The sequence below is a fragment of the Colletotrichum jinshuiense genome, chromosome 1 (assembly GCF_051148585.1).
Source record: "Colletotrichum jinshuiense chromosome 1, complete sequence".
NCBI lineage: Eukaryota > Fungi > Ascomycota > Sordariomycetes > Glomerellales > Glomerellaceae > Colletotrichum > Colletotrichum jinshuiense.
This window is the reverse complement of record NC_139302.1, coordinates 4,892,509-5,976,421: the sequence shown is the minus strand read 5'-3', so window position 1 is coordinate 5,976,421 and position 1,083,913 is coordinate 4,892,509. Positions and strand designations below refer to the sequence as shown.

The following is a 1,083,913-nucleotide window of genomic DNA, read 5'->3' as shown; positions in this document are numbered from 1 at the left end:
GGCATGTACAATGATTGCGGGAGCGTCGCACCTCTGAGATGGTTGTCGAAGCCTGCCCTTTGCTCGCCCGGATACGATTGAGATTGAGTAGAGGGTACGGTGGCCGGGGCGGGTAGGTTCTGCAGGGCGGGATCTATCGGCGCCGCGAAGTCGTAGCTCGCCTCAGGCTTGACGCTGGGCGTGGTCGAGGTCAGGGCTGGGTCGAGAGGGGCGTGGGCGGATGTGACGGGCGGGTTGTATGAGCTGGGCAGGACTGCCGGCTGGTTGCCGTACGGATTGGACGAGGCGACCGGCACGGGCACCGGGGGAGCGGCGGGGGTCGAGGGCACGGTAGGAACCGTAGGCGGGACCGATGAAGGCACGGACGGAACGGTCGGGGTTGGCACCCGCTGGGCGTTCGGGGCGGGCTGGATGGCGGACGGTCCTGGCTGCTGCTTGAAAATGGGATCGTATCCCAAGCACTCGCGCTTGGACTTTTTGCAGTTGTTGCAACTGGGATGAGCCTCGTCACACTAAGAGAGAGGAGCAAAGGTGGTTAGAATCGACGGCTTTAGAGACTTGAGAGAGAAAAAAGAGAACAAAAAGCTCGGCGGCAGTGGCCCCTGGGAACACAGAATGAGGATGAAGCGAGGCCTCGAGATTGGGAGCGCGTGCAGATGAGTTGTGTCGTTGGCCAGGACTGGCGCGGATGAGCTGAGTTGGGGAATGATGAGGTAAGGTGAAGAGCGATGTCGCGCGAGGCTAGGCTAACCGGAGTCGAGGGGCTGACGTTGGAAGTTGGAGGTGCGAAGCGAGGCGAGGCGAGGCCAGGCGAGGCGTTCAGTGGGTGGGTGGCGGCGGCCTTGGGCTTGGGCTTGGGCCTGGACAGGCGGGCGGGCGGTCGGTAGGCTCTGCAGGAACGGAAGATTGCTCCTCCCTGCGGGCGCGGGCGCAATCCCGGAACGTGGTTCATGGCATGGCTCCCGTCCTCGCTTCGCAGTAGCTCCAGATCAAGCGACATCAAGCGACCGTTTTTTTGCGAAACCACGACTCGGTTCGCTTATCGTAAAGTTTGTTTCTTTCTCTTCCTCGCATTCTCTCTTTTCTCCATTGGCGTTCCTTTGGTAGGAGACCAGCGAAAAAAAAATTCCCCAATTGCCTGCCTCGAGGCCGCCCAAATTCATTGCGGGCAAAAGGAAAACAACAAGAAAAGGAAAAAGGGAAAAGAAAAGAAAAAATGCCACGAAAATTATTACTAACCTTGATTCGACGCTTGCGACACGTCAGACAACCCGTCTTTGTGCGGCGCTTGATCTCCTAGAGAAGGGTAAAATCCAAACGTCAGCTTTTATCCATACGAGTCCCTACTGCCGCAGCAATCTGCCGACCCCCCACCTTCCATCATATCGCCCAACGTACCTTCTTGGGGCCGCCGGGGCCGCGCATCAACCGAGGATCGTGCCCATGAGGGATTGGGTATCTCAGGTGGTTCAAGTCCTGCGTCATATACGGGTTGGTCTGCACGCCCGGTGGTAGGTAGTATGGCATGCCCTGGTTGGGGGGCATCTGCATCTGCATGGGCATGGCTTGAGGAGGCGGCGCGCCCTGAGGGTAGTGATGGTCGAGACTCTTCATGCTCGGGAGAGAAGGAATGGGCGCGCCAGGACTGGCTCTGTAGGGATCGGCCTGAGGCTGGTTCTGCTGAGGGTGATAGGCATATTGGTTCTGCGGCACGGTGCCGGGCGAGTTGAAGTTGTTCGGGCTCGGGTAGCCTCTCGGTGGCCCTGGCTGCTGGTGGGACATGGCGGGAGAAGATGACGCCCTCGCGTCGCCGTTCGGCTGGGGAGGAAGAGCGGGAGCGGCGACGGGAGCTACCGCAGCAGGCGCGGTCGCGGGGCCTGTCGCGGGCACCGGGGCGGTGGCGGGAGCGGTTGCTGACGCGTTCGCAGTCGCGATGGACGACGTCTCGGCGGAGGGAGTCGGGGTCGGGGTCAAGGTCAAGGTCGGGGTCGCAGAGGGGTGAGGAGGAGGAGGAGATGTCGAAGAGGTCGGGGGAAGGACGGAATTAGTAGAGGTTGTCGATGTAGCGGCGACGTCGTTGACATCAGGCACAGGCACAGGCACAGGCGCAGGTACTGGCACGCTGGAGGTGCTGGCACTCGTGCTTGTGCTGATGCTTGTGCTGTCTTCTTGAGCCATTTCGATTTTAATTAGAAATTTTTATGGAGCCACGATTGGACTTGTGAGTTCGACCAGGGGAAGAGGCGTGGATGGATGCGTGGATGCGCGACACCCTGGGCGCAGACTGAGCGAGAGCTGTGCCTCGTGTGGTCCCTGTTCGGGGAGCGGCGCGACTCGAGAGATTTTTTTTTCTTTCGTCTGCTTTGGCTCGCCTGCTGCTACTGCTGCTGCTGCTGCTGCTGCTGGCCTGGGGGAGGAGCGGGAGGGGGTGCGGAGGAGCAGCAGCAGGAGGAGGAAGGGTACGCGTAGGGGCCAGTGGGTGTGGGCGAAGGACAAGGTCGACGTTGGGAGGAGGAGGGGGGCGCGCTTTCGGGGGCCAGCGTCGTCGAGCAGCGGCGCGCGGGAGGATGTCGTCGGAGCAAAGAGAAGGAGCGATTGTATGTGGTAAGTGCACCCCTGCGCTGTGCTGTATGCACGATGTGCAAATCCAGTGTGCAAGCAAAGCAACTGGCCTGGTGCTTGGGTGGCAGTCACACCTACGGTCCAGTGGGAGGGACGTCGGGTGGTGCTGTCGGCCGAGAAAGACTGCACTAAGGGACGGAGCGCGGCTGCGCCAGGAGGAGAAGGAGCCTTGCACAATTTTTCGCGACGGACGGGTAGAGACGAGAGAGAGAGAGAGTCCCGTCCCTTCGACCAGCACCACCACCAACAGGCCGTTTCCAGTTTCCACGCGTGTGCGCGCAGGGCGTAGGGGCCAGGGGCTGGTCGGGGTGGTGTATCCGTACCGGAGTGCACTCCCTCTTAGCCTGCTGCTGGCTACCCTACCAAGTGAGGTGAGGTGAGGGTACGTACGGATGGGACTCTGCGTGTCTGTAGCGCACACTCACGACCCTACCTGCCTGCTCGCTCCGTTAAAAGGTGTGGTATTGGTCAGGGTGGGCGGCGTATTGGTGCGAGTGGATCTATCTGAAGAAGGCGGCAGAAGGGGCTGCTGGAGTTAGGGACGAGGCACAGGCACAGGCGCAAGCATGGCATGCCCATGGGTGCGTTTGACTGGGGATGGGTGGGCAAGGTGAAGTGGATGCTTGGGAATTAGGAAAGTAAAGGCGAGGCGAGGGGGAGAGCGCAGTTGACGGGCCGGCGTGGAATGGAGTCGGCTTCGATTTGGCTTGGCCCGGGTTGGGTTGCTCCCCTTTGTCGGTTTGCTGCCCTGTTCAGTGTTTGCTGGCCGGTATCCAGGCCGGTGGAGAGGGTGTTTGGGAGACGACGGGTCAGGGTTGACCGATTGTGTCGGGGTTTGCAGGGGAGCGTTCGAGATCGAGTGCTTCACTGGTTGTGAGCCGACGGAAGAAGTGGGCGGAAGGGAGTGGGAGGAGGAGGAGGAGAAAAAAAAAAAAGGAAAAAAAGAAAAAAAAAAGGATAAGGTGTGTGTTAGTGGACGGGCCGAGCTCAAGGTGAAGTACGGTGAGCGGGGGAAGGTTTGTCGGTCAGCCACAAGGTAAGTCAAGGTAAGCTCGAGGTGTGTGGTCAAGTTCGATGCATGCGATGCAGGCACGGGAAGAGCAAGTCAAATCGATAGAGTAAATTAGTTACAAAACAGTAAAATAACACACAGAAACGACGACGCGCGCAAACAAGCCGGTCCCTAATTGTGAGAAAGGTACCGCCCTTTCCAGCCTCTCTTTATTTTTCTGGTTTTCTTTTTTTTTCATTATCATTATTATCTTTTATTATTTTATGCTGAGGAAACAAGGCAGCAGCAGAGCGGGCCCAAGTCACTGGCCCAAATGAGACAGTGATTGGCCTAGCTGCACTCCGCAAAGATACGTACCCGGGAGGAGGGACGGATAAGCTAGGCCTCGGAAGGCCAATTTTCAACAATGACAGCGTCCTCTTTGGGTCCTTTGCACCACTAGGGGATTTTAGCTTGGTGGAATTCGTCCCGACCTTTCCACTGAAGCGAGCCGCCAGCACCCCCCCCTGCGCGGCGGCGTCGGGGTGGTACGGTACCTCACCTCTCACGTCGCCTCGCCTCGCCTCAGGACGCAGGGCGTAGCACGCGCGCACACGCCTCTAGCTTGCTTTGGGAGAGGAAGGCATAACGTCGAGAGATGGAGCATTCGACGGCATCTCCCATATTCGTCCCCCCGTTGACAGCTTGACACAATTCTAACCCGACGTCTCTTCATAACCTCTAACCTGCCGAGACGCCATCGAATAGGCAACTACTCATTCTGTGACTCCGAAGAGGGTCTTCCCAACTCCTGCTGACTGAAGGCCCCTCGCTGGCTCGCCCCTCTCTCTCCCCTCCCCTCCCCCGTCCTGGCTCTGTTCTGTGGCTGGAAGACGCAGCAGAGAGAACATCGAACCATTTCCCCCCCTCCTCCTTCAAACACCCCGGTCCAATCAATCCCCAGCGGGCATTCTTGGGGTGGACGGGTTTGGTACATGCTGCACACGGGTTTTTATACAGTGCCGAGCGACATAAGGTGGGACAACGCGTCGACTTAGACAAGGTCAGTCAGTCAGTCGCCTTGTCTACCTTCCAATTCGTTGCATAGGCCCGAGGCGATGCCGTTGACTGACGATGATGACGATGCAGACTTGCGAGATGCAGCTCTCGAATTGCTTGCTGCATCTGGCATTAATATCCTTCTTAAGAGAGGGCCAAAAGATTGCACTGCGGGCTTCTTTGTCGTGCTCGTTCGCGGTACCAAAGGGGGACTCACCGTGGCACCTGCGTGAGGCTCCGAGGTACTCGAGTCCAAAGTCCCACTCCCTCCCCTCCTAGCCCCGTCTCATGCCTGCGTTACGTAACCCGGTACTGATCCTGCATGTCCCACCGCGAGGTCTGGCCGCGTCTCCTCGGCGTACTGCAGCTCCGTCAAATTTCACCTCCTGGCCTTGTCGCGCCCCGATGCAGCAAATCGCCAGCTCGTACCAGCCCAGCCCTCTTTGCATGAAGGTGCAATTCCACCAAAGCCACACTCGCAGCAGATCATTGAGGCGCTATCTTGACTTTGACCTCATCTTTGCGTCTTCGGTCCCTGGGCATTCTTATCGTCCATCTACAGACCGGCCGCATCATCGTCGTCAGCAATCGTCCACTGCTGCTGCATCTATCTGCATCCATCTGCATCCTATCCTCGGCCCTCACCACACCACACCCATCGTCATCTCCCACCACCGCCTCCCTCCCGGGCTCCAACCAACAACGACGCCTCCTCAAATTTGCCCTACTTACTTTCTCCCCTGCCCTGTCGTATCTCGTCGTGTCCTACCTTGCCTTGTCCTGCTCGCTCTGCCTGTGACAAGCCCCTCGTCGTCCATCCTCTCTTCTTTGCCCCCTTTCTGCTCGCTCTCGTTCGTCCCCGTCCCCTTTATTCCCCTCACTTGCCCATGCTCCAAGTATAGTTCCCGAGGCATGGTGAGCCATGTCCGTGCCGACAGCCCATTCGGGAGAGCTGCACATGGCCAATATATCCAGACGGCCAGGGGCATGTTTTTTTATTGCATCTTATTTTTTATTTTATTTCCAGGTTGCTCTGTGCATCACGGAATGGCTGGCACTTGATTGAGGCCGGCATAGGTAGTCTGTCGCTATAGCTCAATACCTGGCACGCCCGTCGGCCAGCAGCATGCTACTTTCGGAGGCCCAAAGTTGACGCCCTCCGTTCATCGTATTGCTCCGAGCACATGTGGCGGTACCAATACATACAAAGTAGTGCTACGTCGCAAGCATGGCATGTTCCGCCTCCAGCATGACTATGACTATCTATCTCTGAGTATCCCGCCCCGTAAAGATTATCCGTCAATCGATTCCCGCCATTCCCGTCATTCCCTTCTCCTCGCACATCATGTCAGTCATCCAGCATCGTCTGAGTCTGAACGACAACGAACCAAGGTGGCTTTTCAGACGGGTTGTTTCGGTATGCAGTGCATGTCGTTGCCGCAAACAACAGCTCTTCAATCCCGCCCTGCCTCCCTCCCTCCTCTCCGCCGCCCAGCATCACCCATGCTCGCATCCACACGACCACCATCTCCTTTCAGCCTCCTTCTCGTACCCAATAAGTGCCCTTTCCCAGGCTCATCTCCAATCGTCTGTGCTTCTTCATGCATTGTCCCAGGGTCTGCAGATTTATTGAACCCTCGCCCCCCCAAAAGCTTCCCTTTTGCGAACACCAAGCAAAACGCAATGCTTCGTCAATCTCATTTGCAATCTCTGGCCTTGCTCCGGCGTTGCGCAAATGTCATCAAATATCCCGGGCTTTAGTCCCCACGGTCACATTCTTAGCACAGCCGGCCGGCATCAATGCCTGCCTTGCACCATGTCGCCTCGCTTCGTCAATCGCCGACGTTGCAACAGCGTTATTGCGCCTCTTGATTTCCCCGCAAACCGGGACCTTCTACACACTTTCCTTTGATGGTATAGTGCAGACAGAGCGCAGCGCAGAGTTCGCCACTGCGAAGCGAGCCGGGTGATGTCCCGGACACGTCGGCCGCCGCCCGCCCTTGTAGCGCCCCGAGCCACGCCGGCCCTCCCACTGTCTCTTCTAAAAAAGGGCTTCGTGACACCCGACCCTCGTGCCTGAAGATCATTTCCGCGTTCACCTGATCCTGCGCTGGACATGGCTTTATCTTCCGCCCACCCACCCCGCTGCCCCTTGGCCAATATATGCTTGCTGAAGTCAGCCAAGGCCTTCAGTGGCAATGGGCCCCCAGAGCGGCATCAGGGGCTTCTCTCCTCTTTCCACCTGTGGTTTGATGCAGATCGCTCCTTTTCCCTTGCCAATCGGTGAGGACGATGTGGCTTCTTCCTGATGTACATTGAGTGCATGCCGGGCTTTTTGGCTGAACAGAACCCGGCCTCTGGGCCCCTCGCTTCGAAGCATGTCATCCTCTGAGATGGCCTTTTACCGATGCATAGCAGTGTACATGGAGTGGGCTGTTCGTGGTCTCAAATACAATACGGCCAGTTCTTTCGAGTGGAAGAGCCGCAGCTCATTCAACCGCAGCAGAGTCCCTGATTGCCTCGAATTTCCAACTTTGCAAGGCGGGCCATGCGTGCGCCAGCTTCTCTCAATATCAATCAATACAACACGACGCACACCGGCCAGAGGGAACTTGGAAAAATGTGTATCATGCTGTGGTAATCTATGCCGCGCGGGCTCTGACTGGAGAGCCGCAGCTAATCAAGCCTCGCCGTTTTGCCAACCACCTTAGCTCCAGTTGTCGTAATCCGGGAGGTTCTCCTCGTAGTACACCTCCTCGACGCTGCGGAAGCCCACCTCGGGGGCGTCATACGGCCACGGCTCCCCGTTCCCGCTGGCGAAGAGAGCGAACATGGAGCCCTCAAAGTTGGGGTATCCGGGGTTGGAGCCCATCTGCTTGGAGTTGAACTCCTTGAGCCAGGTGGGCGAGCTGGCGTTGCCGCGCGAGTATCCGAGAGAGTACTTTAGCGGCGTGGCGCGGATGTGCAGCGTCAGGTCCGCGGGGACCGTCGACTCGGCCAGGGGGTACTCGGTCGACTGGGGGAGTGTCTGTCAGTATTCGCATCACTGCCTGGGTGGGGAGAGGAGAATGCTTACGTTCGGCCGCGTGGTCGGGCCGGTGGACGTCGGCAGGAGGTCGACATACAAGCACAAACCGCCCGAGTTCCAGCACCCTCTGACGCCAATGTCCTGGTGGTTGACCTCGCTGAGGTACGAGGAGATGCCCACGGACTGCCTCGGCCCCAGCCCGGCCGACGTCGACAGCAGCGTCGCCGAGAATGTCATGTTCAGCGACGTCTGTTTGTGGAGCACCGCCGCGGCGGTGTCGCGGTCGCCGAGCGTGAAGACGTTGGGGTTGAAGACGATGCCCGAGCTGTTGGCGAAGACGCGCTTCCCGGGCCCGCCGGCCGCGGAGGACCTCAGCCGGAAGTTGTCCGTGTACGGCGTGCGCACCTGGTACCAGCTAACCCCCAGCTCCGGGCCGGAGAAGTCGTCGACCCACCGCGGCTTCGGGAGCTGCTGGTCCGGCCCGTCGACGGTCTGGCTCAGCAGCAGGGGCTCCCCGCCGTTCATCGTCGGCCAGCCGTCCGCCCAGTCCACCTTGACCAGGAACGTCTCGCGGCCGAGCGGGGACGCGCCCTTGACGTTGCGCCGCGCGAGGAGCGAGGCGTACCACTCCCCGCCGGGCGTGTCGGTGAAGGTCGCGTGGCCGGTGGACTGGACCGTGAGCCCCGGGTCGGCGCCGTTGTAGATCAGGGGGTTGTTCGGCGCCGCCTCCCACGGGCCCTCGGGGGACTTTGAGCGGCCCACCGTCGCGCGGTGGCCCGTGCTCGTGCCGCCCTCGGCCAGCACGAGGTAGTACCAGTCCCCGCGCCTGAACATCTTCGGCCCCTCCGGCCGCGAGCTGGGGAGCTGCGGGAGCGTCCCGTTCCACAGGCTGCGGTAGGGCCCGACGCACTTGCCGCTCCGCAGGTCGATCTGGCACTGCGATATGCCCCAGAGGCGGTCGTAGTTGTTGTTCGGCCCCATGAGATTCAGGTAGGCCTTTCCGGAGGCCTCGTCGTGGAAGATGTCCGGGTCGATGCCGTAGGGTTCGGCCCAGGTGAGGCCGGACCAGGTCACGAGGTCCGGCGACGAGATGTACCAGATCCGCGGCCAGGAGCGGGAGTTCGGGTCGGAGCCCCAGCGGGTCATGGACGTGATGTAGAAGAGGCCGTCGGCGTACGAGAAGGAGGGCGCCCACACGCCCTCGCCGGCGGAGACGCCGTAGAGGGGGAGGACCTCGGGGGTCTTGAGGGCGTGGGACACGAGCTCCCAGTTGGCGAGGTCCTTGGACTTGTAGATCGGGATCCCCGGGAAGTAGGTGAAGGAGGAGACGGCCATGTAGTAGGTGTCCTCGACGCGGAGGATGGCCGGGTCGGGGTTCCATCTGCGGGGATCCTGTTAGCCGAGCGTCCGGGCCCAGTTACACGGGGGCGCGGGGGTTCATGGCATGGACTTGCCCTGGGAGGACCGGGTTCTTGATGGCCGAGACGCCAGCCGCCAGGAGCAGCGCGGCGCTCGCGAGGAATTTCATCGTTCAAAGTGAGAAAGGTTCCGGCGATACGTGTGCCTAGTCTGCGGCCTCTGAACTTGCAACGAGACGGAACCTGACGCTGCTAAATCCCATTCTTATATGAGTCCCGCCAGACAAATGATGACTTTGTCCATGGCTGTACACAGCCCACCAACCCCGGCGGCCCAGTTCCCGGCCCCTCGGGCGCCCGCCGGACGAACCACCGACGCGCGGGGGAGGGCGGGGGGGATTGACGCGGGGTTCGCGCAGCGGGGGAAGGGCCGGGTAAATGCCAGATCGCACAGATTCCCGTCCTGCGTGCAGCAATGGGCAAAATGCCTCGCCGGGTCACGTCATTGGCGCCGTATTGATAGGCGGAAATGGTTTGCGCCGCTGCGGTTTCCTTCCCCCTCCCCCGCGGATATGCCTCTTGGCGGACGATGGCCAAGCTTTTCTTGTCCCGGTGGTTCAGCAACAATCTTCGCTTTAACTACCGACGAGGACGTTCGTCCGGGAGATGGGCCATGATGCGAGCGAATCATCAACTGGCCCCCGTGTCCAGCGTCGTATTGCGGCCAGGGCAACGAACGTGGTAAGCAGCTCGTCGTCCCGGCTCGCAGCAGTCGCTTTTCGTTGTCAATTACATGGTTGACAAAAAAAGCTCTAGCGTTTTGCAACACGTGAAATGACTAGTAATATACCTTTGAGAATGGAAAGAGTCCGTTAGGGATGGCCTTCCATGATTTATGGCCACGTCTAAAAGTACTGCTCTGACGAGGGTTGAAATAGGACACTCAAACAAACTCCCAAAGCTTAAACACTGTCGATTATTGTATCAGACCTATAGATTGTCGTCGGAGGCCGCCCGCCTCCGGCACTCAAGTTGTTGTCTCGGAGTGAGGCTGAACCGGGCTTGACCCGGATTTGACGGTCTTACACGGCCATGCAGTGCGCCGCGTGCCAGGCGAAACAACTCGAGCGAACGATAAAGCTCCAACAAATTTCGAACCCCAGCTGTGAGCGTGGTCAATGTCTCTTCAAGTATGACATGAACGAGTTTCAAGCTGTTATTCGGGCTCATGAATAAGTAGACTTGGAACCCGTGAGTACACCTAACAATTACCTGACCATGACCTTGCGAACTTCTGGCAACGTATTAATCATACCATTAGACCGGACAAGACAAGATCTCCGCTTGGAATAAAAAAAAACGGTTATTTTCTACTTCAGAGTTTTTATTTTTTTATTTTTTCCAAATACAAAACAGGAAATCAGCTTTACTTTTATCCTGAAAGAGCATTCTGCTCGATTCTTGAAGGGAAAGCACGGCAACCGTTGGGCAACATTCAATTCTGCTTTCCGTAAAAGCCAAAAAATATTGACTATGACCGTGGCAGGGCTCGAACCTGCGACCTTCTCGGGATCAAGAGCACATACTTGTGAACGAGAAATCATAATCCACTAGAACACACAGCCGGGGTGAGATATTTGTTGCTGGCCATTTTGGGCTTAAGGTGTCGGCTGCGCGTTGGGTGGATAGCAGCAGGCCTGCCTCTGTGCCTGACAGAGCCAAATTGGGAATACGGAGTAGTATCTGCAAAATCGAAACCCGCTGGTTATCTCAACTTTCTCGATATGCCACGAGTGAGTTGCATGCACAACTCTGGAGTTGTATCAAGGGATTGACAAGCAGTTGTTTGTTCCATGTGCATTAGGACTTACTTCCTGCAGTCAACCATCATACTAATAATCAAACCCCTGGGCATATTTACCAATATGCTTTTCCATTGAAGTCTTGTACATTAATAGCTAGGTTTCTGGGGAGTTTGATGGCTTGGCAATTAGTTGTCTTGCAAGTTTTAAGACGAAGTGTAGAAAGCCCAGGATGTTGCAATCATGCCACCCTCCAACCGCAAGACTCCAAGCTAAACGAGCTAGGCTGGATGCACCGCGCCAATAGTTACATGCAACTCAGCCGCAGTTATGACGAGCGTCCTCAATATATCGATGCGTGCGCCCCCGAACCAAAGTGAACTTGTGCATTGCAAACACCTTGAAGGAAAGATACGCAAAATTTCAGTCGAGCCGGGTCAAGTTCAAGAAACGAAATCTAACGGCGCGGTACATCGCCGCAGGCCAAAGTCAAAATAATGGATTATGGCAGCTTAAAGATACAAGGGCGACAAATCCGGCTCATCACTATAAAGCCGTTGGGCCCGAATGAGCCCGAATCCGCACCCGTTCATTGCACGATAGAGACGGCGACACTCCCGCCAGAGCCGGAAGATTGGGACCTGAGTTTGCTCCCAGCCAACTATGTCAGTTTTGACGACGAAGTGACGAATGCGCCGGACGAGCCATACGGCGGCTCATTTAGGCGAGATGTCGCACTCATTGAGGGCACATTCACGGAAGAGTCAACTCCCGGATATGATGATGAAACAGAAGGAGCGAAGAGCCTCGATGAAAACAATGATGGAATGCCAACGCCCGAATACGAAATCATTCTCCCTCTTAACGATATACTGGGCATGATATCTTTCGAAGACCAGCTGATCATGGTCAGAAATGGAGAGTTGAACGACAGGATGCGCCTCACCAGACCTCTCGATGATATAATCAACTTTGAGGGTAAGCTGGATACTAAAGATCTGAACCCATTCTTCCGCCCGCCACAGCCGAGAAGCAGAAGGCGGCCAATGGACCCCCAAACCTATGTCGCCATGTCCTACTCCTGGGGCCCAGAGCAGCCGACGGCATCCATCTTTTTGAACGGCATCGAAATAAAAGCCCGGGCCAACCTTGAAGAAGGTCTACGCCGCTTCAGGACAATGGATTACTTCAAGAGAGGCGGCAAGATCTGGATAGACGCTCTGTGCATCAACCAAGCGGACGACGCCGAAAAGTCCAGCCAGATACCATTGATGGGTTCGATCTACAAGCTTGCGGGCAACGTCATTGTATGGCTCGGCCCCGAGGCGGACGAGAGCTCCAAAGCCATCGATGAACTCCAAATGCTGGGCGCGCTCTACCGCACCGAGTACATCGAGGCCTTTGATAGCAGCGACCCCTTCACGGCGACCGCGTGGAGGCAGATGGCGCAGGTCCGTCTGCGAAGCAGCTTCTTCAAGCTCAAAAACATGTACGCCCAGCTCGGCTACGACACGAGCGACGAGTACTTCCGCCTGTACAAGTTCTTCGACCGCCCGTACTGGCGCCGCCTCTGGATCATCCAGGAGCTGTGCATGGGGCGGGCGGGGATGCCCGTTGTCTGCGGTCCTCGCGTCACGCAGTGGCGGTACATCCGCGACGGGATCTTCATCCACACTGCTTTCCTGGACGCCTTGCAGGAGGAGCTGCCCGAAATAGTGTCGCGTTTTACACAGGAGCCGATGAAGAATGAGTTTTCCATGCTGCACGTCGCTCAGATAGCACAGCTGGAGATATACGGCCACAGAAAACGCCTTCCCGAGATCGACACCAGCTGGTTGCCGGTCTCTTCAACTTTCGGGTACGGCCACGGCCCTCTTCACGGGTCGGCTGTGCGGAGAGCACTCATCTTGGCCTCGCAGGCGCAGTGCTTCCACCTGCACGACTGCGTCTACGGGCTGCTCAGTCTCCCCGGAATCCCGGACCTCGGCATCACGGTGGACTATAGCAAGCACATTACCACCGTTCTCACCGAGTTTGCATTGGCTTGCATCACAAAAGGAAAGAGCCTCGAACTGTTCTCTCTGATAGACGGAATCGGAATGCCATTAATGGGTTTCCAAAGGGGCGGGCATGCTCTAAACCCCTTGCCGTCATGGGTTCCATATCTTTCAAGAACACCGGAACAACGGGTTGGGGTGATTGAAGGGGACTGGCATGCAAGTGGTAATAAGCAGGGATTTGTCTTTGAAGGTTACGACCTGCAGCCAAAACTCAGAGAGAGCAATGTGCTCATATGCTATGGTTTCATAGCCGAGATCGTGGACGGAGTTGGTGCAATATCGAGAGCAGACATAGACACGCGGATTAATTATGCCCCAGGGTTCCAGACGGGAGTAGTCCAGCCAACCGGAGGGTACACCTCCAGCTCTGAACATGGCCCCGAGGCGGATTTGGACTATGAAGACGACGAATCGCCTAGGTGCCGTGCAGCTCGGGTTGCGGCAGACGACCCTCGGGTTTATTGGGTTCTGACTTGCGGTGCTGATGTCCAGGGGACCAAGCAGTCTTTCGAGTGCCTTTATGAAGCATTTCCAGGTACAGTCGCCTAGTTTTAGAGTACTCCCTTGGTTCGAGGTAACAAAAGACTAACAAAGAATGGGAAATCGCAGAGGGAGAGCCACGCCCCGACTCGCCCTTCTCAAGGAACTGGCACTTCTTGAACTCCAGCGCTGACCTCCTCATCAAGAACCGCCCTCTTTCATCGTACTTTAGACCTTTTGCCCCGGAAAAGTCGGATCCTCACAGAGACAAGACCACGCGGGCCGCCCGCCAGGCGATGGAGACGCGCACGAGGAACCGCCGCCTCATCGTCACGAACTCGGGCCTTTTGGGGCTGGCGCCCGCTCTCGTCCAGCCGGGCGACGCCGTGATGGTGCTGCTCGGGCACGGGAGACCGGTCGTCGCCAGGAGGCTGAAAGACAAGTACGGAGAAGACACGCCTCTGTGGCAGCTGATTGGCGAGGCGTTTGTCAACGGCATGATGGAGTGGGAGATGATGGACCGCGACATCATGTCCGGGCCCAAGAAGCTCAAGCAGATCGCCTTCATCTGAATAATTTGACGGAGGTTGCTTGCGGCTTAGAGGGTAATGCCATTGTCTTTCTTTTCTTTTCCTATTTTGCCCCTTGTATAGACATCTCCAGACTAGTTTTTGTTTCAGTTTTCACGTTTTATGTCAACCCGTCGAAAGCCAATTTGCCCATTTTGGCTTTAACTATGATGTAGTTCCCATGGATCAAAAGAGCAGGCTCTTCATCTAACTTTTAGGTCTATTTATATGAGTGGCAATGATAAGGGATGGCAAACAGCGCCGGCACTTGATTGTCCACTTAATAGAAAGGATAGACATGATGCAATATACTTGCTGTACGAAAAAAAATTATGAGCAAGAGAAGACTGATAAAAGGATAAGGATTACTTCAAGTTGTAAAGCAGAGCCCCCCCACTGCGGCGCTTAGTTGGTAAATATAATGGCCCAAAGACATGTGCTAGACTTTTCTCGCAAATCCCAATCCCTCTCCGCAATCAATTTCAATCTTTCTGAATACCGTATTCAATACTAAAGAATAGAACGCATAAAAAAACAAAGGACGAGTTGTAGTGTTAAAATGCTCAACGGGACATCCGACGTAGAGAACTTTGTACATGGCGCAGCCGTGACTTTCCCCAAGAACGCCTCGGTATGCGTATTTCCACTTGCAAATCCCATCATAAATCGTTCTTCTTATCGCAATGTAACGTCCGAGAGGGTATAATTGGCTCTTGCTCCCAATTGGTGGTGGCAATGCCCTGGTTCTAGCTTCATGCAGGTTCGGCAAGGCGCACCAGGGTGGCTGTCAGCTCCCACGCCTCCCGAGCCCTCCCGCATCATGTCACCGCGACACCCTCACTTCAGCTGGACTGCAACTGATAAGCCGAAAGTTATGAATTCTTTCATTCCCGGAAAACGAACGCTCGTCCGACTGCAAACTTTCCCCTCGATATGAAGAGGCGTTAGTGTTATCAGCTTTGCCTAGCTCACCCTCACTAATGATTCTCCTCAACTTGCTTTGCCTCTTCCTCCTCTCAACTTACGTCGCAGCCGACGGCCCGTCTCCCACAACCGGCTGGGTCGCGGAGCCCAACGGCCGAGGCACCTTCGGCTTGGTATGCTCCTGCGTCCTGACGCTGACAATATGCGTCTGGACGGCGCTCCACCTCAACGTCCCGGCGGCGCGATCCACCTTCTGGAGCCGGGCGCTAGAGCGGACAAAGTGGATCCTTTACGGCATTTTCGCGCCGGAGCTTGTCGTCGCGACGGCGGCGGCGCAGTACATCGTTGCGCGGTGGCTGAAGAGGGAGATTGAGAAGGACGCGGTGTATCGAAAGGACAGCGGGAATGAGAAGCCTGGAGGGGGCATAGGGAATGGGGGCTATTCGAGCCACACATGGGACATGACGCAGTCCCTCTACGCCGTCATGGGCGGCTTCGTTGTCGATCTACCGTCTGCTGGCGAAGAGGGCGCAGTAAAGAGGGTTACGATTACGCCGGAGGGCATCAGGATTCTATCTTTCATCGGGAGACTGCCGCAGATCCACGAGTCGCAGATTCAAGATAAGAGCAAGGCGGACTGGATGGCCAAGTCACTTGTTTGCATCCAGGCCGGGTGGATGGTCGCCCAAGTCATCGGCCGCCTCATAAAGCATCTTCCGGTGTCGCTACTTGAGATAAACACCTGCGGACACGTCGCTTGCGCCGTTTTGCTCTATCTCCTCTGGTGGAGTAAACCCCTAGATGTCCTGGATCCCACCGTGTTGGACGGGGGCAACGAAGACGCCCTCTCGCTCATGGCGCTTTGTTCGTCGATCAGCGCGGCCAACGGTGTGACTGACATTCGATGCTTCAAGTACATGCCTGTGGCAGAAGAAGGCATGGGAGATAAGATTAAACGGCGAGAGAACGAGGCGAAGGTTCTCGTCACGACTCACCTGTCCATCGGCTCGCCCGGTACCAAAGACCCATCCAGGTTCCTCGGATTTGACGTGAGCGACCTCCGTCCCCATACCTTACCAGTGGCCATTGATGCAAGCGCCCAAGGAGTGACCCGCAGTGCATACGATTATCACATCGACCCGTCCAAGCCCATGGTGGCACCGGAGTGTCTTCAACAATACTTTGCGCCTCCGTATGACCAGTTTACTTTGCGCCACAGTACCATCTACTGCCGGCGAATCTTCACCGATGTCCAGCAGAGTCACAAAACCCACGTACCTGTCCACCCAACGCGCCTCGCGCAGGCCTCGAAAGCGGCAGATGCTCTCTGGGCCCAGTGCGTTGCCCGTCCGACGTATGCCCTGTATTACTTCACCAATGTGCCAGCCATCGGCGTCTTCCTCGGCGAGACGGACTACATCGTGCCCCACATCGTCAACTTCCCCTCCATGTCGAACCTGGGCCTCGGCCAGGTCAACATCCACCGGGACGCCCTGCGCTCGGTGTTGGCGCTGACGGCGGCGGCGTACGGCGGACTCCACCTGTCAGGCTGGGTCGACCATTTCCCGACACCGATTGAGCGGACAATGTGGCTGGTTGCGTCGCTCATCATCGCGTGCTCGGGGGTGGCGCTGTGGGTATTCTTCCTCGCCCGGCAGATTTGGCCGCAGTTTGATGTGTTCGTGTCGGGCGCGGCGCCTGGCACTCGGCTGACGGGTGCGGCTTTCCAGAAACCCTGGATGAAGAGGTCAAAGTCGTTGGTCCTCTGCTCCATTCTGGTGGTCTTTGCTGTGGCAAGGGTGTTCTTGGTTGTCGAGGCATTTGTCAGTCTCCGTGAAGCCCCTGCGGCGTTGTATCAGACCCCAGAATGGTCCGACTTCTTTCCACATTTTTGATGGCTTGTGCTCGAGGTACGAGACTATAAAGCGGCACATGGGATTTCTTGGGGAAGTGCATATGTTATTAAATATTCCGAATTATTTTATTGTATGTAGTAGAGACAGAGGGCCTGTGTAGGCCTGTGGTGGGAACCACGTCGTGGGAAACAAAAGCCTGACTGTAACGTTTGGGTATCTTCTAAAGCCAAGGCGTGTCTCCGAATAACATAGGAAAGTAATTAAATAATTAGAGAAGCATTAAATATAGTATGTGATGCATTGTTAGCAGTGTTCTTGAACCTCCAACCGTCGATTAGTCGAGCGACTTTAAAATGGCCCTTCTGCTTAGCAAGACCTGCAGGAGTGCCCTGGCGATAAGCTCCTTTGGTCCTGTAGTCTTCAAGCGTCTCATATACGGCACTTGCATGCACCAGTCTCGCACCTCGTTGCAGCAATAGCTTCACCGTGGCAAAGTGACCATGTACCGCCGCATAATGAAGCGGCGTTGCGCCGTGATGATCGCGCTCGTGAATGTCCAGACCAAGATCGATAAGATACTTCATAATAGCGGGCTGGGCGGTACTGAGAAATAAGAGATTTGCACCCGATACTGACCGGGCTCTCACGTAAGCGCCAGCAGTTATGAGAAGACGGATGGTGGCAAGATGACCTGCCTTTGCAGCAGCAAAGAGCGGCGTGAAGCCAGGCCATGCTCGAGTATCAAGGTCGACGCCGGTCTTGATCATCGTCGCAAGAACGTCGTTCTGTCCGTAATGAGCTGCAAGATGCAACGGCGTCATGTTGGCGTTTCGGTTCAAGGGGGTAGTAAGATCTGCACCTCCCCGAATCAAGGCCATTGCAATGCGTGTGTTGCCGGCCTTGAGCGCTTGGCAGATGATCCTCTCCGCCCGGGGCGCAGAGTAGTCGACGTCCGCCCCGACCTCGATCAAGAATTGGGCTGCCTCGAAGCATCCCAGGTGCATCGCGATCGTGAGCGGGGTCTCGCCGTGTTCGGACGTGGGGTCGATCGGCGACCCGGCCTTGAACAGCAGCTGCAGCACTTCGACTTGGTTTTTATGAGCTGCCATGTGGATGGGTAGGTAGCCGTCGCTGCCGAAGGCGTCCTGACTGGCTCCCCGAGAAAGCAAAAGCTTCATGGTCTCCAAGTCCCCAGCGGCGGCGGCGGCGAGCAGCGGGAGATTGCCCTTTGAGCTGGGTAGGTTAATGTTGGCACCGCCCTCAATCAGAACCTTGGCAATGGCGGGGCAAGCAGTAGCAATCGCAAATGTCAAGGCGGTATGCTCGTTGACCCGTCGATCGAGGTAAGCGCCGTGATCAGATAGGAACTCGGTCAGAGAGCTGCTCCTCATGGAGATGGCGATATGGAGCGCCGTTCTTCCATTCTGCAGACGAGCCTCCAAATCTGCACCGTATTCCAGCAATTTCTCGATCGAGTTAAATCTGTAATTTTGAACGGCCGCTATCAGCGGTGTCCGGCTACCCAAGTCCCTACGGTCGACGTCACCGCCGGCATGTATAAGCACAGCCAAGGCGTCGTCCTCCCTGGATGACATGGCGGCATGGTGGACTGCAGAGCATCCCATACTGTCGACGGCATTGACAAACGCGCCCAGGTCGCACAAGAGTGATATGAACTTGTCAGAGAAGCCATACTTGACGGCACTAATCAGTATTGTGTCGCCCTGGTCACCTCTATCCTCCAAGTCTGCCCCGGCAATGGCAAGAAAAGTCGCAATGGATGGGATTTGGCGGTTGAGAGCTCGACGCAGAGGCGAAAGCTTGGAGCCGAAGCGAGGTGCGCTCGGGTCGATCCGCTGCAAAAGAAGCTTCACCACAGCGGCCTCGTCTCCACGATCAATGGCGTCGTGCAACTCTTTCGTCGTTCGCATGCTTTGCTTGTAAAGAGTGCCCGGCAGTGGTCTCAGTCTTTTCATGGCCGAGTGGAGGCCGGACAGGTCACAAATCGAGGAGACATCCGGCCGGGGTCGCGGGCCAATTGTTGACAAGCGCAGTCGGCTGCCTTTGTTCAGTATCGCGGGGCTTATGGCATAGTCCCACGAGACCAAACGGGACGAGTGCATAAAGGTGGAGTGGTTCTTGGATGTGACGTGCTCGCTATATTCGTGAGCATGGCGCATCCTAGGGACATGTTCTTACTCACCTTGGAACACAGTTGAGGAGAAAGGCTAGAGATTGGCGGGTAGTCTTGAGATTATGCAAAGTTTGCTTGAGAGAATCTTCGTTCCAAATAATGATGAGTTGGCCTTTGGACACATCGGAGGCGCTGTCGCTTGCCGCAGGGTTGATCCGTGTGCTGGTGAGGTCAAGCGAAGACAGGTTCTTCCAAATGGTGTCCAAGGCGTCATAGCAGGATTCATCCAGCACAACAGGATCGAAGACGAGGGTTTCTGGGATCGTCTCACGAAGATACCTGAATCGGTGAAGGACGTCAGTCACGGCGCGACATTCTTTGGCGAGGGCAGCCAGGGTGACAGGCGCCGTGTTGAGGCAGTTGGCCATGCGGCCGTATCGTTCGGCAAGAAGCTGCGACGTCCGTATCAAGTGGGCCAGGCCGGCGCCGGGCAGACATCCCGGGGAGTCCATGGGCGGTCACATCAACAAGGCGGATGCATGGGTGCAAAATGCCATCAAGACTGAGAGAGGGACTTGGTCGAGGTCGAGAGGAAGGCCCGTCTTTTAGGTTGGTCAGAGCGAGGAAAGATGGAGAAAGCGGCCGCGGGGCCAGGGAGCCAAATACGGAAGCGGCCCATTCCATCCATGAACCAGGACGAAACGGCGACTCCCGATGCGGCAGTAGGGGCGGTACTAGGCAGGGTAGACTATTGAGATGAATTTGGCGAGATGAACCGCAGGCGAACCCAGCAACCTGGATACCCGCCAAGGCATTGTGGCTACACATGTGCAGGATTCTGATGCCATTGTCCACAACGCTTACGCATGTACTCGGTAGTATCCAGGCCATCGATTGAGGTCGTTGACGAAAAGGAGAGGCGAACGAGGCTTCGAGAGGCAAACCTGGGCATTGGGGTCAACCGGGAAGGGATTATTGGTTGCTTGCGCTCCTCTGGAAGTGGAACAGGACTGAATCTTCATATTGGTACGGATAGGGGTGTGAGATATGAAGGGGAACGCAGACGAGGGGGATGGATACGGATAGAGCATCCTCGAGCGCGGGCCGCAGGGGTCTTGAAGAGATCCGAGGGTAGCATAAGTCAAGCCAAGCCACGCGGTAGACGCTTGTCAAACGCGACTCGACGAGTCTAGGGCACAAACCGCGGGGGGTGGAGGAATGACATTTGCTTATGGCTTCGGAACTATCGACAGGCTGACAGGACGCTAAGACAACTGGTTGCGTTGTTCGAGGGAGACTGGAATCTGGCCAAAGCGGCCACACGTGGAAGAGCAGGAAAATGAAAGACAGCAGATTGGAGAATGTGTCGATCGATCCCTGGAATTCGTTGTGAAGCTTTGACCAGCGGCATCTTGGGTCGAGGGAGGGGAGCACAGAAGCAGAGCAAAAGCACAGGCACCGGCAGGCGGCGCGGGCACAGACCAGTAGTTCTTTACCGAGGATCTTCCGGACGGAACCCCACCAAGCTTTCATAAGCGAGTTATGATTGGCAGGCTGTCTGGTACCAGTCGGAGCTCTTCCATCAGCCCACCAGCGCCCAGTCCAGGCACTCCATGTCCCGAGCTCCCCCAGCCTACACTATGGTACAGCTGCCGTCGACGTAATCGAGTGCGTGCTCCATAACCATCATCATAATCATCATCGTCATCCGAGATTCGTTCTCCATCTCCACGACTTCGCTGTACCTTGAAACAAAAGCTGGCGCAGCGTCTATAACCGAAAACTCTACCCGATCCCGAGAAACACTGTTCAACGTGGCGGGCGTAATTTGGAAGAAAGAGGCGTCTTCCGTGGCGGCCGGCGCAAAATCCGCAAACCCTTCGTCAGCCGACATCATGACCCAACCGCCGCCCCAACCACATCTTACACCGCAGTTCTGCTTCTCGACAGGAGCCTTGAAAGGTGAGTTCCTCCGGCACACCCGAGACTCTGGAAGTCGACAGAGGTCTAACGCAAACTGCCCAGACTTTCTTAGACTCTCGCGTGCGAGTATCGACGACTCGATAGCCCAGAACCTCAATGCTCTCGTGACACCCGCCCGGGCCGGCTTCGACCCTACATCGACTTCACAGCGGACGCCCCGGGCTTTCCCACGACAGATTGACGCCCAAGCCTGCCAGAACTTCAAGGACCAAGCGTTGTTCCCGACATGGCATGCGCGAGCGGAGGTGCTGCATTATTGCGGAGTTGTCGCAGCCAGCAGCGATCCAGATGACCCAGAGGCCCTGCTGCGGCAAATAGAGGATGCTAAGGACAAGGAGCGGGTGGTTGACGAGCGTCTGGATCCATACTCGGGGAGATTCTTCCCTCGGGAGCCACGGACGGAAAAGCTGGCCATGCTGATCCGACAGGAGAAGGGCGTCGAGAACATCGTGCGTACGCGAACCTGGGATATGGTCAAGCAGAGATGCGGCGAGTCTGTGGATACGTGGGAAGAGGCCCTAGAGGGGTGGAGGCAGAGGGCGCCGGTGCCAAAGGGGGGTGACCGGTAAAGAAACCAACATTAGAGGGTGCACAATGGGGTTTAGACGTTGTTGTATACCAGTATATAGTGTACCAATTCTGTACTATCAGGGCAAACGATTAATGATGGACTCCCAAACATTGTAAAACACGCCCCTCAAACTTGCTACTTGCATCCCCTCTTGTCCTTTGTGGTTGTTGTCCGAGTTGGCGCGGAGCAATACTTATTCTGTAGCACCGGCTTTATGGGAGGAGCCCTGTATTGTAGGCGTCGTTGATTAGAAGTGACTCCAATGGGTGAGGCTACAGACTGCCGCCGGCATGGTAGCCATGGTGGGCTGCAGGAAGTATTTGCCCAGCAGCGGTTGCGGGTGGGACGTGCGCACATATGCGATGCGGTGAATGGAAACGGACGAGTGTCGGGGTTTGCCCCACCATTAGCCTGCCGTGCCGTTAGACGTGGACGCCCGTAGACTCTGGCTATGGAGGGTGGGTTGGTGCTCTGAGCCCGCATTGGCGGTCACTGAAGCCAGAGCCCACACAAGTGAACGCTGTCCGCCCACGCCCACGGCCCACGCCCAGCCTTGGAACATCTGTGTGGCCGAACCCTTCTCCAACTTCATTTGCGTCGACTCGAACTGCAGCTCCGATTGTGGACTCGCACCCGACAGCTTCAACATCCCACCTCAACCCCGCCAAGGCACGAGATTCGGTCCCCGACACAGCCGACTCCTGTTCTTCGCATCTCATCGTCCGCTCCATCTTTTTCTTTTACGACAGCTGTTCGGTCACGCGACTGCAGCTACCCCTCCTTCGCCCCCCCGAGGACCCCTCCAAAGAGTCCTCCGGACCAACCTTCCGAAGAGTTTGCATCCGGCGACTCCAAACTCCCTTGGCCTCGTCCGACTAGACTCGGATCCCTCGACGACCGCATTTGTCTCCATTGTAATCCCGGCGATTCAATCTCCGGCCCAACACCGACCCGATGCCGCAACCTCTCAATTCGAAAGAGGCTTCCCTCTTTCGAGCCGTCATCCGCGCCTATGAGGACAAGCAGTACAAGCGCGGCCTCAAGTCCGCCGATCTCATTCTCAAGAAGAACCCCAAGCATGGCGACACAATGGCCATGAAGGCCCTCATCATGAATGCGCAGGGCAAGACCGAGGAGGCTTTCGTGCTGGGCAAGGAGGCTCTGACGGTGGACATGAAGTCGCACATTTGCTGGCACGTCTACGGCCTGCTTTACCGCGCCAACAAGAACTTTGAGGAGGCCATCAAGGCCTACAAGTTCGCCCTGAAGCTTGAGCCCGAGTCTACCCAGATCCAGCGCGATCTGGCTATCCTCCAAGTGCAGATGCGCGATTATGCCGGTTATATCCAGAGCCGCACCGCCATGCTGCAGGCGCGCCCCCAGCTGCGCCAGAGCTGGACCGCCCTGGCCATCGCCCACCACCTGGCAGGTGACCTGCCCGCCGCCGAGAACGTTCTCACCACCTACGAGGGCACTATGAAGGCCACGCCCTCCCGGGGCGACTACGAGAACTCGGAAGCCGTCATGTACAAGAACACCATTATCGCGGAGCAGGGCGACTACCAAAGAGCCCTCGAGCATCTCGAGTCCGCAGCCAAGCACAACCTCGACAGGCTGGAGTTCTTGGAGCTGCGCGCCAAGTATCTGTCCAAGCTGGGCAAGAAGGAGGAGGCCATCGCCGCATGGGAGGCTCTCGTTGAGCGAAACGCCGACCGCCCTGCCTACTTCGAAGGACTCGAGAGCGCCCACGCCTTTACCGAGAACGATCAGGATGCCAGGAAACAGATCTACGAGGCCTACTCAAAGAAGTTCCCGCGTTCAGATGCCCCTCGCCGCCAGCCCCTGAACTTCCTGTCTGGTAAGTCTGCTTAACACCCGAACACCCGCGTATGGTCACTAACATCTCTCGCAGGCGATGATTTCCGCAGCGCGGCGAAGGAATACCTGACGCTCATGTTCAACAAGGGTGTCCCGTCGACATTCGCCAACCTGAAGCACCTCTACTCCGACTCGTCCAAGAAGGAGGTTTTGGAGGCTCTCACTCAGGAGTACATCAAGTCGCAGGCGTCCAGCTCGGAATCGGCCAACGGCGATCGCTCAAAGGGAGAGGCTGCTGCGCTCTACTTCCTCGCTCAACATTACAACTACCACCTGAGTCGCGACTTGACCAAGGCCCACGAGCTTATCGACAAGGCCATCGAAAAGGTTCCCGACAGCGTTGACTTCCACATGACCAAGGCCAGGATATTTAAGCACCAGGGCGACCTCCAGAAGGCTTCTGAGGCCATGGACAAAGCTCGATCTCTTGACACCAGGGATCGCTACATTAACACCAAGGCGGCCAAGTATCAGCTGCGTAACAACGAGAACGAGAAGGCGTTGAAGACCATGGGTCTCTTCACCAGGGCAGACACTGTCGGTGGCCCCCTTGCGGATCTCCTGGACATGCAGTGCGTCTGGTTCCTGACCGAGGATGGCGAGGCCTCCGCCAGACAGGGCGACGACGCCTTGGCATTGAAGCGGTTCCACACCGTCCACAGCATCTTTGACGTTTGGCAAGAGGACCAATTCGACTTCCACAGCTTCTCCCTGAGGAAGGGCCAGATTCGGGCTTACGTTGATATGGTCCGGTGGGAGGACCACCTTCGCGACCACCCCTTCTACTCAAGAGCTGCATTGGACGCTGTCGCCATCTATCTTAAGAGAGCTGACCGCCCGTCAGCAAACGGCGTCAACGGCACCAACGGCGACGATGCTTCCGAGAGAAAGAAGGCCGCCAAGAAGGCCAAGAAGGAGCAGCAACGTCTGGAGCGGGAGGCGGCCGACCGCGCGGCGAAGCAAGACCCCAACAAGGGCAAGCCCAGCGAAGAGCCCAAGAAGAAGGATGACGACCCTCTCGGCGTGAAGCTCCTGGATGCCGAGCCCCTGAGCGCCGCGATGCGATTTGTCGTTCCTCTCTTGCAATTCAGCCCCAATGACATCCAGGCTCAGTTTGCTGGCTTCGATGTCTACCTGCGCAGGAGTAGGTTTTACCCCGATTTACACTAACTATCTTCAAAAATCAAACTGCTAACAATATCCACAGAAAAGTACGTTCTTGCGCTGCGTTGCCTCAACGCTGCCCGCGCACTTGATGAGTCTCACCCGGGAGTCCACGAGCGTGTTGTCGAGTTTGCTCACGTCGTCAGACCCGCCCTTGAGAGCCTGCCGGCGAAGGTCCAGGAGCTCATCAAGTCGGAGTTTACACCCCCCGCTGGCGACCTGAAGAAGTACAACGAGGATTTCTTGGCGAACAACAAGTCCAAGCCGTCTCACATCGTTGCCGCCCTCAAGACGCGAAGAGTGCTCGGCGAGGATAGTTCCAAGGCCGAGAGCGATCTCGCCAACGTAGTCAAGGCGCCCGACGCCACTTTCGAGCTTGCCACCGAGGTCTACGACGTTCTGAAGGCGTGGAGAAGCAGCGAGGCCGAGACTCTGAAGAAGGCGGCGCACGAGCGGTGGCCAGAGGTTACCATCTTCGCCTAAAAGGGCAGATGTGTACCTTTGTACACCGGCATCTAGGGATATGGCACCGGCTTAAGCCGGTATGAGCTGGATGACGGGGTCAGTGTTGCGATTTGTGCAGTCCGAATACCCGAGTAGCGGAAGCGTTTCCAGACGGTCATGGGCGGATATCTTTCCTCGGTAAGCGGGAAGCCAAGGCTGGGAAAAGGTCGGGGCGTAGGCATTTGCTCTGCAGCATGTGCCGACACAAGGATATGGTGCATCAAAAGTTGTGATAGAAATGGGCTACAAAAAGCTTTGAGACTCCAGATCCCGTCGAAGCTGCCCCGTATGCTGGGCGCCTTGGGTCGGATGCGCACCAATGGCCGTGATATCCATCCCGTCCTTCCAATCCCGGTGAAACCCCCCTTTCGTGCCTTGTTTTGCCTTTAAATCCACACATGTCTCCCTCATTAATTGAATCCGTTGGTAACGTCGACGAATGCCTTCCACTGTTTCCAGGCCTCGCCGCTCTTGACAGCCCAGCGCGCCCTGCGCACGCCCTCCTTCCATCGTCCTCCACCGGGTCCCCTTTCCGTAATGACCTGGCCATCATCACCGGGACCCATGTTGCTCGACTCCGCCTCGCAGATACCCGATGCCACAAACAGTGTGGCTGTGTTCATCAAGACGAACTCGAGGATGGGGTCGTCGTCTGCCATTTCACCTTCCAATATTCTTCTCAGAATCTCGGCGTTCTCGGCGGGCTCCTTACCCGGCGAGACAGTGTTCAGGGGGTGTGTCTTGAGGCCGAAGTCACTGGGCTGCACCTTGAAGTGATCGGTCACAATCTCCCCGTCGGCGGCCTCGGTGAGTCTCCACACCAGCGTCGGCCCCGCGCAGCTCACCTCGTCCAACTCCTCCTCGCCGCAGATGATCATGGCCTTCTTGGAGCCGCCGATCTTCAGCGCCTCCAGGAACACAGGGCCAAGCTCCTTTCTCGCGACGCCGATGACGCGGGCCTCGAGGATGTCCTCGACGGGATTCGCCAGGGGGCCCAAGAGGTTGAAGATTGTCCTCCAGGGCAGCTCCTTGCGGATGGGCGCGACGTAGCGCATGCCGGGGTGGAAGACGGGCGCGAAGAGGAAACCGTAGTTGGTGGCCGAGTACACCCGCGAGATGGTGGCCGGGGACACGGCCATGAGCACGGGCGGGCGGGGCAGCATGTTGTTCACGAGGTCGGCGGAGCCGGATTTTGAGGTGCTCGCGCGGTTGCCGTGCTTGGCGACGAGAAGGAGCGAGCTGGCGAGGATGCTGGCCGTGGTGCTGATGTTGAACGTGTTGTGCGAGTCGCCGCCCGTGCCGACGATGTCGCACAGCCCGCCGGCGTAGCCGCCGGCCGCCAGCCCTTTGCTCTGCACAACCCTTGACAGGTCGGCGAAGTCGACCTTTGCGGCGGCCTGGCGCATGACGTAGGCCGAACGGGCCATGACATCGGCGCGGCGGTCGAGGTTGGTGAAGTGCAGAGAGATAAGGAGGGAGGCGGCCTGGGCGTCGGAAACCTGGTGAGTGAAGAAGTGGGAGATGGCGTCGGCGATCTCATCGGGGGTCACGTTGAGACCGGCGTCCGGGACGGGCCACATCTTCTTGAGGAGGGGCTTGATGTCGATGAGCGGGAGGGCGGCATCGGACCCCGCGACCGGAGGTTGAGAGGCCATTGCGGGCGGGGTTTTGTGTGGTTTGCGCGAGGGATTGGATTGGTGAGTCGAGATGAGATGGCGGTCGGAATGGCTTCAGACGGGATCGATTGACCGGTAAATAACGGAGGGACACCAAACCCTAGTCACTTGAGCAGTCAATGAAGGAGCTGTTGTGAGTCAAAGGGCCATATGAGCAGCGAGATTGTGTGTGAGAGAGTCCGATATGTGGTCGGTACGTGGTTGTTGCGGCCCACAGCTGATTGGTCAATTATTGCCCGATTAAGACGGCACGGGGCGGCCTGATTGGCTACGAGGCGGTGGGACAGGTGTCGTCCCCATTTGCCGTCGCTGCTTAGGGAATCTCCGCTCCCGCAATTGGGCCCATTGGGGAGACCGGCAATGGAAGCCGCCGAATGCCACTCAGCTATCCGTAATGTCTATATGTATATGGACACGCGTGGACACACGAACACAATTGAAGGCTCCCACGTTGAGCTAGCCGTCTTTCTTTACGCATGTAACGGCAGTGTCCAGATACGTATCTTTTCCAACGCGTACCTCGAACGTTAAACCGCTGACGCTGACGTCTCCGGTATGCTTCTATCGCCCTCGTTGGGTTTTTCGATGCTTGCGGTATGAAGAGCCCGACGGCGCTCGCTCATCGTCTGAAGACAAAGACAAGCCCGAGCCCCAACGGGCGAACGCCTTTTTACAGTTTTACATGTATGCCCGGAAAGGTATGACATCAGGTATGCATTTTTACGGCAGCCAAGCAGCGTCAGGCCGGTCATCGCGCGATTCGCCTGGTTAGTGTCCCTATCGTCATTGCCATCCAGTGCCTGACAGGCTTGCCCACACCACAACCTGTATTGGTGGTCGGACAAATCACCATCTCGGCCAGACATATCGCATTGTTGGCTTCCAATCCCCCCCCGCAGCCACCCCCGAGATAAGGTGTTTGCCCCGTACCTGAACGGGGCTGTCGCCTCACCTACCCGTCTCACCTCAACTCACATGCGTACCTTGCTCTGTTGGAAGTCTGCGCCTTTTCGTCAGAAACAGTCTGCAACTTACACCAGACGTCTGGCGACGAGCCCACCCCCGCCCGGGTTGATGGTCGCGGCAGTTCTGGCCGGTCTCATTGTGTTGACCCCAAGCTGCATCGCCACGTCGGGGGCTTCCATCGCAGCTGTGCAGCAGCTCCACGGCCCAGTGGCCCCGGCCCTGTGCAACCGCCCGGGGCCCGCGGGCCACCGCATTAAGGGACGGGTTGGGTCTGCTGCAGCCTGCATCCGTGTCTGTGTCCGGCTTATCACAGCTCTGGTATCCATGCCCCATCCCTCCCTTAGCGAGGTACATGACCCCCGCATCACGCCCAGGCTGAATGGCCATGTACCTCTCTATCCGTTCCTGAGGTCAATCTCCGATTTATCCGTGCCATGGTGGGTGACCCGTGCCACCCTTCCCGGCTCCTGCAGCGCCGACCAGTCCATTCTTGCGCTGGCATGACCCAGGTGCTCACACTCGTCCGCGATGGGCCTCGGGCCCTGCTCTTTCTAACCTCTCGAACTATTCCTATCCTGCTGCTGCTCCTGCGCCGTTACTCATCAGGTTTGGTCTGCCGGCTCAACAGCGCCTGCTTTTGTTTCTCTCCGTGCCTGAAGGGTGACTGCAAAGGCAGCACCAGCAGGATCAGCTGCAGCACCGAGCAAGGGCCTCCCATACTCGACAACTGACAATAATGTCTTGTCGCGGCTCGTGTTAGCATTGATTCTTACCCCTTCTTCCGCTCAAGGTCTCTGCTAGTCTTAACAGCTATTTCCCCCCGTGTCTGCCCACTTGTCCCATCATTTTCAACCATCCAACTTAGATAAACACGAATTTATTCTTCTGGGGCCCGAACATCGTTCCCACTGCGTCAAGAGACCCGTTCCGGACCCAACGTGGCATGTGAACTACGATCCCTGGAGCCTCCGCGATATTCTTTCACGATGGCGACCGTCGCTAGCCCGAACTCCGCGGCCCCCGCCGTGCCCGAGTCCATTTCCGAGTCGTCGCAGTCCTATGGCAAGCCCGCGTCGCGAAATGGCCTGCCCGACACTATCAAGATCGATGGCAACAAGTCTCTGACCCTGACCCCGGCGAATCTACTTCTGAATGGTGGGTTTCGCTCACCGAGCTCAACTTTGTGCGGTGCGCTCGCGTAGCTAACCCCTCCAAGACCCGACAGCAAAGCAAGCCAACCGAACTTGCGGTTTCGCAGGGTTTGGCGCATCAGGTCAGTCGTCATGACCCTCATGACACTTTCTTCGTCTTGCTAACGACAGCCGGGAAAACAGCTCCAGCAACGCATACCATCCCTTTCTACGACGTCCTCTGGGCCGAGCAGACTGACAGCATCCTTACGATTGACTACGCAAACCACGTCGCCAAACACCGGGTACAGGCCGCGACGTTGACCTTCACCGTCAACGACGCTGATAGCACAGACGTGAGGGCATGGATCGAGACGCTCTTGACGAAAGCATACGGGCCAGCAAAACGATGCAAGAGAGCCAAAGTGCTGGTGAACCCGCACGCCGGACCAGGGGGCGCCGAGAAGAAGTGGCAGGTCGACTGCGAGCCACTGTTCAAGGCGGCGCGCATGCCCATGGATATGATCCTGACGACTTACTCAGGTCAAGCGGTTGAGGTAGCGGAAGAGATCGACGTGGACGCTTTCGACACCATTGTTATCTGCTCGGGCGATGGCTTGGCCTATGAAGTCTTCAACGGTCTGGGAAAGCGTCCCGACGCCATGCGAGCGCTGCAGAACATCGCAGTCTCGCATATTCCCTGCGGCTCCGGCAATGCGATGAGCTGCAATCTCAACGGCACGTACCGGCCGTCGCTTGCTGCTCTCGCCATCATCAAGGGGGTTGAGATACCGCTGGATCTGATCAGCATCACGCAGGGAGATCAACGGACACTAAGCTTCTTGAGTCAGGCACTTGGTATCGTGGCCGAGAGTGACCTGGCCACCGAACACTTGCGATGGATGGGAGGCGCACGATTCACCTGGGGATTCCTAGTGAGGATATTTGAGAAGAAGTGCTATCCGTGCGACCTTGCCGTCAAGGTGGAGATCGACGATAAGCACGGCGTCAAGGAGCATTACAAGCGACAAGCGAACAAGACATTGGCGGAAAATATGGGCACTCTGGAAGCTCCTGGCTCGAACCAAGCCGCCGGCCCGCAAGGCCTGCCACCTTTGAGGTTCGGCACCATCAAGGACGACCTTCCGGAAGGCTGGGAGTTGATTCCTCACCATAAGATGGTCAACTTTTATTGTGGAAATGTGAGTTTACGTGTGTTGCCAGTTTTGACGAAACCATTGCTGACAATCCCTAGATGGGATACATGGCTGCCGATACCAACTTCTTCGCCGCAGCATGCGCCAACGATGGCCTCATGGATCTCGTCTGCATTGACGGAGACGTGTCGGTCACCTCTCAGCTTAGCATGCTCCTGTCCTTGGACAATGGCAAGTTCTTTGACAATCCTCTCGTGTCGTACCGCAAAATCTCGGCCTACCGTATCATCCCCCGCAACCAAGATGACGGTTACATCAGCATCGACGGAGAAAAGGTGCCTTTTGAGCCGTTTCAGGCCGAGATCCACCAAGGTCTTGGCAGGGTCATCTCGAAGCGCGGCACATATGAGGCCCCTGGTCCCTTGGGCTGGGACAAAGTTACCATCGGGGCAACATGATCCGGGTCTAGATGGGCCATCGCCTGCAACGGCACTGGATAGCATGCAGCTTGAGAGAGGCGGAAAGCGAGGCATGGGAGGGAAGTGTTTTCTTCAAAAGTCGAGATACCCAGATAGACCAAGATGGGAAGAACGGGACCGCCGCCAAGCTGAGATACAGGTCTGGCCGGCAAAACCAGAGCCATTGGTTATCAATGTATACTATAGAATAGCGTTGCGTACATAATACTTGCTTCTCTTTTTGGTTCCCGCCACCGCCCAAGAGTTCCCTGAAAGTTTGTAAAGTGATGCCTCCCGTTTTGAAACCAAAAAAACGCCGTTTTCACCGCCCGATGCAAAGACACAAGGATTTTTCGCCTTCCTCATTTGTCGTCGATGCCACCCCATTCGTCGTCCTCATCGTCCTCGTCCTCGTCCATGTCATCCGCCTCCTCTTCGACAGCCTTGCTCTCGATCCACGGCAACCTATCGTCCTCGACGGCCTCGGCGGCCTTGGCGCGGACGGTCTTGATGGGCGACCTCTTGAGCGGGTCGACCAGCTCGCTGACCTTCTTCGCGAACGCCACGGCCTTGTCGTCGTCCTCCTTCAACATCTCGAGCCTGTCGAGCTCGTCGACCCAGAGGTCGACGCCGTGAAGCCTGATGCCGATGGGGACCTTGCGCAGGTCGCCCTCGAGCTCGAAGGGCCACTCGGCGAGCACGGCGAGCAGCGGGGCGGCGCGCGACTCGGCGTACTTGCCGTCCTTGACCCACTGCAGGCCCGAGGCGAAGGTCCGCCTGACGAGGAGCAGGAACTTCTCCATGCGGAGGACGTCGATGTCGGTCCACTGCCGGGACAGGGTCTCCCAGAAGGCGGACAGCCAGGTGGGCACGTCCTTGTTGCGGAGGCACGCCGTCAGGCCGGCGAGCTCGGCGGCGAGGTTCTGCTGCGGGATGGGTCGGTCGCACATCCACATTGCGTAGAAGAGGCCCTTCCAGAGCTTGAGGGCGTCGAGGTGGGTGAGGGAGCGGTGCGAGCCGAGGAAGGTTTGGAGGGAGGTCAGGGACTGCGTGCGGAGCTTGCGGTCTGTACGGGTAGAGCGTCTCGCCCCGGTCAGTTCAAATGTCCTAGGAGGTTCGCGCGAAAGCTCCGGGGAGGGCGGTTTGCGCGCCTCCCCCGGCTTTGCGACGGGTTGCTGATCTGGGGGGACGAACCGCTGGAGGCCAGGTTTTTTATGAAGGGCATGTTCTGTTCTTGGGACGCCATCGTGAGGGGGTATCGAGCATATCCTGCTCAATTCGGGACTGGGAGGGGCGTCTCTTTTTTCGGTGATGGGTTTTGCGCGGGCGACGCTTGGGGAATAATGTCTTTCGAGGGCCGCTCGCAGAGTGGGATGCCCGAAAATAAAATTGTTGATACACCGAGAAAACTGCCCCGCTGATCCTCGGTGTGCAAGTGCCCGGGGTAGCCCAATCGGGACACCGCCTAAGTGGATCGGTCCACCATCTGGGCTTTGAGCTGCAGGGGTCTCTGTGGCTCAGTAGATTTCCGGGCTTCGGTGGCTGTGGCTGGGGCAGGTGCGCCGTGTCTGTCCCGGGGCCTCCACTCTGGCTCCACCCAGTCGGGGCCGGCTGAAGCGTTGGCACGATCAAGCGAACATCGAGAAATGGTTTCTTGGGCACATACGAGCATTTATCAGCCCGTATAGTGCATAGAAATATGGCACGATGTATGTCAACGCCAACGGGCTGGCGTGGAAGTAGGAGGTGATGCGCTGCAGTGCTGATCCCATGTAAGCATCAGAAGTGCGAGCTTACGAACAGGCAGGATGCCCGTGACCCTCGTGATGTGACGAAATATTCAAGGATTTGTGTAAAGGTCTCCAAAATCGGCAGTCGATAATCATTAACTCTGCTTCCAAATCCTGCGGTGGATCCTCGTCTCCAACGGCGTTGGAGCTGGAGGGCAGGCTGATCGCGCTGGGAGCTGCTGTATGTGCCCGGACTCAGGTCGAGCCGAACTACGCGAATTTATGACTTTGGTATGGCTGGGGTCGACCTGAGCTTCATCAATAGTGAATGGATCGCTGGCGCAGAACGGGGGCCCCGAGTAATGGCTGTAAGGGACCTCCTTCGAGTTGGCTTGCAAGTAGCAAGGTAACAACAAGGATAGCCCATCCCGACACCCAAAAAATTAGATTTCCAGTCTCCTCTGTAGAGAAATCGATGACGAGTGAAGCCCATGTCAACATTGACATTCTAGAGTCAGAATTATCTTTCGGTCTAATCACATCTCTGCGTTGGATTTCGAGGGAATGGGACAAGCGACGTCAAGCTGTTTGTGTTTGTGGGAATATTCCAGGTGTAGGCATCTGAGCATGTTGAAGAACCGATGGCAAGTTGTCAAAAGGGCATAATACCCACCTGTCTGTTTGTCTATCTATCCTCAATGAAAAGCAGCCGCCTGATTCCACCCAGCGCTCCTGGTGATACGTCCTGTGCCCTTGGCCAGTGGCTCAATCACCAGACGACTTGGCCTCTGAGAAGAAGGTATCGTGACTGTGGCACTCAAGTCAAATAGCAGCCGCTTTCCTTGATCTCAGCCTTGGCTTCTGTAGCCTACTGGCTCTTGGCGACATGATCCTCCTTGTTACCCTTGGAGGCGCCCTGCTCCCGCTTGAGGTGCAAGATATCAGTGTTGAGAGCAGTGATCTCCGACATGAGGGCGGTGATCTGGGACAGCTGAGCACTGCAGACCGTCTCGAGAGCGTCAACCTTGGCCTTCTCGGCCGCAAGGATCTTCTCGAAGGTGATGAGATTGTCCTGGTGCTGTCGCTGAAGAGCGGACAAGAAAGCGGCGCGCTCCTTGTTGTTGTCCTTCTTGATGAGGACGTAGCCTTCCTCAAGCTGTGCGTGTTTGTCTCGCGTTAGCTCGGCCTTGAGTGATGAGACGGGCACAAATGAGGTGTGAAGGCGGACTTACATTGTCCTCCTTGGAGTCAGCGTGAACGGTCTTCTTGTTCACCATCTTGGCCATTGTGACAAGCTTGCGATGATTGTCTGTCTGGGCGTGCGTGTGAGTAAGCATGTCGAGTTTTGGAAGCGATGGAGACAATGCCTAGCTGAACAAGGAACGACATCGCGTGAACATACCTCAGATGGATGGATGGCAGGAGAGCCAACGGCAGATGGAACTGGTCGAGGTAGAAAAGCAAGAGTAGAAAGTGATCGCTGGTTGTGCGTACTGTTCGGAGTAGTCCCTTGCGATTGAGGCGAAGTCGGATAATGGAGTGGGTTGTTTGCAGAGAAGTTGGTTGTATGGAAAGGAAGCCCTGTGGGTGAGAGAGATAAGTCGGGATTGTTTACTTATATATGTCCCGCTTCTTGGAGGTGAAGTCCGGCTTGGCCCAGATGGAAGGAGCAGCTGCTCATTCAATTCATTCACCGGCGTCAACCCAGAGGCACCTGCTCCTACTCCTACTGTCTGTTAATCGACTTCACCAACGTCAATTTCTCTCACCGCCCACTGATTTTATTTTCATCTTTCCTTTCTTCACTTTCCACGAGCTCTGCAAAGTTTTTAGTGCCCTGTCTTGTCTATTCCAAGCGGCCCGGCATAATTCAACATCTCTCTTTCCTTCTACTTTATCCATACCTCCCATTCCCCAATACCGGGCCCACCTCTACCTTTACCTTTACCTCTCTTCATCCTTGAGATTCTCACACCAACCTCATCTCCTACAAACCACAAGAACCACAACCCGGAGACGCGCCCAACAGGCCTATACCTCTCTTCTATTTTCTTTCCTTCGCCTCATCATCAACATTGCCTTCGAACCGCTGTTTCCCCCACACTTCATCCAGTCTTTGGATCTTACCATGTCGGCCATCATCTCGCATCTGCTCCCACATTCTCCTCCTCCTGCTCCTGCCCCTTTCACATCTTTTCTTCAAACCTGCCACCTTGCCCTGCTTCTTTCAATTACTACAGACTTCACTCACGTGACGGTCGTTGCAAAAAAGATTCCTTGCTGCTCTTCGTGGCCCTTGAGCCCCCCGTCCCCACTTTCTTCTCACACTCACCCTGACTCTCATCCGCCAACCCGCCTTCCTTCCAACTTTCCCTTCTCATATTACAACTTGCTTCCCATCTTCCCATCTTCCCATCTTCCCATCTTCTTACCATCCCATCCTTCCATCCTTCCATCTTCATCTCATCATTACCCCACAAGTCGATCTCAATAATCGTCTCAACCTCGACGCTCTAATGCGCAAGCCCTCATCACTATAAGGTTTTCATTCGGGCTCATCTGCTGACACGGGATCTAACAGACCCCTTCACGTTAGAGTCGATGCTCGGATCCCAGACAGCCAGAGACATTGGCATGCCAGCTTGATCTTTCCAAACCAGACAACCGAGGTAAGCACCACAATCATTTCATTTGTGTCCCAGCCTCGTCTTTTCGTGTCTCTTCCGCCTGCCTGTCTACCGATGCTGGGCCTTAAGCGGTCAGGAATTCGTTCTTGGTGAGATGTCGAGAGCCCGGAATTTGCTGGGGCATGAGTTGATTGCCAGGGCCATTTGGATCGGCCAGCCGCCCTACTTTGGGTTGGGGCGTCACCCTCCAGCTGCCGGTTCCGCCTTTGGCCTTCGGCGGTACGGTCTCAACCACCTCGGACTTCATTTATGAACGTCCCGGGATGGCCCAGCTGGGTTTTTGCTGCCACGAGTCGCATCTGCTGGGCAGCGGGTCAACGTGCCTCGAGGTCACCCTACACTCTCGTTTCCGGGTATGCCCGTGTCTAAGGCGGTGCCCCCTTTCAGACATATCACGCGAGGTTCGCCTCTGTGTGTTCTTGGAGCCACTGTCAGTCTTCTTCCTAACCAGTTGGAGTCTGGTAGCCCTTCTTAGCCAGTTGGGTGTTCCTCCCTGAACGTCAAGAAGTGCCACCCTTTGTGAGGATGAATTGTGGCAGCAGCAAAGATGCAGGGTTTACCAATGAAGAGACACAACAGAGAATGACGAGTGTGGCTTACCAGTAAGGGTTTCCTTGCTGACTGGGTGAAGATACAGGATGAGCCTCTTGAAGGCAGCAGCACACAGGCGACGCATGACAGCCTCTATAATTACTTGGTAAGGATCAAGGATCTCGTCATATACTTGATGTTGACGCCAACTTATTTTTGCAGGAACCAAGCAAAATTAAACGTCACTCATGAGCCCCGCGTGGCTCTCGACTCTAGAAGATGGGCATCTGCCAACGCAGTTTGAACTGGTTTACCACTCAACCGTGAGCTGAGGCATCGTAAATTCAGTGAACGCGAAAGCTTGCTCTTGGAAAGTGGCGTTAACATCCGTCTGCGAGACCTGAGACGGCTCCCCAAGAACTTCAGAAGGCTCGTGGGGTTGGGATTATTTTCAAGCTCAGGCGTGGATGGTTTAGTATGATAGTTGGTATAAATTGCGTAATAGGTATCTGTTTGAAGCTTCTGAGAATCAATTCGCACTTAGATGTTGCTGATAGAGACTCCAATGCCCTTCGTAAGCTGGCCGTCAAGACCCAAGACCACGACCATGATGTCTTACATCTTTTTTTCACTTGAAGCATCCGCTCCAGAATCGCTCTCGCGATCCCACACCGCGGCCTCCAATGTAGGATATACTAGATCTGCGTCCTCTTCCCTCCACTCTTCCAAGTCGACCAAGTTCCACTTCGCCCTCAAGAACCGACCGCGGACCTTGTCCGACATGCCTACCATGCGAAGCTGCACACTCTTGCCAGAATGCAGCCGAATCTCATCCTTTAGCTCCTTCAACGTCATAATACCTGTCGTATCGATGAACGGAACCATCGTAAAGTCCCACACGACGACAGCAAGTGGCGTCTCTGTGAGTCGGATCTGCCTCTGCGCCCTCAACCTCTCTAGCCTCTTCTCCGACGCAACACTCCAGTGACGCTCCCGGTCGTCTTGGCTTAAACTGCTCTCCACGCGTGGGTACACGAGTTTGATGGCTGTGAGTGTTGCCGTCTTGGCGCGTTCCGCATTAGGGAAGAAGATGGCGTCGTTGAAGTCGACGACGATGGTGTCGCCCGGGACGGAGATTCCTGCGTTCTCGGTACGGTTCTCAGTACCCTGGCGTCCGCCACTGCTATACATGCGGCCGATGGGCTGCGGAATAGAGTGAGTGATATCATTGGTGCTGGAGTGGATGACGGGCTTCACGAATGTAGAGCGCAGCATTGTCCAGGCGATGCTCCATCCCACCTGAGAATAAAGTTAGCTCACAAGAATTGTTTCATAGAAGGTGGAAAACAAACCGCGGCGCCAATGCCGATCTCAGCAGAGACAAATATGGTAACCCAGAAAGAGACCATCGAGGCAACAAAGTCGGGGAACGAGATGCGCCAAAAACGGTAGAAGAGGGACAAAGGACCAAAGAGATGGACAACGGCCATGATCTGTAAGCAGTAATGGGTCAGAATGTCTTCTTTTAAGATCCTGAGCAGGAAATCTTACAATGATAGCTGACAGCGTGGCAGACGGAAGCCAGTAAAGGGCCGGGGACAAGACATAGAGTGTCAGAAGAATGAATGCAGCAGTGAACAAGCCAGTCAATGGACTCTTGACGCCGCACTCGGAAGCAACCGCAGTTCGAGACATGGCACCACCGACGGGCATTGTGCTGAAGAAGCTGTTGACAATGTTGACAACACCCAAATAGTTGAACTCTTGGCTTTGGTCGATCTGGTAGTTATTTTTCCTTCCGAAGGCCTTGCCAACCGCCAGGTGCTCCAACGTACTGGCAACAAGGGGGGCAATGGCTCTCGTCGCAACCTTCTGGACTAGGTTGGGGGCGGGCACAATCGGTTTGGTAATGCCATGGGTGCTGACCTGACTGACTTTCCAGGCGTAGTCAGACTTGTCGCGGCTGTGGTTGACCAGATAGCTGATCAGAGTGAAAATGATCAGGACAATGACGGCTCTGGAGTTGGCGAGGAGCTTGATGGCGAAGTGTTTCTTGCCCCATTTCTTGCCGACCTTTTCGAGAGCGATAAGAATGACCAGAGTTCCGATTCCAATGCCACAGGTTGGACCGTCCCACTTAGGCAAACGGCGGAGGACATCGCCGATGACGTTGAAGACGCCGGATGGTACATTTGTCAGACCGACGAGAGACCCAACCTGGCCGAATGCGATGACGAGCGCGGCGGCGGAGATGAAGCCGGTGAGGACTGGGAACGAGACATAGTCGAGGATGAAACCCAAGCCGAAGAGACCGATGACCAGCGAGTAGACTCCCACCATCAGGGCAACTGTTGAGGCGATCGCCGAGATGTCGAAGCCTTCCTCGCTCAAGTCGTGCACGATCTCGGCTGTCAGGAGACCCAAGATGGAAGTCGGTCCCGTCGAGAGATCTAAAGGCCAGGCATGAAATATCAGAGAACGGCTCTTCACAGAAAATGTCTCTTGGAGCTGAAAACTGACCTTTTGAAGTCCCCATGAAGACCGCAAACGCTGCTGGTAGCCAACTAGAGTATAGACCGTTGGCAATGGGGATAGTTGCAATCTTTGCATACGCCAGAGACTGCGGGATGAGCATGACGCCCACCGTAAGGCCGGCGATGAAATCTGTGATGAGCCATTTGGGTGAGTAGCGAGGTAGCCACTGAACGATGGGGACCTTCTCGAGGAGGTAGACTCCAGCGGCGGACGGAAGTTTAGGCGCCCCTAAGACGACAAAGTCGCGAGCCTGAGCAAGGCTGTTGTCCGTCGCAATCTCGTCTCTCAACTTTTCAATCTTGCCAGTGATTTTCACCATCTTGAAGGCAATGATCGAAGTGCCGTGGTTTGAAAGAACTGAAAGAAATGTGTCTGTATCCTTCTGCGGTTGATGGATGAAAACGGTCGGGCTCGTTGTTGGTTTCAGCAGTTGAGACGATTATAGTCTTGTCGGAACTTGGGGGCTCAGGTCAAAGTCAGCATCTCATCCGACCTCGATTCCTGTTTTTGCATTTAAACTTTTCTAGAGATAACAACAGTCCAGTCAGCTCCGCTGACAGATGCGTTCTTTATGCTTGATGCATCACATCCGATCCGCGCATTGCAGCTACCGCTTGCGCAAAGCCTCCCGCTACCAACACGAGCCACATGGGAACGCAACCTAAACCTTGAAGCAGGCGGAAAATGGTACATGACGGCTAGAAGGGAAGGAGAGGTGTGAGCCAAGAACACCACAGCAACAGCACAGCGTTGTACAACCCAAGTTGAGCAAGGAACTGCCGTACCCCCCTTCGGTCGACACTCGGTATCCCCTCACATACCGACAAGGCCGGGTCTAATGCAGTTCACTATTCAGTCACGTAGAATTGCGTTGTTCACATTGGTGGGAGTATGAGCAGGCTTGCGTTGCGTCGAGGAACCCCTCGCGCGGAATCGCGCCCGCGAACATCAGCTAGCCTGGGCAAGGTAAACAAGTGCTGCAACTCCAACTACTCCAATAAAGAACGTCAAAAGACACCAGCAGCTGTCATCTGGCCCCTGAACAGGGTGCATACGCCCGCCCAACTCAAACACAAACTGTGCCATTCTGAGAAGGCCGGAGGAGGACCTCGGGAAGCAATGCATGGCGTGGCAACAGACGGCGCAGATCACAAGGTGCCAGGGTTGGGGGATGATTCGACAATGACTGGACGGGCAGTGACCGGATGAGTTGGAGTACGAAACACACACATAACGGTCACTACAATTACTACGCAGCGCTGGGCACGGAGGCCAGATTTGGAGTCACGTCAGCTGAGACCAAGTCCGCACGCTCCTATTCGCCGTTGCTCAAGGCAAGGAAACCTTGATCATTGCCTCTCTTCTTTACGAGCACTATCATAAATTAACTCTCAGTGGTCGCACTCTTCTATTCTTGGCGCACCAGAGCCTCATAGCCAAGTCGAATGCCAAGTATGTTCACTTAGCCTTTCGTGGCTTTGTGCTTCACTTAAGCAGTACACTGTCTTGGCCGTTGCAAGTCAGTTGATACGAACTTAGTAATACGTCTCATCAGGTACAAAACTAGTCACCTTGAGAGGCACGTAGAGAAGAATGATGTGACTATAGGACTGGTAACGTGGTAGTCTGTTTGCCCCGGTCAAGAAGAAAAAAAAAGAAAGTCCATTAGTGCCCCCCATTCGCCTTGGGCTGCATGCACATTGGCTGAGTGCGCAAGGTAATCTTGGCGGCAGCATTTTGAATTTCCTGATCCGGATTGGCGGGAAGAGATAACAGGCTCGACGATCCAAAGCACAGAACACTTGGCTTTCTCTTGTCCTCTCCTGCCCCCATGCATGGAACCCTTCGTCTGTAAATGCACCGACTTTTGGGAGGTTTGATACGGGTATCCATGACGAAGCAAACGGACCCTCATCTCGGTCAACAGATTAGGACTTTTCGCCTCTCCCAAAGCGGAAGCATGTTTTTGGCCTATCTGTGCTGTCTCTCTACCTGCCTACGTGTACGTTAGCTCGACGCAAGCTGAATCCCACATCGGTCAATTCCCTCCCGGCTAGACACTAGACCAAGACGCGGGGTACATACCCGTCCAATAGCGCTCCCGTCGCACACATCGGCTTTAGCAGGGCCATCTCAGGATAAACGAACGCCATGACGAGGCGCGATGTCGTTTGCCGAAGTGGGAGTCTCCACCGGCTGCACACCCTTCCCACAACCCCTGTAAGTAGACTTCGGTACGGCGGGACAAGCTTTTGGTTTCCCCGGCTGAGGTCGTATGCCAAGACCGCGAATCAGGTGCCGTGTTCCGGTGTCTTGTGTGGTCTTGTATGACCGGGACATGTAAGAAGTCCGGCCTGGACCGGGTTTAGGCCACTGTATGCCAGGACTAGCCTGTATGGGAAGACCGGCCCGATGCGAGTGGAGGAAGGGAATCGGCGGGCGGCAAGTGGGTTGTGGGCCTTGGGCTACAAGAGCCGTGAGCCTCGACATCTGTAACGGCCCTAACCACGCCTACATAGTACATGTCTTCGATCAAGATGCTGCAGTGACACCGCCGAGGGTGGACTGGATCCATGCTCGCTGGTTGATGCCAGGTGATGTGTGCCTACCAGCCTGTTTCGTACTAACGAATCAGCTTACGTTGCAGTTTTGAAGGAATGCATCCCATTTCGCCAGGGGGATTGCCTTCAACCCATCCTCTTCATTCCTCCCTCGCATATACCCCTCTTCCTCTCCAACTTCCAATAATAGGAATGGGTGTCATCAACTGCAGGCTTCCACCCATTCAGAATCCCCCGCGCTAGTTGCCGCCACGGAAAAGGATCGAAAAAGATTGGACGAGACGGTCGGCCTTGTCAGCTATGCACCTCGATTATGACCGCTGAAACAAACTATTGGTCCAGATTGATGGTGTCTTTGTCGTGCGGGGTTCGACCTTGCGCTCACCGTCGCCCTCGTTCGTGCTCGACTATCAGTCACCACCTTCTCAATGCATTGAACCCCGTTTTCCGTTTCGCTTTGACTTCTTGCCGCTGTTCGTACCCTGTGATAAGCCTAAAGCGGGAGAGGGGTAGATGGTTCTTACGGCGAGAGGCTGGCCGTGGGACGCGGGGGCTTGAACCAGGACGTCAACCTATTACAGTCATGGACAACCACACCACGAGCCCTGATCACGAACACGGCCCCTCTTCCTTAGATCTGCTCGATGCAAGGTAGGTACTTTCGCTCCGGGCGTCTTTCGGAGACCTGTCGGCAACAAAATTTGGAAGATCAATAATCTGTTCTTGGGGGAGAAAGAGGAGTGTCTACGCATACTGCTTCTAGTTCGAGAAGTGAAGGGGGCGATCTATGCGTGGCTTACTGAATGGTGATACAGAATCTAGACTTAGCAGCGGGACGTGAGTAATCCGTAGAGTTTAGACGAAAGTCAGACCCTGCCACACGGGTACCCCGCATCACCCAGTTTCCTATACTGAATGATTACCTAGACTCCGTAGGCGACGCAGCCACAAATCCACAGTCGGGGAAGCGCGGCAGAGAAGAGCTCACAATTTAGGTCATATCCAGCAATAACCTGAGAAGAACTCATATATATCATGATATTGTTGCTCAGAATGATTTAATAGTAAATTCGCTGATCAAAACTCCATGTATATAGTTGCGTAGACTTATTAAATGAACTTTGCTGTAAATGTTTCATCGTCAACAATGAAACAAGACGTGAGAAACACAGCCACTACATCGCCTTCGATACCAATTTAGTCAAGCCGTGTCTGTCGAGATCCCTCCCTTCAAAGTTCTTCGTTTTCGGTCTGAATATCCTTGACAGCATCTGGCTTGGTAATCTCGTCCTTCTCTGCACTGCGGACCTTCTCCCAGAAAACCTCGCCAGCCTCAGGATCGTCGGCGAAAAGGTGATCCACGACCAGCTTCTTGGGCGTCTCTCCCATCCACTGAAATAGTGAAAAGTCTCTGAATTCATCGGCGCGGAAGATTTCGAGCATTTCGACGGGTTCGTCGCCAATGTTCTCCACGAAGTGGCCCATGTTCTTCGGGACAATACCGACATCTCCGGGGACGTAGTCGAAGGTCCTGGCATTTCCTTCGGAGGCAAAGATTGTAACTCTAGCACGCCCCTTGATGAAGAAGGACCACTCGTCAGCGTTAGGGTGCCAGTGCATTTCTCGGAGGGCGCCGGGCTCAATGATGGCGTGTGCTGCGGCGATAGTCTTCGAAATGGGGAAGTTCTTGGAATCCGTAATCCGAACCTCACCACCAGATGTCTTCTTCGGTTCCTGGTCAAGCATTTTGTGCGTGAACTGGTGCTTGGACTTCTTCACGCCTTTCCCGTCGGGTGCCTCGTGGCCAATGGAGCCAGGTGTGGTTCCTTGGAAGATGTATTTTTCTCCTTCGGGGATATGAGCGAAGATTTCGGGGGCGAGGTTGAAGTTCTTGGCAATCACAGACTTTGGCGTATGGGCTATGTCGGTCAGCAATTATCACAAAGATGTATGGAGGGTGGCATACCAAGCCAGTCCGTGAGGATAAAGGTCGATTCCTCGGAGAACCGTCCGTCATCGAAGATCAACAGAAACTCGGTTCCATTCTCGCCAAGGCCCTGGAGGGAGTGAGGCACGCCCGACGGGAAATACCTGTATGTCCTTCTTCAGTACGGTTCGTGGAATATCAACGAGGGGGAAAGCTGTATGGAACATACCACAAGTCGCCTTTGCCGATGTCATCTACAAAGTTTCCTCCCTCGTAGTCAATGGCCGTGACACGAACGCTTCCGTCAAGGACGTAGGCCCATTCGGCTTCCTTGTGCCAATGGAGCTCGCGAATCACGCCCTCGTCTAGGCGCATGTTGACACCAGCCAACTCGACACTCGTAGGTAATTCGCGAATAGTGGTCTGCCTAGTCCATCCTCCTTCCTGATCATTGCCAGTTAGCATTTTCTCATCAATTGCGGTATGCAAAACGCGCAGACGTAGCCATCATACCTCAATACGGATATGAGAATCGGCAAAGCTCCAGCGCATGTTGGCCAGGTTGCCATGGTCTGTACTCGGAGGCCGAACAAGGTCAGGGTTTTGCCTTGAACGAGCTTCATTCCATGGTCCGAGGACAGATGCTCCGAGTCCGTTGCGCCAAGGCAACGGATCAAGCTTGTCCCCTACGGAGTCAACGGGTCCGTCGTATTTGTCCTTGTGACCTGGAGTGTATGGAGATGAAGTGGCACGATACTTCGTGGGTAGACCGTGTCCATCCAGGAGACGCTGGCGAGGGCTATCTTGGACAGGAATGGCGAGGGTCGGGGCCAGGAAGCTCAAGACAGCTCCGGAAAGGAGCAGACCGGCGGCGAATTGGCCGTCTCCAACGGGTGGGAGATGCATGATGGCTGCAGAAAGTGTACAAGGTAATAGTTTTTTGGAGGAAGAAAGATCCAATTGTCTGTGCCTTAAGCTAAGAGAATGAACAGGTCGTGCTGGCTTTTATACCAATGCCGGTTTGGCCAAGACGCGAAGATCCTCGGTACGATGCTGAGGAAATTTGAGAGCTCAACGCTCAGAAAGAACTCCGATTGACCAATTGCCGAACGTCTCAGCCCCTGGTAAGGCGCCTCAAACGGAGGGACAGCTATCAGAGGCCATACAGGTCGCTAGACAAGTATTGACACCGAGTGAAGGCCGAAGCTTCTCCGCATCATGGTGAGCTCAACCGAGCAGTTGAAGCTGCGGGGTACGCTGTAATCTGCACCGGTCTTACTCCTTATCCCAAGCTCCAACCCCTGTAGGCGGTAAATGATTGGATCATGGCGATGTGCCGTCGACCCAGGCCGGCCTTTCGCTAGGATAAGAAAGCCACCAGGCTTGTTACCTGACTTTCCTTGTGTCGGACGATTCTGAGGGGGATGCAGCTGTGAAAATTACAGAAAGAACAGGCTGCCTGCAAGAAGTGGATGACGCGGCTGACCAGGGACACGCATCTACATCCTGTCCATGCTATTCACGTGCCTGTCTACGAAGGCAATCGAACAAGCTGTTTTTGAAAACATTAAATGTTTCCCCAAGTGAGCTGGATGGCGACACATTTCGCTTTGCAACCAAGAGTTGCGGAAAATTACTTCAGCAACAACTGGTTGGAGATTGGGGATTTTTCAACATCGTTGTCGCTTTCAATAAATAATCACAATATGGCTATCATTTGGATTTATTATCTGGAACCTTGAGTTTGTTCTCTTAGTTTTGCGAACGAACCCCGGCGGCTTCACCTGGGTACGTGTCGATCTTCAAGGCTCAAGAAACAAACATTCGAATTGCTTGCGCGTCCTTGTTACGTTACGGTTTAGTAATTGGGTTTCATAGCCTAGATCGATTCAAAATGATCCATCTAAGCTTGAGCTTAAATTTTTTTTAAAATGGGTTGCAATTTCGAGGGGTCGGAGAGTTCTTATAATTTGGGTAGCAGCTTGATTAAAGATCAAAATTTAGTTGATAGATCGGGTGTAGCATATTTGAAGTTGGCTGAAGCTCGATATACGACTTAGTTGGAGCCATTTACATCACTACGTGGACTACATACCCAGAAATTCTAGGGATACAGTCATTGACCCAAGACTCATCGTCCAATCCGTGCCCGCTGGCCTCCATTGTTTATATAAAGAATTATAAAGGGGCGTTGAGGAAGCTTCCCAATCTCTAGGACGTTGTTATAGCTGGGCTGCCAACAAACAGACCGACTCTAACGATTCCCCTAGGTGTTTTCATCAAGCTGCTCCGAACAGCAGAATCTCTAGTCCCAATTATGACCAGGCTACGGTACGCACATTTGCAGCGGACGATAATGATCACCACAGTGATTTGCTTCAGCAATGAAACAATGACTCTAAATGAGCTACTGACGTTGTGAGCAAAGAAATTCAGGTCAAGATAAAACAGTCAGTTGGTAATGGTTATTTGCAGAATCAAGAAAGTACTAAGCAAAATTCTGCTTGAGTGGAACTAAATTTGACGTTCTGTACGGCATCGTGTTATATGAGTAGTTTCATCTTGATGGCCTTTTCATACTACAAAGACTGTTGAATTAGATATTGTATCGACATATAGTACACATGTCCAATAAGCCATTCTTTGGCTTTAAGTAATATTGTGCTAATAATTCCCACCCCTTATACTATTACATTACAAAAGTTTACAAATAAGCAAGGAGACCAAGAGCGAAAACGGCCATGATACCGGCAGGGCCCTGTACAGCGGCACCGTTCACGGTAACAGGAACCTGGCCGGTTGCTGTAGTGGCGGTGCTGTTGCCTGCCGCGGGGATGCTGGTAGTAGACGTCGTGCGGGTGCTGGTAGTAGCCGCCGTGGTGTTTCGGGTGCTGAAAGATGATGGTATAGTCGTCACTGAAGAGGTTCTGGTTGATGTAGCTGGGGTAGCTGAGGAAATAGAAGATGAAAGAAGAGCCGAGGTGACAACGGAGGTGGCAGTTGAAGTTGAAAGGACATTGGAGCTAATAGTGACGCCGAAAGTTGACACTATGACAACATTACCGCCGGTTGCCGCAAGGGCGTTGCAAATTTTCGCAGCAGCGGGGAAAACCTGGTCTTTAGGAATTGGTCAGAATCTTGGTCTATGATTTCAAATTGTGCGTTCAGTGATGTACTTACTGGCGACGGCAGCTTCACCACAATTGTCACGAAAACACGGAGTAGCGGCAGTAATGATGTTTTGAAAAGTGTCAAGAGCGCAAAAACAGGTAAGGTTGTTAAGCGCGCACTTGCCATTGCTTGTGATGGCGCTGGATAAACAATTCTGGGAGCATGGAGGGAGGTCGGCGAACGACTGGGCGGCGGCGAGGCCGGCGAAAGCAGCGAGGGTGACAGTAAACTTCATCATGAATGATTTGAAGATTGCCGAGAGACTCGAGTGACAACGGATCAATAGTCAAGTGGTAAAGCAAATTGAACGACAACGAAGGTATTGTCAAGGCCGTGCGTAGCGATAGTGGTGATGGGTTGGCGACTAAAAGGACGGATTGATGAGCAAAACGTAGATAGAGTTGCCGCTCATATACTTTCAAGGTCCTCGGTTTGGTGTGACCAAGTACAAATGTGCAGAGTTATATTTGACGAGCTGTACAGCTTCGTAGCGCAGCTTTGTAGTGCAGCTTTAATAGCCTCAGCTAGAACCGAGCTGTTTCCGTATCCATACCAGCCTCTGGAATGTAGTCCCGTTTGCATCTAAACATGCTCCCATATCCGTATATGAGACATGTGCGCCCAATCAGAAATAACAACCCATATTCTTCAGCCCGGGGATTCTGTAAATCTAGCTAGCCCGGTGTTTGATTTGCCGGTCTAACCAGATTCATTAGCTCCTTGGACGCCGAGCGCGTCCACTAAGCAGATTTAGGACCACGTCATCATGATTCTAAGAGGTTCATGCTCCGATGTGGCAGACCTGGTCGGGGTGGGATAAGGTCGAGATAGCTGCCGAGACAAGTATCATGAAACCACGTCATCAATTATCACTGCCAGCCCAGCAATGGGCAAATAGAAGACAAGTCTTAAAAAGTGGCTTGTACCTCGTCGCGTAGGTTTCTTAGAAGCCGTTTTTTGTATTATCTACGGGAAGTAAGATTCTGCTGCGAAAGCTGCTAGCCATTGGAATAAGTGAGACATAAAGCCTAGCATCTAGCGTTTTAGTACTGCTGGGCCCGGGAAATGGAACCAAGCTGAAATTTCGAATCTGCCTAGCTAATCTGATAATCTATCAAATGAGGCTGAAATTCTGCAGCAGGGTCGAAGATTTTGATCCACCACCAAATGCTGCTTTTCAGTGACCTATTGGAGTTGGATTCACACGAGGTGTGGCACCGGCCAATGGATCGTATACATCGCTGATGAACTGGATTGAACCTAGTGCATCTGAGGGACGCATGGGCATTTGTTGTCAATAGCAAGTCAAGTCTCTGGCATCAAACGAAACGACATGTCACTTTCCAGCTGACAACGGTATGGCATATGGCGCCAGAAAGATCCTTAAACGACAGTAGCAAGTACAATATGAGCTGATGCTATCTATATCAGAGATAATAACTACATGGCACAAAAAGTCTACATGATGCATGTGTTCCGCGCCCTTGAGGGCACCCCATCTTCCAAAGTCCGTCCATGCAACCCGTTATGTGTCCAGACCGTTTCCTTCCCTTCCCTTCCCTTCCCATCCCATTCCACCAAGACAAAGGAAATGTGTATCAATGAAAGAAAAAACCCAATGCTGAACGATTTACGCAAGCTTAAGAGTCAGAAGAAAAGTGCAAAAAACAAAAGAAACGCTACCATTGTAATCCAATCACAGTCGATCCTTCGCTAAAAACCTAGTAAGTATCCATCGCTAGTTCCATGCCCATGTCCCAAGTCATTAATGGCTTGAAATATCAATCGCTCTTTTCGCCTTCGGAGTGAGAGTGCTGGGAGGAGGACCTCTTCATTCGCAGGTCGCATCGTCGCATAATTTGACTGAGAGTAACGGTTAGTTCCAAACATATCCAAGACGAAAGAATCAACTAATAAGACAAACTTACATTCCGCCCCGTTCATTCGGGTTACGCACCACCACCAACTGCTCCTTTTTTTTGTCGTTTTCTTTCGTTTTCTTTGTCGATTGCCTTGCATGTGACGAGTCCCTCGAGCGCGATTGCAAGGAAGGTGTGGACAAACGACCACGCAGCTGACTGATCTGGTCCTTCAAGCTGTTGACCTCAGCGACAGACGCGTCGTATGATGCACGAAGGCCGTCAAGTTGAGCATTGACGAGGCCCAACTGTGACGTCAAAGTTGCGTTCTCTTGCCGCAGCTGCGGCGCCTGGCCGGCTTCGGGCTCTAGCGTTGCAACACGGGCAGTCAGGTCGTCCCTCTCTGCAGTAAGGAAGCCGAGCTTGACCGTCTCAGACTGAAGTTGGTCGTTGCGCACCACAAGTTCAGCGATACGTTGGCGCAGCTCCTCCACGAAGGCGGGCTCGGAGGGTGCGGTTGACTTGGCGGACACTGATTCAGCCTTCTCGGTTACGGCAGCATCTTCGACTGCTACCGTCTCGGGCTCGGGAGCTGCTTTGGAGACCTGTGAAGGGGCAGCTGACTTGATACTAGTGGCGTCATCCTTGATTTCTTCAGCTGGCGGTGCCTCTTCAACCACAGGTGCAGCAGGTACTTCCTCCACTGGGGGTGCTGGTGGAGCCTCTTCAGGTGCTGGAATAACATCGTCATCGCCCTTGACGGTGTCTGCATCGCTCTCGTCCGAAGATCCGATGACAGAGGGGGCAGCCGACCCGGTGGCGGAACCAGCCACGGAGCCAATGAGTGACTCTGCACGTCGGAGCTCGCTGGTGACTGACTCGTTCTCGTCCTTGAGTGAGGAGTTCTCTGAGCGAAGGCTGTTGCGCTCCTCTGCAAGCATGAGAATTTGGGAGCTCTTCTCGTCTTGGTCCTTGAGCAAATCCCGAATATGCGACTGGAGGGTCGAGTTCTTTTCCTTCAGGCCCTCTGCGCGAGTTTTAAGCTTGTCGTACTTGGCTTTGACTCCCTCAAGGCCCTTCACTTGTGTCTCAAGCTCTCCCTTGCTGAGTTCGAGCTCGCCTTTGGCGACCTCAAGTGTCTCGAACCTGCTCTGTATGTCGGTGTTAGTGGCCTCGAGCTGGGTCAAGCGAACTTGAACCTCCTGCTTCTCGACCTCGATGGCGTTATAGCGGTCCTCGATGCCCTTCTTTTCGGTCTCGAGCTTCTCAATATCGGCCTCCAGACCCTTCTTCTCAGATTCGAGAGCGCTGAAGCTAGTCTGGGCAGCCTTCTTTTCAGTCTCCAGCTTCTCGATGTTTGCCTCAAGTCCCTTTTTCTGCTGGTCAAGGTCGTCGATGCGTGCTTGCAGATTCTTGTTGGCCTCGGCCAAGGCACCATTCTCCTTGTTGAGTTCATCGACCTGAGGCTTGTACTTGTCGACATCCATGCGCAAGAGGTTGCGTTCGGCGGTGATGTCTCCAATCTCGGTCCCCTTGCGGATAAGTTCTGTGTCGAGTCCGGTGACGCGGAGCTGGAGGCTCTCCTTCGTCAGCTCGAGTGCGGCAATTCTCTCGATGAGTGCCCGCTCAGTCTCCTTTGTGACATAATAAGCGTCGCCGACGTTTCTCTCCAAGTCGTAGCACCTGGTTTCGAGGTTCTTTCTGATCTTCTCCTGTTCTGCGATGTCCTTCTCGAGAAGGGCGTGCTTGGATGAGACTTCGGTCTTGGCGTCTCTTTCCAAAACGATTTGCTGTTCCAGATCGTTGGACTTGGCTTCTAGTTGTGTCTTGATGCCTTTAAGCTGGTCACGTTCTTGTTCCAGATCTTTGGACTTGGCTTCTAGTTGTTTCTTGATGCCCTTGAGCTGGTCACGTTCCTGTTCGACATCTTCGAGCTTCTTCTCGTGCTCGCTGAGGGTGCTCTTCGCATCGTTGAGCAGACGGGTCTGTCTATCCAAGTCGCGAGCAATCTTGTCCTTCAGGCTCTTCTCCTCCCGGCGCTGCTTGTCCGTCTTCTCCTTGTCAGCTGAAAGATTAGAGAGCCTCTCCAGGGCATCCTCCAGCCTTTTGTCCGTGTCGGATTGTTTGCCGAGGAGACTCTGTGCCTCCTCCTTCATCCGTGAGATCTCTTTGAGAAGACCATCTTCGACCCTGTCACGTTCGCGAAGCTCCTGGGATGTGACGTGTTGGACCACTGGAGGGGCAGGGGCTACGGGGGCCACTTCAATATGGACGATTCTCTTTGGGGCGACAATGTCAACGCGGGTGCCCTTGAGTTTGGCGGGCTTGGCCGGGGTGACAGGTGCGGTGGTAGTCTTCACGACTTTCTTTTCAACAGTGAATGGCCTCGTGCGGACTGTCGGGGCGTAGTTGTCAGACTTGTTTGGGAAGGGGTCAGCGTCTTCTGAGGCGACACTGGTTGCGGTGGTGATGGTGGAGCGAGAGTCGAAGCTGTACCTCGACTCAGCATCCGAGTCATTGGTATCATCGGCTGATGGATAGGTAGGTTCTGGGTTGGATCGCCTCCATGGCCGGCCGAGCTCAGGGCGAGAAGATCGGAAGCGGAGAGCAGGGGGCTTGAACATCAAAGGCGGCTTTCCGCTGCTGTTCCTGCGTCTCCAGCCTCCAGATGAGCTGCCACTAAGGTCGGACCTGTTGTCTGCCGAGTTGTCCATGGGAGCAAGCGAAATGTCGGAAACGTTGGCGTTGGACATGTCGAGTGTCTCCAGAGGAGTGCTGTCCGGAATGGAGACAGAGGGCCGCCTCAGTCTGAAGCGACCGCGGCCCTTGACGGGCATAGGGTCACGGGTTGGAGCCATGAAGCCGTTGGTCTGGTGATGATATGGGTTCGCTTGAGAGCAAATGCTCTAGTGGATGATGTTAATTTTTTTTGGTATGGAATTTCTTAAGTTATGTGCCAAGCTGGACGTCTGATCTGGGGCTGGTGAACTTTGCGAGTGACATTGAGTGTGTATGGGTAAGTTGATGAGGGGTAATATTGCATATCGGTTCTGCTCAGATCTACTATCAAGAATGATGAGATCGATAGGGAAGTCTGGATGTAGAGGCAAGTTGGTTTTGTTCAAAATATCCAGAGTGTAGTGTTGTGGGAGGGAAGAGTGGGAGAAAGAAGCGGAGGGTGATCGACGTGCAACAACAGCCCAACCGGCAGAAACAATAATTGACACTGCCCGCCTTCGTCCGTGGCCGCCCCAGCGCGCTTACCCCCGTCCAATAGGGCACATACATCAAGCAAGTTCGGGCGACCCCTCGAGCGTCGAGACACGGGAGAGTCGAGCCAGTCGAGCCAGCGTCAGGGATGAGGCGTGGCACCAGGGCGGGCCCAAATGACCTCCACGGACCCTCATCCTAGACCGTTTGGCGGAAGCCCAGCTTACATCCGGAACACAAAGTAGCGTCAAGTATTGCGAACGCAACCTCGTCATTCCGTCGCCTTTCGGGCAAGGGGGGCCAGGGTTGGCTGAGCCATGCCGCTGTCAGGAGGAGCGCACCATGTTTTCCATGGTCCATTGCCCTTGTCCAGAAGCCGCCCCATGAAATGTTGGGCCCCCCGTCTGGGCTCCATTCTCGCATCCCGCCTGCCGGGGCCTAAAATGCGGGAGGCTAGGGTGGCGACAGGACAGGCTTGGGCAAATGGGCATGTGCTACGAGGACGAATGGACACAAGAATACCACCGCGTAATATCACAAGTGGCGAAAGAACATGTGTAACTCTCCTGTTGCTGGACGGATTTCATTCTCTGTCGCAGCTGCTTAGTCCTTTCCTGCGCTTCGCTGTATTTTACTGCGTATTTCCCCCTCACTGGAATAGCCCCATTGTCAGCGGTTGTCTAAACTCTGCTTTAGCTTGCTCTGCTGAGGGCCTAACATGCTTGAAGCCCTATTTTACAGGGGTTGAACGGGCCACCGGGGGAAAAGGAAAACGAATCAGACGGGCTACTGTAAGTTGAGATGAGTCAGGTATGTATTTTAAAGACATGGGCCTTCCAACCAGTCGATTTGGCAAGGCCAACGGGCGGGAACAAATTTGACAAGTCTCTGTGTATTTTTCTTCCCCTTGTTTGTGCGCATGGCGCTGTGGGTTGGGCATCGCTGGCTTTGCTTTGCTTGGGCTAAATTGAGACAGTTGGGACGAAATGGACAAGGGATTGCACTAGGAAACCGCACGTTCCCGGAGACGGCCGGGGTCCAGACTTGGACGTGGTGTTGTTTGATTGGTCCGCCTTGCGGGCCGAGCCATGTCGTTGAAGCCGGACCCCGGCCGGTCTGTCGTTGGCTTTGCCTTGGTCATTCCTACTAACGGCACGAAGGGGAAATGGTTGGGAATTAGGACATTTTCAGATGGCTTTGTGCGCCGAATCGGCGACATTCAGTCACTCACGACTGTCTGTATTATGTACTAACCAGCACCGGTGGTGCTGTTGGGTAATTCCACGTTGGCCTGACAGTGTCCTGATGATGTCTGACTTCCGGAGGTCAGAGGGGCAGGTGACCATGGACAGCGACAATCTCGTGCCGCTTTAGAACATTGGGGGCCGGAGTCCCATGAGCGGTACTTCATTGATCTCCATTTTTCTTGGAGTAGCGACGGGCATTGTCCAGAGAGACGTGGACCTCACCAGGCGATGTTTACAGGGAGAGGTTGGAACCCTTGGGGGAGAGCACATGGGACCTCCAGATTCTTGGTGGAGTCCCGTCGCTGTTCGCGCATACTCCGTGTATCCTGGATAATAGCGGAGAAGGTGAACTCCCCTCTTTGAGACAAACGACATCCATGTACACAACATATCAACGAACAGCCCCAGCTTTCATCCATTTGCCGTCTATAACCTCATCTTCGACTCCTTGCACAACTGACCTCCGTTTGGTCCCGGATCCAGAAGGTACAGCCGAGAAGTTTGGAGGGCTAGATCTCAAAAGGGGGTGGCACAGGTGCTAAAAGGAGAGTTCTGCATCAACAAGAATTGAGCCTCACATACGTCAACCATGAAATTACCATAAGCAAGAAGCTGCAGGTCCTTTCTCACCTGAGACTAGGAAGAAATGTTTACTGCGGCTAGCGTGGCTAGGAGGCGGCCGGGAGGAAGTGCAGGTCTGCAGCGTCCTGTTGTAACCCGTCAATCCAAGCGAGGCTGTCGAGCGGTGGTTGCTGTGTGACAAGCCGCTGGCTGCATGCATATGCTTGGTGACGTACCCGCAAAGCGCCCCCTTTACTTTTTCCCACATTAATTCCTCGATGAATCGATCTCTGCCCACATGCTGCGACTCAAGTTTTGGTCGATGTCGTGTTGATATGGTTCAAACACCTCAACTCAAATTACTTTTAGTTATGAACTTAAGGTTATGTTCACGTTCGATCATTGATAGGATCATAACCGTGCGCTGAATTTGTTTACTGATCAATTACTGATGCCAGCTTTTTCTTTACTGATCAATTATTAGTTCGAGAGTCATGCAACCTCTCGTACAGTGGGTGCAATGACTAGATACGTGCCACGTTTCCTGTGATGACTCCCGCATTCAGTGTTTACTTCTTTTTAGACGACTATGGAGACAGCGGCAACAAATCAAGAGAAATAATTCACCGAATAACGCCTAGGCTGACCCGCACGAAGCAGCCCTGTAAGCATCCAATGCCATTGTCGCGACTATTGCGGTTCCCTGCGTGCGTGTTCAGCATGAACGTCGTTGGAAACTCAGCCAATGCATCCCCCGCTGCTTGCGGGGTTCTCCTGTCCCCAAATAGGCGAAAGGAAATCAGTCTACTTGGTAATTGTGATACTAACCGCAACGGTGCGCTCCGGGTAGACTTTTCCGTACCATTGCGGGTGGCTTCTGTAGGATAACCAGCAGTTGGCCAACTCTGTTAGTTATGCTGATACCGACCAGGTCTCCAAGAAACTAGCGGGTTAGCATGTAACCAGTCTCATCGTTCTGCCTAGAAAGAAAGCCATGAGGTACAAGGGCCAACAAGTGAAGCAGACAGGTAACAGGCCTAGAGCTTGGCAATTTTATGTATTAGACTGGCCGCACTACGCATCAAAAACCTGACAAAATATCACTCGGTGCTTAGATTGTTGCGCATAGCAACAATGCAATATAAAAAGTGGAACACTGCCGCAAGTAGAATAAGTGAGGAGACAGATAGATTCCACGGCACGCTTTCGTTTCGAAAACAGTCCCATGAGTCTACATGTGTGGCCAAGGCATGTACGATCACAGGCTAAAACTTCATGACTGATCTGTGAGTCGTTAAATGAATGGTCCTCTGCCGATCTTGATGCTCTTCATAATGAATGTGTGAGCATAGACGAGGCAAGTCAAAAAGCGCCGCAAGTATAACCTGCATTTTGCAGCTCAGGTTGGATAATCACCCCTGAAAACTTCAAAACTTGTTGACACGTATTGTATCGATGGCTGAGACGGAAATCATTGCCATCGAAGTCAAGAGAGGCCCTAAGGATACGAATAGTGGCCTCCTTGATAAGAGGGCGACCAATTATGTCTGCCAGGCCACTTCGAATGCTATTAGGCCACCAATAAAAGCTTCCGAATGCCAACGGCGGGCGTTCCGCGTCACAAGATATTATGATTAGTTATGCAGGACGTTTGTACATGTAGCTTCAGCTGATAAGGTGTGTTCCGAGTGAATGTAACCCATCAACCCCTTTCACGCATTTTGTACATTCAGACGTAACACCAGACTGACTTGGTACCAGACTCTTAAAGTTTCCGATGCTTGCAAAGTTACTGAAGTATGCAAGGAGGTGTTTCAAAACCTTCTAGAAGGCTTGCTAGCCACGTGCAACAACAGCTCGGGCTTACTCGGACTAACTCCGCCGATGGTGCCATTGATCCCAGATACAAACCCCAAGAAGGTTTGTGATTCAAAAGCTAAAGACACCGTGGGTTAGATAGCTATATCAGTATGTGAAGGATGAGCATGTCAGTCAACAATGAGTCAAGCCTCATCAAGGCAGGATCTACATGGGTCAACCATGGGGCTTCCTCGCGATATTTTTCGGTGTTTGAAATAACAGCCCATGTTACGCGGAACGAATTATTCAAGACCATTTCAGAACACTTTCACCCATCTGAAGTATGTTTGTCTGCTTCCGAAATTTCTCACACTCGCCGTAGATTGATTCCGCCTGATGCAAATTCCAACTCGGCTGGACTAGCCTGCAGCCACTTTCACTGGCTTATTGCAGTAGACTTTTCCAAACCTCATCTAATATGCTTCCTCTTTGCATAGGTTCGAAGTGTCAAATGAGGACGCTCACTTGGACAAGGTTACAAGAGCTGGCTGCACCCCCGCGAACAACGTTTCGGCGTGGCAATAAGCTTTCCCCCCCGGAAAGGGATGGTGGCATTGTTCCTTGTGGGCTGGGTCATGTTGTTCTTGGCTTTGAAGTCAAGCCTCATGGTATTGATAACTTAATACGGCTAGATATATACCAAAGTCATTCTGCTGCTGCACATAGTAATCTCAACCCGAAGAAACCGAAAATTTCCATTACCACAAACCCTGGGTCCACCCAAGACTCACACTCAAGACAAGAAAATATTCACACTCAGTATCTGTCCTCTCGTCTTTTAATGATTATGGTTTGCTCTGTACCGCTCCGAACCAGACGATCACCACATTTCCTGGCATCTAATGCGAGATGTCCACCCCAGAGGGGGCCGCCCCCCCGCCTGAAGGGGTGGTACCAGACCTGCAAAACCCCAAGGACGTTTTGCATACTATTAATCTCGTCTCACAAATCCTTTCAATTGTATCGGTCAGCGCATTCATGATTTTACGCTTATACACCAAAATTTTCGTCGCACCCCCATTCCATCGGGATGATTGTAAGCTCCATTGCTTCGGGCTCTTTATACATCAGCAGGACACTGACTTATGCTAGGGACGGCCGTAATTGCATGGGTAAGCTCACAACCCGCAAACTGAGCGGCAAGACACTCATAAACGAGTAGATACTTTCTCTTGCCTACAGCGCTACGGCACTCGTAAGTCAGTGATTACCTGTGACCAAGGCCGCTTCTTATATTGATTCTTTCTTCACAAGTGCACCATTACGGCGGGGGTTTCCACGTCTACGAAATCTCAAAGGAGGACCTGGTCGGTTTCAAGAAGGTAAGTGGTTGATCTCCAGACAATGAATGCATGACCACCTCTGGCTGACTTCCCCGTTGGGTCTATATGCCGACAGCATAGTGTATGGTCCTAACTCTTATTTTACGAAGCTTTCTATTCTTCTCATTGTAACCAAAGTCTTCAGGTTACATAGGAGAACTGTGTTGGGTACACATTTGGTCATGATCCTCATGACCGGATATTACCTGCCTGTTCTTTTTCTCAAAGCATTAGTATGTCGACCAATTGCGGGGTTTTGGGACCCAACAGTAGACGCGGCATGTTTCAACCAAAGGGCGATATTCGTGGCCGACACCGCCGTCAGTGCTTTCACCGACATGGCCGTCCTGTGCCTGCCCATTCCTGTGGCGATGACGCTCAGGATGTCGTGGGCGAGGCGCTTCAGAGTTGTCGTCATGCTCAGCGCTGGGGGCCTCGCCACGGCTGCAAGCATCATCCGCCTGGTTTTAGTAGTGCGGCTGCAAGAGTCTAATGATGAGCCGGTGGATTTCATCCGCTTTAATCTTCTCGGGTATGTGACCCAGCTTGTAGCCCCTGCCACTGACCATCGCCGACAGGACTGACCGTGCTCCCAGCACAGCAGAAGTGAGCATAGGCATGATTTGCGCATGCCTGCCCGCAGTAAATATTCTTGTCTTGCGCACGTTCGACTCCTCGCAAGAATCAAGTGGCAACACCCTTAGACGCGGGGGTGTCTTTGCTCCTATTGAGCTCAAATTTCTTTCGGGGAGTAGGCTGCGGACACAGAACTTGACAGCAGTCCCGAACGAGCCTGCGGTTGTGCAAACTCAGGGGCAAGCAACCCAAGAGGGGGTAGACTGCATATTTCCTATTGAACGACTTGGCCGAGTCCCCTCAAGTACACAAAGGGGCGCAGAGGGAACGAGCATGCAAGATGAGTGGTACTCGGAGTTGACTGCCTCGCCTTTCCAAGCACCAGATAGCCCAGAATGGGCTCGAAAGGGTGTCGATGAATAGCTTAATACATTGAAACATAGTTAATAATTATCCACAAGCCTAATAGCCAAGTCCCGACGCGAGGAATTACTTTTCTTTTTACTCATGTTTCTGCACCGACAACGACTCTTAAATTGGTACACGGAACTATATCTGAAGCATTTCCAAAATCTTACACTGGTGGTGACTTCTCTGAGGGTAGGGTGTTAATTTGGAGTTGATTAGACGAACTCCCCGCATCGCACTTGGGCCAGGTGCACAGTCATCTGGGATTCTTCCCGTCCACCCGTCAGGCTACTAAGGTTCGAGATCTTTGAGTTGTTCAATCAATCCATTCTTTTTGCCATTCAAGCTCTGTGAGCCCACCAATCGATTGCCTCGCTTTTATCTGCCCAATCAATTGTCAGTACACTTTTTCGGTGAATCAGGCTTCTTCCGCCAGCACTTGCACCAATGAGGTGCAGAATTTCTTGGCTCACATGCACCTGACCAAGAGAAATGGCGAGGGCGTCTAGGGTGGCTGAGTGCAGCGCGTGTGACCATGTTTCTTTCAGCTGAGTGACTACATAATCCGATGGACAACGCGAGCAAAGGAAAAGGGCCGGAATCTATCGCTCCATGTAATGACACAACAATGAAACCTCACAAGGATGGGTCTTTGGCCAAAGGGGAAGATCAGTCATTCGAAGTCTTTTTCAGCGACACTTCATCGGCAAACTACAAGCTAGGCCGACTTCTTAGACATGAAAACCACTCTGACATATTCTCACTGCAGCCGCTGCAGGTCCCAGACCCCAACCCGACCAATTTCGAACTCGAGGCTCGGCGATATGTCCTCGACGGCAGCGACGGAATGCCCCTCGAGGTGCGAGAGTATCATCTGATAAACATGGAGGGCTTGGCAAGTCGGCGGCTACGAACGTCACTGCCCGAAAACGATCACGTCGCTATCATTGTATATACCGCAGACCAACCCAAGGTTGATCCGCTGGAGTCTTGGAGGGATGGTTCCATGTTCAACTCGTCTCTGGATCCTGAGGATGGCCAAAAGGACTTCATATCGTTTGCTCAATACCAGAGTGGCAGGGGCCTCCAGACGACGGACGTAGATCTGGAAGCCGCACCGGACGTTGAGGAACGAACGGGGATGACAAATCGCGTCGCACACTTGTTGAGGTCCTGGTTCACGCCGAGGCGGGTACTTTCTGGGTTTAGGAATTTCCTCTCATTCGCCGTTGTGTTCCTGTTGGTTGAGTACCTGGCCGGTATACTCTTTTCCAGATAAGAAGGCAAATATTGGATGCCTTTTATTCTTCCTAGCCTCACATAACACCTCTGAACAGCTATCATGTCCTTGCTACTGAACGGTTTAATACACATTCATACCGCCCTGTTTGGAGAATCCACCAATGAAAACGGATGTGGGATCAAAATTGGCAGTTGGCAAAAATATTTTGGATTCCCAGGTGACTACGACGGGTTCGCGCGGACGATAAGGTTGTGATGACGGTATGAACCATTGAAGGACGGCAGTCGGCCGATTGCTTTTTCATGCCAGTAAAACACCGAACTGTAAAGACTGGCTGAAACGGAGGCCGAAGTAAGTATGTTTCGCTATTAAGGCCTGGCTGGTGACGGCCCCGTGCGGCCATTGGCTAAACACCAATAACTTTCTCGGGACGGACTTTGGGAATATACCGCATACTCCCGTCGGTGTATACAACGGATACCGGACTATTTTCATAGTCTTGAATTGTATACCGACCTGCCTACATGGCTCCGTCTCAGGGCAATTGCAGATGTCAACGTGCTGGTGTACCCGACCTTGGCCGATTGTTGTCACTTTCACAGGCTCGATAGAAAACTCGTCAATTTAGATACATAAGAGACTACAATAAATTCAACATCTAGACATTCTAAGGGTATTTAGTCATAATGAATCGTGCTTAGAGACATCATAGGCAGGCAATACAATCATCCATAACACATTTTCCATAGTTATTCATCTCCAATAAAACCGACAATCTACTCGTCGTCACTCTCGGAGCTGGAGTCGTCGTCTTCCTCTTCCTCGTCGTCATCTAGTGAAATGTTAGCGACCAGGGGGCATCACCAACAGGTTTGCGAGGGGTTGCGCTTACCATCGGCCGGGGTCTTGTTCTCGACAACGTTGGCGGACCGGACGCGGACCTGCTTGTAGTGGACGGGGTCGCTCTTCAGGTCCTCGCCCTGGACGGCGGCGCCGCCGTCCTGCACGTACTCCTTCAGGTCGGCGAAGAGCTCCTCGCCGAAGGCGCCCGACTTCTTGGCCCTGGTGATGAGCTGGCCGACGACGCTGGAGGCCATCTTGGCCGGGGTGTTGAGGATCTTCTCGATGACCTCGCGGTGGCCGAAGCCGCACTTGGCGTGGGGGTCCTCGACGGGGGCGCCCTCGGTCGTGCTCTCCCTGAAGCGCAGGCCGGGGGTCTGGTAGCGGCGGATGCGCACCTCGTTGTAGGCCCTGGCGAGGTCGACGGCGCTGACCTTGACCTTGGCGGACTCGGGGGGCGGCCAGAGCTTGGACTTTGTCAGGCCCATGATGGCGGACCCGAGGAGCAGCTGCTCGCAGTCCTCGGCGGTGCCGTCGTCGGTGCCGGCGTGGCAGTAGCTGACCTCCTCGCCGGGGTAGCACGAGGGGTTCAGGAGGCGGTGGACGGGGTTGCTGACGGCCTTGATGATCCTCTCGACGGCGTCGGCGCGGGTGGCGGCCAGCATGCCGATGACCTCGTCGGAGACGGGCTGGCTCTTCCAGGGGCGGCCGGCCGAGTCGAGGAGGGTGCCGTCGGCGCCGACGCGCGACTTGTACGCGGCCTTGGCCAGCACGCGGCTGAACCAGCGGGCCTCGCCGAAGACCCAGCTGAGCACGAGGGTCTTGTCCTCGTCGTTGCGGGCGCCGGCCATGAGCACGTGGCGGTTCAGGGCGACGACCCAGTCCTTCATGAAGGGGACCATGAGGTGGGTGGCGGCGTACTTGTCCGAGGCCAGGGCGATGTCGTACAGGTCGCCGACGTTGGGCATGGTGGGGAGCTCGTGGAACTTGAAGTGGGCGATGGAGAAGAGCACGTCGAGGCCGCCGGCCGTGTCGGCGGGGGAGTGCAGCTCGACGACGCCCGAGGTGTTGTCGGCCAGCAGGGCCTTCCAGACGCGGGACGCCGAGGTGAGGGCCGCGGCGCGGACCGAGTAGACGGTGGTGGCGCCGCTGGCCTCGCGGACCTTGACGTGGAGGTCGGCATCCTCGTGGTACGAGACCTTCCTGTCGGCCTCGGGGGTCGCGGGGCGGGCCGGGAGGATGGCGACGCGGGTGGCGAGCTGGGCGCCCTGGGGCTCCTTGGCCTCGGCCTCGTTCTTCTCCTCGTCCTCCTCGTCTTCCGAAGAGGACTCGTCGGCGTCATCGTCCTCGGCCGTCTGAGCAGTCTCGGCCACGGAGGCGGCCTTGGCCTTGGCCGGTTCAGCGGCGACAGGGTCGGCAGGGGCCGCGGGGGCGGCCGGGGCCTCCTCCTTCTCCTCGGGGACGGAGGTGGGCTTGACCTCCTTCTCGGCAACAAAGGGCTGCTCCTTGGTGACGATGAAGGACTTTTCCCGGCCGGGCATGGCGGTCATGGGCCGCTGGGGCTCGGCGTCGCCGTTGGCCGACTGGGCCAGGGACGGGATGCTGCGGGACGAGTCGGAGCGCTTGAAGAAGCCATCCTTGACGGGGCCGAAGGTGGGAGTGGGCGGGGTTGATACGGCGTTCTCGTTGGTGGCCTTGGTGGTAGGGGCTCTGTTTCTCGTGTTAGACTCTGATATCTTGGGCCACGGCTGGTAACACTGCAACTATAACAATTTGGGCCTGCCCAGGCTCAGGCTGAAGGAGCCGAGGCAGTAGTACGGCAAAGGCATGGAAAGAGGGGGCATGGCAAAAGAAGGCTACCGAAGGGAAGACAGTCTGGCAGGCACCGAGGGCGGCCGTGGAGGCAACAGTCTTTTAGGATGTCGCAATATTGGAGTGATGGAGCGCCCTCCTTGAGAGCCCTCTGATGTGGCATTGTCCTCGGACCAGTAGGAACACTGGCCGAATGAATCGGGCGCGTCGCCCTCGGGTGGTGTTGGCGGACTACGAACACCCGTGTAAGAGAGGGGAGCTGATTGGGAGGCGGGCTGTTTGGGCTGGGCTGGGTTGGGTGTCGATGTTTGGGATCGCGGCACAGACACGTCAAACATGCAAGCTCGACAGACTTGTCCGGCTTGAGACGGTCGGCCGTTGGGAGCATGCACCTCTTGGTGGGGATCTTCAGAGGCGCGGGGCCCGCTATGCAGCCGGCCACCCCCGTCGAAGCGGGTCCAGGGTCCAGTATAAAACCAGGGGAAGCGAGCACATGCTAGCAAGGGGGGAGAGGAAACAAGACGAAGAGCGGTGAAGCAGGACCATGGTGGCCGGGACAACTCGAGAAGACGCAGAGTAAACAAAACAAAATCAAAACAAGACATACCTCTTGAACCGGTTGTTGAGGAAGAGGAAGCCGCTTCCGGATTTGCGGCGCTCGGGGTCGGGGCCGGAGGGAGTCCTCCGGTGAGAGTCGAATATCGCTGGAGACATTGTGGTTTTTCTTTGGGGAGTGGGAAGAGGGGGAAGGGGGGGGTATCAAAGGCCGTAATTTCGGATAACAGGAAACAAGGAAACTCTAAAACAAAAGTGAAATCGCGACGCCCAACGAAAAAGCAACTGCCCTGACGGAAAAGCAGTTATGCAGGGTCTCGGATGCGTGGCCTAACAGAGATGAGGGAACAGAGGGAAGAGATGGCAGATGGAAACGCAAGACTCGACGGCTCATCTATATGTAGTCGTCGGTACAGCCCGAGGAGCCGGATCCACCGTCCGTCCGTCCTAAAGACAAACCACACTAATCAATATTGCCGTCCGTGAACCCCTCGAGACCAACGTCGCTGGAGTCGCCGAGGATACGGCCCACCGAAGTGGCTGGCCAACTACCTGAACCCATGATTAAACGAGATATGGAAGGTCGAGATTGGGCAGCAAATCGAGCACAACCACCCGGTGCCGCCCTCCTCACCGCTGGCCGTTGGTTTTTTTTTTTTTCCTCGCCTCCGACGCGTCCAGGGCTCCTTGGAAACATTGGAAGATTTTCTCGAGGACCCTGGCCAGATATCGACCCTTGCCAGATATCACCTCGTCTCTCCCCCCCCCGGGACCTCGGAACACCTGCAGATTTTCTTTACAGATCCACCCAGTGACATTTTAGCGCTTTTCGCGTTGAACGTTCGCCTTGCTGTGCACCATCCTACACCATCATGCGAGCAGGGGGGACGCGGTCACATTTGGCGATCGCCTCCACCGCCTGTTGCATTCGCGCCTTGGCTGCATGAAACATTGACGGCGACTGGGTTGCTACCGCTCTTTCCTCTCGAACCTCACTCACGGCGCCTTTCCGGTCTTGGACCATTGCTTTGGGTTCTTCACGGCCGGCGACACATAATCTGCCCAGAATCGACGAGCTCGGGGGTCTGGATGCCGAACGGCCGGCTTGTTTATCTCTTGTGCCCAACGATCCCACCGTCGCAGCGTCGATCAAAGGACGAAACTCCCGTGTCGCCGGCGCAAGGAAGAGAGAGAGAGAGAGAGAGAGAGCTGCCCGCAGGAGAGGTGTTTCCAAGGTCGCCGCTTGCACCGTGTAACGAAACGACGAACGCAACGGCAGAATCTGTCAAATGGCGATAGTTCGCATGAGGTTCGATCATCTCGAGGACATGTCCGTGCGATCGATGCGGTGTGTAGGTGGGGAGGGGGCCGGTCAGTCACTAGTCTCTTCCTGCTGGCTTATCCTGATAGTGTAGTTTTGCACATCTGCCCGTACCTGGCTAGCTAGCTAGTTAGTTAGTTAGTTAGTTTGCTCCGGGTATAAAGACGTTCACAACACATTGATAATGCACATGCACCGCTCATTTGTACATCGGATCTTTGTATGTATGTAACTTTGTGCAAGTCATAATTATCAACACATCTATAAAAAAAAAAAACTAGTCGTCACTTGTTGTGCGACGTGCCAACCCAAAAACTCCTGGCAATGCCTCATAACCCAATCACTTCAAGAACCCACAGTTGTCGCGAAACTCAAAAGAGGAAAAAAAAATTTACTGTCCGACAATGACACCGGGCGACAGCTCCAGCCCAATGGGCAGGCCCTTGATGAACTTTTGCGTGAATGGCGTGCCGGCGCGTTGCGCAATGGCCTCCTCGATATCCTTGTACATGTCGTAACTGCCAGATTGATTGTTAGCGCATGCCCGCCGGATCACTTGCTCAGGGACAGGGGGATAAACTTACGCGTTCATCTCCTCAATGGTGAGCTTGGCCTTCTCGTCGGCCACCTTGTAGGTGGTCGTGTTGGTGTTGTTGGAGAAACCTGGACGGTCAAGTCAGCACGACGGACCGTTTTTTCGCGGCTGCCGGAAGGCGGGAAAGGGAACTCACCAATACGCTCGTTGATGTTGTAGGCAGCCTTGGCCGCCGCGGACTGGACGCGCGTGGCTCTGGGCAGGCGGACGGTGTTGTAGACCTCGAGGGTCTCGGACACGTCGCCGCTGAAGTACTTGGGGTGGAAGAGGATTCCGAGGGCGGCGGCGTCCTCGATGGCCATGCAGGCGCCTTGGCTCTGGTGAGGCATCATCTGAGAGAGAGGTCCAATTAGCCGCAGTCCAGTGAAGGGTGGGAGGAAGGGGGGGAGCCATGACATACAGGGTGTCCCGCATCGCCCAGCAGGCAAACCATGTTCTTGTTAACGTAAGGGTAAGGGTCGCTGCACCAGAAAGTTAGCCACCGAAACCGAGAGCCAATTAGTGATGGTCCGTGACAACGTACTGCATCCACAAGCGCCAAGGCTGGATGTCCTTGCCAATGGCAAGATGAGCGCGGACCTGCTCGTCCAGCTGGGGGAAGGGCGCCAGCAGCTCCTCGACGGGCCGGTCGTCGACGCCCCAGGCCTGGTTCACGTAGTCGCCCATCTCCCTGGGGAAGAAGCAGTAGTAGGACAGCAGCTTGCCGCCGTTGCACGGCGAGAGGACGATCTTGTCCCACTTGCCCTCCTGGCCGCCCCAGTACTCGAGGGCGGCGTCCTGCGAGTAGTCGACGAGGCCGGCCTTGACGGCGTCCTCGGTGAGGACGTTGGCGTGGAGGCAGCTGGAGTCGGCCGGGCGCTTCTCGGGCTTGACGCCGATCAGGCCCCGCACCACGCTGCCGATGCCGTCGGCGCCGATGACGAGGTCGTGGGTGGCGGTGAAGCCGTTCTCGAACTCGACCTTTCCGGAGGCGAGATCAATGTTTTTGCACTGCAGACGGGAGTTAGCCGATATTCCTTTTTTATCCTTTTTTTTCTTCTGTTTTCTTTCTTTCTCTCTTTTTCCGTTTCCTTGTCCTTATCCAAGGAAATCCGAGCACCGTTGGAGACCGTGTCTTACCTTGTGGTTGACAAACAACTTGGCGGGGATACCCTCGCCCTCCTCCTGCATGGCCGTGTCCTTGAGCATGGCGTGCATGTACTGGCGGTGGAACATGTTGTAGACGAAGCCCCAGCGCTTCTCGTAGTCGTCCAGGCTGTAGACGCTGACGGGCTCGCCTGTCTTCCAGTCGCGGTTGATGAGGCTCTTGAGGACGACGGGGTCGCCCTTTGCGACGTCGACGCCCCACTCGTGCAGCCAGCGGGTGCCGTTGGCGGCGCAGGAGACGGACGCGCCGACCTCGCCGGCGAAGTCGTTGCGCTCGTAGATGGAGACCTTGTGGCCGGCGCGGCGCAGGGCGATCGCGACGCTCATGCCGCCGATGCCGCCGCCGACGACGGCGACGTCGAGTTGCCTCCAACCTGCAGCTGGCATGGAACCCATGGTGAAGTGTGTGATTTGTGATGGACGGAAAAGAAGTGGTGATATCAGCAAGTTCAAATGATTGGGGACAGGCCGAGCTGAGTAGCTGTGTGAATGCTGCTGATCTGATGACCTATAAGATGTGAATGCAAGAAGGGAACCGATATTGACGAAGACTGACGTCCCTATGTATACTAATAATCAAACGGCCGGCATCATCATCTACAAGTCAGATCCAGCATCACCACACCCTCTTGTCCCATCTTTCGCCCCATCCCGCGCGCCCGGCTTTTCGCGGTGTCGTCGATAACAGATCAGTTCCGCCGCGCGAAAAGCCTCAACCCGCCGTTTGTGCGGGTGCGGGTGCGGGAGCGAGTGCACTAACCGCCCGCCGCCGTCTATCGATAAGCCCACCCCGGCCTTCCCTCCCCAACGCGACAGCGCGGGTCGAGGTGGCCCACTGAGCCCGACCAATGGCCGGGGGCCTGGTTATCAACCGGCGCCCTGGAGCTGGGTCTCAGCATGCCCCATCCGAGATCCTATCTCTGAAAGTGTTCGGCCCGCAACCAGCTGGTGCAATTACCGCAATCATTTGGGAGCGCGCACCCCCTTTCCGTGCTTCCGTCTCACAGTGCACCCGAACAGTGCTCGCTATCGACGATGATATTGGCGTTGGTTGCCGGCTATCAATCGCCCGATCCTGAGATCGACGGTGGTCAGCGGGCTCCCTTGCAATGCAAAGCCGTCAAAAAGCGACGTACGTCTGGGGGGACTGCACCTGGGCGCAAGGATACACACACTGCGAACGAATCACACAGCCGGCCAACGACCGCATAGTTACGTTGCAGAGCCGGCCGGCCAGCAGCCAACCACGTAAAGGAACGGAGCCCGGTTCCGGCACCCTGCGAAACAACCGGAACCTTATTTGGAGGTGGCCAGAGGGGGGGCCGGGATCGCGAGGGTGTCGGCGGATGCCTCGACCCGACGAGGGCGGGTGTTTGAGCGACCACACCTCAATTCTCAATGGGGAACAATACCAGTGTTCCCAGATCCGCCACCGGGCATGTGTAGTAGAGTCTTTAAAAACGACCTTTCTCCCCCCTTTCCCCTGTTTTTTTCTGATTTTAATTTTTGCAATTTGATTTCTTTTCGACCGGCGAACATAAGTAGCAAAATGAACTTGCTCTGAAGCTGCCGGTGCTAATATGACAACCACTAGCGGGTTCATAAAAAAAATTCACAATGACCGCATACCGTAGGACACTAGGCCTACTAGGCTTACCAACCTCAAACGGAACTGGCACGTTAATTAGCTAACAAAGACGCCGACGCGTTGGCCTAGTCATCGCCGTTGCAACTAACACCCAGACTATCGAATTCAGGCACGTGTACCAAGATTTGGAAAAGTTGGAAGCGGTGCTGCAATGTCGATCAGTATCAAGCCGAAGGAATCGGAACAGGCTCGAGCCTTTAAAGTCGACACCGCGTGACGTGCTGCGACACACCGTATCCCATGCCTGCTTTGCAGCGTCGCAAGGAAGCTTGAATGAATCGATGTCATCAGTGTGCACTTACATCAGCCTCCACGCTACGGCCCTCGCCGCAAGCGCGAAAAGAAATGATGTCACTGACGTACACTACCATCCATTGGCAGGTCACTTGTAGTTTACAAGATATAAAAATCGACTAGTTGTGGTAGGACAAAATGAACATAGATCTTCGGATGCACCTAGAAGCAGCTCCCGCCGCCCGCCACTATGCTCTGATGGAATGGTATATGCTGCAGGCCACGTCATTCATCCCGTAACCTTTCATAAAGGATAGGCAGTACCATCTCTTAGCCGTTCTGATATAACTTTATCAAGTAGCCTGACCTTTTAGTATTATCTAGCATTGTGAAGAAGAAGAAGGCAGCAAGTACACTTAATGAGCACCCTACGAGATAAAGCATCTGGCCTTTTTTCCGACAACAACAGACCCCGCGTTTTGGTGGTAGTCAAGTTAGCAAGGTCGACCAATCACCCAGCATAAGAGACAACACCTCATTTCATTCAACATTCAACATGCAAAAATCTGTACCAGGTTGAAGTCATAAGTCTTTCATTTCATAATTCGAATGCTAGTCTGGGCCTACTCTTGATGCCGCTTAATTGCCAGTGAGACCCTCTCCAGTTATAACCCCCCCAATGCAAAATCATTAAACGCCTTAACCATGCTACTGTTCCCATACAAGTATCCACGAGGTTGGGTCTTATCCCTGGCCGAACTGAGGAGTGTTGAGGGACATGGCCATCAACAGGCCTCCAATCAGACCCGCGCAGGGCAGGGTGACGAGCCAGCCCGAGAAGATGAAGGCGACCTGGCGCCAGTTGACGGCGCGGACGTCAAAGTTCATCAGGGCGACGCCGATGACCGCGCCGGTCAGGCACTGCGTGGTGCTGACGGGGAGGCCCAGGCGGCTGGCCAGGAGGACGGTGATGGCGGCGCCGAGCTCCATGGCGAAGCCGCGGGTCGGGCTCAGCTGCGTGAGCTTGTTGCCCATGGCCTTGATGATGTGGTGGCCCATGAACCAGAAGCCCGCGCCGAGGAGGAAGCCGGCCACGACCAGGATCCAGATGGGCGTCTCGCCGTTCTCGCTGATCTCGCCCGTCATGTAGACCTGGTACGCGGCGATCCAGGGGCCGACGGCGTTGGCGACGTCGTTGGAGCCGTGCGCGATGGACATCATCATGGCGCTGGCCACCTGCGCGTAGGTCCACAGGTGCTCGACGCGGTTGTCGTACTTCTTGGCCTTGCCGTGCACCGCCGCGAGCTGCGAGGAGGCGTGCGTGACGCAGTCGCGCGTGACGCCCTGGAGGAAGAAGTACTTGACGAAGCTCCAGATGCGCTTGGGGTTGTGGATGGGCAGGTGGGCCGTGGGCGCGAGGAAGCGCTCCTCGGGCTCGGGCTTGCGCTGGTAGCGCTGGACGACGCCGCCGGGCTGGGGGACCTTCTTGCCGCGCTCGACGTCCTCCAGCGAGAGGGGTGCGGGGGAGGGGCTGTCGCCGTCGGCCGTCTTCTCGCCGTTGTCCTTGCCGCCCTCGGCCTTCGCGGCCGTCTTCTCGACGTCGGCGTCGTTGGCGTCGGCCGAGTCGTCGTGGGCGCTCGCGTAGTAGTCGATGACGATCTCGTTGCCCTCGGCGGGCATGTAGATGGGCGGGTTCTCCATGTACAGGAGGGGGCCGAGGAAGATGTGGCGGAGGCGGATGCGGGCGTCCTCCTTGACGAGCCTGCGGTGGACGTAGGGCACGAAGAAGATGTAGGCGAGGAGGAGGGCGCCGAAGAAGACGCCGAAGACGATGCCGCAGGCGGTGCCGGCACCGAGCTCCTCGAGGGACGGGGCGCCGGGCGCCTCGACGGTGATGAAGAGGGCGAGGACGGCGGCGGTGAAGGCCAGGTAGAAGGGGATGGCCTTCATGGCCTTCTCGAACGAGTTCTCGCGCTCCAGGACGGTGAACTTGAGACTCCCGAACAGAACGGCGCCGAACACGGCCGCGATGCAGGGGGCGACGCCCCAGGACGCCGCGATCTGGGAGACGCTGCCGTCCTTCCACGACCAGGAAACCTGGGCCTGGGCGGCGATGCCGACACCGACGAGCGCGCCGACGATGGTCTGCGTCGTGGAGACGGGGTAGCCCATCTTGGTGGCGGCGAGCAGCCAGAAGGCGCTGGCGAACTCGGCGCATCCCATGGCAAGGATCAGGGTGGAGGGGGTCTGGCGGAAGCGGTCGAGGTCGATGATGTCGTTCTTGATGGTGCCCGTGACGCGGGCGCCGAGGACGACGGCACCGAAGAACTCGGTGAGCATGGAGAGGAAGCCGACCTGGGGCATGGTCAAGGTCCGGGCGGCCACCGAAGTGGCATAGGAGTTGGCCACATCGTTGGCGCCGTTTCCGAAGGAGCTGCCGCAGAAGGCGATGCTGATTACCGCGATGATCCAGTCATACTGCGTGAGGACGGCCATGGCGACGACTGACTTGTCAGACGACGGCCGTTTTTGGGGGGGAAAGGTAATGAAGTGGGAGGAGACGAAGTTTCACCGGCAAGCTGAAGAAGCTTCGGCGCAGGCGGGCGTAAGGTGGAAAGGCTTGTCGAGTCTCTTTCCCTCACAGGTTGCTCGAAAGACCCGGAGCGCCACGATCTTTATACAGAGCAGCGTGTCAATGGTTATTAAGACGAACATCCACACTTGCCCTGCCCGCCCCGCGGGTTTCTCCATGCTCTCCAGCTCGAATGGCAAGCCCTTCAGGGTTCATGTTTCCGCCGTCCTGGGCGCTTTCGCCTCAGCTTGCGCCGGGGTGGTTGAAAAAAAAAACTCAACGGCAGCGTTCCGTGCGGTTCTGGCAGTCCTGGCTTCGTCCGTCTGGCGTGTCTCGGCCCATCGCGGTGGATGACTTTGACGGATGCCCAGTCTGCGCCGAGCTCTGCACTCATCCACACCGCGAGCTGAGATTGGTGAGGTGGGTGCCACTCAAAGACTTGGCCTTCTTGGCTTTCAAGGTACCGAAGCACTGATCCGTCGAGCAATTCAGCCAGTCACAGTCGTTCGTGGGAGCACGTTGTCGTCTCAATACGCTCTCGATGCTCCAGTGAAGCCTGTTCCTCCGTGTCCCTCTGCTCAACTCGTCGTGATGTCGCCAAGGAAAGCGATCTGACGCTAGACTGCGAGAAAAATCGCTGTCGCGTGCCCTCTTGCTTCTCTGAGAGCACGGTGGCAATCGACTGGGCAGGAGAGCACGCGAGCTTTTCCCTCTTCCATCAGACGCACCCAGTCCTCCCCTCGGCTCTCCCCCCCTCACTGACGAAACCCCCGAGGTCCAAACCTGGCTGAAGCTTGGGCGGTTTGCCTCATTTGGTGACCGAGGGCGCCGCCAAGGCTTTACTGTTGAGTTGCCCCCGACTCTAAGCTTTTTCTGCTTGGCGACCACCCCACGAGTCACGCGAAAATGGTCCGTACAGAATTTTTTTTCACTGAACTTGTGCGCCCAGCCAAGACCGCGCTCCGGGGGTTAGCGAGTCTACACAAAACGAACGTGAAGCTGCTGATCTGCCTCCCTCGACGACTTGAGGGGGACGTGAGAATGGCTCTCCGTGCCGCTGTGGCGATCGGCGGAAGACAGCGAGCACTGTCCGGTTTGCAAGCCCCGGTGGCTTCGGAGTGGCGGGCGCCAGGCCGTTTCGAGTGCTATAGAGGTCCTCAGCCACATGCGCGTCTGCTTGCCGCATGATTGGCTTTCTCTCTCTCTCCTTTTATGTTTTATTTATTTATTTATTTATTTTTCATTATTTTTAAACTGACCGCGTCAACTCTCTCAAGGTGGTGGACGTGGACGTAATCATTGTCGCATCACGTTCGAGAAGCCGCCCTACCATGCCGTGGAAGCGTACGAAGAAAAATGCAACAAGCTGGGCGCCTCTTGTTTACACGACAGCAAGTTTCCACCCTGCTGATAGCTAGCTAAGCTCTAGGCTGGTCTGGCATCCTGGGCAGGGGACTGGAAGTGGCCGTAGCTCTGGCGCACCCGCGGCGACGCAGCTCTTCGGGACTTGTTGAGTGCAACTCGCGTCGCCAAGAGCACCAGTTCGGCGAGGTTACCGCGATTCTGGAGACCCTGTTCCATCGATGAATGATTGCCGGGCATATTTTCCAATGCTGAATAGAGATCACCGCGGGTTTGTAGGTGGCTCAGACGGCCTTTCGTAATGCAGACGCGAAATCGATAACGCGTGCGGAGCTTCCAAGACCTGGCGCCAGCTGGCGCCCGCCAAGACCTTGAGGAGAAGGGGGGGACAGGCCGCGATCAACAGCGGAATCTTGCTGATGCATTGGATGACAGGAAACGCCCCCTCTGTTCGCGGGGATGATTTCCGTGCTTTTCTTTCTTCTCTACCGTAGCTACTTGGCGTTGTTTGGAAGTCGAAGGATGAACGAAAACTAGACCCCGTTACTAAAAATAAGCGGCTTGTATACCGAGTCCTCGACGATCAGCGTGCTGCTTCAAAGGGTCGACGCCAAGATCATCAACTCTTCTCGGCGTGATGCAGCTTGATCAAAATCTGGCCATTTGTTTGTCATTGCACTTTATCCTAGTCAACCATATTTGAGGGGACGTTGGAACCAGTCTCGAGGGCTATGCAATGTCGCAGTATCCCGTCAACCCATTTATTTCTCCGTGTCATGAGGAGGTGCCAAGCCCGGCAACGAATCTTCAAAAGTACCATGCAACTTCCAATCTGAATGTATCATTGCAAATAGTGCAATGAATGGTAGCTATTGCTGCAAGGGTATGCCTACATATCAGCAATATTTATGCTGCGCCACGTACGGAAACTCTGGGCGGCTGTTGTTGACAGTGCATATACGGATATATACGAGTAATATCTGCAACAGATGCAATGGCCAGGAGGCTTACCCCAGTCGCCTGGGTCCCTGACTGTCTACAATCCTCTGGGCTTGTTTCATGAGCTTATTTAAAGGACTTAAACTTTCCGTCCCGCACCTCTTGGCACACGGCTTTGCCCGCTCAGTAAGAGTTGTCTCTGGTCTCTGACCAGGAGAGAATTGCCAACTGCCGAGTCAATCCGTGTCCAATGTCGGGATTGTGCGCATATCTCCAAAGTCCTATTCGCATCGACTCTTGTGATGAGTCAGTCGTAGCGCATAGGCTTTTCAAGCTTTCCATCCAAACATCTTGGAAGTCTAAACTCGAATAATGTAGCCGATAAATATGGTACCAGATGTCCTCTGGAAACACTGATCAGGTACTCATCTGGTAGGTGTCAACTAATATTTTGTCACCCATTTCAATGTTCGATTGAATCATAAAAAGAATTATTTTTTAAATCTCTGTGTCTGTCTCAAGATTTTATGATCCCACAGCAGTTACGACTTCAACCTTCTCGATCGATCAAAGATAGAGAATAACCAGTGCTCACTTTACACTCCAAACCCAGGAAAGGCACTTGGCGGGTATCTTGACAACATGCGACAGGTTACCATTCCCGGAAATATCGCAAAAAAAAAAAAAAAAAAAAAAAAAAAAAAACCAACAGACAATCTAACAAACAATCCAACAAACTCCCCGCATGCCAACAGCCCGTGTAGGTAGGCTCCGGCTCAGTTGCGCCTCTCACCTGCCAGCTTCTCCCTTCGACCAGAACTTCTTGTCCACCTTGTCGTCTGCGGCAGGTTGCGCGCTGTCGTGCTTCTTCTCAAAGTCCCTGTTGTGCTCGTCCACCTCGCGCTGCTGCTCCTCGGTGAGCTTTTCTCCAGCCACGCTGGCGTTAGAGATCTTGGGTTGCGGTGGGTTGGTTTTCCTGGCGTCGGCAATATCCCTAATATCTGTCGATTCTAATCCGGGCTTCTCGCTCAGAAAGCGACGCCCTGTGGCAATCGTCGTTGTGCGTAGGGCGAATGGCAATGAACGGGCTTGCCGTGAGACAGAGGGTACGACCCTTTGATGAATAGCTGCGTAGGCCATGATGTATGTGTGTGTGTGTGTGTGTGTGTGTTGGATCTCGATTACAGTCAGCCGAGAAACGTAAATGAATTGGTTGACAACAGCAATTTGATCTCGAGGTTCTATTGAAAAGGAAAATCACGAAGTTTTGTTTCCTGGGCTGATGATAGTGATAAAGGAAGTCGATGTGCATGATGTCATACAGCCACTCGAGCTTGGAGCGGGCGCATGCAGCAGTGATCGCCGCTTGTGCGATTGCGCTGGGTAGGATCAGGATGCTTACGACACATGACGACCAAACTCGTCAGACACATCCGCTTGTCTCAATCAGTACAGAAAGAAAATGTGTAAGAAACACAGAGCGTCCATAAAGGTACTAGGCAGAGTTCAAGTATTTCTTGCCAAGGAAAAAAACAAAGCCCAATGCGATGTGTTCCAAAAAGGTAAGAACCGGGAGGATTTCATAAATTAATACGCAGTTCATTGTCATTTGAAGACCATGAATATTTCCATTTACATGAAGTCACTTTTATTATTGGCGATGACTTGTAGGGACTATTAAGTACAGTGATGACTTATATTGATCAGTTTGAGTTGAGCGAGAGTCAATCCGAATTTGCTTCGTTGTTTCTGTAAACACTGCCTATAAACAAAGCGGTCTTGCGTGTCCACCCCGTAGTCGCGTGGTATCTATATTTACGGACTGCTCTGTTTCGCAAGGGAAATCGACTTTTGACCTAGACCTGGCTAGTCTCGCGAATAGTACTGGGGACCTGCTTTCCTGCATCCGAATTGCTGCCTTCAGAAGAGGTTCGCACACCCTTTTCCTGGACTAGACCGCCTTCAGAAGACGGCTCGATGAGACGTCCGGCTGCATCGTGAGTAGTATCCCACTCATCAACCTCCTCATTAGGAACCTTTCGAAGTCGGTTACTTTGTGCGCCGTCATCCAAACTAATGAGCTCTTGCCGCAGCTTGTATCCCTTCCACTTGGGGAGGAGGAATGCCCACAGCCAGTAGTAGACTGCGCAAGTGAGAAGGCTATAACAAGTTAGTCAATGTGCAATTCAGTGCTCGAGAGAAGAGGTTACTCACATTCCGATACCCGTGACGGCGTATGTCGCATACCAGAAACTAACGTCGCCGGCGTACTGTCCACCTGCTGGGGGGTACCATGGCATAATGAGAAGGTACAGCTGGATGCAAATGTTAAAGATAATAACGACATGCCATGCTCTGAACTCTGGCTCGGGAAGGTTCGCCTTCTTTCGGCGCCAGCGAACGACGTAAACACCAACTGCCATTGCCAGGTTGAAGGCAGCGGCAGGGAACACTCCGAGGTCATTGACTGTTCGAATATCAGCATTGCAAGTACAACCTTGATCACTGGAACAGCTAAACTTACCGAAGGTGAAAGCATCTCCAGCCGGGACTGCTAGAATCATCAGAGCAGTCAGGGACCAAATAACAAAATATGGTCCAAGGGGGGTTCCGAATGGCTTTGTTGAAACCCAGAATTCGGTGAAAGGCAGAACACCCTGTCGACCACACTCTCTGATTCGTCGGGACAGCCCGATAATGACGGCAATCATGTTGCCGAAAGATGCCAAGGCGATGAGGAAGTTGAGGCCCCGAACAGCACCGCTGTTACCGAAGACGCGGGTGAAGAACAGACTGGCGACGGTGAGGCCCGAGTTTTCAAAATCTTCTTTGGGGACTATAACGGAGAACACTGTCAGTCGAAAGGTCTAAATTGAACAGAACTTCAGGCTTTAATTACCGGCAGCGAAGAAAGCGACATTGGCAAACATGTACAAGATATACACGGTAGTCAAAGCGGTAGTAGCGTAGATTTTGAGAGATCGAACAGGGTTCTGTTGAAATATTCGTTAGTCTGAATCTTGATGGCCAATTTGAGTAGCCTTAATACATACCTTGACCTCGTTGGCAACATTGAAAGCATTGTTGTAGCCTCCGTAAGAGAAAATGATGCGGTACAAGGCAGTGGTCATGCCATACGCGCTGGCCGTCGAGCTACCGGACCATGCATCTTTGAAATTGGCTGTTGGGTTCTCGACTTTGGTGCCACCACCCAGGACGACAAAGCCGGTGATGATGACGAAGAGCAATGTGCAAATCTTGACAATGCCAACACCGTTGGAGAACCAGTATGCGTACTTTGTGTTGAATACCAGTGCTGCATTTGGTTAGGTGACAATAATTTCCCATCATATTAAGAGTAGACTTACTTAAGGTAGCCAGACTGTAGCAAGCCAGAGCAGTGCCCTTGATTTGCCAATCCGTACCCTCATGCCCAGAGATGGCAATCAAGTAGTTGGCCATGACTACAAGGCTGGGTTAGCATCTCCTCATCGAGTCAGATTCGGTCGAGATATCAACTTGCCTGTAGCATTGGCACTTCCGAAAGAGAGAATAACACTTTGGACCGCAAAGGTTGTAGGGAAAAGCCACATGGGCCGGGGGTAGGCCTGTTCAAGGAAGACGACCTCTGAACCCGATCGACTTGGGAAGTATGCGGTAAACTCGAGGTAGACGGCTCCGGATGCGAGACATAACTAATTGAGCCATAGTCAATCCTCAATGCTCTGATGCATTTGCGATTTCGCTAGCTTGATTGTAGAGAAACGTACCATATAGCCAAGAGTCCAGTAGACAAAACTAACGCCAACAGAGCCGGTGCCCGCCAAGATGGATGCAGCTTGATAATGTCAGCATCACTGCTGTCACTGTTAATCAGATAGACAGACGTACGTGTAGAGTATATACCGGCGCCAATCATCATAGTGATGTTCAGCAAGGTAATCGTGAATGGCCCAACGGAGTACCCCAATGGGGAATTGTTCTCAACTGGCGCGCCGGAGGCATCTTGATAGGTCGGCGGCGCATCGTTGCCTCCCTTCTCGCCAATGTACTGAACGCCGCCACTGAAGGTCTGCTCCCGCTGTCCTTGCACCACCGTGCTTGGCGCGCTAGCGCGATCTCCAAAGGGTCGTCGCCAAGCCATCGCAACGACTACCGAGGCGCAGAAACAACCAAATCGGCAACCAAATAGGGCTGAAAAGGGTGCCTTGCAAAATATGACTTAAAGGGGTATGTGCCGGGCTTGCCTGTCGTTGTCAAGGATAGTGCATGGTATGCGATCGAGGAAGGTGCTCAGAACTGCGTTCGCGTGGACTATTTAAACAATGCACCGTTTTCCTTCTTTTCAATTTTTCCCGTGCATTTCTCCCCCATTCAAACAGGCCTAGATCCATAATACATTTTCTGAGCTACGTACAATTCTAGCTGAAGATCCAGTTACTCTTTGTTAACGGGCCGTTGTTGATTTCAACATCGGAGGGGCGAATGACACAACCGCTCCCGATGTGGGGGACTCTGGACAGGGTTCGGCGATGACAACAGACATCGCCAGCATGGCGAATTTTCCCTGTTCGACCAGTAGACATGGAATCTCGCGTTTCGATACGAAAATCTAAACCTTTTATAACAAGCGTACTGGTACGGTGATATGCAGGGCAATATGACAGCAAGAGGCTCAATGTTCCATTTTAGACAAACATTTCCTATACCGATTTACTCGCGACAAAAAAGTCACCTGTGGTTGTCGATATGCCATGTATTTCCACTACTCTGCCGAAGATTTCCCAGAAAGCTCCAAAAAGGTAAGACGATACGTAAAAGCAAGTTCGTGGTGATGGCGCAATCCCACAATGGGCTCCATAACGGGACTTCCGGACTGGAGCCGCGGTTGCGTGCTGTAGTGCTTGATCTTTCAGTCGCTATTTAGAGCGGATATAAAGCCGATACAGCGAAAATCCTCATGCACATTAAAGACTTAGTGTCCACCGTCAGTTAGCATCCTCCAGGGTGCGCTGCAGCATTAGTAATGGATGCGATGGCAAGGGGTTGCAGCGGCCGACATCGACAGTCCTAGAGTATGAAGGCCCAGAACTCGCCGAGACTAGGATGTGCGCGAATAAAGTTGTCAAATCAAGCCTGAAAATAGGAGAACTTGTTGGAGCGATGCAGTCGTTACGTACTTCAAATTAGAACAAGTGTTCGGGTTCTGTCTTCTGCACCATAATGCCCGCGAATCACCCAGCAGAGGCGAGTTTGGTTCGGAGCCAACGATTGCGCAATATGCGAGCAAACTTTTTTCTTCCGCTTTCGGTGTACTGTTCCATCTTATCAGTTATATACAGTCTTGAGAGCAATGCCTAAGAAACTTCTGAGAAGCTGCGATTCGGCAGCGAACTATCACTCCTCGCATCCACGCTTGCCGTCCCTCGGCAGCATGCTTATCCACAAAAAGTAATATATCACCCCAATCTCGCAGCTATTCTACAACGGGCCGCCCCGTTTTCTTTGGCATTCCACTCAAAGACCCAAATCGTGGATAGCAACCACGTGCGGAGTCCACAGCCCCAATGGTTGGCACGATAGGGTATGGAGTCTGCGTGAAGGCAAAGCTAGCAATAGCTTTGTGGAGTTCTCAACTGCAGCTGATGGGCAGTTTAAACTTGGCCGATTGTATGGCATAACTAATCAAACTGAGATCCTGACCCTAAAAATCCCTTATCCTCTCTGATTTATTTGCACGGCACTTTTTGAGGTATCGGATGTCAATGAAAGCGAGAACATCCTTCCAAGCCACTCATTTCCGATACTAAATTTGTCTGCCAGGAGACCCTTAAGCTTTGGGGAGTGTGACGGCAAGATTGTTTGGTGAGGGCCCTCCTTTGTCAGCACTCAACCCACGAACTGCAGCATGCGTGTGAGAATAAAGTGGACATTACTAGTTTTCCCACAAGAAATTTGATGGCAATGGAATGATTGAGTCCCAAATACTTCTTAAACAGGCTTTGAAACAAAACCATTATACCCCACGGAAGTCCTTGAGAGTCGAATTTGGGAATTGAAGTCGCCCAGGAAAGCGGCCTTTGAGCTTTAAGGAGAGGTTAACAATTTTCTTTTCGAAGAATTTAAATCTAGATATGAATAAGATTTACTTGGCTAGTCCAATCAAACTCTCGCAATGAGTTCTTCTCCCACTCGCTCAATAGACTTGAAACGGTGTGAATTGGACTGTATCTTGTGAAAGTGCTCATTGCTGTTAGGCCCATTCGCGTTTATTCAGAGCGGATTTATCTACATCCAGATGGAATTTATCGATTGACTTGAGAATCGAGGTAGTTCCATTCGGTGCAATTTTGATAGTGACATTAGCCCGCGCTTCTCGAATGGCGAGGAAGCCAACTACAGTTGACACAATGGAGCTAGCTGTAGGTTGCGGAACTGAACATTTGCTCCATATGGGTTACTTCAAGTGCCCACAAAAATTTCGATTGCCAAGGGGCCTCGTCAATTTGATGGCGTCTTAAGAGCTCTTGGGGGAGCCTTTCGAATTCAATATGTTTCTTGAAGTCATTACTATGTCTGGGTGTTCGGAACCTGGGTCCGGTGTCCCCACCAAAGGCAATATACTGCGCCGTGACAATTTCCTTGCCGTCAAGAAGGCGTAGAATAGGATGCCTGGTGGTGTCAAAGTCGAGCATGCCGGTAGGTAGCTCGACCTCGGTTATCAAATAGATGTCCGTGTGGCTGGTCACACACTCGCAACCACTCATTTAAGAAAGCGAGCCGGAAGTCTCTGTCTGCTTCTGGCAGTTAAGAATATCCCACCTGAACATGCGAAGGGGCTGAAGCACGGTCACCATTGTGTTCAACGAGAAATCGTACTTTTGGAAGAAATATTAAGCCAGTACATGGTCGCTTACTGGGGTTGAAATGAATAGAGAGAACGGTTGCGCCATCTGGAACGATCCTAAAGGCTGATTTAACCCGTAGACAACTGAACTCATCGGTGTTGTTGAAGCCTGTCTTTCTTGCGACCTGATATAATAGACCGCACAGAGAACAATAAGCCGGCCATTTCTTGAGATCACTTATCTATTCAACCATTTTGAAGCCCGATCTCCAGATGTCAAACTTAGCGCACCTGCAGCACAATTGGGAGAACAGCTTTGGGATCGATGTTGGGTCTCGAGGTACGATATGGAAAAACTGTTGGGTGAAACATTGTCACTACTTGATTCCTACAAGCCTTTCATATTATCAGTCTGTTAACACCGAAAACTTAGTCATGAGCGATGTGCAATAAAAATCTAAGTCACGGACTACCAAAAGGTCGGCAACATCAATTATCGGGGCTCATTGATGTCTGCTCACCATCCAGGAAGAAAGCTACTGAACTCCAATAATTACAAAGGCGACCATTTGTAACTACATGATAGAAAATCAATATTGAGATTGTATATGTGCCGCTAGTGCCGGATTCTCCTGTGATTCATTATGGCGTTGCAACGGTTTCGATGGTTATACTTTGACCCTATGAGCTGCAAACGATATGCCCGGTGTTTCTATTGGCCAGGAACCAGCAAAGCCGTGCTCCGTTTCCTTCCTAAAAGAGGAGCCTGGATGCTGATCCGGCTTGGCAAGCCTGCGCCTAAGTCCCCCCTGTAGACACGTGTGGCTGATGTGCGAGCGGCCTCCAGCCCAGGCGGGATTCAACCCCACAGAACCTCGTTGTGCTGTCAAAGTTGCAACAGAGGACGCTCGGAGTGACGTGGTTGCCTTCGCAGCGGCCAACACCGAGCTCTTGATGGTGGGAGAGGCTACTGTCGGGTTGACCAGCCTCATTATGATGTGTATTTCCAACGGAGACACAGATCCGCCAAGGACTGGAAATTGTCACTGAGTGTAGAAGATGATAAGAGTTGAAAACTGATGCAATGGGAAAGGGAAGAGGTAGAGTACGACGGATATAGAGGAATGGCACAAGCGTAGCAATCCGAGCATATCAAGGACGGACTCGAAAGGGTATGGACACGAAAGGGTAAGCCATAAAAATAAAGCTTAAATTCTTGATACTACACTGATAATAATTGAGGTAGGCAGGTGTAAATGATATGCCTAGCTATTTGCCTTTGAAATGCTTGCCCTCTGTTAGATAAACGCCGCTTAATGTACCGCCCGGTCTCACTGAGTAAAACTCCATGTTTACATTGCTTCCTTTGAAAAATTCATGTTTTGCTTCCTGCAAAAGACTTTCAGCTCGAGTCCGTCTCGATGTCTGTCTTGACGCCACCAGCCTGCTCCTTGTGAGTAGCCTCACTCTTGGCATCTGTGCGGAACTGCACCTCCTCTTCTCTGAGCTGAGCCATCAGCGTGTCATGCGCCCTCCAAACTGGCTTGATCTCGAACAGCCTGTCGACCTTTTCAAGCGGAACACCGCTGGTCTCGGGGATGAGGAAGAAGGCGAAGAAGAAGGCAAGGAGTGACAATGACGCAAAGAAGAAGTAGACGCCGTATCCCATGGCTGCAAACATTTGCTCCGTGAATCGGGAAACAAGGAAGTTGAACAGCCAGTTGCTAGCTGTCGTCGCGCCACCGGCAAGGGAGCGGAAGTTCGGGTCGAAGAATTCCTGAAAGACAAAAGTATTAGGACTTGTTTCTTAGATATCGATTTAAGGCGGAGCAAAGACTTACAGAGTTGATAACCCAAGGAGTGCCGTTCCATGTCGGGGTGTAGACCGCCGTCCAGAGATAAAAGAAGACAATGGCTGCGTAGCCACTGCCAGTCAAGTGATCCTGGGGGTTCTTGGTCGGCTCGACAATGCAGACATACGAGCCGATGACCCACATGCAGATCGAACCAGTGACCGCACCAATGAGCAAGAGCTTTCTTCTTCCAAGCTGATCGACAAGGAAGAGCAGCCACACGAAGGTCATGATGGCCTTGACGACACCGAAAATACCAGTCATCAGGTTCACTGTGTTCGAGTCGATTCCGATACTCTGCACAAGCAACCGTTATTAGTAACTTCATATTAGTTGAAGGTTGGTATAACTTACCGAGAAGATGGTGGGAGAGTAGTAGTTGATAGCGTTAATGCCTGAACCATTCTGCCAGAAGAACAACATGCAGCCCAGGAACAACCGCCACTGCAACTGGGGGCGAGCAGCCAAAGCCTGGAAAGGTTGCCAGAATCCGATTCCGACGGTGGCCTTTTGTTCCTCGTAAATCTTATCAATGGCGGCGATCTCCTCTTGGATATAGATATCGTTGGGCTCCAGTTGACGAATCCAGCACAGGTTTTCCATGGCTTCCTTGCGGTAGTCCTTGAGGAAAAGCCAACGGGGTGACTCCCGGATCCAGATCGAGCCAAGCAGGAGGAGACCTGAGGGGATCAATTGAACGGCGAAGGGGATCATCCATTGCGTGCGGCCTGGGGGCACATGTGCTTCGACACCATACTGGGGATTGCGTCAGCAAAGTGAGCAGAATAACGAGCATTAGCATGTTATGTGCACTACTTACGTTGATCCAGAAACCAACCATGCCACCAATCTGCCAGCCGAGTTCGTACAGACCAACAAGACGACCGCGAATAGCCGGTGGCGATAGTTCGGAAATGTAGATAGGGATGATGTTCTGGTGTCCCGCGAGTCAGCAACTTGCGCTAGCCACGGGAGGACAGGGTACAAGGCGTCCGGGAGACGCCTTGGCGGAATTGGAGACGAGCGACTCACAGATGCAACGCCAGTTCCCAAACCAGAAAAAACACGCCCAGCATAGAGAATGCCAAGGCCAAGACTTCCGTTAGAGCCGCATGTTAGGCCGGCTCCCAGGGAAAACGTGGTGGCACCGATCGCCAAGCACCACTTCCGCCCGATGAAGTAACTGAGGCAATACGTGAGCAGCGCGCCGAAAAAGGCGCCAGCGACGAAGAGAGAGACGATGTTTTCGCTGATGAGGTTCCGTTCCGCAGTCGACAACTTGTTCAGGTCGAATTCTTCCTTGAACGAGCCAAGTGCGATGGTTGTTCCGATGAAAGCACTCGTGTAACCAATCATGCAAGATCCGCAAGACGCGATGCACGCCAGTGCGTATATGCGCCAGTTGTAGACCGACGGTGGCGTCGGCCGCTCTTCGACGACTGTGAGAATACCCATGGCCGGTGGTGTGGCGGCTTGCTGGTATGGCGGATGGTAAAACTCTAGCAAAAAGCGAGTGCCGGTTGAGTCAAAAGTCGGGGAGGGTGAAAGGGGGAAGAAAAATGTGAAAAAGTAAAGGTCGCCGTTGTCGCTAAAAGTATTTGGCCATCTCCATAATCTGAATCTTCAGTGCCCCATAGTCTGGAGTCAGCATTCTGGGGCTTGCAAGTGGAGGACTGGAGAACGACTGCAGGCATATCGGTGTCGTTGGCAATGCCAGATGTGATCGTCTAAACCATGCCGGCAATAAAGATGCGGCTCTTCGTCATCTCCGTCAACGTCTAGCCATTCAAGGCCCGTCGCCCTGAAAAAACCTCAGGGCCCACAAATGGCCCGATGGGGCCGAAACGCTTCTCGGGGATGCGTTTTCCCCCGTGGGAGCGTCCGCTTCATGGTTTTCCCCATGGAGATAAGAGACACTCAACCCGGGGCGGCGAATCGGGGTCAATGCATATCTCAGACGAAGGCCCATTCTTCTCCATCCTGGCATCGAGGGTTGTGGGTTGCCAGAGCACGATTAGCTGGAGTTTATGCGTCCTACGGTTTGCTCCCACACGGGCTCCGGTCACGGCCCACACCGGCCAAAGCACATTCGCTGGGGGTGATAAACATTCACCCGGTCGCGCCCAAGCGCCACAGAAATCCGAAGCGCTACCTTCTTCCGACTTGATATATTGGTACGTGCAAGTCTGAATGTTCTCCCCAGACCCAACGCACCTGACTTGGCCGTTCGTCATTGTTGGGTAAATCCACAACGTGCCCCAGAAACATGATCCGAGAGGTGAGGTCTAAGAAGGCAGAGGTAGCACTCAAAGTCCGAGAGAGGCATATTTTTGCCGACATACGACGCAAGCCAACCACTGTCAATGATATGGAGAACTCGGCAGGTCTATTTCCACATTCTGACACAATCCCTGAGGTGGCGTCGGCGTTGAGGCCGTTGCCTCCCATTACCATTCTCTTCTTCTGTCCAGGTTACTGATCTGGAAGGCCATAATATGGAAAGAAGTAAATCCCGTTTCCCCGTGTCCGTACTGAGGGGCGGAACTAGTCAAGTGCCCCCGAAACCGGCACCAGAGACCTCTGGACGACTCTTTCCCCTACTCTCCGTCATCAACCCGAAGGGCTTTGACGGAAAATGATTGCCAGGCCGCTGCTGGCGTGCTGATCCCTTTGAGGGTGGGCAATGCTACGTTGGCATTTTCCCGCGTTTTGTTGTAATCCAACAACTGTTTACCCAACCGCCCACCTGTTTACTCATGGGTTCCATCCATCTATCGTTTATCCTTTCGTCTTCTTGGCAAAATCACGCTTGCAGTTCCTCCAAATCTTAAACTTGGTAAGGATTGTCGAAGGTCACCGTGTAGAATGATCAAGATTGATGGACCCGGGTTCCACGACCTAACTAGTCATCAGTATCGACCATGCTAATGTGGGCAATGGCGTGATTTGATTGCCTCCAAAAAGTTGTAGCCAGTTTCTCCAAAACCCAGGCCAAATTTTGGATCGTCAAACAATGCAAAAGAGATTGAGGTCCCTATGGCAATATATGGGTTCAAGTGAAGTTTTGGAGAAAGATCCAAGCCATAATCAACGGAGATAACTCGGGCGGGGGGGGGGCAATTAAAATTATGCAGCATCTCTCTTCTTTCATCATGAAATCCGAAGATCCAGAGGAGTTACAGGAGTCAAAGAACTGGATCTTTGAAGTAGTTTCTGCATAGAAAACACCACAAAAACATAGAAACTTGATCACAAGCTATGGAAACAGCGATGAAGCTATGTTCCAGAGAATCGGGTGTTACCGACTTCACCTCGGCATTTTATCCCCAGCATGAATCAGTTATCTCCAGACAGACATACAAAATCAAAAAGACAACGAAGGCGAGTAAAACCATGGAGAATCTTGCATGTCAGAAGTGATCGCTAGACTTAGCGCAAGCAGGCTCTCGAGATTAGCTGCTATGTGCGTAGAATGGCAAGGCTATCGAAGGGATCACCTTCGTCCCCGTTACGTTGGAAGAATCCCAAGAGCGTGGAAATAGGGGTCTCAGGCGCGCCCATATGGTATTGCAAAAACTTCTAGACAAGTGACAAGGGGGTTTTTTGCCCCTGGCAATCGGCACCAGACATGGCTGTGCCTCGTATACCCGCCCCATCCGCGTCTCTTTGCCTCGCGACCGTCAGAAACCGAAATACTCCACCTGGACCGGATTATATGAGATCCGCGCGAGCCATTTGTTAAAAGGAGCCAGATCTTTGTGGGGTTGGACATGTACCTCTATGGTGAGTGCAGATTAGAAGAAAAAAAAGGAAAACGTAATCAATATTATCAACCAGCCCATGCGTCTCATTAATATCACATCAACATGAGAGAGGACGATTTCCCATGCATTTTAACTTGGCGTTAATTCACAAGGCGATACAATAAGCACCTTTCCACAACTTTTAGACGCCGGAACATTCTGGACCCGGCTCGGGAAAATACATCGTCATATCGCTGAAATTGAACTAGTAATAAGTGTGAAAGAACGTCACTCTTGGAATTATTGTTTACTTAATATAATGCAACGCCAACTATTGCAGGCTTCCAAATGTCTCGGTAGTAATACATTTCTAGCCCTGTCGGTGTTATGGAGGCTTATCTTCGAATGCAGTCAAGTCTGCTATCGAGAGCTTCTCTGTCTTTCATAAATTCGCATGTAATTGTCAATGAGGCGATTGATGTAGAACGAGAGAAACCACGCAGTGCAGCAACATCCCAGATTAATTTCAAGTCTCCCGGAATTCCTTTTGAAGAAAAGCGACTTGAGATGCATTTATATTCAATACACCCGGTAGTAAAACTCGGTGTGCAGTCAAGCGGGCTGACGTCATTTTTGCCAAGACCTGATTTACGTATCCGTGTTTTAGTGCGCTCTCCAACTCCCAAACCGTTTGTGCCTGGACTTTTTATTGGGTTAAAATTGCTGGGCAATAAATTTAATGTCCTAGACTGCCCTTGGCAAAAACGGCGTTAGGCCGCAACCGATGGGATATAATTGCAATAGGGCAGGTTATCGACTTGGCATCAGCATGGGCTGAGGGGAGAGATACGTCTGAACTCCAATGCGTTGCGTCAGGTACAGCACTATGCGGCAACAACAACAACACCCCCCCCCCCCCCCCCCAGTTTTCAGTATTGCAAGAAATATACAGATTCTATATGTTTGGCACCGAACTATGGAATGATGGTACAATTAGTGCCGGAAAGAGTTCATATTTCTACTTAAGCTGGGCTTTCAGCCTAAATCGAAAATTCAAGATGCATTGCTGTTGGATTACCCAGCCAGAATACGGGTAGGCGGTCAGCCCGCGGGAAAGCGGCGGCAGTCGTGCCCGGAGATTCTACCTCCGGGCCGCCAACGGCGATATCTTCACAACTGCTGCTTCCGCTGGTTGCCTCTCTTTTCTTCCTTCAACACACATCTACAACCAACAGAATACAGTACCAGTTTCGCTCTTCGTTCCATTTACCACCCGTACGGGTATCCTGTGATACCAACAATTGCACTATGGAGCAAAATACTAGGATGGGATCAAAGTTTAACATAAAAGTCCCAATACTGAGTAAGAGGCGGCGGCTCGGCAGTTGAGAGAAAGTTGAGGCAGATAGGAAGGGCAGTTCTAACTTGATACATATTGATTCTGTCTGACAGGAAGACCTTGGGTAGACATATTGTGACGTCACGATGTTTTGGAAAGTGCGCTCAGTGGTTCAAAGCTTATTTTCTTTGCGACCTCCATCGCTTATCCGCGTATTGCTCGTATTGACTTTTTATTTATTTTTTAAAACCGCGCGAAACTCTTGATTAGTTCGATTTCGGAAAGCGTGGCGATCACACCATCGAAGTGAAAGAATTACCAGTAGTTGTCATTCATCACGAGGTTCTAAGAGTGTTCCGGGAATACGCGCAGTATACATTGCGCATCACAACATGAGAAGATGTGAAGTCAATTTGAGCCGACGGCCCGTTTCCAACCTCCGTGCGACTTGCTAGGCGGGTCCATCACATTGATACGTCCGGTGCGGCTCAGTAATCAAATATGCTACCTCGGTACAAGTAGACACTCTGGTTTTAAGTGAACTCAATAAACTGAATGGTTCAGTAATAGCCCGCTACAACTTAAGGCAACTCGTTGCCAAGAAACCTTAATGTCCCAAATTGGCCCGTTCCCGACTTAACTCTTGTTGGCAACGAGGATATCCACTTCCATGATGCGGGAATCATCGCGCTACGTTGTGATGGCCGTCGTCCGTATCGGTCGAAAATGGCACACCGCTTACGAATTACAACATGATCCGTGTATCAAATAGGATTGCCGGAGGGTTGACTTCTAAGGCTAGGAAAGGGTTTATTGTAGTCATTTATCTTATAAATTCGCAAGAAAGCAGGACTGTAGGAAAGCAGAACTAGATACAAAGCCCCGCGTCTGTCTGGTTCCATCCTCGGTTGAATCAGAAGCTACGTATGAACGAAAAGACCAACGAAAAGACCAACTAAAAGACAATGTCTTCTACAACAAACTTTTCGATCGAGAGAACCGCGGTCGTTCTTATAGATCCTTACAATGACTTCCTTCACCCAGAAGGCAAGATGTATCCTATGATGGAGGAATCACTCAAAGCCACCGACACCATCCGTCATCTCAAGGACCTTGTGGCCGCGGCTCGTACCCACCATATTCCAGTCTTCTACGCGCTACATCAACAATGGAGAGAGGGTATCTTCGATGGCTGGCAACACGTGAACCCGGCAGCTGCGAAGGCCAGGGGGATTTTCCAGGAAGGTGGTTGGGGAGTCAACATCTTCGAAGGCTTGGAGCCGGACGTGGATGGAAATAAAGACGTCATTGTCAGCAAACACTGGAACAGCAGGTAATGTCTACACCATTCGCCGGATGTATGTCAAGTGGCGCAAGTACTTACCTGGTCGTTTCTTTTTGTAGTGCATTCGCCAACACCGACCTAGACTACCAACTCCGACAGCGTGGATTCACTCATTTGGTTATAGCAGGCCTGACTGCTAACACATGTTACGAGAGCACTGCAAGGTATGCTCGAGAACTGTGAGTTTATCCATCAGCCGAAGAAGTTAATCATACATGTGCCGACTAACGAATCCTACAGCGGCTATCATCTTACTCTGTTGTGAGCACTCTAGACCCCATGGCCATCAAATTGCGATGACGAAGTAAAATTGTTGTTGTTAACACTTAGCTTAGGACTGACTCGACGGCGGGCTTTTCGACAGCAGCGAAAGATGCGGCAACTAACCTCATCTGGCCACTCATTGCCGAGCGTGTAATGACCGTCGGGCAATACATTTCGTCGATAAATCAGGGCTAAGATAGAGCAATGAGGAGAATTCAGGACATCTGTTATTAATCTTGAGTTTGTTATGAAAGTCTATATCATAAATACCGTGTTCTCGGTGCCATGGTACACACTTGACCTAATCTCCATTCAATCCGTATTTGTCAATTGGTCCGTCTAGTTCAACATCGAAAGTGTATAGCCATGGAAAATGATTAATCCTTTGCTGTATTTCTTAGCCTATCTTTAGAACCCAACGAGTGGTAAGAAAGAGGTTGAGATAAGACCTTGGTGTGAATGGCGGACCTGAAAACACATGTGGGGGCCCGTATGCCCACGCCCAGGTTCACGTCAAGCGTGAACACAACCACCACCATCACCACGCTGACACACCTTCATTGGCACAGCCTCACACCTTTTCACCGAATTCGTCACCGAACTCGTCTGTTATCATTTTCGCAAACCTGTCTGCCTGGGCAGACTCAGTTCCGGCTAATCTGCTGCATGGGTACTGATAAAAAGCCAACGTCGCTTGACTATTCGGGCGCCAACGCCGATGGTGCAATTCCGCTGCTGTGCCTCCTGCGCCTCACCCTCTCTATTCAGGCTAGTCGTTGCTATCCTTTTCACTGAAAGCTCCTGCTTATCTGCAAGAACTTTCCCTATTCTTCTGGTCAAACTTTGAAAGACGAACGAAGATTAAATTCAAATACTTCCCCCAGAATTGTACTTCAACCTAATCTGCCGCGGTTTGAACAAACAGGCAGATTAATTCTTACAACAGAAAGCTATTCTCTTTTCGTGTCAACACACTAGTTGGCCAGATAATTCAGTAACCAGAAACTCCGGTTCCGGCGGCTGAGGACACATCAACCACATCATGGCTCGACTCACTCTTGGATACGGCCTAACAGGCTTCTTGGTAGCCTGCATTTTAGTTCTGTCATTCTACAACAGCCATAGCATCTCATCGGCGGTATGTAGAGCCACTGAAATTTCAAACGTACTGTTGCAGAAATATAACATGCTGACCTCGATATAGATCAACCAATTCCCGAATGGCGCGATGGCTTCTGAAGCTGAAGAGCGACAAATTTCACTTAATCAGAACAACCCTTCGCTACCAGAGAATATATACAACTCCATTAACAACAAAATCCACGTCTCTGTGCCACTTGCAAAGTTTTCAATCAAGAAGCGTTCTGGGTCTCTGCCACAAGACGATGGCTCAGTGCAGGAACAGGCCATTTCCTCTCCCGATGGGCGCTCTGGGTACAATCGTCGTGAGGTAGAAGATGGACGCTCTGGTTACAACACTGTGGGTGATGAGCGTGGTAACGAGCGCAGGGAAGAAGAAGACGGAGATTCCGGGCCCGACAGTGTTACCGATGGTCGTTCTGGGTACAACCGTGCGGTCTGAAGACATGCGTAGGTGGACGACCGCAGTTTGCGTTGGTCCACTTGGACGGATATTGCGTCAATTAGGGAGATGGAGCTCATGCAAAGATGAGAATACTTTCATCCAAGAACTTCATGTACTTAGGGAAGCCAAATCAATGTTTGATAGATTTTGCAAGTCGTGATACTCATTGTTGAAATACAGGAGAACAATCTGCAAAAGTCTTCGACAGAAATATTCTGTACATTGACTCGGCTTTTTGAAACATAACTTCGCACAATCTACACAAGCTAGAGTTAAGAGAAAGAACCAAGACACCATGGTACAAGAGCATGGCGACATCAATCAAGTGAATGAATTCCAACTTCATCCGCAAGCGAATAATTACAATGGGAATCCCGTTTCTCCCAGCACATGCGTTAGATTGGGCACCATCATGAAACGCTCAGCAAGCCGGATATCCAGATGTGCGTGCCGCAAGCCTGCAGTTAGCCGCTGGCACACCTCGAATCAGCGTAGCGGTTGTCTGTTGGTCCACGCTGCAGCCAATGCTCATGCACTATGCAGGGTTTGATGCATGATCTATCACCCTGTTGGAAGCTACCTGCATGGCCTAGATTGAAGATTCGAAATTTGGACCCAGGCGGTTCAGATTCAAACGGGAACAAGCCCAACTGCCAAGAACACGATATCACAAGTCAAGTGGTAATTTCCAAAGAGAATGTCGTTCGAGTGTCTAGTCGCTTCTGGTTAGAAGAAGTGGGAGTGCCAACCATCACACACCATCATTCAAGGGTTAAGCCAGCCCCAGCAACACACTGCGCCATACAGGATATCTTTATCACTCCAAAAAAAGAAAAAGCGGTGGCGCATAATGCAGCCAGGAGTGAAATTGGTCCCCTGCTGTCCCAAGGCGACATGGCGGATGTGGAGGTTGACTGTCTGTGGTTCATTCCATTCGTGGACAATACCCACACCTGTGCATGAGTCTAACTGCTAGAACGCTTGGGCTTGCAAGGTCAAGCCCTGCTAGATACTGCGGGTTGTCTATCACTATCGGTTCCATCGATAGAGCGGGTGAAGAAAACGAATGGGCCAAAAAGAGTACCATTATTCAGAGATATGAAAGCTCCAAACAGGGTGCCATACCTCCAGCCTGCAAATGGTTTAAACATGGTTGTTAGAGATAATGACTCAATGGTAGGCGTTGTCGATGTCTATTAAGAAATTCGCACATCACCACCTGTTCAGTGATAACTTTAAAGCATCACGCAAATTTTGATACATCTAGACAAACGGACCGAACCATCGTTTTCAATGGCCACAACCGCCGTGTCAGATTGACGACCTACACAAAACTTAGGGAATCTATCAGGTAGCACATCATATTCACGCATCGAGTCTTGCATGCAATGATGCAATAATATTGGAATTTCGGCGTGATACACAGATTCGTGATTGAAAGTGGAATCGTTGCTAACTAATTTTGGCATAATGCTTGAAATTATTTTTTAAATCATTAGATAATAAAGCTTAAGAACTCTATGTTACAAAACTCAATTGTTAAGGGAAAGCCTCGTACCGCTTTCCAACCGTAGTCCCATTGCCAACAGAAGCATCGGTGTAAATCGACAGGATGTCTGTGCTGTTGCTGTACTCCACACCACACTTCTCAGAGAAACCGGAAAACTTATCCAGTCTCTGCTGCAGGTATTCACTGAATGCACCTCTTGAGCAGGTTGTTCCAGGGCCATCCGCACAACCTGGCAACGGTTGCGGTGCGCTGTTCACCAGCGCTCTGTAGTAATCCCCATCCTCGTACCCGTAACTTCCAGTGCAATTCAGTCGCTCAATGGCTATGTTTCCAAGGAACGGCAGGATACTGGAACTTCTCCATGCTCTTCGATAGTTGATTCGGTCGAGGGGCATTGTGTCGTTGATCTGTGCCTCACTTCCACCAAACTCTGAGTTGTTGAAGAGGCCCATCGCTACCACGACCATTGGCGGTAGCTCGCGGTGCGTGAAGCTCACGTAGATGTCCTCATCACCCGGCTTCTCGTCCAGCAGGAGGTTCGCAGTCGCGTTGAGCCAGGGCAAGCCAACATATCCTGAAGCCTCAGAGCCGTACCCGACGTTGTAGTGGTACCTGATGTCCTCCGTGTATTCCCAGCTCAGCCAATCGTCGGGAGTGAAGAGCTCGAGATTGCAGAAGGGCGACCTCCCGCGAATCACAGTCTCGTAACCACAGAGCTGCTGCATTCCGAAAATGTCGTTGACGGTGAAGTTGAAGTCCGGTGCCAGATCGTTGAAGCGAGCGACTATGGGCTTCGTGTACTTTTCCTGGAAAACAGCCGACTGTTCGCTGCCAGCAGATGAGGAGTAGGCCGGGCAGGCTTTGTACGGCGTCAGGCTGTCAGCACCCGACTCCTTCGATTCGTAGATGCTGAGGACGTTCATGGTGTCATCTTCGGTTTCAAGCCCGCGGACGAGCGACTGCGCGGACTTGTAGGTTCTCTCTGCGGAAGACGTCCAGACTTTCTTGGGTAGTCTCAGATTAGGGTATCTGAACTGGAGGTCGACTCCAAGGCGAGTTGATTCCAACCTTCCGACCCGAGTCAAAATCGAAACCTCTGCATCGGAGATGGGAGCGTCCCATTCAGCCAAAAAGTTCAAGTAGGGGGTCTTGCTCCATTCAATGCCGGTGTTGTTCTCAAGCTTTTCGAGGAACGGTTCGATGTATTCCTCGAAATCGAAATCGTTTGCGTAAATAGCTGCATGGCGGACTAGGTAGGCTGATCGCTCTGCTGTGCAGCCCTGGGGGACATCTGGAGAAGATTGGGGGTCTTGAGGCTCAAAATAAGGGGCGATGCCGCCAAGATGCTCCAACGGGTTGAAGCTGTAGGTCGAGTACAAAGCAGATGCCGAGGAATGGGCAACAAAGGGCAGAATGCTGAGGAGCCTGCAGCTGAGGTTTTGTTGGCGAGCCATGATGCCGAGTTGCACACACTGCAATTTCGAGTAAGGTCGTGCTGGTTCAGAGAAAAAATCAACTGAATTCCAGAGAACTACCGAAAAAAATATACGTCTCGCCGTGTTTACTTTTGGGTCACGCTTTTCCTTAGTGAGATCATTGAGGACGCGAAAAGTGGCTAGTCGCCCAGTTAATTTCCAGGGCCTAGTGTGTTGACGTCAGGAGCCAACGTCGTTGACTGGCGCGATGAATTGGCATTGTGGAGCGATGATGCTCGTTGTTTCCCCACATTCAACCGTTAAACCAGCTTGGATTATGCCTGGGCGACTTCTACGTCATGAAAGGTGGAAAAGGATCGTCTGCGACCCGTTGCGGCTCTGCCGTTGGTGGCCACACAATTGCAAAGATCGGTGCCGCTAATGATTGGCGGTTGCCTCCGAGATGAGCCGCTGGATGCCGGCAGTGCTTAGGGGCTTCAGGGAGCCACGTGGGACAGCGAGTCGACGCGAGGGCAACCGTCACCTTTGGTTGTGGCGGACGTTGATCTGGCTTGTATTGACGAGTGTGTTAGCGCATGTGAAGGATAAAATAAAAAGGAGGGGGAAAGGAATGAGAAATGGCGCGCGCGGCGCCGGGCCCTGTTTCTGCCTCAATACCGAGACCGAGAGGCACTAGCCGGCTCAGCTAGTCGAATGAACATACACAAAAGGCCCCATTTGACACGATGGAAGCTCCGATGAACGAATTAGTGAATGATCAAATGCATAAACAAAATGCGAAATTCAGACTGGACCTTATGACCTGGGAGGGCCTGTTTCACGTTCGTCTCTAAACATTCGAGCCAAGTCCGTGTCAAAATAGAGTTGTTGATGATGAGATGACAGGCTTTATGCAGATCACAAAATCTGAACTCGGAAGGCATAAAATGCGCCTTTTCCCTCAGGAAAAGTGTTGATGGCGATAGCAGATACCATCTCAACTGTTCTACTTGCGCAACGACAACCTCCCCAGGACTCTCATAACGAACCATTCAGTTCTGCCATGGGTCATAAGATTCCATTCTGAGAGCTTTTTTAGGTACAGGGCGATTCAGGTTACAGTGGATTCTCTCTGGCAATCCCACTATGATTTCTCCGTTTCTAAGGAGTGGAATCTTTACGTTCTCGGGCAGTTGCACCGCGCAAGCGCGAGGGTACACCTTGGTGATAAGGGAGAGCCACGTCTACTTGCGACCTAGGTTCTTACTAGAGCAGTTAGCTTTCATGCTACCCGTGCCTACGAACACCTTTTGGCCAACTGTAAAGATTGGCGATGTCTCCCACCTTTCATTGGCGTTGGCCTCTGAGCAACGGATCGAGGCTTCCATCTCGATAGGTTTATTTCTCCTCTCTTTACGGCACAGATACACACTAGTCTGAATCATGTATGTGAGTCAGCTTACGTTGTAAACCAAAATGTTTTATGGTTACTCACATAGCAAGGCTAAGATATTCGAGCCTCTATTTTTATTATACCCCAGTCCTGAAATATTCTTGATTGATATAATGAGGTCGTTGTCAGTGACGTTCTGGCAGAGCATTAGGTAGTTTGAGTAAGTATAATCCAAGCCTAATCTTAACAAACGAACGAACGATAAAAGGAGTTTCAACCCCAAACAACACGACCCTCCCAAACCACTCGACCGTAACCTCCCGGAGCTGCACGCCGACGACATACCTGTTTTACAGCGTGCGGGCGTACCTGCTGGGGCGGGCTGAGGTAGAACGCAACCCCGGGCACGCTTCACCAATAAGCAGCAGAGCGCCGTACATACATTGACTGGGGCCCTTAAGAATGGGGACGCAACAGCAGAAATCTCCGGCCGGCGCGGTGGCGGCCGGCAGGCTAACAGCGGAAGGGAGACAGTGCCGGCATGTCACACGGCTACGCCAGCGACGACAACAGTAGCGACTCACACGTCACAGACGCTAGCAGCAACGGCGACTCCAGCGGTCACTATAGCCAGCTCCCTGCGGGGGAAGACCCAGTCGGCCTCTACGCCCTAGGCCGGACGTCAGTCACGCGGCCCGGATATGAGCGAGCGCTAGACGAACGGGTTTACCGGCTCTTCGTCACCTCCATGAAGCAGAAGGCGGCAGTCGTCATGTTGGCCGGCCCGCTGCTGCACCTCATCGGCCCGGCCGGTATTTAAAGCCCCACGCTACGTGGCCGAGGAAACGGCATAGACGGCGATGACTGCCGCCCAAAGCCATAGGGGGTACATGCCACCGGTCGAGTTAGGTGTCCGAGTTCACACTGCAGCTCGCCGGCATTATCTTGCCGGTGTGGGGATTGCTGGCGCCGGAACACTTCTTTCAAGGCTAGATCAACGGCGAGTCAGATAGAACCGTTAGTGCTCGGGGCAAGCGCATACACGGCTCGACGCAGCAATTACCAGACAGCTTCGTAGAGGTGTGAAACGTACTTTAATTTATTTGTGTTCAACTTTATAACCACCTTACCCCTGTACTCTGCCTTTTTTAGGTTCAAAGTGCCTTGCATTGCAATTGTTCGACTTTGCAGCGTACGTCCTACAGTAATTCTAACAACTGACTCGTAAGGCCACGTACATGTAGTCATGACCTCCCCCAAGCAAGCAGCGCTTTGATTTGTTGATGACTTGACTTCACCACAAACAATTGATTCAATTCATTCAGACGTTTTCGGCAGCTGTATTTCACATGATGGACTCGGAATTTCTCAAAAGGGCGACAGAGGTGTTGGAGGCCGCTGGGCCGGTTCTTCGTAGGGCATTTGAACAAGCAGTGCAATGGGTCACAGCAAACAAAGCCCAAACAACCTGGGGGGCAGTAGCAGCCGCGCTGCTCTTCCTCAACATGAAGAGATTCCCACTCATATGGCACGTAAGTCGTCGTTTAAATTGGAATCATAAGCAATATTTTGAACATATACTTACCCGAAACTACTACAGGCGCGTGTATTTCGCAAGATTTGGTGGCCAAAGAAGCACTACTTCGGGTCTACACCAGGTTCGATCTTCCGGCCTGTAGTCACCCGTTCGTATGTCTCCTTCCTAGAGACAGACTACAATCTGCACAAGTCAAACAGCACCTACTTCTCTGATCTGGACGTTGCAAGGACCGATCTCCTTGCTGCTCTCCGGGCGGAGGCCATCCGCGGCGGGCTGTACAAGGAGTACAAGAACGGCGTTATGGTCCTGCTCGCTGGCACGTCTTGCACGTTCAAAAAGGAAATCAAACCGGGCGCAGCTTTCGATATGCATAGCAGGATCCTCACCTGGGATCAAAAGTGGCTGTACGTTGTGACCCATTTCGTGGAGAAGCGAAAGGACGCCGAGTCGTTCAACTATCAGCCATGGTCCAAGCCGGTAGACGGCAAGCCCACTCCGGGATCCCCGATTGTGTTCGCAACAGCGATATCCAAATGTGTGGTCAAGGCCGGTCGCCTTACAGTCCCCCCTGAGAAGTTTTTCAGGGCAGCAGGAGTTCTGCCTGACACAGCTCCAGAAGCCTCGGGAGCCTCAAAAGCGGATGGTGAGGGTGTGGCCGATGGCATCAAGGAGAACGGGGACGATCCGACTCGACTCGAGGGGTGGACGTGGGCCAAGGTCGAGGAAGAGCGTGTACGAGCGTTGCAGATGGCCAGCGGCTTGTCGAATGGACTAGACGCGGCGCATGAGGATTTCCATGCTTTGGGATGAAGAGCTTGCATCGAGGAGAGCACCAAGTGTCTGATAGATGTGGCCTTACATATAGACACCAGAATGATTCACGTGCTGCTGCTTGCTGAGGCAAGGGGCTGGCTTATTGCTTACTGCAGCGGCGCGGCGTTGGCCCTAAATCGCTCACGTGCTTCTGTTTCTCCCCGCCCTGATCCTACCAATCCACTTACACGGAGCGGACGTTTCGGGATGCTCTGGACCAAACTTCTCCCTTTTTCCTTTCGTTCCCTCAAAGCACAGAGTCTTGGCATATCTTTTACTTCGAATTCCAAGTTTCGCAGCCTTACAAGTCCTGGATACTAGATCCCTACCCACCATGTCTAACACCGTCTACGTGATCACCGGCACCAACAAAGGCATCGGCCTCGGCCTCGTCAAGGCTTTACTAGCACGACCATCCATTACCGTTGTTGCTTCGGTCCGCAATGATGATGCTGCCGCTTCGCTCAAGGCAAGCATTGCGGACCTGCCCAAGGGCGATGATAGCAAGCTTCACGTGATGCTCCTCGACTTCTCCAAGGCCCCGTCCCCAGCCACCGTTCGCGAGGCATTCACTGCTGCAACTTCCGGCACCATCGATCATATCGACATTCTCATCAGTAACGCTGCTGCGCCTTTCCCCATGACGCCAACTTTCACAGTCACCCCTGAAGACCTCCGAAACGCATTCGAGATCAATACAATCGCGCCCTTGATGGTATTCCAAGGTCTCTGGCCCCTGATGGACAACCGCGAGGAAGCAGGAGTTCCCGTCAAGTTTATCGGCATCACGTCATCGGTCGGATCGATCGGGTCCCAGGAGCCCGTTCCGGGCGGGGCCTACGGCCCGAGCAAAGCTGCGTTGAACTGGCTTACGAAATCGTTGCATCTGCAGCACAAGAATCTGGTCAGCGTCGCCGTTCACCCAGGGTGGGTCCAGACTTACATGGGAAATTACGCTGCGAAGGAGTGGAATTACGATGCCGGCCCCCCTGACACAGTCGAGAGCTCTGTCAAAGGCGTTCTCCAAGTGATTGACGAAGCGAGCCGAGAAACCACATCGGGGAAGTTTGTGACCCAGACGGGGCAGGTTATACCCTGGTAAAGCCCCACGTAGGTTTGCCATCTGTTCAGACATAAGTTCTTATTCTTTCCCCTTGTTTTTGACCGGTTAGGAAGGGGTCTCTTCGATAAATCTACTACCTACCTGGAATCATTCATCCAAACCTACCACGTTGCCACCTTCAAGAATCCAACACGACAGCGGGCGCACTTGCATTGTTAATGCCGCCAAATTTCAAGGCCGAATTATATGATATGGAAGAGCTGTTTTCGTCGTTATTTTCGATTATTATTTGATTCTTTCTATTGGAATGGGGCGGGGTTCAACCCGCGCGGCCCAGCGGACATGTAGACAGCAGGGCCACTTTACCCCTGACTGCATCACCATCCTGTCTTTTCCTTAGTCATCAGCATGTACTTAGGTCTGATCAGAGCGGATTGAGCCTGATCAGATGGAGCCAGGCATCACCATATCAACAATCCTTTCTTTACGTACTCTGGAGATCTTTTACCAATTCACCTGTGCGTGCGTGCGACCGTAGCGGAGGTGACCACTAAACAATAAGGCAAACACTCGACCCTCCCAGTGCGGCCCAGAAAGTGCGATTGTCTGTTCAGAATAGGCATGATCAGGCCTATATCTAACAAACAATTAACACTTCTGTTGCTCTGCAGACGGGAAGTCACTCTATGGTAGGCGGAACCTAGGGTGCGTGGGAGTCGCTTGGTGTGTTGTGGTGTTTTGCATCCATCTATCCCCACTATTCCACTTCACTATCCACTGAAACAAGACTGCACTTTCTGTCAATTTTCCTAGCCAAGTGTTGTTTTTTCTAGCCTTAAGAAGCTTGGGATACAAAAGAAATTCGCAATCGTGCCTTAAACTAGAGATGAGCGCGTACTGTGTGGATTCAAGCCACCAACAGAACTTGTGGCAAACCAACCGCATTCTCTCGGGCGAGAATACCCACCGCACTCGACCGCTGTCTTTGCAGCCCTTTGTGCCCACTCATTTTCTCCATTCACATGTGAAGAAATGATTTTCAATCTTGTGGTTGGTTGCAATGTCACACCACCTTGAATGCTGTCTGCGACTACTGAATCCCTGAATACGGAGTAGATGCCGGCTCAATCCCCCGCCGCTGCTCGCTATCAAATACCTCCACACTACCGCAGCTTCCCCGAGGGAGTCAGGGGCTCCGGTTAGCCAGCTCTGCTAGCGGCGGGTCTTTCCAGGGATACCCGATGTCGATGCAACATCAAACGGCCCCGTCGAGACAACGGTCGTTGGGAGACCATCCATGTCCTTCCGGAGTCCACTACCCCGATATTCTGCAGCTAGCAGCTTGATCAGGCATAATGTTCGCTGTTGGAAGTTTGGCAGTATTTGAACTGCAGCTCTCTGACGAGGGAGGGAGTACAAAAAGATTCTGTCCAAGGATGTGTTCCCTATTACACATCCCAAATCAATAATCTCGCGATGGCCATCTTGAGTGTTGGTGGCTTCTTTATTCTCTCCGCGGCCTACGTCGTCGCGCGGGTGCTGTATCAAATCGTTTATTATCGCTTCTTCCATCCCCTGGCAAAATTCCCTGGCCCGTTCTGGGGTTCAGTCACTCGGCTGTGGATCACCTACCACAATGTGAAGGAGGATGAGTGCCAGGTGGCTCAAGAGCTGCACAAGAAACATGGTAAGCGCAGCCTGTCATTGAACAGCAGACGATTCCGGAACGACTCCAGAATTCTGTCGTGGGAAGGATGTTCTGAACTTTAGCTGATGGGAACTGCCCAGGCCCTGTCATCCGCATTACGCCGACAATGCTGCTGGTGAGCGATGCGACCAAGTTGCCGGAGATCTACCAGCGCAATGCCAACAAGTCGCAACACTACATCACTGGTAGCTTCGGGAAAACAGAGTCACTGTTCAATATGCAAGATCACGTTGTTCACTCCCGCTTCCGGAAGATTGCCGCCGCTCCTTATTCGTTCTCGAACATCCGGAAGATGGAACCTTTGCTGGACAACCACATTGAGCGCTGGATAGCCAAGATGGATGAATTTGCCCGTACTGGACAGAAAGTGGATTTCGCGCCCTGGGCTGTTTATCTGGTGTACGACATTGTCTCCGAAGTGGGTTTCGGCCAACCGTTTGGATTTATCGAACAGGGCAAAGATGTCGAAGGGCTTATCCAAGGATTCCACGACGGGCTTGTGCCTTTTGGTATCCTTGCTCGCTGTTATCCTTTCACAAACTGGATCAAAAGCACATTCCTGGGGAAGTATTTGGTGGCCTCCCCTGAGCAAGACTCCGGGATTGGAACTCTCATGCGGTTCCGAGACAGACTCATTGCTCAACGGTTCAAAGATATCGAGAAAGGGACGACCAATGGACGCATTGATTTGCTGCAGACGTGAGTCTTGCTTTCGAGATCGTTGCAAAATGTGGGACATGAAATTCTGACAGCCTCAAAGTTTTATAGAAGCCCGAGACGAGGAAGGAAAGCCACTTGACTTGGACTACATCAAAGCCGAAATCCTTTTGGTGCTTCTTGCCGGCGCTGACACCACAGGCACGGCGTTCCAGGCGTTTATGATGCATGTCATGGCACACCCTGATGTCTATGAGCGTCTGATGGCAGAGATTGATGAGCAGACTCGGGCAGGGAACCTGTCTGATATGCCTCAGTATGCCGAGGTTCAAAAGCACTGCCCCTACTACATCGCCTGCATCCGCGAAACCATGCGTTTGAATCCATCAGCACCCAACATCTTTCCTCGTCTTGCCGGAAAAGGCGGTATGGAGCTGTTTGGCCAGCATGTTCCCGAAGGTGCGGAGGTCACTTGCAACCCATGGCTTGTGCATCGTGACGAGAACATCTATGGGCCGGATGCTGGCGAGTTTCGACCTGAAAGATGGCTGGAAAGCGAGGCAAAGACAAAGGAAATGTTGAAGTACAACATGGGATTTGGATACGGTGCACGGGTTTGCTTGGGCCGAGACCTTGCAATGATGGAGCTTTCCAAGGGTCCTCTTCAGTTCTTGCGGACATTCAAACCGGAAATTTTGAACAAGGAACAGCCCGGTCGCTACTTGGTGAAAGGTGGCGTCAGTTTCTTCGAGGACATGTGGGTCAGTCTTGAGAGACGGCCCAAGGCGATTTGAGGTCTGCAGAGTGCATCACACAGAGGAAACGAAGAGGTCAACATTACGGCTACGAATTGTTGGCGATTTTTTAACTCCGTCTCAGATACCTTTCCCTGTTTTTCCATACACTTCCCACCCGATAACGTCAGTGAATATTAATTCAGCTCGGTTTGGATGTACTCAAAATCCTATCAATAGATCATTGTTAATCACTGCCGCGCATACTGAGAAGGATATGTTACTTACCGCAGCGTTCAAAGTGGGAAGCCTGGTGCCAGTACTATAGATCGCAAAGTGCGTTCCAACAAAGTTCTGCCAACCTTCCACGTAAGACTGCAACCAACGATTCTCGACACTCGCAAGCCATCGTGGCGTTTTGCACCCAGTCGAATAGCCCAGCCGATACCCTACATCCTTCGCCTCAATGAAGAGTTTCACTGGTCCACCCTTGGCAACTTCGTCGTCCTCAACGAAGGTGGTGTTTAGAGTCGCATCTGGGCCAGTCCTTGTGTGGGTAACTATGCACCGCTTGCCAGTGTCGTTAGAAAAGGCGATGGCAATCTCATTGTGATAGTGAATGCTGAGGTAAACACTGACACCAGCCTCCTGCCTCCACGAGTCGGGACTGAACGCACTGACTTCGGTGCTGAATGTGGTATTGATGTCGACTTGTTTGCGAAGTAATGCAGCCGGTGTTTCTCTGTCGTTTAGCGTGTAAACGTTGCCTCGGATACTAAGTTTGCCCGGACTGGACTCGAAGTTTTTGAAATCCTTGTATGGTGTCCGCAGGTAGTAGTAAGACTTGTCCACAAGGCCGCCATCGAAGTTGTCACGCCATACTTCGGGTCGCTCCAGGTCGTACAGAACGCCTGGCATGTACTCGGTAATGGGCTCATTGTTGTTGAAAATTGGCCACCCATTCTCGTCCCACGTTACGGGACATATAAACGTTTCGCGACCAAGCTGGGGCAGTCCGGTACTGTTTCTGGGGTTCTGGGGCCGGATTGCAAGAAACACTGCCCACCAATTTCCTTCAGCATCGTCGACGATGTCGGCATGGCCAGTTGCAAGCACTGGAAGTGAAAGGTCTTCGCCGTTCCACAAAACAGGGTTGTGCGGGTTACCGTCCCAAGGCCCGTCCAAGCTCTTGGAGCGATACACGTTTGCCTTGTGATTAGCCTCAGTTCCCGAGTCCGCTGTTACCATGTAGTATGTTCCGTTCAGCTTATACAGATGACTTCCCTCGGTCTACGTTTGTTAGTCACGATACTACTACAGTGACAGTCAAATATGGAAGATTGAACCATTCAATCTTGAAGACTTACAAGAGGGTACCCAAGCTCGGGTGGAACAGTTGTGGTGTGAAGTAGTCGGGAGTTACTTAACGAGTCTCCCGTCTTGATGTCAATTTCCGTGATCCAGTTGGCAAAATTGCCGTTCTCGACAAACTCTGAAAAGGTGGATGTAAGATAAACCTTGCCGTCATCGTCAAAAAAGAGATCGGGGTCAAATCCCCACTGGTCGACGTAGGTGGGTTCACTCCAACCACTTTCGTCGAAGATGTCAGTGTTGGTGACGTAAAATGATCGAGGCACTCTGGTGACCTGGCCACGAATGAATGTCAGCACATGTAGAATGCATGATGCTTTTGGGGCCACAGACGTTGTCAGGAGGACTGATCAAATCGAAAACTGTGTCTATGAGATAAAAGACACCCTCATGATGTCTCAGTGTCGGCGCAAAAATGCCACCACTTGGTGCAGTGCCACGTAGATTGAGCTGAGATGGCCGAGCAAGAGCGTGCCCGATGTTCTCCCACTTTACACTAGATTGGGTCAGCTACACCGCCGCTATGACTAGTACAACCAATTGTGTGATGGTACTAACAGGTCCGTCGAGTGGTAGATGGGTACACCGGGAAAGTATTCAAATGTGCTCGTTGCAAGGAAGAAATCACTCCCGACTCTGATGATCGTCGGATCCGGGTTAAATCCTGGGATGATGGGATTTATGAGACCGCTTGCAACTCCTACCACACTTGTAAGCTACCGAGATTCACTCTCGTGAAAAGCGCTTACTGGTGAGTAGGCCAATGGCCGAGGCCAGACCCATTCGCAAGGTGAATTTCATCTTTGTTAGAAGCAAATCAAGTGAACGAGGTAATTAGTGTTCCTCTCTTGAGGTAACACAGAAGATCTCGTACTTCATAATGGATATATTATATTCTGCATGGTAACTATGCAATGACGTTTGTGGTGCAACCCCTCACGGCTAAATGCAAGGGCTCATTTACCCCGGATCATGGGTTACATCTAAGCTTAAAGCGGACCGACTTGGATTAGGTGGCTCCATTCGGGCTTCGCGACGATGGTTGCCGAGGCAAACCGACTTGCTTACCGCTGCCGCCAGATTGGTTCCCTAGCTAGTCCGTGGAACTCGTAAACATCGTATTCAAGCTCGGCATTTTCTCGTTCATTATCTTGGTCTTGCCAAGTTTGGATTTGCAGGCTGCATTGTGTAGTGGTTCCGCCTCAAACGCACGCCGAATCCAATGTTTTGTCTCCATCGGTTTCGAAAAGTCACGAACCCAGGAAGGGAGACCAGGAAAGGAACTGCTGTTGAATCCTTGGCCCAGTAAACAAACCGGATCTTATGTAAAGCAGACTAGGTTTTCTTAGAACACTCCGATTGGAGTTACGGCATCCCACATCGAGACCAGTATTTCCCTCTGACCTTCCCAAGGTTCCCTTCCGTGGGATACTTGGAAGTTATCAACCAGCAGGAGGTCTCCCTCTTCGAGAACCAAGCTGATCTCCTCTTTGTCAATGACGTCAATCAGCTTGTCAAGTAGCCTGCGCGGAATCGGGGTCTCATCCCCATAGACGCAGGGAGGATCTGGGCACGATGTTAGTAATCTCCAACGGAAAATTAGATGACATTGACATACAACTCATTCCATCACGGCCGATATGCGGTGGATCAAGAGCACCAATATCCCGCGTGATTCCGTGTCGTCCCACCAGCCCGTTGAACCATACAGGTCTACCGCTTGATGGCAATCTTCGGAGACCTAATATTCTGAATCAACGTCGGTTCTTGGGGTTAAATATGAGACGCGCCTTGATTTCACGGAGCTTACCAGGAATATGTTGCGTCAACTCAAGACTTCCATCCTCGTTCCATTTAAAGTCTGAAGTAAGTTTGCGGACCTGCTTCTCGACTTTTTGTCTCGTCGTCGCCTCGTCGTCGCCAGGTAAGAGCTCTTGTCCAAAACTGTGCTCGCCGGCCCAGTTGAACTGGTTGACCTTGGCTTCATTTCCAGGGGCACGGAAGATCATCTTCATACCCAAGCCTCGCTTATGGATCTCTTCCACAAGCTCCGGAATCTCGGCTTGAACTTTTTCGAAGACGTTGGCGCTGTTCGCAATGGGAGTTGCGCCACCTGCAACAACGAAACGTCAACAATTCTTTCTTTCCTCTGTTCTTCGGCTTCCATGCTAACCTTTAGGTGCCTTCTTAACGCAATAGAAGTGAATGTTTGACGGGAAACGAGTATATCTAGAGTACTGAGTTTATGCATGAGCTATACATACACAACACATTTTTGCCGCAGTACTCATACCTCATTATGCTGATAAAAACGAGTACTGGGAGAGCCTTCGTTAGCCGTCCAGACGTTATCTGCAAGCGGCGTCCTCTTTCCAGCCAATCCAATTTGCACGTGACGATGCGAGCCTCGACCCTCCTCTGCCGCAGCTACCAGCTTCGAGAAGGTATCCGCAGATGGATGACCAACTCCTCGAACCAGCACGGCCCCGTGTCGATCTAGTAGCTCCTTGAGCTTCCCTGACTCTCCCAAAGTACGAAGAGCGGCGACTGAATCGGCTACTGGCGGGTCATCGCTGGTCGTCTCTGTCTGCTTCACCTGTAATCCGTAGGGTAGGGCGTTGCCGAAATACTCCCTGGCGCCGGGAACCTCAAAAGTCGTGAATTCTACTGCCATGGTTGCTCTGCGTATGGATCTATGCACCATCAAGCAAGGGCTTATGCTTAACAGTTGGCGTTAATGGATGTGCTGCATTTATCAATGTACGCAATCATTCCGGTCCGTAGTCGGACGCACCCCGGATCTATCTTCATCCAATATGGGCTGCCTGCAGGTGTCGCCCAATGGCTTGGGAAGAATAGATGGCGAATTCTGGATGCAAAGCACGACATCATCGGAATCCTCCCGACCCTAACAACATTTGCGTGTTGCAAGCAAAAGTGCCGCCTGAAATGGCTAGGCGTTCGGTACTCGTCCCCGAATATTTACCATAGTTCCAAATGCACGGAGCACCCCCGAATCAATTATCTTGCAACAGTGAGCGACTCCGGCATTTCGAGTCGTCTGCTGCGTGTTTGGTGCTGAAGGTGTTGGTTGTTACGACATCTTGGCTCCAGTATGGCGTGCTTAGCCCCCTTGCTCCGCGGACTTACCCGCTAGCTAAGACTTTTTGAAATAACGGATACAACTGCTGACAATGGTTTGAGAGTCGATGTTATAAGTTTGCTGGTATGTTTTTAATAAGCTTTCGCTCTGGTCTTTGGATCGCGTGTGCCTTTGATATTTTGCATCCGAGTCCAATCTGGTTCAGAAGCTGAAAATGGCAACCAGACAAGACAGCATCGAAGGTAAGAAACAGAATGCACCCCTGCCCACCGAATAGCCCAGCCTAACGCATTTTACACAGCTGCACCGGCAACTCGTTCTCTGAGCGATGGCGCCGAGGATTCCGACAAGGATGTCAAGCTTGGCGTTATCGAGGTCAACGTTCTGCAGGAGCGGACCATTGGCCTTTTCGGTGCTGTGTCGTTGATTGTCAACAAGATCATTGGCGCAGGGTATGTACAGAATGCCCAATACAAGGGAACGTCTTACTAATTTATGCAGCATCTTTTCAACTCCGAGCACCATCTTCAAGCTCTCGGGCAGTGTCGGCATGGCACTGATGTGCTGGGTCATTGGTGCAATCATCTCAACATGCGGCATCTTTGTCATGCTGGAGTTTGGAAGTGCGATTCCTAGGTCGGGAGGCATCAAGAACTATCTCGAACGGTCATTCAGCCCTCGGTTGATGCAGACATGCATTTACGTTTTCTACTGCGTATTCCTCCGTGAGTGCCATGTCCCGCCCAGCCGGGTCTCCTCCCCATCGACAAACTCACTAACACCAAAACCAAAACCCAGAGGTCTCCGCTAGCAACGCCATTACGTTCTCATCATATATTCTCGTTGCAGCCGGCGTTGATTCCACCACCTGGAAGCTCCGCGGGGTGGCTATTGCCGGAGCCGTCTTCTCGGTTGGAATCCACACCGTGGCCCCTCGCGTTGGCAGGGGCATTCAAGACATCCTCTCCGCGGTGAAGCTATTTACACTTCTCTTCATCGTCTGTTGCGGTTTTGCTGCCTTGTCGGGACATCTGAGAATTGAGAGTCCGAACAACTTCTCAAATTCTTTCGAGGGCACGTCCAGCAGTGGATACAACATTGGCACTGCTATCCTTAACGTAATCTTTTCGTTCCAGGGATACGACAACGTCAATGCCGTAAGTACCACTCAGCAATTAGTGGGCTACATTTTGCTGATCAGACAACTCGACAGGTCTTGTCCGAAGTTCGCAATCCCCAGAGAACTTTAAGAATCGCTCTGCCGCTTTCGATGAGCGTCATCGCTGTTCTGTATCTGTTGGCAAATGTTGCATATGTAAGCGAGGCCTGCCATTGACACCCGTCATTAGAAGACTTTCAACTAACATGATCTGAAAAGTTCGCCGCCGTGCCCAAGGAAGCCTTCATTGCTGCCAAGGTCACTGTCGCCGCAACCTTGTTCGAGAACATCTTCGGTCCGTCTGCAGGAGCCAAGGCTCTCCCGGCGTTGGTAGCCCTCTCGGCACTCGGACATCTCCTGGGAGTTGCTTTCACGATTCGTGAGTTTCCACCGGCGCGCAACCCATCCTTGGTTGCAGTGTATGATGTGACCCCTTTACTAACACATATTGCTAGCCCGCCTTCTGCAAGAGCTTGCAAAAGACGGAGTTCTCCCCTTCTCCAACCTGTTCATGGAGAACAGGCCATTTCGCACGCCCATTTACGCACTGATACTCCATCTTGGTGTCACGATTCTCTTCATTTGCGCCCCGCCCGCCGGAGACGCCTTCAGCTTCGTCGTCAGCCTGTCCAGCTACCCGACTACGGTTCTGCTGACGGCAATCACTATTGGACTGGTCAAGTTGCGCCTCACCGATGGTGCGAACTTCCAGTCACCACTTCGTGCTCCTTGGGTCCTGATCGGGATCTATCTCGCAGCAAACATAGTGAGTCCCCTTGAAATCAAATTAGCGTTCATCAACACTAACACTTCCGGGCAGTTCCTGATCATCATGCCGTTCGTGCGGCCGCCGAACGGAAAAGGAAGCACCTCGTTGCCGTATTGGCTCTCGTCCGTCGTCGCTCTGGGCATCCTGTCACTAGGCATCATTTACTACGCCCTACGGTTTGTGATTGTACCGAGGCTTTTCGGATACAAGCATCATGAGATCCAACAAGAGCTCAGTGATGGATCCAAGGTTACAAGATTCCAGAGAATCAAGAGATGAACTCAGGTCACCAGCTTCATTGCCCATTAGACTATAGTTATCGACTAAATAAAAAGAAATGCATCATGTACGGACAATCTAAACTCCGCCAACTCGTTCAAATTTATGCGACTGACATGCTTCTCTAATTGGAAATATGCATGTGTCCTTCTGGGTGGGGTGCGCGCAGGCCCATGGTTGTGAAATGTCAGCCTCTCAAGATTGAAACTCAAACGGCCAATACGAAGAGGGAGGAGGGTCAGAGAGAAAACCCCTGAAGATCAAGCTTGGGTGGGGCCATTTGGCATTTCATGTGAAATCATCGCCAGGGTGCATCGGACCCTGAAGTGTGCAAGCGCGTAGTGGGCTTGGCTTTGCTGTGCGAGACTGTGGGAGAGCGTGCATCTTGAAGCCATCGTCATGGACACCAGCTTGCCGTTGCTCTGAAGCTGAAGTGCTGCGGACAGCTCAGGTCGTAAGTTGTGACGTCGTGAACACGGCCCCTTCTTGGCACAAGGTTCAGGTTGGCAGTGGTTGGTGGAGACTCGCGCTTGAAAATGCGTTGAGCTGATTGACGGAATTCTGGTTGGATGACATCGCTGCGCCAGGGGGAGGGGTCTCGTCTCCCAACTCTGTTTTACCCGGGCGACGGATTTTTGGTGAGAGAAACGCGTTGAGTCCTAAAAGGCGGTAGCGCGGATGGGGGGGGCACGATCAATCAAGCTAAGCGCCAGTGAGGTGCAGGGTCCTGGGGGAAATTGAAAGCAGATAGGACGAAAATCCCAGGGAGCCAGAAATGACATCAACGAGGGTTTTCGGCTATGTGACGAAGCTTCGGGACGAAGTTTGGGTGGAGTCTGCTGTTTGCGCGGGTGTAATCGGCATTTGCATGGTCTGCGACTCCACGATGACAATTTACCGCTTCGTGAATGGGGACGATAACGACTCGATATCCAGCGGAATGGAGACTGAACTGGAAAATCTCGAAAAGCCTGAGCGTCAAGAGAAGCATGTCGGCGAACAAACCCGAGGCTACTTGCCGACTGGTCTAGATGTCATAGTCACACCAGCAACAGTTTAGCATGGAGTGACAGAAACGGGGCCCTCCGCTGGCCGTAGCCCATTCTGCTCACAGTCAATGCTTCTTGTCTCGACTCGCCACACAAGAACCCGACTTGGAGAGATGCCGACACAGGTTCCGATGTGCCAGATCAGCAAGGCCACAACAAATCTGGGGGGGCTGTGTTTGGAGTGTCAAGGATCATCAGATAGACAGAGATGTGTGTGAGAGATGCACAAACAGGGGGCTACTCCCTCAACCACCCCCAGCCCGTTCACCACCATCCCACTCTCCGTAGCCCAGCAGGGCCTCCGTGGTCTCATTCGACCCTTCGTGAGAGACTCAGACTCGTCAGTGCCTGCAATGCAATGCGAGACAAGCAAAAGGACTCCAGCGAGGACTCCAGCAAAATCCAGTTGTACTCCCCCGAGTCCCCAGCGGCGTCACGTTACCACACCCGGGCTATGCCGATTACACCCCGCATATCGGTCGACATCACCCCACAATCGACACTCTGGAACGATGGCGGCGCCATGCCCAATTGGGGCCGCTGCTGAGCGTGGTGCCATGCTGGTGTCACACGAGATTGGCCGCACATCCCGCTTTGCCCCCTGCGGAGATGCCTTGCACCGCTGAGCGCTCATCTGAAGCTGGCTGTGCCATGCTTGGCTCTTTGGGGTTGGGGTCCGGGTCTCAGACAGACGGAGGGCGAAGGCGAGACGGCGTTATATGAATACATTGCTGGCTGCTGCCACCCTCCTCGCTGCGCATGCTTTTAGCCCGAGAGAGCTCAATCCCTTGCGTTTCAACCCACACGAACCAGAGATACAAATACCTATTGCAACCCCTACTTGCCACCCACAATTTTCACCCACGAAGAACACGCGATGTTTAGACAAGCTTCGAGGAACTTTTCCACCAACGCTCGCATGCCTCCGAGCTACATCCTGCAGACCCCCCGCCGACTCGCAATGAGATGGTACGTCTTATCTCCGAGCCGACCAAGCCCCCCTCGGCCCTCCGAGTCTGGGGTAGCCATCTGGAGTAAACGAGCTGGAACTGACGGAATTGGAAACACAGGCTCCCGCCCACAGCAGCAGTCGTCGCCGTCGGCTACGGCTTGAACGCATACCGAGAGAGCATGGTTCAACGTCGCCTAGCCTCTGCTGAGGCAGAGAAGAGGGCAATTGAAGACCGTAAGAGACAGGCATCACTCATGGACGCCTACGGCGACCGGTCGAGTCTCGAGGCCCTCGAGAAGGCGATGCAGGTCTACGAGGCACAGAACCAGGTCTAAACGGCCACTTTACGCCATCGACATCATCAAACCACGGTACACACGGCACATCACCATCAAAGAATGCATTGGGCACAACGGCATCGGCAACGGCGTTTATAATTGATTATGGGCCATCTTTAGGCGGGGAATCAAATTGGGGGGGAATCGTACGGATGCGCTAGGTGCGCTAAGTTGAAGCTGCGCGGATTCACAGTTTTCATCGAAAGGGATGCAGGACGACGGCGTTATGGCGAAGACGATGTCAGGCACGCATCGTTATGAGCAGGTGCAAACATTAGCTTATTGAGTACATGTATACCATACTCGAAACAACACAAATTCATTTGTTACACACATTCTAGTCCGCCAACACGGCCGAGTTCACCTCAGCTGTCTCCTAGTGCCTCCCTGATCACTTGACGGCACAACATGCTATGTGCACTGTGTGGCCTTACCCCGGTACCCCGCACGCGTCTCGTGATGCACGGGGTGTTCGGTGGCGTTCACAACGTTTGGAACTGTTTAATTCGGGTACCCCTTCCGCCACGCCGGCCATCTCCCTTGATTCGCCGGATCCAGCAGCGATGTACTGGTGCCTGCGGCTGGAAAATCAGGCGCAGACACGAAATACGAGCATACCGACTCGAGATACGCAATCAGCCTCATGACGATGTCGCTCACAGCTCATTCAATCTCAATAATTGAGCATCGTCCCTCGGGCTGACAGGAAAGCATGGACGCGGCAATGCTCACATTCTTGGGAGCGCCTGATTTCCCAGCCGTGAAGAGCTCCGTATCGCGACTACTCTCCGACATGGGCGGCGCCTCATCGCGGTGAGTCTAAGACCGTGGCCTAGAGCAACCGGCGAAACTGACGCATGAAAGTCCGCCGCCGCCGCCGCGCGTCGCAAAGACACTGCCATCAACAACTGTATGGGTTCAGCACCTCCCTCCAATCATATCCGAGGCGACCCGCCAGGCGATTCTGGCCACGACACTGTTGCGCAATCGCTACTTGGCTGGGGACGAAACAGGCTCTGGCCCCCAGGAGGTGGCGTCGCTGGTCAACCGACTCGACGCCCTGATCGAAGAGGCCCAGGAGGCGGCCAATATCCGCGACTTCACTGTTCTCGTTGTCGAGAAGACGATACTGTGCTTGGTGACCGATTACAGTTCGCCTTCAAAGCAGTTGCTAGAACTCGCCCGCGCAGTCAATCCTTTCCTCAATCGCCAAACAGCCGACGACGATGAACCCGGGCCAAGCTCCGTTTCGGCGGCAGAAGGCAATGTTCCCGCGCCATTTAGACAGTCTGATTTATCGTTCATTGACGATCCTGAAAAAGATCTCCTGGTTTTGTTGTACTACTGTGGCATGGTCAACCTGAAGGGCGCTCCGGACGAGGCTGTGGCCCAGCTATCGAAAATGGCCGAGAAGCACGGTAACATCAAGGATCTAGACCTTCGGAAAGAGTCGCTTTCAGAGACAGAGGTAGATTTTACCTGATCCCCCATTAATTGTGAATGGTTGTGCTAACAAATAAGGTCTACATCCACTGGGTCCTCCTCTACCTGACTGCCAATCTTTCAGCCGCTGTCCCTCCCGAAACGTTTTCCCCCAGTTCCATATCCAAGCTTAAGTTTGAAAAGAGCATTCAAATGAGCCGTCTCCTGACCGTCTGTGAGATATTGCTGACAGACGCAAGGAGCGACCAGGTCTGTTTTCTGTTAATGTTTTTGCGGCGGTGCATCGCAAACCAGGAGAAGACGTGGTGGCGGTCAAGGACAAAGCAGCTGTTGAAGGGTATCAAAAAGACCCGCACAGGAAGATTGCAATGGCATGTCGATTTCGCTGATAATAACATTTCGCGCCTCAAGGGTATTGAGGAACACGGCGAAGAGCCATGGTCCAGGCGAGGTTCGCTCATGATTGATCGAGGGAATTATGAGATGAGCAAGATGAAAGGAGACTGAGTGGCTTGGCGACATCCTTTAAAACCAGGCTAGCATTTTCGTGAATATCGTGCTCCTGTCAGCTGCAGTATACTCTTCATATGGTGGCCCTGAGTTCTCGCCAGCTATGCATGTGGGAGCTCCGTGCACTGGATGGATTGACGGCGGCATCCAAACTTTGACGATGACCAACCTAGTCGAAAGGGGCACGGTCTGAAATTAAGCATAGACTATAATTATACTGTAGCACAAACTGGTTCAATTTCCAGACCCGTCCCATGATTGAAATTGCATCCATAGTATGGGTCGGCGACGTTCGCTCACCTCCGGGAGGAGCGAGTGGGCCGCCGGAAGAGGTGGGTCCACAGGTCCGAAGACATGGGCCGGTCTCCGGAGTAAGACGCTTATTGCGAAGCGAGTCTGACATAACCAAGCACGAAGCGATACCTGGAAACCTCGGTGTGACGCCTACTATCGATATGTAGCACTACCACTGTGTTACTCGGGTACAGCCGTATCACCATCATCCCACCCATCCATCTGGTTTCCTCTCCCCCATAATTCCACCGATCCTATCCTCTCTGCCCGCCCCCTATCCTACTCCCGCTCTCCCATTTTTCCTCACATCATCCTGGCAGAATTGGTGTGCAACATCACCTGGAATAGGTCTTGCCATACGCATTGCGCAGCGGGTATGCATCAACATACAGCCAGCCAGCCACGGCTTAGCTAAGGTAATCCAAATACGAGCTATAGGAGACATACTTGAAGTTCTTTTTAGGCAGGGAATATGGATGGAGATGCCATTAGCTTACATTCGTTTTCATATATAGCTCATTTCGCCAACAACTTAATCCATACTAGTTACATGTCTTTCAGTTCAACACCTTATGTCGCATATCAGCTGCACTGGAAATATCGAATGTTGAGTTTAAGTGGCTTAGAGGCTTCACAGGCAACAGTGGCGTAAAGCGTTGCGAGAAGACATGACAAGTTGACCATCACCACAACCATTTCCAAGGTATTCACACGGCCAATAGCACAGGAAAAAGAGGAGGCTGAATTGAAGGAGCGTTCTAGTTTTACCAACTACTCTCAACATCTAACCAACTGACTATATCATTGTGTGCTCAAAACAAGTATGGCGAGGGCTGGTAAAGGCGGACTTCAGCTCCGGTTGTTGGTCCAAAGGGTTGCGAGTCGCCTTCGCACTCTGTCCCGGCATCGGGCAGCGTGCCGTTCTGGAAGTATGACTTGATGTATTGGCTGGTGCACTTCGAGGGCGCTGCCAGTGTGGTGTGCTGCGTTGTATATGTGTTAGTCATGGCTAGGTTTGTAGGTCACACGGAAAGAGGTCGTTAGATAATACTTACGCCGTACGAGTTCTGGACCAAGATTGTTGAGCCAGGGAAGCCGGCAGAATTGTTCCGTGCGCTGATGAGAGGCGTGATGTTGTCGGCCTTGTTGGCGATGAACAGTATGGGGTGGCTGGTTTTGCCCTCAAACGGTCCTGGGATTGAGTAAGTACATTTATTTACATATTTCCTTCGGTCGAAGTAGGTGCCTACCATCAAACCGCCAACGTGGGCGCGTGATGCGCTGGTTACACGTCATCTGGTATGGAACACTGAGCACTCCAGTAGCAGGACTGAGCTTGAGGATGTCGTCTGCCTCGTGCTGTACCTCCTCGAGTGTCAAGTTGTGTACTGCAGGGTGGTCGGCACACATTATGACCGGGAACGCATCCGCTGTGCCTTCGATGATGCCAGGGGGTGGCTCAAGCGGTGACACCGGCTGCGGTAGGCAGATCGGTGCAGGAGAAGGCTTGCTTGGGCTGTAGTGCTCATAGTAAGGGCGCCCGTCTTGTTTCTCGAGAGCTGCAAGAATCTTGGCAAAATTTTCGAATTGGTACTGCGGCTGGTACAGCGCCGAGGAAAGAAGGCGCATGACCTTGGAGTAGGTCACCAGCATCGGGGCTTCGGGGCCGTTCTCATCGTCTGCCGAAACAATGACGGGGTGCTTCTTCAGCGTGGAAAGTAGCTGCCTGAGTCTCTTCTCAATGGCCTCCGGTGTCGAAGAATAGAACGCGCACTTCTCAGGGCCGGCTTGGTGGCAAAACTCGTAAAAGGCAAAGAGAACCTTGTCCGTGTCGCGAAGGTAGTTGGTATGCGCCGAGTTGAACCATTCTCTGTAGTCCACGTTGCCGTCGCTGACCAAGCGCTCGACTTTGTCGGGATACATGGATGCGAACACCCCGCCGAGAATTGTGCCGTAGCTAAAGCCCCAGTACTTGAGCTTGTCGTAGCCCGTCTGATACACGATTTCGAGCATATCTCTGGCAGCTGAGGACGTGCCGATGTGCTCCAGGATCCCGGAAGGCTTCATGGCCTTTTCGCATGCTTGCGAGTACGCGGCCGCCCTAGCGAAGAGCTCCCCTAGCATACCTTCGTGGGAGTCGATGAGTCCCGGATCCTGGAGGTTCCAGCTCTGGCCTTGTTGCGGAGAGGACCAGCACTCTAGTCGCGGGATGGATGCACCGACTGCCCGAGACGTGTAAGTCGGCTGTGCCCTCGAAACCATTGCTAGTCTGTAACTTACCACCTCGTGGGTCAAAACTGATGATATCCTGTCCTACATTAGCGTTTCTACTGCTCTAGATTTCCAATCCGCCTCCAGGAACATCTCAACTTACATGGTTCTCACCAACGATATCTTGCAGCATCTTTCCGTGATGCTTCAAAGACCAGACCCCGGATCCGCCTGGTCCCTGATCTCATATGTCAGGAATTACGGGCTGAAGCATCTGGGCAATACCGCTTACACCGGGATTAAAAATAACAGGACCCCTGTAGTCTGACTTGTCCGTGGCACGGATCCTGGCGATCGCAAGCACAACTCGCCGGTCATCAGTCGGTTGTTGCCAGTCCATAGGAACCTAACTAGTCAGCCAGGCTAATTTGCGGGGGTAGTTTCCTTGTGCACTAACATCTAGTCTGGCACAGTCGAACTCCCCATCCTCGAAGCAGCTATGCCACTTCAGGGTGCGACTTGGCTTGATCTGTGAGGGATGTCAGCATGTTGAACAAAACTCCGCCAAGAATGACTTCGCGTACGCTTGACCAGCCCCATTCCGCAGGGAGTTGCTCTTCGGGAACATATCTGTGACCATGTGAAGAAGACCACTGGGCGGGAATGAAGTTGCCCCTGATAAGCGCCGTCAGTGCAAGCACCGATAGTGCTGCAGCCGTGGCAGCAGCTTTGCCCTTGGGCCTCGGTCGGCTGACATCTGTCGGCGCCGGAAGCGCCGGCGAGGCCTTGCTGTCCATATCGGGCTATTAAAATGGAGTGCAGGATGATGTTTCCAGGCCCTCATCCAAGACGAAGAAGGGAGAGAGGAGAGAACGTTGAGCGACTGGGACAAGCCGCATTTCACAATAGCTGAGCTCTGCTGGGGGGGGACCCTTATTTCCGATTGCCGACTGAGTGGCTAGAGGTCAGTCTGAGACAGCTGCACCACACTGGCTAGTTTAGGGTTAGTGCATCCTTCGAGCCTTGGCTTTAGCCCAACTTGCATAAGCCCCTCGGGAGATAAGGTAAGAGGAGCGCTGGAATCCTGGTGCTGGCGCATTATCTTTTCCATCTGATTATCAGGAATGTTGTGGGAGCAGAGAGTTTGGGGCGCGCATGCTCTTGTGTCAGTTCCCGTGCATCTCATTGACTGCTTGCTTTCGCCAACCTAAGCCTTGATGGGTTCAATCTCGACGGGATAAAAAGCTTGTTGAGGATTTATCGGACATCCGGCAAGCAAGGAGCTGCCACCGGACCGTATCGAACCCAGAATAACGGGCCGGTCTTCCCATCAGTGGGATTAGCCCCACCGGCTGGTTTTCTGTCGGTCAGCATCGCGGCCGAGCCGAGTGGATTCCTCCGAAGTTACGGACTGTGGAGCGGGGTTTTTCTTTTTTTTCAGGGCCCATCCCGTCTTCTCGGGCCCTTATCGTAAGCTATCAAGATAGAGTGCCTATCAACACCTTCATCGAGCCATGCCCCGAGACGTCCAGTGCACTCAAAATTCTAGGCGCGTTACCCCAGTAGAATGCATGCTGAGAGGCATGGTAACTGATCCTATAGCATCCAGTCGGCCTGCAGATAGCAACGGCTAATGAAAGCTATCAGCGCAGGCTATCAGATGACCATGAAGATCCAGGAGGATGACAATGTCCGCATTTTGATAGGTTCATCCCCCTCACCTAACCCCGCGTGAGTCCAAAAAGGGCGGGAGATAACAGCCGCTGAACGTCTTGGTCTGGACGGCCATTGCTCCTGTCGTCGGTTCTTCCTGTGCCGATCGATCCCTGCGACCAGCGGCATCTGTGCTCCTCGAGTAATACAATCAGACTTTGCACATGGGAGCAGATATCGTCTCAAGAGTTAACTTTAGCCAAGACGTCGCAACGTATTCGGACAGGCATGATTCAGGATGAGTTAAAGGCAGCTACATCCGCCCCTCAAACATGTTTCAACGAACGCCTCGTGCATCTCAGCACGCCAGTGACGAACGCTCTAGTCTTCTGACGACGACCGAAGACACGAGAGGCACGATGGGATTTATCACATCGCTGAAGGGTCGCCTTCACTCGGAGGCTTCCCCGGCCAATCGCACAGGCGACGATAACATAGTGGCTTCGGGAGCTCCCAATGATCTGGAATTGGGCGGCGAAAATGATCATCCTCTTGATGACAATGACGACGTCAAAAAAATCAGCAGTGTCGAGCCAGTTGATTCTGGTGTCGACACAATCGAAGCGGCACAAACCCTTTGGGGAAAGAAGGGAAGATGGCTTATCATCGTTGGGTAGGTGGATGTAAATGTCATCGAAACGATCAAGAACAGTTGGGACTAACAGCCGTAAATAGTCTTTCCCTAGTCATGATTGTCTAGTGAGTAGCTGTTCTTCATTTCCTTTCTCGGGCTATGTTCGTAGTGCGTATAACTGACTGTCGGTACAGCGAGATTGACAACACCACCGTCTACATCTATAGCAACTATGCGACGTCGTCTTTCACGGCTTTGTCGAAGTTGGCAACCCTGGGTACTGCCACTGGAATTGTTTTCGCCGTCATCAAACCTCCTATCGCTAAGCTATCAAACATCATTGGGCGAGGGGAGACATATGTCATGGCCATATCATTCTACGTCTTGGGTTATATTCTTATGGCGTCGTCGACAACTTTCAATGCATACGCTGCGGGAGCAATCTGCTATGTCGTTGGTCAATCCGGTACCAATATCATGAACAACATTGTCATCGCCGACATTACTACAGCGCGTTGGCGTGGCTTCGCACTCAGCTTCTCATTCTTTCCGTTCCTCATCACGCCATGGGCTGCTGCATTTATAGTGGACGACGTTGTCAAACCCGGTGGGATTGGCTGGCGTTGGGGTATTGGAATGTTTGCCATTCTGATGCCCATTGGAGCATCTTTCATCATCGCGACGTTGTTATATTATCAGAGGAAAGCCAAGAGAATGGGCCTTTCCCCCACACAGAAGACAACTCTGTACAGCTTCTGCTCTCAGATTGACCTGGGTGGCTCGGCTCTTCTCTGCGCAGGCTTTGCCATGGTTCTGATCCCCATGACTTTGGCCGCCGGGAGTCCTAGCGCTTGGCGAACACCCTACATTATTGCCCTCATCGTGGTCGGCCTCATTCTCCTAATCGCGTTGCCTTTCTACGAGAAATTCGCAGCCAGAAATCCGATCATGCCAACTCGCTACTTCCGCAACCGCACCATTGTTCTCTGTCTCTTCCTGGTCGCGACCGACTCAATCGGCTTCTCTTGCACACACACCTACCTCTATTCGTGGTCAACGATCGCCCGCGGCTTCGCTGCCCGAGAAGCTACGTTCTTTCAATACACCAACGGCGTGATGCAGTGCGTCATGGGTATCATAGCTGGACTTGCAATGGCATACACACGTCGGTACAAGTGGCTGCTTATTGTTGGAGCCGTCCTCCGTCTGATCGGCTATGGTATCATGCTTCGCCTACGTGGTGCTGATAACTCTGTTGCGGAGCTCTTCATCGTGCAGATGATCCAGGGTTTGGGATCCGGAATCATGCAGTTGTCTATTGTTGTGCCTGCACAGATTGTCGTGCCGCACCGCGAAATGCCCCAGATCACAGCGCTCGTCATCTGCGTCTCGATCATCGGAGGCAGCATTGGTGGCTGCATCGCCGGTGGTATCTACACAAACACATTCAAGGCAACTCTGTACCGATATCTTGGACCGGGCGCATCACCGGAGCTTGTGGACTCTTTGTTCGATTCGATCGTTGGAACAGCCCCTGCCTGGGGTACTCCGGAGAGAAATGCTATTAATCATGCTGTAAGTCGCACAGTTTTCGAGAAAACACAACTCAGCCCCACGAATAATAAGCTTACCTCGCGCTTGCAGTTTACCGATGTCATGAAATACATGGTGTACACTGCTGTAGGAGCTTCGGCTCCTGGTGTTATTCTGGCTTGGTTCGTGCCTGACTTTGAGTTGCCGTAAGTACTCCCACAATAATGCTGGTCATCTTGACTCCTACAAATTGCTAACTTGCCAAAGTGACCGCAATAACATGGTTGAGGAATAAAGTAGCCTGTCTGGGTTGCAAATAGAGTTCCAATAGCATCTTCAAGATAATGAGCCTGGCGAATGCTTGCATCATAGATCATGTGATATTTCAGCAAACGCTTGAATTGGCAGAGGCCTTGACAGCTATCATTACAATTATATATACAAATATTAACTCATTTTGGAGTTGGCCATGCCTTTGGCGATGCCCCTGCGCTTACTAGCCAATCAGTGCTTCAATGACGTCGTCGTACCTGTTGGCCCCTAAGTGGTGATACAACAACATTCAACATGTTGACTGACAATACTTCAAGGATGGGCTTTTCTTGGTTTCATTTGTATTTAACTAAATCAAATTTTGGTTTTGACTTCTACTAATAATCCGCATATGCGCTAATTCATGAAAACAGGAGTCGAATGAGCCGACTTAAACTTATACCCAAACCTCCCTGCCAAGACGTATAATGGTATTCAGGGAGATCCGCTTGATTAAACCGCCATTTTGGTTTGCCCTCGATAAGCCGGTTCGCAGCGATGACAAGGCCCGGCATAAACGCTTTGAGAACAATTCGCTGAAGTATGGGATTGGTCTCGAATCGGTCATTCAGTATACGAACCATTTCCTGCATATCTTGGAAAGCGGTTAATGATGGCGAGGTCAGCGAAGTTTCACCGTGCTGATTTAGCCAAAGCTCGACTACGGCAAGGTTTGGAAATGACTTTTGCAGGGCATTGGGTACCTTCTGCAATGTTCTTCGAGCATTACTCGGCGGAATAAGAGCCGTCCATTGCAGAGGGAAAGCAATGCAAACATGGCCTATCAGCGACGCGTTTTTGCTGCCGATAGCTCGAGCAAAGCTGCGAATGGTGTAAACCTGATCAGGCAAATCCACCCAGTAACTTCGATGCATATCGTGAAGCTCTTGTAGCATGAAACAGTTTTTCGAGTAAAGAATGAAGCTAGCTTCGCAATATGTCTTCTTGCTGACAGCCAGTATTGCAAGGTCAATACTTGGAGGGAAAACTTGGGCAAATGTCCGGCCGTATGTTGGTGGCCATGGAGTGCAGTTAGGTGTGTAGATGACAATAGGCTCTGAGAAGATTAAAAGGTGCTCGTAAATGGCGTTGCGAATCTCTCCAGGAAATGGCAAGGCAAATCCTGGTGATGTTTCCTGGTGGCCGGGTCCATGATTCAGTCCAGCCACGCAGGACAACGTATCTTTGAAAGTTCGAAACATTTTGCTTGCTATCACGAACAACATGTTTTTGTCTCCATGGCAGTAATAAGGGTGAAGCTGAAGCATTCTCCGTAACCTAGATCCAGTCTTTGGGACCATGGGAGTAGCTTCGGTATTTGGGGGGGTGACATTAGCTTCTGCAATTGGGTAAATACAACGAAACCAACCATGGTACTGCCAAAGGAACAGCTAGAAGTTATGCCGAAAGGTTTTATAGGCTTCTGGTCCTTGTAGATAAAATATCTTGTTTTCTCCCGTCGTCATTCGCAATGGCAATGCCCTTCTTTTGTAATATGCTCTTCTCCCTTGTGGTCTGAGCAATGCCCCTTTAACTTGTCCAGCCTGCCTATGCACGTGGCGACCAATGTTCTTTGAGAGCCTTTTTGACACCAAACCTCTGGCTAAGAACCACCCAAGACCCGATATTGACCAACCTTCTAAATGCATTGGGGTTGGCGTCGTCACCAAATCCCTTTTCGAGCCAACCCTTCGCATCTCCCCAATCTATGAAGCCCAAATTCTCCACCGATTCCTTCGTGATCAGCTCCGTGAACTTCTGATGCAAAGGACCCCCTCGGGGCCACTTTACTGGAGCTGAGTACGGATGCTTTCGTCTTTCATAGAGCTCTTGTGTGATGAAAGGTTTTCCAGCTTCCTTGAGAATCCACTTCTCACTGAGAGCCTGGCGGGCCGAACTGAGATTCTTCCACCACATACTTGACCCAGTTCCATCTGTCTCGCCTTCTACCTGGTTGTATGCAATCTTGAGGCTTGGTGGCAGATTGTTGATATATTCAGCCAGATGATGATCCAGGAAGGGTGGCCGAGCTTCAATACTGTGCGCCATCTCAGAGCGGTCGCCTAGACACGTCAGGATCATGTTTGCAAGTGGCCCTCTAGTATAGACGTAGAGGTTCGAATGCAGAGCATGCCACTTCTCCTGTATATTCTTACGAACTTCAGGAGACATAGTGGTCGCAACGATTTCTCTCATGTCCGGCCCCTTGTAGGCCTCCTGGACCCAAGACGCGAACAAATCACGGCTTGGCTGCCACTTGAGCGCATTATCCGCCGTTCCAACTTGTAAAGAATCGTCGGGCTTCTTCTCCCACTCATGATCAAACATCCCAACCGTCTTGAACATGTTCTTGATGTCCTCGGCCATCTCCTTTTGCATGCCTTCCCGGACCCTGTCGTCTTTTGCCAGAGCAGAGTCTGGCCATGCATAGTCCGGTTCCAGAAGAAAATCTGGCAGCAGGAATGGATATCCCGCAAAGTGCTCATCGGCACCTTCCCCAGTAAGAACCACTGGCACGCCATGCTGCCGAGGCAGTTGGGATAGACAGAACTTGCCCACGGAGTTGAGGTCGAAATGGTGATGTTCAGTGTGATAAACACAATCGGCAAAGTTCTTTGCCAGTTCTTCTTCGTTCATGTCTTTCTTGAGAATCTGGACGCCGAGCCAGTCTGCTGTACGCTCGGCAATGTCTATAGATATGGTAAGCTATCAGTCATTCTAGGCGAGACATTCAATCTCATTTCAACTGAAACACTTACCGGCCTCGTTGAATCCCGACTTGGCGGGAAATTGAATGCTAAAGCAGGAAATGCGTTTGGTGGCATCTTGATTGCCCATCATGACGCCTTCTTCCCGGACAAGTTTTGTCACAATGCCTGCAATAACGGAGGAGTCAATACCTCCGGATAGATAAATCCCCACGGGAACATCAGCACGAAGCCGAAGCCTCACTGCTTCAACCAGTCGTTCCCTCACTTCCAGAATAATCTTGTCCAAGCTCCGCGTCTCTATCTCTCGCTAGCTTCTGTTAGCATGTAACCTTGGTTCGGTGCTTTCCGTGTGCCATCCCATACCTTGTCTTTGTACTGCGGATCCCAATATTGATGGTTCTTGATTTCGCCGGTTCTAGAAATCTCCATCCACGTGCCCGGGTTCAGCTTCGAAACGCCATTGAACACAGTATTATCCGCTTGAAGAGAAGCTCCACTGATCAGGCCGGGGACGTTCCATTCAGGCTCCCAGCCTAAGGGTAGGAACCCCTTTACTTCGGAGGTCAAAAGCAACCGCTTTTCGACACCTTCACCAGTCATGGTCCAATACATCGGCTTGATACCAAAACGGTCACGTGCTATGATGACCCGGCCATCATTCTCATCAAAAATGACGAATGCGAATTCCCCCCGGAGGTGCTCGAAGAATCCAGGAGCCCCATAGATTTTGTAGAGTGCAATCAAGACTTCACTATCGCAATGCCCCTTGAACTTGTAGCCATGGTCCTGAATGCATTGCTCTCGAATAGCATCGTGATTATAAATCTCTCCGTTGACCACAGCGTGGATCTTTCCGTCGTCGCTGTGCATGGGCTGTACTCCATCAGGAGTTAGATCATTGATAGCGAGACGACGATGGCCCAGCCCTATAAGTAACAATGTCAGAGTAGAGTTTCAATGAGTCTGCATCCACATACCTATGTTTCCATCTTCACTAATCCATATGCCTTCGGCGTCTGGACCACGATGAGCAATAGTTGCAAGACTTTCTCTCAACTTCTTGTGCAAACTATCATGTTGCCTCGAACCGTTGTGGGTTTGGCCGTTGGCGTTAGGGTTCCCATTTGCCCCATTGGCAGAGTTGCTTCGTCGGAGTGTGATAACGGCCGTAATTCCACACATGATGCTACTATACAATCGAATCGGCGCAGATAATGAGATAAGAAAAGAAGAAAATTGATGAGTCTCGACTGTAGTTACTTCCAGTATGATAACCGGAACGAACGGCAGCCGCGGTGCGGCACCATGTCATAGAGTTTGGCGCCAATACACTGGACGAGGGCCACACACATCAAAGCGCGGAAACATTGCCCGAGAACAGCGGAGGGCGAGGTACCCGTTGAGAGTCAATCAACCCACAAGACATCATGCGTGCAAATACCCCGACCAATTCTGCGGCAAATGTAACCTTCTTTTTTCTCATCGCAACCGTATGTTACACTTTCTTGGCTAATGACGCATTCAGGAAGGCGGAAAGAGTCGAGGCGAGACGGATCAGTATTGCGCTTACGTACCAGCTCAGCCTCTCATCGGCCAGAAAAGGAACCCGATATTTTCAACCTGGGCCATTCTAAACATGGTCCATGAACTTTATTGAGCTCAAGGATCCGGCCTTGATGCAATCAACCCAGAGTGTTGAGTCTTCCCAAGCATTCGCTTAAGCCAACTGACTCGATTTCGGTGGAGGTGGGCATTAGTCCTCAGCGGGGTATAAGCTTAAACTTCACAGGGATATGCCCCCAAGCTCTGGTTTACTGTGTCATCTGTGACAGTTAGCAAGATCCCGCACCCAGATTTCTATCGACATAAGGCAACATTTTCATTTATCCGCCAGACTCTGAAATCCTTCGATATCGTTATAGTTGAAATGAAACAAGGCGAACTGGCGGACTGCACGTTAACTGTCCGATGACTGGTAAATCCGCGGCGAGCAGGCGGCTGCTGAGTGACAAGCCTAATTTGGTCATTCGAGGCCGCAAAGACCCTAGCGTGTCGCATAAATTCAAGAGGCGCCATCCTACGCTTGGTGGGCTGTCATCAGCAGCTATTACGACGGCGGTGAAACTTGAGAGAGTCAAACAAGCGTTGTCTCCTGTATATAGTAAACTAGTACTAACTAAATCCATGGGGCAACCGCAACTCTATTATATTGCAGCCCCGCCGCAGCTGTTCTCCCCGCCATTCTAGGCTATTTTGGCCTCGCCTTTGTGATCCGATTGACCGCTTCGGTCTGTTACCTTGGTAGCTGGTGGCCAAGCCTGCGACTTTTCCGCTCTGGTAAGTGGTCCATATCTGTCCCAATAATCACTTACAAGGGTCTGTAACAGCGTCAAGCTGCAGGAAAATGATCCATTTTCATCAGGATGTAAGATTCGTCAAGATCCTACGGAGTAAAGTCACGGCCACGTGTCTGCGTTTTCACAAACAAAGCATTGGGAAAGTCAGCCCTGTGCTAGTGAAGTTCTTGAAGACTCGGGAAACTAACTGTACGGCATTTACATCACTCGGTGCATCTCATCTTATTTTCTGATTCGGTAAACATATATCAATTTCGTCGTGAACTAGTTTTCAATAAATTCGAGTTCTTCTTAGCGGGTTCAAGTTGCATTCACGGCTAAAAGAACGAAAAGCATGTTCTTCGTTATCTACTTAAGACAACACCGGGGTTATTAAGCCTCCGGGTGGAGCCGCACCTTGACTCCATTGTTCAGAGTCAGGGACAAGGTAAGTTGTTCACGCCAGTCAGACGGATCCATGTTTTCAATCCCAGAGAAGGCATGCAGCAACCTTGCAATCGTATAGGACGACTCGGTTAGAGCGAATTTCTGACCGGGGCACACACGAGGGCCACCATTGAAGGGCAGGTATTCCCAGCCAGGTCTGAGAGTCTCCCAGCGCTCTGGGATGAACTCTTCCGCATCAGGGCCAAACAGCTCTGGACGCCGGTGCATGACGAAGGTACTGTAGGTGACAACGTTGTTCTTAGCAACGAACAGAGGTGAGCGTCCGTCGGGACCTCCCCCTACCGGGATTACGCAGTCCTTGTTGGCCATACGGCTGTTGGTGGCGATGGGAGGGAAAAGACGAAGAGCTTATTGAGTGTTAGCTGGAACGCAGAAAGTAAAAATCCAAGGGTTTGGAATAAACTTACTCTCCTGTAGCACATAGCGAAGGTATGTCATCTGCATAACAGCATCGTAGGTTAAAGGCTCCGTGTAGTGCTCAAGCACATCCGCTCTGAGTTTCTTCCACACTTCAGGGTTCCGGGCTAGCAAGAAGAATGCGAATGCAAGAAGTCCTGCAGTTGTATCTCTGGCCGCGAGCAACATGTTGACAATCTGGTCGCGTAGCATGATCGGGTTCTCTGTGTCCTTGGCTAGCTCGTTGAGGAAGATGTACTTCGAGCGTGTGTATTCGTCCTTCTTCTCCGTGGGGTACATCTTCTCACGCTGGCGAAACTCGAGTGCCTGCTTAACAAACTTGTCTGCGTATGCGTGCACGATGCCGCATGACTCTCTGAATTTAGCGTCCCGATGGGCAAACATAAGATTGCCTAGCCGAAGCCTTAGAATGGTTCCTTGCTGAGCGTAGTCAAGCGCGTGGTGGAAAGTGTGCGCAGAGTCGGAAGCGTGATCTGACATCAAGCCAACAGATTCTCCAAAAAGATACTCGCTGTTGGAATCAAGCACCTAAGGGTCGGGATTAGAATAAAACACCCAAACTGAAAACTGGCGTCGACACTAAGGGAAGGAAACGAACCATGCGGAAAAATAGTTGCTGCAAGTCAACTGTATAGTTCTCTCGCGCAATAAGCTGGATAAGCTGATCCACGTGCGTCTCAAATATGCTGAAGTCTGTCACTTGTGCTCTGATAAAGCTAGGTCGAATCAAAGCTCTCTGATGAGCCCAGATCTCGTTATCTGTGGTGAAAATGCCTCTGCCGAGAAGAGGGGACGCGCTTTTCCGACGCAAAGGACCCATTCCAAAGTCATCAAACTGAGTAGAAAGTACAGTCTGAATCAACCTGGGGTCACAAGTGTTGATCGTAGTTCTCAGATAAGTGTTGGTAGTGAAGGTCCGCCCTTGTTCCTCGTGGCGCTTCTTCAGCAAAGCAAGAAACCCAAACTTCTTGGCAGCAGCCAAGTTCTGAAGGACAACATCTGTGCCAAAGAAGGGGTCTTTCTGGGGTAGCTTTTTGGGTGGAAGAGCTCCATATTCTTTTCTCATACGACGTCGGAGAATTTGCGTTCTTACAATGACATAGAGAGAGTAAATGACCGTTGCGAGAGACGCAACCAGGGTCAGAATAGGGACCAACATATTTGAAGAGACACGGCGTCAATAAGGTTAAATTTTGTCGTGTGTATGTCAGTGATGACTTGGTCTGATTTTTCTCGTAATTTTTTATTTGCCGGAGACTCATATGGAAGGGCGAGAGGAGCTTTATACTTGGAAGCTCCTCGCCAGTTCATCTATATTGATGCATACAAGGAAACTTCTACTAGGGTATTTAACACCGAATTCATCGTCCATTGTTCCGGAAGGGTTATTCCGCCTTACCGCTGGCTTTTCCGAGGGTTGAATTCAAGCCCGCAGCCCTGGAACTCACATGACGTGTCAAGAACCTGGTTCTGCTGAGAGGATATTGATACCTGGATGTTACCACTGACCCAGACTCGTCCCGGATGTGACAGCCAAGCTGTGTAAACCTGGGATAGCACAAGGGTTAGTGGCCATCATTCTGTTAGATGTCTTACTGATTGTCTCAATCATACGATGCTCTGGTCGGGGTTTTCAGCGGGGAGTTCGCACTGGTGGGCTTCTCCCCCCCCTGAGACTCAAAAGAATCTGTACCTTGGCAGATCATACTGTAACTCCACTGGATGCGTGATTTCCAAAAGGGCAGGAGGGCGACAATCGCCTGGGCCGTTCGCATGACAGGCCGTCCCGGCGAACTCTAAACTGTGGGTCAACACGGGCAGTGCGTTGATCCCGGTGTGGTGCTGGCCGAGGCGTCGGGCCTGACATGAACGTACCAGGCCAAAATGCGTTGAAACACACCGCAACCATGGTGACCCAATTTCATAAATACCTTTTTCACCTGTATTCTCAACAACCTGCCATCTGTTCTTGTTTTTTTTCACAGCTCACTCTTCAGTCCTTTGATACATCAGTTCCCAGATCCTGCCGATATACTCGCTGTCGGAGCTACCTTATTCAAGATATCAAAATTTCTCATCATGTCCACCCCCATTAAAAATGTCGCCCTTGCAGGTGTAAGTCACCTGAGCCTCTTACGGCAAACGGATATATAAAGAGTTTGGAGCTGACGGGCCCTTTAAGGCAAACGGCTTCTTGGGACGAGTCCTGCTTGATGTCCTGCTGAAGTCAGAGCTTTTTCAGATCACCGTCCTCACTCGCGAGGGGTCTAGCCACAAATTCCCCGCAAGTGTTACAGTAAAGTACGTTGACTACGAGTCAGTACCTAGTCTAGAGGCTGCTCTCAGCGGGCAGGATGCTCTTGTGTCAGCCATAGCGTTTGAGGCCATCCATATTCAGAAAAACGTGGTCGACGCAGCTTTCAATGCGGGTGTGAGGAGAATGATTCCCTCCGAGTATGGCAATGATACCAAGAACCCCAAACTTGCTGCCATACCCATCTACCAGCCCAAAATTGCCATTCGGAAGTATCTTGACGAAAAGGTGGCTGAGAAACCCTCTTTCTCGTACACCATCATCATGAACGTCTCATTCTTGGCGCCCGGTTACGCCCTTGATTTTCTTGTGGATGTCAAGGGCAAGAAAGCCCACATCAAGGATGGCGGGGACGTTAAGTTCAATGCTACCACCCTGCCGCACATTGGACAAGCAGTAATTGGGATTTTCACTCATCTTGACGAGACGGCAAACCGCCCAGTCAAGATAAGCAGCGTCGAGACGACGCAGAACGAGATTGTTGAGATTTCTAAGAGCATTGACCCGACTGGGGAGTGGGAAATCAAGCACTCAAAGACGGAGGACCTCGAAAGGATCGCCCATGAAAGATGGAATAAGGGTGACCACAGCGAGGAGGTGGTAGAGATGTTCATCAACCGTGCCTTTATTGGCACAGAGGCTGGATACTTCCCCGAAACTGATAATAGCCTACTTGGCATTGAGCCGATAGGGAGAGAAGGGCTGGAGCAAATCATTCGGACGGCCATCAAAGGCTAATTTCGGATCCGTATGATGTTGGGTAGTTTGTGATCTTGCATGCATTATCACGAGGCTATCATAAAATAAACCTGTACATAATGGTCAGTGAAGTAATTAAGGTGATTCACGGACTCATGTAGTCATGGCACGCCACTGGGATACGCGACTTTTATTTCTTTTCTCTCGCAAAACATCGACGGAACTATCAAAAGACCAGAGCTAGCTACTAAGAATAACTCGAAGTTGGGTACGGTGCAACAACTAAACTCAGACTCTCGAATACACTGCCAGTTGTTGCTAAAGTTCCGCGGGCCAACCTCGGCCTTCAACCCACATATTTGCGTTTTCTCCGGTTTTTTTGAGTTCGCCATGCTGATCAGGAGTATTTAGAGATCTACACCAATTAATAAGTCCGAAAGCTTCCGTGGGCACCGTACTCTACACCGATTGGGTCGGCGGTTATGATATTGTCGATCCTGCCACGCAACGCCGCATTTATTCACGACAAATCAAAGAGGAGCAGGGCGGGAACTTGCAAGAAGTTGGCGAAGAGGAGAAGTGAAAGAAAAAGAACCCTTTCCACGTAACCTCGACCTGATGATACTTTGGATTAGTAACTTGCATGTTAAAATGTAGAATTATGCGTGCTTGTTCAGCCCTGTTTAACCATAGTCAAAGGCACGTTGAACTTTTGGGTTTGTCTCCACTTGGGTATACCCAGTATTGACGTTTTCAATTTCTTCATGTTAGAAACACTTTGTCACAAGTCATCATGCGAAGTTTTTAGAAAATGACCACGGTGATCAAGACACTTCATTCGAGGATATCCATCAATAAAACACAGCTGATCATCTAGACTCTTTTTCTGGGCAGAGGTTAATAGTAAGTCTGCAAGCATTGATAGCTTGGTGTTATATTCCCTCCGAGCAAACCTTCCCATAATTTACCCGATATCACTTTAGTATGGCAAACGCGGCAAAAAGAGCGGTCTTCCTACGGATTGGTAGTTCTTAGAAACTGGAAGATTGAACCAAGAAATTAAATTTGAGGTCGAGGATTGGCAGAGTTTTGGCGAGGACTGTTGGAATCACAGTATACCTGTGCAGATAGAAGCTCGTTAAATATCACTGTAGTGTATTCGGAAGCTTGGAAATCGGTGTGTAGACGACAAAGTAGGAAATTTGGCAGCAACAGCAGCAGTAGTGAAGATATTGCCGTTGGCAGCCCGAGGAGGTGTTGTTGGGATCACAGGTTACCCGTACGGGTGATAATCGAACATAATCAAAGGATCAAACTGGTACTGTATTCTTCTGTTGTCTTGTGTGTAGAAGAGTAGGTAGGTTGGCAGCAGCAGCAGTAGTGAAGATATCACTATTGCCAGCCCGGAGGTTGGATCTCCGGGTTCCGTTGCCGCGGCCGTTGCCGCGGCCGGCTGCTGCTGCTGGCCAACTCCCTGTATTCTGGCTGAGTAATCCAACAGGTGTAATCTCCGGGTTCCGCTACTGCAACCGCCTGCCCGTATTTTGGATAAGTAATCCAACAAGAACAGTACATGTATAACTGATCATAGGGTTGGTTACATTACACAACGCCAGAGACCACAAACAGATCAAGATACATGCTAGATTTTAGTTGCAGTCTTTCTGGAGATTTGTTGCTAAACTAATAAAAAAATTATCTCGTCGTTCTGATTTATGGTATTAATTATGTGAGTTATCCATAAGCAACAAGCCCATTGGGCATCGACCCTTGTCGTTCTCCTTCCCTTAAACTCCTTGTTTAGTTATATATAAAGCCATTGCTTCCTCCGATAAAGACTTTTCTATCCGTAATTCGAAACCCTTAATCCGATTCGATCAATCTAGATCAGCTTTCTACCGGTGGTCGGTGTACCTGCTGCCGTCGCCCCTTGGGAAGCACTTGCCTCTGAGTATGGAGGAGGCATCTCTGTCCTTCCCGCTTCCGGCCGGCCTTGTCTGGATGAGGTGTTGGCCCGGCTCGGACTCACAGGTGTAGGTGGCGCGCTTCCCGCCATCAGTTTTGCAGGTGCCTGAGCACCACGTTCGGTCAACATTTGGGCGAATTCCTGATTCCCCAACAACCGTGCCAGCGTCAAAGGCTTGACTTGTCCCATCTTGTTCACATCTGCCCCAAATTGGAGCAGCACCTGTACTAGAGCGTGATTGTTCGTCTGGAGAGCCTCGATCAGCGGTGTTCTGCCCTTGCTATCGGTCCCATTTGCGTCAGCGCCGTGTGTCAGCAGCAGTTTGACATCTTCGACCCTGGCACGATCAAGGCAATAAAGAAGGAATGTGTCGTCTTTGATCTTTTTGTTGGGGTCGCCACCGTGCGTCAAGAATGTTCGAAGTATTTCGGTGTTGCCTAGTGTTATGACTAGAGTCATGATGGATTCTCCCCAGTTATCTACCTGGTTGGGGTTGGCTCCTCGGGCAAGAAGTGCCCGAATGAGCTCAACTTTGATTTCATCTTCCATGTCCTTATTTTGCAGAATAGCCCATAGTATTCCCTTGCCCAGTAGGCCGGTGGCGTTGGGGTCGGCACCTCGAGCAAGCAGGATCTTGACAAGTTCGTACTTCTTTTTGTGCAACGCTGAGCTTATCATCGTGGTTCCAGTGAGATCCATAACGTTCGGGTCCGCACCATGCTCCAGGAGGAATGTGACGATGTCCATCCGATTCTGAGTTAGGGCCATGTGCAAGGCGGGTTGGCCAGTGATGTCGCGAGCATTCATGTCAGCGCCGAACTCCTGCAGAAGCTTTATATGCGGAAGACTGCCGTTTTGAATAGCATGGATGAAAATGGTCCGGCCACTGAGAGCACTCATGTTGGCCTCGCATCCGCGACTCAGAAATAGCTTGATGATATCCAGTTGGTTGCTGTTCGCGACCTCGATAAAGTAGTATTGTCCGGACCATGACCGCTCCTTCAAGTCCGCGCCATTGTTGATGAGAAACTCGGCAATCGGAACGAATCCACACTCGGCCGCGTGGAATAGAGGTGGCTTTTTCTTGCCGCTAAAGGAGTCCTTGGCCGAGCGATCGGCGCCGGATTGGATGAGGAACTGAACAGCTTCGATCTGGTTGGCGCGAATCGCAGATATAAGTGGCGTATACCCTTCTTCGTTCTGGCCGTTGATGTTGACTGCCTGAGACGCGAAGCCCTTGAGCTGTCCCACGTCGCCGCTCTTGGCAGCCTGGCACATGGCAATGACCATGGGCTCTGGCTTGGCTCGTAAGCCAGCTGTCATTGCTTTAAAGGAGTTAGAGATTGACGAGAAGAATTGGCCAGAGGCCTTGTTTTTCCCCTTATTGGCCTTGTCTGCAGGGTAGTCTGGGGGCGGCATATCTGTCTGACCATCATCGGTTTCCCCTGCAGTTGCGGCACTATCTGTAACCGACTGACCAGATTCTTCTGGGTTCCGAAGTATTTCACTGCGTGTAAGGACGATTTGCGATGTTTCTACTGCTGTTTCCAGCGTCCGGTGTCCGTCGGGGGCCGAGAGTCTTGCATCTTGCTGAGCGACGGTATGCCTTTATCAACGCTTCAGTATTGATCGCCGCATCGAGCGATTCGGTTCTGGGACTCACATCTGAGCAACTTGAATGAATTGCGTGGAAAGGCGCATGTTTGCCATATAATAGTTCTCGTATTGCAAGATCACATCAGGGTTAAGGGCGACGACATTTCCTGGGTCGAGTCTCCGAATCTGCTTGTCTACGACGGCGGCAGCGTCTGCACATGGCTGGATGGAGATGGCCAGAGCATTGCGCAGACCCGGCGACATGGCCGACGCGCCATCAAGGGACTTTCGAAGCTGGTCTATGGTCTCCCTAAACTGGTCGATTTTTGCTGACAATGAGATCAGGTGCTGTGCTGCAGTACATCCTGGATCAATGGCCTTGAGGAGATTGTCGAGCTCGGCCGATGTCGAGACAGCTCGGTGGGAGGTGTCATTACAACCAGAGGTCACCGCGGCGGAGGAGAAGCCTGCCATTCTCATGCTGCGCGTGTTGCTTGATCGAAGGTCCAAGTCTGCTAGTGCTCTGGCTATATCTGCGCTATACTCATACCCTTGGCACTGAATCTGGTCGCTGGAGCCGATTTATGGTTAAATCGGTGGGTAAGGGACTCCCTGGCACAGCCGGCAACCGGTTGCGAGATGGAATGATGATGCTGACAGGAGAAGGCCGATTCTGATTGGAGACACTGCCATCATTTTAGGCAGGGCGGCAGAAGACCTGCGCCGCCTTCCTCGGTGCTCAGCCGCAGGAGTTGGCCGACCCAATCAACCCCGGAAGATTCGCTAGCGTTGGTAAGACGCGCGTTCAGTACACGACACCCGCAGTTTGTGGCTAGGTAAGGCTGACAAGAGGCCTCTTCGTAAACAGAAACGGACTGATCTGCTGGGCTAAGCGGGCATTCGGGTAGCCCATATGCCTACAGTGGGTACTCGGAGGGTGGGAGCGCAAAGACACGCGAATGACGAAGCTAACAACGCCGTAGGGCTGGCTGCCTCATTCAACTCTCGACACTTGGCTATTTGGTGTACCAGATGCCATCCTCCTCGTGATGAGCTTACTCTTTGACCCGACGTGTCGTGTCTGTGTCCTGAGTCTCGACTTGTTCGAGTAACAATTATCGAGTAGATGGCGCAAGCTTTTCCAACGTGCAGGATCTTTCGGTTCTTTCAGCATTGCGACGCCTTTCTCATCAATAAACCAACTCAAGCGAATAGTTGGCACCCGGCATATCAGATACGATGCAGGCCAGAAATCAAGGCCTAGGAACAAGAATCGAGAACAATGTGGACTGCTCATTCGCATTGTTAGTACGTTTCTACTGCCGTCTCGCCAAGCACACGAGAGAGTCTCTGTGGCTCAGTTGGAAGAGCGTTGGTCTCATATTACGTAATTGATATGACTCTGCTTCAAGCACGAGATATCCAAAGGTCGCAAGTTCGAGCCTTGCCAGGGACATTCCTTTTGCTTCATTCATCAACGCCCCAATTTCTTACTTTTTGTTCCGGGGAGGAGGAGCTGGTCACTCACATGCCTGGAGCATCTTCCTTGTCACTCACTTGGATCAGTGAGCAATGGTGCGTGATGACATTGATTGAAATACGACCCGCTTGAGGGGTGCTATATCAGATGGCTTGCCGATCTTAAGTGAAATTTGAAGTCTTATGCATCATGTCGGCAGCGATGCCTGTAGTCTACATGTGGATAGTATTACAAAAAGGTTTAAAAAAGAAAACATCATTATGCTGAAGAGCTATCTCGCCAAGGCATTCCCATCTAGCCCAGCTTCTTATCCTCGTTGACCCATTCTGACGATGGTCCCGAGTACCGTGGCGGCGGTAATTCTACTTGTGACACTTGCAATGCATCATCAATCTGCCTTGGCATTCCGTGATGTGTGGGTGCCGGTTGTATTGGCTGTGCTGACATTGCTTGTGGCGTTGACTGTATTGATCGTGAGGGCGGCTGCATTGCTGGTTGGGCATGGCCAATTGGCGTCGAGTCTGCCTCGACGGCCATGGTCTCGTCTCCGGCCAGCTCGAAGACCGGTGCGTATGCGTTATTCGTCGGATGAGAAGGATGAGGAGCGGGAACAGCTGCCGGGACAGCTTGCGCGTTCCAAGTTCCGCGATGTGACGACGGTGACCCTCCTCCTGATGACCCGGGAGGATATTGAGAAACGGGCGAAACCCCCCACGTCCCAGTCGGCCCGTCCGCATTGGCCACAGGCGACGGCCAAGTTCCTCCGTGCTGGCCATACGGACTTGCAGCGTTATTTTGCCAATGTTGGGGGCTTTGCTGGCCTTGCTGCTGGTGTTGTTGGTTCCACTGGGCGGTGCCCGCCGCCATTTGCATCGTGTGTGCCGTGCCTGGCCTTAGATCGTTCGCTCCGTTGTATGCTGTCGTCGCTTGTCCCTGAGGCGGAGATGCTGACATTGTTGTTAGGCTCGTGGCGCTAGACAATGCCGCAAACTTCCCACCTGTTCCGACTTGTCCTGCTCGTTCCTTGCGCTGCTTTCGTCGTCGGTAGCAAAGGAATGCAAGCACGCCAGCCAGCACGGCGACTCCTCCAACAACACCGGCCGCAAGAGCCGTCTTGCTTGATCCACCACCTTCGTCGGGATTCGAGCTCTGGTCCTCCTCGCCGGTGCTCCCCTGCTTCCCACTACTCGTTCCGGTCGGTATAGACGCAATTCCCTGCGTTACTGTTACTGTCACCCCACCTGGTGCTACACTCTTGTATGTCGTCATTGATTGGGAAGTTGACGCTGCGCTCGGCGGCATCGTGGTGGATGTGGAAAACGTTGTTGTGCTGCTGTGAGAAGATGTCGACTTGGTGTCATCGTCATCTTCGGGGTCAAGAAATTGGGCTTGTGAGACGCCCAATGGCGTTTGCGAGTCGGTGCAAGAGGTCAAAAGCATCTCATATACGTCGTCGAGCTCGTCCTTGGCCGTCTTCTCAACACACGACGCGGTCGCCAACACAAAGTTTCCTCCATTTCCGCAAAGACAGGTGTTCATTTCCTTTACCGTGTTGCCGGTGCAGCCGGACGCGGCGGCCGCCGTGTCGAGGCATGACCGCGCCGCTTGGGGGTAGGCAGAGAAATCATTGGTAAAGGCGGCGTTGGAAACGGATGCGAGATATGAGATGAGGAGCGATGAGGGCGGGATGATTCGCTTCCGATGTCTCGACGGCATTCTCAACGGTCGTCGGTCGACGCTCGATCGCGTCGGAAAAGCTTTGTTGGTTTTCTCTAGCAGGACGACGCCTTGGCCAATTCTCTTCTCAACATCGGGATTCCTCGAATTCGGTCGAACACGTTCAAGGCGTATAACGGGCGCGGGATGGAGTTTCAGGGGCGGTCAATTTTGGGACGAGGAAGAGTTTTAGGTAGTTGTGGAGGAGGGGACGGGGAGCTACAGTGACTAGAAAATAACCAAGTTCGGGCGGTTGGTCATGGCACGGTTCACCTGGTATAGATAACATGCTTGGACTCCAGTTCCCCCCCAACTATCCCAGGACCCAAAGGGGACAGGACCCGGAGACTCGGCCACTGCGGGATTAGGGGCACTTTTGGCCCAGTAGCCGGAGGGAGCAACCTGGCTCATCCGCAGCACCGTTGACGTCTGTCGTGATCAGTCTTCCGTGGCTTGGAGCCAGGGGAAACTCGAGAAAGTGTGGGGGCTGCATGCGCCCCGAGTCCCGGTTGAAACTATCATCCTGGTCAATATACGAGTCAGGCACCAAGAGGAGATTGGTTGTTCGTCCAGGGGCAGAGCTGTGAGTGGTTCCACTTGCCGGTTATTAAAGTTTGATTTTACTTCATGCACTGGCTGCTGATCGTCTTGCTTATATGAAGAGTATGCCGGTGTGCCATGTTCATAACTTGGTCGTGAAAAGCGAGCGAGCCCTTATCCAAGCTCACGGCTATCAAACCTGCCGAAACAACCACAGGAGCCCTTGTTGCGATCCCGGGACGTTAAGCCCTGGAGAAGCTGGCAGCCAAGAAATCTCCCACAACCCGAAACTCCCGACGGGGGTCCCACGGTCTTGCCGGCACCCACGGATTCCACCGACGGAGCGGTGGTGCCGACCAGATACGAGCATCCCCTGACTTTAGACCATCGTTCCCCAGATCTTTATCATGATGCCACCTGCTCGTTCTCACTCACAATTGCTTATCAAGGTGCATGTTGTTGCTTAATAGGGCCATTTACGAGTGCTTGGAGCCGGCAAGCACGCTTTGAACACTACAAAAGCCGTGTAAAGCTGTCCACGGGTCCGGTCTTCCAAGTACTCGCCACACTCTTATTGGCACCGCCAACGCCGCCGCCGTGAAACGTAAGCTTTTTGCCCAGGCAGAAAACAATCAACGAACCGTGCTTCGGCCCACACCAAGCAAAACTGTCAGGTGGGGTCTTCCCTGGAGTCGAGATTGTGCCCTAAACGTCCGTATGGAGCCAAACACAAGTCTTTTGTTGAAAGTCCTGCGAACAAAAAATGAAATTGACCAGCCTGGGGGTCGAACCCAGAATCTCCTGATAACGTATTTGATCGTAGTCAGACGCCTTGCCATTGGGCCAACCGGCCATTGTCCGTTTGGACTTGGTGATGAGTTGAGCACAGGTGCCACAACGGTTCTGAAGATGCTAGGGGGATTTCGGCGTATTGTCGTCCGAACACCTGCATCAGTTGAACGAACCTAAAGTAGGGTTCAACACAGACCAAAACTCTAATACTTCGTCCAGGCTTTGCCTCTGTGAAGACTAGCATCATCCCTATCGCTAACTTAGTCAACAACTCTTCCGCTACAAACGATACTGTTGATTGCTCACCCCTGGTTTCAGACTGAAGGTAGTTACCTGGTCAGTAATTGAGTAGTCTCATATTGAGTGTTCCAAACCCACAACTATGTTAACAAACATTCTTCCGCAAGGTTAGTTATCACTTGGGGCATGCAATTACGATAAAAGTTGCAACAGCGCGATGCTCTCATTATTGGTGTTCCTTTCTTCTTTTCCCATCATAATGAGACAAAATCTTTCTCTGGATAGACAGGGTCTGGAGCTCGTGGTGGCTATAATCCAGGCACGTCGATGATGATTTATAGTCTACTAGACGGCTAATAGAGAATGTTGTTTATGAAAGTGGTTCAGGGTCTAGATGGTTTGAGTTACTTTTCGGGTCGGATCTCAGTAACGCTCATCTTCATTCGCCATTCACACTATGAGAAAACATTCGTATGTGACAGAGTACTCAAAGTGGATTCTATTCCAGGCTAAACCCGAGCCATCAAGTATCTTCGTTGCACTGTGTCTCGTCTCAAAATCATGCCAGTGTTATAAAATAGGATTTTCACGCAACCAGCCTTTCTTTTGCTCAGCCCAACCAATAGCTTGCTAACCATACATTTGAGAAAATAGCGCTTCAAGCCATATATATGAGAGAGTTTGGCTATGTGTAGCTTGCACACGCTACCTTTCCGTCAATTGCTCTCAACTCGTCCACTTGGGCACCGACATCACATCGTACCCACATGAAGCCAGGCTGGGCCAAACAACTTGAGTAATCTTGTTTGCGCTGCCGTGGCGATGTTCAACTATGCATGGGTGCTCTTTTCAAGGACAAAAGAACGATTTTGAAGCAAGAAGCCAAGCCTTGCTGTGTCTTCGGTATTCAATCAATTGGCGACCGCTTCAGTATGTCATTCGTATAGGCCTAGTCTCCATGACTGAAACACAAATCTTCTACAAGTGTTAAATCCAGGGCTATTATCAGTAGAGAGAACAAGAGCTTGGCAACCATTCGACCCTTAAATCTGACTGGCGGATTCTGGTTTGCCACACACAAAGTCCATGGGTTTCCGCATTTTGGTTGCTGGGTTTCGTTTTGACGCTTGTAAGGAGCTTGTGGAGAGCCGCAGTAAGACTTCGCGAGACATGAATGGGGATTATGACCATCAGAGGTCAATCTACTTTAGTACCACCTGAAGTCTCTGTAGCATCCCAGTGCTTACATCCATGGAGAAACTCCGCAGCCGTTACTCTGCCGATTAGCTAAGGAGCCAATCGTTGTTCATACAATGAGACGTCAACTGCCAAGCACTGTCTCAGTTTACAACGTGACAATGTGACAACGTTGAAAATCAACGCCTCCCCCCGGGGAAACTAAGCTGTTGCTCTTTCGTAACCTCGTTGAATCCCCGGGTAAAACTGCAAATCTCTACTATCCTACCGTGCAAAACTCCTCTAGTTGACTTTTGAGGTATGTGGAACATGTTCCGACTCCATAGCCGATGTGGTAATTGGTTGGTTGTACGCCAAAGATACGACCAAGGACCTCCAGCGTACGGGTACCGGTAATCCGTTCGAACAACCAGAAGCCACGCCAAGAGGGCTCTATTTACCTCAACGGCGAACGTTGAGCTAAGGGGGACGCCTGCCGAGGGCCAGGGTATGTCCATGACGTGACTGCAGCGGGGAGTATCGGCGCATGCGGTCGTCGTTGGTGGGGGGTGCGTCGGACCGTCGCGGCAAGTACACACACTAATTGGACAAAAAGGACATAATTGAGCGGTTGTACCGGGGTATTCCCGAGGGTAAATTGTCCGATTACCCCTCAGAGCAGAGTCCCCACTGGGTGCAGAAATGGCTAAAGCACGGAACGTGAGATCAATCCGCGTCAAGCTCATCGCGAATGCCAGGTGCTTTCGGGCCAAGCGGACCTTGGTCTTGTCTCTCCGAGTCTACATTGCAACCCAATTGTTTACAATTGAATCATCCAAGATGCCACCGGGACGACCCCGGTTCGACCTGGAACCCTTCAAGGACGAAATCGTCGCGGCGTTCAATCGGCGCGAGACGGTCGAGAGCATGGTCAAGTCGCTCGCCGCCAAAGGAGTCGAGGTAAACAGCAAAACATTCCAGCGCAGGCTGAGGGAATGGGGGCTCCACCGGTACCAAAAGACGCCAAAGAGACAAGCCGGGCGGCCAAGCACCCTAAGCTCAGCACCCGTTGCGCGACCGGCCCTGCAGCCTATCACGCAGGAGATCCCCGACTCTGTACGTTTTGTTCCCTTTCCCGATGGGGTAATTGTAAGAGTTGAAGAACACCAAGTGGGCTGAGTCGGGGAGCCACAATATAGTCCGGTGGGTTTTGCCTACTTGGGATGGGGTTCTTTTTGTCCATTTCGCTGCTGGAGGGAGCATATTAAAGCCGCCGTCGCGCCCGCGGGACCGACGAGACTGACTGACTGGAACTTCAGTTGCAAGACGACCTCTCATCATCCAGTAACTCGGTCGCCGGATTCTCACCAGAGACGCCCAGAACCGACGCAGACTTTCACTCGTACACCATAAGAGCATCCGCGCCCAGCAGCCCGCCGCCGCCAAACATGTCTCAGAAGGTCTGGACCCGCCGCAACCCCGCAGGCTTCGGCCTGGAGAAGTCTCTCGAGGCCGTCCGCAACCCCGGCGCCGCGCCTGTGCCGATTCCCATCCCGACATCCGATGTGAGTACAACCCCGAGGTCGTTCTGACCGGATCTTCACGACGGACCCTGACGACGCATTGCAGGTCGAGGCTCTCAAGCAGGACGGCGATTCCTTCACCCTGGAGTCCTTCACGGCAGAGGACGCCTGGGAACTCGGCCACCTTCTGCACGCACGCCTCCTCCCCTTCGCCCTCGTCAACCAGAAGCCCACCGTGGTCTCAATCGCGCTCGCAAACAGCCAGCAGATCCTCTTCCAGACGGCCGTCGGCCCCGGCACCCTCCCCGACAATGAGACGTGGGTGCAGCGCAAGCGCAACAGCGTGCTCCGATGGGGCAGCAGCACATGGCTCCTGCACAACAAGTTTGGGGGCGACGAGGTGCGCTTCGCGACGCTTTTCGGTATGAGCGCGGAGCAGGCGGGCAAGTACGCCATCCACGGCGGCGGCGTGCCCATCCGCGTCAAGGGCGTCGAGGGTGTGGTTGCCATTGTGGTTGTTAGCGGGCTTAAGCAGGATCAGGACCACGGTGTGATTGTGGATGTCATCAAGGCCAACTGGCAATGAGTTTTGGGGGATACCCAGCTGCCAGGGGGGCTATGACGGTCACTGACAGCCAAGTACACAATTTAATGAACGATATGAACTCCAGCAATACCTTCCTCCAGTGACGTTCGGAAAGGGCATGCCCCGGTCGGCATAAAGTCGAGGAGCCAACATCTAATGCAGGTGGATCGTTCCTGTGGGTATGACAAAAGCGAGTAACAACGGTCTTGTCTGAGAGGACTTGACGACGAAAATCACTACCTTGACGTCTAAAAACCGGACACCACGGGGACCGGGAATCGAGCGAAGCGGGCAGCGATCATCGCGGGGGACCCGATGCTCTGGCTGCACCCTCGGACCACCGATGCCGGGGAGCGCCAGGCGAGCCGGAGCCAGGCGAGCTAGATGAATCGGGTAATTATTGACCGGCGGAATGGTTTGCCGCTTGCGGAGGGAGCACCCAACGGCTTCCAAGGTCGCTAACGCGAGCGCGAGCTGTCAGAGATGGGGGGCCGAGAAGTGGAGGTGTGTGCCTTGCAGCAATGTGCAAAGCACAAACAGTCGACCTCCTGTCGATGCAGTCTCACCAGACAGGTCGCATGCAGTGCTCCTTCAAATCTGGCCCCAAAGTGGGCTATGGCCTGAGATCACGCTGCGAGGGCCCCCTCCTAGCCTCGAGGGATGTGAGTGGTGCGCCGAGCCGGGCAAAGGCGGAAGAATGGAAATATTGGACGGCGGCCTGGCAAAGGGCCAGGACGGGATGGAATAATTCAACGGAGATTGTCTCCAGTTTCTCCGCTAGCTAGCCCGCCTCGGCGAGGTTGACCAGTCGCCGGTTTAGGTTTCCGACGGCATGGCTCAAGCGATTTGCGATTCTGCATCGCAGAATATAGCAATTCTTGACGACGTGGCCGCGGGTTTCCGTGCTCCTCTCCGCACTCGTCCAGGACCCGATATGAACGATCTCAAATCATGCTGGGCCATGTATCACCGGCCTGTCTACGGAGGATTTGCCCTAGAAGCGAAAGAGTGGCTTGATGCCCATCCTAATGTCACAGCCGGAGTTGCTACTCCTTTTCACATGGACGTCCGCCTCTAGCGGCCGCTTGGCCCATGGATCGGATCACCACCCCCCGGTCCTGCACCCCTGCAATAGCTTCATGCGGAGAACTGGGGAACCTCGACCAGGACGCCCGTAAGCCATGCTTAAGTCTGTTTTCCCCGCCTTTCACCCATCTCCAAATATGCCTTGGATGGCTCTGCCAAAACTAGACAAGGGCCTAGATGCCCATTGTCGCTTCTGTCAGGAACAAGAGTCGGCTAATGGCCGGTGGGAAGCCGGCAATCCTAGTGGACGGCTGGGCGACTAGGCGACTTCAATGATGCAGGCTCACCTGCACGAGGGTGTTCGAAGAGGGCAGAGTTGCATCCACGAGAGCGCCCAGATCTCTGTATGCGCGGTTCCTGGCCCGTTGTACCGTGAGACACAACGTGACGAAGAATGGCTCAATGGCCCTCTTGCCTCCGCCTACCCGCCACTACCCGTTTCTAGTTTAACTTTTGTGGCGGTAGCCTCAGTCTGCCGAACCCTTGCTATCAGTCACTGCACAATACTAGAATAGTCGGACTGGGCCTCGGAGCATGAGCTTCCATCAGTCACAACGGGAACTAGCTAGCATGGGCGGCGGATGAAAGCCTCGTCCCTGGATAGAATTCTGACCCAAGCTCCTCCCCTGAGAGACTCATGATGTGGGAAGCGGAAGAGGGCCAGTCTCGACCAGCCTCAGCTAGGGCTATCTGCGAGGATATATGGCCGGGCTGATCCTCTCACGATTTCGGAATGACCGCCTCTGTCCTTGCCTTCTGAGGTGCCATTGTCATTGTCTCTCCTTTCCCTGGCGTTTCCGAACTCTCACAAGGACATTTACCACCGGCCCGTCGCCATGGCACCTACCGTTTCCCGCCTGGGTCTCGCCACCCTCCTTATCGGTCTGGCATCTGCTCAGCGACAGATCGGACCGGCTGAGAACCACCCGGCGCTCAAAACATGGCGATGTACCAAGGCAGGTGGCTGCACCGAGGTGAACAACTTCATCGTCCTCGACTCTCTTGCGCATAACGTCTACCAAGAGGCCAACGGCGCTAGCTGTGGCTCCTGGGGTAACCCACCCAACGCGACAGCATGCCCGACCAAGGAAGCCTGCGCCGAAAACTGCGTCCAGGAAGGACTCAACGACTACAGCCGCGTCGGCGTCACGACGGACGGCGCCGCCATGACAATGTACCAGCTCAAGGACGGATTCCAGGTGTCCCCGCGCGTGTACCTGCTCGACCCGGCCAAGGAGAAGTACGAGATGATGCACTTGACGGGCCAGGAGTTCACTTTTGACGTCGACGTGACGAGGCTGCCGTGTGGTATGAACAGCGCGCTCTATCTTTCCGAGATGGAGGCAGACGGCGGGAAGAGCGCGCTGAACCAGGGCGGCGCTACCCACGGAACGGGCTACTGTGATGCGCAGTGTTACACAACACCGTTCATCAATGGCGAAGTAAGTTGAGCGGAAGCCATTCTTGAGTTGACAATTGCGTTCTTCCCTCTGACATATATCTGTCCGTCACATAGGGAAACATTGAAGGTTACGGAAGTTGCTGTAATGAGATGGTAAGTCTTGAGCCTGCCCATGCCAATTGCTACGGGAAAAGTACTGACACGTTTCCTCACAGGACATCTGGGAAGCCAACTCCCGCGCTGTGCATGTGGCACCGCACCCTTGCAACCAGACGGGTGTGTACCTCTGCGAGGGGGAGGATTGCGCCTTCGAGGGCGTCTGCGACAAGAACGGCTGTGCATGGAACCCGTACCGTGTCAACCAGCCGGACTACTATGGCCGTGGACCCGAGTTCAAGGTCGACACAACGCGCCCCTTCACCGTCATCACGCAGTTCCCGGCCAACGAGGCGGGCGTGCTGACCGAGATCCATCGTCTGTATATACAGGACGGGCGGCTGATCCGCAGCGAGGTCGTCAACAACCCGGACCTGCCGCAGGTCAATTACCTCAACGACGAGTTCTGTGCGGCCACTGGCTCGCGGCGGTTCATGGACCTCGGCGCACACCAGGAAATGGGCGAGTCGTTTGACCGCGGCATGGTGCTTGCGTTCAGCATCTGGTGGGACGAGGGCGGCTTCATGCGCTGGCTCGACGGCGCGCCGGATGCGGGACCGTGCAACGAGACGGAGGGCGATCCCAAGGTTATTCGGACCATCGAGCCAAACCCTGTCGTGACGTTTAGCAACATCAAATGGGGTGAGCTCGGCTCGACGTTCAAGCCTCAGTGCAAGAACAAGCCCAGGCACTAGCTCAGTCGTACAATATCGTAGGATATGTAATAAAAGCCATTGCTGAACACTTTAACAAGCCTTGAAGTAAAAAGTGCCAAATTTAGCTAAAATCCCTTTTTAAACTTCTCTCGTGGTCACCCATGACTGAGGCTTTGGCGAGGAGGAGCAGAAAGCCGACGAAGGTTAGATGCGGAAGATGAGTACGGCCCCACTTACACCGGGCTGAGTCAGCAGGGTCTTTGCCATGGACGCGTCGCGTAAAGTGGCCAGTCAACTATTCCTTCCATGGTTCGGTTGCCCCGCGGTTCTCGGTCCGCACATGAGCATGCTACAAACGCCTGTTGGCAAACACCTCTGTGTCTTCGGGATGCATCCTGACCTCTGTGATTTCCCCAGAAGAAGCCGACAACATGGAGGCGGCAACCGAGCGACATTTTTTCCACCACGGCACGAATGAGCTCCATAGTACAAAAGGGTCGGCGAGGGTAGGAAACACTGGACCTCCAGCGCTTCTCTGTGCCCAATTCTGAGTATGGGCACTCTAGCTAACAAATTAATTACATAGGCGCTTGAGAAAGAAAAAGACAGCTGCCACTGGTGTCAGATTCGACGACTCCCGAACTACAAGAAATACCCGATCACGATCGTCAACGAGGAGGATGACGAGGTGATACCCTCCACCTTCCGGTTCCTGCAGGAGTCAAAGCTTGGCACCGGTGTCCAAGCCGCCGAGGATAGCTTTCGCAGCGGCTGTGAGTGCCAAGATGAAGAGGAGTGCCAATACCGCGGCTGTCTCTGCCTGCAGGAGCAGGAGGACGACTCCGATGACGAAGGGCAGGCGAGGAAGAAGGTGTACATGTACCACATGCACGGCGCAAAGGCAGGACTACTACGGTCCAAGTTCCTGAAATCCAAGCGTCCGATTTACGAATGCCACGAAGGTTGCGCCTGTACAGACAGTTGCCCCAACCGCGTGGTGGAGGGAGGACGGAAAATCCCTCTCCAGATCTTCCGGACATCGACGACAGGATGGGGTGGGTTCTCTGGCGATGTGCGTGGTGCGAGCAGAGATATGCTGACGGCTGGATGGCAGGAGTACGCTCGCTGGTCGATATCAAAAAGGGCCAGTTCGTGGACAAGTACATTGGGGAAATCATCACACCGCAAGAGGCCCAGCGCCGGCGGAACGCCTCCAGCATTGCGCAGCGCAAAGACGTGTATCTCTTCGCGCTGGACAAGTTCACCGACCAGGAATCCCCCGATATGCGACTTCGGGGTCCGCCGCTGGAGATCGATGGCGAATTCATGTCGGGCCCGACTCGGTTCATCAACCACTCGTGTGACCCGAACCTACGTATTTTTGCGCGCGTGGGGGATCATGCCGACAAACACATCCATGACATCGCCATGTTTGCGTTGAGGGACATACCGCGAGGGGAGCAACTCACGTTCGACTATGTCGACGGTGTAGCGGAACAAGACGACGATGCCAAGGATAAGAGCAAACAGGGAGACATGGTCAAGTGTCTCTGCGGCAGCAAGAACTGCCGTAAGTTTCTCTGGTGATTACCAAGGATGACTTGGCGCCTGTGCAACTGAGCCAGTCTCCGGCTCTCACCCATTGCGCCGCCCATTGCATCGGTTCAATGACATCATACTCGGTGGCTGAGAAGTCTTGGGCACGCGGAATGTGGTATTGAAGACGTTTTTCACGTCATTGGCCCTCTCTGGTGGGCGGTTCAAGACTGACATGAAATACTGGGCCCAGATGGATACAGACAAGGGGGCGGCCGGTAATAAAAGACTGGATCATGTGCCGAAACGGCATGATACGGAGGCTCCGCGGGTCAATGGAGCCACAAGTTGGGTCTTCAGGGATGGCCGGTGCGTCCGGTTCGTCTGAAGAAGACGGGCGTCCCGGGGCGGAGAGGATGGATGTCCTGGGTTGGGACTCGACTTAATCAACGGCGAAACCCACGAGCTTTTCGCGACGAAGCAGAGCATTCTCATGCACACCAAATAAGCACATTGGGTGCTCCGATTGGCGGGCCGGGCCCAATCTCTACACTAGAAGGAGATTCAGATCACGTCAAGTAAAAATAGCCCCTCCATGTGATATGGTTGAGGTAACGGAAACCCGGCATGGGCGCCTCAATTGGAGCGAAATGTGTGATACGAGATGTCCCCTGACTGGACCCCGTCCTCTGGGATCGGCAGCATACGAAGGGTGTGTCAATTGGGATGCAGATGCCTGAGACGTAGGCGTTATGGCGCTTTTGTTCGCCCTGAAGAAGTACATTTCTCCTGATGTACTCCGTAATGTTGGCGTAATTCTTGATGTGAGAGAGACATTGAGGGCGCTGCCAGAGTTCAACCTTGCGTCAGGCGCACCGAGATCCCTGGCCACTGTCGACAGCAATAGAGGGGTTCTCCCGCATGAAGCGAGTGGACTAGGCCGAAGAATGCTGGGGAGGTCCCTGTGTTGGGCTGGTCTGATGGGCCACGCCAAGGCACTTGTGACCTACAGCGCCAGGACATCGGGGAAAAAAAATTGACAATGGAAGAAAAAGACAAAAAAAAAATCAAAAAAGGTCGGGATCTGGGACCTTTGTCTAGGCTCGGCAGTTCTTATTGTCTCGATCTGTCATGCTTAGCGCGCCGCCTGATGAAAGGAGGGACCACGTGCGAACTGAACGGACTCGGAGGCCTGGAGCCTCAACACGGGGGTTGCGCCGCACGCAGGAGACATGGAATGAAGCCGTAGAAGAAGTGAGCAGCGGGGGAGGGGGGCCGAGGGGACAAAAAAGTTGAGGTCCAGGCCGCTAGTTGCTCTGTACTTCGTAGAGCTCTCCCCGTCTGTGTCGGTCCGTTTCTTATCTCATTCGGCGCTCCCAAGCGAAAACAAGCAAACTTGGGTGTCTCACACTCGCACTAGCACGCCCCTGCTTGCCGAGATCCTCTTCCGGGGAACTGCAACTGCAACCACTGAACAGAAGATTGCTGGATTCCATCCCGCGTTGCACTGGCGAGGCCGGCCGGAAGTCACTACTTTCGTCAACAACAGCCCACCGAGTCCCGGTCGTCATCTCTCGTCTCTCGTCGCTTCTCGTCCCTTTCCCCCCCTCCCGACTTTTCTCTTTGCCTCTTTCTTTGCCTTACGTTGGGGCTGCCGTTCGCTCAACGCTTTCTTCGCCGTCGCATCCATCTCCCCTTCCAATCGCTACTCTCCGAATACGTACCCTTGCCGTCGCTCTCTCTCCACGTTCTTGTCCGGTACCAACACACCAACGCATCAAACATCGACAGCCGCTGCAGTCGTCTCCAACCAACCAGCGACGATCAGCCAGCCCATCACGTCCCAGTGGGCAAGGGTCCAGACCTCCAACGACCATCGCCCAATTTCGCCTCTCCTCTTTCGTCCTGTCTTCTTTCTCCTCATTCTGAACAACCGGCGCCTTTCTGCAGCGTCACATTACCTCTGCCGTTCTTCTTCGATCTAGCGACAATATATTCGTCAAGCCTCGATCACTATCCCGATTGCGCAGCATCGAGATACTCTGGGCGATGGCACGCGACATCTCTACTTGCTAGACCACCGATCCCCGCGCAACCAATACTTCCTTCCCCTCTTCCTCCTGCTCTGGGGCGCCTGTTAAAATGGTATTTTACTTCCGTTTCCTTTGCTCGCACTATTCCCAACCGGAAAAGGCCCTGGGTGTGCCAAGCGCACTGCCATAACTGCATCTTGTCCGACCACTTGCCGTCGCATGCCCTCACACTAGCGCCCAGACTGACAATCCTTCCCGCAGGGCTGCTGTCTCTCCCGTTCGGAGGGCTCGAACGCCCCCTACTCGGGACCGACCAACACGGGCTCCGCGAGAGCCATCAACCCCGCGACCACCTCGGGCTCCCCCGATGATTCCACCGCCGAGATAACACAGACCTCCGGACGCCGTCGCCGCCACCACCATGACATGCCCCTCGACAAGCACATCAACAAGCCCCTCCGCCGCCACGTCTGGAACTCTAAGGGCCGCGCCTGGACCCGCACCGCCCTCAACCGTGAACGAACCGAGTTCTTCGACACCCGCGTCACCGGACGCCCCGAGGTCTGGCAGTCGCTGCGTGCCGCCCTAGAGATCCTCTGGGACCCCGTAGGCCAGGGCGCTGCCGAGGACGGCACGAACGGGCTTGCCACTGCGCAGGGTATTCTCGATGCCGCCGAGATCACCCTTCCTACGGGCGATCTTGCGCAGGGCGCGTATGACCAGCTGGGCAACTACTACCCCTTGGCGGAGTGGCTCGTCGCTGAGCCGACCAACATTGTCGAGGACGACGTCACGATAGACGGTGCGGACGAGGCCCTCTCCACGAGAGATCTTAAGGATGACTTGGCGGGGGGAGAGGAGACCACGGAAGAGCTCGACGAGGACGACAGCGTGCGCCGGAGAGAGGAGAAGGGCAAGGCCGTTGTCGACACCCGAGACCAGCTCTCTGTGCTGGCTCGTCTGAGCGAGACCTCGCGTGACGTCACGGTCAGCTTTGCCGAGCCCGACAGCGTTAGAGTCGTTGCTCGAAAGATCCAAGAGGAATCCGGGGTAAGTCGAGAAACTCCTTTCCCTTTTAGTTGACCTCGACTGACTGACAATTCTCTGTAGCTTGCCTCAACAAAGAAGGTCCGAATTGCCTACATGGGCAAGATTCTTAAGGAGAACCTCTCCCTCACCGAGCAGGGTTGGAAGGAGGGCCATGTAGTCAACGCCCTTGTCTTCGACCGATAGCATCACCGAGGACAGTCACCGATGAGATGGCACGCGCCCTGGTTGTTTGAAAAGCTGAGGGTTGTTGGGGACCGCCTTGCCCTCCACTCACACCCTCTGTGACCGGTGCATCCAAGGACAATAACCACATGGCGCATGTTCACACACGCCATGGGCCATTGCTCAAACGCACCTGAGCAGCGGAACGGCGCCCATTAGCCAGGTCTACACGGACTCGGACAAACGCCTTGCCCTCGTTCCGCGGACCTCAAGCATATATCACAAGCAGCCACACCCCTTCGTCCCAACGGAATCCCCTGTTCGGATCCGACTCAGTACATCAGCAACCCCTTTTCATAAGTCTATTTTTCAGTCTGGATAATACCCCCTTTCACTGCGATCCGGAACTTTCTGCTTTTTTTTGGCGTTCAGGAGGATGGAAATCCATTGTCGAGCAAAAGAACTTAGCCAGCCATTGGAGGCGTCCGTCTGTTACGAGCACATTGTTTTTCATTTTGATTCGCTCCTGTTTCTTTCCTTTCCAAGTTTTACACCCCCTTTTCCCTTAAATGTTAATAGCGCCTCCCCAAGCACCCTCTGGTGACGAATTTGTCGCCCGTGGAACGGGAACATCCTCGGACCATGCGCGCATATAGCGAGCGTCAACATCGCTTGAGAACCATCACTGCAAACGAGATACCAACCCAGTAATAATTCAATCGAAAAGATGACAGTATTCATTCGTCCGGCTATCTGTGCTATTGCAAGAGTGATTACACTATGATGGAAAAATCATGACGGGAAACGCCCGAGTACAACTAACAACTGCGCATTTCCTCTCCGCCCACCGCCTACCACCTATTCCTCCTCTGCTCCCTGGACTCCGCCCGCTACTTTCTATTTCCATGTCATCGGCCTCCCTATTCGCCCCGAAGACTATTCTGATGGCAAGATCGAGAGCAGGGAATGAAAACACTGGCAGCTGAGGCGGGGGTGCTCAAGGGAAAGACTGTCAGGAAGAGCTGGCTGCCATGCACGCGACGCCGGCCTTGGCGTTGTTGTTCATCTGTGTGCCGCAACTTCACTCACGGCCCAGGCCCGTTTCCTGGCAGCTGCACCCCCCGTCCTGGTATCCGACCGAGCTAGGGCGACGACGACGACTACGTGTATACGTGACCAACTGCGCCTGCAACGTGGAACATGAATAACATCTCATTTCTACCTACTCATGACGCCTGACCGGGCTGCACTTTTTACTCTAACCACAAAAAGAGGGGGGAAAGCCAAGGGGAGGGGGTGAAAACATAGACAAGACTTTTCCCCCCGTTCGTTTCCATTTACGCTGTCAGCCACGCCAGCCTGCCAGTCGTCCCATCCCCGCATCGTTTGTTTCTCTCGCTCTCTCGCTCTCACACACTCTCTCTTTTTCAGTGGCATCACGACACCTTCATTACACCCACGGACGTAGCCTCAAGCAGCCGGGGCGACACTGCAGTCTCGATATATAGCACCTACATCCACTCCCTCAACAACCCTTACGCGGACGAGCCAATCTTGTTGAGACCCTTGAGGGATCCCAGACTCAGCGCCAGGCCTTGCGATCTGCTTCTTATTCTGACGAAGCCCGTGATGGGACCGTCCTCGCCCTCTTGCTCGATGCTCAAGTTGGCCAGAGCATCCTCGCCTGTGGTTACGTTAGTTAGCACATCCTCACACATTCGTGTGCAATCGAGGGATCGACGGGAACTTACCGAAAACACTGCGGGCGTACAAGTTGGCGCTCAAGAATTGGCAGTCGCCCTTCATGCTGGCTTCGGGGGTCAGGCAGTTCATGTTGGTCGCCGCCATCAGCTGCTCCAGGAAGTCGCGGAGCGACTTGGCCTTGGAGTTGATGTTGACCTTGTTCTCCCACTCGAACTCGGTCCACATGGTACGGAACTGCGTCTCGGTGCACGTCGCCGGCTGGATGTAGTCCATGATGTCGACGTGCAGGTCGTTGAGGATGACGACGTTGGTGTCCGTCGAGTGAGCACCGTCGTAGACGACGTTGCCGAAGATGACGCCGGTATCCGTGGAAGAGACCTTGATGGTGCACTGGACGTTGTGGAAGTCGTGAGGGCCCAGGTTTTGCGTTGTGGGCCGCTCAACGACCTTGAGGTCGCCCAGGGTAGCGAACTCGACGGAGAGGTTCTGCAGCGTCTCCATGGTCTGGTTGACCAACAGCACGTCCAACACGATATCGAACTGGTGCACCTTGACGTAAGCCTCGGCGTAGACGGGATCGGAGAAACCGGTAAGCTGGACAACACGGCTAAGCTTGGAAGAGAGATCCTCGGCGGTGGCCTCTCCGCCTGTCGCCCGCTCCAAGTCAACTTCGATCTCATCCAGGCCGTCGCCTGCGTTCTTCTTGGAGAGTTGGCGGATCTGAACGACATCGTCGACCTGGATTGCCGTCTTCGCCTTCTCAACCGCCTCCTTCGCTGCCTTCTTCTTCTCCTCGGCCTGGACCATGGCTCTGAACGCCTTGCGGGTATCATCGAGGTAGACGGTCTCGAGCTCCTTGTTCTGGGCGAACTCGGCCAGCGACCGCACGCAGGACATGATTCGGTCCACCGAGTCCTCGTCAATGGGAGCCTTGACGAACTGTGACTGACCAACGCGGATGATGGAGATCATGATGAGCATGGCCTCACCACGCAGGGCGTTGGTGCGTGCTGACTCGGCAGAGATGTCGGCATGGCGCATGACCAGCTTGACCAAAGTAGCGGAGAGGACGGTTGCGAGGTAGTAGTCACCATCGAGAATGAGCTGGCGCAAAGGCGGCTTCTGGGCGGCCTTGACAGCCTCCAGCTTGGCAGCGACAGAAGACTGGCTGGTAAGTGCCGTCTCGGTAGCGTAGGTTCCGTCAGCAAGCACCTTGCGAGAGCCCGTCGGCGCGGCAGGCTTGGAGTGGCCGTTGACCTGCTCCTTGTTCTCCTCCTCGCCGTCGCCATCAAGAAGTCGTTGTTCCGAAGCAAGAATCGGGATCTCGCCCAAGCTTGCGCGAATGCTCTTCCACGCATCCCTGATGTCACGCTCCTCGAGGGAATATTCTCCTATGATCCACATAATGCCCCTGTACACCTTTCCGGCACGCACCTCGCTGAGGGTGGCAACCAGTCTCTGAACGATCGGCTTGCGCAGCTTGGGGAACTTCTCCACCACCTCCTTCACGAAGTTGATGACATCGACCGCGGAGGTGTTGTTGAAGTCGGCAATGAAGTCCATGAGCAGATCAACGACGCTGGCGGCGACCTCGGAGAACTTGATGGCGCACTGGTGGATGGTGTGAATGAGCAGTTGGCGGTACTCGGTGTTCTTCTCGTACTCCTGGTCCACCGTCTTGGACAGCTCCTTCTTGAGCAGCAGAACGACTTCCTCGACGTTCTTGCTCGACACCATCTCAAGGGCGATCTCCAGGGCCTTGCGTCGGACGTCGATATCGGGGCTAGACAGAACCCGAAGGATCTCCATGACCAATTCATCCAGAATACCCTCGTTCTTCTTCCGCAGCTGGTCTACCCGATCAAGCACAATGAGCTTGACGTTGTTGTCGGCCTCCTTGATGCTGAGCTCGATAAACTTGGCGGCCGCGGCCTTGACAGCGACGGGGTTGTTGGTGAGAGCGGTTAATGACGAGGCGGCTTCGTAGACAACGGTCGAAGTGCTGGCTTCGAGGAGGTCGAAAATGAGTCTGAGATACCGCGCCTGCTTCACGTCAGATATATGCGCCTCTGCCACCAATCTTTAGTAGTCCCTACCTTGTTCTGGGAGTTCTGGACAGCATCCTTGCGAATAAACTCGAGCTCGACGAGCTGCAGCAGCTCCTCTGCGTTCGGGATGCCCTCGAACACCGTGCTCAGGTAGAGCAGGGCCTTCTCGTGGTCGATGGAGGCCAGCGCCGCGAAGGCGTTGCGCTTGCATGTCGGGTCGTTCTCGGATTCGAGGAATGTGCTGATGAGGTCGGAGGCATCGGGAATCAGGGAGGCGGAGTGTGTGTAAATGGAGGAAACAGCGAAGACGGCGTTCTTGCGCACGTAGGCGTGGCGGTGCTCGAGGCATTGTCTCGCGGAGGACAGGAGAGGCTCGATGAGCTCGGGTTCTCTAAGCTTGCAGAGGAAACGAAGGGTGTTTCCCCGAATGTACTCGTTGGGGTGCTGCAGATCGTTTCTGATGCCGTTGCTGTGAGGCCAGAGTGTCAGCAGGGGTGCAGCTGCAAAAGGGAAGGCCAGCCACGAACCAGACCAAAATCATTTCCTGCTTCAGCTTGCCATTGGAGTCGAGCTTCGGGCAGATCTCGTAGTAAAAGTACAAAAGCTTCTTGAGGGCCTTGTGCTTCGAGGGCATGACGAATCGGATGATGTGCATGAGCAGGTTGGGCATTGGGTCGCCGTTGAGCATGATCGTGAGAATGCGCTTCATGGTCTCGACCTTGCTCTCGTCGGTGCCCTTCTCCAGCTGCGTGCGCAGGTCGGAGAGGGAAGGGACGTCGGCGGCATTGTCCTGGTGCACCAAGCTGTACGCATTTTCCAGAAAAGAGGCCATGATGGCGGTGGTGTGGTGTTGCTGGCAAGGTGCCGGCGCGGTGAGGTAGAGGACGTGTTCAAGGGGGGATTCGGGGGGCTCGAGTGGGATGTATCGAAGCTGGGCGGTGGGGATTGGACGGTCTAGGGATGGGGAATACGTGTTAGCTCAGGGAAGCTGTCCGTTGGTACAAGCCATGGGCTCAGGGGCGGCAATGGGGAGCAGACGCACTCTAGGCCATCCGTTTAGACTGTCCTCTTCCACAGGAGTCCTCCTTAAGCATGCGTGGCCAGCTGTTTGAAGTAATCCGTTCCCGATATACGGCTCGCAGCTGGTCTCTCTATCTGGCCCTTCGTGAATATCTGTCCATGGCGCCGAACAGGTGTCACTAAGCGAAGGGCCCACGTGATTTGGTGGACCCTGGAGCTCGGAACGGATTAAAGCCGCCGGACAGTTCTGGCCGGAGCCTCCCTCGAGGAAGCTCTCCAATTGGCTGAAGCTTGGGCCGCCTGGAATATCGGACCCCGCCAGGGCTGAGGCACCGCGGCCGGGACGGGGGCAATCCCGCTTTTCTTGCATTCCCATCTCCAGCCTTGCAGCTCGAGGACAACAGCCGCGACAAGACACCGACATTGAACTCTGTCGCCCAAACTTGTCACGATGGCGACTCCCAACGACCAATTCTACCTCCGATACTAGTATGCATGTCTTCTTGGCCCCTCCCTGAGAGCCATGGCTGACTGGAAATAGCTCCGGTCACTCTGGACGCTTCGGACACGAGTTTCTGGGTAACACCGAACCCCCCACCCACCTACCTCATCCCTCGAATAGCCTTCTGACATTGACGGCCCCGCAGAGTTTGACTTCCGCGTTGTTGGCGATGGACGGAGCGCAGTTGCACGCTACGCGAACAACTCCAACTACCGAAATGACAGTCTGATTCGCAAAGAGAGTACGGAAGACACGTTTTCGCGCCGCGACCGGGCATAGGCTAACTCGTACATCTAGTGTGCGTCAGCGCTCTCGTTGTCGACGAAATCAGACGCATCATCAAGGCTAGCGAGATCCTTAAGTGCGTTGTTCCATCAAGGTCAGGACCGATGACAGCCCCGCTGACAACCCGTGAAGGGAAGACGACTCGAAATGGCCGCAGAAGAACAAGGACGGACGCCAAGAACTCGAGATCCGGTTGGGCAATGATCATATTTCCTTCGAGGTGGGTGACGGACTGCTCTGTTGTCGGTTCTCGGGAAACTCGGCTGACATGTTTCGAAACAGACGGCCAAGATCGGCTCGCTGGTCGATGTGACGGAGTCCGCCGACCCCGAGGGACTGCGAGTGTTTTACTACCTGGTGCAGGACCTGAAGGCGCTGGTGTTCAGCCTGATCGCCCTGCACTTCAAGATCAAGCCCATCTAAACGACGAATCATTGCGCCGTGGCATGGCGGCAACGAAATGGAGATACCCGGGACAACTGGCCAGTGGTTCCACGAGAAGGGGCCACGAGACGAACGTGACGAAAAAAGCCGCTTGCATGTGACCGGCGGAACGAAAATTTTCTAGAAGAATGCATGATGCGGCAAGTCGGACGCATGAAGGAGTTCTTGGGCCCTCAGCTCGGACGACGAGTTGCGCGAACGGACGGACAGGCAGGCGGGCACTCGATCGGTTCCCCTTTGATCGTCCCTTACATAAGTTACCCAAGGTAGACTTAGACGGACCTGCGTGGTGCCCTCTGGCTATGCAATCCGGAGAAAAAGAATTTAACGAGACACGTATTTTTTCCCACGCTTCTTGATGCACGCATACGCGCCGTGTCACGCCCGTCAAATCCGGGGGGTATTAACCCGATGGATGGGGATGGAAGGCGTCGGTCGTTCCGGGAGGACGAGCAGGACCATTTTGTGAACGGATATGCGGACCGCTGTCAGAAGGGGTCGGCCAAGCAAGCAAGCAGGCAAGCAGCCAATCTTTTTGGGACGCCGCCGGGGTGCACTTGGTTCGAGGGCCGGGCTGTCACGGTTCGCAGGCAACGTCAACGGGGCTCGAGTCAGTCTTGGAACGGCACATTGGCACTAGGCGGGTCGGGTTGCAAGGAAGAGCCGCGCAGGGCTGAGACCAACGGCGGCTTGCAAGTAGCGGGCGCGAGTGAGATGGAGGGGGGGGGGAAGGGGGGGAGTTGAGGCGCGACGGGAAGCTGGTGCCCGGCGTTCGGATCGCGCCAGAAGATGACATGAAAGAACGGGGCACTCGATCTCGGCTGCGCGCGGGCGCGGGCGAGAAAAGGGAACTTTGAGAGTCCCGATTCAGATGCTGCCGAGTCCGGGTACAATTGGCATCTGCTTGATACATGCCCAGGAATAAAATAAAGATAGAATCATGCTTGCCGTGTAAGGCGCGTTTGTGGCTCGTTTGGGTTCCCGTGTTGGGGAGCACCAGAACGTGACGGAATTGGTTCTGTCATCCGGAAAATATATGAATTGAGAAAGAAAAAACAAGGATAGGCAAAGAAGGCCGATTTACTACCGGTACGTCGAATTGACATGAGAGGTCACAGACGGCAAGGTGAGCGAGGTGGGGGGGATGATGCAGCATCCACGCCATGCGAGGTTAATAAGCTCACGGACGGTCGCAGGTCGCTGCTTGATCGAGATTGGGATACATGGATTGCGTCAAGTTGAGGGGGAGGGGGGGAGGGAAAGAGCGAGTAATTTAGGGACGAATTGGCTGTGTGAGGCAAGTGGCCTTACATGTGTCAAAGGTGCACCACGCTGCCGCTTTAGAAAGTTGAGGCTGAGGCTCAGACCGCAAGTGGCCGTCGTCGTCGTGGGCCGCCGTCGTGGGTGGTCGGGGGCGCTCTAGGAGAGGTCGCCTCACCTCTCGACTGGGCGCGTTCCAGAGTGAAAGAAGCAGCGACCGAAACGCAAAAGAACAAAAAGGGAGGGCGAGGCGCCCGGGTAAATTAAGGCTGGAATTAGAGGTGCAGATTCTTCAGCGCGTCAGTGCTTGGACTTTGGGCTCTTGTCTGAGGACCGCCTGCAGGAAAAAGGGAGGGAAAAAGGGTAGGGAGGGAAGATGTGGCTGCAAGAGCACAGAGTTTGGCCCCAGTCTGTGCCACTGGGAAAAGGCCAAGTGCGGGATAAGCTCAGCGGCGCCCTGCCCGAAGCCCCCGTTCTGCACCATGTCTGATGATGGCTGGCTGGGGGTGGCGGAGGCTGGCAACACTCCGCAAACCCGATGGGAGGCCCTGGCACGCAGACAAACTGTCCCCTTCTAACGAATGCTGCACGCTGGGGGTGATGCTGAAGCCACTGGCGACGGCAGCAGCAACAACCAGGACGCCAGAGGACCAGAGCGTAGGCGACCTCTCGGCACAACAGCCTGGGAGCCCTCCGTCACGAGTGCGTCTCGGCGGTGTGGGGGATTCCAGCGTCTGCTCCAGGAGGGTACGTGTACTAAGGGTGTAAGGGTGTTTGTTGCTTGTGCGGTTATATGTGTATATGTATGTATGCATGCATGCATGCACACATCAGGAACAGCGGTGAGCAAGTTAAATGGGTGAGTGAGTGAACTAAATAAGGGAGCAACAGAGAGAGGAGACAGGAGACAGGTTGAGTGTGAGGTCAAGATGAGAGAGAGAAAGAAAGAGAGAGATAGCGGGGTGGGCGAATCGGACGACGTAGAGGGCACGCAGAACCCCCATCCCAAGCTTCGCAAGGAAAATTATATGAAAATACAGGGAGAAATTAGCGAGTGAGGCGGAGAGAGAGAAAAAAAAAAAAAGGCGTCGTCCATTCGTGTCGTGTGCCCGCTGCTGCGCTCCCCTCGGCCAGCCAGCCCACAAGTGATGTGTCTCTGTGTCTAGCGCTTGCGGCCCAGCAGTTTGTCCACTTTACCAACCCGCTAAAGGGGGAAAAGAGGCAAGGCGCAATCCGGCCAGGCTGTCCGCTAGGGAGTTAGCGCAGCCCACCCCTCCGCCAACGCGCGTGGGACGCCAGAAGCGACAGCGACAGCGATGGCGACAACCAACACAAGGGGGAGGCGGGCTTGACAGCGCAGAAACGCACAGGCCGGGGAGACCCTTCCAACGTGGCTAGCGGTAACGAGGCGCACCCACGTCCCCTCCAAATTGCGAGCAGAAGGCGGGGGGCATGGGCGTCATCGGCTGCCATGCATTGACGGAGGACTGAAATGGGAGGCCAAGTGAGTACACACTGACTGCACTGCGCTGCGCTGCATTGCACTGCACTGCTGCACTGCACCTCCTCCGCAATTACCATGGTAGGTATTAGCTGGCTGGCAGTGTGCCCAGCGCCAGCCAGCTAATATGTGTCTGCGATGCGCATGCCTACCAACCTGCTGCGTCTCTACCTGCACAGCTACATTAGCTACAATACACAGTAGGTACACTACCTACCTCATACCTACCTACCTAGGTACATACCTGCCTGGTGGCGCTGCATTTCCCTTGTCCCGTCTTCGTCTTCGCGCGCGTAGAGGTACAGTACATTCTCGTCTGTGTCTCTCCATCGCAAGTACCGTCCCGCAGCAGTAGCTGTGTTCAGTCGTTTTGCATTCACCTGCAGCCACCTATCCGTCGCTCCGCAGAGACCCAAGACAACACGCGCAACACACAGAGACAGTCGGCTAGTACCTTGCGTATAGGTATAGTGTAGACACAGACAGACTCCCAGCCAAGGCCATGGACAAACAGATAATTAGATGGAGAGATGGGTAAGTAGAGACAAACCGAGGCATCCCATCTCTCTCCATCTCTGCACCTCTGCATCTCTGCATCTCTGCAACCTTCCTCGTGCTTTCACAACCGCCCACCGTATCTTGTATACTTCTTCTGCCTTTTGCTTTGCTTTGGCCAACCCAGCTTCCCCGGCCACTTTCATGGGCGCAACTGCAAACTCCAAATCACTCCCCCCGGTCATAATAACTCAGTTCCATCCTGCACCGTCCCAAATCTCAAATCCTAATCCCTTCCCTTACAACGCTTACCCCTCTCCCCCCCACTGTCTCTCGTCCCAGTCAGTCCTCCTGGGTGCCCCCCATTCCGGCCCCCGTTCCCAAGAAAAAGGTACATTCGGCTCTGTATTCCTTTCCCCCAATCCCAATCCCCATCGTCACGCACCCCCCAGTCCCCGTCCCATTTCCCGTTCCTTGGTCGCTCTCTGCATCCGAGGTGCCTCTGGTTGCTACTGCCCATTGCTGCTCTCCTGCCGCTGCTCCTGCGCGCAACCCTCCCATTTATCGCACCGCAGTCTGCCTCTGCACGACTTCGCCTCCGTCACATCAGTCATCCATCCATCCATCCGTTGCTCCCATTCCTAGCATTTGATATTCCCCCTCCGCCCAAAAGCTTTCGCCATTTGCGAAGAGCTTCCCTTGGGCTTGGCTGAACATCTACCATCTACAACATCAACCTCGCTGGGTCCCGCTGTTATCCCGCGCAATATAGGGTAGTATTGTCCCGACCAATACCCTTCTCCATCACCCGACCGCTACATCTCGGTTCCCAGCCTGTGATTCTATTTGGGCGCTAGGTCACCGATACACCCCAACTGGCCTGAATCACCTCTCGCATCCCCTCGACCGAATTTTGTCTCGTAGCCCACGAGTACGCTGCGAATCAACTTAACTGGCCCCGACATCGCCAGTCACTGCCTCACCATATCTCGACCAACGCCTGTTGCCCCCGAAGGATCCTCTCGGCCCCCCCTGCTGTCAACATTGCGGAGCCCTTCCCCCTGCTGGCGGTAAAGCCGCAGCCGTTCCCCGTCGACGCGACCGACCCCATCGCCCGACATCGACATCCACCGCTGCCTTTCACGACACACGACCTCAACTTCTTCCGCCCAACATGCCGACGCCATCCTCCAATCCTCCTCCCGACCCACATTCGCCCCGATCGCACAGCTTCTCGACATGTCCTGAAGACAGTAGTTCAAGACCACCACAACGCAGCTGGCGCCCGCCGACCGACGCAAACCAGGGCTCTGCCGTCATGGACGCCCACCACGATCGCATGGACGAGGACGCATCCCCCGCCCCCGTCAGCGCCCCAATGTCGCCGGCCGAGGGCATGAGCACCGAGGTTACCATCGACGACGAGCCCACATCCGCCGTGTCTTCCTCTCGATCCACCACAATGTCGCCGAGACCGCTGTCGGGCGACACCGCCCAGTCGTCGCCGGCGGCCGATAGGGAATCGTTCAAGCATACGGAATCCGACGAGGAGGGCCACTCGGCCGGTGACAGGCTGAGATCGTCACGACTCGACGGCATGCGGCGGCATGATCCCCGGCTATCGCCCACGTCAGTACACGACGACGGCAAGGGCATGGAGGTCGACCCTGAAGATGTGTGGGAAGAGGAGCTCATGGCTCCGTCCATGGGCTCAGATTTCTCCAACATGCGAGTATGTGCCCCCAGCAATACAGGACCCCCCCTTCGGTGACTAACAGTGAAACTTGCGATAGATTATACCCGCAACGGCATCGTCCTTTTTGCGCCCAGGAAGCAAGTTCCACGGAACGCAACAATCTGAGCGACAGGTTTATGAAGTGCAGGTCGAGATCAAGCATGTCGACCTGAGGGAGTCCTTCCTGTGCGGATACCTGCGAATTCAAGGTGCGACCGGCTAGCCTTCCCGCCCATTGTGTAACCGTTGCTAAACTCTGTATAGGCCTCACCGAAGACCACCCCACATTGACGACATACTTTGAGGGCGAGATCATTGGCACCAAGTACAGCTTCATCACAGACCATGAGGGCTGGGGCGCCACCGACAAAATCGACCTAAACCACTGGGCCAAGTTCAACGCCTTCCGCCCGTTCCAGAAGCAGGCGCGCAAGGGCCCCGTTGTGATCCGTGACGTTGCGCAACGAGAGAACATCTTCATGCGGTGGAAAGAACACTTCCTCGTCCCCGATCACCGGGTGCGCACCATTTCCGGTGCGAGTTTTGAAGGCTTCTACTACATCTGCTTCAACCAGGTCAAGGGTGAAGTGAGTGGAATCTACTTCCACTCCAAAAGCGAAAAGTTTGTGCCGACGATACCCCGAGCCGCCCGGCTTATTTTTTTTTCTTTTTCTTTTTCATGCTAACAGGCGTCACCAGGTTTCAGCAGCTCGAGCTCAAGCACGTGGAGGATAGGGGCTGCTTCAGCGCCATGGAATTCAGATGAGATCCGACCGCACTCGGGAAGGAAACGACCTCGGAGGGACGAGGCACGAGCGCAACGGGCAACGTATCCGGAGCGCAGGAGTATTTTCTACTTGGACGCATTCAATTTCGCAAATGATATCAAATGACGATGCCTTGGGACGCCTTGGGTACAGTAGGAGGATAATTCAAGGCCAGCGACAAGGAGATCATGACCGGCACAGATACACACACACACACACACGCACAGTATTATTTTCACCAGGAAAGGGCTAGGCATCATCAAAGAGGGACGGGGTATTTGCTGTACATGGAGCTTTTTTCTTCTTTTTTTTGGTATCAGGCTTCTTCTTTTTCAAACTTTGTGAAGTAGCCCCGTCGAAAGGGGTTCAGCTCATCTGCTGTTGTCCCCGCGTGGATTGTGCGCTTGTAGGCGGCCAACTTTTCCGGGTCGACTTGGCCGTCGGGAATGCGCCGGTATGTGATGAGCCTTCTGGACCCTGTGATACGGGTAAGCTTGGTGTGCGTGTGGGGGGGGAGATTTTTGATAGGGGCTAGGCAGCTGTTTTATGAGAAACTCACATTTGTTGAACGGTTGAACGCACACGACGACGACCTCGAGCCGCGGGTGATGGGGCGTGGGGATCTCCTGGTCCTCGTCGTTGGCCGTGGGCATCCAGAAGGAGAGCCGGCCCCCGTCGACGAGCGTGTCCGAGGCGAACTCGAGGATGTCCTGGAGCATGGCGAGGAAGCTGTAGGGCTTCTTGGGCGCGATGAAGTCTGTCGATCTACACCGGCGAGTGTTTTGTCAGCATGCACGTGGACCCCGGCTTACGCTTCAGAGGAGGCAGGGGGAAGAGGAAGGGTTCAAAAGTTTGAAAAGGGGGAACATTTGACGGCCAACTCACTTGTAACGCTGCTTCCCGGCCTCAACCACCCACGGCGTCTTTTCCGGGTCCCGGCACCCCAGCACACGGAGGCCCTCCCTGACGCCGTACGGCGGGTCGCAGACGATGCCGTCGAGCCACCTGCTCCTGCGGACGGGGGTGTTCGTCAGGTCGGCGGTCCAGAACTCGCCGACGAGGTCCTGCAGGGCGTACTGGGCAAAGTTGCCCTTGACGCTCTTCTTGGCGCCGTCGCCGCGGATGCTGCGGCCGTCAATGTCGCTCCCGAAGCCGAGGGCGCCGAAGTGGGCGCAGGCGATGGGGAAGGAGCCGGTGCCGACGAAGGGGTCGTAGAAGAGCTTGCCGGGGCCGGCGTGGGCGAGGTTGGCGGTGACGAGGGCCAGCTCCGAGTCCATGGAGGTGGTGCTGATGTAGCCGCGCTTCTTGAGGTCGTAACGCAGCGAGAGGTGACGGGCGCCGGTGCCGAGGAAGCGGCCCAGGAGGACCCGCTTCGGGCTCGGGCCGTTGAGGTTCCAGTCCTCGAAGATTGTGAGCTCGAGCTCCGGCGTCTTTAGGTCGATGGCGCCGCCGAGGGGCAGGTAGCGGAACGAGTTGATGGCGGCAACGAACTCCTGGTGGGGGCGGGAGGCCTGGTACCTATCGAGGGAGAACTTGAAGGAGGAGGATGCGTGGGCGGACCAGTCGAAGTGGCTGGAGGGAGAGGGGGAGTCCAGGGTGGCCTTTATCGAGGCGTGCAGGAGGTCGTAGGAGGGCGCCGAGCCGATGAGTTGGTGGATCGACTGGGTCAGGAGGGAGCGGGCGATGAGGCGCGGGGCGTCAGAGGTGGAGGGGAGGGTGATGATGCAGAAGGGGTCCTGGACGCGGTTGTGTGTGTTAGTTGGCAGAATATCTTTTTTAATTCTTCTTTTATTGTTGTGACTCGGAACTGGATATTATAAACTTGGTGTTGCTGGACTGGCTATGGGCAAGTTTGAGGCCCTGGGAAGAAAGCCCGTTGAGTGTGGTTATGAGAGTGAGACGAGCGGCATCGGTGCCGATCTTGGCTTTCTTCTTGAGATTCCCGGAGCGCAAACGACACGGGGGTAGTAGACGACGGTTAAAGAATAACAATACAATTTTTGTTGCCATATGCAGATTTGGAGAAGAATATCATGAAAACAAGGGGTGGGAGTGTAGCTGTCGATGAGGCTCACTTGAGCCTCTCATGAGAAACACACAAGACATCAAGCAGGGTGGTGGGTGGCGGGACTCACATCAAGGCTGTAATCGATAACCTTCATATCGATCCTCTCGAGGTCGGCGAGAGCCTGAAGCTCCGGGAGCCGAAAGGACTCGTGCGCCTGCGAGAAGCGGACGAGAAACTCCATCACGAAAACGTCGTTGCCGCTGCCGCCGTCCGCTGTCGTTGTCGTTGCCGTCGTTGACTGGGCCGTATAACAGACCTGGGTGAGGAGGGGCAACTGGTAGCTGGGGGCCAAAAAATAAAAAAAAAATTCCTGGCGAGCGCGGGGTGAAAAAAGTGCCCCTCGTTCGCGACCTCGTGTGACTGTTCGACTTTGTTAGCGCTTTGCGCTTTGGAAATGTGCACAAAAATGGGGGATAATCAGGACTCACGCGGATCAAGTCAACAGTCTGGCAACGAAATAACTTGCAGCGCCTTGACAGCCTTTTAGTGATGCTGTTGGAAGGCGGGGGGGAGAAATCGACTTTCTCTCTCTGTAAATCTCTCCAGGCGCCGCTGACTCGTCGGGCAGGTGTGGGTTTGGCGACTGCCAAAGATGGACTCCTCGTGTGTGTGTGTGAGCCGTCTTCGGGATGCGCACACGCCCGGACCGTGAATTCGGACCTGCCGCCTGCCGTCCAGGGTCGCGTTGAAGCCGCTGGGTGGAGTCGGCAGTTCATCAGCCGACGCCTGGCGTGCTACTAACCGCTAGGTGCAATTCTCGATTTTGACATACGCTTAAGCTCTCTCTCATCCAAGACCTCGTGGACCAGACCCTTGAAAGAAGGGGGGAAAAACAAAAAAAAGAGGTACTTCAAACAACAAAACAGTTAGACAGAAGAAAAGGGGTAATCATTGTTTTCTCATCAGCCAACATGCTGTCGTTTCCGACACCCAGCGTCTACCACACGCCGAAATGCTTCGTCACATACGGCACCATGGCCCACGTTGAGCCCAAGCAGCTGCCCACCAAGGGGAAGCCGTGGGCGCCCATCCTGGGCCAGGGATTCAACCACAAGGTTTGATTTTACAAACCCTCTAAAGACTAGAGAATCCAACTGACGAGCGCAAAAGGTCGAACTTGTCCTCCCCCAGGAATGCTACGAGCTGGTGCACCAAAGGCTGGTCCAGGAGCTCGCGGCTCCGACCTTCTGCCGGGTTATCATGACGCTCGGCCAGGTGTTGGACGGCGCCTTCTTCAACGAGTACATCAAGACAGGTTAGAAAGTTTACATGCGGTACCTTCGACGAAAGCTGACACGGCCAGGCAACATCCTCATGCTCTCCGAGGGCAGGACAACCGTCGACAACGTCTACTCACTCCGCGAGGGTCTGCTCACCATGTACCTCGACAAAGAGTCGTATGAGCGCGCTGGCTTGGTTGGAAAGCCTCATGGCGTCAAGGGCAAGAGGGGGACAAAGCCGAGATGGGGTAAGTACGCTCATGTTTTATTATCTTGGCTCATGATGAGACTGACACTCTCCAGTCGTGAGCTACCAACTGCGGGATCCATCCATGCTTCACGGCAAAAAAGGTTTCGACAGACTCGTCTACGCATGTAAAAATGTTCTCAACACGCCCGTGACGTGGTTATTTTGCAACGCGACGACTACTGGTAAGTCTTTACTGTGCTTCTCCTATCGACTACTCTGACGTCGTCCAGCACCCACGCCGGATCCCCTGGATCAGTACTTCCCAACCAAATACACGTGCGATCCAGCTCTCGCGGCCGACTTGCCGGTCCAATCGGCACCGCTGACAATCCCGACCGAAATCTTCCAGAGCGGTGACAGATCCGGCCTCGAGGAGTTTGCGACCGAGACGTACGAGTGGCTGTCCCTGATTCGTCTGCAGAGTCCCCGCGTCGAAGCAGGAGACAGCATCGACCCGTACCTGTCTCGCTACCAGATCCCCGGAGATGCGGATACGCCATCACAATCAAAGGTCTGCAAGATTACGTGGCAGGGATTCTTCACCTCTGCCTGGGTGCGCGGCGTCCTCATCAACGCCCTTGATGCCCTGCCATCGCGGACCTGGTTCTCGCTGAGCGCGACATCCTTCTCCAAGGGCATGACCGGCGACAGCACCGAGGTTGCTTTCTTTAGACCCCTCGAGTCACCCAACCATTATCTCTTTTGGGAAATCAAAGGCGACGATTAACGAGCTTAACCCTGCTTCTGACGCACACTGCGCTCCTCACCCAGGTCCTGGCCAAGGATGGCGTCCTCGATGAGGCGACGCAGCTCGGCCTGGCCCTCGTCGGTGTGGAAATCCTCCCTCTCGGCCAGCTCCTCTATCCGGCGCTTGAACTCAGGGTCGACCTCCTCGGGTATCTCATCATCCTGGTCCATGGTGCCGACCGTCACGGCGAGACCTTCGGGGACGGGCGGCAACTCGGCGGCGGTGGTGGCCGCCTTTTGCGACTCGAGACCGTTGAGATACTCGGCGACTTCGGGGTAGTCGGCCTCGCCCTCAATCTTTTGGCTGGCCGTGATGCCGTCGGCGCCCTTGGCATTGATGTCGGCGCCAAGCTCCTCAACGAGACACTTCGCGGCGTCGACGGTCTCGACGACGAACAGGGCCGTCTCGTCATCTTCATCCCTCAGGTCGACATTGACGTTGAACTCGCGGACAAGGGCACGGAGGAGGTCGAGGTGGTTGTAGCTCGCAGCGGCGTGGACCAGGGAGTAGCCATGCTCGTCCTGGCTGGAGGCGATGGTGGGGTTCTCGCGGAGGAGGGTGAGCAGAGCCGCAGGGTTGTCGGCAGCCAGGAGGTACGGGTTGGAAGCCATCGTTGGGACTTTGGTATTCGAATGAACAAGGGGGCTAGATATCTCGTATTGGTTCGATTTGTGGACGGATCGTATAAGATTTGAGGCCAAATTTTAGCGTGGCGCAGCCGTGTGTTTACTCTCGAAATTGTCAGTGGGCGATGCCAGCGGGAATTTTTCTGCCACTGCGGGGAGCTCCCGGTGTGACGCACAACCCCTCCAAACCCACCTCACCGCCTACCCTGGACGGCGGCGGATTTCCTCAGCTCCTAGTGGGTTGGGAGGCCCTTTGGAACCCTGGGCTGTGCCCCTCAGTGCCCCCAAGCCCGCAGACAACGCCACTTTCCGAGGCTCATCCAGCCCTCCAGATCTGGAAAGCGCAAGGCACCAAACCTGCAGTTATCTAATCTCACCCAAGCAGGAAGGCAGCACAAACCACCACGCCATTTCCCCTGGTTTAGCCCCCCCGGTGTGACTGCTCTTTTTTGAGGACTCTCTTTCTCTCCCAAAGTTAAGCCACACCTAGTTAACTGAGGCCGCTTCAAATAAGCTGGAGCTTCATCTCTCTCAACGGGACCAGTGAAGTGACTCACCTCCCTGCTTGTGCGGTCTGTTCGTTCCCTTCTCAAGTTGGGCTCAGTCCTTTTTTCTTCCTACAAAAACTAAAGAACCTCCGTCTCACCTCACTCTCTCCTCGGGTCAGAATTCAAGTGAGATATATCATCACCACACATACAGTCTTTAAGACAGGGACAGACAGACAAGACCATCTCTTATTGTCTTTATGTTCATTGCCCGCAGGGCTCTTTTCTTCGCTTCTAGACCACCCCCCCTCACTTTTACAAAACCCTTTTCCACAAACATGGCGACGATTGCCGCCACTACGGCCCAGGCCGAGTTGCCCAAGGTGCCACATGTCCCCCAGGATGTACAGGAGGTTTCCACCATGGTGCACGCGCTAGACCGCGCTGGAAGGTTCAGCAAGGCCAAGAGCAGCGGGTTCGCGTGCAAGAAGACGACCTTCAAGGTCAAGGGCTCCCAGGACGGTATCGCCGTGGACTCCTGGAAGATGCAGGAATGGGATTACAAGAAGCAGGGGTTGCCCACATACGCCCGAGGCCTCTTCACAACAAAAAACCGCCACAATGAGCCCGAGATTGTGGTGCGCGGCTACGACAAGTTCTTCAACGTCGGCGAGGTCCAAGAGACTAAGTGGGAGAACATCCTCAAGCAGACAAAGGGGCCCTACGAACTCACCCTCAAGGAGAACGGCTGCATCATCTTCATTTCCGGCCTGGAGGATGGTACGTTGCTGGTCTGCAGCAAGCACTCGACGGGAGAGCGGACCGACGCCGACCTCAGCCACGCCATTGCCGGAGAGCGCATGATCGAGAAGCAGCTCGCCGCCCTGGGTAAGACAAAGGAGGATCTAGCCCGGGAACTGCGGGATCGCAATGCCACCGCCGTGGCCGAGCTCTGCGACGACTCCTTTGAGGAGCACATCCTCGAGTATGGCCCGGACAAGGCCGGCCTGTACATCCACGGCATCAACCTGAACCTGCCTGATTTCGTGACATATCCCAGCGCCCTGGTCCAGAGCTTCGGCGAGACATGGGGCTTCAAGCAGGTGGGCCTGATTATCATGGAGGACGTCAACGAAGTCAAGGCTTTCCTGGAGGAGGCGGCAGAGACCGGCGCGCACGGCGGCCGTGACGTTGAAGGCTTCGTCATTCGCTGCAAGGAAAGCCACAGCCCCGACTCGGTCCCCTACCGCGACTGGTTCTTCAAGTACAAGTTTGAGGAGCCCTACCTCATGTACCGCCAGTGGCGGGAGTGCACCAAGGCCATGATTGTCGGCAAGCCGCCTAGGTACAAGAAGCACGTCAAGATCACCGAAGAGTACCTCCTATACGCCCGCAGGCGCCTCCAGGCCGACAAGAGCCTCGGAAAGCTCTACCAGCAGAACCACGGCATCATCGGCCTCCGTAACGACTTCCTCGCCTTCAAGAACATGAAGGGCTCCGACGCCGCTAACCTCGAGCTCCTGGAGCCGTCCAATGTGGACAGCGACGTCTCCGGGGACGTCATTCTGGTGCCCATCGCGACCATCGGCTGCGGAAAGACGACCATCGCTGTGGCCCTGACGCACCTCTTCCAGTGGGGTCACGTCCAGAACGACAACATCTCGGGCAAGGGACGACCCCCCCGGTTCACCAAGGCCGTGCTCGATCTCCTCAAGGAGCACCCCGTGGTCTTCGCCGACCGTAACAACGCCCAGAAGCACGAGCGGAAGCAGATCCTCACCGACGTCAAGGTGCAGCACCGTTCGGCCCGCCTCGTCGCCCTCCACTTCCACCACGACGACGCCAACGTTGACGAGGTCCGACGCATTACCCAGGAGAGAGTGCTCGCCCGTGGCGACAACCACCAGACGATCCACGCGGCGACCGATGCCGAGAAATTCCTCGGCGTCATGGAGGGCTTCGTCAGCAGGTTCGAGCCCATCTCCGCCTTCTCGCCCCCCGACGACGGGTTCGACAACGTCATCCAGCTCGACCCCACGGCCGGCAGTCGCGAGAACCTCGAAAAGGTCATCACGGAGCTCCACAAGATGTACCCCAACCTCGTCACCGAGGTGCCCCCGGCCGAGCGCCTCGACCAGGCCATCCAGTCGGCTTTCATTGAGTACAAGCCCGAGTTCAAGCACAACATCCCCGACCGCGGCCCCCGCAAGGACAGGCAGAACCAGGCCCAGCAGCCCGCCAAGAAGAAGAAGAAGCCCCTCGAGTACATGTCCGTCGAAGTTCCTGCGCAGGAGATACGCGGCGTTCTGGACGGGGCCTTCAACAAGACGGATGCGTCCGTCTCCAGGTTCTACAAGCAGCTCTGCCAGACCCGGCGCGTGCAGCCCAAGTTCCACGTCACTCTGATGCACCGCGCCAGCTCCAAGGAGCACCCGGAGCTGTGGTCGAGATACACCGCCCTCCATGCCGAGGCCGAGAAGGAGGCCGGGACCCAGGACCCGGCCAGCGCCAAACCGCTCGGAGAGTGCAGCGTCGAGCTGGAGCGGGTGAGTATCCCATCCCGAGCACCACCGCACACATGACAACCAGCTAAACTAACCCCCCTTTTAGGTGGTCTTTGACGACCGCGTCATGGCCATCGTCGTGCGCCTGATCGACGAGACGGGCCAGTGGACGTGCGTGAACGACATTGCGCACATCACAGTGGGCACCCGCGACGAGAATGTCAAGCCCAAGGAGAGCAACGACCTGCTGGCGCGGTGGTTGGACAAGGGAACCGGCGAGGAGACGGGCATCAGCGATGTCGTGTTCGACCCCAAGCCCAGCCTGCAGGGATCCGTCAGGGGCGTCCTTTCGAGATGAGAATAAGAGGATCCAGCCTTCTGGAGGGGGCGAGGCGAAAGCACGAGGCCAGCTGCGATTCGTTTGTTCGTTGGGGTTGTGGTTGAGGTTGAAAAAAAGGGGGGAGAGGGTGAGATTCAGAGGAAATGCATGGGATATCCTAGAGTAACGATGCCATGAGATGAGACCCAAAATAACTTAACTAGCGCAGATGGCCCTCCATCTGAGGTGGCATGCGGGTTATTATATTGAAATTAAAAGTTGAGTTTTGAGCACAGAACCCAGGGGAAGGATTTCCGTCAGGATTCATGGGCCGGCAGTGGCGGATCACCCTTCCGTAAAGAACCGACTAAGCGGCCGAGTGTCGTTGGCGCCTTGTATGGAGAAGCTGTTATTTTTGGACCAAACCATAACACGTATTTCCATTGCCAACGCTCAGTCGAGAATTTGTAATATCGATACCATACTTATAACTTCACATGAGAAACTAATACTCATTAGGTCTAAACTTGTTCACGTCTTCAAACGATGCACAAAGGAAATCATTCACCAGTTGGGTGGCAACAACAAGAGCACTAAATCAGTATGAATATCTCATGATTCTCATTCATAGTCGAATAGTGTACAGTCGTGGCCCAAAATAGCAGAAAGGGCAACCGAAACTTCTGATGCCGGCACTACCCCCTGGGTCATGAAGGTAAATCACCTCCAACCAATGCCAATTACAAATGCAAAGTTGTCGTTAAAGCAAGCGGAAAACCCAAATTTTGTCATCCGTCATAAGTCGATAGCTTATACAAAGCCACCTTCACAATCCTCGCCATCGTGCGAGATAGGTATTAGCTGGAAGCGTGAGTGTGGGTATTTACAACTCCTGCTTCTTGGCCTCCTCGGCCTTCTGCTTCGTCTGAGCAGCCTTCTTCTGGGCCGCATCGGCACCAAGACCAACCTGGTTAGCAACCCAGTTCCAGGTGCCCTTAGCATTCTCTGCGATCTTAGCGAAGAGAGTTTCGGAAGGGGTCGAAGTACCGTACTTGAAGTACGTGTACTGCTTGCGAGCGTAGGCACGCAGCTCGTCGACGGTGGAACCCTGGGGCACGGGGACGCCGTAGCTGTCAAGGTAGGACTTGAGCTCACTCTCGCTCCAAGTATCAAAGGCACTGGACTTGGCAGAGTCGGTGGCTTGAGACAGATAGCTGGTCACTGAAGCGTACGATGAGCCACCGGCGGAGGAGGCAGAGCTGTAGGCAGACTGAGCAGCGCTAAAGAGCTCATCGCGGGTGGCATCCTTCTTCTCGGCAGCCTTCTTGGCAGCAGCGTCACTGCTAGAAGAGAGATACTTCTTGAGGTTCTCGGTGGTGTAGTCATCAAAGGTCCAGGCACTCCAGCCGCTAGCAGCCTTATGCTGGTGCTTACGGACAAGGGCGCGGAGCTCATCAGTCTTGGATCCCTGAGGGACCGGGACGCCACGAGAGTCAAGGTAGCCCTTGAGACGGCTCTCAGACCAAGTACCAACAGCCGCGTTGAAGGCGTCCGAAGCGGCGTTGGAGACACTGTCGGTAGCCTGGGCAGCAGCCTGGTTGACGTTGGAGGTGGCAGCACCGAAGGCGCTGGCAGCCTTGCCGGAGACGTTGTCATTGAGGAAGTCGGCGCGGTGCTTGCGGATCAGAGCCTTGAGCTCGTTGGTCTTGGTACCTTGGGGAACTGCTTGAAATTAGCGATAGTCTTTGGGTTTAAAGAGACTAAACTCACCAGGAATTCCATTCTTGTCGGCGAACTCTTTGAGCTGGGAGTCACTCCAAGCATCGATGACCATGTCGGTCAAGGTGGCGTAGGCCTTTTGGGCGCTGGCGGATGCACTGGCAGCCTGCTCTTGGGCCTTGAGGGAGGCGAGGCGAGAGTTACGACGAACAGATGCGATCAGCTTGTCACGCTGGAAGACGGTTAGCACAGTTTCCAAAACAAAAGCGTCGGGGTTCCTTACGCCAGTGACCTGGGGGGCGGGGAAGCCGTGGGTGTCAAGCCATTCCTTGAGATCGGACTCTGCATGTCATTAGTCGCTGTAATAATGGGTAGGCAGCAGATTGTGAACATACCGGACCAGGTCTCGTACAGCCAATTGCCAGGGTAGGAGGCGGTCTCGCCAGCCTTCTGGGCAACAGTCTCGTAGCTGGCGCGAGCCTTTTGGAGGATGCTATCACGAGTGCGGGGTTGGGGAACTAAAGATGTCAGCGGGAAAAGCTCAGAAGCTTGGGCAGTGTGGAAGTACCAGGAATTCCGTGCTTGTCGCAGAAGGCCTTGAGCTGGCTATCAGTCCAGCTATCCAAGATCCAATCCTTGACGTTGAGATAGGCATTCTGAGCCTGGTCACCCGTCTCGTACCAAGAGCTCTGAACTTGGGAGACCAAAGACTCCTTGTTTGCCTTGGCGGCGCCCTCGGTCTCATGTCCCTTGGCCTTCAGGTACTTCTGAAGACGGTCGGTATCCCACGAGTTGTAGGGAGAGACGACATAGTCGTTCCAGTTGTTCTCAATGAGTTTCTCGAGATCCTTGCGGTCGGCGGGGGTAGGGTAGGGGACATCATGGTCGGAGAGCCAACGCTCAAGCTCCGTCTCGTGCCACTTGTTGTAGGCTACGGGGAAGATGCGGTCAGTACACGGTTTAACATAAGCTCCAAAGGGTGATGTCATACCGGCCTTGGAGAACCAAGTGTTCGCGATGGCGCCCTGGGCGGCCAAAGCCGTCAGGACGGCGGGGAAGAAACGCATGGTGGTGGTTTGTAGTCAGTCTTCCAATGGAGAGCCAGGAAGGGGGTATCACGAAAACAAAGGCTAGGAAGAGCTGAGTAGAAGAAAACCACGTTGTTGATGTGAGGAGAAGGAGGCAGAAGGGGAGGTTTTTGGGGACGAGGTTACCAAGGGGGCAGGCAGGTGGGTTTTGTTGTGTTGGCGCCTTGACGACCAGGTGCGGGACAAAAAGAGGGTTGAGGACAGGGAGAAGCGGTTGCCCAAGGATGATCCAACTCACGTCAGGAATCCATCACGTCACTGGGAGTGTGCGTTTGTGGGAAATTGTGGCTGCATTTGATGTATCTGGCAGCTGGCCTTGGTTGTTCGCACGTAAGGTAGGTACATGCGTACTTTGCCTCTTGCCTCTTGCCTGGTCTGCTCAGACTTACCTACCACGTACGTACCTACAATAACTAACCTGCACAAAATACCGGCCAGTTGTACCTTCCCAACTTGTCGAAGCTCAGGGCGGGTGGGAGGTAGGAAGGTGCTTGGGTGCTTGGTTCTCTGTCCTCTACCCTGGGGGTGACGAGGTGCTCCCTCATCAGATCGCACCTAGAGCTACTTTGTCCTCCTCCCGCTTTACCATCTGTGGCCGGCGGCACTAGCAGCAGAGACATACATAAAAATCACTACTACAAAAGGCGGCTAGGGGGGGGCAGGCAACCGTAGCTGGCTGGGGCAACTATGGCAAAGCTTTGCGGCTGGTCACGTCAATTCAATGCAATGACACGGGCCAGGGTAGGCCATATGCTGCGATGATCTGCTGAAAAGGCGATGCGGAAGCTCAAGACGCAGCCATTCACAGAGCTCCAACGAGCTCATTTCTTCCGTGCATGACGTAGCTTCCCCCTGTCAGTGGGCGACTTTGTTACCGACGCGGCAGGTTGCGGTACGTACCCGGCCACGACGTGCATAGTGCTGAATATTAAGGTTGCAGGTCAGTTTTGAGCCTGGGCGGTGAAACTATGGCTAGATGAGAAATATGGGGGAGACAGAAGAGCAGTTTATGCTATCAGACGTTTGATGGTTAAATTGTTTGGGTAGAGCGAGGGGGACGATAATACAAATCACACACCGGCCAAATAGCTTCAGAACTCTCAAATAATGGGTAAAGCTCTTTCCCCCGCCAGCTTCAGCACCGTCCATCACAGACAGACGGTACCACCACCCCTCCTTCCCTTCCGTGGTTCGTGCGTCATTCTTAGCTCGCGGGAAGCTGCGAGAGCTCTGTCTCACTGTGGCGCCAGGACCAAATGCTCCGGTGATGTCATTCTGATCTAACTCGTCCATTTGAAGAGGAAAAAAATCAGCCACTCTCCGCACCGCCACCGGCCCGCCATCGCGATCCTTGGCCTGGCTTTTTGATGGGACGGATGGGGCCGGGATTGTGGGGTAAGGTACACCTGTGGATTGCTGCCAGCTGCCCGGTCAGTGCACTTTCCAGACCTCAGACTCACATGCTTTCACCGAGACGGCCCAGTACAGTCCTCACCCCCCAGGCATGGCCCCAGCCCAAGCCGAAAGGGGTCCAGACCAGTCCATCATTCGTCATTAACCAACCCCAGCTCCTTGCAAGCCGGCCAAGATGATCGTTTCTCAGGAGCAGTTGAGCGACGGGGCCAAGGATCAGGCCAGCCAGAGAGCAAAGGTGGACTGGAACCGGGTGCTGTTTCCAGGCTGCTTCTAATGCATACTCTCCTGTGCTGTGTTCTTTAGAAAACTCGGAATAAGGGGGCCAAGGAAAGACGATAGGCGTACCACTCGGTTCTGTCTTGTAAACCATACTTCCCAGAAGCATGCGCTATACCGCAATGCCGGACGGCGCGGCATGACTGATATCGATGCTGGCATAGAGCCACACGTGTACGTGTTTCGTCATAAGAGCCGAATGGTCCGTTTTCCAAAAGTTTAAGTCGCGATTAGAGTCCCTGACACGGCATGTGGTTCTGCTTATAGCTCGGACTAGGCGGCGACGCCACGAACCACCTTTGCATGCCATTGCATAACATGAACCCATCAAGAACTCCGGGCTGCATTTTAAGAAAGCTTTGTTCCAACTAGATTAGGTTTTGTACAAGCCGCGATACAGCCCAGATCCCAGCCCCTTCCCGCCGTTGTGACTCCAAACCGCTCCGCTCCTGGACCGCACTCGTTCCATACAAAAATGTGCCAAATGTTGCCCGCATAATCGAATAAAGTGTACATTTTACATCCTCAAAATCACTACGGCCTCGAAGCCGGACCCCGAAGCCGGGCCCCGAGCTGGAACCCGACGTCTTCCCAACGGCTCTGAACGGCCAATCCCACATTGACAAGCAAGCTCTTAGTCAACAACGCCGGTGGGGGTGTTGCAGAGGATGCCCTGGTCAAGCTGTATCATTCTTCCGTTAGCAAACCCGTCGTGATACATATATACGCAAGGAATGGGAAGGCTTACAATGGGCAAGACGCAGCATCGCGCACGCTGTCCAATGGCGGAGCAGATGGAGCTGAACTCGTCGGGCGTGGTAGGCGGCTCGGGAGGGTTGCCGCAGTCGAGGTCCGCGACGCCGAGGACGTCCGTCGCGCAGCACTGCGAGGTGGCGTAGAGCCCGGAGCAAGGGACGTAGACGGCCTGGCGCTCCTCGAGGGGGGCCGAGAGAGCGACGCCGGCGAAGAGGGCGGCGATGACGATGGAGTACTGCATCTTGATGACTTGTACGGGAGGGAGGTTAAGTTGTTGAGTTGTCGGTTGTTGGAATAGTGATGGAGTGTGAAAGATGATGGTGAAGCTTGAAAGACTGATGCTCTGTTGTTGTTGGTAATGATGAGCTGATGAGGAGGGGAATAGGAGAGCAGAGTATCGGCGCTGAGATGCGCCCCTTATATAGATGTCCAGACTCAGCAGACTCGTCCTAGAAAGCGACGTTGTCTTGGTCGTCGTCACAGGCCTCCCGTGTCCATGACGATGTTCTTGCCAGCCCGGCGGCCTCGCTTGCCTCGAGAACAATACGCCCTCTCGCGACGCCTCACATCCACCTTTATCCCCTCCACAAAAATCCTTGGTCAGGGTGACATCGTGATAGAACCGGGCGGCCTAGATGTGACCAGATATACCCCCCCGCAACCGTGGAGTGACGAGGGCAGCTTTGTCGATCTCGTGTTCAACGGGCCTCGATAACCTGAGGAGCTCAGGGGTCAGCCGCGCCCAGTCCCAAGCCATCCCACCCATGCCGTCACGTAGAAACTTGAAATATTCTAATCGGAATCGGTACCTGAATCTACAATGCCACTTCCCATGGTTGCCACACAAAACAGCTCGTACCGGCTCGAGGCCGCTTAGCCGCGAGGCTGGCAAGCAAACAACCGACTTCTTCGGCATCATAGGCCATCGTCGCCCACACACCAACGAAGAAAGGGGGGAGCCAGTGTTAGCGTCCGGACAGAGGTGAGCGAGATGAATTCATAGGAGGAATGCTGATGGCAGGTCGTCGACTAGATACCGCCGGACAGGGATGGATAGACAAACAACCCCCCGGCCTTGGTGAGGAAGGATCGACACCGTCGTCAACATAGCCTTGGGGGCAATGTGAGGTGGGAGGGTCGGGGTGACCGAACTCAGGCACAAACTAGCATTCCCCTCACACCACCCATCATGATTCGAGGTTAGAATTGTCCGAACACTAGTCTGACACTGAGCCAATGCAGACCTGCGCGTTGCGTGGGCGTGTATTGTCAATGGGTCTGAACTCCTCCAGACAACGGGGCACGATCAGGAAAGCCACCGCCTGTCTTGGCTTTCCCCTCCACGCAGATTTCCTCAAAGCCAATGTCTCATGAAAAGGGCCGCCTGAGCTGATCACCAGCAACATCAGCCGGCCCGCTGTGCGACGCGACGCAGGCCCTCCTGACGACATCCTATCGGACAAGTCCTGGTCCTCGGACAGATCATGACAGGTGACAAGATATCGGTACCAGTTCTCGACGCTGTTTGGTCGAGAGGGCATGAGGGGGCGCAAATTGGGCTGACGACAGTGGCAGAAGCCCTATGCGATGTCAACCTCTCGTTCTCTACGGCCCGGCAAGACAAGACAAGCCATGACAAGCCATGACAAGCCGTGACAAGAGGCGCCCAGCCCTTCCACTATCCATCTCCGTTCCAGAACAGAAAAGAACAGCAATGCACTGGCCCAATCTAGGCATGGCTGTAAAATTCGGCCGACCCGGCCGTACCATACACTCAGTCGACCAAACCCAGAAACGGACTCCCTACCCCCTGCTCTCCCAGCTTCAGGTTTGGAGACGGGAGGGGAAACTCGCAATACGTCAGGCACCGCGCCGTCCTCGTTCCAAAAGTGGCCAAGTTCGGGCCATTCCCAGAACTCGGTACCAGAGCTCTCTCAGAATCCCATCGCCGGTTCCCCGCCAGAACAGGATTTTTGGGGGGGTAGGCAGAAATCGAACACTCGGAAGAGAAACAACCCTGGGAGGCACATGAATAAGCGAGCTACGCATTCACATTGCCCAACACCGATCGTCGCCCGCATCCTGGGGTTGCAGTGGCAAAATGGCATCGGGTATTTTCCATGTGCCTCAATCAGCCAGGGGGGAGGGCCCGGGGGGTGGAAAGGAAAGGGAACTCTTGGCTTGGGTCAAAACGTGCGCGCGACGACTCTCTGGTTGTCCTGCGTCTCGACGCCGCAGCCGAGTTGCCGTCATGGCAGAGCAAGCCCCCCAGGACTGACTTCGGGGTGACAATGATGCAGTCTTGACCTGTCACACGCAGATAAACCGGGGACGTAAAAAAAAAAACCCCCCAGGCCCCAGCCAAACAGTCATGAACCAAACAAAACAGCCAATTCGAGCAGAAAGACACACATCCAAACCCGCCTCGACAAGTCGTTGGTCCGCGGCTACGGAGGCGACGGCGCAGGAGGAAAGCGGGGGTATATGTGCCGTTCCCCTGCATCTTAAATGCCGGCAGCCCATTCATTCCCCCCCCTCCCCGTTCCTAGTAGAGGTCTGCCCTCCATGACAGGTCTTCTGGAAGGGCTGACAAGGAAACGAGGCGTCATACCCAGTGTCTTTTCGTTAAACCCTGGCCATTGGGGGAGGAAACTCGGTGACAACCGAGCTGGCCGACGATCCCCTCTTCGTGTCCAACGGCATTGAAGTTGTGGCTGGGCGGCCCTTTCGAAGAAGATCGGCGACGCCACGATGCGGGCTTGCTCTGCTTGCACTGCTGCACTGTCCCTTGGACAGCTGGCGATGATTTGCCCATCACCGCCGTTTACGTGTTTAGCATACGCGGTTGCTAAGAATAGAAGTAAAGAAAACGATGGCGACGATTCTTTTGACCATCGGCGGCCCTTCCGTGTAAGACGCGGGGAGGGGATGTTGAGAATAGGAATTAGATGACATGCAGTAGACGCGATTGGAACGTTCATCTCTTTCTCAGCTGCGTTGCGAGGACATGCATGATTATGACGATCTGCTCGGGGAAATTAGCCACGGCATATCTCCAGCCACTCGCTGCCGTGAAGTCGGAAAGTAGGACGGGCGGGGGTCAGATGGGGCCGGCCGCGAATGGGCCGCCGCCAGTGTACTCGAGATAGATCGGGGGCCGAGATGTCTCGACTGTAGGGGCTTTAACGTCGCATCTGCATGAGAACCACGTGAGGACCAGCCGCAGAAGGGGGGAGAATTTTTTTAATTTAAAAAAAGGAAGGGGGAAAAAAAAGGTAAGCTTCTTACTCTGCTTAAGGGTGGCCGCCGCAATCGCGTCATCGCTTGCCCTGGCCTGTGTGGTCCGAACTCTCGGTAACGGTAGGTAACGTCAATATGTCAGCCTCAACTTGCTGCCATCAACATGAGACTTTGACACTCGAAAAGGAAAAAAGGGATTCCCGTCCCATGCTGAGCGAGCCTGCATACGACATTTCTGGACATGAATGTGCATATCGAGGCAGGACAACACTCGCCCCCCCGCTACAGGTCGCCCGATGTCATCCGCAGGCCGTCTTTCATCAACGTCCCTTCACAGCAATTCCTCGTCACCGATTTACCAATCGTCTCGACACCCAAGAGGAAGCCATGAGAGTAAGCCGAGCAGGAGAGAAAGCCACACACGAGGCGCTAGTGGGCATGACTTCCACGTTGAGGCCCCTTGTCCTTGGAATCGCCTCGAAGCGACCCCAAAACAAGCAGGGATCAACCGTCCGAATCAAGGTTCCACGGTTCCAATTATCAAAGGTCACATCCTAAGCGCCGCCATTTGATACTTCAGGAACGGCCGGGGAGCCAAAAGGTTATACAACGCCACATAATATAGTGTGTACAGCTCAGAGTGACGCCCGGCCCCTTGGCCGCCATCATCCTCTTTCCCTTATCATTAAGGCGTGTTAGTTGCCGTTCATCCAAAGTTGGAGTTTTACACAGGCTGTACATCGGGACGGGGATGAATGGTAGGTACGTAACGGCTCGATTTCTGCCTCTTGGGATGCATTTGTGCAAACCCTGCGAGTGTTAGTTAGATCGGTCTACTCTGGCTTCCCACATATGATCGTCTTCAGCTCGGCAAGGTCTCATCTGCTGCAGCGCGGAATGCCGGCATCCTAAGAGAGTGCCTGACAGCTCGCCGATCGCCTCGTTAAATTGAGGTACTAAACGTGCGTGTCGTTTTCACCTTGCGCCTCAAGCGCTGATCTTTGAAATCTGTTATCATCTTCAGAGGCACCTTACCATCCGCTTGCGCAACATATGGAGAGAATGAAGCCTGTTTGTTTGCCTTCATGCAAGTTGCCACTTGGCAGGAGGCCTCGCTTCTGCATCCAGACATGGAAATCACAACTTGCACCCGGGAAGAGTTGATATGCATCACACATCGAGGTCGTTTGTTAGGATCTCGCCAACCCCGCCTTCCATTCCTATAGGGCCGCTTGAATGTCCGTGGTAATCGTACAATGTTGTCTATCGCATTCGAGTCCTCTATGCATTCCCATTCCCGCCAGAAGCAATAACCCCGGATACCCAGCGGCATCACCCGACACCTGAATGGATTAAGCGTAGAAGTTGACCGTCTGGAATGAGTCAGCACATGTAAACACCAAAGACTGGCAGGCGTAGCACTTACGTCCTTCTTCTTCGCCTGCACTTCGGCAATGGCGTCAACGTAGTGCTCGTGGCTAATCTTGTTCTTGCCCATCCGCAGCGCAATCATACCAGCCTCCACGCAGACGGCCTTGAGCATGGCACCACCAAACTCGTCCGTACTGCGGGCCAACTCACCCCAGTTGACGGCGGGGTCGACCTTCATCTTGCGAGAGTGGATCTTGAGAATCTGGGCTCGGGCCTCCTCGTTTGGCAGGGGGAACTCGATCTTTCGGTCGAGACGACCTGAACGGAGCAGGGCGGGATCCAACACATCAACTCTGTTCGTGGCGGCCAACACCTTGATGCGGTCGTCCGAGGCAAAACCGTCAAGCTGGTTCAGAAGCTCAAGCATAGTTCGCTGCACTTCTCTGTCACCGCTCTTCTCGCTGTCGAAACGCTTCGTGCCGACGGCGTCCAACTCGTCGATAAAGATGATCGCGGGGGCCTTTTCCTTGGCGAGAGCGAAGCAGTCACGCACAAGCTTGGCACCGTCACCTATGAACATCTGCACCAGCTGGGGACCAGCAAGCTTGAGGAAGGTGGCGTCGGTTTGTGCTGCACAGGCTCGAGCCAGAAGCGTCTTTCCGGTTCCTGGTGGGCCGTACATCAGAGCACCTGTGGATGGTCAGTACCTCGCTCTGGCAAATCATCATACAAAAACATACCCTTCGGCGCCTTGATGCCAATCTTCTTGAAACGCTCCGCCTCCTTCATGGGCCAGACAATGGCCTCGACCAGCTCCTCGATCTGCTTGTCCAGACCACCAACATCTGTGTACTTCTCCGTCGGCTTCTCATCAACCTCCATGGCCTTGACTCTGCTGTCATATTCGGCGGGAAGAGTGTCCAGGATGAGGTACGAGTCCTTGTTGACACCGATGAGGTCGCCAGGCTTCAGAGTCGTGGGGTCGACCAAACCGATCAGTGGGAGGAAGATGGTTTGTCTCGTAGATGTCTTGATGACTGCGGACTTGCCCACGCGGGTAGCGTCCAGATCGATGTTGGCACCCTCCTCCAACGATTCGGCAGTGGGGTCAAGGTCGAGAAGTTCGACGACGTTGCCGACAAGGTAGGGTAATTGCCTGGCAGGTGGAGCAGTCAGTCACTCATTTCGTCATCACTGGCCGGATGGAGGGGCATACCGGTTGTTCGCGATCTTGTCGAGGTTCTCCTTGATCTTCTCCCCCATAGTGGCCTTCTCGTGCGTCAGCCGTTGCAGCTCGCTGCGCATGATTCTGGAGTCGTTCTCGAGGAGCCGTTTGCGGGTTTGGATGTCCTGGGTGCTGAGGTTCAGAATCTCGTCGTCGAGGACGTCCTCCTCCTCCTCCGCATCCTTCATGTCGGCGTCGGCATCGCCGGACGACTTCTTGTTGCCCTTGTCCTTGTCGCCCTCGTCTCTCTTGTCGTTCTTGTCCTGACGATCGAGGTCGTCGAGCTCTTCAAGGGTCGACATGGTGGCGGGGTGTGAGACTGGAGGGTATTAAAGGGAAATAATCGACAAGGATACAATTCGTCGTTTCTTTCGTCAATGTGTGGGGGCGGGATGGCGATGGTATGGGTGGGTGCCGGTTTTCGTCGTGGGTTGTGATGAAGCGGAAAGGGACAGCTTCGGAGCTGCGTAGACGAGGTACGGGTAGTGAGGCTCGAGCTGGACCTCAAGGCAAGCAACAGTCGCGCGTAATCAGCCTGGTGGTGCCCTGTGCGCCCGGTGGGTGGCCAGGCCGGGAGAGCGCTAGGAGGAAAGTCCGACCGGATCCGGCTACAGTGCCGATCTCCGAGATGGACAGCCCGCCACACTGTGCCCTAATACTGCGAGCAGCGAACCACGGGGAAACCAGTCACTCATGAGCCGGTTGTTTCGCCGTCTTTCAGCGGTTCTGATGGGATTCTGATAACTCAATTAAGCCGTTCTGCACAAGGCTGCGAAACGAAGCTTCTACAATCGTTTCTCTGTCATTTCTACCAAAGACAACCTGGCCTATCTAACGAGACAGAAGACAATAGCCAGACCAGAGATGCCTCTCATTTCTCGGACCGATTAAAAGGGTATATGATGTGCACCACAATCATTAAGCCATGCACGCCTCTGTCATCTTACAGCATAACGCTCGAGCCTCTCATCATCAAATCATTCATCGTCGAGAATCCGGCTGGCTACCGATCCAATAATCGGAACCTCGAATCTGTATTCTGTCAGTGGGCGCCCCTAGCAACGGGTCCATTCCTAGCCCAACATACCTGTCCAGTGTGTCTGCGTCTTGGTATGCCTTTAGCGCCAACCAGATAATCACAAACACGTCCCCGATGAAGAAGAACCAGCTCAAGAACCTGGACCACGAAAGGAACACCAAGTGGAAGATCATGACGGCTGTGAAAAGCAGTGCCGACTGCCATGCATGAAACCTGCCTCTGTGTCAGCGGTCTGGGCCATTCATACTAGGCAATGCGGGGGATCGTGGGAGACATTGTCTGGAACAGCGCCGTCTTGCCGACGCCCGGAGCCCGCGCGTTTCCCAACGTCCCTCAGTGATGCAACTCCTACGTACCTCACATAGTCACTGTTTCGCTCCCCAATTAACAGCAGTATCGCGCCCAGTGGCGGAAGAGCCAAGTATGCCAAAGCAGCCTCGTAGTCCAGCCTAATGCCCAGGCTCGTGTCGAACTCGCTCACGCCCTCCCGGTGCGCATCCGCCGTGGGATAGGACCCGGGCAGATTCGGTTGCCATCCACGCTGGGGTTGCGGGTGCTGCAGAGGCGGCGGCGACGGTTGGCCGTACGGCGAAAACGGTCTTCGGATGTCGTTCGAGGCGCGGGGTGAGCCGAGGGGAGGGGAGAGAACTCGTTCGCGCTCGGGCGGGGAGGACTGGTAGGGAGCAAAGTCCATGGCGGCGATGGAGTCCCTCTGGACAGTTTCGTGTCGTTCGGCAAGTTGGTGCTGGGTAAAACGGAATGAGTGTCGCGAGTTCGACGGATCGTGACAGCTTGGTTAATTGTGCTACCGATACAAATGGTGAGCTTCTCGGGGGAGAAGAGGTGTTGAGTCGAGGCCGAAGGACAAATGGAGGTACGTCAGCTGGTCGTTGACAGCTCAGAAACGCGCAAGCAATGGCATCGCCCGGGTACTGCGTAAAAGGTACCGCAGGAACAGCGCCTGGGGCGCCCCAAGCTTGATTAGGGGTCTTTTTCCGGACCGACGGCGCGTTCATGCAGGTCACCCGCAGCGCTCACGTTAGTGGCTCCCGCCCCGCATTTCGCCGGCGCAGCCAGGTCTGGGGGCCACCCTTCAGCAGTAACACCTTCGCTCCGAGTTGGCTACACAGTTACGGATGGCCCAGTTGCCCATTGGTTTACATAATATGGTATGGTAGGTCAGAAAGTGTAGTCTTACTCTTGAACCGGAAGCTCTCTCATGTTCGATCTTCAGCAACACGTACCCGATCGATCGCCTACTATGTAGGGGAACGCTCTGAACTGGTACCGCTTGAGTGTCACAATTAGAGTTGACGAGGTTCATCCTTGTCGAACGCTTCGACAAATCTGTCCCGCTTTCCCTCAGAGAAATTATGCTCACGTATCGAGACCAACTTGTGGGAATCCTTACAGCCCGCGCATCCCCCGGGGTGACAACTTGTGCCGACTGCAAGCTGTTTGTGAGGTTTTGGTTACCATGACGCTCCTCAGTCTTAAACCTAGGGATGAGCTGTGAAGAGGAAGGAAACGTGACCATAAGCAACTTCTCAGGCCAGGTAGAGCAAACGGACCAAGGCAACAGTCTGGAAATAGATGCCGCACGTCCAACATCGTCGGCCGTGGGTCAAGTAAGTCTAGATGGCAGTCACCTCAACGGCTCTTCAACCCGTATACATGCCTTGAATAAATAAGCTCTATAGTAGAGATCCGTATCCCGTGATAATACAGACTTGTACAGCACTATCATACACCTCCGCCATTCTTTACTCGCTCTTCTTCTCCCCCTCGGGCCCCTTTGCCTCGTCCTCAAGCTGCGTCTTGCGTCCCTCCAACGCCAACCACAAGCTCTTGCTTCCGCCCTCGAGAGCGGTGGTAAGACCCAGACCGGCGCTCTGGAGCAGATGCACGAGCTGCGCCCGGAGTCCGTCAAGGCCGCCTTCGATGCCACCAACCCACTTGACGCCCTCGACGTCAAACACATCGCCCTCGATTCGTCCGCCGACGAGCAGCAGCTTCTGCAGCGCGCTCTGGCACAGCGGCTCGTAGTAGCCCGGGTTCTTCTTTCGCGTGGGCGCCGGGAAGTTGGGCGGGCTCGGCGCCAGGACCTTGAGGGCGGCGGCGAGGTGCGCCGGCGACACGGCGGGGAAGACCAGCGCGGCCGTCGGGCCGCAGAGGAGCGGCGAGATCTGGGCGTAGGCCGAGTCGGCGGGGGCCTCGAAGTTCTTCATGGCCTCGTACGCGGCCATGCTCAGGTCGTGGACCAGGGGGCCCTTGGTGCCCGTCTGCGTGCCGGCGGCGGCCTTGGCGACCTCGGGGTCGTAGAACTCGGCCAGCTTCAGCGCGACGTTGAACATGCGCGTGCGCAGGACCTGGAGGTTCACGTCGCGGTCGGCGACCTTGGAGCCCTCGGGCGTGGCGGCGGCTAGCGCGGCATTGAGCTCGCGGCGGACGGCGGACCACTCGTCGGCTGTGAGGTTGCTGTGCTGGAAGAAGAGGATCAGGGGCGTCGTGCGCAGGAGGGAGGTGTAGGTTCGGATGAGCTGGGACTTGCGCGTCTCGGAGGGGCGAGCGGAGGGGGGCTTCGTCGCGGGGACGTAGTCGGCCGGCAGGCGGAGGGCCGAGTGGCTCGAGGCGGCAGCGGGCGCTGCGAGGTACGTGGTCGAGGTGCTAAAGTATCGTGTGATGGGAGTGGAGGGGATCGCCAGCCTGCGCAAGGCGCGCGCGGCCTGTTGTGGTAACCGAGGTGGCATTCTAAGGCATGTTGTCAGCTACATCGCACTCGAAGATGAGTGATCTGGGGGGCCCATACTTGTCTACTGAGCAGGAGATGTCTGTCCTGCGGCGTGATGGGGTGCACCTGACGATGGAAAAAGTTGATGGAGCTCCCAAGCTTCAATTGCCCATCGGACAAATTTCATGTGGCCCGTGCACGCCCATCATGGCGGTCGAGTCTGATTGGCCAATCACACAAGAGCATTTGATGATCCTCCAGGCTCAGAGCAAAGACATGAATGGCATTTCGTCTCTCATAACGCATCGAGGGTATCTTACAATGTCACACCAATCCTAGTACCAAGCCAATCTCAACCAATGTACGGGGCCATCGCACCCGAAATCCCGCCCATGTCCAACGTGTTCGCGAGCTCGGCCATAAGCCATAAATGATACCCTATTCATCCCACTCCATTGACGTGGTGAGTGGGTGCATTCATAGCAGTCTACAAAAGTGACCAGCAAGCAAGCCCGCCCCAATCGTACTTCACTTCTTACCGTCTAAAAGGCTCGACTGTATCTCCTTGATGAACTCACGCGCGCTGGGGGTAGTTATGAACGCGCCGACCGCCACAAAGGCCTTGGCGTCTTCCTTCGTCATGTACCTCACGACGTCGAATGCGCTCAAAGGCACCATGAAGTTGCAGAACCGCTCCGGTGTCACGGGTCCTATCTGCAACAAGTTGCCAAAAATCTGGTCACACTTCCGGTAGAACCTGTCGATGTCCTCCTTGGCTATGCCGCTGTGCGTGAGCCAGGCTTTCTCCATTGCGCGGTATTCCTCCTGCGTGTGGGTCGCGCAGATGTTGTGATGCCTCGCCATCTGAGGACTGAGGAGCTTGACCGAGTTGAAGGGGTGCTTCTGGCCATACTTCTTGACGCGGTCGACCCAGAGGGCGACGAGACGAAGGGTCTCCGAGCCAGGGGACAGTATCTGGTTCTGCTCGCTCAGTTTGTTTTTGACGACGACGTCGTAGGTCCGCCGATCCATCCAGATGTTCTTGTATAGCTCGCATTCGTCTGCATCGTTGGTAACTCCGATGGCGAACTCATGAGAGTATGGGTTGGGATTATGAACGAGGTAGAGTCGGTGCACATCCTGGTCGCGGATCTTCTTCGCATTATCCTCGAAGATGGAATTCGTTAGCGCTAGGACAAGGCGGGCATTTGCGTTCCATTTGTCTTCCTTTAGCTTCGCCACCTGCCATAAGCCCTGGAGCCTGGGCAGGTGCTTTGCGAAGTACTCTTTCATGCCCTTGACCCAGGCGAATGCCACTAAGTCACGGCAGGTAATGAGGCCCTCCTGACCGCGAGGGGACCAGTGGGGCGGCATGTCTCGGAGAACACGGGAGGAGACGCAGGATGCATGACGGGTCTTTATGAACACGTCAAATGGAAGGATGCGCTCCTCGAAGCCGAACTTCTCGCCGAGGAGATCGATTATGAAGATGTCGTCGGGCTTCGAACCCTTGAGACGGCAGTTGAGTACGGGATGCGGCCAGAACATGGGGTCTTTGCCCTTTGCCACTTGGATGCGAAAGCCTTCGCGGTAGATGTCGCTTGAAAGCACAGCGATACTTTTGGCGTTGCGGATGAAGACTTTTGTCTCGATAATCATGTCGCAGTGGGCTGCCAATGTTAGCTGTTGGGGAACGGTACCGGTACCGGGGATAATCCAAGAGACTTACGGCCAATGATCTGGTCGATGATGTGCTGAAGATGATAATACAGGTTATCGCCGCTGTCCCAAGCCAAAATTTTGCGAGACTCGGCCTTCGGTTTCTTCTTCGGGAGCGTGTTGTTGCCAGCAGGGAAGACTGGCTGACCGACCCAGTGTCCAGCATCATACGCCGCAGGGGAGACAGCAGAGCGTGGAACGCCAGTACGGTCGATTTTATTCATCCAGGGGCCCTTGAGCTCAACATCCACCGATTCGGCAGCAAATCCAGAGTAGGTTTCCTTCATATACTTGATCGCAACCTCTTTGAGGATGAATACGGCGCGAAAGAAGTGCTTGCGGCGCTGGCAGTCGTAGAAATGCTTTGTCCAGTCCGCTTTTCGGCACTCCTCGGAGCAGTACACGCGCCGGAGGTGATGGAACCAGCTGACGTAGCAACCCGTGCAATAGAGCAACTTTCTGTTGGGAGAGTCACGGTCCTTGCCGCGTTGGAGGCCGCAGTGGGTGCACTTGTTGCAACCGAGCGCGTCCTCCACGTTGCTGCCGCAAACCTGATCCCGCCGGCCCTTGATATCGGCGTCGGAGTCCCGTTTGCCGCGGTGAGCCCAGCGAGCGTACCTGAGCCAGGCATGCTTATTAATGTAAGCCTCACCGGGGCAAGGGGCAGATCCATCAGTTACTGTGCACTCGTGGCCAGGAGTGGTAGTGCGGGCGTTAGGATCGATGGGGACGAGCTGAGATATGGCGAGCTGGCCGAGAAGCTGGGTAAACGAGCAGCGGATCGAGAGGTCGGATCGCTCCCAGAGAGAGAAGGCGAAGCGAGTCATCCACCAGTAGTCGTGGGCGTGGGCATCGTCCGTCTTGGAAAGGATGTCCTCGAGTGAGGAGTTGGCATAAGGCCAGAGGGCGAGGACGATGCGGCGGTCATGAGCGGCGGCGCTTTCTGGGTCCTTGAAGCCCCAGTCATCCTCCTCAGGAGTAGGAAGAGCCGCGAAGAGTCGATCGACGGGATTACCGGGCATGCGATCGTAACGGTCGGCACGATCGAGATAAGACGGCAGACCATCTTGGAAGAGGAAATAGTCGAGCTCGCGGAGGCCTTTTCGACAGTCATCTGTCAACTTGTTGGGGTCTCCCTTTCGCTTGGATGAGGATTAGCGACAAGCCAGATGAGATAAGGGCCAAGAAAGAGGATCAATACCGAGTAGCCAGACACATTGAGAAGGCTCAAGAGGTGTTTTCGATCGGTTGAAGGGAAGAAGGAACGCTTCGGGGATGCATATAGACCCTGAGCGGCCATGTCGGCGTCTCTCAAGCGACACTCGAGATCGGATTCGGCGATGAAGAAGAAGGCAAACAAGGCAAAGAGATAAGTAAAAGGGCGAAGGAAGGCGCGAGCGGCGCGAAGAATCGCGGGGAAGATGACAGTGGCTTTGTTGATGAGGAAAATGCCAGGACAAAAAAGGATCAGTCCGATGGGCTGGGTGCTGGTGGTTTGTGGTGGAGAGGAGGAAGGTGGCTGATCCTCTTCACCCAGGTCTGAGGTGTGGGTAGGTGACTGAAGTGAATTTGGATCCATTGTGAGTTTGGTTTGCTTTTGTTCTGCTGATTGCTGATGAATAGCCAGTTGCACCCCTTGTGTGGGTGGTGAGAAATTACAGACAACTTCTGAACCTCATTTCTTTGTGGATTGGAGGAAGATAGAAGTAGAAGTCAAGATGAGGTTAGATATATATCACTGCACCGGAAATTTTATTGTTTTGAGCGTCGCGTGGGATCCCAAGTCAAGAGAGGACATCCGGAACTCTAGGCAAGTGAGACGTGACGCCGGTAACCGCAAGTGAATAGACTGCCTAGTGAACAAAACAGTTCGGGGAAATTCCCGAGATATTTCAGCGCATATATGTATCTAAGCACGCTACAAAAATAGTTTGCCTGATTCACTTATCTTGTGGTAGTACTCGAAAGATGGACGAAGAAGACGGGAGGCAAAGAGTCTGCCTGCCACAAACACAAAAGCCGGCGCCTTTTGGCGTACCAGCATCCCAGGTACACGATAGAACATGCCACTTCTCAAGGACAGTCACAAAATGAACCCAAGTGCCGGGTGGAGGAATCCATATAAACCTCACATCCCGAGTAGCTAACAAACGTCAATAAAAATGAAGCCCTGTCTAGTAAAGTTTGGCCAATTCCGTTCAGAAGCATATCACGCTGAAACAAAGAACCCAGCTGTGTCCCATATAATTCGACGCATCTCGTTTTTGCAGGTCAGTGTTCCCTAAGTTCATCTACGCCCGGAGCTCTCGGCTGACTGGGCCACCAATGTGCGTGGCAGCGTCCAACACCCTCGTAGACATGGGCATCAGGCCGGCTGTGTTCCTCTCCACCATGAGCAGCAGACCATTTCTTGGCTTCCATTTCAGAGACTTCGAGGTCAAGAAGGATGGAGATTCTACAGTCCGTCCAAGGTCGGTGTCGGTCAAACCATAACATCCAGGCTCTATTTTGAGCCCTGGGGGGCATTTCCTTCCATACCATATACCCCTGGATGTAAGCTTGATGATAGGTGCTGAGAATGACCTCGGCCACCTTGATGACATTGGCTGGGCTCCAACTCCAAGGGTAGCTCTCCTCGGCTTGTCTTCGTCTCCAAGCCTCCGCGCGCATCAAGAACCGAAGAATCAGCTCTGAGGGTTGAAGGAATTGCCAGTCATAATCATGAAATCTCATCTCAAAGTGAAGCTGTTGCTGGTCTCGCAACCCAATGACATTGTTAATTCTCGTCAACTCCTCAAATTTCCTAGAAGCAGTATGTAAGTCGTACTCAGAACATAAACTCCCTCTCAGAGCTTCTTTCTCGCCAATGAAAAGATGCAGACAGTCGCTCAGGGCTCGCATTATTGGGGGGGAGGTGGCGAACGAAACAAACGTGTGGGGTTCGAAATCTCCATGCCTCCGGCGTGTGTCGAGAGAAGTATCCTTTGTCCAAGTGACGGATTTGAAGGCTTCTAGGAGCTGCTTCAACAAATCGCAGTCTCTACCGATGTCGGTGGCCACCAGAATCTTCCGAGTCTCCAAGTCGGGGCTTGCGGTAGCATATCGGCAAGCATCACTCTGACATTCGGGAAAACCACACCAACGCCAACAAGGGTCAGGAACCTTGCCACCCTGTGCCTCGATATTACGGTTCCGATATTTCGCTTGAACTTTCCATCTGCGAATCATGTATTGGTAGTTCTTCTCACCATGTTTGTTATATCCTAGGCTTGGGACTTGGGACCTCTGTATGCCTGCTCCAGGAAGATTGCCGGTTACTTGGTTGACGACCGAGGGAGAGGAGGCAATGAGGGTGGATTGGATTTTCCGGAATCCTGAAGCACCAATGATGTGTACTTTCTCACCGTCCCCCAAATACTTTCTCTTCCCGTCGCTGAAGTCTTCGGCCAGGAAACGCTCTAGAGCACTTAGGACGGGTTCCTGTGGTGGGGGGGCTACAGAGCTGGACTTTTTGGTACTTTGCTCTGATCGTGTGTTGGTATAGTTGCTCTTCGTTGAGGGTGAATCAGGAATATGCTCTCCGTCGTGTGATATCTTTGATGAGCCACGGGAGCAAGCTGTAGAGGCATCCGGTTGTGATTCGATGTCGAATGAGGCCTCCGAATCCTCAATGATTGACCAATTTCCGGAATCAGGAGAAACCGGTTCGTTTACAGGGGGGATTAGGTGGTCATGGTGATTTCTTTCATCAGAAACTTGGGAAAGATAGGAGGAAACATGTTCGTCATCATCAAGTCTCATGATTCGCGAAGTAGTCATCCAGCAAGAAGCGCGCCGTATATGTGGGATGTGTTGCCGTCGGCACTTGGAAAGTGAGAAGACGAACGACAGATGGAGGTGAAAATTGGTTCATGGGCGCATTGCACGTGGGAATATAAGCTGCCGTTCCTTTACGAGTCTTTGAAACAGAGACTTTGAGTTTTCTTTTAGCTACCTGCAATGTTTAGATCCTTTCAAAAGCACAGATGCGTATATTCTTTGTATTGGAACATATAGGAATAAGTCTCAGGCTCAGAACTTAAAAACATGACGGAGAGCTGATGGAATTCTTTTAAAAAGCTTTGCCACGAACAAAGCACATTGTGCTAAACAATCAAGCTTGTGGGTCAAGAACCAAGTAACACTTATATGTCAAAATATGACAGTATTGAGAAAGTAGCATTGTTCCATAGATTTCACAGGCAAAAATATGTGACGGCAGAACTTTGAATTCAAAGCGAAGGAAACTGATACAAATCATGGTAAAAAGAACATGCACAAAGACAGCACCAGCCGTTTACAAGCGGGTCTCTTTAGACCACAAAACCTGACAGACCGTCAGATGAGCTTTGATGCGTCTAATCAAGGTCCGCATCGACAATTTTAATCCAACCATCATTTTCATCTCCAGTTTGGCCATCGCTCAATTCCCTAGCATTATCTGACACAGAACCTTGGTTTTTGGAAGGTACGTGGCCATCAGAGGCAATATTGGGGGGTTTCCGAATGACCTCCTGAGTCAAGTTTTCCACATGACGGCCCCGAGCTTCATATTCAGCAATCAGCTGCTTTACACGGCCATTTTCCTTTGGTACAGTGTGTTGAACAGGCAACTTACCATCTGCAAAACGAGCGTGGACATCCGAGGAGCCAAAAGTGGCATTGCGGGCAGGCCCAGGGTCAGCAGGCTTCGACTTCGGCTTCGACTTAGGCTTCGACTTCTTTCCCGAAGAAGGAGAAAAGTTGGGTGGGGCGTCGGACGGCTTGTTATCTTCTAGCTGTTGAAAGACATGTTCAGCGAACGCAGTAGCTGCAGAGCAGCGTTTTCCATGGGTGGCCATCTTGGAGATGTCGTTGAGGGTATTTGGGATCGTAGAAGAGCCACAAGGAACTAAATCAGCCGCGTGAAGTTTTGATACAACAGGCTAGGAAATATTAAGGGAAGGAGTTTGTTTGTTGTCGGTATTTCAACAGCCTCTGACTTTGAGATCATGAGTGCATATATATAAAAGTTCCAAAATCCCTGAACAGTGATGGTTGATCCGCCTCAGTACCTCTGTCTGGGTTGCATTAACTGGCACGAACCTTTTGTGTTTAATAGCAGTGCTGTTTGAGCGTAACCTATTACTACTAGTACATTGGTTCTGAGGTTTCAGAGAGGAAGAAAAATTGATGTTGTCATATTTTTGTTGACTACAGGTCGATTCTGTTTATCGAAGATGGTAGTACATCGTCTTCGTTTTCACCGTCTGCCCACTGATAATCGTCACCTTCTTCACCACGACCAGCCAATGATTCCGTCTCAGAAACTCGCAAATCCTCAAGCGACCGTCTCTCATCCCAATTCCCGGAAGTTCTAGTCAACTGCCATTTCTTGTATATCAAAAAACTAGCAGCACCAGACATTAAGACATTCGTCCACGACAGAAAGAGAAATGGTCGCCCCAAACTAGCATTCATACTCTGCCCCCCTGGAAACTCTTTCTCAACTGTATTCAGGTAATTAATAAATTCCCTCGAGCACCAAAGGTCATAGGCAGCCGGAACCAAGAAGAATACGAAAGCTTTCGAGTAAGCCCAAAGACGCATGCGGTCCCAGGCGTGCTCGTTGAGAGCTTCGATTTCTTCGTTTGTTCCTTTCGGTTGGGCGCAAAACATCCTCTGCCACTGCCAACGGCAAGAACACTTCATGCGATGAGGTGAATTCTTGATGCAGAACTCGCCCCACAAGGCAGCCAGACCATAGAACAAAGAGAGCATGTACCACATGAAGCGTCCCCAGCCAATTTTGAGTATATATCTCGTCGCATAGGTAGCCCGGAGGGCATCAAAGAAGTAGTTACTACACTTCTCATGTCCAATTTTGCCGTCGAATGGTATGCAATCATATATGGAAGTAGGCATCTTCATATCCTGGGCAGCTTGGCGCATATATGCGACAGGGTCGAACGATCGGCGCGGCCCGACGTAGGAGACGCCACCAAGGTGGACGTACCACCCGTTTTGGATGTGCGCAGGACAGGAGGGACACTCCCAGCCAAACGCGTTGGGAAACCAGTAGAAGTTGAACATCATAACTGGTCCATCAGTGCCATGGAGGCTCTCAAGTGGGATACCACGATACTATGGGATGCTTTGTCAGTCGTGCGACAGCTAACAGAAAAAGAAGGTCGGTAAGGGGTTGACCTACCGACACCATTGATAGATCGGTCATGGCAACACCGAGAGTCGTTGGGCTATGCCGGTTTGGGAATAGGAATGTACCCGGAAGCATAAGGAATGTCGTGATTACAATTGGCAGAATTACGAGCCATCTGCTGGCTAGGAGTAACAGCCTAGCTGATGTCGCCGGTCGTCGTAGCCAGCGGCCTGCCATGGCGATGTAGGCAGATTGGATAGACAGATCTGAGTAGATGATTTCGGAAAAGGGCATAAATTTGTTCATTCACATGGAGGTATGTGATTCAATGATGCCTAGTTCTAAGGGCCCCCGCGCTGATAATATCATGAGGTGTGGCGTCAAGAGAATGAGCCCCTAGTTCCACCCAGCCACCACAAGTCTTCGGCGCTAATGCATCTGCCCTGAAGCGCACCGGCTCATCGGTTTAGGGGGGGCTGAACAGTGCAAGCCATCGTCGTTGGGCGTATTTCGAAAGGCTGGGAGCTTGTTGTGGGTAGATGAAACTAAGAACAAGGCAGAAAAGAGCGATAGTAATATTATGCTGAAAACCTGAATAAACCTAAATATACATAGATGTTGAAAACATGTTTTAAAACTGCCTTACAAGTCAATGGCGCTGCTAGGGCGAGCCAGATTTGCCCTCCAATGATGCTTATTGATTGGGTCCTTTTGGTATATGTTGACCTCAAAAAATCTGTTATGTTGGTCGCATCTGAAATTCTTGTAGCTGAAATTCATAGTGTTAGGTAAATGTCCAGTTTTATATCGTGACCTTGGAAAAGGAAAGACATTGCATACGAATTAAGCTTTTGGAAGTTTTCTTGAATAAGATATTCCTCAGATACTTCCACACAAAGCTCCTGATGACCAGAGAGACAAACAAAATACCGTTTGCTTTCCAAAGGTCCGAAGTTGACTTGGCGTACAAGCTGAACAGCATAAGCGAGGACCCAGCCATTCGTCTCGTCGATGGAATGACTAGTCTGTGAAGCTGCTTTTGTGGACTCAGCCCAACGCATGAATGTAGAAAACTTCATTTCATGATCAAGTCGTTGAGACTTGTACGGCTTGATAGCCTCACAGCAGAAAAGGGCAGACATAATGTGACTATTCAAGTATTGTTGATGCAAGTATTGTTTGCTCCTTAAACCCCCAGTCTCTCATATTAGTATACTATTTATACTTGGCCAGATAATGGAAAAGCTATTATCGGTTCGGCTCCGAATATTGAGAAGCACGGAATGGAGGAATCCTGATTGGTATCATATATCAGATGAGGCCTACAACATATAGAGTTTAGAGGCACAGAATAATGATGCAAGACGACAGGTATTGAGTTGAAGCGTAACACCCCAAACATTAAACAACCAATCAGAAAAGGTGAGGGGTTTCGATTTACAAGGTTAATATAACGGCTATTTTGAGCTGCCGATGATATATAACTGGCTCGTCTTCTCAAATTCGTCGCTGTTCTTGATATCTTTCTCTCACGGCCGGCACATGTGGTGCTAAGCCACTCGCTCCTTTGAAAGGGTTTACCGCTGACCGTTTCACTCGTTCCGAAAGTTTGAGTTATTGGCCATTGGATCTTTGCTCTTGCCATTACATCTTCCAGCAGGCCTACCATTGCTTGTCTTTCATTTGGTAGTCCTTTTACATTTCTAGTTTAAACCCACAGGGCTCTACCGGTCAAGATTTTGATCATCACTTATCCTTCTTCGAGACTGTTGATCCCACGTGGGTAAAGACCGGAAGTGGCGGGCCTCTTAGTGACTATGACTGGAGTCTTAGGTCAATTTTACTTCCGCCTGCTGGCCAGGAGCATGGGGAGCAGATCGATAATGAGCCAAAATTTTCCGAACACGATGGGAATGATATCCCAAATCTGTCCTTACTACACCACGAAAAAGACCATGGGCATGTCAACCAGCAAGGTCCCGAACTGAACGCCACCACCGAGAGACCTGACGACACAAGGGCAGGTGCACTGCGATGCCCGAAATGCGGACGTGTTTACACAAAGCGATATCATTTGAAGTATGTTTCCTACGTTTCATGCATGATAGCGTTGTATTAATCCATAACTGCAGTCGGTGTGCTTTGAAACATTCCCAGCCATTCAGATGTGATATGGGCGACTGTACCGGGGCCTTTTATTTTCGAAAAGACCTCAGGCGTCACTATAGGTCCAAACATTCGGAGCTATTCCCGGGTGCATCGCGGTACTTTTGTCCATATGAAGGTTGCAAGTACTCCGAAGAAAGAGGTAACGGCTTCTCAAGGAAAGACAATTATGAGAGGCATGTTCGAAGTCAGCACCGTGGCCAGCAAGGGATGCTTAGTTAGCCAGCTTTTTTATGGGCATCTGTACATATTGCTCAATACAACTGCCATGCCATGCAACTTTCAATACCAATATGGAGTGTTTACTGCTCACACGCAACTAGTATTACAATCGAACACGGACGACAACCAAGTCCAAGCCGGAGGCACCAACAAAGTTCCAGGCCTCCAACTACCAGTTTTGCGGCCCAGCCCCCAATACCGGAGTCTTTGAACGCGGGATGGCTGTTTCAACGAGCTGTAAATGGTCAGCCTTATTTAAAAATATAAAAATAAAAACAAGCAAGGTCGGGAAACTCGTAAGGTTTTTTTGGGTTGTGGCTTACGCTAGTAACTGCACCACAGGATGTTAGTCGCGATTATTCGTTCCCTTTTGTCTTAGCCGTCAGCCTAGGCGCTCAGCTGCATCCAACCGACCCCATGTCACAAGCCTTCCAAGAAATTCGCGATAAAGAAATAGCGTGCGGCTGAGGAAGAGAGGGATTGCCGGGGAATTTGAAGCCGAAGTCGCACCTCTTGGAATGCTAGCTAGCCTTAATAATGTCTCTGTGCCCCCGCTCCATCAAGCTGTGTGTCGTCTGCTACTCTTAAACTTTCATTTCACCAACTACTGTCACTTATTCAGGAAGAAGGAGCCGCCAAGCAGGGCATTTTGAAGCGGCTGTCTCGCAATGGGCTACAGTGACACCTTGGAAATGGACCTCTGGGTCCCAGGGAACCTGACCTGGGAGCAGCTCAACTTCACGAACAACTGCACTGCATGGGGGCAATGGCTGGGTGCAATGCTCCAGCCGGACTCATGGGACCCTAAACATACCCGAGGCATGAGTGTTGAGTTATCAATGAATCTATTTTCTACAGCCATGCCCGATGGATACCGAACCACATTCGCTGAAGTGGCCAAGTGGTTTGCATACAACGTGTACCACACACCGTACCCCGAAGATTCACCTCAGCCAACATACTGGCTTTTCAGCTCTAATTTTAACGAAACTGTTGTCTACGGTCCAAAGGAAGTCTGCCAGGCAGAGTTCTGTAAAGCGGTAGGGTATACAGGGAACCAGGATCTTTGTGGAATCGGAGTAAGTGGTGTGTGGGATGATGACTAGAACTTAACAGTAAAAGCTAACAATGCGTAGGTTGTAGTCTCCTACTACCTGGAGGCAATTCTCGCGACGACATACCTCGTCGCCTTCACTATTCACCAAGTGCGCCGACACTTCAACAAGAACATCTACGAGAAACCTGGACCAAAGCAAAAACAAGGGACCGGGGGCCGCATTCTTGATTCGTTCCGTGGGTCCCTGGACATGTTCCTCAGCGGTGCTATGTTGATATCAGTGGCAATGTTGGGGGCCTCTGTTTACTCTAGCGCCACAAACGTCAAGGAAAGGTCGGAAACAAACCCTGATCTGCCATCGGCAGATGCGATTTACGAAATGGCTCTGGCTCTGATTGCGTCCAACTTCTCGGTATTCCCGGTCATGTTGCTTTATGCATTGGCTAAGCATGATGGCCATCGAAAGTGGCTGCATCGTTCAGTTCTCTTTCTTCTATGGGGACTCAGTGTTACTGTGGTGTACCTCGCGCCTCGTGCTGAGATCGACTACTCGCTACGCAAGAGTGGTCGCCAGAACTTTGATTGCGATCAGCGAGGTTCGCAGTACTGGCAATTCGTCAAGGCCACGCAATTCCTAATTATAGGGCTGCCAGTATTGTGGCTAATTTTGACTGTCTTCGTCACGACTGGATTCAAGCTTCCTGGAGTGGTTGAACAGCCTTGGGTAAAGAGATGGAGATCCATCTGGCGGCTTCTGGTCGCTTGGATCAATCTCTTAATTATGTGGGGAATTCTGGGTTACTTTACCCATTTCCGACAGAAGATCATCGATGCAGCTGGTGGCCTGGATAAGAATGACAAGTGGACGTTTGGGCAGGTCCTTGCTCTCGCAGCGTGGGTGCCGATTATAGCTGAGTTGTTCTACATCTTGATTTGTAAGTTGATTCTCCTTTTGAGAATACTCATTTCTTGAGTTTAGCTACTAACCATCTTTGTTAGTCGGATTAGAAGATGGCTTATCAGGCCACATGCCTGCTGATTACCAGGCGAAACATATAATCCCAACCGACCCCAATATGGGAGTTCCTCTTCTCGACACAGTCTACGACATGAAACATCCCTCAACCATGTCGATAGCGACAACTATATCTACTCCGGTGACTTCGGCCCAGGCCCAGCCATCAACAATGTGGCAGAACCCTGGGTATCAACCGATCCACATGCAACAACCTCATATTCAGCATCATCAGACATGGGATGGGTACTACAATACGGGATGGTAGCCATCTTGGTAATGACTCGAAATGTTAGGAATGATGAGACTAAGGATGTGAAACTTTTACTATTAGCATTGGGTTTGGACGGCGCTGACTCATTTTCGTGTATCATTGTGTGAACCCAAGCCTAATTCGAAGAAGCAAGAATTAGAGAACGAAGGATTCACCAAATCAAATCAACTGTTCAATTTTGCACATGGCATCCTCCGGAGTTGAAGACTTCATCTGTGGCGCATAAAGTAATTGGGCGGAATACCGATGCTACCAAAATACTCAAAATTGTCTAGCATCTCTGGAAAATGGAAAAGAAAGGGATGTTGATCCCTGTTGTTTATACCGAGTTAGGCCAAACAATAGCAGCCTACCACTTCCGCACGGGCCGTAACTGCGTCCGCAATTCAGAGACAAGACGGAGTTGTTCTTGAGCATCATGTTATTCAAGATCAATGGCGTCTAATGGCTTTGAATCGACCATATAAATCGGCCGTGGACAACAAAGGTGAATAGCAATAACCTGTAGTGTTTGGATGGCTATTCCAAAGTTTGTATTCAAGTTCTAGATGCAGAAATAAATGTACTACAGTGTTTGGCTAGAAACGTGTGCTGAAGATTGCAGCCCCCTTCCCCAGTGTATCCAACATTTCGTGCAAGTGTAAGAAGAAATGCGCGCCCATTTACCCTCTGTTTGTTGCACTGACACTCAATCTGCCTGCCGCTTTGAAAGCTGAGAGGTAGTTCTATCGTTGCGCTGACGTCGTAAGCTTGTATAATTATTTGCATGCTTATTCTCATTGCCCAGCCCTAATGCCGTGATGAACGCAAGCTGACTTGAAGAGCGAATTCATAAATCACTGGCCGAACGCTGGTGGTTCATATCGTCATGCCTCACCTACGCCAAGCATCTCAGCCTCTTGCCAATCATCCTGAATGCTCGAAATTCTACCTCGAACTCTATAGGATTCGGATTGCCTTGATCTGGCTCTTGAGAGTGAACATTTACAACCACGCAATTTTCCTTCCAAAGCGATAGAAGATCAGTATGGGTTTTTTTTTCATAGTTGCTACACTATGTCGGTCATCGCGACCTGTCCTTTCTGCGGGTGCGAGATCATTAAGCGGATTGGATTTGCCAAGCCCGAGCGTGCCGATCTGGTTTGTATCCGCACAGTGATTGACCAACACGAAGACGCGATGGCGGTTAAGGAGAATGGAGTGGACCTCCGCAGACGATTAGCGCACATGGTGAGGGTCGATTTGAAACTCGGCTGGTCGCTACGCAACCCGCAGGTCCAGTCCACTTCAATGTTATGTTATGTCTCGTATATCTTTTGCACCGATGGACTTCCGAAACCAGACTTGCTGTACGCGGGCCATTGATTTACGAATCCATCGCCTATTCCGTGCACCTATTACGCCAAACATTGCATTCTTGACGCCTGCTGCGGCTTCCATTGCCACAACTCATCAGCTGATATCTCTGTGAAGAACATCGGATATTACCTTCCAAGGTTGCCTGACGCCATACCCTCAGCCACTGTGCGGGGAAGGGGTCCAGGCGGTAAAAGGGTCTCGCCATCCCAGCTTGGAGAGCTCATCGTGGCGCTGTTGGGGGCCATGGGGCATTCATGGACTTTGTGGCAGGCATTGTTTGGCTCCATCTGCCTCCGTTCCACTCTGTTTGGCTCGCTCATACGCTTTCAGAACCTCAAAAGAAGCTACGTGGCAGGGGCCCGAGAGTGCCGAGACACGAACACCTGGATTGACAGACCAGAAGCCGTGCCGATATCCGGGGCTGTGCCTGAGCGGGTGGGCCATAAACCTTGACGCGGTGTTCCCGATTGGACCTAAATGAGGAAACGCGCGGACCGTCTGAGTCGAGACTTTCATAAGCCTCTCCCCACAATGGCGGCGGTGTAAGTATTGTTAGGTATCTTAAGCTTCGGTCGACCCATTATTGGAGGCTCAAAGAAGTTTATATAACTTTCATTTCCCCGCACATTCATGACGGGCTTCATAGCATCAGATCTAAGATATTACCTGCAAACACCAAACCGGAGTTACTTTCACATCGCTACATCATGAGCCACTACAACAACAACGGCGGCTACAACGGCGGCTACCAGCAGGGTGGTGGTTACCAGCAAGGTGGCTACCAACAACAGGGGGGTTACCAGCAGGGCGGTCCTGGCGAAGCCAACTCCTACTACTCACAAGGACGCCCTGAACCCCAGCACCAACAGTACTCCCAGCACGGAGAGCAGGGATATGGCCAGCCTCCTCAGCATCACCAACAAAACTTCTCGCCACCTCCCTATCAAAATCAGCAGGACAACTACAACCAGGGCTACCGCAATGACGGCCCGCCTGGATCTGGCGGCCCGGAAGGCGAAGACGGCGAACGTGGTCTAACGGGTGCATTGGCCGGCGGCGCTGCCGGCGCTTTCGGCGGCCACAAGGTTGGCGGCAACTTCGGCCACAGCAAGACTAGCACCTTCATCGGTGCTGTTGCAGGCGCTTTTGCAGGTCATAAGCTCCAGGATGGAGTGTCTGATTGGAAGGACAAGCGCGACGAGGAGAAGAAGAATGAGCACAAGAACGACCATGACCGGCCCCACGACCGGCCGGAGGAGCACCACGGTGGTCACCACGGCGGTCACCACGATGACAAGCCCCGAAGCGGCAACTATGCCGGCGGATTCACCGGCTCTGCACGTGATATCCGTCTTGACGCTCATGGAGAGTACAACCTCCACGCGTCATGCAGGCGGAGGGACGGCGAATGGCAGGATAGCGTCATCAGCCTGAATAGGATCCTTGAGAACGACCAAGGTAGCTTCCGTTGGTCTTCGGGTGGTGGTGGCGGCGGCGATAACACTGTCACTGTTCAGCAGGGTGACACCCTGCGGAACATCGCGGCGAGATTCAATGTTGGATTCGAGGAGATTGCCAGACACAACAACATCCCGAACCCCGACCAGATTTGGCCCGGACAGGTTCTTCAAGTTCCAGGCCGCGGAGGAAACTCTGGCGGTAACTTCGGCGCATCAGCCCGGGACGCTCGCCTGGTGCAGGGTGGTCAAATACTGGAGGCGGAGCTGTCTCGCAACGGACAATGGGTCAGGAGCTCGATCAACTTGGATGAGAGAATAGGAAACAACAACGGCACCTTGCACCTGGTTTGAAGGAAGCCGACAAAAATGGCGTAAACATGTAAAAGCGGATGAAATTGAATGCTAGCGACCGTCGAAATATATTCGACTATTTTAAGGTCATTTGGAACTGATGCAACTTTTTTATGGTGCGCTTATTCGATCAATACCCATTACTTTGAAGTGATGTTGTCAGAAAAGCGCCGTCATGATGCGCTCATAAACCCAACTATACTGTGAAAGACAAAATACGCATATCTTCAGAGATGCGATTTTATGCCTCCGGTGACAATCATTTTGATGGTCAGGTAATCCTCAAGACCATACTTGCTTCCTTCGCGACCGAAGCCAGACTGTTTTATGCCTCCAAATCTGGTTATGGTCAGCGTGCATTCCAAGTATTTGTAAACCAACGTAGGTATTATTACTCACGGTGCAGAAGCGTCTGATATCACGCCGGTGTTGATCGCAACCATACCAAACTCCAAGCTCTCCGACACACGATGAGACCTGCTTAAGTCGTTCGTGATAATGTAGGAGGCCAGTCCTACTTTCGACTGGTTTGCCCTCTCAATCACTTCCTCCTCCGTGGAGAACTTCGTCAAGGCTGCAAGCGGTCCGAAGATCTCCTCCTGTGTCACCTTCATCGTGTCGTCGACATCACCCAATATGGTGAGTTCGAAGAAATTCTTTCCCATCGAAGGAAGTCGGTCACCGCCCAGTAAAACTTTGGCGTTCTTGGTGACGGCATCTTTGATGTGCTCCTCCACCTTCCCAATACCGTTGGTCATGGGCCCATGGGTAACCGATGCGTCGGTCCCATGGCCGACGCGGAATTTCTTGACTTCCTCAATAAGCCTCTGGCTAAATTTCTCGTAGATTCCCTCTTGGACAAATATGCGGTTAGCGCACACGCAAGTCTGACCGGTTACTTTGAACTTGGAAACGAGGACGCTGGAAATGGCAATATCCAAGTCGGCGTCATCGAACACAATGAAGGGTGCGTTGCCCCCCAACTCTAGGCTCAACTTCTTCAATGTGCTGCTCGATTGCTGCATCAACAGCTTGCCAACCCGAGTCGAGCCCGTAAACGAAATCTTCTTTACTGTTTCCGACTCACACAGAGCAAGCCCTAGCTGCGGGGTGTTTTCCAAAGCCGTGACCACGTTGAAGACCCCCGGTGGCACTCCGGCGCGCTCACACAAAACAGCCAAGGCGTTGGAGGAGAAAGGCGTCAATCCATCTGATTTCATAACAACAGTGCAGCCGGCTGCAAGAGCTGCTGCAACTTTGCGGGCTCCCATTGCCAGAGGAAAGTTCCAGGGCACAATCAAGCCGCACACGCCAATCGGTTCCTTGACAACGCGGGTTCTGTAGGTAGCGTTGCTGTGAGGTATAACGTCTCCGTAGATTCGAGGGGCCTCCTCGCCGAACCATTCGAAAAAACTGGCTCCAAACAGAACCTCTCCCTCGGCGTCTCCCTTTGACTTGCCATTCTCGGCGGTGATGATTTTGCCAAGGTCTTCTTTATTCTCAACCAAGAGATTGAAGATTCGCCCGATGATGCGACCTCGCTGGCGGCCTGATGTTGCTTTCCATGCCGAGAAAGCTTTGGCTGCAGCCTCAATGGATTTATTCAGGTCGGTGATGTTGGACTCGGGACATGTTCCGATCAGTTCCTCCGAGGCCGGATTCAGCACCCGGAAGGAATTGTTTGATGCGGACAACACCCATTCTCCGTTGATGTATGATTTCTCGACAAAGAGACTGGGATCTTTCAAAGAAGATGCAAATGAAGACATGGCAGAAAGCTTAGTGAGTCCTGACATATGGAAGACAAATTTTGGCGGTAATCTTAGATGTGGTGTAGAGTGGCCGTTGTATTGGACTGCAATCTCACGTGTGCTTGACCCTGTGCATCTTTATCGTCTCAGTGGCACCGATAACGGTGCATTGCTACAGCCATCATCATTCCATTGACATAATAAATTGGCCCCGGAGGTTCAAGGGGTGCCATAGTTGGGTGGCATGCATGTCTCATTGTATGATAAGCTGGAAGCGGGGAAGTGGGAGATAAGAGTAGGGATGACCGGGGATCTATTCCGAAATTCGCTCCCGAGAATAAAACCCCGAAGCCATTCAGGGGCCGAAGTCGCTAGTCCCTTCTCCTATCAATCCAAATCACGAGTTATAGACTAGGCGCATGTTGAATCTCTCTTAATATGAAGTCGAACATTCCCAAACTTTCCTGGCCGAAGCGCTGTCGGGTTTGTTCATCCAACCAAGTCTGGAATAAGTTTTCCTTGTGAAAATCAGGCTGTTTCGTATTACAGGCGTAACCAAACATGGCACAATTTCTTTGCACAAATCGATACGTATCTGTGAGCTGTAATTTGAACCTGAGACCAATAACAATGGAAAACTTGAAGTCAGCACCTGCAGCCAAGCAGGAACCCCTCGACCTGACAAACAGCTCGCCTCATCAACATCTCTAATGCGCAGTATCTCAAACATAATTCCTTATCAGATGGTAGTAGGATTTTCAGATCGAGTGCTCAGAGCCGTTACTAACGGCGGGGTCTCCGAAGAATCATTGATGGCAAATGCGAATCAGACGTAGGACGATGCCCGGGCTCTGGTTGATACGCCCATCCCTGCAACTCCGGTTCAGGATCATATAGTCGCTCGCGCAAGAGTCCCATAGAACCCAACAGACGTACAACTTTCGCGCCCATGTAATGGAAGATTCGTCTAGTCCACCGTAACACAGGCCCGAAGTACTTGTTGGCCATCATCACGTAAATGAGCATAGCCACCGTGATGGAAGATGCCAAAACAACAAACGCCTTCGGCGAAGGCTGAAATATAATCGCCTGGCTGTCCATGCTGAACAGGGTGGCAGTCAAAGACAAGGGAAGAAAGAGCTAAAAGAACAAATTAGGTTAGTAAAGTATTGCAGTTTCTTTGAATGCTGACTCTTACAAATGCAATAAAAGTAAGTGTCTGAAGTGAGTTACTTGTAGGAACTTCTGGTAGGGGGGTGGCTCCTCGGATTTGCGCTGCAATCAGTTCTCGTTGGACCTACTGCCTGTCAGAGAGAGTATTGGAGTAAGTTAAAGAGGGAGTGTCTTACTAAATCGAAACTGTTTTTGCACGTATCATTCAAGTTGTTGATTGTTCGATGACAATCTCTTAGCCTGGAAACCGATCCTCTTATGTCGTCAATTACATGCGGCCGGTTTGCGGATGCCTGATCTGGGTGTGAATCATCGAAAAAAGCAGTAAGTTGATGCTTTTCGAATGAAGACCACGCATCCAGGATGTTCGAGACTGTTTGAACCAGGTGCGCCATGAGCCAAGTTGTAAGAGTCAGAGAAGTGGAGATTTTGCCGAACTCTGCATCCTGGTCTTGCTCGAAGTGCGAGATTATATTTCGAGATGATACCTGCATGGTGAGTTAGAGGAAGTTGAACAAACAGTCTATAGTGGGCCAATTTACCTGATCGAAGACTGCTTTCTCAAGCTGTGAGGTCATGTGGGTCCATTCTTCCGCGACTTGTTTGAAGCGAATGTTGAGAACAGCGAGAAAGTAATCTCGAGGTGACCATATGGATGTGTGAGCCTCGAGAGATCCGAGAACCAAGGGATCTAGAATTATTCCGTCCTTTGCATCTGATTCATAATCGATCAATGACATTGAATCATCGCGAGATCCGAAAAATGCGTCCTCAAAGAAATATGCGGTCCATCGCGTTTCATCAATGCCCACGACCGAACATGAAAATTGGGCTTCATGGAGGAAGTAATGAGCGGAGACCTCGTGGAGGGACCGGCGGGTGGTAGGTTTTTTGAGGTCAAAGTGCTTTGGAAAGAAGTCCTTGAGATTCAAAGATCGTCGTAAAGGTTTGCCTTCTGGGTTATGGCGATGGTCGCGAACCGGCTGATCATGCTTCCTCCATGTGAAGAACGGTAGATTGAATTCTAGGAGGAATGTTTTGCATGCTCTTGTCTACAGGTCCTTGTTAGGCAGTTATCCTAAAGAATTCAGGCTGTCGAAACTGACTGAGATTGAGACCCCAAACGAGGGCTTGAGTGCTATGTGTTTGTATAAAATGTCGCTCAAAGCTTTGGTTTCCGGCTCAGAACACGTTATGGCTAGAGCAAGCGCTGTCCACTCATCCAGGTCTGAAACATAACTAAAGAGCGAGAGTCAGAATGTAGCACATGCACTTCGTTACAATGTACTCACATTAAACGCTTGTCCGCATCAATCTTATTTACCTTCTGTGAGGTTGGTTCGTATCGCTAGAAGACTTAGTATTTTCAAAAACTAACAGGCCACACTGCTCACATTTCTCCTTAGTTCGGTAACTAGTTGACCTGCAGATAGTATACCTTGGAAAGGCCTAGCACGAAGGCTCTTGAACTCCCGTTGATCAAGCCAAATTGTGGGCTTTTGGTGTTGCTGTGACTCTAAAGCGTCGACTGTTGCATTGTGACAAAAGAGGCGGAGTTCACTGGATCGATGGAAAGATGTGCTGCTCATAGCTGTTGATCCGAGGAACGCGTCCCAGAAGTCATCGCTTGGAGTGTCTTGAAACTCCTGGAAAAAGGAACTGTTCAGCCAAAGTAGACTAACATCTCTTCTTGAAGTAAATATGTCTGGCCATTCACTCGAGTTTGATCTTCGAGGAATTGTAGCCGAGAATTCCTTGGACCAACTTGAAACACGACTCTCTGGTTCTTGTTTTTGGCTTTGCGAAAGAGATTGAAGTCCTGGTGTTAGTGTAGACTGGGGACTTGAGTGGTTGCTGAGTCGGGACTGAGAGCTACCGTACCGTCCTTCGGGTCTTGGCTTGTTGTTGTTGAATGATGCTAGCCTTGCAAGAAAGCCCCTGGAAAGAAGGTCTTGAAATATTTCCATGGCCGGAACTATATATGCAGTTCCTATGCCTGGGCACCCTCTCACCAAGTGCCCGTAAAAAGCACCAGTGACTTGATCAATGACTGTGGCCCCGCAATCTCCTTCAGCCACGGCGCCCTCGAGTTGTACGATCTGTAGCCTCTGAAAGGATTTGAGATCTTTTCTTCGAAATAGTGTCGTCCCAGGAAGAAGAGTGCCTCTCATTACACAACTGGAATCCGAAACAAGGAATATTGGCTTCTCTTGGGGTTCCCTTGCTGCCACTTTCAAAACACCGAGAAATTTCTGCCCAGCTTCGCGAGAGAGAATAACTCCATTGATAAGATCGGTAACGCCTGGAGGTTCCGTCACAATTAAGGAATAATCCAAACCAGGACAAGAACCTTCGCTTGCTTTGATGGATATCATTCCAATTTTGACAAGACTGGTGTCATTTGGTAAGGATTGAGATTTTGCTGATGGGATATGATGATATCTGCTTCCCAATGATGTACCAGGGGTATTGAAAGTATCAAAGTTGCCGACTGGTTTTGGCGGTGAGAACGTTGTGTATTCGTGCTCAGTGTCTGACCCGTCGATCGAGCTCTCATCTTCCCAAGCCCTTCCATTTGATTGCTCCAGTGATATGAAACTGGGTGATACGAGGCTAGGCTCGGGTGTGGCGCTTCCGTGGCTTAGAACATCAAGGTCAGTTTGGGAAGTTTCGTCTTCATCTCCGTCTTCGTCGTCAGCCCCGTCGATGGAGCATAAATCTGCATCGGAACTTGTATCCAGGCCTTCCTCGTCATCTTCTAAATGATCGGAACTAACATGTTCGGTAGTGAGCTGATAATATGTGTCTTCAATTTGAAGCAACACTCCTCCAGTTGCCCAGAGTGTCAAGTCGCTGTTGTCCCCGGGCCTGAAGAGGTGTCTTCCCATGATTGGTGATACGGATGAAGAAAATACGGCGTCGTTGGGGGTCTTGAATGATATGGCATCCAAATAATCCATTCCACCAGCAAAGGCCCTTGCTGAAAGAGGTTGCTCCAATGGCCGCGCAACTGAACCAATGTCAAACTGTGAATAGGTTTGCCGTATGTGGCTCCCGCGCAACGCGTCTTTTGCAAGGGCCCTGACGCCATTGTTCAGGCAGCAAACCATTATCACTGGACGTGAGACAAGCTGCGATTTACCGATCATGTAGACCCGGACATAAAGGTTGGCATGTTCGCATCCGATGTTACTCAACACAATAGTAACGCTGTGCTCTATTTCATTTTCAAACTTCTCCAGGACGAGACCGACTGCGAACCAGGCTTTTTCACCATGGCGTAAGGAATTCGTCGTTATTTCTGGACCACAGGATTCCTGAGGGTTTTCCCATCGTAGGCGTTTGAAGAGGGGCATCTTGCCGATTCAGGGACCGTTTGCCTGAGCCCAGTAACACTGCACTAGTGTTTGCAACTTCGCTCTAGCTAACGCTGTGGGGAAGCAAGAGTTATGGAAAGATGACAACTGTGGGATTGATAGAAAGAAAGACGAATAAAGTTGGGGGGAGCGGCAGTGGTTTGAACGGAAGCGCATTAGAAATCCCCAAGACAAATCACAGACTAACAAATTGGGCGCGGCCCATTACATTCATTTTTTGGGGTTGCACAATCGACCGGTTTTTTCAGTGAGGCAAACTAATGCGGCGATGTTATTCGCTCCCCTCCATGGAACTGCTGATGCAAGGCGATTTAGTGCAAGATGCCTGACGCCCGACTGGGGTCGTTGAGTACTGAATTGTAAAAAAGGCGTCGGCACTAACTACAGGATCAAAAATTCCATCACGGCATGTTGTTTTCCGGCTTACTCATGGCTAAGGAATATCAAATAAGCGCAATATGTATCCCACTGATAAGATGTCATGTTAAAGACTGAAGCAAGGTTGCGTACAGCATAGGAACATTTGCTGCGATCATCGCCTGTTGCAAGCGTGACCCGAGTATGATTGAGTTAACCCAAGCCGACACCAGAAATCTTGTCAGTATTACCTGGCAGCGACCCGTTATCGACCCATGTACAATCCAGCACGGGAGACTATTGACTGGCTCACCTTGTGGCCAAGCTGCCTATGAAGATTATTGCTACCAGCAGTGGAGCATTGCCGCTGGATACCAAAATGGACTTCATATGGCATTGAACACATCTCAGGAGCTCAAGGAATTCATTTTGTACCTTTCGGTGGCAGAATCAATGACGCGACACGAAATGTCTATGTATCTCGAGCAAAGTAACAACACAGAGTCAAGTGAGCGGACGCGCGACAACACGATCAACCTCGCTCTTCGAATTCTTCTGATGCTCAGATTTGGACCGGTTATGGGAGAAATGCTTCCCCGGCGTCACTTATCTTGGAAAGAAGGTTGTCTGAAAGACTTCATTCAGACCTATCTTGAGGAAGACGCCCCACTGGGAATTGAAGGAGTACGGCTTCCCAGAACATTCAATGCCTGGAGTCTGGTTGCAATTGGGGGCATTGCGATCGAGTTGACCGACAACCTAGCTGACCACCTTCTGTTAATTGAGGAAGAAAACAACATGAAAGTGTTAATTTTTCATCATGCATCCTTTCTTGAATGCCACCGAAGGTTCGTCAAACCGATAGAAAAAATACTTTGGTTGGAAGCCTGACATAACTGCTGATTAGTTCGATGTTCCCGGAAGGGTTTTTGGAAGAGACTCTTGAGACTTTGGCATTGATCTTTCCCGAGTCGGAGTTCGGAGGCTTTGGCCGCTTCAAGCGTCGACGGTGGTCATGGCTCCAGAATCTTCTTTCCAAACAACCATGCACCAGAATTGACTCAAGACTTGGTGCCTGTGGGACACTGCCAGCAGAGGCTCGACGGATAGAAAGATTTAAGTTCTGGAGAAACCGTCTAGTCGTTCTGAAGCAAGCATACGACGACGCAACTCCCCGGACCATTTCCCAGTGGTGGTACGATCGGCGAAACCGGGTTGTGTGGTGTACCTTCTGGCTCGCGATTCTTGTTTTGGTGTTGGGAGCGTTGGTAGGCATCGTTCAATGTGTACAAGGTGGACTGCAAGTATCCAAGGCGTGACGACTTATTGGTTGTGGAAGTTTATTTTGAACAACGAACATTTGACCTCAGCGTACGTTCTGAAAAGAAACTATTGGAAACAATTGCTTGAAGTAGGCAGATGAACAAAAGGCTTCCAGTTTTGACATGACGAATATGTTATCTTAAGTAGCTTACATGCTTAGAGGCCAGATGGATTGTTGAACATTTGGTGTGAACTCCTATTGAGTTGATTCCATGCTAGGGAAATGCACCATAGGCTAAAGAGTTTCTATGACAAGCAAATACGACCTCGCCACGTTTCCAAGTACTCTCACGCCCAAATAGGAGATGGAGATCGCAACTGGGAGTCATGGCTTGGATAACTTCTCATCCTGCGTCATCTAGTAAGTATGAGGGGTAAGGGTCACTCTGGGCCCGCCAAACTCTCTCTTTGAAAGACCCTGAATAGACCGCCAAGCATCAATTGTGCTCTCATTTCCTCCGTGCGGTGTTAGACTCTTGGTCTGGAACAATTCGACAGATCGAGGCTCAGAAGATGGTGAAAGCCAAGTCGCCGGACAGCTTCATGCACCCGCCTTGCCTCATAACAAACCCAAAATCCGACTGGTTCTGCAGCTAAAGAATCTACATCATCAAAAGAACAGACGTCGGCCAAGGCACCAAGCCCTATCGGTGCATCTGGCACACCACCTGCGGCACCAACATGCCGGCCCCCAAGAACGACCGTCCCAATTGGCCACACAACCACGAAGCTCGGCGGACCCGCACAGGCTGTCGAGAGTGGCGACAAAGTGCCGTAAGTACGGCAGCGCCAAATCTTTACGACTGCATTGTGGCTCAGCGTCGACCGAGCAGAAAGCTGCGGTGATAATTGGTATTCAATGCGCTGTGGCTTAGTGTGGAAGAGCCACAATCGGGTTATCGGGATGAACCTTGAATCTCATCGTAGGGTGCAGGTGCCGCTGGGCGACTTGTTCGCCGCTCACAGTGACGTTGGTCCAGATTCTGTGCGGAGCCGATTGCGCGGCCCCTCATGACATGAGCCAAGTTAGCTTTTCGTCGTAGTGCCGACCCAGGCGGTTGGCGTCTTAGCGCTCATCCGACAAAACGAAATGACGCACGTAGGGAGGGTCCTGAATTCTTATACTGTACCTGTCTGAGGATAAGTCTATATAAATCTAGAATGCTTCTCCCGTAGAAACCGCATAATATACCACTTCCAATCACAACCACCATTGCGAACACCATTCAAACAACACAATTAGACCGACCCTCAATTGAAAAGAGACCTCTCAGTACACTTAACCTTCAACCAACCTGACTAGAAAAACAAACAACCAACGAAAACCAAAATCTCTACCTCTACCACACAAGAATAACAGCAGGTCACCTACCACAAGACCTCAGACAAGAACGCCACACAGCACCTACAGAACAAAACATCACCCGATAAAACCTACACAATGTGCTTTGGCGGCTCCAGACGCAGAACTTATGCCGGCGGTGGCGGCATGATGGGCGGACCTCGTCCCGCTGTTGTCCAGACCCACCACCACCACGGCCACGGCGGCGGAATGATGGGTGGGCCCCGACCTTGCGGGCCCCGAGCCGGCTACGGTGGCGGCTTTGGAGGCGGCTTCGGAGGAGGACGCGGCTACGGTGGCGGTTGGGGCGGTCGTCGCAGGGGCCACTGCTAAATGCAGATGATTTTCATTTTACAAAGCTAGAGCGAAACGGACTGGACACGATTAAGATTTGTACCATATAGCGGGTGAAACGACACTGGTAGGTCGGGATTTTGTACCATCACGAGTAAACATGGGTGTTTTTTTTCATAGCCTACTTTATTCAGGAATTACAGACGACTTCTATGAAACATCGGTTTCTTCGGGACCAAAATTAACAAAAAGCACCTAAATTGTACACTTGCTCATGTTCTTCATGTTCGGTTAGATCACCCACCTGAAAGACAGCATTTTCAGTCTTGTTCCGTAAGAAGCGGAACTTAAAGTACCTTACGTCATAATCAAAGCATTTTCATCTCAACCTTTCCCGAAGCTTCCCTGTAGCTGCTGCCGCGTGAATGCCGGTGTTGCATGTGACCTTGCAGAGTAGGCCCTAATTATGATGATCTTAGGCAAACTGATGGTGCTGTAGCTTGCAATAACGGTCTCGCTTCAAGCTTGCAAAAGAGACCAAAGAATCGCCAGGAAGGCTCGTGATCGAAGCCGTCCGGGAGAGATGACGTGATAAAACCGTCCTTCTTGAGCCATGTCCCGCCAGTTGGACCATGTCGCCCGCCCAGTGGTCTACGTTGTAAACAATCAGTGACGAGGCGAGGCACCAAGAGTTCTCAGTTAAGTGGGCAACACGAGTGATTAGTATGACGTATACAAGTAGTTGTATCTATATGTGGTTGGCATTCTGTCAGCTCCATGTTGGTGTTAACAACGTATGGCGTTGATCTAAAGCTGCCACGAATTCGGAAAGGAGTACAGCGGTCATACACTGGATCTTGGCCTTGTTCCTGGAGATGCCTAAGCCGAAGACTATGTGTCCTAGAAATGCATCAGAAAGAATAACGACGGAGACTTTCAGTACCTATAAAGCACGCATCTAGAAACACGCAATTATCATCTGAGAAGCGAGGGCGTGGTTTAGTCGCCGGAAAATTGTTGAATGGGGAAGGTGCGGACACTTTGAACCAATTAAGAACATGAAAATTCCAAGTTACCCATATCCTGGAACAATTTCAAAAGTCTCTGCCAATAACTATCCGGCAGCGTTCTTGGTACGGAGAGTTAGTATTAATCCCCTAGTCCTTCATGACGCGCTCATTCAATCCACTACATTGCTGACGACCAGTGGCCTGAGGACTCGGGGGTCAGACGACGCCCGTCTAAGTGAAAATGCTAACTGATTGGGGCAATGGATTCGAATACTCTGACCTGAGTTGCCCGATGGAATCATCACGAGAAACTCGTTGGCAGTTGCCACAAGAGGCAGCTGGCGTCACTGGCCAGGCAAAGACAGAATTATTAAAGTGTATTAAGTAAAGCATTACCGGCTTGGTGTAGGCCATTTTCATTAGACTTTGATGAGGTGATTCCCAAATTTTCCCGTGCAATCCAACGCCAGTCCCGAACTCCATTCCAATTGTTGAAGTTCACCGCATCTCGGCCCTACATCCAGACGGACGCCAAAGCTGCATCATATGAGAATGCCCATGCGAGGAATCGTTCAGGCCAGTTTACCTCCAGGCAATTGCTGAGCCTCTCTGCATGCTGCCTGTTCTTGGCCGCGAGAGGATCGGAAATATTGGGCATGAAAGATCCAGAAATCATGAGCCGACCCGTCAGCAGTGTATCGGTACCGGGAACCCGGCTTGCGGGTAAAGTGGAGGATGTCCGAGGGCGGCACCTAGACCCGCCCCGAAGGGTTCTCCCCACCGTTGTCATATTTGGACCACTCCGAGCCCCATCTCTTCGCCACCCAGTCCAAGTCTCTGTCGTGGAGGTCCGCCGGCATGTACACCCACTTCTTGTCGTCCTTCAGCCAGGTGCGGTTGGGCAGGTACGCCTCGAGGAAGTAGTAGTTGTCGCGATGGAAGGGCATGTCCACTGTAGCCGGACCGCTTTTGTCCAGGAACTGGTCGCTGTTCAGCTCGGCTTCCGCCTTGGACATTTTGAAGTGAGGACGCTGGTTGCTCTTGTTCTCGCTCTGTCTCTTGATGGCAGCGCAGGTGTTTTTGAGATGCAGCTCCAAGAGGTGGGCGTACGCGAGCGGGGAGCGAAGGGCTCTGAGCACAATGGCGTATGTCTTTTCCAGGAGCTTTTCGTTCCATTCCGGCTTCTGCCCGCGGGGGATGATGGGTATGGGCTCCCCTCCGGTGAGGTTGGACTGCCAGTTGTTGAAATCGACGATGATGCAGAGGGCGTTCCAGCGCATGACACAAGTCAGGCAGGTGCAAGACTCAAAGGGGTTGGGCTGGGGAATGTGCTGGTACTTGCGGTGGATGCCGAGCATATCCATCCTTCTGCTGTTCTGCAAGACGTCATGCAGCTTGGGCTCGATTTGATCCAGGGTGACAGGCAGGCGGAAGCACTTCTCGAGGAGGGAGAATCTTTCAGAGATGATATGTCGTGATAAAAGCGTCTCGTTGTGCTGGACCAGCTGGTGCAGTGCCTGACAGGTTTGGGCGGTTTTGAAAATGTCGCTCGGCAGCATGTGGCTCACGATGCCGGCGAGGATCTCATTCGGCAAGTCGAGGATGTGAGTCGGTGGGCGAGATGAGGACTTGGCCGTCTTTTTCTGGAGCTTGCGCTTCATCCTCTCGGTTCGCTTGGATCGGATCTTGAGGCTTCCAGCAGCAGTAACACGGTCGCTGTCGATGACGGCTTTGGTCGCTTCACTGGGCCGGGGCGCGTCGCTGGTGCTCACCAAGACTCCGGCACTCGTGTAGTATGAGACGGTGCCATCGCTATTGATAACAGTCATCATGGTCTCTTCGTGAGTTGACGGTGCAATGCTTTGTGAGGCCAGGTTGTTGGGAGCCATTCTCGTTGAAGCTTTGTCGGTGGTGGGTGTGCTGGGTGCTGCGTCTCGGATCTGAAGGCCTTTGAGATCCTGTGAAAGAGTTTCGGGGCTCTCATTCACCGTCTTCATCTTTGCGGGCGTCTTTTATGAATTGAGCTCCCTGGATTCTTTCTACTCAGCTGGGTTGCGTCAGCCCGCGCTGACAAACAGTGAAGAAAAGTCGAAGTTGAGTTGAAAGATTGACGATGCCTACGCCACCCAGCGCCAAGTGCCCGGACGAGAGTGAGAGGGTGGGGAGGGGAGGAGGTGCGTCACGCCGAGCCCCACCCAATCAGCGCCCAAGTTGGGGCATTGAGCAGAGGATTTTAGTGGATCAGACAGGGGCGTTTCTCGCTTGAATCCTTAGCGTCTTTCTCCACCTCACCTCTATCCTCTCCTTCCTCCTCCATACCAACCACAACCGTACTTACACCTTCCTTTCTTTCTTCAAGTCGTAGTAAAGAACCAGCACGGAGAATTAGATTATTTTGGAACCAAGTTGATTTTTCCCCCTACTTACGTCATCAATATAATCATCTGCGGCCATCGAACCAACTTTGCACTTACGCAGATCCCCAACATGATGTCAATGCCGTCACATATCATATCAGTCCTCGATGCAGGGTGTTGGTATTCTTAAGAGGGAGCATTAGGAGCACTGAGAGCATTGAAACATTCAAGAGGCACGAGGGAACAAGTAAGAGCACCCAATATTGCAAAAGGAAAAAAATCGACGTTTGGATTGGGGCTGCTCATCTCATAGGACTGTCTCTGTCTTCCTGGGTCTTCTCTTTCCCAGGCCAGTCTGCATTATTGAGCGTCCCCATCCTTCAAATCCCAAGTAACCAGACCATATCATTAAACCGTTCCCAATGCCCTCCGTTCCCAATACCCTCCGTTCCCAATACCCTCCGTTCCCAATACCCTCCGTTCCCAATACTCCCTGGCACATTCTCCTCCGCCTCCGTGATAACCGAAGTCGGACAGTAGCGGCATCCAGCCAACCCAAAAACAAACCCAGTGGTATCTCGAAGTAAACAAATTCCAGCATCCCATACCCCATGTGTCCATCCCTCACCCCAAAGTCCCAGTATCCTTATTCCCCATCCCATGCCCCCTCCATGCCACCATTACTCCATCCACCCGCGGTTGTAGTTGCCGCAGGAAGTAGCTGGCTGGTTCGAACTCTTAGATGGAGCAAGGATCAACGCCATACCGCAACTCCCAGATGGGGGAGGTCTCAGCGCCGGGAGGGTACTCATTCTTGAGGGCCTGTCGAGCGGCCTCAGCCTGGGAGCGGAAGCTGGCAAAGCGAATCTCGAGGTGGCCCATCTCCTCGTTGAGAACGTGAGGAATGATCTCGTCGATGTCGTACGTGAAGCGGCGCGAGAACCAAGGCAGAAGGTACTTGGGGTGGACAAACGACGACTTTCCCTTGATGATGAGAACGCGGGACAGCTTGCCAGCAGTATCAATCTCTTTCGTCTTAATGCGGTTGAGGCAGGCTCGGGCCACCATGCCACCGACAATTAGACGCTGCGCCGGGTTGGAACAATAGGCGTAGAACTTCTGCGTCGAACTGACCTCAAAGAACGTCACCTTGGCTGCCGACAACAAGTGGCCCTTCTCGCGGCTGGGAGGGTTGATGACGCACGCGTAGATGCGGCCCATGCCGCGAATCTGGGCGAGGAGCATGTTGTGCGTGACGTTGGCCGGCAGGTTGATGATGAAGAGCGACGTGTTGAGGCTGTTCGGAATGTCGGCCGACCGGTTTCGAGGGATTGAAGCATCGCCCGCATAGTTCTGCGAGATCCCATACTGCTCCTTCAACTCCCGCTGTTGGTCAAAGTCGGGGTGCAGCATGGGCCGAGTCACCGCAGTCATGGGGCGGAAGTGCCCACTTGGAACGAAGAGGCGAGGGCCCTGGGCCTGCGATGTCGCCATGTTTGTGGAACTGGCAGGTGCGACACCTCTGCCAGCGCTGGACTGCCCAGCCGAGTTTGAACTGCCAACTGCGGGTTGGTGCTGAGGCATGGGCCGCCCAGTTCCGATGGGGGCAGGAAGCCCATTTCGAACGACATCACGACGCACCAGGTCGGCACCTGGGTGCGTCTTGAAGACGAGGTTGTATTGCTCGGCCGAGCCACTCTGAAGCCAAGCCTGGGCAGCAGAGAGCTGACCAGCACTGCCGGTCGTGAAACCGTCAGAGTTCGAACCGTCGTGGAGCGGGGCTTGGAACACGCCCACTGAGCTGCTGGCATTGCCCTGTGGGACTGAAGGGCCGCGGCGGGAGGCAAAGTTGCCTTGAGGAACGCCGCCTACAGAGACTCCAGGCGTGGTTGGAGCTCTGACCGGAATTTGAGCGTCACCAAGGCTCCGAGCGTGAGGCGGAACGAGCTCATTGGGAGCTGTAGCCTTCGACGTGTCGAAGTTCGAACCACCAGTGGCCCTCCCGGCCTTGTAGACAAGCCCGTTGAAAATTGTGTTGGAACCTTGAAAGTTGTTGGTGGAAGAAGAAGACTTGACGAAGGCGGAAGAAGAGGAGTAAGAATAAGTAGCCTCGACCTTGGGCTCCGTGGGGAAAGAGGGCGGAGTGGGCTCAGCCCTAGCCTCAGCAGTGGAAGAGGAAGGAGTCAAGTCAGGCTGGGCGGAGCCTGGGTTCAGGGCGGATCTTCCAGAGTCGGAATGGTCATAGATCTCGCTGGGCGCGTCGTTCCAGTCCGTGTACTCGGAAGGAGAAGGAGACGGTGCAGGGGGTGCCTGGCTACCATTTTCATCAAGCCTAAAGTCGCTTGGGGTGATGGTGAGGCCTTGCATCTCCTTGAAAAAGGCTTCCATATTTCCGTTGACAGGCCAAAGACATGTGCTGGCGCCGTTGTCCTGGTCCATCAGATGCTGCGAAGGCGTACGGTTGTGAGAAGTATCCTTGGGGCTGCCACTGGTAGAACCACGCTGGAAAGAGCTTCCAATGGTGGAACCGATGAGGGAAGAATCACCGAGGCGAGCGCCGTTATCGTTGTCAGAGGCAGGGCAAGGCTTGGGGGTGACAATATGAGATCGGTCAAAGGACCAAGCGCCGAGAGAAGAGCCCATCTTGGAGTCGTGACCAGCCATTGTGAACGATAGTTATCGTAACGAGGAAGATGAGGATGGTGAGGATCTGGTCGGCGGGTTACTGCCCTAGCGATTAGTTACTGTAAAACGCGTGCCTTCCCGCACAACACAAAGAACTTACTGTAGCCGAAGAGATGAAAGAAGCCTGTATTTTGGATAGCAGCTTTCAACGAAATGGGATCGCCGGGTTTCTGTTGCAAAGGAAGCAAAAGATGAAAGGTCTGTCAGATGAGAGTCAATCTTTTGTCCCGGGTGTGTGACTTCAGATGACAGGATGGAAAGAGTAAAGGCTGAAGGCTTGATGTGAGAAGGAGCACCTTGTTGTTGTTCTTGTTTGTGTATGAAATTGAATGGATAGAACAAGGGTTGAAGGTATGGTTGGTATGGGGAGAGAGGAAGAAGGATTGAAGTTGCAGACGCTCGAGTGATATTTATTTTTTGCTGAAGAGGAAGAGTTTGGGTAAGGTGGTAAGGCAGAAGAAGGGGGAGGTCGTTGACGGGGTCGTTGGGTCGTTCAACACGTGATGAAACCTCAGAAATATCCAGTGGACTTGGGAAGGTGGCTTGTAACTGAGGAAGGTGTAGAAATCAGACTTACCTGCGGTTTTGTTTGCGTACGCTTTCAAGTGCGAGTCGTGTAGAGGTGAAGTTGAACGAAATCGAAGTGATGACTGCCTGGATTCAGTTGAAAGGTAAGAGGAGGTTGGGAGGACTGCCGAAGAATACGGTTTCAGATGATATCAGGCACGGATCGCAGGTAATGGAGAGTTGAGGAAGAGACACGAGAAAAGGTGATGCTTGGTGGAAGATATGGGAGAGGTTGTAGGCTGCCAAAAGGTAAAAAGAAAAGTGGGTTGGCATGGGACGTCGTTGAGACCGAGCAAGTGAATTGAGGTTAATTGAGATGAGGTGAAGGTGGATAAGGTGAAGCGGGATGAGGTGAAGCGGGATGAGGTGAAGCGGGATGAGGTGAAGCTGGGTTAGGCGGGCAACGGGCAACGGGCAACCCAGTCAAACAAACAAAAATTGGAAGGATCAGGCTAGATTCCTTTCAAAAGAGGAAACTTCAGAGGAATAATCACACGGGAGGTGAACCCAGTCTGCCGATGGAATTGAGGAGATTCCGTTTACCTAGGCAGCTTGCATTTGATGAAGACGTATGAACCAGGAGCCCGCGGAACACACATGGCTTTCACAGGACTCAAAAAAGTCTAGCAAATCTCCATCATCAACTTATTAAATCCGTTCAAACTTTTGTTTCAAGGACACTTTGCTAGATGCAGGCTCAGCGTAATGTTGTTGGTAGTTAGGCTTCACAGAGAAGTGAGCAGCTGGGAATACAGAGAGCTGGAGCAGAACCCCCCGAGGTCGTGATGTTCATTGGTGGAGGCGGTGTCGTGGCACATAAAAACTCTGATATAATTCGGAAATTCACCCTCGCTTCCAATTTGAAGGGGGGCACTGGCCTGCTGATGACAGCCAAGTCAGACAAGCCATGGCTTGAGATTAAATGCATAGCCGAATGTAGAGTTGGCTGTAAGAAACAGGTCTAGTGTAGGCCTGCCAGCTGCATTGCAATTAGTGGAAAGGATGAGAATAAAAGTACAATGGAATGAGGTATCTTGACTTAAACGATTTGGAAACCTCCTTTGTGTGGGTTTTAAGGTAGATGTTTCCCGCAAGAAACAGACATACTTGCCTAACCCCTTTCATTGGTACGGATTCAGCATTCACCATCAAAGGGATTATCACGACGGCAGTCCACATCTTCAAAGGCAAGAAACAACAATACCAATGAATAATGGATGAAGTATATTGATGTTCAAACTAATTTGCAACTGGCACTGAGACGACGAAAAGGCGAGGCAGGTGTGAACATTATGAAGAAAAACCCAACGTCGGATGAAGCCAGATCGTGGAACTTGGTCCTTTCAAAAAGAAAAATTCGCTGCACTTGTGACAATGGAAGAACTGCTTGACATTCCATCAAAATTCGCAGTTTTGAACATAATTCTGGAGTTGCAACTTGCAGATGCCTATTTGTTTGTTTTGTCGACATGGCCTTCCTATTAAAGGTTTGCTCCATCCAGTACAAGCGCGCATATATGTGTGTAAGTTGATGTTTTCACCATAAAAGGCACTTTTCGGCCCCTCCAGACTATGAGACTTATACCTCAAGTCAATTTTGTATGTAATTATACTCTCCATAGCCTGCGAACCTGGAGCCATCAAAAAATGCCGCAAAAAAGACCTCATTCTCGTCACTATCGAAGCCCAGCTAGCCATAACCCTCAAAAGCCCGTCAAGACTCATCCGCTTTTGCTCTTTGGCGTTTGACGAGGATTCAAGTAATCTTCCAGTATACATTGTTCACAATGTGAATACTGACCCTTCCTCAGGTGATGCCAAAACATAGTCGTCGAGTGACTCCGTAGCCTTTTCTGTCGTGACATGTACGCGGAAGACAATGGAGTTATTCGGGATTTGAACTCAGTGTCATTATAATGTTATTATTGTCTGCTTGTGGCCCAGCACCAAAGCACTTGAAAGAGCTGAAAGATCATACGGAAAGAATACATAGGCAGCCCAGTGGATGACTGTCCTCTGCCGATGTTCAGTCTCTTGATCCACCCGGAAGCTGCCGGTCTGCACCCGGGTCTCTACCGGACCACGGGAGGCGGCTGCGGCTCTCCACCAAGCTGGCGCCCCTTGCTTTCTCCTACCTAAAATTAGGTTGTCGGGGATATAGAAAGTGCCCTGCATCCCAATTCATAACACGAAAACCTTGCGATCGGGTTTTGGGCAGTCGGTCGCTGATTGAGACATCGTCATCATTCGCACGAGATTGATAGATGTGTCATAATACGAGTTGGAAGGGAAGCATGGAAAATAAAAAATTCACGTTAGTCAATCTTTCGTCCTTGACGATTCCCTGTGCCTGAACAAGCTATTGGGCCGAGTTGGGCGCAAGTCTCAGACGGAATGCTCTTCCGGCACGCTAGTTTTTCAGGACCCTTGGCGGCTCCCTTGCTCTGAAGTTATCTCATCGGGTTGAAAATATGGTGCGAGATCGGTCATTTGTCTCAGGCAGAACCACCACCGCGGAATGGGGAAACGCTTGCGCAACTCGAGGCGAAGGTTTCCGATCTCCTACCAGGGATTACAAGCAACCTACCTGGGGTCCCATAAGAACATGCGGGGCATGGGCTCGAAAAGAAAGTGTCTACATCAGCTGTGAATGAGAAAATCACGGTCTGACCTCTTCACAACAATTGCCGTGTCTGTGCGATACACGCCCAGTAACCGAATGCGAAGTCTTCACGGATGCTCACAGAATTCCAGGCCAGAAGGGCGCTTCTGGCCTTCGATTCTTTCTTTTGAAGTGTGCCAGTCGACCAATGTCTTTGCGTCCACCGCCCCCGGTCACGCATCCAACTGCTTGTGCATGGGCCTACTCGGCATCACAACCCTACACAGGTCGAATGGAGAGACTCAGTGACATCTTGGGCTTCAAGGAGATAAGGGGCGCAGATCTGGGAAAACAAATCAACGTAAGGCGATGGTAATCTGACTCACACACCCCCTCAGCTTTTATGGCGACGCTGTGAGCGCCTCATTATGTATGAAACCTTGCATCATTGTCTGACCTTGCATTTGCCCATTGCTTGTTGGGGGACTCGGATCTCCTTATAATTGCTTTTCCCCATGCATGCTACGAGAGATTCTCCTGCTGATGGCCAGCCAGACTTCTGGGAATGCACCGGTTATTATTATGTAACTCTGATTTTGGCTGCCGCATCGGCTTTCGCTTAAGCAGGTTCTTTTCTCAACAAGGGGGGGAAGCCCGGATGACGACCAACTGCATTAGGCCTCCTCCCTCCCTTCTTCAATAACACGAGGGGGGGGGATTTCATGGAGTCGCCGTCAACCCAATGTCTCGATTTTAGGGTGCAGATGCAAAGAAGCTGATCTCCCTCCCAAGAAAACTCTGTCAGTCTGTTTACTCGCTCCTGGCCCCTCCCTACATTCGATCTACCGAGTGGGAACATCTCAGACATTGCCCGCCTTGATTATTGTTGTTTTTTCCGAGCAAAAATTTTCTTCGCGTCACAAAGGGACCCGAACGCACACTTTGTTCGCTTTCTGAATCTTACTTCGAGGCAAGTGGGCTCTACGGAGCTGCTGTCTGGTGGTCCAGCCGTAGTTACATTCTTGCCTGACTACCAGGGGTCTGAACGGATGCACTCACCTCATCCCCGAGTCACCGTGCTCCGGTCACCCGCAAGAGTGAATGAAGTCTTGCTTGCGACACCACAATTTCTCGGCGTAGGTGGAGGCTCTCTCGGTAAATTCCATGTCCAAACTTTTTTTTTTACGAGCAGCAATGCCCATTCCTACAGATCATTGCAATGCAAGGATGTGATCTCGCTGGTTTCACCCGCGGCGGCGGAACACCATCCGGAAGCCTCTCCCGAAGGCACCGCCATGGGCCACGGAAGCCACAAGGGCGGACTCGCAGTCGCCGACCATCCAGACTAGTGCTTCCGGGGGCGTTCCGCGTGTCTTGAGCCGGAAATCCCATCCCACTGGCTCGCACGTCTCCATCCGTCTAGACCAGGGGGGGCCTAGTTTGCACATCGAAAAAATAAATAAAGAATAAAAAAGAATCCAACACAAGCAAGCGCCGACAATTCTTGGTGATCTCCACTTCCAACTTCATCACAGCAACAAGTGACCGGGGCTTGATGGTGGTGGATCATGGGGTAGTCTTCTGCTCGAAGAAGACTGAGCAAACATTGCCGGGGTATGCACTCATGATCATGACTACAAAAGGGCGGGCTGCTCGCCCGAAATTGCAACGAGATCTCATCTCATCTGCCAGATCCAACATTCCAGGGACCATAGAGCAGCCAGTCACTACATTCTTCTTCATTTTACGGGGAAAAAAGTGATAAGATGGGTGCCTTTTCAGACGACAGAACTTCCTCTCCGCCTCCTCAGGTTTGTGAGGAGAAGGACATCGAAATCATCGTAACTCATAACATGGGCGACGACACCGACGATGAAAAGAGTGTCACCAGGTCGGCAGCAATGTCGACCAAGGACATGCACTCCGACGATGACTCCAGCAGCATCGACAGCTTTCCTAAGAAGTCAGTGATGTCCACGGCCCGGAGCATAGCTCTGGTCACAACAGTCAGTGGCGCAAGCTTCATGAACGTAAGTCAATGCTGTCCCGGGAAGTTTCAGCTTTCCAGCCTACGATACTCGAAGACAACCACGTTACTAACAATGATATGCAGACTCTTTCTGTCCAAGCCGTTGTCATCATCCTTCCCACCATCGGCCGGGATATCGGCATCCCGGAATCCCGCCTGCAATGGATCGTTTCTGCCTACTCTCTCACATTTGGCTGCTTCCTCCTTCTCTGGGGTCGCATCGCTGATATCTACGACAAGCGGATCATCTTCATCGCCGGCACCGCCTGGCTGGCTGTCATGACACTTGCCAACCCATTTGTTCCCAACGAAATTGCCTTCAACGTGTTCCGTGGTTTACAAGGCCTCGGCGCCGCTGCCAATGTACCAACTGCAATCGGTATTCTGGGCACAACTTTCCAACCAGGAAAGGCGAAGACCTACGCATTCGTTGCTTATGGAGCAGGAGTGCCTCTGGGAAGCGTTTTTGGCACCATCCTTTCGGGCTTCATTGCCCAATACGCCAACTGGAAATGGGTATTCGGAGTCATGGCAATGCTCGCCGGGCTTGTCGCCGTGGCTGGTGTCTTCTTCATTCCCCCAATGCCGGCAACCACGCACGAGAATGATGTTAGCAGCAAGAAGACTGTTGACTGGATCGGGGGAGGCTTGATCACAGTCGGCCTCCTCACGTTGATGCTGGCATTGACCGAAGGCAACGTCGTTGGCTGGCAGACCCCGTGGATTTCCGTGCTCATTGTCGTTTCCATCATCATTATCGCTGTCTTCTGGTTCTGGCAACGTCATCTCGAGTTCAAGACGGATCGCCAACCCCTTATGAAGACCTCCATCTTCCACAGCGGCAAGTTCTGCGCCGCGCTCGCCATCATGGCCCTCTTCTTCTCCTCTTTCAACAACTTCCTCATCTTCGCGACCTACTTTTACCAGGACTACCAGGCTCAGTCGATCCTTACAACAACGCTGTACTTCCTTCCAACGGGCATCGGTGGAATCCTGGTCGCCTGGGCAGCTGCCCTCCTCATCTCGCGCGTTCCGACTTATATCCTGCTCGTCTGCGGCAACGTCTCCGTTTCCATTGCGTGCTTGCTGTTTGCAACGCCAATCCCTACGAGCACGTCTTACTTCGCCTACGGGCTGCCCGCCATGGTCCTGTCGGTCATCGGCGCGGACATGGCATGGCCCACACTGATCTTGTTTGTGTCCAAGGCGTTGCCCCAGGAGGACCAAGCCCTTGGCGGCGCCCTTGTCAACTCTGTGGGGCAGGTTGGCCGATCCATCGGCCTGGCCATTGCCACGGCTGTCCAGACTGCTGTCATGGCCAACGCCAGGGGTACATCAGTCGAGGATGCGGGTCCGGTATTGGAGTGGGACCAGCCCTCATTAGACGGACTCCGGGCAGCGAACTGGATGAACTTCGCCCTGGGAATAACATCCCTTACAATTGTCGTTGTGTTTTTCCGCAGCTCAGAGATTGTCGGCAGGGCCGATTCGCCTCCGACAGATAATTCTGAGACCGAGGGAGCGGTCATGACCACGGAAATCATTGATGTCGAGAAGAAATAGATTCTTTCCTATGTTTAGAAATTACAAAAGTTTTGTGTTTTTTTCCCCTTGACAGCCATTCCCATGCGTCCACGTCGCCTTAACCTGAGCTTTTGATGTGGTGAAATCGCGGCAGCTGGTCAAGCCCCAGCGCCACAGCTGAATGCCGCGAGCGACGATCCCATTCTTGGAGAAGCACTCGCCACATTCCGAAGGCACTAATCAACAGACAAGCAAGAGACCCTCTTCGTGGTGGAGGGAAACCTCCTGACAGTTGTACCCAGAAAGTCTCGGCCGTACTTTGATTAGGAGTCGTGAAACTGGACCCCCTCGATCCGGGTCATTCCTACACTCGGCTTCCCGATTCAAGAAGTAATGAAATGGTTCCAACGCTATGCCCTGAACCCCTTGGCTCTGCGGGGCGGCAATGTTTGCCTTCAACTCGCAACCCCTGGCCCGAGTAATTACAACCTCCTCACCGGAGGCAAACATTCAACGCATGACCAACCCAACAACAATGAAGGTAGGTCGCAATCAATCACAATCGGCACGGGTTGCACAACAGACAATATTGGGAAAAAGGAAGCAATTCCGACTGCTTTTGGGCGGGTCCCCGTCTCTGCATATCGTCCTCCGGGTGTTCCCCGTGCCTCTCTCGCACAGAAATACCTCTGAACATCTGAGATCGTGCCATGAGTCCGGGGCCGGCCATCCATTTACGGTGGCGTTGCCCCCATAGTCAGAGAGTCCGCAGTGTTTTCACACCGCCAAGTTATTGGTAATTTGTAAAGCCAGATTGTGGCGGGCTATTCCACCGATGCTGGACGCACATGTCAGTTTGACGCTTCCTTTTCCTATCGTATTCTTGAAAGGCACGAGCTTTGTGGCTGTGAACACAACGATGGCCTGTTCTCCAACCAAGATCAGCACGGGGAAGTTTGATGGCGCTGATCGGGGGTGTGCTTCACACTCTAGCCGGATTCCAGTAAACGTCCCTGTTCCGTCTGAATAACAGACATTCGGAAGCCCCAAGACCAGCAACGACGCAGTCGATCTTCAGCCTTTGTATCAGGTGGGTCGAGTTGAAATGGTACAAATGGCGGGTACGGGTTTAAGAGCGTGTTGCCAATGTCGAACGGGCCCGTCATCACGTTACATATTGAGGCGCCGAGTGGAAGCTGGCCAGGAGGATCTAGGAGATTTTTCACTGGATGGAAAGCTGTATGAAGACAACAACTAGGGATGGATAGACTCATCAACGTGTAATGGCTGACGGTTAAAGAATGAGGGAAACGCAGCTTGCAACTCTCGTGGGTTTAAGCGGAAGGGCCAAGGTATCCATCTGCTGCCCTGAGGCACCTTTGTGGCTTGCCTGAAGTTCGGAGCTACACACAGTGTGTAATTCTGTGAGCATAGGCCAAAATTATGTACTCGAGGCGTCTTGCATTCCCGTTTGTTAGGTATTAGTAGAAGCCTAACGGGGTGCATTGATGTGCGATTTGGTCTCTTCAATGATGCGTCTGACACACGAGTCGGGCCCAGACTAGAGAACCCCAGGACTGCACAAGTGCTTGGGAGCAGATTGAGGATTCACGTACAAACACAAAATATTTGAAGGAATAATGCCGGGGAAAAGAACATAAAGTACAATGCGATGCCACTGACCCAATCCTGCTTGCGATTCATCAATTGAGAGTGAAATCCTACGGGCAGTCCCTGGGTTGTTTACAGATGGAAATTGAATTGATTAATACCAAAAAGGCAGTTTGGCATCGATACTGGAGCCCGGGTTCACCCCAATCTTGGTGCTATCGGAAAACACCCTACACAACGGCTGGTATCCAACGGCGCCATTTATGTCTTCCGGTAGGAGGCCAACACCGGATTCCGAAAGTCACTCTCCGGCCCCGAAAACCCACCCGGAGGACAAATTCGGCCAATGCGAGTTTTGGCCAACCCAATTAGGGTCCTGTTAGCACGGCGTGCCGTAAACGATCTAGTAAAACTGTGGCTGACAGGCCACTGACGAGCAGGATTGGCCTCCCAGGGCCCGCCCGGTAAGCACTAACCAGGGTTTAGGCGGCCGGTAATTGAATCCCCCATAATCCACCAAAGTTTCTGAATGAATGCGATTGCTGAATGACGTCTACTTATAAGCCTGAGCTCCCCTTCATTCTGGAAACTGCACAAATGTCAGCCAGCACGCCAAAGGCCTGCTGAGGGGGTTTGTCACTGATTACGATTAGCTCTGGCCTTCAGACACCATGATAACCATACCAGGACTCGAAGGCGGCGTTGTGCCCTCGACGGCACTGGCCGTCATCCCGGTGATTATTTTCATCGCCTACCTCATCGCTTTCCCAGTGTCAATGGATCCTCAAGAACCTCGCCTTGTTCGTCCGACGATCCCCTTCATCGGGCACATCGTAGGCCTTTTCCAACACTCGTGGCGATACCTCTACATGGTGCAGTAAGCGCCTCCCCGTCCCTTGTCACGAGGACTCCAAGTTCTAATTGCAATCCCGCCGCAACAGCGCAAAGAATCCAGCCCCAATCCTCACTCTACCCATGCTGAACGGCAAAGTCTATGTTGTCTCGGACCCGGACCTCACGCTGGTCGCGCTTCGCAACCGCTCCCTGAGTTTTGATCCCTTCCTGAGCGATATTATCCAGGGCATGACCAAAGCCACCCCGGAGACCATGAGCATCTATAACGACCCCGCGTTCTTTGGCGCGTGGATCAAGATCATTTACGGCGGAATGGCCGGACAGTCGCTCCTCCACCTCAACCTCTCGGCCCTGGGAAATATCGCCGACAGGATGAATGCCATCGACGGCCACGAAGTCCAGGTGGAGGACCTCTACCTGTGGAACCGCGAGCTGCTGACTCTCGCCAGCACGGACTCGCTCTACGGAAGCAAGAACCCGTTGAAAGCGGACAAAAGCCTTATTGACGCATACTGGTTAGTTCTAACAACCTTGCGAACATGAATACGAAAAAAGAAAAGAAACCCCTCTTCAGAGAGGATCCGAAGGGAGGGTATTTGGCAGATTTGACTTTTTTATAGGGACTTTGAGGCCAACGTTCACAAGCTGATGCCTGGAATCCTGCCGTCGCTAGTGGCACCCCGCGGCCACCGCGGCAAGAAACGCCTGCAGCAAGCTCTCACGGAATACTTTGACGCGCACCATGACGAGGGACTGGACGTGCCGCCCCTCGTCAGGGACCGCCGGAAGCTGTCAGCAAGCTTCAACATGACCTCGGCCGCCGCCGCCGGGATCGAGCTCATGTTCATCCACGGCGCCATCTCCAACACGTTTCCGACCTACTACTGGTTCTTCACCCGCGTCTTCAGCCAGCCCGCCCTCGTGGCGCGGCTCCGCGCCGAGGCGCAGGGCGTGCTGGAGGAGAAGGGGCGGGCCGCGGTGGGCGGCGAGGAGAAGAGGGTGGTGACGCTGCACTTTGAGAAGATTGAGGAAAGGTGCCCGCTGCTCATGTCCTGCTTCCGCGAGACGCACCGCCTCTCGGCCGAGGGCATCCTGGTCCGCAAGGTCCTGGCCGACACGACCATCTCGGACGGCAAGACGACCTACGCGCTGAAGAAGGACTGGCAGCTCCAGGCGCCGCAGAAGGTGCTGCAGACGAGCCCCGAGATATGGGGCGAGGACGCGGCGGAGTTCGTCGGCGACAGGTTCCTGAACATGGCCGAGGAGAAGGGGGAGGCCGTCGTGAACTTTGCCGCCCGCGGGTTCATAGCTTTCGGAGCGGGAAAGCACATTTGGTGAGTCTGCTTGATTATTACCCCGAGGCCTGTGTCTCTCGGACGGACCAGGACGCGTGGGGGTTGGGGAGAAAAGACTGAGCTAACGGGTGGGCAGTCCGGGTCGGTACTTTGCAAGCGGCGAGCTTCTGGGGTCGCTGGCGCTGTTGGTCGCCGGCTTCGACGTCATCAGCTCGGAGGGCGACACGATCCAGGTTCCGAAGGCATCGGGGATTCCGCTTACCGGCTCCATCGGAAAACCGGTAGCTGGGGATTGGAGCGAACCTTTCCGTCATATGTTCGCGAACAGGACTCGGACCTGGGCAGGCTTCTTCCACACATAGCGAAAGAAGTTTTCGTCAAAGCCTGGCAGTTCGCGTACATGTCAGCATCGATCCCCCCCGTCACGGATGCATTAGACAGCAACTAAAGCTTCCCCAAAGTTGCTGACATTTCCATCCTTCTGCTGCGGTGCGTCATCCGCAACTTCAGCCAATCGAGCACATAGATCCACAGTCATCGCAGGGAACATCCGGCAGACCCTGTTCAGAACGCAACGACGGCTCCAGGCTCCAAAGTAGGTGAACACTTGCTACAAGCCATCATTGATACCGTGGAGGCCATGCGAGCTGGCCTGAATTGTGAAACAGTGGAGAAATTAGAGTAATTGAAAATCCAAATCAAACAGAATGGGTATCTCGCGCAAAGAAAAAAATTAAGCCGCCCTTTCCAACCCAGCAACATCAATCTCCACGTCTTCATCGCCATCCCCATCCTCGTCCTCGCCCTCGTCCCTTGCCAGCTTCCTCAACCTCTCCCTGATAGCCGGGTCTTTCTCGAGCTCTTGCCAGAGCTCCAGCCGCCACTCGTCGGCGCAGACGTCGTTCTCCTTGCGAACCCACGGCCACCTCCACAGACCAGCCAAAATGAGAGATCGTTGAAAGGTGCGGAATATCGTTTCCATTAGAATGAGAAGAGTGACCATCACGATCAGTGTCAGCCACCACACCAGGTCCGGACCAAAAGTCTTCGCGAAGCCGTCTCGTACGGCGTAGGGCGATGGTGCACGGGTGTAAATGCCCGACAAGAAGCCGTTCCAGGCCCACCATCCCGAGAACGTGATGAAGAATGCCCCCATTACGATGGCTGATTTGTGGTGAGTCTCAAGTATGCTGCAACGCCGTTAGTCTTTCTTCTCAAAGTAGTTCGAGCAGGTGTCCACTCACAAGCACTTGTAGTTGATCCAGATGACGCCGAGGGTGAAGGCGAGATCGCCGACGGCAAAGAGACCCTGGTCACTCGAATGCGCGAACCAGACGTACCCTGCCCATACGCCCCAGTATGCCAACACGCCTTGGCACGCCGCCGAGAACATCCATCCAGCATATTTTGCAAGGTTCAAGCCCATGTTCCGTTGCCCATACATGTACAGCTCCGGAACCGCAAGCAAGGTGTCGGCGCTGAGATCCTGCTCCCAAATTCCCATGCAGATGACGCAGAGACTCGTGAAGAGGGTGTTGAAGACGGTCAAACTGGCCATCTCGTACAGCGACGTGCCCGTGTACCCGTTGTAGCGTTGATACAAGGCGGTCGGGAGATAGAAGAACATCTCCTTCCAGAACGTGCAGAGGATAAACTTGGCTGTTCTCACGTAGTTCCAACGCCCGTGCACCAACAGCAGCCGCTGGAGATACCGGAACTGAGCGATTGCATAATCCGCCACTCGCGCGGCCTGCAGGCCTTCTTTCCCGGAGATTCCGACGCCGACATGGCTCGCAGAGATCATTGCCAGGTCGTTTGCGCCGTCTCCAATGGCGAGGGTCAAACCGTGACCCATACGCCCCCTCGACTTCCGGAGCTGGGACCGGACGGTCTTGACCATGAGCGCCTTCTGCGCAGGCGAGGCCCGGCAGCAAATTACCGAGTCGACAAACGGCACGATCGCATAGAATTGGGTTGTCAACTCGGTGGACTTCTCGACAACGGCCAGGGTTTGCCCGTCGATGACGACGACGCTGTGGACTGAACCAGAATGCAAGTCCTCGGACAGCGCAACCATTTGGCCATGGAGGTCACCTTTCGTCACGTCGAGGGTGTAGAGATCAGAGACGGGCTGGCATATACGGGTCGAATGGGCAATGTTGATTGCCGTCTCACGCTTGTCGCCAGTCAACATCCAGATCTTAATATTGGCCCGTCGGAGCTTGTCAATCGTCTCAGGGACGCCTTCTTGGAGTTTGTCTTCGATCGCCGAGGCGCCGACGAGATTGAAAGACTGTTCGATTGTGTCTGCTGCAGCCTCGATCTTATCCTGGCGGTCGGTCAAGCTGGTTGCTGCGGCGTCGAAGGACTGTTTCCAAGTGGAGTAGTCGTTTTCAGAGATGAACTTCTGGGCAAAGAGGAGGGTGCGCAGGCCCTCGGATGCAAAGTCGTCAAGGTGTTTGAAGCACCTCGAAAAAATAGTCGAGTCGTCTGCGATGGTAGGATCGTCAAGGAAGGCAAACTTCTCGGGCGTGTTGTGCGGAAGGGTGGGCGAGGCAGGCGACGCTTCAAAAGATGTCGTGCGGATGTTTATAGAAGGCCGCAAAAGGTCGCCGGACTTGCGGAGCTTGGTTGCCTCGAAAGACTGGCTGCGGTCCATGTTAGGCCTTGCACTCGGGCCCGGCGCGTTCCGCTGAAGGCCGATGCTTCTCCGCAGAGATAAACTTGCACGACCGCCGATGCTGGTCCGCGGTTCGTGCTGTTCGCTCTTCCGCAGAAGTTCGTGTTCGAGATCGGCGCTCTTCCTCACGTCTTGGGCCTTTTGCAAAGCCAAGTTGGCCATCTTGAGCCTTGGGAGGATAACCGAGTCGGCACCTTTGCAGATGATGCAGATCCTTCCGTCTGGGTAGCGGACAAGGACGGACATTCTCTTCCGGTGGCTGCTAAACTCAATAACATCCAAGATTTCAAACGTCATATCCTTTTCGCTGCTGCCGCTGGAATCTGATGCGCATCGTAGTGTGATGTTTGAAGATGTGCGGGAAACGACTGTGTAGCCGAGCTCTTGGGCAGCTCGAACGATTGCTAACTCATCCGGCGAAGATGACTGGTACTCCACTTCTCCGTCACGGATCTCCGGGAGACACGTGTGGCACAAGGCCATGGCCAAGATGTAGTCTTTGGCCCTCCTTGCGAACAACGAGTGGGGCCTCAAAGCGATGAATTCCAACAGGTCTTTCGTGGTCACGTCCGGTTGAACGTGGTCTGGCCGACCCGTGGATCTCCACTGGGAGGACGATCTTCGAGCCGTAGATGGTGCGCGAGACAGGGCCATGGAGGGCCGTCCAAGGAACGTCGGGGACTGGACGTAGTCGTCTACGATTGCATCGCTCCTAATGTATTGGGTAGAGATCCGAGGGCCGGTTTTGACTTCGGACAGAGAGTCGACGGAGCTAAGTTTATCGCCGTCTAGGTCGACGTCGGGTTGGTGAAGCCAGGCAGTTCCGGCGATGCTCAGCTTGCGAAACTTCATTACGTTTTCCGTAAGAGTACCCGTCTTGTCGGTGAAAATATAGCCCACCTGGCCCAAGTTTTCGAGGATGGTGTTCGTGTTACATCGAGCTGGCGTGTTCGTCTCGGCATGGTACATCTCAATGTCGGAGTTGAGCATCAGCAACTGTCCGACCTTGACGATTTCCAGGCTGACGTAAAGGGCCAGCGGGATGACGTTGTTGAACTGAATAATGAATCCAATAATGATCTCGTGGAACTTGACTTCGGCGTCCTTGAGATACCAGCTTATTCGTTCCTGTGACCTTTGCCACATGAGGTACCCCATGGAGCAGCCAACGGAGAGGACGATTACATAAATTGCAAGGGTAATGACGATCTTGTTGGCAACAGTTTCCAGCGCCGGCTTCTTTGCCTTGGGGTGTTGGTTGGCATTCATGCGAATCTTGCATTCCTCTCCGGTATTGATGACGATGCCGATTGCGGATGCTGTATTTCTCAGGATGCTGCCGCGGTAAATGACTTCGGCCGAAGTCAGTGGCAATGACTTTCCGTTGACAGTCACCTTTCCATCGAATTTGTACAGGTCGGGGTTCGGATCTTCAACGACAAACTCGGCATCGCAGGTGGTTATTCCCTCGATCGTGTCGCAATCTGTTAACGCAGACGACACCTGTCTGCTCTTGAGGTTTGTTTCGCCGTCAAGGGCCATTGTCTCGATATACGCAAGACCATTCTCTCCGTCGGCGTGAAGCAACACGATATCCGCCGGAATTGGGTCGTCTCTCGACAACTTGATGACATCTCCAACTTCGATATCGCACCATTTCGTCGTCGTCCAACGGTCGTCATCAGGTGAGCTACAAGTGCTTGGGTGTGTTTGGTCCGCTGCAGGTAGGCCTCGGAGCCTGGACAGCCAGGTCTGGGAGCTAATCTTGCGATGTTTCGAGTGCTTGAGGACGCGTGCTGTTTCCGCATTCTCCACTTTGTCCAGCCTGTGTCGCTTAAAGTCATCGTATCCCTCCTTTGCGACTGTGACCAGGACAAAGAACAGCAGCGGCAGGATAGTGGTAAAATTGCCCGTGGTACTCAATCCAGGCACGGTTTGGGGCACACCGACGCAGAGAAAGTAAAAGTTGCCGATGCGGGAGAACTGGAAGAACAATTGCTTCGGGATGAAGTCATAAACGGTGTACCGAGACGTCCGGATGGCGTTGGACACATAAGGGTGGCCTCCTCGACGTTCGTCAGTCAGGGGCGCATCCTGATCAAGCTGCAAAGGAATACGGCGACCATTCGCGGATGGCGGCAGTGTTTTCCGGCCAAGAATGACTTCGGAGAAGACGCTCTTGCACCATGTCAGCGCATCGCGCCTCGGCGTGGCGTCGCGCCATCGTGCTTTGCTCGAGCTTTCGTCGGTGCTGTGCAGCGCATGGGCCGGCGGTGGCGCACCGGGTGGTGCCGTTTTTTCGTTCATCGTAACGGCATCAATCAAACGAGTGACAAATGCAAGAGTCTCGTCTTGCGGAACGGATCATTTCCTGCGGGAAAAAGAGTGGTCGCATGGGATCCTGCGGGTGTCGTAGGGCTGCAGCAGACTGAATTGCAGCGCTTCGATGGCCCTGATGCTTCAACGAGTCTGGACGGTCGGAAATCCAAGATGGACAATGTGCAGCGCCATTCTCATGTTTGCCCCAGAACAGCGTAGTTGACAGGAGAGGAATCGTGGGGAGAGGCAATGGAGAAAAAAGAGCGGGCATCGCGTTCGTCATCAACAATAACCTGCTGCATCCAGCGTGGTGGGCTGCCAAGAAATCTTTGCGAAATTACAGGTACGGACCGGAGAGAGCCAGCAGCGGTAATAAGCTGCGCCAGGGACATCAATCAGCAACGATGGCGCAGGCCAAAAAAAAACAGCGAGCAGCTTCCCCGTTGGTGCCGCTATCCCATGCTGCTCTCCCCACGTGGTGGGCACAGTAGCCGGGGGTGTCGCTGGTGACGGCTGGAGATTGCAGCGGCCTTGTCTGCCAATCATGGCCGGGTCGCGTAGCCACCATCAAGATCAGCTCCAGGGCTGGCGACTTGTGGCTCCCTGTTGACCGAAGTTGAGTGAAGAAGGGGTTCCCAAGGTTTTGGACAAGCTCGACGCTATCGTCTGCCAACTACCAACTGGCTTTGGCCAAATGCCTGCGAAAATCTTGCGCCACGTGTGTGAGTGTGTGTGCTCTCTGATATTATGAGCAAAGCTTAAAACCCTATGCTGCTCTCTCCCTGCACGACGAACTGCCACCAAGAAAGAAATGTACATCCGCCAGGATCAACTCCCTAATACTCGGTTTGTTCCGGAAACATTGCCAAAAGTGACGCTAGCCGCGATTGCTCTGGCTGTTTTGAGGCTTGGACTTGTCTGTCTCGAACTCGGAAGGGCGGAAGGGTTTGTTTGCATCTCCGCAACGGACAACAGATCCAAGTAAGGCAAGGCGGCTCCGTGTCGTGTTGGCCCGGGCTGGAACGTTCCCGTCGTGCCCTTGCTAGCAGGAATCAACCGAGCCGAGCCCTATGCTTCCGGACAATAGACGGACCCGAGGTAAAATCGGCACGGATGCCATCCGGTCTCCTAAGGTGCCCATCCTTGGAAGGCGCCTCAAGTCCCGAGCGCCTTGCGAGAGAGGTTCGGGCGAAAGCTGAGCAGGCAAGACCCCATGCCGCGACGTCGCAAGCTGGTGGAGAAGTCCATGGCCCAGCGTGACGATGAATGGTGGCCTCGGAATCAGCGACCGTCGGCGTGTGTCGTCGGCGCACCTGTTGCATTAATGGTGACATGACGCCATCGCTTGTTGTCTGCTATGTATGATGATAACCCTGATCAGAGGGAATGGGTTTGGATGGAGATGGCAAGCAAGAAGAACTGCCGACAAGCATGGATTTGAAGAGGGTGGTTTAGTGATGCGGTACAGGGATGTTGTCTGACTGCGATACGCAGAATGCCAAGTCACACAAGCCACCCATGGCACGACACCTCAGCCACCTTCCCACCTCGAGCCCACCAGCATGATCCCGTTTGGTTCAGCTTTAGCTGCCGGACAATCAATCAACCATTGTCACAAAGTAACTCAGAATGGGGCACAAGGTTCGGAAGATTTCTTTTATTTGCACATCGATCAACGGGTGTATAATGCCTGTCTTGCTCGCCCAGTCCAAATGAATCTCAAGGCTCTCTGGCTGTTCCGTCTCCGGAACTGCGCCAAGAACCACTGCGCTGTCCCAAAACACAAAAACACCCCAATATGTGCAACAGAAGAAAATTCGGATATCTCTTAATGCCTGCAGAGAGAAAATATAACAGAGAAAACTAGACTGCCGCCCTTGGACGTACCCCCACCGCGCCTATATGCAAATGCGCTGCGCTTACTTGCGCTGCGCGCCGGCAGCCGTAAGCTTCTGCGAAATAAAGTCGGCCATGTTGCCCGCCTGGTTTCCGTAAGACAGATGTGCCGGGAGGATGGTAAGGGTGCCCTTGCACACGGCATCGCCCTTGGCGCAGATGATCTTGGTCTTGTCCTTGGGGAAGTTGGGGATCTGGGCCTTGTCCTGGGTGTTCTGGGTGTCTCCGAACATGAAGGCAGCCACAATCTGGTCCTTCTGTCCCTGGGGAAGGTCCTCAACGGCGCGGTGGGTGACAGCCGCGCCCTGGCTGTAGCCGCCGACGACCAGCATGGAGTTGGGGCAGTCGGTGTTGGCCTTGCCGATGAGTCTCTTCATCTCCGCAATGCCCTTGGGGTCGGCGCCGCCAGGAAGGGTGTTCGTCGCCAGACCGGCAGCGTAGTCAACTCCCTCGACAGCCACGCTGTTGAAGTTGGCCTTGACGTTGTTGGCAGTTTGAGGACCGCAGATGGTGCCCATGTTACCGGTTTCGGTAGAGCCGCGAGCAAAAATCATGATGACGTCCTTGCAGCCGCCCTGAGTGAACTCCTTGGCAGTCGAACCGACGCGGCCACCGGCGCGAGCTTCGATGTCACGGACCTCGATGTCCTCGACGGGGTTCTCGGAGAGAGTAGGGAAGGCAACCGCGACGGACGCGAGAGCAATGACGTTGGAAAACTTCATGTTGACGGTAGAGAGTGCTTTGAAGCTGAAAGTGAAGGTATAGGCTCACGGAGCAGAGTGAGAAACAGAGTCGCAAAGAGTGAATGACTGCCGCCTGGGCTTGGATGATGCGAGCTGACTGGTGAGTTGGGAATCGATGTGCAGATGAGAATGAGATGCATGTTGTCAAACGGTCTTGCAGCCAGCCACCTTTATACAAAGTTTCTGCACGTCAACCGCGCCGTTGAGCTGGTGTTGAGATGACCACTAGAACAAACCTCGGCCACTGGCGTTTCCACATCAGGCTACATTCGTCCCAAGGATCCGACTATTCCAGCCAGTCGCATCTCTCAGAACGCTCTAGTCCACAAGAAACAATCCAGAGGTGTCCCTTGCTGTGTAAGACACATCTGGGGTCGACAGAAAGTCTCCTGAGGCGCAGACGAAAGTGGGATATCCCCATCGCAAGTCTGTCCGTTTTAGGAAACGCCACTTCCTTCCCAGTGAAGCACGGTCGCAGGTTTCTGGGGTGCGGCAGCCAAGCGGTCGGGTAGCCCACTCCACATCTCCAGATGGTTGATTTCCCCTGATATTTGCCCGAGCAGCATTGAACCTGGTCAAAGTCGTTTATCGGAGATTCAAGGCGGGATGATGATCCCATGGACCGAGGCATCGTTGTTACTCCTCTTCGGTAGCCTAATTCCGATAAGGTCGGCCAATCACATCTTGTCTAGTGGGGGAACCGGCGGTTGTTTCGTAGATATTGTTTGGAAGACAACGCAGAATCGACAAGGCTGGTGCCATGAGATTATCTTCAAAGGTTTTATCACCCCGGCCTCATGCAGACAACGACCTTGTTCCTAGCCGAGAGAACCGAGTTCGTTGGTCTAGACCAAGGGGATACGTGAACGTCTTTTGATGCTCTCTAGCAGCTGCCTTCACGAGAGAACAAGACCACAAAAATAGCCAGCAAGAGTACGGGGATATCGGAACACAAGAGCACAGAAGCACAGAATCACAGAGGCACTGAAGCCTGGCAATGTTGAGCTAGCTACCCAGACAAAGGAACTACCTTCGATGACGTTGTATTCAAAGCATCCAGCTGTCAGTGACCCTCCCAAACCATGACTTTGCCGCTAAACAATGATCGAAATTGGAGGGCAACCATCAGCCACGAGGTCCCCTGAAGGAACGACGGCGCTTGTCGATAAAAGTGTTGCTTGCGAATTTTGATGGCATCCATTGTGGACCATCAAGTTGGGTTGAACACGATACGTTCTAGAAGTTCCAACCTGAAACTTGGGATGACCAGATCGAAACGGAAAAATGTTCCCAAAGAATGCCCCTTAACAGGGATGAATCGTTGAGTTGTGGCCACCCAGTGAGCAATACTCCGGGTGTCATAGCCTCTTCCGGGCATGCAAGACTCATGTTCCCGTTCTGGGTCTGACATTTGGTGTGGTGGACTCCGGCGGCTTTGAAGAGCGAAATCAGGACCTCTTTCGGATAGGTAGGCGAAGGTTTTGCCGCCTGACACTTGTCAGAGGACCAAGCGCAAGTCAGAGAACGGGATACGGGACGCTAGAAGCACCGTGTCGGGCCCTCGGTTGGCAGGACAAGCAAGCGATGTGTGGGCTACGTTTATTACAGGTATGCCGACCGAACGGTGGACAAAAAGAAAGCAGCTGTTGATGTATTGGGTTCGCGTGTGTCAACGTCTTTGCTGCATACGAAAGATGGTTGAACATAGTTGAGCTGTCAGTTCCCGCCGTCAAAGCACACAGCAAAAGAAAAAAAACTAAAGAGATGAAGCCAAACCTCCCTTGCGCCGATCTGACAATCCGGTAATTCCGTTCGTCTCTAGAGGGCGGCGGCGGCAGATGGCAGAAATTCTCCCAAAGTCCGTAGTGTTGCATCCCTTCTCATGCATTACGAAATATACCTAATGAGTCGATGAGGGCGACGCGCTCGGATGAGCCGAGGTCGAAGGGATTAGACGAAAACGAGCTCTGCGAGTGCGGAAGGGAAGATGAGACAGAATGGAACGATTAGAGGGGAGCCGTGCGCCGCGCCACAATGGAATGACAAGAAAGAGTGGACCTCCGGACCCGGGAGGGGGGGTGCACCCCGAGGTGGATATTGACCGGCTCCGAATGGGTCACAAGTCAGTCACATGACAAAGGTATCACGTGCTGAGCCTTACTCGGGGAATGTTTCTCCCGGAGGGGGGAGTCGCTGCCATAAGTGACGTCGACAGGTCACACTCATGCAGGCCCTGGGACCCTGGATTCGGCAAAACTCTGGCCCAGGACTCAGCAGTCAAGGCCCAGCGCATCGCACCCCACGAATTGTGGGGATCCCTATCGCTGCACACCACACATTCTCAGCCTTCTCTCCGGCGTCACACGGCCAACCCATTGCCTTGCTGATCCCATCCATCCCCGTGATAGCTCAACCACACGCCTGTTGCCGACAACTTCTTCTCAGTTCTCATTCGTAGTCTGGATTACTCGTCACCCGCCCTCGAAATTTGCATATCGTCCAGCTTGGATTTCTTTGCTGCACGTCTTGATCAACCTACTGCGTCTGCATGGTCAGCGACCGATCCCCCTCCGCCCTTTGCTGAGCTCGAGCCTCGTCCCCCACAACCCGTCGCCTACTCCAACAGCTCGCCTTAGCTAGAGCCTTCAGCCTCTACCATTTTCTCTTCCAGAAGATCTGTGGTGTATGTCTCCTACAGATCCCACAGAGCGCTTCGAGGGCCTATTAGGCGACACCCAAAATGACACCGCCGCAACCACGGTGACGAAGCCCGAGCCCGCGGGGTCGAAGGCTGAAACGGAGCTGCCCACCCTGGGGAATCATGGCGAAGACAGCAAGCCGGTCCTGTCCGCAAAAGCGGCGGGCAAGCAACAGGCAACGGACGACCTGATTGATTTTGGCGACGATACCCCGGCGCCGACCACGGTCGCCCAAGCTCCTGCCGAGACGGATAGCAAGTCCACCCAAGAACCCAGTCAGACCGCTACTGCATATGCCTCGGAGGGCGTTCCGGAACCCATGACATCCTCGATTGCTACTCTGAAGCCCACAAGTCCCTTACCAGCTGAGACTGCCACCCAGTACCTCACAATAGAATCCATGACCTACGTCGATCCGACACCTCCCACCCCGAGAACGTCCCAGCCGCCCTCCCGAACTCCATCGAATGCTGCTAAGCGCCGACCTTCGTCCGACTCCTCTCCAACGAGGTCCGACGCAGGCTATGACGAGCGTCGATATGCTAGCGAAGACGAGCAGGAGGGTGGATCGAGATCCGAGATTCAAAGCATCATGGAGCAATTCACCGGCGATGGAGGAGGACCCGGAGCTGAAGAGGTCATGAGCCCAAGGCTAGGGATTGCGTCGCCGATGCTGAGCAGCCCGGGTATCCAGCACCCTCCGCGGAAATCCAGCCTGGAGCCTTTAGTTCCGTCACTGTCCCATCAGGTACAGGAGCTTCAGGGCCTGAGGATACACTCTGCATCTCCAGCCAGCATACTTTCCAGAGAAAGAGTACCCGACGACCAAGGTCCGCCTGTACCGCCAAAGGATGGCCCCCCTGCGACGCCAGGACGTTCTCACGACGACCGACAAATGAGCACCGATTCCCAAATGTCTCCTGGTTTGCCTATACATCGGCCGCCGCCACCTGAACCCGAGCCTGAGCCAGCACTACCGTTTGACTTCCATCGGTTTTTGGAACAGCTGCGGAACAAGAAAGCAGACCCTGTCGCCAGGTACCTGAAGTCTTTCCTATCAGAGTTTGGGAAGCGGCAGTGGATGGTGCATGAGCAAGTCAAGATCATCAGCGACTTCCTCGCTTTCATTGCCAACAAAATGGCACAATGCGAAGTATGGCGAGATGTTTCCGACGCGGAGTTTGACAATGCCCGGGAAGGCATGGAGAAGTTGGTCATGAATAGGCTCTACACACAGACATTCTCGCCAGCGATCCCACCTCCACAACCCATTCCTGGTGCGAAACCGAAGCGGAGAGGCGGTGAGCGGCCCATGGGACCCGGCAGACGAGGACAGCACCAAGAGGACGTAGAACGGGATGACATCCTGACGCAAAAGATCAATATCTACGCATGGCTCAGGGAGGAGCATCTTGATATACCGCCTGCCGAGGAAAGTGGAAGGCGGTTCCTTAAGCTCGCTCAACAAGGTCAGTGGTCGACGAGTTGTTGACAAACCTCCACATGTGCTGATTTGAAACAGAACTCCTCAAAATCAAGTCGTATCGAGCGCCGCGTGACAAAATTATTTGCGTCCTCAACTGCTGCAAAGTTATTTTTGGTAAGTCAGGTGTCTATTCGCAGCCAATTGGCAGACGTCAGGAGTTGACCAGCGATAGGGCTCCTTAAGCACTCTAAATCAGATTCATCGGCGGACTCTTTCATGCCCCTTTTAATCTACGTCGTTCTCCAAGCCAATCCAGAACACTTGGTTTCGAACGTACAGTACATACTTCGGTTCAGAAATCAAGAAAAGCTTGGCGGCGAGGCCGGTTACTACCTCTCATCGCTAGTGTGTCCCCATATTGCCGCAACGGCCGACCTCACACTGACCTATTATAGATGGGCGCTATCCAATTCATCGAGAACATGGATCGGACGACATTGACGATCACGGATGAAGAATTTGAGAAGAACGTTGAGGCAGCTGTGTCTGCAATAGCGGAAAAGCACCGCCTCGACTCACCGGCAGTGGTGCAGGAGCCAGCTTTTTCAGAAAAGTCTACCGCAGGTTTTCAGCAAGGAGACTCCTCCACGCGTCCTTCTTTGGATATTATGGGAGATTCATCGGTGCCGCGTCGGTCGACGTCGTCTAACGAAGGCGGTAAGGACTCAGATGACCAGGCTCCGATCACGGGCCTTCTCCGCTCAATCCAGAAACCTCTCAGCACAATCGGCCGCATGTTTTCAGATGAGCCCTCTCCTGCGCCTTCGTCTAGCGGTGGCTCAAGACCGCCAGGTCCTTCCGAACGATTGTCTCCGAGGCCAAGCACAGAACTACCATCAGAAGGGCACCACCCCAGCTCCCGTCAACATCTATCGGCAGAGGAGGCTGCAGCTAGACAGGCAAGTGCCGAAGTTGCGGAGGCCCAGCGACTGAGTCGAGCAGAGCACAACAACGTCGTTGATACTCTTTCGGGCATGTTTCCCGACCTCGATAGGGATATCATTTCGGATGTGGTATACCAGAAGCAGGGTAGGGTTGGACAGGCCGTAGACGCCTGCTTGGCCTTGTCCACTTGAGGGCACTGAATAGTAAAATCGATTCAAATTGCCCGCTAGCTTGGCGATCAAGTATACCCGCAGTAGTGGCCACCATCAGTTCTGACAATGATACCGCATCTGGTTTGTCTGACTGCAGGTATCAAAGTCTGGCTGGCGCAACTTGAATACCTACTTGTGCGAACTGTGTTTGACCAAGTCTGCGGAGCTTCATTACTCGCATTCAAGGTGGCAAAGAAAGCCGTAGCAGGGATGTGGAAAGCCAGAGAGAGGGGCCAGCGGTAAAGATTGCGTGAGGGGCTTTTTGAGTGTGGAACAAACGTGGCCCTGGTGTGCCAATGCTGTGCTCGGTAGGCCGAGCATCGAAGTAGCCCAGTTTATAGAGCTGGTCTCGACTATAATTGTCAGGATCCGCGGCATTCTGGGACATCGACTCAGAACATTGAATGCCAGCTTAAGACACTAGACTCATCTAGCAAGTAATAATATTGTTTTCTGGTTCCTCTTAAGGATGCGTCATGTTGGATCACCTATTACTACTTCAACAAATACAATGACACCCAAACAACTCTCGCAGACGGTTCTCACTGTGTGTCATGTTGAATATCGCATGGTGTAGATATAAGATCTAGATATCTCAGACAAGTTTACTATGACTGAAATGGTATGCTTGATGTGACTCCCAGTCTCGCGGATTGTCGTAAGATGTGCTATTTTTCTGCCGTTCTTTATTTCTAACCGCATCAGTTGCACTTTGGCTATAATTCTTTACGCTCTATTCTCAAAACATCTTCCAAGCCTTTGTTTTCCATGTGTCTATTGGTGTATCTAGTGCTGTCAAAAGTATGGGCTGTCATGTTGCAACAATACCGAGGACTGGTGTTACAATCCCTGAATAACGTCAACTCGCCAACATGCTTCGCCCTAGACACGGCAGTACACCTCTCGCTTTGTCGGCTTCTTGTCGCTGGTATCACCGGCGTCGCTCTACTAGGGCTACCGTCTCCGTGTCTCAGTACCGTCGGAAAACGCTTCCTCAGCCTTTTGCCCAATTCTCTAGCCATCTCCCAATTCAACTCTCCCGCAAGCCCCTTCCTGAGTGCACCTATAACGGCTTTGAGGATGGCTACCCTACTCTCAATCATAACTAAGTCCTTTGTTGTTTCAGTTGCCACCATGGAGATTTATGCCGGCTAACTCCCCGCTTTTCTCTCGATTGCCTCTCTCCATGGTGCACCTTCGCCACCGTTGCCCTTTCGAGGCCATCAGTGGCATGGGATGTCCGGTAACTATGCCGGGGGCAAATTTCAATGTTCATGAACTCTATTAAATTGACGGAAAACCCGAGCTGTTCACTGACAGGCTGTCAGTCATGCGATTTCACAATGCGAACCCGGAGGCGATGAAAAAGGTTGAACCTTGGACGATTAACGAGGTTCCTAAGTCCTCCGCAACGCATGAGATGGATATGTTTCACAGGAATGAGCTCTCGGCAAGCCCCGTGCATTGTTTATTTTGTCTTTGTAATTGATTACTTGATATATTTGCCTGAGCTGTCTGACACGTGCTTTACATCTTTTGAAACACCGAGCCAACATCGTGAGGCCAAGGCGTCAGTTCTGTTCGAGAAACACTCTTATCAACTCTCCTGTTTTTTTTGTTTTTTTTTCACTTATCTTTTTCAACTTCGGACCCGTCTCCGGGGGCAAATTTCCTTCGAAGACCGGCCTCAATGCACCGCCGAGCGCCTAGAAAAGGAAGACTCAACTTCTGTCATCCTTGCCATGTGGTACATTGAGGCAGCTGTGTGGTCGTTACCCGCTCCGGCGCCACTGCAGCAATTTTCAGGTGTCAGCTCGATAAAGTGCGCGTGGCTGCCGAGAAGCCCGACGCTTGTCTAGATCTTCTCCAAGCAAGCCTTTGACAACTTGCCTCTTCTCAACAGTGCCGAGGATGCCGTGCAGTTGAAATTCCACTCCAGTAATGTGGCAAGACTCCGAAGGAAGTCGAATCAAAGTTCCACCTCAAGAGAAAACAATACTCGGGCAGTCATAAAAGTCATTGGATTTTCACAAAAATGGTATTTCATACATAGTATTACTTTTGTTCATGGAAACACCAGTGGTGCTTAACGAGCACCACTGGCTCTAAAGCACAGCATAAATATCTCAATTGGCTCACAAAAGCTATCTCGGCGGCCTTGATGCATTTCTCAAGAATGATTCGCAAAGTATTGAATCTTATTCTAGGTCCCGGCGTGACATCGAATTCCGCCAATTCTTTCGGTCTGCTTCTGCCCACTCATAACATGAGCCGGGCTGAGCACCTCAATCTTCGCGATGGCTCTGATATACTCTTCGCGCTTGGCTTTGGCGCTTACTTCCATGGGAATTTGGTGCACCTGTCCGTAAACGATGTCGCCGCAAAGGGTGACACCAAGGTTGAACCGGGTAATTAGCGCTTCATAATTGTTAGTGTAAGTGTGATCACACCCAATGGTATCGAAGACGCAAAGGTCATCGAGCTCGAACTCAAGATCGCTGTTCTCATATAGCTATTAAGCTGTATTGAGCAGACTGTGTACCTGTCCGGGAAAGCCTGCTTCCCAAATTTAACCCTAGAATAGACTCTCATACTAAATTATGATAATAGTTGGAATGGTCTCTATGGTTGTTGGTAATGCAGATGCAAATACCCTTTCTAGTCTGTGAAATCGTCCCAACTGAATTAAAGGGCACTTGGTTTGTCTAGCAGTCATTAAAGATATTAACGCAAGTAGTTTATCTGGCCGAGTGGATGAGCGTGCAAGAGGTCGAGCTGCTGATTCATCGGAACATGGACAAATTGCATCACCTTTAGTCTTGCAGATACAAAGACTAAAGTCACCCACGAACCATACTCGATTTATTGTCTACCAGCTCCGGGAGGATGCGACATACACATGTTCATCTCATACGGTAGCTGTTGGAATCACAGGTTACCCGTACGGGAAGTAATCGAACGTAAACAAAAGGTCAAACTGGTGCTGTATTCTGGTGGTTGTATATCTGTATGTAGAAAGAAGTAGGTAGGTTGGCAGCAGCAGCAGTAGTGAAGATATCGCTGTTGGCAGCCCGGGGGTTGGATCTCCGGGTTCCGCTGCCGCGGCCGTTGCCACGGCTGGCTGCTGCTGCTGGCCGGCTCCCTGTCTTCTGGCTGAGTAATCCAACAGTAGCGATCTACCGCTCGAATATAATCAGAAGTTTCGACTACTTGCTGGATCAACAAAATATATTGAATACCAAAGAAAATACTCGTTGAGCAGCATGTAGTTTACCTAGTTTGATCATCGAACCACGTTCGATTGCTCAAGGTCATCTATTATATGTTTCACTTCTTTGACAGACACCATGTAGGCCTCAGGTTGCATTTATTCTCCACACACATGGGTTATGATATTAGTGTACATCACAAAGGAACCATCCACACAGCTCGAGTATATTCTGGCGGAGAAGATTGTGTTTATGACTCAGTGGGCAGGCATTACAGGGCTTCGATGATCAAGAGCTTGCGGACATCTTTGGTAGTTAAGCGGTCAGAACAGCGAGTCAAGAGCAACCAGCGACCTGTACAGGTAGACCGAGATGACACAACAGGAGTGGTCAATGACACAAAAACTAGCGCCGCACTCTCGACAAACGTGCAGAATCGTTCACAGCCCAATGAAGGCGCCATATGCGTGTGATTACAACCATCGAAGATAATATCGGGTACGCGTCTCCGGTATTGGTGCCGCATACTGGACAATACAGCGAAGGAATTCGCGAGTGGCACTATCCACACCCTTAACAATCTCCACCACTCGATGGGGAAAGCGACCTGAGGCCCCTATGCTATACGGATAGCTGGAATGGAACAATGAAGACTGCACTGCACGTAGAGTCTTGTAGATGACTCGCGTAAGTGAGGCACAGGAGTCACCCGGTTTCGTGAGAAAGGGAGGGGCTCCCTAGGTTTTTATGATAAGAGTGCACACCGCATGATGCAGGATAACACACCATCGCCGGATTGAGGCCTGGCGGGTTTGCAATGCCTCTGAAAAGCCGCGCAATTGGAACCGTAGTCAGTGGTGTCGGCCCTTGTCCGGGTCCCTGTCAAGGGGCCCGGGTCACCTAAGAGCCGGCCAGCAGTGGGGATCTCGGGCAAGGGAGTACGGAGGCCCCAGATGAGGTCACTGAGAGCCACTAAAGACTAACAAATTAACCTTAATGCTTAACTCAAACTTTGCTGCCCTCACTTCCAATTCCACCCACCTCACCCCTCGCCACAACTCCCTACTCCCACAACGGAATTTGCGAAACCTCGGAAACTTCCTAAGCCCCTTCTTTCGCCCAGCTGGACAGGCTTCCGAGTGAAATATGACCTGATTTTGTTTCGTAGCTCCACGGTGTTAGTGTCCTACAGCAGTGGCTCCTACAGGGGCTTTATCTTGGCGGGGGTTTCGGATGGCCCAAGAGGGCCAATTGGCCAGCCCCTCACACGCACTAGGAGCTTCTCCCCAGTCGGCTGGTCAATGCTCTAATGACCCCTGGAAGTTGGCGTTCGTCTGTTCCTCAGAAAGACTAATGGTAGCACTGGAGGCTGTTGACATGTGTCAGGTCAACCTTGTGTGGGCTTGGGGGTGCCTGCAGAGAAGAAAACAATTGGGGATAACTTCATGCACATGGTATTGAGGCTTCAAAGTTCGGCTTCAGTCGATAAGGCGAGCTTGATGCGAAAGCCGTCATTCCGCAGCTGCGAATAGTGCCATCACTGATACGCTCAACACTGCCTTATCACACCAGTTCACGGGCTGAGCACATCTTATCTAACAGAAATGATCCTCTCACCATCGCCATAACAACCGAGAGATCTAGCACAAGGCCCCAGTCATTGCGAAAATATGGGTTTCAAGTTGCTGCTCAGCCTTCAGTCAGAATAACTCGACTTTCCCGACGGCTGGACTTGATTCCGGTCAAAGTCTTCTGATTCTAAGGGGTCGTCAATGGCTAAGCAGCCACCCCTGAAGATCCTAAGCAGCCAAGCCAAGCCTTGTGGCCATCCGTGCCCAGGTCTCTGTCGGCCTCACTTACCAGTTAGATTCAGCCCTGGCCAAACTCCCCTGCGAGAGCCGCAAACCCAAAACAGACAGTCCCTGATTTCCATCCCTCCCCACGGAACCATCCCATCACTTTTCAGATGGCAGCAAGACTTTAGATTCCATCTTGTCCCGGTATCAGCTATGCTGTAAGCTTGTTAGTGCGCCCGGTATCCTTCCATCAAATCCCACTCGCTGTATCCACCCGGGCCCTAGGAAGTCCAGGCCAGCACTGAACTTCGTGTCTCCTCTGACACTTACACCCATGAGTTTTGTCCAAGCACACCATCATTGTCGATACCTCGAAGCCTCCTTCACACCAAGCTCCGGCAATCCCATGCCTAGTCCAGGTCCTGGTCTGAAGCCGCCACCTTCCGCGCATCCGATCTGCCGTGCGCCGGGTGTTTGTGGCCGATTTCCATGGCACTGGCCCGTCAGCCAAGCCCAACATGAACCAGGTCCTTCGAATATAATGACTTCCCCCCTTCTCTTCTTGTTGTAGTGATCAGCAGGACTGTCACATCTTCCCTTCATCCGCGCGCCCTCTTCATTCGTTTCTCAGCAGCAGAGTGATTCAATCATCACTTGTTGTGTTTTGTTAATTTCGTTTCATTCATCTAGAGACCGGTATCTCGACTCAGTTCAGAGGCGAGCCTCATACGTTCCTTTATTCCTTATTTGTGTCTTTCATTCTTTTTCTGGTCCGAGAAAACCATACACACGCATACCTCGAACTCAACCTGCCCTTTATACTAGACGGTCACGATGGTCACGCGATACGGTATTATCTCATGGCTTGCCTTTGCAAGTTTTGCATCTGCAAACCCACCAGCACAGCCGGTTCAGCAATGTGAGCCCAAAACCGAGACTGTCGTACACACCGTTCATGTCCCTACGACAGTCCACGAGACAGTCCATGTCACGGTTCCCGGAGAAGCGAAGACAGTTCACGTCACGGTGCCCACGACGATACACGAAGTACAAACAGTCCATGTGACAGTTCCGACAACAGTTCATCAAACACAGACGGTCCACCAAACTGTTCATGTTACAGTACCGACCACGATAAAAGAGACGGTGCATGTTACTCTTCCACCACAAATTGTCAAGGAGACTGTTCATGTTACGGCGACGGTGACGAGCGAGCACATCAAGACCGAGAAAGTGGTCGAGACGAAGCCTGTTCACATTACAGTCACCCGGACCGAGGAGAAGAAGGTGGTTCACACTGCAGTGGTGACCCAGTCCGTTCCTGTGACTGTGGTCAAGACGGAGAAGCAGGAAGTGGTCCGCACTGTCGTCCACACGCAATCCGTCCCAGTGACTGTCATTGAGACGAAGAAGGAGATCCAAACGGTCGCGGTCACTCGGACGGAGACGAAGAAAGAGGTTGAGAAGGTCCCAGTGACCCAGATCCAGACGCAAACTCTCGTCCACACGGTGGCAGTGACAAAGGTTGAGACGCAGCACGTAGTGCAAACCCAGACAGTCGCAGTCACCAAGGTTGAGACGAAGAGGGAAGTCCAAACTGTCCCAGTTACGCACATCCAAACCCAGATTCAGACTCAGATCCACACCGTTCCCGTCACTCGCACCGAGATTAAGGAGCGGATTCAGACGGTGATCCATACGCAGTCAGTTCCGGTTACCCAGGTCGTCACACAGGAGCGCGTCGTCTCCGTTCCAGTGACGGTACCTGTGACGAAGATCCAAGAGAAGATTGTTACATCGGTACAGGACCGCCCGGTGACGGTACCTGTTCATGTCACAAAGGTGGAGGAGAGAATCGTCACGCAAACGCAAATCGTAACCTCGGTACATCAAGTACAGGTTCCAGTCCATGTCACTCAGGTGGTGACGAAGGAGCTGCCTGTGCATGTTACGCAAGTCGTGACCAAGGAGTTGCCTGTCACTCGCGAGGTCACCAAGATCTCCCACCAGCTTGTCACGACGACTCATATTCAACAGCAAATCATCACCCACGTGGTTACGGCCACGGCTATTCAGACACACAACCAGATTCAAACTGTTATCCAGACGAGCGTCAACCACGTTCGTGAGACGGTACACGTCACCTTGCCGCCGCAAGTTGTAAAGGAGACTGTACATGTTACACAGCCGCCTCAAGTCGTCAAAGAGACAGTCCATGTCACTCTGCCTCCGCAAATCGTCAAGGAGACAGTCCACGTCACCCAGCCTCCACAAGTCGTCAAGGAGACGGTTCACGTCACTCTGCCACCACAGATCGTTAAGGAGACGGTTCATGTTACCCAACCGCCTCAAGTCGTCAAGGAGACGGTGCATGTCACTCTGCCGCCGCAAATTGTCAAAGAGACAGTCCATGTTACTCAACCTCCACAGGTCATTCACCAGACTGTCCACGTAACCCAAACCGTCACTACAACTGTAGCTGCTCCGGCTCTTGTCCATGAATCCTCTCCTCCCCCGGTAGCACATCCGTCTGCGGCACCCGCTCCACCGCCAGCTCACGAGGCAGCTCCACCCATGCACACGACCTCCATTGCGGCGCCTATGATGTCGCATCAGCCTCCCCCTCCCGAACATACTCCTCCTCCGGCAGCCCATACTCAACCAGCTGTACCGCCTACCCATGAGGTGACAGCTTCGGCAATGCCCCCTGCTCATCAAGCACCGCCGGCAGAGGCTGCACCTGTACATACACCGGTGGCAGAGGCACCAGCAGAGGCTGCGCCAGTTCATCCACCAATGGAAGCACCAGCTGAGCCAGCCGCACCGCCCGCACATTCTCCAATGATGAGATTCATGCCGCGGAAGTAATCAGAGTAAATAGCGAGGAGTATAAGTGTAGGAAGTGAGGATCGGAGGCTTATAGAATGCCCTAGGGAACAGGGGATGGAAATACTGTGCGCGTATAACTTTCTTATATGTAATATAAATACTAGATGGTAGCTATGACGCTGGACGAAGTTTGATACCCTGTCAGCTGACCTTCAATGGACAAATTAATACCTCTCATGAATCTGAACCTGCTCGCCAATGAAGGCAGTGTGCATTTGTCCATCGTTCAAGAAAATCATTGTGTAAGAGGAAGTGAGACGCCCCGGACTTTTCCAGTCAATGCTCCTGGGTTCTCTTACCTTTATTTGGTATATCCTATTTTCACGGGGTTCCTAAAAAGACAGATGCTGCTCCCACGGCCTGTATTTTACACGAGGCACTCGGTGGCAGTGCAAAACATAGTAATAAATTTACCAATGAGCGCTCAGGCGATATGATCCCTAAGACTGGATGGAATGATTAAAGTTCATTGTTTTGAATCGTGACATTCATTACAGGGTATTCGTGCAGGTATTTGTACATGCAGCAGACTAATAATGACATGGTGTCAAAGCCTGATTGCCATGGACGTCTTACAGCAGATAAGCCGCAAGCATCGATAAGCCGGCCAACGACATCAGCGTTCCCGGCACGGCACCAGCGGCTCCGGAACCCGGTACGGCCGAAGGCGTGGGTGTAGCCGAGGGTGAAGTTCCGTTGTCGACGCTCTTAGACGCATTAAACTGAGAGACAATAAACTCGACGGCGTCGTCGGTGTAGTTGACAAAGTATGAGCCGTGGACACTGGTGTTGTTACCAGCATCGCAGTAGATGTCGCCAGTGTCGCAGTACGACTCGATCTTGGAGGCGTACGGCTCACAAGCAGTGACGTTGTCGCGGGAGAAGATCTAGAAAAAAGTATCCACAGAATCAGTGGTTGTTCAGACGAAAAAAAAAAATTCATCAAAAAGAAAAAATCTGCTTGATTCGGCGCTCGGGGCTCTGAAAACTTACGCCGTCGCGAGTGCTGGTGCCCTTGTTCCAGGACGCACTGGCGTTGTGTGTCGGATCTCCGAAAAGAATCACGGCGACGACTGTGGATTGGTCAGCGCTCGGAAGAAGTAGACGGAGGCGACAAAATAATTACCACTTTGGTCCACAACGGACGAGGAAATGGGAGCTGTCGCGTTGAACTCCAAGTCCAGTGCCTCGCCTTCGTCTTCGTCGACGCTGCCGCACAGGGTATCGCCTGCAACGTGCGCGCCCTGTGTTCATGCATGTCAGCCGGGAAGCAAAAAACCAAATGCCAAAACCATCGTCCCATCGCAGTGCCCCTTGCTCTTTGGACGGTCATCCCAAGGCTTGGTAATGTGGCGTTTCCTGCAGGTGCATGCCTGACATTGCATTGCGTCACGGTGAGCTTACCTGCGAATATCCCAACAATGCAACCTTCGAGTTCGGGCATCGCGAGTTGTATTGAGTCAACGCAAGCTTCATGGCCTCAGTGCCGGCAACGACGGAGGTGGAATAGTTGTCGAAGGTCGCAGGGTAGTCGATCGGCGCAATCTGTGATCCCGGCAGAGCGGCAACGACGCCATTGGCGACGCTGCCGATCCGACCAGACCCGGGGGCTTCATTACTTCCACGCGCCACGATGAGGTGCACGCCGGTAGCGCAGGTGCTCGTCGAGTTCTGCGCCGCGGCGGAGGCAGCGAGAAGGCCGGCGACGGCGGCGGTGCTGGTCTTGGCTCTCATTTTCCTTTAGAGTATGACAGAATCTAGCCAAGCAGTCGTAATGGGATCGGATCGAGCAGGGGACTTGGAATCGTGGGGAGGAGAGAAACGATAGCCAAGTCCGAGGGAGGCGCGAGGTATTTATCACGCCGGAGTGTGCATGACGTCGCAGACTCACCGAGCCCATTTGGCCAAGAGCCTAAAAGGATATGACCATCGACGGCGGATGAGACTGTTGAACTGGTCCACCTCGACAAAACACTCCCAGGTGCCGAGGCTTCCAGTCGCAACAAGTTCGGGGCAATAATATTGGGAACTGGGGAAACTAGGTGTTGTGATCGCCAGGGGTCATCCCAGACACCTCCGATGACGAATCAGACGAAGTCCGGACTCACCAAACGCCCATTGACATTGAATACACATGTTCGATTGATGTCGACTACATAAAAGACAGGGGCATGGCCGACGAGAGCTGCCGCGCGGGGTTAGCACTTCGCCGTTGAACACGGGGGTGTGGTCGAGGGTGGCCGAAAATGGGGGAGCTAAGGATTCAGAAGGGTTCAAAACCCCATCAGCTTCGGTGTTGGATCCAAATGCAGCATCGCCTCGATCGCCCAAGTCCCTTTGGCGCGTATTCTCCTGTTTTTGCCTCCACCATTGGACCCGCTTAGGTCCGGGTTACCCGGGCGAGGTTGGTGTGAGGTTGGATATTTGCGGGCTTGGGACGTGCGGGGGAGGAGATCTTGCTGCATGAGGCCGCTTTTGTCCGGGTTCTTAGTTGGGGGAGACTCAGGATTCGATGAAGCGAGATTGATTTTTGGGGCGTAGCAATGCTGTCTGTGTCAATCATTTAAACTCAAAATACAGAGTACTGATTTCAATGGATGCAAGCCGCAAGTAAGAAGAATTTGCAGAACATACTGCAATTGTCAGCTAATATTAGTTTATAAGAGGCTCGGTTCAGCCATTGTCGAACAGACACGAAAGAAGACGAAGGAAAAGAAAAAGGGCGGGGGCTTCATCGCTGTTGAGACCTTCTTACACACCTAGAAGAATCTGCTATCGACCAACAATTCTACTCTGACTCTGTTCATCATCACCACCATCCTCTTGTCCTTCATCTTCGCTATCCTCGCTGTCTTCTGTAACCCAGCTGTCGGGCCCGTCCTCGCTTTCGTCATCTTTCCAATAATCTGTTCCGTAAACTTCCTGACCTCGACTGAAAGGGCACATTCTTAACCGACAACAGTCGGCTGTGTATGACCAAGGTGAAGTGTCCATATCTTCTTTCAACAGCTCAATGTTTTCTTCCACAGACTCAATCGCAGCCTCCCACATCTTCTCTCGAATCTGCAGATCCACAGTTCGATATGTTTCCACCTGTTGCACTCGCCTGTTCTTCTTTTTGAGTTCGACAAGGGAAGATAGCACTTCTCGACTGTTTTTTGTATCATGGACGTATAAATAACGTAGAACACTCTCCACAGTGTTAATCTCGCTCATCAGACTCCTGTTTCTGATGCCGATGTACAAATCGACAAAGGCATCAGCATCAACTTTAGTCGGCCGTCTGTCAGATCCAATCATCCAACTCTTTTCGTGCAGACAAGATATAAAACTGTCCCAAGGTGTGAGGCCAGCACTGGTTCGATGCACGTCGATGCCAGAGATGTGATAGCGCTCAAGACTCCGGAGCATTGGGGCAAATGCTCTTTTTGCTGCCACAACTAAAGTACCCCAATCGAACATATTTGAGTGGCCCAAACGACGTCCAGCATCGACGATACAATCCACAGCTATGATATCATTGCTGAAAATGGCACAGTCAACCAGCTGTTTCTCCCATGTTGGGTTGCTGAGCTCAGCCCCTTTCTCGACAAGTAGTTGTAGTTTTTGTTCCAATAGCGCTCTGGGGTGTTTGGAGCCGCATAATACATGCGCGGGTGTTTGGTCATACCCTGACAAGACAGATACCTTTGCTCCTGCTTGAATAAGAGCCCTCATAGTGTTGACTGATTCCAAGTCAGGTGAATACGCGCAGCAATGCAAAGCTGTTTCTCCATAATCGTTGACAGCATTGACGTCGCATCGTAAAGATGAACCCAACAAGGCCAAAACCGCTGGAGTGTTGCTGCCGTAGGAAGCAATCATTAGAGCTGTTTCGTTTTCGAGATTTCTTTGATTAACATCGGCTCCTTTGGATATGAGCTTTTCGACGATAGCAGCGTCGCCATTTTTGGCAGCTAGAACCAAGGGTGAATCGCCAAAACAATCGTAGTGGTCAACGGCCCATTCTTGATCTCTTAGTACCTTGTCGAGTTCTGTACTATCACCCGTTGCAATGGCCTTGTGGAGGTCGGTAATACACCCGTCAAAGACACAGACATCTTCGCTAAGGTAAGCTATCTTTTTCAGCAAGTGAGCCTCCCAGTCATGCATCTCGGTATACTCTGCCAGCTTGCGTCGTACTACGAGTAAAGTTGTCCTATGGTAGCACTGTTAACCTGGATAAATTCCCAAGTGTCCTTTGCAAATCATGTCACTAACTCACCTCGAGCATGCTTTCCGAAGAATTGAGTCATGCCATATGTTCATGAAGAATGCTAAGACATTTAGTCTGTCTTCCTTAAGGCAAACCTAGCGCAAATGTTAACGCGACGTAAGAATATGAAATTGCATGTTTTCTTTCATCATAGGTATTGTTGGATGTGGAAGTGGCATACTTCTAGTAGACTGGATTGTCCATTTGTTCCACGGATTATGTCGTCTGGATACGCAGGACCATGCATTTCAAGCGATGCCTCCATTTCTGGTTTGTCTGGCAAACTTCCGCTGACATAATATAAGGTAGTAAAGTGTGCTTGTCGAAGCGGCCTCAATGAAACACTGATTCCAGAGAACAAATCCATAGAGGCTTGAAATACAATGACTTTGGGGGAAAGCCATTTTGGGAATGAGTAAACTAATGTCCCCGAATGACTTCTTTGTTTTTTTACTGTGGACTGATGATATGGGCACCAATGAGGCCTATGTATGCCGTCTTGGTAGGAAGGAATGATATTAGAAGAAAATCCCGTGTTCTGCCTGCTGTTTGAAAAGCCTCGATGGCATTGGCAACGATGGTTTCGCGGGGATAGGTCTTTATAAGACAGCGGCTCGGTCAGTAGCCCATGCCCAGTTGTTAACGCCGGGGGTGTGCTTCTGCTGTTGGCTTCAAGGCTTTCCTTCTGGACGTTTTCCATTTTTAAGTGCAAGGGCTTGGGCTTGTTAGGATGGGCTAGATACCCTCGGGTAGAGTTGCTGGCTTGAACCGGGAGCATCCGGGTAGGAATCTGCTGGGTTGCAGTTTGGTGCGATATAAACTGCTCTGCTGTCAAAAGTGTTGTTCGTTCAATATGTAGCAAGACTTTCGCGTGTGTTCTGTAATAAAATTAATACGACAAGGGAACGACTTTGAGTTTTTTCATGACAGAAAAGTACGAACTGTGCCATTCTCCAGGTCATAATTTGAAGAGCAGTTTGAAGATTTGCTCTTGCATTGGAAGTCTTTGCCTGCAGTTGTGAAATCTGGCCTTGTATGAAGAGCCATTTCGCTTTCTTTGGTTTGTCTTTCTTCTCCTTTTTGTCGTCTTTTGTGCATTCTTTCTGAAGGCTCTCCAGGTCATCAACCAAGGATTTCAGCTGTCTTAGGGTTCTGCTAAATAGAGGTGTTTCCAAATCAACATGATCAGCAATATTGCCGGCAAGCTTGGCTTCTTCGATAATATCCAAGAGAATATCGATCTGTCGCAGAGACATTAATATTCTGTATTTTGACGGTCTGGGCAAGAATAAAAGGCGCGAAAGCTTTAGAATCCTTCACGTACTTCGGTTTTTAAGGCCTCATACTCTTTCGAAATCTCGGGAATTGCTTTGAGAAGGTTGAAGACATGTCTCCCGGCAGTTAGTGCTTGCCCGATGGCAATAAAGCTTGCAGCGGCTCCAATTATCTCCATCTTTTCAATGCGGTGTCGAGATTGAGAATTCTGGGCTCAGCCTGAAAAGACGACAGAAGCGACGCATGTAGATGCAAAGGGGAAGTTGAAAGGTCAGTTTGAAATTCCGGGACTGGAGAACCCTCCAGAAGCCCCCACTCCCCTCATGGCTGACTGGTTCGCCTGAATGCGTTGCTAATGCATGTTGGCAAGACCTGTACCAATCAAAGATCTAGGCGTGGCTGAGTGTGGTCAGCCTGCGGGTGCCAATCTCTGCCGACACAACTGCGCAAGCCACCGGGGAAGGCAGTGCAGGACGAGTATTCGTCCCTACCATCCCAACCCTCTAACAGACGAACATCCCAGCCGCGCGAAATCCGAACATGGAGTCTCATCTTGTCCTTTACGCCACCACTTGTATAATATGAGGGAATGCATAACTTACAATTGACAAATGTCTGATTCACACGACAGAGAGTTGCCTTCCGGCGATAGTTCTAATGTACTTCTCGGACGGGGGATCCCTTAACTTACAGTAGTCAGTGCAACTCTCTAGTCATTCGTAGACATCGGGCGATTTTTATGATTGGCGTATGTGAAATATCTGCTATTCGGGTTGCTGTCACTCTTAAAGCATAGGTGCTGGCCAAGAAAGCGCTTGTTCACGCTATTGGGGAGGTGGCCATGGAGTCTGATGCCTGTGAATTCTGTAAAGAAAAACATAGCGGCAAGTGAAAAATGACCACACAGAGGCTGGATCGAGTTGGAGTTCTCGAATCTACATAGTATAGAAATTTCCACGTTTGCATTGAGTTCGTTCAACCTCGTGACCTGCAACTTCGTGCTGGACGTGATCTCCTATCAACAATCAGTAGACCAGGCCTGGTCTTTCCAGTCTGCTCAGCCCTGCATATATATGTATGACAGATTGATCAGTCCACATGAAGTGCAGCAGTCAGTCAGCCAGCGACCCCGCTAAGGCACATGAGCATCTCGTTACGCTTCCAACAGATCGACCAGCCTGCCAGCTTGACCAGCCAGGCAGGCACCTTCCGTCTGATTCAGCCCTCAATCGCCTAATGATACCTTTCTATTATTTCATCTGTCATTTTATGTACCGTACCGAAGCGCAACCATGAAATTGATTCATATATCCACGTTGAAGCTAGAACAATTTTGGGGGCCCCGCCACCATACGCGATGCTGTCACACACCTCGGAGCATGACGAGGTGAAACTGCAGGACCTCGAACTGCCTGACCTAGGATAAATGGAGGGTTGGATGAAGATTGAAGGATTCTGAAAAACCATCAACCATTTTCTTAAAGAGCCCGTTCAGTATGCCTGGGTCGACACTTGCTGCATCGACAAAACGAGCAGCGCAGAGCTTGAAGCCATCAACTCCATGTTTCGGTACTCAAGAGGTAGTGTGCTGCTTTGTGTATCTATCAGACGTCGTCTGCTTTAATCAGGGAACTGTCGATGACAGGTGTGAAACCTCCAAGTGATTCACCCAAGGATGGACGCTGCAAGAACTACTTACGCCACAGGATGTGCTCTTTTTAAACAACGAATGGCAATACGTCGAAAACAAGTTAAATATTTCTATGAGGATTTCAAATAAAACAAACATCGACCCTGGCACTTTGATCATTGGAGACTGGCCAAACGCTAGTATCGCTCGGAGAATGTCTTGGGCCGCCACGAGACAGACAACGAGACCGGAAGATCTTGCATACTGCTTGTTCGGTATTTTCGATGTCCACATGCCGATGCTGTATGTCGAAGGTACGAGGTCATTTATAAGACTTCAAGAAGAAAAATTTAAGGAGTCGAGCGACTTTTCTATATTCGCTTGGAATGATTCAGAGGTTGACGAAAAGGTTGCACAAATCGGCGTTCTGGCCACTCACCCTTCATTTTTCAAAGACAACGGGAACATCGAATCGTACCCAAATTCTGGAGACTTGACAATTACAAATCATGGTATCTAATGCAATGTTCGTTCCTCTGTCTGATGGGGTAGCTCAGAGAACATCAGCATGCCATGTACCAAACGTCAAGATCTCATGAGCAAGGAATCATACCAGTCAGGACCTACCCGTCATCAAAATGGACCATAGGCCAAGAAATAAAGTCAATGACACTAACAGTGTCAGCGACTGGATATGGCTGGGTTAAAACCACTATCGTCTTTTAGCCTCGTGTGCCCTTGAAGATGTTTGCGGTTGCTTTGGCACTCAATCAAGAGCTGGAAACTGGAAGCGTTGAGTTGACCGGGGGGTCGGAGGAGAAAATGCCAACTACGCTGGAAGGCTTTTTCGACCCGTGGTTCAATCTTATGGAGGCCAGCAGCTCATGTGTTGCCACACTAGCCAACGGCATTACTGTAAGGCTAGACTGAAGCATAATTCATGGCATTGGCATGTCTATTGTTATCATAAGTCAAAGGGCAAGGCCGGAGTTCACGTATGACCAAAGTTCCAAACAACAACATTTGAGAGTTTTCAATAGCAGGTAACCACGAGGCGTGGACCTGGATACGATATGCTTTTTATTTCATTTAATGTAAATTGATTTTTTTCCTGACTGTGGTAGTACGAATCAAGTTAGGAAAACTTCATGCGATGCATTCAAAGGCACTACAAAGGAAACAAATTTTCGGAGATTGAAATTTTCCCGAAATTCTCACAAATCAAGATGCGTATGCAGAGAATAGGCACACTTAATGAATGACAAATAAATAACAGAATACTAACAGTGTTCCAACGCGTGGATCATATAATACCAGGGTACTCACCAAAGATATTTACACAACTTAAATTGCGGCAGAGTTGGCACATAATCACATCAAATCTTTCACCGAATGGAACTAACCAACAACTTTGCATTTACGATGATTATGTGAATACCCGTTATTATTCTAAATTACTTACTATCAACTGTGTTCTTGCTGACGACGCCCCTGGCAAATTCTCCAAATGTGATATGCTGATCAGAGTCAACCTCTTCCCCGAGATTTGGTTGTGTGAAAACTGCCAGCGTATTTCTCGCGACCTTCCCATTACTCATAGATGGTCTGACGCCTCGCACAAAATGCGGGACAGCCTTAAACTTTCCCTTTGTTATTCTCTCGAGCGCCTCGCCCGTTTGGAATGCAATGCAATCCCTAGGAATCTTTACTTGGACTGTCTCTCCTGTTCGAGAGCGAATGTAAAGTCCAGCCAGTGGGTCGGGGCTTCCTGACATCTCCTCTAGTGACGGCAGGCTGGAAAGGGATTCCGCATTGGAAACTAATGTCGATGTTTGGTGTTCGTCAACAAACATAGCGGAGGTCAAGGCTGTCAGGACAGAGTGATCCAAATGCACACCGCACCAATCATCCTCGTTTTCTGTGGAATCTTCCTGTGACTGGGGATAGTAGTGGAGCAACCTGGCCTTCGTGGTGTTGCTGGTGCTGACGACATGTTCGACATAACCCTTTGTGTAGCCCTCAATTTCTTTCTCGGCGTACTGGTCACACGCTCGTGCAACTAAGACGGCGGTATCAATCAAAAGACGACAAAGGCTTTCAAGGCTGGTTTTAAATCCGGGCAGAACTTTGCCTTCGGGCCAGATGTTGGCTGACAGGTATTCAGGGAAATTCTCTTCAGAAAATTCGGGCGTCGGCTTAGCACAGTCCAGTGAGGGGTCGGTGTAGAAAGCGCAGTTGGCGTAGAATGACCCTTTGAAGGTGTCTACCTGTCCATCTTTAAGCTGCTCTTTGCCCAAGGACCATCCAGTCAGGTATTTCGCTGCTGGGTTTTCAATCTTGGCTGAAGGAAAACGCGTCAGTACAGTGTAACAGTGATGACAAGATTCACAACATCATACCAAGTTCATTCTGGGGCAGGTTTCCGAGATAGGAGGCATAAGACAGTGCTTGGCGCCGAAGGAGAGGGAATTCTGATGGAACGTCCTTGACAACCAAGATTCCAAGAGAATCTGGGCCAAAAGCTTCAACAAGTCTTTCGAAAGGTACACTTCCTGGAGAAAAAGTCAATTAACGCAATTATCTTGACGGGAATTCATGTCATACCGGATTGTAAGTCTGCCAGCGACACTACAACCGGCTGGGCAACAGAAACAGTAGGAGCACTCATAGTGAAAGTATTATAAGATCAGCAAGTAAAGTTCGTTGTTTCTCTTGTAGGAGAACCCGGGGAATAAATGAGGTGTGATGATGTGCTACACAATCGTGTTCGGCCTTACCCTTTTTTATATGCTCGGTTGGTTTGATAGCTATCAGACTAGACACGTTAGTATTCCCGTCCTGCAAAAGTCCATGATGTGTTATGGGCTCAATAATCCTATTGGATAGTTATTACGAGTGCATGAGATTTGGGGTGGGCAAGTGGAGAGTGTCAGAACAAGTGATGGACCCTCGCTAGGGAGGGCCCGTCAAATAACATCAATACGAGCCGATTGGCTATTCTTTACGAGACCAATCGGAGGGCGTCCCCTAAGTCCATAATTGTGATTGGTTTGTATTTACGACTAGTTGTTTGATCTTTCAACACCACGTACAGCTCTAGATTCATCGAGTATTTTACCTGATCATTTCAAAGGGTTGCATTGCTTCGCTTTCAGAGCCGTATCAGATTCAAACTCAGAATTTCTTCTAGCTCATATAAAAAATAAGGCTGTCTGATCCTACGAATCTTCTACAATCACTGGCCCCAACACATGTTCTTTGTTGCACCCGCCCGCCTTGCATATTTTTAGCCGCATATTGGAGGTTGGACGTAGCTTCGTGAGGACGGGCTTGCCGTCATGACCTGGTGATAATCTTTGGTAGACTTTGTGCACCCGCCCCGTCTCCTGTACGGCCACATCCCTCAGCCAAAACCATCTTGACTCCGGAGGCACGAACCCAGTCGCATCCCGACCTGTCTCTTCAAGCAGTAGGGCCCCCAAAACACCGTCCATCGTTGCCACTACGTCCCAGGCAACCATTGATGACGGAATCTCCTGCAAGGCTTGGAGTGCAGTCATTCGAATGTCGTGATTCCTGCAGGCGCGGACAACTGTACATAGCGGTAGGATAAGACCTTGCCCCAGTAGGACGGAGGTTGGGCGGGGATGCGAAACGCAATCGCGGTAAAGACTAACGCATTGGGTGGTGAGATCCCTGAGCTCGATTTCAAATGCATCATAAGCTACCTCGGTTGGATCGAGACAGCAGGTAAGTGTTATGTGGAGAAGAAGCCAGTGGATTTGTGCGATTCGCAAGCCCTTTTTTGTCGCGTGGTCGACTTTAGGACTTTGAGCATAATATTGAATTATCGACCTCCATTTTTGCAAGTGCGTCAGAAATGTTTGCTGATGCAGCGTGAGACGCCGGAGGGTGTCGAGAGAGATGCCTTCTGCTGCAGCATCTGTAGTGTTGCCGATAAAACTGATGGCAAATGTGAAGAACCTGCCCCAGGAAATGAAGAACTTCGAGATAGGTTCGGATCCAGGATTATGGAACTCGGACTCGAGGTTGATTTTGAGCGGGTGCAAATACCTGCGCCGCGGTTGAAGAGACTGCGAGGCATGGCTCATGGCAGCTATACAAGGCAGCACGTGCTCCATGTCGTCGAATTCGGTGTCCCTGGAGTTGCCATGATCACTGTTGGCCTTGCCCTCGAACATGGTGATGAAGTCTTTCAACACACCGAGGCATGAGTTGAGTAGTTGTTCGGCTATCCTTACTTCTCCCTGAACCAGTTCAAATATCACTAGCAGCAGAGTCGTGACGACAACTGTCTGTGGTGATGAAGCCGCCATTGAACCAATGCGTTCTCTTAAAGATGTTACTGCTTTAACATGATGCCGTAAAGCGACCTCGCGATGTTCTGTCACGAACGGACGATCTGACACGGGTAGCAACGGTCTTTTCCGAGGCGACCCAGACTTCACATCGTGAGATGTGGAGCGCATGAGCGCTCCAACGGCAAGGATCGAATGGTGAATACAGTCATCTTGTAGGCCCTCGCCGACGATCAGCTGTGACCAGGTGGGACTCGTGTAATAACCTGCCAGGTTGGTGGAGACCTGGTGGCGGAAGTAGTCGAAGTAGATACCGTCTTTGTTAAAGATCTTGGGTAAACTCGATATAGATCGGGGGGCTTGAGACAGTAAGACAAGTTGGGAGTTGCATGAATCAGGGTTGGGTAATGTTGACCGAGGGGCGATTGGTTGAGGAGCGGTGCGCCGGACGGGGGGTTGATTCTGGCGTCTTTTGCGGCGGTCGATGCGCTCCACGTAGCCTTCACACAGGACCCCAACCTTCTCACAGCGGAAACATGCGGGCTTCCGCTCGTCGCACTTGACATGACGAGACTTGCAGGTGGCACAGCCGGTGCGAGCCTTCGGTCCACCGGCTCGTCGTCTCTTGATGTCCTCAGTGGGCGAGGCTCCGTCGCTGCGGCTGAGGGTATCTTCGGGAGAGGCCTCTAAGGGCTTAGGCAAGATCCAGGGACCGATGTTAGAGGCCGGGTCTGGCCCGAGATGCTCCATTGTTTTCAGCTCGGTAGGATTAGTTGGCCACGCGACAAGTGGTGCGATTCTTGCTCATGAGTGAAAAGTTCGAGAAGCAGAGAAGCCCGGGAAGATTGGTTTGGGGGATAAATGCACGGTGATTCGGAAAACAATCGTCTCCACCAAACCCCCCCGGATTGCGGGGTTCATGCATGACAATGGATGCAATGTTATTCGCGCATTTCCTTATCAGAAGCTCATGTGAATGGACAGTTTTCTGCTCGTAATTGATGAGCCAATCAGAGAATGCAGGTTGAGGCTTGTAGCTCTTGGCGTATATCAAGACTGATAAGTCGTGAATCCAAACTCCCCAGCCTGGCCGGCGGACAATACGCTGCTAGTGACACATTGTGTTGCATAGAAATCTAGAATATGTTGTATTTTCGATTATGTGATCAATTGTTCTGCTATTTCTCAGACCATTCTGCGAAGACTTGGTAGTGCAGCTCGAGGGTTTAGGGTTAAAGGCTGCGTGAACGTCTGGATACAGCGGGTGTATTCATGATAAGTCAAAATCAATGCCGTAGATAAAACATTCAAGCCCAGTGGAAATTTTATATTTTTCATAGCTTTTCTACACACCTTTCTCTTACTATGACCATGAGATGATTGGTTTCACAACATCACCGCGCTTCATTGCTTCCACTGCTAACCCAAAGTCTGCATGATCGAAAACTTTGATGAGTTTCTCAACAGGGAATTTGCCATCTCTCCACCACTGAACCATCTGAGGAATGTACTTTTCGGTGTTGACGTGGCCCTGGACAGCCCCGAAGTATTGTTTTCCGCTGACCATGAAAGTTTGCATATGGATCGATAGGTGAGCGTCCGGCATTCCCGTTCCAACTTGGATGATCTTGCCCATGTATCTCGTCCCTTGAATCTGAGCATCCAGAAGAGGCGGATGCGCACTGGTGTCGATGCCGATAGTCGACCCAAGACCTTCCGTCGCCTCCTTAATTTTCTCTGTAACTTGAGACATATCAAGCCCGGTTGTGTTGATGACATGCGTAGCTCCAAGCGATTTCGCAAGTTCAAGCCGAGACTCAACTCTGTCAATTCCAACAATGGTTTTACATCCTTGGTTCTTTGCAGCTATCACAGCAGCCAACCCTACGCCTCCCATTCCCGCAATGGTGACACAGTCTTCCGGTCCGGCCTTCGCAACGTTGATGACGGTTCCGCTGCCAGTTTGAAGCCCACAACCAAGTGGTGCTAGCACTCTCAAGTCATCGCGGCTGAGACCGAGGCCCGCGGCATTGACAACAGACTTGTCGCTGACAACCGTGTGGCGTGCTAAGCTGGATTGTCCGAAAAAGCGCCCGCCGATCCTGTCGGAGAACACAGGCTCGCCCATGAAATTGATTTCGAAGAAGTTGGTGCAGTGAGATGGCGGGCCTGTCTTGCATACGTGACATGTTCCGCAGTATGAAAAAGACAAAAAGACGGCGTCGCCAGGTTGGACTTTTGTCACTCCACTTCCAACTTGAACTACGTAGCCAGAGCCTGTGAAAAATTGGTCAGCATTTGGGGATTAAATCATTTGACTCCGTCTTTTGGGTCTTAAATTCTGTATATCAAGAAGTTCTAACCTTCATGTCCAAGCACTCGGGGATAATACACCCCGGGAACGCCCTTATCGGCAGGAGTGTTGCCGCAGTGCAGATCAGTATGGCAAATGCCAGACGCGACAATCTCAACGAGAACTTCGTCGGAACGAAGATCTCGAAGAGTAACGGGCTCAATAGCCCATTTTCCCTCTGAAAAGGGGCCCCTGGCGACAATTGCCTCCGACTTGAACGACATTTGGTGTATGCCGGGATGTTTTTGACGACAGTACGAGGATGATCAGGGGACAGCTGGGTAGTCAAGAGGTAGGTTCCTACAGGGTTGGATATCAGGGTAAATCCGAGTTACAATATAAGAAGATCCAGATTCAATGTTTGATGGGTTTCGGGTCGATGAATGAATGAAGAATGACCAGGGGAAGTTGGAGGTGCGGGGTTAGATCGTGATGATAAGTGGTACGGATACATCCACGTGTGTAGTCCAACTGCTTATTTAGGTAATCCCAGCAGCTAATAAATTTGATAAGGCAAAATACCAAACCAATCATAGCCATATACGATCAAATAGGAAACGCATTTCCTCTAGCACCATAAATGAGACGATATTTTAGTCGATCTTTCAATCGAGAGTGCGGGGTAGATAGAGAGACGGGCGGAGGAGGCCGAAAACCAAGCAATTCTCCAATGTAGGGAAAGATCTGTGGCCAAGTAATGAATCAGGAGTCATCAAACAGGCATATTGCATCTTTCTTTCTACAACTACACCTTTGAATTATATTTTTGTCGAGTCACTCGTATCATATCCGCCCTACTAAGATATTTAGATTTGTTCTGTGCGTCTCAAGATCTGCTACCGAAATCACGGGGCCCGAGCGGTTCCAATTCAATATGCGTTTGAGTGCTTATTGTATTGTAAAGTTTTTCTTTTGGATTCCCTTGCTAGATTTTAATTTCCCAAATAAATGTATAAAGTATCCAAATCTAGCACCTCGCTCAGAAGAATGATCAAACGCCTACGATATTTAGCGTCATTGAGTAAGAGTATCCATAAGTTACAACTGGCTGTGGTTAGAAACAGAAGAAGCCGCTCTGCATATACGGCGGCGTACCAAGCTGGTGTCCGTATAACAGAGACATACTAACGGAATCACGGAGATTATCCTAGAATACTACCACACTGGCAATGATATTATTTCTAGGAGTTTTCCTTTGAATGCAGTATTCAAGATACGTTTAACTGATGACGTTATAGTCTTTGGAGGCAATCATATGCAATTCAAAAGGCAACAGCCATTAGCTGTATCCTCATTATAAAATTATCTTTCAGTCTGGCTCCTGAGTTGCTATTAACATTCGACACTACTAAGTAGGCATTTATAAGCTGCACTGGGAAATCTTTATTCTCCCAACTCAGGTTCATAGCTCCAGGCACTTAAGGACTACAGAGACACTCACATTTTTCTTTTTTGTTGAAGGGTTGTGAGTTCCTATCATCTCCAAATCCACTCATATTCACCAAGATACATGGTATTGGCCTGAATTGGTACCAAAGATTGAATGGCAGACCGGCATCAGCCTGAACTTTGAGACATCTCGGTGAACAGGGGCCATAAAATTTTTTTGGAAAACTGAATTTTCTGCTGTGGAGGTATGGAGACATTTGTCGTCACAGAAAATAAGCTATAGAAGCGTTCTCCTCACGCCATGCCAACTTGCCAGTTTCCAGGGTACATATATATGGTTCCTATCGGTTGGAGATTGCACTAGTAACTTCCATCTATATGACTATTAATACTACCATTAACCATAAATCGCTTGAATTTGATTCAAATGATGCGTTAAGATTAGCTATAGGACGCTTTGGCAACCTCCGAGATTTTACAAACGAACAATGTGCACTTGTATATTTTCAGTCATTGTTCTATTATTTTAATTATTGACAAATTCAATAATGAGTGAAAGACTAGACGCCATCTTTTACAGCCTTGCAGCCTGACATAACACAAAACGACAACTCCGAGAAAAGTAAGGGAATATTTTTACACCCGCCAGTCGAAATCTTTTGAAAAGAAAAGCCTATTAGGTTTCATGTCAACGGATTGAAAACTAGACTTAACAACTGGTTATTGTAAACATAGATTGGAACTGCGGTCTTTACGTAGGAGCTATCTATTGGACTTGTTGTGATAATCTCTGTATTGTGCTTGAACATTGCTAACTTTTCTTTGGATTGCTTTTTAATGACTTGTGTGGCGTGAAGCTGACCCAGTATCTAGCACATAAATTGAGCGTCTATATCTAGGTTAGATCTAATTCAATTGGAGTCAATCTTTGTTCATTAATCTGATCTACTCTTGTTTCTACTCAACTCTCAAAGAAAGGATCTGCTCTTACAACATCATTAAAGCAAGAGCTACTATCGATGAGGAAAATATGTGACTTAGCGACTGTCCTTGAAAGCGAACGATGCGATCGAGTTGAACTGATTTCATAACATCCTAAGCCAAACCTACATAACAGGGAGGCCCTCAAATGTTGTAGGAGCTGTTTATTTTTATTTTTTATGGGCGCTACATTAAGCCGGCAGTGTGGCTGGCGATTACCACCTATCTTGATCAAAACACACTATTGTAAAAGCGGCATACAGTTCTCGTTACTTGCTGTCAATGAGTATCCGCAATAGCAAGAATTCTCTTATTGGAAGTCATCCGATAGATTCAGAAGTGATGCGCAACACTAGTGACGCAATTGTACCCGGTAGATTGCCCCCAATCCTAATGGCCATTTGCCGACCAAAAGCATTCCAGGCAAACGTATCAATCAATTAATCCGCCTCCCATGGTCCGTACCTCTTGGAGGCTGGCGTGGCCAATGCTGGTTCCAAACACCAAGTCTTATTTGCACAATTTTTTTTCCCTTCAGCCGACCCTCCCTCCCTGCAGGCTTGTGTCAATAGGGAAAGTTGGCTGGAGTAATCGACACCGCTAATTAGCGGTCGAAAGAGTTCTTTTCCACTTTTGCGCCTGCCTCAATGATTTAAAACGGCCCGTCTCAGCGTATCGTCCCGACTTGACATCATCGTCTCACACTAGTGAGGCAGCGCAGTTACATTAGTTCTAGGTTCCAGCCGCGCTGACTGGCGTCTTGGCGGATAACGGCACTTAGCGTCATCCATTAGCGGGGGTTCCTTGTGGCATGTATCATTCAATCTCGGATTAGCGAGGCCAACTCCACTGGGGAATCTGAATATTGTTGTTTTCCATCGTCAAAGGGGCCATAATATTAGGCAGAACCGCACTGTTGCCTGTCTAGTCCCGGTTTGCGGCGACGAAAGATCCTTTCGCTTGCGGCATAGGGTTGCTTCCCATCAATGACGGTTGGAATAAATTCACCCCAGATTCATTTCAGGGGCAAAGTGCTATAAATCTTTGCTAAGGCCAGTTTGTTGATTCAATTTGATCTTCATCCAATCGATAACCTCTGGAGGCCGCCGAAGCTCTGACACCGATTTAACTCAGCTCAGCCACACAAAATGTCGTCCCTTACTAAGCTCATCGCCGCAGCCCTGACCTTGGCGATGTCGCCTCTGGTTGCTGCTAGCCCAAACGTAACGGCACAGCTGCTATCAGGAGGCTGCGCCGTGTACCCGGACTACGACGCCTCAGCCGGTCAAGCGGGGCCGTGGTCCATTCTGGCTCAGGGTACCGGCGGGTTGATCGATAACCACGGCCTCACTGCCATCTACTCGCGCGGCTCGACTGGCATCCGATGGGGATATGTGAGTTCGACGCCGGATGTAACCACCCGATTGGCCATTTAATTAACCCAAAACCTTCGTCTTCAGATGGCTGTGCTTGACAAAGCCGGCGTGGCGCAGATTCCTCTCCAATGTGTCGACGGGCAGGGCATTCAAGGCAGGGTGCCTACCGGCGTTTCGGGTTACACCTGGCAGAATCTTGTGGCTGCGGAAACCCCGTATGATGCGCTCATGATGTATGAAGTCGACGGAACCGCGATCCAACCGTACTCGCATTACACAACCAACGGTACAAAACTGGACGGCATATTCCTGGGCTCCGAAGGGTACACAACCTGGGGATTCAGGAAGGAAACCGATGCCGAGCAAGGAACATTTTGGGAGGCGAGAGTGCTGGGCGCCAACAGCAATGACCCTGCGACCGGTGAACCGCTTTTTGAAGGGGAAATTACTGGCTTCCTGAAGGTATACGGCTCATAGGCTGTCGGCTTGGCTCGCCAATAGGAAGTTTCACCGGACCATAAACCGATCATCCGACGTATTGCTGACCCAATTGGGACAACCAAACACACCAAGCTTCAATGTCGGTGGTCTTTAGTTCTCAAATAGCAATTGTTTCTGTTTCCCTGGCGTTGTCGTGTTTCCCGCTTTGACCACGGGTGAGAGTCAGGACACACCACGTATAGATAGTTGTGAAACATCTCAATATCCGTACTTTTGCCGCATGTGACATGAAGTTAACCGAGTACTTCATTCAAAAAAGAAAGAAGAAGTATGCTGAACGGCCTTCTGCCTTTAATTGTGTGTATGCGAGATCTAACCATTGCATTCCAACCGGGCAAAGGACTGCGTTCAATCTTCCTAAACTTTCAAGGCACATCGTTGCAACTAAGCAGCTAAACGACGTCGCGGCCTACGTCGCACACCTCGTTTAGCATTTCCATGACGATCATACATGCAAATACGAACCCGAAAGGACTCGTCCGTTCATTCGCTCATTTGCTCGTTTGCACACGATGCTCATTCGATGAACCTTGGCTCGGACTTTTATTCAACCCGCCCCCCCGCGTTTGTTGCACCCGAATGACCCCGCCGTAGCACTAATGCACCTTAACCGGGCCTAATCTTCTTCGTCCCGTTGATCGACGCAGGGAGCAAGAGGCGAGTATGCCACCCTCCTCTTCCTCCTCTGATAGCTAGGCGGTTCCACCCGGTTTCGCATCTCGCGGCCGAGTTTCGCAACCTGTTAGCTACTCAATCTAGCCATACCAGTCCGGGCTGTGGCATTCGTCATAGTGTGGGGCCTGCATGGCAACCGGGTGGCCATGTGAGCTGCTCAGGGTTTGCTGTTATGCTACAGCCATGGGACGAAGAGGGTAGCATGGGTACTATATTACATTACTGGACCCCAACTTTGTCTGGAGTCTAATCTTTTGTTTTACCATACCATCATTGTAATCTATCAACCGCTCAAGATGTCGATGTCAATGCTTCCGAATATGAACGCCACAGCTAGCGCTGCGGTAGACAGCACCCTCGTGGTCGAGATGGCCAATCGATGGCCCGTGGCAGCGACCGCCCTTATTGCCTGTGTAGCTGCGTTCCTATTGCAGACTGTCTTCAAAATCGACCCATTCGCAGACATACCAATGGTTGGAACAGAATACGGAGGGTCCGAAAGCCGTAGGAAGAAATTCATGAATGGAGAGGCAAGAAATCTTTACCTGAACGGATACAGGAGGGTAAGTTTTATGGGCCAGGAGGATATCAGTATTGAGTTGACTGAATTCGAGTATAGTTTAAAGAGAGGGCCTTCCGAATCACCACGGCGAGGAGTAAGGTCCACGACCATGCGAACGACGAGGTCCCTGTACTGATTTGACTGCAGAATCGCCGAACATTGTCGTCGCTCCTAAGTTCATGAATGAGTTGAAAAGACTTCCAGATGATGTGCTAAGCTTCAACAAGGCAATTGAGGAGGTCAGTTAAGGTGCCGCATTTTCTGATTATTGGCTCTCTAGACTGACAAGTCACCATAGTCTATGCACGCAAAGTATACCGGTGTTGACACAAATATCGATTTACTACCCCATACAGTTAAGACCGCATTGACACCAGCTCTTGGTACGTCTCTGTGTTTTCTTTTCTACTCCTGGTTCTCTACTTACGCAGCTAAACAGTACGACTCAACCCCGTCATCGCAGAGGAAGTCGTCGAGGCCCTCCGCTCGGAGCTTCCTCAATCAGGTACCTGGACAGAGGTCAAGATCATGGAAAAGATGATGCGCGTCATCGCCATGGCGTCGGGTCGTGTCTTCATTGGCCCTGAACTTTGTCGAAGCGAAAAATACCTCGATGCCTCGATCAACTACACCATCGATCTGATGAAAGCTGTTCGCGCTGTTGCAGATATCACACCATGGATGCGACCCTTCTTAGCAGCAAGGAAACCAGAAGTGAGAAGAGTGAGCCAGCGGCTAGACGAGGCGGACAGATTCCTGAGACCGGTTGTTACAGCGAGACGAGAGGCAGCAAAGAACCCCGACTACCAGACTCCTGATGATATGTTGCAGTGGATTATGGAGGCGCAGACCAAATTCGGACAGAAGGATGATAAGGAGCTTGCCCGGTATCAACTCGGCATCAGTTTCGCTGCTATTCACACCACCACTGTCACTACAACCAACGCGTAAGCATCTGAAACGAACATCTATATTGACAATGTTACACGAGTGAGACTAACTAAAGCTTCAAGGCTCTACACACTGGCTGCGATGCCTGAACTGGTCCCTATACTGCGTGAAGATGTCCAGTTGGCGCTAGCAGACAGCAACGGCGTCTTCACTAGCAGTGCAATGCAAAATATGAAGAAACTAGACAGCTTCCTTAAAGAAACCATGAGATATTACGCTCTTGGACCCAGTACTTTCCCCATTCCCTTTCGCCTCGCATTAGCTAATATCTTCCACAGCATCTTTCCAGCGAAAGGTCCTCAAGACCTTCACCCTTTCCAACGGCCAGATTATCCCTGAAGGGTCTGTCATTGAGCTTCCTGTTATCGGCATCAACAGCGACGACGAGATATTTCCGGACGCTGATAAGTTCGACGCCTTGCGATTTTACAAGCTCCGCCAGGAGAAAACCAAGCAGGAGACGGGTGCCAAACAAGCCGAGGTAGTCGCCAACGCCCAATTCGTCAGCGTCGGGCAGTCAAGCCTGACCTTCGGATATGGTCGTCATGCATGCCCAGGCCGATTCTTTGCTGTCAACGAGATTAAAATGATCATGGCTACGACTTTGGCCAATTATGACATCAAGAATGTAGGAGACAGCAAGGAACGATACAAGAACTTGGAGTTTGGAGCGATAGTAAGTCTTATTGTTGGACATATGAGTTTAAGAAGACATGTTTCGCTGATTCCAACTTCTAGACCCAACCCGACCCCGAAAGGTTGATCCAGATGAAGAAGCTATAAGTAAAAACAGAGATCTAGGTTTGAAGAGTACTATTTAGGATGGTCCGTCTGCAAAACATAGCAGATTGCACTGATGGGTGTTTAATGCATGATGGTGCATTGAAACGTTCCTAAAGAACGACGAATACCATGTATATCCGCTTCTGCAGGTGAATTCCAACATGAAGTTAATCCATCCACATATTGAAATACATAATCAAAGAACTTTCCGCTGGGCCTTTTTTCACGCGCCCCGTTACTTGCAATTGTCCTACAGGCGTGGCTGACACTGCTGCTGATGCGCAACTTTTTATCAACGTACTTTAAGCACAGTCAAATAAATCCCCAAGTTGATGCGGAACGCCACATTCAAAAAGAATAATCAGATTGCTTTGAGTCTAAGAAATTTCAAACAGGCCACACTTGGCGTGGCTCGCTAAATGCATTTTATCGCTTCTCCATGCCCAGATCCAATAGTATGCTTATAGTATGCTCAATTCCCCGATTCCCAGAAACAAACAAAAGAAAAGATCGCCTACCAAAGGCATAATTTTCATGGTCTAGTACTCAGTTCGCTGGTTCGTAGGCCCAGTCTCTCCAGTCTCCACTTGGCCTTGTTTCTGCCGGGAGCTCTGTTGTTCTATTTTCACCCGCGAAAGTCCCTTTGAGCACCAGCTCCTTGGTACGGTTCGTAAGGGCCGTTATGATACTGTTGTTGCTGATACTTCTGTTGGTTCTGGTTCTGATACTGTCCGCTCTCCATGAGGTATCCCTCATTCAGCACTTCTGAGCTGGTAACTGGCTTCAGGCCAGTCGCTTGTGAGTTAATGACTCGGCTTGGGTGGAACCAGTTGAATAGCAGTGCCGTAATACCCATCAAAAGAGCATCGAAGATATAGATGTACATCTCTTTCGTTTGGAGTTCTCCTTCCTTGCCACCGACGTATTCGGCAACTCGGAATAAAGAACGAACCATGATCAACAAGCTGGTGGCGTACAAGACCCAGAGAAGGCCTTTCCAGGGTGTTTGAATGGTGTGAGATGTTGCTGTTGGGCGGCGAGAGTGGCGAATGTGGAAGACAAGGGTTACAATCATGAAGAAGCCGAAAAACAAGATTTGGATGCAGAGGCCGCCGATAATTATGTTCTCGCCCTTCTTAACGGAGTCACTGTCCTTGGCTGTCGCAAGCATTCCGCCACCTAGTTCAACCAATGCGTCAGAACATGCTTGAAATCACCAGCAGGAAGGGAATAAAGATGGGTGTCTTACCTCCACTTTGGGCAAAAAAAGACAAGACATCACCCAGAACAAAAACTTTGGTCAGACGCTTTGGCCTGATCATTGAATACTCTCCAGCATCAAGGAGGTTGATCAAGCGGCCAAGAACCATGTAGATCGATGCGGCAAACAGTGCCGGGCCAAGAAGTAGGAGGATCGACTGGATGATGTAAGGGTTCTTCGTATAGTCGGGTGATTCTGACGCAGACATTGCTCGACCGACATATCCAACCGCTTCGACTGTAATTAAATCGTTAGTCGAGACAAAGCAACTAATTTCCATTGGAAAACTTACAAAGACACCCAATCACAAATGGAATAAAATACCATGTCCGGCGTCGACATAATTGGAATATGTGCAGTAAGCCGGAAACTCCAAACACAACGATAAACACGGTTGCCGCCACCATAGACGGTTCATAGTGATAGAAAGTGAATCCGCTCGATGCGCCTCCGGTGGTTGTGCTGTTATCCGCCATTTTTGCAGTACCGATGATGTGTTGCTCCTTGGGGCAACACTTTCTGATTCCGGATAAAGTTGGACAACAACTGTTGGCTTAATTAAAGCAGTAGGTCTTCCCGAAAAGAAGGGGTACAAAAAAAAACCGGTTGCTGAATCGTGCAAAAAAGAGTGTGTTCGGGTAATAAAATCGCTTGATATTGAGTCTACCGCCATCCCAATCAGTCCAAGAGCCGCGATATAAGTAACACTCTTCCATCTTCAACTCTCCCCTTTTTTAACCCCTTCATGTTTGCATACGCGTTGTTGGAGTGCAAAATAGTAACAACACGAAACGCCCCTTGCGCTAGGCAGACTTATGGATGGCATTTGCAGATTTTGAGATTGTACGCGGAGTCGCGATAGGGCTGAGCCACCTTATTCGGCATTTTTCATACGCGTATACGCAAGATGCAGCCGTTAGTTGGCGCCAAGCCAGTGTGGCTACCGACAGTGCTAGCAGGGATGTCTTAGTCGGCGAAGTCCAGCCGCCCTTACGCGTGAAAAGCTTGCTTGTGCTAGTACCCAGTAAATTTAGACCCCTGAGTTGGTCTTGTTTGAGGTGGTTCAATACGCGTATTGATTCCTCGGATTGCACCCCTGCTATCCGCGCATTCGGAGCGCCCATCCACGGTCTGATTAATATTCCTCCATCGTGAATATCGAAGCATTGACGGGTTACTTTGCGTGGGAACAGGCTACCCTGGCAACACGCGCATCCCGGATCGATTCAAGACGTCAGAATCCTTGGGGTTTTCTCGATAATAACGGAGAAAAACCGAACCCGCGGAGTTCTGAATAGACCAGGCCTGTCACGTATACATGGGCTTTGTTTTGGCATGCCGTGGCGTGGTTCAAAGTGCCGGCGCCTCGATAATCTAGCCACCTTATCGCTCCCGTTCGAGGTTCACCCCACCCGAGTCAGGTACGAGACAGGCTTTGATTGAGGCTGAGGAGGGGTACGCGAGTATTTTTGTTCTAGAATGATGTAACAGGGCGGCAAGCGGGTATTTCTTAAAATCTTTAAACCGCCATGTGTGCAAATCCTAGGCCCCTCTCTCTTTACGACTTCAGCTTTTGAATTTGCCGTTGTCCTAGAAATTCTGCACGATTTGGTGACCATTGTCTTTAGATCAACTCGACCTCGTTTAATTAACTCGGTACCGGATTCGACCAATTTACGCGACACCCAGCCTCTCAAGAGGTCGGCGTATAACAATATCATCAAGATGTCGAAGCGCGACACAATTCGAATGGTCGAAGAAGATGCCGTCCCCCAAGACTTTCTCCCACCCTACGAAGCAGCGATAAATGAAGGGTTAAGGCAGCACAGTGATAGCGTCAGAAGTAACCTCCCCCCCCCAAATTGTATAGCCATAAAGCACCCACTCTAACCAAGCAAACTTCAACAGACGATGGCAGAGTTGACGTAAATCTCGATTCTCGCCTGGCGACAACACTCGCCCGCTTTATCCCCGACTTCAAGGACCCCGCGCAACTTGCACAAGAAGCAGCGGCCCAGGGCCCTCCACCGGAATACTTCGAGGCAGCAGAGCGCTTTGCAGAACGGAAGGCTTTTCCCGTGAAGCTGAATATCGTGATCCAAGTCGTCGGAAGCCGTGGAGATGTCCAGCCCTTCATCGCCCTTGGCAACGAGCTGCAAACTTACGGCCACCGAGTGCGCCTAGCCACACATGACGTCTTCGACGACTTCGTGCGAAAATCGAATCTTGAGTTCTACCCCATCGGCGGCGACCCTTCCGAGTTGATGGCCTACATGGTCAAGAACCCGGGCCTGATTCCCAGTCTGAAGAGTTTGAAGGGCGGTGATATCCAAAAGAAGCGCAAGATGGTCAAGGAAATGCTTGAGGGATGCTGGAGATCTTGTGTCGAGCCCGACACACTAACGGGAACACCTTTCGTGGCGGATGCCATTATTGCAAATCCGCCGAGTTTTGCCCATGTCCATTGCGCTCAGGCCCTTGGGGTACCACTTCACCTCATGTTTACCATGCCTTGGAGCAGTACAAGAGCCTTTCCGCACCCGCTGGCAAACCTCAAGTTTGGTGACAACGGGGTTGTTGACCAGATGACGGCGAACTTCGTGTCATACAGTATTGTCGAGTGGTTAACATGGCAAGGGTACGAAAGTTGCAATAATCACTTGACGATGTTCTCACTGACAGGTATGAACAGATTGGGAGATGTAATCAACGAATGGCGCAGGACGATTGATCTCGAAGAGGTGCCATTCTCCGAAGGTCCAGTCCTTGCAGAGACACAGAAAATTCCCTTCACATACTGTTGGTCCCCAGCACTGGTTCCCAAGCCCATTGACTGGCCCGCCTACATTGGTAAGAACAAATCGATACTTGCAGAATGACTGAAACTGATCGTTGGTTGCAGATGTATGCGGATTCTTCTTCCGCGAACCACCTCAATACACACCACCACCGGACCTGGCGAACTTCTTGAAGAACGGGCCAACTCCGATCTACATTGGCTTTGGAAGTATCGTCATCGATAATCCAGAGGAAATGACCAGAACACTGGTCGAAGCTGTGCGCGCTACTGGCGTTCGAGCTATCATATCGAAGGGATGGAGTAACTTGGGAGGCATCGATTCGGACGACGTATTGTTTCTCGGCGACTGCCCACATGAGTGGCTCTTTGCTAATGTTGCGGCGGTCTTTCATCATGGCGGCGCAGGCACAACGGCATGCGGGCTGTTAAATGGACGGCCGACAACTATTGTGCCGTTCTTTGGAGAGTAAGTGATCCAAAGGCACGAAAGGTTGTATTCGAAGACTAATTCATTTATAGCCAACCTTTTTGGGGAGATATGGTTGCCATCGCAGGCGCAGGACCGAAGCCGATTCCACACAAACAACTTAACGTTCAGAACCTTAGCGATGCCATCCGCTTTTGTTTGACACCAGAGGCGTCAGCAGCAGCTGGAGAGCTTGCGGCCAAAATGAAGACAGAGAACGGTGTAGCCACAGCAGCCAAGTCATTCCACGCCAACTTGCCTCTCGAAATACTCCAATGCGACATTCTGCCTGATGAGCCGGCATCATGGGAGTTCAAGAGGGGCAAGAAACATTTGAAGCTATCCAAGAAAGCCGCGGGCATTCTTGTTGATCGTCTCAAGATTAGTCAAAAGAATATGTCATTGTTAGTCTGCAGCATAAACCCCGACTATTTGAGTTTTTGGCTGACAAGAAGATCCCTTCAGGCACGAGTCGAGAACATACATCATTGAGAACCGCCGCTGGGACCCGGTTACCGGCACAGCGTCAACCTTGATGAGTACGGGAATAGGCCTAGTCAAGGGTGCTACCGACATTGTCGTCAAGCCTGTCCAGGTGTACAACAAGCGCTCGAAACTCAAATCGGCCGAGATGGAAGATGCCCTCAGAAACAGCAGCGACATGCAAACGACACCTCGGTCGCTCAGCCTAGCACCGCCGCAGACCGACGCCATCGAACGACCACGAAGTGCTGGCAGGGGCTGTGGGAGTACGACTGGCGCGGTTTTTAAGGCCTCAGCTTCCGGCGTTGGCAGCTTCTTCAGATCGTATGGCAAATTCTATGTCGATGTGCCGTTGGCAGTTACGGACGGCTTCCGCGCGGTACCGAAGCTTTATGGCGAGAAGGTTCCAGATCGTGCTCCAATCACTGATTGGAAGTCCGGTGCAATGGTCGGCGGAAAGAATTTCGTTACTGGTATGGGAGAGGGACTCTCCGATCTCTTTGTCCAGCCTTACAAGGGCGGTCGTGATGGAGGGGCGGCTGGTGCAGCGTTGGGTGTAGGAAAGGGTATGCTTGGCATGGCATCTAAGACTGTTTCTGGTAAGCCTTTTTCAAGACAACTATTACATCTGACAGATTAACCAACTAACGTACTTATTGCAGCCGCGGTAGGAATTGTCGCATACCCCGGCCAGGGTATTTACCAAAGTATCCGGACAGCGGTGAAATCCAAGACGCGACACAGTATTGCCAATGCTCGACGGGCTGAGGGCGAGTACCTAGCTCGTAATAGCCCGGTTGATATACAGCTGGTGCTGCAACGGTTTGATGAGATTAGCCGTGTCAGTGCCGACTCAGGCAAGAACAGTGTTGGAGACAGATTTGATTTCGGAAGAGAGCAAAAGTATTAAGATACCCCAGGGAGAAGCAAGTATAGACCAATTGTTACTGTTTGACGTAGGAAATTTGATTTCACGGCGTTTCAGCAGCAGTGGATTTGACCTTTTGTAGAGCAAGACTGAACCATATATGAAATAGAATCCTTTACAAACAAGTAGATGGAACCAATCCTCATGCAGACCTAAAGCAAGACCGTCTAACTATTGCCCCACAAGTCTAATACGTCAGGAAATGTGAAAATTCCACGGTGGAACGAACGGAAGATGAATCACTTTCTTTAGGACAACAAGGAAAGCCATGATATAGTTTAAATCATGGCTATACGATCACCAAGTGCAAACTGTAGCACTAACACAGGACTACATCCATAGATGTCCACCTTGTGGGATAGAACCAAGTCACTTGCGCCGATGGTTTAGTGGTAAAATTCTCCGTTGCCATCAAGCAGCGTCGGGGAGCCGGGGGTTCGATTCCCCCTCGGCGCATCAACTTTTGCTCTATAACAAGAGTTGAGTCTTTTTCAACACAATTAATTCATTTAAGATATAAGGGGATGTTTGCATGAATTCGAGTGTCGCTTTTACTTCTGTTACGCTACATAAGCGACTTTGAAGACCCAGCCGAGTTGCTCCTCGTCAATCAGCGCGTCTTCCACACGGATCTTCAACTCAAGCTTTTCTCCGGAGCTGGTGGATTGCCATCTGAGCTCCTCGCCGCCTTTAACGTTGACCAGACTGACGATGTCACCCTCCAGAATGGGAATTGGAGCCTTGATACCAACCCACCCGTCAACGACAGCGGGCTTCTCCAAAAACACGATGTAAAACGCCTCGTCTGTCTGGGTGAATCTCAAATCCGGACCACCTACAATCTCACTTTGCACGAACCAATACGTCGTATTGAAAATAGCTTCCCCATGGCCCTTGATCCACTTACCGGCTTCACGCAAGTTGTCCATCTCAGCCTGCACGATGGTTCCGTCCGCTCTCGGGCCGATATCCAGCAAGAAATTGCCGTTTTTGGACACCATGTCGACGAGTGAATACACAATGGTGCTGGCGTTCATGTACTCCTCCGGTTTCGTGGCCCGGTTATACCCATAACTGTAAGGGTCCATACCGCGGTTGCTCTCCCACTTGCGCCGCTGCGCCGATGCGAAGGTTTGATACTCAGGCGTGTCGAAGTCAGCCGCCTCGGGTATGCCGCAGCGGGAGTTGATGGCGACCTGACGGCCTTGGGCGCGAGCCTTGTTCCACCACTCTGCTGCGAAGCCCGCTGTGCCGTTGGCAGCGCCGCAGTCGCACCACATTATGTCAGTTCCATAGTCGTAGGCCAGGGCCTCCATCTGAGGGACCATAAGGTCTGCTATGAAGTCATTCACGGGAACGTGACCGGTGTAAGGTTCGGGCTCCCCTGTGTATGGGTTCAAGGCCAGAGTACCAGGCCAGGACACGGCTGACGGTGTTGGGAACTGTACAAAGCCGTAGGGGCCGAAGTCAGGGTTGAACCACTCAGGCAACGAGAAGTATGTGCCACGCTTCAGGGATGGCTGGTATAGTTCTGCTGCGTCAAAAAGTTCCTTCAGCAGGTCACGCTTCGGGCCGTAATGAATGGAAGAGCGGTTGGATGTGTCACCCGCGTCAAATAGGGCAAACCCGTCGTGGTGTTTGGTCGTGATGACGAAATACTTGGCGCCCGCATCAGCGAAGAGGTCAACCCATTCCTTTGCATCAAAGCTTGAGGCGTTAAACTCTGGGAATGTATCGTCGTACGCCCAGTCAGGGCCGTAAGTGTCAAGACGGTAGCCGTAAAAGTTGGAACGGTCACCTTCTGGGTGGTGCGTCGAATACCACCAGAACCACTCTGCATAGCTCTCGTATGGAGTCGAATTGCCCCAGCCAGCGACTGAATAGGGACCCCAGTGAATAAAGATACCAAATTTGGCCTCGTCGAACCATTCAGGACTCTCGTGTTTGGACAGACTTTCAACGTCCGCGGTCCACTCGGTCAGGCCTATCTCAACGGCTTCCACTGTCGTTACTGTCCGCTTGTATCCTGCCTCTCCGTCAATTTCTACAGTGACGGGGGCAGGACCATTCGAGAACCCATCGACGCCAACCGTAACAATCTTTTGATCACCAGGACACAATCGCTTCAGATGTCCCGGGAATACAGTTCGGAAGCCGTCTCCTGAAATGGTCACGTTGAGACCACTGCCAGCTACACATTTTGAACCAGCATTATTGACTGTGACCTCGACCACCTGAGTTCCGTTTTCAACCCATTTTTGTGTCGGCCGCACTGACTGGACGCCCACAGCTGGTCCCTGTTGCCACAAAGAGATGGCAAAGATATGAAGTCGACCTTCAGTCGCGTTATTCTTGTCCGGTAGTGTGATTGAGCTGAGCTTCTTGCCGGGAGGCAACGCCGTGGTACGTTCGAAAATGTGCGAGCTGTTGAAATCAGAGCCATTGGAGGTAAAACGGCTGGGGAAGATGATCTCTCCACGATTGATGGTCAAGAAGCTGAACCAATTTAGAGTGCGTAGCTCGTACTCAAAGGTCGTGTTGTCAGAGTACGTGAAGGACACATTTCCGCTGACCGTAGCGCCTTCGACATCTCCTGCGATGAGGAAGGAGGCCGAAAAGTAGGTGCTGGCGTTTTGAGGAACAATGAGTGTTTGGCCGGTGCAGATTAGGTTGTCGGGCTCCGAGGGGCCGGTGTAGCCAGGGAAGTTGTACTGAATGCCCGTATCGGTCGAGGTAAACTTGGGGCCTACAACGGGTACAGGATAGGACTGGTTAAGGACGTCAAATGATGCTTCTCCAGGTCGAGTGCCGAAAGCTTTGTTATTGAATTTAGGCGTCAAGTCGAGAGGCACAGACTTCTACGCGGTGTTAACAGCGTTCACCAATCGGCTTCGTCCAGACAACTACTTACTCCATGAGAAGACGAATTAAACACCGTCCCAAGCGCGAAACCACTAAAGGCTAGGACCGAGATTATTTCAAGTCCCTTCATATTTGAATTCCCTGCCTCCAGTTTTGTGTTCTGCCGAGGTATATGTGCAGCAATGCGATGCATCGCTATCCGAGGAGGCCAGCCATTCTTAACTCCTGGCTACAGTTCAGTAGTGGGGAATGATGGCGATCAAAACTCTTCAAGGCCTATCCCTTCAGTTCATTCAACACGTCGCTAATGCCAACCCCGAATGGAACGGTAACATTTCCCGACACAATGTCCACTATTCATGTTACCATCGACATTTCGGGAACTTAAGAAGTTGGGGTTGCTGCGTAGTGAGGGGTACCACTGATAAGACTGGTGGACGTTGGAGATAGCACAGCTGCTCCGGACGTCATAGCGACAGGGGTTTATATCCAGGATATGCATAGTAATGGAGCACTTTTCCAAGGGACGTTATCGCATTTGATTAGTAGAAGACTCCGAGGCCGGTCTTCTTCATACTTTGGCTTTCCCTCCGTTAGTCAAGCCATTAACGCAAAAGTCGGGGGTGTCGCTTCTATTCTTTCTCTTGGGCCCCTATCTTCCATTATCACCACTAAAGTGTTGAAACAGAAAAACAGAACGGGGAGAGATTGAAGAAAGCTGCAGAGGAATGAGTGAGAAATAATGTTCACGAATCAACATATTAGGACTACTAAGGGATAATATAAACACAAGGAAATAGAGAGAGACAAAACGGCATTAGGGGGATACCGGTAGTAAATGAAGCATGATTGATAAATATAGGGATGCGGCCAATGCCGTAGATATGGATGTTAGGGTCTTTGATGCCATCTATCCGTGCCATTGCCCAATAGAACTAGCTTTACAGCCGTATCACATAAAGTCACTACAATTCGTACTTGTTTGTAGAGGAGTTAGCGGCTTGTATCACCGACGTCTTGTTACGAGTTTAGTATCTAGGTATGATAACCATGGCATAGGTACAGATAGCAATGTAACCCAGATCGTCGTCAACCTGCACCATCCCTATGAGGCATATATGCTTCGCCTTGGCCGTTTTCCAATTATAAATGCTTCGGACTCTAGCCGTTCTGCACTCATAGTCATTATCTTGGGTCGTCCTTTATACAGTTTGAGAGACAAGTGTATCTACGTACCAGAATGGAGTGTCATAACTCTAAGCCGTGATAAGAGATTTCAACCCCGTCGCCACGTTCAAATCTGAGACCCGAAGGCCATTTGTCTATGCTAAGGATTAGTTTTGTTTTACCGTGATACTAGCATCATGTGATATTCTTCATCGCCGACCAGTGCAAGCTTCAGTCTCACCATGTTCGCCTTTTTCTGATGAGCTGACCGCACAGTCGGTGCACCACAATATGAAACAGGTGGCCATTTCTTGGGACGAGTATTTGGAAAACATTTCATCAGATGTTGCCAGACCGACCTAGGCTGGCTGGGAATTTTTACTGCTAAAAAGCTGGCGATATTGCAAAGCAACATCATGTTGACATTTTTGCTGGGTTAGGTATATGTACCCTATTTTTATTCGTCCAGAGTGCCGGGGACATTATCTTGTACATGATGGGAATTTTTGGGTCTATTCTTCTAGTGTAAAACTACATAAGATTTGCCGCATTTGTTGAATAAGAATTTCCAAATTCTTGAAAAAAAAAAAAAAGCCGCTGTCCTTGCCAGCAAATGAAACCATGCTGATCAAGTGTAGATTAACGATCAAGCATGGAAATTTCACCAACATAGTTTTCCTATTGAGTATTTCTAAACCCTCAAAGCCGTCTGAGCTTGCCCTGCAGGCGCCCGACCGAGGGTACTAAGATGAAAAGAATACATGTACATATCGAATATTATTCGCATGCTAACTCGATGCCCTTAGAAATGCTCCTACAGGTGTCGCCGCCGTACCGGGAACGATCTCGGCCTCCTAACTTCAGCCCTCTTCACCTCGGGCTTCTGTTGCGCGACAAAATTGGTCATCATCTCCCAGGTAGCCATTACGCCGCCGCTGCGTTTCATGTCGGCCATGGCCATGAGATCCGACATCTTCATCTCAAAGCCTCCCATGGGGGCGGCTGGCGGCGCCGCCGCCTCTTGTCTACGTGCAGGTTTGCCATTGGGGGTAGTGAGACTGGCAGGTGCAATTCCGGGCTGGCCACCGGTGATACCACCTTGTTGAGCTGCAGGTTCTACGAGGCCACCACCGCCTTGTTGCTGTTGCGGCGCGGGCTGAGGCGGAGCACCGACGGGGCTTCCACCGACCATCATGGTAAGAATAAATTCGCCGTCGATTTGGTTGACTGGAACAGCGATGCGAGCATTCTCTCTATCCAAGAGGACTTGAGCGTTGATAGGGGTAAACGTCTGTGCAAGAAGAAGCTGGGTGGCCGCGGGAATCGGAGGGCTGTTGTTGTTGTTATTGTTATTGTTATTGTTGTTATTGTTGTTGTTATTGTTGTTGTTGTTGTTGTTGTTCTGGTTGTTATTGTTGTTGTTGTTATTCTGGTTATTATTGTTCTGATTGTTGTTACCATTGTTCTGGTTGTTCCCATTTCCTGTATTGTTGTTGTTGTTGTTCTCCTGACGCTTCAAGCCGGGAGCCTGGAGGCCGCCGGTGGCACCACCAGGGTTCTGGAGAACGGGACGCTGCGCAATGCCAAGAGTGATGGAAGACTGAGGTGCAGCTCCTGCACGCATAGCCATGGCCATGAGACGGTCAACATTGACTGTTGTTTCAGGTTCTAGTCAGTGCCAAATCTCCCCCAAGGGACAAAGCTTAGCACAGAAACTTACGTGGCATCTGCACAACGGCAGTCATCGAGTTGAGGCTGGGTACGACACCTGCCAGATTGCTGGTGACAAGGTATCGGTAGTTGTCTGCCAATGTGTCAGTATTGTCACTTTTGCAAGCGTGGAATCGGTAGCGTCACTCACTGATGGACATGACTCCATTAGTGACCATGTCGGCGCTGATACCATTGACAACATCCGTGCGGATGCTCATCGGCTGGCTAGCCCGGATCGACATTCTGAACCCGTCCTGAAATTCAGCCTCTTGGATACCAGATCCAGCGATGTTGACGGGCTGACCGAAGGGAGTCAGAGAAACGCCAAGTTCGCTGGTCTGACGGCCAACTGCGACGTATTCGCCATCAATCTGGTTCAGCTTTACCATGCGGACAGTCGCATCGGTGATGTTAACGCTTTTGGAGCCCTCCATGATGATCCATGCCTGGCGATCCTTGGACAGCATAGCAACGTAGGTGTTGTCGGCGGTCACACCGGCCTGCTGCAGCATGTTCTGGTCGATCGGCAGCTCGATCTGAGCGCCCACAAGATCTGTGGCGCCATTGGTCTGGATGGTAAAAGAGTTGCGCGAAAGCTGAACGAAGGGCTGTCCCGTTGAGCCAACGACATGGCTTGCCGGTAAGGGGTTCGGGTTCTGGTTTACGATGACCTGACGTTGCGTTTGAGAAAATGTCTCAATCTTTGAGTTGTCGGGGAACAGAAGGCTGTTGAGTTGCATCTAATGATACTGTGTTAGCCCAGGCTAGAGAAGTAGAAGACCATCGCCATCCTTTGTGGAGAGGATGAAGGAAGCAAAAACTTACGTCCCCATTCAGGTTGATAACCTGGTTGAATTGAACATTTTGGCTCTGTTGAGCAGCGACAAAGCCAACAGCAAGAAAAGAGAGGGAAATCTTCATGGGCGTCATTATAATTAACGAGGGTCAACCACCGGGGCTGTGAACAAACGAAATAAATGGAGGGTGACTAGGGAAGGAAGGAGAGACACCGTTACTAAACCCACGGGTCCTAGGGGGAAGTTGTTTGTATAGCGGCACGAACAACTCAAGGGATCATTAGCATTTAGACGGGGATCAAGTAAGCTTATTGCACTCGGAAGTGATGCGGCTGGGTCTTGGATATATGACAAAGGCAGGCTGAGAAATACTGCTACCGTGCCACAGTGCGGGCGGCCGGCTTGGAATCGGGTGGTCGGACGCCTACCAGGGCTGAGCCGTTGAGGAGCTCAATCCTCCAATCGCAAGCGTTGTTTGACGTCGGCAGTGCCAGAGAAGTCGCTGCAGATACCGCTCTCATCCTGTTCCGGCCGCACAATCTGTTGATGCTGATGCGCCTCGGCAGAAAGTAGGTGCAAAGGGGCTTCGGGCTTAATCATCGGACCATGCACTTCCGACAGCGATGCCTGGTGTACCTGGTCTAGTCGCATATTTTCTCGAGCGGTTACACTAACTAGGAAATTCCTCGTCCGGTCATGAGTGGGGGAAGACAAGTAAAGAGGAATAAGGCAAATCTCTTCAGTTTCGCTTGGTGTGAGACGAGTTTCGTCGTTTCGAGCCCGGTCGCGTGGGGTTTCATCAGACGAGCCCGGGCGGGCAAAAAGACAAGCAATGACTATACCTGAGCACACAGTCGCTTGGGGCCCAACCGTGAGAGCATACTTGAGGAGGCGAAGATCATAATGGTGGCGGATCCCTGGTTCCCGCCGCTCCGTTTTGATCTTCTTTGCCAAGTCCAAGTGGGGAGGATTTTTGTTTCGTCGGGATGTGCAGCTTGGAATGAATCTTGGCAAATGCTTGACCCGAGTCTCCGTCGGTGGCTGCGTTCGACTCCCACTTACTACATCTGCTATAGCCTCTTCGCCCACACTCCTGCCTCTGACTCTCTCCACGCCTTACCATGCAGTACCCTTTGCTCCACCCACATCATACCCTTTGGCCGTCGCTATGTCATTTTTTTTCTTCTGTGATTTCCAATCGTCATAACCACCTTTGTAGCATGAGAATATTGGTGTTTGAACCCCTCATTTTTGCTGGGCGTTAGACTGCACAGTTACAAGCTGGCGGGTCGTCAGTGCGATTACATGTGCCTGCATTGCTGGTGATTATCCTTTGCGGGGGATGTTCACTTGGACAACATGCGCGGTTGGCGTTGTCTTCCACGTTTCTATGCGTCCCTTGCTCCACGTTTCTGCCACCTTCTGGAAGCATCACATTTTGTAGAAACATTGTGGCTGGTTCAGATAAGATGATGCAATTTTGACAGCTTTGACTCGCCATCGAGTATTCTCGGTAAGCCGAACCAGAGGATCATATGGGCTGCCACAAAAACATCTGTACTTTACGAAAACAGGTGACGCCCATCTTCATTTCTTCCTTCCTATCCGTCTTTAGTCCCAAGTCAAGGCCTGGTTGATGGTGTTGACTCGGTCAATCTGTCCTCACTTGCCCGCCACTACCCAGTGTGGTCCTTTGCTTCTTCCCTCAACTGACCAACACACGCCCCTTCAGCCCACACGGGAAAAATCTCCGACTTAGCGTTTGTATGCAGAGCAGCTGCGAAGTCCCTTGCTGACTCGATCTGAGGCTCAACCTACTTGATCCCTGCTTGCTCACATGACACCAGATTCCCACACAAACCCCAGCTTGGCCCGAGTTCCTATGCCACTTTGACCTCTTGTCTGCACGATGCCGTCTCTTCTCCCATCCTTTCCCATTGGTCCTCTGTCTTTTATTAGATTCGTCATATCTAACAGTGGTGCGTCGCTTCAACAGCCTCCCCTGCTTTCGACGCCTTGGCATTGCAACAAATAACTCTTGGCCGCGACATCTGGAGTGCTTCGAACGCATCCATCACGACTCCCCAAGCGCTGGTGCACCTGGTCTCCAAACAGTCCCTAACCCTTGTCATATTTCAGGCGAATGTCTTTTCATCCAACAAGCTGCCACATTGTTGCAAGTTGGACCACATTCTGCCACTTCTGGTCATTCGATATAAGTGCTTCCAACTTCCTGTTCATCTACCCTCGCTTCCGGGCCGGTGAACTCTTTCCGATCTTAGTCGCGTCCTCTTTCCCTCGTCTCACCTAATCGACTTTCTCTTTTTGTCAGCAAATGGTCGGACGCCTTTGGAAGGCCCACCAGTCAATCACTCTCCTTTAGGACACCCGCCTAATTATTCGTCACATACCTCTTTCGTATCACCATCCTTTGTGTGTGTTGTTTCTTGTTTTGTCCACTCAAGCTAGCCTTCAGGACCAACTACATCAACAACACCGCCATAATGCAGTATTACTTCGTTCTTTTGTTCCTTTTCTCCTATCTGGCTGCCGTTGGCTTTGCGCTGCCAGCTGCCAGCCTGGCGCGAGGCCATTCGGCGGGGGCGAACTCACGATTCCTCGCGCGAGGCGTCAGACGTCTTGGTTCCCGGGCTCCTCAGAACGGCAATGATGCGGGCCAGGACCAGAACGGCGCCAGCCAGGGCCAGAACAACAATACCGCCAATGGCCGTAACGGCGTCAGCGACGCCCAGGTCATGAACGCCGTCATGTCCTGGATGAACGACACAGCCAAAGTCACCAAGTTCCTTAACTCCGCCACGTCATTCAGTGGCGCCGAGTTCACCAGGCAAGCCACGATCGCACTCAATGCCGAAATCGACGAGCTTAACCACAAGATGGTTCTCGACACTGCGCTCAGCGACACGGGCATGGTGACTCAAGCCAACCAAGTTCTTGATACCCAGGGCACCTTCCAGCAGGTCGTTGATACTCTTCAATCCATGGTCACCAACGGCCCCGATACCGCACAAAAGGATGTCAACACCATCAACGCGAACCGTTGTGTCAATGTGCTTCCCAACATTGATATGTACTTCGCTGCTGCTGGAGTCCCGCAGGCTCAGGCCGTTCGCCCTACCGGATGCTTGGAGGTTGATGGTGCAAACGTCACGCCCGCGGTACCGCCAATTGCAAACAACGGTGGCGCTGCAGCTCCCGCAGCGACTCCGCCACCAAACGCCAACAATAGCAACAACGGCAACCAGAATAACGGCAACCAAAACCAGAACAACGGCAATCGGAACCAGAACCAGGGTAACAACAACAACAATGCCAACAACAACAATGCCAACAACAGCAATGCTAACAACAACAATAACGGCAATAACAACAATGGCAATCGGAACCAGAACCAAGGTAACAACAACAATGCCAACAACAACCAAGGCAACAACCAGAACAACAACCAGGGTAACCGAAATAATGCCAATGGTAATAACCAGAACAACAACGCCAATGGTAACAACCAGAACAACAACCAGGGCAACCGTAACAACGGCAATGGCAACAACCAGAACAACAATCAGGGCAACCGCAACAACGGCAATGGTAACAACCAGAATAACGGCAATAGCAACAACCAGAACAACAATCCGGGCAACCAGAATAATGTCAGCACTGCCAGTGGACTGCGGCCTGCTACAGTTGGTTCCTCTAGTGCCAACTCCAACAACAACCAGGGCCAGAGGAAGCCTCAGCAGCAATCACAGCAAGCTCAAAGCCAGGGAGGCTCTTCTCTACAGCCCGCTAAGCTGGGATCATCAACCCCCACAAACAACTAAGGCGAGCAGCATACCGAAACAAGTCTCCTTCCACGAGACAAGGGCGACCAGGTGCAAACATCAGAACCCAACAAGCGGTTTCTTTCGCCGCGGTGTTTGGCCGGAGAACTTTGGCACAAATTCTAACTCCTGTAACCAGTATGATTTGGTGGCAAAAAGCCTAAGGCAACCCGTGTGGTAGGCCTTCCAGGGCCGCTGATAGTGGCATGGGTCTCCTTGTGTGCACGTTGAGATGTCTTGTCTCGCTAGTCTGCAGATGGGGGTGTGTAGCAGGGAAGGGTTCCTCGGTGCTTGTTGCTTATTGGAATTAGTTCGAAGGCCTGGTAAAACGTTGGTCGAAAAAAATCTATTCCCTGTAACATATCATCTCATTTTTTCTCTTACAAAACTTCTCCTTAATCATGTTATTATTCAATCATCATCATGTAGTATGAACGAGTCACAAACCTGAATATAATTGGACAATCTGAATGGATCCGTGCTCGAAACTGACTTAACACTTGGTCTATCCCTGAATGTTTGGAATATCATAAAACGAAACGCCAGATTCTTCCCCATGCTCTTCTTGAGAATCAGGGATCCTGCATGTCGCACGGTTGAGCCGCTTGGGTCGCTCGGCCGATTCCGCAGTCTCATTTGCAGATCATCTCCATGCCGTGCTCCGAGAGTTGCGATTGGTCCCCTCGTCTTAACCAGGTTCTCTTCCATAGTTTCGGGACGAGGGGCAAGAACCATGTTCATTCCAGGATCTAGAGGAATCTTGGAGGGCTGAATGTTTTTGCCGGTGTCTTGGTTGTCCCTGGTTCGATCTTTGAGTTTGTGCCGCCTGACTATCGTTCGAGCCCCTCTCGTGCACGAGGTCAGGACCCATCGCCATGCCGTTTTCTCGGCAAGCAGCAGGACCCTTTCTAGTATCCACCCATCAGCATCGCATTTCTCGGAACCTAGTCCGGATTTTCCCATCGGTGAATCCCGACTTTAGTCACATCTATTTCAATGATTGGCTGCTTGCCTTTGTCTAGTTGAGCCGTTCAAGCCTGTCCCTGTCTCACTTCTCTCGGATGGCGGAATCGGGTCAGTTGGACAGCTCGAGGATGAGACAATGTACCAGCTAACGCATAATTCGGCGCCAACAGAAACTGGAATTCGTCGGTTTGCCCGTCGGGTTTGGTTCCTCCATTTCGTGATGCCAATTTCTCTCTTCTCACGCCAGTATTCCTCTTCCACGTGATCTTTCTGACTTGTCCTCGATGATATCTGGAGCCAGAACCGTGCACTTTCATGTAGTATTCACGCAACTGTGGATGTTCGGCTTCTCGGGTACGCTAAAGAACCCAGACGGCGATCATGTTCTTCTTCGTTTCGATGATCTGCCACACTTTATGGAGCAAGTCCCAATGATCAGAAGCATTGGTAATCTTATGCTATAACACCCGAAGCATATGTTGGCTATGCTCTTAATCTTTTTCTAAGATCTAGGGGCAGATGATCCCCCCCTAAATCGGCATTGCCTGTATTTACCAGGGAAACGAGGTATCGGTTTCGGGAAAGTTGCAACTCCGAAGTGGCTCGACATATCTATACCACCAAGCACCAAGATTGTATCATGATAACACGTCACGGTCTTGGCATTTCAGCATCACTACAGCAATTGCATGATATCGACGTTAACTCTACAAGCATTGGCATTGCAACGCTAGATGCATCACCATCGGCAACTCATCAAGTCCGAGCATTGATCTACTGCTTCGAAAAACGCATGATACCGTACTATTCAAGATTATGCATTTGTGGCTCCTATGGGGTGTGGGATCCCAGACAAGCAAGTAATTATCAAATAAAAACATTTACAAGACAGACATGATGCTACGAATACTGGACTGGTTGAAATTGTCCTGCGATTTTCTTCAAGCCTCGCCTCTGCACGTCTATTGGCACAGCACCGGTGACATATTTACCAATTTTGTTATAAGCCATTCATTTTCCTAGCATTAGGCTTATTCAACTATAGTAATGACAGATTGGTATTATTGGACATTTTCTCAGGCTAGCTGTGCCGACTGAAACCAGCGGAGACGGTTAAGAGGAATAATGTTGCCACGAGTAACTTGGATATAAAGGAATCATTCTGGAGATCACTATATTTAATCCATGTTAAATGTAGGCTTAGAGGTATAGTCGGTTGCCATATCCCCAAGTAAAGAGTTTCGTATAGACATGCCCCTCTTCATCTGTCATATTTCGATGTTAGGCTGTCCTAACCGGAATATAAGATTTTCAACTTTATGGCAGACCTTTGGCCTTTTAGTTTGAAATGGATTGCACTGAAATCTTCTTTAATCTTACATTAGGATTTGAGATATACCATCGACTGCTAGTGCTAGTGCAATAAAAGGTGTCTCCAAGGTGAATAACTCGCACCGAAATACTTGCATGATTTAGTGAATAGCAACACTCAGACAAGAAACTGGCTGTTCCCCAACCAGGCATCAATGATGCGAAGAATATGTCTGATCTCTAACAACATGATAACTTTTTGGGACTTTAGTGCCACTTAATTCGTCAGAAGCTCTCTGGCTTAATCCACCAGAGATTGTTGCATTTGGACGTTATTATTAGCTGATAAATATTCTGCACCGTAGACACGACGAGTCGTTTACAATTAAGTCGCGGCGCTGTTTCTATGCTTTTCCCCGTATACATTGTATCAGTATTAAAGCGTGACTGAAACATAAAGCAGACACTCAGAAGAATTCTTATAAAAGCTTTCCTACTCATACGCCCTAGATTGCTTACGGAATGATTGCCCAATGTCACAAACACGATACCAAAGAGTACACCGAAGTTTGAAAGGTCACATAGTACTCTGTCGTTAAAAGATTTTGACATTTGAAGAAAGCAGGATTATATAAGATAGTAAGGTTGTAAATGATGACATCTCACGGTCATTGCTCTCCCATCATCCCGTCATCCCGGATTGACGGCACCATTGGTCAAAGCCTCTGACCAATCAGAACGCAGAATTATGTCTTCATTTCTGGTTTAGGGCTAGCGAGATGGATCAAATGGAACAATAGAATCGGCGAAAATGGAAAACCCCCAATCATGTTGCCCCTGAAACTCGTATTCGAACTCTTATTTTGCCTAGAGAGTGCCGTCTGGCCTCAATTCCTGTCGGCTCAACGAAATTTAAATCCCAAAGTCTATGAAGCGATTAAATTATAATATCGCAAACCTTGATTCATCCAGCTGCATCCTTGTTCCAACATGCTGGCCATAGGCAAGCCTCATTATATCCCCGGCCAGCCTCAGAAGACAAGGCCTGTGCCTACGAAGTCAACCAGCCCCCAATCGCGGACTGAGTTCAAGACTTGGTATGTGACGCAGTGCTATTGTGTCTGTGCACATCAAATTTTGAGCTGACCGTTTAATAGCACGTACGACCCATCAGTGTCATGTCCAATTGATGCATATGCGTATGCTCACCGCTGTTAGATGCCATCCCGACGAGGGTTCAAGTCTTCAAATATGCGCAAAGGCCCGACGGAGACTCGACAGGGAGGTGAAATGGGTTGCCTTTGGCCGAAAGCGTCTTGAACTTCAGTCGCAACAACTTCAATCCTCGATGAAGTTACCACCATTGATTGACTGGGACATTTCTGGAACTCCCATTGAAAGGTGCATGTTCCATCACGTTCGCCAAAGCACCGTCACAGGCTTTGGAAACGTAGCGCTGATAACAAAGTTGTGGCGCAACTACATCATCCCACTTGGATACTACTCGGACTCAGTCAAGCATGCATTGGTCGCCTTTGGAATTTCTCACAAAGCGTTCCTCAATGAAAACCCAAACGATGATATGATGATAAATCCCCAAAAGTATAAGGATCTAGCAATGCAGCAGTATATGAAAGCTGTTCGACATACTATACGAGACTTGGATAATCCTTCCTCCACAACCATTCGAACTTCACTCGTCTGCTGCCTAGTCTTTGTTTGTTTCGAAATCATGAAAGGAGGTTATGATAAAGCTATGCAACATTTGAAAGCCGGATCTAATATTCTTGTCTCAATCAGCGATGCAGCAAAGAGGGTTGAAACCGAGGGGTGTCATAAGCTATCGGCCTCGCAAATGTGTCTCGCTGATACTGCTAGCAGGTACTTTGACCAGCTAAGTGACATCGCCGAGATGTTTTCTTGCATCGGCATTGATGCAGCCTTTTTAATGGAAGACGAAGTCATCCCCGAACTAGATTTCTTCCTACTGCCTTCGGCCAACAATGATGGTTCTCGGCCATTCTCGAGTGTAACGGAGGCTCGCTACGAGATGCATTACATTGACAAGCTTTTTGGATCAACTATGGCTTTCAATTTTCGAGGGAGTTCACCAGGTGCTTCAATGTCGTTGTCAAGCCCACCCGAAGAGACGACACCCACAGAGGAAGAACGACTTGGAGACTGGGTCCAGGCGCGTCAACGTTTTGAGACCTGGAGCACCAGACTGGATTCATACATCAAAGGATTACATTCTAACCCTTCTGCCTCGAAGGACGAGATGGAAGAGGCGCAGGTCCTATCATTTATCCAAAAACATTGGTCGATGCTCATCAAGCAAAGCGAACTCTCCGAATCCGATTCTCTTGACCCCCGTGTTTTCCAGGAACTTCTTAAACATGCTGAGGCCTTGTACTCGGAAAAGAATGCCTCACGTCAAAACCCGCCACTATTCGCCATTGCGGCCGACACGATCCCGCCTCTGGTTTATATCGCCGCCTTCTCCGAGCAACCTGATTTGCAACAAAGAGCGATCGCTCTGCTTCACTCCATCCGAAGGAAAGAGGGGATCTGGGATAGCCGTGAGATTGCCGGTGTTCTCGAGTCGATCGTCGCGGTTCGAGAGAGTAGCAATTGGGACAAAGAGTACGAGAAGAACTCACTTCCTGGTCTGGCGGAAAAGTTGATGTCTCTACGTTTACATCAGGGTAGCAGTCCCCTCCCCTTAGCTACATTAGTAGACAGAGGAAGTTTTTAAAGAGTGCCTGTAGGCGCCGCCGCCTTTAGCCCTACTCATGAATGTTCTAAGATCACCATAGAATACCGTTCAAGTTCAATTCGGTTGCCTATTCAATCGCCCATGCTTATTTTGATAGGTGCGTCAATCGGCCTGGAGCTTAAGACAAAATCAATGCCACCTCCGGCTGACCGGCAAACCTTGTTGGAGCAAATGTGTCCCCTCATAGTAACAAAGGCTCTAGATAACGAGCTCAAAGTATGTTTCCGTCTCGCAATTTAGGGCGAGATAGGGTGATCATGATATGAGCTACTAGCTATCATAACCCCTGCTTATCTTTTGCGTCTCCCCGCGCCGATCCAACGTCACCCGGATGCCCCGCCGGTCATCAACGGGCAGATTCTTGGTTGATACGTGATATTGATTCTTCCTCGGCATTTTGAATGCCCCAACCTTTTCTCCACTCGGATACCGGTTAATACTGAATTCACCATACGCTACCACCTACAGATTTAAAGGGATGTAACGTCGCCATTCGGGGATGTAATTTTCCTTCGTTCTGCATGTTCCCCTCAGTAGCACCAATTCAACTTTCCAATTGGGGTAATCTCGATGTCAATCTTTTGAGATGCATGTCACCTCTGTCCCGATAGCGTGGTGGAAGTGGAGGACACTCCGTTCACTCCATGAATTCAAAGCAACAATCCAATTGCACTGGAAGCTAGAGCATCCCCGCCCATATAAGTCTGATCGCTTGTGATGAGAATTGTTTGTCCAATGCCAGTTGTTTGCAACATATCCTGGAGTGGCACCCCTCCAAGATGATGCTGTGTAACCTAATCAGGCCTGTTGCGGCATTGGCCTCATTGGTTCAGTTCGCAAATGGCCAGGCCGTTCGCTTCAATAACCCCGAAGGCGTAGACATCTGGTGCGGCAAAGCCTATCGTTCAACGTAGGTTGCCTTATCTCGCCGAATTTACCTTTACCAATCTCATTGTAAATTTACAGGGACTCATCTTTCGATCCTGGCGGATGGTTCCCCGAGCCCGCTGTTTCAGATGTCCCGCTTCTGAGACTCAAGGTGCGGCCTCGACTCAGCATTTACCTTGAGACCGATGCGACTGCGAGTCTCCTCATCGACGCTGCCATCTCGAATCAGGTTGGATCGCCGCTGCCCACGGGGTTTGGGAACAATTACTCAGTTGCGTCTCTGAAGCCATTGACTGTTGAAATTCTTCATGGAGACGATGTGCTCGCAAGCGAAAAGATTACTCTCGGCTCGCGAGACAACGAGGTGCCACTCTCTTTAGACACGTTATCTCCGCGCATGGAAGCGTACAACATCTCCATTCGCACGAAACTGGACTCGAAGCACATCTATGAGGACTGGACCGACTTCTCGTACTTGCCCTACCCGGAAGACTACGGCAGCGTGGCCCGCATCGATAATCTCTACGGGGGGTTACTATCACAGCGAGGTTCAGATGCACCGTGGGATCTGGTCTTCGCCTACACTTACTACAGTACAACCTCCCTCTCTGCTTGCCTGGGAGATGCCGCTAACTGATGATCAGCACAATGGACTCTTTACTGGAACGATAGCGTTGACACATTAAACGAATTCGCCGCCATGGGCTACAATGTAATTCACATCGTACCTACGGGAAGCCTCGGTGACATCCCCTTCCCCTGGGATGAGTTCGAGCCCTACCTTCAGCGTGCCGACGAACTGGGCCTTTACCTCCGCTACGACGTCCTCTGGACCTGGCCCAATCTCACAAACATGATCGACCAAGTCACGCGCCTGCGAACCCACCCGTCTATTTTGCTCTGGTATCAAAGCGATGAAGCCGACGGCAAAGCAAACCCAGCCAACTCGACCGGCATCGCTTACGAGCAGATCAAGGCAATTGACCCGTACCACCCCGTCTCCCTAGCCCTTAACTGTTGGGATTTCTACTATGCCGAGTACGCCGCGGGCGCCGACATCATCATGAGCGATGTGTATCCGGTCGGCATCAACGCAACCTTCTCTACCGTCTACGACACGGTCTGCAACGCGACGTACGGATGCTGCGGGTGCGACGACTGCGCGGGGAACTTCGAGGACATCTCGACGCGGCTGGACGAGTTCTACCGTCGCGACGAGATCTTGGGGTGGCAGAAGACACAGTGGTTCGCGCCGCAGGCGTTCGGGAACGAAACGTTTTGGACTCGGTACCCAACAGCGGACGAGGAGGTCGTGATGACGGTGCTGTCGGTGAATCACGGCGCAAAGGGCATCGTCATGTGGAACTACCCCGCCACGCCCGAGTTGGAGACTCTCACGAGTGGGCTGTCAGGTGTCTTTACGGATGCGACTGCGGTGGGATTTCTGCTGGGGACGGAGAGAACGCAAGATCTTGTCGTCGAGGGAGCGAAACGGATTGACGCGGCGGTGTGGGTCGACGAGACGAAGGGGCAGGCTATGATCAGTGTTGTGAACCTCAATTACGATGGATTCCAGGGAGAGATCAGAGTTGTATTGCCGGATGGAGTTCAGGTCGGCAAAATTGTCGAGGCTATTTGGGGAGAAGTTGAGTGGGAGTCAGGAGGCGACGGCTTGGTTGCCACGGCAGGGTTGCTCGGGTTGCAAACCTCCATCATTATTGTCGAGTTATCGTGATTGAAGTTGTCAGAAAATGCGACGCGAGGCGTTTCTTCCGGGTGTTGCAGGTCTCGGGTCGGAATAGAAGAGTTGTCGCATCGCGATCGGTTTACCGCAGCCAGACTATGTGTTGAAGCCACGAAATCATCAGACTTGCGACAAATGAACAATGCGTACTGATGCTGAAGGAGCCCAGACGCTTATTAAAAGTACCTCCCGCAATACTCCCGCCGCCACCGCGGGTTGCGAGGATAGAGCCGTCTTGGCTTCCGCGGAAATCGTATTTAAGCGAGATCTATACGCGCATAGACGGCCGTACATGCCCGTACCGGGCCTCGGACCCGCGCATTTAATGGATCAACTAATCGGAACGGCCGCGGTACGGATATTCAAGCACAAAACACTAGCACCCTCAGCCACGGCGGAGAGCATGGCTTTGATTCCATTTGAACTTGAACAGGCATCACGACAGGTCCGGCGCGGCCTAGCCGCGCCCACCTGCCGCATGCCCAGGGAGATCGCCCCGGGCAGTTAGTCTGCAAAATGACTTCCAAGCGAGTCTTGAATTGTTCGGGCATTGTTCGGGCATTCATCCGTAGTAGGCCCGCTGTCATAAGAGGGAACCATCCCACATCCTATTTGTCACCCCGATACGTCGTCACATCGACTTCGACCAGGAAAGACAATCTGACGTTACCCATCATGCGCCTTGGGTCAACGTTGGCCAGTATCCTTTGCGCTGGAGCAGCTGCGCACGCAAACTATGCAGAGGAACAAGCTCGCTTAGGAAGTCACATTGAGGTCGAGGGCTTGGAGTTGCCGGACTGGCAGGCTGGCATCCCGCCTCCTCCCGAGCCGGAACCCATCACCGTCACGGAACTCCCTCTACCTCCCGTCACGGCAAACACGGGAGTCGGAGGATGCAGCACAAAGATCAATCCTCGCGGGACAGGGTGCATTGGACAGTCCCCGGCTCTTCAGAACGGAAACTTCCTCCCTGATGACCACCACGTTTTGGCGACGGTGACCTTCGCCGGCGCCCCCGCTTCTCCAGACCCGGCCAGCATATACAGCGGCCCCCAGTTGATCATCGTCAAGGTTGACGGCACTACTTTCCCAAATGGCGATGCGTGGAAGTGCATCACCTGTGGCGTTCCTCAAGAGAACCAGATCGGCCGCAGCGAACTACTCGATTATCCCCAATCGTTTGGTGACGGCAAACGAGTGCTCGCCGGTCCCCATATCATCGAGTGCTCTACCAAGCTTAGCAGCGATTCTTGCACTCCGGATCAAGTTCACATTTACCCTATTCGCTGGAATACGGCCGCCGATGGGTCAGGGCCGGGCGGCCGTATTCGAGAGCTGCGTATTCACCCTGATTACGAGCACCTTGGATTCAACTCCTTCACCATTAGTGCCGGTAAGATCAGCCAATACACATACATTGGAAGGTTGTCTTTCAATCCATTACCTGCTGCCGGCGAGCCACTTGCTCCCCGCTATGACCTGAACAACGTCAACGTTCTTTTCAACACGAATAACCCGCAGCCGATCGAGATTGACCCTGAGGACAACAGCCAGCTCCGGATCAACTACGACGCCATCACCGTTGGCGAGCTTCGCGGCTTCAGCGGTACTGGTAAAGAGGTCACTTATATTGGCTACCCGTCCGAGTCATCTAACATTGATGTTTTCGCCGCCGATCTCACCACCGGAAAGGTTCGACGGCTGACGGCACATCCCGAATACACGGATCCTGTCGACGTATCGCCAGACGATCAATGGACGGTCGCGATGGACACCCGCAGCACAGGCAGGCAGATGTTCATGGCCGGTTTGCGAGGTATTCCACCCCTGACAGACTTGATCAGCGTTAGCGCCGCCGCTTCGACAAGGAACAATGGCATGCGACGCTTCTTCCAGCCCTGGCTTATCGACCGCCACGGTGACCGGGATTCGTACTTCGGACAGCAGATCAACGCGGAAGGAAGCGGAGTACCCGGCAGCGGAGCCGTCAACGACCCGGAATGGAACGGCCGCGCTGATCCGAAATGGTCGAACGACGGCACGCGCATCGTGTACTACCAGGCACTGACCAGGTCTCCCGAGTGCGGCGGGAAGAATCCTTTGCCATGCTACCCATCTACCGCACCGGGAGGTCGCGTTGAGCGCATGATGCTCGCCCATCTTACGAGTCGGAAGCCGCTTGTGCTGCCCCCTGTCCAACCCCTCTCGGACACCATTCCCTGGGCAACACCCTACACGCCTGGGAGCCAGGTCTCGGCGAGGCCGTTCCCGACAAGCGGGAATTTCACCCTCAAGGGAAAGTTTGGCGGCTGGGCGAACGTTGTCATAACCCCAAATAGCAAGGGTGATTTGCCGGGAATGGTCGCTGTGGAGTATCACGACTTCTCCGACGACGGTGTCAATGTTCTCAGAGGGGCCGAGAAGATCGCCGGGATGAATCCTCACCCGACATTGGAGCAGATCACATGGTTCTCTGACCTTGTTCAAACAGGGCCAAACAACGGCACCAAGAAATCCAGCCCCGACGGCTTTCATCTTTCCATCGATATCATGACGAATATATTCCAGGCTAACGGGACGTTAATAACGACGGTTAATGGCAAAGAATGGCTCCAACCAGCGAATGGGACTTAGGCAGGGTAGGATGGCCAGGTGGAGGTTGGGTACAGATGAAGACGAGGACGATGATGTTTGTTTTTTGTTTAGAATTTCCACAATAGATGATGCAATCGAGATGTACCATGTCTGGTAATCTGCAACCAATTGTGCGCAGACATTGGTCTGTGCAGCCACGCATTGCGCTGAGTCTGTCGCCCCTTGACGACAGCGATGACCTTGCAGAGGGGCTGTAGAGTTTGACTGACTGATGGCGTCGGAGCTCGGGCATGGCGCAAGTCCGAACGTAAGTTTTTTGCGCCTCATGAGGTGTCGACAGCTGCCAAGCGACATCCATCTCCTTTCCATTCTTGCGGGACGAAAGCTGCTGCAGATGAGATGAAACATCTTCAGACCGAAGACGCCTTGGGTTGCACGGGATGTATTGTCGCGAGCATTGTCTAGAGGTGACCAGCCCCCTGGCGAAGGGGCTTCACATATGTTTCTCTTTGAAGTCAAACAGTTGGGCTGTAGATGTGGTCGGAAACGGGGTATTTTATCCAGGCATTCTCCAGTTCGTGATGACCGTGGGACTGGACAGGGATCAATATGGGGCCGCGGCGGGATCTAGCATATACCATGTCATCTAATCTGATCTGGCATGCTGACATAAGAATTTGCACACATGACACATCACGTGAGCGACCACCGGTGCCCCTCGATACCTTGAGGAAAGAACCGACAATCGTCTTCAGGAATGGCCGGGGGGACAAGGAAATCGCAGCCAAGGAGTTGCGCATCCCGCGCTGGAACGCTATCGTCTACTATCTGCTGTCGACATTGCGTATACGAGAATAATTGATCCGAATTGAACAGTTTTGCTATCATGAGCTCAATACCAATTGGCCGATAATTCCCCACATTCAACGTCTCTCAAGTCCGTGTTCCAAGGGAAACTTGGCGATCTTGCGCGATCCAATATACCGGCGCACCCTCCGGTCTGGGACGTGTTTTGACCCTGCGCAACAATGGCCAAGAAGAAGAACAAGCAGACAACGGCCGATGAGCTGGCCGAGGGCGTTACCAGTGGGGGCGCATCGCAAGCCTCGTCCAATGGGTCATCCAAGGACTCGACATCCAAGAAGCCGGCGAGCGCGGTCGCCGACACAGTTCCTGCGCTCATAATATGTCGCAATAAGTCCGTACTCTTGCCTGGGTCACTCCTTAGTTACCCGTCGTTGCGCAGGTCCCGCGTCGTCGGCGTGAACTAGGGGTGGGATTGCTGTCGCTCCTGCGTTCCGACTACACTTGACTAACAAAGATTGAGCGACAGGCATTGGCGCTTCATCTCCTCCTTCCATGGCCCATGGCTGCAGATGCCCATCGAGATCCTCGAAACCATTGCGAACATCAACTACAATACCCCCCGACCGCGACCGATAGACCCCGCCGTCTTCTTCGATTTGCTCAAGATCCGGCGACTGGTAGACGAAGCCACGAACCTGGCCGTCCGGGCAGCCAGCGATATCGCCTCGCCGACACTGACGAGTGTTCATGGCGGGCTCAACGGACACATGTCGTCTTTAGGTTTCGGGGTAGGGAATGGTCACGGTACAAAACTGAGTAGGGAGCGCAAATTCCGCATGAGAGAGCAGGCGAGCCAGAAGCTCTCCCGCGCATATCGCCTGGACGAGATCGCCTGCAGCGTCGCCACCATGCAAGGTGCTTCGCCGCTTGAAGAGATTGGGTCGCTGGTGTTACAGCGCAGCAAGGACGATCCCGATGCAAAATACGTTCATTTCTTCCACGAAAAGATACCCTCACGGCAGCTGGCCGAATGTACCAGTCTGGAGCCTCTCGACGAAGTCATCTCGGCGCGTCCGACCGAGGGCGAGGCCCTGCGAACCAGGGCGACTGTGCGGATATTCAAGGATGACTTCGAAGGGGCGGCTCAGGACTTGAGCCTCGCGCTACAAGTGTTTCGCTTTCACCGGCCGCTGCACCAGGCGCCGTCGTCCCAGGAACTTCAGCTCGCGACCGGGTCGCGCAGAACCCAGGATGTGATCCTTACCGAAGAACAGCAGCCCGGCAGCTTGGAAACACAGCTGCTATTTCAGCGCGGCGGGGTGTACTTGACGCTCGCATGCCAGCATGTAGTGGACGGCCTGCCAGAGACTCCTGCAAACGGAGAGACTGCGCGGGCCAACGGCACAAACGGAGTGCTGCATGACGACAAGCAGGGGAACGGTGTCGCGCCCGAGCAGAGCCCTGAGGCCACGGCGGCGGAAAAGGAGGCAGCGCGAAGGCGGATGGAGAATCGGAAGCTGGTGAAAACCTACGCCAAACGAGCGCTGCGGGATTACATGGCCTACCTGTCGCAATTCGACTACACACCAGATCTGCCCCTGAAAGTAGCCAGGGAGTTTACTGAAAAGGTCAATCTTGCCGCGCACGGCATTCGTCACCCTCGGGTCCCAGACTCGGGAACCCCTCCGCCCTACAAGGTCTACGCCTTGTCCGACCTGTTTGCCGCGGTTCCTCCTGCAGATATCCCGCCGTATCCTTCACAGGAGGTGGTCCACTCTTCGGGCCCTGTGCAGCCCTCCAACTACGAAGCAATCACTTACCATCCATTATTGACGGATGCCCTTCATTCCCTGCTCCTCTGCCACTGCTTGGTGCAGACGTCTACCAAGGAGCTACTTCGCCATTCGCACATGGTGGCACGACTTGCCCGGCTTGCCGACGGATACCCGATATTCCAAGCCAGTAGGTCCCCGGCGAGGGCAGACTGGATCGAGGTCCTTCGCAGGGCGGAGAACTGGGTCCAGATGTCTTCGTCTTGGGAGCAGTTGTGTGCGCCTGCCCCTCTTCCGATCCTCGACGGGCCACTCGCCGAGCAGCAAAACAAATCCCATCCATCCCCCAAAGAAGCTGCCATCGCGGCCGCTGCAATCACCAGAGACACCAGCACGCTTCCCGACGTTGGAGAGAACGAGGAGCAGCGCAAGGAAAGGATCCGCCAACAGGCCATCATGGACTCGCTCGACGACGACAGGGTAGTCGACGAGGCCAGCCTCCGGGCGGCCATCACAGCCCGCCAGAAGCGTGCCGAGGATGACCACGAGTATCTCATGAGTTTGAAGACAAACTCAAACGGAAAGTCAGATCCCGGCGGAACAAACGGCCAGAACTCGCCTGCGCTGCGCCGGTGGAGTGTCGATGATGGAAGAGAGTATCCCATCCTTACGGAGCGGGCCGCCGCCATCGCGCGATGGATACTCGAGGCTCCGACTGTGAGCCTGGGGCCCGCAAAGCGCAAGAAGAAGGCCGGTCCCAAGAAGGACAAGGGTGCCAGGGGCGTGGGGGCAGTCGACGGCATGGCCAACCTGGCCATCAGCGAAGCTGGTAGGACGGTCGATGCGCCTGCCTAATGGTTATGAGGTCTATTCATTCAACCCTGGCCCGGATCGATCATGCCGCTTCAACGTGGAGTTATGTAGGAACATGGGAACATGTGTGCGTCTAAACGCACACGGCCTAGTCGGTCCGCAACGAATCAATGAATCAAACCTAATGGCAGATGATGCCATGCAAATCCAGTCAGTATCCTACATCAGTGACAACGCCAAGTAGACATGTATGAATATCACTCCGTCGATATGTATACAGGTAATATGACGAGTCGCCCGCCGCGGCCGGGGCCTTACAACCCAAGCAAGGTAGCCTAGAAGGTAAGTCGTTTTACCATTGGCCCTAACCCGAAAAGGAGGCCAAGACCCAGACGCGTGGGATGGGACTTTCAGAGGTGGTAGGAAAAGGATCGCGTGCGACCTCTTCGATTACACCAACCGCGTCGCCTGTCGCCGTCTACCAGCCAGGTTCCTGGCATGACAGGGCCTTTTCGTTGTCCTGATATCTATTAACGTTTAACTAACGATCCCTTTTGGAGCCGGGGACCCGAAGCTGAACTCATTAATAGGGAGTGAAATATCCGCATCATCGCCTCGCATGCCATGTTTACTGTTTACGCATAGCCTCCGGCCATTTCAGTTTGCAAATTCCAGTCAATGATTACGCGGGTGATAGGTGGACGAGCGCAGATGGGACGGGCTGATTGATAGCGCCCGCCGCCTCTGCGGACCATATCTACGAAGACGGACCAGGTGGCCAACCGAGCCTCCTCCGCAAAACAGATGCGTGCCCGAGGGTTCGGGGCCACGGAAAGAAGACTTTCCCAGGCCTTGGATAGCCCTCGTGTCCCGAGACGTACGGACGAAGCCGACCCAAGCGCAGCGAGGCGAGGGACCAGGCGTGTTTTCTACGAACTGTTGTGAGCAAGAGACCAGAATACCCGGGGTTGGGTCAGAGAATTCGGTGTCAAGACGATGGCATTTGGTACGGCCAGCTCGGAGTCCCGCATTCGATGACGCCCGCCGCGAGCTGAGCCTCCCCCATCTGTCGTCTTGCTCCCCTCACCATCATCGGGCTGTTGCCCCTAAGAACAGGTGGATGGTAGCCAAGGCTGCGTCAAAGCAGGGCTTGTATGAAGTGAGTGGAGGGAATACGTCTCCTTTGCCGCGTCTCTTGTGTAGGCACCGATCCTCCTCTTCCCCTGATTCATTCCATCGTGCCAGAACCCGCATTCAAGAAAATTCAGGAGGCTAAACGACTCGGAAGACCTGCCAGGGAGTGCCGTCCAGCCACGCCGCGCGGAGAATTCGCACGACGGTGAAGTGCTGCGTTCGTTTTGGGGGATACAGATGGGTCTGGCGGACGTTGAGCTCGACCCGTGGCCGGACGAACCGTAGAAAATCGTTCAACGCCGGGTCATGCCTCCGTCATGTTATGCGAGGGTATAAGTAGGCAAGCTGCAGCTGCCTACGCCGCCGTCGTGGTCTCGAGGTTCGGACGCGGGCCGCCACCTGCGTCGGTCTCGGGCGGGATGTCGACGGGAGGAGGATAAAGTCTTTGAAGGGGGCCCGCGCGGCCGAGCCTGACGATGCCACGGCCGCTCGTGCGAAAGGTGTCTGTCTTCCTGGCTTGTTAGTCTTCGACGTGGACGGGAGTAGCAGCGGCGTCAAGCTTTTGTCAATCAGGTTGACGCCACCCTCGGCTTCGAGATGTTTGTCCTGCTAAGGACCCAGACCGCCCTTGTTTTCTTCTTCTCCCCCCTATGACGGACGACACACATGATGCTCCTCCTGCTAACGAACAAGAGGCACTAGCGATTGTAAGAGCCGGCCTCTCACTGGAAGGAAGAATAGGTGAATCGCTCCGTGACACGAGACTCGGAGCCAAAGCGGACGGAGGCGTACGCGTGCGGCCAAGGGGCATCCACGGGGGCGGGAAGATGGGATGCTTGTTCAGCCCGTACATGTCCCTCCCAACGCCATTTTAGAAAGCCTTGTGTTCTGGCTTGGCAGACGGACGCCAAATATCCACCCCGACTACACACACACACAAACACACTCTTACACACCCACACACGACATGGCACCTCTCGTCTGGAGCTAGCGCATGGCGCCGGTGCCGAAGACCGAGGCCGAGGTTTTGGCCAAGCTGGGCCGGAATAACGATGGAGAAGAAGAAGAAAAGGTCGAGACCGTGGTGCCATCCCTCTGGTAAGCTAATAGGATCGCATAATGAAGCACACCGCGCGCGTCTCTCCTCCCACTCGAAGGGGTTCGGTTCCCCCCTTCCCTTCCCCTATCAGCCCCGTTTTCCGGCGTCATGCATCCGCGCAGGGCGCGCAGTCCTGCGTCAGCCACTAGCCCTCGAACAGATGGTGACAACATTGACCTGGCAGGGTTCGGGCAGGGGGGGGAGGGGAGGCGTTTACTCGACGCTCGCCGCTCCCTCCCGGACGGACTGGTAATAATATCTTTATTTTATTTTATTTTATTTTTTGCTCGGAAACACACACACACACACGCACATGGCTTCCTGTTTCCCTTTCCCCACAAAGCTTGCCAGGGAGACGAACGGATGAACGGACGCGCGACGGGATTCTAGCGCGGGGCGTGCACGCATCCTCCGCCACGAGCTGAACTCTCCTCGTCCTCGCCGCCGCTTTTCGCCGCCGCCGCCTTCGGGAAGACTGACGGGGATGGGATGGCGGCGCCCCTCCCCCCCCAATCCCCCGTCATCTGGAGCCGTCTGGGGAATGTTTATTTCTTCCATCAATCATGTTCGCGGGGAGAGCGGGCCCCGTCGTCGCGGTAGCTCCCTTTTTTTCTCTCATTCTAATTCCCTTTGATAGCCGTCAGGCTCTGGAGTTAGTCGGGAGGGCGCGGACAAACTCCAGGTCGTTCGGTGGTTCGACTTTTTTGCCCCATAGTACCTACGGGCGCGCGGGACTCTGGGGTCCGGGGGAAATGAGCCGGAGGGAGGGGACACTTTTGTATGGGGCACACATGATATGGGGTCAGGATGGCCGAGGTGCCGGGATGGGAGTTGATGTTTTTTTTGTGGTGTTTATACGGATTGAACACGGGCTGGCTTGCCGGGCGGCCGACGACGAGGAACAGGAGGAAGAGGCGACGTTGAAAAGCGCGGCGATCGGGCGATGACTTCAGGCTGAATTGCGCGCCACGTTTTCTACCAGACTGCTGGAACTCGGTGCCGTCCGCCAAGGCTCTTGGGAGACGGGCAATCTCGAGAGGCTTACTGACGGGGGGCAGCAGCGGCGGCAGCAGTAAGTCACAGGGCGGGAAAAGGATTGAAGAAGGGAGATGAGCAAAAAAAAAAGAGGTGTGAGATCGGGTCACCTGGGCTCTCTTGGCGACGTCGGGTGGCTTGCAGTGCCAACGCGGGATGTGAGCCGTGCTTGGCTTTCTGCCCATGCCACGTCGGTCTGATTTGCGCTCTCAGTAATCGCCGCCAGCCTTCTTGGCCTTCCTCTGAAGGGGGCGCCCCCCGAAAGCTTGGCCTGACATCCAAAGTATATCTTGCTGGGTTGCTTGGATATCATGAAAGCTTCCGAGTCGCAAATGACTAGAGTGGGAAGGGGTCCAAGATTGCCTGCGAGTCAGACAGAAGTAAACGGCTGGGGGGGTTCTGCTGGTTTTTTATATATGCATATAACTAACTCGCTGCGAGTGCAGAGAGACTACCGGCCCGTTTGTTGCAGGCTGGCCCCATCTGGTGGTCTGACATTGCAGCTCTCTATCTCTATCTCTCTCTGTTGCTCTCTCTCTTTCTCTCTCTGCATGATGGGAGCTGCGGGAATAATGGGGCCAGAGATAAACTCGAGCATGCTGCTGCCGGTGCCGGGATGTGACCAACTCATAAGTGTCATCGCACACACGGACGAGAGGACGGACGTTGGACAAGGGCAGAAATACAGGCGCGCGTCGTCAGCAACAGAGCAGGGTTCTTTGGACAAATCTTGCATGCGTCAACTGCATGCGCAGTAGGTGAAGCATCTTTTTTTTTTGTCCGGTTTTATTTTTTGTCATTTTTGTATACATCTCTTCCAAATAGAAGCCCCAGAATAAAATATAAAAAAAATACAAAAAAAAGAGTGTGACAACCTGAAGTTGGTCCCACGGAGAGGCGTGGCCAGAGACGGGAGTCGGCACCGGAGAGAGGGAGGTGGTAGTGTAGCGCAGTGCAATGCAGTGCAGTGCAGTGTAGAGGGGGGGCGGCGGCGGCGGCCACCTGCAGGGCCAAGGGCCATGATCGAACGCCGCCGACTTCACCGCAGAAGCGCACGGCTGACAGCTGCGCGATAAGGGATGGCAGGCTTCTCACCTCATTCTCTTAATACCACTTTCTCCCTTCTCCATCGCTCTGCAACTGTAACTGCAACTGCAACTGCGGTGCAGCTTGGCAGCATACGCTCCGCCGAGCCCAGAGCCAGAGTCAGAGCCAGCCTTGCGGCCGCACAACCACCAACCCCAGGTGCCAGAGCAGTGAGAGAGGGCGGAATGGATTGGAATGGAGACATGGGGGAGGGGTGTGTGCCGCGGTGGATGGGCTGGAGAGGAGGGTCTCTGCGAGAAAACAAGCGTTTGCCCAGGCCGGCCACCACGCGGTGTTGAGATTGTCTGGTTCGTCCGCCGCCGAACCAATCCACTCTGCACCCATCCCGACGACTTTCTACTCCGTACAGACCGCGCACTACGCCTGCTCTCTGCCAACCGGGGGGGGTGGTTTAGGAGGGAGCGGACCGAATGGGTGGGCGTGGCGAGCAGGCGAAATTTCCATTGGTGGAACATCAGCGACGGGGTTTCTCCGCCAGTTTAAACAAGCCCATCCTCGGGGAGACAAGAAAGGGCAGGGGGGGAGAGTTTGGGGGTTTTTTGGGGGTTGGGGGAAGGGGAGGGGTTCTGGGGAAACACGGCGGGCCACACGCGGCGCGGCGCCAAGAGATTTGTGCTGTCGCCGCATTTCTTGGTTCGTCGTCTTGGCTTAGTGTTCGCACTACACCATGCCCTCCTGTCCTCTCCCCCCCCTGGTCCCCTCGGCTCGTGTAATCCGTATATGGATGATGAATTCGATGAATGGATGGATGGACGGACAGATGGTTGGACGGATCGACGGGTGGAAGGGGGGATAGGTGTGGGCGTGAAGATATCGGGAATCGCCGCACGCACGGCCAATTTCGACGCCCATGCCATCCCATGCCATCCCATGCCTGTCCCATTGCCCCAACGGTGATAGCTTCAGCAGCAGCAGCAGAACCCGAACCTCAGGAACCAACTCACACTCGGCGCTTCTTTGCCGCCCAAAGAGAGAAAGAAATAAAAACACCGAAATCACAAAAAAACCTCCACACTCCACCTCCGCACGCCCCCCGGAACCAGCGCTAGTCCAGCTTTCAACAATTATGGGGAAGACGTCCCCCCTTGGCCATTATCTTTCGTCGCAAACCGGGGAATGAGGGGGAGACGATGGGGATGAGGGGATGGGGGAGGGATTTGGGGGAATTGGTCTTGCGGGGATCCGGCCGCTAGCTTTGATGAGACGGCCTGTCATCAAACCTTTAAAGACAAACCCATTTCGTCTCTCTCTTTCGACTCCCTCTCTCCGGTTCTTCACCTCTCTGCCGGAGTCGCCTTGTCCATCCTTCGCTTCTCCTTCTGGACGGTGCCCCCCCTAAGCTATACATCTTTTATTTTACTTCTCTAGCTTGTCTTCTCGCAGCGAGCTCGTCAAGATGGCTCCCACCGGCAAGCGCGTGTACAACTGGTACATCTCCCTGATGGCCGCCATGTGCATGGTGCTCTACGGGTACGATGCCTCCGTCTTCAACTCGCTCCAGGGCTCGACCAACTGGCTCAACTGGGTCGACGTCGATCTCAAGAAGGACACCCAGCTCATCGGCCTGGTAAACACGGCCTACACCATCGGTGCCATTGTCGCCGGTTTCTTCCTCGGTGGTCCCATTGTAAGTGTCCCTCGTCCTCCTCTTACTCCCCTTCTTACACCTCCTCGCCTCCGCTCTCATATGAGCGAGTGAGTGAGTGTATGGGAGAATGATGGAAACTACACAACGTCAAAGACCACAAACTGACAACTCGTTCCCCCGTCACAGGCCGACTACTGGGGCCGCCGCGCCGGCATGGCCCTCGGCTGCTTCGTCACAATCATCGCCACCCTCATGCAGACCTTCACCCCCCACCACAAGATCGGCGTCTTCATCGCCGGCCGCGTCGTCATCGGTCTCGGCCAGGGCATGGCCCTCACCGCCGGCCCCGTCTACATCGGCGAGGTCGCCCCCACCGAGATCCGCGGCCACATCATGGCCTGCTGGCAGATGTTCTACTCGGTCGGCTCCTTCATCGCCTACTGGATCAACTACGCCTGCTCCAAGCGCCGCGCCCAGCTCGGCGAGTGGGACTGGCGCATGGTCGTCATCTTCCAGATGCTCGTCCCCATCATCATCATCATCGCCCTGCCCTTCCAGCCCGAGAGCCCCCGCTGGTACATCCAGAAGAACGGTAACGTCGAGGGCGCCCGCGCCGCCCTCATGCGCATCCGCGACACCGAGCAGGAGGTCGAGGACGAGCTGCTCCAGATCCGCGAGGCCATCGAGTACGAGAAGGAGGCCATCAGCAGCAGCTACTCGGCCCTCTTCAAGGACCCCTCCATCCGCAAGCGCCTCTACCTCGCCTTCGCCCTCAACGTCGGCCAGCAGCTCACCGGCCAGGGCACCCTCAACTCCTACTCCACCGCCATCTACAAGAAGGTCTGGCCCTCCACCGACACCATCAACCTCATCAACGCCCTCAACGCCACCATGGGCATCCTCTTCACCCTCAACGCCATGTGGACCGCCGACCGCTTCGGCCGCCGCTGGCTCTTCCTCGTCGGCGCCGCCGGCATGTCCGTCTGCATGCTCATCGTCCCCATCATCGGCATGAAGACCCCGACCGCCGCCGACGGCACAAAGAGCGAGCCCGTCGGCATAGCCATCGTCTTTATGCTGTTCCTATGTATGTCCTTCCCCCCTTTTTCTCCCAGACCGCAAAACAAAAAAAAATTGGTTCCAAAAAGGCTAACCAAACCCCCTCACAGTCATCTTCTTCTACAAACCGACATGGGGCGCCACCACCTGGATGTGGACCGCCGAGATCTTCTCCGTCAACGTGCGCGCGCAGGCCGTCGGCATGTGCTCGCAGATGCAGAACGTCGCAAACACCATCTTCCAGCAGTTCTTCCCGACCTTCCTCGCCAACGAGGGGCTCAACTGCCTCTTCTTCTTCATGGCCATGAACATCGTCCTCGGCATCTTCGTCTACTTCCTCATCCCCGAGACCAAGCAGATCGCCCTCGAGGACATGGACGTGCTCTTCGGCGGCGCCAACCACGCCGAGAAGGGCGCCCAGATGCTCGGCGTCGGCGCCGGCGACCACGCCACCGCCACCTACGCCGAGACCAAGGACGGCGCCGAGATCCAGCAGTCCGAGCGGAAGAAGGAGGTCGTCTAGGAGGGCGCGCTCGGGTTTTGTGGAGAGAGAATAAGAGAGAGAGAGAGAGCGAGAGAGTAATGATTAATGTGTTTTGTGTTGTTATCGAGAACATCAAACCGGCCCTGAAAGAGGCCGGAGCTGGTCTCATTATACCCTAGCTTGCGGAATCAACAAACAACAAATCAGCACGTCGTTATTGATGTTTGACAAAAAGTGTCCAAGTCTGCCATCCTGCCCGCGAAATGTGAACAAATGACACCGGCTCAATCTGACTCTTCCATTGAAGAAAACCCGATGCCTTAATTTAAAAGTCATGACAATACCCCTTGATTCGGGAATTGTGGTAAATGCAATGCAATGCAAATCAAGACGAGACCTACGCCGGAGAATAACAGCACATGGCGACGTCAATACATACTGATATGAGCATGCCACCATTTGTCTTCGTGTCCAATAGTGAGCAAGTCCTGGTTGAAGATGCCCGGACACCGTATGTAGTATCAAACAGTAAGACATTGTTCCTCGGACGACATCGACAACAAGAACAATTCCAGCCTCCTGGCCTACTTTCTCGGCCATTCTGCGTCATGTTTTTTGCCCGCCCCAGAACCTGTCGTGTTGGTCCGCAAACCAAGCCCGACTAGTTCCATCTGCGGTGACCAACTCCTCGGCTTCTCCAGGCTCTTTCACTTCACGCTTGCGCCTCATTCTTTTCCCGGCCCGACAAGTTGGTTCCCTTCTTGGCCCCAAAAGCTCACCTCCTCCTCGTCTCGGGGGCTCTGGCTGATGTGTATATCTGGACTCCACTCGGCCGTTTTCTCGGGCCGGTGAGAGGAGTGTTCCCGGGGAGCCCCTTCTCTTCGTATCACGCGGGGGACATCGACAAGAGAGCCCCATTAGGACCTGGTATATGTACTTACGCCGTAACCTCTGGGATAACGGTTACCCTCTGGGACGATTCTCAACCCTTCCAAAGTTCAAAAGAGAGACTTCCCACTCGAAACTCAACCCCACCATCCTACAACGGCTGCCGCCGTAAAATCACGCGGGCCCCGAGCCCATCCACGCGGCTACCTGCTCCTTGTTTCCTGGCCCTGCTCTCTCCCGCTCGTCTTCGGGCTTTCCCGCTCCAAGAACCCCCTTTCCCCCAAGACAACGTTTGCTACATGCTTTTGACGCGGCCCCGTCACCTGCAAGCCCTCTCCCGCCCCCCCCGACAATCGCTACGTGCCGGGGTCCTCGCCCTCCTTCATCCCATCGAGAACGTTGTTCTCCTGTCCGTCAAATACGGGTCATCTCAATGTGCCAGAGTCACATCGAAGGGCGCTCGTTCCCATATGACATACACATAGACACACACCATGAAAAAGACCCAAAAGTCTTTCGCCCAAGTGACATGACGAAAGGCGTCATGTCCTGTTGCGCATTAGTTGGACAGGCAGGTTCTTGATCAGGCGCCAGCCTCCGCATCTACACTAGGCGCTAGCGCGGAAGAGGTCCAGACACATGGCAGCAAGGTCTACGTTCCTGGAACCGTTCATTGGAAATCATTATGAATACCTTCAACCACACCATGCGAAGGCGCATCGATGCGACTGCTGTCTGCAACCCAGCACTAGTCTCCCACCGCCCTGACTCCATGGTATATACATACACATACGCGCCAATACCCAAAGCAAATGCACCGGCCCTGCAAAAGGGACTTTGCGCTTCTTTCCAATGACCCAGTTGTTCCTGATTCGAAGATTCATGTGTGAAAACGCTACATCTGTTCGCTTTATGTTCGAGGCCAATTGCCCCCGGGACCACCGGCAACGCTCGTACCCATGTTGAGTAGCGCGTCGATATCACTCATGCCCTCGTTCTCCAAGACGTTCATCAGCTCAATCTGTTGCTGCTGGCTGAGACTGCCCTGTCGCTCCTGAGACCAGTTGAACGGCTGGCCACCACCGAACTGGTCGAGGCCTAGACCGGCGTTTTGTGCGTTGGCGTAGCCGTTGACTTGCAGTGCATCGCCAAAGAAGCTGTTGCTCAAGGAGCTGAAGACGTCGGGGTTGATGAAAGGCGGCGGCGGGTTGAACCAGTCAGTGACTGGATTGTAGTTGGGAAGTGGCCTTTGAGGACCGCCGGCATTTGATATCTGCGGGACGGCGAATGTCGGCCCTCGGCCTGGCGGCTGCTGCTGCTGCTGCCCGGGACCCGGCGGCGGGGGTGGCGACATGTTTGTGCTATGCGCCACCATGGTCGGCGTGCCGTGTTGGAGCACGAGGGGCGAGGAATGCGACATGGCCGGCGTTCCCATCGGCGGCGGCGAGATCGTCGAGCTTGCTGGCGTGCCGACAATAGAATGGCTGGCAGGGCCCAAGGATTCCGGAGGGGTGGGGAGCGCATTGTTGATGGTGCTGGGTGGGGATGAAGACGATGCATACCCAGGCGTGGTCGTCGCCGGCGGCGTGGAGTCATCAAGCGGCGAATCCGGGGGATATGCAGAAAAGCGGCGGCCCATGGAGTCATTTGAGGGATTGCCCCAGATAGAGTTGGATCGGAATGTAGGCTGAGGGGGGAAATTGGGGTCCCACTGGTACGTATTCATGGATTCAGGGGTCGCGTCAAACACGAAGCCGAACTGCGGCGGGTTGACCTTGAACGTCGGGCCGCCACCTGGCGCGGTCGAGGCTGATATCTCCGAGCCCTGGGGAGAGTTCCCGTCGAAGAGAGACGGCGGGGTGGTAAATGTGCTAGATGGTTGTAATATGGGGGTATCTCTTGCTTCGTAGCTCTGCAGGCACGCCTTGGCAAAGATGGAATACAGCTGCACAGCCTGGGCGGTTCCTGGCCAGCGCTCGGTGCACTGTTCCAGGATGTCGAGGGTCTGGTCGCTCAGCTCCTCGACTTCCTCTCGGGGGTGGGCTTGCCGGATTTCCGGGTAAGATACGGTCCACAGCAGCGTGTTGAGAGACATATAAAGGTTGAGGAGGAAGACCCATGTGATGTCGACAGCTGCCTTCTCCATCTGCTGTTTTGACAGGTTGATAATGTACGACGCGCCTTCGAAGCAGATGGTAGCAGCTCGCGGGGACGGTTTCGGTACTTGCGGTGACGGCCTATACAGGAAGATGCGCATCTGGTGATACCGCCCGGTGAACCTAGAAACATACGGTTAGCCCCGGGTTTCCGTGGAGTCACACATTTGTACTCACCATGGCCTGCACCAGGCCGGGTTCTGGGGCGACGAATCGATCCAGTTTTGGATATCCCTTTCCATTTTAGCGAACCAGGGGTGACTCTCGTCCCTGGGCTCGTCCCGCTTCTTCTCGTACAGCACTCTCCTGATCTCGGCTTGCTCCATGCGCATCTTGAAGAAGTGCAACGCAACCAGTTTCTTCTCGCTCGGAGGGCCCTGGCCAATGCCGTCTGCCTTGATGTACTCGTCGTCGACAGTCGCAAAGGGCTCAACATCCATCCGGTCATCTACCTTGGAAAACCCGTTCGGTCGTCCCATGCTGTGCGCCAGGCCCGCTTCCATGGACGTGATGATGTAGGCAAGGCGGCGGCGCATGTCGAGCGTCAAGGGATCCATCGAGTAGCCCGCGGATATGGTATTTTCGTCGGTAAGGCCCTCTGCCTGACAAATGCGAGTGGCCAAGCCTACCATGTAATATACCGCGGTCCTCGTTGGGGTCAGCAAGGAATACTGGCCGATGAGGGCCAGGCTCTGCAACGACTTCAAGTCCTTTGGCCGTGCCACCTGCTCAAAGTTCTCCATGGCAGCCAAATAATAGCTGTCTGCGAGACCAGCGTATTGTGGATCAAGCTTCTGCAGGCTGATGGCAAACACCATTCGGACAATCAGGTTCTTGTAGGGGTCCTGGTCCCCTGCGTATACGGCCTCGAGGTCTTCCAAGAACAGCTTCTCGTGAAGCGTGGGCCAGAACACTTGTGCTGTACGAAGGTCAGTCTACGAGTTGCAGGCCGGAAGGCCCGGGGGGGAGTACTTACATCTCTGGCAGAAGACATCGACGAGCTTGTTCGCAATGGGCCTCGTCGGTAGGGTCTGGGCGGGATGTGCGCTGATCATGGGGTAGCTCTTCTTCCTGTCTCTCGTCATGACAATGGACTGCATGCGTGTCATCCTCCTCGCGCGGACTTGAGGGATCAACTCGGATATCCGCTTCGAGTCGGTGAACAGCTTCGCGCCCTGGACCAATAGCCGGGTCATTGCGATGCCGCTGCTCGGTCCGAGGTAGCGGGGCGTCTCGTCGGTGTCGTTCAAGCGAACCAGGCCTCCGGGGCGCACCATGTCCTCGTCGATGTGGGAGAACTCGCTGTCGTCGTCGGTGTACTGGCGCAACTCGGCCTCGAGCTGGCGCACCTTCTCCTGCAGCTTGATAACATAGTTACGGTTGATCTTCTTTCCCTTTGTGGTGTCGAAGTATTCGCAAACCGAGCCTGCACGCTCGCAAGGCAGGCAACGGGGCAAGGTGGGATCGCATCTTGTTTTACGCTTTAAACGGAATGGGAGTTAGCCCTGGCCAAAGGAAGGCGCGGAACCACCGGACAGGGGAAAACAGGAGGCGGTAGGTTGGCGAGGGCAGGTTTCAACATACCTGGCGGCAGCGGCAGCAAGCCGTGAGAGTATGGGCAATGCGGTTGGAAGAGCCGTCACTCTCGGGATCCTCACGGCTGGAGGGAGGAGGAGCGCGTGGAGGGCCCGGGTAGAACTGCGGAGGAGCATTAGGGGGAGGGTGGTGATGGTACGGAGGGTTTCGCGGGATCATGTTGTTGCCCAGGCCATGGCGGAAGACTGCTGCGGCGTCCATGGGCCGGGTAGGAGACTGAGGGTATTCCCCAGTCTATGCCGAAGCAGGTCTTGACGAGCGGATCGGGCTCTCTCGTCTTCTCCGTCTGTCTCGGTGGTTCTCTTTTTTTTCTCTTTCGCTCTCTCCACCCTGAGGAAAGATGTGGCAAAGGACGGTAGTTCAAGATGGGCCAGGGGCCGAGGGGGGTTTACGAGACGGAGATGCAGGTGGGCGAGGGGATCGGTCGAGCGCAAAAGCGAGCAAGATATCTCATGATTCGGCAGACGGGGTTCGGTCGGGTGTCGAGGGTATCGCGAAGAGAGGGGCTGAGTCGTCGCGTGGACTCGACGTGGTGATTCTTTGGGACGTGCAAGAGGAGACGAAGAAACGAACAAGGTCCACAATGGAAGGCCCAAGTTGCGGGCAGTGTCCGCAATTCCGTGGCAGCTAATTACTGTGCGGTGGTGGTGTATACACTACTACATAGGTAGTGCTCCGTACGTAGTCAAGCCAGGCCAGTCAGTGGCTGTCAGGTTGTCGTGCTCAGCGGTGGATTCCAGAGAAAGGTAAAGCATGGAGCAAGGTACTTGGGGAACGGGTGCGAGGTACGGCAAAAGTGCAGGTACCTTTCCCCCCCGCTGCCCTACCCTTCCCTTCCAGGGCGGAAACTGGAGCGGGTGTGCCCAAACCCGCCGAGGACACAGCGTTCATTCGCCGTCCACGAAATCGGACAGGGTTACCAAGTGGCTGTAGGGGCGTTTCAGAACCATTGCGGTGGGGATATTAGCAGAGAGCGTTAAGACTGGACGACAAGGCAAGCACACATCACTCATCAGGTCGCAATGCAATGGAAGACGCCGCGGAACTCGTCACATTGGCAGTGGACGCGGCAGGTGGGCGGGAGAATGATCCATTCCGTTGGATACTGGAAATCTGGCAGACGACGTGCCCCCCTCCCCGCCCCAGACCCAGGCCAGGCCAGACAAGGCAGTGATAGCCACGGACATGGACAGCCCTACCTGGCCTGGCCCCTCAGAGGGGGCTTTATTTGGTCTGTGAAGTGTGCGAAGAGAGGCATAAAGAGCAGGGCGTACATGGCACATACAGAGAGAGATATCGAGAGTTGGAGAGAGAAATGGAGGCAGGGGTGGGGGAGAGAGACACACACACAAGAGAGATTATAGAGAGGCACCAGCACACACGGGCGGGCATGAAGATAGCACAATTGATGTTTGGGGCCGGGGCCATGGATTGGATGCAGCGCGTCGTCTTGACAAGACCAATCATTCTGCGGACAGTCCTTTTCTGCCCAGTCCTGCCCCTTCCTCGGTTATTCTTCTTTTTCTTCCTTGCTCCTGCCTCTTTCTCACTGTCTGGCCGGCTGGCTGGATAGAGATGGAGAGCTCCTTGCTGGATGTGGACTCAGGGACTGCCCTACACGTACATGCAGGAGCACGAAGTGGCAGGTCCCGCCCCACAATGTTCTTCCTTCCTTCAATATTCTTCCATTGCCATCTTCCCCAGGAATCCCATCCTTTGATTCGTTGCCAGACCCCACTCGTCGCCCCGCATACCCAAACAGTCAAACACCCACCCTGCTAGTCTGGGCTTTCCCTGGCAGGAAAGAAGACGAAGAAGAGGCAGAAGAATAAGACAGGCAGGCACGCTGTGACGGTGTGTGTGGGGGTGTAAGAGAGAGTCCTGAAGGAGAGAGACAATGAAAGAAAGGGGAGGGGCAGAGACGGAGACGGAGACAGAGGGTGGGAGAGAGGATGGGAGAGACGGTGGGAGAGATGCGTACAAAGTCTGAGTATGAGAGTAGGCAGATAGATAGACAGATAGCTAGACACACACAGACACACTGACTGACAGGAAGAGGGGGACGGTACATACACAGTATAGTTGATTAATCAAATGATAGGATGGCAGGCAGGTAGGCGGGATGGGTGATGGGTGGTGGTAGGCAGTGTGGGTAGGTAGGTACCGGTAATAGGACATGGAAAGAACGAGACATGCAGTTGCCATCCATCCTTCCCCAAAGTGCGCCTGCCAATTGCATCGCGTCCCTGACTCACCTCGTCCTCCGCCTTCCGTCTATCTACTATGTACATACCCGTACAATACTCTGTACTGACACTACGTACCATCCCCCGTCTGCTCTGCCCCCCGTCCATTATCAACTTCCTTATCCGTATCTGCTTTTGTGTGACCGGCCGGGCGGCTGGGGGGCCCGGCCACAGTTCGTTCCCCCATGTCCTTTTCAAAAAGAAGAACCGTCACATGGAATTAATGTGCTGACTGCCCATCCGAATGTAGGTACCGAAGGAAGCCATCACACCGCCCGTCGCCCCGTCGCCCTTCTCCCGTCCCAGTCGCAGTCCCAGACCAGACCAGACATTAGGTATGCGTCGTGCCTTGTGCGTGGCTACGCTTAGCGACCGGGACGTGAAAGCCTACTAGGACAATCGCCGTCCAAAAATACGATGAACCCCATTGCACCCACCAAACTCTGCCTCTCATGACGGATCCATGACTAAACGACGTCGACAACCCTCCCTCTCTCGCCGCCCCCCTCGTTCCCGGCCTGGCACATCTGGCAGCTGGCTGGGAGGCACACCGTCTCTTTGCCCGCCGCCCAGCCCCAACCAATACAAAGATGCCTACGCGGCTCTGTCCAAACTACCCCGCCCTAAACCTCGTTCTGAAGGTTTCCCGGCCCTGAGCAAGCCTTTTCTGGACCGACCCTTTGATCGATCCGTGCTAGCACGAACTGCCTCTCGCGCGTCGGTAATTGGCATGCATCTCGCCGACTCTTATTCCGCCCAACCTGCAATCCCGGAGCCAGCACCATTGCATTTTTCATTGTCATGGACGAATCCACCGGCAGGCGCTATTTTTAAGTCGCGACATATACATGTCTGATGATCATCGCGAGGGGAGGGATGTAGACGGAATAGCAAAAGCATTAAGAATACACTCGCCCCAGAAAACTGGCAAAACCACGCAGGAATGCACTAAACAGTGAGTCCGATTCAAATCTCGCCTTGTGGGACGCAAACAACAATGTGCCCTGCATTGGATGGCATTTTCCCTGGACCCTTTGAAAGTGGGGAAGGGGGAGGGGAGATGCCATGGCCACCTCTACCTACCTAGTCCTGTCCCGTCTCGAGTGGAATTCGCACCATCCATGACACCACCACCGCACTCGTGGGCCATGGCGCTGCACCAGCCGCCTGTCTCATTCGGACCTGCAGCAATCACTCAACCCAACCCTCCATGCGTGCGTGCGTGTGTCTACGCTTATCTGGGCCTGGCCCCATCCATTCATCTGGCCAGCTTCACCGGCAGTTTTTATTTTTATTTCTTTTATTGGTGCCAAGTCCATCACCAATGGCTTTCTCGCACATTTTGTAGAACGGACCAAGTCGACTTTACACTACACCTTGGCCTTGATAGTTACCGGTTTCTCGCCCCCGGCACCATGGCTGTATTGTATCGCCTCCAGGCAGGTCGCCAGCTCCATGCCTGCGTCTTTTCGTCTCGAGTCACCTGTGACCGCCATGCCCGATTCGGCGATTCGCACCTTGGCAAATAAAGACAAGACGTGACACTCGGCCATAGGGCATGGAGTCCGCTGTGGATTCGACACTGCTCGCTTGCTGTTCGTCGTCTCCCTTCCCAGTTGTGTTAGTGTATGTACACTGTCGGTGGATGGGGATTGAGCAAGCGGGCAAGGGATGCCGGGCAGTATGGTTTGGAAGACGGCAAAGGGCTGGAGACTGCGTTGACGGCATCGACGCCGGGATGCCGTGCATTGCGCAAGACGGACGGCAAGTCATCTGATGGCAAAAGAAACGTGGGGCCAACCAGAGAACTCGCGCCATTAGAAACGCCTCTCTCTCTCTGGCCCTACCTGTCACGGACTCACAGCCCTCGATAGCCACAACCTGAACGGTTTCGGTTTCGGCCAACGTCAACGTCAAGGCCACGGTCACTCACGGTTGACGTCGAGCCCCGGGTGGATGTATGGAAAGGCCGCAGGGAGGTCAGTCGGATTGGATGTGAGACGGATCCGAGTAGAACCTTATCACCACGACGAGCACCCGTCCCCCCTCCTCCTTCGTGCTGATTCCCATCCCCGTCCCCTTCTACGTGCTCCTGTTCGCGGCCAGCCCTTGCCTTCTATTTTTGTTCCAGAACATTACATCTGCCGGGCTTCAAATTGCGTCGCTGTGTCCTAAATCCCGGCCCAGATCGGGGGCGCCGAACGGCTACCATCTGCCAACAAACCCAAAGCTGCAGAAAACCCTGGTACCTTGGTGGCAGTGGCAGCCCACGGCACGGGGGGCCGACCGGATGGGCTTTATCTGGCAAAAGGCGAACAAGGGTCAGGGGAGGCTTGCAAGCTTCGTCAGGTAAACGGATCCCAGGCGGGGTAAGCGTCGATGAGCAGCAGTCGCGCAAGAGAGGGGGAGAAGAACAGTGTCGACTGTCCCGCCGATCCCCCAAGATTACGCCGCCGTTGGATGCGACCGGTACCAGTAACCGTCACCGCGGAAAGGCGAGTCCTGTACCGTCCCTTGCCTTGCCTAGAGGCCTTTGGTGCGCACACCCAGCAAGCAAGGGCAGGCCGGACGACGACTCGCGCACCGCCGCCGTGTCGCCTCGGCTTCTTGACCTTGACCTTGACCTTGTCTCGCTCGTGGCTGCGCTGCGTTCTGCTGCACTTCTGCACCGCAGATCAGTCCTTGCGCTTTGGGCATTCCGACAGCCGCAAACTTTTAGCCGCCTCTTGACCGTACGCATCATTGTTGCTGCCTACCTACTATCTACCCCTTTGAACCCCTCGCACTCAGCTGAAGCCTCGATTCTTGACTCTTCCGACAGCCGACGCGCGCCACCACCTGCTTCACGCGATACCGCGCTTAGCACGGCCTGCTGTTCTCTTACTCGCGCTGGCCCCTGCAGCGTATCCCAGAGCTTCCAGAGTTCCGACGACGATCCGGCCCTTTTGCCCAATTCTGACTGACCTCAACGACACAACATCCTTCTCACGCACACCCCCCGGCCATCCACAGGACCTGTTCAGCGTCTTTTAATCGCTCAGGAGCCGGACATTAGATAGACTTGGCCGGGCTTGCCCATCCGACCATCAACCCCTCAGCCTCCCAGCCTTCCAGCTCTTGCTCGCCCTCGTGAGTCTCGTGCGATTCGAGGTCGACCTTGGATCTGCTCGGTAGCGCGGCCTCGAGGCACGGCACCTCGTCCCCCGTCGCATTCAATCGCACCCGATGCCGCGGTCCAGTTTCTCAGATAATCCCCTGCTGCGGGTGTCGCGGCCTGTCTCGGCCTGCTCGCGATGTGAGTTTGTCATGGTCGCGGCTGACTGCTTCTATTTCATGCGAGGCTAATCTTGCCCCACAGGTCGAGCTGCAAAAGTCAAGGTATTTATCCTTCCCGGCTGCTCAGCCTTAATGGATCACGCGGGCTCTTGCTGATGCGGGCCTTGCCGCCTTAGTGTGATGGAAAGCTGCCTGCTTGCACTGCCTGTGAAAAGGCCGGCCGGGAGAATGAGTGCTCCAGCGCCAACGACCAGTTCGCAAGGGGCAAGGAGCGAAGGTGTGTTTGTCGAATCTCACAAACCCCCCCGCCTTGGGTCGAGCTAATGACGGTTCAGCTATGTTGCGGCTTTGGAGCTCCGAGTTGAAAAACTAGAGAAACGGCTGTCGTTTGCCAGGTCGCGCAAGGCATCAGTTAACCTACATGATGTCGACGAAGCGACGGCGGCCCCGGCCGACCGCAAAGATTCACTGGCCAACATCCGCGCCGCCATTCACCGCAAGGCCGCCCGTAAGAGGGAGGACTCTGACGTCAACGCCCTCGTGTCCGACTTTGGCTTCCTGTAAGGCTGTCCTTTGGTATGTGTACCGCTCATCGGCACTGACACCTGCCAGGTCTGTAAACGCAACGACTCGTGACTTCGAGCCATCGGTAAGCGGCATGACATTCGCTCGCCTAGTGTTGGCCGCCGCAAATAATGACGACGTGCCGGATCCGATGGAGGACGGTCTCCCGACAAGGGCAGAAGCCTTCGCCATCGTCCAGTATTACATGGCCAACATCTACTCACTCTTCCCTGCCTTCTCCGAGACCCATCTGCTCACGGTTCTTGATGACATCTATCAGCAAGATGAAAGAGTCAAGGACCGTCTCAAGGATGCCGACTTTTGGCTCCTTTACATGGTTCTCGCGATCGGATACATCGCTCAAAGCAGAGACAAGCAGGACGAGTACCACCGTCGCGGCCTTGACTTCGTCGCCCGCGCGTTGCCCTTCGCCGATAAGGCATTGATGCCAGGGTATCCGACGCAGATCCAGTCGCTCATCCTTTTCACGCAATATTCAATGCTTGACCCAGGCCATTTCGATAGCTGGTACCTGATTGGCTTTGCCAGCCGAGCTGTGGTTGATCTAGGATTTCATCAAGACCCGCCACTGCTTCAGGTCCCTGACAAGGCTGCTCTCGATCTCAGGAGGAGGATGTTCTACTGTGTCTACGCTCTTGACAGGCAAGTTCATGCGCAGAACCCATGTGCCGACCGTCGCCCACCTCGTTCTAACACATACCCTATAGGACAATCAGTATGATTCGCACTCGATCATTCTCATTCACGGACGACGCGATCAATGTCGCGTACCCCAGCAACTCTGGTTCGTCCTCGGGGCCAATCACTGGCCCCCAATCTGCAGATTCGGCTTTGCTATTGTTCCAGCTTCGTCATCTCCAGTCGGAGTGGTATCAAACCCTCTTCCAGGCAGACTCGGCGCCACTCCCCGACGCTGCCTCCTTCATCTGGCAGATGTGTCTAGAAATGCGAGAATGGCACGAGTCCTTGCCTGACAACCTCCCATCAGGCACCCGCGAGCTTTTCGAACTCGAGCTTAGATACAGCTACATTTACTGCCTTGCGCCTAGTGATCGGTCGCCTCACCTGACAGACTATTCACGAAAGCTGATCTTCGAGCACGCCATCGCATACGTGAACACGATCCACAGCGTTGCACACGGCTCCATGAACACGGCATTCTACACGTCCCTGGACGCTCTCAAAGTCTACTTTGTGGCAATGCAGTTCTTTACCGCCTTGAACGCCGCTCGCGAATTGCTCATCTCGGATACGAGGATTATTCCACCCATCACCCGTCCGGGCACAGCGCCGCCCCCACCCCTTCCGCACCGACCAGCCGGTAGCGAGGACAGCCTGGACAGGAGTATACGATGCCTACAGCAGGTGGTGGAGACGCTCGAAAGGTTCTCCCAGCGGTGGGACATTGCATCTCAGCTGAAGACCACGTTCGAAACGATTTCCTCCGAGGTGTTTTCTTGGCTTCAAGTGCGCCGGCAGATGAGAGAGCAGCAGCCACAGCAGTCACAGCAGCAGCATCACCAACAACATCAGCTCCAACACCATCAACAGCAGCAGCAGCAGCACCAACAACAACAACAACACCACCATCAACAACAGCAGCAACAGCAGCAGCAAAACCATTATCAGCAGCAGCAGCAGCAACAACTACAGCAGCAGCAGCAGCAAATGCATCCAGGGGTCTCGCCGCCACAGCCCCAACACTCATCCCACCCGCCTCACCCTCATCCCCAGGCTCTCATGACCCCTTCACCAATGCAGATGCAAGGTATGATGCAGCAACCAGGACAGCCAATGATGCAGTATAGATGGGTCGGCGACAGCACGGGGCAGATGATGCCGGGTGGCCCTCCCGGGCACGGCGTTCCGCCCAGGTGAGGCACATGGGAACTTGCCGCTGCAGTCCGGATGACGACATATAGATCAGCACCTCTCTATATTCTTAGCTCATGAGACCAATGCTACCCTCAAACATGTTAAATACCAACTCGTTGTCCATGCCAAGTGAGCTCCGTTAACCACTGAGCGAGTTTCAATATGCGAGCAGCCGGTCGATCCATTTCAGCCCCTTTACTTGAGGAGATGTATCCGGGTGACTATGGGTCGAAACGAGGCAGGAGAAGAAACGTCACAAGGGAACGAGAAGGTTTTAGCAAGCGAATGGTTTTGGTTTATGTACTGGTGATGCCCGCCGGCGCGAGAAGCACGCCGACGCTTTGTGAGGAAACAAGAAAAAGGAAACAAGATCTCGTAGAAGTATGTACATGAAAAGGGGGGGAGGAGAGTGGGAAAGGGAGTGAGTGGCTGTCACATGTTGTTCGTTTCTCGGGGAGGGAGGGAGGGGGGAAATGTGAGAAACAATGCAACAGAATGGCCCCCATTCATACCCATCCCCCTACCCTACCCCCCTCCTTTTATCCCTCTTTGCCCCCGGTCACAAATGCAATCTTTATTTCTCTCTCTCTTTCTCTCAGTGTGTGTGTGTATTTGTCACTGTCGTCATCGTCGTCGTCGTCGTCGTCGTCATCGCCTCACAGAGTCACGGCCTTGATCCTCGCCACCCAGGAGAGAGGCGCGCGCCGTGATTTAGAGACATTGGCTGTAGAAGGGGTTGATGACGGTGCAGGTGGTCCCGGCGACGCAGGTGGTGGGACCGGTGTAGACCTGGCCACCGCACTGGCCCCATTTCTGGACGACGCCGGTGCCCGTGGTTGGGGTGGAGGCGGGCGTCGAGGTGCGGACGGTGCTGGCGACGGTGCTCGTGCGGAGGGTGGTGGAGGAGCCGCCGGCGGGAGGGGGCGAGACGTTGCCGCTGGCAAAGGTGGAGTTGATGGGGCCGAACTTGATGTTGGAGAACTTGACGTTGGAGTTGGGCGCGTTGGCCTCGACGTCGGCGGGCACGCCCGAGGTGGTGGGGCAGGAGCCGCGCTCGGCGCCGGGGGTGCCGGGGGCGGCGGTGACGGGGTAGGTGGAGTCGAGCCAGAGCATGTTGGCGTAGTGGTCGTCCCACAGAGAGAGGACGAGGACCATGGGGGCGGCGACGGCCTTGCTCATCTGGGCGAAGCCGCCGCGCAGCTTGAAGATGTCGTCGTCGCCGAAGGCCAGCTTCTGCTTGTCGCAGAAGTCCTGCGTGAGCGAGTTGCCCGGGTTGCCGGTGACGGTGGACAGCGAGTTGGCAATGACGTTGTTGTTCTGGACGTAGAAGCGCTTGATCTCGGAGAGGACGCCGTTGGTCTGGATGAACTGCGTGACGACGCTGAGCTTCTGGGTCGTGTCGAGCGTGAAGCTGCCGCCGGGCCCGTAGAAGTTCTTGTTGCCCTGGCGGTAGCTGTTGAAGTCGCATCCGTCGGGGTCGCAGTCGCCGGCGTACCGGGTGGAAGAGTAGGTGCCTCCGCATTTGTCTCCCACGCAGGAGTGGTAGGCGTTGTCGCCGCACGGGTGGGGGGTGTAGGCCGTGGAGATCTTGTTGGCCTCTGCAGGATGGGTTAGCTAGTCAACCTCGCGATGAAGGATGGAAGGGCCGCAATGAGGCTTACCCCAGATGTCCATCTCGGCGCAGCAGGCGCCAAGGGTGCCGACACCACCGTTCTGGTCGTTGCTGGAGGGGTTCCAGCCGTCAACGTTGGCCTAGTAGTCATCGGTTAGCTTTTGTGTGTGCTTGTGGCTGATATGCGTCTCCTTCACTTACAACACCGTTGATGAACTTGACGTCACGAGGGCACTGCGAGTCGCAGTAACCGGTTCCGTATTTGGCACCGGCCTTGTTGGTGGAGAACTTGGAAAGTCCACCGTCGGCATCCATGGAGACGAAGTACAGAGCACCGTTCAAGCCGCAGCCAATGTTGGAGACATCGACGTCAAAGGTGAACTCGTTGTTGAGAAGAGTGAACATCTGGTACTTTGTGTCGCTCTCCATGAGGTAGACACGGCTGCCAATGTTCTTGCCGTAGGGGTGGGTCGTGACGAACTTGAGGTTCAGTTCGTTGCCGCTGGTGGTGATACCGTAGGTGTTCGGGTAGTCGGCTCCATCAACACAGCACTTGGTGGCGCACTGGGAGCCTTGGCCTTGAGCGCAGAAGGTATCGTTCCAGGTGTTTCCCGTGTAGCAGTTAGTCGAGTCCGCGACACTGTGAGTCCAGCGCCAGTTGGAGTCAAGAACAACAGAGCCGGCAACGTTGCTGCAAGAGCCACCAGCAGCGCACTTCTGCCAGGTGAGTGCGGGGTGGTTCTCGGCCTGGGAAGTGCAGACTTGCTGAGCGCGAGTGGCGGCCACAAGGGCCAGGAGGGCGGCGAACTTGGTCTGCATCGTGAACGATGGGGATGGGAATCGGTGGATGGTGGATGAGTAGAGAGTGAGAGAATGAGATGGTTGGGATGAGGATAAGAGAGAGAAAAGGGTTTCCTAACAACGAGGAACAATGAGCTTATATAGAGATATTTCACTCAAGACAACTCGCGATATCCACCTTGAGCGGTCGTCGAGGATCCCCTTTCATCGAGCTTGCCACTCCTCTCACAACCGTGGGTCTAGACAATCTCATGATCGCCTACCCATGACAGGAAGCAACGATCCGGCGACTTACGGCAACCGGGCCGCGAGACGATCTGGTTCCAGGGTTTTGCTGACCTGGCGGCTTCGAGCGGAATCCAGGTACACTTGGCGCCCCATTGAAGTTCTCAGGGGGATGGCGGGGGCGACATCGTGCGTAGCGTGAGAGAGGTGTGTGCGTCCACACATGCCCTGTGGAGTGCAAGCATGATGGTGTCGACACCCAGGAACTCGACCGTGGACACGATGCTTCGTCGTTGAGCCAAAGTTTGGTTGGTTGCCCGATTAGGGAATTGGAGAAGCTGCACCGCTCGAGTTGGAGAAGGGGGGATATCCGCAGGGGCGGGCTCGTCTCGCCCCCAGTCCCGAACGAGGTGCCACGCGATGCCACCTCCGGCCATGCGGCGGGTCACACCTCACGGCGGAGAAACTGGCGCGGCAGAGTCGAAAAAAAAATATATTGAGGTTGCCCGATGTGGACTTCTCCCCGGCTTTCCTCATTGGAGCACTTTCTAGCTCTGCGCCCAACGCGGAGGCCATGCGCCGAGTACTACCGCCTCAAAGCGTCCAGTCAGCCTGGGAATCACCTTCAAAGGGAAGACGAGTCGTGAGGTGGAGGACGATTCATCTCGCATGGGAAATAGTCAGCGTAACCTCGTGATCATGATGCTTCCCGAAGATCCCGCCACGCTCCTGGCCGGGCAGGCTGCCTCAGTGGCCCCTGAGGGCTTGCACACCATCATCGTAAGAACCACCAGCTCAGCTCGGGTCCTACAGTTCTTCGACTGATAGGAAACAGAGATACGCGAGTAATCATTTAGGAGTTGCTCCCCGCATTTTGCAAGGGTCTTCCGCCCAAATCTCATCGCATTTTGTGGCGGGAAGAGCTTCCCCCCGCACAAACGCCATTGGGCATCCGGCACTAACTGCCATAAGCCCATCCTGTTCCTTGCTTTTAGAAGACGCCATGATCTCTTCTTTCGGTACGCTAAGCAGAAAATTGTATCAAAGCAAATGCTTCAGATCAACTCGTTCCGACGACGTTGTCAAACTTCGATAAGCGACGCGGCTCTGATGCCAGCATACTGGGTCAACTTGGCTTCAACTTAGGTTATTAATTAATCAACACTTCAATCAACGTTTACCAGGCGTATGGGTTCAAGAACCACGTCAATAACAATTTGCACAAAGTTCGATGGTGACCCCGTCCAATCTGGCGACGGAAGCCGCACCCATAAGGGCCTGATCGGTTCGTTGCCAACGGCCAGTTGCCAATTGCCAAGGGACTTCCACCGCCAAGAATAGAGCCAGGCTAGGGGTATTCGTACCGCCAAATTCAGTGCTGTGGCAGCTTCTGACCGCCCGCCCGATCCGGCTGTTCGACGAAAGCAGCCTGTTGAATAGAGCTATCTCGTCAGCACGGAAAGATCAAAGGAAATAGGAAAGTATGGATAGACTGTCGTCTCCCACATCGTACAAACCTGATTTCTGACCCAAAATATTCAAATCAATATGGCCGATAATACTCTGTTTGTTGAAGACTCTACCCAGCCTGGTAGTGAGGGTGAAGAGGAGATTGTATGTGCTCCGGTTTCCTCTCGTACCACCAGCCCCGAAGAAGATATACCACCGAGCTCACAGTCGCCGCCGCCGCCGCCGCCGATTATACAGCGCCAGGGCACTCGAACCCCTGCCTCTAGAGGGTCTCAGACCCCTGGCCCTTCCACTGCTGGGTCAAGGGTGCCCTGGCCTCGAAAGGCACTTCGCCGATTCCTCCTGCTTTGCCGCGAGCAAGTAAACGACGGCGTGTTGGTGAATATGAGAGGTGGAGTGTTGAAAGAAGCAATGGGTAATATACTGCCGGCAATGAAGGAAATCCAACCTGGCCCACCGACGTATACGACGACAGCTCTGTGTAATAAGTACAGAGCCTTGCTCTGTGACTATCGGAAGGTCAAAACCCTGCTTCGATCTGGCGCTGGGTACAACAACGAGACTGGTATTATCACAACGTCAGAAGAGAGCTGGGAGGTTTTTATTGATAGGTATACTTACCTTCGAGCAATCAAACACAAGGGTTTCCCATATATCAACGAAATGGGAGAATTATGGCCAGACGAAGTATCAACAGGCGCCTATATTGTTGAGGCAAGCGAAGCAAATAATCCGCCAGTGGAAATCTCTGATGAAGAAGACGTTGGAGCTGCCGATAAACAACCTGTAGTTAGACGCCGAAAAAGACAACGTCAAGATCTCGACCCCGATTCGAACCCAACGCCTTCAGACTTACGATCAGGAGTTCCTTCTGATGCCAGCCCACAGCGGCGGAAGTTGACAAGGGCAGCAGAAGAGCGACTGGAAGCATTTACCTCACTTGGAGGTAGTATTGAACGTGGGTTAACGGGGTTAAGCAGCCTGGTTTCTGCAGTAATTATTCCTGCTGCTATTCCGGTTGTCGCTCCGCCTGCTGCTCCACGGGTTGGAGGATCTGACGATATTCTGGGCGCTGTTGACGACTTCCAACTGTTGTTTGGAGAGAAATTAGGTGACCGCGCAGTAGCAAAGATGGCCCGATTCTTTGCCCGAGGGCCACTTGACGCAGTTGCCTGGCTGGGAATTAAAACTGTAGGTGGAAAAGAGGAATTCCTACGTGAAGTTGGAATAATTGTTGAGCTATAGTTGGAAGGGTAGGTTGGAAGGTAGTTAGTTACTACAATAATTACTGGATTCCTCTGTATTATCACTTTCGCCAGCTTCTGTGGCAAGATATCTCTGCCGACCTTCCCACGCCCAAATTGCTGTATTGTGGCGTATTTCTCTTCCTTCCTTTCCACCAACAACTCGATCTGCCTGTATTGCTGCCTCCGCTAATATTTCCTTCTGCCGTACCGTCAGCGGCTCTTCTTCACCTAGGTAAGTGAAGTTGTGAAGAGCTGTAGCTGCGTATATAATTCTGATCTGACTAGAGTAGGAATATTCTGGCGGCGCTGCCCGCAGTATTTTCCACCTTCTCTTTACTCTACCAAACGCCTTCTCGACGGTAACGCGGTGACGCGAGTGGTATAGATTATACAGCTCTTTAGCAGTCTCTGGCGCACCTCCTTCTGCTGCTTCTTTTAGATGGTATCGTTCACCAGGAAACGGCGTTACAATCCCTCCACTACAGGCAAATCCAGCATCACCAAGGTAATACCTACCTTCTGGTATCTTGAACGTTCTGCTGACCGCTTGCTTCATTAGGGCTGCGTCGTTTACTGATCCCTCTGCGCCGGCAAGGATATATGTAAAAGTCCCATCGAATCGAACTGCTGCCAATACGTTCTGTGAAACAAAACCCTTCCGGTTGAAGAACCTCTTCTGCTGTCGAAGAGGAATATGGGCGGCAATAAGAGTGCCGTCAACTGCGCCGATACAACCAGTGAAGCAGCAATCCTTGGGCGATAATTCGATTGTTGGAGATACGTACGATTGCTCCGGCTGTTGTACAACTTCCTGGTGAAGTACAACCATCGCCCTAAGTACCTTATCGAATACAGCAGAGACAGTACTTTGAGATATCTGGAAGAGGTTGGCAGTATTCCGCTGGGTTTCTCCATGCCCAAGGATATACAGGAAGATCATAAGCTTCTGCTCAACGGTCTGGTTTCTGGTTGTATGGAGGTGATCTCCCTCCTTCAACCACTTCACCAGCCTATTGAATTCGGACTTCGTTAGGCGGAAAAGTTGAACGAATTGCGTATCAGCGCCGTCAAGAAGGTATTGAGCCCACAAAGCAGCGTGCTGTACTCCACCTGGATGGGTGGAATTAAGAGAGTCAGCGGAGAAGTCTTCCGCAATAGCTGCTACGCTGGCAGTAAGAATAAGGCTGGTGGCAGCAGCAGATATAGCCAGCAGCTGGGCTGCAAGTTGACGATATCTATCCATGGTGTTTTAACCTATTTCTGACTGGGTATACAGATTGACTGCTGGCTGTTGGCCGCTGGCCACTGGCCGCGTTCTTTCTGCTGCCAGAAAAGAGGGCAGAATCCTCACGATTAATGGAATCTTTGCCTATTGCGGCCTGTCTCAGCCACTGATTCAGAAAGGAACTTTGCATAACTCGAGCCCAGGAGAGGTCCTCGATTTTGGGTTAGGCTGACAGCTAAATCAGGGAAAGCGTCCCGGAAAAGAGTTTTCCGTTGTTTTTATGCATTGCTTATATCAGCTGGCAATTGGCAACTGGCCGTTGGCAACGAACCGATCAGGCCCTAATGCATGCGTTAAGAGCAGGGCGGCTAGGCCACCACGCCTTTTTTGGGTTGGTCACATTCAACTTTTGCAGCTGTGGCCTCGGGCTAGTGCTCAGTGCCGCAGTGTCCTTCAGTGCTCATCACTATGCGATGTGACTCTGTGATACCTCATTCCGGCATTGTGTTTTGCCGCAACCTGACAGGGACCGTTCTATTTACCCGTGATAACCAGAAATGTACAGTATCTGGGCAAACGGGGCTCGAGAAGCTTGGGCTCAGCCTCTAGTCGTGGCATGGTCCAGATCAATCCGGATTTGGCGGCGATCGGCAGAGAGGTCTTGACAACGCCAACGTCGTTGATGGAAGAACGAGGTCGTCTGACAGTCAGAATTCTTCAGTCTGGTTAGGCCATGTTAGCAAGCGATGTCAGGATGCGCCAGTGCGTAGAGGGGGCGAAGCCAGCTCAAGCGAGAGATCCGCCTCTGGAGCATGTGTTTCCGAATATCCTCAAGTACGATAGATCTGAGAGATCGTCACTGCGGGCGGCAAGATGGCTGCGACGAACAAAACGTTCGAAATTGAACAACGCTATCATTCACAAGCGTGCAGTCGGATCCAGGTCAGTCCGTGTTCCGAATTCGCCTCTACGTCGTCCCATGCGAAGATGAGATGGCCGCATCTTCAACGCCCTGCTTGCGCCACTTGCGGTAGCCAGTTCCGACCGCGAACATCTTCAAAGCTGACGACTCTGCCTTGCGGGGTTCTCCAAAGAGGACGGGCAACGGCTATCGATCCGGAGAAGCTTTGGCAAGCTTAGCTGACGGCTCCGGATCATGAGCCGACTGACTGTTCGGCAACGAGGGAACAAGAGCCGTCAGCGCTTCACGAGGCGCTATTTTGGGTACACAATATATATCGTGTGGTTGCATGCGTTTAGTAAATTGCCCTCGATCCCGGGCCCGTCTTCCTGGGGTCGCGTCGTCTCAGGCACGACCAGCCGACTGGCGATGAAGGGTTGATGCGGCTACTGCACCTGCACCATCATATCGAGGTCAGGAACCTGAAACCTTGCGGTCGTCGGCAGCAGCCGGCCGCAGCAACGCGCCAGCATTGAAATGAAGCCGGAAATGAACGGAATGCTGCCAACAGCGCCTGCGCGAGGACCGCGAGGAGTAGTGTGGGCAGCAATATCCTCGCGTTTCCTCGAATAGAAGGATGACGGGATGGAGCCAGCAACACCCGAAGGACGCGTTGGGTGGGCAATGATCTTATCGCGACGTGGACGAACTGATCCAACTCATCGAACGGACTCCGAACCGCCGCAGTTGTCGGCGCAGGAACGACAGACCAGAAATGACTCTCTTCCTCTTCCAGCGACGAAAAGCAAGCTTGGTATTGAACGCCCCGGGCGCAGCACAAATTGCGGATCGTAGCTCAATGGGTCGATGGACAGCCTCGGGCATCTCTGTCGGCTGGCTGACCGTCGGCTTCCAGATGCCTCCAACCTACGCGCCAGAGGACGCGGCCACGGTGGAGATGCTAGAGTCACTTGACTCTACGCATATTTCCGCCCTGAATTTTTGGGTACAGGCGCACAAGCGAGTGGCCATTCCCCGCCACACGTCCCGGGTCTGTGATGCACAATGACAGAGGCAGCCTCAACAGGTGCCGCCCGGAAATCCCAGCGGTCCTTGGCCAGCAGCGAAGTCGGTTAACGTTGGGCCAAAGACGAGGTTGCGAAGGCCCCCATCGAAAGGTTTACCCGGTGACATTCCCACTAGGGAAAAGCGTACGTCTGAAATGCGGAGGCTGTCGTCGAGGCTCCGTGATTTTCTCGTCCCGATTCGGGTTTGGCTCGCCACGACGTCGTACTGGCAGCCGGCGTGGCAGGGACAGGGCAGAATCAACTCAGACCGCGGATTTTGCTGTGAGTTTGGGAATCGGAAATGAGATTCGCGTAAACTCTGACGGAGGGCAGCTGGCGAGATGGGCCGGTGTCACATGTCGGGCATGGAAGGGGAAAAGAGGTGATGTTCGTGGGGTGTTGAGAACTAGATGCAGGACGACGGCTTGAGAGAGGACAGTGTGGGGGTGCTACATGTACGGAGAGATGCACACAGTGTGTACTGCTTGTTTTCCCTCTGGCACTTATCTCCTCCTCTACTGTGCCGCCCCTGGGTCGGCTATCGTCGTCTTTTGCCTCGAGGGGCGTTGCTTGGCATTGCTTGACATTGCTGCCCGAGAATACTCCCCAATGAGTTTTGATGGACTTCTACACATAGTCTACACTATTGCCTCCCCTTGCGAGGGAAAAGCCTCGACCCTAATTACCCCGAAAGCAACTGGAATATCGCGCAACACTGCTTACAGCCGGACTCCTTTGACTGCCCTTTTGGCCGAGGCCCAATTATCCCTAGTAAACGCCTGCCAGAACCGCCCTCCTCGCATCATGTACACAAAGAACCTGCCTACAGCTCAACAGTTCCCCCAAGATCATCTGATGCGTAGAGCCATAACGCACTCCCTGTGCTCTATTATCGCCGATGCCCATCAACAGGTCAGGATCATGCTGTTCTTATGCTGTTCTGATAACCGTGAGGTGCATATTCTTTGTTTGGCGAGGCAGCTTGCCGTCACGCTCGTAAAGCAACCCACAGTTCTGGCATAGCGACTATGGCAGTGCGTTAGTAAAAGAATGCCAGCTTGCTCAGGGACTTGTGACTCACTCTTGGTCCTGCAGGGCCGGGTCTCACTGCCCACACGCTCGAGCCCCAGAGAGCGCAGTGCCAACATCTCCAGGACATGCGTTCTTGGTCTGTGAGGCCGCTTCCTGCACCATATCCAGATCCCACATCGGGTGTTCCTCGTCCGCCAGGGGTTCCGGAACGGCCTAGGGGGCTCAGACTGCGGAATCGGCGCTTCTTCTTGGATCGCTCGCCTCTGCCCATGCGTTCCTCTTCCGGGGCCTCGACAACATTGCCAAAGCCGGAGAATGGCACACCACCCACCAAGCCAGTCGTTGAGCTGAAGCGGGCGGTTTCGCGGCGGAGTCGACGGATCTGCCGCTCTCGGTCTCCCTCCCGCTTCTCCATCTCCTCCTTGCTCAGGAACTCGACCTTGGGCTCCCAAGGGTCGGCGAGGTTCTCCGGGTCGTATCGCCATCCAGCATCCGCTCCAGCAGTAGCATCGTTAGGAAACTCGCGCAATCCGTTCCATCCCATAACGAGGCCACCCGCCTCGCAGGCTTCTTTCTTCAGTCGTAGGACTGCCTCGTATATGGCGTGTGTGACAGCAGGAACCCATTCGCCAGTCAGTCCAAGATCCTCACATGTCTGGCTGGCAAAGGCTTCCGGCATTCCTGGAGGGTGTAGCAGGGACCACTCGAACTTGTCCGTGTACAGTGTCGACTGGAGGTTGATGTTAAGAGTGACAATGCATCGGTAGGCGTCGTCATGGTCGTAATCGTCTGATCCGACGGGTACAGGAGTCGCATGCGCGGTGACATCTGGTGCTGAGGTTGCATCCCTTATTCTAGCCGGAGTCCCTGAGCCGCCATTCTGCATGGGGGTGTCGGAGCGGCTAATAGCGCGGGTTGCGGGTGTGGGAGAGTCGTCGCGGTTGAGCACTGAGTTCGGCTTGGTCGCATCGTTGTTGCCGGGTGCATTTTGCGACTGCGCATGGAACAGCGGGTGCAAAGCAACACCGGCATACTCCTCGAGCTGGGTGCGGATTTGTTTGGAGATTTCGAGCATCGTATTGTGACGATTGGGCAGGTCCAGATCTTGTACGTAGGTTTGCGCAAACTGCTCGGTGGTGATGACGGTCTCGTGCAAGTTCCAGAGGAAGGTGTCTCGCAGGCGGTAGGGCGGCGTCATCTCTTGCGCCCGATACTGCGGAAGGCTAGTGTCGACACTGTGAGGCGCCGACGGGAACGGGACCTGCGGCACAAAGGCCGGGATGTCGAGTTCGATGCGGATGGGGATCAGGGTCAATGGCAGATCGGCCTGTGCTGAGTTCTGTTGGTCGCTTCGGACCTGGCGTCCCTTGCCAAACCAGTCTCTCCAGATGCCCTGAACATCGACGGGCTCGTTCGTGTCCTTTCCAGCCTTGTCTGACAAATCAAGCCTGTTCGCAAGGTCTTCTCTTCTCAAGCTTCGCAATCCGGTCGGGCGGCGGCGGCTGTCGTCGTCGTCCTCGTCGATATCGTCGTAGCCATCTTCAGCGTAGTTGATGATGGTGGTCCCGCGCTTCGTTACTCGCGAGATAGGGCCCGTAGGAGCGCTGACCAGGACTGGTGTCAGGAGGGAGTTGGTGTAGTTTCGGATGCGCGGCGCATATGTGGACAGGAACGCCTGTGGCTTCTGTCGGGTGTCCATGGTGGGAGGCTAAGAGACCCAATGGGTCATCGCAGGTCGTCGCAAGGCGTTGATGGCGAGGTGGACACGTCGATGTAGACGAGATAACACAAGTCGGGGGGGTCGCTGCGCATGCGTGAGCGCGAATTGATGTCTCGTGTGTTGCTGGCGACAAATGTTTGGCGTGTGTCGCCAGATTCTTTGCTTGCGCGCCGATGAAACTACCGGTGAGCCTGGAAGGGGAACGCTGATTGCGAGATGTGGATCGCGTTGGAAATGCACTTGGGGGGAGAGCAGGCGCGTCAGAAAAATCAAGTCGGCGTTTTCCGACCCTTGCGCCAGGTCCAGCTCCAGAGGGGGCCTAGCGCGGGACAAGGTCTCCACTCTCTCACCGAACTCACCGACAACGCTACACCGAGCTCTCCGACATGGCAATGCTGAGACCACCTTGAAAAGCAACTACATGGTTTGTAGGTATTCCGGAAAAAAATTAAAAATTGGCCCCGATATTTGGATTCTTTAATTATGAAATATTTTGTTCATTTTGCCTTACGTGCCATGACTCTGCGGGCGCCATTTCATCTGACTTTCAACTGCGCAATATTGCCTGTCTTCATCAATCATGGGGAGAAAGTAAGCGTCGATATTTCGTCTATAGACTCACATTTGAGCATTTCCACTGAAATTTTGAAATCTAATTTTCTATTGCAGCCGGAAAATACTTTTAGACCATAAATGAACACCATCGCCATTATTGCTGCAGTCATACCATCTGTTTGTGCTTCCCCCCCCAATCATCATTCCTCTCCTCCGCAGACGGCAAGCTCGAAACAGCACTACAGAGAATGTATAGTATCTCTCAATAAACCCTCGTGCTAGTCTTTTTCATGATATTCATGATACTGAGTGTCGGCATTTGCTTGATTAGCCTGAATCTACCTAAATCACCGTACACCCCCACTCCTACCAGTATTCAGTCCTTATGTCCTTATGTGTAATGCTTGAAAAGGCTACCACGCACTTGCCCCCGGTGTGTCTTATGATTGGATTTCAGGCAAGCTAAGACAAAGACGCACCGCTGTGCTTGTAGTAGGGCTACAGCACTGTGGCCTTGACCTGCAGTGGAACGCGGCAAGCCACCCCACACAAGCTGCTCAAGAGACAAAGCCAACAATCTGCATCAATTAGTTGAAAAACGACTTTGCAATCGCGTGAAAATGTCATCAGGCGTTTCCTAGATCACATTTCACAAGAGTCAAAAAGTGTCAGATGTCTTCTAAACGTTAACTTTTAACATACTGGTCAAGAAACTGCTTACACAGTAGCTAGAGAGAAGCATGGCCAGCAATCACAGCACATCATGCTGAAGCTTCAATTGGTTCCTTCTTTTCAAATGACTTCGTGGGTGTGGCCACCTACATATGTTTGTGCGGGGTGTCTTTGTTGCTGTGATCAGAAACCCTCACAAGCTTGCTCCGGAATCTCGCTCCTGCCCACAGCCTGGATTCATCCAGGCAACGCATGGAATTGCTTATCACGTGGGTTTCGTGCTTCCAGGGCTCAATTTTCTTTGTAGGATCTAGGAACGTTCCTGCTGCCAGTCAAGCTAGCTGCTGGGTGACTTGAGTATCCTAGAGTGAAAACGAGGTCTTCCCTTGCCTTTGATGTGTTATCTTTCATTACAAAAATGCTTGCAATATAAAAATATTCAACGAAATATTTGTTCGTGATTCTGGGTTCTTTAGGTCCTTCTACTCGTTCACCTGGTTCTTATGGTGATGTTTGCACCAATATTCCTACTGACTCAAACGCTGCCTCGTTCAGAAACCGCAACTTGCCTGTGAATACCGGCCGCAGTAAGAGAAGATATATCCGATGATCGTGCCTGGTGCATGATATCGAACTGGAATAGACTTACAGTCACTGTCGGCAAGCCCATTGAAACATACCTTGTGGGTTTACCTGGCCTCGTTCTTGCCTTGATCTTGCCACCCAGATCTCTTTCCTACGTTATCCGCTTGAACTACAGCCTTCGCTCCGTTGACAGAAGGCACAGAGACTCTAGGTTCTTTCCTCTTCTCCTCGGCCAAATCACTCGCCTTCCACCCACAACCATAAATACACACATCCTCCCTCCCACCAACCTCGAGCCTTTCTTCGCATCTGCCAAAGTTCCCAAACACTCACAACTTGCACTTAAATCCAAGCTTCAGCTTTGTCGTTCTCTTTCGTCCCATTCACTGAAACCCCCCTATTCCATTCACTTCGTTCAAACGCTGCCGCAATGTTCTCCAAGGCAATCCTCACTGCTGTCGCTGTCGGTCTAGTTACTGTCGGTGTCATCAACGCCGCTCCTTTGACCAACGATGAGCTTCAAGCTCTGAAGCTCATCAATGACGCTCGCCTCGAGATGGCCATACCCGCCCTCATCTGGGATCCTAATCTTCAGGAGGATGCCAACATGTGGGCTGGCGATGTCGCCAACCATGGATTCCTCGAGCATGCTCCTGAATCTCAGCGCAATGGCGCTGATGAGCTGCTCAGCTTCTTCCACTCTGTCGACAAGACCAGCATTCAGCTGCGAAACCCCATCAGGGAGTCGGCCAAGATGTGGCTTGAGTCCAATGACTCTGAGTCAAACGTCAAAAACTCTTGGGAGAGCCTCAGCCTGACTGGTAAGTTGACATTGCTGGCAATACCATTGCTTTTGCTGATTATTGCCTCACAGAGCAGCTGCTTTCGGCCAAGGCCGCTCACATCGGATGTGCCAGCGTCCATGTCATCGACGGAAAGGGCGCTGCCAACCCGCAGAGCTTCTACACTGTCTGCCGTGTTCGCAGGGACATCCATTCGTATGTTTCTCACATCTTTTAACTTCCATCTCTTCTACGTCTTTGTCTTGTTTCTTGAGAAGCTAAAAGCTCCTATTCTACAGGCACCGGGATATTGCTCGCCGCCAGGATACCAGCCCTGGACCCTTCACAGGTGACATCACCTTCTTCAACCCTGCCCTTGGGGCCTGTGGTTGGACCGACAATGATAACTCGATGATTGTTGCGCTCTCGCACATCAAGATGGGCACTCAGTCCAACGGAAATCCCTTGTGCGGGCGCAAGGTTCGCATTGAGGCCGAGGGCAACTCTGTCGAGGTCACTGTCACCGACAAGTGCATGGGCTGCGCTGAAAATGACATCGATGTCAGTCCAGCTGTGTTCCAGCAACTTCTGGGTGATCTTGGCCGTGGTCGCGTTGGCGACATCACTTGGAGGCTCATCTAAGTTGCTCTTCCAATTTCGACTTAATTGTTGGGAGGGGTTTTTCACGTATTCCACGTTCAAGTATGATTTGAAGGTCCACTGACATGGGGATGGATCGGGTTTATGCACACTTGCTATTTGAGAGAGATTGACATGAAACATGGTTATGGGACGGACACTATTCCAAGGGGCATTGTACCAACATATCCAATAGTCTAGATATGAAATTCAATGATGCAAATTCCTCCACCAAATTGCTTCCTTTATCATAACATGTGGGTTGTGGTGGGTTCTGGGCAAGTCTCTTGCACTCTTACCTGATGTATTTTCATTGATTACTTTGCGCTGTAATTTTCGGCCGATTGTCATTGTTGAAATCCAGAATTTTTCAGCCAAGGCTGCCATTGACGCTTGCTGCTATGATCGGTGGGTTTAAAGAACGCCCTTGACCCGATCCAACATGTCCTCATCAATCTCTAGGAGTCTGACGATGTTCTCTTCGAACCAAGTGCGCATGAGCGTCGTTCTTGTATCCTCTGACACTTGCTCACCCCCAAAAACAGGCGGCTGCCACCTCGTGGGGTTCTCCGCGCCCTCACATGAGCCATCCGCAGCCAACGCTCTGTTTCTCTCCGCAACCTTGGCCCAGAATGGCAGGTGGCCTCCTAGACCGAAGGCATCCAAGAAACCAGCCAGGCGGTCATCCTCGTTGCGGTACGTCTCGAGGAGCCTGGAAACGACCCTGAAGAACTCGACCGGCCTCGTCGTCTCCGCCGTCTCGACGATCTTGAGCAGCAGCTTCGTCCAGTCCGTGATCAACTCCGGGTCCAGGGTCCCCTCGAGCAGCCTAAACTCGATCGTACCCTCGCACACCGCGTCGGAGTGCTCAGTCGAGAGGTTCCCGCGGACCGACATGAAGGAGACGCCGCCCTTCATGCCCCTCCTGGGCGCCAGCAGCGACCAGAGGGCCCAGTGGCTCTCGGCCGCCCAGATGCCGAAGAACTCGCGCTGGAGCCTCTCGGGGAGCCTGTCCATGGGGACGTGGGCCTCGATCTCGAGGGACAGCGCGACGTCCCCGCGCCGGAGGCCACTCTTGCCCACCCGGCGCAGGTCGAGGCAGGCGTTGTACTCGGGAAGGGTCTTGTCGGTGGCGAGGATGGAGCTTGTGCGGAGGGGCAGGGTGTACAGGCTGGTCTTGCGCGACGGGTGGACGAGGGTGTACAGGATCGGGTCGACAGCCCAGATGAGCGTGGCGATGCGCCGGAGGGCGCGGAGGGAGAAGCCGCACACGCTGCCGACGTGGACGTGGAGGCCGCAGGACAGGTCCAGCATCGGCCGCATGCCTCCACGCACGATCCTCAGCACGTCGACGACGCTGCCGAAATCCGTGGGGTGGTTGCGGAGGATGGGGCTCGAGACCTCGACGCCGACGTGGCCGCCGGAGTAGCCGAGCAGGCCGCCCGAGGACCTGGAGAGGCTGCAGTCCTGCTTGACGCACCAGGTTTGGTAGCGCGGGTCGACGTCTTCCACGAGGTGGAGGTGGTGGCCGTTGGACTCGGCTATCGCCAGGAGCGCGGAATTGGGGATCCCGAGGTTTTCGGTGCTCATCTTGTCGAAGAGGTCGTGGAGGGTGGCGCTGCAGTGGCCCGCGGAGTTGATGATCTTTGCAAGGTGGTCAGCGTTGCCGGAGTACGCCCGACTGCTTGCGTCCGATCCGGATTCAGGTTCATCGTCACTGAGGAGGTCTCTGAGGAGGTGTTGGAATTCACTATAATACTTCTGATTGGCCCCGTTGTTGGAGGAGGACTGGGGGTTATGGCGGTAGAACCAGCGAGGATCTGAGGGGTATGGATCATCGGTGCCTTCGTTGGCATAAGGGAGGAGAAACTCGAGTTCGATGCCAAAAGTGTAAGGGGACAAGTCTTTGGTGTCGTTGAGGTTGATGGCCGGTTTGCGGCGGCGATGGTTGTCGAGCTCTGGGACGAAGGGGTTGGTGCCAAGGGGTTGGTAGTATCTTGATTGAGAAGAAAGGTCAAGGTCGTCGAGGAGGTCGAAGATGCTGTATGGAAAGGGTGGACTCTTCAAAGCAGGGTCTGACGGAATGGGAAGCCTCAACAGCTCGCGGACGTGTTCTACCTTGTCCTCAGTCGCGTTCAGGCAGAAGAAGACGAGGCCGTGACATACCTTGATCCAGTTCTCAACGGCCCCAAAGTCGAGCGTCCCAGCATGCTGGGCAAATTGGATCGTACGGGCCCGGGGATCTTTGTCGAGGATTTTGGAAAAGTCGTAGGCTCCGGGAAGCACCCTCACGTTGCCCTCCCAATCCTTTGCGTGAACGCGGGTTTCGTCCACCAGCCACTCGAGGTCTTGCGCAAGCGAGACACAGAGGACAGCGAGCCGCGAAACCGCAGATTCGTGGCCGACGTCTGGGGGCTTGAGCATGCCCGTCCTGGTCGGGACCGGCGGACCATGGGTAAACACTGTCTCGGCGGGCTCGCAGCGCCACTCGGTGTCGGACAGGAAGACGTGCGGGAACGGGCTGAAGAGGCGGGAGAACTCGAGCCCTGGGGCGGTCATCGACCCGGGGCCGCAGTATTCCGCATGGAGCTGGTTGATGCGGGGGGATGCCTCCCAGAGGAAGGCGACGATCCTCCGGAGGTCGTGGAGGGTGTAGTCGCCGGTTTGCGGCTTGACTTCGACCCGCAGGCGGGGGACGTGATTCATACCGATGACGAGACCTTGGGTGGTTTTCAGCTTGTCGCAGACAGCTTCCAGTTTCGACATGTTCTCCTTGGTGAAGGACCACAGGGGCGTCTTCACGCGGACGGACCTCCATTTCCTGGTGTAGGACTTGTATTTCGGGATTTTCTTTTCGGGTAGCTCGACGACGTTTTGGTCTACATCGATACCCCAGACGCCGTCGTCCCCATAAAAGGGGTCATCGTAACACACGCCGCGTAGGCCCAGGTCGTGGAGGCGGCCTGCGATGAAGCGCAGAACATCACTGGTCCGGTCATTGCCAACGTTGCCGAAGCCTCCCCCTAGAGTATGGGCGGAGTTTGACCCAGGAGAAGAAGTTCCGGAACTTGTGCCACCAGCAATCTGGATCAGAAACTCGAGTTCGACACGAAAGACTAGCTTCCGGGAACCATCGGAGCTGCTATTGCCGTTGCGTCCGTCTGCGTATCCGGTCTCGGAATGTTCTGAGCTCCAGGTATGGCAGGATCCATGGGTTGCAAAATCCATATTTTGAGGGTTGCTTTTGTAAACGATATGTATTGACGAATCCTTGTTTATGCTGCCGTCTTGCTGTTGATGGAGAACCAACAACGGAGAAATATCCTAAGCTATATACAAATAGACCGAAATACAGCCTCAATCTTGCCATTATCCCCGTTGCCCATCAGTTTGGAGACAGTCCTGTTGTGGTTTCTTCGCCAGTCCCTCCGTCAAACACGCTGAAGAACATGCCCTGTAGTGGACAAACCGACCACAAAGCGGTTGTGTGAGAGGACAAAAGCTGAAGAACCAGGTGACAGCGTTGAGAGTCTAAAGGGTACGTACATGCACGGGAGTTTCAAAGGACGTGTAACTCTCTTTATGCAATTGGTTCTGGTATTTTGCATCTTGAGTCTATGCCTCTGGATGTTTGACAATGAAGTCCTTTGTAGAGCTTCTGATCAACCGTGTGTAATATATGGAGAATTTGAAGAATGGATGTTGCAATTGGATTTGGACGATCCTCTAAATTACATGAAACGTGACTTAGGAAAGCCGACTGGTTCTTCGGTCAACCTCTTGAAAAGACATAGGGGCTAGTGGGCACTCTTGCAATGGCGTGTCTACGGTGTCGCAACAACGTCACAAGGACGAGCAGGTTTCGTCAGATCTATGGATCCCAACTATCCTTCTTTGATGACGAGACCAGCATTCACACACAAAGACCCTCCAGAACTCTGTGCGGCCGGCCGGGTAACCGCTCTCGCAGAAGCAACAAATCACTAGGGGACATACGTAGAGTGCATCTTGGTCATTCTAGTCCATGATCGCTGGCTCCGTCACTTGCTTAGATGGGGCATCTAACTAAAGCATTGAGAGAAATGGTCCTTCATGTCATCATACTCATTGTAAATTTTGCTACATAGATCCCACATCTCTCGCCAAAGAGACTCTGGGAAGAACATGGGTTTCGTCTTCCCCACCCACAATGCAGCGACCCCAGAACTCCAAAAGTAAAACGCTCACAAGATTACCTCCCAAGCAGATGAAAGCAAAATCTGGCCCAATAGTGAAGAGGCCAGAAGATTACGTATATACATGTACAGGCACATTACACAGCAACCGCGTTCCGCTGCCGCAGGCTCTGCGACCTCAGGAACGAGATCTGGCCCCTACGAACTGTCGTCTCGCCACGCGGCGACCGTATTTCGTCCTTGTCGGCCGACATGGTCGACGATAGCTCTAGGGTGCTGTACGGATCGTGCGTGGAGACGGGCAGCTCGTCACGTCTCACCGACAGATAAAAGAAGTCCCACCAGAACGAATGCTCGAGCTCGCGCGGCTTGCCATCGGCGGTCCAGTACCGCTCCTCCGACAGCTCCCGTGACAGGTGCCTCCGGAAATAGCGGTCCTGGCTAACCCACCACGCGCGCCACGCGACTAGGATGCCGACAGTCAATGGAATGACGGTGGCCCAGTAGACCCAGAAGAGGTGGCTCAGTACAGGGATCGGGTCTTTACTGTTCGTCGAGGTGCCCGCCGCCGCCGCGCCGCCCGCGGCGTCATCTCCCGCCGCATCCTCGCCTGAGGCTTGCCAGTCAAACATGGACATGCCGAAGAGGGTGCCGAGGAACTCGCCAGGGAGGAAGACGGCGGTGATGACGGCAAGCGCTTTCATGGAGGAACTGTCTCGGGAGGAGGCGACAGCCATGCGGGCGTTAAGGACATTGTCCTCTTGGGCCATCTTACTGTAGATCTGATATGTATTAGTATGAGATTGCGCCGCGGGGTTGAGCCGTTCAACTTACGATATCGATCTGGGCGCGGCACCGGGCTTCAGACATGCGACGGTCAGTCTCCAAGCCCATGCACATCCTTTGCAGGCCTTCCAGATATTGCCGAATCTCATGCCAGTGGTTTCCGAGAGGGTCAGCCAAAGCATCAGGAGCGGGGGGCAGAGAACGCCGCTTTGTGCTTGCGGACGATCGCGAAGGCGGTCCCGTTGGAGGCTCGTCGGGCTGAACCTGTTGGTCCTGCTGATCTCGCTGGTCTGCATCGTTTTCCCTGACGTGGAAGTCGTCCAGGCGTATCTTGAGTTCCCCGGTCGTCATGCGCTCCGCCAACTCATCGCCGGCTTGCAGCATGAGCTTCACAACCCTTTCCATCCACCTTACGGTATCCAGCAGCTTGATGGATTCCTTCAGCACATCGTGCGCGCTCTTCATTAGATTCGCCATGCTCATCGGGCCCGCGATCTGCGGCGTTTTTTCGTTGTTGGTGCTAAAGGTCAATCGGCGCATCAGCTTCGACCTCCGCTCCCGCTCCATCTCAAAGGCCTCGAAGCCTGCGATGCTGCTGACCTCCCACTCGAGGCTTTTGACGTGGTTGATGTTCTCCATGACAGCCTCCTCGGTGCGCATGAACTGGACTTGAAGCAGAATGACGGGGGTGATGAATGGGTGGGCCCAATGCGCGCGACATGCCTCCAGACGCTGATCGTACTCGTCGAGGTTCTCCAGGCTGTGTTGTCTGGGGTGATAAGACTGGCGCACCAGCACTGAGGACGTGCGGCTGCGGACGTCGTAGGTCAGGGACATGAAGTCGTACGGCGTCCTCGGGTTCTTGGAGAAGGAGAGGATGAGGCCTTGCGAAGTTAGTATCTGCGCGACTGAGATGGCTGCCTTCAACTACTCACTCAACTTGGAGCGGTCGAGAGACCAGAAGCGAGATTCGTTGGTGACGCGGCGAGAGTACTGAAGGGTGGCCGGGTGCAAGTCCATTGCGTCCAGGTCTTCTGGGGTCATGGTGATGCCATCCTCTCTGCGGTCAAAGGACTTGTTGCGGCGGAAGCAAATTCTACAGCTGTTAGCGTTGATGATAGATAAGGCTGGAGTGTGGTGGTTTATACTCACACTCGGCGAACTCGTCCATCCAGCACCAGTTCCGGGTCGCGGACCGGGTCCTGCGAAAAGACGCCCTGAAAATGCGTCAGTACTTAATGTCACAGGCAAGCCTGAGAAAGGGGTCCTGTTCTCACGTTATGGTCGATCGAGTAGCCGCGGCGAAAAGCGAGATCAAGAGTCTGGTAGCCTGGCACTTCATCCTTGTGCATGAGCTGGAAGCTGACGTCCTGGTCCCCTTCCTCGTCCATCTTCATACCCGAGGGGATGCCATTGTCTTTCTTGAAGACGACATACTCGTCGTACTCGACCTTGGAGGCGGTCTTGCCGTCGGACAGCAGAATGTCATCGCGCAGGGCGAGGGTGTCGAAGCGGAACAGGTCGGACGAGTCGAGACCCTGGAAGCGGGCCATCAGGGCGTTTGCCGGGGAAGAGTGTCGCTGGTTGTTTGCGGGTCGCAGCTCAACATGACTCTCGTCGCCTTTGTCGAGTGGAAAGAAGCCAACGTCAGGTGGGATGAGTTGGCGAGAGGGCGAGGGAGAGAGGTGTGAGTGAAGGCGACGGCCGGTGAGGGTGAGATGAGGGCGGCGGCATCCCGGTCGTCTGGGACGTGGGAGCTGGGACCAGGCCAGTTTTTTTATTGCTGTGCATCGCTGTCGCTCGTTTGCGTTGCCGATCTTGGCTGTTGGCGGTGGTTGGGTCGGAAGGCATCCGCACCGCTCCAGTGGCCCAGGGTCCCCGAAAACGTGATATTGGTGGGCCTCATTGTTGAGTCCATTTCGGCAGAGGGGAGGGGAGAGAGGTTGCCAGGAGCAGCGCCATTGTTTGCGGGGGTGTGTGGTGGGTGTTTCGCCGCTGATGGGCGAGGCTACAGCACCCGGGGCGATCCTTCAACGGCTGCCATCGCTGTCTGCTTCCCGATCCAGTGGCATGTGGCAGGCCCCAGGCAGATGTGCCAGGCTGTTGCTCAGCCACTCTGACAGGCCAGGCGGCCTTATTCTGGGTCTTGGCGGACGCCCGGCGGGGCGCTGTCCGGGGGGTCACGCGGTGTGCCGCAACCAACCTGCCGATGTCTGTCTGTGAGTTCAAAGTATGTAATATTGTGTGTGACGGTAGTGGATGGAGAGGAAAGGTTCGCTGCAAAGAAAGCAAAGGAACCTTCCGGGCCGAGCGGGAGAGGAGCGAGGAATGAAGGAAACAGGAAAAATAGAAGGAAGGAGCATCCTGGGGGAATCGCACCATAACTGACGACTGCCTGCCTCATTGGAGAAGACCGTCCAATTCTTTCTCTTATTTTACCTTTTCATTTCTTCTTCTCTTTTCTGTGAACACAACACAACCCCGCCCGGGGCGTTCTGTTCGCGGCCCAATTGCGTCGGAATCTGGGTTAATTGAGTTGACATTGCTGCAGAGGAAAAAAACATGGGATGCCTGCTCGCCAGAGTTTGGTAGCCAAGACCGGGCCCAACCACCGAAAACTTATTCGACCCCGGGCACCCCTCCCTCTCTACCTGCAAAGTCATCGCCGGTTGTCTTCCTCACCGCCCGCCCCGGTCTCTGCCCGCTTCTCTTCCACTCTCACTGTCTCTTGTCCATCCTCGGGCGAGGGCACCTTCGGTTTCGCGACGTCGTCCTTGCGCAGCTTCGTTCCGCCGCTCCAGCCGATCCAGCGCTTCTCCCTTGGACCCTTGAGCATAGTGATGACCAACGACAACCCGATGAACCCGACTGAGGGGAGGAGCGTCAGCAAACTGCACTAATAACACACCGTTTCCAAGCCATATGGCGATAACATCGGTCGATTGACTTACTGGTTGCGCCTCCGCTGTACTTCCACCCGCCTTGCGCATACAGCCTGTTGCCCACCGCGGTGCCCGTCAGCTGCCCGCAAAACACGCACACCATGTACGCCGTGTTGACTCGGTTTCTCGCCTTGGAACTGATGGTGTAGATGGCCGTCCGGTTGGCCGTCTGCGCTGTCTGGATGCCAATGTCGATACATATCGCTTGGATCACGGGTCCGGCAACAGTGAACTCGCCCGTCAAGGCGCCAACCAAGCAGCCGATGAGAATGACGACCTGCCCCAGCACAGAAGACATGAACGGTACGTATCGGTCCATGATTAGCCGTCCATACACCGGCCCGCCGCAAATCGCCGCGATGCCGATGAGCGAAAACAGCCCAATCGTGATGGAAGGATACTCGTATGGCGGCGACGCCAAAAGGAACGTCAACGTTGTCCAAAATGAAGTGAAGATGGAGCTGATGAAAAAGCCAATGAGGCAAGCCTGCACGAGGATCGGCTGCGTGAACAACATGGTCACGATCGTCCAGAGTGCGCGGAAGTAGTTGAGACCGTCCGGATTCGTCGACGGATAGTCTGGCATGAAGAAGAAGAGAAGGATCAGGAGAAGGTACTGTGCGCCGAACGAGAACCAGTAGATGTTCCGCCATGATGTGTAGTTAGCCACGATACCCGAGAGCAGACGGGCTATGAGCATTCCCAGCATCAGCCCGGACGTGGTGATGGAGAGCGAGCTGGCTTTTCGGTTTGCTGGGGCCATGTCGGCCACGAGGGGCAGCATGAGCTGCGGTGTGACGGTCGTGGCGCCTACGATGAACGACAGAGCCAAGAACGCTGTGAAGGAGTTTGTCACGCAGAGACCCAGCCACTGATAATGGTCAGCCCACGACATCTGCAAGGCCTTGTCGGGAAACTTACAAGTGTCGCCGTCAGACAGATGAGGGCCAGGATGAACGGCCGCCGTCGGAGCATGTCACCCAGCGGACAGATCAGGAGCAGTCCCGCGGCATACCCAGCCTGCATCAGCGTCGCGACGGACGACGCCCTCTCGAAACTGACGTCGAACGTTTCCGCAATCCTGTTTAATACCGGCTGATTGTAGTAAAGGTTGGCTACGGTAAAGGTGGCGGCCTGTGTTTCTCAGCACAACCGCTCGTTTCTTGGTATCAGACTTCTGGAGACTTACCACCGCATACAGGAAGTTGTGGGCCAGGGTGAATTGAGGAGGGTTCTTCGGATCGTATCGAAGCTTTTTCGGCGTCCAGGTGAGGACCCTCACCACCGACCCGATAATCCCACCGCTTCCCTTGTCGTCTCCTCCCCGGTGCGTATCGTAATCCGAATCAGACGGTGACGGTGATGGGGATCTTGTCTCATTCCCCACCTCTATCCTCTTCTCGTCACCAAAACCATCCCGGGGAGAGTTCAGGGCTGAGACCTGCAGGCGGGAAGCCTCTTCCGCCACCTTATCCTCGCCGGGCCCGGCCGTTGCAGCCGCAGCCGCGGGCGCCACGCCCATATCCTTGTTGTCGTCCGTGTCACCTCTGCCATCGGCAGAGTTTCGCTTCCCCGACATATCTTGACCTTTCAAGTTTTCGAAAACACAAGACAAAGCCTCTTCTTGCCGCCTGTCCCAATTTTATTTTTCTTCCGGTGTGAAGTCTGCCGAACGTAAGGTGTCCAAAGATTTCTTCTGCGATTAATCCCGCTCTTAGCGTTTGCGCGGAAGTCCGTTGCGAGGCTAATCGGCTAGGGACAATGACTTTGTCGTCATTGGTGTGAGTTGGCTGCTGATAGGATGTGTGTGCCGAAATCTCGGCAATCGATCTTGCTTAACAAGAAAGGGAACTATACTCAAACAAAAGCAAACGCTCATGTTACAGCACCAAGTCTCGGCAAGAAAGTCGCATCAATGGGAGAGGTTTGGTGACCCAATTACTACTACGGTATTACTATTTTTTCTATGACGCGCGACTCATGGGGAGGGGACATTTCCGTACAATAGTAAGCGAATCTCCCACAAGCGGACGGTCCCGATGGGATTGTCGCGGAGATAAGATCCGCTTGAATGGCGCGAGACCAGGGCAGATTCGGTTTTGTCCTATCATTGCCTAGCAACCCTTTAACCGGCGCCGATTCGGCGTGGGGTGTGAGAAGAAAGGTAGAAACCGGGGAAGGTGAATCGTGGACCACCCCTGGTCCACTGCTCCGATATCCGGCCTCCGGACGGCCGTGGTCTAGCAACTCGCCGCGTAACTCGATAGTGGGCGTCCTAGTGGACAGGATCAAGAATCACCCGGTGTCCAAGGACGGTAACCACATTTTCCCCAGTATGGCCCGGACTCCGGGATTGTCGATGCATGCAGTGAGCCGAGCAACTTGATTCAACGTACTCGGCATGTTGAGCACGCCCTTTGGAACGGGCCTCGTGCCATGTAATCTCGCCCTGCCTGTGTTCTCCGGTAAGGAAACAAAACATAAGAAAATACAAGAGCTTCTCGGTTGATGACTTTTTGTCAAAGTCCTCATTCGTAGAAACCAGATAGCATGGCTGGAGATGGGAAACTTGCAGGAAGAAACATCTGGACTTCCGAAAGACCTGTGATGGACACAATGGCGAACCAAAACGGACGTCATCATGCCGAGTGCGAGGCCCTAATCATGTCAACATTTGCCGGCCTTCAGTTCTGCGGGTATGTAGATGCGGAAGCAAAAGCCCACATAACCATGTATGGCAGCATTCGCAGTGCCGAGATCCCAGCCGAACCTGGATGTTTGAATCAATCGGAGGCCCCGCGGCTTTGATTTGACGACGCCTCGGCGCTGTGCAGGCGATAGAGGCGGGCTGCGGATGGCTTCAACCCTACCGTAGATAGAGGCAATCGAGGCCCCAAATAAAGATACGTTATAAGCGCCAATATTCTCAATCCCAGAAAACAAACCACGATTCTTTTCGCCAGATAAAACGTTTCCCACGACTTCGAATACCCCCATGTTTGTCCTCCGCATACCATTGACAGCAGCGGCTCACAGAGAGGTGCGGGTTGGTAATGGCGGGGGAGGGGCATGTATTGGTGGGCGGAGACTTCTCCGCCCCCACCCTGATTGGCAAGGGTACTTGGATGACCAATTTGTCGCAGATGACATCAGCAAGCACGGTAGCTCAGGGGTAGAGCGCTGGGCTCATAACCCAGAGGTCCCTGGATCGAAACCAGGTCGTGCTAATTCTTTTGCGTTTTTTTGTCGATTCTTCCCCCATTCCGCAAACCTCAGTGCAATAATATCATTTAGTCTGATTCCATTTGCTGCGAAGGGGTAGGACATGATATTGTTTTTGCATTGAAGGATGTTTCGTTTGCTCGAATCAACCACATGACATCTTTCACGTAGATCCGCCGAGTCAGAAGACTATTCATCAGTGCGCAGATGAGGCTGCTGTGAATTGTCTACCTGCAGCGACGATAAGAGTGCAAAATACAAAGCGTGCCGTAACGTGTACGACGTGTATTCCATCCTCCAACTCTCGTCCAAGACCTGTCGCCTCAAGTATTCCTCTTCCCCTCGTTCAAGAGCGACGTATAAGATTCCCGGTTTCTTCATCGTCGGTTAATTGCAAATTACCCGCGCCTTGACCAGTCGAAGGCTCTGCTCATAGTGATCACCATCCGCAGTGCCAAGCTTGATGAGACTTGGAGAGATGCAAAAATTGACAATGCTGTGTTCGTCGAGAGGCTCCTTCTGCCAGACCTCAGCAGCCATGGAACCCGGCGAGTATCGCACAACTTTAGTGCTGGTCGTAGCCGTCGTCCACTTCGGATAGAAAATAGCTTTCGACTTCATAAAGATTGACTGCAGCTGCAAAGCATAGTCAAAAGCTTTGCCGAGTCCTTTGCTAAGCTTGGTCATAGCGACGTGGTGATGGAGATTGTTTTTGGGCAAAAACTTGGAGAATACCGCGAGCTCTTTGTCAATTGCCTTCTGCAACTCTGCCTTGTCGACCCCTATCATTTCATCAATCATTTTGGCACCTTCAGCTTTCCATCTGAAAAGGTCGGCGGGGTCCTGCTTCATCTTGTAGTTCATATCTGCAGTAGTGGAACTGTCAGCGACCTTTACAGTCTGATAATAGGTATCTCATTTGCATAAACAATCTTACCATCCAGCTTTGTCAAGACAATGGAGAAGCACTCCCCTGTTTTGCCAGCCCAGCTCTTACCAATGCTGCCGTCGGGACCCGAGCCAAAGATACGACAAACAAGCGCCAGCCAAATGTACTTCTCGACAATACTGGGTTGTATGTCATCATTTTGGAGAAGTCTAACCTGGCTAGGACTCATCCAGCGAAGCACGCAGGAAGGGTCGTTGCGGCTGTCTTCGAGGTCTTCTTCTGAGGGCCGGCCAGTTAGAACCGTGTTGACCATACCCTCGATGGTGTAAGCCATTTTCCCCCAGATGAGCAAAATCTCGTCGTCCGAGACCTTGCTGGAATTTGCAAATAACTGATTCTTCGCGGCGGCAACTTCTGCTGCAGCTAGCTGCGTGCTGAGCTCATCGATATGGTGTTTGAGCGCTCTGTTGTCACCCTGAAGCTTTTCAACCTGGATCTGATGATCCAACTCCTGTTTCACCATCTGAGACTCCAACTTCTCCGCTCGGAGTTTGCTAGCCCAGAGAGTTGTCGTCCGCTTACTGAGGTATTGGATCTTTCTCTCCAGTCTTGTTACCTTTCTTTTTTCTTTGAGTAACTTGGACCTGAGTTCCCGGTTTGCATTTGGGGGCGAAGAATAACTCTGATGAGATTGGTAGTATCCATGTGTCTCTCTTAGAGTCGTTCCTGAGGGACTTGAAAAGTCATTGCCTTCCTCGTTTGGCTCTTCAACCTTCAAAGGATACGAGAATAGACCTCCTTGACCTTCGACAAAGGACATCTCTTCCTGTTTTTCATGTTGAGCGTTGAATAGTTTTGCGTGATATGGGGGAAGCTCACCTGCTTATAATTGTTGCCCATTTTGACGATAAGTATGCCGTTTTGTGATGGACAGCGCGGAAAGAGTAGTGGAGGGTTGTTTTGGACGTGAAAAGAAGCAGCTTTGATGTGCGGTGGGAGGTTGTGGAAGAAATATTATATTGGCGGATGGAAGTTTGATATCTGCCTCACGCCTGTTCTTCTTCTGAAGTGAAGTTCTTCGGGAGGGAAGGTAGAACCAGGTTCCAGTTGGTATCTACCTCAACCGAACCCCAAATTTAGAGGTGATTTCACGCCGTTCAAACGAAGTAAGGAAAGAGCGAGGAGCTGTACCTTCTTTATGAGATTTTACCTACTTTCTTTCTAAACCAGCTTCATTATTCTATTCCGATCTTTTTCCAGGAGCTGAATCTCCCATATTCCTTAAACTACTTCCCCATCTACGCCACTTCGCTCACTCATCCTCTACCCGTATACTTAAATCACCTCATTGAGATGAGAGCCACGCCTTCCAGGAAATCAAGGTAGGCTGAAGAAACCTTACAAATACACACATTCTCGAATTCTTTCATTCTCTTCCATTTTTTTTCCTTCTCCATCCAGATACCTTCCATTTGGTCTCAAGTTTTCACTCTTACTCAATGTCCCCCACTCACTGACACTCATCCACTCTTTCACAAGACTACCGCTAACAACTCATCATGGTCATTTAGCTAAACGAATTCATAATGGCTGATCGCTGGACTGCAAGCTATGAAGTTGATACCATAATCATTGGCATCGATTTCGGAACCACGTGAGCATCATACCGATTAGCCCTTCGTAATACTGCCGTCTAACAAATCTCAAGGTTCTCTGGTGTCAGTTGGGCGTACTCCGGACAACCCGACGACATAGAGGTCATCAGCCGATGGGAATCTAAAATGGGTCTCTCCTCGGACAGAGACAAGGTCCCATCCGCCATAATCTACCAAAGCAAGAAGCGCGGCAACATCTCCTGGGGTTATGCTATTCCTCCCAGCGCCAATCAAAAACCAATGAAATGGTTCAAGCTCCTGCTTGTAGACGAGCCAGATCTTCCCAAACATGTGCGAGACTCCAAGCAGATTGCCACCGCTCGAAAGCTGGTGAAGGACGCCAACAAGGACCCAGTCGAGGTTATCAGCAGCTATCTTCGCCATCTCTGGAATCATTCTATTGAATGCATCACCACTTCCGCTGGCAAAGAGCTTGTGAAAAAGTGTCGGTTCCACGTTGTCATTACCTTGCCTACCATCTGGCCGGATTATGCCAAAGTTCGCATGCGCCGAGCTGCAGAGAATGCGGGTTTGCTACAGAAGCGTTCTGCTAGAGAAACCACTCTGGCTTTCATATCGGAGCCAGAAGCAGCTGCCTTGGCCACTATGCGAGACTTTTCTAAGAAGTCAACTGCCCGTGTACGAAATGAACCTTCCATTAGTTGACCCAGATTAAGTATGGGAGTTGCTAACATAGACAGGCCGGCGATCATCTTGTCGTTTGTGACGCAGGAGGTGGCACAGTAGATCTCATCAGCTACGAGGTCCTTAGTCTGAAGCCGTTTGTTGTCCGCGAAGCTGTAGAGGGTGACGGTGATCTTTGTGGCGGCGTTTTCCTCGACGAAGCGTTTGTCAAGCTCATCAAGAAAAAGGTGACACCTCAGGCTTGGGACAATATCCCCATGGAAGATGCCGCTAGACTGCTGAACTACGAATGGGAGAATTGCATCAAGCAGAGTTTTAATGCACAGGATGAGGACTGGCATATCAATCTTCCACCTGAGTGCCGTGCGCCTGGTTCGGCACCCCGCGGTGTGAAGCGCAAGAGAAACCTAGCCCTCGACCGCGAGGACTTGCTCTCAGTCTTTGATCCCACCATTGACAAGACCGTGGCGTTGGTGAGAAGGCAAATTGCTGCCGTGATGGTAAAGTCAGGGCGTAAGCCTAAGGTGAGATAAATACGCCCAATAATTATACTCATAGCAACTAACCCTTGGTTAAATAGCAAATCATTCTAGTTGGAGGATTTGGAAGATGCGTGTACCTTCGAAGTCGTCTTCAGGATGCTATTGGAACAGGAATAGAGATTATTCAGGGCCAAGGCACTAAGCCGTAAGTGTTTTTGTACGATGCGATATAGTTACGCTGACACAGAACCAGCTGGACTGCCATTTGCCGCGGCGCAGTCATTCATGGCCTTACCCAGCGCAATCTCGCACCCGATCTTGCAGTGGGTATCAAGTCAAGAATCTCCCGCATGAGTTACGGGACCAAGTTCTCGTCGGTCTTCGATCCCAAAATACACGACATCACGAACCGGTACTGGGACGATGAAGAGCAAGCCTGGAAAGCCAGCAATCAGATGGAATGGTTCCTTGAGAAGGTATGACTTTATCGCCTTGTTATATTGTAATCCCACTGATCATCACATTGACGTCTTTCGCTAGGGAACCGATGTCTCCACTGCGCACCCTGTGCGTAAGACATACTACCAGCTTTTTGAGTCGGCTATAGGCGACCTTTCCGAAGCGATATATTCAACCGCAGCATGGCCTGCTCCTGGGTCCGGAAGCAAAGATGTTCATCAGCTCTGTGCCATTACTTGGACGAAGGAAATAGACTTCGAGTCGTTGCCACGCTTCACAAATCCATTGGGCAAGGTCTACGCTAAACTGAACTTTGACATTGAGATGACATGCTCCGGGGGCAGCATCGACTTCACCGTCATTCATGACGGCAAGCAGGTAGGCGCGAAGAATGTCTGCGTGTCCTTCAAGTCAGAGTAGGATTACTAGGAGAGTTGAGACAAACAATCTTCTCGGGGGCTTGCATGCGGAGGAATGGCAATCAATGGCGAACTTGGCCTACCATGTAGGGCCTGGTCAAAGATGGATTGGCTCCTATCATAACCACATAGTTGCAGACACATGCACTGCGCCTAGCTAAGAAAAGGCTCCGACCTTTTCATATGGTCATAAATACAGAAATTGCTAAATGATGATGGCAAGGGGGTGGACGGTTCGCCCTCAAGTCGCACCGACGTCAAGAAACATAGTGGCGGTGACCAGGAGAGCAAGCACTCGGTTCATCCCGAGAGTCTGACAGTCAGCAAGCTATATCCAAAACGGGTGTATACAAGTATTGGCGTACACGGCAGAAATTTGGGATGCCAGAACCAATGACCGTAGTTCTGGGTCAGCATCGTGCAGCGTGTCTGCGCGCGGTTCAACGAAGCCGGCGCAATTCCGCAAGCTGATAAGTCGAGCCTCACGGCCCCGGTCCATTTCGGTCGGATGAACGGCAAACCCGAAAAGGTTGCATTTCGAAGGATTTCGAGATTATCAATGGAGGCCGGTCGTCGAGTTAGCACGTCTACGAGCTGCCTAACCTCGCGGCATGACAAAATCCTGCGCAAACGTGGCAGCCAGCTTCCCGGGTGGCGTTCAGGGTTAAATGACTCCTTTTTGCTTTTATACCACCCCATCCTCACCCCCCTCCGGAGCCGTCGGAGGATCTTGCACCTGTGGTTTTCGTGTGCTGTTTCCGCCTCCAAGCTTATCTCAGCCTCAACGGCCGCCATTGGACCACGATTGTTGGGCCGCGGGCGAGCAACGAATGCCTGATACGGCGTCAGAGAAAAACATTCGGTAGGGCTGCATCTGATACGCCAGACGACGCGAGAGCACGATGCAACGCGCTTTTGTGGCGTCCCCTGAACTGCAGCACGTCAGCTCTGCCCCCGAGACCTGGTGATGCTGATAGCCGACCACGTCGGAAGGCGACCAATCATAGCGGATGGAACTCGGACTGGTTGCGGTGCTTAGATGCCCATATCTTTTCCAAATAGGAAGTTTGGGTAGTGGTGGTATGCGATGCATCTCTCGTAAATCGGCGTTTGGGGGCGTTGCTTGGCACGGCGGCTCACTGCGCAGTGCCGGGACATGTTTTTGAGGAGGCAGCTTTCCTGGATCCAAGGCTCTCTGCCTCGTCTTATCTGCGCTCTTCTTTCACATAGGTGAGTGAGCACTTTCAACTGTAGCTCATAAGGTAGGAAAGCAGGCATTGCGAGTAAAGGCCCTGCGCCATTCTTACCCAGGCTGGACTGCGGAAGCAACGACCCGATGATCCCAGCGAAGGGATGGTATGATGAGCTGGAGCTGAGCTCCCAAAATCTGACACTGGGAAGCTTCTGCAGGTCGCCATGGGTGCATGCTGAGTCTTACGGTCCTATTGATGCTATTTGTCGGGGTGTAAGATTTGGGCTTATGGCTGGCTGCCGCGAAGGCCTCAAGGGGGCGAGCATATTACTGATGTATAAAGGCTCTTAGCCTTGCTGTACCATGAAGTTCCGGAGTCGTAGAAAGTCTCGAAAAGTGAAAATAAACTGGCTTGTTCTTCGCTTTCATACCACATTCGACATCCACCCAGAGCTGCCCTAGTTTGAGCAAACACGATGGCAGTCGAGACCAAGACCCAGCCCCAGACGGGCGGCCCCTTGGAGAAGGTTGAGCAGTCCGATAACGGTTCCACCAAGGGCCCCGTCTCTGGAGATAACACCGACACAGAACGAGGCAAGGACGCCACCTCGGAGCCGGTACGCAGCATCACCGGGTTCAAATGGTACATCGTCGTCTTTGCGATTCTCTCCTCGACCTTTCTATTCGCCCTCGACAACACCGTCGTCGCCGATGTGCAGCCGCAGATCGTCCTTCAGTTCAATTCCATCCGGGACATCGCATGGCTGGGTGTCGCCTTCATCATGGCCGCCACGGCGGTGAACCTCCTCTTCGGACAGCTGTACTCGCATTTCTTGCCCAAGTGGCTCTACATCGGCAGCGTCGTCATCTTTGAGGCCGGCAGTGCCCTCTGTGGGGCTGCGCCGAATATGAACAGCCTCATCGTCGGTCGTGCGCTTTGTGGCCTCGGTGGCATCGGGATGTATCTCGGGGTCATGGTCCTCATCGCCGCCACCACCACGATCCAGGAGAGGCCGATTTATCTCGCCTGTACCGGCTTGACTTGGGGCCTTGGCACTATTTTAGGCCCTGTAGTTGGAGGAGCCTTTGCAGATTCGAATGCGACGTGGCGGTAAGTTTGCGGCATCGATTTTGGGAACTTCATTAGCTGACATGGACCAGTTGGGCTTTTTACATCAACCTCCCTATCGGCGGCCTCGCGGCCCCAGTTTATCTGTTCCTGCTTCCGTCTCCGGACCCACAGCCCGGCGCGTCGTTTCTGGAACGCCTGGTCGAGATTGACTGGGTCGGCGCACCGCTGATGCTGGGAGCCATCATCAGCTTCACGATGGGCATTAGCTTCGGCGGCGTGCTGTACGAGTGGGACTCGGGCTCCGAGATCGCCCTCTTCGTCGTGGCGGGCGTGCTGTTCATCGTCTTCGGCATCCAGCAAGCATACTGCATTGGTACCACCAAGGAGCGGAGAGTCTTCCCGGTCGAGCTCATCACCGGCCGAAAGTACTACCGGACAGTAATCCTGATGTACTGCGTCACCGCCGCGGGCGGCTGTGCGATTTTCGTCCCGGTTTATTTCATCCCCATCTTCTTCCAGTTCTCGCGAGGCGACAGCGCCATTGACGCCGCCGTCCGCCTGCTGCCCTTCATCCTGGTCATGGTGGTCACCACCCTCGCTCAGGGCGCTATGCTATCGCACCCATCGGGCAAGTTCGGCCTATACATGCCCTGGTTCACCGCCGGCGGCATCATCACAGTCGTCGCCGCCACTCTCATGTACGTCGTCAAAACCGACACCAGCACTGCTTGGGTCTACGGGGCTTCGGCCATGCTAGGGGCCGGGGTCGGCACATTCACGCAAGCGGGCTTCTCCATCGCCCAGGCCAGCGTGCCCGAGTCCATGGCGGCCGTCGTGGCTTCGCTGCTGGCGCTGGCGCAGACGGGCGGTATCAACATTGCCCTGGCAGTCAGCAACGCCATATTCCTCAACAGGGCCGAGACCCGGCTGACAGAGATCCTCCCCGACACAGTCACGGAGGAGCAGATCCAGCTCGCCATTACCGGGCTGGGGGCAGACTTCGTCAAGACGCTGCCTCTGCAGCTGCAGCAGGATATCCTCGAAGCCATTGTCGAGGCTCTGAACCTTCCGTACATCTTGGTGATCACTGCCGGCTCCGTTGTGCTGATTTCTAGTCTTCTCATGAAGAGGGAACGCTTGTTCATGAAGGCCACTGGTGGCGGTGCTTGAATGTCTCGATGCGCGGCCTCGGAGACCAGGTAATTGAGAAGAGGGGTCGGGTCTGACAAAATCGCAATGACAAATCGTGGTGAACATTTTGGATGTTTTGGGTTATATGTGATATTAACGCAAATGCTTGTAGAGAAGTAATCAGAAAAAATGTACGACAGCTTGTCCACATACTCAAGTGAACCCTAACTGCCGGACCAAACAAATCGTGGCATGTCTCTTGGTGGGAATCAGACATCCTCCCGAGTGTGTCGTCGAGAATAAGACACAGAGCGTGAGTCAAGATGTCAACCAGTGCCAGATGTCAACCGTCCCATCAGGAGCCGTCATCCGGAGTCTCCTCGCGGGGGCGGGCCCCGCTGTCGCGCGGTGGGCCGGCACCTCATTTCTGAGGTCGACTTGCCTGTTGATACCTCGAATTATAGCGTCCCGGTCAGCGTTTTTACGTTGCCGGGCGATATGGTCTTGGCATTTGAAGAGCCCCTGAGAGCCAAAGGGAAAGAAGAGGAAGAAAAAATTCCACGCCAAGGCCAAGAAAAACCTTGTCAAAAGGACAAAGAACGACAGCGAGAAGATGGTGCATTGGGGTTGTAGCTGGCGGGTCCCTCTGGCGGTGGATTGTGCGCCGCCCCCCGGGCCGTGCGGAGGAACGGGGCCCATGCGTGTGTTATCTCAGCAGCGCAGAGGTCCCCCACTGGTCCAAAACAGCAGGCAGGGGAGGAATGCAGGCTCCATTGTTGCAGGACAGTTTCGGTCTAACCCGTTTCGGCCATCCCTTCGTCGGTCGGGGGACGTCCAAAAGTTGACACCTCTTCGGAATCTCTCAACACACCCGCACCGCAGACACTCTCTCATCGACCGGAGATCCGTCGCGACTCATCACGCCTCGAACTCCAGCATCAGCCCGCGCCGCAACTGCCCGGCTCATCAACCACGGTGCATGACAGCATGAGTTGGTGAGATACAAGGGACCCATCGCGCCTCGCTGTCCCATCACGGCCCGCCATGGCCCTCATCGGCCGCCTCCCTCCCGTGAGAGGCCAAGCCCGCGGCCTCTGGATCGCGGTCCTTCATCTCCTTCTCGCCGCCTCGGTATTCGCCTACAAGCCGTTGTCAGAAGCCGCGCTGCGAAACGTCAGCGTCTCCGAGGCCGACTTTGACATTCACAACGGCCCGCTGCTCGCCCCCATCCTCATCCCCCGGGTCCCCGGCACTCCCGGCCAGCTCAAGACCCAGCAGCACTTTGTCGACTTCTTCACCAAGTCGCTCCCCAAATGGTCCGTCCAGTGGCAGAACTCGACGGACAAGACGCCCGCCACCGGCAACGCCGACGTGCCCTTCCAGAATCTCATCATGCGCCGCGAGCCGCCCTGGACGAAGCCCGGCCAGGCCAACTACTTCACCCTCGTGGCCCACTACGACAGCAAGATTGAGCCCCAGGGCTTCATCGGCGCCACCGACAGCGCCGCGCCCTGCGCCATGCTGCTGCACGTCGCGAGGGCCCTCGACCCGCTCATGAGCCAGATGTACGACGAGATGGTCGCCCTCGGCGAGCTCGGGGGCACGGTCCCCATGGACATGGGTCTCCAGATCCTGCTCCTGGACGGCGAGGAAGCCTTCAAGTCCTGGACCGACACGGATTCGCTGTACGGCGCGAGGTGAGTCGAGCCCGTCGGATTGGGTGATGAAAGACCGCTGTTCATTTGCTAACTGTTTCACGCAGGTCACTGGCCGATGAGTGGGAGAGGACGTTCAACCCGGCCATGTCTCACTACAAGAACCCGCTGGAGCAGATCAGCGTCTTCGTCCTCCTCGACCTGCTGGGTTCCGCGAACCCCAGGGTCCCGTCGTACTTCCAGTCGACCCACTGGGCCTACAAGGCCATGGCCAACGTCGAGAAGCGCATGCGCGACCTCGGCGTCCTGGAAACCAAGCCCGCTAACCCGTTCCTCTACGACGTGAACAAGAGCCCGCAAATGTTTGGGCGCAGCGGTATTGGCGACGACCACGTCCCCTTCATGTCCAAGGGCGTCAACATCCTCCACATGATCCCGTCGCCCTTCCCCGACGTGTGGCACAGGATGGAGGACGACGGTGAGCATCTTGACATGCCCACGGTGAGGGACTGGACGAGGATTGTCACGGCGTTTTCCATGGAATGGCTTGATATGATGGAGGTACTGCCGGAGTAGGCGATCCAAAAGTAGCATATAAGAATTTCATCACTTATTCATTCAAAACTCGTCCGCCGCGCTCGACCGTGATTGAAACAGGCCCTGAGGCGGCGTTCACGCTTAGCACTCACGCTCTTAGAGCATGTCACAGAGCGCTTATTACTGTTGGTGTCGGCGAGGTGGCGCTGGCACAGCGCCATGTTCGACGGCCGCGGCGAAGCTGACAGGCGAGGGTAGAAACGGAGAACAAGACAGACGCGTTATGAGGATTGCTGATGACAATGGGCGGTTTAAAGGGCAGATCTCGCTACTTTTGCTGGCCATCCCATCGATGAAATTCCGAAAATCCGAGCCTTCTCAACTCACTGAAGCGTTTTGTCTATAAAATGCAGGAAGCACTCACCCTAATTATGCTACTACCTATGAAAGTGTGCTGCTAGTAAGCCGTCCCGGAAGCGCGCTACTCCACCCGGACGGGCGCGGCCATATTACAGTCAGAGAACCCTGAAACCGTCCCCCGCCCGGCCGGCGCCCGTATACGGGATCGAAGGATCATAATCCACCAGACAGGTCGTAGTCTAGATCTTCCTGTTGAGAGGCTCAGGGCTGGGCACACGCAGCCCTTGCCTAGTTCAATGGCATACAGCATGCCTTACGTTTAAAGGGATCAAACCACATTGTGTGCACCTCTGCCATGCTGCGCGAACCTATGAAGTCCTGCGAACTGCGTCGTCCCTGAGAATTTCGAACCCGACGACGGTCGTCCTGTAGTCGATCCTGGCTTCTCATCGGTCTTGCCCCTCTCAGCCCCACCATAAAGTGCGAACCACCCAGTTTATTGCGTCGAGGCTTAAGCCAGACAGGGATGACCCCTAGCGATTCCGTGTGCGCTGCGTTTCCGTAGCCGCCCGCTATCAGGTCTCCAAGCCTTGCACGCGCCGTCCTGCGCTGTTGGTTGTACGCTCGCCCTCTGACCACAGTGGGTTGGATGCAACGCGTTGGTAATAGCACCATTTGCCCACAGATCCCCGAGAGTAGTTGACTAAGCGGGAATAATCGACCACTCAGCGAACTCACTGAGCGCTGATCCGAGACTGGGCTGCGGAATATCCTCATGCATCGTAACTGCGCGGCCGATTTGACGTGCCCCGCCTCTGCCCCGCGGCGCTTACTTCGTACTATATATCCTGGTCCCCGCATCGTACGGTCCGGCAACCTTCTTCCCCGACACTGAACAACGGAACCCGTCAGTCTGATGGCTGAACCGGTAGGGTTGGCCTCGGGCCTTGTAGCGCTGTCGGTCTTCGCCTTCAAGTCCGGTAAAACACTCCATGACACGATTCAGAGTTTCCGCTCCCAACCGCACCAAGTCCGTGAGCTGTTGACGGAGCTTGCGGGCTTGACTTCGATTCTGCAAAGGCTCTCCGAAACGGGCGATCTCGGCCTTGATGTGGACCTTACCGCCCTCAGGCTCACGCTGGAGCAGTGCAGGCGGGCCTGCGACGACGTCAAAAAGGAGCTTCTATCGTGCTGTTCCCGGTCCGGCGTTGACCGCGCGAGTTTCCGCGACTGGCTCAAGCTCAAGTGCAGCAGCGGCGACGGCATCGAGGGCTTCCGGCAGCAGCTGATTGGATACAAATCCACTATAACCGTCGCTCTCAGCGTCGCAAACCTGTAAACATCTCGCTTCCTCGTTTTCGGCCGACTCTGCTGACCAACGGTGTGTTCTCCAGTCGCGCATCCGCTGCTGGTGCCGAAGAAATTAAGGCCTGTCGCGAGTCAATTGCGACCACGACCGTCGACTTGGAGATTCATCTAGAGGATATTCTGCAGAAGCTAGAAGTCCTGACGCAACGCACTGCTGCTGGTCCGAATCCAGATACTGCGGCTCATCACTACATGGAAGAAGAACGACGGAGAACCGAGAAGGCCCTCCAGTTCTGCACCCTGCTTTCCCAGCAAATCGAAAAGATCCAGGCAGATTACTTTGAGGACGGCCAGAGTCCCGGAAGCAACCAGGATTCAAGTTCAAACTCGGGGATGCTACTCAGCGAAGGTCTAGAGGGCTGTCTGCACCACATGCGCTTCACCTTGGCCAGTCTCGAGAAGCATCAGCGAAGAGTCAGCGAGCGTTTGGGCGCCGACCCTATGGCAGCGTCCGCAGAAGATCAGGCCTTGTTCGACAAGCTTCAGACTCAAGCCAAGACTTTACGGCGTTCCCTGGAGTTCGCCTCCGATGTTGATGCATTCCTGGAGACGCAAATCAGCAACATCGAAAATCACGCAGAAGGTGATGACACGATCCAGTTCATGGTATCGACGAACGGCAAGCCACTCAATGGAATAAATCGAGGCAAGGGTCGAGGAGTGAAGCAGGGTGGCGGAAACTGGAATGATGAATCACTTCAACAGGTGTCGCAAGACTTCAAAAGCATTGCCCTTCACCAGAACGGCTTCACGGAGCACGGCACCAGGCGTTCCGCGTCGGTGCCAGGCGATGACACTGCATCCGCCGTACCCGACTCACTGTTTGGTAGCCGCCACGGTCCGGGCTTCAAGCTTGCCAAGCACTCTCCATCATCCGCCCCTGCTGGTCCGGCCGGAGTCTGAGGAGCGCCGACACCATCCCCGCTGTCCACGCTGCCTGTACTGATTTACCCGAAGATGCTGGTGGCTGATGATTGGTGAAGTTTTGGCCATGAAATTGGACCATGCGGTTTCTGAGAGGGGCTGTTCACAACCCTGAGAGCAGCTGTTGACATATTTTCCCCGCGCTGAAGTAAAATGAGAAGGAATGATAAGAAATGTAAGGAGTAAATACTTATTATACAAATAGGTACTACTCTTAACTAGATAAATATCTTAATTACTTATATATCTATACAATGATAACAAAGATTGGTATACTACTAGGGGAATAAGAAAGAAGGTCCAAAATCATATTGTAGTTGTTAAATGACATCGACAATGGTACCACAAGAGCGCCTCTCACGTTCAGAAGTTCACTTTTAGTGCCAACCTCCAGGTCAAAACCAGACTTCTTTCCCACCTCCTATAGAAGACACCTAAATACAGTTACTAGCTAAGCCGTGTTTCTCCGCCAATTATCTATGCTGCCATCCCAAAATGGTTTTCCGAATATCAGAGAAGGTGTGCAACTTTCCATCACGTAAAATTGCAACGTCATTGGCGGTGGAATGCCGACTTCTCTCTCGCTACTTTTCCATACCAGCACCGCTTTACCTATAGTTCTCTTCGGAATGCCATCCCTAAATGCGATCCAGATAACCTCGTCATCGGTTTGAAGTTCAACCGCCAGGCCTAGATTGTTCGCCGCAACCATAGATATTATATTCCCATTTAGATTCTTTAAGACAATGGCCGTCGCATATGTTGTCTTGCCATCGTCAGATGTTACATATCCGCTGGTTGCATCTGTTTCCTTACTAGGATCGACTCTCAAAGTTTTGTTGCGAGCTGGAATCCAGTCCGAGGAGTTGTTATTTTGCGGGCGATTATTATTCACTCGGGGCAGTGAGGCATGGGATATTGTTTCCAGAGGGACCTGGGACTTCTGTTAGCGCCACAAATTTCAGCAAATGATTGCATAACGCATTTTGATTGTTTACATACCGCCATGGTCTCCAGGGATGATTCTGATGATGATGGGGACACTTTGGGAGTTCTGGGAACATCTCCAGTCTCCGCCATGCTTACTCCCAGTTGAAGAAGAGCCTCGAGTCCCTTGTTTGCCGAGGTTCTGGATGACATCGGCTGCACCACCGGATGCTGATATTGATGCGTCCGGTCCACTTGTGTCTCTAGTCTTTGTATAGTTCTCACCAGATCCCTGAGCAACTGTTTTAACAACTTACTATCAAGGCATTCGTCAGCGAATTGCAGTCAGTTGGGAGATTGGAGTTTATGTTTCTTACTTCTCTTTCTGTAGCTTTTTCTCCTGTTCTATTGCGTCTGGCAGCAGGTTCTTCCTTGTCAGGCTGCATGCTTCCAGATTAACGGCGGTAGCTACCATCTGAAAACAGTTCTGAAGAAGCTCCATTTGTGGAAACGGAACTAAAACCGAATCTTTGTACTGAAGCCATTTGATGAATCTGACAATGGTAAGCCTGCTCCTTGTCAAACTCCTTAGGCGTTCGATGGCATCAGATAAGTCACGTTTGACAAATTTCGCGTCCATCTCAAACTGCTCAAATATACGCATGCTCGACACGTACTTAAGAACAGGGGAGTCGCGGTGCTGGTCGCAGTGGTTGTCGAGGGCTAACTCAGCGGTGCCGATCGTACCCCAGAACATGGCAGCCTGGTTTGCACACCGTTGCAGTTGTTCTGTTGGGGAGCCGGAACACCTGGAGAACTGGCGTAATTCTTTTGCGAACTTTTGTCCATAGCCAACTAGTTGCCCAAGCGCGACGCAGCTCGCAATAACACCGACTATCTCTGCCATTTCGATACCAGACGTTGAACGGAGAGGACTTGGTGGAACCCAGAGTCCATCGAGGGTGCTGGGCCAGCGTCTCCTTCTATGCCATGCGTCGGGACACCATGCGGAGATCTAACATGGGCTTGGCCCATTACAAGTCATTCGACAAACCGATCATCTCTTTGCTGAATGCACTGTATCGAAGCAGGCTATGGAATCTCGAACCTATGAAGTTGGAACACAATGCATGCAAGGCTTTCATCATGCAGTGCAGCTGCAAGTATTTCGAGGGGAACCCTTCCTAGACTGAAGGCGGACTGGTGGGCAAACACCCCGGTTTGCATCGTCCAGTGGATGGTGCCAATTGGAAATATGAGCGACCATGCAATGTGCACGCAAGGCGCCCCGTGACGTTGTCCTCGCCACATACCTAGGAGCCTGAGCGAGCATAGCACTTACCGAGCTATCTGCAGGTATTCCCAGTCACACATGCTTGGACAACCAAACGAGGCTCTGCCCGCTCATGTTCCCCTCTTGTCTGCATGTTGCTGAGACTGTCTTTAAACGCCATTTACCAGCACAAAGTGGGAGGTTTTAGTGACCATGCAAGCAGAAGAGACCCCAACATTCATAAAACCTGCTGACCATTTCTCTCTCCACAATCCAAACACTTAATAAATTGTATGGAGAGGCCATAACCCAAATCACACCTATCCCACAAGAGCCTGCCTGCCTCGCGTGTTATGTTATATGGCCAGTATATGGAGGTGCGGCACTGTTTCTTTCGTCCATATTTCTGCATCGACAAACTTGTCTCACGGAATGAAGCATAAAATCAGAACGGGGGCTTCCGATATGCCAGCAATTCATTCTCCCTGAGGTCTTCCTCATTATTCGTCCAAATAGCACCCAGACCAGTTTACTCGCAGACTACGCCTTGTTTATTTATGGCCGATTGAAATTAATTGAGGTGCATAGGTATCAATTGACGCCACAGCGTATGGTACTCTCCCCCGCACAAAGACACCACTTTCGGTTATATCCCCGCTGCACTGCCCCTCCTGTTGCCTTGTCTCTTACATCTCCGCTGAGCAGTGTCCGGGCTCTTCATTGTATGCACTCAAGCTTGCACGACAACTTCCGCAGCATAATCACCCGTGTTAAGGCTGTGGTTCTCTGCGGCACTCCACATAGAGGAAGTGATGCTGCTGACTGGGGTTTGATTGCTGAAATAATAGTTGAAATGATGTGGATGGATTCGAACAAGCAGCTTCTCTGACTTGAGGGTCTACTCTCAGGTATTGGATATCATTCAGGACGACTTTATCAAGTTCCTTCACCTCACTTCAATCCATATCCATTCATCATTAGAAGGCCAGTCTTTGGCAGGGTTTAAAAAAAAAAAAAAAAAAAGGCAAGACATCTGAAATGGTTACTTGTCCCGTAAAACTTATTTTGCTGATGCATTTAGCTAATCAGGTTGTGGGCGATTTTTCTTCCAAGCTCGGCTGGGCATTGGAAACGCTTGAGACTATAGCTGCTGATCGCCGAGAGATGGTACGTAAACCCGGGGTGAAAGCTATATCGGAAGTGCTTGATGCCCTGGCACCTAGAGCGTGTTGTTATTGTTAGTGTCGACGAGGTAGCGACGGCATACCGCCACGTCCTCAAGGTCCTCCGGACGAAACTTCTGCGAGATATGGTTTGCAACGCTGTAGCTTACGTACCACACCGCGTCGGACGGCTGGGGCGAGACTGACGGGAACGAGAACCTGGACGGGATCGAGATAGAGAGATGCGCTGCAAGGATTTAATTGATGATGAGAGGCTGAAGAGCTAGTGTCAGGCTTGAACTACTTGCTGAAGAGGAAAATACTACGGTGATCGAGGACGGATAGTCGATGAATGAGAACCGCAATCTCTCAAAAGCAGCCACATTATAATGAGTAGCCGGACGGAGGTGGTGTACTTGGGTAACAGATAGTTTATTTTCCTCCAGCCATCCCCTGCATGATTCCTTCATTTTGTGACATTCCCGGGACTGTTCGAGAAAACCCGCTCTTCCTGGGCTCGTTCTGTAAATGTCCCAGATGCAACGTCTGCATCAGCGACACCTAAATCATTCTTCTGGCCCTTCGCCAAATCCATATTTGTAATTTCTTTATTCGTCCTCTCTAGCTCTCTTCCTTGACGGCTCGCCTCCTCCTGGTCCTGTCAAACTCTTCCACAAAATACCGGTCTTCTTAGCCTGGTTCCGCAAGCGTTCCAGATGCGTATCCTGCACAGGAATAGAAACGTCTCGAATGCGCTCTAGAATCTTTTCCTTGATTATGAGCAAATAATTGCAGTCTGAGTGCAATCCTTCGCGCTCCAAAGGGATGTTTTGGATCGAAGACGACAAGTTGGCGACACTTCCGAGATATGTGGATTTCGTCCTCTGCAAAAGATTTACTTTCTGTAGACCAATGCGTTCAACGTTTCGAATGAGCTGGCCGAGGGCCATGCTACAACAATCAATTGGTTTGAATTCAACCATTTGTGCTCCGTAGTAGAATGTTTGAGGTTGGGCCCGATTTGCGCGGCATCCCCGCCCTTCTAACATAATCCGAATGACATTATTGAATAGCGAGGTTATAAATTGAATAAGTTTCTGTCGGGCTTGAGCAATTCCGTCTGTAGAAATATTCTCAGTAGTTGACCATTGTAACACCGGGAATTGGATATTACCAAGAATGCCAAGGGGTTCCATGAATGCGGGTAGGTTGACAGGGGTTTTATTGCTGTCGAGGAGGTTCCCATCATCGTTGACAGATGACTCCAGCAGAAGAACCTTGGAAAGGTGCCGAAAGGACTCTTCATGTCCAAGCTCCCAGGCGATGCATATGGCAAACTGTATTCCTTCGAGAGAGGTACTGTCTTTATGGGGCTGGAACCAAGTTGCCGCCAACGGATGCAAAACTTGTGTCATGTCGAACTTCTCCGTCACAACGACCAGATGATACAGCTCTTCCAGCTTCAGCGCCTGCGGAATCTTCATGAAATGGCCGTGGACAATGCTGAGGACAAGGAATATAGGCGAGGCGCGGTCTTCTGGGAGCTCCACGGTCCAGGGGGCATCTGACTTGGGCTCCGACTCTGCAAACCCGCCGAACAGCATGGAGTTGAAGACGGGGGAGAAGCGGGCGATTGATCTCGAGCATACGAGAAACTCGTGGGCTTGGCCGTCTACTATCCCGCCCACTTTGAGAGTCAGGTCGCCCCTAGGGTCGAGATGGAAGGCTTTTCCACATGCGAGCGGCGACATCGTTGGCTTGAGGCATTCCCAAATCGTTTCATCGGGTTCTGCAGGGAGATCGGCCGCTGTGGCTGTTCCAGATTCCATGTTTTCGTCGATTAAGCTGATATGCGTGGTATCCGGATGTAAATAACACTGCGAATGGTGCGATAATTAGCTTGGTAGCTCATCAAAATGGGCCGGGCTGCTTGGCAGCCTTGAAGAAAATATGGCGAGATGAAGCAGATTCGCCCAGAACAGTGCCACAAAAGCAGGTAAAATATCCGGCTCACCTGCAACTTTTGATTCCGCAATGCTTTCTTTCGCAATAGTTCTCTCTGATGCCACAGGATGCTGCCTATTGTTCTGGGGAAGAAGCATCCGATGTTGTTTAAGAAAGGTGGAAGTTTTAGTTCCAGACGACCAGAGTGAATGAGGGAAACGGCGACGTTCTGATGCGGATACGACAATCCGCTGCTGCCCAAGGCATAACCTTCCCTAGTTGGGAGGCAGGTCCCTGGTGTAGGCAGCACTCCCCATTTCAAGGTGATTCCGATGCCAGCACGTTCCTTCCCTAGTTCGCTATCCTCAGTTTTCACCTCTCGTCGATGCAGACTTAACAATGAACTTTAAAACTCATTCTGGGTGCTCTTAATCATATTTAATTTGCCTAGGTCATAAGAAACTCACTGCACTTTCGCCTTTTGTCATTAGTGTCTGGTTCATGAATTACCATAAAGAATCATGGCCTTTACCTCAACGTAACTTCAGATACGAGCTCTTTGCAAGCGCTCTCTTCTCAGCCAATAATCTCCTTTCCTCGGCCGAGTACAGACCATCTCCCGTCTTTTCCCCCAATCTGCCCCTCGTGATGTAGTTCTCCTCAAGCCAGTCGGTATACCCCGCCTTCTTTGGATCCACGACACCCATGTTCACCCTGTTCCGCTCCACCTGCCACACCGTATCGAGACCAACCTCATCCATCTTCTCGCATGGGCCCTTTTCCGCATGAAAAAAATCGCGGAAGAGCATATCGATATCCTGAGGGGATGCCAGCCCTGCCTGCAGAACCCTCAACGTGTCCGACTTGACGGCAGACCAGATCCTGTTGAAGATGAACCCCACAGACTCGTGCGGGAGGGCGAGCGGGTTGAAACCGACGCTTTCCATCTGCTTCTTGAGGAAGGGCATGAGAGCCTGGTCCGTGACGCCGCAGGTCATTAGCTCGACGTACGTGTTACGAGGCGGGAGGTGGTAGTGCGTATTCAGCAGGCGCTCCGGGCGTGTGATGAGAGTCCGTAGAGCCGAAGTCGGCCAAGTCGAGCTATTGGACGCCAGGATGCAGTCTTCCGGGACCAGTGTATCGACCTTGCCGAGCATTTCGCGCTTAATTTCCGGGTCTTCAGGGAGCGCCTCGATGACCATCCAAGGATTTGCGCCACAGGACTCCTCCAGGAGGGTGCTTGTCGTAACACGGCCAGGGTGGGTCTCGCGCACTGCACAGACGGTTGTGAGGGCGTCTCCGACGTAGACACTTGCGGAAGACAGCACCTTTGGGTCGATGTCGTGGAGGACGACGGGACGGCCCGTCGAGGCCCACATTACGGCGAGACGGCGGCCGAGGACCCCTGCGCCAAGAACCACCACCGGTCGGGAAGTGGGGTCACTCGGCGGGATCCATTTCGGGGTGGCGGGCGGCGTCGGCTCAGGAGAACGACTTGAGAATTGGCGAGTTTGACGTTGAGATGAGGAAGAACTTGATGACCGGCATGGAGTTGTAAGTCGGGGTTTCGGGAGGGCGATTGTCGCTATCGGCAGGGGTTTGGCGGTTGCTGCGGTTCTTGTGATGCTTCGGCTTCTGATGACGCTTTGAGTGGGCTGAATGCGCCATATTTGTTGGCATGTTCTTCTGGAGGCCATTGTGGATACAAGGCTCATAAGCGTCCGTCCTGATTTCCAGAGAAAAATGATCTTTTTATGTGCATTTTACTATTGTTCCACGCTGGGCCGACGATGATGAAAGTATCGCATGATGGTGTGGTTTGGGCGGTGGCGTGATGTTGTCGGCCAACACTGAGCTGACCATAGCTGCCAAGTTCAGGTCTTTGCGATTGAAGTTCCAATGAAATCACGCGATTAGGTAGTTCCCCAGATCTCCCCGGAAAGGCAAGGTCAATTGCGTGGGTGTTGATGCCGCACTACCCACGAACCCCGCTTCATTCCGTCATTCACTGCGCCATCCCAGAATGTGTCGGGATACAAAGAAGACCTGGCGCGATTGGTGCATACAAAAGTCACCAAATAGAGGCAAGATTCTGTCGCGTTCGCGTTCAATAACATAATGGGAGAGGGAAGGCCTAGACAGTATATTGTCAGTCATGAAACTTCCGAGCTTTCATTTGTCTTACCTGTCTACCCAGGTAACCAAATGTGTCATTCAGAGGACAAGAATATGCCCAGTTTCTAACTGTTCGTATGCGATAGTTCTGAAAATGCCACGTCCTCAAGGTTCGCCATTTCGCGGAACCTTATGGAAGACCTCAGTCCCCAACCACAACCTGCCGGTGCTACATTCATTTGATCTAAGAACATTGCAAGGTGTTATCTAAACAATGCCCCTCAGAACGGTTTACTCTCGGCTCACGGTGACGGAGTATACGCCACAACGCCACAGTGGTCATCAGCCACAGACTCACTCAAAAGGGCGGGGTTGCAAGCAAATCTCTGCGCTTCATCGGAAATCTTGCGCTTTCTGTCCCTCTTTTTGGTCTCCCTCTGTTCAAATTGCTCTTGCATGTGGGAGTTTTCAGAGACACATAGGGTTGGTGAAAGTCTTGTGGACATTTGCCCGCCAAAACCTGTCTCATCTCAGCTCGGATCCCTCATCTTTGTCAACCACCCCCTGCAGTCGCAAGGCCCAAAACAGCCGTCGTACGAGCTTAACCTCTTACGGAAGGGACCCACTCATATGCGGCATGTGCTCCGCTGATCTAGTGCACAAATCCCTCATATACACAACATCATGTTGTCCTTTCAACAAGTTATCCGAATTGGTGTAATGGTTAACATTTGTCGCTCTCATTCGTGATTTCCGACAGGCTCGGGGTTCGATTCCCCGATTCGGAACTTCTTTTTTCCATCCCAGAGTATCTAGATTTTTTGTAGAATTGTTGGATGAGTTTCCATGATGATCCTGTGGTGTTGCGGTGCTGCATTTTGAGACGTGTGGCTCATGCCTTTTGTGTGGCTGTGGTGGATCTTTATTTGTGGCTTGTATAATATGTGGGGCATGTGCTTTTCTAACTTATTTCTGTCTGATAGCACCTGTGTTGAGAAAATGGTAGAAGGTTGAATGAAGTACAAGGTAGGGGTTGATGACACCAATCGACCAGTTGGTATTTACCACATAACACATATACAAGACGAAAGTCCTAAGATACCGAAGAATTTGTCTCATTGTCTATCCTTTTCTTCATCACTTGGGATGTTCCGGCTTGGTTCGTCTCCTCATCTGACTAAAGCAAAGACAACATACGATATTTCCTCCTCTCCCCCAATAAGACAACGGCAGCAAGGTCACTACGACGGACCGTTTCTTCTTGCGGCTTAATTTATTAATTTGAGTATTTCATCGAGTTTCGAAGAGTCGGTGAATGGTAAGTTATCTTGTTACCTCATGTCCTTTGGTTAGATCAATACACCGAACTTGGTCCAACATACACTGAGATTTTATTTGGCAGTTCAATATCTTGATCAATATTTACCGTCATCCTGTCTGTCCAATGAAATTTCAGTAAAACGAAATCTCTCTAGGGTTTTCATCGTATCATATGTCAACAGCCTTGCCGGTAGTTAGAGCTTTAACCTTGCCACCTCCACTCATCCCGAACTCAAGCAGTAGGACGTCACATGCCACACCGCCTCGTAGAAAGGCTCCCTCTTCGACAGATGAGTAATGAAATTCAGACGTATCTTCTCTAAATGGCATTATTTCGATATTGGAGGATCACGACATGCCCCGCCTAGCCAAGTTCGCATCGTTCGGCACCACCGGTGATTGAGTATGCAGGCTGTCAGCTAATTTCACTTGGGATTAGGGCACGATTTCAAGCCAGTTGAAAAGAAGGATCGTCTGATGTTCTGGTTTCTTCCCAATGCTCGGCCTTGCGTCAGTCATACGCAATCAGCCTGAGGACGACAGAAGTCGGCTTTGTCTCATATGCACTTTGCCGGCGGGCCACAAAATGTGCTCAGGTGAACGGCGACGGTAAACGGCGATGGCCACAAAATTTATTCTGGTGCAATTTCATATATACCCAGCGTGTTCTCTTTGCATTTCACGTTGGTTTATATTCTCTTTGAAGATCGGGTGATGGGCAAAACCTTGCCTGTTCTCTGGAGTCGTTTGGGATGGATTCATCATCTGAAATTCCACCTACACTAAGCTCCTTGGTGGCAATGTAATCGTTGACGATTTGAACCCCTCTCTTTCACGTAACAGATCTCGACATTCTAACGGCATGGCTAGCGGCCATCGATGCCCGCCAGGTTGAAGATATAATCATTTGGATAATACCAAGTCACCATCTTGTCTTAGGTTTTTATCAACCAATCCAGCTCGCGAGGATGGCACGGTTTCCACACCACTCTAGCGAAATCGATCAGCATCTGCCTATTTTTAAACTGCAATGCATGTGTTGGCGTCGACATACCTATGCAGGAAGACGGCACAGTACCTTAGATTGAAGGTCAAATTGTCACGTGATGTTTGTTATCTCCTTCTCCTTATAGACCGAGGTAAATAGTGTTTCCATTTTCCCCCTCTCCTTGGCATTTCCATCAATAACAAAATCATATTTCTTCGTAAGGCAGCAGCCAGCTAGCTGTTGCCAGTATCCATCGGCTTCCGTCTACCCACAATGGCTGTCCAGGACCAGGACGTGGAACGATTACTGGCTGATGAACGGTTTAGCCGAGTCTTCACGTATGCCGCGGATCCTGCTCAGGGGCGCCCCGAGGCTCTTCGCATTTCATACGCAGATTATGGGTACCGCAACACGGAGAATCCCCAAGCGGAAAAGGTCTTTCTTTTTTTTGGGCCTCTTCTGGGGTCTCGAATGATTTTCGTAGCCAAGGATGCTCTGGCCAAAGAATATGGAGTCCGTATCATCAACGCCGACCGACCGGGTTTTGGCGAAACACCTGATATAGAGGCAGAGGACAGGTTGGCTTTCTGGCGTAGTAAACATAACCATTTTGTTTTGTCTCACATCTTTATTTATGTTTTTTTCGCGGCTGACCGGCATAACCAGAGGCCATGTTCGCATTATTACAGCACCTACAGATCCGCCACGTGCATCTGGGCGCGCAAAGTGCCGGTACGGTATACGCCTTGGATTTCATATTCCATTATCCTGAAATACTATATCCGGATAATGCCTGTCTTGTAATTGGGGCTCCATGGATTCACCCTTCACATTCTCGAATCTGGCAAATGTCAGTAACGCACGCCCTTCCCAGGTCCCTGCTGGGACAGGTGGATAAGCTTGCTTCCTTATTCTCCGTTGTCTCCGCTCCCATATTGGAGACCAGTTTTGGGCTCACATCTGCCTTTGGGCGGTGGTTCGCTACTCAGCCAGCTGGAGAGGACGCTGCCGCTACCGCTGCCGCTACCGCTGCCAATCCGGCGGTAGCCTTTGCAGAGGCTTTGGATCCCAAATTGGCCGACTTTATCTTTGCCAACCCTATCAACGGCTTATCTAATGAGTCGATTCTGTTAATGCAGAAGACGGAGGGTGTATCCGGATGGGCGGACTGGGGAGATTACGACACCTTAGTGCCTCGTCTTAGGCGCGTTCTAGCCGAGAAAGATCGGTGCCTGGCTGTAGAGTGCTTTTTTAGCCAGATGGACAACATGATTGGCGACCCTGGCACAGTCGGCCCGGAGTGGTTTAAAAGCTGCTGGAGCCGAGACGGCATGGACGACGATGTCATCCAGTTCTCTTGCAGGGTCATCGACGGGGCAGATCATAACTCAATTTGGGCGACGGAGTGGGATGTGGCCCGCGACGTGTTTAATCGTATCCGAGGAACCGAGTCTTAATACCTAGGTAAGTAACAAGCTATATCACAGCCGCAGCTGCAACCACCAGCTGACCTAGTCTGCCCCAGTGCCAATTGGTAGTACGATTGTAGCGACTTCTTCAATAGGCGCATGATGGCTACTAAAGACTATGCGTATCGACCACAAGGGGTGTTAGATTCACTTGAAGCAGAGAGAAAAGCCAGCTTCTAAAGGGTTAATTATGGAACGATCCGGGTATCCTAATAAGGACTACGACCAATAGTTGAACGAGGTCCGCAACACAGGCAGTTAGATAGCTTCCCCCTTACTCTCTTCTTCTTTAGTATTATATCGGTAGAATTTTCGCTACCCCATGAATAGATACATGGACATAAACTGTCTGATTTTTCCTTATTTCGCCTTTCCAGAGTATTTAGATTTCTTGTAGAATTGTTGGGAGTGTTTCCATGATGCTCCTGTTGGTGTTGCGATGCTGCATTTTGAGACGTGTGGCCCATGCCGGTTGTTTTATCACGAACTCACAACATATACTACACGGCATCTGTGGAGGAAATCTCGTACCTAAAATAGCAGCCACTTGAATTCAACTTTAACTTATTCACTCCTGCTTCTCCTCTTTTCGCTGCAACCACTTCTGCGAACTGGAGTAGCCGTCTTAAAAGACGGACAAGACATTGGGATAACACTATGATATCAAAACTCAGTTTAGAATTGACATAAACGACATCATCATCATCATGAACAGATATTCATTGCTGTCAACTGATGGTAGTGGCATGGGGTGGTCAGTCTCACGGATGCTGGCGGTGCTATAGTGCTAGCTGGTTCAGGGCTTCAGTGGGTTCGGATTGCCCGTATGGTGGGGCTATCAGTTGTGGGCCACAAAATATCTGGACCCATGGTTTTCCCGAACAAATTCCGCCCGCCAGCTCCTCTCAGGTTGCGTCAGGTGCTTCCAGAGCAAGACTCATTCCCGTGAAGCGGCCTGTACTGTCGATATCCTACACCGTAACCAACGGTTCGTCCGCGCGTCTTATTGTCTTTCTTGACAAAGCCGCAACATTAGTAGCCCTCCAGCATCACTGCTGGAGAAGCGCATCGCGGGGTGTCGCGTGTCTCGCAATGTGTGGGATTCACGTGGTCGTCTCTCGCGACGGCTTCCAGTCGCTTCCCACGGATACTCGAACATGTCTCTGCAATCGCGGCCCGGATCATCTTGGAGAGGTACAGCGTCAGGTGAATCTCAATCCATCCGATGCAGAGCCTGTGGTCTTGAGCTTCACTTCGACAGTGCTGGCCTTGCGTGGTGACCATGTCACTCAGCAGCCATTCAACGACGCGTCCTCGGGGTCAGTTCTCTGCTGGAATGGCGAGGCTTGGAAGATTGCAGGCGCGCCCGTTCAAGGGAACGATGGCGAGGCCATATTTGCCTTGCTCCTGGCGGCTAGTGGCTGCAATACCGATGGTGAAGCTGTTTTGGATGTCCTGCGCAGTATCGTCGGCCCTTTCGCGTTTGTCTACTTTGACGCGGCTTCGTCCCGACTTTACTATGGCCGTGATCGCCTGGGAAGACGCTCATTGCTCCTCAATCAAGAGGAAGGCCTGAGGCTGTCCAGTATTGCTGAAAGAACATCGCCGGCATGGGCGGAGGTTTGGGCTGATGGCATTTACGTGCTGGATTTGCCTGCTTGGAGCAATGACCAGAGTTTATCCCCTGCACTACAGCCGTGGAAAAAAGATGAGGAGGAGACGGTGAGCAAAGTCTTTCCTTCGAGATCTCTCGCGTTTGTGCTACTTACTGCCATAGGTTCTCAATATTGCTGTCTTCAACACGGCGCTGCCACCCCCGCAAGCTTTACCGCTGTCAGCAACGTCGCGGTCGGTGCTGGCCATTCGGCAGCAGTTGACGGAATCGCTCAAGTTGCGTGTCTTGGACGTTCCTGCACCGCCGGCGCACGATTCAATCAATGACACGCGGGTCTCTGTCCTGTTCTCGGGCGGGCTGGATTGTACAGTGCTGGCGCGCATGGCAAGCGATCTGCTGCCGCCTGGTCAAGGCATTGACTTGATTAATGTGGCGTTTGAGAACCCTCGCCTTGCATCGAAGGCTGAAAACGCTACCGATGGCTTCAGTATTTATGAGGCGTGCCCGGACAGGATAACGGGCAGGAAGTCATTCGCCGAGCTGACGACCATATGCCCGACGCGCCCTTGGAGGTTCATTGCAGTATATTCTCTCACATAGCACCCAATGCATGCTCGTACTGACTTGAGACAGGTAGATATTCCGTACCAGGAAGTGCTTGCTCATCGGAGCCAGGTCATCTCCCTAATGTACCCCCACAATACCGAGATGGACCTATCAATCGCTTACGCCCTCTACTTCGCCGCCCGCGGCATCGGAATGTCCCAAAGTCACCCTTCTGATGATGCTTCTCACTACGCCACGCCAGCTCGAGTCCTGCTCTCGGGGCTTGGGGCCGATGAGCTCTTTGGCGGCTACGTGCGGCATGCCACCGCCTTCTCGAGGAGAGGCTATCCAGGTCTCCTAGATGAACTCAAGCTGGACGTTAGCCGGCTTGGGCAGCGGAACCTGGGGCGCGATGACAGAGCCATGGCTCACTGGGGCCGTGAGATTCGATTCCCTTATCTCGACGAGGAATTCGTCAAATGGGCTGTCGAATGTCCCGTCTGGGAGAAGTGCGATTTTGGCTTCTCGGAGGCAGAATTGGAGATTGAGCCCGGAAAAAGAGTCTTGAGACTCCTTGCTGAAGCACTAGGCATGAGTTCAGTTGCCCGAGAGAAGAAGAGAGCAGTAAGGAGCCTTTTTATTGCCAGCAAGACTGATAACCACCGCTGACCACTAAACAGATCCAGTTTGGCTCGAGGACTGCCAAGATGGAGAGCGGGAAAACGAAGGGGACGACGCTCATTGCCCCATGAGTTCGACTCGGGTTGCTAGTGCTTCCTGAGGCTGGCTATGATGATACACAGATACTTCCGAGTTGGCGGCCACCTGGACCCTGTTGCCAGCAACTGCGTGTTTCTGTTCTGCAGTAACCCTTTGCTTGCAGCATGCGTTTTGGTTACACATGCAAAGACCTCCAACAATGACGTCGTAAAGGCAAGTCTGAGCCAGAAGACAGTCGAATCGAAACAAATGTTTGATAGACAAAACCGAAATATCTCTCCCTCAGGAGCTTTCACTCACTCTTCAGTGCCAATCATTTACCCTCGCTAGCGCTTCAGCCGAACCATAAGGTCGGGATCTTCAATGCCATTTGTCACCATTCATTGGGATGGATCACTTGCGGCCCAACATCCAACGGCGATGGCATTGCTGTGAGACATTGGCCACTAACTAACGTGCCGCAGCACAGCGTTGCGGATCTTTTCCTCGGCTGTACCCATGGCGCCACTCAAGGAACCTGTTCCCTGTCTCTATGTTCCTTGCAGTAATAAACAAGCCCCATTTCCGGCTTTAGCTGCATCGGTTATTTACCGTATTCCTAAGGCCCCAGGATCACAATTGACCTCTCACGGCATTTCCAGTGGGGCGGCAATGGCTGTGTTGCACCATCCTTTGGCCCTGCTGCCTTGCGGACGAACCCACAACGGTTGAAATGTGATGGATCTGCTGTCTTCGACAGTTGTCATTGTTGCTGTTCTGACCTTGAAATTTTTGATTCTCCCACTCACCTCCAATGATAACAATACCAGAAACAAGGCGCCCTCACTTTGCTTCGACCCGAAGCTCATTTTCTTGCCGTGCTACTCAACATGGAACGCGACCAAGGGTCCCAGGCGTCAGCAAACCATGATGGACCGCCGCCATACAACACACGCTATTCCTCATGTCAGTCCCCAAGCCAACTTCAACATGATTTCGCCAGCAGAAATCAGTCACTGGAACTCTCTCGTGACGATATGAGACCGCTTATTCGACCGCATCACTCAGCAGAGGGGCCTCTTACGGCGCAAGAGTCTAGAGAACCCGCAATACCGCTGGCTTCGGCGTGCCTCGGAGCAACAGCTCCACACCACCGAGCCGCTAAGGCCGTGGCGGGCCATGTTTCCGGCGACTCAAACGCGACGTACGAACCACTTTCCGATAGAAACAGGCATTCGACCGATTCTTCTCGCTCTTCCGCCCTTTGGTCTGCCCCCGGGAGGGCAGACTCAAAGCCGGAGATGGCTCACCAAGAATCCGAGCTCGTCTGCACTAGCCGACAGTCTTGGAAAACCACATTCTTGGGGTGGTTACCAGAGCTTACATGGTGCCTCGTCAGCATCGCTTCCGTAGCTGCCCTTGCCGGGGTCTTGTGTCGGTTCGATGGCCAAAGACTTCCCGAATGGCCGCTCGGGCTGACGCTCAACACCCTGATCGCCTTCCTGGCAACTTTGGCACGAGCCGCCTTCGTGGTCCCGGTTTCCGAGGGTCTTTCGCAACTGAAGTGGCTGTGGTTCCGGAAGCCAAGGTCTTTGAAAGACTTTCAAGACTTTGACTCGGCCAGTCGGGGTCCGTGGGGGAGCATCCAGTTGCTGAAGACCACTAAGGGATGGTGAGTTGTTTTAGTTCTAGGCTGGCCGTTGCTTGTGCTGAGCATCTTTTCAGGTCTCCCACTCTCATTTCGACTATCGTTTTGATCACGGCGATATTCACTTCGACATTGACGCAGTCCGCTGTCACTTACCCAGTTCGCCTCGCGCGGGTTGATGGAACTGCCATCGTGTCTCGGTCGACTTCTTACTACTTCAATACTGCAAACCTCTACTCCGGAAGCATGTACCCTTTTATTTGTCCGTAGCGAGACTGTGCACTAACAGGGACTCACTCAGTGCGCCATAAGCATTACATCGACCAGTCCATCTTCGAGGCGATGAGCTACGACCACACCCAGGAATTCCCCCTCAGCCCAGCGCAGTGTTCCACAAGCGAGTGCCGTTGGCGGGCATACAGTTCATTGAGCGTATGTTCAAAGTTCTGGAACGTAACGGAATTTCTCAACGTCACCACTAAGCAGAAGGCGAAACCCCCGCTGGAGCGCTTAGTTTCGCTTCCCAACGGGGTCTCGGCGAACCTGAGCGGCTACTACCAGGGCCTGGTGAGCTTGAGCGGCATGGATGAAACCATAGCCTCCGACCTAGACTACGAGTCGTCGCTCTTCAACTTCACCGTGATCTACTCGTTGGACAGCGGCGCCCGGATCGGGGCGGCCGAGGCTGTGCTCTATTTCTGCGTCAAGACGTACAACCTGACGTTTGCCGGCAACCTGGAATCAAGAGAGCAGCTTAAAATCACGGTGGACCTTGAGGAGGGCTCGGTGGAGCTTCCCAGTGGCCAGGGCATCCGAGAATTGCCGGCACTCGGGGATCCCCTCGAACCCGGCACTAACTTCCCTTACGGCGGAACAGGGCTCGGGTCAATGCAGGAGAGCCTGATGTATACGCTGAATGGTTCTTACGCAGACCTGAGCGGCGACCAGACCGCCCTTGCTCTAGCACCCGCCCGGTACTGGGCTGCGCTGCAATATGGCGCCGATACGCTTGAGTCCCAAGGGCGTCCAAATGTTTCGGCGGAGGTCGTCATCAACGAGTCAATTGGGAACATTACAAATAACATCGCGAGGAGTCTGTCGAACAGGTAAGACCACCCCATATAATCTCCATCGCATCACCAATTTGTCTATCATCTTTGGTTCCTTCTGCCTTTCGCTTCTCGGAACACAATGACTAAACATAAGACGTGTAAGCAGAATCGCCCAAGACACCATGAATGTTACGGGGGAGGCTCTAGCATCTGAGACCTTTGTCCTGGTACGATGGCCATGGCTTGCCTTTATATCTTCCCAAGTCGCGCTCTCGATAGTTCTCTTGGCCCTAGCTATCATTAAGACTAAGGCGGCGGGGATCGGTGTGGTGAAGAGCTCTGCTCTGCCGGCCTTGGTGGCCATCGACTCGAAGGACAAGCAGGTTTTGGAGAAACGCCTTGCCTCGCAGGCGCACCAGGACGAAGTCGACGGCATGGCGAGAAGAGGACGCGGGATAGCCTGGAAGCTGAGCATGATGGATCGTGGCTGGGCCCTTCGTCCTTAGCAGATTGTTATGAATCCTCGCAAAAGTACTCAGCATGAGTTTAAATGAATTCGCGAGCCACGAATCTCGCCATAGAAGAGCATAGTGTCAAGAACTGGACCCGTCAAGAGATTGTGCAGCTTTTCTTGGGTCATTGGTGTTTGAGGGGCGCTGTTTTATCTGTTCGCCTGTTTGCAGAGAAAGACTCATCTCTGGTGACGCCTGTCCTTCAGGTTTTCTGTGCAATCTTTGGTTGCAAGCCCCTGCATCGTTGGGCAGCGTACATTGACTGGGGCCTTTGTATGTGTTAAGCTGGACTGTTTATTGTTTTCCTGGGCATCTTGCAACCCTAAGGACACAGAGTCTATGTGTTTTTGCATAACCTGAAGATCCCATCCTTAAAGACGCCATCGACAACATGAAGGAATCGCCACTGCCCCGATGTTCCTCAGTCCTTTTATTTCCCGGAAACCCTACCCGGAGAGCCTACACTGATGTATTGGGGGTCTGTGATGCTTTCCAAGATGGTTTCTAGCGTCAAGCCAGCTTGATCATAATTCCACGCCCCGAGATCTTGGTTCTCACTTCAATTGAGCGACGGTATCCAATCCAGGACGCCGATGACGGTAGCAAGAAGGTTGACGCTTAAACGTTACTAGCTCCCGCTGATAATAAGGACACGCAATCTTGGCTGGCTCTCGCCCACGCCAAAGACGCATGCGGCAGCATTGATTCGCCTGGTGCCTCCCCTACTTTCTTTGCAGCTTCGGCCAAACAGACAATCAAGACTAGAGTTAGAGGTGGCTTTATCTCGGAGGCGTCAACTGTCGCTATCGCCAACAATAGCCGCACTCGGGCCCCGTACTTATCATCTTGACGTTCTTCCACATCTCAAGGTTCAGCACTAGCGTGACATCTTGGCTTTCATATGATGGCCCAGTGTAGGTTTCGCCACGGTCGAGCTCCTTAGCCTAGGTGTTTTACCACACAACACCACGACAAGATTAGGTTAATAGCAATTATATTGATACATTTATAATCATAGCACAAGGAATACTGAGCCGACATATCTTGTTAGAAGGACGCACAAATAGGGAAGAAACTGGAAGGAGAATCATACGTAGGTATATTTTCCTAGCAGACGGGTGAGTGGTTGGTGACCAAAGACTTTTTTATTTTTTGGAAAACAAACAGGAACAGAAGGAGAGTTCAAAGTAAACGAAGTGCCAAGTTGGAGAGGGGGGTGATGGCCTTTTCGGAGAGACCTAAATGTGGAGCAAGAGTGCTTCTCGTGGAGACATCAGGTTAAAAGTGGAACAGCAATATATGTAGATGGATGATGAACTCGCCGACTTGTGATTCTTGGGGCCCGGTCGGCTTCTATGAAGAGCCCGTAAGGCCATCAGCTGAAGATACGCCGTAATACTTTCGGAAATGAGTATCGAGTGGTTTGCCGCAATGTTCTGGTTATAAAACGAACAAATCCTTCTCCCTCTTGTTGCTTTCCAAACTCCTCAGCATTCGCTTCTAACCGCTCTCGCCTTCATTCAACATCAATCCGCCCCTTTCCATCCCGTCGTCACCATTTCTCAGCTTCTACAGAATGCATTCTATCTTTCTCTTTGGGATGCTGTCTTCGGCATATGCCGCGGCCCTCCCGCACACGGCCTCGGAATCCCTCACTTATCGACAAGTAGCCGAGAACACCGCCGAGATTCGGTGGTATGTTACCCCAGGCAAGAAGACCAACGTCGTCCAGACGACCGAGGAGTTTTCATACGAATATGAAGTGTAAGTAGATCTGCCCTCGGTTTTCCGGCTCTGGACAATAGCTAATGCGGGCAATGCAAGTGTTCATGCACAAGACACTTTCCTAACTGCCAACGTTACGGAAGCTTTCCGCTCTTATTATCAAGTCTACACTTACCACGAAAATGCTCTTCGGGGCTGGAACGACTCTGCAGCCCCATTCGTGAGTCTGATTATCTTGACATGTGGGAAATGAGCCGAGTATTGATTTCTGTCTAGACCGTTGATACCCCTCTCCCTTCCAAGTACCACCCCATGGCTTTGACCAGGCACATCTGGGAAAGCATGGAGTCATTAAATGCGTCATTCGAATCCGCTGGTTACCAGAACCAGACGGCATCAGTAACTCATACCCACACTGGACTAACTGCCGCTCACAAGGCTGACCCATCACAGCACATTTTTTGTCGGCTGGACCAATACGGCAGCGTTCTCACGCCTCTTGCCAAACTCGCCTGGGATCCTGAACAAGTCTCTTTTGTAGACGTTGATCAAAAAACGAAGAACTCTTCCATGTACGTAGGCTTGATCCTTGGGGATAGCACCGCCGGCACTGCTCATGATGAGATCTACGAAACACTTGAGCTACGACGCGCATACGTTGAGTCTCGGCTTCATGCTGAACCGGAGTTGGCGAGTGGTCTCGTAAACTTTGTGCAGAGCGGGAAGTCTCTGCAGACAGGGTGAGTCGTGGTCATTGCCGTTGGAATTATCAAGAAAAATGGGCCGACTAACTCTGCAACGACAGTGTGACTGATGGAAAGGCTTTTATGGATTCACTCCAGGCCAATTCGCCTTTCACGAGTGCAACCTCCTTCTGGGAGCATGTCGCTCTTGAGGAATACTGGTTCGATTCCCCAGGGAGCGCCACGGCATTCTTCAACAGTCTCCCCAAGCTTCGTTCTCTGCTTTGGCAAGGTTCTTCGGGGTCTTACGTAGTAGCCGGTGAGCCTAGATTAATCTTTGAAAAGGATGCCAACAGACTCTGAGGATAGATGGAGCTTCTCCGAACATTGGGCAGTATGGTGCGCGAAATCTGTGGCGACCAGCTGTCGGGAATTGGCTCGCTTCTGGGCTATTCTCCCCTCCAGCCTGAACTCCATGCCACGATGGAAATACTATTATGGGCCGTTGTAATGGGAACATGTTAAATTACAACCCTGTCAATTGCTTTGGAAGCGAAAGGGAGAGCTGCTCAGATGTTCGAGTCCATAGAATCTGATTGTTCAGTGTGTCATTGTGGAATATGGCCCAAAGGATATTTGACAAGACACACTGCCTTTTACTCAAAAATTCAGTACAGCTCTCACCGTTGCAAAAATAAGGCGTTGAAGGCATGACAAAGACTTGGCTGTCGTCAACTTTCACAAGGGCGGTCCGAGCCTTACCCTGCATCCACATGTCTCGTTTTCTTCAACTTAACTTCACAGGACGAATTTGCAGCAATTCGAACCTTCCCAATCCAAAAAACGTTCTACGCCGGTATTTAAAGTTTGGACTTTTGCTATGCAGATCTGCATATCTGTATACACGCTGTAGGCGTCCACCTTTACATTTCACATCGTACCTGAGTCCGGCCCCACAACGCCGACCGGCAAGGTAGGCCCGTGGTTTCAGGAAGGCGCAGTTGCTTTTCTGCTGCCTCTTTAGAAAACCACCTAGACGGCAAGGAATTTCAGGATACCCGTCTTACCTTATCTATCCTGGGTCATTCTATCGATGATCATTTCTCCCCAGTGCATTGCTCGAAACGCCTCAGTCCCACAGCACTGCATCGTCCATGGCCAATGGCTTCGATGCCGACGTAGGTGCATCGTTTCCATGCATCACTTGTCCCATTACTGGCGTTTTGCAAAGCGGACTTCGGACCTCCCCACTTGGGCTGTCAGCTAAACCGCCGTCGACGGTGATTGAAGATTGGGAACCAGCCAACAGCACGCCCAAGGTTGTCCCAATTGCGATGGCTTTCGACGGCTGGTCTGCACGTGCACATTAGAGAAAGACATCCTCGTCCACGGAGCGGCTATCTACGAGCTTGATGAAAGCATCGGCGTCTGCAACTTCACCACTTGGCTCATTCTGCCGCACTCCGAGATTTAACTAAAGGCCGAGAGTGAGGGAAGTGACATGGGACTGGCATTGACAGCTTTCGGCAATAGCAAGCTGCCCATACAGACAAGATCATGACGTCGGGACCAACAAGGTCGCATAACGAGACCAAGAAGGGTCTGACGGACAGGTGCCAGCCAATAACAGAATCAATTACGGGTGCACTATGTTTGGATGAAATGGCTGTGTGGTTCGGCAATGCTGCGTCCTGCGTCCTGCGCGTCCGCATGAGTGGTGCGAGATGATTTCAGGCGAGCCAAAGTTGTCCTTGATCGATTGCGATAGCATACGCGCTATGATTTCGGAAACGGCTGGGCCCAGAAGTTGCCTTGGTGGGAAAGCAGAGCGACGTTTCGTTTCCGGGTCCCATGCTGTTGGGGATATGGGACGAGAAAGGCCTCCCTTGAAGGGCATATTCCGATGGCAAGGGCTACCCGTCCCGCATTGCTTGAAGGGTCTGTGGACAGAAAACGGCCCTGGATGCAAAGGAATAACATGCAACTTATAGGATTCCTGACGGCGCCGCGTGCCCACATTTGCGCCACTACATGGACTACATGGTCTCGTGCCAGACTGGTCAGATTGACAACGGACATTGTTGATAGCGAAGCGTTCCTGTTTCGGGCCGAAGCTGACTGGGATTGGATGGAATCCGGATGTCTCCAACGCTCTCGGGCGACAAGACATACATGGCCCTCAATGGTTCAGGCATTTTTGCATGGGGCATTGAGAATGCCAGTGTCGGACGGACTACGCTGAGGTTCATCCAGTCTGAGACTCGTCCGAGCCCCTCCCAGGACTGACTGGCCCTGGACAGTTCAGGACAGTTCAGGGCCCCTCGCCGCCCTTGCAACGACCCCACGAGGAACGATTGACGATGGGTGATGGGCGATGCGCTTGGCCCCTTCAGACAGACAGAGTTTGCCGGGCCCTGAATGGCTATTTTCGAATGGGGGTAGCCAGGGCAGTCCGGCGAGCGGCCCCGCTGAAGTGGCCTCTCTGGCTACCCGCGGCCCCTTGGAAACCTGGCTACTGCACGGGTGGGCGTCCAGTGCCGATGCAGGGGCGCATGGGTTCTGAGGACCTGGGTGGGTATGATCTGCACAGGGCAGTTGATGACGGGCAAGCTGCATTCGGAACCGGATGCTTTGTTGCACCAATCCAGCCCCCTCCAAAGCCAAGATATCTGCACCAGTACTCTCAAAATGACAGGTCCGTTCCGCAGCTGAATCCAGCCCGGTGTCTAGATCGCCTCTTCTTCTCTTCTTTTCCTCTCCTCGTCTGCTTCTTTGTTCAGCATCTCCTTGCACCGCGTATACGTCAGAGGATATATCTCGATCCCACTGCCAGTCTTCCGGCTCACCCCCTCCCTCCCTCCTCCTCCCTCTCTTTTCCTCGTCTTGCTGGTATCCCTGTCCATCGTTGTTGGTTACTGCTCGAGGGCAATCTTTTGATTCTCTGGTTAGTTTATTCTCGTTGGGTTGCGCTCATGAATGATTATCACCTGGACTGAAAACGGCCCCTCTTCTTCAGCTCCAGCCAGCTCCGGACATCTTCAGACGGAGCAGGTCAGCAAACCACCCCCACAGCATCCCGTCTGCGATCGGGCTGTTGCATTTGCTCTCGTTCCGCTGATCTCATCCCCGTTCCAAACCCCGACGTTTACCACATCTTAATATTACCTGCCTCATATTACTCTTCCCTCCCCGTCTGAGACACCCGCCGCATCGGTGCCACGTCTTATTTCAATTTTACTAGTGTCTTCTCATCCTTCTGGGTGGCTATTTTTTCTTTTTCTTCTTTTTACCCGGCTTCCCCAAGTTCACACAATAAAACGACGTTGGCATGTCTAGCTCTTCCGAAATGAAGATCTGACCAGACAACAACAATAATAACACGAGCCTACCACACAGAGAAGGAACATGCTGAAGGCCTTCCGCTCGACCCTCCGATCCTGCTCGCCCTCTCCCGCCGCACGTTGAACACATTTCGTCTCGCACCTCCCATTTCGGCATCCGGAGGGTGCTGAGGGATCATCGGTCACCGGGGGACAGGAACCCAAAAAAAACATACAAAAACACACACGCGCGCACAACGATGGAACGACCCCACCGTCCTCCGCCGCTCACGATCCTTCCCCCTCCCCGGACCCGGACCCGAGTCCGCCGCCCTCGCCGCCCCAACGCCCGACAGGCACGACAGTTCAAGCGATGGCTCCTGCGAGCCCAGATCGCGAATGACGTCGCCCACGTCGCCGCGTCATCCATCCTCCTGTGGATCATGTCGTGGTTTCTTTACAACGTGCCGTTCCCCCTCACATATCGCACAGGGTTCGTCATCCTCCTACTCCTCCCCTCTTCCTCACTCGCGCCGTGCATTAGCAGGCCGGGCTAACCAGACACACAGCCCAGCTGCCGTCGCGCTCCTCGCGATCCTCTCCATCGACATTCTTCTCGATGCCCGCTCAATAGTCCACGCCCACGACCCATGGCCCGGCTGGGCCCTCATCCTCCGCCTCATCATGGGCGTCTCCTTAATAGCAATCTTTTGGGTATATATCGCCATCGGCGACGTCTTCGCCCCCGGCTTCACGTACTGGGGCATGTCCGACAACCATGGCCGCGTGCTGGCCTACATGTTCCTGTGGGGCATCGGTCTCTGGAACTTATTGTTCGTGATACTCTGCCGGCATTGGCTCGGCAAGGAGGTCAAGCGGTACGGAACCCGCGCGAGGGGTATCGCAAGGGAGCGCAGGTCTCCCGGGGTGACGGCGCACCGGCTGGGCAGCGCGGGCGGGGAGGGGCCCAACAGGATCGTCGTCGTGGACGTCGAGGCCGCGCGGCCCACGACCGAAAACGAGCGCGGGAGCGGCGGCGGCGGTGGTGGCGGCGGCGGCGGCGGGAGGGTCGGGCTGCCTGTGAGGATGGGTGTGAGGAGGTTGAAGAACAACTTGAGCGTCAGCATCCACTCTGTGGCGAGCGGGACGAGGCCGGGGACCGGGACCGGCGTCGGTGCCTCCCCGCCGCCCCCGCCTGCCGTGATGAGGCCGGCGTGACGAGGGAGGGAGGAGGGCGTGGGACCATGCTGGAGGATAAAAGGCGAAAAGCAATGCCGTGGGGGGGGGTATCCACCAAAGCTAATGATAATCAAGAACAAAAAAGAAAAATTCATCCAACCAAACATCATATCCAACCAAACATCATGCCGGTGGCCGTCGTGACGGGGGAATCGACACCTCCGTCTGAAATTGTGACTTCGTCCGAATTCCCGCGTTGCATCGCAGAATACAGGGTCCAAATAGGGTCGCGAACCCCTTGTCAAACGCCGTCTGTTGCAGCACCCCCCTCGTCCTGATCTCCATGCCCCATGACGAGAATCCTGCGCCCCGGGGTTGGTGGGGGGCTATAGTAGCATTCAGGTTTTGTCATTTCAGATTCAACATGCACCGTATTCGTGTGCAACAAGGAGAAGGGGGGCGGAGGTTCTGATAGTTGCAGCCGAGCTGCGGGTATCAATTCTACAATCCCATCTCCGTCTCTGGGCACTTTTGCAACTCTACAATGTCTCGACATGGTCGGTTCCCGGGACTTCAAAACCATGTCTTCAGACGCTTCACCTCCTTCGACATGGAGTAAGAACCCTCATCGAAGCCAACGACAGCTTGCTTGCTTCGCTTTGTCGTCCGACCTTTCCTTTCCTTCGGAAGCTCAATGACAGCGCCATCGGCAGACTCTGCCGGGCCAGGCCCCATATCCAGAATCCGCCCGCTCGTATCTCCAGACACAGCAGCCTCCTACACCCTCTGTTTGAAAATAACCTTGACTTTCTTGCTACTGCGGCGAGCGCCCTCTGTCCCCGGCGCCCGGGATTCTTCGGGCTCCTATCCCTTGATCGGTTCCATGATCTGCCTACCTTGCTTATCGACCATGAAGTGACTAAACGCCTCCTCGTCATTGTCGTCAAAGAGGATCAAGTCCTCCTTTTCGGGCTTAAGGCGCGCGTAGAGGCCGTGGCCGGCCTTGGGCCACGATTCGGGCAGGACGTCATCGTCTTCGTCGTCGACTGTCTGGCCGGCGACTTCGGCGGGCGCGGTTTTGAGAATCTTGCGAACGCCGCCGGTCTTTGACCGCTTCTTTGACGGTCTGGGGGGTGCAGGGTTTTCCGCGGTGCCATTTTGACGGCGGTGGGTTTGCGAGCCCTGCTGCTTAATGGTTAGGTTTTCTCTATTGGGGAAGGTGTCGGGGCGTGGTTTACGCACGCTTCTTGGCTGTGCCCAGTCTGGTGAACTGAAGATGGGGAGGTCGGGATGCTTCTTTGAGACGGAGACGAGGATGTCTACAAGAAGGCCCGGTTGGATCTGCTCACTGAATGATAGGAGATTGACGAGGTCATTCTTTCTCAGCTGCGAAAAGTACTCCCTCTTCTGCCAATGACGTCAGTGATTGCCTTGCAAGCGGGTGATGTTGTCAAACGTACCGCGTTAGAACTCGCGTCCCCCGCCTCGAAACCCACGAGCTCTGGCTTGATGAAATCAGGCAGCATGGTGAGGCGTTTCTCGCGCCTCCTCTCTACATCAAGGTATTGCCTCTTCCACTCGGCTTGTTCGTTCTTTGCCTCGCGGTATTTGGCGAGTTCGCGCTGGTACTTGGCCTGTTCCTTCTCCTCCTCCACGCAGGTGTTGCACTTGAACTGCGAATGGTTGCGGGCGACCACCTCCGGGATCTCGGGCTCGTGGCAGATTTGGTGCCATGCCTCACCGCAGGCGCAGGGGATAATGAGGTTGGCGTCGGTCCAGGAGATGCGCTTGCATTTTGCGCACATTGGATGGCCGCTGCCGTCGTCCTTGACTCTCTTCCTCTTCACCGGTGGCCTGGGGATGGGCCGCGTGAGAATTTTCGGCTCGGGCGGGGATGGTAGATGGGCAAGTCTCCTCGGGCCTTCATCCTCTGTTGCGCGCTTCCTCTTGGCTCCAGCGGCGGCTGCGCTCGTCGGTGCGACCGCCGAGAGGGCCTTGGGTGAGGGCGTGGGCAAGGGCAGTGTGAGGGATGTATTGAACGACTCGACGAGTCTGCGCTTGACGTCGTCATAAGTGATTCTGGGCGTTGCAGGTGTTTGTGCTGTTAGCACGGTAGGTGCTGGCGATGACGGGGTGCTGCTGGTGCTCTTGTTGAGACGGCTCAGGACCATCTGCGTAGATGCGGAGAATTGCGGTTTGTAAGGCGGCCGCGTAGGGGTCGATGACTTTCCATTCCGGTTTGCTGCTGGTGCAGGGAGGGTTTTTGCCGGGTCGTGCGGCGGTTGGCTTGGGCCGACCTCGACTGGTGTTGTTTGCTCATCCTCAGTGACGGCTTGACCCTCACCCATTGCCGATGGCTTTACCTCCGTCTCATTTTTAACCCCGATCTCAGCCGGTCTGGCCTCAATTGACTTTTCATTGTCGATCGCCATCACATCAGGCAACAAAGGCTCGTACATGCCGAGGTAGCGGACGCAACGCCTGCCACGATGTGGGTGGAGATTGTAAGAGCTGTCGTGTTCGGCGATGGGACCCAGCACGCATATCCGAGTGGCGCCACGGAGCAGCAATTGGCGATCCGATTGCCGTTGCAACAGCAAAATTAAGCAATAATATCAGAAAAACGCTGCATTGGGGAAAATTACGTATTCTTTCCAGGAAACAAAAGTGTGATGTCAATTACAGTTGGCATCCACCAAGATACAGAAGTAAAACGGAGATGCATGTCAAAACGCGAAGTCGCGTGACTCTCACGTGCATCACACCGAGCTCACCCTGGACCCACCCACTACCTTCTCGGTCAGCCTCGGTGAGATGCGAATACTTGGGATGGGCTCAAATTGCAGCGAATTCTAGTGTCATTTAATTTAAACTCTATCCCGACTTCTGACGATTCTCTCTTGAGCGATTTAATGAGCTAGATCCCAGTAAATCATAAAAGTTTCCTAGCCTCGGGGCTCATCACGCGCATTAAACACTATCCAACGACCCCGTCGCTCTTTAGCGACTGGATGCGCTCCTCAGACAGCCCCAGATGCTCCTCCAGCACCTCATGCGTGTGCTGTCCCAGCGTCGGCGGCGCCGTCCGGATCGTGGGCTTGCTATCCGAGTACTTGACCGGCGTGTTAACCATCTTGATCGGCCCGCACTCGTCGTGTTCCATTTCTACCACCATGTTCCTTGCCTTTGTGTGCTCGTGGTTCAGCGTTCCCTGTACGTCATTAACGGCCGCGTACGGCATGCCTCTGCCCTCGAAGACCTTCAGCCACTCGCCCGTGGTCTTGGTCACGGTAATGTCCTCAATCAAGGCCTCGAGCTCGACCCTATTGGCGACTCTCTGGGCGTTGGTCTTGTACTTGGCATCTTCCTTCCACTCCGGCCGTTCCAGACCTTCGCACAGGATTCCGTACAGGCGGTCGTTTCCTCCGCCGAAGAGGATGTCCCCGTCCTTGGTCTTGAACGACTTGTACGGCACGATCGATGCTGCGGAAGTCAGTCTCCATCGGTCGAACCGCCAACGAGAGATTACTTACGATGCGCAGTGCCCCACCGCCCCGAGTCCTTCTTGCCGCTGATCAAGCAACTGCTGGCGATGTTGGCCAGCGTGGCCGTCTGGCAGTCACTCAGCGCCACATCAATGTGCTGACCCTTTCCGGTCCTAGCTCGCGCCAGCAGAGCAGCCATGATGCTGTTGCTCGTGTACAGCCCCGTCGTCAGGTCCGTCACCGCGACGCCGACCTTGACGGGCTCCCCGTCGCGGCTTCCAGTAATGTGCATGAGACCGAACTCGGCTTCAACCATGACATCGTAACCTGCGCGGTCCGAGTAGGGCCCCGTCTGGCCATAGCCCGTGATCGAGGCGTAGATGAGCCCCGGGTTGATGGCGCGCAGGGTATCGTAGTCCATCTTGTACTTCTTGAGCGTTCCCGGCAGGTAGTTCTCGACCAAGATGTCGCATTTGGCGACCAGCTTGTGGAGAATCTCGGTGCCATCTGGGTGCTGGAAGTTCAGTCCCAGGGATTTCTTGTTACGGTTCACCTAGACATAATCAGTCTGGCTCACACGTAGTTGGCTACTGATTGAACCTACCGCCAGGAAGTAAGCGGATTCGCCGGGACCTTCCTTGGATGAGCCGGCCTTGTAGGTCGCATACGGCGGCCCCCATGCTCGGGTATCATCACCTCGTACGGGATGCTCGACTTTGATCACTTCGGCTCTTCAATGATGTCAGTGAGGTGACCCAGTGTATAGAGAGTCATGAAACGCACCCAAGGTCTCCCAGAATCTGAGTACAATATGGCTTGCTCTCGTGTCAGCATCTCATCAAAGTCATCAAGGGTCATTGTCAGTAATTACCCCAGCTAACACTCTTGTCATATCCAACACACGATATCCATCAAGGGGCAGCTTGCTGCTCGGCACAGATGAGTACTGACGCCATGTCCTCGGGAAGCGGGAAGGTTGCGAGTATGGCCTCGCAAACTTCGATGCTATTCTGAACGGGATGCCCACTAAGATGTTCCCCATGGTCTAATTCGGGTGTTTGCGGCAGTTGTTTTGCGGAAAAGAAATGGTCTTGTAGACGCTGGGACAGACATCATCAAAGGAAGCGACCTGTTTCCCAGCTCCGACCCCGGCTTAGCTCCGGGCCGTTGGCGGGGGTCCCGTCGGGTAGGCCTCGGCATTATCCTGGTTCATGGGGAAATCTTATGTAATTGTGCACGGACCGGTAATAGCAAGGAACATAATTCTATGGGCCGTAGCTTGGTCGTCAGCCTACCCTCTGGTGTAAATAACCAAGTCCAAAAAATCATTATGAAACGCCATGTACCAACGAAATACACTGATCATTCCTCCATCTTGCTAAACCAGCGTTTCCAGTTCCCATAAATCTTTTTACTTCAACGAATATTCTTACATTTGATTCTAAAATTCGAAAGGACCTCGACGTCAGTGATAAACAGGCACACGCCAAGTTAGCTCCGTCGAAAAATGGAACTTGTAGAACAAGGACAAACGCCGGGTTTGGATCGGTTTTGGTCCTTGCAATCAATGTCTAGGGCCCTCAACTCCGAGAAAAGGGTTTTTGGGTGCAACTCTTGCATATCATGACGTCGCCTTAGCCAGACTGTACGTTTGCACCGCACCTCTCATGAGCGACGGTGGGCTCTAGGTGGCTGCCCGGGGACCTCGAGCGTTTGTCGGCGCTGGTTCTGTCCGCCTCCGGGACGATCTGTGGGCAATGATGGCGAGCCAGATCGCTGCTGTGAGGGGAACGAACATATGGGCTCCGAATTATATCGCCGCTTTGAAGCTGCTAGTTCATGCGTTGGCGATGTCGGAGACACCGGTGGTTCTTGCGACGTGGGCGATACAGCTCTTGGGGTCATCGAGCCCCCTTCGCTGCCCGAATGATATTCTTGCGACACTGGTGTGTGGGGTGGCTCAATTTCCCGGTAAGTACTGAATTGGTCGCTCGTTATCGCCAAATTGGGGTTGCGGATGTATTCTCCAGGAAGTTCGGGCCATCCTGTACGCCTGTCGTCGGGGGCGCCGAATGGATCTTCGGTAGTGGTACCGAACCACGTGCCAACTTTGACCAGGCCGCGAGATATCTTGCGTCTGTGTCCCGGATCATGGCCCTGAGTGCCTGCAGTGGTTGCCCCTGTGAGGGTAAACAAGCCATCCTCGATGTGTTCAGCTTGCCCATCTGTGCTTGAACGCATCATTTCGGGCTCCGGTCGCCGTATCTTCTCATCAATCTCTCTGCAGTGGTCACAGCCACAGATAGCCATGGGATTCTTTGGCGGTGACTCTTTCTTGTCATCCAATAGGTAGATGAGGAATGACCCAAACGCCGCCAAGCCAGTTGCAACAATGGTGCCCCATTGACCTAGGGTGGATCGACAAATATTAGTCTGCGGTCCGGCATACATCGGGAGTGAGCAACATACCAACACTTCCGAACGGTTCTGTGTGATATTCCATCTGTGGACTGAAGAAGTTGATCTCGCCAAGGATGAGGATGGCTAGCACAGCACCGCCAAATACAAAAATCTCAACTAATCTGAGAAACCCCCTGAATGTCCTATACAGATCAGTTGGTTTGCCAGACTCGGCTGCATTGGCATCTTTCGCCGATTCTGAGCCCGACGTGTGTTCATCTTGGGTTCCCGATCCTTGCCGCTTTATCCAGTCTGTGATAACAATCTTGTTTCGCATGGAGACGAGAGAAATGATGGCAGGGAGACAGCATGCTGCTGCAAGAAACATGGCATTTCCGAATCGGAGCTCGTCGGGCCTAGGGACCACAAATATCTCGCTTGCAGCCTTCCGTCTCAACGGGGAGAAGGGGCCCTCCTGTTGAGAACAAGTGAGGCCGCACAAGGCGTCTCCGCCATAAGGGAATTTTTTCGGGTTTGACGAGATGGGGTTGCCGAGGTTGTCGTGATAGCAGGCAATAGCGTTGGAGCGGTAAAACTCGACAGCTAGGCTCAAGAGGCCTCCATGAATGTCAGCGGTGGGTAACGAATAAGAAGTTGGACCATATGGCGATCGACGGCGAGGTGATTCTCTTACCAGCGAGGAGCAGGCCTGTCCATACATAGACAGTGTTCCGTCCTTTTTCTTTGAAGAAGGTCTCGGACTCCTTTACTGTTATGGGGACAGCCAGAATGCCTATCGAGCAGAACTGAAGTGCCCCATAAAGGTCCATGTCAATGGCACCTGTGAGTTGGAGCCGTCAGTCGGGTCTTCGTAGGATGTACCAATCTTGTCCATGGGCTCACCATCGACATGCAATGCTGCAAGTACAATGCCATGAATGGCAGCTACAGCTGGTACGAGCAAAGCAGCTGCTATGCAAACATTTCTTATCCACTCTTTTCTCCGAGCCGGTACACAAACTGCTAGAAGAATGTAGTATCTTGGAAACATATGCGTCAGCGTCTGGATCGGGTATGTGGGTACGAACAAGGCGCCGGCTACGATTCGGTTCCATTGCATTAGAGGGTGGAGAATGAAGATCATCACTTACAGGAGCCGTTGCCCGAGTCCGTACTGGCCTGATAGTGGCCATCCACAAAAGACCTCGATGCAGGAATCATCCGAAGCTGCGCAAGAGAATGGGGACTGGGCTGTGGCATTCCGACTGGTGATAACGTGCAACAAGGCGGCGGGAGAAGGCGGCGGCATGACGGTGGAGGGCTTCAGTCTCGCAAGACGTTGGCCTTGCGCGGTTCAAACCTTATATGGACCGCTTGGTGCAAGTTGAAGCTTCGCAATACCAACGCTGGGCCGTGACTAATCTATGGGATCGTCTTCAAGTGGTCTACCACCGAGGAGTTGTAATAGAGGTGGAGGTTGCCTCCCGCCCCTCCATCTGAAAAGCGTTCAACTCCTTACCTACCTGTCATCAATGTCCGGGTTATCACATCTTACAACAAGGTAAGGCTGGGAGGGGAAGGTGCTCGTGTGCTCACCTGCTCCTTCGGTGTGCCTCGGCGAGGCAGCATGACGTGGGGTAAAACATGGCCGAAAGAGCATTTTTGAGCGTCGGGGGAGGCACAGTGAACGATTTGTATCTTCAACTCGCTGTTCGCGAGAAATCATATAGGTGGGAAATAGCTGGGGCACCGCTGACGGTCCAACAATGGTCTGGCGGATGGAGTCCGTCATGTATCACCAAGAAAAGTACGCAGCATATGCAAAGGCTACACATGCATGCATTGGAATCTGTTTTTGGCCAGTAAGGGTTGCGATATGCATTTCATGTAGTAAGAGATCAATCAAATCGGTTTGTGCTGACAGGTAAGCGTTCAGACACACATATGAATGGGGCGAACGTTAGCTTAGCACTTCTGCCATGCTGCCACACCACCACACCACCGCCAAAAGTAAGCCCCGGGCTCCTTTCTCATTGGGGACTGTGGCCTCTCTCTCTGCCCTTATCGTCATCAGGGTTCCTCCTCCTACCCCACCATCGAAGTCGGCTTTCTGTTCCCCGCAATGGGGCTCCTCGACGTCGTGACATTCCTCTCTTGTCAATGACAACCGCACAAAGTTTGGGCCCGCGAGGGTTAGACAACTCAGCGATGCTCAATGGTCGCGAGGAGATCAACATCGAAACGAACCAGATAAAAGAGTGGAGGTCCATCGTCACATTGATTGTCTTCTTCCTGGCCAGTGAGTTGTGTCCTGCCCTGTCCTGTCCTGTACTCACGTCCCGCCGGCTACCCGTTTATCGCATCTAATCAATCGGGCGCACAGACATTGTCGTGCTCTTCCCCTTTCACATCACAGTATACGTTCCTGTGCGGCTGGCGCACGCCGTGTTGGATCTGTTGAGCACTTTGCGAGTGACGTCGCCCAGAGAAGATCGCCTTGGGGATGGCTTCCAGCCTGGCCATCAGCATGGCCCCGTCCCTCGCCGGGAGCGCTTCGTGACATTCAAGTTTCCCATGAACTCGGTCACAGCGCCATTGATCGCGGACCTCTTTCTGCTTGCTATATTGGCCATCGGTAGACAGGAAGTACACGATGGGACCATTGGTCAAAACGGCATCCATCCGCTCGACATCATGATCTTCTTCATCACGCTTGCATACATTGCCATTTCGATCGACGCCTCTGGGCTCATTCGCTACTTGGCCCTGCGCGTTCTGCAATGGGGAGGCAAGGTCGGCTACAAGCTGTTCTTTTACCTCTACGCCTTCTTCTTCTGCCTCGGTACCTTCATTGGCAACGACCCCATCATCCTCTCCGGCACGGCGTTCCTCGCCTACATGACTCGGATCTCGAACAATATCAAGTACCCCAGGGCCTGGATCTTTACTCAGTTTGCCATCGCGAACATTGCGTCGGCCATTCTCGTTTCTTCCAACCCGACCAATCTGGTGCTGGCCGGTGCCTTTGACATCAAATTCATCGAGTACACCGCTAACATGGTCGTCCCAGTCGTCATAACAGCCATCGTCCTCTTTCCTTTCCTGTTGTACATCATTTTCGCAGACAAGAAGCTCATCCCCGTCTCCATCGAGATGTACGAGCCCCCGGCAGAGGCCATGTCGTTCAAGCCCGTCAACCCAAACATCCCGAACCCAAGAGGGAACGCAACAAAGGCCGATAAAGCCCCAGACGACAGTCCACAGGCCCAACTGCTCTCCGCTATAGAGATCCTGAATCCATGGCTGGACCGAGGGGGCGCGGCTTTCGGCGCGGTCATCATGTCTGCGACCCTCGTTACCGTTTTAGCCCTCAACGCTGCAAGTGTAAAGACAAAGAAGGACGAGCACCTCCAGGTCTTCTGGGTCACCCTACCCGCTGCTTTCATCATGCTCTGCTGGGACCTCGGGTTCGGATGGTACCATCGAGAAGAGACGCGCAAGATTGCTCGGGAGGGACGTGATAAGACAGAGCGAGCCATCAGAGAAAGGGAAACACTGGGAGCTTCTTCGAGTCGTGCAGGGCCAGTGCCCACGGAATCTGGGACAGAAATGTTTCCGCTGCCACAGGCCTACCCGCCAGAAACCAGGCCACAGATTCATATTCAAGACACCGACGTTCTGGAAGACAAGACACACCTCGAAGTTGCAGAGGAGGATATCTCGCCCATGAGTCAAAATCCCATCACGAATGTCTTTGAGAGGGATGGAGATGGCGTGGCTCGATTCATGATAACTCCTGCGCTCCCGGTACCCGAGAGCAGCGGCACACTGACGGCGGAGCCAAGCCCTCAGCTCGTTTCGTCACAATCCACCGCCGTCGATAGAATAGACTCAAGCCGACCGCCAAGTGACGGGTCTAGTACGGAGAACAGAAGACGCGCGCTACCGCCCGCAGCCGCCAACCACGGCGAAAAGCGGGCGGCGTACGACGACGGAGTCAGGGATGTCGAGAAGTGTGTTGGCGACGAGATCTATGACCACAATGCAAGGCCTCACTCAAAAAGGGATCGGGCGACGCTGGTTTCGCTCTCTAAGGATGGCTACCGGTGGCTACAGGAGACGTTCCCGACCGTCATGGCCGTGATATCCCATTTGCCCTTCGCACTCGTGCCTTTTGCCTTTGCCATGTTCGTCCTGGTGCAGGCCCTGGTTACCAAGGGCTGGGTCCCGGTGTTCGCATACGGATGGGATCATTGGGTGGAAAAGACAGGCACGATCGGTGCCATCGGCGGCATGGGGTTGCTCTCTGTGATCCTTTGCAACGTAAGTTTTCTTCCTGCCCTGGCACGCGCGCACTGAGCATGCGGACCGCATCACGGAAATTGACTCTGTTTTGGGCTCCCCAGTTTGCAGGAACCAACATTGGCACCACGATCCTCCTGTCGCGCGTCATCCAGGCGTGGCAGCAGATCCACCGAGTCAACGGCATCGCCATCAGCGACCGCACGTTCTGGGCGACGGTTTATAGCATGGCCCTCGGGGTCAACTACGGCGCATTTAGCACGGCCTTTAGCGCCTCGCTGGCTGGCCTTTTGTGGCGGGACATCTTGGAGAGGAAGCACATCACCGTCACCAGGAGGGAGTTTGCGCGCGAGAACATGCCCATCATCGCCATCGCCATGACTGTCGGCTGCACGGTCCTTGTGGGGGAGATTTACATCATGAGGGAGGATACGCCGTATCGGTCGTAAAAAGGCCATCTGCTGGGGCCGTCATCGGTTGATACCCGACAGGTACATAAGCTCGGAAAACCAATAGAATGTTTATTTGTCAAGGAAAGAAAGGCCCGTCCTAATTTTTCGGTCTTGGCCGGCCGAGGCTTCGAGGTGTCCTGTGTTTGTATATCCAGGCTGAGCCATTGTTGTAATTAACACTACGATTACTGAGTGCCGCGATGCAGCTTGTGGCGCAGTTTGGCAGTGGCTCTCAGCGGCAATCAGTGGGTCAGGCCGTGGCCCAGGGCGCTGAACAGGGACCAGCATGTCGGCGGGCGCTTCCCCCCTTCCTCCCGGCCCTGTAGCAACCGCGCAGCCGTTTATCGACAGAAGCTTCGCCACGAATACTCGCATCTCGTGCAACTCAAAACTCCAAAACGGATCAATTAGCTTTTTTCCCAGAGACAATGACATGATGCATCATCCATCCCGCCCTCGAACTGCGGCAAGAAGAGCGGGCACACCAAGCACCAAGGCCAACACGCGCGGGCAGGGCAGGCCTATGGCGCGCAGCCGCCCTCTGCAGGGTGGCTGAGCGGGCGGGCACCCGCCCGCTGACTTACCGTGTGCATTGCAGATCTTAGGAACGACCGGAAGCATTTCTCCCCCTCTCAAATGCCCCTCCCCGTCAGCGCATTTCCATCTCCTCATTCAGGACCTTTTGGGAAAAGAAAAAACGTATACTATCATTTTCCCTCGGGGACGAAGCCCCTCCCGCCCCCCGCCGCTGTACCTCGGCGGTGCGAGACGCAAGGTTTGCCCGTCAGCGGCCCAAAGTGGTCCTGACAGACCCTCCAAAAAGACGAAAATGGCGGGCTTTCTCCAGCAAAGCCGGCTCGCCGGCTCAAATCATTACTGCGACGCGGTCGCAAGAGCGCTTATTTTCTTCAGAGGCATGGTATGCATGCCGCCATCTGGCGCTTGGCAGGGTTAGATAGAGGCAAGGGCTGGAGATATATCCGTACACAGCCGCGCTACCTCCCCATGTCGTCGTCGGGGGGAGGGGTTACCAAAGAACCGTCCCTTTTGGGTGAAGAGGAAGGGCGTATAGTGCCGATAGCACGCCGCGATAAGTGATCCAGTTCCGGGCCGCGGCGGAGGTCTCAGTCAGGATCGCCCGCCAGCGGGTAGGCACCAGTCAAAAAGAGCCCGTCGCTAATTAATTAGCTCGCGGGGTGTGGGCGAGTGTTGGTTGGCAAACCTGTTGTGTAAGCTGAACGAACGGTGGGCGGCCACCCCCAACTGCGGGGTGATGGAGGGGAACGAACCGGGGGTTAGAGAAGGGGAGGGTTCTTCGGTTCGATGAGAGACGGACGATCAGAGAAAGGATCAGTTTCTCTTCTGTAAGCACCACATGAGGCTGACTTGCATGAGCCCGTCTCGTGTTTTGCCGACGGGCGAGGCCGGTTGAAGGCGCCCGGATCTTGATTTGGTTCCTGGTTTTATTTTTATTTTTATTTTTTATTACTCACGTCTTCCAGGGGAGCAACCGAGCGGCCAGTTCGAAGGGACTAATTGAATCTGGAAACATCTAGACGCATGCTTGGGCAGAAGGTTCGGAGGGAGGGAGGACGAAATGACTCCGACGATGCCACGGACACACACCTCTGACCATCTGGGAGATTCGAGATGCACCCTTTGACGCCCTGCAAAGCGTCCTGTAGGATGCATAGTCTGCCAGGCAGGAAACAATGTTTCACACCCCGTTGGACGCTTCCAATTCATCATGGCTGGAAAAGGCCGTGTGCTATGCATGCCTGATTTTCGAACCACGCAATGCCCAATTTTTCCCTTCTTCTCTCTTCCTTTCGGCAGTAAAGCGGGCAAATGCTCGGCGATGCGACTAATGGGCAGAACCGAAGTGCCCCAAATCAACCGAAGCCAGTCGGCATGATCTCCCTCACCCCCCCACTCCCCCCCCCCGGCACGGCGCATTCCCTTCACAGCCCGGCGCACCCCAAGAGACACTGAGAGACAGATGCGGCACAGCGGCAATCCGAAGCCGGTTAAAGCTCTATTCAGTTCCCAAAAATAAGACGACGGGTCAGTAAATACCACCTCCTGCCGCCTGCGCGCCCGTCATACCCACTCACCCACGAGCGCGGCCGAGGATGGATACGGATGGAAGCGGCGGCGGGAGGAAGAGACGGTTGGGTTGGGTGAACTTTGTTTCCCTTCCCCTCCTCTCTTCAGAGCGCTCCTTAGGGGCATCTCGGACGCAAAATAAATTAATAAAAACAAGAGGAAAAACATGCAGGCCGTTGAAACGGCGCACGCACGCACAGGACAAGGGAGGTGCGTGAGGGCGAACAATGCGCTCTGGTTTGTTATGGAGAGGGGAATTCCCAAAAGCCTCGAGGTTGCGAGGGGGAGGGGGGGAAAAGCCATGGATTCTCAGCTCGAGCAAAATAGATCGATCGAGACCAACTGAGGCCGTCCTGTCTTTGAGCCGTTACTGGGGCAGTCCAAGCCATCTTGTCGCGATGCTTGATGATGATCCTTTGTGCAAGCAGCAAGAGGCAAGAGGCTAGCAGGGACGTTGAGCGAGGATGGAAGAGGGGGGTGCAGAAACAAAGACAAAGCAACCATGACACAAATTTTCCTCCCCCTCGTTGTGGTAGGGGGGATGGCCAGATCCGGACGCTGCAGATGGCAGACAGGCCGACTTTCCGTACCAAGACGTCGAGTTTGCATTCTTTGCATTCCTTGCTCAAGCTCAAGTTGGACCATCGTCGCCATGAATGCCACCTCCCTGCAGCAGCAGCAGGGTACAGGACGGGAAGATGGGGGGATGCGGGCTAGGGCCCCACCAGCTAACGAACGGGGCCGCATCGACCGGGGCCCAGCTCCGCCTCGCGGGTCCTTAGCTGATCACAGCATGGAGGGAAGCTTCTCAGCGTGTTCGTCCAGCAACGCCGAGCCCTGATAGGGCGTTAGGGTCTGTCCGATCAGTGCGGGTTAGTCGTCGAGCGTGGGCTAACCCGAGTGAGGCATTCTAGGACATCAACCTGCACGTGGGGTGGGTTCAGAGTCTAAGTTCGGCTTCAGGCCCTTGGCCGCCACTCAAGTGTAACCTTCTCGCGCAGCGCTCTGCAAGTGCAGGTCGACAGCCACAATCCCCAACGCAGCGCAGATCAACCGTCGCCCTCACAGGGCCGGGCCAGGCAGACAGCAGACGGGCGAGCACTTCCGCAACAGGGAACGGCAGGCGAAGTTCGTGTCGACGAGGACGAGACAGTAAGCATCGCCCTTTCTCCCGCAAACGTCGTTGTTGGCCTTGCCAGAGGGACCAAAGAGGCAGTCTATCCATCCGCCTCCCCTCCAGGCACCACCCTCGAACTCCCCGCGGCCGGCCGGGCGGATCGGTGCCCTGCGTTGCGGAACATGGGGGCGCAAAGCGAGGACGCAGCCAATAATAGCCGCCTCGACGGCGTGCGTGCAACGGATACCCATGGACGAGGGACCAAATGCGCGCCCGCCCTGCGGCTGCTATTCCCAAACGTCCCTCTTTTTCTTTTGTTTGATTCTCCATACCATGCTATGCCATGCCATGCCATGCCATGCCCACCACGCCTTCGATATGCACACTCCCAGCACAGTTGGGAGGCCAAGACGCGAAGGAAGCGGGCCAGGCCACTCTCTGCCTTGCAGTGCTTGCGCATTCTGCTCGTGCTCCTGCTTTGCCTGGCTTCCCCATGCAGCAATGAAACTCTGAAGCTCTCTCCTCGGCCGCTTGGGAGCCCGGCCACGTAATAAAGGCCTCTCTCGTCCCTCCTCCAAAATGGCATTCCACACACGGACTCTCAAGGCCAAGCACAGAACCACTCCGTTCGTCATTGACCAAGCTCGAGCAGACACCCACAACGACATGGTGATACTCTCGCTTGGGTGCAGTCGTCCGGAATCTCACTAAACCACCACCCCCCTCTCCACCCCACCCTACCCGTCCCACCTGGCAGCACCACCGGGGACCGGCGCCGGCACTACACTAACACGGCACCATCATCTCACCAAAGCTGCACACTCCTGTTACCCCGAACTCACGACCAGGCGGGCGGTCCACCACTTGTTCTAGCCTGCTGTCAACAAACAAATTTGGTCGGCGCACGTCAACATAAATACCATCAAGAAGAATGGCACCTGCCACCCCCAGCAGAATCGTCAGACGAGCAGCAGCATCAGCAGCATCAACAGCAGCAGCAACAATAACACAAACACAAACACCGGCGCCGACACCAGCAGATGCGAGCAACGACCTCGGCGGCACGCCCGGCAACAACGAACCCACCTCGGCGACTAACACCACGACCATCCTCATCATCATCATCGCCCTCTGCGGCTCAGCCATCATGTCGGCCGCCATCTTCTACATCTTTGACCGCAAGAAGAACGCCCAGTTCCGCGACGCCTGCAAGCGGGACCCGTACCTCACCCGCAAGGAGTTCGCGCGCCGGCGCAAGCTGAGCGCCCTCGAGCGCCTCGAGGAGGAGGAGCTGCAGCGCGCCATCATGATCCGCAAGTCGCTCGCCGGCCGCACGCCTTCGCGGAGCAACAGCTGCGAGGACTTCGACCCCGCCGCGCGGCGGCTCAGCAACATGCCCGAGCCGCCCCTCGAGCACGCCCAGTTCCTGCTGCAGCAGCACGACCAGGACGACCACCAGCGCCGCCACTCGCACGAGTGGTCGCCCGCCAGCCGCCGGACGAGGTCCATCTCGGAGGCCTCGTCGTCGGCCTCGTCTACGCGGCACCACTTCGCCGAACCCCATCCCGGCGTGGAGATCGAGGTCCCGCCGCCCCCGCAGTCGAGGACCCCGTCGCCGAGCCGGACGCCGCTGGTCAAGAAGCCCACGCCTCCACCCGCGCCGGCGGTATACGGCCCGCCAATGGAAGAGATCCCGCGGCTGATGGCGCGGCTTCCGAAGCCGTCAGATGTCCCTGTGCATTTTTCATGAAGAAAATGCCAGGCGGGGGGTTGTTTATAAGATCAAGAAAGCGCTCTTTTCTTCTCCTCTTTTTTCTTTTTTTACATATATACCGGAACGAACCAGATAACCCCGGGCTTTGGGGCTGGTTACGGCGGCGTGGCTGCTTTTTTTGGGCGGGGGCAGACAGGCCTGGAGCGTCCTGTCATGATGAATACCTTGTACCTACCTTCCTTACCATTCTTTCATTTGTATTGATACCCAAGACTAGAATATACCTCGAGAACTTTTTTCCACATACTTGCTAAGCATTGCAAACCGATTGCGTCATTCTTCGGTGACCGTCTCTTACCTTCCCGCCGTCTAGGAAAGAATGATGGGAGTCAGCTTCACCTTCCTCGGCGGGCTGGAACATTCGGTGGACCAAAGAAAAAACACTTGTGGTTCGGCGCCGGCTCTGCTGAGTCATCTCGCCGCCGCCCACCTCCGCTAGGCCGCCCCAACTCAGGCTCAACTCAAAGTCCTGCGTCCCCAATCCGAAACTCAGCTTCGACCTTTTCCCCCTACAACCCACTCCACGTCACTCGCTCGCCTCACGAAGATCGTCTGCATCCCGCCGCAACGAACCTCGAAAGCCGTCGCATCGCTTTTCTGAGCACCTTGCGACCGTTGCACACGACCTTCGAGCCGACTGCTCCGCGATCTGGTACTCGAGTCTTTGTTCGCCACTCTCGGACGCCTTCACTGGTAGAATCGGTTGGCAGGCAGCAACAGAGCCTCATCTATCTCTCTCTCTCTCGTCTCCTCGTCCCCTCCTCTCCCCCGTCCCTTGCGACTGCTTCACAGTCGCCTTACTGGTGAGAGAGGATAGTCCTGCTGCAAGTCAGGAAGTCATGGCTCACCTTTTTTTCTTTGCGTTCTTAGGGTATCCACAAAGCGCCTTCGCCACTTCCCGCTGAACGAGCCTTCTCCGTTCATCAAGAAAAAGCGATCAGCCGCCTGAGGATCCTCCATCTGTATCCTTTCCGCCTACTGCCCGGCGCGGGATCGAGAACCCATCCTCGATTCCGAAGCAGTTCTTTGCATCGTCCCTCGAGACGATCCTTCATTTGGTCGAAGTAGACGTCGCCCAAACACCGCCAAGCTGCATTCGCCGCTCTTTGTTCAGCTTGCTACTGATCTCCTCTGGACGCAAACGAACAACACGGTTAAGGAAGAATCCATAACCTACAAGGCTGTGGTCAATAAGCGAAAAGAACTCCGGCGAAGAAGGAAGGAACTGAAGCGTCGTCGCAAAGTTTTCGACGAAATCAACAACATCTACACGGCCAAGCCGTACAAGCCCAAGATGCTCGGCCCCAATGGTGCCGCGACAGACGAGAATGGCAATCCCGAGGGCTTTAGAGATGACCTCAACATGGTTGTCATGTGTCCCGAGTGCAAAGAATACCCGCCCAACCTTGTCGAGGAATTCTCTTCCGGCGACATGGTCTGTGGCTCCTGCGGCCTAGTCGTCGGTGAGCGGATCATCGACACCCGCTCCGAATGGCGTACCTTTGCCAACGATGACCAGGGCAATGATGACCCCTCCCGTGTCGGTGACGCGGTCAACCCCCTGCTCAACGGCTCCCAGCTCGAGACCACCATTGCCTTTGGCGATGGTAGGGACTCCAAACAGCTTGCTCGGCTGCAGAACAAGTCCCAGAACGACAAGGCTAGTAAGTCGCTTATGCAGGCCTACAAGGAGATTGGTGCCTTCTGCGATAGTATCAACTTGGGCAAGAACGTCTCCGACGCTGCCAAGCACATTTTCAAGCTCACGTATGACCACAACTTCATGAAGGGCAAGCCGCAGGAGGCTGTCATCGCTGGTTGTATCTTCATCGCCTGCCGTCAGACGGGCGTCGGCCGAACCTTCCGTGAGATCTTCCAAGTCACGCACGTCAGCAAGAAGGAGATTGGCAGAGTCTTCAAGCAGCTCGAGTCGTTCTTGCAGAAGATCAAGGAGGAGAACCCCCGTGGTGCCGGATCTCTCTCCAACCTGGATGGCTACAAGGCCAGTGCCTCCACCAGTGCCGAGGACCTCTGCACCCGTTTCTGCTCCAACCTCAACTTCCGCAACGCACAGAAGATCGAGAACGTCTCCCGTGCGCTTGCGCGCAAGACGTCGAGCGTCTCGGAGCTGGCCGGTCGTTCGCCCTTGTCAGTGGCCGCCGCCTGTATTTACATGGCGTCTCACCTCATGAAGGAGGTGAGGACCTCCAAGGAGATCGCCTCCGTCGCTGGTGTGAGTGATGGCACGATCAAGACGGCCTACCGGTTCTTGTACCAGGCCCGCGATAGACTGATCGAGAAGGAGTGGGGCGCCGACCAGAAGGCTATCGATGGTCTTCCGGTCAACTAGAAGATCTCCGGTTGTTCTTTCAACTGCCATTTCACGCGTTGCTCTCACATCAACGGATTGGCGGAGGAGATCACCTTCAAGACGGAGTTTGAGGATGTCGGCCTGGCGACGATGTGCGCGTCCGCTCAGCAGAAGCAGGACTGTATGGTGTCGATGCCACACCTTGCAGGGCCTCGTGCAGCGGGCTGCAATGCTTTATAGGTAACCGCGAATGCGGTATTCCATCTTTTCCCGGGCGTTTAGGGGTGGTTTCCCTGTGCCTGTTGTCACGGATCGCGGATCGGTTTCAGTCGCCTGGAATGGCGCAGTCTCACAGCTCTTGGAAGATCAGAGCAAGGAGGGTCGATCACGAACGGACATGTTTGCTTGCTTGCTTGCTTGGTGAGGATTGGGATTCTGGGACTGGGGCGGCTTAATTGCATAATCTTAGCAAGTATTCCCCAGATTGCACCTTGGTTTTATTGCGCCAAGAGGATACATAGCATAGACAGGAAGAATTACAATATCCCTCGGCTCATGGCTCCATGTGACAAATTTTGCTTGCTTTCCTTCGAGGTGACTTTGAATGTGTTTGGTGATTGATGAATAATGAATTGCCTGGCTCACGTAACCAACAGCCCATCAATGAAGATGAAGGCGGTTGGACAGTAGAAATAGACCGTGTGAGGCCAAAGCACAGACGGTGTTTCTGAACCAATCAAACAGGCGTGACAGACCCCAATTATTTTTTCCCATCCATGGGCACCCCGAGCCTTGTCTCGCGTCGCGACTCCATCTCGACCAGCGCCGTTCCGCCATTCAGCCTTGCACACCCGCGAACCTGCGACTAGCATTGACAAAGCCGCAATTCCACCTCACCACCAAGCGCAAAGCCTCTAGGATCCGTCGCCTCACACAATGTCAGGACGTCGTTCTCGGTCAGGCAGGGCAGCAGCCAAGCGCGCCTCTGCTGCGCTCCGTAAGTAGAAGCTTTTTTTTCTCGTCCTGTCCCTTGTTGTCTGCTCTTGGTGCTGCGTTGAGGGATTGGTCGCTTGCCGCAACCTCCGGCGCAAGCTGCGGTATCGACGTCTACGTGATGAAATCAGGTCCTTTCGGGGTCGCGATCCCAACAGCGTCCGTCCGGGTTCGGATTCCTTCCGCCCCTTCTGTGCCCCTCCTCGACAGCTACCCCTCGAGCAACTCACCTTCATCTCGCGATACCTCCGGAGAGGGAAAAGGTCTGCGCATCAGCATTATTCTAACCCTGTGTCTTCGTTTTTTTAGAAAGCACGCCCAGAGCCTTTGAAGGCATTGACGACGACGAGCCCGTACCCGAAGCTGTTGAATCCGAGCCCGAGCACGAGGCCCAACCCGAGGAAGACGACGAGGAGGAGGAGGAGGAGGAAGATGAGAAGGCAAACGATTCCGGCGAGGACGGAGGCGATGATGACGCCGAGGAAGAGCCCGCGAACGACGAGGCAGAGGAGTCCGAGCCCTCGGCCAAAGAACCAACCCCTCCTACCGAGCCCGTTATCCGCCGCAAGCGCCTTGGACGGCCCCCAAAGAACAAGCCGCCCGGTTGGGACAACATGATCACCGTGCCCGCATCCGAAGCCGACACCCCGAGACGGAGGGGTCGCGGTGGATGGCGCGGCCGCGGTGGTCGCCGCCCAGCGCCCGGCCAGGCGCCCCCTAAGCTCAAGCAGGTGATCGACAAGGAGGGCACAGAGGTCGACATTGTCGACGACGAGTGCGTCCTGCCAGAGGACGCGGAGGGCGAGACCAAGGTGGACAAGTTTGGCAACCTCCAGGGCGGCAGACAGTATCGTTGCCGAACGTTCACGGTCAAGGATCGCGGCGACCGGCAGTACATGTTGTCGACGGAGCCCGCCCGATGCGTCGGTTTCCGCGACAGTTACCTGTTCTTCAACAAGCACCCGAAGCTCTACAAGATCATCGTGAGCGACGACGAGAAGATGGACATGATCGAGCGGAATATCATTCCCCACTCGTACAAGGGCCGTGCCATCGGAATCGTCACCGCGCGATCCGTGTTCGTCGAGTTCGGCGCAAGGATCATCGTCGGCGGCCGGAACATCGTCGACGACTACCGCGTTGCCGAGGCGCGTGCGGCCGGCGTCGTCGAGGGGGACATTGCGGATCCCTCCGACGTCTTCGACCCCAACCAGCCCTACAACAGCAACCAGTACGTCGCGTGGTTCGGTGCCAGCGCCGTCTACCACACCAACCAGACGCCGGCGGCATTGGACCCTCTCGCCGGCCTCACCGAGGTCAAGAAGAAGAGGGTCAACGTCAACGATACCAACTGGCAGTTGGAGCATGCCCGTGCTGCTAGGTAAGGACTGACCCGGACAGAAGGACTACATTACAGGCTGACAAAATGTACAGCGAATTCAACAGTCGTATTAACGCCATCCGCATGGCAACCTTGCGTCATGGCGCGTATGATATCCACACCAACATGATGCAGCGACCGGTCAACACGCAGCCCACCCGCGCGCGAGTTGAGGTCGTCACCCCTGGAGACACCAGCGACCCCGCCAGCGCTTTCCCTACGGTGCCATCGGCAGTCCAGCGCAACTTCAACGTCATCGACATCGTCTACGAAACGCCGCGCGCGGGCGTCCAATCCGCAGGACGGCGGCCAGCCGAAGTCCCCGACTTCCTGAAGCCGTTCAACGGCATCCTGGCCATCGGCGACGACCTCAAGGCCCTCTTGCCCGCCGAGTGCCGCGAGTCCCTCGAGAGGCACCAATCCGACCAGCGCGAGTTCGAGTCGCGCTTCGGCGACGAGAAGAACAAGATGGCGCGGGGCAACCTGCAGATCGACAAGGCGATCGTGCCGCAGGGCAAGCACTCTTAGAAGGAGGTGTTTGCTATGCACGGCATGTACGGCACGCCCAGCGGCCGCTTCGAGTCGACCTACACCGAGCGCGGCTGCAATTTCTGCGGCGCAAGGACCGGCGAGTGCGGCCACGGGGCGGAGATCAAGCCCGAGTTTTACGACCTGGCCGGCGCCAAGCCCGAGTACAACGGCAAGACGGCCAAGCCGGAGCACCTGGGCAAGACGACGACGAAGCCCGAGTGTTTTTGGAAAGAGGTCAAGCCGGAGCCCGAAATGGTGGTCAAGCCAGGCTTTCACGGCAACACGGTCAAGCCGGAGAATTACGGTTGCGAGTAGAGAGAGAAGGGGAGGGTGGCAGGACTGCATCAAGGTGTGACGAATTCATCAAAGGGGGGTTGAACGGGGAATCTGTGGGTTTTCGTTGGCCCGGCGTTTTAAGGGAAAGGGGAAGGGGGTTTACAGGAAACTGGAAGATGGCGGACAAACATGCTTCTTGGGCTTTTTCTTCTTTTTTTTTTCTCTGTTTTGTTCTTTTTGCTGCCGATGTTGGGATGTTAATACTGCTGCTTTGCTATCCTGGTAATATTTTCTGCCGTGTGGGTTCGTTCCTCCCTCCCCCCTGATATTAAGAAGGGGGTCCCTCTCGAATAACAACAACAACATCAACAATAACCGAAAAGAAGATCAACAGAACCATGGAGACCAGAATATGGGGGCTGAGATAAGGGAGGGAAGGGAGGAGGGAGGGGGCCTCTTGGTTTGAGGAGGAGAATGAGCTGTATATGTAGGACTAGCACGATTCACGAAATGGCCCCAAATCAAGGCGTAGCCCAAACATCTCGCAGCCCTTTTTTTTTCTTTTGCTCTCTCCCCCTTGGCCCCTTTCCGTGCTCGCCTGTCCTCGCGGGTCTGGTGGCTTGTCGCCTGTGGGCGTCGACCCAAGGGGGGCAACGCGCACTGCCCAAGTTGCATGAGGCCCCAACAGCTTCCACCTCTTGAAGTCGCGAAGCGTTCGGTGTCTTTGTTGGCGCACGCGGTTCCCGCCCTGGCCTGGGTGCCAAGGTGGTCCTGCGACGGACGGTTGATCCCGTTGGGGTTTTGCGCCTTGGAAGGGGAGGAGGAGGAAGTGGTGGAGGAGGTTGCGCCTCGGACATCTGACCTGCCCTGTTCACCCTGTAGCATCCTAATGATTCCCCAAAGGCCGGCTTATCGTTTCATTCTCACTGGCAAGTATCCGGCTCTGCTCTTGCCCAGGCTGCCGGCGGATGAGGGGTTGCAAATCAATGCAGCCGGCAGCGTTATCCGCGAACGTTTGTAGAACGATGACGGCGGTTCTAAACACGACTACTACGTGGAAGCTAGGTAAAAATCTATATGGTTCCTCTCAAGCAAGATATCTGCTCCAGGTGGCTGCCGCAGCCATACAATCTTATCCACGCCGGCTTCCGGCTGGGAATGGCGGGCTTTTGGCTCTGTACTTGTCCCTTGCCTGCTACGCACGCGTGATTTCGTCGGCCAGGTCCTTCGGTGCGATCCACAGACTGTGGCGACCATGTTGAGCACGTAGAAGCCGGTGTTCTCGTCTTCCATGTCCACCATTCTGCCCCTCGTTCTCGTTGAAATACGATGCGAAGGTGTCACGGTTTGTGGCCATGGTCCATGTCTGAACACCATTATCCATCCGAGTGCCTGGTTCAAAAACGAAGCGAGGGCAATGTTACTGGAAAGCACGGCTACTTTGCCACCGACGAGAGGTGTTGCCTTTGGTGGGTATATCGACGATGACGCGGTGTTTTAAATCATGGACCGCAGACTCTGGACATGTTCGTTTCTCACTGGCTTCAGTCTTACATTTTCAATCAATGGTGGCACACCTTCCTCCCGAGGTGGACTGGAGCCTGCAATATATTGATCTGGCCCAGAGCAATATGTCTCGGGAGAATCTTCCTGATTCGAGGCCTGCCTATGAATATCCCAAGTCCGCGGACTCTTTAAAAAAATTGTTAAAATCGGTCCACCTTGAGCACATTCACGCCAGGTCATATCCCCTCTTACACAGACACGAACCAGCAGACGACAAGACAAGGTCTAGGAACTGGACGGAACGAGCAGGACTGAACGCCCGCTATACCTCGTTCAATGTACGATCTCGTGGCGCACAAACATCTACTCGCCAGAATCTCCATTGCCCGTCACCATCCCTCCCAGCTAGTACTGGGCCTCCCGTTCCCCCCGGAAGACGAGATGATAAACTCAAAGGGACACTATTAGCAACAGAATATCGATACAGATTACATCAACCTTTGGCCTTCTCTCGCCTTCACTCGGAAGAACTATATACATCAAGTAGAGCCTATCTACTACATTATTTTTGCCAACATTATATAAATATATTTATTTATAATCAAATTGAGAATAGATTATTACTTTTGAAAGCAACTCTGAAATCGGACTCAAAACTTGAAACAGCATCAAATAACAGCTCGTCTGTGCAAGAGTTTCTTCCCGTTTCTCTTCAACCTGTTGCTTTCAAGATACCGGCAGGCCGCGCCCACGACATACTGATGCCCTCTCTGGCGAAAGACATACTCCCTATCCTAGCATTGAGCTTGGGCGACGTCAAGACGCCCTGCAAGAACATGGCAAAACTGCAATATCACGCTAAATACGGTCTTTGTTGACGACTACTCCGCAATAAATAGTTGACGTGCCTGAAGCTAGACGTATATTTCGATGAGCAGGATCTACGGAACTTTCATGTAGTGAACGGCTCGTTGCTGCTTTCCCCAACCGGCGTCTTACCCACCAGCAAATGTAGGACGGCCTGATACCCGTGGAGAGCTATGCTACACTTGTATTACCCGGCCCTCGCGGTCGCGGAAAGGATAAGACGCCTCCGCGAAGCAGCATCCGCCTGCTCTCGTCGACGGCACATCCCTATCCCGGAACGAAACCGTTAGAGCAGGCAACAAATCGCAACCCGTTCCCACATGCCCCGGACAACTCCAGCGTCACTCTCTCACTATCCCTCGGCCTGGTCCGAGTTCATCCCAACATATCGCATCGAAGGAGCTGTCAACCTCATATATCTCCCTCGCCCCCAAAACCCTTCCGTGGCGTGATTCCTCTTCCACGGATGTTTTCTCAACTGCTTCCTTGTGTCGCAAAACGCCCAGGCATAAAAAAACCTTAATCCACCACACCCCCCCCCCTCTCCTCCCCTTCAAAAAGAAGATCGCGGGAGGTGAGGACGGCTCTCCGATCGCACGGCCATGCCTCCGTGCGCTCTTCAACTCCCCTGGGGCGGCCCGCCTACAACTGTCTCTCCTCCGACGGGATGACCAAAGCTTCGCGTTTCTCTTTTCAACTGCTTGGAGGGAGCGCTCCGTACCATGCCCCCAATCCTCGCCCCGGGGGTCAAAGCCCACACCAGGCATCAGGAAAACGTCCGAAGACGAGGGCCTGCTGCCTACGGCGTGCGCCCGCGCATGATGCAGCAGCCACGGGAGTTTACAGTTTTCATCGTGCCGGAAGTCCCCTACAGGGCTCCAGGGCCCCAGGGCTCGCGACGTCACTAGAGAGTTGAGTCGTCATCTCTCCCTTCCTTCTTGGGCATCTTTGCCCGCGACAGGTGTTTTGAGCGGGAAGGGGAACAAAACGTCCGGTTTCCTCATCGGACCGAAATTCCATTCAGGTGAGAGTAAAGACGTGGGATGTGTGTTTTGTTTTTATTTTGTTTCTTTTACTGCTGATGGGACGCTGCTTTTCCCCCCGTCCGCCTCTCCTGTACTCAACTCGAGCTACTTTCCACTTAAAGACACGGAGATATCACACAGGACTCCCGGGGGGAAACGATAGTAGGCCGTGCCATGAAGCCCCCCCGTAAGAAACAACACGGCGCGGCTGGCCGTATGATGAATGATATTTTTCCAACCACAAAGGTTGAACAATACCCTCCCTCCCCCGTTCTTCCCCCGAACAAAACCTGCGCGCTCAGTCCCGACGCAACTGTCCCAGCTTCGGATTTCGTTCCCGAAGCAAGGGCTCTATCGCGGCCAGAGCAAAACGATATGCCATGATTGAAACCGGTCCAAGACTTCGGAGAACCCTCGGAGGGAAGAATGAGAGGGAGGGAGCGGAAAGAGCGTCCAATCTTTCTTTGCGCGGTCCAGCAGCGTCTGGGATATACTTGTTCCAAACCACGCCGTTTTTGTTTTATTTCCATGTGTCAACGCCGGACACGTTTCCATGGACCCCCGGCATGAACCGACGCATGTCGACGACGGCACGCATGCTTTAAACAGTCGACATGGGTAATCTGCGCGTCACGTCGCTGGCGGTGACCACCTCAAAACACCATTGTCAGCAAGAGATCGCAACCTGCCTCAACTGTAGCACTACGAAGCGACAACTTCCTGGAGCAGAACCGCAGCATCGCAAGAAGCCAAAAGAACTCTAATTCGACCTTGCCTTCACACTCACTACTCGCCCAATCACTCACTCACTCACCGCTCACAACACTCTGACGATTGGGACGTAGCGTAAAGCCGCCATTACTAGCTTAGTCACCCGCATCCCCCCAAATACAGTATCCATAGAAACGTGACCGTGGACGTCCACCAACCCAACGGTAAGATCCGGCGACCCATTGAAAAGGGGGGCGGGTAAGCCGTAGTCATCGGGACAATGGACACGGCAGCCACCAGCAAGCCGGGGCCCAAGTCCCAATCCCAGCACATAAACCGGACTACAAACGCATTACAACCACCAGACAACCCTCCGCTCGTCTCACTCCCCCCTCCAAGCGTGCGTGAGCGTGGGTGTGCAACATCACGCGCCTCGCCGCCGCTGACCGGTGCAGGACGCGGCGCGGAGGGCAGGGCAAGGGCAGGGCAGGGCAGGGTAGGAGGAAAAAGCCCGAGCATTGCTGTATCCCGCCGCTAGTCGGCATATTCTGGGGGTGACAAGGCGTGCCCCTTCTCCAGCTTTTCTGCGCGCTTGCGGCTCCCGAGACACTTGTGTCTAGGAGGAAAAGGCAGAGAAAATCGCAGGAGAGGTGAAGTAGTTATCTAGCATCGGCCGAAGGCTGAGCTGGCGCACCCCAGAAGGCGCAATACAACGGTCCGCCGACATGTATGTTGGGTCACGCAGGTCCTTCCTCACCGCCTGCATGTCGCTACCAAAGGCAGGACGAGTCGTGCTGCATGTGTCATCCAGCGCCAGCCGCAGGAGGGATTTCAAACGGGCGGCCAGGAGACCGAACCAGGCCCGGCCGGATGGCCTTGCACCTCGGTACGCGTTCGGCCATTTCTGGTTTGGCGCGGGCGTAGGAGAGGCGTGGCGGACAGCCTAACGGTAGCTTCCTTTCGGCAGAAGGCAGTAGGAGGACGAGAGACGTGTGGGCCCTACGGTGGCTGCAATGACAGCCAGAGCAGTCAGTCCATCGCGTGGTCTACCAATGCCCGTCCGGATACGCTGGGGGAGTCACAATCCCAACCCAGCAGAGGCCGGACACATCTTTGTTTGACACGATGGCTGCCCGTAGGCAGCAGGAGACAGGAGGACCCCGTTGCAAGGTACGTGTATGCCTCTATAGGCAGGTAGTAAGCGCTTGGACGGGACGGGAAGGGAAGGCAGAGGGAACAAAGGCGGGAGTGACGATGATGGGCTGGCTGTTGACGTTTGGGTGGCGATGGGATCGCAGCCTGTCGGGTAGTGACGGACGGATCAGAGGGCATGTTCCGCTGCTCGTTCGCCGACTCAGCGCTCAGCTTCCTGCGATGCAGGGAGACAAGAAAGTCCCGCAGGCGAACGGGTTTGTAGACGGCGGTCAAATGGGATGCTTGCCAGGTAGTCAGCCGTATGACTGACTGGCTTTCTTGACGCGCATGGCAGAAGAGAAGGACGGGGGCTAAGGCACTCCAAACGCATCACATCGCAACCCTTTACCAGACATAATTGGGGAATGGAGGGGGAGGGGATCGCGAGCCTATTCCCCGTCCATCACCGCCTTCTTCCGCCAAAGCAAGGCACTACTGCAAGCACTCTAGCAGGCGCGTGCCCTGTTGGGGTCACTGAAGCAAGACGCGCGTGGCCGAGTTTACCCAGCGCATCGGCGGCGGCGCCGTGTGGGGAACCCCCCTCCGGCAACCGGCGTGACACCGCCGAAAAGGGCTGGTGTTACCCGTGTTAGTGGAAATGGTGGCAGTGGTGGCGGAACATTAGCAGGGCCGGCTCCTTAGGGACTAACGCCGACTTGAGGGCCATGGAGCCGTCGACGTAATCATGTGGGCGAGGAAGTGATCGGACGTGCATCTTCCAGCCCGTTGTCATTTGGCTCCGGAAGTCTTGGCTGACCCTCTCATGCTTGCAGTTGTGACTTCAGTGCGTTCCCTGTGTGGGGGATGGGGGAAAAGTTTGGAAGGGGGGGGGGGTTGTTCCTTTGACGGATGGAGGGGTCACAGGCTGTGCTGTGGCGAACAAGACTACGTCAAGAGGGATGCGCCAGCAGTCCAGTACCGAAAGAGTGATGGGTGGTGATGCATTCTGCTCAACGCCGGTTGTCCCGATTAGGGATGGTTATGCGGAACAAGGTGAGCAACCTTGGGGGGCCGATGGCTCCTCCCCGACCCGTCCATGACATGCTTCCTGGGCCTCTGTTTGGATCTTCTTCGTAGCCGCCGACGCGCCGCCGCCCCATCGCGGGCTTTGCTTGCAGGCTGCAACGACTGGCCTGCTGCTACACTCGCTGGTTCGAAGGAGCGGCATTTTTCCCAACCATCTCCACTGGGACAGCGGTGCACACCCGTCCGCTCCACCGGTTCCAGAGGCCCGGCCAGTCAGTGGCCGCCCGTCTTCCCATAAATGGCATTTCTAAGCAGTCGGCCGGGACTTGAGACGTTATGGCTGTGATGTTCTGCGGCAGGGGAGGTTGGAAGGGCGTCGAAAGATTGGCACCTAGAGTTCCAATGTCCCACGTATCTCTGCGGGGTTGCGAGGAGAAGGCTACAGCAAGTCATCGACGGCTGGTCAGATTGAGCGGTTTCTTGTGATTTCTTGTGACTCTCCAATTACGACATGAAGTTGAATGGGGTGGCCATCTGTAGAGCCCATCACCACTAGTAGGCTAGATGTTTGTGCCGCGATCGATGCATGCGGTGACACACTGTCAAACCTGGGCATCTTTGGTACTAGGCATGGCAAGGCTGGCGGCAAGCCTGTCTACAGAAGGGGGTTTTCCAGATGTCGAATCCCGTCACCAAACGTCCAACAGGATGAGAACGCCCCCACACCGCCTGACGGGGTTGGGTACGGGATGTGTGAACTGCAAGACAACCTAACATTTGGTAAACCGACCCCAACTAATAGGGGACCCTCGTGAGAGGTCCCGAGGATAGATGCATTTGGCGACGCGGAACCATCGGGCGTCGAAAGGAAGGGGGGTGGTAGCTGCACGTCGTATGCAGACATGCCACGGCCTTGGTAGGCCAGCCGTCGAATCATGTAGGTACATCAGGCCCGCCCGTTCGTGCATTTACTGGGCGGCTGGAAGGCACACGGGACGCGAACGAGCGAGCTGCCATGGTGCTAGCCGGAAGACTAGCTAAGCCGCCCTTTCAGGTGGGAGATGGCCATGACAAAGCAACGGTTGTGCCTGACAGGTAACGTCATTGGCTGGAGCAAGACTCGCCGTAGACGACCAGGCCTTTTCTCGGCGAATGTCGAGGAAGTCTGGTCAAGAAAGGGATATCTGTGAGAAGATCGGCTGTCAATCATGACGAGGTGAAGTATGATCAGCCCACGGAGAGCAGAAAATTCACCCCTAACCAACTCTGGGGTGGCTTTTTTTTCTTGTCAGACTCCGAAAATTTGTCGTTGACCTGCATTTCATTCTAAGCCAATAGAGGTTCGGACGAGACTTGATATTTTCCTTTCCGGTCGGTGGTTCCTCATTCGAGTCGGTCAGTCCTAATGATACAGAGCCCATCGGCCATGTCGAAGGGTTTCCCATGGCTGGTCATCGCATCCGTGTCGTCGGCAATTGCGGTTGGCATGTCCATGGTAGAATGCACCCATGGATCAGGAGGTTTCGTCGTCTGGACGTAGTATTGTAATGGGTCCTTGACCGCGACGGGCATCTCATCGGGTTGGGGCTCTCGCCATGTCCCGCCAGGGTTCCCCTCGAACTTGGTTGCGGTGAAGGTGCCCAATGGCCCCAATCTGCAGGTAATCCGATCAACAACGGTGGCTTTCGCATGCTAAAAAGAGGGGAACCCCTCTGTCCCCAATAAAAAGCAGAAGGCTGTAAAAAATCGACCCGAAATTTCAAGAGGTCGACTCGATAGCTTCTCGGCTGGCCCAGGTCGAGAACCCACTTGGCGGAGCACTGCTGCCCTGCTTGCCTTCCTGCCACCCGCTAGAGATAGTAGGTGGAGTTGGACCCTTGGCCAGGCACAAGTCCAGAGAACATGGAAGACCACTTTAGTCTTCGCGTGTTTTCTGCATCTGTGGGCCTTGAAAAATCTCGTGGGCTATTTGTTGGTGCTGTTTTGGTGTACCATACCACGGGAATCCCGGGTTCTGATACTCAGGGCTTGGGGCCAGACGATGAAGGCTCGGCGTTTTTGGTAGTGTTGACGGTGAGGACAAACGGCCACGGACGGGGGATGTGTTGTCACGAGTTCCAGAGCACCCAGCGTGAACCTTTCCTTCTCCGTGTGCCAGGCCAGCTGTCTGTCCTCGTGAGACTCCATTTTCAGGGTCCAGATCCCCCCGTAATGTCGTAGTCAGTTTATGGCGCAGTCAAGAGGCCGAGATATTCATAGAACAGGTGGCGGTGCTTGGGAAGACCGAGATGGCTTGAGCCCAAGAACCAGCCCGGGTGTTGGCGCTGTATGCCCTCGGCTCGGTGCTTTCTCCATCAACAGGAGACCGCGAGTTTTCTCCGTGTCGCGAGTAACAAAAAATTCTTTTCTTTTTAATACCTCAACGTTGAGCCCGCTGGGTTGAGTCAATCACCTTGCTGCCACCTAAAAGAGGAAGGACAGATCGCCAGCCCGATTCCCTTGTAAAAATATCTCCGTCAGGTGGCTGCACCTAAGAATTTCTCAGTGTATCACGTCCTGCGTGCTTATGGAGTCTCGAGATTCTTCGCCGGAGAGGCCCAGGGTTGTGGCGGCGGCCCACGCGTGTGTTCAACACGAGGCAGTGCCAGAGACACCCTGTTCAAGGGGGGGCCGCTCCCTTTCCTGGTTCGGGAAATCGTCCTCGGCTGACGATGCACTGTGTGCCTCTAATATCCCACGCCAGGGTGCCGCTATGACCAACCGGGGCGACCGGCTGTGTGTCTGGTCGAATCGAGGTCGTTTGATTGGCCAAGTCAGGAGAATGAATGCACACCGAGTTGCAAAGATTGGTTCCCTTTCAGCTTTTTACTCTTTTGGTTCGTCAAACTTCATCCTGAGATCTGACTCGCGATCAAGTACGGCTATGCAAGTCCTTCCAAGTTTTGGTGTTGAGAAAACTGAGGTCCTGAGGGGAACCATCTTGTGAGTGTTGGTAATAACCTACCCGACTTAAACAAACGGTAGGGGGATTTTCATCCAGCAGCGTGCGCAAAGCTGTGCTGTGCGTCGTAAACGAGCTGGGTCGAGCGACGTATGCTTTGGCTCTTTGTTGAATCTCCAGCAGCCGTATCCGTAATGTCTGGCTGAGGGTACGATAGCTAACAAAGGGTTCAGACTCCCGAGCCGTCAACTGACCCCATAGAGTGATGAAGGCAGATGGCCACCCGTCGACGACGGAGCTGAAATGCGAGACGCCATCCCCCCTTGTCGGTTTATTGACTCGAAGTCTCGAAAAATGATTCTTCGTTGCCATCCCTGATGACATGATGAAGCCGTTTCGAGCGCAGGGCTGGATAATTTCTGAACGACGTTGAGAAAGCATGTTCGCCTATGCAGACCGCCTAGGCGACCAGGGACACCCAGGTGCTGTAGGGCCTAGATTGATCCAATCAAAAGCCTTGCATTTGATTTCTCCAGAGGAAGCGTGCTACTAATGTCCGGGGGCACGCGCATTGTCGCCAACGGCAACCATGGTGGGATTTCTCATTTCCATATTGATGCCATAATAAGTATGTCGAGGCCATTGCTTTTGCACGGATGAGACGTCTGGTGCATGCAGATAGAATGCAGCTTGCGCAGGTCTCACCTTTGACTTGCCGAGTGAATGCGACATCGTTGCCCATGTTTCCTCAGCCGGTGTACTATGCGGAAATTCGCCAAGGCGTGCCCATGTGTAACTTTTGTGGCACGTGATTGCAGTTTGCCCAGCGCAGTGAGTGGACCGACAAAAATCTGTCGATTTGATCAACGTGTGTCGGGAGAGGATGGTAGCGATGCCCTGTGCCGCGATCCTCTTTCAGGGTGGATTCTTGGATTCTATTGTTTCCGGCAGTGCTGCGATGGCACGGATGCTACAGCCTTCCTCATCCCTGGAAAGTCTAGGGTAAAAGTTATCTGGCGCGTGCATTGATTGCCCAGTGCTGCGGTTCGTGTGGTAGCATTAGACACATTGCATTTCCCTGCAGACCACATCGTCGAAAACATGTCATGGCGGTTGTTTCTCCTGATTGCAATATGTCTAGCTGAGGCGGAAGGTTCCCCTATGAGGTTTGCGACGACGGACATTGCTCACGAAAGACCAGTTTGAGACAGTACGGTCCAAAGAAGATCAGTGTCCCAAGGGAGGCAGGAAGGCGTGGGTCCCGACAACCAAACACGTAGCCCAAGGCCAATAGATGAGCGATGGACTGGCCGGGCATCCGTGTAGTATGCCAGGCGACCACAATCCAGTCTTGGGTCTTGGCCGGATTGCCTGGCTCTCGGTGTTTGAAGTGCAGTGGCAGAAGAAAACCTGCCTCCCTGCCAGTGGTGAGCCGTTAGGCGTGAGCCGGGAGCCCGGGCACCGCCAGGGCTGGCGCCGGGCAGGTCACGTCGCCAAAGCGAAGCCTGGGGAAGCCTGGCGGATGTTTGGTTTGTGTGTGAACGACGGCGTTGGAGGGCTGTGAGCGGGCATGCGGTTGGTTGTCGGGTGTCGTATGTGTGTGTGGTCCGTCGATGCGCAGCGTGAGAAATTGTTTTTCTGTGCCAGTCATGTTTGGTCGGTGGAACCGTTGCCGATGCCAAATCACCCTCAAGGGGTACCGTTAAAAGATGGAACTGTCGGAAGAGTTGTCTGGACACTGTAGATGGCACGGTGTCTTGGGGAGTGGAGCGTGCGGTATTTCTCTTTCTCCGCTGCAATCTCATCCAACTTTCAGGTTGACAGGTCATGAAGTCGCATGTACCTTCATTTCCAGTGCGGCGTGCTGGGCCTTGTTGCGGGAACAACAAAATGCCAAAATACCGCGTTTGGCTAGACCTAGACGAATCCATCGTTTTATCCGAGGTGTCAAGGTGCAGGATCGAATCTTTGGTGTAATGAAATCGTAAAATTGTACTCTTGTGTTTTTCGCAAGCGTGATCGCCTGTCCAACCCGAAGCGGCCTAGCACCGGCTACCATGTTTGATAGAAATGTTGATCAGGGTAGCCAACACTCATGAAAGGTGCGTCGTCTTGATGAGGCAAAACGGGGCACATTGACGTACGGGACACCTGTACCTTGAATCCTTCGCCTGGTGTAAGTAACTTTTTTGGCCTCCTTTCCCGCTTGGGGGTCATTTCGAGCACAGTCGACGCTCTCCAGCGGTACTAGGTATGTGAGTCTCAAAGCCGATCAACTGGGCCAGGGCCGGGGCTCATCGGATGCGATGATGCGTCAATGTCATTCTGGGCCTGTGGGAGAAGGCGACAGTAATGGAGCGAAGGTGAGGCAAATGCGAGGCCGAGGATAGGACGTCTTGGACGCCTCGCCTCGCCTCGCCTCATCACGGTCAATATCCGTCAGGCGGTGCACAATGCGTTAGTGACCGGTATGGTGACGGTGAGTGGGTGCTGCTGGGTGCATGCCGTCGTCATAGCCTGGGATTTGGGTGACTGGGCTCACTCGGTCGGCAAAGGCAGAGTGAGACTGCCACTGCCCTTGGTGACTGGGCCGCAGCGATCACCCAGCAGATCGGATGATGGGCACAGTCCACCGACTCAGACTGTCCCTTGCCCTTTGGCTGCCATTCGCCGAGCCCCGAAATAAGCAGAGGACCAAAGAGCAGACTGTTTGGTGGGTGCGAGTCCGTGTTGCCGGTCGATGCCTGCCTGCTGGGTGGTCCTGGTGGTTTGGTCTGTGCTGTGCTGTGCTGGGCTGCCTGGCTGGCGCGCCGCCCCCCGGGCTGATATGCGGTGATGCGTAAGGAAAGAGGGGACCGGACCAAGGCGGGCGAGGCAGATGCAAGAGGACAGAGGGCGGCGGTCAGCGGTCAATGTATCCAGTACACACGGAGTGCGGTAGTGACGGGACAAAGGTACCAGGCAGGTTGCCCCAGTACGGCGGGTTGATTCAAGTACCTGCTCTACCCGCGACAACCCAGGCTTCCTGCCCGTATGCAAGGTACAGGCGACTGGCACAAATTGCACAAGGCTAGCCTAATACTCTCCAGTACATCTAGAAGCCTCGGAAGGCTGGGTCATCCCATTCCCAGGGCACGCTAGAGCCGAACCGCCATTAACGATGATTTTTCTCTTTCTTTTCTTGAGCGCCTGATGACTTGCTGACCCCCCTGGCCACGCCCCGGTGTGTGGTATGGATGGCGGTGGCTGTTGGGTGGAAGACTCGGGACGAAGACGTGGACGTGGACGTGGACCTGGGATGTGTACTCCGTACCATGTGTATGTAGTATGGGCGCAGGTCAATGGTAGATTGGTAGACCAGTCGCAGACTATTGAATGACTGCTGTAAATCCGTACCGCGGTACAGATGAGGGATGGCTGACTGACTAAACTGACTGGATGGAGACGAAAGATTCAGATTGAGGGTGCAGTGAGCTGTCACTATCCCGACGCCTATTGATTCTGTCAGTTTTTGCTTTTCCTCTCCCCCCTCACCTGGGCGACGTGGAGATGCGTAAGGTACGCCTGCAGAGACTGTCATGCCCCTGGCTGACAGTATTTCCAGCCCTCAGTGTTGCCACGGCAGACGTTGGTGTTGCGGGCGCCATATGCACCGAACAGAGCGTGCCTGTATCACAGTGCAGTGTGTGTGAGTGTGAGACTGACGGTGACGACGGGACTCACACTCTCTGTGCCGGTGGTGATTGTCCGGCGCATTGGCTGTTCCGCGACGGCGTTTTTGATGTGTCGTGGTCGCGTTTTAGCGTGGGCATGCTCGCAGACACCAGGCCAATCAGAGCAGCACATTGACCTTTGCTTTTGGATCCACCTCGAAGTCTTCATTGGAGGACGGGGCCACGAAGAGGGCAGGGCAAAGGACGTGGAAGGGAAGGAGAGGGGAGGGTGGAGCCGGCGTTGACCCTGACGGGCCTTTTTTTTTTTTTTGTCTTTCTTCCTTCCTTGCCGTTTTTGGTGCAGCCTGCCCGCCAGCAGTGTCGGCGAACAGAAACAGCAACAGCAGCAAAAACCGGTAGCGCTCCTGCAACGCTAGGTGTGCAGGTGCGATGCTGCAGGTGGTGTGTGTCCACCCCCCCTGCCCCCTTACCCCTGCCCCTTCCTACAGTGCCTCCTGTCTCCTTCCTGCTGCCGGTGCTGGTGCTGGTGCTGGGCTGGTGCTGCTGCCGGTGCTGCTGGCTGCCCCTTCCTGGTTGCTCCTGCACTTTACGCTCCTGCGTTCTCCTACTATGTGCGCGGCGCGCTTGCCTGCCTCCTCCCCCGGAAGTGGCTCCTGCCCCTGCTCCTTCTCCTGCCTGTTCCTGCTCCTGCGCTGCTCCTGCTCATACCGCGCTCTCCAGCTCGTGTCGTGTCCGTCCTGTCCTCGTAATCATCCTACTCATACCGAGACTCTCGACTCCCGAGTATCCTCCCGTGTGCAGCACCAAGAGTACCTGGGCCTCGACGCCGTCGGTGTTTCCTTCCTACCCCGTCACTCACCCCCCCATCCAGCCAACCAACCATCCGCCCATCCGTCCATCCACACACCCAAAAGTGCCCGCTGGCTGGACTGGCGGATCAAGTGTGAGTGAGTGAATGAGTGAATGAATGCCCGCCGCCGTCGTCGACCAGGATCCTGCGACCTCCACCCACACACGGCAGCACCTTCCATGACCCATCGCCGCGCCGAGCAGAGCCAATGACGGACCATGTCCCAGTCTCCCAGTTTTCCCAGCATGAGCGGTGTCGTCGTGGCGTGGAGTCGACAAAAAAAAAAACCGCCCCTTCCCTCTTTGACATCCAATCTGAAGATTGAAACCCACAACTCGTCCTCAACCATCCGCCCTCTGTCCTAAAACGGGGTCGTCGGTACGTACCCAGCTCCCACTCAACGCAGGGCAACCCAATGACGAAGTACCCCCGTACCTTCTTTTAGCGCGTTGTCCTGTCCAAGCCAGTCACCCTGTCGTCTCCACGTCCAGCACCTGAATGACCGAAGCAACAAAGTACCTGAACCCGGGGGGACGAGGAGGAGGGCTGCCACCCAGATTCATGTTGTTGCACCAGTCCCCCGTCCCCGTCCCAGTCCCAGTCACAAGCCCCCCTCCTCCCCCAATCGGCCCATCCCAGTCCCTCGAACCAGTCCAGTCCAGGCCGGGAGTAGGGCGGCGGCCAGGGCATTTCGAATTACTGCCACCTACCTTGATCCCTCCACTCATTATTCCCTTTCCCTCCTCGTCCTCCACTCGTCTCGTCTCGCTGGCGCAAAACACTGTCCAGGTACCTCTGTCCGGCTTGACGGTCCCCTTTTTTATTTTATTTTAGTGACCAAAAGGTGATGTTGCCTGTGCTGTGCTACCGTGTGTGAGGTGCAGAGGGGTTTTTTTTCTCACTTTATTTTTATTTTTTCCTCACCCTCTCCCCTTCCCTCTCCCCTTCCCTTTTGGCTTGGCTCGTAATCCACTTTTGCTGTCGGGCTGTCCTGTCTGAGTGAGGTTCCCAGGTATCCTTCTGCCGCTGTCCCCCCAGGTACCGACCTCTCCATTTTTGGCTGCTGTGGTACTTGCCCGGCCCAAAAGTACCTCTCGCACTCCGTACCTACCTTGCTTGTCCACCTGCCTACCCGCTACGAACCGCTGTACCTTCCACCCTTCGCCCTCGCCTCCATTCACACGCACGCCGCCAGCATTCCTCACTCCACTTTCTACATCCTCACCCCCATCCCCATCCTCCCCATCTCCATCCCGTCCACCTCTCCCAACCCGACCTGTCCATTTCACTCCTCGAAATTCTTCCTTTCCGTCTTTATTCCTCTCCCTCCTCCCCTCCCCCAACCCGTGCTCTTCTCCCCATCTTCAAACCTTCGAATCCGCCGTATCACGACGAAATCCACCGTCCTCGACTCTGCACGATCTTCCCATCCGAGTTGTCGACACCCAGGATTCAGGTTCTCGTCCTCCCTCCTCGCGATCTTGTAGCCGAACCGACTACCGTTGTCCTGTCCGCTCAACCCCATCACGTCGGGTTGTTTTGCAGTTCATCCTGAGCCAACAACAACCGACCGGTCAACACCGTCCTTTCGGCTTCGCGTATCCGTCCAACGTTCCCTTCCGCACAAGGTAAGCCTCAACTCCCATCCTGCAGTGTCCAATGCCATTCCATCAGTCGTGACACGGTCTGGTACACGAGCTTCATCCAATTGTTTTTTTGTCGACCGAATTTCGCCCCAAACCGCACCCCCTTTCGACGAATGTTGGTTCGACCTTTGACGCGCCGCGCCGAAATGCTACGGGCCTGATCACTCCCCAACCCATCAACTCGCTCCAAACCAAACGCACACCCACCGCTCCAGAAGCCGAAGGCCAAGCAGGGTTCGATTGTTTTTGGTGTGCTGGAGGTGCATATCGGACGCTGCTTTGCCCCCTCCACAGGGGATACCCTTCTCTTGGGCCGTTGCCCCCGTCGTCTCCCAGCCGTTCCGCACTCCAATACCGGGCCGCCACCATTTGACGCATCATTCGACGAAGCTTGTGTATCAGACTCTAGCACAGACAGTCCAAGTTTTCCTGCTTCCAGGGCACTCTCGCTGACTATTCACCAAACAAGATAGAGCTGCGGCTTTCCTTTTTTCCCTTTTGCACGACTTTCTTCGTCCCGTCTCGTGGCCCTTGGATCTTCTCCGACGCCCGACGACCTTTCTCCGTTCAAGCATACCTTTTCGAGTCAGCTATCTCCAGTATCCATTCCTGCGAAGATACATATCTTGCCTGGGTCTTCGAGCCGTCAACGACTGGCCGATACGAACCGCATTCTTTCTCCTCGACTCGATCCTCAGACGTCCGATTTTACAGTCGACATCACGAAACCCTTGATGGCTATTTGCGGTTACTAGGACAGTGTCACCAACCCGCCTCACCCACCCGGCATCTCGACTCCTTCGGCTTCGACGCTACAGCTAGCACGTCGCGCCCTTGCCTCAGTTGCTCCGAGTTCCATCAAGGCACTTCGAGCAATCACCCCTCCCGACAAAGGTCCTTTCACGATCTTCGTCGGACTCCTTCCAATACCGCCATCATGCCCGGAGGCGTCTGTGCCGTCCTCGATTATGAGGTCGACCAAATGGCCGAGTTTGTTGCCGAGATGGCAACCCGTGTGGTCATGCCCCTGTCGAGCACCGCCGTCACGACCCCGTTCCGCAAGTTCGTCTCGCAGATCCTCTCCTCGACGAGGCTGCCCAAGAGCACCATCCTTCTCGGCATGAACTACCTGGCGAAGAGGGTCAACACCCTCAAGCAGAACAACCCTTCGTACACGGTACCCGAGGGCCAGGTCTGGCGCATGCTGACGGTGTCCCTGCTGCTCGGCAGCAAGTTCTTGGACGACAACACCTTCCAGAACCGCTCCTGGTCTGAGGTGAGCGGTATTCCCGTCGCCGAGCTCAACGCTCTGGAACACGAGTGGCTGGAGCAATCTGGCTGGCGCCTGTACGTCAACCTGGATTACAGCGCGGACTACAAGGCCTGGCTCACCAGCTGGGATGACTGGAAGGTCCTCAAGGACCAGGCCACGGCCAGGGCAAACCGCGAGAGGCTTGTCCCCGCCATCGACACCAGCATCACGAGATATGGTGGACGGTCCGCCTACCATACGTTCGTTCAGCAGCAGGCGGCTGAATACGAGCGCTACGAGGCCATCAAGCGAAACGAGCTGGCCCACCAGGCCTACGGCAACTGGCAGTGGCAGTCAGCACCGCTCACACCCCCCGACTCGGGCTACGGCACCCCCGAGTACATCAACTCGGCCACCTCGGCCAACGCTCGGTACAATGACTGGTTCTCTCAGGCAGCTGCCAGCGCCCAATGGAACGGTCGTTACCAGCAGCCGTCGCACAACTACTATGGTCATCGCCATAATCAAGCGGCGTACCCTGGCCACTACGGCTACCCACAAACGATGTGGGAGCATGGCGTTGCCGAGTGCAGCTGCGCTAACTGCGTCGGTCCTGCTGTGAAGCCGCCTGCTTATTTCGCGCACCCCGGTTTCGGACAGCCTGTTATGGGCTGAGTTCATCGCGATATCTGGCGGAATACATGGACCGCCCGACGAAATTGGAAGGAAATTTTGTTATCGGAAAAGTTTGGGAGGCCTAGCGTCACCGGAGACGCGGGCTTGTTTTTTTTTTCTGGCATGAACGATACATTTGCATTCTTCAGATACCCTCTCACGACGAGAAACCGAAAGAAGCGGTTATTTGACCGAACGGACCCCACGTCGGCGTTCGACTTTTACGACATGGGCCCACGGGCTTACTTCGACGCCTCCGACCTACCGCGCGCAACTAGCTTTGATACCAGATCTTCCCTGATCTCCCAAGCCGTGTTGCGTCGGAGGCGGATGGCCACGATTCGGCGGCGGCAGCCCCTAATGACATATTTCTTTAATTCTTTCCCTTGGTATACGGATAAATTTCATCACCGGCGTTCTGTGGTCGACCCCTGCGATTCCCCTGGAGTTTTGTCGATAGATCCTCTGTATTGGTGCGGTAGTGGTGGTTGTCTCAATCGATGGTGTCCCTTTCTGCTCGACCGCCTCGACACACTTTCGACTCGCGACCGAGAGCTCCCTACACTCACACGACGAATGGGAGATACTATTGGTCACGAAAGCACGAGCATTGGCGCAACTTGCGACAGACACCGGACAACCAACATTCCTCTACTTGCGCCCTTTCTTATGTTGTAGGCCGAGGAGATCGTTTTGTTTTTGTTGTAATTCACCCCGTTCCCGGCACAATGCCGGCTTTCCTTCTATGGCTTGGAACGCGACATTCACGGAGTCGATTGGTCCAAAACGTTGAGCTTGAGGTTCTCGAGTTCTTCGATGCCTGCTGCTTCTGCGCCCACAAAAAGGAAACAAGACGCATGAAGCGGGAGGTAAATATGGATCATGTTTCGCTCTTCCGGCGGGCTATGCGCGGGCATTTGCTTTGCTTCGCGAGAATGAAAAAAATTGGGATCACATGGAGAGGTGTTCTGCATTGCTTTCACTGGTCAAATGGGAGGTGACCCCTCCGTGAAGGGCTTGGGAGTCTTTTATTCTTTTCTTTGTTTTTTTCGCATTCCTGAGTGGATGGCGTGTGGGGGGCCTTTGTCGTTGACTTGTTGTGGTTGACGGATTCGATGGCTTTCCGCAGCTGAACCCGCTGAGTTATTGTTTATGACATTCTTAGACGTTTATTTTTATTTCTCATGTCAAGTTGGCATTCACTAGAAAGCGTTACGGCACTGGGAAACGATATGTTCAGGAGGCGGGGTAGCAGATAATGCGGGCTGCACCCCTAAGCGACGGCGATGGTTTGTGGGTTTTTATGTGGTCATGACGACTTCCTATTTGGAGAAAAAAGCCAATGGGACTGCCGAGCAAGGCTTCCGCCACACTCTGGCATGGACAGCACTTGTAGTCCTCGCGGCAAGTTGTGACCTGTCAATATTAAAAGGAGGATTGGATGATGGATATTGGGCATCTCAGGAAATGATGAGATTGGAATGGAAAAGCGAAGATGCCAAAATGCATACAAAGAAGGCGACGCTTGATCAACAGCCCAACTGAAGTATTGGAAGAAGCAGTCCTAGACAAAAACACAAAATTATACAAAATATTTGAAGCATTACCAACAAATTGTCTACCTACGCGGCGTTCCGAGTGAGATGTTAGGGTATTGTCTGTTAAGAAAATGATGAAATGAGTTGGTTGCAGCAGGCCGGCGAGCGTGTGACCGAAGCAAGATCCCATGTTCGGAGAAGTGAGCCGTGGACGGGGAAAACGGAACCGCCCCCACCCTGCTGCCGTTTCTATGAGCACCGTGATTCGTCAACTACGCAACGTCTGTTCCTACACACCTCACTCTCACTCACCCAGTCACCCTCACCCTCACCGAGCGCCGTTGAGGACGGATATGCTAGCTTTGGTCGGCCCGTCGCCACTACACCGCGACAGCGACAATCTCTATTCAATTATTTGAAACTATTGTTCCAACTCCCGTTGGCAGGTGCAGCATTTTCTGGTTCTGTTGGGTTTCGAGGGTTTTTTCTTTCTTTAACTCAACCGTGAAGGCGCCGCCGCGATATACGCAAGGACGAGGGAGTGAAGGGACGAGGAAACGATCGCACGGAATCTCGGGACAACCATAGACGAGACCATACGCAGGCACACTTTTGACGCGTACGATAGAGGAAGAGTGAAAAGAAGAAGGACCCCCCCCCCAAAAAAAAGGGACGACATAAAACTCAATGTCGCGCTTCGTGTCGGCCGGGGCGATCAACGCCGAGACGGGGGAGGCCGTGGCCGCGGCGGCTGCTGCTTCTGGCGGCGACGACGACAAGAGGACGGCCAGCGGCGCGGGCGAGGGCCCCTCGGCGAAGAAGAATGCCGAGTGGGAGATTGTGCAGCGGGAGCTCGACGCCGAGAGGAAGAGGCGGGAGGAGGCGAGGATCAAGAGCGTCGAAGGCGGGGAGAAGAGCCTCTACGACATCTTGGAGGCCAACAAAGGTGAGTCGTGTTCCAGGGCTGAGAAGCGGCCCTTGTTTTCTTTTCGGGGTGGGGGCCGACGAGGAGGAGCGGCGAGGGAATGTGGTTGCTTGATGGGATGATTCCATCTCACTTGCATCCTCATCTCACCCGTTTTCTTACACACTGAACCTTCCGAGTTCTCGGAATAGAACCATCGGAAATAGAACACCCGCCCCCTCTATCTCTCCTTAATGAAAAGAATGGGGTGTTTTGAGGAGGAGGAAAAAGGGGGGGAAGGAGAAAACTGGGCTAACGTTGTTGCTCTCCGCAGCCGCGAAACAAGCCGCCTTTGAGGAGGCCAACAAGATCAAGAACCAGTTCCGGCCGCTCGACGACGACGAGATCGACTTCCTCGACGAGGTCCGCGAGTCGCGGCGCGCGGAGGAGGAGAGGGTGAGGAGGGAGACGGAGGAGGGGTTGGCCGCGTTCCGCAGGGCGCAGAACCAGAAGAGGCCCGTCGACGAGGCCGACGGGGGAGACCTGGCGGCCTCTCCTTCTGCTGGGGAGACGGCAGCCGTTGCTGGAGGAGCGGGGACCGCGGGCGGCGCGGTGGCGGGGGATGAGGAGTGGGCTGTTGGGCCGAGGAAGCGGAGGAAGAAGGAGGGGAGGGGGTTCGGGGTCCGGAGGGAGAAGTCTGACGGGGAGAAGACGACGACGGCGGCGGCGGCGGGTGAGAAGAAGGTGCCAGAGGAGGGTGGCGAGGTGAAGGTGAAGAGTGCGGCGGGGGTTGGAGGGGGTGAGAAGGAGAAGCACAAGGGGAGCCCTCCTGCACCAGCACCTGCGCCGGCGCCGGCGAAAGGGAAGTTGGGGCTTGTTGCGTACGGTTCCGACTCGGATGATGACTGAGGGGCTGATGTGGTCAGTCACTGTAGGGCGTCACCGTAGCGGCGCAGGTGGTTCTCGTGTGACATGGGGAGGGAGGGTCGCTCCAGCTCTGGAGACCCAAGGATGGATCGGTCAGCCCAAGCGAGCCGTGTAAACTCACGACGATGTGTGTTTTCCCGGCATTGACATGGACAGACGGACGAACGAGGAACGAATGAAAGAGAGAAGAAAAAGAGGAGTGGTACAATAATATTCGTCTCAAGCGGAGGCCGACGGCTAGCCGGACACCTGGGTCTATAATGCCTCCCGCGCCCGTTCATGCAGCCAAAAATAAAAAAACAAGCTAGAATTACAATATGTTGAGCCCGCCGCGTCTTCATCGGCGCGGGGGGGTTGGAGATGGTATACAGCCTTTTTTTTTACCCCCCTCCTTCTCCTCCTTCTCTTCCTCCTCTTCCTCCTTCATTCATTTTCAACAGCTGGGTGTTCAGCAACGTGGACATTTTCTTCTTTACTCCTCAATGTCGCCGACGTTGGGCCCCTTGCGCTCATTGCCCTTGATGGTCTGCCACCCCCAGCGGCCCAGCGACCTCACGGTGCCCTTGATCCAGCCCTCGACCTCCTCCTCGGGGACCACGATCTGGCGCGCGCGCTCCTCGTCCTCGGGGCGGATCTCGAACCGGCGCATGCGCTCCACGATGCGCGGGTCGGCGACCATGGGCGAGATCCAGATGCGCTCCTTGTTCTTCTCCTCCTCGTCGGCCTTCTCGTCAATCTTCCACACGCTCTTGACCCAGTTGGCCTCCTCCTCCTCCAGTACGCGCTGCTGCTCGTAGGGCTGGTCCGGGTTCTCGGACGACTCGTTGCGCCACTCGCGCGACGCGGCGAAGCAGGCGGCGGCGACCTGCCGGCCGATGTCGTCGGCCAGGAAGCGGCGGTTGAGGAAGCGGTGCATGCGCGTAAAGGTGCCGGCGAAGCCGAGGAGGTGGGGGAAGGGGATGGCTTCTGAGGGGGAGAACTCGGCCGGGATGAGGACGGGGAGGTGGGAGGCCTGGTAGTCGGCCGTGGTGTTGTGGGGGACCGGCTGGGGCGGGCGGTCGGGCTTCTTCTCCTCCTCCTTGGGCTCCTCAGGCTTCTTCTCTTCGTCGCCCTCCGCCGCGGCGTCCGCCGTCTCGGGCTCGGGCTTAGGGGGCTCCTCGGGCTTGGGCGGCGGGTCGAGGGGGCCGAGCCAGCCCTCATGCAGGCCGCGGACGTACTCCTTCCACGTGTGTCTGCCGATGACGATGTCGCCGGCGGGGCCCTCGGGCTCGGTGATGCCGTTCTTCATGCGAACGGCGTCGCGGAGGTTCTCCTCGGTCGGCAGCAGCTCGACCTCGGGCCTCTCCTCGCGGCTCCTGCGGCGGCGGATCTTCTCGGCCACCGCGGCGCGGACGTCGCCCTGCTGGCGCCCCTGGACGAACTCCCAGTCGAGGCCGGAGGCGGCCAGGATGGGCTTGACGTACTCGAGGAAGTGGTCCTGGGCCACGCGCAGGCCGTCGCCGGGGGGCGCCTCGAGGAGGACGGTGAGCTTGCGCGGCAGCTCCGAGGCGCTCGAGATGGGCTCCTTGGCGAGGGGCGCGACGGCGCGGGCCCAGCGGGCGGTGGCGCGCTTCTTCTCGCGCTTGTCGTAGATGACGGCCGCCGAGCACACGGCGGTTATGGAGAGGAAGATCATCCAGTTGCGCGAGGGGAGGCGCTTGGGAGGGCCGCGGAGGCCCATCATCTGCCAGACCGGGTTCGGTTTCGCGGCCTTGTAGCCCTCGGCGGCGGAGGCGGCGGGAGCCGCTGTGGTGGTCGTGGTCGCGGTCGCGGGGGAGGGGGTCGGGGCGGGCGCCTGGGAAAGAGAAGACATTGTCAGCTTGGCCACGGTCGTGATGATGTCCCATCTCATCCCAAAGGGGGGAGGGGTGGGGACGGCTGCTTACCTCGGGCGGCGTGGGCTTTACGTCCGCCATGATTGCTTCAGGTCCTCACGGGTATTAGATGTGACAGTAGATCCGTACAAGTCAGTACTGCATCCCACGGAAGGTGCGCTTGAGTGAAGGATCGCTCGCAATGCCACCAAAACGTCTACGTCGAGGCCGGGACGGGAACGAGGCTTTGGAAATTTTAGCTGGCGATAAGAGCTCCTCGCCGAATTATCGGATCTACTCCCGTCCCCAAGCGGTATGGCGCCGGCTGCCACCTGACCGCTTTCCTAATGCGGATTAGAACATGCGTGGACCGGTACGTACCCAGCTGTCACCACGGTCTTGAGCTTTCAAAGGCACGGCTCTTTTTTTTGTCATTTTATTTATCTTATTTTAGGTCTACTATGACATCCCGTATAGGGTGCTTGGCAGGGGAAGTTTGGCATGTGCGTGAGCTTCGAGGACAAACTCGGCGGCGTCTCCGTCCAATGGGGCCATGTCCGCTCACCGAAACCCCGAAGGTGAATGAATTGAAGTATTCCGACTGGGCCCCGGGACGCTACGCCGAGGTCCACGCGGGAGTGTCTAGTAGTGTAGGAAAGGAGATGATATGGCGATCTCGGGGGAGTCGATGGTAGATCTTGATGCATGATCGACCTTTATTGCAGAACACCGGCCAAGAGTCGCGATGGCAGGACGCTGCATGACGGAGGGGCCGGTTTGAGATGCCGCCATTGGGCGGCGACGGAGAGGTGCAAAATGGAGCTTCCCATGGATGTTTGGGGCAATCCGACACGGGCACAGGGCGTCACTCGAGCCCTACTTACTTACGGCATCTTTCAACCGCCAACTTTCGTCATCCCGGCCGAAGCATTGCGTGGCGGTGCGTACGGTCTCCTTTCCCCTCGTCACGTCACGAGCTGCGCGCGCCATACGAGGTTGCGACGGCAAGAGCTCGATATGCTGTGAACAGAAGCTTGGGAACCGCGGGCCAAGCGGCCGCCACGAGTGGGTGCTGAAACGCAGGCGAGGGCTGATGGACAGGGGTGAGATGTGTGCGGACCGCAGGCTGAGGGTGTAACGCTGCCATGCGCCGCGGATAAGCTTGTGCTGCTCTGCCTGCTGTCGGTGTAACGGCCGTATAGACGGCCGCCGCGATGCCTCGTGGCGAGGAGCCACGCTACTGGGTGTGGTGGGTGGTGCTTCGGGTCATTTTGCGAGAAATGGACGGGCTAGAAGCTGCGGTCTGGAGTATGGCTGCGGACGATGCGCTTCACTGCGTCGTCGGCCGAGGAGCCTGCAAGAAGACCAAAGCGATGTGCGCTCGCGAGCAGGATGAGATGGCGACGGAGAGACGAATATAGGACAAGGGGTTGGGCATGCTTGGAACTGAGCAGCGGGCTGCGTAAGTGATGCGACGCCGAAGGGTTATTTACAGCCATCCGAACTCCCCCGGGACATAGCATTCGGCACGAATCCAAGATGATGTAGGACACTAGCAAGAGAGAGTTGAAAAGCCAATGGTAGAGAGAGCATACGGCAGAGACAGAATACGGCAACGGGGTGGTTGTCTACATCTGCCGAGTTCCCGGCCTCAGGTGCAAGGAATGGACTCCGGGGGGCGGAGAGGTCATTATCTAAGGATTCCGAGGTGAGCAGACACCGGATGCCACGAGGGAAGCTGTTCGGATGTTCTTCGTATTTCATACGTGCGTGGGCGATTCCAATTGGACTGGCAAGGTGAGGTCGGCGGGCCGAAAGCAACCAGCCAACTAACTCACCGTCTCCCACGGCGAGGTGAAGGGTCTTGGTTGAATTAAAGCCCGGCCGCTAGAAGGGTTCAAGGCTCACACGCAGCAGCAAGTGGGCTGGCGCGGTTGAAGGTTTGTTCAGGGCCGAAGAGTCGGTGAGGGGGGGGGGAGGGGGGCTTCCACGCGCAATGGCAGGCTGGGTTAAGCGAGTAGGATGGATGAAGCTGTCCTGCCCTGTCCTGTCCCTGAGCATCCCGCGCCAGTGCCAGTGCCAGCGCCAGTGTCAGTGCCAGTGCTTGGAAATATTGTCTCCGCCCCTCCTCCTCGTCCTCGCCCTCCCTCGTCTCGTCGTCGGCCCCGCACATTTAATGGGCCCACCCGGACGACGGTGACGGTGACGGTGACGGGAGACGAAGGAGGACCAGGGACTAATGATGCAGTGCAGTGCAGTGTACCTAGGTAGAGTGTGCGGTGCAGAACCGGCCATGTGCCAACTACAGCGAGGATGGGCGAGTTTGTGCTGGAAGTGGATGGCAAACGACAAGCACACACGGCCGACACCCGCAGCTTCACGCCTATGTAATGCCTACCTAGTGCACGCAGCCGTGGCAAGGCAGGCAAAATATCTCGACCTGGTACGGAGTATTCTTCATGTCTCGTAGGGCCAGGGCACTCGAGCAAAAGTGGAGATGATGCGGCGGAGGAATTGAAGCGAATGCAGCTCCTGCCCCACTCCATTACGCCTCCCAGCCACTCATATGCCGCCGTTGCTCGAATATCAGGGGTAGTTGGGGTCCAGCAAGGCCCAGTAGGGCCCAGTAGGGCCCAGCAGGCCCCGCGACGCCCAGCATCTGCTCTCCCCTGAGGCGGCCCAGTCCCTGAACCCAAGTGTCATGTCTTCTTCGTCTGGTCTCGTCCAGTCCGGGCAAGCCAGGCAAAGCCAGGGGATGATGGATGGATGGATGGATGCAAAGAAACCCAGCTGCTCCGACGCTGCTGCAGAGCGTGAAAATGTGTCTAGTGAGTGAGTGCCCGACGCTGCTTGCTGTCTGCTGTCTGCTGTCCGAGGTTCAAGCCACCCACTGAGGCACCACCCCGCTGCATTTGCTGCACGCACTCCGCTTCACTGCCGACGGTGCTCCTCTCCCCTCTCTGCGTCCATCTTTCCTACTTGTCCTAGTTAGTTACTGCTCCTAATTACTCCTCCTTGTCGCTCCCGCCAAGGCTCCTCATCCTCAGACCGACCCCAACTCTCAGGCCCCAAGCCAAGTCTCAAGTCCCACGTCTGGCCAATTCCTCCTCCCACTCAACTCGATACAAGCATTGCCTTCGTTGTTGGACCGACCACCCCTCGACCGCCTCTGTACCCTACCGTATCCGGTCCTGACCTGTCATCGTCGTCGTCGTTTGTTTGTGTGCTTGTGTGCGTGCTGTGTGTGTGTGTCCTTCTAGCTACCTGGATCCAGCATCTCGGGATTCAACGCCCGCTCACCGACCACCGCCATCCAGATCCAGCCCGGTCTCGTGACTTTGACCTTCCCTTCTCTCCCTCCTCGACGCACTTTACCTCACCACTACTCGTCTTGCTCAAGCCACGAGGTGTCTCAATCCGCCGCCTCAGAATCCCGACCACTGACGGCTAGCTACCTAGCTTCGTCCGGCAGTCAGTCGCTGTCGCAATCATCGTCCTGGCACGGGGCAACATTACCCCTTAAAGCCTGAAAGCCCCTCTCCGCCACCTCGCGCCTTATCGACAGATTCCCCCTCCCCCCTTTCATTAGTGAGAGGAAAATAACTACCTAGCCCTTTTTCACCCCTCGACACCAGTCAAAAAGGTAAATCAACATCTCCCCATATGCCATTTGCTGCCCGCCTCCATCCCTCCTCCCACTAGGACCACCCACTTACTATTCGCAAAGTCCCAGTGGGTTACGAGGACCTACCATCCATACAGCCCGCCCACCGCAATCTATTCCTCTCGACCACCGCCCCGGGGCACGACCCCGATCCATCCAACTCCCGCCTTGACCCTGCGCACCGCGGCTGCACCCTTCCCTACTCCTTAGCTGCCTCCCCCCCGCCGTCTAGTCGCTGCCTCTTCTCGACGGTCCGCTTGACCATAGCACTGTCAATTAAACTGGCACTTTGCTAGACACCGCACAGCCTGCGCAACCCCTACCCACACACCGCGTCCCCCGAGTCACGAACGAAATCTACAATGGAGGGCAATAATAACCGCCTGTATCTCAACATCGGGAACGATCGTTTGGCTCCCGGCGGCGACCGACAGTATCCCACCACGCCCTCCACCTTTCCCCAGCCCGTCTTCCCTCATCAAGGCCAGCAACAGCAACAGCAGCAACAACCAGGCGGCATGCAGCAGCAGCAGCAGCACCCGGCTCAACAGCAGCAGCAGCAGCAGCCGCAGTCGTACGGCGGCGGCACTGGCTACGCTCCCTCTGGCTACTTCATGCCCAACCAACAACACCAGGGCCAATATCCCCCTCAGGCCCAGGGAGACTACAATGCTGCCTACCAGCCTCGATCCAACACCCCGGGGACCAACGATCCGAACATCGGCCTCGCCCACCAATTCTCTCACCAGAACCTAGGCGGTGCTGCCCGGGCATCACCATACGGCTCTCGCGGCCCCTCTCCCGCCCAACGACCTCGCACTGCCGGCGCCCCGGGCCAGACTCCCTCCGGCTACGGCCACTATGCCACGCCTCCTCTGCCCGTCCAGCCTGCGGCTCCCGTCGAGGCCTTTGCGCCCGCCCCCGAGCGCAACTACGACAAGTACGGCCCCAACGCCAACAACAACCAGAAGAAGTGCACCCAATTGGCTTCCGACTTCTTCAAGGACAGCGTGAAGCGTGCTCGGGAACGCAACCAGAGGTGAGTCAAGAAACGCCAATTGCTGTGCCGCCACGTCCCATTCTAACCATGCTGCCGTACAGACAAAGCGAGATGGAGGTCAAGCTCTCCGAGCCGAACCAGAACCAGTCAAGACGCGAGCAGATCTGGTCCACGGCCGGCCGCAAGGAAGGCCAATACCTGCGTTTCCTGCGAACCAAGGACAAGCCCGAGAACTACAATACCATCAAGATCATCGGTAAGGGCGCTTTCGGTGAGGTCAAGCTGGTCCAAAAGAAGGCCGACGCCAAGGTCTACGCCATGAAGTCCCTGATCAAGACGGAGATGTTCAAGAAGGACCAGCTTGCCCACGTGCGGTCCGAGAGAGATATTCTGGCCGAGTCGGACAGTCCTTGGGTCGTGAAGCTGTTCACGACGTTCCAGGACTCCTACTTCCTCTACATGCTGATGGAGTTCTTGCCGGGAGGAGACTTGATGACGATGCTCATCAAGTACGAAATCTTTTCCGAGGACATCACGCGCTTCTACATTGCAGAAATTGTTCTCGCGATCGAGGCAGTCCATAAGCTGGGTTTCATCCATCGGTGAGTTGCGCAGCCCATCGCCAGCTGGGGTGGTGAGCCCGCCGAGCTAACACGAATAGTGATATCAAACCCGATAACATTCTGCTGGATCGCGGCGGTCACGTCAAGCTGACCGATTTCGGTCTCTCCACCGGCTTCAACCGCCTGCACGACAACAACTACTACCAACAGTTGCTGCAAGGCCGCTCCAACAAGCCGCGCGACCGCAACTCGGTCGCCATTGACCAGATCAACCTTACCGTCAGCAACCGATCCCAGATCAACGACTGGCGTCGGTCAAGAAGGTTGATGGCCTACTCCACCGTAGGAACCCCCGACTACATTGCTCCCGAGATTTTCACCGGCCACGGCTACACATTCGACTGCGATTGGTGGTCTCTGGGCACGATCATGTTCGAGTGCTTGGTCGGATGGCCTCCCTTCTGCGCCGAGGACAGCCACGACACCTACCGAAAGATTGTGAACTGGAGACAGACCCTGTACTTCCCCGACGACATCCAGCTTGGTGTGGAGGCTGAGAACCTCATCAGAAGGTAAGTCGAGCGTTGGAAACCCGTACTCCTCGTACTGTACTGACAAAAGATAGCCTGGTCTGCAACACCGAGAACCGTCTTGGCCGCGGAGGTGCGCACGAAATCAAGCACCACTCTTTCTTCAGGGGTGTCGAGTTCGACAGCCTGCGTCGCATCAGAGCGCCTTTCGAGCCTCGCCTGACGTCCGCCATCGATACCACCTACTTCCCAACCGACGAGATCGACCAGACCGACAACGCGACCCTCCTCAAGGCGCAGGCTGTCCAGCAAGCCCGCCAGGGCATCCCGGCGGTGGTCGAGGAGTCTCCCGAGATGAGCTTGCCATTCATTGGATACACATTCAAGCGGTTCGATAACAACTTCCGATAAGCGTGGTGTTCTTATTACGCTGGTGGGATTGCGCTGTGTTGCATGCTCCGAATCGAGGGGGCCGCTGTCAACTGCACGATACGAAGTGGCCGGGGGATGGCAAGCGATTGTTTGGCTTGCTGGTTGCTCCATTTTGCTTATCGCCATCCCAATACACCAGATTCTTGTTACCAAGATTTGCATTTTTTTTGCCGGTTTTTTGTTTTCATCAATCACTGCATAAAGCGCGTTGACTCGCATCAAGACACACGGAAATCGCACAAATCGTCATGTAGACGGAAGAGGCAGACAGGATCATTGCCTCGGAGGCCTAGATCGAGATGATGGGTTGTGGGATGTCTAGAGGTTCTTTATATTCTCACGAGAAGCATGATAGACTGGCGGTGGGAGAAACAAAGGGGTGTTGGGGGATCTAGTGGCAATGCTGGATCTACAAAGCATGGACGCAGTTGCGAAATCAAAAAAATACGACGCCGACTGGCGACAGCCGGACGGATGGAATGCAGTCAAAAAAAAGATGATGCATTTGAGAGCAAGATGAGAGAAACCATCATTGTATTTGTGACTTGTCATTTGTGAGCAACTTTTTTCTTCTTCCCAAGTCAGCTCCGTCTGCGTTTCCCCGTACGGGGGTTTGATGAGCATTCTTACAATTTCCCGTGCCCTCCATTGCGCCGAACGCCGTGATATCTTCCTGCTAGTGCTGCTTCCTGCTATATTTCATGCGAACCGACGTAGACCAGCCAGGCCTTTGGGCAGTCGCGAAAGGGGGAGTGAGTGTGGTCCTTGCGAATTGGCCCAGGCAGCCGGTGAAATGCAGTGCCCTGAGCAAATCATGCTTTTGACCATATGTCCGCTCCGACTCCACAGGGCCGCCATCTTCGCCTCCGCTATGCGACAGTATCCATCGTCACATTCCTATTATACATGATTCCAAGACCCGGAGCAGGTGGGTGAGGGGGGGGAATAAACAACCAGACATAAACCCCCGCACCCCGTTGCTGCTGCTTCTGCCGCCGCCGCCGCCGCCGCCGCCGCCTCACCTCCGGGTGCCCGGGGCAGCAACGTACCTCTCCTCGCGCTCCGACATGAACATGACCTGCAGCCAGTACTCCCTGGAGTCCGGGTCCCAGTAGCTGAACTGCTTGTCGTCGCGCTTGTCGAGCTCGCGGGCGGGGATCTTGAAGCCGCACGTCTCGTAGGGCTCGGCGGCGACGAGCAGGTACTGGAAGTTCTTGTCGGGCTCCTCGATGTGCTGGGTGAAGGCGTTCATGACCTGCCACTTGGGCTCGACGTCGGGCGCGATGTCGGGGAACTGCAGCTGGAAGAGGAGGCCCTGCTGGCGGGTGACGGGGTCGCGGATCTTTGTGATCTTGTAGCCGGGGCGGCCGATCTTGATCATGTTGCGGCGGGCGCCGGCGCCGAAGCCGGCGCCGACGACGCCCATGGGCAGGCCCGTGGCCGGGTCGATGTTCTGCTTGCCCTCCTTCTGCTCGCGCGCCGCGCGCCGCGCGAGGTTGGTCTGGTGCTTCTTGCCCTGCGTGTGCGCGAGGTAGGACCCGTCGTTCTGGTGCACCGTGAGGCAGAGGCGGCACTCGAAGGAGCCGACGTGGTTCTTGAAGAAGTACGGGTCCTTGTCGAGGTCGATCGTCTCGAGCGCGAGCTTGCGGAGGCGCTCGCGGCGGTCGGCGTTTGTCGCGCTGAAGGAGGCGACGCCGCCGCCGCCGAACTTTGAGCCGGCGCGGTTCTGGTAGTCCATCTTTTCTGTATTTTGGTGGTTTTTTTTCTCCTTCTTTTTCTTCTTGTTCTTTCCCTTAAGAAGAAAGGTTTTCGTCGGCGGGTTTTCTTTCGGTGTGTATTTGGGGTCGGGGGGTTGGTGGTTCGTTGGAGGTGGTTCTGGAGAAAAAGGTGGGCGTGTCTTGGAAGGCTGCGCCGATGGGCGGAAAATGGCAATTGGGAAGCTTGGAGTCGCGAAATGCTGGATGGCTCACCTCGGTGAGGCAGGCCTCGGAGATATAATGAGCCGCGAAAAAAAGGGTGACCGTGCGTCAGTTGTGGGCCCCGGTGAGCTCGGTCAGCGCCCCGCTTGTTCACGACATCACTAACACCGGGCAAACACACAATGCAGCAGCCGCAAACCCCCCACGCTCTCTCCCGCATTCTTCACGCACGCATCTACAGAGCTCCTTCCACGGCAACCTGCTTCCCTTCTCTCCATTCCTTTCTCTCTTTTCTTTCGATTGGGCGTCTGGATATATCAACAACTCGAGGGCGTGGCGCAATGGTAGCGCTTCTGATTCCAGTCCAGAAGGTTGCCCGTTCGAGTCGGGCCGTCCTCCCCTTTTTGCCTATTTTTGCTCCTATTGGTATTTTTACATGATGGGTTTGAAAATGTGTCATAATTCGGTCCCGGTCGGTAGTATTACATACTCGAAAGGGTACGAACAGCTCTCAATGGCTAGTCTGCAGCCCCCTTTCATGGCAGTAGTTGGCATATGTCTTCTCAGGGGCGGTAAATAAACCGTATTGTGAAGCCCGATAGGAAATTCCGTGCTTCTATCCTATTACTAGTCCTGGCGATCATTATGCGTCAGAAACACACCCGTGGCACGATTCTTGCTTCGACATTTGGACACCAGCTACCAGTTCCGAGTAGCCTAGATATCATGCAAACAACTGGATTTGTAGTGATATAGAAATCGAAGGAATATACGCTAGAATCGCAACAAGAAGAAGCTATTCCTGAAGCTGATTGTCCAAAAGACCCGGTCCGCGCCCACTCGCAGCACACATACACATACAAACACCCACACACAGGGATAGCTGGCATCGTCCACCCTTGAGATGCCCGTTTAGCCAGAAGACCTAGCTCAAAACAGAGTCGCGCTATAACCCTCACCCGCCCAGGTTCTATTCCAAACCTGGGTCTTTGACACACCATACAAGCTCGACATCCAAAAGCCCATCCCATTACCCCTCTCTGCAGATCAGCTAAAAAGGAAAGAATCGCGCAGACACGAACGCCAAATGTACACACCGTATCGAGACATTTGAAAACGCCAACTGCCCCCTCATCCGGTCTTCCTCTTCCCACCCGCAGCCCGAGCAACCTCGGCATCCCGCCCCCAAACAACCGCCAACGCCGCGCCCCCCGGCCCAACAAGCGCACTCCACCCCACCAGCCTCCCCAGGTCCTTCGCAACCTGCCCGACCCCCTTCCTCTGGTACGCCATATACACGACCCAGGTCCACGTCGCCGCGGAGGCGCAGTACAGGTCCCACTGCAGCAGCGCCAACGTTGCTTTCTCGACCGACGCCATCTTCTTCTGCGACCACGGCGATGGGGGCCGCACCACCTCCACCAGCGCCCCGAGCGCCGCCTCCGACGCCCACCCGGACTTCCAGAAGACGTAGCCGACGACGCCGTAGCAGCTCAGGGCGACGAAGGAGAGCGTGCAGACGTAGACCCGGCGGAGGTCGCGGGTCCTCGTCTCGGGCCTCGAGCGCGCGGCCTCGGGGACGAGGCCCAGGGCGCCGACGGCCCACGCTGCGACGACCTGCGTGATGCCCGACAACAGCGGGAACGCCTGCCACAGGGCGAGGAAGATTTCCTGCGTGCGCGGCGCGACGACGAGGGGCGACGGAAGCGCCGCGAGAATGGTTGGGAGAAGGGTCCCGAGGGCCACGGAGGCGATCACGGCCCTGCTCTGGACCGGGTCCACGGAGATTGCGGCCGCCAAGGCCTCGGAGCCTCTGGCGGCCGGGACCGGGGACGTGTAGAGATAGAGGGTGAAGTAGAGGGGCAGCGTGGCGCCAATGGTGATGATTTGCCACAAAAGCCCCCAGAAAGTCGTGCTGCGTGTCACATCATCAGCTCCATTACTCATTCTCGAGTGTTTAACATTGGGGCTTACTATGAGATGAGCTTTCCCCGGTTGCCTGCCCGGAGACCCTCGACTACGACCAGGACGCACACGGCCAACAACTGACCGGCCATGAATATGGTAAATAGAGAAAGATAAATGTCGTTCCCGTTAGGGATGGGCTGGAAGAAGCGCACGAGCAGGGTGAGTAGACTGTCCAGCGGCTTCAGGGTGGTGAATTGGATCGGCTCCCCTTTGAGATGCGCCTGAAGACTATCACCGAGGCCATTGGCGCTGGGGGTGTCATTGATGGCGACCTTGGCGACGTAGAGAATGGAAAGAAACAAGATGGTGAACACGGCTCGAGCCATATTGGACTGGCTTAGTGGATACGAGATTGTGGATGTGAGGTGAGATGGTGAGATGGGAGCAAATGCCCCCCGGCTTCAACGGAGGACAGTGGAGTCAATTGTCGATGAAAGTTACCGGGGCTCCGGCGATCAGCTGATCGCCAATTCATCTGAAGTCGCAACCGCCCGCATCCTCGGGAAACCATGGAGCAGCGCTCGGCAAAGAACGACACGACTAACCCAAAGACTGTTTCCCAATCGGATTGCAGATGATGGTGGCGGATGATTCAGATTAGTTGTGTCTGAAATTAAACTATAAAAATATTCAAGCCTTTCTGCTTCGAGCCTTTTTGTTTCAAGCCTTTTGCGGCCCACCCAACGCCGTTTGATGATTCCCGTATATACAATCAATATCACAGTGTATGTATGCAATTCTTCCGTGCTCTTTCCCACGCGCGTTACGACTCTTGAGCTCCGGCGATGCGGAGCACGATGTATAGCAAGGGTGCGATGGATTTTAGTCACTCCGATCTCTTGCTCTCGGGCAGTGCCTGGGGAGACTCGAGCCAGCCACGCGACGCAGCATCCTTGATCCCCTCGAACCAGATGTTGGCCATTTTGCCGTAGCCCTCGTCGGAGGGGTGGGTGCCGTCAACCAGGTCGCTCTTCAACGGGCCCTTGTCCGAGTGCATGTCGACGAGGACGACCTTCTTGGACTTGGCCTGCTGCTCCTCGACAAGCTTCTTGTACTGCTCGTTGACCTGGAGGACGCAGGCCTCAGTGTTGGCGTTGCCGTTCACGAGGAGGGTGGAGAGGACGATGGACGCCCTGCGGGAGGTGTCCCAGATGTACTCGAGCATTTCGAGGACGCGGGCGCTGGCGTTGGCCGTGTCAAAGTTCTGGACGCAGTCGTTGGTGCCGGCGTTGATGAGGACGAGGTTCGGCAGGGTCGTGGGGACGGAGACCTTGGCCTTGGCCAAGACCTGTTCGATGCGGAAGCCGGACCAGCCCTCGTTCTCGTTGTCCTCCATGGTGCCGTTGGGGTGGGAGCCGACCATGTCTACGGGGTTGCCGTCGGCGACGAGGAGGTTGCGCAGCTTCTCGCGGTAGCCATTGCCGTCCGAGGATGTGAGACCATAGGTGATGGAGGCGCCGAGGGGCATAATGCGGAGGGAGACGTTGCCGCCGACGAGGATGTTGAAGTCGGCTCTCTCGTCCAGTGCCGGGGGTTGCTGCGTGGGGGCGGCGTAGACTGATGTGGGTTAGCGAGAGGCGGTTGGAGACAGCGGGGTGAGCGAGACATACCGGCATTGGTCGAAGCTAGCAGCATGGCTGCCCAGCGGAGGAGAAAGGCGTTGGAGTACATGATGGATGACGTCGGAGGTGTCAATGGGGTCTCGTATGTGACAGTCGTGGCCTGGGAGAGATTGTTCAGAGAGACGAATTAAACGAATGTCGTGTCGAGCTTGGGGCTGGGAGCAGAGCAGGCATAAGGTCAGAGCTTCACGACTCACGACGAAGCGGCCGGGCAATGGGTGTGGTTAAATACAAAGGTGCCCAACTGAGAGGATGCGACTACGGCCAAGCAAATAAGCTCATCGGCGGGAAACGATCGCGGCGCGGCAGGGGCACCCCTTGGAACAACCTGGTACCTTGCTTGCCTTGATTGCTTTGGTCTAGGAAGACGTCGCTTTGGAAGGATCAAGGGATCAGACGGCTTATTGCGATGGTCATTGGACTACGGCCGGGTTGGGAAAGGGTGAGTGGGCGGGAAGAGGGGGTGGCATTATAGATCAGCAAAAGACGCACGCGGGGGTTGATTGCACCAGGATGACGGGGGAGAGGTTTAGATGGCATGTCAAGGCGAGGGCGAAGCAGTGTAGAGGTGAGGACGGAGCGGAAGTTGGGGCTAGGCAGCAGAGGAACGGCCCTGCTAGCTTGCTTGTTTGCTGGGTGCGTGTGATGAGTGTTGGTCTGAGAGTCGAGTGAAGGCGAGTGTGTATGAGCCGGGCAGTGAGAGTAAGAGTGAGAATGATGGTGAGAGCTAGAGTGAAGGCGTGAGTGTGAGATGGGAGGGATGTGAGTATATTGAGTGGATGCGTGACAAGAACCGCCAAAGTCCTGCCCCTTCCATTCCGTCCGGCCTTGGATTTACTTGAGGAGAAAAAGAAGCAGCACGATTCATGACGCAGAGCAGTTGAGCTGCAAGAGCCATGAAGGGGAAAGGATATACACGACGCGGAGCCGGTGCAGGTGCAGTGCAGGACAGGTGCAGCGCTGGTGTGGTACAGCACAGCACAGCAGGAGCATGGGCGGGTTTGACGTTTCCATGCCCTTTACCTTAAACCGATTAGTGTGTGTCGGTACTTGCTGCCCCTCCGAGTGCAACTCCCCGCAAAATCAAACTGGACCATCTCGCGCAGGGGAAGTGACGGACATTCCGAGTCCGCTTTAGGCACCTGCCATTTGTTTCATCGACCACGGTTTTGCCCTTCCTTCGCTCCAATGCCCCGCCGAACCTCTCAATCTCGCCGTGTTCTCATTCCAACAGGACCAAGCCAGAATGGTCCGAATCCAATCTCCATTTCCAGTGGCTTCAGATTCAAAAGCACAGAGGGGGAAGAATAGCAAACGAAAGGAACGAGCAAGGAAGCGGCTGGGTGGTAGAGGAGACGGATGAGTCGAGGCGAGCCCCCTCCTCTTACGTCTGCTAATTATGTGCCATGAACCATGTAGAACCGATCCTTTGGTGCTGTTTTTGGCGTCATCCTGCAGGCCTCAGCAGCAAACATCCCTGATCATCCTCTTTCATCTTGCCGGTAACCCTCCGAACTCTTGGCCCCAGCAATTATTTCCCGACGGCGACTTAGTTTCACCCTGGCAGCATAGCCGCATTCTCCAGCCTCTTCTTCCTCCTCCTTCTGCCTCCCCTCCCTCTTGCAAGTGTTCATGAGCCCCCTAATGCTCGCCTCACAGTACCGATACGATTACTTAATTCTTGATTGAGACTGCTCATTTCCCTAATTTCATGCGTAGGATTCGTTCTTGTTCCTGCGTCTTGCATGTTCCACTAATTCGCTTCTTCTCATTGCGCTGCTCGGATTCTCGAGACCGAGCCTAATGACCGACACACCGCGATGGATTTTGCTTGCTGCTCGCTGCTTGCTGCTTGATGACGGGATAGCTGCCCAGAGCAGACGCCATCCGTGCTATTGACATGTGGTACGACGCTGGCAGCACCGCTTCGAGACGTCCATGCCCTCACGGCCCGCTCAATGAACCTGACGTCACGATCGCCAGCGCCAGCGAGCAAACCGAATCAACTAGGTATTTATCAGTTTGCGCGGCCGCCCATTAATTAGCACATAGGCGTAGGATGGGCCAAGTCTCGAGCCCGGCAGAGATGTCCCGAACTGCAACCTCGCATTTCCATCGACTTTCACGTGGAACAATGACATATCAATTCCCCTTTCTCGACAAGCGTCAGAAACAAGGGTCATCTTGTCCATGAGGCGATAAGACGACGTTTGTTGATCTCTGCAGCTTTGGATCCTTGCAACGTTGCTCCGGTGCATCTACGCTACGCAGGAAAGGGCTAGCAAGACATCTCACCGAGAAGTGGAAGCTTCACCAAACCACACACCTACACACCGGCGTAACCAATTGCACACCGAGATAGGCGCTTCTAGCCCACGGCTTCAACCATCCAATGTATCCAATGTTCTGCGCAAACGGTTCGCCGCCCCTCTGGGACTCAACCAAAAATCATCTGATGATATTCAGGCACAGATCTTGTCTTGCTTAAAGACGCTCAGCCGTGGCAAGTGACCGCTGACAAGTGACTTGGGTCTCATGTCAACTTATCTGCGGCCAATGGCCGCCCTCGCCGTTACACCCTCCAGCGGCCCGCTGAAGCGTCCCGTGTTAGTGCACGCTGGGTTTCACCCAAGACGGTTCCCACCAACACCACGAATGTGATCAATTGCAAGCCTCGAAATGCTACTAGAAACCGGGTCGTGCAGCTCATATGATCCGATTCTAATCATGAAAAGCCTCGGACTGGGCCCTTCGTCCAAACTGGTCTCCCGGCAACCTTCAGCTCTTGATAAATGAGACGTCCCCAGAGATGCCGTAATGAATCTCACTTCAAGAACCCATATCGACATCATCGTAAACCTCAGATCCAACCCACTGCCGAGACGACTGCCGATACGACAGCCGAAGCATCATGCCGAAGCCCATTCCATCCCCGTCCAGCCCCAGCGAGGAGCGCTCCCCGCTTCTACCCCGCGACGACAACCTTCCCCACGGCGATCCCAACCCCTCGACTCTGGTCCTCTTCCGCCGCGCCATCGGTATCAACGCTCTTCTGGAACCCCACGACGACTGCAACCTCGAAGCCGGCCGCGCCACCGCCCTGGGCATCTACGCTGCGACCATCGCCGCCCACCGCCGTTTTCGCACCATCCGCATCCTGGTCACTGCCCTGGTGTACACCTGCCACGCCGCTCAGCTGATCATCGGCGGCGTCCTCACCGCAATGGGCCCCTCCGCCGGCACCCATCGTGTGGGCATCACCGTGCTGGGCGGCATCAACACCGTCGTCGCCGGCGTGCTGACCTGGATGAAGGGCCAGGGGATGCCAGACAAGCTGCGGAGGAAAGAGACGGATTTCCGCAGGCTGCAGGACTGGATCGAGGAGACGGAGGCGCTGGTGGTGCTGGGGAGCGTGGGCGAGACGCGGGAAGAGGTCGGGGAGCTGGTTGCGGCGGCCTTTCGGAAGTGGAACCTGGCGAACGAACGGGGCGAGGACTTCGGGCCGGACGAGTACCGGAATGGAGAGACGGGCGAGACAAGGAACAGGAACGGGTTGACGGCGAAATGGCTGCGGGGGTGGTGAGGACACAGCGAACGAGAGACCAGACATCTTTCATGGCGGTCCATTTCCTACATTCGTAGATGAATTGGACATACACGATAAACCCCGCCATGCCTACCCCGGGGGACTCGTGTCAACCCCACCCCTCCTCACAATTTGGGCTTGGCCACCTCGCCCTCGCTTGAACTTCCCCGGTTTCTCTGTCCCTTGTTCAGCAAGGGGATGTCATCCGTGACCCCGGGAATCTCATTCGCGCACCACTCGTGCCCGCCCAGCCCGTTCACGAGCGCCCTCCCAAACCCCTCCCCGTCGCCCTTCTCCCCGATGAGGACGTGCTCGTCGAGCGTCCCGACGCAGAGGCTGACCTCCTCCTGGCCCTCGCTGCGGTAGTACAGCCACGACCCGCAGTTGGTGCAGATGCCGCGCTTCGCGGCGGCGGTGATGCCGAACTCCTTCAGCGCCGGGGGCGGGCGGGGGCCCGACGACCACCGCAGGGGCCCGGGGACGCGGTGGAAGGGGACAAAGAGGGCGCCGGACTGCTTGCGGCACTGCGTGCACTGGCAGGTCAGGGCGCTGGAGGGGAAGTCGTGCGAGGGGGGGAGGGTGACGGTGTAACGGAGGGCAGCGCAGAGGCAGCCCCCTGTGATGGTTGTGGGCTTGGGGCCTAGGTTTGCAGGGTCGGACATTTTTGGAGGGGTAGGGATTTAGGCGGGAAGGGATTGTGGTTATTTTAACGCAGTATATCGCGGGGTTTGGGTAGTCCGAGTGTGAGTGAGAGAGAGGGCGTTGCGGAGGAGGGCCCGCTTGTAGTCGGTCGACGAGTGATGGTGTACCGGATCGTTGGCTATACTGTCGGAAAGGTGTCTGACGGTAAAGTTTAAAACCGAAAAAGCAAATATGGCTGGGTTGAGTGAACAAGTAGGGCGGATGATGAGGAGAGCAAAGTGCAAAAAGGTTATCTCCTCTGCAGAGTGAGTTTTGGGACACGGCGGGCATTGGCCAGCGGCTACGTCAGAGTTGTCATTGACGCCCTCCGATGCGGAAGCCGAGACTACACGCTTCCCGCCAAGCCGGCGAACCGCGCGCCGTGAGAAGACAAAAAAAAAAAAAAAGACCCGGCGAACCGGAAGAGCATCGTGAAGTCGTTAAATTGTCTATGCAATCTTTCTATGCTGGGTTTCCCTCCCTTTCGTGATACCTTCTATCCTACAGGCGCCGCCCCGCCCGATTATAGGCTCAGCCGTGGTTTCACAGAGTTTATATACCCTCTCTCTCTCTCTCTCTGTGTCGGTACCTTGTGCCAATGTCCTGAAATCGCAACAAACAAAAAACCCCGTTTACCTGTCCTCCTCGGCCTCGGCGACCCAGTACGCCTCCACCTCGGCGATGCACGTCCTCGCGGGGATGGTCACGGCGATGGGGAAGCCGCCGTAGTCCGGGTCGTCGTTGGGCATGATGAGGAACTCGCCGCTGCGCGTCTCGTCGCCGTTGAAGACCCGCAGGGTCCTGAGCTCGCCCGTCTCCGTCACCTCCTTCTCGGCGGCGGCCAGGATGCCGGTGAAGGTGGCCTCCTTGCGCACGCTCTTGAACGACACGTTGAAGCCGCGGCCGACGGCGAGGAACTTTGCGCCGCCGAGGTGGATGATGAGGCCGCCGCCGGGGCCGGGCTTGCCGAAGACGAAGGCGCGCTCGATGATGACCTCGATGTCGCCGAAGACCTTGGTCCACCGCTCGCCCTTGCCGTTGGTGTCGACGTCCTCGTCGAAGAAGAAGCCCATGCGGTCCTCGGGCGCGGCGGCGAGCAGGAACGGCGAGACCTGGGCCAGCAGCTTGAACTCGCGGCCGACGACGTCGGCGCCCGTGTCGATGCCGAAGGGGCTGGCGCCGAGGGCGCCGTAGGTGCCGTACGACAGCCACACGCGGCGGGCGCCGTTCTCGTCGCGGCGCTGCTCGGGGATGAAGAGCGGGTTGCCCTGGGCCGTGTAGTCGCGGCACACGGTCTCGTAGTTGTGGAAGTACAGGTCGGGCGCGAGGAAGTCGAGCGACTTTTCGGCCGTGAAGATGGTGTTGTGGCGCCAGATGTCGAGCACGTGCGGGCAGGGCCCGCCCGAGGGGTAGACGCCCGGGTCGGCGCCGCCGCCGACGACGATGGGCACGCCGCGCAGGTCGAGGTCGGACGGCTCGTCAAAGTTGAGCCAGGTGTTTGTGTACAGGGGGATGTCGTACTCCTTCTTGCCGGCGGCGGCGACGCGGCCGACGTACGACGAGATGTGGTAGGCCATGAAGGCCTCGTCGGCGGCGGGGCCGGCGCCGAAGACGTCGGTCCACGAGTGCTCGCCGGCGGCGGGCGGGGCGGCGAAGCGGGCCTTGAACTTGGGGTGCAGGTCGGCGGCGTTGCCGTGGAGGTGGGCGAGGAGGGCGGCGGGGACGGGGGCGGCGAAGGCCTCGTTGGCGCGGCGGGAGCGGTCGCGCGAGTCGCCCAGCAGGCCCGTCTCGTTCTCGACCTGGATCATGACGACGGTGCTGTGCTCGGCGTCGACCTTTGCGAGGTGGCGGCACAGCTCGGCGAAGGCGCGAGAGTCGGCGCGGCAGGCCTCGTCGCTGAGCGGCGTCACCATCTCGACGGTGCGCTTGACGCCGCCGGCCTCGAGCACCTGGACGCGCGGGAAGCGCTTCGTATCCCGCTTGACCCAGCCAGGGGCGTAGGTCGAGATGCCGTTCTTGTAGGTGCCGAACCAGAGCAGCACGAGGCGCATGTCGTGCTCGCGCGCGCCCGCGAGCACGGCGTCTAGCTCGGAGAAGTTGAACTGGCCCTCGACGGGCTCGATGTCCTCCCACGTCACGGCGCCGAGGAGCGTGTTGACGTGGTTGGCCTTCATGGCCGGCCAGACCTCGGACATGAAGCGCGCCGAGGAGAGGGACGAGTTGTGCAGCTCGCCCGAGAGCATGAGGAAGGGCTTGCCCTTGACGATGAGCTGTGTGTTGCCATTGCTGCGGCGGAGGTGGGGGAGTTCGATGGCTGTCATGGCGGGCAAATCAATGGGGGAGTGGTGGTTTGTGAAGACAGCGGGAGGAACAGAGGGGAGGGGGGGAGGTGAGGCGAGGTGAGAAGGGAGAGGGCAAGAAGTACGATGAGAGAGAGAGCAGGGACGCCGAACTGGAAGTTATCGTTGTTCGTCGCCGCGGTTGAAATAATGTCACATGGTCTCGAGCGAACATTATCCCGAGAAGCTGCTCGGTCATCGGGCCGCTTTTTTTTTCTGGGCATGGGAGGGGGGGTCCTCCGCCGGCGTGAGCTCCGGCATACAACCGAACGTCATGCCAGCTACCGCTAACCTGCCTACTCGTTCCACGCGGGGGGCTTGCGGCTCAAACGTCCATGAACGAGACGTCGTCATTCGCCCGGGTTCAGCACCATGGGACGGAGTGAGAGCCCACATCTGCCCGCCGCGGGGCAGTGGTGCAGATCACTTGATGGGGTGGTTAAGCCGACCCGGCGTTGTTCGGACTTTCTTCGCAACTCCATTGTTCGACCGTCCGGGCGCTGCCAGGACCAATCCCCGGAACGCCCCGGCCAAGAAAAGAACAAGAGGAAGGGAATGGAAGAACAAAACCGAGCTACGTGATAATTAGCGTGACGGCGGGTGAACGTGTCCGGATATACTTCCCCGCATTTTTCGCATGATGTTCGTATTGCTCTGAGGAAATGAAAGAGACCAGACTACTGATCCGGCTGCCGGGACTCTGAAAGGTGAGCCGACTCGGAAATACTTCGCATCTATCGAGCTCTCGGCTCTCCTCATAACCCACATCTCCAGAAATAAAGTCTCCGCAACCCACCTCTTCGGGTGGATATGTGGAGTCCGGACAGAGCCAGAGCCCAGAGTCCCGGAGGAGGCCCTGGCGCGGCGTCACGTCTAGACTGCCCACCCAACCCACCGCCGCTATGGTGTGCGGCCCCCACAAACCGGAAATATCACGGAGTAGGAAATATTGATTTGGGGAGGTGTTTTCACTGCGCATAGTGGCCATTTGCGGGCTTGTTTACTTTTCTTGTTTTGTTCTTATTGCCTGCTGCTCTGCGGACTGTCAACCCCGGGAAGTCCCGGCCAGCAGTCGATATCATCCAGCTTCCTCAGCAGCTTCTCCAGCTTGAGCCTGGCGCTCTCGCTCACCAGCGACTCGGCGCCGGCGCCGCCACCCCCGCCGTTGCTCCCGCCGCCAAGGTGCATCTGCTCCATGTACGCCGCCCCGCAGTCCCTCAGCTTGGGGATCAGGCTGCTGCCGTTCTGCTCCAGCACGTGCTGGGGCATGTGGTACAGGATCTCCAGCAGGTCGTCGACGATGCGCTGGTGCTCGAACGCGCGCGTCTCCACCGTCCTGCCGAACTTCTGCAGCAGGTTCGAGCGGATGTTGAGGCTCGTGATGAAGAGGTTGGCGATCTGCGTGTCGTGGCCCTCGGTCACGTAGGCCGGCCGCGAGAGGCCGCCCCGCCACCGCAGCTCGGGCGGGAAGTTGTCGATGATCGTCTGTATCCTCGAGAGGAAGTGCTTCAGGGCCTCCTCCTGGCCGCCGTAGACGCTGATGGGGGCCGTCTGCGCCTCGTGCCAGGTCAGGAAGAGGTCGCTCAGCTGGTTCAGCCCCGGCACGTACGACGTGGTGTCGCCGTGCCACCCGGCCAGCTCCGCGTGGGGCAGCTGCGGACCGGTGTCGAGCTGGGAGTCGGTCAGGGGCAGCGGGCGAAGGTGGGCCCGGTTCTCCTGGTGGGAGACGATGCTCACGGACAGCCTTCCGAAAATATCCGCGCTGCTGTGGGTTTGTTTAGTGCACATGATCCGAAGGGCCCTGCTCATCGCCCGAGGCCGACCCAACCCCGGTTTGGCGCGTGGGGGAGGCTGGCCTGGGGGAAAGGGGAAAAAAGGGGGAGAGTAGGGGGTGGGGGTGACTCAGCTACGTACCAGTACGCTGCGAAAATCAGCCAGAAAAGCCGCCTCAGCAGCTGCTGCTCGGACATATCCAGGTCGGCCATGCGGTAATACGCGAGATACCTCGCCCCCGCCGCCGCCTCGGACATGCCATGGAACGACGCCGAGTCCCCCAGCCCGTCCTCGTTCATCGTGCTGGCCGACGTGCCGATGTTGTACATGGCGATGCACCAGTCCAGCGAGTACGACAGCTTCCGTAGCCCGTGTTCGAGGAGGTGATGGTCCTCGATGAAGTCGAGGCACAGCTCCACCGTCACGGGGCTGTAGTCGACCCGGCGCAGCGTCGCCACCGTCGCCGCGCAGACGCTGACGACGAGCGCGCAGAAGGTGCGGTCCGTGTTGGCCTCGCCGGCCCTGAGGCGGTACATGAAGCGCCGCCGGTGCAGGACGGGCGCGAGGGCGTGGACCTTTTCGAACCAGTCGTTCAGCATGCGGTCGACGAGGTCATCCGGGGCGAAGAGGGCGAGCCGGTTGCCCTGGTACCCCGTGTTGGGGCTGGGCGCGCCGACTATGGCGCGCAGGTCTACGGCCGAGGTGGCTGCGGCGGCGATGTGAGTATGAGTATGAGTTTGAGTTTGGCTGCGAGCCTGGGCCGAGGACGAGGCGGGCGAGGTTTGGTAGGCGAGGCCCAGGTCTGGCGAGGTGATGTCCGATGCCGACGGGCTCTTGTTGGCCGAGGCGGCGGCAGAAGCGCCTTGCTGCTGCTGCTGCTGTTGCTGTTGCTGCCGCAGTACGTGTCTGTCATTTTTAGGTTAGTGTGAACTGTCGCGAGGGGTAGCATGCTGCGATGCAGGACCGGGCTTGGACGGAACTTATTCGGAGGGCCTCTCCTCCGCCGCGGCCGGTCATGTTTGCACTGTATGTCGAGGAATGTGCAGCCCTGACACCGGCCTTCCCCGGCTCCGTACAGACACTGCCGATCAAAGTCAGTTCAAGTCGGGGCTCTGAACCTCTCTCCCCATCCCTTCCCCGCCGAAAGCCAAAAAAAAAGGATAAAAAAGTGGCCAGACGGGTTTAGCAAGCACGTTCGGCACCACGTTGAAATGTCATCATGAGAGGCTCTCGTGAGATACCGGGTTCTGCTCACCCTGACTTTGCGGGCCCGACATGCGTCGCAGGCGTTCTGGTTCCTGATGATCCCGCCCCTCGGCCTGCCGCCGGCTGGAGAGGCGGGAGATGTCGAGAGTGGAGAGCGTGGCCTGTTTCCGTCAGGTGCTGGTTGCACAGCTCGGTCGATCTCCATGGTTCAGATGAGCCGTTCGGGCCCCAAGACTCGGACCAGACCAGACCAGATTAGATTAGATTAGACAACTGCCAACCTGCAGCTGCTGGCACTCCCGATTCCCGGATAAACCACCGAACAAGCAAACAAACAACGTCAGCAGTCCGGGGAGGGGGGCTATAGTGTGGCCCAATGAAGGGTGGGGAAACGAGCTTCGGCCTGCTTTCCCTTCCTTCAGATGGCACTCGAAGCAGCCTACTGCTACTGGTGCGGTAGGCTGGGATGGATCACTGGATCTCGTCAAAACGTGGCTGCATGGGTCATGATTTCCCGGCAATATGGCCGTTGTGTCGATGAATGTAGGGCGGGCGCGCGTGGGACGAAAAAAAAAAAAGAAAAATAATAAAGAAAACAAAGAAAAGCAGGGCGAGGCACATCCGAGGAGAATTGTCGGGAAATGCTTATTTGAACTTGTATGCGTCGCAGAAACGTCGGAGTTACTCTTCCCTCCCGCAAACATCCATGCGAGGTGAAAGCGCTGGGAGAGAGCCCCGCACTGGGGCGTTACGGACCGAGTCAGGGTTGGTCCAGACTCTGAACGGCATAGCTTCTGCGCATGCCTGTAACTTTATCGTTCCCTGTTTCGTGTCTTCAGCAGAGAAGCGCTGCCCGCTGGCTGCTACCCTCCAACTGGTTATGCGGGTTGGTTGGCTCGTTGGGGTTGCTTCTCCCCCGGACAATCCATTCGAGGGGTGCCTCATCCGCAATTCTGGGTTGTGGCCGGTTCTCTGGCCTTCGCAGGTGAATCGACCACGCCACTGCGACGCAAGGATGCGCACCAGTAGACTCAGCCAGGCAAAAGCTTTCCCCGGGGAAGCCACAGTGGGGAACTAATATTGGATCTGTCTACCCGTTCTGTCTTCGTCCAGTCTTTTTTCCCAGATTCCATGTTCCAACCCCACGGGGACGTGTCGTTCCAATGATGATCTAGTCTCGTGCTTCTTCTTGACAACTAGAACCCGCCCAAAGACACCTCGCGGCCGACAGGGGGAAGGAATTCCTCTCAATTGTTTGGTCTGCTCGTTCGGTTGCTGCTGCCGTCATCGGCTATAGTCCTCGGCCTTCGCTTCGGGTGGCCTGTTCGAAAGGGGGGAGGGTTGGCCGGCGTCGAGCAATTTCGAGGTGCCATGCCCAAGGCCGTCTGCCGATTTGCTATAAGTACACTCGTCGATCTCGACCCGGAAGAACATGGAATGAAAGAGACCCGGTGCCCCGGTAGCGACATTCGAAACTCGCCTCTCTTTTGTTCAGCCGCGGTTCATCCTATCCAGCCTCGACATCTCGCAACGTGACCATGGATCTGAAGAAGAACGAAAGCCATGGCGCTGACCACGTCGACGTCCCCGACATGAACAGCCAACACCTGCAGTCTCCCGAGCCGTCGTCTCTGCCATGGTACAAGCAGACAGAACTCCGGAAGCTGTACTTCATGATGGTCTTCCTCTTTCTGGGATCGACGACACTGGGTTACGATGCAAGCTTGTTGAACGGACTCCAAACCATGTCCTCATGGCAGAGCTGTAAGTCAATTTACACCGCGCGGCACACAATGTCGAGGGCAGATTACTCGGAATTTTCAACTATAGCCTTGCCTTGCTTGACTTGGTCATGACGTGTTTGGCCAGCCAGCAAGGTTTTCTACCCCGTGTGCTGACAGCTTCTCTAACCAGACTTTGACCACCCCTCCGGAAGCCGTCTCGGAATCTTTGGCGCCATGCCCGGCTTCGGCGGCCTCTTTGTCCTCCTGTTCGCCCCCTACGTTGCCGATGGGCTCGGCCGGAAAAAGGGCACGGCCATCGGCTGCATCACCGTCGTGTTCGGCGCGCTGTTGCAATCATTCCCCGTGGGCTCCGGCTCCAAGAGAGACGCAATGTATCTCATCGGCCGCTTCATCATGGGTGCCGGGTCGAACATCGCCAACGCCACTTGCCCCCTCCTGATCACCGAGGTCGCCCACCCACAGCACCGCGGAAAGGTCACGACGCTCTACAACACACTGTGGTACTTGGGATCCATCATCGCCGCCTGGACGTGCTTCGGAACCCTCGTCAACCAGACCGGCAACATCCAATGGACCCTGCCCACGGGCCTGCAGTGCATGATGCCGGGCATCCAGTTGATGGCCCTCTGGTTCCTGCCCGAGAGCCCGAGATGGTTGATCAGCAAGGGAAAGGAGGCCGAGGCCAAGCGGGTCCTCATCAAGTACCACGGAAACAACAACGAAAACGACGAGTTCGCCCACTGGGAGTATGCTGAAATCTACAGCACCCTGAAGCTGGAGAAGGAGGCTTCGTCGCAGAGCGGCTGGATGGAGCTGGTCCGGACTCCCGGAAACCGCAAGCGTTGCGGTTTGATCATTGCGACGGCCATCTTCTCGCAGTGCAGTGGAAATGGCTTGGTGTCGTACTACGTGAGTTGACAAAAAAAACTGTTGCAAGGGGATTGATTGGCTGACCGATTTTGCGCAGCTGGCTGTTATCCTCGGAACGATTGGTATCAAGGAGTGAGTCTCAAGTGGCCCCTTACAGCAACATGCAGAAAGACTAACAAGCATGTCTCAAAAGCTCGATAACGCAGTCGTACATCAACGGCGGCCTGACCATCTGGTGCTGGCTCGTCTCCCTTACAGCCGCCTTTTTCGTCGACCGGATCGGACGCCGCATCCTCTTCCTCTTCGCCGGCGTGGGCATGCTGATCTCCTTCTCGATCTGGACGGCCTGCAGCGCGGTATACGCCCAAACGCAGTCGTCCGCGGCGGGAGTCGCCGTCGTGGCCATGATTTTCGTCTTCTACGGCGTTGCCGGAGCCGCGTGGCCGGGCCTGACGGTGTCGTACACCGTCGAGATTCTGCCGTACAACATCCGCGCCAAGGGCCTCACCCTGTGCTTCTGCTTCACCGCTCTGAGCGGCGTCTTCAACCAATGGGTCAACCCCTTGGGACTGGAGCAGCTGGAGTGGCGCTTCTACTTTGTCTACATCGCCATGTGAGTTGTTCCCAATAACGTTCCTTTTATCATCGTGGAGCATTGCTAATCAGTTGTCGGCACAGCTTGGTCATTGAGTGTTTGGTCATCTACTTCTTCTTCGTCGAGACAAAGGGCCCGACTCTGGAAGAGATTTCTATGCTGTTTGACGGAAAGGACTCGGCGGCCGGGGTCGCGAGGGTGCATGCCCAGGCGAAGGTTGAGGAAGTCGAGAAGAAGGAGGTGGCATAGAGATAACGAGCCAAGGAATGCATGCGGCCTACGATGAGAGTCGAGGAGCCTAGTGGAGTAAACAAACCGACTAGCGAGGAGAAGAAGAGTGGATGTGAAGAATACCCAAGTCAATGCAAAAAAACAAGTTCACGAGTTCATTATTTGAAGGGGCCAATGCGTCAACGACTCACGAGGTCGGAGATGTGATGACAGTGCCGTCTTACTCATATGAGAATTTCTGCACCGTTAGATATGCCACGCTTGTTTTGGTAGATGTGTCGTTTCACCATCGTGAAAATTAATGAGCGTTTCATCGTTCTAGCAAGCATAACAGCTGTGAAACGGACGGGGAGAGACAAAATCTTCTGAAATACAAGACGCATCTGTATTAAAGAATCGTTACTTTCCCACGTGCTTCCGTCGATGCCAAGATCCCTGACGAAATCCTCGGGCCGAGTTGGGACTCGAACTGCACGGTCCTCTTCCCTTGGTTCCCTCAATAGCAGATCAACCGGTCTAACTCCGTTTTCACAGAAACGCTGCAGCCCTAGCAGCATTCTTCGTGCAAGGATGCATTTGGGCACAAAGTAGAATTGTCACCGAGTCAAATGCGACCCATAGACTCTGTTCGCGATGCGAGTTGATTTCTGTGATTCATAGGCGGCATAAGCAGCTCAGTCAAGCCTCCTGGCGGTAGCGGCTGTTCGGTACAAAGACGAAACTCTCGATTGGGGGAGGCCTTGGATTGCATAGCGACAATCTGACGGAGGGAGGAGAGTGCTGCGTGCATGTTGGGCGCCACGTCTTTGAGTGAAGTTCTCTGTGTAGCGTTCTCGATGAACTCGCTGGCAAACATGGTATGGGCGGTGAGTGAGGGTTCGCCCTTGAAGGCAGAATCCGAATCGGTGCCGTGTTGGGTCAAGATGGAGACATCTCCTACAGTTGATGCTGAAGGGGTTACGTGTCCGACCTTGCTGGCGTCCCATGAAGAGTTACTAATGCTCTGGGGTTTGTTTGCGAGACTTTGTAGCAACTTTTCAATATTGAAAAGACTTTCCTTGATGAAGTCAATCATCTTTTCGCTGTAAAAAGCAGGCCGTACGTGTCAGCGCCTCTCCCAGCCATGGCAAAGGACTTCCAACCGGCATCCAGAAGACCAGCAAAATCCTACTACAATACGAGATGAAGGGGTGTAGGATGAGGTGTCAGAAGATAAAGCGGATGGAGGGGCAGCAGCGTACTATTGGAGCGATATGGGCACTCGATGCCTTTGCTCTTTTGGCTTTTGGCCAACGCCGTTGGAGCTGCAGGGACGCTGTGTCGTGCGACAGTTGGAACATGGCGACCTCTTATCACAACGAATCTGCAACATAGGGCCAAGGTGAGGCCTCTTGTCAGCCAAGCCAGAATCTCGATGCCATGCAAGGCCTTTCTCTGCGAGGAAAAGAGGAAGTGCAAGGATGCAACAATCTTTGGCTAGTAGGGTACAGCCAGATATGGCGTCCTTTGGGGTCGATGGGACAGCAAGCACAAGGACGAACAGGGCCACCAACTCTACGGGTGCGACATAGATCACATTAGATGAGGAAGAGCCAGCGTCAGTACGTATATCCAATGGACAATCATTGACTGGTAAGATGGCGCGAAGCAGAACATTCTGGATAAGGAACATGCAGCTCAACGGAGACCTTGGTCCTCGGGGGGCCGCGGACCGGGAATCTGACTCCATATTATAATCATGCAGATAAGCCAGTTTTGACTCCCTTTTATCCGGACACAGGCGTCAATCTAACAAAATCAATCAGTAAAACGACCGATTGTATTGAGGTCCTCTGTATCGCAGAGTCAGTAGATGGCATTTGCTATTGTAGATTAGATTCGCCTACACCGATCTTTTGACAGATTCCGTTGGATTCTGGCATAACTATTGGTAGATTAGAGATCTTGTTCCCGCCCCACTGTATACAGATCCCGAGGATCACCGCAGGATACCAGATAGTCTACAACCGTAAGCAGGTGCTCGGGATTTGTGTATGTTTGTGACTCACAATACCTATCCGTAAGCACGGAGTATTGAGTAAGCAATTTGAAGGGAGGTTACACCAAATGCAAGTCTAGGCAAGTTGGGTTCTATATAAATATAGAGGTATGGGATGTGTCTATGTGTAAGTTAGTTCTTTTGGATAAGTCTATATTACAAGGCATCACAACCAATACTCCAAGATCACCTTGCCCCACACTCATCACCAAGACTCTCGATAAACCCACATCACAGATAAGTCTTGTCGCAGAAATACAGACATGGCATCACACGTGCTCCGGGACCTCCCGGAAATCAATCTCACCTTTCCCTCTTCCCCTCTCATCAGCGCCGCCTTTGCCTTCTCCCAGCAGCACACAGACAAAGCCATTTGGAGCCACACAGCCCGCAGCGCTTACTTCGCGCTGATCATAGCGAAGAATCAGCCCCAGCAGTTCGGACACGTAGACCGCGAGGCAGTGGTGCTGAGCGCTCTGCTACATGACCTAGGCTGGTCTGAGGCCGAGGGTTTCGGGTCGGCCGACCTGCGTTTCGAGGTGGACGGCGCCGAGATCGCGCGCAGATGGCTCCGGGCACAGCCGGGCCCTAAGCCGGCTTGGGACGACCAGCTGCTCTGGGATGCCATTGCGCTGCACACCACGTCGTCCATCGCGCTGCACAAGCAAGCCGAAGTGGCGTTGACGCACCTGGGAGTGATGGCGGACTTTGCAGGGCCGCGGCTGCCAAACAACATGCTGAGCTTGGACGAGTTCAAGGCGGTGATCCGCGTGTTCCCGCGGGACGGGTTTGCGTTCGAGGATGTGCGGAAGGTGCTGTGTGGGCTCTGCGAACGAAAGACGGAAACGACGTTTGAGGGGTTCGTGGCCGAGTTCGGCCTGCGGTACGGGTTTGATGGTGAGGGACGCGGCAGGGATGAGTATGAGAGGAAGATGAAGAGTGCGAGCATGGCGGATGGACTGGAGACGGGTATGAAGTACCTGGATGAAATTTCAAGGCAGGTCGCAAGTGAAGCGGAAGTTTAGACGGGTGTGGGTGGGAGGAATTCTTGGAACTGGATGAGAGCAATCACGAAGGGCAACGGGTAGTCAGATTAATGAATTGACACGGCTTGTCTCTCCCCGAAACTATTTTATCCCGTGGGATAGGCTAGGATTATGTACTAATTGGATCTCCTATATACCGTTTGCGTAGCTTCAAATGCCGCTGTTTCATTAAATTACAAAAGGTTTGCTTAATTATCGCAGAAAAGACTAGCATTGTCAGATAACCCGATATCTAGCATTCAAGGGGTCGGTGACAAATGCCGCCCCGTATCCCATAGCCAAGATGGCTCTCCTGTGCCTCACCTCGCGCAACCAGTCGAGCTTCAACGCGGACGAGACGATCGCCACGACTGAGCACACGGAAACGATGGAGCGGCGCGCCAGAACCAACGGGCTACTTTGCCTACTTCCTCATGCAGGCCGGCATGGACCCGGGCAACTCCTTTTGTGGCTACCCTCAGCCTTTGAATATAACCGCAACCAATCAGCCTCCGAGTTGTTGATGTGCAACAGGAAAATAGCCCCGTCTCACCCCTAGGCTCCTTCCAACATTAACCCCTGTATCAAACCAGCTATGCTGACATCTTCTCCGCCCAGAGCCTCGATTCCTAACTTCCTCACCATTAATAGCTTCGTCACCTAGGAAAAATTTGCATCGAGATCAGACGCCAAGATAGGATGACTATCTGCGAGTTTTGCCTTTTAAATGTCCTGGAGTCGAAAAAGAGCTGGGACTACCACCACACCGAGGCTGTTGACTTTGAGCATGCAGCAAAATCAGGCTGTGTATTCTGCAAAAAGCTGGTTCCGTCCCAAGGGTCTCTCCAATCTTGGTTTGAACACAAGGATGAGATGAAGGCGCTCTACCGGTGGAATATCCGCGAAGCTATTCAGACCAGGGACACCAAGAGTTATGTCTCAATCACCTTCCGTCCAGTGCCCGGTCGGGAGAACGGAGGGAAGAAGAGCGAAGAACTTCCAGAGCTCCGCTTTGATCTTTTCCCTGAAGAAGGTAGCCGACGTATCCACAACAACTTTTGGAGCCTAGATGCTGACGTCTGAGCTCAGGCTTGGGTCCCATTCCCAAAGAGGAAGACTTTGGTAAAAGGACAAACTCCGACGCATCTATAGCCAAGATGAAGAAATGGCTGGATGATTGTGGATCCGAAAAAGGTCACCCCAAATGTCTCAAACACAACGCCCGCCGCAGCGGCAGCAGCAGCTTCATGCCAAGTCGCGTCTTGGATGTCGGCGCTCCAGGCGACCTCTGGCCGCCATCCCGCATACGCGTCGTTGAGACCAAGAAGGAAAAGGTTGAGGGGCAATACATGACGCTGAGCCACTGCTGGGGGCAGAAGCCTAACTTTGTAATGCTCACTAGCGGAACCATCAAGGACTTCACCAATGAGGGCATCCCATGGAACAACACCACTACCGGAAAGGGTATCTGCAGTAACGACAACTTTTCGGATGCCATCGAAATCACGCGGAACCTTGGGGTACGGTACCTCTGGATAGATTCCATTTGCATCATTCAAGGAGATACAGTGGATTTGAAAACCGAGGTGAACCGCATGCGACAAGTGTACCGTAACTCCTTTTGCAACTTAGCAGCTGCTGTTTCGATAAACTGGGAAGGCGGATTGTTTAGAGAGCGAAATTCCAACGTACTTCCCGTCAGATACGCTCCCAAAAGTTCTCTCAAAAGATTCAGCGGCCAGAATTGGCGAATCCTCCCCTCAGACCTCTGGGACAAGGACCTCCTCGGCAGCCACCTCTACACCCGCGGCTGGGTCTTTCAGGGTATTTCTTTGTCCCAAGCTTCTCTTCGGCGATCTAACATCGGAAACCAGAACGAATGCTGTCCCCTCGCTTGCTCCAGTTCGGCTGCGACCAGATCTTCTGGGACTGCGCCACCATCTCCGCCTGCGAGGCCCTGCCCGGCGGCCTTCCGCCCTCCCTAGATGCCAGAGCAGGCACCGACCGGCACTGGCGGCAACGCCTGCAGGATACTAACATCGCCATCCGCTCGCTCGTGAAATCCTCAGAGGGCTCACCGGAAAAGTTCTGGGAGAGCACGGTCAGCGCCTACACGGCCTGCAACCTTACAAATCACGATGACAAGGACGACGCTCTGTGGGGCATTGCGAAGCTCGTGCGTGACATGTTAGGCGAGGAGTACGCCTACGGGCTGTGGTCGCTCCGCCTCGAACAGCAGCTCGCCTGGCGAGTGGTGGGCAACCCCGCGGTGGAGTACCCGAAGTCTAAAAAGAAGTTTCCATCTTGGTCGTGGACTTCCTTGAAGGGGCAGATCCAGGTTGCCTCAAGGACGAGAGACGATCGCCAGGTTTACTGTGTGACTAACCACGAGGGAGGCAGGGTCGGCTTCCAATTCGAAAAGGCGCTTTGGGGATGGATAGAGGGGGAACATTTCCCAGTGTGGAATTTAGAGATAGGTAAAATGACGAACAAGCTGAATAATATCGAGAAGGAGCGCGCGATGAGGGAGAAAACAACTGGAATGACAGAGGCCAGCAACATGCATAGGTTGGACGAACGCTCCACGTTGAAATGCGACAAGATTGCTGTCCTAGGACATATTTGCAAAGGCAAGCTTCAAAAGACGCCTGGAGATAACGGGTGGGCGATTGCCATGACAGGGATCCGGAAGGAAGCGATCATTGAGGCGTACCCGGACATTCAGCCCCAGCCAGACAAGGGGTCGTGCAAGTTTCTAGTGCTTGCGGTATCGAGGCTCATTACAGACAAATCAGGGGACGAGGTCCTCGACCCAGATGAGATGGAGGACGATGAAATCGGTGATGTCATGTATTCAGGAGTCGGGATCATGGTGGAAGGGGATGACGAAAAGGCTTTGAGGAGAGTTGGTGCGGTGGAATTCAGGGAACTGTGTCAGAACGACTGGTATTATTTCCGAATGGCCTGCGGAGAGACTGAGAAGACATTTGATCACGAGTTTGACGCCGGGGATGGGAAAAAGGTGTGGCTAGCATAAGCCGGTATTAGTAGGGTGCTTGCTTCCATGAAGGTTTCCCTGACTTTCGGTCCAGATTTGCTACCGACCTCAGAATAGTACCAGTACATGTTAAGTGGTATGAGCTTTTATCTATTTACTAACAGTTTAAGTATCGATTTACGATATGATGCAAGAAGAAGTTTAGACTGTAGTTGTATTATCAAGATCTTACGAAGCAGTCAAGGTCCACTACAAGTATATACCGCAACGACGCAAGATATTTTCTTAGTCCCAACAGCCGCAAAAGCATGATGCCCTTTTGGCATATCTCCACGTCCACTCGGACGACTTACGAAAATCCCAGCAGCGCTTGTAATTGCACCTGTAGCCTCAGAATATGCAAGCATGGAGATAATCTGCTCAGTATTTTCTACTCAGGAAACTTAAAGCCTGGCAATCTAGAGTGTAGATTTTCTTGTCAAACTACCCCTTTTGGGTGCTGCCGCAACTGCAGCAATCGGGGCAAATCTTGCCAAACCCTCACCATACCATAAGCCAGGCCTTAAACATTTCTTTGCAGTATGAGAGCGCTTCACTCCGGAATGCGCCAAGCCTCCCGCTCCATTCACATCGAAAATAACATTGCTAAAGTCGAGGCTCGCGCGCGCCCACATCAGACCCTCGTTGTAGTTCTCCTTCGCAAACGCGTGGAACGTCTGGCAGTAAGCCCTCAGCAGCCGGTCACCCGTGGGGTCTTCCACCACCAGAAAACCGCACGCCGCGTGGACCATCTCCTCGAGTGTGTAGTACGGATCGTAGGATGAAGAAAGCCGCGCCTGTTTCTCAGCAGCCGTAGCCGTTGGCATTTCCGGTTCCGACTGCGATCTGTTCACCTGCTGCCTCGCGCCTCCCCTCGCCGCTTTTCGGAGGATTCCGTCGACGACCTTGTGGCCCATGTATTTCGAGTTATACTCATATTGTGTCACTGCTGCAATGACCTGAAGCCCCAATTCCCTCTGAACCCTCGGCTGCTTCTCGATGCGTTGCATGCCGGCATTAAAAAAAGCTACGATATTGGCTGGAAGGGCATCTTTCAAAGGCGCGAGTATGACATCCACGGTTGGGTTTTGGTGAACGTTGTCCAGGCGGAGGCGAGCAAGGCTGACATTTCTCTCGGCCTGTTTTTGAATATTCTCCCGCAACATCTCAAGCGTTTCATAGTTTCGTGCCGTTGTAAGCCGTCTGCCCAGGTCGGACTTTGGGGGCAAGTCCTCCTCGTTTGTGCTGCCTAGGCCGAGGTTTCCGTGCTCTCTCTCGAGGTCCCAGTCAACGAATTGTTTTACGGCCTCGGCGTTAACATCTAGGTTCAACTCGATGTAGTCAAAAGGTTGGACGAAGTGTGCAGAATCGTCGCTTAAATTTTGCAGAGAGCGTTAGCCTTATTTACATGTTAAAGTAACGCTAGAATGCAGGCTTGGTGCACGTTTGAAGTCCCGGCTGAGATATTTTCCATGCCGCAGAATAATGCAGCGAAAATGTAGTTGGTACGGCGACTTACCAGTTTGCGCAGGGCTTAGCTTCGTCTCTGCAGACTTGGCAGAGTACGTGGGGTTCGAGGTCCCTCGCCTTGCAAGTCGTACATTTCCAAAAGACATTGACTATCGGACACCCCTCAGGACACGAGTCACAAGTCGCAGCTGGAAAAAGACCTTTGAGACACGCGATGCGCGAGGTAAGGAAAACCTTGAGCCCATTGGCGGCCAAGAGCGAGAGTTCGTTTTCGAGAGACAGGTAGACGGCGGGGTCGCATCTGTCGAAGTCATCGAGGACCAGAAAAGCGCGATCCAATGTGCCAAGACGGGAGTAGAGCGCGTCCCGCAAGTGCTGGATGCGGAAACTGTTGCGATGGCCGTGATTCTTAGCGGCGACGTAATCTCGATAGTTTAAGTCGGACGCTTCGTCCGCATCTGCCTCGGTGTGCTGGACGCGCAGCTGATGGAAGACGTTACAGAGGATGTCTTCCACGATGTCGGCAACGCTAGATACCACGTCCGTTCGCAAAAACATGGAGGCAACGGCTTCCCTCGCTCTGCATTCGTTTTTGAGCTTCTTCATTACCAGAGCAGATAAGGTCGTCTGAAAGAAGTCAAAAAACTCATTGTGATCAGTGCAGGAATCTTTAATGAGGCATTGGAATCTGAAGAGCCATGGGACAATCTGAAGGTCTATAGCCTTTGGCCCTTGTTGTTTATGCAAACTGCACACTACAAGGTCCCGAACAGGCCAAGAAATGGGAAGCTATGCTTACCTTGCCGGAGCCTGGTGCTCCAACACAGCGTAACATCCATTGATTGTCCTTTCGTTGCCAACTCTTAAAAATGGTATTGTTCAGGATCCAGTCCCCCAAAGCCGGCCATATATCCGAGCTAGGTTCGTGCTCTTGGCTGAACAAAGTGTGCTTGTTCTGATTGTTCTCGAACGGCTCCCTAACAGCGGAATGCGCTTCTCCCTCGAAGTAAGCCATTTTTGTAGCCCTGGGATCCAGGGATCAGAAAGAGTGATTGAAAGGAGTAGACGAAAGCCTATGAGAAGATGTCGTTCCTTGTCGGTACCAGGGGCGAGCTGGAAAGCAGGAGTCTCCCGTTAAAATCAGCGTCCGCTTGGGTCAGTATTGAAATAAGGCTGGGTTCTTTACATCCTCAGAGCAAATGAAAAGGGGAGACAGCTATCGGCACCAAAACCCTTGTGATATCAGCGCGAACAAAGCCAGCCGTGCCCGCCCGCTCCCCTCTTGAGAACGTGAGCTCGGGGTCATTATACAACCACCAAGAGCCTCTGAAGCGCCGGTGGCGCAACGGATAAAGGTTGCATGTGGATTGTAAACAGCAACCCCGTAAGGCTACACAAATTTGCTTATCCCTTGGGGTGGCTCGTAAAGAATCCAGCCAGTCACGGCAGTCGGTTTCTTGAGTATAGGAGGCACCTCCAGGGGGCTGCGCCTTGAGACTCTGTATCCAGCTTGGATGTGGATCTTTTTAACTTCTCATTGCTTCGGATCCACCTATGTTTAGATAACACGATCCTTCAGAAATACAAAAAGCGCGGATACCCACGTTAATATGGAGACGGAGACGACTCCGCGGGATTGGGGGTATGCTGATTGGGGTAAGGTGGTGAGACGCGGGTAGTTGATATGGCCCCTGAGTGGGAATGGTGTGCTACATAAGCCTGAGTCCCAAATAGGCAAGCTTGTCTTCAGGTTCCGGTTACATTTTTTTGAGGAAAAGTAAGCATGCTGCATCGGTAGTCCTGTTAGCCCCACGCCGCTACAATAGTGCTAGGCTTTAACAAAACAACCTGAACATAATCAGGCTGGCAAGACACGGCCAATGCTGTTCACATACCAAAACGTTTGGGGTCATGCAGGTCCCCTCAGCCACCGTGGATCCTTCGCACTCTGGCGCTTTGGAATTCGATGCTGGTAAAAGACTTATACAAACCAGTCTTGGTCTTGCCCAACCGCCAACATTAGGGAGGTTCTTCTTCACCCGTCATGGAAATGCAATCACCAGCAGATATTATGCTATAGAACACCGATTTAACTACAATATTTGAGAGAACCGCGTTGAGTAACTCTTTTTAAATGTCTTCTGGCCCAAAGATGAGTCCACAACTCGGTTTCGCCTCTCCTTTTCATCTGAAGGTACAAAGGAAACGGTCAGCATGGAATGATACGCTGCCACGCAGCCACAAGGATGGGTGAAGAGATTAATGGACCGACGCCATGGCCCAGCCTGCTTCATACAAGATTAAAAACAAGGGCTAGCCGCCCGGTGGAAGTGACAGCCTGGCCGCCAAGAGGTCAACCCAAAGAGGGTATGTTGGGGGCCAATGTTCCTAATATCGTGCGGGTCGGCAAACGCCCGAGTGGTCTCTTGATCAGTGATTAAAGCGCAAGAGAGGCGATATGCGCGGTGCGGCGTACGTAAAAGGCGGCTATTGTCCCCAACCCGGAATAGTGGAATCCGTTCGGTGTTCTCTTCATTGTGGTTATTTCTCACACAAGTCATTCGTTTGGTCACATTGAGCGTCCCATATACATTATGTTATTCAAACGTCTTACCGTGCTGTTGAGCCTTTGCTACGGTTTAGCTCTCGCGCGTCCGTCTAGCCGTTCCCCAAGGGATCTAACACGCCGTCAAGAAGTGCCCGTCCAAGACACCTTATCAATTTGCGGGCGGATCATTGATGAGGTCAATAAAGGTGAGACGAACTTTGCCGTGAAAGAATCGGATTCGAATTTAACAAGGATAGGTTTCATGTTTTTCTATGCGGCCGATGCGTATGAGTGCCTGAAAAGTGTCCCATTTCACCCAGCCCCAGCTTTGCGCTTCATAAAATACTACAACACGACAATGCAGTTCCAAAGCACTCTTTCGTACCTCAAGAGCCCTCCCCAGGGCTACCAGCAGCCTGCTTTCGACCTCGTAGGGGGTCTGGAAGAACTAAAGCGCAATGTTTCGGCGGGCGTTTTCACGAACCAGTACGATTTTGAAGCTGCCCTGCAACAGCTGGTTTACTCGGTCCACGACGCCCACGTCGACATATCTGCGGGCATTCTTTCAGTCTTTTCTTTCGCAAGCCCAGCACCTCTCGTTTCGGCATCCATTGACGGAAAGCAGACGCCTAAAATCTATCTTGCAGGTAGGACCCCATATGACCCTTAACTCTACACACGCCTGGCTTTACTGACCTAATGTTTACAGCCGATGTCATTAGTCGCCGAGACAACATCGCCAAGGGCCTTCCAACAACTATATCCGCTGTTTCGCACATTAACGATGAGCCGGTTGTGGAGTATCTCACAAAGTACGGAGCCCGCCAGTCGGTCGGCATGCTTGAACCCCATGCCGACTGGAACGAGCTTATGGACCACCCGGTCCAAGACGTACAGAATATATTCAGCATATTTGGCGGCTCAGGCACATTTTATCCTGGCGACTCGATCAAATTCACATTTGAAGACCCAAACACGCCTGACTGGGAGAGTCGCTGGATCGCAATTTACAACATTGCCGAATTTACCGGCCCTCTGACGACGAGCGGCGACTTTTACAATTTCTTCGTCCTTGGCCTGCAGCCTGCATCGTACAGCAATGTTCCGATTCCTGAAGTCTTTGGAGGGCCTCCACCCATCACAGAAGACCAGTCCGTTACAGAAGAGCCGCCTGTAACGGGGGACACACCTGCCGACGGTACAACCGACGAACTCGAAAACACCAGCTGGTATGATGAGAGCTATGGCGCTTTCCCGGACAACCCCGATATCAGAGAGCAAGACCTGGGACTTTATGAAGGCGGCGTCATCACAGGATACTTCTACGATGACATATCAACAGGCGTGCTCAGCATACCTCACTTCAACCAGGACGGATTAACCGTGGGAAAATTCGGTGAAGCACTCGCAGGTTTCATCAACGGCGCCAAGGATAGAGGCCTCTCTCACATAATCATCGACCTTCAAAAGAACTTCGGTGGGTCGACAGGCATCGCGCTCTTACTGTTGCGTGAATTTTTTCCCGGAATTGACCCGTTCGCTGGAAGTCAGAGACGCAGTCACGACTTGGGCAACATTTTGGGCTCGGCCACTACGCAATACTGGGAAGGACTTGCAGCCGGTACTGATGAGCAAGAGCAGGAGAGACTGAAGCTTTTGGCGAATGAGTGGGTGATTACAACCCGTCTCAATGCTGAGACGAGGCACAACTTCACTTCTTGGGAGGAATACCAAGGACCCAGGAGGCAATATGAGGACGACTTCTCACTTGTGGTAAGTTAAGAAGCATTCACCATGGAAATACTCTGTCAACTTACATTCCCATCTTTCAGGAGCGATACGACCTGAAGAATCCAACGTTCCATGCCGCGGCATTCGACGGATGGCTGCTAACCCGTTATCTCGACGAAAATGACGCGAGCCGAGCGGGAACGTGGAAGCCCAAAGATGTTATCATCGTAAGTATTCTAAACCCGAAACACCTTTTTCGCCAAGGTTGGAACTTTCTTTGCCTAACGCCGTACCTCTCTGCAGCTTACCGACGGTACCTGCTCCTCAGCCTGTGCTCTGTTCGTCGAGCTCGCGACAAACCAAGGCGGAGCCCGCACCGTAGTCATGGGCGGCGCCCCAAAGCCAGGCCCGATGCAAGCGGCAAGTGGTAGTCGTGGCGCACGTATCTACTCCAACGACAACCTTGACGACCATATCGCTTGGGTCGGCAAAACAAACGAGGCCGTCCAGACCCGCCTCCCTGCCAACCGGGACGACACTGGCATCTTCATCAACCGTGCTTCCTTCAACCTCCGTGACCAGCTGCGCGAGGATGACACATCCACGCCCCTCCAGTTCCGCTACGCAGCAGCCGATTGTAGATTGTACTTCACTCTCGACAACGTCTACAACATGATGGCTCTCTGGCACGATGTCGCCCGTGCAGCCTTTGAGGACTCTAGCCTCTGCGTCCAAGGCTCGACAGAGTACGCGTCTCAAGGGGGCACGGCAATGGCACCCCCAGAGCCCTCCGGTTCTCTGGTCCCAGCAACAGTGTCTGCCACGACCTTCACCGTCGACTATGATCCTTCAAACAGTGATGGTCTACCAGCCGGGGATTTGACGAACAAAAAAATATCGTGGATGCCCTGCCCAAATACGAAACAATGTTCCCCAACTGTGCCATGCCGGTCTATTGAGTACAAATGCTCCGATGGATGGATATATGAGGAAAGTGGTTGCGCGCCTCCTTGTCTAGCTGATGATCCTCCGTCGGAGTGCTCCCGACCACTTCGCACCCAAGTCCCCGTAGAGGGGTGGCAGGTGGCAGACCTCACCACGCAACGAAGCCCGAGTCGAATTAAGGGTCGGCAAAGGGGACGACCGTTTCTGTCTATTAAACGAAAGTCGTCCACTACTACACCACCTACCGCTGGACTAAACCTCCCGTCGAAAAGATACCGGCGCCCCAAAATGGATGACCCATTACTATGTAGTATCGCCAGCTGGGTCAACAACCCTTCTAGGGAAAGAAAGTCGACAAGATACTGGAGCCAGTTTCCTCCACTGGGAGGTCCACTGACCCTGCACTAATTACGGCTTGATAGAAGTAAATGAAAGGGAAGGGAGGGGTGTGGAAAAATGCTCATATGGGTGTCATTTAAACCGGGGGGTTTTTTTTTTTCAGATGACTATCTATTATTATTAAAAACTTAGCTCTCAGCTGGCTGGCTCATAGGCCTAGTAATCGGGTACTATTAAGTACCAGGCTCAACAGGAGAAACATCACACAGTAATACATAAGAAGTAGACTAGAGTCTAAGAAAAGTGACTGGACTTACAATGCGTCATGTATATAGTGCCGCACACTGTTCCGGTAGAAATCGTAGCTCGACCAACTCTAACCGCTGTTCTCCTGCGTGACTCATATGTTTGAAAGAAAAGAGTAGTTGGCATTTTATGGGCATGGCGATGGGAGTCGCATTTGCTGCAAATTTCCGTGGGCCCAGTATCGTTTTGCAAAAGCGTTAAGTCTACCGTTACTACAGTCTTGGCCGGAAATTTCGGTGGCCTAGTGGAATGGAGTGGGGCGCCCACAGTCGGCCACCCTGATCAAGGACTTGGGATTGAAAGGGACCATCATGGACAAAATGGCGAGAGGACAGGGGGACGGGCGTTGCGTGATTGAATCTATAGATCAGACATGCAAATGACCTGAATGGCCAAGTGCAGCATTCTTGCTGTCTTCAGTTACTCGCCCGAGCGGGAGCTCTCTAATTAAGGCCGCATTTATCTGCCGCAGGAACTAGTGGCGAAGCTTGAGTACAGTCTGGTCGATTGCAATGTGGTTAATCAGCTGAAAACACGGCATCACTCATTCTAAGGAGTGACGAGGTCGGGCAGAGTAAGTCCTGAGTAATCTCTCTTGGTTTGAAATGTATTCTCAGAGTATGCTGTGCTTTAAGAAAGGAACCGAAGCCCCCTATTGGTACGATGAAAGACATTCGTGTCAATGTCCTTTTACTAGGTAGACAGAACAGACTCCTCCGATGAAAACCTAGAACTGCTGTACTTTTCCCATTGATCTTAATGATAATTGGGAGCTGTGAAACTTGGGAACCCATATTGAAACGCTCATTAGGTGACACGGCGAATTGCGAAGTCAATTCGATATTTATTTGCACTTGCTGTCACGGACAGCGAAGTATATACACATGAAAAATGCCCACTCTGATAAACCTCAGAACAGATTTGTTAAGGAGAACGGGTTCGCTCCCCTATCCACCAAAACCCCGACTGTAGTGGCCGAAGGCATCGTACTGGCTAGTAGGATCATGCACAATGCATGAGACGAGATACAGTGGCTAGTAGCATACATCCCCAAGCTGAAGATAAGCGACGCTTAGCAGTTGGGAGTGGCGGCGGCCGCAGGAACAGCAGCCTTGGACGAGGCAGCGGCCTGAGCGGACGAGCCAGAGCTGCCACCGGCAACGGTGGTGGTCTTGTCGCCGGAAGACCCGCTGGCGCTGCCGCGAATAGTGCCACCGGGGATGACATCAGGGCCGGGAGCGGTGTTGTAGGAGGTCGACTTGCCCCAAACGCTGAAGTTAACGGGGGCATCAGCCTGCTTGTAGACGCCAGGAATCTTGACACCGGTGCCGGGCATGCTAGTAGCGGAGTTACCAGTGACCTGGACCTGGGCGCAGGCGTAGTAGAACTCGGCCTGGCCATCGTGGGCGCCGTGAAGACCAATGTGCTCGCCACGGACGAGGTACTGGCCGTTGGGGATGGTCGCAGGGACGGTGAACGAGACGTTGTCCTCGCCATAGCTGCACCAGGCGTTGGAGCGGAGGGACTCGGCGCTGCCAGCGGTGCAGAGCAGGGACTGGTGGACCTTGTACCAGTTTCCGGTGCCCTTGTCAGAGGCAGCGTTGCTGACGGGGGTCATGTAGAACTGGGAGGGCCCGGGGTGGAGCATGCCGGTGCCACCGAAGGCCTGCTTGAGGGCGACCTTGTCTCCGGCCTTGACGGTAAGGACCTTGGCGGCGGCGGTGGCACCCTTGTTGCAGGTGAAGTCGGCATCGGTGGGCGCGATGGAGCCAGAGGGAATGTTCTTGAACTTGGTGGGCATGTAGCTGTTCTGGTGCTTCCTGACGTAGGTGTTGTCACCGCCCTGCTGGACGCCGTTGAGAATGACCTTGTCGAAGGTGTAGTGGGCAGAGGTCGAAGAAACAAGGCCGAGAACGGCGGAGAGAACGTAAGTTGCCTTCATGATTGCGGTTGAAGGTAAGACGAAAAGAATGGACCGACGTCGAGTCGAGTGGTAAAGAATGGATAAAAGTGAGCGAAGGAAGGGTAGAGAAATATTGACTTGGACATTGGTGTAAGTTGAAGGGGTTCCGTTCCGGTCTTTAAATATTATTCGCAAGGGCTGTGATACCGAAGGTTGCAGGGCGCTAGATCTCTAAATCCTAGGGGAAGGATCGCTAGAGGCAGGTAATAGAGTAGGGGCTTTGTGGATTACACACCACCCTGCCACCCATACCAGTCGAAGCTCAGCCAATCATTGCTTGTACGTAAGGGGAGCGGGTGGCCCAAGTTTTCCCCATATTTTTAGCTAGGCCTCCTATTCCCCAATCAAAAAATGGCGTTCTGACCACTGTTCTTGCTGTAGTCTTCCATCTGTTGTCTGAGGTCGCCGGTCCACTGTCAGGCAACCTTTTTCAACAGCTTCACATCATCGCCAATAAGTCAAGTGGCAGCTCGTTCACCACCGCATAGGTTAATGGGTTTGTTAATGGGCAATGTGTATTTCTCACGTTTTCGGTTGTGCTTCATCTCCATTGCGCCGATGTACTTTGGTCAACTCATTTGCAAGTCTACTACTAGGAAGGCCAAGCGCGTGTGAAACCTTTCGCGGGACAGAATATCTGTTCTTCCCCCTGACGTGTTCGAATTAAATTGCCAATGGATCATAGGGCATTCTTAATGAGGAGACGCATGGCGTTGAACCGTGCAATACTTCCAGTACTATTGGCAGCAATAAAGCGGAAACTCCCGGCAGTACTACGATAGGCATGAACTAGCCTTGGCAGGACTTTGTTTGTTGCGCAGGGCCAGGGGCGCCTGAAGATGCAGTCACCCTTGCAAGAGCATCTTTCAGCTCCCAAGCCAGGGGAGGTTATTAGAATACAACGCCAATCTTTGAACTGGAGATGTGGAATGAACACGACTAGCGACGCAGAGCCGCTAGTAACGGTGCTTTTTTATTGTATAATTAATTTCATTTTATTTTACTTGGCTGCTGTAAACCATCAAGAATTGAACGGCATACAAATTATCTCTCCGCTGTGCCAATAGTACATGCCGATCATCATGGCGAGTAACAAATCTTACAAAATCGGTCAGTCATGATTTAAGCGAAGCAGAATGGGTGTAGGAACATGTACCTATTCAGGGATTAAACATGTTAGCGCATTGCTTTCTCTCAACAAGGAATAGAAAAACTGGCTGGTTGGGTAAATCCTTGTCATAGAATTAGTAGGAAAATGCTGATTGGAAGGCACATATTGTTGTTAAGCGGAAAGTGTGGGAAGAACTGAGACGAACATGAGGCGAAGGTATCGACACAGCGTTTTTCATGCTGACGTCGACCTCGTGGAGATGTGTGGAGTAGGTGTTGCATGTCCTACTCTCTTGCGTTAGTATGGGGCTACACTAACATGTTTAATTCCTGAATATGCATACGTCTTTGGATCTAGTTGCAAAGCTATCTTCCTCCACCAAATCGCTGAACTGGCGAGCATCATTCATTCGGATGTCCCGTCATACAGGGTACATACGAAACAAACACCAGTCAAGCAATCCACCGCCCGGGGGAGCGATTCCACAGCCCAAAACGGAATTTACCGCAGCCCCTAGGTGCATCCTCGGGATGGCCCAGGCAAAGTGGTGATGACCAACAAATTGTTAATCCATGTCTTACCCCATAGAGCTGTATGAACACAGGTGCGAGTCCGAATCCGATTAGACGAAGAGACTGGGGGCCCTTGTGGCTTGCTCACCTTGATTAGTTCGTCCCAACATCTGCTTTCGATACATTCCTCGATCTTCTAATACCCGCATGTATTGGAACGACGCGTGGTTGAACCGTCCCTGCGCATCATTCTGAAGGAGTCGCCTGGCATCACGCCTCGAGCTTTGTGTACAGGAACAGGTGGAAAATAGTGCTTGCAGCCTCAAACTGCCAGGAGTTCCATGTGAGATCCAGCTATTGGAGAAAGTAGCCTATGTCCTTGACAGCTGAAGGCATGGACCCATCAAATGTACATGTCAGACCCGTATTTCTACGCAAGCTCAGATGTCATAGCCGGCTGATCTTTTCCGATGCCAAGATGCCTAATAATCATTTTCAACCGCTATCGCAAAACCACCAACGCCTTCCCCCCCGAAATAAACCCCGTAAAAAGGGGAGCCGCCAACGATCTCAGCCTAAATCGGGGAAAATATCGCCGTTGAGATGCATGGGTTCAGTCAGATAGCCTTAGCGACTATTCCCCATAAAGCACTAGCATCAACTCCTTAATCATAACCGGTACAAGACACAGCAGTAGCGTCGTTTTAGGAAGGTGGCCGGCTAAGCCTGCCTATTGCAGTACAGCCCAGGCTAACTAAATGATCCCAGAGATGCTCCTTACCGAAGGGTTACGAGGGCCTCGGAAATTTTTAAGAACCATCGAAAAAGTTCCTAGGCAGGGGTATGACATGGTCCGTTCTTTCTTTGAAACATGAAGCTGTGACAAAATACTGGTCTAGACCAGTCAGCAGCATGGGCTTTGGGTAATTGGCCGCAATTTTTTTCATAGATGACATCGGCGTTGACTTAATTGGTCGTGACTGTGCTATTGATACAGGTCAGCAATTTAAGTTAATTCGATGAAATCTATTCCCCTCAGTACATAGACCGCTACCATCCATCTATCTCCTGCTGTGGAGTGTATAATAAATATTATCTCTCTCGGTATTTGTTGGCGGCTCACCCGTATCGCTCGCGACCGAGTTTACCAATACAGAAACGGCGGCTTTCCCACTGCTTGATTTAAGCAACAGGAAGGGGACAATAACAATGCGAAAGGGTTTTTTGTTAAGCGCCGACGGGCGATGGCTTCTTACCTGAAGCCGCCATGTTAGTGCTTATCTTGAGTATAAAGAATAAGAAAAAAGCTTTTTATTCTATATTTTGCGCCGTTGCCACTCTGCGCCCTTGACGATGCTGGTTTTGTACTCGTACCTAAACGTCGTGCGGCTGGTATTAAGTCTCTCGGTAGTAGCTTTCCAGTAACCAGCCTCCCGAACACAAGATTTCTGGCAGCAACGAAGCGAAGCTCAACGATCCCGAACTGCACCCTCGGATATGCATAATGAGATATTAGAAGCTGGCGATAGTTCAGAGGGAATAGATGAGCTTGGAGTCGCTATTAGCTCGCAGCCCGGAACCCAGTCCATTAGGCCCGGTGACGCGTTGGTGGGTACTTGGAGCTTCATGAACCAGCAGGCTGCGAGTGTCGATCCTTAGTTCCCAAAGGTGCTTCAGACCTTGAGTTACGGCGGCGTATTACTTTTTCTGAAATCGTTTCCGTCCAGCTTTATTACCCATAATACGCCGGAAATTTCAGGTCAAGGCATTTGAGCCCTCGAGCCCACTTAGAACAAAATCTAGCGTAGTTCGCGATTCAGGGGCAACTGGTGAGTTTTGATTGTCACCAATGCTGTTGGTTGTTGTTGGTATCACAGGATACCCTTAAGGGTGGTAAATCAAAGTAAATCAATGCGGTAAATTGGTCGTATTTTGTCTGTTCAGGAGAAGAAAGTGGATGGGTTGGCAGCAGCAGCGGTAGTGAAGATGTAACTGTTGGCAGTCCGGAGGCTGGATCTCCTGGTTGCGTTGCCGTCGCCGTCTGCTGTCTGCTGTTGACCGCCTGTCCGTATCTTGGCCGTACAGGGAATCCAATAGTTCTTCCGACAGATTAATATCAGTAACGTAAGACTGCCAAGAGCGGATGGACGAAAATGATCTAGCTGGTTCAGGGATCTTGGATTGTGGTTCTCCCCGTGCAAGTCCGGGCGAGATTGGGGTTTTTTTGTCGAAGCTGAAGGTGATGACAGTGGGTATTTACGTTAACGAAGAAAATTTCTGTCTTGAGTATCCCTTACGTATTTAGCACCTTTTTCTTTTCTGCTACGTGTCGCTGTTTTATGTGCTCCATGTCTTGACGACTTGATCAAATGCATCGCGTCCCGTTACAGCCAGCTTTTGTTGCCCTGGACTTCACTAAACCAGGTTGTACGTTAGTTAGCACAGATAATACTGTTGAATTACTCAGCCAGAATACAGGCCAGCGGCAGTGGAGTCCGGAGATCAAACCTCCGGGCTGCCAGCAGCAATATGTTCACTACTGCTGCTGCAGCTAACCTACCTACTTTCTCTTCTACACACACATGTACAGAATACATAATCATTTAACCGCATTGCTTTGATTACGTTCATTTATATCACCCATACGGGGATCTTGTTATACCAACAGATACAATAATCTTCTCTTGGCATCTACTACGGAATCTGGTAAAGTTTCACAGTTCGTGTTGGATTTCCCAGCTAGAATACGGGCAGGCGGTCAGTCCGCGGGAAAGCGGCAGCAGTCGGGCCCGGAGATTCTACCTCCGGGCCGCCAACGGTGGTATCTTCACAACTGCTGCTTCCGCTGGCTGCCTCTCTTTTCCTCCCTCTACATCTACAACCAACAGAATACAGTACCAGTTTTGCTCTTCGTTCGATTTACCACCCGTACGGGTATCCTGTGATACCAACAGTACGTGTTTAACTTCTTTTCAACCACAACTACTGCACTTGGCGGGTCCGTTGTCTGGACCCTACCGACTTATCCTTCCGAAACGTTTTCATGTTATGCCATCGGGTGCGGACTCAGACCATTTTGATCTTCTAAATTATTCCCTCAAATAATCTTGTGTTTGGACATTTTTATTTGACAAGACTTGCCGGTAAATATGACTGGTATTCTTCGCAAATCGGTCCGCACCTTGGTAAGAATGGCGTGAGTCCGCGCCCGATAGGATATCTCTTGAAGACGTTGGCTACATCAACCTACTTCGATAAATAATGCTTTAAACTCAGAATCAAGCCAAATAAGACCGATTCTTTATTCTACTAGGGTAATTCCGACTATTAGAAACCTGCTTTTTGTGGCGGGACTGCGGGGTCAGTTGGCCACCTATTGTTATCAACACGTGAGAAGCATACAATTTATCAGCAAAGATCTGATTGCAAGATAAGTACGCATCACGAGGTATCCTATCAGTCCGCAGGTTTGTTTTCTTGGAGTCCTGCTTGTATAGACACAAGATCCTACGGTGCATGCTAAGAAGAAGAAGAGTATAATTTAATCTTTGTAAAGCAGGATGTAAGGTATTTGGTGATTGAGCTTTCTTTCAATGGCGAGAGTATTCAAAATAAGACAGCTTTAAAAGCAACAAAACAAGTCAGTATATATATCTCCAGTAATACAGTACTGGCAATATACCCTAACCTTATGTCAGCAACTTGGTGTAGGGGTTTCGTTGATATTTATGGTGCTGTGAAAATGGCGTTACAGCTTGAATCCTAACCCAGAACACAGAATTAAACGACGCTGGCATATTTCACATAATGCGTGGCCTAAAACATCCAGGATGCAGGTCATGACAGGAACAAGAAAAAGGGAAAAAGAGAATTAGAATTTAGCTATAGTGACATTAATGTAGGTCAAAGGCATAATATTGCAAGGGGGGTAATCTAGAAGTCTCCAGTGCGAGGTATATTCCAAGTCGTTGAAAGCAGAGGCGTATCATATCAATATGATGGTGACTTTATGATCCAGGCCTAAGTTTGAGACAGCGCATTGTGGACATGAAGAGTAGTCTCAGAAACAGGCACGTAGCGCATACAACGCATTGCGACCGTAGTACTCGTCTTTTTATTTTATAACGTAAAGATAGTGGATGGCTAACATAGAATATAGATTTACCGGTCTTCAAGAGGGAACTCTTGGAGAACAATAAGTTAATGAATGAGACCATGGAAGCCACCAAGTTTATATTATACAACATGAATAACTGTACACAAGAAGCGTTGAGCCTGTTCAGACAACTGGAGGTGGAGAATTGGTTTGAACACATGCCACATCACGGAACTGGCGTACAATTTGAACTATACCACCTATAATGAGCCTCTATAACATTAATGGCAATAATTGGAACTGTAAGAGTCTTTGGTAATAAAGCCTATACTTCAACACAATACAACATTGTGGAAGTTGATTATTTGCCGTTGTATTGTTCAGAGACAATCCCTTCGACGTCCAGTCGCTGTTATTTTCTGATGGGTTTTGACCGAAACAGTCTTGACCTGATAATAGGTCGTCATATTTTGCAGGCAAGCATCACGTGGCATTTTGTTTACGATCTGATTGCATCCAGTTCAATTGTTAATGCAGTGAGCTGCCGTCTATTACACTTTTCAAACCCAACCCAGACACCAGAAGATTTACACCAAACAAAAGGTCGTTTCCCGATCCGATATCATAGTCGCGAAACCATGCCCATCGGATGCTTAGAGCGAAGCCATTTAGCAGACGGGGATGTTGATGACATCACCGACGTCAAGGAGGAGGGGGTCGACACCCTGGTTGGCGGCGAGGAGAGCGTTAACATCGAGACCGAATCTCTGAGCGACGATGAAGAAGGTGTCGCCAGAGACGATGGTGTAGGTGGCCGGGCCGTCCACAACGCAGGTGGCGTCACCCTCCTTGGCCAGGCAGGATGTGTTGTCGGGGTTGCAGACATATGTAGGGACCTTGAGGACTTGGCCGAGGGAGATGAAGTTGGGGTTGGTAAGGCCGTTGGCATTGGCGATATCGCAGATGCCACTGCCGAACTTCTGGGAGATGATGGTCAAGGTGTCGTTGCTGACGACGGTGTACTCGACGGTGGGGCCCGGGGAGCAAGTAGGAGTAGCGGCGGCCGTGGTGGTGGCAGTGGGAGTCGCGTTTTGCTGTTGATAGGTATTAGTATGCTGTTGCCCAGACGGTTTGTTTGTGACTCTTGTAGCAGAGAAGCCCGCCTCAAGTTCATGTGGCTGCATCGAGGAAGAAGAGAAGCTGAGTAAACTCACAGGAAGAGCAGCGACAAGGCCGGCGGCGGCAAGAACGGTGAAAAGCCCGGAGATCTGCATTTTGACTGAATGGAAGAATCAAAAAGATTATTGAGGATGAGTGAGAGAATGAAGTGGGTGAGTTCGGAAACGATTGTGGTTTGTTTAGCGAGAGACTGCGTCGAGGAGCTGGATGCTGATGATGGTTCCAGAAGTTCTAGAAACCACCGACGATCTTTCCTCTACTTATACAGAAATTCGATGGCCCCTGAGAGAAGAGAGAACCAACAAATCGGACGCTAAAATTCTAGCCCCCGAGCAACTCTTGACAACGGCGATGTGTTTGTGGGGCATAGGGGGCTCAGGGGCTGTGTTGAAGCCCTTGATCTTCAGGCTATTTGCGCACCGTTCGCTGATGCGACAATGCTACGATGCCATTGCAGCTCTCGCTGCGAACCGAGATGCCTACCCAAGCCACGGAGTTGGGTTGTCGGCAGACTCGGGCATGACCATCTTCCCGGTAGGCCAAGCTCCTCAAACTCTATAATCTGGGGGAGGTTCACCCCCTTTATGACTCGTGCTTATTTGCTCTGGGAAGACCCTTGTCAACTCACCTTCGATTGTTGGGAATTTTAGCCAGTATTTCTAGACTTCAATATACGTGCACTTTAAATCCCTTCTGACCAATATTGTTCCCCGTATGCTGACGTGGCTGACCTTAAAATTCCCAATCTTGCGCCTCCGATGCCATGCTGGCCGAGCATTAGCGCGGAAAATGAGGTCGCAAGTGTTGAGGAAGCGTATGCAACTAATTCCAGTGGCTCGAATCGATAGAATGCCCAAGAATAGACCTTGGAGTCGGAACTTTCTTGAAAAAGGAAGACAAGACAAAAAGAAGTGTTCATGGTTTTTTTTTGCGGTATCAACAACGCGGAACATATTGCAGAGTCATATACCGGGGCAATCAATCAAAGTTTGAGCCTCAATCAACAGATTCCCCACTATATCGTCCGAACGCCTGTCCCATCTCAACTCTGAGATGGACTCATCCGAATGATGTTAGAAATATTCGACGTAAGTCTGATTCTCTCCCGCTGTTTGCTGCCAATCTGTCAGATGTCCAAGGTTGAAGATTTGAGTTGTTCTTGTTTTTTTTGGTGTTCAGAATGAGAGTCTACTGGAAGTTAAAAATTGAAATGCCATTCCCATTCGAAATGTCTTCCAGGTTCTTCCCAGTTCGGGTTCGGACTGATGAATTGAGTACTCCGTGTGGGGGGGCCGGGGAGATATCCACCAACAACCCAAGCCACTCTGCCCACCAAGCACCGGAGGTTCCGAGCAGCTTCCAGAGGGAATATCCCAAAGTATTGTGGTATTGACCGTTACCGGGGCCTCGTATTTACGTGTACGCTAGATGTGCTACAGCCAAAATGGAAATGTGGTGCAACCTCGGGTTGTCCGCAAAGGGGTCGCCAAGGGGACTAAAGCGGATCTGGCTTCCGAATTCTGCGTTTGAAGCCTTGCTTCGTTAAAGAACTGGATCTTCTTCACCGGCATGTCAGCTGTTCGAGAAAACTTGGCGCAGATGCCTCGCATTCTTTGGTCGCATCATCGCGCCGTCCGATCTATTTTGAGGTCATTTACTAACGGCAATATAAAGCCATGTGTCACTTGCAGCGGGAGATCTCCTATGTTGGAAGCAATTTCCCCGTGTTTATCAATCAATAGGGCTCCTTGATGCGCTCAAAAGCTAACAATGTAACAAACGTGTTGGTGGTGATAAGCAAGAGATAGTGCTAGTGTATGTTCTGGAGAAAACGGACTCTATTGGATCCCGAGCCACGACCTGTCTTTTGACACGCTTGTCCAATCCCTAACCGTAAGCGCAAGTTTGTAATCAATGAAGAGAATAACAGTGGTCACATATAGATATAGCAAGCATTCACATAATGGTCAGGGCTGGATTAACAAGGAACGATGCATTCTTTGTAAATATGAACTATTCTGTTTCCTCGAACTGTCAGATGATTTCTCCACCAGACGGCATTTTAAGCCGAGAGCAATCTCCGACACCAAAATAAACAAGCAACCAGCATTCCATCGGCGTGTCAGTTAATAATTATATAAGCATATAAATGCCCCCCATCCACCCAACAAGGAAAAAAAGGTCACGAGTCTCACGACTCAATAGGAGATACATAATTAGCTAGGTGTAAGTGATGATAATTTAGCTTCGCATTTACCCCCACAAGGAAATAAAGCACTAATCAATGGCTCCTTCTCAATCACATCGGCTGCAAGATCTAAATTGTAGACAGTTTGTAACTAAATATAATCAAGGTGCGTCTGAGGTAGGTCAAATTCGACGAAGAATGAGCAGTAGAATATCGCTACTTGACGTATTTCTGGTGAAATTATGAAAAGGATTCAAGATGACGTGATACGAAAATAAAAGCTTAAACCAAAACAACTTGGTGGATAATTATCTGTCTGAACCTAAGTTTTTGGTGTCTAAGTTGATTACTTCAATTCTGGCTCTTGCAGTGGCTATCAAGCCACGTGCGTGAACGATACTCAAGGGCTGGCCTGGATGAAAAAGGATTAACTACTTACCATCTGCCTCCACCCCTATTTTCATTCTTTTCTATCATAATTTCTTAAAAGCCCTTTCAGAACAACTAGTCGCATTCTTTCCCCAAAATTCACCGTTCTCTTGTCTTGTGTTCGAACAGAATCATCACAAGCGAGAGGAGAGAAGTTGTCAGGAGCTGGTGTCTGTTTAGTTGTTTATGTCATTGTATTGCTTACTCAGTCGACCACGAGAGACTTCAAATTGAACGCCCAGCCTTGATGACGACGCGGAGACCGATTTGTTCGAGGCTGCTTCTCCGCACGAAGCTAGAAAGAACCCCAGTTCTCAGTCCAGCTCTTGGGTTGCATTCCCCGCCTCCACCTTTTAGCCGCCCCAGATCGACCCCAACCCAGGCGTTGCGCACCAATTGGAATCGAATGTGAACCGGATTCGGAACTCACAAAAGCGCCTTATTTGTGCGCAAGTGAGTTTGACTTGGCAAAGCGGAACAGATCTGGTGGATTTATGTCGGATTAATGACAGGTGAATGGGGATTCTGTATGAAGTAGTCTGTTTACGGCATTAATTCTGCAGTGTGGTTTGGTATAAAAGCAGCTTTATCTCAAAATACCTGCGAAGTGATGGAGCTTTGGCCAACCGTTACGTTCAATAGACGCCAACATGAATTTTCTCCTGTCATCAATCTTACTGGCGGCAGCCTGTGCTACGACTGTGGCACAGAGCACCACTTTCACGAATCCTGTTTTGTGGAACGATCTCGCTGACCTCGAGGTTATCCGCGTCAATGACACATACTACTACACGGCATCTACGATGCACTATTCTCCCGGTGCCCCGGTTTTGAAAAGCTATGACTTGATAAATTGGTCTTATATCGGCCACTCTGTCCCGGAACTCATCTTTGGAGACGAGTACTATTTGAACGGCAGTGGAAAAGCTTATGTGGGAGGCATCTGGGCCAGCTCTTTGCAGTATCGCGAGAGCAACGGCGTATTCTACTGGTATGGTTGCATTCAGTCCGGTGAGATGAAGACGTGGATCTTCACGGCCACCGACCCAGCTGGCGAGTGGACTGCGCAACCACCGATTGACGAATGCTATTACGACTTGGGAGTTTTGGTTGACGACGACGACACGATGTACGTTGCCTACGGAAGGTACAACATCAGCGTTGTGCAGCTATCTCCTGATGGATTACAGCCCGTTCGAAACGAGGTGAGCTGCAGTTCTCCCAAAACAGAAATGAGCTAGTTAACTAAAAACATTTAGGTAATTTGGGTCGATCCAGTACGATACCTTGAGGGAGCCAGGTTCTACCACATCAACGATTATTATTACATCTGGTTAACCAAACCAGCTGATGGGCAACATGTGCTCAAAGCAGACAACCCTTGGGGACCTTATACAAACCGTACAGTCCTTGACCGAATGACCTCGCCAATCCCCAACTCTGGAACTCCTCACCAGGGCGGAATTGTGGATACACCTGAAGGTGATTGGTGGTACATGGGTTTCCTAGATGCCTATCCAAGTGGCCGTATTCCAGTGCTGGCACCACTGACATGGGACGAGGAGGGCTGGCCGCAAATTGTGACAGACGAAACTGGCGGCTGGGGAAAGACGTATCCAGTGCCCGTACAAACAAACAAATCAGTCGAAGCAGCTGGAGAGTACATCGACAGATTTGAAAGCCCAGCGCTCTCTCATCAATGGGAGTTCAACCATAACCCAGACAACACGGCCTGGGAGCTTAGTCCCGAAGGTCTAACACTTCATACTGCGAGCATTACAGACGAACTTTACAGCGCTAGAAATACCCTAACCCACAGAATCTTGGGCCCAAAGAGTAGCGGCACTTTCCGGCTTAATCTTGCCAACATGGCTGACGGCGACGTGGCTGGTGTGTCCATACTTCGCGACGAATCAGCTTACATTGGTTTTCAGAAAGAGGGTGACACCTTGAGGCTTGTGGCTGTCCATGATATTCTTGCCCCTGAGAGTACTGGGTGGCAGACCACTTCAAACGGCACTATCGTTGCCACGGCGAGCGCATCCGAAGTTGACTTGTCAGGAGTTGCCAACGGTACTGATATTTGGCTACGCGTTGTAGCCGATGTACATCCGACTTTTGGCGTGGAGGCGAACAACCCGGCCCAGTTGCTTTACAGTATCGACGGCGAGAATTTCAAGCAACTGGGTCCAGACTATTTGCTCCACAACAGATGGCAGTTTTTCATGGCATTCCGTTTTGCCGTATTCAATTACGCGACAAAATCATTGGGAGGTTCTATCCTCGTGAAAGAGTTTAGCCTTGAATTAGTCGAGTGAAAGGCCTTGCGCGCAATGTCAACAAAATATAATTGCAAACGAATTTTACAGCCACTACCAGGATTCCTGGGTTCGGATTAAAACTGGCTGCAATCTTTTATGAACCGGACTCTGGTTCTTGTAAGTGTTGAGTAGGCCATCTGCCAAACTCCTAATCACAAACGTTTGTCTTTATATAGAGGTCGAGACTCTAGATATCATTCTGACAAGAAAACCCGAAAAGCCACACGAAATCTCAATGAAATTACTTCCAAACATACCCGATGATACAACTAAATTTTTTCTTGTGACTCAGCAATGTTTTTCTCCAAGCGGTTCCATAGCTGTGCACGACTGACGAAAAGTCGACGCGTGAGATTGAACCTTGCAGTCCATGCCCAAAAACATTTCAGCTCCCACGTTTTGGCTTTCGACTTCTCAGCATATTGTCTAGTGAAATCTCTGGGTATTTTCATTCCTGTTGATTCAGTTGATTGGTTTCGTTTGCACTACTACAAATGTGTCTAGGCTTCCGGCAATGCGTACTGGCATAGGCGGGGTTTCGACGAAGTAACAAATCAACTGATGACTTGACCATTTATTTCTCACTCAAAAATTCTTGCAGTTTATTAAGATTTGCACTGCAGAAAGCCAACATACAGGACTGCAATCTCACAGAATTGGTTTTTGCTAGTATACATCTACGTTCACCTTACTCCAAACACGGCAAAATGAAGGAGACACATGTCCAGCAAAAGAATTCCACGACACCCCTGGAGTTGGACAGGTCTTGTGTAAAGATTCCTTTTGATTCTTTGAATTATCACTGGGTTATTATTCATCAATTCATTAACATACTGATGCATATCTAGAACCCATCTTTCCCTATCCAGGCAACTCCGCAATTGGACTCGGTGGTCTTGTGAACTTCGTCGCTGGTTTGTAATGTAACTTGCTCCTATCTTCGCTCAGAATCTGTTTCACTGGTAATGGTGTACCGTCTAACTCCGTCCTTGTGGAAAGCTGCCTTGATGGATTCTGATCAGGTTCTGGCATCGCCGGGAAGATGCCTCTGTAGCCTTTTTCATCCCCTGACGCATTGTCCAATTCTGAATGGCCGGTTCGTCGCCACCTACGTCGAGAGAAGAATAGATATATCAGAGCTGCAATCAGAACCGCGCATCCACTCCCGACCCCAACACCGAGGCCAATCTTGGCACCTGTTGCCATTCCTATATCCCCGTCTCCTGAAGCTGTCTCGGTCTCCGTAGGTTGTGGCAGCAGGTTTGATATGGTGTTTATCGTAGTGGGATCCATAATGAATGTGGGTATTGTATTGGGTTGTGTTGGCATTGGAACGTGGCCAGGTTGCCAAATCACACTACCTCCCAGCGCGGTTGGCAGCTGTACGACGTTTTCGAGTCTCGAAGAATCGGTAAAGGCAACGGTTCGTGATGTTTCCGGGCACCAGCATGCATCTGCTGATGTGAGGGTTGTAGGCTGGGCTGATTGTGCGCAAGCGACCCATTCCTCTGATGTGCCGTTACAGTAAACGAGGCCAGTCCATGGCTGATCTAATTGACGAGTAAACTTTTAGCTGGTGCCTTATAAGGGTGACTGATATCGTATGACTTGCCACTAAACGAGCCTTTAGAAGGACAGCTCGGATGTTGATACTCCGGGTCACTGCAGCCTGCAAGATAGGTGATTCCAAAGCGCGAGTTGTAGCACGCGCGGCTGGACAGACACATGTCACCGCTCTGGCAGCAGGTTTTGTCTCCAAGTGCAGAATTTCCGCAGGGGTACCAGTCGTCCACCTCTTTGCCACGGGAGAAGTAGCAGGTGCCGTTCGAGATAAAGGGGTTTGGAGCGCTCATGGTGTTCCGGTATACCACATTCTTCTCCACATCAGCAGGTGCGTATTGAAATCCGCGTGTTGAAATCCGCGTATGCTTCGCAAAGTCTTGCGACTGAAGTGTGGGTGAAAAGTAGAGGCTGGTGATGGGATTGGATTGCCTTACGTTGGAAATAAAGATGGCTGGGAAAGGCCACAGAGGGAAGGAGGCGGAAAAGTATCGGGGGATATGTAATCCCTTGTAGTCCTAGGCATGAACAGCGTGGGACATGTCTTAGGCTAAGTTGTTTGTAAGGGAACAACGCCAACTTAAGTGGTGGGAACCCGCATCCGATCCCTGTGGATGGATGAGGTTCTGCGAATCAACCCCGAACGAGAAATTAACTCACGTTGTTTCCCCCCTAAGATAAACCGTCTACAAAGTTACGACCTCTAAACCGAGCTTAAAAGAGAGGAAAATTGTCGTAGCTCATGAAATTTTCTTTTGTGTTTTGTGTTGAAAAGTGGTCTCCTCTTAAATTTGTCCAATGATGCCAGTGCTGCTGTCGACAGCGGAAGCAAATTTTTATTTGCGACGAACTGTTGAAGGAGATGGGTACACAGCATATCCGTGTGCTGCACGCGGCTGCCCGTTAACTGCGCCTCCTCCTGCGCCTCCTATTTATGATTCCTATGCCAGAAAACTATTTGCTCACATTTTTTCCATGTAATCCTCACGTTTTGGTAAGGATTTTCTCCATGTTTAAGCGATGCCAATCGGCGTATGCGCCCTGAGACTTGTCTCTCGCTGCGCTTCTGATATGGTGCATACATGACCATACTCCTGATCGATCTTTTGAGGAATGAGACATTATGCAACAGTAGAGCTGTACTGGAAATGAAGGGATGCTGGCCAATGCTCAGCATAGCGGCAAATCCTGACTTTTGGCAATTGTAGTAAAGAGTGACATACTTGTCAGGTCAGTATCTAAACATGCCTGAGAAATTGCAATGTGCTGCAGCCCGCTACAGAAAGAGTATTCAGCATAGTTATGTTATTGGGAAACGGCAAATTTAATACTTCAGACTTGGCCCTCTAATGTAGGATCTTATAGCTCCGGCAGTAAGTAGAAAAAACCAAAGCGTGAAGGTTATGGTAGTCCATACCAAGTTACCAACGAAAAAAGAAATCCCATAGCACAATAAAATCTTATTGGATTCCCAAACTACACCTCTGTTGAACGTTTTCGCATTACGGGCTAGTGAAAACCAGAAGAAAGGCAGTGTAGACAAGTCTGTCAGCGTTGGACCGAGTGGGGTCGTTCGGAAATATGGGCATTCGTTGACTAAACGGTAGAAGACGATGGGTTGGATTCGTACAAAAGCAGATATGATCAATGTATCATTTTCGAGCATTATATTTTAATAATTAATCAATCATGTTTCTCGTAAACCTGCCAATCTTGCGGCACTTCCACATCGTTCAGTTGAAGCCCTCGGGCCAGTAAGTCTCCAACCACTCGTACGGCTCCTCGGGCTCATAGGCGTTCGTAACGGTGCCCTCCCATTCGGTAATAGCGTCTCTAGTCTCGTTGTATAGAGCGTATTTCTCGTCAGGCCCAGTTCCAATGGTGTACGGCACGGTTTGGACATTGTTGGCGATTTCCTTGTCCACCATCACTTTCAGGTCCTTCAGCTGGGTGTTCTTGATGCGAATCTCATCTCCGTAGTTGGGGTTGATCTAGAATGGCAAAGGCAATTAGTATTAGATTCAAGTGAGCTTTCAATCATCTTGGTAAAAGCTTACAATGCCCATTCTGTTGCCATTTACTGCAATCACATTCTGGATTGTTGCATTCCTCTTGGACTGGTTCAGGCAGTTTCCACAGCTCTGATAAAAGGTCTAATATCTCATATCAGTAGAGTACTTAACGGATGGAGATGTAAAGTTTGACGAACCCCAAAGCCATCGGCATAAAAACCTGTGATGTTGTATTTCCCGCCCAAAGAGTTGTCCTGGAAGATCTGCACTAATGTTAGCGCCTTTTACCCTTCATATGGATCACAGAATATCAGTACCTTGTCCGTTGCATTGCGAGCTCCCCCTCCTATCACTCTAAGCTGGGTGTTTAGTCCCTTCGAGGTGAGAGCGTCTTCACAAACATCCTCCCACCAAACTGTTATCTGATTAGCTAGGAGACATGTATTTAAGACAAGTTGTTGTACCGTTCTCGACCCAAGCATCACCCAGTGCATGAATGCCTTCAGCCTGGTGCTTGCCAATGATGACATTACGAATAGTCGAGCCGGGAAGCAGGTTGAAGACAGTATCAGCGTCGGTGCCCTCTGAGGAAATAAGAGTAAACATTAGCCAAGAGACCTTGGGATTGATATCAGGGGTTCGAGCTCTGCATACCGGCTTGCTCGTTACAGCTGCCCTCAACACGCTCATAACGCTTCATGCCTCCGTCAAAGACCTGCCCTGGAAGGATGTACATGGCTTCTGTGAGAACAACAGTCTCTTTAGCGACGGGGAACTTGGTAATAGGGAACGGAAAGCGTGGCGGTGGGCGTTCACCGAGATCGCCTTGGGTCGCATCGGCATCGCCACTTGCTCCATCACCCTGTTGGCGGCGTCCGATGGCGGCAGATTGAGCTAGAGCGGGTAGGAGGGAGAGAAAAGATGCAGTGGTGAACCTCATGGTGGTTAGACTGATAAAAACACCTATTATAATAATGCTCAAAGATTCTGGTGTAGGAAGTCTAAGTGAAATTGTCTAGACTCAATTGGCAAGCTTGACACATTGACAACCACTACCTATCGTTCCGAACTGCTGCGGATACTCTGTCGTTTATATAGCTATACCTCTTCATATATTCTCAGGCATGCTCTGGAGGTCTTGGAGCTGTCGAAGCTATGCCACTTCTCGATTACGTAGCTAAGTGAGCTCCTATCATAGCAGCCATTGGTGTTTGCTGTAGGCTGCAGACTACACATGGTAAACGAGGCGGAAACATGCAACGGAAAATCAGTTCTTAGATTCCATGAATCATTGCTCTGGGATGGTCTTACAAGTCCCTTGGCAAATCTTGGCATAGCCCAAACTCCTCACCCCAGCCGGTCGGTTAACCATCAGCTCATATCCCAACCCAGCGGCGCGACCCCGGACCCGCACACCCCCACCGCCATTAAGGAGATGGGAGAGGTGGGAATTTCCCCAGACAAAAAAGGCTTGGGTTGTCCAGATACTGGTTGTGGTTTGTTAGGGTGGCTGGTGATATTGCGGGGTATGCGCTGGACTGACGTCGTCGGAGATGCTACGGTGAAGTCGGGCGTCGATCATGCGGGGATTGGAAATTTCACTGCCGTTATTATCCTGCTTTAGATTAGTTGTTGGTAAGGTCCTTATTGCTGCTGGTATATTTTTGAAGAATGTCAAAGCTAGGGACACATTTGGCGATGTCTTAAGGCTGAGTCTGCTTGTAGTGCGGGTGACTTAAACCCCCATCTATCATCATCTGTATCATGATAATTTTATCCATTATTTCTTTCTCATGTGGAAAGGAATTTAAATGATTCTAAGCCAACTTCCTGGTTCGCTGGAATACTGAAAGGCGGGGGGCTTTGACAAGCGTGGCGTCGTGATGGGATTGAGATGCTTGCCTAGAACCAACAGGCTATGCAGCTCAAGTGACGCAGCCGCATGTCTGGGTCGCTGCATTGAGATGCCACCACTAGAGAAAGGAGAACAGGGCTTGGCAAGCTGCGACCCGATTAAGATCCATGCTAACTAATCAGCTCGCCTGATTTCACATCGAAATATTTCTCTCATGTCAGGTTGTCTTCGAGAGCTTGTCTCGCTCACATAGGTAGTAGCTTGGGGACAACGGACTGGTCCGCAATGAATTTCCTCCAATTACAAGTACAACCGTGAAATGCATTTCTGACCCCGATGGTTATCTCCTGGTCGAGACCTCCCCTGCCTTGATATGCATGGGTAGGGGGGTCATTTCGCGTACGAGGCATGCAATTCTGCTAGCAAACACTACCGCAACGTCACTGCAGACTCACAAAATAACGCGGATGCCTTCACCTTGTGCCATCAAGACCTGATTTTTGCTGTAATTTTTATAAACATAAAGTGTAGGAACGGAAAGACAATGGCCTAGTATTTCTCTCTCCTTGTGATGGATTCTATAGTATTCAGAATGCTGCAATGTATTTTCAAACAAAATACTCATGATAAATTCCAAGTACCACGCGAATTCAGTACTGCGATAATTTCAGCATCACTTCGAAAAGGGATTGTTCGGGCATTCGCTAAAATCGATCAAGCTTTTCTAATAGATCACCGAACCATTGATAGGAGAGATCGTCAGGAACGCATCTGCAAGATTCAAGGCAACCGTATCTCAGACACCACATGCTGGTGGAATGCTCCCAGTCGGAGAGTTTAACACTAATGCCATGTGACTTACGGAGCCAAATCCATAGGGCATGCCGTGGTATCTGTGTCACAGTCCTGCACCTGAGAGTTACATTGGCACTAGCCTCTCCGGCGAGGTGGATTGAGGTACGTGACAGGCGGACGCTGAATGACGTCTGAGTATAGCGTCATTGAACGGTTCACTTCTGTTTGTTTTCCTGGGTGTAGTCAATCACATTGCAGTCACACAAGGGAGCCCCTGATCCGGCTCTTTGGTTTAGCGTTACTTGTAGGCTCGTTGAAGCGAGTCGTCGATCCAATTTATTATGTTCACTATCAATATGACGGTACTGATACTGGTTTTTTTATACCGTCAAACCCCTTCCAAACTCGGTAACTCATACAATGGTCAGTCGAAATTGCCTCCCGTCCACCCGTAACCTCGGCCCAGGTGTCCCTTTTTATCAGCCAGCAACGCCTAAAGCAATATCAGGGATTTAACTGCATAGATGGATAGATTTGAAGCGCAAACTTCCGGAAAATCACACATTATCAGCTATGGCGAAAATTATGGATTCCCTAAAACCGTCGCTGAGGATTGTGTTGGATTACTCAGCCAGAGTACAGGGAGCTGGCCAGCAGCAGCAGCCGGCCGCGGCAGCGGAGCCCGGAGATCCAACCTCCGGGCAGCCAACGATATCTTCACTGCTGCTGCTGCTGCCAACCTACCTACTTTCTTCTACACACAGACATACAACCACCAGAATACAGTATCAGCTTGACCTTTCGTTACCATCGTTGCTTACGCACGATTACCTCCCGTACGGGTAACCTGTGATTCCAACAGATTGGTACAAAATAGGGGTACACCAAGAACCACAGGCAAAGGCAATGTCTTTGCATGACCGCAATACCCTCTTAATTGTTGCAGCTGTGCCTTTAGCTACACTGATGATCTTCGAAATTTGAGTAGCATCAACATTAGTGTATTTGAATGCCTGGACAGAGCACGGAAACAACAATATTATCTTAAAATCTACTCAGTGAGAATATATTTAGTTACAAAAGTGCATCATTGAGAGTCATTTTGGTGTATTGACTAGCCTTTATCAAGCACCACATATGAAGAGAAATAACAGACACTGGGAGAATAGTGAGACTTAAGTTGATTTTACTCAATTATCTCATGTGTCAAACCATATCATGACACAGGAGCGCAGCAGTACGACGTTCTGAATGTTTGAGATCTAGGAACCTGCAATGTATTCGAATGTTCAACAGAAACGACAGTGTGTTGTTTTATTACGTTTCTTGATATCAGAATGTACTAGATGAAAAATCCAGATGAAAAGTCCGGACGAAAAACATGATTTATCTAGATCAAGACTAATGCACTGCGTTGCTTCATGGTTTGCTGGCACATCCCTAGTTCTCTCCCACTGGTTCTGACAGACCTCTACCGGTTAAATATGCTTCGAAGGTCGTTATAATCGGAGATTTGTAGAGGTTTACGCGGTGTTGTAGTAAAGGTAAATGTCCTTAATCCTGAAGTTTGCTTCAGTGGCGGGGGGGCCGACGCTCCAGCCGTTATCGCCGTTGGACCAGTTGTTAAAAACCCAGGGACCGCTTGCGCTGGGTACGTCGCTGGTGGTAGTCCAGATCTCAACACCGTCCACGTACCACCGGACTCGGCCAGGGGTCCAATCCAGGCGGTACTCGTGCTCGGCAGAGGTTGGGTTGGCGGGCGGCGTAACAGCATTGTACGTCTTGGCGCCGTTCAGGTCTGCGTCCTGGTTGGTGAACCACAGCTTACGGGTTCCCTGGTTGCTAAGGGAAGCCGCATCGGAGAGCCATTCGATATCGGTCTCCTGAGTACCGTTGTGGTAAAAGAAAGCGCCTGTCGTGTAATTAGCACACGTGTCTGCGTATATGGATTCACATCAGTATGGGACTCATCGCCTTACCGTTGCAGACACCAGCGGGCTCGCTGAAGATTGCTACAGTCCGAACAGAAGCATATTTAATGTTGGATACAGTCGTGGCGACTTCTGCAGAACTGTACGGCTGGGCATTTTGGCCCCCGGGAACCTTCAGATTGAGGTATCCTCCTGAAATAACAACGTTGGCCGGGTCATAGCGATATTCGTCCCCGATGGGCCAGTTGCTCTTTTGTAGGCCAGAGGGGAATGAAGGGTTTTTGGAGAAGTCAAAGACCAATTTGTTTGCATATCCATAAGAGTTGACGACGTATTGGCCATTGGTTAACTGTGGTTGAGCCGAGCGAGTCAATGCCACTGCAGGACTGGCTGCAAGGAGCGTAGCCGCAAAGAATGTAGAACGCATAATGAGATGAATGAGGGGTTATTTGGCTTGATGCCTCTGAAGACGTGATGAAGATGGGATCTGATATTTTACCGATGCTGATGAGGTCTACTTATAGGTTTTTCAATGTTGACTAACGTTGCTCATCTTCCCTAAATCATAAAACTTGCCCAGAAGTAACAAGCTGCGCATGCTGCCGTCCAGCCGCTGACCCCGGCGAAGTAACCTTGCATGGGTTTCATGGCGTAAGGCTGTTCTTTGCCCCCATAGATGGAGTCTAGAGCTGATCGAAGGAATGCCAGGGGACAATAGAGACGAATTGGATTGTTGCAGAGCTGCAGGATAAGACAGGGGTCGCTCAAGGGAGAAAAATCACTCACGATCTAGCCAGCGTGGAGGTGGTGTTCCCAACCACCAATGGACATTTGAGACCGCTTAAAACTCAGCTCACCCTTGAACGCCAAGTCAAATTTTGAAGGATCCGAGGTAAAGCTTTTAACTCATGGATGTGGCGCTGCTGCCATGCGAGCATCGGCTTGCGGGCTCCCTTGGCTGGATCGCCCCCCGGATTCCTGTCGATACCAGGCTCCGGGAAACCAACGGCTATTGTCTTCGCCTCTGACCGAAAATGCTTTCATCCTCGAATCGTATTCCTACTTTTGAAATGGAAGGTCTCACATTGAATGTGGTCTTAGTTCCATGGCAGCGGACACGGAGACTATGATGTAAAACTGTCCGAGGATGACGAGCGACTATACGAGGATGGGCCTACATGTTAACGAAGGATTTTATGGCACCGATGATGGCGATGTTACTGCATCTGAACAACCCTGGTCATCGAGATTAGAACGCCGCGGCAGCTCCCTTGACGGGCAGTTCCGGCCCCGCTGCCGAGCTGGCTAGCGTTTTCCGAGTGGCCTATTTGGCTCTAATTCCGTGTCAGTAAACATACCCCGGACTCGATCTAACCACCACTGGCGAGCACGCCCACTAGTCAGCGTTGTATAGACCCAGTCAAAGTCGATTTGTGGGAAGGAAACCGAGAAGGAAGAGCTAGGGCTGATTATGGTCTGCACATGTAATCCATTTGGCCGTATATATCCAGAGAGTGCTGCCATCGGTAGGGGGGCCCGAGTAGTGAGGTAGCAATGGAATCCGACAACGGATTTAGGCGCCTTGATGGAGCTGATGCCAAATGAAAATACGGTGCTGACGGAGAAACCGCTCCGGTTCATTGCGAGAGAATTGCACCGTTAAATTGGAAGGCCTGTCTGCCAGCATGTCCCGTGCATAACGGACTAGTGACTGCTTCTGTGACGAAATCTTTATCCAGGAAAGCAAAGTAATGTCACTTAGGTACTATTTGGATCAGTATAGACCTATTCTGACACCATCCGTGCAGGTTCTGGCTAGGCTTCCAGCATTCGTTTCTCCACACTTCTTCTCTCCTCTTCACTTGGCAAAATGTCACCCAAGACTAGTCGAAGGATGGAAGGATGGACTCCCAGGGCGCCTAAAACACACTTCGAGCGATAGTGGCGAAGCATACGAATCATTGATAGTAAGACAATCTCCAGAGACAGGTGCGGCCGGATTGCTTGGTCTCCCTGATTCAGCAAGCGTGGCAAGCATAATTGCAGGCGAGATGACTTACTTCCTTCAGTGGTGTTCAAATTTGAAGAGGCCAAAATCTAGACCCGGCAAATCGAAGATGTACGCTGCAGGTTTCGAAAATTTCTCACAAGCAAGGGAACTAGAATAGAGATGGCTGTTGCAGTGCTTGGTTTTAGAACTTGCCAAGGATGTCAAATGGTGTAGCAGTATGCTCTCGGGGCGACTTTGAGATGTTCATCACTCGAAGTATTGAATTACTGAGCTGCCACCAAACGACAGATGAGATCGTTGATCAACATCTTGTAGCTGCTTCAGGCAGCTACATAATCTCGGTGCCTGTTGCCCTTGTTGGCTCCTTTCGAATGCACCGGCGCTAAAGTTAGTCTGACTGGACTGTGCGCTTTTTAGGCATGCTCTAGAGGATGAACCAAGCTAACAAAAGAGAACTTCCTCAACTGCACTGCTCAGATAATGGAGCTGATAGATAAGTACGACTAAAACATTACTGAAGGTTTACTAGATGATCGGATTTATCACTTGACTTAATGGTAGACAAAGGCTTCACAAGCCAAACTGTCCCTACCTCACACCCTTACTGATTGATGACCACAGCCCTTGAAAAACGTGGGGCGGGGAATCAAACTATCTTGTGGTAACAGACAGGCTTTTATCTTTACAGCTTGGCACCAGTTTCACGCTTGGCGAGCACCCTAAGGTCTTTGCGAAGAAGCTTGCCTGAAGCGCTCTTGGGGATGGCGTCGATGAAAATCACTCCTCCTCGTAACTTCTTATAGCTGGCTACTTGACCAGCCACCCACTTTTGAATTTCATCAGCAGAGATCTGATTTTTGTCGGCAACAACGTAAGCTCTGTTGCTATATTAGTGCTGAATCGGACAATCATGACGAGCAAGGTTCCATACCTGGGAAGCTCGGTGCCTTCGCCGTCTATACCAATCACTGCAGCGTCCTGGATTTTGGGATGCGTCACTAGAAGAGCCTCAAGTTCAGCTGGGGCTACTTGGAAACCCTTGTACTTGATGAGCTCCTGCAATTCGTTAGTCATGATGCATGTGTGGCGAACCATCTAGACGAACGAACCTTTTTGCGGTCGACGAAGTAAAACTTGCCATCCTTGAAGGATAGTCTGTCGCCGGTGCAAAACCAACCATCGACAAACGCTTCCTTGTTTGCCTTTTCGTTCTTGTAGTACCCCTTGGTGACGATTGGCCCGCGGCACAACATCTCCCCGGGCTGCCCAACCTCGACATCCTTGCCGTCCTCGTCGACCAGACGAGCCTCACAGTTTGCAACGATCATGGAGACGCTGCCGGTGTCGTCGGTGAGGTGACGGGGGAGGATTGTGAAGCCCCCGGTCGTTTCGCTGAGACCCCACGTCTGGCCAAGGATTGCTTTGCCCTTCCCCATTTTCTTCTGTGCCTCGGCTTGCGTCTCTCCACCTAGCGCCGCAGCTCCCGTGAGTGCAAACTCGACGTTGTCGAAGTGGTCCTTGACCAGTGGAGATTTTGCAATCATGAGATATATGGGAGGCACGCTAAAGAAGGACGTAATCTTGTACTTCTTGCTGTAGTCAAGGAACTCGACAAAGTTGAATTTCTTCATCCAATAGACAGTACCGCCCATATAGGTTTGGTTGACGATATAGGCTTGCAGACCGGATATGTGGGCTGCGGGCAAGTGGGCAAGTGTGATGAACTTCATCCCGGGACGTGTCTTGTAGTACTTTATGGTTGGAGTAGAGATGAACATGGTTTGAGCAATCATGTTCGCATGAGAGATCTTGACTGCTTTTGGGATGCCGGTAGTACCACTGCTGTAGATGAAGCAGCCCACGGTGTTTTCGAGTGTCGTCTGGTCCGTCACGCGCGGCCAATCGAGCTCCTGCTTCGAAAGGGGTACCGGTTTATCAGACTTGGCCTCGAACAGCTGGAACTCATGGCCATCCCCTATGTAGAGAATCCGGTCGTCGGATAACCCGGCAGCTGTGCCGCCGGCGGCAGCCAGGTCTTTGAGGTCGGGGCTGCAGATAACCATCTTGCTCTCAGTGAGATTGATCTGGCGGGCGATCTCAGGGGGAGAAGACGATGGCGTAGATGCGGCGACGGAGCCTCCCGCGGCCATGATGCCGTAAAACACCGTGGGCGCCATGTAGTGGCCGGTGAAGATGACTTGCACAACATCGCCCTTTTGGATGCCATACTGGTGACGGAGGGTATGGGCAACTTGCTTCAAGAGCACCACCAAGCGCGACTTGGTGATTGATTTTGATGGATCCGCCGCTTCGGCGTGGAGAATAGTGTCATTACTGAGTCTTTCGTTTGGTGAGTCTGTGTCTTTGTCAGTGCTGGCGATCAATCCGGGCGGAGTGAGACAAAAGGAGTTAGTGTAACAGTCACACTCACCAAAGAGGAAGGTCAGAAGGTCCACCTTTGGGAGGTCTATGGTATCGGGAGACTTGTAGATGGTCTGGCTGCCCCTTTTCTCAAAGATTGTTGCCATGATGAGCGTCGTCGTTGATGACGATGATGAATTACAAACAAGAAAAAAAACGGGGTGGTGCAGTGCTCGTTTATTGAATCACAGCCAGAAGGAAGCTGTTGTCGTGGTGCTTAGGGGCCGGTTGCTTGGGAGGAACTCGGCGATGGGAGATTGTGTCCAATGCCACGGTTGTGAACGGGAGAGAAAAGTCAAAGTGCAGAGACGTTGGAGGGGATGGACGGAATCGAGGGAAAAGGTCAATGCACGCGGAATGAGTAGCTTTCGATAAATGAAATGAACCGAGTTGGGGGGAATTGACCGAGAAAGAGAGTTTTGGTGAATCGTGTAGCTTTCCCCGCATCACTGTTATCAAGATCGGGGCTGCATCATGCACCGGTACCCTCCCAAGCCGTGGCAAGCCGCTCCCCTTGCGTTAACCAACATGGCCACTACCGAGGTCATTTTGCCCGCTCCATTGGCGACGTGTCAGTACGTACATTGAGTTACTCGTTGGGGTAATTGCTTCATTAGCGCCTCACCTGCGGTGTAGAGAGCTGTGCGGCTGCGGGGGGTCTCCAAATGTCTAGGATTCCAAAGTTTCGAGGGAGAAGGTTTCCGCTGATGGTTGGAGTGTGTGGGCGGGAGAATTCCGGCCTATTTAGCTATGATCCTTGTCCTTCCTCTTACATCAGCTTTGCTGGGGGTTTGTCTCAAAGTCACCATCAGATTGAGATTGAGCCGAGTCGACTCAGCATAGGATAGGTAAATCCTCCAAACAACAAACTCAGTCCCAAGGATCGATGCGGAATTTTTCGGTAGGTCGGTCAACATTTGTCTCATCATACCTCAAGCTTCATATGGTCAATCGGTTATCATTCATCATCATCATCATCATTCCTCGATTAACAAAGTTGCGGTTCCAGTGGTGAAATATCGTCAGAAACCATGCTCAAATAATGATTGAATGATTTCTCTAGACAGAGTTGACGCCGATAACTAGATATTAAGACGCATCGTCACGGTTGTCCGGTGTTACGCCGGTTATCTCCGGAAGATCGTTACCAATCTATAGATCCCACGTCAGCTTGATCTTGGCATTGTCCTTCAGCCTCATTTCTCATCCGCGATTGCGTCGTCCAACTCAACCTGATGAAATCAGCTCTTTAGTACAGGCTACTAATAAAATATTTTGCTTCTGCGTTTGCTGGGTCACAGAGGCCATAGAATGAACTTCCAGTTCGTTGAACATGGTGCGGTCACCCAGCGTAAGCGCAGAGCGATGCGCAGTCACGTCATGAAAGGGAAGAACGCGGGCAAGATACTACCATCCAGAGGTCAACAACATAAAAGCGTATCAAAGGCTCAGAATATTTCCACACATGAGAATATGATCATGAGTTTGCGTCGCATGGTGGGGAACAACCTGTCGTCCTATTCTCCAGGCACCGATCTGTCGCCATATAATCGACTTGTGTTGAATCAGTGTAGGTTTACGCTCCTATATACCATGAACTCCTTCGAGGCGTTTTGATTTCTCACAAAGGAAGATCTGCATGCTGTCGGCGAGGCGCTTTATCCTCCGGAATTGTGCCAACCCCAAGATTCTTTCAAAGTTATATGGTTTGAGTATTTGCTCACTGACAAAGCTTGTGAGTCCCAGCGAAGAGAGTGTAGACGCGATGACGACTGCTGACTAGTCCAGTTTTCCACGTGGCACTCTCAATGACAGCAACCTGTCTAGACTTCTTCCAGGGCCAGGAGCATGACTCGCCCCAGGCTATAGTTCATTTGACGGAAGCTTTCGGATTGATGAACCAGAGGCTATCAACACCCGATGCTATATCCGACACAACGATAGCACTCACGTGCATGTTGAGCATCCAAGAATCGCTAAGAGGGGATATTGAAAAGTACAAGACTCATATGAGTGGGCTTTATCGAATGATCGAACTCCGAGGTGGCATTCAAGTCTTCAAAGACATGGCGGAGTTGTTGTATAAAGTTTGCAGGTGAGTAGCTTGATATGTGAAAAAGCTGGACTAGAGCTGATTTGAGCGCTTTTCAGAGTCGATATCCACTATGCTCTTGTTACAAACTCGCCCGCATCCTACGACTTTGATTTGATGCCGCAGCGCGTCATGCAGGAAATGGCCAAGGACGAAATTCATTCTACTAGGCCACTTGCAACAATTTTCGGTGTCGCAGACTTGAGCATTCGGCAGCTTGTACGCGACATTGATACCGCCAGTGCCCTGTTGAATAGGGAGCACAGAATGCAGCTCACTGGCGAAGAGTTTCAAGGCATTCTCATTTCTCTTGGCTATCGCTTGACTAAAGTCCCTGTGGACTCTAGAATCTTTGATGGCGTTCAGAGAGGTTGCATTCTGGGGCTTATTTCTCTTTTTACGAGCCTTCTATATCAGTTTGGTCGCAAACGGCATCTAAAGTACGACTTGCTTTGTCAAAAGTTGGAGGCTTCAATTCTGGATCTCTTGGCGAATCCGTCTTGCTCGCGTACTAATTTGATGTGGCTGTTGGTGATGGGCGGCATCTCAGTGTTCGAGAAGGAAAGGGAAGCATGGCTGCTGCCAAAGATTGCACTTTTGGGAAAGTCATTGGGTTTGATCACTTGGGAAAGTGTTCTCGGCGAACTACAGCAGTTCCCGTGGATTGCCCCCATTCATACTGCTCAAGGTAAATGTTTATGGGAGAAGAGCCAGGGGCATATTCGGGATGATGTTTATAGGTGAATAATTCTAATTTGAACAAGTAAAGTCTATGAAATGATGCGCAAGCGTTGTTAGGCCTGAGTAACCCTTTGTACCAAACCAGGCTCGATAACTTCCAGTCTCGCGACAAGCTGATCCCAGATGCGTTCCTGATACTTTTGGGCCTCAGAGTTCTTAGCCCACTCTGGTACCCAGTGGCTATAGCAGTGTTATCATTGTAGTTGGTTGTCTCAAGGGTGCTCACGTACTCTTTAATCTCGCAGTCGGAGAGGTATTGTCCATGGCTGTCCGGGCCGGCCGCAAGAGCGTGCAAGATGGTGCGACTTCCCATCTCAGCGGTCCGGCCGATGATCAAGTTAAAGAGGCGGACTCGTATTCGGAAGGCGATGCGGACGTTGCGAGCCAGACCTGTGTTGCAAAGCCCAGGGCTCATGAGATTCAAGACGACCCCAGTTCTTGAAGCTGGAACCAAGGAGGACAACTGTCGAATAACAAATATCTGTACGAGCTTTGATACAGCGTACCTTTGAATTCACTTCCAAGTTAGCAAGAGTTCTTGTGCTGTAACTCTACCCCACATCCCGTTTCTCACCTCTCATGGATGTGCGATACGCCCTCCGTGTTCAAGGCATCAAAAATGTCGTCATCTGCGAGCTTCATGATGTCTTGATGGTTGAAACCCATTCCAGACGTCACAACGACAATATGAGGGGCATATTTTGAGTGCTTCGCAGTCTCTTTCATTTTCGGCAACAGTAGAAGGGCGAGAAGGACAGTGCCGACAACGTTGACCATGATGGTCGTTTCCATCCCTTCAGAGACTGTCCACGTGTCAACCGCAGCCGTTGCGTTCTCAACTAGGGCGTCGATTCTTTCGAGTTCCGACTCTGCTCTCTTCGCGAAAGCGCGGATGGAGTTGATGGAGGCCATGTCGAGAAGCCATACGTCGACGACGCCTTTGCTCCCAGTTGCGGCTTCAATGTTGGTTTTAGCCGCCTCTCCTCTCTCAGCAGATCTTACTGCGATGATTACACGCGAGGCTTCAAGGTTGACGAGGTGCTTTGCAGCCTCCAGCCCAATGCCGTTGTTGGAACCCGTGACAATGTAGGTGCCGCCGGTGCAGGATTCCTTGGTTGGGACGATGGGTAGATCCTGGCGCTGAGCCCTGACAAAACCAGCGAAGTCCATATTGAACTGAGCTGAGTTTTAAAAAGAGAAAATAAGTTGACAGGATTGGGAGGCTGACGACTGTTTGGTTCGAGGGTCAATGGCTTGGGTTGAGATGATACGTCCTCTCTGGCGGGCTTGGTTTGCCTTTTGTACTTCTCCAGAACCTTGACATGATCATGATACCGCTCGGGGATATGCTTCGTGTCACTCCGACGCCCGTCTTTCTAAACTCCGGCTGCATCAATTCGTTATTAGAGACTGCGTATTTTCGATGCTGTCGTCATGATACCACAACGTGGTGGCTTGTGTTGGCCAAAGCCCCCCGAATGACTCCCCATTAGCCAATGAGAGATTATATTCCCGATTAGGCGAAATACCCCACACCCTGCTCCACCTCAGGCCTGCTGTTCCCCAGCCAGCTGGTGCCAGCCGGGACCGCTCTCACCTCGCTATGTAATCTCACCTTAATTTATTAAGCCTTGGGCTGTTTTTTGAAACGCGACTGCCCAGTTCAAGTTCCAGCTCATCCGGTACATCATGGACAAGTGCGATGTAGCCTGAGAAGGCGCTCACTCACGTTTATCTCCACACAGCTCATCTTCAGCACAGCTGCTTCCGACCCCGGCGCTTCTTCCTTTGTCATATACCGACCTGGACGGCACTTGCGCCCACGACGTATTGCCATTCCGTTCGTCACTCGCCGAGGCTTGCTCCTGCAGCCCGGGCGGTGGGCTTTGAGTGAGCCGTCAAGGGAAGCAGCTGGTCACTTACCGGGCTTCTGACGGTAGCCGCACACTGGTTCGTGTTGGGTGAAGCTGCGATGGCCTCTTCCTCGCACGATGGCGTCCGCTTCCAGCAGCTCGCTTCGGGGCGGAGCACGCCCAGATCATCCTTCGACTCTCACTCGACGTCCGGCCCTCAAGAAGACAACGACGACGAAGCCTTTGCCCTCCTGTCCGATGCTGCATCTTTTGTTTCCGACGACATAGAGTTGGAAACCATCGGCTCGATGGATGACGACCATGCCTCCTCCAGCTTAGACCCCAGCCGACCGGCCAATACCCGGTCCGTCTCGGAACTCGATGCCCAAATCAGAGAGGCTATCGAGGCCGAGCACACTTTAAAACCCCGGGAGGCCATTCGCGCATACCCTATGGCTGTGTTTTGGAGCTTGATAGTGTCCTTGTGCGTCATCATGGAAGGTATGTCCGGCTCGGCGCTGTTGTTTATTGTCCCTCAACCCATCACCGCAGACCCACGGGAGTAGTGAAGCAGACCCCGCGACAAAGACCGCTCGGAATAAAGCGGATGCCTCAGTATCTAATTGCACCTTTTACAGGATACGATACCATCCTCATCGGCAGCTTTTTTGCCCACCCAGAATTCACCAAGAAGTACGGCCAAGAGAAAGACGGCCAAGGACGCGACCAGCTCTCTGCCGTGTGGCAAGCCATTCTTGGAAACAGTAGTACTGTTGGCTGCATTCTTGGCGTCATTGCCAACGGTTTCATTGTCCAGAGGTTTGGCCAAAAGATCGCCATCGTCGGATCTCTCATCGTCCTCGCCGGCTGCATCTTCATAACCTTCTTCGCCGTCGACAAGGTCATGCTTATGCTCGGCCAGATCGCATGCGGCCTTCCGTGGGGCGTTTTTGCATCGTCTGCTCCCGCATACGCCTCCGAAGTGCTGCCTTTGACTCTGCGGGTGTACTTGACGACTTGGACAAACATGTGCTTCATCATCGGCCAGTTGATCGCCGCCGGCGTTCTCGCAGGACTGATCCCGCGCCAAGACGAGTGGTCCTTCCGCATTCCTTTCGCCCTGCAGTGGTCGTGGCCGATACTTCTCATCCCTTTGCTCGTATTCGCCCCCGAGTCACCGTGGCATCTCGTTCGAACGGGTCAGCTGGCTGAGGCAGAGAAGGCCTTGTCGCGGCTTCAGAGAAGGAAAGTCAATAACATGGACGTTAAAGCCCGCCTGGCCGAGATCATCCATACCGATAAGCTGGAGCAGAAACATCAGACCGGCACGAGCTACATGGACTGTTTCCGAGGAGTAGAGCGGCGTCGCACAGAGATAGCTTGCGTTGCTTTCGCAGGGCAGGTCCTCTCCGGCTCGAGCTTTGCATACAACTCGGTCTACTTTTTCCAGCAAGTCGGATTGGCGACACAGGAAACTTACAACCTCAACATTGGTGGCACGGCTTTGGCTTTGTGCGGAACAATTGTCAACTGGATCGCGCTCATGCCATACTTTGGCCGCCGGCGCATATACCTTTGGGGCATGTTTTCCATGTCCATGATCCTCTTCATCATTGGCATCCTCGACAGAGTTGGCACAAAGGCCAGTACGCTCGTCACTGCCATAGGCTGGGTGCAAGCTTCCCTCACTCTTGTCTGGACTTTTATCTTTCAGCTCTCGGTTGGACAGCTTGGATGGGCAATTCCCTCCGAGGTTGGCTCCACCCGCCTCCGTCAGAAAACCATCTGCATCGCGCGATTCGCCTACTACGTTATGAACTTCCTGGCCAGCACCCTCCAACCATTCTTCATCAATCCGACATCTTTGAACCTGAAGGGAACCACGGGCTTCATCTGGGGTGGGTCGGCTCTTGCCACCTTTGTGTGGGCGTATTTCCGACTGCCAGAGACAAAGGGGCGCACTTATGAGGAGTTGGATTACCTCTTTCACAACAATGTCCCGACCAGGCTCTTTGACACGGTGGAGGTTGACATATTCGAGGGTGGCCAAGAAAAGGTGTTTCCCTCTTCCTCACATTGATTCCGTGGTTGGCGTTTCGGTAGCGGTTCTCTCGACTGGCGCACACCAGTTTGGTAGTGGCGAGTTCTTCTGCTCTGCAGTGTTATTCGGCAAGAATAGTATATTCAAGCATTGTTTAACTTTACCATGAGCCTGTGGGTGCGTGAGCTCTCCTCGTTCCAACACCGAGCTATTTGTGTGTTGTGAACACTACACGTTGCAGTGGTCACAATTGGGGGTTGAGAATGCCATTCCGACCGATGCGATGATGATTGAAAGGGGCAGACCGGGAAACTAACTTCCTTGCATGCATTGACGCATTTGAATGCCCGACGCGTCCTGAAGTTGATTCAGTGAGATGATTTTCCCTTGGACTCTGTTGTAACCGCGCGCACGTCAACTCGACGCTGACAAAACGCCAGCACGAGGATTCGCATTCTCGCGGCACTAACGATTCGGTTGGGTCCCAGGTTGACGTAAGGATGCTTTTGGCAGCCGGATTACTTAATGATCGGTGGGGTGGCGGGGATAAAAAACATGGGAAAAGTGGCCAGATTAGGCAAGCCAGAGCCCCGATATTTCAAAGGTCGGGAACCACGCGCCCCAAAGCGGTCGATTTGCCTCCGAGCCGGGCGGCCGGCGGTGGCAGGCAGCTTGTTAGGGCGGGGCTCGGCTGCTAAAAGGATTGCTCCCCTCCAGATGCTTAGAAATCCCCCACTTCATTTGTCAGTTCACAGCGCATTCTTCCCCACCGATGTCTGTGCACACCCGGATTTGTGAGGCCGTCGACGTGAACCTCTTTGTGGTGAAGCTCCCACCGGCTGAGACATGGAAGCAAAATGCGAGTCGTGGGGTTTGCAACAGAGCCGCAAATTTGCAACTTGAGGTGAATACTAAAAGGGAGGGGTGACCCTCTACAGATGGTTGATATTTTCACTACACATCTCACAAGACACAGCTTCAATTACAAAGTCCAACTTCAATTGACCAAGAACTCTCTGCAAGCGCCTCGAGACCAACAAAACCATCACAGAAACCCAAAATCACAATGTCGGGACAGCAAGGACGCAAGATTGCCATCGTCGGCGGCAGCGGCAACCTCGGCTCCCTCACCCTGGGCGCGCTCCTCGAGAAGAACATCCACACCATCACGGCCATCTCCCGCGCCGAGTCCTCGGCCACCTTCCCCGCCGGCGTCATCGTCAAGAAGGGCGACTATGACGACGAGTCATTCCTCGTCTCCGCGCTCCAGGGCCAGGACGTCCTCATCCTGCAGATCGGCTTCGAGTCCTACATGACGGGCCAGGCGGCGCTCATCCGCGCCGCGGGCAAGGCCGGCGTCAAGTGGGTCCTGCCCACCGAGTTCGGCTCCGACCTCGCCCCGTCCAAGCTGCTCGAGGCTTCGCCGTTCGTCGCGGCTAAGAAGCAGTTCCGGGACCTGACTGAGGAGCTGGGCATGAGCTGGATCGCCATCGTGAACAACCCCTGGTTCGACTGGTCCCTCGGCCAGGGCCTGTGGGGCTTCGACATCAAGAACCGCGCCGCACGGTTGTACGACGGCGGCAACACTAAATTCATCACGACGACCATCGGCGCCACCGGCCGGGGCACCGCCGGCGTCCTGAGCCTGCCGGACTCGGAGCTGGAGCAGCTCCGCAACAAGCCCGTGTACCTCAAGTCGTTCTACGTCACCCAGCGCGAGATCTTCGACAGCATCCTGAAGGCGACGGGCACCGCGGAGAAGGACTGGAAGGTCGAGGTCCTGGACGCCGCGACCGTGGTGGCCGACTCGGAGGCGAAGGCGAAGACGGGCGACATCGGCGCCATGCTGGTCGGCTTCTACGTCAACCACATGCGCGAGGGCTGGGGCGGCGACTACAGCGCCAAGGTCGGGGACCTGGGCAAGCTCGGCCTTGCGCAGGAGGACCTCGACGAGGTCGTCGCCGGCGTTGTGAAGGGGATCGAGGCATGAGCGAGTCGTTCAGTCGCAGCGGAGGAGCTGGGGCTTTAGGAGCGGGGGGTTTTTATTTTATTACTTTAAGTCTCTTACATGCGATAGTTTTTCGTCGACGGCCAGATGGCTGTGTGCGATTTAAGCGGAAATGATTATGCTGATTCTCCCAATGAAAAACAAGTTTCGTCTGTCTTTTCCTCCCTCTATGCATAATCCATCTTTGGACGCGCGGTTCGTGAGCATAATTTTCGTGCATCATGCTTTTTCGTTGCAGTTTCATTGAAAACTATCTATAGTTGCCCTCCAGTTGACGATTTGATTTTCTACCACGTGTAGAGTGCGTTTTGTTTTTGTGACTAGTTACGTCGGGCGGAGGCGATGGCCGGCGGTGCATGCCGCAGAGGGTTTGTCCACGCTGCTCCAGATTGGTAGATCCGATGTTGCAGTGCGTAGCACATGGCCGATATTAGGAACCCGAGCATCCTTGCAAACTCGTCTTCTCATTCTTATTCGGGAAAAGTCACTTGTCCAATCCCAGCATCCCCATACGCTGTGCAAACGACCCCGAGGGCCCTTTGGAAATATCGAAACTAAACGCCTCGCTTCAGGGAACCCCCGCTGAAGATGCCAGTGCCGACGTACCGGGGCGGCGACCCCACAGCGCCAAGGCCTCCAATTATCGCCGTGAGCGGGTGCACGTGTGAATGGGGGCGATCCGAAAGTTCCCCCGTCAAAACGGGGCATATTTCCGTGCCTTGCAGCGTCGCAGCCCCGATGCCCATCCGGACCAACGCCAGAGAAAAAGAAGAGGGGTCGACAGATCCTTTTCCGCCATGATCCTTGGAACCCGCGTCATTGAATCGAAATACCGTTGACATGTCGCTCACCCAGCAGCTTCGGGGGCCCAATCACAGCCCGGGTGATTACCCACGAGCTTGGCCATCCGATGAGCACACGTGCGAAGGGCGCGATAAGCCAGGATGGAAGCTCCGGGAGCTGTCCGCGATGACGCCCAATGGCGCCCAGGTCGCCGAGAACTCATAAATAGCCGACGCTCTCCGTCGGGGCTCACGGCCATGCAGGTCCCTCGCCTTGGCAAGCTCACACCGTCCCTCAGCTTCACTATCCTGTCGCGCTGCTGCGACCCTAGCCCGGCATCATGGTTCAGTCTGTCACTGGCGTCCTCGCCTTCGCCGCCGCGGCGTCGGCCGCCTTCACCGGCAACCTCAACTACCTCTCGGCGTCCAAGCACCACGCCTCGCTGGGCATCTCCATCAGCAAGGTCGCCAAGCGCACCTTCGCCAACCCGCCCTGGGACGCGGCCAAGCTCAACTTCACGCACGGCGTGGCCTCGGGCGACCCCTACGACGACAGCGTCATCCTCTGGACGCGGGCCGCGCCGACCGCCGAGAACGACAAGAGCAACATCACCGTGAGCGGCTACGTGCCGCTGTACGACCACAGCAGCGACGACTACGTCAAGAAGAGCGACTCGCCCGTCTGCGTGGACTGGAAGATCAGCACGAGCGAGAGCTTCGCGTCGGTCGCGGACTCTGGCACCGCTTACACGAGCTCCGACGTCGACTTCACCGTCAAGGTGGAGGCGAAGAAGCTGGCGCCGTACACCGTCTACTGTGAGTCTTCCTATCCGGCTCGCTGATGTAGAGAGTAGGCATGGCTGACACCTTTCGTAAAGACTACCAGTTCGCCGTCTGCAACTCCAACAACACTTCGCCCGTCGGCCGTACCAAGACGATCCCCTCCAAGGACGCCAAGGTCGACACGCCCGTCAGGCTTGCGGTGTACTCGTGCAGCAACTACCGTATGCTTTATCCCTCCCTCTCAAGAAAGTCAATGTATTCGCAGACTAACTCTTTTGCAGCGTTTGGGTTCTTCAACGCGTACGGCAACACGGTCAGAAAGGACTCTGTTGACTACGTCATCCACCTGGGCGACTACATCTACGAGTATGGCAACGGCGAGTACGGCTGGGGCAACTCTATCGATCGCATCCCGCTCCCCGATCGCCAGATCTACACGTGAGTATTTTGCATCAAAGTACCGTTGTGAACATCAATTGACGCGTGTGCAGCCTGTACGATTACCGAAAGCGTCTGGCAACGTACAGAACCGACCTGGACTTGATTGCCAGCCACCAGATGTTCCCCTGGATCCCCGTGTGGGATGACCACGGTTCGTGTTAACAGATTCCACTTCCATTCGGCCGCCACTGACAAACGACAGAGGTCTCGGACAACACCTGGCGCGACGGTGCCTCTGAGCTGAACAACACGGAAGAGTCCTTCATCGCCGACGGAGGCGTCTCCGTGGACCAGCGCAAGATGAACGCCGTGCGGGCCTATTTCGAGTGGAGTACGTCTAACCCGCCTATACGCAATACCTGCAGCTGCTGACATTTCAAAGTGCCCATTCGCCAGGTCGATATGGACGACAACCTCCGAATCTGGAGAGAGTTCAACTTTGGTAGTCTCTTTGACCTCGTCATGCTCGACACCCGCCAGTACGACCGCAGTGTTAGTGCCATTCTCCAAACTCGCGTCTATGCACTATTTTGTTTACTCATTTACTGACACGGGACGCATCAGATCACCGACGTCTACACCAACACCGACTACATCCACGCCATCTCGAACGACGCCAGCCGTTCCCTCATGGGCCCCCGCCAGGAGTCCTGGTTCTACAAGACGCTCCGCGACAGCTCCTCGCGGGGCGCGACCTGGCGCGTCATCGGCAACCAGATCATCTTCAGCCGCATGAACGAGAGCCTGGCCCTCGGGGTCGAGAACCCGCTCAACTACGACCAGTGGGACGGCTACCAGGCGAACCGCAACCGCACGTTCCAGGTGCTGTACGAGCAGAACGTCAGCAACAACATCTTCCTCGCGGGCGACTCGCACGCCTCGTGGGTCTCGGACCTCGTCTGGCTGGGCGAGCACGACTACGACCAGAACACGGGCGCCGGGTCCGTCGGCGTCGAGTTCGCCGGGTCCGCCGTCAGCTCGCCGTGCCCCGTCGGCCAGAACACGTCGCTCGCCAGCGCCAACGCCGGGTCCGCCTGGCTGACGGCCGCGAACCGCGAGCTGCAGTGGCAGGACCTGTACTACCGCGGCTACTACGAGCTCAGCATCGACTACGACGCCGTCAACGCCTCCTTCTTCGGCATCCCCACCACGAGGATCAAGCAGGGCCACGAGATCTCGCTGGCCAACTTTACCGTCCTCGCCGGCGAGAACAAGCTGCACCGTCGGAACGGCACGGCTGCCGTCGGCGGCGTCGCCGAGAGCGGGAGCTTGAAGAACGGCAGGGTTCTGCAGACGAACCTGACGCACGACACGAGCACCGGCGACTACTTCAAGTACAACTCCCCTTAGGGGGTATTAGAACATGACCACTTAGTGGGGCAGTAAAAGTACATGACTACATTTCAAGAAGCACACGAAAATATTTTTAATGAATCACAAATAATACAATGTTGTCTGAAGATATCCTCAAGAACTTGTGATGTGACTTACGGCGGACACTGCAGTGTGCTCAATTTCACGGCTGAATCGTTTGCAGAATGAACCGAGGACAAATTACGAAGTACGAAGCTGGCTCAAGGAGGCGAATTCAACTAAGTCATTGCATCACTTGGAACACTCTGCAGGTACATATGATAGCATGAATTGATTTATCACCGAGACTCCGAACCATGAATCACCTGTAACCACCAGTGATATTGAATCATAATCATACATGGGATATCTTGATACATGCTAAGCAATACCACACAGAGAAGAACCCCCCCCAATGAAAGCCGGAACACCAAACTCGTACCCGCGACAAATGCCTCACATCGACCCTAAAAGGTAGGCCAGTCCATGCAACCCCCCTCTACCGTCTGAGGGTGGCACGGGCGGTGACGTTGGCGCTGGACGCGCCGCCGATGAGCATGCTGTTGAAGACGTCGGCGGCGGTCTCGTCCTGGGTGGCGGCGGTGGCGGCGGTCTCGGCCTGCTTGCAGCTGTCGACGGTGGCGGCGGGGGCCTTGCAGCTGTCCTGCAGGCGCTGGCAGATGAAGCCGGCGATGATGCCAATCTTCTGGGCGGAGCCGTGGTTGAAGTCGGCCTGGTTGTTGGCGACGAAGGCGGCGGCCTGGCGGTCGGCGAGGCCGTCCTTGAAGACGACCGAGGGGTCGCTGCAGGAGCCGAAGTCGGCGGCCTGGCGCTTGAAGAAGCGCTTGCGCAGGCTGGCCTGGGCGCGGCACTTCGCGTTCTGCTCGTCGCACTGCGACACCTCGCCCGCGAGCTCGCCGCCGTTGACGGCGCGCGCGCACGCGTTGTGCTGCACGTCGCAGGAGCGGCCGAGCGCGGCGCCCTTGCCGACGAAGGTGTCGCCGTTGACGCTGAAGGGGCGGTCGCCCGAGCTCTCGGTCACGGCGGGGGGCAGGCCGCCGAGGTCGCCGGTGAAGGTCTGGACGTTGTTGCCGTTGGCGGCGCCCGCGTTGCCGCTGTTGCCGGTGGCTGTGCCGTTGTTGGCGCTGGTCTGGGCTCCGGCCTTGTTGTTGTTGCTGCTGTTGTTGGAGGTGGTGGCATCGCAGGAGGCGTCCTTGTTCTTGTTGTTGTTCTTGTTGTTGTTGCTGTTGCCCGACTGGTTGGCGGAGCCGGTGGAGTTGGAAACCTTGCCTCCGGAAGCATTGCCGGACTGGCCTGCAACCGACAGGCCGGTGAAGTCAATGTGAGTCGCCTTCAGCTCGCCGGTGCCGCCGGTGATGGTCGGGGTGATGCCCTGGACGGCGGCGGTGATCTCATCCGGAGTCGCGTCAAGGACGAGCAGCTTGCCCGAGAAGATGCAGCCGGTGGGGTCGTTCTGGTCGTCGCAGGCGTTGCCCCTGAAGGTGGTGTCGGCCTTGTCGCCGGGGGCGAAAGTGCCGCTCTCGAGGGCCAGCATGGGGTCGCCTCCGATGGCGGCCAGCTGCTTGGCCAGCTCGAGGGTGACGGCCTTGTTGGTGGCGGCGGCGTTGTCCGAGGCCGGGTCCTGGTGCTTGTTCACCAGGGCCGCGATCTCGGGGTTGACGGCCTTGTCGGTGCAGGCGGCGCTGGTCACGCCGACGCCGGCCGTGTTGCGCTCGAGCGACTGGTAGACCAGGGCGGCGGACATGCCGCGGATGTCCTTGGCGGCCTTGGCGTTGGTGAAGGCCTGGTCGGCCGTCTCCTGCTGCAGGCAGGCGAGGTTGGTGACCTGGCCGGCGCCCTCCTTGGCGGCGCCGTCGCCGAGGAGGCCGAAGACGGGGTCGGAGATGGCCTTGGGGTTCTCCTTGTTGAGGAACTCGCGCGTGATGTTCAGGAAGATCTCGTGCGAGTGCTCCTGGGGCACCTCGCGCTTGGCGACGCGCCGGACGTGGGAGTGGTGGCGGTGGTAGGGACCGGCGGCCGCGAGGCCGAGCAGGGCCGAAGTGGCAAAGGCTACAGCTTGGTACTTCATTTTGACGAAAAAAGTTGATTATCGACTTCGAAAGCGATTAGAACAGAAAAGACCGGCCTTCTGTAGCTGACTGAAGTAGTATTGGGGAGAAATAGTTTGGGAGTTGGAAAAGAATAGTACGGTAGAACGGTAAACTTGCAAGGGGCGATGCAAAGAATGGAAGAGTTCACAGAACTCGAGGTCGAAAGGAACGAAACGAAACGGGCGAAAGTGAATGTCGTACGAAGATGAGATGCTACAGCCAAGAGAAGATATCTGGTGCCGAGGAGGAGATCAGCGAGGTTTATAAAGAAGACATTGGACGGTAAACATGATCAGAGCACATCCCTGGCAAATCAGTGGATTTCAGACGGTCCAGAGCATGAGCCGCACACCCTGCCGGCCAATGCTGGCAAACCGAGAGCAGGAGGCTGCGTACGCTCAGCCAGATTCACCCCTCGGGGCCAGGGCATAAGGGTATGAGACAAGATGAGACGAAGCCCACCGGTCACGACGGCCAGGGAACATTGCCAGGCACAGGAAGACGTTGGGCCCGAAGCCGTGGTCTGGCATGTTCCGGGCGGGACGAGGGTGCAACAGGTGACCATGTCGTCGGCAAGTCAACCGCTCATGAGGCAACTGGGGTGGAGATGGGGGACGCTGTCACGGCGTCAACACGGGGATTAGGGCAGCAAAATCTGACGTGAACCATGCGCCATTGCCTGTCTCGCGTGCGCTATTGCGACATGGGCCGCGATATCGGCAGAGATTTTGGGTAGCGTTGCGAATGATGGGGGGCCCGTCAAGGCAAAAAAGCGACGAAAAAAGTTCAGACGCGATGACGGCGACGTGGGTGGGAAGATGCGGCGGAAGATCAGACAGATTCAGCCGCAGGATGTCATAGAGCGAGTTTCGCCCAGGATGCGGGCGGTAAATGGCTGGGTTGGGGTGAAGAAGGGGGCGGCGTCTCCCCCACGCGTCTCGGCGGTCGCTTACCAAGGCCGGACCCCACCGCAGAATGCTTAACTGCTGCGCCACGGCCAATGAAAGCCCCCAACGGCCTCCGGATCGCACAGTCGCCGGCGACGGGGGTGGGTAAGGGGCTGTCATCGCAATTCCCTTAGGGCTTAGCGTAGGGGCCTACCGTCGTTGAAGATGCGTTTGTCGTGCTGATTTTGCAGGCGAGAGCTACCCCGAGTGTGTCTGTTCCTCCCGGGGAAAAGGTACCTATGAACAAGGTCTCCCTTTTCGGCACCTTGCGCCGCACGACGCTTGTCGCACAGCGAACTTCTGGCCGCGACCCGTCCTGAATGAACGTATACGACTGGAAAACTCCAACCGATCTTGTTATCTGATTCCGTAGCAGCTGGGAAGATGGACTCGCTGTGCATTATTGCTTGAGCTTGTTGCACATTACCCAAGCATGACGACGGAAGTCCTCATCCCCAGGTTCTGGCGAAACAATGAATAAAAGTAGAGGTTGTCTTCACAACTAAGCGGTACCAAATCAATTATTGAGTTCGTTTCTTTTTCATTTCTTCGGGACAGAGGCCGACGGGATCACACCATCAGGCGAGAACTCTGCCCAAGTCGCAGCGTGAACGGTTCTGTCAAGGCTCATGCAGTGCAGCGCCGAATCCAAAGTGGGTCGTCTCGTCCGTTGCCTGCCTTAAGATCTACTGTTTCAGACGATCAGAGACTTCAGACGCATCAAAGCCAAGGGGGGAATCTCAGACACCATCACCATGCGGTCCTAGCCATCCCCGTGCCTCATCTCTGGCTGGCAGTCAATCGTGTAAGGATGCGTCCCTTGGGGTGGGAGTTGATGCTTAAACAACGCGACAAAGTGAGGCTTTATTTGATCTTATCCTTCATCAAACCCCTAAATTTCACACACAATCTGTTTAGCCCGCCCTACAGCGTAACCTTCCGAAATGCCCAACGCAGCTAATACTGGCCCTGGTTACCCAGAGGGCTATCAATCCGCGAGCGGAGACCTCGCTACCATCATCAACAACAGCGTCGCGACAGGCTTTTTCAAGTGGGGTTTCGTGATTCTGCGAGGCGTGTACGACAACGATGACGAGTGGCAGACTTTTCTCAATCTCTTCAAGGCAGCGATCGCTGACGAGCTCCACGACTCGAAGCTAGAAGACCAGCTCGGCCCTCATCTCGAATGGACAGTTATTGAGGATCGCACGGCTCTGGAGAGTGCGTCCAAGGCTACTGTGCGGACGCGATTCCTCGCGTGGGTGGAGGAACAGAAACGCGATGGTGAAATAGCGGATAGGCCTTGGGCTGCAGGTTATCTCCCTCGGTACAAGTTCTGTCTATACGTCGACGAGGTCTGCATCAAGAGTATCGTAGCGAGATTACACGGGGGGAAGTTGATAGGATTTCAGTGGTGTTTGAGTAGCATGGGAAGTGTCGTTATCGTTAATGGCCTGCATCAAGATTATACGCCAGAAGAAAAGGACGACGCAGACGATGATGAAGAGGAGGACGACGACGAAGGCTATATGGAAGTTGATGGTACAACTCATTATGATGTTGGCTGGGCGTATATCGGGGTGCTTGGCTATGCGGAGTTATACTCGAACCTGGGCTCTGGCGGCTCGCACGGTCAGATTTGGGACGGTATGGTGTATCGGGGCCGTCGCCCTGAACGAGATCCCGAGCCCGATTACGACTACGGCCGTCCATTGTCTGAAGTAGAACGTGGTGCGAAATACGGGCAACGCATTAAGAAATAACTTAAAAGCCAGCAGAGGGGAAAACTGATTTAGGAAAAGAGACGCGAAGCTGGAGGGTCACATACAACATAGATTGGACTTTCTAAGAATTCTCTATTCGTAGGCGCACATTCAGGGGTCAATCGTGATGTGTAGGGTTAGGGTTAGGCTCATCCATATCATTCTCTCTTCTCATGTGGTACGATCTGTCTCATCTTTCGGAGTTCGGCTTGGGCGACGTTGTGACCCGACTCCCGCCGGCGTAGACCGCTGCGTGCACGAACGCAAACATGTCCCACTTCCATCGGACGACTGGACGACTTGGGCGTCTGAAGTCGGTCTCATAAGACGATCAGCCTAATGAGCCCACAGTAGACATTTGGGCACGTTTTCAAAATCGGATCGCGTACTGCTTCTCCGACGTTGACGTATAATAAACCACTTATGGCAATGGCCCTCAGGACCCCAGGGACGAAGCTAGCGACTCCGCACATATGAACAAAACCCCTTCGACGGTTCTGGCTAAACAGCGTCTCACGTTCACCTCTACTCTCTCTATTCATCTTGCTTACTGAATTATAATATTTGGTCAACAATTCACAACGAGGGCGAACGGTAAACTATTTGTGGCCAGCAGCATGGTGGAGTCTGACAGTGGTAAGTCAGTCAGTCAACACAGGTAGGTACCTTCTAGCATCTACTCTTAGACTACAGGAAAGGCAAATCAAGCAGGAGCGGGAATTCATTATCGAGAACGCTCGAAAGTATCACTATACCCTGAAAAGCATTCCAAGGTCCCCCTCAACGCTCAATTTTGGTCCGATCTTACGCATGAACTCAATGGCACAGAACGACACCTTTCCAGGGAAAAGGTCTGAGCTCTCTTTCACTCGCAGAAAGGTTTTGTCCTTGAGTTCTCAAATCAGATTGTGGTCATTGCGCCCAAGCATATAGCAGAAGGAGGTTCAGGGTTTCGCAGACGTTTAAAGTTCATAGGTTAGTGTGGTTTATTTTTGGCACCCGTGGATTTGCGAATCTGCCTGGCTGTGGTGGTGGTGTACGTTGTGGCCTAGTTGATAACGCCCAAGTAGAAAGAAAAAAGACCATTGCCATCAGCTTTGTACCTTTAATTACAATACAATAAACTTCTAGACTTATGCTCTTTCTCAAATAGTCTCCATTTCGTGACTTCACTTACATACCTTTCCACATAAGGGCCTATTGCATCCCAATTACGGTCTTACGCGCGCGGGGGTTGAACGGTAAGAAGATTGTTCAGTCGAGGGTTGTGGGCTCAAGTGCTTTATCAATGGGGATGATATATTGCCTGTGTTACTGTCAGTCATAGTGTGCTGGTGAAGACCCGACTAACTGTGCTGGTGGTGGCTGGATCCGAAAGGGTTTCGCTAGCAGCCTGTGCATCACCTGTCGCAGACTTTCTTCTCGGCTCGACAAGAGCACGTTCTGATATTTTACAGCCATTAGCAACTGGGTCGATCAGAAATACAAGATTCTTTTGATAGCGGCGATGAAATTCTAATTGGTAGCAACCGAATACAACATGATAGCAAATACAGACGACAAATCTCCAGTTGCTATCTAGCTCAAGAACGCTTTTTCCCAAAAACCGAAAACCTTGCTGTGTGTTGTCCAGGGGGTGGATATCGCGGTGTGCCTTGTTCAATATCCCACCCTGTAAAGCGATTGAACCTTCTCTCTATACTGTTCTCGAGCTGTCGCGCGTAGATGGTTAAAAAGAGTAGACGGGAAGGTAGAGGTGAACTAACATGGCAGTACTTGAATATCAACCAAACACACAAGGTCAAAAGTGTAGTGACAGCAGCCAAGATTACAGGCCACCACCAAGATGGGTTGGATTCTAGTTGATCGATGTTCATGCCAAAAACGCTCTGCATATATACTTAGCTATTTGGCTTAATGAGGGATAAAGCAGAAATAATCATCATACCGCAATGAACATGAGGGGAAGGAAGACAAACTATCAAACAAACTGTTAACAAGCGATATAGGGACTAAATGTATGAGGGAATCACTTGCTGTAATCCAACTGAGTCGCTTCATACTCGTGCTAGTAGATGTTGCCCTTTGGGCTTCCATGATCGAAGTGAGGTTGAATTCCTTCCTGTCGTTAACTAGTCTGTGCCTATCGAACACTGAAGAGTAGCTTCTACTTACTAGTTGAATAAGACCCTGAGATGTGTCTTGTAAAATTTTGAGTTGTTCCTCATAAAGGATTTTTAGGCGCTCTATAGCAATAAGAAAATACGCCAACATCACGTCTACGTTTAGTGATTGGTTTGCATCCTCTTCCGTGAAATTGTGTCTATCATGAGATTTGCTTGCTGAGGGGAACTTCTCTTGAAGTATAGATGATGTCTGGTAGATTTCGTGAAATTCGGTTAAATCGAAAATTTGCTTTCTGCAAGCTTTCTCGATCTCATCCCAGAGTAGGGAATCTTGCAACAAGTCCCGGATCAGTTTAGGATTTGATCCATGTGACTTTAACAACTCCGTACGCTATATCGCGTAAGTCTAGAACCGTTTGGCGGGCTTAAAATTTACTTGCCATGCTGGATAAGCGTTTTTGCGCCAACGTGAAGGTCTGTTTCTACTCGCTCTCGAGTTCTTCAACCAATGGAAGGAAGAGTGTAGAGGCACAAAGTGGTACCTGTGCATATTCAGATGTACTGAAAAAGGTTTTAGATTCGAGGATACTCATCGAATCTGTTGTTTCATCACTCTTTATCATATACCATAGGACTCCGTGTGTTTTTCGGAGGTTTGATATGTCCAGTATAGATTCGGAATCAGGCCAGGGAGATTTTTCTAGAGAAACCAGCGTAATAGAACTTGTAGTAAAGTGGCAGTCAACAAAGCCTTAAAATGTTAGTAAGTGCGTAATACTCAAGTTTAGTACTTACACTGATCTTTGTGAATCCGAGAGAGAGTTACTTTATTAGGCAGGGTACCAGTATGGGGGTTCCATATCGGTCCTCGAAGTCGGATGTGCCCCTTTTTCCACCACCGGAAATGGAAACCGGTTTCTAACGACGACAAGGGAATCCCGTCTGCTAGAATGCTAGAAGTTGGCCATCAGCAACAAGGCTGGGAGTGTTTTATCTCATCAACTTACAAGATACGTCTGAATTCAACGTCACTTAAAATGAAATCCCTAGGATACGAGCCCATATAGTCGCCTTGAGAGCTGAGGGGGTAATTCCTTTTCTTAATTTCATCTTCCAGTGTCTTCCGAATAGCTGGAGCCTGCTCGAGACACATTTCGAGGTGGCTGTTCGAGTCTCCCAAGAGGGATCTCCACTCAGATGCCTTTATCAAGTTCAGGCAGTGTTTGCTTCTTGGAAGAAGTTCATGCACAGTCCGCTGGTGCCGTCCTTGAATGGCAAGTTGAAGCGGATAAAGCCCATCAAGATCCCATATGTCCGTATGGGCCCCTTTGTCGAGGAGCATCATCACGATGTCTGCTTCCTTTCTTATTGTTGCGGCGCGGAGGGCAGTTTCAAACTCACCTCCTTGAGCATTGACATCCGCGCCTTTGTCGAGAAGCTTTGCCACGATGTCTGTATGCCCTTTATATGCAGCAGCCTGGAGGGCATTTCCAAAGTAGCCGCCTTGAGCGTTGACATCCGCCCCTTTGTCGAGTAGCTTTGCCAACATATCTATACTCCCTCCATGCGCAGCAGCCTGGAGGGCATTTGCAAACCTGCCTCCTTGAATATTAACACCTGCTACTTTGTCGATAAGCTTTAAAAAAACATCCAGGTTGCGTTTAACTGCTGCAGCAGCCTGGAGCGCATTTCCATACCTGCCCCCTTGTGCATTGACATCCGCGCCTTTGTCGAGAAGCTTTGTCACGATGTCTGTATGCCCTTTATATGCAGCAGCCTGGAGGACACTTCCATAGTAGCCTCCTTGAGCGTTGACATCTGCCCCTTTGTCGAGAAAATTTTCGAGCATATCCAAGCTACCTTGGAATATAGCGTAGTAGAGATTACCGCTATCTTTGAGCTCCTGTTCCTCTCTGTCTAGCCTTTCACCTACTTGCTGCTCCACGTGATCCACACTCCCGTGGAGTTCAGCAGCCGATTGAATGGAGGTCATCGTGTCGTTTGAGAAAGGCATCAACCAGGGTACTTGGAGTGATTAGATTGAGCTGGAAAAGTGCCCTGTATGCTACCAAGATCCCGTTGCCTTGCTCACACTTCAGTCAGTGAGCTACTGCATGCTGCATGATAAATCCAGGGTCATTTGCGTACAAATGATTAAGAGCTTGCAGGCGAACGTCAGTGTTTGTTTGTTGACAACTTTGTTGAGAGCATAATACTTTTGGGGGGGGGCTTTTGACATGAAGGATGCAGATTTGGCGATGGTAATTGTAATGTCAATAGAAAGAAAAGATGGAGTCAAACTCGAAAGAGGTCAGCTCCGACCAGATGTAAGACTACCCCGCATCGCTAGGCAGCGTGCAAATATTTTCAAATTAAACCCCTGAAGGATGCAGCTGAAACCTCGTTGGACAATAGCTGCAGTCTTACAATACTCCGTTTTCCTGCAGCCAGTTGGTGTAACCCTCTTCGACAACCACTGATCATGGCTCGCTCTCATTCAGGTACTCATCGACAGCACTTGCCGCAGGATCCCGACCAGCATGAGTAACCATGCTTGTGGTATTCACTGTAAGGACTTCTGGTCATATGCATCTTGCTACTTATGATACTATTGCCCTCGCTTGCAATGAAACCTAGAAGAATTTCAAACTTAAAGACTGGCTATAATGAACACACGACCGACGGTACGGGAAGCTCGGCATTGTTCTGCTTCTCCTCTTAGCAGGGTGAGAGATATCGCAGCAAGATCATGGGTAACATATGCCGGGCAAGGCTGATAAGCTCGGGCTGTAACATTAGCGCAACAATCGCGTCGTCTTTTATTGAAACATCGAATGGTCTAAACCGAGGCGTTATCGGCCCACTGCAAGCCGTAGGACAAAGATGCTAACCATCAAGTGCCCACCGTCCCAAAGCTGATGTTGTCATCAACAGCCCGCCAGATGAGAATGTTAAGGTCGTTATTGTCGTCATCTCGCTCCAAACATCGCGACTTGGATCACGCGAGCATTGTTATCGTCCCAGAGCAGATGCTGCCGCCTTCAAAAACACGAAATAAATCACACCGCTAGAAAGATCCTTGCTGGGGTGGCCCTAAACATCGCCATTGAGCACAGGCTTGCAGCCGGCGACCTGCGGGGGCTCGCTTATAGCCTTATACACGAGAAGAAGAAAAAAGAAAACAAATTATCCTCTAATACAATCCTTGTACTCCATAGTCGTCAAGTATCACGCAGACTTTTGTTCAGTTGTGTATTGCACACAATGATCTTCGTTGGCCAACCAAGCCAGGCTCAGTGGCTGCCATTGCATCCTATGCGACCACAGTAGTGCATTCGATGTGGTCAGAATTCTTATTAAGCGTAAAAGGAACGCAAATGGGCACCCCCCTACTCCTTCCTGTATACTACCCTTCAATCGCAGCGAGATTCGTTGAAAACAAGCTGGCGCAACGCGATATCTTATATAGATAGTGATCTCGAAGCTTATCATCTGTCGTGTTCTTCAATTGTGAAATTGATCCTACGGGACTAGCTACGGATCATTTTGTCAGTCATGCTCTGCTCGTCAGCGTGGGATTCGTTTTTGGGGCGGCTCACACAGCAATGGGCAGTGACAGTTCGTGTTTTAAAATCGTTCTTCGACACATACAATGTCAACTTCGCCATGCTATTGACCGCAACCTGGTAAATTGTGCTACATCCACGCGGATCGTGTACTCGTCTCCGTCCTGCTCGACTACCGTCACTGTAACACCCCACTCCTCAGCAGCATACGAGCTTGCACCTCCACTGTTGAGGCTCAGCGGCGCGTTGTCGAGATCATCTGTCGCACAAGTTGACGAACCCCAACCGGGGTTGCCGTCCAGCACTTTAATTGGCCCCTCGCCCGTCGCGAGGTCCGTTGCGACCGTGTAGAGCAAGACGCCGGTAGAGCACGTCGCCCCGTTGTTCCCATTCTTTGACCGCACCTCAGCCACCAGCGCCATTGTTTGGTTCTGCGCCACAACCACGGCCTTGACGCCGCCAACGGTCTCTAGCGGCGACAACTTGTGTGTCGTCGACGTTGAGCTGTTACCGTTGGTGACTCCGGCAGATGAAACGACGCACTCGACCTGGTCATCGGAGAGCCAGCCCAGTCTCCATTTGTTCCAGGCAAAGTAATCCGGGCTGGATGCGCCGACGTTGGCCATCATGTCCCAGTTTCCAGTGTACAGGCCCGTGTAGCCCGACGGCAGCGGGTACAAGTCCGGCAAGCAGAAGGTGTGTCCAGTTTCGTGGTTCAGAGCCTTGTAGCCCCAAAAGTCAAACATATCAAAGCCCATTGTCACGGCCTTTCTAGCGATGTAATTGACGTCGTAGGTGTATGCGCCCGACGTGAGGACTGCGGATAGTTCGAGGGCCGTGGCATTGGCAGTTGGGATGATGTACAGGACGTCAGCCAGGGGACCGTCGGTGCTGTTGACCCCCGGGACCGGGGTATTGGTCACAGTGAGCCATTCTTCCAGGGCGTCTTTGACGTAGATTTGATGAGCTTGTTGCGACAGGGGCCTGGTAAATTGGTAGTCGGCTGCGTTCTTGGGCATTCGATAAAAACGAGTGGTGTCGGCCGTGATATTGAGCGACAGCTTGCCGTATGAAGATGTCGTGAGCCAATCCTCGGTTGGAGGAATCAAAAGGTCGTAGACCTCCTGCGGCGTTGCCTCTGAGGCGGTCTGATCGGGAAAGTCGATGAAGAGAATCAACGCATTCAGGGTGCCGGTACTAGGGGCGCAATCGTATTCGTAGCCGAATCCCGAACTATAGAAGACATTGTTGTTTGCTGGAAGTTTGCATGCGGCGCTTTCGGCTCTGCGGCTGATCGTCGATGCACTAGAGGCGGATGCTGCGGTGACGAGAAGCGCTGCTCCCTGCAACAGCAAGTTCTGTGTGGCCTTCATTTCGAATCCCTTGTCGAGAGTCTCAATGGCTGGGAAATGTGATCGGAATGAGCCCAAGCTATGTGGACGCAGCCTGGGAACAGGACTATACTATATGGCCGGTTTTGCCCACTATAATCGACATCGTGATTTTCGAAGCTAGCACGAGCCAAGATGCTAATTAAAAACCATATATATTGCACTTTCAATTTCCCCGTATTGGTCCCGTTAAATACGAGATGAACTTCAAGCGTGTTTTTCTTAGCTCAGACCAGGCCATCCCATCTCCACCCCACAAGTCTCTGACGTAGTGGACGAGGATAGCATGTTGTGAGTCTGGTAACCATCTCTTGCCCCCTATCTTGGTTTTCACAACGCCCTTATGTCATCACATGGGTCTATCATAAACAAGCAATAACGGAAGTTTCGGACTGTACCCCTCAGCAGCCATCTCATTCCGCAAGCACGTAAGTTTGATGCACCAGACTTTTTAAGCAGGTGAATTGGTGTAGGATGGGGACTCGTATCTTAAGCCCTGGTTTTGCGGGACCAAGCACCGATCGGCGACTCACATCAGTGTAGCGGCCCGGGGCGCCTTCGGCCTCGGGTCCCTCGGTTCCCTGCCGAACCAAGCCCGTCCATGTTGGGGAAAATTCGGCGGAATCTTGTCCGATAGCCTTAAGTCGGCATCTCGGTATCCTGGCCTCTGCCACACTCAAAGGCCCTGTCTATAAATGATCGATTCAAGCCGCTCGTTTCCACTAGACCGTCGCATGCCCTCGGTTCAATGCAGAAGCGGGAATGACCACAGAAGATAATAACCTGCTCAGTTATAGTCAATAAGCAACACTATCACCCTGTGACTTTCCCAACTTCCTTGATCTGGTGTGCCGATTTCATGGGGTCTGCACCCAAAGACAGCTGTCCAAAGTCCCCTAACACTGAGCAAACCGTGCCCTTGGGAAGTACAGGGTGTGATAGCAACCAATTCTTTCAGGCAGCCAACACCACCAACCAAGGTGGCACAGCAAGTGCGCAGCAAGGGCACAGCCAAGGCACAAGACAAGCTGGGCACCAAACAGGATAGCCGAGAAAAGCCCCCAGGATCCGGGCTGCACACTAGCGATTAGAGGCTAGATCATATTTAAGACGGCTGAGTGTCTCTTTTTGGCGTTCAAAACCAGTACTAACCGGGCAAATGGCCTACAAGTCCATGGATCTGTTCTTCCACGTCAAGTCTGGGTCAGACAGAACGGACAATATCAAGACCAGTCTGGCCGCGTCCATCATTTCGCGTGCATGCCGATGAATTTATACTCCGAAGCAATGGCATCATGCTGCGTCCCCCGTAGCTGATAACGGTGCGCCGCGTCCGCAGGCCCGCTGGAACGGGCGCTTGCCACCCCGTGCGGTGCACCCGCTTGCGAAGATCCGGGTCGGGGGCGTTCCCAAATGGACGGCGACGGCCCAGAGTAGCGCCAATCTGTCCGCGTGGATGTCTGGTTTTTGGACCGCGACAAGACGTTGCACGCCCGTTTCCTACGATGTCCGCCGTCGTCTGCCGCGCGATTGATTTGTGGGTTGATATTCCTCCATCTTGGCCCAAGAGTTGGGCTTTCTGGGCATTCGCACGTAGGCTCTTCCACCATTGAGATTTGCTCCCAGAATCTGGGCTGGTCTTGGCCGCTCACCTTTAGCTGGCGCAATCCCCGCCACCTTTTATTGCTAGCGATGAGCCAAGTTCAAAAGCCAATAAATGCCAACGCTCGGCTCTTCTTGTCGACACTGTGACTGACCGTCTCATGTCTCGCGTCAACCGAATATCCAGTTGCCCAGATTTACTTGGCCTTGTCCAAGTCCTCTTGGCCCTGTCCAGCGCCTGCATCTCCAGACTCCTCCGCCTTTTCTCCACGCCAGCGCCATGTCGACTTTTCCGGGGAATGACCAGATCTGCGGAGAGTCCAAGCTCATCAACCATGATGTGGTTCGGGTGGAGGAGGGTGGGACGGAAAATATAAAAACTTGAGCCCGTTGATCTCGCTCCAAGTTGTTGTCCCTCTTTTGACAGACGTGCCCCTCCAGGCTCTCTTCTGGGATAATTTTAATATTCAGTAAAGACTCAGAATATCAATTGTTCTCTGATCGAAACCCCTCTTCGCATCTTCAAACCGCCATCATGGGCACCTCACTTATTCAAAAGATCGTCAAGAATGAGGCGATGAGGCAGGACCCTCCCGAGATTTACGGCTGGAGGATCTATACTCTCGCATTTTCCGCCTGTTTTGGCGGTCTCATCTTTGGAATAGACACCGGTGTCATTGGAGGAGTTCTCCGTATGGATGAGTTCCGCGAGTATGCATTATCCCCGACTGATTGAGCTACCTCTGTCCATCAGCTAACCTCACACTTCTTTGCGTAGGCTCTACAACCTTCTCGACATGAGTCCTGTTGATCGTGCAAATCTTAGCGCGAATATCGTCTCTACTCTCCAGGCCGGATGCTTCGTCGGTGCTCTCCTCGCTGCCCAGGCTGCTGATAAGTTCGGCCGTCGGCCAGTCCTAATCTGGGCTGCTGGCGGTATCTCCGTCATTGGTGTTATTCTTCAGGCTGCTGCTTCTGGTCACCTCGCGGCCATGTATGTCGGCAGGTAAGAGTCCCCCCTGCCGCATTGCTGAGTGTTGATTGAATGCTAATACCAGTGCTGGCAGATTCATCTCTGGATTCGGTACTGGTTTCGCCTCCATGGTCAATCCCCTTTACGTCGCTGAAAACGCCCCTCGAGCCATCCGTGGTGGCCTAACCGGTATATATCAATTGTTTATCGTCACCGGTATCTTCCTGGCATACTGGATCAATTACGGCTGCCTCCAACACGTCACTGGTACTGCCCGCTACATGATTCCTCTCGTCGTTCAAGGTGCCCCGCCACTTTTGCTCATGATCTCCATGTTCCTGTGCAATGAGTCGCCTCGCTACCTCGCCAAGCAGGATAAGTGGCAGGAGGCCATTGATGTCCTGTCCAGGATTCGAGCTTTACCTCCCGACCACCCCTACGTTGCGGCCGAGTTTGCCGAAATCAGGGCGGCTGTTGAGGCGGAGAATGCCATTCTTGAAGGTGCGAGCTGGATGAGTCTGCAAAAGGAGATGTGGCTGGTTCCTGCCAACCGCAAGCGCGCCATCATCTCCATTCTCCTCATGTTCTTCCAGCAAATGACCGGTAAGTGTGGAAGCATCCACTTTGTCCTTGCTCATGGGCTAAGCCTTTTAGGTACCAACGCCATCAACTACTACGCCCCTCAGATATTCGCAACTCTCGGCGTCGTCGGTACCAAAAACGAGCTCTTCGCCACTGGCATTTACGGTCTCGTCAAGCTAATCGCGGTTCTCGTCTTCTTGATCTTCGTTGCCGACTCTCTCGGTCGCCGCAAATCCCTATTGTGGACAGGTATCGGCCAGGGCTCGACTATGTTATACATCGGCATCTTCGTTGCCGTGGCGAAACCCCAGGATCAGGAGGGTGGCCAGGTGTCTGCCGCCGGATACGTTGCTCTCATCTGCGTCTTCTTGTTCGCCTGCATGTTCCAGTTCGGCTGGGGTCCTTGCTGCTGGATCTACGTCTCCGAAATCGCCACGACTCGTCTCCGTGCCACCAATGTTTCCTTTGCAGCTGCGACCCAGTGGCTGTTCAACTTTGTCATCTCCCGCGCCGTGCCTCCCATGCTGGAAACCCTGGGCACTGGTGGGTTTGGCACCTACATCTTCTTCTGCAGCTGGTGCTTTGCTATGACTGGCTTTGTGTGGTTCTTCATCCCCGAGACCAAGGGTCTTTCTCTGGAGGCCATGAACGAACTCTTCGGTTTGCAGGAGGACAACCAGAACAAGCGGGTCGACCTCGAGAGTTCTTCTGCCAACAACGAGACCAAGCAGGGCAACGTTACCGAACTTGAAGACACTACCACCCCTATTTCTAAGATTTAAACGCCTTGTTTACAGTTGCAAGGATGGGGTCTGATGGATCCATATTGAGATAGAATGCTTCGAGATCTGTGCACATCATGACACGTTAAAGATGGGGCTATTTGACCGATTTGTCTACAAAGACCAAATTACAATTTAGTTATCGCTACGACGTCAAATATAAAGATGCATCAACGTGAACGTCCCCTTAGCTGCCGTGGCATCACCCAATAAGTACATCGTGCACAGATGACATCTAATCTTTTCGTAGTTGAAGAATTTAAATCAATCATGGATTTTTAATACTATTCTTTTTAGAACAAGTCGATAAGTGTCATTGTCCTAGACGGGTTCGATAGTTGGAGGCTCCGATACCAACACTGCGCATTTCCAAATTACCTAAGGCGGAGGCTGTGTTATGCAGCCTGGTATTTTTGGACTTCCAGACCCCATCCACTAATCTGTTTTCTCTTTTTTTGCTCTCTGCCTAAATATTTAAACCTCAGCATCTTTTTTCGGAGCAAGCTGAATGAGCGATTTAGACCATCCTCCTTTTCTCATCACCCCCATCGCAATGTCACGACAAAACTACCAATATGACAGCTTACCTCGAGGCCATTGGTTTCGATTGCTTCAAATCCGGCCCGGGCTGAGAAATGACCCACTCGTTTGCGACTTGGTCACAGTTGATTTGGATAAGGCTATTCCTTACAAGGCCTTATCCTACGTTTGGGGAGATCCGACAAAACTTGCCAATATCACCTGTGCTGGATTCGAACGAGAAGTCACTATCAGTTTACTCGAGGGATTGCGACGAATTAGGACTGCGGATCGGGTGGAGATGGCCTGGGCTGATGCCATCTGTATCAACCAAGGCGATGATATTGAGAAAGCACATCAAGTCAATCTTATGGGCGTTATTTATGACCGAGCAACCGAGGTTGTTGTTTGGTTAGGCAACGACCCCAAAAACCTAGCAGAGGAGGCATTTGAAGGGTTGTCAAGAACCAATACGGCGATCCAAACAGGTACCCATATCGATAGGTCTCTTGTTCCGGGCGGGGCTCTCCTCCTATCCACCGGGGATGAATCTGGAGGGAAATCGTCGTACCCGATATCTCAATACAGCAGCAATCTTCGACAGGTGTTGAAGTCCAATCACCTCACAGCTGTCAAAGAGCTCTATCAACTCCCATGGTTTACGCGCGTGTGGGTTCTCCAAGAAGTTGGACTGGCTAGTGAGGCCTCGGCTTTCTGGGGCGATTTCCGCATCGACTTCAGCGAGATTGCTATGTTTATTCTCTTCGCTATGTCGGAAGAACATATGGACTACATGCTTGGACAGGATGTCAAAGATGTTATATCTGGTTCGCCATACTATGCATTTTGGAATGTATGGTCCACGTACGACAAGAAGGGCTCCTGGGTAAACAGAACGCATGCTTTGAAGTCGTTCTCTGAGAGTCAAGCAGCTCAGTGTAAAATCGACTTTCTGGTTGTACTCGAAGCTTCAAGGAGGTTCAACGCCACAAACGCATTGGATCACGTATTCGCCTTTTTGGGACACCCGAAGGCTTTGCTGCCCTCGACAAAACAGCCACTAGTACAAGCGGACTACAGGCTTGGCCTGGCGGATCTTCACACCATGGTTGCCAATCGCTTGGCTGAACAGTCCCTGAACTTTCTTGTCCAAGTTCAACATCAGCCGAACAGCCTAGATCCAGGCTGCACGATCCCATCATGGATTCCTCAGTGGAATATCAACAATGAAAATGCACCCACTGCATTTTGGGAAGCGTGGGATGCCAGTCTCCGCGCTTCAACCCATCCTAAATTTACCGCTCGACCCTCCGATAATGGACTCCACGTCTTTGCTCTGATCTTTGACGCTATCGATATTTATACCGACATCATGAAGAAACCCGACTTTGAACGCTCCTCCTCAGGACCAGGAAATCTGGTGGAGAATTGCTGGAAGCTGACGGAGCAAGCCGCGGAGGTTAAGCCGCACGTTTATGGCGACGATGCTCTGCTCGCCTTCGCTCTAACAATCATATGTCACCATCAGACAGAGGATACCGGCCCATTGGAGTACTCGAGCCTAGTCGGATTGTTCAACCGATTTTGCGCCGTCTACAATGAAAGCTTTTGGAAGGAGAAGATAGAGCGATTCGGAATTTCGTTTCTGAACACAACGCCATTAGGCGAGAGAGGTTATGTCGCTCAGTTTCAAGACTATGCTACAAATCGGCGGTTTTTCGTGAGCAAAGGAGGGTATTGGGGTCTAGGTCCACCCATCTTGCAACAAGGGGATGTGTGCGCAATTCTTTTTGGAGCCGACGTCCCATTCATTCTTAGACCTACATCTAAGCATGGCGAGTACAGACTAGTTGGCCAGGCTTATATAAAGGGTGCCATGTATGGCGAGTTGGTCCAACAGAGGGAAGAGGCCAGAACAACTTACAGAAAGGAGAAAATTTGCATAGTATAGGGTTCATAATGGTAGGGAAGAATGACCGCTGGCGGGATAGCGGGTGTTCAATACCAAGCAGAACCACAAAAAGAACAATAGGTTTACTCCAAAGCTTTCGGCACAATCTACGGCCGACTTGGATTGCCAGGGCGAAGCTGTGTTTCATGGTGAAGTCCTTCACACCCATACCACTGCTGGTACTCGGCTTATGGTAACACATCCAGAATCGTGAGACCATCTTGTAAACGCCTAGCGTTGAAATCCAAAAACCTGAAGGGCCTAGACCTTTCGATGTTGCGGGGATAAGGTAATAAAGGTGCCCATTGATGACTTGGTGGTGTTCTGCCATCGGGGCCGGGCCGGTACGGTACTTCCCCATGGGTCGGAGCCGGGCCGGTTGACCCACAGCTATGGGGCCGGGCCGGGCGGACCGCGAGAGAATTACCGCAGATACCCGCAATGATTGTTGACCAATAAAGCAATGATTGTTAGTTACTTGTCGTTGTATGTTGCCGAGGGTAGAAATTGATTGGGCGTCCAATGAGACGGTGCCGCCGGTGCAGATGGTGTCTTCTTTTGCGGGGTTTAATATAGAGCATGCACCTCCAAGCTTTTAGTTGGCTGTGCTGTCCCGAGCATCAGCCTCGGTGGGCTAAAATATGCACGACCGGCTCCCGGCTTGCCTTTTACAAGCAACCCCGCAATGCTCCGAGGCTCGGCTGAGGTCCCTGCAAGAATGGGGTGATCTACGACTAAGTGTAGAACGTCGAGGAGAAGCCATATTTATTTCGTGTGATTAGTGTATATAAGGGCGAGCTACCGGTTTTGTAAGATTTTGAAGATCATGTCCCACCTTGATTTACCAATCAAACTCCAATTAAACATTCAGCCCAACGCCAAGATGACGGACGTTTTTGCTAAGCTTCAGGACAAGAGCTTGCTGGTCTCCTCGGGACTTGTTGCTGGTAACTGGAAGAATGGTCAAGATGGCAAGACGTTTCCTGTCTACGAACCTTCCAGCGCCACAGTCTTGCAAGAATGTGCCAACCTGGGCCGACAAGATTTCATTGACGCCATTGAAAGCGCTAAGACTGGAAGCATAAAATTCTATGAGTCAACAACAGCGAAGGAGCGAGGGATACTCCTCCGCAAGTGGTACGACCTGGTGATTGCCAACGCTGATGATTGTGAGTCGTCTCGTATTGCTTTGAAGATACTGCAATGGGATGTCTTCCTAACCCAGAAGTAGTGGCCCTGATTCTCTCCTTGGAGAATGGCAAAACTTTTGCGGAAGCCAAGGGCGAGGTGGTGTACGCTGCATCCTTCATCTCATGGTTTGCCGAGGAGGCAACACGATCATACGGCGACACCATTCCTTCTTCATATGCCAACACAACAGTATTAACATTTAAAGAGCCCGTGGGCGTCTGTGGCATCATTACCCCGTGGAACTTTCCAGCGGCCATGATCACCCGAAAGATTGCCCCTGCCTTTGCTGCAGGATGCTCAGTCATTATCAAGCCTCCTAGTGAAACCCCCTTCAGTGCTCTCGCGCTGGCTAAGTTGGCCCTGGCTGCTGGCATCCCGTCTGACATCATCCATGTGGTGCCGACAAAAGATAGAGAGGCTTCTATGGAGCTTGCAAACAACCCTATTGTGAAGAAGCTTAGCTTCACCGGCTCAACGGGGGTGGGCAAAATGCTAACCAAGGCTGCTGCGGGGACTATGAAGCGGGTGAGCATGGAGCTGGGAGGCAACGCCCCGTTTATCGTGTTCGACGATGCCGATATCGACCAGGCAGTTGAGGGTGCACTGATTTGCAAATTCAGATGCTCCGGGCAGACATGTGTGGTGAGTAGAAGCTTTTGTCTCAATTTGTCAAAGTTCCTGGCTAATAGTATCTTTTCCTTTTGCCAGTGTGCAAACAGACTGCTGGTCCACGAGAAGGTCCAAGAGGAGTTCATCAACAAACTTGTTACTCGCGTGAAGCAATACAAGCTCGGCCGTGGGATCGACGACGGCATTACTCAAGGCCCCCTTGTTAACGCAGCCGCCGTGAAGAAGGTTGACGCACACGTCCAGGATGCCCTCAAGAAGGGTGCCGTTCTCCACACGGGTGGCAAGGCGCCGGAGGGTCTCAAGGGTTATTTCTACGAGCCCACAGTGATCAGCAACGTCACCACCGAGATGGAGGTAGCGAGCGATGAGACATTCGGTCCCTTGGCAGCAATCTTCTCCTTCAAGACTGAGGCCGAGGCGGTCGAGCTGGCGAATGCTACAGAGTACGGCCTTGCTGGTTACTTCTTCAGCAAGGACATTTCCCGTGTCATGCGTGTTGCCAGGCGACTGGAATGCGGTATGCTTGGAGTGAACACTGGTCTCATCAGTGCGGCAGAGGCGCCGTTCGGTGGTGTCAAGGAAAGCGGTTTGGGTCGGGAAGGCAGCAAGTATGGCTTGGCTGAGTATCAAAACATCAAGTCAGTCACCATTGGAAACCTTGGCTTCAACTGAATTGTATGAATATTTGATGGATTAGGCAAATTGTTCTTGTTTAGGTAGTTTTGCTATATTTTGGGAAGGATCACAAAAGTCAACTATCTTAATATGTTCAATGTATTTCAAAATTACCCCTCACGAATGCCCTCATGACGTCTGTGACGCACTGTCTTTCAGTTTGATCTCTTGCGGAGTCACACCCAAAGCCAGTCTTCCGATGTTTGCCACGTGCAGCATAAAGGTTGCCAAATCTTATAATTAGACTCTTTGAGAGAGTAAACAAACAGATACAACTCTAATCTCCACCTATGATTTCATACACTGTCCCAGAACTTTGCCCAAACTCCAGAAATCCCAGCCTAACCCAAGCACCAAAAAGCATATCTTCCCATCCAAAACTTACGCAACCGTGGCAACTCCAGTCTTTTTAGCTTGTTCTTGAAGGTATTCGCGATGATCCGGCTGAACAACGACCAGCTCTGTTTTTGCGAGAGCCGCAGCCAAAGCGCCCTTTCCCAGTTCTTCTTCTATTCGATTCAGACACTGGTTCGCAGTAGAGGGGCGGTGCACTGTCAACAGCTTGACAGCGGTTGTTGCCTGCTCTAGCGAGTTCACGTTTCCTCTGTATGACTCGCAAGGACTGGGCAGAGTGATATCCACTTTGCCTTTTGCGAGGCACCTCACCAGCGACCCCAAGAGCATGCTGTTGCACTCCTCGGCATCTGGTGAGCTGTGAAAGTAGCCTTTCATATATCGACATCCATCCTTGAGGCATCTGTAGAGGGTGACGAAACGGTCCAAATTGGCGGATACTAGTGCTTGGCGGTGGCTTGCAATGCTTTCTGTTCAATCACATATTAGCATAACAGATCTTGCTAGTTCAGTGGGTTTCCAGACTGGACACACCAAACACTCCCGGAGGCCGCAGGTACACAATCCTCTCCAAAGGAAAGTTGTATCCCTCTGGTCCCGGCTTCCAGATACGACCGGAGTTCCCGTAGACCAAACGTCCCTGCAGGTCTATCCTCGACTCGTATGTGATCTTCCTGAACATTTTCTCGAAAATTTCGGAGTCGCCCAGCTCCCAAGCAATGCAGAGCAGGTGCGCTTTGTCGGTCTGGTGTTTGACACCTTGCATCCAAGAGCGGGCCCACGGCCTAGTGATGATCGTCATGTCGTACTTTTCTGTGATTGTGAGGACGTTGTAGAGCCTCATCAAGGGGAGCTTCTCAGGCACAAGGTTGAAACGGCCGTGGACAATGTTCAATACGATCTCCATCGCATCTGTCGCATCTTCGGGCAGTTCAACGCTCCATTCCCCGCCGTTTTCCGCAGGGCGAGACTCGGCAAAGCCGCCAAACAGCATGGCCCTCAGAACTGGGGAGCTCCGTGCCAGCGCTCGTGAGCAGACGACGAAGTCCTGGGGCTGCTCGTCGATGTCGGCACCCACTTGAAGCTTCAAGTCGCCCTTGTCGTCGAGGTAGATGGTAGGTGAGGAAATGAGCTCCATCACCGGCTCGACGAGCACCATTGTGCAGCTCGCCATCTTGCCGGCAATTAGAGTCTCATCGATGGCGTGGCAAGGCACAGACAACGACGGGTCTGCAAAGAGGCTGGTGGGAGCAGTGGAACACATCGCGGCCGTATTTCATCGGATGGTCGTCCAAAAATTCTGCTCGCAACAGACCACTCGGAATAGGCGCGCGGTGTTGATAAATACGTCGGCGCGCAAACAATCGCGGACTCACGAACGGGCCAGGATGGCGCCTTTGCGGCGGAGGCATAAAAGGGGACCGCAGATCACGACGTGATATCCCGACAACATGACTAGTCTCTGTCGGGAATCGGTCCCTTTTCTAACTTTAGGGCAGATACGGGGACCGCGAAATTGGGACGAAAGGTGTCTTAGAACAATGCATTATACCCGTTGGTCTCAATAACATCCGACCCGTTTGCCGCCCAATCCCAAGTTCCGCAGAGTAGGCGCACAAGGAGAGGCGAGCAGCAGCGGCGTACAAACGGAGTTGCTCCAACACCGGTGCAACCCCGGGCCTTGGAAGTCCCATTCTTTTCGCTTCAAAAATCCCGGTTTCTCTGTGAGATGCAAACAAGGAAACGTGGTGGAACGAAAGTCGCAAGAGGCACGGAAACAAGGCAGAACCAGAAAAAAAAATCCCCGTCCTCGTTTGGACCCTTGCTGGTGGGAAGGTAACCCTTGCCTCCCGTTCCCCAGCACGGTGTACGCGCTGGTATCACTGCAAACAAGAAAAACATGTTATGAAACCATGTGGTGCTGACTCGGGTCCTGGTGTATCGGTTTCTGCAATAAGGCTCAATTTGGAATGGAAACCAGATTGTTTGCGAGACTTAACCTCTGCCTCGCGGAGTGCAAAACGCACTGTCGTCATATTCCGTTTCCTGGCAAACCTAACCGGCCGAGGATCTGATCTGAAGTCCGGCCATGAATCGTTAATAGAACCACAAGATTTGGCCGGGCCCGGGGGTCATTTACTTGCATGGAGCGATTCGGGCCCAGGGTCACCCTGATGAGTTTGTATAAAGAATCATGTCAGTCCGAACATTGGAAAGGTTATCCCCAGCGGCCCCCGCCTTCAGGGTCCTACACACCAGAACGGCAATCGCATCATTTCCCGCTTCGGACTAGAGATCATCCACTCTCTCCTCCTAATCCGACTCCCTGCTTCATAGCGCCAAGTCCCGTCCAACTCCAAGGCACACGATACCATTTTTGACACCTCCAGCGTGGCATAGCCGGTTCCTGCGAGGAGATAATTGTTGTAGGTAATATTCTCGCGAAAACCCCTGTCCGATATGACCTCTGGCACATCCATTAGGGCCAAGTTTCTCTGCTTATTCTTCTCCGCCGGCATAAATAATTTTCGGCGAGCCGACTCGGAGGCACAGCAACAACAGTCTTCCCTGTTTGTTGTGCCCGGTCAGCATGAGAGACCGTTCTCCCGTCCCCACAATTGTGCACGACATTCTCCATTCCCACATGATTAAGGCTGTGGTGCATTACACACGTGTAGGAAAGTGGAGCATGGGGTGAGTTTCCGGAAGACGAAAGGGGTCACGAAGGGGAGCACTTGGACATCCGCTTGCCGTTGTGGAGAGCTAGGAGGAAAGCGTGCAAAGTCTCATTTATGGCAGACCACGATGGGCACTGTTACCGCTCGTCTCTTGCAAGGTTAACACTGTCGTGGTTACGCAATCTTACAGTCTCTTTTACACTGTGGATGTTGTCATGCCCTGAACACTCAGAGAACGTTGGCGTCTCCTGCCATAAACGTGATCTCTTCACAACCCCTAGCTGGAAATGCGTTGACTGTTCCACGATCAATACATAAATAAATTGTAATAATACTTGCCCGGCCTTTCTCGGCTGTTTCTTGTTAGTGTCCTTTTTAGTTACGCCTTTTCCCCCGGACTAGAATAAGGTAGTCCGAATGCGAGGGCAGTGAGAGGGAAAGACAGGCACAGTGACAAAGAAAAACTTGTGTCTGGTATTTCTTGATAACTATTTAATTTGTGAGATTGAACTTCCCATTTTGATTCTAAGGTATATCAGTAAAAAGTATCTGAGAGCAATTTGTGACATATTATGTCGGTTCGCATCAATTGTAGAGTTCGTCATCATCGTCCGAGTGCCCTTGCTTGGTGGCATGGGGACTGGTAACCCGGATGCCATTCTCCAATCTTGACAGGTTCATCTCATAATTCTTGTGATCGCACCATTTGGACACCATCTTGACAGCAGTCTTAATCTCACGGCCATTTAGTTGCCACTGGCCCAGCTCCTTCAAGTCTTCGTCCGAAACCAGGCCCATTCCGCTGTCTGCTCCTTCAATAGTCTCATTCTGAGGCAGTCTGCCAAGGAACTTGCGCCAGATGAGCTCGCGCGCATCGGGAGACAATGACTTGAACAGCAGATGCAGACTCACTCGGCTGCGAAAGGCCGTGTCGATTGTGTTGTACAGGTTCGTCGTCAAGAAGATGATGCCGCGGAAGTATTCGAGCTCGCGCAGGAAGATGGAAACAAGCTCGTTGCGGGCAATGTCGTTGGGGTTCCGCTCAGCCATGAAGACGTCGGCCTCGTCGAGGAGAATTACGGCGTTCCACTCCGTGGCCATCTCGAAGACTCGCTTAATCTTCTCGCCCAGCGTGGAAGGATTGATACCCAGGTCCTCCGCCTGCAGGTAGAACAGCGGTCGGTGAGTCCTGTCCGCGACTGCCTCCGCAGTGAGCGTCTTTCCAGTACCTGGCGGGCCGCTGAGAAGAATGATGAGACCTTGGCCTTTGCCCACGATGACGTCCTCTACCGCGTTCTTGTTAGAAAGCCCATGGTTTTCGACGAATGACAAGACCAAGTCTTTTTGCTGCTCGTCGTACACCAAGTGATCGTAGGCTTTGTCATTCCAGACGATAGGCTCGATGTCTTCCACATAGAAACCCACTAAATTTGTCAGAAAATAATGACCTTTATGGTGATACGATAGTAAGTAACTTACTCCAAAGCTTGTTCTTCAAGGCGAATCCCTCAATCAATGGCGACATGAATACCAGATCATCCTCTCGGGCGAGCATCTCCTCTTTGTTTTTAAGCTGGTCCTTTTCACTGAGGTGCTTGTCGGGCTTGGTCTCCTCCACCTTGTCAGGCTTGGGCTCGTTAACCTCATCTTCCGGTAGATGCCTCCGAGTAACTCGATTTCTCCGCGTCTCCGGGTCGTCCGTTTCTCTCTTCCCTTGGGTCCGTTCGTACTTATTATATCCCACAACATCAATGAGAATTCTGCCCTCGACATTGTGTTTGTTCTTGTCAGCGGTGGCGATGCCGTTGTAAGTACAGTATTTCAGCCCTTGTAGATCGAGGACCCTCTTGCCTCTAGCGAGTGTTCGCTGGATGATCTCGTCTTTCTGGAGATGAAACTGCAAAGGGTAGTGAGCGAGCTCGCGGATCGGCTTGTTGCCGGAAAACTTTTGAATTTGAAGCTGATGGTCCACCCAGACGAAGCTCTCGCCGTTGAAGGCGAGGATCTTGCAGTTGATGTTGAGAAACACGCCAGCTTGAGTCCTTTCGTACGCTGTGTCCTCCACCTTGCACAGCATTTCAGTGTTGCGAGCACTGCTGTACACAATTGATCCTCTTGGGAAGTAGGTCCACGCCATTTTGAAGCTGATGAGCCCGCTGGCCTGCAGCCGACGCTTCTTCTCGCGCGTCTCGCCGAGCATGTCGTCCAAAGTGCGCACCAGGAGTTGCAGATAGCCCTTCAGCGACGAGTCCTCGGTCGTCTTGTATAGGTCCAAGACCTCGTCATAGCAGAAGAACAGCGGGCGAAACGGAGCCTCGAACGTTGCCGTGTCCGTGGGGTCGATATGGAAGTCTTCCTTCTTGAGGATGGGCTCCAGAGCGGCGACCAGGGTCGGGTTCTGGATGCTGATCTGATGATACGTCAAGGAGAACCGGCCGGCGATGACGGGCTTCTCGATGTCCTTGATTTTGTAGACCTTGATGGCGGGGCGATCCTGGTTCTCGGCGGCCTTCTTGCTCATTTGCTTTGGGGGGAAGTCGACCCAGTCGTAGATGCCATTGCAGCTGTTTTTGCCCTCGTACAGTGTCTTGACGGTCGCATCGACGCCGAATGTAGAGTTCTTTGCCGACTGTTTCTTTGGGTCATCGTCGGAAAGGCTGCCCTCAATGTCCTCTATAGATCTGTGGCTCTCCTTGGACGGCAGGATTTTGCAGCGCCATTTCCATGCCACGTCGTCCAAGGTCTCGCGAACGTCGCTCAGGTGCATGGTGGCGATTTGGAGATTAGTGACCGAAAAATTCAAGGACACCAAGGTTGATCTTGGTGAGAAAAGGGCGTTGGAACTTGAGAGATGCTGGGGTGGTGTGGTGAGATAAATAAGTTGATGCCTGCTGCATCCGTCCCGTCACAGTGGCAGCCAGATCTGAGGACATGCCCAAGGCGTCAAATGGCCACATTGGCCAAGTACCGGTATTCGGAACACGGTGGTTCGCGACCTGTGAGGCGGCTGAGGCCTACATTCTAGTGGCTGAGCCAGTCATGTAGTCTGTCCAGGACTATGGTCACTCAGCCCCGTATGCCGGTGAGTCAAAAGCGACCAAAGAGCAAGCCATGGCGGCCAGATGGCGTTAACAGAGTCGCTGCGAAACTTTTCAATTGGGGGCGTGTCCTGTTGAAATCTATGACTTGGATGAGACTTGGCTCGTGGGGAAATCTTGGACGGTCTTTCTTTTTCCAGTTTGAGCATTTCGTATTGTTGAGGAAAAGGTAGGCAGACAATCCGAACCATGTTGATGCATCAATCGGCGGCCTCACTTGTTACTGTTTCCCTTCTCTCCGCCTCTTACTTCTCACCCCTTCATCTCCTAGCCTCTAATGACCTCTATATTGATCTCCTCTCATCCTCGTCCGATCAACCTCTTTGCCTTGGTATATTATTTGCTACGAACGCCCTCCCGAGCAGAAATATCACTGTTGAGGACTGGCGTCGGGCAATTCCTATCGAAATCGATAACTCGAGGAAGGGAGAATGACGCAAAATCACTACCGGCAGAAAGCACAGACCATATCCCGGGCCATCCCCTGTCTGGGGTCCATTTCAGCCCTCGCTTAACGCCCATTGACCACTCACAGCCACCGGACCACTGGAAGCCCCCTGCTAGCAACATGGAAGCTGCCTGGCCGGCTGCCTTGTCCAGGCACTCCTTTCGTCTGCGTCTGAGTCCTACGAGTCTCTGTCCGGACATCCCCCATTCTGTCTGCCTTGAGCATCTTTGATCGTGCTAACCCATTGCTGCGACTATAAGCTCCTGTGGCTGAGGAGCGCCTCATTTTAGGCTAGCCAATCAAGGCTGAACAAAGAATTGACCTTGCACGACTCCCTACGAGGTCAATACCCATGCTCGACACCGAACGCCTCATGTGCTTACCTAAAATTAGTGATGTAGAGTAGAAGACCATGCTTCACAACTGCAGAGGCTTTTCATACAGGTCAACTCCGATATTGGAGCGAATATCTAGTGTATTCTCATGCGTCGAAGGTTGTTGGTCTATACACCAAACCTTTTGCTTAGCCAGTGTGAGAATCGCACCGACTTCTGGTCAACCAGCCTCCAATGTACGTCACCCAGCCAGATAGAGAGCACTAACATGATGACAAAAGTGACACTCCAGGCGACCGCCATGCTATACCCAGCCCCCAGCATTTTGTACTTGAGTCCCCAGGTGATAAAGCTTCTGCCAACGACCCAATGCACTAGGTATAGACCATAGCTAATCTCACCCAAGTACAGCACCCAACGCGAATTGAGACCGCGTTGCAGGATGGGTAGGTTTTCAAGAGCCGTGACCAACGCTATGGCCGAAATAGATGGAAAGAAGCGCGTAGGATCTATACCAGCAGTAGGTACCCATGTGAACCACGAATAGCCCGTGGCTGCATAGCCGTTGCCTTCCGTTGGCCAGCCGCCCAAGAAGAGGGCGACTACAAGCAACAGCCACGAAGCGACGCTGACGGCTTTACTTGCTGCCCATGTAAGAGACGGTAGCTTCTGCCGGGCATGCCGAACGTCGGCGAGAATCATGCCTGCAAGGAAGAGGCATGGCTGCCACATGCTGAGGTTGAGGAAAAAGATGAGAAGCCCCAGCACGCAGAGAATTCGCGTCAGAGCTGAAGCCCGCGCGAAGGCCATACAGCACATAAACACGAGTAGCGATCCTTGGTACTCGAGTGATAGCGTCCAGCCCTGAGGCATTATGGTAGCGGTAGTGCTCTGAGTGATGATGGTGATCAATGTGTGCCAGATGAATATTATTTGGGACCAGAATCCATTGGCTACGGGCTCGTGAGGTTGGCTGCTAGGGGGAGAGTAAAACCCTTTGTAGTGGATTAAAATGCTTGTGACGGCGAGGATGGGGACGATGGGCATGAATAGCCGGAATGGGCGGCGAAATATACTGGACGGGAGAGAGCCGATAGCATCAACACTCTGCCCAGCGTGTGACTTCTTTAGTGGGCTATACGTGAGCGCAAAGCCACTAATAACGAAGAAGATGGCGACCATATAGATTCCGCAATACGTGAGCCGAATGAACGGGAGCTGCATCATGTAGTTATCCTCGGCCGTTTCGCCCCAGCCGCGGTAGATGAACAAGAACTGTACAGAAAGTTGGTTAATTGACGAGTATACTTCAGTAACAATAGGTTACTCACATCATCTGTATTATGCCCGATGGTGACAATGAAAGATGCAATGCCGCGGAGACCGTTCAAATACGATGTTGCGTTGGCCGTGGGGATCGCCCCGTCCTCATCGATGTGTCCAAATGCGCGGGCAAGGAACGACGGCAATATGAACCACAACATTCGTTGGGCGGCATTTTTGGAGTTCCGGCTGGTGTCATAACTCCGTGTGCGCGGTGATGATGGCATCGCTTCATTTCCGTCAAGTGGGAGCTCCGCTGACCGATTCTCTTCGTCTTCAGTCAAGGCGATATATGATTGGCCAGACCAGACCCCAGAGAACCAGCCGCGAACGGTGCCCAGCGACTCCTTGTACATGATTCGAACCAGTACATTTGGGCCAACACTCTTTACCATATTGGATCGGGTGATCGAAGAACCTTAGGGCTAAAGGAACAAGATGGTTGGCAGAACGTCAAGGTGCTTTCGCCTGGGAGCTGATTGGACTCGAAAGCGGCTCTCCTGGCCTGCATAAACCGAAATGTCTCGAGAGAAGCATGAAAATTGCGACCTTTTTTTCTATTTCTTGAGTGAAAAGTGGCGGTCTTTTGGCAATGGCATGCCCGCGGGATGCCGATGTACTTGTAACCCGACAAAAAAAAAATAGACTTTGCTTTGAGACTGCCAACACCGTGAATCCAGACGTTTCAGGTAAGTCGTCCCCAAGAAACCTAATTGTTTTGTGACATCTTGTCTATGCAGTTCCTGTCATTCTATAACTAGTTTCCGGCGAGTTATAATGGACTAAAAATGGGGGAACTATGAAAAGGTAGGTCATCTCAGCCTGAATCCCGATTTGTGATTTTTTCAGTATGTCACTGAGTGCTTTCAGCCTTGTGCGGTGGGAGTGGTGGAAACATCGACGGTATCGGGGAACTTTGGGGGTTCACTCGGAAGGTTTATCGGGTCGGCCACTTTCGACTCTTGGAGTGGAGCCTAGGCGGAACGCAGGATGGTGGCCCAGTTGTGTCCGGTGCTGCGAAAGAGGAGCTGAAACGTCATCCAGGCCATAGTGGATATATATATAGCCTTGAGCGTGATCATACAGCTAACCCAGATAGGGAGAATAGCGAAGCCATGGCGGTGACTTCTTTACCTATAGTTATCATTGGCATATATAATTTTTAAAATACATTTGCGTTATCTCAAAAATACGATGCGTAAATGCCGTAACGAGTTAGCTAGCCACGCCAGTTAGGCTGGAGCCTCATTTGGTAGATATACCGCGTGAGACTGAAGTACATGTTTTTGTATCGTGTACCTCCCCGACGCTGGGGACGATATTTACTTTAGCATCAAGACTTCCGAGAAATTCTAGGGTATCAATGTCGAAGAGCCCTCCGAATGGTTGTCTTGAAGATGGACCTTGCAGGCACCACGGGAGATGGACTTCTAAAATATCCTGTCGTTCCTCCTCCTTTTAGTGTTTCCCTCCCCCGCGCCCCAATGTCTCTACCAGCAGCGAGCAAGACTTCTTCGATGGTGGTAAGCTCGGCTTCGTTTTCGGAAGCAATGGGTCACGACCGTGCCCAAGCACAACAACATCGAAGCTCTGTCCCTCAAAGTTGTCCGCCACCCAGAGGAGGGAGTTTTTCCAAGCAAACCCAATTGTAAAACGATGCAACCGCACCATCAGCTAGCTCAAAGCACTTATATAAACGTGATAAATATTGAAGCTTAAACTCACATTATGATTTAGTTCAAGACATGGAGGGTTTTAACTCTTGTGGAATTAGATGATATGTGGATGAACGGCACAGAATTTATATTACAGACCTAAACTGGCCGGGACAGAGTGATTGATCTCATGTTTGAAGCGCTGGTTTTTGAAGGCTTGATGAAGCCTATGAAACCCCACGAGTTGATTTTCTAACACTAACATATAACACCTACAGCAAACAATGCCTAGACCAAGGTGGTGTTACCGCTGTCTTGCCACCAAATTACTATCTAAATATGACTAGGAAGTATAGAAATACAGGCAGAGGTGCACCAGAAGTGTACATGGTGGATAGTGTACTAACAGCAGGACGAACACAGCCAACTACTACCAGGTCCCCTTTACTCTAAGGGGGGCCACCGGGGATAGGGGTGGTGTCCAACCAGCGGTCTCCCATCCAGCGGACGTACTGTCGACCGTAAACACAGTAGTAGTAGCCACCGCGGTTATCTCTGTTAGGGGACCACATAACATAGTTGCCACCGTTATCTTGGGCTCCAGCACATGTGATAACCCTGTTTCTGACGGTGTAGGCCGTCTGAGCCTGTTTCCTCCAGACAGCGAAGTAGTCGTTTGCGTTACCGGGGCAGGCGTAGTTGTTGCCAGTCTCTATCGATGCCTCGACGGCGAAGCCAGCATTGAGCCATTGCCAGGCCGTTGCGGAGGCTGACCAGCTAATGCTGAAAGAGCGACTCGCGAATCTAGCAATTTCGCAGCCATCTCGATCTCCACACTGCATAGGCTCCTGTTCCGGGGCATTAGCTTGATTTATTGCAAGAGGAACTCCACAGCAGAAGGCGAGTATCTGGGGAGGCAGTGGAGGGAGAACAAATATAAAGGGAAAGGCAATCTTACACTAAGCTGGATGTTGAGTGGGTTTTGGTGAGGGTTACCATCGCCAATACGGTAGGTTCCCTTGCTCGTGACGCCGCAGATCTGACGTTCAGAGAGTGTCGAGTTGTCTGAAATTTCGTTGGCCTCCTCAAGGGGCTGTTCGACGGGAAGAAACTCTGGCTTTCTGTGAAAGCCATCCAGCACGGCTTCGAGACCCAGTCCCTCCTCGGCGTTTGCAGATCTCTTGGACATACACTCAGGGAAGTTCCGGCGGTCGAGAGGAGTCAAATCGAGGGCAGCTGGAACAGCCAATTCGCAGTTCACTACAGTCTCCAAGTCGTTGTGAATACGGCCACAGACGATACCTCCAGAGACCTTAGGATCATCAAGAACCCTGTATTCCTTCTCGCCGACCGTGATGTTTCCAGATCCATTCTGGTCAACGGCAAACGCGATCGAGGAAGTGCCCAAGACCAGGCTGGTCGAACACGAGTGGCCAATCACTTTGCTGCGATCATTGTTGTAGGCTGCAATTGAAGGCTGAGCATTGTCGCCCTTGAGGAAATTCAGCGTGACCTGAACGTTTTGGGCAGCGGCAGCCGAGTTGAGAGGCGAGGCAATGACACCAGCGGATGCCCCGAGGGCCAAAAGAGCGTTGTATCTCATAACGGGAAACAGAAGAAGGTGCAGGAGGAGTCAGGAGAGTAGGTGAGTGATGGCTGCCTGTCTTTCGAGCTCAAAGCCTTTAAGAAGCTGGTTATGCTCGCCCTATTTATATGGTAGCTGGTCAGCCGTGATGCCTTTTCTCATCTTCCAGCCTTCTAGGTATTTCTCGAGGTAACAAGGATAACGATCCTGCGTTTCTTCATCTTCGTGAGCCAACTGGGGACCACTTTACGCACTACAGTTGTTCGTACCTTGCCGGAGAACTACGCTGTACACGGCCATCTCGTATAGTATGCTTGTATAAGTAAGCACTTCTTACCCCTACGATCCATAGGAGACTGCACATATTGTGGGGGCCAAGGCTTTTTCTGTTGAAACCTCCACGCCGTCTGAATTGTGCTGTCTCGTCAGAGTGCATATACAATGGATATTCAAGCATAAGTGTATCTGAATATGCAAGCGTGTGTGATAGAATCCATCTCAACAACCTTTGCTTGAAACGCAGACTGAGGCAATGGCTCTCTCTTGGTTGATACCAATTCCCCAATTTCCGATGGCTTGGGAATTAGACCGATACATGATCCATTAAAACGATTTTCCAATATACACCGCAGAGAATGCTTTCACTGTGTCAGCTATGCATATATTCTTGCTTGTGTCCATCATAGTCGCTTCTCAGTGACCAAGTTCGAATGGAGTCCGAATAGAGTCCAAACCCCCTCTAATGAAGCTTATCTCTAATCTTGCTGCCTATGTACCCTATGTACAAGATGGAGTGCCAAGGGTACCAATCGCCAAATCTAGTAGTCCGGGCCTACTTTTACGTGTTGGATCAGGACAGCAGAAAAAACCTCCAACGAGTCTTGGCTCTAATTTGCTGCCTGGAAAATGGAGTGCCAAGCAGATGAATCTTACATTGACCCGCTAGAACTCGGACTATGTTATGGGACCTGAAAACATTTCAGCCGAATCTAGCAGTCTGGGGCAATCACTGAGGGGATTCAAACAATCTTATTGGATCACCAATCCCAGTCCCCTGTTACAAGGTTCTTACCGCTTCAATCGGACTGTAGCCGACGCTAGGGTCCTAGGGTAGATAAAGATGCCTTGCCGCTGGGCTTATCCAGACGACAAAGGCACTTTGATGCCCTTTCAACTGTTTCCCCTCACAACTATTCTCTCCTCACACGCCTAGGTCAGCTCCCTCTGTCAGCATCCTATGTACCTTTTCTTACGTTCAACTTCAGTGCGCTAGATCAAGATGTCCACTACCGCCAGCTGCCCAGACTCTTCTACACTACCTGACTTCGTGAACCTGCGGGGGATACCAAGCAATATTAGCACCGGCTTTATACCCATCGGCCGCAATGGGTCGCATGAGGCGATGAGGATATGCTGTTCGCCCCATGCCGTCAATATCGCCGACGACTGTTACTACTGGTGTGAATTGCCGGACGGCAGCGATGGCTTCGCCTCGTGTCTCTTACGGCGCGGGATGGGAAGGGGAATCGTTGGGTATCATTCGAGTGGCTCCACCAGCTTAACCATTGGGCGGAGTCTGGCGGGACTTATGGTGTGGGTATTATTTGTTACGAGTGCGCTGCACTTGTAGGTTGGTCTTGGCAGAGTGTTGGAAGGGCGAAAGAATGTAGCCTTGTGCTCGTGTGTGCAGGAGAATTGTTAGGCCACAGTACAGCAGCAAGCGATTCAAGGAATGGGGTCAGATTGACTAAGGAAGGAGTGATGTTTGGAAAGACCAGATCCATTTATCACATTAAAAGGTTCCATAGACCGAATGGACTCCCCTCTAATGCAGTGTGGGTTAAATCATGGGCCGGATGCTTGGCCCGCTTATTCAAAGTCCGAGGATGTGCTCCCACTGTCAGAATCCCTCGTTACGCGACATTAAAATGGGCGGCAAGGGCGTGCACCACATTTGACTTTGTTAAGACCGTTGTGTTGCAGGGGTGGCTGACGAGAACCAGTCTCGGGCTTACACCCAGGCAATATACTCTACATGGGAAAATCTTACACTGTCGTACTGAAAATGGATTTCCTTTCCCGACTCATGTTCAGCAATTGGGCCTGAGACCACCTGGCACACAGACCACAGATGTATCTTGGATAGCGTCAGGCATACCGGTCAACCAAAGTCCCAATGTGAGCGCTCTCCGGTGGTCGGAGACATTATGAATGCTCAAGTAGTATCTGACGGAGAGTTGCACAATACGCGCACAATTATCCACCTAAGCATGACAAGTAATTTGAAAATCGTAATCCAGAGACTTGAGAATGACAGACCTGGAAGACAGCTATGGAGAAATGGAGAAGCGTCTTTGTCAATCTTGGAGATGCGTCTAAAGAGCCTGAAACAACAAAAACAGACCGTAAAGCTAATAGAGTTGAAAGAGCTAAATCCAGCAGAACTCCGTTCAGAAATGAAGCAGAAAGCCGACTGAAAGGAGATGGCAGATTTGCAGCACAGGTAGAGACTGGGTGTCCATAATGTTATCGAAACATACAGTACATTGTGGGCTTGTTTGAGTACAACGCCCTGATTGTCATGAAAAATGAAGTATATGGGCATTCGATGACCCTGCTTAGCAGTTAAAAGGTTATCTTTTTCTTACCCATATGTCACGTGGAGAGTATGCTGTGGAAGCTTCAATTGAGGGCCTTGCATAGAACGGCCTTCCCTGGTGAATCGCGTCGAGTAGACTGCGTCCAATGCCAAATGTTAGACACTTTAATTCTCAGTGGCAATGGAATTAACATCGTAAGCGAAGACATACTCAATTGAGGCCTCCACTTCTTTGTCATATTGAAGACTCCATCATAGCAATGAGTTTCTTATTTTACGAAAAGCATATCCCAAACATAATTTCCAAGGGGCATTTGCACTTCTCACAGATGCAGGACTAAGTGTAGCGCAAGTAAGGTTGCCACTAAACTCAAGAGTCTCCTTGCCGAGCGTAAAGAACGACCGACGTCGCAGCTGACCAAATCGCGTGACTCCAGATCATGAAGGCCCAGTCGGTATATGCCTTACGCCACAAAAAGCACAGGCAGGAATCTGGCAACAACGTTTGAACCGTTCCGTAGCATATTTGGTCAATGGGAGACCTTCAACTTTGCCTATTCATTCTGGGTCCCAAAACCACCAATCATCCGGCTACAAAGTAATTTGACTGACGTTATATATTCTGAAACATGTTGTTCACGATGTAGCCTATCATACCATAATTTGATTGTTCAGATAAGCTCGTGGAGCAGGCAAACTTCCTTCGCGGCTTCTCACTTGCTGATTCTGTCTGATGCAAGCACGTAATCAATCTTTCCGTAATCCTACCGATGTGTGACCTGCCTAAATATCACATAATTTTGCTAGGTTGCGAAGCCATTATCAGCCGGTTTAACGTCTATGCCAATCTTGCCCATATCATCGGCAGCTTCGTAGGTGCCACTGTTGATATCCAGCCTCCTTAGATCCTCCAGGCACTGTTTGAGGTTCCAAATTGACTAAGGTGTTGGATAGTCACGACCAACAGTATCTATTAATTGCCAATTCGGAAGAGTAGCATTGCCCCATCGGTTCGATACCATATCAGAGACAACTTAGTCTTCCACATCCATCAATAAAATAAGATTATTGGCTTTAGAACGTATTTCAAATACAGAATCTACGGTTATTTCAATATACTGACGTTTTCATTTTTTCCATGGTCTTCAGATTTTCGAAACAAAAACTTAATCAAGTCTCAGTTGCGATTTAATAATATAAGGATGGCCAAATAATGATGCAGGACCGAAGAATAGCCTCGTCGTTAAGGTAAAGCTCCTTGGTCTCCAACAAAAGCCCATTAAACTTTTATGCCAGGACGCATCTTGCGATTGCCACGTTTGGGAAAATCGATAAGGTTATGCTTCAACGGCTGGCCGGGTTCTCACAGCTATTTGGCCGTTGAAATGCCAGCAATTAGATGCCAAGTGCATGGATCTGCAGCGGCTGATGTTAGTGGGTAACCTGGCCGCTAGCATTCCCCAGCGGAGTAGCTGCTTACCCAGAACTGTGATCCGCTAACGGATGGGTGTTAGCGCCCCCTCCTCCCCACACTGTAGCGAGTAATGAGCCTCCTTCACGTTGCCCCCGACCTCTTCCCAACAACTGTCCCACGGATGCGTCTCCCTTTCCGACCCCCAAACCTAGCATCAACCACCAGGTCCGCTTCCCCAGATCTTCGACTTGCGAATTGATATCTTGGCAACACCAAGGGGTCCTTTCGCTCCGGGCAACCAGCATGGACGTCGATTCGGAACCTGATCGTAGTGGTGACACCCGCAAAGCAACAAGCCCGCCTCCCGGCGCTCCGGAGCCCGCAGCGACCAGACGCTTCCGTTCGGCTTCTCAAGCCGAGGCCGCCCGCACCTCCAACGCCTGCCAGATTTGCCGCGACAAGAAGGTGAAATGTTCGGGCCAGCGGCCTTGCAAGTACTGCTCCAAGCGGGGGCTGAAATGCGTCTTTTCCGCCTCCGAAAAGAGGAAGCTGTACTCCATCTCGTACGTCGTCCCCCCCCAGAGCTCATGTAGAGCCCCGCGCGCGTGCCGGATGATGGCTGAGAAATGCTCTGTATGACGTAGACAAATACGTGAACTTGAGGACAAAGTAGCCTTCTATGAACGCCGGGTCCGTGAGAAGTCGGCTTCAGCCGCGGCATCTTCGCCAGGACCGATATCGCTCCTGGGTCGCGGGCCCGACTTGGGTGCACAAGCTGCTCAAAATGACACGGAAACGACGCAAGATACCACCAACCTCGGTGGTAGCTCTATTACCCCCGTCAGTCTTGGCCACCCTCCGACGATCATGTCTCAGCCATGCTTATCTCCCTCTCTCGAGAGGGTAAGAACCGGCGAGCCGGTGCCCGCGTCCACAACTTCGCCTGCGCGTGCCGTCAGGGGTGAGTGGGCCTTATGTATCCTTTCCAAAACGCATACGTCGGATGCTAACTCCGGCCAGCGATCGCACCCGAATCGGCCCTGTCTTCGAGCGAGACCTTCGGGTCTGAGATCAAGACTCTGCTCGTGTCCCGCTCAAATCCAGGATCCGCCGCCAGCCCATCCGTGAGTTCCGTAACCCCACTGCCTCACATTGACAGACGCGGTTTGGAGGCTATCGGCCCGTGGCCGACGGAGGAGGAGGTTCATGCAATGCTCGACGTGGTCATACTCAACGTCGGGATCTCGCAGCAGCTCTTCGACGTCCGTGCGTTCTCGGACAATCTTTCCGTCCTGTATCACGAGGCCAGCACTGATGTTCGGCTCCCCGAGATCTGGATCGTGGAGGCGCTGCTCATCTTCGCCGTCGGCCGATTGCTTCAGGGAAGGGCGGACGAGAATGGCGATCTCCCAGGCACGACCTACTTCCGAGAGGCCGTCAAGCGAACACCCTTGCTGAGTGACTTGCGCAAGCACGGCATCATTGGTGTCGAGGTGATGGCATTGACAGCCTTGTATCTGCAAATAGTGGACCGGAAAGATGATGCTTATCTACATGTGAGTCAGATCTTCATTGACTTTAGGCGCGATTGACTGACTATTGTTTTCAGTCTAATACCGCCTTGAGATTGGCCATCAGCCACGGTATGCACCGTGCAAATAGCCACCAGAATCTCCGGCGACCGGAAAACGTCCATCGTAACAGGCTCTGGTGGTCTATATACATGCAGGAGAGGTAAAACAGAAACCTTAAACGGCTTTTGTGTTTGATAGAGTGTTCGACTGACAGCTTGACAGGAGGCTCTGTGCAGCCGGTGGATATCCCATGTCTATCGAAGATTATGCCATCACCACGAAACCACCTTATGAGGTCCTTGGATTTCCGCCTGCCACGGCCTTAGGTGTTAACGTTCAAGCTGCGAGAATCACCGGCAAAATAACTACTAGTATGTTACTATATGCCGTCCAGGCCTAGCTGGGATCTAACTGAATGTCAGCAATCTACTCCCACAAGGACGACCTAGAGGCCACATTCATCAACAATGTACAAGACATTTTACACTCGCTTTACGAAGTAGAGAAGAAAATGCCACCCGAGTACTCGATGGAGATAAAACCGTCTGGCCTCAGCGTGGCCGGACGCCCCTTTATGGACGCCCCAACCTCCACGTCGAGGACCAGCTCGAGCTTGTACATGTCCGTCTACTCGGTACGGTGTTCTTATCATTTTTAGCTCCGGGCGTTTGTACTAACACCCCCAGGCCGTAATTCACACTGTCCGTCCCATTATGCTGTATATGGCCCGCAACAGCCGCGACCCAGACCGTGAAGGGTCTCGCGGCGATGTAAGCCCCGCATTGGTCCGGCTTGCCGAGATATGCGTCGAAGCCGCAAGCAAGAGTCTCGTCATTCTGCAAGAACTCCGTAAAAAGGAGATAATCGGTGCGTCTAATGACCTCAATTCGCGTGTGTGACTTTGCTGATTTGTCCCGGCTAAACAGCCAAGAACGCCTTCTTGGATCTCGATGCAACTTTTTCTGTTGGGTTCATTTTTGTCCTTGTCGAGGCCATCAACCCGGGAAAGGGCCTCGGATTCAAAGGCATCGAAGGGTCCAGGGCCATCCTCAGGTATCTCGTGACCTTAGGGAACAGAGCAGCCGCTAGTCGGCTCGCCGAGCTTGACCAGATGTGTACGCACCTGGCCCTGCCGGTACACCAGGCGAGTGGTCAAACTCCACAAGAGTCATTCATGGATCTCTTGACGCAGACCTTCTCCTTCTCTAGCGGCTATGGAAACCTCGATCAAGGGACCGACCGGACTTTGACTAGTGTTGAACATGCTGGCTCCAGCATTGACAGGGCAAGTAGCCGGCAGGGAGATGATGCCGGAGCGGCTGAAGCTTGCGACGATATTGGTCAGCATGACTTTGGCTTCAGCGGCGCCGACTTGGCCAGCATACCTCTCGAAGGCGAAAACAGCCTTTACTGGGTCTACCACACCCCGGGGTTCATGTTCACTGGCGTTGAGCAAACTGACTGGGAGTCCCTGGAGAATCAGATCCCGTGGGGTAGTCAACCTTGAGCGCCGTTCTGTTGACTTTCATATCGGAATTCATAGCCCCACGAGGGAAATACTCGATGCCGATGTTATAGGACGAAAGGAATACATACACTGACTAGAGGACGACTGGTCCATAGCCGGCCCAGTGTGCTGTTGAGCTTTGAAGGCACCTGGTTTGTTGAGTATGGGGACAGCTCCTCGGATACAACTCCCGAAGGCACCCTGACTACAGAGTCTAGCGTCGGCCTCCATGCGCAGCATGACCCCACGAATGAATAGAAACTAGTGTCGACTAGTTCCTGGAGAGCATCCCAGCCGCCGCCACCTAAACCCCGTCTTTGCGGAGTGCCTGGGGAAGACCCCGCGTTCCCCAACCCTCTTGATGAGTCGCGTGTCTCAAGGTGTTCAACCCCAGACAGCAGGCCACCAGACAAGTTGACTATATAACAATGTCTCAAGCGCCCGCAGAGTTCATACCCTTCTGTGCTTCATGGCCTGAGCTTCCTTGCCAATATATCCTTTCAACCAGATCCAACCATCCTGCCAGAAAGACCAGGGGGTTTGTGGTCTTCCGCAGTAGCCAATCGGAGATACCAGGCCCAGGCGTCTTTTAACCTTATTCGCCAATTGCATTCAACTCTGATCAACACAAAGAAGTCGTTCCGCAGAAGATAACCAACATCATGTCGGACAAGAGAGACGACCCTCACGCGGCCGCAGTTGCTGAGGAGCTCGAAATGACCAAAAAGCAAGACGAAGAGCATGTGGCCTTTGAGGAGATCAGCCCCGAAGAAGAGAGTGCGCTTGTGCGCAAGCTCGACAGAGTTTTGATGCCGCTGATGGCATTTGTGTATTTCTTCCAGTGTAAGGAGCCCGTTGAATGACCTGCCTTGATGAACCGTGCTAACCGCGTCGACCACCAACAGACCTCGACAAGCAGTCGATCAACTATGCGTCAGTTTTCGGCCTGCGGAAGGACCTGAGACTGACTGGCCAGGACTTCTCGTGGGTCATCTCCCTCTTCTACTTTGGCCAGCTCTGCTCCGAGTACCCCGCCGCCTACCTCATGGGCCGGCTCCCGATCACGCTCTTCGTCGGCGTCACCATCATCGTTTGGGGCGGCGTCGAAATGTGCCTGGGGGCGACGCACGACTTCAGGGGCCTCGCGGCGGCGCGCTTCTTCCTGGGCTTCGCCGAGGGCGCCGTCTCGCCGGCCTTCATCATCATCACGTCCAACTGGTACCGGCGCCGCGAGCACCCGATCCGCGTCGCCACCTGGGTGTCCATGTCGGGCGTGTCGCAGATCCTGGGCGCGCTGATGATGTACGGCATCGGCGGCGCGGCCGAAATGGCCATGGAGAAGTGGCGCGTCATGTTCCTCATCAGCGGCGGGCTGACGTCGGCCTGCGGCATCGCCTTCTGCGCGCTCATGCCCCGCGACACCACGACGGCCTGGTTCCTGACCCCGCGCGAGCGGGAGATCGCCACGAGGCGGCTCGCGCTCGACCGCGGCACCCGCGACAGGGCCGAGTTCAACTCGAAGCAGATGTTCGAGGCCCTGCGGCAGCCGCAGACGTGGATGTACTTCATGATGGCGCTCTGCATCACCCTCACTACCCCCATCCTCAAGGTACGTTTTATGTTTTCTTTTCTTTTTTGTCCTGGTTCCCTTCCCGCAAAGAGTTTGTCTAACGGCGGTTTGTCCAAACAGTTCTCCTCCCTCGTGATCAACGGGTTCGGCTACTCCCCCTTCCGGACCATGCTGGTCGGCCTCCCCGGCGGCGCCATCAGCTTCGCCACCATCTGGGCCAGCGCGCTGATCCCGCGCTTCTTCCCGGGCACGCGGGTCTACACGTCGATCGGGCTCTCGCTCGTGCCGCTGGTCGGGTCGGCGCTGCTGATCGCGCTGCCGGCCAAGGGCGCCGAGTGGGGCATCGTGGCCAGCACGTGGCTCGCGGCGTGCTGCAGCTCGCTGCTCAGCTCGACGGCGGCCATGATGGCGTCCAACGTCAAGGGCAACACCAAGAAGAGCGTCGTCAGCGCGGGCTTCTTCATCGTGTACTGCGTGGGGTGCATCGTGTCGCCGCAGGCGTGGACCGAGAGCGACGCGCCGCGGTACACCAAGGGCTGCATCCTCAGCGTCGCGAGCTGGGTCGCGCTCGTCGCCACGTACGCCGTGTACGGCGCCGCGCTCAAGAGGGAGAATGCCCGGAGGGACCGGCTGGCGGCGGAGGGCAACTACGAGTACAGCGTCGGCGGGCACGACGGGGGTGCGGCGGCGATCCGCATGGGCGTGGCGGTCGACTCGGACATGACGGATGTGCAGGACAAGGCGTTCAGATACAACCTGTAAATTGTTGGGTGCGAAGATCTGCCGCCATACTCTTGGATATGGGATGGGATAGTGAATTTATCAAATTCGAGTTTTGTTGTTTTACTTGATGGCCCCATGTCCCCGTAATCATCTCATACTGGTCTCTGGTGATGGGCCTGGCCTACTAACACGGAGCACTTTATCTTTTGACCGCTCCTGGTTCATGATTGGGCGATGATTAATCTGATTAATTACGTGGGTTGGTAACGCCTACTTAGGAGAAACACCCAACGGGCTATTTGGCTGCTAATTAAGGCTCCGACGATGCAGAGTGCTCAGTCACAATCCGACAAACCGGATGACAGAGTCTGGGATGAGAGTGACAGCATGTGTGTGTGGCGTTTGTGCATTGGCAGGGTCTCTTGGACCCCTTTTTCCATGGCAGCCCTCGGATGGTGCAGCCGAAGCCTATTTCCGGGAAAGGTCGACAGCAAATCCGGAGCTTGGGCCGGGTCCAGTCAATCGTTGCGATGCGACTTGATGCGCCGCCGCCGCCCGCAAGCAGAAAATCAACTACTGTGCCTTCTTGATCTTCGACAGCGTCTTTCTCCTCTGCTTGATCATGTAGGTGTACATGGTGTAAGACCCTGTTTTTTTTTCGTTTCAGTCGTCAGCGGGCGAGAACCACCCCCACGTGGGTTTCAAGGAGCTTTGCCAAGAACGTACCGGGGATATATAAAGACAGGCAGAAGTAAAAGACGTAGGGGATGACGGGGCTGAGGTGGCCGGCGGGCTCAATGGCCTTGTACAGGAGCCACCATTCGGACGCGATGCCGATGGGGTACAGGGGGTAGAACATGGTGTAGCTGTGTCATTGTCAGGCTGTCCGGTCTCGCGGCTGGGAGGGGCGGCGGTTGTAGGGAATACGAAAATACTCACCGCAGCCAGACGAGGGCGTCGGACGCCATGCCGTGGAGGTTCAGGGCCAGGTAGGCATAGCGGATGGTGTCGGCGGTGGACCACGACAGCAGGAGGGCGAGGTAGGCGTTGGAGGCGGCGGTGGTCTCGGGGAAGCTGAAGCAGACCATCCAGACGATGATGGTGCGGGCGACGACCTGCAGAGCCGTTGTCCCCACGGGGGACTTGACGAGGCCTGCGTCCTGAGTCAGCCGGGTTTGTCTCAGTGTTGTTTATTTTTGGCGCACTGCGGTTTTGCGTCCCAGTCTTTTTTGGATCCGGGCGTAGCAGCAGCGAAGAGTACCATAGCAGGCGGGAAAGGGGGGGGGGGAGGGTGAGGTAAGCGGCTCACCAACAGCAGAATGCACGACTTCAATCAGGGTGAGCGTCTGCACCCATCGCGCGCGGGGCTCCGTGGCCTGGTAGAGCTCGAGCTTGCCCTTGGAGGCGGCGTTGGTTGCGACGCTGATGAAGATGGACGCCCACAGGCTGGCGAAGAGGGCGTTGTACAGCGTCAGGTATACGACTCTGGCACCACCGCCGCCGCCGCCGCCGCCGCCGGCTACTTTCTTTTCATTCACAGCAGATGCCATTGCGAATCTTTCTATACACTCTCGGTGCCCGGGGCTCTGAAGCTTCTTGATGCCTTTACAGAGTTTGTTGTCGTGACCAGCAAGCAAGCTCGGACCAGGTAGCAAATATTACACTTTTAGGGGTATTTTTTTTTCACATTGTTTTCTTTTTCCCCCTTTCCCATGAAGCTTGCCATGCCCCCTGTTTGCTGACTAAGGGACCATGACAGCTCCCCCGGCGTACAAAGAATTTACCGAGAAGGAGGGAAATGGGACAAAAAAAGGGGAGCAAATTCGAGAAACGGGGAAAGAAGCCGTCTGGCCGGGTAAGGGACGAGTCGCAGAGGCTGAGAAGCCGAAAACCCCTGCCGGCGCTGCCGTAGTGCGGTACGTACCCCTGCACCCGGCACTGTCTAAATGCAGTGGGGTGACAGCACGCCGATTGACCAATGGCGCAGCTGCCTTTGGAAAGCTAGGAGCCGGCAAGAGATGCGGAGCTTCCGATTTCTTCCCAGATGGCTGCCGGGGTACACCGAGAAGCCCGCCGCTTTTGGGGGGGGGGGACTGGAGCTTGGAGTCCTCTCACGATGCTGGCGCCCGCATGGCATGATGACGACGAGATGCAGGAAACCCAGGGTGCGCATTCTGATGACAAAAAACATTCAATTAGTCAAACTAGACAGACATGTACAATTCAGCTGCATTGACAACAAGATGTGAGGGGGTTGACAGACATGGTCGAGCTTGCATCGTGTCCCAGCTAGGAATAGAGCAAACAAACACAGCGCCAATAAAGCGGCGGTGGATTCTGTCACGCTGCCGAGCCAGCAAAGCTCCAACTTCAAATTTCCCTTTACAATTTTTCCGAGCGTCCCTTCCTCTCTGTAAGAGTCACCCAACTTGCTCAACGCAACTAAAACAAAAACCATATACCCTCATATTCTGCTCGTTCGCTTCGGATCGCCGGGCCTCTTGTTCAACACACACCCCCCTCCCCGAGAAACGAGAAAGAAGCAGAAAAAAAAAATGATGCGCTCCCAGCTCCAATCCGTGGGCCGCCTGGCCAAGCCCTCGACGGCCGCGACCCCCAGACTCGCGAGCGCAGCCCAGTGCCACATCACCAACGCCGCCTCAAAAGCGACGACGACAAGAAGCCTCGCGACGGCCACGCGCTCCGCCTCGAGAACGATACCCCGTGCCGCCTACCCCGCGCTCGCCTCGTCCCAGTACCGCTCCTTCAGCACCACCCGCATCCAGCATGGTGAGGTCATCATCACCGTCCCGCAAATGGCCGAGTCCATCACCGAGGGCACTATCGCCTCCATCGGCAAGCAGGTCGGCGACCGCGTCGAGGCCGACGAGGAGGTGGCCAGCATCGAGACGGACAAGATCGACGTCGCCGTCAACGCCCCCGAGGAGGGCACCATCGTCGAGCTCTTCGTCGCCGAGGGCGACACCGTCGAGGTCGGCCAGAAGCTCGCGCGCATGGAGACCGGCGCCGCCCCCGAGGGCGAGGCCAAGAAGGAGTCCAAGCCCGAGCCCGCCGCCGAGTCCAAGCCCGCCGAGTCCGAGAGCAAGCCCGAGCCCGCCGCCCCCGCGCCCGCCCAGGAGCAGAAGAAGGCCCCCGAGGCGCCCAAGCAGCAGGAGAGCAAGCCCGCGGCGGCCCCCAAGCCCGCCCAGCAGCAGAAGCCCGCCGACGCGCCCCAGGTGCCCTTTGGCGCCACCGGCCTCTTCTCCCGCGGCGAGCGCACCGAGAAGCTCACGCGCATGCGCAAGACCATTGCCACCAAGCTCAAGCAGTCGCAGAACATGACGGCGTCGCTGACCACCATCAACGAGGTCGACATGTCGGCCCTGATGGCCTGGCGCGCCAAGAACAAGGAGGACGTCATGAAGCGCCACGGCGTGCGCCTGGGGTACATGGGCGCCTTCACCAAGGCCACCTGCCTGGCCGCCCAGCAGGTGCCCCAGCTCAACGCCTCCATCGACACCGACAAGGAGGTCATCACCTACAGGGACTACGTCGACATCAGCATCGCCGTCTCCGCCCCCAAGGGCCTCATCACCCCCGTCCTGCGCAACGTCGACAGCCTCGACATCATCGGCATTGAGCGCGGCGTCGCCGAGCTGGCCGCCAAGGTGAGCTTCCCCCCATCTCCCCCCCTTCCCCCTGGATTTCCCCCTTTTTCTCCTCGCGGGTCATAGAACCTTGACGTGACGGAAATGCTGACGTACCACAGGCCCGCGACAGCAAGCTCTCCATGGCCGACCTCGAGGGCGGCAACTTCTCCATCAGCAACCCCGGCATCTTCGGCTCGCTCTTCGGCACCCCCGTCATCAACTACCCCCAGGCCGCCGTCTTCAACATGAACGGCATCAAGGAGCGCCCCGTCGTCGTCGACGGCAAGCTCGAGATCCGCCCCATGATGTACATCACCGTCACCTACGACCACCGCCTCATCGACGGCCGCGAGGCCGTCACCTTCCTCAACATCGTCAAGAGCTACATCGAGGACCCCGCCAGGCTCCTCCTGGCTTAATTTTAATCACTTCTCCTACGCGTAGAGAGGCGGAGAGAGAGAGAGATGCCTGTAGAAAGTGGGGCCCAGCCGCCCGGTAGTGGTCGGCAGCCACTCGGTAGTGTCTATGGATATGTATTTTACTTTGTAAGGGGGCGGGATATGGCTGATAGCATTGCCATGCGGGCATTGGGGGCGTACACTGCTGCATCTTAGATGGGGTTTCGGTTCGTAGATCATTGGTAGAATACCAATGTCCAGCATTTTGACCCTGGTTCGGTCGTCGCCGCGGCTCACAGTGCGTGTCCCGGACACCTTGCCCAACATCCTATTGTAATTCGTCGCGTACTACAAAGTATAGTGATCTTGGGGTTGTTCCTCTGGGGTTCCCCGCGGGGATCAGTCTCGCCGCCGGGACCACGAGCGCCACATATGTCTTGCTTCCCCGCAATCAATATTACTTTGCTCGCGAACGGGGCTCTTCAAGCGGTTCCATTATCTTGGACAAAGACCGGCACCATCCACGTTGGCTGTCCCGGGTGGAAATTCCGGGCGGTGGCTGGCTGCACATGGGGGGTCCGTCGTTCAGGGCCACTGGGCTTCGGCTTCGATATCCGAGGGCGACACCCCGATTTTCCCACGGACGACGGGCCAAGTCGCCCCTTCGTGGCGACACCTGGAAGATCTCGGACTCTCACCACGCTCTCTGGCTCGAGCATGGCATTTGCAGGCATAGGCAACTTGCCAATGTTGAAGCCGCGCTGAGTAGCCGAGCTCGGGTTCGCGCTGGTTTCGCCGACGCAATGGAGCCCGCTGCACCGCGGGACGTGGGGTATGTCAACGGTGCATCCCCGCGTGTAAGTCGCGGGTCTGCAAGACCTGGCATTGTTGCTTTCTGCTCGTGTGGTCACGGTTACGGTCCTCTTTGTCTTTTCCCGTCTTGACCCGTCAAACTACCAGAATCGGAGCATAATCTTCTGCCAACTTCGTCGCAGTTCATACATTGCGCATGCTTTCAGCGGGAGGGGGGCGATATTGATACCACAAACGTGCGACAACCGGGCAGCCGTCACAAACCATCTCCAAAATGCTTCGTTCTCTCCACACAGCCTCTCGAGGCGCTGCCACAAGAGCGCTCTCTCAAGGGCGCACTGCAACTTCACTTTCTCCGAGGCAGTGCCTCGCTGCACACATTTTTGCAGAACACCCGGCGTCAAAATCGCAACGAGCATGCTTCTCTTATGGACGCTGCGCTCTGGCACCGCAGAAGGGCAGGTCATATGCCACGGCCGCAGAAGCTGTCGACCTCAGAGCCCCTCCGGTAAGGCCAATTCATACGATTCTGTTCTTCGTGCTCATCAGACTAATATTCTGCTCCCTTCCGCCAGAGCCCGATAGATTCATTCCTCCAGGGAGGCGCGGCGAACTACGTCGACGAGATGTACCTCGCATGGAAAGCTAACCCAGAGAATGTTCATGTGTCATGGCATACCTACTTCCGCAACATGGAAGACCCCTCGGTGCACTCGACGCAAGCCTTCCAACCGCCCCCCGGGCTGATATCGAGCCGGCACACAACACTGACGCAAACCACGCCCAACGTCGAGTCGAGCGACGCTGTATACTACCTAAAGGCGCAGAACGTTGTGCGGGCGTTCCAAGAGCACGGCCACACCCGCGCCGACATCAACCCCCTGGGGAAAGTCGGCAATGATACCGTCAAGCCGCACGCCAGCCTCCCAAGCACGGCAAACCTTAGCAAGTACGGTTTTACCCCCGCGGATCTGGACCGCGAAATACCTCTCGGCCCGGAACTGCTGCCGCATCTCTCCCAGGAGAACAAGACCATGAAGCTCCGGGACATCATCGCCGCTTGCGAGCAGATCTACTGCGGCTCTTTCGGCGTCGAGTACCTCCACATCTCGGACCCCGTCAAGCGTGACTGGATCCGCGAGCGCGTGGAGGCGTACCATACCTCCAGCGTCTCCGCCGAGGAGAAGCGGCGCATCCTCGACACGCTGATCTGGGCCACCAGCCTCGAGCGCTTCCTCGCCGCCAAGTTCCCCAACGAGAAGCGCTTCGGGCTCGACGGCGCCGAGGGCCTGGCCCCGGGGCTGGCCGCGCTCATCGACCGCTGCGCCGAGGCGCACGGCGTGCAGGACATCGTCATCGGCAGCTGCCACCGCGGGAGGATGAACCTCATGAGCACCGTCTACGGCAAGGACTTTGAGACGCTGTTCCGCCAGTTCGCGGGGGCGGAGAAGTTCGACGCGGACAACGGGCAGACGGGAGACGTCAAGTACCACTTCGGCATGGACGGCTCGAGGACGACGGCCGGGGGCAAGACGGTGGGCGTGTCCATGCTGCCCAACCCTTCGCACCTGGAGGCCGTGGACCCCGTCGCCCAGGGCAAGGCCAAGGCCGTGCAGCACGCCAAGAACGACGTCGACCAGTCCAAGGTGATGTTCATGGCGCTTCACGGCGACGCCGCCTTCTCCGGCCAGGGCCCCGTCTACGAGACGCTCAACCTCTCCGGCCTGAAGGGGTACGAGGTCGGCGGCACCGTCCGCCTCATGGTCAACAACCAGATCGGGTTCACGACGGACTCGCCCGACTCGAGGTCGACGCCGTACTGCACCGACCTGGCCAAGTTCATCGAGGCGCCCGTCTTCCACGTCAACGCCGACGACCCGGAGGCCGTCGTCTTCCTCGCCAAGCTCGCCGCGGACTGGAGGGCCGAGTTCCGCTCCGACATCGTCATCGACGTCAACTGCTACCGCCGCTTCGGCCACAACGAGATCGACCAGGCCAGCTTCACGCAGCCCGAGATGTACAAGAAGATTGACCAGCAGAAGCCCCTCATGGACAAGTACATTGAGAAGCTCGTCGCGGAGGAGACCATGTCGGCCGAGGTGATTGCGCAGCAAAAGGCCTGGGTCTGGGAGGAGCTCGAGCAGAAGCTGGCGAGGAGCAAGCTACCCGTCGAGGGCGGTGAAGGGGCCGCCCAGCCCGAATCAGCTGTCGCCGAGGACTCCTCTCCGGCCACGGGCGTGGACGAATCCAAGCTCGCGACGGTAGCCCAGGCCATCACCAGCGTTCCGGACGGCTTCACGCTCCACCGCAACCTGCAGCGCATCCTCGCGGCGAAGAAGCAGGCGTTCGACGCCGGGTCCGTGGACTGGTCGACAGCCGAGGCGCTCGCCTTCGGCTCGCTGCTGCTGGAGGGCAAGCCCGTGCGCATCAGCGGCCAGGATGTCGAGCGCGGGACCTTCTCGCAGCGCCACTCGGTCCTGCACGACCAGGTCACGCACGCGGAGCACACGCCGCTGAACCACCTCGACGACGGGGGCGCGGCGCAGGCGGCGTACGCGGCCGTCAACTCGCCGCTGAGCGAGTTCGGCGTGCTCGGCTTCGACTACGGCTACTCGCTCGCCGCGCCCGGCGCGCTGGTCATGTGGGAGGCGCAGTTCGGCGACTTCGCCAACAACGCCCAGGTCGTCCTCGACCAGTTCATCGCCTCGGGCGAGGCCAAGTGGCTGCTCCGCTCCGGGCTCGTCGTGTCGCTGCCGCACGGGTACGACGGGCAGGGCCCGGAGCACTCATCGGCGCGCCTGGGCCGGTTCCTGGAGCTGTGCAGCGAGGACCCGAGGGCGTGGCCCGCGGACTTGGCGCGGGCGCGGGAGGCCGGCAACATGCGCGTCGTGTACATGACGACGCCGGCCAACTTGTTCCATGCGTTGAGGAGGCAGGTTCACTCCCCGCACAAGAAGCGTACGTTCCTACCCTTACCCCCCATGACTTTTGAAAAACGATACTGACATACTCAGCCCTCATCATCTTCTTCTCCAAGTCCCTCCTGCGGCACCCGCTCGCTCGCTCGTCGGTGCAGGAGTTGAGCGGCGAGTCGTCGTTCCAGCCGGTCCTCCCCGACCCCGAACACGGCGGCAGCATCGTCCCGAGGGAGGAGATTTCCCGCGTGATCCTGTGCAGCGGCCAGGTCTACGCCTCGCTGCACAAGTACCGCGAGGCAAAGGGCATCAAGGACGTGGCCATCACGCGCATCGAGGAGCTGCACCCCTTCCCCTGGGCCGAGGTGAAGCAGAACCTGGACTCGTACCCCGCCGCGAAGACGGTGGTGTGGTGCCAGGAGGAGCCGTACAACGGCGGCGCGTGGCAGTACATGCGCGACAGGCTCGAGACGGTGGCCGCCGAGTCGGAGAACCACAGGACCAGCAGGATCGTGTACGCCGGCAGGGGTGCGGGTGCCGCTGCGGCGACGGGGTCGAAGAAGACGCATCAGAAGGAAGAGGAGGCGCTGCTCGAGACTGCATTCGGGGTTTGATGTCGTCCAATTCAGTTTGCCCCAGACCAAGTTGCGGCGTGAGGCGGTACCATCCATCGACCGGGCTTTGTTATGAGTGCGAGCCAATGGAGTCCATGTGGTTTTATTTATGCGACACTTGTATGGGACTTTTGTAAATTCATGGGCTTCAGGGCCCCTAGACATCTGATGAGCGATGATACTAAAGTACCAAACTTTTTGAATTGATTCCTTTCAAAACAGCCTATCTTTTCCAGCGGCTTCCTGTGGCGGTGCTCGAGTGACATCAATCCTTGCCGACGGTCATTTGGTGGTTGGCTGGCGCGGCACCTGCTCCTGGCACGTTGCATCAGGCAGCCATTTTTGGAACTGACTTGAACTCGATGAAGCAACCCCCATGCGCCGCAGCCACACATACGAGATAGCCACACCATTCAACCTCGATATCCTGTCTTTGATTGTTTTGAATATTTACAAACAAGGTAGTTCAACAATCCCTCGCTGCGGCAAAACCAGTCATGAAGTCATCGTCACAAGTTCTTCAAATGACAACTGGCCCCGGCCGCGCCCAACATACATGTGCCTTGCAGACATGATGGAGACAAGCTTACTGACCGTTTTATTGTAAAATGACATTTGAAATTCCATCTGGGGTTTACGTGGCAAGGAGGTGTATCGACTGGGCCACTGACCCTCCCTTTCACATTTTCAAATGTACCCTCTGGCTCGGCCAACGATTGACCGAGGCATCTTGATGAAAAATACGAAGGAATTGTTTCCTGCAGCTGCTTTGATGTAGCGTAGCCATTTATTCTAGAGAATTGTATTCACTTGGTGGTTAATCGGTGTATCCAAAACTTCAGCAGGTGCCTTATTTTTATTATCATACCCTATCAAGAGCAAACACCCCTCCAAATGGTTGAAAGTCCAAGGTTATATAGGCGGGTCAATATTTAATTGAAGACTTCATCGTATGAAACTCAACGTTGCATTTTTCTCCCGCCAATGCAGAGAATGCATGTTCCCTTGCGGGCAGCTCGGCGTGCTATACATCTCCGGTGTTTGCTTCCCAACGTTGACAATACATACACAACTGGCTTATGACGTGAGCCAGGCCAAAACTAGCGGTACTCGGCAATCATTCATGTCTTAGTATTGAACAGTTGCAATACCCGATCATTTAGGCACTCGTCCGTTTTTCTAGCGGTTTTCCAGCCTCACCGCGCCCAGTGGCACAGCATTGCAAGTAGCTCGATTTAAGCCTAGTGCAACTACCAGTCAAATGCTGCGCCATGCCGATCTTAAATCCTTTAAATCCTTCCCTAGTTCTGCACGGGCGATGTTCAAAATCTTGGCATGCGTCATTTACTGGTGTGTCTTCAAGAGCAAGCTAAAAGTAATGGAATGCATTCAACGCTGTCCCATGGTACAAAAGAAACTGGAATTCCTGGCGCGAATGCTACGAACACCCGGGCAATGATCTTTTGTCCACTTCGGCTTAATCGAAATCTTTAAAATCCTCCGTTGCATCACACAAAAGACCAAGCGCAACCCGTACACAGCAGAGCTCAGCATGGAGGCCTCTCCGAGATTGCTCATTCTCCTCCTTGCTCTAGGGTTCAACCAGCAGGCCGAGGCCAAGTTTAATCATTTCTCTGGCCTATCCGAACGCGCCATTATCCAGGCCCGCAACGAAACGACAATCCTACTCGACGACGCCGTGCAACATCCCAATGCCACAGGAAGGTGGCCAATTATCGGCATCGACGTGTCCAAGCCCCTGCTGGACCACCCGACCACCGAAGATTACGGCCATGGAAACGGGTGGAGCATCGACATCGCCGTTGCGACCAATGTCAGTACCGAAGGCGTCACAAACTCGAATCCGTCTCGCATCTTGCTCAAAGCCCCGGAGAACGCTTTCGCAGATTTGAATTCGACCACCAACGCCATCAACAACTACAGCGTGTGCGCGGTGACGTGGTTCACAAATACCTGGACGCTGGGAGAAATCAAGAAGCTGAACGAGGACGTCGACGGGTCCTGCAATGGAGTCATATCCACAGAGTGCATCAAGGACTTGAAGCAAACTCTAGCGGGACAGCCGTGTAGCAGGACTAGCTCCTTTACGAAACCTGAAAGTTGCAAGGATGCTCTCAGCTCTTTTTCTGCGTTCCAATGTACGACTCCTAAAACAATAGCTCTGATTAATGCCCCCAGCTAACGTGTCGGAATAGCAAACGTAACGTTTAACTTCACGGAAGAAGCATCACACAGCTCCAATTCATCTTTCCGATTGTTTGGGTCATACGTACCTTATAACAACAAGTCGGACGAGGCGAACACACGGGACATTTATGACCAAGCCCTCACAAATGTCTACCCCGTCCTCCTCACGTATAACTACGACGACGGGCAGAGGCAGGATAATTACAGCGTCTTCCACTGTGTCCGCGCCAACAACATCGTGGAAGGCAGTCGTAAGCCGGAAACGTTTGGAAGCTACAGAAGAAACTCGGCGGGTCGGGCTACTGGGTCATTATTTTCCCTCGTCGTAGGGATTTTTGTGTCTGTAGTGATTACGGATTGGCTGTGAGGAGCTCTATAGAAAGGCGTCTGGGCTAGAATATGGAGGTAGGCCTTTGCGTCCACAGCAGTTATTGTCAGTCGACTCAACCAAAGAGAGTTTTAATGAAAGTTTGGAGAATCAATGGAATGAGACTTGCCAAATTTTCTGTGTAGTAATACCTTAGGCCTATTGCAGTCGATACAAGCTTAATATAAATTTTGGAGGCATGTTTCTCCTTGCAATAGTTGAAAACATATGCTCCCAAGATTATTTAAAATTAACACGTCTCCATATTCAATTAGCATGCTGATTACTCTCTGTCCCTTTCAGTTTTGGAACCGTGTTTGGCTTTCTGTGTTAGTGCTTTGATCAAGTACTTCCTCGCTAGGGTTAGAGTGGCTCACTTAGGGTATAGTGGGAATTCGGGGTGAACCTGATAGCCTGGCTGCTTGCACTCATCTTTATTAGCTTGTTAAGCTATACAGTCGTTGCTTAGGTAACTTGATATCTACAAATAGAATATCCATATGAAGTTCTAATGTCGGTGCAGGTCGAGGGCGGGCGAGAGCAGTTATGTCGATTGCTTTTCGTGGGTATCAGAACTGGGGCTGAGTCATTGTAATTAGGATTGGGGGCAAGGTTAACTCGTTGTTGATGAGAGCACCCGGCCTGTTAATTCCGAGTGATAGTGACGCACTCATACGGCATATGTTCCAGGACATAAGACATCCTATTTTCTAAAGTTTCCCACCTGGTTATGGATTTTAACAAACAGGTACTGCGACGCAGACGAGCACGTTACGGAACTGGTGTCAACCACATTCCAATTAACGGATCCAACTCTTCATTACTATCTTATTCAATTAAGCCTGATAACATATTGTGCATCCTGTTGTTGTGCTTCTACAATGCAAGTGCGAAGGCGATATCTGAGTTCGTGGACAATAAACGGTGATGAGCCAATCGAGCCAATCGTTGTCCAGCCCTCTGGTATCTCCGCTTGCGGTGTGTCAAATATCCTCCCGTACTCGATTTTAGCGGCGCCAACTCGAAGATAATCCCTGGAGACCTTTTCTTTAGAAACCATAACAGCGAAAATAGCCAGCTGAGTGGCAAAGAGTGGCACCATAAAGACACCCTGGCCTTGGGTCAAACTTATAACGTCTTCTTTGGACCCTTCCAAGTCCAAGTGAGATCCACTTTCGATTACATCGTCAGTGATACGGAAACCAGCCACTTCAAACTCAGCAATTGTATCCCCTAACCACTCGATGGAGTTCAGCACCAGAGGGACACATTCCAACTCGATTTGGCCCATGGCTTGAAAAGCCGAAGTGCCCGCCTCATCAGGCGTAGGATAATTCAGAATCGTAGCAAAATGATCGATTACCTCCTCTGAAGCAGAAGGGAAAAATATTTCCCCTTCAACGGCCATCCAGGACCAGCTAGGAGCACGGTAAGACGTGCTACTTGATGGCCATTCTTCGCTGTCGGTACCGGCACGGTACCAACCAAGATCATAGATCAAAGTGCTTTTCCAAAGCCCGGCGACATATTCGTCTCCCGTGCAGGCCTCGATCATTTTGGCAACGCCCCCAAAGGCTACGAGCTTATCCTTTTTAAACGTCAGATCGCACCGGGAGTACTGTGCAACAACGTAACTCCATGCCTCGCGGAAATGATTGTTTCCAAGCTCGCCTCGTGATTGGTCTCGGATAAGTGCTGAAAGAATGTCGGATTTGGATTGGGGCAGAAGAACAGACGGTAGCCCGTCTGGGAACATCTCGAGCGCTGTGAGTTGATTGCATTCCCATGCTAACTGTCGTTTTCCGTAGTGTAACACCCTGGGTGCTAGGAATCGTTCTTGAAAAACCCATGCTCTTTGCATCAGTGGTGTCTTCTCGACCACATCATTCCAAATATCGCCGTCCATAAGCCAGTAGGGCTTTATTCGTCTACCAACTTCCATGATGACTTTCGTGGGGCGGGAAACGTCCCATGGTAGCGGGAGATGCAGAGGCATGTCCCCTCCTTCCCCAAGGTGGGATGCAGAGATGTTGAGCATAGAATGCGAATAAACCTTTTGCATAAGCAAAGCTTCCTTTTTCCAGTCGGAAAGGTCCGGGTCTTGTTTTATGCAAAGAGAGTCGATCCAAAGGTAGTGTATACCAAGACGCCAGGACAGCGTGATGCTGTCTTGAAAGACTTTGGGAAGTTTAGAAATGTTCACACACAATTGGAATCGTTCAATTGTTTCTGAAGTTAGTTTGTCGTATTGTACATCTCCCCAACGATGGCTGAGGGTGATGTAAGAATGAATCGGCGGAGTGTTCTTGGTCAAGATAAGTCTAGCGCTTTGGCCTTCATTGCTTAAATGCAGCAAGCGAGTTGGAAACCATCTTTCGTGGCTTTGGGTTTGACACTGCTGGTGATTTTGCTTGCAATTGCCGATCCAACTTGTAAGAAGCTCAAAATGGTCGACATTGCTTGAGCAAGGCATCACAGCCAGATCATTAGGCTCCAAGTAGTCTACATTTTGCGTTAGTCCATTTTCAAGTAGCTATTGACAAGGAGAAAACGCGTGGACATGGACTATATGTACCTTCAGAATTGAGGACGTTAACTTCAATTGAACATCCATATGCAAGATTGACATTAGGTGGACAAATACTGATGTGGAGAACCAACGGATCTAACTGATTGTGCGCGTATTTGAATTCGACCAGGAAAAATCGAATCTCGAGTGATTCTCGTTGCCAAACATCAAAAATTGCAATTTGCTCGTCCAGCTGCAGCCATTCTGAGAGCTTGGAGCAAATCCAGCACTTTTTAGCAGACGATGGGTCATAAGGTGGGTATATGCTGCTGCTTAGCTTTCGAGGTATTGGTCCGGGATGCACGATGCGAATGGAGTTCGCACAGAGTGTGCATATAGCCATGAGTATTTTGCATGAATGTTAAACCTCAAGACAAGTGTCACACGACTTTGCCTCGGCACTTTTGAACAAATAATAACAAGAAAAAAATGAAATGGAAAATGACGAGGCGGATGGGTTGAAAAATAGAGTGGATTGGATGAAGGCTCAACCTCACTGCGTCTCGGTCGTTGGGAACATATAAATATGAGAGGTTCGACCATTCATTGAGGCACAGTAGGATGCGTGGGCCTTGACACCTTTATACTAGATAAGCCAGCACTGAGAACTCCACCAACCTGGCCAGTTAGGGATGCAGTTTCATCACATGAATTGGAAATGATTTGTGGGTCCAAACATCGGAAATGTTTCTCATCCGACAAGATCAGAGGTATGCTGTAATTGCTCGTGATCTTCAGAGAAATTGCCAATACTTTCAGCGTAAAGGCAAAGACTTAAAAACGAGGTCGAAAGTAAAACTTAAAGAGCATCGAATTTGGTTACGACAGTGTACTAGGTGACTATATTCTGCAAGTCATACGCCCATTTCGCATTCTAATTCCTAGGTCACATTCACATAGATAACATATGCATATTGTAGGATGTTATTAAACCGAGCCTCTACTAGCTATAACAGTTACTGGAAATAGCTATACACATCTTGCATCTGCGTCTCAGTCGGTTCTTTGGTAAAAGATGGAAGAACGAATCATTGGAGGGGCCTCTCATTCTCTTACTAGGGTTGGTCTATTGATCGTCGTGGCAACTTTCGTAAGTGTTGTTCACACCACCAGAAGTGACATGGTGGGAAGCCATGCGCCAAATTCGTCACTCAAGTTCGGTCTGAGACGAACACAATTGCCGTATGGATTTTCAATTTAGCGTCTAATCGTATTATGATACAAAAACTATTCCGCGACGTCTCATCTCAGACTAGAATGGGTTGAATGCCTTCGTGCGCTAGGTTAAGAAATTTCTGACTTTGTAAGATGCTAGTAGGTCAATACCAAATACCACTACCCTACAGTTGTTAAATCTGTCTGTAACTACTTACCAAGGCCTCGCTATTTGATACAAAAATGGTGAGGTTGGTTTTGAAAGCTCTTAGTGCATGTTCGAATATGTAGGGTTGCAAACGCAGCTCGTTAATTTCTAGTAACCACAGTGGACATTACTTAGTTCTTTTGTCTGGGTAATGAACTCTCTGATCAAACTGAAGGTACGGGAATAATGATGTTATTTAGAGCAGTCGAATACCGCTGTGGTCCATCAGTTGTGATCAAACCCCTTCCAAATATACTTCGAATATCGGCCAGTTACGGTTTTCTGGCAGCCCGAATTCAAAATTCAATAAAAAGCGAAATCGGATTTTGTTGCTGTTGCCTGCAGCTACATTCGTTTTCAGCTTTCATCCAAAGCTGTACTTCGTAACCAGATATTGGCCTGTGTCTAATGTGCTGATCTAGCTATCGCGTGGTGAATGATCTGATACTAGTCAGGCAGTCAGGCAGCCAGGAAAGCGCTTTCATCATTGGCTGGGTTTCAAGCCTGGAATTCACTGCAGCGGGCAATGCAATCATGCTGCTTAAGTGTGAGACCTCGGAATAAAGGGCGAATGAGAGCGTTGTAAATTGCTTCGCATGTAAGCGAGGGAGGAGGATAACTGCAGCGCGGCCATGGATGCAACCATGCAACCATGCAGCTACCACTTTCCTTTTTCCGCCTTGGCTTGTACTGGGGTGGTCTGCAATTGCTATTGTGATAAAAAGTGCTCTGTTTCCCTCTTCCCTGCTGATGTCTTGAATTGGTTCGTGGATGTGACCTACGTTTCTCGAAGAAAATTTGGTGGTGCCCAATGCAAGCCGATAACAAAATGACATCGCCGAGGTCATCTGCAAGTCAAATTGCAGCCAAGGACCCCCATTCAACAAGCACTTCCGACCGAGGGGTTGTCGAGAAAGGTTCGAACCCTTTTTTGAAAAATATTTTGGGTTCCTGGATGACTAAATCCTCTTACAGATGGCTCAATTCATACTACTAGCGCCGAAGACGCAGATCTGACTCGCCTAGGCCTCGAGTCACAGGCGAAACGAGATATCGGCCTTTTGGCCATCGTCTGCTTGGGATGGAATATTTGCAACAGTTGGACCGCGATTTCGGCTACACTGGCAATATCCGTTACTTCAGGTGGACCAGTCACGTTGCTTTATGGCATCATACTCATCTTTATCTTTGGAGGTGCATGCGCTCTTAGCATGGCCGAGATTGCTTCGGTGTATCCGACAGCGGGTGGCCAATACCATTGGACAAGCATTCTAGCACCCAAAAGAATTAGTCGCGAACTTGTAGGTTATTTTAATTTTTATTGAAGTGCCGTATGATTCGGCAGACTAACACAATCTATTCACCAGAGCTATTGTTGCGGCTCCATCAACTTCCTGGGCTGGATTGCAAATGGCGCCGGCTTCATCATCCAGATGCCCGTCATCGTTCTTTCGCTAGCGTCGTTTCTAGATCCTACCTACCTCCCAGAGACGTGGCACATCTTTCTGGTGTTTCAAGCCTTCAACCTTGCTTTCACTACTTACAATATTTTCTTGATGAAGCGCACCGCTTGGATTCATGATATTGGTTGTAAGTGACTGGCTAATGGCTTTTGGATAAATTGATGCTAACTTAAACAATGTTAGTCTTTTTCTCTTTGCTCGGCTTCTTCGTCGTTACTGTGACGTGCCTGGTGCGATCAAAACAGAAACAGGACAATTCTTTCGTATGGACCACTTTCGTCAATGAGACCGGTTGGTCGTCAAGGGGCATCGTTTTCCTGACCGGCTTGCTCAATCCCAATTTTATCTATTCAGGTCTTGATGGCGCTATTCATCTAGCCGAGGAGTGTACCCATGCTGCGTCTACGATACCGAGAGCTCTTATGTCAACCATCCTCATTGGTTTTGTATCAGCATTCACATTCAGCGTGGCGATGCTATACAGCTTCACTGAACTTGAGCCTGTCCTATCATCGCCGTAAGTTTGTACTCCATCTCTCTGTTCTCTTCCTCTCTGCGATCATGCCGAGTTTCCCATTCCGTGGACATCCAAGCTAGCACTTGAGAGATGGACAACTAAACATTGTTTCTGCCAGGCTCCCAATTCTTGAAGTATGGTACCAGGCAACAGGATCTAGCGCGGCAGCAACGGCTTTTGTCGTCGTTCTTTCTACGTGCGGCTGCTTTGCCTGTACTGGCGCGATCCAGACTGCTAGTCGATTGACCTGGTCGTTCGCCCGAGACGACGCAATAATCTTCTCATCTTTCCTGCGAAAGATGCACCCCAAACTTGGTGTCCCGGTCAACGCTCTTATCGCGAACTTTGTGCTCATCTTCGCACTTGGCTGTGTTTTTCTTGGCTCCTCGACAGCCTTTAACGCGTTGGTAGCCACTGGCCTCATTCTCCAACAAGTTAGCTTCGCGTTCCCGGCTGCCTTGGCTCTCTATCATCGCTACAGAGGCGCGGCGGCCTTTGAAGAAATACTTCCGAGACGAAAGTTTAAGTTGCCCGGCGCCATCGGTGCAATTGCCAATGTGCTAACGGTCGTCTTTGGCCTCGTGACTCTCATTTTCTACAATTTCCCGGTGATCATGCCAGTGTCGGCTTCAAATATGAGTATGTAAATTAATCCACTACCTTTCCTTACCAGTAACTGACCTAGAGACAGATTACGCTTGTGTGGTACTAGGGGTCATGTGGCTGTTTTCCGTCATTAACTGGTTTGGGTACGCAAACAAAAGATATAGAGGGCCCCGACTAGACTAAAGATTGCGTTCTGGTGTTTTGAACGCCGTGCAGTAAAGGGGAAAACGGCTTCATAACAATACCCTCCGACCTAAAAGAATTACAGAAAGTCATGGTGTGTCGTTTTTCAATCTGAAAGTTTGCTGTGATCGAGAAGTCTTAACACCAATTGAGTAGAAGATTCTGAGTGATAGCACAGCCAGGCTAGTTGAAAATCTCTGTCACATATCTACACTTTGGGAGGTCTTCCAACCATGCGGGAAACCCACCAACTGCTCTAGTCTTCCCCAAGTGCCTGTCGTACTCATACAATATAGGACTTAAGACCTCAAACACACTGTCTGATACCTTCTTCGCCCCGCAAACGTACACATTTGCACCTGCGCTCCATAGCTCACAAACATCGGATTGGTGGTTCCGTAATTGATCGGTAACATATTTGCAGGTCACATCAGCGTCCTGACTGAATGCACGGAATACCGTAATGACGCCATTGCACTCAAAGTTATCGAGTTCTCCCCGATATATGTCATCAAGCTCACACCCATGGCAGCCGAAGAAAAGCAATGCGGGAGCGAGGCTTTTCCCTTGACGCATAGATATGGCGCGCTCCTGAATGAAGCCCCTGAATGGCGCGAGACCTGTTCCCGTTGCAATCATAATTGTGGGTGTCGTTGTTTGTCCATCTGTGGTGGGGAGACAAAAGTGTTCTGTGGAGGGCAGCGCTGAGATGTAAAGCTTATTTCCATGGCCAAGTGAGGCCAGGTAGCTGGATGCGATCCCTTTCTCTTTGACAGTGTACGTGAGAGTGGCGTATCCAGGCTTCCAAGAAGGCGACGACGAGAAGGAGTACGTTCGAGGGCGCATTTGCGGAAGCATTGTTAAGAACGTCGAAAGTTCTAGCTCGATGTCCGGAAACATCTGTAATATGTCGAAGACGCTCAAGCGCTTGATGGAGTTGGTTGATATTAGCATGTCCTGCAAAGCCGCGCGAGTCTCCTCAAGGACGGCTGCTCCAATCATAGTCTCAATGTTTCCAGGGGTGGCCTTATGCGTCAACTCAACATAAGAGGCAAGCAAGTCGCGTGCTGTCACAGGAATGTTAGTTGGCAGGTTGAGGGGTCGACCTGACACGGAAGTGACTATGAGTATCGCGTCACTACTCAAGCTAAATCGTGACAGGACTCGTTGTACGAGACGCTTCTCGTTCATTGGCAAAACTTGCAGATGACCAGCAGCGTCATAGGTCACCCCGGCAGGGAGCTTCAACTCCAGGTGCCTCTTCTGGAGGACCCCTTCGTTCGATAGCACTCGAGTTTCTCCGACAGTCGCAACCACAAATCCCTCCCGTAACGGGTCTTGTGGTGGCGTCTGCAGTGTGATCTTCAAGTCAATATCAGTGCTGCACTTTTTCAAGCTTTCCCCCTGAGTCTTTGACAGCTTCGGCCACAGGTATTTGACTAGCCAGCTTTCGAGCTCCGAGATGACATCTGTCATCGCTGTATCTGCAGTGCCTAGAGGGCACAACCTCTTGCTTCCAGCTCTAGCCATAGCTTCGTCAACTTCTCTGGGAACCTTGAAGAGCGTTGATAGCCAGTCTCTATGACCTGTTCAAACTTTTGTCAGTCTTATTTCTTTGGCGTGATTCTTTGAAATTCAATCTCGGAGATATACGAATTGAACATACCGCATCCAAATACAGCGTACTGAACATTTCTTAAATCTCCGGGCTGCAGAGTTTTTATCCAAGGAACAAATTTAGTTGCATTACGAGATGGGAGACCGTTGTATGATGCGGAGACAATCACAACTGGGTGATCATCCGGCAGGCATCTGGTCGCATCGTTCATGGCAAATACTTTGGGGCCAAAACCCCTTACTCCAGCTTCCATAGCAATTCTATGTGCTAAAGCTTCGCAAGTGCCGGTATCTGAACCAAACAAAATGGTCATCGGGCTCAGCTTCGAGGCATTGAGTGAGTTCAGAGGTCGAGTAGAAGTTTCCACACTGGTCGATGCTACTCTCAGACTCCTCAGGAAATCTGTCGGACGCTTGTCGTCTCTCAACCTTGCACGAATTCTGAAATTGTCAGGCTTAATGGTCAAGAGATGCTTGACTTTGAGCTTGTAGTTTTTATCGTCCTTGGCTATATCAAAGTTGCGAAGTATCATAGCCATAACCTACGAACGATTGTAAGCATCTGAGCCTGTTTGTGCAAGCTATGTTTATACTCACAAGTTGTGCCTCTTGCCAAGCAAAAGCTCTCCCTATGCAACCCCTCATGCCATTGCCAAACGGCTTCCAAGCGTTGGAGGGAATGTCATCTGGGCCTTTTATTCTATCAGGTTTGAAATCTTCTGCACTGGTGCCCCAGACAGCAGGATCCCTGTGAAGTGTATGTAATAGAACACACAAAGCCTCACCCTGTTTCACAGCATACTTGCCGCCAATGATCTCGTCCTTAAACGGGGTAACGTAATAGCCTGGAGCTGTCGGCATAAGCCGTAAAGTCTCTCTCAAGACTGAGTCAAGAAACGGGAGCTGTTGAAGGTGTTGGACGTTAATCGGACCGTTTCCGACAACTCTATCGACTTCTTCGCGAGCCTTCTTCAACTCTTCGGGCTGTTCCACCAAGTAGAAGACGACAAAAGACAGGAGACCTGATGTTGTCTCATGTCCGGCCACCAAGAAAGTGATGACATTATGCACAATAGCTTCTTCACTAAGAGATTCGCCAGTTTCCGGGTCTCGGCCGTTGAGCATGGCTTGCAACAAGTCATTTGGTCGATTTGTGCTGGAACACTGTCGTCTTTTTGCAATGATATCTCGACAGGTACTCTGCATCTGCTCAATGTTCTCTCGGAACTTAGACATAGCTTTGGGGCGTAGTAGATTGAAAACATCTGGAAGAACTGCCTGCAGATCTGCTTCAGCAAGGACATCGACCATGCTCTCAACGAAGGGATGGGCCTTCTTGTCAAGATAAAAGCTATTGAGACGGAAGTCCATAGAACAGAGGGCGATTGTATCCAGAGTAAGTCGGGTGAAGTCATCTGCCACCTCGAGAGGTGTTGACGGACCGAGTCGTGCACTTTGACTTTGTTAATCTTGGCTCTGGCGAGCAATTCTGTTAATCATGGCTCATGACATACCATTTGAGGCAAAGTTGCTCCGCAATATCGCTCATCTCATCAAACATGCCTCTGATCTTGAGCGGCCCAAAAACTGGCATGAGGATGCGATGCGCCACACCCCACGTATGGTTGTTGTGTTGCGCCGTGAACAGCCCATCTCCGGCAGCAGCACGCATGGTTTCGACACCACTGGTTACGATTTTGCAGAAACGGGTCTCATCGCTGACCTCGTTGACGAGCTCGCGGCTCGAAATAGTGATTTCTCTTTTCCCAGCAAAGGTCAGGGAAAAAATAGGACCTGGCATGGTTTTCCGATATCAGATATTGAATCCTCGAAGGAATGAATATGCACAAGAACTGAAGCGAGGGTGTGGGAGTTGCAAGACGTACCATACTTGCTAGCAAGTCTTATCAAAGAGTCAAGGGGACTGACGAGGTCAATATCCAGGATGTTCCCAAGGAACGGTAACGCTGTCCAACGGTCAGTATATGGGCAAGCAACATTGGGGAAGGGGCATTTCCATGAAACGTACGTTTTGGTCCAGGAATCGGGACCATCTCTGCATCTGATATTTCAATCAGCTTCGCATTGGCAATTTGTTCCGGTACCGCTATCGAGTGCATGATGTCTCATATGTCGAAGTCTCTGAAATAGATAGTTGAAAGACAAAAGGCTCGAATACGGAGAGGCTTCCGTCGGAGGGAAGGAAAAGCTTTTCAGTTGCGAGCTCTTGGAAGAATTTGCAAAAAAGGGAGGAGGAATATTTAGCTCTCTGTACCATCCCTCCAGAACCTGAAGTGTTGACGAACGAGCGATTATCCAGAGACTACTGGGGAAATTACTACACGTGCCTTCTAGGTCTTAATCCTCCCGGGCAGAGAGGTTGCATTTGCGTGAAATTCGACTCACGAAGAAGGTGCAAACGCAGGAAAAACTTCCTGCAAAATCAAACGAAGATTTGACCGTGCCATACCGATTTTACCCGTACAATTCGCCGGATGAGTAGATACAACGTTGCTGGATAATTTCATCGGTAAATACACGCCGTCAATGAACAGTATATCGCTCGAAGCCTCCACCGAAATGTTACCATGATCTAGCTAGTAAGACCTGAGTGAATGTTAGAGAAGCAAACTAGACCCCAAAAGGCGTCGATGAGTGTCACGACCATGTTGATTTGGGTTACTTGGAGAAGGAGGCGCGATTGAGAAACTGAAGGACCCGCCATTGATGATTAGAATAATGTCGCACTGTGTGCTTTGAGAGAACTCCACCGATGAACAGAGTTCAAAGGGGCTGTGTTAGGTGACAGAGAGACACGTTCCGAGAGGAGCCTAAGTATCGCGATGTTTGGTCTTTGGTGTGAGAAGTATGCCCACGCCAAGGAAAAACGAGTGTTGACATCCAGGAGGCCTCCTATTACTTAGAGGGAGACTTGACCGCCTTGCACTCTGCATAGGCAGCTGCCATAAGAGGTCTCCAGCAATGGGAAATTAATACCGCATTTCACACGTGCACAATTTTCCTGTCTCTCCCCTAGACAAAACAAGGACGGAGTTGAATAACGAATAGAACTATCAGAGGGCCAAAAAGCTTGGTCCCCTGCGTTGTCAAGCGCCCGTCAGAAACCCTGCCCCTCAACTCCAACCCGCCAGACCGCCAAGACAAATCCCTCATACAAACCTTCCCAAGATGCTCACGCTGTATTTGTCTGGCATACTAAGAGCTCACGATACTTTTCTACAAACATTCGCTGGATTCAAATTCAGTGGGGCAATTTATTGGTAACAGCGCTATCTCCTTTTCTCTTTTGAGTCTCATCTTGCGGGCGCAATTAGTGCAGAAGTGGCCACAGTCGATCACCGACTGAGACTTTCCAAATTCGTGTCAAACCGGCGACTAGACCCTGGAAGACATATCCAACGAGCAGGTCAAGGGGTGCCAGTAACAAAGAGTAAGGTTTGCATATGTCCACTGAGGAAAATCAAGACAGTTCAACGGTCGATGGGGATCGTGGGACACTATGCATGTATCCCCTCCTCTTTCAGGTTTTTGTCCTTGTGCTTTTTCCCGCATTTGCGACCATTAACTGCTATCAATTCCATTTACGATGTAACTGTTGAGGCTAGAAATAGCTTTACAAGAATTAGAAAAGGCGCCCTGCCTCCGTGAAGTCATGCATTAGCTATCGCTCCGAGTGGCTTCTATTAATCGTCCCTAGCCTTTTTCAAACACTGTCATATCCAACTCTGCTCCCACCAGTCTTTGAGCACGTAAAGCCATCTATGTTGAGAGAGAAGAATGGGAGAAGTCGACAGCATCGTTACCATTGCCGCTGTGGCAGTAGACTTAGATCGTCAAAGGACTTTCTCGAATGTGTCGACAAGCAGCAAATCAATCCTCACCAATACCAAGACACGCTGTCCTCCTCATGTGGGAAGTACTGGAAAGTTCCGCGAACTGGTGCGTCTCGCTCTGACGAGACTCCGAGTGATTCTTAGGGAGACAAAAGGGACACAAAAGCCAATCTCTCAGAAGGGATTATTCGCGTATAATTACGTCGAACCCCTTTTCAACTGGTGGGGTGCCAACTATCGGGTCCTCGCTACTCAATGCCTTGGTCGAGTTGAGGCTCGCGATGCTTTCGGCAAGGCGATGGAGCTTGTTAACGGCGCCTCCCACAACTATGCCGGGTTCTACAAGTCTACACCAGAAGCTGAGAGACTCCAGCATCTGTGCTTGGAGTCACTGCCCGTGTCAGACAGCGATTCGGTCCCAATACTCCGGGACGAGACACATCGCGCTATTGCCGAATTTCTGGGGGCAGACTTCTGCTTCACTACCAGCACCGGCTACGGATCGAATTACATTGCACTGCCAGCATTAATCGACTGTTCTACAATAGTCATTATGGATGAGAACTGCCACAACTCTATGTTTACTGGAGTCTTTCTTGGTCCCAGTGCCAACCTTCGAAAGTTCAAGCACAACAACATGGAACACTTAGAGGCTTTACTCAGTGGGTGTATCGACGAGTCTACCAACGTCATTGTTGCTATTGAGGGGCTCTACAGGTTCGTACCTTTGCTTTTTACGCATATCTATACAACTGTACTCTCTAACTAACATTTACCTTAACAGTATGGAGGCCGATATACCGCCACTAGATAAACTTTATCGTATGAAAAAGGCCTATAGCTTTGTTCTGTACTGCGACGAAGCTCACTCGTTCCTATCACTCGGCCGGACGGGTCGAGGATGCCTTGAATACTGGAACGACACCCACTCAGAGAGTCCTTTACCCTGGGATCTAATCGACATCCGTACTGGTACCCTCTCAAAAGCCGTCGGTGGAATTGGAGGTATCATTGTCGGGAAGAAATCCTTTGAGGAGAGCATCCGCAAATATATCAACAACCTGGATGAGCGGGAGAATATTTCCTTACCAAGTTCAACTATGGTACAAACACTCTGGGTACTTAGACAACCCTGCCGGATAACTTGTAACTTGAAGCGACTAGCCGATATTACTCGTTATTGTCGAGGAGAGCTGGATCGATTCGGTATCTTCGTTTATGGAGATGCTGGCACCCCAGTCCTTCCCGTTTACACTGGCAGGCCGAGTCTTTCGGCAAGGCTCTCCTACGCCCTACGCTGCGCGGGCCTATTGGCTACTCCTGTATGCACCCCAGCTGTACCCTTCTGGGAAAGCAGGGTCCGCATTAACCTCTCAGCGGACTTTACTGACGAGGAGGTCAACAAGCTCGTCCAAGCAGTAATCTGTGCTGCTACAAGTGTGGGTATCTGCCGGGTGACCGGTCTTATCCCATCAGTCTTTAGAACCGATAAGACATGGTCAGTGGATGATCCTAATGAAGCATGTGCGGCTTTTGACTCAACTCGACATCTGATGAAAATGGACACTGCTACAGCAGTCAAGAGTCTCCCGGCGGAACTGTTCAACAGGGCTTGTGGCCCACAAATACTCCAGATTGGCCATCAGTCCCGGGCCCAGTACGGCATTGGTGCAGGCGGCGCACGGTGGATCTGTGGTACCTTTCCACCCCATCTTGCAGTCGAAGACTTGATTGCTCGTATAACTGGCATGGAGGCCGGGATGACATACGCAGACGCTTCAATCGGCCTTGCCTCTACTATTGCTGCTATATCCCGTCCGCTACTCAGTTACGACAAGCATTATATGCTATTTGAGAGGGGGATAACACAGTTCGTCTGCAATGGTCTCGCAATGGCGCCAAAGAAGGACGCTCCTATAGTACTAGGATACATCGACCTCTTCCAGCTCGTCCAGCAAGTCAGGAAACTTTCAAAAAAGCACAAGAGGCTGTGCCTTACGGTTTACGTTCGCGTTGGCGAAGATTCGGCATATCATTTGCTATCATCAATACTAGAAGAGATTGTCTCTCTCACTGGTCCGGAGTCTGTTATGACGATCTTATGCCACTGTACTTCACAGTATCTGGATTTGCGTGAGGTGGTTTCATTTCCCTCGCAGAGCAACATTCACATTCTGGTGTGCGGGTCTTTCAACCGGGTTTTTGGTCTGCCCGGTGGTTTTCTCACCGGTCCGGAGTGCTTGATCAGGGAGTTTCGGTATACGAGTAGGGGTTATATGTTCACCACATCTCCGCCCCCGTTTGTTATGGACATGTTGCGAGCCGCATTAGAAAGTAACTTGCCGGTTGAATAGTTAATGTGTCAGTAAAAAAGTAGCCTAGAAGCTTCGGTTTGTCGGTATTGCTTAGAATGTCTAGATATAGACGAATAAAACACTATGCTTTGGAAGTCCGGAACTCAGTGCATCACTTTGATCTAATAGTAAGCCAAACATGTTCAATGACATTTCATAACTGCATATCTTGCACGTAGTTGGCTTGAATGGACGAAATGTCACATGTTGAACTGCTCTAACGCCCTTCTCGTTGGAAACCGTCTGCATGTTCTTGTTGCTGGTTGTTCTTCCTCCTTGACTTTCTCATTTTCATCAGTTGGAAGCTTCCAGCCGAACTTATGATGATTGGTGAAATCATCCTGTGGTCACTAAAAGAATTATGAACACGATAATTAAGGTGACATTCCGAAGATATAACTAGAAACAATGACGTGATCGTCAACAATCCAAATCCCTACTCATCTTAGGCATAACTCAATGCATTCAAGATCAGCGGTGTCTGGGTGAGCAATGGCAAGCAACTGGGTGAAGGAAAAGCACTAGAGTAACGTAGTCTCCTGTCTTTAGGTTGAATGGGAATTAATCGTTAAAGGAAGATTTCGGCACAAATTGGGAGGATTTTCAGCTACTTACACAGGATGCATGGAATGGTCGTCTTCTTTTCATTAATTGCAGCCTGGATTGCAGCTGTGACCTGGGGTATGGCAGGGAGGTGATGCAGATACACTTGGCATCTCCTGATTTGGTGCGGATAAGATGACTTCGCCCCCTCCAGAGCATTCGGTGCTGTGGCTCGTGGGAGATCAATCAGACGGAGTACAGTGTCGTGGTTTGATACCCTTTGCTGTTCTCTAACATGCCACCGGGGCGCAAGACACCAAAGGGAACACCAATGAGGCTTCCGCGCAGATTTAGAACTACTGCAGCGGCGAATCGCCATCCTCCGTCGGGGAAAAGTGGTCGGCTCTCTTCCGCGTTAAAATATCACGAGGCATCAGCAATGGCACCACTTCACTCCGCATCTGCGCCTCTCACATTTCTATCACTTATACATCCCCAAAACTTACAGGTTGCCTTGTACTAAACTCTTGGTTATCCAAATAATACAGCTCATTGTTTACCCAATTTTCCCGTCAAGCGAGAATGTCAAACTGCTTGCCCTTTCCTTGGTAACACCCTTCTTTAGCCAACGGTATTATCAATCATGGCATCATCAAGCCGCCTACCATCAGCAATGCGAGCAGCACAATGGCGCTCCGTCGCCGGCGGTTTGGAGAAAAACCTCCGCATCAATGATGAAGCAAGACTTCCGAAATACGCCCCGCTCCCTGAAGATCATACCCTCGTCAAGGTTGCGTATGCATCACTCAATCACCTTGATTACAAGGTTGCCGAAATATTGCTCGGCAGCACGTTATTTAGCAAACCAGCAACGCCCGGTCTCGACTTTTCCGGGACCGTTGTGGCGACCTCCCTGAGTAACCTGAAGCACGGCCAGCGTGTCTTGGGTAGGACTGAGATCCCCGCGTGCGGTACCCTCGCCGAATATGTTGTGGTCGGCAAGGCGGGTATTGCTGCTCTTCCCGCAGGGGTCTCCATGAAAGAATCCGCGTGCATAGGCATTTGCGGTTCGACGGCTTTGCAATCTCTTAAACCGTTTGTGGGTCCTGGGAGTAAAGTCCTCATCAACGGCGGCAGCGGCGGAGTCGGGGTTTTTGCGATTCAGGTTGCTAAGACTTTAGGATGCGCCCAGATCACGGCCGTCTGTTCGGGCAAGAATGCAGAGTTATGCAGACGGCTAGGTGCCGATGACGTTATCGACTACAGGCTAGAGGACCCTGTGACGGTCTTGAAGCAAAGGAATCAACATTACGACCATATATTGGATACTGTCTTCGAAAACCCAAATCTCTACTGGCAATGTCACCATTTCCTCAAACCCAAAGGCACCTACGTCTCAGTTGGACTGCCATTGAAATTCCAGACGATTAAAACCTTGCTCGCCATCCGATTTCTTCCCAGGATCCTGGGCGGTGGGCAGAGAAAGTTCATGTTTCATTCTGTTACAGCTATCCCAGAGCATTTCACGCAGGTCAGCCAATGGATCGCCGAAGGCAACGTCAAACCCATTATTGACGACGAGTTCGAGTTGGAGGATGTCGGTAGAGCGTACGAGAAGTTGAAATCGGGGAGAGCTGTAGGCAAATTGGTTATACGACTCTGTGGAGAACCTGATATTTCCTCTTGATGTGTATACTGGGACTTTGGCCTGACAAGGCGCATGTCTTCTTCTTACGACGCAGCTTTGATTAATACCGATCAAATCCATGCTGAATATTCTTAAGTTGCTTGAGAACACTCTCTGGGACACGTCTATGCATATAGTGGTGTTGCCCTGGCTTTGAAGACAAAACCAAGTGAAGGTTCAATATTGATACGGTGGGGGAGTTTTGGAAATGGAGTGGTGGGCTGTTGCTCGATGTAAGAATTCGGTGGATTTAGATTTCTACGGAGTTTGGCCATCCTTTCTGTCGACACTATACCCTTGAGAAGATTCATGTCTTAACGAGTATGTAGATTTGCTGAAAATCTGCGTATTTGCTTCAGTCGTAAGCGGCTAGATATTGAAACTCCCACTTTGGCACATTGGGTATGTTTAGTGCAAGGTCGGCTTGTGCACAACTGGTGTATTTATAACAGGCTCCAATGATCACGCAGTTAAAACAATGGGTAATCCGGTAAAAATCCCCCGAAGCGGAAGTGAAATCTAGAAGATTTATTGGCCAGAATTTCACTGGTTACAAACACAATATAACAATAGCTACGATGGTCCATTTAGGTTGACGAAATAAGTCTGGCGTCATACCTGCTTTAGCGCTCGACATTCATTTGGTACTTGTCGAGGATCACATCAACAAAACTTGGTACTTACGACGGTCTTACTCTTGTTCTGGAAAAGATACCCGAGTGAGAAAACACGCCAACCTTGTGGCGATGATTTGTCAGATAACTACCCCGCATGTTAGTCAATGTTGAGTTCTGAAGAGCACAGGCTTACTTGATCAACATATGGATGTGATGGAGTATGACATTTGATATCGACTTGCGGGTTCGTTATTGATTCTATCAAAGCTTGCTCTTAATGAAAGAGAAAGATAGAAACTTAGTCTGAAGTTCATTTTGTGTTTTAACATCTCATTATCATTGCACTTGGCTCTCATCATCATAAAACGCTGGAATAAAGAGTCGAAGAGCAGGGATATTCTTTCTCCTCTCCGCCTTCGTACATAACCCGACAATATCCTTCCAATTTTAACTATCAACTTTACAGTCCTCCTCTTCTTTTTAAGATCTCTAGTCGATCTAATCAACAAATATGGTTGGAAATCTACCTACACACCGCCGCTCCTGGCGCCGTACCGACGATTTCGCTCCCGGCACGGCAAAGGTCAGGCTGGTTACCGAGCCACTCCCATTACCTCTAAGCCCGACCCAAGTTCTCATCAAAGTTCATGCCGTGGCTCTCAACTACCGAGACGCGAACATCGCAAATGGCGGTAACCCCTGGCCCGTCACTCCCAACGGCGTGCTGGGCAACGATGCAGCTGGTGAAATCATCGCTGCCGGTGACAAGGTGAAGGTGCTGGCTATTGGCGATCGAGTAGCTCCCATCATTGATACTGAAAACATTACTGGACGTGAACCAGGTCGGTCTTGGCTAGCGGCAGACGAGGACGGTGTGCTTGCAGATTACCTGGTTTTCGACGAGAACCTGCTCGCCAAAGTCCCAGGGCACCTAGACTGGATAAACAGCAGCATCCTCCCATGTGCTGGCACGACAGCCTGGTCCGCGATCAAGGGCCTCAGCATCGGCAAAAGCGTTCTCATTCAAGGTACGCCTTCATAGAACGTAACGATCCTGACAGGCTCAGCTTAACTGTGAATACAGGTACCGGCGGCGTTGCCATGTTTGTTCTCAAACTTGCCCTGGCTTCCGGCCTTAAAGTGGTTTTGAGCTCTTCCAGCGACGCCAAGATCAAGAAGATCCAGGATACCTTCCCCTCAGCACCGATATACGGCGTCAACTACGCTACCAACCCAGATTGGCACAAAGACGTGCTCAGGCTGACGGGCGGCGTCGGTGTCGACTTGGTGGTTGAGAACGGAGGTGCTCCGTCGCTTGTTAAGAGTGTGAGATGCACACGTCGCGGGGGTATAGTGAGTCAGGTCGGGTATTTGGGCAAGCAAGACCCAGTTGGTTTGGAAGACTTCATCGCGACCATCATTGACAGAAGAGTAAACGTCAGGTAAGATGACCACGTAATTGTCGCCGTCCATAGCTCTCACCGATCACTGATGTTCACGTTAGGGGCATCAACGCCGGATCGAGGCTGGATTTAGAAGACCTTTGTGCCGCTATTTCGGTGACGAACCTCAGATTTGATGACATTATCGACACTGTGTATGACTTTGAGCAAGCTGAGGAGGCGATTCAGTATCTGTGGGAGGGTAGACAAGTGGGGAAACTCGTCTTGCGGTTGTAGTTCAAGGGGTTACTTGCGAATATGCTAGCTTTCACAGTCTGACGTATGTAACTTGGATTCAGTTTCGGTTATTCGTAATGCATTAATATGTAAACAGATTTACAGTTCTATCCCAGCGGTGTAAGCTCCCCCCTAAACGGCCGTTGTACCGAATCCCGCTTCGCATCATCGATCCTCCAAACGCCCTTAGTATGCTTGTCGTGTAACTGCCAATCAACGCCCTTGGTTAACCGGTGAAAGACATCGTGATCTTCTCCCGGAATGCTCTTGAAAAACAACGGTTCCCAGGTCTCGCCCTTCTTCTTCTCCTCGGCTCTCATGCGCCGTTGCGCCTCCTCGACTTGGCTCTTTGCGTTCACCGTCTCGCGGAAGTCGCCGTTGTCCAGCCCTGCGATGACCCCACTCCATGCGCGCCTTGATTCCCACGGATCTTGATTCTGGAGCGGTTCCAGCTCGATGGGCGCAGGCAGGTTGTCCAATGCGTCGACCTCGTACTTCTCCAATATCTCGCCCGTCCTCCCGTCCTTTACTGTCCAGCCTTCACTCCAACAGCCCTGCAGCTCATAGATGGTCTGTTTCTTGTCGTTCTTGTGGTACATCCGTGCCTCGAACGTGTTCTTCTTTCCCCTGAAAACACCGCTGCCCGAGAACTTGATTTCGGATATGAAGCCCGTGTTAGAAACGATGTAATATGTTCCCAAAACCTCAGGGTACAGACACGCGCTAAGAAAGCCGCGGACCTTCACTTCCGGCAGCGGAATTAGATAATCTTCTTCATATCTGTCGATGTGCAGGACAGCCTAATGACTCAAAGGTTAGCAAAGTCGCGGCAGCAACGGTCAGGGGGGAACTGACATGTCCAATCTGACGAATGTTTACGCTACTTGAAAAGGTCATCTCGACGCGCGCATAGCCATCCGCCCGGATACCATGCTCCTTACTGCCCATGTGCATCGCAGTGATGGGCGGGTGGTGGCTGACCTGCTCGGCGACGAGCTCCGTCCTGGCCTTGCGGTCGGAATCCGTCCACGACGCGAGGAAGACCTCTCCCAGGAAGGCGTTGAGGGGCTTCTTGATGCTGACATTCGGCGCGCCGGCAACATAGAACTGGCTGCGCATGGCGATGAGAATCATGCGGAGCACCTTCAAGCTACGCTTCTCCGGGTCGGACTCGAGCGCCGGGGCGACGAAGACGCCGGGCCGCTGGCACCAGCAGTGGCCGACCTCGACGACCGACGAGGGCGCCAGAAAAGAGGGGGGCGCCGTGACATTTGACAGGTCTCCCTGAACGGATGACAGAAACTTGAGCGGCTCATGTTAGCGGTGTTGTTCATGAGTCGTTCACGGGACCCGCTGCCGGGCCAAGTTGGGGGAATAGGTGGGGGGTTCGCCTCATACCTTGACGAGGTCGCTGATGCGAGATGAAAACGATTTGCTGTCCATGTTCGTGCCCCTCGTGATTTTGTCGTATCCGTAATTTGTGCCTTCTGTCTATAAATCGTTTCTTTGCGTCGTGGAGCCCGCGACCCGACGTTCGGGGGCGAGGTGGTCTTCAAAAAGGGACGAAAGTGTTTATCGGGAGATGGGGGGGGGGGGGGGGGGGGGTTGAGTGGTTTCAGTGCAGTTTCAGCCAAAACTGGGCGCGTCGAAACACTTCAGCAGATCAGTGGAGTTGGGCGAGCGACAAAACCCAGATACATAACAGGAGCAGAACCTGTCCAAGTCTCTTGTGCAACAGTTGTCGAGAAACACTGGGACACTGGGTCTTTTGATATGGGCTTCGTCCTTCATGACTAGCATGTGAAAGTCGTACACGCAAAGATCGAGAGACCCCGGTCACCCCCCCCGCTGCCCCGACACCCGCGTTGGCCGCCCCCCCCATAACGCCCACTCCCCTCCGTCCTAAAGGCTCGGCCCTGTTCAGCCCACGCTCTCGGCGCTGCGCCTCCCGGGGGGGACTGTGCAGTCTTGCCGCCGGGGCAACATCCTTCCGCCAGGCCCATCCAAGCCACCGGATCGGATGAATGCCGCCAGCTGGCGGATCCTGAGTCTCGCCGAAATGTGAGCCCCGGATTGGCAGATGTTATCAGACGAGATAGTTTAAATTCCAATCACGGGCCATCTTCGCACACGTAGCGAATACGCGCAAACCCTTGCGTCTAATTGATCAAGCTCGGTTGGGGGAGCTAAAACGCGCGGTCCGTAACTATAACTAAGTAGAGCACCGGCGCTAGGGCACAGGGCTGCGACCAGCGCTGCATGCTTCCCCTCCGTTTCCTTTCATTCATCCAATCGCTCAAACACACTTGTCCGATGGTCTGAAATTTCTCACCCGGCGCGCGAGCTTTGCGGCGGTGCCTCAAACTATCGTCCGCACTAGCCTTACAACTCTTCGTACGCCTGCTGGCCGTTGTCTGCGGGCTGCGTACTTTCTGCATCATCGACAGCGTCGCCGATAACGTACCAGTCCCTCACCAATGCTGTGCCGTTGGCGACCTTCTCCCACACCTCGGGCCGGCATGTCTCGGGCTTGAGCACGTAGCAGATCGGGTCCGGCTGCTGGGGCGGGACGTTCTTGATGTGCCAGGTATCCTTGAGCCCGACGGTTGACAGCTCATCGGTTACGGGGATCAATCCCGTGGCGATGTCCCGGTTGAACGTCGCACGCATGAAGATCTCGTACGCTGTGACGGGTTGGTACGACGGCACCTCATGACCGGCTTGGTAGACACGCGAAAAGCTGTAGTTGCCGAATTGACGCGTCATTCCCGTTATCCCGTCGGGCGTGATAAGAGGCGCATAGCCTGCGTTCGCGAAGTCTATCGATCGGTTGTACGGAATCGCCAGACTTGCCTTTTCGCCCCCGACCCAGTTGCAGGCGTAGTCGCGATCTCCGTCTGAGCCGCGTTAGAGGGGAGTGGTTTCAATCTAGGAATAATGCTGAAAGTTGGGACTCACACATCATATGAACCTTGACTCCGTGGTCGAGCAGATACCCGATTGACTCCCCAAACCCACCAAGTATTAAATCTATATCGATCTCAACTTAACGTTCATCTGAAGTCACGCAGGAAACGGAGCATTCTTACCAAAGTTCTGGTTGAAAACCTTGCCCACGGCCCCCGACGACTCCGAATAGTTGACAGGCACACCGAGAGACGACAAAACCTCCCCCTGGGTGAGATAGCCGTACAGGTGCGGGGCCGGGAACGGATCGTGTTTTTCATGTCCAATATCGTACCAACCTTTACCGTTTTCGATTGTCTGATACATTTCAACAGCGTTGAACCCGCACTCTTCCACGAGCGTTCCGCAAATCTCTGTATAGTTCTTCGCTACATTTGCGAAGAGCGGGCCATGCTCTTTGAGTGCGTCTTGGCAATTCACGAGTCGATCCCTGCAGCCATCTGGCCGTGTCCAGTTGTACATGAGCTTATCATAGATGGACTCGTTGAAGACTTGTATCCCATACGTCTTTACATGGATTAGTGCCGGTACTCTCACACTTGCGGGATGTGATCAGCAGCTTATATTGGATGGTCTCACTCACGTTATTGTAGGGAAACGTGATCCACGTTTCGCCCTGGATTGAAAGATCGATCAGACCGTTTATAATTCCGAGCGTGTCGAGGTGGATGTACTGGGCATTCTTCTCTGGCGAGGTTCCGTTTTGGATCAATTCGTTCTGGGTTTGGAACTCCTGGAAAATACCGGGCGCGTAGTGTCCTCCGTATGACTCTCCCCAAAGACTCACTCTGTCGTCAACAGGCTTGTAGAAAGGAAACTCGAAGAACCAGGTCTGGGCAAAGTGCCACAAGGCGTGCGCGGCATGGGCAGTGGTGTTTGAAGTCTGTGAGATCTTTTGGCTGGAAGCCGTTCCATAGCGATAGGTGTAGTTTCCGTCGGGAATTCCTTCACTAAAGTCGGCAGGGAACATCTCAAGGTGTTCCTCCTCACCCGGCCTGATAGTAATGTTTGTCGGAATATCGTATGAAAAGCCGACTTGGGTCGGCTGGTCGATATACAGCATGTTCACCTCGTTATTCCAGCTCCAAGGGTTCAGCCGGGTTGTTTTCGAGTCCTCGTTGACGAAGCAGGGCCCGTTCTCTTCGAGGAGCCCCATAATGGACGAGGCACCAGGGCCACCGTTGAGCCAGATCGCCAACGGGGCATTCTCTGGTGCCTTTCGGGCTTCAAAAAACCAAAAGAAGCTGTCGATACGGATGAGCCTAATGTCGCGAATTCTTTCATTCGCGTCATGCTTACGTATTGATTGGGTAGTCTTGGGCTTCTCCGCTGCCATCGTCCAAAGTACCGGGTGGCAGGTGGACGTACCCGGCGTACGACTTGACTCCTGGCGTGGTTTCACAAATGCCAGGCTATTGGAGGACAATCAGCACGTCAAATGTGTGTTTTCAATTGAGCTGAACTCTACACGTCGCCTTACCTCTTTGTATGAGATTGTGACGTTTTCGTGGAATTTAGACTTCAGCACCTTGACGTGATCCGGAGTCGGCGGGAACTGCGCGGCCGCGAGCCCGACAAGGCCTCCGACCATCAACGAAGCGGAGGACAACATGGTGGCATACATCGGTGGTCAACAACGAATGCCGATCCAGATTTAGAGCAAGTGTTCAATCTCCAGCGAGGATGGAGGAAGTTTTATTTATCGGCGAGATGTTGATGCCTGGTACGTATGGCATGACGCGTTTCCGAAGGATCGCAAGATAAAATGAGCTCTGGAGTGGGGTTACATAACCTAGATTTGGTCCCTGGTGCTGATTCGGTGAGAGCTGTGACCTTCCTATCTGGTCACACCTAGACCGCAATCGGCACAACGGCACGATTGAACCCTGTACCGCGTTACCAAATGCACAACGTTGACAACGTTGCGTGCGTGTTTACGAGCATCATGACGAATAAACTCGTAGCCCAGAGTCAAGCGTCAGTTTGGTACTCTCATCAGCCCTTACCGCATTACGTGTGCATAGCCTTATCCTATCATGGGCGAGCGCAAGTGAGTTTTTTACAAGTAGATAGAGGGGAGGTTCTAAGAAAAGAAAAAGAAAAACTCATTCAACCACGCTTAAACCACGGGTGAATTTTTTGTATTCTCTCTGTCAGTCAGTTAAGGGGATACAACCTATTTTATTGATATTCGAAGCCTTGACTTTGTAATTACTCTATGGCACTTAATAATGTCCCTGAGCCGCATCCTTTGAGTCAAACCACTGCCTGTGATGGTCTTTTGGCGGCGGGCGGTTACGAGCGGTCCATCCTTGCTGCTCGTTGAATTTAGGTTGATTTACCATTGTTCCAACGGGTTCCCAATACGTCTGTTGTTTGATTTTTCCCACCGCAACGACCGGAACTCTTCTGTATCAGAAACTCCTCAACCTTGGAGGCTAGGATCTCATGGACGTGGTACGTGATATGTCCCGAATTGTACCAAAAGTATTCGTAGATCGGCTGACATCCATACGCAGCATAATTCGTGTCGATGTCCCAAGCGTTGTAGCGAGGGCAGAAAGATGTGGTATTGGTGAATCCAAAGGATGCTGCATTATCAAAGACGTGGGTGAGCCAGCTATACGTATCAAACACCAACGCGGTTGCGCCCGGATGGCTTGCCGTGAACGCCTTGGCGGTTTGATTGACAGCCTCGTTGAATGTATTAATCATAGTTGTGTTTGGTAGGCGCGCCGGGTTCAGCTGAGAGGCTGGCTGCATTTCGGTTAGTCAGAGGTTTCGACGGTGAGCCGTGCCAGAGATAGGGTTTGCATACGTTCTTATCCAGCGGAGGCAAGTTCAAGAAGAGGAAGTTGCGATATCCAGCGTTGTACACTGTCTCCAGAGCGGCGAACTGCTCGGCAATCGCCGCCGTGTACAGCTCTTGGAAGTTATTCAAACCCTGGACGGGGAATTGGAAGCTTGCCATGTCGTTGATGTCGTTGATGCCGATCCACGAGGCAACGAGCGTCTTCGTGGTGTCGGCATTGATTACCGACTTTCCATACGTGTCCCATTGGTAGACTTGGTTCTCGTATGAAATAGTATGGTTCCAGTGCAATGGGACACTAGTATTGAATTAGCCACAGTTGGCATGTATGTCAGCAATGCTCTTCCCACTTACAACGTCGTCGAGATATCGGCTCCAGCATAAGCAAAGCCCCAAAGCTGTCTATCACAGTCTCTTGGAAGTCCCTCTTTACACCCTGTCAGTTCTTGGACCCAGTTGGGACCGCCCGCTGAAGATGTGTTTTGCCCTGGAACAATACGGTCGGAAAGAAGCTGCTCTGGGGTGAAAGAGATGTTCAGCTGTGAGCCAATGAAACTGTACGCCGGGCGGCCTTCGGTTCCCAGGACGAACGTGTACGAGTCACCAAAGGTAAGCCTAAGTTGGTGTGTCAGCCCGTTATGCATCAATCCACACAAAAACGTTAGAGAGATGCTATTTCTTACACGTAGTCCGTATTCTGCCAGTTGAATGGGGTTTCGGGTGCTGCTGGCAACGCAAGGGCTGCCGTGGCGGCCATGCCGAGCAAGGCCGCTTTAGGGGAAAACATCCTGGCAGGTTTCCACGTGCCAAATTACGATCGGAAGTTTTACCAGACGATGCAAGGCACAGAAATCCTATTGAACGGCACATCGTCTCATCCCAGACTGAAGTGCAGCAGTTATAATATATTCGTTGCTGCACCAGGATACCAGCCACCCCTCCCGCTTCCCCGCTATCTGGGGGAATGGATGGATGCGGAGAGAGTGCCCGTATCATTGAAAGTTCTGGCAAATCTGCAGAATGGCGCGAGAATCACCTAAAATTGTTTCTCGCCGGGGTAGAGGATCAGGGTCTACTAGCTGCAGCACTCGAAATACACGCGTTCGGCGGACATACTCGACTCCACCAGTAAGCATTTGGGCGCATGGGGGTCGGTTGTTGAGGGGAAGCGCATGCAGAAACCCCATAATAATATGTACCCGGCACTGCATTTCCCACTCGGCGCTCGCTAAAGTAGATGCCGAGTTACTACTATTAAAGTAGTTGACATGTCTTGATTCAAGCACTGAAACCCCCAACAAAAGATCTTGTTGCAAAGCCGAGCCTAGACGTCAACGTTGTAAATTTCACGACTAGTGCCAAAAGCGACATATGATTGAGAAATAATACTGATAGACGAAGAAAGCAAAAGGTCTGAAACTCAAAAGCTCAAAGTAAAGCGACAAGCAGTGCTTGAACGTAGGCCAGGTGGCCCTAGTATGAAAAATTTGATGAAATTTGTAGAAGTCTCAACTCATGAACTAATTTTCATACGTCCAAGTGTCCTTTCTCATGCCTTGCGTTTATGGGGTATTCTCAAGTGCCTCCTCGGCACATATCTTATCTTCCAACCAATGGGCTCTGCCCTATCAAGTGTTCGCTGAAACAACTGCCCGTCCTCTCATGCAGCAAAGAGCGGCAAAACATACAACACTGACAACCACAAACACCATATCTTAGCCACGACATGGTCAGACTTCTCTTCACGCCTTAGCATTGTCAGCGCAGCCATCGATGCCCCCACTCCTACAGGTACAGTCCAGTACAGTAGTTGAAGCTTCCAGAACATCGGACAAGCAATAGACCAAAGTAACACCATGAAGGCAAGCCCGCCACGAGCTATGCCCTCGCTATACAATAGCGGGATAGTCTGTCGGCCCCGGGCCTTGTCGCCTTCCATGTCGGGAAAGTCCAGTGCTTGGACTGTGGTCGCGATCACAGCGCCTGTCAATCCAATCCAAGCCCAAGCCTTTGGCAGAAGCTCTCCGCCAGAGAGGACCTCTAGTGCACCGGCGCTGAAACACATTATCCCGCCTGTGTTGATGCCGTTCCGAGTCCAGATGTTAATACTGCTACCATCGAGGTCGTTGTACATCCAGAGTAGGGTCATCATCGACAAAGTTGGCATGAAGCCGCCCAGCACAGCACTGATGACGACTACCACTGGGATCATTCCCATAAGAAGTTTTCGCGCTTGCTCGGGTGTTAAACGCTTTGCGGCGAGTGGGCGCCATGGCTTGTTATGTTCATCCTCGATAATCGAATCCGCCAACCGCTGGTTTGAGATCCCGCATACGACGAGGTTAAGCCATATCCATAGTATGGCTAGAGGCAGTCTTCGTGCCGTGTCGGATGACGTCGAGCTCTGGGCGGTTGTGAGCGCCTCGCGGCCGAGCACGATCGAGGTGATGAATATGATTTGAGGGGCGAGCACGGTCTTGATGTCGCTTCTCGTGAAGAGGTAGAGGGTTTTCAGATGGAAGACTGCGCTCTGAATCTACGACCATTAGCGGTTGCCACAGGTGGTTTGCGCAGACGTCAAAGCGATGGTGCGGTCTTACCAAGTTCCTGCGCTCGCTTGGATCTCTGTGGAAACTAGGCGCCGGAACGCCCGAACGCTTTTCGGAAAAGGTGCGATGCTCGACGGTCGACATCGTGCTTCACGTTCAACTTGAATTGATGAACGATTGAGAATGACGATTTGAGGCTCGACAGTCTAGTTCTTAAGCTTGTTAAGGTGGCGGCTTTGTTATTCTTTATTCAACCGCCTCACTTCCAGTGACGTGGGGAAGTCCGCGCCAAAGACGGTAATTGACTTCAGACGAAAGGTCTGGAGATGTTGCTGTGACGCCATCGTCCGATGGATATTCATGTAACACTTCCTCACATCCAGAGCTGAATCCCAGTGTGGAGTCGGCCACATTCGGCGATCTGCCGACCGCCCCGAAACTCTGGATTGAATACTGTGATTGGTCTCTTCCTCAAGGGTTCTGAAATTCAAGAAGCAATAGCTAGACCTCGTTTTATACCCATTATATATACTCCTGCTCATATGCAAAGGAAACAGACTTGCTTCTATAACTTTGCGGGAAGCTGACCGTTGTTGGGCCCCCCATGTCGTGCAGCCATCACAAAGGATGAACAGCCAGGACATGTCTCTTCTAAAGCCGATTTTTCTATACTATGTACCTCGCCCAAATACGTCATGTAAATCTGATTTGTTTAAATTCCGCGGAAGCGCGAACATGAGATGCAAACTCTCTTTTCGCTCATGCGTATGCTGCCAAAATCCCTTTTAGCATAGCCTTCCAGGCCAGTTTCTTCATCAAATCTCTAGCAAAGGGCGTTCCACGTTGTCATTCAATGTTTCAACTGAAAAGGAATTTATTTTACTGCTACCCAGACATTACTAATATTATCCAGAGTCATAATTCATGCATCGTAAAGCCCCCCACAACAAATTGCGAAAGACTTACGCCTGCACCGGTGTGATCTTGGTGAAAGCCTTCAAGTTCCTGCTGCTCCAGCCGAGGCTGAGAGTGAACTCTCCAGTAGGAATGACCCACTGCTGGGAAACGACGTCCCAGTAGCTGAGGTCTCGGCGCATCAGCCCGAATCCAACAGTCTTGGTCTCGCCAACGGCCAAGGGCACCTTCTCGAAGCCACGGAGCTGCTTGGGAGGAGTGCCAGCGGGGGTGGTGTCGGCAGGGAAGCTGACGTAGAGCTGAGGAACGGCAGCGCCATCGACCTCGCCAGTGTTGGTGATGGAGGCGGTGGCGTTGTAGATGGTCTCCCAAAGAGCAGGGTTTCCACCGGGCTCGACGGGGCGCTCCTCGGGGGCGGAGGTAATGTTGTCCTCGACGGGGCTAGCCTCAAAGCTGGCGATCTCGAAGGTAGTGTAGCTGAGACCGAAGCCGAACTCGTAGCGGACAGAAATGTTGTGGGCGTCAAAGTGACGGTAGTCAATCTCGAGCTTCTCGTCGAACCAACTTTGCCAGTCGTATGAGCCGGTGGTGTTAATGGCCGTCGTAGGGGGAGCGTTGTAGTCAGTTCCGTTCAGAGCGATGGTGTAGGGCAGTCTGGCGGAAGGGTTAACGTCGCCGTAGAGAACGTCGACGAGGGAGTTGCCAGACTCCTGGCCGGGGTAGTGGGCAGCGAGGATGGCGGTGATGTTGGGGTGGTCGGCCCAGGGGAGGGTGTTGATTCCAGAGGAGTGGGTGATAACGATGGTGTTGTTGCAGTTGTTGGCGACATTCTCGACAACGTCATCGCCGTTCCAGTCGACGCTAAGGTGCTGGCGATCCGCAGCCTCCTCAGCCCAGGTCTTCAGGAAGACGAGGCAGACCTCAGGAGCCTTGGGGATCCAGAGGTCGTTCGGGTCGGATTCGATGATGAGGGTGTTGTTAAGCCACTGCTGAACAAGGGCGCCATCCTTGGCAGCGCGAGTCTTAATAGCCTCGAGAGGAGTGACAAGGTAAGTCAAACGGCCAGTGCCGGATCCACCACCAGCGGTAAGAGTACCGTACTCAAAGTCCTTCTGGTTGTAGAAGCCCTGGGTGTCTTCGCCGGCATCGTTACCGAAGATGGCGATGGACTTGGGAGCCTTGAGAGGGAGGGCCTTGTTCTCGTTCTTAAGCAGAACGGTGGCAGCAGCGCCGTGCTTGCGGATCAGCTCGCCGTGGTCCTGGCGGACGTCACGGCTACGCTCACCGGTCAGGTTGAACTCGCGGACCCAAGTCGACTTAGGAGAGAAGGTGTTAAGATCACCAGTGGAGGGGTCGACGGTAGGGAAATCCTTGTCTTGGCCGAGCCAGTAGTAAGGTGTCATGATGCGGAGGATCATGTCGTCAACACGAGTGACGTCGAGTGTGCCGTTGTTGACAGCGAGCGTAACGTTGCCGCCAAAGAAAGAGCCGGACTTCCAGTCCATGCCGTAGGTGCCAAGTCCACCTGCAAAGTTGGTTAGTCATTATATTTGTAAGATGACCAGAAAGAATGCGCCAGGCCAAAATAGGGCAGAAAATGGGTCGGCTGAGATGCCAGTCGCGAGGGACTACAACATCCAGAACCATAGGTAGACTTACCAGGCATATCCATGTCGAGACCAGCTTCAATTGCAGCAACTCCAGTGTGAGTCGCACCCCAATCGCTCATGACATATCCCTCAAAGCCCAATTCGGTCTTCAAAAGACCGTTGAGAGACTTGGAGTTCTGGCAGCCGTAAGAGCCGTTGATGCGCTGGTAGGCGCACATGAAAGAGGAGGCCTTAGCCTTAACAGCGTCGGCAAAAGGCCACATGTACAGCTCATGGAGGGTTCTGTCGTCCACATTTGATGAGAGAGCCTGGTCAACGATGTCGGTAGAAGTGCCGTTGGGGTCAAACGTCGGGTTTCTCATGGTCTCCTGTTCGTTAAGAATCCAGTGCTTGGCTGTGGCCTGTACTCCAGCATCTTGGTGGCCGACGATAGTCTGGTACATTGAGACTCCAGTCAAGTAAGGATCAGGGCTGAATCCCTCCCAATTGCGGCCAGAATAGGCAGATCTACCGAGTGGTCCAGCTACAGGGCTGTTCAGGAGTCAGTGGGTTGGTAGGAAGAGTTGGAAGAGGAGGGCTACCAACCTGAGAGCAACGTGGGCACCCTTGGCTCTGAACTCCTTGCCCATGGCAAGACCTCTCTCATACAAGATATCTCTGTCCCAGGTGGCTGCAGCAGAGACACCTGCGGAGAAGACGCTGGCATAGTCGGCGACACGGATCGAAAGAGGTCCGTCTTGCAAGCAGAGACCTTGGAAACCGAGACGCGGGATAGCGACGATGTTTCCAACGCAAGGGCCGGGCTGGCCAGTGACCATATCGGCCTTCTCCTCGACTGTCAGTTCGGCGACGAAAGCCTTGGCCTTAGCCAAAGCCTCCTCCCAGCCGCCGGCACCAGTGGTGTTGGCTGGAGTGCATCAGTTTAACTACCTTTATTTGGACTTGATCGATTACTCACGAGACGGGTAAACGGCCGGAGAGTGGCCATAGGGACCAAGAATGGTGGTGTTCAAAGGCTGAACATAGCTGAAGGCGTCTTCCGAGCGGCTACCAGCCTCATACGCCTGAGCGCTGACTGAAGGTGCCAACAGAAGACCCGAGAGAACAAGAGACAGAGCGGTGGACATTGTGATATCCTTGAGTTGAATTGGCGCTTGAGCTGATCGTCCCAAGAGCCTCAACCATCGGGGGTTACATGCCGCTCTTTATATGTTACGTTTGGGTCATCCACATGAACGTCAGTCCACCACATCCTCGTACTTTCCACCCTAAGGACCTGGACCACCTCGCCCGCAGTCTCCGCGCGGGAACACAGGCGATGGGAAGACTCGGCCATGATCGTATTCCAATTGGTAATGCACGTCGTCATGGCCTCGGAATCGGCCCCGCACCGGGTGATACTCGAGGAACAACGATGGGGTGGGATTTTGGGCAGAACGGTTAGCCGTAGATTTCCCAGAGAGCCAGTAGCCAGGGCAACAAGGAAGATGGGATGGAAATTCTACACGTGGAGAGGCGGAATATTCCCGAATCCCAATTTCGATCCTAGCGGCCACACATCGTCATATGGAAGTGTGGGGTGCAATTCAAAGCAACGGCAAGCGTGACTAGTCATGGAATTGTAGAAACCAGGTGTCAAGCGAGAGCATCGAGTCATTAGTCTCCTCCAGGCCTGCCAATTATTTCACCGCCCGGGTTCTAGAACTGCCGCGGAGAGCTCCGCACTAGCTGAGTGGTTTGGCACACAATAAGGAAGGAAAACGCTCATGAAAACACCACGACGCGCTGATGGCGGAGGCCCCGTCGCAGTACCGAAGTTGACTTCCGGAGAACTGCCGCTGCGAATGACCAGGAACATTTTGTGGGGGAGGCGGATCGGGTGACAGCTGAGAAACCTGGAGACTCTAAGCTTGTTCTGGCGAACCCCATCCGAGAACAGGTCTTTCGAATCGCCCCCAGCGTGATCCCAGTCCCCCGCCCCCGCCGTTGAGATGAGTGGGCAGAGCACTCTGCAGTGCCAGTGTGGAGGTCCGACATTGGGCCGACACTAGAGGTCCAGGTTTTCTTAAAACCTTTTCACAACGGCGGCTGGAGTAGCTCTTTGGGGGAATTTCTTTAGAATTCTTATGATCAGAGGGCCAACGCCGTGGAGCCGGTTGACCCAAATCGGAGAGAAACAATATTCAGCCCCCGGTTTCCCCGCACATCTAATCGGCCCTGTTCTTCACCCCGGGCTACGATTTTTGCTGGGACAGAGCTCGTCGGCCGTCTTTTTGTCGTAAAAGTTGCCTGCCACCGGCAAATCACCGGTTATTGGGGCCATGGGATCGTCCGATTAGCGCAACCATTGGCTTCTTGGCTAAAAACCGGACCTTGGTGGGATGCCGGAAAGAAAATTGTAGATGGTCTCCCGACTCCCAAGCACCCGGTGTGGGCCGGCGTCGTGTGAGGTACATACGTCATGGTAATACCATCCGGGGAGAATGCCGGCATTCGGGTACTGCACACAGGGAATTTATGGGATAGCCAGCCCCGTCAAATGGTTCAAGCAGACCACACCCATGGGGAAACAGTTGAGTTTTGTGGAGTTGACCCACGCAAATATGGGAGAGCCTGACATCTTCCCCCGCGAGGGTTTGTAAGCCCTCTGCCAAGCCCGCGTGAAGACTTACCGCTATTGTGTTCGGTCAGTCTGTTTTTCACACGTTCCCGTAAGACCCTTGGTCGAGATAATTGCTCGGAAGCCGGCGTTGCTCGGATTGGCTTCTCCAACTATGCACCGAGGTCACAAGTGCACCCGTGATGTTCGATTCGGCCCGTTGTATGGCATTCTCAGATGACCGGTTCGCGTTCTTTAAACCAGACCTCCGGTCCCGGAGAGTGAGGTCAGCCGACGACGCGAGAGTCGATGAACGTGGTAAAATGATTCCGCCCACTGCCCAAATCAACCTTGTACCAAGTTCTGGGTACTTAGAATACCGTAATGAAGTTGGTATTCGAGCCGCTACAAATTGCAGCTAGTCAATAATAAGAGGCGCAGTCTAATTGACCTTGGCTTTCTATGACCTTGAGCATCATGGTTTCACAATGCATATGGCAACGAGCTCTCATTTTCTGATCAATTCCCTAGCCGTCAATATGAGTCTAGGAAGAAATACTCTGCATTCCAAGGGTCTTGTGAGGAAATTTTCATATTCACGAGGTGACGGGTCTGCCCAGTTAAAGATGAGAGATGTTCTCGGGCATAATCACAAATTGTTACCGACTGGCTGGTTCTACAATTGAAGTAAACAGGTGGCTAGCATAGTGAATTCGGCGATCCTTCCCGATTCATAATTTGTTCTGAAATTTCAGGCATAATGAGTGCGGAGCATAACCAAACCCAAGGTATTTATAGGCTACCAACGAGTAAGGATACTATTCGCCGAAAAAGTTTTACGTGCATGCGGCGTTTACTTTGCGGCGATGATCCTTGTGTGGAGTAACCTGGAACACCGGGTCCTCATTTACACCTACCTAGGTTCTACAATAATCAAGCAACACGCCGCCGACCAGTACTTGATGCCAAGACTCTTCCCCTATTATTGACTAATATTCCTTCATGCGGACAAAGTTATCTCCAAGATACTAGGGATTCTTTGTGCGTGCTACCAAATCGAACAAGTCTCTCCGCAACAAAAGTTGGCATTTTACCATCAGCGAGTGTGGGGAAAAAAGCCGTTTGAAATAACCTTGGCTATTCTGATAGTATTTACTCAGAAAATATGTTTTCGATCATGGAGTGAATGTAAAATAGCCTTATGGGGTGTCAGATGTTTTAGCAATCGTGTAGGTCGAACAGAATTAAAGTTAAAGTGCATAGATCCACCAACCCAACCTGCATATTAGTGTAGACAGCTCCATGGTTCGAACGACTCAGACAATTGCAGGGCCACGAGCAGATCGGATTGCGACTGCGCCGGAGATTTAGATCGCAGCCGAAATTACATATGACTTGTTGGATCCCGCAAGCATCTTGGCGCATATCTATTGCAACCAGGTTGGGCCGCAATGGACCACGATATATCTGTGTACTATCAGACATCTTGAATTAGCCGTGTCATTTTAAACTAAGCATCTGTGACTTTTTTTTGGCCACACGCCCTATTATCCCCAGGAACTTCGAGTTATCAAGTCACTATCAAGACCTAAGATATGATTCCACCTCTCACGACTTAGACTCGACTTAGACTCGACTTTGAATTAATCCATAATTATATCAACATCGAATTTCCAGAAGAAGAAACAGTCAATACGCGATTCTAGAGCTATTTGTGTGTTCCTTACTCTTGGCCTGGTGTGGTTGCGGTTTAACCAATTCGACAAAGGAATTTTTGTATCTTTTGCTTAACTGTTTCTTTTTCACAAGGAATTCCGCACGAAGAACTTTGTGCATCATACAGATGTCACTTAGATCACATAGAATCAGAAGAAGAATATTCAACGCCACCGAGGAGGGGTTCAGTAGGCCAATATGCATGCGCTATTGTTGGATTATGTGGCCAGAGTACGGGCAGGCGGCCGCAGAAGCAGAGTCTGGAGAAAACGTCTCCAGGTTGATAACATCTATATCACTACCGCTGCTGCTGCTGCCAACTTATCACTTTCTCTTCTATATACCGATTTATCAGCTACCGAATATACCATATTGATATCCAGCAAGCTCCAACTCGTAAGGGTAAACCTGTATACAGCAGGTATCCCTGTGATACCAAAAGTTACTTCACTTGAAACAATTCAACCCACCGTATTTGCGATCCTTTAAGTCAAATATGTATTCTGAAAAATATGGTGGCAGATAGGAGATAAATTCTGCAATGTTGTATTATTAATATCATTAACATTCTCTGAATGTGGAGATACATGTTTGAAGATGCACACCAGTGTTCTTCAACTTATGCAAGGACGACTCTCGAAGTTGTGAAATGAAAAGGGGCGCTTCAGGCCGAAGATGCCTGAGCTTCTTTGATGATGACATCGCTAGCCTTTTCGGAGACAACGTAAAGAGGCAAAGCGATGTAAAACCCAGGGATCTTGGGGAAAATGCTAGCGTCAACCACTCTAAGGCCTTCAGTACCGCGAACCTTGAAATTGGTGTCAAGAACAGCGTTAGGATCGTCGTCAGTACCGATGGGACAAGTACACGAAGCATGATGTCCCCAGGTCTCATCTTTGAGAAATTGTTTGGCGTCTTCCTCGCTCGTGACGTTAGCGCCGGGCCATACCTCAGGAAAGCTTCCATCCAGAGGAATGAGGCTATCAAAGGCTCTTCGTGTGAACTCGAAACCTTCATAGGTAGCTTGTAAATCATTGTCGCTTTCTCCGTTGTCGTTGACACCGGTGTCGTAGTAGTTAAAGTTGATGAGGGGCATGTCCCTGGGATCAGTCGATTTCAAGGTGACAGTCCCGGCGTTGTTGCGGCTATGGGCTTTGAGAATAATCCAAGCCCAGTGCTGAGCGTCGGCCAATGAGTCGGAAGCGTAACCGGGGAAGTAGCCCTTAAATTTGGCTGGCGCACCAGAGATGAGCAGGTCAGGCTCGTCCTCAGCAACGGACGACTTGAGTATAATCGCGATGGCGATGCCGTTGGTAGCGTATACACCTTTCGTGATTGGCTCGACTCCATTTTGGTACTTTTCGAGACAAGGATCTGGCGATGTCTCCAAGAATGTACACTCGCTTGTGATGACGAAGTCGCTTGTGGTCTTTCCAATGACGGTGGCCTCGTAACGATCTTGCATATTAGTTCCCACACCAGGCAGGTCAACCACAACCGGGATGTTGAAAGAGTCGAGCTCCTCCTTTGGTCCGATGCCGCTGAGCTTGAGTAGCTGAGGTGTGTTGAAGGCGCCGGCAGATATGATGACTTCGCGACTGGCGTCTACACTTCCAGATCCGGTGGCGGTAGCCGATCCAGAACGAGGATCAGCACGGTAGAGACTAGATCCTTCCAGGAAGTCAACACCAACAGCTCGAGGCTTTTCTCCACTATCATCAAAGCGAATTTTGGTAACCTACTTTATAGTCAGTATCAATTGCAATAAACATGATCCGAGATGACCTACCAAGGTGTCGAGTTTGATGTCAAGGTGGTACTTGCGTGATCCGTCCGAGTTGACTGCGTTGGCCGTGTCCAGAATAAGGTCCCTGGGACCACCACGGATAGAGTCCGTCATGGATAGCGGAACCTGGTACAAACCGGTTTGGCTGGCTTGGCCAGGGGCGTTGATATCACGAAGCAAAACTTGACCAAGTCCGGTGACAGTGTTGAGAAGCAGTCCAAGGAGGCTTTTCCCCATGGCTGAAGCGGCAGCAATGATCAAGGACAAGAGCTTTTGGTCTTCCACGACGAGTGACAAAGATGTCAGTGACGTGCCGAGCCATCCGCTATATCCATGTCCTACAATACTTGACGGCAAGTACATGTTCTTCTCCAGCTTCTGGAAGTAGGAGCGCATGTTCTCGGGGCTCCATGAGTCGTCTCCAGTCAGACTGGCAATGTTGCTCCAATCGCTGTCGTGAGCATTGATAGAGATAAGAGCGTTGTGACGAGAGCAACCGCCCAACGTTCCGGCACGAGGATACCAAACACCCAGAGGTTTTGCTTCGGCTGGTGGGTCCAGTCCAACATAGAAACTGCCATCTGACATTTCATATGTCATCTTGGAGTCTCTCTTCTGTCGTTCGAGGTCGGAGTAGTGGTTTACCTACTTCGGATTAGTCACGAAACAAATAGCCATATACTGGTGTCACTGACCCAATAATTCCACCTTGTATCCTCAAACTCGGTGGACATAAGATGTAAAGCCGGGACCTTCTCCGTCCAGCTTTCGCCAGAGTCACCGCCAGCGTCAATCAGCAAAACCTTGTAACCTGCGATGGCAAGATTGGCAGCGACTGGGCCTCCTCCGGGGCCAGAACCAACGACAACATAGTCATAGTTCTCTAATGTGCCGTTTTCGGCGCGTTTCCCAATGAATGGGTCATGGCGAGGTTGTTGTCTTGTCGTTGTCCACGGGACGGCGCTATCACATCGGTCAATATCAAGTTTGTCTTGGCATTCGATGTGGACCTACATTGACGAGGCCGAGCTCACCAACAGAGAAACGGATGTAAAAATGAGTGAAACGCGCATCGTGAGCGCTGGGAATTTCAAGCCGCTGGCGGGCAAAGGAATGACAAGAGGTCGGTTTGACAAAGTGGTCTCAAAACATCAAGTTGAAACGAAGACACAGTTGAGTCCAATCTTTAAGATCTTGAGCCAAGACCCGACGGCGATAAACACTATTGAGGGAGGGAAAAGGAGAGAATGTAAGATATTAGCTAAGCTGACTTGATAGGCGGTCTGGAAGTTCAGCCCTGTTCATGAAAATGAGACCATCAGAGGAGCTGGGGGGCTGACGGACATCGGAAAAGGTCCGATGAGACATCTCTAGAAATTTCGTTTACGTGCTCCAACTCTGATGCCTGAAGCTCCTGTCGATCATCCCTTGGTGACGAATGTTGCGTGGACTCGCGGCTCCATCGCTATTACGGCAACGCGATTTCTCCGTCAGCCCATGCTGGGGTTCCGGATTGGTTCATAAACCTGGTCATCATGGATCTCTGCAATCCCCTTGTCTGCATTTCATAACCCGCTTTCGACAACCGGGGCACATGGAATATTAATATCGTTAAAAGAAGCAGCGGTAGAATGAGTACGTTTAACTTCGAAGAAGCCATTTGTAGCACATCCATCCTGGTAGCAGCTGGGAATCGTATAGGGAATAACATCAAAACGAAAAAACTCAATATCGTGCGATGGAAGGTTCAGGCTGTGAGTCTTTGCTGCAACCAAGGCTGTGCACATCAGCTGGTAGGCTCAGCGTTTGAGATGCTGATCTCGCGATGCTGGGTATAAAGTTGGTATATGCCTTGACACAAGTTATTCAGGGGTCGTGACTCACACCCTGTCGTTTAGTTGACCGCAGACTCTCTTCCATCCCCCCCGGGGGGACTAAGCTGCGTGACAGACGATCTCAATGACAACAAGAAAGGCGATCTAACCCAAATAAGCCCAGGAAAGAAAGGCCTAGCCTCCACTACGTGCCACTGAAACCTTCGGGAAAAAGTGACTATGGGGAAAGAAGATTAAAATGTCACCTAGGACATGATTCAGGGAAGGTTTTCGCGAGACATGGTAAAAAGTTGAAGAGTCGCGAAGCCTGGTATTGGTAATGATCGGCAACATGTAGAGAAGACCCTTGAAAGGGCCCCTGATAAAACGGTTTCTCTCCACTTCTCGAGCTTGCAAATTCCACTAGGAACTGCTAGCGTCCCCATACTTCATTGCAATCCTATGAAGGGGGCGCCAGATCTTAGATAACAAGGTCTGGGGTAGACTTACCACCAAAAAAAAAAAACCCATGGCTTGATTGGACTGAAGGATGAATCCTCGCATTGGAATTTGAGGGTACTAGAGGCACTTGAGAAAAATGCTGCACGAAGACCATCGCTACCGGTAATAACGGCTTGAATTATGGATTATGTATCTATAATGGTATCTCGATGTAGTATTACGCAAACGAAATTACAATGTGGAATGTAGCCTAGTGGGATCGGTCCCTTTTGTTCTGTCTAAAAATCGTAAAATGATGGGGGTAGAGTAAAAATTGGCGACGTATGGTCCACGTGATGCGCCTTGCCGTTCAAACCGACTCATGTGGAGTCGTAGGCTTTTTATCCGACGAATGGCGCGGAGTAGGGTCGGCGAATGGCATATTAGTGAGCTCATGTTCGACGTAAGAAACATCGTCTCGATGCCTCGACCTGACCGAAAACTCTTTGAGAACTCGAATGGCTCGTTGCGAGGAGCCTTTCGATGTGAGTTTCTGAGAGTCTGACATCTGCTTCTGTTCGCTTGAAATGTTGGCGTAATTGGACTTACCCCTCTGCGTAGTACCGAAGACTTTGGGGAAGACCAGACTGAAAAGAGAGCGGATGGCAGGCATACTTGCACAGATGATGCCCACAGGAACTTCAATTGTGCTCCAATAGCCTACTTCGACATAGTCCTCTGGCATCATATTAGTCTTCAAATTTTGTGTTCAACAGTAGTCGAAACAATGATTGCTTACGAGTTGCGTTATTAGTTGTCGCATAGCTTGCTAGTGAATGCAGCCGAACAACGCTGACAATGGTGACACTAGCGAGATCATTAGCCTTGGTATTAGCATTATGGTGCAGGAGGAGGAAGCATACAAAAATCCAACGCTAAACATCAACATCACTAAGACCTTCTTCTTCGTAGATAAGGAGAGGTTGTAAAGCTCCTTGAGAGGCAAAACCAGGGTGCCAAAATCCAACAAGATGTTGATAACAGCGGCCATCCAACCTTGGATGTTGATATTGTTGCATTTTGTTGGAAACTCTTTGTCCCACCCTCTCCAGGCACCTTCAATGGGACGACATTGAAAGATTGATATGAGCTCAAAAGTAATGAAGTATGCCACGTTGAGCCCGATAAGGACCCAGCAGCCAATTCTGATCTCTTTGCGGGGGAAGATCTTGAGATAGAAGAGCAAAATGGAAATCTTGGTCACCGGTAGAGCTCCTAGGTAGAGGAGTTCGTCCCAAAAGAAGAGCTGTTAAACATGTCAGTTTCGCTACAACCAGCCTTTCAAAGGAACTCACATAAAGGAATTGTGTCACGTCATCTGGGTGAACATTCCAGATCTCTTTCCCTAGTGCCACCTGGGAAACTGCAACGTAAAGAGTCAGTACCAAGGACTGGAGACAAGGAAAGGTAAATGAATGAAACATACTCGGAATCGACAGGGCATTGAGAGGTATCATCATGGCCTATTTGCGCAAGTATGTAAGTATGTGTTCTAACCAGGTGGCGCAGAGTTTGACGTACCACTGCAATTAGCATTACCCAGTCATCAGCTCCCCAAGTTTGACCGCCCAAGCAAAGCCTGGCCATCACTCTCAAAATGAAAGCCAAGAGTCCCAATGCTAGAAACACGACGCCGATGACCCATACTAGGGCAGTTCGGTCTCTTGAAGGCGCGCCACAGGTATGCTTCGAATAACTCTGCAACACTGTAGTCTGTCATTAGCACTAATCTAATATCGACAGAAAATAATTTGAAGCAACATACGTAATGACTCTCGAACTGTGCAGTTGGCATGCACGCAAAGGGAAATTTTCTCGTTTAATTCGACGTTTGTACATATGCAAGTCGCATTGGTAACTGCACAGTCCGACAGTAATGTCTCTTGTTGAATGCATTGCAACTATCTCGTGTAAGTTTTACGACGACTCGTTGTAGTGTTGAGGTGTTAGCAGGACTTGACTTACGCCACATAGCGGAGGAGTCTCCGTGGGAGCTGGGGTAGTGGTGGTTGTGACAACACCCCACACACCACTGGTTTGGAAACCAGCCAAAACCAATACAACAAATGCAAAGAACCTCATCTTTCCCTGATCAGGCAAGAGATGAAAGCAAGAAGGGCGAAAGGAGAAAGAAGCACAAATAGCAGATGACGGTCGAACATTGCTGGTCGGAAGACTTATTCATGTCCTTCCATCTCGAGTAAAAGTCCTAATTCGTCTGCTTCGTCTGCCCATCATCCCGGGTATGTGAATGCCGCATGGTCGAAAATGGGCCAGGTTCCAGGAAGTTGGTTGGCAACAGGGTTTGTTCAAATTGTGGGCGCATATCCATACCATTATAGATGGATGGTTGTACTGCATTGCGTCAGAGGGGCTGCAATGGGTTCCTCTAAGTCCCCGTTGAGATGTTTCTCCTGGCCCTTGCTCTGCCTTGGCGACAATCGCTATGTTTGCCTCCTCGTTTACTATATGTACCCATGTGAATAAATGCAACCCTATGGGTGGTTCTCGATATCGCTGCGTATCGCAGGCCGTCTCTCCCGGCGAGACCGTTACCATCCGCGTCAAAAACGGACCCCATTTCGGGATACCATGTCGAGTGGGTGTTCATCGTGAATTATAGTGGATTTGGGGTGTGTTTCAGGCCCTGCCACTGGAACACGTGCGTGCCGGTCCACAAAAGCTTTCATGGGTAGGGAATTGGCTTGTTGAGAATGGCGATGTCTTGAGACCCATGGCTGTGGATGTTTCTTCTGACATTCCAATCGCAATTTGAACCAGGGATTTTGGTTGATCTGCAGTCTAATGTACTGTATTGGGAGCACAAGGTTGTCCGACATTGGTCTAGTTTCTTTGACACTGCCACATAGCACAGGGTATTCACGGACTTGACCCCAAGGTTTCTCAACAGCGCATCTCAACCTGCAGGGGCTGCGGCGGTGTACCATGCCCTTGAGGGTTTTGAGAATGGCTGCCACAGTATCTGCATCTCGATACTACTCTGTGAGCCCGGCAATCAGGATAACGGGTGGGTTATAATGTAAGTTTTTATGCCTCCAAGAACGACCTTACTACGTCCGTCATTTTGCCCACCAGCTCCCTCGAGTTCTGAAGACTTCAAAGTGCGGGAACGGGGCCCTCGGGGAATTTGCATGCAGATCGCCCAGATTGCCACTTTGGGCTGCCATGACATGGGAACTGCTCATTACACATGGTTACTTCGGTAATATCCCAAGGCATAAGGGGCTTCTTAGCCAAACTCTCCTGAGAACGGGCCCAAAGCCTTTTACTAAGACTTTATGTTCCTCTGACTCACGTGCGTCGAAGTGCCCACAGGGCATGTTGTGATTCCAACGCCATTATCATGGACGATCTTTACCTTGCTTAACCACAAGAAAGAAATACGACCGATGGAATTTGGGGGCCGGACAAGTCACTACGAAACCACCCATGTCCATTGATGTGTGTCGGCAGTCTTCCGATGCCGCCGTAAGCCCAGTTGAGATGATCTCACTGTTCCCCGTTGACAGGCATTTGTAATAACGGCCCATCAGGTTTCGGTAGTAAACAGTGACCAAGGATATCGGTTGCATTTCCAATCTTTTACTTTTAGATCATTGGTACATCTTTCATATGTCATCAGTCAATATCGTCACTCGTTCAAACAAACATCTATTTCGTTCCTGACATTCCTTTGCTGGCCGCTCCATCATGAAGTGGCCTTGCCTCTTTTTCATTCTGCCCTGCTTCGGCAGCGGCGTCCTTGGATTCCCTTCCCATCTCAACAGCCATGTTGCAAATGATTTGGCCTCAAAATTCTCTGGGGATTTCGGCAGCATTTTGCATGAGGCGCACCAAAAGAGATTATTATTCGACCCTATGACAACACCCATCGATGTCGCCGGTGACCACGAGTTTATCCCACCCGACTATGATAACGGCGCTCAGCGAGGACCGTGTCCTGGTCTGAACGCTTTGGCAAACCACGGCTACATCAACCGGAACGGCATAACGAGTTTGGCGGAGGTTACGGCAGCCATAAATCAGGTCTTTGGGATGGGATTGGAACTTGCAACCATTTTGTCGACAATGGGTACTGTATTCGTGGGGAACCCGTTATCCCTCAACCCGGGCTTCTCGATTGGGGATACTTCAGGCGGGTCTCAGAACATTCTGGGTAATCTCGTCGGCCTTTTGGGCACGCCCCGAGGCCTCAACGGATCTCACAACATCATTGAGGGGGACTCGTCCAATACCCGAGCCGACTTGTATGTCACAGGAGACGCCTCAACAATGGTCATGGATCAGTTTCAGTCACTCTATGACATGTCGTCTGGAGAAGGTGACTACAACTTTGACCTTTTTGCGACAAGAGCTGCAATCCGTTTCAACGAATCCATTGCAACCAACCCGAACTTTTACTACGGTCCATTCACGGGGATGATTGCTCGAAACGCAGGCTTCCTGTTTGCCTGCCGCATGTTTGCTAACCACTCTTCGGATAATCCTACTGGCCTTCTTAGTGAGTCTTTTTTCTTCGCAGCTTACTTAGGACCACAATATTGATCTCGTGCAGACAAAGAAACGTTGAAAAGTTTCTTTGCCGTCCAAGGAGAAGAGGGCAATTTCACTTACAATCGGGGTTGGGAGAAAATCCCGGAGAACTGGTACCGCACGCCCACCGACTATGGCTTGATTCAGCTTAATTTGGATGTCCTTGCTCTGGCTACCAAATACCCCCAGCTTGCAAGGTATGTTTATTCAGCTGTTTGTAATCGTATAGTCATGCTGATAAGTCTTGAAACCTAGCATTGGAGGCAATATGGGATCAGTCAACAACTATGCTGGGGTGGATATATCTAACCTGACAGGTGGCGTGTTGAATCTAACGAAGATATTGCAAGACAACAATTTGTTGTGCTTCGTATTCGAGATCGTCAAGACCGTCTCGCCGAATTCCCTGTCCACCATCTTCGCCATCATTGAGGTGCCGCTTAAGATGGTCACCGACACTGTCGCAGCGGCCATCTTGAATATGGCATGCCCGGCGTTCAAGGACATGACTGTAGGTGGGAAAAGTCTTGAGGAAGGCATTAAAGTTCAGTATCCCGGTGCAAAGTTGTCAGGCTCTGTTCTTTAAGGCGGCAGTAGTATGCCCGTCTTATTTGTCTTGGGAAGGCCTCTTGCGACTCCCAAACAATGAAGGCGTCATAATGTAGAGAGCCATTTTAACTTAATCTTTAATCGTCTTGTTTAAATGATATTGCTCTCGCTGGTTTGCAATGGCAACTTCATGTATGTTAAAGGTATTCGTATTGTTCGTGATATCAAATATACTGTTCCCTGTCGGATTCAGTTGTAGGCAAGTTCAAAATGGCGGCAGCATCTGCGCGCCAGTGAATGCATCGGAACAGTCTGGGAATGAATAAGCTTAACTGGAAACTGCAAACGCTACCATCTTTAACCAGGTCGCCGACGATGGTAGTGGTGGGAGAGAAATAACAGCCGATCGCGTAGTTCACGTAAAATATCTCTTTTTAATTTTCGTGATTTTACTCATCATCATCTCATCATTCTACCTCATCTATGAGTTACAAGCCTTATTTGTTTTTTCTTTTCATCCTCAATTTACAACTTAGCATGCTTCTCGTTGACAAGTACGTATCTGTACCGAGCATGGCCTGCCTCCATATCGACAATGGCTTTGTTAGCGTCCTTGAGCGGGCGCTTCTGCACCCACGGCTTAACCTTCTTCTCGACAGCGAGATCCAACATCTCCTTGATATCGGAGGGAGAGCCAATACCACTGCCACCAACCTTGATACCGCTTGCGAGAAGGGTGAAGGCGTTGATCGCAGGCAGGAGGCCACCATCGGGGGCACTAATATCGCGTATTAGTTTCAAGCAAAGTTTTGAAGAGGATGAGAGGAACTTACCCGACTTGGATATATGTGCCATAAACCTTCAGAAGTCTCAAGTACTGCTGCAAAGGCATCTTCTCACTAGAAACGGTAGAGATGATCAAATCGATGCTGCGAGCGTACTTCTTGGACCAATCCTTGTCGTCATCCGTGGCGATATACTCATCGGCACCCAGCTTCAGGACCTCGTCCTTCTTCGTAGCCTTTCTTGAGATACCAATAACCTTGTCAGCGCCCAATGCCTTTGCAAAGAGCACACCGAAATGTCCAAGACCGCCAACGCCTACAATTCCGATTGTCTTGCCAGGTCCACAACCGTTTTCTTTTAACGGGGAAAATACTGTGATACCACCACACAGCATAGGTGCAGCGTCTTCTGAAGCCAAGCCATCGGGGATCTTGATGACAAAATGCCCATTGGTTCTGTTGTAGTCGGCATAGCCACCGTAGGCTTTACCTTCACCGTCGGGGTAGACCGATCCATAGGTGCTGATGTTCTGGCGGCCACAGTAGTTCTCGCGACCAGTGGAACACTCGGGGCAGTCGGACTGCATGCAGCTGCGGGCCTGGGCGCCAACGCCGACGCGGTCGCCGATGGACACGTGCTTCACATTCTTGCCGACACGGACGGCTTTGCCAACAATTTCGTGGCCGACGCAGCATGCTACAGGCATCCATGGTTAGCGCACGTCCCTGGTTCCGCAGGCCTAGCGTTCAAAGCAAGCAAGGCGGGGTAAACAAAACTCCTGGAAACTCACGATAAGGGGTCTCGGCCCAGCCAGATCGTAGCATGTGAAGGTCAGAACCGCAGATGCCGCAGTGGGAGATTTCAATATCGACATCATCCTCCGACCATTTCTTTGGCTCGAAGGCACCCCATTCCATCTTTCCGTTGACGCTGTCGGGGGTGAGGCCCAGCCATCCTTCGAACTTTACATCGGCCATTGTTGCTGTAGTTTGGGTGCTGACTCGTGTAGTTGGTGTGAGGTGAGGGGCGTTCGAATCTTCCAGGTTTTCGTGCGGTGTAGGAATCAAGTAGTCGGTCGATTGGCTTTTTCTCTGAAAACGAGAAAGATGGGATTGGTTTATATATGAATATGTCAACCCTCGTCCAAACCTAAATGCCCATGACGGCATCCAGAGCTCCCGCGAGCCAGCTAGGGCCGGGGTTTTCGCTCAATATGTCATCAAGGAGTATCCGGCCCGGAGCTAGCTGGAGTTAATACGTCAACTATGCCGGATCAATCCAGCTCCAGACTAGCCGGCATTGCTACGGAGCCAGGGAACCTGCCGGCGCAAGGGGCAGCCGTCAATGCCGTGGTCTGGTTCGTGGTTAGAGCGTTTCTTTCGCCGTGTGCTGCGCGAAGAGGAATAGTAGCTTCGCCGCCACCAGGTATGACGTCTATGACCAATCTTCAGTGGGCTGTACTTGGTGCAAAGGCATGCAATTGGAGGAGCACCAGATCCCCACGCACGTAGGTCAAGTTAGGTTCGGCATTTCCTGGAAATAAAGAATGAGAATTCCGGGGCCGATTCCTCCTGCAGTGCAGAGGCTGTGGAGCTTCATGCAACCTGCTTACATGGACAAACGATGTTCTTCGCTGGACTAGTTGTTTTCAGTTACTCTCGTCTAAACCAACTACCCTAATGCCGATATACAGAGTGCCAGTGCTGGCATCTCATTCGATCAGGTCGCAAAATAACCTTTCAACCCCTCAGTTTGTCTGCTTTTGAGCCGGCCTCTACGGCTACATAATTACTAATGTATTTTGTTATCGGCGATAGGCGATTACATCTGGCACTCATCGGCGTTTATCTAGATCGTGTTACAGATAGCCACCTTAATCCCCTCTCCTCCACCGAAACCATGTCAGCGGGTCCGGAGTTAGGGTTCTTGAGCGCGAACAATGAAACCGAGGCACCAGACGATGTCTGCAAAGTCAATTGATAGAATCTCTACCCCACGTTACACCAAAGAGGCTAACTCCTTTGTCCGGAGGGGTTGGGAGTCTAGAACCATCGAAGCTGGAGATTCTGGGGAACTGGCGGTCAAAAAAAAAACCAAAAAAAAAAAAAAAAAAAAAAAACCACCCAAGCTGGCGCCTTATCTCCGTCAGTTATGCAACCCCCGCTATCTGCTTTGAAATACATCTGAAGACATCCCCCGATGCCTAGCACAAAGAGCTACAAAGTCGCTCTAACTCGTCATACCTTTGTTGGCAGAAATGACAAAGGAACAGAAGTTACTCCGTACAAAGGAACAAATCTAAGCTCGTTAGTTCCTAGTACCAAGGCGATTCCGCGCAGAAATGTGTCAGTATTTGCCAAAGAGATAAACTAGTGAGCTGAATTCCTATGAACAAGAAGAAGAAAATATGTACATTTTGCATCTCAGAAACGTTCTCTTACTCCAAGACTTTCCCCAGCTCTCATGTCTCCGAGGCCCATGCAGGATCAAACATCCGTACATGTTCTACAAGAGACGGGAGGTAGACCAGGCAGTCCACTGCGCATCAAACCCCAAACAGTTGCGGGTTAGAGACACTGGGAGTAAAAGTCATTTTGTTTCGTGCACACCCAGGGAGATTGGCAAACAGTGGGGCCGGTCCAACCGTTACCACCGCATTGGCCCCAGCGAGTCTGCTGAGCACCGGAGCCGCTGGTAGTCGTGGTAGCAGGAGCCGTAGTAGTCGTTGTAACGAGAGTTGTCGCGCGGGTGGTCGTGCTCGCCGGCGGGTTGCTTCCAGTCGCAGCGGCAGCAAGGACGGAAGAGACGGACGTATAAGCGGGCTTCTTGTTGAAGTTGGCATCCCAGAGAAGGGCCTCGCCCTGGCCGCTGAAGGTCTCGGGGATCCAGCTGTACTTGTCGGTGAAGCCCCAGATGGTGACACCGACACAGCCGTCAACGTCCAGGCAGGACCCAACGACGTTGGCGTAGTCATTGCCCTGGGTTACGAGGGCGGCACTGGAGGCCGGGACGCTAGAGTGGCGGATGTCGAGCTCCGTGTAGGCGACTTCTAGACCGAGTGCGGTGAAACGGCGGAGAGCGGTCGCGAGAGCACTGCGGCCAGGAGTTGAGCCGACGATCAGATGACCTTGGAATCCAACACCATCGATGGGGGCGCCAGCGTTCTGGACGATGGTGACAGCCTCGTAGACGCGGTTGGTCTTCGCCCCGTTGTACTCCAGGTTGTAATCGTTGTAGTAGCTGCCTGATGTTAGCAAGTCGTTCCGATAGGTCATTCTCACAGATTCACTTACAGCTTGGCGTTGGGGTCAGCAGCCCTGGCAGCCCTGAAGGAGATGGGCAGGTAATCGGTTCCGAGCACGGTGTAGAAAACACTCGTACGCCAGCTTCCGTCATCCGCGGCGGCTTCGTTGACTACGTCCCAGGCGTAGCACTGGCCGAGGTAGTGCTTCAAGACGTTGGCAATATGCGTTTCAATGACAGAAGTAAGAGTCGCTGCAGTCCATGTTCCACTCGACACCCAGCTTGGAAGTTGAGAGTGCCTGGGTGTGGTCAGCGCTGGTTCAGTCACATGCAATCGACGATGTATACCATGTCAAAGTGTGGCATCTCAGAATTTGGCCGTTTGCCTTAGCAATGTTCGGAATCTATAGGGCAGTTTATGTTAGCCACTGTTGTTCAGGTAGCCTCTAGGGCGTGTTATCATGAAGACAGGGCGGCTTACGATGTCTCCCTGAGTGTAAGCAAAGGTGTTGCGGGTAGGCTCGGTGTTCTGCCACTTTTGCCCATTTTCGGGCACCAGTGAGCCGAATTCGGTTGTGTTGTTCACGATGGCCATGTACGCGGTATCGGTAGTCGTCCGGCGCTCGTCGACGGCGGTACCGAAGTATGCCAGGCCAGCACGAACGGCGAGTGTGTTGAGCTGGGCCGAGGCGAGGCCGGAGCCCAGGAGGGCCGCGAGGAGAGTCTTGGCATACATGGTGAACGATTTGAGCGGTGGCCAATGACCAGAGGCAAGGTTACGTGCTCCTTCGGGAGATAGGTTGACTTCGACTACCTCGTTCGTTGGACATGACGTCGGAAATGAGACTGAGGAGCATTGGCCTTATATAATACCTCAAGAAGATGCATCCTCAAAGTTGATGTGGAGGAGAGTCACATTGGATTGTATTCATCATCCACCCCCGCACCCCCCTAGACTCGTTATAGCCCAGTCAGCAGGCTGGAGTCCCCAATTTTACAACGTAGGTGCATCACCGGCCCGGTGGATTGGGTTCCCGTCGCCAATCTTCAAGTTTACATTGGTTGATATCCGTGATAGTTTCGGCCCTGGCAGTGCAAGACATCCACCAGAGACATTCATCCTTTTACCCGGCGCGGACGTGCGACGACTACCATACGCCATCTCCTTGCCTGTGTTTGGTTAGGTTCCTCGTCATGATGGCAAAGCCAGCAAGGAACCAGACGGAGCAGCAGCAGCAGGGCCGTGGTTACGTCTGATGTATGACCTTGGCGTGCGGAGGCGGTTCCGAGAACTTCTGTGCCTGGGCTAGCGCGAGGGGAAGTGGATGGGTTATTGCCTGCATCCTCACCCAAAGGTTTGCAAACATGGCCCAATGCGTGTGGAGTGGAAGAAGGAAAAAGCAAGTTGCGCTGTTGCGCACGAATGGTGGTGTTGCCATGCTCCGTTTGACGTCGGGCCCAGCAACCGGGATCGCGCAAATTTCCACCAGTAGCTACCGCCCTAAATCACTCTATTTAAATTTTAGGGGTATTGGACGAACGCCCAAGCTTTCAGGGAACCACGGGAGTGGAAAGGCCGTGGTGTCGGTCAGTGCCGCAATTCCATATTAGCCTGAATCGCTCTTATTTGCTCTGCCGCTGCAGTTACACTGCATTAGCTAGCCGAGCCTTCGCTGCTCGGGCGGTCGAGGGAATCTCGCACGAGTGCCTTTGAGGACACGGAGAATCATTGGCAGCGCCGGCTACCCAAACTGCCCAAAACAGAGCGATAATCCGACATGAGTGGGCACTGCAATAGTTCTTCTTGTGCAAGACTCAAGTACTTCTCGGAATGAACCGAAAACTTGAGCAACAAGTCAGTGAGAAAAGTTCCCTGAACGTTGAGTTTATGTTGGTCCAATAACGAACGAGAGTGTTCCCCGCAAATACCAGGCTTATGCTTTGCTAATCACTCGGGGAGCCCACAAATAGGCCTGAGACTACGTTGCCTCACACCTTTAATGTTCATAAACAAAATAGAGGCTGGATGACAAAATGATTATGAAGTGCATCTGATTCCGTAGATGCGCAAAAAGAATGTGATCAGTGGGAGGCTTGAACTCCCGGCCTTGGCATTACACAACATATCGGATGACATATTAGTACCACGCTCTAACCAACTGAGCTAACCGACCCGTTTCTGGGATGTCTGGTAATGTCCACAATGCCACTCAAGACCAATGGGCAGACAGCTCCATCACGGGACTCAGGATAAGACGTTGCGGCTTGTTCAAAGAAACAAAGCAGCAACATAGTTGTCTTTCCCGCCTAGGTAAATGCGTGCAAGTTAGCAATTCTGATAGATTTGGTCTATTATAAACTCTGTACAAAGCTCGTTGGAATCTACTAGACTTGTCCACTGCGGCAGATGCCTCTTGATCTATCTTCACTTCAACTCGAATATTCAAGTTCCTTCAGTTCTGCGTGAATCAATTTTCTTTTTTCTTCCTTGATATCCCGACACCAAAATGATTCTCATATATGTAGTGCATTGGTTGGCTGGCTCTCCATCCAGGAAATCACTGCTAAGCTGCGTCAGGCGCTGAGTCAACACTACTTCAACTACTACAACAAACAAGCCTGCAGGGAGCTCACTGAGTCGTCGTCGCCATGCCGACATCTGAACTCTCACAACCGGAGGTAGAGGCCTCTTCAATACCGAGCCCAATTGCAGATACTCAGCGCCGTCGCCATCACCATCGCCCAGCAACCTCGTCTCTGTCTCTTTCGATCAGGCGTGTGCAAGTCGAGCTGACGCCAGAAACGCACGCATCTGCAGACAATGTCGCAACGCCCATGAGTAACAGCGTTGTAGTCCGACTTCATACTATAGAAGTAACACTATCAGAAGGCTCCGCGACAGTTGTGCAAGACTCCAGTGGTAATGTGGTCATAACCGCTGCCTCGCCTGTCGCCGCCAACATCGCACCACCTCGAGAAGTTGAGACTCAAGCGGAGAACCCTCATTCTGGTTACTCGTCATCGGTTACAACGAACAGCCAGCGCGATGGACTTGTACTGGGTTCTCCGCCTCGTTTGCGCCGTACTCGACGAATGTCGCTTGCGCTTCAGTCAGAGGTCAGCAGCATCTCTACCAGTTCCAGCCCTCGGTTCGCGGTTTCCCCGCTGGACGCTCCACCCCCTTATTCAGATGCAACATGGAGATCTGCAGTTGAAGAAGAGGTGGTCTTAGAAGAGATCATGGAATTTTCTAAGTTTCACCTTACGGCACGGGAGGAAACAACTTACAAGCATGGGTTTCCATGTATTCATCGAGTTTCAGTCAATACTCATATCGTACTGTTGCCAACATTGTCAACCTAGATGAGCCACAATAAACCTGTCCTTTTGTGGAAACCATCTTTCATTCTTTGATTGGGAACATTGCTTAGTCAATAGAGCTTTCCACGAAGTGGATGTTGATTGTGTCATTTGGAATACTATTTTGCGCGTATGCCTAGAACTTATCGGCGAGATACACCGGCAAAAGCCGAGTTTCACATGACATGAATTCAAACTAAATGAACTTCGTGGCAAATTACAAACGTACAGGTCTATGCATGCTGGCTGGCCACCCTGGGGTAGTAGGAGATCTTATGCTTGGACATTTGTTGAGGTATTAGTTTTGGGAATTATGGTCTACTCAAATATCAACTATCAATTAAAAACCGGCTTTTTACTTCCATCTAAGTCATTACACTCCTCTCCATGGTCCCAATAAACAGTCGTGCACATCTAGGAACGTTCTGTAAAAACTAGTCGGCACTCATCCTGATTTGAAAATTAGCCTAAGCACGAACTGTGATTGCGAGAATGCAGCTGGGGACAAATGCTTACCATTGGGAACAATGTGGCGAACACCCTAATCTCTTCTGACCTCTCCGTAGCATGGTGTTTCCAATCGACATCCAACACTGCTTTACCAACCATCGCTGCCATTGTGAGCGGCACATACCTTCTCGCAAGGCAGTCGTGGGGTCCGGCACCGAAGACAAGCCAGTTCTTGGTCTTGGACTCGGCGTCCCCGGTAATCCAGCGGTCAGGGTCGAAGAACTCCGGGTTGGGGTAAACATTGGGGTCGTGCAGAGCCGGGTAGCATGACGGAATGATCATGGAACCCTTTGGTACGGTGTAGTTGGGCGTCACAGGGAAATTCTTCGTCGCAAGGTAGGGGACGAAGATGACGGGTGGCCGGAGGCGGAGGAGCTCCTTGATGACTGCGTTGGTGTAGGTGAGCGACTCGAGCATGGGGAGATCGAAGCCTTTGTTTCTGTCGCCGTCTCGTGCCGCCAGATTCTCTTCTCGCAAGCGTTCGACTACGTCGGGCCGTTGGGCGAGGATTTGGAACAGCCAGGTCGTGGCACTGCTGGACGCATCCTGAGACGCAAAGAGGAAGGTGAAGAGCGTCTCCGAGATCTCCTCGTTCGTGAATTCGCGAATCATGTTTGTCGGCTTCACCGCGTCTGTCTCGCCTGCGGCGATCTTCGCGCGGTATTTCTCGGACTCCATCATGTGAAGAACCCAGTGGTCCACGATGCATGTGGGCGTCGCGCCATTTGCCATGTTCGCCTTGCACGCAGCCGCGGATTTCGCAAACTCAAGGTGGACAGCGTCAGCCACACGCTTCCCTAGCCAGACCTTCGTGAAAGGAATGTACATCGACAGAGGGACGTTGACGAGTTCCAGAGCGGCAGTGACAAGATAGAAATCGTCGGCGATCTTCTTAACCGCATCTTGGGAGATGTAATCGCCGAAGAACGTGCGGCAAGACAGAGCACAGTTGATCTCGCGGAACAGAGCCATGAAAGCCATGGGTTTCCCCTCGTTCTCCTTACTGGCGGCGACAAACTTGTTGAAATAGTCGCCCAGTACTTTTTCGTGGACTGGCAGGTAGGTGGCCATGGCCTTGTTGGTAAAGAGAGGCATTAAGCCCCTTCGATACTCAGCGTGGGCTTTTCCCTGGAGAAAGACCCATGCCTTGTGACCGAGAATGTCTTTCGCGATGGGCACGATGCATGGCTCGGCGAATGCGGGCGACTTGAATACCTTATGGGCAATGTCTCGGTCGGAGGCGAGGACGACGAATCTGGAGCGAAAAGTGTGAGTAAAGGCCCTAACACAGCTTTTTGGTCTTTGAAAAGGGTGTAAGTAAAAGGACACCACCTACTTGTGGAAGACAGAGACACAGCTGAGAGGGCCGCTGGCCCATTGTGCAAGATACTCTTCAAACTTTGGGTGGAGGGCCTGAATGAAGGGACCCATGAGCGGAATCTTGAACGCAGGTCCAGCAATAGAACCTTTGCGCTTGAGGTACATGACTGTAGATAGCGTCAGCTGGAAATAACATCCCGCAGATCCAATCTTTCCTTACCTTGGTCATATACTACCACGCTCAGCAAAGCCGTCACGACGTATTGCCAGGTAGACCAGCCCGTAAAGAAATCTGGCAAAGCGCCGGGCAACTGTGAAGTGTTGTTGGACCATGTCCGCAGCAAATCAGGCTGTGCGCTGACGGGGTTCACGATTTCAGACGCCATTTTGAAGTCCTTGATGGCAGCAGAATGTTTCTCCAAGTTCCGGCAACAATAGAGGTGTGCTCCACGTCTCTCTTATAAGAAGATCGGTTCAGTCTTCCGAGACGCGAATGGGTCCCCCACCCACCCATCCCGTGGAACCACCAAGAAGAGGCTCACTTTGATTGCCTTTGCTCCCATCCAGAGAATCGTTCGTTCCCCTTTACGAACGTGGAAGAAGACAGCCCTGCGATATCTTGGCACCTCCCAGACCTGCGGAGACTAGTCCTCTTTCGGTAGAAACACATGTTTGTCAGCACGCACAAAACTGGGGTTGGCAGGGGTTTGAGATGCTCGCGATAGGGACGGCGGCGACTAGTCCTCTTTCGGCCAGGGCACCGCGAGACGCAATACGCGGAGGCTTAACCCGTACCTTGCACCTCAGGCCATCTCCACCAACACTTCTCCCTCTTTTCGTTGCTCAATCTTACGAACCGTACCCGAAAACGACTCACTCTTTTTCAACATGCGCCAAACTCTCCGTCGGTCTTGTGCTGCTTGTGCGAAATCCAAACATAGCTGCGACCTTCGCACGCCGCGCTGCTCTCGCTGCATCAAGCGCAAAGTCCTGTGCGTCTATGCTAATGAACCCTTAACGGCACTGCCGGCAGCCACGGGCCGGGAAGATGGCGCAACATCATTAAGACCCGTCGACGGGTCAGGCACTTTGACAAACTACAGAATCGGATCTCTCGATCCCTTTGACTCATATCCGCAGACCAGACTCCCGCGAGAACAAGTTCAACGACTCATCCATAGCTGTATGTATATCCGTAGCTGCAGTCGAGTTCGTCGATCAGAACCTAGCTTATCAACCCCATGCAGTTCTCCACAAGATCGCTTTCCAATACTACCCTCTGGACCTTAACGCAAATTCAAACCCATTTCTCGTCTCTTGGTGGCCACTCGCCTTGGGTGACCCAGCACTATTTCACGTCTCGTTACAGACGGCATGTCTCGACGAGGAATTGTTGGCCCAGAAGGGTTTTCAATCGTCTGAGATTCTCATGGCCGACTCTGTCGCTTTACTCCGACGCAAAGTCGAAGACATGTCATTGGCTATACAGGATGGAACCATGAATTCCGTCATTACCTTGGCAGCTATTGAGGTGAGGCCAACACCCAAGCTTTCGCTGCTTTCGCATAGCTCATTATCGCTGACTTGACGACTCCCAAGTTTGGCAAAGGCAATATTAATGTTAGCGAAATGCATGTTGACGGAGTAAAGAGACTGGTCAACATGAGAGGTGGCATCAATTCAGTGAGGCAGACCAGTCCGCTCACCGCGAGAATGGTCAGCTGGTAAGTCACCCATCAATCACTCGAGGGCATCCTGTTTATATGCCCCATAGGGTTTCGATGATTGTTATGGGCCACCCTCAATTCGAAACCCAAGATGACATCGGCATTGGAGACGGCGTGCCTGCTCCCCCAGAATGGCAGTTGGACTCGACCACCTTCCTTGACAATTTATCCAAGCTCGGCGATATCGAAGTCGACTATGCAGTCAGGAATGTGTTGGTCCGTCTACGCTACATATTCAGGCGGGCGAAGCAAGTACCTCTGCAACCTACGCGACTTCATGACCTCACGTGTTTTGTGATACACCGACTCTTACTCTCAGCTTCGGGGACGACAACCCCCGAGTCGTCGCATACCGAGTGCATTCGCTATGCAACCATACTCTACATGTTTATCATCCAAGGGCCGACGTATTACTCGCATGCAGTCTTATTGAATACGATCCTCACTCGGTTCTTGGGACACCTTAAGGCAATGGAGTCTGAACTTCGAGTGTATGGCTCGCTTGATGTGTGGCTTCTTGCAGTCGGTTTGGTGGCCTCGACAGGCTCGGCCCACTACCGATGGTTTATGGAAAGAGCGCAAACCGTGAGTGCTTCCATGCAGCTGGCTGATTGGGAAAACGTACTCGAACATGTAAGGGACATCTTGTGGCTGGAAATACCTCAAGGTGATGATATCTTTCGGTCTCACTGGGATACTTTCCTTGACTGCTCGAGTCACAACTTGGAGCTGCCAGGTTTTATGACAGGGTCTCTTAACGACTGTTCAAGCAGGCAACTGCGGTAATAATGCCTGTCTATGGAGAAATCCAAACACAACTCGAGTCATATTGGTCTTCTTCTAGTTTAGGGGGAGCACTATGCCTCTGGTGCGTGTAAGCAGGCTTTACACACCAAAAATTTGCAGCTTTACGCATTTCTACAATACCCAATTAAAAGATAGAGGTGATGACATACACTTCCAAATCAAGTTGTTGACAAAGAATCAGAGCGATCGAAATCTGAGCTTCAAAGTTCGCTTACAGAGCCCGTTTGCCAGTCGCCTGTTACGACGTGTGTTGAAGGTGCAACCGCAGCATGCTTAATGGATTAAGAGGTAGGCTTAGTAGATTGGCTTGAGTGTTCAAGATTAAAGCTGTGTCATGACACCAATCCGACCACTAAATGGCTCTATTGCTTGCTTACCTAACACCGCTTTCCCTCGGGACAAATTCAAGGCTGTTCACGCTAGGCTCGGGGCTTTCTCACCCTGGCTCACTCCTATTCACGCTTAGCCACACGTTGTCTGGCCAAGCCTTCAGAGGCCCAAAACTGGTACCTTAACCGACCAATGTCACAGAAATAGGACGTCTTAGTTGATTGCGTCTATGTCTAGATTATTACTATGATACCTGGCCTCGTTCTACAGTACAACTCAATTGGTCCCAAATCTTGGGCACACAATTTACCAGTACAGCCTTTGGAGCAGCGCAAGATAGCCTATTATATTGTTTTGGGATAGTAAACGACGATGTCCTAGTACATTTTTTGGGATAAGATCCGATGCCCCAGCCTACAGGTATGATATTCCATAGTATACTATCAAATGATGTGATGCTACATAACTAACTTGAAATTTGGCATTCGTAGAACTAATGAAATGAGCTCTCACCGCCACCCCCACAGAGGCGAAGAAAGTGCCCCTTTCGAATCGCTCAGAAGCGTCCGTGCTACTCAACCCGGGCCTGAAGTAGAACGCTACGTTCTACGCAAGGACACCACTAAAATAAGGGCCCAAACACTATACCACACAGAATGATACGGTCTCGAAAGTCCAACTCGCCCCATCTAAAACAGTCCAGGTCCGGCGACATTGGGATTAACACGGTGACTAGGCTGTAAGTGCCAGGGCAAATGCCGAGAGGGGAGAGGGGCATCACATTATATTATAAGATGTTGTCTACTTATAATAGGAGTTCCGTATGTTAGACGATGGTAGAAACATATGCCCTTCCGCCCCGCTAGACCCAGCCCCCCCCTGGCTCATTCGTACCGGCAAATCTTTTCTTTCTGACTTCTGTTCCAGCTCTTCTTGTTTTCTCCTGTTCTCTTCTAGTTTTCTCTTGTTCTCTTCTTCCTGCTCTTTTTGCTTCCTCCTCTGCTCTTCTTCTTTCCTCCTCTGCTGCTCTTCTTTCCTCCTCAGCTCTTCTTCGTGTTCTTTTTTATTCTTCCACTCTTTGTGTGATTGATCCAGGAGCTTGCAGACCTCCACTTGGCCACGTTCAGCCGCATACATCCAAGCAGTCTTACGTGATTTGCTTTCCTTGTTGGTGTCTGCGTGCGCTGTAGTTATTAGAAACCTTACAATCGAATCGTGGCCATTCTCCGCCGCGTACGAGAGCGGCGTTCGAGAGACGTTGTCCGCCAAATTGGCGTTCGCTTCCCCTTCATGGAACAGAAGCTCCACAACCTCCTTATGACCGTTTCTGGCTGCTGCCAGTAGCGGTGTTTCTTCGCGCAAGCCTTGTTGGTTGACGTTGACCCTCTCAAAGAAAGGAAGAAGTCTTACAATCCTCTGCCCCCTCGTCTTCATCAACTCCTCAACAACGCTTTTGTTCCCATTGCTTGCAGCCCACCACAGTGCCGAGTTAGAGTGTTCATCCGTCGCATTAACGTCGGGGGTTGGTTTTTCCTGCAGTATATGCCTCACTACCTCCTTAACTCCAAAGTACGACGCTATCATCAAAGAAGTGAACTTGGGAACGTGAAAGAAGCGTTCCTTCTTTGTCAACCAGTAGTAGTGGAACCATAGCAAGCACCCATGCTGATCAACATTGCAAATCTCCAGAAGGTGGCCGATCATTTCGTCGGAGGCACCTGAGGGGGAATCTCTGGCGTGATCAGCCCAGTAGTTGGCTGAATAATCGAAAAATTCGTGCTCGTCGGCATATCTCTTGAGTGATTCAACATAAATCTTGAGCGAATTTGGTTTGTCCAGCTTCTGTGCGAGTGAAGGCTCTATGGTTTTGCCGGCAGTCCGGAGATACGCAACGCAAATCTCCATAAGAATGTGGTTTGATCCACATGACCATAATGAAGACTCCCATTGCCGGATGACTGACTGCTCATGGTTCGGCCTCAGAGGACGTTCGGCTTCCGAAACCAAGAACTCCTTCGCGGTTTGGTGGATCAGGTAAATCTTGGAGTCGAGGATAGTAACAAATAGACCGCAGAAATCTCTAATTGTTTCTTGAAACCTGTCTTCTCGTCCCGGTTTGGGATGTCTTGATAAGTCCTGCCTCCGTTCATATGTAGCGAATGCTATGTCCATCTCCTTCAAAGTCAGGGGTCTTGCAGCTGCAACAACAATGTGCAGCAATATCTTTGCCTTTTCAGGATCAGTGCTCTTACTTAGAATCTTTTCATATGCCTTTTGAACTGTGTCGGGAAGAGTTTTGAAAAACTTGACCAGACTGGCTTGCGATATGCCTGGCATCCTTCGTATCATTTCGCATACAAGATGGACCCAGAGATACGTCCGGTTTGGCGCAGTAGTGATCTTGTCCCGTATGAGATCTGTTTCCGCCTTGTCGAGTTCTTTTTCTTTTCTGATGTCTTCCACCGTTGCGTTGGCGAATATATTAATATCCTTTGCAATCTCGTCTATTTGGGTACGTTCTTCCCCGCTGATATGAATGTTGTCTTCCCAGGATCGAAAACTTTGTTTAACAGAGCTATACGGTCGACTGGTGAAGAGAAATTTGATGCCTCGGACTTTTTCGAGACTTTTTAGAGAGTTGATCAATTGGGTCCGTCCTGAGCCCTCGCATTCGTCGAGAGCATCCAGAATACAGATGATCTCCCCAGTCTTATTGGATTCGGCGATGCTGACGAGAACATCCCAGAGTTCGACGAACGAGTTGAATTGTTTCTCTCCAAGTCTTTCGAGTGATTTGAGTACGTCGTTTGAGAAGAGGTGAGAGCAATCGCTCAGGAGTTGATAAAGAAGGGACCTTAAGGCGCTTGATGAAGTTCTCTGGTCATCGGAATCGTCTTTGAAGAAAAAGTAGATGATTTTGGAAGATCTCTCTCTGATAGGTAGCACTTCATCCACCAAGTACCTTGCAAGGACCGACTTTCCACAACCAGGGTCTGCAGATACCCAGAGTGTTGTTGATTTGGGTTCGCTTTTGAGCCAGCTTTGAAACTTTTCATGCTCTATGAGCCACAAGCATGTGCCTTGAATAGCTTTTGAGTTCCTGTCTTTGTGATCTCGATATGAAGAAGAATTAAGCCTTCGGAGAATTCTTTTCTTGTTTTTCTCAATATCATCTAAGCAATGCCAATTATTAGTTACTAGTTGGATACATAGAGACATTGGTGATAGGAATTTACACGAAGGAAAGGTCAGGCATCAGAAGAGTTTGAAGTTAGCTAACTGGAGAGATACATTAATGACCCATCAACTGAAATACAACGTGAACCAAAATAACAGTAAGTTTCCAATAAAAGTGGATACTGTAGCGTTCTCAAGTAGCAGCTAACGCATTGCTTGTCTTAGACATTGTGTCAATCACTACCAAGTAATCATTTCCTACTGAACCTAGCCTGCAGCAAGATAAAACTGAGGCCAAAAATGCGCCCTGTACTAACCTGAGTTGGAACTCGAGGATGAGAAATGAACGGTAGAATTGCCTCCAATGATGTGCCCAGAACCATAGTGGGCCTTATTGTGGTCGCCCTTATTAAAATTGTAATACGCGCTGCCTATCTCGCCGTGGTTGATGCTTTGGACAATTTTCGCCTCGTGCATCTCGTCGTCAGAAGACTGCAAATTTTTGAGGTCTTCGATCGCGGCCTCCAGTCTCTCAACGTGTGCTGTTGTTGCTGTCTTCATGATCCGATGGCATGCTATGGAGTGGACGCTTTCAAGTATCTCCTTCATGAGTTCTTCCACGCGAGCCTTTTTTCCTTGAGCCTTGACGATTGTAAAATATTTGTCCCTGACTGAAGCAGGATCTTCGGGTTCAAGCTTCTTGAGGATTTCTTGAAGCCCTTCGGCCTTCTGTTCGCAAGTTTTGACCACCTGCTTGAGCGCTTCAATGTCCGGCTCTCCTACATCTTCAGGGTGATAATTTTCCTTCGCCTCTTTCAGCGTCTCGAGGACGAGTGGGAGCCCTTTCTCCAGTTTCTGGAAAGCTTGCGGTAGCCGCTTGATACCTCTGATGCCTTTGTAGGTTGCTTCCGCAGCTGTCAAGAGGGCGATGACACTGGCGATGATGCTCAGGGGATCAGCCATGATTGATAGCGCCGTGTAAGAACAATAATGAAGTTTGGCGTGATATGAATATATGGCGCGGACACGAGGTAGAAGTGTGGGGCTGGGCACCCAACGAGGGGCGTTCCTGGTTCGAAAAAGAGATTCGAACTGGAGATTTCGCTTCAAAATAGGTCCAATATCAATGTAAACCAAGAATTCAGAGGATCAACGAAGTTATGAAGAGTCAGGTTGAAGCTTACGAATCGCGACACTGCAAGAAGATGAGAAGTGGACGCAGGGAAAACAGAGAGAAGAAAGCAGAAATTAGGTTGGTTGAAGGTACTCCGTAGAGAGCTACCCCATTTCACTAACGCATTTTCCACACCGGAAGGCATTATTGGGCAGCAATGTAGCGTCTGCCTGCGCTTCACCATGTCTTAAGCGAGATGACATATGACAAACGTGGTGCCATATCCTCCAATGATTTCGTTTTCCACACACCATCACAAGACGCCCAGAGCCTCGGTGAGGCTAGGTCTGCGTGGCAATGCAGGCCGAACATGTCTCCAGAGCTTTCAGTCTCGTTTGCGCAGCCTCAATCACACCCTGGTACTTTTCGGTGACTGGGGTCTTCCCTGTCATGATTACCCACTTTAACATGTGCCTTCAGTTAGGACGGGCACCCTTCATTAGTTTGTTGTGCTCAATGCTAGGCATACTGTATCCCTTTTACTCACTCTTCTTAACCACAATGAGGGCCGAAATTGCCCAGATACGTCAGCAACTTCAGGAAATACAACAACGTCGCAAGGAAGCTAAAGAACGTGCACAAAAATTGCAACCACAAGCACTTCAAGCTAATCTCCTGGTTTGCCACTTCCTCAGACATATATAAGAACATTGCAAGCAAAACTTCGTACAAAACTCGTCATACTATACAAGCAATCAATAATGCCAGAAGTAAGTAGGTTTCGACCAGAACATAGTCCCTAAACGTAGTTGTTACAAGCTGACACTGTGTCCATTTCGAGTACCGAGTCTGGCCATAGGAGATCAAATCTGAGCTCCTGCCCAGCCCTATGACCATGAGCTCGGTGAATACTACCATCAGCTCAGGCTAACCCACCTTGACTCGGGATAGCTCAGACTAGCCCACCCTAAGCTCAGTTAGAATCATGTTGGCTTACCCGTAACTCACCCTTAGCTCAACCCAGCTCAGGCCAGCTCAGGCCAAAGCAGCATCGACTTAGTCCTAAAGATAGAAGGGGAAATTATGAAGATCTTTTTTTGGGGGTCGTGTTCTGACTGTACTAGAAACCCTCAGTGAAATTTTGCTGCAGCTATTAAAGTCTGTCCGTAGCAATAATATTGCTCCTCATTTTGATGAGTTCGTGTCCCAGGCTGATAGTCTGATAGAGGATGGCGTTGAGTGAAATCGCAGTAGAGACTCCCAGTGAAACATTCTAGATGCTTTCCCTGGTTATAAAGTACAGAAAAGTTGTCGTCGTCGCCTTTCTATCGCTATATATGTCTTTAGGGCTCTATTACGACGCTCAATTAACATGAAGTCTGGGGTTGTTGATATTTATGTGCCATTTTGGGCATTTTTTTGGTCCAGTGTGATTTGACCAAATCAAGAACGAACATCAAAAAGCTCTGACGGTCTCTACGCTGAGTACCACTGTTGGTATCACAGGATACCCGTACGGGTGGAAGATCGATCAAGAGCAAAACTGGCACTGTATTCTGTAGTTGTAGATTTAGAAGGAAGCAAAGAGAGGCAGCCAGCGGAAGCAGCAGTTGTGAAGTTATCACCGTTGGCGGCCCGGAGGTAGAATCTCCAGGCCTGACCGCTGCATCTTCCCGCGGCCTTACCGCCTGCCCGTATTCTGGCTGGGTAATCCAACAACTACTGTACTAGTATGAGTAAAGATATCAGGTTGAACCCCCGAAGGATGAAATTTCGGGTGCAGGGCGAGTCGACATGGAGCGTCCCAAATTCCTTTAAGTACTCATCACTATGCAAGGTACATGCTTTGAAGAATTACTGAGTACCGGAGTTTATGTACTCCTCGGAAAAGAAGCAGACTTTGAACTTCATCGTCGCGACTAACGGAGATGTACGACCTCAATATCCTATGGAGCCCATACTGTACCGAACATCCGTTGAAAATGAAGGAAATAGTCACGATGCGGCCGTGATACTTGCGAAGACTGGCGTCGAGACAGCAAATATTCTCCCAACTTCGTCGCGACCCATTGCACCATAGCTACGATACATTGTGTAGTGCACATGTGAGCTTGGAATAGCAGTCCGACTTCGTTGGGCAGTTCTACTACCATGGAAATGCAAAGAAATCAGGCTGAGAGACCCCAATAAGTACACCCGATTGCGGTATCCAGCCAAATTCGTCGAAGATACTTAATGTGGCGGGATTTAAATGGCAGGGCGGCAGCTTCCGATGCCTCTTGTGATCGGCCAATACCCGTCCTCATTTCCCTGGACTTTTTTCTTATGATTCCCTCATAGCCGTATCATCGGAGGGACACCCCTGCTTCCTTTCCTCTTGTTGGAGGGAGGGAGGGAGACTCCGAGGCAGGGGCACATGGGCAAAGGTGGCTTCAGTGCCGCGTGAATGACGGCTGCCCCAAGCGGGATAGATCCTGTCTTAGCCGGCACCAGTAAGACGGGTTCGACTTTGTTCCCGCCCAGACGGCCCAATCCGCAGCGTTCTCCCTGGTGGCGTACCTCTGCCTCCCGTGGCTGGAACCAAGTTGGTGTGGCTAGTGACGTCACGATGAAGACGTCACGGTCATCTTCAACCATGCGCCGTCAGCTCCTACCGCCGCTCGGGTTAGGCAGGTCTCAGGCGCATCGCGTCACCTGGACGTTGTGATCCCCGCGCATGCACCTTAAAATCGAACGGTGCGTCCAGGCCTTCTTTAGACTTTGAAGCTGTCAGAAGCTCTAAAAGCACACAATCTCCTGTCGCATCTTCTCGTTCTTACCCAGCGTTCGCATACGAAATTGCAAATAACACTCCATACATAATCGCATACCAATCGACAGCACGCACGCAAACGTACCATCCGAATACAGCTGCCACCATGTCGTTGACTAAAGCCATCCAAGACCTCTTCAACAGCTTCTACGAGCTCATCGCCTCCATCTTTTCGGCCTTCTACCACGTCCTGCAGACCGTCCTCAACGCCATCATCGGCTTCTTCACCGGAGTCGTCAACCTTATCACCGATGTGTTCGCGGGTGCGGTGGATGTCGTCGGCGGAGTGGGCAAATTTGTCTTGAGTCAGTTCCGTTCCGTTGCGGGCGGCGGTGGCTTCTCAGCCCCCCGCATCCCTTTGATGCGTGCACTGGCGGATACTAACAGGGATTGCGCAACAGGCAACATTGTCATCATCAGCATCATCGCCGGTGGCGGCTACGCCTACACCCGATACACGGCCCACGGAAGACAGGTCGCTGCCGGCAAGAAGACGGCCTAGTTGGAGCGAGCAATTCTTCCGGGAGACGCAGTGGTTCGGGCAAATGTATGCCGGAGGGTGGCGGCAGTTGATAACAAGCTTTCGGGGCGATGAACATTAAATCGGATGAACGCGCAGGGGGGATTGAGTAAAACCTCGGCGCCGGTGTCTGCAGGACGACACCATCCTCTTGCCGCTTGATTTTATTTCTTTTCGAGCCAGATACCACAGTTATTAGTTTCTAAATCACTCTACAACCACTACCACGCCCGCTGCCCTTGTCATTTACGCCGTCGCAATGCTGGACCTGGCTCCGCATTGTTGTCGTCTTGGGCCTCTCCGTCCCGCCGAGATTCCGCAGCGGATCCCAAATCGGTACGCAGCAAGCTCATCATGGCAAGATGGCCGAGCGGTCTAAGGCGCCAGCTTCAGGTCAACCTGTCCTGCTGGTGTGGAAACACGCGCGAGTTCGAATCTCGTTCTTGTCATTAATACTTTTGCCTCCCTTCGCTCTGCGGTCCCGTTTGCCGGTTCCTGTTCTTGAGACTTTGGCGCAGCTGCTTCACTTCCAAGCCCTGTTGTCTAACAGTTGGCTGTCGACAGCATGGCCGTTTGAGCTGGCTTGTTTTTGGTTATATAGTAATTATACAGCCTGGAAAATGCGATGGTGACTGTGGCCATAATGTGCCCAAAATACATTTGTGAGAAACGATTTACCGGACGATGCGCAGGATTCTGACGGGAGGATTGTTGCGGGCCATGCAAAGCTTCGGCCATCTCTTGGCGCTTGTGGGTACGGCCTTGGCCCTTTGCAATTGTGGTGATTTGGTTGCTGCCAGACAGACCCCGGGAGCTTGGAAGACCCCGTCCGCCGATGGTCGCAGTCGGCAGTACTATACAACACGTGGGTTTGGTCGATCGAATCCGGTCATCGGCCCTCTCGCCCAGCACATCAACTCTGGCAGTACCCATTCACACACGACACTGCGAAAGGACCCCGCCGAAACGACGTCAGTGCCCATATGCAATGACCTGCGGTTCCCTTGTCGTAGTCCACGTTGTCTCCAGCAACGGTTTCTGTTATTAAAGGTCTTTTAACCGTGGATGGGCGACGGGTTGTGGCCAGACGCCAGCTGCGACGAGTCGGCTCGGACGCCCACATCGTGACCGGTGGAGAGTGAATTAAGGGCAGGACTAGCATTGTTGCTCCACTTCAGCCCACCACGTAATGCTTCCATGAACAGCCAAATACTTTCTCTTAACATCAACATCCGATATGGTGTAGTGGCCAACATGATGCCCTCTCATCATTGAGAGGAAAGGCATAGCCCCGAGTTCGATTCTCGGTTTCGGAAGAGACACATGGAGTGACCCACTCTTTTAACCTCACTGAGGTTGTTCTTTTGCGTCCTGACCTCGAGATTGAATATTTTGCCCAAATCACACACTGTTCGAAGGAGCAGGAGGTTTATTATTATATATGCTGGACGTACGAGTACGGCGACTATACCGGACTACCTACCTTTAACACGACATCATTCTAGCTCGTAAAGAGCAGACTAAGCCTCTTTGCCCTGATAGTACCGAGGGCTTGGGGCTGAAGCGTTGAGCCTAAGCTCAAGGGGACCACTACCGCCGTCGGTGCAGCCAAAATCACCGATCCATTGTCGAAAAGAAGAAAGCTTGGTTTTTTTGCTGAAGAAACAGGGGGCTGATACGCAGCTTGGGTACCCCCCGCCAATGCTGTCGATAGAACCCACTACAGCGGAAATCGCCGCTTGGGCTTGACAATTATGTTTGCCGACGTTGCATCGCTCTGTAACACCATTTCCGCTTGTTTCGGTAGGTTTTGGCGGTGTCAACTCTACAGACCACCTGTACCTACTCCGTACACGCATACGCAAACCTCTTCTTGGTTGCTACACTACGAAAGGTGGGCCTACCCATAGGATTATGATCAGCAAGTGGTGTAGCTGACTGGAACCTTCAGATCCACCCGTCAATAGCCGCCGGGCAGAATAGGAGCGAGCATGTGTCTGGTATCGAATCTCTGTCGTGACTTCAATGCGTATTCAACAATGCGTTAAGAGAGGCAGATTCCTACTGACGCGCTCTTCGTGAGCAGCCCAATTGCCCTCGCAATGTCGTGCCATGGAGAGCAATGTGTGCCACAACCAAGTAGAACAGAAACAAAACCTCTGATGTCCTTGAGAGAAGCTTACGTTCCTTGTTTCGCTTCGGACGCAGACCGGCGGACTTCCACCCACATCCCGCCTAGATATTCTCCGCAGCGACAACATGCCACCCAATACTGCGCAGAGTGTGGTAAAATTCTTCGGCTTCATCCCACATTTGGTGAGGGGAATCATCCTGCCCTGCCGGTGGGCGGACCGGACCGTTTTGACAAAGCAAAGGGAATCCCTTGGGCGTTAACTGGCTAGGCAGAAGCATCGCAAGGGACACTAGACCGAGAACGAGACGAGGAGGGTCCGGCGTCGCTTCTGACCACCCTTTCATCATCAGCCCATCCGGGAACATGCTGCATAGCGTTACTCAGTTCACCCGGCCACCCTTGCAGCAGCAGGCCTTGTTCCAATCCGCACCCCGTCAAATCTGTGCAATCATCTTATCAGATCATCTAATCTGATGTGCTTGGATCCACTGTAAAGCCAAGCCCGCAGCTCGTCTTACACCCCTCCCCAGCAGGACGCGCGCTGATGTGAAGACGATCACCTCCCGGGGCTGGTCACTATTGGAAGCCTACATGTCACCCTTGCTTGCTAAAGAAAGAGAAGAGGCATTTTTTAAATATTTTTTTACCTTCTTGCGCGGGAATGCGACATTACGTAGACGCTGGGATTGATAGGTCGTGGGTAGATCAGACCCTAATACCCCGCCATCTCTTCACCATGTGATGTTTTCTCTCGCGCCGGGCGGCAGGAAGGGTTTTCTTTTTCTCTTTTTTTGTTTTCCCTTCTCTTTGTCATCTCTTGGGCACGGTTGGAGAACCCAATCACGAGCTGTTCACCATGTTTGGCGTATCGAACTGGCTTATCGCGGCCAGCGTGGCTATAGCCACGGCCATCTATTGGATCTTCAAGGCCCTGTATATGCGGACCAGATTCCGCGGCCTGGTACGCGCAAACTCTTCCTTTTCCAATTGCTGTATCAAAGGGCGTTGCGATCTGACACTGAATAGCCTCAACCGCCAAAACACTCGTGGATATGGGCTCACACTCCCATCTGGGAGGAGCTGGCGGCGACGCTGCCGCTCTTCACCCACCCCCAGCACATTTACACCATAATGGCGCAAAAGTACAATCTTGGCGGCATCTTCTACGTGGACATGTGGCCCTTTGTGGAGTCGCAGGTCATCATCACCGACCCGGATGCCGCCCAGCTCGTCCTGACTACGAACCCGTACCCCAAACACCCGACCATTGAGCAGTTCCTCCGCCCCTTCACGGGCAAGGACAGCATCGCGGCGTCCAACGGCGAGCGCTGGAAGTACAACCACCGCATGGTCGGCTCCGGCTTCACCCCGACGTACGTGAAGCCCATGGCCGGCATGATTGCCGAGCAGGTCCTCATCTTCCACGAGCGGCTGCGCGGCTTCTCCGAGTCCGGAGAGCAGTTCAACATGGAGGAGGAGGCGGCCAAGACCATCTTCGACGTCGTCGGAAAGATCGTCTTCGGTGTCTCCCTTGAGGCGCAGAGGTCCGGGTCCCCCCTCTTGGCGGACCTGAGAGCTTCCATCAACCCGGCCACTACGTTTATCGGTACTTGGAACCCCTGGACGAAGCGCAAGGCCCAGAAGAGCTTGCAGGAGCTCAAGGACCGCGTGAAGAACACCCTGGCCGACGAGATGAAGGAGAGGCTCCGGATTCTCCAGGACGAGAAGGAGTTGCCGTCGAGGAGACAGGTAAAGAGTGTGCTCGACAGGATCGTTCTCGACAGAATCCAGAGTGCGCCTGGCGCGACTCTTGACGATGAATTCATCGACACCGCCGTCACCAAGTAAGTCCCTACACATCCGGTGCAGATGCTCTCTCGGTTTGAAAACGGTCACTAACACGAACCAGCCTGAAAGCCCTTCTCCTCGGAGGCCACGGCACCACCACGGACACCTTCACCTGGGTCACCATGTTCCTCTCCCTGTACCCCGACGTCGTCGCCCGCCTCCGCAAGGAGCACGACGACCACTTCTCCCCGGACCTCGACACCACCGTCGAGATGCTCGTCGCGAACCCGACCAAGACCAACGACCTGGACTTCACCAACGCCGTCATCAAGGAGACGCTCCGCTTCTTCCCCATCGGCTTCACCATCCGCCAGGCGCCCAAGGGCGTCACGCACCTCGACTGGAACGGCCGCCGCTGGCCCGTCAAGAACCTCATGGTCATCCCCTGCGCGCACTCGACGCACATGGACCCCAAGGTCTGGGGCGAGGACTCCAAGAGCTTCCGCCCCGACCGGTTCCTCGGCGAGGACGCCAAGGACATGCACCGCTTCGCGTGGCGGCCCTTTGAGCGCGGCCCCAGGGCGTGCATCGCGCAGGACCTGGCCATGGACGAGTTGCGCATCCTGCTGCTTCTGACGGTGAGGTGGTTCGACTTTGAGACGGTTGTCAACGGCACCACCCAGAGAGTCGACTACATGGACCTCGACCACAAGGTTGGCGACTTGGCTTTCCAGATGGTTGGCATGGAGGCGAGGCCGAGACACGACATGAAGATGAAGGTGCATCTGAGGGAGAGGAAGTAGGCAACGATAACCTGTCTGCAAAGTTTATCGGGGGTTTCCTTGAAAGCTGAAAGAGTCCAGGGCTACTTTGACAAGAATAACTATTCTGAAGTCTGATTTAAATGAATGTACGAGACTATGCACTCTTGGCTAAGGTAGAACATTGTGGGGGATAGAGACACAAAAGGGAAATACCATGGTACATAGCTCTATCTTTTGCGTGAAAGAATGATGATTATTTCTGGCAATTTCGTTTGCACTGTGGTACCGAGATTGGTTATGTTTGCTTCATTGTAGCTGTCTACTTGAATCCCTAGTCACAGCCAAACACATGCTTGGACTCGAAAGCAAATGTTTGACTAACCGCTTCCTTGTATTAGATCGTCTTAGTGTCCTTGATTCCTCTTGAGACATATGTGAATCTCTACTCCGGTAACCACAAATACGGTTATCATTTTCGCCGTCCTCCCTATAACTTAGATTCTAATCGGATGGGTCCCATGTGCTTTGCCCTTCTAGTGAGCATCTACTCTCTTAGACAGAAAGTCATGCTTTGATCTGAACAGGGAGGACGGGGCTATTGCATTGTTGCCCAGTGGTCACCTACGCTGCAAATGTACGTCCAGACGGACAACTGGAAAGTTTCGTGAGAATGCAAAGAAAGAAGTATTAAAACTGTATCTCCGTCTTCCGATATCTGATCAAATCTAAACTGCTCTGATCAAACCTAAAGACACGTTGATGACCAAAGAAATAACAGGATGGTTGGTGTAGTCAGGGGTAAAGTGGCCCTGCTGCTTACATGCTTCTGGGCTGCGTGGGTTGAGCCCTGCCCATTCCAATACCACCTACAATAACGGCTAGGGGTAATGTAGCCCTATCTTCTACATTGGCATAGGTCATGGTGCTGAACTCTGCCCAAGTTTGCTATCCTTTTTGTGCTAGATCAGGAGGTTTTCGCCGACTCCAAAGCCTCACTCCTCACGGGGGAGTATACCGATCGAGTTATCAATGTTCACCCAATCCATAACGCCAAATAGGGCGTCACTCGAGCTTGACCGGGAGAAACAGGGCTGGATAGTCTCGGTATCCTCAAGACGCCCCTGCCACCATAGTCCATTGCCTTCGTTAACAGTTTTAAGATAACCTCGTTTGTTGCTCTGAAGCCAGGACTGGCCGGCTCTTTGCCGAGAAGCTCTGTTGGAACCGCCGTAGAATTGTAACGAGATGGCGGCGTACTCCCCTTCCTCCTTGATCGAGGTCAATCCACCACCACAGATGGATGTATTGATGTCCTCGGAAGAAGAAGTAGACCATGTCTCCTCGTCTTCCGGCACTTTCTCCTCGCAGAACACATCAGAGGACGACTCTCCCCAAACTGTATGATAAATAACTTCGGCACAAACTTCGTTAACACCACACTGTTCGTGTATGTCCAACCCGACTCGCGTGTTGGGGATGTACTCTTGGCATTCGACGAGGTAGTTGATATCATCCTGGCATGTTGCTCTATGAAGTTTGTATTGCTGGACAATGGTGCGTCCTCGGTTTTGGCCTGCGTTGCCGCAGGTTACTTGACCAAGGTTTCCGCGGCGAAAAGGAATAGCACGAGTAGCTACATCATTCCCCGCGGACTGATTGAGAGGAAGGCCTGTCGTGTTCAGGATATTGATCCCGCGTATCGATGTGTCGAGGATGACGTTGGCCATTGCGCAAGTAGCGTATACAAATACAATAAAATAATGTGCCATTTTGAGTATTGTTCCGATGCAAATGATAGAAAATATAGAGACAGATGAATAGGGGCGTGTGGATTGTTTTGTATGAACGTAAAGTTGATTCAAGCGTTATAGTTCTGAAACGAATTGACTTGGTAGGTAAAGATGTCGGTTTGGAATAGGTTTAGATGACCGAAATGCCGTGGCTTTATACAATGTAGGGAATTTGAACTATGCAGACGTGGGCTTAAGCAAGATCATCCGAACCCCTTTCGTCGTCAATTTCGTATAACCAGGCTCTATCCATCTACTGCCGCGCCCTCCGATAAATGTGTCGAGATTGTAGCCATTATTGAAGAGGTTCAAGGACAACCCTCACATGGTTATTCCCCCATTTTTTCCGTAATTGCCCATCAGACATATTCCACCTTCGGGAGCCGTATCCGGCGTTCTATGATTCTCACCTACGCCGTGTTTTCCGATTGTTGCCCACTTTACTACCGGAATTAATCTGCATTACTGGCTAAACTTTGCGAGCAAGATATCCCTTTGAAAAAAGAATGTGGAAACTAAGCTAAACATCGCTCCTACTGACGTTGTTATGTTGACAAAACAGACATGAAGGTTAGTTCTCTGAGATTCTGAATATCGTAAATTATGTACGGGTCACACTATCTTTTTCATTCCAGATATTCTTTTTTTTTTTTTTTACTGTTATTAGATTCGCAATCATTAGGATATCGCGGCTGATACCTCAGACGGGTCAGAATAGGTATCTCAAGTGTGATCGTAGTCTGGAAAACTCTAATCAGGCGGAGGATAGAGGGCATACACCTTTACCACTGCAAAACCATATGTTAAGCAGCTGAATGCAGCTCTTGAATTGTGGATCGCAGATCGGCTTATACTGTACGATAAATTACTATAATAATTGCTGGCGCCGAAACGGAAAACCTACGGAACTCTAGTTGCCGAGTCCCGGAGCTAACCCAGACACAAGGAATGCTGCCTGTTCGGGCAATCCATGAGTGGTGTAAGATAAGACGACATTAGAGCTAAACCACTTATGATTGCTGCTGCTCTCATGAGCGCCTCAATATGCTGCCTCGAGAGTCTCATGACTTTTCAACCCCTGTCTTGAATCACTCATGGTTAGCCTAATATATTCTAGTAGAATCTACCAAAACAGGCAGCTAAGTGAAAGTATGTCACTGCTTGTGTAATGGTCCGACCCTAGAGTTTGGTTTAATGAACAGGTAACTCAAGTGAATGTATCGAAAGCTAAAAAAAGAAAAACAAAATCTAAGGTGGATCGCCACGTAGATGCCGAATGCCGTGCCGAATGCCATACGAGGTTGTCGCAAGTCATTGTGAGCTCTATAATCTTCGGCTGCAGACCCACTTGCCTACGGGATACTTTAACTATGGTCAAATTGTTCTTCACTGAGAAGTCAACCACGAACAGACATGTTTGAGAACACATGTATTTGCCTGCACCTTGCGTTGGTTTAGCTTCACTATTGATCCCCCTGTTTCACTACTTGCACCTCTTTTGCTTCACTAGTGGTTCGCGTTACTCAGGACGCCGCGGCGCTATTCGCGCGGAATCCCACAACAGTTCCTTCCCCTGTCAGAACCAGAACGGCTGCCAGGAGATCTGTACCATAGGTGATCTCAAATTATCGCATAAAATAACATACACATATCAATATATTGAGGCCTTGTTAGAAGAAAGACCTAGTAATCAAAAGAGCGACTATGACCTTAATAAGCTAACTAGGTGAAATATTAACTGAAAGGTTATGTCTGTAGACCACTCAAACGCCCTTTACAGATACATACGTATCGGCCCAAAAGTTATAGATTATTAAAAATATCATGTGTATTAATCTCTCAGTAGGATAATCCCATCATTTGTGATACCAGCAGGTAGATAGCACGATACCTTGGTCGAGTATACTACACTTGTATTGGCGCATAAAATTTACCAGCTACAGATAGCTGTGTAGACACTTCTATGAACTACGAGCTACAATTTTCGAATGGCTCAGAATAGCAGCCCTCATGAGTAGCCCAGTCAGGGCATGAACAGCTCCAGCATTCATGTCCTTCGCAGCGTCCGTTATCCCCATAGCAGTTAATACCACCGCCAGAGCACCAATGTTTCTACGCAAAAATCGGGTTAGATTGGTTCTCAAAAATGCCTGGTTGACGCTTCTTCTCAATTCTTACCCGGGCAAATATTTTAGCAGGGGAAGTATTGCCAGTGTCTCCAGTAGGAGCTCCGAGGACGGCGGTCGAGGCGCCGAGGCAGAGGAGGATAGTATTGAGTGAAAGACGCATTTTGGCGGTTAATTGTGGTTTTGATAATGATTTGTGTTGCTTCGAAGCAGTTCTTGACCGCAATGGTGGTAGATACGGAGCAAGTATATATAGACATATCTGCTTCAGAGTCATATGTATAGTTAGTCACCTGATGTCAACGCCGTATCGCTACACTGCTAGGGAGATGAGATCGAAACTTTAGATACATATTAAATCTATTATGATTCACCGCTAATCATCTCAAGACCCACGTTAGAGAAGATTAGTCTGTTACATACGGTCACCACAAGTCTTAGCCATATTTCAGGGATGGGTGATGCTACGAGTGACAGGGTCAACGATAAGGGCATTTAGCGGTAGGCAGGTGTATATCATGACTGTCATTCGAATCAACCCTTCCCCCTGACGTCCTATGAGGGGTTTAATCCCTCGATCTGGGCCCACTGCGCTGACAGGTAACTTGTGACCGCCAGTAGGTCTTTGACACCATACCTTATTATCGTCACACGTTAGAGCACAGCTTCAAATGGCCTAATAAAATAACACCACCTAGATAATATCATTTTGCTAGACGGGCAATATCCCACTTCTTACTACCGGATGTTAGGATATAGCTAGTACTAGACTAGAACCTGCCTCGCCTAGTGCCGACTTAGCCGACTATGCCGAACTTTCGTTTGATTGTCAGGGCTAAAGGTAATTACACCACCCTGCTGGTTGAAATAAGTAGAGCTGTAGAATCATAGCATGTTGTTAGGCGTGTGTATATTGTGCCTATTCCTAGAAATTGCCCTGTCACGCGCACAGCCACTTTGGCCCTGTTTCGTGTGTACCTCGGGCTGCAGACAAGCATCGCCTCGGCGTATTCCATAGGCGGGTACCTTGGTGTTTCAATTTTAATCACCTCACCCAGCTTTTCAACTCGCTTTGGCTGCTTTATTGCCGCCAAGAACAAAATAGCACTTACACACTTCCAAGGCCGGGATGATTTGCTGCTCACGTGGTCATGGCTTGACTGAAGGATATTCTGAGGATGATGAACTGTAAACAGAGAAAACACCATCATAGGCCAGGTGTTAGTATCCTTGCGGCCCAGCTTCCGCGTTTCTCAATCTCCCCTTTTTTCTTATTCCTAGGAACGGGACCGACTCCTGCGACCTGAATCCCGGGCTACGGAGCCCCGTTCCCTGTCCTTATTATTCCCGGGAACGGGATCGTGAATCCCCTTCTCTTCTTGTTCCTGGGCATTTGATTTTCCTTAACCTGCTCATTCCGGGGAATGAGGGCACCCCACTGATCAGAGATGAACAGATTATACTAGTATTATTTACACTGATAATTACTTTTCAGCAACGGAATTAGAACCAGACACAAAGTATTGAGGTACATGTGGTCGGTATCACAATCAAGCAGACTTAGTTAGCGTAATGAATCTATAACAGAGAGCAATCCTAGGATCACAGGAACCTAAAGTTGATGTTTTGTACTTCTACTAGCTACACTGGCCATCATGTATTCTCAAAACAGTGGCCATAGGGGTTTGGTGTGCCCATGTCTAGGTACATTAAGCCCTCATCTTCAACAAGATTTGGAAAACCGCTGATACTCTCAGTATTATCACCTACCCAACTCTAAGGTTCATCCAAGTCAATGATGTAGGATACCTCTTCCCTCGACATTTCCTGACTTGACACTTCGTAAACGCAATCACTAGGGCTGGTTTCTTTTCTTATGCCCCATTCTCTTTCGGTGTTGATAGGATTGGCCTGTAAGTGCTCTACCTGGAGTCCAGCATTGGTGAACAATCGGGCGTCGTCGTCTTCAGAGTAGTCTTCTTCGTCTTCAAAGCAGTATTCTTCGTCTTCTGATTCGCATTCCAAATACTCTTTCAACTTTCCCGATTTGACGTAATCATCGGGTGTCCACTTCCGATGACTCTTCAACAAGTCGGCTGCAACCCCATGCCCTTCCTCTTTTGCAAGTTTCACTGCGTGCAGGTATCGTAGCTGACCTTTCCCAGTGGTAATTGCTCCCTGATTCAATAGGAATGAGATCATGTCTATTCTCCCATGCTCTGCTGCGCCTTCTAGGGCGGTCCTTCCACCTTCCTTTGCCGGTGGCGCATTGACGTCCGCTCCTAGATCAATGAGACTCTTCGCAAGCCCGATGCGCCCCTTGATTGATGCAAGCTGTAAAGCGGTCCCGCCGTACTTTGTTGCCGGTGGTGCATTGACATTAGCACCTGCTTCGATAAGCATGTTGATTATGGTCAGGTTTCCGTCTTCAACAGCTTGTTGAAGGGGGCTGCGTCCGAATTCGACCATAATGTTGTCTTCATTAACGTCCTCTTGAGCATCTAAGAGCATTTTGATGATGCCAGTGTGCCCTACTTCTACCGAGCAGCACAAGGGGCCTTTGATGTAAGCTTGGGTAATATCATGCCTTTTAAGAGCCAGAAGGCCCTTAAGAGGTTCTGGGTTTCCGTCCTCGGCAGCTACGGCTAAAGTGAGTCTGTCAGGGAAATAGTTGTGTTCTATAAGCCTAGCCAGAGACATTTTCGACCAAAGAGCTAGTGCAAGGGGTGAACCGTCCACATGACGCCACTTTTTGTTACGCCAGAACGGAACAAATCCATCCACCGGCTGAGCAAATACTTTGCCAAGTTGAGACCTCATATTCTTTGTTGCGTCCTGGAATGGGTTTGTTGGTATCATCGCTGTCGTCTGTGTCGGTAGTTTGGCTAGGAGTATGTCTAACACCTCCAAATCATCATGCCAAGCTGCAATCCCTATAGCTAACCCTTCTAGAGAATGTGGCTCTAATGATGGGTCACGATTTCTTAGAATTTGTTGTAGTTCTGATGTTTTCCTGTCCGAAATGGCGATCATAACACATGCACATAGAGCTCCAGGGTCATAACTGTGTGGATCCCGCTCAAGAACTCGACTCGTCATGTTGTTAGACGTCGTGAGTAATGCTGCCTCAAGCATAGACATCATATCTTTTCGTTGGGAAACACCCTTCAAGTCATTTCGAAGAATAAATTCCACAAGGTCCCATCGCTCTAGGAAGATGGCTTGCTGAACCTCGCCACCAACCAAGATCGCGCCTGAGTTGAGAAGCTCCGTTGCGACATCCACGCATGCTGCCCTTCGATCCGACAATTCTTTCTTATCACAGAGGCTGCCTAATGTACCATCGTGCCTAGCTACTAAAGCAGCCTGTAGAGGAGTCCGTCCTGAAGGTCCTTGCCAGTTCACATTAGCATTACCTGCTAAAGCAGACTGAACCAGGTGAAGATCCTGAGGGTAACAGGAACCGTAATAGGCGGCCCACCCAGGTAGTTTCGCTCCTTGGCTAACCAAATATCGATATGTGCGATAGTCCTTGGCGGCTCCAAGAATTGCCGCACCACTTGAGTTAATTAAACAATTTTCTATCATTGTTTTGTCCCATTTATGGCCCCAAAGATGATGTTGTTTATTCCAGAAACGGTTCTTCCAGTCACTGCTTCTTTTTGTAACAATAAAGCCAGTGTTCAGATGGGCTCCATGCTGATGTAACAACTTGACGATTGAAAGGTCGTCGTTCAGGGCCGCGAGATGGAGAGGGGAAAGCCAATATTTAGAGCGCCCGGAGCTATTAACAAGAGCTCCATAGCTGAGAAGCAGCTGGCAGGTATCCAGGTGTCCGAAATACGCGGCAAGATGCAGGGCTGAGAGACCCCCACTGTCAGCGATGGTGAGATCAACACCAATACTTTGGAGCATCCTCAAGACCTTTTTGTAGCCGTTGGAAGCAGCCACTAGTGCAACATCGGGTTTGACAAACTCGGCTAGGCGCATTGACGGGTGTATCGACTGTGCTCGCCTGATCAGGTGCTTGATACAGGCCATTGCCAATTCTTCGGAAAGAAGGTCAGCGGCGTAACCAAGAACGCTTTGCTTCCAGAAGAATCCGTTTTTCCTGTCCGCTGTTGTCGTCGACCAAAATTCATGTGCTGAATAACGTAAAATGTCGGATTTACCTTGGATGACTAAGATGTCAATGAGGTCCAGATCGCCAATGCCAGCTGCTAACATTAGCGCAGAAGCCCCAGTATCTTCTTGCAGTTCATCCGGCGAGTCCCCCCTATCCAAGAGGAGGGTCACCAACTTCAGCATTAGGACTCGGTCGAAATCGTTTAAAGAGAAAGTACTTTCTCCATCCATTTGACGGTATCTGACCAGTCTATAAAAGTGCCAGAGTAGACGGTTCAAGGGTGAACTTGATTCTTCGAACTTGAACTTTGGATCGGCTCTTGCTTCGAGTAGTTCTAGCGCCACTTCAAAATTTCCACTATACGTTGCGCATTGCAGCGGCGTCCAACGGCGCGTTATGCCTATTCTGAAAGGTACTACAGCAGTATTCGGAGACTGGCCGGAAGACAAAAGCCAAGTGATGATCGAGTTCCACGAATCATCAAAGTCCGCCACGGCATTAAAGGAAAGTGGGAATAGTTTTTCGGCAATTGCGGTAAAAGTTGGGTCCGCTATCTTGTCAAGTGCGAGAGGTTTTTTTGTGATGCCTGAGGAGTTGAGCAAGTCAACAATCCAGCTGTCATTGTACCAAGGCAAGCCGGAGTGGTTGACATAAAAATGATTCGAAAGTAGGTATAGTATCACCTTGGTACACTCGATTGATGCCTCAGTGAATGATCCTGTCAGAATGAGCTGTACCCGATGTATATTCTCATCTTCATGTGCCTCTGGCATCATAGATTCAACCTTTGCAGTAAGAAGGGCAGCTGTTTTTGCAGAAGGCGCATCAGGTAAATCAAGGAACCTGAACAAGCCCACTGTCGGAAGCTGTTTGGGTTGAAGGATCTCATCTTTGCTATTCATCTTTCCTCTATGAGAAAGGAACACTAGAAATTAATTAATAAATGTGGTGGACAACAATGTCCTAGAGGTGTCTTACATTCTGAAGCGTTGGCCTGGAACTGCAACCAGGGTAGACTTTTCGGCCAAGGAAACCGCAGCCACATTGGCGGCGGCGTGTAGACCAATATTCTCTGCTCCTCGGGAGCCTGTGGACTTGATGGTGCTGCAAAAGATTGGTCAGTGCATGAATATGGAGAATGGACATGCAAAACATACTCGCTGTGAACCTTTGTAGAGTGCTGGTCTGCCGCCGAAACCTCTCCTTTTTGATAGTTGCAGGTTTTATTACTTTGCCCTGGATAACGAGTTCGCTGGTTTTGCCTCTTTTCTCCCTTTTTTCAAGTAAATGGTTGGCCCTCTGCCAGACAATATCGGCCGTATTCTTTGGAAGTTTCTTTCGAAAACCCCAAAGCTGGAGCTTGCTCTCAAGCTGTGCCTTGCTATTTGATGTTAACGGATGGATTGGGCGGAGGGGAACGTATGCATACGTTACATAAAATCCGTCTTCTTCCAGCATCTGTCTTGTTTCAGTTTGAGACTTGCCATCCCGCAAGAAAAGCTTCTCGATCATAGCCTTGCGCTGCAGCCATGCTGCTTCTGACTGACGTTTTGCGTAGGGCGGCATGATCGTGAAGCACAAATTTATAGTGAATATTTTGACAAAATCGCCGGGCTTCTTCGATTTCTGGCTTTTGCTGAGGCTGCAAGGCAATTCACGATGGGTTGGTGCAGGTCGATTGACAGTTTTGAGTGTTCCCATGCAGGGTTTAAATAGAAGAGCTCGTGGCACCAGCGAGGGATCAAGACGTTTCGTTTGACTCCATGATGATTGGTCGAGGCCAGTACCGGAATGTCCCAAGCAGGCTGCGCGGTCTACCTGAACCTCATTGGCCTGATCCAATCTACGAATTCTTAATTTAGGCAACATTGGTGAGGTTTCTGCCGCCGTCCCAACGCCCACGGCATTGGTCCACGCCGAAGACGAGTAAGGCCTCGTGCATGTAGCCCGCGTGTACGTATCTGATTGGCGATCATGTCCTGCGTCTCCGGCTTGGAGCGATTGGGGGAAGCCAGAGTCCAACATGCGGAGCCTTTCCTACCACAAATCAACTGTACCGGTATTATGTAAAGGTGCCTGGCTCGCCCTGCTCACCCCGCTCACCTGGGTCGCACGACCTTAGGGCGGCCGGTGAGCGGATCGCGCCCGAGTGAGATAGTGAGATCATAAAACCACTAGCCAGGTTGTATCCAACGACTTTTCTGTTCTTGTCAGAGAGTTCTTGCAGGTGATCATGGGTTCAAAGCTATATTATGGCGTCCTGGTATTGCTAGAAACCTTTCGGAGAGCCGTTGACTCTTGTGCAGCAAGCAACCCAGGATCAGTGGCCAACCCCCCTCCGCCCGGCACTTTACATTGAATTTGGTTACTCTTTTGTAGAGACCGGGCCAAAGGTGGTACTCGCAAGTTTTGCCTCTTCGGCCTGCTCACAAAGTACCCAAGCCATAGAGATACTTGAGCAAAGCTTTGCAGATGTCCGAGTTAATTGCCGTGTTTACAGTTGACAAGGTGTTTAGGATTCCTATCAGAACAGCAGGTGAAGATGTCGTCGGCATCAATAGCCCTTCCGCGTACCGGCTAGTCTAGATGAAGAAAGGGGACCCAGGACGGTACATCATCAGGACAGCAACAGTATTTGGGAGCGCCAGGCCCACCCCATTGGGACATGCCCGCCGAGAACCAGTTACACTTCAAGAAAAGCACGGGGCCGTTTGCAAGATCGGAGTGTGTTAGACCAAGGTGGCTAAGGCATTCATCAAGTCCGAGGAACAGGTCGTCTCTATGGATTAGTGATTAGTGTACCAGGCTACGGTTGATGTGAGGCTGCAGTATCACGGCGTTTCCATTTGATAGAGAACTCAATTTTGATGGTATACCGATGTTGGTTTCTAGGGTCTGTTAGTAAACATGCCACAAAAAGAGAGTTCTTAAAGCACACATCTCTATCCGCCACCCGGAGCTCTCGAAAGCCCGCCTCCGCCGCCCTAGAATCTAGAATGGGACAGGATAATACGTGTGTCATAGATATTGAAACACCATCACCCGTTCTCGTTACACACGGCACGGGAAAGACACTATGGCAATTCTTGGTCTTCACCAGTACGAGATACCAAAGTGACCTCCTACAATATTGCCATTGCTCTTGCTCGTTCTATTCAAGCATGAAGAACACAATGGGCATCCATCATCGCCAAATCCAGCCCCAGCAGACGCGCAAACCAGGACACCCCCAACACACCTCCCACCCTCCCCCCGCCGTATCCCGCGCGGTCATGGGCACAGCCAACCCACGAACTTGTCCTTCGACGCAAGACGGAGAACAACCTCTGTCCTCCTACCCTACGAACTGCCCCGGAGACATTTTGCTCCGGGCTGTTCGGCTGCAAAGGTCTCTGTGCTTCATATTTTCAGCGCCGTCCCGGGGATTCACTCTCACAAAGTGTGCATGTATGGACCGGACCAACAAAGAGTGAAACGAGGAGAGCGGCACCTTCATAGAAACGCAACCTTGACACTCACCGACTTCCCGTAACACCCTCCCCTCCAAACCGTCCGAACGACCGAGACAGTGCAAACAGAGACAAAGGCCGGCGCGAACCACGGCAAGAGAACCATCATGGCATCGGCGCGGTCGTCAGTCACGACCTGGGCCTGAGGCTCCGGTCCAACTTTACCCCAATGGATCATGTGTTTCTTGACCAATACTCCGGAATGGCTCGACTGTTCATGAATGCGGGCAGACAGATTTGGCTGTTGAGAACGGCAGCTTCATCGTCGTCGCGGCGCAAGTCAGGTGTCCTCCACCAAGACCCGCTCTCGACATGTCACCGTTTCAAAACATCAGACCGCCATGCGGCCGGCCATGCAAACTCCGTTTGACGGGTTCAAATATTTGCTAGAATTCTGTTCTACAGGTCTCTCGGAAAGAAAAAATAGGTATCAAAAACAGGAATAGAAACAATCCCCAAAATGGGGTCCAACCCCAACCCACTCGTGGCTCTCGTCCGGCCGTCCCAAAGCGGGTAGGCCCGACAAGAGCAAGGACCATGAACTCCATGCTCACCAAGTGCCCAGTTCCAACAGCGCAAAATTCTCTGAAACGCTTCCGTCTCTGTCCGCAACGCACACCACACCAGAGCCTCCCCGTCCGGACTGCCGGCAGAGGCCAGTCTCGGAAACAGCATACGAGTCCGACTGTGGCGGACGAGGACTAGCCAGTAACCCTCCTCACCCACAGAGTTGTTGGCTCGTACTCTGCGTTGCGATCCATCCTCTTGTAGGCCCGGTGCAGCTTGAGGCCGATTTCGTACTCCTCCCGCTGGACCTCGGAGAGTTCGGCCTTGAGGGCTTCCACCTTGCGCTTCTCGGCCTCGCGCTTCCTGAGGACGGCCTCGCTGGCCAGGATGCTGTCGGTGGGCATAAGCTCCGTCATTTGCTTGATGGCCTGGTTGATGTTGAGGCGGCGATTGCCGAGCGATTCCAGGCGGGCGTTGAGGTAGCCGACGCGGTCGTTGACCATGGAGAGCTCGGTGGGAGGCGCGGGAAGCGCCTTGCTGGTGGACCAAACGGAATCGGGACGGCTCGTGGCGCTGTACAGGCTGTTGGAACTGGTCCTCGGCAGCGGCTGCTTCTGGCTCGGCAGTTGCGCTCTCGCAGGGGCCGGCGACGTGTCTTCGGTGAAGGCGCTCGACATGTACGGGGACGACATGGAGATGACAAAGGGCTCGTCCGGGTTGATTGACGGGCTCGTGGATTTGAGAACAGGCGGGCGTCTGCGATTCATCACACCGTCCTTCTGCGGGAGCGTCGGAAGGGTTGGGACCGGAGGCCGAAGAGTCTCTGTAGATTCGCGAGGGGTGTCGGGAGCGGCAGACGTGGCGTAGGTGGTGACGCTAAATCTCGAAGGGGGCTGAGTCCAGGGGTCGCTGGGTTTGGGGGCTTCTCGTTGGGCCGCAGGAGCGCGCGGAGGAGACGCTTGATGCGTGCTCGGCGCCTGAACCGTTTGCTGAGAGTAGACGCTCGAAGAGTACGAGGGTTTAGGAGCGTGGAGTGCTTGCGAGTTTGCAGGAGGAGGCTTCCTTCGAATAGCCTTATCAAGCCCGAGATTTGCATTAGGGGCAGCGGGCAGTCCCGGCAGGGATGCAGGCTGTTGGGCCGTGACACGAGCGTCACTGGTGGATTCGGCAGGCGCGATTACGGGTGGTGGTGTTTGTGCGAGTACGGGCGATTGGACACCGGCCCCAGAGTTGGGTGGACTGGGATATGCTGACTGCGCGGGCGGAGGAGGGGCTCGAGTGGCCGAGGGGGAGGGGGAGGGGGAGGGCGAAGGCGAGGGCGAGGCAGTCAGCAGCTGCCGGGGTGCGTTGAGGATAGTTCTGACGGTGGGAGTCCTTGACCGCGGTGACGTTTCAGATCCGGGGGGGCTGACAGGGGACAGCGGCGACTTGACGCCGGCGATGGGGAGCCGAGGCCCGACGGCGGCGCGCCTGGTGCTCTTTGGCGGTATAACGAGAGGCTCCGCGGGCTTCGTGTCGCGGACTGGGTTGACAATGGGCGCGCGTCCGCTTGCGCCGCGCCACGGGGGCCGCTCGTCGACGGCTTCGGGGTCGGTGGCAGACTGGGCGGGCGGCTGCTGCTGTTGCTTTGGGCTTCCGCCCAGGGGCCGCAGCCTTTTCAGCCGGTCGCCAAATGTTTGCGTCGCCTGCGGTGCGTTTTGCATGGCCTTCAAGGCGGCCGGGGACTTGCCAAAGTGCTGATCGGACCCGAATTCCTGGGCGTACTCTTGCGGCCTGACCTGGCCCGCACGGCCCTTATCGTGGAACGTGGGTTCCCCCGTCAAGTCATCCCACTTGGTCTCGCGCTGGATCCGCAAGCGCTGCTGGGATTTGGTTTCGCGAAGAGTGTGAGCCGCGGCATCTTGGTTCTTGCGACGCTCCCGGCGCATCATGGGAATGTTGGTCTTTTGGTGCTGGTCCAGGTGTTCGGGCTGGGCCCCGATATCGAGCTGCGACATGTCTGGGCTGTCGTCTATCGGCGAGACATTCCTGTCGTGCGTGGGTCTGAATAAGAGACACATGGTCAGCCCTTGCCGGATACGGATTCGCTGTCCAGAAAGAAAAGCAAACAAAAAAGGAGGGACGAAGGAAAACACCAATGCCACCACGTGTGCTTGAGAAACAAGAAACGCGTAGTCAAGGTGATGCGATGGTGGGTGTGGATGTGCGTGCAACTCACCTATCTTTGCGAGCCTCGATGTCAGGAGAGCTCGGGGGGGAGATGTCCGCCACGGCGGAGGTGTAGGTATTTCGGGCAGCCACGTTGGCGAAGTACGGCGAGACGGGGGAGGTGGAGCAGTCGTTCTGGGAGTAGATGGAGGAAGCGGGACGCCAGGCGCCGGTGTCGCGGTGACCGTGAAACTTGCCGGGCGGGGGAAGGAGCTCGTCCAAGGCGCTGTAGGAGCGAAGCATATTAGCGGTTGAGTCTTGGAGAGAGAGGAAATTGCAAGAGAAGGAAGCAGAGATGCGGTTGAGGTTGCGCGAGAAGTCGCGATGGATGAGGAGCATTGGCGACGACAAGGGGACCGTGGTCATTGCAGCGGCGGGGGAGCAGACGGACGCGAACAGAAAGAAGCGTGTCTTGACGTCCAAGAAACCTGGAATGGACTCGTTCGCGACGTCGCCGGAGCGGGTTGGGCTGGTTTGGGATGAGCCGTGCCGAGCTGGGGGTTGCTCAAGTGGCCGGCGCCTCATGAACCGAAATGTTCGGTAGGGTTTGGTTTGAGCTTGAGCTTGAGCTTGAACTTGAGTTTGAAATCGAGCTCGAGCTCGAGTTTGGTGGGGGAGGAGCAAGGTGGTGGTGTCCTCGCGAAGCAACTCAAAAGGATGAATTGCGGCGCCCAAGCTCGCAGCTCGTTATCGTGAACGTTGCTCCTTCCTCGCTCTGCTGCATTTCCTCGAAAAGTGTCGTGGCGCTCGCTCAAATATAAAAAAGAACCAAAATACAAAACAAAATCATGGTAAAAAAATGCTGAGTCCACTTCCTCCTCGTCGTCCTCTCGTGGCAGGGGAACATTGCGCGAAAACACGGCACGGGACAGAAAGTAACTCACTCTTCAGCAGGACGGGCGCCGTCTCCGGGGGAGGTCCTGTGGATGACGCCGCGTCGGACCTCGTACTTGGGCGTCACGGGCGAGACGGTGTGTTCGATGCCGAGGCCGCCGTGCGGGTTGCGAAAGTCGTCGGGCCAGTAGTCGCGGTGGTGGAGGGTGCTCGTCGAGCTGAGCGCGTCTCTGTTGGAGTTGTGGTTGTGGTTGCGGCTGTGGTTGGCGCCGAAAAAGCCGTCCCGACCTGGTCCTCCTCCTTTTGCGGGCTGCTGGTACTGGTAGGGCTGCACCGGCTGGTACTGTGGCTGCGCCTGTCCCTGTCCCTGGCCCCCGGCTCCTCCTCTCAGGTGCACTCGAAGACGCTGCGCGGGTGTTGTCGTTAATGTCGATGGCCTCGTGTGCTGTTGGCGCGGCTGTTGGTGTGGGTGTTGCTGGTGTGGCGGTGCTTGGTGGTGGTGGTGGTGTTGTTGGAGTTGGTGTGGTTGGTGTTGCTCTTGGTGTTGCTGCTGCTGCTGCTGCTGCCGCGGCGCTCCAGGACCAGAACCAACTTTGAGCAGAAGCCTCTCGTTCAGCTGCGGCGGCGGCGTCAACTTCTTTTGAGGGCTCCCCGTCGTCTTCAGGCTGCTGGTCCTGCGCCCAATCGCACCACCGCCGACGCCACCAACGGCCCTCGCTGCCGTGTTGGCCGCCGCCCCCGGATCCATCGTAGCTCCTTCAACTAATTGCAGGCCCGTTATAGCGGTTGGCCCCGCCCCCGTCGCCCTACCTCCTCCACTCCCACCTGAAGATGTGTCCCACATGCTATGCTGGGGCGATCAAGCCGTTGGTCAAAACGCCCCTAATCTCCCTCGCTAAAATCACCTTGTTTAATTTCCTTCAGGGATGGCCCGTCTCTCCACCTCTTTTTTTTTCTCTCACACGGGTCTCTTTCTCTCACTCTCTGAATGTGTGTGTCCTTCTGTCCTTCTCTGCCAAGGCCGGTATTGAATGCGATGCGACGCGGAACGAGTCTTTCCTTGGCTTGGGGGCCGAAACACACCTCGGCTCTTTGTCGCTGACCTTGTATTCGGGAGGTCGTATATGCCGCTGCTATTATTGTCCAACCCCTCCTGTCGGTGATGGAGGCAAAGAACCAGACCCAGCCGGCCCGCCTGCGTGACGACGGCCTTGTTCGGGACGAACGATGGATTTAAATACTCCGACAGACCAGTTTCCGGACCTCCTCAGCTCGACTGCAAGAGGAATCCAATGACAAGCCGCCGTTGCGCGTCGTCCCGTCTTCTCTCTCTCTGCCCTTCCTGATGGTTGACCTGTCGTCTCGCCTCACGAGACCGCAGTCCGATGTTTCGGATCCCGGCACCGAAGGGGACGTCGTTGGGTATGCTTGGATGTTGCCTATCGCTTCACGCGTGTTTGGTAGCCCTTTGTCGGGCCCCGGTCGCATGAATTGTGTGCGTGCGCGTGTGTGTGGTGTGTGCTGCTGCTGCTGCTTCGAGTCTCGTTTTCGACTGGTCCCCGCGGCGCAGAGGCCCTCGGCTGGCCGTTGCAAAGAGGTCGAGCCCGGGACGTAGGGAGACCCTTGGTTCTGCTTCCCGCCCTTTTCCAAGCAGACCACCTTCTTTCAGGCGTTTCTGGCGTTTCTGGCGTTCGATATCAAGGGTTCGAATAAAGCAAGTTTCCCGAATCCGTGTCTAAGCCGCAGCCGGGTTCGGTCGGCGGAGGGCAAGGTGGGGTGGCGGGGAGTCCCAACGGGGGCAGAAAACGGCAGTTATTTTGAGGCGCAAATGGTTCAAAAAGAAGAACAAAATAGTGAAGACAATACTGAGAGGCTTGGGCTCTCTGTGTTATAGAGTGTTAAAAAATAAAATAAAAGAGGTCGGACGCGGTCGTGTTTTCGGCCGTCTCCAGAAGGTCAGGTCCACGTCCGGTCTCGTTTCGTCGGGCTCGGGAGGGTGGGATGGATGGTTTGTCGACGGTGTTTTACGAGGGTGAGGGATGCCCCAGGCTGGCTGGCCGGCAACGACAACTATAATACAAAACAAACGAGGAGAACCACCACGACGAAGAGAAGAACGAGCAAAAGTTAGCGGGGGGGGAGAGAAGAGACTTGCTTCTCAAGAGAGAGAATGTCAAGCAAAGACAGAGGCGGGCTAAAAGTAAAATAAAACAAAAAAAGGTCTGGGACAAAAAAAATAAGAGAACCAAAAAAAAAAGGGACAAGAAGGAAACAAAATAAAATAAAAAGGAAAATAAGGCCTAGTAATTGACCCCCCCGAGTGCTAGGAAAACCGGGCGCCAAAACACCACCAACACCACAGACTTATTAACCCATCTCCACAGAACCACCCGGCAGAAAACCTAGTAACCATACACATCGACGGTCGCAAGGAACGGACGGGGTCAGGGAGAGTGAGAGAGAGGGAGGGAGGGGGTGGGAGAGGGGGTGAGAGATCTTCTCATCGGCCGCCAGCTACTAGCGGATGGGGGAAACAGAACAGAATAGACAGACTGCCAGCGCCGGAAAAGCGCAGATGATGGGTGGACGAGACAGCGCCCCGGGGGTCCGTCCGCCCAAGTCTCAGCATCAGACGACGGCAGCGCCTCGGTGACAGCCATCCTCTCCCGAGGTGCTTCGCATCCCAGCAACAACAGGAATCCTAGTGCACAGCGAGCGGACGATGGGGAGGGAACCGCCGAAAGAGAGTGCGAACCGCCTGGGCCGCAGCAGCAGCAGCAGCAGCACGCATGCATGCAGGCTCGCAACGGACTTGCAGCAGAACATGCAGCAGAACTCGCACCAGACCTGCGCAACTCGCAGCAGAACTCGCAGCAGAACTCGCAGGCACAGACAGACTCGAAAGACTCACAGACTCACAGACTCACCGGCCAAGCAGGCACAGGCGGGCTACAAGCAGGCGCAGAGGCAAATCTCCCCGTCTCTGCCGGACGTGACGCCAACTCTCCTAGCGCATCGATTGGACGGGGCGCCTCTCTGGCGGCGCGGCGCCGCAGGGGGCGTTCCTTATTTCTACGTTGCATTCACGTCCAGTCAATGGTCACTCAGTCGTCACCTCACTCACATGGCATCGGGAGGGGACATGACAATGGCGACGGGGTTCTCTTTTTTACAAACCTGGTTCTTGAAGGGGGTGAGGGGCCGGGGGTGGTGGGTAAGAGGCGGGCGACGAACAGCTGGTTACCTGTCATCACATCAGTTGTCCTCGTGAGATGGAAACAGCCCTTGTCATCATGAGGCCATCTCACTCAAGCCCATTCATCTCAACAGTGAAGCACTTGCAGGCGAAGCTCTCGGGTGAGTGAATGAGAAGAATACCTAGTGTAATGCTGCACACATGCATACATACACACACATACACACACGCATGCACATGCACACCACCCCGGCCTCGAATGTTTCAACGTTTCACAAACAAACTTCTCACCCAATCCATCCGCGCCCGCCCACCAACCCGTTGCAACCCCCACTAATTAAAGCCCCCGTCCCCTGCCGTCCAGCGGCGGCGCGCGCCAACACGCTACCTGGGTAAATTACCTACCGCGAGAGTCCAGAGCTCCGAACGCGCGTGCGCCGTCCCCTTCGGGGGATATTTGGACGAGATAATTCAGGGACCGTTCCTGCGTTTCACATTGACTGCCCGCCCGGCGCCCCAATTTCGTTTTCCAGAGCCCAGCGCCCTTCCGACTCCCCCCTTCTCAAACCGCTTTATCATCTTTCCATGGGTCCTTCGAGTGGTATAGGTACGCCATTTGCTACAAGAAAGAGAGTTTGATGCGCACGGCACGCCGGCTGTTGTCACGCAATTCACCGCACTCCCTTGTGTAGCTGGGGAGGGGGGTTCCAGCTCACAGAATCGACCGATTCCCCCCTCTCATCTCCTCACCTCTCTCTCTCAGAATGGCCAGGGACTCGCTTGCCCTTTTCTTTTGTCGTTTTCTTCTTATTCTACCCGCCTTGCCTTTCTTATTTGCGGGGTGTCTAAGACCAACGCACGTACAGGATAAAAAGGACCGTAACGAACTCCTACAACCAACGTCGTCGAGATATCCCCAGATTAACCACTTGCATGTCTCAATGACACCAGATGCCAGCTCGTGAATGGCCCCTCATGCCTTTCCCCCGTACCAGGCCCAAAGAAGATTGGGAGCAAGAAGAATAGTACAAAAAATACAAAAATAAACCATAATCAAATTTTAGTCAAAAGTCCGTTCGCGCCTCTGGCACTTGCCACCTCAATATCAAATAAACCACCCCCCCTTCTACGGTAACTTACGTGCAACTGCCCCCCCTAGGTGAACTGAAACCACCCCTGCCCGCCGCCGTCCGATCACACAAACCGCCCCCCCGAGCTTCTCCCACCGAGTCGGGCCTCGGGGGTGTCGACGACTGACCAAAACCCAACTCGACTCAACTCAACTCAACTGAACGGTCCTCCCGGTGGCTCTTCCTCCAAGTGGTCATTGCGCCACACGCCTGCCACACGCCACACACATGCCACATGCCACCCCTTCTCCAGACGACGACGTCAAAGACGTACGTGTGTGCCCCCCGACCCTTCATCGACTCTCTGCGATGACGACCTGCCCATCTGGTCTGGTCGCCACAGCCATTGCCCCCAAACCTGCGGTCCATCAAACGTGGGCATTCTGCTGCCGAGCGCGTGCCACCCCCCTTCCCTCCCCAGAGCTGGGGAAAGGGACCCGGCCGACCACCCATCTGCACCACCGGGCCGGCCTTTGGAATTGGAGGCGGGCGGCGTACAGAAGGTTCATGCACGCACGCATGCTGATGCCGCCGCCCGTTCCCCCCCTGCAGCTTGGGCGATCACACACCGGAAGCCGTGGCGCAGAAGAAGGCCAAGAAGACGTGAATGCGAATGTGAATGTGCATGTGCAGATGAACCTATTATCCGGTTTGTCTACTTTTTGATTGTCTATTTTGCAAATAACACCCCGCCTATTATCGTGTCTCGCGCTGGCCCTAGCGCGAAATAGGTTCCCGATGTTCCTCATGATGGTGATAATGCTGCTGCTGCTACTGATGATGATGAAGAATGATGCCGCAAGCCGCAATAGCGATGATGCCAACTCAGAGCACTCTCTCCCCCTCTCCCTAAGCCTGCATCCTGCGTGAAGGAAAAAAATCGTTAAGAATACAAAACATCCCCACCCATACCCGCTATGCATGTCAACGCCGTCAACTTTTTTTTCTCCCAAAGTCTCCCAAAATAAAAATAAAACCAGGGGGTATCCGGCTGCTGCAAATCGGGAAATAACGCCAGAGCATGCAACCGAAGGTTCATTCCGCAAGTAACCGTTCGTTCATGGTAGGGCCAAGGCCACTCGCCAGGCCCCGCGCCAAAATAATCCATCATGAAAGCAACGGCAAGCACCAAGAGCACATGCTCGACGATGGCTTTTCCGCCTCGTTCTACTCGTCGCCGTCACCCTCGGTGCTCGAACCCGAGTCCGAGTCCGAGTCCGAGCCGGCCTCCTCGTCGTCGCCGCCCGACGTCGTGGTGTTGCCCGTCATCTGCCGCAGCAGGTCCTTGGCCGTCATCGTGCCGCCCGATGAAGGTATCGGCGGCGTGTTTGTTCCCGGCGTGGTGCCGTCCGGCGCCGACGACTGGAGCTTCTTTGACGGGCTCGGTAGGTGGACTTCAACCCGGTAGTTCCCCTGCTGGTACGAAGACGAGGGCCGGTCGGACCCCGCCTGCGACGATGCCTTGGGCGCCTGCGACGTGCCCGAGGTCGGGTCCGTGGTCGCGGCAGTCGCGTTGGATCCAGTGAGGCCGCTGCCCATGTCGGCCACGGCGACCCGCTTGGTCGGCGTCTCCTGCGGCGCGGCCTTTGTCGTTGCCGCGGCGCCGTCGCCGCCGAGCCGGGCCCGCTTGTCCACGTGCTTGTCGCCGGTCGGGGTCGCGCGAGAAATGCCCTCGGGGATGCCCATACGCACGCGCTCCACCTCCATTTCCCCGCGCCCGCGCCGCTGGCGCAGCTTGATGCCGTACTTCTTTCGAATCGTGCTCTGCTTGCAGGCAAACGAGTTTTTGAGGCTCGTGACCTTCTTCTGCACCTCGTCCATGTCGCTGCTTGATCTCTGCGCATCGTCGATCTTGGCCTTGAACTGCTCCTCGGCCATTCGCAGCTCCCCCTGCAACGCCTGGATCTGATGCGCTGTCAGATGGGCCATGTCCTTGGCCTGCGGCGTTCCGAGGGGCACGTCCTGGGTGCTGCGGGGGGTTGCACTGGATGGCGCGGGACGGGGCGTCTGCGTGCTCGAGGGCAGGACCGAGACGTGTTGCGGTGCCGGACTGTTGCTGCCAGAGGATAAATCGATGGCATTGCTGTCCGGCGCGGGCCGTTTCGTGGGAGGGTTGAGGCCGAGTGGGAGGATGGTGCTCGTGATGTTCTCCTTTATGACGGTGCCAAAATCACCGCACACCTTGTTCGTCATGTGATATTGCAAGCCGGATATGCCCGCGAAATACTGTCCACAATGGGAGCAGATGAATATCTCCCCGCTCGGCCCGTTAGGCGTAGGCGGCTTTGCGCAGATCTTCTTCTTGACGTGCTGCGAACCGTTAGTTTGGTTGTCTTCTTCAGTAAATGCAAAACTCACGTGAGTGTAGGCAGAGAGTCCCGGGAAGGTCCGCTGGCAGGATTCACACCGCGGAACAATGCCGGCTGCCGGCGCGGTCGGCGCGGCTTTCTGGGCCGGCGCCGGGGTCAGAGGTTGGGCAGGGGCAGTGGCGGGATGTTGGTAGGAAGCCATGGGGACGGGGCCTGGCAGGGATGGGATGACATGCTCATTCTCTACGAGGTCAGCCGCGTCGTAGCCCAGCCGCTCTGCCCGTGCAAGAGCATTGACAAGCCGTCGAGCTTCAATGGTGCGCAGGCGAGCCACCAAGGCCTTGTCGAGGAATGCGTTGCTGGCCTTGCCGATGATCTTGTCCGATACCTCGTCCAGGTCACTCGGGCTCATCAAGCCAACCAGGTCCTGCTTCCCCTCGGCCACGATCCTCGAGCCGAAATCCCGGATGGCCCTTTGCAACGTGCCTCGATCTGCACGGTGCATGGCGACGTTCATCTATACGAGAGAGAGTCAGCAATGCTTGGGCTCAGAGCGAGGTTCGATAGGAATGTTCCCAGGCATCTCAACCAAGGAAGAGGTTGGGGTCCAGTGGGATACGTACAATGAAAGCCATATGGTAGTCGGAGCCCAGCAGGCACCTCTCAAAGTTGTCTCGAATCGCACGTCGGACGGCGTTTGGGTCACATGAGTTGAACAGTGCGCACAGCCTGGTATAATCATCGGCGAAACTTTGCGACCTGGCTTGCCCAGCGTTGCCTTGGGGGTTTGCTCCTGGCGCTTGATGCACATCCGAGGAGACTACCGGGGGCTCGGCGATCTTGATACCATTTGCAACCAGGTTCGGGTCCTTGGGATGGCCGGGCACAGGCACCGGCACCGGCGTTTGCTTTGACACAGACGGCCCTTGCTGCCTCGAATACGGGTACAGCGGAGGCGAGTTTGAGTTGGTCCCAGCACGTCCTGCTCCGTTCCCGTTCAAATACATTGAAGGGGAAGCTACCGAAGCCGAACTGCCATAGCGAGGAGGGTTGTGGCCAAGGCCGTGACCCGCGCCGTTTGCGCCGTTTGGGTGAGACTGCTGCTGGGCCATGGGCGAAATCATTGCGGGCATACGACGGCCAACAGATGAACTCCCAGGTGCAACCTTTTGATGTCGCGGTTGAAGTTGGTGATATTCACTTCTGGCGGTACTCCCTAGCCACGTGACTCTTGAGCAAGGCCGAATCAATCCAATATGGAAGGCGCGCGCGGTTGGCCGGAAGCACACAATAGAAGCTGGCCAGACGTTAGATTTTTGCGTCCTACGGATCGCATAGGTATGATGGCTTACTCTGCACGTTTTGACGCGTCGATTGTGCGATTGACGCGTTCTTTTTTTGGCCTCTGGCGTTCCGGGAGTCGTGATCTCGTTCAGTAGTCGCGGAGGATGCGCGATCTGATCAGGCACTTTGGCAGACGTCCAGCAAGGGGGTTAAAATGCAGTGTTGAAGAGAAAGTTATAGTTAGGGCCAAAAGTGGGGGGGGGCTGCTTCATAATTAGCAGAAATTTAATAATTAGCGTCTAAATTCGGAGAAAGAAGGGGCGACCAGGCGCTATAAGTAATCGCCGAGGTAGGTGCAATTATAGAGTAATATAGAGCTAAAGTTAAGAAAGGACCCATTATTACCCTGTTCCGCCGCGGTGATTGGTCAGTCGCTTTCCATGCAACATGTCACCATGCTATAAGAGTACGGTACCGCAGAAAAGCGTGCCTATGAGCAGTTTGCCAAGTTCAAACGGCAGAACTGTAATACATTATAACGGGGCCCCTTTCAGAGACGTTGCTATCCGTATACGCAGTTCGTCGCAAACACAAAGGCCGCCGGCGCCGCCGGCACACTCCACCATTGGCAGGTGTGCCTATGTAGCGCCGCCCAGACTACTAGCGTTGCCAGTCTCAAGCTGCATGTGTCGAGGTCTCAGAGCTTTGCGAGCTTGCAACCTGCGTAGACCATGAAATCCATCAGTGGTCGCTATTGATACATAGATCCGATCGACATACATGGCGCACAAAAAGTGCATGTAACCCGCCGTCTTGTCCTAGACCTCAAACGCATCATGTATACAACTCGCCATGCATGGCCTTGTTCTATAACACGGGACGCGACTGGCTCGTGCGTCACTAGCCCGTGGGTCTTGATCAATCATGTGGGCTTGTCACAAATGTCAAGAAACTCTGCATCAGAAGATCATTTGTGTCGCGCTCCGGGTTCAGAACGGAGCCCTGAAAAGTATCATTACAAAAATAGCTACTAATAAGCATACGGTAAACCATAACCAATAGCCTTGGAGTCATCAAGCCAGTTCATCAAGAGGCGGCGCATGGCCAGCCGGTCCCATCCATTTTCCCCGAGCACCAATTATCACGGGAAATCCGTCCCAACCCAGGGTATCTTTGAGTCTCCACTTCGCGCCATTTCTTAAATGTTCTCGCCGATACACGCCAGCATCAACCTTTGGTAGTCGCCGCTCGTCTCGCCCTTGATCCTGCTTGCCAGGCTGCGGTTGTACTTCTGTTGGTACGCGCCCTTGACGTTGGCCAAGAAATTCTTGTCCCAGTGGAATCGCACGACGCGCGCAACGAGAAGGTGGTCCTTGGTACCGAAGCCGGCCATGGAGTCCTCGAGAAGCTTAGCAGCATGCATGTATTTGTCGACGGCAGTGCGGAGCTGGAAGAGGAGGGCGTCCTCCATGTGACCTGAGAATTCCTGTCGTAACGGGTTAGCATCGTGTGTTGAAACGTGGTCGCAGGGACAGGAAAACGTCCGACTTACCCTTTTGATGACATCCTCAAGCTTCCTGCGGAACTTTTGCTCGTACGCCTGGTTGATGGCACGGATTTGGTTGTCGTTGCGGGTGCTGAGGATACTGCACACGAGCATCTCGTCCGTGCCAACCTTGCCCTCGGTGGCCTTGTACAGCTCCATGACGTCCGAATCAATCTGCTGGGGCACGACGGGTGCAGAGTCCTCTGCCCTGTTGGCGCCGAGGACAATGAGGAAATGGCGCTCCGTCTTCATGCTGAGATCGCCCTTGACGTCGTTCTCAAGCTTCCTCTTAAAGGTGCTCTGGTATGCGCTCTTGATGGCCTGCAAGTCGGCGTTGGACCGCCCGAGAAGGACATCATTGAGGACGCTCTCCTTCGTGCCAGCTCCGTCCATAGCCTCGAACAGGTTGTAAATGTCCGAGCGAAGAGGGCCACGAGCGACGGATACCAGACCCTTCTGGAACCAACTGCTGGTCTCCTTCTTGATGTCCTGTTCGAGGTCGCGGCTAAAGTTTCTCTTGTAGGCAGCCCGGATCGTTTCGATCTGGAGAGGGTCCTTGGTCGCGAGGCAGCGAATGAGCGTCTTCTCGTCGGTACCAAAACCCTTCATTGCGTTGCGCGCCGTGGTCGCGTCTGCTGTGCCGTCCCACTGGATGATCTGCGGCGGGCCGTAGCCGATGGATGCGGGCGTGGGAGGTCCGTAGTGCTGAGGCGGAGGAGCACCGTACTGCTGGCTGGGCGGCGGACCGGGCGGTGCGCCATAGCCACCGGGTGCAGGCGAGTGTCCGTAGGGCGAGGGAGGGATCGGAGGAGGCGCGCCGTACTGGCCGGCCGGCGGATATTGGCCTGGCGGAGGGCCTTGGGGAGGAGGGTAGTGTCCTCCCTGCGGGGGATATTGACCGGGAGGAGGCTGTTGGTAGTAGCCGCCCTGTTGCGGCGGCGGGTACTGGCCGGGGGGCGGACCTTGGGGAGGGGGATAATGGCCCTGCTGGGGAGGATAAGGCGAACCGCCGTAGCCTCCCTGAGGAGGTGGGGGGTATTGTTGGCCGTAGCCCTGGCCATGCGGCTCTACTGTCTGTTAGAATCACGTACGAGGGAGGAAAGTCATGAGGATGCGACTAACGGGCGCCGTAGCCTTGGTAGCCTGGATACGACATTGTATGGAATGCGACGCGCCGACTCCAAGCGGCGGGTGTCGACGTCGGGAGAACCGGAGCTTGTGTGCGTCAGAGGCGGGGTAGGTAGGCAGAGATGCAGAGCGAGGTTGGCTGCGGGGCAGCAAAAGCGACGAGATGCAAAGAGACGGGAAAGTCGGATGGAATGCTTGGAGAATGGATTGGGCAGCTTAGCTTATTTAAAAGCTTAGGTACGTGGAGGGGGGGCAAGCTGGGCGTAGGTGTCTTGGAGGGGTCGATTCGATGGCAACGGGACAGCAGGAGTGGCTGTGGCTGTGAGGCGAAGAATTGCGTGTTTGGGAAGGGACAAGCGCAGTGCAATGGTGATCCCTCGTTCCGGCGTTCAGCTGTAGGACCCGAGCGGACCAGCACGTTCGCACGAGGAAAGGCATAATCATTGGGCTGACGATGGCCGCCCAGCGAGTGTGGTGGCTTAGTCGGCACGCGCCCAGAAGGGACCCAACGTCATGGAGAAGTCAAAAGTCTCGGCGTCTTGGGCAGCATGGCCAGGTCCACAGAAAGCGACCAGAAGTTCCCAAATATGCTGACTGCACGAGCCACCAACCCTGTCACACTGCCGATGCGCGCCACAGAGATGCGTAATCGAGACGGCACAGCGGCCAGAGGGGGCAGCGATGTCGCTTCGCTTCCTTTTGGCCAGAGTCGCAGTCCGATGCGAGGACAGAGGGAGCGCCGAGACGGACGGACTTGTCCGTGGAGATGCTCGAAATGCTGCTCAGCGCCGGCGACGACAGTTCAGACGGAATACAGCGCGGCATGGTGACATCAACATCGTGAGAGGTACGCACAGTCAGTCGTAGACAGAGGTACCGGTATTAGAGTATCGAACGTCGCAGAATGCACACGAGGGGGACGGGGACCGATCAGCATACTCAAATGCTGCCCTGCCGCCCTACGATGACCTGCACGACGCCTGCACGCCGGGGTCAGCGCTCCCTTGCCCCTGCACTTCAGTGGTGCTGGCGCTGTTTCTGGAGAATGGAAGAAGCTTTGGAAGTGGACCGGGCAGAAACAAATGTCAGAGGCGGCAGAGTGGAAGAGAAAGGCGGCGATAGGTTCGTCTGGTCTATGGAAATTGGAGACTGTGCAGTGCAGTGCAGGACAGGGGGCAAGCCACAGCCATAGCCCCAGTGCAGGGGCGCTAATGCACGAGATACCCGATTGACGTCGCGTGCACAGCCACGAAACATCCTCATCTTGCCCCTCCTAGTGTCATATCCTGGTGCCTGGGCGGCTTCCCCGACTTAAACCCGGATGTGATGTTCTCTTATGTAATCGTCCACTTTGCAGCCCGCGTATTCCTTGATGATGGACCGAGGCCAAGGCCAACTAGGTGTGCCTCCAATCCCAACCTGACAGCCATCCCCTGGTGACTTTTGCCGCTTGACATTTGCGTTCTTCTTGCATCTGCCCACTTATGTTGATAATGTAGCTCAAGGTTTGATGGTTCCGTTCAGGGCCCAGACGCCTCCTACATCTCAGCCGCTTTGCAGCAGGAACAGGAACAGGCACAGGCACATGAACTGCGAGATGGTGGCTGGTGGCTGGTGGCTGGAAATCGCGACTCTGCTCTAGCCATTCTCTTATCGGTCGCGCTAGACCCGCTTCGGAATGCTAGCCGAACCATCAAATCTCCAGCGTGTGCCTGGTGGCCGCCCACCTCTCGTCCCCCTCCTGGCACTCTGGGTGTACACTGTAGCACCTGTCCCCCCACGAGCCACCCCCGCCATCGGCGTCTTTTGGTGGCCCTTGGTGGCCCTTGGTGACCCTTGTAGGCCTGGCCAACCAGCCAACTACCCCTCCATTCTACCCCTGGATTGCTCCAAACCGCCTTGGAACATGCGCCTGGAGCTCCCAACCACCAACATTTCCATCGCCAACTTTTCTCCTTACCAGCCATCCGCGTTTTGTTAGTGCAGCGCAGTAAAACTACAATGGCTCCCATGCCCGGTTTGTTTGCTTTTCCTCTTGCTTCTCCAGTTTTCCTCTTGAACCCTACACGTGTTCTTCGTATCCGATCGACACTGATATCCACCGTCCATCCCGTCTCCCGCGTGTTTGCCATTCTTCAACCTGCATCAAGCAAGCAAGCATCGTCCTCTCTACCACCCAAAAAGTCACCGGCATCAGCTGGTCCATCGTCAAGATGCGCCCCTCTGCTCCTCTCCCTTTGCTCCTCTCCGTATCCACCGCCGCCAACGCGATCCCTCTCCTGGACCGCCTGCTGCACCTCCGTGATGCGAAGCCAACGAAGACTTACTCGGTCGTCAACGTTGAGGGAAGTCCCAGCACCGACAGTCCCGCAGTCATCACCGTCACCAAGTCGGCTATCCCGGCGACCGTGACGGAAAGGGTCACTGATACTGTCATCGAGATCTCCTCTGCAGTACAGACTACCCAGACATCATCCAAATCCCTTGTCATCGTCAATGTCGACGGCACGGCCAATCCTGCCCCGACCACCATCACCATCTACAAGAGTGTGACGCCTACCCCTGAATCCACGCCTTCGCCGCCGACAACCACCCCAACACCACCCGCTGCACCTCCTTCAAGCTCTATTCTACCAGAGTCAAGCTCTATTCTACCAGAGTCAAGCTCTGCCCTACCAGAATCTTCTTCTGCAGCGCCTACATCACAAACCCCCCAGCCTACTGCGCCCTCATCTACTACGGCGTACGTTCCGTCGAGTTCCGAGATCCCCAGCCCAGCACCGTCATCTCCCCTGGAATCCTCAACCCCTCCCGTGGTTCTGCCTCCTCCGCCAACAGAAACCCCGGTGGTCTCAAGCGTGTCACCGGCACCGCCCGTCAGCCCTTCCACGGTCGTGGTCGAACCTTCGCAGTCGACAGCAACACCAGTCGCGTCTATTTCCAGCAGCGCGCCGCCACCAACAGAGCCTTCGCCATCATCCATCCCACCAACAGAGCCGTCGCCATCATCCATTCCACAACCGGACGCTGCATCCTCGTCATTTTCAGTATCTGCCTTTCTCCCCAGCACGAGCATTGCGGAGACCTTCGCGCCCATCCCAACACCAAGCCAGGTCTACGAGACCACTTACCCAACCACCTTGGTGCAGCCGACTAACACCATTCCTCTGCCATCGAGTTTTATCACCAGCATCATCAGCGTCACCGCGCCTGCTCCAGTCCCCACATCTGCCCAGAGCTACGACGATGGAGAGTGGCACTCCAGCAAATACCCCGAGTGGAATGGCACCGCCAGTGCGATCCCCCGCTACCGTCGGTGAAGCTGGTTTCTTGTGTATATAGATGTGTTGCTGACGGGGCGATCTTCACCCCACGTACGGCCCACGTGTTTTATTGTATATCATTAGCATGGCGTAACTTGGCTTGAACAGAACAGGAGTATTGGGATTTTCATGGCCACGAACTAATGAGACCTGAGAGACGACGGATCATTCAGGGCAACGCCATCATCTGACTGTGTAAAGGGAATCACAGCAGCACAAACCAAGAGCTGGGACGCGCTGTCACCTTTGGGTTTCTTAATATTTAATCGGGTAGAATAAATAAGATGTCACACATGATGATCACTTGACCTGTCCGTCTCACCTTCCCCTGCCTGTCTGTCCGTCGTCATTAGTGCTAGATCATCAAGGTGGGTTTCCCAGCGCCCTTGCCATGATTCAAAATACCTCAAGAATTGTCCCGGGCCTTTCACCAACCGGTCACGTTTGATATGCTGAGCCTGCCCACTCTGCGACATTTGGAACCTGTGTTGAGCATCTGCAGCCACTTCCATGCGTTGCAAGCGACATGTAGATGCCACCTGTGTGAGAGAATGGCTGGCTCCCAAAACCTGCAAAATTGTGGCTGCAACCAGCAAAAAAAGAAAAGAAAATGGAGATGAATGGAGATGATAACGTGCGAGCCACGCGCTTGGAAGCCCTCCTTCCAGCTCTTCAGTGTCTCACCGACAAGACGGGCATCACGGGTTTGGCTGGCATTGCAGAGCGCATATTCTCTCACGTTCGCCCCAAAAACCCGCTGGTTCTCACATCCAGGTCCGGACGTCACTCGATATGTCCTCCGTCGACAAAAATACACCCGTTCCAAGGTGCCAGCCCTGCCCGGTGCTCATCGTGGCCGGCTTCCTGCTCTTCAGCATCGAGACCAGCTGCCTGCTGCCTGCTGCTCCGATGGAACCGCCGGACAGCGGAGTAGTCCATTTTCTCGGCGAGACGTGTGTTTCGAGATTAGACTGTTTGGCGGCTCGGGCCAGCGGGAAAGGTCATCTGGCCCGAGTCTGGCCTGAATGTGTGGGTTGGTTATGAGAGAGCTCAGGAGGTTCGGGTTGCATGTGATCTTGACCTCGACAACTCAGCATGTAGGCCGCAAATTTTCTCGACAGCCCCCAACAACTCCCATTGAAATGAGAGCGAACTCGGCGAATCTGGGGTCTGGGGAGGGGCATCCTGGGTCTTGGGTGCTGACCTTGCTGTCACGAGCTTGATGTCATCTATGGGAGTGGGTGTAGGTTCCCACTTCAACGCTGGCTGATGCAGATCGAGGAACTGCTCCGTATATATCCGACATTCCGTATCCCAGTCTCCTGCTCGGGGGGTTTTTGTCTTTGCAACTACATGGGCAAACTGTTGTTAGTTTCTCCAAGACTATTGATGCCTGTTGCCTGATTGGCTGGCGGGGGAGTTGGTAGCGCTGGCACTAGGCCGCTAGCAACGTCAACCAACGCGAGACACGTTGGACATCACGAACCGGTTCGCGCTTTTCCTGGCTGAAGTTCTCCGCTAGCTTGGGAGGAAAACCATGAAGTCAGAACCTCGAGCTGTCCGGGTCTTCGCCTTTGGGGGCGTGTTCGCCGTCTTGGTCTGGTTCCTTGCAGGATCCATCACGTCGCGATCACCCTCAGCCCCAGAGCCGGAGGGGTGGGACGCTTCAATCTGTGCTGGCAATCCGTGCTCCCGCGCCTCCGCGCGCACGAACTGGTGCCGGAACTTTTACTAGCCGCCCCCCCAAAAGAAGATAAACAACTGGAAAATTCGCTTAGGGGGCCGTAGTCTGATGCAACATCCCCCGGTAAAGGACCAACCCAGCAGGCAGCAGAAGCTGGGCTCGTCGCCTCTCAACCCAGGTTGCCTCAAGTAGTAAGCCGCAAGGCCGCAGGTGAGGAGCTCGGTGAAGAGGCTAGAGCCTCGCGGCCCAATGGCGAAGCTACACGTCTGCAAAGGCTCTCTAGCAGCTGACAACTCAACGACTGGGGACGCCCGGGCTACCCACCCCGACATTCTCACAGCAAGAACGGGCAGTCTCTAAGACAATCAAGCGGACGCGAAGGAATCCCAAGACTGGCGGCTGTGGTCCATACCTAGTAGTTCATGGGACGGAAATGCACTTGCGGAGGTATTGGGCTTCCAAGGCGGTCGCCCCTTCGTCATACGATCATCGTTCTGCCCAGTATCGGGCATTCTTTGACCGGCTGCGAAGGCGTGAAAACGGATCGATCTATACTATATAGGAGTTGCTGGCAAGCTAGTATGTGAGAGGACCGTTCCGTATCACCACCGCCAACTCTGTTTTCCATTCACTGCCTACAGTCTTCATCGAGCGCCCCCTCGAGGAAGAAACGTCTTCCGTTCTCAACCCAAAATCCAAATCGCTGGGTTCCGAGCCATTAGAAGAGCTCAAAAACCCTATCGGGTCAATCTCCCAATATGCTTCCTCAAATCCAAACATGCCGACGCAGGGGCGTCCTCGCGACCATCCTCCTTACATTCCTGGCCCTCCTCCTCAACGGCGCATCGGCGGCGCCCTCCCCGAGCCCGGATTCGGTCGCCCCCCTCGACGAAGCCGCGACCAACACAACCCTACAAGACCTCAGCCACCTATACATCGACGTCGACGCCTCCTGCGTGGGCTACGAGGGCCAGTGGAACTGCCTCTCGAACAAGTTCCAGCACTGCTCGGGGGGCAAGTGGACCGAGGCGGTCTCGTGCACCGGGAACAGCGGCTCCGCCAGCAACACGGCCGAGACTCTCTGCACGCCTCTGGGCAGGACGGACTTGGTGGAGTTCATGGGGGAGTGCAGCGCGGCGTGGGGCTGGGGCAACAGCGGCGGCGGCAGCGGGTGGGGCACTCGGTGCAGCGGGAATAGGTGTTACTACGGCGCCGGGTCGAGTGTGTCGGCTGGGAAGTGGGTGTATCCTGTTGTCGTCGGCGTTGTGGCTTTGAGGTTCTGGTGAGCGGGGGCGAGGTCGAAGAGGACGGAGGGAGAGAGAAGTGACATGGAACGAACCATCCCCTTTTTCTTTAGCATCCGGCCCTGGACTCATTTTCGGTCTTCCGGTCGGCCTGGTATATCTCTATAGACTGCTGTTTTTCAGCTTGCACGGCAATTTTATTTGTATTGGTCTCAGAGTAGTAGCTGTTCTGCTCTGTATATCAATTTGTTTTGCCCCTCCCTCCCTCTCACTGCTAATATGAGACTATCTTATACCTTACGTTGGTTCACTGTGTCATGTGGAAGCAGAAAACACCGCGTATAAGCATACTTACCTGTTGCTCGCAGGCTGATTTACACCGAGTATATCGAGTATGGCGAGAAAGGGTGACCGCAAACATCAGTTTATATGAACTGTCACATACAGCAGTATCAGCTTCAATATACAATCGAGATTCTTCTACATCTCCTTGAAGAATTTCTAATGATGAGCCAGGCACAAGTCGCCCTCTCACAGTGAACCACAAAGCTGGGCGAAGGTTCCAGGTAAATAGCTCCAGTCAATACTTGTTCATCGCAGATACTGTCACAATCTGCCGAAGCAACAAAGTTGATGAAGACTGAGAATTATACGACTGTGTGATTTTCTTTTATCCTGTTATTGCGTATGCAGTAGGATTGAGAAAATACAACTCTCCGGTATTATTCCACGATCCCACATGTGCTTGGCTTTAAACGGTACTGCGATATACGCGATAGCTACAAAATGTTAGTGGTTTTCCAAATGAAATAAGCTTACAGATACCGGAAATAACAAAGCGAATTGAGGCTGACATCAATACGGCGATCTAGCGATGCCATGGTCCACAGATCGACCCCAGCGAGGCGATTTTGCGCTATCGTGACGTCACCCCTTGGCGCATCACAAGATCAGGTTTGGAGGCCAGTGACATGCCCAATGTAAATATTTAAGTATAACTCGCAGCATCATTGGGATTTCCGTATTAATAGCGTCACTGCAGACTCTCCCATTCATCCCAAAGCAATACCAAGCAACTTGACTAAAATTGACTCTCACAATGGCTTCCAACACAAACACCGCCTCTCTCAACGCCGAGAACCTCGGCCCCTCAAACACCTATGAGAATCCCAATGTGAACCCTACCACATCCCAGGGCTTCGCTACTGGTGGATCTAACCTGGGCAACCAGCGCCTGGGCGGCGGCAGCACGAACCCCAACGCCGGCTACCGCGGCACGGAGGCGCCGATGGCTGCCGAGCCCGGTTACGGCAGCACGGCCAGCGTGGGCGGCGTCGAAAACTCCATCGGGAGAGGGGCCGGTACTACCGGAAACCCCGCGACGCTGCACTCTGCCAACCCAACTACGAGCACCATTGGTGGCGGAGACGCCCGGACGACGCGTACTGGTGGTATCGGACATCAGATCAAGGGCGCTCTCGCCCAAGGACACGTGAGTTATCCCATAATCTCATTGCTCAGAAGACAAATACTAACACATGTGATTCTAGGGCGTTGGTGAGGTAATCCGCGGCAAGTTCAACTCTGCCGTTGATACCGCGGCCGGCGACGTGCAAGGCCAGGCCAAGAACAAGAACATCACCACTGGCGGGGAGCGGGAATTCGCAGGCAAGGAATTCGTGAAGAAGGGGACTACCGACAAGGCTCTTTGAGCAAGGCGATGATGAGAAGATTTGCATGAGCGTATTGATTTTCCATGAGGACATGTACAATATCTAAAGATACCAACACGAACTTGACGAAGTTTTAACCTTATTGCTCGAGATGCCCTCAGCCGGATCTTGTGGCCAAAATCCGCAACATCATATTATGACTGGCCAGCTGCTTCAAATTTGGAGCCGGATGATAATTTAATCCTGTCCTAGCAGAGTTGTTCTTTGGAACGGATCCTCATGATAGGAAGTGAATAGCAAGCAGGCCAAGCCACTTTGCTGCTTACGCTGCAAAGTGTAGACAAGAACGCGTTGTGTACAGTATTGGAAACATTCTCCAACACGGGCTTCAAAAAGAAAGTTGAACAAAAACGTTGGAGATCTGCTGTCCTTCCGCCTGTCAGTTCTGCGCGGCGACTTCATGGCCTAATCCCTCGGAAACGTTTTGATCTTCACAGCGATCTACGATCACTTGCTCGGGCTACCGGATGATGGAATCGCAAGCGATGGCGAGCTTTTCAAGATACTACGACGGCCACAAGAAGTACTAGACGGGCATTGCCTTTCCATGCCAGACCAGTGGCGTCGCAGTAGTCGCAAACTACATAAGGCATATATGTGTGATGTTCCTGCCTCTCCCCAATTTTTTGACAAGCAGATTTGGAAACTAAACTATGGTTTGTCTTAGAGGATTCGAGTATAACCTGGAATCGCTTTCAAATCACTTGATTAATTAAACGATCAGAGTTTGTGACAGCGTCACTGGTCCAATCCAATGACCCCAAGCTATTCAAGCTTCCAATAATAGAAGGCATTGAAGTTGAGGTGTGCCGCACTACGTTCAGCACGATTTAACGTTGCTAGAATGCAGGTAAGAGTCAGTTAAAAATTGAGTAACATCACATTGCCTCCCTGCAAGAGGTGGGCGCACGGGATTGGCTAGGAAGTGTTGCAAAGATAATGTGCCCCTGGCTCGCTTAAACGGCAACGGCATATGTTACGGCATATGTTTTCCGGATGCCGGCATTGATCCTGTACCCCTCCAACACTATTTTTCAACTACCAACGCCTTGAAGCAGGTGGACTCATAAAAAGGTCTAGATGAGTTCCAGTTGAACTAATCATATTTAAATGGTTTACTGATTAGCTAATATGAAATCTATAACAAGATATGAATCAGGGATCCAAAATGAGAATCTCGAGAATAGATTTAGACTCTACAACCCCGGTCGCTTAAGGCAGTCCAGTAACTGCTGGAATGTTTAGGTATGGACAGTCCATATTATCAAGCCAGCGTGACAGCCTAAAGATCCGTAAACTTGAATATAATTAATTCAGTGAAGACGAATTGCCTCATGGCTGTTTACGTAGAGACAGTGGGCCGTACGGGGTAATACCGTGTATGACGGAAATGCGGTTATGACTGAGAGGCTTCAAGTTGAAGATAAGAGATGGACATGACTTGGACTTGATCTCTTTTTAAATTGACTAAATTGCTTTCCATAATTCTATAATAGTAAAGGCTCGGAGCAGGAGCTATTCAATGAAACATTGCATGGACCATTCTGATTTTCCATTGCTCCATTAATCTCACTTTGTGCCATTAGTCTTTTGTGCCTGGGCTTCGAGCTGAAATGTTGAGAAGTTGTCAACAAGGTCGTCCCACATCTTTGGGTCATGTTCGTGCTTTTCCTTGCTGTTCCAAGCGTAGTCGGTGATGGTCAGGGCCCGGCTCGTTTCGAACATGAATGCGATAGACCCGAGCGAGATTTGCATTTGGGGGGGATCTTCCTTGGAGGCGGCGGAGAACTGCTCATAAGCAACACCATGAGGAACGAAGCCGCACTCGAACGAAATGCTTCCGGGCTGGAACTCGTCAGATCGACCGCCGTAGTCGCCGTAGATCAGACCCATGAGCTCGGAGGCGCAGTTTCTGTGGTAGTAGGGCGGACGATAGGTATGAGACGCAACATCCCATCTGGGAGAGAAAATCAGGAAATCTGCTAGCGGTGCGACTGGGTCCCGAGACTTGGCTGTAAGGACGCAAAATATGGACGGGTCGATATGGTCAACTGAGATAGAGCCGACGTTGACAAACTTCGTGAGGTCGTACTTGAACGGCACATAGTTCCCGTGCCAGGCAATGACGTCAAACGGGCAATGGCGCTGCGTGCTGTTGAAAAACTTGCCGGCTAGTTTGTAGACAATATTCCACGGGTCATCCTTGGTCACTTCATACGCCGCAACTGGATGAAGAAAGTCACGAGAGTTGGCCAACCCGTTTGCTCCAAGAGGACCCAATTCCGGTAGCTCCCAGTTGGATCCCCAGATCTCCAAGATGTATCCGCGGGTGAGGCCCTCGACGTTGACCTTGAAGCGAAGGCCTCGCTGAATGACGCATATCTCACCCGGCTGCACATACAGAAATCCAAACTCAGTCTGGATGTCGAGCGCACCCTGCTGAGGCACAATAAGCCAGTCGCCATCGGAGTTAGCGAAGGCCTTCTTCGTCATGCTCTTGTTGCAAAGGTAGACATGAGTGGCCAGCCCCTCCCGAAGTGTCGGGTCCCCGGACCCGGCCACAGTTTTCAGGCCGTCAACAAAATCCACATCTTCGCCTTCAGGGATCGGGAACGGCTTCCAGGCCAACTGGGTTGGGGAAACGTGAACTCGAGGATTGATCGGGATAAAAGTTGACTCTGTATCCTTGTTGTCGGGAAGCTCCGTCTGAACAGAGAAGGTTAGCGCCTCTCGTCATCCCGCCCGAGCAGTTCTAGATGCTCGGCTGGTTTTGCATGCCGACAATGATCGGGATCACAATCTACTCACAAATCCCTGGTGTGCCACAGCTGGCCGAGATCGGTAAAGCCAGGCTTTCTTGTTAGAGTGTCGAGGCGCGACAAAGGCCGATGCCGTGATTTGCTCCGCATATAATCCGTATCTAATGCTTCTGGGGCTGTTTTGGCCCCTCGGAATAGTCCCGGGAATGGCCTCGGATTCGAAACTGTTGTTGAAACCGGGCTGGTATGTGTAGGGGTCGTTCGGACGGGTCGCGAAAGATGGAATTGTTCCATCTTTCTGCGTTGCCGCCCAGTGGAAGGCGTTTTGGAAGTCTTTCGGGGTGAGGTCCTGGGCTGCCATGGTGAAAAGTGCTATCTGAGCTTGTGGGTGAGAGTAGGGCTATCTATGATGCAAGAATAGGCAAGAAACGCCGTTGAAGGGAGCCTTTGTCACGCTTTTGTAAACACTTCCCCCCTGTCCACGACGGACAGCTTCCCCACATGGGGAGCTATGGTAGCAGCATCAGCTACTCCACATGGCCAACTCGGCGCAAAGTAAGTTCAGGGTGGGGTTCGGCAGCTTCATATCTGCCCTGACACGGGTTCTGTTGGAGTTCAGTCTGAATCACTCCCCTATGCGGGGGGACTGATTTCCCCTCCTCCAGTAAATGTCCCCCATGAGGGGTAGCCACCTATGTGGGCACGGATCGTAATTGTGCATCAAAGCCGCCCATCTTGAATATCATGCCTGACAGAACGAGCATGTTTATTAGAATGATATTTGGTCGTGTTCGATTCGAATTCAGTATCAAAAAAAAAGATTTATGCATTAGCATGTCAAAATCAGTCGAAATTATGACCTCACATATTTTTCTCGGTTTTCTTCTCTCAGTTATCATACTTTTCGGTTGCTTCCTCAGCAAAAAGAACTCTGCTCCTCCAAAAGGATACAAAGCTATTTCCGGGCCAAGAGGATGGCCTCTGGTTGGCAACGCGCCTCAACTGGGCCCAGCCCCACACCGGCAACTTCAACGTTGGGCACAGGAATATGGCGAGCTGTTCAAAATCCGACTTGGCTGGGAGAACTGGGTGTTTGTGAATAGCCCAGATGCTATCAGGGAGATATTTGACAAGCAATCGGCGAAAACATCAGGGAGAATGCCAATGCCTGTGGTGTCGGATCTCCTGTCCGGGGGTAACAGGCTTCTACTTCTGACATACGGTACAAAATGGCGCCAACTGAGAACAATTGTGCACAAGCTGCTCACCCCCAAGGCCTCGGATGCTTATAAACCATCACAAGAGTTTGAGGCCAAGCAACTCATATACGATATCGCAACGGATAATGAGGACCAACAAAGCTTCTATATGCACGTTCGCAGATACACGACATCGGTCGTGCTGACAAGCACGTATGGGCTTAGAGTTCCTAAGTGGGTATGAATACATGCTTCTAGAAACCAGATCATGAGAGCAGTTATCTAACAGCCGCACAGGACTGCGATGACATACGTCGAATTTATCAGCTTCTCAAAGACTTTACTGAAGCTGCACAGCCTGGAGCGTACATTGCTGATCTGTTCCCTCCACTTGCAAGTCTGCCATCCTGTCTCCAATGGTGGCGTCCCGCTGCGAATCGTGCCTACAATAGGCAGAGGGATATCTGGATTCATTATTGGAATGGTTTGAAGGCTGCCGTTGCCGAAAAAATGGCCCCCGAGTGCTTTGTAAAACAGTTCCAGGAGACATACTTCGAAAAGTTGGGTATCAGCGATGTTCAGGCGAGTTTTGTTGCGGGATGTAAGTGTGAGATACAAAAAATTTGTGATTGGGAACTTTCAAAACTGACAGGTTATCTCTCTGAAAGCAATGATCGAGGCAGGCTCAGAAACTACTTCGTCCGCATTGAATAGTTGCATTCTCTACTTATCAGCCCACCCCACAGTCCAAGACATTGCGAATGACGAGCTCTCTCGAGTCATTGGCGATGGTCGGTCTCCAACATTCTCAGATGAGGGGGACTTGCCGTACATTAGAGCGATTGGCAAGGAAATCCTTCGCATCCGGCCGGTGACCACGATAGGCAGCCCACATTACACGACTTCGGACGTTTTTTACAAGGACTACCTCATCCCCAAGAATACAGTTGTCGCCATACCGCAATACGTTCTTCACTTCAGTTCGGAGAAGTGGAGTAACCCTGAAGTGTTCGACCCAGCGCGGTATTTGGCTTACCCTGAAAAGGCGGGAGTCTATGCTGCCCAGGGGGACGTCAAAAGCCGTGATCATTTCGACTTCGGCGGCGGGAGGCGTATTTGTCCTGGAATGCATCTTGCTGAAAACAGTCTCTTCATCACTCTGGCCAAGATTCTGTGGGCTTTTAGAATCGAGCCGCCATTGGATGCCAACGGCCACGAATTGCCTGTTGATCTATCAGATGAGGCCTATGAACCAGGGGTCAACACGCTACCTAAACCGTTCAAAGCGCGGTTCATCCCGCGTAATGCCAGACGGGCTGAGGTGATCCAAACTGAATGGGCTCAGGCGGAGAAGGATGGGTTCTATTTGGGAAATGTCAAAGTTGACACCAAAGGCATGGTAGTTGCATAAGGGCTGCCTGGGTTGGACGGGATCACGAAGAGTGTCCCGCGCCAATTCACTGCAACTTTTTTGAGTCATGTTGTTGTGTTTCAACCGAGCTACTGCTGCATCTTAACAAGAGCCACAAATCATGCTGAGTCAAACAAGTGCAGAAGCCAATAACATTAAAAACATATAATCAACGCTTCCAGTCCGATCAATGCCGGGAGGGACACCCGTCTCCTAAAAGGCAAAGGACCCCACACTTTTCCCCGCAGTTTCGTATCGGCAAGCAGTTAATAATGAATGATTGATCACTTACATCCATGTTGCGGCCCGCACGCTTTCCCCGCGTCCGTCTTGGCACAGGCACGATCTGCGATGACGATGCGTGCTGTCTCCGATTTGTTCCAGCATGTCAATTAGTCTGACCATTGTCTCCTGTCGCATGCCCGAGGTTACTCGTACTACGCGGCAGAATAGTGTGAAATAGACGGCTTGTCTTATTAACTATGGATCGGGGGCGAAGGTCTATTTGTACTTCGCCTGGGACCATCGCCGTGGGGCGAATTGGTCGGCCCGGATAAGTGGGTCTCTACGGCAGGCTGCGCAAGGCTGCCCGGAAGGGTTGCGGCATCACGACATACCCCCCCAGACGGCGCAGAGTCGTCTGCAATACAGCAACGGCTGCGATCCTTCGTTTCCCACCCACAGCCTCGAGAATAATACAAATAAAAATAGACAAATGAAATAATAGGCGAAGAAGTCGCCTGCCAGCTTGTTTGCCATTCGATATCGCGTGAAAAGTGTGTTTGCGTGTTTGCCCATCAAGTTGTTGTTCCTTCCGTTCGGTGAGCTCGTTTATTTCGGCGCGATACCCGATTTGGAAGCGAGCTCGTTGCCCAGGAATAATATTCCCAGTTGCGCGGTTCGTCTCTTCTCTTCTCCTCTTCACACACAAACACACACACACACACACACGTACGTATATTTCCAGCATCACAACCCGCGCGCGCGCACGTTTGCGCGCGAATCTTCGCCTGTGATATCAATAAGCTAACGTCGTTCGTTTAGATGCCACCAAAAAGCAAAGAAGAACGGGCGGCCGCCACCGCCAAGGCGCGCGCGGCGCTTGCCGCCAAGCGCAAGGTGAGGGAGGGTGGCGGCCCTTCCTCGGAAACTGGGCTCCCACCCGAAAACAGTACGTTCTTGTTGACTTCGCTTCGTCTTTCGCTTCCTTTCTGACTTCTCGCGTAGAAGAAGATGGCGCCGCCAACCCGGGTGGTGGTTCGGAGGGTGAGGGTTTACAGCCCAAGCCCCCAGGACCACCGCCTGGCAACAACGGGTCCGGTGGCACAGAGGGTGAGGGTTCAGGGCCCAAGCCTAATGAGTCGCCGGCTCCCAAACGGCAGCGCCGAGGCCGCAAGCCTCTTTTGGGCACCGCGGGCCCTGGTAAGTGTGCCTGTCATACGAAGTTCGTCTCGGTTTCTGACTTGTGAGTAGAGGGGCAGAATGATCCTGCCGATTTCCAGGATCCTCAGCAGCTGCCACCGCTCGGAGACGCCGTCTGCGTCCAGTGCATTCGTAGTGCACTGGCGGGACTGTCATACGGCGAGTGTGCGCCCAGCGGCACCTCACAAAAGTGCCAGCACTGCCGGGAAGTCAAGAAGCCGTGCGTACCGGCGACCGGCGAGGTGCTTCGTCTGGGGCTGAGGTTCCTGGCCGCTGACAGGACCCCGGGTACACCCCGGAAGGTACGTGTATTCGTCTGCTGCCTTGCGCTGATCCTGGCTAACTGTGTTTGCAGTCTTTCGCTCGCGTGAAAAGTGCTCTCCGCGAGGCCCTCGACGAAGCCAAGTACGGCGAGGGTGAGGGTCGGGGCGAGGTGGCGGTAGTACCGCCTGGTGGTCAGAACAAGGGCGAGTCTTTGGACAAGCCTGTTCAGCCTCCGGGTGGGAACGCGCCTGTTGATGGCGGTTCGGCGGCCGGATCGTCTTCTGAGGCGAAACCTTCGTCTGCAGAGGCGGCTGGTCTTCGGGCTGCGATTGACAGCCTCGTTGGATCACATCTACCCGCCGGTGTGGTCCCCGCGTACAACGTCCTGATGGATACGTACGCGGCCGCTCTCCGAAAGTGAGAGCCAATTCGTGTCGGGAACTGGGCTCCCAGGAGCCACTTATGCCTCCTGGCCATTGGGGGCCAATACTTCAAATAAAACCGGCCTGCGGGCCTCACTTGCTCCCGCTTCTTGCGCTTCGTTTCGTTGTATCTGTGACTGTACGTCTTGCAGGTTCAGAAGTGCTCTGAATCTCTCGAACTTCGCGCGGGAAAGTGACTTTGTAAGCCCATCGGCTGGCATTTCGTCTGTTGGCATGAATACCACAGAGAACGAGCCTTTCGCGTGCTCCTGGCGCAGCCACATATTCTGGATATCTACATGGCGTAACCTGGTTGAGATACGTTCTCTATCGCCTACCACGAGGCGAATCGTCTGGCGGTTGTCGCAGTGGATCTTCCATACGTCTCCAAGGTCGAGATCAATATCTCGAAGTAGTCGTTTCAACGCGATCGTCTCCTTTGCAGTATTCTCAAGGCTAAGGAGCTCCGCTTCGGTTGTTGACGTTGTGACTGTGTTCTGGCGCGCAGCCTTCCACTGGATTGGTCCTCCAAACAGCGAAATCACGTATCCTTGAGACGAACGTCGTGTCTCTTCATCATCCGCAAACGAAGCGTCGCCTGCAATCAGGAGAACTTGCGCTTCCTCGCCCCCCGAGATACCGAAGCACGGGGCGAGGTATCGAGTATGGTATAGATAACGGATCACCTGGTTCGCTGCGGAATGGTGCTGGGGAGACGGGTTCGTCAGGAAACGCGACAGTATAGCACACGCAAAAGCAACATCTGGGCGGATCATCACTGCAGTATACAGGATTGACCCGATCTTCTCCTGGTAGGTCTTCACCTCAGCGGGTGTCGCTTGTCCCTCATACTTCTCAAGCGAAGTTAGAGGTAGCGGGGTTGTTGGTGCGCGGTGGTCAACCACGTTGAACTTCTTCGCTACGCGTTCAATATACTGGTCGTGGGCGAGGTAGATCTTCCGGGCTTTGCGATTTCGTACGATTCGAATCCCAAGATACCATTGGACTGGTCCTTGGTCCTTGAGTTCGTAGTCGTGTTTGATCCCGTCAATTACTTCCTTACCCTCGTTCGCGTAGTCTCTGTGGTACAAGACGAGAATATCGTCTACATAGAAGAGGACTAAGACGTGCTTGTTTATTGTCTGGAATAGGCACGGGTCCTCGTCTGTAGGTCTGAGTTTCAGACGACGGAGTGTTGAGGAAAACTCCTTGTACCACAGTAATGGGGCGTCTCGTAGTCCGTACAAGGCGCGTCGCAGCTCAACGTACTTCCCGCGCTGTTTGAAGCCGTCTGGTAGATAGCAAACGACTGGGGGATCGTTTGGTCCTCTTTCAGCGTTGAGAAACGCATTCACAACGTCGAATTGTTGGACCTCCAGATCGAATTGCGCAGCGATCGCCATCGCCACCCTAAACGTTCTGGCGGCGAGTGTCGCTGCGTATGTCTGTTCGAGGGGGTGCTTTTCTTGGAGGTCGCCTCGTACACAGATCCTCGCCTTACAGCGCTCGAGGTATCCGTTCTGATCAATCTTGTACGTGAAAACCCATTTCAAAGGTATAGGCTTCGTTTTTGCCTCCTCCTGGTTAATAACTTTCCAGGCGGACATTTCCTCCAATTTACTGATTTCCACGCGTGCAGCGTCGTAAAACAGCTCTCGGAGGCCAGTTGGCATCTTCTCAACGTCCTTCCACATCTTCGGAAGTTTGATGAGATCATCAGAGTGGATCTTCGCCTTCTGTATTCCCTCTTGTCTGGTCTGCTTCGTCTGGTGTATTGATGCCCATACGAAGCAGTGGAGGGAAAAGTGTCCTTCGGTTGCCTCTTCGTACGCTTTGCCTTTATCTGGTAAATACGTGTTGAAGAAGGCATCCCAGTTACGTTCCGTATGCAGAAACGCAAAGTGATTCGCAAACCGTGGCGAACGCCGTGGTTTGTATTCGTGGCCTTGGTCTTCGCGGTTGTACACCCGCTCCGACCTATCCTGAGGGTCGCTCCGTTCCCCATTTTCCGAGTGTGGCCGCACCGGGTGAGTCTGGGAGTCTTCGCCTCGGACTTCTGAATATGAATCGTCCTCTACGTCCGGGATTCGTAGAGTGCTGTATCCGACGTGTACTACGTCGTCTGTATCGGCGTGTACAACGTCACTGGCCACTGGATTCGGGTCCAAGTGGTCGTCTTCCGGTGCAGGCGTTGCTTCGTTCGCTTCGGGAGTCGCGATGCGAGGCGTGCCCGCCCTACTATCCTCATCCTGGTTCGTGTCGGGTTGAGGCGTAGGTTCCGGGGAAAGCAGCCATCCCCCCTGCCAGTCAGGTTCCGTCGCTCCGCTCGGGGGCCGTTTCGCTGGCGCAGGGGTTCGTGGCGATGGTTGCTCGGTTTCAAGTATTAACGCGGCCTCGCTGTCATCCAGTATTCCGAGAAACTGGAATTCGAGGTTGGCACGGGAGACTGGCTCCTGTATCTCGTCTACAACGGCGCGAGCCTTAGCTCTTGCGATTGCAGATTTCGCGTCGTCCTTCGAGTAGAAAGTGCTCTCGTCGAACGTCACATTACGTGTGATAATTACTTGGTCAAGCGAGGGTATCCAGATCCTATACAGATTGTGGGCGTTCGGAACGTAGCCCACTAGGTATCCAATATGTCCTCGCGGTTCCACTTTGAAGTCGCGTCTATTTCTGTTTGCCTCGCGATCCTTCTTCAACGGGTAAGCCTTGCAGCCGTATGCGTAGATCCATCCCCATTGCGGGCGAAGTTCGCGTCCCAGGCTGGCTTGGTAAGCGGGTTGCCACCAGCGAAAGTATTGCCGGAACCACTGCTCTTCGACTTGAACGGGTGAGAGCCAGGCTCTTCGCTGCAGAGGGCTCATGTTGTAGAGGTAGGCAGCTGCCATTACTGCTTCGACCCAGAGAGAGGTTGGGAGGCTTGCCGAGTCTAGCATCTTGATTGCTCGCGTGATAATTTCTTGGCCAGCCCTTTCGCCTCCCCCGTTCGGTTCCTTCGTGTGTGGCGGAGTCGCTTCGATTTCAATTCCATTATCTGAGGTCCAGACCTGATATTCCGTGTAACCATTGATCGCAATTACAGCTCGTTCTACATCTTGCCGTATTTTGCAAACGAGTACGCCTCGCTGTCTGGCCACCCAGCGTTCAAAAGTCCGGATGGCCTCGAATACGTCGTTATGGGTTTTGCTTATGCGTGGGAATGTGAAGAGCCGGCCAGTGAATTCGTCTTTAATCACTAATAGCCAGCGGCTTCGGTCGTAACCTCTTGGGTAGTCGAAAAGGTCCCACGAGATCCTGTAATACGGTCTTGTTGCTCTTCGCTCCGACGTTCGCCTGGAAATCACCTGTCTGGCGTGGGTCGTCGCGCAATGCTGGCAATTAATACGAGCTGGGCCCTTGATCCTCACCCCCCGAGCGTTAAGCACGAGTTTCTCAAGTGCTGCTGGCGCGAGGTGTCCAGATCGTAGGTGCCAGAGCCAGGCATCATCGCTCCTCGTTTCAGGGGTCTCATACGAAGGTCGCTTCGTTTTCTGCGTTACCAGTACTAGGGTGCTCACGATTCCAGCATCACTCGCTGCGATCCGTTTGCAGGAAGAGTACGCAGAACCAGGTTTGTATTCGAAGAAGGTGATGTTCGCCTTCCTCGTAAGCTGCTTAACTACAGAACTGTCTTTGTATCCTCCGACGCGAAGGGTGCTGTCAAGGCCAGAGTACCAGATCCCTGTCTTCCGCAGAAGCGCTTCCGACACGATGTTCACATGGAAGTTCTCCACGTAACCCACATTTTGAAGTGTCAGGTCTTGTGGGCCGTTTGGCCCATTTAGCGCTCCCTTCAGAATCCGGGTTCCCGTCGCAAGGATGGGGTACGAGGCTGTGCCTGAGTCGACCCTCTCTTCGCCTGTTGTAGGGCGAATCGAATCGGGCTCCAAGAGATCGAGGTTGTTAACGAGGTGAGTGGCTCCGCAGTTGTCTAGAACCGTGCTTCGCGAGAGGAAGTGTGGTCCTGTGAGTGGAGTTACGAAGACCGACAGTTGATTCGGCTCGGGCGCAGCGTCCGGCGCGAGCTCCCTTAAGAGAGGCTCACTTATTGTAACCGCTACGACGTTCGCCGGGAGTGTTGCTTTTCCAGTTGAGTCGTCTTGAGGCTTCTTTCCTCTGTCTTTGTTTGACTTCCTCCAGGGTTGATTCGGAGGGATCCTTACGGCTTTCAGCCAGCCTTTCCGGGCGAGTTCGGCTCGTAGGTCTGAGTAGTCCCTGGAATTAATCGTTTGACGAATCTGTCCGCTCTCTTCGCTTGAGACCGTTATATTTGGGATGCGGGTCTTTCCTGTGAGGACGAGTTCGAGGCGAGCGCAGTTGATTGGATCTACTGGGTGAGAGTGACCGCAGGCGCATGACTCGCTCCCGGTCTTTCTTCCAGGGGCGAAGGGCTGTTCGGAGATTGCAGAGTCGGAGCGCCCCGCCAGAGTCGCATAGATTCCAGTCGACTTGCCCCGATTCTTTCCATAGAGAGTGTCCTCGTAAAGCAGGTCCTCAAGCATGTCCGCGTATTGGCCTACGTCTGGGACTCTGTCTCCGCTCCGCTCTCGTTTCAGAATGTCGGTGAGCTCGGAGGTAGCCCACGTTGGGGCGAACCTTCGTCCTACCGCTCGTAAGAACGTTTTCGAGGCGAGAGTGCCTTGGACTTCTGGGAGCTTCAGTTGCTTCGCTTTGAGATAGACGCCTCGGAAGTCTCTAAGCCAGGTGCTTGGGTTTATGCTCGTGTTGGCTCGGTCAATAGCGGCCTGGTATTCTTCGCGTACGGTAGTGAGGTTTGCAGAGTCGCTTGGGGCGTATCTTCGCTTCAAAATCCGGATTAGGGCGCGAAGCGTGCAGTCTCCTGAGGCGAGTAGCTCCATTTGCGCGGGTGTGAGGATATCCTCTGCAACAGTCTCTTTTACCCATTTATCGAGAGCTTCATACGAACGTTCCTTCTTTGATTTCTTCGCGTCGCGGCCTGCCTTTCCAGCGATGTAGTTCGTGTACTTCTCGAGGATCCCAGACGATTTCTTTGTCAGGGTCTCTGGGTTGTCTGGAGGTATAGGCGCGACTGATTCGCCTTCTGCCTCCGCTTGTGCCTCGATGATCGCATCGTAGGCGGCGCGGGCCGCGTCATAGTCTTGTCTCTGTTGCGAGTTCGTATAGGAAATCCACTCTCCAAGCGAGAGGATTTCCTCTACTTCGCTTGGGTCGGATCCAGAGCTGTAGTCGTCTGGGTTGACGTATTGCCAGACGTCCTTCGCCTTGGCTTCGACTTCAAAGGTCAGCCACCAGGCGGGAAAGTCGCGTCGGCAAGTCAGCTTCCGGTTGGTAGCGAGGCTTGTAGTTGCAGACGACATCGTCACAGAACTGAGCTGGGGAACGAAGAGATGAGGATGAGGGCTTAGGAATTCAGTGCCAGCGTCGTACTTTCGCTCGGGTAGCTAGCTAGTCAGGGTTGGTAGTAGCTGGGCTCATAACTGTCACAAAAAACGACGCCGTTAGCTGCGGGCAGCAATTAACGCCTGATATACCCTTACGACACACCCCCCAGATTCGTATCGCTCTCACAGGTAGTACGGATCTGATACACTTACTCTTGAAACCTTTTGATTGGGTACATATCTCCAAAATCTAGGTGGTACAGTCGGTCTCCTGCGGGGATCGAACCCTCGGGTCTTGGGGTTGTACGTGCGAAATGGTGGATCGTTGTACGTGCCAAGGCGGTTAGGTCGCTAATGCTGCACTTATACCATTCTGGCACAGTAGCGGGTGGAGCTGGGCTCATAACTGTCGCATGCCCGAGGTTACTCGTACTACGCGGCAGAATAGTGTGAAATAGACGGCTTGTCTTATTAACTATGGATCGGGGGCGAAGGTCTATTTGTACTTCGCCTGGGACCATCGCCGTGGGGCGAATTGGTCGGCCCGGATAAGTGGGTCTCTACGGCAGGCTGCGCAAGGCTGCCCGGAAGGGTTGCGGCATCACGACATCTCCCCATCGGCTTGCAACTTTCCTTCCGATTTTGGGGCGTTTCTAGAACCTCCATCACTTATCTTCACATGCACAAGTTCCTCAGTACACTATCTCATTACTTACCTCCTGGAATTTGTTCTCCATGGCTTCCGCGGCATACTTACCTGCTCATACAGCTGCTCAGCTTCCCACACCCACAGATGCTAGTGCATCCGAAAAGCATCCCCGCCGTGCCGTTCGTCCATACAAGTGTGCGCACTGCTCGAAGGTTTTCAAGCGCAGCGAACACTGCATACGTCACGAGCGTAGCCACACCAACGAGAAACCATACGCTTGCCAGTATTGTCTGAAGACATACTCCAGAAAGTGAGAAAATACAAACTACCGCCAAGGTATTGGTGATCATGTTTGGCCGTTAACATTGAAACTGCAGGGACCTCGTAACGAGACATGAGCGAACCCTACATGCAGAGCGTGCAGGCAAAGCAGTTGAAGACCGATCGGAAGACGACGTATCCTCAGAAGCAACTTCAAGTGACAGGGAAAATTTTCCAAAACGACGTCGTCGAGTTCATCGCGATCCTCTGTTCGGCCAACGGCCATTAAGAAAAGGTCAGAGGAGGGACTCTTGCACTTCAACTTTGGAGTCAAATAGCATCGTGGTTGCTACGCGGTCTGAAAATGTCACGAATAATATGCAACCTCTACGACGGCGCGAAGAGGCAGCTCTGGCTTCCTCAACTTTTTACGCTCCACGTTTTTCAAATAATATTGATGCACTAGATGGGCTCTTTCCAACAAACCCAGACGAGCTCAGCCAGGTTTCCACTCAAGAATGGTCTTTCACCACGGGTAATGGAACCAACGATATGCACCAACAATGTTATGATGCGGGAAACCGAGATGTGGAACAAGGAGAATCTCATACGTCGACCACGCTGGATGACGGCCTGACTCTTGGGGGTCTGGACGCGTTACTAACTAACCCAGTTTCTCAAACTCTTCTGCCATTAAATGGAGAGCAGTACGACTTCGCTCAAGAGTTGAGTTTTCTCGAAGTTCCAGAATGGCTCGAATTTCCATATCCTTCGAACTCTTTTCTCGATACTCCGAACTTTTCGAACAACACAAATTCACAAGAGCCTCACCTTATGAATGCGAGCGTCAATTTGGCGACATGTAGCTCTTGTGTTCAAAGTGTCGAGACCGAGTCACCTGTGTTATTGGATGCAAGCCTTCCACATCTACTCGAAAACAAACAGCCCCCCGGGCCGTCTTTCATCATGGACAAATCAATGCACGACGCCATTTGCAGAGACGTTAACAAACGTCTTATCATACCAGAAGGGCCAATCGGAATCCCCCCTTTGAAATTCTGTCAAAGTTTTCTTTCCAGCTACGTGGAGTGTTATCATGGCCACCTGCCCATTCTCCATTTACAGACCCTTTCATTAGGCGATGTTCCCAGTCCTCTCATTCTCGCAATGTGTAGTATAGGGGCATTGTACCGCCTAGACCGCCGTCGTGCCCGGACTCTATATGACTTGGCTTTGAGACTGGTCAAACCGGTATGTTGTTCTAATAACTGAGCTTGCAGCATCTTAAGATTGATTAACCAATTGTTAATTCAGGTTCTCACCAGCGATTGCCCACTATGGGTAATCCAAACCAGGTTCCTCCTGACTTTCTACGCCACATTCAGCGGCGACATTAACATGGCATCCTGGCCGGTGGAAGAGAGTGGTTTCTATACTTTGGTAAGGGCTTCGGCAGTCATGGATGAGTGCCATTCATCAGCCTGACTAACATGCTTCTTAGATTTACGGAAAAGCACAGAACCAGCTTAACGACGATAACTTCGATTTACTCAACACTACCTGGACAGACTGGGTACAACGGGAGTCTTTGAAGAGGCTGCTGGGCGGTATATACGTGGCAAATACAGTCAATGCAATTATCTACGGCGTCAACCCGGTATTCAACACAACCAAAGACCTTGAACTGGAACATTTTCACGACGAAAATCTATGGAATGCTACCTCGGAAAATGAGTGGCGGGAATTACGGCGCAGCTACAAAAAGAGAAATCACCGAACCGCCAAAGATATCCTCGAGGATCTTTTGTCGGAGAACATGGATCACGCCAAGTTTGAGTCTTACCACATATCCCCTTTTTCAGCGCTCATCCTTATGCATGCCGTTGTCGTCCACATGTGGCAGCTTTCTCAGATTTCGCAAACATCTGCATTGTTCTCCTTTTCAGGGAAACCGGGTCGATCTGCCCTTGGCAATTCACTATTAGTCACCGCTTTTGGTTCCTTGGCTAGGTGCCATGGGCTCTTAAAGCAAACCAGGAAAGGAAAACTTGAGGATATGGACGACAATGATGTTACTTCACTTTGCTTCAGCTCACATGCAATACTCAGGGCTGCATATCTCCGACTCATCGATAGCACGACTAGCTTCGATCGGCTCACTCTACTAGCCGAAGATCCAAACGTCATCAACGCTTCGGTCACTAGCTTCGCCCGTACGAATCTTGAGAGAAATGTGCATTTACTGAAAGCGGTCGAAAAAACACTAGAGGGGTTTCAAATACCAGTCAAAATGGGACATATGCTAGTACGCAAGACAGCCGCTTTTCGTTGGAGTGTAGAACACGCGGTAACAGCCTGGGACGCTGGTATGTACCAATAATACAGTCCTCGGCCTAGTCATCTCTGTTGCTTAACTTGCTTTGATAGGACTTGCTGTTACCAAATGGGTACACTCCGTCGAGTTAGATGTTGTCAAGGGCATTGAGCCGAGCAGAGCTGAGGGCGAACTCCTTGCAAAAATCAAGGCCATCCTGGAAGAAGCGGACTATGATCCAGAGGAGAGCAAGTCGTTCGCTGCTGGGCTGGCTAGGATATGGAGCTTGTTCCTTCAAGACGTAGGACATACTTCTCATAAAACTATTCAGATTTGAGAAGTTTAGCTAATCGCTGTTGGCAGGTATGGGTATGGGGTATAACGCGCCGAATGGGTGATGTTCTAGAACGCTTGGCCACAGCCTATGAGAGCGCCAATGAGATCGTCCGACAATCTTGAAGTCACCAGGGAGGGTTACAGGGAGGCTCAAAATCTTATCCTCCTTTATGTATATTAGTTGTCAGGAAGACATTATTTCAAGTTGGATCTTTCTGTTTGATTATTTTTCTATTATTTCTTCCAACATAGAGGTTCCCAACTCCTAGGTAGATAGAAGATCTATTGTTACCTAACTTGGGCGATGTGAGGAATATAAAAACCACATTTACGATACTGAAAAAGGCTTATTCTTGCTTTGCATGTCCAGAGGCAATTGCATGCGCTCTACCTCCGCCGAATGCCCTTCCAGATCCAACATAACACAATCCATGCGCTTCGTCGCCGTTAAAGATACCGAAGAATGCATAGCTTAACTGACAAAGCAGATTTGGTATCGAAAACTCATCGTGGGGTGGGCACACAAATGACGAGGAAGATAATTCCTGAATGTGACGAAGTTTCTTGCATGAACGCCTCTTCATCGGTGTTGCAGCCAGCCAGGTATTGAATGTGGGGTAGCAGCAAAGATGACGATCTTTCAATGTGGTGGGGTAACGTGGGAACGTGGGGTAACTCGCTTTACCGGGAGTTCTGCGATACGGCAGAAAGCTCGAGGAAGATGAGCGTCCGGAACCGCTTCGAATGGTCCGGGAGCTTGATGAGACTGGCTTCTTTCGCCTTTACATCGACATTTTTCTTTTCAGATTCGTGAGCTGTGTTTCTCATTGATCTCTTGAAGCAGAAGCGCCTGCGTGCTTCCTGACTGTGAACGAACCTGATTCTCACTTGTTACGCCACCATCGCCTTCACCTTTCCGTCAATATTTCCACAATTTGGTTCATGAACTATTATTCTACTATTGAATCAAACTGACTTCAACATGGGAGAATTGCATCATCCCATCATTGGTAACGTCAAAGGGAAGTCGGTAGACGGCGTGATCCAGTTTCTGGGCATCAGATATGCGACCTTGAACCACTGGTTTGACAATGCCAAACTGGCCCAATATGACGGCAGTGGTATAGTTGCTGATCACCATGGGTATATTCGTCCCTTTAAAAGTTAGCATTCCTGAAGCTAATGATTATTCTTCAGCCCGCAAGCTATATCTGATCCGGGAGGCGTCAATAATGAACACGTTATCATCCAGAAAGCGATTCCGACAGCGGATTTTCCTGGGATTTCCGGAACGGAATGCCTCAATCTGAATCTCACAGTACCAATCGGGATCGAATCTTCTCAGCCGCTTCCTGTATTGGTGTTCATTCATGGCGGAGGATTCAACACCGGTTCAAACTGGTGGCCACAGTATGACATGAAACGAATAGCTCAGCTGGCAAAGGAGTTGAACAAACCGCTTATTGCAATCAACATTAAGTAGGAACCACCTTACATATGCGGTGTTCGTGACCCTGTGTCCGTAGAGTAGACTAACTCGGCATTCGATAGCTATCGCCTAGGTGCACCAGGGTTTCTGACCTCCGAGGAGCTATTAAAGGAGGGATTCAAACGTAACAACGGCCATCATGATCAGCAGGTGGCTCTTGAATGGGTGAAGAGATACATATCAGGCTTCGGTGGTGACCCTGATCAGATCACGGTTATCGGTGAAAGCGCGGGTGGGCGTAAGTCCTTCACACTTCACACCCAGTCGATTTACGAATTTAACACTCACTCAAACTGGCATAGTATCTACAACCCGTTTGCTTTACTCCGACAAAGCTCTTGTATCACAAATTGTTGTCCTGGGCGGTTCTCCTCCATTGCTTACCCCCTTAGATCAAAACATTGCCGAGCAAGCATACAACGGTGTGCTCAAAGCCCTGGGAGCTGAAAAGCTGAGTACAAGTGAACGTATCGAGTTCTTGTCTAGAGTGTCTCCGGAAGCTCTGTTATCGAGCATTGACAGCAGCCTTCCCTTCTTGCCAGTATTGGATGAGAACAGCTGCACAGTGCCTTTCACGCCCACATTCGAGATAGCATCGACTAAAAGTCTGATCCCCAAGTCGACGAGTTGCAAAGCCGTCATGGTTGGATATGCTCCATTGGATGTGAGTTTATCGATCGTCCCGGGGAGATTTTGTACTCACCAAGACAAAATAGGCAAGCATATTTGGTTTCATGGGCCTCTTTCAACGCAAGCAACACATCGCAGCTTCATTCATCAAATCCATGAACTCGTCACTTTCAGACCACACCGACGCAGTTGCACATCTTCTGCAAACCTATGACATAAGTGAGCATACAGATGACGACGAGGCTTTCATCAATATTCTTCGTTTTGCCTCAGACATAGGATTCCGTGCCACGGCAGAGTCGTTTGCTGAAAGCTTTCCTGGAGACTCGTTTTTATTGGAATTCGCCGAAGCCAACCCGTGGGAGGGTCCTTTCAAGGGCCACAGTACTCACGTGCTCGACGTGGCATTCTTGTTTCAAAACTACAACGAGCACCTCAACGAACAGCAACAAGCATCTGCGAAGATATTTGCCGCAGATGTTATTGACTTTGTGCAAGGCCAAGCTCCCTGGAAGAGATTCCAGGATGATGGTGGGCGGGCAATCTACCAGGGTGGAAAGAGGACATACAAGGAGATTGGTACGGGCAGCAAGCAATATGACTTGCTCCTCAGGCTGGGCAGCACAGTTGGGATGGATACTTTGGTGAAGGCATGGGGGGTGTTTCTGGTTGGGGTGTAGCACTGCAGATATAGTTTTGTGGCGGTAATATTGGAATTCTTCATTTCATTTCGTCACCATTAACACCTTGGTCTGGTTTTCTTCGTCTTCGTCACCATCAACTTCGGTTGTTACCGTATACTTAGTATAACCGATGGTTCTCTATACCATAGAACCTATCCGTTTTTTTGATATTCTCAGAAAAGTAGAAAATTACTTAGTGGTATAATCGATGATTATTGACTGCATAACTGCTTCTGGGCGCAGCGATTCGTCTTCCCCTCATGGGGGATGTAACACCACTGCCAAAGAAAGTAGTTACATGCATGTGGGGTTGTGGATGAAGCCCAAAGCGTCCAATAGCCCGCCGGCTGCCATCTTACCCCTCAAAAGTAGTTTTACCACCTGCCACTTCTTCCACCCCTCCTTCTACTTTGTGATAGAAGCTAGGCTCAGGCGGCGGTCAAGCAGCTCCAAGCATATTTGCAGCAGCTGTACCGTTTGAGTTTCCAGTCTAGACGAAACTATGCCCTTTCATCTTGAACACAAGTCATTACGCTCAGTTCTAACTGGCGTTGATCTCCAGCCAGTCGCGCAGTTTCGTGGGATACCGTACGGCCGAATCCCAGCAAGATTTGCAAATCCTGAAGAAATCACGACCTTGCCGACAGAGCTTGACTGCACAAACTTTGGGTAACTCCCTGTGGCCTATTTTGTGTTAGCTTGGATAACAGCGAACTGACCAGCATCCCAATACGGTAGTCCTCGATGCCCACAAGTTTCTATCGATGTCGGACACCTTCTGCGGATACCGCTTGAGCACAAGTTACCAATCGAATACGAAGATGAATTCAGGTGTCTCAATTTAGATGTCACGATTCCCAAAATGGCACTGTCACCAGGGAGCCCTAAATTGCCCGTCTTCGTCTGGATACATGGTATATCTTCTCTTATCGGCCCCCTGTTGTCTTGGCAATGGGTGCTAATGAAAAACATTTCAGGTGGTTCCCAAGCTGTGACCTTCGGTAGTGCTGCCTCTGGAGTTTGTGGTACGGGCAGTTTATTTCTGCTTTCTTGTGTCCCCCACGGTCATTGTAGGTTATCTTGCCCGTAGTATCGTCACTAATATTAGGCTTGTTAGATACGACCAATATCGTGAAGGATTCTTTGACCTGGAAGAGGCCAATCATTGCGGTAACATTACAGTATAGATTGAACATCTTTGCGTTTGGTGACAAACCCAGCTCGAAGAATCTTGCTCTCAAGGATCAAGCCCTGGCCCTGAGATGGGTGCATAATCACATAGCCGAATTTGGAGGCGATCCAGTGAGTAGTTTGCTCTTCACTCTTGTCTCCGATGGTTTTGACCTGAGAAACTCCCTATAGGAGAACATCACACTTGCTGGGGAGAGTGCCGGAGCGGTATACTGCCACGCACATTTGGTAACCGGGGCACCAGCTAAGCAATTCTTTTTCGCTTCTGGTTCTCTATACCTTTCCCCTCCTCAACCAGAAGAGAGGGCATTTGCCATGCGCCAGAATCTCTTGAGGAATCTGCGATCTCTGGGTGATTTTGATCTAAGCACAGCCCCCGCTGAGAAACTGGTGGAAGCCCTGGTGAGATCAAAGATACAGTCATGGTTTCTTCAAATGGACTCAGGATTCGAAAGGTGGGAGACAAAGACAGGGCAGGCAGAAAGATTAATGGTCAGCGATGTTCAGAACGAGGTAAGCAAGCTTTCGTGCCGGACGTCGTCTACATGCTAATATGTCAAAGGCTGTGGTCTTTCGTGATGGCATATGGGCAATGGATGCTGCTGATATTGTCCATGCTTTCGATCTTGCTGGCGAGCACAGCAGTAAGCTCAAAAGGTTCTATAGCATCTACTCTGAACGACCGTCCTCTTGCAAGCTTGGGGCCTTGGACTTCCTTCACGATTACAAGTTTCTGCTCCCTGCAGAGAAACTGGTCCAACAATTCAAGGGGGAAGGAAAGAAAGCATATCGATATCTCGTCGACGAGCCCAACCCTTGGCAGCCATCCAATGGATCCCACCATGCCATTGACTTGGTTTTTCTCTTCGGCGGATTCGACATGTCTTTTTCTCCTGCCGCCCAAAAGACTGGGGAGCATATGCGCACGGCCTTGGTCAAGTTTGTCCATTCCCAGGAACCATGGGAATTCGCCGGCTATGCAGCTTTCGGGCCTCATGGCAGGTTTAATGAACTCGATGAAATGGAGTTCCGGTCTCGAAGGCGGATAGAACAAGCAGGCTTCTTGGATACCGTCTCTTCACAAGTCTTGGATACGGTGTTCTTTGCTTTAGCTGCTGGCAGAATTAGTCTCCTGAATTGAAATGAGCGTCATAGCGATAGGCTAGCACGACACATGAATCTCCAACCCGCGGTCGGACATTCCGGTTTAAGCGTTTCCAGTTCGATAGGATACTTCATGCTTGCGAATGGTGATTCATGGCTCGTCCACTCCTGGTCATGTTGAATTGGGTGCGTCAACCCACACTAGGCACACACATGTGTTCGAGTATATTCGAACAGTTTAGCCAACGGTTCCACCAACAATATTAGACCTTCCTCCAACAGGTGTTGCGGACTTTTACTCGGTAGTACTTCCACAAAATCTTCGCACTCCGGCTGACTTCTGAGAAAGAGGTCATACCTAAAATAGACAGGCTAACGGCCTGTGGGCCTCCAAACGCCTGGTGTCAGTAATTCAATCTAAATAGACACTACCCCATGTGGGGGACGCAAAATGTTACATTGCTGTAGGTGGGGTGCTTGTGGAGGTCGAGCCCCAAAAGTCGTTCATCCCTGATGTGGAGGAGTTTGTGTGCCTGTACCAGCCAGTGCACCGGGGAAGTCACAGGGGGAATGGAGATCATACGACTTTGCACAGTACATTGGACTGGTGTTTAATGCATCATATTAAAACCCTTTTCATCGATCTTGACCTTCAATCACATTTTAGGAGACAGAAAATAGCCCGCCGTTTAGAGAGGTCGACACCGCCGTCGTTATTTTCAAGTTGCTTTCATCGTCGCCGCGCAATCACTTCACATTCTGCCTAGTCTACGAAATTACTTTGTCGACGACGAGTAACTATGTCTCCGGGCTTCCAAAACGTAATTCTACTGGTCCGTCCCCTATCAAACTTTAACTGAGCATGCTATTTAGGTCATTATTGTCGGGGCAGGCCCTGCTGGCATGCTGTTAGGGTTGATGCTAGGTAAAGGCGGCATTTCTGTGACCATTGTTGAACAGACATCGGAGTTGGATAAGAAACCAAGAGCCACACATTATGCTCCGCCGGCGATGCATGTTCTGAATCGTGCTGGTCTGGGTGACGATATGCGAAAGCTCGGCTTTCTCCCCGACGGCGTGGCTTGGCGCAAGTCAGACGGAGCATACATCGCCGGCCTAAGCAATGAAGTAAACGGCGACGATCCGGATCGCATGGTCGCACTGCCGTTGTGTGACCTAGCCCAGCTGATCTACGATCATTCCGTGGATGTGGCAGCGATAACGTACCTGTTTCACCATCGGGTGACGGGCATCGGTCAAGATAGCACCAGGGCCTGGGTAGACGTGGAGAATGGGCAGACAAGGGAGAAGACACAGTTATTCGCTGATTACATCGTTGGATGTGACGGTGCTAATAGCATCGTCCGACGATCGTTGTTCGGGGACTCGATCTTCCCCGGTATGACATGGGACGAGCAGATCGTGGCTACCAATGTAGGCATTCCCATCCCCAGACCCTTGTCGATGATTTTTGGGGCTAAGAAAAGCATCTCAGGTTTACTACGACTTCAAGCAGTTTGGTTACAACGATTCGAACTTCATACTAGACTCCAAAGACTGGTTCATGGCAGCGAAAATTACCAAGGACGGTTTATGGCGTGTCACATATGGCGACACCACTGGCTTGGCGGCAGAAGAGATCATTAAGCGACAGCCTGACAGGTTCAGAACAATACTACCTGGACACCCTAACCCTGACGAGTACAAGCTTGTCAGTATTAGCCCGTACAAGGTTCACCAGCGATTGACCGAAAAGATGCGAGTTGGCCGCTTTCTGCTGGCTGCAGACGCAGCGCATCTGTGCAACCCCTTGTACGTTTTTAATTACTAATTTCCGTGACCCATCGCGCGCAGATACTGATGATCCGTCTAACAGTGGGGGTCTCGGTCTCACCGGAGGCATCGTCGACGTTGATGGTCTCTACCAGTGCTTGTCTGGGATTTATCACAACAAGGCGGACGAAAAGATACTCGATATATACGACGAGGTGCGTCGACAGAAGTACAACGAGATCATCAATCCGATCTCGAGCGAGAACTTACTTCGCATGTTTTCCGTCCACCCTGATAAGGTGTTGGAGTCCGACCGGTTCCTGAAACTTTGCAAAGAGGCCGAGTCGGACCAAGAAAAGGTGAAAGAAATCATGAAGGTGAGTTGAGATGGCAAGCGGTTGTGACGTGCACTTTGCTAATTTCTCGCAAGGGCGCACAAGCGTTGGGCTATGACTTTACGAAGCACTATTCTGGACTCAACGGCGTTGTCACACACCTGTAGCACAGTTAGCTAGCTTGACGAATCCCACTTTCCGTTATCAATTGGGCTTCGGCATGTGCCGAACGGAACGTTCGGCAGCTTTTTACCGCATTAGGCTTAATGTAACTCCAGGCGTTGCTGAATCTTTGGCAATGCATGAACTGCTAACACCAGCCGAATGGTAGCTCTGCCACACCATGGTCAGCCTTGTACGCCGAATAACTCGGGATGAAATGCCGACGACTTGACTTCCGCGTACGTAACAGGCAATCCGAAAAGAGAAAGGGGAAAAACCCAAGCTCCATTGTACGCACGGAGGTTTCGTAACCCAAGTAGGAAAGCACGAAAACTCTGATGAGAGAGGAAGTTGAGAAACATGGGCCTCAAAGTGGTCCGTTTCATTAACCGAGGCGAACTCGGGTTTCCCCCCCTTCGGAGCCGAATTTATCGCTGGAATCGTCAATTACGTAGGAACGCTTTTGTTCGCTGCATAGGAAAAAAAAAAAAAAAAACCAGTTCGCGGGATATACGATATCACGTTTGTTCAGTTTCAAAGCTTCATTCACGGGAACTTCGTAATATATTTCAACTACTTGGGGGTAAGGAGCTACAAAGTTTCGAACGATTCTACGGGAAGTGGAGAGCGGCTAGTTCTTGTCGGGCAGTATCTCCTTTTAGCAGGTGACTTTTCCGTGGCTAAACCTTAATGAGGGAGTGCTCGTCGCGGAGCGGTCCGATTAGAAGTGGACATTGGGCGTCAACCAGTGTCTTCTTCTTTTACACACAAGCAACGGGTAGTTATGGAGGTGAGGATAGGTGGGGGGGCCAAGGTTGTGCCCGGAGCCTGAGGTCAGTACCATGGTACCCAAAACAGACACGTGAAACGACCACTGCCCGGAAAAGGGTATCGAACACAAATGAGTTCGAGGGGAAAGGAACAAGTAACGGTTCAAATGACAGTAATAAGGTTTGGGGCTGCCCCGGGTGCGTTTGGCGGTAGTTGATGGCAGCCCGTCAGAAAGTGCCTCGGCCTCCGTTCCGGTTACGGAGGCCAAAGTGCCAGTTCCAGAGCGAAATCCCACGACGGGAGGCCAGCACTGGGAGAAATAGATTTGTGGCTCCTTGGTCGGATATGACGATTGATAGCCGACGCCACACGAACTCAATCTGTCTGATGGGATTTTTCGTTCTCTGAAGTTGAGCCCTTGTTTGTGTTGCCCAAAGTTCATAATTCCAACATGGGCAAACGAAGCGCCAACTTAGTCGATGGACGAGAATTTGACTTGCAGTTAGTGTTGCGAGGATACTCCAAAACGCTAATCAGTTCCCCGGCCGAGCAACACGTGAAAAAAGGCCTCCTTTTTGTGTCGCTTGCAAGTGTGGCTGTGACATCGCCGCTAACAGTTGAACAAAGTGTGAGATGCCGAGGCGATTTCTTCTGCCCAGTGCCACCCCCTTCTGTGTCGGAAATTCTGCCCACGCAGCAAAACGCTTTTGTCTGCCAACGGATGATCCCTGCTCTACCAGGCTAGGCCGGCGTTTGATGGGCTAGACTTTGGGCGACGTGCTGCTCGACTTATGCCACTCGCACCACACCCACCATACCACAGTCCACCACACACCTACCCAGCCAGAGATACATACACCCAGAGACTAAGACAGGCTCGGCTTACCTTGCTTTAGCACAATTGACCCCACCTCCAGAGTGAAGGAGGAAGAAGTGGACCCTGAATATCTCCCACAGCATCCCGTTCTCTTCTCCGCCATTAAAACTGTGCTGGCCTCCCACCCTCTACGGTGACACAGGAAGTTGATACCTGGTGCCGTTGCCCGCCCGAAAGCAGGCCAGTCATGATACCCAGTAGGCCTACCATTGGACAACGAAAGAGACAAGCTCCGACCCGCTTCGCCTAGGCCCATCCCCTTCGATTTACCTCTATTGGTTCCCCGCGGCTGACTGTCATGATATGCCATTGGCCATCGACTAGTTATTCTTCCATTGACGACAACACACTTTTTTTCATCAACTATCTTTCCCAAACAGTCCTGGAGCCAAGAGCATACCATGGCATCCCCTGAACAGCAGATGGACTCTCTTCGGGAGAGCCTTAGTCGCGTGATTCTAGATCAACTTGCGGAAACCCTGCGGGATTACTCATCTGGCAACCTGGCGAACCCGGTACTCCGATTTGAAGCATTCATCCAGGATGGCGAGCCAGGAGCACAGGGGCAGCCACCCCGCTCTCCGGTTGTTTCGGTAAGTTGCAACTCCCTACTATCACGGGGGGGGGAGCAGCGTTGGTGCGGGCGTTCGACTTCGTCTCTGCCCATGAACCATGCATTGCGAGAAAACAAAACACAGTTCCTGAAGCGAAATGTGAATGACCCAGCATTCGCGTTGTTGGGTTTTATCTCGTTGCTTGCGTCGGAAGTAGTGCAGGGTGGGTTTGTCTCGAGAGGGTTTGCGGCTAACCACCACAACGCAGAAAGTGGTAGACCTATCTGGCATCATGTCACAAAGCGCAACAAATAGTCCGAACACGAGTAACCTTGGCAGGGAGACGGTCGAAAACCCGACGCCTCCAACCGTCAGCCCGCAAATAGCCATGGATGTGGGCGCGTCGAACAGTACCCAGGCGCTTGTCCAGACCCGAAGGATGCCATCCCAAGTTCCGCAATCATTCCACGACAACGAAGCAGCCGGCCCATCCACCCAAAGGAAAGGAACGGGATCCTTGAGGCCTGTCAAGGGAGCCGGGCGATTTGTCGAAGAGGAGCCCGATAGCCAGCGGCAAATGCAGGTTGTCAGCAGTTTCCCCAAGCGCGCAAAGATCCAGGCAGACGTGGTGTTCGTTCCCCAGCAGTCCTCCATTGAAAAGTTCGTGGTCAGCATCTGGGAGCAAATCCACGGCGGCATCAGCCTGGACCCCCAAAGCCTGCTCGAGCAATGGCAACTGACGGCCACGGCCGCAACCGCAACCATAAACAACGCCGGCAAGATCCACGTCCCCGACCAGCTTGAGCTCGGCCTGCTCCAGGCGCCAATGATAGATGGGACGCTGGCCGAGGTCGACATGGAGGGAACTTTCAACCGCAGCAACATCTTCTGCCGAAAGGTCACGCAAGCGAGCCGCGCGTGCCGCTCGATCGAGGTCATTGTCCAAGCGCGGTGGATCGAGCACTTTGATTCGTACGTCGAGCTACTGGCCATCACAAACCCGGGGATGTCACCGACGAAGCGCCGCAAAGCAGCGCTCATTGAAGCATGCAACGACTTCGGATGGTCGGAGAAGGAGCTGCGCAACAAGATGGCCATCTGGCGCGGCTACAAGGAGATCAAGGACGCCGGCGGCTGGGCAGCGTTGGTTTTCGCCGGAATGGGGCTTTACCGCTTCTGCAAGTATCGTGTTGGTTTTAACCCGGACAGCATGCAACGGCTCCGCTCTCTGCGGCCGCGGATCGAGGTCGCCGCGGACACTTTGCATCCCACGTGGCGGCAACTACTAATGATTGTGGGGGAGCCGTCACAGCGACGGTTCTGCGGACACCCGCATGACTGGGTGGTTAGACAAGATGGCTCGGACCCGGTGCCCCTTCGATCGACATATCTCGAGTACGATCCCTATTTCAGCTTCGAGCAGCTCGAACACTCCGTGATGGACATGAGCGCTTGGGGAAGCGATGACCCAAGATGGGTGTCACCGATCAACACGGTGGCGTGCGTCCAGGGCATACACACATGTCACTCGTGCGGCCAGGAACAGTCTGAAGACCCAAAGATCAACTCGTGCTACTGCTTCCCGACGCTATTCGGATCCGGGCGGCGAAGTCCATGCCCGGTGCAGGTTTTCCGGACACCAGATGGGCGCAACAACGGACTAATGGCGCTTTGTCCTTTCGACCGCGGGGCGGCGATAGGAGAGTTTGTTGGCCTCATCACCAAAGAACTGCAAAATATGGACGTCATGGACAGCTCGACGGGCGTCCGCGCATACCAGATCTGGCAAGGGAGGCAGGGCAATTTCACCAGGTTCGTCAACCACAGCTGCAAATCCAACGCGCAATTCCAGCAGTTCGTATGGATGAGCACGCAGCGCATCATTCTGGTGAGCAAGGGCATCGAGGCGGGTCAGGAGGTCACTGTGGATTATTCTGGGAGCTACTGGCGTGGCTTGGACAAAGAGTGTCTCTGCGGGGAATCATGTTGCCGATACAGGAATACGCCGAGATGAGACTATGACGAAGGCATGGCGACGCGGACCGGTAAGGCCACGTGAAAATAGGAATGATAAACACAACTACCGACGCCTCACGATGTTATGATTGGTGGGCAAGGCGATCAGAGACAAAACCAAACAGACGCTTCTGGCAGTTTGGTTGCAATCTTTCCAAAGGTCGCTAGTCGCTCACATCCAAACCGTCCGAAGTCCGCCGTATCGTCCGAGAGTCCACCCGTTCGAGTCTCTTGGGGCAGAAGCGAGGATTAGCCCAGCAGTCTCGGTATCGGTAGATGAAAAACTTTGCTGCCAATTATCGCACTGCGTCGGTTGTGTTCGTGTCAGTTAGCGGGTTCCAGGTTCGTGCCAGCGCCCGGCGCTAGAGCGGCTAAAATGGGGCCCCTTGAGTCGCATAGCTCGAACTACATTAGCTCGGGCCACCGTTCCCCGGCCTTGCATTGTCTCTCATAGTCCCTCAAGTCATTTTTTTATAGTTTGCTAAACGACGCCAGTAGAGCACCGGAGGGGTCCGGTCTCCCTTCACAAAATGGTTGTCTTGGTCCCATAACCAATTTTTATAGCTTACTAAAAAACGCCAGTAGAACACCGGAGGGGTCCGGTCTCCCTTTACGAAATGTTGTCTCGGGCCCCAGATCATCTCCAGTGGTCTGACATTGCCCGTCGTTCCGGGGCCCAGGGTCTCAAGCCCTGGCCCGAGGTCAATGAACGGCGAGTCTACGACGTGAAGTGGGAGATGGGACGCCGGCATCTGTTTCTAGTACGTCAACGATAAGCTGCAGCACCCCGTAACGACATAATAATGGCGCAATCGAGATTCCACGGGGTAATCCGCTAAGGCCATGCGTTCCTCGGGCAGCGTAATTCACCGAGCAATCTCCTTCTGATCTCTTTTTCAGAGTCTCAAACGACATGCCTTGGCGGGCGTATGCGATGCGATGGTGAAATGGGTGTGGGACACTTGATTAGAGCCCAACTGGGCTCGGTATTCTCTTTGTCTCATTTACTCCTCGGCATGTTTACCCTATTTGGGACCAAGGCGGCCCGCTAGAATGCTCAACATTAAAAAGCATTTCAGCTGGCCATCCGACCTGATAGTTGACGGTGTTCTTCATCTTTAGTGTGTGATTTGTTTCGCGAATGTCGCCCACATCACAGAGTTCAGGGGCTGGTCAGGGGCGCTAATGAGTTTCCAGGGGCCTATAATAAATGCATGCGCCAGGAGAATAGCCGAGCATTTCGATGGCCCCCTCGCGCATCACTCGGCTGACCAAGTCGAAATCTGTAGTTGACCTTGCCAAGAACAGGACTATTTGCGACTTGGGCCGCATCTTTGGCCTCCTCGCGCTCTTGCTGCGTAGACGTGCCTAGACTGGCGCTTCGATTACTTCATCTGGCGCCTCACTAGTGCTACGAGTTGATCCATCCCGCACTTGACATTTCGAAACTACGACGGAAATGCTATTACACACGTGCAAGAGCACGTCCTCGAGTGCTAGCGGCGGTAGGCACGCTGCCCTAACGTGGGGTTTTTCGAAGTCGTGTGACGACCTCGTCTCACACTACTGCAGGCCGAACTCGGCAGTAGCTTTCAACCTGACACTTCAACGGGAAGGCCGGCCTGTCTCGATTTTCTCCCTGAACGAGGTTGGGATGGCTGGCTGTGTTCTTGCTCTACTAGCGGTCCCTCTTGGCGGGCAGATAACTTTGAGCGTATCGGCCTTCGACATGCTTCCACTTCCAGAAGCCGGAGCTTGTCGGCTTTTCCGTGGCCCACGCTTTGACTGACGTGGTTCCAAAAAAGCCGTTTAGACCGTTTCGCTTTGATGTTCTTCGATTAGTTTTACTAACAAGGAAACAATTGCCGAAGAGCAAAGTCTGGCAAAGTTTACACAGAGCCCAATATAGCGGCGATGGTGCGAAAGAATGCGCGTATGAAGCTCAGCGGAGAATCCATTAGGCACTAAAAGCAACTTAAAGGCTCTTCATTATACCAGAAGGCCCCCTGGCCAACATCCCGGAGGCACCAATCCTCGTCAAGTCTTCATGTTATCATTGCCAACCTCATTGCGCATCCCTATTCCTAGCAATTCAGGTGTCCCTGTACTGCTGTTGTCATTCTCTTATCGTTGGCAGACAGTAACGCGAGCTTCGGGCAGCGATTTTTCGGCGCTTGGACTCCTAGACTCTTCAAATTCTGCCCATTGAGCTAATTACTTCCTGCAGATAGCTGTTTTTATGTCTGACTCTCGTGTGCTTGGCGTCGCCAGCGTGTCGTTTGTCAACCCAAGAAAACCATTCGATGACGAATCGCACGAGCGAGGATACAGCCTCTGCTTGGAAGATGGTTGATTCCTTCATCCAGTGAATGACTTTGGGATAGAGCCCCTAAGCCAAGTCAGAATTAGAACTTTGGCTCCCGGGTATGGGTGGCAGAGATAATCGCCTACCCCCTGAAGTTCACAAAAGAATCGAGACTGTGCTCACCAATTGCTTTTTCCTATTACCAAAATTAATTTCGATTCCCGCTTAGAAATCCAATGGAGAAAGGCACGTCAGCGGTCCAGAACTGGCGGAGCGAGGCCGGTCCACCCCATCTGGCGGGCAGCAGATTTCAGTAGGGGAATCCGGCAGAAACAGCAATGCCGCCGCCTGTTCGATCAATCCTTCTGGCACGAGGATGCAAACCCGATAATCAACACTTTTATAACATGGGATGTGCTAGAAACGACCTTTGTCGCCTATGCATGGTCCAAAATGCTTCCTCAGCTGACGATCTGGTTTGGAGCCAGCGAGTCCGAATCTGTAAGGCAATTTTCTTCTCTTTTTGGAACAAGCATTGAGCCAACAGTCGACCAACAACGAAACTTTGCGCTGCTTTGATCGCGGCAACAGTAAAGCCGATTTGAACAATCGCTGAACGAGTCGCAAGGTGCTGAGCTTGAAGAGAGTTTCGAGTAGTACATTCGAAGAAGGATTATTCGCCAGCAACAACCGGAAAGCGGAACCATTGAAGTGGTAAGCATGCCTCGTGGATAATACAAGCCCAAATTTCCCCCAGGACTCAGAATCACAAGACTAAAAACATGAGATGGCTGACCTCGGTTCCTTACAGGACAAAAAAAGAATTACACGGGCCGAGCGACAGTTAGCCAGGGCTTCGAAAACAAAACACCGAGAGCAATTTGTTCAGATTAACCCGACAATCACATCAGATGAATACTGCCAGCTGGAGAAAAATTCGGTGAGTTCTTGATCGTATTCCAAGGTTCTTGTCTCGTGTCTAGAGCGGTTGTGTAGTTCTTCAAGAACGCCGAGGTAGGACAGCGTCTTGTAACTCTAGCATACACATGGAGTACGAGGCATGTTTGTTGTAGTTCTATAAATACGAGCGCTGCAAATGTTATATGCTGACAGTTCAAGTTTCAGGGCTGTATTGGTTAGCAATGGAAATTGCATCTCCGGTCGGAAATACAGACCGAGACATTGGTTCCAACAATTCAATTCCGAGGTATCCTATTCGAATGTCGTACGACAGGCCTCTACGCTTCTCTACACTACGAGAAGAAACTACAATACAAAAGAACCAATAGCGATCGTCGAGGGTTATACAAACGTATAGGCTTAGTTTCAGAACTTGTTGAAACTACTTGGATACTATCTTGCTTTGACCCTTCCAGCTACTCCCCACCCCGCAAGTTCGTATTCGTATCAAATCGCTAACGTGTTTTCTAGTCCAGGAACCGTACGATACCAGATGCGAAAGATCCTATCTGAGTTATCTGCCTACCCGACGAAGGACAAAACTGTTTCTGGCTCCGTTGAGCATTTCTTTGCGCATTCCCCCTGCCAGTCCTTGGATTTACACCCTAATCTGGCCCAAGTTTCGTGAACCGATGCCACAATACACGTTGTGAAAACCACGATGGAGTTGCCCTCCAAGCGATTTCGGCTCCATATAGTCAACTCATCAATTGTTGGAGTTGCGAATAGCCGTGGTTTGGCTGAGCAAATATGTCAATTGGGAGGGTTGAGCTGGATAAAAAACAGGGTCCAATCCCGATTAGGTGATTACCTGCTCAAACACGCTCACGCCAGGCGTTCCATGCGACGCCACATACATCTTAGACAGCAAATCCAGAGATATTTCTTGAATGCATTTCCCGGGTTTATGTGAAGATCTACAAGAAGACATCATTTCTGCATAGTACACGATCCGAAGACAGAGTACACGGCCCGAAGACCGAGAGAGTTGAATCAAACATGCGTGGCAGAGCACAAAGCAACTGCAGCGGCTCGAGCCGTGCGAGCACCTCCACTGTGTCGGCAAGAGGAGAACAAGCGTAAGCGAACCTTTCAGATTGAGAAAATGCAGGATTAGACGCTGACAGTGTATAGGAGACATTTCATTTTTGACAGAGGTTCGTAAAGGGCAACTGTCGCCTGTAGTGCATCCAAACAAGAACTTTTCGCTTGCTAACATGCTTTCCAGACTGGTATCCCGACGTGCCGCTGGTAATACAGGCGAACCAGTTGATTATCGGACGGCTATCACTTGGCTACACGCTGGCAGAGCTCGTCGAGGAGTCGGCCCGGAACGAGACGGGTTGCAGCCCGGGAACGATGGCTGCCTACTTCCACCATGCGATCACTCTGGAGCTGGCATGCTTGATGAGCAACGATACTGTACAAATGGCTATTGTAAAGGGCGTTAGGGTATGATTGTCTTGCGTTTAGGGTTTTATTTTTGGGTTCGGCGTTGGTAGTTGGTGTGCGTTTGGATCGTGTCGGGGCATACTGGAAGGAGTATCGCTTTCTTGCTGAATTGGATTGGAGGGCAACATTGATCACAATGGCGTACCAAAGCGCTGGTCGGAATGGCGACAACGGCAGGTAACTGTCGAGGGGCGAACTGGAGCATCGAAATTGAGGTGCCGCGATTGATTTGGTCGTGGACAAACTGTGGGATCATTTATTGCAACCTAGAGATGGTCAAGCTGCAGGCGGGGAGACCGGAGAAGTACAAACTTTCAGAAACAATCCTACGCCGGTGCTCTGACATTCGATGAATAAGACTGATGTGCAAATGGTGGTTTTATACTGGGTGGGAGTGGTAGACGGCTTTAACAGCTTGGGCGGCGTCGACAAAATCAAGAATTATGCCAACGGCAACTGGACGTCAGGCAAGTGGTCGATATTGGCAGGTTCGGTTGGCCATGGAAGGCAAAAATGGTATTGAACAACCGTGAATCAGTGCATCTCTTTGTGGAATGACCGGTCTTCATGAGTGTGAATAGTTCGCGATCGGTTTGATATTGTGATCAGGTCGGAGGTTGTAATTTTAATAGAGGCATTCGGGACGGTTCGACCTGTCCTATGAGCTTTGGGCAACACGAAGTATACACGGCAAGTGTGAGTCGGCGACAAGTGAGTTTGAGGGCGGCTTAATATAGTTATCGGGTGTTATGCCTGGTGCGAAAGGAGGGTGATTGAGGCTTCCTTTCAAGAGGAAAATCGTGCGGGTGTTTGACAGGCGGTGTCTGAGGGTCACCAAGAAGGTTGGAATGGTGTCGACGAACGGATCGGTTGAGTTGAGGAGATTGTAACTGAAGCGGGTAGTTAATGAGTTCAGCACGAAGATTTCGCGAGACCGCAGAGTGAGCCGGAGATGGCAATCTCGTACGAGAATACGGACATGTCCAGATTCTCCGGATTCTTGGGCACTGATCCGGAGCCGGATGGACCTGAAACCCGAGCGAGGACATCCGGGCAACGCGTTTGAGAGCTGGCGTCAGGGGGAGTCGGGTCACATCGAAGTTGGAACAGGTGGCAGCCAGGTGGAGGGCAAGGTGGAGATCAGTCTCGTCATTGGAAAAAGGACAGCAGGGATTTCGCTTGGTTGGCGGAGTCCAAGGGGAGAAAGGGGGGATTGTTGAGGGGCGGCCAAGGGGCCAAGGGTGGCGGTGCTGATGACATAATCTACAAGCAGCGAAAACCTTATGTAATCACACGGCTACCTCGCATGGGTTCCGCGTCAGCAGCGCCCAGACGAGACACCGGCTGACTGTGATTGGACAGCCTCTGGATGCATCGGGACACTCGACACTGGAGAGGGACTCTGTAGTGGACTCTGCGGCTGCTACGCTACTGCCACTTGCTGGACTGGACTGGCTACTGCCGCACGGAAGACGGGAGGACGTGGGAACGAGCACCAAATCACGAACTTTCGTGTTTCGAGCAGCAAGCACCAATCCGAATCTTCATCGAGTTCTGTTGTCGCTAGCGGTAATGGTATCGTGACAGTTCAATAGCCAGCCGTCTCTAATCCCCGTCGATCCGATCAATGTCTGCTTGCCCAGCAGCAGCATCCATGGGCGCCCCTTCTCTTCGATTGTAGTATTTCCATTGCGTTGCATTGCTGCAGCTTTCACCACTCCTTTCTCCCCAAATATCCGCCTGCGCCCGAGCGATTCGATACCACTCTTTGCCTTCGCCTGCGTCGACGAATGCCGGTATACGATCTTCTTAGACACTTGCTCGCCACCACACGCCCCTGATTCCCGCGACGCCGACGACGACAATGCCGTCGGACCGCGACCATCGGTACGATTCCGTGCCGCCCATCCCGAGTTACGACGAGGCACTTGCCACCCATGGCCCGGCCAATCCCGCCGAATGGCAACCCCCGCGCTCCCCGATAGACGACCGCTCGCAGAACGAGACCGAGTCCCAGTCCTTGTTGCACAGAGATGGCGCTGCGACCTCGTCCCGCCGCCCCGGAGGCTACCGGCCACCAACAGTTGAGACGGACGACGAAGATAGTGCCTGGGGAAGCGACGATGACGGTGACGAGACGGCGTACGTGCGCAGAGAGATGCAAGAGCTCGAGATAGGGGAGCCAGACAGCAGATCGCGGTCGTCAATATGGGGGAAACGGATACCCTTCTCCCTTTCCTTATCACGCTGGAAATGGTCTTGGCGATGGCGGATGCCAAGTCTACGTCCGACAATCCGACTACCCTCCGGCCCAAGCGATAACGCCAACGATACCAACGATGCGAACGCGACGACGACGACGACGAGGCCACGGTTGGCCTTCCCGCAATGGGACAAGGACAAGGCGCGGACGGCAATCATCATCTTTGCCAGAGTATTTGCCATTGTGTTTGTAATGGGTATTCTCTATGCACTTTTTATGAGCGATATCTTCACGAGCATGGCGAGGCGAATGAACGGCGGGTTGCGCTTCAACCCTGAAGACGTGCGCCTGTATGTGCAGGGTAATGTCGAAGGCCGCAGACTGCGTGCGTCTGTAGGCCACTACACCAAGTACGCCCACATGGCAGGAACCGAGGGCGATTACGCGCTGGCCATGGATGTTGAGTCCATGTTCACCAGGGCTGGACTGGATTACGTTAATATCGACGAATACTACGTGTACCTGAACTACCCAAAAGCTGGAGGACGAGCAGTGGAAATTTTAGGCGACGACGGAAAGGCGAAGTGGTCTGCGAGGCTTGAAGAGGAGGAAGTCGGAGGAGAGGCGGCGGGGCACCAAACCTTTGTGTTCCATGGCCTCTCCAAATCGGGTGACGTCAAGGGGCCCCTTATTTATGCCAACTACGGCGCGAGGTCTGATTTCAAGAAATTGGCGGACAGCGGAATCGACACCAAGGGCGCAATCGCCCTTGTTCGCTACTATGGCCCACAGGCGAATCTGGCCCTGAAGGTCAAGGCGGCTGAGGAAGCGGGCTTTGCAGGATGCATTGTCTATAGCGACCCGGCTGATGATGGCTTTAGACTGGGTGACGTTGCGCCGAATGGCCGCTTCATGCCGTCTGACGGTGTTCAGAGAGGCTCAGTTGCTTTGTCGAACTGGGTCATCGGCGACCCTCTGACCCCTGGCTGGGAGAGTAAGAAGAACCTACCGCGCATGAAGCCGGAGGAGAGCAGGGCTCTGAACAAGATTCCCAGCTTGCCGTTGGCCTGGCGGGATGCGCAGATCTTGCTGCAGCATCTCAAGGGCCACGGTGAGCAGGTCCCGAAAGAATGGCAGGGAGGTGTCCCTGATTTGGCAGAGTGGTGGACAGGAAATCTGTCGTCGCCCATCGTGCGCCTGAAGAACGACAATGACGTCGTCCATGAAAAGGGTATCTGGAACGTTTACGGCAAGATCGAGGGAATTGAGCAAGACCAGAAGTCCATCATCATCGGCAACCACCGTGATGCTTGGTCCTTCGGTGCCACAGAACCACACTCCGGCACGGCGGTTCTTATCGAGATGGCGCGCATTTTCGGCTCTCTCGTTGCCAAGGGCTGGCGTCCGCTTCGGAGCATCGAGTTCATGTCATGGGACGCTGAGGAGTACAACATGATTGGCTCTACCGAGTACGTTGAGCACAACGACGAACTGCTGAGGCAAAATGCCTTTGCTTACATCAACCTCGACTCCGCCGTCGCGGGGACCGAATTTCATGCTGCCGGATCACCCGTCTTCAGACAATCCGTACTTCGCGTCATCGACCGCGTCTTTGATGAGAACCTCAACGCCACGCTCCGGGGACTCTGGGATCAGCGCGAGGCGGACCTGGAGGAGCTCGGCATGGACGGCGACTACGTTCCCTTCCAGAATATCGCCGGCACCAGCTCGCTCGACCTTGGTTTCAGGGGCGCACGCTTTCCCTCCCAGTCTAGTTATGACAACTACGAATGGGTCAACCGCATTGGAGACCCTGAATTTACTTACCACACCCTCATGGGCCAGATTGTGGGTCTTCTCATACTAGAGCTTGCAGACAAACCCATCCTGCCATTTGACATGATAAGCTACGGCGACCGCATCGAACGATACGTCAACGACTTGGCAAATTTCTGCGAGCATAACGGCGCGAGCAAACAGGACAAGTTCTCACTAGACCCGCTCAAGAAGCTTGTAGCGGGTGTCAAGACCAGCGTCAAGGGCTTCACCATGTGGGAGATGTCCTGGGAGAGCATAGTCATGGGCGGCGGCGGTTATGAGACGGGCGACATGAGCGACAAGCGCGTTCAGTTCAACAACCGCATGGCCGATTTCGAGACGGCATTACTAGACCTTGAGCAGGGCGGCGGCGTAAGTGATTATCTTTCCTCCCGTCACAGGATAACCGCACACTCCCCACCTCCATTCCATGTTACTTGTTACGAGAGAAACTGGACGCTAACACTGTTGTCCAGATTCCCCAGCGTACGCAGTTCAAGCACGTCATCTTCGGACCCCAAGCCTGGTCCGGCAACAAGCCAGTCACCTTTGCAGCCATCCGCGACGCCATCGAGGCAGGAGACTGGGAGCTCGCGAACAAGCTCGTCGAGAAGACGGCACGCATCATCGAGAAAGCGACGACCTTGCTACGGGACTGGGAGAAGGAAAATGCCAAGGAAGGCTAATGCCAACGACCTTGCACCCCCTTCTCCCACTCCATCTTTTTATTTTACTTTTTTGTATTCTGTGTTTCTTCCATCTTTAGATGTTTCGACTGTGCATTTTTATGTGAAAAACTATCCCTGTCCCTTGCCGTACATCGGAGGGGGCAGGGAGAGACACACACACCTATGGCGTACCGCCGACTTTCCCTCTCATGTCTTTTCTACGGCCGGGTTTCATGCACCGTACCGGGAGAGTGTACTGCAAAACCTGGCCCGAATTCCTTTTTTACTACTACATTGTTTCTTCTTCTTCGGTTGTTTCTGGCATTGCAAGGAGTTTTGGGGGCCCGTATTAAACCATTGTTGGAGATTTCTTCTTCTTGACCTCCTTCATTTAGGTACGGTAGTCAAAATAGTACTGCCTCACTCATATCGCACGTGTATCAAGAGCCCACAGCGGCGGTGGCGGCGTGGTGTGACAAAACAACCTTCCCAAAGGTGATCCATGTTTGACGCCCCAACCAACAACAGAAGTCTGCTATATCAACCAACAGCTAGCTGGGTGAGAAGGGTCTTGGGAACGGAAACTCTTGAGGGACAAACAAACTTCGATCGCTTCAACGGAAGAAAAAAAAAAGGGAAAAAAAAAGGACGGGGTACACATATGTACAACTAAGGCTACAACAAGCCCACATGCAAAAGCTTTTCCCCCACCTTTCCTCTCGCCCCATCAGTCAAATCATTCTTCACTTCTTCCAAGCTCGTCGCACGCGCCTATCGTATGAACACGTTTTGCTCTTTGTCTCCAACATCGTTAAGGCCTTTCACTGATGCCGCTTCCGCCGCTGATTAAGAAAGACCCTCCTCCCCCTTCCGCTTGCAACCTCTTTCGCTCTCTCGTCTGGAGGTTGTCATGAAATGTAAACATCAGGGGGGTGGCGGCCTCTCGCTTTGAGAGTGATTTGTTCTGGTGGTAGAAACTGGTAAAAAGCCGCGGTCTCATTTAGGGTAGAGGACCACGCCCTCGTACTGCCGGCCCTTGATGCTTTCGAGAATGTGGTAGAAGTGACGCTTGCTGTTCTCGACCGAGGCCGAGTCCTGCTGGTTGCCGGCAAGGTTCGAGTGGATGAGCTCGATGAGACCGTTGAGGTATTTGGTTGTGACCTGGTTTGATGTTAGTATTACAAAGACTCCCCCATGGGTGACAGGGTTGGCGACACTTACCGCCGCGTTTTGCTGGTCAAAGTAGTAGACGTATCGGTCAAGGATCTCGACAAAGAGCTCAATGGATGTTGCCGTCTCCATGCAAGAGTCTGCGACACGCAGCGCTCTTTGGAGGCATTCGAGCACCCTCTTGCCATCACGGTACAGCTGGGACAAGTTAGCAGGTGTGATCATGTGTGATGCCTCGTCTAAGTGACTTACGCCGGTTTCGTCTGCCTCTCCCTTGGCGGCCATGGGCGTGGCCCACCAGAGGTGGCTGGCGAGATAGACTGCGCGGCACTGGTCTGGCTTCCGCAGAAGCTTGCTGCCATGCTGGGCGCACTTGGTAATAAGAGTATCGTAGTTCTCCTTGCCAAAGTTCCTTGTCTGGTGCAACGCCGTCGCAATGACACAGACGGCTTGGAACTGTGCCTTCGAATCCGAAATCGCCTCCTCATAGACGGTGAATGCCTGGGCGAAGAATTCGTAGGCCACTTCCTCAAAGCCCGTCATGTCAGCGGTCTGACCCGAGGCGCAGAAGAGGCGCAGCGCCAGCTCGGCCGCGCCGGCACCGTTGACACGGGTGTACAAGGTGCTCAAAGCAGAGTGCATAAACTTGAAGAGAGCGTTGCTCTGGGTCTCCCAGTTGTCCTCGTAGTGTTCGCGCGTCTTGAAGCGCCTTGCCAGCTTCATGCAGGCAGTGATGAGCGGCGGTGTAGTCGTGCGGATTCTCTCGTTGCCTTCCGAGTAGGCCTTGCGGGTCATCTGCAGCAGACGGAATTGTGTGTCGTTGTCTTCGCCATCAATAAGATGGACGAGTCTTGCCAACCAGCCCTGCTCCTCCATCGTCTCGTCCGTTTCAACGGCCCGGCGTTGTGCGACACCAGGATAATTGGATGGCGGCTGAGAGCCCTCCTTAATGAGCACCTTCAAAACCTCCAAAACATTCTCGAGTTGATTAGGAGTCGAGATCCGTGTCTGATCCCGAAGAATAGTGCGAGCCACCTCACCAGCAACAGCCCGGCGAGTCGGGTACGATTGAGACTGGAAAAGAGGGACGTAAGTAGGGAGGGAGAGGGCGGTGAAGATGGAGAGGTATCGGTTGAGAGGCGCCTGTAGCAGAGCCAGAAGACTTTGCTGGGACGGGGGAGAGTGTAGGTCGGCGTTGTTCGCGTTTTCTCTGACTTTGATGGTGGCATAGTCGAGAATCTGGTTCACAAAGTCTAACCTTTCGGGGTAGATGTTGAGGGCCAGATTCGTCAACGAGCAAAGCAGTGCTATCGTGTCTTGTATAGGAAGATGCTGCGCCTCGACCAGATTTTTGACCTGGCTGAAGAAGATCTCGTAGAGCTGAACGTTCTCCGGGATGCCCTTCTCTGGAGCACCTCCCTCCCCGTTGACCGCAGTCGCCTCGGTGTCTGCGATAGATGGGGCTGGCTCGTTTGGAGGTGGGAGGTCCTCCGCTGCACGGGCTTCGTTCTCGCTGTCTGCAGGAGCTCCATTGGTTTCCAGGTCGGCCGATTTCCGAGCCTCATTTTCGGTCTCTGGGTTTGCAACGGGGGGCGCGGATGCTAGACTGTCGTTTTGCAGGCTGGTCTTTTCCAGCAAAGCTGCCAGCGCCTCTTCCTCCAGCTTGGCCCGGTCTCCCTCGGTATCGTCCTTGGATTCGCGCTCTGCGTAATCTGACAAACGGTCCATCAAGCCAATCACAATGGCTTTGACATTGACGTGAGGATTCAAGCGGGACACGGCACCGAGGAATTGGTCCAGAGTGTGAAGGTGGAAGTCGTCGGGGAAGACCTGGGTGATGACCTCCAGCAGGTATTCCTGAGCAAGGACATCGCGACATTGCACGACCTGTTCCAGCAGAGGCGCCAGGATGCCCGACTTGTACGTCTCCAGGTCTACCAGCTGGCTAAGCCGCACAATGTTGCTTCCCACAAGGAGCTGGAGCTCCTTTCTTTCCCTCGTTCTTTGTTCCCGCTCGCGAGAGTGGCCCTGGTGCTGCAGTCGTACCCAAAGCTTGTTCATCTCGACGAAGTTGGTGAGGATGAAGTTGATCGAGTCGGAGAGGTTGCCCTCGGGTCCATCGCCGTCGCCTGTGGGTAAGTAGTCCCTGGCTTGGCCGGATAGGTAATATCTGAGGAACAGGCCGCGGATCGGGTGTTGTACGCCTCTGCTCATATCCATCATGTCCTTCATCAGCTCCTTGACAGGCGCGTCGGGGATGGACATGTAGGCGGTGCCGACGGTAATCATGAGGTACAAGCGCGGAATGATGTTTCCGGCATACTGAACGAGTTCGTATAGGTCGGCAAGGTGGTTGACGGGGTGGTGCTCTCGGAGATGGACGGAAAGGTAGCGCAGGGCATCAAACACGGCCATGTAGAGTTCGTAATACTGCTTCGGGCCGAGGCTGCTTGTGCGCAATTCGGAAACCAAGGTAGAGCTGCGCGCGAGGGATTGACGGGTTAGTCTGGGCCATTGGAGCTTATCGGGATTGCTCGCAGAGCTCTGCAGGCATCTCCGAAGATCCGGGGTGCGATGATGACGTACCAGCACTTCAGGGCGTCCATCAACTTGCTTGGAGTGTCCAGACACTTCCGCATGAGAGCCGTCTGCTGGCGCACTGCGACCAGGGCATCCTCCAAGAGGCGTGCCTGGTCTTCAGGCGGTACAGGAGTCGCAGACATGTCGAGGTCGAACCGGCGGGGTAGCTATCGATCGAGGCGACGTAGGGGGTTTAAGATTGGCTCATGGGGGGAGGAAGAAAGGACGACTCCGCGGTGGTGCAATGGGGAATCGTATTAATTGCGCGATGGTTCGGGGCACAAGCTTCGGATGCGTCGTCGTCGGCGCGGCTGCAGAGGGTCGGAGGTGTTGGAAGGCTGACGATGGGGTCAGGTTCGCTGGCTCTAGGCAGGTGAGGTAGGGTCGGTCGGCTGGGGAGTGCTGCTGTGCGATGCGAGCTCGGTGGACTTACTTGGCCGTGGCTGGACACAGGTGCACCAGACACTGGCTGGCGTGGAGTTGAGTGGATCTTGCACTGGTGACGGGACTGGCAGTGGCAGGGCTGGCAGCACCTCGGAAAATCGGGCTGCCTGGAGGGAAGCTTACGTAAAGCATGGGTTACCTAAGACGATCTTTAGCACCTGAAGAAAAAGGCAACGATGCAAAGCTGGCACGTGATGGACCAGTGGCCAAGGCGGGGCAGTCACCGGAACGGGGCCGTTCGTTGCGACACACTTGGATCACCGGGTTGGCCAGGCCAGGCTTTGCCATGTTCGGCTTACACTGCATACGTACACTAGGGGCGTGCGAAGTACGGACTACACCACACTCCACGACATATCAAGGTCCACCGTCAACCCTCCCCAGCTTAAGATCCATGTCAGCCGCGCCTGGTGTTGGGCTGGCGCACATGCACACACCCAGCAACACGACCTGTTGAAAGCAATGTGGTGGATTGCACGAGCTGGCGAAAGGCGAAACGGAGCCCTTCGCATACCAATACGTAAACTAACAACGCCGACTCCAATTCTCATGCCCACAAAAACTCCTTACTCATCGCCATGATCTCCTGATGCCGACCCCAAAACGCCAACCAGATTCGTTCGTTTCTCCGCGTCCTCTCCAACTTGCCCCTGTCAAATATCCCCGCAGTCAATGGGCTTGTTTCCCCCGGATCCCCGAACTGGCCAAACAATTCGCCAGCCAGCTGGGCCAGCTCGTTCCAGCACCACCACGCTCACCCTTCCCAGACGCCAGTTCCTCATGCCGCTGGGCCAGCTGTCGCCGGAAGCTGGCAATCTAACCGCAGGAAGTCTACCAATGCCGTGTCAATGGAGGCCGAGAAGGCTGCGAACAAGAGTGTCGCAGTCGTGCCTGGCTGCCGAAGGTGGCGCATGTGGGGGACAATCTCTAACTGCTTGATGCCCTCAATCTTTTGCAGCTCGGCGATCCATTCCATGCTGTCGTGCTTGATGAGAGCAAGCAGGCGAAGGTCCGAGACCGCCAGCTTCTGCGGCCCTTCCCAAGCGGCCGTTGGCTTACCTCCCTCGACGATAATCCTCAGATTGGGGATCATCTTGTCCATGCTTCGCAGGTATTTGCACATGCTCGACCAATCTAATCGTTCGCTCTCACAGTAGTATATCGGCCCCTCCTTCCGAATCGTGATTTCTTGGACCAGTGCCCGTGACGCGGGAGTAAGGTCCTTGAGGAAAGGAACGACCGCCTCAATATCGCCGCCAAAGTCGAAGCCGTGAAGGCCATATAGCATGTGACTCGTCTCGCGGTAGATCTGGCGGTTGACAGCCATGACGGCGGGGTGCATGGTCGTCTTGTTCGCCAGGTGGTATGTCGTCTCGAAGCATTGCCGGTGAAAGGATCTCTCAATGATTCGATATGGCGAACGGCGGTACGTGCTCAGGACGCCCGCTGGCAGTTGGTGCATCGCCTTGTTCCGGATGGGGAGCCTCTTGTCTCCTCCGTCGTCAAGGAGATATTCATAGATCATCATGCGGATTTCGGCGGGTATCCGCATCAACGGAGACTGGTCTCGACCCATATCGCGGGTTGTCGAGGTTGGGGTCGGAACTTGGGGTATGAACAAGGACGGAAACCCTCTGGCCATGCAAAACTATTGTGGCTGGGTCACGACGAAGCAGCAGCAAAGTCGGCAAGAGAGAGGAAGAATCCGAGACAGGTTGGAAAGCAAAAAGCACAAGAAGGCCACGCCCGCCCAGAACGGGCGCCACCAGCAGGTCTTATGGCCTCTTTCCCCTGCGACACCTGTTCCAAATCGGTGCACTCACGCGCTCCGAAGGAGTTGGGACCCATCAAGGTGCTGACATTTTGGCGTTGATGCTGACGACTCCAATTCGTCCCCCGCCGTCCCTGCATCTGGGCGACCATTGGTAGCTACATCCGAGACAACGTTGGAGGCCGGCGGAAATTCCCCGTCGGCCAATGACTCCTTCTGCGGCTGCTGCCTTCTTGTTATCCTGGCCCTCGCAATGGATAATGACTGTGCCGCATGCACCACACACGAGTTCCCGCTCTCGGTCGTCAAGGTCCCCTGCCAGGGTGGATCTGCGGACCTCCAACTCTTGGGGGAGGATCCCACACTGCACACCAACACCAACGCACCAACAGTAGCTGCTGAACACTGTGTGCACAAAGGCGAAGATCAAAGATACCGCACAATGCTCCACAACCGCATTCGCCTACTTATTATGGCTTAATTACCCCTTACATGGGGAAACACGGATAAGCGGCCCAGAACGGCAATTGCAGGTGTCTCACGCTCAATTTTTGTTCCCTCGCGTCTGGCCCAATCACGAATATCGCCTCTACATAGTAACGGTAGACTTGTTCAGTAATACTACGTACAGCGCCTACGGGTCGGCAGGCCAGGGCACCACGTCGTTGGGCAACAGGGGGGCCTCGAACACTCCGCCTCCACACTCAGCCTCCAAAGTTCCCGGCGCCCACTGGTCTCACCAGGTCAGACATTGTGTGGCCCATATCACATCAGCACTTGTCTCGGCATACATAGGTAGCCTTTCTGATGCCCCAAAAACTCGAATTCATCTGACGGCGCACGCCTTTCTCGGGGGTTTTTTGTTTTATTTCAATAACACACGTAACCATCAACTGTCCCAACTCGGGGTTTTTTCTAAACTTAGCAACGCTCTAACGACATATCAACCAACCAACCAACTATATCTGGCAGTTCTGCTTTGCTTAGCCAAGGCTTTTGCAACCGCAACCGTTATGTTGGCTGCAAAGTTCAGATGAATTTGGAATGAGTTGTAATCAACGGTGTGACTTCAATCAACCCTTAGTATTGCTATACATCTCACCTCATGTGCCATTGGGAAGTCCCAGCATTTCAGACATGGGCCATCTCAAATACTTTGACAGCAATTGCCGCCCCATAAACGGGAGCATACAAGTCAAGGATGGAAAGATCGAACAGGTCACACCCTTCCCTCCCTTACCAGTACAGAGTCGAACAATTAAATGCAAACGATGGTTTTCGGCAGCGTACACTAACTATTAAAGCCAGATCACGCTCCCGTTCCATGATTTCCACCCATTCCCACGAAACACATTACTCACAAATCTTGGAAGTGTCAGACTCTGGAAGTTATCTACATACATACTGGAGCTCATACGGGCACCTGCTAGTCCCTGCCAGCACTTATGTAATGCCACCAGCCTGCTGACAGTGGCTTACTGCAAATGCTAGATCGTGTCGGCTATCTGACATTGGATTCTTGGCCCGACTCTAGGAACCTTCTCTTGACGTCAAGTGTGCCATACCCCCTTTTATTTTTTTTAATTTTTTTAGTCTGCAACCATAAAAACAGCGCAAGCAGCTTTAGGATTGTTTTCTCGTAGTTCATGGGACGACGGATCCTTCTACCACTGCCCGTGTCTCGTTGTCTACGCCTAGGTCACGGATCAAACACGCTATGAAGATCGCAACCCTTCGTGTTGTCTTACAGATTTCCCCGCGAACCCAACAATTATGCATCGGGTTCTTTTGAAGACATCAATTGAGACACTTACACAGACGAAGAACAAGCTTGTTTTCAAGACAACACCCAACAGGACGGTTATATCCACCATGGTTGCCAGATACAAAAAAATGGGAAAATAGTTGAGCGCGGCCATCATTTAAATTAACATTGTCGATTTAGCTGTTTCAGCCTCCAAGATTTTCCACATGGATGGCCTCATAACCAGCTTGTTGTGGGGTCCCGGTTTAACCCTCGATAGTACACGCAATGTTGAACCAAATTAGTGTTCCAATTAGATGTATTCCCTATCGTTGCGCCTAATACTCTCTGAAGTGTTGCTCTTTGTTTCAAGATACCGACTGAAGCCGGTTGAGAGCTGCCCATGACCGATCCGCACGTAACTCCTGCGCTGCATTACACAAAACACAATAATATGTACTAAAATATGACCGCGGCAAATATCGCTGATAAATGCCATGCGGAGAGAGAGAGAGAGAGAAAGAAAGAGAGAAAAGGATCTCATGATCTGAGGGGCCATCCCTCCTTCTCCCGGTATAGTGGGGGACCGGGCATATCGCCCTCGAGCTCGATAATCTCGTTGTCGTTGGGCAACTCCTGCGGCCGCTCCATGGTCTCCATCTCCATCAGGGTCGTCGAGTCGAGCTGCGTCGCGGTGGGCGAGTGCGGCTCGCCGCCCACCACCGTCGTCCCGGTGCCCGGCCTCGCCGTGTTGGGCGACACGATGTCCAGGGACGTCTTTCCGGATGGCGCCTTGTGCGCCAGGATCGCGGGTTCCGTGGAATCCGACTTGGCGTCGCTGTTGTACGCCTCGCGCTTCCTCCGCCGCCGCCGCCGCCAGCACACCATGAACGCGATCAGCACCAGCGCCAGCGTCCCCGCGACCGACCCGACGGCGATCGCCACCGTCGTCCCCACGGAGATGCCGCCGCCGCTCGAAGATGAGCCTTCGTTCGATCCCTCCGGCGTAGTCGTCGAAGTCGCCGACGGTATCGTGCTGCCCGCCGTCTGGCCGCTAGTGGCGACCCCCGTCGCCGTCGCGATAACGCCGCTGGTGCCGCCGGTGCCGCCTGTCGAGCCGGCGCTGGAACCGCCGTCAGCCGCCGCCGACACTCCCGTGTACGTCGCGCCGGGGACCGTGGGGTCCGTCTCCAGGATGCTCAGGTCCGACGACTGCCACCGCACCTGCACGGCGAACACCAGCGCCAGCTGCGAGGTGGGCTGGTTGTCGCTGTTGTAGAACGAGGTCGTCGAGATGGTCGAGATGCACTTGCTGTACCCCCAGCTGCTCGTGTCCGTGTAGCAGGTGTGGCCCGTCGGGCAGCATATCCTCGGCGTCTCGGCCGCGAGGACGGGCCCCCCCAGGCCGATGGCCCCGTCCTTGGACGTCGCCAGCGAGGTCGGGAACGCGCAGCCCTCGGTGTAGCCCGACGGGCAGATTCCCGGCGAGTAGTACCCCCACTTGTAGTCATAGAGCTGATGCCATGACGTCGGCATGCACACGACGCTCGACAGCGGCGGCGTGATGGTGTTTGTCCAGTACAGCGCCTTGCAAAAGTCTGGCGTCGTGAAGACCGTCGTCAGAGGCGCCGCGCCCCTCTGCGTTGTGAGTGGGTTGTTGGTCGTCGGCGTCGGCGTCGTCGTCGTCATTGCTGCTCCCTTTTCTTACACGGGCTTGCCCACCGCGCGTGTATTCGCACGGGAGCTACACCAAACGAATAACAACAGTAGTAATAGGCAACAGAATGCCCCCTTTGCTTTGGCACTCTTGTCTCTTTCTCCTCCCCTCTTTAATTATTCTTTTTCTTCTTCTTCTGCTTTGGGCGAGCTACGCCTTTACTCCATATCCGCCTTACGGAGTCGAGGACGAGGGGTGGTCCTTTCTCTTGGCCCTCGTGGCTTCGTTCCTTTTTTTTTTTGCCCCCCTTCCCTTTTTTATAAAAAAAACAGGATCCCCCGAGATCGCAGAGGGCTCGGTCCCAGAGCTTGTTGGTGTTTGTTGTGGGCCGCTGGTGGGATTTGAAAAAGCGGGAGATCTTCCACACAATACGTCGTAAATTTCGATCAACGTTGATAAATTTCCTTTGCGGACAGGAAAGATCGAATTTGGCAGAAACTGATCAAGAAGAACGGACGGAGAAAAAAAGAGTTTGGGAGCACAGTCCCCGAAAGTAGAAAATGACCCAGAGTGCTAGGAGAAATCGCCCGGCCGCTTTGGGGGAGGAGAGGGACACCAAGGGGTCCTTGGACAGGGCGGGCGGGACTCTCTTCGAAACTGGACACCGGCCCAGTCCATTTTCCCTTGGGAGGCCCCTCCTCGGCCTGCGCGAGTCAAGTTATCGGGCGATCAGGGGAAAGCTCCACCACCCGTCATAAATGTCGTAATAACGGTCTGGACTGCCAGCGGTTTTTCGCACTCGTCTTGCTAGCCGAGATAAAGACTCGATGGACCGCTAGCCGCTAGTCGCCCGCGCTTGTTTTGCCAGCTTGTCTGCTAGAGCGCGTGCAAAATGGTTGAGCGATCGGCGTTCTGGATACGAGGCGTCTGCGACTGGCACCGACAACACCGAGATATAGGACCGGGTCCTTGGCGGCCGCGGCGGACGAGCAAGGTGGACAGGGTGGACAGCGCCATACGTCAGTCGAGTGGCAAAGACTTGCGGTTTAGGGTAAGACGGGTTGGATGATAAGACGCCAGCTGGCCGGCCGAGCCGTAGAGACGGGAAGGTGAGGGTTCGGATTAACGAGAGAGTGAAATTCAATGTAACGTCGGTAAAACGCTAACAGATGAAGACACCCTTCATCCCAGCAATTTCCCGCGTCGTGCTCCGCCTGTATCTGTATGAAGCACCACCAACCTTGCTGCGGTAGTTGGAATTGAAGAAATAACGTAACTGTTGGTTTAGTGTAGAACAAGTTGAAACACATGGAACGGTGCAATGGCATTCCATTCTCGGGTCCAGGAGTTAGCAACGCTTACAGAGTCGCATACGGATACCCCCAATGCCATCGCGCGGCAATCCCGTGCCTCCGGTAGTGGTAGCAATAGAAGCCATCGATTAAGGAGAGCACGCCATGGGCTTGTCTTGTATGATGGGCCATCTTACCCCATCTGTCGCATCAGGGATGCGTATTCTAACTCGCAGGCAGAAAATGCGGTTTAGCTGCCTCGCCTGCGTGGGCCATCCAATCTTCTGGCAATCGCCTGTCATCTCAATTGGGAAGAATGGGAGGGGACCCGCGGACCCGAGGACCCGACCTTGCCGTCCTCCGCCCACTTTCCAGGGCGCAGCGGGAATCCCTGAGGCCCCTCCCCTCTGCACAGCCGCCAGGCGGCCTTCGCGGGGTTCCCATCCCGGACATCCAATCTCGCGACCGCCCCGGACAAGAGATGTCCTTGTTGTCACGCGCCGCCGATGGCCGGGTCTGCCAATCGGGATGCACTGCATTGAACGTGGACAGCCCTACTAGGCGAGAGATTCCTCGCTTGAGGAACCGAACCCCCTTTTTCGAAGGTTTAGGTTGGTTGGTATACCGGCTGTGGAAAGAGGCGAGAGAGCGACAAAGCAAGCCACTCAATTGACATGCTCTGTACGCATAGGACACATAAAAAACATTGGAATCTCCTACAAGAGAGATATCATTAGTAGGGACGTCCAAAAGAGCAAAAAGAATATGGTATTCCGTGGACTGATATTGCCTCGTGGCGGAATCGAACCGCCGATCTTCTCATTACTAGTGAGACGCTTTACCACTGAGCCAACAAGGCGATGGAAGCAATCGTGTGCACAACAGCTCATGTAGCCAGCAAGTCGGTTCCCGTCGTCGTCCTCGTCAATTCCGAAGAGATCATGACGTTGGTCGTTCTGTGAAGTCGCAATGAGGTTAAGGTTTGCGTCCTCTGTTCACTTGTGCGCGCAGTTGCATCGCTTACCGTGATTAGCCGCTCTGATCCGGTTGGCCGGGAACAGGAAGCTTCCGCAACAAAGTCAACTCGGCTTGATTCCTTGCTCCCCGGCCTGGGGGTTCTTTTTAAGTCGACTTTCGACAGACCTCAAGAGCGCATACTGGTTGTTTAATGTTTCATTGTAGACCTCTCATTACCATTGTTCTCGCCGATATGATCCGATATGATTTTTCATTAAAGGTATCATACACTTCGCTTATTCTGTTTCTTACACGCAATTGTAGCTGAGCCCGCATGCATGAGATGTCTTTGTGTCAATAATATTGCAGCCTTTACATCACTAGTCACAAGTATAGGTCATTTCTCAATGCTTAACTTTGTTTGCGTTTCTATTTTGGATCGATAATCGAAACAAACAGTATTATATTTTCGAGGGCCGTGAACCTCCCACTCACGTTGTCCACAAATTTCATACACCGTCAACACAGCATAGTCCAAATTCTTGATATGTATTCAGATATCAGGTATTCTAAACAGTTGTGCTTTCAAGCAGGCAGTCACTCTCGATGTGTTAATGACCTCGCCGACTCAGCCAATTCCCCGCGAAATCTTTCGAGTGTCGCTTTTCAGCCATCATATTATTCTAGACATCCATACCTCCCTGACCTGAGTTGTGATTTTACGGGTGCTTGGCATCGAGGCTCCAGCAAGGTTGTGGAAATAGAGGTTGAGTATTAGAAGACGCAACTGTGAACACAGGCATGCCGCCGCATTGGCATGATGCATGTCTTTGGGCCATTGCTCTATTTAAACCAACGGCCCAGTCTAGATCATGAAGACTCGATCGCCATGCTTGTTGAAGCCCGTGTCCATAAGAATTGACGGGTTGTTTCCGCCATCTATACCCCAATAGAGCTAGCGAATCTTTCTAGGCAGCCACGCACGTTTTTTTGGCGCTCTTGTCTCCATTCCAGGCTTCCAGGCCACTAGAATTCTTTCTCCCAACACACCCCTGCCCCAATTCAAGTCCCCTATTCGACAGTGGCGACAGGGCCCCGGTAGGCAGACATGAGCCCATGGCATATCCATCTGAACGACCAACGATGTATTGTTGGAGGAATGCTGGATATAAAACCGTTCATTGACGCCGATTTTTCAACTCGGTGATGCCTGAGAATAATCGTGTCTTATTGTAGTAAACCTCATAAAAATAAATGACTCCAGGATGTCTTGGCGAAACACCGAGACGATGAATATCCCGCGGGGTGTTGTCGTCGTCAACCCCAATTACACGCATCCGCACCTCGTCATGACGGGTAAGTGAACCCCCCGGACTCATCTCGCGGGCGGCATCCTCACCATTGTTACCCCCTCAGTCGATGGTCAGGCCTTGCCTCTGGACCTACTCATCCAGTTCTCCTTCGTCCTGATGAGTGGCGGCACGCTCTTCAGCGGCAAGCAGCCGACGCAGCTGCGCTCGTTTGAGGGAGACGAAAAGGGGCTCTTCGCGACGCCCTACAACCAATGGGCTCCTGCGCCGTTCAACACCTGCCAGATCCGCACCGACTCGGGATTGAACCGCGCCATGTCCGCCATCGGCGGCATCGGCGACCTGCTGTCCATGGTCACCACCACGAGCACCGAGTGCGACAGGGACCTGCACCACATGAAGATGCGGCTGCTTCACGGGCTGCCGCCCCTGTCTTTGACGAGGTGGCGGCAGAAGGGGCTGCATGAGCCGGCGGGCTTCAAGCGGGCGTGCCAGTACATCTGCACCGTGGTCGATGCGTTCGAGTATCTCAACCTGCCGCACAACGGGGCGCGCATGCGCAAGGCGTGCAACGGCGTCTGGACGGCGTGCCACGACTTCGAGAGGGCGCTGAACGCGTACCGGCAGCAGAGGGGCCGGGCCACGGTGTCGGTGACGGCGGCGTGGGAGGAGTTCATGGTCGACTTCTTCGAGACCGTGGCGGCGAGAGCGCACGCGTGGGTGATGGCGAGGGTGGACGAGATGCGGGAGGCGCTGATCCTGCGGCTGAGGGGCACGACGGCCGTCCAAGGCGACGTGGCCTCGCCGGCGCAGATGGTGATCCTGGACGGCATCCACGACCTCACCGAGATCACGAACAAGGCCGACACGAAGATCATGCTGCCCCTCTTCGGGTTCACGCTGCGGACCCTCACCGCGGCGGCGCCGAGACTGAGGGACAACTGGAACGGCTACGACGGGAAGCAGCCCATGACCCACTACCCGTACGACATGCGCCTGCGCTCGAAGATCTACGGCATACGATGCAAGCACGTCAGCGGGGCCGCGCAGATGCAGATGGTCATGGACAACGTGCAAGCGGGCACACAGTACCCGTTCTCGGACCCGCGGTACATGGAGCGGACGTGCCGGTCGCAGATCCAGGCGTACCAGCACGTGAGGCGTGAACTGCGAGGGCCGGCGCCGGAACTGGGAGACGAGCCCTGGATTGGCAGCCTGAAGAGCACCATGCAGATGGCGGTCCAGCGTCCGTTGCGGGTGTGGGGGTTCGTCGGGTACCGGATCTGGTACGGGCAGTCGGACGAGGAGTGGCGGACGTTCCTTGGCAAGTTCAAGGACGACGTCACGGTCTGGGGCGAAGGGGTGGACGGTGCCGCGTCCGTCAAGCCCAAGTGCAAGGTGCGATGGATCGATGGACGGGAGCACGGCATCCCCGAGGGGGACATCGAAGCGGCGAAACGGTAGGTTGCCCGAAAACGCCCGCCCTGGAGCAGATGCTAACGAGCGCAGGCATTACCGGGAGTACAGGAAATCGCCGGCCTGCGAGAACTTCCTGACCGTGAGCGAGGACGTCTTCTTGGCCGCCGACAAGGCCTCCATCGAGTCGTACCTGGACCCGATCCGGGACGATGCCGAGCCGATCATCCCCCGCGGCGACCTGGGGAGCTTCGTGCTTGCCGTGCGGGCGGCCGAAGAACGATTCAGGAACCGGAGCAACAGAGGCGGCGGCGCGGACCAGCAGCGCCAAGAGTTCGACGGCACCGTGAGGGTGCTCGGGAGGGTGCTGTTTGATGATTTCTGGGCGTTGCTGAGCCGCAACGCGTTACGCATTGCGGATCTGGCGAAGATGGCCGAGGTGCACCCCCGGCAGGTCTACGTCGGACCAAGCGTGCCAATGGAGAGAGAAGGGTGGCGCAAGTCGGGCGTCTGGAGCTTGACGGCGTTGAAGTCCTTCGAAACGTGGCGTGCCACCTAGGAATGGTTGCCGTTGCCACGAGGATGAGGCGAGGCTCATGAAACTCTCGACCCCGTATCCCGGCACGAGGATGATGATGATGATGAGAATAGCGAAGGCAGCACAACAAATAATGACTCGCCAGAAGCCTGAGTCGCAAGAGAAGCAGCTGTCGGTTTTCGGCCAACCTGCTCCGGGAGAAGTTGTATGTCTTAGCAAAGAGTTTCGGTGACTGCTCCATTTAAGCGCACGAACAGACTTTTCCCCAGCTAAACTAGACGACAGATGAAGTGAGGGAGTAGTGGAACAAGACCTGTAGATGAAGACATCTGAGGCATTTCTCCTCACATGCGAGATTGGGAGTTTGTTCAGTGGTTTCGATATCTCGAAGCTGGTCATGATAGGATACCGGTAACTAGTATAAGGCGTGCCTCGCCATAATTTAATATTGTAGTTTTTCATGCATCTTTCTGTTCAACAAGTCAGCTTCCGTATTATTCTACTCTCTGGAATGCCTTAATGACTTAGCCTCTCCCTCCATAGATACTGGTTTGCCCAAAACTTTGGTACTGCGACTCGGTGTGGTTGAAAATCAGTCGAGTCGAAGGTGCGGACTGAAGATTGTGACATCAAAAGGAAGCAATCCTACCCAAGCTGCATGTGCTACTTCACAGTATGGTTTCCATGCAAACGGATTGCCTGGCAATCAATACCCGGTTTCCATTCTTTGCCAAATCATGAGGGCCCTATCCTTTCATCCACAAGCCCCATATCCCGCGTTCCTATCCTCCCCTGTCGCAATGATGTCCATCACCCTAACAGACCAAGGTGGATATTGGCCCTGCCCATCCCAGCTAACCCCTCAATAGTGCCGCACGAGGCTCCATCATAGGGCATCATGCTTTACCCGCAGTGCATGTCATGGATATCGGAGATCAAATTGGGGGCCGTCTGCAACCAAGACTCATCTTTATGTGTTGTTGCTGGCAGTAGTTGCAGGTCCAGAAGATGCAGATCAAGGAGTCAATCGAGGGGCGATATTTGCGAAGGCGCATGTCGGAACCAGGGGTGCCCCCAGGGCGTGTAGGCACTCATCGCTGGGGGTATGATACGTATGGGCGGAATTCCACTACAAGCGAAGTGACACGGCCAATGACACGGTACTGGGCGATGCTAAGAGCCAACCAGGCGCTCGCGCGCAACCCGTTTTTAGAACACGGGAGTTGCTAACGCGGCACAGCCCCAGCCGACATGCCAATACCTCGAGACGCTTATACACTAAGCTTGTCCATCTCCCTTGATACGAATGCATGCATTCTCCCAGACCAAGCTGGTCTGGATCTACAATTAATAAAGTCGCCCACTTCCCCGGGCCCGTGATCTGCGTCTGCAACGGCCGTACCGTGATCCCAAATCGACGAAGACTACTTCGACATCACCCAGACAGAAGCCACTCGGGCAGTTCAAATTCAGTCACGGTCTAGGACACCCGTCTCGCAAGATGGAAAGCTTGGTGACAGAAACATCCCCGCCCAGCGCGCGACAGCGCATACGCACGAGTCTCCTCGTCCTACCTTACGCCTTGGCCTTCTTCATCGTCATTGCCCAGGTCCTCACATTCGTCGCTGGCACATGGGTCATCCGCGGCAGCGATGGATCTAAAAGCCTCGCGCTATCCAGCCTGTCCATTATCAAGGTCAGTCAGAAACGTCAGGGTGTTTTGCGTGGTCTGCGACCTTGCCTTTACTGACAACAACTGCAGTTTGACGGCATCGTTTCCTCACCCTCGGATCCCGACTCATACCTCGTGACGATGCACCAATTCGCCGCCTCCTTTGGCTACGAATACCCCAGCGCCTCGACCGCAGGAATCGTCGGCCCCTCCCCTCACCTTCCATACGACTTCACCACCATCGGCAAACAGCTCTCCGTCCCGTCTTCCGAATGGGCCTGCTACAGCAGCTCGAGCCCCTGCACCTCGCCCTTCTTCGCCGCCTTTCGCACCGGCTACTTCATGCTGCCCACAACCCTGACCTACGTCTCGCTCGCCTACTCGCTCCTCCTCGTCTCCTTCATCGCGCTGGCCGAGGTCCTCATCGCCGTGCGCCCCAGCTGGCTGCGCTGCCAGTGCTACTTCTCGTGCCTGAAGCGCGTGTGCCCCTGCCCGCGCGGCTCGCGCGCCGAGATCGAGGCCCTCCCGCCCGGCTTCTGGGACCGCTACCGCGTGTGGGCCTGGTTCACGCTCCCGTGCGCCGCATTCCTTCCGGCGTTCGTGCTCTCGCTGAACGGGATGATGCTCAAGACGTTTGTCGACAGGCCCCGGGCGGGCAACGTGGATGCGCGGTTCGGGACGGGCTTCGTGGTCGTGCAGGCGTCGTGCATGGGCGCGGCGTTTGCGGCTGCTATTCTGGTCTACGCGAGGAAGGCATTGGGCCGGAAGATGAACTGGATGGAGCAGCAGGGAGTGGAGGTGCCGAAATGAGGAAAGCAGGATGGACACCGAGGGACAGGAGCGTCCCCCGGCCGAAGAGAATGTTCCCGACGCCGGAAACCCGATGCACTGGGCCTCCGACCCGGCCCGTGTGTGGGGAATCATGTAATGTCCCACATCAGGCCGGCGGCGAAGTTGCGCTCGGGGCGGGGGGGACGCAGCGTCGGGATCCAATCTCAGAGGCCATATTCGAAATAAAACTTTGAACAATAATGATAGTTTAATTCAACCAGACCTAGATCGGGCGGTCCTCCAGATGGCCACGCTGGGAGAAGGAGCTGAAATCGCCGCATTGGCGAATCATAGGCTCATCATCGATGGAGGTCCCTGCCGATCGATCAGCAATTGGCGCTCCGCAGCCACGGACGCTCGCACCGCATGCTGATGTCACCACCCCCACGACGAGCTGTCATCGATTTGCGCCTCGCGTCAGATGAGGTGGAGAGCTCTGGCATGCGTAAAATGCTCTGATGGATGATGCCATGGTTTGTCAGAGAAGAACAGTTATAATGAAGCAGGGCTCAATGCAAAATTTCCTCCCTTCGATCAAGTACACTTCAACGTCACTCGTCACACACAACGTCAATAATACCAACAGCCTGACATCAAACTCTTATTGATCTGGGTTACAAAGTTGAACTCGACGATTACCATTTATTCCCCGCCTGATCGTAATACCCCCCCAAAAAAACAATATGTCTCGCCAAAGTCTCGCAGCACCCCTAATGGGCGCCGCAGCAGTGCTTGGGGGCGGCGTCTACTACGCCCGTCAGCCTTCAAACACATCCGGTGATCCCGCCCAACAGGTCTCCAACGCCGACCATCCACGCCCGTCGTCCGACGAGGTTGTCGCCCAGAAGAGGCAGCATGCGAACGCGAAGCGCGACCTCGGCCTGGGCGGCGCCGGTGTGGGCAACAACCACGCGACGGGCGGTACAGACATCGGCTCTGGCCTACTAAGCGGTAACACGGAGGACCCCAGCCGTAGCACGGCCAAGGGTCCCACGGAAAAGTTCCCTTCTGATGCGGGACAGGTTGGTGGCGGACATGGCCGCGGAAACTCCAATACGAGGGCCATTGAGACGCATGGCCCCTCGACGTCGCCCGGGTCCTCGACATTGACGGGCGCCTTGAAGGGAGAAAACAGCAGTAGTGGCGGCGGTGGCGGTAGTAGCGAAGGCGGTATTTCGGAAAAGCTGCATGGCTTATTTACGAGCGGTGGTAAGGCGAGCGATAAACCGCGGCAGGCGCCCGTTGACACTAAAATTGCGAGCCATCACGCCGACACGCCGACGAACAAGGGCGGAAGCCCATGGGATAAGCACCGAAGGGATGTCACAGCGGTTACGCCTACGGAATCATGATTATGAGTTATAATGTAACGCTAGGATGTTGAGCTGTGTTAGAAACGAAGAAGACATGATATTAATGCATTAGAACTTTGCGCCGATATGTTTCTCATGCTCCATCTGTTCTTCGTCGATAATTATAACAGCCTTGCCACTCATTTTGCCAGTTTGGACCAGGTCGACGAGCTGGTGAATTTTGTCCAGCCCGTGGAAGACATTGGATTGCAACTTGATATCATGCTCCGCTACATGCCTCACGAGGCTTTCACTCTCCTCCCGCGAGCAGAGGAGGGTACCACGCACCCTGATATCCCGGAACACGAGCTCGTGGAATGGAATCTTGACCTCGTCCGGTTGCGCAATTTGCACCATTGCGCCATGCATCTTGGTAACCGCGCACGCCAACCCAGCAGCGGACTCCGCGTCCGACAAGTTGAGCGTCGCATCCGCCCCTGAGCCGCCCGTCGCCTTCTGCACCTCCTTCACAACCTCGCCCTTGTCCCTCCGCGCATCAAGCACGACGTCGGCGCCGCTATTTCTCGTCAGCTCCAGCCCCTCGCCGCGCGCATCGATGCCAACGACGCGAAGGCCAAGCGCCTTCGCCATCTGGACCCCCAGGTGTCCCAGCCCGCCACCCGAGCCTACGATGGCGAGCCACTGCCCCTTTTCGAGCCCGGCCTGCTTCACGCCCCTCCAGACAGTGCGCCCGGCGCACGCCAGCGGCGCGGCGCTGAGAAAAGAGACCGCATCCGGGATGGCAACGGTGGACCGTGAGTCAACCCTCACATACTCGGCAAAGCACCCGTCAACATGGACGCCGACGTGCCCGTCAACGCCGGTGCAATACTGCCGGAACGTCTCGGGGCCGGTGCAGTCGTAGCACGTCCCGCAAGGGTGCAGCGGCAGCCCGCACATGACCCTGTCCCCCGTCTTGAAGCCGCCCACGGCCGTCCCGACGGCCACGACGGTGCCGGAACCTTCGTGGGATGCCGTACAGGGCAGTTTGGTACCGAAGACACCGACCGAGACCATGCCGTCGGTGTGGCAGTACGACGCGACGGCGACTTTGACGAGGAGGTCGTGCGGCGCGAGGGGGGCCGGGACGGGGACGGTGGTGATTTCGTAGGGGGATTTGAAGGAGGTGACTTGGACGGCCTTCATGGTTTCTGGGATTTGGTCGGCGCCCATGGTTGCGATTGATGGTGGTTGCTGCGCGACTAGAAAATGAGATGCCTCTCTCAACTTGGTGAGGATTGTTCGCTCCACGAAATGAGGTGACTTTGGTGGAAAATCGAGCCGGTTTTGAGGGGATCTTGACCCGAGGATAGATGCATGACGTCGGCGTTCTAGGTTTACGCCCCGCCGGGTTCAAGACGGACCAAGCCTGACGATCGCGGTGTCCGGTCCGACAGCGGCGCGTCGTACCGTCGGCATCGCGACGCGGGGCTGCCGCTGCTTTCTCCCAACGAAGAAAATGAAAATGCCTCAGCAAGACCCAACTGTGGACTCGATTGGACTCATATAGCTATGTATAGCTGCCGTCGGAGTTGCGTCCAAGAAATCAGACGTCGCCACCAAGCGTCAATTGCCGAGACACTACGCACTTGGCAGCGGGTTTTCACACTCTTCAACGTTGATGCTGTCGAGTGTATTTGCCAAATTGTCAAGTCCCATCGTCTCGGAATCGATTGACCGAACATTTTCCCAGAAGCGTACGTGGAAGCCTCAATAAATTGAGGAGACTTTCTCACGCCCAACTTTTCGGACCCTCGACAGCATTCAGGGACACTTGCTACCGCCAGATTGGTTTGGATCTCGCTCGATCGATGGCTCAAGAGGGTATTGAGCAGTTACTCTGACATGAGGCTCACGTCAAGAACAGTTTGTTCGTGCTTGCGATGCCGATCAGAAGATTCCGTCAACAACTATCAAGAGCGGACCAAAATGCCATTGGGGACATGCCTGGGTTGATACTGTGGCCAGCTCGACAGCTAGAGACCAATTTTCCGGAGGCCAAGGGGCTGAGCACAAGGCCTCTGTCGTTTGTATGATCATTCGAATGCCTCGATAACGGGATGTTCGAGAGCATCAACGCTCTCCGACCACCCTTCGAACCCGCCCTTGACGATCATTCCCCAACATACCAATCCCCCGCACCCACAGCCTGCCGATCGATGTGGGACCTACGGCCCAAGCTCGCTCCCGTCCCGCTGCGGATACATCCTTATTTCAAGCCGCATGCCTGCCAAATCGTCCATTGACACGTTGTTTCGATTCTTGAATCCGGCAATGCTGGCTGGTACTGGTTGCTTGTTCTACAGTCTCCCACGAACGCCACATCACATCGCGTATCCCCTGGGAGTGATGTGCCAATACGGAGTGGGATATCATGGCACCTGATCTCACAGTAGTCTTGTCAATAAGCCCAGGGAACCAGAAATATCTATAAGCATTACTCTTATGAACCCGAAGCCATTTCCCGCAAAGTCCCCAGCCCGCAGATGGCAGTTCCCCATCCAAACCGGGCCCCCTTTTTCCCTCCCTGCTCCATGTGTGTATTCTGGGTCTATTTTCCCGGGCGGTAAACCACCTTATCTTTAAGTAGTCGCGGAGTATCCGGGTCGTGACTCGGCAGCACGACCACCTCGTGTTGCCTAGCATACTCCTTGATCTTTTTCAAGCTCTCAAACGCAGCCACCGGGTCGGTATTCGCACCGTCCGGCTCCTCCTTCTCCAACACACTGATGGCGTACGTCGCATCCCCCGTCAGGAGATACGTCGTCTTCGTCCCGTCGTCGTTGTCGCCCACCACAATCAGCGAGATGTGTCCCGGCACGTGCCCCGGCGTGTCGACCGCAACCACGGTGCCGTTCGCCGTGAGCTGGCACGACCTCTCCCAGGGCCCGACCGCGCGCTTCTCCTCAAAGTCCAGTATCCTCGGCTGGAAGTCCTTGGGCCAGCGGTCCGGGGTGCAGCCCTGCATGGCGGCGTAGATCGGGTGCTTCCCAAAGGCGTCCCAGTGCTCGGACCCGACGTATATCGGGACGTCCGGCGCCGCGACGGCCAGTTCCTCCAGCCCGCCCGCGTGGTCGTGGTGCAGGTGGCTGATGATGATGAACTGCAGGTCCGTGGGCTTGATGCCGCGCTGGCTCAGCTGCTCGACGATGCCGTCCTCCTTTGTGACCTCGAGCTTGTTGAGGAAGCCCGGGACTGGGTTCCAGCAGGGGAAGTAGCCCGGCTCGGTGCAGTGCGTCGACACGCCCGTGTCGAAGAGGATCGGGCCGTTCGGGTGGCGGATGAGGAAGGCCCCGAGCGGCATGGGGCCAAGCCAATCGCCGGTGAAGGAGCGGAGGAGGCGGAGGGCGATGCTGCGGTTGCTGATGGGCTGGCCCTGCATCGGGTTGCGCATCCACACGTTGCCGGTAGTGATGAACTCCAGCGAGATCTTGTCGTCGGAATGTTCGGGCGCCATGGCGACGACGGGCTTGGGTGCGGGATAGCAGGATTCAATGCCTCGGAGTGTGATACGATGCCTGGCTCCCACGGTAGTCTGCGGCTACGACAGCTTTGGCGGATATCGAGAACAATTGGCGAGGCAATCGCAAATCCATCGTGGGTTGAGGTGACGGGTGGTTTTTAAACTGCCAGTATCAGCCCCATCATTATCTGCAGGCACCCGCAGCCTGGTGCATGCTGGGAATTTGTTTGCCGTATCCCGGCCAATAATGTGCTTATGGCGACAGGCCGTCAGCTCCGCCAGTGGCTGTCAGCCTCCAATCCGAGCTGATCTCATCCCTGGTAACGGGAGGGGGGGAGACACAAGTGCATCCTACAGCCAACGATAAGAATAGCGTGAGACATTGAGACTGAGCGGTCGCAGACTCCACAGTGTCGTCACTGAGACATATGCGCAGCGCTAGCTGGACGGCAACAAATATCTGTGGATTCCATTGAAATAGCCGAGAAAGATGTTGCTGAAAAGCTTACCATTGTAATGTTGCAGACCCTGTATTGAGTTGTATGATTCTAGGAAGCATGGTCCTATTGACATGTTTTGAGGGCGATCCAGTGTAATCAAGGGTATGAAATAGAAGTGGAGAATGGGCTTGAATAGGAAAACGAAAACTTTTTGGTTCCTGAAGCTATCTAACAATGCGGGCTGTGCCACAATATTTCCTTGTAGCTCAAATGTTGGATTTGAGCCATCATTGTGCCCCTTCCTCCATGACCTGATTCCAATTTTTCCACAAGAAACGTGCTCCCTTTCGAATGAAAATCAAAGACAACAGCGTAGTGCTGAGCTAGTCACCAGGCTGACTGGTCAATCCAAGCATATCACACCCCGGTCTCATTGATTCGGCCTCTTCCACCAAAGTAACCATAACATTCGGCAAACTTCGTTATTCATATCGTTGTAGGCAGCTGACAGCCCGACCTCAAAAGCCTCGCCATTGCCCCTCTCCATGGCAGCACGCGATACTTCGACGACGTGAAGGAAAGAAGATTCATCACTCGGGTTGTTCGGATCGTTCTCCGCAGTGGACAAGAGCACCTGGTATTGGTTTCACCTCTCGGACAGCGCGTCGTCGTCAACATCGGCTGAATGAGTTTCGGGTAAATCCGTGGTGAATGGTTAGGATGGCATTTTGGCCTTTTCTTCGCCCTAAAGCCACATAGGCTAACAGCTATTTCGGATCTGCCAGAGGGGTTAAGACTGCCGAGGGGTCGGGATAAATCTCAAAAGAGTCGCGAGATGTTGCAATAGAAGAACTAATGCAGAACAGACCAACAATGCAGAAACGACTCAACATATGAACAACAAAGTGAAAACTAGGTGTGATCAGATATCTTAAAGGTCCAAACCCCCTGAGAGGTTCTACAGAGTATCTATCTGTCTATATGCACAGGAGTTGCATGTTCCGTCATGTGCTGAGTGCCAAGCCTGATTGGTTTGGACGAAATGACGTTGACAATGGCACCAAAGATACAACGAAAAGGGCTAGGAGCTTGCAGAAACAAGAGCGTTGCAAATCGAACAAGTTTGGATCTGGGAATGTAATATTAGCTTACCTCTATATCCTGGGGTCCGTCTCCTCATTCTGCCATTTGATGGCTGTCTTCTTTCATATCCTAATCGTCTACATACAAGAGGCTAACCTTGTCTGCATCATCTCCAACGCCAACATCAGTAGTCCATGGAAAACCAACCAATTCTTCTTGAAATTGCTCGGCCGAATGGTTCAATTCGTCGCTGTACACCTTAAGGCGACGGCTAATGCTAAGAATCATCTCCCGGAGATGCTGATAGGTGTACACCGAATAACCGCTCTTCGAAGTCTTTTTGCATGCGTTCCTATCCGGATAACAGCTCCAAATAATTTTGACCTCAATCTTCTGAATCTTCTTGTGGCACCCACAGTTCTGGGGCTGTCATAATCGCAACCTCTCCTTTTTCCTTTATTCTTTTGGGCTTCGGGCAGGAGGGTAACCCGATATCTCCCATCATTTCGAAGTCACAGCACTGTATCGTTACATCAAGAAGATGACTGACCAATTTGATGAACTCGATCAGTTCGGCGGTAAGTTACTATTATTTTCTTGTTTCGATGCATTAACAACTGTTTTTGCAGAAATGTTTAAGATGACGTACAGGGATATCCGGAATTTCTACGCCCGAGGTGAACATGACGACGCAGAAGAGAAAGCCGCAAATCTCCTGCTCGAGCCAAGGCTTGGTCCAATCCACCCTGCTGCCTGGTCTCCCAACGAATACGCTGAACACAGCAACAAGGTTGTTCGTCTCTAAAGCGAGGTCCTCCAGGAGTTCAGCATGGCACCTCAAAAACGAACCAATGTCGAGAGAATGCTCAAAGCGGCAGAAAATTTCATTACCATTTGCCTTCTCGATACTCTTCTTGTGGAAAGGGTCTTTAGGATCTTACATCTTGGTCTTGGCGAGTGAGTGCAACATGGGTCACCGAACTCGATTGCGGTGGGTTTTCAGTGAACAAGTCAACGCAATCAAGCTCACAGAAGATAGGCTGATAACAGCGCGAAGTTGTTAAAGATATGTCAATATGTAGTTTTATATACAATACAGTTCAGGGCAGAACGGCCAACATCGGCGCCTAACCAGGCCCTAGAAACCCTCAAGTATGTGCATGAACCTCGCTTTTGTAAAGCATTAGAGAACAAAATTGTTGTGAATTTACCGCAGAAGGCCGTTGACGGTAGAGTTGTAGCTGTCGACGCAGGAGCCGAGGTAGGTCGACTCGAGAGATGCAGTCGAGTTCTTGGCCAGCGAGGCAAGAGCGCTAGTACCGCAGCGGAGGCCAAGGACGAAAGCCTTGTGCATGGCGTCGGCGAGGAAGGGAGAGGTGTGGGTGTGGTCGTTGGGGAAGTTGGCGTTGACGGTGGTAGCACCGAGGTTCTTCATGGCCTGGGCGGCGTACTCGCCGTGGGGGACGAAGTAGAAGCCCTTGGAAGGGCCGCCAAGCTGTTCAACAGCGAGCCTGAGTTGTCTATGTTAATATTGGTTCACGGAATTGTATAAGACGGTTGGAAACCCACCAGGCGTAGTAGAAGAAGCGGTCATATCCCCACTTGTAGGTGCCAGTCTCCCAGACGTTGTTAGGGGTAGCAGCCGAGATAACAACCTTCGCGCCCTTGTTTCTCATCTTGGTTGCGGCGTTCTTGAGGTATGCCGGGTAGGTGAGAACAGTCTCAGCGACACCGCTGCGTAGAGAGTCAGAATCAGCTACACTCTCGTCTGAGGTCACGATGTCACAAGCATAGACTCACTTGTAGGTAGTCTGGCAGGTCTGTGCTCCATCGCCGAAGCAGTCGGTGCGGCCGTTGTCGGTGGGAGTCAGCGATCCGCCGTCGTTGTGTCCAAACTCGATGACGACCCAGTCGCCGGACTTGACGAGGCCAGCAACGGTATCGAAACGTCCCTCGCGGGTGTAAGAGCGAGCGCTGCGTCCGCCAATGGCACGGTTGTCGACTACGGCCTTGCTGGTCGAGAAGGAGTACTGGAGGTACGTGCCCCATCCCTCGGTGCCTGCGCCGCCTCCAGCCTTGGCCGTGGTGCTGTCGCCGCAGAGGTAGATCGTCGGAACAGTCTGGCGCTTCTCGACGGCCTCGGTGTCGGTGGGCAGAGCAGAGGCCAGGCCGAGGAAGCCGGCCACAATAGCAAGGTTCGCACGCATGATTTCGGTGATAGGGAGGGACTGGGCGAGGAAAGAGTGACGATTAATTCGGGCGAAGGATGCTGGAAAAACGAATGAAGCCTTAAGGTCGGAGCTCTTTTGAACTCTATGATGGGTTCTCACAGCTTCTTAATAAACCTCCCGTCCGAGCCGGGATTTGTGGGAAATCCCATATTCCAGACATATCACCGCTGCAACCTTATCCCAGTTAGTCCTGTTTCTCTACTCTGTAAGCGCCTCCTCAATATCGATAATATTGACGAACACGGCATTTGTTTCCACTTGTCCGGGCATCTCGGCCCACACTTGGGCGAGGCCGGTCTTGAAAGCAGGAGAGGGGCTGGCCTCGCTCTGTGCCATCTAAAGTAAATACCGACGCGGCGAGCGGCATGAAAGCAAAACCAGCAATCAAGCGAGCCGCAGCGGTGCGGTAGGTAACATCGAGGCCCTTTGGACGATCCCCACACGGGGTCTTCCTCGTTTCGAAAGGGCCTAGCGCGAGCGTTCCTCAAATCTCCGTCGCTGGCTCGTTCGGATCCGCTCTGTGGTTGTTGAGCTTCCTACTGCGGTTATCCCTTCTATCCGGCTCTTCCCCACTTCTTAAGGTAAGACAATCGCGCAATCGACGTGGACTGTCATGCTCGTGAGGGAGAAATGGTGGCTCTGCCAGTATTTTTGCCGTGGAGAGCAGGAAATCTCCGCCAATCGTGTGCTTCTGTTGAAAGGTGGTCCCTCCTTTCGTCGAGCACCGGCGCGGATTTGCGAAAGCTTCGGCCGGGATGCCCAGTTGCGGTTCGCCTGTTTTGGAGGGGGGAATGCCACCCGAGTGCCGCAGACACACGCGTCGGGTATTAAGTAAGAAAGAGACCGTCCCCTCTCGTGGCCCAAGTTGAGCTCCCTGTTTCGGGGCCTGGGGCCAAAAGAGAACCCCGTGCTACTGGTTCCCCCCTTTTTTAGTAAGGTCAGCCGACGCGCTTAACAGCCAGGGTTGCAATGACGGACCCATTGCTGCCGCATTTGCCTTTTTACGCTTCTTCCAGAATGCTCGAGGCAACGGCAGATTGCCCAGACGGCTGCCGGTAATTGAGCCCACGGGTGAAATGCCAAGGTTGTTGGGAAGGGGAAATGGCCGGATTGCCAGGATTAATTCAGATGGACTGGCCGTCTTGTACGAGGGAGGGCGTTGCGCTGATTGGTGCAATTCGTCATGGTGCAATGTCTCCGTGTGGCCCTAAGCTTTTGGGGCAAGGATCATCCTGCTACTAGAGCTTGACGAAGAGACGAGATGACCAGCTGGAGGAAAGCTTGCGATGAAAGGGTTAGTTTGCATGGTAAAAGAATATTGGCGCTTGTACTTGGGGCAACCTACCGTACAAAGGGCACCTGACGGCAGACCAGCAGGGACATAACGTCGGGAACCCACTTCTGGGACACCCCCAGATATGGGACACCTTTTTACACCTATTGTCCCTAAAACAGCCCACTTATATCTGCTTACTAATAGAGATTAAAATTATAGGAAAAATCATATAGATATATAACTGTAAAACAAAACTAATACATACTTTTAAATTATATATTATTATTATCTTGTATATATATATAATGCTAAAAGTTAGAAGTTAGAAAGTGTTAGTAAATAGGTAGAGTCTCTTAGTATTTCTTAACATTTTTTACTATATATTAATATTTACTATAAATTAGGTTATATAGTAGTTTAACTCTATTAAAAGTTAATTTTAAGTATATTAGTAAGTATAAAATATATATAAAGTAGTATAATTATATATATACTATATTATAAATTTATAATAATACTTTTTATTTAATTTCCTTATAAAAAATATAATATTAAGATTTATATATAATCTAATTATAATAATAATTATAATGTATTTTAATATTACTTTAACTATATTACTTTATATTAATATAGATTTAAATCTTATTTTAATGTCGTATTACTAAAGTTATAGTAAATATTAGCAAGTAGTAGAAGATGTTAAGAAATACTAGGAGACTACACCTATCTACTAACACTTTCTACTTCTTTACTTTTAATACTATATATAGAGTTAAAATATCAGTTATTTAAAATATTAAAGTATATATTAACTTTATTTTTTAGTTATATATCTATAGGATTTTTCCTATAATTTTATTCTCTATTAGTAAGCAGATATAAGTGGGCTGTTTTAGGGAAAATAGGTGTAAAAAGGTGTCCCATATCTGGGGGTGTCCCAGAAGTGGGTTCCCGACGTTACGATGAAGCATTTTGCTAGTGCTCATGCCGTCAAATATTTTCATTTCCACGAGGAGATCGAATGTTTTGCCCTCAATATACGTCATGTTATTGAATGCAAGCAGCTGTCCAGAACGTTAGAAACGGAGATATGAAGCCCAAAGAAGATTGCAGCATGGGCAATAGCAATGCGGCATGGGAAGGAGAACCGATGTAGAGGGTCCCGGGAATAAGAATGAACCTTGGACAACTCACCTCGGTGAACCGGTGAATGCCCTAGTCTGAAGCGGGCCGTTGAACTAGGCACTTGGATTCAGACTCCCCCGCCTCAGAATTAGTATCAGAAATGCCATGGTTTGAATTTCTCGGTGGGTTTACGCTGGTAAATAAGTTATGAGGCATAGTCACTCATGAACTTCCGAGTGCGCTGGTCAGCTGAGTTGAGGCAGTGCGTGCAAAACAACGCGCGAATGGGGCGAGTGCCAGATGGACACAGCAGCCCATCTATCGTTGGTTTTCATGCGATCTGTAGGCGTGGACTTGATGAGGCTTTTATAGATGAGCTTGATGTCGAATGAGGCTTGGTGCCGCCGAGTCTTTCGATATCTTGGCAGGTTGGATTTCGCTGAACATCCAAGGGCTTGGCATGACGGTGCCAAAGGCCAAGAGGTCCTCTAATAGCAGGGTAAAACACCCACCAATGAATTGCAGTCTTCCCTCTAGTGACTTGGCTGCATCTGAAATCGATCAGTCAAATGTAGGGTCTCTTGGGCATGCCAAGCTTTCTGTTGGATTCAAGGTTCTCAGATTTTTGGGTATCAGGATTGGAGGCTGAGACTCAGTGCTTTATCAATAAGGTACATGAAACCAGTCACAACTATCAACTTCTGCACGTAATGACTTGGTCATTTTTGCCGCCCACGACTGAATTCAGCATAACGTCAGTAAACATCAAGAAAGAAGAAACGGGTGGCAACCTTGCTTGATTAAATGCAGCCAGCAACATATTAAACTTTTCGAGCACTGGCGGTATTTGAAGCAGGTAGCCCCGTGGAAACTCACGCTAATATGCCACAAAAGGCAGCATCCGAGCATTTTGTTTCGCCGTTTGGCCCTATTGATATTAAAGGGCCAAGGCGTGCGGTATTTGGATAAATAAGTTAGAGCACATAACTGTATTTTCCTCTTGGTAGAAGCTCACTGGATTCACCTCCCCCCCTTATATACTGTGGGTATCACAGGATACCCGTACGGGTGGCAATTCAAGCGTAAAAAAAGTCAAAACTGGTACTGTATTCTGTATGTGTGTGTTGAAGGGAAAGTACCGTAGACACTCGACTAACTCGTAAACCGCTAATTGGAGATCTACTGGGTTTGTTATAAAAGGCGCTCAGCAGTCTGGCCAATCCTCCCCTCCTATTCATCTCAACCACAGCTTTCCTTGACGGACCATCCTGAATTCTGCCAGAAAACCATCCCTTATTCAGCGGACGGGTTGCCTCATGCCGTTAGCTGCTTGCTAGCGGTTTACGAGTTGGTCGAGTGTCTGCGGTAGGTAGGTTGGTAGTAGCAGCAGTAGTGAAGATATTGCTGTTGGCAGCCTTGAGGTTGGATCTCCGGGTTCCGATACCGCGGCCGGCTGCTGCTGCTAGCCGGCTCTCTGTACCATGGCTGAGTAAACCCACACATACACTTATCGGTTCGTGTTATTTCGTTGCGTTACCTAGAATTTTCGAAGTCACAAGATTCACCGAATCGACGAACTTGGATGCCTATGAAATACAGGAGAAGAAAAGGTTCCAGCCCTAGACGTTTAAATTGAATAGTCTGTTGGGTTGCCCAGCCAGAATACGGGCTGGCTGTCAGCAGCAGCCGGCAGCCGGCCGAGCGAGCGGGACACGGAGATTCCACCTCCGGGCTGTCAACGGCGATATCTTCACTGCTGCTGCTGCTGCCAACCTTCATACTTTTCTTTCCTACATAGACAGAACCAGATTACAACCTTTGAATTTACTATGTTAATTCCCAACCCGTACGGGTATCATTTGATGCCAACATAATCTTTTAGGCGGAAAACGCCGTACTTGTACAACAAGGTCGGCCGTGCCCAAATATCCAGAAATCATACCCTCCTGATATTCCATCCATGAGACCCAACTCCGTTTAGTATACACATTCCTCGCCCTCACTCTTTAGATCCCAACCCAAATTTACTATTCCGTCTCACTGGTGTTTCCGAGTCAATACGCTCCGTTCCCGACTCTTTGTCCGTCACAACCGACTGCGAATCATTGTACGTTATCTCAACCTAGAAAGGTTTAGCGATCTTAGAATCATGAAGTCACTCTTGGTCATGTTCCTTACATTGGTCGTCCTGACAATGCCGTTAAAGGTCATTATCTCCTCCTCACTGCCGTCTGGTGAATGACCCCTGATCTCCGTGTGGGTGTTGCGCATGTCCTTCAGAGGAAATCCGTTTCCAATAGTGTTTCTTTGATTTCGAACGGCCCCTGTACCGGTGCCGGTGCCGGTGCCGTATCGAGCATACTGGCTGCTGTTGTATGCATTGTTGTCTGCGCTGCTCTTATTTGAGAACATGCCTGGCATCCATTTACGGAATAGTGGACGCAAGGCTGGGACACAAGCAGCAATGATTGAGAGGTTGACCTCGATGGTGCTGTAGGTATCTCCGATTCCGTGGCGCGCATCGTAACTGGGGTCCAAGTTGTAGAGCTTCCTACGAAGCTCGTGGACACGAATGATTGCTACAATGATTGACCTGTTCGAATGTTAGCGTCAGAGTTCTAGGTGGTATACAGGAAGAGAAGCCCTTGGGAAAATTTGGGCTAACATACGCGCCGCCAGTCAAGAACACCAAGATCAAGCCTATTTTGGGAGCCATGCGCATCTTGAGCCCAAGGAAGATCCAAAAAGGGATGGCGAGAACGAATAGATCTGTAACAATGGTGACGATAGCGCTAGTGATGTAAAATAGGGGGCCGTCAATTTCTCTCTCTTTCTTAACACTTGCATCCCAGTACGCGTTGATGGGAATGGTCTGGAACAAAACCACCAAGAAAATGGCAACCATCGTAGCCAGGTTCACTGCATTAAGGGCGTAGATGGTCCATCGCACGCCGCGCTTATGACCCCCCAATCTGAGAAGAAAGACCAAAATGGAGGACTTGACGAGGGCGAGAATCGGGTTGTAGAGAACCTGCATAATCCAGTTCCAGAATAGCATCGGGGTAGGGTCCCAGTCTGCAGGTAGCGCAGAGGTAGCAAAACCGGCGTAGTAGTATTTGAAAAACATATATGTTGGGGCGAGCAGTGCCATTGAGAAGAACTAACATACCAATGTTAGCAATGACTTTCTGTTCGTTCGTGATCGGCACTCCGCTAAAGTTGTCATACCATGGCACCGGTCATAAACCAATCATCTGCATTATGATCAGCATACTGCCTAAAGTCACTGACGACGAGGAATTATGATGTGTATAAAAGTAAAATAAATCCAAATCAAACAACTTACCAAGTCCAATCTGTTTTATAGAAAACTTGCTGTACATTCTTAGAGCGTAGGACAAGAGTGCAGTCAAGGTGAACAGAAAGAGGATGGCCATGATCACCTTCTGCGTAGGCGTCGATGGAAGGTCCTCAACATTTGCCCAGCGAGCATGGACGGCTCGTTCCACCTCGGAATCCATTGTTGGTTCTCTTTTTCTTCTCAACACCAACGAGCAATTGGAGCGCAGACTATCAGACTGGAATGCGGTCAGAATTCTGATTCTTGCAGTCTCGCTGGTAATGTTGAAGTTGAGGCCCAGGGGAGAGCAAGCCGGGGGAGGGAGAACAAACCAAAAGGTCGAGGGTCGGGTCACGCAATGGGCCCGTGGAGGGTTCGTGCGAGATATATACAAGCCACTCTGTCTTGGGTGTGTATTTCATCACAATCCTGCAAGGTTGCGCCTCGTGGGATCCATCGCCAAAGGCGGACTTCTCAGGTGTTCGGTTTCGAGCTTTGAAACAGTTTGTTATTGATAGTGAGCATGATAACTACCCATTCCGGCCTGGAAAGGTAGAGGTATGTGCCCAAAGGCTGTACTACGCTGAACATGACCTAAGTGACGACCATCTATGTGTCTTCTAGGGGAATACCAAATTTCGATTCTGTTGGTACTCAAATTGTGACAGGCATGCATTGCGTGCGACCCCGTTCCGTGGTAAGACCGGGGTTGAGACGGACTAGTCCGGCAAGCTCCCGATTAGTGATTCCAACGAGAACAGGGCAGAAGAAGTCTTGGGTACCGCGGCAACTTGCTGAAATTCTTCAAATCTCCGCTCCAGAGGTAGCATTGCTGAGTCCCTGATCGGAACACAAGGCGTCTGCGAACTGATTCAGGTGCTTTTTGCTCTACTAGGAGAAACTTGTACCCTTATTTTGCAGAGTATCCCCCCAAGAGACAAGGGCTCTGCGTATCCGAGACTTGGCCATGGAAATATGGATATTCAGGACTTATGAGTGGACGGTGGCGAGGATGGCAGCCGAGAAAGGTTAGAGATAGTTCAGGGATAATGCATTCTGGAACATGACAGGCCATCCGGTAAGAGGCTCCTGCAGCCGCTGCAGCTAGACAAGGAATAGAGGCTACGATTGATAGTTCGAAAGCTTAATACCGTTTCACCGGAAAGAAGCTTGAGTATTTTTGCTCTGTCCGAGTCTGTAATGCACTTCCCATGGCTTCTGTCGTTGACTTGGAGAAGTAACGGGAGGTGGGAGAAAATGACGGAAGAAGTTTTGGGGCCGAGGAATACTGTCCAGACGAACGAGAACCCAGGTTGTTGATGTTCGAGTGGCGCAGCCAGGCTTGGTCCTGCCGTGTCTTTACTTTCGCCGGAACCGAGAGCAATCATTCTATGCATGCCGGTACTTTTGTTACCGGCATACTGTTGCCGGCATACTTCTTATCTTTCCAGCCTTGTCAAGGGTAAAACCCTATAGCGGCAAATTTGATTCAAGTATTTGTTGTAACTTGTCGGCAATGGACTGCGGTCTAGCCCAAGGTGAGCTCCATTTTCATGTCCACTGGATAGTGGTTTCTGGATGGTTGGTTTGTTTTGCAGTAGGTGGATGTAACGGGGTAAGACGATTTGAGCAAGGCGTCATTGTCGTGCTCGGAGAACGGGCCGGAAGTGACATTTCAGATACGACTTCGCACTCTTGTTTGTCAGTACGTAGTCGATACTATAATCCACGCCTCTTTTTCTTATTATTCTTCATCGCCCTGCCCGAAGACTTTTTCACTGAAGAAGGGCGAGCAAGTGGATTGGCGAGGTGGAGCTACGTCCTTGTCAAGTTTAGTGGGTTACTACTAGCACTGAGTCGTAGTGTAGAAAGACGTCGGTAACTCGGGTCAAAACCTATGGCCCTGGTAGCAGTGATTTCCGAATGTTACGTATTGCCCTGTTGTTGCGACAGGGTTGAGGAAAGGAAAGTTTGCTGTGCCGTATTGGCGCATTTCGAACTGCATGCCAATGATGCATACGAGAAACTCCCTTAAAACGACTGTTATCCCTCCAGACCTTCTGGGCGTAATTTCGCGTTTTTGTCTTCCATCGATTGCTGATATGACTATAGCTCATGCTTTCAAAATATCGTTGGGCACCATTTGCCAATTTTGACATCTCATGCTGGGTACGTGCGATCCCCTCGACGCGTGACCAGAACTTGGTTGGCAGCAATACATGTTTCTGATCATTTACAGTTGGTGAAAATTAGACTAGTTTTTCCCCAGGCGGCTACCCACATCCCTTATTATGTGGATAATGGGTAGCATCTGTGCAAATCCCTCAATTGCACACCAACAAACCCCAAGACTTTTTATTAGATCCCCTGATTCTCCAGCGGAGTTTCACTGACGCGGACACCAAGGATCCTTCGCGGATGCGGAATGAGGCGAAGCCCGGAAGGGGACAAAGCGCGCAGAAGGTTTACCGGGGCATTTACCGGGGGCCTTGTCAAAGATGGATGATCTCCAGCTCCCGAGACTGCCTTCGCTGCAACAACTCTCGGTGGAAATTGTGAGCGCGACTCGTCACAAAGTGGGTAAACGCCTTAACCGCCAGCCATATTACCAGACCCCGAGACAAAATCTGCACACAGACTCTTATTTCAAAGTGTCCGAAGCAGTTGCGGTAGACGTGATCTGGGAGACGAGAACAATCTGCCCGCGGCCGTAGAGATTATTATATCCTTGCGTCGTTTATAATGCCGATGTTGTGATTGTCGCGTCGCTGCTACCCCAGCGCGGGGTTCGCAACTTGTTGCCACCAATGTCGTTTTTAGTCTGTCGACCTTGTCCAAACAGAAGTCTAGATCTAGGCAAGACTATCCAACCCCCGGCACAATGCTGCCTGGGGGCGGACTCGAAGTCCCTTCTCGTCCAAATGTTCCTTCGCTCGCATTCTCGCAATTTGGCGGATGCCGCAGTCTTCCGGTTATCAAGCCTAGCCCCCGCCTGAACATATATCCCACAGCGTGAAAATTTGGTCCAGCTGGGGGGGATTCAATGCCAAACCCTTGCCACACTAATCTTTCATACCGCGGGATACCGCAAGAACTGCTGGGATGAGGTGGGCATAGGCAGGCAGTAATCGCCATGAACTATTGGCAACGGTTGTGTATTTCGCTCATGTTATCGAACCATAAGCATTATGTGAGACATGATAGTAGGATGCAACAATCCCACGTGGATGTTATAAATCCATGTGCACTGCTCGTTTTACTCGCTCATTTCTTTCCCGTCTCACCGCCAGCCACAAACCGGCGATCAGCATTGGAGGTTTGTCTGACAAGCGCGATTACTGAACTTGTCGCTTCTTCGGTCCGATCTGTCAAGTCTCTGCCCCCAACTTCCTTGGCACACAATGTCTCGACTCGGCCAACTCCTCCTCCTAGCGGCTGCCCTGCCGCTGGCCCGCGCCCAGACCATCGTCGTTGATGATAAGGTCGTTGGTACGTGAATTTGGTTTTGACTTTGCATTTACCCCTGAGGGGCCTCTTTCTGGCCGACTAGCATCATGACTAACTTACTCTTCGTGTAGAGGCTAACGAGTCAACTGTGGCCCCGGCTGCTGAGCCTGTCGTCACTTCCAGCGAGTCCCTGAAAGAGGAGACCGTCCAGCTGACCGAGGCTGTGCTGGCCAACCTTACGGACCTCTCCCTCTCCAACATCTCCCTGTTTGACTTTGAGACCACCACCGCCGGTGAGAAGCGTTCTGGCAAGGCCCGCGACTTTACCAAATGCAAAACCTACCCCGGTGACGCGCTCTGGCCCAGCACGATTGTGTGGAAGGTTTTCAACCTTCTCACTGGTTTCGCTGTGAGCGAGACTGTGCCTATTGGTGCTTCTTGCTACGATGACTTCGGCAACTATGATGCTGCTCGCTGCGAGTACATCACAAGCCAGTGGACAAACTCGACCATCCAGTGAGTAAAGTGGATAAGTCTACGTAAAATACACGCAAGCTAATATCGGTGAAGTACGGAGGACCCGACCTCGGTCATGAGCCCCTTGTACCAGGGCCTCACCTGCATCCCCTCTTCCATCAACAACATCTCTGCTGGCGCCTGCACGGTCGGCGGTTACCCCTCGTACGTTGTCAAGGCTACAAACGTTGCTCAGATTCAGCTGGCCGTCAACTTCGCGCGTAACCTCAACCTCCGCCTGGTGGTTAAGAACACTGGCCATGACTTTAACGGCCGCTCCTCCGGAGCCGGCGCTATCTCCGTTTGGACCCACCGTCTTAAGAGCATTGTCTTCCACCAGAACTACAAGACAAACACTTACTCCGGCCCCGCTATCAAGGTTGCCGCCGGTGTGCAGGGTTTTGAGTTGTACGAGGCCGCTGAGAAGTTCGGTGTGACGGCCGTCGGAGGTGAGGGTATGACGGTCGGATATGCTGGAGGCTACCTTGCCGGTGGTGGACACTCGCCAATGTCGCCCAAGTATGGAATTGCTGCTGACTCGGTGAGGATGCCTTTGCTCCATTATGGCTTGTAACTGAACAAAACTGACGTTGTTTTCTTTAGGTCTTGAGCATTGACGTTGTTACTCCTGACGGTCGTTTCGTAACCGCGAACGAGAACCAGAACACAGAGTTGTTCTGGGCTTTGCGCGGTGGCGGTGGCAGTAAGATTTTCCTCCCATATTTTTGATTGAATTAGCTGACCAGTTTTCAGACACTTTCGGCGTTGTCACCTCGTACGTCGTCAAGGCGTACCCCAAGCTTAAGAGTGTTGCCGTCATGACCTTCAGCTTCAGCACCAGCGAAACTGTAAGCCACGATGCCTTCTGGGCTGGTGTAAAGGCGTACTGGGAGGCCCTGCCCACTTTTAACGATGCCGGAAACTATGAGTACTGGAGTATCTTCCACACTGGCCCGGATTCTCTTGCATTCACTATGCTCCCCTGGTTCGCCCCCAACATGACCCTTGTGGAACTCAAGGCCCTTACCGCACCCCTCTTCGCGAAGTGGGCAGATCTTGGCATCAATGTTGATCCAGTCTATTCCGAACACTCGAGCTTCTTGCCCGCCTGGCAAGCTGGGTTCCCCAAGGAAGCTGTTGGTGGCACCGCCGCGAAGACCGCCTGCCGTCTCTTCCCCACCGAGAACTTCGCTGATGCGACCAAGTTCAATGCCACCTTCGAAGCCATCAAGGGTCTCAGCGACAAGGGTGGCCAGGTTATCGGCTTTGGTATTACTGGCGGTCCCGGGCCCTACCCTGACAATGCTGTCAACCCTGCTTGGCGCGGAGCTGCTATGTTCGCCATCTCAGTTTTGCAGTGGGATGCCGGTACCTCCATGGAGGTTGCTGCTGAGAAGTCCAAGCTTTTGACCAACGAGTGGATGCAGCCCTGGCGCGATGTCACCCCTGGCGGTGGTGGTTATGCTAGCGAGGGTGACGTTACTGAGCCCAATTTCCAGCAATCTTTCTACGGCACCGAGAAGTATGCTCGCCTGCTCGCTTTCAAGCAGAAGATTGATCCTACCGGTGTGTTTTACGCCAACTTGGGTGTCGGTAGCGAGAGCTGGTATGTCACCCGCCAGATCGATGGTTTGCCGACTCAGAATGGTCGTCTCTGCCGTGTTTAAAGTGGAAGCAAGCAACTTGCAAGAGCCTCAGGGAGTAAGGTAAATAGAAGTATGATAAAGTAAGCAATTAATACAAATACATAATTCGCCAATACAATTGCTCATACCAAAAATCTTAAACATGATAGCATGAATCGTCTCAGAACAAGCACCGTTTAACTTAATATTATTTAGTAATACTAGTGGCACTGTAAAAATGTGTACTTGGTGTTTTTATGAATTTTGCCCTGGACCTCATGTTGGAACGGATATATACCAGCATAATCATTGTGCATAATGAGGGGACCTTGCTTTTGCGCATATGGTACAACGGTACATTTCTCTGACGCCTCGCATATGTTGAATATTTCAATGTCAAGCGACTATGCTTAGACGTGTTATTAGTTATAAAACAGGTGAAGGGAGATGGATTAAGATTTAAGCCGTGCAACACTGAGCCTAAATGATAAATTCCAATTTGAAATACAGACTTCCCAAGTTACTGTAGCTTACTGCATCAGGCTTACTGCATCGGGTTTTATACAATTCGCTAATGATTTTAATTCTGGGAGAAAACTTTCATGCAATAGTGTCGTGGTTATAATGATTGAGTGATAAACTACTGGGTCCATTGGAGTATCCTGAGACTATCTCCAACAGAAATATCCAAGTCGCATTCTGGACTCAACCACTTCGCGTGAAAGAATTGACGCCTTTCTTTGCCTGAAAACTCTGTGCGTTTCGAAGTTTCCTAACCAAGACACTAGCCAAGAGACTCGGTGTGTCGTAGAATCTTTGAAGTTCCATCATTAGCATATGCAAAATATCAACCTCTGTGTGCGGGGCCTTACCATCTAACAGTCGTAAGTCCACCCCAAGCAGGTCCCATCAGTACAAGCAAGGCAATACTTCTTGCCGCTCACACATTCCTGGCAGTAAAAGCCGTCGCGGGTTTGGCGTTCCTCCACAGCGTTGCCGACAGCTGCTGGAGCTGCAGTAGCAAAGGTAGACAGGAGTCCAAGCGTGGTAAGAAGAGTAACGAACTTCATGGTGGACAAGCTTTTTGGGCTGTATAGGAGTCGTCTGGGTGAAAATGCTTTGAAAGTGATAGATTGTGCGTGTATTGCAACATCTACAAAGCCCGCTATTGGCGGTGTTTATTCGCTGCCATTTTATAGTCGAGACCAGCCGAGTTCTGCGCTGAGTTATAAGAATATTTGCCAGATTTGAGTCGCATATCGCGGAAAATGACCCTCATGGGTGACAAGCTGGCTAAACTGTCCAAGCCCCTCTCAGATAAATGTCCGAATGTGATAATTCTTGCAGAAACTGCTAAGACTTGCATCCAAGGTTACAATATACGAGACTTCAAACTAAGCGAAAAGAAAGAAACAGGGTATGATTTTCAGTTTTCTTGCCCCGGAGAGGGGTATCGGGCCATGCCAGCATGTAAGTGGCGGAATAAGAAGGCGGACAAATGCCCAATGTGGAATGTCGCAGCATTGGCGCGGGCAGTAAACATATCCGAACTGTGCTTCATTTCAGGCAGCTCAAGACAACACGGAAATGGCCCAGAGTGATCGGAAAATGACAAGTCTCGAGAACCTCCAGCCGTCAAAATCGAACGGCATGACGTTTTAGGGATGGATATAGGCATTTCGCACTTTGCCGACTTACTTTTCCGCCTCAGCGGCGAAATAGGCTGATGGCCCCTGATTTGACTCGGTTGACTGGCCAAGAAATAATAAGCGAGCATGGGCCTTGCCTTTTCCAAGCCGACAATCTTGCAATTAGTTGCATATTTCTTCGAGTTCATAGCCCAATGTCCAAATGATATATATGTACGATGCCACAAATTAAAAGCAAGTTTTGAATGATCGCGGGAGAGTGTAACTTTGAAATGGCTTCATATGATTTGTGACGCTGAATATCTACTTGATGCATGTTGTACAGACACCCTCGGGTGGAGTAAATTACAGGTTCGCAGATGGGTTTGTACTCTCTTGGAAACAATCAGATCCAGGAGCCCAAAATCGTTGTTTGCTTAAAACACTGATCGAGCTCAGCCGGGGATTTCTGGAGAGCATTGCTCCCTTAACCGGTGCAGCACTGGTGGTCGCAGCGAGTACCCTGTAGCTTGACGTTAGTTGAATGGACACTGAATTGACAATCTTTGAGGAGACTTACAGCTTCAGTAGTAGTCTGCGAGGGTCCAAGTGAACGCTCGAATCCCTGACTTTTGCAGTAATCGTTTAGGGACTCGGCAACTCCATCAGCGAAGCAAAGGCAGGCACCACCGGTGCAGTACGTTATAGTCCCGGAGCACGACTGAGCGGCAACTCCCGCCACTAGCAAAAAAGCCGAGTATAATAAGGAAAGCTGCATTTTGTGTGTTTGGATGAAGAGAAATTGGTTTGGGTTTGCGGTATGGTGAATCGTTGTTGAATTGAGTAGTGAGCTGGTTTGATGGACTACAAGTGCTTGAAGACAGCGCGATCGAGGAGCTTTTATACTTGTTCGAGTCACATAGTTGGTCGTAAATATTTACCCTTTCATATATTCGAGTCTATGGAGTCTCGTTGTAGGATCTTGGCCATCTTGCCGTAGTAGGGTGATCCATGCCCGGTCTCATAATCTGAAGCAACTGCGGCAGGCTGACGTGGGGTCGTCTGGAGATCCATCTTAACGAGCAGTCTGAGTCACGGGCCCCCCTTCGATTACTTCTCCAAATGCCGATCGTGTTCGTCCGACAACATGAGTGTCCTAGGATGCCAACCAAACCCCCAGGCTTCCCAGATCATAAACTGAAAAAGATTGGGCAACACCATATTTTCTGCAGTCTAGGAATAATGAGCTACTCAAACGCGTCAAAATACAAGCCAGGTTGTGTTCTTGGCTCTTGGGTCTACGTCATTGCCTACGTCGAGCTCAAGTCCTTCACAGGCTCTGCCAGTTTCAAGTAAATCAAAATGGAAAATAACAGTAACATAATGGGACATAATGGCGTCTCTTCCACTTGAGGCTGGTTGCCAGTCTGGGATTGTTCTCGAAACCAGAATATCCCAAAATTCTGATCTTCAGACAATTGCCTATAAATATTTTTGTGGGGTTCCCCATAATCTGATCACTCCGTGAATGCCGAGCCCGCCAACTCCGCCAATTCGCTGGATTGGGCCTTGAAATCCACTGTAGAGCATTTCACCTATTGGCGTTGATAGGTCATACTGAGTCAGGAACACTTAATATTAGGCATAAACAAGGCTTCAGATGACAGCGAAAGTTTAAAGTACGGAACCGCAGTTCAAAGCATTTTATCGGTGTCTGCCAGTAGTTTCAGAGTCCCGATTCAAGGCTTTCGGTTGAGTCGTTGCCTGTCAGTTCTGGACTGGAATGATTCAGGTCCTGATTCAAGCGCTCACTCAGCCCTGAGATGTTGCCTCAGTGGCAGAACTTATAACCAATATCCATGCAAACAGAGCACGGAACGGAAAATAAATTCCGCAGATCCGTTCGTCGGGTTCGGTCTCGCGACCGATTAAGTTCGAGTAGATTGGATAGTCCCACCGGAGCCCCGAGAACCCGCCTCATAGCGGGCCGAATGAATGGTAACTTCGAATGCCAAATGTGAGCTGTCGTTACAAGAGGGCGACCGGGGAATTATAACCCAAGAAAATAATATCATATTTTATGTCACTTCTATTTCTCTTAGTCTACTGTTCACCATGCACCAACACGCTGCGGTTCTTTTCCTGCGTTGAAATCGGGACGTCCAGGGCTGGGTTGCTCTGAAAGAAGTTGACTGGTTTTAGCCCTACCACCATCTTCTCGCACGGCATGACTGGCCAGTCTTCAATGCGAGGGTTATGGGTAGAGCCAAACGTGTGCCAGACCACGATGTCTTCATTACGCACCGAAGACGAGCCCTCGCTTGCCCGTTGCCGAATCCAAGAAGAGATGCCCTCCCCGCCGGTTGACTGCATAGTGAACCTGCCAGCTGGAAAAAGCTCTTCATCTTGGTGACGGGTCACCCAAACGGCGTGCGAGGTATACTCTGAGCGCTTGCCGTGCCATGAATTGGGGTGGGCTAGAAGAAGCTGGCTGTAGTGCGGGAGAAGTTTGAAACCCACGGGGGTTCCTGTTGTTGAGTTGATGACACCCTCATTGACGATTTTGAACGTTCGGTTGGTTTTGAAATCGAGATCCAGACCGGCTTCCTTCTCAACGAACTCTGACTTGGTAGTATATCCCACACCAAACGGGTTGCACATGTCTGAATTTTCATTGAATGGTAGTGGATGGGATTCTTCAACCAACAGTGAGTTTCGATGCCCATCAATGGCGGGATCGATCCGAAGGCAGAAGATATGTTGATGATAAGGTGCCAAAACTCCTGGAGCCACTACCGTGCCCCACGGAACCTTCGTATCAAGGTCAATCGGTGCCGTTGACATGATACCCGTGGCACGGACTTCATAGAATATAGAACCATCTTGTTGGAAGTAGAAGAGGAAGATGTACTCATAATTGCTGACAGTGATAATTGTCTGCAGCACAAGGATCCGCGACCTGGTGACCACAGCATTGCCTGTGCGAAAGTTTGTATGCTTCCAAAGGATGCCATCGTCGATCTCGTGGCAGCAAATAACGTTGGGCATTTTCAGAGGGTCTCCAGAAGATGTACTCAGCCATCCGTCAAAGTACTTGATGTGACCAAGACAATCGCAGCCCAACTTGAGATTATTGGCGTTGATTCCAGCGCCGTCGTTACCCAAGTCGAAGGCCGCCTTTCGCGGGTAGGGGAATCGGGGATCGCCATAGGGTACAAACATCTCGGACAGAGACAAGCGATAAAACAGACTGCGGCCTTCGAAGCGTATGTCGTGAAGAGTCATGCCCTCTCTGTAGTTAAAACCTACCCTCATTGTCCACTTTTCCCAGGAGATGTGGTTGCCTTCAATACTGAAAGATGGGCCCTCGGGTTGGGAAATATGGTACGGCTTTGTTGTAGTTCTCCGCTCCTTGACAAAGTCTGGGTGGTACTCGCTACTGGAATGAATCTTGCGACGATCGAACTCTTTTGTTTCGTTGGTGACCCTATCATGTTCTCCGGACGGCAAGCGATAAATCTTGACGATCTCGAGGTTGTTGGATACTTCAGCGCAGATGTCCAGCGGATAAGCGTAATAGTTGGCATCCGGATTGTCAGACAAACGCATGTAAAACCAAGCCTGGCCTGGTAAGCTGGAGAAACTTCCTATAGGTTTGTAATAGTCTGACCATGGTCCATCGATCCTTCATGTCTTTCAGGCCGTCAGTAGCATATGCCCATGGCTCAACCACTACTGTAGCTTCCTCTGGCAGCTTGAGTTTCGATCTCTCGTTGAATTTTCGGGTCGACGAGACAAGCTGCCGCAACTTGAGCCATGAAGTCAGTATCGATATACGAGTGTCGCCCATGAAGAGGGGTCCTGGATGAAGTTGTTGCTGTGTCCAGATTGACAATGTCTTCGTACAATATCTTGTCAATGTACGCCTGGACCCTGGCTTTTCGTGCCGGGAAGGTGATAGAACTAGCGCCAGCATGCTCGTTGTCGAGGAACTCCATCATCTCCTTCTTTGGTGGTTCCGCTAAGGAAATGGCCCGGAAGAAGATTTTTGCATTGTCGCTTGCTCTTCGCACAACTTCAGCAGCCTGTGGAAACTCAGAGTGAGAAATGATCATGCCGCATCGGAACTCAACCGACCAAAACCAACGCTGTCTTTGATATCAACATACTTGGCTGACCTCCTCCGGCCGGAGCGGGTCAAGTGGATGTGGCTTGTGTACTGTTTGTGCGTCTCCCATTGTCGATAAGGATTGAGGTGGTGGATAAGGTAAACAGGTCTGGGTAACTTGGGCAAGGTGAGTTAGGTGGAAAACGCTAGTGCCGAGATGATCCGGGATGAAGCAGTATTTTAAACTTTAGGGAACGCCGAGAGCATGTAACCATGATATCCGGGCGATAAGCTGGTCATTCGGAGAGATAGCGCGCCCCCGCACCCGGCAGCTACATCATCGTCCCCGAAGGGTAGCTGGAGCCTTGAAAGTGGAGACACTGGCCCGGTGCCGTTCCGCTAAGGTAAGGAATTGTCGAGGCGATTGCCGGTCCTCCGGTTGTCGGCCCGGTCCCATTTGTAAGCAGAATTGAGGCAGCGAAAGCAAACACATGTCGCTGAGTATTCCGTGACACTGACACGCCGGCGTGAAAAGGACCTGTATTTCAGTGTTGGACGGCAATGTGCTGAACAAGGGTCGATCTGTTCAAGACTGAAGAGATTCAGTTGCCGAAGGTAATAATTCTGTGCATATTGGCAGAGACACACCACACACACACACACATTTATATGTATATTGTCCAAATTGTATCAGGATTGATTATACCATCAATCTACTTTCCGCCCCTTGAAGGGGAGCTTACACACGAGAAGTGCATGTATGGTGTTCATAGAGTTATGGTCATTGTATCATACTATCATATTATAAAATGTTTCCAAGTGCGACATTTTCCCCCTGTGCCCTGCATTCACATGTCCGACTCGCCTATTCCCAATAAATGTGCTCTCAGTCATACCCGATATTTGAGGTTGAGTGGTACCTAGATCAGGGAAGCTCTATTATCCATAGACTTCTAAAAGCAAAGGTGCATCAAACTCTAGTTCTGGCCTTGAGCCACCCACCCACCAACAAAGATCGAGCGGCATAAAAGCATGCGCCGCCAAGAACAATAATTGCCAGGTAGAAACCCGAAAGCGCAGTTCCACCCATGCTTTCGAGCATCTGTCCGCCGATAGGCACGGTTATCAACAGCGAGAGGCTGACAACAAAGTTCATCGTGCCTTCAGCGGAACAAGTTAGATGGCAGTGCAAAGAGTTGGCATTGGAGAGCACTCACCCAGATATCTTCCATAGTCCTTCGGCTCGCAGGTCTTTCCCAAGCATACTAGGCCACGTCAGATAGATGAACTTTGGGGTAGCAGCAGCACTCACCTGGTGTACTGGACAGAAAAGACCCAGACCCGTAACCCCACAAGGCAGAGAAGGCATACAAAGCTCCAATGTGCTTAGTTCCAAAAGGCACAAAGATGACACCAGTAAAGACAGTTGTGATAACTATCATTATCAGCAAAATGTTGAGGTGGCCGAGCCTGTCGCCGATTATGCCGGTCATGATGCGACCGAAACACGAGGTACCGTTGAGGATTGCAATAAGAGAGAATCCAATGTCGGACGGAAAACCTGCGGCGATCGCAAAGGTAGGCAGCAGGCCAGTGATGCCGAAGAGAACAAACTCAAGTAGGAACAAGCCCATGGTGATAAAATCGAACGGAGGGGAGCGGAAGGCCGAAAAGTTGAGCATTGCCCCTTTTGTGGCAACAGGCGTGGCAGAGGAGCCACCAGTTAGCCTTGGGTACGGGAGGAAGCACAAGACTCCGAGTACCATTACACCAAGGACGAGAAAGCCCATGATCCTCATTGACCACTGCCATCCTAGCGATGGCAAGATGGATCGGAGCATCATCGAGATAGTGACACCTCCCATGGAAGATCCGGACAGAGCGACTCCCATGGCAAGCCCTTTACGGCGGCTGAAGAGCTTACCGATGACGGCCATCGCCACGGTAGACGTGAGGGCGGCGCCTGTACCACCCAGAAGTCCAAGGCAGAGTATAAAATGCCAGTACTGTGTGCATTCTGCCATGATGAAGAAAACCGGGATATAAAGAACTGCGGAGATGGGGGCTAGATATCGCGTGCCGTACACATCCATCAAGGGGCCGGCTTGGATCCCGAGAAGCAACCCTAGGGAGGTGAAGACACCGCTGATCCATCCTATATCACGTGGCGAGTACGAGCTCAGTTGGTTAAGCTGAAGATGTGACTGGACGGTTCCCACGGACTGCATGAACCCTAGCAGCAATCATTAACATCGAATCAGAGGAGAAAGCTTGAGTCATGGTGCGCTTACCGTATGAGGGATAAAGAAATAAGAATGAGCCCAGGACGCATAGCCATGCCAGTGGACTGGATTCGGGGTCTCTTTGGCTAAAATTTGATGGAGGGCTCTGCATCGTGCCAAGCTCAACCGCCTCAGCCTCCCCTGGCGCAGGCGTTGCTCGAGTTTGTTGCTCTTCTGAAGTACCCATTGCACAACTCCAATATGTCCACGGGAAGTTGATATAGTACCATGTAACCAAAAGATCTGAATCGTTAAACCAGCTTTCAATAATTTTATAATGTTCAGTAGGTTGTGGGCGGGCCGAAGACGGCGGCATTGGAAGAGTCATACATGCATATTGAGTAATGCAACGCTGTGTATAAGCAGACGGATGGCGAGTGGGGTGGCGCGCCCTACGATCGAAAACTACGCCCTAGGTTCGGAATCGCATTCACAAGCTTTACAAAAGTTCTTCACATCCGATCGACGGAGGCGATTAGGCTAGACTCCTTGGCTGCATCTCCTCGGGAAACTATACTGAATGGGGTAGTTTTGCGCGGAGAACTAAAAAGGAATACAGTCACTTGTCAAATCACTACCAAGGTTGACGCAGTTTAAGCTTGAATTTATTCACAGAAGATAAAAGCGGTGAATATACAGGTTGAACAATCCCATTAGTGGCATTGGTGGTGGGATTACAGGTACGAGGCCTCGACCAAGAAACCGACAGTGAACTTGGAGTGGCGCAGGATGGCGGGCCACTGGATGGTGTCGTAGCTCTGCTGCAAGTTAGCCACCAGTCGGGTCTTTGAATGGGGTTTATCGCAATACTTACGTCTCTGGAGCTGTGGATGTACGGGCTGGACGTGTCGATGGGCTCATCGCAAACGTAGGCAGCAGCTGCAGAGTGCGGTTAGCAATGGGCCAAGATTTTGTACTCGTGATGTATGGGGTCTTACGGAAACCGTTGGAGCGGGCGCTGGCGTGGTCGGAGCACCCGTATCCACAAAGGTCGCTGGTGGGCGCGCTGCCGGTGTACTGGGTCGCAACGAGGCGGACGTAGGTGGTAAGGGCAGAGTCGACATAGTCGTTGTAGACGGAGACCTTGCCGGAGGGGGAGTAGCCGGCCATGTCCTGGTTGACGAAGCCGAGAACCGTCTTGCCGGCGGTCTTGTAGTTGGCGAAGATGGCCTGGGAGCCGAGAAGGCCGCCCTCCTCGCCGGCGTAGAAGTGGAACTCGAGGGTGTTCTTGGGCTTAAAGCCAGCGTTGGCCAAGACGCGCAGGGCCTCGAGGATAACGACGACACCGGAGCCGTTGTCGTCAGCACCGGGGCCGCGAGCGGTGGAGGAGCCTCCAGTGGAGTCGAAGTGAGCACCAACGATCACTGGTCTGTGTTAGTACGGAGGATCAATTGACTCGGAAAATGGCGAAGCATACCCAGATCGGAGCTCGTTCCGGGGATCTTGACAATGATGGAGGGCTGGCTAAAGCTGTGGGTGAACTGCGAGACAGTAATGGCCGAGTTTGCCGCCGCAACAGACTTGACCTGGTTGAACAACCAAGTCGCGGACTCAGTACCGTAAGTTGAACGGTAGTAGCGGTTGTAGAAGCTAGATAAGTGTTAGACCTAAACTACGTGGAAAGTTGAAGTGACAGTCAAAACGTACTCGGTCAACGTCTTGAGCCAAGTCTGAGGGTTGGTGTTGGACACGGAAGCAATCAACGAGTTCGCCTCGGTAACATGCGTCAACGTAGTGGGGTACGTGACAGCCCGCTTGACTTCAACGCTGGCATCCTGCGGGGTAGACAGCACAGCCAGGACCTCTTCATCCTATTTATTATGCGGTCAGTTTTGCCCAAGGTGTGGCATGTCGGGAGTGGCCTACAGTGATATCGGTGATGTCAATGAAGCCGATGTTCTTGCTGACGTATTCATCGATCTTCTGCTCTTCCGTGACCCAGGTACCGGCGTCAGTCTCGGACGTCTTGATCAATCGGAGCGCGGGATCAACTTGGATGCTGTCCGTAGCAGGCACAGCCAGGGCAACCCTGGAGGCCGCGAGGATGGCGAGGGCAGCGTTGAAATGCATCGTCCAAATTGTCCTGGTGGTTGTTGAGGGGGGCGTCCGAGAACTGGTGGAGTGGCGACGACGTGAGCAAGAGTCCCTCGAAGACAAAGATCGAGGAGGCAGCCTCCCTTAAATGCACCCACGATGAACCCCGGGCATTGTTAGCATCAACGGCCTTCCCGTCATCGTCTTCGGGATGTGGAGGATCAGCCTGCACGACGGCAGGTCCCGTTTCCCCAAACAGGCATCTCGCTGGGCGACGGCCACCACCGTCATCGCACGCAATACGACAAAGGAGTAGAAACAGGAAGCCCGTTAGCCAAGAACCCACAAGCGCTGGTGCGCTCAATAAAGCTTCTCGGGGCAATGGCGAACATGCGGCAGGAGCATTTAAGCTTATCATGATCGCCAAGTCCGCGCGAACCTTAGGAGCTGCCAAACCGAGCTAGGCTCGGCTGTTGGCTGGGTCATCAATGCTACCCGGACCGGCATTCCCGCCCACCACAGCCCACTAACTTGGGGATCTCATTGGACGTTGCGGGGGACTCAGGGGCGCTGTAATGTCCCTCGACATGATTTTGGCTCTTGGCAAATCCACATTACGGACCAGATGAGCAGCTGCTTTCACTACCGATAGCCAATGGGTGTTGACGATTCATTTGCTGGGTATGATTGTCGTCCAGAATCAGTCAGCGACATATGAATAACGTAAAGCGTTTTCAACTGTTTATAAAACCGACGAGAGCCATCGACGGGTCGCTTGTTCAGCTCCCGGCTGTTCGTGAGTGCGCCAAGGTTCAGGTACACTGCATTGCAGGCTCAGCTCGTCCTCATCGGAGCCTGCATTTGAGTCTGAGAAAAGAAAGAATACGTCGTACACATGGTACACATGGACATTTCCATCATTTTCGCCATGAACTACCTACTACTCCATTCACTGCAAGGTGTTGTGTGTACCAGGAGATCGTGGAGTCTAAAATATCACAAGATATTCAAACCGCTAGAAGACAATTGCTTTCTAATCTCTAAAACTAAGCAAGCTTCTTTCGCAGAGGAGAAGGAGGCTCAAATATATCTAAAAGTCTACCAAAAATATCCACACAAGAATCGAAAACACTATGGTGTGCTCGTTAGCCTAGGCCTTGAAGGCTCGCTTGAAGTTCCTTCCACCATCTGCCAATGCCGTCATGTTGGGGTTTCCGAGCTTGATGTACTCCTTCTCCCGAGGCAAAGCAGCGATCACCTCATCCGACAGCTTCAGAGTATCCTTGACGACCTGTTTGGGCGTGAGAGCCAGCCACTGCGCTACACTGATGTCCGAAAACTTGGGCGCCTGCAGAACCTCGAGGAAGACGACGTCCTCGGTGCCCGTGTTCTCAATGTAGTGGCTATCGCCGACTTTGACGTAGCCGACGTCGCCGGCGGTGAAATCAAAGGTGCGGGAGGCCTCGGGGGCATGGAAGATGGTGATGCGACCGGAACCCTGGAGGAAATAGTTCCATTCGTCGCTGGTGGTGTGCCAATGGATTTCGCGCATGGCACCTGGCTGAACAACCACAAGAGCAGCGGAGAAATTCTCGGCAATGGGGAATGTCTGAGGGTCGAGGATCTTGACCGAGCCTCCGGGGACCTGGAAGGGCTCCTGCTGCGACCAGTGGTAAGTGTAGGCTTCAGCACCAGTGAGGGACCCGGCCGATGAAGTCTGAGTCTGTTCCTTGATATCCTTTGGTGCGGGCGTGCCGTTGAAGATCTAAAGCTGTTCAGCAATGTTCTGGCACAATGGGCGGCATTCGTGGTGTTTCTGGACTTACGTAGAGTTGGTCCTTCGGGATGTTGTCGAACGCAGGGATATCTGCCTTGAAGTTCTTCGAAAGCACAGAGAGGGGGTTTCTCAAGAACAGCTCAGAAGCGAGGAACGTGTTCTCCTCGCTGAAGTTACCATCGTCGAAGACAAGCAAGAACTCGGTGCCCTGGTCAAACGCCTGGATGCTGTGAGGCACGCCCTTGGGGAAGAACCACACGTCTCCCGCGCAAATGTCATCGACGAAGCTCTTGCCATCCTCGTTCATCGCAGCGATGCGGCAGCACCCCTTGAGCATGAGGGCCCACTCGGCAGATGTGTGCCAGTGCAGCTCCCGGTACGCGTTGGGCTGCAGCTTCATGTCGACGCCAGCCATGCGCGTTGCAACGGGAAGCACATCAGTGTTCTGCTGGCGCGCCCAGCCGGCGCCCGGCTCGCTACCGAGGCGGTTGTGCGAGAGGCCCAGGGGCCACATGGCGTTCTCGACATCGCCCTTGTCGGTACCAGGCGGGGCAAAGAGGTCAGGGTTCAGCTTTTCGTAGGCATACGTTCCTGCAGGAATCATGCGTTAGCGTGCTGTGCCGCGTCGGATCTCTCCGCTGGGAATGCTACATACTGGGGCCGGGATCCGGAGAGCCCAGTTCGCCGCGGATGGGCTGCGGAACGTCGACGCCGTCAAAGTTGAGGTACAGACCAAGCTTCCCGTCTGCCTCCTGCCCAGGGACGAGCTGGACATCGTTCACAATGGCCGAGTCGGAAGTGTCCGGGTCGGGAAGTGGTGCGTTGCCCCCGAGGAGGCTCGAGTCTCCTCTCAGGCTGCCCGTGGGCGCAGAGACGGTAGGGATTGGTGGGCTTACACCTCCAACAGGTCCCTCGTTTTCTCCGTAATCTCCAAATCTGAAAATGTGTCAACTGAAGCTCCTAGGGTGGTTAATTATTGGGAGAACTGACTGTGGCGCGGGGATAGCATATCCCTTAGGCAAAGCCCCTAGTAGGGTGAGGAGGAAGGTAGTGTGAGTGTGCATTCTAGATGAAAGGCTGGAAAGTGGGAGGCGCTCAAAAAGATCGCTTGTAAAGGAAGGCTGCGTATTAGAGATCTTGCTCGTTAATGAGTTGGAAGTTGTTGATGAATGACCGTTGACAAGCCGGGCATGAAGGGCTTCTTATACCCATCGGCTCGGTCAGGTGAACACACAAGCTATCATGAGAAAACATGCCGCAATGAACATACTCTGAACCATCATTGTCTCGACCAGACCATCCCGTAGCCTATTCCCTCATAACCCCATGTCATCTATCAGCTGTTGAAGCCTCGACCTTGAGCACGGCGGGGCCGAATAAGCTTTCAGCCTTGGCGGCCGGGCCGCGAAAGGCGGGTGGCCTGGGGTTAGCCGTCCGAAAGAGGGGTGAGAGTAGGGCTAGGATACTAGAAGCCGGGGGCGCTTGTGGTCTCGATGACGCGTTTCCACACTTTAGATCTATCACGAACGTTGAGACGGTTAACACGGGTAAGACAACGACCCACGCACGGTTGTATCGGCACTGACGGGCGCATACGGCCACCATGGAATGAAAGCTCACACCCCGTAAAATAGCGCAACTACTATACCAAGCAGTTGCTTTGTGCTCGCGGAAACGTCGGGAAGGCACTTGCGCTTCATTAAACCTGTCTCGACTAAGCTGTCTCGCTGCGATGAATGACATTGGCTGTGTGATAATCAGCAAAAAGTTAAAAATAAGGTAGGGGTGCCCACCCTGCTAATGGCGGGAATACCCCACGCTGCACACTCTCCTATTGCCGAAGGCGGCAGTTCCCAGTATGGCCACGGGGTGAAGCCAAAGAGCCATTTTGCTATTCATTAGGAATGACATGTTTACATTTGTGTGACCCGGTGCACTCTTGACATGAGTCTTGTGTGGCTGGATTATTCATGGCAAAACAAACATTGGATGAACGATTGGAGGTGAGACCAATGTAGTGTGCGAGAATGCCGGGAGTTCGCAGAAAGCTCGGGATTGTCCGCTTACGCTTGGGTACCGTAGCATTTGAGGCTCCCGCTTCTCTGCATGCTCACCGGCTTCTAAATTCCGAGATGGAAGCTTATGAGACATCATCCGTCAGCCGCCAAAACAGTCACTGGTCAGCATTCTCTGCTGGACATGCATCAGGCGCCTCATACGAAGGTGCACAACCTCATCCGAGCCCTTCCGTCGCAACTGGGTCAGCTTCAGCATCGCTCCCTAGATTTAGAAACCGAGGTGGATTCTCTACCAAGGGAGTCTGATGTATTACTGATGAGTATGTTGACACGAGGACTCGGGGATAAGCCGCAACGAGTGAGACGATTGCAACATCGTCCTTTAGATGATCAAGTCTGATACGAAGCGGTCTTAAAAAAGCAGCCGAGAGAACCAAAGCTTGTTCCAAGCCATCACAGGCGTGACCGCTTCAATAAGACGCGGAATGGTGACGCATTTGAGCATTTCATGACTTAACTTATGGCATTTGCATCCAAAATAAGCCTGCCTCGTGTCGTGGTGCCTGATGACTCGCTTCTGGTTCCTGAAGTTTCATCCGAGACATGCAGCCTTGCATGCTTCTTTGGTCTTGCGCCTGTAAGTCAAATTTGGCCGTGTAGATGAAGAGTTTGGATCAAGAGAATTAGATCATGCTTTCAGGTCCTCAACACTGCCAGGTCACAGCCACCAAACGCCGCCACCATATTTGCGTTAAGACACCCATTTTGATAAGACGTCATCATAATACGACATTGGGCATAAAAAAACGATTACGTCTCATCTAAAATTATGTGGAGCGACATTCTGTATGGTAGCTTCTTTTTCATTCCACCGATATCAACATCGCGAATGGCAGTATGACTCATACGAACTGTCTATGGGCTAGCGAGTTTATTCAGGATGACAAGTCACTGTCTTAAACGCACCTTATTGTATAATAAATGCTCCCGGAACCCCCCGCTGGCCAAACGTCGCGGGACGGAGCTTACGCTGGTGAACCGAGGGCGACAGCCCACGGTTAAAGTAAGCTCACAATACGTCCTGCATCGATTTTTCAAATATGTTTGACATCGCAGCCACAAGTCAAGTCCATACTGGGTTGACACCGCCACAGACCATCCCTTGCGATGTCCCCGGCTGTCAGTTTCCTCCAGCGCGTGTCGACCCCCCTTTTCCTCGGTGATTCCAATCAAGGCCGGAGTGATTATCCGCATTATGTTAGCTTTGCCACGCTACTAATACAGAGATTCTCATCGTATAGGTGCCTGTAGGAGTAGAACCCCCCATCTTATATATGGGAGTTGACTAGAGCCCTCAAGCGTAGTCATTTTTGCTGTTTCTGTGTGGTGTTTCGTGACATGAAGTGTTGCTATATGATTCCACCGGCACTTTCGCAGAACATCACCAGCAGATAACACATCTCATAGACCCGAAGCTCCAACAGACATGGCGGGATTGCAGTTCAAGGTACTTGTGAGTCTCCCAGCCCCCGTGCTCTCTTCAATCGGCATCCCCCGAAGCCGATAGTATAGTAGGACTCTTTCGAACCCCTCACGACTTTTGAGCCATACCTTACTTTGGGGCTGCGACACGACCCCTGAATCATCCGGAAGCGCCTGCTTGGCCTGGATTTCAAATGCAAGGGTCGCTACTGCCTCGACGAACAGCATCTGGCCTTGTTCATCCGCCTTGCAATGCCGCCCGCCATACTCATCGCATCCCACCTACCATCTTTCTCTGTCGCACCTTCTAGCAAGCGCAGCCAACCTCGATTCTGCCGGCATATAGACACCAAAAACATCTCTGCAAGCCTCTACTCCCACAGTCCGTCATCAAGATCCGTATTCCATACCCTTGAGCCTCCTTCCCATCGACCCTCCTCAAGACTACTCTGCGATTGTTAGCCTTCTCAATGTTACATGGCCTGATATCTATCGTATCACCCAGCGCAGCCTTCCTCAAGGTCGTACAGCAGCAATGGAAAGGATGGGACCGGTCTGCATCGCTCGTCGTCGCAGCGACATAAGCTCCCGTCCTCGGAGGCACAGCTTCGACTCCCCCAGAACTTATCCGAGCACGATGACAGGGACCGTTGGTCCGCCGATACACCTCCGCCACCGAAATGCATGCAAACCCTGCTCGGAGCCTTTCTACGGCCCGCACAGCAGGGACGGCCGGGGGTTCCAAGACCAGGATGCCGCGACGAACGCTGCTCGCACGGCACAGTCCGTTTGCTCTTCCGAGACCAATGCCAATCATCACGGTCAGAAAAGCAACGACGGCCGCCCCGAGAAGGAACCCCGTGCCGAATCCCAGGAACACTTTGCAGCCAAAGGCCAGCAAGAGCAGCCCAAACAAACCGCCCGCTCCGACAATCCAACGAGACCCCATCCCGGCGGCGACGCCGCTCAAGACACCCCTCACCCGTCGCCGAAACGTGAACCCATCCAGCCCCAGACCGTCGCGAACAAGCCAACAGACCACTCCCCCCCAGAGCGGACCGAAACAAACGCCGCCCACACCCGCCGGCCTCAGTCAACTCACAGACCCCGCAGGCGCGGGCGGCTGCCCAGGCAGGTGCCCATGGAGTTCACCATATTCGACTCTGGCATCGCCGAGCGCGCCGACAAGCCCCTCTTCCGCCTAAGCCAGGACCCCAAGCCCGCCGATAACCACGTCGGCGTCAGCCTGCACGCCGGCCCGCTCGCCTCGTCGCCCGTCCTCGCCAGCCTGCGCCACCGCACCCTGACGCTCCCGGGCTGGGCGACCACGGCCAGGATGGACGTCGTCCTGGAGCCCGCCGTCGCCGCGAGGCCGGACGGGCTCTGCGAGGCCATCGTCCTCGACCGGGTCCGTGGCAGCCGCGTCCGCGAGTACCTCTACCGCGCGCTGCGCGGCGGCATGTCCGGTGCCGGCGGCTTCGTCTTTACCATGGAGATCTCCCTCCCGACGGGGCTGGAGCCCCTCGACTTCGAGTGGCGGCGCGCCCGCGGGCTCGGGATCAGCGCGCTGTGCGGGGCCGAGGAGTGGGTGCTCCTCCGCAAGCCGACGCCGGGCGAGGATCACCTGGGCCCGTGGGCGGGCGACGAGGCGGTCGCGCGCATCGCCCAGGGCTCGCGGCGCGACCTGGGCACGCGGTTCGAGTTCGCGGGGTCCGCGTCGCGCGGCGAGCTCGGCGACGGCTTCTCGCTGGTGGCGCTGATGTCCGGCATCGGCATCATGCTGGCCGAGAAGCGGTCGCTGGGCGGGTCGGTCGACGCGTGGGCGGTGCTGGCGTCCAGGCGGGAGGTGCTGGCCCAGGCCGCGATGGTGAGGGTGCGGGCGCGCGAGGCGAGGGAGCTTCTTGCGATGATGGAGATGGTGGATGGGCGGTCGTGCGACATGTCGTCCTCCCCAAGCAGTTCGGACAGCGCGCGAGCGCGGAGGGATCGGAGGAGGGCTTCCAGCGCACAGTCTGTGGCACGGGGAGAAGCCACGAGGTCGTCGGCACGCAGAAGGAAGCAGAGCGACCTAACGAAGCCCGCCAGGACAAGACGGGCTGGTATGGGATCTGGCGCAGAGAGGCGGATTGGCCGGGTCATGCAACCAAGCCACGACCCGTACGAGTACGACCCGTACGATTATCGGCGTGAAGGTAACCATAGTGCCAGTGTCAGCGTCGGGTTGTCGATAGGCTGAGGGCAGCAGAAGGAAGGGAGGGACGACAAAAAATGGAGTTTGAAGCAAGAGGACAAAAACATAGTCTAGACTGAATGATTATCTTCACTACGGACGTGATTCAGGCGTCTATTGCGCATCCCTTTTACTTTATTTCAGTTATTCACGAGCTTCTGGAGAGGGAGAAGAAGTCCCAGTCTCTGTCAACCTCGCCCCCTATACGGGTGTCATTTCCCCTCCGTCCCAATTCACATCAGTCTATGTTCCAATTGCCCAACTTGAAGAGGCAGTGTTCTTGATTAAAGCTGTCGTTCTTTCAACCTCTAGACGAGTAGATTAACAGGGTATTCTAGGCGAGCTGATCTTGTCGTCACCCACAGACCTGCTACTACTGCCTGGTGGATCGGCTCTCCCGACATCATCCGGCCGAAGCAACTAGATGATTGAGGTAAGTAAGCAATTCCAAGAAGAGAGCAAGAAATCCGTTGAGCCGCTGGTCCTCCCAACGCCTTCTTGGGAGGCCTGCACAGCCACAACGGCAGGCTTATCGACATCGTAAGATGCCAAGGCAATGAATGATGCACTGCAGAGCCAAGCCTCAAATGGAAACACAGACAGACACTGAGAGAGATATGGAGAGAGAGGGTAAGGGAGAGAAGATGCCCTGCTGCATACTCTCTTTGCGCGCTTGCCACCCCGCGGGACGCACCCCGGGGTACGGCCCAGTTGTTCTCCAACTCCGGGGTGCCACCGTGCTGGGAGGCACTGGAGCTTCCCCGGGTGGTCCGGTGGATCGTGACATGACAAAAGGACGCTGTTGAGAGGGCCAAGAGACGCAGTGTGCTGTCGAGGTGCCAGCAATCTCCGTATATCCCCGGATCTACGAGAATGTCAGCAGGATTCCGAATATTTCTTAGCAAATACACATGTCGATCATCATGGTTCCCGACTTCACACGGCTCCGCACTAGGTAACCGAATGGCCGTCAGTATGAGGGGGACCTTGGCGTGTGGGTGAAGCCGCCCCGAGAAATATCAGCCTTTTCTTAGGGTCGCGGTCCACGAATATGTCCCGGGACGACAGACGGGCTCCCGGTGAGACAGGACCGACCGACCCGACAGGCGCTCGGTAGGCGGGCGGCTCGAGGGGAGATGGCATCGGGTGGGTACGATCGGGGTTGAGTCGGCCGAAGCACGACGAGCGAGTTCCACGGTCGCGCTGACGGTGCGTAGGCCAAGTCCCCCCCCCCCCCCTCTCCTTCATCCAGGCTTCGTCGGAGTGGCGACTCATGGCAAAGGCGCTTAGTAGCGCATGAGGTATTATCGTGGATGCGTTGTCGGAGTTGACGCCAAGCACAGGAGGGCAAAAGCGGCCACAATGTCGATATCGAGTGAAGGCTCGGCCAAGGAAATGGGAATATTGGGCTCGGGGCCTTGGCGTTTCTTGTATTGGACCTTTGGTTGCTTGAAATGGCTTCGGGCCAGGGGTGCGGACGGAGGTGACTCGTCCCAATGAGCGTATTGATCTGAAGTTGAAACTGATCCGCTTACCCATGTTCTGTTGTTTGCTGGTGCTGCCATCTAATCTTAGTAATTCAACGCAACATACATGTGACGGACCCTGAAGAAACACAGCAGATTCGTCGCATGCTACTCCCAATGTTGCACATAGCACGGACGGGTGCGTCACAGGCCAGGCGTTCTCTGACATGACCCGTGGTTCGAAACAAACTTAGAGGGCACCCCCTTCCCCATCCAATCAGGGCATGTTCAACGGATGGCGTCGCAGCGATAAACTCCCAGAGATAACGAGGTTGGGAAGCTAGTCGAAACGCATTCCAAAGATACGGGCATTTGGCCTCCCCGGCTTCTAGAAGCGTTGCAGAGGGCTAGCGTTTAGATAGTCTGGCATTGAGACAGCGGCCGGGGCAGCGGGAGGCTCGAGGGCCGAGGGGTCGACGGGCGCTGCAGCAATGCAATGCCCTGGCCGGGTGGTTGGAGATACAGCCCGATTGGTTGACATCTACCGCGCCCTCTCTCGCCGCCAGATGCAGTGGCAAAGGCAAATGGACGGCATGGCAAAGATACGGCTGCTGGCTCACCGCCGTTCCGATTTCAGGAGCAGCGGGCTCTGGACGATTCAGGCGACCCAGATGGCAACGACATCTGGGGCCGTTACGCTGCGAGACAAGATTCCCAGGGTAGCAGCACCCCGCGGTAGCATGCCGGGCTCGATAAGAGAGAGAGGCCGAGAGGCTGGAAGGGAATCTCGAAACACCCGGGAGATGCGCTTGCAGATGAATTTTGCCTGGTTGCGGTAAGTGTCAGGGTACGCGACGGTGCATCGTGGTCGGTTGGTGGGTGGGTGGGTGGTGATGGAGGTGGGGTGATGCGACGGCGCTGGCTGGCAGGCGCATGGCCAGACAGGTGGCGAGCACGCGAAAAGGACCCGGTTTGTCAAAGGGGGGTGGACCCGTTTGTCTCCGCGAAGGGAGATTCGGGGTTGGGGTTGGAAGGGAGATTCTGGTTGGAGAGGCGGGGAGACGGAGATGGTGATGGAGATGAGCATGGGGAAAGCAGGGTGCGGTCGTGCATTCGTGCTGATGGGCGGACCGATGTCTCTCACGATACGGCGTCGTTCCGGGGCTAGTGCAGACGCTGGGGGGGCAAGCCGAGGCGAGAGAGAGAGCGAGCCATGGGAGACGAGAAAGACGAGGCCAGGCCAGGTGAATGAGCGGAATGGTCGCCCACGCTCTGCTCGGATCGGTCAGTGTCGTGTCGGGCGGGTCGCATCTGCATCTCTTCGTTAGCCGGACATTATTGGTACTGCACATAATCAGGCCGGACGTGACGAATGAGGTGCGTAATGCGCGGGCTGACCTTCTTACACAGTCCTTCCTGGTAAATGGCAGCAATCTGGAGGGCACGCACGGTATGTTGTGGGTGCACAATGGCTTGGCAATGGTTGACGAAGTGTGTTGTCGTGGTCTGGTCTCCGACCGACGCCCGGCGAAGGGGTTGCGCTAAGCCGGAGCAGACTGACCCAGCATGACTCGAAATGAGGTGGATTGATGGAAAGGGCCCAGGCGGATGGATGACTCTACACCAGACTGGAGACGGAATACTGGAACCCGGGGACAAAGAATGGAGAGATGGAGAAGTGGCCTCGTGAACGTCCAACATACGGCGGGTGAGGGCGTCTGGATGACGGTCCCTTGGTCTTGGGAGGGTCGCAAGTGTACGAGGGGAAGCAACGACAGGCCGGGGGGCCAAAGAAAGGCAGCCGGAAGATGGCCGAGAGTCGACGAAAAGAGCGGGGACTGGCGCTGTCGGTCTTGGGTCCGACCGAAAGGGCCCCCGGTCGACGCTGCTAGTGTCCGGCGCTTTCTGCGAGAGCATTCGCGGCCCAAAACACGGTGGAGAGTGTCAGCGAGTGGCAGTGGGGGTGGGACTGGGTCCCGAACGACGGCCCAAGTGCGTGACCCCTTCTTTGCAAGGTTTTTGACCATTGGCGCCGGTTCGACTGGCCAATTTTAGGGGGCCGACGTTAGCTGGACGGACGATGCTCTGGGGGAAATGGGGAATGGGGGGGAGAACGGGGTCTGGGACTGGGGGAAGATGGGTGGATGATGGATGGGCGGACTGCAGAGCGAACGGACCGGTGGCATGTGCGGCCATATGGACCAGACCTTGGACCATGGACCATGGACGGCTGACGCTGGCAGCACGACACGACGGTGGCTGCATCGGTGCGCGAATTTGCTGTCGGATTGTACGGACTTGGGCGTCTTATTGGCTGCCAAGAAGGGGTGCGGACTAGAAGACGAGCTCTGCATTTCCTTTTTAATTTTTATTTTTTTACTTTTGCTAGCCCAAGTCAAGTGCCCGCAGAATGTCAGATTGCGGCCGGTGCTGGCGGTTGGCATCAGACCACAGCGGCCGTTAAGCTTAATTCCCCAGCGTTCGTCCCCCCCTCCTTCTTGTACGGTGGGACGCTCGGTCCTAGTGCGTTTCCGCCCCGTTCTATGGGGTCGTGTCGGCTATCTGTCGCGCCTGTCAGACCTGTCAAATGGCGGTTCGTTTGATCTCACGAACCGCTCGTCTGGAAGTGTTGTGTTTTTTGCTCTCCAAAGGGCCGTCTTCACCTTCCCATCAAATGTCGTCAATGTCGTCAGTAGTGCGGCGACATGGACATCCCCCTCGCAGCGCCGAGCAACTTGGCGTGACGGGATGGCTTGCCGAGCTGGATACAAGCACTTTCTTGGCAGAGTCATCGCCCGTTGGGTCTTGGCCTACGTCTGGCGAGCGCACCCCATCCCTGCACCTGCACTTTACTTGTGCACCAAACTTACTCACTCTCACACACACACTTTCCCTCTCTCGCACACCCACACCCGCGGAGTCGCGCTTGCACCTGGTTGCTGTCGTGGCTGCCTTTCTAGCGTGCCGAGGGCGGGTGTGGTGCAGGCTAGGGTAAAGCAAGTGCGTCCCAAGTGCATCCCAAGTGCACCCATCCATCGCAAGTGCAGGCGCGAGAGAGTGAAGGAGGCGAGAGGCAGGCAATAGAGAGAGGCAGGAGGCGCGAGGGGAGCAACGTCGACCCCGAGGGAGTTTGATCTTGACTCGGGAAGGTATGCACAAGGAAGGATGGAAGGAAGGAAGGACGGAAACGATGGGCCAGGAGCGATCTTGCCTCCTCTCGCGCTTGGTTCCTACCAAATACAAGAAAGACATGTGCATGCAAGCAGAGACATCTGCCGAAAGGCAGGCATTCGTGGGCACGTGGTCAGGACCAGAGGGCTACGTACCTCCTTCACTCCCTTCATTCACCTCTCCTTCCCGGAAACCTTCGTCTCTCCAGTCGGAGACAGCAGAGGACAGGACAGTACGTACCTCGCAGAAACATCACCACCACCAGTTCCTCCCCCCTCCCCTCCCTCCTCCTCCCTCCATCTCCATTCCGCTCCATTTGAAGGATTCGGTCGTGATGCAACACCACCTCGGCTGTCCCCATCTCCCTTCCTCCCTCTCCCCACAGACCAGACCCCAACACGGACGGCCAAGACTGCTCGAGTGTATGAGGCGCAAAACGTTTTTTTCACTTTTGGACCCTCAGAAAACTTTTCTTGCTCTCTCTCTTGAGCTGTTTCCTCTCTTGCGTACCCCCTGCTGTCTCCCTGTTGGTTCTTCTGCTGCTGCATTTGCGCGGCTCGCCAACCTCTCACCCCCCGTTGCTATTCCTAGCGTTCCACTCTGCTTATTCTTGGCCTCATCCCCATCCGCTTCTTACACTGCTCTTACAGCACAAGCACAACAAGCATATCGCCAACTCCCTCATCGTTATTTCGGTCGCTGCCCCCCAAGCCACAACCTCTGTTTTGTTTCACAACTTCCTATTCTGGTCTGCTACAGTACACTCTGCACCCTGACCGAAACCGTAAACTGCAAAGAAAGTGCGTGTGACTTGTCGCGCGACTAAACACACCCTGTCGTCGTGTCTCTCGCTCCTCTCTCTCTCACACACTCTTTTTCTCTCTCACTAATGCGAGATGAAGCTCATCATGGAGCCGAAAGAGGGTGTTTGGCCGGCAACTCCAAGTGGATTCTCGAGCTGCGTTGGATCCCGCCCCGGCTCATCTCGCACCTCATCTAGCCGTACTTGGACATGCTGGCTCGGACACTTGGCCCATCATGACAAACTAACGCACCCAGCTCATCCAAGGCTCGAAACCCTACTAGGGCTTGCCATGCCCCCCTACCTACCTAAGGTACCCCATGAACCATGGGTTGGTCCATCATGTGCCGGAGGGAAGCCCGTCTCCCGCACGCCTGGAATGCCGTACATGGTGTGTTAGTGTCCTACTTTCGCACTACCGTGTGCAATATCCCACTATGGCCCGCGCCCTCGTACTCTCGTCGTGAACCCTAGCTGTCTTTTCTGTTCCTAGCTGTTCCTAGCCTGGCTCGCCGACATGACACCCCAGCCTCATCAAACCCCCGTCCCCTTGCCTGCTTCGAGACTCTTCTGAACGCTCCTCTAGGAGCTCTAGCTCCCACCAACGCTCCCTCCCCTCACGTCCTGCGCACTACTCCCAGCCCTTCTCCTCATGCTCCTGTCCCTCCCCGACCCCGCATCGTCGACTCCGACCTCCCCACGCATCCATCAGACGCTCCTTTCCCGCCATTGGCCAGCGTGCCCGCACTAATCATCACGCTTCGCTGCAGCGTTCCATCATGGGAGATGATCGTTTGCGAAACCGTGAGAGACCGTCGGTGCCATCCCGGTCTCCCTGACCCTCGACGCCTCCATTCTTTGTTTTCCTTGCTCTCCTTGCTCTCGAAACCACTCTCTCCACCCCGAACCCCATGCATGCTGAACTCTTGGCCCCGAGACGTTGGGCCGCTCGGTGATTCGTCGACCTCAACGGCCATCAAGGCCACGCCCGACTATTTGAAGAAGCCTGTGCCCCTTCCCCAAACTCATCTCAGTCGAACTCTGTCAGTCGTGCCACATCTCTTCCTCTCTCCTCCTCGGCCTCCAATCATCTCTTCCTCCGCACCGCTCCAGATAGTCTCAGAGAAACTTCTGTAGAGCGAGAATCACACAGTCACCCCCCATCATGTCGACAGCTCAGCCCGCCGACCCCGTCGCCAAGGGCGTCTTGGCCACGGCCAAGCAGTCCCTGAGCGACCTCTTCATCTGGAAGCAGCGCACCGTCGTCGTCAGCCCGTCGGGCGAGACGCACACGGAATGGCAGGACCCCGATCCCATCAGGAACCCCATCAGCCTCATGGCCCAGCTTAGCGCCCGCGACTGGCTCTTCTTCGTCTGCGGCTTCTGCGCCTGGACCGCCGATGCCTTTGACTTCCACGCCCTCTCCATCCAGACCACCAAGCTGGCCAAGTACTACGACCGCTCAAAGACGGACATCACCACCGCCATCACCCTGACCCTCCTGCTTCGCTCCGTCGGCGCCGCCGCCTTCGGTTTGGCCGGAGACAAGTACGGCCGCAAGTGGCCCATGGTTCTCAACATGATCATCCTCGGTCTCCTGCAGATCGCCACCATCTACAGCTCCACCTTCCAGCAGTTCCTGGCTGTGCGCAGCCTGTTCGGCCTCTTCATGGGAGGTGTCTACGGAAACGCCATCGCCATGGCTCTTGAGCACTGCCCGTACGTTGAAGAAGCCCTTGCTCTTTGGGTTCCAAAAACCGCCTGCTAACAATTTCTCTCAGTTCCAACGCTCGCGGTCTGATGTCCGGTATCCTCCAACAGGGCTACTCGTTCGGCTACGTCCTCGCCGCGTGCGCCAACCTCGGCGTCGGCGGTGGTGTCGAGACCTGGAAGACGGTCTTCTGGATCGCCGCCGGCATCTCCATCGCCGTCGGTCTCGTCCGTGTCGCCTTCCCCGAGTCCCAGCAGTTCCTCGAGGCCAAGGCCCACGGCAAGAAGACTGCTTCCCCCGGCGCCTTCTGGAGGGAGACCAAGAAGATGCTTGCCCAGGAGTGGAAGATGTGCGTCTACTGCATCATTCTCATGACGTGGTTCAACTACTACTCCCACACCTCGCAAGACTCGTACACCACCTTCATGATCGCCCAGAAGGAGATGGACAACGCCGGTGCTTCCCGCGCCTCCATCCTGATGAAGGCCGGCGCCTGTGTTGGCGGAACCATCATCGGCTACCTGTCCCAGTTCTTCGGCCGTCGCCGCGCCATCATCGTGTCGGCCCTCATCTCCGCCGCCATGATCCCCGCCTGGATCCTGCCCCTGGGCGAGCGCAGCCTCAGCGCCAGCGGTTTCTTCATGCAGTTCTTCGTCCAGGGCGCCTGGGGTGTCATTCCCATCCACCTCAACGAGCTCTCGCCCCCCGCCTTCCGCTCCTCGTTCCCCGGTATCACCTACCAGCTGGGCAACATGATCTCCTCCCCCTCTGCTCAGATCGTCAACGCCATCGCTGAGAAGACGTTCGTCACGGCCCCCTCCGGCCACAAGGTCGAGGCCTACGGCCCCGTCATGGGTATCGCGACGGCCATCATCGCCCTCGGCATTGTCGTCACCACCATGTTCGGACCCGAGCGCCGCGGCCGCAGCTTCGAGCACGCCGTCGCCGGTGTCCAGGGCGAGGCCGTCGAGGCCAAGGAGATTGACGACCACGACGAGGAGAAGGGCAGCATCAGTGCCGCCAACATCGAGACCGTGCCAAAGGCGTAAAGCGCCGACGGCCCGATTAGGTCGCTGCTGGACCTAGCGACAAACAGTTTTGATGTCATTGGGATATACTGCACAGGAAATTTCTGGATTTGGATAGCAAGTACAGGGGAGGCGGGAAAGCCTCTGTGGTTGGAAGCCACACAATACCCATGGAAGCGCTACGGCGCGAATGAACCACGATCGAATTGAATGAATACAAATAAACTTTGTTATACACACACACACACACACATGCATCCACACACGCCCGAACGTGAACGTTACTAGTGATGATTTTCAATTACCTTGATGTGACATTTGTGTTTTTAAACTTTGCTCTCCGGATAAGCTTCGCACGCCCAGAGACGCCAGCAACCTGCCCAGGCTCGGCGTGAAGCTTGTGGTGGTCTGCTAGCCGGCGCGACGTCGTCTTGGCTTTGACGGCAGCTTAGTCATTCTCTTTGGACTTTGGTTCCCCGATTCCCGAACTGTGCGGGGCCCCCCCGATGCCCTCGGTCCACCGCTCTGCCCAGATGGAAAGAAGACTTTTACATTATTTTTTCATTTTTTCACACACACACGCTCTCTCTTCTCCACTAAGTCTTGGCAAATGGGTATTAATCAAGACAAAAGCTCCGATTCCCAATAACCGGCAGTCGGCTACTTTTGAGAAATAAGTTCGAGGGACTGGTAGAAGCCGAGAAAAGCGAGAAGGCTGTTGGAAGAGGGGTGGCGGCCGGCTCTAAATTCCTGTTCGAGTGGTCTCTCCCCCAAAAGGTCGCAACTCTCGAAATTTTGTTTTATTTTGTTTTATATATTGCGTCTTTTTTTATTTTCTCTTCCAAACCCCCCCCCTTATATTTTTTCCCCTCTCTGTCATGTGAAGTTGCGTTGAGAGAGCCAGAGTCGCCCACATCCCGGGACCTACCTCAATGACAACAGAGGTCATTAACACGCCTGCCCCGGGGGGTCTTCAAGGTTGTTGCCAGTCATCATTTTATCAAAACAAAAATAAAACCCCGTACCACGACCGCCGCTGTGGCGTCGAGTTCATCTCCCAAAGGGAACTTTTATGCTGAGAATTTAATACCGCCCTGGCCAGAAAGAAAGTCTGTTCGCCCACCCCCGGCCGGACGGGTTACGAAAACCTTCATCTGCTGCAATGAGTCAGTCAAGGACCTGCCTGGCCTTGACGGGATAATGGTGCTGCTGCAGACCTCTTTGGGCCCTCGCCCAGTGGCAGCATAACATCGTAATCATACCACCATCATCACAGAATCTCAATTTTTCTTCTTTCTCACCTTGCCCCCCCGCGGACCCGCGTCCCCAGATCTCAATTTACTCCCGGGCTCCCTTACCCCGAGATGCCCTGCTCCGTAAGGCCCTCTCTAATTACATCGGTTGTTTATTAATCTCTCTTTCTACCCTCCCTATCTCCACGCAAGAAAACCTGCGTACACTACAATATCCGCGGGGAGAGGGAGGGGGGGTTCCACGTTCCAAGATCATACTCGTACGATAGCGGGACGTCGCGACGGGGCCGCTCGCGCAAACGAGTGCGCGCACGTACGCAGGGCCGCCCACACCCAAGAAAGATTTTTGGCGCCCGCGGTGGAACCGGAGGAGGAGGAGGGCCTTTTCGAGATGTTTTTTCAACGGGTCCGCACGTCCCCCCCGGGCGTGCCCCACGTTCGGATTCGACCCAAATCCCCCCCAGCTCCTCCCAACCTGATTATGAATTCCAGAGCCCCCCTCCCCTGTTTTCCGCTCTTCTCGATGAGGGTTAGGGAGGGAGGAGAGGGGCGGGTGGATCTTGGGGGCGAGGACAGGACGCGGAGAGATGACCGGCGGTCTATATTATCTCGTGGTGGTGGCAGCTAGTGGTGGACGTGGGGTAAAGTGCACACTAGAGCACTGTACACCAGCTAGTGTAGAGTAATGCGAGTTTTCTTTGTTTGCGAATTTCCTTCAACGACTAAACGGACTGCACCAGGCGCGTGCAGTCCCCTTCCCCGGCCGGGGGGGTCCCCATCGCGAGCCCGACGACTTGGCCATGTCCCAATTTTCTCTTCTCTTGTTTCCGTGTGCATAATATATCTCCTATTTGGGCAATTCGAGACTTTGACTCCGCCAAGGGCATTCATTACTGCGGGATTTGGAGACGAAGAACGGAGGAGCACGAAGTGGGAAAAAAGACATTGCGATAATGTTGCCCCACCGTCATCCCCAAAACACCATCATCACGAACACGGTGATGGCGAATGCAAGAAAAATTATTTCGTTCGCACGCGCCTCCTTGGCGCATACGCTAGACGACCGAATGCCCGTAAAAGTCCCCCCTGCCGACATCGACATAGCCCCCTTTTGTTCCCTTCGGGACGGGAAGACCAGTGCAGGAAGCCGCAGGGCAAGGTTCGAGGGAGGCGTCTCAGGGGGGTGATTCCTTTCGGATGTTGTCCGTTGGTACACGATCCCTCCAGGGGGGGAGGAGGCATGCCCTCGCTTCTGCGGCCACGGCAAGTGTTTCCCCAATCCCCCCCAAATCGTTTCCCGCCCGACGGCCGGTGGTGTGATGTTGAGCGGTGGTGGTCTGCTCCCCCCGCGGTTCCGGACGAGCGGGTGCCGACGCCTTCGATTCTCTCCCCGGGACGGCCGTCGGCTTTGCGGCTCGTCCCTTTCGCCCACGCCTTTGTCTTTGAGGAGCTGCGGCTTACAGGCCGCAACCGAGGCTGAAGCCTGGTCAATGACATGTTCCTTATTGATGGGAAGAATAGACCCATCGCCCATCCTTCACTTGTCCTGGAACCAAACGTCCCTCCTCTATCGAGCCCAGGACTCTGACTTTGAAGTTGGGTGGGCTATCCGGCAGGTTTAGACTCGGCCGACCATGTCACGGACCAGGCTCCTCCTGTTTGCCTCCAGATATTAGCCATGGACAGTTCTCGTCGCTCCTCCTGTGCCCTACACTCGCGACGTGTAGTTCCATGTAAGGTTATTGCGCCAGATACAACGGGTAATATTCAATCCGCTCAGATCGGAGTTAGTGGCCAGTGCACAGCGGAAGCCCCAGGCTGTCATGACAAGCATCATGGAATACATTCATTTAGCGCTCCAGAATGCGAGTTGCCTGCGCAGGTCTGCTCTTCATTCTTGAGCGTCAGTGCCTTGATGCTTGTCTAGTCAGCATTTCCGGGTTTGTTGAAAATGTAATACCCTCCTTCTAGTCACCGGATCCAGATCAGCGGCGGTGTGGCTCAAACATGAACTGTCCGTTTCCTGCATTGACCGCTGAGATTCCAACTAGCCTATCCAATGAATAACTGCTTTTTGGCTGTTTTAAACTTGGCACAAGTGAAGGCGAGCAAAGGGCGGTTCTGTCTCCCCCAGGCAGCCTCTCGTCAAGACTGGCTGCCATGGCTTCTGCACCTGTGGCAATAAAACTATACAAACGCAGCAAAGACAAAATCACGCTGGTTTGTGTTGTTCTTATGAGTTTTTGTTGCCGGTGTGGCCAGCCTGCACAAGAGGAACCATGACATCTGACGAAAGCGCTCATGTCACCAGCTCAGATGCAGGTTTTGGCCCCTGTCTTTGCCATTCTTTTGACTCTTCGAACGATCAAGCTGGAGAGCATCACAATATCCCCGACATTGTATGTTCAGATAGCCTCTGGGCCATCAGATCTTCGCATCCCTTTTTTATTTCATCCTTGCATCTCACTGTGTGGGATTACTTTGGCATTTAGTGCCGTTGTGGGCGAGAAAGTTATTTCTACTCAATCCTGTAGGGCTCTCTTGATGACATCGGCTGTGATATATTCCCCGCTTAGGGAAGCTGTAGCGAGGTACTTTGACAATATCGACATTCCACCATTACACATACAAGTGCGAAACCAGTTAGTTGGACTCCGATCATGAAATGATTGAGACCATTGAAGATTTCAGTTCGAAGTAGCTTCGGAGCACTTAGGACTGCCGGTACGAACCGGAGTGATGGCATTAGTTTGGCCTCAGGTCACCAAGCCCTGTTGCCTGCTGTTATGGGGTCTGGCTGCCAATGGACCGAGAAAGATCCCTAGCAGAACCGCGGACACAGCGTTCAAGATCAGTGTTCGTACTGTATTGTATCACCGCCGGACCGTAGAGCAGAATGCATACGCCTGTGAATCGTTGGGTTAAAGCGTCCCAGAACATTTGCCAGCGGTTTGCTTTACCAAGGATTCCCAAGACAATGTTGAGCTCACTCACGTATAGAGACGGCATGTTGGTAACGTGGGGTTTCAATGCTGCGATTGATCGTCTTGCCAGCAAAGGAAACTGATTGCCAGTACGGTCAAAGACGACGGGAGACATTTTAGTCCACCATTCTGCGTTATACTGTGTGTGACAACATGCTGAGTGATGTAGAGCGGCATCTATTGGTGTTTCGGCCTTCAAACCCAACGCCAATCCTTTGGGCAGCAACCATCGACCCCGCGTCAGCCCCGGCCTCTGCCTCCAACCTGCCATCCTCACCACAACGTTGATCGTCCACTACACGACACATACAATGGCACCAAATGAAATGCAATATCAACACTACATTCCACGCTTTGTCCTTAGGCGGTTTGCTTACACGGATGCTGCAACAAATAGCCAAGGGTCACCACTCGTAACGGGGCCAAACTGTTCACCAAAGAAAGTATGGTGCAGGAAAGATGGCATTCTACATGTGTACGACGTGTCCAGCGGACAGTTTCGTCTTGGAGAAGTTGGTAAGACCTGTGGTGCACAAAATCTCTACCAAGACCGGAGCAACACCAATCCGATGAGAATCGAGCATCTTTTCAGCAAGTTAGAGTGCCATACTAGCGCGATATTTAGGAAGATCGAAACCGCCGTAACCGAAGGACTCGACCACATCGATATTTTTGAGAAGGATGTTCACACTCTCTTCAAGTTTATGTACCTTAGCCTCAAACGCTCCGAGCAGGACAGGAACGAGATTATGAGTCCTTACCGCGAAAACGACTTCATGTATCAACGACTGTTTGAAGCCGCAAAGAAGCGTGGCCGAACTGGCGATCCTGGCCAGTTCTGGCTCGACGACTTGCTCTACCTGTTGGAGACGAGCCATGAGGCCTTGCTCTCAGATGCTGAAAAGGCCGACGAAACTTGTTCCGAAGACACTTATAAGCACTTCACTGAGAGTTACGCCCTCCAGATTTGGAAAGCAGCTGATAGCTACGAATTCTTCTTGAACGACCGACTGGTCGATTTCGAAGGCGACACGCTGTCCTACTTGGGAACCGAAATAAAAGAGACAGGGCCACAACTCATATTGATGACCACAGAGGACCAGATCCATTTAGTCCTTCCCGTCAGCCCGGAAGTTGCCGTCGTCTTTTGCAATGAGTCACGATGCTGGGAATCGCCTTTTGCTGAGAGCATGCACCGGCTCAAGGTTCCCTACCCCGCGAATAGCCTGTTGAAAAACGCACCACATAGGGATATCGTCAAAATCCATGTACCAAGGGAGAAAAAGGGCAAGAAAACCTACCCTGCGACGACGGCGTGGCGAGTGAGCATCGGCGCCCTGTCAAAACACCACCATCGAATAATCACATCTTACTCCCTTTCTCATGCTCAATCATTTGTTGTAGTCCGAAGTCGCGGGCGGTTTGAGAGAGCAAAAAGGGATTTGGAAGTATTTAACATGGAGAGAGTGAAAATGTGGAAGAACCGCGGAATGCGGTTTGAGTGGCGGGATGCTCAGAAGCAGGGCAGAGAGGAAGTTGCAGGTCCCACGAAGATACAAGTAACAGGGGTGGTAGGAGGCCACATATCTGCTCTCGATGAGATTCACAAAATTATCAGCACAACACGCGAGAGTGTACCAAGAACCAAGGAGATGGCGCTCAATTCTTGGATGGCGATCAGCGCGATAAAGCTTGTCACTGGTATTGCAACTTCGCCAACACTAGAAGGCAAGTCCCCACGCGCCTGCACCATGCACCCGGCCCTTAGATCAGCTTTTGAAGCGGCCTACCCCCCGAAACCCCAGGAACACAGGGATCTTGTCGTCATTGACTTTGGAAAGTTCTTCATCTATGGCCTTGGCGAAGAGACGTTTTCCCGACTATCTATTTTGATCGAACAGAAGATCTGGGATTTGGTCTCTGCGGATACCTTTGACGCTCACTTCGAAAATTCCAAGCAGATCCTTGAATCCTCCGCAGCTTCGGTATCCTATCAAGGCTGTGATGATCCTGGCAGTCAGTATGCTCAGGAGGGAGAGGAATTGCTTGAAAATCCCTCTTTCAAGTCGGTTGTCAGGGCAGCTGAGGGCTTTGAGGTTCTGAAATGGATGTTTGAGGAGCGGCAAGATATTCTTGCAACGTTTGTACAGCAGATTGCGGTGAAGCCGGAAACTATGCAGCGACGCATCAATCGTATCCGTGCGAGGCGAGTGTAGTTTCAGGGCAAGTATTCGATTCGCACGCCAACAGTATTGCACTGGTTAGTGTTCTTGACGGTAGGAAAAGTTCAAGCCGAAGATGAACGTAATATAGTAGGTGCTGGGTCAAATAAGACCACAAATATCAGTGTAGTTTGGTTCGTCAATATACATTACTGCCTATATAACACTGCCTCTTCTCCATAGTGTCATGCAGTTTGCAAAGTTATGAGGCTGCACCGGCGACTGTCATTCTTTCCAAGAAGTCAACCGAAGTAGGCGTGGTGGTCGAGGCATCACCGCTCTAAGGCTGTCCCTTGAGCACGGCGTCAACCGGTAGTGTCTCAGGGGTAAAGGTGGTATACTCCGGGTTGTCCGTCAAGGGACCAAATGTTTCAACCATCCACTTGTCGAGCAAAGGCGCATCGTCGACGTCGTGTGCTGGGCCTCGCCATGCGAGAGGGATCCAACCTTTGAAAGGGTCCAGTCTATGCCAGCCGAATCGGATGATTGGGTGGTGCTTCGTCGGGAAGTGCTTCCAGAACTTAGCGGGCTCTGTCCGCAGATCGTCGACGAGTGCGCGTCCGTAGCCTACCAGAACAGCCCGGGGTTCCTCCAGCGGTTGACCCTGGTTTCGCATAGATACGATCACATTCTTCGGATGGAACTCGCAATGGTCGAGGCCAAGTAATTCTTGCGTGACGGTACCGTCCATGAGCTTCGCGATAATCTTCATGCGTTGATCTTGGTCGGTGTTGAAACTTGCAGGCGCTGAGCTATCCATGTAGAGCTTGACTATCTTCGGAATGGGACCAGTGGGCAAAAAGAGATCTTGCAGACAGACTCCATCGACATACTCGATCGCGAGAACAGCAACGTGGCGGAATCGATTTGCGAATATCGAATTGACGCTCGCAACCTTGGTAGTCCATCCCCCATAGAATTCTGGAGCAATGTCGGGGAATCCGGTGCACCCACATTCGTAGAGGAAGTGGTAAGCGCCGAACTCGTCACTGAAAGCCGAGTCGGCCTGAATTGTGACTTTAAACTGACGCTTGGTTACATCGACAACCTTGTGCCAGAACAAGGCATCGAAAATCTTCAGAAAGAGGAGCTGCCCTTTGATCGGGATCTCCTGCTTTTGGTTGCTCGGGGAGGTGGATGGCGCAACGACGACGCGACACAAGACCTTCTGAGGACCAGGGTTATAGCCAGAACCGGGCTTGTCACCAATTATTCGGAGAATCTCGACTTCCATTTCAGCATCCTTGTCATGTTGATTGTTCTCATCGAGGTTCAGAGGCGCGTTTCTAGGGTCGAACACCAGTCGTGTGAGTGAGCACACCTTTTCCTCCGCAGACGGCATCATTTCTGTCGCTTTCAAGCCTTTTGGGAGCGGATACAGGTGCGAGCCATACGGAGGAAGCGGTTTGTGCGGGCTGAGACGGAGGCGCCGGCCTTCGGAATATACCTCCTTGCGGTCCAGCAAGTTGTCTCTATCCTCAACGAAAGAAGAGACATTTGTATCCTCAGAGGAGGAGAAAGACATGCTGAGCAGCGTCTAAAGATCTGTCTCGTGCTCCCCTCAGTGAGTTATTGATTAGAAAAGTATCCAACTGGACGGGACTTACACAGAGATGTGAGTGCGGGAAATGACGCGTAAGCGATGATGTCGTAGACAGCCTAGGTGAAAGCTTTGAGGTGGAAGCTATAAATATATAGACGGCGAGAGGGTCCTGATATAGGCAAGGTGAAAAGTTAAGGTACCTATGGCTTCTCCGGTACCTTGGCTGATTTGATAGGTCACGTGGCCTGGCCGCCACCTCTACGTCTTCACAAACTGGCTCATCCTCTTCGACCGCCTCCCACAAACCAGCACGCCCTGCAGTATCATCTCAGCCAGCACCCATGACCTCTCCAACTACTCAACGATCGAGTGGAGGATTACATGTTCCATATGATTGGCACAATGTAACGGATACATTTCAGAGTCGTAAAAAGCGCAGTATTGGACACAGGTATCCGCTTAGACAAGTTTAGGATCGAATCCTAGTATTGGCGCCGTAGAGCCAGCAACTGTAGATATACAGGATGTCAACATTTCGCTTGTATAGTTTAGGTGCGCCAGGGTTTGGGAAGAGTGTAAGTACTGTGTCACTAGAACCGCGCATACCGTATACGGTTGCTGTCCTTGGATGTTGTATTTCTTTGAATCTCCTTGCCAGTAAAAGAAGGCCACCCATCAAATAGGTTGGGTGCGTTTGCAACGTAACAATAGTATTAGTACTTTTACTGTCTTCTAATGCTAAATTTCCTACAATCTAGAGTACTCCTTTTTACAGGTTTCATTCAATCTAGGATACACGACACTGCTGTAGATACGTAGGGAACCGTTCCACTGTATTTGTTCCCAAGTCGCCTAGACTTGTTGAATTGAGTTTTTCAATGGCCTGTTAACTCCTGTATCTTCGTAGTGATTGAAGGCCTCAAACACAGTAGGTTTATAAATGTAATCGTCGCTTCATTCTGGTTTACAGTACTGTTGAGGATATCAAGTTTTTCAAGCCTTGCCACCTAGGTATGCTATGAAGCGGGGCGTATCAAGACTTGAAACATTATTTCAATTGCGAGTTTGCATGTCAACAAAAGACATTAAATGAGAGTTCTATGCAAATGAGGATGCTATGGTGGGGGAAATAGCCCATATAAGAATGCGTGGAAGTATGCGTCGAAGTACGCGTTTAAGGAAGCGCCTTTTCTCGTGTTGCAGCACATAACATGTCATGTAGTCTACCGTATGCAACACAAATAACTATAGGTAGTAAGCCGGGTCATATAGCCAAGCTGCTTAGCGTTGTTCTGCAACAAGCACCCGGTTTTAGCGGCCTTTAGAATATCCATAGACGACCCACTCGTGCTGTTGATAGACTTTACTCGTATTCATGCCAGTATTCCAGGGTAGTCCCGATTGTTTCCCTCTTCAGGTATAAGGAAATAAAATGTGTGGGACTTGTGGACACCCGGCCTTGGGAACAGCGAGGAGCGAAAGCGAAAAAACGAAAGCGAATGCATATTCAGACTTGGCCAGCCAGCCGTTATAGGCTGCGCGCCGCAAGAGAGGGTCCTATCGTGATATTGATCCGAACTCTAAAGAATTAGCACCGACTATCTGAATCTTCGCGTTTGCCAATCAACCCCAGACTCATACCAAGGCTATGGAGTCTTCTCGTTCTCCGAAAACCGACACGCTTTCAAAGGACTCACCCGGGAGGAGTATATAAATAGGGAAAAAACAACCACGACATCAGCGTTGACCACGGCCCATCATCGAATCTCTACAAACACAGAAACCTCGACACCATGCAATTTTCCACTCTCACCCAGATTCTCCTTTTGGCGGTTGCGCCTCTCGCGATGGCGGGGGTGGCGTCCGACCCTGCCGGCATCTTCGAAACCAGACAGACTTGCATCAAGAGCAACTGCGGCGGCGTCGGAGCGGCTTGCGCCGGGGCCTGGGTGAGTTCCTCCCGAAGACTTGGGGACTCTGCAGCAACGAGACCCAAGGCACGACGTCATTGAAAACTTGTTAACGATTGAATCTCAGTGCTGCGTTCCCTACAACGACGGATGCAAGTGTATCCCCCCAGGCGACGTCGGCTGTTAAGGAGTTGACGAGTTCCTTGAAAATCATCAAAACGGGACGGGGACTTGAGGAGGAATTTAGAAGGGGATCTTGGGAGGATTTGTGATTACAATACAACGTTCCCACTCGGGACCTCCAATATACCGAAATACATGTTGCCCTAAACTAAAGTTGAGAATCCCATACCGCAAGTAACAGTTGTGCCTGCAAAGGTAATAGCATCTGCTTAGAGAATCCCTTCAACTTTTCAGCGTTGGCACAAATCTGCTTGCTCAACAGCTGTGCGTTGGACCCAAAAAAATGCAGGAGCAATTAAAGTTCACGGCTGTTACCTAGGATCCATACGTGCAAGCTGGGTTTGTAAGTGGGACGGAGATAGAGTGAAATACATGACGCAGTGTCGTAGCCAGGTGCGGGACGGAACCCCACCAAACATCAGAAGTGGATTCAAGGCCCGTATATTCGAGGCTGTCATCGCATGTTTATAGCTTCGTACAACGGATAGCTCGGCGCCGTACGTTGGTGCCCTCAAAGTTTAATAGTAAATATTGCGGTTTGGAAGCAGCTGACCGAACCAGGGAAGCTGGATACATGCCAGTGGACGAAGCCGAGGCACACCAATTCCTGGCTTCACGCGTGACGACGAGGGAGATTTTGTTATAGAATGTAATCTTTTCGAGCCTTGGCTCATATGCATTAGCCTATCTCTACCTCTACATGTCCAATGCTGTCTAATGCTGTCTATCTGCCCGACGCTCTCTATCGAGCGGATGGGATGCCTGTCGTCAACGAACGCCAAACTGAGGCGCCTTGTGTGCTGTTACTCCGTATGCAATGCTGTAAAAGAAGGAAATCAAACAAGCGCCTGCCTAGAAAGACTGCCCGGGCGCCAAACTCTTCCATCAATTAAAAAAAAAAGGAAAGCCCTGCGCCATGTTCTCTCGTCCAGTAAAACCCCTTTGTGCTCCCTCGCTACATGCTCATCTTCCCTTTGATAAATTCCGCGCTCGAATCCGTGAACTCTCCTGCGCCAATGCTCTCCGCGTCGAGGCCCAACTCCAAATCTTTTAACGCACTCCGTTTCCAGTCGCCCTTCAATGGGAATCTGACACGGGGTGGTAGAGACGCGTCGCGTCGCACATACTAGAAGCTGAGCAAGCCGCTCCTACGCTTGCCCAGAGGGTACACCATAAGCGCGCTGAGGAACAAGCCGACGGTAATACCGATGGCGACTTGAATGACGCTGAGGAGAACCGCAAAGGCCGAGTTGTTGAGATCCGTGGAGCTGAGTGTCGAGGTCGTGCCATTATTATTGGTAATTTGGTCCGCCGACGTCACTCCTGCGAGCAACGAACCGCCTGCCGCAAGACCACTAGGCACCTGCACGAATATTGCAGGCAGCATCGCCGCGGCGGCGAGCCCGTAGCCGACCGTCCGTTTCCGCTCCGGGATGACGCCGTCGTCCTGGGCCTTCTCAGAAAAGGCGTCAGCGGTCGTTGGAGTCGTGGGCTCCGAGCCCTCAGGCGTGTTACCGCCAGGGGTGTGGACACCACTGGGGCCGTGGCCCTCGCCGGTCTGGCCGGACATTTGATACATTTCCGGACGGGGGCGGCGCTCGTTCCGACGCCGACTGGCGCTGACGAAGCGCGGCGCCATCCGGAGATCCCACCAGTCGAGGAAATCGAGGCAGAGGTTGTGGGCATGGCGACTCAGGCGGGAGTAGAGGTTAGCCAACAGCCCAACCGTAAGAGCGCCAAGCATATTGGAGATCTGCGGGTTCCCCACGAAGAAGTCGGACGAATAGCTGTTGACGAGGAAGCCGGAAAGCGAGATGAGGATCATAACCGGCGTCTGCTTCCACTTGGCCTGATTGATAATGCAAAGGCAGAGGGTGAAGCCCGGCACGAAGAGCAAGTACCAGTTCCTATTAAGCGGGTCGGTGCAGGTCGTTCTCGATTCGGCGTGGCGGTCAATCATGCCGTAAAGCGCGGTTCCGATCGTGGTTCCGTAGCCCAGGAAGAGGGTGTAAATCATGGCATACACCATGCGCACGCTTCCGGCGACCAGGTTGTGGCTCTGCAACTCCAGACTGCTACACAAGACCATGTAACCAGGCAAGATGAGAGCGATGGAGCTTTGCGCGAGTGCGGAAAAGCAGAAGAGCTCGCCGTTGTTGATGGAGCCAAATGCGCGGGCCAGGAAAGACGTGACGATGGCTGCGGTGATTTCGAAGACGTTCGCATACAGCTCGTTGCTCGGAGCGAGGATCAACTGCATCCAGCCCAGAATGCAACCGAGGATGAAAGCGATGGGCAGGTCGATGAAGCGTCCCTGAAAGGCGAAGGGGGCAACGCAGGCGCTGGCGAGACCATAGATCGGCACGCGCATCCAGTTGCCAAACTTGAGCTTGCGGTTGTTGATGTTGTCCAGCATAATGGTGGCCTCGTCAACGCTGATCAGATCGTGGACGACCTGCTTATAGATGTCGTGCACGTCGCGCAGCTTGCCCAGGTCGACGCCGTGGGCAGAGCGCACAATCTTGACCTCGGTGGTGTGTGTGGCGCTGTCGTCGAAGCTGATAATCATGCAGCCGGGGATGTACAGGAACTGGCCCTCGATTTCGAGAACACGCGCCGACATCTTCATGTACTCCTCGAGCCTATGCGTCGGAGCACCGTACAGCATCAGCGCCCTGCACAGCTTGACCAGATACTTGTGCCTCGACAAGATCTGGGCAATGTGCTTCGTGATGCGGATCTTATCCTCGGCCTTGGATGATTTGGGCGACGAGGCACCCCAAACGCTGGACCTCCTCTTCTTCGGCTTCGGCGGCAGCTCCTGTTTAATCTTCTCGGTGAAGCCCTGGCTGAAAACGCTGGATGCCGGCCCCGCCATGGCGGACGAGGACTTCAGGAGCTCCGCCAGTGCCATGGACGAGCGGGAGCCCTGGGACTTGTGGTAGTTGAACAAGCCACTGGTGGGACGGGACGGCTTGGGCGACCCAGGGGCGGACGGGGGGGCGGACGCGGGGATCGAGCCGGGGGGCGAGTGGTTCGGTGTCGCCAGCGCTGGGGTGTTCGACCCGGGGGTGTTGCGGCCGCTGCTCCCGCCGCTGCCCCCTTCGTTGTACAGCTTGAGAAGAGAAGATAGGATACCGCCATGATACTGTTTGGGAGGCGGGACATAGTCATGTGCGTAAGACTGCTCAAGCGTGGGCGTGGCCGTGCCCGATTGTGCCCCCGGCGGTGGCTCGTACTTGAAGTAGTCGTTGGGTACCTGGTTGCCCTTCTTGGAGCGCCGGGTGTGCGACCGGACGAGGTTCTCGGCATCTCTGTGCGAGTTCTTCCTAGGACGAGATCGGATCTTGCGACGCTTCTCGTTTGCACCGTCCAGCGCAGTGCTCAAGCCGGCGACGTGGTCGGCCTCTTCCTCGTCGCTGAAGGGGTTGTAGGCCATGTCAATGGAGTTGCGGCGGGATGGCGGCGACGAGTAGTTCTCGACGCTAACGGCCAACCTGTTGGCACGCTGGCGGGCCTCCATGCCAGATCGCTGTTGGCGCTCGCCGGCGGTCCGCTCGGCGAGGTCGGCCTTTTCCCGCTCTTCCGGTGCGTCGTAGCTGGTGTTTCGGCGCAGCACGGGCCGAGGCCGGCGGGGTGTCTCGGACGGGCCGGCATCCTGGTTCTCGGAGATCAGGACCTGGGTGAGTGCGCGGCGCAGCTCCCCGGCATCGGGTGCGCCAGCTGGGGTAGAATCCGTGTCTCTCCTCGGCGTGTCGAAGGGGTTAACTTCGGGCGAGACTCCTTGGGAGAAGTAGTCGTCGTCGATAACAATGCTTGGCGGCTGGTTGTCGCCATGGAAGCCGACCCTCTTCTTTTCCTTCCTGGCCTGCGGCGTGGCCGAATTCGGGTGCAGCAGCGGCGGGGATTGGAGGTTATGTTGCTGTTGCTGTTGTTGCTGTTGCTGTCCCCGGAGCTGGTTCTCGAAGGGATTCTGCGATACGCCCGGCTGCGGCGAGTCGTTGGAGCTCGCCTGGCCCGAACTCTGACTTGAACCCGACATGGTGACTAAAAGAGAGGGTGATCGTCGACGTCGACGGGCGGGTTATCTGTGTGTGAGCAGTAGAGGAAGCCCGACAGGGCGGGAGCAGTTGTGGGTAGGGCTGTTTGTGATGATGTTGGTGGATGGACCGAATCCAAGTATCCTATCCTAGTGTCGTGGATAGATAGTGTGGTGTGGTTGTGTTTGGACTGGAGACGTATAGCATTCAGTGGACCGCACGGCAGTAGCAGTCACGAAAGGTAGGCGCCATTGTGGGAGAGGTGAGAGAGAGGTTGGTAGAGTGGGAGAGGGAGGAGAAGGAGGATGATGAGGATGAGGATGAGGAGGGGATGATCAATGGAGACGGAAGCTTGGAACAGACGGAAGGGGCGGAGAGATGGGACGTAATGAATGGCAAAAAAGCAGACGGGGAAGGGACGAGGAAGAACTGGAGAACTGGATCAGAAGGGCAACGAGCAGAGCGGACGCTCCACGGGCATTGCTTGGTGTTTCTAGGGCCCGGTGCTAGGCAGTTGGCGTGTTTTGTGCGGCTTTGCCATATCACGCAAGATTGGCGGGCATAGAGTCTCGGTATGGTAGGTAGGTATGGATGGTTATGGGCCCTGGGCTTGGGGGTCGGCATCCATCGCATCGCATCGAGGCGTGGACCTTGAACCATGTTTGACGTTCCTTGACAAGCCCGTCCTCGTCCTCGTCCTAGTCCTGTCCCCGTCCGTCCTGGTCCACACCCTCGCCGTCGCTCGCCCACGCCCACAGGTACGCCCCATGTCGCGCCGGGCTCTGGGAGGAGTGGGTTGTGGCCCTGTGCTAGCCATGGCATGGCCAAGCACGACGGACGGGCTCGGCTGGCGGGGCGAGAGAGAGAGAGAGGGAGACAGGGAAGAAAAAAACACGAAGGGGGCCCACAGCAGTCGTCAGAGAGAAGTGGAGAGAACCGTCGATGTTGCGGTGGATTCGGCGATAAAGTCAGACGTGAGGGAGGCGTGGTTGAAAAGTGAGTAATTGTGTAGTGTGTGTGGTGTGTGCGCGGGCGCGGATTGCATTGGGTTGGCTGACTGTACAGTGAGTGAAAGAGTGAATGAGTGAATGACTGGGTTCTGGTGCGCGTCTAGCGCAGGTAGGGTGCCTGTGCCAGAGGGAGGGAGGGAAGAGGGAGGAAAGAGACCGAGAAGGGGTACGTACCCGGTGCAGATCCTGGTACCGATGCGGTGCGGTGCGGGTGTACAGGTACCGGTAGGTGAGGTCAGGTTAGGTACGTACAGGAAGGCGTGCAGGTGCCGGCCGCAGGTGCAAGTGTAGGCGCCGTCAAAAGGTTTTTACCCTTGCGCTAGAAAAATGGCATTGTTGTGCGACGGGAAAGATTGGATCTTGCCGCGGAGCCCCCTATCGAAGACGACTAGCACGTCCAATAGGTTGGCACATTGCCGGATTGATTGATTGATTCATGGCCGCCCCGAGAGCAAAGGCAATCATGAGGGGTGGCTCGCGCGGAGTGAGTTGGGAGCACGGTACCCCATGAGTGAGTATGTGAGTATGTGAGCGAGTGAGTGAGCGAGTGAGTGAGAGGGGAGTGCCAGAAAGACACAATACAGACAGACACTCAGAGTGGTATGGTGTGAACCCGCCGCCGTGAAAATCAAAAATCCTCTTGATGGACATGTGCCACCCCTCCAAGATTTCCCATCGCCCACCCCTGCTAGGAATCCTTGGCCTCCTGTTCTCTGAGGTGCGCAAGTCTCTGGGCCTGCATCAACCCCCCGTGCCCGCGCCAATGACCCCCATGCCGCCCTCACCTCACCTTACCTCACCTCACCCCTCTCCCGCAAAGGCGAAGAAGCTCTGCTGAGCTGTCCGCACCCTCGGCGCCTATCATTGCCTCTTCCCGCGACGGTTGCAGACCCTCTGTAGCTGTTAGCGCAGCCGGGTCGCATCACACGTGCCTCGACCAAGACGCGCGGTGGGCTTGTTTTTCGTCGTTATCAGTTGAGCCGAGCGAGTGATTGCGCGGTCCGCAGAGGTGAGGTGCGCGCATCAATCCCGAACTCTCAGTTGATGGGCCAGCTAGCTTGAGAAACACGGCCTTGATGGCATGAACTGTTCCTGGGCGTTAGTCAAGAGCTGGCTTTCGAGGACCCAGTAAAAAGTAATGCGCCCTCCGCTGTATTACAAACGCCCTTTTGAGGCAAAGAAAATCTCAGCGAAAAGCGCCTCCCGCCCCTCTGCCCTCTCCATTTCTCCGATCCCACGAACCCCCCCGAACGCGGCGGCGGCGATAGCCCTGTCGGGGAAAACCACTATGTAAAGGGGGGGAGGGGGGGAGGGAAGGGAAAGAAAAAAAAAGTTAGCCAAACCCAAGTGGACGGACGGGCATCCCAACTGTTCCATGCTTTCTCTCAACAAACACCTGGCGGGATCCGAACTAACACTGCGTATACGTTAGCCGTTCCGCTAATAGCGTAGGTCCGTTGACGACCCGTCGCCGGTGTCATCGAAGAAGAAGAAGGGGGGCGTGTTGGAGAGAGGATGATCCTGTTTAGGGTGTGAAAGACTCGGAGGGGTGCACGGGCGGCGGCGGCTAGGGACAGCTAGCACCAAACCTGTACCGGATGGGTGCTCCCTCTCACTCGATGACCATCTGTGCGAATCGCTGCCTCCGTAGGGCCGATTGAGATAACAGCATCAACCAGACTGCCAATTGTGATTTGTTCAACCATTCGTCATCTCGCCGCCTAGCTTGAGTTTTTCCTAAAGAAATTGCCATTTTCGCCTCCCACCTGTCTGTCTGTCTTGTCTCTCCTATTCTAGGCATTTCGCAAAAATAGAACAATCCCCTTTCACATTCACAACCCTCCCTCTCCCCTTGCTCCCGAACGCGCTCATCAACATCTAAGCTCGTTCTCACCCAAGAAACGCCATCCGTTCGACCAAAATCTGCCATGTGCCACGGTGCCATCCCGTGTGTCCGATCAACCGTTAACGGCAGATTGGCAGATTGGCAGAGCCAGAAACGCGCACACCCTTCTTTTCGCGGATTGGCGGGAAACTCAATCCGGACCAAATTGTCATCTTCGCATGACTCTCGCCAGCTATGCAGCGCCATGAAGGCTGCTGCCATGGGCCCCTCCCCCCCTGCTAGCTCCAGGGCCCGGGAGAACCTCGAGAGAACAATCAGGGCAGTCCCCTGGCTGGCTGGCTCACGGCCCTGGTGGCGCAGCCCGATCTGGCACTCCCATGCCCCCCGGGCCAAACATCCGAACCACGGAACCTGGTCAGAAATGTGCAACCCTCTGGGTGTGCGCCCTCCCAAACCACCGGTGCGGCGGCGGACCGGTCGACGTTGGCTGCAAGGCCGAATGACGTAGGGGGCAGAGCCCGTAGCATCCCCCCTCTCCCACCACTAACACCGGACGCCGGCGACCAGCCTGTTTTTGGTCGCTGCGTGGTTTCTATCTTGAGGTAATGGTTGACACGACACCACCCCAGCGATGACACGTTTGAGAGGCTCTGCTCTCCGTTTCTGACTGGCCCGTGGATCTTCAAACGCAATGACGACCGACCCTTTGCTCGATGATGCACAACGGCCCCCACTATCACATGAACGCCGTCGCCCTGGAATTGTCGTCCGACTTTGAGTTACCTTTCCTGACGCAAATCCTCCCCCCTCCCCTTTCTCTCCCTGCCAGATTGCTAGGCGATCCTGATTTGGCCAGGCGAGCGAGCGCTGCCCACGGTCGTCCTGCTCGTCTTCCATCACCATTCCGTACCTTACGGGCCAGCCACGGGTGTGATGGTACGCGCGTGTTGCTCGTATCGTCAGCCAATCTGCCCAGGCACGTGTTTCTATCCTGGGCGAGGCTGTGACGTCCGTTCACCAACTCCCCCCGTCGTCCCCTATCATAGCATCCATGCGGTATGTCGACCATCTTCATGTCACGCCTACGCTAGATTGCCAATCCCATTTTAACTCTATGCTATGTGTGTGTGTGTGCGTGTGTGTGTGTGTGCGAGCGCGCCATCCCGTGCCGCCCGGGACACCGGAGCCGGGAAGCGAACAACCACCGTGAACCAAACAAGCCGCCACCCCTCTCCTTGGATGGTTTCGGACGCCGTTCTAGACCGCGCAGCCGCGACGGGAGGAAGATGGGGGTGACCCCTCCTCCTGTCAGTCAGCGACCACACTTTCGGCATGCAAAGCACTTTATGAAATCCTTACATTTTCAGCCCGCATACCCCATCGCCGCGGCGGACGCTCCATCGCAGGTGGATACGTCGACCGTTCCAGCTTGTGTCTCGCTCGTCCGTGTGATGACAAAAAGGGTCCCCCTGTCGCCCATCGTCCCTCCTCTCGGGTTACCCAATGCGGAAGTCCCGAGCCTCGATCCAATTTTTTCCAGATATCCTCTCTCCAAGGTCGCAAGGACTCACGATCCAACAGATTCTCGCCGTTCTGCGCCATCACTGCCCTTCCCTTCTCTTGCTCGCACTCTCCCAGATCCCTCCCACATTAAAGTCGCCCCCGGGGCCCCGACTGCAACATCACTGCATGTCTTTGGCGGCCCCCCCCCTCTCTTCCCTTTAAGCTGGATCCGGTACGGACAACCGAGGAGATATGGAGTTTTCGTGAGTCAGATCCATCGCCAAGGGCACCCGCGCGCCGTAGCAGAGGGGAGAGAGGGGAGAGGGGGGGCAGGATCCGAAACTAATCACCATTTTCCCTTTTTGCCAAATTGGATTTTTCTAAATCTCTGGTATGCCTCATGATCGTGAAATGCAACCACGCGCCTTGCCCACGTTCCAGCCCAACCCCCCGCTCCATAAAATCAGGACCCCTCCAAGCCGACACACCCTGCCGCTCCTATCGGGGGGGCCCTGACCCATGATGTGCGCAAGGGGAAGGGAGAAAGAGCTCGCAGCTGTGGGGTTCTCTCTCTCTCTCTTTTTTCTTCTGCCCTTCCTTCTTAATTTTCCTTTCCCACGATAAGATTTCCCAAGAGCGACCCCCCTGCCGGGATTCTAGAACACACACAACGGGGAGGGGTGAAGGGGGGCGGGATCAAAAGTGAAGCAAAAGCCAAAAATAATGTGAGACTTTTCTTTCGTCTGGTCGACGGCCCTACCCCCACTCCCCTTGTCACGTTCATCGAAACGGAGGGCGGTATCGGGACCAGCCCGTGGTTTGTGATGACCAAACGAGGCGGGAGGTGGCAGCCCGGCCCAAAACAGAAACTTTGATTTGTTATTCACGTGCTGGCGATTGTGGCCGGGTGCCATGGAAGCTGCCCGAGATGCAGATGAGACGGCCGGCATTGGACGGACGGCCTGGCCAGAGCTCGGCGGGTGAAACGAGCGCCGCCCTTGGGCGACGTTAGAATTTTAAAAGGCGCTTCAGATACTGTGTGATGGATGAGAGAGACATGTGCCTCTCTGATAGGAAATGCTGTGAAAGAAGATAAGGAAAAAAAAATACTTCTGTTGACTCACGACGCTGCAGCGTCTTGTCGACTCGAGCATCGCGAGCAGCCCGCATACCGCGCGCGCGATTCAAGGCAGCGTCGCAACGGGACGCCGGCCACAAACAACACCAAAAACTTATTTTCATGCTCCCACGCCGACATCCCACTGTAATGCTGTCCGCCCGACGCGCGTTTTGTGTTTTCGCTTTCTGGAACCTGACGGTCCCGTGCCGGTGCCGTGCCGTCGAGGCTTGAATTTGTGAAACAGAGAGCCCCCGTAACACCTTCGGACGATGTATGCAAGGGGAGCCAGAGGTCTGCCTGTACGTGTACGGACTGCGGGAGAGTGAGGGCTCACGATGTGCCACGAAAAGTTGGGATCGTCGGATCGCCGGCGGTGTCTTAGTTCGGCGCACCATTCGTGACTGACGGGCTACCGTGATGGTCCGCTCGGATGCAACGCACATCCATTCGTGACCCCCACGCCCGCGGCAACTTACCACAAGCCCGGGACCCACCCTGGACTCCAAGTCCATGCTTGATTTTTGTTTTTTTTTCCCTCTCTTTATTTTCTCCTGCTATGGGAGTTCGTTGCCGTAGGGGTGTGAGCACGGAAGCCCCCTTGGATCACTGCAATTTGCCCGCTAATTTCCTTACCCAGTTGATACTCGAGCGTTAGCTCGGGCACACCGGTCTGGTGTGGTACCATGGGTGGCCCAAATGAAGCCATCGTGAAGTCGCAACTACAAGAGGCCACGGCAGACAAGCCCCCTGAGTCCCACGGACCACCAACTCCTCCCCCCCGAGACCACCTCGTCGGGTGAAAAAAATGACTAGTCATTTTGAGCTCCTCCATGCAAACATTCATCCTCTTTCGACGTTCGTGAACCCACACCCCTTTGACGTCGGGTTCGAGACTCTGCAATTTCCCCTCGCGGCCCAACGGGACATGGTCCCCTGCTCCGCTCGAACACCCCCTGAGGCCATGAGGCTTGTTCACGATACCTTGCCAGAAACTTTTGACAGAGCCGGCTCGGGGGGGAGGGGAGGGTCCCAAGGTTGTGGGTCTGGCCGGGGAACTCGCTCATTTCCCGGGCACCGCCCATCGAACATTCTCCCGTGTGATCGCCAACGACGGAGGCTACCCACCTACAAGCCGCCGGGTGCTACGGTAACGATGACAGTTTCCCGTCCATGGTTTGACTCTACCGTTTCCCTGGTTTGAGTCCGCTTGCCTTGGCAACGGCTGGCACGAGGTTTACGAGGGCTGTGGTCGGCTCGTACAATTCTACAATATCCTATGGTCTCGGTGCAACATTCTAAAAATACATTTCCAAGTTGATTTATTATGACGGTAGGCGGTGATGTTATTGTCTCTGAGACCGTTGCTCGCTTCCTTGCCAGGGGCAGCAGCCATACATCTGTGGCTGGTGTAGTGCTGACATGTCCTTTCATATTGGCCAACACACAGTTATGTGGCAAAAGACGCATGAAGCCAAGGACATTATACAGAAATGCCTTTTCGGTAAGGGTAGTCTGTCTCTGCTCTTCACTTTCACAAATGGGAGTATCTTGGGTCCATAGCTGAACAAGCTCAAGTGTGCTCGCCCATGTACGACCCATCTTTCGAGAGTCGTGATATACGTAGTTCCTTCATCGTACGGGCCAAATTGGGGAGGCAACTACATGTGCCAAAGCCCGCACGATGATTTGCCGCCAATCACAAAAAAAAAGAGTCACTGACCTATCGCCGAAAGCTGTGTGCAGCCAACTGCCAACCCAACGAACCATGAATCCACTTACGATAAACTTTAGAGAAATTATAACAACGAAGTGACGGAGATAGGTTCACCACATAGTATTAAGCTGTGCTTAGCTGTTTTTCCATGCTCCTCCAACGTATCTGCAGTTGCGCAATCCGTCCATCCGTGCTCTTGACCCTAGACATCAAGCATTCTGACTGCTGCACGCTTCTAAGTGCACTATCAAAGACTCGAGGTCTTGCTATACTCCCTTAATCTTCAGCTAACCCACGACTTCCACGGTATTTGAACACTGTAAATACATCATGTTTCGTCGCCTATTCTATCCTTGTGCCCCCGCCACCCCTCAACCAGCGGGCATCGTCTGTCTCCCCAAAGACACATATACGGGGCTCCAAGCCATCGAGGACCATGGCGCCAACAGCCAAAACTCCATCTACGTTTCCGGACGTGTGCGTTGCGTCGCCATCAGACAGCAGGACCAATTCTACGAAGCTCTGCAGCGACTGCTCGGCGACCAGATGAAAGACCATCGGGAGCTGGATGCCGAATACAACATGAAGATGCAGAATGCCGTGGCGCAACACGCGGATAATCTTAGGAGCCTCAACTTGAAGCCGAACCAAAACGGAAGCGTGTTGAGAGCGAAAAGGGTTGAAAAGAAATTCATACGCCGGCTTCGCTCGCTCCAAAAAGAGAAAGCCAGACAGATAGCCTGCCTCGACATCTGGTACGAGTGCCAGCCAGGTCGTTACGTACAGAAGTTCAGGAAAGAGTGGAATCAGACTGATTATTGCGATGGCTATCCGTTCTGGGCCGACGGGGACCATTCAACTGTGGTGTTATAATGCGGCATAATAGGACCGGGGATCTGTTTCCCTTTTACACAGAATATGTCATTGATATAGCATGTCACTTGTTATTAATAGAACCGCCAGCAGGTTCCATGAATCAACTAGGATATTCTCATGGTGTAGAAGTATCTACCTCCCAGGTAATGTTCATGTTATTGAAGTTTTGGACGAATTTCCATTCTGCATAAACGCGTACATTTGATAAGAAAATCCTAATCCAAGTGAATTGGTTTGTGAAGATGACTGTATAGGTAAGAGTACCTAATATTCGTCAGTTAAATATAATTATGATGTCTTTATTTACAATGATGGCCGGGTGGTCGGCTGGCAGTCTCTGTAACTATTGTACTGGTGATACAGATATAGCAGAAGCTAGCGATCAACCGCATTCATTGCTACCATCCCCAGAACCAAAAGAAAGGTTCTCATGGATTAGCAAACTTTTCTTAGGAACTGGGGCACAATTTAACCTATTTCCCCAGGATTCGGGTGCATATTGGCTCACAGTTCCTGGGGCATAGGGAATCAGGGCACATATCCGCTTCCTATTCGCAGCCCTGGGATTCGTATTAGCCAACAAGATCCAGGACTTAGGTACGGACATGATCAGCAGGAGTCCCCAGTATTTCCCAGGCGAGGTTCGTCATCAGCCAACCAACTGTTTCCAGGATTTGGCGTCATGGCCAACCAGCGCGTGCAATGGGCCGACCCGGCATGGCCAATTCTGCACACTCCGCGGCCTTGCATTGTTACAATGACACCACAAGGCCGATTTATGGCAGGCGTTGCGAGTAGGCGTGTAACAATCCCATAAGATGTGCATCAAGACATCTCGAACGTGATTCGATGGCGAGGAGAGTATGTGGGCGCCGGGAATTTGAAACCCAGCGAAATACCCATTCGCGGATGCATTGTCAACTCCGGGCGGGGTGATAGCACGGGTTTGCTGTTTCCGCTCTTTCTCATCGTTCCCACGTTGCATCTGCAGTGCCTTATTAAACCAGATTCTTCGAAACATCTAGTTTGTAGCGCCTGCCGCAATCTCACTCAATTCATTCAATCGTAACATGCAACATGGCCGAACAGCGGGCTGCTACAAAGTCTCCCTCGAGGTCTCCCCTCCCGTCTGCAGAGTCTGCGTCGCCGACCGGCGGCCGTTCGCCTGAGGTGATCATTGAGGCCCAAGACGAAGGGAGCGACGAAGGGGACGGTTACCATTCTGCCTCCGATACGAGTTCCAATGCCTCTACCTCACTATCGTCTACCGTCCGCGACTATAATTTCGAAAATAAGCGGCGCTATCATAAGTTCAAGGAGGGCCGGTATGCGTTCCCTAACGATGATGCTGAACAGGAACGGGAGGACATGAAGCATTCTATGGTTGTTACTCTATGCGGAGGAGCGCTACACAGCGCGCCGCTTGAAACCCCCCAAAAGGTCCTCGATATTGGTACTGGTACTGGGATCTGGGCTATCGACAGTAAGTTATGCTGTCATGTTGAAGCCCAAAGAACGCTAATTGAAACTCGTGGCTTCCACTAGTGGGCGATGAATATCCGGAAGCCGATGTCATCGGTATTGACCTGAGTCCCATTCAGCCTACATATGTGCCGCCAAATGTGTCATTTATAGTCGATGATGCTGAGGCGGAGTGGTTGTACCCGGACGATTCGGTCGACTATATCCACGTGCGGAATATGGGGGCTGCTATTAAAGACTGGACAAAACTCCTTGCGCAGGCATACAGGTGAGTTTCTCTTCTGTGCGGATCGTGAATAATGCGCTAACTGTCGTAGGGTTCTTAAGCCAGGTGGCTGGATCGAGCTCCAGGAGATGAAGTGGAACTTCAACTGTGACGACGGCACAATGCGCCCCGATTACGCTTTGACGAAGATGATGAAGCTCGTCTGGGAGGGCCTCGCCACGTTTGGCATTGAGGCGGACGTGGCGGACACCAATCCCCAACGCCTCAAAGACGCCGGCTTCCTGAACCAAGTCCACGATATTCAGAAAGTCCCTGTTGGCGAATGGCCAAGAAGACAGGAGCTGAGAAAAATCGGGGCCTACTGCAAGGCCGTCCTCTACGATGGCATACATGCGGTCACCATTGGCCCCCTTACTAGAGGTTTGGGATGGACCGCTGAAGAAGTTGAGGTCTTCTTGATTGATGTGCGAAAGGATCTGACAAACACGTCCATCCACTCGTACGTGTTTTACCACTCTCTTGCGGGCCAGAAGCCTCTGGAATAGTCCATCGAGGGGATGCGGAAAGAAAATGAATTGAGTAGTACATGCGCTACTAATACGTATAATTTTTGCTACGCAAGTGATCATAGCTGTTTAGTCTGTTTACCGTATTGAGTTGCTTGACTGCCTCATATAATACCTGGGTTGTGGCAGGGTACATCTTGACCATCATCAGAGTAGTTCAGGCTAGCGTATTGAAGTACCAAAAACAGGGCCCGGATTGCTCAATACACAACGGCAGCACATGCGTCCATCATCTGTGGAATTGAGTTTGACAAGGTAATGGTCATACTCCCAGAAACAGAACCTAGGTCCTATCTCTGACTTTCCTGTAACTATCTTTACTGGTTGTGGTGGCCATTTGACCAAAATGCTCTTTTCCCGAGCCGAAACACAAAAGTTTGACGTTCTCAGGTCAAAATGCAGGGCATCTACAAATGCTAGCTTGCATATCTCACAGCGCGAGAAACTATGGAGACCAAAGCTCCAGTCAAATATTGAACCAAACGCGGGGGTGTTGAAGACTACAAAAGCATGGCCAAGCACATTTTACAAAAGCGACAGATGCATGGTTGAAAATAGTAAATAATGAGCTACATAATCCTAGAAACTTTCAGACGCTAATTCCATCAATGCTCCTTGACCTCGTAATTTTTCTTAGCATAAAAGAACCACAGGGACAGCGTCAAAATCGCAATGGCGACGAGAACAGCGGAAGCGTAGTTCATCTCGTCCGCAACGGCGGGCAAGTAATACGGGAAGCAGTAGAAGATGAGAGCGACGGCCGACCACGCGAGCATGATGATGTTCGCCACAAAGCCCAGCCTGGGGTACCAGAAGGGGCCGTGCTGGAAGTTGGAGCGCCCCTGCATCAGAGCCAGGACGACCGGGATGCTGTAGCTGATGTACTGAAGCAGCAGCCCGGTGGAGATGAGGGAGTTGAAGGCGAGCTCGGAGCCGAGGTAGAGACATCCGAAGATCGCGGTGCCCGAGGCCGAGAACACCAGGGACCACGTCGGAGTGTGCAGCGGGGCCGGCGAGATCTTGCTCAGGTAGCGATGGAGAGGGAACCCAGCCTCTCGGCTGATGGTCCAGGCAAGGCGAGACTGCCACGTCTGGATGGACCAGACGGCGCCAATGGTGGTGATCATCACGGGGACCCACAGGCCGACTGCGGCGGCTTTGCTGTCCGTGATGCGGTAGAACAGAGCCAGGGCCGAGTTGTCGTCCGCCCCGTCAATGACAGGGACGTTGATGAGCACCGATGTGACGACGAGGAGGCCGGAAGTCAAGCCGACCACGATCGTCCAGATCAGCGCCTTCGGAATGTCGGTGCTGGGAGAGGGCATCTCCTCCGCCAGATGGGTGGCCACGTCAAGGCACGAGAAGCTCCAGTTGGCTCCGTTCATTCCAATGATGAAGGCGATGCCCTTTTGCCAGCCAGAGATATTCACCGACGTGACAAAGAAGTCCTTTGCGGAAGCGTGCTCATCCGACATGGCGAAGAGTGTTATAAATATGACAACGATGGTGGTGCAGCTGAAGAGCAGCATGATCTTGGAGACCTTTGGCAGTGCTCGCTCGAAGCTGGCGCCAAGGACTGTCAAAATGTTGAGCAGCTGGAAACCGACAAAGCCCATCCACCGCTTGTAGACAAAGTTGGGGTCCAGGAGCGTGATGATGGCGCAGATGCCGACGGGCACGGAAAGGCACGCCGATGCGCCGGTGGCAACGGCGGCCAGCCAGCTGATGACCGCCGTGATGTAGGAGAGGAAGCGGCGGGACTTTGGCGGGGCGAGCCGGTGGACCCATATGTACTGGCCGCCGGGGTGCGGCATGGCCGAGGCGAACTCGGCAAGGGTCGTGGCGGTCGCGAGGCCGACGAGGGCCATCACCAGGAACCCCCAGAAGAACAAGGGCGAGCCGCCCATGGGCAGGGTGCTCCCGAGGACCAGCAGCAGGCCGATTGCGGTGTTCGTCGTTCCATAGCCGATGCCGAGGGCGGACAAGGTTGTAAAGGGCTTCAGGTGCTGCACGGTAATATCTTGTGTGACCAAGCTGTGCCCGGCGGCTTCGTCGGCCGTCTTTTCGGGCATGACGGCGATCTTCTTATTTGTTGCTGACGATGAGGTCCGCTCGAGCGAGGATTGCTGATCCATTCCGGCGGCGTCGACGTGATCCACGCCGAATGTGGTGTTTAAGTCAAGTGGAGTATGGAATTATGGCGCTGGCGAGTTGAAGATGGGGTCAGAAAGAGTCTCCTCGGCGCCCAAGGTGGAGTACCAAGACCGATGTTAAATATATGCAAACTGGTCGCACTCCCTTGTCTCAATATGCGTCCCTGCGCTCCCGACGACGATGGACGCGCTGATTGAGTGGTCGAATTGGTCAGTGGGCGGTGATAAGCTGCGAGTGCTATCTGCCGCGACCCCAGGGAGAATGAGATAACGACGAGCCTTTAGGTGCACGACGGCCGAGGATAAGCACATGGCGCGCTATCGCTTCGCGTTTCGCACACACTTGCCGGATGCGGCAAGCCAGACCGGCCCCAACTCCATCTCCGCACCCCGCATCCCGACTTCCCCACGCCCCCGAGTGTCGGCCAGGAGGCCCCGGCACCGGCGGGCGTAGCTGGATCGCGAGGAGCAGGATAAGCGCCAGCGCCAACGGACCTGGCCGATGAGACCCGTTGTTCTTTTGAAAATAAATGTCCTTGTGAATGCGAGCCCGCCGTCTTGACCAAGTCCCAGGCTCACTGCCCGTAATACTCCAGGACAGCGCACTGCTTCTCATCAACGCCGTTCATTTGCCACGGCGGAACTGTCGAAACAATAAAAGATGGGTGCAAGCGGAAATTTTGACCGCGACAGCGAGCCCAAGAGCAGTCAGAGTGATGAGCTGTCATCTTATCTCAGTAAGTCGCGCGCACTCACGTCCCCGGCCAACCCGCTAAAGCCCGCCCCCTTCAAAGACCCTGCCATGGCCAGGTTTCTTCTGGACGTCTCAAAGGCCATCTCGCAAGACCCGGGCCTGCCCCGACCGAACCCGACCGTGTCCTCGTGGCAGGTCCCCGAGCACCCGCTGGCGTCGGTCCAGTCCCCCGCGCTCCCGGAGCTGACCGACTACGCGGTGATCGGGTCCGGCATCACGGGCTGCAGCGTCACCAAGACGCTGCTGGAGCACCGGGCCTCCGGGGACGCCCACGTCACGGTCCTCGAGGCCCGGACTCTGGTGAGCGGCGCGACGGGCCGCAACGGCGGGCACCTCGTGACGGCGTCCGGCCACACGTACGCCTCGCTGGCCGCGCAGCACGGCGTCGAGGCCGCGAAGCAAATCACCCGCTTCAGCATCCTCAACATCGAGCACATTATGAAAATGGTCAGGGGCATGGACCGGGAGCTGCAGGACGAGTGCCAGATCCGCGACGTCCTCAAGGTCATGGCCGTCAGGGGCGAGGAGGCCTGGGCCGCTGCGAAGGGCTCGGTGCTGGACTTCCAGAGGGCAGTGCCGGAATACGCCACCTACCACCGGATTATTGAAAAGAGTGACGTCCCAGAAGTATGTACATGCCACAACGCATCTCCCGCAGCGCCGTGTCGGGTATCGCTAACTTTCACCCCCAAAGAGATGGAATATCAAGAACGCCTCGGGCGCCATTGAGCACGAGGCAGGTGCCATCTGGCCCTACCGCCTGCTGACAGGCATCTACGAGCGTCTGCTAAAAGAACACCCGACCCGCCTCGCGATCGAGGCAAACACGCCGGTCCTGCAGGTGAAGTACTCGCCGACCGACAACCAGCAACACCCCTACGTGATCACAACGCCGCGCGGCACCATCCGCGCGAGGAAGGTCTTCCACTGCACCAACGCGCACGCATCGCACCTGCTCCCGCGCCTGGCGGGCCGCATCTACCCGTTCCGCGGCACCATGTCCGTCCAGAAGCCGGGGCCGGCGCTGCCGAACATGGGCGCCGCGCGGTCGTGGAGCCTGGCCCACGAAGCGGACCTGGACGCCGCGACGGGCCTCTACGTGACGGGGCTGTACTACCTCCAGCAGAACGCGCTGACGGGGAGGATATGGATCGGCAACGAGACGGCGCGCATGAGGGACATCCTGACCTCGGACGACACGTACGTGCCCGACGAGGCGCGGCAGGCTCTGCGGACGGTGCTGCCGGGGCTGTTTCTCGAGGGCTGGGGCGCGGAGACGGGCGCGGAGGTCGAGGCCATCTGGTCCGGCATCCAGGGCCACACCGCGGACGGCCTGCCGGTCGTCGGGCGCGTCGGCGAGGCCGTCGCCGGGGAGGCCGCCGGGGACGGGCAGTGGATGGCGGCCGGGTTCAACGGGTACGGCATGGACAAGTGCTGGCTGACGGGCGAGGCCCTGGTCAAGATGATGTTCGGCGAGGACGTCAGCGGGTGGTTCCCCCAGGCGTACCTCGTCACCGAGAAGCGGCTGCGGGGGGGGCTCACGGCCGACAAGACGCTGCTCAAGTTTGCCAAGATTGCGCTTCCGGAAGGCGCCAAGGCATCAAAGTTGTAGAATTCAGGGGATGGCCAATGCTTTTCCAGGCGGATATAATAGAGAGATGGTGAGGAATAGATTTCTGCTAGGTTTGAAGAAGTAAACCCTGGCGCATGCATGACGTAATTACGAAGGCTATCTATCTATCCCATCATCGTCCCCAGGTTCTTCTCGTACGCGACGTCCAGCCAGTAGACGTCCTCCTTCCCGGCGTCCAGGGCCGCCCACGTGTGGTCGATCAGCTCGGAGATGACGCGGCTCTTGCGGAGGGGCAGGATGTGCGTGTAGGCCTCGAGGCGGGAGCGCACGAACTTGCGGGCGCGCACGATCTCGATGGACGCCGGGTCGATGGCCACGGCGGCGGGGCCGGCGGCGGGCGCGGCGCGCAGGTGCTGGGCGTCCCGCCGCAGCTCGCTCGAGATGGCGACCATGATGAAGGGCTGGGCGCTGCGGGTGCGCGACTCGAAGGGGATCTCGCGCAGGGTGCCGAGGATGTTCATGGCGAGCTTGGTCAGCCAGGCCTGGCGCTCGCGCGGCGTGGGCGGCCGCTCGGCCGGCAGCGGGCGGAGCAGGGCTTCGCGGTCCCAGGGCGCGTAGCGCTCGCTGAGCAGGTCCGGGAACACGCGGTACAGCTGCAGGAGCCCCGTGCGGCGGTAGGCCTCGTCGATGAGCTCAAGGTGGCGGAGCGGCGTCTTGGGGTCGCCCGGGTCCCGGACCCGCGACGGGTCGGGCGGGCGGTGCGCCAGGAGGACGCGCTCGAGCCGGCGGGCCTCGCGCAGCGCGGCGCGGAAGACGTCGAGGTCGTTCTCGGTCAGGAACTTGACGGCCGACATGTGCTTGCGGTACTGGAAGATCAGCACGCCCGTGTCGGTGAGGATCCGGACCGTGTCGTGGGATATGCCCGAGTACGGGTGGGGCTCGATGGACTTTGTGGGGTCGGCCGGGCCGACCGAGACGCCCCGGCGGTAGTCGCCCAGGTCCCGGCTGTCGGTGAGGTAGGCGAGCAACATGGCCCAGTAGTCCATGGTGTCGCTGAAGAAGGACAGGCTCTCGTCCCTGCCCGTCTCGGCCGCGATGTCCTCCAGCATGCTGCAGCTCGCCCTGAACACGTCGGTGGCGAGGTTCTGGGGGCTGAGCCAGCTCGACGTGTGGCCCAGGAGCGTCGAGGCCAGCAGCATCGCCCGCTTGTGCGTCGACGGCGGCGGGCGCCCGTGTATGAGCTCGAGCGCCCGGCTGTGCTCGCTGCGGGCGACCGGCAGCAGGTGCGGGAAGTCTTCGGACAGGCAGGCCGCCGCCATGCTCTGTATCGTGTGGTAGAGGGCCCCGGAGGACTGCCACATGGTCTCCACGATGTTGCGCATCACGTTGGACTTGCTGTCCCAGGCGCAGTAGAGCGTGATGACCTCGCGGAAGAAGTACTCCGACAGCGCCGTCGGTAAGTGAGAGATCTGCCGCGGGGCTTCCCCAAACATCTCTGCTTGGCGTGGTTGAGCTGGCGCAAGAGCGCACAGCCCATTCTGAGCGGCCTGGGTTAGATGGTGATGAGCTTGCTCGGCGTCTTCTGCCGAGCCTGTTGCACGCGCGTTCTCGTCGTCCCACGTCGGTAACCGGTGACCCTTGGCCTGTTCGTCGGCATTGGACGAGGAAGCGGCGCTGGGGCTTTCAACCGTCCAGGCCGAACCGACAAAGGACGCCTCCCAGGGGGGAGCGGCGGCGGATACTGGCAGGGCGCAAGTAATGACATCGAAATCGGGCAGTGCCGGGGGCATGGAAAAGTCCCACTGACCGGGGAAGCCGAGCCAAGAGTCGAACTGCGGGCCGTCGGCCGGAAACTGGTGCATCTCGGCGGCGGTGGCGGCGCCCGCATCGGCGCATGGGTTCCGCTGGGGACTTGCACGGCTGCTGCTGCTGCGCTGCTGCCGCGACGGGCTCTGGCCCGCCTCCTTGGCGGCGGCGGCCCCGTCGGCGCGGACCTGGTGCTTCCGCGACCACCGGACGTTGAGCGCGTACCCCGGGCACTGGATCCCGCGCTCTTCGCACCGGGCGCACGAGGGCTTCCTCTCGTCGCATTTGGTCTAACGACGGGGGGTGGAGTGAGCGGGTATACCCCAAGAGCCCCAGGGATCCGGACGGGACTGACCTTTTTGGCTTTGCATCTGAGGCACCCGCCTCGGGATTTGGAGTGCATGGCTCTGGGCGAGGCTTGCATTTTTGACGGCCTCGGTGACGTTGGAATATCTGGCCCAAACCGGTGTTATTCGTGGTGAAGCATCGAGACTCAAGTAACGGCTCTCTTCATGCGGGCTGGACGTGTTAAGTGGAGCAGATGTGCCGGCTGTCCGAGGGGCGGGCGGGCGAGATAAGGTCATGGGTTCGCGGTAGATACGTTATCGCAACGAAGCTCGACTCCGAATGCTCGAGGTTTGTCATGTCACTTTTGGCCTATCACTAATATGCCGTAGTCGGGTCGTATTTCCCCGCATACGCAGGGTACGTTGGCCCCGGCGGGCCCAATCATGCGGCGGCGAGGGATCGAAGACGGCGGCGCTCCAGAAGACGTCGACCGAAAGGGGGAGACCCCGAATACTGGTCTGGATGCGATATCGCATCATCTGTCTCTCGAAGCGGATAGCGCCTCGGTGCAGACTTGTGTCATCTAGTAGAGTCACACGGCCGCGTGTGCCAATCGTGGCCATCTAATCAGAGCGGTTTAATCCGAGTGCTTCATTTGCTTCATTAACCTGTGGTAATAATCTGGGGTAATAAGGAGATTGACAGCTCCCTAGCGTGCGAGTTTCGACACAATACGTAACAAGACGTTCTAACCCTTCCATGCAGATTAAACGCGGAAAAAAAAGGAAAACAAACTGAAAAAAAAAATTGTAAAAAAAATGACGACTAAACGTCTCGACCGGCGACGCAATATCACAGTAGACCAACTCCCCCGAGCCAGCATCACCTCCCGTCCCCGGGTTCAGCATGAGGCTCGCGGACCATGGTAAACAGCCGTATCGCATCGCCGTCGTCGTCGCAAATCATCTCCTTTTCAAACTTGAAGCCCCAGCGGCCGTAAATGGCCATGTTGGGCACGGCCTTGCTGGACTCGAGGTAGCACTTTGCGTCCTCGGCGTCGGCCTGGTCCGTGACGGCCTTCATCATCTTGGCGCCGACGCCCTTGCCCTGCGCCTCGGGGAGGACGACCATGATGTTGAGGAAGTAGTAGCCGCGCGGGTCGGTCCAGAGCTCCTGCTGGGCCTTCGCCTGCGCGTCTTTCCAGATGTAGTATCTCTATCAAAGGGTGTCAGCACGGCTGCGCTCAAAAAAAGCCAAAATGGTGTCTCTCAGGGTGCTTCCCACTCGAGACACGGTCCGGCGACCCCGTACCTTGACGTTCAGCCCTCCCCGGCCGTACCAGAGGTTGTAGTTGACCTGGCCGAGCCAGAGCCGCCAGCCCTCGAGCCAGTCGGTCCAGGTCGGCGGCGCGCCGGCGGGCTGGGGCCGCAGCCACATGGCTACGCCCAGCACCTTGTTGCTGCCCTCCTCCTTTGCGACGTGGAAGATGCCGTTGCGCATGCCCCATCGCATGCGCAGCGCGAGGGACTCGTAGTTCCGCTGCGGGTTGAACTGTCGGGGGTTAACCGTGTGAGCCGGCCATGCGCCAGAGAGCAGGCATAAAGGGAATGCTTGGACGGGCTGCGACTGTGAGTTGTGGCTTACCTTGGACTGGTCGTAAACCCAGACATTGTACGGGTCGCCGCTGAAGGCCTGCCTGCAGCGCCCAAGGTGTTAGAGTTGGTGAATGAAACTGGATAGTGCGTATAAAGTAGAAACATATATAAATGAAATTGAAGCAAGACTGAAAAAAAGAAAGAAAAAATCGGAATTTTGTTTTAGTAGAGAAACACCCCGCGCCGGGCATCACTCACTGTACGGCTTTTACTGCCCCTGGAATGTCTGATTCGGTGAGGTTTGTGACGCGGATCGCCATGACTTTGACGGGGAGAAAAAAAAAGAAACTGGAAACAAATTGCCGATGCTGCAGAGCTTCCGTCTCTCAATTGACCTTGACTCGGGCGTCGATCTCGTGACGCTGGAGTTGCGTTCTCTGCTCGGGGTATTTGAAGGGGACACGCGATCTGCGATCTACACGCGGCGGGGGCGGGCAGGCCACGGTGCGTGGGTGCGTGGTACTGCACCTGTCTCGTCCCGGAGCGGGAAAGGGCCTGCGGGGTATCCCGTAGCGTAGATTATCTGGAGAGAGGGATGGAGATAAGATCGCATAGACCTGCCGCGAAGGGTTAAGCGGCGCCGAGGCGAGTGAAATGACTCCTCGCCCAAAAGAAAAGCAAGCCCCCAACGGTTCAACGATTGACCGAGCGAGCTAAGAGATTAAGTGAGTGAGGGGGGCTGCTTGCTATCTTATCGTCCGTACCACGGTCGCGAAGCTCTTTCGGCCGGCCAATTGAGCCCTTGAAGCGGACAGCAAAATCGATCCTGGGAATCTGAGTTTTGATGTCAATCCGATCATGCGAACTCTTTTTTTCAGCTATGACGTGGTGTGGGGAAGCTTCACGCCTGGCCACCGCGGTCACTCAAGAGCACGCCGATGCCGGCCAGGAGGATGAGGTGAGATTCGGAGCGGCTTCGAATGAAGCACGCGACACGACATACAATTGAGTCGAGTTTTTTATTTTATGTTATCAAACTCGGGTATTCTCTTTAATTATGATTAGTCTAGTGTAATATGCTCATTTCGCCCGTTTTCCTCTTTGTTTTACATCAAGTCCACCAGGAACCGCAAGGTGGACGAAAAAAATAAAATAAATAAACATAAAGCGAGGCTTACGCCCCCTTCATATGAGATCTCATCAACGTCAATATTTCGCCGCGCTATGCCGCCAATTCTGCTTTTCTGGTGGCTCGCGAACCGACCGCACCAAACTTCCGAGAAGGAAGAAGAAGACCAAAAAAACGAAAAAACCTAAAGACCCGCTCACTGGTCCTTCTTGTCCTTCTGGGGGATGGGGTTGCCCTCGTCGTCGACGAGCCCCTTGGCGCGCATGACCTTGAGGGCGTCGTGGAGGGGGTCCAGCTCGGGCTGGGGCGCGCGGTGGGAGTCGAAGTAGCTGTCGGCCCAGGTGAAGTACTGGCCGTAGTTGACGGTGAAGTACATGTGGTGGAGGGTGTGGTGGGCGGGGCTGTTGATGTACTTCTCGAGCCAGTGGCCGGTGATCATGTCGCCGTCGTGGATGAGAATGGTCCAGATCTGGACGAGGATGAAGAGGCAGAGGTAGAGGTACTTCTGCACGGGGCAGATGAAGACGAAGACACTGGCGAGGGCGTTAGAACACGGGCGAGGAGAACACGGGGACCGATCGGGTCAATTGGCCCCCCGGTTGGGCAGGTGGTGAGTACTCACTGGTAAGGGAGGGACTGGACGTAACCATCAAGAGGGTGGAAGGCGAGCGCAGCCCACGGGGTAGGCACTTTTAGAATGTCAGTTTTCGGCTCATTGGGTATGTATATTGTTTGAATCGATTCAGACAAGGAAGAACAATTACAAGGTTAAAAATAAAAGAATTAAAAAGGACAAAACAAGAAAAGAAAAGAAAAAACACTGTCGAGAGCGACGTACCAATCCATTTGTGGTGGGGCTTGTGAATGTACTTGTAGATGGCGGGATGGTGCTCGATGCGGTGAATCCAGTAGATGGCGATGTCGTTCCAGATCATGAACAGCAGGGCCGAGACGAGCATCCAGGGCCAGCCGTAGTCGTCGACCCTCGCGTACAGCAGGCTCTTGCCGCGCACCTCGGCGAGGAAGAAGGGCAGGGTGAGGATGTCGATGAAGGGCACGGCCTTCATGGAGGAGATGATCTCCTGGCGGACCTGGTTCTTGAGGAAGCGCGGGTGGTACTCGAGGCGGCGGTCAAAGATGAAGTAGTAGGACAGGGCGCTGAAGACCCAGTAGAGCAGCGAGGCGCCGACCTGGGTGATGACGAGGAGCGAGATGCACTGGCGGAGGATCTTGTCGCGCGGCCAGGCCGAGCCGTACGAGAGCGGCGACAGCGCGGCCGAGGGGTGGTCCCATTGCGACGAGGACGCCGTCACGTTGGTTGCCAGCAGCGACGGCGGCGCGGGGACGAAGTAGGCGTAAGCCTTGTCCAGGATGAGGGGATCGAGGATCTCGAGGGCGACGTCCATGGCGGGCAGCAGTTGTGGTGGTGTGCAATGAGTGTGGGAGGGGGAGACAGAGAGCTTAGCTAGCTAGAGCTGGAGCTGGAGCTTATCGCAACTTGGGCACGCATTCAATCCGTAGATGTTCCGACGAAGTTGCGCTCGCAGCTCAGGGGCAAACGCAAGAGGACATTTCTGCCAGAATCGGGTCTTTCCCCGTTTTCCCTGTTCATTAGTAACCTTTTTTTATTTTTATTTATTTCATTCTATTTTACTTGGGGTGACGAGAAAAAAAAATAAGGGGACCCGCAGGGGGGGAGCAGCGATGCGCTAGGCCCAATCGGTAGCTTAAACCGGGTCGCACCGCACGATCCCGCCATTCACAGCGTGTGTTTCCGTCCGACAGGGGGCCACTTGGGTGCGACTAATCTCTGCTCCCAATTTCACGCTCTGCGCAGCACACCACTACCCACCGCAGCACAGCAATACACCACACCACCTCGCCCACCTTATTGCGTACTACACTACAGTAGGTACCTAGTCTAGTGTACATGGTGCAGCGAGTGTGCGTGCGTGCGTCCAGTGTGCGTGCGTGCGTCCAGTGGGCGGTGTCCCGTCCCGTCTAGTGCCTGGCCCAGCGTGCCTGTCAGCACCAACCAGTGTGTGTGTGTGTGTTGTGCGTATTCGTATACCCAGTGAGTACTCCTTACGGTGAGCGCGGTGTGGCCGCCCAATTGTTGGGTTTGGGGGCTCCGGTGGCTGTCGGGCGAGTCGGAGTCCGTGCGCCACCCGAAGACGGAGTTACGACGGGCGGATCTCTCGGGAACTCGAGATTCCAGTCGAACCATTTTGTCGTGTCGCCACGGGATGAGCAGCGCATCCCCGTCCTCGCCCTCGCCTCGCATTCTGCTTCGGTTCCGCCTTTCTGGCTGTCGCCCAAATGTCCGAACCGGCTTTTGCCTTCGTCATCGTCGTGAGGTGCCGCTTCGCTTGACAACGGCTCATTTTGATTAATCCCTCAACCTCGACACATGCTACACATGCAACACATGCGCTCCGCGACTTGTTTGCATGCACGCACTTGGCCAACTTGAAATCGTGAAAACGGCTGCACATCCATCGTGTAGATCCCACAATGAATTAAGCTCCGGCCGACAACAGAGCCTCAACTGCATTCCCCGAGCAGGCAGGGGTCCGGTGCAGTAGGCAGGCAGAGTGGGCAGCTATACAACAATGTTTCACGTCACTTGTTTGAGAGTGAAACCGAGTTGGTTGGCCCGGCCTGGTTGGGCATGCTATGTGCAGAAACGGCGAAGAATATGGATACATGGTCTATCAACATCACAAGCAAGCCAGCGCCGAATAATAGATTGGATCGTCCAGGGTTGTTTGCCCGTTGGCTCGAGCGCTGGGCCAAGGCCAAGGACAGATGAATCAGGGTTCCTGCATCGAGACCAATCAAAACATAGCAGCAGTGTGTGCTCCTCCACTGTCAAAGACATGTGCAACTTACACTACATAGTCAGTTGTTCTCAAGCAACAAGTTGGAGTTGCCATCTGACTGACCATTTTGACTTGAACACAACACTCAAAGCCACGCCCACCCGAGCCACCTTCCACCTTCCACCTTCCTCCTTCGTGTGGCGGGTTGCGCTTATGTAACCAACTCGCCTAAGCAGGCATGCTCGATCCAGCCCGCGCAAGTGGGCCGGGTAAGCAACAGCGGACTGCCTGCTGCCTGCCTGCCAGCCTACCTAATGAATACTTCCTATAACAGAAGTCCATTCGAGATGGCAACCTTTTCTCCGCATTTTCTCATGTCAACCCACCCCTCCAAGCGTTTCTTGGCTGCCTCCGGGAACAAACTAACTCAACGATCCAGGCTCTCCCGGCCGGACCGCACTCTTCGGACGCCTCCCGGGCCTAGTTGCATAATATTTTCTTTTCCGGCTAGCGCCATCTACAGCAAGAGCTCCGTTTCGTGTGCCGGGCGGCCAAAAGAGCCCATGTCGTGATGCCGAATACAGGCAAACCCAGTCCCAACTGCCACCTCTGCCGTCAGAGGCGGGTCAAGGTGAGGAGACGAACATAGCTCCCCCCCGGCCGGTGCGCCCTTCTTCATTTTCCCTGACGCTGACGCGGGGACCCCGAAAAAAAGTGCGACCTCGGCCGGCCGCAGTGCCAGAGATGCATCAAGTACGGGGTCCCGTGCCCCGGCTATCGCGATGACCAGGACCTCCGGTTCCAGCACGCCGACTCGGCGTCCTTTGGCCGGCGGAGACGGGAGAAGCAGCGGCCCCAGGGTACCCCCGACTCGGACTCTTCCGAGTTGATTGTATTCACCCCGGAGTCGACCGCCTCGCCCCTCTCGCCCCCCTCATCCCGGTATTCGAGCCGCTCGTCGTCCCCCACACCGCCTCTGCTGAAGACGGTCCGTCAGCACTGGACGACCGAATCGGTGCCGCTCGTGCTCGGTATCTACTCCCACCTGGACTTCCTCCCCGGCCTGTTCAAGGGCGTTGGCCCGAACCACTGCCTAGTCCTCACCGGGCATATCTTCACCCGCGCCTACATCATCAACCGCTACAGGCCCGAGACCGACTACAAGGAACTTTCCAGCTTCGTCGGCAAGGCCCTGTCGTCCGTCTCGACCGCTCTCCAAAACCCAAAGAGGTATATGTCGGACGCGACCATCGTTGCCGTGTGGCTGCTGGGGAACTATGAGGTGAGTAAATTGTGTCCTTCTGGTTTCCCCCTTTTTTTACTTCTTCTTTTCTTTAATCTTTCTTGTAATTTAATTTTAAACCTTTGATCCCTATCGTATCTGGAACGGCCTGTCGGCTTCCCTTGAACCGCACTAAGACAATCGACAGCTGCTCATGGGCGGGTTTGAGAGGCGGTCCTTCGTAGCCCGCCAAGAAAGACGGACGGTCCCTGACGCGCCCTGGCACATCCATAGCAATGGCCTCCTGAGCCTTTTGCGCGCGAGGGGCGACCGCCAGCTGTACGACCGGTCCGGCCGCCAGATCTTTTGGACCATGCACAGCATCATTGTAAGTAAACAACAACCCCCCCACCCCCCCCCCCCCCCCCCCCGCCGAGGACAGGCCAAAGTCTTATAGGAGGGCCTCGCTGATACGGACGGGCGTGCCAGCAAATCCAGAACACCATCACCAACTCGCCGTGCCCGCCCGAGTTCGATCACTGGGTGGATATCCTGGAGCGAACGCCGCAGCGCGGCGAGGCCCTGCTCCTCCGGACGGGGCGCTACATATCGTCGGCGTCCTTGCTGCTGTCGCGGCTGATGCCCATCGCGCGGCAGGGCGACACGGGGCGGGCGTGCGCCGAGTACGGCGACATCACGGCGGCGTGCGACGCCGCGGAGCTCGCCATGCTCGAGTGGGCGCGCGGCGCGCCTGAGTACCGGACCGAGGCGGGCCCCGTCTACGGCTACTTCTGGAACACGTGGAGGAGCGCGCGCATCAAACTGCACTACATGATGATCCTCCTGGCCAACGTTGTCGAGCACGCGCCAGACTGCCCGTTCGAGCCCGCGGTGCTGGAGCGGCGGCGCGGGCTGTCGACAGGCATCATCGCCGCCACGGCGCGGGACATTGTGGACAGCATACCGCGGTCGCTCGGCGGCAAGATGCCTGACCAGGACCCGCACTCGCCGGCGACCTTCTTCGACGCGGCACGGCTAGTTTGGCCGCTTAGCCATCTCTACGTCATCCCGGTCTCGCCCAGAGACCTGAGGATTGTCGCACGGGACACGCTCTTGCGCATAGCAAGGGAGAGGGGCATCCTGACGGCTCTGAAGCCGCGCGCCGGAGGCCTTCAGTTCCCAGCGGAGGCCTTGAAGGGCATCCCCGTCGACAACCTGGACGGGCTGGAGGGGGATCTGCCCAATTTTGCGAGCGAGACTGGGGCCCACAGCCCCGGGGGACGTTGATCAACGGGAACAAAGCCCATGGCTCGGGGTTGGCCATCTTACGCAGGGTGGGTCCCCTCAATGCCCAATTTTGATGATGTTCATTATGAAGGACCAATGTGAGCGGGCAAAGGACACGAGCGGATCATCCATGGGGGTCTAACTAAGCATTCGCCCAGGCATGCGCAGCGCGGGGTGGATGGTGGTGCGGTGCGCACGCGTGGGCTCGGGGGCAGCGAAGCTTGTTTCGCCGTTAGCGCTGATCCTTCCGCTGTAAGCTGACAGCTGCCTGGGCGACATACCTTATCTACGCGCTCCTCCGGCACATTTGGGCCGAGTACGCCATTTATCTACGCGCCGCTTCTGACCCGACCGACCGAGCATTTACCGCAAGGGGAAATCCATTCGAACCCCCATTCCCGAACGGTGGGCTCCCGCTCAGCCACGAAGGGCGCCCTAACCTACGCAAACGATGTCATTCGGGGGGCAGTTCCCTCGTGCGACGCACACTCTGCACCCGGCGACTGGATGGCGTCCAGGGGCGGTGTCTAGGGGGGCTTGCGACGTGCAAGCGAATGCGAATTGATTCGATGCAGCAATCTCCTCCCTCGTGGCTGACTGCAGCTACGCCGCAGAAGTATCGAGGGAAGTTCCGCGCCGTGGGGCTTTTGTCTGTCCTGTGTTTGTTCACGGGAAGGATATATATGTGGAGGCGGCGGTTCTCGAGATGTTGCATTTTGGGCTCGTCCGACCAACACTCAACCCAGAGAACCAAAGCAACTTAATTGGCTTGCCAGGACACACACAGCTGCCATGCAATCCCTCCTCCATATCAGAGCCGACGAAGGCAATTCTTCAAAAGACGCCTGCCCGGTCGTGTCCCTCACCGAGAGTCAGTGCCGCCAATGCTTCGACTCCGTGCTCGCGCGCCCGATACTAACATCGTCCCACAGATGCATCCCAGCCTTTCATCGGCAACATGTCGTTCCACACCTTCAACATGATCCTCTCGGGGAGCTTCACCGCCGCCTCCTGCATCATCATCTTCACCCTCATGTTCCTCCACGCCACCCATCTCAGCAAGAGCAACGAGCAAATAAAGTAAGTTCCCCCGCCGTTTCTGCACGCGAGCAACCTCTGACGACGGCGCGCGATAGGATCCTGCGCATCTCGCTCATCATCCCCTTCTGGTCGATCATCTCGTTCCTCTCCATCTGCTTCCCCACGGCCGAGGTCTACCTCCACCCGTGGCTCGAGTTCGTGCAGTCCATCTGCCTCGGCACCTTCTTCCTGCTGCTGTGCGAGTTCGTCTCGCCCAGCGCCCACCACAGGGACGTCTTCTTCGCCGCGCTCACCGTGAAGAACAAGAAGGCGCCCACGGGGCAGCAAAACGGCCTCGAATGGTTCCGGGTACGTCTTTTCCGTCCTCTGGGGTGTTTTGTAGTTTTTTTGTTTGTTTGTATGAGCTCGGCTCTGACATCGGCGCAGAAAATGTGGTTTGCAGTCTTCCAGTACCCCGTCGTCGCCCTGCTGGTGGCCATCATCACCGCCATAACCCAGGCCGCCGACGTCTACTGCGAGTTCGCCAGTAAAGTGCACTTTGCCAAACTCTGGGTGAGTTCCTCCAGTCTTCCACTCGCCCCAACAGCTCCCGTAAGCTTTGGCATCCAACAAGCTGACACCCCCTCGCCAGCTGTCCATCATAAGCAACGTGTCGCTCACACTCTCCCTCATGACCGTCATCCGCTTCTTCATGCAGCTAAGGTCACAGCTGGCGCACCATCAGCCGATGGCCAAGTTTCTGGCTTTCAAGCTGGTCGTGAGCTTGACCTTTCTCGAGAATGTAAGCAAAAATCCGTTGTGGAACCCCACTCTCCCTCCTGGAATCAACAATGTAACTAACCGCGCCCCCCTCGGGCCCCAGATCATCTTCTGGATCCTCCGCGACACGGGCTCCCTGAACGCTACCTCGACGCTATCGTGGGCGGACCTCCGCATTGGCATCCCGTCCATGCTCATCTGCATCGAGATGCTCCCCCTGGCCGCCTTCTTCCATTACGCCTACTCGCACCGCCCCTACGTCATCGGCAGCGGCAACGTCCGCCGCCCGCTCGCCGGCGACCTCGAGGCCTACGAGCCGCAGTCCTACTCCGGCGGCCCGGCCGGCCTCTGGGCGCTGGTGGAGATGTGGAACCCGATGGAGATTGTGGAGGCGTTACGTTTCGGGCTGCAGCTAAAGATGGAGGAGCGGAAGCAGCAGCGCAGCCAGAAAGGGTGGGAGCCCGCGAGGGAGCAGCAAGCGAGCGGGGATGAGGAAATGACCCCGAGGTAATTGATGAGCTGATGAATGAATGGACAATGGACAACGGACAATGGACAATAGACAAACTTGAAAGGGATTTTATTATTCTCTTTTCTTTACAAAAATATTAGTGCTCCTTGTGCGAGCGGGTTACTACATCCGATGACGCCCACCACGCAAGCCATGTTTATTTTGCGTCATGAGTACTAGCGCCCTCCCCCTCTAAAGCGCATTGACCTTGGCGGCGTGCTCGTAGATGAGCGGCTGGGCCTCGGCGTCGTCGAGGTAGATGGTGAAGCCGTCGTTGTGGTTGCGGCCGTACGAGTAGTTTGAGAAGCCGTACTGCCAGTACATGTCGGGCATCTCGGCGGCGAGCGAGATGGCCTGCCACTTGCCGAGGACCTCGGCGCGCGGGGTGTCGTCGACGCGGCCGAGGTACTCGAGGCGCTTGTCGGCCGTCAGCCAGCCGTACTCCTCGTGCACGACGGGCTTGCCGGCGCGCAGGCCCGAGGCGGCGTGGTCGCGGATCCACTGCTCGGTCCACTCGACCGTCTTGCTCCACCAGTCCGGGTACGAGTGGAAGGTGCCGAAGTCGATGTCGGGCAGCGCCAGCTCGTGGTCGAAGTCGCTGCCGTCGGCGCCGTTGTACGCCCAGTCGTCCGACTCGATGTTGAAGCCGCCCTCGCCGCCCCACGTCACGAGGTGCTTGTTGTCGAGGCTCTTGACGTAGGCGCTGAGCTCCTCGATCCACGCGCCGAGCACGGCGGGCGTGCAGTTGTCGCTGCGCGGCAGGTTGCGCACGCCGTCGGCGCCGCAGCGCGGCTCGTTGGCCAGCTCCCACGCCATGATGGCCGGCGAGTCCTTGTACCGCGTGACCATCTCCTTGACGTAGCGCTTGAAGGCGTCCTTGATCTTGGGCACGTGGTAGAACTGCGAAAGGCCGCCTGGTCAGCACGCGCGCACACCCTCGCAACTCCACTTCATTTCAATAGACATGTCTCGATCCGAGGAAGAGAGGGGTTCCGCTTACATCGTCGTGGTACTTGCCGCCCAGGTTGACCGTGTAGACGTCCATGCCGCCGTAGTCGGCCCAGTTGTTGGTCAGCGCGACGATGAGCTTGATGCCGACCTTTGTGGCGGCGTCGACGACCTTGTCAAAGGCGGCGATGTTGATGACGGAGGTGCCGTCGTCGCTCCACCGCTGGAAGACGACCTCGGTGTCGCCGGCGCCCTCGCCGCCGTACTTGGGCAGGCCGTCCGGGTCGTACGTGGCGTTCTTGTCGTTGAAGCCCCAGGTGCGGAACACCTTCAGCCCGGCGGCCTTGGCCGCCGTCAGGCCGGCCTCGACATCGGCTTGGTTCTAGAGAGCAGCGCACCGTCGGTCAGCAACCCTCGCCTCGCTTTTCTTCAACGCATTCTTTACAAGAACTCAAATCATGGGGGGGGGGGATTCCGCGCGTGCGTACGTTGTCGAAGGGGAAGTAGTAGGCGTTGCTGCCCGCAAAGTTGAAGTCCTGGCCGTCGAGCTGGAACTTTGTGCCCTTGACCGTGACGAAGCCCTTCCTGATGCAGGCGGCGGCCGAGGCCCCGCTGGCCAGGAGGCCAATCGAGAGCAGGCCGGAGATGTTGGGTAGCATTTTCTTTTGGCGATTGACGAACGGGCGATGCTGCGGGTTTTTCCAGGCTCCTCCAGTTCTCCAATCCGACGAACGGTTCGCCTCTGCGAATGGCCGCGGCTGCGTGCCATATTTATTGACGCTGCTCCGGAACTCGGTTCACTATTTTTTTTACATTTTTTTCTGGAGCAAGGACTCCAATGCTCACCTGCGCAGGGGTGGTTTTCCGGATTCATCACGGAGTCCGTTGGACCGCGCGCCATGAGGGCATCCCCAGGAACTTGGGGTCGCCAAGCCGAAGGGACGGCCGCGCCATGCCTCTTTGACGGCGGAGCGAGGTCGTCCGAAAGTTGGGGTCGGCCCAATCAAATGACACGCTGGAAGGGCTGGGGAAACATCGGCGGACCGCGACCACGGCCGGGGCGGGGGACGGGGGGCGGCGATCGTACCTGATGTAATTTCAACTTTAAAATTTTCGAGAATTCGCCCGTCGTTTGATGCTACTCTACGCGAATGCGAGATGGCGTTTCGAAGGACATGACGATGAATTCACGCCCTCTGTTCCAGAATCCTAGTACGGAGGCGTATTTTGCAGCTCTCGTCTGGACTCCCAGAGCTGCGCGGGCGAGAGCCCCATCTGTCGACTCGACCAACACCTGCATGCGATGATCGACACGCCTCCCCCTCCCCCCTGGACAAGAAAACGCATCCAGGTCCGGGGTGCTCTAGCCGACGGGATGAACTTCCTGTTCGCCCGGGGGCCAAGCCGTGGTCAATCGTAATTCCGACCCAGCATCCCGGCCGTTGACCGCACTCTTGCCGACTCGGCATGGCCTGTTTGCTCCCAAGGACCGCCCACATGCTGTCATTTCTCCACCAGTGGACTCGGTGCGTGCTCCAACAACACGGTATCATGCAAAACCCCATCGTCGACCGTCCGACGCTTCGTCTTCGTCCCCACCACCGTCATGGGTTCGTGCGGGGTAGGGGAGGCGGTGGCATCATCCCGTCAGTCCGACGGCTTCTAGCCTGCTGCCCTGCGCACATGCGTGCAATGGGGCATATGCCCGGGCGGCATATCGTGTCATGGTCGTGGCATCCCCCGCTCGTGATGCTCACGGACACGCTGAAGCCCAGTATTTGAAGGAATCGGAAGCTCGAGTATGATACTAGAAAATGCCCGTCATTGTGAGGGAGAAAGTCCACGGTCTGGTTGGCGCCGGCTTTCCCAGCCGCGGCCAACTAATCGCCCGGCCCCGCGCTCCGCGGACGAGCCAAGATGATGGCAGCCGGGATATGATGCCGACAAGCCTGGCAAAGCCGGCCATCAACACAGCCCGTGCGGGGTTCTTTTCGTTTTGCTGAGGGGTAGCTCTCGAGGCTCAGTCGGGGGGGGAGTCCAGATTGGGCACGCCAGAAGAAGTCCTGGGCTCTCGGTGCTCGGTGAAGCAGCGGGTAACAAGGGACCGGGTCCGGAATCACGGCCCCAGAGACTGACGGCCCCAGTCGAGGTTATCATGCCAGTGTCCCGATCCATGGACGAAGGAAGCCCTTGGCTTTCCCTCCAAGAGAACAAGATGCGAATGGAGCCTACGGGACTATACATGTTTGACTTTTGAGCGGGAGGGAACCAAGTGCACAATTGGCCAACATACACAGCCGGACAGACTGAAACTCGCTTTTATCCTCAAAAGCCTCAGTTTCTCAAAGTAGTTGGCTGTCATGAAGGTAGGTTGTGATGCCGAGACTGTGTTATTGGTACTGTGCACACTGTACTGGTTCCTTTCGATGCTGGTTCCATCATGTCCTCTTGATAGTAAAAAAGAGCTCGCTCATCAAACAAATGCAGTTATAATGTGATAATGACGGACCAAATGAAGATATGGGTGGACGAACACCTAAAAGTAACTCTGTTTTGTTTCAAGCTAGCTTGCTAAAAAAAAAAAAAAAAAAGAAAAAAAAGGGCCGCCCTGAAGACAAAGAAAGAAATAAATAAATAGACACCCAAAAATATAGATAGATGATGGCTTGGTCGGTAATGCAAAACACATGTATCGATTGGGCCATCAGCAAAAGAAATGCCTCGTGGCGGAATCGAACCGCCGATCTTCTCATTACTAGTGAGACGCTTTACCACTGAGCCAACAAGGCATGGTAGACGTGGACAGAAGCGACATTATGAATGGGACGGCGGGAAGGGTGGGCCTCGACGAGACCAGAAGCAGGGACAGGGGCATGGTTTGATCCGAGATGGCTGGCTAGAGATTGTTGTAATACCAGTAAATATGTCTGAACAAGAATTGAAAGGCCAAAGGGGACAAAGGCGAGGTTGTATGAGCTCAAATACCAGGGTAAGAAGAATTACATAGAGAACCTCTCACCTTTGACATGTAGCTGGATCTCCACCGTGATGGGCCGAGGGATAAAGTGTGACCTGAGGGTCTTGGGTCTGGGTCTGGAAAGACGTTGACTAGGGAGCACAGGGAAAGCAAACTTTCCAAAAGTACTATCCTTGCCTAGACTTGTCTCAAAGAAAAGGCTGCAGAAAAAATGCCACGGATAAATAAGATATTTAGGAGAACTGCACAGCAGAATAGTGCTATAACAGGAGGCGAGAACCCTCCTATGACAAAGTTTTCTGCGTTTCTCCATCATCCGCCTAGGGCCCTTAGTTGCAGATTAGGCGTCAACGGTGTTATACAAAACATGGCCTCGGGCCTCACGACCAAGCACCTAATGTACGCCACGTCCGGTTGACAGATTCAAATGCATGAATTCCGGCATATGCGTCCTTTATCTATACGGCTGGGAGCATTTGGTAGGTGTGGCGCCTGGAGTGCAGCAGCCACGAATCATGTGAGCTTCGAACTTAAGAGAGTACGGTTGGCTGCATAACCTCTGCGTAGCTCCCGACGTGTGGCTCACTCCAAGGCCATTTTAGGTTTTGCTACAAAGTGACAATTGGCAGAAGTCTTATAGTAACCAGGCGTCAATTACACCACTCAAATACTTGGTGATAATTTTATATAGTGAAAAAATCAATAACGAGGCTATATCTGTATGGACGGAAAGAAATAAGCTGACAGGGGATTACAAATTTCGTGTGGCCTGATAACCAACCATGTTAGTGTCGCTAGAGTCTTTGATCAATCATCGCTTTACAGTAGTGCTCTAGAATACAGGGGCCGCTCGGAAACCACACCAGGGCGTAGTTGTCTTCAAATTTCCTCGAATGTTGACAGTACATATGCCTCAACGCTGCCAACTTTGATCGGGCCAACTGCTAGAAACCGGCCGAATCTGGCAAGTTGGCAACATCACCAGATCAACAACCGGCGCTGCTTTCAAGATAAGACGGTCTGCAAAATATTGAGATGAAATGACCTCAGGTGCACCAACAATTTGACTGAGACGGAACCAAAACCACAGTTCCCGCATTTGGAGTAACACCCACGGGGTTGGTCCTCCGTGATCCTGGTTCGTAGCCGAAATCCACCAATTACCGAAACTAGCAAACTGCCGCTTACCACCTCCTCGTCAGAATCCGGGGAAGTCATGGGAGTTGCACGTAGCATCCGCCAAGGGTCTGCTCGTGATGGGTGTTGTACACGTCCACGAGATCATGGCTTCATTTACAGCAAGCATGCTCACTCGTCGGACCGCCCTGTAAACAACTGGCAGGATTGCGGCCAAGAAACCCAGCAATATCAATTTCATCTTGAATCATTTGATTAATTCATTACAGATTATCAGAACCACGGTTGGTTGAGGCATATATATTAGTCGAATTTAGTTGATCGTCTCTTGGTTCTTGTCAAGATGCTATTCCTCAGTGCACTCTTCTTACCCCGTCTACCAAGCTTTGATCATCATGAAGTACGCCTTTGTATCTCTACTGGCGGTTGCCGCCTGCAAGGTTTCCGCACATGCGACCTTCCAGGTTCTTTGGGTTGATGGAGTTGACGTAATCTCGCCAAGTCTGTATCAACGGTTCATGCTGACATGTCATAGTTTGGAGCGCAATGCGCTCGACTGCCGCTGTCAAACTCCCCTGTTCAAGACGTCACTTCGACCGACGTTCGGTGTAATGCCAATAGCGGTCCAGTGGCTCGCAAATGTGTCGTAAAGGCTGGGTCCTCGGTTGTCGTGGAGATGCACCAGGTAATTCAAGCCTTCTCGTCCCAGAAACAATACACACTCTAACATATGCATGTCAGCAACCGAACGATCGATCGTGTACACAAGAAGCAATTGGAGGCGCCCATTACGGGCCCGTCCTTGCCTACTTGACAAAGGTGTCCGACTCCTCGACGGCCGACGGGTCCACCGGTTGGTTCAAGATTTACCAGGACGGATGGTCCGCCGCGGCCGGCAGCGTGAACGGCGACGGTGATTACTGGGGATCAAAGGATATGAACACCTGCTGCGGCAAGGTTCAAGTCAAAATCCCCTCTGACATCCCGGCCGGAGACTATCTCCTCCGTGCCGAGTCCGTCGCCCTGCACGCGGCCGGCTCAAGCGGTGGCGCTCAGCTTTACATGACGTGCTTCCAACTTACAATCACTGGGGGAGGAAGCGCCTCCCCTGGCACCGTCTTATTCCCCGGCGCATACAAGGCGTCCGATCCAGGCTTGCTCGTCGATATTCACAGGGCCTTGGCTACGTATGTGGTTCCAGGCCCCACTGTCTACGCAGGCGGCTCGACCAAGAGCGCTGGATCGGGCTGTGTCGGTTGTGAGCAGACCTGCACGGCAGGTTCAGGACCATCTGGAACGGCATCGAGCGTCCCGCAGCCCAGTACCACCGGGGGCCTACCCGGTTGCACAGTTGCCAAGTATGCACAATGTGGTGGCCAGGACTACACCGGCTGCACCAACTGTGTTGTAAGTTGCCACGAGCCATCCCCACTGTTAACTTGACTTGAAGCTAACACAAGCAAAGTCCGGCTCGACTTGCCAAGCTGTTTCTCCGCCATACTATTATCAATGTGGCTGAAGAAGAGATCAGCAACCAACAAGGAATCTGCGTTGTTCAAATGAACTGAAACAGTCACTGCAGAAGCGGAAATATTACCACTGAAGATTGAAATCACTAGAGAAAGCTTTCAGAATGGCCTTCGATTTCCGACTCTGACTTGGGGTTTGTAGTGCCAGATGTGAATCACAATGAGAAATGTTGCAGAACTATGCATTGTTCGTCTATTTTAAAACTACGTAGCTATCAGACTCTTTGGCCCTTGATGCATCCCGCTAAATCTGCAAATTCTTCCACAGAAGCAGAATTCTGCAATGGATCCTATTGATCTACCAAGCCCCTGGTAAAAGAAAACTCAGGTCTGTCCTTTATCTGAGGGGACCCGAAGGTGGTACTCAAATCCATGATATTGCAGGACTGTTACGCTTAGATCTGGGCTGCCTTGGGAACTTTGAAGGTTAGCTCAATATTCCCATAGTTGAGACAAAGGAAAAGAGTTGGGGAAGGCCAATCTCGGGAGTAGCTGTCATGCACGGCAATCTTGGCATCCTCTCCCACCAAAGGGATGGAAGCTGGTGGCAGCCATTGAATGGAATCTCGCCTAGCATGGAAAGGTGGTATTCGAGTGGACAGAGATGGTAGTGTCATCAACGCTTACGGCGGAGGGCTGGGGTATCTGTGCTCGTGAGGATGCCGGCGAAAGTGGTTCCGCTAGCCTTAGAGTTCCTCGGACGCGATTGTAGGTAGACTTTCGATTAATTGTCAGCTATAAAACTTGTTGATAACTATTTACCTCCCAATTGATGTCATAATTGACCATGGCATGATAGTGTTCTCTCACAACCTCTGCAGAGACTTGTGTGTGGAATGAATAGTCGGAAAACCCCACTTGGGGCAGACATGTCACAGGCGAGGCTTTAGGACCCTGCTTGTTACCCCTTGTATTGGCTGTGTAACCAAATCGCCCACAGAAGACACATTGCTATGTGCATTAAGTCTCTCAGAAAGGAAGTGTATTGCCTAAATGAATATGCCAACCAAGTATGAGACCGAAATCCCGATATCACAACATCAAAGATTATGAGTGTATCCCATTGAGTGCGGAGAAAGCCTCATTTTTGCCAAGGCGCGGAGATTGCCTGTCAAATTCACTGCCAAGACGCTTTGGTCCAATAGAAATTCAAGCGCAAGTGTATTTTGGGAAAGTGCTGGAGAAAATCAAAATGAAGTTTTCCACACTCAATATAATACTTCCTCAGATCGTGACCTCGAGACCGCGGAGTTCACCCTCACTCCGCCAACTGCGGAGAATAGACATGTAGTCCGCTACCCCCTTTCCCCACAAAGCACCCCTGGCTTTCCGCTGCAACTGAGACCTATCCTGCTTCGCATGCGCTTCTTGCTCCTCCGGTGTTATCATGTAGTTTGGCGTGCAGCCTTTCATTGCGGAAAATCTTACGGCGTGCTGCGTGACAGCTTTGGCCCAATCCTCTTCTGCCTCGCTTGTAGGTTCTATCACGACATTATATTTGCCATACTTCGAGACAGGCTGCTGGTCTGCTTTCTCGTATGTTTCGAGATGCTTCTGCGCCGCGGTTGTGGCCATGTATGCAAAGTGCTGACCAAGTTGATCCCGCTGATACGTCCCGTTTGGTGCGGCACCCATCTGGTTGGGGCCTGGGAATAAGAAATTAGGGAAATCCCTGCTGATGAGGCCATGAAGCGTGCTCTGACCCTGGGGATGCGCCCACTTCGTGTCCATATCGAGTCCGTTGCGCCCGTATACCTTTATCATACTCCTCTCAGCCGGACTTCCCGACGTTGGCGGCCTGAAACCAGTGGCGAAGATGAGCACGTCGACATCGTATTCGCTACCATTAACCTCCACACTGTTGGTACCAACTCTTTCGACTCCTCTGGCACCGGTTGATACAACTGTGACGTTGCTTTGGTTAAAGACGTTGAGGTAGCCGTCATTGAAGCAGGGCCGCTTGCACCAAGAAGGATACCATGGTTTAAGGGCTGCTGCGGTTTCTGGGTCTTTTACGATATCGTCGACCCTTGATCGCCGCAACTCCTGCTGTGGCAAGTCCATTTCTTCCAAGGTAGCAATATAGCTGGCAACCTCATCTCTGGACTTGAGATCCAGCTTGGCTGGGCTCCCGATCAGGGCGCTATAAGACGGCAACTTGGTCCATTCATCCTTGACCAAGTCAATCTCTGGTTTAGCTGGGTCGTTTGCCAACAGCGCATTGAAGTTCTCGGCTCTGTCCGTCTGCCAACCCTGGTGTGTGGCTATTTCGGTCTGGAATAGGTCTGGATCGGTCGACTTGTTGTTTCTGGGGCCAACAGCACTTGGCGTGCGTTGAAATACATACAACTGCTTTGACCAGCGGGCAAGGTGGGGTATTGCCTGAACCGCTGTGGCGCCGGTTCCTACGATGCCCACTCGTTTGTTTCTCAGGGAAGCGAGATTTGGTTCTGCTTCGGAGCCCCCGGTGACACCGTAGTCCCAGCGACTAGTATGGAAAACCGAGCCCCGAAACGAATCGAGTCCTGGAATTTTCGGTAGCTTGGGGTAATGTCCAATACCGTAAGCAGTCAAGACAAACTTCGAACGGACAGAAATCGACGTGTTTTCTCTTTCGATGTACAATTTGGCCTCCCACTCGGAGGTACAATTGTCCCAGACCAAAGCGTTAACCCGAGTGCCGAACTGTGCTTTGTCTTGGAAACCAAAATGTGTTGCAATGCGCTCAGCATGACCCCTCAATTCTGGACCGAACGAGTACTTGTGCTTGGGCATGTACCCCGTGTCCTCTAGAAGTGGCATATAGATGTAGCTTTCGACATCGCACTGGAGCCCGGGGTATCGGTTCCAGTACCATGTGCCGCCAAAGCCCATGGCTGTATCGACAAGTCGGATGTCGTTTGGGTCTACACCCGCTTTGATTAGGTTGGCTGCGAATAGAATTCCTCCATATCCTGCGCCAACTATCAAAAAAGGAATCGAGTCTCCGTCTTTAAGCACAGCTTTGTTGGCGATGGTGACGCCAGTGGCAGCACGATCGCCGTTGAACGTGTGTGACAAGCTCTCAAGTCGGACCCATGGATCAACCTGAAATCGTTTGAACTTGTCCGAGGCAGCAAGGTCAATCACATATTGCTGGAGTCCATCAGGATGGTACCGCTTGTCTCGTTCCTCGTCGTACTTCTGTCGAATAGTGTCTAAACTCATCTTGTGTATTGCAGTTCTGCCGAGAATTGTCACTGTAACGATTTGCTCCAACAGTATTTTCTTCACGATATTCCTTCAAGAAGACAAGTGTGCCAGACCTTTCTCGATCTTGACGTCATGGCGTATTTGCAATACTGCAAAGTTCGGGAAATGTTACACCTCGTACATAACTCGATAATACCCCGTAGGTCTACACGGCGACTTTTGGCTTGCGTTCCACATTTTGATCCACCAGACCCTCCGGCGTGTGCTTAGAGGACAGTGTAGGTAAATGAGAGGGCTTCACTATCCGATTTTAATACTATTCTAAGATTCGACCAAGAAGTTTAAGAAGCGGGGCATGGTACAGTAAAAGTGTTGGAATTCTCATAAAATCTCAAACTCCGATAATATGATGGCGGTGACCAAGTCTGCTCAATGTTCCCGCCGCCGGGGCGTTCCACACAGTATCTGTCCATGCTTAAAACAGTTTTGGAATGGACCGTGTCGCGGACTGCGTCGGGGAACCAAGTGTGCTGTCATGTTCAGGAGGCCGCCTGGGCAGGCATTCTGCCATGCCTTGGCCAAGCCTGAAATCGACAAGGCTTTACCTTAAAAGGTCCTTTTTGAGGTTTCTTTCCACGTGGTGTCACAATTGACAGCGGATAGGAAGCAGTTTTTAGAAAATTTAGGCAAGACGAACCGGAGTGGGTTGCGATGATCCTTGTTTGATAGCATCTGAAACCAAGAGAGGGGAGTGTGGGGAAACTCATTCGTCTGACTTACGTTTACAAGGTCAATATCACTTACATTGCCTTGTCTGCGTGAATTCTCAATGAGGCCTACAATGTTACCGCCGGCTGTGTGGTGGGCCGGTAATCGCTAAGTAGCATGAGTATGTAACTATTCGGTCGACTGAATCCCTTGTAGCACGTCGACTCGTGTTCAAATTGCTATACCGTCACCATCAGCCTTAGGATCAGCGAATCCTGCGCTTTCGACCCTACTTCAGCGTCTGGATTTTTTTGTTGGGTATTCCTTCTCTAACATATCGCCAAATAAGAAGATTACGCCAATTAACCATCACCTGGCTCTATACGTGATTGTACACGCCGCCCCATCCGACACTGTTTCAGAACCGACGGAACCAGCGATGTCACTGTCACTTTGGATCGTTTTTGCTCTTTTTGTAAGTGTCGCCCGTGACGCATCCCGCCTTGATAGGTAATGAATGCTCTGGGGGTTCGTCTGATTTACTAACCATACCAGCTACTCTATCGCATCTACCGAATCATATACAACCTTTACTTCCACCCTTTATCCAAGGTTCCCGGACCCAAACTTTACGCCATCTCATGGGCGCCGCGGTTATGGCATCAGCAGATTCGAGGAACACACTGGAAAAATCTTGTAGCGCTGCATAAAAAGTATGGACGCATCGTTCGTACGGGACCAGACGAGGTCTCCAACGCATCGGCAAAGGCTTGGGATGATATCTGCGGCAGCAAAACCTTTGTGCGAGACCTGAACTTTCTACGGGTTACACAGCTCGATGAACGCCACAGTTTCATCTCACCAGTCAAGACGGAACACAACAGTGTGCGGAGACTCCTGCAGCCAGCCTTCACCGATCGCTCTCTTCTTCGGCATGAAAAGATACTCATTGATTGGACGGAGAAACTACGGCTCAACATTAGCAAAGAGCAAGGACAACCGGTTGACCTGGCCCAAAAGTTGGTCTGGATGACATTCGACACCATGGGCGTATTGAGTTTCGGAGAATCGTTCGGATGTCTCGACAAAAACCGACATCATCCGTATCTCAAGGCTATTGAGCTGGGCGCACCGTTTCTGTCACTGCTGCAAATCATTTTGCGGTTCGAAACCACCCGAGGGCTTTATGACCTGTTCCTAAAACTGCCATGGATGAAGGTCTGGAACAGCCTCCGAGAGACGGCAGAAGCCAAAGCGGCAAAATGGATCGAGGAAGCGGACGAAAGCAAAGGCGATGTCATGAGCGTCATCTGGAAGGCTATGCAGGACCAGAATACCCCACTCTCTCAGAGGCAAGCCGACGATCTGGCATCAATCCTCTGCTTGGCTGGGGCAGAGTCAACTCCCGTTCTCATGGCCGGCATGATATGGTGGATTCTGAGCACGCCACACGCGTATGCGAAGCTCAAAGAGGAGATCCGAACCACCATTTCAAAGCCATCCGATATCACGGTGCCAAACGTCTCCAAGTTGCCATACCTTGATGCTTGCATTATGGAGAGCTTGAGGCAGCACACACCGTTCTCAGTTGCGATTCCACGCATCGTGCCAGAAGGCGGCGCGATGGTTGACGGGTACTTCTTGCCCGCCGGCACTGTGTGCGGGGTCCCGCATTGGGCCAGCGCACACCTGGAGTCTCACTTTGCCGATCCTGATATGTTTGTCCCGGAACGTTGGTTGCCCAATCCGGACCCTCGGTACGCCGATGACAAGAGGGATTCGTTCAAACCATTTGCTAAGGGAAGTTTGGATTGCATAGGGAAGCGGTAAGCAAAACTGGCACCCAAACCAACAATCTATGTAAAATTGAAATCCACCCTCTAACAATTGGCGCCTTCTAGCTTGGTCTATCATGAGGTACGCATGGTCATGGCTACACTTTTCTGGCACTTCGATATGGACTTGTGCCCAGAATCCCACAATTGGGTGGCTGGCACAAACGCTACAGTAAGAATGATGAGAGAGAAGGGGGCCTTGTTCGTTAAAGCAACTCCTTCTTACGAGGGATAGCACTGAGCTGCAACATGATACATATTCACGCGTTCTTAAGAAGTTCATTAGATAGCGTCCGATTATTATACCAAGCGACTTTGGCAATTCGAACCCGTTATCACATAATCATCAAGCTTCGATTTGTGTATTAAATTGACAAGTTTGTTTACGACACCAGTTGGGCTGACGCCTACAAAGATAGTTCGCATACAAGATGGCGTATCTAATTTGCTCGAGTCTTTCTCGGCTGACTGTAAAAATTAAAAAAAAAGGCTGTAAGGATATCCGCACTGGGTGAGAAGATTAGTGGTTCGTACATTTAGACTTTGCCAATATTTAGTAGTCAAGTCAGAGATGAAATGGCGGAAGGGCTTCCCTGATTGAGCCGAAACAGACATAGTCTCCGCCTCCGCGAAACAATAATCTATTTTGCGCAATGACACTCCGCCTCCCGTGCCCCTAGCTGACCACGAACACACGACTCTACTCTTCACATTAGTTTGTTAGGCGAGTCATTCATGTTACAACATTATCAGTGCCGTGCCAAGCCAAGTGTCTTGATATATCACCGACTCTTGAAGGTCACGCAGCTACTGGTGCTCCTCCGGTGTCTTTTGGCTGTGGGGCCAGCCTCATATCTCAGGAAGATTTCATGAGTCATTGGTGGATGAACCTCTTTGAGTCCAGGGACCTGGCCAAACGGCCACATATCCAAGCCCGGCTGCATGGGTAATGTCACCAGCTATTCTTGGTTCTCATGTATGATACTTTCCAGACGTTGAAGACCGTCTGAACCGCAAACAATAGAAGGTTACTTACAGTTTGATCTGCCAAAAAAACAGCGAATCATCCTTGTTACAGGCATAAAGGGGGTCCGTTTTCAAAAGCAAGTGGGGTGAACGAAAGCTGCATTATGGGGACATTCAGACCTCACCCTTTCACTTATATGACTGGCACCTGTGGAAAGAAAACATTGATTGGACTTTCTACGAGAAGAGGAAAACCATTTATCACCCACTACAACACTTGCATGCCCCTCCATCCATCTTATGACGTTTACGCCCTCTTAGCCCTATTTCTGCCCAAATCTCAAAATGCTGTCAGAAGAAGAACTCTACCCCTACTCCGTGCCCGTTGATCGGGAGACTGTGGTGAAGTCTGGAGCTCTTACGACACTTCCCGTCCGCATTTACAAGCATGATGACCTGGCAGACGCAGGTGCTATATGTCTCACGGGCGACTGGGGTCGCATCATGAAGGATGGACAAGACAAGAAGTCGAACGGCTCTCCATGTATCGTGGGAAACTGGGGAAGTTTCATCTGGCCCGAGAGCATTCCAGACAGAATGGGGTTGCTATGCTATCTCCTGGATGTCGGTTGCTTCCACGACGGTATGTCCTCGTATTTGGCTTCTCCCCAACAGACGCTGACCTTTGCAAGATGCATGTGAGGAAATGACCATTGCGGCTGCACATGCAGAACACCTTGATCTTGACGCTGCCATGGACGTTGAAGACGACAGGTTGCTAAGCAACGACTCACGATCTGCGAAAACGAAAGATTTAGTATCGATGGCCATATTGGAATGCGTCAAAGTCGACCGCGTGGGCGCTCTTCGGATGCTTGAAGCCTACCGCAAGAAGTGGCTCGCTATTATGGAGACTTACAACACAGAAGAGATTGATAACCTCGATGATTACTTCTTCTCTCGGGCTAACAACGGTGGGATGGGGTGAGTTGGCCTCGCGAACGTTTACGTCGCAGGATCATGGCTCTGTGCTGAACGCTAACTGTTAATAGCGCATACTACGCCATGCTTGAGTTTTCTCTGGGCATAGTCGTTACCGACGAAGAATACGAAGTTTTGGCTACGCCCATCAAGCATGTTGAGCGCTGCATGCTGCTAACCAACGACTACTGGAGCTGGCCACGCGAGAGAGAGCAGGCTAAGACACAAGAGGCCGGCAAGGTCTTCAACACTGTTTGGTTCCTGATGAAACAGGAGCACTGCTCAGAAGAAGAAGCAAAGCTAAAGGTTGCCGACATGGTAGCTGCCGAAGAAGCACGATGGGTTGATTCCAAACAGCGGATATACCAGGAGCACCCAAATCTGCGACCCGACTTGGTTAAGTTCTTAGAAAATCTCCATACGGCGCTTGCTGGCAACGACTACTGGAGCTCGCAATGTTATCGTCACAACGACTGGAGTCATGTACCTGAGCAGCCGTCAGATAACCACCCCAAAGTTCACGAGCTCGCCTCTCTCGGCAAAGCTGTGATGCCGGCTGAACCCCAAGGATCAGGTGATCTGCCAAATGCTGCCGAGACGCAGCTGCTCAGCGTTGCTGCGGGATCCGACCTGGATTTTGCGGCTGGTGCAGCTTCGCTCCTTTCTTTCCTCGATAAACCCCCTCCTCAAGATGCACAAGTGGAAGTTGGATCATCTGCATCAGCTTCGGAGACCGATGGACAACGTAGTTCTGCGAGCTCCACTCCCTTGCGGTCGGTATCTGTATCTTCCGATTCATTATCGTGCGCGTCTCCCTCCGAAGAAAGAAAATCAATCATCTCAAACACGGACGTCATCTTAGCCCCGATCCAGTATGTACAGAGCCTGCCATCAAAGGGCTTCCGAACGACACTGATCGACTGTCTAAACAACTGGCTCGAAGTACCCAACAAAGAAATGGAATGCATCAAGAAAGTCATCGACAGTCTGCACGATTCTTCGCTAATCCTGGACGATATTGAAGATGGCGCGAAGCTTCGTCGTGGATTCCCTGCAACTCACATCGTTTACGGTGCTAGCCAGGCGATAAACAGTGCGACATTTCTCTACGTGCAGGCTGTGGAGGCCATCCATGAGCTTGACAATAAGCAAATGATGGACGTACTTCTGGGGCGTCTCCGAGAATTGTTTTTCGGCCAATCTCTGGACCTCTACTGGACTTTCAACAGGAGATGCCCTACTGAGGATGAGTACATCGAGATGGTTAACAAGAAGACGGGCGCTCTCCTTTCCATGGTTTCGGACCTCATGGTTGCAGCCAGCCCAAGCTACAGAGCAAAAAGCCCAAGCCAGCAACGTCTCACTCAAGAGGCACTGTCCAAGTTTTCGCGGCTTTCCGGCTTGTACTACCAAGTTCGCGACGACTACATGAACATAATGTCTGCGGACTATGCAAGCAAGAAGGGATATGCCGAGGACCTTGACGAGCAAAAGTTTTCTTACATGTTGGTCTCTATGGCACAACAGACACCAGAGATGATGGACCAAGTCGAAGGAATGTTCAAGGCAATGAAGAATGGCGACGCCGACCCGTTGGAGACGAAGAAGTTTATCGTCACGCTTTTGCACAAGTCTGGATCATTGGATTACACCAAAAAGCTGTTGCTGAACTGGCAACAGGGCATCACAAAGGAGATCGAGTTGCTCGAGAGCGAGTTCGGCATCCCGAACTCCACGTTGAAACTGCTCATGGAGAGCCTCAGGATAGATGCTTAGGTTTCCTGTCGTTCTTAACCTCTCAAATCAGGTACCATAACAAAAATGATGTCGGTGTATATAGTTTCTGATATGCGGATATGCCCTGAATCTCCTTTCAGTCGTGGATGGAGTTCTTATCAATGCTTTGTAGTTTCCTAAGCTTTAGTTTAACTGCGTTACGGAATTTTATCCCTTAAACCTGTTGGCTTCATTGACACTACAATGTTCCTTCCACGAACTGCTCCGGATCCCTTGTCTGGGACTTGAATACCTCTTCCACAGCCATTGAAACAGTTGATTTAAGTTGACCGCTAGTTCTTGATTTGGGGCGGAATAAAAACTCCAGTCAAGAGGTAAAACTCAACGCGGTGCTTTGTCACATACGCGCTTCGAATATTTGCTGCACCTATTGTTATCATGGTTAGCTGCGCATTCTCTTAGAAACAGTTTTTTAGTTCGTCACAAAAAGTACGTGGTCAAAAGCTTTGGTTTTCAATCTCGTTTCTTGTTTCGTAAACGCCTTTAAGGAAACCCATTCGCCTTTGTTGTGTGCAGAACTCGCCTCTTGTCTCGAGTCTATGCCAACAATAATCTTTTGTATCCTTAACACCATCTTTGTGGCTGTACGAAGATTTTCGAAACCATTGTTCTGTTGTTCCAGAAGGGGTATATATACTGAACAACCGGCTGCCTTTCACGATCGTTGACACATCATCTCATCCCACCAGCAACAACACATCAGGTCCCGCACAACAATACAACCAACCCATATAAGTCACAAGCTTATCAACAATAATTGAAATGATGTCAACACCTCCCACTCTTCAACAAGCCATCCGGGATGTGCTTGTTGATATTTACAACCAACGAGAGGATGTCAACGACTGGAAACAGGTGGAAATAGCCACATTGGACGCTCTTGCGTCCATCACCAACGAAGTTTGTCAACTACGAGCACAAGAACAGATGGACCAAGAAGGAATGGATTCCTAAAATGATGAAACAATGGGCGAAGCACATGGGGAGGAGAGGCACGTAACAACAGCTGCTAGCATGCTACATCTTCCTCTGGGAACAGCTCTCATCAGAAATCATCGCGCTGCAAACACAAGTTATGTAGCCAAGGTCAAGTCCAACTTCGTCCCAGGAAATGCTGTGACGCTGGCGCGCTATCGGTTGCGACAACGTATAGCACTATGATGACCATGACATGAACCCCCCCCCCCCCAAGCGGTTCCGTTCCGGCAACAAACCATGCCCAAATTTAAAGATCGATTGGCGGGGTTCATTTGGCGTGATAGGTTTGCGAATGAATTGCTTACAGCGGTTCAGGATTACTGACGAGATACACATATGGTGTTTGAAGATTTGGATTGCTGGTGGGGGCTGCGGGGACATGGAGGCATGCTGACCGGTATAGTTACTCGCAATTTTGACTTAGTTCTGTTTGTTAACTATAAATGTCCGTTCTATTGTAAGAAAGTCAATAATGGCACGGCTACTAACTCTTTCTTGCTGTCCACCCAGCGGTGCAACTGTACCAGGATATTTCCCTCCACTCACGGTGAATCTGTGTATTTCTCCCTGTGATGGCTTCCCCTACAGTCTCATCTTGGCTCTAGCTCTTGCCCTCGACCAGAAACAGTGAACTGAAATCATGGCGAATCATTCAGATGCCCTGACGCTACGGATTGTTGCGTGGGTATAGGAAATGCTCATCCGCAGATCCCATCACACTGGGCTGTTGAAATAAGCCAGAAGAGTTCAATGATTCTGTTGGATTACCCAGCCAGAATACGGGCAGGCGGTCAGCCCGCGGGAAGCGGCAGCAGTCGGGCCCGGAGATTCTGCCTCCGGCCGCCCGGCGATATCTTCACATCTGCTGCTTCCGCTGGCTGCCTCTCTTTTCTTTCTTCTACACACATCTACAGAATACAGTACCAGTTTTGCTCTTCGTTCGATTTACCACCCGTACGGGTATCCTGTGATACCAACAGATTCCCACTAGTTTACCTGATGGCAGGATCTTCGGTTCGTTTCAGGCTTGCGGGCCAATGTCATGTTGCGTTCAACCTAGTCTATCATCGTTTTTCTCCTCCTGTCTCTCATAGACATGGCCATTTACGCCATTCGTGTTTACCGCTTTGGCAAATTTACCTTTCCGTTCCTTATTGGTAGATTTTCCCAACATGAGATATTTTTGCTTTCGTCATCTTATCTGTAGCAGGCGCCAGTGCTTCCGTTCAATACATCTTTGTCAACTTCATTGCCAATGGGAACTGCACCAGATGTACTAATACGTGCGCGACAATAGCCAGGGCTACATGCCATCCAAGAAGAGCTTCAATACCACCGACCTTCGGCGCCGAATTAAATATAACAACACGCAAAAAAGACTGGAATCTATAATTGAAGGCAAGGGACGACGTGGGATTCGGCCTCGAATTCGACGGACAGACCCAGCACCATTCGGGTTTGGTCTGAACTCCACCCTGCGCACTATTTCCACCCACCCTTCTATTGCTGCAGTCGGTGATCCGGCCGCAGCTGTACGATGGCTATAGCACAGTTAGCACAATCCCGAACATTTTAAATATCCATGATTAGAAATTAAACAGGCAGAGCACAGTCCACATTGTGAAATGCTAAAACTCAACAGTGCGCTTTCTTCGCAAATAAAAGCATTTTCTTTTCATATGCGGGCGACACATTGATCCCCCCACAACATACTGTTAGCACAACCATTCACAGGGGCTTCGGCGTTGGGATCATATCAAAGGCCGGTATGAAAACCAGAGCACGTGACCTTTCCAAGGTGCTGCGCTGCCCATCCAATTGAATGCTGCACGCTACAAATTGACAGTTCCAATATTTCACAAAAAAAATTCAATTTGTTTCCCCAGAGCCTTTGAATATCCGCCATCAACCGGGGTTCGTTGAGTTATTGGCCCATTTGGGTTGTCTCATTGCATTGCCCCCTGTAATTTAGTTTCACTTTCCTCTGCTCTTTTCTCCTTCTTTCGGCAACTCTTACATCATCTCCGCGAATGCCAATCACTGCCATTGAGCCAGTTACTAGCACAATAAAAGCCAAACCCTCATCGCTAAGATGTCATCCACCTATCAACAATACAAGCGCGATACCAATATCGTTGCTTCGTGGTTAGCTACCACCGCCACAGGTTCCGGATACACAAAGCTTCTAAGCCAGCCTGTCACAGCAGCGACATCATCGAAACCCAGTTCCCAAAGATTGAAAGGCAAAGCACGAAAGGACGCCAAGAAAACCCAAGTGCCTGAACAAGCAGCACCTCTCCCAGACATTGAACCCAAACATGTCATCGCCATTAAGGATTTTGTGCCACTGGCCCAGTTCGTCTCTGGAAAACTTGATGGCGGCTCCCTCGGTGTTCCTGAATTCTTTTCTTCGGCTCTCAATCGCGCCATTGAGACTCGTAAACGCTTCTCCGCGTTGTTAGGAGGAATCCAGAAATTCCAAGACTTTCACGGTGACAAGAAACACACCTTTTTCGTCACCGTCCTGGAGCGGGTTCGCGAGGCCTTCAAGCCACATGTTGATGCATTCGATATATCTGCCCTCAAGGACGCCACAGCTGGCATCAACCAGAATGAGACAACAAAGTCCGATAACGACGATGGGCCGAAGAACATGTTCGCCGTCTTGGATGTCTACGAACCGTCTATGAGCTTTCTAGCTGCTCCAGATATTGACCACCCTGCCCAAGCCCGCACAGAGTATGTTGCTGAGGAGGACAACTCTACGATAGAAGCCCTTTTTGTCTACACCGCCTTCCTCAAAGATTTGGGTCAGCTTCAGGACGAAATACTTGAGATGTGGGGGGAGTATAAGACTGGCAGCAGAGACCTGGCTGCAGTCTCGGTGGCCACCAACACTGCTCTGCAATTCGCACGCAACATGGAACAGGAAATAGCACCTGCCTTGGAGAAGCTCCAAGGTCCCTTGGTTGCGATTCATTTGTTTTATGAAGCCGCTTGTGCAGCACGAGGATTGGATCCTTTTAAAAAAGAGAGGATTGGCGACGACTTCAACTACGAGTGTTACAAGGAAGGCTCCGAGGCCTATTTCATTGCTTTTAGCCTACTCAACTCCTTCAGCACCACACATACAGACCTCCCTACCTATAACGGGAAGTTCGGCTGGTACGATGACAAAGTTCAGGCCAAAAACAACCGCGAGCGATGGCAAGAAGATAAAGCAGCGCTTCTCGAAGTCTTTGCCGACCAGACGTTGCTCTTTGAAGTACTGAAGGGAGTTCCGGTTCACGATGAGTTCACCAAGGGCTTGAAAATGATGTTGAAAACCCGCGAGATCCCCGTTTGGCTGTGCTTCGCCACGCAGGTATATCTCGATGTCCTCAAGTTCTTGGGTCCCTCTGTGCGAAACGGCGAGAGAGACTTTCAACGATCGACGAAGTACATTGCAGACAGCCTCAGCAAGGCTATGCCACATTTTGGCAATCGAGAAGCCACGATCAAGGATGATATGAGGGATTGTCTCAAGCTGGCGACTATGTGGGGGGGCGGAAAGGACCCCTTCAATGTGATACGCATTGCTTCGGGCCTACAGGAAAGGCCATCTAACTTTTTGGAGCATCATCCAGTATACTGCGGCCTGTACCTGCATTACGTTCGGACACTGTTCCACCGTACCGGCATCGCCTACGCTGCGAAGCCAGGCAACGTCATGCATGGTATTCAGCTCTACCAGGCTGTGCAGCAGGAGGGCCTTCTTCAGGATAGCGAAAAGTGGAATGTTCTAGACGCGATGCTCGAGTCTCAGGGCAACTCAACCTTTTTCATTGGAGACCCACCAAAATCCCCGGAAGCTTACTTCAAGAATTTTAGTTTGTCCAAGGGAGTGTCAGCGGCTCAATGGATACAGAATCGAAGCAACAACAAAAGAGTGGCGACATCAAAGGCTGGCATTCGTTACATCAAATTCAAGGGCGTTTGCTCGTTGTATTTTGGCCCTAGAATCCAGGTCGATTCGGATCCAAGAGGTCTCAACGCTGAGGTCGTCGATCTAATCCTTGAGCGAAGCGGATGGCTGAAAAGGGCAGAGTTGGCTGAACCCTCTAGCAACGCAGAGCTATTGAGCACGACCGAGAGCAGCCCGAAGGACCAGAAAGCGAATTCTAAGGTAATAATTACCAATCTTCAACCCAAACGATATTTTTTCCTTTTCGTTTCTAGCTACTAACTGCCCCTTTGCAGAGCCACCGCGCCATCGGGCCATCGGAACTCGTCCGCCAAGTCTGCTTTGCGATTGACAACGAAGTTCCAGAGCTCACGGCTGACTATTTTCACGTCGACCGAATTTGTTGGGAAATCTTGAAGCGCTCGCGAGAATCCGTGGATGCGAGCATTAGTGGAGGCTCTATTGCTCCGAGCCAGCTTCGTACGATCACGGACAACAACCTGGGTGATGCCGTCGGCGTCGTGTTCGCCGCAGTTGTCGGCAAGATACCTTTGGTTACACCGGCAGATCCTATGGCGCCGTTGCGCGAGGCGGCAGAGGCATTCAAGGTCGGGCATGCAGGAGGCCAGTAGGAAATCTAGCTTGAGTAAGGATTCCGTTGTTGAAAGGCCTTTCATGGGGCTTTTCCTCTTCCCGACAACCCATTTTCAGCTGTTTCCCGAGAGTGTGGTGCAGTAAACAGATAGTGGACTGAGATATATGTTAGTAGGGTAGCCTCATGATACTGTGGTCTTGAAGATTTATATCTATTTGTCCTCTTTGAATTATCACTCAATATCATTAATCCTTTTCGAGAGGCGTAAGATTTCAACCAGTTCTTATCCCCAGATGCGTACAGACAAATCTTCTGTCGTTCTTAGTTCGTCGCGACTATCGATTGCTCCATCGGTCTTTAACATGACAAAGTCATGACTCAAATGGTTGGCGCTATCATCAAAAGCGTTAAGAAGATCAGACCTCCACATGGGACCCCACAATTGCGAGCCAGTCTCGCCCTCCTGTATTTCTTTGGCCTCTGGAAATGCTGTCACCTCTGCCAGGCCGGGTTCGCAGAGGAGAGCGCTGCAGCGCAAAATAGTCAAAAGATGGTCGGACTTAATCAAGACATCCAGCATCCAGCTGTCTATCCTTTGTCTCGATGTTGCCCAATTTGCTAATGTTGCCATCATCGATGGAAGTTCACTGTCGTTGGCTAATTCGATGGATCTCTCTCGGCTGCTCGTGATGTATTGCGTACAGGTCGCAACGGCCACAGTGGTACCTTTGACAGTTTCGGAAACCAGATCCCCATGCCACTCGAGTAGGTGTGATGAGGCACAAAGCTGATTGGCGTAGGTCTGGCCTCCCTCGCACTCTACACATTCTGTAATTGTTCGATTAAACCGTCTGTCGAAGTTGTAGCCAATGTACCATCTGGAAAGGGGGTCAGAAGCTAGGCAATGCCGTGTTTCACTGGTATTTGTTCGTGATGGGGTTCTCAGAATGCCAGAACCGTAATGAGAGCTGAAATAAGGGGCCCATCGCTGGGGCAATGGGCGATTGAAGCACACATTCGAGTCTTCATCCAAGTTTGCCGCGGAATAAAGAATACTAGCAGCTCCAGGAGGTATTTGCTTGGAGAAGAAAACTCGCTGGCATAAGGCTTGCAGTGCCTGGTTCAATGAGACCAGTCCATCATGTCGGCGCCAATCCGGCTCGTCGTGGAAAAAAGTAGTCTTATCCATTAGTAGACCCATTTGTGACTCCAGGAGAAGGGTCGTCTTTGTCGACTCAGTGGGGAATACATCATCGAGCAGCGTGGCGATCCGCAGTTTGAACTGTGTTTCTTGCCAAGTCTCTCTGAATATTTCCAGGTCCGGTAGCAAAAAATTCATAGAAAATTTGGAACTTCCATGCGCCCTCTCCAAGTGTTCCCTGAAGTCGTTGAATGATGGATACAGGATTGTTTGATCGCAAGCCGCAAAACGATGCATTTCTACCAAATGTGTTGCACGCTCTCTGGAATCGTTTTCGTAAAAGGTTTGCATGCAGAGAAGGCATGTCATGAGCGTATCCTCTATCGAGACAAACATGTCATCAACTCCGATAACAGCGCCGCAAGACCATCCAACGGACGGGTGCGACATATCGCCGATGCACAGTTCTTCGACTTTGGATCGTGTAGCGGCACCAAGTGAATTTCTTCGTCGTCCAAGTGTTTTCCTCTTCGACAGCGTCTTACTCAATTCTCTATTGGCGTTTTCATATGATGTTGAGCACTCAGCATATGAGACCTGACGTATTACAATATGATGCCTCGATGGTGAATCTTTGATTAAGGAAATAGGTCGGTTAGGTAGGGAACCAGACCAGTGAGAGGCTGGAGAACCTCCGCTAGCTTGTTGGTTGAGGGAGGTTGCAATGCTGGATAGAGTATCGCTCATACGGGCTAGCTCCTCTGTGATTTCGAGTTGCATCATTGTTGCTTGGTATAACTGGGCTTCGGACGTTTTTGAGACATGCTCCATCAAAAATTGATGCTGATACTTTATCTCCACGAAAGCTCTTGATGCAGATACCTGGTTTGTCGCATTCAGGTTCAGGTTAGACTCCGTCAGCCTCTGCACATTGCTTCGTACATTTTCAAGCCTATCTAGCCCTGCCAGCGCTAAAATTCTGCGATTCAGAATTAGCAAGACCATTCTGTTGAGGGCGAGCCACTATTGCTTACCCATTAATAGACTCGATGTCGAGACTGATTTGTGATCGATGGAGTGAGAGTTTCTTTTCGAACTCTACTAAATCCCGAGACTGTCGGTCTCGAATCGCATTGGTTAGCCTGCGACGTTTCGATGGGCGGTGTTCGTTTGGATCGTGAGATATGACCCAGGAGTTAATATCGCAGATGCAACTTTCGAGATGCGACCGAATGACAACCAATCTTTGCTCACAACAAGGCTAGTGAGTAGAAACATCTCTCCCCAATCTGTCAAGAAAGTCTAGTCGCGCCAAGAGTGATTTGGCAAGCAGCTCTGCTTCCTTTATCAGAGACTCTGTACGGTTTTCAAGCCCTCTGTATTCTTGTATGAAATGATTCAGTTTCACAAGTCCGCCAACGACCTGGCCAGAAAGAGAGAGGAGACCAGCAATGCTGGCTACTACCGAAATAACCTCCATGGTTAATCCGGGGACGTTTGGCCGAAACACTGGGTAACCGAACAAACCTACGAATTTGTAGGTGATGAAGCTGAAATATCATAAGAGCATTGCCACTGACCAACATTCATTTCGGTTAGAATTATGTATACATCCAACATTCTTTCAGGAACGATGCCACTGGTCCACCCACCAGCCCCTGCGTAAGGCATCCAAAAGCAGACAGACTAGGCGGACTCAGCCTCATTTAAAAGCTGCCAGTGGTCGAATCGGATATAATTATATTTGAGCCCCGGGCGGAGTACACATGGATTGTCCAGTCGGAAGAGTCAACATCATGGCACCGTCTGCAATTCTTACGAGTGATATCAATTTCGACAATCAAACGACAGTATGCGACCTTTGAGTGATATCTGTAAGCTCTGTCTATCCGAATTCGTTCAAGTCCCTAGATGATCGTGTTTCAGCCAACAGACGCTGATTGCTGGGAATAACACCCTTGAAAAGTACTGATCTCTTGAGAAGGGGTACGTTGGAATCCTAGTAGCAACACCCTTGTCAAGCAGTAGTTCCCCGAAACAACACCCTAATTAGCTGCGGCCGCCCTCTAGATAAAATTTATCCTTATCCACTCGACCGTGTTAGCCTCCATAATGTCACTTGAGTCTTATCTCTGTAACCGGTCCCGAACCGACAAGCGTTAACAGGTGCTCCATCATGGACTCCTCGGGCACAGAATAGCTTACATAGATCCAGGCGGCGATAATTCTTTCTGCGGTAAAGATAAAGAGGTTGTACTGTATAATTTTATCTGTAACCTGCGCCACATCCTGCTTACTTCGTACAGAAAAGCTTGCTGAAATTCAAGTCACAAGCGTATAAGTGGGTGGTTTGATGTAAGCGCCGGCATCATACTACGAACTAAATACCTAAGAAAACTGAAACTGAAATAATCAGGATAGGTAAGTATGAAGAGGAGGTTATTGATACCATGCCATATATCGTCCCCACTCAAGTAGGAGTCACTTTTTAAACGAGTCTCAGAACAGTATCTAGACTTATTAGTTTCATATTCGAGATTAAAAGTGAACTCCAAAGAATCTTTTCCTATTTACTGTTAATTTTAGCTTCTACCTCCCTCTAACGCCAAACATATCATGCCGCGCAGCCGGTATTTCATGATCGAATGAGTACTGCACCGTCGGCTCTTCAATATCACGGTATCCTTTTCGAGCCTCAAACCTGCTGTGGTTTCCGCCCATACCTTAGCTGTTTTGCTGGTCATGCCGAACTCCCAAGTTGTTTCGATCGTAATTCGCGCAGTGTGTCCCGTCCGTTCATATCGGAACAAAAAGTATTGATATTCTTCACAATGCCATAACTCCATGATCTCTAGTTTGGGCATGCGTCTTGCAGCCAATCCTGCGAAGAGCAACAGTCTGTTCGCGCGCGTGAGATTCACTGACTTCGCAAGAGCGTTCGATGTAAGTGCCAGGTGTTTCATCTCTGGCCATGACTCGGTGAGGCCCGCTGACAAAAAGAAATCCCAAGCATCGAACACACACGTTGCGTATAATGTTTCTAGTTGAAGGCTGATTTTGGCGGCGGCTATTGCAAGCCTTGGATTATCTGGCTTATCAGCTTCATCGTGCATGTCTGGATGGTTCGCTTCCCAGAGAGAAACCTTTTTGGCTCCCTTTGGGAGCTCGCTCAGGAGAGTCACGTGTGCCATAACACGCAATCTGTTATCTTCCATGTCCATTCCACGCCAGGACTCGTATACAATGTCCTCGAGATGAGGTAACATCTGAATTATGTACCTCAGAGATTCTGAAGATGGGGTTCTGAAGTATTCCCGACTTATGATGAAGCGCGAGATTGCCGAAATCTTCGCATTGCTTGGAAGGTGCAGATCGTCATTGTCGGAAAAGACCAACTCGAGGAGATTTCCAAGTGTTCGCTGCTTGGATCCGTAGTCTGCATAACCTGCTCTGGGGCAATTGGTTTTCGTCATTCCATACCACACATTGGCCGTGTCCGAATATTTTGGCCAGGCATGGAGCGTGTCGCTTCGAGAACTTGCGCTCAACTCAACCGTTAGACCGCCACATACTTGCCATTCCGAGAGGATCTTGAGAAGACTCAGTAAATGCCTGCTAAAGATTTGGTTGTTCAGACCAATCGTCGTCTCGTCTTCCTTGACGCCGCAGTCTTCATGGAGGTACATTTCTAACTCCACATGGAGCCGAATTCTTTTGACGAGTTCATGTCGATGATCGCGCATAATTCTACCGAAGCGGTGTATGTCTTCTTCCGAAATCAGCTTGAAGGATGTATATAGGAAGCTTTCGAAAAACGCTTGCCAATCTTTGCAGACCCTGGATAACTTGGGAAGTCTTCTTCTCTTGGTATCGATTTTAGCCACTTCTACTAGGATCATGAGACGGAGTTCTGCTGGCAGTCTTCTCCACCCTGTGAACGACATGGTGTTGGATTGCTTCCTTGTCTGTTGGGGATGTCGGTTTCTATGCTTCTTGCGTTCTATAATCATGCCTCTTCTTTTCTTCGCACATCCGTCCTTTTTCGAAACCTTTGCGGCTTGTTCACGCGATGGTTCTAATGGCTGCCCCGTCGCCTTTGATGCTTTATTGCGGAGCTTCATTTTTGGGACTCTTCAAGTCGATTGCAATGGTTGTGAATGTTGGCGACTACTTTGCGAAGGGGAGGAATGCATCAAACTAATATTGTTTAAACGAGCGTTTCAGTTGGGCCACATTCAAATTTTATACATGCCGTTGTTGCTTTCTCCGAAAGTCTTTTGCGGTCTAGGCGGGTGGAGCCTCGTTGAACTCTAGAACTGCGGCTTTGACAGCTTTGACCTGATCATTACCCAGAGTGGGGGTTCCTGTTCGCTACATTTAACAGAAAGGCGGTAACTGTGAGATTAAATGGCACCATGCTTCTGTAAGGTTGAGAGAGCGGGGCCAATTGCATGATATCCGTGGATATCTCGAGGGTTGTTAGGAACATTTTTCACTTTTCAGAGCAGCTTTTGGATATAATGGGTACGAAAAACACTGTGTGGGGCGTGCGATGCCCGCCGCTCGAAACTTGAATTAGGATTGGAGGGGCTGGGTAACAAATAGGAAAGCATGTTACTTGTCATTTCAAAAATTGGAGGCATCGAGAAGATACTGAGAATTGTCTCAGATGGAAGGTCATACACATGGGGGAAATTTAGACGATGAAGAGGAGGACTGAAGAGAAGAGTACCTTCAAAAAGAGAGCTTTCCCTATCTTATACAACCACCTGAATTACCAACATCTCACCCTAAAACCAAACTGTCTAAGAGCTTTTCGTTCCACTTTCCAACAAACTCCATGGGGCCTAGAAATAAGAGGGCACTGATTGGGCAGTATGCTGCCGAAGAGTGCGTAGGGGTTACCGACTGACTGACTGAGCAGTACGCTGCCGAGGCATTTGATAACAATATTCAGTTTGTGATTTTGGGTGAATTTTCAACTTTTTTTTCTTTTCTTTTTTGTCAACCTCTAGCGCCTTTGATGCATTGTCATCAGTACGTAAACTACACAAACAACATTGACAAGCATGACTGACCTCAGCGCCGCATGGGTATTGTCAAAAAATATTTAACGCACATTGTGAGGCGAAGAGCCTCCTCAAACAAGGTAATCACTAATAGCATGTTAACTCAAATGAACTCCCATTGATGGCTACGTGCGTGATTAGTGAGAATGTGAAGGAGTTGGTCTTACTGGACGTCGGAGACGGGGGGGAGGTCGAGCGCCTGGCGCGCCTGGCGCTCCCGGAGGGCCGCGAGAGCGTGTGCCAAACGGCACAGATTGATGGTGTTGTCGATCCCGTGAGCCAGCCGGCTCTCGGGGTCGACGCCCTCGGCGATCGCACGGGCCTTGGCGGCCTGCGCCAGTTTGAGGTCGTTGGAGGCGGCGCGGAGCGAGCGCTGGCGGGTGCGGAGGGGGTGAGGAGGGATGGGGCGGCGGAGCCGGTAGCTGGGCATGGTGCTGGTGCTGGTGCTGGTGCTGGTGCTGGTGCCGGTGCTGGTGTTGAGGGTGGGATGTCGTCGAGAAAGATTCATAATGCTTCACAGCCCTGAACATATCTGACTGACCACACTTGGCTTGCGCTTTCTGTCTTCTTCGCGGTCTCTGCTACCTTCTGACCTAAACGGTGTCTTCAAGGTTATCAGCAGTTGGAAGTCATCAAAGGGCAACTGTTAGCAAGAGTTCTTCCCTACAGAGGCATAGACTGGATTTGAAGTGGCAGTCGTAACCATTGGCTGTCAGGCAGTTAAGGGAAACAACATGACAGCTGCCATCTATTACTTGTGTGTTCTCCTTTGTAATCATAGAAAATATCCACCCATTCGCCTGCTAACGAGGCTGTGATAAACACCTTCTACGTCTTGAGACCAACTCTCACATTGAAATGATGATAGTAGCACCTGCAAACATTTCTGATGCAGATTCCCGGTACCTGCAGTCATAGTTTCCACTGGATGCTCCCTGAATCTTAGCCACTTTCCTGATATTTAATATGTGCTGTGGGTCAGGTCCATCCAGGGTTGTTTTCTGCATCAGAGACACTTACCTATCATATGGTAGGAAGGCAGAGAGCATTGGATAAGTCTGCATCTAGCAGCATTTCCTTCCTCGTGTAAGTCCAGCGATTTGATTGGCAAAAAAAGACCTTCCAGTGAGGTATTCGCGAGCCTGGATTCCCTACCCCAAATGCACAGCGGGGCCATCCCAGCGCGTCTTGGTTGTTGTGTTTGCCGTGACATCAGCATTGGAAGATGAGGTCTGGGGGAGTTTCGTCATGGGATCAACGTTTGCGTTCTCAGCCAACGAGGCATCGCCATGATTGAGACTAAACCTAGCAGACCGTTGCTAGAATCCGGGAGGCACCCTAGAGGTGTTCCTAGGATTGGTGGTTGGCGGTGGGAGCGGCAGTGAAGGTATTGCCGTTGGCAGCCTGGAGATACAATCTGCGGTCTCCGCTGCTGCCGCTTCCCGCCTCTCCGTATTCTGACCTGGTAACCCAACAGGTACTCAACAGGCTGGTCCTAGGACTCAAAAGAAGCCAGCAGTTCCCAGGATTCAGAAAATACCCAATAGGCAGGTTCCCAGGATTAGGGGGTGGTGGTCTAGGGGTATGTGGGCAGGCAGGGGTGCAGGGTTATTGCACTGTAGTCAAAATGTGGAACATGATGGACGGCTTACTTAGCTGCTAGCGTCAGATTTAACTCCGGCCGGAGCATTACTTCAAGTATTTAAGATGCTCAAAAGACGAGATTCTTTCAAGACTGCATTTATCGCGCAACATTGGAGCCAGCTGCATGGGTTTTTCTGGAAATTCTAGCAAAATGTACCTGACATGGTCATTACTGCACACGTTCTCAACAAACTGATTCGAGGTTGGTGAGGTGATACGTAAACTCGACGACCGAGATATTAGGCGTCATGTTTGGGCTTGGACATCGGAACATTTTTGTCTCGGCGAATGATGCTTTCCCTTCGTTTTGTTCTCCAGCTCTGCGGTGGCTACTCACTATCATTTCTTTGTCTTTTGGGTGTTGCTTTCTTGGCGTAAATTCTGCACCCTAGAACGTGGTCGGTCCTTGGAAAACAGGCAGAAGCATGCCAGGTGTTTGGTTATTCGGTGATAACATAACGAACAATTTCATGAAAACCTTGAAAACGGTTCAGGTTCTGCATTAGGGTGTTTTGGTTGCTCCTATCGCTGCCCTTGTGAAAGTTTGATAGAGTTTGTTCTTGTATATTTTGCTGGTGGAGAGGCTACTTGGAAGGCTTTGAAGAGGCTACTGCTGCGGAGGTTGTTATTCCATAGGTTATGGCAGATGATGCTCAGAAGACCATTACTGTGTAAAGTGCTGCTCCGTATATTGTGGAAAAGACTGTTGCTGTACAGGTTCGTGCTAAGCATGTTTTTGCTGCTATTGTCGGTGCTGTTGAACAGATTGTTTCGGTGTACAGTGTTGCTGTGTAAATTGAGGCCATCGCGGTTCTGGTTATTGCTGTCGGATGGGTTGTTGCTGGGTCGGTGATTCAATACGCCGTGTAGCATGCTCTTGTTGATGCTGCTCTTCTGAAGACAGTACCGGACCACGGCCTCTAAGCAGGTTTGCGTCTTTCTGGGTGCTAAGTTCAGGGGCTACTTGACTGCGCCTGTCCAGGTTGACAACACAAGGCAAGCACTGAAGTCGTCTTGAACCAAGTCTCGCCTCTGCTTTAGCACTCATATTTGTCCATGATAGTCAGCTGTTTAAATGTCGGTGGGAAAGAATATAATATTGTTTTGCTGTCACGATAGCCTCATTCTGCCAAGCCTTTTCTTTGGCTGCAGCACTTGGCAGCGCACATGTCCCGTGCGCCAGCACGTGACTAGCTCACAGGATCCCTACTTATATGAGCTCTTTGTCGTCCTTTCACTTACAGAGAATACAAGACACTTTTCCCTACAAATCTCTTATGCCCGCTGTGAGCTCTCTCGTCACATTTGCGGTGTGTGGACTCACAGCCATAACCTGCGAGGTAAGCGTTGCTATTTGTCTATGGGCTGGATTCGGCGAGAGGACCGTTTCCAGGATCTGGATGCAGAAGCGCCTTGTAGTGATCCGTTTTTGGGCTGTGACATCTCCCGGTCTCGGCCTGTGAAAAGCATTTCGGTTCTGTAGTGATGATGCATTGGGTGGATCTCCGGATATATTCAACACCATCCACGTGGGGTATTGCGTGATCTAGGATCCTGACGGTTGTTGCCAACATATTCCCGACTCCCCTTGCTTGCAGCTTTTGGTTGGTCAATCTATCTTATCGCAGATCAAGACTTCACACCGGCATTTAGAAGCGGAGCGAGGCGTTGTGACTAACGTCTGAGAAGCTTGTCTACGTCCACCTCCGATCCCACATAATAATGCGGAATCGGAACTCAGTCTCTGATACGGCTATTCTGCATCAGTTGCGTCCACTTTATAAATTGCGTGCTGGTTCTCGGTATCTCTGTTTGGCTGCAAAGATAAAGAAAATTCCGAAATATCGCGTTTCCGATGGGTTCTGACGTGCTCATCCAGATTCAACCTTGTGCGAAGATGATAAACTCGACTAGCTGCTGCGTACGGGACCTTTTGGTGTGTCGTTGAACACCAAGCCCGTTTCCCTCTAGCCACAGTATCATAGAAGCGGGTAATCATCATGGCTCTCGCTCGTCTGGGTCAGATCTATCGGTCTTGTCTCTTCCAGATCGTTATTGTTGGGATTGTGGCGTTTTGCGAGCCTGGCATTTGGACAGCACTGAACAACCTCGGGGCGGGAGGAAACGCGTCTGTAAGTCTCAACTATTTCATGGGTTTTTTCTAGGCGAGGTTTGCTCACGCACCGTACAGCCATTTTTGAATAATGCCGCCAATGCCCTCACCTATGGGCTTATGTCGGTAGGCTGCTTCATAGCTGGAGGAATCACAAACAAAATCACCGCAAAATGGACCTTGTTCATCGGTGCAGCATTCTACACTCCCTACGCAGCCGGCCTGTATTGCAACAATAGATATGGGAATGAGTGGTTTTTGTTGCTCGGAGCCGGTTTTTGCGGCATTGGAGCGTCACTCCTATGGGCCAGTGAGGCCGCTATCGCCGTAGGCTACCCGGAGGCGGAGAAGAGGGGCCGGTAAGTTTCCCAGATTCTCATGATACAGCAGCTGTCCTCGATCTCGACTGATTCAATATCTAGATATGTTGGAATCTGGATGGGTATTCGACAAATGGGGCCTCTTGTGGGTGGTGCCATCTCGCTGGCATTGAACATCAAGACATCCCAAAAGGGCAAGGTTACCTACACAACCTATTTGGGCCTTGTTGCCATCTCATCACTCGGGGCGCCGTTCGCACTATTACTATCGCAGCCGCAAAAGGTCGTCAGGACCGACGGTACAAAGATCCCATATATGAAGCACACCAACTTTGGCACCGAAGCTCGCGCAATTTGGAAACAGCTAAAGAATAAGTACATGCTGCTGCTTATCCCCGTCTTCCTGGCAGGACAATTCGGCACAACGTACCAAGGGAATTATCTCACAAGTGAGTCTCGTGTTGTTGACTGGTTTTTCGTAACCATTGCTGACGAGATGCATAGCTTATTTCACCGTCCGATCCAGAGCTCTGGCGTCTTTCCTTACTGCGATTGTTGGCGCGGCGGCAAACATAATCACCGGAGCAATCCTGGACATCAAATGTCTTAAGCGCTCCACCAAGTCCAAAGCCGTTTATATTCTCGTCCTCACTTTCGTCACCGCCGCATGGATCTGGAACGCTGTCATCGAGACTCGTCTTTCCTCTATGGCCGAACCGCCCTCTTTTGATCTTGGCAACGGCCCGTTCTTCATTTCTGCTTTCACGGTCTACATGTTCTTCAAGTTCTTCTACGAGGTACTGCAGACTTACATCTACTGGCTGATGGCCGAGATCAAGGGTGCTCAGGGGGATGGAGACATCGCGCGCACGACGGGCATCCTGAGATCTTGGGAGTCCATAGGAAGTACGATTGCGTATGCTGTGGGTGCAACTCATTGGCCGAACAAAAACCAAATGATTTTAGGCTTTTCGCTGTGGGCTGTTACAATTCCTTTTACACTACTTGCGGTATTTGGGAATTGGAACCAAGGTGGTGACGATAAGCCAGAGAACTCAGATGAGACTGAAAGCGATCTTGGTGTAGAAAGAGTCGCGGTCCAGGGCAAGACGGTGGAAGTGTAAAGATGCACTTTCTTGTTTTTCGGCACATATCTAGTTTACAGCAGAAGCTGAATAGCAGCAGACACATCATTTCAACAATGCCTTTGACTATCAGACGAACTCAGTGCCCCTCCGTGCAAAACTATGTTCTTTTTCGATTGTCATAGTACTCCAAAAACGAGACATTGGACTAAAATAATCAAAGTGGCAGTTGACTAGATTGCCTGTCGTTAATTTGAGCTACATGTCTTGAAAGTCGAGGCTAAGCTTGCGATGTTGAAAGGAATTATTAATATTCAATATATCATCGAACCGTACAGAAGATTATATATTGAACATACCCGGCTATTCGTCTTAATTGTCTCAACTTTTCCAAGATTGCCTTCGAAGCAACCGCAATTGCCTCCGAAGGAGATGACCAACTTGGAAGTCAAGATGCTGAAAGACTGTCGCCTGTGTATCCTCACGCTTAGTGAGATTTCTCTAAACTTCCGTTTCATAGGCGCTTTCCTACCGGGCTCTCTCGTGTCTGACTTGAGTGATTGCATCTATTCAGTAGCCGGGGTGGCAGAGGCGATGTGATACAAGCTTCAGCTTGGTTCATTTTGGACTCTGGCTCTTAGCAACCCTGTCGCCCGCCTCGAAAGTTGGAAGGCAAAAGAAAGGATGGAAGGGGCATATAAATTCTAGTCATTGAAAGCACCTCGGGAACAACCAGTTGCTCCAGATGCAAACAATGGACTTCAAATCTAGCTTAATACTAGTTGATAATCTTCGATAAAGTTCAAAGTCAGCAGCGAGCAATTCCGTTCGTCGACGTCATTTTCGTCAAATGAGTGATTCGGGCATAGCCAAATTCTTGCATAGCCCCTGATCAATCCTCAACTTCTATCCGATTGGTGTGCTCGCGTGGATTGCTGCTTGGGTTGTTCCCGAGGACCAATTCGGAGCTGTAGCCGAGCACAGCCTTACTTTTTGTTGCAGTTGCAGCTTAATTTGATGAAGGTGGTGCCTGTGCGTTGCAACTCCACCACCACTGCCCCCCCTCCCGCCCCCAAGGCATGTAACCTTTACTGGGGGGAGTAAAGTGTCTTATCTTTGGCAACAACCCGCCGCAGCGTCAAATGGATATCATTCGCATCATGAAGGCCCAAGACTGCCACTCGATTCAATCTTCAAATCTCAAATGGCATGCCTTTGACGGTGAAGTGCAGAAATTGCAAAATGTACAGAGTACTTTGAACCCTGGGTAAACCCCATGCTTGGTAAAATGAAGTTGACAGGGACTAGCTTCTCGTTTCGCTTGCCAAGTGGGCTAAGAATCCTTCGCGTATCGTTAAGTTTTAGGCTACCTTATTGTTCACTCCCAACGCGGTATGGCACATGGCGCTGCGGCCGCTAGTTTTAGCGCCCTCGGCGTGCAGGCATTCAACGGCTAATTCTGGCTTGGTGTTGATTTCAGCAGCATGCGGCCTCAAAATGTCTAAGAATCCAGGACACCCCCCTTGGGTTTTCGTTCGACGTTCTCGCATTCGCCCTGCTTGTCCACCTGCTGTTAACCGCCCAGTCTCTCGGGTGTGTTGCTTTGTGTTGCTTTGTGTTATTTCTACTTTATTATTTCCCCCTGTCGGCATGATTTCACTACACTCATTTATAAAGGGTGCTTTGATTGGCCTCGCTCTCCAGCTTCCTGGCGTCGCGGGTGCTCAATCCAAGCGGGACTGGCAGCTATCTGATGCCCCTTCGTCCTCACTTTTTCTTCGCCGAGCTTACGCCACAGGTATGAAGACATATTTCTTGCTCTTAGAGTGTAAACTAATACTTACTTCTTGCAGTTACTGTTCTCGGCGACTATGCCTACATTGACGGCGGCGAGGTATCTCAGCTCGACGCGGATGGGAATCCCATCAAGTCGCCATCGTCGAACGCAGGTCAGTCATGCTAAAGACTGTGTAATCCATTATTTCTTACCCGATATTCTCAACAGTAAACTCCACCCTCTCTATTGACCTATCAAAGTCGTGGTCTGCATCCAACGTAACGATTCGACAAATCTCCAAGGAAGCCCAGCCTAGGGACGGACAGGCACTCTGGAAGCATGAAGCGACCAACACATTCTACATCTGGGGCGGACACTCGCCATATGGCGCGCCTATAGACAACCCCACATCGTGGAAGTTCCAGGCTGACGGCAAAGGAGGAGGCGAATGGACGAAGGAGACGCCGGCAAATCCGACGCTCTTCACCCAACTCCGACGGAATGAAGAGGGCGCATTTGCCAGCACGCCAGATGGTGGTTTCTGGTTCGGAGGAGGAGCGTCTGGTTGGACAGACTTTAACGTGTACACACAGGCAGTTCCTGGCATCTTATCGTACAATATGACGACCAAGTCATGGGCGAACGAGACGACAGACGCCTTCTCAGACTACGGCACTTTGATTGGTGGCGCAGCTGTTTACATCCCTACTTTTGGTCCCAACGGCTTGATCACTGTTTTGGGCGGCTCCACCTGGGGGCTTGAACCCGACCAGAAGAAGCCCTTGGGGTGGCTCGATTTCAATAACCTAACACTCTTTGACCCGGTAACCAAGGACTGGTACTGGCAAAAGACGACAGGGAATGCACCTACATCGCGCAGAAACTTTTGTACTGTCGGTGCCGAGGGCACCAACGGGACATATGAGATGTATGAACTTCTACTCTTGTTTTTCATCCCTTGAGCTTCCGTTATCCTAACAAAGTATTAGCTTCGTGTTTGGCGGTATTTACTCCGACTCCGGCTCAACATTCGACGACGTTTTCGTGCTCAGCCTTCCGGGTTTTGTCTGGACTCAGGTGCCATATGAATCAAAGATTCCCAGGAAGCTTCATTCTTGCGCAGTTATCGGCCATCGCCAGATGCTGTCGGTGGGAGGAACAGATGGCAAGACCGGGTACTCTGGCGCTGACCCCTGGCCACAAGGGCTTGGCCTGTTCGACATGACTGAATGGACCTGGAAGACCGAATATGACGCGGCTGCGAAAGAGTACGAGAGTGCGGCGACGATACAGGAATGGTACAAGGAAGTGTAAGATTGATGCATGAACCAGGTGCTCGACTGTAGTTACTAACTCGAACCTAGTGGTATTAGCTCTGTCAAATGGTCATCCGACGACGTCAAGAACCTATTCAACCCGAATGCTTCCAAGACTGCTGAGGAATCGAACCCAGACTCGACTGAAACCAGCCCGGCCAATTCCACGGCCACGCAGGGATCGGACCAAAACCCGACAGACAAAGAAGGAAGTGGGACGAAGTCAGTCCCAGTAGCGGCTATTGCCGGGGCCACTGTTGGTGCCGTTGTCGGGGTTATCGCGGTGTTTGTTGGATTCTGCTTCATTCGACGCCGCAAGCAGAAGAAGGCTGCTGCTGATGAGCTGGCTCCCAGCCATGCCAGTGATGAAAGATCAGCGTCTGAGACTCTCTATGAGTCTCTTCAGGCAAGTGAACTGCACGCGAATGCGCCGCAGCCCAAGCAAGAGATGTGGGCCCATGTACCACAGTCAGAGATGGAGGCTACTGGCGGTCATCATCATACCGTGGCGGAGCTTGAAGCCCAAGAGGGATTGTTGAGGCATGGACGCAATGACGGGGCAAAATATAGACACGATATCTAATAGACTAAAGACTTGATGCTTATTGAATCTGGAGTTGCGGATGCAGTCTTTTATATGTCTGTTGTCTCTCAAGTCCATCACTAGTGACCGCAGTAATTAAAGGTAATATTGACAATCCGACCATAATGGCATGACTTTACACAACACTTGTTAAGCTAATATTTACGTTTTTGGAAACATACTATGACGGCTTAGGTGATTCCTCAAGGATTTGTCAACAGGACGAGCAACATCCTCACCTTTGAATCCACTGCCAAGTCTGTACTGGTTATTGTAGTACTGGAGTCCTGCTATTCGTAATGCATCCGCAAGTGTTTTGAGCCAGCCATATGATTCAAACTTGGCTTAGGAGAATGGGCGAGAAGAGTAGACTCGTTCTGGGACAACTTGTCCAGCACTGCGTAGGCTCGAAAGTGCACGACACACAAGTACAAGCCAAAGGGTTGGCTAAGCACCTTTCGGGGCGGACAGGCTGAGAAGAGACCACACGGAATAGTCCGAAGCTGCTTGGTGAGGTGGTTGAAGAGCAGAGATTCCACAGTCTTTGGTCAATTTGGAAACTGTAGTACATTAGACGTTCCACACTACAGCTACTTGTCATGCCTTGCCCCAATCTTCAACAGCTACATACATACCTTCCCAAGGCTGATTCTAGCACTAGGTTCTCCATTTGATGCAACAAGCGATGATCAGGCTGTCTTGTATCACGCCATCAGACTCAATGGAGGTGTGACTTTTCTGTAAGGCTGGGACCTCCCGGGGGTTCAAATTCAACCAATCCGTCGGTTTCGAGAAGCGAAATAATCTTTCTTTTTCCATTTTAATGTCCAATGAAATTGGACACACTAGAATACGATAATGCTAGTTATGGAGGGCATTTCAGGCACCAACCAAATGGACGTGTGGGCGCCACAAAGCATGGATCTAGGTATTCTGCTCGCAGGACAGGGGCCCTGGAGGACTGGAAGGGTGTGACTAAGGTAGCCCCCTCCTTTTCTGAAGGTAATTTCACACAGTGAATTTACATTGTCTGCCTCGTCAAGTTTTGCACGATGTATTCGCAGGGGGGCTCTCGTCCTTCCTGACCAAAGGTGTTTTAAACATCTTATATCGTACTTCGCTCGGGTCAACAGTGCAGCTCTTTCCTCCGATTCCGGGTAACCGGTCTGGATAAATGCAACGGGTTTGAGGCAGTGCATGCAAGTCTTTGGCCTGGCCTGTAGGTATCGTGATCACACTGCATGGACTAAAAAGCGCCACATCGTGTGTCTCTCCGCCTGGTGCCTTGGCTGGCCTGGGTACGCCAGCCGAACCACGATCAGGCGCCGCGCCCTGGGCTAAATGGCCCCAGTAGCTACCATAGTACGATCGTGGCGGCCGGGAACTGTTAATAGGGCACGATTTGGCGTCAAAATGGCGCCGGCTACTTTCCATATCCACTACTGTTGTTTATATGGCTCAGACTTAATCACGACAGCATCGTTGGCTATCATCTCGAGCATCAAACAGAGAGGGATATAATCTCAGAGCCTTGCCATCGCGTCCGACAACTGACAAGGACCCCCGCATGTGCTTTTCAGCTCCGTCTGCAGTTCCCTGGTTCTGGTGTCACCAACCAAGCAAGGGGCCGGGGTTGAGAGAGGGTAAGCGAGCGTCCGGCATTACGATTGGACAAAATTCATACCAAATCAGACAAGCAAGCATAACCTTTGAAATCGGCGCGGGTCCTTCCAGGACCCCCGCCAGCTTCTTGGGCTTTGTCCACACGTCCGTCTGCCATTCCTCCGCTATTTTGTTCCCCCTCGCTGCAACCCTATAAGGCAATCGATAACACCCCCATCAAGCCACCAGCCATGTTCCACCATTCACCGCGACGAGCGGCCCATGTCTGCAGCCTCAGTTTGTGGACAATAGGAAAAAGATTAGAGGCTAATGCAGCTTGGCAAAATTAGAGATTTGTGGTGTATCCATGATCGCCAGCCCGGCTGGCCGGCCATATCGTAGCCAGGCAAGCCCCCATCTCTGCCTGATCACCCACGCCGTTTGGCCCTACATGAAGAACTTCCATGGCTTTATGACACCGCCCTGCTGTTCGCAACACTTCCACTTCCTCCTGTACGGATTTGTTTCACATGGTCGTTAGCCATCTGACTTCAAGCTGTTGGATGCGTGCAATGTACCTTTGAAATGCATGCGAAAACCGATTCAGACTTCTCCTCCTTTGAGGAGATGTCCTTTATCTTCGATTCGGACCGGAAGTTGTCTCTCGATCTCCGCTTTCCCACAAACGAGCAAGGACCGTCCAGTCCCGGCTTCATCATCGAGCCAGTTGCCGACGCCCCGCCACTGAAGAAAAGAAGCATCAGAGAGAACTGTCGTCCGGTTGCCCTGTCCCTATCAGCATGGGTTTTCAGCATAGTGTTCACCATCGTCTACTCCCTCTTCATCTACCATGTCCTTTATAGAGGCAACCCCGTGGTCGGCTCCTGGGTCTTCGAGGCGTCCTTAACCAACTTGCTTCTCTCCATCGTCTCTCAGGTGTACGCCATGCTCTTAGCATACGTCGCTTTGAGTCTTTCCGATTCGCTGCGCTGGTCTTTGGCTTCAAGATCAGGCGGGAAAGGGGGCGCTTCAGCCTCGAGCTTCTTTCAACTAAGTCCTGCCACCGACTGGTTCTCCATCCTCAAGTTCATCTTCAAGGGAAAGTTCCGGAGCAACTGGGGTCTGATTAGGTAAGTTTCCAATTCCGCGATGTTTTCTTTTCCGTGCTAACACCTGCAGACTTGCCTTGCCATTCATGGGAATTGGCTTTGGCTCTATTCTCAAATGTACTTACGCCTCCCCTAACCTCTTGGTATATACTTATCAGACCCTATTACTCACACGATAACCTTAGTTCAAAACAGTTTCGAAGACTACTTCATCAAGCAAGGTACATCGATCGACGTTTACGCTGGCAACATGCCACCCGATGTCTCGATCTTGGGTCTTATCTCAACAACCTACTTGGACGGTTTCTTCGATACCTGGACCCAGCAGCTTCTCAACTACCCCCGATATGCAACGGGCTGGAAGATGGACGGTTGCACCGGGGATTGCTCAGTTTCGTTTCTTCCTGGAGGAATGGAGATCGCCCGCAAAGTTGGTCCTTTGTTGAATAGCACCATTCTCAAGGGAGGGTTGTTCAACAACACCGAGTCAATCATGATTGAGAGTGCGCCCGGCTTGGCAGCAAGATTCGACCCCCTCCCGGAAGGTTTCGAATTCGATAATGACGTGGACTGCAACGTCTATCAATCGCCCCTTGGTGACGCTCTGCAAATGTGCAAGAGACAAATGGGCGATTCTCTCGCAGCAGGTCAGTAGCCGATTCCTTTTATAGCATTCAGGACTCCGCTAACTCTTGCCTCAAGGCTGGCGAGCGTGTCCAAGTCTTACCCAGATCACAAAAGGATGCGCAACACGGCTGGCGTGGACAAAGACCCCTATCGTATCAACGACACTGTTCACCGTATATCGGCAATTCGCAACAACGACATACAGCCAGAAGGACCTCTCCATACAGAATGTCGAGTCTGTCTCGGAGCCAATCCGAGTTGCCACGCTTGAGACAGACTTGGAGTTGATTTGGAACCGGATCTTCCTCGCCGGAGTGAACTCAACCCAATTGGATCTCGAGTCCATCAACGTCACGATAACGAGAATGGCCTGGAAGTACAGGACCTACACCGAGTTCTTCCCAGACAAGCAACTGCACGTCGAGCTGCTGCAGAACTTCCTCTCCGTCCCGCTGCAGTTCGCCATCACGGCAATGCAGTTTGCGAACTACACGCTCGCCTTGCCCGAAGACAAGCGAACCTTTCCACCGGAGCTGCTCACAACGGCAACCGGCGGAAGATCGATCAAGAGATTTGTGAGCCAGCCGTGGACCGTTTTGGTGTTCATCGCCGCCGGCACCACCGTGGTCATGCTGTCAGGGGTCGGGTTCTGGTGGATCCTGACGCAGCCACACCCGCTACCGAAACCATCTGGAATCGTCGAGCTCGACTTTGTCAACAGGGTCAGTGATCTGCAGAAGCATTACGGAGATCAAGAAGGCCCAGAAAAGTTCGCGGATCTAGTACACGACATGAACTCGCGGAAGCAATATTCGGCGTGGCAGATCATCAAGGCTCTTCAGGAGAGGAGACTAGGCCTAACACCTATGGAAATGGGCGACAGGTCGGATGGGCAGAGGAAAGTAGTGCCCGTCTTGCACCTCCTCCCTGAAACCATCGAGGGACTCAGTGCTACTAACTCGTCGACTACATACAATGGTAGCGAGAAGACGTGTCGGACCCAAGATAGGGATATTGTTTAGAAGTTGTAATATAAATACTGACAACCTAAGTGCCTTTGAAGTCTTACAGCTTCTTTGAAGTTATTGCCAGGCGAGGCGCTGGTACAACTTGGTGTTTGCTTCGGGTCCTCGCCTTGTGTCTACGGGATGCAAGTTACTTACCCGTCATTGGCTCGACCGGCACACCCAATGACTAAACTGCATCCAACTATTGATGACATGCATGATTAAATCCACCTTTGTCAAAATAATAAGCATTTAAAAATAAGAACGAAATATTTATGCAGTATGGCTCTGCCGAATCGAAGTCAGATACGTTCACAGCCCCTCCCGCGTCCTCCCTCCTAACCCCCCGCAACCAACGAGTTTGTGCTTTCCCCACGCCCGTTGGATTGCGCGCATCTAGCCAGAAGCCGAACAGCGACGCTCGTAAATACTAACATATCCTATTGGTTCAGCAGGGAGATGCGGCTAATTAATGTCGATACCCGAGAGCTAGGAGAGTTCCAGGGTTCAAACATCCCACCGTATGCCATTTTATCCCACACATGGGAGGCTGGCGAGGTTACCTTTGCGGATTTCCAGGATGGGAGGAGCTCCTGGAAAATCGACGGCGTATGCAAAAAAGCCTCGACGCAGAAACTGGGTTGGGTTTGGATCGACACATGCTGCATCGACAAGAGCAGCAGCGCCGAGTTATCCGAATCCATCAATTCCATGTTCACGTGGTACAAGCGGGCAGACATCTGCTTTGTGTACCTGGCAGACGTGCCCCCGGGGGACCGCTTCAACGAGAGGGATTCGCGATTCCACAAAAGCCGGTGGTTTACGCGCGGGTGGACGCTACAGGAGCTGCTCGCGCCATTGAGGATGGAGTTTTACGACAACGAGTGGAACTGCATCCACGGAGTTCAGAGGACATCGCTTCAGCCCTCGGACACGTGGACCATGCGAGGCTACAAGAACTGGAGCCTCGACGCCGACAACGCGTCTTTCCTGCAGACCTTGACCCAAATTACGGGAATAGACAATATGGCGTTTACCACCTATTATGACCTGATTTATCGACGGTACTCTGTCGCGCAGAAAATGAGCTGGGCCTCCGTGCGGGAAACCACCAGGACGGAAGACCGCGCTTATTCACTTCTGGGGCTCTTCAAGGTGAACATGCCCATGATGTACGGCGAAGGCAGCAAAGCTTTCGTCAGGCTCCAAGAGGAGATACTGAAGAACAACGACGACCAGTCCATTTTTTCGTGGGGTTATCGCCAAACCGCCAGCATCTATGGCGGGCTGCTCGCAAAGTCGCCGAGGGCGTTTCACTTCTGTGATCATGTTCGCAAGCAGACCGCGACCGAGACGGCTCATTATTTCCTGACCAACAAAGGCCTCCGCATGGAAACTCGACTCACACCCGTACAGCCGACTCTCGGACCACTCGTCTTCGCACTCATCAACTGTACCGAAAGCCGGAGCAAATACCAACAGACCCTCGCCATACCCTTGTATCGCTTTGGTGGTAGCGCATTCCGTCCTGGCGGGGCGGCCCCGATATCTCTTCCGCTGTCAATGTTCAAGGAGCGCGCGACACAGCTCTACATCAACACCAGCGAGAGTCTGGAAGACTTCGAGGCTGATACCGCGCCGAGAATTTCACGCTTGGAGCTGGCCACCCCGCCTGTTGAGATCCGTATGAGCCTTCCCGGGGTGAAATTCTGGCGCCTTGAAGTGTACCCCCCGAGCTGGCAGGCAATCTGGGACCCGACCATAGGCCCGCGAGAAGTTCTCGATATGGAGTTGGTCGTAATCGAGGAGCAAAAGGCGACGACTCGAGAGAGCCCAGCGACGGCCGATGTCTGGCTCCGCTTCTATGTTGACGACCATGGCCTGGATGATTTTGTGCTAAGGCTGCAGCTGGAATGGTTTCATTCTACCATCTGTAGGCGAAAGCACAGGACGGTTTCCGTTCTTGGTGCGAATTCAAAGACGGTCAGGCACGCAATTTCTGTGATCCCTAAACAAGTGTCATTATTCGAGCAAATTTGTGCGCATCAACATGATGGCTGGTCACAAGAGGTTGCTTGGAACGAGGGCAAGCTGAAGTCGATCCTCAAGGTCATTGGAGACTTTCCCACAGTCGTGGGCCCGGTGTTCATGCCAAAATGGCCGATTCAGGTTCGCATAGTTGCGGATGAACCTGAGTAGTAGGCTCGCATCAGAGCTGTGGCATGTTTACTCGACTGAGAAGCAAGCTTCCCTGGTATATTCTTGTGCTGCCATTGACGGTTCGCATCCGAGTCCGGCGAGTAACAAATCACACCCACCGCCACCCACCGAGTAGCAACTGGTTGAACTCAATGTGGTCAAACAGTTTGGTCGTCGTGAGCATTGAAGAACTTGCGGCCGATGATGTCCGCCTATTTGGTCGAGAGAGGTCGAGAGGGGCGAAAGGAGTGCTAACAAGTCTAGTGCGGCGGAAGTTATGGCGCTAGCGGCTTCAGGTTTGGCGCTTGCTTTGTCGTTGACGATCCGCGTGGCTTCGTCTCCGTCCCGGCCCTGACTAAATGAGAGGCGCGGTTGGCATGGAGATCCTGTACCTTGCCGATGCGCTTGTTCAGTTGAAACCTAGGCGGAAGACCTGCATCGGCACGGTTCAGGTCTTGTCCCGAGGGAGATCGGTGATGATGGGCCGGAAGAGCTCCCGGTGACATCCCTGAGCCGTGGCCATTGTATGACCCTGTTGTTTGGAACGAAGCGATCAGAAATGCATAGAGAGATAATGGCAAAATCGATAAAGTTCTAGATGAGAACATGCACCTTTGTGAAAAGGGTGCGGAACGTGGTGATTCTTCATCATCAAATGTACCGAACACATTGTCATACAACCACATGTCATCATGAATCTGACGTCAGAAGTATCCCTCAACCGAAGTTGTCAGCATCAACAAGTCCGAGGATGGTCTGAAGAATGTGTGAATGACATAGCTTTGTGTGGGGTAGACCATGCCATATAGTGCAACGGGCAAGTTCGAAATGGCTCTACTACTTTTTGTCATGCACAGCACGCCTGGCTGACAAACGATGAATGAAGTGGATGCGATGAGTCTCGCCGCTTCGCGACTTTCTTCAGAAGACCCTGGGAGCGAAGAGCCGAGCGGGCAGGCCAAGACACTTTCTACAAGCCCAACGGCATCAACCCAAAAGACCGACGCCGAGAGACACACCCACGCAACGCTTGTGGGCCCATCTGAATTTCGGTTCGCCGTCGTGCATCCGCCGTCGTGCGCTCACGGCGCCCCCCTAGACGGGAGGGAGGATCAGAATGAATGAATGCTGGGGCAACCGACGCAGGAACGCCACTCTCCAATTCGACGAACGCATCCCCCACAATAGAATTCGACGCGGCCGTTTCATTCGACATGTTCTCCCCCTCTCCCCTGAGTTAAGCCCAGCAGCCGCACACCCTGCTGCTACGTAAGTAGTGGCCATTTGGCACCATGGCTACGTTATGGCGTCAGGCGTTGCGCGCCGTCGGGGCGGGGGACGAGTCGTCGGCATCTCCCCACCTGAGTCCGAACAAGGCAAAAATAGGGGTCCCGGACACGTCCCTTGGAAGGGGGTGCGGGGCGCCACTAGCACGACAACCGGGCCTCCGTGCCCTTAGGCCCGGGCGCTGGCGCTGGCGGCAGTCCGGTCGCCATGGACCCAAACATGGGATTGTCTTTGACCCCCCTCTTTGGACATCGGACCATTATCTAATGTTCTTCTGCTGAAGTATAAACCCGTCGATGCCCTGCCCCGGATACCTTGTTTTCCGTTTTTGATCATCCTACCGATTATACCAACTCATTCATCTTCTTACCAACTTTTAATACCTACTATTAGACATAATGGCGAGCCCTGCTGGCAACATTTCCTTCGAGGGTGGGTGCAAAAGTTGCCTCGGACTTTGGCCAACGAACGCATGCTAATGAATCTTGTCAGACTACCTCGGCCTCTCTGCCGCCATCTTCGAGTGGGCGGACAGCTACGACTCCAAGGACTGGGACCGTCTCCGCAAGTGCATTGCCCCTGAGCTCCGCGTAAGTCGCCCAACCTCCCTTCCCAGAGCCATCTCCGGCAAACGCAGGTAGAAACCCGCTGACACCCTGCTCCAGGTCGACTACCGCTCCTTCCTCGACAAGATCTGGGAGGCCATGCCCGCGGAGGAGTTCATCGCCATGATCTCGGACCAGTCCGTCCTCGGCAACCCCCTCCTCAAGACCCAGCACTTCATCGGCGGCACCCGCTGGGAGAAGGTCTCGGACACCGAGGTCATCGGCCACCACCAGCTCCGCGTGCCCCACCAGAAGTACACCGACGCCTCGCGCACCGAGGTCGCCGTCAAGGGCCACGCCCACAGCTACAACAAGCACTGGTACCGCAAGGTCGACGGCGTGTGGAAGTTCGCCGGCCTGGCCCCCGAGATCCGGTGGTCCGAGTACGACTTCGAGGCCGTCTTCGCCGACGGCCGCGACTCGTTCGGCGCCGACGAGACCAAGGCCGACACCAAGTCGAACGTCAACGTCATCGAGAAGGAGCTCAAGGTCGCCGCCGCCGTTTAAATGGAAACGAACATCAAGGCTATAGGCACACTCTATGTAATGAGAGGGAAACGGATGAAATAAACCCCCTCCGGTCATGGGAATGGCGAAACGGGAAATGTCACTTACGGATAGCGAGTATTTTGGAGGGTAGTACGGGTCTATTGGCATGTGCATAAGCAAACAAACAAACAAACACCCTGACACGATAATACTACAACCTACCTACCACCAGAGTCCCCGGGTTTCTTTCGCGTGATATTGCAGTCTAAGATGTGTATACCCCAAAATACCAGATAACATAGTTAAAATCATGCAGCAATCGAAGCCCAACATGCATTCCCCCAAAACTCAAGTAACAGTAGTAGGAAATCATGTCGAAATCGAAACTCACCTATTAATCGGAGAGCTCATCGTCAGCATCGTCGGCAGACTCGGTCCAAGCCTCAGCACCGGCCTGTCCAGCGGCGTCAGCGCGGCGGTCGAGCTCTGCCAGGGAAGCAGCGGCCACACGGCGCAGGTGGTTATTTCGACGACGCAGCTCGGCCTCGGCGCGGACGCGGTGCTGGCGGGCCCGATCAAGGGCGTCGCGGAGGGCGCCCTCGAACTGGGTGGCGCCGCGGCCGCGGGCCTCCTCGGCCTGGAGCTGCTGCTCCAGCTGCTCGATGGAGCCGATCACGAGCATGCGCGAGACCTCGCAGGGCGGGAAGCGGCAGGCCAGGCAGGCGCGGCCGGGCTCCTCGGTGGTGTTGCGGCAGAAGCAGGGGTACACGAGGTCGTGCGGGCAGCGGGAGGTGCTGCCGGGCTGGTCCTGCTGGTCGGCGTCGCGGACGGGGGTGCCGCGGATAAAGGAAGGGACGGGGGTGTCGGTGGGCTGGGGAAGACGGACGCGGATGCCATCGGCGTCGGAGTCGCTAGCACCGGAGTACTGGGGGATTGATGCGATTAGCATAAACGGAGACGGTGGGATTTGGTCGAACGCATCGTCAAACTGACCGTGCTGTTGAACGGGCTCGGGTATCAGTTCACGAGCCGGGCTGGCATCCGGGCAGTCGGTGTTCATGCGGCTAGACATGGTGGATGGCTTGGGTTGTTAGTTTCTGGAAAGGGGGTTTACCTTGCAGAGATGATCTGAGTCTGGATTGTGTATGAGTGGCGGTGATGTTTGTACCGGAGTGATGATGAGAGAATTGAGAGTTGGTCGGAAGACCGGCTGCGTTAATATAGTAGTTGCATATGGGATCTCTTTAAGCCGGGCAGGTCGTCTGGTAGTCAGAACAATGTCAATGTGTCTTCACAACTTTGTTGTGACATTGCAGGAATTGAACAAAGTTGATGTAAAGAAACAATGCTCATATTGTTGAACAATTGCAGTGCTCCCGTGTATTGCAGGCTTGCACGAAGGGGGTAAAGCCAGCGAGTAATTAAGTCAAAGAATGAAAGGCAGCAGTCCAAAACAAGTCAACGATGTGCCAAGAAATGCCATTCGCAAAAGATTTGAGGAAGGAGAGTAAGGACTGAAGAGGTTGCGAAGAAGTTTAGGAAACAAATCAAAACACACAGTAGTGATAGAAGGCCTTGTACTGAAGGACACGTACGGGCTTCCAATCTCGTTTGAATTCCGTGTGCCTTTACTTTTGTGTCACTTTGTGCAGGTAGTTCCTGGCTGAGTTGATATCTGGTTACAGAACTAAGAAGCGAAGCCTGTCCCATATCATGGGGTTGCCAAGGGCTCTGATTTCGAGCGTGCAGATATTATATGATACAAGGAACCAACCCTGCCAATGTCTCGATTATCTTTCACACTCATACACCAATTATATGCTTCCTTGAGCGTTGGTTATGCCCAAAGCATCGTATAATTACAACTCTGTTCGCCGATTAGAACACAACCTCGCTTGGTCTGAGCCCTCTGAGCAGCCCAACACCGTTGAGACCGGGAACATGAATCACAATTATATGCCCTCAGAATAGGTAGGTTCTAGTCGCGCCATGCCCCGCGACTAATTCGGAACTTGTCAAGATAGTCGGAATCAGTTCCGAGAGAACCGACAAGCCGATAGCACAGCAAAAGACAAAGGCCAGGAGGAAGACTTGAACTCCAAGACTTTCAGAAAAATAAATTTTTCCTATCTCGCAGAGACCAAATAATCGTCAATGTTTGGCGGACACTTTATCAAAAACGTGACGTAGCATGCAGTGCAGAGGGCGAGGGGATACGGGACCGACGGGAATAGCGGCATTGCCAAGTGGAACTTTGATGTTCCGGGAGGATAGGCGTAGGACGGAGAGCTTTGGCCAATCAAGCCGTCGGCGGCGGGGCGGAACCGCAGCGCAGCGCAGCACACAGCGCACACAGCACAGCACAGCACAGCGCCACGGAGCACGGAGCACCACAGGGTCCCTCCCCCACCCTCTCAAACGGCGGGGACTTGGAGAGCTCCGGCGGAGTGCGCGCTGCTCGTCGCCATCGCCCTCTTGACTCGGACAACCCGGCCCAGCCGTTCACCTGCCCACCATCGCCTTTCCTTCCGACGACCATTCCTCGACGTCGAGCCTTTGACCGTTCCGTACGAGCCTGCGAGCCGACTCGACCATCGCAGCCCATTGAACGACTCTCGAGCCGGAAAGAAGAAGAAAGAAAGGAAATAAATCCTTCAAACCCAGCCTGCCGCCGCCGCACCCACAATGGACTACGTCGACAAGAGACTGCAGGAGGAAGCTGTGAAGCAGCTGGACGGGCGAATGTACGAACAAGACACCTCTCTCCCCCCCAATGACCCGTCTATCAATGTAGCAGCGCGCTGACCTCCCCGGCCAACAGCACCAGCGACGGCCCCTTCACGACGCTCAACCTCCTCGTCGCCCTCGTGCTCGCCTACACAATCTACGTGCTCCTCCGGCCGACGCCGCCCCCGGTGCTCCCCAAGGAGCCGCCCGCGACCGTCTTCCGCACCTTCACGCCGCGCACCCTCCTGCCCTTCACCGGCGACAACGACCCGCGCGTGTACCTGGCGGTGCGCGGCCGCGTCTTCGACGTGACCAACGGGCGCAACTTCTACGGCCCGGGCGGCCCGTACGCCAACTTCGCCGGCCGCGACGCCTCGCGCGGCCTCGCGTGCGGCAGCTTCGACGAGGACATGCTGACCGAGGACCTCGACGGGCCGCTGGACAAGCTCGAGGGGCTGGGCCCCGACGAGATCGAGGCGCTGCAGGGCTGGGAGGAGCAGTTCGAGAACAAGTACCTCGTCGTGGGCAAGCTTGTCGCCGTGGGCGAGGAGGATAAATAGAGGGGGGGAAGAGCTGACCTGAGGAGACGGATGAGTTTGAGGCGTAAGCATTTTAAAAAAAGACCGGACCAGTCTAGATAGAGCGGGCGAGGCCAAACACGTGGTGTGTCGGGGCCGAGTTCGTGTCTCCCGACGAGCGCGCTTTTCGTGACGCACGATATCGAATGTCAAGTTCAAAGCCACCTGGTTCATCGCATGTCCCTTTATTGCTGTTGAATTGGATACGGCCCGGGGGGTTCCCAAGGCGTTGCCGCAGGGTAAGGGTAAGATGATGGAAATGCTTGCTTTACGTGTGTGGCAGGCCATGAGTTACCTGTAGCTATCGGCTGCCGCTGGCGAACAGTGCCGATATCCCTCGAGACAAGTATGAGCTAAAAGAGGCATGGACGTCGCAGGGCGTACCCGTCTCGTGCTTTTGCGACATCTCACAAAGCTTGTGTTCTTTCGGGTATCCCATTGTCAGAAGAGACAATAGGCGATCCGATGCAAGGGGAGAGAGGCCCGCAGCAGCAGCGGCAGCAGCAGCAGCCACAAGGACCGCTTCGAGGTTAGGCCAGTCAGATTATAATTAGCGTCGACGTGTGTGGGTGAAGTGAGATGGGAGCTGCTTGCTGACAACGGTGGCTGGAGCGCTTGAGCCCAATCCCGCCCCGGGGTCCCTCCAGAGAGAGAGTGAGATGAGGTGCGAGGTGTGAGATGAGTGGTGAGTGGTGAGGGTGAAGTGACTTAGGCAACGAGATTCCGGGAGATTGGATGCGCGTGTGGCTTGACGGTTTATTCCAGGCCCGTCCACGGGCGATCCTCCGCCCGCTCGGTTCTTCCACTGTCAGGTTCCTGCTCCCAAGTCCAGCAGGGCTTAGCCCGGGAAAGGTGGTTGGGGAGGGGCAATGAGACGGGCGAGCGGTGGACGGGACGAGGCAAAACCGGGGCCGGTGTGTGACTGATGTCAAAGACTCGCTCCTTGGTTTTTCATTTTGCTGATGGTAAGAGTAAAGTGGGAAAGGAAAGGCAAAGCAAAAAGGGTACCCCGGAACGGAAATGATGATGGGCATTTGATTTGGCGTGAGACAGGAGAAGCCCGGCGCAGTCCGCAAACGATTGCAGCTGCAGCTCTGTTGCGTGTTTCTTTCTGTCCCGCGCTGAATGCTGGCGCATTTCTCTCATGGTCCTAATGTGCCACGACGGACGTTCGTAAATGTATCGTAAATGTATCTTGTCTTTATGTTGTCTTCTTTGCTCGAGAGTCACCTCCCATACTGTCTGTGTACTTGCAAACACCCAACCCAATTCCGAGTACCAAGGGGAAACAGACAAAAACAGCAAAATAAAACAAAAATGGATGGAAAAAGAACGAGGTCGGCCGAGCCATTCGAGCGCAGGCAGAGACGGTCGGGGGTTGGATTGGATTGGAATCCCAGGAGACTGGGGCTGTTTGGTGATGGTGACGGCGTGGTGGTAGAGGTGGTATTAGTGATGGTGGTGGTGGTGGGCCTCTAAATTTAGCCACGGCTCGTCGAATTCGGGGGTGGGCGCAGATCCTACGGGGCCCCCCTCCCCGTCCCCCTAGCCTACCTACCGCCTACCTGTTCCTGTCCCGAATGCAATGTGTGCCTTGCTGTGTGAGATTGTTCCCGTGTTTGTGTCACTGCGGAGACGGAGCAGGCGAGAGGGAGGAGGCCCGTATGCTGCTGTAGGTACCATGCCATGCCGTGTTACTCTGCCACGCCCGGAGAGGATTGGCTGCGCTGCGAAGAGGTGCAGCGGCGGCGGCAGCAAGCAGAGTACATACAGCACAGCACAGCCACGCGCCGTCTCACCCTCTTCCTCGTGCCTGGCTGCCTCGCTGTCTCACAGCCCGTTTGTCTCTTACTGGCTCCTTTCCCCAATTCCTTTCTCCCTCTTCCAGGCCAGGGGTCGGTTGCCACGGCATGCATCGTTCGGGGAAATCTCAAGGAGAGAGAGAGAGACAGCAGTTGGCGTTCCCCGTAGCTGTGCCGTATCTGTCCGTCCGTCTGCCTACACATGCACTTGCACCCGCATTGCGCATGCTCAGCCTTCAGCCCTATGCCCAAGATAGACGGCGAGAAACAATACAAGAACCGAGAAACAAAAGAGGAACTCTAAGAAGAAGGGGCAGGGGACGAAAAAGAGGGAAAATATGCCCTAAACAGGCAAAATAAGAAAGGGAGACAAGCTTCGTCTGCTGCGGCACTACTGCACGCTCCAATTTATCGTCATCATCATTCATCGCCCACCACCCGCCGTTTCTCCTCTCCGTCCTCTTCCCCTTCAGCCTCAGCCTCCATCCGGTCGACGCTAGCAGCACCAGCCATTCCTTTGCTTCTTAGCCCCTCGATGGCTCGCCCCGTAGCTCGTCATTGTCGCACCGCTTCTTAAACCCTCCCACCCGCGCGCCCTCTCCGTCCTCGGCTGCTTCTTCTATATTCTTCGTTTCCCCCACTCGTTGCCGCACACCCCCCGGACCACCATCGACCGGGACCCTTGCTTCCCAGACCCGAGCCCGTGGATACACATGACAGGGACCGCTCCTCCGGACCAAGACATCGACCTCGAGATATAACTGCCTCGACCGGCCGGCCAACCCAACGCCAGAGTCTCTCCCTCGCGCGAGCTGTCTAAGTCGACGTTTCCTCCAGGGCCGTCAATCGCATGCCACACGCATGGTTGACCGACTTTCCCACCACCCGGCTCAACGCTATAACCGCATCTCACCAAACTCGATACTACTGAATAACACAATCCTCATCAACCACCACTAACAACACACACCGAAGACACCGCAAATAAGCCAACATGGCGCCCCCGCGGAGGAAGCTCTCGAGCCTCCTGAGCGCCCTACTCCTCGCGATACCCGCCCTCGCCAAGGTTCAAAACAACTTCGACCTCTACCCCCAATCAGCCCAGCCCTGCCTGTACACGGCGTCGGACGCGAGCGGGTGCGACGGCGACACCGTTGCCGTGATGAACAAGTGCCTCTGCAGCGACGACGGGGGCAAGTTCGTCTCCACCGCCGCCACCTGCATCGGGAACCAGGCCAAGGACGCCCTGCGCACCGTCTACCAGTCCATGAGCACCGCCTGCACCGACTCCAAGACCCCCATCGCCCTGACCGAGGACCAGTTCCTCAGCCTCGGCGCCCAGGGCGCCACCGCCTCGCTCACCGTCACCCTGTCGACCACCTCCAAGGCGGCGACGCCCACCACCCTCGTCACCACCACCGCCGGCGGCGCCACCGTCACCGTGACCCCCACCTCCACCCCGACGCCGACCGGCGACCCCGACGACTCGCCCGGCCTCAGCACCACCGCCAAGATCGGCATCGGCGTGGGCGGCGGCGTCGGCGTCGTCGCCCTCATCGGCCTCGCCGCCTTCCTCTGGCGCCTCAAGAAGAGCCGCGACTTCCACGACGAGTCCCACCGCCCCATGCTGGGCGGCGGCATCGGCGCCGCCGGCCACAACCCCCAGCACGGCCCCTTCACAGAGTACAGCCCGCCCGCGAGCAGCGCCGCCTTCGCCGCCTACAACGCCGGCGGCGGCAGCGGCGGCGACTACAGGTCCGAGAACAAGCAGCAGCCGGGCTGGCGGCCCGTCTCCGAGCTCACCGAGAGCACGAGCCCCGGCGTCCAGACCTGGGCCACCAACTCCCCCCAGCCGCCGTACGCGCAGCCCTACGACCAGCAACAGAAGCAGCACCATTCCTGGGGCCACCACCCGCAGGCCCCCTACGCGGCCCCGCCGCCGCCGCAGCCCGTCCAGCAGGAGGCCGTCTTCGAGCTGGCCTCGCTGCCCGTGTCCTCGCCCCCGCACGCGTCGCAGCCGCCGCCGGACGCCGTCGAGATGCCGGCGACGGAGCTGCACCCGAGCCCTGCGCGGTACCAATATCCGCCGCAGAGGTGATGATAGCGTACGGTAGACGGGAAGGAGAAGGAAGAAGAAGAAGAAGAATAAAACAATGGTAATTTTGTGTGAGGGGGTTGGGGAGCATGTAGAATACTATGATACCTTGGGCGGCGGCATTTACATGGACGGCGGGATCGGCGTTGCGGACCCGGGCTCGGGATCCATAGATATCGGGACACGGATATCGGGACGACAGGAGAAAAAAAGTCGTGTTCTTTTGAGAAATGAAATAATTCAGCACATTCTCCAACGTACTTGTCTTGGCATGTGTTGTCTAAAGGTGCTCCGCAGACGCTCACTGGCTTCCGAGGACAATCGGCTCAACAGGTGAGAATGCCCTCAAGGAGCCGCTGCCAGCTCCGGAGCTCCATGCCAGAAGACCCCTTCACTGGCAGCACATGATTCTACAACCCATTTAGCGTCTGTTTACTGTGCGAAGCTCCATGGTTGAAGTCGGGTTGAGAACCTGACGGTAGTCATTTTCGTCGTTTAGATTCGGTTCCGTCGTAAACAATGGGCTTTTCTCCAGTTTTCCCATCTACATCTACCCTTGCGGATTCTACGACCAAGTGCAAAAAAACAACCTAAAATTTAAGCAATTCCTTTCGAGAGCTTGGATGAACTGTCTTGCGTGTTTGTGTTCGGACGAGAGAGCAGGGGTGTAGAGTTCAAATAGTCACTTAGAGATCTAAGAGTTTGATTTTTGATTTTTGTATATGTACAGTTAAACCATATAAATGGATTCATGAGCATCAAGCAAAGTTATGGTTGACAATTGGGCGGGTGAAAGATAGAGGTGCCGGGCCGAGCCTAGCATCAGCGTAAGAAACATTGCAGTATTTCCAAGACCTTGTTTTTGACACAGGCGTAGGTGCCAGTGTACTATATATACATTTCGCCAGAGGCCGTGGGAGTGTTTTCACTGCATTTCCTCAAGTGGTAGTCTTCAGGCAAACGCCGGCCGCAACGAGGAAAGCCGCAACGGGCTTCGCGACACAAGCAACCCAAGTGGCGACAACAACCGCGGTCGACCATCCCCCAGTGGGTGCCGCGGTCAAGGCCTCCTCGCCGAGAGCGGTCGCGGTGCAACTAGCAACAACACCGGTACCGGCGACCCCGGCTGCACCAATGCAGAGAACACACGAGGCGGTGCCCGTGCATCGGAGCTTGTCCTGCTGTTCGTCGCTGGTGACCTCCTTGAGGACCTTTTGCTCTCTACCCTTGATGTCGGCGTCGGCGGCGTTGATCTGCGCCTGCGTGTTGCCGCGCTTGTTGACGGGGTCGATGTAGAGGATGTCCTGCAGGGTGGAAAACATGCGCTCCTTGGTCTCCGGGGTCCAAGCCGCCAGAACATCGGCGGGCTGATCGAAGGTGACGGCCCATTTGGTGGCGTCAATGCTGCCGAAGTCGGTCGTGTTAAGCAGCTCCTGGACGGTGTCGACGTGAACCCCGAGATGGGGGGCCATCTCCTCAGCAAAGGATGCGGCTGAAGCCAGGCCGGCGACAGTACCCAACAAGAGAGAGATTGAAGCTCGCATTGTGACTTTGAACAGAATGAGTGTTGGTCTATGAAGGTGGTAGAATGTAGTTGATGGAGAATACAGATCGATCAAATGGAGATGCTGATGTAGACAGAGATTCAGACCTGTCAGTCGGCGCTCATGGACTTTATACTCTCTTCGGCCCATATGTTCTCTAGATCTTCAATTCGTCCGCCACTTGAAGCTCAACCCAACCGCAAATCCCACAAGTCAACTTTGCTCGGGTTTCTCTTTTGGCTCGGGACAACTCAGTATCTAGCGCTTTACTAGATAGAACTTTATCAAATGAAGTTACGGGGGGAGTATAGCACCGACGGAACAGGCGGCATGATATTTTATTATCCATACGGCGCAGCCATGCAATGGGGGCTTTTTTCAAGTCGTATCTGTTCCTGAACCTCGGCATCGTCGCACCTCTGTGATCGCGGTTCCCCGATTTGGCACCAAAATGCGTCTGTGCTGACGAGACGCCAACATGCTTTTCATAACTAGCCCAAGCTTCAAACACCGTTGCTGGAAACCTTGTTGCACCCGATATTCCGTAAAGGTCTTCGGTTAATTTTGGTAGTAATTGGTTATTTTGACGCCGATTTGCACGTGAAGTTCTACTCATTGTAATCAGATGCTTCGTATTCAAGTGCATTTCGACTTCTGACCCTTCCCTATGAATTGGCTCCATGCAAACGCCGTCATTCACAGAATGTAAACCATCCCCGAGAGCTGTTCGGTGAAGCTCATATCTGTTCAAATCCCGTATTCATTGCCTTCAATTTAACGGTCGACAGCGTTCTACGAGTGAATATACTTGACGTTGACCTGGCAGGGTAAGTTCCCGAAGCCGACAATCGGGGTGACAAAAGTGCCGCCTCCGCAAAGAATCTAGGCTACAGATTAATTTCTAGCGGCCTAGTAGATATTTATTTACGGCATAACGGCATCTTTTTCGTATCTTTTTCGTATCACAAATTGGGACAAGAACGTTTATGCGCCGGCGAGCATTGCCTAGTTGAACTCATTGCGGGTTTAAGTTTAGCCGGCAACTAGGTAACAAGACGATTTTGGCAAGTTCGCGAGTCAGCCTTGAACAATGCCCACTGCAGCAACTGTTGGTTTCACATGTGGCATTGACTGGACATGGACCTTAAGCGGTTTACCATTTAGGACTAGATATTTCCAAAGGCGAATGTTTCCCCAACCGAACTCATGTCGAATTATAGTTTAACGAGCATTCAAATTGTAAAACCTTTGATTCAGCCTAGACCTTCAATTATTGTCTCTATGCTCGTCATGCGACCAGCTCAATAAGCGGCATATCGGAAAAGGGAGAAAATACACTTTACCATTTTTGACGCGGACATCACGGAGATGAGTTACGGCACGCGAGAAATATCCCTCAAATATTGTATAGTTCACAAGCAGGGTTGAATGGATGATGATTTAGACAGCCATTGAACCAGCGGCCACGCCAAAGGGTGTGTATACAGAAGTTCAAGGCGTACCGGGAGTATTGAAATCAGTGTCAAGATACGGGATACATAGTCTAATACATGGCCTAAGCGCTCAGCCACGCAGAGTCTCTCTGCATAGAGGCATGGTTTTAATTCGATTACTGGCCAGACAGCCTCCTCCGGCGATGCAAGAAATGACCACCCTCAAGGGGCGAATAAAACGGTCAAAAATGAGTTTGGTCGCATGTGGATTGGATTACAAAATCTATCACTCTAACTCCCAAATACAAGCCACCTAATTCAGTCGCGGGTTCAGCTCGCAGTACCGAACACTGGGTTTCTTAGACATTCAGATTGCGCAGCTGATTAACAAGTCGCGATGCTTTCCGAATGATCAAACTAGACTAACTCGTTAGTTCGATTATCTAAGCTAAGCTAAGACAAGTGTAATAGATTATGAGCAATCTCGCGAGATAATAGGAGCCCGGATGATATTTGTCTAAGCTTTTTACCGATGAACTCTAATTGCCGTGTTCCTTAGTATGGCTTACCCTTTTCGGCAGTCGGACGAAAACTAGAGTTGTCAGGCGTCTGTAGTGCTTGGTGTTCATCCTATCCACGTCTAATGTTGAATCTTTATTGTTGCCAAGATCCCTATATAACCTCTCTTTCCACAACAGTCTCTGCGTATTGATTTTCATCCCATCGCCATCAATCATCACTTAGACCCAACAAACTTAAGCAACTTAGTCGCAGACATAAAGCACCAAGCTCACAGAAAGTATGACTCGCATTTTAACATCCTTATAAATATCTAAAGGTTGCTGACATATTCTGTACGCAGCCATGAAGCCTACCGCCATCATCACTGTTATTGCTCTTGCTAGCTCCGCTCTCGCAGTGGCAATCGAGAAGCGCACCTATGACGTGGTTCTCTACACCTGTCCTACTGCTCCCGGCGTCAAGCCGGTTAGCGACGCCGATATGGCCAAGGCCTACAGTTACGCCTGTATCAAAACATTCCATTGCGCACACTCCATTGCCCCTGCGCTCGCCGACAATGAGTGGATTGGGTCCTGCCTCAGCTGCCCCAACAGCATTCCCGAGGCATACGACGGCTGCATCCTCGCCCCTCAGTAGGCTTGAAAGACGCTGGTTCAGCCTTGGCTGATGGATGGCTCATATCAAAGCAGAAATGCCATTGGGCTGTGGTGTATATATATTTGGGATAAGACGTCCATTGCAGATGGGCATCATCAAGTTATAAGAGCCGAAAACGAACACTGTGCAGTTAATAAAACCAACTATGCAGTAGTCTTCAGAAATATCCATCGCTATTGTGACCTGGGTTTGAACCTATGATTGCTGCCACGGTTGAATTTTGCGAATTCTACCATATGCTGACGTTGCAAAAAGACTCGATAACCACCGGAATGTCGGGACTCACCATGTTAGATCCTATGAGGAGTTCCACAAACCCTTATTTTTATGAGCCCTCTATTGATTTCTAACTTTGATTCTTATATCTGGTATCTGTGCTATCCTTGAGCTATACCCTTCTTTTTATCTATTAACGCTGCTTGCAGCGCTTCTTGTATGTCTTTCAAGATTGCAAAAGGTTTGTGCTTGGATTTGACTTATCTTAACTTAAACCCAAAGATATGGATCTTACGCCAAAACGATACGAACAACGTTAGACTCTCTGTATCCTATCGAGTGCGGACTAACGCCATTTTGCCAAGACTTGCTTAATGTATTTCAAAAACGCTCTCTTTATTTTCCTTAACTTTAATTGGGTAAAAATAGCTAGGCAATATGATTGGCCTCCCGCGCCATTGGCAAAATGACACCAGGCCTCACTTAATGGGACATGCCGAATATATACCTAAAATACTTTTATTTTTGCCGCAGTGTTGGCATTAACATTCTAGAAATCCAATCATGTCCTATGGTAACTTTACCCAGTAAACAGGAGGACGATATTTCTATTGGGAAGACGTTGCTTTTTAACATGACGCAACTCTTCACTCTGCCGACTGAATTAATCAGCGATGATCGTTTCGATGTACAAGAGTGGCAGAGTTGTCTGCATTCCAAGGTTAAGCCAGTCATTGGCCCGCGTAGAGGCAGACGCGGGTGTCTCCCCCTTTGACTGGTTGCACATGCCTCATCTCAGTGGACTCCTCGCCCCATGCCATGCGTCGAGCCTGATTGGACAGAATCCCTGCGGACGAGGGTACTGCCATAAGATTCGAGTGTGTGGCGTAGATCAGGCTGGCACTTTTGAGGCCCAGCCAGTGGGCACGCGACATCTTCCCGTCACCATCAACTTGGAAGTTTCACCAAGTATTGAGACTCTGGCGAAAACAACCGGAGTCTTGACCTTCCAAGGACTTATCTGAACTACGAACAGTCATCAAGATGAATACCAGCATCGACATGGCTCTGCCGTATCAGTACGCTCCTCTCCAGCATCCGGAATCAATACGGATCCTCGTCTTGCACCCATCCGAGGATCACGACGCGCCGATTGAGTGCAGTTTCTTGGATGAAACACCAATCTTGCCAGTCATACAGCAGGAAAGATGTAGAAAGCTTCAGCAGTATCAGTGTTCCGGGGACTGCGTCAAAGAGGCATCTAGCTATGATCTTCCTTCAAGCAGCGGTTCGATGGGGAATAGTGACGACGGAGAGGGTGATGATCTCAATGTATTAACGGCCGAGTATAATGGTGGCATCGATGAAGAAGATTTCGATTTTGAAATGGCCCATTCCAGCCTTAATCATGCGTCTGATGAGAGTGAAGGCGAATGCAGCGATGGAATTTGCGACGAGTACAACGTCGTTCCTAGACAAGATGTGCACAGCATGGACGTCGAAGAGGAAGACGATGAAGAGGACGACGACGAAGAAGAAGACGACGAAGATGAAGACGACGAAGAAGAAGACGACGACGAAGAAGACGACGACGAAGCGGACGACGACGGCCAAACAAACAGTGACTCTGAGTTGTCAGATTCTGCGCGCGAAATTTTTAATCGATTTCACCGTAGTGTGAAAAGACCACCACAATTCCCTGCTTATGAGGCGTTATCCTACACATGGGGCGATGCCTCAGATCGACTGCCAATCTCTCTGGGGCCGACAGAGACATCCACCATGATAACCCGGAACTGCTTTGAAGCCCTGAAAAGCCTTCGGTTGTCGGTTTCAAAGCGTCTGCTATGGATCGATGCTCTGTGCATCAACCAAGACGACTTGACAGAAAGAACGACCCAAGTTCGCCTGATGGGTCGTATCTTTGCGTCTTCCCATCAGGTGATCATCTATCTTGGAGAAGAAACCCAGTCCAGTCGTCTACTATTCGAAGAGCTCGCCTTAGCAGATCGCGCTTCTCGGGTATACAGGAAATTCTACAGAGGATTGCTGCTTCCATTTATAGACCGCCCTAAACCTGAAAGAGCTCTTATAGACGCCATGGATACTCTCCTTGAGAGACCTTGGTTTAACAGGGTCTGGGTTCTGCAGGAGGCTTACAACTCAGAACTTGCCGCCAATCCTAACGCTGTTATAATTTGCGGACGAGCAACAGCATCCTTTACTTCCCTATATGAATGTATAGGCGGGTATTCTCGCAATAGGATTACGCAACATCACTGGCCATACTCAATGAGCTATTCTCAATCAAATACGCCCACCACCCTATGGGGGGCTCTTATACGGAGTTACAACTGCCAAGCTACTGATCCTCGAGACAAGGCCTTTGCTCTTCGGGCTATGGTACAAGGAAACGAAGCGGAGCTTGACAGTTTGGTAAACTACAACACTGGGACAGAGGAAGCTTTTACGAGAGTTGCGGTATATCTCCTCAAGTTTGAGACGGGTCTGTACATGCTCTCTATGGTCAATCGCCCTAGCAAGATGAAAATACCTTCTTGGGTACCCGACTGGACACAAAAAAGATATCGCTCCTCGTTGAGTGACTATTTCCAGTACAAGGACTGCCTCTCTCCTCTACTTGGAAGTGGACACGGGAGTTTTTCTATACAAAACCGCAGCTGTCAGTGTGGTAATTGTACAGGCTCTCACCTGGTTCTCCAAGTTAAGGGTTATAAGCTCTCTAACATCCAGCATCTTGGTTCACCATTCTGGTACAAAGATTTGTCGGATGTGAGAAAACAAATGACCGAAGTGCTCAATCTTGTTGGCATCAATAGGAAATTTGACAACCAAACTAAACCGATGCATCATAGCCTGACGCCCACGCTACTTAAAGGTATAGCTGCTGAAGTAAGTAAGCAAGTCAACATTGTACTAAATTCGACTAGCTCTTCAGGCGAAACTAATGAAACCTGGATATTTGGTCTCTATCTTTGATGCAGTGGGTATCTGCAAAGAATATATGTAAACTGCTTTGAACTAACTCAAGTCTGCAGGGGAAAACCTTCGAAAACGATTGGCAACTCCTTGACGATGATGAGGGCTTGGATAATGTTTATTCTGGAACACAAAGCCAAGCAATGTTCTTGGACACAAGAGGTAATTTGGGATTTGCTCCAGAGGAGGCCTTGGAAGCCGACGTTTTGTGTTTCCTTGATGAATTGGCCAACCCGGTATTACTCCGGCCTCGGACCACTGGTGGATGGCAACTACTGTCTGGCAAATGCTACGTAAGAGGGATGGAAAAACCATCGGAAGACGTAGATGAGGTCCTGTCGAGTCTTGATCTTGAGACATTTGATATTTGGTGAACGTATTACCTACGGAGCCCGGCGGTAACGCGTTCAAAGGCCTCAAATTCCAACGTAAGAGAAACGTTTTTCTTCCATGGACTGGGTGGGTTTAGAAACTACTTTGAATTCATTTAATATTTCTTTATGAGAGTCAACTTAGCGGACGAAAATGAATGTTACATGCAAAGTTAGAAGGCAAGAAAAAGGATCACTTGATCTTGAATGTTGACCGGAGAGAAACAGGGGTGAAAGAAAACGAGGGAAAAAAGACACAATGCTCTGTTTTCCTTCTTGATGGGCGACTCTAGTCTTAGTCGCGGGTGCATCCTCATCAAAACTGTTTAAAACCACATACATTGTGGAAATCCCTCGCGGATGTCTTTGTTTGAATGGAGCCGTGAGTTTCGGCGTGGCTGAACTTGGCGTCTTGCCCATGAACCCATTTCAGTTGTTAGCTGAAGCTACAGCCTGTTCCGTCACTGACGCTTACGTCCCCCTCTCATGATATATCACAGACAGAAGAGTCCCAATTAGAAGAAAACGTTCTTGGTATTCACTAAAGCTCCTTGAAACCACCTGTCTTTAGTTGAGACGACGCCCCTTTAGAAATTGACCAACCAGGTACAAAGTCCCTTTCAAGCGCGTGCGGCACCCGAAGACTAAGCCCTACGAGTGCTCAATTTCCTATTTAGAAAACGGAGGGTCATCCACATGTGGAATGGGGTGGTATAGGATGCGGGAGATGAACCGACGAGCCGGTAAAGCTGTGATTCGGAACCGCCGCACATGGCTGTTAATCCTTAAACTCGGTGTAACTAGTCTTACCTGCAGCCCAGCCCCTCTCTTCGGGCATACGACCGTATATGCTAGTGAATCCTGCGCATGCAGGAGGTGTCTAGAATGAGCGCGGGGTTTGCAACCTTTAGCCTATCACCCGCCATGTTGATGTTGTCATCCTTGCTGAGACTACTCCTACTCCTACTCCTACCGCTGCATCGGGGTATGGCTCTCGACGCACGGCGTGAAAACGCCTAGATAACTGGTTAGACACTCAAAGAAATGTCTTTACCTATGCATACTATAACCCCCTCATGACATGCAAAGATTACAGCGAGCAGCGCCCATGAACACAAGAACGTTGGATTGTTGGCCGCAGAACAAAAGTTCCTGGAACCGCTTGAAAGGTATCTCGGCCCTTTGCCTCCGCTGCCTCAAAAAACACATTTAGTTTCGTGAGGAGCGGTTATTAATACAAAGCTCTTGGGTATAAAAACTTGCTGAGGTGCCTTGGTGGCACTAGAGTGACCTGATCGAAAGCAGCCAGCAACTCGAACTGCAGACTCCTGCACACTCGATACACCGACAAACAGCTGCCAAACTCTCTCAGTCGAAGGTCAGCTCCTCCGCACTCGGACAAAATGAAGATTACCGCCGCCCTCTTCCTCGCCATCGGCCTTGCCGCTGCCGCCCCAACACCTGTACCCGAGGACGTCGTCCTGGCAGAGCGTGCCGACTGCGGTGCCGGAGCCTACTGTGCCTTTGGCTTTTGCAACATTTACATCTGTACTCCATTTGGCTGCTCCGGAAAGCCTACTAGCACCCCGTGTTAGAATTGGCCACAATAAGTCGCATGGTACGTGAATCATCTCAGTGGTTTCTCACTCTAATCCGAGACTGCTCCCGGAAATCCAAGTTTACAGTGTTTTCTTGGTTCATTGTACTGACTGGTGGAAGCTTTGCTGCTCCTTAAGAACCTATTATTCAGCAATACCTAGTGATGAATACGTCATATTTCAATCTGGGGTATGGTCACACAAGTACAAGCCAACAAATGGTGGATGAGAGTAGCATATAGCAAGGTGGACAATAGCATATTTGAAGCAATGCCATCATATACGCCTTGAGAACTCCTTGCACCTTGTGCAGTGCTGCTTTCAGTTTGCCAGGCCTCTTAATATCCCATTCAGTAAATAAAATATCCTACTGGTGTTTCTTCTATCGGACAACCGAATTAGATTTTGCCTGAAGAGCAGGGACGGCATTGGAAATGTAGACCAATCGTTACATAGAGTTCATCTGAGGAGGACGCTATCATCCCAGGCGTTCAAATAGTAGCAAGTCTGTGGTCATGTTCTTCTCCTGTGTCTAATCAATTCTATGTCACATGTGACAGTTCTACCACTTTCGCCATCGCTCAGAAGGACGAGACGGCAAAGAAAATGTTGGAACCATGCGAGTAGCTTCCAATCATAGAACTACGACATTACGTTGACGCAGCCTCAGAAGTAAAGGGGGATACACTTACACATGTAAAATTAGGCAGATATAACGGGGGTATTCTGCGTCATATTATTGCTCTATTTGTTGGTCAAAAAGATGACGATAGCGTCTTTTCGAGGATAGACCAAGATCGCAGATGGTCGTCAACTTGCAGTAGGCCAGAGTTCCTTGGATACACACAGAGGAAAACAGTAACCAAACAATACTGGTGGAACACACAAAGGGATAATACGTGAATCCTCTAAGCACACTGGAACTTGATGCAGAAGAGTGTCTTGTGGATCTCGTATTGCGTGGACCTGACTACAGTGACATTACCACATAAACCTCTCAAGACATCTCCAGCCCTTGTCCATTTTGATCAAGGCCTCAAGTGATTCCCGATCCAGACCCCATGTGCATGGCTGCCCTCCACGAGGCTGCCTGTCTTTCTTCAAGCCTTATCCTCCTCGGAGCCAGGCGTCTGCTCGATACCGGGCGCGCGGAAGTCGCAGGAGCAGTAGCAGCCCTGGGTGGGGTGCTCGCAGTCGATGTCTCTCTCGTCCCAGCGGAAGCGGCCGTTTCTGTCACAACTGTAGTTGTGAGGGGGGTAGTAGCAGAAGGCGCGGTCGCTGGGGCAGGCGATGTAGCACTCGCGCTTGTCGAGCTTGTTGGATTCCTCCTGGGTGGCCGGGGCAGCTCTTTTGGCTGGATCCTGCGCCACGTAGTGGTTGTCACGGGCACCAACGGTGGCGGTGAGGCCAGCGACACTGGCCAGGAGGAGAACTATACGTTGGTTGTTAAAAGAAAATTCCTAGTGAATGAGAGAAGGTTAGAGGGAAAATAACACTGACTGAGAGTCTTCATCTTGGCAGTGCTTATATGTTCTTGGTGGGTGCGTAAAAGGGGGCTCAGGCAGCGAGTGAAGGACCTCCGCGGATGGTGAAGAAATGAAAGTGGGAGCTGCTAAACGCAACGGGGGTTTTATCGTGGACTTGAAGGTAGATGAAATATTCACAAAGAGATCCTAATACTCACTTTGAAAGGAGACAAGGGACAACGCCGTTCACTCACCGCTCTCGGTAGGTGTTTGCTGGAGACAAGGTCAACTGCAAGGGAAGGTGCTGACCAGTTGCACCTGCCTGACGTATATTGTCTCTTTCATACCTCAAGTCATGAAATCTCAACACCCATGACATCTTGAACTCACGATCTTCAGCCAAGAACCTCTTGACAAGATATTGTTGGTTGAGGGGCTTTGGCACAGGATCTAATGCTGTTTGCGTTACATCTCACCTCCCAAAGAAACTAGGTACGTGAGGGAGTAATCTGTTTGCTGGTATATGCCAATCGCGCGTACTGGTAACATAGTAACACAAACCAGAACCATCGGATCACTGGTGCTTATTACTATGTTTGCCCTGGGCATGATGTAAAATAAAGAGTTGTAGCCAAGATGCTGCGCTCCGATAAACAAAGACGAGCCTCCCTGCCCAAGCCCCCTAATGCGGATAATAAAGCAATCAAGCGGCGATATTCATCCGTTCACTGGAAAAGCGATTCGGTTTGCTGGACCCATACCTCTACTGGTATCACGGTAGCACAACCAAAAGCCTCAAACCAGACCGGCATCACGCGCTCTTTGGAAGCATAGTCTCGTCTCGTAAACGAGTGGGACACCTCACAGTGAACTGATCATCTCTATTTCCTGTTTATGACAGGCAATATCATTTACATCTGAAGTACATTTACATCGTTTGAATCCAAAATAAAAATATACAAATTCGCTTCGTCTAATGCTCCTTTAATCAGACCCAACGCCTTTCGTTTCCAGACTTTTTCTTCTGGCTCTGGCTAAGCCATGCAGTCTGCTCGTCCAACCGGCTGTAGTGCGCGTCGACGACCTCCTGGTTCAGGTAGTCGAGCCGGTGCCCGCATCGCGTCCACCGGACATCGTGCGCCGTGGCCGAGTCGTCGCAGCACCCTCCCCAGCAGTCTCCTATCCGGTCGATGAGGGACTGGAACTTGGCCGCGTCGCTGCGGCGGCTGCGGTCGATGATGTTCAGCATCGTCGGGATCGCGACCTCGTGGAACAGGTCCGCGCAGCCGTACACGTACGACAGGAAGATGTAGTCGGCGAAGAACCGGCGCGGGATGTAGTAGATGTCCGACCAGCCCACGCAGAACTCGTCCTCGTCGACCTTGTAGCCGCGGTTCATCCGGACGATCTCGCCGTTGACGGTGACGGCCTTTTCGTTCCACTTGTGGTACCACCCCCACCACTGGGGGAACTTCTGCCAGTCCTTCATGCACATGTACCGCGGGCCGTCGCCGTCGTACTGCCGGGTGTTATGCGACGTCGGATACCAGATGGACTGGCGGTTCTCGTCGACCCAGGCCAACGGATCGATCCAGGAGTCGAAGTGGAAGTACATCAAGCCCTCGATCTCGGGCTGCTCGTCGAGTATGAGCTTCATCGTGTGGGCGACCTGCATGTAGATAGTCTCGTGATGCGGGTACTGTGAATGGGTGAGGTTGTGGTAATCCTCGGGCTGGTCCTCCATGACTTCCGGCATGGAAATATGGACAGTGTGGAAGAAGGGTTTGTATTTCAGCAGTAATGGCACGCGCTCGACGCGTTTCGCGTTCCATCGGATCATGGCGAGGGTGTTGCTAAAGGGTGAGGCCGTGAGGTTGCCTTCGCCTGTTGTGACCTTGAAAGGCTCCTGCCTATCCGTGAATGGCGTGATGATCTCGGCTGGGGGTATCGGGCAATGGCCGTGGGTGTCGTCTCTCATAGCAAGCCTGTACTCGGGGGTGTGAGGCAGTTCGGAGAGTGTAGCGAAGGGGATGAGTCCTGCGCCAATGAAACTGGCGAGAGTGAGGAGACTGAACTTCCACTTCTACTTGGGTGTCAGACGTCTAGAGGTTTATGGGATTTCATGGAGGACTAACCTTCTGGGACGCGGCTAGCAAAAGGGCTGGCGACCTTTCGTCCACTGAAGACGGCGCATTATAATCCTTTGAAGGGGCATACTTCAGGTACGCCAACGAGGCGATGAACACCAGCACGGTGCCAGGGATGACGAAGGGAGTGTATCTCGATGACAAGACGGTCGCCGAAAAGAGCAGCAGGATGACGGTTGTGAGGTCGTTCATTAGCCACCTGCCCGAAGCACTGATGTCTACTCATAATTAGCCACCGCCAGCACCTTTTGACGATGAATGAACGGGGGCACAGAAGAAAAAAACTTACGCGTATAAGCGACACTGCTGACTAGCCCCATGAGAGTAGTCATAAACACCACCGACAGACCTTTGATGTTATACCCATCAAAGAAGGCGGGCTCGAATGCGCTGTAGAACCGCACAAGCACATGCACAAACAGGTTGGACGCGGCACCAAACACGCCCAAGACGATGTTGGTGGCATTCGCGCCGAGGTTGGTGTTCTTCAGCAGCCTCTCGCCGTGGATGTCGGACAGGGCGCCGAAGCTAGCTTGGCCGACGAGGCTGAAGTAGAGAGGAAGCTGATAAGTCGACGCTCTCGTACGATGCTGTGGGTAGAACTGGGATAGTACGAGCCCAGAGGTCTGCCAAACGTCAGCAACAACCCAAGTACGCAGGTCGGACCACGCGTTGTGTTACCTGGATCAGAAACGCCATCCACCGGGTCTTTGGGCCCTTGAGGCCAAATGCCGGCGTCGTAACCAGAGCAGCGGCAACTGCGATTCCGCTCTTTGTGAGGTGGATCGTGCCCGGGTCGGTAACGAGGAAGTTGAGAAACATCTAAAAGCGCACATCCTCACGTCAACTCTGGTTTCGCCGACTGCCACCGAATTGCGCAGTCTCGGGGCGTTCTCCTGTACTTACCAGGTTGCTGGCGAGCATCTGCAGCAAAGCGATCCTCATAAGCCCGAACTTGACGTTCGAATCTCCCCAAACATGGCGCGCAAGCGCTCTGAGGCTTCCGATCCGCGCATGCCGCGACTGCTTCTCGGCAGCGTCGTCGATTGACGGCCTTCCGTCCTCAGCGCCAAGATCCAAGTCCTCCGATTCACTGCCAATTGAAGAGTACTCGGCGCCGCCGTGGGCCGCCCGCCTGCGAACCTCGCGCTTGAAGAGGAACGCGGCGGCCAAGAACCGCAGGGTTTCGGATATCGTCAAGCTCGAGGTCGGCGAGAAGTTGAACTGCCCTCGCTCGCGGGCGTTCCACAGGTTGAGCGCCGCGGCGACTTGGAGGAAGACCAGCCCGAACGCAGCGAGAAACGGGACGAGCCCGGCGCCGGGGCCGGCCGCCGCCAGCGCTCGGCGGATGAGGGACCGGGTGACAGCAACCATGGCGAAAGGAGGGGTGTGGCGGCGCGACACGGTTTCTTGTCAGATGCGGTCGCTTCGTTCGCTCGCGGTCAAGATTCTACCCGTGTCGGCGTACAAACCATGATTTCGCAAGTCGAGATGAGTTGAACTGTGTTGGGAGGGAAAAGGACAGACGGCTTGGCCCTCTGAGCTACGAGTCGTGGCGGGGGGTCGATCAGCGTTGTGAAAGGGTTCCCTTCAGACGGCGGTTCGCACGGAATCTTCTGGGGGGGCAGGTAAAACCGGGGACTGGCAGGGGTGGCAGGATCAAGCTCTAGACAATCTGACGGGCTGCAGACTGCAGAGGCGCATGCAGTATACGGGTGAAATGAACAATAATAGCTCGTGGCGAAGGGTGTGGGAGCACAGAATAGTTCTGTTGGGGAGGGTCATCGGGGACATCAAATCACCCTCGTCCTAAACTCGCGATTTCAGGGCGGACGACGGCTTTAGTTGGGGCAGGAACCCGAGGCAAAATATCGTTTGCCAAAAAAAGCATCTTAGAGTTCAAGACCGACGGTGCAAACCATCCATTGTGATGCGGACCCGTTCTAGTGACGGATTAATTAACTCACACATCGTTTGTCTGCATGACCCTTGTCGGTGGCTGTTGGAGAAAGCCCAAATAGGCCGAGGAAGCTCTGGAGGCACCTTGTACACGAGCGCTTCCCGTGTGGGCGCCCGGCAGTGCCTCATTACTGCTTTGCGCATTCGCCCGACCAGTTAGGTGGCCGGGCAGGTCTGCCGCAGTGAGTATGACTGGGGAATACGACAACTTTGCCGCAAAAATGAGCGCCCGAACAAGCTCTAACATCATCGTCCAACCCCTCCGTCTAGACTGAGTGTGCGAGGTTGAGAAGGGCGCCGCGTGTTCGCTTCACTAAAGAAGCTTTTGACATGAGTCGCAACGGCTGTCGCGAAACGGCGCACTTTCATGGACACGGCCTGTGGCAAGCAAGAAAGTGAGACTGCCCATCAAAATGTGGCCTGAACATGACGGCGCTCTCTTATTGGACCGTCTTATCACTCGGCGCCCAGGATTCACCTCACAAGGTAGACCGTTTGGAGGGGCCTCCCCGGTTCCCCGTGTCGAGCACGGTTCAGTTATGTCGTCGCCGTGACGGAACATAGCGGGAAATGAGAGGGAGAGGACAGAAAGGCAGCAAAAAAGGACGGCGTGCCGTCATGCGAGCACCGTTGGCCCGTCCGACCCATCGACTGAACTGTGGTGGTGCTGACAGGACGGAACGAAGCTAACTCCAATTGAGGGGAACTCCGCCCGCTCATCTCATAACCAGGAAATCACCATGACTGTCACTTGGAATTCTAGACTCCCAGGGCTCTGGGTGATAGAAAGATTCACATGTCGGCTAGGCCCAATAAGCCAATGGGAGTCTAACGTGAGACACATGGGCATGTTACCCTTGCAGCATCGTGTTGAAGGACGAATCGGAAAACACCTTCAACCTTCGCCTAATTGGCAGCGTGCCCAAGTAGTGTAGGGTCCTAGGAACCCTTCTACACTACGTTGCACTAGAAGCTAAGCTTCAGCCCTTGCCGTCCTTGTCTTAATGGGGGTTGACGACTGCAGTAGGTATCTTATCTTGCGTGCGAAACGGTCCTATGGAGAAACACTTTCCGGCAGCTTTATTCATACTCGACAGTGTATGTATGTGTGTGCCTACATTGGCTCAATCAATGGCTCAAACGGCACAGGCGGAGTTTTCTCCGACGTCCGCATAGCGTGAAAATGGATCGGAGGGAAACAGACTGAAATGAAACCTTTCACGATGCGATGCACCTGACGACTCGATAGCCCACTGGAAAGGCAATGTTGCTGCCTTGGCGAATTTTTCAGGATGTGATGTATGCCATGGTGTGTCGCTATTTGCCGCTAACAAATGAACGCGCCGAACGGTTTCTGGGGCCCTGGCTGCATTAGGGCCTTTTTCTTTTCTTTTTTCTTTTTTAATCGTCTACACTAATTGGCGCTTGGAAGGGTAAACACACAGCAACAAAAAAACAATCGCAAGGGAAACACTTTACGGAATATCGAAGCTTTCATGAAACCACACTGCAGTGTTTGCCGGCACCGTTACAACTCGGGGATGGCGGCGGCCAATAATCCGTCTGCCCCCCCTCCAAACCCCCAATGAACTTGCGCCTTCGGAACCCTGCAGTTCGCGAGCTCGGGAGGGAGGCGCCCACAAGCCGAAGGCTCACACGTGCGCGGATGTGACTTTCCGTCGTATCCCACCAAGATGTGCGGATATGTTTGATATTTTGGACGGATGTGACTCTCTTCAGACTGGGGTTTTCAACGGCTTCCCACATTTGTTGGTGGTGTTGTCTTACTGTTACACCTATCGGGCTGGGCTTAGCTCGAGTTAAGCCCCGACTGAAGACACGAAAAAATGAGACACAAACCACCAAAGAGCTATCACTTCTGGACCCGGAAAAAGAAAGGAAATAAGGTAAAAATAAACCCGCCAGCGCTTGAATATTCTACGCCCGTCGTGGGCCGGACCGTACCGAGGCCCACATTGAACCAGTGTACCTACATCAAAGAGAGATCTACTGTAGATAGTAACCCAAGGGGTGGGATGTCCTGTCAATCAAGAACTCCGCGGAATTTCCAATCAGCTGCGTGAGGCTATCAAATTACCAGAAGCAAACCTTATGTGGCCACCCATTCCTAGAAATCGGATTCTAGACCGCGGGTCTTTTTTCACCAATGAAACAAACCAAGCAGGTTGGAAAGTACTCTGGAGTAACGCAACTTACCAATTGTGAAGCAGAACGTCGCACACATGCGACGATCGCTCTATCTCATCGGCAAATGACCTGATGAGGGCCATCCGGTGTCATTCGCCGAAAGCCAATTTGATGGGGAACCTGATGGGCATGAAGGCTTGTCTTCTTCTGTTGAGGAGGCACGCACATCAGCGGCAACGGGTTGAATTGCCGGCTTACGCAGGGCTTATCTAACTTTATACTTCTGGTTTGTTAGCCACACACTCGGTGGCTCGGTTGCAGTATGCTTGAAAGGGATACGATCCCGTCTTGGTCATCTGATGATGCTCAAAGTCTAGATTCGGCAGGGTATCATCGAGGTCTGATGCCTCATGCGGAGCCGGAATATCCGGCTGACATCGTAATTCATTATACATTGAGATGGATGGTGGGCGAGAGGAACCATGGGGTTGCGTCTCCCCACCCCAAGTTTAACGCCTATACCACCGGACTAGAAGCGATTTGAAACAGAACCATAACTGCAGCGCTTGCGCGCCAAGTGATGAGTACGCACTTGCAACAGCGTCTGATCTTAAAAGAAACCTCGCAACAAGCGAGGCAGATCTGGCGTCCGAGCGCATTTGAGTTTGACTTGGCAGGCACGTTGTATGCGTCTCGAACTTGCCTAGAAGCACATCACTGGCCGGCGGCTTCAACCCAATCTCACCAGCGTTGGAGACGTGCATATTCCAAAGTCAGTTCCGGGGCTTGAATCCAACTTGCACCCATCTAGCCCTCGGGTTAACGGCTTCAAAGCAGACCGATATGAAGGCATTCCCGGCTCAAATCATCTTGGCAAGAGGGGATCACTGAAGGGGGGGGATGTAAACACCAACAACGCTTGACGCCCCTTGGAGCGCTTTGTCGACGTTTCAGGGGGCAAGAGCCGTACTGTGATCTATTCGTCGAGACCTGACTCACCTAGCTGGCATATCCCAGATGACTGCAAGGCTAGCACTTGAGACGTCGGTCTCGCTCCTCACCAATATGAACTTCTTGGTTCAACATCAATTTCTATCATGGGATAATCTTTACCACCATCGGCCGTTTCCCGATGCCTCCCACCTTTCTAGGAGTCTAGAATACCGTTTGGACTGGCCTAATCCAGCACTGTCACCGAAAGCCATCTGATCTTTTTTTCCCAAATGGACAGTCCCGACAGCGTATTCCCCGTTCGTCTCGATTCAACTGCAGCCGAAAGGACGTGAACAGTTGCGACACACACCATCACCAAAGCAATATCGGGTTTGAATCGGCCACCGTGCGCCGCAAGAAAGTCTAATGGAGGAAACGGCTCACGACGAGCCAAGGTGTGCCACCAGCTTTTGTCGCCTTGCTTATATTCTATCCGGCAAGGCACAATGCAACATGAATATTTGACCCAATGCAGCTGCACCTTTGAGTCATGCCTGTTCACTTTGAGCCTCAAGGCTACCTGTCTGGATTCAATTCACGCCCGTCGGTTTTCAACTCGACTCGTTTTGGGGTCGAGGCGAGGACCAGCTGTCCGATGAAGCTGCGATGTCTCAGATCGAGAGCTTTGGGTCCCTGATAGGAGGTGTCACTTGGTTTCTCTGCTTCTTCTCCGGTGCCTTCCTGGCTTTGCGAGTATATGCAAAGCTGAGTCGACGCCAGAGGTTATGGTGGGATGACTACATACTAATATTCTCATGGGTTTGTTTGTTCCATCTGGCGTATTGCATCTCATAACTGGACGCTGACAGTAGTTTTCAGACATGTCTTTTCATCGAGTCTATCATCACCCAGATGGGTATCAACCTTGGGTTCGGGCGACACTACTACGACATCAAGCCTCCAGCAAACCTTATAACGATCGCAATTTACACCTCGATAGGGGCGTCCATCTCTTGCTTCGCCTCAACTGGTAGCAAGGTGGGCTTCGGTGTCACCTTGCTGCGACTCACGACCGACTGGTACAGGATCTTTGTCTGGTTCGCCATTGTAACCTTGACCATCACCATGCTCCCGAGTGCGACTCTGACCTGGTTGAAATGCACCCCTGTGCAAAAGAACTTCAACAGGGAGATGGAGGGCACCTGCTGGGACGAGTCTGTAACGCTCAACTACGGCATTTTCAATGCGGCTTGGTGTGCCGCCATGGACTTCCTCTTGGCATTGGTCCCCTGGAAACTGATCTGGGGAATGCGCTTGCGGAAGCATGAGAAATTCGGCATCTGTTTTGCTATGAGTCTTGGATGGCTGTAAGTGGAATCAATCACCTCATGCATGACCCCGAAGCTAAGACCTTGTCTTTATAGTGCTGGAGTGTGCGCCATCATCAAGGGCGTGTATCTTGTTCAACTGGAGCAAGGCGATTTCTTCTGTAAGTCTTTGATGGATCCACTGTTACTTTTTGTTAAATCTGCGCATCGCTGACCATTAGTTCCAGTCAACGGGAAAGACGTGACAATCTGGACGGCCGTCGAGACAGCTACTGCCATCATAGCCTCATCCATTCCAGTACTACGGGTGTTTATCAGAGAAAAAGCATCCACATACGGCTCAAAACAGAACAGTAACGATAACAACAACCAAAATTCTGAGAACGTTGAGCTAAACACATATCGTGGTACGGTGAAGTCGACTGTTCTCACCACTACTCTCGAGACACAAGCCGCGAACCCAAATAGTCCTTCCAACCATACCATCGCCGAAAATGGCATTCTGAAGGAAGAGAATATTCCCAAATCTGGAAGCATCATCGAAATTCTGCCCGTTGACCTCGAGAGCCAGCACATGGATAGGACTAGGGCTGCTAGTAGTCATGAACAAATGGGATATGATATGAAGCACCTGCCAGACAACAATGGTAGCAGATGATCTTCAACAAGAGTGAGCACGATCGCCGCACAAGGAAACCACGACGAAGAATGAGATTTTAAACTTGATGCGGAGTAACAGACACGCCAAGTAGATACAAGAGCTATTGGCTACAAGTTGGCTAGGGCACCGCTGATATTAAAGGACTTTGTAAATATTCCAAATGTTTCCTTCTATGGTAATGATACAGTAATAGACCAAGTCAAACGACGATCACAGACATCTTTTTGTGGGCACCCAAAACTGGAAAGCATCACCTGCATCAGGTGTTTCCTGAGCTCGTTCCCTTTCTTGGGGTAATACGTGTAAAGTAGATGGAAAAAGTAAAACCGGAAGTTCTCCAAACCAAACAAGGTCTCAAACAGCAAAGATGTACTTTCCACGTGGCAAATCAGCTCTTGCGGGGGTAGTCTCTACGACGAAGACTTCCGAACGCAGTGAAGTTCACCAAACTCGATCAAGTATCACCACGGTTTCCATCGTGATTGAAAAATACGGCGTGAAATATCTCCCCGAAGGGCAGCATCGCCATATATATAGTTTGTGGGGAGTTGAACAGAGTTTGTGAATTCATATAGACCTAGGGCTACAACTGGGCAAGCTCGCAAATTTGAGAAACACATGAAACAGATCAAAAGCAAAGGCTTGCTCTGTCGAAATAACGCAACCAGAAAAGATACAAGACGACTGATCCATGTTCGAGCCAGAATCTGGAAAAGAGAGCCGTGTCAAAATATGAACACTCCGAAAGCTTCAGTGCTTATTTAGGGCAGCCCATGCCCCATCCAGTGGTGGTGTCGCAGCAGTCGGCATCCTGTAAATGTTGAGTTCCGGTTAGCAGAGTTAACTGATGAAGTTGCTGGGGAAAGCTTACGCATTGCTCGGGGGTAATGCCATTACGGCCGCACCAGTTAGGGGCTGCCGCCTCACAGAACGCTTCGTCGGCATTCTGGTTCATGCAGGCTTGGAAGTTATCGCGGCCTCCCCAGCAGCAGTTCTGGACAGTCCATCCAGCGCCACGAAGTCCCATGGCACCAACGGTGCACTATTTAACTGTGTTAGTCTTGCACCTTTAGAACACGGAATGGGGTTTCGAACTTCGGCTGCGTTGATAACTGGAACAGAGGCCAGGAGAGAGGTGAGGCCGAGGACGAGGACGTTAGAGTATTGCATTTTGAAAAAGTTGGTTGGACTGAAAGATAGATCGAAAGGTATTGTGGTATGGAGATTCTGTTGTTGGATTTACGAGTGTGATGGTTGTGAGAGCATCAATAACTGGCGTTTTTCTTTGCTTTATATATCTTTAGAACACAGGTCACTTTTGTATTATCTCCGCCTTTTGGACAATATACTAGTGCATGCGCCATCTTAGCCGCCTCGGGAGTACCCAAGGAGCACGTGTTTGTTGCTTCTAGTGGCCTCTTGAGATTGTGTACCAAGCCCTATTCGAGGTAATCGTGACTGAGGATGGAATTCACAGCCACACGACCCCAAGACTACTGATTTATCTAAGTTTTGTTTAATGTAGATGAAATGGCTCAGCGAATCACTAAAATGTCCAATTCCTGATGAGCCGGTGTGATCTCCAAGTACTGGCCCAGACAGTAGCGTTTGTTCGATTGATTATTCGGTCTTGGCCCTCGTTGCGCAGTCTTCATGCGGCGTAGAGAATTTAGTTTATGAGATTACTCAACAATCACAAGGCATGAGTTATACCAGACCCTACAACTGCTTCTGATATGGTAGCGAATATCAACCTGGTTTCAGGATTAACAGGTGCTGCCCTAGTCATGTATCCCATAAGGCAGAACTAAAGATCCAAAACAATCCGAAAGCGACCGCCAAGGCCATGGCTACGGGCGCTTTTTACTGCTAGAAAGGGATGGCGGGTACTCGGGCCGCCATAATGTCCGTTCCTGTAGCGGATAGACTGTACACGTGTATAACAGGCAGCCAACATCGGGCTTGGTTCATCCGCTAAAACCTAACCTTATTGCAGTATACAGATGAAGTGGATTCGCTAGGGCAATTCGTAGTCAAGTTAAAACCGAGCTGCCAAGTGCCTAACAGGAGTCTCGGAGATGCCAAGGACTCTTTACATTGGCGTTTTTACCTGACTTTTGCAAGGAGCTCCCTCATAAACGCTACGCATCAACGGGGCCGTGCATGCTTACAAGCCAAGCTAATCACTCTCCGTAGAGATGCCTTGGTCTAAAATTCTCGTGAAAGATTTATTTTGGCTTCCTAAAATGATTTATTGAGGTCTCAAAAGATATCTTGTGACATCTTGGCGGTCTGGCTATTGACCTTTAGATTGAAGTATCAGGATATTGATCATTTACAGATCCAAGGACACTGCCCCCGTCCACTGGTCTGAATACCTCATCTCAGCTTCTCATGAAAACGATCTGCTTCTTCATGTGCACAGCCGACTTGGCGGAAAGTGATCAAATTATATATATCGGTGATATTCCGTACTAAATTGCTTCTTTCCTTTCATCAACCCAACAACCATCATCCACAGGCTTTCTCTGTCTCAATTCAGACTCAACATTCATTATCCCATCCCATTCTTTCATAAACAAGTATGAAGCTTTCAATCATTACCCTCGCCATTGCTACTGCCCTTCCAGCGTGGGCTCGACCTCAGGGGGGGGACCCCTTCCCTCCCGACCCGCCTCAGTTCAGACTTCCGGACAACATTTGCAGAAGAGCAAACGATTGTTGCATGGGCGGCAACGACAACATGCGGGCCTGCCTGCGCCAGTATACCCAAGACTGGTGTAACGAGATGCAGACTCTTGGCGATTTCTGCGTCGACAATGGTGTTACCTGGCAAGAATGTGTAAGTAACCGTTCCATTCCGAGGCAGAAGTAAACAATGCTAATGATATTGGATCAAGGATGCTGATTGCTGCGCCATCTCCACTGGATGGGGCCGTGGTTGTCCTTAAAGCGCCCTCCCGTTGATAGTTGCTTCCATGTCTTAGATTAGAAGCTGAAGTTATTTCTTATCGACAACGTTGAAATTGATTGTCTTCTTGGTTACCTTTTCATTTGCAACCGTGACACATTTCCGATGGTGATAATTTTATGCAATATGAGGAGCTGAGTAACTTTCAGCTTTGTGATACAATACCCTCCCCCCCATCCCCCACTTTTTTTTTACCAAACATATAATTGTTCGTTTTAAGTGACATGCTTGGCGTCTTTATCGTCAGAAGTCATACAGTTCAAAGGTTTATGGTCTGACAGGGCTTGGTAATATATTTGCTAGTGAGCAGGAATGGTCATATTGTTCTTACAGCCTTCACTAGGTGAACTTTAAATGCCCCTTGTTAAATGCCTAGTTAAATTACAATTCTATCACAGAGGCATCAATAAGGTTCGCATCTGCACAGCCAACAACTAGAACAAGTTGTGTCGTTGTCGCATGTAAACTTACTCGGTAATTCTCGACTCTCGGTTCAACTGCCTTTGTTACGGACAATGCCGTATCTAGAGCAGACAGGCTGACAATTTCCTCCGCTCACACGTAGTACAGGTATATCAGAGTATCTATGATACTAGCTAGGAGGTCACAGTGAGTTTGTAATTTCTAGAGAATGATTATTCAATTGGAAGCTTTTCTTTAGGGCATATTTTGAGGTTGAAGTTAAATAAACATGCAAGTGCTTTGGTTTTGGCTTCAGGATGGCTGTCAAAGAAATCACAATGTGTTAATACCATCTAAAACCTCCTCCACATGGGCAGGTACAAGTGGTGTGGATTAAACCAAGACAAATTTTAGGCATTCCATTGTATCAATGAGTGAACCCATAATCCGATACAGGTTTCCATACCTGTATCTATGAAATTACGAGCGGATTGGCTGCCAAGGCTTTCTTAAGTGCGTCTTGAGAAATTGGCTTCTCTAGCAACCATGCAAGGCCTTCGAAAATATCGGACTGTGCCTTTACCGATGACTTGACCCCTGGGAAAATCAAATGCGCATGGGTTGCACCGGGGTACACATCCAGTCTCGTTTTGACGCCGTGTTCCTTCAAAGCCCTCTCGTATATAAGACCATCGTCCCTCACCGGGTCCATACCCGACACCTGCAGGAATGTCGGCGGCATGCCTTTGTGTGGACTTTTGGCGTTGAACGGAGAGTAGTCCGGGGATTTGACGTTCGGCATGTACGCAGCCTTGATCTGCTCCAGATTCTCTGTTCCACATATAGGAGCATCCGCGCACTGCACCCTGGAAAAGAAGACATCCCGGTATTGCTGAGGAACGTTCGCCTCGTCCAGTAAAAGTGGGTAGCAAAGCCAAACACCACTCATAGCAGGTGTCAACCCCTCGTCAATGGCCTTCTGAGCTGCCACCGCCGCCAAGTTGGCCCCGGCTGATACACCGCCTATAACGAAGCCAGCCGAAAGGTCGGCGCCGAGTGTATGCGCATTCTCTACGACCCACTTCAATCCGTCCCAGACATCGTTGGGGGCCGCTGGAAAGGGGTTTGCGGGGGCGAGACGGTATGAAATGTTGATAACCGTGGCGTTGAACAGGCTTGTCGCCACACGAGCATAGGGGTTCATCTGATGGCAATCACCCATGACGAAGCCGCCGCCGAAGATAAGGACGACAACCGGAGACTTGGCATCGGGTGTCGTGGATGGCTTATGAATACGGGTTTCCGACTGGTACCCGTCTCGCATTGGGATTTTGACAGAATATTCATTGTCTGTGTCTGGTTTCATATGGTCACCCAAGTCAGTTGCGTATGGGGGCAGACTCTGAAGGTACTACAGGTATGTTAGGGCAGTGATCTTCCAATGAAAACATTCAACCGACCTCGACAATCTCTGGGCTTGAAAATTTCGTTAACATCGTGAGTTCACTAAGTATCCGAGGTGAACTTTACATACTCGATAACACCCAAGGGAGTAATCTTCTCTCTGGTATCGTACTCCATCTTGATGCGTAGAAGTTGGTATTAAACCCGTAAAATATGTGTATGCTTTAGATGCGTCGGCGGGTAATTCGAGGATATGTAAGAATGTCCGGACAGATCAACGAAGTTAAAGGAGGACATGCCGAATCATAAATACTTGCGGAGCCGCGGGATCAAATGTACCCCTCATGCGGCACCGCAGGTTTCCACTCCGATAATGTTAGAATCAGCCACTCAGTCAGTGCCCGTCTTATGCCCGCGAATAAAAACGATTACTGAAATAATTTTCTACGCAAAAGACGAATCACGATGCTCCGATCGTGCATGGTTGGATATGAATATCGTATCTTCTCGGTTAACTCGGATTCCATTTTAACTTGTCCACTAACCCTATAAGGGAAGGCGGTCACTCCGCTCCTGCCAACATTCCATAGCAGAACCTCTCTAGACCTTTGATTCTGCCGGCTGACTACTCCTTTTTCAGCAGTCGCCTTACCTAAGACGGTTAGCGCAAAGAAACGAGGAATTCGAGTTGACGGAGTTGATACAGTATGGGGAAGCCCCTTTCTAGAGTTACCACGGTCATCCAACGAAAGGTGAGTCATGGAGCCCCTTGCATGAGAACTAGGCAACCTCAGCCGATAGATGCAGCAAGTAGACTTATTACCCCACTTTGGTGGTAGGGAAAGAGTTAAACAAATCAGACAGAAATCATTGGGCCTACATGTGTCTGTGTGTCTTCGTAAATCACATGGATCCTCGTGGGGGACCCATAGCTTTTCATGATGTATAATTGAGCACCTGCAAAAATCGCTTGCTGAATACTTCTTAATGCATTTATTCATTTGACTGGCTGTCTTTGATAATTACTTTGAAGTGGATGGTTGTCAACAAAGAAGCCTCAATCATGTAATGATATGATCCAAGCAGAACGTGTGTTACGCAACGCATCCTCTTCAAAGAATAGCAGGTTACAATAGCTTTTTCTCATGCTAAACTAAAAGTAACAAAGCATGTTGCACGTATACAAAGGTATTGGAATGATACAGCTGGTAAAAAGGCTTGACTTCACAAGTGGTGTATTTATACGCTTGAATCGGCCAACTTCTCAAGTTTTTTGGCATCACTCCGATGTTAAAGCAAGCTCAAGATTTTCACTCAAATCATCACTACTACCATCATTATCATCCTCGTACGATTTACACAGCCGCAATGTGCAACTACGTCATGAACATTACCAAGTGCCGCCAGTGTGGTTGCGTCATGAGCCAGTCCCAGTCTGACTTCGTCTACTGCCCGTCATATCGAAATGGCCTGGGTTGCCAGACTATCGAGCGTGACCGTCGCACGAACCTTACCTGCTGCTCCAGCTGCCAACGCGCCTATCAGTTGAATCCAACTGGCGATGGCCATCTACATGATGACATGGAATCACTACCTGACTCGGATGATGACTTTACAACTTCTCAGTACTAAATAATGTCCAAGAGGAGCTAGACATTAAAGAACTCTTGTGAGTTTGTACTCTTCATTTTCAAAAGGTCGTATAGCCGGGCCGAGCTGTGGCAGAGCGTTTGCGAATCGGGTAGATATTTGACAGGGGTAGCGCCGGCGCAATATAGTACTACTTCTGGCACTAGTGTCGAAACTTGACACATTAGAGTCAGTTTGTGACCTGCGCTGATGGCTTTTTGATATGCCTATCATCACGACAACACTGTACTAAGACTCATAGGGAGGGTTTCTCCCAGGAGTTTGGCAACGATTAATTGATTACATTGTCTAGAAGAGTACACAACATTTGTACAATCGCTGGAGGACGTTTCGCCTTCCAATCGACTGTGCAGCCGTTCTTATTATATGTACATTGCTGGCCAACCCGTGCGTTGCTCAAATGGGCAAAGTCGCGTTAACCTGCAGGCAGGTACCCAGACGGGCTCCCTCGATCCTCGACGTAGCGTTGACGACGTACTGCTGCAGCGGGGAGGTTCCACACTTCAAGCCCAAAACAAAGGCCCCGGCAAACGAGTCCGCGAGCTTCGGCGACATGTGAACGGCGTCCATCGGGTATCCCTCCACGGCAGCCTCCCGGCCCTGCACTTGCAGCGCTTGGGCGCTGTAGTTGCCGTGGGGCACGTAGTAGACACCCGCCGCCGGACCGCCGAGCGACTCGACGACGTGCCATGCGTACCATGTGTAAATGGTCGGCGTCCAGGAGAAAGACCCTGTCAGGTAAGGGTTGATGGGAGTCGAGGTTGATATCACGACCTTGGCGCCGAGAGAAAGGAAGATGGAGGATGCGTTGCGGAGGTACGTGGTGTAAGTCTGGACGACCTCGGTTTCGTTGCTTGGTGAGGTCAGAAAAAAAGTCAACCAGTCGAGCTCACAGTAACTTACTTGAATATAACCGGGCACGTGTTGTCCCCAATTCCGGGACAATCAACTCTGTTTTTGACGGTATCATTGATCGGGTTTCCGGCTGCAAAAATTGGTCAGAAATATGGCAACTTTGGAAATAATGGCTTGTTACTTACGGCCGTCGTTGTGTCCGAACTCAATCACTACCCAGTCACCAGCCTTGACTTCATCGATAATTCGCTGGAAGCGGCCCTCCCGCGTGAATGTGCGCGCACTCCTGCCGGCATATGCGGAGTTGTTGACCCGGACTTGGGAGGAGTCGAGGGAGTATTGCAGGTATTGGCCCCATCCCTGAGTGCCGTTGTGTCCTCCGTCCGGCGCCATCGTGCTATCGCCGGCAAGCCAGATGGTATGTCTGGAGTCGCCATCGGATGCCAGAGTAGGAGCGGCGAGCACCGAGCCGGCCCCAAGGACCAAGGAACACAGAGAAAATCTCATTGTTCCTAAATTTTCTGCTTCTTCAGATGGCGTCGTGAAAGTAGCTGGGAAGGTACAAAAGCAGCCACAAAACCAAAAATGCGAACGGCATCATCTCACTCTTTATTGTTCTCTTAGGGCGGGCGGTGACATTGACTGCGGATCTCGGCATCTAGTGCCATCTGGGGTGACATTAGTTTCCCCCGCATCTTTTTGCAATGATGGCTTCCAATGTGGCATTTCCCCGCGTAATCCAGGGGTATTGAGAACAAGAGCCCATCAACAGCGGGACCGCTAGGCTACATGAATGCTGATTGCCGGTGGTTCAATTTGCGCGCAAGTAGGGAAACTATGGACTGAGTTTTGTTCAAGCACTTTTCATTCGTGGATCGTGGGTGGGTAAAAAACACTCGGGCTAAAAGATACCGAATCGCGACTTGCTAAGCTTTCGGCCGATAGCCCACCCAAAGAACTCGGACAAAGGGATCCAAACCAGCGCAGTAGTAAATGGTCTTGACCGTGAATGCTACATCTGATCCGCTGGAACGGCCTCGCCTCTGACTTGGGCGTTCCCAGGGTTTCCGAAACGGTCTGACAACCCCAACTACTTCCGGCAACTGGAGTATCTGGGATTCCTTTAACCACCTTCGACAACCGGCAATGTATTCACTCGCCATAGATGTTGCGGTCATTAAATTCAAATTGGAAATTAGAGGAGCGTGCCTGCGGAAACTCTGCCCGGTCAGGGTTGCCCCTAAGTCCTGTCCCAATAACTTGAATCCTTTCGCAATTAGCATTTCCGAGGTTCATGCAGTCGGTGAGTGCTTGGGCCACTTCATATGCCAACCGACCATTTGACATCTTTGACAACTCGAAGGCTAGCAGAGTGGACCCGAGTGGGGGCACAGAGGCACCGACCGGTCTCTGGCACAAACATGCAGCGCCATGATGGAATGGCACATTCGGAACAGCGTCCGGGCCAAATTTGGGGTCTTTGCCAATCGCAGCCTCGGATGTAGATCCGCTGTCAGCTTGTGATGCCGCCCGATTATGGTTCTGTTGTGACAGTTGCGAATGCGATTTCAAACTACAGTTCGACTTTTTCTAAAACATCTGGTTGAGAGCTTGAATCCGACATTCAGGAAGTAATCTGTGGCTGAGCGGCTTCAGGACTCGCAGGAAACTTCATCTCACGTTGGTTCTGTGCATTCCCCAACGGACCTCAAGCAGCGAATAGCTTTCCGGAACAGTACGGAAGTGTTCAAAACGGGCAATTGGGACTGATTCCACGCAGCGGGAAGTAAGTAGCACATGGGCCAGCGAGTGCAGTTGACAGAATTACTAATTCCAGTAATGAGCTCGCGCTTGGACTCGGTCCCTCGGACGCGTTCTTGGGGGTGGGGGACATTGACTCTGTCCATGACGGCCTTGAAACTCGAAGCTGTATGAGTGCGGGGGGTTTTGGGGGTCGCATTACCTGCCGGGCGGAGCACCCGGCCGTGTCGCCGAACACGAGTTGGAGATATAGCCCCGGGGGGAGGAATAACCTGCACCAAACAGGCCAGGAGGTTCATGGGGTATCCCGAGTTACAGCTGTGAAGCCTAATGAGTCAGCGCAGCAACTTGTCCTCGGCAAAGATCATTTTCATCGGAGGATATTATGGTTTTAGCTGACAGGATGTCCGATACTCTAAACTTGCAGTCTTTGTAGAGCGAGCTGGTTGGACAGCCCTTTGCTAATTATGCCATGGTTTATAGCTATTTCAATGCGGTTTACTCAGCCACAGCAGCAGAAGCTAGAACAGGCCACAGTTCAGAGTCTGAGCAAGCGGTATGCGATGAAACACCCAATGGAATCAAAGAACCGACGAAACCTGTCGGGCAAAGCCTTGAAGAACGCGTACCTCACTTGATGCGCACAGGGGCCACAAGACGTACACATGCTAAGAGCCAACACCAAAGGTACATTACACAGCAGGATCAGATGCTTGCAGCTTCTGAAGACAGAGATCACAGATCTGGGAGATCTGCAGGTGCCGGGGATACCCGTGCTGCACGTAGCCGAATAAGACAAAGACACGCCGCACGTCCAGCCAAAGCCGACAGGGACAAGCCAGGAGCAACTGACACGGCAACACATGCAGTGCTGTCAGGGGGGATAGGAGCACGTCAAAGAAGGTTAATTCATTCCGAAATAAATAAATGGTGAATGCTCCCCCGGCCAGCACAGGTTCAAAGCAAAGAGCCAGCAGGAGCTATTACTGTGACGTCACCCGCTTCTGGCCCCCGTTTTTGCCGGACCCCGAACACGATCACGGGGACTTTCCGAAAACGCACCCGTTGTCATCTCCAAACCCACTTCACTGCTACCTCATACCTAGCATCAACAAAAAAGTGGCCGGTCCGGCATTTCTAGCAGACGGATCGCCACCCACCGACTCCCTTCAAGGCTTCAAAAGCAAGCAAACAAACCTGCATCGCTACAGCCGCAGCAATCATGGCCTCCTCTTCCCTTACCCCAGAACAGACGCAAGCGCTGTTCAACATCCTCACTCACTTCGAGACCTACCATGAGATCGAAGAATTCAAGAAGCCCGACACGGTGCCCAACTATGGCTATCCTTTTGCGCAGAGCTCCAAGGCCGGCGAAGCCATCACATACGCCTCCGAGTCCTCGGCACCACTGCTGCAGTCCCTCTTTACTAGGTTCATCCTGAAGGTGCCCGGCGTGTCTTCCATCGCACCCGAGTTCTGGAATGTCCGTGTGCAAGGCATTTTGCAGAGGTTCGCCGAGGCCGAGCTGTCCGAAAGCTACGAGAAGGGTGCCCTGGGCACTAGAAAGACCCTGGCCACTGCCTCTTCCTCCGCCATCGAAAGCGTTGCGCGAGGGCTGATCGGCGGCAGCCCCTACAGCGACCCCACGACTCGACCGGAGAAGTACAACTTGAAGAGCGCAAGGGACTTGTCACAGGCGTGGAACGATGCCATGCATGAACTCGTATATGGAGACCTCTGCGACGACTTGATGGACTACCTCGTTGAGACGGACGACTTTGAGGCCCATTCTTCAATGGCGCATGCGGCGTCTGAATACATCATCATTCAGTAAGTGTTACAATGTGGAAAACGGTCCGGTAACCCAAGCTGACGACAATACCAGCCTGGCGACGCTTTGCCACCAGATCCTTGTTGTCTCTCCCGAGGGCCAATACCTCGTCAAGCTCATGGACAATGTTCAAAAGATGGTGCCGTATAACATGGTGCGACAGACACTTCGAGTCGGCAATGCCGCCACTATGATTGCGGGCATGATGAAGATCTTCCTGGCCAAGCTTGGCGTTGGTTCCATGTCCAACTGGTTTGGTCTGACAAGCAATGCCGCTGATGGCATGAATCTGTTGCAGAGGTAAGTCTCGGGTCAGGTCTGCCCTTCTGGGGCTACAGGAAGCTGACGCGACATCAGGATAATTTCCGTCATCCTCGGCTGGGACTGCTCAGACTTCAAGAAGATCGTCGACAAGATATCCAAAGCCAAGAACAGGCCAAGCACGGGGGCTCTTGACGCCATAAAGGCCCATACCCAGTCGTCCAAGAGCAATCGCGAAGCAATCAGAGAGAGGAGCGTGCGTGAGGACAAGTCTATAATCGCAGTCATTCTCGAGGCCGCAAACCCGGTCCTATTGGAAGACCTCAGAGACGATGAACATGAGCAGTGCCTGGAATACTACGCGGCGCTACTGGCGATTCGAGACCGGGAGGAGATCACCAAAATCCTCTGCAAACAGACCCCGGACCTCCTCACCCAAGCGGTCCGCGAAGCAGTCGCCGGAATGGACCCGATTATCCGAGCTATTCACAACAAGGTCGACTTGTCGGATCACGTCAAGGATTACCAAAGCTTCCTCGACCAACTCATCGCCACCAGCAAGCCCAAAAAGGGCAAGGCCAAGAATGACCCGCCAACCATGCCGACAGTGGAGGACTACGTCCAGCTCCTTAGGAACAACCAAATGGTTCTGTACAAGTGGCTGCATGCTGTGAGCAAAAACTGCCCAGATGTCGCGAGCCAGTTCAGGAAGTGGGCAAAAGACTCGTTGGCTGCGTTTCACAAGGGCAAGAAGGGCGGCGAGAACATCGAGGACCAACTGTGCGGCATCTTCAACCAGGTTCCAGACAGCACCAAGACGACACTCCTGCCGGTCATCGATGCACATGCCGCTTACCTGCGAGAGCTGGAGAGCTTCTCGAATGCGCGGATGCAAGCCATCATCGAGGGAAGCTCTTCTAGCATGACCGGACCGGGTGTCTACCTTGTCCGGTGGCAGTCGCTGTTGGATGAGACACCCATTACACCGTCAAACCCTGTCGGGCCGGTTCGGCAAGGGAAGGATGTCAAGGCGGCAGAGGCGCAGGGCAAACGCGGCTCGGTCACTAGTGATGCAGGCGAGATCACCGCGAAGCTCCGCGCGGTAAGCCTTTCCGCACTACCAGAAGCACCGGACGTCAAGCCCGTCGTTGATGCGCTGGCACCCATGTTCAAGCAGATACTCCAGGCTTCAGCCAGAGACAACGGTCCAGCCAATGACCATGCTGTGCTGAACTGAGCAACTCAAATCACATCAGAGTTTGTCATATGGGGGAGAGTTTATAGTTCAGGGATGGCTCGATGGGAGGGGTTTACACGACTGCACATGAATGCATGAGAAAGTGGTTCGTTTTCAACGGGATTTTAGCCTGGCGTTTTCAGGGTCTGGGTATGATCTGGACTGGGCGGCAGACGGGATACTTGCTCTAGATCCAGGCATATTTAGCGGTATAAATGAGACAAGTTCATTACCAACAGGAAAATGCTGCTTCTGTGAGTTCCCGGGGCGAATAGTAGGCGTGGAAATAAGCTGTTGGGGGCTAACTGAGTATTTACCGTTTGTAAGCCGCCGGCTCTGGGACAAGTGCCGAAATAGCATATCCCGGCACAATGCAGAGAGAAATTGACTGCAGCAAGCAAATAGACCAGTGCACTTCTGTTTGCTACTAGAGCGGCGAAGGACTATTCATTATGAATACAACACACACTCCTCGGTTGTCACCCAGAGACGGACAAGGCGGCGATGAACAGAACTTGTACAAACCCCGAATCGGCCGCTCAGAGAGAGCCGCCCTGAATCAGCCAGCGCATCTAAGGTAGTCATCACCTAATTAGGCAGCACCCCTCCGCTATTCTGAGTCTAGGCACAGCCCCAATTTCTGTGTGCTTCCCCATCTCCCACCATCCACCAGATCATCTTGGCTGCAGCAACTGGCAAGTAGATCCCGCCGGACTCTCCACTAAACGGCCAGTCGGCTCCCAACCGCCAGAGCGGGGGCGGGTTCTTGCCCAGTCTACCAAATCAGGAAGCTCAGCGAGACCACGTTCGTTTGGAAGGATGGAAAATGTGGAGGAAGGGATCCGCGGGAGGGATTTTTAGACGAGTGGGCAGCTGGCCAGCTCGCTTCAAATATCCCTCATCCGTTGTCATTTCGCCAAAACCTGCCACTCTCATCTCCCGCCCCGACTGCACTTTCCCATATCCCTCCCTCCCCCGCCTCAAGTTGCCTGTCATACATCATTGATTTATATTCTTGTTATCCAAGATCTCGTCGCGCACACATCACCGCCATCACCACCAACCCATAATCACGGTGACCTTTTCCCTTACATTTCCCTAATCATTGTTCATAATGTCTACAACCGTCGTCATCAATCGCGCTCCAAGCACGAGCATAGACCTTTCCCCCCTCCCCGACCCGGAGTCGCGCTCGTTCTCATCGTCCGAGATCAACGACCCCTACAACCTGGGCACGCACATCAAATCCGAGTCGGACATCGGCCTCCTCACCTCCAGCGGCTCGCAGAAGAACTCGGCCCGCAGGCGCATCCACCACAGCTTCACCCGCGGCGGCGCCAAGGAGGCCAGGCTGCAGGACTTTTACCGGTCGCAGAACACAAAGATCCGCTCCCTGCTGAAGAGCGTCGACGACCATGAGCGCGAGGCCAAGGAGACGCAGGGCGACAACAACCTGAAGTACCAGATCGCCGTCAAGGGCAGCCTGGCGGCCAACATCATCCTGGCGGCCCTGCAGCTGTACGCCGCCACCTCGTCGGGCTCGCTGTCGCTCTTCACCACCATGGCCGACTCGGTCTTTGACCCGCTGTCCGGCATCATGCTCATGCTCTCGCACCGCGCCGTGAAGAAAGTTGACACGAGGAAGTACCCCTCCGGGAGGGCGCGCATCTCAACGGCGGGGAACATTGTCTTCTCGTTCGTCATGTTTTCCGTCTCCCTGGTCTTGATCGTCATGTCCGCGCGGGATCTGGCGGCCGGTTCCGAGGAGGAGACCAACGAGTTCCACTTCGCCTCCGTCATCGCCGTGGCCATTGCCTTTGGCACAAAGTTTTGCCTCTGGCTTTACTGTAAGTCGGTTTCGCGCCTGGGTTGACGCAGAATGAGTTGGAACCTGGTACTGACTTGAGAGCAGGCTGGTCCATCAAGCACATCTACTCCCAGGTCGAGATCCTCTGGCGCGACCACCGCAACGACCTCTTCATCAACGGCTTCGGCATCTTCACCTTCTCCGCCGGAAGCAAAATCAAGTGGTGGATCGACCCGATGGGCGCCATCATCCTGTCTTTTCTCATCGCCAGCCTGTGGCTCAGGACCGCCTACGAGGAGTTCCAGCTGCTCATTGGCGTGTCTGCCGAGCCCGAGTTCCTGCAGCTGATCACCTACATCGGTAAATTCTGTCTTCACTTTTACCCAAAGGGGCTACGTAGCTGACTAGATCGAAGCAATGACACACTCGCCCGAAGTCAAGCAGATTGATACCGTCCGCGCGTACCACAGCGGCCCGCGCTACATTGTCGAGATTGACGTCGTCATGGATCGCCACGAGAGGCTGGAAATAGCCCATGACGTTGCCGAGGCCCTTCAGATCAAGATTGAGAAGCTGCCCGGAGTTGAGAGGGCCTTCGTCCACGTTGATTACGAGACGAGCCACAAGCCTGTAAGACTTCACCTTCACTTGCTCTAATCATGCTTTCGGGTTTCGTGTAGAATTACGCTAACAACGGGTTTGAATGAAGGAGCATGATCTCAAGAAGGATCTGTGATGAACAAGTTTAACTGCTGAAAAAAATTGAGAAAGTCATATTACTCTTGGGCGTAAAAAAGCGACTTTTGCCGACTGGGATTGCTGTTCATTACTGGAATTCTTCGAGGTTAGTTGTGTAAGTGGATGAGACGGGCGAAATCGCCCCAAAAATCAGTAGCAAAAACAAGGCCAAACTCCACTCCATTCGGACATTCTCAGAGATTTGGAGATGAGCTTCTTTGAAATATCTCTGTGTGTATTAGCTAGTAACTACACTGCGCGGGCATGAAGATGACGGAACCTGCGCCGCAAGTGCAAGCCGAGCCCCCAAAGAGCATCCTGGAAATAAGATTTAATAAACTGCTGAAACCGGTGCTTCCACATGCCATGGCACATTTTATTTCCCGAAATCTCGCCCAATAGGCTCGAGGCAGTTGTCAGAGCCAACATCGAACAGGGACCATTCACCCCTGCGGTCTTGGCTCGAGCATTACCTCCCTTGTGATCTGCATGTCGGTGGAGTGTTGGAAAGGCAGGCAGTCTCGGGGCCAATACACGCGCGTCGCTCGGACGGGACCGGGACGTTATTTATGGTGTTAATCCCATGGGTGTCTAAACTTTATTTGAGCCGTCTGCAGATGCTGCAGTAATTCTATATCTAATCCGTGGCCGGGTCTCTATTCCATTTCTCCGGAGCCAGAAGTGCGCCATTGCCCCCCGTTCCTTTCCGGTCTATTCAGCTGGTTTCAAAAATAAAACCCCCCATTTACGCCTGTTCCGTCCTTCCGGCCTCGGCCGTTGCTCGGCCGCGACGCCCGAGGAGCCTGCCGAGGAGCTTCGAGCAGGCGTCCGCGGCCGTCGCGATCCCGAACGACCACCCCCGGATCCTGACCGTGTACACAAAGAAGTAGACGAGCGCCCAGTTGGCGACCGCGAAGGCGACGAGGATGCCGAACGAGGGCCACTTGTCGCCGGCGTGGACGTTCAGGGTGCGCATGTACTCGCCGCCGTCGCTGTACGGGCAGTAGCCGCAGCCGGACGTCGCGTCCGGGTTCTCCAGGTACCCCGACATGGCGACCTCGCTGACGAACCGGGCGGCGTACTGGCCGCAGGTCGAGCCCGGGGGCGGGTCGAACCGGGCGAGCTCGGCGGGGCTGCATTGCACCGCGGCCGGCGGCAGGACGGCGGAGAGCACGCCGCGGCTGAACCACGTCGTCGGGTTGACGTAGTACATCCAGTACTTCCAGAAGACGGGCATGGAATCGTACGGCACCAGGATGCCGTTGAAGATGGCCACCATGACGAAGAAGAAGGGCAGGATCTGGTAAAAGGGGGGAAAGGTGTTAGCCGTTTCGCCCTCTAATCGGTGGGAGGCGGAGAAACTTACGTTGGACACCGTCGAGTACGACGGCCCGAAGGCGGCAATCCACTGTCCCCAGCTGGACTGGAACAGGGACCAGACGATGACCATGAGGTAGGTGTAGCCTGAGATTGACGCGGTGGCCGGGAAGCCGACAGGGAAGTACCACAGGAGCCAGAACACAGTGCCGGAGACGATGGCCATGGGCACCTCGCAGACGACGTTGGCGGTGCAGAACGCAACCCACCCGTACGTGCGGCTCGGCAGCTCGCGGTCCTCCCAGAGGTCGCGGTTCTGGAAGAACTTGAGGACGACGCTGTTGACGATGGTCGGGGGGATGAAGAAGATTAGGATGATGGCGCTGAACATTCGGTTCTGCATGCTCGCAATGTCGTTTCCGAGCATCCAGAATGTCTACAGTTCCGGTTAGCCTGGCCTCCCCTCCTCTAAACGACGCCCCCTCCCCGAAGGGTTTGGGGCAGGGTAGTACTTACAAATCCGGTGAAGATTCCCATGAGAACATTGACAAAGAACCTGCTGTACATGTACTGCGGCTCTCTCCAATGCTGGACGAACATCCGCCGCGTGAGCAGGTAGCACTGGTACGAGGTCGAGGCCGCGAAGTCCGTTTGGGTCTTCGAGGTGGCCGGGGGGCTGCGCCTCTCGGCGGAGATCTGGTCAATCTCCCCGACAATGGCCTTGTGCTCGTCCGAGTTGAGCCACTCTTCGTTCCAGTCGACGCGCTTTCCGTCCCTCGCCGACGGCCGCGACGCCGTCTCCAGGATGAACTCGGCCACGTTGCGGCTGGGAGGGCACGGGAAGCCCCTCTGTGCGAAGTAGTCGACGACGACGGAGCCGTTGGTTCCGACGGGCCCAAAGTAGAACATGTTTCCGCCTGGGTTCAGCGCCAGGATCATGTCGAACTGCTCGATGAGGTCGGACGACGGCTGGTGGATGGTGCAGATGATGGCCTGACCGGCGTCGCACAGCTTTCGCAGGAAGCGGACGATAGAGAACGCGGACTGGCTGTCGAGGCCACTCGTCGGTTCGTCCAGGAAGAGCAACAGGCTTGGCTTGGCGGCTGGAGCGTAGATGTTAGTTGATGTCATATCATGGATTAATCGGATTGAGGCGGGGTGGCTTACCAAGTTCGACGCCGATGGTGACACGCTTCCTCTGCTCGACGGTCAGGGAAGAAATGATGGCGTCTTGGAGGTCGCCCAGCTCAAGCAGATGAATGATCCTGTCGACGTAGGCAATCTTCTCCTGGCGGGGAATCGAACGTTCCTGCCGCAGCAGGGCTGAAAACTCCAACGCCTCACGTATCGTGGCAGTACCCTCGTGGATGTCTCTCTGCTCGCAGAAGCCGGTACCCCTCTGAAACTCGGTCCCCAGGCTCGACCCGTTGATCAACATGTCGCCAGACACCACGCCAACCTTTTGTCTCTGGGCGATGGTGTTGAGGAGCGTCGTCTTGCCGGCGCCGGAGCTGCCCATGAGCGCAATCATCTTCCCGGGCTTGGCGTATCCGCACACGCCGTTGAGAAGTTTTCGCTCGCCGCTGCCGTACGGGACTGTGTAGTTGATGTTCTTGAACGTGAATACGCTCTGGCCGTCGCCAATGGGCTCGAAAGACTCCTCAGCTGGGTGGTCCGCCTTGTCCTCCACCTCTGGCTTTGATCCGCTACGCTTGGCGAAAATCAGCGATTGGGCACTGGAGCCCTTGAATTTCACCTTGTCCACGGCGACTACTGTCACCGCGAGGAAGAAAACCGTAAAGGCGATCATGATGCCGAAGTTGCGCCACAGGTTCGATCTCGAGCTGAAAACGTGTTAGTACCGTTTCACGCGGGGGAGTAAAAACACGGCGGGATGATCTTACTATTGGAACGAAGCTGCTAGGTAGTCGGGACCGCTGACGACGGCGCTGCCCACGGACGAGCCGGGGACACTGCAACCTTGGTAGTTGGGATCGGAGCCCGGCCCTCTCGGCACCAGCTGGGATTCGCTGCACTGCATCTGGCGTCCAAAGAAGTCGTTGGTCAGAAGGGCCTCGAAGCCGTAAGCGACCGGGTTGACGTAGTATATCCAGCCGAACCAAATGGAGTCGCTGAGGAGAGCGGGTTTAGGAATGACGTATCCGGCCATAATGAACATGATGTTCAAAACTAAAGTGAACATCCCGTCAGCAATCAGAGACTTTGAGTGTGAGTGGAGTTTGCAAACTTACCGACACCGACAAAGCGCACGGAATCGTCAACGGTGGCCGAGAATGATGCAAACATCCGGTACATTGTCGTCAAGCAGAAAGTAGCCGTGTAAACGATCAGCGTATAAATCCAGAACTTGCCCGCATCCACGTCGAACTGTGCCAAGAAATAGACCGGTACTGAAAACAGAAGGGTCATGATAAGAACAATCGGAAAGTCCAGGAGCGTTCTCGCTATCACCACGGCGGACGGCCGGTAGAATGCGAATACCCGCTGTCTTTCAATCGTCGTCCGCCCGGCTATGGCAGGAACGAGCTCCGCAAACTGAAGCCAGCCGATGAACGCGATGGAGAAAAATACCACACCGCCTCTCGCGAAGACGGACGAGGTGTCGTTTCCGGAGCCGTAGAATAGAGAGGACACAATGAGAGCGTTGGCAATGATGATGGCGAGTTTCGTGTAGAACGAGTTCCTGTCGCCCCAGAGGAGCCAGGCCTGGCGCTTTGTACAGGCCGCGACCTGCTTCAGGAAGGAGACTGTGTAGACGGAGTCGCCGATGACCGTCTTGCTCTTGGCTGCGTCTTGTGTCAGAACAAGCTTGGATCTCAAAGCAAGGAAGCTCAACTTACCCTCCTTGACGGTTGCCTCAAACATCCGATGCTTCTCGGTATTGACCGACCTGCTGCCTCGTTCGTAATCTTCAACGTCCTCGAGCAGTCGTTGGTAGTGTTCGCTCTCTCGGAATGCCTTTTCGAGCTCCTCGGGCGTCTTCGGTGCCGTCTCCTCCCGACCAGGCTGGAAATGGCGGGCATTCTTATCAGCGATAGAGGTCAAAAAGTCGGCAGTTGTCCTAAAGATATTCAAATTAGTTTCTTCACTGCAAGAAAACCATCTGCCACCACTCACTGTCTAGGAGGACACAGATAGCCCAAGTCCTCGAAGTACTTCTTTGCCTCATCTGCCGGTCCTTGGAACAACATTCGGCCGTCATCTATTACGAGGACCTTGTCCATCAGCTCGTATATAGACTCTCCCGCTTGATAAAGCGTCACAAGCGTAGTGCGTCCGCTGACGTTGGTGTAGACTCGGAGCGACTTTGCAAAGCTGAGAGCTGTGCTAGCGTCGAGGCCTCGGGTGGAGTTATCCCAGCAAACCACTGATGCTCTTGTCGCCAGCGTCTCTGCCAAGCTCACACGCTTGCGCTCTCCTCCGGAAACGCCTGTCCTGTGTTAGCCACCTATTTAAGCATAATGATGATTCGGAAACTACTCACCTCGAGTATGCTCATCACCGACGAGCGTTTCTTTGGTATGTTCGATGCCAAACATCTGAAGTAGCGAGTCGAGAATGACGGGGATGGTCCATTCCTCCCTCTTGCGGGTCTTGTTCTTTAGGGCAAACCATAGAGTCTGCCAGACTGTGAGGGAAGGGAAATGTCGATCGTCTTCTTCGCAATAGACGACCTCGCCTCGGAAGCGCTGCAGTTGGTCCTCTGCCGGAATGGCGCCATAGTACACCTCGCCTTCGACCCCCGCGTACTCGTCTCGGTGGTTGGCAATAGCCTTGAGGAATGTGGAACACCCAGACCCCGGCCGGCCCAAAACCAGCATGATCTCGCCGTGTCGCACCGTTCCCGTCATATTTCTGACAAGGTCAACGGTAGGCTCCTTGCGGAGCTTGAGCTTCGGGAAGATTCCGGTTATGAAATGATAAAAGTCTGGACCAAAGGTGTTCATCAGGTCTTGAGGAAATGTGACGACCTGCTTTGTCGAGGACTCGACTCCCTTGACCGTCAAGTTTTTGAACGAAACGCCCAGTCTTTTCGCAGGACCTCCGCTCGGTGTGCGCATGTCCATGATCCCTCGCCTGAGAAAGTCGGGAAGGTCGAACGAGTTGTCCCCCGACAGGCTGGGTGCAATGGTCGAATCGCTCTCGCCCCCTGTCTCGCCATCTTGTGTATTTGATTTCGGACGATATGCCGTAGAATGGCGATGCTGTATCGTGCTCAATTCCTTCTCCAAATCGTGAAATTCCTCTAGTGCTGCATTGACTGAAATGTCGCCTGCTGCGTTCTCACCCCAGCGGCCGTCCTCCTCCGGCCTTGCGGGAGCGGCCATAGTGTTGTTGTCGGTGTCTAAATGAGAACGACGAGGGTATCTTAGTGGAAAGTGCAAGCAGGAGGAACGGTTGTCGAAGGGAGAGCGGCGTGGGTTTTGAAATGGCAAAGAATCACAGCATCTGGAAACCAGCTGCACGCGGTCCAAGGGTTCAAAAGTCTAACCGCTGACGTAGAAATACTCGAGTCGAGAGCGCCATATATTATGTCAAGCCCGGCGAACAAAAGCTAAGTTCGCTCCACTTAGTCTTACACATGGGCGCCGTTGCCATTACGTGCCCGTCCCCAACATGCACTCCACGGCGCAAATTTGTAATACGCGGCACCAGACAATGCAGCAAGGGTCTTGGGGTTGTAGCTCGGGTAGGGCTTGGTCAAGGGTGATGATTGCAGTAACCCGTCCCGGAAGTATTCAACAAGAAATTGTGGGGCATATGATATATCCAAACTCCGTGGCAGATGTGTCTGACCAAGACGGAGATTCGATGAGCTGCGTCTAATGTCCTTATCTTGGGGTAGCCCCACGGGCAACTGCAGTGATGACATACAGCCCAGTAGCATTTTGTTCAGCCAACCAGGCTTGCATGTGCAGCGCGTCGCAAGAATGCCATTATTAATCCGCAAAGGGTTACGCTTGATGGCCCAGCAGCTGCCGGAATCTAAATTCCTGTAAAGGTGGGGCATCGCTTTGAACGAGTCTCGACCGCTTTTCTAGTGTGGTGGCGATCCCGCTGCTAGCTTTGGCGCTGTTCTACCACACAAGCACGACATGGAGTTAGGAGAAATGGCGTTTCTCATGACTCGATTGAGCCTGTATCTCATTCCTTCTAACCAATCAATAAGATTTACATTCGGTTCAAACACCGACGCCGGCTACGGCTTCTTTTATTCCCGCAGCTGACCCATTCCCTGCCAACGTCATCGACGTCTTGATAGTTCTTGCCGAGCTTTCTTGGTCAGAGCGCACTCTCCGGAGTTACGGAGAGAAGGAGTAGTGATTTTAGAATGTTCGAAATGGGTGGAAGATGGGATCAAAAACATGACAGATGCCCAGATTCACCCACTCACTCTGCCGTCTAAACTAGCAATTCAAACAACAACCCGCCCCTCATGTTACGCTGCAACTTGCTGACGTGACCCACCAGGAGATCGGCACCTTTCCAAAATAGGAAATGAAGTTTCAGGGCAGCCAGCACACGGCAAAGCACCCGACGCAGGTGCGGGCACTCGCGTCCCGGCCAGGTATAACCAATGATGTGTCAGTAGGTCGTGAACCCCATATGCAATGAAATGAACCATAAGGGTCTTCTTTCCAGCAGGCATTCTACCGGTATCACAGTGATCAGACCTGCCACGCAGCTGCATACTGTTGGGTTGAGGTCTGCTTCCCACCGCCCATGATCACCACCTTGATCCTAGACAGGCAGGTGCCGGATTCTGATAGGGCAGAGGTGTCGTTCGCGCCTACGGATTCCTATTTCGAGTTCGGCTTGTGACCACGGATCATTGACGGCCTAAGAACGGTGCATCTGCGGTGCAGCATTTGCTGGCCCTGCAGCCAGCTACATTACGCCCGCTCTTTCCGAAGAGATGCGACAATGAATAGTACTCTGTGACTCATTCAATTTGCATACATCCATGGAATGCTCAACCCGGAAATATTTCATGACAACGGACCCCATACTCCGAAGCTTCGGGGCTAGCGGAGGCTGGAGTTAACTGCTAAACTCCGCTGATCGGCCCCACTCCACCGGCTAGATCCGAGAAAAATTACGGCTGTCCTCCGAGAGCGTGGCTACCGGCTGATGCAAATACCACTTCATCCTAGAGCCCTCAGATGATCTACGATCGTGCCTCTTTTATGTGATTTGTCTTCCATATTTTATAATTCTCGAAACTGGTGAACAGCCTGCAATGGCGGATTGGCAAACCTCTCAGCACATTCTCATTGTGATATTTCACCAAGTACGAAGGACAGGATCGCATTCTTCTCTTGGCCTGCTGATGCTGCAATTAAGGCTTTTTTATGTCTTTTTTTGTCTCTTTTCTATACACAAACTAAACTTCACCATTATCCTACGTTGTCTAAATCATTAGGTACTGCAGCATACAATTATCTGGCAAAATACTAACTTGCTGCCACGAGTGTCAAGAAGGTGAAAACGATCCCTCAGCCAACGCGCCTGCCCCAATTTCATTCATCTCAAGGATCGACGCCACATCTTTCGGCACAACAAACTCTCGCTCAGCTGGTAATAGGCCATGCTCGACAAGATCATGGTCGCTTACGCCGGGTCGTACGTCCAACATTCTCTTCAGCTCCCGAGCCCGGGCCGTGACATCCTCAATGCCCACGATTCCTTCTCCGACCCAATCCCGACAGATACTGGCGGGAATTCCAATCTGAATGCTGCGATAATGAAGTTTGTTTAATCGGACGTCGCGCTCCGGATCCCACTGGATTCTGACTGCGTCACCGTCTTTCTTGCCACCACCGTTGATCAGAGCTCCGCCTCCGTGGGTCAGAGCCCCTTTCCGAAGCAGGTCAATGAATGCCTTGTGCGTCATTTTCAGCGCCAGGATGCGCTCCTGCCCTGGATCCTTGTACGAGTACCCAGCGCGGTACAGCATCCACGCCCAGCTAGGCTTGATCCATGTCATTCGGGTGACCTTGAAGCTCGGTGACGCGTTGAGCTTCTGAGCCTCAACGGCAGCTGTCGCGATGGTTGAGTTATATGCCTGGTAGACTGTGATTGTTTCGTCGTCGAAGTGTGCTCGGATCTGGCGAAAGGGTACCGATGCAGCCAAGTTGAGTGCTGCATCGTTATCTTGGCTTGACAATATCGGTGCCATATTTGATAGGTTGCTGGAGGGACTTTAGTGAGAAACTGAACCAAAGCTGACGTTCCTGCTGGGGTTTGTCGTAGGTTTTGAGCAAAAAGATGTCGCAGAAGTCTTCCAACGACTATCCTTAGCACATCCAGCTGAAATTCACAGCCACGACGCCACAAATGCGGCGGCGGCAGCAACTAGTGAGTCACGCCGATGCCTGGGAACCAGCACCCAACTCTGTAGATGCGCTCGGCCAATTCAGCCTGCAAGAATAAACTATAAAACAAGGGAATAGGGTGACTCGTTGCCGTTGCCTATGTTGTTGTTTCCCTAGTCATTTCATCTGTATGACTCCAAACTTTGCTCCATACGCTCGCCGACGCTTTCCTCCGAAGGCTTTGATGCCAGCGAACGAGGGGAGTACTGCTTGTCCGGCAAAGGAGAGCCAACCTCCTCAACGAAAATCCTCGTGACCGTCTCCATCTGAATGCCCTTGAGACCAGACTCATCGCGTTCGTGCAGCGACGTCTGGCTCTCACTGCGATCACGATTTGCTTCGGCCCCAAGTCTTGGACGGCGGGAGGGTCTTCGGAAGACGCTTGGCTTTCTTTGAGGTCGCTGCGATTCCTTCGGCATTCCCCCTTGGATCCACACCCTGTGGCCGTATTGCTGGCCCAGCGGCGTAAGGTTGAACGTGTCGAGCCCCAGGTTCTGCTCGTCAACGGGGGAGTTGAAGAGAATGCCGCTTCTGGTGGTGGAGAAGATGAGAACGTCGAGCCAACCGTTCGAGGTAATCATGGCGCCGGCAATACAGAGATACTCTGGCGAGAGTTTGATGCCGCCACTGCTCAAAATTCGACCCAGTGCGAGTGGCGCTGTGCACAAGAGAAACACAAGAGGGTACAGCAAGAACAAAATGCGCTTGTGCACCTCAATATTGGCTTCCTGCTGGCTCATTCCCGGAGTCAGGTTAATTGCGCTGAAAACTCCATCACTAGAGGCTTCATCTGTGAAGGTTGTCGACTTTTTCGTTTTTTGAAAAGCCTTGTTTGCGCGGTGGACGTGGATAAAAACGAGAACGTAGATCACAGTTCCAGTGATGATCATTATCAGCATCCAAATGTAGTGCAGATAAAGACGCATAGCTTCGTATTTGGCATTGATCCAACACTATAACAGTAAGTGAATCAAAGTCAGCATGAGAGGTTGAAACACTGCTGGTGAGCTGAGAATGTAATAGACGTACCCAAGCTGTGTCGCGGACGTAAAAGCCTCCTGCTCCGTGCCCGTTTTTGGTGACAATTACCCCGATAACAGACATGAAGAGAATGAAGAACCACAATAAGGAAATACTGCTGTAAAAGACTCTGCATGAGATCTTATAGCCCCTGACAAGGGTAAGATAGGTGTGGACCGCAATGGCCGTAATGAATGTGGCGGACGCAAGATCACCTGTAGATATAAACCAGCCTTGGGCCCAACATGCTGGCGACTCGCCGCTTATTCGGTCCTCAACCAGCCAGACGATGTTGAGAAAGAAGGCACACGCCTGAAGGGTGTCCGCAAGGAGAACGTTGAGTAGCAAGACAAGAAATTGATTCGGGGCGCGCCTTTGCTTGTGATTTGATTGTTCGTTTCCAAGGTACTGAGCCCCGAGTTCGTGAGGTAGACCGGCGATTCCTGCAGATTGTGCGCTGGTAGGATATTTTCTAGGGTCTGTTCGAGAATACCAAACGACTAGTCTGCTGGTGAGATAGACGAGAAGTGTGAAGGAGGTGACGAGCGAGAGGCAAGCGAGGGTAACAACAGCCTTGAGCCCGTGCCGTAGGACTGTCGGCAGCGGCGAAAGAGTGTGATCATCACTGTACATGGTTGTACGTGTTGTTGTTGTTGGAATATTATGAGATTACCGTGAGGTCGTACCTGCCGACTCTATACGTCCACGAAGCAAAACATCACCCTCACAAAAATCGACCGAAGAAATGCTTGGCGGCATACCAAGAGGTTTTATGAAGTTGACCCCTCCGATTGTAATGGCGGACGGCAAAGACTCTGAACTAATGTCCGGCACACGAAGTGCGATATCCACCCAAACAGTTGTACATGGAAGCCCAAATGGCGCAGCGGTTTAGCGCAACGGGATGGCGTTCGGGAAGCCAGGAAGCCCATGCCACCATTCATCTCTCAAATCCCCAGGTTGCAGGGCCTCTATACCAGTGTGAGTAACTCTTTGTCGATGGACGAAACTCAAAATCGCCGACGAGCGAGGTTCAGAGGCCAAGATTGAGGCCCTGCCAAGAATTGGAGGGGGGCTCCTCTGGCGTTGAAAATTCCAGGGATCCGGATCATTCGGACTTCGGCCGACTAGCCTAAATTGTCAATATGGCCCTTTGCTGCCCCCAGATTTAGCTTCGGCACAGTGCCTATGAACCGGGTGCCCTTGTGGTGTAGCTGGCCAAGACAGGGGGAGACATCGTCTGGTGCAAACTATCTCGGCGGAGACAGGGTCAGAAGAGAAGCTGCATTGGGTTCAGAGTCTCATTCCGAAGACCCGTGCCAAAAAGGAGGCTTTATCTCTACTATCTGTGTGAGAGGGAAGGGCCAAAATGAGAAGCGCACGTGAAAAGCACAAAGTCTAAACAGTGGAGTCGACCGTTGCCCAAACTCTATTGCTTGCCCAAGTGGCCCTTGTGGAGAGGGCAAAAACGAATCAAGACTTTTTCTCCACGGTAGCAGTCTAAAGACGTTTGAAACGAGAGAAAAAGAAGGAGTGGAATTTGGGCAAATATATTAAATCAATGGTGGCGGGGTGGCTCGGACATTCGGACGATGGGTCGGTCTTCTATTCATCGGGGAAAAACCCCGCCGACTATATATTGGGGGCCGCTGCGCTTCTCGAATGAGATGATGACCCGAATACGGTAAAGATCCTCACGTCATTTCTTTCCCATCGGCCGGAGTGCAATATCGCTCCCATCACCCTCAATATTGCGGACTCCCTCTCGTACCGCGTTTTCAGTACATGCCTGGACACCCCGACAAAACGCGGCTGTCTATGTTGTGGCGAGTCAGAATATGCCCATTACCTGTGGTTGGCTAGCAGTTTTTGCCTTTGCTCATCTAAGAGGCCACATGGAGAACAGGGTTGATCGTTACCTATCATCATCGTGAAATAAGATCAAGCATTCATGGCATTTTTGCAGTACCCTGAAGAGAAAGGTTTATACGTATATTTTACCCATTGATGCAGAATGTTTGTTTTTCTTTTCGTGGTGATGGTTAAGGTTTATTGGGCGAAAATGATAAGTCAATGTGTGGAAAGTTGCTTACATTACATAACTGTAAACTACCAATGGACTTGATCGATGGCCTCGGACATAAATATATATGCTATGGGGGATGGTAACGACGAAGGACGTCTACTTGGATGTCGTTTCCTGTTGTCCAACAGCTGGACTACTCCGTGTGGCATTCGAAAAACATACAGCAAAATTGATGCGCTCTAATGTCCTGCGGAGTAAGGTATCACAGAGGTCTAACTGAAATCGCCGATGTACGTCATCATGTAAAGATCTTACCGAACTCCTGATAGTGAATTGCCACGCAGTTGCATTGAGTTACATTGACTACCTCCCCGAGAGGCTTGGGAGTTCCATTTCTGAAGGGACTCAACAACTGTTTCAGAAGCACTCGGCGAACAAGGCTTTTCTAGACCAGTACCTCTAGTCGGATTTAAATCCGTTAGCAGCTTACTGATACGGTAGCTTTCTGATACTTGCCCAAGACACGTTACTCGTCCGACTTGCTGTCAAGCAGTGTCAGACCAGAGTTGCATAAGGGTGTTACTCCCCAGATTTTGGTAAAGGTGAAACAATGAGGATAAGTGCTTACCTGCACAGTCGCAAAGTCCGCGAGGCGCGGAGTCTTTCGCGGAGTTGCGAAAGTCAGCGGGCCAACAAAAAGTTGCAGCCCACTATAATAGAGTTTGTGATTGATGCCTCGCGTGCTCATCCAAGGATATGAGTGGGACTAAACAGCTACCTCAGTGGTGGAGACTAGAAGTGAATCGTTTTCCCTACAAGAGCCACGCGTGTAACTGTGCGGCAACTTGCAAATGAGAAGCATTATCCCAGTATTGAACTGAACGAAACAAAGAATTTTCGGTATTGGCCGTTGTTGAACATTTCCGGTCGTAGCACCCCATCCACGCTTGCCAGGAGACGGTACATATGTTATATAACATAAAGTCAATCAACATGAAGTCCAATGACATAAAGTAAAATAAAATTAGAGCAAATGGATTATGCTTGACAGTAAGTTTGTTATTTCGCAGTATACGCAGTATTGGATGGACGAAGGCTATTGTCGAATCGACGAAGGCAACCATGGCCACCCTTCAAGACCGTAAGAATTGCGCCTCCTGTTCCTTAGTAGTGTATGCGGCTGTTGGTATCACAGGGACACCTGCTGTATACAGGTCTACCTGTACGGGTCGGAGCTCGCCGAATATCAATTTGGAAGCTGCAAATCGGTATGTAGAAGAGAAAGTAGGAGCGGCAGCGAAGATGTAGCTGTTATTAGCCTGGAGACATAGTCTCTGGGCTCCGCAGCTGCGGCCAGCAGCCTGGCTGCCGACCGCCTGCCCGTATTCTGGCCACGTAATCCAACAGCGGTCCCTTTCTGAGTTTATGGGATCAACGTAATTTATACATAGAGCCTTTGATAGTTGAGAAAATCTGGCAGTTTACTGGCACATGTGGCGTGATCTTTTTATATGTGCTGACTGCCGGACTTAACATGCTTTCCGACTCAATCATCCACCTACGTCTGTCGCTCGAGATATACAACATCCCCAGATAACGGATCCATTATAGTGGCGAAGTGGGTGTACTCGTTGAACACCGGATATGATGACATCCATTTCTGTAAAGTTTGCCTTGTGATTCCAACAGTCACATTTTGGCCTTGGCTTTGCTTGGAAACCAGAGAGATACACGAGCCGTTACGTGCTGGTTCATCCCGAGTCTCTTGGCAATCGACGCTTCTCTTGTAATCACTTATCCGATTCTGTGCAGCCCAGCTATCGGAGACGAAATTCTCTCGCTCAGCGGACTGCGATAACCAAGCATCCTCGGGTGGGATGAGTGACGAGTCTCCCAAGGCAAGTGATCTATGGTGAAACTCCTTATCCCCACAGCAAGCTGTATGGTCGGTGTCGTGGTTTGCCTGGACCAAGAAATTTCGGGTGCTTTTTATGCTGCCTCCGAGAAAGTCCTTCTGGACGACTACGGCTTCATCGGGTGTGCTAAATATCAGATAGCAAGGCGGAGAAGGTCTCTTTGCAAACGACTTGGCGAAATCCACAAGTGAAGGATTACTTGAGGTTTTGGCAACATGAGAGGCGGGAAGACTCCCAGAAAGAAGCACCTGGCGCAGACCTGAAGCGATTGCAGGCCTTTGACCCAAGAGTACGCATATCTGGTGGAAGACTGATGAAGTCGACTTTGCGTTGAGCAAAGGTCGGTGGTTCAGTGATAGAGACAGCCCGGGCCTGGAACACAGTCAGTTTGTCACTGGAAGTCGTCATGTTACTGATGTATCTCACCTGACACCAGTCAAGCAGCCGACGAAGCCAGCATAGGTGATAGACCGCGCAACTACCTCATTTGGATTGGCCGACAGAGAGTTGACAAACTCGAGATGGACCAGAAGCTCGCCAAGCTGCGGCATGCCCCAATCAAGAGTGCGAAAGTGCAGCAGGTAGGCTGGCAACTCTGCAGATTCTTCGCCACGGACTGGGACGGTTCCAGAGGTGCAACCCAACATGCAGTCCAGAAGGGTGTTGAGGGCTACAAGGAGGTGCAGATCGACGCCCGCTGTTGTCGCAATCGACTTAATCTCTCGGGTCTCATCATCGTCGTATACTCGGCGTAGACACAGCCGAACCAGAAACTTTGCAATCCGAATGATTGGTTGGTATACTAGTAATTGTGCAACCACTTGCTCGTACAGCGGTGCGACGGTTCTCAGTTGTTCGGCGAAGTCCTTCGCAACTTGGACATATCGTTGTTCGGGCGGCAGAGACAAGTCGATGCGGTAAACTGGAATATCGGCCGATGTCATGCTGGCAAAATCCAGCTAGATACTACCTGGAAGACACAAGCTAATTGTCTAATTCCTCGAGGGGAAAAAAATAATCGGCATATGTGCACATGGTCGACTCACAAGACCGAATTTCTTTTCTTGCGCGTGCTGTGGTTGGAGTGGGGCGTGAACAGGAAGAGCTAGCTCAAGGGGCTGAACAGCGGCGCTAATCAGCGATTGAGGGCAGCATCGAAGAGTCAGCTGAGAGGCCTCGGTGCTAACCGAGGACCCCTAATGCTTGTTACCCGTCCGCTGTGGGCACTGGGGGGAACAGAAACGGTACTTTGATCAACCACAACTCTACCTACACCCGACTGTTTCTTGTGCTGAACATGGCGATGCTATAACAGAGCTGCCATACAGGTTTCGGCATGGTTCTTGCAGTGATTGTAGCTAAACACAACATAAGCATGCCCGGCAATCCAGCACCTGTGCCGGACATCCGAGGACCCAGTCAACGCCGAAGTGGCTTTTCAGTGGGGTCGGAGTGACAAGAGTCTTGCCCGCGCGGATCGCTACGTCAACGACTAAAAACAGCGGTCTGGCAAAATCCCAAAGTCTGCTCTATGAGAGTTATTGAGAACTCCTCCAAAGCCTCTCAACCAACCACCATTTTGTTCTAAACCCGCGCTGTGCCGTGGCGAGCCGCAGTTGCAGACATGCTGCATTTCCTTGCCGCATTTAATTGAGCGCTTACGGCGGCCCATCCCAGATTACCTGCAGTGATTGGTCGGTAAATAGTGGGGTCATCTTATCAGATGATCTAATCTGATCGGCCGATCCGTGAGTTGTCCTCCGGTCCTCGCCTGCTGACTGAGCTTCAGTCACCCTGATGCTCAGCCAGGGGTTTCTGAATCTGGCTGCCTATTTCTAATCATGCGGCGGCTAGGCTACCAATGTCGAATCTCCCATCACTTGCGCCAAATGTCTTCAACGCATGCGTGCTTCCCGTGCGTCTTCCTATGCGTGTTCCTGTTCCCTCTACCCACCCCTGCTGATCATACCCCTGAACAGACGCAATACCTAAGCGAGCGAAAATTTCCCTTCTTTTACGCATGATCTCGAGGCCCGCGTTTGCGAGCTCTTGACGGTATTGAGCTCCAAGTGCACGGTCACACCTACCGCCAAGAGACCGCCAAAGGCTGCGAAGATCTAACCCACCAGCGAACCCTCCGCCGGACGAGAACTACCGAGACATATCAGAAGCGTAAGACATGTCGAGCCTATGGGCAAAACGCGTCCCGTCATCGGGCGAGACGGCACCTCTCCTCGAACCCGAACCCAATGACGAAGCTCCGCGCGCGGCCGACCTCGACGCAGGCCATCATCATTCTTCTGGCGTCGCACAGACCGATATCGCCGTCACACAAATCAGCCAGACAGAGCGCATATGGCTCTTTTTCGGCATCTTCTTGGTCGGCTATGCCTATGGCCTAGATAGTCAGGTGCGGGGAACATACCAACCCTACGCCACGTCAAGTCTCAACCTGCACTCGTCCCATTCAACCATCAACGTCCTGCGTAGCGTCGTTGCCGTGGCGTCGCAGCCGACCGCGGCTAAAATCGCCGACATTTATGGCCGTTTCGAGACCATATCCGTGTCGCTTCTCCTGTATGCTGTCGGGACGGCTCTGGAAGCCAGCGCATCGTCGGTAGAGCTCTTCTGCGTGGGTGCCATCCTCTACCAGATCGGATGGACCTGCATCGTTCTCCTTCTAGAGGTTCTCGTTGCCGACTTCTCATCCATGCGCTCCCGCGTCGTCTTCAGCTATATCCCCGCCATCCCGTTCGTCTTTAACACGTGGATCAGCGGAAATGTCACTTCGGCTGTTCTGCGCGTCACGTCCTGGCGCTGGGGCATCGGCATGTGGGCCATCATCCTTCCCATCTCTTCCATACCACTTCTCACTAGTCTCTACACTATCGGCGAGCGTTCGAGGGAGGCCCAATCTCCGCGCGAGTCGAAGAAAGCGGCGATTAATCTGTTCCATCAACTGGACACTGTTGGACTTGCCATCCTAATTGCCGCATTCTCGTTCACCCTGGCACCCCTGACTTTGGCTGGCGGGACCGTTAGCCACTGGCGATCTCCCGGCATCGCTATCCCGCTTGCCTTCGGCTTGTTCTGCATCCCCGCTTTTGTTTTCTGGGAGCGCCGTTTTGCCCGAGTTCCACTGATACCCTTCCGTCTCCTCCGGGATCGGGGAGTCTGGTCAGCCCTTGCGGTGCGAAGTCTCCTCAACTTTGCCTGGTCGACCCAGGGAAATTACCTGTACACCGTCCTCGTGGTGGCTTTTGACTTCTCCATCGAAACATCAACCCGCATTCTTTCATTCTTCTCATTCTTTGGCGTTTTTAGCGGCGTTCTGGTTGGCGTGATCATTTACAGGACCCGCAGGCTCAAAGGCATCATCATAACAGGCGCTTGCATTTTCATGGGGTCGTTCGGCCTTCTCGTTTTATACCCCGGAGGCGCATCATATTCGTCCCAGTCCGGCCTCATTGTCGCCCAAATCATCATGGGCTTGGCAGGGGGTCTGTTTGCCTACCCGACCCAGGCATCCATACAAGCATCCGCAGATCGGGAACACGTCGCAGTGGTGACGAGTCTATACTTGTCCGTCTTCAACGTCGGCAGCGCATTGGGCAACTGCTTGTCTGGCGCATTGTGGACACAGCTTCTGTACCCGTCCCTGGAGGCGAATCTCGCTTTCCAGCCCAACGCGACGCTGGCACAAGCCATCTATAACTCACCGTTTTCTACCATTGAGCACTACCCTGTTGGTGGGAAGATCAGGGATGCCATCATTGAAAGTTACAGCGACGTCCAAAGACTGCTCTGCATTGCCGGGTTGTGCATTTGTGTGCCGATGGTCGGCTTTGCATTCGCGTTGAGAAACCCGAAATTGTCGGAAGAAAGGGTTCAACCGGAAGCAATCGCCGAATCCGCTACGTGATGGAATTTAGCTATTTCTTGGTTAGGATGCTTGGCCGAAGAGCCTGGAGCTTTTTGGATACCCTGTTTTTATAGTTACTGCATAGAGGACCAACAAATTGTTCTTTCTCTCCTTTACCTTAGCCACTCAACTTGCTGAGGCTTTACCTTGCGAGTTCGGCAATAGACGTTAATATATTGGCCCACAGAATTAGCATTCAAGCAATGTTACCGGAATTTCAACAATAGAAATAAAGTGAGTGTTGCTGAAAAAATATCTAACACACAATGCTTGACTACGAAAAATGAAGCCTTGGTCCCGAAAACAGTGTGACACCTGTGATGCAAAATGAGCGAGTATGTGAAACCGGCCACTTGCTTCTAATAATCTGCCACTTCTCCTCGAACTTCTAGACCAGTATATAACTCTGTGATCACATGCATCTGCAAATCAAATCGTCGTGGCAAACCCAATCCTGTAGCACAGATATTTCTCATCTGGAGCTGTTATACGAAATTTGCAGGTAACGCTGTTCCAATACCTAGTGCCCCCCCCCCTCTCCTAGGCTGAATCCTATGCGAAGCAATTGTGAAAGGACTGCCAACTTTCCCCAAGCCAGCAACGCGCACCCTTCAGCCGTAACTTGACTGAGAAGCAGGACAGCATATATAACGGGGTTGATAATCTCTCCTGTTTCGCTAATGCTTTCCAAACAGCACCAAATGTTACTTCAGTCACTTCCAGAAGCAAGTAGGGTGGCAGACGGGCCCAACCCCCTGATCCTGGACGCCCGTAACCATAGTTTTCTCCCGCCTATACCACACGCTTGCTCGGACCAGACAAACTTTCCCATTACTACCGATATTTCGGTCCAGTCCTCTAGTCCAAGAATATCGGCAGACTGGCCAACAATTGCAGCAAACATGTCGTACTTTTCAGTTCCGGTGGCAGCGATGCCTCCAATGATGGCAGCCCATAGCAGAAAGTATGCATCTTCACCCCGTATCTGATGTGCATCGAGAAGCACACAGGCAAGCTGCCAAACAAGCCTATGGAGTGGTCGTGGATCCGGTAAAGGATATAAAACACCGTAACAAAAGGTCAGGGCAGTCAGGCGATATACCTCTGCTTCTCCAGGCGGAAGTGAGAGTAGCCGGTATATGATGAGATTACGATATTGAACGAACCTGCTCGCCCCAGGGTCCACAGGAGTCGATCCGTAAAATTGCTCCATAAGACGGCAGCATTGTCTGATATCCAGAATGATCTTCCTGAATTCATTGCTGGCATTGAATACGTGCGCCTCGTTGATGTCTGGCCGAATCGCAGCAACTTCGTTCTCTAGCAGGCAACGAAATGCCTCCCCCATTTCCATGCCCGGCTTCTGCAAGAGCGCGCTGGCTCTCAACAGGTCCGCAGATTGCAAATAATCCACAAGTCCCGGCGATTTGGCACTCAAGGAGCTATCTCTAGCTTGAAGGAGATACATCCACATAGTAGTGTGCTCAGGTGCCATATCGATCAGGCCCATCCAATCTAGACCGCCGAGTGTTTTGACCGGAGAATCAAAATCGCTGGTATACCGGTTTTCTGGCGACAGCGACAATACAAAAGCATTCTGCTTAATAGCTATACTCATAATGGAAAATAGTACTGCGTCGGGTATTGCAGCAATGCTCGTCGCAAGTTGTTGCCGGACAGTGCGAGCAATCCGAGTTTCGGCCTTGAGAAGTACTCGATTATTTTCCATTGACTTGGTGCGAAAGGAAAGCTGCGACGATCCCCCTGCCAGGACTGCATTGAATAACAGAGGATCCGTCATTGCGGCACGGCAGAGAGCGGCCTGTAGGGGCTCGCCGGCAGCCGTTTGAACTCCCACAGTAGGCAGCAGAGAAGTGATGGCTAGATACCCAGGTCAGTGGCGAGTCTGCTAATTCAAGTCTCGTAGTGCCCGTACTAAACTGGAAGATTCTTAGAGAATGTGTATCTAATATCTCTGGATGAACTGCGAAGAAAGGGCCGATGCCTTTGGGAATTGTCCCTGCCGTCGCACGAGGCGGCTGGCTCTGCGTAGAGCAGTCATTGTGGACCATAGCTTGGCTTTTCGTAGCCATATCATTCAGTTCTTCCTCTGAATGAAGCAAACGATTCGTCCGGTCCGAGCATGGCGTATATTGGACTGTCGGCTTTGGCATGAGGGGCCTTGGTCTCGCTGCTGAATTGCTGTGCTGTGCTGCGAGAAGTTGTGCGTTGGACTTTTGCTGGGCAGCCTTTCTCCTCCCTACATCTCATTCCGTCAGTACATCTTCAATCACTCATGATATGAATTGAGTATCTATCTTACTACTAAGTCGTTGGTTCATACGGTTCTGAAGTCTTCTGCGAAGTGTGGTGTCCTCAACCCCCAGCCATGCCTCTCTGATCGCCGATTGATTGGTTGCCTTTTTATCGCCAGCCAAGAGGCCATCTTCGCGGAGTGGCTGTGCACCTTCCATTGGATAAGTATTCGATATGTAGAATTCGGGGAAGGCAACTAAAGCTATTCTGCATCACAAAACTGCTTTTCAAAGTTGCCAGGCTATAAAAGCGTGGAGTTTTGAGCTAGGCAGATATCGACGTGCAAATTGCTGACAAGATCATTGATACCAATGTGAAGATTAGTCTTATCGCCGGAATAATCTGACAGCGCTAAGCCAAATGCAGAATCCTGTTCTTCAGACACCCAGTAAACAAGTTGATTCGAACTGCGCCATTGGGCAGGGCCGTGGTATCTTTTTTTAGTTCTCAGCTTTTTGATCCCGAGTAAAATGTTGCCACCAATCTTGTGACTAGCCGATTGGCTTCTCACAAAAGTTTGAGAGGTTTCTAGATCTTCTCAACCTCACTCACACCGATCTCCATATCAACTTTGGTTTTCAGATCGCTTCCATCAGATGTAACACCTAGCTGGTGTCTAATAGTGGCCATTCTGTTCATGTCCGCTTCACCTTGGTTGCCCCCAAACAGCTTGTCCATCTCCTCGATCCGAACTCCCTTTGTCTCCGGGACGAAGAAGAATACCCATACAATCAGTACCACGCAGAAGGCTAAACTTGTTAGTGTATTTTACGCAGGGCCTGCATCATCTGACTTACCAAGGAAGAAGTAGAATGTGCCAAACGTGATGGCCTCAAGCATTCTCGGGGTGATGAGAGCAACGATAAACTGGCGGGAAATTGTCAGAAACATGTATGTTAGTAGGTTGAACTTTGTATCAGCTTACGTTGCTTAACCAGTTAGTTCCAATAGCCAATCCCACGGCCTGTGATCTGACACCAGGTGGGAAGATCTCGGACGGGACGATCCAGTTGACACATCCGATGCTGAAGGCAAAGTTGGCGATGTATGCCCAGATAAAGAATGCTGCAGCCCAGCCGGCTGACTTGTTGCTCGCCCAAGAGTCCTTGTAAACAGCATAGAGTGTGCCAACAATAAGCTGAGAGACACCCATACCAACACCTCCAATAATTAAAACTTTCTTGCGTCCCCACCGATCCATAAACATAATTGCGGGTATGGTTGAGAAAAAGTTGATGACCCCGACGACACCAGTGGCCAATAAATCGACAGAGTTGCCGGATAGCCCGATGCTCTGGAAGATCTTTGGGGCATAGTATATGATCGCGTTGATTCCGGTAAATTGTTGGATCACCTGCAAAGCACACGCGATGATGAGTCGGCGGTTAAGGTGGCGAACAACGAATAACGATTTGTACCTCTCAACGGTAAGTTGGAAGCGTGACGTGACTCCAGGGTACATTTCTGCAGTTGTTTCGTGGTCAAAGCGAGCAGCAACCTTGATTTCCATCAACTCCAGCCTCAGTCTAGGATCGGTTGGCGCAACACGTCGAATTCGAATGAGCGTAGCTAGTGCATCTTCCTCGCGATCTGCCAATTATGCGTTAGTAAGATTCAAGATGTTCAACGCTACTATAAATCAACCAACCTTTCATAAGGAGCCAACGTGGCGTGTAAGGGAGGAAGAATGTGCCAGCTCCCAAGACTAACGAAGGTAAGCATTGAAGAGCGAGAGGAAGCCTCCATGCTGCGGGGGATTGGCCGTCTCCTGTGCCGCCGATGTGCTGGGTGCCGTAATCAAGCCAGAAGGCAACCATGATCCCGACTGTAATTCCAAGCTGCTGGAGTGCAACAAGACTACCACGAAGGTTCGGGGGAGCCAGTTCGCTGAGGTAGAGAGGGACAACCATTGACAGTTGACCAATCGACAGTCCGGCAATAAAGCGGCCGATAAATATCATGGGAACATTCACTGAGGCAGCTTGAATGATCGACCCGATGAGGAATACAATGTTTGCCACAAGAATCGTCCAGCGTCGAGAGAGAGCATCGGCGATCGGGCCATTGACGAGAGCGCCAACCATGGCGCCAAGTGTGAGGACTGCAACCATCCATCCCTGAAGTGTTGCATCCTTGGAAAGGGTTGGAAATTGTTTCGCCTAAGAAAATCGTGTCAGTCTAAGGATAACACAACTGTGGGCGTTAGTAGACTAACGAAGTTATTCATCACCAAAACACCACTGATCACACCTTGGTCATAACTGATCGAGCGTCTAATAAGCACGTTGCACCATCAATGGCGATTAGGAGCTTTCGTACCCAAACAACACGCCGCCTATGCTTGCAAAGCATGCAAGAAAGAAAATGTAGGGCTCACGAATGAGCCCTTTGTAACCTAATCACCAGTCAGATTATTCCATCAATTAGCAGCTCTTCCCTGTACTCACCTGCCTCTCCGTAAGAAATCTCCATGGTTTCAATGAACTTCTTGTATTACTGGCGAAAGGCTATCCTTCGATTCATCAAGGGCATATAGAGGAAGAACCGATTCGATGAAGCGTCATGAGCTGGTTGACAATGCATGATGCGGAAGGGAAACAGCTCGATACATAAAGACGATGCATCATCGGGGAATTCATACCATAAACCCCATAAAAGATTCTCTGGGGTTCCGATATTGACCGGGGAAACTGGGGAAAGTGGGGGTTCTCGTGTGCCGCGAACTTGGAACCTTGGTGTCGGAGCATAGTGCACCGTAATCGCGGGGATGATGATGAGATTCCCTTCAGATGACTTCGTCCTATGGTTCGTCGGTAGTGTCCACTCCGATAGTCTAAACATCAGACATGAAGACCCCATGACTCGTTGAATGGGGAACTGTGATCCTTCCATAGCATGATCGGGAGGGGAAATGCTCCATCCTTGGCAAAGGAGATTAGTTGACGACGAGACGTCGGAGCACTGTTGGCCGATATTTGATGGCTCGTAGTTGCGCGCCAAAGACTCAGTATTTTGAGGTAGAGACCAATGGCCATCAGAGTGTGAATGTGATTCCTTGCTCCTTCGGACAACATGACAGAGCAATACAATGGGTTTTCAATGCAAAAATTAATGTTTAGCCCTGCCGTGCGAGTTTTGCCGTGTTTTGCCAACTGATTTGGTCGGTACTTAAAGCCGGGACCGGGAACACATTCGTAAACCCGAATCGTCATCCTCGGCCGAGGTTTCAAGGGTCTGTTTGTACCACCCATTACCAGGCTAGCCGCTATTGTGGCTAGCCCACATTCCTCAACAATATCACCTACATTTACGGCTGAGTCTTACCCAAACGGCACAGCTTGAAACACAACTTGTACGTAAAGCAAAGAATTTCTTTCTTGACCCCGTATACCATCGCTTGTGCAACGACGTGTATAACATGAAGTTTCCGCATAGATCTTTTTTTCCTAAGAGTGAATGAAGTTCTGAGCTAACACATGTTTTATCTGCTGGAAGTGAAATGGACATGTTCAACTCTGATGTTCTGAGACAGAACTCGTTGCACAATTGACTACTGCATTGCCCATTACTTATCACGACCGTTCGGTTGCAGTTCGTGCTTGGTGAACTTTATGTCAAGATCCATATACTTTGGCGTCCGGGCGACGAATTTAAGTGACTTGTCGTCTTTGTAGGAATTCAATGAGAGTACAAGCGGTAGTTCGTCTTCATTGAGTATCGCTGGGTTTTGATTTGTCACTATGATATGCTCTCCAAGTCGGAAATGTCTCAGTATTCTCTAAAGCCGGCGATGCAGTATTATGGAGCCTCTTTTCCACGATAACCGTTAGGATAGCAATGCAGCTGAATGTAAACCAGATTCCCCTCGTGCGCACTTTAGCTCCATCACGAGTTACGCCTTGTTCAACGACGTAGCCAAGGAAATATGAAAACCACCTCCAATGAGGCCAATTCAGATGAGTAACCTCAGTCCTAGATATCTGCGTGATTATTATATTCAAGGATTTTAGGATCCTGTTGCCTATCAGCAATGGTTCTGCTGGGCGCAGAAACTAACATCATAGGCGTGTTGGTTTGCTGCTGCTAGCTATGGGACAAGTCAAATGATGTGCAATTTTCTTTTTAAAAAAAAAACATATGATTTTTTTCCTCGTTCTGTTAAGAGCTCAACTTCTAATTGATGTTCACAAGTCCTGCTGGAGCTCTTGAGGGACCCGAGAGCGGTCGCTGAGTGCCGAATCCGCATGTTCTTTTATTAACCAGCTCAAATAACCTCTGGGCCTGGAGGTTTTGTGGAAACTGGCCAAGCTATGAGCTTCTACATCCGACTATTTCCTGTTTAATTTACCATACGAGTTCGGCTTCAAGCACATGATTCGGTTTGTGACAGAACGGCCCGTTTTTTACTACTGGCTAGCAGTCGGATTTGAGAATAGTAGTCCAACGCTTGATGTGACGACCCCAAACCCCCACTGGGGTTCTCCCCGTATTTCCAACCGACAGCTGTGGCTGTGCAGTGGCGTTTTCTCGGACGCTTGTGCTCCGACAGCGATTTCTTGAGGGGTAAAGTTACACCTTGTGGTAGGCTGGTCGCTAAGTCGACCCATCTTGGAGATCCATCAACGGTGTTGGTGAGTTCATGGTGACATTTGGTCTATTGGACTTGTCTTGTCGTTAAGACGTAATACCTACCGGCTCTAAGAACCAAGACACTTCATGGCTCAACGTCCACTATGCAGGACTCACACCGTAGATGTTCCAACTCGGCCACGGTCCGGGCCTGCGTCAACTGCCAGAAGCGAAAGAGCAGATGCATGAGAGGCAGCGCACCCAACGACCCATGCTCTTATTGCGCCAAAACAGGCAAGACATGCAGCTTCGAGAGTCCACCTGATCGGACGCCTCTCACCCGGAAGAACTTGGATGCAGCCGAGCTTCGATGCGCGCAGCTGCAGGCCCTCTTGCGATCGCTGAACCCGGATCTCGATATCGAGTCTGCTCTTGGACAGTCGGACGTGCGACAGGCAGAGAATGACGACAGCTCGCATACCCCAGAGGAATCCGAGGAGATTACACCCCACAGCTACGAATGGCATGAGGGATCTTTATCGCCCGAGTACAAGTCCTCAGCGCCCGAGAATGACGGTATGGCCATGCTATCGACCCACGATTCTGGGTACTTAGGTAAGCCGACTCTTACCCACATACGGAGGACGGTTTACCGACGAGCGCACCTCTTCTCCCAGGAAGTAGTTCTGGTTCCCAGCTGCTCGGGGAGATTGACTCTGTGATCCACGTGTCAAACGCAGCCAAGCAACACCATCCCGCATCTCATCGCAAACGCCAGCGTAGATCTTCAAGCTTGACTGGATTTGCGCCACCTGAGCCTTTCAATCTGTCTGCATCTTATATTGCGAGTCGTTTGATAGACGCTTATTTTCTTCTTTACAATACCTCATACCCGGTCTTGCACGAGAAGACTTTCCGAGAAAGAGTTGATGCAGGACGCCGACAGCGTTCTGTGAACTCCCCATGGCGTGTCGTCTATCACATGGTATTGGCTATTGGTCATTGGCTTTCTAGTACCGAGTCAGAACACCTTCAGTCTGGCTACTACACTGCCGCAAGATCCAGTCTATCTCTCCAGATGCTCGAATCTGGGACCATTGAGACAGTGCAGGCATTTTTGCTCATGAGCAACTATCTGCAAAAGAGAGATCGGACCAATACGGGCTACAACTTCAGTGGTCTGGCATACAGAATGGCACTGGGCCTTGGCTTACATCGAGAGCCTCCTGGGTCGGAGGACACTGTTGGCCACGAGCGGCGTCGGCAGCTCTTCTGGGCTATTTACTGTTTCGAGAGTGGGTTCAACATCACCACTGGGCGGCCCCCGGCAATGTCGGAAGATTTCATTGATACCCGAGTCCCTCGAAATATTGATGATAAGGTGTCACCATCATTTTAGCCTCGTCGCTGCTTGCAATTTGCTGATAGTTCCCTAGGAATTACCCCTTAAGGCGCCTGTACCTTCGTCAGTCGACTACCCAACCACATACTCAGCCATAATTGCCCAGGCAAAGTTGGCCAAAATTGCCGATGCTGTCTACCATGAGTTTCTTTTGGCAAAGACCGCAGGTACAAAGATCGAATATCGAGTCGCCGAAACCCTTGAGCGAGATCTCAACCGCTGGCAGCAAGCCCTACCTGACTACTTCGTTGCGGCCGACTGCCCATCCTGGTTTCGGGCGCCACGAGCCGTCGTGCTCTGGAAAGAGCAGAATCTCCGCATACTTCTCTGGCGCGGCAGCCAATTACATCACAGCTATCTACCAACAAAAGTAAACGCAGAGGAAAAGTGTCTCGATGTCTCTATGCAAAGCATACATGATATAGCATCGTTTTGCATGGCATATGAGGGCTCGTTACACCAAGGAATCATTTGGTACGCTACGTATTTTTTGTTTCAGGCCACTTTGGTACTCGAAGCAAACTACCTCACCAAAGCTGCTCAACCTGAGCAAGATAGAGTTGCGTGGCAGCACTCAGTATCCAAGTCTCGCGCTTGCTTGAAAACAATGGCACAAAGGAGCAGATCAGCGAACCGATGTCTCGAGATGCTCGACCGCGTCCACAGCCAGTTCCAATTCCTACCGCAATTGGACCTGGATCTGGACCAGACTTGTTTTCAATCCGCCGTCGCTCCACCGGCGGAGGCATTAACCATACCGACAAGCAATATCATAGCACAGCCACAGGGCTTTATCGATCTACCAACCGAGAATGATTTTGCCTTCTACGGTGAAACTCAACCGGTATTCGGTGACGACACCGCCGATCCGAGTTTGCGTATGCTACTTAACGAGGCGTCTCTGGACTTTATGGAGAATATGCCTCTTGACTTGTTGCTTGGCGATTGGACTACTTAAGCCTTTTCACTTGTATCGATATATGTTACAGAATTCGACCGCATCGGGATGAAATGACTCAAGCGTCAGGCAGCCTAAACATCACGTCAAGTCGACGTGAGTTGGATGTTACTCGGGATCACATCGAGGAACAGTTCTTTGGGCATATAGGCAGGATTCTATTCAAGTAAAATATGTTCTCACAGCCATGCAGCATTCAGACTGATGTGATACTGATCTACGTGCTCAAATGTGCTCAAACCCCCTCTCATATCTATATATATAAGTAGATAATCATTACGTTCCCGCTCAGCCCACGACGAAGTCCACGCAGCTTTCATAAGTCTGCTGTGCGTTTGTACCGAACCAGAACCATTGCATCACACACTGGCCAGCCTGGGTACAAGAACCAGCCGGGAGGTTGGAGGGCATGGTGACATCAAAGTTGGTGTTGTTCGCGGGCAGCTGTGCGAGCTTCTCGTCCGCATACGAATCAAAGACAATTAGCGGCTGGCCAATGACCTGGTTCTTGGTCGTGTCGACGATGGAGACGTTCATGGGACCCTCGTGGGGAATCGGCAACTCGGCTTTCATGTTGATGACCTGGCCTGGCTTGAAAGTCTGGACATTGGCCTTGTTGTCTTCAAATTTGGCACCTCGGCAGAGATCCAGTTGGCCTGGGCAAGATAGTTGTCAGCAAGATGATCAAGGCTAGATGCATTGCAAAGGACCAACTCACATGCTGCGGGAGTGTTAAGCAGGTCCTCTAGGGGAAGCCCCGGGTCGGCCATGACAGCCTTGACATTATCTTGTCCACAGGCCGCAGCCATTGCGGCGCCAGGCTGACGAGCGACGGGCGAGACGATGTTGCCATGGGCAGAGACCATGGCGGCGAGGAGCGCCGTGGCAGCAGTGATGGAAGAGCGCATCTTGATGAGATTACTAGGACTGGTCAACAGCGTATACTAGCTGCAGAGAATATAAAGCAGATGTGGAATGGATTGAAGAAAAGACAGAATTGAAATTAGTCGAAAGGAAGAAACGAGTGACCAGCACGATTTGATTGATAATGCAAAGCGAATAAACACCGGACGACTTCGCGAAGGGGCCAAGTGGGCGGCATTGCGACTACAAATACCAGATTCCGACCTCAGCGCGAAAGCCGTCAGATCCCCGTCGCTGACTGAACAATGTCAATGGCCGACGATGGTAGGAGGGCGACCATAGCTCCCACCCCAACGGGGCTCGGTGAAGCATCCGGATGCACGGGAACTAACATCGCTACCCGTTCTGTGCTCACGGCGGCCTGGGATTCTGCGAGCCTACCCGGGGATGATCCCTGGGCGAAACACGAAGTTTCAAGGCCCTTCAGGCACGAAGCAAGACGAGCGCGGTGGGATCCACGGGGGTGAAACGTCGCAAGATTTTGTGCCGCTCTGCTTCCGGTGCGGACAGATGTGGCCATGGTTGCAAACCTGCGACAGGCCCTGTTTGGGCGTGTTCGTGCAGCGACGTAGCGAAAGAATGACGGCAAAGTCAAAAGGCGAGAACCAGTAACCGGTGTTGAGTTTGAGCAATGTGAAGGTTTCAATTGCGGCATGTAGTTTAGAGTGGAATTACGACGCGTCACCGTGTCGCTTCCATTGCCAAGCTGTCAGTTTAGACGTCGGACTGTGATGACAGCCCATCCCTTGGGATCCGACGACGATTACGGTGCGCCAATTGGCCGAGTTGGCCGACAACCCGGCGCTGTGGGCCAGATCTTCGGCGCGGCGCCCGCAGGCCTTTCCTTTTCTGATGCGCATCGCAGAGAAAGACCCTTACCCTCCGGCCTTGATCTACAGCGGTGCCAAGTCGACTACAACTTCCTATGTAAGGGATCTACGAGTCATAAGACTATATTTAAGTTATTGGTGTCAGGAGCGTCACGTCGTGAAGATGCGATCATTCATCCACCACAACTGAACTGCACTGGTTATCGAAACGGGAAAAGAAATGAAGGCTGATTGCAAGACTACCAACCCTGGAAATATCAGCAAACGTGATCACAACGGGGCAAACCACTGGCAGGGCCCTCTTGTGGCATTGGCGCGCCCTGCTCTGACAACCCCTTTAGACTCAAACGAAGCCGAGTCCAAAGCCTAAATAGCGGGCTTTGCCCCCAGTGGACTTCCATTTCGAGCACAGCGCATAAGCTGCTGCGGACTTTTGGGAATCCGGAGTGATCGGAAAATAAAGTATACCATTGATTTCTGCGGCTTTCCAACTTCCATCTGATGAAGAAGAAGGCCCCTTCTCGCCCGCAATTACCGCTTAAACTGAGTTGATTTCCAAGAACATAGTACTTGTCACTTAAACAGACGCCAAGTCCGAGGTCAGACAGCGGCTGGTGAGACTTTTGAAGAATGATAGAAATATACAATGATGGAATTACTTGCCTGGCAATTCCCAGTACGCAGCATTCGTTGCAAGGGTATAGCCTGGAGTTGACGATTAGAGCTCCTGGCGCACACATCCACGTTATCTTGTCGTACCGTTTCTTTTGCTGAAATCAAGGCTTGTCGTTAGAACGGAAGCCCCTCTGAGTTGTATGAGAGCAATGACGAGTAACAATGAGCCTGTTTCAGACGTGTCAACTGAGAAAAAGCAAGTGAATATCGAATAAAATTAACATCTTCCCAAGAGTGAAGTTGTCAACAGGAACTTTGTGTACACCTAAAGTACAACCCGAGTAGATAAGTATGCATTCTTCTGATTTCAAACATAATAATGTTCGTAGACTATACTCATGAACCGGTCTTGTCTCTTCACTCAATGTAAGGGTCACTTCTCAGCCAACGGCGCTCCTAGTAACCCCATGTTGAAGTTCACAGCTGCATAGCAATTCTGAGTATTATTCACTAGCCGCTAGACCAAAAGTCGTTGATGAAGATGCTATCATCACAATGTAGAATGTTAGGCATGTTGTGATACAGTCCTCTAAGTTTGTTCATAGCTGTATCTTATCAAAATAGGGCCTGAGAATTGAAATTTTGCATTTACAGATCCGTATTTTATTTACTATGAAAATTGCAGAAGATTTCCATCCTGGACATCCGGGCAGTAGCTCTCTATCACATACAAGAGTGTGCGCGACAGAAAAGCGCCGAATGGTAAGTCGCTATAGTCACCTCGATATTTTTCTTCCTATTTTTTGATACTTCAACATGTTGTCTCGTGTCTGTAGATGGGTGGAATATTGGCGTCTGCAAAGGCAGGCGTGAGACAAGTAGACAAGTGACCACTAAGCCAGGATCTCAGTCATGCCAGCACTTCCTACAAAACCAACAAAATAAAGAACTTTGCAATTTGCCAATGTAGAGATGTTTGTATAACATAAAACTCCCCGAAGTTAGTTGACGTTCTCCAAAGAGGTCTCCAACAGACAACTGCCTCTGGGTAGATGCTAGAACTTAACAAAACGACGCCGACGTATGGACAGGTTGGAAGTCACTGCACAAAGTTGTACTTAAATGCCAATATACAAACATTCATATTGCATTCTCATTGATGATCGCCAGCCACAACTTCGACATGTCTCCACTTGACGCGATGTAACCACAATAGTGTTCCGGTCCTGGTATTCCACCCACCACTTGCATGGTGTAGGATTTGGCCGTACTGTTGTCTGAAAATTTTGCATCCTTTCTGGAAGTCTCTGGTGGACTGGTACATATTTACCGGGAGTGGTTTGATTCACTAGAGGTTCTAAATAGCTGCATCTTCAAAAAACATTCACATATCACGCCAGAGGTTAATATCGTATCGACTGTTGGCGGGTCCGAATTCAGGCCACCCTTACATGAAACCCGAGATTTCGAATAAGATTATCAAGAAACTGCTACCCAAATATTACACATTAGGTTTTATACTATACCCGCTTGGTCGGCGGTTTTCTTTAGACCATAACCACTCAGAAGTTCAGGTGCTACGAAACTTTTATTTTTTTATTTTTTTTATTTTTAAAAAAACACTCCTTCCGAAGCAATGAATCTTCACATTTTCAGGGCATAATCAAATCGGGGACGCTGTAGAAGCCGAACTTATTTCACCCGTCGATGTTTAACTGCCTAGCTTGGACAACTAAAATGTAATTCACGTATGTCGCAATGAGGCTTAGCCTAGTCTTCGACGGCAGTTAATGAGCATCGAAGTTGCTGTTCGTATGCTCAGCATAATTTTTAGCCTGCTCAACCCACAATTTCTATCACAGTAACAAATACGAGGACTTGACATTTTAACTGCGTTCGATTCACATCGATTCGGACCAATGTACTTAACAGGCTTGATTCGCTATTTATACTAAGAATTCACTTTTTTTTTTCCTTTTTCCTTTTTACTTCTTTTCAACAACCAATCTCAGATATCTAAATGACACCTCGGGAGCTCTTCCTATCCCCAGCAGTGGCTAGCTCTATCCAGACCAGCTTAGTCCTGGCAGTCTATCTGCATCCCTTGAGAGCCTGTTTTGTCTTGTTAGTTGCAAGCTTGGACTATTCGAAGCAATTATACTCACATCTGCCTTGTTCTTCTCGTTCTGCTGGATACCTCCCTGGAACTCCTTCTCGAGTTGCGCGATGACTTTCAGGTCATTGCTGTCGCCTCTCAGGCTCTGTGCCTGCTTCAGTTCAGTACCCTGAGCGTTGGCAACCTATACAAGCCACAGTCAGAAACGTCATGTCAGAATACTAGCAAGTTGGGGCAAAACTTACGGTACTCAAGCCCTTGACGGCGGCATTGTTCTTCGGGGCAATGCTCTGGTTGTTCTTGCGAACTTCGATTCCCTTGTTGACGGTGCTGACAAGCTTTCTCTTGGCATTTTCGAACTGATCCTGGTTCACGTTTTTCGCGTTGACAATCTTCTTCACGGCGGCAACATCAGATTGCTCCTGCCTCTGGATCGCAATGTTTTTGTCGATGCCATCAGCCAACTTTCTGGCAGCTGCACAGTTGCTCTTGTTATTATTGTTGTTGTTTCCATTGTTGCTGGTCTTGGGCCGGTTGTTGTTATTGTTGTTGCCGTTGTTGTTGCTGGTCTTGGGCCGGTTGTTGTTATTGTTGTTGCCGTTGTTGTTGCTGGTCTTGGGCCGGGTGTTGTTATTGTTGTTGCCGTTGCTGTTGCTTGTCTTTGGCCTGGTTGTATTATTTGTCCTGTTTCCGCTCTTGTTGGAATCCTTGTTCTTATTCTTGTCTGTGGCCGTGGCGGCCACGGCAGCTTCTGCCGGCGCCGGCGCTGGCAGAGCAAGTGACAAGGTGAAGAACAGGAAAAGGGACAGAATGAACTGAGTGAAACGCATTTTGAATAATTTTTAGTGGATTAAGGGATACACTTGATAAAGAGTGGAACTAGTGAAGACCGGTGGTAAGTGAAGACTTCTCGACAAGATGTGATGGTGCTGAAGATGAGAAGTTGGTGTAGAAGACGGCCTCTTGAACATAGTTATATACTCAACATCTCGCGAGTCAATTTCACCACAGCCTCTCTCCGATGGCTTCATCGAGCCGTCATCTCAAACAAATCGGCAAATACACTTCGTCCGAGAATACCAATGACACTGCAAGGCACAAGAATAGATGCAGTCAGCCGCTGTCGTAATTGATGCTTACCAGGGTCGTTTCGCTCTCGCACGATGTTTTCGATGTGGTGTCCACAACGGCCACCCCGCGCGCATCTACACTCCGTCTGATGTTGGGACCGAACAGGGCAAGCTTTCGTGGTGGATTTGAGAAAAAGAAGGTTTAGCCGCATATGTTTTAGGCTGATTTTCTGGGCCAGTCACTGGCCTTAGTCGGTCTGCATCGCGTTTCACACCTACTCACCCTAAGTCAAGGATACCTTACTATCTGCTCAATGCGTACCAGCCAGAAACGTTCCCAACCCGCGAGCCTTAAAGCTTCTTTGGGTCAGATCATGGGGGTCGGCACCGGCAGTCAGGTTGATGATCTTCGTCTCCCGCAGCTTGCCATCACGCATGTCATCTCACAAGTCACATTGCTTGGCAAGAACTGTTGTTCCTGGCCAGGATCCCACGGCCGCATCCTCACCACTATCAGCCCAGCTTTGCTCGACTAACTTTCGATCTCTCTTTAGTCTGGTATCAGATCATTTTCATTCATGTTCCTGCTTTGCTGGCATCTATGTTCTTTCGGACACCCCGCCGCGCGCCTGATGTCCATTTTGCGCTATCCAGTCTCGCGAATGACTCGACAAGATGGCGCGGCCGTGTTGGATGTGGCCGCCCGCTTCATGAGCAGGTTTCAATACTCAATTTTCTGCGATAGTAAACATCCTTCCAATCGCTCGAGCAACCGGAACCGACATGTCCTGGTCGTCTTCGGTGGGTACAGAATTAAGGCAAGTCGGAATCGTGAGCCCAAAAACGTTTCGCCCAGCCGGTTCATACCCGGGATCCTCTTTTTGAGCGAAGAAACGTCGTCGGGATAAAAAGCAAAAAGACGATTCCCTTTAGCGCTGCTAAGCCGTTAATATCTGTTATCCTATAAATAAGTTGATGATACCACGCTTCGTCCGGTCGTCTTGGCAGCATCTGAATTCTTATGGATGGCATTTAATTCTTCCCAACTGCGTGGTGATCATGATTTCACAAGTTCTCGTCGAGCCGAGAGCGAATTTGCGCGCAAGGCGAAACCAGGACCGAGCTCAGCTCGATTCCTCAAACAAAATTAGCCAAGCCTCAAATTGTCCGGTTGTAGAACACTGAGCCGGGACGAACCCTGCATCTGAGGGAAAACAAGCCAAACGTTGACCTTTCCGGGCCCGCGAGATGTAGGACAAGGGGAGTAAAGACAGTCTTCGCCGCCATCTCCGCACATCTGAACGGCCCGCCAGCTTCCAGTTTCTCCCCCGCCTTGCTATGATCCCCACGATAAGCATAGGATAGTTTAATGCTAGTGCGACATGATTCGACCGTCACGGACTTCTCGTGCAGTAGTCCAGCCTAACAGTATTCGAAACTTGCGAGTCGTGCGGGTTCTACTGAGATTCTCCCTCGCTTTTGTTTTAGTCACGTTGGAGTTTTGTCAAAAAACGAGGGCCTGGCCTCCTGGACGCCCAATCTACGTCTAGTTCTGGCCGGTGAACTCTCAGAGATACATATTGAGTCCTGTCTATCTTTGCATATTGTAGCCTGAAGTTGTATTCTCGGTTGACCGTGATCAGGACTTTGACCGTCCCATTCTTTCTGCCAAAGATTTGAATTGCCAAGCAGTCATGATCAGTGTCACTCCCGTCAAGCTATTCGTAAAGCAGCAGTTAGGTAACAGCTTCTCTTACGGGTCGCCCATCCCCCATGCGGCGATCATGCGTTGCTCAACTGGCCTTCCCTGTCGACTGATAGCACTATTTGCCAGTTTTCGTCCATGAAGTTATCAGCAAGGGTCAGGAGGTAATATTTTCGGGGTCCTCATTTGTCCTTGTCCGTGGGGTGTGCAAGAATAAGCTATAGGGTATACCCGCGGTTAGTCAATGCTTGTTAGCTAGGCCGTCAGGCGCAAATGGGACAGCAGCGAAGATTTCGGAGAGAGCGAGCGGACGACACAACAACAGTCTCATACATGCCAATGGCTCAATTAGTGTTCCGCTTCAGCCTGAACGGAGATAGGGCTCGAATGAAAGTACGGCTGAATCGACGCTTACTCGCAGGTCAATCCAAACTTTCGATTTATCAGGTGCATTTACTGCATTCGAGACGACGCTTGGTCGGAACTCCGGAAAGTCAATTCCCAAGCAGTCCCTGCCGTTTAACGGCTGCGGCAGCCCATCTGCTCAGCCACAGTTTCTACTACGCAAATGGCACTCGGGTTCGGGATGGGGAGGTTTGTGAAGCAGGCCCGTGTCCGGGAAAGAAAAAGTGTCCGATGCCGACTTATCATTGTCTTTATAATACCGATTGAGAATGAAACTCTCGGTACATCCCAGAATTTTGTCTTCTAACAGTTAGCGCGGGACCGAGTCGAGTTCTGTTACTCATTCCTCGGTTTTCGTACAGCCAACCGACTGTGGTTAACAGGCGAAACTAATGCAGAGTCGACGATGGTGGGCTCTCGTAGAAGAACGCAATCTCCCCTGTTTCGTTCTGTAAGACCCAAGATCTAACATCGTTCTTTCCGAAAACGAACATCATTGTTTTGAGCGGAGCATGCAAGAAATTGCACGGCATAGGCCGAGACAAACAGCGTATTTTGAATCTAGTTCCGGCGAGTCCTACGGCCGATGAATCCCAAACAAAACCGTTAGAGCGAGGCAAGGAAGTGCAAAATCGTAGTAAAATAGCGTTAGCTGTGATACTAGTACACAACATAGCACACTTGACGCCGTCGTGATACCACGGGCCCTTGTGTAGATGATCTCGATGTTAACGCCCTGATCGCCAGCTCCGTTCTTCAGTGCGTGAGCCCTTGGTCCTGCTGCAGTTGGTTATTTGACGACTCTGGCATAGCATGGAAACCTTCCTTTTAACACGGGATTATCGGTGCTATAGTAGTTGTGTAAATAAGTGCATATCGCCCCTGGCCACTGTAGTATCAAATGGTATAATTATACCCCTTGTATAAGCGTAGCCAAAGTACTTCACGGCGTGGAATGTATTATTGTCGTGTTCATGTATCTGTTCCTACTATCTGTCGTTAGACTGTAGGAGCATCTTCCTCTTCGTTACGATGAACTCTGATTCGTGATAATGCTACACCCCTCTCCCCCAGAAAAGCGTTCAAGGGGTCTCCTCGGGCTTGAGATACGTACGTCTCAATCCTCGCCATCGTAGGTCGGGTCATACATGTTGTCGCTCGACGCGGCACTGAAGTGCCTTAATATGAATCTCTCAAAAAGAAAGCTCATCTTGAAAAGAGGGAAAGCCCACGGATGTGCGAGATATCCACATATCTCCAATACGGGCAGCAAGAAGAGACTGAGAACGGCTCCTAACCAGATCGTAACGAATACTGCAAATGAATTGCTGGCAACTGCCAGTACCAAAGTGATAACGAAGGCCTCAGCCAAGAGAAGGATTAACACGCCGAAGCTCCCAACTTCAAAAGTCCTGAGGCTACCAGCCAAACTCATGACAAGGGCCAACATGAAGAGAGACCCATAAGACAGGCGAGGATAGTGGCTAATACTATCAAAATGCGGCAAAAACTGTGCCACAGCCGAGACAAGCAAGGCGGCGAGGATGACGACTATCGGTCTGAAGATTGAGGACTGATTCAAGTGGCTCGTCCAGTTCCGGAAAAGCGCTACGGTTGCTTTGAGATCCCTGAGGCTAGACTGGTCCATGATCAAATCTACGGTGTGCATCTCACGTCGGAACCCCGATTCCGGCCGTATATAACAGTAGAACGAACAGTCTCGTAATCGGAGGACTTGGTGTGTATACGACGAAAAGATTTCCCAGAGTGTTATGTTGTTAAACTCAGGTCTTGGACCATCGTGGCCGTTGGTGCCGGCGATCGCAATGACATGCTTGGGTAACATAGTGACTGGCCCGAGTCTTGAGTTAACCACGACGTGTAGATTGCGGAATGGCAAGTCCCTAGTTCCGTTCGCCGTAATGGTGATGGTTATCCGTGAGTGTGGTTGGTTATCCCGCGTTACTTGCCTTGTGCGCCCAGACGTAGGAGACCATGGTTCCCAGTCCTCAGGCGGTTGAACACTATCTATTTGATACCCTGGGGGTAAAGACCGCAGGACGAAGGCAGAAGATTCGTAATCCTGTAGAAGGCTCTTTGCCGTCATAGAAAGGTTATTCTGTCGTGCTTCCAGGTATAAATTGTGGTCAAAGGAGCATGAGAGGGCGAATTTTCGATCGAATGACCGCAAGACTGGTTTGGAGCGGACGCAACGGTCGCCACCAAGAATCACCGGGACAGCCAGTATTTTCCAATATTCTTGCTTGCGGCAACACCATAGAATGGCGTAGGCCTCTCTGGTTTCTGAAATACGGTCATACTCAAAAATGATGGGTATGTCAATTTTTATTCCGCCATTGGTCATGGAGAACGGAGAAGTCCACTTCGTTGGATTGCAAAGAGCAATGTCAGTGCAATTTGAAAAGTCGTCTGGTGACGAGGCGAGAAAGGAAAGCCCGCAATTGCTGTCTGGCGATGCCTCCCAGGCGAATATAGACCGGTCGTCGCTTATCCTAATGAGCTCTTCTTGCAGACGAAGGAAGGCGTTCCTTTCTCCTTCGCCGTAAAGAAGAGGCAGCTGCACCCCAAAGAGGCCCAGAAGACTGTACGACCTGTCCTCCTCTCTGGTTGTTATTCTTCTGGAAGCCCATGACAGTCGTGCTGCAATCGAAGAAAGTGAGAGTGGTCGGCGGCCCTGCAGGGTACCTTCGTCGATGCCAGATATTTGACGAATGATGCTGCCGAGAGCTGCCTTGCTGCCAAGGTGGCTCCAGTCCTGAGAATAAAACTTGAGGTGACTGGGCGCTAGCAGTTCCTGAAGAGTCCATCCACGAGTGAACCATTTGCTCCTCGCAAAATCCGAGTCAGCAGTCAATCCTGTATCACTTGGTACATCAGCCAAGAAGGCATAGCATACATTTGCCTCTTTGTACCAGCGGAACATGGAATTGATGGCCTCCGAGAGCTCGGTACTGCTGGTCTTGTCGATGCAACATGTATCGACCCAGATGTACGCAAGGTTGTCGCGCAAAGTCTGCTTGCAGGAATCCCGGAGCTTGGCGTATCCTGCTTTCGTAATGGCGATGTGCCCTTTAATATCTTGAAAAGTAATCTCGTCGGCTTCCCATGTATGTGACAGAATTGCATACGGTGGAATGTTGTTTGGTGGGAACTCCTCTAATTCAAGAGAGGTCGCATTCAAAAGACGCATCTTTGGGCGCTCCGGTACTGGGGACCAAAGGCTTTTGAGCGCTATTCTTCTTTAGGATGGCGACGAGCTGCTGTGAAAATATGGGTGGGAAGCAGAGGGCATTGCGATGAACTGATAGTTTCCACATTGAAATTTTGACTGGAAAGTCGCCAAAAATACCTCTAGTCACAGCAGGCAACAGTGCAACTTGACATTAGGCTATCTAAATGTACACATCGCTTCACCCATGTGATTGGACGCTGTCCTACAACCCATGAAATCCTGAACCGTTGATTCGCCCGAGGCTTTGCTACTTCCCCCCGTCATTTGAGTACAAAAAAGGGAAGGGGAAAAGGGGGGGAAATTCAGGTTGCATGATGCGGCAACAGTATCAAACGATAGCAGAAAGAAGTGAACTTCTGTACCCCAAAAGCCAAAAAGTCCTTCAAGGTATGTCAGAAGACACTATACGCTTGTATGCTTGATCTAGATATACTTCATCTATGAGAAAAGCAGTTGGTAGCTGCTTGGACTATCAACGTCGAGGCAGAGTAGAAAATGCGTCTTTCTGTTTGTTTGTTATCTGAGTGGTTATCAAGCAGCGGGGAATTAACCGATCCGACTGGGCCGACTTGCTCAAGCTGACCAAAGGCAGATGCGGCCTCCATAAGGCTGCACTTCGTAAATGCTGGACTACCAAAGGAGTTTTCTTGTTCGGTGAATTGTGCTGGATGGACTCGGCGGCGATAAATGGATTCGTAAAGGAAAACCACCGTAGAAAATAATCGCCCCAACAGAGCTGGGATACCGGGAATGGGCCAGTTGCTCCGTGCAAGGACAGAGGCCAAGGCTCATTTCATTACTCTCTGCACGATACCGAAGCGGCCAGGAGCGTTGCTGAGTAACCCCGGTCTTCGAAGCCCGCGGCAACGATAACGACTGCGATGACAGTGGTCCGAGGGAGCCCCTCGACGTATTCTTCGAAGCCATTGAATTAGAGTTGGCTTGGTTGACCGGCATATGGATGCGTCGCAACCCGGCTGAAGCAAGCTTGGCTTGATTAGGACTGGACCCAGTGGTGCGAGGTACGACGCTGGTCGCGTCCCAGGAGCAGCGAGGTATATCTACAATGCAGTACTTCCCGGGTTGCTTTCCAAGGCTATCTCTTCTACGATAAGCTAGTGGCTTGCACAACCGCTTGACATCACCCTCCACGACAATCACTTCGTCACTAATCCATGACTGCCGAGGGGGTAGCACAGATGGAGCAAAAGATAAGGGCATCGAGATTGGGAGGCAATGGCATTCACCCACCACCCCCTTGGGCTTGGATCTGGGAGACGCGGGGTAACAATAGTTGGAGAAGATGCAGCGCATGGCCGCCGTTGCACATGTTGCTGACGGCAACAACTGGTGGGCTTTTACCCCAAAGACCACTGATAGTTCCCCTATACTGTTGCGCGGAGCCGGACCTCCGGCATGGACTGACAGCATACTTGAGCATGAGGTAGCGCAAGAATATTACGGCGTGAATAACAATGAAGGATGCAGCGGGCATGGACGAAATGGCCATTTGTCAACGTGGTCGTCGCCAGTGGACCAAGCCTCTCCCCGTTAAGCTTTCTCGTGACACGGCGAAATGCATGGGTTGTGTGGGACGGCACAATCTGGGCAGTCTGGACTGGCTGCCCAGACAAGCCGGCTGCGTGGCCAAGGAACGGCTCACGGTTGTCTTGCGACTAGCGGGAGGGCTAATCTGGCAGGCCGGGAAACCATCTGGCCAAGTCCGCGTGCAAGATGGGGCCAACAGGTATCTGGACCCGGATTTTGCGGGGAAACAGCCAAGTTGAGTGTGTTCGGAGACGAAAGATGGATGGTGATCCTAGCAGCGAGTCAGGCAGGGAGGAAGTGCGGATGTGGATAGTCTGGGGAAATGGTCGACAAGAGGGATTGCCCAGTTGAGGTTCGCGACGGTCGCGGGCGCCGAGGTTGGCTTTTGTGTGTGGATGGACGATGAAGGCCAAGGAGGGAGGGATTCGTAGCAGAGGACAGACAGCCCGGCACCGCGATGATATGTGGTGAGATATACCCAAGTGCTGCACTAGAGTTTGCTGTTCAGTGTTTGAGGTTCTATACGAAGCATAAAACTATGTGGCGAGTGGTCGAGTTGTGCCCAAGAGAAACATGTTCTCATCATGCGTCAGGAAATAATTGACTCGAGCGACCCAGGCGAGCTACCAGCCTGTCCAGCAATCACTACCGGTACTTTGGACTGGTGGTAGGACTAGGGTCCCTTTTTTTGGTTTGTGCTGACTGCGGTCCGCAATTGCCCACGTCCATGCTTCCAGCAGCTGAGGGACCAGGCGAATTCGCCAATCTCTCCTTACTGAGATCCTGCGTGCCGCCTCGAGCTCATCCTGGTCGAATTAGCCAAGGGCTATTGGCTCGATGTGCATGTCGTTGACGGACGGTTTGTCTATCCGGGGCAGCACTTGCTAGGGACCGTCTGCATGCCAAGTCGACGCCACATTGCCAGAGTGGGATGGGCTCTAACACGAAGAGCTAAAGCACCATGGACACCATAGGCACCGTGGATGTCGATAGCGTGCTATGTAGGTACAGCGCATACTGCGTGACCGGCGGAGACGAGACGATGACACAAGCGTTCATTATGGGCAGGAGACGAAGTTGATTGACCGAGTCAATGTGCTAGTGCTGGTGGGAAGGGGTGGTGTGGGGAGTTGGCATTTCGATGTGCCGTCCGCTAACCAAATTTCGAAAAGTTTCCAGGGTAGCCGAGGGTCCTAGGGGTGGCCAACTAAAAAAGATAAGAGAACGAAGGAGATAAAGGGAGAGTTTGGGATGAGCACGCACACAGTCGAGGTTGGCTTCCGTCCGGGCTGAGGTCAAGGTTCTTTTTCGACGCTTGAGATGTTTTAGGTGGTAGAAACATGGGCAGATGGTGCATGCGGATGAGCCCATGGTGGTCGACTAGTGGTCCAAGGTGGCGAGAGTTGGCATGCCATTGCACACGAGATGGGACGTCTGACTGTTCTCTGTTTGGCTGTCCAGACGGGCGGCTGCATTGAGTTTGGCATACATTTGAGTGCAACCATATGCGTGGTGTATTGGGAAAGATGTGGACGAAATGTCTCTGAGTCTGCAGGTGTACGAGGCAGAAGAGGTACGTACCCACATATGTTTGTTGTCGCTGCTGCAAGAGCAAGGGGAGGGCGGATAATTTGAAGAGGGCAGGCACTGGCAAGGCAGGGGGCAAAGGAAAGAGGAGAGGAGAGGAGAGGAGAGAGGAGACAGGAGCCAGGAGCGGAGACGGGAGGCGACAGAGAGAGTCACTGTCCTGGCGGATCGTCCAACCAGAATAGGACAACTGAGACTACAGAGGAAGAAGAAGCGAGAAACGGACCCAAGAGATGCGAGGACCCTTCCTTTCCTTCCTCGCCAAAATCCTTCCTTCTGCAGCGCATCTCACGGGCCTCAAGTTAAACTGCCAAGGCAGCAGGTATCGGGGTGCCAAACGTCGCTCTTTCCCACCTCTGGCGGCTGGTTTGATTACCCCGCAAATCATTCCATTGGGTGACGTCGACAAGCGGGGGTCTGGCTGGTTCAAAGCCCGGCCATCTGGAGGTTGCATGCGCTAAGGCGACACTAAAGAGCGCTAGACAGGGAACGTACCGCTGTGCACTCCCGCCAAGGTGTCTTTGCTGGAAGCAACGCTGAGACTAGCTCGTCGTTGATTGGGCCAAGGGTCCGGGAGCTCTACTGCAGAGTAATTACGGTAACTGTTGTGGTTATTGTTGCTAGGTAGGTATTGCTGCTGGGGGATGTGGATGGAGGGGAGCAAGACAGGGTGAGGTACGCTAGGAGTAGGTGTTGAGGGTGTGGACGCTGCCGTAGCCTCCGCGCCAACCCTTTCCAGCTCAGTCTTGCCTTTTGGTGTGTACCGTTCCATTCCTACAGATTCCCCATCATTAAGAAGAATGCAGGTCAGAGGTGCCGGTGTGCCGGGGCAGGCGCAGGCGCAGACGCGGCAGGTGCTGCTTAGGAATTGCAAGAACGAGAACGAGGGCAAAAGAAGTGCAGGTGCGAGCGCACGCAGTGTACACTAGATGCAAGTGCAAGCTCGTTCCTTCCTTTCCCATCCAACAAGCCATCGCGTAGCCATCCATTCCAGTGCCTGCCATCAGGTGAACTTGGCAAACACAACCCAAAACCCGCAATTGATCTCTCGCCCTCGACATCACCATCCTTGCTTGCACTGCTGTCACCTTCTCCATCTGCTCTTCCAGTGCCCTTCTCCACGGTTGACGGACGCAATACATCAGCAAGCCCACTCAGCCTACGCAGAACAAACACTTTGACGGCACACTGAGGTATCGCTGTGCCACCCAGTCAATCACTTAATCAATCAGGCCCTCTCGTCAACCCTGGGCCCAATCTTAGGTCCATCCCGCCATCCACGTGCCTCCCTTTGACATCGGGCGTTCGCTCTCTGCAGACAACCCGCGCTCAAACACACGCCGACCGACCGACCGACCGTCACTACATTCGCCTCTCCCCCACACGCACCGCCGCCATCCCACCATCCTTGCCTGTCCTGGCTGAGCATCATCCAGTAGCCCATCCCCAACACCAAACACTTTGGCACTGTACCTACCTGCCTTCCTACCACACACCATTTCACCCAAACCACGACAGAGTACCAGCCATTCCCCTCCTTTGCAGTACACGCAAACCACCTCTGGCCCCCCAAGTCTGACCAGGCCTGCCCCCTAGCTCGACGTCACTCAATTAGAGCTTCAGCCCGCTTTCTGATTGTGGAGGAAGCGCCGCAGCACTCAAAGGGACGTTTCCCCCCCGTCGATCCCCCAGCACGCACAAGCACAAAGACGGACAAGTCCCTATACCATTCTATACCCTTCTTGACTCCTTCCTGCTCTGCCAACCTCCACGCCAGCCAACCCCTTGATCGATCCTTTTTCCACGGCGCACTACAGAGAGGTACGCTCGTCCCATCATCCCTGGCCTTCCTTGTGATCAGCCTTTCGTAACCCGCCCTTAGTGTCACCCCAAATCAGTCCATCGGCCACCTCGATATATAACCACCCTGTCCCACACATCCGCAGCTGTCGAACCATTTCCCGTTCGATCCCTCTTTCGATTCTTTCTATATCTCACCCCACGCAGGACACGCCTTGAAACACCACTTGGACAACACTTTGACTACTCACCTCAGCAAAACCTGCAGCACGACTACATATACTGCCGCCCCCAACTCTGTCCGTCCACTTTCATTCGCCCATCATGTCGACCGACAACTCCAACACCAACAACCAGAACGAGATGCATCGCCAGAGACGTGGTTCCGTTACCCAGCAGGCTATTGCTGGCCTCTTCAGAAGCAACTCCATCTCCAACGGCACTGCTTTCCCCGGCACCAGTGATGCACAGAGACGGAGAGTCTCCGTCTCCACCGGCCTCGGCCTCGCTGGCACTTCTCCCACCGGCGGCAGCGCTTTCAACTCTCTGAGGCGGGGAAGCCTGTCAACCAACTCCAACGACTCCATCGACGAGAACGCCATCGACGAGGAAGAAATGCCACCCAACGCCCGCACCGCACCCACCACTCCCTTTACCCGCAGAATGAGCTTCGGGGCTCAGGCAATTCGCACCATGCGCAATGGGGCTGGAAGTCCGGGATCAAACGGTAAAACCCCACCACCCGCTTCTGCTTCTGCCTCCCCCCTGCACACCACATTTGCACCCGTCGACAGACGCGGCAGCGTGCACCACTCCCCCCGAGGTGTCGGTTCAGCCGCGAGCGCCACGCCTCCTGGCGGCTCCTCGTCCATTGCAGCTGCTTTATCGTCGGCCAGACGCAGATCTAGCAGTGCGGCACAGGCAAGCATTGCACACAAGCAAATATCATCTTCTGACGTATTCTCGCGCCCAGACCAAGGTTTCAATTGGTCTGAGCAGCTTAGATCTCGTGCCGAGAGCTCTGTTCAGGGCCCACGACCGTCATTCTCTTTCGGGTCTGGCCTCTCAACCTCGCCTCCACGCGGGTTGAACAACGGTGCCAGCCACGACCGCCAGAAATCCGTCTCCGAAATGCCTGCCCCGCCCGCCCAGGCTGCCACTATGAAGCCCAAGGCCCCCGAGCGGCCAAAGCCCGATGCCTTTCAGGAGCGCATCCTGAAGGGCGACTTTTACATGGATTGAAGGGTCGCCGTCCAGACAGGCTACTACGATTGATGTTGACCATCTTGCCATCGTAATCAGCCCCACACTCGATGGCTTCGCACTATATGAGCATGAGTTTCATCCCTGGAAAACGAGAAAAGATCATCAAGCGTTTTACAAGTATCGAGCGTCCTTCATCCTTTACTGTTTATTTTTACCGTGGGGAAGACGTATTACTGGCGGCTCGACGCTACCCCACGTGGCGTTCGGTTGGGTCTCTCGGAGCCCGGTTGCGGCTTCATTCTGGGTGGGGAAGCACCGTAACACATGCACATGAGACCTCTGTCTCACATTTTTATCACGGAAGCGGAATGGGAGTGCAATTTATGAGGAGTTTCCACACGGCATGGGGAATTTGGAGGAGGATGATCGCAAATTGCAAGAATTCGGGTTCCAAAACAAAATTGATCCGGGATAAACAGTCCAGCTTTTGCTTTCGGCCCATCACTGAGTGGTTGATGGGGTCGACAATGACATGGTTCATGTCTGGCGTACGGGAAAGAAACACTGCTGTATCGAAACATCGCTGGCTGTTGCACAGCGAGTCGTGGGATGGTGGAGGGGCTCATGGAGTCCCGGGGCCAAACAGACTGAAGTGCCAAGCATGGTTGTGTTTATGGGGGGAGAAGGACGGGAACGAAGGTTCAAGTTGCGGGCACACAGTCCGGGTGAGAGACGGACAAACGGTCGGCAACGAACGCCGAGCTTAGCTACCATAAGAAACGCGCTCGGGCCCGAACGAAGACGAAAAAAGTTTCGTGGTCCCTAACTTGTCTATCCCATTTAGTTGTTTCTTTCTCTAAAAAGTGACACTGGTTGGCTGCTACGGTGAATGTTGTTGTGACGGAAGAACTTGTGACTGGGCATCTCGCCTCACGGGGCTCAGCGTGGGATCTGAACTGTGGGACCCCATTCCGGATGATCGGTATCTCATTCCCATTCGCCGGGAGTGGCAAGGGCCGCGGGGACTCGACTAGGGCCCGATCCCTGAGAGGCTTGACATCACATCCGAGTGAGAGAGTGGACCTGTCCGTCCACCCCTTCATCCTATCGGGGGAGGGTTTACGTTTTGTTCAAAAGTATATACTACATTTCAGATGTCTTTGCCACGACCTCGCCGGCCAGCACCTGATAGAGAGAGAGGGGGGGAAGGGGGGGAGTGGGTATCATGTAAACGATGAGGACCTAGTCCACAATTTGGAGATGTTGAAGACAAGCTTTCCGTCAATCTCCGCAGAGAAGGAAGAAGGAAGGGTGAGGGGGAGAGAGAGAGGGTTTGTCGAGACAAGTGCCAGTGTTTGTTGGTTTGGGGGGCCGGGGACGATTCAGCCGTTTAACATTTGGCTTGTCCTTCCCTTCTCGAACCCACCAACTTCCCTTTCCCCTTCCCCCTCTCCCGATCCGTCCATTCCATCAAAACAAACGCCCTATTCGGACGTGTCACAAGAGTAACCTTCTTTTGTGATTTGGTATCCCTTTTTTTCTTTTTTTCTTCCTTTTCTTCCTTTTCTTCCTTTTTTAGTTTTGTTTTGCCTTTCCCGCGCCCTTATCCTTCCCGGGGGTTTCTTCTCTTTTAGGCCCAACGGATAGCTGGCCAAGGGGCCAAAGATTGATGCTCGTCATATTGGGCGAGTCGAGTGATAGTTCCCACCTCCCCCCTTTTCACAACCCCATGGGTAAAGGGGAGGAGGGGGAGATGTGACGTTTGAGATTCGATAATCTTAACAGTCTCTGGAGGGTAAAACTCCAAAAAAAAAAAATTAAAAAAAACTGGTGTAATGGGGGGGGGGGGGGGGGGCAGAACCCCCCACCACCTCCATATTAAACCAAGAGGATGGCTTGTCGGAAAGTCGTGGGAGTAGAATCCGGAGGGAGGAGAGGACGGAGTTGGGGGGACGGATTTGGGGGGGGGATGAGAGGAGGCGAACCCCCTCTTTCACATGGGGAACATCGGAGGCCCGGATCCCCCGGGCATGCCGTCAAAGATGTCCCCGAGCCCGCCCATCCCGCTCAGCCACGGGTCCTGCGCCATGACGTAGCGCATCCCGTTGCTCAGGCTCCCCGGGCTGGCTCCGAATCCCGAGGTGATCTCCTCGAGGGACAGGCCCTCGGTGAAGCCCATGTCGAAGCCAAAGTCCTGCAGGTTATTGCCCCAGTCCGGGTTCAACCAAGGCGCCGCGCCAACGTTGGAGTTGGCGGCGGCTCTGCTGCTGTTGTTGCTGTTACTGTTGTTACTGCCGTCGACGAGGGTCGCTGTGCCGCTGCTCGCCGTGTTCGGCCCGGGACCGGGCCCGTCTATGGGAGCAGGCGTGACGGCGCTGGTGTCGTACATGTTCCAGAGGAGGTTGTTCGGTGCGCGACCGGAGCGGTCGTTTGTCGCGATCTCCGAGAGGAGGTGGAGTGGTGTGTTGGCCGCGGGGTAATCTTGCAGCGTTGGTGGCCCGGGCCGGTATGCTCGCTGCTGCTCCTCGGCTGGCGTGACGCCTGGAGGCTGAGAAGGGCGCGCAGAGGACGTTGACGCGTCGGGCTGTGAAGCCGAGCCGGCAGCGGTGCTGTTGTCCTTGAAAAACGGGTGGCTGCCCTTCGGAGGCGGTCCGGTGACAATGCCTTTGCTCTGCTTCAGAAACCAGCTCCGGAGCATCACCAGCACGACCAGGAACTTGGACGCGGGCCTGCTCCGATCATCCGACGCCGCGGCCCGGAACCTTTCGAGCAGGGCGTCGAGGTAGTATTCTACCTTCATGTTGTCCTTGTCAATGACCTTGCCCAGCTCCGACCCCGGCGCCGTTGCGGAGAAGTACATCTTAATGAGCACGACGACGGCGTAGGCGACCCTCACGAAGTTAAAGACGGGCAGGCAGCGGATCCTAGGCACCTCCATCTCCAAAAAGGCGTTGAAGATGCCGTCGATGGCGGAGAGGCACGCGGATAAGGCGTTAATATGGGATGTGGTTAGCGTGAGGTTCGTGAGCATGCCGTCCTTTAGGGTCGCCGTGTCGAAGGGCGGGCGGATGTCATCCAGCTGGGTGTGTAAGGCGATTTCGTGCATGTATAGGGACAGAACGTGGAAAGACATTCGAAGTGTCGCTGTTGTATGTTAGCCATCTGTGTCAAGTGGTAAACAGGCGGGTTTGGGGATGGTGATGGGCTTACATTGCATCTCATCCTTGGGTACGGAAGCAGTATATTTCTCCAGATCCCTCTCCAGCATCCTTAGGGAGTACTGCGTCCTCGAATCCGTAATGTTCGGAACAACAGCCGGATCGTCCATGGAGAACTGTATCCCGACTTCCTCGGCGAGCCGATGCGTCCAGACCAAGTGACAGAAGTACTTGTCTGTCGGCGCCGCGTCCGCCGACGTCTGCAGCACCTCCATCGACTCCGCCATGAACGACGTCCACCGCACCAGGTTCGGCCTGTGCAGCGCCATCGAGGTGTTGGCCGCGAGGAAGTACGACGCGAGCCATGCGCGGCGACACTCGAGCGTTGTCGGATCCGGCGGGGGCGCGCGCTTGAACGGGTGATTCCTCCAGTGGTAGGGGATCTGCATATTACGTCCCGCCGTCTTCCGCCCCAGCCCGATGTCCAACGCCATGACCGCGCCGATGTGCACCAGCTGATAGAACTTGAGCTGCTCGAAGTGCTCCGGGGGCCAGTACCATATCACCGCAATCTGCAACGCTTGCACGATCTCCAAGCTCTTCTCTCCCGTGATGATAACCTTCTCGGCGAAAATCTGCATCAGCTCCTTCACCAACCTCCGCTGGACATTGGGAGACTCAGACGACGCCGCCGACATGATGGCGAGGAACAGCAACGGCTTCGACCTCCGCATCTCCTGGGCCGTCGTCCCCGGCGCGAAGACCACGGCCGGCATGTGCGGGATCATGAGCGTGTTGTACCGCTCAAACAGCTCCGCCGCCTTCTCCGCGCTCAAGATGCCCCGCTCCACGACGTCGGCGTAGTCACTGCCCATATGTATCGGCGGCGCCGGCCTGCCTCCGCTCTCCATCATGTCGGCCGACGCGTCTCCGAGTTCCGAAAGCTTCCTCTTCTGCCCCGCCGCCGTAGGCATCAAACCGGCATACCGCCCCTTGTCCGCCTCGAGTGCATCCTGCGGGTCCAAGCCTTCCACAGACAGACCCGTCCCCGCAACGGTACTAGAGCCCCAAGTCCTTGCCATCCCATTTTCCCCCCACCCCCTCTTGCTATACGGATTCTCATCCCTCGTCGCAGGAGCAGCAGCAGGGGCGACGGCGGCACTCACCGACGGCGTGGCGGGGCTTCCGCGGGCCTGCAAGCTCGCCGTAAGCGCATCGATCTTCTTCTCCAGCTCCGCGACCCTCGAATCCGTCTTCTTCTGCCTCTTGCGGGTGGGCATCGTTACGACGCAATTCCTCCCTGCCTTCTTGCACCGCTTACACGGCCCCTCGGTGTCGTTGGGATCCGGTTCGCATCGCACCTTTAGCCCGCGACACGCCTCGCAGGCGCGCGGTCTCTTGGGGTCGTCGAGGTTTCCGCCATGCAGGGCGTCGTGCTGGGGTGTCTCGCCGCTGGACGCGCCGCCGTGCGTTGAGTGAGGCGTCTCGGGCGATTCGGGGTGCTGGTGTTGATGTTGGTGGCCGTTGTGTTCCTGCCCCTGTTGGTCCTCGGCGCCGGCTTCTGCGACTTCGGCGTCTTGCGCAACAGCTTGAGTTGTCCCATCTAGGCCATGGCTTCCGTTGCCAGAGGGCTCCATGCTCCGCAACGCGGGATCGAGGACTGCCGCGCCGTGATCCATCGTGAGGGGGTCCAGGTTTGGGGGAAGGGCAGTGCTGGATACTGCTATCGGATGATCGGTGGACGGAGAGGCAATTGCCGACTTTTGCTCGGCGGAGACATGCACCGACACAAAAGTGCCGACAGTTCCGATGGTGACGAAATACTCGCTGTATTAGTCAGCAATCAGCTCTCCTGAGATGTTCACATAAATGACCCCCGTCTGAGTACAGATGGGAAACGTCGCCGGCACCTTCACCTCTACTTCTTTAGGCATTGATTTAAAGGATTTTTTTTTTTAAAAAATAAAAAAATAAAAAAAAGAGTTGGCGCATTGCTGTAAAGAGCTGATGTTCATAAGAAGTCTTTTCTTTTATTTCTTGCAAGCTGAACCAAATGATTGATGATGCTAAGTCGCACCCTCGCTATCTTAACAACCTTGTAATCATGGGGCGAACTGCTAGTCGCAGCTCAATGCTTTCCAACGCCATGCTAGGCTAGAACCCGAGAACCAGATCGCGCATGAATCGCTGAAAAACAACCAGTGGGAAAACCGCGCCTTTGGGAACAAACTTGATACCTGTGTCCGTATGACCGTATGATACACCCTTGTTCCATGAAGACATCCGTCCATGCACCGAGTTCCCAGTTTGCCCACGTCTTCTTCATTAGCAATCCGCCCCTAAGCTCATCTCGGCTTCGTCTCATGAACATAGAAAGACTCGAAATCTCGATAAAAATAAAAATAAAAAGGCTACATGTACCAAAGTAGCAATCAATATTAAACTGTGGTGGAGCGCTCGGCGCCTATCCTGAATGGTGATATGTTCGGGTATAATGGCGCCTTCATGTCGTCCATACCCATGCCTGTAAACGGAATGGGTTATACAATAAAACTGGAAATAAAGGATGCAAGACATGGTATCTACGCTGCGTATAAACGAGTGGGTATCTTGCGGAACAGTCGTGTAGAACGAGACAAAGACGGCCAAGTCGTTGGCGGGATACGCCAACTCAGAACCGTGTCTCCTCTCTCAGTCGGCTCTTGGAGCTCTGGGGGTTCAGGCCAACCACATTGCCCATGAAAATGGCACTTTCGCGTCGTTTGTGTTGGTCGTGGCCGGAACCGGTGTTGTCGTAACCACGCGCCGTGCCATGGGAGCCGTTGGTCTCGTAGCCCTGCGGTGCGTACTGTGGCTCATACGCCATGGGACGGTTCATCGGATAGTTTGGTGGCGGGGTGGGCGACGATCGAGCGCTTTGCAGATCTTGCAAGAGGGGAGGAGGCGTGCCCCCAGAACGCTGCTGGCCCGTCATGGCATCCAAGAGCCTTTGGCGATGAGGTGATTGACTTGACCCAGCCGAAGTGGAAGGACGGCCCTGCTGTGTCTCATACGAAGGCCGGGTGGGAAGACCATTGGTCATAGAAGGCAAAGAGCCTGACCGTTCACGACCCGACTCCGTTTCTGCGAAGGAAGATGGCAGCTCATACTCCTCGGGCTCTAGACCGAAGATGCCATAGTAGTTCTGCAGAAGCAGAGCAAAGACTGGCGCGGGAATGTTCAACGTGGGCGAGAACACGATGCCCACGTTCCGAACCGTCATTTTGTTCACATCGGCATTGTTGATGATCTTGATCAAGAAGGCGATGAGGTACTTCAACAAGGTGGCGTTTGCTTGCGGTAGTCTTAGCACCAACTCAGCCACGGCGGCGATCTTTTCCCTCTGGTCCGACATCTCCGTTACAGCCATGAACTCCAGGTGAAGATCTCGAGTCAGTATCGTCGTTGGGAGTTCGCGCAGGTACAACTTCAACAACGAGGCAACGGCGTGGATGTCGTAGTAAGTCTCGTCAGTGACAATGTTGACGTCACCCTCGACGTTGAATCGCTCACGAAGCTGCTTGATGACCACGTTCGAGCCGCTGAGGCGGAAAATTCCCTCCTCGAGAATGGCGTTCTTGGCATCCAGGTACTGGATGCATCTGTAGACGACGGCAGGGAGTGGCACGTTGACGTCCACAGGATGGCAGTACCGCACTGCCTCAGCCAACGGGGCTCCGAAGGCCTGCCTGATCGGCCCCTGGTAACCGCCCTGAGGCGGCGTCGATGAACCACCCTCACTCCCGCCAAACAACGAGTCCTGCCCGTCAGACGACGATCTTGTCTTGGGGCCGAAGCCGAAGAAGCTACGCTTCTTCATCTTTTTCTCCTCGTTGACCGGGGCACCGAGTCCCGCCCTGTTGCCCCAATGAGCCGAATCTGCAATGACTTGCATGTCTCTCGGGGCGGAGATCATCATCGACGGCTGGGAAGACATCGTCATCGATTCGGCAGGCTGATTATTCTCGGGCATGTGTCCGGCTGTTCTCGGCCGTGCAGGCCCGCCGTGGTGAGGGAGGTCACCTTGTGACATTGCATCATACCTCACACCTATCAGGCCGTCCGAGTCAGAAGGTTGATGCTGCGAGGCCGTCTTCTTATACCGCTGCTGCTTCTTCTTGTCGGCGCGTTCTGCCGCACCAGAAGCCTGGCGGTCGTGGGGATGGGGCTTCGAGGCATGGCCCTCGTCCACTTCCGGGTCTTTGTAGTCGATCCATCTGAGCAAGGCATCGACCCACTGATCCCTTTCTCTGTCGTTTTCGGCACAAAGCACGTGTTTTACATGGCTGCTCGAGTCCTTTTTCTTTGGCTCGAGAATCAGGAACGCATGGCGATACTGGTTGTCCGCATCTTCCGCGTTGGCTGCTTGTGATGGTGACTGGTTGTCGTTGTTTTGGGACTGCTTGCCAATTTGGGCGCTGGGCAGCTTGATTGTGCCGAGATGGGCGCCTCCTGGTGTTTCGTAATACTTCAAGTGAGGTCCGTCGAGGACGAAAAAGCGTGCTTTCCAACCACCAAAGTTCTTCCCTCTCTTGGTGAGATATCCAGTCCTGAACGGGCGACCGCCCGGCCCTGACTTGGCCTTCGCCTCGGCCATGGTCTCCATCGACCCAGCGTCGTCGGCATTGGGAGGCAGCGTATGGGTCGACAGATATTTACAAAGCTCCAAGGCAGTCGCAGTATCCAGGGGGGTTTCAAAAACCTCTTCCAAATAGTGGTCCAGGGCCACTCGCCGGGCGTCGAGCTTGGCGGGCGCATGTCCACTGAACAGTGACCTCTCTGGTGTCTTTGCGGTGAAAGACGAGCATTGCTTGAGCTTTTGATCCAGCTTGGCAAGCGAGGCGGAGTCCTTTTCAACCCTCCAGAGTTCGCCGGGGTCAGACCGCGAGAAAATGGCAAGTGTGAAGACCGGGTCCTCTTCGAGTTGCGTCAACGACATCAAGCTTGCTCGCGATGGCTTCATGCGTGAGGATGCAACCTTTACCCTGATCGTGGGCAGGACATTGGGCGAAAGAAGCAGATCGGGGTATTCGTCCGACACAAATCCCTTGAAAATGCGGCCGCGCTCAGTAAGACTAGCACGGCTCTTCTCGCTGGCCGTGTCCCATCCCTTCTTGACAATGTTAAGTGGCTGAGGACTTTTGAGCACCATTGGCTCTGCTGGTGTCTGAAGGGAGTGGCCTGGAGGAAGGGGTATGGGCTGGCGTGGTGGTCGCGGCGACAGAGGTGCCGCGGGGAACGTCCCTGCACTGGTTGAAGGGCTGGCTGACGATGGTGCCCCCAGCGGGCGCGGGCTTGATGGCAGCCCAGGGCTTAGGAGCGGAGCTTCGAGTGTGTTGGCGCTGAGAACGCCTCCCAGTGAAGCCGGAGCGTTTTCACGGTGCATTCGTTTGGGGGGACTCGGCGGCAGCTCTGTAGGCGGATCCGGGATGGCCTTGGTTGGAGATCCCGTCTGGCTCGGGGGGTTGCTCTGCTTCGACAAGCTTCTCCTCTCGGCCTCTTTTATGGCCAAGAACTCCCTGTCGTGGTCATCTTCCTCGCGGGTCCTACGTCGGCCACGCCGCTCGTTGGCCATTTCGTTCATGTCCAAAAGGTCGTCAAAGTCAGAATCGGATTCTTCCTCCTCCGGACCAGGTTGGCTTTTGCTCTGGAGCTTCAACGGGGTTGGGAGGGGTTTACGCGGTGGCGGCGCAGGGAACTGTGATAGTCCTTCATCGACCATTGAAGCCGACTCCGAAGCCACTGGTGGCCTCGGAGGGGGCATGCTTGGGGGCTGGCTCGGTAAGCTTCGAGATGGTGGAGGCGCCATGTTGATGGAAAACTCTGCGAGCTGCTCTGCCTCATGCTCCTTCCGTGCCGCTTCCGCGGCGTGCTCCTCTGCTTCATGGTTGAACCTGTCGTATGCATGCTCATGTGCTCTGGGCATTTCATGTGATGGATCCAGCAGCTCTCCAACAGCTGACGGCGGGCCATTTGGCTGGTCTGCCGGAGGGGTAATCGGATAGGGCGCCATGGCCATGTCCACGGGGGAATGTTTTTGACTGTCAGAGTCCAAGGTTGGAGAGTCGGGTGCGACGATTTGTCGCTCCTTGGGGGCGCTGACGTCGACTGTCGGTATGCCCTTGCCCACGGGCATCTTGAGGACCTTGCTGGCAGTTCTAGATCCATCGGGCCCCGTCAATTCCGGTACTGACATGACCTCTTTCAACTTCTTCCGGTATTTCTCCTTGTCTTTCAACGTTCGCTCCAGATCCTTGTTGAGGCCCAGGATCATAGCTCTCTGCTTGTCGACTAGGCGCCATAGTTGTGCGTTTTGTTGTGTCTGAGAATGCTTCTCTTTCAAGAGGTATTGTATAACCGCCTCGGGACTGCCTGCCGTCTTGATCAACCCAGCAATATCTGTTGGGTCGGACTGGCTACTGGCGGGTCCTCCTTGTGACTGGGACTTTGTCGAAATGGCTGAAATTGCAGAGTCCATTGACGAGTTCCGTGGCGCACCTTTGCCCGGTCTGCCCCGCGAAGCAGCGGCCGAGCCTCCGGAGGTAGACATTGGAGATCGGAGCGGGCCTGCGAGAGGCCTCGAAATCAAGACGGGGTCGGAATTGCTTCGATTGTCATTCGTGGAGAGTGGTTGTATTCTCGGCCTGCCGTGTCAGTCTGTCAGCGGTGCGTTGGATGAAATTGCGCGCGCGGAGCGCCTGAGCTCGCGAACCAGCGGTGGGTGCGAGCTACGATGCACACGTACCGTGGTGCGCTGCGTTCGGGCGAACTGGAATCACTGTAGTATGTCTGGGGTTCTCCCGAGAGGTCTACAGGCGAGCGTACGTCGTCTGTGGGGGCCTTGATGATTTCTGGGCCAGCCTGGGGGCGCAGTATCTGGAAGTTGCCAACAAGAGGAGAAAACGACGAAGATCGGGGAGAAAAAGGGCTCGACGGTGAGGAAATGGCGAAACTCTCGTGGAGAGGACTGGGTATCGGGCGTCGTGGGGACCTAAAAGGCGGCGGAGGAGGGCATCAGTTATTGTGCTCCAGGACCAGAGTCGTGCACTGGGTCCCACAATATAGCAGCAGGATGGATGGGTAGCGGGCAAGGAGGGCAGGAGAATCGGCGTCAAGCGAAAGAGTCAAGACAAGAGTCGTGTGTAGCGCCAAGACGAGCACACAATGTCCTTGCTGACCGGGGACCAAGGGAGAGAAGCACTCTCTGGTTGGGAATCAGTCGTGGACGGCGTGGGTAGGTGAGCGACTCGAAAGTCTTTTCTGGCTGGCGGGCGTGGGAAGTCAAGGTAGTAAGGTCAAGGAAGGAAGAAGCAGCAGCGGCAGCAGTGAGAAAAAGCAAGGCGTAGAGCAAAGCAGAGCAGCCAGCGCAAAGAGTGGACCGTTTCTTCTTTGGTAAGCAGTGCAGTGGAGGCAATGGAACGTACCTTGGAGATGGACTAAGAAGAGGGCTGGTAGTGCTGCTGGGACTGTGACTGGCAGCGGCAGCGGTGCTTGTACTGGTGCTGATGCTGGTGCTTGCAGGATCGGAAGCCGGGATCAAGAGGCCTGTCGTGGGGCTATCCTGGGAGAAAGAGGAGTAGGAGGAGCCGTCAGGGACCTGAAGCCGGCCAAGAGGGTGCTTTTGGTGAGGGAGGCGAGGACGAGCAGCGGCATCAGCAGCATCGGGAGCGGCATCAGCAGGGCCAGACGTGAAAGTCGAACCAGCAGCATCAGAATCTGAAGTTGAGCCCTGGGCGCTCCGAGTCTGGAGCGCAAGCTGCGACATGGTGGGCAATGCGACGGGAAGACAACTGGCCGGCGGCCCAACTGGGGGGTGTGCAGGGTCAGAGCTTAACGCAGGACAACCTCGCAGCGGTTTCGAGATGCCTGGGTGACCCTGACTGTGGTTGCATATATTAAACCCGCCTCTTTTTTATTTTATTTTTATTTTTATTCTTTGTTTCTCGGGAACGAGCGAGCGAGCCGAGAGAGGATGGGAAGTCGAGACCAGGGGCCAGGAGTATGTGTCGTAGTATGAAGTTGGTGACTCTGGATGCGGATGGAACAGACGGACAGCTGCTGCGAATACTGCTGCTTGTACGTGGATGGGGTGCAGTTCGAGTTGCAGTCACTGGTGGTGGTGGTGGTGGTGGTGGTGGTGGTGGTTGTATTGCAAGACGAGCCAGTCAAGGCAGAGTTGAGGTAGAGAGGTGAAGGAGAGGTTGTGGTTTTACCGGGCCGGGGCAGAGCAGATCAGATCAGATGAATGGAATGGTGTACTCCAAATCCAAAGGGATGGGGGGGGCGCCGTCTCGCCGTGCCGGATGTGCTTCGGGGGAGTGGGAAGAATGCTAACAGCTGAGTGTGGATGAGACAAGTGCCCGTTGTCTTGGACAGGTGTGTGTGTATGTGTGCGTGCGTGCGTGGGTTTGTGTGTGTGTGTGTGGCCGGTGGGCAGAAGTCCACTGAATGACACGGCAGACAAACAGAGCGAGCCTATGGCAAGGTTGGGTTGAGTTGAAGGACGAAGGCCAGAAAGAGAGGAGGACGTGGCCGTTGGCGTGGTCGATGTGTAGGTTTGGAGGAGGACAATGCAATGTGATGCGATGCGATGCGATGCCGGGCCAGGGCAGGCCAGGGCAGGACAGAGTCGAGTAGCGCACTCACTGTTGGATGAGAGAGACCCCTTATTTTCCGTCTTGCCGCTTCCAGCACAGGGAGGCTGATTCGTGGTTGAGGCAGAGGGCGGCGAGGCACGAATCAGACGGCACGCAGAGATGAAGAAGCCTCGTGAAGAAAGCAAAAAGGATGTCTAGTCCAGACCAATCCACATGATCCATCCACGAACAGCAGCGGCAGCCAGCATTCGCGGTACTCTCGTCGCAGGGAGGGGGAGGAAGATACCGGTACACTACATCTGAAGGTTAAACAGGGTGCCGGGGAATAAGATGGTGGGAAAGGTGTGGGACGGGTGTATTAGTGCGTGGTGCCGTGGTTGTGGATGCCGTCAGGTCGTGTTGGAGCTGGCCGCGGGCGTGGTGGTGTGGGCTCGCTCACTCAGGGCGGACAGGTACGTACCGCTAAGCAGGGAAAAGCAAAGCCAGGAAGGAAGGTACGTGCAGGGAGGGGGAGAGGTGGAGGATAAGGACGGGGGGAGGGGGAGAGACAGGAAGAGAGAGAGAGACAGGGCTCGGTATTGACTGCAGGTGTAGCGTTGTGTTGTATGTATGTATATATGTGTGGGTGTGTGTGTGTGTGTGGATTCGTTGTTCTTGTCTCTAGGTACACTACCCACATCTGCCGCTGCTGCAAGATGCTGCCAGAAAGAGACGGTTGCATTTGAATGTGGGACTGTGAGGTTCCTGCTGGCGGCTCCCGTCCATCCAGGGGCTTCGGAGAGGAGCCAGAGGCAGAGCGAGCCAGAGCCGGAGCCAGAGCTAGAGCTAGAGCCGGAGCTAGAGCTGGAGCTGAGGCTTCCTTCCTACTGAATGAGATTGGCAGTTGGCCAAAAATGGAGTACGAATACAAAATGGAAATACAAGAATTAATTGAAAATGAGGATAGAAGATGCTACAGTCTCGATTTTCAATCTGCATTTCCCGTCCCTTTTCCCTGCCCTCCTTCGTCCAATCCTTTCTGCTGCCCTACCTGTATCCCCACCCCTTTCGCTGTCCCCTCTCTCCCATCACCCTCGTTTGGATTAGCACCAGCCAGAGCAGAGCAACCTCGCCTAGTACCGGAGGATGACACAGCTACAAGTCGCGCTAGGTAGAATCGATCCTCTCCGTCCCAGGTCTGGTGATCAATGAGGGAGGTCGATAGTAAATAAAGTATTCGTCTCGGAACCCTGTCTGCCATTCATTCATTGCCTTTGGAGGCCGTGCCAAGCGCTACGCTACGCAGCGGCAAGGCTCTTTTCCAAATACACATACCTACACCACAGAGTACAATACATGGTACATGACGATACATTCACTCTGAACATAACATCTATTCAAGCGGGATGAGGGGGACGGGCCACCTGGATTAATCTCCCTGGAAGGCCGGCCGGCCGAGAGAGAAAAAGGATGCACTCGTATGCCACACAACATCGACCGACTGGTCATTGTCGTTGACGAACCCGTCGTCTGGGGGTCTCCCAGCAACTAGGTACTGTGGCGTGGCAGAATATAGAATAGGCATAGAAGGGCGCCATGCTATGCTGAACCTGTCGAGCTGCGAGCTGCTCTTTGTACCATTTGTTCCCTCCCCCGCCCGCCCGTTTTCAAGTCGAGATACTTGCCTCTGGTACTCTGCTCTGCTCTGATCTGCACAAGAAAGGGCGGCGATGGGGCCCGTTACTGCCTCCTTCCTGCCGGCGTATCGTGTCGTATCAGCAACACCAGCAGAGTGCTTATTTCCGCATTCTCTCCTGCCTGTTGCCCCTGTCTCCCGTCCCAGGGATTCACTCCCGTTCCACAACCGTGGCATTGACCGGATTTGCACCTGAAGCCATCGCCATCGTCGTCCCTTTCTGCTCTCGTCGGCTCGTCGTGCAGTGAGTGCGCCCGCCGCCCAACGCCGCCACCGTGAGGCCTCGTAGCTCCCGTCCATGTCCACCACGTACGCCAATGTCCCACCAAAAGCATCTTATCCCCGTCGCCCAGGAGATTCACCATGGCAATCTTAATCCTGTCTCGCTTTCCCCCGATGCAAAGCATGCAGTCGTGCTCCGTACGCCAAAAGCCTAAAATTGCAGAATCTCCCTAGCGCCCTTCAATCTTCATCGCGTACCAACACGGCACTGGTATTTACCTCTCGGCCCCGGGCTCAAGGTTGTCGTCCTCGGCTCGACTCGACTCGAACCCATTCAACTGGGCAGGCCTTGCATCGCTGCGCAACAACCCCTATCCACTGCAGAGCTGTACACGAGACTGGATGGCCATCTCGCCTTCCCTCCCGAAACCTCGGCTTGCTTGAGGTGAACAAGGCCAAATTCCACATTCCGCTCGAGTGTAGGGATTCTCTCCGGATACAAAGCCTGCCATGCACCAGCTTACTTTCTAATTCCAATACCCAATTCGTTAACGCCCGTTCGTCGCCTATTTTACATACGGTTATCGGCAGCTCAGTCATGCCTGCCACCGGGACCCAACGTCAGGGGGTCAGCACACACCGACTCCATCTCCGTGTTCAAGGGTCTGCACATCCATCACCCAATGTCATCCCTCTCCATCAGCTCCGTGCCTCATATTCCAGTCTCTCGGCTGGCTCCTTGAGGACTAGGTTGAGATCGTTGCGAGACTGTCTCCTCCGATTCCTCCACCACATGCATACCTGCATGCCACGGGTCCGTGGCACAGTGGACCGCCCTCGCACACCCCAGATTCTTAACGCCACGACCCAAGGCCTTATTTAATCTTGGGGACCAGGGGTCTTCGGCTGTCTCGCTCCAATCGTTTCCTGCCCTGCTTGGCTCTTCTATAGCATTATTCCTCTTTGGGCCACTCAAGTCCCATACCACATTTCCAGCCCCCACCAAAAAAACCGGCCCGTCCACTCTCAGGGCCAGGGCTGAGGACAAAGAGTGGTCCAAGCAAACCCATCCAGCAAGGATAGAAACTGCCCGTCATGACGAGAAAGACGACAGTGGCTCTTGGAATGGGATCCATCCGAAACTGGGATCTAGGGCCTCGCTACCAAATAACTCCCATCAGAGGCTCTTTCCAGTACCCGCCCCCTCCGTTCTCTGTTGCATTCACCATGCTATGCACAGCACGGCACAGAGTGCCCTCGTCGTCCGAAAGACGTGTCACTTCTCCCTGAAAATAACGAATCCCCACAGAGGCTACGCTACGTATGCGGTACACAACAAGCTTGCCGGCATGACCCCTCAGTATCGGCCGCCTACCGTCACTTGCCAGCTATGTTGTAGTTGAACAGATGGCTCCAACATTACATTGTCTGCCACGTCGCGCTGCGTCATTCTCGTTCTGGCTGTCTCGTCTGGCTCTTTTTGTCGTCTCGTTTGACGACTTCTGACCAATTTTGAGGCATTCTCTTGTCATCACTGCCACGAATAGCCTAGTCCGGTCATGTGTCCTGCAGGGGACAGCATCACTCCTGCAGGTACCGACGCATCCTTCGCCAGAAAGCCAGTACTGGTCTACAAACAGCCAAGCTTTAGGCTAACTGGTCCGTTGGACAAGTCAGGGAGTCACACCATGAAGAACACCGTCTGGAGGCACTGGATCTGGAAGCTACGACTTACTGCAGCGCCCTCTCTCAAAGCACCTCGGTTGCCGTTTCTCCCGATTACCAACGAAGCCATCTTGTCACATGGATGCACACGCGCTGTCGTGCTCCTGCACAGGCTTCTTCTTCCTTGCAAAATCTCCAGATCAACATGTGCCCTCCCCTGACAGATAGCCGCCTTGGCGGTTCTGATTGATAACCTGCTTCAACCAGCCGGGCGGCGAGCTAAGAATTCCCCTCTTGGACCAAGCTGCCAAATGTCTAGCCCAGCGGAGGTGGACTGCTGTGCCGCATTGAGACTGTAGCTCTACCCCCACCAGAGCTCTATTCCATTGATGACGGGTATTGAAGAGGCGTCAGCGTTCGGTGCTAAGCTTACCGGTGGCGTTAGGAGGCAGTCGCCGCTAAATACCGTCGAATCTGAAAGGCCGTGGAACGCCTCATCTGTTCTTCGCCAAGCTTAACGTTTCCCCAAGCATGGTGGAAGGGGAGGAGGGGGCGCACCTAGCTCGGCTCCCATCAAAAACCAACTCGCCCGGACCGCTTCGTCATGATTGACGGCGGAAACGAAATGCGAAGAGCAGGCAACCTTTCATTTACCCCAACCTCACGCGACAAAGTGCAGCAACGCCGGCATAGTACATACACAAACATAACTGTCTGTGTTGTGCCATCCCTTTAACCTCCGACCCGAGCGCCTGGGGAAACAATGACGAAACCTTTTCGTCCGGGATCATTCATCACAGCCCTCCTGGAAGGTGATGCTCCGACAGACGCTTTCTCCCATCAAACAAATGGGGGGTTTTTTTAAGCATCATGCATGAACCACTCCTGCCAAGGCCCGGGAATCTCGACAAAGTCATACTATAATAACGTCATGCAGCGCAGCGGCCGGCTACACTGATGCGATGCTTCTGGCTCGAGCCTCGTAAACGACAGTGGCATCGCAGCAGCGCTGACCTCGAAAGGCCTCGATAGCCAATCCGACTATGCTCGCTCTGTGGCTTCATAGGCCCATCTCCAGAGGGAGCGTGCCATGCAATGTCACGTTCTTGCACGTCAGCCGAAGCAGGGTGGCGACCTCCAGAGCCGCCATCACACCTCCAGCATGACGGGCTAATCAAAATGCCCCATGCCACCCTACCCTCCGGTAATCTTTCATGCCTCGCATGAGCGGTGTGACAGACGCCACTCTTTATTGCCTATTGCCCTGCTTGCAAAGCATTGCATTCAGGGTTAAACCCAATGCTACCAGCAGACTTGCTTTTGATAGAGAGAAAAAAAAATCAGGTCTGCGACGATTCGCAATCTAATGAGATACGACAAAAGGAGGCAAAGCATTGCAACCTGACAGACCCGCCTGGGGCCGGCGCTCCCGCAGTAAAACCAAAAGTTGATTGTTTTGTTTGGCAGCTCGGAGGGGTTCGCGGGCGCAACGCGACAGTTCTTTCCCCTATTCGGAGAGCTGCCCCTGATCCTGTCATTAAGTCCGACACGGACTCGACTCTTCATTGACCGGCGAGAGACTCAAAGTGTAAGGGGGCCCGATAAAATGGAAGGTGGAAACTCAAGTGGAACACCGACAGAACGGGCAGACTCTGAGCATCACGAGAAGCCAATTTAAAAATTTAAACATGCAGCAACGGCTCATGGCGCTGCAGCTGTTCCCTCCCGACTGGCGCTGTGGGCGGGAAACCCCCCAGGTCTGCTGCGAACAGGTGTAGACTGCCGCCGAGTGCCAGGAAGACCCCTCTCAAGCGCGTCGCTTTCTTCCCGTAGCGTCTCGGCGTTTGCTGTCTTTGGCATGCTGAATCCCTCCTGCTCCCCGGTGGATCAATCAATATCCATCCACTTTCTTCCGTGCATTGGAGCCATGCCGTAGTAAGGGCAAGACTACGAGGTCAGTAGCCACTCAAGCGACTCGAAGCGCTCTCTCTCTCCCTTTCTCTCCTGAATACCTGCCACGCTACGGGTACGCGTGGACAATACATTCATTATAACAACAATGCAACTTAGGGAATGGGAGACGGCATTACGATCGGCCTGGCTTATCCTCGTGAATGCCTCGGGACATACAACAACGAATACCTAATTGGTGTACAACGGGGATCATTACTTTGTGGCCTGTGCCTACCGCCTGGAAGCCAAGTGCTCAGATCGACATGACCAGCCAATCAAGCATCGTCTAGCGGGAAGGGGACTTGGACCCTGTGGAAGCCAAGAGGAGAAGCTCCACGCGATGTTTTGCCATGGAGATTGAAGGAAACCCAACCCTCGTCCAAGTAGACAAGTCAAACTTGTCAATCACCTTTTCCCGGACAGTTCCACACCCAGAGCTATCAACGGGACTTGCACGGTATATCCGTACACAGAGCCCCATAGTGACGGCGCGGCAAGTGGTCAAACCCAAACCCCTTCGGCCGTTCCAGGACCACAACAGACCACAGACAACCGCTGGCTCCAGGCCATTCACCCCGTGATTCAGATCTGCATTGCCACAGCTTTCAAGAGCTTGGCTAGGCTTCGGGAGGCTTCTGTTGCGCAGACGATTCCGAACACCACTGCACTCACGACTGCAGCTAGGCCAAGGCCACTGGTGGGTTTTGCCATGACAATACCTGCCGCATAGCACCTCGGGCGCATGTTTCGTTTATTTGATAATATCTAGCAGGATGCAAGTGCTTTGATTCTCGATACGCTGCCAAGTGCCACAGTGGCTCGTGGCCACTTTGACATACGGGATCGTCGTGGCGCCCGTTACGCTCGGGCTCCCTCGAGCCGTCTCTTGCGGCACTCGGATGGCCAGCTGGGTTGGGGACTTGTTGGTCTGATATCCTTGCGTGTCATCCTGGGCCTCGTGCTCAATGATTTCAAACCACCTGGAATCCGTTTGGCATTCGGCTCGTTTTTTCACCGGAGGCAAGTTTGCATCCTCAGGGGCATTTGAAATCACTCAGACCTTGCCAGCCACACTTGTGTTCCAAGGGGCACGGTGGCAGCTTCCAGAGCCCAGAGAATGCCCAGCCAATTTCAGATGGCTGACATCTTATGCGCATGTACTCACAGGCATAACCACAAATAGCCTGCCGATGCTAGGACTTCTAGCAAACAACCTGCACAAGACCGAGTCTCTCTTGAGCCTCGGAAGTGACTGTGGACAGGCTTGAAGAGCGGGAACAGCTCTCAACCAACTCACTCGCGATGTTTCATCGTCGCTGCGCGATATCAACCCCAAGTCGCCATCTGCGAACGACCCATTCTACAGACGGGACATCCCCGGTAAAGATCGATAGTACCATAAAGATGGGATCATTGCCTTTCCACATCTGTGGCGACGAGTTTCAAGCCACTGACCCATAATCCAAACCAGGATGGTTCTTAAAGGAAATTGCGGATTCGGTTGATATTCCGACCCTTGGGTTTCCCAGGGTCAAGTTAAGTTGGGACGAGGTCCGCTCAAGTCGGATTCCCGCAAGCTATGCAATAGATCAACTCAACCTCATCCTCTAGGTCGGACTTCCACCCCCTCATCCAATCAGGGCTCGGTATTTGTCCGCATATACAATGAAACACGAAATATCTCGCTCTCCCATGACCACCATCAGCAGTATTCTGCCTAAAATCCGGCCGGCGTCGCGGACGTGTTTCAGATGCGCCATCAATCTGGCGGGCGGTCTCCGTCACAGGTTTTCGCTTCACCGTCAGATCGCTTCAGCTAGAACGGCTGAGGGCGACTCCTGGGCTGGGGAGTCGGAAATTCCTCACGTGAGCAGGTTTGTCCCCTTGTTCATGCGCAAACCCGCCCATCCTCCCGGAAGCATCGCACTCGCGCAGCACATCGCTGTTGGGGGGGGTAACGATGCCAGGCGCATTGCAGACTTGAGATGACGGGTTTGACATTCGGATGGACTGCCAAACCCGGCTCCTGCCTTCGATCGGCGAGGTAGATTGGCTGGGTCTGTTGAACTCAAGACACCCCGACATTGGGCATGTCGTTCTCTTACGACATTGACGCCGTCCCGGTTGTCAACGTCACAGATGCCGGCGCCGGGTGCAAACTGGTTCTCAACCCTGTGCCGTGTGCCTGCTATCTCAACGTGAAGCGCCTCCCTACAACAAATGTGTCGAGCGATGTTGGTGGTTGAGAGGCGTCGCTGTACGACGATTGTAATTCCTAGGCGGGAAAGTGTCGAGCGACGCTTCTGTTTGAATCTCACTGCGCAAAGAACCCACCCGTTTAACTCTGACAATGCATGATATTCAGCATCATCATTGACTTTTTAGATAGGCAATGCTCTAGTTCGCATGGATCTGACAAGGCGAAATCTATGCCCAATCCGTAAGTTACTTGTAGACGCACCAATCCACCCGTCTCAGGACACAACTCACCAACCTGATGTATCAAGCAGACCAAACCTACCGCGACTCAAGACACCCACAATGGTGCAGCATGTCATTCTGGGGATGCCCTGGCACGGAAGAGTATGGGTTTGGTTTGCTCCCCGAAGAAGCGAGATGGGGCCGAACAGCCAAGGGAAGCTCATCATGACTCGGCCTGTGGGCTCCGGGCCCGATTGTGCCGAGGCTGCGGCGGTTTTTCAGAGAATCGTCCGGAGGTTTCGGGCGTTGTACCGGGCAGGTCCGCAACTGGCTCCCATAAGCAAGATGTTTGATGGTCACACATGCTGCGGCCGTCTCGCCACAGTCAGCATATTGCCCAGCTTTCGTGGATTGACGAAGCTATTGGCACCGAGGCTGCATGTCGTGCTACCATGCTGCCGCCATGTGGTGTCATTCCTATCGAAAGGCGTATCATTACGCAGCGTATCGAGTTCGCGGATCGAGCTGGGTCAAGTGACCTCATGGCCAAGTCGCGGAGGCCACGCGTCCAGCTCCAATTCTCTCCCTCGTTTTCGGGGTTGCCGCTGTCATCTGCAAGTGCGCCGCGGAGCCCGCCGACTTGGCGGCGCCCACAACACGCTTGGAGCGCATCTTAGCTCTGATTCGTTTTGATTCCTTCATTCTGATATGTAATAGAACCGGCCGGCCTACTAACGCGAGGGGGCTTGGTTGTCACATATCGGGAGCGACAGGATTTCCTCTGACTGTTCCTTTCCTGGCTGACATCACTATCGACATCACTCGAGTGCAGCTAGCAAGACGGTTCTTCCGCTGTCATCATGTACGCTTTAATGTCAGCCGCAGCCGCCCACCCTTGCACGGCAATCCCTGTGCTACCAAGCTCTCTCCCAAGACACACACCCTATGAAGCTAGAGCTGCTGGTATGTCGTCGGAGAAAGGCTTCCCCAAATAGGGGATAGAAGGGGGAGGGCAAAAAAAGATGGACGATCTGGGAATCGAACCCAGGACCTTCCGCAATCACGAATCTGGAAGCATGCGAAGCGGACATTATACCCCTAAACCAATCGCCCGGCGGCGTGTATACGTTGAGCACGCATGAGGGCGGAGAAAGGACCGATCGTGAACCCACAACGGGGGGCGGGTTGCCAGGCTGGAACGGCCTGGAAGCTCTCTCATGATGGAGTCCGATTTTCCAAATGCGGATGCTGTGGAGGGGCGGTGGGGGCGGCAGAGCGTCGAACTTTCTGTCGACTTCGAGCGCGACTGCCCTCGAACCATACCCCGCTCGACGAGTCGAGAAAATAGCCTCGACGGGGGGGGGGGGATAAGTGAGGGAGGGATTCCGGAGACGATCGTGAGGCTCTTGGCTAAGCTGGAGACGACGGGAGGATCAGCAGATCCCTCTCGGGGGTTTCGTGGTGAAGCAGAGACGCAACACTGGAAATACTTTACAAGAGACGAAGGGAGAAAAGACAGGCGGTCAAGAATTGGAGAGACAAGTATATATATAGACTCGGATCCTCAGCACCGTCGCAACAACTGTGGAAGCGGCTGTCGTGATGGGGTGGGATGTAACCTCACATTTGGGAAAATCAGGGGGGGATACTTGGTTTGTCTCAGGACATCGGACCCTCGAAACAGATCCCCCTCCCTTGTTATTTTGTCGGCATCCCTCTTTAAAAATAGAAGGGAGGAAGATATCCATGGCCAACTTACTCGTCTAACCTGCTCTGCCCGTCGGCAAAAAGCTGATGGAGGCTCGCCTCTAATCTCGGCCCCGTCATTCATGGCTTCGGGTCTCGTCTTGTCTTGAGGGCAGCCCCCGACAGCCCGCCATGGAGACAGGACAAGATTGGCCAGTCCGTTTCGAGATGCAGGGCCCGCGACCACGTGTGAGGGAGGAGGCGGAGGAGGAGGAGCAAGCAGCAGCCCCCGGTTTTGGGGTCTGAAGAGAGATTGCTGAGGGGAGAGCCGAAAAAGAAAGGAAATGAAAGATCGACGGCCAAAGCAGGCCGGCCGCGCGATTGTTGACTCGATTGGGGCGGGAGCGGGCTCGATTCTCGAGAAGAACCCCCCCCGAAAGGAAAGGCGAACAGAACAGGGCGCGATGCTTTGGCTGAATGTAGTCTCTATCCCCCCAGCACCAATGATTATGGCGAATATCAAATCAAATCACATGTTTGTTCCATGCAACCCAGTTGGGAAATGTGACGATGTGCAAAAGAAGATGCACGTGTGAGAAGCTGTAGATATAGATATAAAAACGGCGGCCGTTTCTTATGAATTCCGTAAGGTCTTGCTAATCATGGCGCATGCGCCCCATATCGCCCATCGCTATCCGTCGTTGTAAACCTTCTCGTAACTAAACACATACATGTAAAAAAGAAAAAGCCCCTCGCTCAACCCCAACAACCAAAGGGGGTTCTTTCTTTTTCGTATTTGGCGTTATAACGTCGTCCCTCCTGTGGCATCAGAGAGCCCAATGACACCGGCAAAGGGGAGTACAAGAAACATGTATATAGTAAAATAAAAAGCCAACCTAGAAACCCCATTCATCGCTGTCCGTATACCCCAGAAAGCAGAAAGCAGCAACGCAAAAAACCCTCCTAATCCCCTTTCGCCAAAAGTTTATACAACATAACAAAACAAACAAAACAAGGAGGAGTAGGAGGAGAGGAACAAGTTGGAATCGCATAACCAAGCTTTCATCGCCTGTAGCCGTATTCCCTCTCCCGCCTCCGGTCCGAGATGGTAATCCTCATCCTCTCCTCCTCGGAAGGCGGGGGCGGTGGGAGCATGCGCGGGGGCGAGTACCTCCGGCCCTCAACGTAGCGGAACGTCTCGTACCGCGGCTCGACGGGGACGGGAACGGGGTAGGGGACCCTCACGGGCACGAGCTTCTCCCGCTCGACATACACCTCCCTGATGTCCCTCTCGCGGTCCCTGCTGCCGCGGCGCGAGTGGCTCCGGCTGCTGCGGGAGCTCTTGCTGCTCTTGCTGCTCTTGACGCTCGGCTCCACGTCAACGGCGATGACCTCGATGGGGATGGGCTCCGGGACGACGACCGGAGGTGGGGGAGGCGGCGGCGGGAGGCATGGGACGACGATGGGCGCCGGTGGAGGCGGGGCGGGGGGAGGTGGCTCAACGACGACGGGGGGCGGGGGCGCCGGTTCGCAGATGACGGGAGGGGGCGGCGGCGGGGTCGGCTCCCGGGCGGGGATGAAGGTTGTCTTCTTGGTGCGGACCGTCACGGCGCCGTTGCTGGGGGGCTCCAGGTACAGGCGCTTCTTGGCGCCATGGTGGTGGTGGTGGCGGTGGTGGTGATGGTACTCGTAGTATTCTCTTGAGGAGGCTATCTCGGGGAGGATGAACGTTAGCAATCATGCGCGGTAGTGGCGGTGATGACGTCAGAGGGGGGGGGGGGGGGGGGGGGGTTACACGCACCCATTTTGGACGGCTGGATCGTGCCAAAAGGACGGAGACGAGACAACCCTATAGTAAAAAATTGTCTGAATCTGAGTGCGCCGCTTGGCCTACACGTTTTTCGGTGCGACGGATTCGCACAAGGAGTGGCGGCGGGTGGAGGGGAGGTGTGCGACTGAACAGGTGCTGTTCTTTTTTTGGGTTTGAGTTGCGGATAGGTACCGGTAATGCAGCGCAGCCCACAGGTGTGTCGTGGTCCGAGGGATGGGATGAGTGAAAGGGGGAATAAATGGAGATTTTCCCCTCTGTTGATGTGCGGTTGCGTGGATGATGTGAAGATCGCCCTGCTGGAGAAAGGAGCTTGGGTGTGTGGCGACGGGTAGGCTAAATAGGTTTCGAGGGGGGAGAGCAGTTGTGGGTGAGGAATTTCCAAAACAAAAATATGTGAACGGGACGAATGGGCGGGAGATGCGCTATCCATATATAACAGGGCAGTGACAGATAAACCAAGGTCTTGTCAAGTGCCTGGCAAGTCTGGGCAACATGGGCTCTCTCTCCTCTATGGTGCCGCCAGAAAGCGAGTGTGATTTGGGTGTGTACCCCTCCATCACGGCCAACCACACCACCACCAGGGGAAGGGGAGGGAGGGGGAGAGGGAGGGCCACCGTTTCGCGTAAAGAAAACACCAGAAAGACATGACAATGCTACCGTGCAGTGAATGCACCGTCTAGCGCAGCGGGTTGTGTCAGCCCAAGCCCGTTTTGTCGCCCAGTGGGAAGGGGACATCCAGGTAGGCCGGGCTGCCTTGCAGCAGTTTAGTGACCGTCTGCGCAGAAAATCAGTGCCGGTGGGCGGGAGGCCTGATGGGCGATGCACGCAAGAGTGGAGGAGAGGAGACCATATGCAAACACAGCCCGGCAGACGGGGAAGCTTTTTTTTTTTCTTTTCTTTTTCATTTTATCTTATTTTGCCCTTTTATTTCCTCTCCTTTGCAATACGGTCGGTGTACTAACATTACTTTACTAACTATGGTATACATGTAAAAGACACGCTGCGCTGCTCTCTCCGAATCAGCGAGACGATGCGAATAAACAATGACAATGACAACTGCGCCCGTGAAGACAAATGCTGCCAATCCAACCAGGACATTCCCATCCCTCCCGTTCCCCTACCAATTTTCATCCTCCTCTTTCCCTCCTCCCACCTCCTCTGGGCAAGCCCCCTTCCCTACCCTTCTATCGCTTTATCCCGTCTCTTTCTTCGTGTGGCTGACAAGGGCCCGCGATTGGGCAATTGGGGCCTTATGACGCCAGTGGGCACGTCACGCTAAAATCAAGATTCGAGGCGGTCGGCCGGTCCTCGTGCCCTTCCCAAGTGCCAGAAAACACCCAAGGAGGGACCTTGCTTTGGCACCTATTGGAGGGCTCTGGCCTAGCCAGCTGACAACCCTCCCTGGCCGCGAATTCATCCAGCCAGTCATTCTCGCCCGTGCTCACGGCCACCGCCACGGCCCTGCCCTGCGTCTGCATCCCGCCCGCTGCCCGTCATCGACGTGCCGACAGGGAAGGAAGAAGGGGGGAAAAACCAAGGTTCTTGTCGCGCTTCGCTGCGATTTGCTGCGATTTGCGCGCCCATCTGGCATCGACCCAAAGGCCCGGGGATGCCCGCCCACGTCCGGGGAACTCGCAACCGCGCTTTTTTTTTGCGAGACGCTGGCTTCGCACCCACTGGGGGGACCCCTGATCGTCGGGTCGCAGGGCTGAGCTTGTCAGATTGGGTGAGCTGGCATCGTCGTCCCAACCATCTTTCTCCTCGTTGGGCGACAAGAGAGAACAAATCTCTGCGTGTCGGTTCGATCCGATTTGGGAGCCTGGCCCTTAATCTCGGTCGGGCAGCGTCCCACGATGCCAAGCCGATGAACGACAACGTCCCACACCTATTCATCGCCCGTTTTGCTGCGTATGCCCAAACACCTGTCCCAATCACGGGCCTAGTGACAACCCGACGTTTGGCTGCCGTATTTGCTTTTCCTGCGCAGATCAAGTCTAGACCGATCCCTTCGTCGGGGGTCGGCTGGACCCCTTGAGCTAGGGGTCTGGTGGTCGATTCGGATGCCCCCGAACTTCCTGGATACGATCCAAGGCAGTTGTCGCTGTCGGGCAGGGGTTTGTGGGGATGGGATGCCGTGCTACTGCGCGACTACCGCCGCTACCGCCGCCGCGAGGCGCCCTCTGACTTCGTGACCTTAGGCCCGGTGCTGTCGGAATCCCAGCCGGCTATTCAATCGCCTCATGAAGCTTTGCTTGGTCGACAACGGCCGGCTGTACATGGCCTGCGTTGCGGGGAGGACCTCGATCTCGTCGTGGCCATCCAGCTTTTCTGACATGTACGCGTGCGAAGGAAACCCTGTCCCAATGTTGATGTCGCCGCGCAATTTGCTGGCAACCCAGTTGAACAGGTTTCCCATCTCACCCATCCACCACAACCCGAGCACAATGGTCAGGATGGTCACCGGTATCGCAGTGGCCCAGTACAGCCACTGGCCGGACTGCATGTCCCGAATGTCGCTAGAGTTCATCCCGAAGACGCTCGAAACCGCGCTAAGGGGCAAGAAGATGATGGTGACGATGGTGAAAGCGTAAATGGCCTGCTCTTGCCTGTCCTTCGTCACTGCCGCGTTGTTCAGGTTCTGGAGTCTGGGTTAGCAACCACATCCCGGCACCAGAGCTCACGCGGTCTGGACAACTCACCGTTTGTTCCAAAACGCCAGCTTGCTCGGCGTACTCGTCAAAGTCTCTGTTGCGCCGTTCCAGGAGCTGCGTGCACTCCGCGGCCAGGAGATCCCTGAAGCCAGCCGCATCCGTGGACGGAAGCTTGTAAAAGTCTGACACCTCAGCTATGGGCTCCAGCAGGACGTTCATGTCGTCGTCAGCGGCGTATCTGTTCCTTGCGAAGCGCAGGTGAGACCGCAGTGACTCGGGTTCGCGGTAAGTGGCCCGTCCTTCCGCCTGCTCGCCGAGCCGTGCTCGGTTCAGACGGAGGTGTCTCGGTGCTGCGAGTGAACTTTCGTCGCGGCCGGATGACAGGATACAGTTGAAAACTTTACTCTGAGCATCAATGGTGCGGTTGACCACATTGACTTCCTGTCGCAGGAAGTTAATGCGTTGCTGGTAGGACATGTCTGACTGCCCGTTTGCAATGTCGTTTTCCTGCCGGCCGTCAGTGCTTGATACATCGAAAAAGTAATCTAGAACAGAGCCAAACTTACCAAAGCTCTGAGGTACTCAGAGTACGTGTCGCTGATCCCCGCATACTTTCCAGAAGTGTTGGACAGAAGGCCGTAGCTGATCAGGGAGACAACCTCGAGCGGGAGGACGGAAGACCTCTCCAGAAGTTTGAGATGTGACAGCCGTTCCATAATATGCTTCATGCCGCTCTTCACCAGCGAGTCAGTCACTTCCAGATGGTCTTCCCACATGTGTGTGTCATGGCTAGCATAGATCAGGCCCATGACCAGATGAAGCCACGCACGGATCAGGTCCAACGGCACGTCGATGTGTAGGCGATCTGTAGGTTCGGCGTGAGACAGAATGCTCTTGAACGCAATCACGGGAAGGGCAAGTTGACGCAGTGCTTTCCTGATTGTCGGGGCATTTGCGTAAACGGCACTGCGCCGCGTCTTGTCGAGCCCATTCGGGTGAGACTCCTCCTCGGGGGCCTCAGGCTGAGGTATCTGGAAGTCTGATTAGCGATCACTGGATCTTGGACGCAAGTAGGACGGCAAAACCATACCCAGACTAGGTTCATCACAGCACCCCAGAATATATCCGTTGTTGGACCATCAAACAATGGAGGCAGGAAGAATCGGAACAGGGAATCGGCTGCGTTGAAGATATCAACTCGCTCCGCGTAATCCTGCTTGTTACACGGCTTCATCTTCGGGTCTTGCATATCTGCGGTTAGCTTCTCCAGGTACTCGTAGACTGCATTTCGCGTCGACATCTCGGCATCCAGGTAGGCTCGGCGATCAGGCCCGTTCGTCTCGGCCGTCAGAAACTCCTCGACTTCCGAGAGCTGTTTCTGCAGTACGATGAAGTTGGGACCTTCAATTGGGCCCGCGGGTTTGTTCTCAGCCCAGCTAAAGACGTGGAACATCTCGTCAGACTTGCTGAACTGCCCTGGCGGAAAGCTCATCCGATTTCCTGACGAGAGCTTGAGCGGTTGGACACTGGCACTGGACGCCTGCCCGACAGTGCTGCCGATGCCTTGGTTGAGGGGCCTCAGGATGCCGCTGGGAGGAAGCTGGGGCGGAGTACTGGCTCCTGTTAGATGCCTCATCTTCTTTCCTCTCGCGTTGGAACACACTTACCAAGTTTCCATACTAATAACCACGTTCCTTCGCGAGGTGCCGGCAAATTGGAGCACCTTCCACCAGCGCGCCTCGGACAGCAGGCGGCCGTTGAAATGAAAGCGTACTGCCTTTGGCCAAAACTCGGAAAAGTGAGAAATAAAGGCGAACCACGTCTGGCATTCCTGAAGGGGGAAAGACCACAGCACCGAGTCGCCGTATCGAATCAGTATCCGACCCATGTCTGAGCCTAGCGTAGGGTCCCTCGCCGGGTCGGATATCACACTCACAGCCTCGCCGCGCAGATCCGACTCGGACATGGAACCGCAGGTGATCAAAAGCGAGTTGTCCAAAACGATGCACCACAGCTGTCGAATATGGAAGCACCAGTCCTTCTCCCCGTTGGCGATCTGCCGCGTTGCTTGGAGCATGTCTCGCTTTTGAGAGTTGCGCGAGAAAGCCGACTGCAGCAGCGTCTGGGGCGGGTACGCGCCGGGGTTCCCAGTGGCCTGGATTCCAGAGTACTTCTCGAGCGAGAAGTAGGGGATGCAAAGCCAAGTCGCCGATCGTTTCCCGGCCTGCGACGCCTTTGCTGGGTCTCCGTGCTGGAGGGGCAGCTGGATATAGCTGGGCTCCATGTGCTTCACAGTTGTGTCTCTGGAAGTACGGACAGTCTTTGCAAAGTTTTTCCTCACGTCAGAGAGAAGCTTGCGGATGTCGTTTTGCTCAAATTCAGAAAGTGCGCGAGAAATCTCGTTCTAGACGGGGTTCAGCATGAGCCATTCTGCTCTGACGGGCGGGTACACAGGGAAGACGTACCGTAAACTCGTCAAAGTTCATCATGTCTTGTTGTACGTGTCTTGAGAGAGGTCAGCCGTGGCCTGAATACCATGTTTGTACTTGAACTTACAGCCATCTAAACAGTGATTGCCGCCTCCTCTTCGCGTCGTAGACAATCTCCAAGGCCGCGGTGTGAGAACCGCCAAGGACACCCTCGCCCGTGTATCGTGACTGGTAGACGTGCAGTGCTCTGCTCAAAGGGGGTTCTTCTCCTCTCAGCGTTGCGTCGTCCGACAACGGCGTCTCGAGTTCGGAGCCTCCTTCATCCTTAGACGGATCTGCAGACAGGCGCGCCGGGTCAAAGGCGTAGACCTTGCCTGCTGTGTCTTCCAAGTCAACCCAGTCGTCGGTCTCTTGAATCGGGCTGAGATACCCTCGCTCGTCAAAATCCGGAGGCATCGGAAAGCCGTCCAGGTCGAAGCTCTGTCCGTCCGACCCCTCTTCATTGGTAAAAGCGACGGACAAGGACTCTTCTGGTGTGCGCTGCCTCATTTGTAAGTCTTCCGGTGTCGCCGCAGAGAGAACCGCAACCGGCTGCGTGGGCGGGTCGTATAAGACGGGAGCGGCAAGCGGCGTCTTTGCCCGTCGCCTTGGTGTCAGTGACTCCAGAGGAGAGGCGAACCGCACCAGGGGCTGGATCGCCTTCTGACTCCTCCGTCTTCCGGGTGCCCTTGGTGGTGGCGTAGGTGGCACAGGCTCGTAGATGGGGTCTGACTTCCGGAATTCCTCGATCAGCTGGACAAGATGCGCCGTCTGCGCTTCTCTGCTGTACTGGCTCCTGAGGCTCTGGGCGGAGTTTCGTGATGGGAAGAGGGAAGAGCCTCGGCGACGAGGTTCTCGTGAAGGCTCGTACATTGCGACGACGGTTTTGCCCGCACACTGCAACACAGTGTGAAGTCTTTTTTCTGGAGGGGGCTATAAGTGGTGCTCTTGGTCTTGGATGGTAAATTGTTCTTTCTTCAAACGGCAAGCTTAATTTGGTTCAGTAGATTCAATAGCGGAAAGCCTCAGAAACGATCCCAGATCGGCGGCGCCCCCGAAATAAGCTGCAATTAAGTAGAAAATGCCTGCAAATAAGCATTCAAGCAACCACGGCCAATGTCGCCCAGCCGACCAGCACCAGCCACCAAGGGTTGCCTTGGAAGAGGCAGGGGCCTGCACTAAGACGAGGCCGTTAACCATGGCGCCGTCTGAGCGCTGTGGCTTCCCAGGAACAATCGGTGATTAGGGGGCCGTTAGCGACCGCTACCCGCCATCTTGACCGGCCAACTCGGGAGGCCCCAGCTGGTGGTGGCGCTAAACTGCCCAACCCCAGGCGTTGGGTCGGTGTTCCTGGTGCCGTTTACGGGGATGTTCCTGCAACGTTAGATTGACTACATGTAGTTCGTCTCGGCATTCGCCTGTCTCCATGCAAGCTTCTCATAGCAACCACCACAAGTCACAAGATGCTTTGGCATATGCTCAGATCTCTTATGAATTTGTCCGAAGACGACTATCTGAGATAGACTACCGGAATTGATCCCTTGACTCCAAACTCACAAACCAGAGGGGTATCATCCCATCCCAGAACCGTAAACCGAAGTGGGTATCTGTGTAATCATCCGTCCCAAAAGTAAAACAAGCAAATCCAGGTGTTGAAAGTCCCAAGTGTTCTCATCCAGCCGTGTCTTAACATTAATCCCAAAGGTCCAATGAATATTGACTAGGTCGGTCGAGTAACCCAAGTTGTTTGTTCATACACCAATCCCTTCTGCAGGGAAACAAGAGCAACGTCCAAGTCGTATTGATAACTTGAACCGTTTCGTTCGTAACGGTCGTGTCGTAACAAAGGAGACAAATGAAAAAGAAACGGCGGATGAGTGAGGTTGTCTGGCTGGTCAAAGTGATTGTCGTTCCAGACATGTACGAAACCCGAAGTGGGCCGCCCTCGTCGTCCGCCGTCTATGAAAGATCGAACCAATTTCTGGGGATTGAAACGACCCAGATAACTCAAAGTAAAAGAAAAAGAACTTGAGTTAGCGTTGCCAAGGTCGAGTAGTGCAAGTCTGTGTGAACAAGACATCGGCGGTAGTGTGTGTCATTGCGACTGTCTCGAACGGAGGTTCAGAGTGGAAGAATAATCCAACCAGACAAGCACCCGATGCTTGATGTTTCGAATGAGGAAACAAATTAAGTCTGGAATCCAGCCTCTGCCAGGCGGCAGGTCATCTCATCAATCGACGCTGCATAATATTGAGGAGCGGCGGATGAGGGGCCAGGAACGCCGAGCTGCTGATCGTCGAACTGAGCATCGTTGTCCTTATCGTCCTTCCAGTTCAGATTTTCGTCAAAGCAGTCGACGAACTCAGGAAGAAGGCCATCATGATGGAATTGCTTCATGTCCTCGCGCCAGGGGAATGGAAGGGCCTCCCAACAACTCTGAACGTGGGTCACGAATGAGATCTGTCGACGAAGGAGCGGGAGAACGACGAGCGTGAGCTTGGCAAGTGCAAGCTTCATCTTGCGCATCTCCTCGGGGAAAGCAATCTCCGTGTACAGCTGGATATGCGCCATGCGTAGAGGGATCTCGAGTCCCGCCATCTTTTTCCAGTCCGTGAACTGGTAATAGTAGAACCGTCCGCTGAACGCGTTGCGGAAGAAGTTGGTCGCCTCCTCAATGTTGTTGAGCTGCCAATCCATCATGGATTTGATTCCAAGGTGGACAGCAGGCCTGTAAAACATGACGTTGTACAGGATATAAACCGAGTGCCACATGTTCGATCTGTTCATCTGGTGGCCCGGAACATCTGCGAAATATCTCAGAAACAAAATCTCAACCAGGAGAGCGTTAGGCGAGTGCTTACCTCCCATGTACATGAAGGTGACAAGCGGGCCCACCATGTGCAAGTCATAACCGACCATCTTGTATGTCGTGTGGCCATTCTGATTTACCAGAAGTTAGCGACGCTGCCACCGTTCGATGTATTTGGAAAATATGTACTTACCTCGTCGGGAGGAGGCAGGTGAGAGGCCAACAGCTTCGCATCGCTCATGAGAATATCTCGGTGAACCAAGATCGAGTCCGTCGTGTCACCTTTGTGGAGGATAAGAGTGGTGTCGTGATTTCCGAACTTTCCGAAGAGGCTAAACAGAGGGATATTAGTAACCAAGAAATACAAAAAAGCTTCGATTGTGCCGCCTACCTCACTCGCCGATCTCTCTCAAGAGAGGCCAACATGGCCTGTCTGAGGGCCTCCTCCTTGGACTCGATTTCAGCGGCTTTCTCGACGTTGCCCTCAGACTCGGTCGTGACGTCGTTGGTCTCATCATCAGAGGGAGGTGCCACTCCCTTGCCCTTCTCGTCCTTCTCCTGCTTATTTTTGTCAACCATAGGCGGCGAGGCGGGCGCAGTAGGCGCAGGCGCAGATGAGAGCAGACGAGCCTTCTTGGCGGCCTCCTCGGCGGCCTTTTTGGCCGCCTGTTTTCTCTCTCTCTTTGCGTTACCCATTTCTTCGGGGTCGGCTATGGTAGCGGCGCCGGTGGTGATGGTGGTGATAGTAGTGGTGGTGGTTGCTGAGGATGAGTTGGGTGTATTCTCCTTCGGCGAAGAAGGAACATCATCCTCCTCGATCTCGCTTATAGCCCTGGTGGGCGAGGCGGGGCAGAGAAAAGTAGGGCAAGGGGACTCAGGCCGTGAGGCCGCGAGATCCTGAGACGGCTTCTCCTCTCCGGAGCCGCCCTTGTCTCCGGAGAGCTTAGGGAAGTCGGCAGTGGTGAGGGGGGTTACAGCCGGGCTGGGAGTTCGCGCCCGAGGGGTTAAGGAGGGCGTGATTTGGCGGCGCAGGGGACTGGGCTTGATGCCCGTGGCGGCGATCTGAGCCCAGGAACGAGGGGCCATGGTGTTGGCGGCAATAGAGATGAAAGGAGTTACTAAAAGAGATGTTAATGATGCGATGCGCAAGGGAAGAGTAAAATAACAGACGGAATATTGCACGAAGCTGAAGGTTGTTCACAAGATCCTCACGTCTCGAAGTGGGTTGTGAGAAGAGAAACGTCTAGGTGTAGTAAGAAAAAGAGAATGTGAAGAGGGAAGGCACAATATCAGAAATAAGAATAAGAAAGTAATTTGGCTCCTGCCTGGAGGAGGACAAAAGGTGAAAGAGTTCACTAGCTTGACCGCTTTTAGAATGTTGGTGAGTATTCATGTAGACAAGTAACAGCATTAATTTCTTTATTCTTTATACTGTCTTCCCAGGCCGTTAGTATCCTCTAAGTGATGTGAAATGTTGAGAACCTACCTGATAATCGTGAAACCAAAGCATCTGATAACTCCAAGACATCGGACAAACAGAACTACAGGGAACGCTTCCTTTTATTATTCAAGGAACTGTCAGTAGAAGTCCAGCTGATCATTGGATCTACACTCTGGTTAAGCTCGCTAAATACCACCAAGTTGAGATAAAGCAAATGCTCAAAAAGTCGAGGCAAAGAGTATTTTTCGAGCAAAACCTACAGGTTGCTTGGCTAGTCCGATAACCTCTACAGCGTGCCTCTTTGCAGAGGGTTGCAGATATGTTCTATCTTCCATAGAGAACGCTAAATTAATTGCCTGGTCACAAATAGCAAAGTCCAGAAACACCAATGTATTGAAGTAAACAGATCGCAGCTCCTTTCTCTACGTACATCAAAGACCGGCCCAGTCATCCCCGGTGCGCCGTCTGACATGAACTGGCAGCCAAACCCGCAGCCTTTGTCAGTCTGGCTTAGAGCAACTTCGTACATTGGCCTATGGCATTTCAAGGATAAAGCCAGAGCAAAGACAAACGTCACTCGATTTGTATGTCAGCTCATTCCATGCGAATGGGAACCGGCAACTAAGGGTTAAGGTTAGTCACTAGCTAAGTTATGCTCCCGTTACAAGGACTAATTCTCCGAAGCTTATAGAATTGCAGGAAGATGCCGCCTCGTTAAGTGAATTGAAATCCAATCTTCCCCTTCCTAGAAAGAAACTTATCCCAACATGAATGACATGTAAAAAGATGAGAATGAAAACAATTGATGCCAGTATCAGCCCTCGGCCAAGGGAGCAAAGTATTTATTGTGGAGTGGTATGTCGTCAACCGTATTAGATAAGCGGCGAGCACAAAAGAATCTCAAGACCGACGCAAGGTCCCAAAGCAGCGAAGACCAAATCTCTGGGGCCTAGGCGGTTTAAGGTGAAAACACCCCGGGCTGGCATTAGTCATTAATTGCCTGTTTTGTTAGATGATCGGTGTAATTCCCGAGCCGATCTCCACGGAATACGCATCCTTAGTCCCGCCGACGCTTTGTGACGCCTCGGCATTGTCAGCCCAATTCGGCGACTCGCTCAACATCAAGTCTAGAAGGCGAGTTACCGTTTCTTCGAAATGTAATTGCCTCATGTAGTCCAAGAGCTAAGCTGCACCTCACTGGATACCGGACTTCGGACGAGTCATCCGGGCCGTCCCAAATGGCGCCCTGGTACCGCAACAGCTGTTCTCCGCCCAGGAAGTCGGGCTCTTGATCCAGCCCGAGAAACACCAGCCCGACCCTGGAAATTTCGAAGGCATCAAAAGAACTCACATCGCCCCTCATAATAGCCCGACATCTACCTAGTACTGAAGGAAAGAATTGCGACGAATATTTCAGTCTCACTCTTCCATATCCTCGCCACGTTATTTCCAACCAAATATATTTCCGTCCGCCACAATGGCATCATTGCATGGCAACCGCGCCCTCTGGCTCTCGTCCTACTCGGAGCCCCTTAAAGTCATTGATCTCCCCATCCCGGAAGCCCCCACGGGCACGGTGGTTGTGAAGATCCTTGCGGCGCCAATAGTTCCCTACACACATCTCGTTCATACAGGCAAACTTCCTCAACTCAACATTGAACCTCCTTTCGTCCCGAACCCCAACGCCATCGGCCGAGTCCACGCGGTTGGCCCCGATGCCGTGCGTGTCAAACCCGGCGATCTCGTCTACGTCGACGCAACAACCCGCGGCCGCGATGACCCGGTCAACGTCATGGTCATGATCGGTCACTTGGGCGGAGCCGGAAACGCGGGTCAGAAGCTGATGAAGGAGTGGCGTGACGGCTCACTGCAGCAGTACCAGAAGGTCCCCCTCGAGAACGTCTACCCCCTGAATGAGAAGCGTCTCTTCGGCGAGCTTGGCTACAACCCCGCGGTTTTGCAGTCCATCGCCCACTACTCCGTCGCCGCCGGCGCCCTTCTGGAGGCTGCAGACATCAAGGTTGCCGAGACCGTAGTCGTCGGGCCCTCTGGCGGCTCATTCGGTGGTCTAGCTGTCGAAATCGCCCTCACCGTTGGCTGCAACGTCGTCGCCCTCGGGCGCAGCGAGAATAAGCTCGCAGCGATGCGCAAGAAGCTCAACAACAACCCGCGTCTCAAGACCGTGGTCATGACAGGTGATGACGAGGCTGACGCCGCGGCGATCTTGGCAGCGACACCCAACGGCGCGGGAGCCGACGTCTTCAACGACTGGACGCCTGGTGAACTGAAGAACCCGCCTTACCTCAACGCCGCGCTGCGTACGCTGAAGCGCGAGGGCAGGATAATCCTGAGCGGCGGCGCAAGCGAGACACTGACGATCCCGTACGCGATGGTTGGGATTAAGAATTTGAAGCTGCAGGGCAAGTGGATGTGCGAGCGTCCGACACTGCTGCAGCTGATCAACATGATTGAGGGAGGTCAGCTGATGATTGGCGAGGAAAGCGGGACAGAGGTGGAGGTTTTCTCACTTGATCAGCATCATGAGGCGACGGAGTATGCGAGGGTCAACGGCGGGTGGAGGAACTACACTGTCATTGCGCCGAATACCTGGTAGTCTTGCTTCGAAGCTGTGAGCGGCTTCGTTGCAAATTCCATCCATTGTGATTCTGCCTGAGCAATACGACTGGTTACAAATGCTGCAGCCCGATAACTGAGCCCCCATAGAATACCCAAAGACACGGCTGTTTGTTTCTTCAAACTATGCAGCTTGGTAGCAAATACCAAGGTCGATAAAACACTCACTCCAAGCCGTAAGATTCTTTAATGAGATACCCTAAATGAGTTTGGATAGTCTCCTTATCCCACAGCCGTTTTGTCTGCCAACGGCTCTTGTGTCACACTCCTCGTACTTCGGATTGGTCAGGAGACACTACTTCGTTTGTCAATGCGTTTTAGCGGTATGCGCGCGGGCATGCTGGGTCTTCTTGGACGGTTTCACTCTGGATGGCATGGCTGAATTTCAGTGCATGTAGACAGTGCCGACAGGAAGAGGGGGGCAGGCAAAGGTCAAATTGGCGACGAAAATATGACAATCCAAGATTGCCTGAGGAGGCAGGCTTCCGATAGCCTTGATTTGCCTGCTCTACCTGGAACATGGTTTTCTGAAGTGCTCCAATGAAGCCGCAAAGTGAAGTGATCCTAGTCTGTCTAAACTGTGCTTCCATGCGGCTAGGTGCTGTTCCTGGTTTCAGGGCAACGGTTTGTTACCTCCAGCTCCTTCGTTTGAAGTCTATCGATGCTTCTCGTTTGCCTGTCGTGAAAAAAGCCCGTATATCTGCAGATTCCCTTCGGTGAAGCCTGCATGACTCTCTCAAGCCCGCTATTGAAGCCGACTTTAGTACACTTCAAACAGCATGTTCCAACGCCCGAAGAGAGTGCCAGCCGGATCAAGAAGCCCTCACCCGAACAGAAGGTCTGTGCGGAGCCACGGGCTAGCGGGCTAGCAGGCGTGATCGCTCCCGCCGTCCACTAATTTAACGCTCCTGCCTTAGCTCGACATCCCTGCTCCCACATGGGGCGTTTGCTTGCTACCTGTTGGGGTAAAGGACCCCGTGAGGAAGGCGGCAAGAAAGGCAACTTCCTTCCTCCAACCAACCAACCAACCAACGGATACCTAGTATGCAGCACCTGCCTCATCGCCTCTCTCATCTCAGCCTGAGGCTTTAGTAGCTGCCGGGCACCTCCCTCACTCACGTCGCCTTCATTTCTTCATTTCACTCCAGCCTTCTCCCCGTCCACCACGAACCTGCCGTCGTGGCAGGACGGCAGAGAGTCCATCCCCACGTCGCGCATCTACAGTGAGAATTGCCAGACGTCTTCTTCTATCCATCCGCTCTCAGGCTGGATTTCTGACCCATAAGATACTCAGTCTCTTGCACATCCTTCGGCTCACCATCCGTCAAGTCGCGACGCGAGCGAACCCTTTGTGACTTCGGTTCCCCATCAAAACGCGCTACCGATTATCGCTTGCGCATCACGTACGCATCGCAGAACATATCACAGTGCATTAGCTTCTCATTCCGTCCGTTCCGGTGGTCATATTATTCCATCTCTTCTCCAATCGCCCGTTTGCTCATCTCATTCGGGTTGGAGTGCCATCCCGGCGTCATGGCGGACCGCTCAGCTGTTGATCCAATGGCAGTCGCCACGGCGAGTTTGATGAGTGCGATTCAGGGCTATGTTCGTGCTGCCGTGGCCGCTGAGAACGCCAGCCGAGAGGCCCAGCCTCACTCTCACGCAACCCTCCAAGCTCGGCTTGACGCCGCTGTTCAGGAGAATGGCGAGTTGAAAGATAAGATCAAGGAGATCGAGAGTAAGAAAACCATTCGTGACCTTCGCAAGCGCATGTTTCTTAGATCCCGCCGTCGTAGTTTGCCTGCACTAACATCGACCAAGCAGAAGAGAGAGACACCGTCAAGGCCGCCCTTTCCACATACATCGGCATTGCTCTTCCAGAGTCCAAGCTCAACCGTCATCTGCGCTTCAAGTCCACCAAGTTCTTTCCATTCCAGAAGCTTCCCATGGAACTGCGAATGAAGATTTGGAAGCTCGCACTTCCGGGAGGCAGAGTGTTTGATCTCTCTATGTCAGATGGCCATTTCTCTCGTGTCCTGCGTCTTCCACCGCACCAGAACAACGGACAGGCGAACCCGGCCATGGCCATGCGTCAGGCCTCCGGCCTCGCAGAGATGTGCGTAACAGCTCACAAGACACCAAAGCTCCGCCTGGCCTGCAAGGAGGCCAACCGGGCCTTCCATGAGGCCGGCGGTTTCGAGTTCGGTCTGTTTGGCACCTCTTACAAGGGCCTCTGGTTCAACTACACTGAGGACATCCTGTACGTCAGGGAGGAGCCCCGAGACTGGACGAACCTCGACATGTCGCGCATTCTCAGAGTAGCATTGCCGCATACTAGATTAATGAATAAGGGCGACTGCACCAACAAGATCGACATGGTTCTCGACCACTTCACCTCCTGTCGCGAGGTTATTATGTTACAGACAATGGAATGGGATATCCGCTCGTGTCTGTCGAGTCCCCGCCTACCCGCCAAGCTGTTCCCTTTGCAGGACGACAACCCCGTCAGCAGCCACGACTATCCCAAGGAGCTTTCGACGGAAATAGGAAACGTTGCTCTTTGGGGAGATGTCAGGCGCGTGGTCGAGCATATATGGCGAGAGCATGTGGTTGAGGTCAAGCACCTTCCTGAGAGCCGAATCCCCCAGTTCAAGGGCGTGGAGATGGTTAGAGCTCGGCCTAGCTACTTTGACTAGGCTGGAAATTTGGTTTTAATTTTCCATGAAGATTATTGCATTGGGCTGTGGTATGCAGCGCTTTTAGGCAAAACAAGGGGACTCACGGCGTTGGGTTTGGGTTTCTTCTCGGCAGGGTAAAGTAGCATACTTCGCACCAGCGGGCGTCTGTCCTCTTTCGTTGTTAGTTTGTTTCTTCTTGTCTTGTTCAGCATGACCTGCCTAATTAATAGCTGTAAAAGCCGTGTCCAGAATTTTGGAGACTTCGCTCTAGTCGTTGTTAAACAGTACTTCATTGTCAACCCCCAAATCATGGCATACCCGTAAAGCACTACACAAATATCGCTTACTGTAGGTAGGGAAGGAATCACCTGGTTACTTGTGGTCGTCATCGTAATGTCTTACTTAACCTTATGACGTCGAGCCAGAATAGTTCTTTGCGCCACTCCCTGGCAGTAATAAGTCTTCAAACCTCTCTTCACGAATGGTCTAGTTAGTTTACGATATTGCTGTATTCATTCTGGATAATTTCTCAGAACATGAAATTCGATACAAATCTACAAGCATATATTTCTCGTCTTTGCATCAATGACCAAGTTCACCGTATCGTTGGTCCCTGTTCAATGTCCGTCAAGGCGATTAATTTGTGCATCGGGGGGTCTCGAAAGTTTGCAACAGCCCCGGGATCCATGGGACTGTTATTCTTGTGTTTTTGTACTTCACCAGTCTGTTTGGTTTTTTTGGTTGCGAGAACAGCCCCCTGACCCCAATCTTTGGGTTCCATCAGTTCCGTGGTTGTATATTTTCTTCGTCGCTTATTTGCTGGTAGCTTGTGTTCTTATTCTTCAGCACTTCCTCACAAGAGACGCTTCTCGGGTTAGACCTGACTTGTGTAGACCTTACGAGATGGTCTTTATGAGCTCGATGACTCACGAGGCAGAAGAAGACGATCACGACTCTGTATATACTCAATATTTTACATTCTAGAGCCTTTTCTTTCCGACTGGGCACTATCTTCTGGCTTTTAAACACGCTGTGGGGTTCGTCCTTGGGAGCTTGCGAAGGCGGCGGCGCGTGCGACTGGCATGGATGATCAGGATGGCAACATAGCGTTTGAGTATTTTGGGAAAAGCTGGCAATGAAAGATATATGTTATTCAAGGGAACTCCTTAATTAGCATTGAAAGAGATGAGCCGACGTAATATGAGATGTATGATCAGGCGGACCAGCTTCGTGGGGAGGGGGCAAGGAAGGTGCAACCGCAAATTATTCAACTTCATAATTTAAATATCTCACATCCCTAATTTCTACTCTTCCCTTCTACTTTTTCTGTCTTTCCTCCTTTCTACTTGTCTTCAAGCAATTGCCTGTTACAAACGCTACAAATCCGTGAGACCGCACCCGCCTTACGCAAAATTTCTCTCCTACCTTCCTTGCCCTTTTGCTTACTCTAGCGTTCTTTCCAACCTCAACACCTCACCTTCAAGTGTTACCATTCCTTTCTATGATCAGCTCGTCCGGTCAAATTTCAATCTTCTAAACAAAAGCTTTCTGAATACAACTACCAGATAAAATGGTCTCCCTGCTCGATATGGAAGAGCTCTTTAAACTGTTCAAGGCCTCAGCTGAGAGTCACGCCGCGCTGGCAAGCATACAAGTCAATCTGTCCAAGCAGATTTCAGAAATGACAGCCCTGTGCCCCGAGAATGACAAGTCATCTACAAGATCCTCCCTAGTAAGCGAGCTTGCCTGTCAGTATTACTGATGCAATATTTTGATTTTATAAGTAGAAGGCTGACAGATGGAGTGCAACAGCAATTCAAGAGGCACTGAAAAAGGTTACGAACCTGCAGGATGAGCTCATGAAGCATCAGACAGCTATGGTTCTTAACTGCCACACGCAGCGGCCGCAGGGTACCTCTCCCGGCAACTCACCATTTTATTAACATGTCACCTTTGGGAACCCTTAGACTAACCTGTTGTCAGCAGTTCAAATATTTTACAAGTTCTGCCAACTGCCTCCCGAGGTCAGAATACGAATTTGGGAGATGGCATTGCCCGATACTCGCATATTTGAGCCATTCGTACAAAGAGACGGCAATGTTGCACTCCACAAAGCCCATAAGCCACCGGCCATCCGAAGTGTTTGCAAAGAGGCGTGGCAGGTCACAGAAACATCCGGGTTCTTTGCGTTCGGGAGAAAATATACGGAGGCCTACAGTGTCTGGTTCAATCCTAAAAGAGACATTGTTGTTGTTGAGGCGCTCAGTCAAATTCCCATCAATCGCCAACTCATAGGGCTGCCGCTCAGGAACGTCGAACTCATCGCTCTTGGCTGTAACGCCTTCACCACCCTTCAAGACTGCGAAGATGTCATCTCATGGGTTGTCGACTTCGTGCCGTGTTGCAGCGAGATCATAATTTTGACACTCCCTCAGCATAAGGAGCCTCGCACAACGAGATCAAGGCCTAAACTCTTTAACCTGAGGGACGAGGACACTATATGGTCAGTCCAGGATGGAGTACCCGAAGAAATGTTTGAATTCGACGAGAATGTCACTTGGGCGGACTTAAAAGAGCAGCTAGAAATGGTATTCCAGAGCTACATTGTAGACGTGAGGATTCAATTTGATGTTCCTGAGATCAAGGGCATGGAGCTACTACGTTAGAGGAAGCCGCAGAGAATTCATGGGGTGCGGGTTTCAGAATCTCCCAACCATTATTCTATAGAGCCTTTCAGGAACTTCCAAATACCCGAGATATAATAATTAATATTATTTACATTTCCTTACCCACACGATATGTGTGTTTAGTTCCGAGGCTTTGCCTGAAAGTATCGTTTGGGAGATGCCTCTCTCTCTCATGGATATCAAGGGTCAACTCTCAGTCGGGCCAATTTTTCACGTTGGAGATTTTGAACTAAGGCATATATTTAATATGACAAATTATTTTCTGTCAACTTCCTCATGTGGTTTCAGGTTATCCTTCGGCGACTGACGGTGAAGAGTGGTGAACGTGGAAGTTGAACTCAGATGGAGATAATTCTTATTTTTCAAAAAGAGGATCACAAAGAAACCCCAGTTTTAGAGGACATCTTTCTATTATAATAGAAATCCTGGGCCATTTCCTAGGTAAACACCACAGGTCAGAAGTGCAGATTTTGCTCGGTCCAAAGACGGCAGCGGGCGATGCATTCAGCTGAACCGTGTCCAAAACCCCCACATGAAAGTATCCATTATAATTCAGAACAATGACAAAAGATTTGGTGAAACTAAGAACTACTTTACACTGGATCTTTGTTCTCGACGGCCACAAACCAGGGTGTGAGAATACAACATGCGACCGATATGGTCATGGATTTCAGACATTTGCCGCGCCATAGACAAAAGTCTTTGAACTATTGATTGATGTTCTCGTACATTACAATAATATGAATTGCTACGACTTATGAGACGCCCCAACTTTCAATAAGATTGCACTATGCAAATAGGTGCTACCTCCTCGCTCATCGAGTGGGCTAATCCAGCATGGACTCCGGGGGGAGGGATTGTGTAACCTCGACGGAAATTCCATAGATATGATAATAAGTTTTTCACTGGTCCAATCTCTCTGTTCTCATTATTCTTGAAACTCTAAAATTAGAACACGAAGACCGAAGGCACTGAAGGGAGCTCTGGAGTCAACCCCCCCCTACGCAAGTTGTATCATGACCAGACTTCAAAAGTCGATACCAGCATTCCCTGATCCACTGTTAATATCGGCCTAAATATTACCTCATGCAGTTTAAATATGTGTCACATTTATAAATTCACGGTTGTCCTAGAAGCTGACGACTCTTAATCGCCAGGTTGTCCACCAGCCCAACATTCATTCGCAAAACTGCCTCGTAAGGTACTTTCTTTCTCACATTTCGTTCTTTACTTTTCAACAACTCACCCCTTGCCGCAATGTCATTTTACAATCTGGTACATTTTGCCGCTATCGCCGCCTTGAGCATCAGGCTCGCCGCTGGAGAAGCCGCTTTTTATGTGTCAATGTCACCCCAAAAGCTTCAGGGGAGTCCTGCGATGACCGTCAACGCGCCCGGCTCATGGACTACCGTTCCATACCATTATCCGCCTGCCAGACCCTTTCAAACCATATACGAGCTCCCCGGTTCAACTCCGCACGTAATTGGAACGCCCTCGTCCCGCTTGAGAAGAAAATATGCAACCCCTATGACTGAGCAGCGCAGAATCTGCAACGATGAGGAGGATTTCAACCCGCACCCCGACATCGACTCTTCGAAGCAACTAAAAGGTGCGGTGATCTTCTGTAGCCAGATCCACGGGGATTCAGGTTACTTGGGGCCTGGGGTACTCTCTGAACGCCTTGAGTTCAGGGATTTAGGGGGTGTGATCCATCATTTCAAGGTCGAATGGGCAGCGACTTGCGTAACGGCCGTCGACATGCAGCTTGTACGGCTTCCTTTGAGTCTTGAATCAGCAATAAACTGCGCCAAGATAATGAGGGGAAATTATCTGAACTGTGAGTACCGCCGCTGGGAGTCAATGGAGAGCGAGACCATCGCATTCACACATGAGGGCCTTAGGTGTCAATGGTGGAGTGGGTGGCAAAGTACAAGTCGGCTGTCTCATTTACACATATAACGGAGGCGTAACAGCGGTTTACGACTGGTGATGAGCGACTAAACATATTTTAGTCCAGGACATCTTAACAGATTGGAGCGGCCCTACAAAGAGTCTCTTTGCACATCGTTTAATGTAATAACCGGACGTTGGCCTCTATTTCTTTTCTGTTGCAAACACTATATATGGATTGTTAAAAATTTGCTAAATATATGCAGAAAACAACAGGCTCTATCTCAGGTATGCGACAAACAAGGCCTATCTCTTTAGATTTGGTGGGATAGCAGTGCCTTGTCATCTCCGTTGTTTGCTCCAAACAGAATGCAATACTGCTCCAAGAGATGCCGGGAGTACAACTACTAATTATTTCCTTGTAAATTAAATTAGTCCCCCTTCAAGTTCTGTTGCTTCCTTTCACGTTAAAAACAACGCTCCAGAGAGCAACGAGACATCAAAGCAAGCGTAAATAGACGGTGAGAGTGTGAGACTTAGTACCGCAGAGTGCTCGCCGCATACTTTACCAATTATAACCTATTAATTAGGAATTATTAATACAGCATGATAACTCGGAAGGTCACATAAAACGCCACAGAAACGTCATTAACTTCAATAAGGCGACTTGCGTCTGCATTTAGGAGTTCAGACCAAACTTCTCCGAGTCACTAGCCGAGTCGCACTAAACTATTTCCAATTGAGCTGAAGATATTTAGCAGAAATCTGTTCTGAGTTAGTTACATATGAGAGTACGTGTATTTTAAAATATGGATTAGAAGACGCCTATAGTGAAGAAAGCCGGGGAAGAAGAGGCAAATGAGATATCCTGCAATGGGATCTCAAGAATACATCTAGTGGGCCGTGCGCCGACGCTAGTCTTGGAAAGGTATGGTGCGGGGTAGGTAAGCTACCTGAGAGAGGTCGGCCTGCCTGGCGTGCGTCGTCGCGGGGCAGCTTTCTCCTGGGTTCCATCTTCAACACCATCTTCCACATTCCACTGACCAGACCTGCGCTCCTCGGAATCGCGAAGATGTCTACGGTTCACATAAAGTCTGCGGGCGAGTTCCAGAAGCTCTTGTCGAGCTCCCGCATAGTCGTCGCTGACTGTAAGTACCATCTGGCTACCGAAGCCGCCACACCCCTGCCACCCGATCTCGAGTGACGCCAACATATCATTCATTGGCGGTCTGTGGTCGAAGTCCTTCCATGCCTTGGCCTGCTACTTGTCATAGAGTCATCGCGATGCCTGAATCATTGTTTTGATATCTATCATTCACACCAATGACCGACCTTGGTTGCTGACAAATTCGTTTCCAGTCTACGCCGATTGGTGCGGTCCCTGCAAAGCCATCGCGCCCCTCTACGACCAACTTTCGTCATCACTGTCCAGGAAGAATGTCGTCACCTTCGTCAAGATCGATGTCGAGTCCCAGAAGGAGATCGCGTCTACCTACAACGTCACCTCTCTTCCCACCTTCATGATCTTTCGCGAAGGCAAGACAATCGAAAAGGTCCAGGGCGCCGACCCTCGCAAGCTTCAAGAGGTGGTTAAGAAGCTGGCGAAGGAGGTTTCTGAGAGTGGATCCGGATCCGGAGCAGGTGAGGCATCGGGTAGCTCTGGCGGAGGCAGCTGGAGAGGTGCGGACCTTCCTCGTGGCTACGGCGACATCACGGATCAGGTCGAGGCTAGAGGTTGCGAGCTGCTGAACGCTGACGAGGACTTTGGCCCTGTTCGCGTTTTGTTCGATCCATCCAGGCCCAGCGCTTTGACCAAGAAGCAGGGCGCAAAGGACTGGGTTGAGAGCGGCGCCGACGACCAGCTCCTGCTGTTCATGCCCTTCCAATCTATGCTGAAGCTGCACACCCTTCAGGCATGAACCCCCCGACGGCCACACATGGAGCGATATGTTGCTAACTGATACGGCGTAGCTTACCTCCCTTCCTCCTGCTGACGACGACGACGACGAGGCCCCGATGCGTCCCGGTACCATCCACCTCTACACGAACAAGCCGCACAACCTCGACTTCGGCGAAGCCGACGATACTCCCCCCACGCAAGCCATCACCCTCACCGATAAGGACTGGAACGCCGACGGCACCGCCAATATTGGTCTTCGTTTCGTCAAGTTCCAGAACATCAACACCTTGATTATCTACGTCACCAAGGGTGACGGCGACGGCGAGAAGGTGCGTCTCGACCGAGTGCGCTTGATTGGCGAGTCGGGAGAGAAGAGAGAGATGGGCAAGCTGGAGAAGATCGGCGACGAGGCCGGAGAGTAAAAGCAACGGCGTTTCGAGATGGACCGATGGAGGTCATAAAACTCTGCACGCATGGCCCACGCGACGAGAATCATGAATAGAGCAAGCAGTAGCCATAGAAATTTCCGGCGACCTTGGCCGGAAGCCTGAGCATCAGAATCAATGAACAGAGAAAGATCGTGGCGCCACTCCGTCAAACGTCGCGTGTAGTAGTAATAATGCATTGACGCTGTTCATCTCAGAAAGTAAGTCACAATAGAATAGCCGCGTACGAAACATGTGGTGCGAAGCCAGTGACAAGCAATCCTCAACGACAAATTTAAGTAGGTCACAGTCACATTCAGGGTCTCGAGCCGTCGCAGTTGCGCTGCGAAGTCCTTCAATATACCCATCTCATAGGTTGAAAATATGTCCGGCCCGTCGATCGCGATCCAGCCCGTCGAGGGCGACAGAATCAATGAAGGACGAAGCAGGCTGCAATTAAATTCGCTCTGGGGCATAACTGACGCCGTAATCCATTGATTATAGGATTCCAGCAAACAGGGGAAACTGTAAAATGTTATGCCAGCCGCACGAAGAAAAAAAGAAGAAAAAAAGAAGCCTCAGAGAGATGCGCGACCAAAAAAATCTTTTTTATATCGCGAACTGGGGCTGGACGGCCTCGGAGTGGATCCACAACGCTAAGGCTTTTCGGAGAAACATGTAGCCGATATGAGATGCCGCCCTGCTCCCCAAAGGAGGCCGAGGTAGGTACTATTCTTCGCCGTCGGTCATGTTGCCGGACTTGGTCAGTGCGCATAAACCTCTACCCACACACTGACGCCTCGGTCCCCACTGTTGCACTCAGTGTGCGACGAGGAGTTCACTACGACTACGTATGTATCGGAGTTGAGCCAACTAGATGAACCCCCGTCATCACCCAAGGTCCAACAAGATGCCGCTCAGCAACAAATGAACACACCCCCTTCTCGCCGTGCCCCAAGCCATCGTCTGGGCCTAGCCACCCTGCTCGCCCACTGCTGAACGAAGAAAGCGGATTGCGGTCTACGCAACCTGCGGAAAAGCCATGTTGACCAGGGCTGAATGCTGCCCACGGGTCTGGGCAAGCCAAGCACCAAAAGCCAAGGGGGGTTGTCCGCGCAGGGGCTAGGATGCGACAGTCGAGAGGAAGGACTCAACTAAACGGTCACGCAACGTTGTCAAGTGCCCTATCAGTCGCCTTCGGATTGATTACCCCCGGCCCGTGATGAGGCGGTGGAGACAGGTATGAGGGAGGTGGCAGGAGCAGAGCAATATGCTTAACCAACCTTGTTTGTCCGCATTCGTGTCGTCTCCCGGATCAAAGCCTCGGAAACCACCTCCAACCCCTATCAAGCCGGCCGAGCCACTCCCTTCCCTCGTCGTTTGTCCCTCTCGGAAACTCCTTACGACCCCCGCCCCTCTTCCAATCCCACCACTTCCCCGACCCACCCCGGCCAACGCCTTGGCGCCTTACCCGTCTGCCACCTCGTTGGAACGCTGCGGTCACCTTGCTGCAGCATGACAGTCCAGCGCCGTGCTATGCCTTGAGATGGTTCGAATGACGGCACACCGACGGTTCCAATCACGGGCATTTCGTGGATAATCGCCATCCCATGAGATCACGACCTTGTCGCTAGAGTGCCCTATACGCTCCACTGTCAATATTAGCACCAGCGCCATGTTCACCGCGACTTCTGGCAAGTCGACTCGGTCCACCGATGCCCTCCCCGACAATGCCTCGCCAAATACCAGCGACCCATTGACATATTGTTGCCGCTTTCTTAAGAGACCAAATATTGACGTGCATCGCATCGCCGCTCTGACAACGGCGCGTCATTAATTGCCGGCACGATTACCTGATGTGGCAGTCATGGCGCCCAATAGTCCATTGTTGCGGCGTACCGCTGCGGTATCCCACGTTGCTTTTGCCCACTAACGACACCACAGGGACGGTAGATGACCATGCCTTAGCCAAAACTGACAGCCATCAGATGATCGGGCTAGCCCCAGTTTCACCAATGTGATGGGGAGCCTCCGGGCAACTCACAAAACCAGCTTACTCCGCCGTTCAAAGTACGAGTTGGACTGCCTTTTCTTGCGTTTCACTTTCTTGTTTGCAAAGGCCTCCCCTCCTTTGGCTACGATCCCCAAGTCCTCGCTTCTCTCCGAAACCCTCCTCCGATTGGCGTCATCCCATCTTCCTTCATTAACTTGCGGAGTTATCAAGTCTCGAACATAAACACCGCTCATCCACCCTGACCCTCCATTCCCGCCGGATCCTCGAAACAAACTCGCACCCTACTCTATGCGAGATCTCTCGGGCCGTTAGTCGAAACATTAAATGAGTGGGTAACTTGGTCCTATATTTCACTACCACTCTCCCCGCTGGGTGCGTTCGTCTGGATATTTCCCCAACCCGTCGTGCGGCCGCTGTCCGAGTGGTCGGGCCCGTCGATCACTAGAGCTTCCCCAGCCCAAGGTCATCCAGCCTTAAAGAAGATCGCCCGCCAGGTTCAACCGCACTGTCGTTGGAAGATCTCTGCTGCGATGCAACCGGATCTTGGCATTACACAGAAAACAACATGCCGTCGACCTTGTTCCCGTCTCACTCGAGAGAGTACCCAGGACCTGCAATCACTGGCCAGGCCTTCCCCATAATGAAGTTGCCGGTGGAGATCCGACTGATGATATGGGAGTACGCCCTGCCGGATGCGCGAGTGTACGAAGTCATGGATTCGCCCAATGCAAGCCAAAAAACGCCTGCAGCGGCCGGGCTCATGTTCGCTAATGTTCGAGATGAACCACCACCAGCGCTGGGCGCAGTATGCCACGAGACGAGGGTGTTCGTGCTACAGCGCTACAGACCTCTCACTCTCTCGGCCACTACCAAGTACGTCGATCTGTCGCGCGATTTCCTGCTGCTCGAGCCGTACTTGCTAGTCAAGCGCCTCCTTCGGACATTGCATTTCTTCAGCCAGATCCCCCTCGTCCGAGACAGCCTCAGCCGGCTTGCTTTGGGGACATCATATGGGCTGTACACGGGCATCTGCCACCCAGTGCTTAGTTGGAAAGTCTCCAAGTCCAATATGGCCACGCTGCTGGCCCGGCTGGCGAAGTTTCCGAGACTGAGGAAGCTCGTTTTTGTCGTCCATCAAGAGTTTCAGTTCAACTTCAATGTTCGACCTCCATATGCTACACCTCAGCCGAGTCACTCAGATGCGTTGCGGCCGCAGCTGGTCCACCAAGGGTATCGCTTCAAATTCGATATTGAATCGCAGCTTAACTACACCCAGCCCCGGCATCCGCACACCAACGAATTTCTGTCCTACCCACTTAACATTGACGAGGACAAGGAGGATTGCTTCGATAAGGACGACTTGGAGGGCGAGAGCGATCCCTACGAGTCGTGGCCGACGAACGACGACTGGCGGCGCTTTCGCCGGAGGTTTCAGAGGTCTATTCATATGGCCGTGAGGACGGGGTCGCCGGAAAGCATTCGGCCAAAGGTGATGCCCACATTAGAAGGAGCAAGTTTGCTCTGGAGGTACAGCAAGTCTCAACGGTATTGATGGCCGGAGTGTTTGGCGCATTCAAGGTAGCGGAGTTTGGAGGCTTCCATGCATTATCTTATACCCTATCTATAGATGTTGACCGGGTGGTTATCTATTGGCAGTACAATAACAGGTTCAGTTCGCTATTCACAATACTCTTCTGGTAATATGTTTTTGGACAGGAGAGGTCAGACAGAGTTATCGTTATCTTACCGCCTCTGGTATAAATTATCACAACAGGAAGGCGGCATCTCAAGCAAGACGTCATATAATGCGAAAGAATACAACTTTGAGCGACTTTAGTTTATTCACAATCTTGATTTATCACCATAGTGTAGGACGCTCACCCTTCAAGAAACACCCACATTATCTCCGCATCATTCACGTCAACTCGGTCCGATCAATGACGACGCTTAACCGCCACCTCCCATCCGGCCAGTGACATGTTAGCAGCCAACAGAAGCGCGAAAACCAGCACGAGGCCGCAGACAACGGCACTGGCCATCTTCAGTCTCTTCTCCTCCGCCCGCTGCGTCGGCTCGCTGCGGTGCACGTTCAGGCACACGCCGCCGCCGTTCCACTTCCACGGGGAGCAATTGTCGCAGCGGCACCAGGTGCTCTCGCGGAACACGACCATCCTCTCGCCGCCCTTGGGTCTGGGGCGAGGCTTTCCTTCTTCGTCGTCGATTCGGGGGAAGTCCTCTTCGGGGATCACGGCGGTGAGGCGGTGGGGGAGGTCAAGCCAGTAGTCGTCGATCACGCTAGGGAAATCGTCGCCACTGCTCGAGCCGACGGCGGAATCGTCGCCCGGTGTTAAGGTGCATGGCCCGGTGGCGTCGGCGACTTCTTGGGCCCACTGGACGAGGGTGTGCAGCTCCTGACGGGCAGCTGTGAAAGAATGAACTTGTACGTCGTTGGTGTTGTTTTTGATGTTGTTGATGCCGTTGCTTATGCCGTCCGTCTCAGGAAGCTGTAGAGTATCCCAATTGTGGCTCTTTTGTCCTTTGGAGAGGTCAATATAAGCTCTGATTGAGCCGGCAGAAGCGTCTCGCCTGGGTGGCTCCTGGGGAACGGTGGTGCTGAGCTTGGGTCTGACAGGTCTCAGCCTCGGGCTCCTTAAGCCGAATTCGAGACCTGAGGCCGTTTTTGCGGTTATGACCTTGTCGTTGTCTTTTTGTGAGAGAGTGTCGAAGTTGGCCATCAGCTCCTTTGGATGAGCATTCGGACTTTCAAAACAGGGGTGCTCCAATCTCCTAGGATCGATCCCTTGGTCCCGGGCATTGGGCCTTTCAAAGAGGCCTCTAGGGTTCTGTTTCTGGGTAGATAATATTTCCGTGTCGACGATATTACGGGTCATCATGTTAAGAGATTGGTACGGAAATTCTGGCCGGGGCTCAAAGATGTCAAACGGATCTACCTTGGTTTGGGATGAAGAGGTAGAGGGTGATGAGCATGTTTTGTCGAAGGGGAACTTGCCCTTGTAAACCGCCTTGCCTGTGGCCTCGGCTTTGAAGGTTGATCGGCGCATTTGTTCCAATAAGTCTTTGGGTGGACTACAACTTCCGCCGCTTTCTTCTTCTTCTTCTTCTTCTTCTTCTTCTTCTTCTTCTTCTTCTTCTTCCCCGGTCGGGTTCTTATCGTCGTCAATAACTGAAGGACTGGAAGAGTGGTGGCGGTCTACCCTTGGGTAAGGGGAGCGGCTGCGCCAGTAGCGCGTTTGCTTCTCTGGAGCCACGACCATATTGACTGTCTTATTAAGTATAGTTTGAATTCGCCGTTGGGCTGATTGACCTGAGCAGTGAGCTGGACACTTGGATGCGCCGTTGCCCTGGACGGTTGATGAATGGTTTGAGCTCCTGTTAACCTGTGTGGATTTTTCAGCTTCTGATTCATTTTACTTTGGATGAAGAATCCCTCGTCAACTTATAGACTATGGCAAGTGCAACCGGAGATAGAGTCAAATATCTGTGTCTTCGGAGATGGGTGCTCAACTGAAGCGATGCGGGTACGGTGTTTAGGTTCAATGTAGCTAGCATCTGGAAGTCCCAGGTTACACTCCCTGCGTTATAAGCATCTCCGACCTCATGATAACCCCATAATATTTCATTAATATGGATATATAACCAGACTCCAGGTTTTATTTTTCAGTCTTTCTGGCTTCTTGCTCATCAACATACCGTTCAAGCATTCCCAACTCGCACAGTTGCTCTAAGCTTTGCACTGGGTAACTTTTCATTAGGCTCCAAGGATTCCTGGCTAGTGATGAACTTTCTCTCTGTACGGACCACTAAATTCATCTTTCCTTGGCCTATGACAGTATCAATCAATAAGCTTAAGTTAAAACGTGCCAAAACGTGCCTAGCATGAATCCCTCTTTGAATCTGAAGATTTATCATGGCATCTGACTCAACGTAGCGAATCGTAGGTGTTGGCTCTCTACCTATGGTTAGATTCATACAGAAAACGTTTCGCGCAGTTCGGATACGTTAAAATTTTCATAAAACCACATTGAACATTATTAGTTAATCCTTAGAGAGCACAAGATACTTGCTCTCCTCTGCTAGAACGTTTCCTTCGCCCCTTGAGAGAGGTATAAAGTTTGGCCGCGCGCACAGCACGCATATGCATACTAGAATCAACTGAAGAAAAAATACAGAATTAATTTCGCTCTCCAATTGCAACAGTGTGCTCGGTATTGGTCCTTGAATGTAGATAGTGGGTAGAAAGATCTGCAGCTGGAGGCAGTGCGAGGAATTCCAGCCGGGCTGAGTACGAGACATTTTTATACCACTGACCTCCCTCATCTTAGTCAAACACAATAGAAATGAGAAACTCGTTTTCACACATTCTGAAATTCCGGAGATGTTGTTTACAATATTGTGTATATGAAAACAACACAATGGCCATTCGGCTGCGTGAAGACTTTTTTAAGACTCCTCGGGAAACTCTCCCAACATAGAGTCCACCAGCATTTGATCGAATTTCCCAAAATAACCGGTTGACATCTCCAGTGCGACTCCCAAATAGAGTCCGCTCATGACAAACCAGAACCTTTGGAGGAAGCCGCTCCACATGTCGGAGACGACGCAGTAGGCCAACGTGAGGGTAAGTCCCAGCAGGCCACCATGAGCGTACCTGTGTGCTGACCGCGGCCAGACTTCAACTCCCTCCGAGACCAACCCGTAGAGGGTAGGGATATAAAGGAAGGAAAGCAGGATACCGAAGAGCTCCGCGCCCTCCTCGGGAAGTTTCGAGTAACTGGAGCCGATGACGCCGAAGAGGAACCAGCTCGCAAGGTTAACCACGAGACAGGTTGCGAATGGCCGGTGGGATGGCAAAACACCACGGTCAGTGGTATCGCTCCGGTTACTTGAACAGTGCGGCATGTTGTAGTTATGGCGATGATTGTGTTATGCTTGTTGGTGGATGAAACGATGCCGACTACCTCAAAGCCTTAGGGACGTTGCAAGGCTTCGTGTATGTGGGAACAGTGAAGAGCTTTAAGGAAATGAGTGAGAGCAGAGCGCAGCTTAAGTCTAAACCTTTTCCCACAGCCTGGTTACCCTTCTACTCTCTTGTTTGGAACCGCTAACAGCCGTTTGTACTCACACTGCAGGGAAAGGGGCAAAAAGAAGGTGTGGGTAGATGAAGTGGATTTGCGAAGATTACAAGATATTAGCTAGGGTGACTAATCACCCAACACCGCTTTATTCACCATCATCTCCTATCACCGCCTCATCAAGATGAACCCCAACGTCAGAGAGAGTACATGGCAGGGAAAGTGGCGAACTTAAAAGAGTATCGCGTTTAACTAAGTCTACTGATTTACTGTGTTGTGAAACAGCTTCGACCCCTGAGAAACATCTTAACAATGCTTCGTCGTCAATTGCTAAAAGCTGTTTCAGGCTGGCGTTGTTGGTCTTCCAAACTTCGCTCCGCCTTGCGCGCGCTGACTTCATCGTATAACTCTATGCAGACAAGGTCGAGAAATTAATGAAAATTTCCGTTGTGAGCTCCAGTACAGAGCTGATGTAAGTCTCGGACAGGATGTAGGAGAGCTTGTGAGGATATTCCTTCATGCGTCGGTCGCAAAGGATTGGGCCGCCACGATGCTACCACTCAGCACGCTAGCGGTGGGGTTGCCTATATGTCATCCAGGGTAAAAGATAAAGATGTGGTGCCTGGTTGAAGACTTTAAATATGTGAAGCAAAGAGTGGATGCTGTACCATTTGAATAAACTCGTAACATAGTTATTTTTATGTCCAGGTCATTAGAACCCGGGTGCAACTAGAGGAGACTGCGGCATTGTCGGGATTCCACGACTATTGGCGTTCTGCAACGGCCCTAGCATCTCCCTAGAATCAAGAACCTCCACAAGGAGTCGGACAACACCAGTTGTCGACTCCAACGCGAACCCTAGATGACAGCTGCCCAATGCGAAGAACACAATGATTGTTCAAATCAGAAAGAACCCGAGTTCTGCCTCTGATTGACTCTCACCCCCGAAATGCCTGGGTTGAGACTGGCAATGCATTGACTTGGTCAACGTTACTTTCCAAAAATATGCAATCAGCTGAAAATGGCGGCGTAGCAAACACGTGGTAATCCGCAGATCGGCATCAGCTTGGCGTAGGATTCAAAACAATGCCCGAAATAGTGTCATTAAACGTCTACTCTGCTAGTCTATCAAGATTGAGATTTGACCATGAAAATCTGTACTGTGTCAGCAAGTGTTCCAGAGTGTGAGTAGTTCAACAACGAAATTGTACGTACCTGGTTCAACGCCTTGTCGTCCATTGTCGCCATTCTCTTCTGCGCAATCCACCGTGATCTCACAGCGTGATGTCCTCTGAGCATCGGCGTTGACGTACCGCTGGCAGTCGGTGTTGATGTGCCTGTAGTAGCTGGGGTCGAGGTGGATTCCCGCGATGCCTCCTTCTTCGCACGCTTCTCCTCCTTACGGCGCTTCTTCTCCTCTTTCCTTGCAGCCCTCTCGGCCTCGGTCTCGCCCTTGCGCTTCTTTTTCGATGCCTTATCATCTGATGATTCCTCGCCGTCGCTCTCGGCCTTCTTTTCCTTCTTTTTCTTGTCCTTCTTGGACTTGATCTCCGTCTCGTCTTGGGTATCTTCGGAATCATCCTCCTTTGCGGATTTTGCTTTCCGCTTCTTCTTCTCGGTTGCAGAGGGCTCCTCACTCTCTGTCGCAGCAGCAGCCTCGGCAGCCTTCACCTTCTTAGCCGCCTTCTTCGCTTCCTTTCTCCGCTTCTTCCTCGACTTCTCGTCCTCAGATGATGACTCGTCTTCGCTCGACTCCTCAACCTTGCGCTTCTTAGACTTCTTGCTCGAGTCTTCGGTGGCGACGGGGACATCCTCCATCTTGACGTCGTCCTTTGTCTCCTCCTTGGGTTCAGCGTCGGGGTTCTCCTTCAGCTGGTCGCCAACAAGCCATCCGCCGCTAACGAACCGCATGGGGCCAAATTTATTATCGCAGTACAGAGAGCTCTTCAGCGCCGCGCGTGCCTGACGGTCCTTATCGATTGACTCGGTTGACTTGCCATTCAAACGTCCGAGCAGATCCGAGAAGACGTCCATGCCGGTAACCCTGTCGTCCCTTGCCTGCTTGAAACCGAGACCGAGCATGTCGTCCTTGAGCGCAACGCGAATGAACGAGGCATTAGCGGCAGTGTGGTGCACCGCGTGGGCGGCATCTTTGGCACCGAGGTACTGGCCAGGCTCCCAGCCCTGCGATCGCAGGATCTTCTGGCCGAAGGAGTCGGTGTCCTTGGTCCATTTCGTGTTGTTGGGATCCTTGCCGATCTTTCGACGGCTACAGAAAAGTAAGCTTTAAGGAAATCACTCGCGATATATGTGGAAAGTAGCTCACCTCTTTGCCTGTGCCAGACCCATCTTTACGGTTTGACAAGGCCAGCCGGTTGTGGATGGAGATGGGAGTTTTCGAGATGCGATAAGAGATGCAGGCTGGAACCATTATCGCAGAAAAAAAGTTTTAGTGGGGTGTGGAATGCGCCGTATCCCTGTAATCTACAATCGATATCCGAAGTAAACCCGTTTACCGGCGCTCACCGAGAGTCGCCGATGTCACCGCGTGTAATAATTAACACATTACTTTTACATCACAATAGTTTTTAAAATAAGCAAACTACGTATTATATTGCTGTTTGTAGGCTCTTATATATATTGGCCTATCGGTGTATTATTCAATGTTTTGTGCAACCAAGGTGCACGAGTATGGAAGAGTTGGTTACTGCATCTATTGGTCCACACCCCAGGACCCAGACTAAACTTGGCAGTCTGTCATCGATGGAAGTCTCAAATCCGATTTTATAGACGTCTAGTTGCAGCTTAAACCCGCCTCCTCAACCTCGGGGCTGCTAGCTGTGCCGGTAATGTCAACAACGTTGCCCCTGTTCAAAGACCACTTGCCCTTCGTGCCCAAAAGTGCACCTCGGGAAGTGAAAGAATGGTCCAATGCAACACCGCCTGAAGCCATTCATGTACCTTCATTTCACGCGGCTTGTCTCCTGTTTCCCTGCTAAGGGGCCGCCTTCCACTGCGTGGGGTCATCGCGGCCATCACGCAAACAGATTGAGAAGGTTAAGCAGTTCTCCATTGCTCCAAGTCAGAAGGCCGGCAATGAGCCACGGGCAACACGCCACTACCATCCTACATCCCCCTCTTTCTTTCCCTCAGCCAGCCCGTTCGTACTGGTTCAGACATTTCTATAGCCATCGCACCTTCCTTTTCATCTATCTTCGGAACTTCCAGGATGGCAGCGGAGGACCATTCGGTCAGAGAGAATCCCATGGAGGCCATCTCGCAACAGGCAAGCTTTCCCTGTATGGAGCCTACTCTAACTCCTGGCACTCGATAACTAAAGATATGCAAAATTCTTGATGTCATGGTAAAATTATAGGACAAACTTTGAAAAGACAAGAAAGGCGGCCGACAATGCCCGTGCTGAGTACAATGAATAATGTAGGCCCTGAACAATCACCAATGCGAACCACCGAAGATGCTGACAAATGGTCGTAGCAAGCAGGTGTATGGTGCCAGAATGGTAAAGGTGGGCTGAGGCTATGACGAAATGCATGTCTCTTTGGGAACTGTATGTGGAGGAGAGCAAAGATTTTGCAAGGGAAATCCAGAACCTGCAGGACGAGTCGCGCGACTTTTTTGGGAAAGACTTGATTGACTGGGTCGCGTGCGATCGTCCAAGAGGAGAGCCAGAAGAGTCTGGAATGTGGCTTCAGGTAATGGAGTCGTAATGGTTTCTCTATTCCCCCCAACGCCATGTATGCTTCGTTCGTACTGTACAAAACTATCGTCGCATTGATTAATTCCCTTCCGCCCTTAGGGAACCTTATACTGTGAAGCCGAATCCCTTCATGCAGGCACGGTACTGGTCGATCGTGGACAGGCAGTCCTTGGACGGGTCGGCGGCGTTTGAGAAGAGCATGCACTCGTCGCGCTTAGCCTTCTCCTCCTTACACACGCAGCAGGGCTGTTTAGCGGTCGCTTGTCAGTATTCGTACGTTCTGTCGCTCATCGAGGCGAGTTTCGGCGGTTTCGCACCTTGGGTTTGGAGGCTTCGGCCGGCGCAGCGGCCGGGGTGGCAATGGAAGCTGCAAACACAAACTTCGTCAGCCATTGGGCAGCATGAAATGCATTTTTTTGGGTTTCTTACGAATAGCGGCAGCTGGGGAGGCCATTTTGAATATGTAGCGAGTGTCGAGGGGTTCGGTGGGTAGTTTGCGATTGCGTTGAGGACGAAGAGGATGGCTATATTCTTCACCTCAGTCCACTTTTTTTTCTAGCTGACCTCACCGAAGCTGTCGCATTTGTCAGTCGCCAAATCTCGGGGGCTTCGGCATCTTGGCCAATCACGCCTTCAATAAATCACGTGTGCTCGCGCCCGTCTCGCGTGCCCATTAAACCTGGCTGTCCCGACTCGACCAAAAGTTCTACACTAACGAACCAGCAGCAGATGACATGCCAATCGTGAAGTTCTTTTACCGTCGCGATAATTCCCTGGCTGTGCGGTTTGAACTCTGCTTGTTGGCTCCATGTTCTGAGCGAACCCGGATCGGAAGACAGCGAACCACCCGGTGTGGATCAGACCCTGATTTGGCTTCGGGCGGACCTCAGCCCCCGATGCATTCCGGAAGGCAAAGGCACTGGGGAACCCCGAATTGGTCACAGAATAGCATAATATGCTAGTAGTTGTATCCGCATTAATGACTGCAAGTTCGTAGTGGATGCTATACCAGCCCTTGGATTATACAGTACGACGGACTTTTTAATCATTAGGTGAATCCGAGATGCTGGTACGCCGCCAGGACCTGAGAAGCGTGACGAATGCTCTAAATGCGACGGCGGCTTACCAACTCGCCTGGAATAAACATGCGTTCCACTCGTGAAGATGTTATGACTGCCGTCAATGCGTATCGTTCGCATATTACAGAGCACAACCGCTGCATCCTTGAAGTGTACGGTATGTCTACATTCCATCTATAAACTTGTGTCACTGAGCTCAATAACTGATACGAGTCCAGCTTGGCCTAGCTCCTTTTATCGCCAAGGCAAAATTTGAGCCTGATGAGCTCGAAGAAGATAACGACATCAATGATTTACGACGCATGGGCTTAATGCTAATTTCAACGTACACACCTGAAGCCATGATCTCGGTGCTCCCTTTCGGAGACTGACCTATGGCAGGTGGATGTCGTTCAGGAGCTAACTCGGTGATAATTTCCTGGAATCTTCCAGTGTTGGACTGGCTTGACTTGACTAACATTTGGCCCTGCGATGCGTCTCGGTGCTAGTAGCGTGGATGACATGACAAATCATCATGTTCATTGCATCCTTGTCCATGATATCGGTCATGCTCATACCATTCTATCATGTGTTCACATCACCGCGATCGCTTCCGTTCCCCGTCAGTATAGTTCATAGTATCTACCCTAAAGAGACCGCCCAAAGCGCCGAGAGCCTCGAGTCAGCCTACCCAATGGCTTCCTTGCAGGGGCGGCAAGAGCGCAGGCGACGATCTTGCTTTGGGCATTGCAGACTTCTACAGTGATGAGAAGGAAGGCGGGGTCATCCACTAGTTGTTGGCTTAAGGGCAATATGCCAAGACGAGACCGGCAGGGCATAGTAACAGAAACCAGAACCCATACCAATGGTAATTAATGAAAGAATATTGGTATCCTCCTTCATATATTTGGCAATGAATCCCGTCCCTTTAGTATAAACAATCGGCAGAGAACACATTACGCGTTCATACATGTCCGCGCCACGGCTGGACGCGTCGTTGAAAAAGAAAGTTCACATCACGGCAGGGGCTGGATCCCTGGAAATGTAGTGGGCAGACCCCTGTGAGCTCCAAAGTATAGTGGGTCCCCTGTAACCTCTCAACGCGCTCACACGCAAGAACGCGACAGCGGATGGGACGAAATGAGGGCCGCCTCTTTAACTGACATCACCACGACCTTCCTCCGCCATCATCCTCTTTTCTAATAGTGCCGGTTCCGCGAGCCCTCAGTGAAACATGGCGCCCAAATCGAAGCCACCAGAGAAAAAGCAGCAATCGCTCACCAGCTTTTTCCAACCCAAGACCGTCAACGGCCTCGCTGCCGTCTTCCAGAAGTCCCAGTCAGAGGCTCGAACGAGCCCGCCAGAATCGCCAGACGCCTCTCGCAAGCGACCCCTGGAGGAGGTCGCAGACAAGGGAAATAATGGGCCGGAGAAACCCCCCAAGAGGGCGAAGGGAGAAAAGGCCGGCAGAGCAGCGGCTCCAGACGAGGGAAAGAGTTCCTCCAAATCTCCGCGAGCCAAGCAGCCCGTGGTAGAGACCGAGTCCAGAGCGTCTGCATCTACTAGTAGGGCGGGGCGTTTTGTATACAGCCAGGGATCGGAGGGGAATTTTGAGGAAGAGGAGGACGACGATCCATCCGTGAAGAAACGCAAGGAGGAGCTCCACAAGAAGTTTGTGCGGAAGCTAGGCCATCCCGACAGCATGATATCGCGGCGCCGCAGGGAAGACGACAACGAAGCTGCTGAAGGGGAGGACGGTGAGGACGATGAAGAAGATGAAGCCCCACCGCCTCCCAAGGCGAAAAAGGGAGGCGCACGAGCGAATAAGAAGCTTACGCCGATGGAAGTTCAATTCCTCGACATCAAACGTAAGCACCTGGACACCGTCCTCATCGTCGAGGTCGGCTACAAGTTCAGGTTCTTCGGCGAGGACGCCCGTATAGCCGCAAAGGAGCTGAGCATCGTCTGCATCCCGGGGAAGTACCGCTACGACGAACACCCTTCAGAAGCGCACTGGGACCGCTTCGCCTCGGCGAGCATCCCCGTACACCGGTTGCCTGTTCACGCCAAGCGTCTTGTTGCCGCCGGTCACAAGGTCGGCGTGGTCCGCCAGATTGAGACGGCTGCTCTCAAGAAGGCTGGCGACAACCGAAATGCACCGTTTGTCCGAAAGTTGACGAACGTATACACCAAGGGCACTTACATCGACGAGAACGGCGAACTGGAAACCGGTGGTGAAGGGGGTGGCCCGTCGGGTGGTTATTTGCTGTGTCTCACTGAGACCCCTTCCAAGGGGCAGGGCACAGACGAGAAGGTTGATGTTGGCATAGTAGCCGTGCAGCCAACCACGGGGGACATCATCTACGACACTTTTGAGGACGGCTTCATGCGAAGTGAGATTGAGACACGGCTATTGCATATCTCGCCATGCGAATTCGTCATCGTCGGCGACCTCACCAAGGGGTCTGATAAGCTTGTCCAACACCTCTCCGGGAGCAGCACAAACGTCTTTGGCGATCGCAGTCGCGTTGAGCGCGTCCCTCGCTCCAAGACCATGGCCGCTGAGGCCTACTCACATGTAACGCAGTTCTACGCCGACAAGCTGCAGCAAACACCCGACGCCGCCGCCTCTGCTCTCTTGGAGCGTATCCTTCACCTCCCCGAACCCGTCACAGTTTGTCTCTCTGCCATGATCAACCATCTTAAGGAGTACGGCCTTGAACACGTCTTCGACCTCACCAAGAACTTTACCAGCTTCTCAGCGCGCCAGCACATGCTCCTCAATGGAACAACCCTCGAGTCCCTTGAAGTCTACCGCAATGCCACCGACCATTCCGAGCGCGGTTCTCTCTTCTGGGCCTTGGACAAGACCACCACCCGCTTCGGCCAGCGCCTGCTCCGAAAATGGGTCGGCCGGCCCCTGCTGGACGTCTCACAGCTTGAGGCCCGCGTCACCGCGGTCCAGGAGCTCCTCGATGAACAGTCCTCCGCCAAGGTCGACCGCCTAGAAACCCTCCTATCCAGCACCAAGACAGACCTTGAGCGAAGCCTCATCCGTATCTACTACGGCAAATGCACTCGCCCAGAGCTCCTCTCTGTTCTCCAGACCCTCCAGCGCATAGCCATGCAGTACTCGACCGTCAAGACGGCCGAGGCAACAGGCTTCACCTCTCCCCTCATAGCCTCCGCCATCCTCTCCCTACCCCAGATCCTCGACCTAGTCGTCTCGCACCTCGACAAGATCAACCCTGAGGCCGCCCGCAAAGACGATAAGTACAACTTCTTCCGCGAGTCGGAGCAGACCGAAGATATCGAAGACCAAAAGATGGGCATCGTCGCTGTAGAGCAGTCCCTCGATGAGCACCGCTCCGAGGCCGCCGCCTCCCTCTCGCGCAAAAAAACCGTCGACTACGCCACCGTCTCGGGAATCGAATACCTCGTCGAGGTCCCCAACACAGACCTACGATCCGTGCCCGCCTCCTGGATCAAGATCTCAGGCACAAAGAAGCTCTCCCGCTTCCACACGCCGACCGTCGTCCGCCTCATCGCAGAACGTGACCAACACCGCGAGGCCCTCGCAGCCGCCTGCGACGCGGCCTTCATCTCCCTCCTCGGCGCCATCGCAGACGCATACCAGCCCCTCCGCGACGCAGTCTCCTCCCTCGCGACCCTCGACTGCCTTCTTTCCCTCTCCCGCGTCGCCGCTCTCCCGGGCTACACGAAACCGTCCTTCCTCCCAGCCGAGACCCAGCCCACAATCTCAATCACCCAAGGCCGCCACCCCATCGCCGAACACACCCTCTCAGACCCCTACATCCCCTTCACGACGACCCTCTCCGCGCCTTCGCCCCTGGCTCACCTCATAACGGGCCCAAACATGGGCGGGAAATCCTCCTTCGTCCGCTCCGTCGCCCTCCTCGTCCTCCTCGCCCAGATAGGCTCCTTCGTCCCCGCCGACGCCTTCTCCCTCACCCTCGCCGACGCGATCCACGTCCGTATGGGCGCCCGCGACAACCTCGCCGCCGGCGAATCGACATTCATGGTCGAGGTCTCGGAGACAGCACGCATCCTCCGCGCCGCCACCCCGCGCTCCCTCGTCATTCTCGACGAGCTCGGCAGAGGCACTTCGACCCACGACGGCGCTGCCATCGCGCACGCCGTCCTCGACCACGTCGTACGCAGCAACAAATGTCTCACCCTCTTCATCACACACTACCAGAACCTTGCCCGCCTGGCGGACGGCATCGGCGACGGCCTTGTAAAGAATGTCCACATGCGCTTCACGGCCACCCGCAAGGCTGGTGCCGAGGAAGGTGACGGTTATGACGACGCTGCTGCCGACGAGGAGATTACTTTTCTGTATGAAGTCGGGGAAGGTGTTGCGCACCGCTCGTACGGCCTGAATGTTGCACGGCTCGCTCGTATACCCCGCAAGGTCATCGAAGTGGCCGCGCAGAAGTCTCGCGAGATGGAGCAGGATGTGCGGGTACGGAGATTGAGGGGTACTGCCCGACTACTTGCGGACGTGGTCAACAATCCAGACCAGCTGGATCATTTGATCTCAAACATAGAGCAACTATAGCACCAATGCTAATGGGTGAACAATTGATATGTTGACGAATCATTTATTGCTCAAAAGTCATTCTGCACGTCAATGGTTGACGTAAAATGACCGGGAATGGCCGAAAAATGTACTATCTATAGTCTCTCCGGCCGAATCAAAATGTATGGGGTAAAGTCCTGGAACCCGATGGAAATTTGACCTCAGCCCAATACCACCGTATATCTATGTTCCATCGCTATATCATGGCATGCCTGCGGATGCCAACCCTGGCAGTTTTTGATGATATCCCCTTGATGTCGAGCTGCCTCGTATTTCGCCTTGTGGCCGATTGGCACAGTTCTGCGGGTGAACTTTAACCCCTGAAGGGGAATGTTCCCGTCGCATCTAAAACGTGAGGAGAGGCTGACCGATGAGCCGAGAATGCGAATAAAAACTTCTTGTATATTCGAACAACTGCAAAGTGTTAGTATTGTTCAAGTTCGTCGGATAATTGCACTGTGAGCTTACGCGAAGGAAAGAAACGGAAAGCGAAAGACCAGAAGAAAAGCCCATCGTGTATGACGATATCGGATTATACCACGCCTCAGGGAGTGCCTCAGAGGCTACCAGCTGCCTCTCCGTGGCACTCTCGTCATGTATTTGCGTGTGTTGAACAAGATAAAGCTCGGTATCGACCTACTCAGACACCCTCACCGAACATTCCCATGCCCTGGCCTTGGTCGTTCTCGTTGGCACTAAAGGCATTGGCTGCCATTGGCAACATCTGATTGCCAAAAAAGAGCTGCTGGTTCGGGGTTCCATTAATCGGGTTGAATCCATGAGTCTGAGCATGTGAGACGGGTGGAAGCCATGGGGACTGGTAGTTCTGGTTGTAGAACATGTCCTGGGGCTGGTGAAAGCCATTGAAGGGGTTGGATGTATTGGGGTTGGCCAGGCCGCCCTGGTTCAAGTGATTGTTTGCACTACCATAGAGGTAATGGCCACCTCCCATTCCCTGTCCCTGAAAACCACGGTTATTTTCGTTTCCTTTGAACGTTCGATGCGGCAGCTGCTTGGCAGCGGGGGTAGGAGACGCCAAGCTCAGGTTTGAGTTCGGGTTCATCGACTGAAGGGGGATACGATTGCGGATATCGAATCTGCAAAAGAGGGATCATCAATATACCATATCAACCAAAGGTTGTAAATCAAGGCCAAACGCCGACCTAGCTTCATCCAGAATTTCCTTCGAGAATTTCTGGGCTGCATCGGGATCAGTAAGTGAGGCAACAATGGTGTTTGAACAGAAACTTACGGGCAGAGATGCCACGGTTGCTATCGCGGAAAACATCATGTTCATCGGGAAGGGTGAAGTGGTGAAGTGAATTGTAGTTACTCAAAGAGGACTCGTCTCCGAGTTGGGAATCTTCAATATCGGCGTCGACGTCGACATCAGCGCTGTTGGGGGCGTCGCTGGTAACATCCAACTTCTCTGACACAAAATCGGCATTGGGGTCGGGCTCAAGCCCCTTATCATGCTTCCGAGTTGCCTTCTTGGATCGCGCAGCTCTAGCATGAGTTGCTCGCTTGAGGGGCTCTTCGTGGTGCTCTATCTTCACAACGATCTCGGAGCCATTATCGTCGTCATCCTCGACGACACGGCTGCGCTTCTGGCGACGCCTTGGCTTCTTTGCTGGCTGTTTCGAATGTTAGAACCCAACAATTTACAATACAACTTTACGGGACAGAAGCTTAGGCAAAAACGTACCGGGGTCCCCTCAATGGACGGTGCGTCATAGATATCACGAGTTCTCTCGATTTCCAAGTCGAGGTTGGCCACAAGCTCAGTAGTGGTGATAGCCTGGGAAGAAATCATCATTTGGTGGAGCACCGAAGCGTCCTTGCGCTGATTGCGCTTCTTTTTCTGATCAGGCGTTGCAGCATCGAAGAGGCCCATGCCTGGCCAAACGGTTCCTTTGAGTCTCGTCGCTTCGGGGTCATCCGGAGTCCATTCAATGGCATCATCGGTTGGGGTCGTGACCGAGGTCTCGTCGTAATCTCCGTAGAATGATATGGCTTCCTGTCGCTCAAGAATATGTCCAGTCGGGGAAGGTGTCCACGTGGGGTCGTTGCCAGGCTCGGGCTTGACAAGTACAGGAAGAGCCTTCTTCCTCTTGAGCGTCTACACGTGCGTCAGTTCATTGAATTCGATTAATGACATGGCTTTAAATTTTACCTGAGAGAATGGCTGTCCAGGCCGCTTGCCTCTGTAGGGACCCTTGACTTTCTCATCCTTGGCCATGAGACGTTCTGCGAGCATACGCTCGAGGCCGTTGTCCTTGTACCATTTCTCGTAGGTTGCAATGGTTTGTGCCGCAGATAGATCAGCATGTGAACGAATCTTCGTGTCGTTCAAGGTGTGAAGATGGCCTTTAGAACTGAGGTGTGTGAGGAGGTGGGAGACATCAGAGAAGCGTGGCTGGCTAGGACAAACGACACAGACGAGTGGGATCGGAGGGGCACTTGGAGCCTTGGCTTCAGATGACTTGACGCTAGCCACTTTGGTACCAGATGTTTTGCCGCTGGCCTTGACGTCGGATGACTTGACGATCTTCGACGTCTTGTGGGCCTTGACGGGGCTTTCGGCGCTGACCTCTCTGGCTGCAACAGCTGCCATATTCTGTCCATAGTTAGCAATTGCAATCAGAGTTGACATGTGGGAGCCAGTCGTCACTGACTGGCTGTCTCTGCATTGCAGAAACGAAACGAATGGAACAAGGGACAGGGCTGTCTGCTTGGGGTAACCAAAACACAAAGCGAGGGGCAGGAAATGCTCTTCCTGATGGTATGAAGAGCAGGCAAAGAACGACAGATGATTCGAGGCCCGGCAGACGCGGGAGGGGTAGCACCCTCTTGAGAAGGCAAAGGATTGATGCTTAGTAGCTCAGAGCATCTGGGAGGTGGCAGCGGGACGAAACATTGGACTTGATAGGGGGAGTGTAGTGATGGGGGCATTCGACGGAAGAACGGACCCAATGGCGGAGTTGGGTGTTCTGGCCCAAAGGGTGGCACAACTCCAGTGGAAGAGGGGCAGTACTCACGGCTTGCGCAGCAAGAGCTGCCTGACGTTTCGGCGCCATTTTGGAAGGACAGACGTAGTGAAGCTATCCATAATAGCTGCGCTCCTGTCTTCCCAATAACACCTTGGAAGGTACGATGCAATGATTCTCGAGGCCAAAGGATGGGGGCGGGGAAGGTATAGATGTCGAATGTCCGCTTGCGCCGTGGACAAATTTGACCCTGTTCTTGCTGGATCTGATGAGTCGTTAGTTGTTGTACGAAAACATCAGAATTTAAAGAGGCCGATGGTCGTTCTTTCCCGACAGACTGAAAAGATGTAGGAGAGGGAAGGGACTCCGCTAACGAGTTTCCAGACACCTGGCTGAGGCGAGGGTCTATGCGGGGCTTGGAACACTGCCACTGACACGCCAGGCATCTCGGGACCCCAAAACTCAGGCCTGAAGATGTCACATGACATTGGCAGACATCTAAGGCCATTGAACCGAAAGAGCAGTGGCAATTAAGGCGTCCGACGAAATTTCAGTCTTGTGGTTGAGCCTGACGCTCGTGAAGACCCTGGTCTTCTCAAATATGGTTTCTGACTTACCGGGGCGTCGCAATTAAGATCGGGTTGAGGACTCAGCACCGAACCTAGAAGATGCTGAAGAGTATGGGGGATTGGTTGACTTTTGAAATCTGCCGTAGGACTGACCCGGTCAACAAGAGTTTCTCCCAAGCTTCAACGAGGGACCAATGACGTACCGAATACCTTAGTAACATGCAAAGACTCACGGGAAAGAGTCCCTTGTCTTTCTTGTTATCTTTCTTGGCTCTTAGTTGCTTGAATTGTAGATCCAGACGTCATCCAAAGAACTAGATTGGTTCTGTCAGAAAGTGCAAATAAGGGTAAATCAAAAGTGGCGATATGGAGATGGAGACGAGTGAAAGGGACCCTCAAGTCTTTTTGAAGAAAAGAAATCAAATAGAGAAGATGCCTAGAGAACACCAGAGCTCTCGCCATCTTCAATACTGACTAACCAACCGGCGGGTGCTAAAAGTCCAGTGCTCTCGCCATTTTCAGTCTTGGCGAACAAAACCGGCGGGTGCTAAGAGTCCAGGGCTCTCGCCTTTTGCAGACCAGCTCAGATAACAGAAGAGGCGGGTGCTCTATAGGGGCGGGTGCTATCGTTGTAGGCACATGAAAAACAAAGGAAGGGAGGGCGGGGGTAATAGAGTGATTGCTATGGCTGAGGTGTTGGAAAGATAACAGAAAGTGAGAGTGCTTTCGCCATGTAAGTACAGAAACGGAAGATATAAGTGTTGTGACCAGGGAGAACAAGTACTCTCACAAATTCATAACCCTAGAACAATAGAAAATGGGAGCACCCAAAGAAAGAAATGATTCTCCGTATGTAATAAAGGGAAGTACGGAGGACCAAGAGATAATGAGACGAAGTCATAGAAGAATGGATGACAAAATTCTCAAGTGGGTGACGACTCGTCTTGTCAGATGAGGAACAGGTGTGTCGAGCCGCCAATTTCATTGCTCATAAACGTACTTTATTACGGCCGAGAGCTTCTCTAAAGCTATCTGCTCACTTGATCTCAAGGTAGAGGGACAGATGGTGAAAAGGAACTTGACGAAAATGTTGAGGGTTAAGGGGGCATCGGTGCTAAAACAGACAGAAAAATGCAAAGCAGGATGAGGATCGATGAAGAAAGTACCGGACGAAGCAGAAACTAGACGAAAGAGAGACCGGGCGAAGCAGAGACCGGGCGGCATGAAAGTGGTGGCAGGAAGATAATTGTGAAGCAAAAAATACGTACATGATGATGACTTGAGGCAGACGGGAAAAAGGAGACACAGATGATTCCACCACGTACCTAGTTCAATAGTCGTCCGATTCAAAGCATCTTTCTTGTTTGAGGAATTCTAGGTGATAATAATAATCGCGGTGATTTGCGAGCGGAATCACAGAAGCGTTGACGTAGGTAGGTGTAAACAGCTTCAAATTCGATGCAGTGCGACGCGTGTGAAAAACAAGAGTGTCGTGGTCCTTCAAGGGTCCTTCAAGGGTCGGATCTCAAACAAAGGACAAATGATGATGGTACGAAGGGAAAAGTCGAGGGAGACGAGAACAGAAATTCCGTGATACAGTCGTATTTTCCTCCGATCCAGGAGAGGGGTCGACAGGTCAGAAAGTCCTTAGATGAAGTGGGAGAAGTTGACACGAGATAGTTAAAACGCGCCTTGCGATCTAAAGCTGCTGCTGTTGTTGTTACTGCGATGAGTCGGGAGACGAAAAGTTGCGCAACAAGGCAGGTAGGCGAGTGGACATGGTGTAAGGTAGGGCGAGAGAGATCAAGGCAACGCTAGTCCTGCTCCAAGTATCCAGCACGTGACTGTGGATAATCGGTATGAAGTTTCGATAAGGCGCCGTGTGAATATTCACTGGTAGGCTTGGTTTGGCACGGGCTCATTGGGTGGGATGTGGGCTGAAGGTTGTAGGTTCGAATGTCCCTCTGTGCGCGTGTTGGATAAGAAGATAGTGTGCTTGGTCTTTAAATCAAAGCCACCAGGGGCCACTGCTACGATGAACAAGCCCATTAATGCTGAAGAAATGGATGGCACGGATAAGAAGAGAGAGGTGGTAGGAGAGAATGGACCGGTGTCATAATCTGACTATTTTCTAGGTGTTGAGCTTTCCGGCTGACGAGATCCTTTGGTTGCCGTGGCAGCCCTTTCCGGGTGGCCGCTCCTGGACCTGGAATTACGCCGCCGGTGACAAAAGTTCGGAGGAGAAGCTTCCGGCGTTGGTGAGCAGGAAATAGCCCTACCTTCAACTTGAGGGATGGCACAGCCTTGTAATATTTGAATCAACGTCGAGGGTATACTTTGGGGAGTTCCGAGGAGAGAAGAGGCTACAAGGGAGGCAAGAAAATATATTGAAACCTTTCGCACTTACACAGATGCGTGGGAAATGGCGCCTACTTATGGGCAGAGTATAGTTTTAATTGGTTTAGGAAGGCACTCGCAAGTCTTGTTTTCAGGGTATGCGATGATGACAAACTGATCGGCAACGAAGAGATAGATAGTTCATGTATCATTAATACAGAGAGCTTGGTGCAGTATCTAAGCTGACAAGAGACTAAACTCACTACTTCAAAGTGTTTGAAGGCTAGCAGATGGCAAGCCGCAGATGAAAATGCGGAGCCCATGGGAAAGCCAACACTCTTGCTCTTCTCTCGCCTTGTATCCTTGCTACCACCGTGGCTGGGATTAGCAGGTTATTAGATTGCAAGAGGTATCGGATACCTATGTCGTGCTGAAGAACACGATATATAGGTGCGAGGTATTGCGAATATCCGTTACGTGCTTCACGGTTTCCTGCCCAGCACCCTGTCAATCGTTGGCTTGGGCATGCAGTATACGGGATCAACCGCCACCGTCCCGGGGTATCCAAGCAGACTGAGCCCCGTCATACCGAAGCACGTGTGCCACACATCAACCGTGTTTCCAGGCCGATCAGAGATCCCTCCCAACTCCTGGTCCTGGCACTTCAATATGAAGGTGATGAGTTTCTGCCGGTCGATCCAGTGCGTGCGACCGATGATTTCCAAACTGCTCAGCACCCACCAGCTGTAACAGACGTCCTCGTCTTTCTCGGGCCGGCCATTGAGACCGCCCGCTGCAACCTGCCTCTCGCTGAGCCAACGCCCGAGCTTATCGGTCTCGATGAGGTCCAGCCGTCCCGCGATAGCAAGCGCAGCCACGCAGGTAAAGATTTGTCCGGAATGAGACTCGTCGCCGGGGCTCACCCCATAGCCGCCGTCAAAATTGGTGCAGGCAACAATGTGCTTGACAGCCTTGTCGACATCCACAAGCTCCAGGAGGCCGAGGAGTGATAGAGCGTTGAGCGCACCGTAGAGGAAGCGGGTGTCTTCCTCACCCCATTCATCACCAGCAAACGTACCGCTTTCGCGATTTTGGAGATCCGCAATGACTGTCCAGGGGGTTAGTGCCTTTTCTTTTTAGTTTTTGTTTTTGTTTTTTGCAGATGATACATGAGACCCGACCATCACTTACACTTGCCTACTTGCGCCTTCCCCTTACCGCGCGACTCCAACTCATCCAATGCGTCGATCATGACGAGAATCTGTACAGCACTAACTGTATAGAGCATGTGGGCGTCGTGACCAGGTGCGGCCCCAAATCCTCCGCTCTCATGTTGGCACGAGAGAACAAAGTCAATTGTCTCAGCGCGCGGAAGCGCGTCCGGGTGCCCGAGTAGGTGAAGCGCAATTAGGCCCCAGTAAAGACCGCTCAGACGGAGGTGCTCCGTCAGCCAGTAGTCGTACTCGTCTTTGCGGGTATCCAGACTTTGGACGTATTTCACGTGAGCCGCGGTTGCCAGCCTGAGCTCGTCTGGCAAGTTCTCAAATTGGGCTGCCATGTTTACCGTACCCTGCTGTCCTGGATTGAAAGCTGGCAGTCGAGATCAAGTCTGGCGCGACAGAACGGCGTTTGAGGAATTTCCACGCAAGGACAGACGAGGTGAGGTTGCTCGCTTATGTAAGGTAAATTCCGACGGGGCCGGGACGGATGGTTCCGCCGTCTGCCGAGCCAGGGTGCTCATGTCACTGTCGCGCGACCCGGCCGGCGTGGATCCATGTTCTTCGATCGTGCGTACTATGTACAGTAATGCGACGTTTCAATTCTCCAACCTTTCTGGTAGGTCTCCCGGTGCGGAGTGTTCCTCTCCATAGCTTGTCACACATGTTTATAGGTCCACGTTGTTGGGGATAGAACTACGTTCAACGATGTCAAAACCATCTCACCTCGCCCGAAACAACAGGAAGTCGAAGGCTCCAAATTCTACACGCAATAGTCGCGACTAATTTGTCAAGGTTCTTGGCTTGGCCTCTGGTCCCCGATGGTCTTTGCATGGCCTCTATACCCCCGATTTAATTAGCGACGAGCGTCATTCGACCAGACTTGGCCAGTCATCAACTGCTGAATATTTCGACCTACAGGCCGTGTAAGCGCACTTGACTGAATGAAGGGACACGGTCTTGGCCATGTATTCGCTACAGTTTGGGAAACAGCGCTGCACGTTACCCCCGATGTGATGGACCTCGCATGAGGAGGAGAAATGTTGCTTCTGGCAATGTTGACAGAGGGAGGCTCCAGATTGGACGATGAGCCGCGATCTTATCCCTCACTACATAATGCACCGTTGCTGATGCCTTTATCTGGTTGGTGCCTGGGCTTCCGGCCCTGTTTCTCTTCCTTGTCTCCGTGGGCACCTATAAGCGGACGTTTAAGTGGACGTTGTCGTCAGCTATCGCTGGAGGAGTACCTTACTGCCTGATCGTATTGCATCTTGGCGACTGTGGGGGTTGCAGCAGAGAGCGAGATGACGGAAGAACAACTCGACTTTGGAGATCGACGACAAGGAAGGCTCACTCTGCATCGTCATTCCGTTGATCGGGATTGCGCAAGAAAATGCCGGCTTTCGGATCGACGTTAGCAAGGATCGAAAGACTCCGCAGGTGCACGATTCAGGAAACCCCAAGAGATGGCGACTGACAGTCGGTGTCGCTACAAGCTTGATCCCGAGAATAACCTCATGCCCGTGAGCAAACTATGACATATCGGGCGTGGGCTATGCCAGGTCCTTCAGGCAGGAGTGTGGTGGTTGCCATCTGCGCATCTAGATTTTAGAGACGGATTCTCCCTCTCGGCGTGGACTGTAGAGGCCATATCCACTACATGCATCGCCGGTGGGATCCAAACCAGCAAGACGAAGGCGAAGCCACGCTGCCATGTGCGCGTACCATTTTTTCTGGGTCTCTCCCGTCCTGGCACCCGTCCGGGAGGTGGATGACAGTGTGCCCATGATCCAGCGCATCTTATCCACCACCGCGGGGCTTGGCCAGTGTTTGTCAAGGAAACACTACCGAGTTTCAGAGTGATCAGTCGTGTTCCTGAGCTAAGCTTTTTCCGGAAAAGCGACGACCTGCAGTGGGCCTAGCCCTGTCAGAATCTCGATTCGTTCATCCACGGGAGGATTGAGAGAACGGACAGCTCTAGCGGGGGTGTTCACAAGTCACTCGAGGTTGTTGAGCATGTTGTAAAAGAATAGGCTTCTTTCAACCTTGTGCGCTCTCAGAGGAGAAAGGCATCCGTCGACTGACCCTTGCAGCACTTGCCGGAGCCGATGCAGCAGACTTGGTTTACCGCTGCCGTGCGACCATTCCAACATACTGGTGCTGGAAACAGGTGCGTTTCCTTGGTGGCTTTAGCTCTACAAAATGATGAATGGGCCATGTCGGATTCCGGTGACATTTGGTACGCAAACGGCCATCCATCATTCTTGCAAGGCAAGGCCAATTCTGGCCCCTCACTTGTCGCAGATATTGGTGCGATGAGCGTCCGTACTGTAATCATTTTGCACCAGCCAGTCGCATTTGCTGATCATTGGAGGCCAACAAAACTGTGATACTCTTGAGTTTTTGTATGCCGCGGTGGTGTACATGATGAGCTCAGTGTCTGGACGATCTGCAGATACCGACTGCACAGCACATAATACACATTTTCACAACAGTCGACGGGCACCAAGGAAAAGAACCCGTCTAGATGGACTAACACAAACACGCTTCCGAGTGGAATGCGATTTAATACTCTCCCATGCTCCCGGCTCCGGCCCCGACGACGACAAGAGTCCAGGCATGAATGAGCGCGGGTGAGGCGTACAGAAGACGGGACATTCGCGCCGCCGAGGACAGCCCGACTGACAGGCAGTTACAAAATTTGGATGACAACGACCATTTCGTTCCATTCTCTGAGACTCAATGTCGGCGAGATGACGAGTGATGCAGCATGGAGTTCGGCAAAGTTTTACACGTCTTTCTGCGCCATGATCCACAGTCTCGTCCCCTGTTAAACTCTGCTCAAAATCAACCCTCGCGGTTAAGGTATGTGCACGTTTTAGGCACAATGAAGATATATATATATATATATATATTACCCTTTCTTCAGCCAGCATGTTCAGCAATAGCCTGGCGTCCTCGGCCCAGAGCGAACGCCAGATAACTCTGTTGGTTGGTTCTCAGGCCCCGTACGAACACTGAAGCCCAGAGGGCGGTGATGTGCAAGAAGGCATCGTATGCCCGTGCATTGCAGCTGGCCGTGCAGTAGCGTGGCTCCTTGCCGTTAACAGTGGCCAGTCACAACGGTTTTGGTCAGTCCAGAGAGGCAAGTCGAGCGAGTCGAGCCGAGCCAACCGCCGTCGGATGTGGCAAGGGGATTCTCGACGTCGGCTTCCAAATGCTCTGGAAGGGCCTGAACGTGCAGAAACAGGAGGAGCGCACAGAATACGTGCCGTACTGGCGGCGTTGCGACTTGTCACATCATGCCAGATTTGTCTGTTTCCCCGTTGTCCATTGTCCGTCTCCGGTGCCTCTCTCTCACCTCGCAAGTGTCCGGACCATGATGTGTCCCATTTCAACCGCTCACTCATCCCTTCGCATAATATTGTTAGGGGCACTCAGTCTTTCTCGTCGTCCGTGTTGTCCGGCGGTGGTTGGGTACGGAGATGCCGTCAATACGGAGCACGGCGCGCAGGTTAAGCCCGAGCGACAAGACCCACTGAAAGAGCTCAATGCTGTGTTAGTTGTTACACTGTATAGTGACGGAGACACTGACAGTTGTCATTATACTGGTAGCGTTGTCCGTATCCTGTACGCAATGTGACCGAACCCAGGGGGCGGGGGGCAGGGGTGATGAGATGAGGTGATGAGCCGTTTAAAGCTCCCGCCCGCAGCTGCAACCGAAGAGCATCCCCTGGCAATGCCCACATTCCAGGCGAATCCAATGCGTGGCTATCCATAGTAACGTTTATGTTTCAGAACTTTCGTCGCCGGGCAGCCCTGTATGTAGTATTATTGAGATGAGGTATCATTTCAAGTCTCGGCACAGGGCATTGTGATAGAGCAAACAGCCAATTTTCCTTTTCACCTCATCAAACCCTCATCAAAGACGAGCCGGGACACGCTCGTCGCAATCAAAGCGACGGAGCCCAACGCTTGTCGCGTGCTCAACCCGAGTCTGCGGGAGGGTCAAAGTGAGGGAGGGGGAGCCTTGACCTTTTCTTCCTACTCCTCCTCCTCCTCCTCCTCCTCCTCCTCTTCTTCTCCTTGATGTATTGGCACCGACGATAGCACGGGCCCCGAGCCCGAGGTGGGCGTCGTTGAGGAACGGTCTTCTTGTCATTCTTCGGAGTCGATTTGGGGAACTTGACTAGTAGGCTGGAAACCAGCCTCGTTGGCTCTAGGGGCCCGGCATGGTCTTTTAGGTTTGTCCCTCGCAGACATGGCTCTCGATAGCTCGAGCGACGGCAATGTCAAACATGTGCGCGCTACCCAATCGACACTAAATAGCAACCGGATCGCCATCTGTGCGCGAGCGAGTTGACGAATGGACAGACAAGCCCGTTGGTCTTCCAAGTTCAGGTCAACTAGGTATGCTGGAGCAACTAGACCGCAAGCAGCGGGTATTCTTTGACATGGTATTCTGTTCGAGGTAACTGCAGTGAGGAGAGACAGAGCAGGGAGGGGAGGCATGTTGAGGAATGTTGCTGTCTGCATCGACAGAGCCGCATTGGTGCCTGACCGACGCTTGAGACCGTGGTGTCAAGGACGACGGAAGAGCCTGCCGGTCTAAACAAATCAAAGCATCGGCTTGAGCAGCAAGGCTGTAAAATATTGGTACAAGGAAGACGTTGCCCTCTACTCAATTTGAGATGGTGGTTGGTTCGCATTCTGATGTTAGCATGTAAATGCAGTCTGATGGGCATTGAAAAGCAGCCCATTCAGCATAGCCCGGGGGCCGCTAAGCCTGGGAGGGGCCCCCACAGCTGTCTGCCCAACGTTCCCACCCGGTGCCTGCTCTGATTTGCACCAGTGGGGCTTTGCCTCCCTGTCTTGCCAAGTTGCCGTGTCCTGCCCCCCCGTATTTTCCTGCCGGTGTCGATGCCCTGTCTGCCTCCGCCAGGTCCCGTTCAGGGCCTGATCCACCCCAGCCATGTATCCTTCTGTGCCAGTCCGACGCCGTTGATTCGCTCCCCAGCTCCCCCGTCTTGTCTACCTCCCTCTTCCTCCTTTTCCTCCTCCTCCTCCTCCAACAGCACCGCATCCATTCTCAGTTGACACATCCACCCACTCTCTTTTTTACTCCGAGACGAATGCGCCTCTGTTCCTTGTATCTGTACCTTGCAGTCCGCCGCCTCGGCCCTTGATGCCAGGTACCGGCACAACACAACATCTGTGACACCGCTGCTGCCGTCGGTGCTGCACTGGCCCCTTCGCCCTCATGTCCATTGCCCCTCACAGCCGGTCACCCATTCACCTCACCAAATAATCGACACCCAATTCGTCCTTTGCATGGAGCCCCTTTCGGCCACCACCTGTTGTTTGTGCGCAGAACTACAGGAGGGAACAACCCAGAATACAAAGCTCCTTGGGTCCTACACCACACGTCCAACTTGTCCACCGCCGTCGGCGGTCTCATCTGCCTCCTTCACGCCTTCCACATCGGCTGCTCTCCCTCCCCCTCACTCTCTTACTCACCCTCTTAATTACCCAACTACCTACTCTCTCATCTCCCCTTCCCGCCCTCTCCTCACACCCTCTCAGGTATCCATCCCATCTCTTCCTCAGCCCTCTCTCGCCTTTGTACAAGCACACGCCCACACCTCAGGCCAGGTTGGGCGAGCGCTGTCGCAGGTTTCTAATCTGCCGCCTCTGCCCTTAATCCCCCCCACCACCCTTCTCCCTCTTCTATATCCCCGACAGATGCGTGATCCGTCCGGCCCAGTGCGCGCACCGAAACAACTGGCTCTCCTGCGGCACAGAGCGAATCAGGATAGGCACCGTTTCTGGGCTTCCTTGCCCATCCCATCCTGATTCTGCCCTGCCCTGCCCTGTGCCTCCGTTCTGCTGCCGCCCCCGCCACTCCAGCTACAGCTAGCCAGCCGGGCCTATCTTTGCCATACCTTCCTTACCAGCCGGATTCACACTGTACGGATACCTTACCTAGCTGGGTTGGCCTGACCTTACAGAGGTGCTCCTGCCCCCTCCTGCTGTTGCTGCCGCTGCCGCTGCCACTGCCCACTACCCAGCACGCCCTCACACGCCTTGTCTCTCCTCTATCATCCTTGGCCGGCCCCCAAGACTCCTTTTCTGCCCAGTTACGTACCCGGGCCAGGCACATTAATTTCCAACCATGGGTCGGAAGCCTGCACCACAGCCGCTGACGCTGTCTGAATCTCAATCCGCAGCCGACCAGCCTGAAGACCTCCCGCGCTCTGCTGAAACTCTCGCTTCTGCCGTCCCTCCAAGCGCTGGCTCCAAATCGCAATCTTCTCCCAGATCTCCGCGTTCGCCCTTTAGGTTCACTCCGAAAAGGCCCAGCACCAGTCGCAAGCAGTCTTTACAATTGACCGACGAGCATCGGAACTTTGAAGGCGACGACTTTCAGCAGTACCAACCCATCTCCTCCGCTTTACACCGGGCATCGGAAGACACGCCTCCACGCCTTCATCACCAACTGCACCCTATCAGCCCCCACCGCCCCGACAACGACTCCTCCAACAAGTCCTCCAAAGGTGGCTTCTTTTTCAATTTCACAAAAGCCTCTAGCAAGCCGTCCCAGTCCCTCACCTCCGCGCCCTCGCCCTCAAACCCCCAGCGCCACAACCAGCAACAGAGCCTCGTCCAGGACGCTGACTCGAGAGGTGAGAGCATGTCGAGGGGTCCCGACAATGCTCCCATGAGCAGCCAACCCACCCAACCTTCAGGTACGAGGATAACTTTCCTTCTTGAGACCGCAGTGTCCACTGCCTGTGCAGCCGGGGCCCACTACCTGGTCCATCCCCCGTTTCGCCTATCGTGAGACCATTTCTTCAGCCGCTGACCCGTTTGCCAATTTATTAGCAGATTCACCCTATGCTGAGGAACCCGTCCAAAAGCCCGCACCCACCCTACCGTCCAGGTCCGACGTGTCATTACCCTCCGCCGTCGACTACGATCCTCCTCCTCCTGCCCAGCCCTCCTCCACGAAGAAGGGCAAGTCGAAACCATTCGGTATCCTGAGCCGCAGCAAGTCGCTTCGCGACAAGGACGGCTCAAGCTCTAGGGACAAGCAGCCAAGCCCCGTGCCCGCATCGACTAACGAACCCGAGCCGTCGCATATCTCAGCAGGCCGCAATCATTCGCTCGGCACAACCGCTCCGGTGTCCGACAGGTCCCTCAAGGAGATGGTCAACTCTGCTGGACGAAATCGCTCGGAAGACCGCGCGTCGCCTCGAGACATGGGTAACAAGGAAAACCAAAAGGAAAAGGACCACCATCCCCGCCAAAATTCCTCTTCGCAAAACGGTGGTTTCTTCGGCGGTTTGAAAAGCGGAAGAGACATGATCAGCAATCGCTTGTTTGGCAAGAGCGGCCGCAGCGGGAGTACGTCGGAAAGAGAACCCGTCATCGACGACGAGCACTACGTGCTGAAGACTATCAACCTGCCTCTCGTTGAACAGACACGCCGCACACGCATATCGAAGCGCTTGGAGGATTCTAGAGACAAAACCGAATTTTGGATGCCGGCCTTTCCATGGCGCGCAATCGACTATCTGAACTACAAAGGCTGCGACGTGGAGGGTCTGTATCGTGTGCCGGGAAGCGGACCGCAAATCAAGAAATGGCAGAGGCGATTTGACGAAGGTTGGTGCACCATGTGTATGCCTAGCTCCAGCGCTTTACTGATTTCCTACCAGAGCGCGACGTCAACCTGTTCGAACAGCCCGACTTGTACGACATCAACATCATCGGCTCCATGCTCAAGGCTTGGCTGCGAGAGCTACCGGACGAGCTGTTTCCCAAAGCAGCCCAGGAACGCGTCGCAAGAGAATGCGCCGGATCCGACACAGTGCCTCCACTTTTGATAGAGGAGTTGTCGAACCTGTCGCCTTTCAACTACTACCTTCTCTTCGCCATCACCTGTCATCTCAGTCTTTTGTTGGCGCATTCTGACAAGAACAAGATGGACTTCAGGAACCTCTGCATCTGCTTCCAGCCCTGTATGAAGATCGATGCCTTCTGCTTCAGATTCTTGGTTTGCGATTGGCGCGATTGTTGGAAGGGCTGTAAGAACGAGGCAAAGTTCATCGAGCAGGAGTACCAGCTGTTCGATCAGCCGCCTCCCAAGGGCCTCTCAGAACCGCGGAAGCCATCCCGAGAGACGACGCAGGAGCCAACGCCGGAAGAGCCAGCTATCGCAGTGGAGGAAAGGACAGGATCCTCATCAGGCAGCAGCAAGCAGTCGAACGCCAGCACTGAACAGCAGGCCAAAGATAGACGGCTAAAAAAAAAGCCCCTACAACTTTCTGAGTCAAACGGCAGCGTGGCATCCAGCTCAACAATGTCAACGACGCTGACGATCGACAGCGGCCGTGAAGTGCCAAGGGGCTCAAACGACTTACGGCCCTTGTCACCCATCAAACCACTTTCACCCCTCGGCTTCTAAAACCGAGCTTTGAGCACTTTTCACAGTTTGTTTCTTCCCTCAAATACCCTGGCGGAACTCGCGTGTATATGGAACAACTTCAGCATCACCACCGACATCATCACTGACGACATAACGCCATTGACGACTTTCATTCTCCCCGAGCGCTCCCGACTTCAGTGCTGTAAAACCCAGTCTGGAAGGCCGTCAAAGTACCCGATTGGCGGGCGATCTCTGAGACCACAGACTGGGTTCAGCTTCGTTTGCGACACTTCATCATGCTATTTGGTATACCCCCAGGGCATCGAATCGTATCACAAAAAGCCGTCGATTTTCACTTTTCAGGAAACTGTGCTGGGCGAATTCTCGTCAACAAGCGGAGCCCTTGTAGCCAGTGCTACCGCGGAGCGGTTACGCCCGTGGCCACTCACGGTTCGGGCGCCTAATTTTTTCCCTTCTCTTTGCTTTGTGAGGTGCAACGAATCTAGCGATGTTTGGTCTTTAGTAGCATGGTAGGACAGGACGAGCGAGGAGCATTCACCAAATGCTGGTTGGGGGGGGGGGGGGGGGGGGGGATTGGATCATAGGTCACGAACAATATGACTGCAGGGGTTGAGGGGATCTCTGTACAATATAGGAAGGTCTTTGTATGTAAGACGAAAGGGTCGGGCGTGGCGACAACCACGTGAGACGGGCCCTCGTGAATCAAAGACAACAAGTTCACAATGCAGAAAATACACTGCCAGTTCGATCCTCGAGGTTTGATATCACGGCCAAAGTCTGGTCCGCAAAGCCGTTTCATTTCTTTTAGAGAACCCGACGCCCAAGCCATAGAGACTGGAAATGACTACCACCGTATGAACGCCGTACCATGCCGAACCCGAAGCAATACAAGATATTCCTCGTAGACTGTACTTTACCGCTTTTCCCCGGCCTCGCGCTGATTCTTTCTCATTTTCCTCTCGTTCCGCTTGATGTTTTCCTTCCTTTCCCTACGTTTGTCGCCGCGGATCGTAGTTCCCTCGGCGCGGTTCATCTCTTCCTTGGGGTCGACCTCGACAACCCAGTCGTCCTCGCCCTTCTTGTTCATACCCTTGTAACCCCACTTCGCACGCCATTCCTTGGTGTCCTCGTCGAAGACCAGGTTCTTGCGCTGCTCGCGGGTCTTGGGCTTGATGCCGCGCTTGGCGGCGAAACGCTCCCACTTGGTGGGCTCCTTGGGCTTCGGCACGGGCTTTTCGCGCGGCAGCGCCGTCGAGGGGGGCGGGAGCGTCAAAAGAACGCCTTCGGTGGTGCTCTGGAGAGGGCAGGTGGTGAGAAGCTGGTTGATCAGGGCCTGGGCGCCATCACGGGCAGTGACGGCGAGAGATTCCTCGATCTGGGACTTGTCGAGCTCAACGGGGTTGGGGTCGTTGGCCAGGAGCAGACCAAGGTCGAAGCTGTAAGGCGTCGGCTTGTTGACTGCGACGGGAAGCTTGGGGCGCGAAGAGGGGAGCGCCATTGTGGAAATTGTATCGCGGGCCCGGGGGTTTCGGCTGTTTTTGTTTTATTAAAATGCTGGTTACTCGGACGGTTGCGAGTGATGGTGTTTTCTCCGGCTTGCAGAAGGCGTAATGCGTCCAAGTGGGATATCCTGAACTTTTTTTCGCCTATCGGAAATTTTGGCGGTTGGCGATAAGAATCGGAACAACTACCACCGCGACGCCGAGAGTTCGCGCAGCCAATCATTGCTCCAATTGACCTGACACTCTTTTCTTGCTGGGGGGTGTGGCTTTAACGTCCCGAGAATTTACTGGCGAACTTTTTGGTGAGCTCGGGACAGACATCACAAGACGACCAGTACCCAAGGGCGACTCGACGAGCTGCTCGGACGGAACGCAACGCCCCCCACCCGAATGGCCTCATAACACACAAACCCCGATATCGATCAAGGAACGTCAACTGGGCCTCGTCCATACCCTCTCAACGCATACAATGGCTTCCGCCGTCAACTGCGCGCGGTGCCTCACCAGGCCCACGACAGCCATGGTAGCAGCGCCTCGAATCCTCTCGCAACGCATCGTCCCAATCATCACCGCCTACTCTGCTGCAACTCCGGCAACCGCAGCTGCGCCATTCTCGACATCCTCTGCCGACTCTGCCGCCGTGCGCAGGGTGACGTACATTGGAAAGCATATCCGTCGTGGCAAGATCAACCAGAACGCGCGCAAGAAGCGAGACAACGTCAGGGTTAAGAAGCCCGCCCCTGGCGAGCGAAAGGCCTTCCGTAAGCGCATCACGCTCAGCAACAACAATGCTTTGGCTGTCGAGGGTCTCAAGGATGTGAGCAAGGAGACTCTATCCTCGGCCGACAGCAAGGGTGCTGTGGTTGGGCTGCCGGACCAGCTGGTTGACCAGCTCAGGACTCTTGAGGCATTCAAGACGACGCAGTGCTGGGGTCTGTTTAGGAGACCGCACGTTCTGGTCAGGGAGGAGACAGTGAAGCTCGCAAAGAGGCTGGATACCGCTGTCAAGGAGAAGCAGACGTTGAGGATGGTGTTGACGGGCGACAAGATTGCGGGAAAGAGCATGTTGCTCCTGCAGGCCATGGCTCACACGTTGCTGAACAACTGGGTTGTCATCAACATCCCTGAAGGTATGTTCTCTCCAATGCCCAGTTAGTTGAGATTCGGAGCGTCATGCTAACTTTGTTCCTTAGCCCAAGACCTCACCAACTCCAACACGGACTACAGCCCCATCCCCAACACCAAGCCCATTCAGTTCTATCAGCCCGCCTACTGCTTCAACCTCCTTCAGCAGATTATCAAGGCCAACAGCCCTGTCCTGAAGCAGTACAAGATAACAAAGGAGTACCCAGAGCTCCTCCATGTCCCCAAGGATGGCACCCTGCTCGACATCGCCTCCGCCGCCAAGGAGCCCGAGTTTGCCTGGCCCGCCTTCCAGGCCCTGTGGTACGAGCTCACCACGGCCCCCAACGGCCCGCCCGTCCTTTTGGGATTGGACGGACTCTCGCACATCATGAAGATCTCGGCATACCGCGACCCCTCCTACAACCTCGTGCACTCGCACGATCTCACTTTGGTGCGCCTTTTTGTCGACGCTCTCTCCGGCAAGACCCCGCTCGCCAACGGCGGCGCCATCATCGCTGCCACGAGCCGCAGTAACGCACCCCGCTCACCGTCCATGGATCTCGCGCTCGCGCAATCCGCCGCTACGGCCGCGGACTTGCACGTCCCCACGCCCAACCCATATGCCAAGGGCTACGACGACCGCGTCTATGAGGCCGTCCGCAGTGTCGAGACCTTTAATGTGAGCGGCATCAGCCGCGAGGAGGCCCGCGCTGTTATGGAGTACTGGGCCGCCAGCGGTCTCATGCGCGCGCGAATCGACGAGGCGACCGTAGCTGAGAAGTGGACTGTTGCCGGCGGCGGTATCCTCGGCGAATTGGAGCGGGCAAGCTTGCTCAACTCGCGTGTGCTGCAATACTGAGAGGGAGAGGGAGAGAAAGTTAAAGGAGGAACGACGTTGTATACATGTACGAGTGTACCAAGATGCCTCTGTAGAAGGGGTTTAAAAAATTTGTACTATACAATCATATCATCTAAAGTCATGCGAATTCCAATCTATCATATTTGCCACATGTGCACCATGAGAATGGATCGCTTGGAGGGGCGAGCGAGAATGCATGTGATGATTCTGAATTCATAATTTTCTTTCATGCCTGGACGGGTTAGTCTACTACTCCGCGTCCCATCTTCTTTCCTCTTCATCCATGGTAACCAAACGCCAATCCCCAAGGCTTCATTTTACGAAGCTAACTATGAGAAACAAGATTTGCAACAACACCACACCAACCACCCCCAACAAGATCAACCACCGCCCTCCACAACAAGCTACTCGTCCCTCTCCGCGCCGTTGGACGTGATGAAGACCAACCTCGTGCCGTTGCCAGCTGTTTGCCAAACCTATCATGTACGTGGTTAGTCAGCAGATTCAATGAATGTCGCGTGGTGAGGCAATGAGAACTTACGTCAAGCTCGTTGTACTCCTCTAGGGCGGCAAGCCACTGGTCTTCTGTGAAGCCCTTGGCAATGACACGCTCTTTGACCTTGCGCAGGCTGAGCTCGGCGCCGAGCTCCTCGTCGTCATCCTCTGCATCATCAGCACGGCAGGCGCCGCTGTCGGCCAGGGTCTTGACGAGATTATAGATCCTGCTGCTGGCATTGAGACGTTGGCGTCCCGCGCCGCTCTGCTCGGCAGCGAGACTCTCCTTGGAAGCCTCGATTAGGCGGAGAGCCTCATCGACGTCGTCGTGAGTGACCTCGTTGCTGAAGCGCAGGCGAGCCAAAGCCTGAGCGAGACGGACAACGCCGAGAAGGGTACGCGGGGTAGTGTGGGCGAACTGTTCCCCCTTTTTCTCAGCGCGCTTCTGCTGGCTGCGCATGCGGACGTAGGTCTTGCCAATGTACTCGGAGACGGACGCGGGGACAACAGGACGGTAGGTGCGGGCCTGAGCGACATAGGAACGAACTTCGTGCGGGGAGAAGACGACTGAGTCGTTGCCGATATCCGGATGGCGCTGGTGCATGTGGACATAGGCGACGTGCTTTGCGAGTTGCGCATCAGACTCACGGTTCGGGGTGTCGAGGAGCAGGAAGAGGATATCGAAACGGGAAAGGAGGGCGGCGGGGAGGTTGATATTCTCGACGGGCGAAATGCGAGGGTTGTAACGACCATAGATGGGGTTGGCGGCAGCGAGGATAGAGGTGCGGGCATTGAGGGTCGTGGAGATGCCGGCTTTGGAGATGGAGATCGTCTGCTGCTCCATGACCTCGTGGATAGCCGTACGGTCGTTGTCGTCCATCTTGTCAAACTCATCGATACAGCAGATGCCATTATCGGCGAGGACAAGAGCGCCACCTTCGAGGACCATCTCATCAGTGACGGGATCACGCATAACGGCGGCGGTAAGACCAACACCGCTGGATCCACGGCCAGAAGTGTAGACGCCACGGGGGGCGACCTTCGAGATATACTTGAGCAGCTGGGACTTGGCCACACCAGGGTCACCCATCAGGCAAATGTTGATGTCACCACGAATCTTCATGCCGTCTTTGACCTCTTTTGTCACACCACCAATTAAAAGGAGGAGGAGAGCCTTCTTGACGTCGAGGTGGCCAAAAATTTCGGGAGCAATGGATTTTGCGAGGAGCTCATAGACTTGACCGGATTGTCTGTACTGATCGATGCGACGCACCAGCTGGGGGTCGACGATCATCTCCGAGTAGGCTTTCTTGTGCTGAACAATGTAATGCGCCTCCACGTAAGTGTCGGTCAAGAGACCAGCCTTCATGGCTTTGAAGCCAGTGTAGGGTGTAGGCAGGAAAACGCCCGAAATGTCAACAACGTCACCGGGGTTGATCTTGCGAACCGAGGTGCCGTAGCAGAGAACGGTCAGTGTTCGGGGGATCTGGCCGATGGGGACCTGCTCGGCAAGTTCTTGAACCTTAACCTCCTGGAAGGGTAAGAACTTGGAAGCTCTCGAAGAGGGGTGAAGTTGGCCTTTGGCCTGGTTCTTCTTGCAGTCCTCCGAGGGGCACATGGTCAAGGGACCGTACGACTTGTCGTTGACTGGCTGGAAGATTTCGCAACCGCATCGATCGCAGGTGTATGCGCTCACTTGGACGATGGGTTTAACATCTGATACTCGCGTGGCAATGGCGCGGACAGTGATCAGGTGACCGAGGTGCTCGCCCTTAACCTCCCGCACGGAGAGTGCCTTGGCTTGATGAGTGGGGGTCTCGGATCGGGGCTTGAATGCCAAGGTATATCGGCGCGTGAGCTCGGCGGGGAACTTGTCTTCGATTACGGTCGGGTCGGGGAGCTGGCCGTCCACCGGCTCTGTGGCAGCTCTCTGCAAAACCTCATTCCTTCTTGTTCTCCGCTCCATGAGAACATCCAGGACATCATCCTTGAAGCTGATGGCTGTTAGAAACGTGAAACCAGGATAGGGGATGTTGCCAAACCTACTTGACATCCACGCTCGGCTTAGGCATGAGCTTGTCAACAGCTCTTGACATGAGTTCGACGTAGTGCTTGGTGTTGATTTCAATAGATTGAACCAGCTGAAGCTCCTCGCCGAGCTGTGATTCGAACTATCCCAGTTGTTAGCTCAGGGTAGTCGCAGGTAACAAAGGCATTGGGGCTGCTCACATTCGCCAAGTCATCCAGATCGACCATAACCTCATCTATCTTGCGGTCTGCCAATTGCTGCAGTATAGCCTTGTATTTGGGCCCTGGGACACTCCTAGCCTGGCGACCGGTCTCGCGGGTCCCATCATCCCCCATCAACTCATCGTCACTGAAGTCATCCTCGTCTATCGTGATGTTTCCAAGCGCATGTGCAATCGTTTGCTCGGGGGATGCCTTGAAGTCTTTGAGGAATGATTCCAGGGCAGCTATTTTGGATTAGCAGTCTGTCGCAAGGGTGCTGTAGAAGAGGGTTGGCAGGCTGAACGCACTTTGCTGCGCTTCATAAGCTACTGGCGCCTTGAATTGACGAAGCGCCATCTTGACAGAGTTTGCTAGGTCCCGGCTGTGGTTTTTTCTTCAATTCTCGACAGTGGTCTTAAAGATTCGGCAGTTGTGCAGCGGTTAACGGGGTATATTTCGCCTTTGCGACGGCGACGGGGAGTGGTCTCAGGGATGGGGTCGATTCTGGTGCTACGGGTTGAAGATTATTTGGCGCCGGGTGGGGGGCTGGGAAGAACCGAGTGTGAGAACAATGCGACCAGGGGTTGAGAAATTGGCCGGGCGACTCGAACGACGCGTCTTCTCGCGTTTCCAGAACGCGTGGCACAAGCCACAGTGGTTAATTGATTTTTGATGTGGCGCCAGCTGAGCTGCGCACAAATCCAAGGATAAGGATGCCTCTCAGAAGGGTACGTACCTCTGCAGCTACCCCGTGTTCGGATCCAATGGGGGTGGGCGTCCTTTCGCGGGCCGGGAATGCCTCGGCGTCGGCACATGCTAGGGTCACCTTCGGCTGAACCCCCATCTCCAGCTCCAACAGCTCCAGCTCCGGTTACCCCCCGTTGCAATACCTGTCGCCATTGCCTGTTTCACTTTACGCAGAGCCCGCCGTTGTCATAAACTGTTTCTGCTCATGATCTTCTGTACTTTCAATTGCAGTCATGGCTTCTAGGCGCAATGCGCAGTCTACTCCAGCTGAGATCTCCCTCGCTCATCTCAAGAACTGCCTTGTCAACCTCCCCGCATCACTGGTTTCTCTTCTCGTCAACGTCAACACCGTAAGTCATTGCACCTTTCGCCGCTACAAAAAACGTCTGACATTTTTCCTTTAGCCTGCGCAAAATGTCGTTGTCGAACTCAGCTACCGACCCTCTGCCAGCGCCGCCGGCTCTGGCGCATCCCAACAACGCTCCGTCTTCGTCGGGTGGACGGGTATGCCGAGCAAGCGCAAAGTTGCACCCATAGTTGGACGCGATGGTATCAATGGCGGTAGAGGGGGTGCCTCTTCGCGCGACCAAGAAGTAGCGCAGGTCGAGATCGACGCTACGCTGGCCAACACGCTGGGCCTCTCGGACGGGCAAAAGGTTACAGCCTCAATACACGTCGACCCGCCTGTCGCGCATACGATCAATATTGAGCCGCTTACGCCAGAAGACTGGGAAATGATTGAGCTACATGCCACATTTCTGGAGCTAAATCTTTTGTCCCAAGTACGAGCGTTGCCGAATCCTGCCTTCACCTCGAGCTCCGGATCCTTGGTATCTCCCCACGCCTTGACGTTGCACCTTTCGCCAACGTCGACAGCGAATATCAAAGTTGTGTCTCTAGAACCTGCACCGGCAGCCGGCGTTCCATTTGCCAAAATCTCCCCCGACGCCGAGGTCATTGTTGCGCCGAAGACCCGGTCCAAGACGTCACATTCTTTGGGAGAGAATCGCAGCGTAGCAAGCACTTCCAAATCTAAACGGAGCGGTGCAAGCACGGTTCGTCGGCGAAATGCGCGAGAAGAGCGCAAACCTGCGCTGTGCCTTAGGGGCATTGACCGATCTGCTTGCAAGGACTGGTTTGACGAAGACATGACCGCCCAGGACTTCAGCGTCTGGGTCGACCGCGACATCCTATACACCAAGGATTTCAGAGGTATCAACTATGTTTCGGTCAACATCTTGCGGCCTACGCCGCAGGCAAGCTCCACCCAAAAGCCGCAGCAAGACGCTGAACAGACTGCGAGCGCATCAAAAGTAGCAACTAGGGTCATTGCTAACCTACGAGCCTGGGATGATCCCCCAGACAGTAAAACAATAGCTCTGTCGCCAGCATTGTGCTCAACACTAGGCTTCACTGGTGTTGTTGGTGGTATTGTGAAGATCGAACCGGCACCCCAGCAATGGCCACTAGATGCGGTGCAAAGACTAATTGTTCAGCCCTTTGCCGCCTCTAAGAAGTCGACAGATGGTTTGAGGTTTGGCGGAGAGTCCAAAGCTGGAAAGGAGGAAGCCTCTAAGCAATTCAAGCATAGCTATGGGGCTCGCAAAGATGTCCCCTCTATTCTCAGTGGACCCCTGACAGACGGTTCAGTGATTGGCCTTTACGAAGGGCTTGAGGCTCCTCAGGGCTGGGAGGGAGGTATCATCAAATTCGATCCCCCAGCAATCAACAGCGACCCCCTGAGATCATCGACCAGATGGGTATTGGGTCTGAGTGATAGAATCCCTGTCGAAATCCGAGACCCAACCCCTCGGCCACCGTGGATGAACGACGATAGCATAGCTGAGCTTCAGCCGTCTTACGATGGCCAGCTAGTTGGAATTGACAGGCTTCTGCAAGATCTCCGAAGTCATCTGTCACATTTCTCCTCAACTCTCCTGACAGGCGCGCTTGGGTCGGGCAAAACTGCTGTTGTCAAGTCATTGGCTCAAGAACTTGGCAGAGACCTCCTCTTTCACACCACCTACTTTCCATGCCGGAAACTTGTCAATGATGAGACGAGGATTGCAACTATCAAGGACACCTTGAATCAAGTTTTTATGTCAGCCAGCTGGGGTGCCAGATTAGGGGGCAAGGCACTAGTGGTTCTGGACGACCTGGATAAGTTGTGTCCTGTGGAAACAGAGCTACAAGTTGGCAACGACAATGGTAGAAGTCGCCAGATCAGTGAAATCATCGGCTCAATTGTCCGCCAGTACTGCAACGCGGAAACTGGAGTGGTTTTACTGGCAACTTCAGAAGGCAAAGATTCCTTGAACAGTGTCATCATTGGAGGGCACGTAGTTCGTGAGATCATTGATCTGAAGGCACCGAATAAGGAGGCAAGGCGCAAAGTCATGGAGTCCATTGTTCTACAAGATGCTGTGGCCCCTGAGGACTTGCCGCGTGCTACTCGAAATGGTAGCCGCCCGCCTACAGCTGACGGAAGCGGCATAGGGGAAGACACTGCGTGGATGGACGCCGGCAGCCAAGGCAGTCGAGAAAATCGAAACTCTGCTACGGTAGGGTTTGTTTTGGATTCTGACTTGGACCTGCTGGACATCGCCGGTCTTACGGATGGCTATATGCCAGGAGATATCAGTCTGCTTGTGGCGAGGGCCCGGAATGAGGCCATTATCAGGTCGGTCAATGATGTGTTCTCGGAAAGCAACGGAGGCACGGTGAACTTGAGTCGCGTGGATTTCGATAACGCTCTCAAGGGGTTCACCCCAGCATCTCTAAGAAATGTCTCTCTGCAGCACTCGACCACCACGTTCAGCTCAATCGGCGGTTTGAAAGAAACCCGGCAAGTTCTCTTGGAGACATTACAGTACCCAACCAAATATGCACCAATCTTCGAGCAATGTCCGCTGCGGCTACGGTCCGGTTTGTTGTTATATGGCTACCCCGGTTGTGGCAAGACACTGCTTGCAAGTGCCGTTGCTGGAGAGTGTGGCCTCAACTTTATCAGCGTCAAGGGACCTGAGATTCTCAACAAGTACATTGGAGCATCTGAGAAGAGCGTTCGCGACCTTTTTGAACGTGCATCAGCTGCCAAGCCCTGCGTTCTGTTCTTTGACGAGTTCGACTCCATCGCCCCGAAACGTGGTCATGACTCTACGGGTGTAACAGACAGAGTCGTGAACCAGCTTCTCACCCAGATGGACGGTGCTGAAGGTCTTTCGGGCGTGTACGTCCTAGCCGCAACATCCCGGCCAGATTTGATCGACCCCGCTCTGCTCCGCCCTGGACGTTTAGACAAATCTCTGCTTTGTGACATGCCGACACTGGAAGATCGTGTCGACATTTTGAAATCACTTTCGAGCAAGGTCAAGCTCAGTGCCGAGCTGACCGAGTCTGACGACGCATGGACTGATATTGCTCGACAGACGGAAGGGTTCTCTGGTGCTGATATTCAGGCCCTGGTGTCAAACTCGCAATTAGAGGCAATCCACGACGTGCTACAGGATGATACCGGACATGCTCTACCTACGAACGGCAAGGTAAATGGAAAGTCAAATCCCTCTCAGGGTTCGATCCCCAGCTTTGTGCAGTTCCGTTATGGGCAAGACGCGGCACCGGCCAACAAAGCGGTCAGCCGGCAAGCAGAGCTGGTTGAAAACGCTGCAATTGTCGCCAAATTGGAAAGCATCAAGCTTGCTAGGAAGCGGGTCAAACATTCACAGCGTCCAGACGGAGAAACTAAGCTGGACAATGACAAAGAGGTCGTGGTGAAACTAGAACACTTGATGAAAGCCCTCAGAAGTACGAGGGCTAGCAACAGCGCTCAGGAACGGGCGAGACTGCAGAGGATTTACAGAGAATTCGTGGTAGGCCGCAGCGGTGAGATGAAGGACGGTCAAGGAAGCATGGAAATTGGTGGTCGAAGTAGTCTCATGTGAAGAGCCCCTCCGATATGTAGGAGTATCACAGTTGCACTACATACAAAGTGATCGAGGCGCGATTTAAATATGTATCTATTCGCGTCATATAGGCGTCTGCGATCTAAAATCCCGGTCTTCTTGACTGATTCTAGCTCTTCGCTTCCTCAGGCGACTATTATTATTTGGGTTATTATACCTTGCCCTCCAAAATCTTGCTATGGAAGTCCTTCCAGCTCAGCTCACATTGGCCCTTCACAGTACCAGCCAAAAGCCGAGAGCACTTGATCTCCACTACCTCCTCCAGCTCCAGGCCACCATTGTCGGCGTCCTTGACACGCCAGCGCGTTTCCAGCATCACGCCGAGCGGGCAACTCGTGCGGACAAAGCTGCCGTCCTTGGTGAAAGTGAATTCATAGTCGCTGACGGCGTCCTTGTCCCAGATACCCTTGGGAAGGAGGGTCGGCACGCTGTCAGTGACAGTGTAGAACTGAGTTGCGGCAACGGGCTCGATGTCCTTGGGCACCGTGGCCGGTATCTCGGGTGTACGCGGGGCGTAGTCCTTCATGTTGGGATCACACCTTATGTGGTGCTCCGCATTGTGGAGCCGGGCAATGGCGTCCTCACGGGACATGCCTGCGGGGACCGGCGTGACGTGGGTCAGGGTTACTGTGGTGTTCAACATGCTTTCTTTTTTGGGCGAGACGATGGGATTGTTTCTGGCTGTTGAATACGAAACGAAATCTGCTAAAATGAAAGCCTACAGAAATCTTTGCTGGATTAGATGGGATTCTGATGATGTGACGGGATGTCGGAGCTGCTGAGGTGGTTTTGGTGGAAAAGAAACTAAATACGACACTTAAGAGAAACTCAAAAGACGACAAAGATGCCTGGTTCAGTCTTATATCCAGCTGGAGACCACTCTTTGAGAGTGGCTTGTGATACAGTTTACGTATCAGACGACTCCTTCCCACGGACCCGAATACGCCGCCGCACAGAGTAGATGACAGTGACACTTCCACGTCTCCCCTCTGCATGCACGTCCCACCTTCAACCCTGCTGGGCTCTTGGGCAAATTCTCCACATTACGAGGACATCTAGTAAAATAAACAAAGAAAACAAGACAAAGGTCTACCGGTAGACAAAAGACAAGCCACCATTAGAGAACCCTGTCGTGGATACTCACAGACCGGGAGCATCTTGGGGTCCTAGCGCCTCGGGTTGGGGAACTTTAATGCAACCTCACCAGCACTCCATTCTCCATCATGCACTGAGTGACGACCGAGTACGGTCCGGGACGGAAAACCGCTAATGCAGCGGCGAAAAAGATGTTCTAGTTATCTGATTCTGTAAAGGCGAGGAACGTGGCCCACCGAGGCAGGCGAGTCGCTGGACAGCCGTACCCGGATGCGGATGCGGATGCGGATACGGAGGGCGGCGGTTTTGTATTCCCCTTCAGAAAATTGGCCGCTAAAAGCACTGCCGCAGCCGCAGCCGCATAATTGCCGCATCCGATGCATCTGGATCTGGAGTCTGGCTTACTCAAGGCCAATGGCGCCGGTCTACCGACATGTCAACATCAACCGGCTCTTAACTCTACGTGTGTATGGCGCACTGGAATTCAAGCCGTTGAATGGGCCGTTTAATGCACGTCCATCTTATTGCCGAGGAAAGGATAGTCGGCCTCCTGCAGAATCTGCATGGCAAGGAGGATACTAAAGATCGCTTATTCGCCGGATCACAGCTGAACACCGCGCTGCGGAATGTGACGGCATCATGTAAGGGTGACTCAAAAGGGTGGTTGCACCACAGCTTACGGCCTTTTGGTACTGGCCGAGCTTCTGCCAGTCCAATTCTAATGCATATTGAATGCCAATATAATGCAGGGTGGGCAGGAGAGCAGCTGCCAATGCGGGTATTGGACTACGATTCATTCATAATGACGGTCATCCTTCATCGGCGTCCTGGCCAGGCTGTCAACGATCAACAATACTCTACCACCGCAATGGTTAAACACAATAATGGAAAAGGTAAGGCAAGGCTCGAGACTAGCTCTCCAGCAACCATTGGTACAGCTGTGGCCATTACCCGCGCTGAGAATATTGCTCTCTTGAGTCTGCTCGGTGAACGCCAAAGTTACCCGGAGCGGAATGCCTTTCCTAAATTCAGTGATAATGAAGGAAGGGTGTTGCCATTCTCCATAGAGCGTAGCCTTTGCGGTGCGTTTGCGTTTCTGGCCAGTATCGATGACAAGAAAGATTATATTCCGGCTGTCTATCTCGAGGAACAGCCAAGGACACGCTCCTTAAATGTCGTTGTAGCCGTAAACAAGGCGAAATGGAAAGATGGCGATAAGACGTTGAAAAGCATCGAAACTGGCTTCACTAGGATCATCAAGACATTGAGAAAGACCGGCGGTGAGAATCAAGACTGTACCCTTTACGCGCCACAATACTCTACTAACCTGGATCGCAATAGGCTTTGGAGGGGGCTCTGGCGTTGAGAGAGAAGTTCTACGCGCAGTAGTTGAAATGTGCTCTGAGCGCATTCTGCACCGGCTTCGCATCTCAAAGAAACAATGCGAATGGCAAGGGCCACGGAAACGTCAACCTATTCAAAAGCTCCTTGAATTGGCCATCCCTCACTTCGACAGTATATCAAGCTTTCGGAATCAAGCGTCTCAGAATTTCAGAGATGGAGCCGAGAAAATATCAGAATTAGTCCGTTCGTGGGGAAATGAGCAAACCATTGACCGTCTGGAGCTGCTTGTCTTGGAGATTTTCAGATTGTCTCGTATCGACGATCTAGAAGAGCTGATTGAAACAACCCTTGAAGGAAAGATGCCTGAAACTGCCCGCGAGAGCTTACTCAATATGATTACCAAAGTTGCCCGCTACCGGGAGTTCTCTCGCCATCTATACCGGACGTCAAAACATTGTGCCATCCTGCGACAGGCGAAAGTCGTCACAGTCGATCTCGGTGCAAAAGCCTTCGAAGTGCCCAGAAATCCGGAATACCCACCGGATCTAAACGCAGCCGCGGTGAGGAACGAAATACCGGAACAGGCTGACGGAGGATGGGAAGTTATCTGGAATTCTCTCAAGGGCAACAAAACGGAAGCGTCCAATTCCTTCCAAGGTCAGACAAGAGATACAACGGAAAAAGGAAAAGTCTATGCGGAGGTTCAGCTTGTTTATCACTGGCGCCTCGACAAGGAACGCTCAAAATTCCCACCTCGGGTAATCTGTTCCAGCAAGGACGCTTGTTACCTTTGCCATGCTTTCATCAGTGCCGAGAAGACTTTCTACACGCCTCGCTTTCATGGAAGACTGTGGCCTAACTGGAGATTACCGTTTGTCGATGATGAGATTTCCTTGGCTGAAAGCTTCAATGAGCATCTGAAGAGCAGAATCATTCATTGTTACAGCGATTTGGGGACATTTAAGAGAGAAAATCCGAAGAAGACCCCGGCTGAAAGCACGCTCTTAACCTTGAACTGGTCGACTTCAACTCTTGAGAGACCGTCTACACATGCTATCCCAAGACAGGCAGATACTGCCAATTTGGCTGATCAACTAGAAATACGACGCGAAGTAACAACTCAGAATATGTCTGAACCAAAACCTGGAGCTGGACGAAGGCAATACAATACATGAACAACATCAAGGAGGAGTCCTGCGCAACCATGAGGGAGGCATCGTCCATGATCAGAGACAAGATTTCATCCGTAATCAACACGAGAGTGATCCCAGCCAGGAACAGGAAGACGTGGCCGGACAAGAAGAGAATATGTCCGACCAATCCGGAGAACCCGTCAATGATCTAGGGTGGGCTGTCACACACCAAGAAGAAAGCAGCATGTCCGATCAGACAGAGGAAGTCATGGTAAATGAGAACAAAACGACTACTTACGGTCGAGAACGTTTTATTCATGTTCTAGAAGAAAACATGAGGATTCAAGAGGAGCAAATACAGCAGCCAGAGACTATATTCAATCGCAAAGTGGAACATAGCACATCCAATAACACAAGACTACCAGTCGAGAAACCCTCCTATTTCATCAAAAAGAAGACATCTACAATCAGCAAGAGAACATATTCAGTGAGGATTGAAATCTTCACAATTGAGAAAAAGAAGTGCATAACCAAAGCAGGAACCCCTATGGTTGAGACGACGGCTTGCACGCTCGAAAAGAGGGACTACATAGGCGATAAGAAGATTTTTACTGGCAAAAAGAGAACTTTCAGAGTCAAGAAGACTCTAAAAACCAAATCGCAGACGGCCTAAGCGCGGCTGTGGGCATCATTACTCTAAGGTACTCGAGAAACGACACCAAAGCCAGATCTTTACAATGGGCGAGTGAAACAACATGAAAGCCCATCACCACTCCTCGACTGAAAGAAAGTTGTCTCAGTATCCATTATGTATAATCCTTTGTTATACATTGTGTAATTGAACATCTAATAGTTTAATGAATGAGGGTCTGTCAATATGAAGGCTCACCCATCGCATTGAAAGGCGGAAGCAGGGCCTATACCAAATAGGCGAGTTTACATCATGACCAAAAGAACAAAACCATACCGAATTTTCATCTGGCTCAGGTGTTCTGTGTAATCTGAAATAAGAGACCATCGAAACGTTTGACGACTCAAGCGCAACGCAACTGATCCATGTAAACCTTGATCGTCTTCTCAGTGGTGAACAATGCCACTGCATCTGAGCCAACCTCCGACGCCTCTAATTCTCCCGAATCCATGACTTCAACCTCCAGTTCAGGACTGTCTCCATTCTCTCTCTGAGACTGGCTATCATTGCGAACAGAGAGCCCCATCCCTCCGTGACTGACAGCACCGGAAATCGCATACAGATCGTTGCCCTTCAGGCTTCGCGAAGACATCCAGTCCCGGTTGTTAGCAACGACCACTTTCCGATGCACAACCTGAATATCCACAGCTTCGTAGTATTTCTGCTTTTCAATCCATTCCTCAAGCTTGGGAAGCATGTAGTGCCGCGCTTGCTGCAGGATCATGGCGTACATGTGGTAGTCGAAGCCATTGCGCGAGTCCCAGAACAGTGGGTACAGACCCGTTCGTAGATGACGGAGGATGTGCGCAAAGAGATCCCCGTCGTTATCGATATGAAGAATGCCATCACGATACCAGTCACGGAAGGGTATGGAGAAAAGGTGCTTGAAGTAAGGGCTTCTCTCGAGGATGTCGATAGAGGTGTTGAAACGACGACCGCCAACTTCCAGTTTGACTTGATTTCGGTAGCGGGGAGGATAGTCGAACCCTGGCGGGGTGGGGGGTATAACTGGGAAGCTCTGAGCAGTGAAGCTTTGGCCGGTATGAGGAGGAGAGTTGGCTCTAGCTCGAGGTGTGTTCTCGAATATTTTCTCAGGGGTCTTGGGGCTCAAGTTGAAGCTCAGGTTCGAGTTGGCTGCAGGGCTTTCAGAATATTGGCTGCCATTCGTGGAGGCGACGCTTGAGGCATAACCAGTAGCGTATTGGTTCATATTCGGATCATTCGAGAGGATCTCGGGGTACTGTCGAGACCAGAGCGGGTTGGTATAGTAACCAGGCTCTTTGATGGGCTGGAATAGGGTGGGTTTGCCACCTTTCAGCCAGATCTTCGGCTCGGATCCTTTGTCCCAGATACCTGGTGATAGATAGGGTACAGCTGACGCTCTCATTCCACCTGCACCAGCCTTAATGGTCTTGTCTGAATCATCCGAGTCTTCATCATCACTATCTTCGGATTTGGTGGACGGTGTCACAGCGAAACATAATTTCTTGTCAGCTGGCGCCTTGTCGAAACTTGAAGCCTCGATAATGTTGTTCATGGTGTTAGGCACCGCGTAAGAGATCGTCGATAATTGAATAGTTTCTTCGTCCAGTACCTTATTGGTGTTGGAGATCTTGTTGGCAGACGCGGTGTAAGATGTTGATGGCAGAATATGAGTTTCATTGGCCGGCTTCTGTTCCACCGTCGTCGATTTGGTATAGCGACCAGGCTGGGCCTCGGGGATTTCCACAGCGTTGTTCTTGTCTTGAAAGCTATTTTCACTTTTCTGGGGCGAGATGCTGTAGGTAGAGACAGGAAGAAGAACTGATTCTGCTGATTCCTGGTCGATTATCTTGAAAGAGCTTCCAGCTTTTTTATGTCGACGAACTGGCAGTCTCGTGGCATTGCCGGTTATCGACTGGACAGTCATTGCCTCGTTTCTGATGTTTTCGTAAGCGAGCTCTTTATCTGGGACATCGGTCATAGAATAAATATCAAGTTCTTCAGTAGAGTTAATCACATCAGCCGCAGTGGTTCGAAATGAGACGTCAGGCTTCAGTATCTCCTTTTCACCAATGGTATTGAGCGAAGGTTTGGCGACATAGGCGGAATCTGACAATTGGCTCAGCTTCTCGCCTTCTTCTTTTTGAAAATTCTGGGGTGAATTCTGAGGCTGGTAATTTCCCTCGCATGAACTGACTGGGCTGGTGGTGCGTACCATTTCCTCCCGGGAAACAGTTACCTGGCGCCGAGGGCTGTCTTCAGACTCTTGGCCCTGGCCGAAGAGCGCGAAAAGACGACCTCTTCGACCTTTTTTGCCATTCGAGGATTCCATAGATTGGAATTGCTTAGCAAGGGACTTTTTGGAAGACATCGTGATTGCGAGCACGGGTCTCGGTGTGGGAGGAGGGTGGCATGTAGACGCTGAAGGAGGCAAGACTGGTCTTTGTCAGAACAGTACAGAAAGAAATTCAATGGAGTGGATCTGAATAACAAATAGTACCGAAACAAATGGTTTTTTTCTTCGTTGAAACGGGTAGGACATTGTCGGCTGCTATGAAGTTGGTGCAGTGGAGTAAGGCGCGGGCAACAACTGGGGGTGAGGTCTCACATCGCCATGGCGATGATAGTGCACTTTCATTCACCACAGCATGGGAATTACATAGTACCTCTTTGAAGACACGAGAATTCACAGATATACACTGTAAATCATGCGGAAATTAAAACTTTCTCCGGTTTAATCGCATTCAACCCTGTCAGGGCAAGAGGCTGCGCCGAGTTGAAGATACTTCAGGTCGGCACACTGTACCATGCAGGATCTGAGAGAATTGTAACCCTTTTTAAATTCCCTTTCAATCCTAGGTAAAATGAATTATAACATCAAACTCATATCGGGGAATATACTGTTTCTCGAGGACTCTACAATTGCTCAGAAGCTTCATTCTAGCTACATAAAGACATCATGTCGGGATAGCAAAAATGTTGGGAATTGAGGCTAGAAACTCATATTGAACGATTCAAATTCTGGCTGACCGTAGCATACTGCTCGAGCTCGCAAAATTCAAGGCTCAAGAGGCTGCCGGGTACATATATTTTTAGGCTCTTGCTTGTTTGGAGTCGTCTGGAAAATAGGTGAGGTGAGTCACCGCAGGCAGGGGGAATGCGGTCGACCAAGGACGAATTGGCCCACGCATCCTGACTTGGTCATTCAAGAGGATATATTCGATTGTGGCTCAAGAGCGCAATGCTGGTTGAATTAAGAGGCGCTATTGTTGTTCTCTCAGTGATCTGAATGCAGTCGACATTTGGGTCTCGGCATTGGCCGAATCTACCTCAAAGTACGGAAATAGGTGCGGTAATCATGGCACACTGTCCCGTCCGAGGCCCCACTACTCAAGTTTTCTCCAGATTTTTCTTCCAGAAGGGGTTGGCGTTATCGACCTAGGGGCGTATACGTAAGCATGCAAACTCTCGGTGTAGATCGAGGGGTCCTTCAAAAAATTATTTCCCGTTCATCGATCGCAACTTTTTGCAGTTCCAGCCATATCCAACCCCACCATGGCGCCCTCCGCAACACCCAGTCAAGCCGAGCTGGACCGGCGGAGAGTAAGTGAAGGCATTCGCCTTCAACACGATTCCAGATGTTAACGTCTTTCTAGATAGTCGGCATCAACAAGGAAACCGTCACTGATGTAACTTCGACCGACTACCCGGGCACCTACGCGGGCGAGGACCACGACTGGGACCTCGAGCGCTTCGCCTCCAACTTCCGCGTCCAATTCCACCACAACGCCCAGTACGAGGCCTCCTTCTCCCTTGTTGGCCTTGACGCCTCCATCGCAAACGCATTTCGCCGCATCCTCATCGCCGAGATCCCTACCATCGCCATCGAGAACGTCTACATCGAGAACAACACCTCCGTCATTCAGGACGAGGTCCTCGCACACCGCCTCGGTCTCATCCCCTTCACCGGAAACCCAGAGGGCATCCACAAGTTCATCAAGTGGTACCGCAAGCCCGACCAGGGCGGCAAGGGTTCCTTCGACTACAACACCGTCCAGCTGCGTCTGAGCGTCGAGTGCACCCGTAACCCGGATGCCGCCCCCGGCGAGACGGACCCGCACAAGGCGTTTAAAAATGCGAGCGTCTACGCCAAGGACATCGAATTTGTGCCTACTGGTCGCCAACTCGAGTTCTTCTCCGGCGAGGACGCCATCCGCGCCGTCAACCCGGACATCCTCATCGCTAAGCTGCGGCCCGGCCAGTGTATCGAGCTCGATATGCACATGCACAAGGGCATCGGCGCCGACCACGCAAAGTTTTCGCCCGTCGCCACCGCCTCATACCGTCTTATGCCCACGATTACCATCACGCGGCCAATCCTAGGCCAGGACGCTGAGAAGTTCGCAAAGTGCTTCCCCCAGGGCGTTATTGGCGTCGAGAAGGTTACGAAGAAAGAGGCTGCCGTTGTCGGAAGCGGGTACGAGGGTCACGAGGGCGAGAAGAAGGCCGTAGTCAAAGACGCCATGAAGGACACTGTCAGCCGCGAGTGCTTGCGCCACCCTGAGTTCGAGGGCAAGGTTAAGTTGGGACGGGTGCGGGACCATTTCATCTTCTCGATTGAGAGCACCGGACAGTGGGACAGCGATGAATTGTTTTTGGAGTCGGTTAAGCAGTTCAAGACGAGATGTATCCGTCTTGAGCAGCAGGTCATCAACATGGTTAGATGAAGCTTCACTGCACATGTACCATACCTATAGATATCCCGTGGTTTCTGGTTTGTAAGGGCTGGCTGGCAATGGCAAGAAAAAAGTTAATTATGACATTGGTTTTTGTTTTTCTCAAATCACCTCTAGCCATTCCCTCTTGTCGGATGCCTCGTCCTGTGCCATGCTTCTATGTGTGCCTGGGACACATCATGCTTTCATTATCATCCACCATTAGTCATGAGGCCGGGGACCCTATCACGCAGCCTTCTTGAATCGCAAATAGAAATTGAACTCCAAGGGGAACGCGGGGTCTGTGACAACAACGTTCTGTCCGTCTTCCAGGTCGAGCTCCTTGATAGTCTTCCCAAGATTGGGTCGTGTTTTCTCCTCCAGGCTGGGCGGGAACTGCATGTAAAGAGTCTTGCCCTCACCTCTAATCGATGGCTTCTTCAGCTGGGCCTCGGGGCGGACGGCGAACGAGTCCAGAAGATCCTGAAGGGTGGTGCTGGGGTCCACTTCTAACGGCCGAGCCTGCTGCCCACAGACGGGACAATCTTCCTTCTTCTCATGCTTAAAGGTATATGTGTAAATGCTGTCGTTGCCAGAGTACATCATGTAGTTCTCCTCCATTCCAAGCGTCGGTGCAGCCGAGCTGGCAAGCTTGAAGGCTTCATTACAGCATGCTGCTGCAACGATGGCGTTTGTAGATGCGATGGCAGGGATGATGTTCTTGATCACCCCTTGTGTAAGGGCGTATGTCACGCCTGTGATGTTAAATTCCTGAGCACGAGTGAGAGCCTTCTGGTAAAGCCAAGACACATGAGTCGGATCATCCTTATCCAGCTGAGGGAATGGCTTCTCCTGGTCCCAGGCGATAACATGCGCCCACTCGATGCAGTGTTCGGGTTGACGAGGAATGGATGCGATAGTGCACAGAGGGACAGCAGCTCTGGGTGCGTGCATGTCCAGTTGACATTCGATACAGGAAGTGATTGAGGGCACAATCACTCGAGCCTGACCCTTAAAACCTTCTGTGCCTCCATCGATCATGGGAATCAAGGAATCAGGATCCTCGCCCTCTTCGGCAATCGCAACCAGCATCGCATTGATCCATCTTCGGGCTTCGATGCTGTCCAATCCGCAGATGACAAACTGGAATTGCTTGTAAAAGTCGGCGTCAAAGTCTTGAATACGGCAGTTGTGAGCTGTAATTGTGACACCTTTCACCCGACGCATCACAAATTGTGCTGCTACTTCGGCCTTGTACTTGCCCACATCGGATTGTCTGAAAAGGAACTGTCGGTTCAGGTTCGAGATATCGATGGTGTCTAACCCGCAAGTGTTAATCTTGACATAGTCACAGGAAGGAGACCTTAGCTTACCCATATCGATGACATGAATATCCTTGAATTTGGACATGGCCAAATTCTTTAGGATTTCACATCCTAAACCTCCAGCACCACTTGAAAGATATTAGTCGCTAAAATGTCGTAGTTGATGGGAGAGGAAAACGAACATGACCCTATAAAAACCATGTCAGCAAACTGCGCGGAAGCTCTCCAATTAATCGTCAACTTACAAGACCTTAATCTTGTCAAATTGCTCAAAGGCCTCTTGCGTCCCGGCGACGTCAGGGTCGCTGAAAGGCCCCGGGTTCTTGCGGATGTTGTCGAGGTAGGTCCTGAATCACGCCAGTATCAGCAAGCAAACGCGACAGGGAGTACAAGACGTTCAGAGTGATACACACCATCGCTTTACTTCATCGACCTGGCTGGTGAATTCCGAGCCAGTGGCTACCGGTATGGGGGCTTCGGCAGCCATTTTCGAGGGAAGGTTAAATTGCTTGAGTCTCAAGAGGGTACACTGAAGGGGACTGTTGAAGCTGAGCTCCGGGAGGTGGAGGGGCCGACATGATGAAATGCAGGCAGATGGCGTCCGTGCACGGCGGAAACATTGTGCGCGTTATCGATACGTTATCGTTATCAGGTGGGGCTAGTCTAGGGGTGCTTCCAGGCAGGGTGGTGGGGTGGGCGGAAACACGCCAGCCAGTCTTGTCATTGTCTCCAAGGCTTTGGCTGCCTGTGTTCAGGAAGGAAGCAATAGTCAGGTTCCTAACCTAGAAACTTCAACAGTATTTGCGGTTGAGCCTTAAGACTTAACGTTGTGTTTTTCCTTTTCTTGTTTAACAAGCTCTACCAACAGTGCACGGAGTAGCGACAATTCGCCCAAGGAAGAAAAACGTATTTCTTCACTTTCTCTCCAGTGCATGCAAGGTCCATCATTTTCTACTTGACAAGGGACTCAGGACAATGGATGACTTCTTCACCCCCGTCACCAAGACTTACCTGAAGGCAAAATCTGGAGGGCCTTTGCTTCAGGAGTCAACCCAAAACAAGAATTCCTCCCCAACTACTCAACCAGGCGCTGATGTTACTTCTGTTGAAGCTGCTTTGGAAAGTCTGAGGAACCAACCAGATTACGACAGCCTCATAGCTGTCCTAAAGTCCCTTGACCATGGCAGCATTGCTGCAACAGGCTTCAAACTCGCAACGCCAAGTCCCGAAGCCGCGCAGATCATCCAGTGTCTTGTCTCGGAGATCGTTCCCAACTACTGGTCCTTGCTTAAGGAAGACACTGCTGGCGGGCCAGGCATTCAGGATGCCGACAATCCAGAGGACCTCGGATTGTTATTAAAGTGCTTGAGAAGCGTCACGGGAATCAACGCTGTTACTACGCGCATGAGGGCCTTAATCCAAGAATCTAAAGCTAGCGTCAAGGATGTTAAGCGACCAGACCTAGCACTCAACCTAAACGTCCTCCTCGAGGTTTGCTCGGCGGTATTGTACAGGGATGAGCAGCTATCTGAGTTATGGACAGCAAGCAGCACCGGGTTGGAATCCACAGCTAAAAGACGGCCCTTGGCACATGAGTTCACCACACTGGTAGCTGGTGGTCGGCTTGTATCCGCCGCAGCCGAAGCAGACGCGGTTGCCAACCCAGATAGAATTGTGAAAGACAACTTCTGGATTGCGGACGGACAAGAGTACAGCAAGTGGCTGGGGAGAAGTATTGCATACTGGGCAAATGGTGATACTTCAACAGATGACATCAAACTCTGCTCTGAAGTATTCACACGAGGGCTTCGCCTAGGCTATTCCGGTAAGTCCATGAGCATTCGCCTATCCGCTCAGAATAATGTTACTAACGGTCTGTTAGATGGCCTCATGAAGCACATTATCGGGGACATGTTGCTTAGTTCCGAGGAAAGCCGTAGTTCCTTTTTCAAGCTGTTCAGCCAATTCTCCCAGCTTGAACAGAAACGGATCATCTTTGCTGTTTTGAAGCACCTGTCCGAAACATCTCTCAATAGGTTAGAGGATGCCGATTTACTCAAGCCTCACCCGGCTGTTTCTGCTGCTGCTGGAATCATCGAAAGAATTGTATCAAACGAAGAAAGTCGGAAAACTCACTTGGTTTCCTGGTTGACCAGCTCGACTGGTGCTGGTCTCGGCGATGGCATTGGTATCAGACGTGCAGTGCTGGCTTCCCTTGCACAAGACCGGGAATGTGTCACTCTGATCTTCGAGAAGAGCCTTCACCAATTCGGGGAGAAACTCTACATCAAGCACTCTCCAATTATGCAGCAGCAAGGTACGACTACCTATCATACAATTCTCGAAAGCTACTAACTGGAATAAAGCTCATGCCCAGGTTCTGCTCCTGAGCGCTGCCTACGTTAACAAATTGTCGCCTTTGAAGCTTAAGATGTTGATGCGTTCTGCCAGCTATTTGAATACCGTCTCAAACAGGATCGGCGCCTCCCAAGAGAAAGCCCGATTCCTGGGTATGGTAGTTGGCGAGGCACTCTCAAGTCTTATCGACAGCGGAGACAAAAGGCTCGAATTCAAAGTCGGCGAGATGGCAACCGACGAAGCCAGCTTTTACAAAAGTCTTGTTGGAACATTGGACAATGTCGGACCTATCGATCCACTAGTCACTATTCCCAAGGTTGAAGAAAGAAAACACCCGGCGGCAGCGAAACCATACCGTCCTAAGCCTACCCCGAAACCAAAACAACACACTGCTCCCTCGAAGTTCATAATCGAAGAGGTATCGGACTCTGAAAGTGAAGATGAAGACCTCATTCCCTACGTTAAACCACCCGACGATGCAGAAGACTCGGACGAGGATGCAACCCTCGTTCGCCATGACAAGCCAAAGGCCCCTGTGTATATCCGAGACCTCATCATCTATCTCCGTGACACGGAAAACTACGACAAGCAAAAACTAGCCCTTACCACCGCGCCGCCCCTAATACGCCGCAAAGCAAACTTTGGCACGGAGGTCTCTTCCCACGCCGACGAGCTCGCTACTCTCCTTGTAGGTCTGCAAGACAAGTTTGAACTCGAGAGTTTCCACGAACTTCGTCTGCAGGGTATGATTGCTGTTGTTGTCTCCCAACCGCAGAAGATGGGCCAGTGGTTTGCGAAAACATTCTTTGACGGCGACTACTCTGTCTCCCAGCGCGCCTCCATTCTCATCGTCCTCGGTCTCAGCGCCCGCGAGCTTGCCGGCTTCGATACATCAGAGCACGCCAATGCTGCAGCATTTCCCTCCAACCGCCTTCCCGAGAAGATGGAAGCACTCTACATCGACTCTTCCAGGCTATCGAACCAGTCCCCTTCCTCGTCAAACCTCAAAGCCATACCCTCCAATGCTCTTGACACCATAGCCAACTCTCTCACTTCCTCCTTCCTCGCCCCCATAGCTGCCAACGCAGCAGACGCAACAACCGGCCCAGACGTCCTCAAACTCTCAACATTCACCTCCCGCCTCCCAAACAAGACTGCAAAAAAACCTCGCCTACGCTCCATCCCCAATACGACAGCCTCTCTTTTAGCTACGTCCTACTTCTTCCCCTTGACCGCCAGATTTCAGCACGCCTTGCGCTCCCACTCCGCCCGCTCAGGCATCTTTATCCAACCTTACCTCCTCTCTCTCTACCTGAAGACCCTTGCCGTGCTCATCCATGGCGCCGGACCCTCGACTCTAGCCCTCCCGCAGATGACAGCCGAGCTCTGGGATCTGCTCCTCGGTGTGCGCACGCACATCGCTGGGGATATACCTGGTACGCACGCGTTACTCGTTGCGTTGGCAGCTATGCTCGAGGTCAACGAGACGTCGGACATGCGGCGTATGTGCGAGGCGCATCCTCGCGAGGTCGTCGAGACGCAAGAATGGGTTAGCGGCGTGTTCAACAACACGCGCGGCGAGGATGGTGGGGAGGAGAATGATGTCAAGATGCTGGCCGCCGCCGTGCTAATCAAGCTACAGGAAGCGACGGAGAAATATCGCGCATTACTGCTAGGTGATATGATCGGTTTCCAGTAGAAAAAGGCCGATGGATCAGAGTAAAGTTGTTCAAAAGGAATGCATGTTGCTATGGGTAACAATATGCGACCGCGGCATTCCGGCAGAATTAAATAGAGTGTCCATGCCCTTCTAGCATGCAACGCAGAATGATTGTACATATCCCTCAGTAGTGAGCTTGCTTATACCTCAACGCCGTCGTCCCATGAACGCAGGGGTCCTAACCATATTACCGTACTGTTCATGTACATAAACCAAAGCCAAATACAGTGTCATTATTACAGCGCTGTCTCTCCCATCGGATCTTGTCTTCCTCCCTTGCGCACCGGCAGCGTAGAAAGATACTGATTGGCGTGACTCAAATGCTCACCAAGGCTCATGGCCATTCTCCTCAGCTCCTCCTTCACGGCATCTGCACTGGCCGAGCCCTGCATGACCTCCACTGAAGGTGGCGCAGGCGGAGGTGGCAGCGGAAGGCTGCTGCTGCCCCTGTTCCCCGATATGCGCTGAATGCCGCTACCGGGAGGCAGAGCCGGCTGAGCAGCCTGCTGGGGAGTCAAGTACTCAGGATCTGAATAATCGGCGCTGTTGAACGACTGATGTGTGTTCAGACGCAGCCCACTGTGGCCATTGGATGGTCGGATGGTAGCACTGGGCTCGGCGAGAGAGAGATCAACAAGACCTAGGTCCTCGTCTTTGGGAATGCGCGAGGCGAAATCAGAGTCGTCGGAAACATATATCGAGGGCTCGCGGTTCGAAGTCGGTACATAAATGGAAGGCTCGCGGTTTGATGCGGGAACATAAATAGACGGCTCCCGATTGGTAGTCGGGACGTACAGAGAAGCGTGATTCTCCAGGTCAAAGGGATTGGCTAGGCCAATGTCTGACCCACTAACAGAAGCAGCGTCCGAGTTTGCCGTAGATGGACGAGTGAGCTCTGGCATGGGGTCGGCCAAGCCCATGTCGAGGTCAATTAGACTTCCAGTTGATATGCGGTTGGCTTGGTTGTTAGTGGGGGGCACTATGAGTTCGTCGAGGTCGATCAAACTCCCAGTGGATTCCCTATTATTCATTTGTGAATTTGGTCGAGGGACCATCAGGTCACCGCCATAATTAGGGGCGGGAACAGGATCAGTCTGGTGATGGAACATTTGCGGGCGGTTTGCTGAGCTCGGTCCAGAGCGGTCTTCGTTGAAAGGAAATCTGGACATTTCCGGGTTTGCAGAAGCCGGAGCCATGGCGGGAAATTTCCAATCTTGCGTCCTCCGGTTCGGATTCAGATCTGCAGGGTCACTCAAAGGTGGCTTGTTGAAATCTGGCTCATCCCCCATGTGATAGTCAACAGAAACGCGTGGTCCACCGGCTCTAATAGTGTCCATGTCCACGAAATTAGAGAGATCACCGCCGTGGAGTGAGAAGTCGAGGTCGATGAGAGACTCCCTGACCGTCGTTGATTGGAGCGAGTCATCTCTTAAGGGAAGATCCGATGTAGGAGGGGGAACCGGCCTACCATAATAGGCCCGAGAGTTATCCTCATAGTTGGATATCGTATTGGGGTCGAATACTTTTTCCAGAGGAGCCTTCATAGCGGCAAGCTGCTGGGGCGGCGGTCTTCTCCGGGATTTCGGTTTGGCTCGTGACATCTCGTCCAGGAACCCAGGGTCAAAATCTACATTTGAGCCATACACATCGTAGACTGCCTGTGCATCCGTATTTTGGAAGACTTGCTGATCGAACGCCATCGTTGTACTGAAATTCCATTCGTCGTTTGCCATCGCCGTTGACGAAAAGTCGGAATCGTCCATGCCGTAAATACCCTGGGCTCCTCCGGGAGCAAAAAGAGACTTGCGACTTCCACCTTGAGATTCCCACAGCTTGAATCCCCTGACAAGAAGCGCTAGTGATGAGGCCGGGTATTCTTGGGCTGTGTTGGCGATGTAGGGATGTTTCTGAACCTCTTCAATCGTGGGTCGTTTCGTCGGATCCTCCTGCAAGCAATACGCTACCAGATCCTTCAAACTGTCTGAATACTGGTCACCCTCGAGTCGAGGGGTATGCGCTTTGATGTAATTTCCAAGCTGGTAAACATCTATTCCTGCCATGACGTTCGGTGGAAGCCCCGAAGCAATTTCGAACACCATGGAGCCAAACGCCCAAATGTCCACCTCCGTACCGTACGAAGTCGACTGATCGAAGAGCTCGGGTGCCATCCAGTGAGGAGTGCCAATAAACGTTGATCGCTTGTCAAACTTTGTCTCGATGACGCCGGCAACTCCGAAATCGCAAAGTTGCACTCCACCAGCCTCGGTGACTAGAACATTGGCGCACTTGATGTCACGATGAATAATTCCCTGTCGGTGAACCCAATAGACGGCTTCGGTGACCTCTCTAAGAATAGGAATAATCCATTTCTCCAACAAGCCACCGGGTGCCGTGGGCCTCATGAGCGTCGCCACACTTCCACCGGCGCAGTACTCGGTGATCATCCACATGGACTGGCCGACAGGCAACGCGTCGATGACATGGTTGATGTTCTTTGCGCCACTATCACTGAGAAGTTTCAATGCGTTCACCTCGGCCAAAAACTCTTTGAATGTGTCGGCAAGTTTGGGGTTGACAGTGTCGCTCTCTTCAATGTCGATGATCTTGACTGCAACAAGCATACTGGTGTTGATATCGGTCGCTTTATAGACGCGCCCAAAACTTCCCTTGCCAATCAGTTCGTTGAGAAGATAGGGCGGTTTGTCCTGACCGGCTTTTGCCACCTCCTCATCCACGGCAGTTTGCATCTTCTTTGCATCTTCGAGGGCCTTCTGCTTCGTCACCGAGAAGTCGGGGCCTCTGACCTGGAGCGACATCTTGGGCGAGTGGTGACCGCTGCTACGGTCAGCTAATATGCCTGCTTCCTCCTCGATAAATGGTATGGAAGGAATCCAAATAAGTAGCGCAAATGATCGATTCAAAATGACCGATCCTTCAATGCTGAGGTTGCTGAACAAGCCAGATGTGAGAGGTTGGTGTACTCATGGAGGTCGAACGGATACTGCAATCTGATACGCCCAAGTCCAGGTCAAACACAGGGGTATGCTGTTGGCACAGTCCAGGTGGCAGTCGCAGGGGAAATTTCCAGCCAATCAGCAGCGCCAACTTGAAGCCACGATATGCATCTAAAACGGTATATCAACTAAGCGATGTCATACAAAGCTCAAGTCCCCGGTCACAATATCTCATGGACTCTCAATGTTATCAAGCAATACTGGCTTGGCTTAAATGCAATGCGAAATGCTGATTATCCGAGCATAGCATACATCTGATTGTCATCATTACTGATTATTGTCTGATTGAAAGGAGGTGTCCTGACTGGCTTTGCCTTAGAGCCATCCAGAGAACAACTTGGAGTTCTTTCCTTCTGCTTCGTTGACCTTGTTCTTGTAGGCCCTGGGACTCTCAAAATCACTCGCTTTTCCACTCCAGATCCCTAACTTCTTGGCCTTGGCCTTGGCCTCTGCTGCTTTGTATGCCTGTTCAGATCCCCCCCACTCAACCCCAGATTTAGCTTCGTAAGTTGTTGCTAAGCCGAGCTTCAACATTTCCAGTCCGACATCCTTCCTGAAAAGAAATCGTCTGACATAGACTGTCGCGACAACACGGTCATACTGGTCGCGTCTATGGATCCGTGCCCAAACTCGTTTATTCAGAATGTAGTTCCTGAGCCATTGCAGCGCTTCCGCAGCACCTGGTTGGCCCGGCCGACCAAAATGTGCACCCTCTGGGGCGTCGATCCCGGCCATCCGTACTGGTATCTGTATTGACATCAGCAGCGCTCCTTGATGGTAGTTTAAGACGGCGCATACGGTTTTCCCCTTCAACGTAGCTCTTGTGCCAGGAACCTTCCTTAGCCAATCCCACCCTGCCAGTCTCCCGCCGGGAGTGTGGAATAAGTGGAAGTTGTCGCCATCACCTACGCTGGTCACCCGGCCCAGCAAAGTCCGCTTTCTGTAGAGATCGGGCTGGATATGGGCGGCGGTGGGAAACCGCCGCAAACGGGACTGATAGAATATAAAGGCCGCCAGTGATGCGACTGATGTCAGGAAAACTGGTGCCCATTCTTTCGCGGCGTGTAGGGGAGGATCGGGCTTTGGGAGAAGGTCGTTCCATGATGTTGATGCATTGCGCGCACCACCCTTTTCACCGTCCGCTGGCCTTTCCGGCTCAGGTGCCTTTTCCGAGCTAGAAGAGCTGAACGGCCATGGCATTTTCAAGGAACTCCCCGATGAGTTCAGTGCCTGTGTTTTCTGTGGCTTATGATCAGCTATTCGTTGATGCGCGATTGAGATGGACTTTTAAGTTGCGACAACCAAAAGCACAGTTATGATTTGAACCGTGCTTTTCAAGCCATTGAGACTGAGAATTGATGATTATTAGACATACATAGTAGGAAAATATTTCTTTGCCTTGCTAACGCCAGCTCCAGCTCAAGGCGCGTTTATTGGAGATCTCACTCAATCGAGTATTCATCCATGTCGCATGGACCGTGCTGTGTACAGTGTGCACTGTAAGCTTCCAAGGGCTGCGGCAAAACTGCGCTCCGCTAGACCAATCAGCGAAGGGGCATTTCTCTTGACTGCGAGCTTTCGGGACATGACGGCCACACTACACACTTTCAAAGGCGAATCCCCTCCATCTATCCTAGCCGGCCATCAGCCATTGGCATAATAAAGGAGGCTCAATTGGAGGCAGCGCATCTGCTTGACCTCTTTTGAAGCCGTCTCTCCACTCTACCACCGCGATGTCAGGCCTCTACCGACTCGCCGGCCACAGCGCCAAGAGGTTATGTCTGCGCCCAGCAGCTTCCTCCTTCGCCGCCCGATCATTCTCGACGACTTCCCTACGACGATACGCCGATGCCTCCTCTAACTTCGAGGGAACCAGGCTTATTCCCGTCTCTTCCGACTTTGCCTCTTCCGTTGATCCCTACAGCATCGTGCCGCCAAAGGAACAGGATGTTTTCACGAAGGCTGAGGAATCGGTCGAAGATCGAAAGATCCGCCACTACACGGTCAACTTCGGTCCCCAGCATCCTGCCGCACACGGTGTGTTGCGTCTGATTCTTGAGCTCAACGGTGAAGAAATCATCAGAGCCGACCCCCACGTCGGTCTGCTCCACCGAGGTACCGAGAAGCTCTGCGAGTACAAGACCTACCTCCAGGCCCTTCCCTACTTCGACCGTCTCGACTACGTTTCCATGATGACGAACGAACAATGCTTCGCCCTGGCCGTTGAGAAGCTGCTTAACATCGAGATCCCCGACCGCGCGAAGTGGATTAGAACCCTTTTCGGTGAAATCACCCGCATTTTGAACCATCTCATGTCCGTCTTGTCGCACGCCATGGACGTTGGTGCTTTGACGCCTTTCCTGTGGGGTTTCGAGGAGCGTGAGAAGCTCATGGTATGTTGGAGCAATTTCTATGGAGGAAGGTATAGAATCCCGGCTAATCCGTCCTGTAGGAATTCTACGAGCGAGTCTCCGGTGCCCGTCTCCACACTGCATACGTCCGCCCTGGTGGTGTTCACCAGGATATCCCCATTGGCCTGCTCGATGACATCTACCAGTGGGCTACTCAGTTCGGCGACCGAATTGACGAGACTGAGGAGATGCTCACGGATAACCGCATCTGGATCCAGCGTCTTCAGGGCGTCGGTGTGGTGCCTGCTGCTGAGGCCCTGAACCTTTCCTTTACTGGCGTCATGCTCCGCGGCTCCGGCGTCCCTTGGGATATCCGTAAGAGCCAACCCTATGATGCCTACGACCAGGTTGAGTTCGACGTTCCCGTCGGTGTCCGTGGTGACTGCTACGACCGATACCTGTGCCGTATGGAAGAGTTCAGACAGTCCCTGCGCATTATCCACCAGTGCCTCAACAAGATGCCCGCTGGCCCCATCCGTGTCGAGGACTACAAGATCTCCCCTCCTCCCCGTGCCGCCATGAAGGAGAACATGGAGGCTCTTATTCACCATTTCCTTCTCTACACCAAGGGTTACACTGTCCCCCCTGGTGAAACTTACTCTGCCATTGAGGCGCCCAAGGGCGAGATGGGTGTCTACGTCGTCAGTGACGGCAGCGAGAGACCCTACCGTGTCCACATTAGAGCCCCTGGATTCGCTCACTTGGCTGGCTTCGACCACGTGTCCAAGGGCCACATGCTTGCTGATGCCGTGGCGGTTATTGGTACGATGGATCTGGTGTTCGGTAAGCTCCCTTAGTATTATGAACTAAACACATCCGCTAACTGTATATTAGGTGAGGTTGATCGGTAAAGGTGCGCCAGGGGATGGATATCAAAATGACTTTGAAGAACCTCTTTCCTTTTGTGTACTTGTAGACTGAAGAGACAGAACACCCACGTATATACCGCATTGTTCTCTTACTTCATTGTTCTCTTTCATAGAAGAGTATCATGCAGACGCCATGGAACGCGATATGTCTTTGGACTGTGCTCGCTTACTTGATATGCATGACAGTCGCGGAACTTGAAATCTGCATTGGAAATATGTTACAATTGATCTAAAGATACAGGTTGCATAATTCAGCAAGTCGCATCCTTGGTAATTGTAGGTCAACAAGGCATGACAGAATACATAAAAATACATTTCTAGAAGAGCTTGGCGCCGGTGCTGGAGGCTTGGTCCATGAAAAACTTCTTTAGAGGGCCCAGAGCATTTACCGCGCTCAGGCCAAAAGACCGCAGCGGGACCAAGGGACCGCTGTCCACAGAGTAGAGCTTGTGAAGCTTATCGCATACGCCCAGCACAATGTGATTCGCAACGTAACGCTCCCCATTGTATGGTTCAAGAGACAGTGTTGTTCCCAGGTCTTGTCCGGTTGAGACAGCCGTCTCGATCGTTTTGACCAAGCTCTGGACGTCCCCTTGGCCCTGGTTCAGACCCTGGCCTGCCAGCGGATGGATAGTATGCGCGGCGTCGCCAACGAGAGCCACACGCTCGGCGATATATGTATCTGCATGGCGCAACTTGAGCGGGAAAGACGCAACAGTACCTTCTTGGACTCCAATAACCTGTTGGGGTATTGCCCGGTGATCAACGGAGGTGTGTTCCAATCTCCATGCGAGCTCCTCGGAGTGTCCAGATGATTGCTTGTGCATAAACTCAAGGTCGACGGGGCTCAAACGAAAAGCAGCGTTCACCATGGCGATGAACTCCTTTGGGGAAAGGCTCTTCAAAAGTGCGGCGTTGGCTGGTGTTGTTGACCATACCAGCGTAGAATAGTTGCCGGGGAGCGGCAACATTGCTACCGGCCCAGTGGGAAGGAAACGCTGGTAGGCAATCTTGTTGGTCTCTCCTCCCCATCCCTCTCCCTCCAGCTGAAGTGTTGCGACAACGCCGTGTCTGCCATAATCCCACCCCTGTGCCTTGATACCGGCGAATGTGCGGACAGGGCTGTTCGCGCCGTCAGCTCCCACCAGGAGTCGCGCATGAAGTTTGTGTCCACCAGACAGGTGGACGACAGGCCACTGTGTCAGATCCAGCTCGTCCGTCTCTTCGCCAAAACTGATATTCTCGACTTTTGCGCCATCGTACACAGAGACACCGCCAAGCTCATCCAATCGACTTAGTAGACCCGAAGTCAGATTGAGATTCTCGCACATGTATGCAATGGTTTTCCCCGCCGAAGCACCCGCTGGCCAATCGAACTCAATTCTTGCGCCACTGACGCCGTCCCAGACCTGCATTTCATTGTAATCTTGAATGCGCTCGCGCTTCATGTGTCTCCATGCTCCAATCGTGTCGAGGTACTGTGCAGACGTCGGGGTGAGAGAGCTGCATCGGTTCGAGAAAGTACCGGATGGGAGCTTCCAGCCGCGAACCTTGGAGAGATCCTGGGCTTCAACGAGGGCTACCCTGAGGCGGGACGTGATCGGGTTAGCTCCTAAAGGATGTCAGTACTCATAGGGGGAGTTGAACAGGCCAATTGAATCGTACGAAGTGCGGTCAGGAGGCTCAGGCCTGCTGGCCCGCCTCCCACGCAAACGACATCATAGATATCTAGTTCCGAAGACGACGATGTTGCGCTCACGCTCGCATAGGATCGCCGAGCTTGGGTCTGAAACTTGCGAGTGCAAGTCCTGCAGACAAAACGTTGTCTCGAAATAAAAGCTCGAGAAGCTACCATGATTTACCAGTCGTCAAAAAGGAGATTTCCGGTGGTTTGACAGGATGTGCCTAGAACGTATGATCACATGGGGAGAATAAACGAATGGGTAGCTCAAAAAAGCTCGCCACACTTCAGCCACAGGCATGCATCCCACTGAATGTGGCTATGCAACTTCCCTCGGTCCGTGCCCATGGGAAGCCATCATCCCTGCAATCTCAAGGAGGTCATTCCCTGTCAGTCTGCTTTTTCGCCCCCACACTAGGTGTTTTTTTGCACATGACCCCCTCCAGGTTGCTACAGATACGGGCGCTCGCCGTTGCGTCAGTGGGATCTCATTCGACTTTATCAACATCTGTCCACTGGGTATATCCTTTGCCCAACTTGCGCCTTACACCCCATCGCTAAGACCTAGTACACACCTGTCAAGGCCGCAGAATCAAGGCCCAAATCCTCTGTGCGACTGCATCTTTCCGTGCGTCAGCCACTTCTTGGTCACTCCAAGGTCAAGGTTCCACGTCGCAGAGCTACAAAGGCTGCCTCGAGAGCTTTCTTTGACATCACCGTCGCAAAGTGTCTCAGCCGCCATAGGCAGTCATTTCCTGAGCGCAAATTCCGGGGTTTTTTTACCTTCTCCTTATATTTGTTCTACTTTCCCCCTCCTTCATATTCAAATCGCCAAACCACAGCATGGACGAATACGATTACCTGCAGCCCGGGTTCGACCCCAAGTCGGTGACGGTGCCTCGTTTACGATCGATTCTTGTGGCGCATGAGGTCCAATACCCCGCCACAGCAAAGAAACCCCAGCTCATCCAGCTTTTCGAAGATGAGGTCGTTCCTCAGGCTAAGAAGATATTGGCGAAACAGGCTCGGGCGAAGAGATCGAGTAAAGGCATTGTCGACGCTGGAAGCTCTCAGGACACCGACTCTTTTGACGATTACGACCTTGCCCCTCCACCGCCAAGAGCGACGAGGTCAAAATCACCGCGCAAGGCTCCTGCCCGAGTTAAGAATGAAGAGGATGAGCAAGAAGCACCGGCATCAGTCAGTCCGACAAAAAGAAAGGTACGAGCAACCAGCCGACAGCTGCCTGAGCCCGAGCCCTACATCGAGCCATACACCGAGCCAGAGCCGCCCAAGTCCGTTCGTAGCAAACGAACTGTCACCCCCAAGATCAAACAAGAAGAATCTGAGGAGGATTTCTTCAACCGCAGAGAATCACAGTACTTCTCGATGGACAACCCGTTCCAGAGTGGCAGTCCCTCAGCACAGCTCCTCGCCAGCCCTGCAGGACGTAGGAAATCTACCGGTTTGGAATTCGCAAAGGGCAGACAAGACGGAGGTGCTCGCCGAAGGACGGATGGTCAATACGCCGAAGACCAACCAAAGTCGTCGAGAAAATCCCAGGCATTCGAAGTTCCTGTCAGCAGACTACTTCAGGAAGAGACTCTTGATCTGCCATCAGTAGAGGTCGAGGCTGGAGAGGAGTTCACTCCCGATGCCCAATTCGAGATGGAACAGGAGATGGCAGCGAGTGGTGAGAGAGCACTTGCGCCGCGTCGCACAGCGCCCCCCCGTCAGAGACGGAGTCTTTCAAAGCCCTTGTGGGCTCTCGGCGTCTCACTCCTCGGAGCCTATGGTGCATGGTATCGTCAGGAAAAGATTGCAGTTGGGTACTGCGGACTTGGCCGTCCTGCAACGCAGATAATTCCTCCCGATGTTCCAGTGCCCGATTGGGCCCTGCAACTGGCCGAACCGCAATGCGAGCCCTGCCCACAGCATGCTTACTGCTATGAGGACTTCGCCGTTCGTTGCGAGCCTGACTTCATCTTGAAGCCTCACCCGCTATCTCTGAGCGGTTTGGTACCCCTACCGCCCACATGCGAGCCGGACGGGGAGAAGGTTAGGAGAGTAAAGGTGGTAGCCGACAAGACCGTCGAGGAGCTGCGAGAGCGACGAGCGCAGTTCGAGTGTGGCGACTCTGCTGTTGATGTCGGCCAGGCGCCAGCGACTCCATCTATCGACGAGCAGGAGCTGAAGGAAGTTATTGGTTCAAAAAGAAGCAAAAAGATGAATAGACAGGAGTTTGAAGATCTTTGGGCCGCCGCGATTGGAGATGTCAAGGGCCGGGACGAAGTGGAAGTGGTACCGTAAGTCATACCTCGTCGCTTTACCCTTTGCACATTTCGACTGTCTTCCCGTATCAATAACGTCAAACGCCCATTCTGACCAGTGTACTAATCAGATCGGTTATGCCCGAAGTAGAAAGGCCAATTCCACCTCAATTTCAGACGCCTACCTCTCGTCCTCCTCTCTCGCTCGCCTTCCAATCGGCTGTGCCCTCAAGCGCTCAGCCAGGCTCGGGTTGGCAAGACATCGATTCTCAATTGGATCTGTAATCCTTTTGATCTCGGCCTACTTCTATGTTCGACGCCGGTATAGGTCGCACAAGGCGACCGTGGCACAAGTTCCAGCCCTTGTTGACCTCGTACTATCGAGACTTGCGACGCAGAAGGAGCTCGGCGAGGAGGATATTGATGATCCATGGCTATTCCTGCCTAACCTTCGTGACGACGTTCTTCGATCAGTACACTCACTGGACGAGCGAGACCGCATTTGGACACGAGTAAAGGCCGTCGTTGAGCAGAACAGTAATGTTCGCACCAGTCAAAGAGAGGGCCGAAGCGGCGAGGTTGGTCGTGCGTGGGAGTGGATTGGACCTATTGCCGGAGACGGCGCTAGACGACGCAAGAGTGGAAGGGTTTCCTTTGGAGCGGACGTCAAGATGGAGAATACTCCTGAGGCACCCAACAAGTCTGACGTGCATTCAAAATGGGAAGAGCCGCGGCCCATTTACTAATTTCTGATAGGCAATGCCTGCACGTTCAGAGAGGGTATGGTCAAGTCCTTACGATCATACCTTACGACCGCATGTAACATTTTCTTTGTAAAAATGTATTTGATGTTTCTCAAAGAGGACTGAAGGGTCTTTTCCGAATTTCTTTCTCACGAGCTTCGGGGTGGCTTCAGGACAACTCGAGGGCGTTTAGGGTTGTTATTGTATGATGGTTGAGAACAAAGTTTCCTTACTTCTGCTAATGGAAGGACAATGGGAAGATTGAACACATATATCGAATGACACATATTTGTTGCCTTACGCATTTTTCTGGTTCACGCAATTTGCTATGTCGTTCAGCCAAGTCCGGTGACGAGTTGATCAAGAGCTAGTGTTAAGGTGGGGATGCTGTCATTTTGTGGTCAGTGCTAGGCTCGGACGGAGAATGTCGGAACGATCGGATTTGCGAGCGGAGATGGGTGTGGCACCAACAAAACAGCGGAGAGGGATAGCCAGGAAACTCTTGGCATTGAAGGCGCCGGACCTGGCCATCATATGATGGATGGCTTTCAAGCCATGAGATACTCAAATAGAACCATCAATGTCAGATGCGGCCGAGATGAAGATCGTGAATCAATTGCCGAGTAAACTGTTCTCCTAATTAAACACTTACGCGACACGTAGCAGTGGTCCAGTCGTTCTTCTCAAGTTATTGAATTGGCTAATGCACAGGGTGTTTATTGACACGCAAGGGAATGAATCCCTTGGACAAAGGAAAATCTTCTCGCTCAGACTCTATCGTGGGGAATCTATTGGGCCTTGGAGGAGACGATCTCTGTTGTGGTGAATCTGTCAGCAAATTGTCCGGATGACTCCGATTACGGAGGCGATTCGGAATCAAAACATACTCTCGACATCAGCAACGCTCTGCTGGAGGATCTGCTGAAGAGCCTTGGGGTTCTCGAGCTCCTTGATGACCTTGGCAATGATGCTCTCGGCCAGCTCCTTCTGCTGGCGGGCCTTGACCTGGCCCTCGTAGCGGACCCAGGAGTCAAGGACGGCCTTGGCCTCGGCAGCCAGGGCGGTCTTCTGCTCATGCTCATAAGCCTGGGCCTCGAGCTGGGCGGTTTCCTGTCGAGAACTCCGTTAGCTTTTCCCGCTCATTTACTCCAATGACGTTAAGGCTTCCATCCGTGTCACCCGTCCGCCCTTCTTCCTGGGGTTTGGGAGGAAACCCCTCCCATCGATGGCATCATGGTCGTACCTTGGAAACTGCGAACAGCGACTTGGTGATGTCAACAACGCCAGACATCTGCTGGACGTCCTCGATGCGTCCCTTGACGGCCTGGGTGTGGTCGGCGCGGGCAGAGTTAAGGATGCCCTTGATCTTGTCGGCCTGACCCTGGGCCCACTCGCTGTACATCGGGCCACCGTACTTGATCAGTCCACCCCAGACGGCGAGCAAGCAGAAGGCGACGACGGTCTCCTCGTTGACGACATAGTACTCATTGCTGATGGCGTAGACGCTGAGGGCGGCGGACGAGGAGAGGATGGCGGTCTTGGAGAGGAGCGAGTTGCCGGGGAGGGCATCGACGATGGACTGGGCCTTCTTCTTGGGGTCCTCGGCGGGGACGTTGGACGCGTTGCGAGCACCGGCGATGGAGGCCGAGATGGCGGGCAACGTGCGGCGGGCCAGGGTTGGTCGGAGGAAGTTCGCTCCTATTCGAGGGAGAGGGGACTGCGCGTTAGCCACCACGTCTCAACGTCCTTCGCTTTCGTCGTCGAGCGGGCCAATTGGCACGCCAATCGTTCGGAAAAGGGTTTTCGACGTACCGACAGCGCTTCTAGCCAAGCGGGACGCCATTGTGAGATGATCTGGGGATTGCGGGTATTATGGACTTGAGGTCATTCGGAGCTTGGGAGGTGAGGTTGAGAGTTTTATCGCGCTAGCTCGGTTATACTCCGGTCACGTGATGGACTCGGATGGCCTTGCTTGCGGCGAAACTAAGGGGAATTGAATTTTGGGGGGCTCTTGGGTGGACTCCCGATACTCGAAGTGTACTTCGGTACCTACCTTGCCTTGAGAAAAAAATCCCATCTCGCCGGGACCCGCTGTAAAATTGAGATCGGTTTTACGATTGATATCAACATCAACGACCTCATCAGAAATATATCGCCAAAATGCCCGCCAAAGTTTCAGGCGACGGCCTGAAGAGAAAACGAGTGCCCACAAAGGAAAACTCGAAGAAGCGTGCGAAATCGGAATCGGAATCGGAATCGGGAAGCAGCGACGATGAGAGCAATGACCCTCAGGCTGAGATCCTGTTGCTTGAGAATGAGATTTTGGAGTCCAAGAAGCACTACAACAACATTTCAAAACTGATCCAGATCACGAGCACCCACTCTGATGAACCCGAGGCGGCAACCCTGGCCTGCGTGGCCTTGTGCAGAGTTTTTGTGAGGTTACTCTCAGCGGGAGCCCTCGTCCCCAAGAAAGGTCTGCCCGAAAAGGAATTGGTAGTTGCTCAATGGCTCAAAGAACGGTACTTCGAGTACAAGGCCGCACTTGTCTCTCTTCTTGGCGATGAAGACCTGGCACCGACGATGTTGACGCTGGCCATGCGGTGCCTGAAGGCAGAGGCGCAGTATCTTTATGAGAAGGAGGATTACATCTTCCCACATCACTTCCTCGAGCAGATCCTCGGTGGCTTACTGAGCTCTGACAGCGATGATGCTCGTGTTGAATTCGTGGAGAAATACATGACCGAATACGATGATGTTCGCTTTTATACACTGAAGGCAATCAAGTATGTGTCGAAAGAGAGACGTTTCATAGCTCATATAGCTGACAACTTACAGGGCTCTGGCCGATTCGCCGGGTTCTTTGCCCGAGGACGAGCTGTTTGACGATTCTTTCGAGCTCCTCTCCAGCATTGGCGGCGTACCAACGGAGCTAGAGAACTTCTACGCCGAGAAGCCTAAGAAGAAGTCGCACAACGTCAACTCTCTGCACCAGCACAAGAAACAAGGTCAAGATGCCTGGCTTTCGGTTCTGAAGCTCGCCGCAACTAGGGATCAGCGAAAGCGAGTTCTAGACGCCATGTCCACCGAGATCGCACCGTGGTTCATCCGACCGGAGCTGCTGGCCGACTTCCTCACAGACTCGTATGACGCCGGCGGCTCGATTTCGCTGCTGGCACTGTCTGGTGTGTTTTACCTCATCAAGGAGCGTAACCTTGATTACCCGTCATTCTACACAAAGCTCTACTCCCTCCTGGATCGCGACATTCTGCACTCAAAGCACCGGTCAAGGTTCTTTCGGTTGATGGACACTTTCCTGGGTTCAACTCATTTACCGGCGGTGCTGGTGGCGAGTTTCATCAAGAGACTGGCGCGACTCTGTCTGAATGCTCCTCCAAGCGCCATCGTCTTCGTTGTGCCTTGGTTCTACAACATTCTCAAGAGGCACCCTCTCTGCACATTCATGATCCACAGGGAGACAAGGGACCCGGATGCCAAGGCTGTTATGGAAACGCAGGGCGTCAATGATCCGTTCTTGGCCGACGAGGCTGATCCGATGGAGACGCATGCCATTGACAGCTGCCTGTGGGAGATTGTGCAGCTGCAGTCGCACTACCACCCCAACGTGGCGACAATTGCCAAGATCATGTCTGAGCAGTTCACCAAGCAGTCTTACAACATTGAAGACTTCCTTGACCACTCGTATGGTAGTGTAAGTAATTCATGCAGTCAACAAATAAGGGGAGTCATGGACTAACAACTGTCTAGTTGCTCGAGGCCGAGATGAGCAAGCAGGTCAAGAAACCACCAGTGCTTGAGTTCCAGATCCCCAAGAGAGTATTCCTCCCGAATGACCCGGAGTCTGGAGTTCAAGATACCCTAGTGACGAAGCTGTGGAACTTCCAGTGAGGTTCGTAATGAGGGTGGGAGGGAGCAAGCGGTGGCCGAATAGCTACCCAGCAACAATTACCAACGGAATTTTCCTGTTCAAAGATTGACATTTTGATATCCGGGCGCGGCATGGAGACAGGCATAGATGGTTCTTCAAAAGTTAAATGTACGGTATACTTACTGTCAATGCAAGGCGCTCATTGAGCCCAAGAGATAATCAGCGTGCATTGGAGCTTCACAAGGTCCACTCATGAGGCATTCGGCTTGGTTCGTCTCAGATATACTTTGTGAATGATGGCTTGAGCCACTAGGGAATTTTGCTACCTGGTGGGCAAGGGTTATGATTAAGTTTGTGCAATGTTGTGGTTCTACAACTGTAGATGTCTGCCTTCCGAGTATCCGTCTCCAAGTATGACATGTTAAGTGCCGCTTCCGCCTCTTTGCTATGCCGGCAGTCACATTTGCCCCCAACTATAACGTGCCTTGACCTACCTACCTTTCGCGATCTAGCGCCGGCTGCCGCCTCCCCGACCCCATGTGGTACAACTCCAAGAAGTGGACATTTCAGACGACTTTGGCTCGGGAATTTTGGTGATGGCATAAAAATCCTGCCGTCCTTTGTTTGGCGCGGGCAGATGGCGGCCAGTGACTAGGCACCATTACTTCGCATGGTTCCAACGGTGCTTGGAATAACATTGACGCCCAGGCACTGAACCCCAAGAGGTTGTCGGAAAGCCGAAAGGTCGTGTGCCCACCTGCCCGAACCGAACAGCGCTGAGGTATAAACGAGTCGTCGTCCAAGCTAAGCTCCGGTACCTTACTTGCGATGATCTGAAGACTTGTGGAGGCCACTGTAATGCATCAGGGAACAATGTGGGCATTCAAGAACACCTGGAGACTGCGCTGCGAGACACCGAAGGGATGCCCCGTTCTGGAGGCATAGACGGCTCCACTGCGGGGGCGATAGGCAGCTCACAGCTGGTGTAGATGAGCTTGACGCCTGCAGAATCACCAACAAGCTGCCAAAACATTAAGCCTCGGTGGCCACTGGTTGGCCGAAATGGGGGAAGAGCTGCTCTCGGACCTCCCGATGACCAATGGAACCGACAGAGCCGACCGACAAGGCGGGGGGGAGGGTCTCAGCAAGGTGTGCGCTGGGGTCGTCGGGCTTCTCAAAGCAGCTTAGCCTTTTGGGTGTCGCTGGGTTGTTCCACCTTCCACTGACATCACCGCAAGCAACGGATGCATCGCCTTTATCTCCCCAATTGCATTCGACCAGCAGACTTTTCCTCTTGGGCCCAGCGCGTGAGGATTGCGCTGCCTCACCCTGCTTCCTACCCTCAGTTCCAATTGCACGACCTTTTGTATCCTTCCTCGCTTATTTACTACCGCCCTTTGCAGCTTCAATCCTTGCAGAGCTTTCGATACGCCATCGCTGCTATCTCTGTCGAGCTCTTTCCTAGTCCACACCACCAAACACAAAACCGCTGAAATCGGCCCCATTTACCCGCAGTCATCCTTCACGTGGAATCAGCCCCGTCGCCACCATATAACCCCGGGAATCGGCCCACGCCTAGTCTGCGTCTACTCGACGCCGACCCACGGCAACACCATATCTCGTAGTGTACATAAGCGCTGCAGGGAGACGGTGTGACATATTCTCAACATGTCCGGCAACCCATTCCAGCCGTTGGCTGCTCATTTACAGACACCGACGCCCCGAAGACACTCCAATGTTCCGGGCTCGAGCTCAACAGCACCACCGCCGCAGCCACCGTTACTAGTAACACCATCAGGGGGTGCGAACGGGAATGATCCGGACGGACAGCATCAGCAGCCGCGCCGGCGAAAGAACCACCGTGGCGGGGCCAAGAAGAAGCGCAATCGTCGCAAATCATTCGCTGTCTTGCCCGAGGAGTCGCACGACGAGGCTCCGGCCGCAGCGACCGAAAGAGAGGGATTCTACCTTCATCGCACCAATTCGAGCAATACCAGCCTTGAGAGCGAGGCGCTCCTGGATCATAGGTGGGTTCTCATATTTCCGGATCTCTGTGCAGAGTAGAATCGTGCTCATGTTGTGATAACAGAGACCAGCAACCGCTTCGTCCTCGAAGACCATCCGTCATGAATGTTTCCACCCCGTACGCTGCCTCAACGGCAACGCCTCAGACAGGCAGCAGGTTGCGCAATGCCTATGTTGGGGACAGCGCAGAGGACGGCGAACAGTCGTGGGACGAGGGTGCACCCCTTCTATCCAAATCCATTCAACGCTCTTCGACGGCACCAATGTTCCCCAGTTACGGTTCAAGCGACCCCCGCCAGAGAGTGAGCCGACGCGGGTCCAGCAGATCCTCGAGAACGAAGCTTGCAGTTCCTTTCCAAAACGACACCTATAACGTCAACTACCCCCCGTCTATGCCCGGTTCGCCGACATTCCGGCCTTCTGACCCGCTGAACCTGAGCTTTGGGGATGTCATGATCCACGACGATGAAATCAATATCCATTCCTCGCCGCGCGGAAGCCACAGGGACAGCGTTGGCTCACATTCCGACCGTGACGGCCGCAACGATTCATCGCCTGATATGACAAGAAGGAATACCATCGCCTTGACTGCCGAGGAGGACGTTTGTTTCCCGAGTGGGATATCCGAAATCGGCGAGGAGGAGGGGCACTCGCAGGATCCTGCGGCCAAAACGCGGCCGAGGCGTCGCCGTCGCCGCTGGCCTGATCTTGCCATTCTTGAAGAATGGAGCCGTTTTGAAAAGGAAGGACGCAGTGATGAAAGACGCGTCAAGCGCATTACCGAACCTCAGCTAATCAACGGCCGTCTAAGACCTATTACCCGAGAGTGGTACCGTGCTGAAGAAGATGCACCGTACCGATTTACATATTTCAACGAGGAGTTTCAAAGCACCATCCACAGCCAGACCATTTCGGAGCTCGTGCAAACTGGTGGTAACTTTCAGGAGCTGTTCATACCCGACCCGCGCGTTTTGTCAGACGACGAGAGCGAGGACAGTGACGAGGAGGCAGGCGGTCTAGCGCAGCTAACTACCCACCACCTGCATTCCGGTCAAAACGGCGAGTCAAAGGTCCCCACACGGCAGCCATCTTTGGCGAACACTCAACCGGATCTTGAGAGAAGAGACGGTGTCAAGTCCCCAGATAAAAATTCAAGTGGTAGTTCTCGTGCCGGGTCTGTCCACCGTACACCTACCGGTGTCAGATCACCAGTTGTTGGCAATCAGACGACACAGACGCCGGAATTGCTCGTCAAGACACCAAGATACGGCGAAAGACCTGTGTGGTGGCTTGACGTGCTCTCTCCAACAGAGGCAGAGATGAAGGTGCTCTCCAAGGCCTTCGGCATTCACCCGCTTACCGCTGAGGATATCATGGTTCAGGAGGCACGAGAAAAGGTGGAGTTATTCCGTCATTACTACTTCGTCAACTACCGATCTTTCGATCAGGACCAAAACAGCGAGGACTATCTGGAGCCCGTCAACATGTATGTCATCGTCTTCCGCGAGGGTGTCATAAGCTTTCACTTCTCCATGACGCCTCATCCCGCCAACGTACGTCGGCGAATCCGTCAGCTCAAGGACTACCTAATTGTAAATTCCGACTGGATCTCTTACGCGATCATTGACGACATTACGGACGTTTTCGTACCGCTTATTCAAAATATTGAAGACGAGGTTGACGATATTGACGACGAAATTCTGAGGCTTCACTCCTCTACTGGGAGCTCCAAGAACGAAGTATTTGACGAAAAGGCAAGCAACGCAGGAACAACTGTAGGATCCGAGGGTGATATGCTCCGGCGAGTGGGCGACTGCCGCAAACGCGTAATGAGCTTGTATCGTCTGCTCGGCAACAAGGCAGATGTGATCAAGGGCTTTGCAAAACGATGCAATGAGCGTTGGGAGGTTGCACCAAGGTCAGACATCGGACTGTACCTCGGCGATATCCAGGATCATATTGTGACCATGACGTCCAATCTCAGTCACTATGAAAAGTAAGCCGTTAATCCTTCTTCACAATTTGTCAATCTAACCTAGGCAACTCGTAGGATCCTTGCCCGGTCTCACGGCAACTACCTTGCCCAGATCAATATTCGCATGAACGAACGACAAGAGCAGACGGCCGATGTGCTCGGCAAACTAACCGTGCTCGGTACCATTGTGTTGCCCATGAACATCATCACTGGTTTATGGGGAATGAATGTATGGGTTCCCGGTCAGGAGTACGAGGGCGACTTGAAGTGGTTCTGGGCAATCACAGCAGGCCTCTTGGCTTTTGGCCTCGCATGCTTCCTGATTGCGAAGCGGGTTTATAATATTGTCTAAACGCGGAGGTGATATTTTCTCTTTATATCATCCCAGGAGTTGCTGGTGTTTGGATGGGTTAAAAGCATACGTGGCGTCCTTAGCATAGACTGGTGCATTCACGGAGGTGAACGGAACTTGTGTTTGTACACCAATCGTTAATAATCTCAATATGTTTTGCTTGAAACTCCTCGGCGACAGTTGCTGGACAACATGTTTAACATCATCATGACCTCGACACATTTCTGCCGGAACCGTACGTCCAAGTCCAAGGCTTCTAGCCGCTTTGCTTTTGCTTTTTTGTGGGCTTGCACTGTGTATGTTCACATTACTGTTTGCCCTCACTCGAACATTAAAGGATTATTGGGAAGATACAGCTCTCTGGTAAGACCGCTCGCGCATGGTGCAAGTCCGATCACATCGCCTCTACCATGGTGCTGCCGGAAACGATGGGCACCCTTATGCTCAACCCCCCCCCCCCCCCCCCCCCCCCCACCCCACGGTCTCCCTCTCAAGCCCGTTATAGCTAGCTATTGTGACTATTGTATTGTGTAGGCCTGTAAACTTTAGCTGTATTCTCTGTGGTCGTTTTACTTCGGGCCTTTCTGTCGTTCTTGGTCCGTCTCTTAGTCTGTTACTCCGGTTTGGATGATTTCATCGCCAAATTTCACCCGGCGTCTCATGCCGTTACCTCGGCTCTACACCTTGCTATAGGTGCAGCTTTGGAGCTCATCCTGGCTACAAGAGGGGCTCCAGAACTTGTCCATACTGTTGAACCTATAGCCTGACTAACCCATGAGGTGGTGAGGACGGTTCAAATACCATGGCAAGAGATAGGTGCATAGATGCACACGAACCGTTCAAAGGGTGGCAGAGGAAGCGTTGCATTGTCAATGAACGGCGAGACATGCCCTAACAGGCATAATGTACTTACGGATCACTTTACTAGTTGATTCATATATATATATTCGGCTTCAACTGTTCAAGCCCAACTTCCATCAGACGTGCTACCAGACAGCACTCTGCGTAACCCGCCTCCAGAATTATTGAGGCCTGACAGGTACTTTTGATCTCTCTAAAATGACGCAATTGATATATTATCGGTCTCGAAATAACTTTGGCAACTGAAATAAATAGACCGCATGCAATAGCGGCGTGGACCTTTATCATAACGGAATACGATGTCAAAGATATCATGTACGCTGTACAGCTAGCTGACAACTTGGGCTGGCCAGAGAAAACAGTATCACACGGCGGCTCAGTACACATGATGTGATATTGAAGTGTTGTTCAAATGCTTCCAAAGCGAATCAGGCTTCGTGTTCATGTTGATAGTTAATTCGAGTGTGTCCAAGGGGAGGGGGGTTGTTAAACCATTCAATCATCTAGTACTATTACTACATGTCTTCTCTCACCTCTGACGTATTCAAAATGTCTTGCAATCAGCATAACTTCGTAATTGACGAGGATGGATTTAATCACAAAGGTTTCGCACCTTTTGTTCTGCCGACTATAGTCAATATCCCACTGCCTCACCGAGACGAAATCTGGATTGGGCAAAGCCGTAAAGACAGGCCACGTTAAGTGTACATGATTCAGTACCAAATGCCAAAAGCTGACAATGGCTAGAGAGAGAGAGCGTAAGATACTGAACCCATAATGACATCTGTACCTTGGTATCCATTGCAAACATTTGGGGGGATGAGTAGATAATGGCAAGTACGCCAACTACGCATGTGAAATTTATCGACTCTTGAGAGATCAAAATGCTCTTTACCAAACCACCCTTTTAACTCCACTTTTGATGCACAGCGTATAAGAAATGTCAGTACATATAGACTACATACATCCCCAGACTTCCACCCCCTGTTTAGAGGTCCTTCGACCGCATCTTCTTGAGACGCATTCCTCCTTCAAAGACACCACGGTCGACAGCGGCGGCAACGGTCAGAGTGCCACCGATAATGGCGCAGAGACCAGTCAAGAAACCGGTGAAGGTCTTGGCCCGCTCTTCACGGTTGATAACCTTCATTGGGGAGATATCCTGGTATAGCATGTTAGTGACAGTCTTTGAACAGACGAACGAACAAAACTCACGTAGGAGAAGAAGACGCCCGGAATACCGCCACGGGAGTGCAGGCGCTCCTGGTGTCCCTCCGCAGAATCGTCACCGCCAGCCAAGCTGCGCTTGTGGCTCGTCACAGAGTACTGGTGCGTCTCGACGCTGCCGTCGCTCGACTGACCCAGCAAACCAAGGCCAGAGCTCTCATCCTCCTGATAGACGGCCGACTTCTGCCAGTTGAGAGCGAGGTAGGAGGTAGGCACAATCTTGACGAAGTACATGAAGTTGAAGTTGGGATCGTTGGTCTCCTGGTGGGTGTTGTCGAGGGGGTTGCCGTGGTGGTTCGTCCAGGCGTACGCGCGCTTGCCCATTTTCTTAGTGACCTGGTCGGGCAGCTGAGGACCGAAACGCAGGGAGTGGACAGTGTGGGTGAAGTCGTGCTGAGCATCGGCCGGAGTGTCCCAGTAGTTCTTGAGGTCATGAACGTGCATATTCCCGTTGCTGAAGCTGCGGCCCGGGGCAAGATGGAAGTTTCCGATGACCTTGTTGACACGCAGATTGCCTTCGATGCGGCATCCCTCCTGACGTTGCTCCTCCAATCGTTCGCCATAGTGTTCGCGCTGGCACTGTTCGACGCCTTCGCCCTTACCGAAGGCCCACGAGGCCTGCGCGTACGCCTCTCTAACTTCCTCGCACGTGCTGCAGCAGCCAGACTTTTGCGCGTTAGGCGGGGCCGGCGCACCGTAGCAGGGGCCGCAGTAGTTGGGGTCCAGGTGTTCGGCAGTGTCGTCGCGGGAGTGCCTTTCAAGGATAGGCTGTTAGATAAGTCCTCCAACCGTAAGAAGGACGCGATAACTTACAAGTCCAATGCCTTGATGTCGATGACGCCGCCTCCTTCCTTCTGGGGGCGGAGACGGACCTTGTTGACGCCGTGCATAACACCGTGCTGCTGCTCGCCAGAAACATCCATGACATCAAGGGTGAGCAGTTCGCAGGGCATCTTCGGGAATGTCATATTCAAATGAATCTCCATGCGCTCGCCTACAACCGGCGCCCATTAGCTTTCGCCGTCACCCAGTAATCGAAGGATTCAATCGGTCATAATTACCTCTGCCCCTGTCCACAATCAGTTCGGGATGAATCTCTATCCTCCGGTAATCAATCCATTCTCCCCAGGCCAGCCAAAGGACAACGATCAGCGACACAATGGTGACAATTCCGCCAGAGGTTGTACGAATGCGCGCCTCGTCGACCGTCTTCGTAAAGGCGTCAAGCCTCGTAAATCTCGACTTGGCCGGCATCGTGTGAGTCGGACGAGGACGAGGGGGGGTTGGTATCGAACTGTTAAGAGCTGCAGCCTCGCGGGCCCTGTGTGATACTCAACAGAGAATAAGCAATTCTACCTATTCGCAGCGATGCGCAAAGAGAAGGGGGGAAAGGAGTGGCAGATGGAAAAGGTGATGTCAGGAAGTGAAGAACAACCCCGCCTGAACCATGAGAAGAGAAAGTCAAGAGGCTCGAACCAAAGTTGCGCTCATGAGGGTCGAGGAAAGAGTGCGCAAAGTACTGCGTAGAGGCCACCTTCACTTATTTTCTGGATTGGACTGGACACGCATCCCATCCAGCTCCCAATTGCGCTAAAGGGAGTATCTTGTCAGGGGTCTCGCACGGGGCAAGCGGGCCCGGATCCCTGGGTAAATATCGGCCGTTGGCCAATGGAACATGCCGAGCGGCTCTGAAGAGAATCCAGAACCCGGTGGCCCGTGCTCAAGCTTCGCAGCCCCATTGTAAAATCCCAGCCTGGCACCCAAGGCAAGGCTGGACTGCCGTTTGATCAAGAAATCAACAGCCCGAAGATCGTTTACCAGTCGCGACGCTTGCCTCGAGCCTGACATCTACCTTCGAAACGCGCCGGCACCAGCATTCAATTCAACAAAGAAATCTTTACCAGCGTCGCATATCCCATACAGCCGCGGCAGCAGTTTACATTGTCTAACGAGCGTGTCAATAATTCATTTCGGTTCTTACATCTTCAAGGTCATCACCAAGATGTCGAAACCACCTTCCAGGGTCGTTTTCGTGGGCAACATCCCTTATGGTCGGTGGCAACTGCTCACATTTTGCAGAACTCTGCTAATTGCTTCCATAGGCCTTTCCGAGGAGCAGATCAGCGACATCTTCAGCAGCGCTGGCAAGGTTCTCAACTTCCGTCTTGTCTACGACCGCGAGACCGGACGACCCAAGGGTTTCGGTTTTGCAGAATACCCCGACAATGGTAAAGCTGAACGTATAGGTCCACATATGTGCCATGGCTAAACTTTGGAATCTAGACTCGGCTGCATCGGCAGTTCGCAACCTGAACGATTATGAAATCATGGGCAGGAAATTGAGGGTCGACTTCTCGAATGAAGGAGGCAGTGATGGCAATGATGACAGCCACGGCCACGTGCGTTTGGATCTACTATGGAATTCACCGGAAGATGCTTACAAATGTAGCAGGGTCGAGATGGCGGCAACAATCCCCATGCTTCGAACGGATATAACCCAGCTACTGCCCCGATGCAATCAAGCACACTACCCCCCCTCCCAGCCGGCAAGGAACTTCCTCCCAACGTAACAGCAACCGACGCCATCTCCCGCACGCTCAACACCCTCCCTCCTTCTCAACTCTTGGACATTCTTACACAGATGAAGGCCCTAGCCTCGACCGATCCTGCCAGAGCGACGGAGCTCCTCCAGCAGGCACCGCAGCTGGCATACGCCGTCTTCCAGGCCCTCCTGCTCATGGGCCTCGTATCCCCCGAGGCGATCCACTCAGTCATTGAACCCGGCGGTGCGCCGTCCGCGACTCCGGCACAGGCGGCGCCGATGGGTTACCCGCCCCAGCCTGCCCCTGGCTTTCCCCCGGTTCCCGTGCCGGGTGCCAACAACACCCCGCCAGTTGCCGGTACGCCGTATGCGCCTCCTCCTCAACAAGCCAACTATGGTGCGCCTCCCCCCGTCGCCGCACCATTGGGGCAGGATCCGGACGCGCTTATGCGGCAGGTTATGGAGTTGCCCATAGAAACGATTAATATGCTCCCTGATGCAGAGAGGCAGCAAATCCTGGCGCTCCGAGCAAGCTTTGGTGGCCAGAGGCGATGAGCGACTATACTTACTCAACGAAGCTCAGTTCTCCTAGGCTTGGGAAACCATACTTGACCTGGAATCGCACAGGGTTGTTATTTTCGGGTGGAAATACCACCTTGACCGGAACCAGTTGAATCTATAACGAGGGGGCTCTGTCCCCAGCGAGCAAGCTTGGAATTATCTTCCAAAGCCAATGAGTTACCGAGCCACCCCGTCACCGATCCCACCCAACGGGTTCCTCACAATGAACATCTACCTTGCAGATGGTACCGCTTCGTAGGCGAAGAGGCTCATGCAAAGCTATTCTTGGAGACATATTCTCGGGAAGTCCACTAAGGGGCCACCAAGGGGCTCAGAAGAGGACCCTCGCAACGAGATGGCTCCTCAACAACTTTAATCACTTGCCACCGAAAACGCGACAACTTCACGAAAAAAAGAAAAAAAAAACCCCTGATAGCTGAGCCTCGGCACACCTATCACGGGCGTGTGGGGAAAGTCGGAAGGTGGCGTTGAACGAAGATGGCGTATTTCGTGGGCTGCGCCCCTCCCGGATGTTTAGAAACGGGGCCTTTATGGGAGGCGGGGCCGATGCGAATACTGGGTAGAATTAAGTGCGTACTACTAGGCAGATCACGAGGACGATAGCCAGTCTAAATATACCACGATTATTACGAATAAGACGTTGGGGGCCGTCGGCTAGATAGAAATTGATCGAACGTGATGTTGCGACCAGATGAAGAGGCGTGGTTGACGATAATTTCAGAATTGATGATTTTCTTTGGTTGCTGCGGCTGCTGTCAGATGCGACGTTGGCGCAGTCAAAAATTTAGCATAATAACGCAGTGAATCTTGCCCACCCGACCGACAAACCCGGCCAATCTTGCCAGACATGCAACGTCTAGAAATCCGACTTTTTGCCAACAACTCGCCCATACGTCTAAAACGGCGAAACCCAACACCTTTGCGGCTCCTTGGCTTGTCTGGAGATGGCCTTGGCAACCGTGGCGATGTATGAGTAGAAACCTTAATCGTCGTCATTTGCCATGCCTTACAAGGCGACTGGGGACGTGGGAGTTGCAGATGCCCCCTCCCTTATCCCCCTTCACTTCGATAGGTGTCCTTCGTCCTTACGTGAGAGATGCCTTGGGGTAATAAAATGGAGAGAATGAGGGGGGATTTCGTACTTCGAAGAAAATGCGTGCATCCGAACATGTGTGTGCCAGCCTTGGGCCGAGTTCATTTCATGTATGGCAATTGTCAAATGACCTACCTCGGAAACGCCGTGATATAGGTAGGGCTCAGGGTGTGTAGCTACTCGTGCAATGTCGGGCTGAGTTTCGCCGCATCCAAGACGAAGGGTATCATGTTCAAGACTCTTCATCCCCGTGCATAATTACAAAATAGACAATCCCCGTCGCTCTCCAAAGAAGAATCATCTATCTGGTCAGTCTCATTGTTTCGAAATTAGCAAAGTTGAGTTACAACTAATTTTCCGATTGTGTACAAAAAAGTAGTATGGGAGAAAAAATATCTCGTCAAGGACAGGATTCGAACCTGCGCGACCGAAGCCACTGCCTATACTGGTACCAGATCGTCTGATAGCAGGGCAGCCCATTAACCACTCTGGCACCTTGACCGGTGCTCGATGCTGGATCGTGCACTCAGAAGTTCTAAGCGGGCACGTTCTGTCAATGGCGTGGCCCCACGAGAGAGTGGGCATGGGGAGGGGACGCATCGGAGACGGGACGGACGAGATGGGAGATGGGACGTTTTCGTGTGCCCGGCTTGGCCTTTACGCTCGCTCTGAACTCGAATATTCTGGAAAACGCAGTCCGCCCATTTGAACACACCACCACGGCCGTGTCCGAGTTTACGGGCTCCCTCGTATCACAGAAGGAATAAATGTGGTACTGCTGGGGATGGCTCCATTCGTGCATCTCAGTCTGCACGAAACAGCCATATGTCTCACAGAAAAGCTAGGAGCCCATTTGGAGGGTAACGTCGTTCCTGAATTTTGCAACAACTTGCAGTCGAACTGCAGTGCTGCAGGGGATGTGGGGAGGGACGGCCAATATTCGAACAGCGACAGGGGAAATAATTGGGGGGTTGTATCAGACAACGTAAGGCAAAATACCATTTCGGTTTGCATTGGGGCAGGCCCCCCTATGCTAAAATTCTGGATTCTAGTCACACACATGTCAAAGCAGCAACTAGCTGGGGATAGTCCCAAGTCCCGCCATTGGATGCAACAACATGAACCCTTAAAATGGGTTCATCTGAGAAAGCCCTTGAGGGAACGAATGGGCGAACGGAAGCGTAGGTGGGAGGGATGATGGCAGCGGGCTGAAACAATTCGACGGTTGATGCGAAACTGGACGCCGGACGGTTGCTGAACGCCGAGCCAGTGACGTTGAGATGTGAAGGGGGGAAGACGGAGGAGAAGATGAAGGGAGTCCGACGGGCCATCGATAGGTCATGCAACTTCGCGGGTTCCTTGTAGCCGTGCAAAACCTGCGATGTGACTGGTTGGTCGTGAAATCGCGGGGAGGGATTCAACTTTGGTGTCGTTGACGCGGCCTCCAGGATCAAGTAGGAGTGAGCGGGCGTGTAATTTCCCCAGCCGAAAGAGGGATGAATTCTGCAATTTTTCTGTCCTTGAATGCAGGTCATTTGTTTGCTAAGAGTTTTCCAGGCCTCCTCCCCTGGAAGATTCCCTTCTTCCCGGGGAAACAAAAGAAGGGTCCCCGGAATATTGCACGCACCACCACTGCAAGTGCAACGTCGCGCTAATAAGGTTGTCTTGTATCCATAGGTAGAAGGTCACAATGAGGATGGGAAATATTGGTCCCAATTGGTACCGGCCGGCAGCTGTGAAATGACAGAACAGGCGGGAAGTCATTCAAAAGAAGGTTCTGCTCATATTTCGCACATGTCTGGTGATGGGGCCAGCCAATGAAACGCGGTGATGACTTCCCAATCCAGGGAGATCGTGCTGCAAGAGCGGGAAGCGAAATAATTAGAGCCCGCTCAGGGTGGAGGAAGGGGGCAGCGGACATGGGACAAGTGCCATGTGGGAAGACTTGATGTTGCTTCCTGGCTTTTAGCGGACATGAGAGGGGACGTCGCGTTGTCCGTGAGGCCATCGTCAATTCGTCATGTGCGGCGCTGGGTTTTTTCATTGTGATTGTTTACGTTGTTCTAGACCATCGGCCGTCACATGCAGCACCGTCTTGTTTTGGGATGGCTCCGTTCATTGTTGACCAGTGATCAGTGATGGGGGAGGGCCTCGAGGATCAGGTCGTAACTTAAGGAGCCGATCCAATGTGGCTCTCCTGTTGACAAGTAGTTTGTGATTCGTGGATGGGCGGGACCTACGATCATCTCGTGTCTCGTTGTTCGCTGGATACTCCGTAGTTGCTCCGTATTTCTGGAGTCAACGTCTATGGTATAAACGGTCGGGCAGGGGCCGGGCCTCGTTGAACCTGGATCCGCACGGCTGCACAGCAACACAGCGGGCATTTGTGCATTACAGTGCCGTTTTGGTAAGGATCATGGGAGAGACAGCCAGCCAGACTGAGGGAGAGAGCCTGCGTGTTGTTGCACCAGACGTTGATCGCTCGATGGTCGGGTCGGAGTCCTGGCGCAGCTTGTTCTAGCCTTTCCGGGCTGCGTTTGGCCGTGCTAGCTACGGCGCGGCATTGTTGCTAAAGTTAGGATTTTGGCAATCCGCTAAGGAAAAGGCGAGAAACGCTGCCTGGGGTAGCAGAGGGTTGCCAGGTCCTTAGTCAGGTTCAGTAGCTGTATACAGTGTAGTGGCATCCCCAAGGCGGAGGATGGTCTCGTCATATTAAGCATTGTTGCTGAGACGGGCAGTGATGTGCACCACCTGAAGCCTGGGGAGGCAGTTAGTCGCGCTTCCTTCCCTTTGGTTGCGGTTTGACGTACTATTTTGGGTGGCCGTTACTGCCGCAGGCAAAGGAAGGGAAGGAAGCGGATGCGGAGGTGCGGGTGCGTGGCTGACAGGGCCGTTTTTACACAAGGATTTGTGGTGTTGGGCTGATGTGTAGGTAGGGAGAAGGGCAGATTCTCTCCCACTCCTTTACTGTCAAACTGTGTGATAATCCAAGGCAAGCAAGGGCACGGGATCACCATATCAACGAGCGAAATGAACTTCCAACATCAGTACAATTCCAAAATACCTTGCCCCCGTGTTTTTATATTTTATGTTTTATCTTATTTTTCCTTTTGCTGCCACGTTGGCCCAGAGTTGCCATGATTGTCAAAGCAGGGCCACCTGACGGGCTCTACGGTCGCCCACCGTATCTTGCATCATGACACTGGCCGGGAGCCCGGGAGGTGAAGGTGCTCTGTATGGAGCCCTGCAATCAGTGACGATGAGAAGCACGGATGACGGCGGTGTTGTGCTAGGCATTTTCCATCTCAACCTGAAGTCGACCATGGTCATGACCGCGAACGGCGACTCGGGTTAGAGGCTGATCCGGGCGTCTCACGACCGAGCATTGGAACTTGTTCGGCCTGTCCTGAAGATACCTTTGGGTGTTTGCCACCGGTCCAAGCCACATACTCAATCGGCGTGGAAGGGGGGAGGGGCCGTTGACGGTGTGGAAGGGAAACGGGACGCATTGTTGCACCGTACCTTTGGTGACCACTACACACTAGTATAGGTAGTGTATTACGGCCAGCCAATGTACTGTGTATTTGCTATGCTATACGCGGAAGACGCATTGTATTGGCTTTGACAAACAAAGTGACAGCGAAAGAGAGCTCTTTTGGTCCAATTCCAGTCCCAGTTCTCATTCAAGCGCAAGCTCAGGCGCAGGCGCAGGGCCACAGGGCTTGAATGAAGCCTTGAAAGGGGGGGCGTCGCGGGTGGAATATGTGGACAGGGGTTCGACGGGAAAGAAGACGTGGAACACAATGAAAAGGGGAAATTTGGGGCGGCTGTTAGTGCATCGTGTTGCAATGCCATGTCTGCACCCCGGACGACGCCATCTGCGAGGGGGGCGCGCCGTCGCTGGCCATTGCAGACGAAGGAGGCTTGCTGCTTGCGAGTTGTTGGGCTTTCGCTCCAGCAGTGCAAACTATTCGTTTATATCTGTCTGGCCTGCGAGCTTTCACCGTCTTGCTGCTGTGTATCCGTATTTTGTGGGCGATGCTTTCCCCTGTCGCTCCTCCCCCTGCTTCCGTGCCTCGCATGGGGCAGGGGGGCCTGGTCATTGTCGTGGCTACTTGTGGCGCTAACCCATCCCTTGCCGTCCACAGTACGGAGTACACTGCAAAGTAAACCACCACTCCGGTACGTACCTTCCTTTCCTCAGATACTTCGGCAAGGTACCCAAGTAGACTGCAGCAAGCCAGTGAGAGTGCGCCGTGCCAAGGTTCCCTTGAGCGCGCCATCGTCCCTTCTTCGTACCTACTGGAGGTGCCTTAGCGTTGCGGTGGTGCTAGGCCCAACTCAGTCTGTTCGCTCCGTCCCCACGATTGGACCACTTGCAGGGCACCCGTCCTGCTGACAAGTCAGTATAGGTCCAGTTCCAGTTCCAGTTCTAGCCCCAGGCGCCTCAAGTGCATTGCTTCTTTCCCTCTTTCGTCCCGTTCGTTCCCTTTCGCCTGCTTCCCCCGGCCGCCCTTGTCATCACCTTCTCGTATCCGATTCTGATTCTGGGGGAAACAGAGATCGCTTCCTCTCTCTTCCGCTTCTACTCTTTCCCTTCGCTGCCTTTTTCTTTTCTTTCCCCTTCTCTTTCCCTCCCCGAGTCCGTGTCCTATTTCTGCCCTTTGCGACAGATCGGTGCCAGCTCCAGGTGTCGAGAAACGCCCCCCGTTCCTCTCCCGACTGAGACCGAGCTCTCGACTTAACATCAGGTTACCTCGCGTTGTCCTTTGATACCCTTTCCTGCCCCCCCGAACGCTCCTTTCGTCTTCGACATCCTTCCGGCTGCTGCGCCTTCTTTATTGCCCACCAACTTGCTGCAGTAACTAAAACGGACACACCTGCCCTTCGCTAGTAGTCTTCTCTATAAGGAAAGCCTACTCAAACCTGTTTACCTGCATTGTGCTGGAAAGCCAACGACGACGCTCGATACAAAACCCACGCCGAGCTTCAATCCTTCGATTCTCCATCGCCCATCCGCAACTCGGCTCAACGCATTCTCCCCCCGTCTTCGGATCGCAGCTACGACTTGCATCCTGACCTCATCGTTTATGCGCCGTCGCTAGCATTCCCGGCAGCCACACCACCATCTCGCCACAGGCCTGCTGTTCGACCTATATGTAGCGTCCTTCCAGTCTAGACTGACGCCATAATCGATCTTTCGCCTGAGACACAGCCTGCACCGCCAGGATTCCAACCACCAACAACCACTCACTGGGTCCGCCCAATAACCCGTCCGATCTGCTGTCGACTTCCCCAATTCCATCCAACGCCCGCCGCACGACAGCTGCATCGCAGTGTATGGGAACTCGAACCAAGAGGCGATTCAACCCCGACCGACCATGTCGCCCCAACGTCCAAATTTCATCGACCTTCGGGCGCCTTCCAGCATGTCCAACGTGTCGAGACCTCTGCGATCCCCGAGGCTTCACGTCGCAGGCGAGGCACCCCCCGAACTATCGCCTCTCGATGCCTTTGCTCTGCAGAGTCGCCTTCTTGCGAGACAGCTTCAAGCTGCTGCTAACGGAGAGGGAAGGCGCATGAGCAGACTCCCACCTTTGACGACCGAAAGCCCCTTGGTCGTGCAGGGCCGATCAGATTACTTTCGTTCCATGAACGACGCATGTTCCGAGGAGGTGCCTCTTCCTGAGCTCCAAAACCCTGGGCTGGGCCTGAGAACCGAGGTGGAGGATGCTTTTCCATCTGAGAAAGATCGACCGGTATCGGTGCATCCTCGAATGAGTCGAATTCCGCCCACTCCCGACGAAGGCATTCCCTTACCCCAGCAGCCGCTACCCGACATGATGCGTGGACGAGCATTGGATTTGACGGAAGAGGGTCATACGGGAACGTTTTGGGGCGCGAGAAGAGAGCAGTCTCCTGCGCCCATGGAACATCCATCCACGGACTCTCGCCTACAAGCCTCGCCTCCACGAAAGGACCACTCGCTACCTCTGCTTTCGCCAGCACGGTCACGCGAGAATTCACTGACTGGATCGCCTGGGAAATCCAAGGGTCACTCCTTCGATGGCCCTGGTCTGGCTCCTCCGCGGCTCAACTATGCTTCACGATCGCCGACATCCATGTCTTCGCCTCTCGAAAACACGGGTGACGACAACTCAATAGGCAACTCCATCCAGTCCTTACCTCCGCGCAAACTCTCAAGCTGCAGCGCATATGCTATGTCAACAGCGTCACCCAACCTCAATCCGGGTCCATTCCAGCGCTCGCCATCTGTAAGCTCGGAGGCTTCGATGCCTTTACCGCGGCCCTCCTTTAATTTCTCAAGACCCATGAGCCGCGCCGGTACACCTGGATTGGAAACTCCAACCCGCCAAGCTTCATCTGACAGTCAACCATCTTTTATGTTCGCGAATGATGACTCGGCCAACACCCCGGTTAGTATGAACAGTGAAGGCTTTCCGGACAGCATACCAGACGATAGCAAGGCTGCTCCCTCATACATATACTCCAAGTACTCGCTTCCTCGAGGAAAGGTCGTTCAACGTTCAGTGCCTTTGGATCCTCACCCGCCAGCATCACCCCACTGGGAGCAGGCCGTAGCGCTTCCGAGTAATGCCCAAGCCATCCAACGTGGAGTGCCTCCTTCACCCCCGACGAGGCCGTCTAGTTCAGCAGAACCCGGCGCTCCTGATGATCTCAGTTTGGCCAAGCCATCCGTTGACCACGGAAAGCGCAGCACGGAGCGTGGTGGACCAGCACCACAACCGTCCCCCAATCCCAGTCGGCCATCAACTGAAAGCCGAGCTTCGGAGGAGGACCCTAGAGGCCGTGCGCTTACCTCTCCAGCTCATGAAGCTACTGCGCGAGGACATACTGCCATGTCAACAAACACTACCGACTCCAACAGTACTGTCAAGCCCACACGCTCCCTGGCCTCAGGCGCATTGACCGCGTCTGACATGACCCCGGAGGAACATTTGGCCAAGGGCATCGAATGCCACGAGAACGGCTCTGTAAAGGAGTCCACTTACCATCTCCGACACGCTGCTAAGGGAGGCAACCCCACAGGTATGCTTCTCTATGCATTGGCTTGCAGACACGGCTGGGGAATGCGGCCCAACCAGCGAGAGGGCGTCGAGTGGCTGAGAAAGGCCGCCGAAAGCGCCAGCCTTGAAATTGCCGACGATGAAGACCATGTCAAAGAGGGCAAGTTTGTGGATGCTATGGAGAGAAGAACGCGCAAGGCACAGTTTGCGCTCAGCATCTACGAGCTTGGTGTGAGCCACATGAACGGATGGGGCATTGAGCAAGACAAGGCTCTGGCCCTGCGATGCTTCGAGATTGCCGGTTGTAAGTTGTGAGCGTACGATGTTCAATTGATCACACGGCTAACCGACTAACAGCTTGGGGTGATGTCGATGCACTGGCTGAAGCAGGGTTCTGCTACGCGCAAGGTGTCGGATGCAAGAAGAATCTGAAGAAGGCCGCCGGTTTCTATAGACAAGCCGAGGCCAAAGGGATGAACATGGTCGGCAATAGCTGGTATGTACTGTCTTTAGTACGTCAAGGGAAGATAATATTGACATGCGCTTCGCAGGATTCATAAGTCCAAATACAACGACGACGACAAGGCAGCCAAAAAGCCTCGCAGCAAGTCTAGGACACGCACCATGTTTGGTATCAAGACTAGTTAGCGATGAGTCTTTTTGGAGTTCTTTCTGCGCGCAGCGTCTAGCGGTATTTCACGGATCATGACCACTGCATCAACACATCACCATCATACCCCGCATCTTCGGAGTTTTGGGAGGCTGGCTCTGAGGAGCGCAGCTGTTTTCACTGGGCATTTAAAATGATGGCTGGGTCTTCTGCCATTTTCTGTATTCAACAAGGTACACGACAATGTGACCAGAGAGAGGGGAGGGCGTGACCATCCCAATACCCATGCAAGGGATTGGTCTTATTGCTCTGTGTCACAGGGGTGAAAGGTGATGGGTCTTTTTAGCGTTACAGACCTTGATTGAACATACCCTTGGTTCTTATGTATATACCACATTTATGTTTAGGGAGGGAAGCAATTATGCTCCTTTCATGGGGGGTTCCTTTGTCATACCAAAAAATTATGCTCTACCCGCGTAATTGCGGAGAATGAGCAAATGGGATGATTCTTTTTCCCAAGTTTAGACAAGTCATGTTTGTCGTCTACATTGCTATCTCAGGTACATTACCCGCCCATGGCGATATATGACCAAACCAAAACATGATTATTCTGGTTGTATAGACAACTCTGCCCACTCTGCTTGGCACTGGGAATGAAATCAGCGGTTCGGCGACTTGGTTCGGCGGTACCTCGCCGATTCCATGTGTTTCAAATCACCAGCTAGGGGGGTACACATTCGGAGGAGTGGTTTACATCAATGCCCTCTATTGCCATCGTTGTATTGGTACAGATATCTCCGCATTTCAGAAGTAATTTCATTAGCAAACCCCTGAAACCTCCCATCCTTCGTAAAAAGCCACCCGCTTAGGTATCAACCTCCATCTCCTCGCCGGCTGGCACCTCCGTTACGCTTACGTAGCGACCAATCTCGTTCTTCTTGATAATCTTCTCGTTGAGCACGGCCGTGGTGCCCTTGGGGAAGGCGTAGCTCTTGAGCTTGGCGCTACGTTCGTTGGGCTTAACGAAGCCGCGCTTAAGGGTGGTCTTGTCCTTCGTGATGATGGCGACGTCAACATTGCTTCCGGAACCGAGATCGTTGAAGATACCGGCCTGGATGGCGTCGCTGGCGAGCTTGACGGCCTCATCCTGGGTAAGAGAGGGCTTCCACTGGGTCTCGAAGACGGACATGGCAGCGAGGGAGCCAGAGCCCATGGTGACGTAGGGGAGCTTGTCGGTGGAACCGTGGGCGTGGACGGTGAAGAGGTGGGTTCCCGTGGGGTCAACGCCGGCGACGACAAGGTAGGCACCGATGTGGCCCTGGTACTGGAAGAGGTGCTGCTTGAGCATGGTCATGCAGGTAACGACACGAGGCTTGCGGCCCGTGGAAAGGGCATGGAGCTCGAGGTTGGAGGAGATGATTGCCGTGGTGAACTCGGTATCAGCGGCTGTGCCTGCGCCCGCACACCAGATCTGAGGGGCGATGTAGTGTAGCTTTTCGCAGTTCTTGTCGGCTACGATGGGTCCTGAGGTTGCTCTTGTGTCGGCGGCGATCTGGGCACAAGTTTGTCAGTGGCTGCAGCTTAAGATAGTGCTTTACACGATAAAGGGTGGTAGACAGAACGGGGCGGATCCAGTAGATTGATGCGGGATGGGCCAGAGGATCCTCAGGGATTGGTGAGGGTAGGAAATGAAGCTGAAGAGTACTGACCACTACACCGCCGTCAAATATGCATCCCACGATAGTGGTACCTGTGCTTGTCGCTTTGGGAAGAGGGACACCTCGGGCGTGGAGGGCCGCATTGCGGTTGTAGTTCGAGAAGTCGAAGCCAGGCATGGTTGCTGACTTGGCTAGTTACCCCGGACGCTATCCTGTTGTTCTCGAAATAGTCGGGATTGTTGGAGCTTCAGGGTCGTTCGGTCGTGGTCGGTGATGTCGTGTTCAAAGAGTGTCGTCTAGATGTGGAGATCGAGCGAGGTTGAAGGGGGGACGTGGGAAAGGCAGAGCTGATGACGAGGCTAAAAGCTGCCTTCGATGGTCGTCGCCGCTGTTTGGGGGGGAGAGCTCATGCAAGGCACCCTGACATCCAACGGAGCTGCCTAGTGATGATTGGTCAAGGGAGCCCGGGTCTGGAGCTAGCCCAAGCTTCTTTCACGTGATCTCCAATTGCTAGCGACCCAGGACCAGGGACAAGCAGAGAGCTGCGAATTTTAGGTAGCCCATCGCCAAAAGAGTCCAGGCAAGAGCAGAAGGTGCAGCAACATCTCCAAGGCATCTCGACCGACGCCTCTGCCTTGTGACCAATCCCTTCGCGTTTTCACGTGTGGAACGACATACTAATCCTCTTCTTGCAGTTCGCGGCGCTTGGGAGGCCTCGACTCGCACTCTTTCTTTCAATATTTTTTTTTCCCTTGTTGCGACAACAGCAACAGCAGAGCCGACTTTGCGGCTCCAGCAACGTTCCAGGCCACGACGTGAAAAAAAAATTGCAGGGAAAAGTCTATCAAAAACTCAACCCTTCAGCGAATGCAAAGGACCACCCCCAGCCGACTTAAAAGTCCTCCCTCCACAAAGCCGGTCACTTCGCAGCAGCCATGGCCTTTAGCTTCGGGAATCAAGGAAACGCCATGCCTGGGAGCACGGCTGGAGGCGGAGGACTGAACCAAGGCCCCGAGCTGGAGGTGATCCAGACCGAGGTGAGATCTGGTCACCGACACCGTCGATGCCGCTGTCTATTGAAAGTTCAAGGCTCACCATGTAAATATGTTCAGGCGCTTGGTTTCAAGTCGATCGCCGGCGACGCAAAACTCCGACTCACATCCGCCTGGTCCCCACTACCCGCCGATACGGCCTCGCTCATCAGTATCGCCTCTCGCCGAGGACTTGTCGCCGCCGCGGGACCCGACAGCATCACGATCGCCTCGACCGAATCCGTTCGCAAGGGCTTTGAGGGCGAGAAAGAGGGGGAATCCGATGTCCGCGCATTTCAGCCCCAGCTAAAGCTACCCATGTCTATGAGAGTGTCGCAGCTCGCTTTCAGCGCCGATGAGAACTATTTGATTCTCTCCGCTGAGAGTGGTGGTGGCTTGGCCGTGTACGAGGTCCAGAGCCTGCTTCAGGGCGGCACGAAAACCGCATTCGAGCTTGCGACGAACGGCGAGACGCTGAGAGCCCTCATCCCGAATCCCACGTTCGAAAAGGCGGAATTGTGCGCCATTGTGACGAACAACGGCAACCTACACATTGCGAACCTGAAGGAAAGACAGATCAGCAACCCGTTGAAAGGGCAGGTTAGCTGTGTAAGCTGGAGCACGAAGGGGAAGCAGTTGGTGGCGGGCATGGCGGATGGTACCATTTTCCAGATGACCCCTGAGGGCGAGGGGAAGGGCGAGATCCCGCGGCCACCCAACGTAACCAACGCTCATGGTAGGTTCTCGCAGTGTGAAACGTGCTGGCATTACGGACTAATTAGATCCAGTTTCTTCTCTGAGTTGGTTGGAGAATCACCTCTTCCTTGCCATTCACACATCGACGTCTGAGTCTCCCCCAACCTCGGTATATCACATAATCACTAGAAAGCTGCCGTCAGACTTCACATTCCAGAAACTGACTGACCCCGTCGACCCTTTCGGTGCTGAGAAGACACCCCATCATGCAATATTGAGGCTCAAGGACTTTCCTCCCAACCTCCAGGATCTCCTAATTGTATCATCAACCGCCTCACCAGACATTGGCCTCCTCAGCAGGGCGAAAACACCTTTGACGCCAGACCACCCAGCAGACTCCATCACAAACGTCTTTACCACAACGGAATTGGCCGATGATTCAAAGCGTGCGTCTTTGCCTATGAACGACAGTTTTGACAACACAGTCCCCATTGGCGTCGCTCTCGATCTTTCAAGCAAAGACAAGGTCTACAAGCCCCTTCCTGCAGATGAAGAGATTGAAGACTCCCCCGGTCCACTGCCGGCCTTCTGGGTGCTCAACCATGAAGGTGTTCTCAGCTCCTGGTGGATCGTTTATGAAGACTCTATTAGGCAAGGTACGACCTACCCTGGCATGGCAGTCCTCGATACCTCTGCGCCGCCGGTGGCACCAGTCTCAGCACCGGCACCGACCCCGGCCTCAAACGCCTCAGCATTTGGCGCTCCCTCGGCTTCGCCAGCGTTTGGTTCCACGTCTACTCTGGGTTCGGGGCAAAACAAGGCATCGCCCTTCAGTACGAGTGGATCCAAAATTCCTACATTTGGTGGCTCTTCTACGCTCGGCGCAAAGTCTTCGCCATGGGGTGCTTCAAACACACCTACCTCTACAGCTCCTACAGCCTCTACTGGGTCGACGTTTGGCAGCGGAGCCTTCGGTGGCAGTTCGACTACCTCCGGTTCTGCTTTCGGCCAACCCTCTGTCCCTAAGTCAACGTTTGGAAGCGGCGGTGCTTTTGGCAGCCCCTCTGCGTCGTCCTCGGGCCCTGCGTTTGGTCAGCCTTCTTCTATTGGCTTCGGCCAGTCATCGACGCTCGGCCAGAAGTCGTCGCCGTGGGCGTCAGGAAGTGGGCCTGCTTCGAATGCGACCACCGCACCAGCATTCGGCCAATCCAGCCTCTCTGGAAACTCTACAAGCAAGAGCGTCTTTGGCAGTGGTTCCAACGCGTCCCCTGCGCCTGCTCCTGCGTCCGGAGGCTTTGCTAGCTTTGCCAGTTCTGGGGGCTTTGCTTCGCTTGGTAATAAGAACAATGAGGGCGGCAGCGTATTTTCAAGCAAGCCCTCATCGAACCCCTTCAGCTCAGGTACACCGCTCTCTACAACGTCGAAGGACTCTGTCTTCCCGCCACCAAGCTCTAGCGGCCCGGCGACTAGCAACCCGTTTGGTTCTCAACCATTTAAATTAGGAACTACTTTCAAGCCAGATCCCTCTGCCAAGGATGATGACGAGAAGCCTGCTACCCCTGCCGGGTCCTCGCTCTTCGGCAGCAATTTCGGCTCTGTACTTGGAGATGCTGCAAAGCAAACCTCTTTGAGAGAACAAGACATGGAAGACACAACGGAGAAGACGCCGAAAGCCAAGTCTATTTTCAGTCTCGGTGGGCAGGGGTCTACAACTCCTACGACGACCCCCGCGCCATCCAAGTTTGGTTTCCCGTCAACGTCAACGTCAACCCCTAAGAGCGGCTTGTTTGGATTCCCTCAGCAATCATCAACTACTGGTGGTGGGTTGTTCGGCACCACGAAGCCCACCCAGAAGACGCCTGAAATCAAGGTTGAGTCCGAAAACAAGCCCATGGGCGATGTTCCTTTGCCACCCGAGTCGACAAGCAAAAATGAGTATCCTCTAGGTGAATCTTCGTCCTCTTCAGGTACAGGAAATGCACCCTCGGACGGTAGCAGTAAGACGCCACCAAAGCCCGAGGGCGCGCCACTGCCTCCTGATTTCCTGTCGACGCCAAAGGCCACCACGACCAAGGCTGCCGGAACCGCACCACTCCCTCCTGACTTCCTTAAGCCTTCTAAGCCAAAGGAGAGCACCACTCCAGTTGATGAAGTTCCGCTACCGCCAGACTTCCTCACGCCCAAGCCCAGCAAACCCATGGAATCCACTACTCCTTCTGAAGCACTACCTCTGCCGGGGGATGAACTGAAATCGCCCACTGAGACAGTGACGGAGAAGCCCAAGCAAACGGCGCCTGCCACTGCTCCAGACTTTTTCAAGATGCCCAAACAGTCTTTGTCGTCTGCGACTTGGTCATCTACTCCCCAGAACACTACACCTGCGGTGGATGACGCTCCATTGCCACCGGACTTCCTTGCCAAGCCCAAAGAGAATGACCTACCCACCATCCCGACCATTCCCGAAAGTGATCATGATAGTGACCTTGAGGAAGATGAGGATGGAGAGTCGGAAGGCAGCGGCGTTGATGTTGCCAAGGACCTTAGCCCGTCCATTGCGGCCATGACACCTACGGCTGGCATGACTCCACAGAGCTCGTTTGGTGGTGTTAGCAGCAGCACTTATTCCATACCGACCACGGAGGAGGAAAGACCACGAGCATCACTGTTCGGCGATCTCAGCCGCAATGCACCCATGTTTCCTCGACCTTCTCAAACAAGCCCACGGTCTCCTAGCCCCGTCCGCGGCGCCGTCCCAGGACGCATGCTGCGCCAGGAGTCAGCTCGTTCGGTTAGTGCCCCGGGCATGGCATCCCAGATTCTTGCGGCCCAGAAAAAGCAGCCTTCTCAGATGGGCTCGTCGATCATCGGCTCCAAGCCTGCTGAAGACCCTTTCGTCGCGCAGCAGCGACTTGCGCGTCAGAGACGGCAGGCTGAAGAGACCAAGACATTGGAGGATGAGGAGGACGACGAAATTCAAAAAATCCTTGCGTCAAAGATCGAGCCTACCCTAAAACTTGACGACTTCATCGCACACTCTAATGTGGTGCCATCGGCGAAGGAGAATATTCCGGCACAAGTCGAAGCCGTGTATCGCGATATTAACTCGATGATCGATACCCTCGGTTTAAATGCCCGCTCCCTAGCAAGCTTTCTTATAGGCCATGACGTTGGCTTCAAGACTGGCGGTCGGCGCAAGGAAGACCTAGAGGACCCTGATAGCTGGGTTCTCTCCGAGATTGATGAGCTTGGTGAAGTCATCAACAGATCCCTCGCCCAGGACCTCGAAGAAGGCCGTGTTCAAAATATTGAAGAGAAGCTTGAAGCTTGCAATGACCTTGCTCGCGAGATGTCCCGCCTTCGATCAAAGCAGGACGATCTTACGAAGATTATAATGGTCAAAACAGACCCCGACCAAGCCGACATTAGCCGTTCTTTGCCTCTTAGTGCCGAACAAGCAAGCCAGCAAAATGAGCTGCGTCGCGAATACGCGAACTTCACCAAGCTTCTCGCCGAGGCGGAGGAGGCCCTGACAATCCTGAAGACGAGGATCGCTGCTGCGAACAGCGCGTCTGGCAAGGGCAACTCCAATATGCCTACTGTCGAGGCCGTCATGCGGACCATTAGCAAGATGACCAGCATGGTGGAGAAGCGATCTGGAGACATTGACGTCCTGGAAAATCAGATGCGCAAGCTCCGGTTCTCGTCGGTTAACAGCCGCGAGGGCTCCCCGATGGTCACACCCCAAAGAAACAGCCGATCTATCATGTTTTCGCCCGAACGACTAGCTGCAGCCTCGCCTGGCACTCTGCGCAACTCATTGGTGTCCTCGGTGGCTTCCTACGGCGTTCGTGGCACTCCTCCGCGCAAGAAACTCAGTGGGTTTAGTAGGGAGGAGAAGTCGGAGCTGATGGCGAAGCGCGCCAGGCGCCAGGCCGTGCTTAACAAACTCAAGGCCAACGTGGAGAGGGCGGGTGTAAGTGCTTGGCTTATGGATGACGTCGAATGAAGGATCACAAGAGGTTGACACCGCTTGGTGTGTTTTGGAATTAATGAAGCAATGGGCATATGGATATTGTGAGCGCAGATAGTGTATATCATAATGTACAATCAACAGAGTACTCAAACACCTTATCCAGTTCTTCCGGGGTTGAAATGCTCTCTGTAGCAACCAGGCCGATACACCGCAGTTTCCATCGACATCAAAAAGCCCAAAAGGTGCAGAGTCCGTCCGACGTAGACTGCCAAATCATCCCGATTCTCTTCTTTATATTAAACTCGTTATAAGGTCTAGTGGTCAACGGTCGATGACGACGCTACGGCCCGACTCGACCATGGTGCCGGAAGAAAAGGGAATTGAGTATATATAAAAAGGAAGGGGGATGTTCCCTGTCGTATTGTGGCCGTGGTTGGTTCCACCTGTACTGCCAGTGTTATGATGGTGCTGCTGGTCGTGATAATCTTTACGACAGCCAAAGGAGTATTGTTGAGAACATCGGCCGTGGCTTACCTAGGACTTAGCTCGGTGTGGTCTTTTCAACCATCGTTGTCCGGTACACCTGCATCCTAATGCGGACGGCGTAGGCTTGGTTGAGTCATCTGCACGGTCTGGCAATGCATGCTTTGTAAGTTCCGATGATACCCTGCTCCCTTTCCCGTGCCCTTTGGACAAAATAATATACACGATGATCATTTTATGACAGCAAGTACAGCAGACAACTGCAGGACTCGGCCCAAGATAGTCACAGTGCATTTTCAGTCTGTTGAGTCATATCCCAGAACTATGAATAGATGAGTGTCGGGCTCCAGGTACATGTAGAAACATCTAAATATTACCACAATGTAATCAAACTGAGAAGATAGAAACCACCTCATAAAAAAAAAAAGAGCCATTGAGTACGGCTGCCTGCTCTCAAGTCATCAGATAATCGACCGACCCAACTTTACACAATACCACGTAAATACAGCCAGGGGAAGAGCACACGGTGCTGAACTGCATCAACGAGTATTGAAGGGGCCAAGTCCTTCCCGCTGTGCAAATAACAACGTGCTTTCTTCTTCCATTGAGTTGAGATTTAGTAAGGAGGACTCTACCAGGGACCTAGCACGATCGGTTGCAGGATCACGCCCTCCTCCTTCCCCAAAACGTTTTCAAGCTATTATCTACAGTTAACTTCTCTCAAACTGGCTTTCCTTTACACCTGCTGGGTTCTATTTCGTTTTTGGGTTTTCCTATTCCAATTTGCAGCATCATGTTCTTCTACCTTTGTTGCTCAGCCCACCAAACTAACGACTTTTCAACCATCACGGAGACTGCGAAACACATTTAAATTACCAAGCAAAACATTACACAGCCTAAGAAAATATCGCGCTCGCCATGTCAATCACGGACAAGAAGCTTGTCCTTGGCATGTGGGTATCCCTGCACATCGGTAGACTAACACTCGACGTGGCCTTGATCCTTTGGTACCCCGGGTTTTAGCTACGTCGTAGGACGTCTCGGCCGGTGGAGTGTTATTTCGCGCAGTGTTTCGGTATGGCCATCTTCCTTGCCGCTACCTATAGGTTTACACATAACCCAGGAATATGGTTTACGCTTTACGACAGGCACGGGATGAAAGCGGAAGCGGCAAGGATCCAGTATTTGATGTTTGCAATAATGGCAAACTTTGGGTGCAGTACGGGCATTTTGCCGGCCTGGCGCCGAGCGCCGAATCGAAGGACGGAGAGAACACTCGAAACTTTGTCTCGGGTTGTGTCGGCATCAGCGTCTACTGTATCAATGTTTTGATAACCATGGGAGTCGGCCACGCAAAGCGTCTGGCGAGAGTTGCGCTCTGAGACACTTCTAGGTTGACCTTTCGGGAGGGCAACGTGCGAGAATAGCGGGTTGAAGAACAGAGAAAACAGAGATAGAACGACTGCCATGGTCGACAGAACAGCGTCAAAGTCTTCAATATGAGTAATATTCGTCAATGCATATAGGTCACTCCTCCCCATTGGGCCTTGCGTAGCCGAATACTGATCCCAACATACGTTGAGATTTTGGTGATTATGTTTGATGGCTGCGATGCTCTAGTCTATGGAATGATCGCCAAATACGTAAATCAGGCTTGCTGATTGATATTGCTTAGATAGTGTATCGCAACCCATGTAGACCTTCGATGTCCACCAACATTAGGCCTTTTGGTATGCAGGGCTTGAGCTTCTGGAGACAGCTTCACCAGGTTTGGCATCTCCCTTCAACTGTCAACGGACAATATGAATTTTCAGAAACGCGTAAAACCTGATATCATGATCTGCGGGATGCAACCGATGCCATTGTCGGTTAGATTTCGTTACAAATGTTGCATTGTCGTCAGGTATAAGACCTGCAATGGTGCACGTGACTTCGCGACAAATTGGAACGTCGGAAAAGGACGAGACCCCGCGTTTTTTCGTGTTTTGGAGGGACCGTACCCCAACGTCATTACTTTCGCCCTTATATCCCATTTGCTTAGGCCTACCTCCCAACTTGCGGCAACTCAAAAAGGTCTCCTGGTATTTAAATCCGCCTGCAAACCCACGGCTGCTCTTTATTTGTGTTCATTGATAAATCCCCGAATTCTTACCCGCAAGGCATGTGGCAAGATGGGTCCACCATCATCGGCAGCACGGAAGCGAACGAGCACTCCAAAGAAACCCTTGGTCAAGCTTCCTCCCTCAAGAAAGCCCGCGCGGCCAAATGCTAGTATCTTGAGTTTTTTTCAAAAGACCGAAAAGCCGGAACCATCCCTCTTTCTGGATGGCCATGAGAAGCTTGCTGTCCATAACGAAGGTGACGAAGAGGCAGAAATCTACGACGCCGAACAGTGGGAGGAAGAGGAAAGGTTCAACGAGGTTGAGTCGTCAAATAAGAAAAGGAGGCTGAGCCGCGAAGATTATAACAGTGAAACTGGACAGTCGGGTGCGAAGGAATCCAACAGTCCGATAGTGTCTGAACCAGCTCCATCTTCACCTACGGAAGCGAAGCCCGCAAAGAAGCAGGCGACAAAGCGCAAGGGCCCATTTCTTGACGATTCCGATAGTGAGGAGGAGCCAACGGCTGCGACAAAGAGGCTTGGATTCCTAAGCGCGATCCGAACTTTACCTCCTGTTGTCCCGCCTGTCAAGCTAAGGGAGGATACAATGCCGCCTACTGAAATTGAAGGGGAGGCGACAGCGCCAGTTCACTTGAAAAAGGAGGAGGTGACACTACCCGCAAAAGACGCCAGCTGCCCGCCACCGCTATTGAAGGTTGAGGACTCGATCGACACTGAGTTTGCAAATGTTGACGAATTTGGTGATCTAGAGGATTTCCCCGACGACGAAGATTTTGGCGGCGAAGAGTATCGAATGATGCAATACATGGAGGAGCAAGCCCGGTTAGAAGCTGAAGCCGAAGCTGCGGACACGGGAGACTATTCTTGCGACGATTTTGCCAATCCTGTGCAGTCTAGCGATGCTATGGTGGCCAATTGCCCAATATGCGATGGTAATCTTGTCGGTATCACACCTGACCAGGCAACACGACACGTCAATGCCTGCCTCGATGGCAATCCGATCCCGCTCCCACAGCCTAAAGATATTAGAAAACCAAACAAAGAGGAAGTTATAAACCCGGCAATACTCAACGCCCCAGATGCCAGTAAACGGTTTGCACGCGCAGCAATACCCCGAGAGGGCCAAGCCAACCCGTTCAATATCAGCGAGGCTGGAAGCAAACCGACCTCGGCATTTACGAAATTGATGTCAGGCCATGCCGAGGATGCAGCATGGGCAGGTGCCGCAGCCGCAGAACACTCAGCACGTGGCAAGCCCGCATATCAACGAACTTGTCCGTTCTACAAGATCATGCCTGGTTTCTACATCTGTGTAGATGCCTTCAGGTATGGTGCAGTCAAGGGATGCAATGCCTACTTTTTGAGCCATTTCCACAGCGACCATTATATTGGCCTGACCGCCAGCTGGACGCATGGCCCCATCTATTGCAGTAAAGTTACCGGAGACCTCGTCAAGATGCAGTTGCGTGTAGCCGCGCAATGGGTTGTCCCGCTCGATTTCGATCAAACTGTGGAGGTTCCAGGCACTGAGGGTGTTACGGTAACTATGATCCCTGCAAACCATTGCCCCGGCAGCTCTTTGTTCCTGTTCGAGAAGACGATGGGGAAGGGACCGAATGCAAGGAAACAGAGAGTTCTACACTGTGGCGACTTCAGGGCGTGCCCAGCACAAGTTGCGCATCCTTTGCTGAAACCGGAGGTGCAAGACTCGATTTCCGGCAAGGACAGACAACAAAAAATTGATGTGTGCTACCTTGATACGACTTATCTCAACCCACGCTATTCTTTTCCGCCTCAAAACGATGTTATCAAAGCCTGCGCAGATTTGTGCAAATCTCTAGCTTCGGATCAAAGTTTTGAGGATAACACATGGGATAAAGTCAACAGGGAGGCCGGCACAGGCTCTGTCAGCAAGTTCTTCACGAAAGCGAATGGAGATGATGTCTCGAAGGCGAAGCCGAACAATGGTCCCAAGGAGCGCCTTCTTGTTATCTGCGGCACATACTCTATTGGAAAAGAGCGCATCTGCATGGCTATTGCGCAAGCACTGGGTAGTAAAATCTTTGCATCCAAGTCGAAGATACGGATTTGTTCCAAACTTGGAGACCCGGAACTGGCGGCACTTCTGACGGATGACCCACTGGAGGCTCAAGTTCATATGCAAATGCTCATGGAAATTCGCGCCGAAACCCTGCAAGAGTATCTCAATTCATACAAGCCGCATTTCAATCGCATCGTCGGTCTACGTCCTTCCGGCTGGAACTACCGCCCGCAAGGACAAGGCAAGACGGTATCAGCCAACACGCAGCCCGGCACAATCCCAACGACACAGATTCTCCAGGGCAAGGCATGGCGATCACGGTTCGGGGCCAAGGATTTCGTGGCACAACGCGGCAGCACCAAGGAAGCCATGTGCTTTGGAGTGCCTTACAGCGAGCACAGCAGTTTCCGAGAGCTAGCCATGTTTGTGATGGCGTTGCGCATTGAGAAGGTAGTTCCTACCGTCAACATTGGAAGCGAAGCATCAAGGAAGAGGATGAAGGGATGGATCGATAAATGGTTGTCCGATAGGAGGAAGGGTGGCCTCATCCATGCTCTCGAGGGTGAGGAGAGTGAGGGTAAAGAGGCTGCGCTATGGGATGGCAAGGACGGTCGTGGAGGAGGCGTTTGGTGGTGATTGCTTGCATCACGATACACTACGTAATGAGTAATGAACAAAGAATACTACTTAGTCGGGCGCGCAAGTCCTTTCAACATCGGTTTATTCCCGTGGACATTTGGCCAGATATCAAAATTTCCCGCCCATTTTGTGTCCATATCCTCTAAAGGGATTCTGCCAGACGCCGTGACTTATGTTGGGCTAGCACGTATCTAGTGATCAGGCTATAGAGCCTTCCTCTCCCGATGTTTATGGACCGGCTTTTGTAGTGCCCCGGTCGCATTATCGTGATTCCCACGTTTCATTCCAAGACCTCATCGCCAGCAGTACTAGCGGTCTATTTTGCCTTTGCTGCCTGTGCGGCCGCCTCTGTTTGCTTTGTCAGTGCTGTTCATCCACGTGCAACATGTTGACAAGGGTAGTTGGACTCACCTCTCCGCGTCGCGTCCTCCAGGAGAGGTACGTCTACAGATCCAGCGGGGAGATGGACGTAGCGCACTACAGAACCACGAATGAATACATTCTTGACGGAGCTCTGAGAAACGTTGTCAGCGGGTGATTTTCAGAATCGCTGATTGATAGAGGGGCACAGGGCAGACAGAGGGTGATGGGAGAAGAGATTGGTAGACTGACCAGGTGCGGGTACTTGAGCTCCTCTACGACGGCAATGTCATCCAGCTTGATGTTGAGGTATTGGTCGACGCTCTTGAGGACACCGCGGATCTGAATGTCGTTCTTGAGCTCGACGGTGACCTCGTGGTCTATGAGAGTCTTGAAGAAACTAGAGGGTTAAAAGCGCGTTAGTATTGGGAGTGTCAAACGCTCGAGGTGGTGGTTTAAAAAGCCTAGTATAACATCGCTCCGTTTGACTGAGTGGAAATCCGTACCTGAAGAAGAGCATGGTGGGCGGTTTGGGGTAGTAGCTGGTTATGATGAGCCGCTCAATAAGGTCGTGATGCTCGTGAGCCTGAGTGCGAAGAGGTGTGGAGACAAACGTACTGTGTACATACACAGTATGTACGGTCTTGTCTTGTCTTGCCCGAAGCATGCTTGGTGGCTGGCTGTTGTGTGGCTGAGCATATATGGCTGGTGACCTATGCTAGGATTTACTGGGTGGCAACTGCCATTGAGTCGACTAGTCCGTTCAGGGGAAGAACACACTCTCCACTGTCAACTAACCGGAACGGCAACTTCACTTAGCTTCACGAGACTTCACCAATATACTGTATCGACCTCTTGCCGGAAGTTATTTCTCCTTCATTCGTGTTGTATTATTTTGTCATTTAATCATTGCTTTTTCTCGGTCTCTTCATTATCAAATATTCTCATTTATCTTGAGAACTGCACGTTAAGCTTGAGCATGTCTTTAGCCAGGGCGACCGAGTGGCGCAAATTGCCCGTCAGTCTAGCTGAGCTATGTATCGACACAACTCTTCGATGCGGCCAATCCTTCCGGTGGCGCAGTATCAATGACGAATGGTTTGAAATTTCCACTTTGTTGTACACATATCAATCCCTTATGCTGAACTTCGGCTAGGTGCTGTACTTTGCACGGGCGCATCGTCTCGCTCAAGCAAGACAGGACTTACTTGTACTATAAGGTCATTTGGCCTTCGAAGCCAGCATACCCGCCCACTCATCCTGTAAATTATGGCGAATCCGATGCCGACGACACCGAGGGGCTGTTACGGCACTACCTGAGTCTCAAATTGGATCTGAAGTCTCTGTATGAGCAATGGTCGAAAGCAGATCCCAATTTTCGCAAGAAAGCTCCAGAGTTTGGAGGTGTTCGCATGCTGAGTCAAGATGCATGGGAGGCGTTGGTTTGCTTCATATGCAGCAGCAACAACAACATCTCAAGGATATCGCAAATGGTGAGGAAACCCTCTAAGCGGCAGACAGGAAAGCTCTTCACTCACACTCGCCCAGGTTCATAAGCTCTGCAAACACTATGGGCCACTCATTGGTCATATTGGAGATGAGGCGTTCCACGATTTTCCCACGCCCGAGGCTCTGACGGGTGACTCAGTAGAGGCGCATCTGAGGGAGCTTGGTTTCGGCTACAGAGCCAAATATATTGCGCAGACTGCTTCAATTGTAGTGAACGAAAGACCCAGGGGTTGGTTTGAGAGCCTCACGAACCCAGAGAATCAATCTTATAGACAGACGAAAGAGGGTTCTAAGCTACCTCAGTGCACATATAAGGAGGCTCACGAACAGCTTCTTCAATTAGCAGGCGTCGGGCCTAAGGTTGCCGACTGCGTCTGTCTGATGGGCCTGGGCTGGGGGGAGGCCGTGCCTGTAGACACGCACGTCTGGCAGATTGCACAGCGGGACTACAAGTTTGGCAAAACAAAGACCAAGACTTTCAATAAAGCCATGTATGATGCGGTAGGAGATCATTTTAGGGAGCTATGGGGCAAGTATGCGGGCTGGGCTCACTCGGTGCTGTTTACGGCGGATTTGAAGACCTTTTCTGAGCGAACTGTAAAGAAGGAGGAGGACAAAACGGTGACGGTGAAGAAGGAGGTTACGGTCGACGAAGATGCGCCGATGCTGAGCAGGAAACGGAAGATTGTGAAGGCAAAGGTCAAAGTTGAAGTAGAGCATGTGGCGCCGGGAGCAACGACGGTGGAGTCGTCCCCAAAGCGGAGGAGAACTCGGTCGCAGGCACGTAAGTCGAGCTGATTCGTGCAGTAAATGCCATATCTGTCGTCTGCTTTGACTTTATAAGCTTTGCCATCTTTAAGACACTTTGCTCACCATTTGCCGTTGTTTCCCTCGAAACTCTAGTTTGAATCATGTATTCAGGAATACTTGTGTAAACAACGTTTGCCTTCTAACGAGGTTCCGCCAACGCTGATAGGAGTGACATTTTTGTTCTATTGTAAAGCAGACGCAGATACAGAATTTAAATAAGACGTGTCCCAGAAAAAACAAAACAAAACAAATTAAAACAAGAATTTGGGTCCATTGATAAGTTGCGGTTTTCTGGAGGTCGGAAGCTCCCAGCCTTGGCGTTTCTCGGCTAAAATTCGGGCATACAGTTCCTGGTGGCGTCGGAAACAGCAAAGCTTTTGCCTACCGCAGATTGCAAACTCTCCTGCGACTCTTTGGTTCCCCCCTTCAGCCTCATCAGCAACAAACAACCATTACTGATGCGCGTCGTCATCTTCGATCGCCCACTTGCACCTTCACAAGTGACATGAAGCAACAATATCCATAATTCAAAATGTCCGACGCAGACTTCGAGACCGTCCGGAAGCTCCAGGCGGAGCGCAATGCCGCCGCCGCTGCGAAAAAGGGATCGCGCACCTTCGACCCATCCAACCAGCGTGCCGACGCAGGCACCAAGCAGAAACTCACCGATAGCTTCGACACCGATCTGTATGACCGCAATGGCGTCGACAAGTTTGCCGGATACAACACGTCCATCCCCGCTGGCGATGACGATGACGAGATGGAGGGCGTCGACAACACGCGTCGCCTCGTCGGTCAGTACACGGCTTCTCGTGACATGATCGACGAGTTCGCTCGCGGCGACGGTGTCGAGGAAGATGATCCCCTAGCAGGCCAGGGCGAGCGAAGCAATAGGATCACCGATCGCGAGACAGACTACCAGAAGCGACGATTCGACCGCGCCTTGTCCCCCACCCGAGCCGATGCTTTTACTTCCACCGGCGAGAACGGCGCCGCCAAAGATGGCACCAGCTATCGGCAAGTAATGGAGAGGAGGGAGCTGGAGAGAGAGGAGGACCGCACCCTCCGCCTTATCCAGGCCAAGGCCGAGGGCCGAATCGAGGAGGATGGCAATGTTGCTAAGGCGACTCTAAATGACGGCGACAAGGAGAATGCAGAAGCAGGATCGACCGAGGACGCTACTGCTGGAAGAAAACGTAAGAAGAGATGGGATGTTTCCTCCACGCCAGCTGCGGACGAAGAGGCTGCCCAACCTTCAGAGCCCGCGAAGTCGAAGCGGTCGCGATGGGATCAAACTCCTGCCCCGCCCGGCTCCGAATCTGCAGACGGACCCAAGAAGCGATCAAGGTGGGATCAGGCGCCTTCCGCTACTCCCATGGGTAACCAAGGACTTGCTACACCGATGCACCCTTCGCAAGCGGGCAGTGCCGTCCTGCCCACGACCTTCGGAACAGACATATCGGGGCGCAACATGCCTCTGAGCGATGAAGAGTTGGATGCGCTTCTTCCCGGCGAAGACCAAGGATACAAGATTCTCGAGCCGCCTCCGGGATATGCCCCGGTTCGCGCGCCTGCTCATAAGCTCATGGCTACACCAGCACCGCAAACCGGGTTTATGATGCAGGACCCTGATTCTGTCAGACTGAGCGGAAAACCAATGCCTGCAGAGATCCCAGGCATCGGCGACTTGCAATTTTTCAAGACCGAGGACATGGCATACTTCGGTAAGCTGACCGATGGTTCTGATGAGAACAGTCTGAGCGTGGAGGAAATGAAAGAAAGGAAGATCATGAGGCTGCTCTTGAAAGTCAAGAATGGTACTCCACCAATGCGTAAAACTGCTCTGAGACAGCTCACCGATAATGCCAGGCAGTTTGGAGCGGGTCCGCTCTTCGATCAAATCCTCCCTCTGCTCATGGAGAAGACGTTGGAAGACCAAGAACGCCACTTGCTTGTCAAGGTCATTGATCGAATTCTCTACAAGCTTGATGACCTCGTGCGACCATATGTCCACAAGATTTTGGTCGTTATCGAGCCACTGCTTATTGACCAAGACTACTACGCCAGAGTCGAGGGTCGCGAGATTATCTCCAACCTCAGTAAAGCAGCTGGTCTGGCTACCATGATCAGCACGATGAGGCCGGATATCGATCACGTTGACGAGTACGTACGAAACACCACCGCCAGAGCATTTGCCGTTGTAGCTTCCGCTCTGGGTATTCCCGCTCTGTTACCTTTCCTTCGGGCCGTCTGTCGAAGCAAGAAGTCGTGGCAGGCCCGGCACACGGGTGTGAAGATCGTGCAGCAAATCCCCATTCTGATGGGCTGCGCTGTTCTGCCACACCTGAAGGGTCTGGTCGACTGTATCGGCCCCAACCTTAATGACGAGCAGACGAAGGTCAGAACAGTTACCAGTCTGGCCATTGCTGCGCTTGCCGAAGCCTCGAACCCATATGGTATTGAGAGCTTTGACGATATTCTCAACCCACTATGGACCGGAGCTCGCAAGCAGCGAGGCAAGGGCTTGGCAGGCTTTCTCAAAGCTGTGGGCTTCATCATCCCTCTCATGGACGAGGAGTATGCCAACTACTACACTAGTCAAATCATGGAGATCCTACTCCGCGAGTTCTCCTCGCCGGATGAAGAGATGAAGAAGGTTGTCCTGAAGGTGGTGTCTCAGTGCGCTGGTACAGATGGTGTTACCGCAGGCTACCTTAAAGAACACGTGCTGGACGAGTTCTTCAAGAGCTTCTGGGTAAGAAGAATGGCCTTGGACAAGCGCAACTACAGACAAGTTGTGGAGACCACGGTCGACATCGGCCAGAAGGTTGGAGTCAGTGAGATTCTGGAGAGGATTGTCGTAAACCTCAAAGACGAGAGCGAGGCCTACAGAAAGATGACCGTCGAGACGGTAGAAAAGATCGTTGCCAGTTTGGGCGCGGCAGATATTGGCGAGCGTCTCGAGGAGCGCTTGATCGACGGTATTTTGCACTCGTTCCAAGAACAAAGCGTGGAGGATATCGTCATGCTTAACGGATTCGGCTCCGTTGTCAACGCCCTTGGAACACGTTGCAAGCCCTACTTGCCGCAGATCGTCAGTACCATCCTTTGGCGGCTGAACAATAAGTCAGCAACAGTACGACAGCAAGCAGCCGACCTCATCTCACGTATCGCCATGGTCATGAAGCAATGCGGAGAAGATGCCTTGATGGGCAAGCTCGGTATCGTGCTTTATGAGTACCTGGGCGAGGAGTACCCCGAAGTCCTCGGATCCATTCTGGGAGCCTTGCGTTCTATTGTCACAGTTGTTGGCATCACGCAGATGCAGCCTCCGATTAAGGATCTGTTGCCCAGACTTACCCCTATTCTGCGCAACAGACACGAGAAGGTCCAGGAAAACACTATTGATCTTGTCGGCCGCATCGCCGACCGTGGGCCCGAGAGTGTCAACGCCCGTGAGTGGATGCGTATCTGCTTTGAGCTCCTCGATATGCTCAAGGCGCACAAGAAGGGCATTCGTCGTGCAGCCAACAACACATTCGGTTTCATCGCCAAGGCCATTGGTCCCCAAGATGTGCTCGCCACGCTGCTGAACAACCTCCGAGTGCAGGAGCGTCAGTCTCGTGTCAACACGGCCGTTGCTATTGGTATCGTCGCCGAAACTTGCGCGCCATTCACCGTGCTCCCCGCCCTCATGAACGAGTACCGCGTGCCCGAACTCAACGTGCAAAACGGTGTTCTCAAGTCTTTATCCTTCCTATTTGAGTACATCGGCGAGATGGCCAAGGATTACGTTTACGCCGTTACGCCCCTGCTCGAGGACGCTCTAATCGACCGCGACCAGGTCCATCGTCAGACAGCCGCATCAGTCGTCAAGCATATCGCTCTCGGTGTTGTAGGTCTTGGCTGCGAAGACGCTATGGTCCATCTTCTCAACCTGTTGTACCCCAACCTCTTTGAGACGAGTCCTCACGTTATTGACCGCATCATCGAGGCCATCGAGGCCATCCGCATGGCTGTCGGCCCTGGTGTCGTCCTCAACTACGTCTGGGCGGGTTTGTTCCACCCGGCCCGCAAGGTGCGCCAGCCGTACTGGCGGCTCTACAACGACGCGTACGTCCAAGGTGCCGACGCCATGGTGCCGTACTACCCCAACCTTGACGAGGAGAATGTCGACAGGTCAGAGTTGGCCATTATGCTCTAAAGTGCACGGGGCACACAAAGCGGGAGAGACGGAGCGAGCGATTGGGTTCATGGGTTTCCGGGTTTTCTTCTACATACGATATCCCAGAAATGATGGTTTTCTGTGACGGGCCCACACTTGGTAGGGAAGCGTCAAAGGATGAGGAGGCAGAAGTGCAAGAAGACGAAGGGACAGAACAGGGAAACGAAGTATGCGTGTTGCGCGTTACAGGCGCAAGGTAGCCATTGTACTTGAGTCATAATACTCGATCGTGTAGACTTTTTTTGTCGGTGGAGCATTGAACCAAAGCGGCGTTGTTGGGCAAAATAATTACACGAAAAAGCTCGTTTTGCTACTGAGGCCCTCAAAAATATTTCATGCGCGCGTGCCCGTTCCTTCCGCCTTTTCTCTTTGTTATCTGACTCGGGTCAAACGGCTCGCCATTGGGTTCTTGCCTTCTGTCACCATGGCATCGCCGATAATGATTACCCACTTCTGTCAACTGTAATAGCTGTGATCGTTCCGAAGGGAAAAATGCGTGGAGATGGCGCCGATAATTGTTCGGGTCCGACATTTCCAAGGGCTTTGATTCTTCTTCGAAAGCAGGTGATTCCTCGTCCTAATGTCCCCTGGCACAAAGGGGGGAATCGAAGGCCGCCGCCCTGTCTCCATCATGGGGCTGGGGTACAGTCCAGGATACACCTGTCTGTCAGGATCGGAAAGACCTTCGCAGTAGCCTGATACCGTCTCTTTCCCAGTCGCGGCAGCAGTGAAATCACGCGCGATTCAGCCTCGCTCGTCCGAGTTCCCCGATGTATATATTAACGTCTTCCCGTTACGGACAGCGGGGACTTTTTTTCCAAGTCATGCTCGCCGAAAAGCCTTCATCCCCGTCCCGGTCGGGAAAGAGAAGTAAGTTTGACCCGGAATTCCCCTCCTGGGATACACCTCTTTGAGAAAGGATCAGATGGGCTCATTTGATGCATTGTGTACTCCCGAAGGTACACAAGAAGGGACATCACCGACGCGATTCAGCCTCGTCGCCCTGTGTCCTCAAACGCGCATCACATAGCATGTAGCTATAATTGTTATAGCGGGGGATCAGTCGTGTTTACTAAATCCTTATCCCAGTCTCGGTGGACAGATACCTTGGCCTGAAAATCGCTCCCAGGATGGCCCTCTCCGTGAGGATTGGAAGCCTTGCTTTTGGTGTGTCCCTTCTCCTTTCGTTATCCGCGATGACCTTGCTCTCATCAGGCACAGCTCACGTGTTCTCAATCTTCCTGGGGTTAAAAAAAGAACTCCGCGTTCGTACGGATGCTCCCCCCGTACGGCAGCTACAGCTGGAGGGAAAACGAAGACCACCCACTCATTCTAGTTCAAGCGTGGCCGGCATAACCGATCATAAATTCCTTCTTGTCGCTGGTGATCAGCGGTACCGCTGTACTTGTGGGTCAGGGGCAGTTTTTTCGTGTCTTCTCCTCTTCTCGGGCGTTTGAGATGGCCACGGAATGCAACTCACTCAGGGGCTGAACCTGTTTGGTTGGTTGCAACCTTGGGGTCGGGCGGTACGGTTGACTGGTTGTGGTACACTGTCGATGCTGCCGTTGCTGTTGCTGCCACGCTGCCTTGCGGTCCTTTTTTCTCTCTCTCCCGTGGGGAATGTCAATCACTCGAGCCGGATGAGAAATGCCAGATTCAGGTGAGGCGACGCGGGTAGATTGTCGAACTCGTAGTGTAAAAAATGGAGGAGACCGAGTTACCGTTCCAAAATTCAAGAGCCCTAATCCCCGAATCCGTCAACTTCATCGCAAACGACATTTTGAGTAATTCAACCAGGTCCCCTCCCCCCCGTGGCGCTGCAATCGAGAAAAGCGTACAGTATCGGAAAGTGAAATGCGGTCTGACCGACACACCGTGTAAGCGGATCAGCTTTCGAGACATATGGCTGCTTTCGGCGGGCCATATGCGAGCATCCGCGCCGTCTCACTGATACTGGCGCATCCAATTCCCATTCCTTTCTTTTTACTCTGACTGGCTGGCCCTGCTTGATCGGCCTTCAAAAGTCAGGTGCAAAGAAAACGGCCATGATGGTGCTGGTGTTGCCTCTCGCGCGCGAAGGGTCCCTGCGGGGGATCTGCAAGCCCGCACCAACCAGCCAAAAGAGTTGAGGCTAGCTGGTGATAGTTTGGGCTGACCGAGGCGTTCTGAGCACACTAGCCGCCCTACGGCATGACTTGGACCAGCCATTTTCACGTTTATAAGCCTCCAGAGCAGCGATCGGCAGTATTCATGGAGGGGGTCGTTAATAGGCCCCTCGGTTTTGCCCGGACGTTCAAATAACGTGGAAGGCGGCAAGGACGAAGGCGGTAAGCAATGTCTCGGAGACCTCGGTCAAATTCACTGGTGAACCAGGATGTCTGCTTGTGGGAATTGGGCGAATCTTTGGGGCGGGAGAGGATATCTAGACATGTCCTAGACAACCACAGCGGAAGCCGAAGAAATTCAAGTCCTTGAGACATGCCTGCCTCATTTACACTACGTGCCGCTTGCATTGGGGACAGGTGCTAATGGAAAGGGAAGGGAAGGCCTGCCCAAGATGAACGGCATCCAGTCGGCCGGACCACCGCGCTGTGTCTCATCTTGGCAAAGCAGGAACGATTGTAGTGAAGCCGCAGCCTTGCTGGGGCGACGCGCCGTTTTGAGGGCGTGTGGCGGTCAACACTCGAGGATTGGCATGCTCACAAAACTGGAGCCCCTTCATTACGGCCCTGGCACATCATGAGAAATGGCAATCCGCTGGTGCAGATGGCGGTTTAACCCTGTAGGCGTTATGCCTCACCCGCGTGTCGTCCCATGTGCAAAGTCCGCGATCTGCACGGATCATCGTCCTTCATCGTACTGTCGCCCTCCCGTCCACGAGCGGGATATTTCTTCACACATGGTGAAGATGACGATCCGGAAGTTTCCTTCAAAACTCCAGAACGTCCTGTCAAGCTAAGCAGGCACTTTCTGTAACAGAGTTTCAAGCTGGCGTCATTGGGGTGGCTAAGCTATCGGGCTAATAATCGGTTTGGCGCCAGGGGCCGCTCTGATCTACGGAGTGAGTCCTTGAGGGCTGGCAGGGCAGACCATCGAGCAATGCGGAAGGAAGACAAGTGGCGTCGGGAACGACTCGAGCACTTGATTTCCGCCAAGGAGACTGTCTATGTAAGGGATGAGTGTGAGCGAGGTATGGAGGGAGAATAGACGGTGTGCGCGTTGCGTGTTAGCATGGCTATGCCCAAAATCAATCGGTGTCGGCAAAAAATCTCGCTCTCCAGGAACCCCCCCCAGTAGTATGAAGCGTAATTGGCGACGGCGCCTTACTATTCATGTTCACAAAAGGTGAGGCAATGCAGAGAGACAGATAGAGAGCGGATACCTCGGGATTGCAAGGTTGTGTGTATAGTGAAATCAATCTGAAAGAGGGATAAAATATTACGAGGACGTGGTCTGAAGTGCTGGGACGAAACGTTTCCGGTGGAAGAAATAATAATCAACTTGGGGTACACCAGATGCGGACGGGGGGTTCACGATAGTTTAAGTAGTTACCGGCATTTTGATCAGATGATAGGAAACATGAGCAGATTGATGGAAAGGGATAGGCGAATTTTGGCCGTTTCAGAATGAACAAGGCAGCTGGGTACGTCATTGAGTGTTTCGAAACACATCCCACGATGCCCTTCCCTCGCCCAGTTTCCCGTGTGTTGGGGGCGGCTAGCACAGGGAGTCCTACCAACCACACCTACCTCAAGGCATCTATTTGTATACCCTTCGTACAGCAAGGCAAAATGTTCTCCGAGTCTTACCTTGCGTTTTGGGCACTTGCTTTCCCAGGCCTTGCCTTGCCTTGCTATGTTACGCAGCAGGTGCAGAATAAAGCGCATGAGGTAAAGGCACAGAAAGAAAGAAGGTCAAGGGAAGGGAAGGGATCGCGCCTAGCGGTGCAACACAGGCCATGTCTGCCATTGATTGAGCCGCACCCTTTCCACTTTTCGCTTCGACAACACCAGCCGGCCAGGCTGTACTGTCTGTGAATCGTCAAACTCTGTCTAATTCTTGCAACACTGACTTCCCTCCCTTCATTCTACCTTGAGGAAAGGCGATATTGTCATGATTATGCCTCCAGTTGGTCCTGCTTCATGCCTTGGTCATTGGGCGCAGAAATGCAAATTGTTCGCTTGGAATTGAAGAGAAGACTGCCAAATAAGGATGCAGCGTGCCAACATTACTGCTTCGATCAGCGCCCGTCGAATTGCCTTCACACCCCCAGCTCCCTTCTCATCGCCGATGCTCTTCTTTAGCGGCTGCACCGACGTCGACTGTAGCCTCTCTGTCCGACATCCCCGCCCATGGCTTGGGCTTTGGTGGACGCACCGCTCCCCGTGGCGTTCTCTCTTGAAATCACAGCGTTGTGACCTCAATATGACGCCGGCACACAGTAGCTTCCGATCTACTCTGTTTTTGGCTTGACCACTTCAAACGGTCGCTCGCGTCTCTCCCCAGGGCTGTCCGGCTGCAGCAACTCCGCCATTAGAAGCTGCAGCCACTGCTAGGCGTAGCGCCTTTGTGTGATGTGTCTTGCTCGCTCTCCTGTACATGTGGTAGAAATGGAGCAATGGGATCAACACGAGCATCCCGATGCCGCTAGGGAGACGTTCGTCCCGTCTCGGTAGGCGTCGCTCAGGGCGCCCCAGCTGTCAACAACATGTCTGCAACAGTTTACGCGCGTCACCCGTCATTCGCTCCACCTGCACCAAAGTACAACACTCACACAAGACAGCAACCAAAACTTGCGGCATTGACCTACAGGAGACTTGACGGTCTTGGTTTTGCCTACCTTCCCCTTTACAGATACGGGGTCCCGGAT

At 53.0% G+C, this 1,083,913-nt stretch overlaps 290 protein-coding genes across 290 annotated transcripts in view; 140 read left to right on the top strand and 150 right to left on the bottom strand.

Annotated features, from left to right (window-relative positions):
• Positions 1–2,178, bottom strand: part of EsH8_I_001560 (Zn(II)2Cys6 transcription factor domain-containing protein) — a gene marked incomplete at both ends in the record, with an annotated part of 3,118 nt that extends 940 nt beyond the window's left edge. Inside the window, 3 exons of the mRNA XM_083268973.1 lie at positions 32–512; positions 1,240–1,296; positions 1,399–2,178. Coding sequence (XP_083119411.1) covers positions 32–512; positions 1,240–1,296; positions 1,399–2,178 — 1,318 coding nt within the window. The remainder of the gene's footprint in view (positions 1–31; positions 513–1,239; positions 1,297–1,398) is intronic.
• A 5,201-nt stretch (positions 2,179–7,379) lies between these two features.
• On the bottom strand, positions 7,380–9,228 carry EsH8_I_001559 (glycosyl hydrolase; the record flags this gene model as incomplete). The annotated part of the gene is made up of 3 exons (XM_083268972.1): positions 7,380–7,688; positions 7,749–9,081; positions 9,122–9,228. 3 exons carry the CDS (start codon positions 9,226–9,228, stop codon positions 7,380–7,382), a joined length of 1,749 nt encoding a protein of 582 aa, XP_083119410.1.
• A 2,129-nt stretch (positions 9,229–11,357) lies between these two features.
• On the top strand, positions 11,358–13,972 carry EsH8_I_001558 (HET domain-containing protein; the record flags this gene model as incomplete). Its single annotated transcript, XM_083268971.1, has 2 exons — positions 11,358–13,455; positions 13,530–13,972. 2 exons carry the CDS (start codon positions 11,358–11,360, stop codon positions 13,970–13,972), a joined length of 2,541 nt encoding a protein of 846 aa, XP_083119409.1.
• Positions 13,973–14,949: 977 nt separating this feature from the next.
• On the top strand, positions 14,950–16,788 carry EsH8_I_001557 (uncharacterized protein; the record flags this gene model as incomplete). Its single annotated transcript, XM_083268970.1, has 1 exon — positions 14,950–16,788. One exon carries the CDS (start codon positions 14,950–14,952, stop codon positions 16,786–16,788), a length of 1,839 nt encoding a protein of 612 aa, XP_083119408.1.
• A 221-nt stretch (positions 16,789–17,009) lies between these two features.
• EsH8_I_001556 (ankyrin repeat-containing domain protein) lies at positions 17,010–19,395 on the bottom strand (the record flags this gene model as incomplete). Its single annotated transcript, XM_083268969.1, has 2 exons — positions 17,010–18,906; positions 18,953–19,395. The coding sequence occupies 2 exons, from the start codon at positions 19,393–19,395 to the stop codon at positions 17,010–17,012; spliced, it is 2,340 nt and encodes a 779-aa protein (XP_083119407.1).
• A 1,383-nt stretch (positions 19,396–20,778) lies between these two features.
• On the top strand, positions 20,779–21,435 carry EsH8_I_001555 (caffeine-induced death protein 2; the record flags this gene model as incomplete). Its single annotated transcript, XM_083268968.1, has 2 exons — positions 20,779–20,845; positions 20,909–21,435. The coding sequence occupies 2 exons, from the start codon at positions 20,779–20,781 to the stop codon at positions 21,433–21,435; spliced, it is 594 nt and encodes a 197-aa protein (XP_083119406.1).
• Positions 21,436–22,391: 956 nt separating this feature from the next.
• On the top strand, positions 22,392–24,962 carry EsH8_I_001554 (peptide alpha-N-acetyltransferase complex A subunit NAT1; the record flags this gene model as incomplete). Its single annotated transcript, XM_083268967.1, has 3 exons — positions 22,392–23,295; positions 23,350–24,459; positions 24,523–24,962. The coding sequence occupies 3 exons, from the start codon at positions 22,392–22,394 to the stop codon at positions 24,960–24,962; spliced, it is 2,454 nt and encodes an 817-aa protein (XP_083119405.1).
• A 431-nt stretch (positions 24,963–25,393) lies between these two features.
• Positions 25,394–26,638, bottom strand: EsH8_I_001553 (anthranilate phosphoribosyltransferase; the record flags this gene model as incomplete). The annotated part of the gene is made up of 1 exon (XM_083268966.1): positions 25,394–26,638. One exon carries the CDS (start codon positions 26,636–26,638, stop codon positions 25,394–25,396), a length of 1,245 nt encoding a protein of 414 aa, XP_083119404.1.
• A 1,973-nt stretch (positions 26,639–28,611) lies between these two features.
• Positions 28,612–30,370, top strand: EsH8_I_001552 (ATP-NAD kinase-like domain-containing protein; the record flags this gene model as incomplete). The annotated part of the gene is made up of 4 exons (XM_083268965.1): positions 28,612–28,780; positions 28,842–28,898; positions 28,960–29,957; positions 30,011–30,370. 4 exons carry the CDS (start codon positions 28,612–28,614, stop codon positions 30,368–30,370), a joined length of 1,584 nt encoding a protein of 527 aa, XP_083119403.1.
• Positions 30,371–30,732: 362 nt separating this feature from the next.
• Positions 30,733–31,616, bottom strand: EsH8_I_001551 (nucleolar protein,Nop52-domain-containing protein; the record flags this gene model as incomplete). The annotated part of the gene is made up of 2 exons (XM_083268964.1): positions 30,733–31,436; positions 31,565–31,616. 2 exons carry the CDS (start codon positions 31,614–31,616, stop codon positions 30,733–30,735), a joined length of 756 nt encoding a protein of 251 aa, XP_083119402.1.
• A 1,352-nt stretch (positions 31,617–32,968) lies between these two features.
• Positions 32,969–33,437, bottom strand: EsH8_I_001550 (uncharacterized protein; the record flags this gene model as incomplete). Its single annotated transcript, XM_083268963.1, has 2 exons — positions 32,969–33,256; positions 33,333–33,437. 2 exons carry the CDS (start codon positions 33,435–33,437, stop codon positions 32,969–32,971), a joined length of 393 nt encoding a protein of 130 aa, XP_083119401.1.
• Positions 33,438–35,933: 2,496 nt separating this feature from the next.
• On the bottom strand, positions 35,934–38,172 carry EsH8_I_001549 (uncharacterized protein; the record flags this gene model as incomplete). The annotated part of the gene is made up of 4 exons (XM_083268962.1): positions 35,934–36,617; positions 36,671–36,811; positions 36,870–37,768; positions 37,839–38,172. The coding sequence occupies 4 exons, from the start codon at positions 38,170–38,172 to the stop codon at positions 35,934–35,936; spliced, it is 2,058 nt and encodes a 685-aa protein (XP_083119400.1).
• Positions 38,173–41,644: 3,472 nt separating this feature from the next.
• On the bottom strand, positions 41,645–43,247 carry EsH8_I_001548 (oxalate decarboxylase family bicupin; the record flags this gene model as incomplete). Its single annotated transcript, XM_083268961.1, has 4 exons — positions 41,645–42,333; positions 42,381–42,505; positions 42,571–42,785; positions 42,855–43,247. 4 exons carry the CDS (start codon positions 43,245–43,247, stop codon positions 41,645–41,647), a joined length of 1,422 nt encoding a protein of 473 aa, XP_083119399.1.
• A 1,798-nt stretch (positions 43,248–45,045) lies between these two features.
• On the bottom strand, positions 45,046–45,750 carry EsH8_I_001547 (CFEM domain-containing protein; the record flags this gene model as incomplete). The annotated part of the gene is made up of 2 exons (XM_083268960.1): positions 45,046–45,458; positions 45,522–45,750. The coding sequence occupies 2 exons, from the start codon at positions 45,748–45,750 to the stop codon at positions 45,046–45,048; spliced, it is 642 nt and encodes a 213-aa protein (XP_083119398.1).
• A 1,543-nt stretch (positions 45,751–47,293) lies between these two features.
• Positions 47,294–50,229, bottom strand: EsH8_I_001546 (uncharacterized protein; the record flags this gene model as incomplete). Its single annotated transcript, XM_083268959.1, has 2 exons — positions 47,294–47,375; positions 47,441–50,229. 2 exons carry the CDS (start codon positions 50,227–50,229, stop codon positions 47,294–47,296), a joined length of 2,871 nt encoding a protein of 956 aa, XP_083119397.1.
• Positions 50,230–55,909: 5,680 nt separating this feature from the next.
• On the top strand, positions 55,910–57,834 carry EsH8_I_001545 (uncharacterized protein; the record flags this gene model as incomplete). Its single annotated transcript, XM_083268958.1, has 3 exons — positions 55,910–56,103; positions 56,150–56,177; positions 57,325–57,834. The coding sequence occupies 3 exons, from the start codon at positions 55,910–55,912 to the stop codon at positions 57,832–57,834; spliced, it is 732 nt and encodes a 243-aa protein (XP_083119396.1).
• Positions 57,835–58,574: 740 nt separating this feature from the next.
• EsH8_I_001544 (uncharacterized protein) lies at positions 58,575–61,164 on the bottom strand (the record flags this gene model as incomplete). The annotated part of the gene is made up of 3 exons (XM_083268957.1): positions 58,575–58,630; positions 58,691–60,348; positions 61,058–61,164. The coding sequence occupies 3 exons, from the start codon at positions 61,162–61,164 to the stop codon at positions 58,575–58,577; spliced, it is 1,821 nt and encodes a 606-aa protein (XP_083119395.1).
• A 1,280-nt stretch (positions 61,165–62,444) lies between these two features.
• On the bottom strand, positions 62,445–64,463 carry EsH8_I_001543 (FAD-dependent oxidoreductase; the record flags this gene model as incomplete). The annotated part of the gene is made up of 7 exons (XM_083268956.1): positions 62,445–62,448; positions 62,722–62,844; positions 62,911–62,989; positions 63,058–63,253; positions 63,322–63,382; positions 63,445–63,911; positions 64,041–64,463. The coding sequence occupies 7 exons, from the start codon at positions 64,461–64,463 to the stop codon at positions 62,445–62,447; spliced, it is 1,353 nt and encodes a 450-aa protein (XP_083119394.1).
• A 2,230-nt stretch (positions 64,464–66,693) lies between these two features.
• EsH8_I_001542 (phosphate transporter family protein) lies at positions 66,694–68,445 on the bottom strand (the record flags this gene model as incomplete). The annotated part of the gene is made up of 1 exon (XM_083268955.1): positions 66,694–68,445. The coding sequence occupies one exon, from the start codon at positions 68,443–68,445 to the stop codon at positions 66,694–66,696; it is 1,752 nt and encodes a 583-aa protein (XP_083119393.1).
• Positions 68,446–71,611: 3,166 nt separating this feature from the next.
• On the bottom strand, positions 71,612–74,966 carry EsH8_I_001541 (uncharacterized protein; the record flags this gene model as incomplete). Its single annotated transcript, XM_083268954.1, has 10 exons — positions 71,612–71,823; positions 72,762–72,982; positions 73,037–73,289; positions 73,347–73,658; positions 73,722–73,815; positions 73,876–74,138; positions 74,191–74,286; positions 74,382–74,517; positions 74,593–74,660; positions 74,714–74,966. 10 exons carry the CDS (start codon positions 74,964–74,966, stop codon positions 71,612–71,614), a joined length of 1,908 nt encoding a protein of 635 aa, XP_083119392.1.
• A 4,105-nt stretch (positions 74,967–79,071) lies between these two features.
• On the bottom strand, positions 79,072–80,977 carry EsH8_I_001540 (general substrate transporter; the record flags this gene model as incomplete). Its single annotated transcript, XM_083268953.1, has 5 exons — positions 79,072–79,446; positions 79,511–79,819; positions 79,877–80,278; positions 80,343–80,456; positions 80,555–80,977. The coding sequence occupies 5 exons, from the start codon at positions 80,975–80,977 to the stop codon at positions 79,072–79,074; spliced, it is 1,623 nt and encodes a 540-aa protein (XP_083119391.1).
• Positions 80,978–85,569: 4,592 nt separating this feature from the next.
• On the top strand, positions 85,570–85,941 carry EsH8_I_001539 (cysteine hydrolase family protein; the record flags this gene model as incomplete). Its single annotated transcript, XM_083268952.1, has 1 exon — positions 85,570–85,941. One exon carries the CDS (start codon positions 85,570–85,572, stop codon positions 85,939–85,941), a length of 372 nt encoding a protein of 123 aa, XP_083119390.1.
• A 1,314-nt stretch (positions 85,942–87,255) lies between these two features.
• On the top strand, positions 87,256–87,795 carry EsH8_I_001538 (uncharacterized protein; the record flags this gene model as incomplete). Its single annotated transcript, XM_083268951.1, has 2 exons — positions 87,256–87,351; positions 87,418–87,795. The coding sequence occupies 2 exons, from the start codon at positions 87,256–87,258 to the stop codon at positions 87,793–87,795; spliced, it is 474 nt and encodes a 157-aa protein (XP_083119389.1).
• A 1,542-nt stretch (positions 87,796–89,337) lies between these two features.
• On the bottom strand, positions 89,338–90,762 carry EsH8_I_001537 (histidine phosphatase superfamily; the record flags this gene model as incomplete). The annotated part of the gene is made up of 1 exon (XM_083268950.1): positions 89,338–90,762. One exon carries the CDS (start codon positions 90,760–90,762, stop codon positions 89,338–89,340), a length of 1,425 nt encoding a protein of 474 aa, XP_083119388.1.
• A 2,859-nt stretch (positions 90,763–93,621) lies between these two features.
• On the top strand, positions 93,622–94,466 carry EsH8_I_001536 (acyl-CoA thioesterase; the record flags this gene model as incomplete). Its single annotated transcript, XM_083268949.1, has 2 exons — positions 93,622–93,648; positions 93,717–94,466. 2 exons carry the CDS (start codon positions 93,622–93,624, stop codon positions 94,464–94,466), a joined length of 777 nt encoding a protein of 258 aa, XP_083119387.1.
• Positions 94,467–94,803: 337 nt separating this feature from the next.
• Positions 94,804–95,571, top strand: EsH8_I_001535 (SDR family oxidoreductase; the record flags this gene model as incomplete). The annotated part of the gene is made up of 1 exon (XM_083268948.1): positions 94,804–95,571. The coding sequence occupies one exon, from the start codon at positions 94,804–94,806 to the stop codon at positions 95,569–95,571; it is 768 nt and encodes a 255-aa protein (XP_083119386.1).
• A 1,437-nt stretch (positions 95,572–97,008) lies between these two features.
• Positions 97,009–98,691, top strand: EsH8_I_001534 (cytochrome P450; the record flags this gene model as incomplete). The annotated part of the gene is made up of 3 exons (XM_083268947.1): positions 97,009–97,219; positions 97,321–97,939; positions 98,001–98,691. 3 exons carry the CDS (start codon positions 97,009–97,011, stop codon positions 98,689–98,691), a joined length of 1,521 nt encoding a protein of 506 aa, XP_083119385.1.
• Positions 98,692–98,828: 137 nt separating this feature from the next.
• EsH8_I_001533 (glycoside hydrolase family 43 protein) lies at positions 98,829–100,803 on the bottom strand (the record flags this gene model as incomplete). Its single annotated transcript, XM_083268946.1, has 4 exons — positions 98,829–98,861; positions 98,920–99,921; positions 99,999–100,318; positions 100,752–100,803. 4 exons carry the CDS (start codon positions 100,801–100,803, stop codon positions 98,829–98,831), a joined length of 1,407 nt encoding a protein of 468 aa, XP_083119384.1.
• A 544-nt stretch (positions 100,804–101,347) lies between these two features.
• Positions 101,348–102,676, bottom strand: EsH8_I_001532 (uncharacterized protein; the record flags this gene model as incomplete). Its single annotated transcript, XM_083268945.1, has 3 exons — positions 101,348–101,568; positions 101,813–102,115; positions 102,316–102,676. The coding sequence occupies 3 exons, from the start codon at positions 102,674–102,676 to the stop codon at positions 101,348–101,350; spliced, it is 885 nt and encodes a 294-aa protein (XP_083119383.1).
• Positions 102,677–103,319: 643 nt separating this feature from the next.
• EsH8_I_001531 (uncharacterized protein) lies at positions 103,320–105,312 on the top strand (the record flags this gene model as incomplete). The annotated part of the gene is made up of 8 exons (XM_083268944.1): positions 103,320–103,347; positions 103,407–103,557; positions 103,607–103,830; positions 103,904–104,262; positions 104,319–104,420; positions 104,484–104,643; positions 104,720–105,030; positions 105,085–105,312. 8 exons carry the CDS (start codon positions 103,320–103,322, stop codon positions 105,310–105,312), a joined length of 1,563 nt encoding a protein of 520 aa, XP_083119382.1.
• A 1,926-nt stretch (positions 105,313–107,238) lies between these two features.
• EsH8_I_001530 (uncharacterized protein) lies at positions 107,239–107,648 on the top strand (the record flags this gene model as incomplete). The annotated part of the gene is made up of 2 exons (XM_083268943.1): positions 107,239–107,330; positions 107,432–107,648. The coding sequence occupies 2 exons, from the start codon at positions 107,239–107,241 to the stop codon at positions 107,646–107,648; spliced, it is 309 nt and encodes a 102-aa protein (XP_083119381.1).
• Positions 107,649–108,363: 715 nt separating this feature from the next.
• On the top strand, positions 108,364–109,134 carry EsH8_I_001529 (uncharacterized protein; the record flags this gene model as incomplete). Its single annotated transcript, XM_083268942.1, has 2 exons — positions 108,364–108,464; positions 108,516–109,134. 2 exons carry the CDS (start codon positions 108,364–108,366, stop codon positions 109,132–109,134), a joined length of 720 nt encoding a protein of 239 aa, XP_083119380.1.
• A 1,576-nt stretch (positions 109,135–110,710) lies between these two features.
• Positions 110,711–112,906, bottom strand: EsH8_I_001528 (alpha/beta hydrolase; the record flags this gene model as incomplete). The annotated part of the gene is made up of 8 exons (XM_083268941.1): positions 110,711–110,881; positions 110,954–111,090; positions 111,149–112,120; positions 112,179–112,206; positions 112,273–112,347; positions 112,402–112,515; positions 112,567–112,638; positions 112,694–112,906. 8 exons carry the CDS (start codon positions 112,904–112,906, stop codon positions 110,711–110,713), a joined length of 1,782 nt encoding a protein of 593 aa, XP_083119379.1.
• Positions 112,907–114,094: 1,188 nt separating this feature from the next.
• On the top strand, positions 114,095–116,224 carry EsH8_I_001527 (uncharacterized protein; the record flags this gene model as incomplete). The annotated part of the gene is made up of 5 exons (XM_083268940.1): positions 114,095–114,435; positions 114,498–114,521; positions 114,591–115,971; positions 116,041–116,135; positions 116,197–116,224. The coding sequence occupies 5 exons, from the start codon at positions 114,095–114,097 to the stop codon at positions 116,222–116,224; spliced, it is 1,869 nt and encodes a 622-aa protein (XP_083119378.1).
• Positions 116,225–117,789: 1,565 nt separating this feature from the next.
• EsH8_I_001526 (asparagine synthetase B family protein) lies at positions 117,790–120,134 on the bottom strand (the record flags this gene model as incomplete). Its single annotated transcript, XM_083268939.1, has 4 exons — positions 117,790–118,931; positions 119,001–119,259; positions 119,316–119,878; positions 119,930–120,134. The coding sequence occupies 4 exons, from the start codon at positions 120,132–120,134 to the stop codon at positions 117,790–117,792; spliced, it is 2,169 nt and encodes a 722-aa protein (XP_083119377.1).
• A 1,547-nt stretch (positions 120,135–121,681) lies between these two features.
• On the bottom strand, positions 121,682–123,332 carry EsH8_I_001525 (cytochrome P450; the record flags this gene model as incomplete). Its single annotated transcript, XM_083268938.1, has 4 exons — positions 121,682–122,103; positions 122,164–122,701; positions 122,772–123,203; positions 123,267–123,332. The coding sequence occupies 4 exons, from the start codon at positions 123,330–123,332 to the stop codon at positions 121,682–121,684; spliced, it is 1,458 nt and encodes a 485-aa protein (XP_083119376.1).
• A 920-nt stretch (positions 123,333–124,252) lies between these two features.
• EsH8_I_001524 (aromatic alcohol reductase) lies at positions 124,253–125,225 on the top strand (the record flags this gene model as incomplete). The annotated part of the gene is made up of 2 exons (XM_083268937.1): positions 124,253–124,288; positions 124,356–125,225. The coding sequence occupies 2 exons, from the start codon at positions 124,253–124,255 to the stop codon at positions 125,223–125,225; spliced, it is 906 nt and encodes a 301-aa protein (XP_083119375.1).
• A 1,843-nt stretch (positions 125,226–127,068) lies between these two features.
• On the bottom strand, positions 127,069–129,228 carry EsH8_I_001523 (ankyrin repeat domain-containing protein; the record flags this gene model as incomplete). The annotated part of the gene is made up of 2 exons (XM_083268936.1): positions 127,069–128,758; positions 128,816–129,228. The coding sequence occupies 2 exons, from the start codon at positions 129,226–129,228 to the stop codon at positions 127,069–127,071; spliced, it is 2,103 nt and encodes a 700-aa protein (XP_083119374.1).
• A 1,294-nt stretch (positions 129,229–130,522) lies between these two features.
• Positions 130,523–131,944, bottom strand: EsH8_I_001522 (uncharacterized protein; the record flags this gene model as incomplete). Its single annotated transcript, XM_083268935.1, has 1 exon — positions 130,523–131,944. One exon carries the CDS (start codon positions 131,942–131,944, stop codon positions 130,523–130,525), a length of 1,422 nt encoding a protein of 473 aa, XP_083119373.1.
• Positions 131,945–135,394: 3,450 nt separating this feature from the next.
• EsH8_I_001521 (uncharacterized protein) lies at positions 135,395–136,801 on the top strand (the record flags this gene model as incomplete). Its single annotated transcript, XM_083268934.1, has 3 exons — positions 135,395–135,808; positions 136,012–136,257; positions 136,322–136,801. The coding sequence occupies 3 exons, from the start codon at positions 135,395–135,397 to the stop codon at positions 136,799–136,801; spliced, it is 1,140 nt and encodes a 379-aa protein (XP_083119372.1).
• Positions 136,802–138,723: 1,922 nt separating this feature from the next.
• On the top strand, positions 138,724–140,140 carry EsH8_I_001520 (glycoside hydrolase family 7 protein; the record flags this gene model as incomplete). Its single annotated transcript, XM_083268933.1, has 3 exons — positions 138,724–139,329; positions 139,404–139,442; positions 139,505–140,140. The coding sequence occupies 3 exons, from the start codon at positions 138,724–138,726 to the stop codon at positions 140,138–140,140; spliced, it is 1,281 nt and encodes a 426-aa protein (XP_083119371.1).
• A 392-nt stretch (positions 140,141–140,532) lies between these two features.
• Positions 140,533–141,688, top strand: EsH8_I_001519 (SET domain-containing protein; the record flags this gene model as incomplete). The annotated part of the gene is made up of 3 exons (XM_083268932.1): positions 140,533–140,607; positions 140,688–141,156; positions 141,216–141,688. 3 exons carry the CDS (start codon positions 140,533–140,535, stop codon positions 141,686–141,688), a joined length of 1,017 nt encoding a protein of 338 aa, XP_083119370.1.
• Positions 141,689–142,389: 701 nt separating this feature from the next.
• On the top strand, positions 142,390–144,903 carry EsH8_I_001518 (uncharacterized protein; the record flags this gene model as incomplete). The annotated part of the gene is made up of 3 exons (XM_083268931.1): positions 142,390–142,461; positions 143,932–144,720; positions 144,781–144,903. 3 exons carry the CDS (start codon positions 142,390–142,392, stop codon positions 144,901–144,903), a joined length of 984 nt encoding a protein of 327 aa, XP_083119369.1.
• A 1,514-nt stretch (positions 144,904–146,417) lies between these two features.
• Positions 146,418–149,466, bottom strand: EsH8_I_001517 (coatomer subunit beta; the record flags this gene model as incomplete). The annotated part of the gene is made up of 4 exons (XM_083268930.1): positions 146,418–146,566; positions 146,634–148,629; positions 148,683–149,103; positions 149,162–149,466. 4 exons carry the CDS (start codon positions 149,464–149,466, stop codon positions 146,418–146,420), a joined length of 2,871 nt encoding a protein of 956 aa, XP_083119368.1.
• A 639-nt stretch (positions 149,467–150,105) lies between these two features.
• On the top strand, positions 150,106–150,864 carry EsH8_I_001516 (Mago nashi protein; the record flags this gene model as incomplete). The annotated part of the gene is made up of 6 exons (XM_083268929.1): positions 150,106–150,143; positions 150,196–150,233; positions 150,302–150,397; positions 150,454–150,517; positions 150,574–150,661; positions 150,724–150,864. 6 exons carry the CDS (start codon positions 150,106–150,108, stop codon positions 150,862–150,864), a joined length of 465 nt encoding a protein of 154 aa, XP_083119367.1.
• Positions 150,865–155,315: 4,451 nt separating this feature from the next.
• On the top strand, positions 155,316–156,642 carry EsH8_I_001515 (glucose-induced degradation complex subunit VID24; the record flags this gene model as incomplete). Its single annotated transcript, XM_083268928.1, has 4 exons — positions 155,316–155,873; positions 155,935–156,085; positions 156,141–156,498; positions 156,576–156,642. 4 exons carry the CDS (start codon positions 155,316–155,318, stop codon positions 156,640–156,642), a joined length of 1,134 nt encoding a protein of 377 aa, XP_083119366.1.
• Positions 156,643–156,959: 317 nt separating this feature from the next.
• Positions 156,960–158,892, bottom strand: EsH8_I_001514 (tRNA (guanine-N2-)-methyltransferase; the record flags this gene model as incomplete). Its single annotated transcript, XM_083268927.1, has 4 exons — positions 156,960–157,120; positions 157,203–157,408; positions 157,529–158,379; positions 158,779–158,892. 4 exons carry the CDS (start codon positions 158,890–158,892, stop codon positions 156,960–156,962), a joined length of 1,332 nt encoding a protein of 443 aa, XP_083119365.1.
• Positions 158,893–159,622: 730 nt separating this feature from the next.
• Positions 159,623–160,908, top strand: EsH8_I_001513 (ribonuclease P 40kDa subunit; the record flags this gene model as incomplete). Its single annotated transcript, XM_083268926.1, has 5 exons — positions 159,623–159,766; positions 159,822–159,966; positions 160,015–160,179; positions 160,235–160,363; positions 160,412–160,908. The coding sequence occupies 5 exons, from the start codon at positions 159,623–159,625 to the stop codon at positions 160,906–160,908; spliced, it is 1,080 nt and encodes a 359-aa protein (XP_083119364.1).
• A 5-nt stretch (positions 160,909–160,913) lies between these two features.
• EsH8_I_001512 (uncharacterized protein) lies at positions 160,914–161,540 on the bottom strand (the record flags this gene model as incomplete). Its single annotated transcript, XM_083268925.1, has 1 exon — positions 160,914–161,540. One exon carries the CDS (start codon positions 161,538–161,540, stop codon positions 160,914–160,916), a length of 627 nt encoding a protein of 208 aa, XP_083119363.1.
• Positions 161,541–162,381: 841 nt separating this feature from the next.
• On the top strand, positions 162,382–164,905 carry EsH8_I_001511 (tRNA ligase; the record flags this gene model as incomplete). Its single annotated transcript, XM_083268924.1, has 2 exons — positions 162,382–164,589; positions 164,654–164,905. 2 exons carry the CDS (start codon positions 162,382–162,384, stop codon positions 164,903–164,905), a joined length of 2,460 nt encoding a protein of 819 aa, XP_083119362.1.
• An 844-nt stretch (positions 164,906–165,749) lies between these two features.
• EsH8_I_001510 (Ish1 domain-containing protein) lies at positions 165,750–167,652 on the bottom strand (the record flags this gene model as incomplete). The annotated part of the gene is made up of 6 exons (XM_083268923.1): positions 165,750–166,588; positions 166,637–166,817; positions 166,869–166,927; positions 166,981–167,103; positions 167,154–167,516; positions 167,577–167,652. The coding sequence occupies 6 exons, from the start codon at positions 167,650–167,652 to the stop codon at positions 165,750–165,752; spliced, it is 1,641 nt and encodes a 546-aa protein (XP_083119361.1).
• A 2,347-nt stretch (positions 167,653–169,999) lies between these two features.
• On the bottom strand, positions 170,000–170,362 carry EsH8_I_001509 (Cerato-ulmin hydrophobin family; the record flags this gene model as incomplete). The annotated part of the gene is made up of 2 exons (XM_083268922.1): positions 170,000–170,047; positions 170,114–170,362. 2 exons carry the CDS (start codon positions 170,360–170,362, stop codon positions 170,000–170,002), a joined length of 297 nt encoding a protein of 98 aa, XP_083119360.1.
• Positions 170,363–174,713: 4,351 nt separating this feature from the next.
• Positions 174,714–176,259, bottom strand: EsH8_I_001508 (uncharacterized protein; the record flags this gene model as incomplete). Its single annotated transcript, XM_083268921.1, has 4 exons — positions 174,714–174,734; positions 174,788–175,422; positions 175,473–175,888; positions 175,949–176,259. The coding sequence occupies 4 exons, from the start codon at positions 176,257–176,259 to the stop codon at positions 174,714–174,716; spliced, it is 1,383 nt and encodes a 460-aa protein (XP_083119359.1).
• Positions 176,260–176,934: 675 nt separating this feature from the next.
• On the bottom strand, positions 176,935–177,690 carry EsH8_I_001507 (DUF4870 domain-containing protein; the record flags this gene model as incomplete). Its single annotated transcript, XM_083268920.1, has 3 exons — positions 176,935–176,989; positions 177,045–177,209; positions 177,353–177,690. The coding sequence occupies 3 exons, from the start codon at positions 177,688–177,690 to the stop codon at positions 176,935–176,937; spliced, it is 558 nt and encodes a 185-aa protein (XP_083119358.1).
• Positions 177,691–178,759: 1,069 nt separating this feature from the next.
• EsH8_I_001506 (mitochondrial 54S ribosomal protein uL10m) lies at positions 178,760–179,746 on the bottom strand (the record flags this gene model as incomplete). The annotated part of the gene is made up of 1 exon (XM_083268919.1): positions 178,760–179,746. One exon carries the CDS (start codon positions 179,744–179,746, stop codon positions 178,760–178,762), a length of 987 nt encoding a protein of 328 aa, XP_083119357.1.
• A 509-nt stretch (positions 179,747–180,255) lies between these two features.
• On the bottom strand, positions 180,256–183,025 carry EsH8_I_001505 (zinc finger MYND domain-containing protein; the record flags this gene model as incomplete). Its single annotated transcript, XM_083268918.1, has 3 exons — positions 180,256–181,397; positions 181,457–182,588; positions 182,648–183,025. 3 exons carry the CDS (start codon positions 183,023–183,025, stop codon positions 180,256–180,258), a joined length of 2,652 nt encoding a protein of 883 aa, XP_083119356.1.
• Positions 183,026–186,678: 3,653 nt separating this feature from the next.
• Positions 186,679–187,699, bottom strand: EsH8_I_001504 (uncharacterized protein; the record flags this gene model as incomplete). The annotated part of the gene is made up of 2 exons (XM_083268917.1): positions 186,679–187,608; positions 187,676–187,699. The coding sequence occupies 2 exons, from the start codon at positions 187,697–187,699 to the stop codon at positions 186,679–186,681; spliced, it is 954 nt and encodes a 317-aa protein (XP_083119355.1).
• Positions 187,700–190,680: 2,981 nt separating this feature from the next.
• EsH8_I_001503 (uncharacterized protein) lies at positions 190,681–192,352 on the top strand (the record flags this gene model as incomplete). The annotated part of the gene is made up of 3 exons (XM_083268916.1): positions 190,681–191,091; positions 191,149–192,004; positions 192,069–192,352. 3 exons carry the CDS (start codon positions 190,681–190,683, stop codon positions 192,350–192,352), a joined length of 1,551 nt encoding a protein of 516 aa, XP_083119354.1.
• Positions 192,353–194,424: 2,072 nt separating this feature from the next.
• Positions 194,425–195,528, top strand: EsH8_I_001502 (CVNH domain-containing protein; the record flags this gene model as incomplete). Its single annotated transcript, XM_083268915.1, has 1 exon — positions 194,425–195,528. The coding sequence occupies one exon, from the start codon at positions 194,425–194,427 to the stop codon at positions 195,526–195,528; it is 1,104 nt and encodes a 367-aa protein (XP_083119353.1).
• Positions 195,529–195,755: 227 nt separating this feature from the next.
• On the bottom strand, positions 195,756–197,297 carry EsH8_I_001501 (NAD-dependent succinate-semialdehyde dehydrogenase; the record flags this gene model as incomplete). The annotated part of the gene is made up of 2 exons (XM_083268914.1): positions 195,756–195,867; positions 195,928–197,297. 2 exons carry the CDS (start codon positions 197,295–197,297, stop codon positions 195,756–195,758), a joined length of 1,482 nt encoding a protein of 493 aa, XP_083119352.1.
• Positions 197,298–198,062: 765 nt separating this feature from the next.
• On the bottom strand, positions 198,063–201,808 carry EsH8_I_001500 (uncharacterized protein; the record flags this gene model as incomplete). The annotated part of the gene is made up of 7 exons (XM_083268913.1): positions 198,063–198,419; positions 198,478–198,576; positions 198,629–198,940; positions 198,995–199,504; positions 199,559–199,691; positions 199,745–199,800; positions 199,847–201,808. 7 exons carry the CDS (start codon positions 201,806–201,808, stop codon positions 198,063–198,065), a joined length of 3,429 nt encoding a protein of 1,142 aa, XP_083119351.1.
• Positions 201,809–204,950: 3,142 nt separating this feature from the next.
• Positions 204,951–205,184, top strand: EsH8_I_001499 (uncharacterized protein; the record flags this gene model as incomplete). The annotated part of the gene is made up of 1 exon (XM_083268912.1): positions 204,951–205,184. One exon carries the CDS (start codon positions 204,951–204,953, stop codon positions 205,182–205,184), a length of 234 nt encoding a protein of 77 aa, XP_083119350.1.
• A 1,723-nt stretch (positions 205,185–206,907) lies between these two features.
• Positions 206,908–208,152, bottom strand: EsH8_I_001498 (F-box protein; the record flags this gene model as incomplete). The annotated part of the gene is made up of 1 exon (XM_083268911.1): positions 206,908–208,152. One exon carries the CDS (start codon positions 208,150–208,152, stop codon positions 206,908–206,910), a length of 1,245 nt encoding a protein of 414 aa, XP_083119349.1.
• Positions 208,153–209,250: 1,098 nt separating this feature from the next.
• EsH8_I_001497 (uncharacterized protein) lies at positions 209,251–211,176 on the bottom strand (the record flags this gene model as incomplete). Its single annotated transcript, XM_083268910.1, has 1 exon — positions 209,251–211,176. One exon carries the CDS (start codon positions 211,174–211,176, stop codon positions 209,251–209,253), a length of 1,926 nt encoding a protein of 641 aa, XP_083119348.1.
• Positions 211,177–216,132: 4,956 nt separating this feature from the next.
• Positions 216,133–217,958, top strand: EsH8_I_001496 (major facilitator superfamily domain-containing protein; the record flags this gene model as incomplete). The annotated part of the gene is made up of 2 exons (XM_083268909.1): positions 216,133–216,396; positions 216,480–217,958. 2 exons carry the CDS (start codon positions 216,133–216,135, stop codon positions 217,956–217,958), a joined length of 1,743 nt encoding a protein of 580 aa, XP_083119347.1.
• Positions 217,959–220,201: 2,243 nt separating this feature from the next.
• EsH8_I_001495 (cytochrome P450) lies at positions 220,202–222,042 on the top strand (the record flags this gene model as incomplete). The annotated part of the gene is made up of 4 exons (XM_083268908.1): positions 220,202–220,407; positions 220,472–220,900; positions 221,006–221,719; positions 221,817–222,042. The coding sequence occupies 4 exons, from the start codon at positions 220,202–220,204 to the stop codon at positions 222,040–222,042; spliced, it is 1,575 nt and encodes a 524-aa protein (XP_083119346.1).
• Positions 222,043–222,413: 371 nt separating this feature from the next.
• EsH8_I_001494 (uncharacterized protein) lies at positions 222,414–226,667 on the bottom strand (the record flags this gene model as incomplete). Its single annotated transcript, XM_083268907.1, has 2 exons — positions 222,414–222,870; positions 222,925–226,667. The coding sequence occupies 2 exons, from the start codon at positions 226,665–226,667 to the stop codon at positions 222,414–222,416; spliced, it is 4,200 nt and encodes a 1,399-aa protein (XP_083119345.1).
• A 1,931-nt stretch (positions 226,668–228,598) lies between these two features.
• EsH8_I_001493 (uncharacterized protein) lies at positions 228,599–229,297 on the bottom strand (the record flags this gene model as incomplete). The annotated part of the gene is made up of 1 exon (XM_083268906.1): positions 228,599–229,297. One exon carries the CDS (start codon positions 229,295–229,297, stop codon positions 228,599–228,601), a length of 699 nt encoding a protein of 232 aa, XP_083119344.1.
• Positions 229,298–232,003: 2,706 nt separating this feature from the next.
• EsH8_I_001492 (uncharacterized protein) lies at positions 232,004–234,579 on the top strand (the record flags this gene model as incomplete). Its single annotated transcript, XM_083268905.1, has 4 exons — positions 232,004–233,486; positions 233,540–233,617; positions 233,676–233,848; positions 233,899–234,579. 4 exons carry the CDS (start codon positions 232,004–232,006, stop codon positions 234,577–234,579), a joined length of 2,415 nt encoding a protein of 804 aa, XP_083119343.1.
• Positions 234,580–240,011: 5,432 nt separating this feature from the next.
• EsH8_I_001491 (uncharacterized protein) lies at positions 240,012–242,450 on the top strand (the record flags this gene model as incomplete). Its single annotated transcript, XM_083268904.1, has 3 exons — positions 240,012–240,066; positions 240,687–242,068; positions 242,379–242,450. The coding sequence occupies 3 exons, from the start codon at positions 240,012–240,014 to the stop codon at positions 242,448–242,450; spliced, it is 1,509 nt and encodes a 502-aa protein (XP_083119342.1).
• Positions 242,451–243,066: 616 nt separating this feature from the next.
• Positions 243,067–244,228, bottom strand: EsH8_I_001490 (cutinase-domain-containing protein; the record flags this gene model as incomplete). The annotated part of the gene is made up of 4 exons (XM_083268903.1): positions 243,067–243,381; positions 243,488–243,567; positions 243,621–243,738; positions 243,899–244,228. 4 exons carry the CDS (start codon positions 244,226–244,228, stop codon positions 243,067–243,069), a joined length of 843 nt encoding a protein of 280 aa, XP_083119341.1.
• A 6,880-nt stretch (positions 244,229–251,108) lies between these two features.
• EsH8_I_001489 (2OG-Fe(II) oxygenase family protein) lies at positions 251,109–252,322 on the bottom strand (the record flags this gene model as incomplete). Its single annotated transcript, XM_083268902.1, has 3 exons — positions 251,109–251,995; positions 252,054–252,206; positions 252,259–252,322. 3 exons carry the CDS (start codon positions 252,320–252,322, stop codon positions 251,109–251,111), a joined length of 1,104 nt encoding a protein of 367 aa, XP_083119340.1.
• A 550-nt stretch (positions 252,323–252,872) lies between these two features.
• EsH8_I_001488 (Zn(II)2Cys6 transcription factor) lies at positions 252,873–254,723 on the bottom strand (the record flags this gene model as incomplete). The annotated part of the gene is made up of 1 exon (XM_083268901.1): positions 252,873–254,723. The coding sequence occupies one exon, from the start codon at positions 254,721–254,723 to the stop codon at positions 252,873–252,875; it is 1,851 nt and encodes a 616-aa protein (XP_083119339.1).
• Positions 254,724–255,336: 613 nt separating this feature from the next.
• Positions 255,337–256,550, bottom strand: EsH8_I_001487 (NAD(P)-dependent alcohol dehydrogenase; the record flags this gene model as incomplete). The annotated part of the gene is made up of 2 exons (XM_083268900.1): positions 255,337–256,250; positions 256,337–256,550. 2 exons carry the CDS (start codon positions 256,548–256,550, stop codon positions 255,337–255,339), a joined length of 1,128 nt encoding a protein of 375 aa, XP_083119338.1.
• Positions 256,551–259,844: 3,294 nt separating this feature from the next.
• On the top strand, positions 259,845–260,549 carry EsH8_I_001486 (uncharacterized protein; the record flags this gene model as incomplete). Its single annotated transcript, XM_083268899.1, has 2 exons — positions 259,845–260,090; positions 260,157–260,549. 2 exons carry the CDS (start codon positions 259,845–259,847, stop codon positions 260,547–260,549), a joined length of 639 nt encoding a protein of 212 aa, XP_083119337.1.
• Positions 260,550–261,544: 995 nt separating this feature from the next.
• On the top strand, positions 261,545–263,544 carry EsH8_I_001485 (cytochrome P450; the record flags this gene model as incomplete). The annotated part of the gene is made up of 8 exons (XM_083268898.1): positions 261,545–261,811; positions 261,868–261,904; positions 261,958–262,049; positions 262,109–262,193; positions 262,250–262,757; positions 262,824–262,990; positions 263,040–263,437; positions 263,500–263,544. 8 exons carry the CDS (start codon positions 261,545–261,547, stop codon positions 263,542–263,544), a joined length of 1,599 nt encoding a protein of 532 aa, XP_083119336.1.
• Positions 263,545–264,169: 625 nt separating this feature from the next.
• Positions 264,170–265,013, bottom strand: EsH8_I_001484 (RTA1 domain-containing protein; the record flags this gene model as incomplete). The annotated part of the gene is made up of 2 exons (XM_083268897.1): positions 264,170–264,723; positions 264,794–265,013. The coding sequence occupies 2 exons, from the start codon at positions 265,011–265,013 to the stop codon at positions 264,170–264,172; spliced, it is 774 nt and encodes a 257-aa protein (XP_083119335.1).
• A 1,517-nt stretch (positions 265,014–266,530) lies between these two features.
• EsH8_I_001483 (glycosyltransferase) lies at positions 266,531–269,464 on the top strand (the record flags this gene model as incomplete). The annotated part of the gene is made up of 7 exons (XM_083268896.1): positions 266,531–266,648; positions 266,714–267,443; positions 267,498–267,655; positions 267,708–268,071; positions 268,125–268,475; positions 268,537–269,153; positions 269,217–269,464. The coding sequence occupies 7 exons, from the start codon at positions 266,531–266,533 to the stop codon at positions 269,462–269,464; spliced, it is 2,586 nt and encodes an 861-aa protein (XP_083119334.1).
• Positions 269,465–270,042: 578 nt separating this feature from the next.
• Positions 270,043–272,474, bottom strand: EsH8_I_001482 (uncharacterized protein; the record flags this gene model as incomplete). The annotated part of the gene is made up of 2 exons (XM_083268895.1): positions 270,043–272,340; positions 272,394–272,474. 2 exons carry the CDS (start codon positions 272,472–272,474, stop codon positions 270,043–270,045), a joined length of 2,379 nt encoding a protein of 792 aa, XP_083119333.1.
• Positions 272,475–274,325: 1,851 nt separating this feature from the next.
• EsH8_I_001481 (uncharacterized protein) lies at positions 274,326–276,145 on the bottom strand (the record flags this gene model as incomplete). The annotated part of the gene is made up of 4 exons (XM_083268894.1): positions 274,326–275,164; positions 275,232–275,315; positions 275,373–275,964; positions 276,050–276,145. 4 exons carry the CDS (start codon positions 276,143–276,145, stop codon positions 274,326–274,328), a joined length of 1,611 nt encoding a protein of 536 aa, XP_083119332.1.
• Positions 276,146–278,525: 2,380 nt separating this feature from the next.
• EsH8_I_001480 (uncharacterized protein) lies at positions 278,526–279,863 on the top strand (the record flags this gene model as incomplete). The annotated part of the gene is made up of 1 exon (XM_083268893.1): positions 278,526–279,863. One exon carries the CDS (start codon positions 278,526–278,528, stop codon positions 279,861–279,863), a length of 1,338 nt encoding a protein of 445 aa, XP_083119331.1.
• Positions 279,864–284,262: 4,399 nt separating this feature from the next.
• On the top strand, positions 284,263–287,539 carry EsH8_I_001479 (uncharacterized protein; the record flags this gene model as incomplete). The annotated part of the gene is made up of 4 exons (XM_083268892.1): positions 284,263–284,783; positions 285,719–285,826; positions 285,883–286,397; positions 286,449–287,539. The coding sequence occupies 4 exons, from the start codon at positions 284,263–284,265 to the stop codon at positions 287,537–287,539; spliced, it is 2,235 nt and encodes a 744-aa protein (XP_083119330.1).
• Positions 287,540–288,223: 684 nt separating this feature from the next.
• EsH8_I_001478 (uncharacterized protein) lies at positions 288,224–290,182 on the top strand (the record flags this gene model as incomplete). Its single annotated transcript, XM_083268891.1, has 1 exon — positions 288,224–290,182. One exon carries the CDS (start codon positions 288,224–288,226, stop codon positions 290,180–290,182), a length of 1,959 nt encoding a protein of 652 aa, XP_083119329.1.
• A 989-nt stretch (positions 290,183–291,171) lies between these two features.
• Positions 291,172–293,577, top strand: EsH8_I_001477 (pyridoxal phosphate-dependent transferase; the record flags this gene model as incomplete). The annotated part of the gene is made up of 2 exons (XM_083268890.1): positions 291,172–291,341; positions 291,477–293,577. 2 exons carry the CDS (start codon positions 291,172–291,174, stop codon positions 293,575–293,577), a joined length of 2,271 nt encoding a protein of 756 aa, XP_083119328.1.
• A 5,729-nt stretch (positions 293,578–299,306) lies between these two features.
• On the top strand, positions 299,307–301,080 carry EsH8_I_001476 (general substrate transporter; the record flags this gene model as incomplete). Its single annotated transcript, XM_083268889.1, has 3 exons — positions 299,307–299,537; positions 299,685–300,585; positions 300,668–301,080. The coding sequence occupies 3 exons, from the start codon at positions 299,307–299,309 to the stop codon at positions 301,078–301,080; spliced, it is 1,545 nt and encodes a 514-aa protein (XP_083119327.1).
• Positions 301,081–302,839: 1,759 nt separating this feature from the next.
• Positions 302,840–305,882, bottom strand: EsH8_I_001475 (transcription factor domain-containing protein; the record flags this gene model as incomplete). Its single annotated transcript, XM_083268888.1, has 4 exons — positions 302,840–304,208; positions 304,263–305,004; positions 305,062–305,566; positions 305,670–305,882. 4 exons carry the CDS (start codon positions 305,880–305,882, stop codon positions 302,840–302,842), a joined length of 2,829 nt encoding a protein of 942 aa, XP_083119326.1.
• Positions 305,883–311,152: 5,270 nt separating this feature from the next.
• On the top strand, positions 311,153–313,666 carry EsH8_I_001474 (transcription factor domain-containing protein; the record flags this gene model as incomplete). The annotated part of the gene is made up of 6 exons (XM_083268887.1): positions 311,153–311,222; positions 311,286–311,305; positions 311,380–311,480; positions 311,539–311,763; positions 311,816–312,430; positions 312,496–313,666. 6 exons carry the CDS (start codon positions 311,153–311,155, stop codon positions 313,664–313,666), a joined length of 2,202 nt encoding a protein of 733 aa, XP_083119325.1.
• A 708-nt stretch (positions 313,667–314,374) lies between these two features.
• On the bottom strand, positions 314,375–316,094 carry EsH8_I_001473 (putative exoglucanase type C; the record flags this gene model as incomplete). Its single annotated transcript, XM_083268886.1, has 3 exons — positions 314,375–315,261; positions 315,325–315,415; positions 315,477–316,094. The coding sequence occupies 3 exons, from the start codon at positions 316,092–316,094 to the stop codon at positions 314,375–314,377; spliced, it is 1,596 nt and encodes a 531-aa protein (XP_083119324.1).
• A 7,047-nt stretch (positions 316,095–323,141) lies between these two features.
• EsH8_I_001472 (uncharacterized protein) lies at positions 323,142–324,942 on the bottom strand (the record flags this gene model as incomplete). The annotated part of the gene is made up of 2 exons (XM_083268885.1): positions 323,142–323,237; positions 323,293–324,942. The coding sequence occupies 2 exons, from the start codon at positions 324,940–324,942 to the stop codon at positions 323,142–323,144; spliced, it is 1,746 nt and encodes a 581-aa protein (XP_083119323.1).
• Positions 324,943–327,205: 2,263 nt separating this feature from the next.
• Positions 327,206–328,199, top strand: EsH8_I_001471 (uncharacterized protein; the record flags this gene model as incomplete). Its single annotated transcript, XM_083268884.1, has 3 exons — positions 327,206–327,596; positions 327,650–327,773; positions 327,857–328,199. 3 exons carry the CDS (start codon positions 327,206–327,208, stop codon positions 328,197–328,199), a joined length of 858 nt encoding a protein of 285 aa, XP_083119322.1.
• A 411-nt stretch (positions 328,200–328,610) lies between these two features.
• On the bottom strand, positions 328,611–331,424 carry EsH8_I_001470 (uncharacterized protein; the record flags this gene model as incomplete). The annotated part of the gene is made up of 1 exon (XM_083268883.1): positions 328,611–331,424. The coding sequence occupies one exon, from the start codon at positions 331,422–331,424 to the stop codon at positions 328,611–328,613; it is 2,814 nt and encodes a 937-aa protein (XP_083119321.1).
• A 1,084-nt stretch (positions 331,425–332,508) lies between these two features.
• Positions 332,509–334,710, bottom strand: EsH8_I_001469 (uncharacterized protein; the record flags this gene model as incomplete). The annotated part of the gene is made up of 5 exons (XM_083268882.1): positions 332,509–333,153; positions 333,206–334,041; positions 334,093–334,253; positions 334,310–334,374; positions 334,435–334,710. The coding sequence occupies 5 exons, from the start codon at positions 334,708–334,710 to the stop codon at positions 332,509–332,511; spliced, it is 1,983 nt and encodes a 660-aa protein (XP_083119320.1).
• A 1,106-nt stretch (positions 334,711–335,816) lies between these two features.
• EsH8_I_001468 (MFS transporter) lies at positions 335,817–337,678 on the bottom strand (the record flags this gene model as incomplete). Its single annotated transcript, XM_083268881.1, has 4 exons — positions 335,817–336,025; positions 336,109–336,970; positions 337,021–337,233; positions 337,289–337,678. 4 exons carry the CDS (start codon positions 337,676–337,678, stop codon positions 335,817–335,819), a joined length of 1,674 nt encoding a protein of 557 aa, XP_083119319.1.
• Positions 337,679–339,708: 2,030 nt separating this feature from the next.
• On the bottom strand, positions 339,709–341,110 carry EsH8_I_001467 (uncharacterized protein; the record flags this gene model as incomplete). Its single annotated transcript, XM_083268880.1, has 3 exons — positions 339,709–340,187; positions 340,259–340,805; positions 341,090–341,110. The coding sequence occupies 3 exons, from the start codon at positions 341,108–341,110 to the stop codon at positions 339,709–339,711; spliced, it is 1,047 nt and encodes a 348-aa protein (XP_083119318.1).
• Positions 341,111–341,796: 686 nt separating this feature from the next.
• EsH8_I_001466 (Hsp70 family protein) lies at positions 341,797–343,871 on the top strand (the record flags this gene model as incomplete). The annotated part of the gene is made up of 6 exons (XM_083268879.1): positions 341,797–341,864; positions 341,919–342,504; positions 342,567–343,034; positions 343,091–343,197; positions 343,246–343,468; positions 343,533–343,871. The coding sequence occupies 6 exons, from the start codon at positions 341,797–341,799 to the stop codon at positions 343,869–343,871; spliced, it is 1,791 nt and encodes a 596-aa protein (XP_083119317.1).
• A 1,667-nt stretch (positions 343,872–345,538) lies between these two features.
• Positions 345,539–347,304, top strand: EsH8_I_001465 (uncharacterized protein; the record flags this gene model as incomplete). Its single annotated transcript, XM_083268878.1, has 2 exons — positions 345,539–346,173; positions 346,224–347,304. The coding sequence occupies 2 exons, from the start codon at positions 345,539–345,541 to the stop codon at positions 347,302–347,304; spliced, it is 1,716 nt and encodes a 571-aa protein (XP_083119316.1).
• A 1,005-nt stretch (positions 347,305–348,309) lies between these two features.
• Positions 348,310–349,496, top strand: EsH8_I_001464 (glutaminyl-peptide cyclotransferase family protein; the record flags this gene model as incomplete). Its single annotated transcript, XM_083268877.1, has 2 exons — positions 348,310–348,962; positions 349,028–349,496. The coding sequence occupies 2 exons, from the start codon at positions 348,310–348,312 to the stop codon at positions 349,494–349,496; spliced, it is 1,122 nt and encodes a 373-aa protein (XP_083119315.1).
• A 1,237-nt stretch (positions 349,497–350,733) lies between these two features.
• On the top strand, positions 350,734–352,088 carry EsH8_I_001463 (uncharacterized protein; the record flags this gene model as incomplete). The annotated part of the gene is made up of 2 exons (XM_083268876.1): positions 350,734–351,152; positions 351,212–352,088. The coding sequence occupies 2 exons, from the start codon at positions 350,734–350,736 to the stop codon at positions 352,086–352,088; spliced, it is 1,296 nt and encodes a 431-aa protein (XP_083119314.1).
• Positions 352,089–356,080: 3,992 nt separating this feature from the next.
• EsH8_I_001462 (uncharacterized protein) lies at positions 356,081–357,301 on the bottom strand (the record flags this gene model as incomplete). Its single annotated transcript, XM_083268875.1, has 2 exons — positions 356,081–356,592; positions 356,647–357,301. 2 exons carry the CDS (start codon positions 357,299–357,301, stop codon positions 356,081–356,083), a joined length of 1,167 nt encoding a protein of 388 aa, XP_083119313.1.
• A 648-nt stretch (positions 357,302–357,949) lies between these two features.
• Positions 357,950–359,113, bottom strand: EsH8_I_001461 (3-hydroxyacyl-CoA dehydrogenase family protein; the record flags this gene model as incomplete). The annotated part of the gene is made up of 1 exon (XM_083268874.1): positions 357,950–359,113. One exon carries the CDS (start codon positions 359,111–359,113, stop codon positions 357,950–357,952), a length of 1,164 nt encoding a protein of 387 aa, XP_083119312.1.
• A 2,999-nt stretch (positions 359,114–362,112) lies between these two features.
• On the top strand, positions 362,113–363,296 carry EsH8_I_001460 (alpha/beta fold hydrolase; the record flags this gene model as incomplete). Its single annotated transcript, XM_083268873.1, has 2 exons — positions 362,113–362,434; positions 362,506–363,296. The coding sequence occupies 2 exons, from the start codon at positions 362,113–362,115 to the stop codon at positions 363,294–363,296; spliced, it is 1,113 nt and encodes a 370-aa protein (XP_083119311.1).
• A 1,104-nt stretch (positions 363,297–364,400) lies between these two features.
• On the top strand, positions 364,401–366,221 carry EsH8_I_001459 (asparagine synthase-domain-containing protein; the record flags this gene model as incomplete). The annotated part of the gene is made up of 4 exons (XM_083268872.1): positions 364,401–365,030; positions 365,086–365,505; positions 365,557–366,093; positions 366,150–366,221. The coding sequence occupies 4 exons, from the start codon at positions 364,401–364,403 to the stop codon at positions 366,219–366,221; spliced, it is 1,659 nt and encodes a 552-aa protein (XP_083119310.1).
• An 837-nt stretch (positions 366,222–367,058) lies between these two features.
• Positions 367,059–369,374, top strand: EsH8_I_001458 (DUF3176 domain-containing protein; the record flags this gene model as incomplete). Its single annotated transcript, XM_083268871.1, has 4 exons — positions 367,059–367,840; positions 367,894–368,060; positions 368,118–368,922; positions 369,035–369,374. The coding sequence occupies 4 exons, from the start codon at positions 367,059–367,061 to the stop codon at positions 369,372–369,374; spliced, it is 2,094 nt and encodes a 697-aa protein (XP_083119309.1).
• A 1,582-nt stretch (positions 369,375–370,956) lies between these two features.
• On the top strand, positions 370,957–372,151 carry EsH8_I_001457 (uncharacterized protein; the record flags this gene model as incomplete). Its single annotated transcript, XM_083268870.1, has 5 exons — positions 370,957–371,144; positions 371,205–371,325; positions 371,382–371,504; positions 371,559–371,845; positions 371,911–372,151. The coding sequence occupies 5 exons, from the start codon at positions 370,957–370,959 to the stop codon at positions 372,149–372,151; spliced, it is 960 nt and encodes a 319-aa protein (XP_083119308.1).
• A 3,217-nt stretch (positions 372,152–375,368) lies between these two features.
• Positions 375,369–376,326, top strand: EsH8_I_001456 (uncharacterized protein; the record flags this gene model as incomplete). Its single annotated transcript, XM_083268869.1, has 2 exons — positions 375,369–375,601; positions 375,678–376,326. 2 exons carry the CDS (start codon positions 375,369–375,371, stop codon positions 376,324–376,326), a joined length of 882 nt encoding a protein of 293 aa, XP_083119307.1.
• An 825-nt stretch (positions 376,327–377,151) lies between these two features.
• EsH8_I_001455 (uncharacterized protein) lies at positions 377,152–378,746 on the bottom strand (the record flags this gene model as incomplete). Its single annotated transcript, XM_083268868.1, has 3 exons — positions 377,152–377,472; positions 377,530–377,694; positions 377,748–378,746. 3 exons carry the CDS (start codon positions 378,744–378,746, stop codon positions 377,152–377,154), a joined length of 1,485 nt encoding a protein of 494 aa, XP_083119306.1.
• Positions 378,747–379,264: 518 nt separating this feature from the next.
• EsH8_I_001454 (CoA-transferase family III domain-containing protein) lies at positions 379,265–380,814 on the bottom strand (the record flags this gene model as incomplete). Its single annotated transcript, XM_083268867.1, has 5 exons — positions 379,265–379,770; positions 379,821–380,325; positions 380,377–380,503; positions 380,556–380,587; positions 380,644–380,814. The coding sequence occupies 5 exons, from the start codon at positions 380,812–380,814 to the stop codon at positions 379,265–379,267; spliced, it is 1,341 nt and encodes a 446-aa protein (XP_083119305.1).
• Positions 380,815–382,200: 1,386 nt separating this feature from the next.
• EsH8_I_001453 (uncharacterized protein) lies at positions 382,201–383,432 on the bottom strand (the record flags this gene model as incomplete). The annotated part of the gene is made up of 3 exons (XM_083268866.1): positions 382,201–382,790; positions 382,867–383,013; positions 383,324–383,432. The coding sequence occupies 3 exons, from the start codon at positions 383,430–383,432 to the stop codon at positions 382,201–382,203; spliced, it is 846 nt and encodes a 281-aa protein (XP_083119304.1).
• Positions 383,433–384,380: 948 nt separating this feature from the next.
• EsH8_I_001452 (uncharacterized protein) lies at positions 384,381–386,923 on the top strand (the record flags this gene model as incomplete). The annotated part of the gene is made up of 3 exons (XM_083268865.1): positions 384,381–384,471; positions 384,556–386,495; positions 386,579–386,923. 3 exons carry the CDS (start codon positions 384,381–384,383, stop codon positions 386,921–386,923), a joined length of 2,376 nt encoding a protein of 791 aa, XP_083119303.1.
• Positions 386,924–391,080: 4,157 nt separating this feature from the next.
• Positions 391,081–394,273, top strand: EsH8_I_001451 (transcription factor SUA7; the record flags this gene model as incomplete). The annotated part of the gene is made up of 2 exons (XM_083268864.1): positions 391,081–391,871; positions 392,992–394,273. 2 exons carry the CDS (start codon positions 391,081–391,083, stop codon positions 394,271–394,273), a joined length of 2,073 nt encoding a protein of 690 aa, XP_083119302.1.
• An 897-nt stretch (positions 394,274–395,170) lies between these two features.
• EsH8_I_001450 (chromatin remodelling complex Rsc7/Swp82 subunit-domain-containing protein) lies at positions 395,171–397,136 on the top strand (the record flags this gene model as incomplete). The annotated part of the gene is made up of 3 exons (XM_083268863.1): positions 395,171–395,231; positions 395,537–396,608; positions 396,662–397,136. The coding sequence occupies 3 exons, from the start codon at positions 395,171–395,173 to the stop codon at positions 397,134–397,136; spliced, it is 1,608 nt and encodes a 535-aa protein (XP_083119301.1).
• Positions 397,137–397,151: 15 nt separating this feature from the next.
• EsH8_I_001449 (uncharacterized protein) lies at positions 397,152–397,454 on the top strand (the record flags this gene model as incomplete). Its single annotated transcript, XM_083268862.1, has 1 exon — positions 397,152–397,454. One exon carries the CDS (start codon positions 397,152–397,154, stop codon positions 397,452–397,454), a length of 303 nt encoding a protein of 100 aa, XP_083119300.1.
• A 16,278-nt stretch (positions 397,455–413,732) lies between these two features.
• Positions 413,733–414,722, top strand: EsH8_I_001448 (cyclin family protein; the record flags this gene model as incomplete). The annotated part of the gene is made up of 1 exon (XM_083268861.1): positions 413,733–414,722. One exon carries the CDS (start codon positions 413,733–413,735, stop codon positions 414,720–414,722), a length of 990 nt encoding a protein of 329 aa, XP_083119299.1.
• A 2,225-nt stretch (positions 414,723–416,947) lies between these two features.
• On the top strand, positions 416,948–418,073 carry EsH8_I_001447 (N-terminal domain of NEFA-interacting nuclear protein NIP30-domain-containing protein; the record flags this gene model as incomplete). Its single annotated transcript, XM_083268860.1, has 2 exons — positions 416,948–417,206; positions 417,499–418,073. The coding sequence occupies 2 exons, from the start codon at positions 416,948–416,950 to the stop codon at positions 418,071–418,073; spliced, it is 834 nt and encodes a 277-aa protein (XP_083119298.1).
• A 490-nt stretch (positions 418,074–418,563) lies between these two features.
• Positions 418,564–420,046, bottom strand: EsH8_I_001446 (Tim22-complex subunit TIM54; the record flags this gene model as incomplete). Its single annotated transcript, XM_083268859.1, has 2 exons — positions 418,564–419,925; positions 420,017–420,046. The coding sequence occupies 2 exons, from the start codon at positions 420,044–420,046 to the stop codon at positions 418,564–418,566; spliced, it is 1,392 nt and encodes a 463-aa protein (XP_083119297.1).
• Positions 420,047–423,970: 3,924 nt separating this feature from the next.
• EsH8_I_001445 (serine/threonine protein kinase CBK1) lies at positions 423,971–426,112 on the top strand (the record flags this gene model as incomplete). The annotated part of the gene is made up of 4 exons (XM_083268858.1): positions 423,971–424,647; positions 424,710–425,210; positions 425,270–425,743; positions 425,797–426,112. 4 exons carry the CDS (start codon positions 423,971–423,973, stop codon positions 426,110–426,112), a joined length of 1,968 nt encoding a protein of 655 aa, XP_083119296.1.
• Positions 426,113–427,151: 1,039 nt separating this feature from the next.
• On the bottom strand, positions 427,152–427,871 carry EsH8_I_001444 (spliceosome assembly protein PRP11; the record flags this gene model as incomplete). Its single annotated transcript, XM_083268857.1, has 1 exon — positions 427,152–427,871. The coding sequence occupies one exon, from the start codon at positions 427,869–427,871 to the stop codon at positions 427,152–427,154; it is 720 nt and encodes a 239-aa protein (XP_083119295.1).
• Positions 427,872–429,183: 1,312 nt separating this feature from the next.
• Positions 429,184–430,346, bottom strand: EsH8_I_001443 (uncharacterized protein; the record flags this gene model as incomplete). The annotated part of the gene is made up of 2 exons (XM_083268856.1): positions 429,184–429,967; positions 430,027–430,346. The coding sequence occupies 2 exons, from the start codon at positions 430,344–430,346 to the stop codon at positions 429,184–429,186; spliced, it is 1,104 nt and encodes a 367-aa protein (XP_083119294.1).
• A 500-nt stretch (positions 430,347–430,846) lies between these two features.
• On the bottom strand, positions 430,847–431,691 carry EsH8_I_001442 (SGNH/GDSL hydrolase family protein; the record flags this gene model as incomplete). The annotated part of the gene is made up of 2 exons (XM_083268855.1): positions 430,847–431,577; positions 431,631–431,691. The coding sequence occupies 2 exons, from the start codon at positions 431,689–431,691 to the stop codon at positions 430,847–430,849; spliced, it is 792 nt and encodes a 263-aa protein (XP_083119293.1).
• Positions 431,692–434,553: 2,862 nt separating this feature from the next.
• On the top strand, positions 434,554–435,225 carry EsH8_I_001441 (uncharacterized protein; the record flags this gene model as incomplete). The annotated part of the gene is made up of 1 exon (XM_083268854.1): positions 434,554–435,225. One exon carries the CDS (start codon positions 434,554–434,556, stop codon positions 435,223–435,225), a length of 672 nt encoding a protein of 223 aa, XP_083119292.1.
• Positions 435,226–435,353: 128 nt separating this feature from the next.
• Positions 435,354–435,890, bottom strand: EsH8_I_001440 (GFA family protein; the record flags this gene model as incomplete). The annotated part of the gene is made up of 1 exon (XM_083268853.1): positions 435,354–435,890. One exon carries the CDS (start codon positions 435,888–435,890, stop codon positions 435,354–435,356), a length of 537 nt encoding a protein of 178 aa, XP_083119291.1.
• Positions 435,891–436,541: 651 nt separating this feature from the next.
• On the bottom strand, positions 436,542–438,230 carry EsH8_I_001439 (uncharacterized protein; the record flags this gene model as incomplete). The annotated part of the gene is made up of 1 exon (XM_083268852.1): positions 436,542–438,230. One exon carries the CDS (start codon positions 438,228–438,230, stop codon positions 436,542–436,544), a length of 1,689 nt encoding a protein of 562 aa, XP_083119290.1.
• A 1,038-nt stretch (positions 438,231–439,268) lies between these two features.
• On the bottom strand, positions 439,269–441,432 carry EsH8_I_001438 (uncharacterized protein; the record flags this gene model as incomplete). Its single annotated transcript, XM_083268851.1, has 4 exons — positions 439,269–440,013; positions 440,163–440,927; positions 441,002–441,102; positions 441,277–441,432. 4 exons carry the CDS (start codon positions 441,430–441,432, stop codon positions 439,269–439,271), a joined length of 1,767 nt encoding a protein of 588 aa, XP_083119289.1.
• A 1,333-nt stretch (positions 441,433–442,765) lies between these two features.
• On the top strand, positions 442,766–444,686 carry EsH8_I_001437 (general substrate transporter; the record flags this gene model as incomplete). The annotated part of the gene is made up of 5 exons (XM_083268850.1): positions 442,766–442,991; positions 443,142–443,881; positions 443,940–443,974; positions 444,036–444,455; positions 444,521–444,686. 5 exons carry the CDS (start codon positions 442,766–442,768, stop codon positions 444,684–444,686), a joined length of 1,587 nt encoding a protein of 528 aa, XP_083119288.1.
• Positions 444,687–446,969: 2,283 nt separating this feature from the next.
• Positions 446,970–450,768, top strand: EsH8_I_001436 (uncharacterized protein; the record flags this gene model as incomplete). Its single annotated transcript, XM_083268849.1, has 4 exons — positions 446,970–447,675; positions 448,396–448,764; positions 448,821–449,555; positions 449,606–450,768. The coding sequence occupies 4 exons, from the start codon at positions 446,970–446,972 to the stop codon at positions 450,766–450,768; spliced, it is 2,973 nt and encodes a 990-aa protein (XP_083119287.1).
• Positions 450,769–451,212: 444 nt separating this feature from the next.
• Positions 451,213–452,796, bottom strand: EsH8_I_001435 (uncharacterized protein; the record flags this gene model as incomplete). Its single annotated transcript, XM_083268848.1, has 3 exons — positions 451,213–451,228; positions 451,279–452,142; positions 452,450–452,796. 3 exons carry the CDS (start codon positions 452,794–452,796, stop codon positions 451,213–451,215), a joined length of 1,227 nt encoding a protein of 408 aa, XP_083119286.1.
• A 2,348-nt stretch (positions 452,797–455,144) lies between these two features.
• EsH8_I_001434 (uncharacterized protein) lies at positions 455,145–457,362 on the top strand (the record flags this gene model as incomplete). Its single annotated transcript, XM_083268847.1, has 5 exons — positions 455,145–455,433; positions 455,496–456,559; positions 456,619–456,744; positions 456,821–457,263; positions 457,332–457,362. 5 exons carry the CDS (start codon positions 455,145–455,147, stop codon positions 457,360–457,362), a joined length of 1,953 nt encoding a protein of 650 aa, XP_083119285.1.
• Positions 457,363–459,179: 1,817 nt separating this feature from the next.
• Positions 459,180–460,049, bottom strand: EsH8_I_001433 (glycosyl hydrolase family 61-domain-containing protein; the record flags this gene model as incomplete). Its single annotated transcript, XM_083268846.1, has 1 exon — positions 459,180–460,049. One exon carries the CDS (start codon positions 460,047–460,049, stop codon positions 459,180–459,182), a length of 870 nt encoding a protein of 289 aa, XP_083119284.1.
• A 6,408-nt stretch (positions 460,050–466,457) lies between these two features.
• On the bottom strand, positions 466,458–467,063 carry EsH8_I_001432 (LysM peptidoglycan-binding domain-containing protein; the record flags this gene model as incomplete). The annotated part of the gene is made up of 2 exons (XM_083268845.1): positions 466,458–466,883; positions 467,004–467,063. The coding sequence occupies 2 exons, from the start codon at positions 467,061–467,063 to the stop codon at positions 466,458–466,460; spliced, it is 486 nt and encodes a 161-aa protein (XP_083119283.1).
• Positions 467,064–470,195: 3,132 nt separating this feature from the next.
• EsH8_I_001431 (glycosyl hydrolase family 43 protein) lies at positions 470,196–471,903 on the top strand (the record flags this gene model as incomplete). The annotated part of the gene is made up of 3 exons (XM_083268844.1): positions 470,196–470,213; positions 470,296–470,790; positions 470,845–471,903. The coding sequence occupies 3 exons, from the start codon at positions 470,196–470,198 to the stop codon at positions 471,901–471,903; spliced, it is 1,572 nt and encodes a 523-aa protein (XP_083119282.1).
• Positions 471,904–475,199: 3,296 nt separating this feature from the next.
• EsH8_I_001430 (pectin lyase fold/virulence factor) lies at positions 475,200–476,418 on the bottom strand (the record flags this gene model as incomplete). Its single annotated transcript, XM_083268843.1, has 5 exons — positions 475,200–475,457; positions 475,524–475,619; positions 475,676–475,746; positions 475,943–476,062; positions 476,133–476,418. The coding sequence occupies 5 exons, from the start codon at positions 476,416–476,418 to the stop codon at positions 475,200–475,202; spliced, it is 831 nt and encodes a 276-aa protein (XP_083119281.1).
• Positions 476,419–479,651: 3,233 nt separating this feature from the next.
• EsH8_I_001429 (concanavalin A-like lectin/glucanase domain-containing protein) lies at positions 479,652–480,486 on the bottom strand (the record flags this gene model as incomplete). The annotated part of the gene is made up of 2 exons (XM_083268842.1): positions 479,652–480,040; positions 480,108–480,486. The coding sequence occupies 2 exons, from the start codon at positions 480,484–480,486 to the stop codon at positions 479,652–479,654; spliced, it is 768 nt and encodes a 255-aa protein (XP_083119280.1).
• A 2,266-nt stretch (positions 480,487–482,752) lies between these two features.
• Positions 482,753–484,598, bottom strand: EsH8_I_001428 (uncharacterized protein; the record flags this gene model as incomplete). Its single annotated transcript, XM_083268841.1, has 4 exons — positions 482,753–482,948; positions 483,002–483,126; positions 483,180–484,426; positions 484,502–484,598. 4 exons carry the CDS (start codon positions 484,596–484,598, stop codon positions 482,753–482,755), a joined length of 1,665 nt encoding a protein of 554 aa, XP_083119279.1.
• Positions 484,599–487,377: 2,779 nt separating this feature from the next.
• On the bottom strand, positions 487,378–488,494 carry EsH8_I_001427 (uncharacterized protein; the record flags this gene model as incomplete). Its single annotated transcript, XM_083268840.1, has 3 exons — positions 487,378–487,504; positions 487,555–487,830; positions 487,899–488,494. 3 exons carry the CDS (start codon positions 488,492–488,494, stop codon positions 487,378–487,380), a joined length of 999 nt encoding a protein of 332 aa, XP_083119278.1.
• Positions 488,495–489,296: 802 nt separating this feature from the next.
• EsH8_I_001426 (general substrate transporter) lies at positions 489,297–491,257 on the top strand (the record flags this gene model as incomplete). Its single annotated transcript, XM_083268839.1, has 2 exons — positions 489,297–489,678; positions 489,816–491,257. 2 exons carry the CDS (start codon positions 489,297–489,299, stop codon positions 491,255–491,257), a joined length of 1,824 nt encoding a protein of 607 aa, XP_083119277.1.
• Positions 491,258–492,284: 1,027 nt separating this feature from the next.
• Positions 492,285–493,208, top strand: EsH8_I_001425 (aromatic alcohol reductase; the record flags this gene model as incomplete). Its single annotated transcript, XM_083268838.1, has 1 exon — positions 492,285–493,208. One exon carries the CDS (start codon positions 492,285–492,287, stop codon positions 493,206–493,208), a length of 924 nt encoding a protein of 307 aa, XP_083119276.1.
• Positions 493,209–494,349: 1,141 nt separating this feature from the next.
• EsH8_I_001424 (PhoD-like phosphatase-domain-containing protein) lies at positions 494,350–496,582 on the top strand (the record flags this gene model as incomplete). The annotated part of the gene is made up of 7 exons (XM_083268837.1): positions 494,350–494,824; positions 494,887–495,012; positions 495,073–495,229; positions 495,283–495,383; positions 495,435–495,563; positions 495,615–495,724; positions 495,797–496,582. 7 exons carry the CDS (start codon positions 494,350–494,352, stop codon positions 496,580–496,582), a joined length of 1,884 nt encoding a protein of 627 aa, XP_083119275.1.
• Positions 496,583–497,084: 502 nt separating this feature from the next.
• Positions 497,085–498,674, bottom strand: EsH8_I_001423 (uncharacterized protein; the record flags this gene model as incomplete). The annotated part of the gene is made up of 1 exon (XM_083268836.1): positions 497,085–498,674. The coding sequence occupies one exon, from the start codon at positions 498,672–498,674 to the stop codon at positions 497,085–497,087; it is 1,590 nt and encodes a 529-aa protein (XP_083119274.1).
• A 1,913-nt stretch (positions 498,675–500,587) lies between these two features.
• EsH8_I_001422 (uncharacterized protein) lies at positions 500,588–501,406 on the top strand (the record flags this gene model as incomplete). The annotated part of the gene is made up of 1 exon (XM_083268835.1): positions 500,588–501,406. The coding sequence occupies one exon, from the start codon at positions 500,588–500,590 to the stop codon at positions 501,404–501,406; it is 819 nt and encodes a 272-aa protein (XP_083119273.1).
• A 5,781-nt stretch (positions 501,407–507,187) lies between these two features.
• Positions 507,188–508,471, bottom strand: EsH8_I_001421 (uncharacterized protein; the record flags this gene model as incomplete). Its single annotated transcript, XM_083268834.1, has 1 exon — positions 507,188–508,471. The coding sequence occupies one exon, from the start codon at positions 508,469–508,471 to the stop codon at positions 507,188–507,190; it is 1,284 nt and encodes a 427-aa protein (XP_083119272.1).
• A 2,155-nt stretch (positions 508,472–510,626) lies between these two features.
• On the top strand, positions 510,627–512,428 carry EsH8_I_001420 (sugar porter family MFS transporter; the record flags this gene model as incomplete). The annotated part of the gene is made up of 4 exons (XM_083268833.1): positions 510,627–510,802; positions 510,870–511,097; positions 511,159–511,667; positions 511,719–512,428. The coding sequence occupies 4 exons, from the start codon at positions 510,627–510,629 to the stop codon at positions 512,426–512,428; spliced, it is 1,623 nt and encodes a 540-aa protein (XP_083119271.1).
• Positions 512,429–513,248: 820 nt separating this feature from the next.
• Positions 513,249–514,898, top strand: EsH8_I_001419 (uncharacterized protein; the record flags this gene model as incomplete). The annotated part of the gene is made up of 1 exon (XM_083268832.1): positions 513,249–514,898. The coding sequence occupies one exon, from the start codon at positions 513,249–513,251 to the stop codon at positions 514,896–514,898; it is 1,650 nt and encodes a 549-aa protein (XP_083119270.1).
• An 883-nt stretch (positions 514,899–515,781) lies between these two features.
• Positions 515,782–517,391, top strand: EsH8_I_001418 (NAD-dependent succinate-semialdehyde dehydrogenase; the record flags this gene model as incomplete). The annotated part of the gene is made up of 3 exons (XM_083268831.1): positions 515,782–516,067; positions 516,130–516,731; positions 516,798–517,391. The coding sequence occupies 3 exons, from the start codon at positions 515,782–515,784 to the stop codon at positions 517,389–517,391; spliced, it is 1,482 nt and encodes a 493-aa protein (XP_083119269.1).
• A 113-nt stretch (positions 517,392–517,504) lies between these two features.
• Positions 517,505–518,922, bottom strand: EsH8_I_001417 (uncharacterized protein; the record flags this gene model as incomplete). Its single annotated transcript, XM_083268830.1, has 3 exons — positions 517,505–517,532; positions 517,780–518,218; positions 518,283–518,922. The coding sequence occupies 3 exons, from the start codon at positions 518,920–518,922 to the stop codon at positions 517,505–517,507; spliced, it is 1,107 nt and encodes a 368-aa protein (XP_083119268.1).
• Positions 518,923–521,011: 2,089 nt separating this feature from the next.
• On the bottom strand, positions 521,012–523,193 carry EsH8_I_001416 (ATP-binding protein; the record flags this gene model as incomplete). Its single annotated transcript, XM_083268829.1, has 2 exons — positions 521,012–521,850; positions 521,906–523,193. The coding sequence occupies 2 exons, from the start codon at positions 523,191–523,193 to the stop codon at positions 521,012–521,014; spliced, it is 2,127 nt and encodes a 708-aa protein (XP_083119267.1).
• Positions 523,194–524,475: 1,282 nt separating this feature from the next.
• On the bottom strand, positions 524,476–525,986 carry EsH8_I_001415 (acyltransferase family protein; the record flags this gene model as incomplete). The annotated part of the gene is made up of 2 exons (XM_083268828.1): positions 524,476–525,582; positions 525,639–525,986. 2 exons carry the CDS (start codon positions 525,984–525,986, stop codon positions 524,476–524,478), a joined length of 1,455 nt encoding a protein of 484 aa, XP_083119266.1.
• Positions 525,987–527,734: 1,748 nt separating this feature from the next.
• Positions 527,735–528,888, bottom strand: EsH8_I_001414 (uncharacterized protein; the record flags this gene model as incomplete). Its single annotated transcript, XM_083268827.1, has 2 exons — positions 527,735–528,133; positions 528,244–528,888. The coding sequence occupies 2 exons, from the start codon at positions 528,886–528,888 to the stop codon at positions 527,735–527,737; spliced, it is 1,044 nt and encodes a 347-aa protein (XP_083119265.1).
• A 4,298-nt stretch (positions 528,889–533,186) lies between these two features.
• EsH8_I_001413 (uncharacterized protein) lies at positions 533,187–535,964 on the top strand (the record flags this gene model as incomplete). Its single annotated transcript, XM_083268826.1, has 8 exons — positions 533,187–533,446; positions 533,528–533,844; positions 533,904–534,439; positions 534,493–534,617; positions 534,680–534,828; positions 534,880–535,091; positions 535,144–535,324; positions 535,384–535,964. The coding sequence occupies 8 exons, from the start codon at positions 533,187–533,189 to the stop codon at positions 535,962–535,964; spliced, it is 2,361 nt and encodes a 786-aa protein (XP_083119264.1).
• A 662-nt stretch (positions 535,965–536,626) lies between these two features.
• Positions 536,627–538,296, top strand: EsH8_I_001412 (major facilitator superfamily domain-containing protein; the record flags this gene model as incomplete). Its single annotated transcript, XM_083268825.1, has 3 exons — positions 536,627–536,807; positions 536,870–537,573; positions 537,655–538,296. 3 exons carry the CDS (start codon positions 536,627–536,629, stop codon positions 538,294–538,296), a joined length of 1,527 nt encoding a protein of 508 aa, XP_083119263.1.
• A 534-nt stretch (positions 538,297–538,830) lies between these two features.
• On the bottom strand, positions 538,831–539,807 carry EsH8_I_001411 (protein tyrosine phosphatase-like domain-containing protein; the record flags this gene model as incomplete). Its single annotated transcript, XM_083268824.1, has 4 exons — positions 538,831–538,904; positions 538,984–539,123; positions 539,197–539,410; positions 539,567–539,807. 4 exons carry the CDS (start codon positions 539,805–539,807, stop codon positions 538,831–538,833), a joined length of 669 nt encoding a protein of 222 aa, XP_083119262.1.
• Positions 539,808–540,812: 1,005 nt separating this feature from the next.
• Positions 540,813–546,647, top strand: EsH8_I_001410 (uncharacterized protein; the record flags this gene model as incomplete). Its single annotated transcript, XM_083268823.1, has 4 exons — positions 540,813–541,925; positions 542,027–542,263; positions 543,718–546,076; positions 546,133–546,647. 4 exons carry the CDS (start codon positions 540,813–540,815, stop codon positions 546,645–546,647), a joined length of 4,224 nt encoding a protein of 1,407 aa, XP_083119261.1.
• A 1,552-nt stretch (positions 546,648–548,199) lies between these two features.
• EsH8_I_001409 (uncharacterized protein) lies at positions 548,200–549,222 on the top strand (the record flags this gene model as incomplete). Its single annotated transcript, XM_083268822.1, has 2 exons — positions 548,200–548,806; positions 548,864–549,222. 2 exons carry the CDS (start codon positions 548,200–548,202, stop codon positions 549,220–549,222), a joined length of 966 nt encoding a protein of 321 aa, XP_083119260.1.
• An 836-nt stretch (positions 549,223–550,058) lies between these two features.
• Positions 550,059–550,978, bottom strand: EsH8_I_001408 (uncharacterized protein; the record flags this gene model as incomplete). The annotated part of the gene is made up of 2 exons (XM_083268821.1): positions 550,059–550,064; positions 550,103–550,978. 2 exons carry the CDS (start codon positions 550,976–550,978, stop codon positions 550,059–550,061), a joined length of 882 nt encoding a protein of 293 aa, XP_083119259.1.
• A 3,005-nt stretch (positions 550,979–553,983) lies between these two features.
• On the top strand, positions 553,984–555,923 carry EsH8_I_001407 (uncharacterized protein; the record flags this gene model as incomplete). Its single annotated transcript, XM_083268820.1, has 6 exons — positions 553,984–554,071; positions 554,130–554,455; positions 554,522–554,744; positions 554,801–555,134; positions 555,253–555,773; positions 555,826–555,923. 6 exons carry the CDS (start codon positions 553,984–553,986, stop codon positions 555,921–555,923), a joined length of 1,590 nt encoding a protein of 529 aa, XP_083119258.1.
• A 183-nt stretch (positions 555,924–556,106) lies between these two features.
• On the bottom strand, positions 556,107–559,341 carry EsH8_I_001406 (uncharacterized protein; the record flags this gene model as incomplete). Its single annotated transcript, XM_083268819.1, has 4 exons — positions 556,107–557,502; positions 557,844–558,082; positions 558,138–558,993; positions 559,055–559,341. 4 exons carry the CDS (start codon positions 559,339–559,341, stop codon positions 556,107–556,109), a joined length of 2,778 nt encoding a protein of 925 aa, XP_083119257.1.
• A 5,623-nt stretch (positions 559,342–564,964) lies between these two features.
• Positions 564,965–568,274, top strand: EsH8_I_001405 (alcohol dehydrogenase ADH2; the record flags this gene model as incomplete). The annotated part of the gene is made up of 6 exons (XM_083268818.1): positions 564,965–565,086; positions 565,153–565,899; positions 566,308–566,380; positions 567,179–567,623; positions 567,680–568,037; positions 568,100–568,274. 6 exons carry the CDS (start codon positions 564,965–564,967, stop codon positions 568,272–568,274), a joined length of 1,920 nt encoding a protein of 639 aa, XP_083119256.1.
• A 107-nt stretch (positions 568,275–568,381) lies between these two features.
• Positions 568,382–569,717, bottom strand: EsH8_I_001404 (uncharacterized protein; the record flags this gene model as incomplete). The annotated part of the gene is made up of 3 exons (XM_083268817.1): positions 568,382–569,074; positions 569,130–569,576; positions 569,673–569,717. The coding sequence occupies 3 exons, from the start codon at positions 569,715–569,717 to the stop codon at positions 568,382–568,384; spliced, it is 1,185 nt and encodes a 394-aa protein (XP_083119255.1).
• Positions 569,718–570,656: 939 nt separating this feature from the next.
• On the bottom strand, positions 570,657–572,853 carry EsH8_I_001403 (uncharacterized protein; the record flags this gene model as incomplete). The annotated part of the gene is made up of 6 exons (XM_083268816.1): positions 570,657–571,171; positions 571,233–571,304; positions 571,364–571,748; positions 571,825–572,485; positions 572,541–572,653; positions 572,722–572,853. 6 exons carry the CDS (start codon positions 572,851–572,853, stop codon positions 570,657–570,659), a joined length of 1,878 nt encoding a protein of 625 aa, XP_083119254.1.
• Positions 572,854–573,569: 716 nt separating this feature from the next.
• On the bottom strand, positions 573,570–576,746 carry EsH8_I_001402 (uncharacterized protein; the record flags this gene model as incomplete). The annotated part of the gene is made up of 6 exons (XM_083268815.1): positions 573,570–573,998; positions 574,060–574,351; positions 574,408–574,668; positions 574,737–574,841; positions 575,907–576,583; positions 576,654–576,746. The coding sequence occupies 6 exons, from the start codon at positions 576,744–576,746 to the stop codon at positions 573,570–573,572; spliced, it is 1,857 nt and encodes a 618-aa protein (XP_083119253.1).
• An 818-nt stretch (positions 576,747–577,564) lies between these two features.
• Positions 577,565–580,254, bottom strand: EsH8_I_001401 (glycoside hydrolase superfamily; the record flags this gene model as incomplete). Its single annotated transcript, XM_083268814.1, has 4 exons — positions 577,565–579,042; positions 579,177–579,658; positions 579,713–580,034; positions 580,086–580,254. 4 exons carry the CDS (start codon positions 580,252–580,254, stop codon positions 577,565–577,567), a joined length of 2,451 nt encoding a protein of 816 aa, XP_083119252.1.
• A 3,852-nt stretch (positions 580,255–584,106) lies between these two features.
• Positions 584,107–586,301, bottom strand: EsH8_I_001400 (GMC family oxidoreductase; the record flags this gene model as incomplete). Its single annotated transcript, XM_083268813.1, has 4 exons — positions 584,107–585,180; positions 585,232–585,873; positions 585,924–586,191; positions 586,243–586,301. The coding sequence occupies 4 exons, from the start codon at positions 586,299–586,301 to the stop codon at positions 584,107–584,109; spliced, it is 2,043 nt and encodes a 680-aa protein (XP_083119251.1).
• Positions 586,302–591,422: 5,121 nt separating this feature from the next.
• EsH8_I_001399 (Chloroperoxidase) lies at positions 591,423–592,683 on the top strand (the record flags this gene model as incomplete). Its single annotated transcript, XM_083268812.1, has 3 exons — positions 591,423–592,065; positions 592,120–592,294; positions 592,353–592,683. The coding sequence occupies 3 exons, from the start codon at positions 591,423–591,425 to the stop codon at positions 592,681–592,683; spliced, it is 1,149 nt and encodes a 382-aa protein (XP_083119250.1).
• A 488-nt stretch (positions 592,684–593,171) lies between these two features.
• Positions 593,172–594,409, bottom strand: EsH8_I_001398 (NAD(P)-dependent alcohol dehydrogenase; the record flags this gene model as incomplete). Its single annotated transcript, XM_083268811.1, has 3 exons — positions 593,172–593,424; positions 593,480–594,128; positions 594,223–594,409. 3 exons carry the CDS (start codon positions 594,407–594,409, stop codon positions 593,172–593,174), a joined length of 1,089 nt encoding a protein of 362 aa, XP_083119249.1.
• Positions 594,410–595,999: 1,590 nt separating this feature from the next.
• EsH8_I_001397 (glycoside hydrolase family 10 protein) lies at positions 596,000–597,411 on the bottom strand (the record flags this gene model as incomplete). The annotated part of the gene is made up of 4 exons (XM_083268810.1): positions 596,000–596,672; positions 596,726–596,974; positions 597,024–597,079; positions 597,157–597,411. The coding sequence occupies 4 exons, from the start codon at positions 597,409–597,411 to the stop codon at positions 596,000–596,002; spliced, it is 1,233 nt and encodes a 410-aa protein (XP_083119248.1).
• A 3,038-nt stretch (positions 597,412–600,449) lies between these two features.
• Positions 600,450–602,251, bottom strand: EsH8_I_001396 (cytochrome P450; the record flags this gene model as incomplete). The annotated part of the gene is made up of 4 exons (XM_083268809.1): positions 600,450–600,485; positions 600,552–601,800; positions 601,882–602,032; positions 602,086–602,251. The coding sequence occupies 4 exons, from the start codon at positions 602,249–602,251 to the stop codon at positions 600,450–600,452; spliced, it is 1,602 nt and encodes a 533-aa protein (XP_083119247.1).
• A 502-nt stretch (positions 602,252–602,753) lies between these two features.
• On the top strand, positions 602,754–604,378 carry EsH8_I_001395 (Zn(II)2Cys6 transcription factor; the record flags this gene model as incomplete). The annotated part of the gene is made up of 4 exons (XM_083268808.1): positions 602,754–603,048; positions 603,113–603,396; positions 603,465–603,589; positions 603,640–604,378. The coding sequence occupies 4 exons, from the start codon at positions 602,754–602,756 to the stop codon at positions 604,376–604,378; spliced, it is 1,443 nt and encodes a 480-aa protein (XP_083119246.1).
• Positions 604,379–608,218: 3,840 nt separating this feature from the next.
• EsH8_I_001394 (uncharacterized protein) lies at positions 608,219–608,869 on the bottom strand (the record flags this gene model as incomplete). The annotated part of the gene is made up of 1 exon (XM_083268807.1): positions 608,219–608,869. One exon carries the CDS (start codon positions 608,867–608,869, stop codon positions 608,219–608,221), a length of 651 nt encoding a protein of 216 aa, XP_083119245.1.
• A 3,069-nt stretch (positions 608,870–611,938) lies between these two features.
• Positions 611,939–612,334, top strand: EsH8_I_001393 (uncharacterized protein; the record flags this gene model as incomplete). The annotated part of the gene is made up of 2 exons (XM_083268806.1): positions 611,939–612,137; positions 612,234–612,334. 2 exons carry the CDS (start codon positions 611,939–611,941, stop codon positions 612,332–612,334), a joined length of 300 nt encoding a protein of 99 aa, XP_083119244.1.
• A 3,008-nt stretch (positions 612,335–615,342) lies between these two features.
• On the top strand, positions 615,343–617,077 carry EsH8_I_001392 (uncharacterized protein; the record flags this gene model as incomplete). Its single annotated transcript, XM_083268805.1, has 3 exons — positions 615,343–615,447; positions 615,513–616,330; positions 616,396–617,077. The coding sequence occupies 3 exons, from the start codon at positions 615,343–615,345 to the stop codon at positions 617,075–617,077; spliced, it is 1,605 nt and encodes a 534-aa protein (XP_083119243.1).
• A 953-nt stretch (positions 617,078–618,030) lies between these two features.
• EsH8_I_001391 (uncharacterized protein) lies at positions 618,031–618,807 on the bottom strand (the record flags this gene model as incomplete). Its single annotated transcript, XM_083268804.1, has 1 exon — positions 618,031–618,807. The coding sequence occupies one exon, from the start codon at positions 618,805–618,807 to the stop codon at positions 618,031–618,033; it is 777 nt and encodes a 258-aa protein (XP_083119242.1).
• Positions 618,808–622,730: 3,923 nt separating this feature from the next.
• On the bottom strand, positions 622,731–623,654 carry EsH8_I_001390 (ankyrin repeat domain-containing protein; the record flags this gene model as incomplete). The annotated part of the gene is made up of 1 exon (XM_083268803.1): positions 622,731–623,654. One exon carries the CDS (start codon positions 623,652–623,654, stop codon positions 622,731–622,733), a length of 924 nt encoding a protein of 307 aa, XP_083119241.1.
• Positions 623,655–629,290: 5,636 nt separating this feature from the next.
• EsH8_I_001389 (uncharacterized protein) lies at positions 629,291–632,982 on the bottom strand (the record flags this gene model as incomplete). Its single annotated transcript, XM_083268802.1, has 3 exons — positions 629,291–631,139; positions 631,315–631,530; positions 632,189–632,982. 3 exons carry the CDS (start codon positions 632,980–632,982, stop codon positions 629,291–629,293), a joined length of 2,859 nt encoding a protein of 952 aa, XP_083119240.1.
• A 4,649-nt stretch (positions 632,983–637,631) lies between these two features.
• EsH8_I_001388 (uncharacterized protein) lies at positions 637,632–639,906 on the bottom strand (the record flags this gene model as incomplete). Its single annotated transcript, XM_083268801.1, has 3 exons — positions 637,632–638,774; positions 638,823–639,290; positions 639,397–639,906. The coding sequence occupies 3 exons, from the start codon at positions 639,904–639,906 to the stop codon at positions 637,632–637,634; spliced, it is 2,121 nt and encodes a 706-aa protein (XP_083119239.1).
• Positions 639,907–641,255: 1,349 nt separating this feature from the next.
• On the bottom strand, positions 641,256–642,759 carry EsH8_I_001387 (uncharacterized protein; the record flags this gene model as incomplete). Its single annotated transcript, XM_083268800.1, has 3 exons — positions 641,256–641,543; positions 641,610–642,670; positions 642,726–642,759. The coding sequence occupies 3 exons, from the start codon at positions 642,757–642,759 to the stop codon at positions 641,256–641,258; spliced, it is 1,383 nt and encodes a 460-aa protein (XP_083119238.1).
• Positions 642,760–644,944: 2,185 nt separating this feature from the next.
• On the top strand, positions 644,945–645,888 carry EsH8_I_001386 (uncharacterized protein; the record flags this gene model as incomplete). The annotated part of the gene is made up of 2 exons (XM_083268799.1): positions 644,945–645,369; positions 645,426–645,888. The coding sequence occupies 2 exons, from the start codon at positions 644,945–644,947 to the stop codon at positions 645,886–645,888; spliced, it is 888 nt and encodes a 295-aa protein (XP_083119237.1).
• Positions 645,889–648,496: 2,608 nt separating this feature from the next.
• EsH8_I_001385 (uncharacterized protein) lies at positions 648,497–649,024 on the top strand (the record flags this gene model as incomplete). Its single annotated transcript, XM_083268798.1, has 1 exon — positions 648,497–649,024. One exon carries the CDS (start codon positions 648,497–648,499, stop codon positions 649,022–649,024), a length of 528 nt encoding a protein of 175 aa, XP_083119236.1.
• A 1,057-nt stretch (positions 649,025–650,081) lies between these two features.
• EsH8_I_001384 (uncharacterized protein) lies at positions 650,082–650,694 on the top strand (the record flags this gene model as incomplete). The annotated part of the gene is made up of 2 exons (XM_083268797.1): positions 650,082–650,474; positions 650,533–650,694. 2 exons carry the CDS (start codon positions 650,082–650,084, stop codon positions 650,692–650,694), a joined length of 555 nt encoding a protein of 184 aa, XP_083119235.1.
• Positions 650,695–652,284: 1,590 nt separating this feature from the next.
• EsH8_I_001383 (RmlC-like cupin domain-containing protein) lies at positions 652,285–653,835 on the bottom strand (the record flags this gene model as incomplete). The annotated part of the gene is made up of 2 exons (XM_083268796.1): positions 652,285–653,421; positions 653,524–653,835. 2 exons carry the CDS (start codon positions 653,833–653,835, stop codon positions 652,285–652,287), a joined length of 1,449 nt encoding a protein of 482 aa, XP_083119234.1.
• An 803-nt stretch (positions 653,836–654,638) lies between these two features.
• On the top strand, positions 654,639–656,084 carry EsH8_I_001382 (cytochrome P450; the record flags this gene model as incomplete). The annotated part of the gene is made up of 3 exons (XM_083268795.1): positions 654,639–654,911; positions 654,971–655,325; positions 655,408–656,084. 3 exons carry the CDS (start codon positions 654,639–654,641, stop codon positions 656,082–656,084), a joined length of 1,305 nt encoding a protein of 434 aa, XP_083119233.1.
• A 1,044-nt stretch (positions 656,085–657,128) lies between these two features.
• EsH8_I_001381 (uncharacterized protein) lies at positions 657,129–658,191 on the top strand (the record flags this gene model as incomplete). Its single annotated transcript, XM_083268794.1, has 4 exons — positions 657,129–657,255; positions 657,312–657,506; positions 657,558–657,808; positions 657,862–658,191. The coding sequence occupies 4 exons, from the start codon at positions 657,129–657,131 to the stop codon at positions 658,189–658,191; spliced, it is 903 nt and encodes a 300-aa protein (XP_083119232.1).
• A 7,480-nt stretch (positions 658,192–665,671) lies between these two features.
• Positions 665,672–667,277, top strand: EsH8_I_001380 (uncharacterized protein; the record flags this gene model as incomplete). Its single annotated transcript, XM_083268793.1, has 7 exons — positions 665,672–665,755; positions 665,819–665,944; positions 666,006–666,334; positions 666,614–666,717; positions 666,859–666,870; positions 666,932–667,119; positions 667,182–667,277. The coding sequence occupies 7 exons, from the start codon at positions 665,672–665,674 to the stop codon at positions 667,275–667,277; spliced, it is 939 nt and encodes a 312-aa protein (XP_083119231.1).
• An 859-nt stretch (positions 667,278–668,136) lies between these two features.
• Positions 668,137–669,953, top strand: EsH8_I_001379 (uncharacterized protein; the record flags this gene model as incomplete). The annotated part of the gene is made up of 4 exons (XM_083268792.1): positions 668,137–668,297; positions 668,706–668,881; positions 669,036–669,307; positions 669,360–669,953. The coding sequence occupies 4 exons, from the start codon at positions 668,137–668,139 to the stop codon at positions 669,951–669,953; spliced, it is 1,203 nt and encodes a 400-aa protein (XP_083119230.1).
• An 865-nt stretch (positions 669,954–670,818) lies between these two features.
• Positions 670,819–672,288, top strand: EsH8_I_001378 (Alpha/Beta hydrolase protein; the record flags this gene model as incomplete). Its single annotated transcript, XM_083268791.1, has 5 exons — positions 670,819–670,870; positions 670,934–670,981; positions 671,074–671,258; positions 671,319–671,660; positions 671,710–672,288. 5 exons carry the CDS (start codon positions 670,819–670,821, stop codon positions 672,286–672,288), a joined length of 1,206 nt encoding a protein of 401 aa, XP_083119229.1.
• Positions 672,289–673,051: 763 nt separating this feature from the next.
• Positions 673,052–674,526, top strand: EsH8_I_001377 (FAD-dependent oxidoreductase; the record flags this gene model as incomplete). The annotated part of the gene is made up of 5 exons (XM_083268790.1): positions 673,052–673,072; positions 673,125–673,685; positions 673,747–674,063; positions 674,128–674,401; positions 674,455–674,526. 5 exons carry the CDS (start codon positions 673,052–673,054, stop codon positions 674,524–674,526), a joined length of 1,245 nt encoding a protein of 414 aa, XP_083119228.1.
• Positions 674,527–676,570: 2,044 nt separating this feature from the next.
• EsH8_I_001376 (SET domain-containing protein) lies at positions 676,571–678,737 on the top strand (the record flags this gene model as incomplete). The annotated part of the gene is made up of 2 exons (XM_083268789.1): positions 676,571–676,762; positions 676,992–678,737. 2 exons carry the CDS (start codon positions 676,571–676,573, stop codon positions 678,735–678,737), a joined length of 1,938 nt encoding a protein of 645 aa, XP_083119227.1.
• Positions 678,738–683,003: 4,266 nt separating this feature from the next.
• On the top strand, positions 683,004–688,163 carry EsH8_I_001375 (M28 family metallopeptidase; the record flags this gene model as incomplete). The annotated part of the gene is made up of 6 exons (XM_083268788.1): positions 683,004–683,083; positions 683,139–683,161; positions 683,233–683,456; positions 685,270–685,598; positions 685,773–687,849; positions 687,954–688,163. 6 exons carry the CDS (start codon positions 683,004–683,006, stop codon positions 688,161–688,163), a joined length of 2,943 nt encoding a protein of 980 aa, XP_083119226.1.
• A 978-nt stretch (positions 688,164–689,141) lies between these two features.
• On the bottom strand, positions 689,142–692,038 carry EsH8_I_001374 (retromer subunit VPS35; the record flags this gene model as incomplete). The annotated part of the gene is made up of 4 exons (XM_083268787.1): positions 689,142–689,306; positions 689,367–689,513; positions 689,568–691,794; positions 691,902–692,038. The coding sequence occupies 4 exons, from the start codon at positions 692,036–692,038 to the stop codon at positions 689,142–689,144; spliced, it is 2,676 nt and encodes an 891-aa protein (XP_083119225.1).
• A 1,079-nt stretch (positions 692,039–693,117) lies between these two features.
• EsH8_I_001373 (uncharacterized protein) lies at positions 693,118–693,915 on the bottom strand (the record flags this gene model as incomplete). Its single annotated transcript, XM_083268786.1, has 1 exon — positions 693,118–693,915. One exon carries the CDS (start codon positions 693,913–693,915, stop codon positions 693,118–693,120), a length of 798 nt encoding a protein of 265 aa, XP_083119224.1.
• Positions 693,916–696,394: 2,479 nt separating this feature from the next.
• EsH8_I_001372 (uncharacterized protein) lies at positions 696,395–697,543 on the bottom strand (the record flags this gene model as incomplete). Its single annotated transcript, XM_083268785.1, has 1 exon — positions 696,395–697,543. The coding sequence occupies one exon, from the start codon at positions 697,541–697,543 to the stop codon at positions 696,395–696,397; it is 1,149 nt and encodes a 382-aa protein (XP_083119223.1).
• A 3,482-nt stretch (positions 697,544–701,025) lies between these two features.
• EsH8_I_001371 (uncharacterized protein) lies at positions 701,026–703,045 on the top strand (the record flags this gene model as incomplete). Its single annotated transcript, XM_083268784.1, has 3 exons — positions 701,026–701,116; positions 701,177–702,530; positions 702,580–703,045. 3 exons carry the CDS (start codon positions 701,026–701,028, stop codon positions 703,043–703,045), a joined length of 1,911 nt encoding a protein of 636 aa, XP_083119222.1.
• Positions 703,046–704,525: 1,480 nt separating this feature from the next.
• On the top strand, positions 704,526–705,506 carry EsH8_I_001370 (uncharacterized protein; the record flags this gene model as incomplete). Its single annotated transcript, XM_083268783.1, has 2 exons — positions 704,526–704,720; positions 704,787–705,506. 2 exons carry the CDS (start codon positions 704,526–704,528, stop codon positions 705,504–705,506), a joined length of 915 nt encoding a protein of 304 aa, XP_083119221.1.
• A 704-nt stretch (positions 705,507–706,210) lies between these two features.
• On the top strand, positions 706,211–706,879 carry EsH8_I_001369 (uncharacterized protein; the record flags this gene model as incomplete). Its single annotated transcript, XM_083268782.1, has 1 exon — positions 706,211–706,879. One exon carries the CDS (start codon positions 706,211–706,213, stop codon positions 706,877–706,879), a length of 669 nt encoding a protein of 222 aa, XP_083119220.1.
• Positions 706,880–706,948: 69 nt separating this feature from the next.
• Positions 706,949–708,052, bottom strand: EsH8_I_001368 (uncharacterized protein; the record flags this gene model as incomplete). The annotated part of the gene is made up of 1 exon (XM_083268781.1): positions 706,949–708,052. One exon carries the CDS (start codon positions 708,050–708,052, stop codon positions 706,949–706,951), a length of 1,104 nt encoding a protein of 367 aa, XP_083119219.1.
• Positions 708,053–709,430: 1,378 nt separating this feature from the next.
• On the bottom strand, positions 709,431–710,336 carry EsH8_I_001367 (N-acyl homoserine lactonase family protein; the record flags this gene model as incomplete). Its single annotated transcript, XM_083268780.1, has 1 exon — positions 709,431–710,336. The coding sequence occupies one exon, from the start codon at positions 710,334–710,336 to the stop codon at positions 709,431–709,433; it is 906 nt and encodes a 301-aa protein (XP_083119218.1).
• Positions 710,337–713,072: 2,736 nt separating this feature from the next.
• EsH8_I_001366 (uncharacterized protein) lies at positions 713,073–714,072 on the bottom strand (the record flags this gene model as incomplete). The annotated part of the gene is made up of 3 exons (XM_083268779.1): positions 713,073–713,376; positions 713,435–713,599; positions 713,666–714,072. The coding sequence occupies 3 exons, from the start codon at positions 714,070–714,072 to the stop codon at positions 713,073–713,075; spliced, it is 876 nt and encodes a 291-aa protein (XP_083119217.1).
• A 4,427-nt stretch (positions 714,073–718,499) lies between these two features.
• On the bottom strand, positions 718,500–720,021 carry EsH8_I_001365 (uncharacterized protein; the record flags this gene model as incomplete). Its single annotated transcript, XM_083268778.1, has 5 exons — positions 718,500–718,622; positions 718,679–719,093; positions 719,170–719,660; positions 719,729–719,754; positions 719,847–720,021. 5 exons carry the CDS (start codon positions 720,019–720,021, stop codon positions 718,500–718,502), a joined length of 1,230 nt encoding a protein of 409 aa, XP_083119216.1.
• Positions 720,022–723,241: 3,220 nt separating this feature from the next.
• EsH8_I_001364 (FAD-binding oxidoreductase) lies at positions 723,242–725,470 on the top strand (the record flags this gene model as incomplete). Its single annotated transcript, XM_083268777.1, has 5 exons — positions 723,242–723,329; positions 723,419–723,803; positions 723,858–724,344; positions 724,407–724,506; positions 724,557–725,470. 5 exons carry the CDS (start codon positions 723,242–723,244, stop codon positions 725,468–725,470), a joined length of 1,974 nt encoding a protein of 657 aa, XP_083119215.1.
• Positions 725,471–729,159: 3,689 nt separating this feature from the next.
• On the bottom strand, positions 729,160–735,516 carry EsH8_I_001363 (major facilitator superfamily domain-containing protein; the record flags this gene model as incomplete). The annotated part of the gene is made up of 13 exons (XM_083268776.1): positions 729,160–730,677; positions 730,727–730,864; positions 730,950–731,141; positions 732,171–732,325; positions 732,382–732,429; positions 732,477–733,397; positions 733,456–733,511; positions 734,125–734,204; positions 734,261–734,325; positions 734,385–734,810; positions 734,864–735,036; positions 735,094–735,257; positions 735,313–735,516. 13 exons carry the CDS (start codon positions 735,514–735,516, stop codon positions 729,160–729,162), a joined length of 4,140 nt encoding a protein of 1,379 aa, XP_083119214.1.
• A 1,114-nt stretch (positions 735,517–736,630) lies between these two features.
• EsH8_I_001362 (RmlC-like cupin domain-containing protein) lies at positions 736,631–738,321 on the bottom strand (the record flags this gene model as incomplete). Its single annotated transcript, XM_083268775.1, has 4 exons — positions 736,631–737,245; positions 737,307–737,848; positions 737,913–738,193; positions 738,248–738,321. 4 exons carry the CDS (start codon positions 738,319–738,321, stop codon positions 736,631–736,633), a joined length of 1,512 nt encoding a protein of 503 aa, XP_083119213.1.
• A 3,073-nt stretch (positions 738,322–741,394) lies between these two features.
• On the top strand, positions 741,395–743,419 carry EsH8_I_001361 (uncharacterized protein; the record flags this gene model as incomplete). The annotated part of the gene is made up of 3 exons (XM_083268774.1): positions 741,395–742,624; positions 742,726–742,856; positions 743,326–743,419. 3 exons carry the CDS (start codon positions 741,395–741,397, stop codon positions 743,417–743,419), a joined length of 1,455 nt encoding a protein of 484 aa, XP_083119212.1.
• Positions 743,420–749,591: 6,172 nt separating this feature from the next.
• EsH8_I_001360 (major facilitator superfamily domain-containing protein) lies at positions 749,592–751,186 on the top strand (the record flags this gene model as incomplete). The annotated part of the gene is made up of 2 exons (XM_083268773.1): positions 749,592–750,145; positions 750,208–751,186. 2 exons carry the CDS (start codon positions 749,592–749,594, stop codon positions 751,184–751,186), a joined length of 1,533 nt encoding a protein of 510 aa, XP_083119211.1.
• A 4,785-nt stretch (positions 751,187–755,971) lies between these two features.
• EsH8_I_001359 (uncharacterized protein) lies at positions 755,972–757,618 on the top strand (the record flags this gene model as incomplete). The annotated part of the gene is made up of 1 exon (XM_083268772.1): positions 755,972–757,618. One exon carries the CDS (start codon positions 755,972–755,974, stop codon positions 757,616–757,618), a length of 1,647 nt encoding a protein of 548 aa, XP_083119210.1.
• A 286-nt stretch (positions 757,619–757,904) lies between these two features.
• EsH8_I_001358 (uncharacterized protein) lies at positions 757,905–759,149 on the bottom strand (the record flags this gene model as incomplete). Its single annotated transcript, XM_083268771.1, has 1 exon — positions 757,905–759,149. One exon carries the CDS (start codon positions 759,147–759,149, stop codon positions 757,905–757,907), a length of 1,245 nt encoding a protein of 414 aa, XP_083119209.1.
• Positions 759,150–762,386: 3,237 nt separating this feature from the next.
• EsH8_I_001357 (threonine/serine exporter family protein) lies at positions 762,387–765,302 on the bottom strand (the record flags this gene model as incomplete). Its single annotated transcript, XM_083268770.1, has 1 exon — positions 762,387–765,302. One exon carries the CDS (start codon positions 765,300–765,302, stop codon positions 762,387–762,389), a length of 2,916 nt encoding a protein of 971 aa, XP_083119208.1.
• Positions 765,303–772,823: 7,521 nt separating this feature from the next.
• On the top strand, positions 772,824–773,366 carry EsH8_I_001356 (uncharacterized protein; the record flags this gene model as incomplete). Its single annotated transcript, XM_083268769.1, has 1 exon — positions 772,824–773,366. The coding sequence occupies one exon, from the start codon at positions 772,824–772,826 to the stop codon at positions 773,364–773,366; it is 543 nt and encodes a 180-aa protein (XP_083119207.1).
• Positions 773,367–774,446: 1,080 nt separating this feature from the next.
• EsH8_I_001355 (class I SAM-dependent methyltransferase) lies at positions 774,447–775,622 on the top strand (the record flags this gene model as incomplete). Its single annotated transcript, XM_083268768.1, has 3 exons — positions 774,447–774,852; positions 774,915–775,119; positions 775,169–775,622. 3 exons carry the CDS (start codon positions 774,447–774,449, stop codon positions 775,620–775,622), a joined length of 1,065 nt encoding a protein of 354 aa, XP_083119206.1.
• A 626-nt stretch (positions 775,623–776,248) lies between these two features.
• On the bottom strand, positions 776,249–777,778 carry EsH8_I_001354 (amino acid/polyamine transporter I; the record flags this gene model as incomplete). The annotated part of the gene is made up of 1 exon (XM_083268767.1): positions 776,249–777,778. One exon carries the CDS (start codon positions 777,776–777,778, stop codon positions 776,249–776,251), a length of 1,530 nt encoding a protein of 509 aa, XP_083119205.1.
• A 679-nt stretch (positions 777,779–778,457) lies between these two features.
• EsH8_I_001353 (FAD dependent oxidoreductase-domain-containing protein) lies at positions 778,458–780,162 on the top strand (the record flags this gene model as incomplete). Its single annotated transcript, XM_083268766.1, has 3 exons — positions 778,458–778,533; positions 778,591–779,177; positions 779,245–780,162. 3 exons carry the CDS (start codon positions 778,458–778,460, stop codon positions 780,160–780,162), a joined length of 1,581 nt encoding a protein of 526 aa, XP_083119204.1.
• A 125-nt stretch (positions 780,163–780,287) lies between these two features.
• EsH8_I_001352 (transcription factor domain-containing protein) lies at positions 780,288–782,353 on the bottom strand (the record flags this gene model as incomplete). The annotated part of the gene is made up of 2 exons (XM_083268765.1): positions 780,288–782,219; positions 782,285–782,353. 2 exons carry the CDS (start codon positions 782,351–782,353, stop codon positions 780,288–780,290), a joined length of 2,001 nt encoding a protein of 666 aa, XP_083119203.1.
• Positions 782,354–783,099: 746 nt separating this feature from the next.
• Positions 783,100–784,132, bottom strand: EsH8_I_001351 (acyl-CoA N-acyltransferase; the record flags this gene model as incomplete). Its single annotated transcript, XM_083268764.1, has 4 exons — positions 783,100–783,432; positions 783,529–783,768; positions 783,862–783,913; positions 784,071–784,132. The coding sequence occupies 4 exons, from the start codon at positions 784,130–784,132 to the stop codon at positions 783,100–783,102; spliced, it is 687 nt and encodes a 228-aa protein (XP_083119202.1).
• A 66-nt stretch (positions 784,133–784,198) lies between these two features.
• On the bottom strand, positions 784,199–786,347 carry EsH8_I_001350 (sterol desaturase family protein; the record flags this gene model as incomplete). Its single annotated transcript, XM_083268763.1, has 5 exons — positions 784,199–784,287; positions 784,577–784,638; positions 785,142–785,474; positions 785,564–785,630; positions 785,780–786,347. The coding sequence occupies 5 exons, from the start codon at positions 786,345–786,347 to the stop codon at positions 784,199–784,201; spliced, it is 1,119 nt and encodes a 372-aa protein (XP_083119201.1).
• Positions 786,348–787,820: 1,473 nt separating this feature from the next.
• EsH8_I_001349 (Zn(II)2Cys6 transcription factor domain-containing protein) lies at positions 787,821–790,272 on the top strand (the record flags this gene model as incomplete). The annotated part of the gene is made up of 4 exons (XM_083268762.1): positions 787,821–787,841; positions 788,479–789,045; positions 789,194–789,373; positions 789,475–790,272. The coding sequence occupies 4 exons, from the start codon at positions 787,821–787,823 to the stop codon at positions 790,270–790,272; spliced, it is 1,566 nt and encodes a 521-aa protein (XP_083119200.1).
• A 792-nt stretch (positions 790,273–791,064) lies between these two features.
• Positions 791,065–792,583, top strand: EsH8_I_001348 (OSTA/TMEM184 family protein; the record flags this gene model as incomplete). Its single annotated transcript, XM_083268761.1, has 6 exons — positions 791,065–791,143; positions 791,205–791,352; positions 791,409–791,661; positions 791,740–791,865; positions 791,945–792,094; positions 792,176–792,583. 6 exons carry the CDS (start codon positions 791,065–791,067, stop codon positions 792,581–792,583), a joined length of 1,164 nt encoding a protein of 387 aa, XP_083119199.1.
• A 192-nt stretch (positions 792,584–792,775) lies between these two features.
• Positions 792,776–794,190, bottom strand: EsH8_I_001347 (glycoside hydrolase 5 family protein; the record flags this gene model as incomplete). The annotated part of the gene is made up of 3 exons (XM_083268760.1): positions 792,776–793,483; positions 793,584–793,913; positions 794,020–794,190. 3 exons carry the CDS (start codon positions 794,188–794,190, stop codon positions 792,776–792,778), a joined length of 1,209 nt encoding a protein of 402 aa, XP_083119198.1.
• Positions 794,191–798,040: 3,850 nt separating this feature from the next.
• On the top strand, positions 798,041–799,164 carry EsH8_I_001346 (uncharacterized protein; the record flags this gene model as incomplete). The annotated part of the gene is made up of 4 exons (XM_083268759.1): positions 798,041–798,133; positions 798,181–798,330; positions 798,387–799,052; positions 799,111–799,164. 4 exons carry the CDS (start codon positions 798,041–798,043, stop codon positions 799,162–799,164), a joined length of 963 nt encoding a protein of 320 aa, XP_083119197.1.
• Positions 799,165–800,398: 1,234 nt separating this feature from the next.
• On the bottom strand, positions 800,399–802,381 carry EsH8_I_001345 (flavin-containing monooxygenase; the record flags this gene model as incomplete). The annotated part of the gene is made up of 1 exon (XM_083268758.1): positions 800,399–802,381. The coding sequence occupies one exon, from the start codon at positions 802,379–802,381 to the stop codon at positions 800,399–800,401; it is 1,983 nt and encodes a 660-aa protein (XP_083119196.1).
• Positions 802,382–803,513: 1,132 nt separating this feature from the next.
• On the top strand, positions 803,514–804,904 carry EsH8_I_001344 (uncharacterized protein; the record flags this gene model as incomplete). The annotated part of the gene is made up of 2 exons (XM_083268757.1): positions 803,514–803,549; positions 803,630–804,904. The coding sequence occupies 2 exons, from the start codon at positions 803,514–803,516 to the stop codon at positions 804,902–804,904; spliced, it is 1,311 nt and encodes a 436-aa protein (XP_083119195.1).
• Positions 804,905–806,220: 1,316 nt separating this feature from the next.
• Positions 806,221–808,632, top strand: EsH8_I_001343 (bifunctional terpene synthase/polyprenyl synthetase family protein; the record flags this gene model as incomplete). The annotated part of the gene is made up of 3 exons (XM_083268756.1): positions 806,221–806,518; positions 806,568–806,859; positions 806,928–808,632. 3 exons carry the CDS (start codon positions 806,221–806,223, stop codon positions 808,630–808,632), a joined length of 2,295 nt encoding a protein of 764 aa, XP_083119194.1.
• Positions 808,633–811,723: 3,091 nt separating this feature from the next.
• EsH8_I_001342 (uncharacterized protein) lies at positions 811,724–814,206 on the top strand (the record flags this gene model as incomplete). The annotated part of the gene is made up of 2 exons (XM_083268755.1): positions 811,724–813,796; positions 813,871–814,206. 2 exons carry the CDS (start codon positions 811,724–811,726, stop codon positions 814,204–814,206), a joined length of 2,409 nt encoding a protein of 802 aa, XP_083119193.1.
• Positions 814,207–820,542: 6,336 nt separating this feature from the next.
• EsH8_I_001341 (uncharacterized protein) lies at positions 820,543–820,887 on the bottom strand (the record flags this gene model as incomplete). Its single annotated transcript, XM_083268754.1, has 1 exon — positions 820,543–820,887. The coding sequence occupies one exon, from the start codon at positions 820,885–820,887 to the stop codon at positions 820,543–820,545; it is 345 nt and encodes a 114-aa protein (XP_083119192.1).
• Positions 820,888–824,023: 3,136 nt separating this feature from the next.
• Positions 824,024–825,580, top strand: EsH8_I_001340 (uncharacterized protein; the record flags this gene model as incomplete). The annotated part of the gene is made up of 5 exons (XM_083268753.1): positions 824,024–824,155; positions 824,215–824,495; positions 824,559–824,905; positions 824,961–825,362; positions 825,423–825,580. The coding sequence occupies 5 exons, from the start codon at positions 824,024–824,026 to the stop codon at positions 825,578–825,580; spliced, it is 1,320 nt and encodes a 439-aa protein (XP_083119191.1).
• A 1,611-nt stretch (positions 825,581–827,191) lies between these two features.
• EsH8_I_001339 (Kelch repeat-containing protein) lies at positions 827,192–829,217 on the top strand (the record flags this gene model as incomplete). Its single annotated transcript, XM_083268752.1, has 5 exons — positions 827,192–827,339; positions 827,395–827,490; positions 827,547–828,246; positions 828,308–828,628; positions 828,683–829,217. The coding sequence occupies 5 exons, from the start codon at positions 827,192–827,194 to the stop codon at positions 829,215–829,217; spliced, it is 1,800 nt and encodes a 599-aa protein (XP_083119190.1).
• Positions 829,218–831,404: 2,187 nt separating this feature from the next.
• EsH8_I_001338 (uncharacterized protein) lies at positions 831,405–835,761 on the top strand (the record flags this gene model as incomplete). The annotated part of the gene is made up of 5 exons (XM_083268751.1): positions 831,405–831,949; positions 831,999–832,045; positions 832,114–832,575; positions 832,631–833,503; positions 834,056–835,761. The coding sequence occupies 5 exons, from the start codon at positions 831,405–831,407 to the stop codon at positions 835,759–835,761; spliced, it is 3,633 nt and encodes a 1,210-aa protein (XP_083119189.1).
• A 1,685-nt stretch (positions 835,762–837,446) lies between these two features.
• EsH8_I_001337 (scytalone dehydratase) lies at positions 837,447–838,160 on the top strand (the record flags this gene model as incomplete). Its single annotated transcript, XM_083268750.1, has 3 exons — positions 837,447–837,480; positions 837,541–837,638; positions 837,714–838,160. The coding sequence occupies 3 exons, from the start codon at positions 837,447–837,449 to the stop codon at positions 838,158–838,160; spliced, it is 579 nt and encodes a 192-aa protein (XP_083119188.1).
• A 376-nt stretch (positions 838,161–838,536) lies between these two features.
• Positions 838,537–839,214, bottom strand: EsH8_I_001336 (uncharacterized protein; the record flags this gene model as incomplete). Its single annotated transcript, XM_083268749.1, has 1 exon — positions 838,537–839,214. The coding sequence occupies one exon, from the start codon at positions 839,212–839,214 to the stop codon at positions 838,537–838,539; it is 678 nt and encodes a 225-aa protein (XP_083119187.1).
• Positions 839,215–840,827: 1,613 nt separating this feature from the next.
• On the top strand, positions 840,828–841,429 carry EsH8_I_001335 (cytochrome b5-like heme/steroid binding domain-containing protein; the record flags this gene model as incomplete). The annotated part of the gene is made up of 2 exons (XM_083268748.1): positions 840,828–840,886; positions 840,964–841,429. The coding sequence occupies 2 exons, from the start codon at positions 840,828–840,830 to the stop codon at positions 841,427–841,429; spliced, it is 525 nt and encodes a 174-aa protein (XP_083119186.1).
• A 2,814-nt stretch (positions 841,430–844,243) lies between these two features.
• Positions 844,244–845,347, top strand: EsH8_I_001334 (uncharacterized protein; the record flags this gene model as incomplete). The annotated part of the gene is made up of 1 exon (XM_083268747.1): positions 844,244–845,347. The coding sequence occupies one exon, from the start codon at positions 844,244–844,246 to the stop codon at positions 845,345–845,347; it is 1,104 nt and encodes a 367-aa protein (XP_083119185.1).
• A 935-nt stretch (positions 845,348–846,282) lies between these two features.
• EsH8_I_001333 (uncharacterized protein) lies at positions 846,283–846,888 on the bottom strand (the record flags this gene model as incomplete). The annotated part of the gene is made up of 1 exon (XM_083268746.1): positions 846,283–846,888. The coding sequence occupies one exon, from the start codon at positions 846,886–846,888 to the stop codon at positions 846,283–846,285; it is 606 nt and encodes a 201-aa protein (XP_083119184.1).
• Positions 846,889–849,185: 2,297 nt separating this feature from the next.
• EsH8_I_001332 (uncharacterized protein) lies at positions 849,186–849,479 on the top strand (the record flags this gene model as incomplete). Its single annotated transcript, XM_083268745.1, has 1 exon — positions 849,186–849,479. The coding sequence occupies one exon, from the start codon at positions 849,186–849,188 to the stop codon at positions 849,477–849,479; it is 294 nt and encodes a 97-aa protein (XP_083119183.1).
• A 1,281-nt stretch (positions 849,480–850,760) lies between these two features.
• On the top strand, positions 850,761–851,397 carry EsH8_I_001331 (uncharacterized protein; the record flags this gene model as incomplete). Its single annotated transcript, XM_083268744.1, has 2 exons — positions 850,761–851,337; positions 851,393–851,397. 2 exons carry the CDS (start codon positions 850,761–850,763, stop codon positions 851,395–851,397), a joined length of 582 nt encoding a protein of 193 aa, XP_083119182.1.
• A 4,388-nt stretch (positions 851,398–855,785) lies between these two features.
• EsH8_I_001330 (uncharacterized protein) lies at positions 855,786–856,198 on the bottom strand (the record flags this gene model as incomplete). Its single annotated transcript, XM_083268743.1, has 2 exons — positions 855,786–856,117; positions 856,186–856,198. 2 exons carry the CDS (start codon positions 856,196–856,198, stop codon positions 855,786–855,788), a joined length of 345 nt encoding a protein of 114 aa, XP_083119181.1.
• Positions 856,199–857,139: 941 nt separating this feature from the next.
• EsH8_I_001329 (uncharacterized protein) lies at positions 857,140–859,672 on the bottom strand (the record flags this gene model as incomplete). The annotated part of the gene is made up of 5 exons (XM_083268742.1): positions 857,140–858,234; positions 858,287–858,516; positions 858,588–858,924; positions 858,980–859,120; positions 859,205–859,672. 5 exons carry the CDS (start codon positions 859,670–859,672, stop codon positions 857,140–857,142), a joined length of 2,271 nt encoding a protein of 756 aa, XP_083119180.1.
• A 4,578-nt stretch (positions 859,673–864,250) lies between these two features.
• Positions 864,251–865,324, top strand: EsH8_I_001328 (uncharacterized protein; the record flags this gene model as incomplete). Its single annotated transcript, XM_083268741.1, has 3 exons — positions 864,251–864,705; positions 864,763–864,827; positions 864,894–865,324. The coding sequence occupies 3 exons, from the start codon at positions 864,251–864,253 to the stop codon at positions 865,322–865,324; spliced, it is 951 nt and encodes a 316-aa protein (XP_083119179.1).
• A 760-nt stretch (positions 865,325–866,084) lies between these two features.
• On the bottom strand, positions 866,085–866,497 carry EsH8_I_001327 (uncharacterized protein; the record flags this gene model as incomplete). Its single annotated transcript, XM_083268740.1, has 3 exons — positions 866,085–866,138; positions 866,199–866,369; positions 866,423–866,497. The coding sequence occupies 3 exons, from the start codon at positions 866,495–866,497 to the stop codon at positions 866,085–866,087; spliced, it is 300 nt and encodes a 99-aa protein (XP_083119178.1).
• A 2,675-nt stretch (positions 866,498–869,172) lies between these two features.
• EsH8_I_001326 (alpha/beta hydrolase) lies at positions 869,173–870,281 on the bottom strand (the record flags this gene model as incomplete). Its single annotated transcript, XM_083268739.1, has 3 exons — positions 869,173–870,111; positions 870,161–870,176; positions 870,235–870,281. The coding sequence occupies 3 exons, from the start codon at positions 870,279–870,281 to the stop codon at positions 869,173–869,175; spliced, it is 1,002 nt and encodes a 333-aa protein (XP_083119177.1).
• A 1,869-nt stretch (positions 870,282–872,150) lies between these two features.
• EsH8_I_001325 (uncharacterized protein) lies at positions 872,151–873,116 on the bottom strand (the record flags this gene model as incomplete). The annotated part of the gene is made up of 3 exons (XM_083268738.1): positions 872,151–872,594; positions 872,648–872,652; positions 872,795–873,116. The coding sequence occupies 3 exons, from the start codon at positions 873,114–873,116 to the stop codon at positions 872,151–872,153; spliced, it is 771 nt and encodes a 256-aa protein (XP_083119176.1).
• A 2,476-nt stretch (positions 873,117–875,592) lies between these two features.
• On the top strand, positions 875,593–877,699 carry EsH8_I_001324 (uncharacterized protein; the record flags this gene model as incomplete). Its single annotated transcript, XM_083268737.1, has 3 exons — positions 875,593–876,200; positions 876,256–876,501; positions 876,559–877,699. The coding sequence occupies 3 exons, from the start codon at positions 875,593–875,595 to the stop codon at positions 877,697–877,699; spliced, it is 1,995 nt and encodes a 664-aa protein (XP_083119175.1).
• Positions 877,700–878,813: 1,114 nt separating this feature from the next.
• On the top strand, positions 878,814–880,242 carry EsH8_I_001323 (cation efflux family-domain-containing protein; the record flags this gene model as incomplete). Its single annotated transcript, XM_083268736.1, has 4 exons — positions 878,814–879,546; positions 879,612–879,866; positions 879,922–880,136; positions 880,216–880,242. The coding sequence occupies 4 exons, from the start codon at positions 878,814–878,816 to the stop codon at positions 880,240–880,242; spliced, it is 1,230 nt and encodes a 409-aa protein (XP_083119174.1).
• A 747-nt stretch (positions 880,243–880,989) lies between these two features.
• Positions 880,990–885,910, bottom strand: EsH8_I_001322 (ABC-2 type transporter-domain-containing protein; the record flags this gene model as incomplete). The annotated part of the gene is made up of 9 exons (XM_083268735.1): positions 880,990–881,544; positions 881,611–881,997; positions 882,078–882,664; positions 882,729–883,405; positions 883,466–883,751; positions 883,814–884,368; positions 884,423–884,643; positions 884,700–885,012; positions 885,067–885,910. The coding sequence occupies 9 exons, from the start codon at positions 885,908–885,910 to the stop codon at positions 880,990–880,992; spliced, it is 4,425 nt and encodes a 1,474-aa protein (XP_083119173.1).
• Positions 885,911–888,057: 2,147 nt separating this feature from the next.
• EsH8_I_001321 (uncharacterized protein) lies at positions 888,058–890,611 on the bottom strand (the record flags this gene model as incomplete). Its single annotated transcript, XM_083268734.1, has 3 exons — positions 888,058–888,737; positions 889,113–889,911; positions 889,988–890,611. The coding sequence occupies 3 exons, from the start codon at positions 890,609–890,611 to the stop codon at positions 888,058–888,060; spliced, it is 2,103 nt and encodes a 700-aa protein (XP_083119172.1).
• Positions 890,612–893,562: 2,951 nt separating this feature from the next.
• Positions 893,563–894,864, bottom strand: EsH8_I_001320 (acid ceramidase family protein; the record flags this gene model as incomplete). Its single annotated transcript, XM_083268733.1, has 2 exons — positions 893,563–894,292; positions 894,347–894,864. The coding sequence occupies 2 exons, from the start codon at positions 894,862–894,864 to the stop codon at positions 893,563–893,565; spliced, it is 1,248 nt and encodes a 415-aa protein (XP_083119171.1).
• Positions 894,865–896,099: 1,235 nt separating this feature from the next.
• Positions 896,100–897,842, top strand: EsH8_I_001319 (major facilitator superfamily domain-containing protein; the record flags this gene model as incomplete). Its single annotated transcript, XM_083268732.1, has 1 exon — positions 896,100–897,842. One exon carries the CDS (start codon positions 896,100–896,102, stop codon positions 897,840–897,842), a length of 1,743 nt encoding a protein of 580 aa, XP_083119170.1.
• Positions 897,843–900,686: 2,844 nt separating this feature from the next.
• Positions 900,687–902,630, bottom strand: EsH8_I_001318 (sugar porter family MFS transporter; the record flags this gene model as incomplete). Its single annotated transcript, XM_083268731.1, has 7 exons — positions 900,687–900,907; positions 900,956–901,025; positions 901,084–901,748; positions 901,807–902,317; positions 902,374–902,419; positions 902,478–902,553; positions 902,606–902,630. The coding sequence occupies 7 exons, from the start codon at positions 902,628–902,630 to the stop codon at positions 900,687–900,689; spliced, it is 1,614 nt and encodes a 537-aa protein (XP_083119169.1).
• Positions 902,631–904,891: 2,261 nt separating this feature from the next.
• EsH8_I_001317 (Zn(II)2Cys6 transcription factor) lies at positions 904,892–906,503 on the top strand (the record flags this gene model as incomplete). The annotated part of the gene is made up of 3 exons (XM_083268730.1): positions 904,892–905,342; positions 905,405–906,108; positions 906,297–906,503. The coding sequence occupies 3 exons, from the start codon at positions 904,892–904,894 to the stop codon at positions 906,501–906,503; spliced, it is 1,362 nt and encodes a 453-aa protein (XP_083119168.1).
• Positions 906,504–907,375: 872 nt separating this feature from the next.
• On the bottom strand, positions 907,376–907,995 carry EsH8_I_001316 (lytic polysaccharide monooxygenase; the record flags this gene model as incomplete). The annotated part of the gene is made up of 2 exons (XM_083268729.1): positions 907,376–907,743; positions 907,806–907,995. The coding sequence occupies 2 exons, from the start codon at positions 907,993–907,995 to the stop codon at positions 907,376–907,378; spliced, it is 558 nt and encodes a 185-aa protein (XP_083119167.1).
• A 3,552-nt stretch (positions 907,996–911,547) lies between these two features.
• On the bottom strand, positions 911,548–912,402 carry EsH8_I_001315 (uncharacterized protein; the record flags this gene model as incomplete). Its single annotated transcript, XM_083268728.1, has 3 exons — positions 911,548–911,568; positions 911,622–911,756; positions 911,818–912,402. The coding sequence occupies 3 exons, from the start codon at positions 912,400–912,402 to the stop codon at positions 911,548–911,550; spliced, it is 741 nt and encodes a 246-aa protein (XP_083119166.1).
• A 10,862-nt stretch (positions 912,403–923,264) lies between these two features.
• EsH8_I_001314 (uncharacterized protein) lies at positions 923,265–924,182 on the top strand (the record flags this gene model as incomplete). The annotated part of the gene is made up of 2 exons (XM_083268727.1): positions 923,265–923,667; positions 923,914–924,182. 2 exons carry the CDS (start codon positions 923,265–923,267, stop codon positions 924,180–924,182), a joined length of 672 nt encoding a protein of 223 aa, XP_083119165.1.
• Positions 924,183–926,139: 1,957 nt separating this feature from the next.
• EsH8_I_001313 (Zn(II)2Cys6 transcription factor) lies at positions 926,140–928,983 on the bottom strand (the record flags this gene model as incomplete). The annotated part of the gene is made up of 2 exons (XM_083268726.1): positions 926,140–927,290; positions 927,357–928,983. 2 exons carry the CDS (start codon positions 928,981–928,983, stop codon positions 926,140–926,142), a joined length of 2,778 nt encoding a protein of 925 aa, XP_083119164.1.
• A 992-nt stretch (positions 928,984–929,975) lies between these two features.
• On the bottom strand, positions 929,976–935,108 carry EsH8_I_001312 (GTPase-activating protein BEM3; the record flags this gene model as incomplete). The annotated part of the gene is made up of 3 exons (XM_083268725.1): positions 929,976–933,987; positions 934,089–934,334; positions 934,768–935,108. 3 exons carry the CDS (start codon positions 935,106–935,108, stop codon positions 929,976–929,978), a joined length of 4,599 nt encoding a protein of 1,532 aa, XP_083119163.1.
• Positions 935,109–946,624: 11,516 nt separating this feature from the next.
• On the bottom strand, positions 946,625–947,367 carry EsH8_I_001311 (uncharacterized protein; the record flags this gene model as incomplete). Its single annotated transcript, XM_083268724.1, has 2 exons — positions 946,625–947,271; positions 947,364–947,367. 2 exons carry the CDS (start codon positions 947,365–947,367, stop codon positions 946,625–946,627), a joined length of 651 nt encoding a protein of 216 aa, XP_083119162.1.
• Positions 947,368–949,587: 2,220 nt separating this feature from the next.
• On the bottom strand, positions 949,588–953,385 carry EsH8_I_001310 (uncharacterized protein; the record flags this gene model as incomplete). The annotated part of the gene is made up of 7 exons (XM_083268723.1): positions 949,588–950,031; positions 950,093–950,551; positions 950,611–951,075; positions 951,135–951,657; positions 951,712–952,448; positions 952,510–952,549; positions 952,601–953,385. 7 exons carry the CDS (start codon positions 953,383–953,385, stop codon positions 949,588–949,590), a joined length of 3,453 nt encoding a protein of 1,150 aa, XP_083119161.1.
• Positions 953,386–954,699: 1,314 nt separating this feature from the next.
• Positions 954,700–956,407, bottom strand: EsH8_I_001309 (uncharacterized protein; the record flags this gene model as incomplete). The annotated part of the gene is made up of 3 exons (XM_083268722.1): positions 954,700–955,452; positions 955,515–955,653; positions 955,713–956,407. The coding sequence occupies 3 exons, from the start codon at positions 956,405–956,407 to the stop codon at positions 954,700–954,702; spliced, it is 1,587 nt and encodes a 528-aa protein (XP_083119160.1).
• A 1,832-nt stretch (positions 956,408–958,239) lies between these two features.
• On the top strand, positions 958,240–959,376 carry EsH8_I_001308 (MDR/zinc-dependent alcohol dehydrogenase-like family protein; the record flags this gene model as incomplete). The annotated part of the gene is made up of 1 exon (XM_083268721.1): positions 958,240–959,376. One exon carries the CDS (start codon positions 958,240–958,242, stop codon positions 959,374–959,376), a length of 1,137 nt encoding a protein of 378 aa, XP_083119159.1.
• Positions 959,377–960,929: 1,553 nt separating this feature from the next.
• Positions 960,930–962,092, top strand: EsH8_I_001307 (2EXR domain-containing protein; the record flags this gene model as incomplete). The annotated part of the gene is made up of 2 exons (XM_083268720.1): positions 960,930–961,134; positions 961,218–962,092. The coding sequence occupies 2 exons, from the start codon at positions 960,930–960,932 to the stop codon at positions 962,090–962,092; spliced, it is 1,080 nt and encodes a 359-aa protein (XP_083119158.1).
• Positions 962,093–967,723: 5,631 nt separating this feature from the next.
• EsH8_I_001306 (PITH domain-containing protein) lies at positions 967,724–968,973 on the top strand (the record flags this gene model as incomplete). Its single annotated transcript, XM_083268719.1, has 3 exons — positions 967,724–967,799; positions 968,011–968,564; positions 968,623–968,973. The coding sequence occupies 3 exons, from the start codon at positions 967,724–967,726 to the stop codon at positions 968,971–968,973; spliced, it is 981 nt and encodes a 326-aa protein (XP_083119157.1).
• A 2,582-nt stretch (positions 968,974–971,555) lies between these two features.
• EsH8_I_001305 (2EXR domain-containing protein) lies at positions 971,556–972,542 on the top strand (the record flags this gene model as incomplete). The annotated part of the gene is made up of 1 exon (XM_083268718.1): positions 971,556–972,542. One exon carries the CDS (start codon positions 971,556–971,558, stop codon positions 972,540–972,542), a length of 987 nt encoding a protein of 328 aa, XP_083119156.1.
• A 382-nt stretch (positions 972,543–972,924) lies between these two features.
• Positions 972,925–974,265, bottom strand: EsH8_I_001304 (uncharacterized protein; the record flags this gene model as incomplete). The annotated part of the gene is made up of 1 exon (XM_083268717.1): positions 972,925–974,265. The coding sequence occupies one exon, from the start codon at positions 974,263–974,265 to the stop codon at positions 972,925–972,927; it is 1,341 nt and encodes a 446-aa protein (XP_083119155.1).
• A 1,186-nt stretch (positions 974,266–975,451) lies between these two features.
• On the bottom strand, positions 975,452–975,910 carry EsH8_I_001303 (uncharacterized protein; the record flags this gene model as incomplete). The annotated part of the gene is made up of 1 exon (XM_083268716.1): positions 975,452–975,910. One exon carries the CDS (start codon positions 975,908–975,910, stop codon positions 975,452–975,454), a length of 459 nt encoding a protein of 152 aa, XP_083119154.1.
• A 1,301-nt stretch (positions 975,911–977,211) lies between these two features.
• EsH8_I_001302 (uncharacterized protein) lies at positions 977,212–978,432 on the bottom strand (the record flags this gene model as incomplete). Its single annotated transcript, XM_083268715.1, has 3 exons — positions 977,212–977,238; positions 977,299–978,352; positions 978,410–978,432. The coding sequence occupies 3 exons, from the start codon at positions 978,430–978,432 to the stop codon at positions 977,212–977,214; spliced, it is 1,104 nt and encodes a 367-aa protein (XP_083119153.1).
• Positions 978,433–979,906: 1,474 nt separating this feature from the next.
• On the bottom strand, positions 979,907–980,255 carry EsH8_I_001301 (copper metallochaperone COX17; the record flags this gene model as incomplete). The annotated part of the gene is made up of 3 exons (XM_083268714.1): positions 979,907–980,047; positions 980,119–980,168; positions 980,231–980,255. 3 exons carry the CDS (start codon positions 980,253–980,255, stop codon positions 979,907–979,909), a joined length of 216 nt encoding a protein of 71 aa, XP_083119152.1.
• A 1,838-nt stretch (positions 980,256–982,093) lies between these two features.
• Positions 982,094–985,441, top strand: EsH8_I_001300 (mismatch repair protein MSH3; the record flags this gene model as incomplete). Its single annotated transcript, XM_083268713.1, has 1 exon — positions 982,094–985,441. One exon carries the CDS (start codon positions 982,094–982,096, stop codon positions 985,439–985,441), a length of 3,348 nt encoding a protein of 1,115 aa, XP_083119151.1.
• A 661-nt stretch (positions 985,442–986,102) lies between these two features.
• EsH8_I_001299 (uncharacterized protein) lies at positions 986,103–988,152 on the bottom strand (the record flags this gene model as incomplete). The annotated part of the gene is made up of 6 exons (XM_083268712.1): positions 986,103–986,363; positions 986,586–986,662; positions 986,715–987,096; positions 987,168–987,581; positions 987,636–988,079; positions 988,138–988,152. The coding sequence occupies 6 exons, from the start codon at positions 988,150–988,152 to the stop codon at positions 986,103–986,105; spliced, it is 1,593 nt and encodes a 530-aa protein (XP_083119150.1).
• A 3,685-nt stretch (positions 988,153–991,837) lies between these two features.
• EsH8_I_001298 (Rab geranylgeranyltransferase BET2) lies at positions 991,838–992,913 on the bottom strand (the record flags this gene model as incomplete). The annotated part of the gene is made up of 2 exons (XM_083268711.1): positions 991,838–992,463; positions 992,547–992,913. The coding sequence occupies 2 exons, from the start codon at positions 992,911–992,913 to the stop codon at positions 991,838–991,840; spliced, it is 993 nt and encodes a 330-aa protein (XP_083119149.1).
• Positions 992,914–998,744: 5,831 nt separating this feature from the next.
• Positions 998,745–1,001,039, top strand: EsH8_I_001297 (Rho GTPase-activating protein; the record flags this gene model as incomplete). The annotated part of the gene is made up of 3 exons (XM_083268710.1): positions 998,745–999,318; positions 999,455–1,000,237; positions 1,000,291–1,001,039. The coding sequence occupies 3 exons, from the start codon at positions 998,745–998,747 to the stop codon at positions 1,001,037–1,001,039; spliced, it is 2,106 nt and encodes a 701-aa protein (XP_083119148.1).
• Positions 1,001,040–1,001,934: 895 nt separating this feature from the next.
• Positions 1,001,935–1,002,519, bottom strand: EsH8_I_001296 (ribosome biogenesis protein RRS1; the record flags this gene model as incomplete). Its single annotated transcript, XM_083268709.1, has 1 exon — positions 1,001,935–1,002,519. The coding sequence occupies one exon, from the start codon at positions 1,002,517–1,002,519 to the stop codon at positions 1,001,935–1,001,937; it is 585 nt and encodes a 194-aa protein (XP_083119147.1).
• Positions 1,002,520–1,002,992: 473 nt separating this feature from the next.
• Positions 1,002,993–1,004,507, top strand: EsH8_I_001295 (mitochondrial 37S ribosomal protein mS29; the record flags this gene model as incomplete). Its single annotated transcript, XM_083268708.1, has 2 exons — positions 1,002,993–1,003,653; positions 1,003,717–1,004,507. The coding sequence occupies 2 exons, from the start codon at positions 1,002,993–1,002,995 to the stop codon at positions 1,004,505–1,004,507; spliced, it is 1,452 nt and encodes a 483-aa protein (XP_083119146.1).
• Positions 1,004,508–1,004,911: 404 nt separating this feature from the next.
• EsH8_I_001294 (DNA replication licensing factor MCM7) lies at positions 1,004,912–1,007,588 on the bottom strand (the record flags this gene model as incomplete). Its single annotated transcript, XM_083268707.1, has 5 exons — positions 1,004,912–1,004,983; positions 1,005,049–1,006,996; positions 1,007,049–1,007,173; positions 1,007,232–1,007,476; positions 1,007,540–1,007,588. 5 exons carry the CDS (start codon positions 1,007,586–1,007,588, stop codon positions 1,004,912–1,004,914), a joined length of 2,439 nt encoding a protein of 812 aa, XP_083119145.1.
• A 623-nt stretch (positions 1,007,589–1,008,211) lies between these two features.
• EsH8_I_001293 (AAA family ATPase peroxin 1) lies at positions 1,008,212–1,011,919 on the top strand (the record flags this gene model as incomplete). The annotated part of the gene is made up of 2 exons (XM_083268706.1): positions 1,008,212–1,008,328; positions 1,008,383–1,011,919. The coding sequence occupies 2 exons, from the start codon at positions 1,008,212–1,008,214 to the stop codon at positions 1,011,917–1,011,919; spliced, it is 3,654 nt and encodes a 1,217-aa protein (XP_083119144.1).
• Positions 1,011,920–1,012,091: 172 nt separating this feature from the next.
• Positions 1,012,092–1,012,583, bottom strand: EsH8_I_001292 (uncharacterized protein; the record flags this gene model as incomplete). Its single annotated transcript, XM_083268705.1, has 1 exon — positions 1,012,092–1,012,583. The coding sequence occupies one exon, from the start codon at positions 1,012,581–1,012,583 to the stop codon at positions 1,012,092–1,012,094; it is 492 nt and encodes a 163-aa protein (XP_083119143.1).
• Positions 1,012,584–1,016,546: 3,963 nt separating this feature from the next.
• EsH8_I_001291 (BTB/POZ domain-containing protein) lies at positions 1,016,547–1,018,556 on the bottom strand (the record flags this gene model as incomplete). Its single annotated transcript, XM_083268704.1, has 1 exon — positions 1,016,547–1,018,556. The coding sequence occupies one exon, from the start codon at positions 1,018,554–1,018,556 to the stop codon at positions 1,016,547–1,016,549; it is 2,010 nt and encodes a 669-aa protein (XP_083119142.1).
• A 1,184-nt stretch (positions 1,018,557–1,019,740) lies between these two features.
• EsH8_I_001290 (DNA-directed RNA polymerase core subunit RPC40) lies at positions 1,019,741–1,020,912 on the top strand (the record flags this gene model as incomplete). The annotated part of the gene is made up of 2 exons (XM_083268703.1): positions 1,019,741–1,019,788; positions 1,019,842–1,020,912. The coding sequence occupies 2 exons, from the start codon at positions 1,019,741–1,019,743 to the stop codon at positions 1,020,910–1,020,912; spliced, it is 1,119 nt and encodes a 372-aa protein (XP_083119141.1).
• Positions 1,020,913–1,021,146: 234 nt separating this feature from the next.
• EsH8_I_001289 (NEDD8-activating protein UBA3) lies at positions 1,021,147–1,022,712 on the bottom strand (the record flags this gene model as incomplete). The annotated part of the gene is made up of 5 exons (XM_083268702.1): positions 1,021,147–1,022,219; positions 1,022,274–1,022,353; positions 1,022,408–1,022,413; positions 1,022,471–1,022,572; positions 1,022,639–1,022,712. The coding sequence occupies 5 exons, from the start codon at positions 1,022,710–1,022,712 to the stop codon at positions 1,021,147–1,021,149; spliced, it is 1,335 nt and encodes a 444-aa protein (XP_083119140.1).
• A 488-nt stretch (positions 1,022,713–1,023,200) lies between these two features.
• On the top strand, positions 1,023,201–1,026,282 carry EsH8_I_001288 (telomere length regulation protein-domain-containing protein; the record flags this gene model as incomplete). The annotated part of the gene is made up of 3 exons (XM_083268701.1): positions 1,023,201–1,024,050; positions 1,024,108–1,024,542; positions 1,024,592–1,026,282. The coding sequence occupies 3 exons, from the start codon at positions 1,023,201–1,023,203 to the stop codon at positions 1,026,280–1,026,282; spliced, it is 2,976 nt and encodes a 991-aa protein (XP_083119139.1).
• A 257-nt stretch (positions 1,026,283–1,026,539) lies between these two features.
• EsH8_I_001287 (kinase-like domain-containing protein) lies at positions 1,026,540–1,029,119 on the bottom strand (the record flags this gene model as incomplete). Its single annotated transcript, XM_083268700.1, has 1 exon — positions 1,026,540–1,029,119. The coding sequence occupies one exon, from the start codon at positions 1,029,117–1,029,119 to the stop codon at positions 1,026,540–1,026,542; it is 2,580 nt and encodes an 859-aa protein (XP_083119138.1).
• A 513-nt stretch (positions 1,029,120–1,029,632) lies between these two features.
• EsH8_I_001286 (thermonuclease family protein) lies at positions 1,029,633–1,030,517 on the bottom strand (the record flags this gene model as incomplete). The annotated part of the gene is made up of 2 exons (XM_083268699.1): positions 1,029,633–1,030,064; positions 1,030,116–1,030,517. 2 exons carry the CDS (start codon positions 1,030,515–1,030,517, stop codon positions 1,029,633–1,029,635), a joined length of 834 nt encoding a protein of 277 aa, XP_083119137.1.
• Positions 1,030,518–1,031,050: 533 nt separating this feature from the next.
• Positions 1,031,051–1,032,579, top strand: EsH8_I_001285 (nife hydrogenase-like protein; the record flags this gene model as incomplete). The annotated part of the gene is made up of 3 exons (XM_083268698.1): positions 1,031,051–1,031,710; positions 1,031,770–1,032,511; positions 1,032,563–1,032,579. The coding sequence occupies 3 exons, from the start codon at positions 1,031,051–1,031,053 to the stop codon at positions 1,032,577–1,032,579; spliced, it is 1,419 nt and encodes a 472-aa protein (XP_083119136.1).
• A 335-nt stretch (positions 1,032,580–1,032,914) lies between these two features.
• EsH8_I_001284 (uncharacterized protein) lies at positions 1,032,915–1,034,452 on the bottom strand (the record flags this gene model as incomplete). The annotated part of the gene is made up of 2 exons (XM_083268697.1): positions 1,032,915–1,034,209; positions 1,034,263–1,034,452. The coding sequence occupies 2 exons, from the start codon at positions 1,034,450–1,034,452 to the stop codon at positions 1,032,915–1,032,917; spliced, it is 1,485 nt and encodes a 494-aa protein (XP_083119135.1).
• A 669-nt stretch (positions 1,034,453–1,035,121) lies between these two features.
• EsH8_I_001283 (Man1-Src1p-C-terminal domain-containing protein) lies at positions 1,035,122–1,037,294 on the top strand (the record flags this gene model as incomplete). Its single annotated transcript, XM_083268696.1, has 2 exons — positions 1,035,122–1,036,584; positions 1,036,700–1,037,294. The coding sequence occupies 2 exons, from the start codon at positions 1,035,122–1,035,124 to the stop codon at positions 1,037,292–1,037,294; spliced, it is 2,058 nt and encodes a 685-aa protein (XP_083119134.1).
• Positions 1,037,295–1,038,079: 785 nt separating this feature from the next.
• On the bottom strand, positions 1,038,080–1,039,134 carry EsH8_I_001282 (F1F0 ATP synthase subunit 4; the record flags this gene model as incomplete). Its single annotated transcript, XM_083268695.1, has 4 exons — positions 1,038,080–1,038,105; positions 1,038,179–1,038,401; positions 1,038,535–1,038,989; positions 1,039,104–1,039,134. The coding sequence occupies 4 exons, from the start codon at positions 1,039,132–1,039,134 to the stop codon at positions 1,038,080–1,038,082; spliced, it is 735 nt and encodes a 244-aa protein (XP_083119133.1).
• Positions 1,039,135–1,039,451: 317 nt separating this feature from the next.
• EsH8_I_001281 (ribosome biosynthesis protein NOC4) lies at positions 1,039,452–1,041,200 on the top strand (the record flags this gene model as incomplete). Its single annotated transcript, XM_083268694.1, has 3 exons — positions 1,039,452–1,040,077; positions 1,040,130–1,041,003; positions 1,041,060–1,041,200. The coding sequence occupies 3 exons, from the start codon at positions 1,039,452–1,039,454 to the stop codon at positions 1,041,198–1,041,200; spliced, it is 1,641 nt and encodes a 546-aa protein (XP_083119132.1).
• Positions 1,041,201–1,042,848: 1,648 nt separating this feature from the next.
• On the top strand, positions 1,042,849–1,045,532 carry EsH8_I_001280 (magnesium transporter CorA family protein; the record flags this gene model as incomplete). The annotated part of the gene is made up of 3 exons (XM_083268693.1): positions 1,042,849–1,043,207; positions 1,043,270–1,045,201; positions 1,045,256–1,045,532. The coding sequence occupies 3 exons, from the start codon at positions 1,042,849–1,042,851 to the stop codon at positions 1,045,530–1,045,532; spliced, it is 2,568 nt and encodes an 855-aa protein (XP_083119131.1).
• A 1,849-nt stretch (positions 1,045,533–1,047,381) lies between these two features.
• On the bottom strand, positions 1,047,382–1,048,874 carry EsH8_I_001279 (retrograde cargo receptor ERV46; the record flags this gene model as incomplete). The annotated part of the gene is made up of 4 exons (XM_083268692.1): positions 1,047,382–1,047,555; positions 1,047,609–1,048,374; positions 1,048,434–1,048,614; positions 1,048,682–1,048,874. The coding sequence occupies 4 exons, from the start codon at positions 1,048,872–1,048,874 to the stop codon at positions 1,047,382–1,047,384; spliced, it is 1,314 nt and encodes a 437-aa protein (XP_083119130.1).
• Positions 1,048,875–1,049,622: 748 nt separating this feature from the next.
• Positions 1,049,623–1,050,717, top strand: EsH8_I_001278 (hinge domain of cleavage stimulation factor subunit 2-domain-containing protein; the record flags this gene model as incomplete). Its single annotated transcript, XM_083268691.1, has 4 exons — positions 1,049,623–1,049,671; positions 1,049,723–1,049,848; positions 1,049,904–1,050,019; positions 1,050,073–1,050,717. The coding sequence occupies 4 exons, from the start codon at positions 1,049,623–1,049,625 to the stop codon at positions 1,050,715–1,050,717; spliced, it is 936 nt and encodes a 311-aa protein (XP_083119129.1).
• Positions 1,050,718–1,057,218: 6,501 nt separating this feature from the next.
• EsH8_I_001277 (tetratricopeptide repeat protein) lies at positions 1,057,219–1,059,534 on the top strand (the record flags this gene model as incomplete). The annotated part of the gene is made up of 3 exons (XM_083268690.1): positions 1,057,219–1,059,190; positions 1,059,244–1,059,382; positions 1,059,438–1,059,534. 3 exons carry the CDS (start codon positions 1,057,219–1,057,221, stop codon positions 1,059,532–1,059,534), a joined length of 2,208 nt encoding a protein of 735 aa, XP_083119128.1.
• An 827-nt stretch (positions 1,059,535–1,060,361) lies between these two features.
• On the bottom strand, positions 1,060,362–1,061,331 carry EsH8_I_001276 (proteasome core particle subunit beta 2; the record flags this gene model as incomplete). The annotated part of the gene is made up of 2 exons (XM_083268689.1): positions 1,060,362–1,061,048; positions 1,061,206–1,061,331. 2 exons carry the CDS (start codon positions 1,061,329–1,061,331, stop codon positions 1,060,362–1,060,364), a joined length of 813 nt encoding a protein of 270 aa, XP_083119127.1.
• A 758-nt stretch (positions 1,061,332–1,062,089) lies between these two features.
• EsH8_I_001275 (uncharacterized protein) lies at positions 1,062,090–1,066,887 on the top strand (the record flags this gene model as incomplete). Its single annotated transcript, XM_083268688.1, has 3 exons — positions 1,062,090–1,062,191; positions 1,062,267–1,062,921; positions 1,062,974–1,066,887. The coding sequence occupies 3 exons, from the start codon at positions 1,062,090–1,062,092 to the stop codon at positions 1,066,885–1,066,887; spliced, it is 4,671 nt and encodes a 1,556-aa protein (XP_083119126.1).
• A 2,621-nt stretch (positions 1,066,888–1,069,508) lies between these two features.
• On the top strand, positions 1,069,509–1,072,136 carry EsH8_I_001274 (DNA repair metallo-beta-lactamase-domain-containing protein; the record flags this gene model as incomplete). Its single annotated transcript, XM_083268687.1, has 1 exon — positions 1,069,509–1,072,136. One exon carries the CDS (start codon positions 1,069,509–1,069,511, stop codon positions 1,072,134–1,072,136), a length of 2,628 nt encoding a protein of 875 aa, XP_083119125.1.
• Positions 1,072,137–1,072,455: 319 nt separating this feature from the next.
• Positions 1,072,456–1,073,019, bottom strand: EsH8_I_001273 (Sm-like protein LSM2; the record flags this gene model as incomplete). The annotated part of the gene is made up of 4 exons (XM_083268686.1): positions 1,072,456–1,072,487; positions 1,072,551–1,072,653; positions 1,072,752–1,072,899; positions 1,073,006–1,073,019. 4 exons carry the CDS (start codon positions 1,073,017–1,073,019, stop codon positions 1,072,456–1,072,458), a joined length of 297 nt encoding a protein of 98 aa, XP_083119124.1.
• Positions 1,073,020–1,073,478: 459 nt separating this feature from the next.
• EsH8_I_001272 (8-oxoguanine glycosylase OGG1) lies at positions 1,073,479–1,074,806 on the top strand (the record flags this gene model as incomplete). Its single annotated transcript, XM_083268685.1, has 3 exons — positions 1,073,479–1,073,597; positions 1,073,656–1,073,992; positions 1,074,048–1,074,806. The coding sequence occupies 3 exons, from the start codon at positions 1,073,479–1,073,481 to the stop codon at positions 1,074,804–1,074,806; spliced, it is 1,215 nt and encodes a 404-aa protein (XP_083119123.1).
• A 544-nt stretch (positions 1,074,807–1,075,350) lies between these two features.
• EsH8_I_001271 (U2 snRNP complex subunit HSH155) lies at positions 1,075,351–1,079,022 on the top strand (the record flags this gene model as incomplete). Its single annotated transcript, XM_083268684.1, has 1 exon — positions 1,075,351–1,079,022. One exon carries the CDS (start codon positions 1,075,351–1,075,353, stop codon positions 1,079,020–1,079,022), a length of 3,672 nt encoding a protein of 1,223 aa, XP_083119122.1.
• Between the last annotated feature and the right edge of the window lie 4,891 nt (positions 1,079,023–1,083,913).